General features: G+C 42.2%; 6 protein-coding genes, 3 long non-coding RNA genes, 2 other non-coding genes and 3 pseudogenes across 25 annotated transcripts in view; 8 read left to right on the forward strand and 6 right to left on the reverse strand.

Annotated features, from left to right (window-relative positions):
* The first annotated feature begins 5,267 nt into the window (after positions 1-5,267).
* Slc9a9 (solute carrier family 9 member A9) lies at positions 5,268-571,048 on the forward strand. The gene is made up of 16 exons (XM_085827898.1): positions 5,268-5,721; positions 20,395-20,597; positions 43,795-43,872; positions 45,352-45,428; positions 142,222-142,337; positions 181,143-181,248; positions 260,738-260,876; positions 264,023-264,128; positions 284,887-284,975; positions 350,093-350,206; positions 351,601-351,712; positions 391,832-391,985; positions 465,350-465,401; positions 480,283-480,362; positions 567,783-567,888; positions 569,450-571,048. The coding sequence occupies exons 1-16, from the start codon at positions 5,547-5,549 to the stop codon at positions 569,675-569,677; spliced, it is 1,935 nt and encodes a 644-aa protein (XP_085684024.1). The 5' UTR covers positions 5,268-5,546; the 3' UTR covers positions 569,678-571,048.
* LOC147002120 (uncharacterized) lies at positions 495,714-577,211 on the reverse strand. 3 transcript variants are annotated; one of them, XR_015044464.1, is made up of 5 exons: positions 576,974-577,211; positions 568,234-568,367; positions 560,459-560,633; positions 542,459-542,590; positions 495,714-495,776 (listed from the first exon to the last, which is right to left on the reverse strand). It is a non-coding gene; the product is annotated as an uncharacterized LOC147002120 (long non-coding RNA). The 3 variants fall into 3 exon arrangements; XR_015044463.1 differs by lacking the exon at positions 560,459-560,633; XR_015044462.1 differs by lacking the exons at positions 560,459-560,633; positions 568,234-568,367.
* Positions 577,212-724,027: 146,816 nt separating this feature from the next.
* Chst2 (carbohydrate sulfotransferase 2) lies at positions 724,028-730,341 on the reverse strand. Its single transcript, XM_021172871.3, has 2 exons — positions 729,594-730,341; positions 724,028-729,490 (listed from the first exon to the last, which is right to left on the reverse strand). The coding sequence occupies exon 2, from the start codon at positions 729,306-729,308 to the stop codon at positions 727,716-727,718; it is 1,593 nt and encodes a 530-aa protein (XP_021028530.1). The 5' UTR covers positions 729,309-729,490; positions 729,594-730,341; the 3' UTR covers positions 724,028-727,715.
* A 3,336-nt stretch (positions 730,342-733,677) lies between these two features.
* On the reverse strand, positions 733,678-734,268 carry LOC147002121 (tRNA methyltransferase 10 homolog A pseudogene; annotated as a pseudogene).
* A 6,861-nt stretch (positions 734,269-741,129) lies between these two features.
* LOC115032023 (small nucleolar RNA SNORA48) lies at positions 741,130-741,269 on the forward strand. The gene has a single exon (XR_003837671.2). It is a non-coding gene; the product is annotated as a small nucleolar RNA SNORA48 (small nucleolar RNA).
* Positions 741,270-748,776: 7,507 nt separating this feature from the next.
* Positions 748,777-749,474, forward strand: LOC147002122 (rRNA-processing protein FCF1 homolog; annotated as a pseudogene).
* A 34,756-nt stretch (positions 749,475-784,230) lies between these two features.
* U2surp (U2 snRNP associated SURP domain containing) lies at positions 784,231-832,064 on the reverse strand. Of its 4 annotated transcripts, none has more exons than XM_085827900.1 (28): positions 831,918-832,063; positions 825,047-825,091; positions 823,412-823,543; positions 818,293-818,391; positions 816,155-816,269; positions 815,577-815,710; positions 814,779-814,846; positions 813,834-813,928; positions 813,722-813,754; positions 813,546-813,628; positions 812,771-812,936; positions 812,381-812,592; positions 811,422-811,465; positions 808,302-808,406; positions 807,148-807,214; positions 806,910-807,073; positions 804,836-804,998; positions 804,394-804,473; positions 802,004-802,091; positions 800,159-800,281; positions 796,462-796,618; positions 795,555-795,650; positions 794,738-794,804; positions 792,409-792,568; positions 789,467-789,577; positions 787,253-787,371; positions 785,595-785,771; positions 784,231-784,456 (listed from the first exon to the last, which is right to left on the reverse strand). In XM_085827900.1, the coding sequence occupies exons 1-28, from the start codon at positions 831,960-831,962 to the stop codon at positions 784,318-784,320; spliced, it is 3,087 nt and encodes a 1,028-aa protein (XP_085684026.1). In that variant the 5' UTR covers positions 831,963-832,063; the 3' UTR covers positions 784,231-784,317. The 4 variants fall into 4 exon arrangements, with proteins under 4 accessions (XP_085684026.1, XP_085684025.1, XP_085684028.1 ...); XM_085827899.1 differs by having other exon boundaries at positions 813,719-813,754; XM_085827902.1 differs by lacking the exon at positions 823,412-823,543 and having other exon boundaries at positions 831,918-832,064.
* A 51,493-nt stretch (positions 832,065-883,557) lies between these two features.
* Positions 883,558-885,961, forward strand: Paqr9 (progestin and adipoQ receptor family member 9). Its single transcript, XM_021172286.3, has one exon. The coding sequence runs from the start codon at positions 883,855-883,857 to the stop codon at positions 884,980-884,982; it is 1,128 nt and encodes a 375-aa protein (XP_021027945.2). The 5' UTR covers positions 883,558-883,854; the 3' UTR covers positions 884,983-885,961.
* A 21,014-nt stretch (positions 885,962-906,975) lies between these two features.
* On the forward strand, positions 906,976-935,831 carry LOC110301948 (uncharacterized). 6 transcript variants are annotated; one of them, XR_015044467.1, is made up of 6 exons: positions 907,039-907,451; positions 911,586-911,706; positions 926,461-926,497; positions 928,379-928,518; positions 932,200-932,267; positions 932,454-932,791. It is a non-coding gene; the product is annotated as an uncharacterized LOC110301948 (long non-coding RNA). The 6 variants fall into 6 exon arrangements; XR_015044465.1 differs by lacking the exon at positions 928,379-928,518 and having other exon boundaries at positions 906,976-907,451; positions 928,850-932,267; XR_002378753.3 differs by lacking the exon at positions 928,379-928,518 and having other exon boundaries at positions 907,095-907,451.
* Positions 911,713-912,214, forward strand: LOC147002123 (uncharacterized). The gene is made up of 2 exons (XR_015044470.1): positions 911,713-912,020; positions 912,121-912,214. It is a non-coding gene; the product is annotated as an uncharacterized LOC147002123 (long non-coding RNA).
* Positions 935,832-953,914: 18,083 nt separating the features above from the next.
* Positions 953,915-954,046, forward strand: LOC115032004 (small nucleolar RNA SNORA4). The gene has a single exon (XR_003837653.1). It is a non-coding gene; the product is annotated as a small nucleolar RNA SNORA4 (small nucleolar RNA).
* A 12,443-nt stretch (positions 954,047-966,489) lies between these two features.
* Positions 966,490-1,023,993, forward strand: Pcolce2 (procollagen C-endopeptidase enhancer 2). Its single transcript, XM_085827903.1, has 9 exons — positions 966,490-966,942; positions 967,730-967,838; positions 998,623-998,878; positions 1,006,489-1,006,613; positions 1,009,715-1,009,851; positions 1,015,147-1,015,301; positions 1,021,373-1,021,456; positions 1,023,075-1,023,242; positions 1,023,419-1,023,993. Exons 1-9 carry the CDS (start codon positions 966,863-966,865, stop codon positions 1,023,547-1,023,549), a joined length of 1,245 nt encoding a protein of 414 aa, XP_085684029.1. The 5' UTR covers positions 966,490-966,862; the 3' UTR covers positions 1,023,550-1,023,993.
* LOC147002124 (inosine triphosphate pyrophosphatase-like) lies at positions 1,003,731-1,006,263 on the reverse strand (annotated as a pseudogene).
* Positions 1,023,994-1,033,459: 9,466 nt separating the features above from the next.
* The window catches only part of Trpc1 (transient receptor potential cation channel subfamily C member 1), a 45,894-nt gene continuing 39,353 nt past the window's right edge, over positions 1,033,460-1,040,000 (reverse strand). For all 5 annotated transcript variants that reach the window (XM_021171740.3, XM_021171739.3, XM_085827904.1 and 2 more), the window contains 4 exons: positions 1,038,508-1,038,683; positions 1,037,046-1,037,247; positions 1,036,601-1,036,795; positions 1,033,460-1,035,367 (listed from right to left, as the gene is read on the reverse strand). In XM_021171740.3, coding sequence (XP_021027399.1) covers positions 1,035,140-1,035,367; positions 1,036,601-1,036,795; positions 1,037,046-1,037,247; positions 1,038,508-1,038,683 — 801 coding nt within the window. In that variant the 3' untranslated portion in view covers positions 1,033,460-1,035,139. The remainder of the gene's footprint in view (positions 1,035,368-1,036,600; positions 1,036,796-1,037,045; positions 1,037,248-1,038,507; positions 1,038,684-1,040,000) is intronic.

The following is a 1,040,000-nucleotide window of genomic DNA, read 5'->3' on the forward strand; positions in this document are numbered from 1 at the left end:
TTAGTTTCTACAAAATCTGTTCACTTCCTTCCTTCTTTTCCTTCCTCCCTCCCCCCCTTTTCTTTCCTTATTGAGGCTTTTGTTTTGTTTTGTTTTGTTTTGTTTTGTTTTGTTTTATTTTGTTGAGAGACCTGTGTCCATCTGTAGCTCAGAATGGCTACTACACAGCCTTCAAGTTCACAGCACTCCTCTTCCTAAGTTTAGGACTTTAGGCCACTACTCCCAGCCGTATGAGGATTTAATCCAGAGAAATCATAGGGCAGTGGCTTTTAGGGAAGGGGACTGGAGTAGTCGTTGGAGAAGACAGAGGGTTTAGGCTTGGCAGAGAGAGGTTAACTGTATTTGTCACGTGGACCAGGGAAAGGAGAAGAGAGAAAGGGAAGTTCTTAGGCTTTTGGCTCCACGGTTAACCTGGTTGGGCAGGCTCTTGTAGTAGAATTCAGTGTGGCACCTCTGTCTCCTCCTTGTCCCTAGCTCCAGGGTTCTTGCTTTACCCCAACCTGGAAGCCTACATTCAGAGCTGGGGGGAGTTCCAGGTACTGGGGCCAGCCTATACTCTCTCTGTCTTGCCTGTGGAGACCAAACAAAATAAGCCAGTGAGTCCATTTTCCCTTAGGACTGGTCTCTCAACCTGCAGGTCAAGAGGGGCCAATGGGCCAAAGTTTGCTGTGTCTACTGAAGAAGGGGACCTCCAGACATTTAGCCAAAAGGGAGGTGACTGCAGGAAACAAGGTGAGAATGGACAAGATGTCAATCAAGGGGTACCTGGAGGGGCCTGAAGTGGAAACTTAAGGGTTCTTTGGAAAGTCTATTGGATGGTGTTTTGCTGGGGCAAATGCATGAAGGAATGTTTAGCTGAAGCAGACAAGGTGAAAGAATGTTCTGCTAAAACAAGCGTGTGAAAGGACACGTGATGAAGGATTCTTTGTTAACAACTCACATGTATTGGTCTGACTTACATTGTGTAGTTGAGCTCCATTTGTAGGGACTCCATAGAGAGAACTACACCAAAAAAACTTCTGGTGGTGTGCTATAGTTTCTTCCTCAGACTCTGGCTGATTGGCAAAGTGATGTTAGCTGAGACAGATGCACATGCTGAGGCAAGACACTTGCTAAGGCAAGACCCATGGAGGGTATAAATAGGACTTGAGGGACAGTGATGGAGGCTGAGCTAGGCTTGCTTATAGAGTTAGCTGTGTAACTCTTGGTCTCTCGTCTTCACTGAGCTTCGCTTTACTGAGAGAGGCATAGCCTAGAACTTCTCCTGGTACCTCCTGCTAACTCCTGCCAAGGCTGAGGCCTGGCTGTCTCTGCTAGGTAGTGCCACCACTGTTGATTCGTGTGGTGCTATATATACCGACTCTACCAAATTGGACTGCTGGTGTATCCATGAAGTGTTTGCAAGTGGATGGAGCTGCTGCTGCTGACCTGTGAACTGAACTGCTGGTTTCCAGACAACACAGATGGGAGTTGCTCCAGAGAAACTTTCTAAACAGGTCCACTTCCCCATATTCTACCCACTACCTCTGGTGGGTGGTGGGCTAGAAGGGAGGTTAGAATGTTTAAAAACCATCATTAAAAATATGATTTGAAAAAAAATTGAAGTTCCAGCGGTCCCTCCTTATTCCTAAGGACTTGGGTAGAATGCTGCCGCTCCTTGGATGGCTTAGGGATAACAAGGCTAAATGGCAGGCATAATGCCAGGTTTGCCTGGATCCTTCATAGAGCCTGACATGAAATCTCTCAGTGTCTCCTCACCCGGGCAGTTTGCTTCCCCAGCCTGTACCTGCAGCCTCTTCTATCAGCAGTGACTGGAGATTCTGTAACACTGACTGGGTGACATTCCCTCCTCTGGGCAACATCTGCTCCACCCTGGGTTACCCTGACAGTACAGGTCGCTTTCTTTGACTCCTTCTCGCCGTTGGGTTTTGTGGGCAAGCTGAGACAGGGTATGATGATGGTGGTAGTAAGTCAGGCAGTTCTGTCCTTTCTCTTTCCTCTCTCACTTGCATGTGGCATTGTAGGACAAGCGCCTTCAACTCAGTTCACAACAGGTTTTGAGAAAGGGATTGGAAAGCTTCAGTAATTTCTCTCGGGTCCTTGCTTTGCGTTCCACAGTTGTGCTGGTTAGCTTTTTTGTTTTGTTTTGTTTTCTCAATTGGACTCTAGCTGGGGTCATCTGGGAAAAGGGATCTGCGTTAGGGTAAGTCTGTGTGCCATTTTCTCAATTAATGATTGATGTGGGATCACCTAGCCCTCTGCAGAGCGGCATTACTCCTGGGCACATGGTCCTAAGTGAGCCCATGGGGAGGGTTCCTCTGTGGCCTCTGCATCAATTCTTGTATCCAGGTTCCTACCCCAACTTCCTTTTATGAGAGACTATGATCTGGATGTATGAGCCAAATAAACTTTCCTCGCCAAGTTGTTTTTGATCATCACAATCCAAAGCTAATTAAAACAACCCAGGTTCATGTGAGCTTGTGGCTTGAAGGGTTATCGTCATCAGGTGCCAGCGCAGTGCCTTCATTTCCAGTTGATAATCGTCCATCTGTCAACATCTATCTCCTTAATATAGACAGCACAGCACTTAGGAATGATGGGAACCTTGGCTATTCCAGTAGTTAGTTGTCCTAGTTTTCCTAGGACCCAGAACTGTTACTGTTGGTTAGTGTCTGGGGTCAGGCAGCTCTGGTTACTAGGTTTCTTATCCAAAGAACTGAAAACACGGTTCACACAGATTCACAAAGGAAGCAAGGTAACTGGATGGGAGCAAGGCCACAGTGCAGATTGTTGAGGGAGACACCATCAACCCTGAGAGCTGGCCTCAGGACAGCACTCACTGAATCGTGAGAAGGACCAGGAGAGGGTTCGTTCTCTCCACTGAACCCACAGACCCAGGGAATCGAACTCAAGTCATCAGGTTTGGCAGCAAGTACCTTTACTCAACGGAGCCATCTCGCCAGCCCTCTCCTTTCTTTTAACAAATGAAAATTTACGGTCTTCCCAGAGACGCCTTGGATGGAATTGTAAACTGATAATATGAAAAAAACAAACAAACAAACAAAAAATGAGTTACAGAGTTGAATCAGAGAGTTAGAACCAGTCTTTTGCTTGTAAATGATGTTTTGAGATTCCTAGTTTTTGTAACTGGAAAGGTAGAGAGGCCATGTGTCCTTATGCCTCAAGACAACAGCTTTCCATTTTAATGTTCCCACTGAAGCGTCTCTATGGACGAGAAATACTGTCTTTGTTCCAAACTATCCTAGCCAACTGCTGTTGACAGTGCTGCCGTTCTCCATGCTCCAGGCAGCAGGCTTAGGCCAGGCTTCCAGGTGAGGCCTTCCTTTCTCTTACCCACAATTCCTTCATCTTCCTACACTGCCTTATTTCAACAGCAAACTTAAAGCTTTTGAAAAGCTTGTAGAGTCAGACAAACAATCTCTTGCTCCTTCTCACCCACTTCCTGGGTCTCTTCACAGGAAGAGGGAAAGAGATGTGGTAAGACAATCAAAGAACAAGTCTGCCTTAAAAGCAGCAAAACCAGGAAGTTCTCTCCTTTTGAATTTGCATTATCTTGTAAATCTAACGACTCACCTGTGGGTTTTTGAATACTGAAGGTGAGGCTGCTGGCAAATGCTTGCAAGCAATAGCTGACAGGCTTCAAGACAACTCCAGTATTAGTCATCACAGAGATGCGTGCCAAAGGGGACCATGGGTAAGAACATCTGCAGTGCACACAGATGCCCCCTGCCGAGCCAAGCACACAGAGAAAACCAACTCCAGCTCGGAGTTGCATAAGCAAAGAGGCTGAGGCACTGGAGTGGTTGATGCTCTACCAGTGTGGGAAATTAGCTTTTCGATGGGTAGTTACCTTCCAGTGAAGGTAGATGAAATATTGTAACTTGTGAGTTGTTTAGGAGCCCACTGCCCCGGCCTGGGACTGAGAACAAAGCAGAACAGCCCCCAGGCATGCCAGGTTAGGGCTGTTGTTAAGGCATTCCTAAGAACATCTTGACTGTGAAGATGAAAAGGTATGCAAGGACCAGCAAGGCTATATTATCTGAGTCAACACCACCTGGTCGGAACCTCCCCTCTGTCTATTGCCCCTTGACTCCGGGTAAAGTCATACATCAACTGGTTGCTATGTGAACAAAGATAAGCCCCCAGCCCACAGGAACATAGTCCTGATGCCCTATAATCTTTCTGTTAATGTTTAAATAAGCCAATAGTGTGTCGCTATGCTGAATTCCACACCCCTAAGCCCCTTACCCCATAAAAACCCCTAGCTTTCAAGCCTTGTGGCCGACATCCGTTATCTCCTGTGTGGGATGCATGTCGGCCCGGAGCTCTGTAATTAAACGTCCTCATGTAATTACATCAAGAGATGGTCCTTCGTGATTTTTTGGGTGCACGCCGAATCGGGAATTGGGTGGGGGTTTCCCCACTAGATCTAACACCAGTGTCTATGTAGCTCAGGGAGACCTTGAATTCACAGCAATCCTCTTGCCTCAGCTTCCTGAACGCTAGAGTTACAGGTCTGTAAGACCATGATAGTATTATGTGTTTGTCTCAAAGCCTTTAGTGACATATTTTTTTTCAGGGTGCCTTACAATACAGAAATGGAATTCTAATTCTATCAGAATAGAAACCAGGCATTAACACTCGTCCATTTTACCATGTGGTGAGATGTGGGGTCTCCACAGCAGACCTGGCTGCATGGTGACTGATTGGCAAAGACAAGGAAACCTTGATGTTTGCCTAGGAAGCAGAAGAACTGGAGGTACCAGTCTTAAACACCTCCTTCTCCCTTGTCTCCCTCCCTCCCTTCTTCCCTCCATCCTCCACCTTCTCTATCTCTCTTCCTTTTTTTCTTCAACAAATTTAAATAGCACCGTTAAAGGACTGGGGCTAGACTTTTCTTTTTGATTATTTTAGTTGAAGTTCTGCTCAGTGACCGACAATTATAAAAAGTCAGAGAATCGTGTACTGGATCTGTGCCTCTCAACTTCAGAAATAGTCCTGTGAAATCATACCTGTCAATCCTCCCCTGGGAGGCAGTGGTGGGAGGGGAGAAACCTGAGTAGGTGAAGCTAAGGGTCTAGACTTGCCCTTTTGAATCTGAAAACTATTGATGTGCCGGGTCGAACTGTCTTACTATCAATGTACAATTTGCCAGTTGCATACAGACTAAGAAATCATGCTGGAAACAGGAGCGCCACGAGTCTAGACATCAGCATCTTGCTGGCAGATTTGACCAGTGTGGAAGATCTCTTTCCAGAGTGAATCATTTAAAGACAGAATCTTTTATGATGAAACCACCCTCTGGAGTTTGAAAAGAGACGAGGCTGCTTTAAGAGAGAAACAGGAAGTTGTAACGAGAAGCCGGTCTGAATGCTAAGCCATCTGAATTGCTTGCGAAGTAGCAACAAAGTAGCAGCGTTTATTCTGAAATTCTGTGGGCGCCAGTCTGTCCTAAGCAACCCTCATCTAAGGGCTCATCCCTTGTCCAGGGATTTCTCTGAGCATCACGGTCGGTCGAGTGGAGAATGGCCGGGCAGCTTCGGTTTACGTCAGGGAAGGATGAAGATCATTTTCAACACCAGGGAGCAGTGGAGCTACTCGCGTTTAATTTTTTGCTCATCCTTACCATTTTAACAATCTGGTTATTTAAAAATCATCGATTCCGCTTCTTGCATGAGACTGGAGGGGCGATGGTGTATGGTGAGTGTGTAAATGGTGGGGTAGATGTGTAACTTGTTGCCTGGGCGTAGTAATTAGAGACTTGTGCTCAGATGGCAAAGTGCAGAAAGTGACGGGAACATGCTGATTGAAGTGTCATTAGCTCAACTAGAGGTGCCACAGTGTTAGGGATGCTAACCTCTTTCCAGAGGAGCGGCAGAAATTCCGCCTGACCACAGAGCAGCTGTCACAGTGACAGGTTCTGAGGCAGCTCAGTATGAGTCTGTTGACAGCTGCAGTCCTTTGTCATGCGGGGAGTCATGGAGAGCTAGTCACGGTAGTAGGATGTGGTGGCAATGCAGTCAGTCAGCGCAGCCTCTTCCACAGGCAGCCAGAGGAGCCAGGCAAAGTTAACCGAATGGCTTCAGACTGCATGGAGGAAATACCCTTTCAACTATTTTCAAGAAGAAATACTTGTAGAAACAGACCCCACCCTTGTAATGGGAATAATTGTGTCCAAATCCTTTTTCATCCTATGAACACTATTTTAGCTTCTGATAATAAAACTGTTAAACCAAGAATTTCCTATTTAACATTTTCCATTGCTTAGCCTGATTTAATATGGTCTTGTTTATAATACTTGTGTTCTCACACCACACCTCTCTCTCTCTCTCTCTCTCTCTCTCTCTCTCTCTCTCTCTCTCATTTTAGACAAGTCTCACTCTATAGACAAGGTTGGCCTCAGACTCACAGTGATCCTCCTACTTCAACCTCCTGGGAGTAAGAACACCCGATTCTTTAAACTACAGAGGGGAAAAAAGGTTTTAATTTAAGGTTTAACCTCCCAAAGTGATGCTCTTTCTGTGCAAGTTACCATGGCATCCATCATTTTTGGGAAGTTTAATAAAATGCGATTATGGAGTTTGTACAGACTAGCCTGTGTTATCTAGTTTATTAAGATGAGCTACAAGGCACTAGCACTGAGCTGGTACCGAGACAAATTGTCTCACTACCAACTGACTTCATGACCCTTATCCTACCAAGTAAAAAGTAACAGCTTTGAACATAATGGGAACAGTCAAGGGCTGCAAAAACAGATAGCAGAGAACATACTTTTTGACTTCTCCTTCTTTTTGGAAGTCCCTGAGGCCCTTTTATATGTCTGGGCTCCAGGGAAACAAGATGAGTGCACCTTTCATGTGCTAAGCGTGTGATGGACTGATGTTAACAAAGCATGGTCCTGAAGGGAAAGCATGAGATAGCCTACCCTTGAGACACTTGAGCTATAGGACAGACCTTTAAGGCCATGTAATGCAGCTTGCTTTCTCGAAGCCAATTCAGAGCTCCACTAAGTTCCTTTGTACTGAAAGTCCTACAGCACACAACAAAACTTTTCAGGGTGGGAGAGACAGGCCAAAAGAGAAGGGCACAGTGCTTTCAGAGGCCGAGCCCTAGACGTGAGTCATTCTCCCTTTTTCCATAATCGATTTACCAGGAGCTTTCTCTATCTTGGGTAATAAATAATCAAAAAGATGCAGGGTGTAATCTGAGAAGCCAGAAACACTGTCATCCTAAGCATCAGATCAAAGGGCTGTGCGTATTTTAGCGATGATACAACACAGAGTTAAGATTAAACCCTTATTGGAAGGGAAGATTTCTCCACGTGCTTGAATTATAACAGTTTTTATCAATTTTCTTCTCTGTGGTAGGGATATTGTTTTATAAAAGTAGTTAAACTTTGGCAAGTAATTCTTGATTAGATTTAGTTAATAATGGTTGTCCCTGCACAGAACAGTCAAGCATGGTATTCCTCCCCAAGCTGAACAGTCAAGCATGGTGGTCCTCCCCAAGCTGAACAATCAAGCATGGTGGTCCTCCCCAAATTGCACAGTCAAGCATGGTGGTCCTCCCCAAGCTGAAGAGTCAAGCATGGTAGTCCTCCCCATGTGTTTTCATACATTTCAAGCTGTTAATGAGGTTCTTGTTCATTTTCAAGGGTAAACTCTGAAAATAATTCATTAAGATGGCCTCCACAGACTTCTAGGATAAGCGCTTTTTCAAAATGCTATACTGAAGTGCTTAGTGTAGACTTTCTGTCAGGGATGTAATGAAATAGTCAAACTAAAACCCAAGAGAAAGAGGAACTCTAAGGAACAACTTTTAGTAGTAAGAGGGAGAGAATTCCAAAGGTTTAGTCTTTGTAAATGAATAAGCAGTTCATACAGTTGTAAGGAATCTTAGAGAATGAAATCCTCGTTGTGCAGAGGAAGTGGGGCTTAGATGGAGGTCATGGTAGTGGCTGGTGCTGAGCTGGGGTCCAGCACGTCTTTTAACTAGGGATGCTGAGATAGTAGTAAATAACTTCCTTCAGTGATATTTCAGGGAGTGTGTGTATGTGTGTGTGAGCAGGGGTGGGAGGATAGTGGATGTTCCAAATATATGACCCTGTTGTAAACCTTTAAGGCTTGGCCATCTAGTTTCTTCTCCAGGGGGTCTGACAAACTAAAATTCCAGGGTAAACCCTTTCTCCATCTGAGGAAGCAAGACATTGTTTCTGCAGTAGTCTGGCTAAAGGCATAATGAAAACCAATGGAGAAGAAGACAAACGTAGACCGTAGACTTTTTCTTGTTTTCTGAAGACAGACACTTTAGAGTAGCCTGGGACAGATGTCTCCATCCTGCTGTTAATCAATATGCTGACCATTAATGTCTGTTCTGGTTTTTAGTCCTGTTTAAGTGATTATTACTGTTGCTTATTCTTTCCAATCTTGCCATAAAGCACCTCAGAGAGTTTGCCTTTCCCTTTGGGCTCATCAAAGAATTAGGGGACCAGCCCCTACCTCTCTGACTGCGGCTCTTGCCTTCATCAACTGCTTACACAAACCATTTGCCCTTATACTGAGAACAGTACTTTCTTCAGGCACCACAGAACCTGTATTCCCTCAGCCCAGTCCCCAACATGCCTCCCTGAGGGCATTCTGGTGACCAGTGCCAAATGTCCCTTAGAAGATGTAATAGATGCTGATACATTTAATCAGTGTACTTAGGAATCCAATTTAAAAAATTTCTAGGGATCAGAGGCTTAGAAAATGAGCAGTTACAGGATAAACAAGGAACAAGGTGACCAAGCAGAATGCTCAACTGTTGTTTTATAATTATTGTTAGAAACAATTTTCAAGTCGTTAACCTTAAAATATCATATGCAGGGTTGTAGGGGCCAAGAAGTTTCCTCTGTACTGATTGGAAATAAAACTGAAGACCCAAATACAAGTAATTGCTTATACAAAAAATAATAAAATAAAGAGTCTTCTCTCATTATTATGGGTCATGGGTGCTTTTTATAAATTAGCAGTGTCATTGTAGAAATATTTTTGCTCTGCCAGGCACAGTAAAGGGTAATTGTCGCTCATGACTTCCTATGGCTCCAGTTATTTCAAAATGGAAGAATAAGCAACAGCCATAATCATTTAAACTGGACTAAAAGCCAGAATGAGCGTTAATGGTCAAAATATTGATTGACAGCAGCTGGGACACTTAGTGCTGCTTAATTTGGGGCCTAGATTCATCTCCAAGGTACTCATTAGAAAGCACTTGCTCCTTGGTCCCTGATAGCATCAAGGAATCCATTTTAACTCCCTAGGGGATGTCAGATCTTGTAGAACATTTGTAATGGCATACCTTTGAGGACTGGGATTTAAGATTAAGGACAGAACAATTTAAAAATCTTAAGAGTTCTACCTTTGATTTTGTTTGTTTGTTTGTTTTAACCATCATCTAATATAGAGACTGCCCTGGATTCATGCAGAAGTTTGTTCATCATTTAGTAGGGACCAAAGAAATCCCAAGCCTCTATAGTTAGACTTTTGAGCTTATCCAAAGTTCTGTCACTTTCAAATGTTTTCTGATCCTTGAAGGGTATTCTTCCCTAAGCTTTATAGAACAATTTAACTTTATAGAACAATTTAACTCCCCTCCCAGGTTTAAAGAAACTATAGTTACAAAAACATCTTTCCCCTCAGCCTTTCTCAGAGGTTCCCAGCTGAAAATGGATTGTTGGACAGGATGTGTCTCCATACATTATTGGTCCAGTTTTGCTCTGTCCCCACTCAGCCTGCATCCCTAGCTGATAGCCAGCCCTACAGGGGATGCTCATCACCACTGCCCACCTACACCTGCCTGAGCTGTCCTTCCTCACATTGTCTGTTGAAACCTGGCAAACTCTGTGGAGAAAGCCTCAATTAAGGCTGATAATTCTTTTTATTTCCCACAGTAGCAGGATGTATTGCTCTATTCCATGGCTTAATTTCTGGTCTGAGTTTTCTCATCTGTGAAATGGGCAGGAAATAAACTCCCTTACAGTTTCAACACGTCTCCAAACTTTAAGCCAAGCCAGACTTCAGTCAGACAGCTTGGAGCTACTTCCCTTAAACCCAGTAGTTTTCTACTGGGAATCAAACCAGCAACAATGAAGTCTAATAGTTTCTCCTGACATGGTTTTCCTTAACATTGGCTCGCCACTCTGAGTTCGTCTGGGCCTGTTTTGATTCTAATTGGGTGCTCAGTAACTCTTCCTGATCCTGCTGGAGGAGTGAGGTGATGAAGTGACTTCATCAGAGTGGCTGGGGAAGGCTGTGTACATCTCTCTAGGATCCTTTCTCACCAACCCAGAGTGGCTCTGCCTTAACCTGAAGGATCTCCAGGAAGGGCAGTTAGGTTCTAGAGTGCCATAGAGTCAATTTGTTCTCGATTGTGCTACGAAAAGCTTGATTTATTCGCTTTGGAGATCTGCCCAAGTTTTTTCACACTGTAGAGTGTTGCTAAATTAAATAAGTAGAATTATTGAATCAAGGGCATTTCTTCCTACCTGAGATGTTATGTTGGGGCATGCCAATACACACCTGTAATTCTAGCTCTTGGGAGGCAGAGACAGGAGGATCAACACAAAATTCATTTCACATTACCCTGATTTGCATAGTAAGTTATTGCTCAGTGAAGGCTATGCAGTGCGGCTCTGTTAAACAAAACAAAACAAAACAAAAAACAAAACAAAACAAAACAAAACAAAGCAAACAAACACACCAAAGAGGGGAAGGATTTTTTTTCTTTTTTTTTTTTTTGTAAAATCACCTTTCTATGCTAAATAAGCCTGTGTATTGTGCTGGGGTTCTAAACCTTTAGACTTGTGCAGCTTTGGCCTGGCTGCCCCGTCCCTCTTCATTGCTCCTCTCTGAATGGTCTGAAGGGTTATTGATGCACACACTAAGAGAAGGGGTTTATCACTCAAGCTATTTATGAGTTATTATCTAGAATATAATTGAATTAAATTCATATGGGTAGTGATAGGGAATATTAAGATTTGTTATCTCAAAAAGTAGATATATAATTAAAAAACTAGCTAATGCAGATAACTCATCTAATGCAAAATTAGACTTTACACATATTGACCAGTTTAATCCTTACAGCAGTCAGTTCTCAGATGAGGAAAATTGAACAACAGAGATTCAAGTAACTTTTCTAATGTCACACAAAGACTAGAGTCCAGGTTCAGGAGTCAAAGCTTGCCAGTTTGGTTCTATGTAGTTTCTTGGTAACGTAAGTGTGTGCATGTGTATGTGTGTTTCTGTATGCATGTGCACAAGTGAATAAAGAAGAGATTATTGCTTTCATGCTATAGATAAGGCATCTAATACTCAGAGACACAAAGTAACTGGTAACTGTTGGGAGCAGGGGGCTGGGGGTGGGGCGGCTATGTTTCAGACTCAGCACGCCTGTGTTATTCCACCAGCCATAAGCATTCACTCCAGAACATCTGCTATTGTTAGCAAAGGTTTATTCTGTTCCCAGCAATGGTACCTGTGCTGGATAGTTTTATGCCAAGTTGACACAAGCTAAAGTCTTCTGAGAGGAAGGAACCTCCACTTAAGATCAGGCTGTAGGCAAGCCTGCAAGGTATCACCTTAATTAGTGTCTGATGGGGAGAGCTCAGCCCATTGTGATGGTGCCATCTCTGGGCTGATTTGTCCTTGGTTCTATAAGAAAGCAGGCTGAGCAAGCCATGGTTAGAAAGCCAGTAAGCAGCCCCGCTGTAAGCCCTCTGTGTCAGCATCTGCCTCCAAGTTCCTGCCCTGTTCAAGTTCCTGTCCTGGCTTCCTTCAACAATGAACAACAATATGGAAGTGTGAGCCAAATAAACCCCAAATCCCCAAGTTACTTTGATCATGGTCTTTCATCACAGCAATAAAAACCCTAATTAAGACACTACCTTTGGAAGTTTACAAAATAAATACAAAGAGGGGATTAGAAAATGTATAAGCTGCTGCACAGAGTTGGTGGGAGCATGTTTCAAAGCTTGTGGTCGTGGATTTGGGTCACCCTTGTGCTCTTATCAGAGTGTCCCAATTAAGTTAGCTGCGGATTGCTGTTGGCAGGGGCAGTTCAGTTCCTTTCTTACCTGAAGATCCAGAAATGGTAGTATCCGGACAAAAAAAGCACAATGTAACCCAGTGGAAGCAATACTGTGACTTCCCAGTCATGCTATGTAGCTGGACCTACAGTATCCTAGGGAAGGTAGCAAGGCTGCCTGGAAACAGCCACCCATATCCTGGAGAAACTACCTTGCCAGTTGCCTCATTTGGGTTGTAAACACCCATGGATGTCAGAATGTGTGTAGCAGATACTTTATAGAGCTCGAGAAAAGAGATCGGACTTATGTAAATCATAAAAAGAAGGAGTCAAGGCTTTCTTCAAATGTGAGCTTGACTACGTTTAATTGGAATAGTCTGAAAGATGATAACTTTTATCTCTGGGGCCTCAGAACCCTGAAAGCATCCTGGTGAGTCTGACACTGTTGATCTTGATGGAGTTGGAAGGCTGTAGTTTTAATCCTATTGTCTATTGGAGGGCACTACTGTCTATACTGTTTTAGGTATAGTGCTTTTAGCAGCCTGAATAGCATCATCAGCTAAAGACCAATGATCAGAAGAGGCACGTGGCTAGGATCAAAACCACTGCCAAAAACAGCTGTGTATCTACAGCCTTCTAGTGCTTCACTAGGGAAGGAATTCAACAGACAGGTACTAGTTTTGTGTCCTACCATCTTCTCCACCCCATTAGGGTGGAAACCATCTCCCTTCTGGGGAGCCACTTTCACTATCTACATTATGCTACTACTGGGGAAATGATAGATTGTTTTGTGTAGAACTATAAAGTAAGAACCCGTTGTTTAGCCAATACATATCTAGTTAGACCCTCTTGTCTACAGTTCTGCTGATGGCCGGTAAGGATGATGACAAGCTATTAGCTATAAAAAAGCTGGTGCCGGAAGTAGTTTCCAGAGAAAAATAATCTATAATACATGCTAGAAATCTCAGAACCCAAGCTGCATAGTGGTGGTTCATGCCTTTAATTCTATCACAGAGGCAGAGGCAGGCAGATCTCTGAGAGTTTGGTGCAAGCCTGGTACACAAAGTGAGTTCCAGGATATCCAGGGCTACAAAAAGAGACTCTGTCTCACACCCCCCAAAATAAAAAAAAATCCCAGAGATGTAAGTGTTGTGTTGTAGGCATGTATGTGTATATATATGTGCATGGGATATTGAGTGTTACCTAATGTGTAACAAGGATGGATGGTAGACATGAGGTAGCTTACACTGGAGACAATATGATAGCTGGACTTCTGATATTTTCCATGAGTCTTTCACACAATGATAAATATTTTGGAGTTGTCCCCAGGTGGGCAGCTTCATGGATGGCTTCTATCTGGGTGTATGTGGGGGGCCTCTCTGACTGGCAGGTGTCTCACTCTAGTTATGACTCCATTATAAGACTGTTTTTCCACCAGGGCAAGTCCACAGTGAACAGTGTGAGGTGATACACTGTGTCCCTTTTAGAAACACCCACACTGCACTCTGCTTTCAAATTTAGAAGGTTGGTGGGAGGGCAGGGAAAGAAACAAAAGCCTTAAATAACAGAAAGCATCACACACACACACACACACACACACACACACACACACACACACACACACATTTCCTTTTGGTATCTGAATAATCTCAGGGCTAAAACTAAATTACTAAGCCAGAACTTGTTGGGAAATGCATTCAGACATCGATATCCAAATCTTTGTCATCTCTTTAAACCACAGAATGCTGATAAGTCAAAAAAAAAAAAAAACCCTATCAGATAAGAAGTTAAAAGTACCAGAGATGCAGTTCAGCTCCAGTGCTTGTAAATGTTTCCACTGTCACACTCAAACCTGCACTATTGACCTCACATGTCACCTCTGCTGCCTGATTGTCCAATCCTTACTGTGCTGCCTCTGCATGAACACACTGCTGTGTGTCTCCTGACCTCTTGCACACCCTTAAACATCTCTGAGAAGCTCCTTCCAGTGCCCTTGAGGACAGGGCTAGTGGTGTTTCCTTTAGATTCCCTGGGTCTTGTTTTTAGGGCTGGGAATGCAGGTCAGTATCAGTGCTTGCCTGGTACGTACAAAACCTGGGCTCTAGTCAACAAGTGATGGAAACCCTGACCCCTGAACCTCCCCCCGCAACACACACATACACACACAGATGCTTCTCTGTGTTCCTGTCTCTTACTTTATGAAGCTCCCTCTCAAGGATCCCTTTACGTGTCATTGGCTGAGCTAAGGTAACATAATATTCCAGAGCCAATTGTCAGCAAGGGGAAGAAAGAAGGTGCCTGGAGCTAAGGATGAAGTCAGTTTACCTGGAGCACATGGCCAAAATAGGCATAGAAATAGGCAGCCAACAACCAAAACAAAGTACTAAACTCCCAAAACCAGGGTATTGTCTATGTGGTGTGTGTGTGTGTGTGTGTGTGTATCAGCAATATCAGCTCCTGGTGAGGTGTTGGCAAGAAGACCATGAGTTTGAGACCCAGTCACAAAAGAAACAAATAGAACTTTGTTAAGTGAAGGGACACACAGAGAGAGATAGCAAAGATAATTTTAGGGGACATATCACAGGTAGAGATGCTCAGGGATTCACCTACTTGGTTTAGAGAACAGGGCAGTGTCCTCGTTCAACACACAGAGGCTCAGCTCCAGCACCCAGTTGTCCTGCAGTCTCCATGTATTAGCTGTAGGTGTGTGTGGCTTCCAAGTCCTTGCAAACTCCATGTGGCACTTGAGTAGATGCTGTACAGTATTCCATACAGGACATAAAGTATGTAGTCCATTAAGCTTACACCCGTAGTTGGGTTGGCTATGCCCCTCATCTCCAGGGAGCTACCATTCCTACAAAAGAGAGTCCAAGGGAGCTGGAGTTGTGCTTTGTCTATTGTTGTGCTATTGTGGGGCACTATGTGTGACCACGAAAGCACAGAAGAAACTGGGATAGCTCTGTATTTTAAAAACCACTTGCTATCTGCTGCCATTTATGATTTTGTTTAAATATTAAGGCCTTGTCCATATGTCTCGAACCAAAGCCCTGATAGAGAAACGTTTCTGTACCATATTGAATATCTGTCAGTAAGATTCAAGACACTTGTCTGTGAAATGAGGTTTATAGTGAGACAGCTATAGTGCCTGATTCTGAGAGGATGCTAGCATCCTAGCATTACAAGGGAGGAAAAGGCCAGTCGGCTGCTGGCACAGTCTAAGGTTTCTCGGGATAAGAACGCTTTATACTCATTTCTTTCTGGCTCACACATGCTTCAGAGCATCTTATACATCTGTGGCAGGCAAATAGAAAAGAGTGCCTAATGAGATAAGAGAGAATCCAAATGTCAGGGCTGGTGTTTCTGAATGCTCCTTGGCGGGAACACCCTCCCGAAGTTCCTTGCTCTTCCTGTTCTCTCTCCTCTCTTTGTCATAGAGTCTCATGTAGCCTAGTCTTGCCTTGAGCTCTTCATCATCTCTCAGTGCCTCCATCCTTCAAGTGCTGGGCACTACCTCTCTGCTCTTTCATGCTCCGACATGGTGTAGCTGCCTGCCAGACATCTGCTGGTAACAGTTATGTAGAAAGCCCGCAAGGACAGGAACATCACAGTATTTGTCGAGGTGCCCCTTCTCTATGACACTTTAAAATCCCTGTGATGGGTGAACTACATAGCAGACCCCTTTCCTCCTGATTTCAAGGAAGTTTGCACTTAGTTGGAAATAATCCTGCCTAAAGTGTTTGTCTTTTCTGGAGGAAAGGAGACGAATCATGGCACAGAGCCTCTGCCTTAAACGGTTCATCGTGTATCCAAGGTCTGCAAAACCACGCTGAAGGATGCGGGCTGTCATACACTGGCTCCTGATACTGTGCGGCTCACACTACGTGAGCTGCACTCAGGTGAGAGAGATCTGTGTACACGGGCTCTGATAGAGCATGTTTGCCAAGGTGAGACCCAAGGACCTTTTTCAGGTACTGGGTGCTCTTGAGAGTAAATCTCTGTCCTGGGCTTGTGTGGAGCTGAGGGAGGTCATGATTCTTCTCCCCACTCCAGGGGTTCAGACACTTAGGCTTGACAAAGCTCTCATGCTCCTTATTTGCCAATTGTCTGCGAAGGAAATGCCAATTCCTCTCAAAGAAGTGGGTTGGGTCTCAGAGACCACCTCTGAGTGAGTGCTGTGAGAGACCAAGCTGTGGGCTGTGAGTGCATGCTCTGGGAGGCGGTCCCCTTACTGAGGCAAGATAGCTCCTTTGCTTCGGATTTTCTTGTTTTTCAATGGGAATGGTGTTCTGTTGCCACGGTGTCCAGTCTTCTATCTATCTGTGATAGGGTGATAGGCACTTTCCTTGTCCAGTATCTTTGTGTGGATATGAAAGCAATCCCTTCTGCTCAGAGTTCTCTTCCTCTTGCAGTCGGCCTGTATCTCCCATCCACTCCCGTGCAGTCTTGCCAGCACAGCTTGTGTGAGAGCTCGCCACTCCATCTTTGTGTCAGCATCCGCCCAGCTCACTGAGTTTGCCTGTGAAAAACTGTGGGAGGCTGCGTGGGAGCGCCTGGCCTCTGACCAGCCAGGACTGGCCAGCTGCTGCTCCTGCAGCCTGGGTGTGCTAGCCATGATGGCTCTGCAAACCGCCAACACTTGATCCCTTCCAACACTTGGGGTTTGGAGCAAACTAGGGCCAGAACCTCTTGGCTCATATGTTAAGTTGGATCCTATAAAAAGGAAGTGCTGGAAGAGATTAACTATAGAAAATAATTTACTACAGGAAGCTTCTTTGAGAGAAAACGGGGAGGGGGATGAGAACTTCAAAATAACTGTCTGTCTTTGATGTTGGACCAACATTTATGGAGAAACAAAAGGAAGAAAGGTTGCACAGGGGGCCATTAGCATACATTATAATCCCGAGAAAGGTTTGGAAAAGTTAAGGGGAGATTATACCCACGATTGCCTTCAGAGTGGTCCCCAGCTCTTTGCCTTAGTAAACCCACTGGGCACAGACATTGGCTGGATCTATAATGCCTCTGCATGAATGTGCTGATAGATCATGGGGTGCAGGAGCTATGGCCATGCCAACTGCCCTCTTCTCAGAGCTGTGTATTCATAGCTAATGTATCTGGTTTTGTTTTTTGTTTTTGTTTTTGTTTTTTTTTTTTCTGTCTGCAAATGTATCCTCCATTCACAGTGTTTTTTATTCAAGTCTGACACCCAAGCTAGTACAGGGCCAGGCAGGACCCCTCAGTTTTTGAGACCTTATGTGACCTTAACCACACCAAGGAGCATGCATTTGCTGTTAAGGCAAGAACTTGGCTTTCCATACTTGAGAATTGGCTATGGGCAGACACTTCTTGTTCGTTTCTTCTTGCCTCTTTGACAGCATTTTTCAAAGCTAATTAGCTAATCTACTGGGAGTTGGGAATGACATTAATTTAGGTTCTATCCATTTAGATCCCTGCAGGGTCTGTCTTGTGCTTCTTTTAATTTTGTGTCCCACTTGAGTAAAGAAAACAATAATAGTGCCGTAGTTCACGGCACCAGTTGATCAGTTTTAGGAAATGAGTGGTCAGAGTGATGTCCTTCTGTGCCTAAGAGCATGAGGTGTGAGTGAGCTACCGTCTGCACTCTCCTGGGTGGTTTCATTATAAGCACTCAGCCCTATGTCTGGAAGGTTCCCACTCTTCTGTGGCAGATCATATACTCAATAAAGATCAGTGTGCCCATACATCCGGCCTTTCATGACTGCGCTGACATAGCTGAGAATACACAAAGGATTGATTAGATTTTAGAGACTTCAGCCTATGGCTGCTTGGTCTCCTCTCTGTGGTCTGAATTGATAAAGATCATGGATGTATAGGCCTACTTCCTAGAGATGCTTACGTCGAAGCAGAAACAGAGAACCAGGAAGGAGCTGGGACACTGGCATAGTTTTAGGGAATGCCCCCCAGTGACTTTGATCTAATCATGCCTCAATGATTGAACCCAGCAGCTGAGGACAAACTTTCAATGTGGACTTGTTTGGGAGACCTTTATGTGTAAAGCATAACACCTAAGTGTCTCTTCTTGTTCCTGAAGATTGAGTGCAGTTTCTTATTTATTGTGGAAGAGTAGATTAAACTGAAGCATGTGTGAGATTTCAAAGAAAATTCTCAAAGAAATTTGCTAATTCGATTTTTTCCCTATTTCTCAGTCTAATCACTTCTCTACACGTGATAATTCTTACACAAAAATCTCATGATTTTACCTTCTTGTCTACAAATTTTCATTAGTTCTCATCACCACTGAACTGAAAGATCTCAAGTTTCTTAGCACTTCAGAGGTGTCGTTCCATCCACCTCCCTCTTTCTCTCTCCTTTTCCCCCCTCCCCCTCCCCACTCTCTCTCCTTCATTTCTACCCTCCATTCTTTACCTCCTCCTCTCCTCTACTTCATATATTCTTTCTATACCACTATTGGATCTCCTAAGTTCCTTTGTATTGATACATTGTCCTAAGGAGACTTTTACTAAAGATTGTGACCACAGAAATATCAACATACTTGCAACAGAAGTTGTCACATATAGCAGTCCAATACAGGTGCTCCTGACTGGCAGGTGTCCCCCTACTCCTGGTTTTTAGGGACCCAGGCTCTGTCTGACCAGCCTATCTTTGGGGCCTTTAATTTCTTCCCATTCAGCCAATAAAGGAGCGAAAGAAGAGAGAGAATTCACTAGATTATTTTCTACTCCAACCTCAAAGTGAAACACTTCACTTTTGTTTACATGGTATTGAAGTGGTCTGGCCAGTGACAAGGCAGCAGAGAGATAGTCTTTGGCCAAGCAGCCACCTCCTGCCAGAATAGAATAGAGAGAGCTTAGATCCAGATACACTATGCACTGACTGTGATTCCCACTGCTACCCAGATGTGCAGCCCAGATTCTGCTCATTGTCTGAGCGCTCATCACGATAAAGACTCCTGTGAGCCTTCAGCTTTCCCTCCAGCTTCACACCATACAGAGCTTGTCTCTCTAACCGTGTGCTTCCCAGATGCCCTTGCACATGCCTGCTGGGTTAGAGTTCTCTGAACACGGATCTTCAACTTAAACTCAAGCTCATCCAGTCCTGAAACTATATATATATATATATACATATTCTTGGACCTATAGATATGTGGAATAAAATATTTAATGCAAAATATCTTACAAAAAAATGAAATGCTGGGTAAGGTGGTGCACCCTGTAATCTCAGCACTTAAGAGACAGAGGCAGGAGGGTCAGGAATTCTAGGCCAACCCTGGGCTACATAGTGAGGCTGAGGCCAGCCTGGACTTCATGTGACTCTGTTTCAAAAACTAAAAAATTAAACAACATAGACAAAAAGAAAAGAAGAGAAATGTTCCTAGATTATAAAATTCACAAGCAAGAGGTAAAACCTCCAAAAATAGAGGTTCAAAGAGTAAAATCAGATGATTTCTCCCAAAACACATATGTGAACCCACATTTTGAATCAAGGGCTGTTTTAGATCTCTAAATAAAGCTCTTTTCTTCCCTGCTATTAATAAATTTATATTAAGAAGGTTTATAGTGATCTTACAACCATGATTGTCTTAATAGACTTTAGAAACTTAGAAGTCAAATATTGATCCCTTATACAAAGGGACCATGTGTCAGGAGAATACATACAACTACAGGCAAGTAAAACTTTAAATGGTAATTTTGTTAAAGGTTAAGAAAATGTGCCTTGGTGCCTGGCAACAAGTATAGAATTTGGTAGCTGCAGAGGAAGCTGCTTGATCCAGTGACTCCTTGACATTACTAGGGAGCTAAAGTTCATCTTTACCTTGGACCTGCTTCCTTGGACCAAATTCCCTTCTGGTTGGTCCCCAATACTGGCCATTAAAATCAGAGAAGCTATTGCTGTGTCATGCCCTCAGGAAGAGAGCAAGACCACCTTTCTTCTTGGGTCTGAAATATAAATGAATTCTGTCAGTGTGAAGGGGCTTCCCTGCAGAGCCATCTCCTGGATAGCAGTCAATTCTATGTTGGCCACAGAACAAAGGTTCTCTTGAATACTTTGAATGGATAGGGGAGGTGGATAAGGGAGAAGGAAAAAAAAAAACACCTCTAAATTATGTTCCAAGTATTTAGTCAGTAATGTCCATGACTTATTCCAACGACACATCCCAATGAGTTAGTATCTGTGAGTAAACAATTCTCAAACCAAGAAATGGCCCTGTGTTTTCTCATGTCACTTCTATAGGTTCCAAGTCAAACGTGTGCTTCAGTCAACTATGGGAGACATAGAATGCTTTCTTCCAGTGCAATCATGTGTTCTTTATTTTAGGCCTCATAATGGGACTAATTTTGCGATATGCCACAGCGCCGACTGATATTGAAAGTGGAACTGTCTACAACTGTGGGAACTTGTTCTTCAGCCCATCAACTCTACTAGTCAACATCACCGACCAAGTTTATGAGTATAAGTACCAGAGAGAGATCAGCCAGCACAATATCAGCCCCCACCAAGGCAACGCCATACTGGAGAAGGTAAGGGCCCTGTCAGCCCAGGCAGCTTCGTCTTCCCTGAGCAATGGCATCATTTAGAAGCCTCTTTACATATGTATACACCTAAACACCAGTTGCTTTCACATTGTCACACTGGGGTACTTAGTTGACTATATAAACCCAGCTGTCAATATTTTTCATAACATTTGGGCAAAGATTTTAATATAATTTTCCGGCAAGCCAGGGCTGTATTTGCGTTGTATTAAAGATAAAATCTTTCATCGTTTTTCCTTTCTTGAGATGTACCCCAGTGTGCATATGTGTGCCTTTAGTGTTGCTGTACCTGCTACCTGTTGGTTATTTGCTTCAATTCTCCTTTAAGCCAAGGAGAGTTTTCCCATGCTCTAGGATGGTTTCTGGCTGCCAATAAAAGGCACTGCCTTCTGGCTGTTTATAAACACACTAACCTACAGTTCACCCGAGAGATCTTCACCATGGTGGCTTGGCTAAGGAATTTAAGTTAAAATTTGCAAATGATTCTTATTTTAAAAACTAACTTCAGGCTTGGATGTAGTTCAGTGATAGAACACTTGTCTGGGGTGTGTGAAGCTCTGGGCCCGATTCCCAGTCACACACACACACATACACACACACCCCTCTTTAAGAGATGCACATGTTTTTTCCCAGTTTTCAGAGGTTAAAAGAGGTAGGGGATGGATTTGGTTTTCTATTTCTCCTGTTTCAATATGACTGATTTACACTCTTTTTTCTTCATTGTCTTCTGCTAGTATATTTCTAGATTAATTATGTGAAAGGACTTCTTAGGGCTCAGCAAAGTCAAGTTATAATATTAAGGCAAATCACACTTAGCTAGGAGAATAGCTTTGTGCACACAGCAAGGAAGCTAAATAATACCCTTCTGTAATAAATGGAGCAACTTCCAGGTCTTATGTTTCAAATGATCTCAGTCATATGATTCTCTTTATCCATGGTGATAAATAGAAAATTATTTATCAAAAATAATTTTATATACTGTGTTAACAATACAGTATATTAAGTTTAAAACACATTTCAGTTTTATTTGCTTACTTATTTTGAGCCAAGGTCTCCCCCTGCACCCTAATGTTCCAAGATTTCTCTATGTAGCCTAGGCTACCTTGAATTCACAATCCACCTTAGCCTCCCGGGGACTAGTAGGCTCACTAGCATATAGCAGCACACCTGGGCAGTTTTACATTTGGCATTTCTGGGATATAAATTACTTCTCTCCTGTTCCCACCCAATTTTGTCTGTATTTCTACACAGCAGTACTCTAGACAGGTTGATTCTCCAAGGATGCCAGAATTATTTCTGTTGCCATAGCAATTTTGTTCTCTAACATGACTGCCTGTAAATACCTGCCCAGGAATTTTGGTAGTGTGCTCTGATATAGTAATTTCTTTATCAGCAGCCACAACCAAGTGTTTGCTGTTGAAAATTTAGAGCAACAGATGAAAATACATTTTCAGTGGTCAGAATAGGGTGGTTTTCAATATTGCATAGCTCAAACATCTCCTACATACACTTCTAAGCCATGAACCCTTGAGTCGGGGTCAGTATTTAGGATTTCTAGAGCCTAGGGTTTGTAGTCGGTGACTCTGTGCTCAGGGCAAATATTCTCCTCGCTGCTGGTGAAGAACAGGACACCTGCCAGAGTCCTTACTTTAAGAGATGACTTTAAGGGGACGGGAGCTTGCTCTTAAATAATTGGGAGTATGACTTACTTTATGTTTGTTGATCATGTGACAATATGAGCAGACCCTATTGGGTATGTAGAAATGTATAGCTGTTGGCTTCGCTTCCATTTGGGTTCGCTGCTGCATGCATATGTTTATATCAGTCGGTTACTTTGTTAGATGAAGAGAGACCCCCATAAAAGGATCCATTCATAGAAGGCTTATACAGAAGTTACACGGGTCACATGCTTTGTCATTTCTCCTAGGTCTACATAAATTACTGTAGTCCCCAGTTTTCTTTTTAAAAATAATATTCTAGAGGCATATCTATTTTATTTTCTGCATTTTGCTTTCACATATGTACGTGCACTACATGAATGCCTGGTGTTGCAGAGATCAGAAGGGGGGGTCATATCCTCTGGAACTGGAGTTACTGATAGTTGTAAGCTTCCATATAGGAGCAACAGCTGCCCTTAACTGCAGATCAATCCCCTCAGATCATTACAGTTGTTTTTTAAATGCTATATAAAAACAGAAAATTGCACATATCAGTGGGGTACCATGTGATGTTTTCATATACATGTACATTGCATAATACACTTAAATAATGCTAAATATTCCCACCATCTCAAACATTTTCTATATCTTCATGGCAGAAATAACCACAACCCTGTTTCTAGTTGATTAAACTATGCAGTAGGTATGTTACTGTTATCTGTAACTATCCCATTGAAGGAGCCAAAGCACAACAGACATTCTTTTTAAAAACCTAACTATGTGGATAGGGATGTGGATGGGGATATGTGTGTGTATGTGAGCATAAGTGCCCTTGAAAGTTAAAGGTCACAGGTGCTAGATGCCCCTAAAGCTGGAGTTACAGCTGTGAGCCACCTGACATGGGTGCTAAGAATCAAACTCAGGTCTTCCAAAAGACCAGTAATGCTCTTAACCACTGAGTCACCCCCCCCCCCCAAATCCCCCACCTCAGGAAATTCTTAATCCTGTCTTACCCGTGGTGATCAGTGTTCATTGTCAGCTTCACAGGATTTGGAATCACCTAGGATATGAGCCTCTAGGCCAGTAGTTCTCACCTTGTGGGTTCCAACCTCATTGGCAACCTTCTATCTCAAAAAATATTTATACCATGATTCTAACAGAAGCAGAATTGCAGTTCTGAAGTAGCAGCATGAAATGCTGATCAAAGTGATTTTAGGACTGGGGGGTGGAGGTTGCCACAACATGAGGAACTGTATTAAGGGGTCACATATAACCTGCATATAACCACTGCTATATGCACACCCTGAGGGATGATGTCATCCTTGGGTATGACTCTGAGGGATTGATGACATTAATTGAGGAGGGAAGATCCATCCTTCCTGGTCTTGTGTCCCAGACCATATAAAAGGAGAAAAGCAACTGAGCATCCATGCTGTCTGTTTCTTGTCTGTGGACACAATGTAACCAATTGTTCCTGCTGCCATGACCTCCCCACTATGATGGACTGTCACTTTGAACTGTAGCAGCCGGCTGCTGCTGTCCTGTCCTGCACTATAATGTTTGGTTCTCAACACCATTTGCTAAAGTTCTTCTGTGGATCCAAAGTGTCTTTAATTTTAACCTTTGGGGCCAATATTATTATGTTATATTACATTATATTATATCATATCATATCATATCATATCATATCATATTATATTATGGCTTTACAAATGTGAATTTGTTCCAGATATTTAGGACTAAACAAGCATTCTTCACGTTCATATAAATAGGAATTTTTTCTTTTGAAGAGGAAATGGAAATTTGAAAAGTAAAAACAAACAAACAACCAGTAAAAACAACAAACAAACAACCCAAACATCAGGGGTGGGGATATAGTTTGGTGATGAAGAGCTTGCCCATCATGTGAAAGCCCCAGATCTGACCCAAGCAATCACCAACAACCCTTGTCTATTGCTAATGTTTCTTTCATTTATTCTCTGTCTTCAGTGGACTGAGTCCCCACAATTACACTTCTGAAATAGACATAATTTCTAGGAGGGTACTTACTAGTAAGCCGGAGGAAAATAGTACCAGAGTAACACCGTAATGCTAAAGTGCAGGTACCAAAGGTTTGTACAAGACCCCCAGGCACTCAGAAGTGCTGCTGTCCTGTGGTGGCAGGGCTGTCAGGGAGGCTTACAAGGAAGCATCCTGATGGACTCTAGATGCAATTGTGGGAGAGGATGGGGTGAGGGTGGGAAGACATCCCAGTCAGAGGGAGGGGCATGGTATACAAGTGAGAAAAGCAATAAATATTCCAGGAAACGAAGCATCTTCTATTTTTTGGATGTATGGAAGACCAGAAAACTGAGGGCAGATTCGACTATGGGAACCACTATGGGAGCCAGGTTGGCCATGTTCACTCTAGTCAGCAGAGAAGGGGGATGTTAAAAAAGGCAAAGGCTTAGTTTGGCTGCATCAGGCAGGAAATAAAGCAAAAGCAGAGACAGCGTTTGGGTGGTAACCCAGGGGCAGGTGGAGAGGAAGGACAGGTGGGGGTCAAAAGGAGGGGAAGAGCTACTTGGTATTCCCCTGTGAGTTCATAGGAAAGGGGATGGGAAAAATGGAGAAGGAGTTGGATTATAGGGAGAACTCACAGTTTTAACACATCTCATCATGGATATGTTCATGTGTGTTATATAGCACATTATATATTTACACTGCTGAGCTGCAAGGGCGGGTAGTGCATTGAACTGGGATGTCGTGCGGATCGAATCCCGTTTCAAAAGTTGTCAGCACTGTTAAATTTATCACTTCTACCCCCCATAAGTCAGATGACCACAGTGAACAGACAAAGGAAGCTCCTCCGTGAAAATTCTGCTAAGTCTTCACTTCCTGTTTGAAAAGTGACACTATCAGTTGCTTAAGGGAAGTGGTTTGGGGTTCTGTATACTGCTGAGTAAAAAATGTGCTATTGTTTCAAAAAAGAGAATCTGATCCCCTCCCAGTAGGTCACAGAGCTACCATGTGACTATGACTCGTAAGAATGTTAAAGACAAACAAGCAAACAAGACTTACAGACACAGCTAACTATATGCCTTTAATTCAGCTCTTCCCTTTAAGGGAATCAGTTAATTAAGTCTGCTTTTCTCACTGTCCACATTTCCCTTTTGATTCTTACATGTTTATCTTTGAGCCTTCCAGTCTTTTACCGTGTGACATTCTTGCACAGAGGCCAGGGCCAGAACTCTTCTGGCAATAGGAACAGTTTGATCAGACAAAGTCAGGAGATAAATATGTGCAGTTAACAGTGGGGCACTCTTGGGAAGGATACAGGAAGGCTGGGGGACGATCTTCTCCTGTAAAGCTTTTCTAGACATGCTGGGAGGGAGAGCCCCAGGGTGATTAATCGCCATCAGGGCTTGGAGATGCTTTGGCAGGCTACTCACGGTGCAGTAGGTTTTATCTGTCCTTCACATCCTACAGAAACAAGCTGCGGTGATTCCTGTCTCTCTATCTTGACCAGTCTTGGTATAAGAGGGCCCCAGTGCAGCTCAAGCTTGCAGAGAGGGCCCTGAGGTTGCCTGGACACTAAGTGGCTTTCATTTAACCCTTAGTTAAGAGAACACTTGATATAAAGAAGGAAGTTTATTTACAAAATTTATAACTTGTAAACTGTAATAAAGAAGCAGTCCCACTGGGTTGGTCTGAGGTGAGGGCAGCAGATGGTATCACTTCACAGTGGCACAACGTTCAGGAAAAGATGGTCACATCTCAAACAGGAGCAGAGGGGTGCATTTGACCAGGCTTTCCTCTTCCTGTAACAGACGTTTCTAAAGAACTTGAGGGGGTTGCATGAGCAGCACCTCAGAACCTAGAATCCACTGTTCCACTTTCCACAGCATCCACACTCTGAGGCAGTGACCCTGGGGAACAACCTTCTCTCACAGGGTGACCAGACCCAAACCGTAACAGTAAACACAAACTCAGTAAAATGCCCCATGCACCTACTTTAATCCTATTTGTTTACAAATTCCATGCAAACAATGCCATACATTATAACACATATATAAAAGTAAAAAATTTCAAGGATTAGCCAAAAGCAAAATATGAAATCTCTTCTCCTTTCTACTCCTCTGTAGAACATGGGACACCTCACTTTAGGGATCAGCAATGTCACTTATTTTATGAGAACTGTTGTTACTTTAACCAGTTCTGTCTTGGTCCATTCCAGGCCTTGGCAATGGAACATAAGCAGATAACCAGATAAGATAACTTATAAATGGAGGTAAACTTAACTCATCGTTTTGAAGGTTGGAAACCAAAGCTCAAGGCACCCACCTAGTGCGAGCTCTTCCTACAGTGTCAGCATAAAAGCCATCAAGAGGTAGAAGCAGAAGGAAGGGATAATGGACCACAACTCATCCATCTTCCTGGAACACACTTGTTAGGGTTTGAATCTAGAACGGTCCCTCAGAGGGTCACCTTTGGAGTATATAGTCCCTAACTCCTGTCTTTATCCTGAATGCCTAGGAGACTTTATGTGGGCAGGGCCTGGCAAACTGCATCTTCATGTGCACACGCTCTGCTACATCACATCCATGCCTTCCACTCCATGATGGGGTGAAACCTCTTAGCAACCACAGTGGAACCTTCTTCTCTTAGGAGGCTATTGTGACATAGATATAGAAAACAACCAGTGCAATGCTCTATAGTAATCCACTCCTGAGAACAAAGCCAATCCATTCTTCAGGCCGAGCCCTCATGGTCCAAGGTCCCTTAAAGGCCCCACCTAGCTATGCAGTTGTATTGGGAATTAAATTTCTAACTCAAAGCTCTGGGTGGCATGGGTGACATATGAAAACCAGAGCAACTTTTTCAGAATTCTTTTGAAATCTATGGTATGGTCTGGAGTTAGAGTCAGGGGATCTTGGTCTGGTATGGGATGTTCTTAGGAGCAGATAAACCTTTAGGGAATACAAAATCAAGTTATTTTGTGTCACAAGCACACAGTCTCAGGCCCACTGTTCATTCTCCCCTTATATTCAGTAGTCTTACAAGTTTTAATCTATGATGCTTTGATTAATGTCCCTCAACCCCAAACTTGCAAAGCCTCCAGGAAGTCAGGGCCTAGGTCTGCTTTCTGTCACACCATGCTCCCAGTGTCTGTCACATGGTAGATACTCTGTAGATCTTGGCCCATGAATAGATGGTGCAGGAAGGTATCTGTCAGTTTCTGTCTGAGTGGTTATCTGTCGCTGCCACGGTGTGCTGTCTTAACTGCTGACTATTTTGTAATGAAGTGTGTCATAGGTTTATCCTCGGGGTAAACACACAAGCTCTGAAAGGGGGGTTGCTACTCAAAGGATTGGACAAGTCTCACCTCTGAACATTCTGACAGGTAAATGGGAGGCAGAGAGGTTGATGAGAAGGTGGAGAATAGGGTAGACCCTGAAGGAGCAGGGGAGGAAGGAGGCTTCCCATTACAGGCTGAGCCCCAGCAGATGAAGTTGAAAATGGATCTTTCACCAACTCTGCTTTTGTTTTGCTCCTTCAAAAGCACAAAACTGACAGAGCTGCACTGTCATCATCACTGGTCCCCAGGGAGCACTTACATAAAGCTCTGTCCCATGGCACTCTCCACTGTCCTCCACAGGCCACCTGCGAGCTCCTCAGCAGCTGGGGTAGCAGACACAGAGCCGGCCAAACTGAAGGACGCTGGCCAGGCAGCTGGCTCATCTTAAGCTGGGACAGAAGGGACGCTCTACTGCTCCTTGCATATAATTTTCTTTTCTGGGAAAATTATTATGATTATGATTATTATTACTACTATTGGTATTGGGATAGCACCCACAGGCTCATTCATGCTAAGCAAGTGTTCTGCCCCTGAGCTCCATCCTGGTGCCTCTCAGGTCATTTCTTATCACAAGGCCCACTGGGCCCTGATGGATGCAGTTCTGCCTCAGGCTGAGCTTGATCGCAAGTCAGGTTAATCTTGCCTTCCTTTCTGCCTGTTGTTATTGAGCTCCCAGAGAAGCAGAGGCCCAAGCAGAGGCAACGTTTGGTGAACAGGGCATCAGTGCCTTGGGCTTGCACTTCTGATGGCTGAGAGTAGAAGGATGTGAGAGGGGAAACAGGCTGAGGATTTGGTTTTTCTCCTTTGGAAGTTGTGATTCTGCAATGAGCAGGGACTCAGAGCCAGCCTCATCTCAACCATGCAGCCCCACCCCTAAAGGACCAAACTGTTGTGGAAAATACTTAATCCCAGTCAGGACCTTCTACCCACCTTTGATTATTCAATTTAACCCCAAACTATTACTTAGTATGCTTCATCTGAGCTGCTCTCAACTCCAACTGGCCAGCCCACGTGGTCATGCTTTCTTGACTCCTAACCCATCCTTCTTTCTCACCTTCCTCTCTCCCACCTCATTGTCTCCTCCAACCAAACCCAAGTCCAGGAACCCAAGGCTCTGAGTATCTCTATTCTGCCCAGCTATTGGCTGCAGGTATCTTTATTCACCAATCAGAGATAACTTGGGAGGTAAGGTTACATAGCATCACTTGGGTCTAACTGTGGACTCTCTCTCATCTCTGGGGCAACCAGGCCTCGGGGAGCCCACAGTTAGTATTACAATACATAGCAACAGACCAAACCTCAACACCAAACCTTATTCTGTGTCTGGATAGGAGATGTTTTGGATAGGGTGTGACCCTGGGAGAAGTGGCTCTGTCGCCTTGGCAGCCATTGAATAGACTTATCACATCCCTGGCAGCAGGAACAGCAAGGTCCTCCCTCACCAGAGAGATCTCTAATCTAGATGACACTTCACAGTGTCAGATTTTATGTCCCTAAACCACACCTGTCAGTTACTGCAGAGTGGGACTCCGGGGTCTCACTGCAATGGGAAAGCATCCGTCTCCCAGCCCCGGTGAGCTGATTGGTCAGTACATTTTTCCGGATCTGGTGAGCCAACTGTTAAATTTGACAGCATGAAATGAGCCACAAGAGAAATATTTATGCCATATATATTAGAAAATGTTTTAAACCAAGCTTATGAGATTGTATTCCCTCAGGAGAGATGATTTACCAACAGAGAAGATTTGCTTAAGCAAATGTATTTTTAGGATAATTGGAAGTATCCAAACATCTCAGTTTTTATCTCCCTGAAATGCCCATCTCCCACAATGGCTTCCGTAGAGACCCTTCGGTAGGTAGAGCTTCACACCGTCTAATATGGCAAGGGAAAGTGCGTTATGCCTTCCAGTGAGCCCAGGACTGAACCTCATTTTGCCCCTCCCAGGAGCAGGACTTTAAGCTTCATTTCTCTGAGCAAAATTTTCCTTATCTGTAATGTAGGGGTTAGTGATAGCTATGGCGGAGGTTTGCTTTTCAAAGCAAATATGAAAATACAGGTCTCGTATCAGACGTATTGTTAATATTAGTCTGCTTTCATTCCTAACATTCTGTGACATTTGCCCTTGCCGGCACTTACTTGCCCTAGACTGAGAGGTCTGAGGTGGGCTGATGGAGGAAGTTAGGTGCTCCTTGTTTCCTGCACGATGTTGAAGGCAAACACACCATTTAAATATGCATCGCCTCATTTTCATCATACTTTCTGCTGATGTCAGCGTGCACTCCTTCCCCTCCCACCCCCTCCAGCCTGCCTGCTCTGACCGTGACTTTTGCTGACTCAGTCCCTCCCAGTTCAGCTTCCCCAGGCCAGTTGCTCCCTGGTGAGATCTTATGATAGGGAAGCTGTATGCACAATTCATAGCTGAGCCTGCTAAGGATAAGGCAAACTCAAAACAGTTGCCAGGCTTACAAAGAAACCGTGGGGCTGAGATTCCCCTGTGTCTGGAGTAATAGAAGCAGTGTCATTGGCCTGAGGTATCAAGGTTGGCCAAGAGTAAGATCAACTCCAGACTAGAGAAAACACAGTCACTCTTGATGGGAGACTGTGTTGGGTTCATAGGTCCTGAGGAATGTCCCTTTGGAGAGATGGAAGAATAGGTCCTTCTCTTGTCCAGCGGCTCTTTACTCTATTGTCCATCCAGTGGCAGTCTTAGAGTTGATTTGTCCTGTCACCCCAAAACCACAGACTGTGAGGCATGGCTGGCCACCACCCCATGAAGAGATCAGAAGCAGTCTGACCAGCATAAAGTTGGTTAAAGGGTCAGAAGTCTTGGCATCTAGGGTCAGGTGGAAGCAGCTGCTGCATTTGCCTCACAGGGTGGAACTTGAGAGTGAAGGGAGAGGCTACATTTGATTAGGGGAGGACAAGAGGTTTTATGTGTAGCCAGGCCATACAGGTCTCCTTAGTAAAGAGTCACGTAGGTGTGGGAGACCAAGAAACTTAAGCAAAAAGCGGGAGCCTGTCCAGGCAGCAGGTTTGGTACTACAATGATAGTGTGGCACACCTGCTGCATGGCAGAAGATGAGAGACACATGTAGCAGCTGACTGGGTGACCTCAGTCTACCTCGGTATGCAGAAAAGACACCGTGACTGACAGGCCATTCCCTGAGCTCTATGGCTTGGTTCAAGTGTTACTTTACATCTATATGACTTTAGGAATTCTAGGTAACCTCCTTAAGTCCAATCTTCCCATTTAAAAAATCCAGATATTTCTCATTGCAGTGCAGGGCAATGTTGCAAATAAGAAAACACGTGCAAAGGACTTAAAATAACATTTGGGCCTTCGTAGGAGCTCACTGTGTTGACCTATTTATTCTTCCACCAAAGTCACTTTTGCTGTCAGTAAACTAGTTGGGAGCTAGCTGTAGCTGGAGTCTAGACCATGTTGCTTACCAGGCATGTGACTTTGGGTAAATCCCATACCAGGGCTTTTGTTCACATCTATACAAACAATGCATTTCACAATATTTAACTGCAAAGGTTGTTGGGAAGTATCTTAGCTCTATATTTACAATTTGTCAGTGCATCATAATAATTAAGAATATGACAAATTATATTTCCATGATGTTATTTAGTTTTCAGACTTCCTTTACACATAGCAACTCAGTTTTTCTCCCTGTGGTATGTTGAATAGATTTATTGCCTATCAAGGGAAACATTTAATTGGGGATGGCTTTCAGTTTCAGAGGTTTAGTCTTTTATCATCATAACAGGAAGCTTGGCAGCATGCAGGCAGATGTGGTGCTGGAGCCGAAAGTCCTGTATCTTGATCCAAAGGCAGCTGAAGGAGACTAGATTGCACACTGGGCAGAGCTCAGGCATTTATGAAACCTCAAAGCCCCATCCCCACAGTGACATACCATGACAGTGGCAATTTACTGGAGGTGGAGCAACATACTGCAAGAGGAAAAACTGAGTTTCTACATGTAAAGGAAGTTCGAAAATAAAAAATAACATCTTAGCCAGGTGTGGTGGCGCACACCTTTAATCCCAGCACTTGAGAGGCAGAGGCAGGCAGATTTCTGAGTTCAAGGCCAGCCTGATATACAAAGTGAGTTCCAGGACAGCCAAGGCTATACAGAGAAACCCTGTCTCGAAAACAACAACAACGACAACAACAACAACAAAAATCTTAGAAACATAAGTTGTCATATTTGCTAATTATTATGATGAACTGATATCTATCTATCTATCTATCTATCTATCTATCTATCTATCTATCTATCTATCTATCTATCATGTAACTTCGTCTTTGCTGTTCTAGTTTGATTGTAATGTGTATATTTTTTATTATTTATTTGTGATACAAATTTTATTACATTTTTGCTAAAACTTCCCGATAATGTCACAAAATGTCCATTTTGGATAGACTGAAAAATTTTGAAAGGAAAAAAATCCAAATTCTACAATTATAAACCACCATGGAAATGTCTAGATATCTGGACTATATTATTATGTGTATATTTCTAGGTAGTTTAGGCAGACTCTAAAACTTTGCACCTTCCTATTTTTACTTAAACTTATACCTTTTCTCAGATATTTAAAAACTCCAGTGTAGTGAACATACTTGTGTTTGATATTTATGCTCCTTTTAAACTGTTACTCATATGAGTGACATTTTAGTGAAGAGCATCTCTCTAAAACTTTCCCTACATTCTGGAGCACTAAGTGGGCCATCTTTCTGATAGCAGGCATAAAATATTTATTGAAATAAATGCCTCCTGTATCTTTGGAAAAGCATTAGACAGTAGCCACAAAGCCAACAGTAATCATTGGGGGAAAGGATGAACTACTTAAAACCTGGTCCTTCTCTGGGACAATTGCAGAAAGAAAATGAGTGAGTACCTATTTCATATCAATAACATACATATTTCATATGAATTAAAGTACTAATTGTACAATAAAAATACAAAAATGGTGAAATTGAGGAGAAAATATAGTTGCAGTATGGAAAAAATAAAACAATCACTATAACTCAAATAATATAAAAATGCACAAATTTCACATTAAAGTTATGAGACTATCAACAATGTTAAAAACACAAACCATTGAAGGGGATAATGGAACTAGAAGAATGTATTTGAAATATAACATACAAAACAGCATTGTAACCTGATTCTGGGAATTAACAAGTCAATAAGGAAAACTAAACTGGATGACCAGGAATGTCCCGTAAAAGATATGATCAAAGGCCAACAAGCAAAATAAATATACTTATTTCATTAGTAATAGGAAACAAAGCTAATAATGCGATGTTTAATATAAATCAGATTGCCAACAAATTAAGAAATTATCAATACAAAGTGTTGGCTAGAATATAAGAAAATAATCTAAGAATCTCCCGTGTACGTATAAGTGGGTGTGGCCATAGCAGCATCTGCAGAGATAGTCTGTGTCATTTACTGTTTAACATTCCACTTCTAGAAAGGCTTTTAAGACTGTACAAAGACTTCAGCACAAGGATTTCTACCTCAGTATTTTGTGTTGGTGGAAGATAGGAATCAACCCAACTATCTATCAGAGAACAAAATCCCCAAATCCTGATCCAGTCATCCAATAGGATGTTCCAAGACAGTTTCAACACTAGCCAAGATCCACATGTTCATTAATATGGATAATTGATGTCAAAATTGGTTTCAAAAGTAGACACCAGGATTCAAATGGATCTTCACTGTATTCCTACAATGTAGACAATGCACTCTACTGATAATTGTTTGCTAACACATATTTCAGAATGAAAGAATGTGTCCGAGAAGGGGAGGACACTGACTGTCCTGTCTGCCTTGCTTCCTGGTTGAGATGAAGATGGACTTCAACCAGACACACATCACTTACAATTTCCAGATGTAAGCTGGGTGGATTACATGCCTGCCAGCACTTAGTAGTTTGACATAGGTGGATTGCTACAAATTTGAGATCAACCTGGCTTACATAGCAAGTACCAAATTCTCCAGGGCTGCATAGCCCTATCTAAAAGATCACCACCCCCATAAAAAAGAATCCTGAAGAAGAATTAAGACCAGAAATAAAATAAAGAAGAATGGTTGTAGCTTAGGATTTTCCAGCCCTGTGCTGCCCCCAAGTGACCAGGACTTGACACGTATGCCTTGACTGCCCCAGGTTTTACACTCAATAAAAGTCTAAGACAGCCTCACAGAGTGTAGTACATGTGAAGGCAAGCTGCTCAGGCAGGAACGGAAGCTGATCTAGGGTAGTAAGGGAAGCAGAACCCTGGCAGGAGATGAGCAGGCACAGGGTAAACCCCCCACTCCCATTGCCTCCCATATAATGATGTAGCTCCTCTGAAGATGCCTGCCTCTGACCGTTCTGTATGTAAAGCACCTCCTTACCCTGACAAGTGACCAATACATTTAAGATTTAAGGGCTCTGCATACAAATCTGGAGAAACGTAAGAGTGTTTTCTGCAAGAATAATCATCCCTTAGTGTGGCCAAGCCACAGTCGAGATGTCCCGATGGAAAGGCAGTCATTATCACTGACATGCCCCAATGCCTGGACCACTTAATTTTCTGCTGAAGCTCTGTCAACCTCTTAACTTTGCTTCACTCCCCTGTTCAGCCTCCATTCTTCTCCCTCTTTCCTGCTTGCCATCTTTGTTCCTTTATTTTCCTCCCCTTCTCCCTTCCTTTATATCTAGTCCCTACTTGCCAGGCCCCTAAAGACACCCACTCCCAGGAGAGAGGGGCCTGGAGCCCACTGTGCCTGCTTTCTCCGCACATACTTCTTCCATAACCCCTGTCCCCACTTCTCCATGGAAGGCAAACGAAAAGGATCAGCAGTGCCTCCAAACCATGACTGTTGCTCCAGGAACCAGCATCTGGGGAGGGTGGGGCAGGTTGGTCCCTTCCCAGCCCATCTCGGGAGATCTCGAGAGATCAGTCATAAGCAAAACACAGCTCATTTTGGAGGTTTGCATTCTTGTCCCTGTCTGAAGTGATTGAATTTCACATAGACGGTGACTAACTGGGAAAAATGTGTCCCAGATGTGGTGCTAAGAAATTATTCTGAGAACAAGGTTATGTACACAAAGCCCCAGCCTCCCTGTGCATCTGTCACTGATGCTGGCACCTGCATCCAGCAGCAGCAACGTTCTGTAATTCTTTATTGGGCTCTTCTGCAGCTGAGCTCTTTGTCTGTCTGCCTCTCAGTCATCTCTGTCTCTGTGTCTGTCTGTCTCTCCCTCTATCTATATTTCCTTCGGCCTGTCTCTCTGTCTCTGTGTTTCCGTCAGTCTTTGTCTCTGCCTGTCCCTCTATGTTTCCTTCTGTCTCTCTCTTCTCTGTCTCTGTCAGTCTCTGTCTGTCTCTGTTCATCTCTCCCTGTCTGTCTCTCTCTCTCATTCTGTCTCTGTATCTCTGTCAGTCTCTGTCTCTCTCTCACCGTCTCATGTCCCCTACTAACCCCTATCCCAGCCTTACCCTCTACCTTTTTCCTCCCTCTGTCTGTCAGTCTGTCTCTCTCTCACTGTCTCACCCCACCCCCATAGCCCCCGCCTTAAGCCCCATCCCAGCCTTGTCCTCTACCCGTTTTTCCCATGACACTCACTCCCCAGAGACCCTGCTGCACGGATGATTCTGGAGTGTTTCTCCTTGGCTCTGACCTTCCCATCAAGTACACAACTCCAAGTGTTGCAGACAGCCGGGCTCAGTGAGCAGGGGCTCAGGAGGTCTGAGGGGTCCTGACCTTCCCACCCCCACCGAGTCAGCCGCTTCCCAGCCACACTGGCTGTCACTCAACCAGGTGTAAAAACATAGGTCTCTTCATTTTTTCTTTCATTTTTACCTCTCTATGTCAACCTTAAGCCCCACTAATCCTCTCTGCCATCTGCCCGGTTTATTTTAAGCAAATCCTTGTTGAGTGAAGTGCTGTCTGTCTTCTAGCGTTGGTTGTTTCTTCTCATTCTGTCAGAGCCACCTCCTTTAGCACCAACCGTCCCTTGAGCTGGCTTTAGTAACTGCAACCCGACAATGTTTTCCTTTTACCCAGCTCAACTTTGATGTCTCTGCAAACTAATCTCAAGGGACTTAGCTTTTTAAAAGTTGGGGGGGGGGGAGAATAAAACACTGTATTCTTTGAGTAGGTGAGACAGCCATATGACTCGGCATTTAAAAGATTCAAAGTATATGTTGGGATGTTGATGCTTTCATTCAATGACTTTTCTGCTGGCCTCGTTTTGTAGCTATAGAGAAGCAGATGGGAGTTCAAAAGTGTGGAGATGGAAAATAAGGTGGGTAGGGAGGTTACACTGTAGGGACTAGGGGAGAAAGGGAAGAGAGAGGTTAGCAAAGATGTAGGCGCCACGTGGAAGGAGTAGGTATCACCTCTACCTGGATTCAGCTGGAATTCAGACCTAGATCCCACCTGACAGTAAGAAAACAGTTGACATGTCTGGACAAAGAGGGATGGCATGTGTGAGTCCTGGGCAGTTTCAGTCTCATAAGCTGGGCGTGCAGCTCTGCCCCTCATCCTTTGGAGCTGATGAATGGTTAAAAGCAGCTTTATCCATTCATAGGCTGCTTCTTTAGCTTTCCCAATCGTCACCTCAAGTGTCAGCTGTGCAATATGTCACCGTGTACTAACCAGGCCATGGTCTATCCCACCATCTTCTATTGCTCTGTGGGAGCCACATGCATACAAGCCTATTTGGAAAAAACAAATTCTCAGATTAGATGCGGCCAAACAAGTGTGTATAGACAATATTTGCACAGTCATTATCAAATTATACCACTTGGAGATCATCCAAATTTCTATTCCCAGTAGCCATTTGATGTTTGGTCCTGTTTATAAAAGTATCTTGACTTTTCTTCATCTTCAAGTGAAGAGAGTTCAAAATCATTACCAGTGGATTTGAGAGTGTTTTATGTATGGGTCTCCAACCCCTGGACCACAAGCATTTTCTTTCATTTAGATTTGGATCCATAGCAGTCAGAGTTCTCCAAATTCATTACTCCTCTGAAGCCACTAGCTGGTAGACACAGAGTGCAAATGGGGAAATGAAATGAGACTCTGGGAAGCTGGAAACGAAGACGAAGCTCACTTGATTAGTGCCGTGGCATAGTCTCATTAAGTATTCCCAGTCTTCCCTTCCTCTTACTTCTGAGGTTCACACCAAAGCTAAGCATGCTAGAAGAAAGATAAGCATATCCATGAGCCATCACCGGTTGTGTCCTGTGGCTGTGTGCACAAGGTCATCTGAGTCTCCTTTAAAGTTGAAAGGTATTAAAAATGCATGCGGGTCATGGGTTCTGCTTTTTAACATATCTTCACTCATTTTGGTATTTAAAATTATTTTAAGTTACTTGCTACCAGATGTTATTGAACTCATGAAGGTGTCTTGCTTCCCTTGTGGCTTGGAACACCCTGGCCCATGGGGCCTATATCTGGTGAGTGAGCATGTCTCTGCATGGAGGGGACCAGGGATTGGTTCTCATCCATCCTGCAAATTACAGCTCGTCTGATGCTTTGATATCAAGAGTTCCCATAGGCCAGCCATTTCAGAGTGGTATCTCCGTCTTGGAGAACTCCAAATTACAGCTTGCCTCAGAGCCATGAGCCCAACTTGTGCTATTTGTTGCCTTTCTTTGTTTATAGCCTTTATATACCAATCTGTTACATGATGTATCTTCAGATTCTTTGTACCAAGAGGCCTGCTAAGTTATCAATGACTAAAACACTGAAGATGACTGAACCTGCCATTTTGCTTGCTGTTTTTACTCATCCAAAGGAATCAACTATTCCCCAAATTAACAAAAACCTAATTCTTAGTCCCACATCTTCCTTTATTATATGAACTTAGTTCCCTTGGGAACCATGCATTTAGTTGGCCCATATCTACACATTCAATTCCCAGTGATATCCCTGTCATGTTGACTGACACTGGGCATGCCATTAATTTCCTCTCCTGTCTCTGGAAAATAGGGATAATTGCATTTGCCAGCTACCACTCTGGAATGTTGTCAGATGTGATGAAATACTGTTTTTAACAGACGTCTTTGGAAGGACTAGGCTATATCTATCACAGTCTTTCACCAGTGTGGTTACTTTAGTGCTTATTTACTTAGTAGGTCAGTGGAACATTGACATGTCTTGTCCAACAAGCATGGTGACTCATTGCCTTCTCAGGCCCAAGCACAGTTTTGCATCTGTAACCTTATGAAGCCTTGGGGACTAAGCTCAGAATATTCTTTCTGTTCTTGGCAATTTTCTAGTTGGCTGTCTTTGGAAACATATGTGTGGGTCATTTTAGTCAAATACTGGTTCCTATGCAAAATAGCATTCCAAATATACTGCACCATTGTGAACAGACTAATAGTTGGCTGGCCCCATGTAGTCTTTAAGATTTAATGTCGGTTGCTTAAAAATCTATTCTCTTAAAGCATAGGTAAGGCTTGCGTCTCAGAGTCTTAGGTCTGTTGTTTTAAATCAGGCTCATGTTGAACAGTGAAATAGAATGTTTGCAAACTAAATAATGAGACTGTGGAGTCTCGCTGACTGTGCAAATATTAATGTGCTACCCAATTTCCACTAGTCACCAGTGTTAGAGATAAGAATCCAGTCCTCCAGTTCAAAAGCCCAGCATGCCACGTGGCTAGTGGCCACATGGCTAGTGGCCACGTTCCAGTTTCACTGTCATGTTCTGATGGGCAGGGTCTGAAGGTCCGATCTGTAATTTGTGTCTTGAAAGCCATGTAAATCCTTGACTGTGGCATTTTGCCTCTCTGCTCTTCTCCTTCATCCATTGCTTAGGACCCAGTATTTTAATTTAAAAAAAGAGATGGATAGTTCACTACCAGGGCCATGACCAGAGAACAAGTCTGAGGGAAATGGCATGTGGAATTTCCAATGGAGGCTGACACAGCGGCAAATCCAGCCATTTCTGAGAAATCGTCTGGATTGGAGTCACTCCCAGAACTCTGATTTATGTGCAAGTAAGCCTAGAGCTAGGCTGAAAGGAACACAAATCTGTTTGTATACACAAATAAATCCTCCCGTGCTGCGGGCCACTCTCTGCCTGCCAGCTTCATCTCGCTGCTCCAGAAACTATAATACGGTGGTGAGGTAGTTAACCCGGATGCAGTGAGTGGAATATTCTGATTATTGAAAAGTTCTGCCTTGGCAGTTAGCCCGATTTCTGCAGGAAAGCAGCAGAGGCTAGGGTTTTCCTGTGAGGAGGTCTTGCCACTGAGAGTTCCCTCTTCCAGATGGTCAGGGCTGTATGCTTATCCCTCCAGCTTGAGCGACGCTCCTCTCTGCTTGGAACACTTGCAGCTGTCCTGCAGATCTAGAGCAATGTCAGTATAGCGGGGCCATCTCAGGAAGCGTTGTCCTAGAGGGAATGTTAAAATCTCTACCCACACTTTAGACAGGTCAGGAGATCCTGAAAATAGAAGAGTTTTCGTTTTGGTTGTTGTTGTCTGTTTGTTTTGTGTTTTAGTATAGAAATAATCTTCCCCAAGGAAGAACATACCTGATTATTTGATAAGAAATAATCATCCCAGAACACATGTGTGCAAGATATACAGACTCAGCAGGTTATATATATGTGTGTGTGTGTGTATATATATATATATATATATATATATATATATATATACACACACACATATATATATATATATATGCAGTAACAATGAAAAAAGAGGCCATGAATTTGAAAGCAAGTGGGAAAGTGGTATTTGGGAGGGCTTGGGTGAGAAAAAGGAAGAAATGTTGTAATTATTATAATCTTGAAAATAAAAAAAAAATGCCCTTGTACTGTGGGAAAAATAACTCTTGTTTGGAAAATGCCATAAGGAAACCTAATGCTTTGTATGTTAACAAAAATAAATGAATACATTTTAAAAGTATATTTTGAGTAAGATTTTATTACATTTATTTGTTTTTTACTGCATATAAGTGTATAAAGATGTCACAGCACACAAGTAGAGGCCAAGGGCCAACTGTGGAATGACGAGTTCAACTGTGTTCATATGTGAGATATTCTCTCTTTCTCTCTCTCTCTCCTTCTCTCTCTCTCTCTGTATTTAGAGAAGCAAACATGGGCCTAAGGCTTCCTTTGCTCCTGAAGTGCAAAGCCCTAGAAGAAGTTCTTCCTTTCCTTTCTTCTTCACCGCCTGTTTGTCAGCTGTCCATACTGTCTCCTAGCAACACCAGAAGATCCCCTCTTTTCCCCAGCACCAAGCCTGGACATTGCAGTTGTCACCCACTGTTTCTCTGAAAGCAACAGTTCTCAGCCTGTGGGTAGAACCCTTCTGGGGGTCAAATGACCTTTTCACAAGGATCTTATATCTGATATTCACATTACAATTGATAACAGTTATCAAAATTACAGTTATGAAGTAGCAATGGCCTATTTTGTGGTTGGGGGTCACCTCCGCAGGAGAAACTGTGTTAAAGGATCACAGCTTTAGGAAGGATGAGCACCACTGTTTTAAAGCATTAAGTCAGGTCCACCTCACCTGCGCTCCAGCTTTTCCCTTGGACTATGTCGACTCAGGAGTCCCCATGGGGCCTGGTGGACATCACAGTCTGGATCATTTTCTTCACAAAACTCACTGTCCCTTGGAAAGCTTGTTGGTTTGATTCACAGGGAATTGGCCAGTTAGTTATGTCTGCCTTCAAATCATCAGAGAGACACTAGATGAATGGTTCTCAACCTACCTGAAGGGTTGTGACCCACCATAGGCTGAGAATCACTGCTCTAGAGTCTAGAACTTAGCCACACTGTCTAGTACAGGAGTACACAAAGAGAGCCTTTAAGACACGTGCAGACAAATGAGTCTTCCTATTAGACAGGAGCCACTCGTTCAACAACAGTCACACTGAGAATTTTCCGAAGATCCACAGTCAGTCAACAGAACCTTTTGACAGTGTCTCCTCAGATGACATTGAGCAGAGTAAATCTAATTTATGATATCGGCCGGTAAGGTTTGTTAGCATGCACTGTGTGGAGGAATGTTAGAAACAAAAAGGCCTTGAAGATAGAAACCTACATCTAGAATTCCAGCTGCCTGACCTAGATAAGGTAAGACACCTCAAAATAGCTCGGCCTCCATGTTCTCATCTGTGAAATAGGTTTGACATTTCATCTCTAGAACCCAGTACATCTCTCAGAATGAGTGACGTAGTCGTGAGTCACAGCAATGCAAGATTGGCATCTCAGTTTTTGTGTTGGTGCTCAATGAAATGTTGCCCAGAGAACACCACCATGTCTCTGGGAATGAATAGCAAAGGCCAAGAAGACATCTCCTCCATTTTTTTAATTTGTGCTGGATTTTTATATTTCTCAGGGTTGTCTGATCACTTACAACCTGGTACTGAGTTCAGATAGCCTAGGAGGGAGGGAGTTGAGGGCTGTTTTCTTGCTGAAGGCCTCCAGGTATTCAGCGTGTCCAAAAAAAAAAAAAAAAAAATCCCTGCAAAACATGTTCAACCCTCATTGAGAATAAATTACATGTGATGTAGGGAGACAAATAAGGACATGCTCTTGCTGAAGACGTTTCCCTTTCAGTGCTGGAAACTGAAAGTATGTGAGTGAAATGGTGACTAAGACAGGACACCAGGAGGGCATGACTGAGGCTATTCCTGTGTCAGAAGCAGCTCTGTTAGTCTCCCTTCCACGCAAAACTCTCTGAAGGAAGCACATACAGCAAGCTAGGCTTAAAACCACTCATGGTCCCCATTCCTGATTGGGGGGGGGGTTACAGGGATCCAAGACCTGTAGTTGATAGGCCCTGAAATAGCCACCCATGCAAATAGCCAACCTACAACCATCTCAGATTCTCCAGTGACATCTAGGCTTGGTGTGGAAAGATAAGTTAAACTGTCACGGGTCTTAAGGGCTTGATGAATTAATGTGGAGAAAGCCAGAAGAACAGAACACCCCGAGCATAGGGCTGTGGGGTTCCAGCAGAAAACTGATGTCTGTAACAGTTTTATGTCAACTTGACACAAACCAAAGTCATCTGAAAGAAGGGAACCTCAATTAAGAAAGTAATTTCTCCCTAAGGTTATAGGCTGTAGGCAAGCCCATAGGGTATTTTTTAAACTAGTGATTTATGGGGAAGGACCCAGACCATTGTAGGTGATTCCATCCCTGGACTGGTGGTCCTGGGTTCTATAAGAAATCAGGCTGAACAAGCCATGAGGAGCAAGCCAGTAAGCAGCACCCCTTCATGGCCTCTGCATCAGCTCCAGCCTCCAGGTTCCTGCCCTGTTTGAGTTCCAGTCCTGAATTCCTTCAGTGATGGACTGTAATCTGGAAATATAAGCCAAATAAATCTTTTTCTCCCCAACTTGCTTTAGCCATGGTATTCCATCACAACAATGACAGCCCTAATTAGAAATGATGTACCATAGGGCTTTGGTGAACGTTGGGGGCAATGGTAGGTGACCTACCTAGATGCTCACTGGTACAGGAGTATGGCATCCATCAGTGCCTCATTGGGCTTGTGAGAGGGGACCAGGCTCAGTTAGTATCTTCTGCTGAATCCACCTTCTCTCCTGAAGTATTAACTAGCTGAGTAGAGTTGAATTTGGGAATGTAGAAGGGAAAATAGAAGGTCTGACAGTGGCCTCACTGTCCCATCGTGAAAGCTGAGGCTCTTCTGAATGATCCTTCACCTGTGATGAGGCCAAGCATAGTTCACTCCATTTTAAAGGTTTGATTCCCAGAAGTAATTCTCTCTTCTTTTCAGTTGAGTAAAATATATACTGAGCCACAGTCTAGACACAGGGAGGGACGGAGGTGAGGCAGACTGATGAGGCATCCCTGTAACCCTGGAAAAGATCCCAGTTTAATGGGGAAAGCAGAGCAAGCCAATCACCACTCAGAGTATGCCAGAAACCAACCATGCTACCAGGAGAGGCCAAAGGCTTCGAACACACAGAGGAGAGGCTTTCTGGATGGAGAAGTCAGATAGACCCACAGCAGAGCCACTTCTGAGATCCACTTCAGAGAGGAGAGAGGGGAATGGTACATGGATCTTAGGGATGAAATGAGTGGTAGTGGTGTGTGTATGTGTTTGTGTGTGTGTTTGTGAGTGTTTGTGTTTGTGTGTGTGTTTGTGAGTGTTTGTGTGTGTGTGTTAGAGAGACAGAGAGAGACAGAGACAGAGACACGGAGAGAGAGACACGCACAAAGTGGATAGGATTAGGATTGCTGTAGGACGGTTTTAGAAACCAAGTGAGTTCTTTGCAAATTGTCAAGTGTACAGAAGATACTGGATTCAAGAATTCTCACATCTCATTTCATTATACTTCACATCAGTTCATAGTCTTTTTTCTGGCTAAGTTTATTTTAACACAAGTATAAAGCGATGGATAAATGCTAGAAAAATGCATTTTCGTTTTCAACTCTGTTTTTCCACAGTTTTGGAAGTATATTTTAAACTTTGGAGTGGAATAAAATAGAGAAAATTAAGACCAAGTCTCTACATGTTTTTTATTTGGGAAACTTTTTAAATCTTTGTCAACAGCTAAAAACGTGAGCATTACAGCTTTCCAACTAAGAAAAAAGTGAAACATAATTAAAAACACCTGAGCCATGAAAAAGGAGCTATGCATGGTGGTGCATACCTATAATCCCAGTGCTGGAGAAGCTGAGGCTGGAGGATTGTGAATTCAAGGTCATTCTGGACTAGACAGTTAAAAACTAGAATAATAAAATAAAATTAGGAATAACTAATCAAGTAAAAAGAAAAAGTTTTCTTTCCCAGAGAAACTTCATTTAGAGTTTTGTTTTCTGTTATTGTTAGCGTAAATATTCTTCTATGTGATATCATATTTACAAATGTCTAAGTTTATATTTTCCCTTTGTTTTTGCTGTTGTTGTTTTCTTTGTTTGAGACAGGGTTTCACTGTGTAGCCCTGATTGTACTGTAAGTCACTCTGTAGCCCAAGATGGCCTCCAACTCAGAGATCTACTTGCCTCTGCCTCCTGAGTGCTGGAGTTAAAGGTGTCTACCACCACTGGCTGGATTTATTTTTTCCTCTTTCTTATTTTCTCTTTGCTAATTTGATAGTATGGCAATATAGCCTTCATACAATCTTCACAAAAGTGCTATACCTGTTGGGTAAACACATCTGACTTTACTTTTGTCTTCTTTGGCAGATGACGTTTGACCCAGAAATCTTCTTCAACGTTTTGCTGCCTCCCATCATATTTCATGCAGGATACAGTCTGAAGAAGGTAAAGCTAAGGAACGTGCCCTTCTCTTATCATGAAGTAGAAAACTTGGCCAACACTAACAAAAAGTAGTTATATTTTATGGGATTTCCTACATGGTAAGAACAGCATTGCATAGATTACACAATAAATGTTCAACCCTGACATTCTTGGAATTCTTTTAAATCTATTAGACCTGTACCCAGGGCTTAGTGGCACACAGCTAATGAACTCTGTGGCTTGTCTCAAGTGAGATGCACTGTAAATCTAAGATGTACACTAGATATTAAAGTCTAATTATTTTAAAAACAGTATGAAAATCATCTCAATAATGTCTTATACTGACCTCATAAACTATAGAATCGATAATATACTATGTCAAGCAAAACATTAACAAACTCCACATCACCTTTTAAAGTTTATTTATTGTGGCTCTCTAGGAGGTCTGTAAATGTCCAATGTGATGTGTGTTACCTGACCCTTGAACAGTGTTGTCCTAGATAACTGTGGGCCCAGAGCTACCGTTACTAGTTCACATAGGCAGACTGTAGTCCTTCACACCGAGAGCCACAGTTTTCAGCCACTGAGCTAGTTCCAGACAGTGCTCAGGCACAGGCTGACTGTCCGTGTCACAGGTCAGTAACTCACTCAGGTGGGTAGTACTGTGCCACAGAGTGAGGCGGAGGGAACACACTGCTCTTCTGCTGCCCAGGTACTTACTACCTTGGAGACTGCCAATGTGCACCTCTACCTCCCTTTGGCTCATAGAAGCCAGGCAGCTTCCTCATTACAGACCTGGAGGCTTTGGTTGTTGCTGTTTTGTTTTTTTTTTGTTGTTGTTTTTGGCTTTTTTTGTTTTGATTTGTTTTGTGGACTCCAGGCTCCCTCTTGCTGTCAGTGGTGGCTGCTCAGCTCTCCCTAAAACTCTGGAAGGGAGTAATTCCTAACTAAAGAAGCATTTGAAAGGATCTAGAAGGTTAGATTCCTGCAGGTCATCCTTCCTCATAGCCTACCTAAGTAGTACTCATCATTTCATGTTTCATGCATAAAGAATTTATTTATTTCGGGATTTTAATCTTTGATTGCATCACATTCAGAAGATGCATGAAGAAGAAAACTCAGGATACTCCATGAAAGCCAGATGCCAGTTAAATTTCTTAGAATAACATTTGAAAAGTTAAAGGTGTTATGTTTGCAAAACCCATCATGACAACTATGTCTTGATTAGTCTCAGAGCCCCAGATACTTGTTGACCATCCTATTCCCTCTAGTTGCATCTATGGGTTATCTTTCCCTTGCCTGTCATCTTCTAGAGTTTTTCATTGCTTTTTCTTCCTCCTCTTTTCTTTGGGGAGGAATCACTTACTAAGCTTCATGCCCATGTGCACCAAATTCCAGGCATGACCTCCAAAGAAGATTTGCTAAATAATGAGAGAAAGGAAGGCTCTGAGCAGCTTGGCTTATTCAGATGTACTCTATGAAATATTTTCTGTTTCTCTCCAGAGACACTTTTTTCAAAACTTGGGATCCATTTTAACGTATGCCTTCTTGGGAACAGCCATCTCCTGTGTGGTCATAGGGTAAGTGACATTCGGAACCTGGGCTACAGGTGGCTGGAGCGCAGCAATCTGAGATGGGATCTCAGACTTCTTGATGCTTACTCTTTGGACCAAGTATGTGTCTATGCATGTGTGTTATTCCTAGTACATAATGTTTAGGTTTGTTTTGCTTGATTTGTGGTATAGCTGTTCTGTTGTATTACCAACATCTAACATGTTGGGCAAGCCTTCTGCCATTGAGCACCATCCCCAGACCAGGTACATCACATTTTTATACATTTTTCCAGCCCTGATCCAACATTTCTGTATCCTATGACAAACATAAGGTACAGAGGACCTGCTCCAGCCTTTAGGGGAATGGTGGGTAGAACACAGCATCAGACGAAGGTCAAAGACTGATGATCCCTGGCCTCATAATCTTATTATTTGTGCTTTAATAAGCGCTAGTTTCTTCCTCTGTAACTCTCTCTTACTACTTTGTACTAATAAGCAATGGTTTCCTTTCTCCTCAAAGACCCAAGGCCAGGGGAGAGGCTTAGAGCTCATTAACCCTTCGTGAAACAGATAGAAAAGAAAGGTCATGCCAATAACTCAACTCATTTGTGAGCCAAAGAGAAAAGATCTTTTACACAGGCAATATGTATAGACTGACTCACACAAATTTACACACACACACACACACACACATACACACTGGTCTGGCCTGACCACCAGTCTCATCAACTCCACAAGTGTCCATGCATACTTACACACACACATACAGACACACACACACATACAGACACACACACATACATGTGTGTGTGTATGTATACATAAGTATACACATATATACAAGCACATGTACACATATGCACACACATATAAATATAGATACATACACATATATACATATACACATATACACATTTAAATTTGGTGGTTTGGCCAGAACCCCCTAAACCACATATACATACATTTGGTGGATGGATGGGGTAGAGCCCCAGATGCCACACTTTATTCCTTCTTTCTGGCCTTCTTATACCTTCTTAGGCAAAAGTTCTTCATAAAATCACCTCATAGATAAAATGTTACACAAAGGGGAGTTACAGAAGGATGTCTATAGTGAGTTCAAAGCAGTGTTTCATTCCATAAGCTCATTATAAGTTCAAAGCAACTGTTTCACGTGACCTTGCTTTATCACAGTGCACACCTATGGCCTCATTCTCGGACCTGACTTAGAATGAATGTTTTTCCTTGATCACAGGTCTGTCCTAAGCCCATTTCTCTTTTTAGTGTAGTTGTGAAAGCTCATGGTACTCCTTATTATGCAGCCATACTGTTCTATGAGGAGTGGGCACATCTTATTTTTGATTCTAACTTTATTATCTCTTTCTGGCAAAAAATTAAAATCATTCCATAAAACTTTCCTCCTAAAATTATTTGACTCAAATCAGGAGTTGTATAAAGTCATTGTCAGGAGTTATGGAGCCATCAACTTCTCTATACAACATTACTACATGATGGTACATCTTTGTTGATCTGAAGAAAATCTTCCCAATAGGATGGGCTGATGCCCAGGAATCATTAGACTAATGACAGGAAAAGGCATATCCGCTGCAAGAAACAATCCTGAGATGAAGTTTCTTAAGACCTTGCCTCTCAGAACTCACCCATCAAAGGCCATGCGATAAAAAGTGGGCTACCTCCCAAAAAGTCACCCACTAGCCTTAGCCTCTCCTACATGGCTCCCGACAATAAGGCTCCATCAAAGCAAACTGCCACTGGGTGGCTAGAATTTTCTCTGTGAGTTTGAGCTTCTGATTTAGGGTGTGTGGGTTACTTGGCCTGAGTTATGAGAAGCAGATCACATTCTTATTTATCCTGCATAATGTATATGGCCTCAATGTATTTTTCCATCATCTTTGTAGAGCTTTACCTATATTTGACAAAAATACAATATAGCTATATGGTGAGGGGTTTCTTCTAAAAGAAAGTTTGTAAGTGGAGAGTTTGAAACAGTTTCAAATATCAGCAGGATTGTATATGGCTTGGGTGGCTTTGTAGCTGATGAACTGTAGAATGTGAAGCGTTTTTTCCCCTCAATATTTTTATTGGTTATGCTGCTGGCCCAAAGATGAACTGCAGAGACTCTGGCATGCAGCTCACCATAAAGCAAAATGAGCTCCAACATGGCAAAAATTGTTCTATCTACTATGGTGTGAAAGTCACACTGCAGAAAGATGCAGCTGCTGTGGCTATCGTGACACATCTGTCTTACACTGTGCAACACAGCCAGCTCTACTTGTGATAATTCTTTAACTGCCTCAGCTATTGTCGCTCCCACCAAGAAAGTGGCACTAAGCATGTACAGCAGTCATGCCTCCAGCCCATCTCTTCTGTGCTGTTCAGTGTGTGCCAGTCAAAGCTGAGGTGATATCTGGGCTCTATACAAACCTGAAAGCAGGTAGATTTCTGCATCAAACACTTGTTTAGTTGAGGTTAAAATAATTGAGCTATAGTCAGTGAAAATACACTGCATGGTTAAGGGGGTAAAGCAGCTAAAGATTTTAGCACCTGCAAGTGAGGGCTTGAATGAGTGGAAACTCATCATAGCCTCTCGAGTGGTCAGTGAACTGTGTGTGACCTGACAAAACTCAGCATGCCTGGTCCTTCCCAAAGCTGTTTGGCGAGGCCTTCATGCTCTGTGGTGCACGTGCATGAGTGCAATATGTAAATTTTGAACCTGGCAAGGGCTTTAAAGATCTGTGTCAGTAAACCTGTGCATTCTGAAGAGGAGACATCTTGAAAGGCTAGCTAATTAGGCTAGTGTTATCATCAGTGAGAAGCAGCGCCACCCAGAACACAAAAGCTTAGCTTCTGACCCAGTAGATTATGTTCTCAAATGCCCTACATCCCCGAGTGCCATGCCACAGTCACAGAGGGTTATACAGGGCTTCTTGTCGAGCATTTGTTGGTTCATAGCAAACACCAATTTTAGCAATTTTGTACTACAAGGATCTGGATTTTATGATGGATAAAATTTCCAGACAGGTAGGCAGTACTTATTACAATAGAATTAGTATTCATTAATATCCGGTTTCCTTTGTACATCTAATTTTAAGTATATTTATATATTTATATTATACACTTTTAGTTCTTAATACTTTTTGTTCCTTAGATCTGAAATATTTGATTAAAAAGTATAGGAAACTATACATGATGTGTATGAAATAGTCTTTTCCAGAATATTTCAATTTAAGAGACATGGTTATTTTCACTGTTGTTTCTCAATTATTTTTTCCTATATGTACGTACAAATATATATATATACATCCTGCTGAGTCCACTTAATGTTCCTCATGTGTGTGTGTGTGTGTGTGTGTGTGTGTGTGTGTGTGTGTGTGTGTTTATGACTGACCACTGGTGACTGAATAACCTATCAGGGGCTTGTCCATAGAGAACTGAATGGCTGCCTTCTCTATTAATTGCTTATAGCTTTTCACCTGGAGGTGGGGCCTGTGAGACATCTCCCTTTCCTGTTGGCATGTTAGCTAGTATTGTCGTTGTGTAGGGCTTACTTAAGTGACCATATTTTTGAGACTTCATGGGTGTGGCTTCTCATCATAAGACACAGAAGATGGCCGACTCTTCTGGCTCTTACAATCTTTTTACCCCATGTTCTACAAACCTTCCTGAGCCTCAGGTGCAGACGTGTGGTAGATTTACTTGGGGGGCCTGAGCATCGCATAATCACAATCTCAGCAGATTGACCAGTTGTGGATTTCTGTAAAGGTCTCCATCTGTTATTTTATTTAAAAAAAAAAAAGCTTTTTTCTTTTTATGAAGAATGAGAGCTAAACTTACCTATGGGTGTAAGGATACACATTTATAAGTATGTAGAATGCAGTTAGAAGTCAGGCTGGCTTAGGAAAGAGGAACAGATTCTCTTTTAAGGACTATGACATCATCAGCCATGCCTAGTCAGCTAGGTTTACAGTACCTGGCCACCATTCTCTCCAACTGAGTGTGCCGTAAGTCCAATGAGAAAACAGTTGATTCCTCCCAGGATATAAGTGCCACTATTACAGGCTTGGACTCTCTTGCCATCCTGGTCACTGTTGTGGGTCAAATCTTTACAGCTATTAGAGGATATTGATTACTTTTCTCCCTTGGCATCTTTTGGTACTATGAGGGCTATTTCTTAGGAAGAAGGCTTCCGAAATGGAGTCAGCAGAATAATCCAAGTCCTGAGTCTGAGTATGTGGTGTGTGCAGCTATAGCAACTTACTTTCAATTCTGGGAGGCAGCAAGAAGACAGTATAATGCCTGTATTGTTTGTGGAGTCCCTTGACCAATAACTCAAAAGGAAGTTTCTCATGTCACACACACATACACACACACACACACACACACACACACACACACACACTGTCCTAAGTACTCATTAGTATCCCTACGATGCTTTTTAAAATCACATTTTGTTTTTTTTTTTTTTTTTGTGTGTGTGTGTGTGTGGACTCTCTTGTACCATGGTACTCATGTGGACTTTAGAGGACAATATATGATTAGCCAATTCTTTTTACCACAAATCTTCTACCACATGACTTTCAGGGGTTGAACTGAAGTAGTTAGCTTGATTTTTATTCACTGAGTCATCTTGCTGGCCCACTGGAGCAGGCTAGAAGGAAGACTGAATACTTTACTTTTTTAATATTCTTGGACCCCTGATAATTCACCCAGGAAAATCTGTATTTATAAATATGGTATTGTTTACATTATTCATGCCAACATTGCTAAGGAATGACTTCCCCAGAGGAATTCTTATTATACACAGAATATTAAGATGCTCGGCAGCCTTGTCGATGATGCATAATCCAGAGAGGGGGCTTCTTGGGTGCTTGTTACTGCCCTCTGAGTGGACATGTCTGCTCCCCTGGGGACTGTTGTATGTAGTGATATGGTGAGTTCAAGAAGCCCTCCCCAATACTGACTCCTTAACCCTAAAAAGAGGCATATTGTTCATTTAGAAGCCAAATGTGGTTGGCAGCTCAGAGGTGGACACTGAGAGTTATTCATCTCTTTAAACTCTAACCTGAGGAAGAGAGTAAAATTGAGATGAGCTCTCAACTTGGGAAACAGAGACTCTGAGGTCATGCTCAAAGACTTCAGGGAGGAATGAAGCTCTTTAAGTTAGTCGTGAATTTTTATAGGCGAGAGCCTGCACAGATTTCACCATTTCATCAGACCCTCTGGGGAGCTACAATCTGTAAGAAAGAAAGAAAAAAAGAAACTGGAATTTTTTAAAGCCTGGGCAAAACCCATCGCTGTGACAGTAAGGGTTTCATGCATCCCTGTATTTAGTAGGACTGAAGGCTCCGTTAGAATGCACTGAGAGCAGTTATAAAGTCTGGAGCTATGTGTACTGTCATTTTAGATTGTGCTGTAAGGGAGCAACAATAAAGTAGTTATTATGCATTTTGTTCCAGGACTTGATGGCCATCTGTCCTATCCACTGCAGAGTGCAAGTGCTGAGCTGTATGTAAATCAAAAATGGTCACTCAGGTTTTTGCAAAATAACACCAAAATTGCTTTTCCAATGTAACATTACCAGTTTTATTTTTGTTTTTGTTACCCCCCCTTAATGTTTAGCAATCAGTAGGTACAACATGAAAATGCATCTCTATTTGTGTCTTCCTGATTATTGAGCTGGCTGTACTTTTACAATCCCCCTTTCCATCTGAGGTGTTTGGTCCTCTTTTCACAAACTTTTAGAGTTCTTTTATGTTGCACGTGTCTATCCATATTCACTTAGCAATGTAGTTTGTAAGTGCATCTTACAAACTTACAAATCTTGGGTTGCATAGTATCTTCTTATGGGGTTAACAGTTTTGTACTCATTTAATAAATCCTTTTGTCCTAGAACCCCCCAAAGTACTTTCTCCTCAACTGCTTTAAACTTTTGCTATTTGTAGTGAATCTGTTTTAGAGACCAGTTTTGGGTTTGGTGGACAGTAGATTTCCAGTTAAATTTTTCATCTCAAATACCATTTATTACTAGCTTTGCATTTCTTCAGAAATTTCCTCTGGGTATTGTGGTTTCTATTGCTTGGCTCTCAGGTCTCTCGGAATGATCTATAATTTATGCCTATGATGACACACCTAACTACTAATTAGTCTTAGTTGCTACAGCTTCTTAAGTTTTAATGTTTTATACAGAAAGACTCAGGATTTATTATTATTTTATACAGAAAGACTCAGGAGTCATTGGTTTTTTTATTTGTTCATAGAAATTTACTATAATATATCCATGAATACAAAACATTTTATGTTTGTAAAAATCATATTTTGTACTGTTTTATAATTGTATACCTTATACTTATGATTTCCCTAGGGGTCCCCTTGGACATGAACAGGAACAGGAGGGAGCATACAAAAGGAGATTTGTTGCTTCAGTAGTCACCACAGTGGAAACTTTGACATAACCTAGAGCCCAACAATAGGAAAATAGGCAAGCAAATTTACACAATACAAAAATCCCCAGCAGGGAAGAGCAATAGCATCATCTATAACAGTGCAGATAAGTCTCAGAAATATTACATAAAATGAACATATCCATTATACTATCATTGTTCAGAATGGACCCACACTGAATACGATTAAGACACATGCATGTGGACTGTGAAGACATTTTTGCAAGTGTGTAATAAGTAAGGGGACTGAGAACACAGAATTTGGTGTTTAGAGGAAGAAGGAAAAGAGCAATACAGGAAGAATCACGGGAGAGATGCATTACAGATAATGTATTGACTCATAGGCTGGGCGTTTTTATATTTTCCTTGGAAAGAATTTCCTTAGGAGGTATATATCTAGTATATTATCATGACATATAACTTGCATATATCTTCTATATAGCCTCTTGCATGTATCAAATACATTACAAAGAACGCAAGAAGGGCAAGTGGAAGGAGCAATTTGACAGCTTTATGGAATTCTGCTTTGTTATCCTGCGGTTCATTTTTGATCCTGAAAAAATGGTCTTTCATTGTTTTTCTCTGTGTGTTTTAATGAGAACAGTTTGAGTTTACAGGCAGCAGTAGAGGAACACAGTGCCAAGGGAGGGTCTGCCAGAAGCCCCAGCCATTCTTGTAAGTCCTCAACCCCCGATGTTTTCCATTTTCCCTTCTCCAAGACCCTTTCTTCCCACCCATCTTCTTTTCCATCTTTTGAGACCACTTGGGCTGTTCTGAGTCTCTCTCCTTCTGGAATTTCAAAAGCTATAGCTCAAGGACACCTGTTGGGCCAGGCTGGAAAGCCCAGGCCTTCTGTCTGTCAGCATTCATTTACTCTGGGTTCTGAGCTGGCTGGAGTAGCTATCACTAGTATATATGTAGGGCTCAACTGGGTAGGTTTTAGTTCTCACGAAGTTATTGCTGTGACCTCGACCCTCTGAACACTTTAATTAGGGGACTGACTTAAAATGGGCTCTGGTCCATGTCTGGTGATTGATTATGACCTGGTTGTCACTCAGAGCATGAGTGTTGGTCTGGGTAGGGCTTTAAAAACATGTAGGGGACATGACTGCTGACCTGAGATCTTAAACTATTCCACAGAGAGCCAAACAGAGACCCAGAAGTGGAGCTTCTCTCAGACAAGATGATAGAGCAGAGGCCAGCAGCGAGTAAGGGCTTTCATGCTGACTGTTGTTCAAGGAGGCCAGAGGATGCCATAAGCAGTTAAAGATAAAGATGGCAGGGAGGCACTACAAGGTCTTGAAACCTGCATTCTGGAGTTTCAATGTGACTCTGTGGGGTAGTAACACTTTTAAGGAGCCACTTTTTCTCCCTTAGGCAGAAATGTGAAGATAATAAGAAAGCCAAAAAGAACATACAGGAAATAGTAGAGTTTTGATAATGGAAGCTGTGTAATAGTGCTTGCCTAGACTCTATGCGGGTGATGAAGTGGATAGGGCATGTTGATGTTTGAATGAAGGGAAATACAATTTCCCGCTTCAACTTTGCATTCACTGTGGGTTTGACTGTCAGATGCATCCCAGTCTGAACCTCTCACACTAGTCCTCTTCATCCTTACCTCAAGCTTCCTGCTAGGCTGACCTTAGTTGTTGAGCTTCTTGCTTTTCATGAGTCAATCACTAAATTGCCTAGTGAGAGCAGAAGTGGTTGAAATAGAAGAGCTATGCACCCCTTGTTGTCAAACAGGATAAGAAAAAGAAGTGACCCCAACTAGCTTTGTGTGGACCTTCCGAGTATTTAGCTTTAACTCAACTGCTTTGTATTTGTTGTCTCATTTTAAGCTCACAGTAATCAGGACAGAGAGATGTTTCTATTCTTAGCTCCCTTTTTAAACACAGGTACCTAAGGCTCCAATTGTTTAGTGACTTTTATGAAATGTCACTGGTTCCAGAGTATGCCAAGCCCACACTGACAACTGAAATGACATCCTTGGACTGCCAACACATCAGAAGCATCAGCAGTTGGTTAGGTATGCACAGTCTCAGGTGGTGCTGCAGACCTCTTGAACTCATATCTCCATCTTAACTAGAGTCCTAGATAACACCCACTGGTACTAAAATGGTCCACATTCCCAAGTTAGCTAGCAGAGAGATTTAATAATTTTTTTCTAGGATTTACCAAATGCAGACTCTAGGCATGGAAATAATTTCAACCAATATTTAATCTATATTATTTAGAATTCAACTAATTTTATGATTTATAGTCACAAGCATTATATGACAAATGAATACACCAAATACTGTATGTTTATTATACAGAAGATAATTGGTAGAACACTGTTAGCTTGCCATGGAGAAGTGTCACAGTGAAAAACCTTCAGTGTTCTGGTCCAGGGATTTTAGCACTTCAGGTGTGGGAAGTGCTCAACCTGATTTAGCAATTACATTCCGATGTCATTAAATTAAAATGGTCCCAATAAAAGGACTAGGAGTCAATCTTAACTACAGCTCTGAGAGGTTTTACTGGCCTATTTCACTCTTGCCTGCTAATCCTCACTGCATGAGAGGCAGGTAGAAAGCTCATTTTCCATGGGCACCCCACGTGATCAACAGAGTAATGACAACTGATGTCATTGCTCAGTGTTGATGAGCAAGTGCCCTCTTGGAGGTCATTGCTACGTGACAGGTATCTCAGGCCTGTGTTTCCAAATGACTTAGCCACTTTGTGTTTTGGTTGCATATTCTGCCTTTAAAATGTAAGGATGATTTTGTTCTCTTTGCAAGTTCTGGTACTTTGTGAAACAATCAATCAATTTGGTTTTGTTGGTATACTAAGGATACCATGTCATTTATTTTCTCCCAAGAAAATTCTGTAACATAAAGAGATATTAAGTATAAAACTGGGTGTGGTAGCCTGAAATCTAGAACTTATGAAGAGTGGAAGACTAGGAGCTCAAGGTCATCCTCAGTTACATATGGAGTCAAAGGCCAGCATGGTCACTTGAGACCTTGTCTCAAAAAATAAAACAAAACCCAAACAAACAAAAAGAGTTACGAAGTACAGCAATAACTGTTGCTTGCAGCATTAAGCATGTCATGTGTGCCAATCACTGTCTTTAGTAGTGAAGGATCAACTTTCCAGATCCTTCCAGATGTCCATTAAAATAAAACTGCATGTATTCACTTCAATAAAATGTTCCAAATTTGCTGTATCAAACCAGTTTTCTAATTTTTGTTATAATAGCAAGGAACTTACAACATATTTTGAGAAATCTTCTAATTCATTGTATAGACTTGTAATAATCATTTTGTTAATTTATAATAGAAACGTTAGGAATCTCAAGAAGGAATAACCACATAGAATCTATAAAGCAGATCCTAATATCAACTATGAGCTTCAGTCAGCAATAATGTATCAGTGTCATGTTAGAAGCTATAACAAGTGGACCAGACAGCACAAGATGTAAGACTAGACTAAGGGCATGTGATCATGTTTAGAATACTTCTTGCTCTACTCTTCTATAAATCTGAAAAAAAGTCTTAATTTAGAATAGAATTTCCACATTATAAATATTTTATATGATCCCATTGGTAATAGACTGTAACAGATATTTTCCATGGCACCTCCTGTCATGTCCTGGTTGAACATTGGCCCCCTTTTAGGTTCATAAACTCCCCAAAGACATTAGGCTTGTTGTAGCCAAAACAGTTGTCTAATGATCTTTTCCTACTTCTTCTGTATCTTGGCACTTGGTTTTCTGAGATGAGCACTAGAAGTGGGGCTCTAAGGCTGCTGGGAAAGTTTTGATCTGATTAGCCTCACATCTGTAATGGTCCTCTTCTTGGTCTCTTAGAATGTCTCTTATGAGTACAATGCTTGCACCATAGCCCACACTTAACTTTAGTTCCTCTATGTTAATAAGGAATGGGTATTAGCTCTCTTGAGGATTTTGCTTCTTATCTTTAAGTATCCAAACTGTCAGAGGCAAGAGATGCCTGAGACTTATCCTATTATATTGCTGACCTTTCATTAACTGTGATTCAGGCCATGCTTTTACAGGTCATATCTTTTTTTTTTAATTACGTATTTTCCTCAATTATATTTCCAATGCTATCCCAAAAGTCCCCCATACCCTCTTCCTCACTCCCCTACCCACCCATTCCCACTTTTTGGCCCTGGCATTCCCCTGTATTGGGGCATATAAAGTTTGCAAGTCCAATGGGCCTCTCTTTCCAGTGATGGCCTACTAGGCCATCTTTTGATACATATGCAGTTAGAGTCAAGAGCTCCGGGGTATTGGTTAGTTCATAATGTTGTTGCACCTACAGGGTTGCAGATCTCTTTAGCTCCTTGGATACTTTCTCTAGCTCCTCCATTGGGGGCCCTGTCATCCATCCAATAGCTGACTGTAAGCATCCACTTCTGTGTTTGCTAGGCCCTGACCTAGTCTCACAAGAGACAGCTATATCTGGGTCCTTTCAGCAAAATCTGGCTAGTGTATGCAATGGTGTCAGCGTTTGGAAGCTGATTATGGGATGGATCCCTGGATATGGCAGTCTCTAGATGGTCCATCCTTTTGTCTCAGCTCCAAACTTTGTCTCTGTAACTCCTTCCATGGGTGATTGTTTCCAATTCTAAGAAGGGGCAAAGTGTCTACACTTTGGTCTTCGTTCTTCTTTAGTTTCATGTGTTTTACAAATTGTCTCTTATATCTCGGGTATACTATGTTTTTGGGCTAATATCCACTTATCAGTGAGTACAGTCATATCTTAACTACATTTTTTTGTGTGCCATGTAACATGACAACAGTCCCTTCCTTCTACACCTCCTGTTAGTAATTGCTTCTGAGTCTCGCTGCCAGTTCTCCTTACAAGCTTACTTGTTTCTATTGATTTCTTATAACTTAGCATTCCATCACCAAATACTCTTCTTCCTAGGCAAACCTCCGGCTTCCTCCACAACAAGATAAATTGCTTACATGATTGTGAAGATGTTGCTGTTAATTTGCAGCAAAACAGTAGCCATTGTAGGCTGCAGATTTAAGGCCTCCACAGAAACCAATGACCTGATTATTTCACACTGCACTGCACAGAGCTAAATACAATTACTGCCTTATCCCAGTGGAGAGGAATTAGGAGTGCAGAAAGAGGGGAAACATTATCCTAGGAGAGAGGAATGTACGGAGAAACTCATTTGGAAGAGTGTGAGTATTTACTGTGCATGGTTCAGGCTTTAGGGAGTAATTTCACTTCTCACTTCTCTGTGTCTAAGGAAAGGCAATTCCGTAAAAGGTTAGAAATGTGGTAAAAGGTTACTGTTTTCATAACCTCCTGCCCACAGTATTTCTACGTAGTTCATTATGGTTTCATTTGAAGTGATAAGGAGACTGTCGGAGCAGCATCCATCTACCATATGGATACAAACACCAAGGTTCGATTACTTCCCCAAATGTGACTATCTGTCGAAGGATAACTCTTTGCTCAGATCTCTGGCTCTCTGCAAATGGTTTTCAAAAGTGGTTAAGGGTCTACCCTACTCTTGAAACCTGGTCTTCAAATCAGTCAATGGAAACAACAACAACAACAACAACAGAAATTGAGACATATGAGGCATGTGATAAATAACATAATCACATATGCAGTATATGCACCCATGTCACATATGCAGTATATGCACCCATGTATACCTTTACTCACCCAGCACTTTCAACCTCAATGAGATTTTAACCCATTTTTTATTTGCTTATCATGCAAGCTACGATTTAAATTTCTCCTCAAAGATGTCTGTCTATAAATGATAAAGTTGTTCAGAGCCTGGAGGTAAAATTTCATGTTACTAAATGTCTAGCACCAGTAATGGCATCGTGTTCTCAAATATTTCAAAAACAGTTTCCTCTAGAGGAAATACATATACAGAGCATGCAGGTTGGCTAGCATTAACTTGCTCAATTACAGCCCACATTACATGTTTCAGGAGCTGTGTCTCTAAGTTCTTCTTAGACTCAGCTGATCTGCTGCTTCCACTGACCTGTAGTTTAGCTTGGCCCCTTCCATTGAATTTGTAGGGAGCGAGAAATTGATATTCCTGTTGGAAAAAGTACAACTTACCCCAAATGTTTTTCTCCTATTCCTTCTAAATTTAACTACTTTTCCATCTATCATATTAGGAAAATACAACTACTTTTAAAGTATCTGCTTCTATGGTTGCCAAATAATTTCCACTCATGTCCCTCTTGCTCCCTCTAGGCTTCCAGTAGAATCAGTTGCAAGAAATATGCTTAGCTAACACACTATCCTTCCAAAACATATGCTTTGATTCCATTCTTTCCACATTGAAAATTTCCTATATTCTGGAAGAATTGAAACATTATTTTTGTTTTAAATTTCCATAAAATTAAAGAGACATAGTCTAACGTTGAGTTGCTCATAGTTATTTAAACATGTTGAAGAATTTATGAATAGTGTTAATGTTCTTCATGCGATGCAATTACGGCCATGTATGCGATGTAACTTGTCAAAGCCATGTTAGACTCATACTGGAAGAGGATGTTTTAGGATCATACTGGAAGGAGACTGGCTCTTGGCTCAGTGTCATCTGCCTGGTGGGTGAGATGAGAGCTCTCATACACAGAGGAGATGGACTCACTATAAAACTGAGCACCAGCATCAAGGAATATTCACAAGGATTTGGAAAGAATAATCCTTTGTCTGTTAAGTCTGACAAAAATTGGACCATTTTACTTAATACAAAAATGTTAACTATAGACCTAAACCTATAGTCATAGAAATGTGTGAATCTGAGGCAGGAGAATCACTACGAGTTTAAGGCCATCTGGGCTACATAGTGAGTTTAAGATCAGCTTTGTAACATAACAAGACTCTGTCTCAAAAACACCCCCTAGCAAAACGCCCTCTATTCAGCAATAGTGTATAGATAAATTAGTATAATAATTTATAGATAATATTAGCTGAATTAACTAGTTAATCCTCCCTCTCAGAGCTTGAAAAGGGCACAAGAGGGTTGACTCAAGGCTCCTTTTTGTGAGGTCATTCACGAAGGAAAAAAAATACAGAAATATTTTTAGATAATAGTTTAGAAAATTGCTTTTGGTTTTAAGCTGAATAAATGTCAAGAGATCTGATAATTAATTTCTCAAGATAAATTTTAACTTCATCAAACATCATCAAAAATCACATAAAATATTTTTTTAAAAAATAGTATTTTTCAAAATAATTAAAAAATTATTTTATTTTGTGTAATAGTATTTTCCCTATGTGTATGTCTGTGCACCACTTGCATGCCTTGTAGCCATGGAGACCAGAAGAGGGCACTGGATCCCCTAGAACTGGTGTTTTTATTCAGCCATGAGCCATAGTGTAGGTACTGGGAATTGAACCCTGGTCCTCTGTGAGAGCAGCAAACATTTAGCCATGGAGTTGCCTTTGTAGCTCTAGCTTTTTTTTTTTTTTTTTTTTTTTTCCTAAAACAGACTCTTGGATAAGTTTTTTGATTCCAATTTTCTTTTACTGGACTGAGAAAGAGAGAGGCCTTTGGACACTTAGCTGATTTTCTCCATAACATGATTTTTTTTCCCCAGTTGATTGTGTGCTTAAGGCAGCTAAATTTCAAGAAACTCTTGATTGTTTGTGTTGAAATGAAAAGGTTATTTTCCAGAAAAAGCCAGAAGGGCTATGACCTCAGTTTTGTGTATTTTACCCTGACTATGGTGAGTTCTTTGTCTCTATGAGGATAAATTCCACACTAAGAGAAGTACCCTGAAGTGAGTTTGCAGAGTCCTTACGGTGAGAAGTCTTAAATTGTACAACCTCTCTCAAATAAGAAACATGTGTTGGGATACATTCTCCTCCATTGAAACAATGTTCTTAGCTTAGTTATACAAAACCTGCATTCCTGACAGACATGAATAGACCACTGCTTGTGATATATTATAGGCTAAAAATATTCTTATCTAGAAAAAAATACTCTTTTATAAATTCTGATTTTTTTTGACATCAAATACTATTTGAGTCTTCTGTTTTGATTTATAGTTTAATCTTTTTTTTCTCTAATAAGACAGCTTCTAAAAACCATGAGCTTGTAAAGAAGTTTATTGAGAAAAGTAGCTTTTAGACTAAGATTTGACTGTATAATGCTTTAGAATTTGCCTTCAGTGCCCTCCCTTTCATTTAGATTTAATGATTTTTGTACAGTGGTCACTTCATTGTATAAGTCCACTAAATCAGAATCAAGAAAACATACTAGAGATAAATGTTTTACACACAATTTATTTCGAGGAGGTGGGTAATGATTTTACCCAAGGATGGAGAGTTATGTTAGCAATTTCCCTTCTGCAGATGTAAATGGCAGAGTATTAGAAATCCTGTCCCTAACTTAAGCCAACACACATTTGTAGAAAGCGATAGGAAATCGGTCCGGTGCCCCCAGATTTCAGATTTGAAGAACAGATATTTACATTTTGAGGGTGATGTATTTTGTTTGGAATATAGAAGAGTGTTACATTTTCTCAGCATTCCAAGGATTTGCATACAGACTAGATTCAGAGTGCAACACAAGCTGGTACATCTAGAATATACTTTTATGTCCCCAAACCTGCTCAGAGTCAGAGCTGATTTTGAATGTGCTCAGAGACATCGTCATGTGTTATTCCAAATTCAGATCTCAAAATCGTTTCAAGGTTCTCATTGCTTTGCCTGCTGAGGCGAAGAGGAAGAGGTGGCTCTTTTAAAGGCCTGTTTTAACAAGCAGGTGTGAGATGTCATTTTGGCAAAATTACTTGTGGATTTCAGAGTCAGCCAAACCCTAAACATGAAGGATAGAGTTTGGGTTACATTAAAATGGATGCTGAGGATGGATGGGACAACTGTCACCATGAAGGAAGCTGCTGATTTTCCTCTTTAAAATATACAAAATGAGACAACTGTGCAAGGTAAATGGCCCAACCTCCAGGGCTGAACAGCCATCAGCTTTTGCATCCTGCCCTCTGGTGGGAAACTTTATAAATAGCAATCTCTATAGCTCCACATTTATTTGATAAAACTTTCTGTATAATCAAGCTTCAGCTTTTGGCAAAATACATGGCAAGAATCAATTAATCCAAACACCAAATTTTATCTGCAAATGATAAATGACTCAGTGAGCTTGAAAGAAGTGAATTATTCATTATCAAGTTCTCCAGTGTTTCCGGGAAGGTATTAATTATTGACTACCTACTAAGTACTAATACTACATAAACATCATTTCATTAAATTCCATCAACTATGAGTTTAGACTGAGACATTTCTCCTTCATTATCCCTGTAGCTTTAGCATCTTCCCAGGCGAGCTGAAATCCATCTACATACACACAGCAGACAGTTGCAGTCATAGTCAATAAGTACATCTTTTCTTATCCTTCCATAAAGAGGGACCTGTGAGGAGCAGTGTCAGCAGGGTTGGGCCCCTCCTTGTTAGAACAGGGTCCTGTGATCCGGGATTCATCTCAAAGTTCTCTCTGAGAATGGAGGCAGGACTGTGAGGAGAATATTCACAATGTTTCTGTAGTCAGGCAGCAGAGAGTGGGCTTCAAAATACATGGACTACCTGTAGTGACCCACTCCTCTAAATAAGGCTTTACCACCTTCTTCTTCTTCTTCTTCTTCTTCTTCTTCTTCTTCTTCTTCTTCTTCTTCTTCTTCTTCTTCTTCTTCTTCTTCTTCTTCTTCTTCTTCTTCTTCTTCTTCTTCTTCTTCTTCTTCTTCTTCTCCTCCTCCTCCTCCTCCTCCTCCTCCTCCTCCTCCTCCTTCTTCTTCTTCTTCTTCTTCTTCTTCTTCTTCTTCTTCTTCTTCTTCTTCTTCTTCTTCCCCTTCTTCTTCTTCCCCTTCCCCTTGCCCTTCCCCTTCTCCTCCCCCTTCCTCCTCCTCCTCCTCCCCCTCCCCCTTCCTCCTCCTCCTCCTCCTCCTCCTCCTCCTCCTCCTCTTCTTCTTCTTCTTCTTCTTCTTCTTCTTCTTCTTCTTCTTCTTCTTCTTCTTCTTCTTCTTCTTCTTCTTCTTCTTCCTTGTTATTATTTTATTTATTTTCATTCCAAACGTTGCCCCCCACTCTTGGTACCCCATCACAGAGTTCTTCCCCCAACCCTGCTAATTCACCTCTGAGAGGGTACCTCCTCTGTATCTCCATACCCTTGAGCATCAAGTCTCTACAGGATTAGGCACATCCTCTCCCACAAAGACCAGACAAGGCAGCCCTCTGTTACATATGTACCAGGGGCCTCAGACTAGTCCATGTATGCTCTTTAGTTGGTAGCTCAGTCTCTGGAGTTCCCAGGGGTCCACTTTAGCTAACACTGCTGACAGATGCATATAGTACCAGCCAAGCATTAGATACAGGATGAGGACCCTTATGGAAAGGTTAGGATAAGGATTAAAGGAACTGAAGGGGATGGCAAACCCATAGGAGGCTCTACCTTCTAAAGCACAGTTCTCAACCTGTGGGTCACGACTCCCACAAAGGGTCACATATCAACTATTGTGCATATCAAATATTTACATTAGAATTCATAACAGCAGCAAAATTATAGTTATGAAGTAGCAATAAAATAATTTTATGGTTAGGGGTCTTCACAACATGAGGAACTGTGTTAAAGGGCTGTAGCATTAGGAAGGCTGAAAACCACTGTTCTAAAGGATCTATGACCTTTCCAAATAGAGCAGCTGAAGACCCAGTGTTCAAACACATGGGTCCCAACAAGTTGCTATACCAGTGAGGTACTTGAATAGCTGGTGAGGAAGCTGAGAAGTCTTAGAAGGGCAGGAAGCACACTGGAACATTTTAACCAAGCTTCTGGAATACTGTCAGATCAATCCAAAAGGCTCAGCTTGGGCATCCTGAATAGAATATGTATATGTATATGTATATGTATATGTATATGTATATGTATATGTATATGTATATGTATATGTATATGTATACATATATATGTATATAGTCACTACAATTACAGTTGAGCTTCTGGCCTTGCTTTTTAAAAAAATTACATTTTTCCTTGTTTTAATATATGTAACATGATGTACCTAATCAGAGAAGAACAAATACATGTCAATAATTATTATATATGTGATATAGCCTATCATACTTCACATATATGAATCCATTCAGTCCTCACACTCCACAAAATAGATAATACCTTGCTCTCAATTTACAATGACAAGACAGAAACCCAGAAAGAAGAGAGACCATGCTGAAGGTCACATGGCAATTGTGAAGAGCTGGGATCTATTCTATTAACAGGCTTAGCACCGTGTGTGCTCATAACTCGGACACAATGCAACTTGCAAGTCCCTGGCTCAACTACAAAAACAAACCCACCACAAGTACCAGTGAAGACTCCTCCCAAATGCCTGTTCAATGATTCCTGTAAGCATAGTCACAATTCTGGATAGCTAAACACTGGGCCACAGAGTGTTGCTGGGTCTTACCAAGTTAAATTCAGACTTCTTGTCTCAGTCAGGGTTTCTATCATTGAGAAGAGATGCAATGGCCACAGCATACCTTATAAAGGTAAACATTCAGTTTCAGACATTTAGCCTGCTATTGTCAATGGTGGTAAGCATAGCACTGTGTAGGCAGATTTGGTGCTAGAGAGGAGCTGGAAGTTCTAAATCTGGTCAGCAGGTATCAGGAGCCTGGACTGAGCTTCTGAGACCTCAAATCCATCCCTTTGTGACTTACTTCCTCCAACAAAGACATACCTATTCCACCAAGGCCACACCTCCTAATAGTGCCATGCCCCATGGACCAAACATTCAAACACATGAATCTATGGGAGCCATTCCTTTTCAAACCACCACTGTACTGTACTGACTGATTTATATTGTGACCATCCTAGAAGAAATGAAGATACATTCAAAAGATATGTGTTCCCATGCTTTTCCTAACAGACTATAGAAACAATGGATCCTGAGAACTGGAGCTATCTCATCATAAAGGGGAAAACTGGACCCTGGCACCAGCCAGATGGGACGCTTGCCTCCCAATAAGGATTTCACACAGTTCTGACTCACCAGCCACGCTGCAGGAAAGACCGTGGTGGGTGGGACCATGTCTTGATAGAGCATCTCAGCTAAGCATGCTGTGCTTCTTGCCTTCTATTTTAACTCAAACATCACATCAGAACCTTAGGACGATACTGAGCAATTCATTTGACACTCCTCCCGTTGTGGGCACATTGAATAAATCTTTCTCTGCTTTTCACCATTACTTCTCCATTTCATTGACTGGTCAGAACAGGTGCCTGAGTCTCCCTCATGAGGGAAAGGCTCTGACCCTGACAACTCCTTTAACAATGTGGCGATTACATTACAGAGCACAAGAAGAACAGAAAGTCTACTAGTTGATTAGTAATTCATTGAGGCCCAAGCCCCCAGGAGTGTTGCCTGTGTGCCTTTTGTTTTACATATTGGCTGTACCCAACATTAAGGTTTAAAGAGATGCGTTTGCATATCCAGTCAGCATGGTGTGCGCTTGTGATGGTTCCTCTTCATTATCAACTTGGCTGGATTGAGATGCACACTCAGGCTTTTGTAAAACACACTGCTGGGTGTATCTGTGTTTCCAGGGACAATTAGCCAAGGGGGAAGACCCTTGATAGTAGGATCTAAATAGACCAGTGAACCTCAACCTTCCTAATTCATGACCCTTTAATACAGTTCCTCATACTATGATGACCACCAACCATAAAACTATCTTCACCGCTCCTTCATAACTGTAATTTTGCTTCTGTTATGAATCAGATTATAAAATTCTGTGGTTTTTGATGGTCTTAAGCAACCACAGTGACAGGGTCATTTGTCCCCTTAAAGGGGTCGAGACCCACAGGTTGAGAACTGCTAGGGTAGACTCATCAGGAACACGTTCACTTGTTTTTGATTCCTGGCCTCCCTGATGTGAACTTCACTGCTCTATTCTCTGACATCTTTCCTGCCATGGTAGACTGGGAGCTCCCACGCCGTAAGCCCCAAAGTATCATCCGTATGTTGTTTGGTTTAGATGTTTGTCACAGTGGTGAACACTGACTGCTATTCTTCCTCATGGAAAACACCCAGGAGTGTCTATCATCATCCTGGAGGCATGGATTTAAGGCTAGGACCAGCTGAGATGACTGATGGCTAATGTCTCAGGCATAAAAGCACTGTAAAGATGGGCTAACAAGCATCTCCTCAGAGTTCTAAGCTTAGAGGTATCCCATGTTTAGCTTGAAATTGGGAATTCTGTAAGTATTTATTCCATGGAAATCAATAAAATGCTACAAACCAAGGCTTTTCCTCCCAAGCCACTAGTTGTTGAACATTACCACCACAGCACAGCCACAGTGGTGGTTCATAGCACCCTCTAGCAGCCTGAAAATATTTTTCTAATAGAGCCAGTGATTTGAACAATACACTTGATTTTATTTTATTTTATTTTATTTTATTTGGAAGACAGAAAGGAAATCTGGGCAGTCAATAAATCCCACTGTGGTTCTTAGCAATGATAATTTAAAATATCATTTAACCATTGATAGGAATTAACCCAATTTCCATATCCCCCAAGAAGTCAACAGCCCTTGGAATTTGCACATAGAAGTACAGCTGATGCTCTTGAAACTGGCCACAGCTGTCAGAACCACCTGGGGCGGGGGCAGTTTCCAGTTAGTGATGGATCTTTCAGAGACTGGACTTAAAGCCCTCTATGCTGGCTAAGCAGCAACTCGTGGTACAAGTCCAGTTTCTTCCCTTCGGATGAAAAGGCCTCTGCAGTGTTTAGCCAATCCTTTGCCAGTGACAACAGTGGGCACCAGCTTCCAGGGCTGGTTCTCACTTCAGACAACAGTGAAGCAGACAGATGGCTCAGAAACCCAGGCAGTAAGGGCTTAGAGGATAAGCACACATGACTTAACCTGGAATTTCAGGCCATTCTGCCTGGAACTTTCCTTCTCTGATATCAGTATTTGAACACATTTTAATTCAGACTGTTGAGATCAATAGATTTTTTTTTTAAACATCTAGTTGCCAGAGCATGAGGGAGGGGGGCGCCTCCAGTCCAGGTTGTTATCCGGGCACGCTGGATGGCATAGGCTGCTCTTTAGGGCATTCATCACACCCCTCCCCACTGCACCGTCCTTGTCCTGGCAACAGAGCCACATTGGTTGCCAGCAGTCGGGGTCATGTTGATGCCATTCTGCATCTCATGGGAGCCAGTCTGCTGCTGTCTGTTCCCCAGTGTATATGTATAACACACACACACACACACACACACACACACACACACACACACAGCTCTGGGTCTTTATTGGGCCTCCTGCCTAGACAAGCCCTAGCTGTATTTAATGTTATGACACTAATTACACCTCCTTCCAGGACCAGCCTGGAAGCTGGTGCCCACTGGTCGGTTATGCCTCCGACCATCACCCAGGCATTTCCTCTAACTTCTGCTGCCCGCCGGCTGGTGGTCTGGGGAGAAAACAACTTCTCCCTCTATATTACCTCAGGAGCAGGATGTGGTCTTCCAGCCCCTGAGAAGTGAGGAGAGCGAGGTCCTCTCTCCTAAGGGACTGAAGGAGAGGCTCCAGCACTCCCACAGCAAGGAGCATAGCAGTGAGCAGAAGCAGTTGGGAAGAATGGAGTCTTTTTGACAAGTTCTATTCTAAAGGTCAATGAAATCTCATTATACTTTAGGAGTTTCTTGAAGCCTAAATTATGTTAGGCAGGAAGGGAATGATTCAGTATAAATAATAAGCTCCTATTCAAAATTTTTTAGCTGCCTCTGAGCTTGAGATTCTAGCCTTCCTCTGACGGCATGTATTTCAAGAGATTAACGTTACAGAATAAATTGATGAAGGATTATATTATCTGTGAGGTTAAGTTCTATGGGTCAAGAAATTTGAATAAGAAACCATCAACGAGAATGAGTTTACTTGTTGGATATTTGTAATGAATGTCAAGATATCTGTGAGCAGTCATGTCTATTGTATTGACAGCCTATTTTTTTAATGGGGGCGACAGTGACTGTCAGTTTCCTAGGAACTCCACCTCCCACCTTAGCCCATCTTATCTCTGTGCTGAGGAGAATGTGTTCTACATGTGGACAGTGACCACCCTTCCAGCGCCCTGGGAGGTGTGGGAGATGGTGCTGCACAATGCTCTTGTTTATCCAGCATAGGGCGCTGTGCTTCACTGGCCTTTTCCCAGAGTGCTTTGCCTATCAGCATTCCCTAACTTGCGTCTTATATATTATTATGTTTGTAGGGAGGTTTCAATGCATTACATCACATGGAATTGCAAGTTAGTTTTGGAGCTCTGGGGCCACAGGCTGCCGCTCTCAGACGAAGCAGAAGAAGGAATTTGTAACAGAGTAGGAAAGAAACAGGCCCCGTGTTTTCATATATTTTCTGCTGATTTTCGTTTCATTTCAGAGGAATACCTTAGGGACAGAAAAATAAAACATTAAATGAGCTGGACTGGTATCCACAACAGAATTCAATATGAGCTTGTTTGCACTAATGCTAACATAGGTAAGGATTGCATGAACTAATCTAGAAGAATAAACAGAAGCAGGTCTCACGTAGGGAGAAGCTGGTACAGAGAGGGTTAGGTGTGAGGAAGCCATTCATTTATTCTCAAGATTATAAAGTGGAATTTGATTTTGACTTACCTTGTTAGCATATTATTTCACCCTAACTACTCATAATATCATTTACTACTCAAAATGTGTAGAATATTAAAGGTTCTATGATGTCTGTCTTCATCAAATCCAGATCACACTATAATGTGGTTTCTTCTTACTCAACAGTGGAGGAGTGAGCTTAGAAGTGTTAGTTAACTCAGTGGACGGTAAATGGGAAACTTGAGAAGGGACCTGGACTCTGAGCCACAGAGCCATGTAGAGTCTCTCATGATAGACCAAACGGTCTTAAAAAGCATTTTCATACATTAATTTAGTGTCTGTGTGTCTGTCTACCTGTCTCTCTGTGTGTGCATGTGTCTGTCTGTTGTGAGTCTGTGTGTTTCTGCTTGTGTCTGTCTGTGACACTCTCTGTGTATATATGTGTTTATGAGTCTGTATTATATTTGTGCACACACACGTCTGTATGTATTTATTTGTGACTCTGTGTACTCTCTGTATGTGTTTGGTGTGTGTGTGTGTACACGATGCTATAGGTCCGAAGATAACTTATCTGAGTTAATCTTTTCCTTTCACTTGTGGGTCCCAGGGATTGAACTCAGAACCTCTGTCTTGGCAGCAAATACCTTTGCCCAGAGAGCCATCAGGCTGGCCCTAAAAGATCTTATTCTTTTTAGCTCTGTATCTTAATATAAAATATTCCATCAAAATGACAAAATGCTTAGCATCTAATCTTGTCTAAACAATACAGCATCAGAATTAGAAATCTTCCTAAGAAATTCCATTTTCTTCACTGGTTCCCATATTCTGGTGAATGAAGGCAGCAGACATAGAGTAGCTCACTGACATCAGTCACTGTATATAACTCGCCAGGCAGTGCCTGTGTGCACAGGTCTACAGGTCTCAGTAGCCATTCCATACAGCATCCCCAAAGCTGGTTGTATGCATAATTAGGAACTCCTTTAACCTAAAGAAAGCCTCCCAGGATTCTAAAAGCAGTTTCTGCAATGCTTAGATGGGATACATTCCAGTGTCTTCTAATAAATATTCCATTACTGCTGCCATGTCCTCCCAGAATTGCCTTTCATTCTCTTAAAATATAAAACAACCAGCTAGGTGGGTGGCACTCAGCTTTGACCCAAGCACTTCGCAGATAGAGTGTGCTTCAGGGCAGCAAGGGTATATAGACTCTGTCTAAAAAACAAAACAAAACAACAAAACACCAGTTTATCTTGAACTTTTAAGCCAGACCTAAAACATGGTACAGGTTATTGTCAACATTAAGCAAATGAACTCTGTTAAATGACAGTTTTAAAACAAGCCCAGATACCCCGGTAAGTGTTTTCTTCTGACTGCTCATTATAATCACCACGATTGTGGTTAGGGAGTGGTGTTTCTCAGGTGTTCGCCCTGGCCAAGAATCATGGAGAGCCAGGAGCCTCTGGGAGCACTCTGGAGGTCAGCAAGTGGATGGGGCACGTAGCCGAGAGGACACACTCATGCTGAACAAGGACGGAAAGTCTAGCGAGCTGGTCACATTTCTGTGGCTGGGACGAAAATAGCAAAGGAAGCGATTGAAATGGGAGAAAGTTGGATGGGGTATGGTACACTTGGGTGGAGCATCATGATGAGGGAACATGTGTGATAAAGATTTTTACATACATTGGGCAGGAGAGGGGAAGGGGCCAGGGAGGAACCAGGGACAACCTTCCAATGCATACATCCAGTGACACATTTCCTTAGCTACCCCCATCTTCAGAAGAACACAGTTGTCTGAGAAGCAGCCTTCAACCCATGAGCCCATGGGGGACATAAAATATTCAAACCATGACAACAAGAAAGATGGGAAGGCCTAGCTGGTAGGAGAAAGGGAAGGGATGCGGCTGTCATATTTCTTTACCTTCAATTTCCTGGTCCAAAATTTACAGCATGCAGATCAGCATTAGAATTCACAGCATCCTGCTTCAATAAAACATATTTTGATCCTGAAACAAATCCCGAAGGAGCGGGAACTAGAGGGATGTAATTACTGTCTGTATTGTTAATTCTAAATCATTAGGCTCCCCTGCATAATCACCAGCTTATAAGATGGAAGGCTGTCAGAAAGACACACGAAATGATACAAACTTTTTGGAGCATGACATCCACACAACCATTTGCGTGAGGAAGTGGGCTGTTGTTTTTCCAAATGCACGGCATTTGAAAAATCCATGCTGTAATAAAGAATAGAGGAAGAGTTGCATGTACCGTTGAAGAAATTCTATTCCTTTTCACATCCATAGAAACAAGTCTATACTAAATGTTCTTTACAGCAAAGAACAGGAACAAAGCACGGGGCTGCAGAAAGCCTACAGTGTTTCTTCCAGCAGCCTGGAATGCAGAGAGAGAGAGAGAGAGAGAGAGAGAGAGAGAGAGAGAGAGAGAGAGAAAGAGAGAGAGAGAGAGAGAGAGAGAGAGAGAGAGAGAGAAAGAGAGAGAGAGAGAGAGAGAGAGAGAGAGAGAGAGAGAGAGAGAGAGAAGAGCATGAGCATTCCTGAGGTGCAGCTACTCACAAAACTACCCTCCTTCCAAATGTGAGGAACAGTTAATGTCATCCTTTAACTTCCTTTCTTTCACCCCCTCCCCACACCCCAAACCATTCACAGGCCAATGCTCTCTCTTCTGACTGTATGCCAGGGAATGGGGTAACGTGGGAAATTGACAGGAAGTGGGGTTCTCCTTGTCTTCCAAGCTCTGGTTGCTCAGCGCTACCCAAAGATACCTTGGCATCAATGACAAGAGGAAGCCAAATCTCAGTTCTTTAATGTGCTCCCTGCAGAACTGGGAGATGCTGAAAAGGGGAGGGTTGTGTGTTCTGTAAACCCTAAGCACAATCCTCTGCAGCTCAGGTACACACACCTCAAGCTGCTCTCAGTGCTATGCCTCCTGCTTCCCCGTGACTTGCAGCCATTATGCACAGACCCGACACAGACGCTAAAATCATTTTGCAAAGGAATAAATTAGTATACTGAAATAATAGAATTCCAGGACACACTGAAGGCTTTAGAACTCCTCCTGTCCATACCCTTCCTTTGCAGCAGAGGAATTAAGACCCAGCTAGGCAAGTACCCACATTTACAAGTCAATCAGCAACTTTGAACCTGTGGTGAGAGTGGTCACCACCCAGTGGCAATCCTTCCTTTACACATTCAGCCACCCAGGGTTTGATTCATTTTGGCTTGTTGTCTGACTGTTTCATTTCCAATTTTCTATAGTAAAATGTCAACTTATCCACAACGTGGTCATTTTCCCACTTCTGTGTCCTCTGGCTTTCTTTGCTCTGTGTCTAAACTACAGCTTCATGCTTGTACCGTAGTGCAACTGCCAATCAGAACTTCCTCTGCTTAACCACCAGGCCATTGTAAAACACAGTGTGCATCCTCCGTCAGTCACACATTGCTTCACCAAAATGACAAGGAAACCATGGCAAATTGTTCAAAGGTCAGTACTAGCGTATATGTCTGTCTGCTGAAAGAAGGGGAGAGGGTAGGAACCATCACTCGCCTACAGCAGTAAGAACTCAGGGACCGTGCAGGCCAAGGCTTAAAGCTGTATTCTATCAGCTGTCTAGCTTCTGTCACTTACTCTCTTATATGTGATATTTGGCTGGTGTGTAACAAGCTGTGACACTTGTGTCTGTTGTTTAGTAGATTTACCTGGACCTGTTTTTATGGTGCTGACTGGGGCCTTTCAGGAAACAGGAATGGGCAAGAATGCTTTGAAATCTTTGCTTTGACCTCTCCTACACAACCTATTGGCCAAAATAAGCCATGTGATTTAGGCCATATCCCAAATTGAGAGGACACTGTGAAGTTACACAGCAAAGCGATAGAGAGGTGGAGCCATTAATAAAATCATCTCACTATATGTCCAGAGTAAAAACCTCAACTAAAGTCTTATTGAATTTGGCTGCCAGAGCCCAGGTTGACTTGGAAGTAATGGGTTACAATCGTGATTTATATCAATGACCAGTAATTTCTGTTTATCATGATGATCAGTCATCATCAACAAACGTCAAGAACAAATGATGACTGCTGCTTCTTCCTGTGGTGAAGAACAGCTAACAGTTGAATCTATTTAATTTAGTTTAGTAACCAAGTCTTTACCAACTGTGAGGTGGTAGTCAGGGCTGAGCAGCAGCAATACAATAAGAATTCACTAGGACTCCACATGCCTACATCTTTTCTAGGCAGCCTGCTGATAGTCTCATACATCCATGGGGTTGGAGTCCCATAAAGCTGGCCTTATGGCTCCTTGTTTTAACTGGAGTGGACTTGGGGTTCTGGAAGAAAACACTAGGAAATAATGAAAAAGAGTATGAAAAATCCAGAAAAGGAATGCTCAGCCTTTCTATATCACTGAGGTGGCCACCAGAGGGAAGTGACTGTCCACCTAACAATTTTCCACACGGGCTTAAAGCTGAAGAGGAAAGATCACAACTGTCCTGGGGCAATGTTTCAAAAGGGAGCACTGAAGGATCAGAAATCTTAGTATATCTTAGCAGAGAAGACAATAGATAATAATTTTGGAGATAAATGTACCTGTTGTCTTATCACACATTTTATATGGAAAAGAGATAATTCCTCTGACTTGATGCCTCATTCCATGTTTTCCGTATTCTGGGTTTTCAATACTCCTTACCTCTAGATTTCCACTAGGTGGCGCTCCTGAGCCATAGTCTATGGTTTATGGTGCACATGAAGACATGTGAAATGCATTTTTTCTTCCCTTCAATTTTCAAGACTATTTTTTTTCCAGTTTGAAAGATTGCAGAGAGGAATTATTTATCAGTTGGTGTATTAAAGAAAATCCTGCATGTCCAAACAAGCACTTCAAAGGATTTTTTAGTAACACCTATCACAGAAGGCTGAATTGATATGAAGAAGTGGGAGGGTACATCCAGTGCTGATATTTTATTATCAAAGAGAGATGGAAGGGGTTGTGTTTGTCTCTGCGAAGCCACGGTGACCAAACCACACATCAACTGTTGGGACTGATTTGTTTATGAAGATATTTTAAATCAGATGTCTGGATTCTTGCAACTTAAAAATCTCTTTGTTCAGAGTCTAGCAAATAAACATCAATGGAAAAAAGAGAAAGATGCACATTCTAAGACGTGTGCACTAAATACTTCTTGCTTTGGTGGCCAATGTGCATCTCTGAATGCCACTGTGAGTTGTACCTTGTGAATTTCCACTTTGTCACACTGGTTAAGTCTGTTGCCACCTAAAACCCAGTGGTAATATCTTATACCAGGCATTTAAGGACATCTTGGTCAAATATGTTAAAAAAAAAAGCCTGAGACCTACTAAGTAATTCTCTTTTGTTTGTGGGAAAGGATAGATCTGGGACCAACTGCTTCCATCTGGGCTTCTGATTCTGCCGGTAGCTTCTGACTGTCCCCTTACCTGAGTTCTGGTGTCAGAACTTCACAGCTTACAGTCACGACCCTGAAAACTCAGCCTTCTCAGGTAAAATGCTAATCGTTTTTACCAGAAACCACTGACTCACAGTTCAGTGCCAACCTGCTCATGAACTGTGTAGCTTCCTTTAGACCTAAGCATTTTTATTTGTAAACGAAGGAAGGTAGCAGGACCTTCATAAACACACTCTTGAATCACTCCAGGAAGCTCAGGCCAACCTGGGGGAGATAATCACAGAAGTAGGGTTCATATGGCGAAGTCCCTTTGATGATCACCTTACAATTAATAGAAGATATTGCCAAGTTTTGTTTTGAAATATAAAAATTGTGCTTCTCTCCGATTCTGCTGTTTATTAAGGATTTCGTGTCATTTGCTTTCAATTAAATTGAAGCAACTGAAATTCAATGAAAGTATTCTATGAAGACAAACAGAGTTTGTGCTATTAGGTATGACAGTAGTAGTTAACTATCTCTATAAAGCCAGTGTTTGCTGTCTTTTCCATGTTGACAGCATGTAGCTCATCTGGACATGTTGTCTAAAGAAGGCTGTTTGGGGAAATTCAGGAAGCACATGGTGAGATTAAGGCTCTGAGTCTGTCTATTTTCTCAGCCCGTCTGCAGTATTCCACAATGCTCACAGTGCAGTGTGTGAGATCTGCACTCGGGGATCTGACCTGCAGTGACTTTGGCTGGGTAGTTTTGTTGCCAGTCTTTCCAATAGAAACCAGAGATGTGCTTCTTCCTGATGCTCTTAGAGTTCTCTAAGACTGAATCTTGCCCAGACTTAAGGAAGGATACCTTATCAGAAAGAAGACAGAAATGCATAAGGTGGTGGTGCATTAAACAGGGACAAGTAGGGACCACACAGACCCTTTGTGGGGTTTGAGTTGGGATGGTGACCTGACTGACAGTAAGGAATATGGAGCAGCTTGGATAGCTTAGCTTTCATCAAATCTGCTGCCAGCAAAGGAGATTGGTTCTCAAGAAAGTCCTGGATCTAGGTGCTAGACAGCAATTGCTCACTTTGTATCTCTGTGCATCTCTTTGTGTCTGCTCATGGGCTCTCTCTCTCTCTCTCTCTCTCTCTCTCTCTCTCTCTCTCTCTCTCTCTCTCTGTGTGTGTGTGTGTGTGTCCAGTAAAAAGGAAAGCAACTGTTAAAGTGATTGTACTGTTTCTCAGCAGAAAAAAAGACCAATCATAAAAAGGTCATTTCAATCCTAGTGCTTAGCATCCAGGAGGAGAGTTGAGTGGGTGGTTGGGCCATATGCCCATTTTGATTTGACAAGTCTGACCTCTGGTGTGGAGAACTCTCTGGGGATGACATTGGCAGTCCTCAGATAATCTGTCATCTACTGACTAGCATGACATGATTGATGTGGAAAGTTATAATGTTGCCAAATAGTTATAGACAGTGATTATGACCAGAAAGATTTCTCCAATCCTTCCTCTTCCTTACACAAAATTGGCAGCTTATTTAACTTTATCGTGGTTTCTTCAGCTGGGAAATAAGAGAACCCACAATGTTGGTAAGATAAAAAAGAGTGAATACTTGTAAAGCTGAGAACGGGATGCTTGCCATGTAACTAATAAATATTAGTTTGAGATAGTTGAGAGATAATTATTAAATGGCACAGATTTCATCTTAAGGTCTGGATTTGCTTGACTCTGACTCTGCTGTAGGTTGGAGGTCTGAAATTGTCTGCTAGCAATTCTGTCATCATCCTACCACCCCACCTCGGCTCAGGTCCTCAGCCAACAATCTTGTCTCTAAGCAGCTACAAGTCTGCCTGTGTTAGTAACGTTTCTGTTGCTGGAACCAAAATATACTCTCAAAACTAACTTCATGGAGAGAAGGCTCTTTTGGCTCCCAATTCCAGGGATATATAGTCTATTGCAGTGGGGAAGGCAGGGTAGTGATCAGGGAAGACATGGGGCAGGCTGTTCACTTTATGCCAGCATCTACTGAACAAGAGGTGGAGCTGGTATGTAAAGTCTCACAGCCTGTCCCCAACCCCACACATACCTCAGCAAGGTTCCACCTTCTAAAGGTTCTACAACCTTCCCAAACATCACCACTAAGTATGGACCAAGGATTGAAATATCTGTGGGGCTATATACATTTAAATTACCTCTGCCCCCCACAGGCCCATTGGCCAAGTCTTGATGCAAAACAAATCCCACCCAACTTTGCAAGTCCTTCTGGTATTTAATAGTCTCAACAATATTAAAAAACCCAAAGTCTAAAGTCTTTTTTGAAGCTTGAGGCAATCTCCTAATTGTGACTCTCTATAAATAAGCATTTTTAAAGTATATGCTTCTGACATACAAGGGTGCAGCGTATACACTCATATTTGAAAAAGGAGAAATGGAGCATAATAAAGAATGAGTGATCTGAAGAAATATGGCACCCAGAATGGAGGAAAAAGACCCTGTACCTCCATGACTGGCATTTGGGACTCACGGTGGAATTATCTCAGTCCAAATAGCTTAGGTAGCTTTGCTACCAGCTCTGCTCTGTAACACGCATAACCTCTCTCATAGGATAGGTCCACTCTGAGTGCAGTTTTTGTCTATGGACATCCTGCTGGCTCTGGACTGGAAGATTGGGTGTTCAAGGCCCGCCTCAACGTTATAGTGAGATCTTCCAGTTTCTCAAGTGGCCTCAGTTTCTTATGGTAGCATCTTTGCAGGTACTTTGACCCTGTCACATATTTCTTGACCTTAGTAGCTCTCTATATCCTTGTACAATGTAAGAAGACCCAAAGACCCCTTCAATCTTGTATCTTTCATATCTGTTGACTTGAGGGCATTGGGAGTCTGAAGTGATCAGGGAAATGTTAGATTCCAAATAAATGGAATGTTTGTTAGATTTCATGACAAAGGGACAACTCCTTGCCCTTCCCCTGACTCTGAACCTAAATGTTTAGGTCAACAGCATAAGACTGGGAACAGGAATAAGGACTGGGCTATAAAGGCTCAAGACCTACCCCCTATTTCTACTTCCTGCAGTAAGGTTCCACTTCCTAAATGTTCTACAACCTTCCCAAACAGTGCCACTAACTGGGGACCAGGTGTTCAAACACATAACCCCATACCAGACATTTAATATTCAAGTTGTAATATTTTCTGGGATACTATTTTAATCTCCTCAAAACTGCAACGGTTACTCACCAGCAAGGACTTTTTCTAGGACCATTGGGTCTTCGATGTGGCAAAGGTTCTCTACTCAGAAGAAGCAAACAAATGCAAGACAATACTCCGAGAACCAACACCAGATTCATTGAGAACATCACAGCATGATCATTCAAAAGTAGCTTCTAGCCAGGGACGGCTGACATGCCTGTAATCCAAGAGACTGGAAGATTGGGTGTTCAAGGCCCGCTTCAACGTTATAGTGAGATCCTATCTCAAAAATCCAAACAAACAAATCCAAAAGTCCTTTCTATTTTTCAACAGAACACTATTTAATAGATATATAAACCAGGATTGCCTTAAATAAATCGTAACTTGATACTTAGATGAATTTTTCATTTAAGGAGGCTAATTGTATACACTGCAGCACTGTGGGTGAGGGCTGTTGACCGTGAGTTGGCAATGACCTCATTATGTAGAACTGGGCATTATAAATGGTAGTCATTAAGACAGGATTCTACTTTTAGTTAAGGGCAAGACACAAAATGCAGAGTTTCTCAAATTGGGCAGTCTGGGAAAGGTCCAGGCTGATGGAAGAGGATGAAAGGAAGAAGGCTTGAAAAACCCTGCAGTTGGTGGCCATAGAGAGGACTGGCTCTGCCTTCCTGTTTGCATACTTTCCCTGCTGTTACCTCTGCCTAGTGACTGCCTTGCCTTTGATCATTTCCTCCTCCTCCTCCTCTTCCTCCTTCTCCTCCTCTCATCTTCATGTTTCCTGCCAAGCCCTCGAAGGTCCCCCTTTGAATGCAGAATGTTATGATGGAGAGGATCACCTTCGGCCATACCATCCTTAAACCAGAAAATCACAGCAGACTTGTATGCAGACAAAGGAAACATAGAATGTGAAGTTTGAAAATGTCAAGACAAGATATGGAATAAGTTAGCTTCGGGTGGAACGAGATCCGTTTGGAGTTCTGAAAGAGGGAGCATTTTAGTTGTCTGAAAGATGTCCGCTGGCTTACAGCATGCAGGAAATCCTAGAGTGAGAAATGTCTGTACATGAAAACTTTAGTGGGAGGGAGAACTGTCCTGTATGTTAAAAATGGATCTCAGAAAATAGACATTAACCAAGACTGTGACCCTTAGCTGTATCGTGTTTGCCCTGAAGTAAACATTATAAAATTTCCGTATGTGTATGGTGGGAACCATTATCCTTCGTTTCCCAGAAGGCCTGACTCCCTCTTGGTTTTCACTGAGTCACGCGTTTGTTCTACTTACCTAGAACTCAAAGGCATTTGCCTCTGTCTCATGATTTTGTGTCACTTAGGTGTCACAGATCCTATATTCTTGGAGAGTGATGCAAGCTCTAACTTTTTACTGACCTTGCTTTGATTTTCTTCCGGCTCGCATTTCTGAACTGCTTGGCCCCGCCTCCAGCCCTGTTTACCACTTAGAATCCCTGGGTCATTCAAAGAAGCCTGAAACCTGTTCCTTTGGCAGTGGACTGAAGTCAACAGAGAGGTCAAACAACTAGTCATAGTGCTGAGCATAAAAGGGACATCAGTGTCATTCCCCACCCCACCCCACCCCACCCCCACTTCCCCACCAAGGCTCAGGGAACACCTCTGAAGGGGAGGGGCAACCAATGTCAGGGCAGGAGGATGGGAAGGAGTGCAGGGAAGTGGACCTTCTCCTAGACTGGACTTGGCTATGGTGCTCATGAACTTACCGATGCAGGAGTGACCTGCACAAGATCAAGACGGTCCAAACTACAGCACAGGTTAAGTAGAAATTGATCACCAGACCCCCATCCCTTCCCGAGGAGCTTTGACACTTGGTAGTTACTAGAGGAAGGGAGAATCATTCATTGTGGAGATTTCCCATGCTCCAGCGGACTAGTGCTTATCTAACAAGAAAAAAGGCATAAAGTTGGGAGGGGCTGCAAAGAACATGGATTTTCAGGGGGAGGTAGGGAGTAGATTCAATCACATTTCATTATATAAGTTTTATAACACTTTTATATTCTATAATAAATATGTATAATATGAATAATAATTATATAAGTATGAAATTATCAGGATAAAAATCTGTAAAGAGAATAAAAGGAAATTAATAATAAAGAAAAAGTAACATTTAAAAATAAGGCTTACGGGGCTGGTTAAGACTTACGACTGCTCTTCCTGAGGACTGGGGTTCAAATCCCAGCACTCCCATGGCAGCTCACACCTGTCTGTAATTCCAAGACCTTACACCCTCACACAGAGATAATATGCACATGCAAGACATCAATGCACTACAAATACAAACATTAATAAATGACTTTCAAAATATAAACCTTAATTCTCCATCGTCTCTTGTGCTTGGATATGAATATTTTGGTTCTTCCTACAGTTCTCCTAAGCTACTACAGAAAGCACTTTCGGTTTCTACATTTGTTGGTTCATGACTTTTGGCCTGTTCTAAAAAGACTTGAGGCAGCTTGGAGTAGTAACAAGACAATTAAAAAACAGGATCAGAGACATTAAAAAAATTAATTCTAAGGATGAGAATTACTGGGGTTAATTTGTTACTTCAGTCAGACATTTAACTTAATCGCGTGTCTCCTCGGATGAGTAAAAAAAAGAAATGGCTTATAAAATTTTCATTGTTCAAATGAGAAGAGCCATGCAGATTTAGGGACACAGATCTCATATGCGGACATTGACTGAAAAAAGTATTTCATTACATGGACTCACATAACTATTCCTGTAAACATTTTCAGACTAGATGTATGTACTGCTGCAAAAGTGGATTATCTGTCTAATAAACTGTGCTGTCCTCAAGTGTTCTGGGTTCTGATGGGCAAAGTTATCAAGGACCAGTAAGTGCACTTGAAAACACATTATCCCTTATGATGCATCTGTGACAGATTGGCCTCAAGGCCCTCACATATTCCAGCATTAAGGAAGCTCAATTCTCCCACATAGTGTTACCAACTTTTTGTATGTCACTCCCACAGACCCACATGTCTTGATTCGTGGCAATACTTACTGTAATTAAAGCAGGGTATAAGTGGTTGTTATGTTTTGTTCTTTAAGGGGAAATGAACAGAAAAACTGAAAAAAAGTCTAGATGTGTTTAGAGCAGGTAGAAAAAAAAAAAAAAACCTCAAAATACTTTGGATTTGTGATTTGTGAAATCCATGGAAATAAAGCCCAGAAGATTCGAGTGCATTCAGTTTTGAAAACCCTTTGGCTGTTGATGTCTGCGTGTGTAGAGCATCAGATGAAAGTTGCAAGGTAAATAGAAGTTTAGAACAAAGGAAGCGTGCAAAGATAAGGCAGTGGAACTGCTGGTAGGAAATGTACCACCAGTCTGTGTTTTCCACGCTGAAGCCCTTGCCTGGCCACCCCAAAGCTTTAGCTCCTGTATTCCAATGACTCACCTAACCCGACTGCCATTCCCAGAGTAGGGTCTCCCTCCTCTGAATCATGGATCTATTGCAGGATTATAGTTCAAAAGGCCTCCAGGTATTTTCTCCATACGAAGGATGGCACTCCATCCGTATGAAGGATGAAATGCCATTTCTGTGACTGTTCTGCCGGTGCAGGGAGAAGCAAGATCTGGTGGGCACGAAGTGGTAATTTACCTGGCATGGTCTTCCAGAGACTTTTCTCCTCAAGCCATCACTGCATCACACAGACACACCACTAAACACGTTTCTTAGTGAACTTCTTCAAGAGTTATGAGGAATCCATCATCCCCCCCCTTTCTTTCCTAAGAAACAAGGGGGAAGTCAGAGATAGTTTTTCTCAACTTACTTTACTGGGGAAGGGCATTGAGAAAGGCTCACACTGTAGGCCAAGCTAAACTTGAACTCCTGGCAATCCTCCTGCCTTAGCCTCCCAATTCGAGGGATTTTACTTCTTGATTCTTAATGCAATATTCTTTTATTCTCCTTCCAGGTACATTCTAAAAGTCACATACATAGCAATTTGCATATATATTGCAGAATGTATTTGGGTTTAAATATATTATAGCATTATATTCTAAGTGACTTCAAATTCCTTCTGAAAGTTAGGGGCATAATATAAATGAATTAAGTAAATAAAAAGCCATTACTTTAGTTCCCTCTGTGGGTAGCATGTGTGTGTGGTGTGTGCATGCACATGTGGTGTGTGTGTGTGTGTGTGTGTGTGTGTGTGTGTGTGTGTGTGTGAGCCAAAGCTCGTAATGTTTGGAGTTTTTCTCAGGTGTTATGCACATTATTTTGGGGACTTGGTTTCTCCCTGAACCTGGAGTTGCCCAGAGTGACTAGATTGGCTGAACAACAAGGGAGTGAAGTGTCTCCACCTCTGCTGCTCTAGGTCACTGATGTGTCCATCTTTTTATGTGGGTACTGGATTCCCAAACTCAGAACCTCATGCTTGGACAGAAAGCCCTTTACCAACTGAACCTTCTCTTCAGCCTCCTTAGCTCCTTTAGCAATCATTTCTAGTTTCCTTTCTTGCACGTGGCTGTTTATCAGGAAAGTTAATTCTATGTGACCAGAATAGATTTTCAGATGGTGTGAGAGCCCCTTTGTTTCTAACAGGGCTTTAACTCATTTTGAAACTGGAGATCTTTCAATAAATTTCAATATCAAATGGCCAGGACCAGAGTTATATAATGATCTAAGGCAGTGGTTCTCAACCTTCCTGCTGTGACCCTTTAATACTTCATGCTGTGTTGACCCCCCCACCATAAAACTATTTTTGTTACCACTTCAAAACTGTAATTTTGTTACTGTTATGAATCATTAAGTATCTACTTATGTATATAGCTGTCTCCTGTGAGGCTATGCCAGTGCCTGGCAAATACAGAAGTGGATGCTCACAGTCATCTATAGGATGGAACACAGGGCTCCCAGTGGAGGAGCTAGAGAAAGTACCCAAGGAACTGAAGGTGTCTGCAACCCTAAAGGTGGAACAACAATATGAACTAACCAGTACCCCCAGAGCTCGTGTCTCTAGCTGCATATGTAGCAGAAGATGGTCTAGTCGGCCATCACTGGGAAAAGAGGCCCCTTGGTATTGTAAACTTTATATGCCCCAGTACAGAGGAATGCCAGGGCCAAGAAGTGGAAGTGGGTGGGGAGGGGAGCAGGGCAGAGGGAGGGTATAGGGAACTTTCGGGATAGCATTTGAAATGTATATAAAGAAAATATCTAATAAAAAATATAATAATAAAAAAAGAATCATTAAGTAAATATCTGTGTTTTCTGGTGGTCTTAGGCAACCCCTGTAAAAGGATCTTTTGACCCCCAAAGGATCGCCACCCACAGGCTGAGCACCACTGATCTAAGTGTTCTTCTTTCTTTGTGTCTATAGATGCACTGTATAAAATTCTCTGTTCTGAGATGGTATGAACAGATGAAACATGTGAGAATGTGCCTGCAGCCACATAAGTGTTTTGGGGAAGATATCACCAAATCTTTTATTTATATATACTAGGGGGATCTAATGTGTTCAACTTGGTAACTCATTGAGCTACAACTGTCTTCAGTGTTGTTTGGGGATGGTTTGGTGGCAGCTGGAGATAGCCTGCCTGACAATTCTCCGTGCTCTCTGAGAAGGTTGAGGCTCCTAAATCACCCATTGTGCAAACATCTATTCCCTAGTAAGTTGTGGCTGTAAGATTATACATCCATAGCAAGAGTTTGATGGTGCTGTAAACCACTCAAGCCCAGCTCTTATAATTTATTGAAACATCAGCTCCCCTCGAGGGAATTATAGACAGATAATTACCACTTGTCCAGTGCCATAAACCAAGTCAAGTGCCTCTGAATTTCTCTATGTCGAAACAAAATCCAACACTAGGGAGGGAGCAGGAAGAATTCCCAAATGAGACTAAACAGCTTAGCAGACAGGAATCATATCACAAATGTGGGACCCTTTTGATACTCATGGTTCTGGATCTCTCCTCATTGGCCACCCTGGTTAAATCACTGCAAATCCCTCTCTTGGAAAAGCTTCTGTAGTAATTGGCGTTCTTTTCCAGCATCTCTAAAACCCTTTGTTTCTATCACAGGCTTTGTCTCTTGAATTCTGGCTTCATTTCCACCCTTCTGTCCCGCCCCGCCCCCCTTGTCCTTTTCCTCTCGTGGTGTCTGTCTCTGACAGACTCATCCTTTTCAGCCAGGAAGCCCTTTCAGCAGCTTGCTCACATGAGGCAAAGTCTATTCTGCATAGGACCCTCTGGAGGCTGCCACATCAATAAAGCAGATTGACAGCAGGCTTAACACCTTTCCCAATCATTGTCTGTGGATGTTCTTCAGAGCAAGCAATCCTGGGATCCCTTCTTTTATACAAGAATACACCCTCCTGGCAGAGAGATCTTGTTGGGAGCTTCAAAAGGAAGAAGCAGAACAAATGAAGACTAGAAGACACCCTGTGGTGGGCTTCCAGGCACACACACCCCTCCCGTGTAGAGGGATAAGGCGAGGGAGCATCTTTTGGACATTGGGGGATAACTCTCCTTGAACGAGACTGGGGACAGAGCACCTCTGCTTTATCACCACAGTGGCTACTCTGCTGGCTTTGCACGCCGCCTTCCTTAGCTCTCTACTGCTCTGATTCAACAGCTTAGACAAGATGGCATTCCTTGCTCTGTGTCTTTCTCTTGGGAGTCTTTCACAATGATCTCTGTCAAAATTCTGGAGGATGGGTCAGCCTCGTACCTTTCTCCTGTCTTCTGAAAGTAGAAAGAGCTATCATGATACCCCAGACATGGTAGATTGTTCATCTGAAGGTTGTTCTGACATGTGCTGACAGACAGTCTTAGCGAGTTACTGCTGTGATGGATTCTTTCTTTCTTTCTTTCTTTCTTTCTTTCTTTCTTTCTTTCTTTCTTTCTTTCTTTCTTCTTTCTTTCTTTCTTTCTTTCTTTCTTTCTTTCTTTCTTTCTCCCTTTCTCCCTCTCTCTCTCTCTTTCTTTCTCCCTCTCTCTTTCTTTCTTTCTCCCTGTCTTTCTCTTTCTTTCTTTCTTTCTTTCTTTCTTTCTTTCTTTCTTTCTCCCTGTCTTTCTCTTTCTTTCTTTCTTTCTTTCTTTCTTTCTTTCTTTCTTTCTTTCTTTCTCCCTTTCTCCCTCTCTCTCTCTCTTTCTTTCTCCCTCTCTCTTTCTTTCTTTCTCCCTGTCTTTCTCTTTCTTTCTTTCTTTCTCCCTGTCTTTCTCTTTCTTTCTTTCTTTCTTTCTTTCTTTCTTTCTTTCTTTCTTTCTTTCTTTCTTTCTCCCCCCTCTCTCTTTCTTTCTCCCTCTCTCTCTTTCTTTCTTTCTCCCTGTCTCCCTGTCTTTCTCTTTCTTTCTTTCTTTCTTTCTTTCTTTCTTTCTTTCTTTCTTTCTCCCTGTCTTTATTTTTCTTTCTTTCTTTCTTTCTTTCTTTCTTTCTTTCTCCCTTTCTCCCTCTCTCTCTCTCTTTCTTTCTCCCTCTCTCTTTCTTTCTTTCTCCCTGTCTTTCTCTTTCTTTCTTTCTTTCTTTCTTTCTTTCTTTCTCCCTGTCTTTCTCTTTCTTTCTTTCTTTCTTTCTTTCTTTCTCCCCCCTCTCTCTTTCTTTCTCCCTCTCTCTCTTTCTTTCTTTCTCCCTGTCTCCCTGTCTTTCTCTTTCTTTCTTTCTTTCTTTCTTTCTTTCTTTCTTTCTTTCTTTCTTTCTTTCTTTCTTTCTTTCTCCCTGTCTTTATTTTTCTTTCTTTCTTTCTTTCTTTCTTTCTTTCTTTCTTTCTTTCTTTCTTTCTTTCTTTGTTTTTCTCTCTCTCTCTCTTTCTCTCTCTCTCTTTCTTTCTTAAAAGTCCATTTCTCATGTGTCTTCTTCCCCCTTCTTTACACAAAGTATTAGGAAAATTTAAAAAAATATTATTATCACATGTCCTTCTGGGCAGAGCTGGTTATACCGAGTGACCCCAGTGAGACCAGGAATGGGACAGAAACCCATGACCTCTGTCTTGTAGGAAATGTCCCACCTTGTTCCTCCAACCTCCCATAGACATGAGTAGAGCTTGGAAAGCCCTGTACATTAACAGAGGGAGGGAGGAAGATGCAGATCCCTCAGCATCGGGAGCATCTGAGGGATGCAGCTCCTCCAAGTTCTCTACCGTGCAGGCACCTGGAGAGCAGAGTGATGCATCCACGCCTTACTCCACATAAGGCGAATCTTAATTTGGCAGAAAATCCTTCCAGAGGAGGCAAAGCATGGGAAGGTATAGCTATAGCCTGCAGGCAGATGTGTGCCTTCGAAAAGCCGAGCAAAATTTCCAGTGCTACTCTGCTCCAAGGGAATGGAAAGAGAGAAGGAGCCAAGGTCTGGACTTCAAAGAAATGTAACTAAAAATGCCTCCCACTCTGATTTTAATCTTCTCATTGGCCCTTTCTGTGAGGGGGGGGGGACCTTGAGTGAGTGGATTTGCCTGCTCCTTCAGTAAATCAAAGCTTTTCAGAGAGGGTTCATCGGCAGGGACTCCTTACCCCAGGAAACTGTAATTGGAGGTAAATATTAATTCCAGAGGAAGGCCTTTAAGCTCAAGGAGCGCGGCGACAATGTGCCTCCAAAGAACCACTTCTTTTCTTTTCCGTATCCGTTGGAAGCAGATTGTGGGAGCAAAGCTTATCTCCCATTTTTATCCGTTTTTTTAACAATGCCCTGCCTACTGCTAGTTAAACTGAGCTGCCTTAAGCTCAGCACAAAAAGCTCTTTTCAGAGCATCTAGTAGATAACTTTTTTTTTTTTAAAGAAAAGAAATCTTTTCACATAGCTCTCCTGGTGCCCTTTCATGAGTTGGGACTCTGTGCAGGCAGCTGAGCCTGAGATGGCTTTTGGGGACAAAGCCACCATCAAGTATTAAGTCCACATACATTCTTTAAAGCCACCGCCATATTTGGAAACTCCTACCTTCCGCCTCCTGTGCACTGTGCTCCCATTGAGTCCAGTGTATGTGCACCAGTAAAGCACAGTAAGGCTCTCCAAGCCAAATACATGTCCCGCCCTCACTGGGTGATGATGTCCAATGTGGACGTCCTCCCCTGGAGCCTGGCTGGATTGCATGTGCCGAAAGGGATGAAAAGGGTAGTAAAGAGCCCGCAGAACGGTGGCCAGATGCCGTGAGAAGCCTGAATAGCTGGGTTCGTATCAGCAGCCCTAGTGCTCGACTGCTGCTTTCTCTGATAATGAGAGAAATTTCTGGAATCTCATTTTCCTTCAACAATAAGGGCAGGGGTGGTGCCCACTCAGCTGCAGCCGCCGATGAGATTTCTGAGGACTCTGTAGTCTATTTTCAAACCTCTGAGGCACGCTTTGAAGTAAGGCTGCTTTGAAGCAACACTGAACCGGATCCTGACGAACTTGATGAGCATCTGAGAGGTGATTAAAAGGTTCCGGGTGGAAGAGTTGACCCTGTCCTCTCAACCCTGGCTGTTCTGACTGCTCTAACCTGCCTGCAGTGCTCACGAGTCAGGCCCACTGCGGGTGCCCGGACCCTGGCCCACAAGTAGACCTAGATTTAAGGGGGAAAATGGCCTCATGCAGGCTAATCAATGATATCTGCATCTCCCTCATGCCACGTTTGCTTTCCTTAGCTTCCCTGCAATTTGCCTGCTGAGGCTGTATCCACCTCATTAACCCGAGTACCCAACCTCACAGGGCAGAGGGCTGTGGGATCAGATGGCCTGTTAGTGTTATCCTACACTGGTACAGGCTGTCTGATCCCACGGTCCTCTGTCTTTAGACTTTTATTTTTTATAGCATTGGGTGCCCGTGTGAAGAATTAACTCTTGGGAAAGGTGGCGTTCTTCAACCAATGTAAGGCCTGTGGTGACTGACAGCTACAGGCTGTCTTTACATCAGCAGGGGTGATAAGTCAGATGTTCTGAAAGGAGAAGAAATCTGTGTGACATCACCCACCACCATCCCCTAGTTATACCAGAAATATTTCTTCTGCTGGCAGCATCCTGTTCTTGATTTGAAGATGAAATCTTTAATGAAATCAATGCCTCTTAAGAGTGTGCCACTTCCCATGTGCCAAGAACCAAGTTGATAGCAGTAAGCCCAGTCCTTGCTGTGCTTGCCTCAATGCAATACCAAACCACGGCCAACTGAGAATGCCCCGAGATCTCAGAGAAGCACCATTTAAGGCATGTCCTCTTTAGCAGACTTGAGAATGGGGCCTACCATCTGGAGAAGACAGCGCCAGTTCTCAGATGCCTCAGGAAACTTGGATTTCAACAAAAGAAAAATACATAAATATTTATCTAATCACATAATTAGAGAAAAAACCTACTGGCCTCTACAGTTGCAATCTAAATAGCCCACTTCATTAAAATGCAGAAGTTCTTGTGAAACACTTTAAACTATTTTCTCCTCTGAATGGTTTTATTTGTTAAGATGAGGAAGAAACATTTGTCTTAAATATATAACATTAAAATTTAAATATATTTACATATGCTTATGTTACATATAAAGACACTTATGACTTAAATATAGCATCATACACAAAAATAGACTACCTGCACTGGCTTTATTCTGTGTCTTCTTTCCATTTCATTTGGATTGTTAGTGGTTATTGGTACTGATAGAAGGCCTTATGGAACAGCAGTGGCCTCAGCTGCACCCAACAATGGCATCTCCTTCTATGTGACCAGGACAGGACAGGACAGGACAGCAGGCAGATTTGTCTACACAGGTGAGGGAAGTGGAGAACTGAATTATTCAGTGTATTTGATTAATGTTTATGTCAGAGCAGGAACTAATGTATCAGTAATGGGGAAGTTCAATTAGTGCTTTAATTAATTAGGCTCCCATTTTTAGCCATATTGTGCAGGATAATTATTTGTTAGCTTTGCTTAGGACCTGGGTTAAGGCCTTGATTACAGGTATTTTTAAAAAATATAATACAAGGAGGCTGGGGCTCTCTGGAGTAACAAGAAGCTCCCAAGATTAGAAAATGTCAGAGAAAATGCAAACCCTTGCTATTTCCTAAAGTTTTTAAGGGCTCAGTGAAAAGCTAGAACATAGTTCAAAATAAACTGCTGGGATTGATAACATCTGAGTGGGCAGGGCCTCTGAGACATTGATTCTTCTCTTTTCTTTTTCATCTGGGCCAGTTTTCACTGTGCTGTCAGGTGCAAGTGCCTACTAGGCAAGCTGACTCTGGTGTCGTCTTCTCTCTCTCTGCTTCTGCTAGGAGCTTCCTTGACTAAGAACAACAATAAACTCACTAAGAAATATTCCAGTTCGGGAGGCTTAATCTTACAGCCAGAACAGAATGGAGCAAGGCTTTCAGGGGAGCCTGTACTCTTTTGATTTCACCCCAACTCACAGCCAGCTTTTGGTGGTGTCTGAAAGGCAGAGGGACTTGATGTGTGCACACCTGTCTGTAGACAGACTTGCCTTTTGTTTGTGTTCTTAGTGAGCCAGCTGTCTCAGACTTTAGCATGCACAAGGATTATCACACAGAAATACACTCTGGAACCCAGGATAGCCATATCCTACGGGCCAATTAAGGGGTTTCTAAGGAGGGTTTGGGTGATGAGAGTTAGAGTATAAATCAGATCAATTGTTGAGCTCCTAGGTTAGGAAATCAATCTGCGATTCTCATCAACTCTGGCTTTCCAGTATGATAAAAACATTATGATGCTAAAACTACTACAAGTACAGCTGATTATGCCTCTTTGAATGAGTTTGACAGTATTCAGTATTCATTCTATAAATTGGGGTACTTGCTCTAGAGAGCTTACTGTGTTGTTCTGAGTGGGAAAAGATAAAATTCCCAGGCCGGCTCTTTGATTCTCAGCCTTTCATTGTCCATCGTGACTTCTTTAAATGTCTGTGGTGTTTGTGGAGTGTGATTTCCTCCTAACATTAGCTGTGGACACATTTTTGTCTAGAAGGAAGACTGCCTTAGTTGTGTGTGAGAAAGTTTAATACCGCAGTTCTTTCTTTTGTAAACTACAACAGTCCCAGTGTACAGAACTGGATAGAGATGTATGCAGTTTCCAAGAATACTATTTTTAAAATAGCATGATAAAACATAAGATTATATCTTCACCTCACCATATCTAAAACAAAATGCCTTAAACTTTCTTTAGTTTCTATCTGTGCCATACTAATACCCATGAAGTTACACTGCTGTGCTTCACTGTCAGCTTTTGAAAACTGATGCCCATATTCATACGTTTATTTATCATGGTGATAGAGTCTATAATTTTGCTTGAACCTGTCTTCAGTTAATTCTAGCCTTCTATATAGCATTCTATATAATATCTCTTACCCTGCCTTTTAATGATTTGTATGTAGTTGGCATGACTCTTTCATGACTTTAAGGCATCTGTGAAGGAAATTCTTCTTTTTATGAAGGAAACATCTATAGGTAAGGATGTCAGAGGAGGAGGATGGGAGCGAACCAGCAAATGAAAAAGTGTTCTTACAAACACACAAGCACACGTGGCCCTGTGCCTTGAGTGTGAGGCTGTACCTAGTCAATGAGTGTCATCAGGAGGAAGCCTTGGTAGGGATTGTACATTCAGGACATATACAGTGAACATAAATATTTAATGTGTTTCTTATTTGCTGGCAAAAAGAAAATGATTGACAACGCATAGCCTCTGCTTTCATGGAAAAGGAAGATTATAGATCTATAGTCTGCTTTGTGTGATAAGTTCTAAAATTGCATGGGTTTAGGCCTCTAGAAAGAATAAGACCTCATGATAGAGATGCCCTCTGTCATCATGCAAGCAAACTGAAAAGTGGCCAGAGTGTGGTAAACAGGGCTTCACTAATCCCACTATGGACGAATGGAGAAGTGCTGTCTACCCAGCAGAGCTTGAACATTCCTGAAGCAAGAGGCAAAGAGGCCTGAGTGTCATGCACCACCCATATTGTCAAACAGTGGGGTCATGACCTTCACCATTTGTGAAGGGCCTCACCTTAGAGTCACAACCAACCTTTACAACTGCTGGAGCAGCATGAAGTAGGAGCTCATTCAGAAACACACCTTTGCTGGACTCTGGGGGTGGGTGGGGGGGACGGCAAGAAACTAGTCAGTAAGATCCTAGCCCACAGGACAACCTCCACCAGGAAAGATGCTCAGAAAGAAAGCAATGGCCCCAAAATTGTGCTTGATGAGATTGTGCGTGCCTGCCAGACAGACTTCGGGAATGAATGGGTAAGCTGGGATGTCCCTGGAAGCAGGAGAGGTAACAGCTGCATTGAGCTCCTGAGATATAAACGAACTCAGCATATCTAAGGAGCAAATCGGAGGAGGGAGGGGTTGGACGCAGATGAACCAGAAGGAAGAAATAGGAAGAATAAGAAATCAGAGGGGAGCCCACCTACAGAGTATGGTGGAAAGAGTGGCTTTTGTTCTAAGTACCTCAGGTTATGCTAAGAGAGTTTCCAGGGGGGAGGAATACCAAAGAGAGCCCTTTGTGTACATGGTGGCTTTATAAATAAAGATGGGTTTCAATCAGGGACTGTTGCAGGATGGGAAACCTTCTTCTAGAACTTTCTTATAGAACTCAGGTCCAGGCATAATAAGGACAAATGTGGACATGGGAGGTCAGATGGAAACCTTGACAGTTTTCTTGCTGAGAGTAAGCCAGGATAAAGAATTTGTGAAGAATTAGCAAGATGCCTGCTCTTGAAGAGACACCCAAGGTCAAGACCTCAAGGCTCCTGAGTGGAGTTTGGTCAGTCCCTCCTGGAAGAATTCTAGGAAACACCAGATGCCTTCTTCATTCCTTTGGATGTTAATCCTCTCGTTTATTGTCTTTTGTTGCTGTGGGTCAGCTAGGCTGATTGCTAGCAGAAGGACCTGCTGTATTATATGAGTAGCCAGGTATTTAATAAGGAGATTTCTATGAAAACAGAAAGCCAGGTTCTGAATCCAAACATGGTCAGTTGAGAAGATGCTGAGGTCTCATGCTTAAAGAATGGTTGCTAGATTGAGGCCAGCATTGCTAAACTGACAGACTTTCAGTTTTCACGTGGCATGTTTTTTTGTTGATAACTGGTTCTGTCAGCTTTGCTGAGTCCTGATCCAGTCCCTGACTTCTAACATTTGTGGATCACAGGATATGAGCACACTGGTATTCCAAAAACACATCTCTGGATATTTAATGCTACAAATCAAGTTACCAGACTGCTAGATAAACCCATGTCATAGTTCTGCCTTCAGTACTTCAATACTGACCTCCAAGTCTGACTTGGTTTAGAGTGCTTGACACACAAAGTTCTACTCAGTCCTACTCCTTGTTTCACTTCAGCTCCATTCTAGGCTTAGAAATAAGACCCATGGGGAGGTAGAAACAGGCTGGAGGCCAGGAGGGCAAGGAACCCTCAGGTCTCAGACAACAAAGCATGACTTAGCTAGGGGATTTGTAAGCCTACACATTAACCAGTTTGTGGAGAGCATCTATAACAGAGCCTATAAGAACAGATTCTGAAATAGTGTGTGTATGTTGCTTTTGTTGTCAGGTGTGTGTGTGTGTGTGTGTGTGTGTGTGTGTGTGTGTGTGTGTGTGAGAGAGAGAGAGAGAGAGAGAGAGAGAGAAGATATACAGAAAGCAGACCATGTCTCAGAGAATTCTAGAACAGTGTTTGAGGTGGATGGAGCATGCCTGCATAGCTTTCCTCTGGTGTGGGGAATCATTGTTGTTTCATCTTTCTGTTTCCAGTGGCTGCTGCTATTCCTTGGTATACAGCTCCATCACTCCAGTCTTTCTGTTTCTGGTGGGTGCCACTAGTCCTTGGTAAACTGTTCCATCATTCCAACCTTTGAGGATGGTCTTAGGCTTCTTTCTGCTTAGTGCTCACATCTCCTCTTGCATGTGAGGTCAATCTTTCTCTGCCTCTCAGGCATTAGGAGTCTTATGATTCTCTTTAGGGTCTATTTGAATAATCTGAGATATGTCCATGTCAATATTTGTAGTTTAAGAACATATTCAAAGCCCCTGTTTCCATTTAAGGTCACATTTACATATTCTGGGTGCTAGGGTCTGCTTTCTTAGTGGGGCTGTTATTGTTTCAATCAACTCATGTGTCAGGACTTGAATGATAGCATTTGGTGAGGAAAAAATAATAAATTCAAAAGTATCAGTTTTGATGGAGAAAGCACATAAAGTTGTTAGAAAGTTTACCACAGAAAGATAAATATTTCAATGTTGGGTGTTATAGAGACCTTTATCAGTGATGATAACATTTTTTTAAAATGTATGACTTTATTTCATGATTAGGAAGTAAAACTATAGCATGTGCTTGAAAAAAAATAAGCCTTTCCAGCCAACTGTGTTTCCAAGTTTGTTCTTATTAATTTGTTATTTTTTATTTGTGATGAGCAGGCAGCAAATCATGCCATGTAGAGAATAAATTGTTTGAGTGGTTTCAAAAAAAAAGGTGAACATACCCACATTGGCAGGTCTTGGTGACAAGCTCTTTTTCTGAGAATTGGAGATAGCAGCCTTGAATTCAATTCAACTTTTCAATTAAACTCAAAATGCATTTATTGAGAGGCCAGTAACTGCCAGGCACTGGGCTCCGTTTTGCAAATAGAAAGATAAATTATATCCCATGCATGTCCTCTGAGACCTCACAGTTTAGCTTGGGAGAGGGAATGGTCATAAACAATTAGTAAAAAGAAACAACACAGTGTGTGTTGGGAGAGGGTTGTGATAGAAGTGCCGAGACAGAGGTGCAAATGGAAAAGAGAGCCAAGCAAAGTGCCTGATATTCAGGGATCATTTAGCACATATTCAAATGAAAAGACCCACCCCCATCATCTGGAGTGTAAGCTGTTCTTACCTCCTGTCTCAAGTATTGGACAGCCTGAATGATGGTTCCCAGGTGCCACTATTATCCTCACAAATCCATTCTACAAAGAGGAGACCATGTCATCTCTGCCTACAACCTCTAGTTGCAACTGAGCTCGCTGGAAACAAGAGCTCCTTCTCAGCCAGGCCCTTCCAGACCTGCCTACCTTTTGGTCCTTGATTCAACTACACAAGTCTATACCACTCTAGAACCTCTGAGTTCTCTCCTGGCCCAGACCCTCTGTTTTACACTTTCTGTGGCTCTATCCTGTCTCCTGTCCATCCACGTTTCTACTCTGGTGTTCCTGTGGAAAGAATCCATCTTTATAAGAGGGCACTTCCAGTGATTCAGTGATTCACTTCCAAAAGGATGCCTTCTCTTTGCTTTCTTCCATACTCCATTGAGATGCAATTTCCTAGAGGCAGGGACCTTGTAATTCTTGTGCAGCATCTTATCCCTGGTGTCCTTCACATAATAGAAGATCATTCTGGCACCTGGGATGGTATGAACATTCAAAATTCCATCAGCACCTTGATGGAAGAAGTTCCAAAAATAATATAACAATAACCACCACTATACCAATGCCTAGCATCCTAGGCATGGGTGAAACTACCCTCCAAGCCTGTACGCGAACTCAGGAGTTAATGATATCCAGCTCATTGTGAACTGTTGTAAAGGTTTTATAAAGGACAATTTTAGTGTCCCATTCTCATAGGCTTGAGTTAGAATTATGACACAAGAATAAAAATGACCTTAGTGAAATGCAGCAGTATTTTAAAATAACAGCAGTCCAGAAGAGAATCCTGGTAATCTGAATTTAGCTGCATCCTTTCCTTCCTTCTCTGGATTCTATTTTCTGCACCTCAAAGACAAAATACCTGTGGTTTCTTTGCAACTAGAGAAAGTCGTGGTTAAATAAATGGGCCATGGTAGCTTAAAGATTCAGTGGTCAGTATTTGCTATTCATTGGTCTCTGGGCTCTGTTTTGTCTGAGCGCCTAGTCTCTTTTTCCTTTGAGTTATCACCCAAGCATCAAACCAGTATCTTCTGTATGCCAGTCATATTAAATTAGAGGTTAAACTGCAAAAGCTCCTGTGTGCAAAGGCTGGGCTTCTTTGAAAAAAGCTTCTGGCATTCAAAGCCGAAGCAATAAACAACAAAAGAGGTTGGTGAAGCCGAACAAATGGCCTTAATTGGCCATTAAGTGTGGACTTCGTGGAGAATAATGCCTAACCCTGCACAGGGGTATCTACCTCATTGGAGGAGGGTTCCCTTGGTGGTCGAACTTCTGATGAATGCCACCTTCTTCCTTCCTCATTAAAAACTTCCTCGGCATGTTGTCATGGTGAATACCTATATAAAGAGATGTATATGGCTTGCATCTTATTCCTCTGATTCTTCAACTCAATCAAGCTTAATTGTTATATATTTGCCTAATGGAAAAAAAAAACATTTAAACCTATTTTTCACTTAATCTTTTGACTAGGAAAAAAGCAGTAAAGATGTTTGAAGTTTGTTTAAACCATCAGAGCATAAAATAGCGGGTTATAATTATTATGTAAATAACATGGAGAGACTGAATCAGAAGTTCTTTTATGACTAGAATAAGACATGCAGGGTTCAGGCAGGTGGCTGAAGGGGTACAGGGCACTGGAAAAGAGAGCCATTTTGTTTCTACATTGTAGTTCAGCTCTGAAGGAGTCTTGAGTCAGGGATACCTGTATAAAAGCCACTATGTATGGGTGACTGTCATCATAGATTATAGCATCCTGCAGTCCTATGATCAGCTCCTCTGGAGTGAAGCAGCCATATGTTCAGGTCACTAAAGAGGACAGAGAGTCTCTGCAGATATCCAGGAGCCTTGTGGCTGTCCAAGGACACCAGAATTTATGATGACAACGGGAACACAGTTATACTTTAAACAAAATAGAAAATTGCCATTAGCCGGGCTCTATTAAGAATTCTGAAGTTCTCAGAGATAAAAATGAGGTTGAATTCTATACCTCTAGTGTCTGAGACATGCTATGAATTACACTGATCTTAACTACTGGCATTAGTATGAGCAATACTAGGGGCTCACCACTTGCATTCTTTGCATCTTAATGCCTGGGTGGTTCCATAGTCCAAACACTCACATTCAGAGGCTCAAAGATGTCAGAACTTCTTATACTAAAAGTTTTCATTTATATTCATTGCTAAAAACTTGTGCAGCAGAGAGGATAGTATTCTGACTTTCATACTCCCATTCCTGAAGCAGTCAGGAATGCCACAGAGCCCACCAGCACATCCCAGTACATTCAGCACTGGGTGCCCATGAAACACAAACAGAAAGGTGTCCCTTATACAGTCCAGCATGTATTCTGGGCCACAGATTCTGCAAGCAGAACAGGAGTTGGATTTTGGTTCTGATTAGCTCCATATATATTGCCCTCCACAACATTCCTATTGGAACAATCTGCAAAGGACCTCCTGGAGACAGAAAACAAACTGTCCCCAAGAAGTGTGATATATTTTATTTTGGAAAGCAATGGGTTCTGTACTTTGGAACAGTTTTAGGTATTGACATATTAGTTTAGAACTGACTTGTCAAAATTTTTTATTTATAACAATCAATAAACTCTGTGTGGTATGTTATTATTAAACACTATAGGTTTTGTTTTGTTTTGTTTGTTTGTTTGTTTTTAGTGTTCCTTTCCTGTTTTAAGATCCTGTCTAGTATTCTGTATTACATTTGGCTGTTAAGTCCCCTTAGACTCTTCTTCGCTGTGACAACTTTCCTTCCTTCCTTCCTTCCTTCCTTCCTTCCTTCCTTCCTTCCTTCCTTTAAGATTATTTTTTATTAATCATTCCATTCATTTACATCTCACATGATATCTCCTTCCTGGTTACCCCTCTATAAACCTCCCTCCCACACACCCCCTCCTCCCTCCCCTTTGCCTCTATGAGGGTGCTCCCCCACCCATCCACCCACTCCCGCCCCACTGTTCCAGCACCCCCCTATCCTGGGGTATCAAGCCTTTACAGGATCAATGGCCTCCCTTCCCATTGATGTCAAATAAGGCCATCCTCTGCTACATATGCATCTAGAGCCATGGATCCTTCCACATACACTCCTGGATTGGAGGTCTAGTCCCTAAGAGCACTGGGTAGTCCAGCCAGCTGACATTGTTCTTCTAATGGGGTTGCAATCCCCCTCTCTACTCCTCCAATCCTTCTACCACCTCCCCCACTCAGATCCCTGAGCTCAGTCTGATGGTTGGCTCCAAGCATCTGCCTCTGCATTGGTCAGTTGCTGGAAGAACCTTCCAAAGAACAGCCACCCTAGGTTCCTGTCAGCAAGCACCTTTTGGCAATGGCAACAGTGTCAGAGTTTGGTATCTGCAGACAGGATGAATCCCCAGGTGGGGCAGTCCCTGGATGATCCTTCCTTCAGTCTCTGCTCCATTTTTTTGTCCCTTTCTTTCTTTAGACAGGAACATTTCTGGGTTAAAAAACTTTGAGATGGGTGGGTGTCCCCATCCCTAGACTGGGCGGTGTGCCTATCTACTGGAGGTGATCTCTATAGGTTCTATCTTCCCTTCACTACATTAAGATTTATTTTTATGTTATGTATATGAGTGCTCTATCTGCAGTCAGAAGAGGGCATAAGATCACATTATAGACGGTTGTGAGGTACATAGACGTACTATGTATTTGCTGGGAATTGAACTCAGGACCTCTTGAAGAGCATCCAGTGCTCTTAACTGCTGGGCCAACTTTTCTACACGGGCTGTGATAATCTCTTAAGCTTGCATTTGTTTAAATGACTTTGACAATTTTATGGGAGTTAGGCAGATGTAGGATAGAATGTCCTTGTACTGGAATTTATTCGGTATTTGTCTTATTATAAGATGGGATTTTGGGTCTGGAAAAAAAAGACCATGGGGGTTCATCCCATTATTCACAGGCACACACGCTGAGCATATTTTATGACAACCAATGTGAACTTTGACCTCCTGCCTGAGGCTGCCATGGTCAGTTTCTCACTGCTAAAGCTGCTTCCTCCCCTGGCCCACTGCATGATTTGAAAGGTGCTCACTGCACAGAGCCCATAGGATGCAGCCTGTCATCATTTTCTCCACTTTTGGTGGAGTAGCAGCACACTTTGTAAAGAGGACTCTGGACTCTTTGCAAATGCTGCATTATTCAATCACTTGTTTATGTCAGTGTGGACCCATGGCTATTTCTATACTTTAGTTAATATTGTGAGAATCCTTCATTATGATGCTGAAATTATGTCACCTTTGGCCACTGGGATCTTTCTCAGTTGGCCTGCATGCCTGCCTGGCATATAGACACCACTCTGAACTTTCTTACATACCTGGAAGCACAAGATGCCACAGGCTAGTGTTGAATATTCTCTTTTCTCTCCTTCATGTATGGGAAAGTTTCTTTTCATTAAATAATGCCATTAGAAACTAAAATTTGTTGCTAGCACTCATAGGTAGTTTCCTTCAGATGCCCTAAGGCAACAAAGAAATACATACTTGTCTACTAACCTGTCTACATATACATATGTATATATCTACATACGTACACTTTTCCTATATATAACCTTTTGCATTTAGAGTAAGGTAGACCTGAATTATTATTTATATCTCCAATACTAGTTCATTACTAGAGTCTGGCCTCTTTCTCCTGTTTCATTCTAACAGTAGGAAACTCATTAATTGCTTGATGCTATATTTTACTTCTGCTTCCATGGAAAAGAACTTGAGTTCAAAATTACAGTCCAGTACTATTATTGGATAGCTCAGTTTGTCTTTAGTCTCATACACTCTGTTTGTTTCCATAAATATTAAGTTCAGATCCTTTCTCTGTTCCATTTTCATGAGATTTTTTCACACATTAGTGTATATATATATATATATATATATATATACACATATATATAAAATCTTGTCAGCCTGCATTTATTTCTGGCATTCCCAATGGGAAGATGTGGTTGTTTATTAGTCAAATTAATCTTATGTTCATTAAAAGATGGTTTACCACACTTAAAGAAATACAGGAGAACACTGCTAAACAGGTAGAAGACATTAAAGAGGAAGCACAAAAATCCCTTAAAGAATTGCAGGAGAACACTGCTAAACAGGTAGAAGACATTAAAGAGGAAGCACAAAAATCCCTTAAAGAATTGCAGGAAAACCAGACCAAACAGTTGATGGAATTGAATAAAACCATCCAAGACCTAAAAAGGGAAGTTGAGACAATAAAGAAAACCCAAATCGAGGCAACGCTGGAGATAGAAACCCTAGGAAAGAAATCTGGATCCATAGATACGAGCATCAGCAACAGAATACAAGAGATGTAAGAAAGAATCTCAGGTGCAGAAGACTCCATAGAGAACATCGGCACGACAATCAAAGAAAATACAAAATCCAAAAAGATCCTAACTCAAAACATCCAGGAAATCCAGGACAAAATGAGAAGACCAAACCTACGGATAATAGGAGTAGATGAGAATGAAGATTTACAACTCAAAGGACCAGCAAATATCTTCAACAAAATTATAGAAGAAAACTTCCCAAACCTAAAGAAAGAGATGCCCATGAACATACAAGAAGCTTACAGAACTCCAAATAGACTGGACCAGAAAAGAAATTCCTTCCGACACATAATAATCAGAACAACAAATGCACTAAATAAAGATAGAATACTAAAAGCAGTAAGGGAAAAAGGTCAAGTAACATATAAAGGCAAGCCTATCAGAATTACACCGGATTTTTCACCAGAGACTATGAAAGACAGAAGGGCCTGGACAGATGTTATACAGAAACTAAGAGAACACAATTTCCAGCCCAGGCTACTATACCCAGCCAAACTCTCAATTACTATATATGGAGAAACCAAAGTATTCCACGACAAAACCAAATTCACACATTATCTTTCCACGAATCCAGCCCTTCAAAGGATAATAACAGAAAAAAACCAACACAAGGACGGAAACCACGTCCTAGAAAAAGCAAGAAGGTAATCCTTCAACAAACCTAAAAGAAGACAGCCACAAAAACAGAACACCAACTCTAACAACAAAAATAAAAGGAAGCAACAATTACTTCTCCCTAATATCTCTTAATATCAATGGACTCAACTCCCCAACAAAAAGACATAGACTAACAGGCTGGCTACAGAAACAGGACCCAACATTTTGCTGCTTACAGGAAACTCATCTCAGAGAAAAAGATAGACACTACCTCAGAATGAAAGGCTGGAAAACAATTTTCCAAGCAAATGGTAGGAAGAAACAAGCTGGAGTAGCCATTATAATATCTGATAAGATTGACTTCCAACCCAAAGTCATCAAAAAAGACAAGGAAGGGCACTTCATTCTCATCAAAGGTAAAATCCTCCAAGAGGAACTATCAATTCTGAATATCTATGCTCCAAATACAAGGGCAGCCACATTCATTAAAGATACTTTAGTAAAGCTCAAAGCACACATTGCATCTCACACAATAATAGTGGGAGACTTCAACACACCACTTTCACCAATGGACAGATCATGGAAGCAGAAACTAAACAGGGACACAGTGAAACTAACAGAGGTTATGAAACAAATGGATCTGACAGATATCTACAGAACATTTTATCCTAAAACAAAAGGATATAGCTTCTTCTCAGCACCTCATGGTACCTTCTCCAAAACTGACCACATAATTGGTCACAAAACAAGCCTCAACATATACAAAAATATTGAAATTGTCCCATGCATCCTATCAGATCACCATGGACTAAGACTGATCTTCAATAGCAAAATAAATAATAGAAAGCCAACACACTCGTGGAAACTAAACAACACTCTTCTAAATGATAACTTGGTCAAGGAAGGAATAAAGAAAGAAATTAAGGACTTTTTAGTGTTCAATGAAAATGAAGCCACAACATACCCAAATTTATGGGACACATTGAGAGCATTTCTAAGAGGAAAACTCATAGCTCTGAGTGCCTCCAAAAAGAAACTAGAGAGAGCACACATTAGCAGCTTGACAACACACCTAAAAGCTCTAGAACGAAAGGAAGCAAATTCACCCAAGAGGAGTAGATGGCAAGAAATAATCAAACTCAGGGGTGAAATCAACCAAGTGGAAACAAGAAGAACAATTCAAAGAATCAACCAATCGAGGAGCTGGTTCTTTGAGAAAATCAACAAGATAGATAAACCCTTAGCCAGACTCACTAGAGGGCATAGGGAAAGTATTCTAATTAACAAAATCAGAAATGAAAAGGGAGACCTAACAACAGGCCCTGAAGAAATCCAAAACACCATCAGATCCTTCTACAAAAGGCTATACTCAACAAAACTGGAGAACCTGGATGAAATGGACAAGTTTCTAGACAGATACCAGGTACCAAAGTTAAATCAAGATCAGGTTAATGATCTAAACAGTCCCATATTCCCTAAAGCAATAGAAGCAGTCATTAATAGTCTCCCAACCAAAAAAAGCCCAGGACCAGATGGGTTTAGTGCAGAGTTCTATCAAACCTTCAAAGAAGATCTAATCCCAGTTCTTCACAAATTACTCCACAAAATAGAATCAGAAGGTACTCTACCCAACTCATTCTATGAAGCCACAATTACTCTGATACCTAAACCACATAAAGACCCAACAAAAATAGAGAACTTCAGACCAATTTCCCTTATGAATATTGATGCAAAAATCCTCAATAAAGTTCTCGCTAACCGAATTCAAGAACACATCAAAACAATCATCCATCCTGACCAATTAGGTTTCATCCCAGGGATGCAAGGATGGTTCAATATACGAAAATCCATCAATGTAATCCATTATATAAACAAACTCAAAGACAAAAACCACATGATCATCTCGTTAGATGCTGAAAAAGCATTTAAAAAATCCAACACCCATTCATGATAAAAGTCTTGGAAAGATCAGGAATTCAAGGCCCATACCTAACCATGATAAAAGCAATATAGAGCAAACCAGTAGCCAACATCAAAGTAAATGGTGAGAAGCTGGAAGCAATCCCACTAAAATTAGGGACTAGACAAGGCTGCCCACTCTCTCCCTACCTATTCAACATAGTACTTGAAGTCCTAGCCAGAGCAATTAGACAACAAAAGGAGATCAAGGGGATACAAATCAGAAAAGAAGAAGTCAAAATATCGCTTTTTGCAGATGATATGATAGTATACATAAGTGACCCTAAAAATTCCACCAGAGAACTCCTAAGCCTGATAAATAGCTTCGGTGAAGTAGCTGGATATAAAATTAACTCAAGCAAGTCAATGGCCTTTCTGTACACAAAGGATAAACAAGCAGAGAAGGAAATTAGGGAAACAACACCCTTCTCAATAGTCACAAACAATATAAAATACCTTGGCGTGACTCTAACTAAGGAAGTGAAAGATCTGTATGACAAGAACTTCAAGACCCTGAAGAAAGAAATTAAAGAAGATCTCAGAAAATGGAAAGAACTCCCATGCTCATGGATTGGCAGGATCAACATTGTAAAAATGGCTATCTTACCAAAAACAATCTACAGATTCAATGCAATCCCCATCAAATTTCCAACTCAATTCTTCAACGAATTAGAAAGGGCAATCTGCAAATTCATCTGGAACAACAAAAAACCTAGGATAGCAAAAACTCTTCTCAAGGATAAAAGAACCTCTGGTGGAATCACCATGCCTGACCTAAAGCTGTACTACAGAGCAATTGTGATAAAAAACTGCATGGTACTGGTATAACGACAGACAAGTAGACCAATGGAACAGAATTGAAGACCCTGAGATCAACCAACATACCTATGGTCACTTGATCTTTGACAAGGGAGCAAAAACCATCCAGTGGAAAAAAAGACAGCATTTTCAACAAATGGTACTGGCACAACTGGCTGTTATCATGTAGAAGAATGCGAATTGATCCATTCCTATCTCCTTGTACCAAGGTCAAATCTAAGTGGATTAAGGAACTCCACATAAAACCAGAGACACTGAAACTTATAGAGGAGAAAGTAGGGAAAAGCCTCGAAGATATGGGTACAGGGGAAAAATTCCTGAATAGAACAGCAAAGGCTTGTGCTGTAAGATCGAGAATCGATAAATGGGACCTCATAAAGTTGCAAAGCTTCTGCAAGGCAAAAGATACCGCCAATAAGACAAAAAGACCACCAACAGATTGGGAAAGGATCATTACCTATCCTAAATCAGATAGGGGACTAATATCCAATATATATAAAGAACTCAAGAAGGTGGACTCCAGAAAATCAAATAACCCCGTTAAAAAATGGGGCTCAGAACTGAACAAAGAATTCTCACCTGAGGAATACCGAATGGCAGAGAAGCACCTGAAAAAAATGTTCAACATCCTTAATCATCAGGGAAATGCAACTCAAAACAACCCTGAGATTTCACTTCACACCAGTCAGAATGGCTAAGATCAAAAATTCAGGTGACAGCAGATGCTGGCAAGGATGTGGAGAAAGAGGAACACTCCTTCATTGTTGGTGGGATTGCAAGCTGGTACAACCACTCTGGAAATCAGTTTGGCGTTTCCTCAGAAAATTGGACATAATACTACCAGAGGATCCAGCAATACCTCTCCTGGGCCTATATCCTGAAGATGTTCCAACCGGTAAGAAGGACACATGCTCCACTATGTTCATAGCAGCCTTATTTATAATAGCCAGAAGCTGGAAAGAACCCAGATGCCCCTCAACAGAGGAATGGATACAGAAAATGTGGTACATTTACACAATGGAGTACTACTCAGCTATTAAAAGGAATGAATTTATGAAATTCCTAGGCAAATGGATGGATCTGGTGGGCATCATCCTGAGTGAGGTAACATATTCACAAAGGAACTCACACAATATGTACTCACTGATAAGTGGATATTAGCCCCAAAACTTAGGATACCCAAGATATAAGATACAATTTGTTAAACGCATGAAACTCAAGAAGAACGAAGACTAAAGTGTGGACACTGTGCCCCTTCTTGGAATTGGGAACAAAACACCCATGGAAAGAGTTAAAGAGATAAAGTTTGGAGCTGTGAAGAAAGGATGGACCATCTAAAGACTGCCATACCCAGGGATCCATCCCATAATCAGCTTCCAAACGCTGACACCATTGCATACACTAGCAAGATTATACAGATATAGCTGTCCCTTGTGAGACAATGCCGGGGCCTAGCAAACACAGAAGTGGATGCTCACAGTCAGCTATTGGATGGATCACAGGGCCCGCAATGGAGGAGCTAGAGAAAATACCCAAGGAGCTAACGGGAACTGCAACCCCATAAGTGGAACATTATTATGAACTAACCAGTACCCCAGAGCTCTTGACTCTAGCTGCATTTGTATCAAAAGATGGCCTAGTCGGCCATCACTGGAAAGAGAGGCCCATTGGACTTGCCAACTTTACATGCCCCAGTACAGGGGAATGCCAGGGCCAAGGGGTGGGGGTGGGTGGGTGGGGGACTGGTGGGGGAGTGTATTGGGGACTTTTTGGATAGCATTGGAAATGTAATTGAGGAAAATACCTAATTAAAAAAAAAAAGATGGTTTACATGATGCTTCTGAATGTAGATGTTTTTATTTGCATGATTATGCATTTAATTTTACCATAAAAGCACATAATTACATATCAAGTGATAGTCTTATAAATGCTATTAATTAGGACAAAGACAGATATATGTATTTTAAAAACTAAATCAATCCAGGAAAGCCGATGGGGAATTGTGAATGGCTCCAGTTTGGGACATTTGCCCACAAGGACCATTTATACTCTGCTGTTTTTCATGCACTGTACATTCAAAGTCCAAATTTCTCTTTAGATCCCCAAAATAGGTCATCCTTGACATTTCAAAATGATAAAATGGACTCTATGTGTATGTGTGTCCTACATATATTTATATTTGTATATATGTGTGTACAGAATCTTTTGTAAATAGCAATGCTTCTGTCTCTAGTCTCATATGACTGTATTCTACACAGAGCAATAATCAATCTATAACTCAGTCAACTGCTCAACAAGGTGAAAGATTTTTTGAGAGGGCAGAGAGTAGAAAACCACAGGAGAAGCTGGATGTTGTCAGCATATTCAGCATGACAGACAGTCCTGGTGTCAACACGAGCACTTTAACTCATCCCATGGAAACCCAGATGAGAAGCAGCTTCTTGGCTGGAGCATGGGCATGGCATTGATGCACTCCTAAAGAGAAATCTTTATGTCCGTCCATTAGTACACCTCTCAATCTTCACCACAGAAGCTTCTTATTGTAATAGATTAACAGATATCTACAATTGATTAAGGTTCAGAAAATAAAAAAAAAATGGGAGATTCTCAGTCCTCAACATGATATCTATATAATACAAGGTTCAGGGATCATGGAGGAGGAGGGAAACAGAAAGGTTGTTAAGAGCTGGAAGTAGAGAATGTCTACAGTGTAGCACTGTTTTCCAGACATAAAAGAGCATGTACTGACAGTGACTGTGACACTGTGATGGTTTGGTATATGCTTGGCCCAGGGAGTGGTACTATTTGGAGGTGTGGCCTTGTTGGAGTAGGTGTGTCACTGTGAGTATGGGCTTTAAGAACCTACTCCTAGCTGCCTGGTAGCTAGTATTCTGCTAGCCGCCTTCGGATGAAGATGTAGAATTCTCAGCTCTTCCTGTACCATGCCTGCCTGGATACTGCGATGCTCCTACCTTGATGACAATGGACTGAACCTCTGAACCTGTAAGTCACGCCAAATGTTGTTTTTATAAGACTTGCCTTAGTCACAGTGTCTGTTCACATCAGTAAAACCCTAACTAAGACAGACACCATGCATGGGATCTGCACACAATCAACCAGACAAATATCCCAGCATGGAGGATGAAGGTGGTCAGGGAATTCCATTCTCAGATGGGGATTTTTTGGCAATTAAGTCAGACTTTTTGAAGTCAGGGTCCCGTTGTTGTTCAGTCTTGGTTAGTTATTTCAAATAGAATAGCTCAAAGAAGGAATCTCCTTCAAATAAAAATATTTTGTATAGTTTTAGTCCATTTGATGCATATTAATATCAGAAACTTAAAGTGAGATATTGTAGTTCAATTTTCAGGAATCTCTTTTTGATATAAAATGAAAAGTAAGGAAATATAGTCAAAATTTGAGAACAGAGACAGTCCTTTTATCATTACTTAAAAGTAAAAATTGCAACCCATCCAAAAGTCCAATATTACGAAACCATTAATATAAAATAAGCTAAATATTAGCAACAGAATATTCTTCAAGTCTTGCAAGTCAAAATTATAAATGACATTAAAAAATCTTCATACTATCATTTAAAAATAGACCATTGTAAAGTTCGGTAAGTGGTATGAGTCATAGGTTGGTAAAAATGTATAAAATGCAGATTGACACAAAGTGTTCCAAAGTGAGATACAGTTTATCAGAGAACTTGTGTTCTGCCCCAAGGTACACACCCAATGAGGATCAGCTCCAGCTTTTACCCCTTCTATCTTGGTGTCCTCAAATGACTTGTTATAAAATTTTTTCCAATCATCCATTAGGATATTGCTATTGAAGTTATGATATAATGAGAAATATCTTTGTATATGTTCACACACACACACACACACACACACACACACACACACACAATTTTCTCTAGCATTTGGTATGAAGCCTAACACCTTGGAATTTCTCTAGAGGCAGAGGTGATAGGATCACCTTACTACTGACAAGTCCGCTCCCTGGATCTGTTTATGCTGTTTAGGTGACTGGTGCTTGTCCCCTCCCATCCCTATCTAGCTGTAGGGTAGAGACTGGTCATCAAAGACAAAGGCAGGAGTATGACATTGAGCTTTTAGTCCCACCCCCTCTTCCCCCAAACAAAGGGTAAATTCAGTCATCAGTGGCCAAGAGTTTGCTCCATTATGCCTGTACAAGTGAGTCTCAAGCAAACCTGAATATCAGAAAGCTCTGGCTTGGCAAATACAGGAAGTCACTAGGAGGCCATGTGAATCCCATGCTCACCCTGGCTTCACCCTGCTCCTCTCTTATTTGACTAATTACTGAGTGGCATCCCCTGGGGTAAACCAGGACCACTAGGTAAAGTACTTTCCAGAATTCTAGAAACTGTTCTAGCAAGTAATTGACAACTTATTATAAGGAACTTTGTGGGGATCACTGATATATAACTAGTTGTTCAGAGCTATAGGTGGCCTGGCTCTCGGAACTGTCGTTTCAAGTGTGGACAGCCTTAGGGTGAGGAGACATTTAACCAGTTGGGATCTGACAGTAACTTCAGATAGCATAGTATCAGTATTGAATTAAATTTCTGGACACCCTACTGGTGACAGATGAACCAAAGAACTGGTAGTAGGGAACACTCTAGGGACAATATATTTTTGTCACAGTAAGGGCTTAATCAGGAAACAGATCCACCCTGGGTATTAAAAATGGAAAGAATTTAATTATATCTTACAGCTTATAAAACAGTAGGAAGAAAGGAAGAAGAAAGTCAAGGAAATTTACAACTATGCCCAAACCATCAGGGAATCTGAGACAAGAGTGAAGGACCATAGGAGAATTTGGCCCAACCAGCTCTGAGCTTTGAGTAGAGGACTAGAAAACAATTCAGAGACTGCCATAAAACTAACTTCTGCTAAGTACCATCTTCCACTGTAGCAGGAGAATAAATAGCCTCGGAGTATCAATTATCTACAAAGTCTAGATCCAGCATGTCAGTAGGTGGGAAAATATAAATCACAGAACCTGTGGTGATGGAGTCTAGGAAATGTAGCCCTTGGTCTTCAACCCCAAATAAAGCACAGGAACATAGGAATAGATGTGAATTGCTTACACTGGTTTTAAACTTCTATCATAGAGTCTTGTAACAGTTTTGTGAGGACTAAGTTACAGAATGCATATGTATGTACAGTGTTAACAGGACACATGGGTAATTTCATGTAATTGATGGATTTAAGCATTGTTCATTATGATGGTGGTAACAAAGCTGCTATGTTAGTGGAATAAGACTAGGTATCTGTCTTTTTGTTAACTCACATTTTCAATTTTTTTTTTACATTGAGCAATACTTTTTATTTAGAAAGTTAGCTTAACCCCCAACATAAATGCCGGGGAGTCATGTTTTCTGTGACAAATATTAGTGTCAGATATCAATCACTGGATGTAAGGTATGGATCATTTGAAACCCTCAGATTACTTCCCAGATCTGCCGTCTGGGGAAGTTTTCATATTAGCTTTAATTCTTATTATAGGCATTGAGTGAATTTGGAATCAAGTCTTTATTTTTGTGTTTCAAACTTCACTATAGTACCTGCTGCCTTTCTTAAATAAAAATGCCGCTGCCATTCATCAGAACAACTTGGCAAAAGCCGGAAATAGTAAGTGACAAGCAGAGAATGCTAATTGTAGCTGGGATAGAGCAAGTAATAAGAAAATGAAAAGATATTATTTTCAGTAAACCCAAAGAGAGAATTCCAGCTAAAGACTGATTAAAATGCCAAGAGAGAAAATGTTGTTTTCAAGAAGAAAATATATAAAAGATTTGGAGAGCACAATCCTTCCAGAACAAATCTTAAATTGTAACATACTACCAGGACATTTTCAATGTGCCATGCTGTCTACTGAGTTATTGTTGCTGGCTGTAAATCTTTAATAAATAATATGAAGCATGATAACTTGCTATTTCAATCAAGGGCTATTATTAGAATGACTCAAAAATCTGAGCTTTGTCCCACTTAGTGTATTAAAATAATTTTTTTCAAATACACCAATTATGATTGTCAGAGTAAGTGGAAAATAATTTATTTAGGAGAGAACCTCGTTCTTAATACTCTGTACCCACCGACTCACAGATGATTAATTCTTTATAAACCAGCTGCAGCCAGCCTCAGAAGAGCCGTCTCATTATTGGTCTGTTATTGTGTTAGTGCTTTTTGTAGGAACTGATTAGTGGGCCAATTAACAGCCTTCTCCTTAGAGGTCTGCAGCTCAGGTGGGGGAGGGACTGCTCCTTCCACTGAATCCTTTGGTTCGGTCTCCTATTTTGAGCTTCAGAACTAAGAATAAAGGGGAGAGAGATTTCCCAGTCTTTGGTCTTCTCAACATTGATTAAAAATATATCTGAGATTTAGACAAACTCTAAAGGAAAAAGGTAACACTCATGCATCAGTTGTTGTTGCAACAAAATGTCTTACAAAAATGACATAAGAAACGGTTTATTTTGGCTCACAGTTCAAGAGTACAGTCCATCACAAACAAGAAAACCTGCTGGCAGGGGTAACTGGTCACATTGCATGGATGGTTAAAATCAGAGTGGGGACTGGAGGCATGTGTGGGAGGGGCACACGATGGAGGAGGGAGTGTGGGGGATGGATGGCAACTGATACTCAGCTCATTTTCTCCTTTGTACTCAGTCCAGGGCCTCAGCCCAGGAAATGTTGCTGCCCACAGAGGGGATCTTCCCTCCTCAATTAACCCTATTTAGAAATTCTGACATCGAATGCCCAGGTATTGGTCCTGTGGAGGAGATAATCAATACTAATTATTATCAATACTAATATTATATCTTATTTCAACAAAGGCCTTTCGTGTGTGCTTTCTTAAAATGTAGTGTTTACCCTTGTTTTCTTCTGAATCCAAATGCCTAAAATTTTGTCTGGCATATAGTAGCTGATCAGTAAATGTTTGTTTCACAAATAAATGAAGACCTGCTAAGATGTTAGTATACAATAGTCAGAGAATGGGGTTCTTCTGTATAGGTAGCTCCCAAACTAGGAGAGAAAAAGACACAAAAGCAGATAAATCTAAGCTAGTATGTGCTGAGTTATTAAAGTGCAGACACAGGAAGAGTGCAAGACAAAGACAGTTCTCTCTCAAGTTGGCAGCTTGGGTTGGAGGAGAGCAATCTTCCTAGAGATGAGGTCACAGAAGTTTCATAGACTTGCCAGGAACTCAACAAGCCAAAAGGGAGTCTTTAGGCCAAAGCACAGCATTATGTAAAGACAACTTCTGGAAGAACATTTACTGTTAAAATATAACAATATTTATTTAAAACTCCATGCATTTTTTTTTTGAGATTTCATAATCAAGAGTCTCAAATGGAAAAATGAGAAAACCTGGGGAAGGAGAGGAGTTTTGGAAGGCGAATGTGAACGTGCAGAAATTGAAATGTTTGAAGAAACCGAGGTTTAGCAATGCCAAGTTGTTCATGGTCACATGGACAACCATGGAGTAGAGTTTGTGAGTCCCTTTCCTGAGCATACCCACTGCCACTGTGCTGTCACAGGTAGTGTGGGCTGCCTGCCTCCCACCTGTCTTTCATTGAATTAGCAGACTCAAGGAATCACTCATTTTCGAAGGCTTCTTTGGTGACCAGGAGGAAGAAATCAGAAGGATCCTGTGTGATTTGGATGATTTTCCAGAATCCTATTTTGCCTCTACTGGGTTATTGTTTGCTTGTTTTAGTTTTTATTGTTTTGTTGTTGCTGCTGGTTTTTTTTTTTATAGCTCACTGGGTTGCTTGCTCATTCGTTCATTCATTCATTTACTCATTCATTCATTCATTCCATGGTTCAAGCTTACAGATGGCAAGCTCTGTGCTACACACTAATTCATAGCCCTGTGCGTTGGCTTCATTGCAGGGACCTGAGAGAAGCCACCATCACTCACCTCATTTTCCACAGGGTCATTGAACTGGTCATTCAAATCAAATCTTACTAACAGAGTACCTCTTTAATTTAAGAATTTCCCAAGCGAACAAAGTACTACTTACTGAAGAATACTGGAGTTTCCTCAAGGCAGGAGTCCTCTTACCTGGAGACTTTCTGTGTACATTGTCTGCCTGTCTGCTTCATCTTATATATTGCAGAGCTTTCAATCACTGTTAAGATTTTTTACTTATAGATCTGGTTCTTAAAGCCTTATTCTTTGGGGAATGTGGAAAAAGAAGGGTTCACTTTAATTATTTATCAAGAGGAGATGATGATTCTCACGTGCATGGATGTTGACTTGGTCAAAGATTGCATTCTCTGTTTTTGTTGGTAAGTCCTCCTTGTACTCAAAGCAGATCTTCGATTCTGAGAATACCACTGGTTGCCATGTCATAAATAAATCTACCTCCGCTGTAGCCAGGGAGAAATGATAATCTCCCTTTTTTCCTGTCTCAGCCCCCTGTTGCTTTTAGTCAATGTTCTATCCCTGTAATTTACACATTCTGTATGTTTCTCCATTCATTTTTCCTTCAGTGTTGATGTATACATCACCACTTTCAAGATCTATATATTGTTTTCATGTATCCAAACACCACAGCCTTTTATAACTGCATAATTTCTCCCTAGTTTATGTTTACTGACCACCTACCTTTTCACAACCTCAGATTAGCTATGTTAAAAAAAACCCAAACCAAAACAAACAAACAAACAAAAAATAAAAACAAATGGCATGTGTCAAGATGTTCACAATAACAGGACAAGAGGACTCCTTGAAGACAGGGCTCAAGCAAATAGACCATCCCGGACAATCCAGCATTCTAGACATGCACACTGTAACAAAGCTACAAGGAAAATCACACATATATAGTTCATCATGGGCCGAATAAAATGTGTACTTGCTGACCCATAAGTTTCAGAAGTACCAGAAATGGCAGAAGGTGGGGCATCTGCTTCTTCTTTGTCCTTTATCCAGAGTCCATACTTGATGTAACTCCTGGGTAGTTTCTTACCTATAATCTTTTCACATTTGAATACATGTTCTCAGGGTTTGTACAGCAAGGCCTTTGGGGCTGCCCTGCTTGTCATTCCTACAAGACATGTGAGGTGAACAAGAAAGTTGCCTCTGTCTTCTGGTTGGGCTACTCACATCTGTCTCCATTCCTCCCTGGGCACCCTCCACCAGAGACCTCTTTTCCTGAAGTCTACACAGGAAACAATCCTTAAGCCTTAATGCTCTGAGATTGCCCCTGATCAATTCCGTCAACCCTAGTGGCTTCTGTCCTCACATTCCGAGTCCCAGTCTACAGAACAGCAACATGCCAATGTGTACAATCCTTACTTTCTTTCTAATCCCATCCCTTTCTAGCCTAGAAAGCTGCCTTTGATCTGGATTTAGGGGTGACGTGGGGCTTGAAAAATTGCTTCAGACTAAAGTGCGTTTTGTCCAATTCTCTTTGTTACATTCTAAGTCTTTCTAGACCTTTGATTTCAACATTTGAAACACAGGCTTTTAAGTAAACCCTCAAATCATTTTCTCTCCAACTGTTATATATCTTAAAGTATAAAATCTAAGAACTTTGAAATCAAAAGTTGAGCTCAAGTAAGATGACAAAGAAGTAATACTTCATAAAAGGTATTATTTGGGAGTGTGCTGGCTAGTTTTATGTCAAATTGACCTAATCTAGAGTCACTGGAGAGGTGGGAGCCTCAGTTGAGAAAATTCCTCAGTAAGATCAGGCTCTAGAAAGGCCTATAGGGCATTTCTTAATTAGCGACTGATAGGGGAGGGCCCAGGGCCTTGTAAGTGCAGTCATTCCTGAGCAGGTGGTCCTGGGTTCTATAAGAAATTCTGCTGAGTGAGCCATGGGGAATGAGCAGGTAAGATGGTGTGGAAGTGAAGACACATAAGCCCTTTTCTCCCTAAGTTGCTTTCCTCTCATCCTGGTGTTTCATTGCAGCCATAGTGTCCCCAACTAAGACAGGAAGGAAAGCGAAACCCATTGATACAGATGGGAAGACAAAGTCCTGTCTTTACACAACGTGTCATCTGTGTACAAATTGTCACTGGGTGCGGGACATGTCAGGCTTATGTTGTGATCAGAGGACTATTTGGGGAGGTCAGTTCTCACCCCTACCTTGTTGAGTAAAGGTCTCCACTGTTTCTGCTGCTGCCCCAGGCTAGCTCTTGTGCTTGTAGCCTTCCAGGTGATTCCCCTTTCTTTCCTCTCATCATAGGAATGCTGGAGTTACAGAATTATGGCGCTGCATCTGGCGTGTTACATGAGTTTGAGAGATCCAGCTCTGCTCATTAGGCTTGTACAAGTAACATTTAATTTTTAGTTACTTAGCCATCTCTCCAGCCCTGCATCTTTTTTTAAAAAAGAAAAGAAAAGAAAAACTTTCAGTCTACATCAAGTATAGTATTAGTCTGAGTCATCATATTCAAAGAAGAGCAGCCTTTTAGGGTTTGCTTGCTCTATTTCTTCTGTTTTTTGGTTTGTTTGTTTGTTTGTTTGTTTGTGCTGTTGCTGTGTTGTTTTTGTTTTGATTTGATTTAACCTGGAATTTGACATCCTCTTGCTCTGCTTCCTGAGTGCTGGGAATACAGGCATGTGCCTCTATATCTGGCTGAGCTTTATGTTTGAGTTTGTCCTAATGATAACCGTGATGTATTTTATTACTTTTTTATTCTGCTGCTCCAACTTTTCTTTCTCTGCAGCTCATGGGTTGGTCACCACTATTTTCTGTGAATAGACAGTGTTCCTTTAGAGAAGGCATCAGAGCAGCGCCTTGGATTCCCAGAAGGTACAGCCTGAAGGGAGGTTATTGTAGTGTTTAGTATGATTCTATTGAAGTGTGGCTTCATCTCCTGTACAATTGGACATTAAACATCTAAGTGATGGCTTTGTTAATGAGAAGTTAAAGTCAAAGCGGTCAGAGGCTGACCTTAAATCCCCATTCACAATTCTTGTGGGTCTCACTGAGACATCCACACTTGCACCAGAAGGCGACATTGTGTAGAGCTTTCTTTGAGGTTAGTGCCACAAACAGACACTTTCATTTATGAGATATGGGTCATTGATGATATTTAAGGTGTCCCTGCCCTGACATGAGGGCAATAAGAGCTGCCCTACTTTTTTCTGTAAACCCTACTTGGTCCACAAATAGATCACAGATATTACTTTAAAGGACTTGGGAGGCTAAGTCAAGGAACTTATGTATTTTTAGAAGAAAGGAATAAACTGGAACTAAGGTTCACTCAATGCAAAAATATTTTAAATTCATGGCACAGCATATTTACCTTTTGAGGTGTGAGATCTGAGCCTTCTGTTGTCGTCAAGTTTATCTTCTGAATCAGTGACACATGCTCCAATAAACATCAAGTGACAGCCCCTAGTCACTATCCAACACAGGGTTCCTGGAGCAGGTCCAATCCACAGGCACAGAAGCCGTGTAAATAAACTCTGCTGGGCAGGTCATGCACAGAAAGTGAATTAGACTAAGACATCAAGACAGTTCCTGAACACACTGCTGTAGCTGAACAGATGGCCAGCGAGAGGAGTCCTTAAAGGAGCCATTGGAGCACAATTCCAAGCGATGTCTCATATCCTTTGACAGTTGGAGAGTGTCAGAAGCAAACAGATCATGAGGGCGTGTTAACACTTAGAAAGGAATGATCACTTTCAGAGATGACACGAGCAGAGCATAAGCGCTTCTTGTTTTAAAAAGGGTAATGGGTACAAGGGATAACTGAAATATAGGCACCAGGGAAGAGGACAGTGACCTTCAGGATGGGTTCTAGGTCAGAGATAAAATGTAGCAAACCATTTGTCATGCCCTTTCTCTAAACCTAACTTGTGATTCTAACTCCAGGAGAATTATGTGTGTGCTCAAGACAAATGTGTACTCTGAGATGGTTGAGTGGAATGTTAGTCTGTCTGTGATGTCCATTTGCTCAAGTCTTATCTAAGTCTCTATACACATCTCTGTTTGTATGTCCTATCCATTATTAAAGGGGGAATAAAAGCTTATTTGCATGTTGCTATGTCTCTCTTCAATGCTGTCAACATTCAATTTGTTTTTTAAAAATTTTATTAAATTTTCATATAATATATTTGGGAGGTCCAACGACCCTTTCCCAGGGGTCACATATCAGATATCCTGCTTATCAGTAAATAGCCTACATAGCCGTAGCAAAATTACAGTTATGAAGTAGTGAACAGAAATAATTTTAGGATTGGGGATCACCAGAGCATGAGGAACTATAAGAAAGGGTCAGGAATGCTAGGAGCCACTGCTCCAAGGAAACAGTGTCTTCCAGACAAATCAGACCGACCCACATACAAACTCATAGAGCTGGTGATAGCCCATATGAGATCTGCACAGGTTCAAACAGGACAAAACCCTGCACAGACCAGGGGAAATGGATACACATTCCCACCCCTAGCTAAGAAGCTATTTGCAACTGAAACCTGCTGGAAAATGGAAAATCCATTTTGGCTAATGAATAACACTGGGTTTATCAAACACACTCCAGGGCAGGCCCCATTTTGTTTTGCTTTGTGCGTGTGCATTTTTGTTTGTTTGATTGTTTGTTTTTGGCATTTTGTCATATGTTAAGAGTCCCATGTTTCTCGTGAGGCACTGCATCTGAGATCACGTTAACGGTAAGAATACTTGAGTAGAAGGAGACAGGTGTGGTCAAGTACTTCCTACCTCAGAAGGAGGAGCAAAGGCACTTACAAATGATGAGCAGGCACAGCTGTGACCTTGAGAACCAAATAGATAACGTTCAGGAATGCTCCATCCTACATAGATCCTGCACAGGCCCAGTGAGAGGAAAAGAGCGCAATTCAAAGCTGTTCAGATGTAAATATTATGTTGAGAGCATTGGCTGGGAGCTGCAATTTTGGAAATGATAGTGTTGATCATCTACTTGACATTGCTTCTCCTTTCCTACTCGCTGTAGAGTCTCTATTTTGTTCAAGCGTCCACTTCTCACCCACAGGGCCCTTAGGAAGGTGGCTTCTTCCTTGGTCTAAGAGTAAGCTCATGTTAGTATGAGCAGGCCTCCTGCTAGAAGTTGCTGGGAATAGGCCAAACTAGGTCCAGCCAATGAGACCTCTGGACCATATATGGGAATTTTGGGGAAGCGATTCCTTTGTTGAAAAACGAAATGGTCTGTTCATCTTTAGTGGTTTTCATATCTTTATGTAATGGCTAGAAGGTAATGCTGTAGTCATCTTTTACCACAAAGAATTGAATCATCAGTTTAGCAGATAAACATGGCAGAGCTTAACAATATACATGAAGGGTTTGCCACTGGAAGCTCATGGTATCTTGACTGATGCTTTTAAAAAATGCTGGTCCAACTTTTCAGAAAATATAGTAGTGATTTGGGGGTGGATATAAGTCAGTCTATAAGGCTTCATCTTCCTGTCCATCCATCCATGCACCCACTCATCTGTGTGCCTATGCAACCATGCATGTATATTTTCAACATTAACCAAATGCCTATAATGTGCTATTCATTATGGTGAATGTTAAAAGTTATGAAAAGAAATTAGAAGCAGTCCTTGATCTTCCTACATGCATAGCCTGGATAATAGGTGACTTATAATAATATGAAAAAGTAAACCCTATAAAACATCAACCTACTGAATGCCTTGGCAGTGCAGGATGATGAGTTCTTATTTCCAGATCAGAGTTAAGTAAGGACATAAAGAAAATGAACAAAATGTGGCCACTCTATGTTCTGAGCTGGAAACCTGAAGAAGCAAGAGTAGTGGGCAGGGGGTGGGGGCATCATTGCAAACGGAGATACAAATCCATTCCAAGAGCAGGCTATTTGTAGATGTACTCTATCAGAGGTGAAGCCCAGAGAAAAGTGAACTAGAGAAGAGGTTAGTTTATTTAGCCTCTAGAAGAAAAAAAGGGTGAACTTGAGCAGAAGGGTTGGAGGTCCACTAGAAGAATAGTCCTTGCTCCTAAGTTACAATAGTCCTGTTCATGCCCCAAGAGCCTTCCAATGAAACCAAAGAAGTGACCACCTTACTGAAGTCTTCATGATTTCCTTTCTGGCTCTGATAGACAGAATCAGTTACATATTTACTTCTATCTAACTTGGTCCTACATGTACATTTGTGTTATAGAAACCTTTATTTAAATAGTTATCTGCCTCATGTATGCTTCATGTTTGGAGGATGAGATGAGGAGACTCAAGAGTTTACAAGGTATAAAGGAAAGCAGACATAACCTTGTTATAAAGAGGCATACATCCAGGTAAAATTATTGAAGGATACTGGGGGAGAGGTTGGCAGGGAGCAGATAACAGGTTATATTTCTATTGCAAGATAAGTAACAAGGGTTTTCTGTCTGGGAAAACCTTCCAAGTAGAAGGAACCTCAAAGACAGGGAACTCCAGTCAAAATAGCTAAAGTTAGAATTTCTAAGGTTAGAAGAAATCATGAAATGATGAATGGAGCTAGCAGAAAACATTGAAGCAGAGATTAGAGCAATGGGAGATGGGATGGCTTGTGAGTAAGCAAAGGTCTCACTTGCCATTCTCAGGAGCCTAAATATTATTCATCCCACATTTACTGAGATTCCACACACAATAAAATGAAGTATCATGTCTTCTCAAGACAGTGTGTGTAACAATAGAGGGGATAGACACGGACACCCATAGAAGTGCTAGCATATATAGAGCCCTACCTGGACTAACATTGTTTAAACTGTCTTATGGTCCTCACAACAATAAGGGGAATAGAAACTGTACGGTGGGATTTGCAGAGGACAGACTGAAGTATAGACATGTAAGTGTCTTTCCCAAAACCTTCTAGATTAAATGTAGCAGAGTCTGAGTTCAAATTTTGTCTTGCTGGGTTTCAAGATCACTATGACATGGAAATTTGAAACCTCAATGGAATGTTATTTAACTCAAGTTGGGGTCAACAAAGACTCCCTTAGGGATTGATGCATACAATGTTCTAAAAATGAGTACATGAGGCAATGAAAATTGGCAGAAAGAACAGTGTGAGTGGGGTGTGAAAGCTGGGAGCTAGCTGCCTAATGGCAGTACCAGGTATTGGTTTAGCCACTGCTATGAGGCAAGGGAAAGCAGAGATGAACCCGGAGCAGGAATCAGATCATGGATTCCTTTGAAAGACAAAGCTGGATATTGTCTATCCTAGCTTATTTCATGGACATCAGTATAAATTCATCATCATTACTTCACCAGTACCTTGGTTGACATTAAACACACATGTCAATCCAAAGGAAGTAAGAGATAGTTTATTCTTATCTAATATGATTGAGTATGGCCTAGGAGCATGGATCCCTGCTTCCCCAAATGACACACGCTGCCACCATGTCAATTTGTGTATAAGGTCACATAATATCACATATCATATATCAATAGTCATATATCAATGTATTCACCAAGGACATTGCTGAGGACGTTAGATAAACAGGTAAAGGCAAAGGATGAGGGAGGTAGACTCTGTAAGAGGCTTCAAATACTATCTCATGATATTCATAGCTCTGGACATGATGGAAGTGAATAATCTACTAATTTTATACATTTCAAATATTTTTTACCTGATAGTTGAAAAGATGTTTAGATCAGATACAGAATAGGTGATAACTGGCTAATAAAAGGTATCAAATATATCCCCTGAAAGATGTGATTATCTATGTGGGATACTCCAACTCACTAGAATTACAATTCCTAGCCAGCCAGTCAACCTCCAGTCCCCAGTGTAGTTGTGGCCTTTTCAGGAAACTTCAGGTCACACTCTTTATCCTCACAGTACAGCTACATGTTGACACCACCATCCTTCGAGTTGCCAGACCTTGAGGGTCATCCTTGATGCCCTCCACCTTGTTAAATGAATCAGCACTCAAAGAGAATATGTTCTGTACTGGAATACACTTTGGAAGCTCTAGCTTTCCACCCAGAAGCCATGGAAATCTCCTGGGAAGAATTCAGACTTTCTACTATGTTTTGTATTCTCAGATGCTTTGGCTTACATTTCAGAAAAACAGCCCAATAGCTTACTATGACTGGTGAGCCTCTGCCCTCCTCCTCAAGTTCTTTTCACCCTATTATCCCTGGTCCATTTGGATCCACTGTCCTCTTCTGGAAGGCTTTCAGTTCCTCCTTGCCTGGAAGCCATAGTTCATGCAGTAAGTTCCACCAGACATGATCTGTTCTAGATCTCTACAAGACTTTTTCATCCTTTAGATTGCTACTTCAATAATGTTTTTCTTGGTCCCCCCTGTCCCCCATCACCCCTTTCCAGTTTGCTCTCTATATTTAATATGATTATTTTTGTCAGTGTCCTCATGACAGTTCGTCTCCATGTCTGTCTCTTCTCTTAGTCTATTCACTCACAAGAGGCAGTAAGTACTTTGTTGCTTCTGTCCTGATTCAATCCCAAGTGACTATCCCAGAATAGCTACTGTCATTAGAAAAGTAGTTGTCTTGTGTCAGATGTCTAAGAACAGTTCCACCTACTAACAACTGAATAGCTAAGACAGCTAAGAGACTAAATGTGAACAGGAAAACCGTGTATAAGACAAGGAGAGTAGGCTTTGCCTTGGCAGGCATGGTGTATGGGGGCAACTTTGGACAGTAACTGCCAGAGAAAGGGCATTGGTAAATGTAAATGTTTGTCCAATAAGTTAATATTAGCTAACTGACTTGTGAAGTATGCAGATAAACATTCCAATAATAACAGATAAGGTAGTGTCCAGGGAAAGAACACAGATGCATGTGTCTCCAAAGCGTGCTTTTCATCTCTGAAGGGAAATCTCACTATGAGGCAATGTTTCACTTCTTTTTTCAGCCGCTTTGTACTTATTTACTATCCAAATTGAAGCCAGGATCCACTTTGTTATAGAAGATGAACCCTGCCTGCCATGACATTTTGATAGAAGAGAGACAGAAGCAGTTCCCCTTGGTAATGCATAGAGGTTGATTCAGTAAAGAGTAATCTAATAATACCAAGGAAAAGTAAGAATGTGGCCTAAAGAGCAGCCAGAGACATTTTGATCCCCATAGGATAATGCTGTATGGGAAAGGATGTGTTTAAATTCGTATGGTGGTCCAAGTAGGGGAGTGGCTGAGGCGATCAGACTTGGTGTTCTGAGGGCAGCGGTGGGTCACTCTACTGCCACAATAACATCCTTCAAGAAAATGTTTTTTTTTTATAGGATCTTCTTCATGGACAGCTGAAAGCAGTCTGTGTGCTTGCACTATGCTGATTAGCAGCAAACTTGAAGGCTTCACACTCTTGTCTCCCTACGCCAGTACTCAAAGGAATTTAGTTTCTGAATCCCTAGTTATCAGTCAACAAATATTTATTGAATACTTGCTATGTGCCAGACAGTGTTAATTAAAGTTTGCTCTCTCTTGTCATGTTAAAATGCTCAGCTTCTGTCTTTGTTTGCCTTATAATTACAGAGAGACTCCTTTTCTTAGAATTTTAGTTTTCAGTTCCTTATGACTTTCCACAGAGGGAGGGAATTCTTAGGGTCCAACTTTTGAGTAAGGGACCTTCATTCTTTAGCACCTATTAAAAGGCCCATTCTAAGGAACTATGGGCAAAGTTGTTTAAACAGCATTCTGGGTCCTTTGTAATGAAGACTTCCTTCAGACGGAAGCAAGGTCGCTACCATTAGCTTACTGTTTTCCTGATCAACCGTTACCTCCTCAAATGCAATTTATTCCCCTAAGCACTTTACAAAGTAGGTGGATTATTTCTTATCCCACATATATGAAGTTATTTAAAATCTCCAGCCAAAATGTGTGTAATTGCCTCTTGCTGCCTCATTTTGCAGACACTTTTATTAGTAGCTCGGCTTATCTCCTGGAGAGATGTGCTGGAAACTCTTCAGAATATTTGGGGCAAATGCAAATCTAACTATCTAAGAATGAACAATATATAATAATGATTCTTATATTTTTTTTAAAAAATGAAATTTATTCAGCTACACTCATACAACACAAGCACTAATTTCATGTGTCCAAACTAGATGGATGTTAACAAGTACATATCTAATTCAATGCCATCATAATAATCAGAGCATTGCAGTTTCCCCAAGAGTTTCCATGGTTCCCTGTGTAATGGGTTCCCTGACTCTAGTTCAGAACAACCATTGACTGGCACTGAGTTTCTAACTTTATGCAAATTGCTATCTAGAGTACAAGAAAAGAGACAGCTCCAGTTGTGTGACAAAGCTTTCCCTATGTGACATACACCTCAGATCCCATAACACACCAGTGTATAGATGCCACCAAAATCTAACCTGGTGAACTAGTGAGCTTTATTGGGGTAACTTACAGAGCATGGCTAAGGGGTTGCTTATAAGAGCATATATGTATCAAAGAGAGCTGTATCAACAAAGCCCACCCCAGCATGGGTGTCAGTTCACAAAAGCTGGGAACCTGGAATACACTGAACATCCTGAAAGCAGCTCAACAGATTGGAGAGTATCCTTTCCAAGTGACTTGGTTGGTCTAAACCTCTTCCATAGAGCTTATCTGGTTTCTGCTTCTTCCAGGCAGCTGGTCCGCTCTCAATAGTCTTATTTGCTGCTTGCCTCTCATCCAACTGATGGGACTCTTAGATTTTATTGTTTATTCCTACAGGGATGGTTCTAGTGAATCTAGTCAGCTTTAGGGACTTCCTGAAGCTATTTTTGTGTTGTTTACCTTCCTGTTTAAGGAGATTTCTGAAGGATGGAATTTTTCAGTTTCGGAGGAAGCTGTTACACAACACAAGTTTTAAATTTATGACATGATAATTAAAGATATAATCACAGAAGAAACTGACCAACAAGGAACTGTACACATGGATGAAGGGTATTCCCAGAGGCCTGGCATTGGTGGGTAGAAGCAGGGCTGGACTAAGCATCCTGAGCTCTGGGTATTGTCTATACATTATTTCAAATTGTGTTTTTGCTTCCCCACCCATAAAATGATTAGTGTCACTATCTGGCCTCCAGAAGCCTTTCTGACATCATAGCCTTCACTTTGCATCTGATGGTGGATTTTCTTGTGTTGAGGTTCAAGTTGTGTGAAAATTTGTACTCCAATATCTGTCTTTGCTGAAATACCTTTAAGTTAAAATTTTAATGTGAAGTGAGGAGACCTTAAAGTCTCCTCACAGAAGTAATCCCTAGAGTGTGTCATTTCAATGTATTTACATAATTTGAAATAAATTGCAGGAACTACCTTTAGTTCAGTTTTGAGAAATATGCTAATTGATGTTTTCCAAGCCAGGAAATAGCTCTAAGGTGCTCTTTGGACCGTATCAGTGGTCCTCATCCTCCATGATGGTCAGAGACCCTCACCCTTGCAGTTAGGTGTCCAGAAAGTTACACTCTTCTGCAAAGAGTGAGCTAAGCAAAAACATGGGAGAAGAGGCCTCTACAATGGCTTCAATTACAAGAAGGGCAAAATGCCATCTCCAGATAGGAATGAAGAACTGGATCCTTTTCTAAGCATCCTCCACCTCTGATTTTCAGAGCTGTTGATTTCCCTTTAATAGGCAGTACTTCTTGATCTTTAGCAAGTTAGACTTTTTCAGTAGGGCTCATGTAAAGATGCAAATCTTAGTGTGAGTTAGGACATGTGCCCAGGTAGATGAGCTGGACCAGAGAACACACCTGCAGGGGCTCAGTGCAAGGGGTGTGTGTGCTGGTTTGTGGGAGTAGGGTTGTGGGGCTGTTGGTTTGTTGGAAGTAGAGTGTGGTATAAGGGTGTGAAACTGGGACAACACAACCACTGAGTACTCGTTCAAGTTCTTTATATATCCAAGAAATCTCAAGATGCTTGGGGAACAGGCCTCCTGCGACTTAAGCCCTGTGTCAATTAGTGCTCGGACAGTACTGCAAATGAAAATACAAATGTTAAACAGGGCAAGCAACCCAGTTATCCAGCCTTCTTGCTGGAAAATCTGTTGTCCTTCAAATTAACAAGAAAAATGTGAAAAACACTCCTGCCCCAAGTCCTTGGGGATCTGTCTGGCTGCTGTCCATGTTCTACTCTGGCCTCTCAAAGGACATGAACTCATGGTAGTGTGGCCTCTGAAAGGACACAAACTCAAGGTAGTATGGCTTGGTTTCTTCCACAGGGACAGCTGGCCTTAGTGTTCAACATTCAACTTTGAGCATACAGAGGTGAGAACAAAGTTTTGTTCTGACCTTGCCTTTCAACAAGTTATTTTTTTTCAACTTTCTCCCCCATTTATTAGTTTGTTGATTTCTAAAAGCAATCTTTGTTCCATCAATCACACACCCAGGGAGACATATTATTTTTATCACCTAAGGAAGGCAGATGCTGAAACTTGGAGCAGATTTATGTGATGTTGGCTTTATTTATCTGTAGGGTATCTGAACTAAATCAGCCTGTTGGGTTGACTAGACAGGAGGGATGTGGAGAGTAGACATAGCGCTGTAGTCAGGAGGCTGAGGGGAGGAATTACAACTTGCAAGTTATGTGGAAAAGAAGGGCTAGATGGCATTAGCAATGGCTGGAACTGGTGATCTGGGATACAGATGGGATGGAAACTCATTTTAAATGAAATGGAGAGTTAGGAGACAAGGCCATCTTATGGGTGTCCTGAGCCCTATGCACTCTTGGTGAATATTAAAATTGCAATTATCTGAAATAATTGAGCCATAGGAATAGAGAGTGGGTAAATAGAAAGAACTTGGTCTTTGAAAAAGTAGTACTGAGACCAATTAGTGGCCACTGAAGCTAAAATTAGCTAAAAATAAAAAGTTGAGAATTGGAGAATGGGAAGAAAAATGTCACCAGGAAAGAGAAGCAGAAGAAAATAACCCTCCCAGCACTTAAGGCAACAAGCTTTTAGCCTTGGTAGTTTGGGAAGGAAGGCTGTAGCGTACTGAATTCTGCAGATTTGATGAGACTTTGGCAAGCCCTGTCTCGGGTACCATGGCTTGCCCCTATGGGGCCTATCCATGACTTAGTTTGAACCTGCTGGATTAAGGCACAACTAAAAAGTAATGGCCCCTCCTCTATGCCTATTAAATTCTTTACTACTTGACATGATAATTAGGATGATCGAACCCAGAACTTCCCAAATTCTAGGCAAATATTCTACCACTGAGCAACATCCCAGTCCTGGTTTCTTTTTAAAGATTAGTTTACTTTATGCATGTATATGTATGTCTCTCTCAGCACCACAAGCTATTTGAGCTGTTCAGCATTGGTGCTATGAACAGGACTCTGGTTTTCTGAATGAGAAGCAAATGCTTCTAACTGCTGAGGCTCCAGCTGCAGCCTTTGATTTTTGGAGACAAACATCTCCCTACGTTATCCAGGCTAACTTCAAACTCAAGATCTCCTGCCTCTCCCGTCTGAGTGGTTAGAGTTGTTGGCCTGTGACCCACCTTCTCCCCTCCTATCTTCTTTGTTCACTTAAAGGCACTTTATTTTTTTAAAAAAGAGTTTCTTAAAGGACATCTTAAAACAGCACCTTTTATTTTATGCTCTGACTTGTCAGTCAAATTGCCCAAATGCCAAAGTACACCTTCCTTTAAAAAAATGAGACTGAGCTGAGAGTTCAGTGCCTCTTCCTGGCACTAGCCCGGCATGTGCCAAGCCCTAGGCTGGAGCCCTTCTTCTTCAAACAAAACTGACCTGTTCGGCTGAATAGTTCCTGAAGCCTGAAACATATTTCAGGAGGGAGCTCCCCATTTATCTCCTTCAGTGGGTGCTTCTCAGTTCTTCCTTTCCCCTTCCCCCTTGTCTACTCTCCACCACTGTAGAGACCTAATTGTCCATCACCACTATCTTTTGCACTACCTTGCATGTGACCACAGCTAGTGTGAGGAGTCTGAAGCCCTGGTTGCAACAGGAGGAAGGCTCTGGAGGGACAGTCCCCACCTACATGGCCCCTGTAGAATGCCTCAGGGGGTATCACATAGGCTCCCTCCCAAGGTCTGCTTCCCACTATGCTTTCTCATCAGTTACTCCAGAGCATCTTCCCCACAGCTGTTCCTGAGCCCACATCGCATGATGTGATGCTTTTTCCAGCCAGAAAGTGCTCATTTTGACCACAACAGCAAAAAGATGGAGATGAATCTTCCCAAGAGAGTTCCCTCTCTGTTCACATGAGATGGCTTTGGCTTGGCTCTTGTCTATATATCCCTCTTGTACACTGTGAGGACCTGACATTGCAAGAGGAAAGGGCCTGTAGGAAATTTAATAGGTCTTAGAGAGAGGCATAAAGTTCACAACCTGGTGGTCTGGACCTCACTTAAATAAGAGAAGGCATAAGGAAAATGCTTTCTGCTATAGGTATGAAATTTTCAGTTAGTTCTTCCTAAATCTAGAAAGCCAGGTTCCACTTCCCATCTCATCATCTTCCTAAAATGGACTGAAAAAAATAGATCTGAGAGTGAACAGCCTTTTCTGTGCTTTGCCAACTCTTTAATGAAGGATGGTTGAGTGTGGAGGTGGGTTCAGGCTGAGCTGGGGGAGATAAGTGGAGACTGCAGAAGGTAGCAGAAGAACAGTCCCTGGTAGTTACACAGGGTGTCTAGGATGCCAGGAGACCTATAGAAATTTAAGGTGTTTTATATGGGCAAGAGAGCCTTGTTTCCTGATACCTCTGTATGTTTGGGTTGAATGAAAAAATAAAACTGTACACCTGTGCATTTGTTCTTTTCTCAGCAAGCAAAGCCAGAGGCATTGGCAGCCAAATGCATCCTCCTCAGGTGGCCCCGGCCTCACAGCACTGGTCCTGACATTGAGTGCCAGTAAAGAACCAGAGAGAAAAGACCTGCGTCTATACAAAAATCTGTTTTGATTTTTTTTTCAAATTGTTGGTCACATCTATTGCCATACGTAACTTTTTAAATGTTTACCTTATACATACAATAGCTCTATTTTGCTTTATGCATGCATGTATAGTTACATATATTTATATGTTGGGTTTTCTTCTTACTTTTGTGTTAAAGTAGTGTATAGGGGGGTAGGGTTCACTATTTAGCCCAAAATAGTCTCAAATTCATCTCCTTCTGCCTCATTTTTCCAGATGCTTAAGTTATAGGCATGAGCCATTATATACTACTCATAATATATATAATATATATCCACACACATGTATTTATTTCTATGATGTTATTTGAATCTTTACAAATATCACTTAGACTTAACATAGTATGTACATTTGCAAGTCTTTAAAATAATTCTGCTGTCCACTCTGGTTAAGAATTAATCATAACCAAGTGAGAGAGAAACAGCAGGCTCACTATTGGATGGAGTGATTACTGAGTGTGGACTCTAACATAGAAGCTGTTTCCAGTGCAAAGCTTGGGGACTGGACTCCATGGGTAGAAGTCCTGGAAAGCCGACGTCTGTGCAGACAGGCAGCAAGTATACCACTGCCAGTCTGTCATGCAGATTCGTGACTTAAGGATAAGGGCTCATGTAGTCATTCAGGCTGCAAATATCCCCAGGAGGGAAAAGGAGGCATAAAGAAAGTAAGTTGTGCCATTCCATTAGCTCTGCATGTTGTTCAACAGGAATAGCATGCCCATATCTGGACATGTCCTGTATCCACGGGCCGGTATTGCTGCCCTCACAGAGCAGAAGAAACTCATGTTCCGAGTAGCCATGTCATTCTGGGTTAAACTGCCTCTAAATGGCAGTGCAGAGAGTTGAACTCAGTCTTTCTAAAAGGGTCTTCTCTTTACATTCAACCGACACGTGGAAAGCTATTTAATTTATGGTGATTAAAAATAATTTATCTTTATTGACTTGTGTGTGTGTGTGTGTGTGTGTGTGTGTGAATGCATGTATGTGAGTGCATATGTGAATGCTTGTGTGGGTGCAAGCACATATGTATGTGTGTGTGTGTGTGTGTGTGTGTGTGTGTGTGTGTGTGCTCACAAACACAAACACACTCACATGCATGCATGCGTGCATCCATTTCATGAAGGTCAGAAGAGGGGTTTGGGTTTCCTGAAGTTGGATCACAGGTGGTTGTGAGCTACCCGACATGAATACTGCCACCCAAAGTCTGGTCCTCCATAGAGCAGCAAGCACCCCTGCCTGCTGAGCCACCTCTCCAGACACTCTTGTTCATTTTTTTATTATTATTAGATATTTTCTTTATATACATTTCAAATGCTATCCCAAAAGTTCCCTATACCCTCCCCCCCGCCCTGCTCCCTTACCCACCCACTCCTGCTTCTTGGCCCTGGCATTCCCCTGTACTGGGGCATATAAAGTTTGCAAGACCAAGGGGCCTCTCTTCCCAGTGATGACCAAAGGGAAAACGAAAATACAGCTTACCTGCATTCACCTGCAGAACTCAGCCTGAGATCCTAGGGAAGGCACCATAAAGGGTTCTAGAACTAACAGAAAAATCTGCCTCCATCAGTCAGGTGGGAAGGCTCTGGAAAGTACTGGAATTCGGGAATTTTGTTTTATGAGGCAGAAGAGAGGTGTTCAGACCCGAGGGCACAGCTGTGTCTGACCTAGTCTCTCTAGGCCTGTGCCTTTAATTCACATCCTTTGCTAACACAGGTAGAAATGTTCTCTCTGTGAGGATGCTGTTGGTGTTGCAGATACTGTATCAACAAAGGCATGAAAGAATTATGCAAGGGAAACATTTTCCCCTGAGTTCTGTCTCAAAATCTTATGTGCAGGGGAGAAAAAAATCTATATGAAAGACTATGAAGGAGCGATGTAAGTAAGTAGCCAACCACACAGGTAGGAGAGCGAGTTTGCACACCCGAAGATTGCAAGAGGGCACTGGGTTCTTTCAGCCCTATGTTCTCGCTCAGTTGGTTTTCTTGCCTCTTAATGTTTTCAGATCAGAGGTTCCAAAGCTGCTAGTTCCTAAGATTTAGCTAATGTTGAGAGGGTCTTCCTCCCTCTCTCCTCCCCTCCCCCTCTCCTTCCCTCCTCCATAGCTTCAGTAGTTCTTCTTCCTCATGGACTGAATGCATTCTTCTGTTGCTCTTGGACACGATGAGATGAGCCGCTCAGTTTTTGCCATGTGAAAGTGAAATTCGCATTACAATTTGAAGCCTAGATCTACTAATCCTGCTGCTGTTGGTAATACTCTGCATTTTTCCTCCCCTTATCTGCAAGTGAACAAGGCCACCCTGCAGCAGAAAATATTTTCTTAGTGAACTCGCATCCACCCCCAGTCCCAGTGATGTAGCACTCCCAAATGGAGAGGTGAGGTGACTGCTAAACATGCCTTACTGGAAGCAAAGCACTGTTCCAATAATAAATAGTTCAAACTAATGTATCAGAATTCACAGACACAAATGTAAATGGGGCCAGGGCAGTAAGAGTAGCTTAGACCGTGGCGAGGATGGCACAGGTCCTGGGAAAGGCAGACAGACAACCCCAGTCAACCCTGGTAATTTCCAGAAAGAAACAGCAGCCCAGCATGCCTTCAGTTGTATTTTCCAACAGAAGTTCACAGTTTGACTTTTTACATATAACCTTTTTATCGTTAGTCAATGATTCTGAAAAAAATAAAATAAAATACTCTTCTGGCTCTCAGCTGCCAGTTTGCAACTTCTAATAGGGAGGGATGGAGAGAAAAGCTCTACTAAGATAGCACTATTCGGTAGGAAATGGAAAGCCCATGGGTAGTTCAGGGCTTTTCTCCTTACAGTGTGTCCCAGAGCCCAGAAGCATTGGTGTTGGTCTCTGTCAGAGTCCAGGACATCAGGCCTCACCCTATCTTTCTTTCATCATAGAACATGAATTGTCAAGAGCTCTAAGTGATCGGCCTAGGGTTATAATGATAATGATTGATTCCTGCATGAAGGTAGTGTAGGGACATGCCTAATGTCCCAGAACATGCCTACCCTGTCCTCACTCTACTGTGGTCCATCTCTTGCCTCCCTCATTTACCCTCTCCCTGTCCTCAGTAGCTGTAGTCAGTGAATGTGGAGTTGTGGTCTTGCAGCAACCAACAGTAGCCAAAGGGCAGGGCTTTGGTAATTGCTGATGCTCTCACTCCAGATGCCTCTGGTTTCCTGTGCCTGTAGTGCCTGTCTCTTCTTTAGTCACCACCTTGCTTATTTGTCTTTAGTTGTGGCTGTTCATATTCATTTGTTTTGTTTTGTTTTGCCTGTCCTTTGCCCATCATGATTGGAATTAGAGATCCCAGTCTGGGATGGTTCTCTGGCTCAGATGGTGCAACTTTTGAGGATCCTCCATCCTCTTAGCTCTCACAAACTCCTGTCTAGTCCAGTAAAATAGTTACTTTATTATGTAAGCAATAACCATGATAGGAAAATGGTATGTCCATATTCATCACACATGTGGTTTTTTTTCAGCTATTCTTCATCCCTTATTGGTTGAATATACAAATACAGACACCAGAGATATAGAGGAACAATTGTGTGTGTGTGTGTGTTTCCCTTAGATGTATTGACATTTGAGTCCAAAAGTAGAAATGTAATTTCTCTTTTGAAAATAGCTCAAGGTAACACTTCTGTCAAAACTAGCCAAGTTGCTATGGACTGTGATGTCTTTGTATTCAGTATGATAGAAAACAACCTATTTGTTTGGTATAGACCTCACATTTTGACGACCTATTTAATTGAAGATAGCCTCTTTGAAAATAATATCTCTAGAAAACGTGTCAATTTTCCTCCCTCTAGCTTTACTATGACAACGGGAGATGGGGTGGGGGTGGGGGATTCTTGTGCTTTTGCTTCTTGGTTTAGCAATGTGAGATTTCTATATTTATAATGGCCTTGTCGCTCCAGGGCACTGTCACTGCTGCCTTGATCTCCATATTTATCAGCCTTTGATTAGGTGAAAAACTACTAAGTATCTATGTGTCAGTGACCCTGAGTTCTCCTCAAAGTCCAAAAGAGTCCTGTTGATAAATGTGACAGAAAGATCACTAGACTTCATGATCAAGATCATTCAAGATCATTAGGAAAAGCTGTGTGGCTCCCAGTCTTGGGGAACTACCCTAATCTGCTTCTATTGCTATGATAAGCACCATGACCAAAAACAAAGAGGAGAAGTTTTACTTCATCTTAAAACTTACAGTCTGTCATGGAGGGAAACCACTGGAGCAGGAACTGAAGGAAGGAAGCTGGAGATAGGAACTAAAACAGAGACCACAGAGGAACACTGATTTAACAGCTTACTTTCATACTTGCTCACTTTGCTTTGTTATAAATCCCAGTATCACCTATCAAATGATGGCAGCACCCGCAGTGGGTTGAGCCCTCTCACATTAACCATTAATCAAAATAATGCCCCACAAACTTGAATACAGGTCTTTGTGATGGAGGTATTTTCTCAGTTGAGGTTCCTCTTTCCATAGGAAGCTAGCTTGTGTAATCGTCAACTAACAGAAACAAACAAAAGAGCAACCATCTCATGGAGTTAAACAAGTTGCCTCCATCTCCTGGGGAGACAGGTGTTCAGCACAGAGGAAGATAACTTCTCCATCTATCCTCATTGTACTTTTAGACTGAGCACTTGGGAAGGCTACCATGAGGTTAGAAAAAGGAATGGTGGTTAATAAAGCCTGTGTTTAGTGTTCAGTCTAATGAAGTTTCTGTTTATTTTGCTTTAATAAACAACTAAAACCTAGAAAATATTATCAATGACAGAATTTTCTGTATTCCTCTCTTGTTCCCTTCTTTTATTTTCCTTCAGACTTTTATAAAAATATAAACTTTCAGAGTTTTAAGACACATCGAAAGTCATTTATGCCACCTCCTGATTTTGCTTCCCCAAATATAAGCATACCTTCCTGTAGAATAGTCCACTTTGTAGAACAGTTAAGGGCTACTTCAGTTCATCTATGGAAAGAAGCTACTATGTTTACTTCTCTTATGTTTACTTCAATCTAATCTGACTTTCTTGAACTTTTATTGTGTGACTGACTGAATTAACTAAGCTCCTTGTCACTCCCTGGCAAGCCTGCTTTTGTCCCCTTTGCTGTTGTCCTTGCTCACTTTATTTAGGAAGAGTCAAGACTTGAGATGGTAGTGTTGGGAACCATGCTAATTTTGATAGATGTTTGTCACAAGATTACCCACTATACTCAAGAGCCAATATACAGTCAATTAAAAGAGTCATCTCTTTCCAGTTAGGTTTTGGCAATTTCAGAGTGTGAGCGTAGACACAAACACATACTTCCTCGTAGAAAACAGCTACCCATGATGTCTCTTGGCACATTCCAAAACAAAGCCCCCTTTCTTGGAGAGACAAAGCTAAGTAGTCTTTTGTGCATTCCAGAAAAAGTGGCAACTGAAAACACAAAAATAAAGGCTTGGAACATTCAATTGGGGTTCCTGATCAAACACACAGAACGGAGGATTATTATGGTGTTTGTTATATGACAAGGACATCGAGAAGAGATGAATAGCAGAAAACCAAGGTTTCCTAGTACCAGTCTGTCATTTCTGTTATCCCAGCATTGTCCATTGTCTTTCTTCCATTTTTGTGCACCTGGACACCTAGGGTTGGGCAAATAAATATTGGGCTCCAAATTTAAAATAGATTTTATGCAAACCGTGTTTTACCTTTTCTCTGAAAACTTTGGGTTCTTTGTTTATTAAGTTTTAGGGTTTTTTTTTTCCAAAGGAAAAATATCAACATTTTCTTCAGTTGTACCGTAAAGATCAGATCAGGTTTGGCAAATAACAGGCCTCTTTGTTCTTCCAAACAAAGGAGCCGTTATATAATCAAATCAACGATGAGCCTATTTATTCTTGGCCTTCATCTGCAGACAGTTCATGCAAACCCACTGTGCATTATGCCTGAATCCAAAGACTCCTCAACTCAGACAGATGAAGGCTTGTAAAATATTTCACCTCAGTGCCTAATAGTGTAAAACATATTGTCAAAATGGAGTTTGGGGAGTAGTGGGCAGGCAGTAAAGGAGTAAGGATAAGTTATGTTTATTGTATGCTGTTGTACAGCCCATAGTACATACATGAACTGGTGACATGTCAAAACATGCCCTCACTGATCAGTTAGTATTGGTTTCATGTAAGTCGAACAGTAGCCTAGTTACTTATTGACCATTTGAGAGTAACTCTAGATAGATCTTGTTTAAGAGATACTTGGGTACTTAGACTGATAGGCATAGAGAACAGGACTAGTGATGGGACAGATCAGGGAATATAAATCAGATAAATCAGGGAATCATTTCTATATGAAAGTAGGTGTTTTATATGCTGTTGTCCTTTAAAGCACCACGGCAATTTCTTTTACATTTGATTAGTGGATAAGTTTTGTTATAACAGCAAAGCCTCTGAGACATCTGTCCACTGTAAAGAGTAAATTGAATTATTACAAAAGAATTTCAGCCCACACTGTCAAAGGAATTTCAAATAACAGGTTGTGCTACACATACCACAAGCAAAACAGGCTGTTTGAAGCTTTCCAGTCTAGATTTAAAAGCTTTCCAAAGTACACTGACATGGTTGAAAATGAGTCAGGGCAAAGAAGTAATGTTTGATTTTCATCTTTCACAAGATAAATTGTTCATTCTGTCTTGTCACTAATAATGACAACATATTTTAAGGCCATCAATCAAACAGCAACCAATGTCACATTTTAATTTGAACTAAATATGTTTTAAACATCTACATTATTTATCAGCTGACTGCTTGCTGGGATATTGATCTGATTGGGGAAAAACCAGAGGGTTGCGTTTTCTTGTCATTTATATTCTGTTGCGACCAGAAGTTGTTTTCAGGGTTCCAAATAGTACAGCTGGAAGAGATAAATATGCTTTAGAGAATATGAAACGAGATGGAAACTTTCCTATGAGTGATATATTAGGCAAATTATATTCAAATCACAGGCTTTTCCCCTTTGCTGCAAATGACTTCAGGGATTGGCAGGGATGCCAGTTCAGGTAAATTTAGGAAGAATAAAAATCATATACTTGCTTCTGCTGCCAGACAGCTTCAGTATGGCTTCAGCTAAGGCAGTGACCTGACCAGGTTTTGATCTCCATAGTTTTGCAAGAGTGGATTCTGGGCCAAATTGATAGGCTGTTTCCTACAACACTCAATCCAAACAACTTGTGGATCCAAAGAGTGTTTTAGTTTCACACTAAAGAAGAATGATGGCAGGGAACAGGAAGAGGGGATAGGCAACACTTGTATATCTTGTGGTAGATCCCTTACTTGTGCCAGGGGAATAGTGGACCACAATTCTCTCCCCTTCCAGAAGAATGAAAGCAGCTGAGGTGATGGTCACACACATGCTTTCAAAGATGGAATGTCACGGGGATGGTCAGAGGTTCACTCTCAGCCTCTTTTCTTTGTTTGCCAGGGTGAATTTTGCAGTTTCCTTTTTAAACATATTTTAAAATTATTAGTATTATGTATGTGTTCATGTGTGTGTGTGTGTGTGTGTGTGTGTGTGTGTGTGATGTATATATGTGAGGACATACATGCTGCGACACATGTAGAAATCAGACACAAATGTATGTAGAACTACATAGACTTGGTTCTTTTCTCTCACTTTTATTGGGTTCTGGGGACTGAATTCATGTCACCAGGACTGTGAGGCAAGCACCTTACCCACTGAGTCATCTTGCTGACTCCCTCCCCCTTGAGGTCTTGGAAAGCTCCCCATTGTGTTATTCATCAGCGGATATGTGCCTAGTTACATGTGCATGTATATGTATCTCACACATGATACTCACATACATGCGCACATACTTCACATCAGATAATCTAAATTGATGTAACTGGGCTCAGAGCAGAAAAACCACCTACATTATTCTGTTAATTAGAATATACCTGTTCCTTCAGTAAACAGAGAAACTTATTCTGGGGTTTTTACAATATTTAAAATGAAAATCTTGAGCAGTTACTTGGGCACATTCTACAAACTTCTTTGAAGCATGCCGTGAGCAGCATCAGATATTACCTAATGCAAGAATCAACTTCTCATCTATTATTATTATTATTATTATTATTATTATTATATTCTGAGAACTATATATCCTAACTTAGAGTGTCTTACTTAATGTGGCCTGGGGCCAGCATCAATAACACCACAGGGACCATATCAGAAATGCAGAATCTTGGACCCCACCCTAGCCCTCTGGTTCCATGTGTTCGGCTGACACATTGAAGCACAAGATGTGACGATTTAGAAAAGTTGTGCTGAACCCTGACCACATCTTAAAACAATGGACAAATTTTCACCACATGATCCTGAAACCCACCTACAGAAAGTCTGTCTTATTTTGTCTGAGATATAGCCAGCATCATAGCCTTCAAATGATTCGTATTCAGCACCGTAGCCTTTCTATGACTCCAATATGCAGCAAAATTTATGGCCCAATAAATTAGGCAATCTGTTAGGGACCTTCAGTGACCTAAAACTTTGTCCACATCACATGCATTACTTCACTTATGGCAGCCATTTGTCCTTTCTATGTTGTGACTCTATTCTTCTTTCTCTCGTAATCATGTCTGATCCTGGGCAGCCTAATGCTTTCTTCCTCCTGACTGTGACTTCTCTTCTCAGGGTATGTGGCCCTTTAAGGAGAGTGACTAGACTTGTGCTTTCTTTCAGCATTGTAAAGCTTATTCTCCATCATTGACACTGAGTGGCGGATGGGCTCTGGGCTGGACACAGCTCTTTTTCACATTTTAATGGCCAGTACTCTGCTAAGCAGTGGATGTGGTAAGCCTAAAATCAGGATGCTTGGTCAGGTTCTGCCCTACGTGGGGATTATTTTTTGACCAGATTCTTTTTTTCTTCTACATTCAATATTGCAATTATGCTCATCCCGCACTCATGTTAGGGTTTGTGTTATACTCTTTCATGAACCGTAAGGCACTTCATGGAAGGGAGTCTTGATCGTGGACAGGCAACTGTGCAGTTCTCTGTAGCAGAAGGAACAAGCACAAACACACAAGGATGAGTGAAGCTTCTGGAGGATGCCAGAAAGGAAGCAGGATGGAGGGAGACCTAAGGAGAGTGGGTTCAGCTTTCTTCCCATGGTCTCAAGGTCAAAGACTGGGCTTCCATCCAGGATTAAACAAAAGTGTGTCTTATCACAACTTGCTGTCTTAAGGCTTTTCTACTCTTGAAAAATCATTGTTGATAGTGGTAGGACTATAGGAAGCTAAGTGTGGAACTGGCAGGAAGGAAATCATGGAAGACAACGGCAGTCAATACCCATCTTACAAACCGTATTTAATCCTAAAGCAGATAAGATGTTCTCCAACCGAAACAAAAGATACAGTGATGGACTTTTGCAAATGTGGAAACTAAGGCAGGTATTTTAAACTGTCTTCTTAGTACAAATAGTAAAAAAAAAAAAAAGAAATGCTTTAAAATCTAATTTATATTGTTAGTTTTACCTGAATCATGATGGCTGCCCAACTGAGTGTTCTCTCTCCTCACCCCTCTTGTCTGTCTATCTGTCTGTCTGTCTGTCTGTCACACACACACACACACACACACACACACACACACACACACGAGAGAGAGAGAGAGAGAGAGAGAGAGAGAGGTTTCAGTGAAATTACAGCATTTGTGGTGATATACTCCCCCCAAAGCCATAAGTTATCTAACAAAACCCCCAGTAGCAAGCATGAGCATCTTCTTTTGCATTATTGTCTAGAGGAGTCCAAGAGAATCCCAGAACAATATAGGACATTGCTCTGATAGGAGCTTGTGCCTTCTAGGTATGACAGGGAAGAGAAGCTGTACCCACAAATCTCAACAACATGGCCAACTAAACAAGACATGAACAATTCTAACATCAGCTGACATCCCAACATAGATGGAGGGGTAGGGGTGACACATATCCCAACCTTAGATGAAGTGTTATAAGTAGTTAACTGCTGAGAGAAGGAAATTAGTTTTTCCTAGGAATGAGTCTTCTGATTGGTTATCTAATACCAAATAGTTAGCCCTAACCCATAAACATGCTGGTAATACTAAATGAACCCAGCAGGTTTTATTAATATGGTTATTCATTTACACGTATCTATAGCAATAATGATTAAAGATGAGGCATGGGCTTGGGGAGCATGGAGGGTTAGCAGTAGAAGAAAAATATGATGTAATTATATTTTAATTAAAGAAAAATAATAAAGAGAATTTGTAAGTGGAAGTCAACACAGGACAAGCCTATCTGGTGTCCCAGTAGTAAGTGGCAGATAGTGATTGTTCTATGATTAGCGATGGTTGGGTTTTGTTTATTTGTCCATGAGAGTTTCTTTTGTTTTGGTTATTTGTTGTTGTTTTGTTTTGCTTTGTTTGTTTTTCTATGTCAAATAGAGACTGCCTTGGAAAGAAAAGGATTTACAGTTCAGAAAAGCCACCAGAAGTTGGGCAGCCCACATAGCCCAGGAGCCCTGGGAACAATATCCTTACCTGGATACACCATTTAGGTTCATAGTATGGCAGCTGTTGCTCACAGCCTGCCCAGAGCCCTCAAAGATACCTGCTTCTCTGTTAACTTGAGCTGTATTTCTCACAGACACAGCACTTCCTTTTCAGCTTTCCTGCTTCAGATGACATCTCCCTTCCTCAGGGTAGACATCATGTGTTGGGCTAGCTGTATATTTTTTCCCAGAACTCAGCAGAGACTTATAATAGTAAATGCCTACTCTCTCCATGGGGTATAAGAAGCAGAGATGAAAGGAAGGGATTGTGAGTTTGACACTCATAAGAGCCACGTGGCCCTAAGACTCTCACAGCCATCATCTATATAACTCATTGTATATACAGATACTAAAATCCTGCCATCCAGTGTCCACTGTGCCATCTTAAGCTCCTAATCAGATGAAGCAGAATTGCCATTTTTAAACCTTTCTTTGTGAGTCCCAGTAAGACATGCGCATCTTCAGAGCTTCTTACTCATTTGAAATCAATTCCAGTCCCACCCTAGCCCTCTGTCTGGAGAAGATTTGAGTTCCCTCCTAGCCAGATGCCTAAGAGCTATTTGTCTCATTTCCATTTTTCCAGGTTCTTTCCCACCCACTATGATCTAACTTTACACTTTAATGGCCCTACATTAATTGGTCCCCTTGACACTGTTCAGCTTCTCTGACCTTATTAAAACATCCTCCTTGTACTCCTGTGACACATACATCTCTGTTGACAGATTCCTGGCCTCTGTTTTCTTCATCCTCCTTTAACTTCCTTCAAGTAACCCAAGCCTCGGTCATAGGCCTTCTTCTAATATGTGTACTTTCTATATTTTTATCTATAGCCTACTAATGCACCTTAAATATTTGCTCTAACATCTGAGTCTTAAGCAAACTCCTCACTGATCTATTTCAGACACCCAGCAGTCTGTCTCACTACCCCAGACACAACATTTTTAAAACTGAACTTTGTAAGATAGAGATCCCTCAGCTTTCTCCAGGACTCAGAGTTGGGCCTGTGGGCCATCTTTATTTCTCTGTAGAGCTCTTAGCCACAATGTGAATAAAATGAGTTAATGAACTGTTACACCCAAAGTGTAGTCTCCTTGAGAGCAGGTATAATCTACTGATAATTATTTATTGAATGGAGACATTTAGTTTCCAAATTATGAATTCCTAGGTGACAAAGTGAATGAAATTGGCTAAGTGACCCAATCCCATGCAACATAGGACTACTAGATTCGTGAATTCTCTGGTGGGGCCTTAGAAAGGAAAATATACTCTAGTAAAAACAAAGGGTAAGGCTGAAACCTCTACAGCACACAGACAAATACATAGGAAAAGGTGTTTACTCAAAGGGAAACATTTAAGCACAGAATTCAGAAAGGCATGGGCTGAAGACACAGCTTAGGGGTTAAGCATGGGTGCTCGTCTTCCAGACAACCTGAGTTTGGTTTCCAACACCCACATTAAATGCCTCACAACTGTAACTCCAGATCCATGGTGCCCAACAGCTTCTCTGAGACTCAGTAGGTCCCTGTGCTCATGTGCATATATGCAAATCAAATATACACACACAATTATAAATAAATCTTTAATAAAAATTTCAAAAATTGCAGGTGCACCTTGATTCTGAGGTGTGTGAACCCTAGCTTCCCTCACTAGCAAGTGAATTCCACATAGTTCCCTACTTCTTGTGCTCAGGTACCCATGTGATCTTTAGGGGATTAATGCAAATAAGCCACACTTCCCTTCCTTAGCCATTACAAATTCAATGCAAAATCTGCCTTTCTTGGTGTTATAGACACAGCTTGCTGATGGTTATTTTCTAATAAAACGAAAAAGAGAGAGAATTTTTTTTAAGATACCAAGATGAAAAGGACGTGTTTTGAAATTATCCAAGCAACTGAATGTTCTGGAACTTTTTGTTTTGAAACCTTTTCTCAGCATGCCTTTAGGTATACAAGTTAGAGACTATGAGACAAGCTGAAGAAATTTCAAATCAGTAAATGCTTCATGAACACCCAGGAAAGTGAGAACATTGAGCATTTCCCCAAATTCTCTTGCCCAGTGCCCTCAACTCGAGTGAGTGACACACTGCCTTTTGTTTCTCTATTGAGTGCCATAGATACCCAGCCCCGTGGTCTCCGTAGCACCTATATGCCACTATCCAAAGGATAGCACTAAGTTGGCATCATGCTTCTGGTGGGAACTAAAGTTGAAATCAGCATTATCAACAGTTGTGTGTCTGATGGGGCAGCTCCTGCCATTGTCCACCACTCACCTCAGGGGTCACTAATTTCAGTGATCCCTAGGAACCTCTGTCTCAGGTTGGCCATTCTGAGCCACCTGAAAGGCATTCTGTGAAGGGCAGACGGGAATTCTGTGGAAATATGTAACTGCCAATGAGTTAACTTTTTTAGCCTCTGAGTTAACACATTCACAACTAATTGTTTTATTAATAATGTAGCAGTGACAATAATGTGCTGCCATACAAATAGCAAAGCAAGAATAACTTATTACGGTTAGTAGTGATAGTGACCATTGTTGGGTCAGTAAGAGTGAAAATGGGCAAACTGCGTACATACTGTGCTGGGATCAGTTTTTGGAGATTTTCTTTTTCCATTGTTTTAATCAATTAATTATGTTAATTCAGGGAAGTAACTATGATTTTAATTACTTTATGTCCAGTAGTTCAGCTGGAGTAAATTTATAATTTACATTGTTAAAATAAATGTGTGTGTACGCCCCCACCCACACTCAGAAGTGTTTCAAAGCCACTGAAAAGCTGTGCTGTTAGCGCCTGTCCACCCAGATTCAACTCAGTAGACGCTTGCTGTGTGACTATTTAACCTCTGTGACTCTTGATTGTCTCATTCGTGAAGGGGATAATTACAGTACCTTCCTCAGAGAACCATGAGGATTAAATAGCACAATGACTGCCTATTGTCTGTAACAGAACTCGCTAATGTCCATTATTGTTTGTTTCTACTATGGTTATTATATTAAAAGAATCGGGGAAATCCAGGAAAGCAAAAGAAAAGTTCACATTTAATTCCTTTTATGTAACTGCTATTAACAGTCATAATGGATCCTATGCTGTTCTAGTTTGCTTTCTATTGCTGTGAGATAGACCATGACCAAAAGGCAACTTTGGGAGGTTTAGGGCTGGAGCAGGATGCTAGAGGTGAATGTTCGGGTGTGAGATGGTCAGGGAGTGGGGTGTGGGTGTTTCTGTCTTACTGGGGAAGGGAGGAAATGAAGAAAAGACAGACAGATGGACGCAGGGATAGAAAGTTGGGATCAGAGGGTCTGGGCTTTCAGATAGAGAAACTGCAACCCCCAGAAGCCCAGCGTGGACCAGCGGAGTAGTGTTTAGGTTGTAAACACCCAGTACAAAACTATGGTGGGCATTTTCTGCACACACTATCAATACCCACAGCCAGACACACCCCTCTACCCAAGGAAGGCTTCATCACTTCATTCTAAGTCTTATCTGTGAAAGGCTTTGCCATTCCCATGGGGCTGTACCTATATTAACAACACACATCATACACTTCATATGTACAACAACCTCCTACCCTCAGGGCTTCCTCCTCTCCTCAGCAATAACAATAGCCAGGTCACACCTGAGACGATGAGCATCCAGCACTCTGTGCTTGAGGATAGCCACCTCAACAATTGGACAAGTCCCAGACTAGCTGTCTCTTGCTGGAGAGATGGCCAGCAGTTACCCAGTCCACAAGGTTGGGGCCTCAGTATTCCCAGTCTGGAGCTAGAAGCCTGGGACTTTCCTGAAGAGCCACTGGTCCCTCATCCAAAATGAAAGCTTGAGAGTGCACTGTTCTGTTGTCAGGGAAGGCACAAGCAGTGCTGGCAGCTGTGGGGTGGATCCCTTCAATGGCAGGAAGGAAGGGAGCCATGGCAACAGAGGATGCTCTTCCTTTTGATGTACCCTTTCTGATGAAGGTGTGAGCTGCTGTACACCAATCAAGATGATTCCTCAAGAGAGGTTCCCTATTAAGGGGATTTTAATCTGTGGCAAGTTGACATAAGAACTAATCACTGTAGAAGAAACGGGTTTATGTGGCTCATATGTCCATGTCATATTTCATTAGTGAGGGGAGTTGGAGCAGGAGCAGGGAAGCAGGAATCGACACAGAAACCGTAAAGGAATGGCGTTCACTGACTTGTTTTTCATGGCCTGCTCGGTTTGCTTTCTTATATTACCCAGAACCACATGGCCTCTAATAGTAGGCGGGGGTCCCTACATCAATTAGTAATCAAGAAAATTCTCCCACAGACTTGCTTCTAAGCCAAGATGATGGAAACATTTCTCAATTGAAGTATCTTTTTCTCAGATGAGCCTGTCTGTGTTATAACCTAGCCAGGACATATGCTTGCAGGTTTTCTGCTTGAACTCATGCCTACATTCACTCAACTTCACAATTTTAAATGTGTTATTTATTACATTTTAATAATATATTTTCTGTACCCAACATATTCTTGTATATAATTTTAATTGTCTTTAATAGTTGTTTTAATGATTAGCCATATACAGCTGTACTTTTCTTTTAATTTTTGCTATAATTAATACTTGTGATCTGAAACAGACTGAATGCATATGTTTCAGAAAAGATTTGATTAATTTATTGATGTTAGTCCTTAGGAAATTTTGATGAAATACAGGCTACCTTAACATTAGTAGTTTAAAAGTGAATTGCCATGTGCATATAAGGACATCCGTTTTGTTTATAGCAAATGTACAATCATGGCTCTTAGCTTTCTCTTGGCTTCATTAAGCCTAGGCAGCAGGTATGTGTGTAGTTTTCTTTTCTCAAATTAATCGCTTGTGAAAAGTATACAATAAGTTCATTTCAACGCTTATTTTCTGCTTCCTATAAATTAACCAGTAAATGTAGAAGTTAGGGATATGATCATAGTTTATACTATTTATCATGGTTCTGCAGCCTGCTTTTGCTCAGTGTCTGAAGTATAGTTCAAACAAGGAAAGACCTTTGTGAAGCTGGGATGTGAAAAGGGCCCAAAAGGAAGAATATTGAAGACCATTCTGCTATTGAGGTTAGAAGTGTCCAGAATGTCATAAGGCTGACAGTACTTGCAGATTCCACCCAACGGAATGATGTGGACAACAGATATAATTTACGTTTCTGATTGTTTTCACTTTTGTTCATCCTACTAACCTATATATTCAATGAGGGCCCAGGCCTTGGTTCATTAATTCTTAGTAGAGATCTTGATGTAGTAGGAGTTCAACAAAATACATATATTGAACAACAACAGCAGCAGCAACAACAACAAATAAGTTGAATGCAGCTTCCCTGTATCTGGAGAACGTTTCATAGTTTGCCCCCTGGGGAAGTTGCCTAGAACAAGACCCTTGAACTTACCTCTTTACAGCTCATATGGTCATGTGCTACTGGCACAAATTTACTAATATTGAAGACATTCAATCTAGTTAAGATTCAATTCCTACCCTGGAATCCATACTCTGCAAAGGCATGTTGAGTGTCTTAGCTCTAGATCACTATGGATCCACTCAGTTTAATCCAGAGGATGCTGTTAGCCTTGAGTTTCTAGTGACGCTCTATTACTGCCCCTTGGACTTTCTAGAGCAGTGGTTCTCAACTTGTGGGTTGTAAACAGCCCTTTCACAGGGATTCATATCAAATACTCTGCATATCAGACATACACATTATAATCCCTAACAGTAACAAATTTACAGTTATGAAGTAGCAACAAAATAATTTTATGATTGGGAATCACCCCATCATGAGGAACTCTATTAAAGAGTTGAGAACCACTACTTTAGAGCGATTATTTGATGGCTTGTCTCAGGGTCCATTGCATGAGATGGCTTATCAGTATAGTGGAAAACATTAAAGCCATTCTTCCAGTAACACATTATGGTGGCTAAAATCCCCAGTGTTGGAACCAGGCTGTCTCAACTCAAGCCTAAGCGTCCTGCTTAATTTGCCATGTTAAGCAGCTCTCTGCTTCACACTGTGGTCGCTTTTCTCAGGTGTAAATAGATAGTGTCAACCTTACAGGATCGACTGCGGATGAAGTTCATTAAAGCATGTGAAGAGGCAGAAACTGTAAACAAATGTTTCCCATCTCCACCTTCATGAGAAATAGTAAGCAGCTCCCTGAGAGTGTCAAGAGCATCGGACACCAGTCATCCTCCAAAGTCTCCATGGGCCATTGTTGTTACCCTAGCTGATGAACAATGTACTGAGGGTTAGACAGGTTTAATAAGACCTTGAAAGCATATATATATATATATATATATATATATATATATATATATATATATGTGTGTGTGTGTGTGTGTGTGTGTGTGTGTGTGTGTGTCTTGAATGAGACAGTGACTGTTTAAATGGAGCTCTCTTTGAAATGTTCCCTGAATGAGGTAGTTCTCCTAAGAGAATGAAAAGGGTCTGTATGACTGTTGAGATCCTTACATCCTAATAGCTCATATTTAGCCATTTTCCAGCCATACTCACTGCCTCAGCACGTTTTAAACACTAAACTGCAAGTGCATGTGAGAGTTTCAATAGATGTCTGGAGATTGGATGGTCTGCACTTTCTAAAGACTATTACTGATTTTTAGATTATACTGGTTTGTAGGCATGATTTGCTGTGGTACATTTGATACTCAGTTAATTTATTTATTCACTTTACATCCCAATATCACCCCACCCCTCTCCTCCCAGTACCCTCTCACACAGATCCTTCCCCATCCCCCACTTCTTCTCTAAGAAGGGGGAGCCCTCTGGGTGTCCTGTGTAGTTGTCACATTGTCCCCCCTCCATCCCCCCCCCCACTCCAGCACATCAATTCACTGCAGGACTAGGTACATCCTCCACCACTGATGCCAGACAAGGTGGTCCAGCTAGGGGAATGAGATTCACAGGCAAGCAACAGATTCAGGGACAGCCCCCTTTCAGGTTTTGGGGGATCCACATGAAGACTAAACTGCACTTTTACTATATATGTGCAGGGGTCCTAGGTCCAGCCCATGCTCATTCGTTAATTGGTGGTTCAGTCTTTGGGAGACCCCAAGGATCCAGTTTAATTGACTCTTGTTTTTTCTGTGGAATCTCTGTCCTCTTCAGGTCACTCAGTTCTTCCCCCAACTCTTCCACAAGATTCCCTGAGCTCAATCTAGTGTTTGACTATGGGTCTTTGTATCTGTTTCCATTGGCTACTGGGTGGAGCCTCTCAGAGAACAGTTATGCTAGGTTCCTTTCTGCAAGCATAACAGTATCATTAATACTGTCAGGAGTTGGTTCCTGCCCATGGGGTGGATCTCAATTTTGACTAGACATTGGTTGGTCATTCCCTCCATCTCTGTTTTATACTTATCCCAGCACATCTTGTTGGCAGGAAACATTTTGAGTGGAAAGTTTTGTGGGTAGGTTGCTGTCTTTATCCCTCCTCTGGGAGTCCTGCCTGGCTACAGGAAGTGCCCACTTCAGGATTTATTTCCCTCAATGCAAGTATCACCCTCATAGCACTCTGGGGCCTCTTCCTCTCCTGCTCCCTTCCCAAATCTTTGGGATGTTGTAGAGATGCCCTCAACCACCCACCTCTGATTTCTGTTCTCTCTTCCCTGCTCTCCCTACCCTTGGCACCCCTGGTCCCCTCCCCCTCTCCTCTGCCATCCAGTTTCCTCCCTCCATCCACTTTAAATGTCATCCTGAGTGAGGTAACCCAGATCCAAAAGGATATGCATGGTACATAGCCCCTTATAAGTGGATATTAGCTATAAAGTATAGGATAACCACACTAAAATCCACAGAACCAAGAAGCCAAATAACAAGGAGGGCCCAAGGGAGGCTGGTTGAATCTTTCTCAGAAAGGGAAATAAAATAGATATGGTTTGACAATTCTTTATACATCCTTTAAGCTTACCTTACTTTCGATAGCATATGCTAGCAAATGCTCTGTTAACCATTGGCTAGGTGAATGGATTGATATTCAGTGAAAATATTGTTCAAAGCTGAGAGATCAATAGTAGCCATGAGTAGACAGGATGGTGATGGTTTATGCATGATACATATCCTGAAGGCACAGGAGAATGTTCTCTGAGACAGCATGGATTTACACAGGATCCAGCTCCATGTTTAAAGGCCTTTCGTTTCTCTTTTACAGGTTAATTGTGTACGGCTTTGTGAAAGCCATGGTGCACGCTGGCCAGCTGAAGAGCGGAGACTTCCACTTCACTGACTGTTTATTTTTTGGTTCACTAATGTCTGCTACAGATCCAGGTAACTGTTCAAATAATGCATTTCTTTTTTTGAAGAGTCAAACATTTAAATTGATGGTTTCTCCACAGGCCGTCATTTTTGTCTCCCTGGTAATAATAATTCTTCATTCCTCATCATAGGCCGTTGACACATCTGTAAGTGAATTAAATAAAAAGTCAAGGAAGAAAAGGGAAAGAAATAGACAATATCAGACAGCTCTCGAGAAATTGGTCAGAAAGCAGTCTCCATGGTGGAAGGGACTTGTTTAAAGCCATTATTGCTTCTCTCAAACCTAGAACCGTTCCGAGCTGTTGTCCTTAATTTGTCTCTATTCAACACTTCTTCTTTCAAAAATTAATTGTTCAATTAATTAGTTTAAACATTTTTTAAAAAATTGTTTACCATGGAACTCTTAAAGTTCATCAAAGATAGGGATTGGAGAAAAGAGGACTGCCATCTACCATTTAGTGGCCCCAAATGAGCACATGTCTCCCACCTGTTCCAGTTTATTATGACTGTATTGCATTAAAGTGAATTTCAAGTACCATATTTGGTACGTAAGTACCCTGAAAGTGACTGCCATTCTATAGAACTGACAACTATTCGCGGTCATGACTTAATAATATGAAAGCTCTGGCCACTGTTTAAATATCCTTAGTTGGCTTGTTCTTACCATTACTGGTTTTAGTAGTCTATAGACATCATATCCAAAGACGACACATAATACCCTGCTCCATCTCCTGAGCTATGTTTATACTTAAGATCTCCTCCATCTGCTATGCTGTTTGTTGTTCACAGAATTGGCGATAGTGTCGCAGGTAAATTGAACATGGGTCCTTAACATGTCCCTATGTGCCCAGTGTTTCTTATGGTTAAAGTTAGAGGCTTAATCAGAATCGGGGTCAAATTTTTTAGCATAATTCCTTTACAAATGATGCTGGGAATATCCCATCAGAAGGCAAGTGGTGACTGGCAATTCTGCTGTCAGCTTAGCCATCATACCCAGGAATTGGTATTCTAGCAAAGACTACCAGAATGTACCTGAGGGGAAACGAAATGGGTTTCTGATGTGATACAATGAAAGAGAATGCTCACCGGGGGTGGGGTGAACGTGCTTGCTACCTTCATGTCAACTTGAAGTCCAACTAATAAGCTGGAGTCATTAGAGAAGAGACAGCCTCAATTGAGGGGGAAAAAAGTCAAGCTCATAGAACATTTTCTTAATTACTGATGGATGGGAGAAAGCCCAGCACATTGTTGGTGGGGGGCTGCTCCTAGGCTGGTGGTCCTGAGTTCTATAAGAAAACAGGCCAAGAAAGCCACGAGGAACTTGGCAGTAAGGAGCATTCCTCCATGGCCAGTTTGAGTTCCTTCCCTGACGTCCTTTGATGATGAACAGTGATGTGGAAACAGGAGCCGAACGAACCTTTTCCTCCTCAAGTTGCTTTGCTCCTGGTCTTTCACCAGAGCAGTAGCAGCCCTAAGACAGCAGGGAGCAATGGGTTGTCTCAGAGGGTGTGATAGGGGACAGGCTTATGATGGGACATGGGTTTCCATTTGTGATATTTAGAGAAGGGTTAAGGGGTAAGGATATAACTCTGGATTAGATATGTCAGGAAGTAAAAGTAATTCCATATAATCCACTCAGTATCTTATCTTAAAGGCAAAGACCAGACGAAGCCTAATCTATAATTGATAAAGAAGCCATTTCCCTCTTCTTGGTTAGAATAGGGGATGTTAGCATTTGGCTTGGATAATTCTCATTGTGTTTAGAGATGATGATGTAGCTGTCTTGCTTTTGTTGCAACCAGCCTGGTTACAGAGTTACCTTGCCTGAGGTTGTTCTGTGGAACTGTTTATGTTCAACTGGGGTCGGGAGCAGCCAATACCTCCTGACCAGTCGTGCTGACATCAAATGGGTTATAGCTGCATATTGTCAGGCTCAACCTCAGACCTCAGAATCTAACTTAGCTAATTCACAGGCACAGACAGTTTGACAAGCTCTATTGCAGTATAGTCTCCTCAAAAAAGTTTCCCAGTTCAACTGCACAGTGTAATAGCAACAAACAAGAGCCAAGCAAGACAAATGATTGATAATTTCCTCTAACTTCTTAAATAATGTGTTGTTTTCATGCCATCCTCTACACATTGTCACCAGGGCAGGTTTTTAAAATACATCTTTCTGAATGTGTGGATTTTAACATAATTGCTACGTTTCAATCTAGGCTGGCTAGTCTTTTTTTATGATTAAAACACTCCTTTTATTTTTTAAACAAGGAAGTTCTTCATGTTTCTCCTGTATCCTTTTGACATGACCCTAGTGATCTTTGATAAACTTTTTGCATTTGAGTAGATGTAATGTTCCAGCCTTATCATCTATGACTTCTGTCCCTCAATTTAAAAATTAGCCACCTCTCCAAGAAGACAGTTTGTTTAAGGACAAATTTTGCTACTAAGTGGTTTCATTACCATTATATAGGTCACTCTTTTTAGATCATCTGTGTTTAGGCAGTTATATCATAAATTCATTAAAGCCATACCATAAATTGATTAAAATTATACCATAAATTCATTTTAATATACTCAGCTCAGTTTTAGGATTATAGAAATTTTATTATGATGCCTTGAATTTTAATGTACATTTGCAGTTTTTCTGCTTCTTTTTTTCCTCCTGCTGAATTAATAGAATTTTTACTTACTTCAAACATACGTTCTCAAAATTATCTCACATACATTATTGCTAAAAATATAACAACTGAAAATGGCTTAAGATTTCATGTGGTTATTTTAGCCTTTGAGTATACCTCACTTGGGATGCAGTTAAAAGTTTTTCTGTTTTTAAATCACTCGAAATGATTCCAATGTGTGGTTAAGCCTCAAGTCCATCACAATCAAGTTCTTCCCGTTCACTCTGCTTTTTTTGCTTTGTTTTTTATTTTAAAATTGGATTAAATATCTCGAGGATTAAAAAGAAAGAAAAACATATTCAGATGGGAGTAGAGAGCCTAGCTGCTGTCCCTGTCTGCTCTGCTCTAACTTTTGAGACATTTTGGTAGTTTTGGGTTAAATTTCTATTCTTAAATTTAGGCTCACATGCAAACATAACCCACCCTCCAGCATACACTGTTATACTGGCTCTGTGTTTTAGTTTTGTCTAATTAACCGCATGTTTTAGACATTGGCAGCATCTGAAGATTTCTCTTGCTCCCTTTTTTAACTACAGAAAAGGCCACTCTTTAGCCAGTCTGCTATCAATGGGCATTTGAAGGTGTTTTCTTGTGCTTTAAATTGGTAATCGTGTCGCAATTAGCAGCTGTTAAATTAACAGTTTTTCATGTGTTTCCAGTGTGTCTTTGATATTGATTTCTAGAAATAGATATTCCTAGATACTAAAGTTCTCCCCTGAACTGTGTACCAGTCTGCATTCAGCTTCTGATCTGTGGAGGTTTATTGTCCTCAAAGACACTTCAAATCAAACTTAGGATTCCCCATAGGTGAGGGGATTTACATCTTCCTGTGGTCTGCCCAAGGATCTCTCTTAACTATGAGTAAGACTGGAATATTTATGCTAAGGGGATATAAGAAGGGTCTCCCCTGCCCCCAACCTCTGGTGTGGAGCCCATGGTGTAGATGAGAGAATCAGAGATCCAGGTGGTGTAAAGACTGCTCCACCCCCTGGGTGAGGGGTAACTTGGCTATTCTATCACTGCTGGGAGATTTACATTGCTTGTTTTTCAGAATGATCTCACGCTCCATCGCTCCATCGCATGCCCCTGGGGAATGCAGAGGTGGCCTGGCAACTGCTAGAAGCATGATTTGGAGCCAGTTAGGGCCATACCCTTCAGCAATATGTATATTCTGCCTTTCAGTGGTGGGTCAAATTTCAGGCCACCTTTACTTATATGCATATGTCAGAAAGCACCTCCTCCATTCTATATCAATTCTGAGTTCATTGCTACAGCCTGAGTGTGCTGAATTCTGACAGACTCAAGCATGTCCAAGTGTGGCCAAATTTGTTTCTTCTTTACTGGTGATATTCCCAAGGTTATGTTTTCACAACACAGAAAACTGGCTAAAATGGGTTTGGGGGGTTCCAGCCTAATAAATGGCTATTTCCCTGCCTTGTGTCAAGTGGCTAAGTGGATGAGTCCTTTGAAACAGAACATCAGTTTGCAGCCAGGAGGAGAACCCAGGGCACGAGTCAGTCCACCGTGTGTGTCTGGCATGCACAGCTCTGCGACTTTGTGTAGCCGCTTCAGTTCCTTAGATTTCACAGGTTCCTGCAGGTGGAAGATATGCAATCTTCTGCCTTCCTGCCTCAGATGGAGACACTGCTTCTTCATCTGTAAAACGGAAAGTTATGACTTCGGCTCTCATGCTCTTCCAGCTCTGACGGCAGCGTGTGATTCTTATTTCTGTGAGATTTCCTTTAAAATAAACTTTAGTTTTAAAGAAACCAGAAAATCAACCCAAGACCAGCTGACTGGAGAGTTTGAGGTTCTAGCCCCAGTCAGCAAATGCTGCCATGATTTCCGATAGCAGAAGCCTGTAGCATATAAGCAAGAGCCCTGGGTTCCCCTCCTTTACCGAGAACTAATTGATATATTAAAACACATTGAACCCACTCTCTGCTAAATTGGTGTAATTTAAGGTCTTCAATAACCTTAAAACACGTAGTTAATCTTACCCCACAATTATTCATGTATTGCCTAAATTCTCATGACTCACTAATTTATGAAAGAGAACCCGTGCTCTCTGGGCTTGGTGTTTCTTGGCCTTCTTTAAATGAATCCTTTCCCGGTTAGGTTAGCTGTATCAAAGCCAGGGGTCATTGCCTACCCATGTGTATCTGTTAGAGAAACGTGTTCAGACTTTACAGCTTCCTGCCATTGCAGACTATCTCCAGCTAGCTTGGTTTGCCCCAGCTAGTGAATCTCCTAGTTTAGCTAGGAGGATTTGACCATAATTTGATTAATTTCACGTCACCAATGAGATACTTGCTGCTACTGAGACAGTGAGGGTATAACTAGAATCAGACCCTGAGACAGGGCAGGCAGGACAGACAGGTCCAAGAGCATCTGTTCAATCCCTGAGTCAGCTTTCCTTCAGGTAAATTCAGAATAAATGAATCAAACAGATGGGCAAAGACATAGAAATTTAAATTCAATAGCAAAAGGCCCCAGTGTGGGAGCTTGCCTTAATAATCCCACTTTCAGGCCTGCAGGTAGTGAAGCCCATGAGGAAACCTTCTGCTAGTCTCTCTTCCTGGCTCATCCTTCACTGACTTGGGACACTTTGGTAAATTTAGAATACCCAAGATAATGATTTTGACTACGAAGACCTAAATGCCGTTACAGGCAGGTAGGTAAGATATAGGAGGGGTCTTTAAGGACTGTGAAGAGACATGGAGCCCCCAGTGGAGCCACATGCCTTGAATATGGCTGTTCCTGTGGTTATCTCATTTGTGTTGTTACTCTTCCCACTCTACCCTCTTCAAGGTCTCTGCTTTCGAGTGTCACCTCTGAGGCAGTGTTAACTGTGCCCGGCCTCTCACCCTAATCAACTCCAGATGCTGTTACCTCAATCCACTTCTGTCAACAGCACTTACCACTAACAATCAGCTCAGTCATTTTGATTGATCTACTTATTTTGGCCTGCTGCCTAAGTACGAGGGCTTCTTACCTGTCTTTTAAATCTAATACATCTAGTGTCATGGGCTTTAATACGTTAATGGATATGTTTGTAGAAGAAACTGTAAGAGCCAAGTCTGGAGCATTGAAAGGAATCTGAGTTTGAACATACAGGTCACTGTCAGTAATTAAATGTCTCATGACCCTGCAAGAGTCAGGGACATGAGGTACAGATCAAACTCAAGGTAGAACTCCTTTCTCCCTGTTCACCAGATAGGTTAATGCTTTCCTGAGAACACCACGCCATGGTTTATGGACTTGTAGAAAATGTCATAGTGATATAGGTACTTTAGGCTGGATGTTATTCAAAGTAATAGCTTCCTTTCGGAAAAGGAAGGACTCCACACATTACACCATGTATTAAATACTTGCCCAAAGAATTCTAGAAACTCTTCCCAGCTTTTGACAAGTCCGATCATTCCTGCAAGGTTCATAGAACACTGCTCATTCGAGCACGTGTGAGCTGTGCATTTTTGCACGCCATCAATTTCTCTATTTCTTTTTTTGAATTCAAATGTCTTCATTTTATAGGCTGCAGCTGTACTAAGACTCAAATACAGCTGCTACACTTTGAGCTCCAGAAGTTTTAGTTCAGGACTCAAAGCTGGAGGGTAAGTGACTTCACAGGCTTGCCTGGTTCTCCCAGGAGAAACACTTTAGGCTGTCTTGGATTTGAGTCAAATTCTCAAAGGTGGGCTCTACAGTCTTGTTTGTTATACACATGACTACTAAGCACTTAGAATGTGACACACTCAGTCAATATGTTCTACAAGCATGAATATGCCCTCTGTTCCAAAGACTTAACACAATAAAGAATCTCATTAGTAATTTTTAAAATAACAATAAAGTTGTTTCTATGGTGCTGAAGAATGAACCCAGGGCCTTAAGCATGCTAGACAGGTGTTACGCCCATGAATATACCCATGGGACATAGTTTTAAACATAATTACATGTTTAACTATTACTCATTTAATATTCAGTTAACCAAATATGCTATTAAAATTAATTTTATCTGTTTATCTTTACTTATTTTTAAAATATGACCACCCAAAAAAATGGAAAATTATGTGTGTGACTTCCATTACTCTATTGCTTCAATAGAGCAATGTCAGAGGGGAATGTGGTAAGGCAAATATATGATCCTTAATAAAAATAGCACAACAATTTAAAATTAAGTAAAAGAATAGGCATGCTTATAGGGTGCACTGGTTTGAATGAGAATGGCCTCCATAGGCTCATATATTTGAATGCTTGGTCATTAGGGAGTAGGTCTACTTGACAGAGATTAGGAGGTGTGGCCTTGTAGGAGGAAGTGTGTCACTGGGGGTGGGCTTTTGTGTTTAAAAGGTCAAGACCCAATGGCTTTCTCTCTTTCTGCTGCTTGGGAATCTGGATGTAGAACTCTTAAGCTACTTCTCTAGCTCCATGTTCGCCTGTGTGGTGCCATGCTTCCTGCAATTAGGATGCTGGACTAACCCTCTGAATGTAAGCCAGCCTCAGTTAAGAGTTGCTATGGTCATGGTGTCTCTTCACTGCAAACACACACACACACACACACACACACACACACACACACACAAACAAAAACCAAAGCCATTGACTAAGACACTGGGCACTTGGTGGATTGATTATGGCATTTGCTGAAATAAAGATGATTTACATTTTATAAAATTGAACTAGTATGTCTGAATTTTCTTTCCAGAATTCCTTTTCCAGTCTCCTTTTTTTTCCACTGGAGTTACACCCATGCTTCAGAACCAAAACAAAGAGAAAAGAGTTGATTTAAATACCATAGATGTGCCTTCTAACCTGGAAATACTGCAGCCTCTGACCTGGGGAAAGGCAGCTTCAATAATCCCCAGCCTGAGGGTCTCAACTGATCTTCTCCTTAGCAGAACATAAATAAAAGGCCTGACAGCTTCAGACCACTGTGTGTGTGTGTGTGTGTGTGTGTGTGTGTGTGTGTGTGTGTGTGTGTGAAAAACCATTACTGGTTTTAAATATACAGTTTGTCACAAAACCAGCAAATCTGACCATCTATGTTAGCCCCATTTCAAAGTGTAGTGAGACATTTGCTGCTTCTGAACTGGATAAACTCAATACCAGAAATAAGTGTTATGTAAAAGAAGTCAACAAAGACATGTAGTCAGTTGGAAAAATAGAGCCCATAACTTAGGGTTTATAGCTAGCTGATGTGCATGGTTGGCTCGGTTCTCCAATTAAGCAAGGAAACACAGAGAATTCAATATGGTTCATTATCTGTCATTGTCATTGCTAAATGACATTTAGTGACTATGTGTAAGAAAGTACCCACAGATGCCACAGAATACAAAGGGCTTGCTGCTATGGACTGCACAATACACGGGTGGCTAATAAATAGAAGAAGAAATGTGGATTCTTGTTTTAAAGCAGTCTTCTCAGTGGGAGGGGCCCATGCTGAAGTCTGCACTCAACCTGAGCTACATGAGCCTCAGTTTCTCCATTTATACAATGGGGATAAGATTTATTTAAAGGTTTGCCTTTGTGAGTAAATGAGCTGATACATGTTTTGGGTTTTTGTTGTTTTGTTCTTAAAAATTTATTATATATAAACTTATTTTTATCTATATATATTTATTGCTCTCTTCAGACACACCAGGAAAGGGCACAAGATCCCATTACAGGTGACTGTGAACCACCATGTGCTTGCTGGGAATTGAACTCAGGACCTCTGGAAGAGCAATCAGTGCTTTTAACTGCTGAACCATCTCTCCAGCCCCAGTGATACATATCTTAACAGTTGTCACTATCTTACAATGACACTGAATGGAGATGTCATGTTGCTGTCACTGTAATCAGATATTCATGTTTTTACTTGGTTTTCTGGCAACAGTTCTGACTTCTTCATCTTTAGTGGACTCTACCCTGGATAGCGGCTTTCCTTTGAGGGCTGCATGGTTAAAGTAGGAAGTGCTATGTGTAAAATGTGGTAATTCTCCTTTAAGAAACAAGTAACACTTTCACTTCTGTTTCTACCGATAGATAGAAGATAATGGTTCTTAAAACTAAATTTAAACATTGTCATTAAATTTAGATAGTATTATTTTACCCCTAAGTATCTAGAATCATCTGCAAGCATGAACAAGAGCCTTTCTCTTGCCAAAACTTGCCAAAACTTGCCAAGAGTTTGAGGATCCACTGCTATTGTCAAGTAATCTGTTCTCTTTCAGATTGTATTTTCTGTCTGTAATCAGAACCCAAGCGTGATCCACAGGTAGCATGTAGGTGCCACACCCCCACCTTCTTTCTTAGTCAGAGCCACACCCCCTGACACCACGTCTTTTGAACTGTTGAAGAAATGAGGTCACTTCTATAGGAGGAAGCCCATTCTGGACTGGACAGTGTGTGCCCTGCTGCTCCACTGTTTCTCTCAATATGCAGTTCCCTAAGTGATGGTCAGCTTCCCCCTCAGGCTTCTCTCCACAGTTCCCTACGGTCTGAGTATGTTGCCTCCATTAGGAAGGGCAAAAACGGTATATTTGTTTTTTGTAACTTTACCCTTTCCTCGAAATCTTCATCTGTAATTATTCCTGCAATGAAACTTTCCTATGTACTTATTCTAAGGTATACCTTATATATCAAAAAAGATTATACAGACATCCTCTGGACTCTTGTTCAAAGAAACAATCCATAAACAAACTTCCACTATAAACATGCATTAAATTTAACCACATAGACACCATTGCATCTAAAATACTAACAGTGATGTTTGTGGTAGGTGAAGTAATGGCCCTGCAAAGCCCTAGTCCCCAGAACCTACTAACACAATTGCATTAACTTTCTTGGCTCAAGAGACTTTGAATATGTGATTAAGTTAAGAATCCTGAGTTGAGGAAATTATCCTATCTCACCACATGGGACTTTACAAATTGAAGCCCCCTCCTTGGCTTTGATTGGAGAAGATAGTGTGAAAAGAGGCCTAGGAAGATACAATGTAGCTGCTGAAAATGGAGGAAGGGTGTGGTCATCCAAGGGATGTAGGTGGGTACTGCCAGCTGGGATGCTCAAGGAAGCTGATTGTCTCCTGAAGCCTTGTGTTACTTTTCTGTGACTCTGATGAAACACCTAGCAAAGACATCTGAAGGAAGCATGAGTTTATTTTGTTTTACAGTCTGTCCTGGCAGGGAAGCCATAGCAGCAGGGGTGTGACACAGCTGGTCACATATCATCAATCCTACGGGACTGGAAGTGGGGCCTGGCTATAAAATCTGAAGGCCGCTCCGGTTATGTGCTTCTGCCAGAAAGGCTCCATCTGCTACAGATTCTATAGTCTTCAACAACAGTGCCATGAGGTGGAGACCTAGGGGTCAAACCCCTGAGATTATGGGAGATAATTTCCATTCAAAATGGCAGCAATGACTGCAGCCCTGCTTTAATTTTATCCTACTGTGATTTATGTTGACACCTACCTATAGAATTATAAGTTGCTAGCTTTGTGTTCTTTTAGGATAGTAACGCTTTTGTTTGCTATGGTAATAATGTAATACTAATGCAATTATTAAATATCAGCAATATGTAATTAGGTTAAAATGTCCCAAACTGCCTCATAAAACTTACTATTACCGCTTTCTTTGATCAAGAGTCTAGATAATATGCATTTATTGCTTCTAGAAATAAATTAAAATAATAAAATTGTGGGATGCTTTTCTATGAAAGAGACTTTAAGGATCATGTAATCATGCATTTTAACTTACAGAGAACACACAAAGGTTTAGACATGGGTGACTTGGCTCTACAACAATCATTTGCAAAGCTAGCATTACCAACTGGAAGAGCAGCCGTGCCTATAATCCATCACTTGGAAGTCAAGAGGCAGGATGATCTGAGGATCCATGAGCAACCTGGACTCCTTAGCAAGTCCCAGTGTGGCCTAGCCTACCTAATGAGATCCTGTGTTTAAAACATTGTCCATATTTGTGAGAAAATGTAGAATCACCTTGAAAACACGTTTGTGCATACCTATGGAGTGGAGGATATTTCCAATGGGGCTGGGAAGACCTCCTTGAACGTGTGACACTCCTCTATGGATCCTGGACTGAGTGAAGAGAGAGCCAGCCAAGCGTCAGCATCTGCCTCTCTCCACTCACTGACTGTGTACAATGTCACCAGCTGCTTCATGCTCCTGCCATCACGACTTCCATGATGGACTGAGCCTTAAACTGTGAGCCAAAACAGACGCTTCATTTTGTTGGTTGTGTGAAATATTTTGTCCCAGCTAAAAGAAAAATAACTAAAACAATATTACAATTAGTTTAGAGGGTTCCTGGGGGGTAGACAGAGGATTCTGGAAGAATGGCAAGCTTAGTCTGCTTCCTCTACCTTTTGTTGCTCCATTTATTGTTTGGCTTTCCTAAACTCTTGCTTCCTAGGATGCCCCTAGCAAAATCATGAGCTGTGTTGTTCCTATCCAAGGAGCTTTCTGTATTGTGAATAGTGTGAGGCTCTCAAGATCTATAGTTGCTGTAGAAGAGGTTTCCCATGGGAACTGGAAAGTCATAAATGTAAGAAAAATGTGTGTTGTAAATCTGTACACTTTGGCCCTCCATGATAGGAAGAGGGCAGAGGTTGATATAGATCTGATGTTAGTGAACTTGACCTTCTGTAGTCTGGTGGCTTCCATCTGGTGCTTGAGAGCTAGCCATACTGCTTTCAGAGCTGCTTGCACAGAGGGGAGTCTCACACTTTGAAGTTCCAGGAAATAAGCAAAGACAACACAAACACAAGATTTCTTAGCAACCTGAGCAAAGGAAGATCATTCCAAACAAGCGAATTGCACGGCCAAACACCAATTACTTCTTGGAAGGGAGGATAAAATGACCAACTGTAGATATGACCCATGGTTTTCCAAGTAACAATTGAATGGAAGTATAATATCACCCATTATAATGAAAACTTGAATCAGTAGCAGTTTGTATAGAATAAAACTGAGAAGTTGAAAGGTTAATTAAAAAAAAAATTCTTTTGAGTGTGTGTGTGTGTGTGTGTGTGTGTGTGTGTACACCACTTGTGTGCAGACATCTGCTTCTTCCAGAAGAGAGCATCAGATCCCATGGGGCTGGATTACAGGCAGTTGTGGTGTGCCCATTATGGGTGTGAGGAAGTGCACTCAGGCCTGCTGAAAAGTGAGGCAAGCACGCTTAACCATTCAGCCATGTATCTAACCAATAAAATAACATTTTAATGTATTTGCATCAGGAAGATAAAACCAGAAACTGGGTGGCCAAGTCAAGAGATATCACATATAAAAAATATGAGAGACAGCATAGGAAAAAGTTTTTTTTTAATCCAATAATTATGCAGATTAAACATGATTTTTTCTGTGCTGATTAAAAACACTCAACCCATCATATTAAGTCCATTTGAACCCATCCAGTTTCAGGCAGGATTGATGAGAAATCCAAAAGCATATATCCAAGCAGCAATCCGAAATTATACAGAAGAAGAGGACACAAGGTAAAGCAACCACATAGAAATATAAAAGGAAAACAAAAGCCATTTGTAATGAGTACTTTTAATTGTCAACTTGACACAACCTACAATCCACCACAGGAGAGAGGCAATAAATAACTGTTCTTACTGTGTGTGTGTGGGGGGGGGGTGTACATGAGCGCACCCATGACATAACCAGCTGCCTCCAGTTCTTGCACTGTGACTTTCCCATATGATGGACTACATACCTGGAATCGTGAGCTAAAACTTATCCCCTCTCCCCGAAGGCACATTCTTGTCTGGATATTTTTATCACCTCAAGAAAAATGAAGCTAGGACACTGCTGAACTTTCTTTGTGTAACATTTGGTGTTAGAAGAAAACAACATGCAGTATGGTAGTTGCTAAATATATGTTTACAAATTCAGGAAAGCAGGAAGAATTTGATTAAAGGGTAATTATGCTGGGTGCCCTCAATAAACTCTTTTAGAATTAGCTATAATAGAGAAATAAAAAGTAATGGATTGAATAATGTAACTAATCAACATGATATATGAGATATTTAATAGGTCTTTACCTCCCTAATGAAAAACTGCTTTTTGTTAATCAACAAAAAAATTTCAAAACTTGGCTGTGTATTTTGCCACAAAGGAACATCAACAGATTCTAACAAGAATGAAGAATTTGCTAGCAACGTTCTCTCATCAAGTTGCCTAAACCACAAAAGAGACAATAGAATTCTTACACATCAGAAGAAATCAGGAGGAAAGTACTTAATGTCTAGGATACAAAGCAAAGGGGGACATTGGAGCCACACTCAATAGACACTCAGATGAAATTTTGTGGCATTAAATATATTTGTTATTGAAGAATCAACCCCAACTATAAAGAAATATAGAACTTAACATAGGAGACTAGATAAAGAAAAAATCAAATTAAGTAATTTTCAGAAAGGGGGGAATTAATAAAGACAGATGAATAATAAATAATGAAATAAGAAAATAAAAAAGTCAATAAAAAAAACAGTGATGATATCCGAGATGAACTCAATAAGCAACTGGAAGGAGAGATGTAATGTGTGTGGGCTTTACGGGAGACACAGAAGAGAAGGGTCACAAGCATCAGATAATCAGACAGCAGTGTTCCAAATAATATTCCAGGCAACGTGAACAAAAGCTTTAACCACGATCATAATTACAATAAATTTCTCTGGTAACAAATAAAAATCTGGAAGAAAAGGCTTGGAAGATGATGAAATGCCTACCATTGAAAAGATAGTTTCATAGCTGAACTACATCTCACTTTCAAAACAAAGAACTCTAACAAGACTTAACGATTGTGAGCCATGTGGAAGCGTGAAAGCCTCTTGTTTATTTAAAGATGGCATGAGGCTGAAATCAAACGGCTGAAAAAGAACCACAGCAGAAAGTTGCAGCCCACCCTATTCAGTCTTGAAAATACTAGAGCTCAAAATAAAACATTTGCAAATAGAAGCTAGAACTGTGAGTAGTAAAAATTCAGAGGCAACTACTGCATAATGTTAAGTGGACTGGATTTGGAGCTCAGAGGTAAAACACTTGCCCATCATGAGCGAAGTCCTGGGCTTAGTCTTCAGTTCCAGAAAAGCAGACCACCACCACCAACAAAACCCACTAACGATGATTAATACTCTCTGGATACAAGAGTGGCAGTTCTCATAAAATCTACCAACTTTAGTAGTAAACAAGACACAATATTGCACATATTAATGAAATAAAGGCATTTGAAACCTTACAGCAACAGCAAAGATGAATTAGAGGTTTAAAACATGAATTAAAATAATTTTAATGTAATTCAAAGCATTTACCACAATCTAATACTAGATCCAATCATCTTAACTGCTTGAAACTGGGTAATTCCAAGCTGTAGTTGCAGCCAACTTTCTTGAAAGCAACGGGAATAAAAGAAATATAAGAAACATGAAATATAAGGAAGTCTAATGCTTTGGATTATCAACAGCTCTTACTCCTGGGTCCATGGCTAGAGGAGAAAGTGACCGAGTAAGCCAAGTGGGAGGGAGCTGGTGGAGTGTCTCACTGTAGGGGAAACTTCTATCCATGATACTGTTAGATCCAAGTAACGCTGCAGTGAAAATCAAGGCATAAACATCAACATTTCCCTTTCTACCTTCCCTTTGACCTTTCCTTGGACTCCCCATTGGACAGACAATTGGAAACTAGAGCCAGGAGGCTTACAGTCGTCATCATGTGGTCAGTGTTCTCTGGCAGAGAGCAAGATGATAGATAAAGATGGATGAGGATCCGGAGAGACAGATGTAAAATACTGTCACAGTGTTCCAAGGATTGAAAAGGGGGAGAGGTATAAGGCAAACATCACATATACTAGAAATCAAGAAAAAAAGCTACCATTTTTTGCTTAACATTTTATATATAAAACAACTATTACATTAAATGTAACAGTTTGTAAGGTGCCTGGAAATAAGATAAATATGCAAAACCTGCTAGCATTAATTTTTTTTAGCTGGAACTGATGATAGAAGCCTGTCATCTCACCTACTCTGGAGGATGTAGAAGATGGATCACAAATTCAAGGCCATCTTGGCCTACAAAGTGAGCTCAAGGCCATCTTGTGAAACTTGGTGAGGCATCATCTCCAAATGAAAAATGCACAGTATTGAGGATATAACGCTTGCCTAGTGTGCATGAAGCTCTAGGTTCAAGCTCAAGAACTGCTTCCCACAATAGCCACATATATCTACAAACAATATCTACAAAATCTACAGATACTTGGAGTCAGTATTAATATTTACATTATTGTCACTGTAAACACATGATGAGGTAAATCCTACAATACAAAGCTGAAATTAGGGACTCTCTTTCACTTGCTACTAGATGTTTTAAAGACTGCTTTTAAATAGCAAGATCATTAGCAAGCTGTGTCACTGCTGATACTTTTGATGTCTCTTTCCAACCATGCCGATGTCAGTCTTTGGATAACAATCCTTTTGAAACCTTGTATGCCTGAATATATTTTACTTATCCCATCATATTATAAGACCAATTTGGTTAGATACACAATTGTGCATTCAAAGTTACTTTTTGTCCCCTATTGCTTTAAGTTGAAATATTCGAACTTTAAGTGTGTATCTCTTTCCATTCTGGGTTTAATTTGCATCTGTGACTCCCATTATCCAGATGCCATGCCCCTATTTCTTGCCTCCTGTCTCTCAATATTTTTAAATGTATTCTTGTGTCTTAAATCTTCCTTCTTCCGTCTAGTAGAGCTCCACTGCTGACTTTCCCATTTACCTGCTTTGCTTCTTCAACTGTAACCATGGATCCCCCTTCCTACGTCATCGTAGTCTTGGCTGTGTTCTTTGTTTTAACTCCTAATTTTGTTTGAGATTGATTGTTTGATGTGATGTGATGTGGTATGGTATGGTGGTGTGTGTGTATGTGTGTGCCTGCCTGTGTACCTGTGTGTGCATACCACAGTACACATATTGAGGTTAGAGGACAGCTTGCAGGAGCTGGCTTATTCTTTCTTTGTGAGTCGCATGGCTTTTGCTGAACTCTGGTGACAGACTCTGGTGACTTTACCAACTGCTCCATCTTGCCAACAGTGCAATATTTGTCCCTTACATTTCCTTTCACCTATTTTTAGCTCCCCATCTCTTAATTTAATAATTAAATAATTTAATAATAAAACTCTGACATAACTACTCTAATAATGTTTCTGCTTGTTGCTTTTCTGTGTTATAACTCTCATAGCTCTTTTGGAAATATCAACAATTAGACTGACAGTAAGTATTATAGCACGTCAACATGACTATAGTTAATCACTTTCACTTGCTCACATTTCTCTGGCCCAGTTACCTGGGGTAAATGATTCTCAGGAGCCACTAGTCACCATGATCATTTTTGTTGTTGTTGTTGTTGTTTTTTCTCATCTCAAGAGGAGTGGATAGGCATCTGACATTGAGAGGGCAGGGGCACTGCTAAGCTTTAATAACACAGAGGACAGCAGCCCATAATAGATACTTCCCTGGTATAATGGTCATCAGTCCCATGGTTGAGAGGCTGTGTGCCAGCTAACTGTCTAGAACAAGGTTTAGATCTTAGGGCAAAACAGCACTGTAATCTTCTGGCCCAGGATTTGTAAATGAAGAGTTTTCTGAGTCTGTTATTTAAACCCCAGAATTTTTTGTAATGCTCTGATCTGAGCCTCATGAACATCTGCCCAAGTGCCTAGCTAACTGTATATGCTTTAAACACAGAGTCAAGCAATCATTGTTCCAAAGAAATGCAAGTCACAAATGCGAGATTCAGTGAGCTTAGTTGTTTTCATTTCTTGATTTTTCTTTTCTCTACCCCCTTCTTCCTACCTCTAGTCACCTGCTATTTATATACAGCAATTCCAAACAGCCTTCCTTCTCCCTAAGACCTCTCGTGGCTTTTGCTGTTACTGTTATTTGTTCTTTTTCCAGTTCTCTATAGACTTCCCCATCATTGAATTTTGGGCATAAGCTTGTAGCATATTCTAATAGTTTCATAAAATGTCACATTTCCCCAAATTAATATAATATACTTCCAAGGAAAACATAGCACTTTCAGATAAAATTATCTGAAGGTTTGTGATGTCAAATAAAAGCAAAAGAGGACTTGTCTAACCAGATGTAAGGATACCATAAAAATTCATTATAATCAATCAAAATGGCAATGGCCCAGAATAGAAAAAAATAATAAAATATCCCAGAATAATGAGAATTTGAAAGAAATCAAAACATGGTAGATTAACTAAATTCTACTTGCACAACAGATTAACTATACCTTTAGAAGGTGGTATTTATAGAAATGTACTTGAATTAAAAGATAATGACCAAGTAAGAACTTCACAGAAATTTACAAATCAATCTTGATAAACTATGAGTATAAAATGACCATCATAAAAATGGAAAGATAATTTATAAAAAATACCTATTGAAAAAGAGAAAAAAAAAACTTCAAATGGGAAAAGACATTATAAACAAAATCAATGGGCAGGCAACATATTAGGTGAAGCCATTTACATGCAAATGATGAGTCTTTGCTCTCTCTTTGCAGTGATAATCTGGCAATAAGTAACAGAGACATGGACCCAGACTAGGACCAGGCAGTCTGTAAAGGATCAAACATACTTGGCCACAGACATGAGAAGTTTGTTCAGGTTCAAGGGAAGTCATAGAAATGTACACTAAAACAATAGCCTGTCATTTCACCCTACAGTGTTTGGCAGCAGTACCGACACTAACAGTTGCTATTGGCAGGGATGCAGGGAAACTGAACTTCTACACATTACCAGTGGAAACACAAATCATTAAGAGACTTTTGGGAAGCAAATAGCATAATTTATTGCACCTTCAAACACACAGGCCCTCCTGACCCAGCTAGGTGATTTTAAGAAGTCTAATCCATACAAGTTAAAACAAACAAACAAACAAACAAAAAAACTAGCTCTTAACAGTTTGTGAACGAGGATGCTTATTGGAATATTCTTAAGAGGACAGATTGAAGAAATTGCCAGGGTTCTATAGAACTTCATGGGTCCATTAAAAGGGTAAATTAGTGCTCTTCCTGTTCAGACTTGAGGATTTCCTAAGAGGCATTTTTCCTACTGTGTAAAGATGCACAAAAGTATATATAAAATGATTCAAAAATTTTAAATCAACATCATACCCTCCTGTATGTATCTAGAGGTTTCTAGCTCCTATGCCTGTGTTTGTGTATTGTATATTCTTGACTTGGACCTTGAATGGGACTCAGGAAATATAGCCATGTACATTGCTTTTTTCCCCCCATTGCTCTCTTGAGGCTCAGGGAGTGGGGGGAGGGGGCTGGGTGGGAGTAGGGTGGAGGACTTCTTGGAGACAGGGGGAGGAGGAATGGGATGAGGAACTGTGGGAGGGCAACAACTGGATTGTGAAGAAAATAAAAGTATTAAAAACAAACAAACAATCCCAGAGGTTCCAAAGATCCCCTGACTGGCAAACAATCCTGACTGGCAAACAACCCACCGTATGTAGACTGGGTCACAAATGGTGAATGAGGCTAAATTTCAAGTTCCTCTTGAGAAACTGAATTTGGAAAACACTGTTACAATACTTAGTAGCAGAAACAAAAGACAAAAAGGTTAAAGCAAGAGATGACTTGAGTAAATGTAGAGTCAGGTAAACTATGGTGAACTGAAGGCTTGAGGGGCCACAGACTAAGGGTGGTGGAGCAAGGCAGTTGGTAGAGAGTAAGCCAGAGAGCAGCAGTACAGTTGGAGACAACCATCTGGCCCCGGAGACAGACACTAAAGCACCAGGCCCTCAAACTACCTGTGTGTTCTGCCACCCCTGGGTTTGTGCATCCCTAAAGCAGATCGCTGTCTCTTGAGCTCTCTGGACTGTGCAGTATTAAATGCTTTATATTCTGGGGAGAATTTATTCCTGAGGCTACTCCTTGCCTACTGGTAGATAAGAACCTGAGGTATTTAAGTTGCCAGCAGAGACTTGTGTCAGTAACAAGCACCTCCAATCCCATGCCATAATGCAAAATTTCAATTTGATTTAACACGTGACTTTAACCACATTCTCCCCAACTTGCTGAAGACCAGTAGCCAATCTTTGAGAAGAGGTATAGAAAGGGCCATCTTTCTCACATGCCTTATTCATCATTCACTGGATAGGTTCTGACATCTCCAAAGTGGGGAAAACAATAAGAACCCATTTTATGTGGTTGATATAAGCCCCCCTCAGAGCACCTATATAGGCTCTATATGTGAGATATTTCATGTGAGGCTCAAACCTCATTCATCAGCATCCATTCCCAAACTCCTGGGGGCATCTTATGTTGCCTGTTGGGCTACATCTGGTTCCTTTCCAAAGCTGAGATCCCCAGGCAACCCATGTGAGCAAGAGACTCACATGTGAGAGTCTCAGCCCCTTACAAATCTCAACTGCCAGGGGACGCTAAGGCCTTGGGGACCTTTCACTGGCTTAATGTGGATGAGAGGTGAGAAAGCCATGCAACTAGACCAATGGATGGCGACCACAAACCTCCCTGGAGAAGTGCTTCTGTGTTTCAAATCCTGATTTAACATCTGTTGCAAATGTGTGTGGTGATAATTACAAAGAGGACTTTAGTGCAGAGAACCTGGCGGGACATATTCTGGATTGTGAAGTTGGGAAGAGAGAGAAGATAAGACATTGGGTTAGAAGGAGATGGGAGAGGGCATCAAAATTAAAACACTGTTAAAGCAAGCAAATAAACAATGTGTTTGCTATGGAAACATTTTTGTGTGTGTATGTGTGAGTGAGTGTGTGTGTGTATGTGTGTGTGTGTGTGTGTGTGTGTGTGTGCGAATGCTTGAAAGGAAAACCACATGTAGAAATTAATCAATCATTTTCATAGTGTATTAGTAAACCACCATGAGCTGTAATGCAAAAGATCTTTAAATGCAATGTGATATTGTGCATGTCATGAAATTTAAAACAGAATCAGCAAATTCGCATATGACATGTAAGTCACACATCTTCACTTTCTTCAGAAGCTTGGATGTGCTAAGAATCCAAATTGCCCAATGGAGCCCTGAGCCCTGGGTATCTGCTCTCATCGGGCGACTACTGGCTCCCATTAATTGAATTTAGAAACCTCACAGTGGCATTATCCTGTCTAGAGACTAAATTAAATGCATGGATTATAATTCATTTACTGAAATTAGATGCCATCAGGCATTGGATCCAAAGTCAAAGTCTTTTTGCTCATGGGTAGCTAGACCAGCTCCTAGGTGACATGTGTCATAGACTGGTGCTATTTTTTTATTTTTGAGAGCTGAGAGACCCCAGGTCTCATGCAATTCCTGCTTCAAGTACATAGGACAAATTCAAGCTGGCCTCTTAACCTTCCTAGGCCTTATTTTCTTGTGTATGTCCTTAGATGACAGCTAAGATCCTTTGCAGCTAGCGTCTTTCCATTTTAAATAACCCAAGACTTCCCGGGGGTCTGTAAAATACAGATTACTGGGTCCTGCCTCCAGACACCCTGATTCTTCCGAGTTGGCCCCAATGCTCCATTTCTCACAGGTATCAGTGAAAAAATGGGGATCCTGGTCTGCAATGCTGACAAATTTAAAACTTGAGAAATGAAGTATTTGCTTTTCTGAGTAAAAATGGTTAATCAAAAAGTGAAGTAAGCTCACCATAATTATTTCCACTAAAATAAATATCTGTGCAAGACCTTGTGGGACATGTGTACAGTTTGAAGTGTGTCACGTTGTCTTGCTTACTGTCATTATAAGAAAGGTGCATTTTTTTTTCTCCTAAGATAATGTGAACTTCTATAGTCTTAGTTCCCAGGACCTCGGTGCACGTAGAAAGCAGGACAGGGTATACCTCGGTGATGGAGGATGTGCCTAGCATGTGCATGGCCCTTTTTATCCCTGGTACTGCAAACCAAATGAATAGAAATGAAGAAATTGATAAGTAAATAAAGAAGTATAGAAAGTCCTGCTGACAACGTCTAGAACTAGGTACTGTAGGTGGAGGGAGTTTACTGTGAGTGAGGGGATAGTACTGTGAGCTGAGAGGTGGTACCATGCGTGGAGGAGTGGTACTATGCATGGAGAGGTGGTACCATGCGTGGAGGGGTGTTACTATGCATGGAGGGGTGGTACTATGCATGGAGGGGTGACACTGTGTATGGAGGGATGGTACCGTGTGTGGTGGCATGGTACCGTGCGTGGAGGAGTGGTATCGTGCATGGTGGGGTTGTATCTGAGCTGAGGCAGTCCCCAGCTTGCATGGTGGAGGGAAATCGCAGCTTAGTGCCTTAAATTCTTGGAACTTATATTGTGCATCCTTGAATATGCCTGTCAAAACAAGACAAAATGAAACAAAAAGTATTTTCTATTTCTCCCCAGAGCTGTTGACAGATCAAATAAGATGCTTTGTAAAAGATTACTTATAAATTGCTAAGTTTTCTATAATAAGATCTATAATAAAACTTAACAACAATCAACTCTCCTTGGGTGTTTAACTGGCTCTTCAGATACCCCCCTATAGCACTTTAGTTATTTGTGACTACACATAAAATTGCCAGAAGTTTGTTCTCAATAAAGTAGCCACCATAAAGAACCTGCTTTCTCTCCCTCGCCTCTTGCCACTGTCCACTTCCGTGGTGTAGACGGTCAAAGGAAGGAAAGAAGGAATTAGAGCCATGCCCCGTGGAAGCTCTGCGTTTACATACCTGTTTTACACTCCAAGATTCTGAACTCATAGCAATTGCTGGGTGTGTGGGTACTGCCCTGCTGTTCCATCTATTAATTGCTCGTGGACATAGCGGTATCTATGCTGGGCTCTGTTTGGTGCTATCTAGATCATGGATGCTTTAATAGACTAATCAGCTGTAGCCACTTATGCCTTTTATCCCCCACCTGCTAATGTTTTCCCACCCATCCTACACTGACCATATATTATAAAGCCCCATTCAGATCCGTGTTTGGGTTGGCCTCTCGCTATTGTTTAAATCAGTTTCACTACTCTTCTCATTAAAGATGCTTTTCCTTTGTAATTTGACTGCCAGTCCACACCCTGAGTCATTGTCTGCAGTTCAGCCCATGGGGTGTGCGTCTACCATCCTCACCAGAGCCGGTGATGAGGCACAAAATATAGCTTCTCATCTTGAGCTCTTCAATGTGGGATTTCTCTCTGAAACAAATTCTCTGACTTGGAAACATGATTATTAATATTATTAATCGTGATTAATAACATTAATATAACATTAAAATACGATTATTGTTTCCATATCACACTCAGATGGAAGCACTAGAGAAATGTGCACATGTGAATATTCATCTTTTCGGTTACTAACACTTTGAGGAAGAGTTGTCCAAAATGAGAGGCATTTCCATACACCGCATTTGCAAGTCAAATTTTTCTCTTAACATTTAAGTAGTAGAAAAACAAGATTTAAAAGAGCCACTTTCATCCTTTAAAGTTTACCACGGCATAACTGTTTCAAAGGCACATGAACTGTTTTACCTTTGATCGCAATGATAATCTGAAGACCCTTTCTATTTGGGGTTACTATGGTTACACTGCACGGGTGATGTGTGAGCTGCACTGCTGTTTTGATAAAAATAGGTATTAACTACCAGCCACAGTGCTTCTCATTTCGTAGCACCTCTTGCAGAAAACGCAGCCGCATATTTAAAGGGGGACATGCGGGGTGCGCAGAAGCGTCTCCAAGGCAGCATGATGGAACATCTGCATAAATAATGGTGATTGGTCATGTGTATAAAAATATTTTTAATTAAATTCCTTCTAATTAAACAGGGCATCTTGCTGAATCCCTTTCTCTTATTTGCACCAAGCTTAGTCGTGAGGAAGATGGCTGATTAACAGACCCAAGAACCTATAATTAAAAGCAGAACTGTTATTTTTGGAGAAAAGCTTCTTCAATAGGGGTGACTTCATTGGGCTGTCTCTCATAATTTTTCATTTGTCACTGAACTCCTCACTTAAGTCTTCATTTTTTTTTAACATTGGAGAAATGATTACTAACATTAGCGTAATTCACAGTTTTTATTTTTGATTTGTGTTTTCCTTTGGTCTCTTTGACCATGCTCTCTGGTCACTGTTGTGTGTCACTATTTGATTGTGGTCTTCAGTTATTTGTTTTGTCAGGGAGGCTGTCATCCCTTTGTATATCATATTATATATTGATTTTTTTGTCATCTCTGGCCCTCCATGCCTCTGTATTTCCAAGTGTCAAGTAGCCAAACACTCAACTGCTCATCTTTGGTTTTAGTATCCTACCTTGAGAATTCAAAGGAAAGCTAAACAACATTCTATTCACCAAAATAAATAAATACATCATAAACAAACAAACCAGATGCAATTGACAATGGAGTTTCCTCAGTATCACAATTAACATTGGAGAACAAAGACAACATTCAATTAACATCTGCTCTCTGCTAAGTAGCACAAGAATAGACTCAGGCGGGTGTGATTCCCATAGTCTTAAGAGTTAAAACCAAAGGCATTAAGTTCATGGAGTTGAATTATCTGTGAGGTTGCAGAGGAGAAACATGGTGACTCTACTTCCAGAGTATTGTATTTGGAGGAGAACACTGTATTGAGTCTGAGGTAGAGGGCAGAAGGGAGAAAATATTCACCTGCTTTCCTTGAACTCCAAGGGGAAGATATTGCATCTCAAAGGAAGTCTGAGCATATTAGCCTACAGCATTTCCCCCTGAAGCCATCAGGCTTCGAGATAGGGCTGGCAGGCCAACCAATTTCTTTATGTGATCTGCTGCAAGCCTGCACAGTGTTATTTAACAGCACTCGAATGCATTCTCTCGCTCTATCCAATTCCATGTTAAGCATACTGTGATAGCATCAGTTTAAAAGCCTCCATATAAACCTTAGTCTATAAAACACCCTCATATAAACCCAGATTCTATTCTCGAGCAAATTTACTCAGAAATAAAAATACCAGCTTGGATTTATATTGTGTACCTCGTTCAAAGAACTCAAATAGCTTCCACACGCAGCGTTTCCGTTCATTTCACATCATTGTCTCAGGGAGAGAAGAGCCACGGTTTAGTAAAATAATTGAGGTGCAAAGGAATTTGATGATAACCTGAGATTTTACAGCCAGCCAATGAGGACTAGACCAGTGTGCCGGGCTTTGCATTGCTTAGGTTTCTGGACTGTGCTGTTGCCGGACACTAACATCTATGTGAGCAAAATGTCTTAATCAACTTCAGCCAACTTTTAGCTGCAAATCAATAATGCTTTTACTCTACCCATCCAAACAGCACCCCTGCAGGAGTCAGCATGCAGAAGAAGCACCCCAAAGCTGATAAACACAAACATAGGGGTTCCATCTGAATTCTCCTACACACAGAATCTGTCATCTACTGATAACAGTCTGTAACGGTGTGCCCAAATATCTGACTTGACACATTTGCTACAACTGATTCGATCACCACCATGATCAGGCGATTTTATCCATTCTAAGAAACAGAGGTTCTAAATACTTCATTGTTTACGTCTATAAAGCTCACAAACAGCAGTGTTGAAGACGGCGCTTCCAAAATTCTTTGACCCACAACCACTGCTATTTCTCAAGACAAAACAGCACCGTGTCAGTCAAGTGTTTTTTTTTTTTTTTTTTTAAGACAGTAGTCAAGAGTCCGGTTCTCACTTTCCTATTGATTGCATTCAATGGATATTTAATGAGTGACTACTGGGTAGCAGATTCCAAGAGTGAGTCTGCTTGCAATAAGGCAGATCGGTTAGGCCTCAGGATTCTCCAGCCTACAGAGAAATGTATATACAGGGTATACCTCGGTGATGGAGGACGTGCCTCCACTAGCAATGAGTTTAAGAGACAAATCAACACTCTAGGGGCTTTGTAAACACAGGGGAGGCTTGTATTAGCCAATTTGGCTAAGGCTCTGGGATAGCATTTTAAAATCCCCCTCACCAGGAGCCAAGCTGTGCCTTTTTGAAGAGACATCCTGCCAGCTAGTGGAGCCAGGAGTTTTCATTCCCATTTGGGGTTCCAAATATTGTGACCTGCTCAACATTAGCAAAGGATCCCTGGGCTCAGATAGTTCTGGGATCAAGGCTATAGAGACAGTTCTCTCCTCGTTCCAGCAGAGAAGGTTAAACTCATTAATAACTTCCACCATCCTACCCTCTGCATTTGAAGCTCAGTTCCTCTCTAAACCACTCTCTTGATCCCAGCACCACAGCAGGCCTCTTTCTGCATAATTAGGAGGATGTGAGGGATCCATATCCCAGATCTGTAGTTCAGAGGATGGGATTCTGAGAGCTATAAAATTTGAGATGTGGTGGGACCTTAAAAGACAATCTTTTTCAACCTCCTCATTTGCAAACAAGGACCCCAAAGACTCAGAGAGAGTAAATGTGTGTGCAGTATGCACAGTTGCAAGGAAGAAAACTTTTAGCCTTTCTCTACTTTCCCCCCCTTAAGTCATTTTATGCCAAAAAGGAAACAAACAAGTATAGAGATCACTGTTTTTGATGGCACGATCTACTACTGGCATGAATAGTAGTCATGGTGGCCACTACTGTTTGTCCACCACTGTATGCCAAGCACCTTACAGAAATGATCCCTCTCAGCCATTTACCAGGGCATCTAAGGAATGAGTGCTTCTCTTCATTTACACATGCAATGCATGTGAAGCTTTAGTCAAGTAACTGGCTCCAGTTCACCAAATTAATTCACATCCTAGTCGGCACCTGGACTTGGCTTGGGTTGACACCAGAGTCAGGTTTCTATCCCCTTTCATCTACTCCAGGAGAGTAATGAATTTCAAGGATCTCACACCAAGATCTTGCTTGAGAAGTTGGAAGTCCAGTCATGGAGCATCAACTGCCCAGAACAGACTTAGAGCCAGTAATAAAGGATGGCCAGCTACGCCTCAGGATATTGGACATAGATGCAGAGAGACTCCAGGTGTCCTGACGATGTGGTTTCAAGAACACACTGAAAAACCATTTGAAGCACTTCCACAGTCCTGTGCGCAGCTGGGAAACAGCTGGGCTTGATGGATGTCTTTGGCTAGCTGCTCTGGGGAATGGAACTGCTCTGCTCAGTGGGAGCAGTTCATTCTCAGCAGTGCTCAAAGGCAGGCCTGCAGGATGGATGCTTTGAAAGTCAGTGTCCAGCCCCACACCTTCTGTTTGTGAGTTAAACGTGATGTTGTACATTGAAGCAAAAACTACATTCAGAGATGTCTTTTCCTTACTGTCTGTATCTTTTTAGGGCACAGCATGTAGTAAAGTCAAAATCATGGAAAAAATAGTCAAGCAGAAAAAAATCATGGATGTGTGAGGTCAATGTTTATACATCCCTAAGGGTTGGTGCTGTAATGTGTCTGGGGCAGGAGAGTACCCACTAGTAGTGGACAAAGATTGGTTTTTCTTGGTCTAAGAAGATGCTTGAGTCCTTGAATTGATTAAGAATACTTGAAAATGCCTTCTGTTTACCTGGATGTTCTAGATAAGAAACACTGTGTTATTACTGTGTTATTTTGAACAGGAATGGTGATAGCATCTACAGACAAGTACTGTAGGCCAGCCAGTGAACAGAGAAGTGGTGGATGACCTGGTGAACAGACAGCACCGAAGCCGCTCCTGCCTCAAAGGACCCAGATATAGCTGTCTCTTGTGAGACTATGTCAGGGCATAGCAAACACAGAAGTGGATGCTCACAGTCAGCTATTGGATGGATCACAGGGCCCCCAATGGAGGAGCTAGAGAAAGTACCCAAGGAGCTAAAGGGATCTGCAACCCTATAGGTGGAACAACATTATCAACTAACCAGTACCCTGGAGCTCTTGACTCTAGCTGCATATGTATCAAAAGATGGCCTAGTTGGCCATCACTGGAAAGAGAGGCCCATTGGACTTGCAAACTTTATATGCCCCAATACAGGGGAACTCCAGGGCCAAAAAGTGGGAGTGGGTGGGTAGGGGAGTGGGGGGGGGGGAGGGTATGGGGGACTTTTGGGGTAGCATTGGAAATGTAAATGAGGAAAATACCTAATAAAAATATTTAAAAAAAAGAATTAACCTTCAGAGGTTCATTCATTCAACCAGCCAACAGAATTAATGTTCACTGCTCACCAGGAAATATCAAGGGATTGACAAGCACGTAGCCGAGCAAACAATACAAATGAGGACTAATTTGTTTTTAAAAATGATGCATTTATTTTTATTTTATGTGTATGTGTGTTTTGCCTGCATGTGTGTCTATGCACTATGTGTACAGTATCTGAAAAGACCAGAAGAGGGGGTTGTATCACCTAGAACTTTAATCCAGTCCTCTGCAATGAAAGTGCTCTTAACTACCCAGTCAGCTCCCCGGCCTTAGGCCTTAGTGACTGACTACTATCTTAGTATCCCAGAAGGTCATTTTAAGTGAGTGAGTGATATTTCTTGGGGTGATAGCACTTTTAAAAATCGCCCCTTTCACATAAGAAAATAAATTCACTGGTAACTGAATGTTTTATTTTTGCATCATTTTCCTTCTAGAAAGGATTACTGTAGGGGACCAAAACTTCAGGACTAACAAAGCTAATTCTTGCTGCAGTATCTGATGTAATATCACACCTCCAGGATGGATTTCTGGCTCCTTGCCTGATCTTGTAAACTGCTGGACTGCAAAGTGTAGTTTGACTTCTATTATTGTACTCTCTAAAGCCAGAGATTTTCCCATTGCAAATAAAAATCTATCTATCTATCTATCTATCTATCTATCTATCTATCTATCTATCCATCCATCCATCCATCCATCCACCCACCCACCCACCCATCCATCCATCCATCCATCCTCCTATCTATCTATCTATCTATCTACCTATCTATCTTCTTAAAACACAAACAAAAAGCTCTGGGTTGGTGACAATGTATTCCTTGGACTCAAGAAAAGCAGATTTATGACGCCTCGCTCCCAGGGAGTGGAAAACTAATCAAACAGCCATTGCCAGTGACAGGCACACAGAGCCACTGCAGGTGAAACTGCCTGGGAGGTGGCTGAGACCTGGGTGTGATCAGTACAGAGAGAAACAAAGGCTGAAGACTGAGATTCCACAGGGAAAAGCATGCTGAGGATGCTTTCCTGGACAGTGTTTGTGTTAAAGCAAGGAGCTTTAGAAGGACAGCAAAAAGAGGTCACGGAGCATGAAGGAAAACCACAGAAGGGCAGGCAGTCTTCCCAAACAAAGGAGAGATACAAGGAGCCCAGAGTCTGTGCACAAGAGGAGTCAGCAATCTGGAAGTACTCGGGATGGCTAGGGCCTCACATACGGCATCTGTGGCTTTGAGAAAGGGACTCTGGGCACCATGTTTCATATTTATAAGCTTGGCCTATTTTATGAATGGCTTTCTGCTTATTCTGACCTAAAAATACTAATTCAGGATAATTAAAACAAAAAATACCCAGAAGAGAAAATTGCTGTTGGCTCCTCTTGTGATTTGGGACTTATTCTCCCATGATGTGGCTTACCAGACTGTTGACATGGCACCCTGCTCTGAACTCCATCCTAGTTAGCACCACTTCCTCATGGTGACTATACACAACAATGTGGCCTGGACAGGATCATTCCTGAAGAATAAGGCTATGAGATATAAAACAACACATTCAGAGAGAGACATTCAGAGGATGATATGGTATGCTGTGTGTGATGATAGCACCAGGAGGGACATTCAGAGATGACTACATCAGTGTTTAGCTCCCATAGCCCCATAAGCAGAATCCTATGGTTTCCTTCCCCCGCTCCCAACCCCCACACTTTTTCTTAATCTCTGATACAAGCTTGCGTTTGTTAAGCATGATATAAAACATGGATTTGTATATGTGATTTATTTTTATGCCAGTGGTGCTATGGGGGAAAGGGGCTCTGAAATGGCTGAAAATAGGGACATTCCAGCCATATTCTCATTCAGGAGCTCAGATTCTACAGCTCTGAAGCCAGCACACCCATCATGTTCAGATCTCTATGGTCCAAGGGGCCCAGACATGTTAATGTGTTAGCAATATAATAAATCACCATGTATCCAGCAGATTTTGGCATCAAAACTTTACCTGATCACTTTGAAGGTCAGAAGTCCAGCTGGATTGAGCTCTTTGCTAGGAGTCTCAGAAGGTCAAAGTCAAGGTTTTAGCTGGCTGGGGCCCTTTCATAAGTTCTAAGAAGACTCTCTCTCTCTAAGATCATCCAGGTTAATGGCAGAATACAGATTATTACAGCTACAGAGCTGAGGTTCCATTGCTCACTAACAGAGATACCCACTGCTGTCCAAGACCCCTCTCTCTTCCCTGGTGAATCAGCATCTACATTTTAAAGTCAACAAAGATTTGACACACCTTTCTAACTCTTAGAATGTCCCTGACTTTCCCCATTATCCACACCCCTCTAGTAAATTCTCTCACACCAGCCTAAGACATTTCATCTCCTTTATTTTTATTGTATAAAATTCATTTTTATTCTGCCTCAGGTGCTTTGCTGGTAACAATTTACAGAGTCACGACTAATGACAATCATTTTTTTTGCATACAAATTGTGAATTCACTTACAAGCAATAAATGTTACTGAAAGTGGAATATTTATTACGTATTTAAGTGTTCAGTGCTATGCCAAAGAGCCTGGAGGACACCAGGAAGTTCAAGATTTGGCCAAGCCTCAGAGATCTCAAGTTCTTAGGTAGGGGTGCAGCACCGAGTGCATACATCTAAGAACTGAATGTCTTCATCATTTAGACCGGCTCCACTGAAATACTCCCTTTCAACACTGTCTCATATCTCCTAAGACACGTATTTCTTTTCTGCATCACACATTCCAAAACATTATTTGTGAAACACACCCTTTTCTTTTTAAAAATATTTTTTATTAATCTTTGAAATTCTATACAATGTATTTTGAGTGTACTCATCCTCCATTTCTCTCATCTGTAGTTCTAGGCATCAAATATTTAGACTTGTGTGTTTAATTTGGAACACTCAAAGAATCCAGGAAACTAGAAAGAGACTGTTAGGGGAGAGGAGAAAAAAAGGCATTAAGGAAGGAGAGTGGATAATAGAATACAGATGATATGAATGGGGAGAGATTGAAGATGAGGAAAGAAATGACAGGGTAGGACAAGGGAAGGGATTCGGGGAGGGCTAACACCTAGCATATTTGGAAAGCATATGGAAAATGACATTAAAAAAAGAAGCCACATTCATAGCCAATACAAAAAAAAAAAGAATTTAATTGGTGTTACCATACACAGTGGATTATGCTCATCTCAGCAACCAATGATGTCCAAATTAAAAAGCCCAGTGCCAAATGTGAGATACCTCCTTTAGGTCCAAGGGTCCAGAGATCCCCCTCAATATTACAGACTTTTGCCATTGTTCTTGGTTTCCGACCAGAATTAGATGGTACCACCATCTTGCTGAAAACACCACACGCTGAAAACACCACACGTACTGGTTAGAGGACATGGAGAAATCAAGTTGGTGCTGAGCAGAAAGCTCCTTCTCTTCTGGCTAGCCATCACAGTACTAAAAGATGCTAGGAATGTTAGAGGAGAGAAAAACCATCATCAGTCTAAGCCGGCTGTGAATCCTACGAACTGCAGTAATACCTGCCATAGCAAGATGACCTGATCATGCAATAGTGGTATGGGTGCTCTGGGGGCAACCAACTTCTCCATGAGTAGATTTGAAGCCTGCTCCATAAGAAGGTACAGCTCTGCTATTGTAAATCTGGCAAAGGGGAGTTCCTGTTTCCTAGGGTTGACTTACTATTATTCTTCGGCTAAAGGGGCATAGTATCAAAAATCCCTGGAAATTAACATCTCTCCACATAGATTAGTGTATGTCTCAGACCTCAATAAAGAAGGTCCTTGTGCAGTGGGTAGTGGCTAATGTAGAAACTCATAACTGGTAAAGTGCAAAGAATAAATGTCAGCTGAGCGCTCAGCCACATGTGGGTCATGTATATCACACTTTATCACCTCAATCTTGAGGCTCGGGAACAATTTCAGAAGAGGAAATCAGAAGTATTGCAAGAGCTGGAGGTCAGAGGGGAGTGGAGCTAAACAGTCTCATCTGGACATGACAGGATTGCCACACTCATGGACTCCTGGCAGCTGTGGTTGCCTACATAAAGGTTAAACCCATCATTGTCCTAGTATAATGAGGGAAGAGATTTGCCAGCCTCTATCCCTGACTGGGGAGCTATAAACAATTGATGGCTTTTGAAGGAATAAGAAAGTTTTCTTTAAGGGAGTGGCCTCTGGTTGACTGATCATGCTCTAATCACCAATCCGCCTAGAGTACGTGGGCAGCACAAATTGGAATAGATGGAATTCTGGGTTTTTTGTTTTGTTTTGTTTTTTTTTTTTTTTTGTTTGGTTGGTTTTTGGTTTTTGTTGTTGTTGTTGTTGTTGTTGTTTCTTTGTTTTTGTTTTTGTTTTTTGAGACAAGGTTTCTCTGTATAGCCCTGGCTGTCCTGGAACTCACTTTGTAGACCAGGCTGGCCTCGAACTCAGAAATCTGCCTGCCTCTGCCTCCCGAGTGCTGGTATTAAAGACGTTTTGTTTTAGAAGACACAAAGTTAGGGAACAGTGAGGGGAAATTTCCCCCCTCACAGGCTCATGTGATCAGGATTGACCACTGCTTCAGCTGATCTAGGATAAAATACCCATTTTAAGGTCTTCTAACGTATTTACATTCAAGAGCCGTTGTAGTCATGTAACAAAATATATTCACATGTTCCAGGTATTGTTAATTGACAGATTTGAGAAGGGAGGAATGTTCAGATTCTCAGACAGGATAAGCACATAACATCACCCTGTCCCTTTTGCAACACTGTGATTCAAGTCCAGGGCCTTATGAGGCTAGGCAAGCATTCTACCAATGAGGAATAGCCTTAGTCCTTGATGAATTCCTCATTCTAGTCTTTATCTTTTCTCTCTCCCAAGCCTGTGCTGACTCCTCTCAGTATTATGCTCATTTGCCCTTGGACACATTCTCCATGTTGAAACTATTATGTAATATTTACATTATTATCCTCATTATCCTTATCCAGAGTTTGGGAAATTATGATATACCATGTATGTTCCATATCTTTTTATATGTAGTAAGAAAACTTGGTGAAGCACTCCTATTCGATGTCCCCCATGATCATAACTAACACAATGCTCTTTTGACTTCTTGTTTTCCTTACAATTGTTCCATGTAATAAGCCACAGTATTATGTTTACCTCCAAGTGATGATTTCTTAGTGAGCCATCGCTAAGTTGGGCTGCTCTTTGGAGCCACTGGCCTTTGCTCTTAATATATTTCATGATTTGTAGGTAAACATTTGCCTGCCATTTTCTGTTTTAAAATGGCAATGTGCTGAAGCAATCATTGTGATTGGAGAACGCTTGTGTGGCTGGCTGAGTCATCTTCACTTGGATAGAGGGTATACGGCACAGATCCCCATTAAACTGCACCATGGCTCATTAAACCCCATTGGGGAGAAAATTGGGTCTTTGTTAAATGTTTATGTTCTCTGCTAATGTTAAATTTAGAATATTCTTGCTGTAGATACCTTGGGGGAAATTTTATAGCACTAGCTGAAGTGCCAAGCAGGTCTCAATCCATGAATTCCCAAATATAAGACCTAGGAACTAGTACCTGCTGGGGTTGGTTATTAAATATATTTCTTTGCAGCATTTACATGCTAGCATTTGATTTTCTCATTGCCAAACCTTATGACCTTCTGGTTACTGTTTTCTACTCTCAGAGACCAGTAGGGGATGTTACTTGTGGCTTTTGAGCAAAAGGTGAAATCAATTATTCTCAAACACCATGCAGCTATGAAGTCAAGAATAGGATTGTGATTGTCTGTGCTTTTGTTGTGCATCTTTCTATTAAAAAAACAGCTCTCCAATATTTAACCTTTCAAATGAATGCCTTAAACAAATACAGATACCAGTGATGGAATTGTTACTCTAGAAATAGGCTCCTGGGGTTAATGTAAAAACACAACCATTTCCTCTTTTGAGAGTTACTGTGAGTCTTCTACATATACACTCAGAGTCAGTGGGTTACCGCATGGCAAAAGATGTTAAGACACAGGGAGCCTTTCTGGGTGAGGATCCAGCATGGAATCTGAGCTCCTCAGAAACTAACAAAGGGAAACATTTCCTCATCTTTCTCAAACAGGATGCTTAGCTAGTGTCATTCTCAGTGCATAGAGAATAAGCCGTTATATGCCCACCTATTTAGGACAGTCACTCTCAGGCATTTTATAATGGCTCTTCACAACTCTCCCAGGGTAAGAAAGACCCCAAAGAGTTTCTGTTCATGTACCCATTATTGTTTATCCAACTAGAAATTAAGACAAATTTCAAAATGTCCTTTTATTGACTTAAGTAACAATAATTTGTACATTTGACTATAAATATTATAACATATGAAAGACAAATTTATTTTCCAAGAGAAACAAAAAAACTATGTTGAGGAGAGTAGCATCATTTCCTTATATTTTTGCAAAGTTCTTCAGTGTAGGATATGAGCAATAAAAGACAGGGGCTCCTTACATCTGCCCCTGAATGCCATATGATGTACTAATGCTATCACATATCCTTTTGTAAACTCTATTTTAGTAAACCAAAGAATGAGAATAGAAAAATGCAATTAACACTTCCCTACTGTTGTGAAGATGTTCTGACCATAAAGATGTTCCTGGGTATGGTTCAAGAAAATCCAACAATCCTTGGTCTATCCTTTGAAACCACTACTCTGGCCACCAGAGCTTGTTTCTCCCAAGGAGACCTGGCTGAAGGGATTGCAACAGTGTGCTGGCATATAACGCCTTTTCACTACTACCTCAATACCTAACATGTGGATCACTACGAAGGTCAGATAAAGTTGACATGTTTTAGGCCAAATTCATTTGTCAAGCTTTGTAGAATATACAATTTAGAATGGCCTCCACAAAGTGGCATCCAATGACACACTTTCCAGACAGCATCATTCTTTGACCTAGTTCAGAAGGGTGGGATTCTGTTATATTTATTTCTATTGTTATGACTGGCAGAGCCCCACTGGCAAAACCCATTCATGAATTGATTTCATAGCCAAGTGTGTGGAAAGGGAGGGTCTAGATTCAAAATAATCCCAGTATTCTAGTCTATTCTCACAAAGCTACAACTGTTTTCAAAACCCTCCTATAATCACTTAAACCATATGTAGGGGGACACAGTTCACAGTACTCTTTTAACAAGAGAAGAATGCTACCTCGTTTATAAATCTCAATGAGTAACACCTGTCATGACTAACAAGGATTCAGCTGCAGAAGCCTTGGACACTTCTGATTCTTCGTGTGTCATAGACAAGTGTCATACATACTGATCAGCACCCAAATAGCAAGTACTACAAAGAGAGCCAGCATGACAACACTGAGTGATGACTTAGAATGACAAGAGAGGAAACTATTGTGTCTTGTTGTCTATCGACCTAGGCAGATCATGTACTAGGATGCCGAGTGCTGGCACATTGAAATACCATTTGAAATTTAAATTCCTTGTAAAACATCAAGAAAATATGGGTCAGAGAGCTGCTTACAAAGGTTCTAAGGCACAGACTGTCACTAAATCACTCTGAAGACTTCGGAGCGACTGAAGGAGCTTGCAGAGAGCGATCATTTACAGACAAGCCATTAAAAATACACAGAGCATCATTGAGCAGTCAATATGTTGGCATTCTGATTGGCTTCAATAGTCACTTTCTGGATTTTTTTTTACTCTAAGAATGTTTTCTTACTATCTTTCTGATTCCAATCAGACTAGTTAGAGTTTCTATAGGATGATGGTATTAATAAATATATCCCACTAGTTCAGTGTTTGGATTTCTCTTAGAGATTGTAAATTGGTCTCCATTTGATTCTAATAGTGTGTCATAAGTCTTGGATTCACCCCTGTTGGAGATGCTGCAATTCATGTCCAGCCTCCAGGGGCCTGAGTCATGAATTGGTACCCAGCTTGCAGCAGATGATCTTTCATGACTCAGAACATAACTTCCCTGCTGTCCCTGGACTCCTTCTGCCTTCTTCTTCTTCCTGTCCTATTATCTCCCTTCTAGTCTATCCTCTGCCTTCAACTCTTCTATTTTCTGCCTGATTCTACCCAACCTACAACATGGAATGTCTAGAAGAAAGCCCAACTGGGTTCTGCACTCTAGTGATGCTGCTTCGGCTTTCTATCTTACCTCAGCAGTACACCCCAGAAACACAGCCACCTACACTCTTCTCACTCATCCCATTTGGCTGCTCAAGTTTTTTTCTCAGAACTCTCCCATGGTTCCGAAGCATCTGTCAGTCACTTGGTTGTCACACTCTTTCCATGTCCTAAATGAAGGCGTGTGCCTCTGCAAATGGGAATCTTCTTTAGCATCACAGGATATATGTATAATATACATATGTGTATATATATATTTACATATGTGTATACTATTTAGTGTGTATATATATATATATACACACAATATATATATGTGTATATATATATATACATATATATATATATATATATATACATATATAGTCTTAGAAGGTAATAGGTCTTAGAAGGTATAAGAGAAGGAATTCCCAAACATGGATGAAGCAGCAGCAGCTACCGTGAGAGGCATGTGAACCACAATGTAATACAGGCAAAAGTGGCCAAATCCTTTAATAAAATCACAGGTTCTGAAGATCTAATTATGTCCTCTCTCCTTCCTATGCACTCTTACTTCTGGTATCTAGAATGCTCTCTTGAGAACACAAAAGGTTCATCTTAGGTAAGTACTAATTATTTTAGCCTAGCTTAGAGTTAGGGCTAGTCTCCCCAACCCAGAGAGATCTGAGGAGAGCCTGCTATGAATTACACTGTGGCCATTCCAAGAAAGTCGAAACTGGGACAGTGCATCTAAGCATGTAAGGCACTGCGTAAAACTGAGCACTATCTGTGAACTAACTAAATGAGTTCTTTTAAAAGTTCCAAGCTCAGGAGCAGAGTGGGTGGCTAATTCCCTGACTCACCTATTCAACTCATTTGCCGTCCTGACAAAATACTCCCTCCTCTAGGACACACTAGCTGGCTTTATTCTGAAGCTGTTCTGTTTCTTCACAGGGTAGACAGGAATTCGCAAAGTAATAGCTTTCTCCTTTGTGTGGGATATCGTTTATGAAGCAGGGCTCAGTTCTTTGTTCAGGAGGAATTGTGGGAATGTCAGATCATTTTTGAACATAATTGGATATACAGATAAATACTTTCCTCAAAAATAGCCTTGTGCTTTCTTTAGAAAAATGAAGAATCTATCTCATAGAACAGAGTGGATATCAACGAGTAGGAACTTTAGAATAAGAAACCAAGCCTTAAGTTGCACACGAACCTAGGAAACCTCCCCAAGAGTAGAGGTGGGTCACAAGCTATCCACAGAGCTCAAGGAACAAATATACCCAGAAGCTGAAGTTGGCACTTGAACTGCAGAGATAGAATTTTCTGCTAAAGAATAACTTATATTTTACCCCACAAGATCCCAACAAAAGGAGAATGTTGTTAACTAAAACCTCAGTTGAAAGCTCATTACTTTGGTTAGATGCAGGCACTTGACTCAACTTGAGATGAAGAAAGAGATCACCTAAGAGAGATGAATTCTGACTCTCTCATCTCCACCTACAGAAGCTGCCTGTTGTAGCAAATGGCTCAAAGGCACTCAGGAGCTGAGAGGAGATCTCTGCCATTTACCTGGTGTGATTAACAGGACCCTCTGGACTTGAATAATGAATATCATTCTACCCTTGATTTTTGTTTTTGTTTTTGTTTTGTTTTGTTGTTTGTTGTTGTTGTTGTTTCTTTTTCCGAGACAGGGTTTCTCTGTATAGTCATGGCTGTCCTGGAACTCACTCTGTAGACCAGGCTGGCCTCGAACTCAGAAATCCACCTGCCTCAGCCTCCCGAGTGCTGGGATTAAAGGCATGTGCCACCACACCCACCCGGCTCTACCCTTGGTTTTTAAAAAAGGAATCAGGCCTGCTACCATTCTAATTCATGATCCCCTCCCCCCCCTTCATTTGTTTTGCTGTTAGATCCTAGCAGTGGCTTCTTTGTTTTAAAAAGGGCACTAAAGAAAGATAAAATACTTTGACAAATAAAGCTTATCTGTCATTATAGTATGTGATACATTTTATGCCTAGGACCAGTAGGAAAGCTGATCATAGGAATGAGCATGTACCTCACTTCACATGCTCATCAACCTTTTTGGTTGGGTTTTGTTGTTATTGTTATTGTTTTGAAATGGGAACATTCAAAATCTACTTTCTTGCAATCTTCAAGTATGCAATACATGATTTTAAGCATGTGTGTTCTGTTTCATATTAAGTTGGAATCTGGAATAATCTCTTCTGTCTCTCAAGCACAAAGGCCAACCTATCCTCCTCGTTAAGTAGCATGGGTGTGCTGTTCCTTGCCTCTGTCCTCACAACACTCTTGCTTATCCAGTCACTAAGCAGCACGCTACATTGCAGCATATGCCGAGGGACTGGGAAGATGAGAACCAATAAATAAGCCATGTATAAGCACTATGGTCACTGGGCCATCTCCACTTGCAATGATGGATGTGCATGGCCCTCAGTGCTTGGAGCCCGACTCGACACCTCTCCCTTTCCTCTCCAGTAAAACCCATCTTTTAGGGGAATTACTAGGGAGGCCTTGAGCCATCTCTCTATCCTGCCTCTGTTCTGCTGTCTGAGCTTTATGTCCAAGTTCAAATCAGAATGTGTCAACCCTCTTACTAAAGACCTTCAATTGTTTTCCACTGTGGCAGACAGAGCAACCTCCACATTTCTTGATGACTTGAAAACCCTTCACACTGAACTCACTTTCCTTCCCCATCCCCAAACCCAACTAGCACTCCATTTACAGAATACATATTGTCCTCGTGCTTCTTGAACTGGGAGAGAAAAGAACAGAGTGAAAACACCCATTCTGCCTTTTTCCCCACCATGGACAGGTATCATTTTGGAATACTCTTTTTCCCTCTTGGCAATCAATTCAGTGGGTCATTTTCTTAATGAGTGCTGATCATACTTTGCATAATTGTTTCAAATGCTGAGACACCAGGAAGTTTTGAGGAGCACAGGTAATCAGCTTATGGCATTTATAGCTGTGGTAGATTCACAAAGGCTCAGTGCTAAACAGCCTGTAGCAACTGAGTCAGTCCTGCTCTGGAGAACCCTGTCTATGGCTGAATGTGCTCTCGGGAGCACATGAGAGCCAGGATCTGGTTGCCTTTCCATTCATAGTGCTAGGCTATTGAAACAATATTCAATTGCCCATTCCTTCATCCCTGTATCAAATAATTACTGCATACTGGTCAAATAAACACCAAGGGTTGCAAATTGGACCCTGTTCCCAGGAAGCTCCGTCTCTTCTATAAGTCTGTGATTTGATCCAAATGCTAGGATCATAAAAGAATGAGCCAGCTCAAAGCTGAGGAGATCAGAGGATTCAGAAGCAGTCTTCCCCAAGACCCTTAAAGAATGAAGAAAAGGATTTCAAAAGCATCTCTCTCTCTCTCTCTCTCTCTCTCTCTCTCTCTCTCTCTCTCTCTCTCTCTCTCTGTCTCTCTTTCTCTCGTGTGTGTGTGTGTGTGTGTGTGTGTGTGTGTACGCACGCATGCGTGTGTGCATTGTGGAGCACATATAAGGGGTGAGGGAATGGTGAAAGTAGATGCTAAAGGAATTTCTGCCCTTTTAGGAAGGGTCAAATACAAAACAAAAAAGGTAAGAAACTGCAGTGTGTTTAGAAAGTCGCAACAAGTCCAGTGTGACTTTGGAGGAACAGCAAAGGGTGGGTCAGGTGTGCAGAGAGAGGCATCTCTGGAAAGTAAGCATGGACAGAACTTCTTCACGGGGGTGGGGGTAGGGGAATGACATAATCTGTTGTTTTTGAATGAAGATCTTGTGTTCATGTGGAGGATGGGTTTAGGAACGTCAGTACTTAATAAATGCTTTTTAAAAAGTGACCATAATGAAGACACACATTGTGGCTGTGTCTTTGCTAACTTGTCATCTTTATGTGTGTCTTCCTAGTGACAGTGCTGGCCATTTTCCATGAACTCCACGTGGACCCCGACCTGTACACACTGCTGTTTGGAGAGAGTGTGCTGAATGATGCGGTGGCCATAGTCCTCACATAGTAAGTACCAGATCTTGATTGCGTTCCTTTAACAGTGGTTCCTCGTGGAGTTAATTCCTGATGTCTTTAATAGCATCTTCTCTCTATGACAGCGAGGAAACAGCCCTTTGTAGCTTTTAAGGCATTGTCACAGAAGATCTCCAATAATGGGCACAATTCATTAGGCACCTAATATCTAATACTGTTAATGGCCTTCACACTCCCAGATTATTACAAGATCCTACCCAAAGGGTAACAGTTTTTTTTTTCTCGGTGCATATATTTGGCTGATTCACTGAAGGCTTCTAAGATGCACAAAACACGAGCTGCCTCTTTTCAAATCAATGCCACTTAGCATTTCCCTCCCACCAGTTGCTTTTCAGATAACAGGCTGACAGAAGCTCTGGAATTTAGCTTTTGGCAGTTGGGGACCTAGAACTCAGGGTCAGAGCACTTTACCTTCTCAGTGCAGATTCAGCACTGTAAGGCAAGCACAGGGTATCACCCTTCCCATCCCACATGGCCCTGAAGCTTCCCCAGCTGAGTGCAGATGCGATTTCCCTTTGTGCTGAGAGGATTTTTCCCCCCAAGATGAGACCCAGCAGGCTTTCTCCACCTCCTCTTTAGACACATAGCCATTTATATTTAATAAATGCCATTCTGGCAGCTTTTCATTGTGTCAGAGGTCTCTCTGTGGTTTTAGATTAAGACCAACATTTTGGGCAAAACTGTCAGATATTCCCAAGGAAAGCAGCTATCTGATAATTAAATGTGACAACGGAATTCTATTCCCAGTGTTAATTACTTCAAATGCAGTTGAAAATGTATTGTGGAATAACAAAAGATTTTAAAGGCAGACCTCAGAGTGAGGAGAGAGGAGCAGGCAGCGTCTGGCAGCCCTATCAGCTTGTGTTCCAGTTCCCTTTCGTTTGCCAGCTGACATTTCTTAAAGCTGCCCTCCTTCCTCCAAAGTTGCCACTGAGTTCAGCCACGTTTACCTGGCCACAGAGACAGGGATTTCTCTGTGTCGCAGGAAACTACTAGCATGTAAGAATAAGAACAAAAAGTCATGGTCAGACTCATATATGCAGAAGGATGCTTTGAAAACATCAAGAACAATTAATTAGGACACCAAGAGTCCCTGTCCCAGAAATACTAACATTAAAGAAATATTTGAGGAAAAAAAATTGAAAAATCTGCTGAGTCCCTCCTTTTTACTTCCTGAGCTGCCAAACTGTAAGAGGCTGTGTCAAACAAAACCACAAAAGAATGGGGAGACCCACACTGCTCCGTCCAAGGCAGGCCTGTCCTCTGCCCAGCACTGCCACTCACAGTGACTCCCACTAAGAATAAGGACTTGGGCCGGGCGTGGTGGCGCACGCCTTTAATCCCAGCACTCGGGAGGCAGAGGCAGGCGGATTTCTGAGTTCGAGGCCAGCCTGGTCTACAAAGTGAGCTCCAGGACAGCCAGAGCTATAAAGAGAAACCCTGTCTCGAAAAACCAAAAAAAAAAAAAAAAAAAAAAAAGAATAAGGACTTGGGAATGAGTGTTGACCCTTTAGGTAAAAGCCTGGGCCACTAGAAATGGTTTCTTTTCCACCTCAAGTCTATCTGTGGCTCCCTAAACACATGGGTCAGTCAGCCACAGACCAAACTCTCTGAAACCATACAAAATTAATCTTTTCATCCTGAAGCTGTGTCTCTCAGGTATTTTGGTCATGGTGACAAAACATATCTAATTTTGTGTCTTGACAAGGTGCCATCTTTTCTGGGCAGGAAACAATTGACATTCTAGCTGAAGCCCTTGCAGTCCTTAGCTCTGCTGTTGTGGCACTGTGAGGCATAAAGCCAAGGAGTTTGTATGAAAATAAAACTGTCTGAGTAAGATGGTTTCCCTGCCCAAGGTCTGCATATTAGGATCTATAGCATCCCTGCTATGGGGCTGTTTGACTGCCGACCAGTATGTGTGTGATGGCTGAGCTCTGGCCTCTCTGTGCACCAGCATTTCCTATGACTTGCCTCTTCACCCCTTATACTGTCTTCCATGGGTTTTTCTTCTTACCTGTTCACTCTTTTCTTTTTAAAATTGTCTTTGGAGAATTTCGCAATGATATATATGCAATTTCTACCATTCCTTCTCTCCATCCCTGTTCCCCTACTCCTTCTCTAATTCATGACCTCATCTTTAGTTTTATATATAATATATGTTATATTTGCATAAATACACACATGTATATAGACATACATACATACATACATACATACATATGTTTATATACATATACAACCTACTGAATCAATTTAGTGTGGCTCATATCTCCAAGTGTTTAGGCTGACCACTTGGGATTGAAAACCAATCAGGGCTTTCCCTTGATTAAACTGATTCTCTCTGTGTCCGCTTCTACTGCTTACCTATAGCTGTTACCTAAGGAAAGGGCCTTGTGAAATATTCCTCATCCACACTGGGATGTCGGTTGGTTTTTTTCATTAGTCAGGTCTTGTTTAAGCAGCCATACTGAGATTCCATAGGTGCAGCTTCCTTGCCATGTCTGGAGGACATTATCGCATAGAGGGCATTCTGTTCCCTCTGGCTTTTACAGTCTTTCTATGCCCTCTTCTGTGATTATCCTTGAGCCTTAAGTACTAAGGGTTGTGTTGTTAATGTGCCAGTTGAAATTCAACCCCCACACCCCATGGTCACTTATCCTCATTTGACCAGCTGTGAATTTTAATAGTCTTCATCTGTCTCAAAAGAAGCCTCTTTGGTGAGGGATAAGAGCTACACTTATTTGTGGGTTTAAGTATTTAGAAAACAGAGATTATATTAGAAATTATTCTAACCCTAAACACTAAATTGATTCAGTATGTGTGTGTGTGTGTGTGTGTGTGTGTGTGTGTGTGTGTGTATGTGCAAACCAAAGATGAGGTCATGAATTAGAGATAGAGTAGGGGAATGTGGAAGGAGCAGGCTGGAGAAAAGGAATGTTAGATTAAATTGTAAAACAGAAAATTATAGAGGTAAGTTCTCTTCCAGTTTCTATGACTTAACCAGCCATGGACAGTTGGCTAGGTTGAATGAATTGTGCTGGAACTGACTTTCAAGTCTCCTCCCTGAAAACTAACTTTCATAGTATGAGAAGGTGCTATGCAAGGTGCCAAGGGACAAAGCAATTAGTGGATCTACCCAGCTATAAAGCTTACCCACTACTACTACAGCAGCCTTGCAAGGCATACATGTTGAATGATGCAATAGTGGCAAAAGTAGCCAAAACCTTTTATCTGAGAGTAACCATCAGCTTCTAATTGGACTTAAGGACCTCTTTATAGGAAAGAATCATGCCTGCTATACCATTGCTAAGTTTAGACCCTACATAATGATGGTCAACTTAAAGTAGATGGTACATAATGATCTCGTCATGTTATTTCTTGATCACATCTTCTAATGCCCATCTCTATCTCTCTTCCAACCATTTCTACCTCCCTTAGGGATTTCAAAATCACATAAAGGTTTTCCCCTGAGTTTCTTACTAACAATTCATTTGTTCCTCTTTTTTTTCTCCTCTATACTGAACCACACACAGCACACTGATAGTCTCTGAGTGGTAGGCCCAAGACCTCACAATAAAATCCCTCCTCTTACATTGTTCTCCATGTGTCTGGTTCTGTTGAGGCCTATCTTCTAACTCTCAGCCTAGTAACTTCCTTTAGGGTCCACCAGATCACAATCAGAGCCAGGACTTCCCCAGCCCATCAGTTCCTTCCAGTTGGCATTGGATTTGCATGCATATTCGACTTCTAGATAGTAACTCTTTGAAAGCAGAGTATATATACTTTAACTGTGTAAAAAGAACAAATGAAAAACTTCCTTTGTGCCTTGGCTTTATTGGTTTCACCTTTGGTTTTCAGGCTTAAGAACAGTGATAAATTCTGGGAGTACAGCTCAGTGATAGAGCCTTTGACTAGTATGTAATGAGGCGCTCGGTTCCACTCCTACCATCAAAGCTTTCTTTAAAAAGAATAGCTACAGGACTATTTTTTTTGCAAGCATCATGGAAAAATAAAAATTTTAAATCTGGAATGTGAAGTTGGACATACATAGATAGCCTTTCCCTTTATCGACAAAGGTTACATTTCAAGAGTTTCATAAATGTCCAAAAGTGTCATACTGAACCCTACAGATGTAATGTTTTCTTCAATGATAAAGTTTAGCCTCATAGATTAGGTGAAATAGGAGATTAACAGCAACACCAAATAATAAAACACTTACAACAATGCATAATAACAAAGAGCTCTTAAAAGTTATCAACTGTGTGGGTTTGGAAACTCCTTTTTTAATATTTTCATTGGATTTGACCATGGATTAATAAAGTTTCAGAAAACCAAAGCCATTGGTTAATGTGGACTACCCTGATAAACTCAAATCATTGGCAAGTGTGGCTCTTAGCAGGGTCTCTAAAGCCTTTTGGAAACAGGCTTCTGTTGATCTCCCCTTCATTGGCCATCAAATTTTACTTAAAGATTAGTCATTCCTCTTCCTTTTAATGCTTTGCATTTTAACTGTTAATATGATAATAGTATGCTCTAGTACTTAGCTACATTTTTGATTAAAGATAATTTTCTTTGATAGCCTATGAAGCAAAAATATTATAATTAATACTGTTTCTTAGGTTAAATGTCCTCTCAATTTCAGACAATTAATTTATAATTGAATTTGATTTTCCCATCTCTCCTACATAGCACAAGATGACAAGTGCTGTATCATATTTCTATAGTTAAAAATGATCCAGCAATTCTTTGTCCTGAAATAAAAGTAACTTCAATTAACATAAAAGTTCCGAAATCACCTTATCTCTGACCCACACTATTATGTCTAGTATATAGGAATATCCTTTCCACGTGTGTGCACACCGGCTCAAAATGAATGAATTCTACGTGATGGATTTACCTTTCTAAAGTTGTTAAATAGACTTTGAAAGGAGGCAGAAGACAGAGCAAAGAGATCTGGAGAAGGTATATGTGCTTGAATCCTGAACAAAGACATTAATTTCAGAGGCAGCATGGCAGAGTTGAAAGAAGCTACAATTAGAAGTCAGATCTGGTGTCAGGATCCCCAATAATTAACTGTGCAATCAGTACAGTTTTCCCAGAACCAACCAAACTGCTGTAAGCAAACAGACTGTGAGCTGATGTAAGTGAGCAGCAGCCATAGGAATAGCTCAGTAAAGGGCCCCACGGTCCATTCACCCATCATCCCCAGCCTTAAGTTTTGCTACAGCTTGTAGATTCTCGAACTGTGACTACTTTAGGTATGCTTACTGAGGCAAGGGAGACACTGCCTTACCCACGTAAGCCACGTGTAACATCAGGGTCATAAGTGGCCTCACTTGGAATCACAAAGCTGAGATAAGAAAAGCAGAATTATTGTCCAAGTAAAATCGCCATGAAACTAAATGCTAGATAGAAACGTAACAAAACTTAGCACACCAGAAGAGCGGTATTGGTTTGCCTGCCTACAAAGTGTAAAAGTATTTATTTAGTATACGTTACAAAACTATCCAAGCAAGAAATAAAGCAATACAGTTGACAAAGCTCTGTAGCTCTATAGGAAGTCTTTATGTGATGGAAATACTTTTCTAATTTATCTTATCATTCCTATTGACATCTACTGTGTCAGTTTTTAACTGGCAAATCTTGAAAGCTTAAGAACTCAAGCTGTCAAATCATACCCAGAGAGCTGGAGTCTGAGAAATCGGAACCCTCCTAGGTTACTGACAAAAGAGAAAAGTGATACAACTTTTCTTTTTTTATTAGATATTTTCTTTATTTACATTTCAAATGTTATCCTCTTTCCTGGTTTCCCCTCCAAAAACTCCTTATCCCATCCCCACACTCCCTGCTCACCAACCCACAGACTCTCCATTCCTGGCCCTGGCATTCCCCTACACTGGGGCATAGAGCCTTCACAAGACCAAGGGCCTCTCCTTCTATTGATGATCAACAAGGCCATCCTCTGCTACATATGCAGCTGGAGCCATGGATCCCTCCATGTGTACTCTTTGGTTGGTGGTTTAGTTTTGGGGAGCTCTGGGGGTAATGGTTGGTTCATATTGGTGTTCCTCCTGTGGGGCTGCAAATCCCTTCAGCTCGTTCTCTAGTTCCTCCATTGGGGGACCTTGTGCTCAGTCCAATGGTAGGTTAAGATAATCCACCTCTGTATTTGTCAGACAGTGGTAGAGCATCTCAGGAGACAACTATATCATGGACCTGTCAGCAAGCACTTGTTGGCATCCATAGTAGTATCTGGATTTGGTGACCGTGTATGGGATGGATCTCCAGGTGGGACAGTCTCTGGATGGCTTTTCCTTCAGTCTCTGCTCCACATTTTGTCTCTGTAACTCCTCCCATGGGTATTTTGTCCCTTCTTCTAAGGACGACCAAAGTATCCATAGTTTGGTCATCCTTCTTCTTGAGCTTCATGTGATCTGTGAATTGTATCTTGGGTATTCCGAGCTTCTGGGCTAATATCCACTGTTCAGTGAGTGAATACTAGGTGTGTTCTTTTGTGATTGAGTTACCTCACTCAGAATGATATTTTCTAGTTCCATCCATTTGCCTAAGAATTTCATAAATTTATTAAGTTTAATAGCTGAGTAGTACTCCATTGTGTAAATGTGCCACATTTTCTGTATCCATTCCTCTATTGAGGGACATCTGTGGTCTTCCCAGCTTCTGGATATTATAAATAAGGCTTCTATGAACATAGTGGAACATGTGTCTTTATTAAATGTTGGAGCATCTTCTAGGTATATGCCCAGGAGTGGTATTGAAGGGTCCTCAGTAAGTACTATGTTTAGTTTTCTGAGTAACTGCCAGACTGATTTCCAGAGTGGTTGTACCAGCTTGCAGTCCTACCAGCAATGGAGAAGTGTTTCTCTTTCACTACATCCTCACTAGCATCTGTTGTCACCTGAGTGTTTGATGTTATCCATTCTGACTAGTGTGAGTTGGAATCTCAAGGTTATTTTGATTTGCATTTCTCTGATGACTAAGGGTGTTGAACATTTCTTTAGGTGCTTCTCAACCATTTAGTATTCCTCAGTTGAGAATTCTTTGTTTTAACTCTTTACCCCATTTTTAAATAGGGTTATTTGGTTCTTTGGAGACTACCTTCTTGAGTTCTTTGTATATATTGGATATTAGCCCTCTATCGGATGTAGGGCTGGTAAAGATCTTTTCCCAATCTGTTAGTTGCTGTTTTGTCCTATTGACAGTGTCCTTTGCCTTAAGAAGCTTTGCAATGTTATGAGGTCCAATTTATCATGATCTTGTCTTGATCTTAGAGCATAAGCTGTTGGTGTTCTGTTCAGGAAAATTTCCCCTGTGCCCATGTCCTTGAGGCTCTTCCCCACTTTCTTTTCTATTAGTTTCAGTGTATCTGGTTTTATGTGGAGGTCCTTGATCCACTTGGACTTAAGCTTTGTACAAGAATATAAGAATGGATCAATTATCATTCTTCTACATGCTAACAGCCAGTTGGACCAGGTCCATTTTTTAAAAAATGCTGTCTTTTTTCCACTGGAAGGTTTTAGCTCCTTTGTCAAAGATCAAGTGACCATAGGTGTGTGGGTTCATTTCTAGGTCTTCAGTTCTGTTCCAGTGATCTACCTGCCTGTCACTGTACCAATACCACAAATTTTTAAATCCCAATTGTTCTGTAGTACAGTTTGAGGTCAGGGATGGTGATCCGATCAGAAGTTCTTTTATTGTTGAGAATAGTTTTTGCTCCCCTAGGGTTTTTGTTATTCCAGATGAATTTGCAAATTGCTCTTTCTAACTCTGTGAAGAATTGAGTTGGAATTTTGATGGGGATTGCATTGAATCTGTAGATTGCTTTCAGTAAGATGGCCATTTTTACTATATTAATCCTGCCAATCCATGAGCATGGGAGCTCTTTCCATCTTATGAGATCTTCTAATTCTTTCTTCAGAGATTTGAAGTTATTATCATGCAGATCTTTCACTTGCTTACTTAGAGTCACACCAAGGTATTTTATATTATTTGTCACTATTGAGAAGGGTGTTGTTTCCCTAATTTCTTTCTCAGCCTGTTTATCCTTTGTGTAGAGAAAGGCCACTGATTTGTTTGAGTTAATTTTATATCCAGCTACTTTGCTGTAGTTGTTTATCAGGTTTAGGAGTTCTCTGGTGGAAGTTTTGGGGTCACTTAAGTATACTATCATATCATGTGCAAATAGTGATATTTTGATTTCTTCCTTTCCAATATGTACCCCTTTGACTTCCTTTTGTTGTCTAATTGCTCTGGCTAGGACTTCAAGTACTTTATTGAATAGGTAGGGAGAGAGTGGGCAGCCTTGTCTAGTCCTGATTTTAGCGAGATTGCTTCAAGTTTCTCTCCATTTAGATTAATGTTGGCTATTGGTTTGCTGTATATTGCTTTTACTATGTTTAGGTATGGGCCTTGAATTCCTGATCTTTCCAAGACTTTTATCATGAAGAGTGTTGGATTTTGTCAAATGCTTTCTCAGCATCTAATGGAATGATCATATGGTTTTTTCTTTGACAGTGTTTATATACTGGATAACATTGATGGATTTCTGTGTATTGAAACATCCCTGCATCGCTGGGATGAAGCCTACTTGATCATGATGGATGATCATTTTGGTGTGTTCTTGGATTTGGTTTGCGGGAATTTTATTGAGTATTTTTGCATCGATATTCATAAGGGAAATTGGTCTGAAGTTCTCATTTTTGTTGGGTCTTTGTATGGTTTAGGTATCAGAGTAATTGTGGCTTCAAAGAATGAGTTGGGTAGAGTTCCTTCTGTTTCTATTTTGTGGAATAGTTTGAGGAGTATTGGTATTAGGTCTTCTTTGAAGTTCTGATAGAACTCTGCACTAAATCCATCTGGTCCTGGGCTTTCTTTTTTTTTTTTTTTTTTTTTGGTTGGGACACTATTAATGACTGTGTCTATTTCTTTAGGGAATATGGGAATGTTTAGATAATTTTATCTGATCCGAATTTAACTTTGGTACATGGTATCTGTCTAGAAAATTGTCCATTTCATCCAGCTTTTCCAGTTTTGTTGAGGCTTTTGTAGTAAGATCTGATGATTCTTTGGATTTCCACATTTTCCATTGTTATGTTTCCCTTTTCATTTCTGATTTTATTAATATGGATACTGTCTTTGTGTCCTCTGGGTAGTCTGGCTAAGGGTTTATATATCTTGTTGATTTTCTCAAAGAACCAGCTCCTAGTTTTGTTGATTCTTTGTACAGTTCTCTTTGTTTCTACTTGGTTGATTTCAGCCCTGAGTTTGATTATTTCCTGCCATCTACTCCTCTTGGATGTATTTGCTTTTTTTGGTTCTAGAGCTTTCAGGTGTGCTCTCATGCTGCAAGTGTAAGCTTGCTCCAGTTTCTTTTTTGAGGCATCTTGAGCTATGAGTTTCCTCTTACCACTGCTTTCATTGTGTCCCATAGGTTTTGGTATGATGTGTCTTCATTTTCATTAAATTCTAAAAAGTCTTTAATTTCTCTCTTTATTTCTTCTGTGATCAAGTTATCATTAAGTAGAGCATTGTTCAGCTTCCATGTGTATGTGTGTCTTCTGTCGCTTTTGTTGGAATTTAAGACCAGTTTTAGTTCATGGTGATCTGAAAGGACGCATGGGATTATTTCAGTCTTCTTCTATCTGTTGAGGCCTGTTTTGTGACAAATTATATGGTCAGTTTTTAAGAAGGCACCATGAGGTGCTGAGAAGAAGGTATATTCTTTTGCTTTAGAATGAAATGTTCTATAAATATCTCTTAGATATATTTGGTTCCTAACTTTTGTTAGTTTCACTGTGTCTCTGTTTAGTTTCTGTTTCCATGACCTGTCTGTCCAGTGCTGAGAGTAGGGTATTAAAGTCTCCCACTATTATTATGTAAGGTGTGGTGTGTGCTTTAGCTTTAGTAAAGTTTCTTTTATGAATGTGGTTACCCTTGGATTTGGGGTGTAGATGTTCAGAATTGAAATTTCATCTTGGCAGATTTTTCTTTTAGCAGTATGAAGTGCTTCCTTATCCTTTTTGATAACTTTTGGTTAAAAGTCGATTTTATTAGATATTAGAATTGCTACTCCAGATTTTTTCTTGGGACCATTTGCTTGGAAAATTGTTTTACAGCCATTTAGTCTGAAGTAGTATCTGTCTTTGTCATTGAGGTGTGTTTCCTGTATGCAGCAAAATATTGGGTCCCTGTTTACACATCTAACCTGTTAGTCTTCGTCCTCTTCTATACCTAATATCCTTAGGTTTGGTCATCTAGTTGTGTCCTGGACTTCCTGGATGTTTTTGGTTAGGAACTTTTGAATTTTGCATTTTCTCTGACTGTTTTGTCAATGTTTTCTATGGTATCTTCTGCATCTGATATTTTCTCTTCTCTCTCTTTTATTCTGTTGGTGATGCTTACATCTATTACTCCTGATCTCTTTCCTGGATTTTCTAACTCCATGGTTGTCTCCATTTGTGATTTCTTTATTGTTCCTATTTCCATTTATATATCTTAGATGGTTTTGTTCATTTCCTTTACCTGTTTGGTTGTATTTTCCTGTAATTCTTTAAGGGATTTTTGTGTTTCCTCTTTAAGGGCTTCTATCTGTTTACCTGTGTTCTCCTGTATTTCTTTAAGGGAGTTATTTATGTCCTTCTTAAAGTCCTCTATCATTGTCATGAGAAGTGATGTTAGATCCGATTCTTGCTTTTCTGGTGTGATGGTGTAGCCAGGACTTGTTATGGTGGGAGAACTGGGTTATGATGATGCCAAGTAACCTTGGTTTCTGTTGCTTCTGTTTTTATGCTTCCCTCCTGCCATCTGAATATCTCTAGTGCTACCTGCCCTAGCTATCTGACTGAAGCCTGTCCTTCCTATAATCCTGGTTGTGTCAGAACTCCTCATAGTCAAGCTCTCTCTATGATCCTGTGATTTCAGGATCCTGTGATCCTGAGATTCTGGATGTGTCAGAGTTCTTGGGAGTCAAGCTGCCTCTGGGACGCTGAGATCCTGGCGTGACCAAGTGCCTATGATCCTGGGATCCTGTGATCCTAGAATTCTGTGATCCTGGCTGTGTTAGAGCACCTGGGATTTCAGCCTCCTCTGGGTGCTGTGGGACTGGTTGCAGAGTTCCAGTTCAAGCCAACACAGACTGGAAGGAACCTGAGCCACTGGTCAGACAGGGTTCCTGTGTCCCTGGATCCTGCTGGTTGCAGTTACTCTGATGGTGTTGGAACAGATGTTGTGTCCTACTCCCCTCTGATCCTAAGATCCTGGGCATGCTAGAGCACCTGGGAGTGGAGCCTCCTCTGGGTGCTGTGGAACTGGCTGCAGAGTTTGCACCCGAGGTCAATACTTTTCCAAAGATAATTTAGCATTATTTAGTAAGTCATTAAATAAGGAACTCCACTTCTAGAAATTATCCTAAGAAGTATTTGAGGCCATGAAGTTGTGTACAATGGTTGACAGGTGGTTTAGCAAGTTCTGTGCATTGTGTCACTGAAAGTACCCAAGGAGCTAAAGGGGTCTGCAACCCTATAAGGAGGAACAACAATATGAACTAATCAGTACCCCCCAGAGCTTGTGTCTCTAGTTGAATATGTAGCAGAGTTTGGCCTAGTAGTCCATCAATGAGAGGAGAGACCCTTTGTCTTGCAAAGAATATATGTCCCAGTACAGGGGAGTGCCAGGGCCAGGAAGCAGGAGTGGGTGGTTTGGGGAGCAGGGCAGGGGGGGGGTATAGGGAACTTTCAGGATAGCATTTGAAATGTAAATGAAGAAAATATCTAATAAAAATAAATTAAAAATGATAGAGAAAGAAATATATTGATATAAAGAGATATGCACAATACATTTTAAGTAAGACAAATCAACCTAATTTGTTCTCTTTCTATCTAGTAAATAGTAGTATTAGTACATCTAGACTGGATATAGAACTCCAACCAATTACAAAGCAAGTTCAAGGTCAGTCTTAATTACACAACGAGACTTTGTCCCAAAAATCAAATCAAAACAAAACACTACCAACTATATGTGGATAGCTATGTACTTATTTCTATCCTGGTTAACTTTCTGTTGCTATGATGAAGATCATTACCACAAGCAACTTAGGAAGGGAAGGGCTTATTTGACTTATATGTCCTGAGCACAGTCCATCATCGAGGGAAGTCAGGGCAGGAACTCCAACAGGACAGAAACCTGGAGGCAGGAACTGAAGCAGAGACCATGGAAGAATTCTGCTAATTGGCTTGTTCAGTTTACTCTTTTATCTTGGATCACCTGTGCTGATGTGACACTGCCTATATCCCCATATCAACCATTAATCAAAAAAAAAATATATACCTACAGAAACGTCTATAGACCAATTTGGTGGAGACATTTTCTCAGTTGAAGTTTCCTTCTCTCTGATGACCTTACCTTGAGTCAAGTTGACAAAAACATCAACAACAAATTATCTATATTATAATCATTATATGCAAATCATATATTTCGTTATCTTTGTATTTCACCTATAATTATGAAGATATAGTGATGTGCTGTATGTTGTTTTTATATATATGTATATATGCAAATTACTTATATATCATATATAAAATATATACTATTTCGATACAAATATAGTTTAAAGGTTCAAAGTAGTAAGTGCAGCATTGTGCTGGAACATGTTTTTGTTTTGTTTTGTTTTTAAAATAACTCCACAGTGTATAAATGCCTCCAAGTTTTCTTAGAAATAAACTAAGGGCCTCTTTAAAGAGCAGGCTCTTGGAGAGTAATAAATACACACTAAGTGCCTTTATTCCTTGTAAAGCAAATACTGATAAGAAAGTTCAGTGCAGCTCATTAAAGGAAAGAGAAATGGAGCAGCAATTTTCTCCCTCTAAAGGAGAGTGCCATGCTGCTTAGAAGTTTTGCTAGAAAATGTCACAGGACGTGTGATGCCAGAGAACGCTTGGCACTTATCCACAAGTGAAATTTTGAAAGACCACACTCCTAAGACCCTTGCTTCTTAAGGGGAATTTAACATGAAAGCGAATGGGACACTGTGAGACTCAACCATGGAGCTAAGAGGGACCTTGAGATACTTACTGTCCAGCAATTCAATAACATGTACCCAGCACCACTACCGATTGTCTGGATTTAGTCACCCATCCCTTCCCTCAGTGAGCTGGGCAAAAAACTATCACAGGATTTAACATCAATAAAAAACATTCCTCTAACAGTCAGTTCAGAAGAACTGTAGAATTTAGATATAAAATAGGTCCCTAAGGAAATCCCATTCCTTCCCATACTAATCATTTCTAAGAAGAAAGCAAACTCCTTACAGGCCAGTTAGACCTTTCTCTGTCCCCCACAACACAAACTAATTGTTTGGCAGTTTCTCCAATAATTACTGACCGAATCAATTAGGGTCTTTTCAGGTGCAGATGGAGGCATTTATTAATCCTCTCATTAACAGCTTTTCTGAGGACGTATGTTTAATAGTCTTTATTGTGCTTCTTCCAACTGTTTTGGAAAGCCCTCTTAGCTACTCTCATTAGCTCTGGGTCTCTCATTGGCTCCTACTAGAAAACAGAGGAGTGATAAGAAGATAAGCTTGCTGATGAGAGTGAGCCGATACTGCCACCACGACCTGGAGACGTACTTCTCATCAATCTGCTTAACTTAGAAATAAGTTCCTTAGGTCTTGACACATCTTACTGAAGGTGATTCAGAAGTTAATTTTGGCCGGGAAACTGATAATCAGCCTGAATCACATTTGTTTTGATGGCTGTCTAGATAGACACTCTTGTGTTACATAATTAATGGAAAACTAATGCAGGGTTCATTTTGCCCAAGGACTCCTGTCCAGGCAATCAAATTCTCTGGTTATTTCATTTCTTAAACACTAGGTGGTATCACATGGCAGTAATGGGGAAGGTTCTTGGGCTCTTTAAATAGAACCAAGGCCACCATACTCAGCTGACATTAGCTGTAAGTCAGACATTCCCAGTGTGGTACTGCATTCTTATCCACTGTTGCTCTCTTGGACTTTGCTTAGTCCCGATCTCTGGTTCCTGTTTCCTGACAATGACTTTGGATTACTTTTACCCCTAGCTCTTAATGCCTCTTCGGATCACTAGGATCTGACCTTGGCTTTATCCAGTGACTCTGGCCCATCTCTCGACTTTCAGATTTAGATCTATGACTTGCTTGCTACTTCTTTGGAACTCGTACCCATGATGGAAAACTTGGCTTTCTCATGCTGCACCAAGAATGACAGAATGATCTATGAAACAGAAATAAATAAGTAAATGCTGTGATTTCATATTGATGGCTCTTTATCTCAATTCCACTGAACTTTAATTTGTTGGTATATAAATCAGATGTATTTAACAGAAACACAGTTAAGATTAGTATAATCAAGGGAATCCATTGGCCTGTGCTTCAGGGTTGAGCCAACTGGGGCATGCTGGGCTCAAAGATTCAGCATGGCTGTTTGTTTGGTTTTTGTTTTGTTTTGCTTTGTTAAGATGTCTTTGCTCACACCTATAGATGACTTATTCTGTGAAACAAAAAAGACTATTTCCCCACATTTGCAATTTTTGGCTCAAAACAACACTTCATTCTCCTTATATTTTGCATATCAATCACAGAGCACTTGGCACTGCCTACATTCAAAGATCTCCCCTAAATCACATAGTACTCAAAGGAAACTAGGATGTAGTGATTGGTTAGATCTGAGTCATGGTCCCACCCTCAGGCTGATGGCTTGTGGTCTATTTGTGAGAGGAAAGCGGCTGGAAGAAACATCTAACAGACCTTCCAAAACTGTAGCTTCCATAATCACCATGACCTGGTGCTTTGAAATGACACAGAAAGGTCCCTGTGCTACTCCAAGCTTAAAGAAATGTTTTATCTCAGAAAGCAACCATTCTTTTCTGCATGTGAGACTGAACTGTAGAAAAATAACTTCTGTATATTACAAACAATAAAAAAAAATCACAACAAGAATGGAAGAGGCTCACTGTGGGGGGGCGCAGGCCATCACAGAGGTTCAGAGGCTCTGTAGTGAAGCTTTGGTGGGAAAACATGAATAAGGTTTGGACTTCCTGATTTATCATTTAGTCTTATCAGCTCTTCCACTGACCTTGAGAACTAGTGAGAAATCTTGATATTGACCTGGAGTTCAAAAGATCAAAAGCCTTGGCCCAGGCACTAAAAGGTGCCATGCAACTCCATATATCAACAGAAGAAGGTGTTGAAGACAAAACAAAGTTCTTACCCATATTCCCCTCTCACCATTAAAACAATCCAATTCTACTCCAAAGTGATACTTTCTTTTTTTTTTATATATATATTTTTATTACATAATTTCCTCAATTACATTTCCAATACTATCCCAAAAGTCCCCCATAGCGCCCCCCACTTCCCTACCCACCCATTCCCATTCTTTTGGCCCTGGCATTCCCCTATATTGGGGCATATAAAGTTTGCAAGTCCAATGGGCCTCTCTTTCCATTGATGGCCGACTAGGCCATCTCAAAGTGATACTTTCATAGCCAGGGCTGTAGAAATCCCACAGGAAAAAAAAATAACAATTCTTTCTTAAAATGACTAAACACACAGAAAGGAGCAGGCCAGGAGAAGACATAGCCTCACCTGAGGAAAACCAGGAATCAGGGACAGAAGAGGTACTCAAAGGGGCAAGCACCCAGGAGGCATGGGGTCTGAAGAAGGTTATCAAATGGGCTAATGAAAACTGAGGAGACCAAAGAAGAGCAAGAACAGCAAGGAAAGAAGCACTCAATACAAAATATGGAGCAGGGCCAGTGCAAATGCAAATATTGACATTAAAAACTCAATGCATGGCATAAATGTCATATCATCAACGAACTGGCAAGTGGAAGATGAAGTTGTCAAATGATCCAGAATGAATGTAGCACAGGCTTAAAACATATGACAGGTTAGTTAAGAGATGTAAATGATGGCATAGGATGAAATCCAGAAGACATCAGCAAAGATTTCAGGAGAAATGAAAGCAAATGATGTGAGGCAGTGTTTGAAGACATAGTGAATAATAATTTCCTAGAGTTAAAGAAGCAAATTGAAATACCACACAGTATTTATAGCTTCTTGAGTAGAAACTAATCTATATTCAATACATTTTAATTTTTAGTTGTTTTGACATCCCCTTTCCCTGCCTCTCAGTGTGCATTTGACCCGACAGGGATTCATTAATTAGGAATCATAAGAAGAAGATGTAAAAAGCCTTTGAAGAAGCACAAAGAGGGATGGGGAGAAGCACGAGTAGATTAAAGTGTAGTGAGATGAGAGACCAGCAAAGGCAAAGTGCAGATCGGAAGAGCAACCAGAAAGGTAAGGTCAGTTGCTCTGTACGAAGGTCACCCAGAGTCACAATTTGCCTGAGAATAGATAGTGTCCTCATTAGAAGTAAAAGCATCCCAGGAAGAGAGAAAAATGTGTCCAAGGTCTTCTGGGAAATAAGCAACAGCCTAGGACCCACGCTCAACAAAAATGTGATTTAAAAATAAAAGTGAAATATACTTTCAAATATAGCTTACTATCTATATATCATCAGCTATAGATATTCCAAGGGATATAATTAAGTAGAAATAAGCAGCTGAACACAGTAAGAAGTAAAGAGCAAAGGATATTAAACTAAGATATTGGCAGAAATATTTATGGGTTAAAATGAGGAATAACTGTGGCAGATATAATGTAGATGAACAGAGAGGGGAGAATTGGATAGACAGTCAGTCACTCCAGAATCCACTGCAATTTTCAAAGATAATAGGCATTAAGTAGCCATAGGAAGAGGGATCATGTAGACACAGTAGAGACATAGCAAAAGCCTGTGTTTGGTAGCACTTCAGATTTCACTCATCCCAACACCTCTCAAAATGGTGCAAAAGAGTCTGCTCAAAGGTCATACTTCTTTACTTCGTGCAGAGTTACTTAAACCAACGGAAGCCTCCTATGAAGTTTTAGACTGTGTAAATGGTACCTCATGCTAGGAAGTTGGGTCTGTCTTCAGCTTACACCTTGTTACAAGGTAATAGTAGGTTCATATTCATTTTAGTCCTAAGTTTGAAAATTTGTCCTCTTGCTTAGAGGTCCCATGCCGTGTCCTAGTCAAAGCCCAGAAAGATCAGCTATTCAGTAAGAGAATGAGATTCAGTAAGTAATCTGTATATGAGGCAGAAGTAGGACCAAAGTGGTTTTAATTATCAAAAAAAAATTTACTGATCGATGGTGAGAGTACCCAAACTGGTGTGGTAGGTTCGTTTTCTTCCTGGGGTCAAACTACTCAGGATACTTAGCATCCACTATATTAATTCACAGCAAATGTCTGCCATTAGGATTTCAAGAGCCCCAAAGAGTATATGGTACAAGCAGCCTTTGCTGTACCTGGTCTGCATCCAGCAGCAAATACTATCCAACGCTGTATGTGGTATCTGTGGGGACAGGTAGAGACCAACTGGTCTGTTGGTTGGTTATTTTTATCGTTATCCTCAGACAAGAAAATTATTTTCCAATGAGACTGGAAATTTTGAGTTCTTGGCAACCAACACCCGAATAGACAATAATATTTGGGATAATTCAAAATGACTCCAAAGTTTGACAAGATGAATCAAACTGATCCTTTCTCCACTACACAAAGCTTTGATGGTGACCTGCAGTGTTCAGTTCTGCAATTCTTCTCCATCCCTCCATGCCCAGACAATTGACGCAATGTCCCTTTGTCATTATGCATAACCATTGTTTCTCTCTCTCTCTCTCTGGTGTCCTTCAGCGTCTGATTGGGAGAATTGATAGTACTTCCTGGTCTCTGACTCTGCCATGACAAATGAGTGACATACATTGATAGGACTGGGCCTAGTAATAGATGGCAGCCCATACAAGATAGCAGGCTGTAGAAGACAGTAACATACCATGACTTTGAGCTTATAGGATGCAAGGTTCTCAGAGTGTAAGAGCTTCTAGTCACATTGGGATACAAAACATGGAATGCTGAATTTTTAGTGGACTATCATAGACGTAGAGACTGAAGGAAGTCAAGGCTCTCATACCGGGGGTAAAAGAGACAACCCTAATAAAACGGCAGAACTCTATAGGTTTAGGAGCCCTACACTAAGACCTTTTCATCAAGAGGCATGCTTTATTTGTAACAAACTCCAGTTTGACTTTTCATTCTGCATATCAGGATATCTTTTATTTAAAGCACTCAGTTCTGATTTCTTTTCTATAATTTTTTTTCAAGGAACAAGAATTCAAGTCAATATTCAGTCATAATTTTGGACCAAATTAAAATCCCTCTTGGCCTGAAGAATATAATCTGTTCATATTACTTGGGTTTTGTAATGCATTTACATGGCAGGCTTATTACAGGTCGGATGTGAGTTCTGCCTTCCTGGGGCATGTGATGCTGAGAAAATCTGATTAAACTTTGGGAAAGAGCAGCTGTTCTGCAATAGTGGATGAGCACGGGACCCATTTTTCAGAACCTGACTGCAAGGCCTGGCACCCTCACCAGCCAATGGATGATAAATGAACTGTCCCTGAATGCCAACTCCTGCGCTAATAGCTTTAAAATATCAGTTGTTTATGAGAAAGAAGTTGGGAGCTCTTATCAATTTTTCTGTCCCAGGGGTCCACATATACATCATTTTTTTCCATTGCTGTAATGGCAGGCAGTGTTTTAAGGCAAGGGAAGAAATCCATTCACCATTTAGATGTTCTCCATGGGTTAGCAAGATCATGCTTCTCATTTCAAAACATAGTAGAGTGGGTTAACTAGTAAATCCTTATGTGAAATGAGACATGAAATCCAGACCATTCTTGCTGAATTTCCCTGTAATATTGGAATTACAATGCAGTTTCATCTGGTATTTGTAGAGGCATGGAATTCAAAACAAATACATGAACTTCATATCCCAGGCCAAAGGCTTATTTTTCAAATAACAGTTAAACAGTCAAATGTGACCAAAGGCTGTAGTGGGAATTTTGATTTCTCTGAAAAACACAGAAATATAAGAGTAGGTTTTCATTTTAATCCCAGGTGTGGGATTTGAGGCTGTTTCAGCCTGTCCCCAGCAGCTGACTATGATTTGCCTTGTGCTCTGGCAGAGGCATGGTTTTGCCAGCTGTAGATAGTTTCTGTGATTATGTGATGTTTGGAATTCTGGGAACTTTTCAGAGGACATATAAATGCAAGGGCTCCAAGAGTCAGGGTTGATGGTTGGTTGATGTTGATTGCTGTTGGTCACAGTTTGTTAAGTAGCTATGTGCAAAGAAGAAACAACAAGAAGAAATTAGATATCCTGACAGAGAAGATCAACTTTCCCCAAGGAACTCATTCCCTGTAACCAGCAGAAAGTAGTCTAATGATAGTGCTGCCCTCTTTCCCCTCTATCATTTTTTCTCTCCTACCTAGTGTTAGGGGGTTGAAAGTGTAGAAGACATGGGTGGAAAAGAGTAGAATAAAGAACCCACAAAGTAGGCAAAAGTCCGGTTACAAATGCATTGGATGCGTCATATTTGAGGGTGTTAATTTAAGTCTTTACCCCAGCATGGGCAGCTTTATTGTTTTCATCCTTTCTGATTTCTATCCTTATCTGTTTGTTTTGGAGGCATTTGAATACTAATTCTGATGTGAAAGGCAAATATTGAGATAGTCAGACATGGCCTGTTCTAGTAGCTGCTCATCTTCAGTCTTTCCTTGTCGGGTTCATAAGAAAAAAATTACCAGAGAAACTGTGTGCTATTCTATTAACAATTCCAATAAAATTCTTGATGGGAAAATTTGATCTTGGAATGTCCCTCAGCTGTAGATCGGGGGGAGATTTGACTTCTCCATAGACTCTGTCCACTTTTTCAAGTCAGTTTTCTCTTTTCACCAAACTGTGAGCTTAATCCATCCAGAGAAAGAAGAATCTATTTAGAAGCAAGACTGAACTGAAGCTGTGGATTATATCGCAGTTCAGATAAACTTTATAGGGAACACAACTAGAAAATCAGACTCTAAGCACATAGACCTGCTCACTAGGATGGAGGGCCAGAATAATTATTATATGGGGAAGAGTTGAAATGATAAAAAGGAATGTTATAGTAATTTTAAATTTAAAAATTAAAATAAACAACTTAATAGATGTTATTCAAATTAGGAAATACAAAACACTCAAAAAAGCAAATATTAGTTAACTCAGAAATATGACTCAGCAGGAGGGCAGGGCACAGAAATCAACCACAGCCATCAACAATAATAATTATCTTGCTCAAAGTAGTCTTCACATAAAGTAATCTCTATATAAGAGATGTAAAACTATTTTTAAATAGGAGGAGAAAGAGAAAAAAAGAAGGTAGAATGGAATGAAGAATTAGGAGGGAGAAATATACCAAAATATATACATTCTAGAAATGCATATACCCACTTCAATGAAAACCACCCTATGTCTCTCTTCTGATTTCTTTTTCCATTTTGTATCTCAGTATGAAAATACCTGCAAGTCAAGACTCCATTTCCCAGCTCCTATGAAACTAATTATACCAATAGCTAGGCTCTAACAAAAGAAATAAAGCAAAGGTAGCTAGCCACTTTGAGGAATCCACATATTCTACTTAAGTAATAGATGTATAAACAATCTAAAAGAAAAGCATCTATTTTTGGTAAGAGACAAAACTGTCTCGTAAAAGTCAGGGTTATACTTTGAATATGGCTCCTAAATTGCATGTATTGGAAACTTAACCCTCAATACAACAACACAGAGAAATGGGACCTTTAAGGAGTAATGAGGTCATGAGTCTCTGCTCTCATGACTGCATTAATGCCATTGACACAGAAGTAGGTTGCTTATAACAAGTGAGCTCATGAGGAAGGTTGTTTCTCTCATTCACACACTCACCCTCCTTTGCCCTCGGCAATGGATGATACAGAATAAGACCCTAACCAGGAATGAGGCCCTTGATCTTGGACTCTCCAGCCTTTAGAATTCTAATAAGCATACATATTTTGCCCTCATGCCTTACTCATCCTCTCCTATTTTGTTACAGCAGCACAAAATGAACAAAGATGGTCAATAATATAACAGATGGGCCCAGGAGATAACTCAGAGGCTAAGGGGGTTCACTGCTCTCTCTGAGGAGTAGAGTTGAGTTTTTAGCAACCAAGTCAGGCCACTCAGGACCACCTATAACTCCAACTCTAGGGCATTCAAATACCTCTATGGCCTCCTGGGACACGTATACACACCATCAGAAACATCTAGACATTCATGCATACAAATATTATTCCTCTGAAATAAATGGATCAAAGGGTTAAAAGACCATTGGGTCCTAGATCTGTTTCATTTGGAATTACAAACACCACGAGTAACACAGGGATGTTTTCATCTTTTTGTTTAGTTTTGTTTTTTTAGTTTTTTTGGTATTTTGTTTTTTTTGGTTTTTTCAAGACAGGATTTACAGGTTTTCTCTGTGTAGCCCTGGCTATCCTGGAACTCACTTTGTAGACCAGGCTGGCCTTGGACTCAGAAATCTGCCTGCCTCTGCCTCCCAAGTGCTGGGATTAAAGGCATGCACCACCACGCCCGGCTGTTTTCATCTTTTGAGTTGCAGGAAAGACATGTGGGACACCTGGAAAAAAATGCAAGTCATGTGCACCATCATAAATAATCAAGTTGACCTCTGACTTAACCAGTGATATCCAGTTTCAAAAGATGGAAACAGCATGTTTCTCCTTCTAAGGGAAAGCCTGTGGAACCAAGGCAATTTGACCTTCTAGACAAAAAGGAATCATGTTGGGAATTTTAATAAACATGATGGGGCAGTGAGCTGTAATACTATGAGAAAAAGTTAAAGAACTAATTCATACCATTCCTAACATAAACTGTAAGAATTACAAAACTAAATGCTTGGAAATTTCACAAACAAATTTGAAGTGTTTTAAGTGATTTTTTTAATAATGTTAATGTTTTCTTAAATAAGACTCAAAGCCTAGAAACAGAGCTGGGGAGATGGCTCTACTGGAGAAGTATCTACAGTACAAGCTTGAGGACCTGAAGTCAGATTCCCAGAACCCAAATGAAAAGTCAAGCACACAGGCACAGGCCTATAATCTCAGTGTTTGGAGTTGGGCAGGGGTAGAGACAAGAGGATCAGGGTGGCTCACTGCTAAGCACTGGGTACAGGAACAAGATCCTGTCTCAAAGCACATAAGGTGGAGAGTGATAAAGAAATACTCCAATGCTGTCCTCTGGCTTCCACATGGATATGAACATGTATGAATACCTACACACACATATATACAACACATATGCACACAATAATTTTGAAAATCTGTAGAAGCAATAAAGAAAAAAATTAGGCACTCTACCTGCATGTGAATTTTAAAACATAAATACTAGCTTTAATAGAAAACAAAGGATGGACTACAAGAAGTATGTGTAATATTTTTGGTACTCTTAACATCTTAAGCACCCAATGGATGCATAATAATGTGGAAAAGATAATATGATACAATTTCAATATAAATATGAACAATGAATTTATGGGTCTCTGTGTATAGGGTTATGTACAGATATCTTCCTTTGCATACATGTGGTCAGTGTTGCAAATCTTGAGGGCAGCTTAATTCATATGCTTTTGTCAGCATTGACATAAGTTTTAAATATGCCCAACACAGTAATTTCTAGAAATCTACCTCAAGAAGTATTTGCTTATATCAACAAGGATCTGTATATATTGTAGCAGTTGCTAACAAAAAGAATGTAAATAGCCAAAATGTCTATAAATAAAGAAGATATTGAATATACTATGCTACATACAAGCTATTAAAAGTTTCATGGTCTTTAAAGAGTGTGCGATACAGAAAAATCTCTAAGACATTTCAAGTTATAAAGTTTCTGGAAAATGCACACTACATAGTAAGGCTTATACAAAAGACTGGCAAGGCATATGAATGCAGATAAATGCAATAGAATGGCTTTCAGCACTTACACATCTACATTACCTTGGTCTTTAATGTAGATAGTATATTACTGTTATACTTTGATAATAAATGATGTAAATAATAAATCCATTTTAACGTGAATAAAAGTATCTCCTATACTTGCCTAATAAAATTTAAAAATTGAAATTAGAAAAATGGCTGAATCCCTCTTACTTATTCCTGGAATTCTAGTTGCCTCATTTTTGTTGGCAGGTTTTTGCCTCATATTGAATCAATATTAGATAGATGATAGATAGATAGATAGATAGATAGATAGATAGATAGATAGATAGATAGATACTTAATGAGTATTTCATTATAGATGCTGGTAATAGGTGTATAGTAGTATACATGTTTTTTTTTAAATAAATAATGAGAATAAAACCCCGGAAATGATACACACATCTCTGTTGCCAGAATCATCAATTAAAATTTTTAATCTTTGGCCAGCCAACTAGTCCTCTGAATGATTAGCTTGGGAGTTTAATCAGTGGCTCTGAATGAGAATAGCCCTAACCAATTCTGCCAGAGCTTTCACTACATCAGAGCTGTATCCAGGTCGGCAGAACATTTCACATCAGTATCCCAGAACACGAGAACACCTGATCAAGGCAGCTCACTTTAAGATGCATTACCCAATTTCCTGGGTACATAAAAATGTTTATGAGACATTAGATGTATGTACCATGAACTTGTCTTAGAAAAATATGTTTATATCAACTCAGGATTTATTGCTGGCAATGGAAGACCTAAGTGCTTTGCAGGCCAGTCAGCTAATGTAGATGTGTGATGGTTCAGTACACTGAGCAGTAAGATGATGTAGGACTTACTGTCTAAAGAAGGGCTTAACGAAGATTGATGGCATCCAAAAAATGTTTTAGCTTCCATTTGCATTTTAAACTGAGTGGTAACCAAACATACCTGGATGTGTCCAATGTGTTAATCCCCAGAAGTAACTGCCACGTACCTCTGCTTTCAGTAGTATCTTGTCATCACCACCTCTATCTTGGGCCACTCTCTCATTTGGTCTCTGCTGTCCTATACCTTGTGCCATCTTCTATCAGCAAAGAATCCCTTCTAGGCACATAAATACACTGTGTGTGTGTGTGTGTGTGTGTGTGTGTGTGTGTGTGTGACAGACAGAGACAGACAAAACTATGTCTTGTGTGGTCCAGGTTGGCTTTCATCTCACTAGTTATTTTTGAACTCTTGATTCTCCAGCCTCTACTTCCCAAACACTAGGACTAAATACACATTCCACGATGGCTCCCTAGAGATCTGGCTCCCTGATCTACAAATAGCAGTCATTCTATAAAGCCAAGTTCACATCCCACCTGACTGGCAAGCATTCCCAAGAACTTCCCAGACATGGATCCATTCCCATCTCTCCAGAGAAAGCTCTTCGGAATCCCAGATTCATAATGAGTTTAAGGTCATTTGGTCAAGTTGTGAGAGGACTGAATTCTATTTTCATTCGACAAGGCCACTCACCCAGATCTGATGATCTCAGCAGACAGCAGGACAGCTCTGAGGAATTTCAAGCTCTCTTTGCACAGGAAGTTTACTTGGTCCCTAGTCTCTTCAAGTCATTGAGCTGGTATTTTCTGGAGGCTTCCTGTATTGAGTGATGGGGTATTTAAGAAAAATTTAAATTTGCTGTTCAAATTTAAAATTAAGACAATGTAAAAATCCCAATCCCTGGCTTCTATGAAAAATGCTAGGAAATGCAGAAAGATTGAACTCTATGCATCATATGTTAGTTTTACCAAACAATAGATATCTGCTGTTAAAAAGCTACTATCTCTCCCCTTTAACCCAAGCACTGTGCCTGATAATGAGCTCAGAGTTTCATCTGCCTAGGACATTTGAGTTTGTGCAATGAAAGGATTAAGACAATGTTTCTTGTACTACACCGGTCCTGGAAGAAGTACAAGACTGAGATAGCCTAACATGGCCTGTCCATGCCTGGAGAAAACCAAGCTGCCATCTTTAATGGCATGCAAGAATGTCCTCTCTGATAGGAGAACCCTTTAGCTATTTTAAAAGAAGAGTAAAGCCATGGAGAAACCCATGTTTGCTCTTCTGCAAATCCCTACTCGGACCCTGCAATCTCTGGTCCTGCCCGCTGTGCTGCTGCTCTCCACTGAACAAGTTTGTTTCTTTTCTCAAAAGTGTATTAAAGTTTTTGAGCCAAATGCAGGGATTATTCTTAATCCGTATGAAATTGTGTGTGGATTTACGCAAGATGCTTGGCCTCTCGTCAGAAACTTGTGGATTAATACAGAGAATTTAGAGCTAGATGCGGGCAAAATTAAGTAATTGCATATTGATTTTGTGTAGCAAGAAGTTCCAATATTTCTGGTGACTTAACAGTGAATTCTGTTCAGAAACTTATTCTGTTTAATATTTTCATTAATGGCTGAACTCATGGGAAACATAGCAAGTTTGTTTAGTCAGCAGCTGATAGGGACCTGGGAAGTTAGTAAAATGTTGAATTAAATACCAAGATTCATAAAAAAGAGCAGCAGGCTGGAGAAATAGAGTATACGTATATTAGAAAATCCTTTGACACAGCAAGCCCCCAAATTATTAATTATGGTATTATAATCAAATTTTATATATTTCATCATAACAGCAAGATTCTTTAAACACAATTTATATAGTTTAGACAGCCTACAAGAATATTAAATTTCTTAATGTTTAAAGAGGGAGTTTTTTAAACAAGTATATGTCATAATTCTGTTTCTGCCCCTTAATTTTTTTTCATGAATAACCCAACCTGGGGCCTTATCAATCTTCCCCGTAAATTATATTATTTATAAATGTGTGTTAACTACCTTAGCCTCTATAACAAAAAGCATCATGGGGCTGGTGAGTGGCTCAGTGATTGAAGAATGGCATATGCCACCAAGCCATTGACCACAGTCTGAGTTCCAGCCCCGGAGTCCACCCGGTAGAAGGAGAGAACCAGTTCCTGCAAGTTGTCCTGTGACTGCCACATACACTGTGTGGCATGTTCACACACAAGTCCACCCACACTATGCAAAAGAACTGTATAAATATAGTACAGGAGAACTCTTTGGCAGTTTTCTCTACAAGAGTCTCTTCTCAGGTCTAGAGAGATGGCTGGGTGGTGATAATCACAGAGTGCTCTTGCAGAAGCATTTGAGTTTGGGTCCCAGCACCAATAGCCAGGGCATCTGATGCCTCCTGAGCTCTAAGGCTACTTGAAGTCACATCCACATACACCCCCTGCCTCCAACACATTTGTTCACTCAGGGCAAACTGACATATTCAGAGAAAAAGGCAATCATTGCTATGTGATGTTTGTGGATTTCCTGAAATTTCCAGGCACTGCCAGGCCACATTACTAGATGGAAGAGTGAATGAATCCTTGTCATCTGCAGTCACACCCAGAGCATCCTTGCTGCTGTTCTTGGTGGTTGTGTTGTGTTGTTTGTTTCTCTCAGTTCTGCCTTTCCTTCACCTAAGCTGATTGATACGAGGGTGAATATCAGTGTGTCTAAAATCCCATGAAAGTTCATTTACTGAAAAGTGACCCAAAGATCAGCATTGGAAAGAATAACAAAAGGTTATCTATATATTTCTTCTTTTGTGTCCCCCTGACTAACTTGAGAAGAATGGTTACTGAATTCAACAACAACAACAAAAATAGTCACACATTTTTGTTTTATAGTTGAGCCATATATATCGACAATTAAGGATATAAAGTGGGGTGTTTGGATGGTCTTCTATCACCCTCCTAACAACGACTTCATGGCTTCTCTATCTCAACATCCTCCTTGGTCCTTCAGACATTTAGCTCTGTGCAGAAAGAGACACTTCTTCCTTGCTACATCACAGCTCACCGCCCAACACAGCAGAACCCCTTAACCTGTCAGCCTGTCCACCTGCTCAGGAGTTCCCCATCCCTGGGAGCTCTTGCTTCTGCTAGCTGTTACTTACTTAGGTCATGTTTGATGAGTGAGAGGTTTGGGAAGCAGATGTACTGTCACATCTGATTAATTACTACCCACTAATTAATCAATGACTGGAGTGGACAGACCAGTTGTTTCTCCTGTGTTTCCCTCTTATCTGGTGATTTGGTGAAGCCAGTTACATTTAAAGAAGATCCCCTTTTCCTTTGATGCCATCACCAGAGATAAAGCCTCTATACATGCAGAGGAAAGCAATAAGCAGGCTCCAAATTCACCCAGAGACTAAAGGAATTAAACAAGGAGAGTATAGCTTTTCTGTTGACTATTTTTGTGTCTGGTTTGTTTGTCTGTTTGTTTGTTTGTTTATGTATTTCTTTATTTATTTTGGCAAAAAGAACATAACTGAGTTACATTTTTAAAAGTTTTTTTATGAGATGAAAACTTTTGTACATACACAGGCATGGGCAAATACACAAACACACATATACACAACTAGCTCTTTGTATTTTTATCCATTATTTTTGTTGGTTTTCACTAAATATAGATTTTTTTCAACAAGTAATTCCTCCAAACTAAATGTTTTCATAGGGGACTTAGACAAGTAAGAATGAATCTCATACTATGCAGTTAAAAAATAACAATAAAAAGAGGTGGCAAGATCCAGGGGCTAGCTTGGGTACCAGGTGCTACTGAGCTCTGCAAAGTCTGACTCATTCACATCACAGAGCATTCTATGGAATCACCTGCTCTGACGTCACCACAACAAGTCCATCGCTGCTTGTAACCACCACTGAATGGAAGGCAGTGTGCCTGTGCTACTCACTGATGGCTTTACCCATGGGAAAATGCAAAGATTGTTGATTCTCAGGCTCAGAATTGGATAGTGGCTCTGGCATGTCCAGAGTGTCTGTGTTGCTGTTTCTTCTCTCATATTGATTAGGGACATCAAACAGGAAGCTGTCCCTCAGGTCATTATAGCATGAGGTAGTGAGTGTACCAAGAGTGAGTATGCTAACATTATGGCTAATGTTCTCTAAAGCGAGTGCAGCAAGCTTCAAGGCTTAACCATACCCCTCACAGCTTTCCAAAGATGGCCATGACTCCCAAAACTGATTCCTCCTGATGTAGGGTAATTATTCTCCCATTTTTATTTATTCATATTCAAAAATAGATACAAACTAGAGCTCTCTGGACTGTCACTGACTCTCCTAGGTATTGTGCTAGGCATCCCCACCTCTTCCTGTGGCTCATGGTCCCACCCCTGGCTGCTGGGTTCTAATTAGCCATGTTACTTCACTGGCCTACCAGAGCATATACCACTGCTGGTACTTTATTAATATCTGTTTCCTGTATGTTATATACTGGCAAGTGATTGATGTATATCATGTCAATCTCCCTAAGTTATTATGCTGTATATACTCTTTAGTCCTACTTAGCAGATGAGAAAGCTTGAGCCAAGGAAAGCTAAGCTGCTTGTCCAAGTCTCCATCTAGAAACTGGGAGAGCTTTGCTACAATTAAGTGAGATAAATGGAATAAATGTTAAAAGTAATCAAAGCGTTCCCACAAGAGGAAACTGCCTGGAAACAAACCCAAGAACCACAGCGTGACTCAGGGATAGGAGTCATCAAGAGACAGGAATTCCCTCAGTCAAGGCTAATATGAAGCAGGCATCAGGGTCAGTAAGAAGATAACAGGGCCAAGCCTTGGATGAAGGTCTAGGCCACTTCCTGGAAATCCTGGGCAATTAACTTTGCCTATCTAAGGTCCAACAAAACACACATGAAATTGTCAAGAAAGGTTACTGAGATTATCTTTTTAACTATAAGATATCAGAGATTGATTTACTTATGTTGGGAATATCAGAGCCAGCTGAGATACCGGGAAAGACAAAGCAACATTTAGAAGTGTTTTTAACTCCGTTTATTCCCAAACTGCCAACCATGTGTGTAGCTCTCTGTACTGAGCTGGAAGGTAGTGGAGATTAAAGCACACTAGCTTATTCTCTTACACAAAGCTATTGTCCTGGTAAAATGAAGATTTATGTGCCTTCCCTTGGGAGTGACATAGCCGGACACCGTGAGATGAATTTTTATCTAGGGCATGGCGAGACTTTTCACATGCACACTAAATTAAGGCAAAGCTTCTTCAAAGCTGGGGTGCTTGGCTCCTATGCATGGGAAATGTGCAAGCATTATGTATAAAATGTAAATTTCTGCACACTTTGAAACCCTTGCTTTCATCAGAGAAGTCTAAGGGTTGTAGTTTGTGTTGAGTAAGCACCTTTCTAAATATTAATCATTCTTTGTAAATGCATTTCCTTTTCTTTCTATAATACACAAAATTATACGATTTGTTACAAGTTTTCTCTAAAATTGAGCCCCTTTGTAACTTTTCTCCAGAACTTGTGTGATCTTTATGGAGAGAGTATGTCCTTCCGACTTCTTTGTCTTTCCTCTTGTCTCCTTGCAGGCATCCTCTGCCTTGTCTCTCCAATGTTCATGGAATCCAGGGCTTAGGAAATTGCCTCTGCCATACCCATGGATGAGTTAGATGAGTGTTTGTGAGTTGTTGGGGGAAATTTTTGGGCTCTGGGAGATTCTTTTCACTGTGGCAATGAAGTTGATTGAGAAGCCACCCCACTCCTCAGAATGCCACCAGCAGCGTGGCTTCAGTCCTTTGATGGGATGCTCTGTGGACACCACCATTTCTCCTCTCCTCACAGAAATTACCTAAACCTTCTGTGACTTTCATTCTCTATTTGAAAACCGCTGGGCTGAAACCTACAGGAAATTCTATCTACTTGCTTTTTCCACTTTTCAAATAAATAACTGTTTTGAGATTATCTCCACATTCAAAAGTGAACATGGGATTTCAATTTCGAGAGGCAGCTGAGGCTTCCTGTTAGATGGGAAAGTACTAGAAGACTCAGGAGGTCTTTCTAGCAGGTAAGAAATGACTTGGCTATAGTGCACACAGGAAGTCTGGAAAGGATGTGAGGTATCCTGTCTCAGTGCCTGTTTGACCCCATGGTGGCTTCTATTGCACCATCAGGACCTGGTATGGTTTGGGGGACCTGGTATTTTTGAAAGATCAGTACAATTTTTGATCCTTGTAAAGTGTGGTGATTTTCTGTATCTACCAGAATTTTAAAATAATAGGATGTCCATTGGACCCCTTCAGAAATTAAGATAGTCCACCTCTGTTATTAAAGGCCATAACCACTAGACCAAGGTACTTTTCTACAGTCTCTTCCAAAGAGCTTCTATTCTCTGCCTCTCCTTTCATCACTAAATGTCCGGATGTGTAAATCAATTAGATAGATATGTTAAGCATAATCACACTGACTTCAGGACTCCATTGAGAGTGTCCTCCTGAGGGTAAGAAAATGCTAGGCGTTAATGCCCTTCCCCCCTCCTTTCCGTTATTTCAAGATCTACTTGAATCTCAGTCCCCACTCTTTTCTCAGCTGTCTGCAAATGGTCCAGGATTCATCTCTTCCCTATCTCTCTGACACCTTAAAGCTCTTAAAGGGCTTTCCTGATCCTTTCTTAGATTTCTTCAAAAGCGGTCTTCACTGGCCTCAAAGCCTCTAGTCTCGGTTCCCTTCTCTGTGTTCTTTTTGTTGCTCTCAGAGTCCTGTTAAACAAAATGCACTTCTTGTTGATCAGTGCACTGCTTCAATCCCTGTCGTGTCTCCTGACACCATAGGACTGAGCCCCAGCTCCTCAGCAAGGCACCCTTAGCTCTTAGTGGTTGTCCTCTACCCTGAACCCTAGCCCTTTGAGGATTCATAGACAGACAAATGAGGCAGGCCAGGCGACGAGAGGAGGACTTGGGGGATCCTCAGATGGCCTGTATTTAATAATATATTTAAAGGTGGCAGATTTGCTGATTTCTGTCTAAATACTTTCATGCAGAAAATAGGGCCCAAACTGATGGATCCAAATTTTCAAGAGAAATGGGGATCATGATGTTTTCTTTTTCTTTTTTAATTCTTCTTCTTTAACCTTTTCTTATAGTCAGTCATTATCCCCTTCCCAGTTATCCCTCCAACAGTTCCTCACCCCATTCTTCCTCTCCCTGTCTCCAAGAGGATGTTCCCACCTTACCAGTCCTCCCAACTCCCTGGATCTTCAAGTCTATTGAGGGTTAGGTGCATCTTCTTTCACTGAGTCCAGACTAGGCAGTCCTCTGCTGTATATGTGTTGGGGGCCTCACATCAGCTGGTGTATGCTGCCTGGTTGGTGGCTCAGTGTCTGAGAGATGTGATGGTAAACTCCAATGTTTAAATGTTCAAAATACTTTGTTTTCTTTTACAAACACAGGAAAGGATAATGAGCAGACCTCATGGAGGCAGGTAGGCAGAGATGCCCTGGAACTTCTGAACAGCCTGAGTTCTGTCTCTTCACTTTCTAATGGGGCAAGTGTTTTGTCAAAACTGGCTGCAAGGGGGATGAAGAGGTGGTTCAGTGGTTAGAAGCACTGGCTGTTCTACCAGAGGACCCAAGTTCAATTCCCAGCACCTACATGGCAGCTTACAACAGAGGATCCAATACCCTCGCACAGACATACATGCTGGCAAAACACCAATGGACATAAAGTAAATAAGTCCTTTGAAAATCTGAGTACATGGGCTATGCTACCAGTGTGAGTCAGTTCTGTTGTTGTATTGGTGCAAAATTAGCCACTGCCACCCCTGGGTGGATGATTGAGCAAAGGTGTGCTTTAAAATTGGGTTTGTATGAGAGAGAAAGCAGCTGGCCTAATCCTGTAGGCTGGAGTCGATTTCTGATTTCTTTCTGATCACACAGAGGGATTTGAGGTTTACCTAGAGACTATTAATGGCAGCAGAAATGCTTTCTTACATAAAATATCTCTGAGCTGCTCACCTGGCTCTTCTCTGGGATAGAACCTAGAAATACCCATCTTAGAAACCGTTCTGTTCATTTTCTGAAGTCCAGCTGTTAGGTGGCTTCTGGCCTTCTGCATTACCCCAAGAGTTCCTTCCCCACCGTACTCTCTGATGTTCACTCCTCTGCCTCTCATCATCTCTTTGGCAGGCATTTGACTAATATCTACTAAACTAAGTAATAATAATAAATAATAAACATTATCTAACTTAACATCAAACTGAAGACTTTTTTTCCCATTATGTGTGGGAAGATGAGGGTGAGAGAGTTTTATGTATCCCAGGCTGGCCTTGAACTCACTATGTGTGTAGCTCAGGCTGGCCTCAACTCACAGCAATCCTCCCTGCCTAAGCCTTCCAGAATGCTAGGATTAGAGGTGTGACCCACTATGCCCAGATATTTTTATTTTTAAATGGGTACATTTATATCATTATAACTGTTAATAGTTATACTTGCTAATGTGTAATACACATGATGTTCTGATGATGTATATATTGTATGCAGATCAAATCAGGGTAATTAGCATATCTGTCACATCAAACAATTATCTTTTTTTTTTCCTGGTGAAATGTTCAGGATCTACTTTTTATACACAATGTACTGTTACCTGTCATCATTACCAAACTGTACAGCAGAACAGCAGAACTTACTCCTTGGATCCACTGTAACATTGCCAAACCCCTCCTCTTCCTTCTCCTCCTCCTCTTCCTCCTCTTCCTCCTCCTCCTCCTTGTCATCCTCCTTCTCTTCCTCCTCCTGCTGCTTCTTTTCCTCCCCTTTCTCCCCTCTTCTTCCCCCTCCTCTTCTTCCTTATCATCTTCCTCCTCTTCTTCTTCCTCTTCTACCTATTCTTCCTCTTCTTCTTCCTCCTCCTCCTCCTCTTCCTTGCCCCAATCTGGTTAGCCACTATTCAACTTTCCACTTCTTCCAGATGACTCCTACAGATTCTACAGAGGAATAAAATCACGTACTATTTGGCTTTCTATATAGGAAAAGGTTCTACTGAGTCTAGCTACATTATCATAAAAACATAAGATTTTATCTATTTTTATAAGGAAATGATACTTCAGTCCATATACATGCATCTTTCCTTTATCTTTTTGCCTACTGATGATTCATTGAATCCTCATCCTGGCTATTGTGAGAGAATTTGGATACCTCTGCACGTATGCCACTGTGGGACTACTGGGTCATGTGACTGTCCCTGTTTTAAGTTTTAGAACATCTTTCACACTGCCTCCCATTAGGCCTTCCTAACAGGGCTTTGCTTTGCTCTCTGCTTTCACCCACACTTATCATCTTTTGTTATCAACTGACCTAGTACCAAGATGATAACTCTCGGTCATCATACTTGCATCTCTCTCATGACTAGTAGTGCTGAGCAGTTTTTCATAGTCTTGGTGGCCATTTGTGTAATTTCTTTTAAAAGAAATAGCCTCTTTAGGTCTTTTGTCTACTGTCAAACTGTGTTATTTGAGGTTTTGTTATTGAGTGTTGGAGGTCCTGACATGTCCTGGAGGCCAACTGCTCAGGGGATGAGTAGTCTGCATATCTCCACTCTTGTTTTCAGGTTATCTTTTTCACTATGCTGATTGTTCTCAATGTTGCAAAGCTTTCTGTCAGAGTTCAACATAACCCCATGTTCAGCTTTTATCCACTGTGCTTTGAGGGTCTTCACCAAAAAGAACTTTATCCACTCCCTATGTCATACTGTCTCCCCTGTGATTTCCTTGTTAGTCTATAGGAGTCTGTATTTCTTTTTGCTGTCCATAGTCATAGGGTCTTCTAGAGGTTGTCACTGAGCAGCCTAGGAATATGCTAGGGCATTTTCAACTTATCCAGAGTCAAGAGTTTGGAAGAGTGAAGTTTGTGGTCAGCTTTGCCAGTGGCTAACACTAGGCTGGGCCAATGCTGGCAGCTTCTGGATTAGAATCATTGCATTTCAATCAGGGAACCAAACTTGTATCCCTCCCAGCAGTAGGCAAGCATTTGACTGTTCAGCTATGGGGTCCTATATGTGTTAGCTCATCTGGTAATGATGGTCATCTATGTCTCTTCCATCCCCAGAATTCTCTGGGAAAGGGCATTTTACATCAGCCACAGAAAGAATTTTTCTAATGCCAACACCCAGTGCCAACCTAAAAGATTGCCAATATATGGAGAGAATTTTAACGTCATCACTCATCACCTGCAGAGCACTTGTTTGGGGTACTTGTGTAGAATTGTTTTGGTATTTGGTAATATTTTAAGAAATATGTTTCTTCACTATGAGTGTAGCTCTAAGGCCGAGCATGTGCCTAGCTGTACAAAGCCTTACATTCAATCTGCCTTCTTAGAATTTGTAGATGATAGAAGTGAGTGGATGTACAGTGGTGTATTGAAAAGATCACAGATTCCCAAACTGGTTGGATGAAGATGAACTCCTTCTCTGCCTCTGTCACTGTACAGCCTGAGAAGTCCGAAATCTCTCAGATAACCTGCTTTCATCTTAGATGAAATGAATACCACATAACTGCTGTGAACTGATATAGTAAATTATGTACAGCATCCAACACTAGCATGATAAAAACTCAACAAATGGCCCCACTATATTTAGTGCTGCTGCTGCTGCTACTGCTGCTGCTGCTGCTACTACTACTACTACTACTACTACTACTACTACTACTACTACTACTATGATTGTCGTCTTTGTCATCTCTGAATTATTGTTATAGGATGCTCATAGATAAACAGCTTGGAATTGTTGCTTTTCCACGTTCTGACCGAGACATTGCAGCAGGTTGCTCTGCAGTGTTTTCATAGACTAGATAGCTAAAGCATGCCAATGGCCTATACCAGATCCAGCCACAGACAGAAGCTAGATCAGGAAGGCTTCATCTGAGAACCATTCTCAGAGTTTGAGGATGCTCTAACTTCCTTTCTTATGCCTGTATGCGATCTTGGTAAGTTATCAAGAGTTTCACTCGAAAGCATATTTAACTCATTTTTGAAGGGTAATTTTGTAAGCCTAATTTTAAGATTCAAAAGAGCTGTTTCTGAGCTGATGATAGTGTGGTAGCCATTAGATTTTTACACTCAGTGGTGAAGACTATCACACCTGGCAATGCACAGTCATTCGATAACTAGTGTATAAGACATCTTTGTTCTACAGCTAACAGGCTTCTAGCTCTGTCAGCCATAGAAAGGTAGGCCCAGGTGACTTGGCTTTCTACTAACAGCAGCATCCAGTTGACACCAAAGGGTGCTAAGCTTTCTGTGTGCACAGAAGGACAGGAGGGCAACAGTGTCCCTGTCACCACTGTGACTTTGCTGGAAGCATTAATATAATATTCGATCAGGGGAATTTCTTGTTTTCCTGTTTGGATGACACTAGCAGCTCAGCATTCTGCAAATAACTTTACCTTGGCCTTTGCAGTACCATGATGTTGGAGCCTCCCTGACAGGGAGCTCCTGTGTCACAGCAAGAATGGGGATACACCAACAAAACTGATTTTCAAGCCAGAGAGGCACATTTGAATCAACCTCTGCCTAGAGCCTAGCCCCTCTTATTGCTAAGCGGGGGATGTCTGAAGGACCACTCAGGTGCCCTGAATGTGAGAATTATCTCCCACAAACATTTCAGTACATGGACATAAGCTTCTATAACCTTTTTTTTAACTTCAATTTTCTAAGCTCATGGTTTTCTTTTGTAAATCAAAGCAAGATAGTATCTGTGAGAATGCCAAGAGTCCCTCCTAACGCACAAAAGAGTTGCCTAATTGTGGAATCTGAATTGATAGTTCTGCCATTCTTCTTGGCAGTGGAAAATTTCTAATGTTCTAAATGTGGATTATAGCTTTCTTACACTAATAATAAGAAAAAGGGAAGAAGAAAAAAACAAACAAACTCAACTGCTCCTAGATGCTTATTGAATAGTCTGTTTGCAAAGACATGATCCAATTACAGCACATTCAGAGAGCAATTTCCCCTCTTATTAGGTAATCACTAAGATGTACTCTATTGTCCATTGGTGGACTAGGAACTCAAGTGCCTGGAATCTGAAGGAACTTTTCGCAGTCTGGTTCCTCCTGAGCTGGAGCAATCTCTGAATAGGTGTTTTGGGTCATAAGAAGAAAGACACAGGATCGACTTAGAATCAGAAGACAGCACATGATGATATACACAGCTTGCCGAATGATGCATAGTGAGGATGGAAGGAGAAAGATACTATTAATAAACCCAGTTTTCAAATGAAGAAGCAGAAGCATAGCACTGAACCTAGGAACCACTAGCCTTAACTCTCATAAATGATCTCTTCATCATTTGCCTTGGTCAGGACTCCCAAAGAATGAAAAAAAGGATCAAGACTCATTATAGTGAGCAAGTGCTCCTAGCAGGCAGAAAGCGAACTAAAAGTCACAGAAAAAGAGTGCATAGCCTAGAGAAGATACTAGAAAACTTGAAAAGAGAAGAAATATGCCATGTTCTAGGATATTGGAAGGCTCAATATTAAAAATGCAAATTCTCCTGTCTTGTCTTCATGTGGCTTCTATTACTATAGTAGAATACTTGTGCTGGTTACCCTTAGTTTTCAACTTGATGCAACTTAGAGTCATCTGAAAGGAGAAACCCAATTGAGAAACTGCCTAAATTAGACTGTGGGATGTCTGTGGGGGATTATCTTGGAGTTGATATAGGAGAGTCTAGCCCATTGGAGATGGCAAAGTCTCTAGGAAGGTTGTCCTAGACTTTATTAAAAATAAGAAAAGACAAGGAAAAATGAGAAGAAAAGGAAAACAAGAAGGGAAAGGGAAGGAAAGAAAGAAGCCCAAGTTAGTTAAGTTTAAGCCTAAGTGAGTGAGCCCACCAACAACGATTCTCCTTAGTTTCAAGCTTCAGGGTCCTGCTTGGATCCTTGCCTTGAATCTCTCAATGGTATACTGTGATCTGGAAGAATAAAACCAATAAATGCCTCATCCTCTTTATTGCTTATGGTCAGAGGATGTTGGTCACAGCAACAGAATTCAAACTAGAACACAAAGATCAGAAGATTTACAAAGAACTGGGTTCTAGAGGCAGAAAAATCAAAACCTATGTAGTTGTCATCTACGACAGTCATTATACTGCATCATCCCAGGGCCAAATATGGAAGGGCAAGAGAGAGCCGAATTCACTTTTATAGCAAGCATGCTCATGAGAAGTGTCCCACTCTTTGGATAATACCATTAATCCATTCATGAAGGTGGATACTTCATGTCCTAACCCTGTATTAGGATCCACCTCTTGCATTGGGGATCGGGTTTCCAATTTGTGAACTTTTGGGGCATATTCAAATCACAACACCCCTAAGTTAATTTTAAAATGTAATCTAGTGTTCATGAAAATAATATAACCAGAGTTTCTGGAATGATATTACATTATTTAAATTTCATATGGAAGAATGAATGAGTTACATTGATGTATAGAAATACTAAAACTGAAAAATAATGGAATAATACAATTCTTATAATTATTGTAATGTGATATCAGTGTGGTCAAATGAACAGCATGGAACATGCAGAAACAAGAGGTGTATGTCACTGGACATGTGTGTACATGTGTTAAGTGTATATAAACCATGTACCAATTTGGCCATGAAAGAGAAAAGATAGAAATGTGGAGATTTAGGCGGCCAACTATTCAAACGAACAAAAGAAAGAGGAAGGATTAACTTGGCCATCAAACCTCAGATGTAAATTGGTTCCAGATAATGTCTGTTTATTTTGATTATTTTTATATTTTGACCATATTCACCCCACTTCCTCGCCCACCTAATTTTGTTTCCTCTACCTTTCTTTCTCCTTCTCTCTCTCCATAGCCTCAAATATTCATACCATAAAAGAAAACTAACTCTGCCTTTCCAAGAAGCTCTCAAATGCCAATATCTTCTCAGTTAGGGATGGATTACATACCCACCTCCCCAGTTACGGTGAGATTTTGTCTGGCTGAGCTTGCCATGGGGTTTTACTTGCTGTCATAATTGCTCCAAGTTCATATGTGCACCTGGCCTGTTGTGTCCTGAAAACATTGTTTCTTGAGTTTACCAACCACCTTTGGCTCTCTGCAGGCTTTCTGCCCCCTCTCTCATGATTTTCTCTGAGCCTTGCAGGGTAGCATGTGATATAGAAATCCCATTTAGAGTTGAGGATCCTGAAGCCTCATATTCCCATTATATTGAACTGTGGAACTCTGTATTAATTGTCATCTAGTGTAAGAAGACTTTTTTTCTGATGCAGGTTGAGTGATAGCAATAAGTGATTAGGAGTCATTTTAATGCTATGTCCATTTAGTGGAATGGTATTGGTAAGTTTTCCTAGGGACTCTAATGTGTCTAGCCACAGGTTCTTGGCTTCATTAACAGTGGCAGTTATGGGGTTCATCCTATGTAGGGAACCTTCATTTCAGTCAGACAGAGGTTGGTTACCCCTGTAACATTCATGCCACTATTACAGCCAGCTGGATGTATCATGCCAGACAGGTCATTCTCCTAGCATGCAGCACTCACAGCTGGGTGAGACTGACCATCAATTTCTCCTTGGTAGCATACACAGTACCTTCTGGCACTGCGAAAGCCAGACTCTGGAGAGGAAGCTTCCAGGTCAGTACCCATTTGATTTATTCGTGGTTGTCACTCAAGCACGTGGTGACTTCAAGAATAGGCTCCTCTATAAAGCCCTTGAGGTTAACCAAGAGCAACAACATTCTATAATGTTTAGGGCAAGCAATTCAAAATGAGGTAACCTATTCCTGGTCCTCTTGTTTGGTAATGTGTGTTACCTAGCAGGGGAAATGTTATTTCATAACGAGTGATGTCTAGTTGGGGTATTACTCCCCCCTTTATAGGTTTACTCCACTTAAACTCATTTTAAAGTTGTGTATATTTTAGAAAGTGTCTACATAGAAAGTATGTTTCTATGTAATTTTCTCAAAAGGTTAGTCATGCCTCCCCATATAGGTATCTGATCATGTTAATGTTAAAAATGTTAAAAATATAACATACCTGAAATACTGCAATAGTTTCTACATAGCAAACAGTAACACACACACACACACACACATATATAGGTTATAAGATCGAGATGGCTCAGCAGGTAAGAGCACCCGACTGCTCTTCCAAAGGTCCTTAGTTCAAATCCCAGCAACCACATGGTGGTTCACAACCATCCGTAACAAGATCTGACTCCCTCTTCTGGTGTGTCTGAAGACAGCTACAGTGTACTTACATGTAATAAATAAATAAATCTTTAAAAAAAAAAAAAAGATCGAATTATAAAATTTGAAAAGACACAATACTTTGAAGAGTCTGGTTGCTATATTAATACTAAACTCTTTTTTTTTTTACAAAATGCTTAATGATTTTGTACTTAATTTTCTTTTCAGTAGGTTAATAATCATCACTTTCAAAAAATTAGCCACTTGGTATTGATGTTTGAGATACCATTTTCTACACTTTTCAACTTCAGTACATTTTTAAAATAAAGGGAAATGGGTAGCATATCTTGGACAGTTTTGGGCTAGATATTAATCACAAGATCCTAACCACAACTCAGCAACCACACGGAGAGGTGATTGATCATGTTAAACGTAGCTTGCATGAAAGCTTGTTTTGTACCTTTTCAATGTTTCCTGGAGTCAAGGAGTCCAACTGAGAGGAGAATACAGGCAGCGTGCTCTTGGGATGCTCTTGCAATCGTCACAGCTATTTCCAAGTTGCTTGTCACCTATTTCAGGCCCTGCCATGGTGCTTGTCCCTATTTTTTTCTACATTGGAAAAAAAATCCATATTGGTCCAATTTAGTTCTCTTATGTGCTTCAAGTTTCTAAAGGAACTCTTCAAATATGTTCTGTTTAAAGTAATTCTTTTTGTTTATTCAAATCAAAATCACGGGAATCTCTTCTTTAAGCAAACATTTCTGTGAGAGGAGTCAAAGACTTTACCCTGCGGGGTGTATAAATATGCATCTTGGTACAAATCACCAGGAGATTCCCAAACCCTCATCTCACACTGACAGGTTATTTGCAGGTATTTGAGTCTGATTTGCCATAAAGAAGGGGATGCTATGATGCTATGAGGGGGGGCGGTTGCTAAATATACACAGTTCTGTTGAAGAACCTTACATAGCTTCAGGAGCGGTTACTACCTGTGCCACCAGCTAGACATTCACACCACAATAAACCCCAGGTGCCTCTTGCAAACATAGGACATGAAGGATCCCCGAGGAGCAATGAGCCTTCCTCTGCGCCAACTCTTGCTTATTCCCCTAAGATATTCCAGTGAGGGAAAGATGGTCTGGGGACAAAGGACTTTAAGGGTCTGTGTCTACTGTACTGCGGTACAGTGGGTAGTCTACTGAAGTAGCTGCATTTTTACATACTAGGTGGATTCAGGGTTGGAGATTTTGAAACAAGCAGAAAATTCCAAGTTGTTACTTCATTGCTCTCTTTCCCCTCTACCTCTCCCTTCCCCCTATCTCTCTCTCCTCCGTCTCCCACTTTCCCTCCTTCTTGTCTCCTCTCACCCCCTTTCCTTCCCTTTCCTCTCCACATTCTGTGCACAGGACTAGAACTTCTATAAAAGTACTGTTCATACCCTATGGGCTGTGTGTCTTTTGTTTTGTTAGCAGTGAAGTTACTACCTATCTCCTGCTTGAAGGACCCATGGCACCTGGCATCCATGGAGAGCTCTTCTCCATCCATCGAACGCTGTATGTGGTGGGCACTTCAATTCAGAGCCCCAATCTTCCAACCCTAGGAGCTTTCACATGCCAGGCCCTAGCCATTTGTCTTTCCTCTTCTCTTTATTTCAATAGGGTTCATTTAATAAGAGCATTGAAGCAGTAAAAGCATCCTCCTTTTCTCTCTGGCCCTGTCTTTTGTTCTTTATATCTGTCTGAACCTCTCTTTATCAGCTGGAATATTTTATAGGCAACCTCCTCAACACAGATGTTCCAAGGTTGAAATTTTCGCTTTTAGTTTTGCACTTCTGAGAACTCTTGATGCTTTCTGAACGTTTCTTTTTGAACTCTCCTATTCCCTTTTCATGAATGCAGTATCTTCTCTTGCCTGGGAGAATATTGATACAAAAAATATGGGTACCTTAAGTTGTGTTTGCTGCCTTCAGGTTATCCCCACCTCACCCACTGGCTTTCCCTTCTAGTCTCTATTTTCCTCTCACCTCTCCAGAGAGGTTAGGTTTAACTAACATTCATATTTAAGACTAAGGTATAAAAAAGCCTAAAATGGCTTGGGAAGTGGGAGAATTCTGAGCTTGTCAACTAGAGTGCATTGCTTATACACTAATTGGAAAATCTTTCTCTTTGGGGCTGCCTCCGGACATCAGCATGTCTGAGTTAGTCTGTCTTCACAGACAGTTCTTCTGATTGGAGCTCTGTGTTGAAAGATAACATTCTTAGAAGTCTGAAGAAAAGGCCCCATAGTTCTCAATACAGACTCTGACTTTATCTCAATTATTTAGTTTGGCATCCCACATCTTACCCCAGGTCTGTTTTAATCTAGAACCAATTGGTTTAATTTCCCAAGAAGGTAAATCCTCCAAAGTGTGGGTTGGGGACTGAGAGTAACTGGCTGTGCAGTGGAGCCTGGACACTTTAAATGAAGGCATAATGCTAACTTCATCAGCAAGAAGAGAGAAAATTCAGAACGTTCTGGGGATGGCTAGTGGGCAGCTCTCTCAAAAACTGAGCTAAAGGCAAAGCCCACGGTTTATGAAAGAATGAGGCCAGAAAAAAATTGAAACCAATGCAGGAATTTAAAATAGCTTTTTATGTGTATGGGGGGGGGTGAATCATGTGAAGAGTTCTTTGCAACATTGTCTATAATAGTAAAAAAAAATTGAAATGAGCAAAATGCCCATCTAAGTAGAACTGTCTTATGAAATGTATTAACTGTATATGAATGGAGTCAATCTAGATACTCATTTGGAAAATATCTATCTATCTATCTATCTATCTATCTATCTATCTATCTATCTATCTATACAGATACATAGAAATAGATATGTATATATCTCCCACACTTTGGAAGATATACTTTCTTGAGAAATTGAACTAATGATTGCATCTAGACTAAAAGAGACATAGGGGGAAGAAATGAAGGGCAGCACTTAATAATTGGGGATATATATATATATATATCCCCAATACATAACATTATATATATATCCACATATATAACATATATATCCCCATATATAACATATATATCCCCATATATCCCCATATATATATATCCCCATATATATACATATATACATATATATCCCCATATATAACATAATATGTATCCCCATATATAACATATAATATTGGCAACTAATATATATATATATATATGTTAGTTATTCTTTTAAAAAGACTCTAAAGTGACTAATTATATTCAAACCACATTAGAATTAAATATAGAGAAGTATGGAAAAGATCAACAGTACTGAAATCAGGAAAAAAGACTCAAGATAGAGTCCTAGGCAGAATTATCTATTTATTTATTTGCTTATTTATTTATTTTTACTTTATGACTTCTGTACTCCTCATGAGAATATGTATTATGAACAGGTAAAATTTGCTAAAAGTTATTGACAACATTGTTACCTTGCTGCCCAAATACCAGGCTGAGTGAGCAGTTGGAAGCTACAATTGAAAATCCATGGATTCCAGGCTGGCTTTCTCCATGGAGAGAGAATTGGTCCCCTGGCTGACCTTTCTCCAAGATGCCTTCATTCTACATCTCCAGATCATGGGTTCTCCTTTGCAGTCTTTAGGGTTGTTTGTTTATTTGTTTGCTTGGTTTTGTTTTGCTTTTTGTTTGTTTTAAGTTTTTAGATCTTGCCTTGCAGCATTTTTATTTACTTAACCTGTTGGGGTGTGAATAATGTAAAAAAAAAAAAATCTTGCTTAGCTCTGCCCTCTGACCTGGAACAGGAAATGGATTAGCTATGAGGTGATTACTGAGCACTGCCCATAAGCCATAATGACAACATTGGCAACTGGAGAGTTAACTCTCTGGATATGTCTTTTGTTCTAGAAAAAAATCAACTATTCAAATATTTGGTCAAATAATTCAGATATCCATCACCCTTATGGGGGCAAAGAGCAACACTTTTCCTCCTATTCAATTCTCCCATCTCCAATCCCCCCAAACCCTTTTTCCTGTATTTTCCCATCCTAATATCAGAGTAGGTGTTTCTCAATCAGTTTTTCTCTCATGTGCCTATGTCTGCTACTGTGCCTGTGAATACTCTATTCTGCATCTCTACATCTTGGGTTGAAATGAATGGTATCCCAATGTGCTTACTTGTTTCAGTTAGATGACACAGAAACAGAAAATCATTTTGAGAATAGTAAATCAATGAGGTGATGGTGATCACTGTCTATCATCCTGAGTCATGTCCTGCTGTGTGCTATTTCTAACTTGGTAGTGAGGCTCAAAAGTTTACATTCCAAGGAGTTACAGCACAGAGGATGGACAATGGCCTTTTCACTACTAAGTTTTATGTTTTATTGGAGGAGAGAGGGATCCAGAGATGCTCTCTAAGCCAGTGCTCTATTACAATAAGAAAGGATAAGATACTGAATGTTTCATTTTAAATGCCTTAGGCAACTAAGCAAGATGTCTCATAATTTGTTTTTCCATTTGCTATTATGACTTTTAAGCTTGTCCATATTCTTAATTCTAGATATAAGATGTGGTACTTGCTATATATTTTACCAGAGCATCGTCATACAATATAACTCACTTGAATATTTTCCTATTAATAAAAGCTTAACTAGTGTCTCATTTTATTTTATTTTATTTTATTTTATTTTATTTTATTTTATTTTATTTTATTTTATTTTATTTTTGGGTTTTTCGAGACAGGGTTTCTCTGTATAGCCCTGGCTATCCTGGAACTCACTTTGTAGACCAGGCTGGCCTCAAATTCAGGCCTGCCTCTGCCTCCCGAGAGCTGGGATAAAAGGCATGCGCCACCATGCCTGGCTAGTGTCTCTTTTTTTGTCACTGTTACAACAGTGTTGTGTGAACATCTTTGTATAGCTCTTTTGTAATCATGTGCAAATTTTTATACTCATATAAATTAAAACACAGCACATTAACATGTAATTCTAAGTGCTTACAAAGTAGGTATGTTTTATGTGTAAATGTGTCTCACCTCACTTTGTGTTTACATCTGAGAAGGACTAGTTTCTGTTCTTGTTTTCTCCCCACCCCCCTTTGTGAAATTGAGTGTTCATGCCCTATTATTTTCTGATTTATAGGGATTAGTACTGCTTCCTTTCATTGTTTTGTTAGCCCTATATTGTAGCATACATAATTAACAGAATCCTTACATCTGTGACTCTAGAGTTCCAAACATATAATGTCATCATTATCTTTCCCCTTCCACCCTTTATGTACCATCTGCCATCCCTGATCCATCTTATTTCATCCACTCATTATTTATCTAATTACTGCATATTTCACTTTCTGCTTGCTTAGTGGTCTTTTTTGTTTACCACTGCTTGTGAACCCACTCTTTCTTCCTGCATTTACTTTTCTTCTTTCTGAAACTTCTCTTGGGATGGGTAATATACTTACTAAGGTACATATATGGGGAGTAACTTACTTTGCTACTCAGATCTACCAATCCAGTGTTAGTTTCTGGATTTTGTCCGGACCTGGAAGGATATTTTATATGGGTATAAAATTTAGAATTGACAAACATTTTTCCCCCATGGGACATTTGGGGATGTTGAAAGTTCAATTGTAGATGTTTTTATTACTTTAAATATGCTCTGGGGGCTGCAGAGATGGCTCATCAGTTAAAAGCACTTGGATCTTTCTCATTTATTCTGCATGCCTGACATTGCTTCATGCAGTACCTATTTTTCACATGTAGTCTGGATGGCTTCCTCAGAGACTGACCTCCTATTTTCCTTTGAGCTATAAAAAACAAGTTCATTTCATTGCCTGTATTTTACTCTCTAGATTTTTCTTCACCTTTTCTAAATTGGCTACAGTTATATCATATTACTATATTTTACATTTAATTTTATGGTCTGCTTAGTCATTTCAAATGTAGATTTTAGAGTTTTCAAATTGTATTACTTTTTATTGCAGTGGTTCTTTCTCTTCAAATGTGTAGTTTTTAATTTTCTGCTTCTCTTTTATACTTGTTCCTCTTGTATACCTTCATATTTCAAATAGTTTGTAACGCAGTGATATAGAAAGAGAAGGTCATATGTTTAATTGATTAGCTTATGGGAAGCTTATTGAGTTGTATAGACTTTGGCTCAGGTTAACTATGGTGATTTTATTTATTTGTAGAATTTGTTTATAATAAAGTTTATAAAATTGAAAAGAAGAAAGGAAGGAAGGAAAGGATGAATGAATGAATGAAGGACAGAAGGAAGGAAGAGAGGAAGAAAGAGAGAAAGAAGGAAAGAAGGAAAGAAAGAAAGAAAGAAAGAAAGAAAGAAAGAAAGAAAGAAAGAAAAAGAAAGGAAGGAAGGAAGGAAGGAAAGAAAGAAAGAAAGAAAGAAAGAAAGAAAGAAAGAAAGAAAGAAAGAAAGAAAAAGAAAGGAAGGAAGGAAGAAATGAAGGAAGAAAGAAAAAAAGAGAAAGACCATCTAGTTACTTCGTTCTTCAAGTCAGTTAAACAAAGCCTATAAACTCACTTCATAAAAATTGTCATCAGCATCAAGTGGAGTTTATTATTCTAGATGTGAGTTTTCCCTTTGTTTCATACTTCTAAGCTTCTGGTTTAAGTACAGCTAGGTTTCTAGGACATTGATAAAGTAGCAGTAGAGCAGGGAGCTCCACTTTGGTTTGAGTTTGTGAATGTTAGGTCCACCTCTAAAGACTGTCTGTAAATACATTGCTCAATATTCCAGTTAGTCCTTAATAATGCAAGGTCACCCAAAATAAGGTGTCTTAACAGTGGTTTCTATACAATTCCTTTAGCACATGCCAAAGATGTTATCTGCAGGGTTGTCTAAAGCTGACATTACCAAAATGAAGTCTACTGGCCTCAACTGCCCAGACTCCCATCAGCCCACAGACTGCACAGCCCATGCAATGTTTGATCTTTGATGTCCCATTCCAATATTTTAACAAATTACACTCTGTGGGTTTAAATTTTCCATTTCTCATTAAAAGAAGAAAAAAAGAACAGTCCTAGGAAATTGCTATTAGACAGTGGTGGACCTGGGCAGGTGTGAACAGCTTCAGGCTGCTGGTACTTCAGACAGCTTGACCTCTGCATGAGACATACAGCTTGCAGGCACCTGAGCTTGCAATTTCTGCTCTAAAGATTAAAAAGAAAAAAAGGAAGAAGAAGAAAGAAAGAAAAAAATCAGAGACCAAGCAAATAAATCACCATTAAGACCCTATTAAATATGTAAAGGGCTGATTAACTAGTGTGTGAGGTGCTTCATCTACATAGGTCAGGACACAGAGCAAGCCTGCTGTGTGAGCACTGAGGACAGAGCTGGCCCTGGGGAGAACGTGTGGCTCTGGATGGGACCACACAGCACTAGCCAGATGCAGAAAATGGGAATCAGTTGGCTTGAGATGAGCAGATAAATGTTATTTCCTTTTCCTGTCCCTCTTGCAGAGTTGCAGGGTCTCTTTAGAATAGCGGTTCTCAACCTTTCTAATGCTGTCCCTTTAATAGAGTTCCTTATATTGTACTGACCCCCAATCACAAAATTATTTTTGTTGTTACTTCATAAGTGCAATTTTGCTACTGATATTAACTGTAATATAAATATCTATGTTTTCCAATGATCATAGGCAACCCTATGTTTGGCCTGGAATTGTTGGCCTGAAGGGGTTTGTCATCCACAGGTTGGGAATCACTGCTGTAAAAGCTTAGCGTTGAAGTCCTTAGTAGGCCTTCACTTGATACTCCCATAAACCTGTGGGTAACAAGTAAGAAGAGGACATGTTTCTAGGTCCAATGGGTTCCTTCTCTGCCCTTCTGCAAGAATGCAGCTAGATCTCAACTGAGAGGAAGTGCTGTAGATCCTCATTTTATCCCCTGATCTGACAGGTTAGCTGTAAGCCTGGCTAGTACTACTGTGAGAAATTGTACTGTCCAAATAGAGTGTCCCCACATATTTAAAGGCAAGTTTTTAAACTGCAGCTTGCATATTTTCATATCTACCCCACCGCACCCCTACCTCCTCACCACACCTTGAAGGAGTCCTCTTCTTTAACCCTCATGCTTGGGTCTCCCAAGCAGGGCTCCGGCTGGTGGCCATGCTGCCCCAGAAGTCATCTCTCTCCAGCTCTCCCACCTGCCTTATCCACAGTGTGATGAGTGTGTTTTCTACCCATCTTTGTGGTTACTTCTCCACACAGCTTCTCATTGAGAGGTTTTGAGTTTCTTAAGAGTGATTCCTACTTGCTTTATTCTTCTCTGTATTACTATTTCCAGAATCCAGCATTCTGCTTGGCTACAACACACACTCAACAATTCCATAGGATCATTCGTTTTCTCTCTCTCTATGATGGAGAAAACTTGATGGGTTTGCTTCTAACCATGCTCACATGCTGTTGTTACAAAAACCCAATAGGTTCTCGACAAGGTGCATGAGACTGACTCCTCTGGAGACAATGATGCAAGATAAACCGTGAGAAAATGTATGTGAGAGCATGAGAAAGTCACAAAAATAGTTCTGCAATGCATGTGAAACTCAGGCATGCACTCTACCATTGATCTATACCCCTACCCATGTGATGACTTTTAAAGTGTATTCTCTGATGACACATTACTACATCTGTACAATTCTGTGATCACACAGACCAACCCTGGTGCAATGTGAAAGATACTGTAATGGCGTATGTTTCCTAAGGATCAGGAAGCATTCAGGGGCATCTTCACCACTAGCTACGATAGCACCAGGAAAGCTCTTTGATTCTCACTTATATTAGATAAGTGGCTAATGCCAAAATGCTAGCCTGTACTTTCAAATCCTAAGATGGCACAGCCTGACTTGTTTGACTAGAAGTCACTATTTTTGCTGTTTACCAGAACTAGCTGTGTGTAGTTCCAATCCCAAGAGATAGATACACAGGATCAAAGTGTGCAAAATCTAGGCTTGGTCACAGACTTCTTTCCATCTTTGTTTTTGATAAGCTGATAAGCCAGTAGTTTCCTCTGAAAAGCCGATACCTACCACTTACAAGAACTTGAGGTTGAAAATATTTTTGTTCACATGATACTAAATGGAAATCGTGGCTTTTAAAGCTTTATGCCCCACACTGACTACCTTCATTCTCATCCGCAAGTATTGAAAGTGTCATTTGGCATGCTTAATTTCCAGTAGGATTGTCTCCCACCCCTTCTACCTCTTTGTTCTTTTGCTTTGTCAAGGTGGCCTTTGTTTTGTAACCCAGGTTGCTATTACAGTCTTCCAACATCTGGATTGCTGCTCCAGTATTAGGACTGTATTTACATTGAAAGCCTGGCATGACTGTATCTTCAATGACCTTCAAGGATGGAGTTAAAACTAAATGAATGAAAATGGGGCTTTGTGGGCAGGGCCAGATACTCTTGTCAACCCCACTATACAGGTAGATTAAGCAATTTAATATTGCAGAAATAGCATGAGATATAATTCCAACTGGAGTGGAACAGTTAGATCATCTCAGATTCCCTTCCCTTATGCCCGAATTTCTTAGACTCTTTTAAAATCATTTGTTAAAATATGAGCTGAGTAAAATACCAAGCTAATCAGCAGCTAGTGATAAATAATATAAAGTACCATGATTTAAAAAAATGGACCTTCTAGAAAATAAAGAATTTGCTAAAATTAATCTGTTGAATGGTAGGGATATTTTTAGCAACTGATGTGGCACAGCTGGCCCTTCTCCATAGAGAGAGCAGGGCCTCTTAAGGGTCAGACTTTAAGATTCACATTGACTACTGAAGCAATGTGCTGACCTGGAGCCCTTTGGTGTGAGCCTCAGCTGCAGCTTTGGTCAGGAACCTGAACAGCTCTTTGCCCCAGGCCAGGTTACCTAACAGCTGGTCCTGTAGGGAAAAAGCCTGCCACTTGCTGTAGCAAAGGGTTCAATGGGCCTCTTCTCACTCCTCAGAAACATCAAATAATACAGCTCCAACGCTGATGCTTTAGTAGGACAGTGGTCAGGACAAATAAAGTCTGTAGAGGCAGTTATTGTTAAAAGTAGAGGAAAACATGGGCTAAGAATTTTCAACAAACAGAAGGACATGGGAAAATGGCTGTACAATGGCTAGAAGGGCCCTTCCAGGGGAGTCTCTCTGAGAAGGAACAGCAGGGCTTCAAGCCTCAGCCAGCAGACTGTGAGTGCAGTGGGTATGGGTGGAGGGTAGGCAAAGGGACATTGTAGACAGTGGAAACCAACAGGTGCCGAGTGAGGTAAGGAATCAGAGTGCCACCAGCAAAACTCTTGAAATCACACCTCCATCTGACACAGCACTTGGCAAAATACGCAGAAGCAGGTTTCAATCTGAGTGATTCTAAGTGATGGCCAGATGACAGGGTTCACAAATAACCACCTAACAGTTGCTTCCTGGGGCTCTGGGCCTGTGGACTGGTAAATATGATCACCAGCTTTGTTAGCTGGAGATCTGCTTGTCCTTGGCATTGACTGCAGTGAAACTTTGACAGAATCTTTTTGGCTTGGGAAAGGCCGGATCTAGAGGTATATGAGCAGACAGCTGTTTGAAGAATTCCATTAACAATAATCAGACCTCACCATTCACATCTATTAGACAACGTGATTCTAAGAACCATGGGAGAAAAATAAGGGGGACTCGTGTTATAGCTCCCTCTTCACAAATGAGCCAAAGGAAAGGGTCACATATAAAGCCATGGCATAGGCACTGTAGATCACACTAAGACCTGTCAGTCATTGTACCTAGAGAACTCAACAGCTTGTTCAGCACACAGCTGCACCCTAAGAGGCACTGCCTAACCAAACAGATTGAAACCTGCTCTTCCCTCTTCTTTGTGATCCTAATGCATGCACTGTAATAGAAAAAAGCCAAGATCCCATATTAAAAATGCAGGGAGCACTGCACAGTTTTCTTCCCCATCTCTAAACTCTGGAAACAGAGGTCTATCCACTTGGATCTATAAAGCTAATGTGATAAAATATGGCTGTGCCTTGTCTCGTCTTTGAAATCACAAACCTCTTGAGCAAAGGGGCCATATTTTATCTCCTAGACATCTACCAACCCAGGCCCAGCTCTGAACTCATACTAACTGAAGCTTAGGGTCTCTTTGTTCCTCAAATTAAATGCAACCAATTCTCTCTAGTACACATAATTGAAAGCAGCAGTCTATCTGAAATCTACTGTGCTGTATATTTTCCACTTGGAGTAAGAGGGTGAATATGTGCATTCAGAAAGTATTTAAGACCAGGTTGGGAAATGTAATGTAAATGTATAGTTTTCAAAATAGTCTTTGAAAGTGAGCCGACACAGTGAGAAACAGACTGTGGGGAGAGGTAAGACCTGGTGTCTATCTGCTGGTGAAATGAATTTAGTCAAGCCACATTACTAAATTTCAATCTCCAGATGAGCTATTGTTGAAAGTCCTCTATAATTCTAAATTCTGAATTATTTTTCATTCGTGGCTAGAGCAGGTCACAAGACACTTCTCATCTCAACAAATTGATTTTGGTTTATATATTTATCATCTGTTTCCCTTTATTGCCGGCACCTCTAAAACCTTAAATGCTTAGTACATTCTCAGTGAATACTACTGTGTGAATTAAATGGGACTCCATCAAAGGGAAGCCATTTTGAAAAGTCAATCCCTTTCTATCATTATCGAAGTACCTTCTCCCTCAGGTTCTTTTGTGTAAAAAAAAAAAAAATGACAGGTGACCAATTACCACGGACAGCATTTTTGCTTGCAGCCCCGCTCACCATGTAACTGTGTTCCATTACATTAGGTCACACTGAACTTTACCCCATGCTGTCTTGAGCATCAGTCCGCCCTTGGAGAATGAGAGTGGTAACCCACTGGTCTCTTCAAGAAGCTTTAGCCTGGCAAAAGAGAATTGGAGACAGCTGAAGCATTTATAGGAAAAAGCAGTTCAGCCTTCCATGTGTCGGTACCCACCCTGTCTCCTCACCTTAGCTTTTCTTCACCAGGTGAGGTACTTTTCTCACCCTCCCTTCCCTAGCTGATAACCAGAAGGTTGTTGGGGTTTTTCTTTTGTTTGTTTTTTACAAAGAGACCAGCTCTCCTGTTGGACTATGAGTTGAGTTTGAGAAGGGTAACCTCAAGTGTATCCAACAAACAAAAATGTTGCCAATTTTCACACATTTATTACTATTTAGAAATATTTAGAAAGCTATGAACATTCAAAATCCAGTTATAATATTACCGTTTGTACTGTTTATTTGCTCTTCCTTATGGAATCCTAGTTTATCCAGAGGAAGCTTCTATCTGTTCTCCGTTCTTGTTGCCCCCATCGAGGATAGCGGAGGGTATGGCTGTACATGGTGGGTTGCCAACCATAGCTGGGATGGACTGGGGAGTTAGTTCTAGGAGTCTGCACTAGTGTCTTCAGTCTCCATGTTTTCCATGTCTGTCATGTTTTTCTGGGCATACAAAAGCCACACGAGCCATCGCTGCCCCGCTTAGAGAGAACAGATGAAACATTTTGAGACACTTTGATCTCTTGTCCCTAAGTTTTTATTGACTTGTTGTAATTATACCCAAGTTATTATATATGCTGTTTCTCTTAACATATGGGATTGTAACATCTGAGAGGTCCTGAAGGAATTTGGATTCCGTCTTCCTGTGGTCAGCACCAATCACAAGGCAACTGTGGAGACAATTGGAGCACTGTTTGCCTTTATCACAGAGTCTCTTGCATGTGGGGATCAGACACAGGCAGTTGTTGAGCTCAGAAGAACTACAGATTCTGTGGCTTATTTCTAAGTGACATCTCAGCTTTGTATTAGGGACATCCACAGTAAAGGACTCCTGATTGCTCACATGTTTGGCAAAGCAAGGGAAGACCCTTCTCACGGAATGACAGGACCAACCACTTACATCTTCCAAGAAAAAAAAAAAAAAAAACTCCTTTTGATTTGAGATTCCCAAACATTGGGTTATTTGTCCTGACTATAAGTCAATGCTTATAGTAGCAACAAAATAGCTCTAATCAATTGTTTGGTAAAATATTTATAAAACTCCAAACATGATTATGCTCTTTGAGCATTCAGCAGGGACATGAGACAGGGGTGTTGATGGTGGGATAGCTTCACTTCAAAAGCTTTCCCCATGAGGAACATGTCTCAAATGACACACTGCATAGGAACATCAGCAAGCATTCCCTCAGATCACTGAGGGATAAGCAGTTGAATCTTGTTTACACAGAGATGTTCAGACCACCATTTCATGTGGGAGTTCTACCCACATCACTTTTAGCATCTGATTTGGCTTGCAATACAAAGCCTGAGATAAAAACAAACATAGGGTATCTGCTACTCCAAAGACTAGCAACATAGATAACAGTATTTTTCCCTTGTTGGTGCCAGCTAGACCACACACATAGAACATCAAACTCCTTTTTCTCAAAGAAGCAGAGCAGCACACCTAGTCTCTCTGGAAAACTGGTGTGGCTTTAAATAGATGATGGCTTACTTATAATATTTATAATATGTAGTTGGGCAACTGTAGACATTGAGATAAACAGGAAGGAGGTCCCAGCAGCAGCCATTCCTGGAGCTAGGGTACATGCAGATTTAGGGTAGCTTTTGAAAGGATAAAACTGAACAGAGCACAACGCTCTAATTTATCAACCCCTATTCTGCTTAAAATGAAAGCAAGTGGCCATCTTAAGGCAACCCACAGCCCCAATCTTTTGGTTTATCCTGACTTAGAGGCATAGCATCCTTACCTGGCAAAAGACAGGAAGAACACCATCACATTTGGTCATATTTTGTGATGCCTCCTGGAAACAGCTGTGTTGTCTATCTTTGTATGGATACAGGTTTTTAAAAATGAAAATTGTCATGGCAACAGCTGCAGCCCTTTATTACAGAGCAGTGGAAGTGATGCAGACATTTGTGGGGACATCTATGCTCTCAGAGTAATGTGCACCTTTCACTACAGCGGATTTTTTTTCCCACTCACATTTCTGTTAAAAAAAAATAAAAGGAAAAGATAGAAGAATATGCTCAAAGAAACTCTGGAGGAAATCGAGGGCTTAGAGAGTAAATGAATGGGGTGGAACCTTTGATATGCATGTTAAATCATATATGTTGTTAAATCATAAATGTTGTTAACCCGACGGTTTTACAATGCTGTTGGATGCAGCCAGGAGTATGTACATTTGCCTTGTATGTAACCCCGATACCCAAGGTGCCAACTAAACAGAGTCACTGAATAACAATGTCAGTGATAGTTAGGGTGTTCACTGAACCTAGTTTCAAGCTTCTTTAGCATTCTATCTTCCTTGAAACTTTAAGAAAGCTCTACATTTGAGATTATAGAAAAGAATCCCCCATTTTGTCAGTAAGGAGTGGGTAGCTAAGAGTACGCTTAAATGTCCTCTTAAGTCTGAGAGACTTTCACGGACTCATAGTAAATGTCCTGGCACTCTCCATTTCTGAACATTTGCTTGAGTTAGAATAGTTCCAGAAAAGGTTGCTGAGACCTGGAGGAAGAGAATCTATGTATTAAGTGTTTCATATTCCCTAAGCTAGATTTTGCATCATCTCGATGACCCCACATGCCATCACGTCTTTGATGGAAGCAGCAGTTAATCCCACAGGAACTGTTCAACTATGAAGGAAAGAGATACTACATCTACTCTGGGGAACTTATGGAAAAGATAAAGCCTCAATAGGCTGGTGGCCTCTAAGGCTACAGATGAATACATCTTGAGAGTGTGGTAAGAACATCTATTAAGTCCAATATCCTTCATGCACGTGTGACACATAAGGAAATACAGGGCTGTGGGTGCCTGTGAGCGAGCAGGATTTGAGAAGAGATTAGAATGCGTGTTACCCACTAATCTCTCACATGGTCCAGATCCCTTAAATGAAAGTCTATGCTTTATAAGCCTTGAAGCTTTCGCGTGTGTATTTCTCCTCCAGAGTCATATTTTGTCCAGACTTTCCCCCAACCAAACTGTGTTGTGCCCTAGTTTGTTTCCCACATCACTCAGAAGAGGAGGAGGAGCCCGTGGGGAAAAGCATTGCTCGGGGCTGTAGAAAACAGATTGCAAAAAGACTCCATCTCATTCTGTTCTAGAAAATGACAGAAAGCCAAAGTCTTTTTTCCCCTCCTAAGTTCAGCCACCAGAGATTGTTTTGTTTGTGTTGTGGACAGGACAGTATATTACAGAGCTAGTGTGCGGGAAGCCGAGTGTGCCAGCTTTCTCTCTTATGGGGCCAAGCCTGTTCTCTGTCCAAACCAAAACAAGCAGAGGTCCCAGAAATGAAATCTGGGTGTCAGAATCCCGCCCATAGGTTCTGTCCCATGAAGTCTCCGTTGCTGCTTCGTGGTTCCTGTTCGTTCCTTACAGCATTTGTCTGGACAGTCAAGGGTATGGGTAGGTTTCCCGTCAGAGGTTCTCTTTGGCCATCCCCACACTTACTTCCTCACTCCACCCACTCTGCCCAAGGAGCTCATTCACCACACGGCACTCGACCCCAGCTGAGAAGTTCCAGAGGAAATAGAACACTGGTCATTTTGTCTCCACTAAGTCACCCAAGGAGAAGGATCTGTGGATTTAAATCCAGGAGCAAGAACGTGGAAAGAAATGCAGTCACAAAGAAAGTGAGAGTGCACTGCTTGAAAGCCTTTCACAGTGGGGTGACCTCAGGCAGATGATTGATTGGGGTTGTAGACAGAGAAAGGATCCCCACTGGCATACAATGTAGTTTGAATGAACTATGTGGAAGCCCAAAGAATATGAATCTATAACATGATCTTCTTAATAGCTGAGCAAAAGGAACCAAGCTGGCCAGCCTTCAGTGAAAAACTCTGTGGGTGGGCCTGGGTCAGAGCCTGTCCCTGTCTCTGTCTCTGTCTCTGTTGTCTCTCTCTTTCTCTCTCTCTGTCTCTCTCTCTCTGTCTCTCTCTCTCTCTCTCTCTCTCTCTCTCTCTCTCTCTCTCTCTGTGTGTGTGTGTTTGTGTGTGTGTGTGTATGTGTATGTGTGTGTGTCTGTGTGTGGTATGTGAGCATGTGGATATACAGGCCCTATTGTATTCTGAGAAACAAATTTATACATTTCAAATCTCACTGTCTAGGGTGCCCTGTGCAGTTACATCCTGTCTAGATGTACTCAAGTGTGCTTGGTGATGAAGGTCTAAAGCACCTTGCTACTAAAAGAGTCTCCATATGGAACTGTATTGAACTCTGATGGAAAAATAATGTTCTCACTACCTGAAAGCCTCAGTAGCAGCCAAGGATAGATATGCTACTTGCTGCCAGCTAAACAAAACATTCCACCTCTCAAACATAAACATTTTGTTGTGCCTAGGGGGAAGGTCTGGATCAAAGCTAACCCTGTTCTATTTCTGTTTCAAAGGTTCTTCTTTCTTGGGATAATCTGTTGGGCCACTTTTCTTTTCAAATTATTTTTTTCTGGTTCACTGCTAAATAAACACAGAAAAGGAGAACTAAGGAAATGTGAAGATTTAAGTTAAAACTAAATTATATCAAGACTCACAGTGGGAATTATCTCACAAAGAAGCCTACCTACTGGGCCACCTCCAACTACCCTTTTCTTTAAGCACAGACTTGCCAAAGCATTCACAGAGTATGATCATCAAGGTTGAAAACACAGCACAGGATCTGTGCTACAGGCTGGCAAGGGGTCAAACACCAATGGTACAAATGACTACATGATTCTGGCTGCATTGCTTAAGCTGACTCAATTTCCCTTTGTAATGTGTAAATAATACTATTTCTGCTATAGGTTTATTGTGAGAACTAGCAATGTAATACAAGTAATGTATTCAAAATAGTAGTCAGGATTCTGGCTTGCAAAATTCCCTCAATAAATGGCAGCTATTGAAAACTAAAATGTAGAACCGCCAAAATCCAAGAGAATTTCACCACTGAACATTTTGCTGAAATAGAACATAAGCTTTCCACATTTAGTGATCTTTCAGTTTACTAACAATCTTTTCATCTTGTCCTGGTTTATTCTACTGTAGTTTGAAAAACCAAGCATCTCCATTTCCTTCCTCTATCAGTTGTGTTATCAGTTAACATTCTTTTTCTTTTTCATTTCTTTTTTTTTTTTTTCTGAAATCCAGAATTTCAAGAGCTGAAGGTTTTCAATGGGACTATCCAGAGCCAGGACTCTCCTTCCTCAACAGCTCCACAGACCAGACTTATCAGACCAAAGTGTTCTCAGGGAGCTGTCAGGACAACAAGCATGGCTTGCATGCGGCTCTGTTCTCTGGGATGTCATTGTACTGGAGTTCAAGTGCTGGCAGTATTACGAGAGACAATCACACTTTTCCTTGTGGGCCAAATTACTCAGAAAATAGTCTGGGTGCTGTAATCTTCTTTCATAAACTAATATGCTCTTAATAATGATGTATGTTAACATTGATTGCCAAAATGAGCTTTTCATAAACAAAACCAGGCATTTGTTATTTCTCAGCCTGTGAGCTCTTTACCTACCTCCGCCTTCACACACAGGATCTCACATGCAGCACAGTCCTGCACATTTTTTTTCTTTTATTTATGTGGCATTCTCCTTTCCCCTGCTACATTACCTGTTTCCAGTTGGATGCTTTCTAACAATGGCCCTGAGGCATTTATTTTAAACTGAATTTTCTAAGAAGGCGGTAATAGGTTTGAATAAAAGTCTAATGAATACACTTAATCCAGAGGTGATAGTGGGGTTTAATTATTAAATTCCACCATTTCTCCCAAAGAATTTGCAACTTATGTATAACCTTTGTCCCAACCAGAAGGATAGTGGCATGCAAGCTCACTAGATTGTAGCATAGCCATTAAAGGAATCACATGGTTGTGTGGTTAAATAAAAGTCCCACTCAATAAATTCAGAGAGAGAGAGGTGGGGTGGAGAATACAGAGATACAAAGGGAGAAGAGGCTACCAAATAACGGTCCTTCTATCTCCTGGCTTCCAGTGGGAGCAGCCTATCTCTGGTACTTGTGTGGGTTCCTCCTAAGCCACAATTGGTCTGTGTCTTCTAGGAGATTTATGAGAAGGGTTTTAAGTTTGAAAGCATCTCAAAGGCACCAGCATATAACAACAGTTCTAATCCCCAAAGTATTATTTCAAGATTTAGTCCTTAAAAGGAACAATTTCCTTGGCTTCCCGTGTGCATGGATATGCATATACATGTTCAAACATGTGTGTGTGTGTGTGTGTGTGTGTGTGTGTGTGTGTGACTGTTTTTTGATATACAGTGACAGTGGCTCTTACAGAAATCTAGCCACAGATGAACTGAAAACCAACATGTGGGAAATGCTATATCTCATATATTCAGGTTGACCCCAAAATGCCTGGTTGTGGTAGCCTTGGGGCTTTTTCATGTATTGACATAATTAATATTAATCTCAAAAGCCATGACTACAAAGTCAGGCTGATCAGCTGAGATGTATATACCACCTACAAAACCTCACTCTCTAAGGCACATATGGACAGCTGTCAGGACCCACCATTATTTTCTCATCATTCCGTCATTAATGTCACCTTAGTCTGACCTATGGAGTCTGGGACTCAGAGCATGGGGCCCCTGCTGAGCTGGGGGCCTGTGAAAGGCCACAGCTAAGGCGCAGAGTTGGTGCTCCTATTGCCAAGATCGTCTTGTTTCACATCTTATTTAACATCTGCTCAGCCTCTCACCTCTTGCTCTCCACTCTGCCATCAATATGTCTTCTAATTTCCGTTGTTCTTAGGGCTGGTGAACTCCATGGGCAATGTGAAGAAAATGAAGGAATATACTTCCAGATCAAAAGCATGTGGCCATTGACACAGTTTGGTTCCCACCATTCTGGAACTCCCAGAATCACTGATATCTTGACACCAAGCAGGTTGTTGACATGACTGTAACTTAGTTGCTTGATTCTAACTTGAGTTTTTCCTTTGATTTCTTTCCATCCCAACTATCACTAAGTCTTCCAATTTTTCATTTTCCAGGCTCCAAGCTATTATAGGCCAATATACAAAACTAACCCTTCTGCTCCCAACTTCCTGGGACCAAGCAGTAGCTTGTGTCTATCCAAGGTCTGACCAAGCTTAACAAATGAAGTGCTTGTGTTTGTGCTGAGCCTCTGACTGGAAGTTTTAGTAAGACTCAATATTGCATGGTATAGGAGAGATCTGCTCACAAATCTGTGTGTTCTTCTAAGCTCTGCTGTTGAAATTTAAATAGAATTTACAGAACTGAAGCTGACAATCCAGTGCTGGAGATGACTTAGGCTTCTGCAGAGTATGTACTTTCTAGAAATTTCTGGATTTATAATTTAAGAATATTATGTAGAATAAAAAGAACCCTTGTTTAATAAGCTTTTTTTTTGATCGTCAGGCTTCAAGTTTTATATAAAAAAATTAAAATGTGTGGGTCCTGGTAAAATATTGTAGTTTAAGATGGTAACAGGTGCTTCTAATCCAAACATAACTTGAACTCAAGTAAAATTCTCTGTAGTTCTAAAAAGTTGAATGTAGAGATTTCCTTAAATTAAGCTGTGATTTGGGACCCAGATGCACACTTAATTGCTAATAAATGGGAAAGCAGTGGCAGGAGAGATGATATGAGAGAAACTGTTGATCACGGCAAATATTTTCCAGGCGTTGTCTTCTCTGTCAGCTGTCTCAGGCAGCTGTTTATAATCAGAGAGGGACAAGTAAAAAGCTCCCAGATTAGGAAGGCAGCTCATTGTCTGTAAAATGTCCTTTGACCCAGCTAGAGGAAAGCAGTATTTCATTCAGCCACTTGCCAGCTGTGGCCTCAACACACAGTACTTGTGGGACTCGGGCGCCAACCCAACTGAGCACCTGTGTTTGATTCTTCTTATCTCCATGTAACATGTGATGAGTCCTGGACTGGCAGTTTGCAGGAGAGCAAGCTTCAGTGAGTTGGTGTCCTCTTCCCTTAATTGTTGTTGTCTGCAATTCTACAAAATGTCACCAGACACTGTTCTCAAATATATTTTCTTCCCAGGTATAACAGTAGGATTTCTGTGGTGTGTCTATGTATCTTGGGGATACACAGCTGGAAACCCCAGATTCCAGCAGAACAGCTGAAAATTCACCTCTGTTTGATTTGTAGGACTATGGATGGGCGTCTTTAGTACTCAGTTAATGTTCAAAATTCACCTGTATCCATTTGTTTGATACTATCTCAGTAGTTCTATATGTCTCATTGAGAAAAGAGAAATTCAGTTTTTGGCCTGAGCAGATTGCTTATTCTATTCTAGAAGATTCTAATAAAGTTCTAATATATTAATGGCAATTCCTAATGGTCCCCATGTTCTTAGAAATCGTTCTTAACTTTTACTGATTTCTTTCTGGTGAAAATGATAAAAAAAAAAGCTAGCAATCATCTCATAATATTAATGTAAATATTATCAATTATTAAGTTAACCTCTATGGGTTTTTCTTTCCCATATTCTAAGTGTTAAGTATTACATGCCCACACCTAATCCCCATCCTGAAAGAACTACAACCTAAACATAATTTTATCTCTGTTTTAAAAATGAAAACTCAGCAAGATAAGTAATTTCTATAAAGAGACAATAGTCACTTCATTTTGCAAGCAGAGTGAATGAGAGCTGGGATGGAAAGCCAGAGTTAATGTTGATAGGAATGTCATGTGATATGGATATAGTTTGTATTGTCAACTATTTACTACAAAGAAACAGTCTTTATTAAGAAATCCTAGCCCATTGGTTGTCAGGTTGAAGTGGATATTTTAGCTAATGTGCTATTTATTTATTTATTGTCCCTTGTCAATTGTCTCTGCCTCACTTGTCTGAAGGTTGTTTCAGCTGAGTCATTTCTTTGCACATTCTCAGTTGGTCTATCCAGATGTTTCCCTTCTCAGGCAGTCTGCTAGATGGTTTCCATCAGGGAGAGCTGAGTTGAGAAGCTGCTGTTCCATTACTGTGAGTTAAGTTGGGGAAAGACTTCTACCTGTTTCGAATCTGTTAGTGCGTTAAATAAGAACACTTCCTTCATTAGATTCTTGAGAGGCTTAAAGAAGATGAAGCGCATAAAGTCACTTAATCTCATTAAGCCATGGCTGCCTCACCTACAAAATGAAATAATAACGCACCTGCTTCAGGGGTTATGGTGGGGGTTGTATGAAATAATGCTTACAACATGTTTAACAAAGAGCTTGACAAGCAAATGCTGGTCAGGAGAGAGGGGTATCTTAAGTCCTCTACTCACCTGACATGGAAGAGGAGCCACCTCCATTCTCTGGCTTCAAACCTGCGGATTCTTTGTCTTAGTTGTACCTCTTTATGATTATATTTCTTTATACCAGACTTCCAGTGTGAGTGGCTATCAACCTGCTTTTCAATACCTTCCCTATCCATTTTGACCCCAAATCTCACATATCACAGGACGGTTGGAGCTCTGCTTTTATTAATGAGGGTGAACAGAACTGAAAAGTTGGGAAAGGGCAAGAAATTTCCATCGGGGCCTGGGAGTCTCCATCTCCTCTATATCCCTCCCCGAAATCTCTCATTGACTCAAATTCCTATTTAATGCTTAAAAAAAAAGTTAAGAAAATGGAAATTTGAAGAGGGTTTGCAAGCTGCTTTCATCTTTAAGTCTATCTAAAATTCACTTTTAATATTGGGTATGAGAGAAATTTTCTCAAAGCCCACAGACTAGTTCAATTCTGACAAGACTTCAAGACTTTTCAGGCTAAATTGCAAAGTAATTTAAGATCTCCTTTCAAAAAAATGTGCCTATATTACACACACACACAGAGACACACACATGCATGTGTGCTTACATGCATAATCCTTTTCAACCATCTTGAAACTCAAGAGTTCTTTTTGTCACCTTGAAGTTGGAACTTAGTAGACCAGGACTACTTAGGAAACTGTCAAGAGTGTGATTATGTGCTGAACTTCCTGACTGTTCTTGATGCTATTATTAATCTGAGCCTGATGAAAACATACACTCTTATTGTATCAGTTATTGAGAGACTGCTTGTTCCTTTATGGTTGTGCCAACCTTTCTAACAGGAGGATTTGCCTGGGCACAGGTTCTCCTTCCCTGGCAGATGTGGTTAAGATAGAAAACAAGTCAGCGACCATTCAGTGAGCAGTTTCCTGGGGCCATGTTACCAACTTTTGAGGGCATGGGTTTCCATCATAGTACCCTGGCTAGGAAATCTTTCATTTCTATGTATAATCATCTCCAACTTCAGAGATCTCAAGGCTTTTTGTAGAAAGCATCCCACTTTCTTTCAGATCTAAGAATCAGGACATTTTGAAATAGACTTTGATCTAAAATACGTCCCAATGATATTTTACTTTAGGACTTTATCTGCTAGAAACAGGAGGGATGAGGTCAGTTGTTCCTCTGGGGCCACAAGTCGTTCCTCTGCAGGGTCACCTCTGCTATGCTTACTGCAGCTGCATTAATCCTCTAGCCTCCTGTGCCTTCTTCATCTTCCTCCTCACTACCCTTGTCTTCTCGGGGATCTTGTTCAGGTGTTATCCCCCAGCTATTGAGAGATCTAGCTGCTTCAGTCTTTTGCTGTTCTGTGATGTCAATCTGTCACTTGCCTGACTTTCTATGCAGTTTCTTGGAATATTCTATACATCTTTCTTCTACCTCCAAGCTCTTCAGTGGCTGGGCCTGAACTCCTAGAGGAAAATCCTAACACTGGCTTGAAAGGCTTCCCAGGAGTCAGCTGCATCCCCTCTCTAGTCCTGCCTGCTACCCTTCACATATTCCTCCAGGCATACTGGCCTTCTTATAGCTCCTCTGACCCTCCTTGAATGTTCTGCACACATGGCCCCAGGCATACTGACTTCTTAGTGGTTCCTCTGCCCCTCCGTAGAAGCTGTGCTTCAGAGAAGAGGATGCTCTTCCCACCTCATTTCCCTCACCACCATCTTCAGGCAGCCTTTCTGCACAGCGCCTATTCACCCTCCAGTGCTCGCTTCCTTCCACTTAGGCCACCCTAGTTTCTGTTTAGCTGCTGTCATTTCATAGTGTATTTGTTCGCTCCACTGTATTTATGTTGTCTTCTCCACTGCAACATAAGAACGGCTGTGTGTTGTCCCTGTTGCATCCCCAGAGTTTTGAACAATGTCTGCACACAGTAGGGGCAATGGATATTTGTTGCTGGAATGAATCAGTTTGGCTTGACACAGACGCTACTTCCAGTGGAATTATCCTTGTCTTTTCCTTTCATGGCTGACATTAGAATAGCAAGATGATATTTGTCAAGGGCCTGGGTATGATTTTGGGCTCTTAGCAAGCCATCATTAAATGATACTTCAGAGGGCAAAAGAGTTAATTAATGAGCCTCCATGGCACAGCCCATTGCAGGGCCCTTTAGCCCTTGTGAAGGTCCCCAAGGAAAGGCCATTGGGAAGAAACCCTATGCTTCTAACTCAAGCTCAGTGAACTTCTGGCCAGGACCCCTTATTATTAAGACAGCTCCTCTAACCTCCCAGGGTGTCTGGAATGCCCCCAATTCCTGAAACCATTATGTTTTACAGCAGGCTCTCTTGACAGAACTTCATCAGCCTTTGGCAGAACATAAGCCCGAATAATGGGCAGGCAGATGCCAGAATGAATTCCAATGTGTACACACAATTCTTGGCCCCATAAAAATCAATTCCTTATTCATAATTAAGCAAGTTCCCTGGGAAAGGGCACGTTGGTATAGTTATTAAAAGATAAATAATAGATAAGGATCCACTTGTTTCTTGCTCTCTTCATCTTTCTTTTCTTAGTACAAAGAGCTTTAAACATGAAGTAACACTGTAATTAATTCTTTTCTCCTGCCTGGTCCCTGCCTGTGACTTACAAGCCCAACAAAATGGGACAGCTTCTGAGAAAGTCCATTGCCGTTCTGTGCTGTATTGCTCTTTTAAAATGTGTCCCAAAATGCAGAATGACAACCCAATCGTAGACAGGGAGAAAATAAACTGTGAGCATCTGACATTAAATGTCGCAAGTCACAAGAGTGCTTCTCTCATGAGCCTTTTCTCATTTTCCAGATCGGTTTAGAGACTTGCTTAAACATGCAAAAAGGCTGCATAGTAAAGAGGGCCACACCTTCCAATTGCTCAAGTCAATGAACCAGCCAGTACTAAGTGTTGGCAAGGATGCACTTGACCTCATAGAATTGTGTTGAGAGATAATGGTGTTGTCCCTTCTCACAGGAATGTTTCCTCACATAGCTGAGGGAGGGGACTCCCCTGAATCACTAGACTGCTAATCATCCTTTAGGGGAGAAAGTCAACTCTCTCTCTAAGCACTGTCAAAGAAGGGAATTATTGGTCATAGATCCTACAAGTGTGGGGCATGAGCACACAGAGTCCTGGTGCCCTTTTTGGCCTATAGAATTAATAGAGCAGGAGCCAATTGGAGCAGGACCTGTAGGCTCTCTGGTTTGGTGTATTTGGGAAGCAGACAAAATAAGACAGCAAGTGCCATGTTTCTTCACCTAGGAAACTTATCGGGAACTTTGAGGTCAAGAGACAAGGTAAAGGCACTGAGGTCAAGCAGCTGCTGATTGAGCGATGGGGATAAGCAGGAACATGTATAGCTGGCAGAGAAGATGAGGGTTGAGTTGATACATGAGAGAAAGGAGTTCTCAACAGAGCACCAGCTGAGATTTCTGGGAGAATGATTCAATAGGAAGCAGAGTGAGACTAGAGCACATCACAGGAAGACCCAGACCAAGAGCCAGGCGCACCCTCTGACACCCAGTACCATGGGGTACCAGCAGGGGGACCTCACTGCTACTCATCCCTTTAAAGACCTTTCTGTGTGGAGAAGAGGAAGCCTGCTTTGAATGTTAAGGTTTAAAGTTGGACTTAGATAAGTTTAAATCAAGAAAAGTGATTGAATAATAGAGTTTGACCAAGAAATCATCAACAGAACTACTAAACCAACACAAAGGTGGATTCTATATAGTACAACTAGAGCAGTAATTGAGGGCAGGGGAAGACATTTCATATTTACGTCCTAGTTAATCAAAAACTCTTATCAATGAATTGGTGCTGATAGTTTGAATTTCTTTGTTAAGGATTAAAGATTTGGCAGAAAAATGGAAGGTTCTTTTAAATATTTATGTCTATTTTAATCTGCTGGGGGTCTGCTCCAGCTAGAATGGGTTGAAGTGAGACACAGTGTTGGACATGGGCCAAAAATTGATGATCTCCAGTCTTTTAATTCTCTAACTGCTCTGTGTTAAAATCCCAACTCTCTCATTCTGTTCTGTGCTTCATGAAGCACTGGGGAACTTAATTCTTTATCTCACTTATTATTTGCTTTATAATTCTCTGTGCTTGAATAAGCACTGGAAACTTAACTCTTTATAAACTTACTTTATAATTCTCTGGCCATTAACATATACTGTATAGCACCAGGGAATTCACTAGAGGATTTACTGCTAGCGCTCCTTTCTCTTTTGCCCAGAAGCTTCTCCACTCCCTGGTGAGGTGAGAGAGAAGCTTGGAGCAATTAACTTTTATTGAACCAGGAAAAGAAAGTCACACTCATAGAGAGAAAAACTTTTACACAAGCAAATATGCATAGACACACACATTCTTACACACATTCAGACACACATTCACATTTTTCTTGGGCCCAACCATCTGTCTCATCAAACTTAAATACTTAAAACTCTTATACTTAAAATGCATATGTATTTTTGATGGATAGAGCAGAAGCCCCTGTAAGCAGGTTTCATTGTGCAAACACCAGAGCAGAAAGAACTCACTCATTCTGGATGAAAGATAGGCTACAATCTTCATTGCTTACAGAAAGAAAAAAAAAAAACTATCTTTTTATTGAGTATAAAAATCAAAATCAAAAACCAAACAAAACAAAACAAAAATCTGTCTTTGTCTGTTGCAGGAAATGTTTAAAAAAGAGGATTGGCACGTTCCTGCACTAGTGCTTGCCCACCAACTCTCTGCGGTTAGCCCCTGTGCCAGGTGATCTCAGCCCAAAAACTCCCGGCCCTGTGAGGCCACAAGGCTCCTGCCGGGCCATCTCAAAAATGCCCCTCTCCCCCGACCCCCACCACCCTCCCCACTCAGCGAGTTCCTCTTGCTTCCATGTAACGCCCCATGCACTCCTGGTTATCCATCTCAACACCTAATTACATGATAGAAATAAGACTCTTAAACTTATAGTTAACCAATTAGATTTATATATCAATTTAAACACAATTTACAAGATGCCAATATAATAATTTCAAAGCCAATTGATAATGATAAAGCTTTAACCCAATTATTCTAACCTTTTAATAACACCACAACAGCCTCCATTCTGGTTCTCTCTCTCCTCCTGAGACCTCTCTGTCTCCTCAACTCCTCACTCTGCCTCCCTTCTCCTGTCCAATCATAAGCCTCCCACTGCCCTAATATGATTGGACAGGGAAAATCCTGCAATACTTGTCAGTAAGAAGAAACTTGCTGTTAAGAAAACAAAGCAAAAAACAAACAAACAAACAAACAAACAAACAAAAACTCTGTCACCTGATAATAAGAAACCTTTCTGCTGCTCTCTGCTCTGCTCTGGTCTGCTCTGTTCTGCTGTGCTCTGCTCTGCTCTCCTGTTGCTCTGCTCTGCTTCTCTTCTGCTTCTATCTTGTTTCTCCTCTCTTCTCTTCTGCTTCTCTATTACTGTCATTGTTCCTAGTTCTTGTATGTTTTCAAGTACCTGATCATATGGTACTTGAAGTTCACGATAAGGTCAAACAAAAATTAGAATCACAAATAGAATAAAGAGTTACAACAGAGATGTTTATATGTGTTTTCATAAGACTAGTTATCTAACTAAATCTTTATTATCTGTCACCACATCCACAGGTTCATTACGAGTTTAATACAATAATTCTTATGTCTTAAGTTAGCATGGTTTTGTCAAGAGACAGATCATCTGCCTAGTGTCTCATTAGTTTTGAGCTTTTGTATAGATTAACCAGATAATATCTTATTTTTTGTCTGAGCACCTACAATAAATTATCTATACCCAGTTTTATGACCTTTAGTAATCAGATAATGGTTTCTCAGACAGACCAGAAAGAATGTTTACCCTGATCATAAATCTATTTCATGCGTACTTACTGTCTTAGTATAATTAGCCCATGCACATGAATGTTTACAGAGCCCAAATTGCAGACTATATTATAGAGGGCTCAAAACTTACTTGTATAAATTTAGGAATGCTATAGAATCATTATTAAGAATTATGAAATCATCAGTTTGTCTACATAGCATTGCTAAAAAAAAAAAAAGAGTACATCTTCATTGATCTGAAGAAAATCTGCCCAATAGGGTAGGCTAATGCCCAGGAATTGTTATATTAATTTAATCATGACAGAAAAGACATATCAGCTGCTGCAGGAAGCAATCCTGAGATGAATTCTCTTTAGGCCTTGCCTCTTAGAGGTCACCCATCATGGACCATGTAAAAATGGTGGGATATCTTCAGGAAAATCACCTGCTAGCCTTTAGCCTATCCTAGATGGCTCCTGACATAATCATTTTAACACACACACACAGAGATTATATGTATATACTTTATTATACTCATAGAAATTTTAAAAGGGATACACTATGTTCATTTAACACTTTTTTAAAAGCTTTCAAGTGACATTGATTTAACATTAACAAAAGACATGAAAGTAGATTTAAGGGTAAAACTGAAGAATAGAAAGTTGTCCTAAGCTCTTCCGGTCAGAAAAGCTCCGGGGCAGCTGGGGCGCAGGGTCTGCTGACACTCACCAGCTACCCACAACACCCGCCACAGGATCCTAAGACTTCTGGTGAGTGGAGCACAGCTTCTGCTCCAATCCAATTGCACGGGACCTGAGACTGCATTAGATAGGGAAGCAGAAACCGGCCTGAGTAGGACCACAGGCCTCATCCGGCTGGATCAGCTCCGGGGTAGCGGGAGCGCAGGGTTGCCTGACACCCGCCAGCTACCCACGACCCCCGCCGCAGGATTTTGGGACTGCTGGCGAGTGGAACACAGCTTCTGCACCAATCCAATTGCGCGGGACCTGAGACTGCATTAGTTAGGGAAGCAGAAACCGCCTGAGTAGGGCCACAGGCCTCATCCAGCTGGATCAGCGCCGGGGTAGCGGGAGCACAGGGTTGCCTGACACCCGCCAGCTACCCACGACCCCCGCCGCAGGATTTTGGGACTGCTGGTGAGTGGAACACAGCTTCTGCTCCAGTCCAATCACGCGGGACCTGAGACTGCTCTGGTTGGGGAGAGAGAAATCCGGCCTACATAGGGCCACAACCCTCTTCCGGTCAGAAAAGCTCCGGGGCAGCTGGGGCGCAGGGTCGGCTGACACTCACCAGCTACCCACAACACCCACCACAGGATCTTAAGACTTCTGGAGAGTGGAACACAGCTTCTGCTCCAATCCAATTGCACGCGGGGCCAGAGACTGCATTAGTTAGGGAAGCAGAAAAACGGCCTGAGTAGGACCACAGGCCTCTTCCTGCTGGACCAGCACCGGGGTACCGTCAGCTACCCACGACCCCCGGCACAGGATTTAGAGACTGCTGGTGAGTGGAACACAGCTTATGCTCCAATCTTTAAACAGTGACAACGATAACAACTAACCCCAGAGATTACCAGATGGCGAAAGGTAAACGTAATAATCTTACTAACAGAAACCAAGACCACTCACCATCATCAGAACCCAGCACCCCCACTTCGCCCAGTCCAGGGCACCCCAACACACCGGAAAAGCTAGACACGGATTTAAAAGCATATCTCCTGATGATGATAGAGGACTTCAAGAAGGACTTTAATAACACACTTAAAGAAATGCAGGAGAACACTGCTAAACAGGCAGAAGACAATAAAGAGGAAGCACAAAAATCCCTTAAAGAATTGCAGGAGAACACTGCTAAAGAGTTACAAATCCTTAAAGAAAAACAGGATAACATAATCAAACAGGTAGAAGTCCTTAAAGAAAAACAGGAAAACACATCCAAACAGATGATGGAAATGAACAAAACCATACTAGACCTAAAAAGGGAAGTAGACACAATAAAGAAAACCCAAAATGAGGCAACACTGGAGATAGAAACCCTAGGAAAGAAATCTGGAACCATAGATACGAGCATCAGCAACAGAATACAAGAGATGGAAGAGAGAATCTCAGGTGCAGAAGATTCCATAGAGAACATCGGCACAACAATCAAGGAAAATGTAAAATGCAAAAAGATCCTAACTCAAAACATCCAAGAAATACAGGACACAATGAGAAGACCAAACCTACGGATAATAGGAGTGGATGAGAATGAAGATTTTCAACTCAAAGGACCAGCAAACATCTTCAACAAAATTATAGAAGAAAACTTCCCAAATCTAAAGAAAGAGATGCCCATGAACATACAAGAAGCCTACAGAACTCCAAATAGACTGGACCAGAAAAGAAATACCTCCCGACACATAATAATCAGAGCAACAAATGCTCTAAATAAAGATAGAATACTAAAAGCAGTAAGAGAAAAAGGCCAAGTAACATATAAAGGCAAGCCTATCAGAATTACACCAGATTTTTCACCAGAGACTATGAAAGCCAGAAGATCCTGGACGGATGTTATACAGACACTAAAAGAACACAAATTCCAGCCCAGGCTACTATACCCAGCCAAACTCTCAATTAACATAGATGGAGAAACCAAAGTATTCCACGACAAAACCAAATTCACACATTATCTCTCCACGAATCCAGCCCTTCAAAGGATAATAACAGAAAAAAAACAATACAAGGACAGGAACCACGCCCTAGAAACAACAAGAAGGTAATCCCTCAACAAACCTAAAAGAAGACAGCCACAAGAACAAAATGCCAACTTTAACAACAAAAATAACAGGAAACAACAATTACTTTTCCTTAATATCTCTTAATATCAATGGACTCAACTCCCCGATAAAAAGACATAGACTAACAAACTGACTACACAAACAAGACCCAACATTTTGCTGCTTACAGGAAACTCATCTCAGAGAAAAGGATAGACACTACCTCAGAATGAAAGGCTGGAAAACAATTTTCCAAGCAAATGGCATGAAGAAACAAGCTGGAGTAGCCATTCTAATATCTGATAAGATTGACTTCCAACCCAAAGTCATTAAAAAAGACAGGGAGGGACACTTCATACTCATCAAAGGTAAAATCCTCCAAGAGGAACTATCAATCCTGAATATCTATGCTCCAAATACAAAGGCAGCCACATACATTAAAGAAACTTTAGTAAAGCTCAAAGCACACATTGCACCTCATACAATAATAGTGGGAGACTTCAACACACCACTTTCACCAATGGACAGATCATGGAAACAGAAACTAAACAGGGACACAGTGAAACTAAGAGAAATTATGAATCAAATGGATCTGGCAGATATCTACAGAACATTCTATCCTAAAACAAAAGGATATACCTTCTTCTCAGCACCTCATGGTACCTTCTCCAAAATTGACCACATAATTGGTCACAAAGCAGGCCTCAACAGATATAAAAATATTGAAATTTTCCCATGCATCCTATCAGATCACCATGGACTAAGGGTGATCTTCCATAACAAAATAAATAATAGAAAGCCAACCTTCACGTGGAAACTGAACAACACTCTTCTCAATGATACCTTGGTCAAGGAAGGAATAAAGAAAGAAATTAAGGACTTTTTAGAGTTCAATGAAAATGAAGCCACAACGTACCCAAACTTATGGGACGCAATGAAAGCATTTCTAAGAGGAAAACTCATAGCTCTGAGTGCCTCCAAAAGGAAACTAGAGAGAGCACACATTAGCAGCTTGACAACACACCTAAAAGCACTAGAACAAAAGGAAGCAAATTCACCCAAGAGGAGTAGACGGCAGGAAATAATCAAACTCAGGGGTGAAATCAACCAAGTGGAAACAAGAAAAACTATTCAAAGAATCAACCAATCAAGGAGCTGGTTCTTTGAGAAAATCAACAAGATAGATAAACCCTTAGCCAGACTCACTAGAGGGCACAGGGAAAGCATCCTAATTAACAAAATCAGAAATGAAAAAGGAGACATAACAACAGATCCTGAAGACATCCAAAACACCATCAGATCCTTCTACCAAAGGCTATACTCAACAAAACTGGAGAACCTGGATGAAATGGAGAAGTTCCTAGACAGATACCAGGTACCAAAGTTGAATCAAGATCAGGTTAATGATCTAAACAGCCCTATATCCCCCAAAGAAATAGAAGCAGTCATTAATAGTCTCCCAACTAAAAAAAGCCCAGGACCAGATGGGTTTAGTGCAGAGTTCTATCAGACCTTCAAAGAAGATCTAATCCCAGTTCTTCACAAACTATTCCACAAAATAGAAACAGAAGGTACTCTACCCAACTCATTCTATGAAGCCACAATTACTCTGATACCTAAACCACAAAAAGACCCAACAAAGATAGAAAACTTCAGACCAATATCCCTTATGAATATTGATGCAAAAATCCTCAATAAAGTTCTTGCTAACCGAATCCAAGAACACATCAAAACAATCATCCATCCTGACCAAGTAGGTTTCATCCCAGGGATGCAGGGATGGTTCAATATACGGAAATCCATCAACATAATCCAGTATATAAACAAACTCAAAGACAAAAACCACATGGTCATCTCCTTAGATGCGGAAAAAGCATTTGACAAGATCCAACACCCATTCATGATAAAAGTCTTGGAAAGATCAGGAATTCAAGGCCCATACCTAAACATGATAAAAGCAATCTACAGCAAACCAGTAGCCAACATCAAAGTAAATGGTGAGAAGCTTGAAGCAATCCCTCTAAAATCAGGGACTAGACAAGGCTGTCCACTTTCTCCATACCTATTCAACATTGTACTTTAAGTCCTAGCCAGAGCAATTCGACAACAAAAGGAGATCAAAGGGATACAAATTGGAAAAGATGAAGTCAAAATATCACTTTTTGCAGATGATATGATAGTATATCTAAGTGACCCTAAAAATTCCACCAGAGAACTCCTAAGCCTGATAAACAGCTTCGGTGAAGTAGCTGGATATAAAATTAACTCAAACAAATCAATGGCCTTTCTCTACACAAAGAATAAACAGGCTGAGAAAGAAATTAGGGAAACAACACCCTTCTCAATAGTCACAAATAATATAAAATATCTTGGCGTGACTCTAACTAAGGAAGTGAAAGATCTGTATAATAAAAACTTCAAGTCTCTGAAGAAAGAAATTATAGAAGATCTCAGAAGATGGAAAGATCTCCCATGCTCATGGATTGGCAGGATCAACATTGTAAAAATGGCTATCTTGCCAAAAGCAATCTACAGATTCAATGCAATCCCCATCAAAATTCCAAATCAATTCTTCAACGAATTAGAAAGTGCAATCTGCAAATTCATCTGGAATAACAAAAAACCTAGGATAGCAAAAACTCTTCTCAAGGATAAAAGAACCTCTGGTGGAATCACCATGCCGGACCTAAAGCTCTACTACAGAGCAATTGTGATAAAAACTGCATGGTACTGGTATAGTGACAGACAAATAGACCAATGGAATAGAATTGAAGACCCAGAAATGAACCCACACACCTATGGTCACTTGATCTTCGACAAGGGAGCTAAAAACATCCAGTGGAAGAAAGAGCATTTTCAACAAATGGTGCTGGCACAACTGGTTGTTAACATGTAGAAGAATGCGAATCGATCCATTCCTATCTCCTTGTACTAAGGTCAAGTCTAAGTGGATCAAGGAACTTCACATAAAACCAGAGACACTGAAACTTATAGAGGAGAAAGTGGGGAAAAGCCTTGAAGATATGGGCACAGGGGAAAAATTCCTGAATAGAACAGTAATGGCTTGTGCTGTAAGATCGAGAATTGACAAGTGGGACCTCATGAAACTACAAAGCTTCTGCAAGGCTAAAGACACCATCAATAAGACAAAAAAACCACCAACAGATTGGGAAAGGATCTTCACCTATCCTAAATCAGATAAGGGACTAATATCCAATATATATAAAGAACTCAAGAAGGTGGACTCCAGAAAGTCAAATAACCCCATTAAAAAATGGGGCTCAGAACTGAACAAAGAATTCTCACCTGAGGAATACCGAATGGCAGAGAAACACCTGAAAAAATGTTCAACATCCTTAATCATCAGGGAAATGCAAATCAAAACAACCCTGAGATTCCACCTCACACCAGTCAGAATGGCTAAGATCAAAAATTCAGGTGACAGCAGATGCTGGCGAGGATGTGGAGAAAGAGGAACACTCCTCCATTGTTGGTGGGATTGCAAGCTTGTACAACCACTCTGGAAATCAGTCTGGCGGTTCCTCAGAAAATTGGACATAGTACTACCGGAGGATCCAGCAATACCTCTCCTGGGCATATATCCAGAAGATGTCCCAACCGGTAAAAAGGACACATGCTCCACTATGTTCATAGCAGCCCTATTTATAATAGCCAGAAGCTGGAAAGAACCCAGATGTCCCTCAACAGAGGAATGGATACAGAAATTATGGTACATTTACACAATGGAGTACTACTCAGCTATTAAAAAGAATGAATTTATGAAATTCCTAGCCAAATGGATGGACCTGGAGGGCATCATCTTGAGTGAAGTAACACAATCACAAAAGAACTCACACAATATGTATTCATTGATAAGTGGATATTAGCCCAAAACTTAGGATACCCAAGATATAAGTTACAATTTGATAAACGCATGAAACTCAAGAAGAATGAAGACCAAAGTGTGGACACTGTGCACCTTCTTAGAATTGGGAACAAAACACCCAGGGAAGGAGTTACAGAGACAAAGTTCGTAGCTGTGATGAAAGGATGGACCATTTAGAGACTGCTGTATCCAGGGATCCGTCCCATAATCAGCTTCTAAACGCTGACACCATTGCATACACTAGCAAGATTTTGCTGAAAGGACCCAAATATACTGTCTCTTGTGAGACGATGCCGGGGCCTAGCAAACACAGGAGTGGATGTTCACAGTCAGCTATTGGATGTATCACAGGGCTCCCAATGGAGAAGCTAGAGAAAGTACCCAAGGAGCTAAAGGGATCTGCAACCCTATTGTTGGAACAACATGATGTACTAACCAGAACCCTGGAGCTCTTGTCTCTAGCTGCATATGTATCGAAAGATGGCCTAGTCGGCCATCAATGGAAAGAGAGGCCCATTGGACTTGCAAACTTTATATGCCCCAATATAGGGGAATGCCAGGGCCAAAAGAATGGGAATGGGTGGGTAGGGAAGTGGGGGGCGCTATGGGGGACTTTTGGGATAGTATTGGAAATGTAATTGAGGAAAATATGTAATAAAAATATTAAAAAAAAAAAAGAAAGTTGTCCTATAGAGTCATTTCTGTTGCAGGAGGACCTGCAACATGAGGCCATCATGTGGCCAGGTAGTTTCTAGGAGCAACTAGTAGCAACACATTTTAGGGGATGCAGTGAAGGAAGAATATCAAGAATGAATGGTTTTGGAAACCCAGATATTTGACTTAATTATAACATTTTGAGAAATGATAATTCAGTAGGATCCAGAATGGAAGGTTGCCAAAATTATGGGTGGGACCAACACAATCCTACTTTCCATCAAAGTCATGGGCTGGACCAATGAGATCTCACTTTCCTTCAAAGTCATAGATGGAGCCAATGGGATCTCATTTTCCTTACTATGTACACTCTCACTATCACTCAGGCTCAAGTCTCCTTTACCACCTCTTCTTCCTTTCTTTTACTTTCATCTCCCCCTCCTCACTGCCTGCTTTTGCACCATGAATTTACTATGCCACAGAATACTTTGTACTAAATACATCACATGTACCAAAGATTCTTATCTCTCTAGACCAGGGGATAGTCAGAAAAACTTATGCTAAAGTTTTCATGGGACATTTACTTTTACATACTTTCTTCAGAACTATTTCAGATCAGAGACAGGGAGGGGAGGAAGAGGGAGAGAAAGAGGAAGGGAGGGAGAGAGAGAAACAGAAACAGAAACGGTAAAAAGGAAGTTACCATTTGAATCAGGAAGGAAGATTCCCCTAAGAAATGATTATCTAGTTCCTTCCAGATGCCATTTTAAGAGCTTTCAAATGTTGATGCATTTAATTGTCATAGCAACACTATATAGTGGGTACTGTTATAATTTTATAGAAATGGGAATACAAATAGTTTAAGTAAGTTGATCAAGGTCACACAGCCTGTGAGACAGAGCCAAGATCTACACCCAGATCTCAAATCCAGATACTCACTGCTCCCTCAGTCACCAAGCCTTTTTCATTTCCGGACCACAGTATTGTAGACAAAAATAAAGTCCATTATTGAGAAATAGTAGACAGAGTCTTAGTTGTGCCCGTGACTCTTAAGTAATGCACTGAAAAATAAAGACCCTTATTAGTGTTGTTCATCAAGTTACAGTAGTTCATTTATTTCACATTTCTTAGATGGAAGGGGCTGTGCACATTTATCTCCCAGTTTCTGCTGAGCAGCCAGTTCCAGAAAAGGGTAAATCGATAACCTGGACTTATTTCCAACTTATAAAATGAATATTTAAACACTACTGGGTATTTCTGGTCATAATATTTTCAAAGCTATTGGGTCTATCTACCTCAAAACCCTAGTGATGAGATCTGCTCTACCTGCCCCCACACCAGATTGTAGTGTACACAGGCCTCTCAAACTGTTCTGAGGGACAGCAGTGAACATATTAACAGTATACGTCTTCTTAACTTCTCTTATCCTTTCAAGATGTTTATCCATTAATAATTTAGCCATTGAGATTGGCACAGGGGTCAAGTCACAAGATCTGAGGTTGCTTGAACAATGACATTTCTCCCTTAGGTTGAAATTTAAAACAACAGCTCTGATGTACTATCTAAGATCATGAGCTCTTTCCACTTTTTAACACCCCACCCCCACCCCAGCTGCTGTACCCAATTCAAAAGTTTAGTGTCATGACTGGAAACCAGATCCCAATGACATGCCTTTCAAGGAGCAAGGACCTAAAGGTTGAGTTCTCTAGAACCTTGGCAGTGCAGGGAGGGTACCTCCCCAGGAACAGCTGGCTTTTGCAAAGTCTATTTCTTGTGTATCTCTCCTCCATCCTGCCTCATTCCTCCCCCAAATCCATGTAGCACTGATAATGAGATTCAGCTTAAACAGAACTTTGTGGCCTTCTTAGCCCCATGGAGAACTCTGTCCAGCTTTCTAGGACACATTGTATCTTGACACATTTGCTAAGAACTCTGTAATGAACATGACACCCTTTGAGATCCACTTTTATGACCATTTCTACAGGACGCCTCTTTGGTGCCTTGTCTCTCCAAACCCACTTCTGTGACTAGTTCCTTGCTTACAACCTAAAGCTTAATGTGACAGGAGGTCAACACTCTTCCTGTCCATACTGGGAAGTAAGGCTTGCTTAAAATCCTAGAACTCTGCTATCTGACAGTGTGGGTATATGCATTTCTCAACAGGATGATGGTAATATGGAGATAGACAATTTCATTGATTCTTTATTTGAGTGTACATTACAAGCACTCATTGAACAGCCCTCTAATCAACACTCACATAGGAATTTTATAAGTGCTTCAGAAACTCACAGTTATGGAGGAATATTATCATCTCTATTTACCAGGTGGTGGAACTGTTATGAGTATGATGACTTGCCTCAAGTCCTCCAAGCAAGAGGTGCCAACGCTCTGACATGAGTAACAAGGCACAAGGGAGATTCTCAGAGTTGTATTGAGCATGCCAGCAGTACCCACAGCATGGCTCCATCTACTCAGTGCCTAACAGATATCCTATAGGGATAGTTCATTTTAAGACTTGCCTAAGTTTTGCAAGACTCTTTCACTTCTTTCGTTCTACATACTTGAGGTCATCCTATCATCCTTAGCATAGACTTGCACATGCTAAGCACCAGGCTGTGTCATAGCCATACAAAGAGTAACAAGGCCCAGGTGAGACTGAACAAAGCTTGAACTGTAGGTGAGGAAGCTAGCAGGTTTCCTTAAGGAAGCCCAAGCATCGATGCTTGTACTCACTGCTTCCCCCACTTACTCCTGCACGCAGGAAGGTCCAGCCCCCATTCCATCTAAGCAAAGGCTCTGGTACCCAAGAAACAACTCTCTTTAAGGTGAATGCAACAATGCTGCTCAACTGCTCATGAAGATTTTTTTTTTTTTTTTTTTTTAGTTTTTCGAGACAGGGTTTCTCTGTGTAGCCCTGGCTGTCCTGGCACTCACTTTATAGACCAGGCTGGCCTCGAACTCAGAAATCCGCCTGCCTCTGCCTCCCGAGTGCTGGGATTAAAGGCGTGCGCCACCATGCCCGGCCTACGAAGATTATTTTTGTTTGTTTGTTGCTCTTGTGTATTTTAATAAATAAGTAATAAAATGTTTACATTATGAACCGACTAGCTATGTGATTCTATTCTCCTTTCCTCAGCCACTTTATTTTAGAAAAAAGGGAGAAGGCAGTCAGGAAGGACAATATTAACGCCCCTGATATCAAACACAGATAAAAGATTAAACAAAATTATAGTACAGGCATAAGATAGTGGACTTTGTATAAGTGTGCATTCTTAAAATGGAACCACAGCCTCTGAGAAATGCAACGTCACCCAAGTTTCCCTTTGTGCATGACTTTCTGTGCAGACTCCCTGAATTCCAGCCATAACCACGCAGCAGCTATGCCCTGAAGGTGCCCTGAACTTGCCTGCCTCACTGCCTTTCCTTGTATTCTCTTCAGTGCCTGGAATAGCTTCTCCCCATCACTGTCTGTTGATCCAACATCAAATACCATCTCCTTTAGTCTAAAACAATATTTCCCCTTTGTAAATGGTTTGTATCTATCACAGCACCACCCTCAGCACCGTGCATGCCATCCATCTCTTAGGATTTTCTGCTTAGAGATGGCTTCCATGTACCAGCTGGTATTTAATTTTGTTTCCATCCTGTAGGATTCTCCACCTGTCTCCAGCACCCTGTGTGTAATGCTTCACCCAGCACATAGCAGGCACCTAGTGATTATATTCTGGAAAGACTTATGACTAACAAATTCAGTGGAGTACCTCCCTGGTCCAAGGGTTTATTATGCTTTTCTCTTCTAATAAGTCAAACATCACATGGAGTTGGGCAAACACAGGCGCTCTCAGGTCTTAGTAGACAGAATTAGGACAACATCTCCCCAAAGACCATAGCTCAAATCAGTGGGGCCAGCACAATGAGTTGAGGTCATACACGGGGAATTTTTGTTAATGTACACTTTCTCACATATATCATAAAGAAATATATTTAGCATGTCATACTTACAATTGTGTATGTATTCTTCAGTGAAAGATTTCGTAGGTGAATAAAAGTGAAATTGGTTTAAAGAAAAGCAGACCATAAATAATGGTATAAGGTGTCACCAGTTGATACTGTGGATATCAGGAACAACCAGAAAAACATTTCTAGGGAGTTAGAGGTGGGAGGGGTAAAGATATACCAGTTCAAGGGGTCAGATCCACTGCTGGCACAACCTCTAGAACTTTAGAGTTATTCACAAACCTCCATTGCTGTAAATAGATAGATAGATAGATACATACATACATACATACATACATACATACATACATACATACTTCTATTTGGAAGAAAGGAAGAAATACAGATAGACAAAAAGAAAAGAAGGAAGGAAGGAAGGAAGGAAGGAAGGAAGGAAGGAAGGAAGGAAGGAAGGAAGGAAGGCAGGCAGGCAGGCTTTTATTTGAAAGAAAGGAAGGTTTCTCCCTTTCATGCCTCTTGACAGAAATGGAGAGTTGTGCTGGTGAATGTCAAGGTAAACTGAGACTTCCTTGCTCCAGCACTAGGTTTTCATCAGCCCTGGGGTTTAACACCTTGCAGGGGATTGGCAATTACAAAAGACAAAAGGTGTGTTTGCACCATGGCTTTGCTGGAAGCCTAATACTCCACAGAAGGAGAGGTTCCTCACAGGAGGCTTTCCCTCAGGTACACTGCAGGGCTGCCTTCACCACCATTCACCTTCTTCATCCAATTAAGAGATCAAAGGAGAAACGTTGGCCTGCTTTGGAGGTTTAATGGTGCCCACAGAAATCCAAAGAAGATTTAAAACTACCCCTTTCCTTACATATCTTCCTGTGGGAAGGCTGGAACCCACTTGCTCCCTCTCCTAACTAGTCTCTAGAGGCAGAGAGCCAGAGCAGAGAGTGAGCAGGCTCTCATCATCCTGGCCTAAGAGACTTTGTTCCTTTGTGGATAATCCTGTGTAATCTCCATCAGCCTGTCTGGGGTCCCTTTCCCTCTCCACACAGCTACAAAGTCCTTTCCAGAATTCACTGCCAAGTTCTTCCTTTCTTCACCCTGACTAATTTTAAAGACTTGATGTTAAAATTAAAATGACGAAAAATAATTCTAAAATCGAACTTTGTTAGTCTCCTCCAATCCTTCCAGGTTTAGCACAGCCTGCTCCTTTTAATGCTATACTGTAAGGAGGTCACAGCTATAATAGGACACACCTTGGCCCTCTTATTAGCATTCTGGAGTTTAAAGCTTTCATTTTAAAAAATCAAATATAGCATCCTCAAAAATATCTAAGTAAGCCAACCATGATGGTTCATGCTTAAAGTCTCATTTGGAAAGCTGATACAGGAGGATGTCCATGAGTTGGGGCCAGACTGGGCTACACGGTATAACCCTGTCTCAAAACAAACAAATAAAGAAATTAACTAAACAGACTGCCTATTGGTGGGTCACGTGGAGATCTGTCTGTTGGCACCATAAGAGCTAGAGATGAGAAATGACCCTGGGTAATCACTGCTGTTTATCTCTGTGGGAGAGCAGGGCCTTCGCCTGTCCAGGGAGTTAATACTGCGGTGTTCGGCAGACCACCAGGGCTCTTTTCCCACAGGGTTACACTGGAGAGAGAAATGTTTTGTGGCTTATGACAAGATCACGGCAGAATATTTTGTGCATGCTGTGATTTGTATCACCCATTTGTGCACAGGCCATAAAAGTGCAGTTTTTATCAGGGACATTTGTTGAATATAGAACAGCGTTGAAGACATATGGCCACTAAATAATTCACAGCTATCTATCTTCTCAGCAGATCCCATATACACCTACCATGTTTTAATGCCTAGTTTGCTCAGAAACAATATTCTTTACGGCTCTCCCTATATAAAAATGTTTACTGACTGGCAATACTATATGGATACCATGGGATTGGAGCTGGAAGACAAGGAATGTTTGCTGCTTTCCCTGCCTCTTTCCTTCTCCGTTGGTTGACCTCACCAGCACCCAGCCTCATTGGAAAGTGTGCTACTCCCAGAAGGTGGTATGCTATTCTGACTGTCACTGACAATGCTCTTCTCTTGTCTTTTCAGCTCTATATCCATCTATAGTCCCAAGGAGAATCCCAACACGTTTGACACGGCAGCGTTCTTCCAATCCGTGGGCAATTTCCTAGGGATCTTTGCCGGCTCCTTTGCAATGGGCTCCGCGTATGCAGTTGTTACCGCACTGATATCCTTTGCTGTTATATGGAATCCGGGGACAGTGCAGAGCAGCCAGCATACATGAAATGTGCTTAAGCTGAATGACCTCCTCAGCAGCTTCAATTCAATACAGCGCTGCTGAGCCCATTCCAGTGCTGTGTGATCCCATGAGGCACTGGATCAGTAGCAGTAGTAGAGGAAGCAGGTTCTTCCTCTGTCCACAGCCAAACCTACCACTGTTGAGAATACCTTCTCTTAGACAGCCTTGGAAAAATCTGCACCTATGGAAAGTTTTGGGCATAGGGCATCAAGACTGACTACAGGAAGGTAAAGAGAAAGGATGGAAGATACAAGATTAAAAACAGAATAGCATCAAGTACAGTTGATAAGGCAAGGGCATTCTGCTGTTGGTCTGCAGCTGATAGGGTAAGCTAAGACAATGACCAGTAGGGGTCTAAAAAGCTTCCCAATTGTATTGTGAGGGTGGGGAGTGAATAAATAATGCCTGCTATATGTGGGTTCCTTTTTTGTCTTAATCATTAGATAGAGCTATGGCAGAGGTCACATGCTGCCTGCACTAGAGTAGATGGCGGGAACATGGACTGAGGGTGTAACACGTGCCAGGGCTTCAGGCTCCTCCTTATATGAATCCATCCTGTAGCATTTATACCCTCTCTTTACTCAGGAGATTAAGGCGGTAAGGGGCCACCTATACTAACTCTGGGTCCCTTAATAGGAACAATGAACATGATGATAATACTATCACTTAGGATTTACTGGGAACTTTGTCACCCCATTAATAACCTAAGCGTTTGTTTGTTTGTTTGTTTGTTGTTGTTGTTTATCTCAGACACTTTGTACAATGATCCTGGAAGGTAGATCCTGTATCTACAGTTGAAGAATCCCTAACAATTAAACAATTTGATTGTGGTCGTACTGCTCAGGTGTTTCAGGGCTGGGATTCCAAAGCAGGCTTTTTATTCTGACAGTGCAGACTAGGTGGGAAAGTTGAAATCAGACCCCCCACTCCCAGGCTGCGGAGCAGAATGTGTGGCTAAAGAAGTGAACAGGCTGATAAGGAAAGGGGACAGTCACGGAGGCTAGAAGTCTGCTGGGGGTCAGGTCAAATCTGCAAGAAAGCATTGAAACGGATGTGACAAGGACCAAGGGAAAGTTCTCCAGGACAGTGCTGGGGCCAATTGGTTGGCATTTGGTGGCTTTAAGGCTCTATAGATAGGCTATGGGGAAGACAGGTGTGTACAGCTGTCTGTCTACCCCTCCCTAACCTGGCCATCTTGTCAATCAATGGTGAGGTAGTCTCTTCAGGTCAGGCCTGCAGGCTCTAGACTTGGATTTTAACTCAGAACTAATGACTTCTTGGAGAAGGATAAAGGAAGAGGTGTTCTATAGCTTATTTAGATACAGAGCTAATCTGATAACCAAGTGTTAGCTCCCCCCCCCAAGAACGCCAGGGCCAAATAATGGGAATGGGTGGGTAGGGAAGTGGGGGAGAGGGCATGGGGGACTTTTGGGAGAGCATTGGAAATGTAATTGAGGAAAATATGTAATACAAAAAATTTAAAAAAAAAAACCTAGTAAGGATTAAGAGAACACTCCTGAGGAGCTGCAAAGCATTCCTCCTAAGTAACAAAGGGGCTGTGGGGTGTGGGAAAGAACCCAGGTAAGCCCATGTTTTACTCCATATAAAGTCACATCCAGTTCTTTAGAGAAGATAGTGCATATTATGGAGAAAAAAAAAGCCTCTGCTATGGAATATTTATGTTCAGTGTTTGGCTTGACCACATACACCTTCCAGGAAGAGTGTTTTACTGGAAGAGTGTTTTAAAGAAGTTGACCTAAGCTACTAACAGAGATTTCTCCATAGCTCTTAGTATGTGACAGTGCTGTTCTGAGTGTATCATTCTATACAGGTGCATGTGGCAATAAGCAGACAGATAACACCCTCATTCAATTTCCCCTCAGAGAATTGGAGGCACCAAGTGGGCTAGGTCTATGACTACCAGAGCACAGAATTTTGACTCCTACTATTCTTGTTTGTTTCTTTGTTTGTTTGTTTGAGACTCCTACCATTCTGAGTCTCGGTATTCTGGTCTTCTAAAACTTAACAAATCACTGTCCACATAACCATCCCATTTCTCTTTCTAAACTTGGGGGAGATGTATTATTCTTATTGCCAAGTCACATGGGACAGAAATGAGGACGAGGCTAGTATACTGCTTAGTAGTCACACACTCAGTGTGTGTGGTCAAGGCAAGGCCTGAACACAAATATTCCACCCCAGAGGTTAAATGTCAGGCCTTTCTCTCCATAACATGTACTATCTTTTAATGTCAAATAGGTTTCATTATTTTCTTCTAAAAGCATTAGATTATAAGCCAATCATACCTCATTATTTTTTAAGAGCATTTTGTGCCTAACAAACATGTTAGCAATGTGACAACGTCCCATCATTGCAGACTGTTAACTATCTCCCCATAACCCATTTTCTGCCCAGATTGGGTCAGCATCCTTTATCTAGTTAGTTAGTTATTTTTCTAATTTGGAATTTACAGATTATTGCCTAAGTATCACCTTTGTCGAAATGAATGAATTTTTTGCCAAAGGTTATTTTATTTGACTTAAAAATCAGAGTAATTCTCCTCCATCTATTTATACTAGGAGAGAATGAGCAGTTCACTTCTCATTATGAGCAACTGCCTTCCCTGCTCTATGTCCAGCCCTAGGGGAGAGGGTGCCACAGAGGGGCCTGCATCAGGCTACATCCTAGAGTCCAGGACCATCACCTCCTCGAAGGGACTCTTCTGATTCCAAGGCACAATCTTTTGTTTGCCCTTCCTCTCTCTGCCAGTGTTTCTGAGGTGACACACCAGGGGCCAAACCACATTCAGGAGAGTTCATACCCACAGCCTGCTGGAATACAATCTTAGTAGAGACTCTTTAAAATAATTGAATTTTTGTGAGTGTGTTCAGCCTGCAGTGGAGCATGGACCATGGACGTCACGCTAACTCCTTGAGTCCTGGGTGCTACCCCTACTCAGATATGAATAAACAGACTCTGGCTCTGCAACTGTCGTCGCCAAGTCCATTCCTCTTAGGCAACAAGGAGATTGAGTTATAAAAACAGTTGTTGTGTTCCTTAACACGCCTTGTCACTTGACCAAATTTACCAAGCTCCGTGAGTTCCCAATGCTGGAGACAGGCCTGTTTTTCCTCCTTTCTTGGAGTGCCTTCCTGTCTGCAGAGGCTGCCGGCTTAACAGGTCAGTGCTTTATGCTACAATGTGAGCAAGGCCTGTGAATGTGGATTGTTGTATGTGTCTCGGTGTGGAATCTTCCCAGCCCAGCAGGAGAGGGAATGAAGTCTCTCTTAAATAGTGAATTGAATGGATTCTATCAAAATCAGCCTCTGCCGAGCTCCCTGGGGAGAAATAATAAAAAATAATTCATCCACTTTGTGCAAAATAGTTTAACAGGATGATTTCAAAATGTTCTTGTCTTCCTTTTGGACAGGAGGGGATGGTGAAAGGGACTGGCCAATAGCTATGATGGATGAAATTACAAATGAAAAGCTGCATGCACTGTGAAGGGACACACACACCCAGCCTCGCTAGGGAGAAAGAAGTCAGTGGCTTCTGGCTCCCAGCAGCAGGCTCTGGTGTGGGCAGCCTCTCCTCTCCAGAGTGTGCACATCTCACACACATCATGTTCATAATCTCTGCAAGGCTGCCTGGAAAAGTGAGAACACCAAATGCTGGTGGGTGGCTCTATAGTCTAGTGTCACATATGGCAGAAAGTCTACAGAGCCCTCCGAGGTTGTAGAGTTGATCTAGGGAAAACTGTCTTAAGACTCATGGGCTTTAGATTCTTTGCTATGGATTCCTCAACCAAACTGTTGGTCTGTCACTGTGGGGGCCTGTACTGGGGTAGCTATACCAACTGGCACTTTACATGTATGAGAGTCACCAGAGCTCTTTAGCCTGACTCTACTTCTCTAAAGGTTCAGTACCTGGCATTTATTTACCTACCACATTTTAACTGTCAAGAAATCTGTGGACTCACGACAACACCATTACTGATAGTAAAAATCTGTGTTCTTGGGATATTTTCAATCTAATGGATGAATAACCTAAGCAACAATTAAAATGGACACTCATTGAGGATGCTCCACAAACCACTGTCCCAGATGATTTCAATCTACAGAAAGACTCAAAACTAAAAAGTGTCCCAGTCCACTGTGTGCTGAGTTGTGAGGCTGAGATTTAAAGCTACAAACTTCAAATCCAAACTCTTAGGCAGTCCCATGACAAATAAGCCTCCCCTGTGGCAGACCAGGCCAACCTCCAACAGAGGGTCATTGGGTCCCAGGAGCCTGCCTTGCCCATTTGCTGTTGGTCCTCTCTGGCCTGTTACTGCATATCATTTTAGCATGCTAACCAGTTGATAAACTGACCTGAAACACTGCAAAGCCTCATGGGTCCTGTATTCCCACAGGCTTCTAGCCAGAAATCTGCCTTGAAAGTTCTCATGATACTCAAATCAAGGTGTCACCACTGGATGCCACCTTCTGGGCACTTTATCCAAATTATTGCCATGCAAAGACTGTTATGTTTTCATGTTACTAAGGAGTTTGCTGAAATGCTGTGCATTTGGGGCACACAATAGATAATACCATTTAAGTGAAATGACCTCTTACATCACAGTTACTCGAAAACATTGTTTCCCCTTTCTTCTGTGCCTTGTTCTATAGTTAACTTGTAAAGTTATCTACGTTACACCAACAGGAACAATAACTATTAACCTTCTAGGAAGATTAGGGAGTGTATTCTAATACAGATGCACGCACACACACACATACACACACACACACACACCTAAGACATGTACATTTCTATGATTGAAGATCTTCTATTTCAGAGTCTATTCAACTACATCTTGCTCTAGAAAGGACGTCTAAGGTTAGAGTCCACAGGAAACCCTGTATGGTGGTTCTTCTTACCTTGCTCTTTCACCAGACTTCTCAACCTGCTTGTCATGGGGCCTCTTAGTTAAGAATAAACATTCATGCTCTGGGATAGAGATTTCCTACAAAATTAGATGGCTGTGTGTTGCTATAGTTTGCCAATAAGCATGACTCTGAGCTCTCTGGAACTCTTACTGGATGCCTAAGGACCTCACAAGTGGACAATAGCAGGTATGGGCTTTGGTAATAGGAAGACCCCAGGATCTATGACTGCACTCGGCAGCAGGGTTTCCTGAGCAGTACTTCAGACTGGAGCAATATGCCTAAGAGACATTTGATTCAGACCAAGCTAGCTATGAGCATTTCCTACTGCCAAAGACCAAGGCCGGAAGGTCCAAATCACTTATGTGTTTATTTGTTATTTAATCCTTGCCGATTTCCAAACTGGATTTGTAACAACTCATAATACCAGCCATGCACATTATGGGGCCTCTTAGTTGAGAATAAACATTCGTGTTCTGGGATAGTTTTTCTGCAAAATTAGGTGGCTGTGTGTTGCTATAGTTTAGCATGGATATGGCTCTGAGCCCTCTGCTAACCAAAGTCAAAAGAGAGCATGTTAACTAACTCAGGACTAAAACAGCCTTGTCAAAGAAAGTCACATTTATTTATAAAGATGTGCAAAACATTTTAAGTGGGAGTTAATAAAATTTTAGGAGTTTTTACCAGTTGGATCATCATATGCAGAGTTTGAACAGCAGAATGGAAATGTCTTAGTAACCATTCTGGGAAACTTGGAAACTTGTTCTTCATATGTCACTCCTCATATTCACTGCCAATGAAATCTGAGGTTCTGATAGCCAATGCAATCTAATCTCATCTCATGCTAATGGGACCATCCTAGGCTAGAAGTAAATTAGTATGGTGCAAAGATAAAAGCTAGGGATGTTTTAAAAATACTTACCTAATGAATATGCAGCAGTAAATAGAGTGGTGTATAAAATGGAATGAGCTAAGGAATGATGGAGACCAGCAGTCATGGGGGCTTGCTTGCCTGGCACACTAACAACGCGGCACGCAGGATCTGGATATTATACCCATAAGCCACCTTTTCCCAGAAAGATTCCCTGAGCCTGAGCATCACCAAGTAGGCCCTCAAGAACATCACCCCAGAAGCTGGACAGTGAGCCTTCCATGTCTACTTCATTTCTTTTGTAGGTTCTATGAGTTGGTTTTCACATAAGACTTGCTTTGAAAACAGGATTTCTGCCATTTTGACTATAGCATGTTTGTTTTTATCATAGATATCATCATTGTTAACTTGCTTCAATGGAAAGAAATTTACTGTAGAAAATGTTAAAAATATATATTTGTAGAAGGAAACAAATTTAGAAATAGCTTGTATCATTACTTCCTATTTATAGCCATTATTAATGTTCTACTGTGTCCACTTAAGAAAAGTAATAAACAGCTAACAGTTTATAACAATTGCTTTTTATGACATTCAATACTATGGTACATAAACTTACCTTAGCTTATTCTACCAAGCCTTTCCATTGTTTACAGGTTTTAATACTAATATTTTTGAAGTACTACTCCTTATAGCTAGTTATAAGGATTTTTAGTTATATAACTACCTGAAAACAATTTCTGGGCTAATATCTTAAGTTTACGGGAGCTACCCTAACTGTCTTTGGTAATAGTCAGACTTCCCTTGTGCTGCAGCTAACATGGGCATTCACTCGCAACATCAACCTATTAAACACACTGATCTTATCACTGAGTTCTGTTTCCCTCTGCACTCCCCTCTTACTGAACAAAGGCATCCTAAGGGCATGCTGCTGTTTGTCAGCATCTCTTCTATGCCAACCCACCTGTAAGCTCTTGGTCCTCCTTTCTTCTCAGTCAACTCCTCATCTTGCCACCTTTTGTTCTCATTGCCCTTTATCAAGAAAGGTAAGCTGTCATTTATCATATACTTCAACTCGTACTTGCCCTTTTATTTTAGTGTGTGTGTGTGTCTGTGTGTCTCTGTGTGTGTGTATGTGTGAGCACATGCATGTTCCCTTGTATGTATGTGGTGCTCATGAATGTAAAGGCCAGAGGTTGACATACATACTTTCTTTGGTTGCTCTCCACCCTATAATATTGAGGCAAGGTCCTCACTAAGTCATCACTCACTGACTTAGCTTGTCTGGCTAGCCAATGCTCTAAGGGATCCCATTCTCTACCTCCCAAATGATGGGATTACAAGTGGGGGCCATAGCCCGATTGTCATTTCCATGAGTGCTGGGGAGGGATCTGAACTTTGGTCCTCATGCTTTTTCAGCAGGTCCTTTAGTCATGGAATTGAAATTGTCTCTCCAGCCTCCTTTTCCTTTTTAAATACATTACATCTTGTTTGCTTCTCTCATGTAACATGGTTAGTGTAGACATTTTCAAGTTTTGAGTAAGTTTATCCTCTTTCTATAAGACCCTCACATTTCTTTAATGATAATATATCCTTCGTTGTGGTAGTTGTATGGCTTTATTTGTGGAGTAGAATAGGGAACTGATTTTCTTCCCAGACAATAAGCCACTTGTTCTAGCGCCCCATGGATTTAAATCTGTCTGTGTACTCGTGTATTAATTGTGTGTATGTTCTGGGGTTCCTGTTGTTCACTTAGCTTTTGATCTTCACTCATTAAATTATCTCAGCTTCATGGTTTATCTTAATATCCAATAGGTAAGGACTGGAGAGATGACTGATGGCTCAGTGGTTATGAGCACTGACTACCCTTCCAGAGGACCTAGGTTTGGTCCCCAACATACACATTTTGCTAACAACCATCTGTAACTCCAACTCCAGAGGATCCAATGTCCTCTTCTAGCTTCCATAGATGCTGCAAGCATGTGCTACACAGAAAAACGTGCCTTCAGAGGCAAAACACCATATACATAAAATAAAAATAAATCTCAAAAATTAATATAGGTATATAAAAGTATGTCTCCAATAGATCAATCTCCTACATCTCCGCCCCATTTTAAAAGGCTCTCTGCTATCTGTAGTATTCATAGTTTTATAATTCTAAATGAATTGAAAATGATGTTATGTTTCAAACAGAAAATAATTTGAGAATTATATCTCTATTTATTTAAGTCTTTTTATGGCCCTTAGTAAATTTTTATGATTATCTTCATACTAGACTTACAAATTACTTTTTAAGTATCTCTTTAGCTATTTTATAATATGGGGTTCTACCAGGGATGAGGACTTGCTTGTCCATACACATCTAGATCTCACTATCTTACTTCATTTACTCTTTGTGGTTCTGAAACACAGTACTGACCTGATACATAGGCTTAAAGGACAGATGTTGCAATAGGCTACAAGGTCCACAAAGTCACGATTAAAGCATCAAAGGCACTCAGTCTGTATCTTTTGGTGTGTGTGTGTGTGTGTGTGTGTGTGTACATGTACACACAAATACATGGGTCAGCGATCTATAACCGGTGTCTTCTTCAATCTCTTTAATTCAATCTCACTGAATCTACAACTTACCTATTTGACTACACTGGCTGACCACCAAGTCCCGTGGGTTCTCCTGTCTCTACCTCCTCAATACCAGGATTACCAGATGCTGCTGTCCTCAGTTTTGTTTTGTTTTCTTTTGTTTTGTCTTTTTTAAAAGATCTGGATTTCGAGGCACTGAGATCAGGTCTTCAGTCTACATACTGAGTCTCCCAAGCCTTGATGCTTGTCTTTTGAAACTTTGAATAAGTCAGTATAGTTCATCAGAGAAGCAAATTTCTCTACTATGCATCCCCGGCTCCATGATAGAGTAGGACGCTCCTCTGTACCTGACAGAATTCCCAGAGTTCCTTTCTGGCTACTGGTCAGGCTATCCCAGGACAGATCCATAGACCAAGTTAATAATCATCATGAATTTCATTAACCTATAATTTGGTTTCCATATGTACTAAGCTAAAAATTAAGACATGTGGATAGGAAAACAACCTAGTAGAGGAATGTAGTAGTCATGTGCTAGTACATCTGATTACCACCCATTCCCACTTCCAATGATAGCAATATATTAATGTAATTTAAGAAATCTCATGCGCACGAGCACACACACACACACACACACACACACATCACTCCATTGGATAATAGAGTCTTAAGCAAGTGTTTCACCCCCCTTACTAAAATGATTGGCAGCTTCTGTAGTCAGGTCCACCAAACCCTTTTCCTGGAATGCAAATCTTTAGGAGAGAGACAGGAAGATGTATAAGTTCTGGTACCTGTCCTTTGCAATAGCAGAACCTCATTCTATTCCTTCCTGCCAATTAAACCCTAGTAGTGGTCTGGTGCATTTTCTCCCCTGAGACTTACCGTGTATCCTTCCAATAAATTCCCTCTGGTGAAAGTAGCCAGGGTCTGTTTGGATTGCTCACAAAGAAGCCTAAACAGGATCAAGGAAATAATGATCTACTAGCCACCCACAAGTTGATGACAGACCAGGAAGGAAATGAGGTTCAAAGGCAGCACAGCCTTGAGTCAAGAGTACTTGGGGCCGTCTTATGCCAGGTGCATACTTAAGAAACAAACCAACAAACAAAAATCAAGCTTTTTAAAGATAGTTTGCATGGTGCACATGATCCTTGTCATTTCAGCTTCGTATTAGACTCATCACAAGCCCTCTCACTTCCACATCTCCAACATTCTCTTCAGTGGTTACTAATTTGATGATGATCATTTGATTTATTTCCACCATCTTTTCCTTTGATTTTTTTGCCACTTCAATGTCTGCCACAACCTCATCTCCGTCTCTTGGAAACCACCTGCGAGCATTCAATAGTCACACAGAAGAACTTGGTTTTATAGGAAACAAGTGGCTTTTAGACATGCAAATGAAGGCTGGCATTTCTGTTCCTCGGAAGTTTGATGCTACTGGAAATGCTACTACAAGTGCAGTTGGGGAAGCTTACTTAGGAAGACTGGACAGGTATAAAGTGCAAATGTGAAAAGCCTTCTGAGGAGAGGAGAGTGCACACATTGAGATGGGCAGTGGGGATTCTCCACATCACAGTGAGAAGAGCCCAGCAAGGAAGAATTTATGAGGCTGTGTGTGCCTGGCTTTCATAGCCAGCTGTCTTTGGGCTCTTCAGCTGACTCACAGGAACTGGGGCAAGCCATTCTTTTAATTGGCTCTTATCTCTTCACTGCTAGAGCAAAGGGGTTTCATTAGTTTCCAGGGAGAGACTCTGTCCACATACTGAATGTGACTTTTGAGGAAATGGCAGACCCAGACATGTTCTCTCCAAGAGATTTCTGGTATACCTGTGTTCCTGTCTTCTGATCAGTAGAGGTCTTCCCCATGCAGGGACCTACTTTCTAAAAGTCATTAGGTTACGAAGCCATTATTTTAAATTGAATATTGAAAATAATTCAGCAGCATTATGTATAGCATAATCCCTAATGAAATTGAATCCTGTCATAGGAGGTGATGTTCAGTTTATGAAGATAACCCAAAAGCACAGCTGGAAAGGTGATTTGAAAATTTATTTTTATAATCTCTTTCCCAGCTGAGACTTTGGGGGTCCAGTTTTTGCCAGAAGCAAACTTTCAGGACTGTCATTAAATACCAACGTGAGTGATTTCTAATGGCCACACTGACACGGTGTATAATGATTCCCTGCTCCTAGGCTCAGCTAAAAGAAATTCATCTTCCAGTTTTAGATTCCCAGGGCCTATTTTATAGCCATGGAGAAAGGAGGGAGGGCATTGGCATACCTCGCTCTCTCACACAAAATTTAAACAATATAGCACACTATTTATTCAGCTTAGAATGGTTTCTAAGAAAATAAACTTGTAAAATATGAAGGAAACCAGCTTTGATTGCTAAGCAAAACCGAGGGACTTTGAAGTCTCAGCCTAGAGAGTAAAGGTTCTGGGACAGATAAATAGGTAAACAACCATACAAAGGTTAATGCTAGTCCTGATCTGGTCCATCCACTGAGAGAGCACCAAGAGGTGCAACAAAGATGCCCTCGGCACATCCAAGGAGCCCAACAGTGAAGCCATATCTGTCCTGTCACCCACATGTCCCAGTTGGTCTGCAGTCTCAGGCCCTAATTACGCTGCCTGGTGAGGAAGAGGTGACAGATGTCAGGTCAGTCCCTGAAAGGCTTTTGTGGAGTGAAGAGGGAACCTGGGGGAAGTCTCTTCTCTTTCACAGTAGCCCAAGAAAACAGATCTCCACTGCAGCAACTTTTCCTGACACGTTAAGATTTCCCGTGATGTCTGTGATTGGCCTTGTTGCTTCTCATCCTTACCATCTCACAGACTGGCAAAAAGGGTTTGAAAAGTTCTAAAGAAAGCTTTCCACTTAGAAATGAATGTGTTCCATTAGGCTTGCATCTGACATATTGTATGACTGGACTGGGATATATTTATGTTGCTCTGTAGCTAAAGCAAATTGCCGTGAGGGTCTTAATTTGAACTGTTTTTTTAAAAACAAACCTGTCTAGCCCCTCTTGGCTCAACACTACTCTTGACTTCACACTGACAGAACCATCTATACATCAGGTAGACAAGACTCCTGACAGATAAGGAACAGTGTTTACCAAGAGATTCAAAATGTTAGGCCTCCGGGCTGCAGGAACAAGTACCCATGGTTCCCAAGGAGACTAGTTACTGACACACTGAACCAAGGGCAAGCATACCACAGTGCAGGCTCAGTAAGCAGGTGTAGCACACATTTCCAGTTGCAGCTCATCAGCTCACGCCTGCACTTTCTCGAACAAAATTGCCCTTCATATTAATATCCAAACCACCTGTACAAGTAACTGAAGTCGTAGATAATCTTAACCTGACCTCTTCGCTGTGAGTGTTCTCAGGCAGTACCTCAGAGTGTCAGGAGGCAGAGTGAAAAAAAAAAAAAGATGAAATGAGTTCTCAGGCACTATATTCTGCATGGAAGTATAAAAATTGTCAGACTGTGACACAAATAACCAACATACAGGTGATGGAAGAAAAGGGGAGTCAAAGATATTTTCGGGTGCGTACTTCAGTGGCCTCCTGCACTAAAACAGGATGGGGAAGGACACTCTCGATTTCTTTTCCTGGTGCTATGATTAAATACTCTGACAGAATCAATTTAAGGAAGGAAGGGGTTGGTTTAGCTCCCAGTTCAAGGCACAGTCCACTACAGTGGGGAAATTAAGGCGGCAGGAGTTTGAAACAGCTGGTCACAGGACACCTACGGGCAGAAGGCTAAAATGATGAAGGCACACTAGTGCTCTGCATGCTTTCTCTAACTCATGGAACCCAGGAGCTCCTGCCAGGCAGTGGTCCCAAACACCAATTAATACAGCCAAGATAAGCCCCTAGAGCCATTCCCGGCAGCCCACCTTTCAGCTGATTCTAGATTCTGTAAGATTAGCAATTGTCACAAACTCTCACTGACAACAATTAAGCGACTTAAAGAGCTTCATGACCCTACCCACATGGAACAGCCACTTGGGAAGGTACAACTCCAGCTAATAGGTGCGGTTACTGCTTAGAAATTCCAGCTATCTTGCTATAACAGTGTTCATTGAATCTAAGGAAATGAATGGGCAGGTGAGCTTTGGCTGATAAATTACCAAAACCTTAGGCAAAATGTCAGGAATCTAAGAAAAAAATGAAAGTTCTCTTCTCCTCCCCTAACCTTCAAGTTAAACTGTAAAAAGTAAGAATTTTCTTACATAGATAGTCAGGTGTCTGGAGGTCTGGGGGTTGCTTAGAAGAACTTTGAAAACTGCAACGTGAAATAATTCTGAAATGCATATTCTGTCTGTGCCAGAGAAGTCAGGAATGAGAACCTAGGTTCATGCTGTTTTCCCTCTTAAGTTCCACAGATTCCCGACCAATCTGCCAGCTACCCAGCTGCCAAGCATGGGCAACGAGACAGTAAATGTATACCCTGGAAACTTAGATTCCTTCATATTCCCCGAAGGAGTTTTCCATTCTGTTAAATCTTTGACTTCCAGTTCCAAGTCCTCTCTCAGTAATAGCAGCAAACCTGTCAGAACGGCTTCTTTTTATGAGATCAGTGAAGAAATGCCTAGCCTGAAAAATAACCCATCAACCTTGAGACCCTCAGAGTACTGTGGAAGAACGAGACACATTGTTTTATTTTGCTTACAGTCCTTCTGTGTTCCGGTAATGTAATCAATACGTCCTGTCTAAAAATGCAATATTCTCCAACCTCATAAACCCCTCAAGTCTGCATTTAATGTCAAAGAAAATCATGCTCTGTGTGAAAGACGTTTATTTCTACGCTTCCCTATCTCAAGCCTTTATCGACTTCTAATGAGAAAAGGATGGGGCATAATGTTATCACCGGCTGAGTGTATAGGTGATAATGGACTTGAATAAAACAGTTGAATATAAGGGAAAAAAATAGACCCTACTACTAATCAATCCTCATAAAACATTTATTTGTATGCAAGGATATAAGTCATCACCCTGCATGCTCTTTTCAAAGTAAATAAGCATTTCCTTAGATAGAGAAGAATTAATTTGAGAAACAAGCATTTGAGTCCCTAGTGTCTTCTTGAAATTATTATGGGTTGGAGACAATACAGAGAGACAAGCAGTGGACATATCTCCTGGGGATGAGGAGGTGGACAGGAGGTCAGCCTGCATTTGTAGGACCCCATGCATCCACAGTCCACAGACCTTGTCACAGTGTAAGGACTGTGGTGTTCCTAACACAGACACTTTAGTTAAAGATGCCCAGAAGTTACTACCTACAATAGCGCTTGCTAAATTTTCTGACTCTTACAGACATATATATATATATATATATATATATATATATATATATATATATATATATGTCTATCATATGCCACATGGTTTCATTTCTTGTTCATAAGAGTTCTTATATTTCTTAACAGTTCACAAAGATGCTTGTAAAAATTATGAAAGTCTCATATTTTCCTCCAACTTTTAGTTGTCTTATCCCAATTTAAAACCACAACTTCAGACTACCCTTCTTAATTTACTGAGAAGACAATGGGATTTAGTGGAATGCAATTAATTTAAATTGAACCAATCATCCAATTTGTTCAGTGTCTGAACAATCACCTAAGGGTCCCAGGCCTCTTCATTCCCAATGTATTATTACTCATTTTACATAATTTACAGTTACAGGATCATGAACCTTGATCATGTAAGCAAGCAAATTGATCCGGAGGTCTCTGAGGGGCTCCAGAGTATAAGTAACAGAGGACAGTGTAAATAGTGTTTGGTTATTCAAAAGGCAGCAATTGTTGCATGGAAACTGACCTCCCTGGAAATAATTTACATACCAACAGTATCATTATTTTTACCAAATAGCTGTTTCCTGAATTTCCTTGCCAGTGAATTTGAACTGAACTGTGTGCTTTGTGGTTTCTCAAAACAGTTCTTTTAACTAGTGTCTGAAAGTGTTGGTTCTAATTTTTGTTCAAGATTGCATAAATGAGTCCCTGCGGCCAAGCCTTTTATGACCTTGCCCACCACTGGAACCTCAGTGGGCAGATGCTGAAAGGCGATTCTGTGCACAAACATGAGTCAGACATTCTTACTTTCTCTGAACTGCTTCCTGATTTCCTCCAGAGTCGCATTTAATGGATGCTTGTTTTTCCAAAGGTAATATAAATAGAATCAACATATTTTATATAATACAACACGAAGAACATTTTCCCCTTTTTATTTTCTTACTTATTTGAGAATTCCATTCAATGTATTTTAATCACATTCCCTCCCTCTCCCAACTTTTCCCAGATCCTCCATCAAACCCTTACCAGCCCAACATTGTGTCTTTTTTTAAAAAAAACCCTTGGATTCCAATTTGTGCTGCCCATATATTCTTGAATGTGTAGCCTTCTACTAGAGCATTCTCAAAGAAAATCCACCACCACTACCATCACCACCACCACCACCACCACCACCACCACCACCACCACCACCACCACTCCTGGCAGCATTCAATTGCCAATAGCTCCTCATGCAGTTGTGGGACTTGGTGCCCATCTCTCCTTTCCATGCTATACTTTTGTATGGCTTTAGCTGGCATAGATCTCTTGCATCCCATCAACCACTGTAAGTTCATACATGCAGCTGCCCTGCTGTGTTCAGGGAAAGACTGAACCTTGTAGTTATCTCTGCCTCTTTCAGCCCTTGAGCTTTGAGAAGAGGGGTTGGCATATGTGCATCCCATTTAGGGGTGAGAAATATGCAGTTTCTTATTCTCTGCACCTTGACCAGTTGTGCTTCTGTGTGTTAATCACCACCTACTGCAACTAGAAACTTCTCTGATTAGGGTTTATATGCACATTAATATAGGCTTATGAAGATAAGTCACTAGGAGTCAGTTTAATAGTATGTTCGTTTAGCAGAATAATAGTACCAGGTTCTCCCCTAGAGATTATGACCTGTCTAGGAATGGGTTTCACCTTGTAGAGCAGGTTTAAGTCAAATCAGAGAGTGATTGGTTACTGTTGCCCCAGTGAGCATGTATTGTTAGATCAGTCAGTGTTGTGACTCCCAGAGTTCATAGCTGGATAAGACAGATGGCTCCTTTCTCCTCCGGTAGGACGCATGCACAGGACCTTCTAACACGATGAAAGCTAGTCAGTGCACAAGAAGCTTGATTTCTCCAAGCTCTGTGATTCAGAGATTCAGAGGCTGTTTTCAGAAATAGGGTCAAACTATCAAATCAGTAGCATTGGCAATAGTCTGTAATGTTTAGAGGTCTATAGGACTCATAGACGAAACAACCCAAATGAGGCTATCCCACTCCTGAGCCTTTCCTGTCTGCCCTCCTTTACCCTGCCTGATCCCCAACCTGGCTTTAACACTTCCTGTTCCATTATACCCCTTTAATCTTTATATCACTGGGTTATACCCCACTCTCTTGAAAGCCCTTTACTAATTGCCTAACCTCTATGGGTATTCCCAATAGAGCACACATACCTGAAAATTCAAGTCTAACACCAGCAAATGAGAGATATATGTGACATTTATCTTTCTGAGTTAATGTTGTCTTGCTCACTATAAAATTTCCTCCAAGTAATTTTGTTGTTATCCCTTTGGTTTTGACCTAGAGTAGACACTTAGTGAGTTGTTTTCAGTTTCATCCACTTACCCACAAGTTTCCTTTTTCTGAGCAGCTGAGTAATATAGTCCATCATGTAAACAGATCATGTTTTCCTTACCCATTCTTCAGCTGATGGGCATCTAGACTGTTTCCATATCCAGCTATTGTGGATAGAGCAACCATGAATTGACTGGTTAAATTATTAAGAGTAAGAAATGTCTTCTTAAGCTGTTTTCAACGTTCCAGTAATAAGGGGGGGAGATATGGCAACAAATGACCCCTAAGGGCATAGAATGTACTAAGCACATATGTCTTGTCACACCATTCAGTGGAAACAGTTGTATTCGTCCTTTGAATGAGTTTCTCTGACTTATTCATCCCCTTAATGTCTGCTTTATTTCTTCTACTTCTAATACTTATAGGAAAACTTTATATTTACTGAATTTTATTAATATGCTTAGTTGGGAAAGCAGCTTAATGTATAGAATATTGCTTTATACTTAGAACAAACCTGAGAAACATCTCAGTGCTATCCAAATGTGAAAGCTGAATCTTCAAGATGTGAAGTTGTTGGCCAATACCACTGGTGGGGAGCAGACAGAATACTGAAGTAATGGATGTTGTTGATATGTATATAGTCATGCCAAGGACCCCAATGCCACAGACCCATGGAAATGACAACACCTTACTCTAGTCCATGTGGGGATGTTGAGAGAATCAGCTACAGGCTCCTCATTCCAAATGTTGAGCCCCTAAGACTGCTTCCCTATAAAACATCCCAGCTGAGATAAGTGAGCCCTTCCTCCATATGCTGCACATAATAAACAGTTTCCCAGTTGCAAGTGTAGAAGGCATTCTTTATTGGAGAGAAGACAGGCTACCAAACCACAGCTTTTCTGTATGTGTACCTGACATTCCTGCATCCTCACTCTGTCCTCATTAAGTTCTCCAATTCAAGCTATGCTGGACCCGGCAAACACTCATTTTCTAACCATGTTCAGAAACAGATAATAAAAAACTGGGCGAGGCCCAGACCTGAGGTCCTCTGGGTTCCTGACAGGCATGGAGCAAGCATTCTTTTACCATTCTATATCTTACTCACCATCGGCATCAGTAGATGCTAGCTGATTTTGATTATATTTATTTATGCCTAACTTTGTGAAGGTAACAGCCCACTTACTATCAATCTTTCTTTTACTAATAAGCTCTATATAAAGCTATGAAATTTCCTCCAAATAATTTTGGCTTTATCCTATTGGTTTTGACATAGAGTATATGCTTTATGATATTTATTTCTAAGACAGTTATTATAACTTTAATACTATTTAATATTATAATTTTTCTAATATGATCTCATCTTCAACCTCAGCCTCATTAAGAAAAGTCTACTTCAAGCCGGGAGTGGTGGCGCATGCCTTTAATCCCAGCACTTGGGAGGCAGAAGCAGGCAGATTTTTTAGTTCGAGGTCAGCCTGGTCTACAAAGTGAGTTCCAGGACTGTCAAGGCTATACAGAGAAACCCTGTCTCGAAAAACAAAAACAAAACAAAACAACAACAACAAAAGTCTACTTCAAAATAGCTAATGGACACTTTTAGTTGCCTATGTCATTTGTTAATTTCTGAGCCTGTGACACTTTGATAAAAATGATATGATAATTTTATAGCAATTAAATGATAGGCATTGCTTCCTTTCTTTGGAGGGGAAATTTTACTGAACTATTAGATGGTAAAAATACATTGTTAATTTACTCTGTGTAAGTAATTTTTTAACTCACCAGTGTTGCTTCTTTTAAGAAAAAAGAAAAAATAATTAAAGGCCTCAAAAGTCCTACATGATAATTGTTCTCTGAAACAAAAATTTATTTCATAGAACCATGTTGATTCAGAAAAGACAGAGAAGGAGAAACAGAAAAAAATGATTTAAAATTCCCTTAACATTAGCAAGAAACATTGATTAAATATAAGAAATAAAGGAAGGAAACAAAAGAAGTGTGTTGTCCCCACCCAAAAATCAAGAACAAGGCAGGGGTCTCATCTGAGGGCTACCCAAGGTTAAGGCCAAGCTGCAGCAAAAGTGAATTGACCTTGGTCAAAGCTTGCTTCTTGAAGTTCAGTGTAAGGACCGGAATATCTCCTGACAATATAAAAATGTAGAGTTTAGGGCCTTACTCCAAAATTACTGTATTTTTACAAGATACCCTGTACTTGCTGATCTGGAATTAACTAACTGCATTTGGTTGAATTCCAGAAATTCTCCTGTCTAATGCAGATTCTTAAGCTATAATAGAACTTCCAGAAGGGGTAAGGAGTCTTCTTGTGTTTAAAGAGGACAATGACAGTGTGATGGCATATTCCAGGACTGCTGAGGACAGGCAGCAGGAGGGCTGAGAAACAACAGTGCTCACACTCAGAAAAGAGGGGGCAGGTTCCTCTGTCCTTGGCATAGACATAGCAGAAGTCCCCATTCTCCTTGTCTCTTTTTTTTTTCATAAAGCAGTTTTTTTTTCAGGTCTAATCCACAAGCAATCAGCTTCTTTAAACAAGATTATTCAATTTCATTTTTGATTAAAATACAGTTATAACCTCCCCCCAGTTCTCTCTCCAACCTCTCTCATACCCGCTTCCCACTAAAATACATACCTTTTTCTTTAACTATTAGATACATACATATACACATATATGGTAATATTATATAATATATAGTGATATTATATAATAATATAATTAACATACATATAATAAAATAATATATTTGCATATCATATAAATTGATATACTAATTCTGGAGGATTGATGAAATGTGTTTAGGAATGAGTAAAGCATAGAACTCAAGTATATCTACCTTCCACTTGATGAAAAATAGTCCTTTCTATAGTGGAAGATGACCGTTAGCCTGAACATATCCAAGGATGAGAACGTTCATACTCCATTGTGGAGTAACACATATGTTCTGCAAAGGCCATGGGACTGGAAATAAGAAGACATGCCCAGATCTGAACTGTCCTACTTCTGTGGTCCTTGTTCTAACCTCTTTCTAGTCCTAAGCCACTTCTTTCTATTGCAACCCCCTGATGCAATACCTATTCCAATCTCATAGAGAACTGAAAAAGAGAATGAGTCTAGGGCTCTAGGATATAATGTTTCCTCTGCCTTGATGTCTTCATAGTCCCAGTTCTAAAGGGGAAGATGCCAGCTGATACTGATTCTAAATGGCAAGCATGTTGTTGCAGATAGCAAATGTGAATTTCAGGATTAGGCAGCGCTATGAGAAACACAGGAAGTGCGAGCTGGGGCTCTGAGGCCCTGGCCCTGACTGATGTCACTGCCTGGCTGCCCTTTCTTTCTCTGAGAGGTGTGTAAAGCTGGCCTGCAGATGCTATAAAAGGCAAGCAGTGAAGTGGGGAGGGAGGTGGGACATGCCTGCAGAAGTAGGGGGAAGAACCACTGGTAAGGTGCAGCCAAGCAGAAAGCAGAGCAGAGAACAGGAGACGGGGGTCCTCTGTCCTCCTCTGTCTGGTTTGCTAGTCCCCCCTCTGGGGCTGCATCCTGGCAGAAGCAGACAGCACCCACAGGAGAGTGTGGCATGTGATCTCTGGAGCCAGGATCATTGTCCAGAAGGAAGGTGGATTTAGAACTAAGCCACTGATTGGTGGCTGGCACAAAGAGCCCTTGGCCTCTTGTCTCTTACATGTCGCTGTCTGAAACAGAGCTAAATTTAAGGCTGCTGTGCAGAGCCCTACACAACAGTAACACAAGAACTGCCTAGGTTACAAATAGAATGCGCATTAGAAAACAGAAAATTGTCCAGTCTGAATTTGTTCTACGATGGGATTTTTTATGGATACTACAGTTCCCCCTTGCTTGTGGGACATGGTGGAAGACCCCACTTGTGCCTGAGTCCTGGACATTGCCTAACCCGCTAGGCATAGTAGGAGATTAATAACAACAATACAAACCAAGTGGACAATTAAAACAATAAGCTAAAATAAAAGCTATTTTAAGCAGAAGCATTTCTGGAATTTTCCATCAAATATTTTCAGATCAGAATGGATTGCAGACAACCAACTGAAAGCATAATGTGAAACTTCCAATAAGATGGGGCGGCTTAAGTGATAGAGAAGATGGTTTCCAAGTGTGTTTGGCTTATAAAAGTCATTCTAATCATAGTAATTTATGTGATTTAATTAATTACCAGCCTATAGAATTATGATCATGTATGCTGATAGTAAAGGCCAAATCAACTTTGTTGCTTTACTTTAATTACAACAGCAAGCTTCTGACCACGTGACCTTCATGGCTTGTCATGCATACGATGTAGCCATACACACCATTCTGAACATATTTTAGTTGGGACATTGTGTGTTAGTGTTCCACAGGAGGCAAGGAAATAAAAGACAGTGGAGTGATAGAAAACCCTGCTCAGAGGATGAAGGGAGGCAGCTCAAATGTGTAATCCCCATATCACATATCTTCTTCCATGGAATATCAGAAATGACAGCTTTCAGATAGATAGGGATCTCTTCAAATCATGTGTAGATGGCCTAACATAGGGAGAAAAGCAAAGAAAGTTGGGAAAAAATTGCATCTCATTTGTCACTTTCAAGGTGACCAAGGTGACTTTGGTCCCTCATCCATTCCACATAGAGAAATATTCAGTTATTTTCCAACAGCACTCACAAGTTCCTGGTGTGTCTTTAAGGATTAGTGTGGCCAGAGATAAGCTCTGTTTCTGTGAAGAAGGCAGGAAAATCTACAAGGGCAGAAACTGTTGGGCGACATGGAATAGGGGAGCCAAAGAGAAGGGTCAAGAATGATGAAGTGGTCGGTTTTACAAAGTGGTTAGGGGCGTTTGTCTGTTTTTGTGACATCTAAAGAGATGCCCTGTCTTACTTCATCCTGCCTCTCCCTTGGGATGCCCAGGCACCACTTGGAAGAGTCAGGGCAAAGTCAGAAACAGGGAGACCACAGTGGTTCCAGATCTCCTCTCTGGGTACCTGGAAGAGGAAGTCAGGAATGGATCTGAGGCCTACCTTAACCTTGGGTCATATGTGCCAGGTGGAGAGAGTAAGGCTGAGAGGAGGAGGTGAAATCTGGGAGTAGTAGACTCTGATTGGGTGTGAGTGCCAAGAGTACTAGATGGGCTGGAGTGGAGAAAGCCTTCCTCTGGAAGTCTTCCTCTGAAGTCTTAACTGCCACTCTTTAGTCAAGGCAGTCCTTAATGAAGCAGCTCTCTGAGAAGATCCTTGCTTGTTCCCAGTGGTCTATTTGATGGTGGATGTAAATGCATACACTTTCTTTGGGGTGAACCAGGGATTATATACCTCTTATGGAAAGGAATACCCAGGAAGAGGAGGCTATTGGCTGAAGGCTCTTTACTATCTAGATACTTCATTATCCTATATGGCTGAGTGCCCATGGTCATCAGTGCGGTGCAGTGGTTACCTGTTCCAGGGCAGGTGCAGAGACAAGTCGGGAATGGCTCCACTTCTGCTGTCAAATCTCTGTTTGAGCTCATTCAACATTATCAGTCCTTATGCAGATCTGGAAGCATGGTCTAGCATGCTCTATATAATACTCAAAGGAAGGAGGGAACCACATGGTGTTTTGCTATGAGTATTCCCAATTCTGGATGCTCAAGGGCCTTGGGCAGGATGTGTAGTCAGGAGGAAGTATGTTAAAAATAAGGCCAGAGAGCTGGGAGAGGGAAGATAGAACAGGACTAGACTCTGGGAGTACATTACAATGTTCTTGGCAGAAGAATCACAGGACCTGAAATGTTTTTGAAGGATCACTGAGTCTCTTTGAACAGAATGTGAAGGACCAAATGGGGAGGTAGGGACTTTAGCTAGAAAGCCATTGCTGTCATCCAAGCTAAAAATGATGATTGCTTAGAAGAGGACATTAGGGCTAGAGGAGTTGAAAAGTGGTTGGGCTTAGGGAAAATAAAGACACTGTGCTGAACAGAGGGAGACAGCAAGCTGGGATGCTGAGTCACCAGGTGCCTGAGCCTGTGTGCAAGGAGACAGCAATTCAGTAGCCAAGAGGAGGGAGAGAAAACCAGCTCACTGTAGGTGTCCACCATGCTGAGCCCCTACCAACCCTGCAAAGAATCTTACCCATTCTTATTCTCAGAATAATTCACTACCCACCACACCCAAAGGCGCATTTATCCACATCCTCTCCAGAATAGCAATACATTGGTCAAGTGGTTTCCCAGTAAAGAGGGGTTCAGTGAACCCTCAATCAGAGGACTCCCTTGCACACTTGAGACAGATGCACCATGATCTTTTTAAACAAACACAGAGAAATGTTTCCCATCCAAACAATATGGATGGTGATCCTCCTACCCCCTCAACATCTTACCACACTTAAGCATTCCTGGTCCTGGTTGATTTTTTATAGAAATTCTGTGAAGAGTTACGTTAGATTTCTTTCTTTCTTTTTCTTTCTTTCCTTATAATTTCCCAAGACATGCTAAGAAACTAAAAACTTACCAAAAAATCTCCAAAACCATTTATTAGATATATAATTCCTAACAAATTTTCCTGCTTGGTTTCTTTTCTTTATCTAAAAATTTAAAACATAATGTTAAAAGGAATACACAATGTAAATAAATGGCTATGTACTAGTAAGATATAAACATGTTTTAACAATATTTTTATCTAATATCAACTTGAAAAATAACCACCATGTAAATAAATGCATGCAGTTTACATATGAAAAAGCTCAGCCCTTTAAAATCCTTTATTTCAAGCTCATTTGAAATGCTAGTATTCAGCTCACATAGCTCTATACTCTTAAGGATCATCAGCATTTAATTTATGAGTGTTTTTAGATGGAAAACCTCTGCTGCTTAAAATTCAGTTCAGTCCCCTTGTTCTGAGTTGAGGAGTACTTATCTGCTATGCTTTTCCCCAAGCCCCCCTCTATGCTCAATTTCCCATAATTAATCTAATCTTTAATCCAAAGTAGAGTGCAGCTCTCACCAAAGTCCACCCAGCCCAGGGACACTTACAGAGTGGCAGAGCCAAGGAACAAATAACACATTGGTCCTGTTGTTATTCTCTGATCCCACATAGCTTGTGGCATGTGTGATTTCTTGTAGTGTTTAAAGATCTGAGTAATGTGGCTTTAAGAAATGCTCCCTGCTGCTGGCCAGGGATGGGCTGGAGGGAAGCACACTGGAAAAGACCACAGTCCTACCACCTTCCAGAAGTGAATGGCTTGGCCAGAGGTGCTCCTTGGTGCTCAGCTGCAAAAAGAGTGTGCCAAGCTTCGCCAGAGATGCAAAGAGGCACATGAGGTCTCTTGTCTGATACTTGGCAATCAGCAGCATTGGACAGAGCAACAAAAGCCTTGTCCAGGTCTTAGGTTGGTGACTCATAGATTTAATACTAAATTATGGTACTACAGGAACCTTTCCAGGCTCCCCAGGGCACACAGTGGAAAGTAGATGTGTCAGCTACAGAAAATGTGGCTAAATAGTTGTCCCTTGGTCTGGGAAGCCGAGTTGACTCCCACATTTTTTTTCTTCACATGTTTCTAAGAGTAGCTTTTCTAACTCTTGACTATAACATCATTTCTCTCCAGAAAGAGACTATTTCCATTCTTAGTAAGTCTCTACTGTTTAATGCTTTCCTATATGTTTCCATTCTATGACCTCTTTAAAGCAAGTAGCAAGATTTACCTGGGTTTCACTATTATGGTAATTATCTTTTTTTTTTATTTAATATTTTTATTACATATTTTCCTCAATTACATTTCCAATGCTATCCCACAAGTCCCCCATAGCGCCCCCCACTTCCCTACCCACCCATTCCCATTCTTTTGGCCCTGGCATTCCCCTATATTAGTTTTACCTCTCCTGATAGCAAGTCCATTTTCTAGCCCTGTCCTTTGACTTGGGAAAGAACTTTGGTTTTGACTGGTCTTCTTTTGGGTTTCAGGCATAGTTGCTGTTCTCTTCTGTGGCGTCACACAGGCACATTACACCTACAACAATCTGTCATCGGATTCCAAACTGAGGACCAAACAGGTAAAGGAAAAACTCATGACTGGCTTTATCTCTTTCTTGGTGTCGTGGCTCCGTAGCCACTCTGACAGTGCATGTGAAAAGCATTTCATTAGTAAAGGAAGAAAGTACGCTTAAGGCTTCATTGTAGGTTAGATATTTATAGATTTTTTTCCCTCTAGGATAACCATTAACAATTCTCTTGGTAAGCAAAAAATATAGCTATAATAGTCTCTTTTCTCCGGAGAGATGGGAGCATAGATTGTCAGTCTTGAAGATGAAAGACCTATAGTCTGTAATAATTCAGTCACTTACATCTAAAGCCATTATAAAATGTGAGACTGTGGGTAATTATCCAAAGAAGGAAAAGAAGAAGAATGTGGAAGCAATTGGTCACCAATTGAATGTTTTTATTTCAACTGTCCATTGCCACATGAGCAAAATGTGTTTCCCTTAGTCTGAGGATATATTGGTGTGTGTGTAGCTGCAGAAAATCATACATAGACTCCTTCTATTAAGACCCACTGTGCCAAGCACATCCTGAATAGCAGGAATGCAGAGACTGAATGTGGCCTTTACTTCAAGGGGTAAACACCTTGTGAAGGCTATTGATGAGGTCAGGGCATATAAGAAGCACACAATCCACAGTGTACTCGATATTAGGACAAAAATATCTCAAGAGCATTTGGGGGACGTCCTATAAGGCCTGCTCCCATGGTTGTGGCTGGAGAAATCAGATTGAAATTTCCAGAGACAAGGCCCAATCTGGAGCAAGGAAAAGAAAAGTAAAGAGTTACCAAGTCAGATGTAGTAAAAGATGGAGAGTAGTTAAAGGGATAGGTGAAGCCAAGGGATTGGCACAGTCTCTTAGGGAATTCACTCTTGCTCTGTGGGTGAATTTACAGTGGACTTACAGGTAGCAAGAAGCTGAGTCAAGGAGACACAAGTGAGAATGAGACAATGCAGGCAGCCTCAGACTAAGAAGGATCAATTGTATGTGCTTTAGGAAGGGAGCTGAACTTCATCCTAAAACATAGAAAGCACTGGTTCCCAACCCTCCAGATGCCGAGACCCCTTAATACAGCTCCCTAATCTGTGGTGACCACCAATCATAAGGTTATTTTCTTGCTACTCTATAACTAAAATTTTGCTACTCTTATGAATCGTAATGTAAATATCTAATCTGCAAGATATCTGATACGGGATTGGGACCCATAGGTTGGCAACTGCTGGATTAGAGCAACCAGCAGGAATCATTGCCTCAAAGCTTTGGAGCCCAGAAAATCAAAATCAATCTCTCTCTCTCTCTCTCTCTCTCTCTCTCTCTCTCTCTCTCTCTCTCTCTCTCTCTCTCTCTCTCTCTCTCTCTCTCTTTCTCTCTCCTCCCCTCCCTCCTTCCCTCTCCTCACCCCCCACCCTGGTGGCTTTCTGGCAACTTTGTTCCTCGATTGACAGATTATCCCGATGGGTACCTACCTTGGTGTCCGCATGTTTTTCCCAGGTGCTAGCCTATCTCCAAATTTCTTCTTTTGATAAGATCCTCAATTATATTGGCTCAGGGCATACCGTACTCCAACACAACCTCATCTGAACTAGTTACATCTACAGTGACCCTACTTCCTAAGGTCAATTTCTGGAGCACTAAGGATTAGATCCATAACACATAAATCTGGGGGAGGGGTGTATAACTCTACTCAAAAAGGGATTATTAAAGTGACAAACTTTAGGATAATTGGTGCTTCACTTTGGGATGCTCATTCTGGTAGATATGAGGAAAGAGTACCTAGACAAATTAGCTTTGCTATTTAATGGCAACAACAACATAAACTGGTTATCCAAATAACATCACGCAGGATGCATTTAGTTTCCATGTCTATAAGTGTCCACTATTTTGTTTGGCAGACTTGGTGATCTTTACATGGAAAGAACTTGTTTGCATGTCTGTGGACTTGTTAGGATATGGGTTCTGGGGTTCACTTCACCAAGGCACTTTTGCCAGTGCCATATGTCTGTCTGTCATTCTGTGAATACTGAAACAAGTCCATTTTGATCATCAGCTTGTACCACCATTCCTAATTATCATATATGGCTCAGTACAACACAGGAAGCAACTGACCAACATGGGGGGAGTAAGGCTTACAGTACTAAATGGCAGGGACTGTGGCTATAGGGGATATGATGAGGAACTGGACTCAGTCATGAGTCTACCCAAAACACAACAAAAGGCAGAGAAGCCAGAGACTTCTCACCACATGATGAGGGACAGTGGGCACCAGGAGAGTAAAACAACATCTGAAACTGGCCAGGAGTTCCTGCAGGCTTAGGCAGGACTCTCTGCAGCAGCAGCTAATGCTGGCTTTCATTCAGCCCTGTCTGTCACATCTCAATCTCAGCTTGTCCTCATTGTGTCCTCTGGAACAGGGATTTTGCAGGGCTACCCTTCCCCCACTCTCTCTTTACTTCAGGTAGATGCTTTAGAAACATAATAAAATGCAATTCCTCACCTCTTGACAGCCCTCAAGTAAAACAGAAATAAATAAGCTAAAATCCTGATACTAATACCCAGACACCTCCAATTCCAGGGTGTTTTAAATTGTAAAGACTGGTAGTGGTCTGTTCTCAGAGGCTTTAAGGGAAATGTCTTGGGCTGTTTTTTTTCTGAGAGCCTCTTCTGGTTCTCTCAGCATTTGTATTCTGGGAAGCTGAATCCTGTTTAGGGACTTGCACTTTTAAGTCATGCTATCTAGACTGCTCAGCAGCACTTCAAAGATAACTTGTCTCAGGGTGAGACAGCAGACCAGCACCTAGGGGAGACAAAGCCAAAATCAGTGCCCCACAGCCTTCTGTTCTCCTTCTGAGTGTCATGAGGAGCACTCGCTGACAGGCTTCCAGTTCATCCCGCAGCACTCTCCCTCCTTACCGAAAGAGGTTTCTACAAGCTTATTCTTTAACATCCAGATAACTGCACACCCTTGATCCTTGATCCTTGATCCCTCGCTGGCTTCTGCCTAGGTGAAGTAGGGGCTTAATAAACACTGATTCTTTTCCACTCTCTTCTGTCTTTCCTTCTTTTCTTCAATCAGTATCTATCATTTCGAATTCACTTCTCTCTAATAACATATGCATACATGTATATCTATCTATGCATGCATACCTATGAATATATATGGGATGATGTGTGGGTTATCCATTCTCATATGCAGAGTCTCTGGTCACCATTCTGGGAAAAAAAATTAGAGCAGACATACTCATCCATGTCTGCTCAAGGTAGCAAGAGAAGTTCCAATTCCACATCTGAGTTGGAGACACACTATGAGTTGTACAGAATCCCCAAGATATGGGTTACAGATGTGGCTATCACATCGCCAATAAACATGAGGATGCTTTGGGAAATATAACGTTGCATCACATGGCTGGAGAACACAGTATCCCTTCCCACACTGTGTCCACACTGCCAACAGGAAGAGCAGTTGTTGAACCTCTTTGCCTCTCTCTCCAGGTCCATGTAATGGGAAAGTAGGAAGTTAACAAGGGAAACTTTGAGGGGAATCATCATAAATCAATGTTATGTTATAAAATCGAAGGGTGATGCATTTTTAAAGGAATTTTATCCATCAACTTTGTCTATCCCAGCTAATCAAATAGCTTTGTCTGGAAATAAAGCCTTTTGAAAATGGTATGTTGTTTGAGAATTAAAATGCCTTTTCAAGAATTATATTTTCACTTTAAAATATGTTTTATAAAATGACTGTCCTTTAAATGTTAAGTAATTTTTTTCCCTTAAGCCTGTGGCATGAAAAACCACTCAGCCTTTCCATGTCTTAGGTACAAAGGAACATAGGGGCCCCATGCTATGGCCATGGTAAGGAGTCACACAGTCAGTTGGGACACACATTATTAAGGAGCTCATAAACATGGCACAGTTCCTTTCCCTGAATGGATGTGGCTCTTTGCTTCTCTGTATGAAACTCTGTCATGGAGGCCAACACATTTTGTAAGCCTTGCCTCTGGTCCTAAACACTAAAAGCTAATAGGGATATTCAAAGTGAGCATCCACACATAGCAGCTACCAAGAAGATCTGCATTGGACCACTCACAAGAATCCCAGTCTGGCTCTGCCCTTCCTCCCTCCACACTCCTCCCCAAGGCAGACCTGCAAGCTAGTTATTGGGCCAAACTTCCAGGGTTTTCCATCATTTAACTTTACCTTGAAGGAAGCTAACTTGCAAAACCGTATATTTCCAAGCTATTCATTTTTTACCAGAATTTCTAGATACTTTCCCATAGTTCCCACTTAAAATAATTTCTAGCAGATACATATGCAGCGAAAGAAATTACTGTTCATTAACACACCCGAAGTACTCATTAATTTGTATATACCTTTCTACCTAAGAGATAGCTCCTTTGACTAACACTAATTGTCTTTATTCATTAACTACCATTTTAAAAGAGCCTTTTTAACCAGACACCACTCAAGATACATGTAATATAATAGACTAAAAGGGTCCTTTCGTAGACAAGCTTTATAGTAGTCAGGATAAATGGCACTAGATTATGAATACAGTAGTCATGAAGCCAGTAGAAGAACAAGAAATGGAGATAGGATTGGAGTTTGTAATTTTTCAATAGGTTAGCCAGAAAAGTCCTTGTCAAGACAGAAACTTTAAGGGGATGAAAATGGGAACTATATTAATATTTGGAGTAGATGGCTTTAGAGATTGAGAACAGCTGATAAGAAGGGCAAAAGGACAAACATGGCCAGAAGAAAGGGAATCGAAGAGAGTATGAGAGGCAGTAACAAGGACCAAGTCACAGAGCATCTGAATGAGGTAGAGAAGCAGAGAGGCAACTTCCCACAGGCCTGTAGGTGCACCTGACTCAATAGCAGAGGTGCCATTCATTAGCCAGGGAAGGCTGTGAGATTAATCAGCTGAAGGACAATCAGGAACCTTTGCTGGCTCTCTCACTTGGGGTGTGCATTACACAGTGAAATGGAGTCATAGTGTCAATAGCTGGACATAGTATAGTCCTTACCATCCAGGAAAACCCTCTAGGCCAAGTGTGCAATGTTGGAAGTCAACAGCCTGTAGCTGACATTGAGAGATTGTGGCAAGTCTTAGATCACTTGGGATATGCCCTTGAAGAGAACTATGAAACCCCGTCTCCTCCTCTTTTTTCTTTGCTTCCTGACCATAGGGTGAATGGTTTTAGTCCATTATACAACTCTGTAATATGTTGCTCTACCACAAGCCTAATGCAACAGAGCCAATCAATCAATCCTGAGCTATACCTCCAAAGCTATGAGCTAAAGCAAATTCTCTCACTTTAAAAGTTAATGGTCTCAAGTTTGTTGTCATGGTCAGTTGGAAGAAGTAAAGCTTCGGGACAGTGTCCTCTCCTAGAAAGCAAAGGGCGGCATGAGCTCATTAAGGAATGTAGTGAGTTCTTCCAATGGTGATGAAATATCAGGGAAAGTAGAAACTGTGTTACCACAGGCTGGCAGAGTGGTACAGTCAAAAACAATCAAGACAGGTCTAAGACAAGAAAAGGAAAGAAAGGTAAGCATCATGGTGTATAAACAAGCCTTTTAAAGGAATTCCATTTCAATGGAGACCAGCAAAATGGATTGGGTAGCTAGCTTTAGGGACTAGCAGTCCTTGTGTGTGTTGGAGAGTGATGTGAAAAAGAGATGACCAATCAGAAGGTTTGCCATGTCTTCTCAGAGGTGAACTTCAGCCTCAGACTGTCTGATGCTGTGGATCCAATGATTTGACCTCTTATTAAATGCTTGTCATTAGTAGGTAGGAGGGTATCAGTTACTATCACTTGTTCAACAAGCCTTCCGTGATTGGCATAGAGAAGTGGGTATATGCTTGGTATCTTAGTCACTGTTTCATTGCTGTGAAGAGATGCCATAACCAAGGCAGCTCTTGTAGGAGGAAGCGTTTCATCAGGGGTTTGTGCACAGTTTCCAAGGTTTTGTTATCATTGCAGGAAGCATAGTGATAAGCAGGTGGGTGCTGGAGCAGTAGCTGAGAGCTACTTTGTGGTCTGTAGGCAGAGAAAGAGAGACACTGGACCTGGCATGAGCTTTTGAAACCTCAATGCCCACCATGAGTGGCATGCTTCCTCCAACAAGGCCACATCTACTTAAAAAGACCATGCCTACTAATCTTTCTAAACCTTTCAATCAACCCCAGTCCTTGGAGACCAAGCAGTCAAATATATGACCATATAAGGGGCCACTCTTGTTAAACTATCACACTTGGCTAGCTTTATCATACTTTAAACTGATTCAGACATTAATTTTTCTTAAATTTCCTCTATCATTTTTGAAAATCTATCACTTTCAGGGCATTTTCCCTTCTTGACAATGATATGGTTGGGTTGGATGTACACACTTTCAAAAGGCAGATTCCTTGTCAAGCATTCATAGGCAAACAATGGCATCTTCATTACAGCATTCTTTCCAGATGCTTATTTTATTTCCACTACCCCCCCCATGATATTTTTAGTGTTTATTGCCATTGAATGGGAAAGCAGCAATGCAAATCCAAATTTAAATTTCCAATAAAAAGAGACAATGGGAGCCAAATTGAATGTGCTATGCATGACTTTGCAAGAAAATTCAAATAAAGGACTTGGAATATGAGAGAAGCCAGATGATACGACAAAAGGATGTTTGACCGAGAGGCCACAAAGTGGAGCCTGTTGCTGATAGCAGGACCCTGGACACTCAATCCATGTGACCTTCTATTTTTTCCTCACTTTAAAATGAATCACTAAACTGAATGTGTGGCCAAACATTTTCCTAACATACTATCCTGTGGACCACTGAGCATAAGGTACACACACACACACACACACACACACACACACACACACATGGTTCCTTCTTTTAAACTACAGTTGGAGAGGGATAACTTGCTTAAAAATGATAATGCATGGAGATGAGATAAAGGGCTGAAGTTGCCAAATTGACTTCATGATTGAGGTAATCAAAAATAACATCATTAGTTCCCACTGGGAAGGAAAACTTCATCCTGAGAATTGGATGGTTCTTTGTGGAAAAATTCTGAGATTGAACCAAAGTGAGTGGTTGCAATGGCTTTCCCAAAGCCTTTTGGCATCTGCAGCAGACGATAGACAGCATAAACCACACACTGCCAGCATCCAGGATCTCAGGACTTGAACAAAAGACTTTTCAGTGTTTTCATTTTAAGCATGTTCTGAGCATGTACTAAGCATGACAGTGGTTACATGACAGACAACCTGGGAAACAAAGACGTATAAGACAGTGATTCCTCTAAGGAGTTTCTAATATATGCTAGGTCCATATATGATCGATCTACCCTATATTAGCATCATCCCATGGGCCAAGTGTTAACATGGAAGGAGGATTAATATGTCCTAGGAGTGAGAGGACTAAATGGCTTACTCAAAACAAGATGATCCTGAGAAACTAATTTAGGACTTGGAGGGGGGGGGGCGCTGAAGTTTGTTTCTAATGGTAATCACATTACATAGAGATATACATGGCATAGAAGCAAAGGGAATTAAGTAAGTAAAAGCATACATATAAGTCACTAAGACAAAGGAGTCAACATGGTATGTGGGAGCCATAAGGCTTCAGCGAAGTAGGGAGAGGCTGCTGGTATAAACAGGAGAACAGGGAAGAGACATGTGAGAAAGAAACAAAATGAGGAGATGAGCCCAGAGGGACCTTGTAGTTCTCACTGGACTCTTCTGAACAACACTATCCAATTAGGTTGATGATTGCTTAAGACCTTTAGGCCCATGGAAGATAATAATCAGATTGATGACATTATTGAGGAAAGTTTGAAGGGTCGTTATGAGCAATGTGGTTATTGATCTTAACACAGCACTTCGTTGAAATAAGCCACTCATCCAAATACTATTTAAATTTACTTCGGCCTTTTGAGACTCTGGACTCTTCATCTCTTAGGATGGTTGGTTTGTAAGAAAGGCTTATGGAAATTCATCATTTGGCTTTTGCCTTGGGCTTAGGCACTCAATAAAACCTTACTGAATTAATAAGTAAATTAATGAATAACGGGATTATGACCATGAACATTCTAAGATAAAAATTAGAAAGGAGAAACAATATGTGCTAATTAATGATTTCTTTAACTCTGATAGCATGCATTAATTTAAATTTAATGAGCTGGATGCATAAAGCTAACATCTAGGGTAATCCAGAGGCATGGAGAGAAGGATCAAGTTCAGTTCTTTTACTTACTGTGTCTCCTGCAGTGTGTCTCTGCCTTATTGATTTGCATTACAGTGGTCTAGGATTATGGTTTTGTGCATTTTTCCCCCTTCAATACACTAACAAAAGCAGTCAGGTTTCATGCCAGTTACCTGTTCTGAGACAGTTGAGGGAGAGCTAGGGGGGAGCAACAATGCCCGCGCTTCCCTGACTTCTGAGAAGATCAAAGATATCTACAGAAAGCATAGAATTGCCTTTATTTTTGACTCTAATTACATTTCTTTTGTCAGGATCCCTCCCGCTTTTCTTCTTCTCTTCATTCAGGGTACCTTTAAAATATTATCCTAGGAGGGCTGAATTTATAAATGATGGCAAAGTGTTTAAATTTCTCTGTAGTGAGCTGGTGATTCCTTTCAATGAAACTCATTATATTGTACAAAGGACATTTAGTAGTTTGACTAATAAGTGGACCCTTTCAAATGCTAATGACAGTGAGGCTCCCACATCAAAGCAAGAACACACTGCACTGTACTTTCAGTGCCCAGAATGTCTGTGAACCCCTAGTCCAGAAGCCTTTACTCCACAGTCGACATAACAACAGGGGCTACAGATGGCCATTTGGAACCCCAGTGAGTTCTTCCCTCTGCATTCCAAGCACTGTATCCCAGAGGACAAGAAGGATAAAGATACAAACCAGGAGCCATGCTCCCCCCTGAATTTTTTCATGGAAATATTTTTCCCCCTGTGGAAAGCTATAGTCGGAGTATAACTACTCAAACGATCTCCCTGGTCTATTAACTCCCATCTGTGTTTGTTGATAATACATAAACCTACCATTGTAGTTGGGATTTTTAAGATTGAAAACCAAAGAGGCTGAGGGCTATGTAGGCTATGAAAATAAACTTTTAACTTACAGACACACACACACACACACCTCACCATTCATTCATCTCTCCTTTTACCTTTAGACAACAAAACATACCACCATCAATGCTTAAATAGCAACCCATAAATATTTATAACCCATACTCTTGTTTGATTATATCTGATTCCATGCAAAATGAGAAAAAACGTATCTGAATAGAGTTTAATCCATCAACTGTCCTGGTCCCTATTTGATGACATTCAAGACAGATGGTTACCCATTATTACCTTAAAATTTCTAAGGATGGTAGTGACATAACCGCTCATTATATTTTTATCATCCTACTTATAGGTACAGGTATGAAGGGCTTTAGTATCATAATAGCATTTGAGGATGATAAATGGAAATGGCTGTAATTTTTCTACACATTTTAATTAAATTTTATTGGTGCAGCACAGAAAACATCAAGGCTGAGTGCATATGCCCAAGTGTGTGTTTATGGAGAATATGGCCAAATTTCAAGCTGCCATTTCCTTGATGGCCTTGAAGGACCTAGAGAATGTAATTAACAGGAAGCCTCTGTCTCATTCCTTCAGGAAAGAGACTGAATTGCTTCTAGACACGTGACCCTAAAGTCCAAAAACAATCCTATCAGAGCAAATATGATCTGGAGCCCTGGATATAATGCCTGAAAGGGAATTTGGTTTTAGGAAGGTCATTTGAACACCTGTGCTGTTTGACACCAAGGTTGAGGCTGGAGGGGATTGGAATTCCAACTTGTCTCAAGGGAGAAGAGAAGACAAGGTAGAGGGTCTCAGGACAGAGCACCAGGTAATGAGCTTTTCACTGTGGCTGTGGGGTTTGTTGTTGTTGTTGTACCAAGATGTTAAGAACTATGACCTGAGACTTTTCTTCTCCATTCATATTGTGCCTTGCCCAAGTCAAATTAAACATTCAACATCAAAGTAGCAGGAAACAGATGCCTGATGAAAACTAAAGAAAAAGAAGTTTTGATCCTGTTGTCACTGTGAGACCCTGTGGTCACAGAACTTTACACTTCCACAGAGACTGGTGAAAACAGGGTCACAGAGACATCTGTCTGGATAGGGTTTCTTTGGATTTCCAAAAGGATGACATTTTTCTCAGCTCTTGACTTGTCTTTCTTGCTCTGCCTATGATTCTGAGGGGCTTGGACACTTGAAAGCAGATCTTCAGACCACTAGGAACAGGCAGGCAGGGAGGGCTTCATGGCCAGCACTTTGAATGGGAAGTGGCAGAAGGTCCATCTTCTGAGATCTGACACTGCCAGTTTCATATATAGATAGAGATAGAGATAGAGATAGAGATAGAGATAGAGATAGAGATAGAGAGAGAGAGAGAGAGAGAGAGAGAGAGAGAGAGAGAGAGAGAGAGAGAGAGATATAGATATGTGAAAGTTCTATATATAGGGTCTTTTCTAGGGTGGGAAGAGAAACTATGTCTTAATGCAGGTCTTCTCAAATGGTGGTCTGTAGGCTGATTTCAGAGTGATTCATTTTCATGACACTGTCTGTACTCATTTCTGGCATAAATTAATAATTTATGGCACTGTCTTAGGGAAACACCATCATTCTTCCCTTCTGTGCTGATTTATTGCTGGGCTTTTTGTCTTGCTCTTAGAGCACAAGGTTGAGGTCTATATGAGAATTTTGATTCATCTAAGTATTCAAAGAATGGGAAGTTTGAACATATCCAGAGAAAAGTAATCTGATTTTAAGGGAACATTTCTTTCCCTTAAAATTGCTACTGGGTGTGTCCTGGAATGACTGTGCTGTTTGTAGAATTCATATATGACATGCTTTAAGGAGTTTCTCAACATTAAAGGCAGGAAACACCAGTTAAAGTCTCTAGAACTTTCATAGCCTATAAAATGTGTTTGGACCTGCTTGCTGATTTGTCTGAGTTCTAGGACACCCAAAAAAGATATTTGAATTTTATTCATAATTGAAGTTCAAATATTTATAAATTAATATCTAAAGAAAGAGCCTTGAGAGGCAAATCCAACATAGCCTGGGGGCCAGCATCCTTTCATGGGATGAACTTGGCCACCCACTCTCTTACCTGCTGGCATACTTGTACTGTGACAATATTGATTGATGCTTCAGGAGTAGGTAGGATGGGAGTAGAGGCAGAATAGTTTCATCAGAAATGCAAGTCTACTGGGGACTAATCCTCTTCAGGATCCTAGAATAAGAAGAAAACAAAAGTAAAAGGAATTGGAGCAAGTGTCCAAAGAAGAGAAAGGGATTACTTCTGAAAAAAATAATACACACACACACTCACATACACACACACACTCTACTGTTTTTTTTTCTTTTTTTGAGAAAAAGAAAATTATTAGAAAGAACCATACATGGCAAAGTCAAAGAGGTAGGAAAATATGGCTTAAGATGCCATTAACAGAAATAACAGGTGCCCAAGGAATAAGACAGTTCTGGGATTACAAGTGACAAACCATACTGAGTGTGGGTGGAAGCTTGGGGTGACATCTGGACAAGCTGGGGCTCGCTGCAGTTCTGTGGGTGGGAGGGCACCATCAGCTCACAGAGACGGGCAATGCCTTTAGGATGACAAGGGATATCTCACCTCTCTTAGAAACAGCTAAGGCAGAATACATGGGAAAATGTTGTTCACAAATCCTGGGTACCTGGATCTCATGACCTGGACTTATGATTTATTTAGTCTAGACTAGGGCACGAATGCAGCATAAGGTCTACTTAAGTAATTCTAATGAATGACAGAGTGAAGAAACTAGAAGATGCTGGACTCTACATAGAAGGGTTGACTGGGGTCCTTCCGGCTGGCAAGTGGAAAGGGTTTTGAGCCAGTCAAGCAAAGTAAAAATCTCTGTGTGTTGGTAAGGAGTAGCTACATACTGGTGGGCTTTGGGCAGCAGTCCTCAATCCAGGCTACACCATGGAAACACCCAGAGAATTTTTTTTTTGAAAACCCATATGATTGGTGCCACTTTGAAGATTCTGATTTATTGGGTCTGAAGTATAGCCTCAAAGGCAGAATTTTTAATACCTGCTGATGGGGGGCAGCACACAAGATGAAGGGACATGAGAGTCAATAAGAAACTCCTCCTTTGGGGTTTCTATAAAAACTTAAGAAAAAAAGAAAACTGCTGGGAATTTTATATTCTGTGGGAGTAGGTGGAGACTAAGAGACACCAAGATTTGTATAAATGCATATATTTTGGTAGGTAGGATGATTCCAAGAGATCACCAAAATAAGCATCCCACAGTTCTCGGCTCTGGAAAGGCAACGCTACTGCCAAAGCCCAAATCCACAGAATCCTTTTTGAGGTGACTTGTCCACCTACTCAAACCTCACTTAGAGGCTTCACTGACGAGTCACAGACCCACTGTAGCAATCATAGCCCGTGCAACTGCCCTACTGTAAAAAAAAAAAAATAAATTTATTTTTACACACTCTAACTTTGTAAAATATCCATTGGTTTTTATTTGTAAAATATTTGTCATTTACTGTCTATGGAAGTTTCGTTAAAATTAACCTCTGTAACTCTTGTGACTTCAACCACTCAGCTTCATGCGACGAGCTCCTGTTCACAGACCAGGAATCTGGAATTTGAGAGGGGGGAGCATTAGCATGAGACTATATAGTTAGTAGAAACACAGGAGAGGTCGGAAACCATTCTATTCCCACTGCTGATGGATCTTTCCTCTGTCTTCAGTTTGGGAATCAAGAGTAGCTCCCAGCCTCACCTACACAAATGCATTTGGAAAGGTGCTCACAGTTGATTCTACAGAGGCCCCTTCTTATCCATATACTGTGCTCACTATTCTAAACCTGGAAGATGGTAAAAATCTGTCCCCTTCACCTAGAATTATTTGGTACCCCCAACAAACACCATTTCTTGGACTCAGTACTCTTGAAGCTTCAGTGACTAAAATCTAATCTGCAATTTTGCCAGCTGAGTGTGGAATGTTTCTTAAGTGATAATGAGTGCAATTAGCATTCTATCCATATGTGATTTAGGACAATGCTTTCCATGACTTTTTCTTAAAAGCGAAGGCACATGCGTTTTTCAGAACTACACAAAAATAGAATGTTTTATATATAATGAGGTAAATGTTCAAAGAAGACTCAAGTGTGTGTTTAAGATTATAATTCATAAGAAAGTGTTCTATAACTTTGTGTTGCCTATTTGAGAATCTTTAACACTCTCAAGAGCCCTCATTCTCAAGATATTTTGTTGCATTCAATGAATCCCTCTCCACAAAGAGCACCTTTGTCTGACAAGTTATAAGTACTTGGAAGCCCCGTTGTCACCAAAGGAATGTATTCAAGGACTTGAAAAAAGATAAAAAAAAAAACTCTGTTCCCAAAAATCATATTTAACATTTAATGCCAAGAAAAGTCACTCAGTGAACTCTGATGTTAAGGAAAAACACAATTTTAAAGGATGCAAATTCATTAATAATGTCCAATGGGCATGAAAATGTATTTCCCCTGTGTCATTGGCTGAGAACACTAAGCTGTAGCTGAATCAAGGTTTCTACTTCTCTTTCTGCTGAGAAACAATTTGTACTAGCACATTTTGTGATATGAAAATTATCCCAATTCCATGACAGAACATTAGTATTTTAAGCTGTCTTTAAGACTTTCTCTAATCTCTGTGTTCGTAAATGGCTCAGTTTTACATATATTTAAAAAAAGATATACGTAAAATAATGTAGATCTTTCCATGATGCATATGTAAGTTATATGGGATACCTTGTCAGCACTGTAAGGGCGTATGAGCGATTGAGTTTTCCCAAGCAATACTTCGGTCACACATTGTGATGTGAGTGTTGATATCAGATCTGCCTTTCAAAACCAAAGTGGAGTTGCTTTTCTATTGTTGACACAAATGTTCTGATGAGTAATGGATTCAAAGCAATGTTTTTTTTATCCTTTTTCAATACCTGAACTGAGGAATGCAAGAAGAAAATCCTTGATTTTAAATTGCATTGGAAATTTCAGCTTATGATGCAAGCACACAAAATCTGACTTTATAAAGGTTTTTACTTTTTAAGCAAAATGTTACAAGTGCCATTAGCCTCCCAGTGACTTTAGTAAGGATGGTGACTCAAAGGAACTGTCAAGGTAAATGAATGTCATTTTTCTCAAGATATTTTTTTTTGTCATTGTCTACTATCAAAACTCATTGACCAGTGCTGTCATATGTGAAGCCAAGTAAGCCCTTAAGCCAATAAATAAACCCTTAAATCAGCACATAGGACATGGGTGGGTTCCAGGCCCCAAATTCTGCACTGTCGCTGTTTCTGAGAGTAAGCAGGAACAGGACCATCATACTACAGAACTTAACATGAGCCAAGAATTGTCCTCTTGAAATAGTCCTCGCATTTGCTTCCAAGAGCATCAGGACCTGACCTGGGGAAGGGTACCACAGTGCTCCTGGAGGTTTGTAGCACAGGGTACTGTGGAAAGGGTAGAGTCTTCAGCAAGTTTGGGCTCCAGGATGACCATTTTGATAAAAACCACTCTAAGATACTCGTATTTTACCCTTAACGCTCAAAATGTCACACCATGTTTATAGTTCTGCGGAATGGAAGATCCACGCCATTTAGAGTCATTTTAGAAATTTTTTCAAAGATCCTAAAAGAACCTATGTGTCTCTTTTAAATTTTACTTGTGCATCTTTCTGACTTCAAGATTTCCATGACCCCAGAAACATCAAGTTTATTTCCTATGAGCTGGTCTTGACTCTTTATGTATTGAATGATAACTGGACTAATCTTCAACATATACAGGATGGGTTTATTCTGATAAATAGAACTGTTTTTAAGTGAATCCGGGAAAGGTGGTTATTATGCTCTGGTTGTAACTGTATGAACTCTCTAATAATAAAACCATTTACCATAGCTCTGTGAATTATTACGACTTGTGAGATATGACTCGATTTATTCATAGGCGCTTATGTTAGAATTTGCATTATATTTTAGACAATAGGCTAGGTGGATTGCACCCAGACATTTATTGCATTACAGAGAGATCTACAGTATTATTTTTTGAAAAATATACATAATAATTCTTCATAAATGCTCACCTCATTAACAAAGAAATGCCATTTCACCCTAGCTGCAAAAACCTTTCCCTGACAGAGGCATATTCACAGCAATGGCCTATTTGAATTCTTTTCTCCAACTCTCAGACATGTTCTTTTTTTTTTTTAAATCCCTTCACCTCCAAATGATTCAAAAATATGATATTTAAAAATTGGCTGTGGCCAATTTTTTCACACTTATAGGTCTCTGCCACAACAAAGGTCAATTTGCTATGTTTTGCAGATGCTTTGCTTATCTGACTATTTCAATCTTTCAGCCTCGGTAATACAATTTTTCATAACTTGGCACATTCATCCTTTGCAAACTTTCAACTGGGTTGGATTCATAGGTATGTTCATTCCAGGACTCAGATATATAAATGCTGATTTGTCTTCTGTCCTGATGTCAGTCTTCTATTACCTCCCACACCTAACAAGGCAGTCAGGTTGGAAGGGAGCCCTGGGAGGCCTGAATCTTCTGGTATATTAGTGTGTCTGTCAGGGAGGAAGGGCCAAGTCACTGTAATTCCTGGAAATTTGGTGCTAAGAGCAGGGCCATGTTCTGCTTCTTCATCAGTGTGTTACAGTGTCCAATTGTTTGCCCCAGTAGGCTTGTACTTATGCCTTTGTAGTGTAAATGAATGAGCTTCTGCATTTTCTTTTATAAAGTGCAGGCCTGGCCAGCAGGGGCACTAGGAGTAAGGATCATCTTGGCTCTTCTACCACTGGCAACTATAGAGGGCCTCCCTGCACCACTCCTCACCCCTCATCACTCACCCTGCACCACACACACTCACCTTTTTCAGGGGCATTAAAAAGAAGTATGACTTGGTGGATGTCACAGGAGTCCTTGAGAAGAGAGCTAAAGACTAAATAAATGTGGAAAAAAACAAAAGGCCCTAGGAAGGATAGAGCCAGGGCAAATGGGGGCTTGTCTGGGACAGCTGTCTTTTGATGGATAAAGGCTCATCATCAAATATGAGGAATGAATGAGCCAGAATGGGTGAGAACATGAACAGAGTCCAAGTTATAGGGCTAAAAGAAATCTTGTTATTCAAACAAGCTCATAGTATCAACTGGAAAAGCAAAGCCCAGGCATCCCCAAACAATAAATTAAAATACATTTCTTTTCTTTTCTATTTTCTATCAGACTTTAATTCTTTTTATAAAAAATTCAAGCTCACAGTTTCATTCTGGTTTGGTTTGGTTTTGGTTTTGGTTTTGGTTTTTGTGGTTGTTGTTGTTGTTTGCTTGTTCGTTCTACCTCTAGAAACGACTGCTATTAGTAAATGCAGGGGTGTTTGTTTTTTGTTTTGTTTCATTTTGTTTTGTTTCATCATAGGGGTAACTGATATATCTTCTCAGAATTTTTCTATATAGCTGCATTTTAAAACAAAAAATTATGATTATACTATACACTAGAAGTTTCCAAGTATGGTTAGTTGGTTGGGTTGGTTGGGGTGATTGGATTGGTTGATTAGTTGGCACCCTGGTTAGTTTTTTTGTCAACATGACACAAACTCCAGGTAACTGAGAAGAGGGAATCTTTATTGGAAATATGCTTTCATCAAATTGGCTTGTAGACAAGTCTGTACAGCAATACATACATATATATATATATATATATATATATATATATATATATAAAATTGATGTGGAAGGGCCTATATCATTGTGGGTGGTACCACCCTGGGGCAAGTTGACCTGGTGTGTTTAAGAAAGTAGCCTGAGCAGGCCATAAAGAACAAGCCAGCAAGCAGAATTTCTCCATGCTTTCTGCTTCCATTCCTGCCTCTGGGTTCCTGCTTGAGTTCTTTCCTTGACTTCTCTCAGTGAGGAATCATGATCAGGCTGTATAAACTAAATAAACACTTTCTTCCCCAAGTTGCTTTTCATCAAAATGTTATCTCAGCAATATAAAGCAAACTAGGACAGCTGGGGTTTGTGAGTTGGTTGTTTTGTTGTTCTTATTGTTCACTTTAATTTGTTTTTCATGTTTCCTTTTGTGGTTTTGGTTTGTTTGTTTGTTTGTTTGTTTGTTTGTTTGAGACAAGATCTCATGATGTGGACAAGGTTGGTCTAGAACTTACAGAGATCTTCCTGCTTCTGTCCCCACTCCTGAGGGCTGAGATTAAAGGGGATCTGCCAGTACCATAGGCAGTTCATAATCTTTTATAACAAGGCTTCTTTACAGACTTAGAAATTATTGAGGTTTTACCAAAGAACTTTGATTTTGTGAACCATGTTCAGGGGAGCTAGCTGGAGCTAACTCCCAACTCAGGTTTAGCAACAACCTGAAGACATCATGGGTGAATTCACACTGTGCAATCAGCTGACACCACACATCAGCTCTCTCCCACTCCTCCCAAAGGGCCAACTGTTAAACATTTACCAGAATAGGAATAATTACAGTGATCAATCTTCCCATATTAGACAGTTTAAATGAGGATTTAGAATTTTTAGGTAATTTATTTCAAAATTATAATAATGAAAATATTACATGTTAACATAAGCAACACTTCCTGTTTAAATTTTTGCAAATCTACAAATTTCTGATTTATAGAAGGCAGCTGAATTCTATCTGCTTCAACTGACATTAAATTATGGTGTTAGAAGTTACAGTTTTCAGAAACCTCTACTAGACTATATTCATGACAATGAGTGTAAAGATGAAGCGTAGCTTCACTGTATAGAGTCTTGAAAATCCCGTAGTCCCCACAGACTCTGCAAAGGCCTTAGAGAGTCCCAGGGTCACTTTCATATGATACTATGGCACACATCAATAGTCAGAAGACAACCTTCAAAAATGAGTTCTCTCCTTCCATCATGTGGGCTTGTGGATAAAACTTGGGGCATCAGGCAGGCTTGGCAGTGGGTACCTTTACCAGGAGCTGCTTTTAGTAGCTGAGCCATCTTGACAGCACCATATATGTGTGTGTGTGTGTGTGTGTGTGTGTGTGTATGTATATGTACTTATATATATGTATATATATATGCACATATATATGTATACACACACATATATATATGTATATATATATATATATGTATATATAAGCACTTTTTTGTCCCAATGGATTTTTATATAAATCTTCATTAAAAAGGCTCATGTCATATATGCTAACAGTTACCAAGATCACTTGCTGTTGCTTTCTTTGCTTCTTTTTCTTCTTCTTCAGTTTCCCACATATTTTATCATCTAGAGAACAATAGAATAAAAAGGAAGCAAGATGGAACCCAGTGAAAGTTGGGCTAAACTGCCTCTTTTCTGAAGTTTTTGGGATGAGTACTCTATGCTTTGTGTCTTACTGGGGTCATTTCCTGACTCTCTCAGTGATGGTATAGGTCAGGCCAGGAAATGCTAACTCCATCCAGAAAGTCATTCCCTATCTTCAAAGATGTCATAAAGGAAAGGAGTTGGTGCTGCACACAGATTCACCTTATATGAAGTCTGTACTTTTGCTCCACTCTTTCACCATTGCTCCAGCTATTCCTTCCCCATCTTTAGATATGCATAATCTCCTTTAGGTTTTGTTCCTTCTCTCTGAACTTGTGTTCTTATCCAGTTCACATTTCTATCTTTTCATAGTGTTCACTCCTCTAAGCTCTGAGTCATGAAGAAAGTACACAATGGCAGTAACAAACTTCTCATCTGTCAGGCATTCTGGTGCCCACCATACTGTTAGTGCTTAAAACAAAAACCTTTCCTTTAAACTAGCAAGAATGGTCTGTGGCTAGAGATGAACACATAAAAGGTCATTTCTCCTCCTCAGCTCCCTCCTTGTTGTAGTAGGATATTTCCCTAGGTCAGATCTTAGGAAATGCTCCTATTTGATATTTTAAGCCTTACAAAAAGAAGTGGAAGGGGGTGCAAGTCTGTGCCACTAAGTAGCTGTTTTGGTTCTTCTTGATTATCAACTTGATTGGTCTGAAAAGTGATGAGATTAGTAAAGCGTGTCTTTTCAAGAGATGATTAGATCCTGCAGGCTCTGACCTAATGTACAGGTGAACATGGTAAATCCATAGCATGGTGGCATTATTGAGAGGTGGTAAAAGGGAGAATATTGAACCTAGCTGGAGGAAGTAGACCACTGAGGGAATGTCCATAACAACACTTTATCATCCCATGACCCTTCCTGGCTTGTTCTCTCTCTCTCTCTCTCTCTCTCTCTCTCTCTCTCTCTCTCTCTCTCTCTCTCTCTCTCTCTCTCTCTCTCTCTCTCTCTCTCTCTCCTCCCCCTCCTCCTCCTCCTCCACCTCCCCCACCTCCCCCTCTCCTCCTCCTCCTCCACCTCCTCCACCTCCCCCACCTCCCCCACCTCCCCCTCTCCTCCTCGTCCTCGTCCTCCTCCTCCTCCTCCTCATCTTCCTCCTCTTCTTCTTCTTCTTCTCTCTCTCTCTCTCTCCCCTTCTCTCTCCCCTTCTCTCCCCCTTCTCTCTTCTTCTCTCTCTTTCTCCATTTATCTAAGTAATGTAAAATGAAATGAAGAAGCTGTCATTTTCTTCCATTCTGTGGTCCTGCTACCATGATGTTCTGTCAAAGCACACAGGCCCAAACAAACACAACCCCAGCCCTATAAAACCATGCAACCTTTGCTGCTTTAAATCATTTCAGGCATTTTGTCATAGTAATAAAAAAAAAAATAACCAATACAGCTGATGGATGGTGCTCTGTTTGTAAAGTCCCCAGTCATAGAAGTTTGCCCAGGTTCATTAGTCATGAGCAACTTTCAGGATGTGGGACTTAGAATGCTAACATGGGAAAAGCTCACCACCTGGACTGATGAGTTCCTGTGGTCATTACACTAGGCTGATTCTGTTTTCTTATCTCCAAACAAACAAAAGCAATGTTAAAATTCATCATAGTGACATAACAACTAAGGTTACAGAAATCCTACTCTATACAGATGGGGCTGACTTTATTTAATCCTTCCAAAACTTAATACATCACTAACTAATCCTCAATTCGTGTACTAAGTCATATCACAGTTTCCTGCTAGGTAAAAGGAGATACAGAAGTACAAAAATGTCATGACAAAGGTCCGAGAGCCTATAGTGACAGAGCAGGGAGATGAGTGTGGGAATCTGGGTCCTCTCAAAGGATGGAGTCACACGTGACCCTTCCATGAGGGCTTGTATTTCATACAAAGCCTACCACAGAAGGAGGCAAAGGACAGAGGCATTCTCTCTAGCCCTCTCTGGCTTTAGTCTTCTTCTTATTCCTGTGCACTGAGCATCTACTTTCAGTAACATTAACTTACCTCTACCTGTGCCCCCAGGAAGCCCCAGTCTGCTCATACGCCTGGTCCTAGCTATTAACATAAGATGTGGTGCTCTGTTTTACTAAGCCTGTCTCCTCTCTGCCTGAACCACTGACCACTGCAAAGCATCCTCATCTGGGGTCCTTGCAGACTCTTGGGTCTGCCTCTACTGCTTAGGGTCTGTGAAAAGAAAGGGCATATGGGCCTGGTCACTCACTACACCCGGAAGAGCCTGGAACGTCATGTTAAGATGATGAGTTTTCATCTGATAGATAATAAGGAGCTAGCTATCCAAGATCTACAAGCAATGGCATGAGCCCATCTGTGTTTTGGAAAACTACGGTGGAAAATGGACAGGAGCAAGACATCCATAGGGATGGTGACTGTCTGTTATAAGATACCCAACATATTCAGATAAAGTTCTGCTAAGCACATGAAGACCAAGATAACTACTCCATCAGATGAGAAAAACAATGTGCTCAATGTACCTCAAAATCTTCAGTTTTGAGCTAAGGCTCCCTGATTTTTACTTTTCTGAAACAGCAGAAAAATTCTAACCTACACACACACACACACACACACACACACACACACACGAATAACAGGTTCTAAGCATTATCACCTATCCTTTGAACACTGTAACAATGTTAGACCCTGCTATGCTTCTAATGTTCTTCTGTCTGTTTAAAACACCAGCATGCACTAATATAATACTGCTGCCTAAAAAGAAGCACTGGGCTCACATTGCATGCTGTCTGTGAGAAATAGCAAAACCCAAAATGATAAAAATCTCCAAAAGGCCAATGACGGCTTGGAAATGCACTTTCAAAGCATCCCATTGCTGTTCTCTTGTGGCTTCAGAATCCTAAGAATATACATCTAAACCTGTAAGGAGAGTATTTCAGAACTGCAGGCAGCAAAACCTACTATAAGAAAGGAGCACCCCAAATAACCCCGACTCTTTCTACAAAGCAGCCCAGCTTTAAATGAATGCAACATAATCTATGGATAAGACTACATCCCCAGGGGTTCCAGAGGCCCCTCGCCCCACAGGAAGCCTGAGATCCATTTCAACACACAAGATAGCACACTTTGCCTTCAGACCGCCTTTTAAGGCTTGCGAAGTTCAGGATCCTTAAAAATGGCTCCCAACTCTTAATATATCAAAGACTGTCTGCATTAATATCTTTCAAAGACCCAAAGTTCAGCAAGGAATAAAAATTGTTTTTGAATGTGCTTCAGGAATTAATATTATAAAATATGAGGTTTCTTTTCCTCTCAAATAAATTGAAGATGAATAAATTGTTCTCAGTGTCCTTAGAAATGGAGTCTGAAGGCTAGAAACGAGGATGCCAGGAGGAGGTAGAGTGTAGCAGAGCTTCGGGAACCTATGTGGGGGCAGAAGAGTGCTTTTACTCTCTTAAATGAAGCACATATCCACCTCCTTAATACTAAAATGCAGGAAGTAAGTCTACTAGCTTAAAGTCATTTCCCAAAGCATTGGTTTCATTGGTTTACTGTGCTGCTGTGATCCCAGAGTGGTGGCTGTTACGGTGACTGTCTTGCTTGCCCTCTCTGCTTGGACACAGTACATTGGAACATGCATGTGCAGTCCTTCTCAGAGATGAGAAGACAAGATCTGGGAACTTTCCTCCACAATGCTTTCAGCCATGCTTCTGGTCTGCTCACAGCCTTGGTCAAACAGGTATTTCTATAGCTTGAGACTTTAAGTTTCTTGCTCGTTTACAAAATCCAGCCTCACATCCTCAGGCCAGATGGTTTCAGTGGCGATTTTCTTCTAGCTACTTCTCTTTATAAAGACAACTTAATTCTCACATATGTTGAGAAATACAAAACTTGGAAAATCCTGCTACTTGAAAGGGAGCATGGTGACTTCTAATATCTTGGTTATTTTTCCCTAGTCTTTGTAGCAATTTTAATCTGATCTCAAATATGCTGCGTGTGTGTAGCATTGCGCACTGTACTAACTTCTTGAGTCATAATTCAAGCATGTTCCTATCAATTCTAATTCTTCTTCTTTCTCATCGTTGGCCAAGTAAAGCTACTTTTGATGCCATCTGCTCTTCGCTTACAACCTCTGGGATTTTGTAATTTTGTTCTTTCACACTTCTGCCATCAGTTTAACTTGGATTTTAATATGTTCATATTTTTCTTAGATATGCAGCATATTTTACAAAAATGTTATCGATATTATCTAAGTGGTATGCTTAAAAAGAATAGAGGTGCCCTCAGAAAATGCTCCCAAGTTGCTATGACACTTGCACACTATTTCCCAGCATACACCAAGAACTGCTTCCAAAGCCACCCAGAGAAAGAGCATGTGGGAGACTCGCATGCTGCCTCCCTATTCTAGGGGACACATCAAGGCCAATGGCAAGATTTGAGCATGGTGTTTAACTTCTTTGAGCTGCTAAACCTCATCTGCAAAATTGGTGAAAGAGTTCTTCTCTCACACGGGGAGGTGTTTAGCTTGCTGAAGTGTTGGCCTCCTTATTCACTGGGACACACCTTTTCAAATCTGGGCTAATTTAAATAAAGTTCATAAAAATAAAGAAATAATGTTTTCCATAGGGCTTTAAAACATGATGACTAGTAGGTAAGTTAACTGCATTCTCCTAAGTCTAGTTTCTTTGACATCTGGATAATCTATGATCCTCTGTGTTCATCCTGGTGAAGAATGTTCACTGTACATTAATTCCACAGATCTGTGAAAATGGGGGAGCTTTATAAAGTTCAAAGGATCAGTGTCGATACAATTTTAGACATTTTGTTTTCAAACTATAAATGAGGGTAGTTACATGAGTCCTGCCAATCATTTACAGAACAGTTGTTGACATAGGACAAAACAATATGGCCACAGCACACTCATGCCTGTACAACAAGGCATTTGCTCTCACTCCTTACTCCACAGCCAGCTATCCCTGGGTCCTTCACCTCAGCTGGACTGACAATCAGCTGGGTGGGATAGCTAGAAACCTTGGCCTTCTTTCTTCCTTCAGTCTTGGTTCTCCCCCTCTTCCATCTCAGCAGGTTCTCACATGCCCTCCTTGTCTTTGTCAGTCCTTTCTTCCCTGGTGTCTTCAGCCTCTGAGCCAGACTGGTTCTCTCTCCTTGATGCGGTCATTACAGATAAGATTCATTTTTGTCTCTGTAACTCCCCCCAGGGGTGTTTTGTTGCCTATTCTAAAGAGGAATGAAGTATCCACACTTTGGTCTTCTTTCTTCCTGATTTTCTTTTTTTTTTTAATTTTTTTTTAATTTTTAATATTTTTATTACATATTTTCCTCAATTACATTTCCAATGCTATCCCAAAAGTCCCCCATAGCGCCCCCCACTTCCCTACCCACCCATTCCCATTCTTTTGGCCCTGGCATTCCCCTATATTGGGGCATATAAAGTTTGCAAGTCCAATGGGCCTCTCTTTCCATTGATGGCCGACTAGGCCATCTTTCCATACATATGCCGCTAGAGACAAGAGCTCCGGGGTTCTGGTTAGTACATCATGTTGTTCCAACATAGGGTTGCAGATCCCTTTAGCTCCTTGGTTACTTTCTCTAGCTTCTCCATTGGGAGCCCTGTGATACATCCAATAGCTGACTGTGAACATCCACTCCTGTGTTTGCTAGGCCCCGGCATCATCTCACAAGAGACAGCTATATTTGGGTCCTTTCAGCAAAATCTTGCTAGTGTATGCAATGGTGTCAGCGTTTAGAAGCTGATTATGGGATGGATCCCTGGATAAAGCAGTCTCTAAATGGTCCATCCTTTCATCACAGCTACGAACTTTGTCTCTGTAACTCCTTCCCTGGGTGTTTTGTTCCCAATTCTAAGAAGGTGCACAGTGTCCACACTTTGGTCTTCATTCTTCTTGAGTTTCATGCGTTTAGCAAATTGTATCTTATATCTTGGGTATCCTAAGTTTTGGGCTAATATCCACTTATCAGTGAATACATATTGTGTGAGTTCTTTTGTGATTGTGTTACTTCACTCAAGATGATGCCCTCCAGGTCCATCCATTTGGCTAGGAATTTCATAAATTCATTCTTTTTAATAGCTGAGTAGTACTCCATTGTGTAAATGTACCATAATTTCTGTATCCATTCCTCTGTTGAGGGACATCTGGGTTCTTTCCAGCTTCTGGCTACTATAAATAGGGCTGCTATGAACATAGTGGAGCATGTGTCCTTTTTACCGGTTGGGACATCTTCTGGATATATGCCCAGGAGAGGTATTGCTGGATCCTCCGGTAGTACTATGTCCAATTTTCTGAGGAACCGCCAGACTGATTTCCAGAGTGGTTGTACAAGCTTGCAATCCCACCAACAATGGAGGAGTGTTCCTCTTTCTCCACATCCTCGCCAGCATCTGCTGTCACCTGAATTTTTGATCTTAGCCATTCTGACTGGTGTGAGGTGGAATCTCAGGGTTGTTTTGATTTGCATTTCCCTGATGATTAAGGATGTTGAACATTTTTTCAGGTGTTTCTCTGCCATTTGGTATTCCTCAGGTGAGAATTCTTTGTTCAGTTCTGAGCCCCATTTTTTAATGGGGTTATTTGACTTTCTGGAGTCCACCTTCTTGAGTTCTTTATATATATTGGATATTAGTCCCTTATCTGATTTAGGATAGGTGAAGATCCTTTCCCAATCTGTTGGTGGTTTTTTTGTCTTATTGATGGTGTCTTTAGCCTTGCAGAAGCTTTGTAGTTTCATGAGGTCCCACTTGTCAATTCTCGATCTTACAGCACAAGCCATTACTGTTCTATTCAGGAATTTTTCCCCTGTGCCCATATCTTCAAGGCTTTTCCCCACTTTCTCCTCTATAAGTTTCAGTGTCTCTGGTTTTATGTGAAGATCCTTGATCCACGTAGACTTGACCTTAGTACAAGGAGATAGGAATGGATCGATTCGCATTCTTCTACATGTTAACAACCAGTTGTGCCAGCACCATTTGTTGAAAATGCTGTCTTTCTTCCACTGGATGTTTTTAGCTCCCTTGTCGAAGATCAAGTGACCATAGGTGTTTGGGTTCATTTCTGGGTCTTCAATTCTATTCCATTGGTCTATTTGTCTGTCACTATACCAGTACCATGCAGTTTTTATCACAATTGCTCTGTAGTAGAGCTTTAGGTCCGGCATGGTGATTCCACCAGAGGTTCTTTTATCCTTGAGAAGAGTTTTTGCTATCCTAGGTTTTTTGTTATTCCAGATGAATTTGCAGATTCCCCTTTCTAATTCGTTGAAGAATTGATTTGGAATTTTGATGGGGATTGCATTGAATCTGTAGATTGCTTTTGGCAAGATAGCCATTTTTACAATGTTGATCCTGCCAATCCATGAGCATGGGAGATCTTTCCATCTTCTGAGATCTTGTATAATTTCTTTCTTCAGAGACTTGAAGTTTTTATTATACAGATCTTTCACTTCCTTAGTTAGAGTCACGCCAAGATATTTTATATTATTTGTGACTATTGAGAAGGGTGTTGTTTCCCTAATTTCTTTCTCAGCCTGTTTATTCTTTGTGTAGAGAAAGGCCATTGATTTGTTTGAGTTAATTTTATATCCAGCTACTTCACCGAAGCTGTTTATCAGGCTTAGGAGTTCTCTGGTGGAATTTTTAGGGTCACTTAGATATACTATCATATCATCTGCAAAAAGTGATATTTTGACTTCATCTTTTCCAATTTGTATCCCTTTGATCTCCTTTTGTTGTCGAATTGCTCTGGCTAGGACTTCAAGTACAATGTTGAATAGGTATGGAGAAAGTGGACAGCCTTGTCTAGTCCCTGATTTTAGAGGGATTGCTTCAAGCTTCTGACCATTTACTTTGATGTTGGCTACTGGTTTGCTGTAGATTGCTTTTATCATGTTTAGGTATGGGCCTTGAATTCCTGATCTTTCCAAGACTTTTATCATGAATGGGTGTTGGATCTTGTCAAATGCTTTTTCCCCATCTAACGAGATGACCATGTGGTTTTTGTCTTTGAGTTTGTTTATATACTGGATTACGTTGATGGATTTCCGTATATTGAACCATCCCTGCATCCCTGGGATGAAACCTACTTGGTCAGGATGGATGATTGTTTTGATGTGTTCTTGGATTCGGTTAGCAAGAACTTTATTGAGGATTTTTGCATCAATATTCATAAGGGATATTGGTCTGAAGTTTTCTATCTTTGTTGGGTCTTTTTGTGGTTTAGGTATCAGAGTAATTGTGGCTTCATAGAAGGAGTTGGGTAGAGTACCTTCTGTTTCTATTTTGTGGAATAGTTTGTGAAGAACTGGGATTAGATCTTCTTTGAAGGTCTGATAGAACTCTGCACTAAACCCATCTGGTCCTGGGCTTTTTTTAGTTGGGAGACTATTAATGACTGCTTCTATTTCTTTGGGGGATATAGAGCTGTTTAGATCATTAACCTGATCTTGATTCAACTTTGGTACCTGGTATCTGTCTAGGAACTTCTCCATTTCATCCAGGTTCTCCAGTTTTGTTGAGTATAGCCTTTGGTAGAAGGATCTGATGGTGTTTTGGATGTCTTCAGGATCTGTTGTTATGTCTCCTTTTTCATTTCTGATTTTGTTAATTAGGATGCTTTCCCTGTGCCCTCTAGTGAGTCTGGCTAAGGGTTTATCTATCTTGTTGATTTTCTCAAAGAACCAGCTCCTTGATTGGTTGATTCTTTGAATAGTTTTTCTTGTTTCCACTTGGTTGATTTCACCCCTGAGTTTGATTATTTCCTGCCGTCTACTCCTCTTGGGTGAATTTGCTTCCTTTTGTTCTAGTGCTTTTAGGTGTGTTGTCAAGCTGCTAATGTGTGCTCTCTCTAGTTTCCTTTTGGAGGCACTCAGAGCTATGAGTTTTCCTCTTAGAAATGCTTTCATTACGTCCCATAAGTTTGGGTATGTTGTGGCTTCATTTTCATTGAACTCTAAAAAGTCCTTAATTTCTTTCTTTATTCCTTCCTTGACCAAGGTATCATTGAGAAGAGTGTTGTTCAGTTTCCACGTGAAGGTTGGCTTTCTATTATTTATTTTGTTATTGAAGATCAGCCTTAGTCCATGGTGATCTGATAGGATGCATGGGACAATTTCAATATTTTTTTATCTGTTGAGGCCTGTTTTGTGACCAATTATGTGGTCAATTTTGGAGAAGGTACCATGAGGTGCTGAGAAGAAGGTATATCCTTTTGTTTTAGGATAGAATGTTCTGTAGATATCTGCCAGATCCATTTGATTCATAATTTCTGTTAGTTTCACTGTGTCCCTGTTTAGTTTCTGTTTCCATGATCTGTCCATTGGTGAAAGTGGTGTGTTGAAGTCTCCCACTATTATTGTATGAGGTGCAATGTGTGCTTTGAGATTTACTAAAGTTTCTTTAATGAATGTGGCTGCCTTTGTATTTGGAGCATAGATATTCAGGATTGATAGTTCCTCTTGGAGGATTTTACCTTTGATGAGTATGAAGTGTCTCTCCCTGTCTTTTTTAATGACTTTGGGTTGGAAGTCAATCTTATCAGATATTAGAATGGCTACTCCAGCTTGTTTCTTCATGCCATTTGCTTGGAAAATTGTTTTCCAGCCTTTCATTCTGAGGTAGTGTCTATCCTTTTCTCTGAGATGAGTTTCCTGTAAGCAGCAAAATGTTGGGTCTTGTTTGTGTAGCCAGTTTGTTAGTCTATGTCTTTTTATCGGGGAGTTGAGTCCATTGATATTAAGAGATATTAAGGAAAAGTAATTGTTGTTTCCTGTTATTATTGTTGTTAAAGTTGGCATTTTGTTCTTGTGGCTGTCTTCTTTTAGGTTTGTTGAGGGATTACCTTCTTGTTGTTTCTAGGGCGTGGTTCCTGTCCTTGTATTGGTTTTTTTCTGTTATTATCCTTTGAAGGGCTGGATTCGTGGAGAGATAATGTGTGAATTTGGTTTTGTCGTGGAATACTTTGGTTTCTCCATCTATGTTAATTGAGAGTTTGGCTGGGTATAGTAGCCTGGGCTGGAATTTGTGTTCTTTTAGTGTCTGTATAACATCCGTCCAGGATTTTCTGGCTTTCATAGTCTCTGGTGAAAAATCTGGTGTAATTCTGATAGGCTTGCCTTTATATGTTACTTGGCCTTTTTCTCTTACTGCTTTTAGTATTCTATCTTTATTTAGAGCATTTGTTGTTCTGATTATAATGTGTCGGGAGGTATTTCTTTTCTGGTCCAGTCTATTTGGAGTTCTGTAGGCTTCTTGTATGTTCATGGGCATCTCTTTCTTTAGATTTGGGAAGTTTTCTTCTATAATTTTGTTGAAGATGTTTGCTGGTCCTTTGAGTTGAAACTCTTCATTCTCATCCACTCCTATTATCCGTAGGTTTGGTCTTCTCATTGTGTCCTGTATTTCTTGGATGTTTTGAGTTAGGATCTTTTTGCATTTTACATTTTCCTTGATTGTTGTGCCGATGTTCTCTATGGAATCTTCTGCACCTGAGATTCTCTCTTCCATCTCTTGTATTCTGTTGCTGATGCTCGTGTCTATGGTTCCAGATTTCTTTCCTAGGGTTTCTATCTCCAGCGTTGCCTCATTTTGGGTTTTCTTTATTGTGTCTACTTCCCTTTTTAGGTCTAGTATGGTTTTGTTCATTTCCATCATCTGTTTGGATGTGTTTTCCTGTTTTTCTGTAAGGACTTCTACCTGTTTGATTATGTTATCCTGTTTTTCTTTAAGGATTTGTAACTCTTTAGCTGTGTTCTCCTGCAATTCTTTAAGGGATTTTTGTGCTTCCTCTTTATTGTCTTCTGCCTGTTTAGCAGTGTTCTCCTGCATTTCTTTAAGTGTGTTATTAAAGTCCTTCTTGAAGTCCTCTATCATCATCAGGAGATATGCTTTTAAATCTGTGTCTAGCTTTTCCGGTGTGTTGGGGTGCCCTGGACTGGGCGAAGTGGGGGTGCTGGGTTCTGATGATGGTGAGTGGTCTTGGTTTCTGTTAGTAAGATTATTACGTTTACCTTTCGCCATCTGGTAATCTCTGGGGTTAGTTGTTATCGTTGTCACTGTTTAAAGATTGGAGCAGAAGCTGTGTTCCACTCACCAGCAGTCCCAAAATCCTGCGGCGGGGGTCGTGGGTAGCTGGCGGGTGTCAGGCAACCCTGCGCTCCAGCTACCCAGGAGCTGATCCGGCCGGATGAGGCCTGTGGCCCTACTCAGGCCGGTTTCTGCTTCCCTAACTAATGCAGTCTCAGGTCCCGAGCACTTGGATTGGAGCAGAAGCTGTGCTCCACTCACCAGAAGTCTTAAGATCCTGTGGCGGGTGTTGTGGGTAGCTGGCGAGTGTCAGCAGACCCTGCGCCCCAGCTGCCCTGGTGCTTTTCTGACCGGAAGAGGGTTGTGGCCCTATGTAGGCCGGATTTCTCTCTCCCCAACCAGAGCAGTCTCAGGTCCTGCGTGATTGGACTGGAGCAGAAGCTGTGTTCCACTCACCAGCAGTCCCAAAATCCTGCGGCGGGGGTTGTGGGTAGCTGGCGGGTGTCAGGCAACCCTGTGCTCCCGCTACCCCGGCGCTGATCCGGCCGGATGAGGCCTGTGGCCCTACTCAGGCTGGTTTCTGCTTCCCTAACTAATGCAGTCTCAGGTCCCGAGCACTTGGATTGGAGCAGAAGCTGTGCTCCACTCACCAGAAGTCTTAAGATCCTGTGGCGGGTGTTGTGGGTAGCTGGCGAGTGTCAGCAGACCCTGCGCCCCAGCTGCCCTGGTGCTTTTCTCTCTTCCTGATTTTCTTGTGTTTTGCAAGTTGTATCTTGGGTATTCTAAGTTTCTGGGCTAATGTCCACTTATCAATGAGTGCATATCAAGTGACTTCTTTGGTGATTGGGTTACCTTACTCAGGATGATATCCTCCAGATACATCCATTTGCCCAAGAATTTTATAAACTCATTGTTTTTAATAGCTGGGTAGTACCACACTTTCTGTATCCATTCCTCTGTTGAGGGACATCTCGGTTCTTTCCAGCTTCTGGCTATTATAAATAAGGCTACTATGAACATAGTGGAGCATGTGTCCTTATTACCAGTTGGAACATCTTCTGGGTATATGCCCAGGAGATGTATTGCTGGATTTTTCAGTAGTACGATGTCCAATTTTCTGAGGAACCGCCAGACTGATATCCTCGCCAGCATCTGCTGTCACCTGAATTTTTGATCTTAGCCATTCTGACTGGAGTGTGGTGGAATCTCAAGGTTGTTTTGATTTGCACCATCCAGAGACTACCCCACCTGGGGATCCATCCCATAATCAACCACCAAACCCAGACACTATTGCATATGCCAGCAAGATTTTGCTGAAAGGACCCTGATATAGCTGTCGCATGTGAGGCTATGCCAGTGCCTGGCAAATACAGAAGTGGATGCTCACAGTCATCTATAGGATGGAACACAAGGCCCACAATGGAGGAGCTAGAGAAAGTACCCAAGGAGCTAAAGGGGTCTGCAACCCTATAGGTGGAACAACAATATAAACTAACCAGTACCCCCAGAGCTCGTGTCTCTAGCTGCATATGTATCAGAAGATGGTCTAGTCAGCCATCATTGGGAAGAGAGGCCCTTTGGTCTTGCAAACTTTATATGCCCCAGTACAGGGGAATTCCAGGGCCAAGAAGTGGGAGTGGGTGGGTAAGGGAGCAGAGAAGGGAGAGGGTATAGGGAACTTTCGGGATAGCATTTAAAATGTAAATAAAGAAAATATCTAATAAAAAAATGATTCATTTTTGACCCTCTCTTCACTTGGTTTCTCCGAGACAGACAGTCCATTCCTGGTTTGATCTTCACTTCCTACTCTTCTGTTTTAATAAGACATTAAAATCTAGATCCAGAAAGAACTGCCAAATCATGTCTTCACAGATGCTAATAAGTAGAATATTACCATTAAATTTCATTGTTTGGCTTAGGCAAAGGAGACAGCTCTTTTTACTTTTTATATTGTTTCCATGGCTATAAAGAACTAAAGATTAAAAATTAATACTTAATAAGATGCCAAATAGATAATATATATGCCATCAATACTTTCCTATCCTCTCATTAGCTCCTTGCATTAGATGTCATTGCATGCACACAGTTGTCATGACTGTCTTCTAGCAGTTACTCATTGGGAAACCCCTACATGTTAGATATTGTAGAAAATTAAAAGTTACCCTTCATTGAACCCCCTCACATGTGCAGAAAGTTAATATAACAAGAACCTTACATCTTAGGTGTTAAATTCCTCAGTCAAAACTTTAAGTTCATACATCTGGCAAACAAGGACCCCGTTTTCAGGCTGCATCTCTGACTCAGCACTACCTTTATGTAACCCAACATCGAGTGAAGCGGATTATAAGATACACGAGTTGGGATGTATGAGGAATGGATATATGGGATTTATGGGATGTATGAGGAAGCAGCTTTCAGTTCTGACACAACTACTTATAGAATTATATAGTTTATGTACTTGCCTTTCCAAAAACTAAGAGAAATGTAAAAGTAGTGGTTTTCTACATAGAAAAATTATCAATGTACAAATCAATTTTTTTCTTGCCTTATAATATTATGGGCTTTGTCCACTCCTGGTACGGTACTTTAAACCTTGTGAAAAAGTAGAGAGACCATTGGCCCTTGAAAGAGACCAACTAGTGCTTTTTGTTTGTTTTATCTTATTTTTGCTGAATGGACATTTCAAATTGCCTTCTAGATACTTACACTTCGTTCTGCTCCTAGCCTTTGTCAGAGAAGCGTCATTTTTGTAGTTGGCAGAAGTTAATGCAGGTAACCATAACTGGTCAGAGTTCTAAGAGTGATAATTTTGTCCTTGGTTCTAAATGAGACATTGATACCAGCCTCTCTAAAGATCAATAAACACCATGAACAGTGAGCAGAAAGACTTTAAGGGCCAGAGGATCAGCACGGGTGCTGCACAAAATAAAATTCTATTTTCTGAGCATGGCATGGGGCTGTGGCACTCGCCAACTCACAGTAGCTAAGGTTATCTAGACAAGACCTATGGAAGATGGAACCCATCAATATTTCATCATGGGTGGAGGGGAGGTTCTGAGCCCTAACCCTCCTTGAGAAATTATTGTAGTAATAATTGCTGTAGAAAGAGCTGATTTTTTCCCCATGAGTGGTGTAGGCTCCAGTAAAAAAAAAAAAAATGTACTCATGCTCACAACCCTAGTAAGATTTCCTGTGAAGGAGAAGGGATCATTAGGAGAGGAAAGAAGCTAATATTGTGTGATGAAGGGAAAGATGGCTGAAATTCATTCTGTACATGCATTAAATTGACAAAATTTGTCCAAGAATACAAGAATTATTAAGATCAGGAGAAAAAAGATAAGCATTAGTTTGAAAGAAAGATGGAAGGAAGGAAGGAAGGAAGGAAGGAAGGAAGGAAGGAAGGAAGGAAGGAAGGAAGGAAGGAAGAGAGGGAAAAGAAAAAAGGAAAGAAAACAAATTCAGAAAAGTCCAACGCTGGCCTTTTGCCCATCTCTTGCAAGTCCTATGAGCTTAGACTTGCTGTGATTTGGGAGGAGCTGAAGCAGTGTTTCCCTGACAGCACTGACATTTTATTTTCCTTCCTGTGGCTTTTCTGGAAGTCAAAGAGCCCGTCTTATATAGTTAGGTCCCAATGTGAAAACAAGCACCAGCCTGGGCCTTACAAGAAATCAGGGCAAACCGCAGAAGACACAGGAGGCATGTAAAGAGAAGGCAATGATTCTCTCTCCTTTCTATTAATTGCCCAGGTAGTTTTAGGCTGTGACTCACTGGGGTTTTAAGAACATTTTCTTGTGCTTTCCTCCCTTCTTACACATTTGCAATGCAGTGACTATTATGACAGGGAGAGGCAAGGCCACGTCTCATTGTAGCTGATCCAAGGAGCAGTGTTAGGTGTCTCCAGGCAGCCATTGGTGGGTGTGCTTGCTTCTGAATCTGCCCAGCGCCCTCTGGTCTTGGCAGCTGCTTGACTTTTGTGAGAATAGCAGGCGTTCATGGTCGGGAAAGATGAGCAGGTACAAAGGATGATGCCTTGGCTGTTGACAAAGCATTGTAGAAGGGTCTGTGGATGTTTCAGAACTCAATGAGAAAGAGAACAGGGATAGATCAAACACTGCTGAGGGCTGAAGGCATGGTTCAGGTAATTTCAATGTAACAAACACCTCTGACTGTAAACTCACAGGGAAAAAAAGACAAATATATTTTATTCTTTACTGAATTCCCAGTGACTAGCACAATATTGGCACAACATAGGTCTGTTAATAATATGCAAATGATATCCATAAACTATCTTTGTATCTGATTTATGGACTAGATTTATCTGGTAAATAGTCCTTAAATGAGATCAACTTTGTGTCACAGTATCTCAGACAATGTTGGCTGTTTTCAAGATAAAGGAAGATGTATCCGTTGAGAGATTTAAACCCTTGGTTTGACTTTATGGGGGGTTGTGGTTTAAATTTATATTGCCTGTGACATCCAAGAGACTCAAACTGAAAAATCAATTTAAAACCAGTTCTTAGATTGGAACAAAGCAAAAACAAAAATAAAGCATCTTTGTAGGGCTATACTCTCAGCCAAGGCCACAAAGATGTCACCTTTGCTGAAGCGCCACCAATGCTACTTCACAGTGGGAAAAAAAAAATGTGCAATGAAGCAAGTGCCTGTGAGAGACAGCAGAAATAACAAAACAGAGAGCACCAGTGTTCCAGTGAGGGGATAACTGGAAGAAACTTATAAAACGTTTGTGATCAAATGATTCAAACGGAAGCATCAGGACACAATGTAATGAAAGAACAGACATCAAAATAAGGAACAAATGTATTGAAGACTGTAGGTACTTTAAAAAGATTTTCAAGGATATGGGGCTAAGACAGATGGCTCACTGGTTAAGAACACAGGCTGCTTTTCAAGCGAACCCAGGTTCAATTCCCAGCACCCACATAGTGGCTCACAACTGTCTGTAACTCCAGTTCCAGGAGATCTGACGCCCTCTCTCAGCCTCCACAGGCATGAAGCATATGCATTTTGCACAGACATACATGCATGCAAAACCCCATATACATAATTATCTTTAAGTAAAAATACAAGAATGTCAGAGATAATTTATGTAAGTTAACTATATCTTCTATAGTGAATAACTTCACAACCAGCTAAGAATGAGAAAATAAAAATAATAAATAAATAAATAAATCATTAAGTACAGAGAAAAATGAGAAATAAAACAGCAATAAATCCAAAAGCAAATGGGTGGTCAGGACAACTTGGAGGCAATGGCTGGAAGAAATTCAGGTGTATTGATAGGAAACAAGGTTGGAACAGACCAACCCTGTGCACAAATAAGGAAAGGCTTTAGACCTGATTTCTAAAACTGTCCATTGAAGTAAAAGATACAAAAAGAAAACAGTAGGTAAGTGCAGAACATAATGAAAATTCACAAACTGAACTCAGGTGCAAGACCAGCATTCAGATCATGAAACACCAGCACCTCAGAGGCCTACCTCGTGTCCCTTCCTGCCACCTTCCTGATCGCTCCTGAAGCGGTGGCTGTCCTGAGTCCAGCATCATGTCTTAGTTTTGGTTTTTATTCCAGATTTGAATGAAGACGAAAAGAGAAAAGGCAAAATTCACAAAAATTTCAGAAAATAGCATTTGTCCTATCAGTGATTATAAAAATTCTAAAGTACAAAAACACCTACAAAGGAGAAAGACTGATGAATTTTACTACATTAAATAAAATTGTTTGCTTAGCAGAGGGTGTCATAAAACCAATAGTCTAGTAAAAACTGAGGGAAGAAATTGTAGTCAGACAAACAACTCCCCGAGTATCAGTCCCCAGAACACACAAGGAATCCCCCCAGATCCATGAGGAATACACAGCCAATTAGTTTGCAAAATGGACAAAAGAAATCAGCATACATTCCACTGGAGAGGGAATCTTTATGGCAGTCCATATATCAAAATGTTTGACATGGGCATTACCTAGGGAAGTCAGAAATGAAACCACAGCTCCCCGCCTGGTAAAAACGAATCTAGTATAGTACAGTTAGCAGTTGGAACTGAAGCAAACTCTCTGGGTTACAGCCTCAGATCTGAACCCTAACTGTGTATTCTTGATCAGTTTGCTTTTCTTCAAACCTTGGTTTTGCCATCTATAAAATGAAGCCAATAATCCTTCCGGCCCATTTTACTGAGTTTTCTGTTGCTAATACTAAGGAAGGAAGGTTATTTGTGTTCTGTCCCAGTCTTGAGGGCCATATTTGCTGCTGGTTCTTTGGTGGCAGAGTTCTGAACTGGATCAGAACATCATATGCAAGAGATGGGAACACAAGAGAAACCTAGACAGACGTAATAACCCATTATTCACCAGACTGACCTAATCCATTCATAAAAGCAGGGCCTTGGTCACCTCTTAATATCTCATAATGGAGGAAATTTAGCATCTGTTTTGAAGGAGCCAAGGCATATTCTGATGATAGCACCAGCTCACAGGATTACTGTGATGGACAAATTAGTTATTATATTTAAAGTGTTAGAAAGTGGAGGGAATTTCATTTAATTGTGTGCCTTAGGCCAGGTTGTTATGTTACCAGGCACTGAATTGATTAAACAGCATTTACTTCTCAGAGGCCTGTAGTCTAGGAAACTCACGCCCAAGGTCCTGTCAGGTTTATTATCTGACAAGGGCTTTCTCTATGGTTTGCAGAGAACTGCCTTCTGGCTGTATTCTCTGATGGCAGACAGAGAACAAACGAAGAAGACTGTCATATCTGTTTTAACAAGGGCACCTACACCCATCAAGATCACAGATCTACAAACTTACCCTAAGCAGGGGAGACAGTTACTGCATTAGAAATCAGTACTTCACATGAATTGGAGAATATAGTCATTTATTCCATGGCTAGATTAATAATCATGCGTGTAAAAGGACCTCGGACCTCTTGTGTTTTCTTTATATTACATTCTTAGTGATCTTACTCAGAATAATGGATTCATGTACAGTTCTAGCACAGATTCCAAGTGTGGTCTCGCATGCTCCTACATCTTCTATACATAAGCACACACATTTCTAACATTCTTCTGAACTTTAAGGACCTAAAATCGACCCTATCTACTCAGCCAAATGCCCACTCAGGCACCTTCTCTATTGAGAGCAACCCATCCTTCACTTGTCCAGGCCAAACCTTCTGATTTATTTCTCTTTTACCCTAACTTTAGTAAATACTCTCATGCCTTTCAATACATATGTTTTCTCTCTCTCTCTCTCTCTCTCTCTCTCTCTCTCTCTCTCTCTCTCTCTCTCTCTCTCTCTCTCTCTCTCAACTAAGCTATCATATTAGCCTTCACAGTGCCTGTTCTACCCTCAGGCCTGAATCCCTGCAAGTTATTCTCAGCATAGCATCTGAATGATGGTGCTTCAGCATAAAGATGTCTTGCTGTTCAACTCTTCTAAACCCCTCCAGGACCTTCCCATCTTCCTCAGTAAAAGTCTAAATTCCAATGAAATCCTGTAGGTGTCGGAACTGTTATGTCCTGTGTTCACACTCTGACTACTGCCCTTCCACATCATCTGCTTGGGACCTTCATACTGCTACTCGCTCTATCTGGCGTGCTGGAGCGTTCTAGATGCTGACTTTGCTTACCTCTCACTTTTTCTTCTTAGATCTTCTCCTAAATGACTTTTTCTCAGTGACATCTTCTTTGAACACTGTCTAAAACCTCAGCACCCCCCCACACCTCCATACTTTACATCTCCTGGAGTGGTTGGAAGGAGAATGGACCCATAGGCTCATAAGTTTGACTGTTGGTGATGAGAGAGCTAAATGCAGGTGATGGGCACATGGGTAAGGAGAGAATATAAAACTATGTGTTCTTTTATTCTGTCATAGATTTTCTCTCTTTGGTGGCAGTACACAAAAGTCTACTTAATAGTGAGAGCATGAATCCAGTGAGAAGCCCCACAGCTTCAGAATGGCTATTGTAATGCTTTAGGAGTTCACCGAAGTTCATAGACCTTGGGTCTAGTTAATTTTGATGTGTGATTATTCTTTATTTGCAAATTTTTCATAATAAATTTTAATAAGAATAATAATGCTGATAAATTTCAAGCCCAAAATGTTGAGCTATCTAGACAGCATAGTTTTATTGCTGTATAATTTCAAAACATGAAAGAAAAATTAATATTTTAACATATACAAGAAAAACATAAAGGGAAGCCAGGCAACAAAGTGTTCTGTTTTGTGAGAATGACTAAGAGGGGGATAAAAAATGACAAGATTGTGGAACAATTTTAAAGACAAGTATTGTGTTGTTTGCCTTTTTTGTTCTGGTTTTATTTATGGGCATAGTCAATATTTGTTAATTGTCATGCTTACAAAAATACCACCTGAGTTCATCCCTTTAATTATCCTGTTGATTCTGTCTTTACTATTGCCAGGATTTCTACCTTCTTCAAACCTTCTTTTTTATTTCATTCTTCCTCATGTTTGTTTCTCAGAAATTTTCCCCCAACAGTGTAAATGTCGTTAATCCAGTTCCCCATCCAGAGGACACCATATGTTCCTCACAACTGACCAATCAGAGTGATTTGCCAAAGCAATTCACTTCTTATTGATTTTGCCATAACTGCCCTTGTAGATTAGTTCATTTCTTCCTTTAGGTTGTGGTCCCTTTACGTGCCACATGATCCCGTGGTGTGTCAACTGAAGCCTCAGAAAACTTAGCAATGGTTCCATTGAAAATCTGCCAAAAACAAAAAAAGCCACACCACCTTATGTCGTCTGAGTTTGTGCTGCTGAGGCCTCCACTTCTGGAGGCCAGTTTCTCGGATGCATAGGTATTGCAAGCTCTTCTTGCCATCCTAGCCATTCTTGTATCAGTTCTGAACATTGCCCTACATTCCCGTGATAGTACCTTAGCATGCTCAATGATTCATTGCCCCCTCCTTGCCTTTTGAAGCATCTTTGGGGCAATTTTTGTTTTTAAAACCTAGTCCCCTTCCCTCAACTCAGCTAAATTCTTTTCTTCTTTTAAGGGGTTAGGGTACAACGGAAGCTCTGTTTCCCTTCCCTCTGGAACCCTCTTCAGTTCTAGCTAGAGAAGAGCTCGTCGCTTTGCTTCAGCCATTTGAGACATACATAAATATTTACAGTGTCATTTATTCTTGCCTTGTGGTCCCGTAATTGTTTATAATTGTTCCATAATGGCTATTCAACCAATAGGAACTAATTTTGGATGAAAATCTCAAAGGAATAGAAGAAAATACTTAAAGAAACCAACTGGCCTGTAAAGATTAGAGATGGTTCAACCTCATTGTTAATTACAAACTATAAGCTAAACAATAATAATGTCCCCAAGACTGAAAAAAACTTAAAGTTGATCATACTATGTATTAGTAGAATTTCAGGGAAAGAGCGAGTACACGTGGATACGGACGTGGTGGTGAGCAAGCCTCTTCTGGGAATGGTACCCTAGTGTGATGCAGATGGATCTCCTTATGGCGAGGCCTGAGGAGCTGGGTCTCCACATGGCAAGGACCTGTGGGACTATTCATGCGGAATCTTCTGGTCTTTCCTGAGGAAATGCTTGGGTCACTTTTGCTTTTTGTTCGCATTCTTGATTTTGCTATCAGGACTCTTTACTTTCATTTTGTCTGTGACAGATGTTTCCTCAGAACCAGAAAAAGAAAGCTTGGACTATGACTTATTCTTGTTCATCTCTGAGGAGCATGGAAATGGAACATCACACTACTCCTCTGTTTGTTAATCATGGTATTGCGGCTGAGCCAATGAAAGACCTTGGTCTGAGTACATCAGCTAACATATGGATGTTTCCTTCCTACTGGATCTTAGTTCTAACAACGATCTTACCATTGACTTGCTCTAAATAAAGACTAGATGACTATCAAAAGGTTTGAAAGTTCTTGCTGAATCATTGATTCCAAGACCTAATAGGAACATTCCGAGGCGAGCCAAGTAAGGAGAAGGAACTGACTCGGCATAGTAATTTGCTGAGTTCATTGGGCATTAGAAGAACCAGATCTCCTGATTAAGATATGAAGAGATGTTAAGTGACAACAGTTAAGTCAGAATTTCCTGGGTATATAGTATATCACTTCTCTATACTATAACCACAATTGCTACAAACCACAGTCACCGGGTTATGTGCCAGTGTGCTGGGTTAGATATCAATTGTTTGTTGAAGCTGTATTTCCTTTCTTGATACAGTTCATGGGTTAGCAGGAAACCACCGAGATTGCGGAGGAGAAGGAAGAGGAGAGTACAGTGTGCACATTAGTGTTAAATGTAGGAAGTTCTTAAAAGGGATTGTACATGAGAAAAAGGGAAAATGAAGGTAAACCTTTCAGCTATGAGAAATAGGTGTATAAGTAAAGGTGGCCTGAGTTGTCTCAGCACCAGAGCATGTGAGCTGCACTTCTTGATCCAAGTCTTCTTTTCTCTATGCCATGCATCTTCCTTTGGATTTTGAACTCCTCCGACAGGGCTGGACTCCTGCAGGGACATGATTAGCTATATTGTTAGAAAATGTCATAGTATCAGTTGAAATGAGTCAGAGGTAAAAATTTCCTTTAGTATATTTCAAGATAATAACATTTTTGGAAACTTAAAATGGTACTATTTTTATTAAATATATCTTTTTAGAGGAAGAGATCTTATATGGTTAGAAATATATAAAAATGGCTACTAAGAAGGCTCTATTAACAACAGTAAAAGAGAACTCTTAAAGGAGACATTTTTACATTGCTTGTTTAATTGTAAGTAATTTTATAAAAGAAATAAAATAAAAAGTTGCACACCAAAATCTTCTAAATGCAACTAATTAAATGTAGCACTTAATTGAAATTAAGCATTCATATCCCTAAGTGTTTATATTAGAAACCACAAAAGATTTAACTTTAATGAGGTAAGGTACCAGTGTGAGAGGTTAGGAAAAGGCTCTCTGTACAAACCTAAAGAATGCAGAACTCAGCAAAAAGAAAAGGAAGATAAAAGCAGAAATAAAAGAAATATAAGATAAAACAGCAATGGAGAAGAGCAGCGAGGTCAAAGTTGTTCCCTTGACAAAGCCAAGGAGACAGACCGTTCTAGTGAGTCAAAGAGAAAGAGTGAAAAGTCAACATACCCATAAAAGTAAATGAGGTCCATGGCAGAGGCTCTGTGGAGATAAAAAAGACAAGGAGCTCATGAAAACACTATGCAAGCAAATCTGAAAGTTTAGATGAAATGGATAATATTCTAGAAACATAACCTCTGCAAGCTATCTAAAAAGAAGAAAGGAAATTGAATTGAGAACTAAAACATCCGTTCACCAGAAACACAGCAAGGCTGCTTGTTTTCTTGGGTGAGTTTAATTTTATAAACATCTTTCAAAAGCAAAGACAAGGCAGGAATGCGCCCACTGTTATCATCACAGAGATGGTACAATACACCAGAGATCAAAACCTGTCAGCATCAGTGTCTTAGTTTCTTTTCTTGGTGGTGTGATGGACGAACTAGATTTATTCTGACTCAAAATTCAGGGATTCGGTCCAGGATGGCAGTAACATCACGTCAGCAGGAAGCAGCTTGAAGCAGCTGGCCATGCAGCATCTGCAGTCAGGAAGCAGAGAGGGATAGATGTGCATGGCTGCTCAGCTCTCCTTTATGTGTCTAGTTCAGAATCCCAGGCAGGGAAAGGTGCCACCCACAGGGGTGGATTTCCCACCTCAACTAAAATAGTCCAGATAATCTGTAACTGGCACAGTCAGAGGTCTGTCTCCTAGATGGTTCTAGATGTTATCAAATTGACAACTGAGCCTAATCACAGTCAGCAGTGAAAATGAACCATATATGCCAATCTCACAGATGTACATATGAAGGTTTTGAACAAAATAATGCCGAGCTGTATTTGTTAATGTTTAAAAGTCTAGCTCTATCCTAGGGACTCTGACCTAGTGCATTATAGGTATAATTTTCTACCTTAACAAATGAAAATGTGTGTGTGTGTGTGTGTGTGTGTATGTGTATGTATGTGTGTGTATGTGTGTGTGTGTGTATGTGTATCCAAAAATGGACTTTTTCATACAACGTATTCCAATTACAGTTTGGCTTCCCCTCTCTCAGCTCTCTACATTCCTCCTCCTTCTCCTTCCACTAGATCCACACGCTTTCCGTCTCTGCATAGAAGATAAACAGGCAGCCAAGGAATAATAATAATGCAAAATAAGGTCAAATAAATCAGTAAAAGACAGAATGAACAGGAAAAAAGCCAAAGAGAAGGCACAAGAAACACATATAGATGCAGAAATGCACACGTTCACACACACAGTAAGCTCCTAAAAACACAAAGCCAGAAGCCATAATTATATACAAAAAGGACTTGAAAGGTTTGAAAGAAAATGGCCTGACACAACACTATGAGACAAAGCACCTCCAGAGATGCCATTGAGTTCGTTTCCTGTGGGCCATCTACTAATGAGCATGAGGACTACCCTAAGGAATCATTTGTTTCCCCAGTGAGATGCCCTTGGGAAAAACAAGTTTTTCATTTGCAAATTGTTATCAGTTGGAGATAGCTTTTGGGATAGAGTTGGAGGCATCTCTGTGAGCTCATTGTGTGTTGGTCCTGTTGTATTTAGAAGGCCTTGTTTTCTTGGTGCCCTCTATCCCTTCTGACACTTATACTCTTTCTGCCTCTTGAGGCAAAGTCTCTCACTCTCAGCACATCTGTCTGTAGGCCCCTTTATCTGCTCACATCTGCTTCGGGAGGAAGCTTTGATGAAGGCTGAGCGAGACACTGATCTTTGAGCATAGCAGATTGTTGTTAGGAGTCTTGTCCTTGCTCTATTCCTTTAGCACAGTGGTTCTCATGCTTCCTCATGCTGCGATCCTTTAATACAGTTCCTCATGCTGTGGTGACCCCCAACCATAAAGCTATTTTTGTTGCTATTTCATAACTATAATTTCACTACTGCTATGAATTGTAATGTAAAATATCTGGGTTTTCTGAAGATCTTAGCCAACCCCTGGGACAGGGTCATTCGACTCCAAAGGAGATATGACCCACAGGTTGAGACACCCTGGTTTGCCCCTTTTAATATGTTTCTGTTGTTTTCTGTCTTTTTGGTTTTGAGCAGTGAACATCCTGAGTGTTACTCTTCTTACATGTCACATGATTTTCTTACAAGCTCTGAGAAGTATCCTTCCTCCAGGCAGGCTTTCTATCCTGCACGCCTTTATTATCATGTTCTAAACGTACATGAGAAAAGATTATTAACAACTGCTCAATCAGGGCATAACATGGACTAAGGATTCACCTCTCGGTCTCTCCGAGAATCTCATAGGACGGCCAGAGTCAGGACAAGCCTATCCTCATTTACATTTACAAGCAATATTCAGTCCCAGAAAGCAAGGCTTCATGAGCCAAATTACTGAGCTTCCCAATGACTGCAACCATTATTAAATAGCCTCAAAGCTTAATAACTTGAAGAAAATCAAGAATTGAAAGGAAAAATGATTAATACTTTAAAGAGCTAGAAAAAAGTAATGGCAGTAGTATGCGGGAGGTATAAAAAAATATAAGAAAGCAAAATGGAAATGTTAAACTCTTTTTTTAAAGTTCACAAATGGACAATCCAATTGCACTTCCTTTGAACCAGTCAACTAAGGGAAAGTCTGTTAAACCAAGCAATCATTACAACAAAACAAAAATCTTAGATATTTGCTTTTCATTTGCAACATATAAATACATATTAACTTGTTCATTTTTGATTATTTGATGTGTGAGTCAGCTCTCCATTGCTATGACAAAACACCCAAGTCAATCATCTTATAGGCAAGAAAAATAAATAGCTTATAGTAGCTCACATTCTTATTCATGGACACTTAGCTCTATGGTTGGAGTCTATGGTAGCAAAAGAACACCATAGGAACAGATATGAGGTCCTGTCCCTTCAAGGGAGTTGAGATGCAGAGAGGTGCAGACAGCCAGTCCCAATTTCTTCTTTAAAGCCACATCCTAAATGACTTAATTTTTCTCCACCAGGTCCCATCCCTCAAAGGCTCCATCATTTCCCAATAGCATTGCAGGTTAAAAGCCACACCTCCAAAATATGGGCCTTGGCTGGGGCTGGGAGCATTTCAAATACCAGCAACAACAAAAGGCAATATGTGTTTTAGCCATCTGCCTTTTGAATGTTAGATTTCTAACTTGTCTTTATTATATAAAATACCTCCAGAATCTATCAACCAGAATGTCTAACTCCATTTCTCTCACTTTAGGTCTGAGCCAAAAGCTAGACATTGGCAAAATAATATAAATTAAGATTTCTCCTATATTTAAAGATGCAACATTTTACAGTTGTCTTGCTTACTGCTAATTTAGCAGCATTTGCTAAGCAGCTTAATTGTGTCAAGTATTCTGACATGTTTAACTCAGTTCTGTAAAAACATCAGCTCTCCTGCACACTCATTTTGTAATACACTGACGTATCTAAATATGCAAGTACTTATATAAAATTTAATGCAGAGGTAACCAGGGATGAGCAGTTTAGCCGGTAAAATGCTTGCCTTGCAATCATGAAGACTGGCACTTGAACCCCAAAACTCACATTAAAAAAATCACCGTGTTATGGAGCACTGGTATAAAGTTGTGGTGGAGGGGTGAGGACAGGGAGGCAGAGACACGCCCATACATGTGGTTTGTGAGCCCAGCACCCTAACAGAATCAGTGTGCTCCAGACCAGTGAGAGGTGTTCTCCAAAAATGTGTTGGACAGCACCTGGAGAATTACACTTGAGGTTGTTTCCTAGCTTCTACAGGTATGTGGACATATGGACAGCTGCACACACACAAACATACATGCACACAAACATACATACAAACATACATGCACACAAACATATAGAGTTAGATGAGTCAGACATAAGCAGATTGTATCACAAGCACCAAAGACTCTTGGTGAACAAGGCATTCATGTTGGGGGGATGTAAGTGCCTGTGGACCTGGGGAGGATCCTATTGGCCATCAGTGTCTGGTGTGTGCGTGACACAGACAGCTTGTTCCAGCAGTAGCCATGAAAGGCCACTTTCAGAATCAGTCTTTCCCAGCTCACAAGCAAGGGCTTTGTTTAGCATGCAGAGTAGATTTTGATAATTATCATAAATCCACATATATCCAAGAGAAATTTCTAAGAGACCCTTGCGGGTTATTGCTGATGTGCCTAAATACAAAAATAAAATTACCCATCAAGTCAACAAACAAGTATGAAATAAAGCTCTCCCCTCCGGGGTTCATTTATGCAAAGTTCTATGTGACAGTAGAACCACCTTTCACAGAAACAAAATGAAAGGCCTTCATTCACGATAATAATTCATAAGTTTTTGTCATTTTCTCTATATTGTAGAAGGCTGCAGTAGCTTCTGATCGAACAGTTACTCTGAAGGGGAGCTTTATAAATCTCACTGAAAAAAAGAAAGCTCAATGAAGTTAATGGATACAAAGTAAGAATTTTCTGGAGCCCAACAGAAGCACTGGTCAGCTGCACTCACTGGGTTTTAACTGTGTGCTACAAAGGAACGAATCGAGCAAACCTAATTTTCATCAGTTATTGATTTATTAGTAGTCAGTCCTCCATAAAATCATTTGATAGTGGTTCTCAAGTTGAATGGAATTATCCAAATGTCATATTTTTTATCATTCATTTCCATTGATTTCTCTGACTTATAAAGGTGCTTTCACAGTTTCTACTTGCTCCTCAGGCCCAGCAGAATCAATGTTCTGCTCTTGGCTGCTGGCCGTCTATTGAATGCCTTTCTGTGGTCCATTCTGCCAGAGTTAAAAAAAAAAAAACTGAACTCGGAATCTTCTGAATAATAATGATATTTTTAACCCTTTGCTTGTAGCTTTTTATTTCCTTACAACCAAATCGATAAACTTTCTAAACACCTAGAGAACAAACATTAAGAATGTGAGTATCATTGTTTGCATTCAGTATAAAGTTGAGTTTCCTATAAATTCATTAGAATTATTTTTAGGACAGGATGATATCAAAATCCTTCTTTATTCTGGGTTTTAGTCTATTCTTAATGGGTTCTACACACATCATTGTTTTTCTTCGTTATTAGCAATGTAGAGAGAAATTCATAAGATTTAAGATCTCATTGAAAGACCCAAGGAAAATATCAATGCCTCCTCCAAATTGTAAAATATTCTCATCTATGTTTTTGTTAAAACTGGACCCCAGTGAAGATTTGACAGGAAATTTGGTCAAGTTAATAGTATATCAGTTTAATTGATATTCACATTCTTTTCCCTCAGAAATAAAGATTAGAAAAGGATAACATAATACTTTTTGGAAAGTTCAGGTATCTGGTATAGTATGTTTGAGTATGTCAAATTACCTGCTTTTGAAAGCTCGCCCATAGGAATTTGAATATGATAAATGTGTTAGGATAAATGATAGTGTTTGTGAAGAATAAAGCAACTCAAAATAAGTTCCATTCTTGAGATCTTCAAGTTGATGCTACAAGTCAGTGTTATTTCAGATCCAGGCATCAACAACTCACGGCAGAATACTGGAGGCAAAGCTTATCCAAACACAGACCAATTTGATTCCAGTGTTTCCTATGGATCTAAAGTATTTCACTGTGAAAATGGCCAGTCATTAAACAGAGCTGAATAATATCTTAAAATGTAGATGTTTTAGTTTATGGCATTTTAATCAAGGAAGTAGGATTGTGTAGAGACCAAACACAGTCTGTGAAGTGTGGGGTAAATGTTTGAGCCACAAGAACACACGGATCTCAAGGTGGACAGAGTATCAGTCATGTCTTAGGTGACTGTCATTCAGATGAATGACAAAGGCAGATTCAAAAGCCGATAAAGGATATCATTAGAAATCCTTCCTTTCTATCTTCTTATAGGCTATGTGCTTTTGTTCCACCCTTCTTATTTGTGTGTTGAAATTTGAGTCCCCAGTGTCACTGATATTTGGAGATGGGGACTCTCAGGAGGTTCATGACTTCACGTTCATGATGGGAACACATGAAAGAATTTGCTTCCTCTATCACTGTGAGAGTTTATGAGCAAATAGTCATCAGAAACCAGAACAAGGAGCCTCATCAGACTCTGATCTACATCCACCTTGACCTTGAACTTCCCATCTTTCAGTCTTGACAGAAATAAGCATTTGCTACTGAAGCCACCCAGTCTGGAATACATTTCTGAGGGCAGTCTAGACTGACCAAGGCATGAATATTCATCATGCCTTGCCCCAACTCAGGACTTTACCATAGGCTAATGAGAAGGATTGAAAGATACAGAAGCTAGAGAGAACCATTATGCAAACTGCAGGCTCTGAGTAATTACGATGTGTCAAGGTAGAATCATCAGAACAAATGCTGCTGATCTGATGGAGAAGACTAATGGAGAAACCCTGCCTATAGCAGAGGTACAGGGGACAGTTATCTTAATTTTACTATAAACCTAAAGCTACTCTTAAAATTAGCCCTAGAGCCACACACAAAATGAGTAAGAATAGAGTAAGTAAATGGGGTAGAAATGTTTTATAAAGGAGTAGAGAAGCCTTTTAAAAATTAGTACTGTGTGAAATTTTCTTACTAGTGCCTAATATTAGGATGAATGTGCCTTTCCACTTATTAATTGAGGAACTTTTTTAAAGGTACAATCTAATTTTTGCAAAAAAATATATTTTGTCAACTCAGTAATTTTCTTTACCTAGTATTTATTGGTGAAACCACAGGGAAAAAAACAATTATGTTATTCTACACTTTTATTTTTCCCAGTCAATGCTGCCAGGTTGCTGGAAAGTGGCTTCTCTAGAGTAATTACCAGAATGGATCCCTGTCACCTAGCACCTCTCCCCACTACCACATACACACACACACACACACACACACACAGCCTCAGTGACACTCTAGACTCTAGGTCCTGCATGCCAACTACAGCCCTCAGGAAAAAAAAATTCATTTCCTAGACTAATAAGACTGTTGAATAAAAGGGGGCAGTCACCTGTGTAGACTTGGCTCTTGATTTTAGTTTTCTGTGCAAAATACCCTCTGCTGCTAAAACAAAATGATACTCCAGGTTACTTATTTTACGTGAGCCAAAGGAATAGTAGAGAAGTAGTCACCGTGGTTAAGAGGTAAATTTCATCTGAACACAGGGAAGGAGTTTGCAGGAATTGTATAGCCACAGGATGCCATTTGCTTCCTTGTGTAGCATGGCGGTTTGAATAGAAATAACTCCCATAGTCCCATATATTTGATGCTTGGTCTCCAGTTGATAGACTATTTTTTAGAAGGATTAGAAGGATTGTTGGAGGAGGGGTGTCATTAGTGGTGGGCTTTGAGGTTTCAAAAGCTCATCTCTCTCTCTCTCTCTCTCTCTCTCTCTCTCTCTCTCTCTCTCTCTCTCTCTCTCTCTCTCTCATTGTTGTTGTATCAAGATTTAAGTTCATCACCTCTGCCTAAGCACCATACCTCTCTGCCTGCTGTCATGCTCCCCTGCCATGATGGTCATAGACTCTAATCTTCTGAAACAGTAAACCCTAATAAACTCTTTTTTTTCTATATGTTGCTTGGTCATAGTGTCTCATCACAGCAATGGAAAAGTGACTAAGACATAAGTCATAAGGGTTCTGCCTTTGGCTGTAATCTACTACAGACTGAGCAGTGCATTCACAGAGTCTAAGAGAGATTAAGAATTTGTTAGATACATGTCTGGACTCTACACAGATTGACTCTGTCTGAAATCCTGAGATCCTAAGGCATGTTTTTTTTTTTGGGGGGGGGGTGCTTACATCAAAATAACTCTAAGACCAGTCTTATATTGGAACCAATATTTCTGATCCATATCATCACAATATACACTGTGTGAAGCTGGAAAGTTAAGAAGTCTTCTTGATGGTATCATAGCGTAAATGTGACCCTACAGAGTGCTGTGCTTCAATAGAAAAATGACAAAGTTACAAGTAGAAAAACCTCCAGAAGTGAGAATATTACTATCAGTGTTAATGGCTAAAGTAATTTAGCAAATTGAAAGAAAACAACTTTCCCTTAAGTTATAAACTTGAGGAATTCAGAGAACCTGGATACAGTAGTTGTTCACTATTTATTCAGTTTAATGAAACACAATTCCTTGAAGCTGTAACTACATTTATTTCCTATATTAACTTTACTGGCTTAATGATGCCTATTCATCTTCCTAAAATGTGTTTTGTTGTCTTTTTATAGGCTGGGCTTTTGAAGGAGTCATGGTTTTTAAAAGTAAAATTAGGTTTAGAAAAGACAATAAAATGCAAAGGGCAAGAGAGGACTAAGGAGTAAGCAGGAGTTCATAGAAAGTCTAAACCATCGCAAGCAAAGAAGCATTATGACAAGTGCTTATGAGGTATACTCCAGAAAACTGATAGCCTCAGGGACGTCACCTCCAGAAGAGAGATGAGATGCAGAATGGCCATTGTGTAATGTGCATCTTATTTGAGATATGTAAATAATCTATACATATCACCTCTCTCTAATGCTGTAGGCAAGATCATACTACTCTAGAGCCCAGCTTCTTAAACTATGGGGCAAAACATGGTGGATCATAGGTAAGTGGGAGGGTTATGAAAAGAGTTGGCATTAATATACGGTTTCTGATTATTCTACAACCACAAATTAAGTCAAAGTGAAATGCAAAATGAACCCAGATGTTTCTAGAACCACTCACCCCAATAGCATGTGACAACATCACTGCAGCCTTAGTTCTAAATACATGACACACATGCACGTTGCACTGAGCATGCCTCAAACCAGGCAATACCACCAGTGCTGTCTTAAGTCCTTCTGCTCATAGTCAAGACTATTACATATTATGAGCCGCACCTTAGAAATATAATGATTTAATTACAGAAAATAAAGATGTAATGTTTTCTTTCCTTCTGCCAGTCTTTATGCAGGTCAAGCTACTCTGTATTTGTATTGTATTATGCCATCATATTGATTTTAAAACTGCTGTTTGAGTTCCTGACTCAGGTTTCTTAAAAAGTCATTTGATAAATTTTGGCTTGGAAGTAGGACAATAGTTCCAAAAGCTCCTGAATTGATTCTAAATATTTCTGCATTTTGTATTGGACATATGTAAAATGGCATTCTCACATTGACGATTTTAACAATCAATTTGATCAATTCTGGAAATGCTGAAGGTGTTCTACATCCTGCTGTATCGAATATTCAGTTAAGACTTAATCCCTTACATAATATAAACAAGTACGTTGATCTCATTACTATACAAAATTACTTTAATCTTTCTGCATTCAAATAAAATATACATTAAAGAATTGGTTTTTTTATTTTTAATTTTTATTGGATATTTTCTTTATTTACATTTCAAATGTTATCCCCTTTCCCAGTTTCCCTCCCTCCCAGAAACACCCTATCACATCCTCCCTCCTTCTGCTTCTATGAGGGTGTTCCTCCACCTACCCACTCCCACCTCCCCGCCCTTGATTCCCCTACACTGGGGCATCTATCAAGCCTTCATAGAACCAAGGACCTCTCCTTCCATTGATGCATGACAAGGATATCCTCTGCTACATATGCAGCTGGAGCCATGGGTACTCTTTTGTTGATGGCTTAGTCCCTGGGAGTTCTGGGGGGTCTAGTTAGTACATATTGTTGTTCTTCCTATGGGCTTGCAAACCCCTTCAACTGCTTCAGTCCTTTCTCTAACTCCCCTAGTGGGGACCCCATGCTCAGTCCAATGGTTTGCTGCAAACATCTGCCTCTGTATTTGTAAGTCTCTGGCAGGGCCTCTCAGGACACAGCCCTATCAGGTTCCTTTCAGCATGCACTCCTTGGCATCCGCAATAGTGTCTGGGTTTGGTAACTGTATATGGGATGAATCCCCAGGTGGGACAGTCTATGGGTGGCCCTTCCTTCAGTCTCTACTCAACATGTTATCTCCATATTTGCTCCTGTGAGTATTTTGTTCTCCTTCTAAGAAGGACCAAAGCACCCACACTTTGGTCTTCCTTCTTATTGAGCTTCATGTGGTCTGTGAATTGTATCCTGGCTACTTGGAGCTTTGGGGCTAATATCCACTTATCAGTTGTCTTAAAATCCATTTCTTTATAGCTTATTAGCACTGTTTGATTATATACCTTGCATTTTATATACTTATCTTGCATTTTATATGCCTATGTGTTCAAAATCCTGTAAAATTTCTTGGGTGGAAAGGAATCACAAGTGGAAAAGTTTAAGCCCCATCCAGAGCACAGTGGAAGTCTGGAGTTTCTGAGGGAGAAAGCATGAGTCAGAAAGGACTCCTTCAGTGGAAAATTAGTCTTCAAATCAGCAAGAGATTAGTTTTCTCTTGTTTGGTGCTTGGAGTGTATTGAAGGGTTGGTTGTTATGGATAGATGGATGCAAACAGATATTTGGGAGAAAACAAATATCTGTTGCCTAAAGTCACACTTCCTTAATTAGCCCCTACTAAATGACAAAAATTAATTGATTAAAAATGAAATGCTGGCTAAATTTTCTTCTTTACATTAAAAAATGCAAGTGAAAACTCTCTGGTCAGAGTCTTGTGTATCTTGCCTTCCAAACCCAGAACTGTTCTGGTGAGTAAACCAACTAGGAGTATGAAATAGGCCTCTCAAACTCTGAAGCATCGTAAGTGTTTATCTCAGTGTCTATGAACAAGCATCATGCAACCAGAGCCTGGACTTCCCAGGGAAGCTGCACATCTTTGCAGAAATAGTCTAGGCCTTGGACCAAACTCATGATAGCTCCATTTATCTCAATCCAGTGCTTTATGTGATCAAGCGTGTCCATGCTGTGGATGCAGTCTCCCCAGCTGGAAAATGGGAATAATGGTGCCACGTCGTGGGTTCAGGTCCTTACAACACAACTTGCTTAGAAATAATCTTTACTTAAAGTCTTTACCATCTAGCAGGTTAGGTCCTACAAACACTAACATCCCTTCAGCATGTTTACTATTTTAGAAGTACTAATACTGTTGTTATTAGAAGGATCTCCAAGGAATGTACTTTACCAGTACATAACTAAGAATTTTCTTCTTTGTAAGAAAGACCTTGCTTTATGGTAAAACAGCTGTCACAAGGTCCCTGTGGTAAAGACCTTCATGGCATCTTAGAGCACAGCCACAAGGATGATAGGGAACACTCTGGCAAAATTCCTCAGCATGTAGAACCAAGAAACTCTAAAATGCTCTGAACCCAACTTTATATTTTCAATACTTCATTGTAATGGCCATAGTTCCATAATGTAGGGGTTTTTAACAAGTCCACTTATACCCCAGTTTGTTCAAAATAGATACATGACCTCAACAGTATTTACTATTAAAATCTGAAGTGTATTCTAAAACAAATCTCCAATTAGTCCATAGTGCAGTCTATAAAGTACATATCTTGTACCCTTGAGGGTCTAAGGTCCATCCCCAAACCAATGTAGCAATTCTTTGCACAGGAAGGTAGAGACTGGCTAATCCTTGAGGCTTGTGGGCATCTGGCCTAATTGATTCAAGTCCCAGTAAAAGGACCTGCCTCCAAGAGCAAGGTAAGAAGCTACTAAAGAATAATACCTGAGGTGCACATACATTTACACCCACACACACACACACACACACACACACACACACACACACACACACACACACAGACAGACAGACAGACAGACAGACACAGACAGAGAAAGAGAAAGAGAAAAAGAAAGAGAAAGAAGGAGTTCTCATTGAAGAAAATAGACACATTTTTCAAATAAGTTTTTAAAATACATTAATTCTTGAAAATAAGGTAACAATGTTAGTCTTTACTTCATTTTTCTTACAATTCGTTCTGCAGAGTCTTTCATGTTCTGGCACTGTGCTGCTCACATTGGGGGCGGTCAATTTGATATAAACTGGAGTCATCTAGAAAGAAGGAACCTCAATTAAGGAATTGCTTCCATCAGACTGTCTGCTGAAGACATTTTCTTGCTTAATGATTGATGTGGCAAAATCCAGCCCCTGTAAATTGTGCCACTCTGAGGAGATGGGCCTTGTATAAGATAAGTGAACTGAGCAAGCCATGGAAATTAAGCCAGTAAGCAGCTTTCCTTAACACTTGGTCTCTGCTCCTGGTTGAGTTCCTGTCCAGACTTTTCTCAGTGTTGGACTGGGATGGGTATGAATAAGCCAAATGAGCCCTTTCTTCAAACCCTAGTAGGTCCTGATCACTGTATTATCACAGCAACAGAAAGCAAGCTAGAATATCCAGTGTGGTAGCTTGAATAGGAATGGCTCCCATTGACTCAGGTGTTTAAAAGTTTGGTCCATAGGGAGTGGCACTATTAGGAGGTTGGAGTAGGTATGGCTTTGTTGGAGGAAGTGTGTCACTGTGGAAGAGGATTTTGAGGACTCATATATGCCCACGCTACACACAGTATGACACACACACTCTCCTTGCTGTCAGCAGATCAAGATGTAAAACTCTCAGCTCTTTCTCTAGCACCATGGCTACCTGGACACTGCCATGCTTGCCACCATGATGATAATGGACTAAACCTCTGAAACTATAAGCCAGCTACAATTAAATGTTTTATTTAATTTATTCTTAATATTCTATTAATTATTTTATTTATATATCTCAATTGTTGCCCCCGGTTCCCCCTCCCAGAGTTCTTCCCCCACCCTCTACCCTTCACCTCTAAGAGGTGTCTCCCCTCCAGCATTCTCCTTCCTTGGGGCATCAAGTCTTTATAGGAGTAGCTCCATCCTCTCCCATTGAGGGCAGACAAGGCAGTCAGTAAAGAGCCTTGAACCAGCCCATATATGCGCTTCAGTTAGTGGAATAGTTTCTGGGAGCTCCCAGAGAGCCAAGTTAGTTGACACTATTGGTCTTCCTATAGGGTTGTAATCTCCTTCAATTCCTTCAATCCTTCCCCTAACTCTTCCATAGGAGTCCCCAACCTCACCCCAAAGCTTGACTGTTAAGTATTTGAATCTATCTCAGTCAGCCATGATAGGGTCTTGTCTGCAAGCACAACATAGCATCAGTAATAGTGTCAGGGTTTGGTGCCCACCCATGGGATGAATCCCAAGTTGGGACAGTCACTGGTCAGCCATTCCTTCAATCTCTACTCCACTTTTGTCCCTGCATTTCTTTTAGATAGGAGCAACTTTTGGTCAAAGTTTGAAGGTGGGTTGGTGTCCCCATGCCTCCATTGGGGATCCTATATAACTGCTGGAGGTGATCTTTTCAGGTTCCATCTCCCCACTGTTGGGCATTCCAGCTAAAGTCAGCCATATTGAGTCCTGTGGGCCTCCCCCATCCTGGGTCTCTGGGACTTTCTAGAGGATTCCCCCACTCCCAGCTCCTGGCAGCTACATATTTCCATTTATTTTCCTGGACTTCTGGGCTTCTCTCCTGTCTCCCCACATACCTAATTCTACCCTTTCTCCTCCCCCTCCTCCTCCCCTCTCCAGCCTAGGTCTCTCCCTCCCTTTGCCTCCCAAGATTATTCTGTTCCTCCTTCCAAGTGTGGTTGAAGAATCCTCACTTGGGCCTTCCTTCTTGTTAAACTTCTTACAGTCTGTGGGGTGTATCATGGATATTCTGTACTTTTGGCTAATATCTACTTATCAGTGAGTACATACAATGCATGTACTACTGGGTCTGAGTTACCTCACTCAGGATAATATTTTCTAGTTCCATCCATTTGCCTGCAAAATTCATGATGTCCTTCTTTTAATAGCCGAATAGTATTCCGTTTAAATGAACCGCATTTTCTATATCTGTTCTTCAGTTGAGGGACATCTCAGTTGCTTTTAGTGTCTAGCTATTATGAATAAGATCAGGGATTCATGGCATATACCTAAACATAATAAAAGCAATATACTGCAAACTAATCGCCAACATCCAATTAAATGGAGAGAAACTTGAAGCAATCTCACTAAAATCAGAGACAAGACAAGGCTACCCACTTCTCCCTATCTATTCAATGTAGTATGGTGTAACTCTAAGAAAATGAAAACTCTGTATGATAAGAACTTCAAGTCCCTGAAGAAAAAAGTCGAATACCTTAAAATATGAAAAGATCTCCCATGCTCATGGATCCATAAGATTAACATATTGAAAATGGCCATCATTCCAAAACCAATCTACAGCTTCAATACAATTCCCATAAAAATCCAACACAATTCTTCACAGACATGGAAAGAGAATTCTCAACTTCCTATGGAAAAAACAAAACAAACAATCAAAAAAAAAAAAACCCCAGGATATTCAAAACTATTCTAAACAATAAAAGAACTTCTGGGGGAATCACCATCCCTGACCTCAAGCTGTACTACAGAGCAATCATGATAAAAAAAAAAAAACCCACATGGTATTGGTACAGAGACAGCTAGATAAATCAATGGAATAGACTTGAAGACCCAGAGATGAATACACACACCTATGCACACTTGATCTTTGACTAAGAAGCCCAACCCATACAGTGGAAAGAAAGGAAGCATGTAGAAGAATGCAGTTTGGTCCATATTTATCATTCTGCACAAAGCTCAAGTCCAAGTGGATCAAGGACCTCAACATAAAACCAGATGCACTGAATCTAATAAAAGAGAAAGTGAGAAATAGCCTCAAATGCATTGGCACAGGGGAGATTTCCTGAATAGAACACAATGGCTCAGGCTCTAAGATCAACAATTGATAAATGGGACCTCTTGAAACTGAAAACATCTGTAAGGCAAAGGACACCATCAATAGAACAAAACAGCAACCTACAGATTTGGAAATGATCTGATAGAGGACTAATATCCAAAATATATAAAGAAAATGTTTTCCTTTATATGAGTTGCCTTGGTCATAGTGTCTTTTCATAGTAATGAAACCTTAACTAAGACGCCTCATCAAAATGAATTTCAGTGCCTTTCTTTAGATAAGTACATGAAAATCATTAGATTCTCTTAAACCGTACTAATCCTAAGTGATCTTAAGGAATTTGTGAATTTAAATTAATATTTAAATATCTGTGAAGCTAAATTAATATTTAAATATTTGCCAAGTTAAATTACTATTTGTTAACTAGGACATAGTGAGCGGTGTAAAATTTCTCCACACAAATTATAACAGTGTGGTTGAGTTTCATCCTTTGGAACAAATAGGAAAATGTCTGTGAGAATTAGTGACTTGTGTATTTCATAAAACAGGTGTCTTCTTAAGTTCTTAGTAAGTACAAAGTAAACAACTACTGCCGACCTGCATACTGTCAACTGAGGGCTCATAGAACATGGTTTGGTGAGCAGATCTGTTGCTTGATGGGCATGTGACTGCCTCCCTTGGGCTTCCGGAGCATTGAAACATCCTGTCCTCTGTAAAGTTGTACTGTCCCCTGCCCTTGTAGCCACTGCCATTCTGTTTGTTCTCCCCTGAAGACCAGCTCTGCTAAACACAGATGCCTTTTAACCTGGGTCACCTCCAAAAATTTACATTCTGTGAATACATGCAAACAAAATAAATATTGTTTATTATACTGATAAATAAAAAGTTGAGTCAAGTTTTTTCACCACTGATCCTGAGTGGGAAGGACATAGAGTAGAAGGGTTCCCCCGCCCCCCCACTGAATTATGAGTTGGCTAGTTTGAGATTTGTTGTTGATGTTAACATCACTGGCTTTGCAATGAAGCTTTATTATTTTTATTTGTTCATTAATTTTTGCCTAAATTGACCAGTAATTCCATTTCCTTGGTGAATGACTACCTGAGGCCAGACTCAGATGATGAGGTTTTAATAGTCAAATTGGATTTGTCTGATGAGGAGCCCACTGGAGAGTCCCTTTAGAAATATCTTTAGGAGGTTTTGCATGTGAAACAAAATTCAATTCACCCACAGATTTTCATTAAGTGCTTCAAGAAGGAAATAATTACACTGCCTGTTCATTCAGACCACGATGTGATGTTCCATGCTAGAGCTAGACAGAGGCGTGCTAATCAGTGGGGCCGCCTTGCTATTAAAGGAACCTTTTTTAAATGCTAACAACTATCACAATTTAAAAGAAGTGAATCTATCAGATTGTCAAAGGTTTTTAAAAATTGATAAAAATGAATGTTGTCAGGAGCGTGGAGAGAAGGGTCCCCTCTGCAGCATGAGCAGAGATGCAAATTGCCTCATTCTTTCTGAAGGGCAGGCTGGTGGGATGCTTAAAACGGAAAATTAATGTATCTTCACTGACAGAGAGGCCCATGTCAGGAAATTTACCTGAGGAGTCATCACTCACTCTCCAGAGAAGCCTGTGCAAAGATGCTCTGGGCAGCATTGTTTATAAGGGGAAAGATCTGAAAATAACCAGGTATCTGGTTAGCAGTAGAATGAAGTTAAATTTGGTAGGAGGAAAGATATAGACCGCTGGAGTACCACTGTTAAGGATTGTGTAGCACCTTTAAGTTCAGTTGAATGGAAAGAGGTTAAAATACTCTTGCACTATCTGTACATGTACAATTATTATTGAAGTTATCTATACAAAATGTGCTCAAAATCATCTAATATTAGCTATATTGACTAGATGTCTGTGCTTAGACGAATGGAAAGACCACTGAAACAGATGCTCTACAGAAGGATAAATGCTGTTGTGTTGCTGTGCCTTTGTCTACACTGAAAAACAACCTTTAGGCCTTTGGTCCTGTGAAAGCTTGATGCCCCACTGTAGAGGAATGCTAGGGTGGGAAAACAGGAGTAGATGGGTGGGTGGGGAACACCCTCATAGAAGCAGGGGAAGGGGAGATGGGATAGGCTGTTTCTGGGAGTGCATGGGGAGGGACCAGGACAGGGGATAACATTTGTAACAAATGTAAATAAAAAAAATATCCAGGGTTTGTATGGTTTTTTGTTTGTTTGTTTGTTTGTTTTGGGGGGTGTTTTTTTTAAGAGGAAGGGGCTAAACAGTTCTGAAAACATCCTTAGAAGCATGTCCAGAATATGGCCCTAACCATTTCCAAATCTAATTAAGCTGATGGTGAAGATTAATCAAGATATACGAAGAATCTAAAACTTTAACATTGTTATTTTCCTAACAAAAATGGTCACAGTTCAGGGAGAATAGGTAATCTACCCTGAATATGGTCTGTACCCTCCTTTGAACTGAAATCCCAGGTTGAAAAGAAATAGTTAAGAAGGAGAAGAAGAAGAGGAAGAGGAAGAGGAAGAAGAAGGAGGAGGAGGAGGAGGAGGAGGAGGAGGAGGAGGAGGAGGAGGAGGAAGAAGAAGAAGAAGAAGAAGAAGAAGAAGAAGAAGAAGAAGAAGAAGAAGAAGAAGAAGAAGAAGAAGAAGAAGAAAAAGAAGAAGAAGAAGAAGAAGAAGAAGAAGAAGAAGAAGAAGAAGAAGAAGAAGAAGAAGAAGAAGAAGAAGAAGAAGAAGAAGAAGAAGAAGAAGAAGAAGGAAGAAAGCAAGCTGAGCACTGATATTCATCTTGCTCTCTGATTTCTGACATTAATAACACGTGATTACCCACTTCACAGTCTTGGACATGGCTTTCCATGTGGTAGACTATGTTCCCTCAACTTACAAACCAAAATAAACGTGTTTTTTCTTAAAAGAAGGGGGAGGAGGAGGAGGAGGAGGAAGAGGAAGAGGAAGGAAAAAAGTACACTAGAAATAAACAAGGGTGCCTGGTACCTTCCTAGGAAAACAAGAGACACAGGCTAGCCAAGCTAAAGGAAGCAAATGCTAAGAAAGATTTTTAGTCTACTTTAATATGTTGGTTCTAATTTCATTTATTTTTTCAAACTATGAGAGTAATAGTTTCTTAGGAAAAACAAAACCCATTAAGGTAACTCTCCGTAAAATATGTGTATATACTTATGTGAACACATTCAGATGGAGACAAGGATATCATGTATTTCTTCAATTTCTTTCATTGCTTAACAAAATTCCCTGTAACATGTACCATTATATGAATATATTATTAGTTAACCGAGTTATTTATTTGTTTGTCTGTTTATTTACTTGACAATCCCATATGTACATAGGGAGGAATTTAATAATTTTCACCCCACTACCCTTTCATCTTCTCTTCCTCTTCTGCTGAAGCCAGTCTTCTCCAGAAGAAGCCTACCTCTGACTTTCACATCTTTTAGTGTTTCTCATGTTTCTTTGTTTCTAAATCGTTGCTCATATAAATAACCCTCATAATATTTCCTGGTTGAAAATTGCATATGAAATCACAGATGACTTGTTGAATAACTCACAGTTGGGTTTGCCTTTTATCATAGAAATTGTGGGTTCATCTGGAGAATGTTTGAGTATAACAAGCAAATCAAGAATCAGTTCCTTAGCATTGTCGTGCTCTGCATTGCAAAATGACTTTAAAGAAATTAAGAATATTGAACACTAGGAATAAATGGGTAAGAATGCCTGCAGATACAGAAGTGAAGAGCTGATGGTGATATAAGTAAGGCTAAGGGAGGCAAGCACTTAATTTCTTATATATTGTTATGTTCTTCTTTCTCTGAATTAGCCATTTTGTACTATAATCTATGCCATGTTATCACAAAAACACAACTCTCACCTCAAAAGGGATGAGAGACAGTTTATTCGAGAGTTAACTCTGTGTGACCAGGAACATAAATTTAGGTTACACCAAATTTAGGTTACGCCAAATTCCATGTTGCAACGTGGGAGCAAGTTTCATGACGTTTTTTAAAACAGAACAAAGTAACGCATAAATCAGGTCACATTTCAAAGACATTACCCGGACAATTTTGACAAAGAAACCTGATCTGTGGGCCTCAGATGCTATAACCAAGGCCTTTTGGTTAGTGAAAAGTTTATTTTGTTCAATTAATTCATTTCAAGTGGTTTTAGTCTGTTAGTCATACAATGTTGGGTCCAATAGTGAAGTGGGCAAGGAATGACTGTTTATGGGACTAATGATAGCCCAGGATAAATTGTAATTAGACTCTGAAACTTTAGCATCCCAATATCTCCACATCACTGAAGTTGTAACCAGTCTATGAGTCTTTGCAGATACAGCTTCCATCACCCTTTACAGCCATGGCTTCTTTACAGAAACTCATACTTAAAAATCAACATTTTCCCTAATATGCGTGTCTTAGTCAGGGTTTCTATTCCTGCACAAATATCATGACCAAGAAGCAAGTTGGGAAGGAAAGGGTTTATTCAGCTTACACTTCCAAATTGCTGTACATTACTAAAGGAGGTCAGGACTGGAACTCAAGCAGGTCAGGAAGCAGGAGCTGATGAAGAGGCCATGGAGGGATGTTACTTACTGGTTTGCTACCCCTGGCTTGCTCAGCCTGCTTTCTTATAGAACTCAAGACGACCAGCCCAGGGATGCCACCATCCACAATGCCCCACCCCACCTTGATCACTAATTGAGAAAATGCCTTACAACTGGATCTCATGGAGGTATTTCCTCATTGAAGCTCCTTTCTCTGTGATAATTCCATCTTCTGTCAAGTTGACACACAAAATCAGACAGCACAATGCTATAACACAGAAATAATAAAGATGAGAGAAATTAATTCCTTGGGAGATAGGCACAATACAGATTAATCAACAAGGCTGGAGGCTCATCTTGAAAACATTCATCAAACTTTCCAGGAATAAAAATGTTTATCAACAGTGAAAATGAAAATAACTTATATTGGGGGGAATGTATAATGATTAAGCACTATAATATTAATAATCTTATGGACAGCTATATACCAATAAATATGAAAATGCAGATCATTGATACAAATAGGGATTCTGACTAATCATATCTGCATCTACTAAAATAGTTAAGTCTACTTTAAAATATTTCTACAGATTAAAATTGTAGACCCAGAATTCTTCTAAGCACTTAAGAGTGTGAGAATCTTATTTATGAGCTTAGCCATTCAAGATATACACTTGTGTCTTGCACAGATTTAACAAAACAAGATACACATTCAACACCCAACACAGTAATATCAAATCAGATTCAGTAACATGTGTATGTGGGGGGTCGGGGGAAGCATCCTAACTAGTTGAGCTTTCCTGAAGATGTACACAAATCCTTTGTACCATATGATCAGCTTAGTAAATGTGCTGGTTATTTATCAACTTGACATTAACTAGAGTTGCCTATGGAGAAGGAAGCTCTATTGAAGAATTGCCTTCATCAAATAGGCCTACGGACATGTCTGTGGGAGCATTTTCTTGATTAATGATTGATGTGAGAAGGCCCAGCCCACTGTGGGCGGCACTACCCATGGAAAGGTAGACCTAGGTGGTATAAAAAGCAAGGCAATAAACCGCATTCCTCTATTCCCTCTGAATCTGTTCCTGCCCCCACCCCAGGTTCCTGCCTTGGATTTTTGCCCTAATTTTCTTTGATAATAGACTGTGAAATAGAAGTATAAGCCAAATTAAAATATTTCCTCCTCAAGTTGATGTTGTTACTGTTTTATCATAGCAATGAAAAGCACTTATGAAAACCAATACATTATTGTCTCAACTATTAAATCTCTATTTCTAATATATAGAGAATTGAAGGAGAAATTTATACTGTTGTACATTGCTCTGAACTTGGTAGAGAAATATTGCACATTGTCCCTTTGGGATTAAAAAATAAGACAAAGATAGCCTTAGTGCCATTTATATTCTATACTATATTAAAAGTCTTGATAATTGTAATGAAGTGAGATAAACATATATAAAGGTCACCAAATACACATTAACTGTAAAGGAAAGCAATCAAACTTACTCATATTCAAAAGCAGCAAAGATTTTAGAATCTAAAATAACTACCAATATATTATGAAAACTATTACATCAACTTAATAGGGCCCTAAATAAGATATCTGTTTAAAAGTTAAGCATACACACACACACACACATATAATTTGCACTTATATACAAATCTCACAATAAATAATTAGAAATTGAATTTAGATATGTTATTACTGTTTCTAACAGCACCACATCATCAAATAGTTGAAAATGTAAACAATGATGCCCAAACCTAAGTTATTAAGAGAAAAGCCTAAATAATGATAAAGAGTATTCATGGATGGATTCCAAGTTCTAAAACTAGGAAGTTTATCCACATTAATCTAAAAATCTAATGCAATTCCAACTAAAATATCAGTATTCTACCTTGTTCATATTAACAAGGCGATCCCTAAATTCAAGTGTCAAGAGACAAAAATGTGAATTCAAGAAACATAAAAGGAAGAAAAAGAAACTAAGTATTGGCAGGAAAGCAAAGCAACTGGAGCCACCACTGGGCATGTGAGCTGGGACCACCGTTTTGGAAAACTGCATGGCACTCCATCCCAGGAATCCTTTAGAAAGGCAAACATATAATAGCAAATCTCATCATAGCTCCAAGCTGAAACAACACAAATGTCCACCTTTACACATATGAATAAGTAGATTATGAAATAATAACATAATTTAAAAATAACTATTATACACAAAATGAAGACTTTCACAAATATTCTATTGAATAGTAGGTGATAAAATGAACATATTGTCTAATTTGGTTCACATGAAACTGAAACACAGAATAGGACAATTAATTGGTAGTGGTATATGTTCTAGTAGCTCTCCTGTGGAAGGAAGCATGGATTGACAGGGAATGACTGACCATGGGTGCTGTCAATCCTTATTTAAACTTTAAATTGTTGATATGTGATTTATATGTCACATATAAGTTTCTGGGTAGTTAAGAATCAATAAAATTATTTCTATCTATGTGAAATCAAGAAAACTCTGAATAACACAGCCTGGGACAAGACCAGCACTATGGAATATTGTAATGCATTATTGATCAATGTGACTTTAAAAGACTGTGGGAGTCACACAGAACAAGTAGTAGTGGGAACAAAGAAATAGATCCCAGATAAACTTAAATAGAAAGTGTAAATTGTGTGCTGTGTATATGTACACAGATGCTTATAATGTGCATGTTAGGTTTCAATAAACTGAGTGGAAAAAAATCAAACTAAAATTCAGCATTATCAAAAGGAGGAAAATCTTTCAAGAAAACACTTCAAGCCATAGACCCAAAGTAAAAGGTACAGTGAACGCTCATCTCCACTAACAGAACTGACATGTCCCTCATGCCTTGTTCTCTCTTTAAGATGAGAAGCAGTAGGCAAGAATAATAAACTTTCTTATTATCTCAAAGGGGGTCAGTAAGTTGACCCCATACCTTTTAGAGCAGAAAGGATCTTGATTGTGGCTTTGGGAGTAGTTGGATAAAAGAGCTTAAATAGAATGACCAAGAGTTCAGCTTCTTAGCTTTCCCCCTGTGATCACAGATGGCTGTGGGTGGCTTCTGCCAGCATCCTTCTGACTTCTCATCCAGTAGGAAGGTAGACATTGTCATCCCAGCACTTGCTTCAAAAGCCCTGTTGAACTGCTTTGGCTCCAAATATACCATACCCAGTTTGAACCAAATGGGATGTGTAGAGAAATTCATGGATCTGAGATATTTGGTCCAGAATTCTATGCTCCACATCTAAACTAGAGAGGCTCTAGATGCCATGGGGGATACAGAGAATGTAATACACTCCAGAGAAAAACTGGAGTAGCCACACAGAAGAGGATGAGTATATTCGTGGTCACAAAATGTGAAGGGGAAATAGGAGTGGGTGCAGGAAAGACATTCTTAACTTTACCTTGACATTTGCTTATCAGTGTTAAAAACTAGAGTGCTGCTAAGGACTGGGCATATTTCTACCCTCACTCTCTAAATTCAGAGGTTGGACCCAGTGGGATGCTACTTGAAGGTAAAGGCTTTGGGATGCAGTATGGTCCTGATGATGGATCGCTCATGATTTTCATCAGTGCCCTTCTAAGAATAGACACAAGAAAAGGGGACTGTTTCATGGGAGCTTACCACAAGCAGGGTTAGGTGAGAAAGGGGACCTTCACCATCATCAGATCAGCTGCCACTTTCAGTCTTATACATCTCAATCTTCAGAATTATGGGAGATAAACTCCTATTGTTTAATCTAGGCATACCACATCACTTATTAGGGCATCTCACACAGACTAAAATGATAGCCACATCTGGCTTTGGGGAAAAGTAAAGGCATAAAGAGGTAGCAAAAGGTTCTCCTTCTTCTGTATTTCCTACCCCTGTACTTTATGTTTTCAGGAGTTGTTTGAGTGACCGTGTTTGTTTCCATTAACTGCCCTAGAATGTGAGCAGAGCGCTCACAGAATTGATGGTGGCTGCCACTGCAGAAAGACCATACTGTTCTGAAGGAGCGCTGTCTTTTCTAATCCTCTCTTTCTATTACTGGTTTTAAATAATGTTTCTGACAAGATTCTGCTTCTCTTTCTGGCAACTGTCAGCGAACAGGTATTGGGCATTATTTGTGGGGCTGTAAATACATTACATGAAAAAATAATGAGTCCTTACAAAGTCGGGAGCAATGCCTCGAGAGACATTTACCTAACATGATTTATGTAGGTTCAGGAATGAAGTTTCAGAAACTTCCAACTGGAAAACCTGGATCATAAAATAAAGTGTCTGTCAGATCAGACTTTGGTATAGCCCCTGGACACATTTCCCTTTTGCTTTTAATATGGAAGTTAGAAAATGCTGTTTTATGTTCAACTTAAATTGTTTAGTTAATGGTCTAAGGATAACTCTAGGGAGCTCCCCTCAGCATAGCATGTTATTACTCCATTCTTCCGACTGGATTCAATGTATCTATTGTGTTCTTGCTGCCGAAGCTCATCTCTGGGATTAATCATCCCCTTTACTAGCCTGAAAATGTAGACATTTAATGGATATACCTACATCAGTCAATTTAATGAGTCTCATTGTCTAGGGGTTGAAATAAACTAATCACTCTGATGTTAAAATATAATTGATGTTCATCCTCACTCCAAGTTTTCTAGGTTGGTCTCTCCTGCCTGCTCATAAGAGTCTAGTTTAGTTTAAACTGCTCAACATATGTATGTGTGTGTGTGTGTGTGTGTGTATGTATGTATATGTATCACAGCCCTGATTCATTTCATTCTCTCTCTCTCTGTCTCTCTCTCTCTCTGTCTCTCTCTCTCTGTCTCTCTCTCTCTCTCTGTCTGTCTCTCTGTCTCTCTCTGTCTCTCTGTCTCTCTGTCTCTCTCTCTCTCTGTCTCTCTCTCTCTGTCTCTCTCTATCTCTCTCTGTCTCTCTCTCTCTGTCTCTCTCTCTGTCTCTCTCTCTGTCTCTGTCTCTCTCTCTCTCTCTCCCCCCCCCCGCCCTGGAACTCAAGTGCATCTACTGGTTGAGGTACAGCAGGCTAAACAACCTTTATATCATTTACAATATTACAGCTTGAGAAACCACTTGACGTCCATTTTCTTAACAGGGAATATTGGAAATATTTTGTCACCATAGTAGGAATTGTTCTGTTAAAAGATATGGCTGGTTAATACCACCTGAACTATATCTGGAAGCCTGACCTTTGAACATAACACAATGTTGACCTGGCTATGGTATCAGTGATTAGACAAAGAACCAGGTAAGTCCAGTGACCTGATAGCAGCAGCTCAAGGTCAAAGTGGTGGCTTATATGCAGGGGGATGGTCCAGTCATGAAAGCATAGTAAATAAGCTGTACACATATCTGAGTGATAACCAGTGGCTTTTGGTCTCTGTTTTGTTTTCAGCTGTTTGAATTTATGAACTTCCTGGCTGAAAATGTCATCTTCTGCTACATGGGCCTGGCTCTGTTCACCTTCCAGAATCACATTTTCAATGCTCTTTTTATACTCGGAGCCTTTGTATCCTTTGAAGAAAACTAATAGAAAATGTTCCAAGCTTGTTCCTAGTAGGGCTTTGAAGATATCATAGATGTTAGCATGACCGCAGTGCTTTTCACATCAGAAGCATCACGCATGTGCAGGTTTATCTCCGACAAATAATACATTTTGCGACCATGAAGTTAGTTCAGCCAGTGAAGTATTTGCCTTACAAGCATGAGGACCACAGTTTGAACCCCAGGACCTACAAAAAAAAGCAGTCCATGGTGAAACACATCTGTAATCCCAGTTCTGGAAAGGTAGAGACATACAAATCTCTGAGACTTGCTGGCCAGCCAACCTTGTCTGACCAGTGAGTTACACACATGCACAGATACTCAAACACACACAGAGATAACATTTCCTGGCTATGAGAACAGACAAAAATCTAGACCCCACTTTTAATATAGAGCATGCTCCTCCTAGAGGGCTGGAGTCAGAGGCATTCCCCCGTGAGAGCATGTATCTGGCCAAAGGAATACTGAACAATACAATGGTTTCTAAGATAAACCTGCAGCTATTGTCCACCTACCTGAAAAATGGGATGATGCCTCCCAGGGTCACAGGCAGATGATCTTAACTTCTAAGGAGCCTTCCATCTTCCCGTTCCCACTGTTCACATGAATTTGGTGTCAATCTCTCACCACTGGATTCTGCAGAACTCCCAAATTTCATCTCGACCTAGATCATAGAAAGAAGGAAGATGCCTCACTCCAAATCTCTTCATCCTGTCAAGGACAAGCTAGAACAGACACACCACCAAGAAGGGAGGAAAGACAAGGTAAAACACGGGAGGGGGACTAATGGCTGAGCTTGTCAGCAGACGTTCACTTAGAAGACTTGGGCATTTTACGGAAGTCTCTTGAAGTAGCAGTTGTACCATAAACATTGACAGTCAGCTCCTTTCGAAATTAAGTCCACCAAATGAAAAAGGTAAGCAAACTTGCTAGGAACAGGCACAGGAACTGATGGGAAGTGAGATGGAAACCACCAGCAGGAATGCATCTGTTCTTTGCAAAGTGCTGCTGGGGAGGATGACACCATAGCATGGGGCGTCGCTGCCTTGTGACTTCCAGCAGAATCCGGGAGTCAGTCACCACCAGCAATGAGAACGTGATGAGAAAACTTACTCATCGAGATGGCAGGGCAGTACCAACTTTCAGCCAAGCATATGTTCAAAGGAAGGCAGAATTTTATGTTCTTCTGGGGAGGAATTGACATTGAACGATGAATCTGGGGAGCGAGTTAGACGTAGATGAGTTGTCATGTTTATCCTTGTTTTCTGGGTCATATCAGAGAGAAGCATATGGATGTGGTATCTGAGCTTGCTCACTCAGCCTCTCAACTGCCATGTTTTCCTCAACATGTCCCAACAGCTAGCAATTTTTGTTGCCAGGGCCTGCAACATTTACCCCCTCTCCTTCCTCCTGAATCTGGGCAGAAAGCAGAAGATTCCCTGGAACTTCCAGCACATGATGATGTTTTCAGGTATGTAGAGTTATTGTACATTCATTCTGCTGCTCTCCCACCTTTGCAAAGCACAGAAAGCCATGGGGGACCTGGAGCACTTGCAGGAAACCTGAGCTTGCTTGACCTTTGGATCCAGCCCCGTGCTCATCCCTCAGTGCTGAGCAACAGGGGTGAGTAGGGAAGATAAAGAGAATGTGCTGGTGTGAGCTTGAGTGTCTGACCGGAAATGAGCCTCAGCTGAGCATTGACTTCCCTCTGACCTATCAGAGCAATTTCCGTATTGAGGAATTTAATTACCATCTTCTCGGTTGCACGTCCCAGTATAAAGTGTCAAATGGTGCCAGCCTTCTCCCTGAGCCTTTACCATGCATGCAGGGCTCCAGAAATCTCCCATGGTTACCATAGAAGCTAATCAGATCCATGTAGGCTCAGTTATTAGTTGGAAAAACATGTTAATTGCATACCAGCAGGTGCCCAGGACTGGTTATGGCTCTGTCTGATGGAAGCACAGGTCTCCTCTCCCTGGTAGTATGTGTTTTGGTCTCTAAGATACAAATGGAGGCTCTTTTCAAGAAGAAAATGTAGCAATTGAGTTTGCTAACCATTGAGCTATTCTGAGAGATTATAGTTGCTTTCTATTTAATTATCTTTGCCTGATTGGAGACAGAATTCAGAGACTTAGTGTACTTTCTAAGAGTCTATATACTTACAATACACTTACAGCAGTTCGTTAATGGGTCCATGATATTCAAATGAAACAAAACAAAACAAACAAAACAAAACAAAACAATTTTCCATCAGAACAGTACCAAGACAGTTGGGGCACATAGGGAAATACAAAAACGGTGAGAGAAAACAACATTTATTGTTTGCTACTTATAATTCACCAATCACAGGAAGCCAATATTAAGTTGTTTTGTGCTTAGGGTCTCTAACAGTTTAAGTGATTGGGCTAAGAACAAAAGCATTTACAAATCCAGACTTTCCCTCAATGCTAACCAAGTGTTTTGAAATTCACATTTAATATTTTATTTATTTTTTTTTATTTTTAATATTTTTATTACATATTTTCCTCAATTACATTTCCAATGCTATCCCAAAAGTCCCCCATAGCGCCCCCCACTTCCCTACCCACCCATTCCCATTCTTTTGGCCCTGGCATTCCCCTATATTGGGGCATATAAAGTTTGCAAGTCCAATGGGCCTCTCTTTCCATTGATGGCCGACTAGGCCATCTTTCGATACATATGCAGCTAGAGACAAGAGCCTCGGGGTTCTGGTTAGTACATCATGTTGTTCCAACAATAGGGTTGCAGATCCCTTTAGCTCCTTGGGTACTTTCTCTAGCTTCTCCATTGGGAGCCCTGTGATACATCCAATAGCTGACTGTGAACATCCACTCCTGTGTTTGCTAGGCCCCGGCATCGTCTCACAAGAGACAGCTATATTTGGGTCCTTTCAGCAAAATCTTGCTAGTGTATGCAATGGTGTCAGCGTTTAGAAGCTGATTATGGGATGGATCCCTGGATACGGCAGTCTCTAAATGGTCCATCCTTTCATCACAGCTACGAACTTTGTCTCTGTAACTCCTTCCCTGGGTGTTTTGTTCCCAATTCTAAGAAGGTGCACAGTGTCCACACTTTGGTCTTCATTCTTCTTGAGTTTCATGCGTTTAGCAAATTGTATCTTATATCTTGGGTATCCTAAGTTTTGGGCTAATATCCACTTATCAGTGAATACATATTGTGTGAGTTCTTTTGTGATTGTGTTACTTCACTCAAGATGATGCCCTCCAGGTCCATCCATTTGGCTAGGAATTTCATAAATTCATTCTTTTTAATAGCTGAGTAGTACTCCATTGTGTAATGTACCATAATTTCTGTATCCATTCCTCTGTTGAGGGACATCTGGGTTCTTTCCAGCTTCTGGCTATTATAAATAGGGCTGCTATGAACATAGTGGAGCATGTGTCCTTTTTACCGGTTGGGGCTTCTTCTGGATATATGCCCAGGAGAGGTATTGCTGGATCCTCCGGTAGTACTATGTCCAATTTTCTGAGGAACCGCCAGACTGATTTCCAGAGTGGTTGTACAAGCTTGCAATCCCACCAACAATGGAGGAGTGTTCCTCTTTCTCCACATCCTCGCCAGCATCTGCTGTCACCTGAATTTTTGATCTTAGCCATTCTGACTGGTGTGAGGTGGAATCTGAGGGTTGTTTTGATTTGCATTTCCCTGATGATTAAGGATGTTGAACATTTTTTCAGGTGTTTCTCTGCCATTCGGTATTCCTCAGGTGAGAATTCTTTGTTCAGTTCTGAGCCCCATTTTTTAATGGGGTTATTTGACTTTCTGGAGTCCACCTTCTTGAGTTCTTTATATATATTGGATATTAGTCCCTTATCTGATTTAGGATAGGTGAAGATCCTTTCCCAATCTGTTGGTGGTTTTTTTGTCTTATTGATGGTGTCTTTAGCCTTGCAGAAGCTTTGTAGTTTCATGAGGTCCCACTTGTCAATTCTCGATCTTACAGCACAAGCCATTACTGTTCTATTCAGGAATTTTTCCCCTGTGCCCATATCTTCAAGGCTTTTCCCCACTTTCTCCTCTATAAGTTTCAGTGTCTCTGGTTTTATGTGAAGTTCCTTGATCCACTTAGACTTGACCTTAGTACAAGGAGATAGGAATGGATCGATTCGCATTCTTCTACATGTTAACAACCAGTTGTGCCAGCACCATTTGTTGAAAATGCTGTCTTTCTTCCACTGGATGTTTTTAGCTCCCTTGTCGAAGATCAAGTGACCATAGGTGTGTGGGTTCATTTCTGGGTCTTCAATTCTATTCCATTGGTCTATTTGTCTGTCACTATACCAGTACCATGCAGTTTTTATCACAATTGCTCTGTAGTAGAGCTTTAGGTCCGGCATGGTGATTCCACCAGAGGTTCTTTTATCCTTGAGAAGAGTTTTTGCTATCCTAGGTTTTTTGTTATTCCAGATGAATTTGCAGATTGCACTTTCTAATTCGTTGAAGAATTGATTTGGAATTTTGATGGGGATTGCATTGAATCTGTAGATTGCTTTTGGCAAGATAGCCATTTTTACAATGTTGATCCTGCCAATCCATGAGCATGGGAGATCTTTCCATCTTCTGAGATCTTCTAGAATTTCTTTCTTCAGAGACTTGAAGTTTTTATTATACAGATCTTTCACTTCCTTAGTTAGAGTCACGCCAAGATATTTTATATTATTTGTGACTATTGAGAAGGGTGTTGTTTCCCTAATTTCTTTCTCAGCCTGTTTATTCTTTGTGTAGAGAAAGGCCATTGATTTGTTTGAGTTAATTTTATATCCAGCTACTTCACCGAAGCTGTTTATCAGGCTTAGGAGTTCTCTGGTGGAATTTTTAGGGTCACTTATATATACTATCATATCATCTGCAAAAAGTGATATTTTGACTTCATCTTTTCCAATTTGTATCCCTTTGATCTCCTTTTGTTGTCGAATTGCTCTGGCTAGGACTTCAAGTACAATGTTGAATAGGTATGGAGAAAGTGGACAGCCTTGTCTAGTCCCTGATTTTAGAGGGATTGCTTCAAGCTTCTGACCATTTACTTTGATGTTGGCTACTGGTTTGCTGTAGATTGCTTTTATCATGTTTAGGTATGGGCCTTGAATTTCTGATCTTTCCAAGACTTTTATCATGAATGGGTGTTGGATCTTGTCAAATGCTTTTTCCGCATCTAACGAGATGACCATGTGGTTTTTGTCTTTGAGTTTGTTTATATACTGGATTACGTTGATGGATTTCCGTATATTGAACCATCCCTGCATCCCTGGGATGAAACCTACTTGGTCAGGATGGATGATTGTTTTGATGTGTTCTTGGATTCGGTTAGCAAGAACTTTATTGAGGATTTTTGCATCAATATTCATAAGGGATATTGGTCTGAAGTTTTCTATCTTTGTTGGGTCTTTTTGTGGTTTAGGTATCAGAGGAATTGTGGCTTCATAGAATGAGTTGGGTAGAGTACCTTCTGTTTCTATTTTGTGGAATAGTTTGTGAAGAACTGGGATTAGATCTTCTATGAAGGTCTGATAGAACTCTGCACTAAACCCATCTGGTCCTGGGCTTTTTTTAGTTGGGAGACTATTAATGACTGCTTCTATTTCTTTGGGGGATATAGGGCTGTTTAGATCATTAACCTGATCTTGATTCAACTTTGGTACCTGGTATCTGTCTAGGAACTTCTCCATTTCATCCAGGTTCTCCAGTTTTGTTGAGTATAGCCTTTGGTAGAAGGATCTGATGGTGTTTTGGATGTCTTCAGGATCTGTTGTTATGTCTCCTTTTTCATTTCTGATTTTGTTAATTAGGATGCTTTCCCTGTGCCCTCTAGTGAGTCTGGCTAAGGGTTTATCTATCTTGTTGATTTTCTCAAAGAACCAGCTCCTTGATTGGTTGATTCTTTGAATAGTTTTTCTTGTTTCCACTTGGTTGATTTCACCCCTGAGTTTGATTATTTCCTGCCGTCTACTCCTCTTGGGTGAATTTGCTTCCTTTTGTTCTAGTGCTTTTAGGTGTGTTGTCAAGCTGCTAATGTGTGCTCTCTCTAGTTTCCTTTTGGAGGCACTCAGAGCTATGAGTTTTCCTCTTAGAAATGCTTTCATTGCGTCCCATAAGTTTGGGTATGTTGTGGCTTCATTTTCATTGAACTCTAAAAAGTCCTTAATTTCTTTCTTTATTCCTTCCTTGACCAAGGTATCATTGAGAAGAGTGTTGTTCAGTTTCCACGTGAAGGTTGGCTTTCTATTATTTATTTTGTTATGGAAGATCAGCCTTAGTCCATGGTGATCTGATAGGATGCATGGGACAATTTCAATATTTTTGTATCTGTTGAGGCCTGCTTTGTGACCAATTATGTGGTCAGTTTTGGAGAAGGTACCATGAGGTGCTGAGAAGAAGGTATATCCTTTTGTTTTAGGATAGAATGTTCTGTAGATATCTGCCAGATCCATTTGATTCATAATTTCTCTTAGTTTCTCTGTGTCCCTGTTTAGTTTCTGTTTCCATGATCTGTCCATTGGTGAAAGTGGTGTGTTGAAGTCTCCCACTATTATTGTATGAGGTGCAATGTGTGCTTTGAGATTTACTAAAGTTTCTTTAATGAATGTGGCTGCCTTTGTATTTGGAGCATAGATATTCAGGATTGATAGTTCCTCTTGGAGGATTTTACCTTTGATGAGTATGAAGTGTCCCTCCCTGTCTTTTTTAATGACTTTGGGTTGGAAGTCAATCTTATCAGATATTAGAATGGCTACTCCAGCTTGTTTCTTCATGCCATTTGCTTGGAAAATTGTTTTCCAGCCTTTCATTCTGAGGTAGTGTCTATCCTTTTCTCTGAGATGAGTTTCCTGTAAGCAGCAAAATGTTGGGTCTTGTTTGTGTAGCCAGTTTGTTAGTCTATGTCTTTTTATCGGGGAGTTGAGTCCATTGATATTAAGAGATATTAAGGAAAAGTAATTGTTGTTTCCTGTTATTTTTGTTGTTAAAGTTGGCAGTTTGTTCTTGTGGCTGTCTTCTTTTAGGTTTGTTGAGGGATTACCTTCTTGTTGTTTCTAGGGCGTGGTTCCTGTCCTTGTATTTTTTTTTTCTGTTATTATCCTTTGAAGGGCTGGATTCGTGGAGAGATAATGTGTGAATTTGGTTTTGTCGTGGAATACTTTGGTTTCTCCATCTATGTTAATTGAGAGTTTGGCTGGGTATAGTAGCCTGGGCTGGAATTTGTGTTCTTTTAGTGTCTGTATAACATCTGTCCAGGATCTTCTGGCTTTCATAGTCTCTGGTGAAAAATCTGGTGTAATTCTGATAGGCTTGCCTTTATATGTTACTTGGCCTTTTTCTCTTACTGCTTTTAGTATTCTATCTTTATTTAGAGCATTTGTTGCTCTGATTATTATGTGTCAGGAGGTATTTCTTTTCTGGTCCAGTCTATTTGGAGTTCTGTAGGCTTCTTGTATGTTCATGGGCATCTCTTTCTTTAGATTTGGGAAGTTTTCTTCTATAATTTTGTTGAAGATGTTTGCTGGTCCTTTGAGTTGAAACTCTTCATTCTCATCCACTCCTATTATCCGTAGGTTTGGTCTTCTCATTGTGTCCTGTATTTCTTGGATGTTTTGAGTTAGGATCTTTTTGCATTTTACATTTTCCTTGATTGTTGTGCCGATGTTCTCTATGGAATCTTCTGCACCTGAGATTCTCTCTTCCATCTCTTGTATTCTGTTGCTGATGCTCGTATCTATGGTTCCAGATTTCTTTCCTAGGGTTTCTATCTCCAGTGTTGCCTCATTTTGGGTTTTCTTTATTGTGTCTACTTCCCTTTTTAGGTCTAGTATGGTTTTGTTCATTTCCATCATCTGTTTGGATGTGTTTTCCTGTTTTTCTGTAAGGACTTCTACCTGTTTGATTATGTTATCCTGTTTTTCTTTAAGGATTTGTAACTCTTTAGCAGTGTTCTCCTGCAATTCTTTAAGGGATTTTTGTGCATCCTCTTTATTGTCTTCTGCCTGTTTAGCAGTGTTCTCCTGCATTTCTTTAAGTGTGTTATTAAAGTCCTTCTTGAAGTCCTCTATCATCATCAGGAGATATGCTTTTAAATCCGTGTCTAGCTTTTCCGGTGTGTTGGGGTGCCCTGGACTGGGCGAAGTGGGGGTGCTGGGTTCTGATGATGGTGAGTGGTCTTGGTTTCTGTTAGTAAGATTATTACGTTTACCTTTCGCCATCTGGTAATCTCTGGGGTTAGTTGTTATCGTTGTCACTGTTTAAAGATTGGAGCAGAAGCTGTGTTCCACTCACCAGCAGTCTCTAAATCCTGCGGCGGGGGTCGTGGGTAGCTGACGGTACCCCGGTGCTGGTCCAGCCGGAAGAGGCCTGTGGTCCTACTCAGGCCGGTTTTCTGCTTCCCTAACTAATGCAGTCTCTGGTCCCGCGTGCAATTGGATTGGAGCAGAAGCTGTGTTCCAGTCTCCAGAAGTCTTAAGATCCTGTGGTGGGTGTTGTGGGTAGCTGGTGAGTGTCAGCAGACCCTACGCCCCAGCTGCCCCGGTGCTTTTCTGACCGGAAGAGGGTTGTGGCCCTATGTAGGCCGGATTTCTCTCTCCCCAACCAGAGCAGTCTCAGGTCCCGCGTGATTGGATTGGAGCAGAAGCTGTGTTCCACTCACCAGCAGTCCCAAAATCCTGCGGCAGGGGTCGTGGGGAGCTGGCGGGTGTCAGGCAACCCTGCGCTCCCGCTACCCCGGCGCTGATCCGGCCGGATGAGGCCTGTGGTCCTACTCAGGCCGGTTTCTCTAATATTTTATTTTATTATTTTATGTATGGAGGTGCTTTATCTGCATGTATAGATAGACATACATACCCCAAATGTGTGGTTAGTGTCTACAAAGGCTCACACAGGGCTTTCCAATGCTTCCAGATGTGCTCTGGTAAAAAAATCATAAAGAAAGGTAAGTGTCAGGTCAACAGTGTTCTGTGGACTTAATGCAACATTGATCCTTGACAGTGATCCTCTCTTGTGGGAAAGTAAAGATAACCTCAATCATTTAAAATTGGGAAGCCAGCACTGGTGTGCGAAGTGTTTCCCATCAAAACATCCATGGATTTCTTACCAGCAGCTTGGTTAGAAAGCTTAGCACTTTATCTCAAGCATTATTTTACTTGACAAAGATGTTCTGATAATACCCCATGATTATAGACACACATGCAAACTCTCTACCCAAATGGCCACCTAGTTTGATAGTTTCTTCGAGATTTGAAAATGTCTAAGTTTGCTTAGCAACATGATTGCAGCTGCCAAAAGACAAACAAACAAACTAACAAACAAACAAAACTTACTAGTGGCCAAAAATATGGTGTATTCAGACAAGGGCTGAGAAGAGGTCCTATAATTTGGTGATATGTTTATGATATACTCTGTGACAATTTCACACATGCATCTACTAAATGTTTGGTCATTTTTACCTCACATTGCTCTCCATCATCTCCCTTCCTCTCTGCTGAAACCCTTTCTCTTTTTAACAAGTCTCCCTGCTACTTCATGTCTTTTCTTTATTTTACTAATGACCCAGGAAGTTTAATTATGGTTGCTTGCATGAGCCTAAGTGGAGGGAAATTTACTGGAACATGGGAAGTTTATCAGTAGTACTCTTTTATTAGCAGTCCATAGTCCTTCAGTCAGTGAAGGCTCAGGAATCTAATGAACAACTTGGCATAGGGTCTATTGAATCCATACCTGACAAAATGATGATGGAGCCAGTCTTACCCAGATCGTGTGCAGGTAACTACAGCAAAGAGGAATTTGTGTATGCAGCAGCCATGTCATGTCCAGAAGACACACTCAGTGCACTTTATGCCATCTTCTGCCTCTTGTGTTCTTTCTGCTTTCGCTTCCACAGTGTTCCCTGAGCATGAAGGGAGTACTTGGGTCTTCCATTTACAACCATGTACTACACTGCCAGTTGTTATTGGGCACTCTATGCAGTTGTGAGTCTGTGCAATAACTGCTGCTCACTGTCAAAGGAAGCTGCTCTGACAAAGGTTGAGAGCAATCCTAATGTCTGGATAGAAGTATAATTAGTTAGAAGGTAGTTTAATACCATGTCCATTTAACAAAACAACAGCATTAGGTTCCCAACTAGGGCTTATGACTACTATAGCCATAGGCTACAGGTTTACACCATCAGTTATGAGCTCCTTCTTGTGCAGTGGGCTGTAAATCCAACTCACTAAGTGGTTGGTTACTTCATGATAGTCATGCCACTGTTGCCCCGTGATCGAATCTTACCTGTCATTTTGTTATTGTAGTTCATAGGGCCTACAGCTGGGTAGGATTGTTGTTGACTTTCTTCCATGGTATAATACATCCTAGCACAGTAAAATATAGCCAGCAGAAAGGGGGACTTCTCTATGTCAATAACCCAAGTGTGGTATTGTCTGCAAGAGGGTCTTATTATCTAGTTCTGGTAGAAACCCAAGAATTACAATATCCTATATTGTCTGTGAGGCTTCTGAGGCCCCCTTGAACAACTCATCATGGGGAGGGATTCTCAAAGCAAAGGTTGTGATTTAAAACCTTCAGCTTCTAGGGGAAGCTGTACACCTCCTTAAACTGTGGGATGAGGTTGGGGCAGGGTATGTGTTTTTTTTTTTTTTTGTTTTGTTTTTTTTTGTTTGTTTTTTTTTTTTTTTGGTTTTTTGAGACAGGGTTTCTCTGTGTAGCCCTGGCTGTCCTGGCACTCACTTTGTAGACCAGGCTGGCCTCGAACTCAGAAATCCACCTGCCTCTGCCTCCCGAGTGCTGGGATTAAAGGCGTGCGCCACCACGCCCGGCAGGGTATGTGTTTTAAATGCTCCCTCTTCTAAAAGGGAAACAAGACTCCTAAAACACTGGGGGGGGAATGAAACACTTGCTTATATTCATGGGGATAAATGCTTGACTAGCTCATTACCATCACCAAAGAGATTAGCAAGACCAGTCTTCAGGAGATTTACTATATGTGGTCCTGATGTCCAAAGAAGGCTATGGGCTATCTTCTGCGTCAAGCATCTGTGCCACCTGCCAAGCAGTAAGTGAATTGAATCTGAGCAACACCGAGATTAATTTGTTTCTACATATTATTACTAATAACTTTTTAAAAACTGCATAACATTCACAGTATTGCTTGGTGCAGTAGAGAAACCCTATATTAAATAGCTGCCCCCATCTTCAAACATCTTCAATGTTATGTAACTGTGTGGTGAGCCCATTGATGCCACAAATCAGAAGTCACATTTTGCCTCCCCAAAGCCTTTGAAACCCATAGCTGGGCAAGACAGCCAGGGATTACCAGCCTTTGTTTCTTAGTTGTTATTTTCTTTCATTTCCCCCTCTACTTTCCTATTGTGAATACACTTAGTATAAACCTTATCATCTTACATGCACACTTATTAGATACATTCCTAAACTGTGTCATGTTCACCACCCATACCCACACTCTTTTCATCTTGTAAAAAGGAAAAATATATGCATTAAACAATAGCTCCTCATCCCTTCCAAACCCTGAGAAACTAACATAGAACTTTCTGCTTCCATGGTTTTGACTGTGGTGGGTTCCTCCTTTAAGTGAAGTCCTGCCATTGTGTCTTTCTGTGACTGCATTTCCATAGCATTCCCCAGGTGTGTCAATGTTGTAGAATAATGCATGGTTTCCTTTCTTTCAAGGCTGAATGGCAGTCCCTTATGCATGTGTATAAATATTATATATTGCTTATCCAATCATCTGTCACTCTTGGGTTTCGTTTTTATCTTTTAGATATTATGAATAAACCTGCTATGAACATGAGTGCACAAATTTCTTTAAAGCCTTACCGACAATTTTGAATATATATCCAGAGGTAGAATTGCTAAATTATATGGCAATTTACCTGCTAATTACTTGGAGAACTGCCATCGCGCCTTCCATAGCAACTGTAGTGTTAACACAGTCCCACCAAGAACCCAGCATAGAGTGCCAGTCTCTATGTTGTCCCCAGCACCTGTTCAGTTATCCTTTATGGAAGCTATGCTCTCAGTATGAGGTAGCAGCTTACTCTTTTGATTTGTGTTTCCTGACTCACTAGTGATGTGTTGAGCATCTTTTCAGAAACACACTGGCCATTCATCTTTTTGCTCATCTTAAAACATGTCTTGTCTTTTGGTAAAAATTTCCAAATGTTCTGTTTCCTAAACATTGACCCCCTATAAGATAGAGGATTCAAGAATATTCTCTCTCTCCCTTTCCATTTGTTTCTGTGTTACTGGGTTTATATTTGTCTTTTGATACACAACAGTTTTAAAAGTTTTCAGGAAGTCTAGTGTGTCTGTTATTTCCTTTGTGTCCTCTGTGCCTTTGGTGTTATACCATAGAAACCATTGCCTAATCTGATCTCCCAGAGATTGTGCCTGTATTTTCCAAAGAATGTTATGGTTTTAGGCTTCGCTCAGTTGTCAGTACGTTTTGTATATATGTAATTTGGGAGTACAACTTCATTCTTCTGCACCTGGATATCCAGTTGTCCTGCTATCATTTGCCCAAAATTGCATTGCATTTTGATTGATCTTGGCAGTTTTGACAAAAATATTTTGACCATATATGTGAAAGTTTTATTGTCATGTTACATTTTTTAATCCCATATGTTTGTCTTTTGCACTATACTATTGAGATACTTAGAGGGGTGAGTGCATGTGTGTGTGTGTGTGTGTGTGTGTGTGTGTGTGTGTGTGTGCATGTGCTTATAGGCTATAGGAAAACAAGGCTGCTATTCCTCAAGCAACACCCAAATACCTTTTTTTTTTAACCACATCTCTCACTAGCCTGGAACTCACCCACTAAATGAGCCCCAGTATCTACCTGTCTCTTTATCCTCAGGGTTGGGTTTGCAAGTGACACTACCATCCCCAGATGTCATTTGTTTGTTTGTTTGCTTGTTTGTTTTTGGTTTCTCGAGACGGGGTTTCTCTGTATAACCCTGGCTGTCCTGGAACTCACTTTGTAGACCAGGCTGGCCTGGAACTCAGAAATCTGCCTACCTCTGTCTTCCAAGTACTAGGATTAAAGGCGTGTGCCACCACCGCCCAGCTCCCAGATGTCTTTTTAACATGGCTCTGAGAATTAAACTCTAACCTCATGCTCCCCAACCATTACTGAAGTTGTTCAAGCCATTATTGAAAGGTTTTGTTTTGTTTTGTTTTGTTTTTCGTAAGTTTTACAAACATGGAAGCTTGAGTCTTATTTTGTTCTCTTTCTTTTTCTCAAGAAAATTTTAGCTATGGAAGGTTGAGGAGTCCCATTGAGATTCCATATGAATTTCCTATTTTTGCAAACAAAATAGTAATTTGAGGTTTTGATAAACATCAAATTAGGCAGTATTGATATTGTAACAATATTAAATATTAGAACATTTTATGACCATGGAAATGTTTCTGTTTATTTCTAATTTTCATTTATTTCACCATTTTATAATCTTAATCTTGTCTCCTTGGTTTTCACCTAAGTATTTTTTCTTTTTCTGCTATTGTAGATAGCATTACAATGTCTGTGCATTCATTTTGCATCTTTCTACTTTGTTGAATTCATTTGTTATCTGTAATAGCTTTGTGTGTATGAAATCCATAGGATTTTCTACACATAAACTCTTCTCAAATCTGTGAACAGAAATTACTTTACTTCATTTGCAATGTGGATAACTTTATTCCTTTTTCCTCACTAGTTGTTCTGACTAGATTCCCAGTACTGCCTTGAGTAGAAACAGTGAGAGTGGGGCATCCTTTGCTTTCTTCTGGGCATGCAGAAGGAACTTCCACTATTGAGAGTAACATTTGATCTCACTTTTTTCACACATGGCTTTTCCTATGTTGAAATGATTTTCTTCTATTTCTAGTTCGCTGAGCATCTTCTAGTCATGAGCTGCTGATGAGAGGCTAACAAATTAGCTCAGTGAGTAAGGGTGCTTTCTACTGAGTCTGACAAGAATTCTATTCCTTACATTCCTGAAAATTATCCTATGATACACAACACACACACACACACACACATCTCTAAGTGAATAAAATAATTTTTTTTAAAAAGCCATTAAACTGGCCAAGTACTTTTCCTATATAAATTGCATTCATCAAGTGATTCCTCTGAATTCTTCTGGTATAGTTTGCCATTATTTGCAATGGTGGGCCATCTTCCTGCTCTGAGAATGAACCTCACTAGGGCATAGTAAAGAATTATCTTAATGTGTGGTATTGAATTTGAATTGGAGTTTTGTCTTTCAGCAGTCATAAGAGCTATCAGTCCAGTACTTTTATAGTAGAGTCTTTGACTAGCTTTGATCTGAGAGCAGTGCCTATAGAATGAACTAAAGAGGACTTCATCTTCCTCAGTTTCTTTTGAGGAGTCTGCAGGACACATGTTTTTCTTTAATGCTTGATAGAATTCACCCATGAAGTCACCAGGGCTTGCAATTTTCTTTCTCTGGAGATTTGTAATAGTGGTTACGTCTTCTAATAGCTATAGGTGTGTGCAGATTGTTTTGTTCGCCATTAGTCTTGGTGTGCATTGTGTTTCTACCACTTTATCCATTGCATTTAATTATACACACAACTTGCTTAACAATTCTTACATTTCTACAATGGATGATAATGTCTCCAGTTTAATTCTTTGATTTTAGCATTTTGAATCTCCTTTTATTTCTTAATGCATTGAGTTTAAGGATTGTCAATTTTGTTGACCTTTTCAAAGAATGGAGACTTATGATTACAATTATTTTCCCTGTATTATTTCTATCTATCCTCTATTTTACTTATCTGTGCTCCAAACTTATTATTTCCTTCTATCTGGTAGCTTACTGGTTTGTTTTTCTTTTTTACCTAGTTCTTTAAATCATAAGGTTTAGTTGTTGGGCAGTTGGTTCAAGATCTTTCTTGTGTTAAGGAATTAATAGTTATACATTTCCACTGCCATTTCTTGAGTCTTGAAGAACTTGCTATATCATTCTCAGGCATCTCTTCTTATTTTCTACCTTTCCTTCTGATGTTATCTTTAATTTATTTGTTACCTGTATGCTTGTGTGAATATACACCATCTGTGTACAAGTACTGAAAGAGACAAGAAAGGTGTGTTGGATCTCTGAGTCCTGGAGTTACAGTCAAGTAGGAGTCACCCAATGTGGCTGCTGGGAACAGCATTGGGGTCCTCTGGAAGAGCAGGAAGTGTTCTTAGCCACTACACATCTCAGCAGTCTCTCAGCCTCTGAAGTTCCTGCCAAGCAATCTGCTGACCAGATTAGCAAATATTATCAAAGTCATGCATTGTAGTGTTTAAGACACCATCTCCCTTAATGTGTGTTTAATTGTCTGATTTTCATTGTGTTATTTTTATTATAAAACCTAAATATAATCTCTTTTCAGTGTTTATATGTTTGGGTTCACCTTAGTTGAAGTTCTTTGGGTTTCTCAGATACTTATGTTCATATCTCTTATCAAACACATTATTCCTTCAAATATGCTCTTTGGCCTTTTTCTCTTCTCATATGTGTCTGCTCGATGATCATCCTGCAGGTATCGTAGGCTCTCTGTAGTTTCCTACCTTTCCCTTCCTTTTCCACAGTCTCCGTAGCATCCTTTACTCTCTCAGCAGTCTTCCACATGTACAAATTTCTCTTGGAATCCCTGTAGTGAATTGATAGATTAGTCAGTGTGTTTCCCATCTCCCAAAGGTTTCCTGATTCCTCTGGGTCTTCTACCTCCTTTTTATTTACACTCTGCTCACGCATTGTGGTAGTTTGAATGAGAAATGACCTCCGGAGTCTCATTATTTCAATCCTTCCTTCCTAATCCGTGCTGCTGTTTGGGGAGGTTTTGGGTGGTGCCTTGTGCTTCACATTATGCCACTGAGAAGTTGCTTTGAGATTATATAGTTTCACCCTACTTCCAATGTGATCTCTCTGGTCCAAGATAGATACCCTCAGCTTCCTGCTCCTGTCTCCATGTGTGCCAACTGCTGTCATGTTTCCCCACCATGATAGACTCCTATCCTTCTAAAGCTATAAGCCAAAATAAACATTCTTCCTTAAGTTATCTTGGTCACGGTGTTTTATCACAGCAACAGCAAAGTAACTAATACATATACCATTTTTTGGAGTCTTTCCATCTATCCCTCTGCTTTGGAGCTTTTTAAAGGTAGCTATTTCAGTTACTGCTAACAATCTTCTATCAGGTCTTTGTTGATTTTTCTTGCAAATACCTGGCGAAAGTGAGAATCAGCTTTGTATTGTGGTTGGAAATGAAGCATTTTAATCTGATATTATGGCAACTCCAGAAAGCATGTATGCCCCCTGTGGTCTTTGAATATGCTTGCCCCCAGGAGTGACCCTATTAGAAGGTGTGGTGTTGGTGGAGTAGGTATGGCTTTGTTGAAGAAGTGTGTCACTGTGCGGGTGGGCTTTGAGACCCTCCTCCTCGATGCCCAGGAAACAGTCGTCTCCTAGCTGCAGTTGGAGCAAGATGTAGAACTCTCAACTCCTGCTCCAGCACTGTGTCTTCTGGGATGCTGCCGTGCTTCCTGTCATGATGATAATGGACTGAACCTCTGAACCTGTAAGCCAGCCCCAATTAAATGTTCTTTTAAAATAAGAATTGCACTGGTCATGGTGTCTGTTCACAGCAATGGAAACCCAAACTAAGATGCCTCCTGCCCTGGATTTGCTTTCTTTTGTTATTATTGTTTAGATTTATTTGTTTAATTAAATTTAAATTTATATTTATTTTAACTTCAGTGGACTGTCCTTATGTAAATGACCAACCGGAGCTATAAGTGTCTTGGGCCCTTCTAAGCTTGTGGATTCCACTGGGCTCAAGCAACCACTTTCTAATTTCTCTTCAATATGCAGGGTTTTTATTTTCAGTGCCCTTGTTGTTAATATATGGCTCCCAAATTAGAAAAAGAGAAAAATGAAATCTCCAGGAACTCATTTCAACCAAAAGGACAGGGGCTTGCCACACTGAGCAGAGGGGCAGCAGCAATGGCTGCTGGTCTCTTTGTTTGTACCCCGTGATCAGGACCAGCTACTGGCTAGCAGAGCACAAGTCCATGGCACTTGCCTACTGGTTCCTTCCAGCTGTTTGTAAGCAGCTTCAGAATCTCACATGTCTCTACCTGCCCTTTGATGGGCAGCTGTTTCTATGTTGTCCTAACATGTTCTCGTTGCTGTGATAAAAACAATGACCAAAAGCAACTTAGGAAGGAAAAGGTTTGTTTGGCTTGCATGTCCCAGTCCCAGTTCATCCCTAGGGGAGGCCAAGACTAAAACCCAGGACCTAGAGGCAAGAACTGATACAAAGACCATGGAAGAATGCTACTTAGTGAGTTTTTCTTCATTGCATGCTCAGCCATATCTCTTGTATATCCCAAAACCACTTGCCCTGGAGTGGCACCATACACAATGTCCCACTTCATTCATTAATTAAGAAAATGCACAAAAGAGGACAGGTCTTCTGTTCCATCTGGTGGAGGCATTTTCTCAACAGAGGTTCCCACTTCCCATGCAACTCTGGCTTGTGTCAGATTGACAGAAACTAATGAGTATGTCTACTGAGAGGGGGGGAAAAAAGATCAGACTCAGACTTAACAATTTATTGTCCAAAGCTTGTACTGGATGTCCCAAACCTTCCAGCTCTAAAGATCCAGAAGCCATTACATCTGACACATCTCACCAGTATAACTGCTGTTCAGGTGAAGGAACACATCTCCGTTCTTTCTACCCTGTATCTTCTCAGAATCTTCCTGTTGGAACATGTAGAAAGGGAGAAATTGGGCATCCCATTTACAATTTCACAACTAATTAGAGAAGTAATTCCGAATTGAACCCAGCCTTCCTTGACTTTGAATTTAGAATCTCTCTTGTCTATGTGATGCTACCTGAGATTTAACCTCAAGAACATAAGTTAAAAACTATGCTTTTCCTAAAGCAAATCAACCCCAGCATGTGTGGCATGTCTCTTCTGTAAACATCAACCTGGTCTAGTTCACAAAATGCTGAATACATGGGTGGGACCTGCTTACAGGCTGAGGCTTCACAAAGTCTCTACTAATGAGTGCCACACACAAAGTGGCATTTCTCTAAAGAAAATATAACACCCTCAACTTTGACATCTTGCCACAACAATAGGTAGGTAATCTGTTACAAAGCTAAGGATGAGAGTGGGGGGATTGGATTTGGAGGAGAGAAGATAAGTGAAGATCTGAAGCTTGTCTACCTACTTCACTGGCCTACTTTCTTCTCTGCCAGGCATGGCTGGCAGGTTCCCCAGGAATGTCTGCTGGAATTGTGGGCTAGGATAATGTAATGAGTAGGGTCAGAAAAGAGGGGGGAGAAGGCACAGCAGGTGATCTGCTACTAAATTGGGAGTGAGTCCAGGGTCTTGGATTTCCAGTAGAGGAGAGGTGAAGATCTGCAGGTAGCCTACCAGCTTCCCTGACTAGTGTGGCTTGAAGGTCCCAAAGGAATGTCTGCTGGTGATGGGGCCTGAGATAATGGGATGAGTTGCAGAGAAGAAGGTTGGAGGAGATCTGTGTGATCAGTTGGAGATGGAAGCAGAAGGGAAGGAGAAGTCACAGAGCAGGGTGAGAACAGAGAATTAGATTTTGGAGAGAGAGAGAGAGAGGAGAAGTGAAGATCTGAAGTGAGTCTACCTGCTTCCCTGACTGGAGTCATAACATCATTTTTACATTTGGTCATCCAGATATTCCCTCAGCACATATTTGTCTGTCGGCGAATGCTCTAAGGTGGGTATTCAGGTAAACAAAGACAAAGGTGCCTTTGAGAGAGACATTTGCCCTGACTTAGTTCTCTAAGTCCATACACTTCAGACTCAAATGTCAATCAAATAGAAACCTTAGCTTTCTGCCTCAGTCAATGGTGCCTACCATTTTATAAATCTCCTGTTTATCCACCCTCGCCATTTGTACACCTTTTGGCATTATACAGAAAGGGAAAAAAAAAACATTTAAAGCAGAAGTGAACTCTTTTCAAACTTATTGGACTTAAGCTTTGCTTTCTCCCTGGGTACCACAGTTCATATCCTGGGAAAAGCCCTAACAGAGAGTCCTGATTTATAATAATATACTCAAATAGCTCATCTTCGTTGTTATTGAAGAGAGCCATGTACAGGCTTTAGGCTCCATAAACCTTGTCAGACCTACCTCCAAAAGTGGATGAACCAAGTGATATGGAGCTACAGAGGTGGCTCAGTGGCTAAGAGCTCTGGCTGCTTTTTCAGAGAACTTGGGTTCAGTTCCCAGCACCTACAGGCTGACTGACTACTGCTCCAAATTCCAGAATCAAGTGATCTGAAGGCTTCTCCTGGCTTCCACAGACACCACGCAAACATGTAATGAACATACGAAACATGTAGATGGCCTGGTAATGTTTTTAAGCGAATCACTCATTGTTCATGGCTGATCCACAGACTACACACTCACACACACACACACACACACACACACACACACACACACACACACACACACACCTCTGCCTCCATCCTTTGCCTCCAGAACAATTAAACCAGCAAAACAACAGGAAGACCACAGACTGAATTCCTCCACTAACAGCCCCTCCTATACAATTCCACTGATGTGGACTAGTAGTGTGTATACACTAAGCCTTGGAACAGTATAGTGGGAGATGGATCGAGATCAGTTGATGAGGATCTGGACCCCACTGTTTGACCTATCTGTCTTAAGAAGTCAGTAATGATGACAAATGCTGTTAAAGAGTCAATCAAGGAGGTTAACCCTGAGACATATTTAAGACTTTCTTTAAATTCAAGACCAGGAGGCTGTAACTTCTCTAGTGTATCCTGTGACATGCAGCACAAAGAGCTTAATCAAAATGCTAAGCTCCTTTGAAGCCACTCCTTCTGATTCTACGTACAACCCTAGTAATGCCCCATTGAACAACCCAGCCCCAGCTCCCAGCTCCCTTGAAACCAAAGAGACTGCACTCTGCGGTTTAAATTAAAGGAGATGTGTTTCACACAAATTAGCTTCCCTATTGATGTGGTGCATATTACAAAGATCAGTCTTCTTGTTTTAATTTAAACCCATGTGCTGCAATTTTTATTTAATTTAAAACTAAATAAGAGCCAGGAGCTGATAGAAGGAGGGAAAATGCCAAGCCTAATTGAGCCCTGGCAGCCTTTTTGAAACCACTGACTTGGGAACTACAAACTCCCAGACTGAGGAGTTTCCATGCCACTTTATCTGGCTGGGAGGAAGGCTAGGGAACTGTGGTTGTAGAAGGCAGAGAGCGTGTTAAAAAGCACCCTTCCTTGAATTCATTTCCTACTGGTACACTTGGAAGAAGACATGGAGACCGTGATGTAGCCTCTCACAAACCTCTAGATGAGTTTTAACCAGGGAAATATGACCACATTACAGATTCCCATGAAAATTCATCCCTGAACTCATCACACTCACAAAACTAACAATGCCAAGTTTGTGAGGCTTTGCTGACTGTGTTCAGTATCCAACCCATCATCCACTGGTACATATTAACATTCAAAGATGTGGAAACAAAGATTAAAACTCATTTTTATTATCAACATTTATTGCTTCCCCCTTGGCTGTGTAAAGGCCAGCACTCCAGCTAATATCCAGTGGAGTGCTGTGTTCTTCGGTTTAGGGTCAATGGGAGTACCAATGCAGAGCTGGAGGCCATCTTTCCCTGTGTCATTTTGTGAAACAACAATTGTCTGTTATCTGAACATTTACGACTCTAGCACAAAAGTATCCATATCTAGAAGAAACCAGCCAAGCAGACACCACAATACCTTACAGAGTCACCTAACTGTTAGCACATGGTTTCAGGGTCTCTGTTCTCTTGGTGCCACACATTTCTGAAGAGCATTGTAGTGGCAGGAGGTTGTAGCAGGGGCTAGTCTTCACTTCCTTGGTTGACTAGACTCAGACAGTAGCTACAAAAGGAACCAAAGATTTGTCCCTATGGACTTTCCTTCAGAGACCTATCTTTTTAAGCTAGGTCTCAGTTCCTAAAACATCCACTGCCTCCCAAAGTCATAAGAAGCCAAAGACAACGTGTTCAAGCCATGACTTACCTATAGGAAACATTTTCTATGCAAACCATAGCAGAAGGAATAAAACTGAAGGTGAAGCATGAAGAAGGGGGTTCAGCAGGAGTCTCTGTAGTCTTTCATAGACTAATGAAACTCTGTTAAGATGACTTAATGCATCCCAGTTATCAATCACTCTCTAAAAGGGGCACTTTCATGCTCTCTTAATCCTGAATACCTGTGCTAGTATTCTATCTCTGTGACCTGAATAATTCTCAACTTGACATAACCTAGAGTCACCAAGCGTCTCAATGAGGGACTGTTTACCGGGGGTAAGTCTGTGGGCCTGTCTCTGGGAGTTATCTTTAATTTATATGGGAAGATCCAGCCCACTGTGGAAAGTACCATCCCCTAGGTTGGGGGTCCTGAACTATATTAAGAGTGGAGGAATTGGAATTATCACAGGCAAGCAAGCAAGCCAGCATGTCTGTCTTCATTTCTTTCTATTTTTGACTATGGATGTAATGTGATCAGCTATCTTAGTCTCTTGAGGCTGTGACTTCCCTGTAGACCAGAACATGGGATTGTGAGTTGAAATAAACCCTTTTCCCATAAGGTTCTTTGTTGTCTCGCCACAGCAAGAGAAGTGAAACTAGAATAGAGAACAAAGACTTGCTCAGTTTTCAGTGTTTCTGTCAATGGTCACTTTCCACTGTGGCTTCTACACCATGGTAAAGCAGAATATCATGGTAGGAACATAAAATGGACCCTCTTAATCTCATGGCAAATAGAAACACAAAAGAGATGGGAAAATGGCAAGGACAAAACACCCTTCAAAACCATATCCCTTCTACTAACTGGGCCTTACCTCCCACCACCTCCCAATAATGCCATCAAATTATTAATCCATCCATGTACAATCAGAGCTCTTTGGTTCTGTCTCTTCTCAATGACTGGATCCATTAGCTGAAAACCAGCTTTAAATAGATGAACCTTCTAGGGACCATGTCATATATAAACCACACCAATACCCAAAGTATTGACACTGTTAACCAAGAAACTTGGCATTCCCTGAGCGCTCATCGTGACACTGAGCTTGATGTAATTCTGACAGTCTCCAGGTAATTCAAATGTATGTTTAAATTTGAGAAGAACATTCCCGAAAGTCACTATAGTTCATGACATCTGTCCTGAGACTATCGATTCAATTTATTCCTCCCCTGTCTCTGTGTTATGTTTGCAGGGCTGTCTAACCAGCCTGGACCACATGTGTTACAGTAGCTGCAAATGTGTGGCAACACAATTGTAGATTATAATGTCATGTCAAAAGATTGGACATTTCTGATAGCCCGTCTTAGGTACCTCCATTTATCATCTGATCAGCACAGCATTGCTTACTTAGTTACTGAATGTCTTCCAATCTATTCATGCTAATATCTTTCTTCTAACCCACCTTTATTTCTTAGTAATTCGATTAATTCATCAGACCTCAACTTGGACTTTTCTTCTTAGAAGGCTTTGTAACACCTCGAGTCTGAGTTGATATCCTTCTTAGCTCTTTCTATGGCCTCCAGTATCATCATTTTCTAAAAGCCATTCTATTCTACCATGGTTGTCAGTCTGTCTACCTGTATCCCTTCTATGTTGGGAGTTTTGTAACTGCATGATGCTTATCTTTATAACTTGGCCCCAGAGCACTGCTTGAAGAAACTGAGTAGCCTTTGGCATATACTTGGTAGATAATAGGAAAATAAATGAACAATGTAACAACATTGTCCGCCCAACTTAAATGGTATGTTTAATATATATTGTCATTTAAGAATTATCCATTCTATCTTGTTTTATTTCTAGAAGCTTTGTATTATTACAGAATTGCCCTGTTGTCTCTTGCCAGCCTTACTCATTTCCACAGGTGGGAGATAAGCAGCAATAATTTCAAAGGAAGAGATTAACAAATTAAATCTACTATTATCTAGCCTGAACATTGGTAACAGTAATATTGGTAACAAGCCCTCAAAAATAAAATGTGGATTTGAAAATGTTTTCCAAATCTTTGTTTGCTTTATGCTGGGGGAATGTGTTTGCTTTCTTTTTTTTTTATTTATTTTATTTTATTTTTTTGGTTTTTCAAGACAGGGTTTCTCTGTATAGCCCTGGCTGTCCTGGAACTCACTTTGTAGACCAGGCTGGCCTCGAACTCAGAAATCTGCCTGCCTCTGCCTCCCGAGTGCTGGGATTAAAGGCGTGCGCCACCACCGCCCGGCATGTGTTTGCTTTCTTATTTAAAAACCCTGAGGTTATTTGAATCGAAAATAAAGCTAAACTTGTTATACTTAGGCAGATAATTTCTTTAACTGTGTGTTCAGGCTTATCTAAAACTCTGACGTGTGAGGACCTGTGACAGGGGTTTGTCTTTCCTTTCCCTTCCTTATACTCCTAGAGAAGAAAGACAGCCCAACAGTATTGCCCTCTGAGTATCCCCTATCCAACCTAAAATCCAGGGCTCCCCGTCTCCTGTGCCCCGTCTCCTGTGCCCCGTCTCCTCCCTGCCCTGGGCCTATCTTAGGTAATTAATTAGTTCAGCAGTAGGCCACTAACCAGCTAATGGAGCACAGAGATAGAACTTTTTCTCCATTAGAGGATATGAGTGTCAGAGCCCCATCTCTCTCAGGTGGGAAACACTGTGGCCTGGGGCAGGCATTAGTGAGTGGTGACTACTATAGGTCTTCTGAGGCCTTATAAGTGGGACGGGGTTAATCAGCTTATGTAGGAAACGAACCACAAAAATGTTTTAACCACCGTGTCAAGCAATCACGGGAAAAGTCATCTTGATAATGGATGAGCATGCACAGCACTGTTGTGGCAGAGCAGACAAGCATCACAGACCCACATGGATCACAGCTTCCGTTAGCTCCTCACGCTTTCACCCACTGGGAAAGGGTTGTATGATTGTAATGAATACAGAATAGCTGACCCAGCCAAGGACGGTGACCAGCCCATACATTTGTTTCTTCTGATAGGAAGTCAAAATAGTATCATTCTTCACTTAACTCCAAAGTACCTTTATAGTAAGAATTACTTGCTCTTGCATTTTTAAGCAGTAAACTAGATTCTGATGCTTGGCATGCCACAGTACTTCATAAATAGCAGCTACCGTTTTGTCTAAGTACAAGGAATTCGGGCTCTAAAGTGGATCCCACCTTTTGTGATTCACTGGTTCTAACCCACAGCTTCCTAGATTGCCAGATAGAAAAAAAAAATCCCTAGCCTAGGTACTTAGTGTTGAAAACCAAACTATACAGCTGTCTTAAGGCTGGAGAGATGGCTCAGCTGTTAAAAGTACTTGCTGCGCCTACAGAGGAAGTATTGGGCAGCTCACAACTGACTAGAACTCAAGTTCCAGAGGATCTAGTACCCTCTTCGGGACTCTACGGGCACTGTACTCATGTAGTGTACATACAGATAATCAAGTACACACACATGCACATAAACAAAAGTAAGGTTTGTTTTTGTTGTTGCCAATGTTGTTGGTTTTTTTATTTGATATAATTTTTTTTCATGTATTCACTTTACAACCTGCTCACTGCACCCTGCCCAGTAACACCGACCCACAATCCTTCTCCTCCTCCCCTTCTCCTATGAGTGGATGGGGTGTCGCTGGGTATCCCCTCACTCTGGCATTTCAAATATCTTCGAGATTAGGTGCTTCGTTTACCACTGAGGCCAGATAAAGCAGCCCAGCTAGTAGAAAATATCCCATGAACAGGCAACAGCTTTTGGGATACCCCAATTCCAGTTGTTCAGGACCCACATGAAGACCAAGCTGCACATCTGCTACATATGTTCAGGGAGGCCTAAGTCCAGCACATGTATGTTCATTAGTTAGTGGTTCAGAATCTGAGAGCCCTAAGGGTCCAGGTTAGTGGACTCTTGTTGGTCTTCCTGTGGAGTTTCTATTCCTTTCCAGCCCCACAATCATTCCTCTTATTCGTCTATAAGAGTCCCCATGCTCCATCTACTGTTTGGCTATGGGTGTCCATATCTGTCTGAGTCAGCTGCTGTGTGGAGCCTCTCAGAAGACAGCCATGCTAGACAGGTACCTATCTGTAAGCATAACAGAGTATCATTAATAGTGTCAAGGATTGGTACTTGTCCATGGGACTGGTCTCTGGTTGGGCTGGTTATTGCTTGGCAATCCCCTCAGTCTCTGCTCCATCATTTCTTGTAGACAGGAGAAATTTGGGGATGAAAGTTTTGTGGGTGGGTTGGTGTCTCTATCGCTCCACTAGGGTTTCTGCCTGGCTATAAGAGGTCGGAACTCTTCAGATTCCATATCCCCAATGTACTGAATTAAATCTAAGGTCAACTCCATTGATTCTTGGGCACCTCCCTTATCCCAAGTCTCTGTCTCAGTCTGCAGATGCCTCCTACCTCCTCATGCCTGACAGTTGCAGATATCCATTCATTTTCATGGCCATCTAGCCATCTCTCTTGTACTCCACACCTGATCCTGAACCTCCCATTTCTCTCCCCATCTCCCCTCTCTTCCAGTTCCCTCCCTCAATCTGCCTCTTGTGACTATTTTATTCCCCCTTCTAAGCTTCCTCAATTGTGCCTTCCTTCTTGTTATCTTCTTTGGATCTATGGAGTATAACATGGTACCTACATTTTATAATATAATATTCACTAATAAGTGAGTATGTATCATGCATGTCCTTTTGGGGGTGGGTTATCTTACTCAGAATGATATTCTCAAGTTCCACCCATTTGCTTTCAAAACTCATGATGTCTTTATTTTTAATTGTTGAATTGTATTCCATTCTGTAGATGTACCACATTTTCCTTATCCATTATTCAGTTGAGGAACATCTAGGTTGTTTCCAGTTTCTGGTTATTATGAATAAAGCTGATATGAACATAGCTGAGGAAGTATCTTTGTGGGATGGTGGAGCATCTTTTGGATATATGCTCAGGAGTGATATAGCACCCTATTTTTTAATTGGGTTATTTGGGTTGTTGGTGTCTAACTTCTTGAGTTCTTTGTAAATATTAGATATTAGGCCTCTGTCAGATGTAGAGTTGGTGAAAATCCTTTCCTAATCTCTAGGCTGCCATTTTGTCCTATTGACAGTGTCCTTTGCCTTACAGATGCTTTGCAGTTTCATGAGGTCCCACTTATCAATTGTTGGTTTTAGAGTCTGAGCTATTAGTATTCTATTCAGGAAATTGTCTCCTGTACCAGTGCATCCAAAGGTATTTCTCACTTTCTCTTCTATGAGATTTAACATATCTAGTTTTATGTTGAGGTCATTGATCCACTTGGAATTGAGTTTCTTTAAGGATACTTGAAAAGTCAATCCTCCTGCCCAGGAACTGACACCTTGAGACACACAGAGGGGATGTTTGTTTATTTATTTGTTTGCTTGCTTGCTTGCTTGTGTGCTTCCCTTCACCACCATAGATGACAATTTGATAGGCCATATGCAGGCATAAATCCCGAATCACTACATCAACCAAAATGTTAAAAGTCAAAGTACCAGTTTGTATATGAAAAAATATAGTGTTCCCCTTCCCCCACAAGTATCCACAAGTATCCATGTAAAGATGCTTTTTGGCATTTTACAGATTATGAGAAAGTGACTGGATCTCAAAATGACCAGACTCACTTAACTTTTGAGATAGTATAACTGACAAAAGCATGTGAAACCCCGGCATACTCAGTAATGAGAGATTATAACCCAGAATAACACTGTTCCCTGTGTTCTGGGAATAAGGTCTTAGAAGGATACAGGGGCATGCACAATTTAGTCACTCTGTTTTAGAATTTTCATGTACACTTGGGGCTTTCAAGATGTCCACAGTGGACCAATATTTTATTGATATTTTTAACCAAATTAACCTGTACTTATCTACTGTGGCAAGCAAACAGACCACATAATTCTACCCTATTTCCTGCCTGAATTTATTTACTAATTGCTTGTCAGCTCAGAACATGGAGTAGATAAAACCATAGAAAACTATTAACATAAGCAAACCAATTTCAAAAAATTAGCTTCTATGCACCAGCACAAATCCCTTGTAATATTTGCCTCGGGTTCTATAGATAGAGCTCAAAAGAAACCAATAGAATTGATTCAAATAAGTTATATGTGCAAATGAGCAAGAAGCAGTTGAGTTTACAAATGCCTTGCACTGAACACCCATAGGGCCATTTAGTAATTCAAAATTTTGTAGTATTAACTCTGATATATTGAGACGGTTCAAACACTGGTCAGCTAGTGTTTCATGCATTGACCAACTTCTGTAGTAAGATAAGACTTCTTGCTCTGCATCCCATCCTCCAGAAGGCTCTGCCAGGAATCTATTTCAAAGCCCAGAGCTTTAGAGGATGACTGATTCCTGATGAGAGAAGGAAGAGCACCCAGGTTGCTAATCTGTGACTCATATAGTCTTTCCTTCTATTTGCAAGATGGTCTCATGTGTCATCAAGGCACCCACTAAGGCTCTACACCCTATTGAAATGATTTTCAATCCCATAGCAGATATGTAAGTACATGTGTTAAAGTTTGTTAATGTGGGAGCCTTTCCCTCCCCCCTCTCTTGTCTGTCTGTCTTTCTTTCTTTCTCTCTTTTCTTTCTTTCTGTCTTTCTTTCTGTCTTTCTTTCTTTCTTTTTTCTTTCTTTCTTTCTTTTCTTTCTTTCTTTCTTTCTTTCTTTGTCTTAACCTGTATTTTGCCAAGGCTGGCCTAGGAATTAACTTTGTAGTCCAAATTTTCCTCAGACTAATGCCTCAGCTTCCAGAGTGCCTGAATTGCATGGCTGAGGAATGTTTTCCTCTTGGAAAAGATGGGCGCTGCCCTTCAATACGTTTCTTACGATGACACTTTTCCTGGTGGACTGCTCACTCCAGCCACCAGAGGAAATGAGAGCTTTGATGAGAGCGAGTCCAAGTGTGCTGGTTAGTTTTTGTCATCTTGACACAAACTAGAATCAGCTGGGAAGAGGAAAGCTCAACTGAGGAACCACCTGCATCACACTGGCCTGTGGGCACGACTGTGGGGCACTTTCTTGATTAATGCCCCTGCCTGGCAGGTGGTGTATGTTAAACAGGAAAACAACTTGAACAAGAGTAATGGAAGGCCAGTAAGTGGTCTTCCTCTGTGGTCTCTGTTTCAGTTCCTGTCTCTGGGTTCTTGCCCTGAGCTCCTCCCCTGTCTTCCTTAGGTGATGGACTATAAAGTTTAAGATGAAATAAACCCCCTCTTCTCCAAGTTGCTTTTGGTCCATATTTTATCACAGAAACAGAAAACCAAACTATAATAATGAGCCAAGCACATTATTTTTGTCTAGCGTACAAGATTAACATGGCCTGGGAACTCTAGAGATGCACAGTTTCAGTAGGGCATAGTGGTGCATGGCTTTAAAGCACTTGGGAGGCAGAAGCAGGTGGACCTCTGTGAGTTCAAAGCTAGCCTGATCTACATAGTGAACTCCAGGACAGGCAGGATACATAGTGAGACTCTCTCTCAGAATGAAAAAAGGCACAGTATTTAGTCTACCACAAGCCTAATAAATAAGAAGTCAAGTGTGGACAGGTAGCCATCTTTTGGAAAGCAGCCATTACAGAAGAAATATCGCTATTGTTTATAACATTGTTATAATGCAAAATAAATATCTTAGATTCAAAGTGAGGTTACTAAACCCCAGGAATCCTTGACATTTAAGTCCAGTTATCTATTGTGCTGGCTATTTTGCCCTTTGGGAATGTTTGCAGCATCCCTGGCCTCTGCCCTATAGATGACATCAGACTCTCACTAAGTCCCAAACCCCAAAACACAGCCAACATCCCTGCTTCTGAGCACCCAGGGCACACATAAATGTTTCCACACCTTGCCAAATATTCACTGGGGGAAGATTGCCCCACTTGAGAACTTCTATTCTAAATGGAAAGTTTTGGGTTCGTCTCTTGAGCACAGCCAGGTCAAGAGCTGAGCGTGGCTCTCAGTGTTGACTATCTTTGGAAAGCCTCTGCTGGAGTTTCAGCAAACATTGAGGATCAGCCCCTGGTATACAACCACATCCATCTTCACTACATAAAAATAAACTTCCGAAGCCAGAGGCAGCTCTGCATGCTGACTTCAGAGCTGTGGCAGAGCTAATCCCATCCCCAATTACCCTTCCTGCTGCCCAGGGCTTCCAAAAGCAAACTTCATTCCAGATAAAAAATATATTGCAGTTATGTTACATTCCTTGTGCTCAGCCTTGAGTTTTAGAAATGTAAGTTCATGGAGAGATGAAGGAAAGAAAGTTCTTCTTGTCTAATACAAGCTTGGTTTGTAGAAGGACTCAATTTATTTCTGAATGTAGACGATTTTTCCTCTGCAAACAATCTGTTGGCTTCCCTTCCCTGTAGAAAAAAAAAAATGATGTTGAATTGAAAATGGAACTGCATGGCAAGGTTGCACGATTCAGGAAAGTGTATTTTGAAACCAGACTGACATTTTTGCTGAATGTAGTTACCCTGTGCAAGGTCATAAGACTTTAGCAAGTGTAAAAGCTATACATAATTCAATTGTAGACCCGACTCGGGCTTTGATTTACCAGCCTAATAATAAGAGTGTGTTAGATCTTTGAAATAAACCCCCTCACAGAGTTAAAGCGAGGGGGTGGGGATGCTTAGACCCACTTCTATTCCAAATGGAAAGATGGGGAGCAGAAAGACACTTCTAAAGGACACTTCTTTCAAAGGACAGATCGGTTTCTCGGCAACATTTATGTACCCCAGTCCATCTACTGCTCATTTCCTTTTGGGTTCTCGGAACACTTCCAAATGCAAAAGTGACCTTTTCCTTCATCCATTCATTTAGGCATTCGTCACTAGGTAAGCTTGAGGAATGCTCACCCTGTGAGAGGCTCCATTTTAGCACCAGGGGTGCGTCACAGCAAATGCCAGCACAGACGGCGCTGCTAGTCCCAGGCTCTCTTTCTAATCAAAAGATAACGTAAATAAATAAATAGATAGATAAATAAAATAGATATCAAAGACAATAGACATAGATAGATAGATAGATGACAGACAGACTTAAAGGTCTCCACCTTCACTGTGATCAGGTGGTACGGCAGGCTCTCTGACCTAAGAGGAGGACTAACCCAGGGAACACCTGGGAGAGGCAGTGTTGGAGGGAAGGGAAACATGGCAGCTGAGGGGAATAGTGAGTACAAAGACCAAGAAACAAGACGAATGCATACAATAAACTTTACCTTCCTGTACTTTGTAAATTGCTAAGTACCCTCTCTCCTCCCTCCACTCTCTAATAAGAGGATTCTAATTGGACTCTTTCATCTGAGCATCTGTCCACTCAACCTCTCCTCTTGGGAGACTAATTGGCCTCTCACAGGAACATGGCTATAATATAAGCCTTGGTAGCTGGTAACCCTCCTCCCCTGACATACACCTTACCAAGCACACTCCTCATATAGTTCCTCCTGATTCCTCTGTGTGCTCAGGAAAAGTGTCCTGGCTAACCTCTGCACAGGTTCTCATTAGACCCACCAACAAGGACTGAGTTTTCACCATGCCAGGACCTACCACACTCCTACCCCAGTGAGCATGCTTACCTGCTCTCTGGATTCAGGCATCAAGCCCACTGGCCTCCTGTTTTCAGCCTAGAAATCTGACTTCCTTACAGTAGCCTGGGTTCCTCTTTTAATCATTGAATAGATGAAATCACTTTCTTGTGCAAGACCCTCCTAAAGTTTCTCATCTCAGAATAACATCCAATCACCTTGCTCTTCACAAACCCATCAATATTTGCTCTTTGATGTCTATAGCATCTCCTCCTTCCCCAGTCTCAGACCTAACCCCTTCATCTTACTCCAATCACAGTGCCTTCCAGCTCCCTCCCTCAGAGCTCTGCTCAAGCTTCCCAAAGGTGAGCAGGTGTTGACCAGGCTTCTCTGCTCAAGTGTCACTAACCTGAGAGGCTTCCCTAAGCATCCTAAACACTGAACCCATCATGTACACACACCCTGCTATGGTTTTCTTCCTAGCATCTTACATAACTACCCTGGGTGCACCTATAAGTCAAGAGCTGTCTCTCATTTGCTACCCAACTCTGTATCCTGAAAGAATTGAAGAATTAAGTAAATCAAACACAGATATCGCCATCTCCTCTCTAGAAAGTCTGAAGTCAGTGCAATTGTTCACTTTAAGAGCAATGTTGAATTCCACATCCATGATCTTGTGGGAAATCTAAGAACTACTTTAAAAAGATGTAATTTCAACCTTTTGAGAGATTAGAAGTTGAGAGAAAAGAACATAACACATTAAATATTGACTCATCCCAATTATAATCTAGTAATACAAGTGGAATGATCAGTCTGTTGTATAGGATTTTGAAGAGCGAACAATGTGACTAGAGAATTTTAAGCACCCATGAGAGTGCAGGGTGGGCAGAAACATAGTTCAAATGGGCAAACACTGGAGAAGCACAAAGGAAATGCAGAATTCTGGACATGAAGCAAGAGCCTGAGTGAGCTTATGGCATAAAGACAACTTTCTTGTTTATGGAGTCTCTCAGTGGAGAGCAGACAAAAGAAATAGAGTGGAATTTTGATTGACAGGTTTCTATGAACTGTGGGAAGTTACGTACTGAGCTGACTTGTAACCTCATCATAAACTGGGATTGGGAGATCTCTCAGAGACATGGAAGAGAGTGTGGGGTTCATGAGGCACACAGCATACTCTCAGCTGATGTAGAGTTGAGGTGTGAGGTGATGGCCTTGGGCCACCATAGCCAGTGGCCTGAGCAAGTACCTTATTCTTTGCTACCTAATATAAATCTTCACTAAGCTCCTGGCACTAATGACAGTATGTGATTTTAAGTTCTGTAACCCAATCACAAAAGAACTCACACAATAGGTACTGACTGATAAGTGGATATTAGCCCAGAAACTTAGAATACCCAAGATATAAGATACAATTTGCTAAACACATGAAACTCAAGAAGAACAAAGACCACAGTGTGGACAATTTGCCCCTTCTTAGAATTGGGAACAAAACACCCATGGAAGGAGTTACAGAGACAAAGTTTGGAGCTGAGATGAAAGGATGGACCATCTAGAGACTGCCATATCCGGGGATCCATCCCATAATCAGCTTCCAAACGCTGACACCATTGCATACACTAGCAAGGTTTTGCTGAAAGGACCCAGATACAGCTGTCTCTTGTGAGACTATGCCGGGGCCTAACAAACACAGAAGTGGATGCTCACAGTCAGCTATTGGATGAATCACAGGGCCCCCAATGGAGGAGCTAGAGAAAGTAACCAAAGAGCTAAAGGGATCTGCAACCCTATAGGTGGAACAAAAATATGAACTAACCAGTACCCCCCGGAGCTCGTGTCTCTAGCTGCATATGTATCAGAAGATGGCCTAGTCGGCCATCAGTGGAAAGAGAGGCCCATTTGTCCTGCAAACTTTATATGCCTCAGTACAGGGGAACGCCAGGGCCATGAAGTGGGAGTGGGGGTAGGGGAGTGAGGGGCAGGGTACGGGGGACTTTTGGGGTAGCATTGGAAATGTAAATGAAGAAAATACCTAATTTTAAAAAAGTTAAAATGTAAAAACAACCAAAAAAAAAAACAACAACAAAAAAAGCATGTATAAAAGGGGTGATTTGAAACTATAGACTGATAAAGGGAAATGATGAAGAGAGACGACAAAGGTCATGCTGGCTCACTCATGACCCACACCAACTGATGTGCAGCATGTGTGGGTCTGAGTGTAACATCCCTGACTTACCTGTTTCTATCTGGATTCTTTCTCCTGCCCCCTCCCCTGCCATGAAACATCATTGTGTTCTAAGTACTCTCTAGAGTTCAGCTAAGACACTGCTTTCTCCAGGAAGCCTCCTCTGAGGTTTGAGCACAGGACAAGCTGCCTTGTATTCCTGGAATAGCCCAGTTCCCCTCAGAGCTTCCATATAATGCTTTATAATTGTCAGGCTCTGTTTACTAGCAACAGCTAGAGCAAGACCAGGGACATAATCGATGTTCAGTGAATATGTATTGAGCAAATCAATGGCTGGATAGATTTCTGATTTTTCAAGAGTCCACATTACATACAGAAAATGATGGTTATTTTATAGTTTGATATAATAGTTGAATAATTTTCTGGAAATCCAGGGCCTACCTTTTTATTATTTAATCTCAGAAGGTCTTATGTTGAGGTTCAAGGGTTTTTGGAATGTGCTCTTAGGATGATGCCTTGCATGAGCCTAAGCAGGCTGCTTCATTGCTGTTATCTCATTTACTTTTAAAAATTATTTGTTTGCTTATATGTATGGGTACTTTGCCTTTGAGTATATCTGTGCTCCATGGGTATGTCCAGTGCCCTCGGAGGCCAGAAGGCACCATCAGTTCTCCTGAAACTGGAGTTACAGACAGCTGTGAGCTGCCATCTGAGTGCCATGAATGAAATCCAGGTCCTCTGGAAGAGCAGACAGTGCTCTTAACCCTTGAGCCCTTTCTATAGTCTCTGTTAACTCATTTCTTTTTCTTTTTCTTTTTTTTTTTTTTTTGACCAATTAACCCTATAAAAATGGGGTACAGAGCTAAACAAAGAACTCTCAACTGAGGAATACCGAGTGATTGAGAAAATTATTCAACATCCTTAGTCATCAGGGAAATGCAAATCAAAACAACCCTGAGATTCTACCTCACACCAGTCAGAATGGCTAAGATCCAAAACTCAGGTGACAGCAGATGCTGGAGAGGATGTGGAGAAAGAGGAACACTCCTCCATTGCTGGTGGAATTGCAAGCTGGTACAACCACTCTGGAAATCAATTTGGTGGTTCCTCAGAAAATTGGACATAGTATTACCTGAGGATCCAGCAATACCACTCCTGGGCATTTACCCAGAAGATGCACCAACTTGTAATAAGGGCATATTCTCCACTATGTTCATAGCAGCCTATTTATAATAGCCAGAAGTTAGCTCATTTCTAAGTGCACATTTTAAGGCTTGACTTGTGGTCTTCAATTAAGGTGCATAATGAAATTTTTTATTAGGTATTTATTTCATTTACATTTCCAATGCTATCTCAAAAGTCTCCCACACGCTCCCCCACCCGCTCCCCCAACCACCCACTCCCACTTCTTGGCCCTGGCGTTCCCCTGTACTGAGGCATATAAAGTTTGCAGGACAAATGGGCCTCTCTTTCCACTGATGGCCGACTAGGCCATCTTCTGATACATATGCAGCTAGAGACACGAGCTCCGGGGGGGGTACTGGTTAGTTCATATTTTTGTTCCACCTATAGGGTTGCAGATCCCTTTAGCTCCTTGGTTACTTTCTCTAGCTCCTCCATTGGGGGCCCTGTGATTCATCCAATAGCTGACTGTGAGCATCCACTTCTGTGTTTGTTAGGCCCTGGCATAGTCTCACAAGAGACAGCTGTATCTGGGTCCTTTCAGCAAAATCTTGCTAGTGTATGCAATGGTGTCAGCGTTTGGAAGCTGATTATGGGATGGATCCCCGGATATGGCAGTCTCTAGATGGTCCCATCCTTTCATCTCAGCTCCAAACTTTGTCTCTGTAACTCCTTCCATGGCTGTACTCGTTAGTTCATATTGTTGTTCCACCTATAGGGTTGCAGACCCCTTTAGCTCCTTGGGTGCTTTCTCTAGCTCCTCCATTGGGGAGCCTGTGATCCATCCAATAGCTGACTGTGAGCATCCCTTTAACACACCCCCTAATACACACCATCCCAGTTCTCCTTCTTAATATTTATCTGGGGATTTCATATATGAGTACACACATATTTGCATCATTTCTGCCCACCTCTCCCTCCAACTTCTGCCTATATCATTCTGACCACCCCCTCTAGAAATCATGAAATCACACACACACACACACACACACACACACACACAAACACACACACAACTACTGGGTCCAATTAGTATTGCCTCTGTTTGCATATGCTTAGGCCTGACCCCTTAGGATTGGGGTCTCATCCCTGTTCCTTATTTCTTCATCAGCCACTGAGTGCCTATAGCTCACCATCTAGGAATGGGGCCTTTTGGAATTTTCCTCCATTCATGTTGGTTGGCATGATAACTTGATGAGAGAGGCTTATTGCTGAGAGTTCATGGCAACACCCCTATCATATGCTGAAGGATCTCGTGGCCATCATCTGGGCCAAGATCTCTAGGCTCTTAGAATCTTTCTGTCCCTTCCTCTGAGATGTTCCCTGAGACTTAAGTGTAGAGGTGAAGTTATTTATACACCACTTGGGTCTAGCATGCCACAGTCAACCTACAGTTTGACCAGTTGCATAGTTATCTGAGTAGTCTCTGGTCCAAAAAGAAGTTTCCTCAAGGAGATGCAAGAGCTGTGCCTATCTACGGGTATAAGGATGAGTATTTTGAAGCATTTAGAAAACAACTCTGTTACTTTAGTAATCTGATAGTAATTGGTTCTCCTCTAGGGCCTATGACATAGGTTTGTGACTAGATTTACAGTATCCAGCATAAAATCCCTCTAATTTTCTGGGTGGTGTCCCCAGGACTTGGGTACTATCTTCATATTCTAAAAAGTAATTGAGAACAATTTTGATAGTCTCTATTGCTTGGAGGAGTCTCTTGAACCCCTCTAGACAACAACTTGAAGGTAAATATTCCTTGCTCAGTACTGAGTTTTTTGTTAGATAGACCATGGCTCCTTGGGGCAATATTATCTCATCACGTAGGGTGACTCCATTAAAACCATATGCATGCAGGGACTGGAGAGATGTCTCTGGTTATTAATACTAGTGGCTCTTCCAGAGGACCTATTTCCAATTCCTAATTCCCAGCACCCACACGGGGGCTCACAACTGTCTGTAAATCCAGTTCCAGGATATCCGAATAACTGGTGCTCTTTCCTGTTCTCTACAGGTGCCAGGCATGCATGTGAATGCAGACATACATATGGGCAAAATATCCCTACATAGAGAGTAAAAGTAAATACAACAATTAATTTTAGAAGTAAATGTAAATAAAACAATTAATTTAAATGTATGTATGTATGTATGTATGTATGTATGTATGTATATCCACGCCCTTGTATGTGTGTGGTGGTTACTTGGAGAGATCTTTGTAGTCAGCCATATCATTTCAGAGTTCATAGGCACAGCACCCCTACCATATGCTAAAGACAGGCTCTCACAACAGTCATCTGGGACCCTAGGCTCTTACAATCTTTTATTTCATTTTATGTGCATGTGTGTGTATGTGTGTGTGCAGATCTATGTGTGTGTGTGTGTGTGTGTGTGTGTGAGCAAGCTTATAAAATGATTATTCCCATAACATCCTTAGTGTTATTTTCCCTCCTCCCTCTCTCTGCATACTGTAAGACAGTCATGTTTGTAGAACTAAGTGCCTTAGAGAGGATGAACCTTCCTATCTGCACTCTCACTGTGTGTTTTGGCTAAAGCTAGGCATATAATGGGTGCTCAGGAAATATTTACAGTTTTGCATTACAGCTTTGCACCTTAAATAAGAGTGCCTAAAGAGATATTTATATTCCTGTGGTTTAAATGTAGCTATATATATCTGACCTGGATCCATTTGCAGCACCTTTGCAAATGTGTAATTGATTAAATGCTTCACTCTTGCTCTTTAAAGATAAACAGGAAACTGCACATTTTCTGCAGCAGGGGTCCTTGCTGGAAATCTTTCTTTGGCTCAATAGTGTTCTATTGTTATGAGCAGAACATCAATATAATTAACATAAGAAGCCCTTAGAGGCCAATTTTAAATGAAACCACATTTAATTGTAGGTATTTCCTTTATTCCCCAAGATGATGATAACTTTGCAGTTGGACATGTAACATGTGTCAAAATCCCTACAAAGTCAATCTTTTCAAAGCAAAATTATAGAGTCAACAAGTTCCCAGAAGTCCAGAATTACTTTGACAACTTGACTGAAACAAAAAGGAGAAGAAAAGTAAACCAAGGGGTCCAAGTACCCAGAAAATAAAATCAAATTCAAGTTTTGATGTGCTCTAAGTTTCCCTTTGTGGAAGCAAAACTGTATATATATTTTGGAAGTAATGTTTTGCTACAATGAAAATCCAAAGATCGATATCAATTTTTTTTTAACGTCTTAGTATTTTGCCAGTAGCCTGAATGATTTTTTTCTATTCTAAAATCCTCCATGGCATAAATCCATGGTGTTAAGAAGATAGAATCAGCAGGCCCAGAACTCCATATAGGAGGCAATCGATATATGTGCATTAATCAAAGCAATGAGTGGCCATTGACTAGGCATGTGCTCAGGCTCTGGTTGTGTGAGGAAGAACTTGCAGAGTCACAAGGGACAAGCAGATCAGGACAGCACTTCATCCTCTCTGGGGTTCTGAGTCAGCTTCTCTTTGTCCACTCCACAAGCTCAGCACCCGCAACAACTTGCTCTCAGTGTTGCCAAACCATCTCACTTACCTGTGGTAAGTGCCACGTGGAATGTCTCTCCTCCAAACACCCTCACCTCTGAACTTCCCTGGATGCCCATTCATTCTTAGCCATCCCTTTCCAACGTCTTAAATTTTGACATAATAGATATTTCCCAACCTACCATGTGGTCATTGCTATGCTTTTCTGGTTCCCCACCCCCAAGACACCCGTACATTGCCTTGCCTGTGGGTATAGGTTTTAATATGACTTCATCTATTAAAGTTTCATATAGACTGACATGAAGTCAGACTACCAGATATGTTTTCATATATGTGTGTTTGAAAGTACTGGGGATCTGGAGGGGTTTTGTTTCATTTTATTTTGTTTCTTGAGATAGGGTCTTACTGTGGCAACCCATACTGGCTTCATGTTTGATGCCCTCCTGCTGTAGCCTCCAGAATTCCAGGGTTACCAGTACACACCATCCAACCTGCCACTATTTTGACTCATATTTAAATTAAGGGCTACTTACTTGCAATTTGCTTAGGAGGATAGCTATGCCAGTTTGGCATACTAATAGTACATTATTAAACATCTTTAGGAGGGTTACTGATTGTTTACTACTTTGACCTTGGTATCTAATATGGGTGACCTTGCAGTAAGCCAGATACAGAATGCTTTAATTTGTATTCTATTTTCTACTATTTTTTTTATGAAAACTCAAGAAACCTAGCAAATAGTAATCGATGTTCAGCATTTCAAACTTCTACCTCATAACGGACCATGCTGCTTGACTGACATCTATAGCAAGCTTGGGGTGGGCGGGGAAATGAAAGGGTCACACTCTCTCTCCAGGTTTGCACTTCGAATAAACAACCTTGACCTATAAATCCTGTCCTCAGATAATGGGAGTCTGTTCCCTTGCCTTCCCATTCACTAATGACACTGTTTGTGTATCCTGGAGAGAACATTATTCAAACTGTCCCACCTTGTCCCCAGCTGAGTGTGTGAGCAAGAACACCTGTGGTGGGGGCGCCTTGCGGAGCACAGCCATCCTAGCACTCAGAACCTCCGATAGAAAGGATCATTTTTATTAATGTCTACTTCAAATGTTATCTCCCTTCTCCTCGGGCCATTTCCTTGTCTACACGGAGTTTCAGAATAATTTCCTTCTTCCATTACACTGTTCCTTGGAGGTATTTTATAATCAGAGTGCATATTCTTCTCTTTCTAAGGCTTTTTTTTTGTTTCAGGCAAAATGTGTTCAATCTCCCTGGCTTAATCCTCTGTCTCCCCTGTCTCCCCTGTCACACCACTTGTCTCTTGTACATTCTCAACATGGACAGAACAAAGAAGCATTATAATCTAAGTTCTGGGGCGTAGGATAGCTATAATGTTCCTCATCCTACCTGTATCTGCTTCTTTTAAAAAAATCATCTGAAATGTATGATAATGATTTGGAATCCTAAACCTGTTATAAAATGTTGTCTGTCCCTCCTCTGGCACAACCAGGGCCACTGCAGTCTTGATACCACAGCACCTGTGACTACTTCCAGGCTCATTAACACTATCTCACAGACAGAGAAAAGCCTGGAGAGTCATCAGACCCTCGCCTAAGATGCTGGCTATTTACTCCTGCACGCATGCAGCTGCACGAGAGTCCTACCTCCACTGAGCATCTCTGGAGTGCTAAAGAACATAACACAGGGGATAGAAGGTTGGTTGAGGGGGGAACTCCATGTCTGTACCTCCTTTTCAGTAATGTAGCTGTTGAGGGCTCACTCATGTTTCTGGATAGAATTCCAGTTAAACTGGTTGGTTCATCAAGCTGGTCTTGATGGGATTATCTCTCTGGTCTGCTGTCGATGCTCTATCTGGGGGAAAAAAGGCATTTGGTCACATCTCCCCTGGCAAAGTGACAGAGTAGATCCCCAGGACTACTGAAATGAGATGCATCTGACTTAAACCTTCTTATATAAACAGCAGAGTCACTGCCTCTGACTTAGGCTTGCCGCCATCATCAACCATTCTCTTCCTCCTCCATGGTCTGATAAGAACCACAGGGCTCAGCAAATCTCCAGTCACCTGAGAACCCCTCCTCCTCCCCATCAAACTCTGGGTCTCTGTTTTTATTAATATCATCAACTTATTTGAAGTCCTGGCCTTTCATTTTGTAACACCTCTTGTGTTTAGTACAGATTCATAAATATGCAATGGACATTTATCATATTTTACCATAAAACAAAAGGTAAAACAATTTTTAAAAAGTGGGTTCCAATAGGTTAGTTTCCTTCAAAATGTTTGTGAGAGTATGCAATCAGCCTAGAATGTTTTAATTATAACGGTTAATTAGTTATTAAATTTCTATGGTCCTGATTTTCTTTGTTATCAGACACATTTGATTTAGAAAAGAAAGTGTTCCAGGAAGGAATTTTTTTGGTAGATAAATACAATGTAAATCTAAAGTTTTATGAAAAACAAAAAAACAAGAAAAATGGAAAGCTCTGGTTTTGAAAACAAAAAGTAAGTTTGAAAAAAATTGCTATACCTAATATAAAGGCCCACTCTGAACTTGCAACAATCAGGCCAGTGTGCTACATGAATTGACATGGATAAATGCAATAAATGGAGAACTCAGAAACAGACGCACACAATGCAGGGAGCTGATTCTGGACAGAGGTTAAAAACAAAATAGGAAAAGCAGTTGATGGGAAAAGTAGATGTCACCAGTGCAAAAGATAATCACAACCCAAGCCTCTCGCTTGATATGAAAACTGCCTTAAGAGATGCTTGTGGACTTCAATGTAAAAGTTATAGATGATAATCTTTGGGAGCTGGGTTTATGCAAAGAGTCCTTAGAGTTGACTCCAAAAACACAATTCACTTGAAAACTGACAAGTTTAATTTCATCAAACCTAAAAAGATTGTTCTCCAAAACCTCAAAGATGAGACAAAGAAGCTGCAAGTTAGAAGGCAATATTTTTAAAACACTGCATCTGATAAAGGCCTGCTATGGGCCATGTATAAAGAGCTCAGCACACGGCAATTGGAAATTCCAACAGTACAATTAAAAAGGAGGAAAAATACAAGAGCTGTTTCATGTAGCAAAGTGTGCAGATAACAGTGTAACAAATTAAAAGTATTCAGTGCTTTTAGCCATTAGGAAAAGAAAATTCAAACTGTAGCAAATTACCATTCCATACCTATCACAATGGTTTGAACTAAAAAAAGTAACACCACCAAATATGTCAAGGATGTGGGAAATTTAGATGATTTTTATGTTGCTAGTTGGAATGTAAAAATGGTAATTTCTTTAAAAATGAAACATGCAGATACTATACCACTCTGATCATATTTGGGAGCATTACCTCAGAGAAAGAAAAATATGTTCACACAAAAACCTATATGCCAATTTAAACAGCCTTGATTTAATCTCTAGTAACTGGGAAACTGTAGGTGTCCTTCAACTAAGCAACCAAGCCATGGGATAGCCATACCATGGATTAAGGCTCAAGGATGGAGATGAAAGACCACTGATCCAGTCAACAAACTTAATATCTGGAAATTTGTGCTGGATAGACACAGTGACAAATTGTTCCACAGGGTCCATTGCTTCATGACATGCGGACATTAAAACAACTGTAAATGACAAAGTTGTGGAAATGGAGAACAGACTACTGGTGACTATGAGTTAAGGGGTGTGTGTGTGTGTGTGTGTGTGTGTGTGTGTGTGTGTGTGTAGCTATCCAGTGAGATTAAAAAAGAGCAGCTAGTGAGACTCCTGTTTGATTGGAGGGTATGTTCTATGTCTTAGCTATGCAGATAGGAATCAATATTCTGGCTAAGATGTCATGCTGTTTCGTTGCAAGATGTTATCATTGGCAGAGACTAAGGAAAAGTATTTCTGCATATTATTTGTCAGAATTCCATGTGAATCTACAATCATCTCTGAATAAAAATATTAGCTAATAAAGAAGTTATATTAGCAGGTTGTAAAGATAAATATAGTAGAAGAGAATGAGTTCGTCTCGATATTCAGTCCCCGCTCTGGGTTTCTCTGGAAGGTTTGCGAGGTGCCATTGCCTTCGCCCTGGCCATCCGCAACACGGAATCTCAGCCCAAACAGATGATGTTCACCACCACACTGCTCCTTGTGTTCTTCACTGTCTGGGTGTTTGGAGGAGGAACGACCCCCATGCTGACGTGGCTTCAGATCAGGTGCGTGACCCTACTAACACAATCCTTGAGAAGCATGACTGGCCTGCTAAACTTCTAATAAAGCTGACTTCCTTGAGAGTACAGTGGTAGATTTGAACCCCATCTGTCCCCAGTGTCCAAGTTCCAAGTGACCTTCCGTCTCAGGTGAAGCAATATGACCTACCGCACACTGAGCTGATTTTTCCAATAGGCTTAGAATGTTTTCTCTTTCCAAGCTGTCCTACAAGTAGATTTATTCACCTGTGACTTTATCCATTCAACAGTATTAAAGTACAGTGTGTTACACTATGAGCCTTAAAAAAATAAGATACAACTCTTGTCCTCAAGATAGCTACATTCTAGTTAAGGTTGTTAAAAGAAAAAGCAGCAAAACTAACAAGAAAGCAGATTTGCTTTGCTTTTTACTCCTGGCACTGGGTCTTAAAATAGGGGAAAAAAGGCTTAACACACATTTGGTGAGAGAGCCATATGTTTTTCAAAGGGGATGCTGTAGATAGAAGCTATATACTTTCTCACAGAAAAGGAAGCCAAGGTTCCAGTCAGAACCCATCTAATAAGCAGCGCCTGCAGCTGGACACTACACATCTAGATCGTAGGGGTAACAGACAATTTGGTAAAAGCTGGTGCCAGTTTGGAAAATGGATAAATCTATTATAAAGTGTTTTTGTCTTTATTTAAATGTTTCTGTGACCCAAGTCCTCATTTTAAGGTAATGGATTAAGCAAACATTTCATTTCTCACACACGTACATCATAATGATTCTCTCCAGTTCCCACTCGTTCTCTAGGACAAACTCATGCCCAATAGGAAAAGATCCCTCTAACTACACAGGGTTTCCAAGAAGATGCTTATTAACAGGGACTATGATTTCAGTACCTTTGTATGACATGTCCATTATAACAAGGATGAATAAATTATTCATGAAAACTTAAGTGACTATAACTATAAATACAAATGCTTTTGTTAAGCATTTGCAAGAATTTTCTACCCATTTGGCAAAGAAAAAGCAGAAGCAGGCCTCACATATTTAGTATAAGTAGGCTTATGTGTAAAGTAGGCCAAGTAGCTGTGTATTAAACCAAATTTCAGGGTAGAAGAGCTTGTGGACTACTATGGGTATTACTGAGCACACAAAAGTGCTTTGACTAAAGGTGAACAGTGAGCACTTTGAAATGCTTGTTGAATTATTTCCTAGCCACATAAATGTGGTCTGCAATTTCTTTCACAGTGGTGGCTCCTGGAGGGTTTCTATGGATGGTCACACATACTGCATTAAACTCTCAAGAGTTGGAGCCCCCGTGAATCGTTAGTAACACAGTGCTGTGTTCAGGTTTCTGGAAAATAAAATTCAGTAGGTTGGATCCCTGCATGGAAAAATGAGGCCTAGAAGGCAGAGCTTAGAGGAAGAGAATTCCCACAGAACTATCAAATACACTATCAAGGTATTCTGTGGAGGGCATAAGAGGTGTCCAATTTTCCTTCAAATAATCAAACATAATTTATTTTCTATGATTTCTTTTCTTACTCTCAAGTTATCCCCAAATTGGTAGCATATTTGGTTTGTAGCCAGCTCTTCTTCAGTGCTTTCCAGCGGCATCAGCTAACTTCCCGTGAATGTCATAACTTACATGATCTCTGATGCCGAGTCGGCTGGGAAGAAAGAGGTATAATGGTGGATCCTCAGATGGACTAGGGCAAGGCTCCAGACAGCAAGACAAAGATGCTAAAGAAAAAGTGAGCTATCAACACAGTATCCAGAATGAGGCACTCAGAGGCCAACTTTCCTAGAGCCCAGCTTCCAAAGGGCCCAGGTGACTCAGTACCAGATCTGGCCACTCTCCAGGAAGGGGAGGAGTATGGCTAGGACCAGGACAGATTTAGAGAAAGGAAGTACCAGGGGTTCCATTACATGGTAAGGCCGGTGTTCTCGGCTGAAAACCTGTAACCAGGGCAGAAACCCCTGAAAGCCTTCCTAAGAACATCAAAAGGAGAATACTGAAGGACATAGAAGTGAAGATGTTTGGGAAGTTAGCTCAGCCAGATGGATTCAAGTCTAAAAGAATGGTTAAAGGCCAGGATGGTAAAAGAGTCATATACAGACAGAAGATGTCGATTGGCTTCAACTGTGCTATATGATCTTATCATGGGCTCTGCTCTCCTTTCCTGGTTGGTGATAGTGTTAAAGAAGTCATCAGGTCCATCTCAGCTTCTGAATGCACAGTTGCCCATCTCCTACACACAGCTAGCAGGGCCTGCTTACCTACAGGGCAAGCCATGTTTGCCAACATTCCTATCTGACTCTTTCCATAGAGCAACAGCATGTGAGTAAGTTGCAACTTTGATAAAAAGACAAAAGTGTGGAAGGCTGTGGGAGAGAATGCAAATGTGACCTCACATGAAGCCCACATTCTTGCTGGAATATGATTTGTTAACCTATTTTACAAGGTCTGCCCTTTCTCGATTTCTTCTCTTAAACTATTTGTAAAGTGCTTGGATTCGTTTTTCTTTTTAATCACTATAGGATTTTTTTTCACTCAATTACAAACTACCACAGTAAGAGGTAAGGAAAATGTTTTCTGTCAGGTAACACTTCACACTTCGTAGCAATGTATCGGTTTCTCTTTGATAAACCTGACTCAAACAGCAACGGTCATGCCGTAGAGACCTGCCGTAGAGACCTAAAGATCGCTACCTCTGAGACAAGCTCTTAAGTGATCCTAGCAATGGTGCAAAGTTCTCATCTTAAAGAAACTTAATTTCTTTTTTTAAAACATTAATAGTAAAAAATATACTTAATGTGGCACTTTTAATTAAATAGAGTGAAATTTATTTGAAATAAATTGAGTGTTTCTTTTTAATTTTTAAAGGAAATGGATTCCTCCCATGTTGTTTGGGAGGTTTAGATGTAAGGAGAAGAATTGCTTCTTGATGAGAGTCCAACTCTTCCCTCCTATGATGTACACCATCACCAGAGTGAGGGAACCCAGTGGAAAGTTTCCAAGGACCCTCGGCGGGTAGGCAGGAAACAGGAGAGATGAAAGGTCCCAGGCTTTGCCACACAGGGGCCAGTAAAGCATCACATAAACACCAAAGCCCAAGTGCCCAGCTCTGTGGAAGTGGCACCATATAATTAAGTCTGGGATGCTAATGCCATTCCTGGTTTAGGGTTGGGCATCTGCCTTCTCATGAACTTACACTAAACCACAGCTGGAGTCATAGCCTTGCAAGTGCAGTGCAGAACTTGCCTCCCAGACAACACTAGAAACCACCCTGGCAAAATGACAATGACCTCTAATCGTAGCCATCTTTGACTGAATAACCATTGCGTGTTGGATATTAGATCATAAAATCCAGGCATGGAACCTCTCTGTCTCTGTCTCTAACCTATAAAATAAAGGTGAGGATGGTAGCTACCTCTCAGCATGGGGAAAAATTGGCACTGTGACATCACCTTGGGGCTGCAGATCCACTGAGCTTAAAGGGAAGGCGCATACTTCCAAACAGTGCACTCTGTTCCCACCTGCATGAAGAGAGCTCATTCGGTATGCCTACAATCTACCTTGATTGATAGATCCTCTGTGGGGAAAAGAGGTATAGTTTCATAACAAGGCAAGATTGTTAAAAGCAAGCTCAGAACGTCCCTGTCTACAGGAAAAACTGGGCAGGCTCACTTTTGTAGCAGGGATTCTTCATGCAGTTTTTCTTTAACCTGCAAGGGTTAAAGTTCAACAAGGCCAACCCTGCCTGGTCTTCCTCAGCTACAACCTAGAATTAGAGAAATTACAGGAATCTATTACCATTCCCCATTCAAGCCAAGCCATCCCACCCTCTCTTCCTCAGATCAAGGAAACAAAATGATTGGCCCTAGCCTGTGTCCATTGCAGGGCAAGTAACTTTTAGATAATTTGACTCATCCAGTGTTGGCATTTTAGCTATATTTAAAATATATTTAAAATTGATTCTTAGGTTTTGGCCCAAAGCCGTGTACAAATGCTTTCTTTATCACTTTTGCCCACTGGCTACGAAGTTCTGTGATAACAATTGTCATTAGAATGTACACAGAGATAGAGTGCTGCCCTTAGTACATACATACCCATATATATATATATATATATATATATATATATATATATATATGTATATATATATATATATATGCTAACATACAGAATTTCCTATATTACTGAAGTAAGGAAACACCAATTTAATACAGTGGAGAAATGCTTATAATAAGTTCTCTTAATATTTATCTATTTGGTTTCCTCCCTAGCACCAATGTTCCCAAGCATGCTAACAATTTCCTTCACAGGAAGATTAATGCATTAAATATTGTGTGTGTGTGTGTGTGTGTGTGTGTGTTGATATTCATACAGAGAAACTTTGAAAGTGTGAGTCCTTCCCTGCCTTAATCTCTTTAAAGTGTGGACTAAAAGCTCTAAATTCACCTTTGCAGGTCTTCATTTTTCTTATCTATAAAATGAGGGTAATAACAAGAACACCTCTTTAGAGTTTATGAGCATTAGGTATGAAGTATACAAAGAATTTAAAGCATGTAACAAGTTCCCAACAAGCATGCCTGTAAACTCAAACTTCTTAGCCACATACTTACTGCTTATTGTGAAATACACAAACACAGTAATATTAATTAAATACATTTGTGAAAGCTTGCTTTCATGGAGAACAGAAAGAAGTGGTCTCTGGAGAGTTTACTTCATTTTGTCCTGTAACTAGACTCATCAATTTTAGAGACAACCACTACTTATGCATTCAAGATGATAAATCTCATTAAAATCCCCACAAAACTATTACAGTTATCCAACAGCCCAAAAGGAGTCTTTCTGGGATATGCTTCAATTCCCATCTTCAGATAATAATCCTTGCTTGTGAATTTTTCAAATATCCAACCTATGCCATTTCATCAATTTATATTTTATGTTTATGTCTTGTATTGATTTTTAAACTACCTTATACATTTTATATCAAGTTATTTCAATCAACAGACCTGAGAAATATGTCGTCTCCTGAGACACGGACAACTAGTTCATTTGATGAAATAGAATCATACTTTCTGTTTCTCACCCACTACTCCCTTCTAGAAAGGATTTTTAACTTTCTGTAGATTCTTCTACAATGACTTCTAAATCTATGTATTTATTGCTAACATCAATCTAATTTGACATATTAATTATAGATGTTGGATAACTAGAGCAATCTACTGCTGACCTAAAAGAAAGGCATGTTTATAACCAATGTTATGAGTTAGCTGCTCCTAAATCTGTTCACCATCTGGGTGCTTTACTGTGCTGTGCTTATATATACATCATCTTTCCAGTTCCAGAGATACATTTTTCACCTCCACAGCCTCCAGTCACCCTCCCCAATCCCGTTCTTATTTATTTTCTCTTAACACCAGCATCACCCATGCATTAGTACTGTTTACCAAAACAACCATAATCTGCTCTGTGGAAGGGAATGTGTTTGGCTGTTAGCACCACCCAGAACAGTTGCCTTCTTTTAAGTAACAGACATATATTTAGGTGAAATATGAAGTTTAGCAAAAGTGATTTAAGTGCAGTGTGTGGAATTTGTTACTCCCGGGTGAAGAGGAACCCCCAGTCCTGGCTGAAACAGAGCATTCATCCTTATCCCCCATGTCTCCCAGTAACCCAAAGCCCTTGACCCAATGCAAGTAGCAATTGTGTGACAATTCTAAAAGCAAATGGTAGGAAGCATCCTAGAAGCCCATTAATGGAAGAACAGATAATGAAAACACGATGCAATTTTATTCTACCATAAGAATGAAATCTTGGCTTTTGTAGGAATTTACATGGAAGTGGAGGAAAAAAATTCAGAAGTAGAATAAATATCACATTTTGTGTCTCATATGCAAATTTGTGAGTATGAGTGTGTGTGTCTGTGTGTGTGTGTGTGTGTGTGTGTGTGTGTGTATGTGTGTGTTGTATGTATGGTATGAAAGAAGAAGAATCATGGGGAAGGGAGGAGAGAAACAAGGTGGTCATGACATACTTGATATGAAAGCAGGTAGAAATGGAAGAGCAGCAAGAGGAGGCCAGGAAGGACAGGGAGGGCAGTGTGGAAGAGGAGTGGACAGAGACAGTACTTCACACATGCGTGAGAATACTGTATTGAAACTTACTGCTTTTTTGTATCCTGACTTTAAAAATAAATAGCCAAAAGAGAAAGAAGACAAAGCAAATGATAATAGATTAGGAGTAATCCAACTCTTGGGCCAGGAGTGAGGTTTCATTCTTGCTCTTCTGTCTGAGTCTCTTGCATTGGGACCAAAGGTGCCAAAGAACTATTATTTTGCTTCTGGGTTAAGTAGTGAAACTGCAGGTCAAAAGAGCAAGGAAGCAAGGAGAGGAGGGAGGCAGGCTGGGATGCAGAGGGAGGGAGAGAGGAAGGCAGGCAGGTAGGCACCTTATCTGATCTTAGATGACCATGACCATGACCATGATCATAGCACTAACAAAATCAGAAGATACGCAAAATCCCTGAAAGGGGCAGTGATGCTCTAGCCATAAGGGACAATAATCCTGTTGCAATTTTTTCCCTCTCCTGCTCCCCTCACCAGTTATCCTTGAGAGCAGGTGCAATATTATGGAGAAGGCACAGGAAATGCACAGCAGTGTAGGGGCACTAAAGACTTTCATTCTTAGGGAGCAAGGGAAAGACCTTGGGGGCAGCTACAACATGGGAAGACAATTATGGCTGGAAGAGAGTCAAGCAGATGGCTCTGTGAAGTGGGTATTAACTCTGGGATTACTCTCAAGCTGCATGGGTTTAGCTAACCCTGAAAATCACACCACAGCACTGAGAAATAAACTGCATAGCAGAGCCTGAGTCAGACAGAGCACTGGACGGCACACATGCCAGGCAGAGTTGAGTAGTGCTGCAAAGACTTTGTATTGGAACCAACAGAGCAACCCCAGGCATCACAAGGCAGGCAAAAACTAGCGCCCTGGACCTAGTCTTGCCAAACAACTCCTGCCCCCCCCCACATGAAAATAATGAATATTATTTCATAGGAGAATCTGATCAAGCCATTTCACATAATATTCAGATTTTCTAAGAGAAGCTCATAATTACTCAGTGTGTGAAGAATTAGGAAAAAATATGTATCACTAATAAAAAAATAATAGAAGCTAACCTGAAGATGACAGGGATGTTGGAATTCAGAGAATAATACTTTAATTATGTTATAATGCTATTATGACTGTACTCCAAGAAGTAAAAGCAAACATATACACACATACACACACTTACATACACATACACACATCTACATACATATACATACACAGACAAAATAGTAATAGAAAATACAACAGAAACAAATAAAATCAACAAGAAGATTAAATTGTGAAATGGAAATAAATGAGGCTTTTAGAACTTAAAAGTAGTGTCTAAAATATACACTGGATTCCTGCAGTGCTGTTAAATAGACTCCCTTCCCTATCTGTTCTCATGAGAATTGGGTGTGTCCTACCTCTGAATCACTCTGTCAAAACTTTCTCTGATTCACCACTTTGTCTGCCACTCAATTACACATCACTTTCAAACATGGCTGACTCCTTCTATAAACTAATTTTACCTTAAAGGCATATACTAAGGTGTGTCTGTATTCCAGCCAGAGGATTAAAGGTGTGAGGCCTGTCTATATTCCAGCTGGATCACACAAATGTAGGTCTTTGGATATGATCCCTTGCTAGAGCAGCCATGTTGCTGGATTAAAATTCCTCTACACATTCACCCAGAAAGCACTGAGAAGAACAGAAAAACAGCATAAACAAAAGCTAAGTGACACTACTATACATCTAAACCCAAATGCATTAATTATTGCAGCAACTAATGAAATAAATTGTCAGTGAGTGAAAACTGTGAATAAAAAGAATCAACAATGTGATGCCAATAAGAGACATACTTGACTTAAGACATAGGTGTGATATAGGCCAGGTAAACATAAGAGAATTAGAAATGCATTACCAAGCATACACCCAGATGAGGTCTTGCACACAATAGTCTTCTAAGCAAGGATATTTCTCTGGTTGAAATAAAAAGAGAAGGTTATGTAATGATGAGAGAATCAGTTTACTCAGACAGTGTGACTATATAAAATGAGCACACAGCTAACAGCATTGCTTTCCAAGACAAGACAAGTTTGGCAGATCCCAAAAGAGAGATGAGCAAATTCACACTCAGAACAGAGGACTTCATAGCTCTCTCTCAACAACTGAGAAACAAGCAGGCAGAAAAAAGAAAAACCAAAATAAAAAAACAAACAAACAAAACAAAAGTTCAGGAGACATCAACAACAACAAGGTGGATGTCTTAGTTAGGGTTTTACTGCTGTGAGCAGACGCCATGACCAAGGCAACTCTTATAAGGACAACATTTAACTGGGGCTGATTTATCACCTCAGAGATTCAGTCCACTATCATCAGGGCTGGACCATGATCATGCCCAGGCAGGCATGGTGCAGGAAGAGCTGAGAGTTCTACATCTTCATCTGAAGGCTGCTAGGAGAAGATTGGGTCTCCCGTGATTAGAAGGGTCTTAAATCCCATGTTCACAGCGACACACTTCCTCCAACAAGGCCACACCTCTAAATAGTGCCACTCCCTGGGCCAAGCATATTCAAACCACCACAGTGTCTTTACCTACTGTAAGCCCTCTGGTTCCTTAAGTCATTTTTCACATAGATCTCTGTCTCTGTGACATGTGGTATGTAAAATTGCTGTTTGGTAAATGAAGAGAGAGTCAAGTGTTAACTAAGTTGCATAGTTTAACCTAATAGTAAAAGAAATATAAACATGCTTATATACTTTTCACCTACTTTTTCCTTTTGTTAATAATCCCTCTGTAAATACATAAACAGTTACTATATCTCCATATAAACCATCTTTTTGTCATACTGTTTTGCACATTTTAGGCAAGCACTCTACCCCTGACTGACAGCCCCCACCTCGAGACACATTAAATGTATTCTTCTGGTTTTGCTGATCTGTTTGAATATTGGGACAGACATATTCTTATCTAATGCTGAAGCATGCATCTTAAAGGATAAAACCATTCTATTAAGTATCCAAAATACAAGTGTAAAAAGCATAACAACAACATTATTATCAGTACATGTTCAAATGCTCCAGTTATTAAAAAACTGTTTTTATAGGTATTTTTATATTCAGGATTGAATCAAGGTAATATATTGTATTTGAGCCTGACTCTTTTTTTCTCCATGATATTGATTTTTATAGAAGAAACCAGGTCAGCTGTTTTATATGCTTGTCCACATTCTGGACTTGTTTCCTCGTGGTGTCAATTAATATACTCTTTCCTATATTGAATTTCTTATAAATGAGAAATTAGGTCAAACTTTGAAATCAGGTTGAGTCCTTTTTTTTTTTTTTTCAAGGATACCCATTGGTGATGTTGTGTGCTTAATAGTGTGCATTGCTTTGACTGTGCGTTGTAGGGCCTTGCCCTGAATGCTCCATCAGGATGCCTACTGTCACAATGCTGAGTTTATTCCTATAGGACAATGGTAACATGTGTTACAAGGGTACACTTTTTTATTTTATAGTTTACTTTCAATCTGTGGGGAAATAATTAGGTACCGCATAATTGTCCTCTTCCCAACAATCTTGACCTCTCCAGTTTAACATCCCACTGGTAATACATGTTCAGTTAAACTTTTATATTTTGGATGATTCAGTTTAATTTTCTCTTGATATCTAATTTTTGTATGTGTGTACATGTGTATTAGTGTGCAGGCTGGAATTGTCCTTTAGGCATCTTCTACCATTTTTATTTTGATAGAGCCTTTCAGCACTGCTGGAGTTGACCTGCTAGGCTAACCTAGCTGGCCAGTGAGCCCCTGGGATCTGCCTGTCTCCTTCTCTCCAACTCTGGGGTTTCAGAGATGTGCCATAATCCCCAGCTTTTTAACACTGGTCCCAAGGACTAAGCTCAGGTCTTCCTCCCTGCATAGCAAACATTTATGTCATGTTACAGACTGAGCCATCTTCCCAGCCATTGATACATAATTCCTAGACAGTTCCTTTCTTGCTAAATGATTATCTTTCCAATAACCTTTTTAATTTTCTGAGGGCTTTTTGTTTTTTTGTTTGTTTCATTGGTTGTTGTTATTGTTGTTGTTGTTATTGTTGCTTTTGGCCATTGTCCCAGCCTGGTTCTTTTGTCTGGTTTTGAGACAGTTTTCTATACTCTAGGCTGGCTTTGAACTTCATCTTTCTTATCAGTGCTGAGGTGAAAGCTGTGTAGCAGCATGCCTGACAAACTTAATTGCTTTGCCTCAGGGATGGGGATTGAACCCAGGACCTTGGGCATGCTAGGAGAGTGCTCTAGCACTGAGTGACACCTCTACCACCTCCGCCAAGACTTTCTCTTTAAATATATGATGCTTTTCTTTGTGACCAGGAACAAATAGATGTATGCTTTCTAGGCACAAGAAAAATGCATATTTGATATTTTAAGGACTAAAGTTCTTTGTGTATGCACTGGGTATCTTAATTACAATTCAATGAAATTCCCAATACTGTTATTTCTGGTTTCCTAAGTGAGTCAGAATACAAAAGGTATACATCAAATTATATTTTCTGTGGCTAAAGTCCTTTTTAAATATTTAGTATGATCTTATAAGGTACCACGTATTGAGACATGCATCTGGCTGCTGCTTGAGAGGTGTGTCTTTTTATGATAGACATCTCCCCTGCATCATATTTGCTTCATCCATTTTGCTCACAGAGAAATCAAACAAAGTGGTCCCATCTCCCTTGTATGTTAATGCCCCATGCTCATCTGCAGTTCTGAAAATGTGGGATTATGAAGTGCACAAGCAATGGGGAACGTGCCCAGGCAGTGGGGGCTCCCCCCTCCCATTCCTTTTGTTTGGTTCAGTAAGCAGTGAATAGATTCCAGCCTGGGTAGATTTCAGCATCTTCATCAACACCATTAAATTCCCCAGGATCTCCAATTTCTCACCAGAAAAACAAAGCCTTGTTTTTTAACCAGTTACAACCTTTTACCTGGTAATGCACATTTTAATTCTAAATGGAGCTGCTTACAAAAAAAAAAATTACAGAGTGAAAACCCAAGGAATTATATTAAAATGTCCATTTTCCATCTAGCCCTAAAGATCAATCCCATAGTCAAAATATGGGATTCTAACTGGAGTTATTAAAAATAGTACTCAGGTTTATACTTAGCTTCACAATGAGGAAATTGCCTTGGACAGAGAACTGTCTATTAGAGGCGAAATATGACTTAATGACGACTTCATTGTACTCAGGGCAACTGTATGGCTTGGAAAAATGCCAGAGGAATTTATTGAAGACTATTTCCTCCTCCTCCTCCTCCTCCTCCTCTTAAACTCTCTTCGGTGCTAGGATTATTGCAGTGTAGATTACAACTAGCATTAATGAAGCTGCGCCCATGTTTGTAGATGGTGACCCCAAGTGTCCCTGGCATTCTCTCCTCTCTCAGCGGCACTGGCTACGTTTATTTTCTGTAGGACTCAGTCTGAACATCAGGGTCTCCACCGTCGCCTCAAGCCCTTTCCTCCCTCCTCTCTCAGATGTAGTCTGTTAGCACAAGGCCACGGCAGACAAACCATGTTCTCTACTAAGCACACAGGGCGGTGCTAAGGGAGGGCTTGGTGGACCCATTGGGAAGGCTGCCACAGACCTGCTCATGGTTTCTACTGTCCTCTCAGGCTGCTCTGCCTTCTGACTTTATGCCCTTATGGGCTACAGTTTATCCTGACCTAGCTATTGAAGCAATCCCACTCTTCTCTCTCTTCTTTTAATTCTCCCTCATCAGGAGCCTGCTTTTTTATACAGTCCTTTTGCCACTGTAATAGGATTCTCAGAGAGTTGAAGATTATTGCTCAAAACAGTAAACTTAATTCTATGTTTTATTAGCCAACTCCAAGCATTTGATCAAGTGTTTAAGTTTTGTGCACACTAAAATAATGTTTATCTCCTAAAATTAGAAATAGAATATTATTTAAAAATAACATTTGCCTGGTTCATTTCACATGAAGGTAATTGTGGTTAAAATTTTAGTATATTTTTCTAAAAATTAATTGGTTTAAATGCTTCTATTAACAAGAAATTCTTTTTAACATTCACAGATTTTTTTATGTGTATGAGTGTGTTTGCCTATATGTATATCTGTGCATCACATGAGGACACCAGAGAGAATGCAGGGCCCCCCTAGATGTGGAATCACAGAGGGTTGTGCGGCAGCATGTGAGTACTGAGAGCCAAACCCAGGTCATTTCAGAGAACAGCAAATCCTCTTGGGCATGGGGCCAGCTCTCTAGAGTCCACAGCCTATTTAAACTGTCCAGGATTAGGTCATGTTCTTGAAGATGAGTAACAGTATTTTAGAGTTCCATCCTGAACCCAGAAGCTCATTTCTCAGCTGTCTGCAGGAGGATTCCGGTTTTCCTCTTGCAGTAGAATATCTTGATGGACTCTGTGCTGATCATGTTGCCTTTGTTAACACTTGAGTCTGATGAGTTCCAGACTCTTCCAGACTTGGTGTCTTCTACGGGAGAGGTGCGTAGATTTCGTCACCCTTTACTGAGCTTGAAGCTAGAGCTAGCAAGTGGAACATGCCGCACTTATAACCCAGACCTGTGGCATCTTCCGTCCTTCCTGCTTCATTCCCAGGACCTGTGACTAGTCATTGTGATCCTTTCCTGGCATCTCCAGTCTAGCCCCCATCTTTCTCACAAGACATTTATCTCCTCAGGGTGCAGTGTTGCATCACAAATGCCAATTCCCACCCCAGCCCTCTGCCATCTCCATTCACACTGTGGTGGTTAAGATTGACTGTCTCCTTACTGGATCTAGAATTACTTAAGAGACAAGCCATTGGGCATGTGTGATGATTTGTTTGACTAACAATGTAAACTTGGCACAAACCAGAGTCATTAGGGAAGAGAGACTCTCAGCTATCATATTGGCCAATAGGCAAGTCTGTTGGGCATAATCTTAACTAATGATTGCTTTGGGGGGAGGCAGCCCACTGTGGGTGGTGCCATGGGCTGGTGGTGGTCTTGGATTCTATCAGAAAGCAGGCCAAGCAAGCCATAAGGAGCAATCCAGTGAGCAGCACCCATCCCTGGCTTCTGCTTCAATTTCGGCTTTCTGACTTCTGCCTTGAGTTCCTACCCTGACTTCTCTCAGTGACCCGAGGGTTGTTAGATAAACTCTTTCCTCCCAAGTTGCTTTTGGAGCTTTAGTATAGCACTAGAAAAATCATTAGCATAGCATATCGGTGAGGAATTATGTAATTAGGTTAATCGAAAGGGGAAGAACTGGCTAAAGCATGGGCAGGACCATTTCATGGGCTAGAATCCTGGATGAATGGAAAGGAAGAGCCAAGTAGTAGAACTTACCTGCCCTGGCTCTGAGACTCAAGGCTCAATGGGAACATCTGCCTCACACTCCTGCCACCACCATGCCTTCCCCACCATGACGGACCTCATAGGCTAAATTAAAAGCATCCTTCCTTAAGTTTCTTAGGTTAGCTGTTCTGTGACAGGAATGAAGAAAGTAACTAAAGCACTCTGTGAGCTGTACCGTGTCAGACAACATATAAAGCATGGGACTCAGAGACAAAAGCCTGTGACTTTGTGGGGCTGACACCCCTACACCCCAAGCTTTTGTCTTCACTTCCTGCCCTGTGACAGCACGAGTTCTATAAGCTGAGGCAGAGAGTGAGACTGTGGACAGCTTCCTAGAGATGGCCATAGGCTCATGGTTTCTTTTCCCAAATACTTAAGCACTGGGTGATTCAGTGGCACTGGCTCCTCGGGGTCTTGAGAAGCACTGACTCAGAAGCTCCCAGTCACCATAACAGCTGCTAATTTAACACTATTTCAGACAGAAGTCACTTGGGGCATTTGCTAAGCACAATTTACTGCCTAGGTGTCTTAGTCAGGGTTTCTATTGCTGTGAAGAGACACCATGACCATGACCATGTTAACTCTTATAAAGGAAAACATTTTATTGGGGCTGGCTTACAGTTCAGAGATTCGGTCCATTATTGTCATGACAGAGAACATGGCAGCATGGAAGTACACATGGTGCTGGAGAGAGTTCTAAATCCAGATCTGGCAGGCATCAGGAAGAGAGAGTAATGTTGGGTCTAGTTTGAGCTTCTGAAACCTCAAAGCCCAGACCCCAGTGACATACTTCCTCCAACAAGGCCATACCTCCTAGTAGTGCCACTCACTATGAGTCTGTGGGAGGGGACATTTTCACTGAACCATCACACTAAGTTTTGTTCTTCAAAGTTGGTTGGTGGGTCAGGAGGGGTTTGTTGTTGTTGTTTGTTTGGTTGGTTTTTTCTTTTATAAGGTAGATTTTGAGGCAATACATTTCAGAAAGAAATTTTTGGTTGGTAACAAAACAAAAATATCCAAAGAAAAACATAAGACCATGGGACTAAATACATTTTATGAATCTATGGTACAATTTCCACTTTTCCATTGCCTTGTTCTACTTAGTTACTTAATGTTTCTGTTTTGAATCCTTGATCCAAACATTTCTCAGAAATTTGTTTTTAATAGCTGACTGAGCCAAATCCTCAGAGTGTATAACCCCACCAGACACCAAGGTGAAATAAACTCTGGCTCCTGTTTACATCTCCTTATCAGTATCTCACTGGGCTATGTGGTATGTCCTACTGCTTTCAACATATGTTATAAAAACAAAGAACACAGGCAGGCTTCCTGCGAGTATGTCTGCAGCCCAGGCTACAGGAGACAAGAATGTAGCTTCAAGTATGTGAGGAACATCCCACGGAAATAAGGGAGCCAGATGTGCTGGTCATGGCATTCAGCAGTTGTCTTTCTGAGAATCTCTTAGTTGTACAAACTCCTCTGTCAAACATGCATGCCTGAAAGCCTATACACATCATGACTGTGCCTGTACAAATGTACATATACCCGACATTTCAGTGTATTGATATACAATACAGTATATTGATGCCTTCCCCAACATGCCACATAATCTCATAGGCTTTTTCCTCTTTACCAAGACAGCCAATCTTCCCACTTTCACTACCTGGAGGGTCCCCTATTTCCCCTTCATGTCCTATACTACATTAGTCATTTCTTCTGAGAATCTTTCTCTCACCAGCCTCCTCTTGCTCCGCTAGAACAGATTCTTCTTGCTCATATTCTTCATATGAGGATATGTCCCTTCCTGATAGATCACAGTCCCAGAAAGTAATTCATACTCGTTTGTGAATCTGAATGGCAGATCCCCACTGTAGACTGTGGGACTCCTGGGGGTGAAGGTGACTCTGGATCTCTTCCTTCTGCCTCCCAGCTCCAAGCGCAGTCCCTGGCATACAGTGTAGGCACTTGAGCCCTTTGAGCATCAATCATCCTGAAGTTCCCAAGCCCGTTTTCTCTCATACCGCTTAATAATTTCTCCTTCGCTCTTCTCTAGCCCCCGTCTCCTTTTTCTCAGCTTACTCTTTAAACCGATGATCGTTCCAATTCACTGGAGCAGAAGGCATCGATAAATGATTTCACAAGTCTCCCACCAAATCTGCCTTGTTCCCTGCATCAGTACCCTTAGATTCCACCTTCCATCTAATTCCAGAGGGCAGAGTGGCCCTGCTGCAGAGAAGACCCATGCATTTGTTTATGTGCTAGTCACATCCTCTCTCAATCACTGAGATTCAGTATCCCAACATCCCCCCCAAACTTAGCAAAGCCAAGATAAAGAGAGGAATGCCGCAGAAAGGATCGGGAAGGGAAAAAGAGAACGCTTGTTTCCTTGCACAGCCAACCTGGTGGAGGGGACTTGCTGTGCCTGGACTGAGGCTATTTCTATGATGAGGTATGAGCAAAGGACGTTTTAAAAGAACTCTCTGTAAATAAGTAAGTCCCCATGGGAAGCAGCCCCTCACAGGTCTGCACAAGTAGGTTAGGGATTGGGAGTTTCAGGGAAAGGAAAGCATGCAGAAATTTCTCTCTCTCTCTCTCTCTCTCTCTCTCTCTCTCTCTCTCTCTCTCTCTCTCTCTCTGTGTGTGTGTGTGTGTGTGTGTGTGTATGTGTGTGTGTGTGTGTGTGTGTGTGTGTGCTTGTATATGTACATATGCATACATTGCTGTTTGCTTTACTTTTTGAGACTATATCTCTCACCAGCCTGGAATTCACTGATTGGTTATTCTGAGTGGCCAGCAAAACCCAAGGATCCCCCTGTCTTTGACCCCACCTCACACGGAGGCTGAGAATACAGAAGGGTGTCAACCGACCTCGGTCTTCCTGTTTGCAGAGCAAGCATTTTATGGATTGAGACATTCCCCCAACCCCTCAAGTTGTTTTCCTTGGTTCTCCATTTGTTTCGAATGCTCCAGGCTCCAGCACTGAGCCTGGACCATCAGCTGCATCAGGCTCTTTCACTCCTTAGCTACTTGGCCTCAATGTGACTGGACAGGACACACCACTGTAGTGGGAGCTTTTAGTGAAAAACTTCGTTACCTCTGTGATGACAGGAAACCGAGAAAGAAAGCAGGGGAGGACCCTGAGTGCCCAAGAGAGCCTTTACAAAGGACATGCTCCCACCACACAGTCATCTGCTTCTTCCAACTCGGCTCCAGTCCCCATCTAGAGACCAGGTTTTCAAAATATGAACCTTGGAGGGGCAGGGGGAGGAGCGGGAATGTGGGAACACTTTCATATTCAAACTATGGCATTAGGCCATACGTTTGCACCACAATTTTGTGGAAACCTGGCAACTTCACTGACCATGAGCCTTTGACCATGAGAAAATGGGATGCAGGGACTTTAGTTTACAATTGGCTGACCCGGGCTCTTGACCTCATTTACACAGAGGAAACCTGGGCTTCTGTCCAACTCAGTACCAAAGAACTACTTTACTGTGAGGGTGTTGAATTTGGTTTCCGTTTTTTTTTTTTTTTTTTCATTTCTAGACACAGTTGGAGCTGATTCTAAAGTGTTTTTTAGGAAGTCGGTTAAAACAGCGAAACGCGTAGCTGCAACTCTTTTATGAAATTTCATCTTTTGTTTTGACCTCGCTTGTGCTTAGATACGGGAACTTGTGTGATGTGGCTGCAGGGTGTGGGGGTGGCTTAAGTCGTTGCAACGCCCACCACAAGTCAGGAAACTCAAGAGTCAAAGGTTCATTTCCTACTTTATTAAGCCCAGGGCTGCCGTTGAGTGTGTGACTGGGATAATATGACTCAGCTTAGGAACTCAGCCTATGGAATGTGTTTCCTGGCCAAGAGAACTAGATTTCAATTGCCACCAGAGTTGAGTACAAAATGCTCTCTTTTGCCTTCATTGGTGCTATGACTTTTAGACTCACTGGGACAGTGAGACTGAATTAAAACATGGTAGCATGGATCCTGGTTGTGAAGAACTAAGAGAGCCTTTGGGAAGTATTATGTTGCAGTCTCAGCTCTGCGCATGCTCTGTGGCTGACCTTGGTCATCACACTTCAGCGGGTAGGCTTGGAAGAGAGACTGACTCGCACCCAGTACCAAGCTTTAAAAAAGAAAAAGAAAAAGAAAACTCATTAGACAGTGGCTCACTGGATTTACTAACATGACCCCCTAGTATGTGGATTCCTTTGTTTATCTAGGTCTTTGTGTCTTAGGGGATACCCTTTCAGAAAGGCACCTCCGAGGGCAGCACATTACAGCAGTAATTAAAACACATAAAACACAGAAAAGCAGCTCTTGAAGAAATAGCACAGATTATGTCTTGAAATACTGCTGAGCTACGTCTTGAAATCCTATAGATGAAAGCGTTTGGTAACGGCACTCACCTCATCAGAGGACATGTGTACAGAGAAGAGCCCAGTAAAGGCTTTAAGGAATCATAACTAGGAAACTTGTGGTGACAGGAACTGGCTCAAATCTCCTCTTCCCAGCCTGGCTATGCTCTAACTTACCTGTAGAACGGTTTGTTTTACAATGTGTGTTAATGTGTCTCTTTAGCCAGCCAGCATTTCAGAGGACTCAAAAGCCTCTTTCTTTCCCCGAGGCTGTAACTGGAGTTCTTCCTTGTACATTACATAGCTTAAATGGCCGTTGATCATGCTTAAGTACTGGAAACAATCAGAGGGCTACGGCCTCAGAGAACATTCTTCCAGTGGAGCAGAAAAACCCTCGTCGCGCATACCCCATTCCCACCCCTCACCCCCTGACCCCTCAGCCTGGCATGGTTTCCTTAAATGGCACTGTGTCCTCTTTTGTCCTCTCCCGTGCTCTAAGCAAAGCCTGTGATTCTTAGCCTCCTGGGTCCCACTTGTCATTCTGGTGTAAGCTGTAACGTTAAAGAGTTAGAATCTATGTGGGGAGCAAGCAGTGCAGAGAGCACGGGGGCCTGCAGTTGTTGCATTTCCTGGCTGGGGAGAGCTTGGAGAGCTACCAGCATGGTATACTGCACTCACTCATGGAGGATGATGCTGTCTGCAATTCAGGAGCCCTGCCATAGGTGCCCATCTTGTTTGTCTAAAAGTGTCACTAGACATCCTTTCTGGCCGGAGTTCCCTCTCCCACTCCAGTCAGACAGCCAACTATTCTAAGTACTCAGTATTCGATGCTCAGCGCACACCAGTGCCTCTGCATGTGCTGATCTCGCTCTTCCAACTCCCCAACTCCTCTGTCACATTGAATTCATGAACTGGTAACTGTTCCCTTCTACATCTTATCCAGGTACTAAACATTGTTGATGACAAGTCCTATTTACTGTTCAATTCCATCTATTACTTTTAGTCTGATGACCATTTGTTTTGGGGCTCCATACAGAAAAGCACCTGCCAATAACAAGCAATTAACTAGAGGAGTTAAAGAGTATCTTTCCTGGCTTTAGAACTCTGCTCCCACTCCAGACCTACCACTTTCTAAGTGAGTCACCTGAGTCTCATTTTTCCTCATCTGTAAAATGGGGCTAACATGAGTCACTACCTAGTCAATTCACTTACAAGATCACTCATTCAGAAATGCTGGCTTCCTGGGGTTTTTTGTTTGTTTTTGGTTTTTGTTTGTTTGGTTTTGGTTTTTGGTTTTTGGTTTTTGGTTTTTGGTTTTTGGTTTTGGATTTTGGTTTTCTCTATGCCAACAGGACATAGAACAAAGAGCCATTTCCTAGAGATTATATTGTCCTGAGTGTGATAGACAGGAACCAATTAAGATTTGTGATTTTTAGATAATGATCTTTGCTAAGTGTTGGGATAGAAAGGGTAAGGTGACAATGAGAACAAGAATCTATTCTTCGAAGGACAACATTCTTGGAAACCTTCTCCACAAGGAAGGTTCTAGCCGTCAAAGTATAGATAGCAAAAAATCTCTTCAAGGAGCGATGAAAGGGTAACAGGTAATAAATGGGAGAGACATGGGATGCAGGAGAGATCAGCAGGGGCTCGTTACAGCTGGTCAGCCAGGGCAGGTGCTGGGATTGTCATAATGAGATGGAAGATTCAGATGGAGGGAGTGATCTGATTTAAAACAGTAATGGGCACCTGTGTGATCGGGAAGATGGGCAAATGGCCTGCTGCTTAGAGGGTATTTTAAAGACTACTCCATATATGACCAAACAGCAACTGCAGAACTGAGATGAGGAGCTCAAAGGCTACAGAGAAATGGACCTAGACAGACAGAAACCACAGTCCACACGGGGCACGAACTCCTCACTTCAATATGGCTGCACTACAGACGTCTGCTCTCGGATGAGTAGTGGCAATCACTGTCTTGAGTTATCCTCAAGAACACAGGAAATGCACAGGTCTTCCTGACAAGATACCTGGGACTGACCCTCAGGTTAGTCCTCCTGGCAGAGGAGAGACTGTTGGCTAGCAAGAGACAGTCAGCATGTTCTAACACAGCATAAAACTTATTGGGGATAGGGTGAGAATTGAGCGTGGTTACAGTTCTACAGATTGGCTACGAGTTTGCTCCTTTGTGGGAACCCAGAAAATGAGCCTTGGAGTAGCTGAGTGTTGGTAAGAGAAAAAGAAAATGGAAATGTGAGTAAGTCCTAAGTTATTCAGGATATGTCACCACAGCCATGTGATGGTAAGGAATGAGTCTGCCAAACAAGAGAAGCTTCCTCGTGCCACAGAAAGGAGTCACCCCAGGTCTTAAAGTCAAAGGAGAATAATCTAGTACAGCTCTTAAAAATCCATACATAATTCTGCACCAAACGCTATGGAAGAGCAGCCCCCAAAGTCAGTGAGGCTCATTTCTATCCAAGCCTCTTCTGCATGATCATATTTAAACATTCCATTTTTGCTAGTGGAAATCTTTTGGGAGCACCGTGCTCTCTCTAACCACGAAGCTGTGATCATTCTGGAATTTCTCATCAAAGAGCAGATCGCCGTGCTCAGTGAAAACTCTGTGCTTCGAGACAGAGGTCGGCTGAGGCCCTGGGCTAACCCCCCAGGTTCCCGCTGCTCTTTTCCCACACAGCTTCATATGTCTGATGAGATGCACACCCTACCCTGCCAAGAACAAACAGACGGGAAACCTCTGGCAATCCACACAGCATGAGCGGGGTGGCAACTCAAGGTTTTCTTACACTGCCTTTGAAAAACTTCCTGATTTCCTCCCGGAAACACTGTGAAACGGCAGTGTTTTCAGCACTTGCAACGTCTTTAAAGGGCATCTCTGCTGCTGAAGAGAGTGGCAGGTTGAATCCGAGCACCTCTCCTGCCCCACTCCCACAGACACACGCAAACGCGCTTTACCTCAATGGCCCTACAGCTACAATGTAGCTAATGTGCCTGAGGACATCTTGGACAAGCTAATTCTGCTGCTCAGAACCCCACTCCCACCCCCCACCTACCCACCCACCCACCCCCACTACAGGAGAAAGGTAAACGAGGTAGCAAGGTAGCCTTCGTGTAAGGTGCCTTCTAAGTGAGGTCGAAGGCACATCAGATGCCAGAGTTCCAATGAGCTCTAAGGTGAGTGGCTCCTGCTTTGTCCTCAGGACCAAACATGTCCACCACCTCCTTCCTACCCACCAAAGCCCTCAATAGATAAGCCAACCTCTCAAGTCTCTGTTTTCTGCCTCACCGCTCTGTCTCCATACAGAAACTGTTTATCTAATGCTATGGAAAAGTTGGGAAATGGAATGGAGGGTATAGAGAAGGGTGGAATTTCCTTAAAATGTTAGGCCTAAGCAGTAGGACAAGTTACACACTCTGAAACCCTCGAGACTCATGGAACCAGGTGTGACAGCACCCTACAGCGAGTCACCTCCAGGCCTTTGTCTGCAAGGTCTCTGTGACTCAGGATGCCGCCTTATTCCAACTCTTTTATCCCACCTGTCTCGTGCTTAGATGAGATTTTCCTAGCTCCATAGAGGACTTTCCCTTGTCTCCTATGCCCTGTCCCCCCACTAGACTCTGAATGCTATAAGATGAGTCAGATTTAGTATAAGCTCATGGCTTAGAAGAAGGACTCTGCAAGTACGGATGCTGGCTCTTCTCCCTTCTTAGCTGCTGTGTGCCCTGAGCTGAGCTGCTTCACCTCTCTGTACCTCTGGCTGTGTCAATTTTGTAATGAGGTTGAGCATACCTACTGAGCAGGCCTCTTTTGGAAGCCTCCCCGAGTTGGTCAGAGGGAAAGGCTGAGCCACGTTGAGCACATGCCAATGCCTGTTATTGGTTTTTTTTTTTTTTTGCATTCTGAAACCTGTCACCTGCACTGCGCTGTTCTTTCTCCAGGATCCAGCACAGTTCAAATATCCTTGTGTCTCCATCATCTGCAGCTGGGATAAAGCAGCCTGTGTAAACACAGGAGTCAAATGCTGAACATGTTGAAGAACTGACCAAATGATTCATTTATAAATAAATGGACCCTGGTAAGGACACAAAATGTAGCAGGGTGTGGTAGCAACAGTCCTGGGCTCTCCGACCTAAGTTTAGCCCATAATGTGTCCTTTGCCCATCAAGTGAGACCCAGAGTCTTCTTGAACAATGTCCTTCCTGAACTCGGTATGGGCCTGGCCCTGGATGCTGCATAGAACGCTGAAGAGCTTCAGACGGGTGTCTTGAAACTCAGGACCAGTCTCTGCTTAAGAACTATATGGCTTGATTCCATTCTCCAGAGTGGGACTGGATTTTGATTTCCAAAAGCTTGACCAGGATGTATCCAGACTCCCCTGTACCCCCAAACACTGTTTTTCTATACCAGCCCACACCCCATGCAAACTCATCCCATACATGCTTGCATGCGCGCACACACACACACAGCCTGATGGATCTTCTAAATTATTCTCCATCCTCTTCTGCAAGCACAGTACCTCTGATACCTCTGAGTCCCACACAGACCTTCACTCCACGAGGAAGTGAAGAGCCCGGGCCACCACCATGAGGACACTGGGCTCCTGGCTCCTTCCATCTCCCCAGCACATATGTGACAAGCACAGAATGGATCGCCATCTCCCTCCCCTCACTCAAGTCAGGCTGGTTATAAAGTGTGATGGACCTGGTTAATTGTTTTGCCTGCATAAGCACATTTTGCTTCATCCATTTGTCAAGCTGAGGGGAGGGTTGTTTTATAAAAGGAGATTTAATTAAATGTTTTGTCCCAGCCTGGCCTTTTCGCTTCCGCATCTGCATTACGCTTGTGTCATATTTTCCCCGGAGGGCAGGAAAACAATTTAGTCAAAATGAAGGATCCATTGATTTACTATTGAAAAAGGAAATGCCAAGCTAACAACTCCCCTCTATAATTTCCTAGTGACCATAAGAGAGAGCCCAGTGATTTAACTTAAAAGCTATTAAGTGGTTCCCAGTCTACCTGGCTCTTATGTCTTCAGAGCTGTGCATGCTGCTAAGTTTACAGTCCTGCTCGATAGGAATTATTTCACCAACATCTGTTAGCGCTATTTTTCTTTCCTGAACAGAATAGATGTTTCTGGTTAGTAAAATCCTTTCATTGTTCCCACCTCCAGTTTGGTGACTGAGGTGAGGAGTAAATTTTCCCCCCAAGACCCTAACAGTGAGGTCACAGCCTGCTCCTGTCATCTAACCACAGCTCTCCCACAGGGTATAGAATTCAACGTGCCCTACTTTCCTGCCTGCTAAGCTGCCTCAGGCCTCAACTGTTCTTGTAGCATGTATCCGATACTTTCTGGGTTAAACCCTCAGATCCCTAGCTGCTACAATGTCCCTGAGTCTCAGAGGAAGTAGAATGTATTCATCATCTGATGGAGCTGGATATGGCAGGCCCTTGCTGGTGTCCCGTGCCTCCTCCTGACACCCTGGGTCCACGTATGGCTCTCTTGGAATCTGAGTTTGTCTAGTAAAGAATGAGGGTAGTTCTGGAACCAACTTGCCTCATTTTCAGAGAAGGGGAATTGTGAACATAAGAGGAATATACGACTAGAATCAGGACAACGTGACTTGCTACATGAACACTTGTGACACCTCTGGGATCATTAGTGTCCCTCCCAGCCTCAACAGTATGCCATTCACTCCCACCATGTATTGAGCACTTCCTGGAAGTCATTGTGGCCGGGACATCAGGGAGGAACCTCAGAGTGCTGCTGACATGGGGTTCAGGTGTGGCAGAAGCCATCGGAATTGAGTTTTTAGCCAAACAAACACAACATGACGATAGTAAGTTTCACCATGGAGACCTACTGCACTGCCCAGGGTGGAGAAAGAAGATATCAGGTAGACCTATGCCACAGTGTCCCTCGTCCCAGCAGAGGATGCTCATGTTCCTCTGACAAGAATACGGTCCATTAGGAAACACAGCTGCTGACTTCTGAGTGGGAGCTGGTCAGCCAGGATTCATTTACACCTAACTGGTCACAAATTACAGTGTACAGAAAGGAAGTGCTTTTGCTTTGCAGCATTATATCAAGAACCATAGCCTCCCCTATTCCCCATCTCCATCTGCAGTGGGAAGAAGGCGAAGGAATGGTCCTTGTCTTCACTCTGCTTTGCCAGCTCATCTAACCAGACTGAAAGGAATGCACTGGAAGGTGACCATAAGTCACCTCTCAGCTCCCAGGGGACTGAGCAGGAGTTGGTGGGGGTGGTTTTGAATTTTTAGCACTATCTAGCTGAAGACCTCAGGTTGCTTTATTATCATCTACTGTCAACTCCCTGGTCGCTGGGATCAGTTTCTTTGTCTGCCTGTTTATCTGTCTTGCCACACTACTGGGGATTGGGCTGCATACATGCTATTCAAGCACTGGACCACTGAGTTATCCCCCAGTAGTCTAGAGTTGCTGTGGGGGCAGTGATGGTCAGCCAGGCTCATTTTACTGCTAAACACTTTCATAATAAATGTTCACAGTAGTGGACCTGGCTCATGAGGAGTTAGGAGGAAGGGTGAGAAGGTGCACATGGGCAGGGGCCATGGGCCAGTCCTGAGAGCAGCAAGACTCCTCCCTAGAGGAGGAGTCTCTCCTATTGTCCTCAGCTTTTCAGCTAGTCTGGTCTTTCCTGTGCTTAGACTTCCTGCCTGTTAGCCCTTCCAGTATAGCACGCCAGCACTGGGAGAAGCTTGAAGGAGACTCCCACAGGGGACCTTGTTGGTATGGTACAACAAGGTGACTGGAGAGGAAAATGATAGGATGGTCAGCCATGAGCTCTAGGGGATGACTGGAGATGCTAATCTAATGAAATCTAAGCAAGAGGTCTTCTAGAACAGCCTCCAAAGATGTCCTTCTCTTCCTGCCCCCCCCATGCCCTCCCTCCCTTTCTTTCTTTCCTAAAATTCTACAGTTCTGCAGAGTCAGAACTGTATCCACTTTCACCATTGCATCATCTGCTTAATTCTCCAGGAAAGCCACCTTGAGAAAGGTTCTAGGCCTTGGCATGACCTTGAAATATTACTTTAATTAAGTGAAACAAAGTATGTGGGAGGTATCGTAGCTACAGTATTCACGATGCCTTAGTATTTATTGTCTTCTTATTGGGTCCCCTTGAAAGATCAGAAAACAGGTCTTAAGAGACAAATATTTATGCAAAGCCAGACTGGCAGTAAACTGTAGTGGATAGATCCTGTCCTCAAGTGCATCTGCAGCACATAGCCTCCAGTGATGTGGAGAGGAAGTGAGATGCCTTCCTCACTGAAAAGCTGTCACTCAAAAGTACAGAAGACTCAGGTCATTGGAACTTCAGGCCCACTGAAGCTAAAAGTTTAACATCACCTCTCTACTTACTAGTCGCTTTTGTAAAATTTTCAGAGAGACTCATTCCAATGCCAAGAATATGCAGAGGTTCTTAAGATTTGAAACAGGATAGGACTAGATACAGAGACATGAATAAGAAGAATATAAATTAATTGTTCTCTGGAGTATGTTTTAGAGTGAAATATCCTGTGTTATCCACTATTCTTGCTACCTGGTACCTAAAGGGTTAGAAGACACCCCACTTGTATATTGTCAGCAGATCTCAATTCATCTGGCGAATGCTATAAATCAAGGGCCAGTGTGAAATTGGACACTAAATGTATTGGACGTTATTATAAAAAGAGAAATTGGATAATTTCTACTCATTTCTATCTGAAAATGAAAAACCGCCAGGGTAATGAATCTCCTTGATCTGCTGAAATGCCTCTCGGTTATAAAGTACTTTTCCATCAACGAGATAAGCCATCAAAACACACAATACAAATTATGCACAGAAATAGTTTTTGAATAACAGTAAATAGGCATCCCAGTTGTTTAGAGGGATAATCTTCTAAAAGAAACACGGGACGAGCTAAAAGCTTCAAAGTGAAGAAGGGCTTTTACTGGTGGGGACTCGGGATGAAAAGAAAGGAGTCTTTGAAACTAGTAAAGAAACAGTTGAATAAAGAAAAGAGCCAACCATCAAGATAGATTCCGATGACCGAGGCCAGGTCAAGTTGCTTAAGAAGGCTGATCAACCCAAGGGCTTCTCCTCACCAGAGTTAGCCTCTTTCTCTTTGTCAAGTGCAAAGAAAGGAAAGTTACACCATTTCCAGGGCTCAACCACACATCCAGATCTAGTAAATGCTGCTGGTCTCATCAGAGGAGGGAGCCCATGGCAGGAAAATGGCATCAGTTGAGATAAATTTTAGGCATGAGCATCCAGATAGCCATCACTCTGGGGGGAAACTCTTCAAAGGCAAATTTCAGCAGAATTATTAAAACCAAACAGATTCCCCTTTCTCTCTTTCTTTCTTTCTTTCTTTCTTTCTTTCTTTCTTTCTTTCTTTCTTTCTTTCTTTCTTTCCTCTTTTTTCTTTCTTCTTTTGCATGAATTAAGGTTGTAATTTGTAATGAAAAAGCTCTCTAGAAACCACTTTTTAAGTCCTTCTCCCTGAATTTGATAAGTTCCTAAGTTCCTATAAACAAAACCAGTCCCATTTTGGCTGTTGGATAAATAACCACTCAAGTTGCAGGTCCTCTGAGGGACAGTTCCCAGTGCATACATCCTATGATAAGAGGATTCCCACACAGCAGGTACTCAGGACCATGCTAGTTTCACATAAAACAATCTACATATATAACAGATATCTGTGTGTCAAGTATTGTTCTGAGTACTTAAAATAAATCATACTCCAAGAAAAGCAGTAAAGAAAGAGGAGAGGAGAGGAGAGGAGAGGAGAGGAGAGGAGAGGAGAGGAGAGGAGAGGAGAGGAGAGGAGAGGAGAGGAGAGGAGAGGAGAGGAGAGGAGAGGAGGAGGGATAAACGCTTGTCCTCAGGGAGTATTCACCATAACAAGAGGAAATAAATCATAAGCACATAGCATGGCAAATATGCAAATTATATACTAGATAAGTGAAGAAGAGATAGAGCAGAGTGGGTGGGGGTGGGATGGGGCTGGGCACAGAGATAAGATTGTAGGATTTGGGATGTGCTCTGTATTAGGATGGACTGAGAGAAGCCTCAATGGTAAGGTCTCTTGAAATAAACTGGAAAGTGGAGAAGGAAGGGCATGGTAGCCGAAGAAACTGCTTATACAAGGTTATGGGCAACAGTGTCTCAGGAAGGTCCAGCCAGTGTTGCTGGAGCCTTGGTGAGGAAGAGAGTGGCTGTGTTAGTGGAGAAAGAAAGAGGATGGGGCTACACAGGGCCTGGTAAGACATTAGGACTGGGCCTTTAACTGGATACAAGTCATTCTGTGCTGGAGGTACTGGACAACTCTGTGAAGACGAGGACTGTGATCTAATTCCTCAGGGATGACTGTACTGTGATCAGCAGAGAGGCAACAGTGGAGGCTAGGAGGCCATGGCATGAATCTGGGCAAATCCAGAAACTACCCACATTCTGCATGTTGTCTCAGCACAGCAAACCCTGGGTTCTAGGTACAGTATGAAACTGTATCTTCCAGGAAGGCTCTCCCAGAGTTGTGACCTGTGTCCTTGAGAAAACTGCTCTAGATGTGGGGAGCATATGAGATACGAAAGGGTTGAAGGTACCAATGGTGGAAGCCTAGGATCTCAGGGCTACTATTTGATATGAAGCCAGGAAATACCCAAATATATAGCCTAGCAAATGGGTCCTATTTGTCTTCTGTATTATGAAATCTGGAGAAAGCAACCCAGAACTGATATAGGAAGATGAGTGATAAAGGTATTAACTTGAACTCCTTCTCATACTCTTGGGCTGCTTATCCTGGTCCTAAGAGGACTGCCACATATACATTCAGAAGGAAAGATGGAGGGCAGGATGAAAGGAAGCAAGCCAGGAAGGGAGGGAAGAAGATGGGGAGAGGGAGGAGACAGAGGAGTACCTGGTCATGCTGCCCATTTTTCTAGCCAAGAAACAAAAGTTCCCGGAAGCTCCCACCCAGCAGGCTTGTGCTTAGGCTTGTCTGGCCCAGGCTGGTCACATGACCATCTATTCAGCAAAGGGGTGGCTCTGATGTGTCAGCCACCTACAGGGCTCATACAAGCCCATGGTCCACCTGCTGCAAGTGAAGACTGTGCTTCCCCAGCAGACAGTGTGGCTCTGCTAGCCACCTTGACTCTTAGAGTAGAGCATGGTGCAGAGTGATGCCTGACAGGCCCCTCCCCACTTCTGATGTCATTGTCCTGCTTCCTTCACATGGCCTTACATGGAAAAGGCTTCAAAGCTCTGCCTTTTCTACCAGTCTGTGAGCATCTTTGATTCAACAGGAGTCCATGACCTGCACTGATCATGCCACCATATGTGTATCTGTGGAGAAGAGGTGTGTGTGTGTGAATGAGCCCAACTCAGTCAGTACCAATCATTTAAGTTATGAGTCCTCAAGATGTGTGTGTTGGGAGGAACATGTGGCTATGTATCAATAAACCACAGTGTGAGCCAACCAAGCTGGATTCAGTAGATACAGCCTGCGTTCTTGAATCCCAGGTGCCGACTGTCCTTCTGCCTTTGCTCTTTCCAAATCTGTTCACATAAAGGCTCAGGTGAAGGCATTAACCCTGAAGCACTAGTGTCTGAAAACGTCCAGTCTTCCAAGTGTGTCTTTATTTTAATAGCTACCAAGCTCCTGGGGCTCAACCCAAAATGTGGCGCCAGGTTATATGTGCTTTGTGCATCTAGCTCTGCCATTAACTTCCCAGAGAATCAATGCATTTGAGGATACAGCTTCTGCTTTGCAAAAGAGCCAACGACCTTCCAGGTCCCCCCCCCCCCACTCCTTTATGCTATGCAGTAAGGCAGACACATCTCAGCTCCCAATGAGCTGATGGTTTCCAGGCTGATGGAGATATCTCCTTTTTACTGCTTCCAAAACAGGGCTGGCAGGCAACAAGCACTCTACAGACTCTCGTGAAGATGAACTATCTACATGGTGGTGGGAAGGTGACTGGAGTGGACTCCTCCTTCCACTCTGCAGATAGGCTCACTGGGCTTCACCTTCTGTCTGCCCTACTTCTTCCTCCTCTCTTCCTACTGTAAGACAGTCACTGTAGACTCCCCAGGAAAACAGTCTTCCAAATTCCACTACCTATACCATTTAACTCGCTAAGTCACGAATGCAAAGGAGAGTTTGTTTTGAATGTTCCCTTAATGCTGAGAGACCATAGCAAGAGAGCCTCCAAGATACACGCCCAAGAAAAATGTATATACTATGTTTCCCAAGCTGATGAGGAACAAGTATAAAAGATGAAATATCAGGACCCAGGGCATATGCCCCATGCATTCAAAGGCTTCCTACCCTTTGAAGCAGGGAGCTGAGCCGGATGAATGCCTTAAGTCCTGTTTCAGGTATTCTGAGACCACCATTTCCATCAGTCTCCCTCATCCCACTGTTTCCCCTTTTTGGACACATAATGCCATTCTTGCTCAATGCCTTTCAAGTTGCTTTCCATCCAATTTTATTAAAAGATAGGGTGCAGGTAATAAACATGTTACTTTATAATTATTAAGAATCATTTACTTCCCTATTAAAAAATGTCCACTGCATAAGCAAGATTTATAGAATCATTTTTACATATCTTAGAGTAATTCAATCCTCTGCCTAGCTCTCAGTCATCTGTCTACCCAACAATCCATCCATCTGTCATCAATTATCATCTTTTTGTTTATCTTAATTGTTTTAATTACACAGCAAATACAGTAACACCATTTCTTCTATTTAGAAGCTCATGTGAGACCACATGAGCTGATAAGGTGACTTCGGTGTTACCAATACATAAAGCTTTGTAGTCACTCCCAACAGATGTGCTCTTGGCATTTAACCCATGTCCCACTTTAGCCTGGCATGGAGTAATTTGTTGTGCTGATTGTCAGTCAGGATCTAAGGACATTATTTTGCACTGTTTTTCATGAGTTGCCATTTCAAATGAAATTTTGACTGATCTTTTAGCTAGCAGGAAAGATGTCACAGCACTACAATATCCTCACAGCTGTATATGGACCAGCTACCTTTGTTCCATGACAATGGCCCAATCATCTAGGCTCATGGTGCTATTACTTGGGGAGAGGGAGGCAGGGAGGTTTATAGTAGAAACCATGGATACCATAATAGAAACTAGCTCAGAAAGTCCTTGTAAGGGTTATTCTATGCATTAACCCGTGGTCATCACACACTGTTCATCAACTACACAGCACTTATAACAGAGCCTGCAACATGGTAACATTATACCTAGCACATTGAGATCAAAGCATTTACTCAGAAATGAACAGGGCAAACAGGAGAGAAAGAGAGCAAGAAAATGAAGAATCGCTGAGCTCGGGGCTTATTTTAAGAAAGGAAACTAATACATTTCTTTAAGAGGCTCCTTCCACAACTGGATCAGCCTGGAAATTTCCATCAGCTTAATCATGAGGGGCCAACATGGTTCCACACTAGTAAGTGAATATAAAGGGGCTGATTAAAATACTTTCTTGAAGATAAAGTCTTTGCTACAACCTGAGCCAGTAAGCGCTAGTAAACAGATAATTACATTATAACATGTTTTTTTTAATTGTTAATTATAATAAAAGAGGCAACAACCCAACAATAATTTGCCAGTCTGTACATCTGTGAAGTTTAAATGGGAAAATTGCCTCTTGTCTCAGCAAGGATGTAATTGATTCTTGGGCACTTAACGATATAATACCAGTTGCTGTCTGCTCTTCTCTCTTCCTTCAAAGAGCTGACACCATTATGTCACTGATATAAATGGAATCTTGAAGGTGCATCAAAAATTCTGTCTTTTGAGAGGATAAGAAAAAAAAAAAGCCACCGTGGCTCTTTGTTTGGAACAGGGCATATTCAAGTGGAATGTACCCTTGGAACAAAGTCAGAGTTCGGCGGCAGCTGGAGTATTTTGCCCTGTCCAATGGGCAGGGTAGCCTATTTTGTTGGGTTAGAAATGGCCATTGTGAAGCCTATAAAATGTTTTGAAGTAACACTGTAAGGGACTGTTGAAGGGTGATGCAAAGGAGCCTTGTCAAGAGACCATCTGCTCTCGTGTCAGCTGAACCTAACTGGAAAAGTACACGGAGTTCTTGAGACAATTTGATCAGTAAAGACAAACTAAAAAAGTACTCAACCAAAGATGCCTTGTAAATTAGCCCCATAGCACATCCCCCAAGCACACACAGCTCTTAATGTTGCATTGTTACAGCTGATATCAAGTATACAAGGATAGAAAAGGCATAAACTCAAAGAATCAAGATCAAAGTGGATCTAGATTCCTTTTCCAACCAGAACATTGCTTTATGCGCCCTTTAAACTGTTCCACTTTTAATTGAATTAGTCACACTTGGTGGCAGATACCCTTTAATCCTTTGTCACGGGCTAGACTTGCATATTTTAAAACAGCTTAAGAGACATCTTGTCAATGAGATAATCACTTTTTCTTCAGTTCGGATTATCATAAACTAAATATTTTCACCCGATAGAATGAATAAGTGTAGTCAAAAAGAAAAATCTAAAATGAAGCCAGGCCTCATTGGGTCTCAAATGTATACTAACAGTAAACGCCATCTGAAGATTATAAACATATCTGTTATTTCACATTCCCTCCATCTATAAAATCCCCCGGACATCTACCTGAATACAAGCCATGCAGTGAGGAGACAGATAGTCTTGCTAGGCATATGCTGTGAGGAGAAATACATCCATTGAGCATTCTCAGAAAGCAAACTAGAAAGCAATTCTCAGAACTCACTGTAGAGCTCTGACATTAAGCATTGTATGTTATCAGCTCACTGGAGTCCACAAAGCCTCTATGTGGCTGTGATTAACCCTGTTTTACAGACCAGAGAAATAAGACACAAATAACCTGGCAAAATTTACTGTTGGGGCAGATAACTTTTTTTCCATCAAATCTTTGAAGGACAACAAATACAATCAATACACAACCTTTTTCCTTTCTAGTCACTGAAACTCGTTCAACTGATTATCATCACTTTCTAGGATGTCAAGGTGGTACGAATCTACTGAATGAGGACTATGTTTGGTCAATTACTACACAACCACCCAAATCACTCGGGTTCTCCCAGTTCACTAATAATGCCATTTAGATCTACAGTGGCAGTTATGACCCTCATGCTGGTCATGATTCCTTGGTCACTTTGTATCTGGAATTGTTCCTTCATCTTTCATTACCTTTTAGAGCCTTGATATATTTTTTTTAAAACTTCAGGCCAGGAATTTGCAGGAGTCTGCAATGGGATGTGTTCGGTATTTCCTCATGATTAGATGCAAGTTTTGCATCATCATTAGCAGGGACATTCTCAAGGTCACTCTGAGTTGGCATGTGTGCCATCAGGAGATATCCCATTACTGGTGTCTTTGCTTTGGTCACTTAGTAAGGTAGTGTCACACAGAATTCTCCATCGTAATGTCAGCCATTTACCCCATATTATTAGTGTTTTGGGGAAAGGTCCTTTGAAGGTATTTGTTTATTTATGTCACCATAAACCCTGTGGGTTTATCCGATGGGTTGGAGAATACTACAGTTGTTATTTTGATGTTCCAAGTGTCTTTGGTCTGGCCACCAGAAGCCTATTCCTCCTGCCTCTCTGTCACTAGAGTTCTCATCTTAGAGCATGTTTTTTACAAAATTAATTTGAACAGTAAGCCTTTTAAGGTTCATCTTGTACTTTCCTTGCTGTGACCCTGAAATTAACTGCTTTTCCAAGGACACTTATTTTATTTGCATGAAGAATTGCCCTTAGCAAGCCAAGACCTGTGTTTGAGTGTGGTCATTGCTGCTTCAGACACCCTGCTAGGTAGAAATAGGATGTGCTTGCATGGGTACACGTTCATGCATGTGCATAAGGAAAATAATTTTCATGACGATGCATGTTTATACCTGTTGTACCAGGGTGGTCTTTCTTTCTAATCTTTCCATTTCCATATTTGTAATGCCATTTAGATAGTGAGAAACCAAGAGCCTACAAACCAAAAGCCTGCATTCTTAATGTACTTTCTAGGATCAGCATGTTTTTTTTTTTAATCTCTAAACTGGTTATGGCTATAAAACATTTCAGGAGGCCATGAAGTGTAGCAGGCAGAACACAGGGCCAGGGCCAACTACTGGATTCTCACTTGATATGTAACCTTGAACAACTGACTCAACATCTCTGAGCCTTGTTCCTTGATCTTAAAAATGCTTTCCCCACCTACCCCTGCAAGCTACCAGAGCGGCTGTGATGTTTAAATGAATACAGAACAGTTGCTCTGTACAGCGTCTGGCAGATAGAACCAGTCAAACATGACCCCCCCCCAAAAAAAAATATGCATCCCCATGCTTCTTACCACAATGTGAAGTCATAGTTATAAGACCTATCACCCGACTGAAGGGGAACGATAGAAAGCCCAACAAAAGTTAAAGTGATCACATGATTCCCAAGTGCTGGAGACAGCAACAGGGCATCAAGGTTGCAATTCTATGGGCTCCTCACCCTTTCTGAGCATTTCCAGGGTAAAGTAGAAGCAGGAGGGGAGAAGATGCTCCAACAATAATGGATCCATTATTGAGGACACTCTGTCACTGAATTTCCATCATCATGTTCAGCTATGTAACTATACCTAAGTTTACCTTTGATTGACTGGATGCCCGTTAGCACCAAGAACATTCCAAAACTCATTGCTAGTCCTTCCTACACCCCTTCAAGAAAGGTAGTACTTTGTCTAAAAGTCATAAATCAGAAGCCTGAACCTTTCAAAGTAAATAAATAACTTCCTCAAGGCTATGCAGTCAGTCTCTGGCTGGGTGCAACCCTAGTGCCAGCTTCCTTTCTGTCCAGTCCATGCCACATCCTGAGAAGCACACAGGATGTACCCAGTCAGTTTATTAGAGGAATTCTGGACAGGTCCGTTTGAACAAAGAAACCAATTAAACTTGCTGAAAACAAGCTGGGGACATGCTTTGTCCTGTTCCCAGCTTTCTCTGCACCCTGTTTCAGGAAACTGGAGAGCACAATGACTGGAGTCCTTGGTGTCTTGTTGCCATAGCATTCCTCCAGCCCAGCTGGATGAGCTGGCATCTGTTTAGGAACTAAAAAGACTCCCAGAGCAACTGGAGTGAATCCAGCACCATAGACCCAACCCTTTTCTGTGCGTAGTTTGTTTCTTCTGGAGCCTTGCGCACATGGGGTGTGTCTGCACCCTTGTCTGTTGGATGTATACGTTGTCTATTGAATGATTTGCTTCCCCAACTAAATATCAAATTCTTGGGAGGCAAGGGAAGTCTTTGTCATCCTTGTCTTTTACATAACAGCACAATACATCCCTAAAAATTTACTTGTTACCTGGATGGACAGATGCATAGGACAGATAATTCATCCTTAGTGGTGATTGGAAGGGGTTAAAAAGGGAAAGAGAGGCCAGTTAAGAGCTAAATGGGACATACTATACATTTCCATAGCAAATAGTTTAGATAGAAGTTTTTAGAAACATTAGAGAAGCTTATGGGTACCAGGCATGGAGTTCAGAGAAAGACTGCCTGGGGTGAGTCCTCCCTCTGGTCCTTAACTTCTGTGGAACACTCAGCAAGCCACTTAAGCTAACTGTTCGATGAGGTAGTTATAAAAAAAATTGATGCAGTCATAAATGTGAATTGCCTACTATATTATCTGGCACACAGTAGGTACTTTGCAAGTACAGCATTACCTTCCGTACTTACTGCCAAATAGGAAGATCCCAATGAGGTGATGAAAAGAAAATATAGTGCCCAAAGCCACACAAATGAAGAAAATGTCTTCTCTGTCCAAAGCATCCCACAAATTAAATTACCATAAACTGGCAATTTACGCATGTAGTCCTAAGGGATCAGCCACAGAAATGAAAATGAAGCTGCCACAAGGTGAGAACTCAAATACACTTCCCTTCATCGTTAACACAGTGTGTAATGAGAAAATCAGCACAGTCACTGGGTGTGAAAGCAGACTCTGGCTCTCCTCGTGCAGATCCCTTAAGTAAGGGCTATCAGAAGAAGTCATTCCGGGCCTTCCCCCTGCCAAACTTAGGCAGCTGGGGGTGGAAAGAAGTTCCCACTATCAAGCCTGTTTGCACTTTACATTCATTGTCTCAAGACTTAAATTGTCGGCAGATTACACAGCAGGCTTTCTACATTTGTCTAGCAGGTTCATTTTCCCTCTTAGACATCTAAATCCATCCTTGTCTATCCTTCACAGACCTTCCTGGGTGTCTTTCCTAACTTCCCCACCAGCTCAGAACAAGCCCTCAAATACAAGCCCTCACTAGCCCTGCCACCCAGTTTTAGTTGCCCATGCCTCTTCCTCCCAATATATTCAAGAATGAATTTACTTTAGAAATAAGTGTTCTGGTCTGCACATCTGTCCCTCTGCTCCAAGAGCTGCCTTGGGTCTCCTGATGATAAGATTGAGAATAATAATAAAAAAATAATAATAAAAATAATAAAAAATAATAAAAAAATAATAATAAAAAAGGCCAATTCTATTTAGCATATCATATATATATATGTGTATATATATGTATGCATGTATATATATATGTATACATGTATATATATATGCAAGGAAACTAAATTATTAGCCATGGGCCACAGTACTAGGAGGGACTGAATCAGTTCTCCTCCCCAAAGGCTGAGCTCTTTACCTCACCCCCACCCCACCCCACCCCCCAAGCCTCACCATGAGATGAAGACTGTAGAGCAGATGAGAAAAAGAGAGTCATAAAGCCGTCTGCATCCTAAAGAGACCCCCATCTGGGTCTACTTTTTTTCTTGAGGGAATGAGTGGAAATCGGAAGCTCCACAGAGCATAGGACAGGGCTCATTCAAAATTGAGAGACCCACAACCCTAACATTCTTCCTCTGATATTTCTTCCCATTGTCCCAGCATTTGTGACACTGGATCAAATGAGATGATTCCTCCAGATACAGTAGCTCTCTGGGCCTTGAAGGTTGTTCTTGCATATGTTGGTGGTCAACTGGAGTGGCCACAGCAAAACACCATAGCCAGGGTAATCCTAATCATGGACCACTTACCACTTTTATCTTATAGGTCCGAAGACTGGGAAGACCAGGATCTCACTCCTAGGGGTGGAGCGGATAGCCACCTTCTCTCTGTACCTTCTCATGGCCTTCCCATCCCCCTATGCACACAGGCGATTGGAGTAAAAGCTTCTTCTCTTCCTCCTATTATAATGAAACCAGTCCAGTTTGATCAGGACCCCTCCAATCTGGCCTCATTTACCCAAATTACCCCCTGAACAGCCTGTTTCCAAATGCAATCACACTGGAGGTTCATCTTGAAGTTCAGACCATTACAATGTGTATTTCAGTGTGTTACTCCAGCTTGGGAAGAACTTCCTTCTCCTTCCTCCTCTTCCCCCTCCTCCTAGTCTTCCTCCTCTTCCTCTTCCTCTTCCTCCTCCAGAGTGTATTCCTTCCCCGAGCTTCAGATTCTGACCCTACTCACTCATATCTCCCATCCTTCAGCTCTCCCTTCCTTTCCTGTGTCACCATTACTTCCACTCAAATCAGACTGTGTGACAAACACCAGCATCCCAACATGTTCTCCTATGTATCACTTGACTGAACAGCCATCTCTTCTTTACCCCACCTAGCCTACTCTTCTCCAGCGAGACTGCAAGTCCCAGGCAATAGACACAAGCATGCTGGCTCTTTCCCCTTTAGCTTCTGTGAAGAAGTAGTGATTGGCAGCCTGTAGTGTGTTCTGATATGTCTATAGGTACACACTCAGGCACACACACATATATATTGCAGATAGATACTCAAATACATGTGTATAAATCACATGCATACATAAATAGAAAGACATACACACCTACACATATGCATACAGGGTGTGAGGGGATTGTAGGGGAAAAAATAGAATGTAGTTGGTATTATGTGAAAGCTGTATAAAAAAAAAAAGAGTTCAGGCTGAATCTTGCCTTTCTACTGAATATTGGCTCTTCTATTTTTCAAGCTCCTGCTCTACATCTGGCCCTGGGCAAGGCACTGGCCCTTGCTCTTAATGGTCCATTTAGAGCGACAAAGTACTTAGAGAGATTTTCTAACGGGACAATGATCTTTGCACCGAGTGGTAGAGTTATATTTTTTCCACCCTAGAAAGGTTTCTTGGAACATATTGGCACACTTTTACAATAAGCTTGCACACATATATACATATACAGAAGAGAGGGGCAACACAATATTGACTCTGTATTTATTAGTACTTTCAATATGACTTCCAGAGCAAGATTAGGAAAATGGCTCTATGAGCCCAGCAACTCCAAGAGATGCTAGAGACTGGGGCCCAGGCAGGAATAGTCAGAAGCCCTTTCTTCACTCATTCCTAGGGCAACAGGTCAAATTGGGAGCTTCTCTTTTTCCCCTCAGCTTAGGTCCTGCTGCTGCCCACTTTGAAAAGGCAGCCCTGTCCTCAAGGGTGATAGTTTAATGGGAAATGTCCCCCACAAGCCTGTATGTTGGAACACTTGATTCAAGTTTATGAAACTGTTTGAAGAGATTTTGAACCATGAGGGCAGGAGGCAAAGATGCTGAGGTAGTCACCAGAAGTGGGTCTTGAGGTAGATTCAGCTTTGCACCACTTCCAGTCTTATGCTTTCTGTTTCCTGATCCATGACAATATGAAAAAGTGTGTCACACATTCTGACCACCACAGGCTGAGTGTTCCAACTGGTCTGTCTTTCCTTCTGGGATGGACTGTGACTCATAAGCCAAGAGTTAGAAATAATATCTTCTTCCAAACAGCTCTGTCGGATACTTGGTCAAAATGGCAATATATATATATATAACAAATCTTTCAAACATCCAACAGAATTGAGTCTTTCACCAAGGTGTACCTTTCTGAACTACAGAAGGTGCCAGCACAGGTTTCTTCACAGTTCATGTCTTCCACCATCCACCTGGGCAGGTGCTTGAAAAGCGCAAACTCCTAGAGAAGTATTTACAAATCTTGTGTCTCGTGGAAAAGGAGCCTCTTAATCAGCTCAGTAGCTGTGGCCAACCAGAGGCCTGGCTATTCCAACCCAGTTCCTCATGGGGTGGGAGAAAGCAATAGGAAGAGCTTCCTGTAGAGGGAGTTTATAAACTCTTGGATGTCAAGGATATCAGTCTGTCATATGAAGGACCAGCTGAAGCTCTGTGGCCCTGCCTCCCACCTGTTGTAAGAAAAGCACAGGACTGGTCCAACAATGTCTGGTGCAATTGATTTCCCGTGTCAGTTCAACACTGAAAAGAGGAGGCATCCATTTTGTACGATGTTGTGGGAAGAAGTAAGAAGACAAGGGTAGAGAGTGTTGTATTGAGTGCCACCACGGAAAAACAAACAGGAGGGGGGTATGAGGAAGGAAAAAAAAACCCAGTTGAGACTTCCTCATTGTAATAGGGTTCTCTAGAATCACAGAACTATATAGGGTAGTCTCTATATAGTAAAGGAATTTATTGATGACTTACAGTCTGCAGTCCAACTCCCAACAATGGTCAGTAGCAGCTGTGAATGGAAGTCCGTCCAAGGATCTGGCAGTAGCTCAGTCCCACATGGCAAGCAGGCAAAGGAGTCTTCCTTCTTCCAATGTCCTTATGTAGGTCTCCAGCATAAGGTATAGCCCAGATTAAAGGTGTGTACCACCACACCTTTAATCCCAGATGGCCTTGAACTCAGAGATCTTCCTGTCTTAATCTTCTGGAATCATAACCACTGTGCCTCAAGATCTCCATACCATAATCCAGGTCAGACACTTGTATCTCCCAGCCTTCAGATTAGGATCATTGGTGAGCATTCCAATTCTGGATTGTAGTTCACTCCAGATACAGGCAAGCTGACAACCAGGAATAGCCACTACCCTCATCTTCTAAAAGGTGGCATCTTAATTGTAGAATGACAAGGAGACTTCCATTTGCAGGGCATCTGTCCATAGTCACAGGGAAGGGGCAGCACAGCATGGCTTTGGAGAAAGGGAAGGAGTCCAGGATGGTGAGAAGCAGAGGCTAGAGCTTGCTCTGGTGGATCCAGCCTGAAAGAGGACTCATCTCAGAGGCATAGATGGTTTGCCCTGGGAAATGGGAAGTCACTGGGGGTGGTAAGGCCTCATGACATAAGGAAACACTGGAGACACTAGAGGATGCAGCAAGAAGAAACTCTGAGCTTTAAGGTTTCTTTCAGAGAGAAATGCATGTCCTTGTCCTCCGTTCTTTGGCCTTTTCCACTAAAGTCAGCAAAAGTGAGATTAGCTGCAGAATCTAAAGGACCCATAAGGGCCTTACAAGTTGAGGGGCATTAGGTTCCAAGGTAAACAGCAGCACCATCCTGGCCACAGAGAAGAAACACTCTTTCTCCTTGTAGTCGAAGTCTCCTCTCTTATGGGTCTGGAAGAACCTATCCATCTCTCTCCTTAGAAAGGGCCTCTTCTTTGAATTTGAAGAGGTCATACTCACTATGAGGGCTTTGTCGTGGCTGTTCTAGTCCACTCTGTTGAAAAGGGGCTCCATCAGCTCCCTAAGCAGAGGCCACCAACATGGCCTATTCACATTCTACCTACCTCTGCTCTGCCTGATTAAATACCCCAACTGGCCAAGCAGGGCAGGCATTAAAGATGCCCACAAAATTGATTGGAGAGTGGAAATTTACAATGATTCAGAGGGAGTCTGAAACCAGGAGAAATACCAGACTGAGCAACGAGAGCTGGCAGCTTCATTTATAGTTGAACTAGTGGAAAGAGAAAGAAGACATTAATAAAAGTAATTAAAACAAAGATTATAATTAGAGCACAGGAAAGGCTTTCTGGAACAAAGAATGATATTTCTGAATTTTAAAAAAAATCAGTAGACAAATTGAAAAAAAAAGAATATTCACTGCTGAGAATAGAGTTCATTTTCTAAAAGACTGAGTTTAAGAAATATCTGAAGACAAAAAGAAATTGCCTTCAAATGGAAATCATGTGCAAAAAGAAAAGGAATTTGAGATAAATTCAAAGAACAATTGCATTCACACCTGGCAAGCCAGAAAACAGGACATAAGAACATGCTGAGTGCTATAAGCAAACAATGAAACAATAAAAACATCCCCCAAGCTGAGAAATATTTGGTGTCGTAAAGAGTCAGACAATCTTAGACAAGATTAATTAATGAAAATTAGCCCTTTGGGAGAACTTTGGTGAGATGCTTAGATGTCAAAGATAGGCAGGGTATTAGTTTTCTGTTGCCATACTAACGACTCCTGAGATGATATTCAACCTATAAGCCGGGGATTGTTTGGGCTCATAGGTTTAGAATTAGCCATCTGTAACGCCTGGATGTGTTGTGTTGGGCCTGTGACAACACTGTGGTGGGAACATGTGGTTGAACAACATATGTGAAGTTAAAAAAGAGAAAAAGAAATGTCCAGGGCCTCTACAGCCCATTAGAGGATACTCCCAGTGACCTAGAGACTTCCTATTGGGTCAGGCAGGCTTCTTAAAGTTTTCATAACTTCTCAATAACACAGTCCTGAAACCCAAGCCTTTTACAAATGCCCTTTGAGGCCCATTTCTGGTCCAAACTATGCAGGAAATGAGTTTAATTTTAATATGAAGACATGGTCACCTAAGAGACACAGCTCAGAGCACCATGCTTCTGGCTGTGCCCTGCTCACCCCAGATTTCTTAATGCTAGCACTGGGCAATAGCTGGCATCTCAAGATGACAATTAAAAAATGTATAGGTTTAATATAGACTGCTCCCAGGAAAGCCCAGTGGCAGCTGCAGAGTAAGAGAGGAGGCTCAGCCTGTCCACCCCTCTCCTCCACTGCATCTCAGAAGGACTACCATCCTCAGAGACTGGGCCCAGGATGAGTAGGTAGAGAGACCAGGATATCAGCATTTGGTCTTCATTATTCCGCTCAAATGCCCTACTTAGGAAATTATCGAGCCTCTCAAGAGATGTGTCCCTTAAGTATCTAAACACAGTCTCAGTGGTAGCTCAATGACTATTCAATACAACTTGAGTATTCTACTTCAATTTGTTTTCTTTTTCCTTGCCCTCTTCTGCACCCAAACAGCCAAGAATTCTAGCCACACAGCACCAAGAAAAAACAACAACAACAACAACAAAACCCTCAGAATTGTGGGTCAGGTCCTTAATATCAAGATAACTCTTTTAATCAAACCCAGGAATGACTGTTATGGCCTCTCTCCAAGTCATGTCTCTGTGCAGCTTCCAGGAGAAGCAGCAAGCCAGTTATAACATGCACTAGGCAGGGAAAGGGAAGCACCAGAGTGGGAGCATGCTGGGAGCAGCATCTTCTAACTTGCACCTCTGCTTGAGTCATCTTGTTCTTTTATGCAGAAGATGGCTTTGCAGAGTAGAGTTGCTGATTCCTCTACCGCTAACTTCTTCTGTGTCCACACAGTCCACAGTAGGATGGGATGATGACTAAGTTGAAAATGCCCACCACTGGTATCTGATTTGAAATCAGCCTTTGTAGCATGCTGCTCGAGGGCTGTGAAACAAAGCCTGGGACACTGACCTTGTTCTAGATTCCCAGGAGTCTGTTGTTACCACATAGGGTTCTCAGGTTGGTCTTTCCTATCCCATCTCCTACATCTGAGAATGTTGCACAGTCTACCAGAAAGGAGCCTCCAAGTTCAAACCATGGAAGGTCAGGTATCTCTTTTTAGGGCTGCCACTATTCAGTCCAAAGAAATGTAAGGTCATCCGCCATCTGACAATTGAAGTCTGTGAGCTCTGCTTTGAGTTAATCAACTTGGAGGTAACTGAAGACGGGACGGGCTCTGGGGCCTGACCTCACATCCAAAGGAGCTCGATTCATACTCAGGGAAAATAAAGACCCTGGCATCCAAAGCAATTCACTGAGCTGGTGACATAATCACTAGAGAAAACTGGTGTCCCTGAGTGCAGGACGAACAAGCATCCTTTGCAGGACAAATTGTCAAATTGTATCAGGGCAGGAGTTCTTTTCTGTTTCTTTTTTTATGCAGATCTTTTATAAAGCCAACCCCTGTTTGACCTGGCTGGTGATTCTCATTAGCAGTCCAAATAAAATGACAGCAAAGTGGCCTGAATTTTCTTCTTCTTCTTCTTCTTCTTCTTCTTCTTCTTCTTCTTCTTCTTCTTCTTCTTCTTCTTCTTCTTCTTCTCTTTTTAAACTGTACTTCTCTTTGTAGAACCATTGAAAGCACCACTTTGGTGATTTAGGTGCAGTTTTTTTTCTCTCTTGTCTACATGACAAGATTATTCTCCTTTGTGGTACTTGTGTCTTGTCTGTGGGCTTTAGCAACTAAACTTTTAATAATGTTCCAGAGAAGGAAGGGGGTCTGAGGGGCTGACCTTCTGATAGAGAAGCACAGAACATTTGATCTAGAAGGTACCACCTGGCTCAGAAAAGACCCAAATACCTGAACACCATGTTCCAAGTAATGGCAATGAGGCTGTTTCTTAAAGAACAGGCTGCCACTGTATGTGGTTTTCACTTTAAAGCAGCAGCTCCTTTCTCACAGCTCCAGCCATGAATGAAAATACTTTGATCAAATTTCCCTTTCCTCTCTCATCTCTCTCCCACTACCTCTGAACCCTTTCTTTTTCCCACCCACTTCCGTGTCTTTTTCCTTTGTGTGTGTGTGTGTGTGTGTGTGTGTGTGTGTGTGTGTGTGTTTGTCCATCCCACTGTAGTTAATTAGGGTCACCTGCATGAACATGTGTGGGGATGGAGTGAGGTTTGTATTTACTTGAGTAAGGCCTTAGCAGTATCTATATCACTGAATACTACCCAGCAGCCATTAACTGCCCATAGCACCTCAAGGAAGGATGGGGCCCCACGACCCCCTCCCCCATCCATGATGAAATGTTGATGAGTCTAGTCTTGGACAGGTCTTCTGTGAGGGATCCCAGCTGGGGTGAGTTCATGAGTGCAGTGACTGTCGTGTCCAAAAACAGCCCTTCATACCCCTCCTCCCCAATGCCCTGCCTCCCATTTCTTCCTGCCTCTTCCACAGTTGTCTCTGATCTTTGGAGGGAGATGTCTGGCTTAAAGCTGAGTGCCCAGTGGTCACTTATCCTTAGCATTTTGACCAAGTACAAGCCTTTACACACCAATGGCCACATTTTGCCTGGCAGGTTGGTCATATGGCTCCCTGGTGTTTATAGCTGGGTAAGACTATTGATAGCTTTTTCTCTCCCAGCAGCCTGAATACCACTAGAAAAGCTAGCCAGCTGTAAAAGAACTTCCAACTCAATTCAAACTTTATTTCTCTACGTCCCAAAACCATGTATATGATGTCTTCTTAGATCAGGGTCTTCACATCTAGTCCTTTTGAGCAACCAAGAACAATTACAGTAGCCTATATCATCTGGGGAGCCCATATGGCCCCCCTAACCAATCATTCATAAAGAAGGATCCCACACCTGGCACTGGGATTTTTGTTTGATAACCTACGGCTTCTGAGAGCAGTGTTAACCACACATTCAAGGTACCCCCTTCGGATTCTTTTTCAATTCTATTTTTAATTAGCTTCTGTGATAGCAAGCTTCCATATGGGTGCTTCATACTTCCATTTGGGTTAAACATACGAACATGCCTTCTTCCCCTACTCCTGTCCTCACTAAACCTTACATGTCTGTGGGTCACAGTATTGCTATTGTCACCAGTATTGTTCCTGAACAGGACTCACAGACAGACTTTGCCATGTGTTGTCCTTCTCATTGCACACTACTACTCTGCCTTAATATAGAAACTGGGTCTTTAGCTTCAGTTCCCAGATAATCCAAACATAGGCCAGAGGCATACCCAGGACCTAAAATACAGATTCTCGAGACCTGCCAACAACTACTACTAAAGTTCCTCTCCTTTCTATGCACAGTTCATATGTTGGGGCTTTGATCCTGATGGGTTTGTAGAGAGGGGGCCTAAGAGCAGGGAATGGGGGTTAAATGGGGAGATAAGGACGGGGTTCTGATATAATAGGATTAATGTCCTCATAAGAGATATCTTAGAACTCTGAGTCTCTGGAAATAAGTATGAAGGAAAGAGCATGTGAGTGCACATACACACTCACACACACGGCAGCTCCAGGAACTGAGTTGGCCATCTTCTTCATCTTGGACTACCTAGACCCTAGAATTCTGATAGCAGCATTCTGTTACTTAAGCCATCTTATATGCTATGGCCTTTTGTTCTGACAACCAATTCTAATATATTTTCTGATCCAGATTATTTATGCTTATAAGACCCTCTGGGAATGATTTACATGTGGAAGTTCAAGAAGTCTTCTGCTTCCGTTGACCTTGACCTTAATTCAGCAAGCTTCGTGCTTGTTCTGACCACCATTTTTCAATGGGAAAAAAACAAACTTAAGCAGTGTCCACAATGTGGCTTTGTACTCTTTGGCTATGAAGGCCATCCTCGGTCTCAGTTTACCATTCTCTGAGTTAGAACCCCTGGGTGTAGTTAAGAGTGAAGAGGTAGCAAGATGTGGTAGTGCACAACTTTAATCCTAGCACTTTGGAGGCAGAGGCAGGTGGATTTCTGAGTTCGAGGCCAGCCTGGTCTACAGAGTGAGTTCTAGGACAGCCAGGACTATGTAGAGAGACCCTGTCCAAAAACAGACAAAAAAAATTGAAGAGCTGCTTTTAACATGCCCTGTGCATCTGGAAGACTAGAAGTTGCACTTGCTTTACAGGGAAGGCCTACAAGTGTGTCACCAGTGATCATATGGTTCAAAGTGACCTAAATGTATGGTTCTTTGAATAGTACCATATTCTGTCTTCCCCACAGCACACATTGGTATCTGATCTGTCTACTCAAGAGTCTATCACTTATGGGGTTTTGTTGTGTGGAGCAACACTTATGAAAGCCTTTCAAAACACCTTGGTATTTTCCAACGTCTAGAAGCTGATAGCTATGCTGTGTGTATTTGTGACCCCTCTCAAACTCACATTGAGACTTAATTCCAATGCAACAATATGCAATGATGGGTCTTTTGGAAGGTGACAAAAGTCGCAATAGCTTCAACCTCCTGAATGGAGCTGTAGTTCAATTATAAAAAGGCTTTGGATAGTAAATTGATCCTTCTGTTCTTCTATCACATGAAGCCACAACATCTGTATCCTCTGATGGATGTGTTGCATCCCTCAAAGGAGGTTCCTTCTAGCATCAGAGAGCAGCCCTCTCCCAACAGCCTGTTACTACCTTGGCCAAGCACAGCAAAACTCAAGACCTGTGTAAAATAAGTCTGCTTCTAATAAATCATTTAAGTTGTGGAATTTTGTTATAGAAACACATGCTATGACTGTGATAATGATAAATCAAAGCTTCTCTCTCCCTCTTTGGTATCAATAATAGTTGGTAAGAAAGTAAGTATGACCAGACTATGAGTAATAGGTGAATGTGTAATAATCTCCAAAAGATACTTACAAGTAGCAGTGGACATCGGACAGAGGATGGCCAGACAAGAAATACCTGATTAGATGGCCTGGTGCCAGAAAAGTGCAATGCTTATTCTAGAGTGGTAGAAATGGGTTCTACCCTCACGGAGGGAAGTCAGAGCAAGCTCAGTCGGGTCTACCTAGCTGGGGATAGTGAGTGCAGATAGTGAATCTGCAGTGAGCATTCTGATCCCCATAGCTTGGGTTTTAGTTTAAACTCCAGTTGGAACATTTCATCTTAGAATTCCCAAGGCTAGACATTTTTTCTTATGCTACTGTCTAACTTTTACATATTGCCTAATCCTTCTCCAAGAGAGGTACAGAGAGGCCTTGTGCCCACTGGACAGTTTTCTGTGTTTTCCATGACTGTTATAAAATATGCCTTACTGCAATGCAGAAGGTAGAGCTGAGTGAGTGTAGCCCTTTCTCTCCTCATCTATAAGGTCCAAGGGAACGTGAATGTCCCCTGAGGTAGCCATACCTTCTTTGTCATCACAGCTCTGTGTTTTTGTGAGGCACAGAGAGCAGAAGAGCATTCCCTACTGTGGCATTCAGTTTTCTTTAGGTAATGAAGTTGTCAGCAGAGAAAATCCAGGAATCCATCAGATACCTTGTGTCTTTCAAAAAAGCTTATGTTTTCAACAAATATCTGAGGCACAAAACATTCCAAATGAGTGCTTGTCTGATCTCTGTCAGTTTGTGCTCATTCTTCAGAAAGTCCATCAGCTGGGCTTGAGGGTTTACGCCTGTAATCCCAGCTCTAGGAAGGCCAGATTCCGATGGTCACTTAGAGTTCAAGGCTTTCTTGGTGCAACATAGTGAATTCCAGTTTAGCCCAGGCCACAGAGTGAGACCCTCTCTCAAAACTAAACATACACACGAAAACACACACACGCACACAAACACACAAATGCACACACACACATGCACAAAACACACGTGGGAGCTCACACACACACAAATGTAAAGCAGAGATTGGGTCTGACCATGTTATCCATGTATCATTACTGTCCATATTTTTCCACTAAGATTTGTTTCACTTCCTCATTGTCTGCCTCTCGTGTCCACACACTTTTGCACATGACTGCTTGTCCTCTGACCCGAAGCCAGGTCTACCCATGTCCACTAGCCACAGTCCAGTGATTCCCTCCCTTGCTGCTGAAGGGCAAAGGGAGAAGCAAACTCAGTGAGTACCTGTAGCTTTCTGGTCACCGTGTGTTGCTGAAGCTGCATCAGGGTGTACGAGACTGTCTCTGCAGACCAGGCTCTGTCACTCTATAGACACAGAAAGTAGGATTCCTGAAACCAGCAGCTTCTGTCCACGACCACACAATTAAAAACCATTGGGCCACAACTCAAATGGAAGTGATCCTGGTTCCAAAACCACCCAAGGCATTCTGCACGTGTAGTCAGTCTGTCTATGAGTAACATGCTGAACTCGAGAGTGTTTGCAGCACCTTTGTCAATAGGGCAGCACACTAAATCCAAGCATGTCCCCGGCTGTGCTATGAGTTCAAGTTCTACATTAGCGTTTAACTTTAGTGTAATGAAAAAGTCACCACTTAGTTCCAGTGTATCTTTATGTTTATATTTTTTTTTTTAATATTTTTATTACATAATTTCCTCAATTACATTTCAAATGCTATCCCAAAAGTCCCCCATAGCGCCCCCCACTTCCCTACCCACCCATTCCCATTCTTTTGGCCCTGGCATTCCCCTATATTGGGGCATATAAAGTTTGCAAGTCCAATGGGCCTCTCTTTCCATTGATGGCCGACTAGGCCATCTTTCGATACATATGCAGCTAGAGACAAGAGCTCCAGGGTTCCGGTTAGTACATCATGTTGTTCCAACAATAGGGTTGCAGATCCCTTTAGCTCCTTGGGTACTTTCTCTAGCTTCTCCATTGGGAGCGCTGTGATACATCCAATAGCTGACTGTGAACATCCACTCCTGTGTTTGCTAGGCCCCGGCATCGTCTCACAAGAGACAGCTATATTTGGGTCCTTTCAGCAAGATCTTGCTAGTGTATGCAATGGTGTCAGCGTTTAGAAGCTGATTATGGGACGGATCCCTGGATACAGCAGTCTCTATATGGTCCATCCTTTCATCACAGCTACGAACTTTGTCTCTGTAGCTCCTTCCCTGGGTGTTTTGTTCCCAATTCTAAGAAGGTGCACAGTGTCCACACTTTGGTCTTCATTCTTCTTGAGTTTCATGCGTTTAGCAAATTGTATCTTATATCTTGGGTATCCTAAGTTTTGGGCTAATATCCACTTATCAATGAATACATATTGTGTGAGTTCTTTTGTGATTGTGTTACTTCACTCAAGATGATGCCCTCCAGGTCCATCCATTTGGCTAGGAATTTCATAAATTCATTCTTTTTAATAGCTGAGTAGTACTCCATTGTGTAAATGTACCATAATTTCTGTATCCATTCCTCTGTTGAGGGACATCTGGGTTCTTTCCAGCTTCTGGCTATTATAAATAGGGCTGCTATGAACATAGTGGAGCATGTGTCCTTTTTACCGGTTGGGACATCTTCTGGATATATGCCCAGGAGAGGTATTGCTGGGTCCTCCGGTAGTACTATGTCCAATTTTCTGAGGAACCGCCAGACTGATTTCCAGAGTGGTTGTACAAGCTTGCAATCCCACGAACAATGGAGGAGTGTTCCTCTTTCTCCACATCCTCGCCAGCATCTGCTGTCACCTGAATTTTTGAGCTTAGCCATTCTGACTGGTGTGAGCTGGAATCTCAGGGTTGTTTTGATTTGCATTTCCCTGATGATTAAGGATGTTGAACATTTTTTCAGGTGCTTCTCTGCCATTCGGTATTCCTCAGGTGAGAATTCTTTGTTCAGTTCTGAGCCCCATTTTTTAATGGGGTTATTTGACTTTCTGGAGTCCACCTTCTTGAGTTCTTTATATATATTGGATATTAGTCCCTTATCTGATTTAGGATAGGTGAAGATCCTTTCCCAATCTGTTGGTGGTTTTTTTGTCTTATTGATGGTGTCTTTAGCCTTGCAGAAGCTTTGTAGTTTCATGAGGTCCCACTTGTCAATTCTCGATCTTACAGCACAAGCCATTACTGTTCTATTCAGGAATTTTTCCCCTGTGCCCATATCTTCAAGGCTTTTCCCCACTTTCTCCTCTATAAGTTTCAGTGTCTCTGGTTTTATGTGAAGTTCCTTGATCCACTTAGACTTGACCTTAGTACAAGGAGATAGGAATGGATCTATTCGCATTCTTCTACATGTTAACAACCAGTTGTGCCAGCACCATTTGTTGAAAATGCTGTCTTTCTTCCACTGGATGTTTTTAGCTCCCTTGTCGAAGATCAAGTGACCATAGGTGTGTGGGTTCATTTCTGGGTCTTCAATTCTATTCCATTGGTCTATTTGTCTGTCACTATACCAGTACCATGCAGTTTTTATCACAATTGCTCTGTAGTAGAGCTTTAGGTCCGGCATGGTGATTCCACCAGAGGTTCTTTTATCCTTGAGAAGAGTTTTTGCTATCCTAGGTTTTTTGTTATTCCAGATGAATTTGCAGATTGCACTTTCTAATTCGTTGAAGAATTGATTTGGAATTTTGATGGGGATTGCATTGAATCTGTAGATTGCTTTTGGCAAGATAGCCATTTTTACAATGTTGATCCTGCCAATCCATGAGCATGGGAGATCTTTCCATCTTCTGAGATCTTCTATAATTTCTTTCTTCAGAGACTTGAAGTTTTTATTATACAGATCTTTCACTTCCTTAGTTAGAGTCACGCCAAGATATTTTATATTATTTGTGACTATTGAGAAGGGTGTTGTTTCCCTAATTTCTTTCTCAGCCTGTTTATTCTTTGTGTAGAGAAAGGCCATTGATTTGTTTGAGTTAATTTTATATCCAGCTACTTCACCGAAGCTGTTTATCAGGCTTAGGAGTTCTCTGGTGGAATTTTTAGGGTCACTTATATATACTATCATATCATCTGCAAAAAGTGATATTTTGACTTCCTCTTTTCCAATTTGTATCCCATTGATCTCCTTTTGTTGTCGAATTGCTCTGGCTAGGACTTCAAGTACAATGTTGAATAGGTATGGAGAAAGTGGACAGCCTTGTCTAGTCCCTGATTTTAGAGGGATTGCTTCAAGCTTCTCACCATTTACTTTGATGTTGGCTACTGGTTTGCTGTAGATTGCTTTTATCATGTTTAGGTATGGGCCTTGAATTCCTGATCTTTCCAAGACTTTTATCATGAATGGGTGTTGGATCTTGTCAAATGCTTTTTCCGCATCTAACGAGATGACCATGTGGTTTTTGTCTTTGAGTTTGTTTATATACTGGATTACGTTGATGGATTTCCGTATATTGAACCATCCCTGCATCCCTGGGATGAAACCTACTTGGTCAGGATGGATGATTGTTTTGATGTGTTCTTGGATTCGGTTAGCAAGAACTTTATTGAGGATTTTTGCATCAATATTCATAAGGGATATTGGTCTGAAGTTTTCTATCTTTGTTGGGTCTTTTTGTGGTTTAGGTATCAGAGTAATTGTGGCTTCATAGAATGAGTTGGGTAGAGTACCTTCTGTTTCTATTTTGTGGAATAGTTTGTGAAGAACTGGGATTAGATCTTCTTTGAAGGTCTGATAGAACTCTGCACTAAACCCATCTGGTCCTGGGCTTTTTTTAGTTGGGAGACTATTAATGACTGCTTCTATTTCTTTGGGGGATATAGGGCTGTTTAGATCATTAACCTGATCTTGATTCAACTTTGGTACCTGGTATCTGTCTAGGAACTTGTCCATTTCATCCAGGTTCTCCAGTTTTGTTGAGTATAGCCTTTGGTAGAAGGATCTGATGGTGTTTTGGATGTCTTCAGGATCTGTTGTTATGTCTCCTTTTTCATTTCTGATTTTGTTAATTAGGATGCTTTCCCTGTGCCCTCTAGTGAGTCTGGCTAAGGGTTTATCTATCTTGTTGATTTTCTCAAAGAACCAGCTCCTTGATTGGTTGATTCTTTGAATAGTTTTTCTTGTTTCCACTTGGTTGATTTCACCCCTGAGTTTGATTATTTCCTGCCGTCTACTCCTCTTGGGTGAATTTGCTTCCTTTTGTTCTAATGCTTTTAGGTGTGTTGTCAAGCTGCTAATGTGTGCTCTCTCTAGTTTCCTTTTGGAGGCACTCAGAGCTATGAGTTTTCCTCTTAAAAATGCTTTCATTGCGTCCCATAAGTTTGGGTATGTTGTGGCTTCATTTTCATTGAACTCTAAAAAGTCCTTAATTTCTTTCTTTATTCCTTCCTTGACCAAGGTATCATTGAGAAGAGTGTTGTTCAGTTTCCACGTGAAGGTTGGCTTTCTATTGTTTATTTTGTTATTGAAGATCAGCCTTAGTCCATGGTGATCTGATAGGATGCATGGGACAATTTCAATATTTTTATATCTGTTGAGGCCTGTTTTGTGACCAATTATGTGGTCAATTTTGGAGAAGGTACCATGAGGTGCTGAGAAGAAGGTATATCCTTTTGTTTTAGGATAGAATGTTCTGTAGATATCTGCCAGATCCATTTGATTCATAATTTCTCTTAGTTTCACTGTGTCCCTGTTTAGTTTCTGTTTCCATGATCTGTCCATTGGTGAAAGTGGTGTGTTGAAGTCTCCCACTATTATTGTATGAGGTGCAATGTGTGCTTTGAGATTTACTAAAGTTTCTTTAATGAATGTGGCTGCCTTTGTATTTGGAGCATAGATATTCAGGATTGATAGTTCCTCTTGGAGGATTTTACCTTTGATGAGTATGAAGTGTCCCTCCCTGTCTTTTTTAATGACTTTGGGTTGGAAGTCAATCTTATCAGATATTAGAATGGCTACTCCAGCTTGTTTCTTCATGTCATTTGCTTGGAGAATTGTTTTCCAGCCTTTCATTCTGAGGTAGTGTCTATCCTTTTCTCTGAGATGAGTTTCCTGTAAGCAGCAAAATGTTGGGTCTTGTTTGTGTAGCCAGTTTGTTAGTCTATGTCTTTTTATCGGGGAGTTGAGTCCATTGATATTAAGAGATATTAAGGAAAAGAAATTGGTGTTTCCTGTTATTTTTGTTCTTAAAGTTGGCATTTTGTTCTTGTGGCTGTCTTCTTTTAGGTTTGTTGAGGGATTACCTTCTTGTTGTTTCTAGGGCGTGGTTCCTGTCCTTGTATTGGTTTTTTTCTGTTATTATCCTTTGAAGGGCTGGATTCGTGGAGAGATAATGTGTGAATTTGGTTTTGTTGTGGAATACTTTGGTTTCTCCATCTATGTTAATTGAGAGTTTGGCTGGGTATAGTAGCCTGGGCTGGAATTTGTGTTCTTTTAGTGTCTGTATAACATCTGTCCAGGATCTTCTGGCTTTCATAGTCTCTGGTGAAAAATCTGGTGTAATTCTGATAAGCTTGCCTTTATATGTTACTTGGCCTTTTTCTCTTACTGCTTTTAGTATTCTATCTTTATTTAGAGCATTTGTTGCTCTGATTATTATGTGTCGGGAGGTATTTCTTTTCTGATCCAGTCTATTTGGAGTTCTGTAGGCTTCTTGTATGTTCATGGGCATCTCTTTCTTTAGATTTGGGAAGTTTTCTTCTATAATTTTGTTGAAGATGTTTGCTGGTCCTTTGAGTTGAAAATCTTCATTCTCATCCACTCCTATTATCCGTAGGTTTGGTCTTCTCATTGTGTCCTGTATTTCTTGGATGTTTTGAGTTAGGATCTTTTTGCATTTTCCATTTTCCTTGATTGTTGTGCCGATGTTCTCTATGGAATCTTCTGCACCTGAGATTCTCTCTTCCATCTCTTGTATTCTGTTGCTGATGCTTGCATCTATGGTTCCAGATTTCTTTCCTAGGGTTTCTATCTCCAGTGTTGCCTCATTTTGGGTTTTCTTTATTGTGTCTACTTCCCTTTTTAGGTCTAGTATGGTTTTGTTCATTTCCATCATCTGTTTGGATGTGTTTTCCTGTTTTTCTGTAAGGACTTCTACCTGTTTGATTATGTTATCATGCTTTTCTTTAAGGATTTGTAACTCTTTAGCAGTGTTCTCCTGCAATTCTTTAAGGGATTTTTGTGCTTCCTCTTTATTGTCTTCTTCCTTTTTAGCAGTGTTCTCCTGCATTTCTTTAAGTGTGTTATTAACGTCCTTCTTGAAGTCCTCCATCATCATCAGGAGATATGCTTTTAAATCCGTGTCTAGCTTTTCCGGTGTGTTGGGGTGCCCTGGACTGGATGAAGTGGGGGTGCTGGGTTCTGATGATGGTGAGTGGTCTTGGTTTCTGTTAGTAAGATTATTACGTTTACCTTTCGCCATCTGGTAATCTCTGGGGTTAGTTGTTATCGTTGTCACTATTTAAAGATTGGAGCAGAAGCTGTGTTCCACTCACCAGCAGTCCCAAAATCCTGCGGCGGGGGTCGTGGGTAGCTGGCGGGTGTCAGGCAACCCTGCGCTCCCGCTACCCTGGCGCTGATCCGGCCGGGTGAGGCCTGTGGCCCTACTCAGGCTGGTTTCTGCTTCCCTAACTAATGCAGTCTCAGGTCCCGCGCAATTGGATTGGAGCAGAAGCTGTGCTCCCCTCACCAGAAGTCTTAAGATCCTGTGGCGGGTGTTGTGGGCAGTTGGCGAGTGTCAGCAGACCCTGCGCCCCAGCTGCCCCGGTGCTTTTCTGACCGGAAGAGGGTTGTGGCCCTATGTAGGCCGGATTTCTCTCTCCCCAACCAGAGCAGTCTCAGGTCCCGCGTGATTGGACTGGAGCAGAAGCTGTGTTCCACTCACCAGCAGTCCCAAAATCCTGCGGCGGGGGTCGTGGGTAGCTGGCGGGTGTCAGGCAACCCTGCGCTCCCGCTACCCTGGCGCTGATCCGGCCGGGTGAGGCCTGTGGCCCTACTCAGGCTGGTTTCTGCTTCCCTAACTAATGCAGTCTCAGGTCCCGCGCAATTGGATTGGAGCAGAAGCTGTGCTCCCCTCACCAGAAGTCTTAAGATCCTGTGGCGGGTGTTGTGGGCAGTTGGCGAGTGTCAGCAGACCCTGCGCCCCAGCTGCTCAGGTGCTTTTCTGACCGGAAGAGCTATGTTTATATTTTAAGAACTTTTGTGAATAATTTTCAGAGGTGAAAATCAATTTTCTTCAAACTTTAAATGAGAAGGTAAACATATCAACTGTAATTTGTATTCTGTTTTGATGATAGCTAGATGCCCTGTAGATCTGAAATGGGGAATATCCCAGAGATCAATCAACTTATTATTACTATCGTGTATGAACCTGGGACGTTTTCGTTTTGCATATACTTATTCTAGATTTCAAATATACCATTAAGAAATTTTAGCCATTCCTTACTTTTGAGTATTCTTTACATACTTGTATCATTGGGATGAGAAATTTAAATAACACTTAAGGAATTTTAGATAACTCATAACTTTGTCGAAGAAAAAAAGAATAGACTATCTTATTTTCTAGAGTACAAAACATTTCCAATTTTAGATGTATAATTAACAATTATTGAGTCTAATTCAACATTTATCCACTTACAAATCACATCAAATGATTTGAACTAAAAAACAGCATAAAAATGAAAGGTGGGTGTGGCCTTTTGTAAGTATGGAATGGTCTAGATTCTTGCTTCATAGTATTTATTATATAATTAGTTCTTCCTGAGGAATGACTAATTGGACAAAAAGGCCATGTTTCAGTTTTGCTTTAGAATTATATTGTGCACTCTTGGATTCTTGTGTTTAAAATGCACCTGCAGAAGAATGATCTAAAATAATGTGACTCCTGCAAAATCATTTGGACCACCATTCTCACAGTGGAGATGCCGGCTGCATCTTCACCTCTGTTGTCTTATTTTTTCACTAATAATACTGAATGTGACTTTGTAAATTGTATTCTTTTTGCCTTAATAAATAAGGAATGAAGTATTCTGAATTTTCAATTGTGTTCAAAGGAAGCTAAACACAGTCAGAAAAGAGTATTTCCCATCTCCTTTTGTACCTTCTGACAGGTGATAAAATACTTTGGGCAACATAAAAATAAAGCCATAGAATGGTAAAATAGAGACAGCTCACTTCACTACTGTATTTTCCCTTTGTGGTTTTGTAATAATTTGGTCTTTTATAAAATTGCTAAGAGAATAATGAAAATAATGGATAATAATGAAGTAATCCCTAGGATGATGACAAATTTTTCAAGATGTAAGAAAACCCAGATCACTCCAATTTTAGTGTGTATCTTACATTTCAAAAGAGTTCAGGAGATCTATGTGGTAATTATAAAGCAAAAACAGCACTGGGCTTTAATGGCTAAAATTTCTTTTTGTAGTGTGGAAGATTAATAGGAAGAATTTTGAAAAGGCATGGAATATTAATAATTACAAATAGAACTACTCAAAAGAAATGGAACTAAAATTAACTACAGTGGGCAGAGGAATAAGAATTAAAGTATATGGTGAATACATCGGTTCATAACTGCATAGAAGATATTATTTAACATAAAACTAAGCTGATGAGACATCAACTCAACCAATATTGCAACAATCCTCCGTGAGGAGCTTGGTATACCTTCTCTAAGCGAGAAAGGCATCGAGGTGGTGAAAATAATCACACAATGGTTTCATCTCTAGAGGTTGGTCTGAAGATGAAATTATAGTGGCATGTTTCACTGAACAGCATCAAACAGCTGTTTTATATGCTTTATGAAGACATTTCACTCAAATGTATCATGGAATTAACTATATTCCTTCTTCATGCCCTCCCACCTGCCCCTTCTTCCAGTCCACATCCCTCCCCTAGATATTTGCACGTGGTCCATATGTGTGCTATGTGTGCATGGGCATCTATGGAAACCCAAGCATTCATAAAGGGGAGAAAATGTGCAATGTTTGTCATTCGGAATATTTCTTACTTGGTTCCTATAATCTCCAATTGCATCTGTTTTCCAAGAAACAACAAAATTTCATTCTTCTTCATGATGATACAAAGTGTCATTTTGTATTTATATCACATTGCCTTTCTGTGTTGGCAGGCACACTGGCTGATTCTATAGCTCAGCTATTGTGAATAGCACAAAAAAAAATAAACAAAAAACAAAAAACACCCCCCCAAAAAAAAACCAAAAAGCCATGCAGATAAGTAACTGTGGTATGTACTTCCTTAAAGGTTGTTTACCAGAAAGTAGTATAGCTTGGGTCATGTGATGGTTCTAGTTTTCATTTTTGGAGAAACCCCCATTGTTTTCCAAAATGGCTGGACCACATTACATTCCCACCCCACTTCCACATTCTCACCAGCATTTGTCTTCGTTTCTTTTACTAAAATTTTAACTTATTTGTTTTATTAATTATTATTAATGTATGTATATGTGTATGCACATACAGATGCATGTGCTCAAGTGTGTTTAGCCAGTGAATGAGTGTCGGGGACCAGCTGACAAGAGTTGGGGGTCGTCAAGGACTAAGGATACCTGGTAGGCTAATAAGAAAACACACAATTGAGATGCAGTGCTGCCAGGCTGGTGCATTGGCCTGGGAGCCCTTGAGTCAGGGCACTCACCTAGACTTGACTCAGCCCCAGTCTTTTATTGAACTCTTAAGAAAATTAGGTTACAAAATCCATGGAGGGGGGTAGGTAAATGTTTCTCTATTTTCCCATGCAAATGTTTTCTTGTGACAGAGTAGTACAGATTTAGAGCAGAAAAAGGGAAACTATACAACCTTAGACATAAAAGTTTTACAGCAAGCACAACTTTCTGTATCTCCTGACCACCAGTCTCCAGTGAGGTTGGGGGCAGCAGTATTGCAGTTACAAAGTCAGTGTCTTTCAGACATATGTGAGACAATATGGTTTCATAAAAGAGCAAGCATACTGCTGACCCTTCAGTCTTTATAATTTTTGGACCCCATCTGCTTGTCTACAAAAACATCCTCACCCAACCTGTATGGAGAATTCCTAGGGTGCTGACACCATTGCCCCTAAACCCAAGAAACCCATTGCTAGCTTTCTAGGAGATATTTGTATATTATTTCATCCTCAATTCTGTATAATAAAAATAGGGTTTTTTATTATACAGAATTGAGACGAAGACTGGGGGAAGAGCTACAGAATTACTCATCTCTGCCTGTGGCTCTAAGTTACTTTCATTTCCACCTAGAGTGAGTGAGTGTAATATAGATTTCTCTTGAATTCATGAACGTCCTTCACTTGAATATTATTGGCAACATCTAATTTCTGGGTATCAAACGGCCTCCTACTAGGTCTTTCCAGGTCACTAAATACCAGTTTAATCAAGGAAGGAAGAAAGAAAGAAAAGGAATAGTAAATAGATAAAGAAAATACTAAGTACTAAGAATAATTGCAGAAAGGACATCACTCGGTGCTTGCATCAAAGAAGCAGGACTTGGGGCCCCTCAGTACTCACACTGGGGCCCACAAGAGGCCATTGCCTCGAGCTCTGAAACACGATACCCCCCAGCAGGCTTTTCATCCTTGTCATCTGGGGTCCCAGGTCTCTCCAGCTTAATGTGGGGTGTTTCCAACAAAGGAGTATAGACATGACTTTGCCAATGTACTTATGTGGGGAGTCCATTCTGCCCTTCTACCAGAGGTGACTAATCTTGGTTGCCACCTTCATACCCTTGAGAAGATGAAGCCTTAGTTGAGGAATGCCTTGATAAGACTGGCCCATGGACATGTCTGTGAGGCACTTTCCATCTCAATTTGGTTTGGGTCAGTGTATTACAGCAAAGAAGAGCAAACCAGGACAGTCACTAGGCCATTTCTCCACTGCTGTTTTTGTTTATTTATTTTTTTGTCTGTTTGTTTAAATTATAGCCATTCTTACTGGCATGAGATGGAATCTCAGTGTTGTTTAATTTGTGTTTTGCTGATGCCCAGGGATACTAAGCTTTTGTTTTCCCATTTGTTTACTGACCATATGCACTTCATCTGGTTTGGAGAACCACCCACTCATTAGTCTATCTATTGACTGAGTTCTTTGGCCTCCTTTGATATTTAGCTTTTATGTTCTTTATATATTCTAAATGTTCATCCTCTGTTGGCTATGCAGCTAGCAAGGATGAACTTTCATTCTGAAGACTGTCTCTTCCCTCACTTCCTTCCTTTGCTGTATAGGAGGAGAGAGCCTTTTAGTTTCATGTAACACCACTTGTGATGACTTCTTGGGCTATTGGAGTCCTTTGCAGAAAGTCCTTGCTTATGCCTATGTAAATATAAGTATCTCCCACAGTTCTCCAGTTTGCAGTCTTTGATCCATTTCAATTTCTTTTTTTTATTTTTCAGTACAGGTCCAAATATGAGAATCCAGCTTCATTCTTCCAACTAGTTTCCCCAACACCATTTGTTTAAGAAGGCTGTTTTCTCCACTGTTTGTTTTTTAGAAACTTTATTAAGAATCATGTGTTTGTGAGTTTAACTCTGAGTCCTCTGTCCTATGCCACTGACTAGTGAGTCTGTCCTCGTGTTAGGACCATGCTGCTTCTATTACTGTGGCTCTGTACTACATCGTGAACCTGGCATTGGGATGACTCCAACACAGTTCCTTTTGTTCAGAATTGCTCTATGCAGTGTCCTTTGTGCTTCCACATACGTTTTAGAATTGTTTCCCTAACTCTGTGAAGAATGTCACAGTAATTTCGATAGGAATCATGTTGAATCTGTAGATTGCTTTAGATAATACAGCCATTTTCCTCCTACTGACTCTGCCAATCCATGAGTATTTGAGGTTTGCCTATTGTTTAAAAACAGCAAAAGCACATGTATTTATTATTTCTGTGCAGAGGTCAGAGGACAATTCTGTGACCTTGCTTCCTTTCCTTCACCCTTTTGTGAGATCTGGTCCTGGGAATAGGGCTCGGGTGGTCATGCCGGAGCAGAAAGCACCTTTACTCTCCGAGACATCTCTTCAGCCCTCTGATGTCCTCAATTTCTTTCACCAGTGTTTTGAAAGTTTTGCTGTGGAAGTCTCTCACTTCCTTGGTTAGATTTGTTCCTAAGTGTTTTGTTTATTTTAAGCAGGGTCGTTTCTCTGATTTTTTTTTCTTGGCATGTTTGTTTTTGTTAGACAGGAAAGCTACTGATTTTGTGTATTGATTTTGCATCCTGTTACTTTGCTGAAAGGGATACTCACTTCTGACAGTTTTGTGGTTGAGTCTTTAGTGTCTCCTATATTCAGGATCATATATATTAACTAAGACTGGGATGATTTGACTTTTCCATCCTACATTTATCCCTGTTATTTCCTTGTCTTGTCTCACTGCTCTAGCTAAAACTTCAGAGACTGTGTTGAGTAAGAGTGGGAAAACATGAATGTCTTCATCTGATTTCTGAATTCAGAGGAAATGCTTCCTCCGTTGTCTAATTTAATATATTGGTGCTAGTGTGTTGGTGGGCTTCACTATGATAAGGTATGTTCTGCTTAGTTTCTTCTAAAAAGAAATTTAGATTATTCATTTTATTTGAATGAGCCTGCATTGTATGTGTATATGTCACATGGGTGCCTGGTGCCTGGGAAGGGTGATCAGAAGATGGTGTTAGATGCCCTGCAGTTAAGTTATGAATGGCTGTGAGCTGCCATGTGGTACTGACAACTCAATCCAGGTCTTCTGTAAGAGCAACAAGTACTCTTAACCACTGAACAGAATCTCCAGGCCCCCTTCCTAGTGTCTTCAGGACTTCCATCATGAAGGAATGTTGGACTTACCAAAGAAAACCACTTTATTACAACTATTAAGATGACCATGTAATTTCTGTCCTTGTATTTATGGGGCACATCATACTTATTCATCTGCATATGTAGAAGCATTCTTGTATCCCTGAAAGTAAGCCAATTTAATAATGGTGAACAAATTTTGCATACTTTTTAAATTTTATTTTATGCACATGGATGCTTACATGCATAGGCTTGTGGTACCACTTGTGTGCCTCACTTGACTGGGGCCAGATGAGAGTGTCAGATCCCCTTGGACTAGAGTTACAGACAGTTGCAAGCAAACCTGTTGATGCTAAGCATTGAATGTGTATCCTCTGGAAGAGCAATCCGTGTTCTTAGCAGCTGAGCCATCCCTGCACACCCCTCTTACAAGTATTGCTAAAGTCAGTTGGCAAATGTATTATTTAGAATGTTTGTGACTACGACCATCGTGAGCTTGGCTTGCAATTTTCATCTTTTTAACTGTTTATCTAGTTTTGAAGTCAAGTTAATAATGGCTTTGTAAAATGAGGTTGGTAACACTTCTTCCTTTTCCAAGCTATGGAATCATTTGAGGAACCATGGAGTTAATGTTTACTTAAAGGACCGGTAGAACTCAGCACTGAATCTATCTGGTTGTAGACAGTTTTTTGTTTTTTGTTTTTTAGGTGGGAGACTTTTCCTTATGACTTTGATTGCTTGCTGTAGTCCTTTTAAGTTGTTTCTATCCTCTAGGTTTAAGTTTGGTAAGTCATGTGTGTCTGGAAATTTACCCACTTCTAGATTTGTCACTGTGTTGGAATATAGGTTTTCAATGTATACTTGAATGATCTGAAGGTCACTGGTCTCAGTTACAATGTCTCCACCTTCATTTCTAACTTATTAATGTGATTCCTCTCCCTCTCCCTCTCCCTCTCCCTCTCCCTCTCCCTCTCCCTCTCCCTCTCCCTCTCCCTCTCCCTCTCCCTCTCCCTCTCCCTCTCCCTCTCCCTCTCCCTCTCCCTCTCCTTCTCTCTCTGTGTCTCTGTCTCTGTATCTCTCCCTGCCCCTCACTATTTTGGTTAAATTTTACCAATCTTGGTTCTCTCTTCAAATATCCAACCTTTCATCTCATTGATTTTTATATTTTTGTATCATCCTTTCATTTCTATATCATGAATATATATATACCTGATCTTTATTGTCTCTTTTGAGCTACTTAATTGAGGTTTGGCAGCAACAGTGGTGCCATAAACCCCAGATCTTTAGCCCCACTGCTGCCTCACCCTGTCCTGCTCCAGGGTCCTAACAGTGCTTGCTATTGGCCAAACCATTCTAAGATCAAAGGTCAAAAGATAAGAGAATTCAGTTGATGCTGTCCAAATTGGTCAGGAGTGGAACCTAAGGAGGAAGAATGAGTACAAAGGAGATGATGAGAAGTGAGAATGGTTTCTAAGGAAGTACAAAAAGATGTGAGAATATGCAAGTAAGGGGGTGAATTCACCCAAGATCACGGCAGAGCACCTTTCTGTAGGGTGTGCAGATGCTCACTGGGTACCCATATAGCCCCATGGGTAGACCCAAGTCTAGCTTAATTACCAAGTGACTTGAAAGCTGTCTCCAATATGATTAAGAAACAGGATGAACTACTTTAATCTATAAGCATGCACTGAATAGTTTGATAAAAATTTCAAAGTTTGTCTTTTGACTTTTCTCCTCAATGACCTCTAAATATACTAACCATATGTAAAATAAACAGGGCTAGTATATTGACAAGCAAGCATTGCCGACAAACCCTGGGTTTTGAATATTTTATAAGTAAATGGCACAGATCCCAAACTCACATTTGCACATCTTAACATTTATGATGTAGAGGTGTGTCATATAATTAATGGTGTACCAAGCATAATCAGCAGTAATTTTTTTCTTGGAAGAACATAAAGGAATAGCATACCTTGTAATTGATGTTATCTTTGGTTTAGTGAAAACCAGCAAAATTACTTTCAAGATGCACTAGCAAATTTTTCATATTTCCCAAAATAGCCAGCAAACAACCATGGTCATGATCCATTTCCCACCAATCTCCCATGGATAGATAAGTAGAGGAAGAAAGAGCTGATCTGGGCTCACGTGGCTATTTACCTTCAGGATTCAAATAGCGTGTCAGTTACAACATCACTTCACATGCACCAGCTGCTTAAGCTGTCGTCATGGTCCTCTCAAGTGATGGGCTGGGAAAGCCTGAACGGAGCCTTAGCCATGAGCATCCACTTAACTCTCATTTGTTCATTGCCTGCCAAATTGATGCTGATCCTGCTCCCATGCTGTGCATCTTCTGTGATCACGGTGATAATGTGAGAACCTGTTTTGCAGCAAGAGTCTCCCTATTCTCCTCCATCTTCTCTCATTTACTCTAACGTGACTTCCTAATAACATTTTCATCAGTTCTTGATTCACGTTCCTGATTTTAAACCATTGATTCTAATACCAAAGTGCATTCTTCAATGTTATTCTAGCGCGCGGAGCACGCATTCCTCAGTGTTTGGAGTCTGAATATTCAATTTCATGTCTGCAAGGTCAAGCCGGTGAGCGTGCACACTGACATCAGGCTGAACAGCAGTTGGTTTGAACCAGAGAAAAATATTATTTTGCTACTAATTTATGGTTTTCTGTTGATTTATTTTAATCCTGCTCAGCAAGACATGAAAATTATTTTCTCCTCTTCTGATGAGTCATGGCAGTAGCAGCTTCCTAACTTACCCATTTTCTCTTCCTGTCAATTTCCTTTGTAAATTAAGATATTTATTCACTCTTAGCAAAAGTAAGGTTGTGTATTAAAACTACTTGTGACAACTCTTCTGGGGCTAAGGAAAAAGCTTTTTCATTTAAAGAGTAAACAAATATTTATGATGTATATGTGTATATATATATCATAAATCTGAGTGTTAATTATTCATAATACCATGTGGTCTTATAAAGTGTTAACCAACTCAAAGGAAAATAAGACTGCAGTTTTTCCTCACTGAGATTATGGATCACAATCTACTTCTAATTATGGGCTTAAATACCAGTTTTGGCAGCCATTATTCATCCCAAAGCCATTTTAATTTCAATTTCAGTGATTTATTAGTGTTGGTGAAACAATCTTCTTTGGCTATTTTTTGTTTTAGGTCCACATGGTTCACAATGCTGTAGCATCTGCAGGATGCTGGTGATGGATGGCCAGCAGCTACAGACATCCTGGCACAAAATACCATAGAGCCCAGTTGCAAATGCTCTGTAATGGTGATCATAAAGAGATGACTTATAAACCCTTCCTTTTGTTGTTCTTAATAACTAAAATAGATGGTGTCACGATAACTTCAGATTTTTTTTTCTTAGATTCATATACTTTATGTGGGGTATGGTATTGCCTAGTTGAGACTTTGCATGTTAGTGCGAGCTGTCACGAGGTTGTGTCTCGGGCTTTGTTTTGAATCCTTTGTCTCTCTTACTCCAGTGCTCTGTGGGAACATCTCCCAATAACTGTGGTGACCTTGAGATTTCGTTCTCACATCCTTCTGACTCAATCACTCAATCACTTGTACTCTGTTTGAATACAAGCCCAAAAATTACCTCAGGCAAGCCTTTACCTTTTTAAGCCTAATTTCCAAAGAGACACAGAAAACCTTATGCTGTGTTAAGGAAGGTTAGACATTCGCACTGACAGAGGGTTGCCATTTGAAGAAACTACTTTCCCAAAACCATCAGTTTCACTAATGGGAAACTGATGTGGGGCAGAGGGTCCCAGGCAAAGTACTAGAATTTTACCTTCTGTAAGGGATGATGTAAACTTTCACGTGTGTATGTTCTACTTAAACATCCATCAGCCTTGAAAGCATTGTCACTTACCTCTAAGGATTCTTTCTAGGACATCTCCAGACAAAAGAATCTCCTGATTGTCATCAGTTTTACCTGCACGAACTTTTCTTAGGTTATGCTTAGAGGACCTTTAATACTCTCTAAGTACTTGTTTTACTTATGTGACCCCTTTGACAAAGTCCACTGGATTTCTGCAGGTGATTTTCATGAAGATACAGTCTTTGCACTGCAAGAGCGTGTAGCCATTCTAGCTCCCTCCCAGGCTTTCATGGCAGCTGGGAAACACCCACGATGAGATGCTCTTAGCTTTCCCTCCAGACCCGCATTGTGCCCCAAGCATGGTACTGCTGGAGAACCAGGATTAGACCATACTTCTCTTTCCTGTTCTCTATAGCTAGGAATGGCATGAAGTGGAAGAAAGATGGCCTTTCAAATTGTCTTCCATTCCTATCTGTTTGACTGGGAGGCAGCCACTTGGTTTTCAGGCATTAGGATTTTCACTTTTTCCCCAAAACACCCAAATAGTCTAGGATTTATTTTCAACCACTTTCAGTTTCCTACTGACTCGTGAAGCATGCTCCTATGACTATTGTATATTCAGGAATAAAATGTCTTTTTCCCATGGAACACATTCAGCCTGACTTGGAGAAGACACCCCACCTGGTAACACTAGAATTTAAACAAGCTAATCCACTTGAAAGGGAGGTTGTTCTGGGGATGTGCATTTGGCTCTGATAAATCCCTAATTGCTCAGGCAGGGCACCCACAGAGAAGCCTGAGGAAAGAAAGGCCAGCTGCCTTGCTAAGCTATTACATCTGTCTTCCCACTGAAGGGTGTCAGTGCACTTGTGGCTTAGGTCAAAATAAATTAGTCTGCATAATCATTCTTAATCCGGTTTCTAACTGATCTTATCTGTGGTTTGAAATTAGCTTACCTCTTGGCAGAACTAAACACTCTGAACTTAAAGGAAGTTTTGCTAAACATGAAGCTCAGGATGTTATTTGTGTCTTTGACGTGCACTTGTTTATTGAAGTTTACTCTTCAAAGACCATAATATTTTTAGCATCTCATACATCTCTCAACGGTATTCTCAAGTTGGCAGATGGGTTTAAACCCTTGCCACATGGCTCAGCTCTGAAGGCAGAACACGTCTTCTTTTCCCAGTCATTATGCCCCCAAATTCTATTGCTGAATCAATTGGAATCCGAAGTCACAAAGAAAATCTGCTTTAGGGCCAGGTGAGAAGTGGTGAGAATCAACTGTAAGGTCAGAGATTTCCAAACAGAAAAGCAAGCGTACAAAGACCAGTACCAACCAACATAAGCACAACTCTATCTTCCAGGCACTTTCTGGGTGACAGGTTTTGGCTGGGCTCCCTCGTAGGCCATATCCGCAAAGCCATCTGGGACAGTTGCCATTCAAATCTCCCATTGTGCTGAGAAAGAAGCTGAACAGCTTCTTGTGTGGAGTCACACAAATCAGTGTTAATAAGTCTTCGGGATTATGTTGGATATGACAAATGCCTCTTGATAACCATCGTGGACCAGCTCCAGTAAATTCTATCATCAGAGTATAACAAACCAGACCTTCTTAGTCTTCTCAGCTTGACAGTGCTTTACGGAATCCACCCCAGTTCCATAATCTCTGAGAACAAAAACAAAACAACAACAAAAACAAAACAACAACAACAAAAACAACCAGATTTGGGCTCAGGACAGCAAGGCAGAAATATCACAATAGTCCCTTGATCAGCCATGTTCAGTTTGATAACAGGACAAGCCCCAATGTTTGGGAAGCATAAACTAGAACAGAAGTGCCCAATAGATAGGTCCATGCCAAGAAGGCAATTCTGTTCTAAGCAGCATCCTCAGGCTTGTATGGCCTGAGGGTGAGGACCACAATCATTGCACATCCTTCATGTCACATGTGGAACCTCCCTTGTGTCTTCAACTTCATTTGCATATCTTCTGATGCTCTACATTCAGCACTGAGTCCACATTTGTCCTCTTGGAGTAGAAATGTCATGTCCTGTACCCAGTGACTGCCCAAGGGCCTCACTGTAGCAACATTGCCCTATCATCCTTGGCATTATAGGGAAAAGGAATCGTGGCTTTCCATGAATCCAAGCCCACACTATTTGGGTACTATAATGTGGTCCTGACCTGTGTCATGCATATCAGTCCTGGCCAAAATTTTTCATATTCACTGCATATCTTTCCAAAATATATTCATTTATCTACAAGACTGCCTAATGATCAATCCTCTGAGTCTCTTTCATAATGGCTTCTCTGTAGTCCTTAAGTTAGATGTCCGAACTGATGTCAAATGCTGAACTTGCCACACCATGAAAATTTCTAATCTTCTGGCCTTATGTTTGAAGAAGCCATTAGCTATCCTATTTCTTGAGTTTTCCCTGTTGGTCTGAACTTCTCTTTCAGGCAAGCAAAGAACAGAAACCGGAAGGTGGAGAGCTAGCTTCTCCTGAGATGATAATGTGGAGAGTGGACACTGTTCCACTGGAGCAGAAAATGCTCTGACCTTATGAGCCTGAGCTTCAGTCTCACCTTTACAATAGGATATCACTTTGGGGAGACTCTCTCTGATGCTTGCCCTCTTTAATAGGGCTGGGAGGGAAGCAAGCCTTTCAGGTGCCCTAAGCAGAAATTCAGAAACATCTCCAAATGTATCTGTCATATGTCCCTTCAGTAGCTACTAACATCAGTAGATGTTTCCCCTCTTCACCTGTGTCTTAAACTATATCCTAATGAATTCTTGGTTAAACAACTGAAGCTGTTCAGTAAATGACCCGCCTTTCCAGGAGTCTCGCAAACACAACACATAACCTCAGTGATCTTTCTAACATGTTTTCTTAAACACAGCATTCAATCAAGAGTCCCCATAATTCAGCCTCCAGACACTGTAGTGTCTTAAAGCAGCCCTGCCTGCAGTCTGGCTGCTCAGCACATTCCAACCTTCTTAATGCTGCTGTGGCTTTGCTCAACCTCCTCTTCTTTTGCCACAAACCCCAGTGTCACTTTTCAGTATCCAGCTCTTCTAAGAAGCAGACTTAGTTCCCACCCAGCCTCCCACTCGTCAGCCTCTTTACTGGTACATTCCCACTATCAGGCTCTCATTAGTACATTCCCACTGTCAGCCTCTTTATTGGTACGTTCTCGTTGTCCATGTGTGATGCTCCTCACACCACACTGTACTGTTTCTCCTCCCTGGAGCTTCTCTTTCCCAATAGATCTTGGGCCAGTGATGGCAGGACTCCTATTATTGACCTTTGTATCTTAGCATCTATCATTTACAGAAAATCCATCCTTGGTCTTAACCTAAATTGTATTTATCACTTGATTTAAACCACATCAATTTCTCCCTAATAAGAAGAGCATAACTAATATCCTGCGACTGTTTCTTGGGTGGCAGCCAGTGTTTGTGCACCGTATGCATTTGCTTGTTTCTTCCTCGTTGTACTACTTAGTTTTCATTGTTAACTTGATACAAGCAAGAGCTGAATAGAAAGAAGGAGCCCCAGTTGAGGAAAATTTGGTCAGTTGATGAAATTGGCTTGTGGCCATGTGTTTTGGGACTTGTCTTGATTATGTGGGAAGAGTTGGCCCACTCTGGGAAGCGCCAACCCGGGGAAGGAGGTCCTGTGTTGTATAAAAAGGAAGACTGAGCAAGCCATGGAGACCAAGCCAGTAAGCAGTGTTCCTCTAGGTTTCCTGCTCTGAGTTCCAACTCTGGCTTTCCTCAGTAAGAGATGAACCTGGAAGTGTAACTCAACTAAACCCTTTCCTCCCCAAATTGCTTTTAGCCATAGTGCTTACCAAAACAGCAGAAAACAACCGAAAACATGTGTAATGGCCCATAAAATGGATCCTGCTTACTGCCATTTATAGTTGAGAAAATTAAGGTTTAAAGAGGTTACAACAAGTGTTTGAGGGACCATGGAGCGTGCAGACGAAGACACTTGTCACACAGGCCTGGTGGCCTGAGTCTGACTCGAGGAACCCATGTTAAGTTGGAAATCGAGGACAACTCCACAATTGTCCTGTGACCTCTACATGCATGTTGTGGCATCACCACCCTAACACACAAACACATGTACACCATACTAATAAATAAAACCTTCAACATTGCAAATGCAATAAATGAGAGCTATCAGACTTGAAACCCCATGGCCCAAACTCTTTACTACAGAGTCATACTGAAAATAAAACTGAAATGTATGTATATATATATGTGTGTGTGTATGCACACATATAGATAGATAGGTAGATAGATAGATAGATAGATATAGGCACATAGATAGATAGATACATAGATACATAGAGATATATAATTGCTTCTGCCACTTAACTTTGATTTACTTTCTTGTCTCCCAAAGTCAAGTTAAAATATTTTAATTATTACATTGGACTAATTTTAATCATCCGTAGACTCCAATGATATTTAATCAATGGATGTGGGGAGCGGTGAGATACAGTGCCAAACTGTAGTCCCCATTTAGTACTCTCAAGCCCACATAAGAGTCCCCAGGCATTAGCCGATGCCTCTCACACCGCTCCATTGTCAAGCTATATTTATGTGTTCAATATCCAGTCACCCTTCTCTTACTGAGACTCCTTTTTAATACTGTACCATCAACTGCAGGTCTGAGAGAGAATGGTTTCTCCTCCTTCACTTCTCAGCCCATCAGTAGTGGGCTCAAAAGAATCAAAAGAGTTCCTAAGACGACTGGAATTCACAGAATGAAACTAAGTCCTAGTAATATTTTACCGCCCCAAAGGTTCTAAGCAGTAAGAATTGGAAAGGAATTTTTTGGCTTTAATGGAAAAAGTGAACCTTTTGTTAGTCACTTCGCTTGCTTTCCTGCTAAGAAAAAAAAACCCAACTTTGAAGCATTCATTTGGCTACGGTTGGATATGAGAGCATCCAGAGATTTTAATATGTCTAATAAAATCCACCAAAGAATGGAGGCACACCGGGAAAGGAGGAGCATTATGGTCCACAAGAGATGCATTTGCTCTGAAAGTGGAGCTAGATGCTCGCTGTAAATTAGGAGCCCAGAGTGAGAGGTTCGAGGGCACAGCTGGGAATATGTGCGGAGCTCACTTTCATTTCCATTTGAATACCAGAGAGGAAGCGCTCCACTCACTTAGAATTAAAAAGTACATCAAGAATGCAAAATGTCATATAAAATTTTAACCATACTTTTTAGTTGCTTTTGAGTCCTTCACTGGCTTTTCGGCACTCCGCTTTCAGATAACGTCTTGGCCTTCTGTGATGTGTGCACATCTGCTCTTGGACTCCTCTCTCTGCAGCTACCTGTGCGTCAGCTCTACCTGCCTCCTGCACATCTTCTTACTGTGAAGTCTTTTCTTTCTCTTCTGCGTGTTTCCATTTCACTTTCCTGTTTTCTTCCTGATCAGCTTTCTCCATTCTTCCTTTTGCCTGTTAGCTATCTTCCTTTGCTCTCACTCTATTAATAAATCATATATATATATATATATATAAAACCCCAACTGAGAAAAGCAATCAGAAATGATACCCTTTAGTCCAGTTGTGCATGGGCCTGTGGCTCAATGTGGCTGTTGATATAATTTCTGGGATGCCTTAGTGCAGGACCTAAGGGTTTGTCCAGAGACACAGGTAAATAAGTAACAGGCATGGTAAGTCTGAACCCTGGTGCTTCTGACAGGAAATGCTGATAATAATAAAAATTAATGTCGACATCATGTGATAACATAGGGTTTCTCTGGGGAGCCTTGGCTGACCTGGAAATTACTCTGTAAAGTAAACCAGGCTACCTTTGGATCTGCCTGCCTCTACCTCCAGAGTGCTGTGATTAAAGGTGTGCACCGCCACCACCCAGCTGCAGCTAATAACATTTAGAGCCTTCTATGCACTGGGTTCTAAACTAAACACGTTTTATAATCACTCCATTAAGTCCCATTGTATTATTACTCCCTTTGTACTAATAAGGAAACTGGATAGAGACACTGTGCATGGTCCAGACCATGAATAATGAAAAGGTAGACCTGTTTCAGAGCCCAGGCTTCAGACCACCCCTCTTCACAGCTGGGTTTTACTGATACATCAACAGCTGAGAGTGGCCCTGGAGTCGCTGGGCTCCAGTAAGGGCTGGGAAACAGTACAGAGCTCTAGTTTGTCCTGTAGTGTCACCTCAGTGTAGCCACACAGGTGAACAGAGGGTAAGCCAAAGTCACCACAGACAAAACAAGGTAAACTCAGGTGTACACAGAAACTATACACAGGTGTACACAGAAACTATACACAGGTGTACACAGAAACTATACACAGGTGTACACAGAAACTATACACAGGTGTACACAGAAACTATACACAGGGGAAGTAGTTTTCAGAGAGGGTGAAACTTTTAGGAAGGAATCTAAGACCTACCTATAAAGCAGGGGAGCCATAGGGACAGAAGGAAAGAGAAGAGCAAAGTTTGAAAGCTTGAGAAAAAAGGCAGGACATCACAGACACCCAGAAGCAGCCAGTGTGGCCCAAACAACAAACCTGGAGATTGGAGGGAAGAAGGAGGGTCATGAGAAAGGCATGAGTGGAGTGAGACATAGTTATAGCTCTGAGCCAGTCTCAGCTACCGGCGTAGGGATGAAGACAACGGACAGACAGGAGGCATTAGGTCAGATTGGCAGAAGGGAAACCTTGACACGGTGGGAGAAGTGTCAAAGAATCTTGAGTATCGATTACACAGGTTGGACTTCATCCCATAAATCCCTTGATTTCACTTGGGGATCTGCGATGTACACATGTGGGTGTACACACACTGGGGTGACATCGTGTCTTGTTTCTACAATCCCTTCCAACCCCATAGGGTGTAAGTGATCTTTAATGCATAACAGTGAGTGGATACAAGGTTCTGACTTGCTTCCTGAAACAGAGCAGTGAGTGAGACAGATGCAGGCAGAATGTTTGCATAGCCCTGGAGATGCTGTGTGAGTGTGCCATGCATGTCAATAGCCATTATCACATACAACAATCAAGAAAAAGACAGAAAACTACCCTTAGAGACACCAAGGGGTTAAGCTGAGGCTGTACGAGGCGGGGTAAGAAGAACCGAGTGATTCTGTGAACCCTTCTCCGGTGTTTGCAATTTGTTATTATGTAATAAACCTAAAAATAAAAACATGTCCAGCTTAATTATCAAGCTATTAGTCCCACTAAATAAAAAGTGGTGTTGCGGTGGGTGACGTGACACAGAGAAAATATGCTAACACATTATGGTTGCAGCCAGGAAATCAAGAGAGTCTAATTGGCAGATTTAAAAAAATAATAATAGTAGTTAGGAGACATTTAATGTGGCCATAAAGAGGTTCACACACCTCTCAGAAATCATTATGAAGTGGCAAGCATTAGGTTTTATGGGACCAAGGGCGATACTGAGCCCTCTAGTTAAGAAGAGAACACCCCAGCACCCTGTGTTTAAGGAGGCGAGAAGCCAAGCAATATATTTTGGCAAGATTTTTTTTAATCGAGAATTGCTAAAGTCTCAAATGGATGGTGTTTCTTATGCTATCCCCTCATGGCAATTAACTACCGCACTTTTTTCCTAAATTTTATTTTCATTAAACCTTCCACACTAAATACATGTGGGGCCATTTCTATTTGCTCACCCAGTGCTCACTCAGGCTGCCCCGAAGGCGAGTGGCTCTCAAGTGCTGCCTCCTGTCTTTCTCCAAGCCATTTCAGATACCTACTCTGCTGACGGCAAAGAACATCAGCAATGTGGCCGGAAACAGACATCCTCCAGCCGGAAATGGTCTGAGGTGGGGCGGGGCAGGGCGGTGTCTTGTTCCCACCCAGGCCTCTGAGATGCTTTGCACACAGGAAGCCAAAGCCCATAATCAGCTGCCATCCTTTTTCACTTCCAGCAGGCTGCCTGAATAATTGGGATTAGAAGTGTCTGCTTTGATTGCTGTGGGGAGAAATGCTTAAATGTTGGTAAAAACCCACAGCCCTGCCTCTTTTATAGCTGGGTTTCTTAGGAAAGCTATCTCTGTTCTCTCCCATGCTTCAAGCAGAACACCAGAAAAAGGCCCCAAAGTGGTACAGCAATTGATGCTTGGGCATCTCCATTCAATCTGCAGCCCACCAGGGTGCTCAGCAGCCCTGAGACAGGTTGAACCTTTGCTTGTTGAAATGGAGCCTCAAAGGAATTTCCTGCATGAGCAGGAAGAGACACTCTACCAATCGTCCTAGTGTCAGGAAAACGGGACAGCATGGACCGGACCGCCACACATGGAACGCCTGTGGTCACACACACACTCTGTGGCCACTGTCTGCACTGGACTTGGTGGGGGCAGAGGGAGTGTCTTACCTTAATTCCCTTCTGCTCTCTCACCTCTTCCCCCACTCCAATCCCTTCTGTCCTCCCTTTCCTCTCCTTTTCTCCCTCTTACCTTTTCCACGCTTCTTCTTAGCACATCCCCTGCCTACCCCCTCCACGCACACATACATACATACCATGCATGTGCCCTTTTCTCTTTCTTAAGTGAAATAATTGAAAAACTATTCCCCACTAGACTGAGAAGAATCAAATGCTAGTCCACTCGAAGCCCTCACCATCAGCCTGAATGCCACAGACAATAAAGAGCTGCTCCTTTTGGGTGCTCAAGCTGGGGGGCTACCTGTGCGCAGAGCATCCTGATTTGCAGGACTTTCAAACGGGTCTCGTTTTCACTGTCCTGTCATCAGCTCATAGCTCAAGCTAGGGCTTCTAGCTTGCTTGGTCTTCACCCCCAACCAGATGCCTGGAGGATGACTGAGAGATATTTGAGAGCAGTAGAGGATGATCTGTTAAAGGCAGCCTTTGCAGAGCTCTGCTGGAGCCTGACTTAAGCCGGGCCGCCCACTCACCAGCTTCCTCCCACGCTCCCAGCCCACCCCCAACCCAAGGGGCTCACTGTATGGGAGAGGAAATGCAACCATCAGGGCCCCTCACTCGCTCTGGCTCTTCCGGAACCCTGGGAAGAACCACAGCGTGGTGTTCCCAGGGTCTGTGTTTCTGTAAGATTTGGGAGAGGAGTGTTTTAAACACAGATTAAACTGCTGTTTCTTCTACTAAGCTCCCTACTTGCCCTCAGTCTTCTCTGATAGGAAGGCTGTGGGCAACTGGAATCCAACCCAGGAGCAGCTGCGGAGAGCACGTATTTCATGCGCAGTGAGTGGGATCCATTTATAAGAGCCACAGTGACCTCTGTGTGTGCAAGTCCCTGCTGGTCGTCCTGGAGTAGGAAAGGCTTAGAGAAACTTAGCGTAAGGGCTGCAATAAATGTAGGCATATCCCTTGGCACCTGGCAGCAAAGGCCTGTGGGTATCGAGAGGGGTAAGCCCAAGGAATGAGATACACAGAGCCAGAAGCAATTCTGGAGAATGAAAACTCAGTTCTCTTTGATGCCTGTCAAAATGGAGGTGCGGAAATGTATTCAGTAAGGAGGCACGGGGAGAGATCAGTACACTGTACATTGTTTATGGAAATTGCATGAAATTTATCAGGAATCTTGCATTCGGCAGATTAGCATGACAGGGCTGCATGGAGCAAGCCAGTCTGGGTAAGAAAGCATGTTTTATTTCCTTCTGGTTATCAAGAACTTGAGTCTTGCTAGGGAAGATTCCCTCTTTTTTTCTTTCCATCCTCATGTAAAATCATCAGATACAGAAATCTCAAAGTGTGCAAGCACATTTTACAGCACAGAAGGCGATTTTAGAGATGTGCCAGAACAGTCAATTAAAACATTGTGATGATGATGATGATGATGATGATGTTGTTGTTGTTGTTGTTGTTGTTGTTTTGTGAGATTGGTTGCAGCCTAACAAAATTTCTTATTTCTCCTTTTCTAGAGAATCTCTTTAGAACATCCCATATTTGTCTCCTATATTATTTCCTTAAAACACACACACACACACACACACACACTGCCAATTCTATAACGTTCCAGCCCTGCAACCTAGACCCTCCCTGAGGACAACCCACATGAATCTGGACAAGGCTTGTTTTTTCTTCTCTGCATTAGAGATCTCTGCTCCAGGCTAGGGATCCATGATTCTGAGACAGTTTGCTTGGAGAATCCTGTGGGGTAGCCCTGGTTTTGAGGCTACAGAGGCCTTTCTCATGATGGCTCCTATCCCAAGGTCTCAGGGCCCTACTCCTATACTGGAAACCAGTAGCGAGCGATGAACTGGTGTGTGCGCTCCAGTTTTCCTGCTGTGCCAAGCCCAGCTGTGCACGGCCTCCCTGCGATCAGTCTGTTGGGGCTTCTATTTCTAAGGAAGCCAGATGGTTTTCTCACCAAACCTTTGCTCGAATTTACCTTGTGTTTAGGTCACCTGAAGATTTGATTAATGTTCAAGGTCTCATCTCCTCAGCAGGACACTTATGCTTATCTGCTCTTTTTGGTTTTGCTTTTTTTTAAACAGAGTTGGTGTGGACCTGGATGAAAGTCTGAAGGAAGAGCCCTCCTCACAGCAGGCAAGTTCCATAAAGTCATGGATAAAACATGGACTGGTCCACTGCTCATCCGCGCTTCTAGAGTACATAGCCAAGGGAGCTATTTCTAAAATGGGTTGCCTCTGCTGATAGTGCCTAGGAATTCACAGTGTTGGTTATGTTTAACATATGAATGCTCAGAACCAACTCACTGCCACCTCTTGGGATATCTAAGAATCCTGAAAGCACAATATGGGATCTAGAATAGAACCCTAAGAATGAGCCTCTCCATGGTGCCTCCCACCCAGCTGCTAGCCCATTGATCTCAGATCTCAGTGGAGTCAATCAAAGCTTGTTCAGCACACAACAGAGGGTCCTGTTTATCCTGAACAGCTTCTTCTTCACCAGATCTGGGTGAGGAAATTGCTCAGAATAAAATACTAATCCCTTAAGTAGAAGAAAATTGTTCTCCAACCCTAGTTTTGAATCTGCCATCAAGGTAGGATCAGCCATCAGTGATATTGCCTTAGTCATTCCTTACTTGGTCACTCTCCTTAAAACAAATGAACCAATGTGTGGGAATCTTCCTCATTTGCTGTAATCAAAAGTCTGCAGACATGATCAGAGTAATGTGGTAAATACATGGCATTGCTTGGTAAACTGTGTTTTGATCGTGTTTGGATTTGAGGACAACCCCTGCTTTGATAGTAAGGGTTTCCCCCTCTTACCAACAATGTACCTCAGCCAGATGGCATTCCTAGGCAAGAGGCCACTTCCCTGGGTCAGACAAAGAAAGAAGAGCCCTGTTGCACAGAGAAGGCTGAGGAATGAAGTTTGTAATGAACATGACTCTTGTGTTCTATGAACATGGTTGCCACGTGTGTTCTGGGGCCATAGGTACTCTTTTCACAGACTGATTGCCCAGGGAACAGCATCAGTGGGGGACACAGCACAGCATGGCTGCTGGAATATTAGGACTGGGAACAGCTTGATGACCTTAGAGACAGAATCAAAGCCATCGCCTGGGCTGTAATGAGTAGTGAGGAAGGTCTGGCTGTGGCTGAGGTTTCAGAAACATTTTCATCTACCATAGGTCAAATAATCTATTCTCCGACCTTGAAGCAAAACCTTCATCTAAATTCTGTCTTCTTCATGTGCGTCTTTCTTTAGAAGACAGAATAAGAAAAGTCATCAAAGAAAATCCTTTGCCTTCCTCTAATGACCTAAAATTTTATAATCCCATATAATTATTGGTAAAAATTTCCTACTAGCCTGAGTCATTTTTAAAGTTTATACATATTTTAGCTTTTTCATACAACACTTTAAAGTTCACCACTGTTAGTTCAGCAGTGACTCTTACCTGGAGATATTACCATAATGAAAGGTATTTTTTTTTTTAGTTGTTTTAGAAATAAGATTGTGCTGCATAGAAAATGAACATCATGTGACATTTGGGTCTTGGAAAAGCTTTCACATTTTGAAGTTTCACCTTCCCTGTCTGTCCAAAGTGAATGATAATGATGTTTACCTCAGGAAGCTGTCACAAAAACAAAAAACAAAAAAGAGCAACAACAACAAAACAAACCTAAGCTTAAGACTAGGGAGATGGCTCAGTGGGTAAGGTGCTTGCTGTGTAAGCAAGAGGCCCTGAGCTCAGATCTCCAGCACCCATATAAAATCTGGACTTGGAGGTGCACAGCTGCAATCACAGGGCTGGGTAGGGATGGGAACGGGTTGATTCTGGGGTTCATTGGTTGGCCAGCCTACCTGGAACAAAGAGCTCTAGTTTCGCTGAGAGTGGCAGGCGAAGAAAAACTTTAGGTCAGCAAACAATGGAGGAAGACCTCCAGTATGAACCTCTGGCCTCCACATGCATTCACATATGCAAGCTAGCATGTTCATACACACACACACACACACACACACACACACACACACACACATTCATATATACAAGCTAGCATGCTCATACACACACACACACACACACACCGTTAAAACAAACCAAACTCAACTTTTAAAAGATTTTAGACACTTCACCTCACTACATTAAATAATTATGTGTTTTAGATTTCAGTAGAAGAATAATCAGAACAGAGAGTAAACACACAGGAGTAAGGAGAATCCAAATCAGCAGGTTGCAGGGCCTCCACCCCTGCTGAGCTCCAACTACAAATGAATATTCTGGTCCCTAAAGGCACCTGGCAGAAAGAGGAAATAATGAGTCCTATCCTAAGTCCTTATCCTTCCGGGACACAAAGCAGATCCCTGCCCTGATGGTGTAAAGAGTGGTACTTATGTTTCTAACCAGATCTCCCCAGAGCCTCACGCAGAGGGCAAAGAAGGGGCTCTCTCCATGTTAAGCCATTCCCACTCTAAATTACAAGCTCCTGAAGGAGCCGTTGTAGCTTACAAATAACTTTCAGGGGATTCTGAGCATCCTTTCTCACCATGTTCTTTAGCTAGCAAAGCTAGCAAATGGCAAAACCCGTTTTGGAAAGAGGTCGGAGTAATTGTCCCCTTAGTGTCAAGTATGTGAAGCAGTGAACTCCAACCAGAAGTCGTTGGCCACGGGATGCATGCAGCTGCCATTCTACCTGGGCGAAGTGTGTTTGGTACTTTGTGAGCCTTTTGTCAAGATGCTCTCTGCTGTCCTTTTGCCTGGCAATGCCTTACTTGTCATCTATTGATGCCAAGCGTAAGTCTGAGTTTTAGCAAGACCATGTCCCTACTGACTTTGCCTTTACTAAACCAGGTTTAAATTAACAAGATTAATATGTGGGATGATCTCTGCACTGGCTAACCACAACAGTAGTTCCTAGTGAAAAGCTAAAAATGTTTCAACTACTTACAGCCATTCCTGACTACGCAGTCTCAGAGTCAATACTAAGCATGTATGATTAAATGCAGCTGCTTATAAAAGAATTCCCATCTTCTTAGCTTGTAGGGAATACCTCTGGGCTGTAAGCTTGAGGCACAGCTCCCTATGCAACACATGACAGTGCAATCTTTATTGTGCCAGGCTCAGAAACTTTGCAAAGCATGCTCCAAATGCAACCATTCAGCTTTAAGTGCACACAGTTTATGACTTTGCTGCTTTGAGAAGTGGGAGATACTGTATGTTATGTATCTCTCAGTCATGTTTGAAAAACAAATAGTACTGCCTTTCCTCGAGCCCCAGATAGTTTTCCTGTTCTTGGAAGCATTGCCCTTGTGAGGTGGGTAAAGTCTCTGGACTGTGATGTAAATTTCCAGCATTTAAGAGGACTCAGCAGGGCATCTCTTCCCTTTTCATCAGTCTGTCATGATCTCCCCTTTGAATGCTGGCTATGGTTTTTAATCCTATTCTAAGCATATTACATGCTTTACCCCAGTTTCAGAGATAACCCTGAACAGGTACTATATCATCCCATCTACACGCAAGGAAACTGTACACAGAGACATTAGATAACATGACCAAAGGCACAGAGAAGGCAAAGGTAGAATTTGAATCCAAGTAATTTGGTTCCAAAATATCCCACTTTACCAGATATGCGTGCATTCGTGTGAGTAGTCATTGACCCCACAGCTATCAAATATAAGCTGCTATGCAGAGAATTCAACTGCTACTATTTTGAACTCTTTTCCCACACAGAACTGCTGCTCCAAGGAGGAACACCTATCTGAAAAAAGATAGTATGTAAAGGTTGTGGGTTCAGAAAAAAGATAACAATGAAGCAGGTGAGGGGGTGGAGAAGGGAGGAGAGGTCATTGGCTATATAGGGCAGACCTATGAAAGTACCATTTGATAGAAAACTGAAGTGTGCGGAAGCAAGCCAAGTGGAAAGGAAGGCAGTGGTCCAGTCAGATGGCACAGCAAGGATGCAGGTTCCATGTCAGTGGATTGGTGTGAGCACAAGCAGAACCAGGTGCAGGCCAATGTGGCTGAAGGTGAGTGGCCAAGGCAGAAGTAGGTAGGTGAGCTGGCAGTGGTGAACAGGACCAGTATCTGAGCTGCAGTGACGAGTTTCATCTTACTCTGCAGAAGATGGACATACCCAACAATTTCTTAAGCTCAGAAGTTTTTCCTTTCTCCTAACCCAACTCTGTCAGCTATTACTTTTGTCATTACTAACATAACTTTATTTTTAACACAGTGCTAGCCTCTGTAGGGTTTCTCTTAAATATTAGCTTGCACTTTTCTATTACTTCCTGAAGGTCTGGTTGTCCATTCTGTGTGGATATGACCTTGGTGTCTTGGTTCTGATTGCTATGACTCTAGACAGTTCAAGCCCAGTTGCAAAAGGTCCCAAGGAGTGCAGAAGTATGCCTGAAATAACCGAGCAATAGGGATTTAAAGATAAGATTTCTCAACCAGAAAGACTCATGCTAAGCAAAGACACAAAGAAATGCCTGTCAAATATGAAGGGCGTAAGTACAGTGAGCAAACGCTTGTCTGCCAAATATCCGAAAGCCATCACCTTGAATACCTTTGAAACCTGTAATTACTGGTGCAGAATAGAGGTATTTGTTCCTTGGCCCAAATGACACTTCTTATCACTGGTCCTCCAGAGCCCCAGAGCGCAGAGCCATATACCTCATATACAGTTCATCAGGGGGAGAGACTAATTAGCTAAAGGTAGGGTTCATTTGGTTCATTATCTATGGATTACCTTTTCATTGTTTATATTTTCAGATAGTCCTAATAAAATTGTAACAACCGAACAGTGAAGTCCACCTAGAGCTATCACACTTAGCAGTGAACATTCTCATGTACATGTTTCGTTCCTTGAGCCTTTACAGTTGGCATTGGTTTTCATGGGATGTAAATTCCACACGACACCCCACAAGTGTTTTAGGAATAGAATACTAGGCTCAGACATTGATATGGCCCAGATGAAAGTTTTTAATGCCACATTGTAACTAAAACTATCCTGATTTAAAAAAAAAAAAAAAAGAATATCCCTAAGCGAATTCCTTGGGTTTTCTCTTGGCTGACACTGACATTTTTGTTTGTAACACTTACCTATGTCATACACACCCAAAGGCAAACGCCACACTAACATGTTTACATTATAGGGCCAATGTCCACATGTTTTTCTTAGCAGCAGGCCCTTTAACTTCATGTTCTAGAAAGTAAGAATAACGCTGAGGAAGCAGAGGGTGGTGGCAGTTACAACCTATGGAGCAATTTTACACATTTTATATACAAGATAAATCATCTTTAATTTTTACTTTGCCCAATCAGGATATCTATTATTAGAGCCCTCTGTAAAAGTGAGAATATGAATGTTTTAAAAAGGAATCCTCCCAAGATAACCAACCCAGGATGTGTTGAGTCCAGAGTGAGAGCCAAAGCCACTCATCCTGACAGTCCTGCATGGACACTTGTCTAGTCTGTATAAAGCCATCCTTACCATTGGCATTGAAGCCAGTCACTTTGCCAGTGAGTCTAACTTGCCAGTTCTATCAAGAATATAAGCAGATCTTCATTTCAAAGGCCCAGAGCATAGTCCCCATCCTCTGCTCGATTATCTCCACATGGAATCCCCCCCTTCTCCAATACCCACTATGCTAAAAGCCTTGTTCTATTGTCTAGGAAGTCATCTACACTCTACACAGTATGTCAACATGCAGTTACAATAGAGTAGGCTCTACATCCTCCCCCACACCATTATTCAATGCTTCTTAATTCCTCCTTACAAGAGCTGCCTGTCTAAAACTTGTCCCTGTGGAGGTCTAAAGGAGGAACATTCCATGAGGGACAAAATCCCAAAAGAAGGGACATTCACAGTCTGTGTGACGAATAGAAATGATGCCGTTACAGCTGGAATAGCCACTGGGAGCATTAAAGACTATGAATCTGTAAGAATTAGAGGCAGGAGCCAGCTTGTGTGATTATCTGTCACCACATTATGCTGGGTAACACAGTCAGAATCTAAGAAGTGTGCAACAGGAGTCCTTCTGTTGTGTACTACTTTGTGAACTCCATTCTACTGGCAAGGACAGAGAGCAAGAATGTAAGGCAAAGCATGTAATGTTTCTTGGGACTAGCTTCAGTTCTAGTGCTCTGGCACTGCTGCTACATTCTATTCCTCAGAGACAGTTCCAAGGACATCATAGATAACTCTTATCATAGACATCTCTTGATAACTAGACAACTCTTCTTTGGTCAGAAGTACCACCAGGTATTATTGGAAATGTTACATGGTGAGAGATGAGAAATTGGGATCTTTTACATAATTGATCTGTCATATAGATCATTTGGACTATGGTAAAGAGTTTCCATTTTATAATAGATACCATTTCTAATCTTTTGAACGTGCATGGTTTTATTTTATAATTATAATTGGTTCATCTTTGTAAACAGTCCTTGTGTACTTTAAAGATGTGTCTTCCAGCAAGTGTTCCAATAGCACAAGCAACAACTGCAGAATATAGTTGATATAATATTACAGAGGTGTCAATCCTTGGAGAGAGGACGTAGGTCAGTTGTTGAAGTGCACGGATTCAATCTCTGGTGGTACACAAACTTGGAATTGTGTTACATGCTTATAGCCCCTAAGGGTTTGGGGCAGGAGGATTAAACGTTCAAGGTAATCCTTGGCTACAAAATCTCACTCAAAATACAAGGCTGGTTAAAGTGTTGCCTGAGAAAACATGAGTGCCTGGTCTCAGGTCCTCAGCACCCACATAAACATGCCAGCCACAGGGATATGTGTCTATAAACTCTGGGCTGCAGAAGCAGTGACAGGAGGGTTGCTGTCATTAGCTAGCCAGCTTAGATGAATTTGTGAACTCCACATTCATCGAGTCTCAGAAAATACGATAGAGAGTTAAAGTCATCAACCTCTGTCCTCCATCTGTGCATATATGCATGCACATGTTCCCACATGCACATATATGTATATACACCAGACACATGCACACAAGTGTCAACTACGTCAGGTTGATTCTTTGTTTTAATCTACCCACTGTGCCAGTTACTGGTGCAATTTGTACCCATTTGAGGCTTGCGTGGTTCTCCTTCATAGTTTGGCCAATACTGCCTCATATACTTGAGAAAGTCTACATATGCAGCTAGAGACCTGAGCTCTGGGGGTATAGAACTCAGTTTGACACTTTGAAAATTGTATCTTCTTGCCTTCAAGCCTTTATTTTACATGAAACGGTAGGATTTCTTTTAGTTTCCTGACTGTTCTAGCTGGTTCTGTGTCAAACTGGCACATGTAGAGTCACGGGAGAGGAAGGAGCCTGAGTTGAAAAAAAGCCTCTGCGAGATCCAGCAACAAGGCATTTTCTTCATCGGTGATCAAATGCGGGAGAGCACAGCCCATTGTGGGTGGTGCCATCCCTAGGCTGGTGGTCCTGAGTGCGATAAGAAAGCAAGCTGAGCAAGCCAGTAAGCAGCACTTTTTCATAGCTCCTTCATCAGCTCCTGCCTCCAGGTTCCTGCCCTGCTTGAGTTCCTGTCTTGACTTACCTTGGTAATGAGCAGCAACGTTGAAGTAGAAGAGTTTTGATCATGGCTTTTGTTGCAGCAATAGAAATCCTAATTAAAATACCAAACATAATTTGATCTGTTTTAATATCATCTCTTTTAAGGTTTTTGTTGTTGTTGTTGTTTAATTTCAGCTTTAGAAGTCTGACTATGGTTTACTGTTCTTTAAATTTATCCTAATCCAGATTCACTGAGTTTCTTGGGTTTTTATGTAGATGTTCATAATCTAATTTATAAAATTGGATTACTGTCTTCTTAAATATTCTGTTTTCTGCATTTGCTGTTCCCTCCATGTACTCCAGTCATAGAATACACTAAGTCATAGAAAAAGCCACTTTATACATTTCTCTAATGTCATATGTACTTTCTTATTACTTAAATCTTACCTCACTATGTTCTATTAGTTGGGTGTTTTAATCTATATCTCTTCTCAAGTTCACTACCAGTTTATTCTGCAGCATCCAGACAGCCCTTGTGCCAATATAGTAGAGTTTTCTTTCTAGATATTATACACCCTTTTTCTGGAATCTTTCTTTCTTTCTTTCTTTCTTTCTTTCTTTCTTTCTTTCTTTCTTTCTCTTTCTTTTTTTTTTTTTATAGAACACAATTTTCTTCTTAGGTCTTTATTTTGTATTTGTTATTTCAATTTATTTAAATTCTCCAGCATCTTTTTTTTTTTACAGCTGTCTTAAAGCCTTTACCTATTAATTCTAACATCTGAGTTATTTCAAAGTTTGTTTCTATCAATGGCCAGTTTGGGTGTCTCATTATTGTCCCTACTTTATCTGTAACTTACCCTATCTGCTGCCAGTTTACCCAATCATTGAGTCCTGTTACATCTGTGATACCAGTCAGTCCACATGGCACACCATTACATATTCTGAAAGTGATTTTGCATAGTGTCTTAATTAGGGTTTTACTGCTGTGAACAAACATCATGACCAAGACAACTCTTATAAGGACAACATTTAATTGGGGCTGGCTTACAGGTTCAGAAATTTACTCCCTTATCATCAAGTCAGGAGCATGGCAGCATCCAGGCAGGCACAGTGCAGGAGATGAGAGTTCTACATCATCATCTGAAGGTCACTAGGAGAAGACTGGCTTCCAGTCAGCTAGGATGAGGATCTCAAAGCCCACCTCCAAGGTAACACACTTCCTCCAACAAGGCCACTCCTATTCCAACAAGGCCACAGCTCCTAATACTGCCACTCCCTGGGGCAAACATACAAACCATCACACACAGGGGAAAAGGATATTGTTTCTTTCACTTTGTTTTCAGACACATGCAGAATGCTATATAAAGGACCCGTGAGTGCTAATGTGAAACCACCACATAGCTTTAGTGTGGTGGTTGTTTCTGGGGGTTAATATTTCAGGGTAGCTTGAGCTGGGACCTTGTTTTATAAGATGTATCTTCCATTATGGTGTGCATGTGAATGTCATTAAGTAAAAGGGTCACCATACCAAAGACATCAGGTAAAAGTGCTATGAAGCAAGAACAGTGACATTCTGTGAACATCCACCCATCTTTAAGTTCATCCATCCTTTTTTTCTTTTTTTTTCTTTGTCCTCAGTCTTCAGCTTTAACATGGTCATTTTGAACCCATGGTTAGTTTTTGATGTAGGGTTAAGAGGGAAAATAAACCTTCTACCTTAAAAATAAGTTATTTGGAAAAAAAAAAAACTTTGTAGATGAACTATACCAATGTAGGTATCATCATTTATTACATTTTTTTCAATTCCCATGAGTGCCTTTTATATCTAAAGTTCACAATAGAGGATGCTCTAGTTAATATCCATTAACCACTGTTCCATGATGGCTTAAAATACCACATATTTATTAGCTCAAAGGTTTTATGGCTCAAGAGTTTGAAAGCAACTTAACTGAGTGTTTCCATTCAGGGTCTGCCGTGAGGTTCCAGACAAGATGTCAGCTGGAATGACTGTCTCTGGATGACTTGCCTAGATCCAGAATTTGTATATCTCTGTTGGTAGAAGCCCTCTGCTCCTTGATATCTATAACAGACTCCATGGTAACCCACAGAGCACTCCATGGACCTATTACTGAGCCATCACTTGGAAGACAGCTTTTTAGAGCAGGCAGTCCAAGAAAGAAAGCAAAGAGAAAGTCCTGGTGCCTTTTGATGACCTAATTTAGAGTGTGACATACCATCACATCACTTCTATACTACATTTTATTCCTTAGATATAGGTTTTTAAGCACATCCTACACACAGTGTTTGAGAGAAATTAGGTTCCAATTTCTAAATAAATAGAATCAAAGAAGTTGTAGATAATCAATTTAAACATTAATATTGCATTTTCTTCAGCCAAACAATTATCTTCCCTGTATGCATGTCCATCTGTTACCAGCCCAAGTCAAATGGATCAGGCCCTTTCCTTTTCAGCTTACCCTGGAGCTGGCCCATCTGGTAGTACAGGCTAGCTGTGAGTATCTGGAGATACCTGGGAGGCATCTCAGAGTTTGGCCCATCTTTTGATAGTTAACTGCCTTAATGTTTCCTTCTTACACATACATTTCCTAACTCCCTTCTTTGGAACATTTACAAATTTATCTGGGTTCTGGGAAAGTGAGAGCATTTGCATAAACTGTTTCTGTGTGGAGACTGAGAATTGATGGTTGACCTTTTAAAAAGGTAACTTCAAAGGCTTTCCCTTTACCTTTCCGTTACATGATAATCTCCCTTCGGGATCCTGGAATCTTTCTCTTTAATGCAAAAATTTCATTCTCTCCCTGATAATTAGTAAATCACGGCATAAATGTGAGATTACCACATAAAACTCTCCATTCCTGAGGGGGGTCGTAAGGCAAAATACCAAAGGCCAATTCCGTGTGTATGAACCACCTGAAAAGTAACTTGGGGACCCAGAGGGGGCCTCATAGTATTGTTGAAATAATTTCAGAATCCTTATAATAATCATTTCATTTGCTTCTTGCTTCAATGTCTGGCTTTTGTAGATTTCTGGCCAGAGCCTTTGGTTTATCCTTTATCTGTCCAAATAAACCTAAAATAAATAAGACCATCATAGCTGTTCCTCTCATGGTTCTGCCCCATTTGCAGGGCTCAGTAAAAAAGAAAACTATCCACTTCCTGCTGTGCACAGTCATTTCCCAATCTCTACTCCATTCCCTTGTTTGAAGGGGGGAGGGAGGAAGAAAGATCAGATTGCCTAGCCATTTTTAAATGTTCCCAGAAATAGAAGATAATAAAGGAGCCAGAAATTCCATATACATCCATCATTCTGCTTCTAAGATGTAGCAAGGCAAATAAAAGGTACAATTCAACACTCTTGAATTTCCAGTTCCCATGCAGAGCTGGGAAACCTGAGGCTCCAAGTTCATGAGTGTATCATTGTTATTCAATGGAAGAAAGTCCAAATCTTGGTCTTGGGAACACTTAAGAATTCATCTGGGAATAAGAAAGGTGAGAATATGTTGTATCCTATGCTTGTTCTAAAATGCATATCACTTCTCTAGAATAAGGAAACTTAACAGAGAATAACTCTCGCTGGTAATAAACAAAAACACCATGGAAAGGTAGACCCTCCTACAGATTGTTGTTCACATCCGTTGTCCTTGAAGCATGCGTTGGTCCCTATTTCAGAATAGCGCAGATAGGTTGACGGCCTCTCCTGGTTCTCTGCACATTGGGACCCTTCCAGGAAACTACTCTCTAGGTTGCCCTATCATATACCACCCCCAATGCAGTGTGACTGCAAAGGCTGGCCTCCCTTAGCACATTTATCTTTAGCCCCCACTGAACAAGCATAACATGCATTGGACTAACTCATTTATTTCTATTCATTTATTAATGGCCTTTCATAACCAAGTTATTAAGTCATCAATAACTCCAGAGAAATAAATGAATGGATCCAGAACTGGGCCAACAGATGTTTAAAATACGTATTGAAATTTTTAACTACGATCAGCAAAACAGTCATTTCTTGATCATCAGAGGAATATGTCCCACCTGGGAAAACACATTCCACCCCTATTTTATTAGAATTAGAATTCAACTTCTTTCCAACGTACCGAGATGAATAACATCTCTAGTCAGTCAACTAAACTAAAGGTTGTTTTTAAGTATCTATTGCACCCATCAGATGACAAAGAAAAAAATCCATAGACATTTTTACAGAAATATGTCTTCTTAGTGTTTCTAAGTTCCAATATTGTAGCCTTAGGAAGCAAAATGAAAAAGAGGGGACAGAAGAAAGACAAGAGAGAGTTTCTAAGGTCATAGAAAACCCTTGAGAAGATCCCAGGGCTCTAAGTTGTATATAGTTATTCCATTTATGTGTCTGTGAGCATCCCAGCATCCTGACCTTGCTTTCCTGCTCAGAGACCCCTTTTGCCCTTATTGGCTTTCTGTTGATGTGCTAGAGCTCTAGCTGGACGAAGGAATTCCTGTGGCTGGAGAACTTAAAGTGTGTTTAGAAATTTCCATGCTCCCACTTGTCTTGGGTTCCTTGTCCTTAAAACAGAGGCAATGACAAAGCATACATTCATGATCCACAAGATACAAAAATCACCTACGATGTCCTCCAACATTGAAGGGCATGTGCTCCAGAAGTATCTCCTGCTATTATAGCGGTCAGTAATTCAAATACAGTAATTCCAAAATGGTTTTAGTTCCTTAGAGACCAGAAACTGTAACTCCTACAGAGTATACTATACTCCTAGCATTTGGGAGGCTGAGGCAGGAGGATGTGAAGTTTGAGGTCAGCCTATGAAAGAATCTGAGGAAGGAAGAAAGGGGGGGAGGGAGGAAGGGAGGGAGGGAGGGAGGGAGAGAGAGAGAGAGAGAAGAGATATGAAATTATGCTGTGCATTAGAGAATGGTTATGCTTTCCACAGTTTAATATGAGACAGAGACACTTAGAGGAAACACCATCTTTAGAGTCTAGCAATTCAGTCCCACACTCGACTCCCTACTGTTTCTTGCTAACTGGGTGACTGTGTTCATGGCTTCCCTTCTCTGGGGGTCTCTAGGTCCTTAAGTGCAAAATAGCTACAACTCAACCAACCTAGATGGATTGTGGTAGAAATTGAAAAATAATGATTGGAAAAACTAATGGCTGGATAATGTGACAAGCATACTGCCTGGAAGTTAACGAGCATTCAATAGCTAGGAACTGTCATTATTGCAAAGTCACTCAGCTGGGCTGTTGAAGGCTGGCAGCTGAGCCTCCAAACACCACCCAGCTTACCTCCTCAACCTTTCTTTAAAAAAGAGTCTGGGGGTGTGGTTACGGTTTCAACACTTTACTTAGTGACTGTTCCGTAATTAGTAGGTGCTACTCCTACTTTGCTATGGAAATCAGCCATGCCCATTGATGGGTAAAACCCCCAAAGTCCTCATACTTAAGGAAACGGAGAAAAGGAGACAGAAAGCTTCCACATTTGGTGCAGAGCTTTTTGAACTACTTCTGTTTGTGATGAGTTTTGCTCTGGAACCTTAGCCCTGCAATGATGTGGGCAGTGGAGCCCCCTCCCCCCCCAAACAGCTTGCCTGGGTTGCCTTGTGATACAGAAACTACTGTGTGAAGCAGCTACAAAGAGATGTAGAGAAGCACAGGGATACTGAGCCAGATGACTACATTTCCTTTAGAGGGAAATGGGAAGAAATTCTAACTACTGTGACCAAGGCACGGCACCCCATAGTGCCCATAAGAGACAACAGGGTCTCATGGAAGGATTAGGAATGGAAAATGAGGTCTAACCTGAACCTGTGTGAAAACATTACCCTGTTGATAATTTTTCTCAATGGTCATTATAGAAGGTTTGAAGTGGTGGCATAGGTCTTTAACCCCAGTATTCAGGAGGCAGAAGCAGAGGCAGGTAGGGGTCCATGAGTTTGTGCCAGCCTGGTCTACACAGCAAGTCCCAGGAGAGCCAGTGCTACATAATGAGAAGCTGTGTCAAATAACAACAACAAAACCGAGAAAGGTTGGCTTTAGGGCACCTTCAAGGAACTGTCTAGCTCATCTGTCCTCATTGTTTGCCATGGTATATCAAGTATCAAGAATCACATAGGAAGCTTTACATTTTGAACCTAAAGATCTTAATACACAAGGATGATGTGTTTGGGTTTGGGTTCAGTGTGTCTCTGCTGCATTGTTTCTGGCAAAGGGTAACAGTTAAATAACAATGGGACACACTTGCCTTCTCTGTAGTCCCATTTCTTGGAGCTGTAGTGTGTGCTGGTAGAGATTTTACAGAGCAGAATGTAGCTATTCATTGTTCTCAGTAAAGGAGCTGGCTGCGAAAGAGCAACAAACAAGTTAAATAAAAAAAAAAAAACAAAAACAAAAACAAAAACAAAAAACAAAACAAAACAAAAAACCATCCTGGGCTTGGGAGGGGCTGACTTTGGTGTAGTGGGTGGGGATTCCATGGTCTCCCATACACTATCATCCATCAGAACAATGCTCACTCTATTCCAGATCAGCCAAGTCATAGAATAGTTTGGAGTGGAAATTCTGGGCCTAGACAAAGCAGAAAATCCACACTAAGTCCAGTATATGTGTCCATCACAATTGAAATGGAGTAGAATCCACTTTCCTTAATATGCAAAGTGCAAGATGCAGATATGAAATGCTGTGGAAGATCCAGCTTACCACAGTGCCAGTATCTTTAGCACAAAGCATTTCCATTTGCCTTCTTCCTCTGTCTCTCCATTTCATGCCATCAAATACAGTGTGTTTCTCTTTTAGCTTTGTTTCCTTCTCCCTTCCTTTATGGTGTTTGTGGGGGGTGGGGAGAACAGTCACATCTATAATTCTTAATGGCTTCCCATCAGGAACGTCTCTTTGAACTGTTTCTAATCCTAATAGAAAGGTATCAAAACCCGATCACATCCTAAGTTCAAATCCCAGCAACCACATGGTGGCTCACAACCATCCTTAACAAGATCTGCCTCCCTCTTCTGCTGCCTCTACAGATAGCTACAGTGTACTTACATATAATAATAAATAAATGTTTTTAAAAAAAAAACCCAATCACAGCCTTTAAAAGTGACATATCAAAAAGAAAATGAGCATAAACCAATGTCACAATTATAAGACTGTTCTTTAGTAATTTCTCAGTAATCCATAAATAAATGACACCCAGATTTGACTTAAATGGACTGCCATGTTCCTACAACAGCCTTGGACAGAAGCAGCTTTGACACTGATGGCCAAAAGTGACATCTCTTAGCTATTTAATAAAATTGAGATGATTAAGAAAGCAAATACTGAATTGCGCCAACAACTCTCATCTACACAGAAAGATCTCTGAGATAATTTGAAAACTCTTTCACCATTAAGATGAACATGCCTAGACTTTTTTTTTTAATGTTTCTTTAATGATGTAGTTAAATTGGATTTGGTTTGACACATATTTAAGATGTACCATTTTCTATGGTCTCTTTCCAGGAAGCAAATAAGTTGGACAAAAACATGACGAAGACAGAGAGTGCACAGCTCTTCAGAATGTGGTATGGATTTGACCACAAGTATCCTTTGTAATGAGAGCCTGGCAGTTCCTCCTGGAGGGGCAGGCTACTCCACACCCCATCATGGAGGAGTGAGGCCTGTATCCTGAGGAGCACACAAAGGTAAAGTAAATCCACAGGCAAACTTACATGGAGGAGTGATTTCAAAATCTAGAACCATGTGGACCATGGTTGAAATGGTAGACAAGGTTTGAAAAGGCAAAGTGTCAATGGCACGTGATGGTTTTTCTGTGGTGATCCGGTATTTTCTAATGTCAGATAACAAAATCATATGGTGCTGAAGAACTTATCTATTTAGTTGTTCTATAGAAAGACCTTACTTCCATTGGGTTGGTTAGAGATCACTGGCTCCACTCTACAGTCTCAGTGGCCTTTGCAGTCTCTGGTTGGTCTGATGGGCTTGGACAGGACCCAGCTATACCTGCCTCCCAGGAGCCCACTGTATGCCTTTGTTTCCTGTGTAAAATGATGAACTGAGGACTGGGAGTCGGCTTCGTCATAGCATAAAATAGCGCCACTCTTTAATTTCCCCTCAGGAACACTGAGGTAAACTCTTTCCTCTGAAAAGCATTGTTTGTTTTTACAATTCTACCCATCACCATCACCGTGAATGCAGCCACTCAGACATGCCCTGCCATGTGAGTTTGAGGGTTGAAAAATCAGGCTGAAGTGCTGTGCCCTGTAGAAGCAAGCAGCCCATGGCTAATCCAGTCAGGAGCACCATTCCGGAGAAAACAGACAATTGCCGTGAACTGAATGTGTTGGGTCTTCACAGCTGGCTTTTTGCAATGACAAAATCCCTCTCCTTTTAGTAAGAAAAAGTCATTCACTGTGTGATTAAAACCCAAAGCAACAATTAAAGCCACAACACATCAATGGGAGAAGGGAAGGTGAGATCAGAAAAAGGATCTTTTTTTGGATGTTTGATAGAAGTCAGCAAACAGATAAAGAAGAGGAAACTATGACGGAAGGGAGTGAGGCAGTGAGCAATATCATAAATTCACATCAGGGATGAAAGGAAAGCAGATTGGAGGAAGGCCCGGAAATTAGAAGGGAAGATTAAGAAGGAATGAAGACGCAAGAAGATGCAGGGCTAAGCAAGAGGATGTTCATGTGCAAATTGGAAAGCATCCCTGTAGTGCCCCAGCATCACATAGTTCTGTGGAGGGCAAAGCTTGGAGCTTTGTTCTTATTAAACACATCACTCTGCTGTCTGTGGCCAGATACCTTCCCTCACGCCAGTCCTGCATTTGTGTGGGCAGTCCATGTTACCATGCTGCAAAGGGCGGTGCATTGTAGTCATTGGCAACCTCTTCCTTGCTCTAGCCTCATTAGTTACCTGGAACCTTCCTGATCTTTAGGGGGATTTGTAATCTTGGCAGGGTGTTGCAGGCTTATACTCCCGCTGAACTTCTCTTCCAGGAACAGGATTGGCTCCTGCCATTGATTTCAGTCTCTGATAACCAAATGTATAGGAAGGTATGAAAAATGATTGAAGCAAACACCTAATGAAATACACAGCTAGGAAATGGGAAATCAGAAACCCAGTACGAGGTTTTTTACTTTCGTCCTCCAAATTCTGAAAGTGCTGTGAAGCAGCTTTGCAACGGAGAAAAAGAAATAAAGTAGAAAAATTAACTCAGAGACAAGAAAATGAAATTTGGAGCCCACTCAAATTTTTTGCTCCAAGCAGTGGCTCTAAATTTAGATGATGTCATAGTTTTTAATCTCACTTTCCACCAAAGGTTTATTTCCATACGATTAAGGACAGCCTAGTAGAAATGAAAGCAGATTTATCCTCTCTGTAATATCTCTCTGCGTTGCAATTTGTCCTCCTGTGCATTCCTTCTGGAAACTGCAGTGCAGCCGTCATTGAACAAATATATTTTTTCATACACAACAGGGGTTTGTGCCCTAGTTAAGGTCTGAATTTTACCTGGGGAGAAGGAGCATGCCAACCGGTTCCAACTCTCTGACCTCTTGATACAGGTATATTTTTAGACGAGTTATAGATTTAGCATTTACATTCACTCTGTTGGCCACTCTGAACCCTGTTGATGTTCCCGGTGACCCTAACCCTATCAGGTTAGACCATACCAGTCACTGCCAATGTAGGAATAGTCCCTCACTGGGTCAGGTTGCCTAGCCTTGACCAAAGGAAAGTTTAGGGTACTGATAGAAATGGACTATATAGTATAGAGCTGTTGATCCCTCATATGTTAGGATACCATCATATAATTAAAGCAAGATAAAGAATGTTTGCTTATTTTTATAGTACTGAGGGTTTAAGACCAGGATCTTTCACATTTTAGACATGGGCTTCACCATAGATAGATAGATAGATAGATAGATAGATAGATAGATAGATAGATAGATAGATAGATATTATATAAAATATATGTACATATTTTAATCTTGAGGTACATCTTACTAAGTTACCCATACTGGTCTTGAACTCAGTCTACAGTCCAGGCAGGCCTTGAACTTGCCACCATCCTGCCTCAGCTTCCTACTGAGAACTCCTGTCAGAACTGAGAAGGTAGTTCAATAATAGGACACTTGCGGAACATGAAAAGTCCCGAATTTTATCCCTAGCTCCATAAAAGGGGAATTTTTGACAAGAGAAAAGGAATTAACAAGCCTTCGAACACACCTGAATTAGATAAAGTTCTCCATGAAAACAGGAACCTCACTGCTGGAAGTAATTTATGTATGTTTATATGCATATACAGACCCATTTCAAGGAACTGGTGTGTGTAATTGAAGAAACTCCCAAGCATGCAATTTGAAGGGCCGACTCTCAGCCTAGGAACTAGGGAAGCTGCTAATGCTGTAATCTTGAGGCAGAATCCTGCAGAGCAGCTTCAGTTCTGCTTTTAAGGCTTTGCTACTAATTACAGGAGGCCCACTGGATAATTTATTTTACTTAAAATCAACTGATTGTACATTCAGCCCTATCTACAAAACGCTTTTGGCAGCAATGTCTAAGCTAGGGTTTAATTGACTAGCGAAGTACACTCTTAGAAATCTAGCCATTAGAGTCCCCATTCCTATGCAGTTGATGCCCAATGTTCAGACTCAAGAATGACTCATTATTTCATCATTATTAGCAATAAAACAAACCACTGGAGCTCACATAATTTTTTTTGTTTTACTTTTCCATGGCATTAAGCAATCCATTCATAAATTCTCATAAAAGTTTTCCTCAAACTTACAGTGACTGGGGAGAGGGTGGGTGTCATACAAATGCATACTTAATGAAGATGAGCACTAGGGGACAGGCTGTGACTTTAGTCTTCTCCTGGCTAGGACAGGACATTCCACCCCATGGGCACATGGGAATCCAGAACTTTGATATCTGGTTTACATTTCTGCTTCCTTTGAGCTTGGTTAGACTGAGTCTATTCCCTCAGGAGATTGGAGTACTTAAAGTCCCTTGGCTTTCTACTCCTGAAATGTTGAAGATATGACTTGTTTCATGGTGCTAGGAACTGAACTGAGGACCTCACACCTTCTGACTGCTCTATTGTTTTGTTATATTTCCAGCCAAAACTTTGAAGATATGACTTGGAAATGTGTTTGTGTGTTTGTTTGTTTCATTAATTTTCTACTGTAAGCACTGGAATTTTGCAACCCATTAATAACACAGGAGCTCAAATTTTCATGGCTAAGATTCTGGTTTAATTAAGATGATTATCTATTTCATACAAGGGAGGATTATTTTTCATGGCTGAAAGCAGTCCAACCTCTTAAAGGATAAACTCAAATGACCCAGATATTGCATGTAGGCACTTTATGGTCCACCACTCAACTGAACTGCTATGTTTTGTCTGGCCCTGGCTTAGAAGCTGCATCTGCTCTGTGTGGGTGACTAAATGCATCTTATCCCACCATTTACATGCTAGTTCTATTAAGACCAAACCCAAAATGTTAGAACCACCTATCAACCTCACTGACAATCTCATATAATGAGCAGGTGGGAAGCTAAAATGGATGCATCCTTATTTATATTTTAAGACACTGCATAGAATTATTTGCTTAGTGTCAGGGTGTTACAGCTGGTACTGGAATCATGCATGCCTTCTTCATGACTAATGGTCGTGCTGGGCTGTCTGCTTCGTGGAGTCTTTTTCCATTCTGTCATTTATCATCGTTCTCCTTAAACATGTGTATATATTAGTCCTACAAAAGTGAATGACACGAGATAAAAAATGACCTTTTCCAAAATAAAAAGGGCAGCAAAAAATCATTTTGAGCACTTTCCCTGTGCCAACATCAAGGAGTGTAAGAACTTAGTGTGTGCTTGCCAGCATTTTACATGGTATGAAGAATGCTCAGAGATAACAATGAGTTGGCAAATTGACCCAGTAATAAAATTTCAGAAAACCATGTGGGTAGAGATCTCCCAGAGGCTCACAGGGAGTACCACTACTAGGGTGTGTAGGCATGGCCTTGGAGAAGGAAGTATGTCACTGAGGGTAGACTTTGAGGTTTCCGATGCTCAATCCAGGTCCAGTGGCACTCTCTCTTCCATGTCTGCCTGTGAACCACCATGATTCCTGCTGTAATGACAATGGACTAAACATCTGAATTGTATACTGGCCCCAATTAAATGTTGTCCTTTATATGAGTTGCCCTGGTCATGATATCTCTTCACAATAGGAACCCTAAGACACCCACCAGATACCCAGCAGATGAGAGGCCCAGTGCAGGATGTGTGGATGCTGTGGCTCTTGTATGTTCCTGCTGAAAAGACTCCCTGTGACCCTGAAGTATGAATTGTTGGGACTCCACTCCAGGAGAAATAGACATTCATTGTGTATCTTTGTTGTTCTCCCATATTATTTGAGACCACATATTTGGTAGACTTAAATGAAACAGTATACTAATCATAGCAGGGGGACAGATAAACAGATAAGGAACAAAAGAAAACTTCTCCTAAAACTTGACAATGCTTTCTATCCCACACAGCCACACTTATGTTAATTCCTAGGTATGAATATTATGAACAGCAATTTCCATTCCAAATGATGATTCCCAGCAACGCAGAGGTTCCCTATGCTGACTGGTTGAAGCAGTTGTGAGTCATTTGTTGGAGTAGTGCTCTAGGCTTCGTGAACGATTTGAGTTTGCCTTATACAGTGTTCTAGAGGGACAAGGACCTTTCCTTTATAAAGGAGGCACTGAGCCCAAAGGAGGAAAAGGCTCCTCTGAGATGTCCACTGTTGCTGATGTACCTAAAACCAACAACATAGTCAATTCGATGTGCCTATCTGAAGAACCCAAGTCTCCTGATTCATGTGGTCCATCTACTGAGCTCCACTACCTTTGATATGTTGTGAGATGCTATTGCTGCACATGTGTCTGACATTATTTTTAGGGGTTTTAATGTCTTCATTTCTTTAGTAGTTCATTAAAAGCTTTACCAGTCTGGGAATGAGGCACATTTTATTTTCATTAGCAAGCAGGAACCATAGCAGAGGGTGTGAGTAACACATTAACGAGTACCCACTATGTGCCACTTGACACAGTAGGTTTCAGAGGCAAACATAGTAAGTGGGCATGGTTGTCCCTCATGAGGTTCTGCTATTCACCACCATTTTGAAGTGAGTGTTGGCCCCAAATAGTCCTGAAATCATGAGTGAGAAAGAGACTTGGGTGTGGGGGGGATGTGTTTAAGGGGGCTACAGATTACATTCATTAGCAAAATATAATCAGATGATCCCAAAGTGGTTTCGAGAAGCACCATGATTGGTACATATTTGAGACAAGCAAAAGTAATCCACTTCCTGAAGGCTCTCTATGAAGATATCCCTGGTGGCTTTTTAATAGAAGAGTGCCTACAGCCCCTGTATCTGCTTCCCTGATGAAGCTGACTGACCAGGAAGTGTAGAGCAGGAGTTAGACAGCTGCCCCCTCACCCTCACCCTGCCACCTTTCAGTCAGTCCCTTGGGATTCATAGGTGCCATTGTTGAAAAAGCTCGTGTCTAGCCCTTGACTTGAGTCATCAAAATACAACAAAGAAAAATTAACTACAAGAAAAAGCCATCTTCCTAGGCCTCTGGGTTCTCATGACTTTTTGGTGGAAACACAAGGGTCTTTGTACTGCCATGTTCAAGTCATAACATGGATCTTCCCTGCTTCCCTCTCCCATGTCATAGGATGAATGCATGTTATCCCTTACTTTGTCTGACTCCATGAGAAAGCTGACTAGTTATTAAAAGCTTCTTGCTAAAAGCATCCCACTCAGTAGCATCTCAGAACCAAAACAATGAATACACTCAACAAGTGCTATTTTCTCAACACCCTACAGCCTAAATCAATAGTTGGAGTAAGTTCTCCTACAAAGTACATATGACTACAGATTAAGCCCTCTGAAGTGTTGTCAAAACACCACAGCCTCCAATCCTGATTGTGAAAATCAGGGTCAGAAGATGGTGACTGAGTTTTCCACAATAGCCCTAGGTTGTACAGGAGCTTAAAGCCCACTACAATGTTTTTCTCTTTTTCCCATAAACATGTTTTTAATAATATCTCTATTAGATGAGAATGCTTTCTCATTTCACGTTCACTTTAGGCAAACAAAATGAAAATTGTGATTTATACAACCACGAAGTCAAAACATAGCTATTCTTTTTATAGAAAATAGATTTACAAATTCCTTTAAACTCCAACACCAAAGCAATCTATTGAGTATTTTCCCAATATACAGCAGTGTCTTAGACATCCCTCACTGATTCATTCTTTGATTTATTACATAATTACCAAGAGATTTCCATGGGCCAGTGGGATCCTAGGCTGTGGATACATGATGTGACAAATTCCACAGAGCCTGTGCTCTAATATGGTTTTGTTTGAAGATTTCTGGTTTATAGCATCCTTTTAGGAAGGCATTTCTAGAATAGATAAAGGCACACTCAGATGTCCCACTGTTACTTTTTATCAAATAGAGAAGATCTGCTTTAATGGTTGGGCATTGATTCTCAACCATGACTCCTTTGCCTTTTGGCTTAAATCAACTATGATCTGTTGTTGTTGCCTACCCAGGACTGGTTACATAATAGTTTGGCTTGTTTTGATCATTAGAAGAATTCACTTGGGGCACTTGGAGTGATGCTTAGTAAATGGTAGAGTTCTGTTAACTTTACTACTTATTGACAGCCACAGATCTAAGAGAACAGCATCATCTAGTGCCTCTAACGCTCATTATCACTTGGTGTCTGAGACTTGCCCAGCTGCCATTATTTTATATCCCAGTATCAATGTTCAGTTAAAACAGCAATTTTTTAATAGCATAAGGAAGACTTCAGTCTCTGTAAGCAAAAGGCTTCATGTAGGCTGTGAGCCAGCCATAATTCCCATTCTATCTCCAGTCAGGATGGGGTCTAAGTTGCTCTTTTTTTCTCTCTGTGCTACACACACAGTTGTTTTACGTTTAATCTTTCCTAAGTTACGAACCATCCTCCTATAGTTATGTTTTTTTTTTTTCTGAAAATTACACCATAGATAGCAATTCGGACTTGATAGAGAAGAGCAGCAATTTTTTTTTTATTCCACAATGGAAGCAATACAAGGCTTTGATGATAATTATTCCTCTTGTACCTTCCATGATAAAGGAAGCCTTTGACTTGCCCCTTGCAGGTGAAGCTGTGCTGTTTTACCATTAGCGAAGTGATGTCAGATTGATGATTTCTAGGTTAGTACTGTGTCATTTCGTTTAAAAATATTCAAAGGAAAAAAATGGAAATTCTTTCAAGATCAAATACATATACTGCCTCAATGTTGCCAGTATTGAATTTCACTTTCATATTTTTTTCTTCCCGGTGAGGGCTGGTGTCTTCTGTTTAAAATTTAATTGTTACTTAGTCACTCCTCAACTGTGGCAGCCAGGGCATATTCAAGTTGCCAACAAATTCATGAGCTACCAGAGACACATTATCAGCATGCACCGCTGCTGCTGGCTGCACAGATTACCACCTGCAGGAGGCAGAGCCTGGTGTCTCTGGAAGACAGCAAGTTCCTCAGCACCTGCCTGTCTATGAAGCTGTTGTAGAGCCCACACAGCAGAGACCGCCCTTAATTAACGTTTCCTTCACAGGGTGGAGATGTTGATGACACCCCCTCAGTGATGTTACACCACTTCATAAATGTGTGGACAAAGCTAACTGCATTGATGCTTAACAGAGGAAGGGCTTGATGGAGTGATAATTACCATTCTTTCCGTCATGTGGGAAAGGGTCCGTGGAGGAGTTGAGGTTTCTGAAAGTGGAATTCAATAGCGAGTAGGAAGCTTGAGTGTCCTAAACAAGGAGAGTAACAAGATGGAAAACCAGTGACAGATGTGGTTATCCATGGATAAAAGAAAGCATGCAAGGGCGGGAGAACTAGAAGAAAGAGATGAAAGGCAGTCTGTGGGGGACAAGCTAATTTCCAGTAAGGAAAGCATTTATGCATTCCACAGTTACAGTGACTGTAAGAATCCTCAGCAGAATGTGTGGTGGCACATGCCTTTGATCCCAGCACTTGGGAGGCAGAGGCAAGTGGATCTCTGTGAGCTCAAGACCAAAGTTCTGTATGAGTTCCAGGGAGACCCTGTCTTAGAAAGGGTTGGAGGGAAGGAAGAGGAAGAGGAAAAGAATTCTCTCTTACTGTGATTGATTTATATGTTGTCTGGTGGCTTGGGTGGCTAAAACTGAACCAAAGTGTCTTTCATTCATTTCTGTGACAGTCATTTATCAGGCACTTACACACTGAATACTTCCAGCATTGGACTTGCTTTCAGTGTCTTCCTTCATACAAAGGGCAGGTGTCTCACATGCATTTCCTTGATTTTTCTTTCTTGGGTATTGGGGGGCAGGGTATATCTTAAAGCCTCTTCTGAAGCCACAGAAGTAAAGGGATCACCAGGTCCTTTCCATAGGGATGGAAGTCCCATTCATGAGAGCAGAGCCCTGTAATGGGAGCACTTCCCAAAGGCCCTGCCTCTCGGTGCCATTCCGCTCCTGGGGATTAGGCTTCAACAGATGACTTCTGGCAGCACAGATAGCTGAATTGTAAAGGAGCTGTGGAAGCCATACAGGGTTATAATGGGCCCCAGCTCAGGGGAGACAGGGAGAGCGCCAGTGCCATGGAGGAACAATATCCATACACAGGTTGTAAGTCACGCACGTCATGGGCAAGAACAAGACTTTCCTTCTTAAGAGCAGAAGAATGCTTAAGCACAGAGTCTCCTGGTGCCTTTGATATGATACCTAGTGACGAAGTATATGGATATGACAGATAGAACAATAATGACTAATGGCCAGGTGTACTATGGTGATGTGACAGGGAGAACAAAACGATCTCAGACAGTTGTTTCCCAGATACCCACCAGTTTCCTGCTTAGGCGGTGACGGTCTCATTCCTACTTTGAATGATATGGTGGGGCCTTCGACATGTATGCTAAAACATAAATGGGTTAAAATACAAAATTATCCTCCCATGAAGAGATTGAGTCTTATATTTCCCCTAATGAAGATGATCCAGTGGTATAAGTATTCCGGTCAAGGTCAAGTAGAATGCTTTCAGGCTAAAAAGGCAGCTGGTCTGGCATTTGACTAGCAATCTACTCGCAGAAACTGCAGGATTTCTGACAGAGGCCTTAACTAACCTAACGGAGAGTGTGTGGGTCAAAATTCGCTTTCAATGAAAAAAAAGGTGCTTTTTGAAGTTTAGCAGATAAACTACAATGTCACCAGCATTTCAGTCACACTCAGCCCCCAGGGCAACTTGTTGCCTATAGAAGAGCTAATGTTGCTGTCCTTCAAAAGTAGGGGAAGAAGCCCAGGGGAGCCACCTTCCTCCCAAAGGAAGCAGACACATCCTGAACCCATTGCCTTTGACACCCCTGGAAGCTATTTCCTCAAAATTCCTTGAAAGGCAGCAGTGTACTGGGTTTCGTTGACGAGTTGCCTGTAAACACAGCCAGGACACAGGATGCTATGCAAACCCATGCCTGAGCTCCCAGTGTGTGCCAAGGAGCGGTCACTGGAAGGGTCTGCAACAGCTCTGTGCTGTCCTCTCGGCTTTACTCTAGCAACTGCCAACCAGCACTGTCCTCCGCATCTCACGTGCTGCTGGCCTAGGCTTGGGTTACAAGCACCTTTCTCTCTCCTGTTTCACGTGCACCCAAGTGTCGCATGCTGGTACCTGTCTGAAGAGGCTGACGACATGGCAGGTTCAGGGCACTGAGAGGTGAAGGGAACTCCAGAAGCAAGCACCCCACATCTTAAGCAGCTCCAGTCACGCAAGCTCAGAAGCCTGCTCTTTAATTGACTTGACCAATGTTTCTCCTTTTGTGAGGAAAAAAAATCCCTTCACTCTATATGTGAAGTCCTCGGGCCCCTCTGTGAGCTACAATGCTCAGTAGATGAACATTATGGTGATTGGTAATTGTACAAGCGCTTCGCAAACATCAAGTGCTTCATAAAGTTGAAATGATACTAAATTCAGTGACAGGTTTACAGGCCTGAAGGCCTGCATACTCTCTATGCAGATAGAAACCAAAAAAAAAATGTATTACATTTTTATTATTTTTAAATTCCTGCTGATTTCCCAGTATATCCAAGATTATGATGAGCATGTAAGTTTGCTCTCAGTCTTCAGACACAGCATTTGAGAAATCTTTCTGCCTGCATCTTTGGTTCCCACAAATGTCACTCCTCCAAGATGCCTCACTGTGACATGGCCCCTGTGACATGGCCACCTTTGGCCTTCCTGCAAGGAGCTGATGTCCTCTGGCTGGCTAAGGCTTCCCCTTCCTGACCCAGCCTTGTCAGGAATGTTTGTGTTTCCAGTAGGAAATGCACCTAAATTCCTGCTGAGCCTGTTTCTCTGTGAGCCCAGTCTGTTGCAAACATCTAAGAAGACTGGGGGCTTTGGGAGATTTCAGTTCGAGATTTTTCAAACGTCTCTTCTGGACTCATAAGTAGGTCTCGCAATCAGTTTGGTAGGTTCTTACCCAGAAGTTTTTAATACATCAGAGTACATTGCAGAATTAGAAATAAATATTATTTGTGTCGCTGGTGTCAGGGCATGCATGTGTTTGTGCTTGGGCTGAAAAAATATGAAAAAAAAAAAGACAAACATCATTCCTTGAAGTGGTCAGAAGTGGTCATGTTCAAAAGATCCTGAATGCCTGAGCTCTGTTGGCGTTGTGGCCTGTTGTGCCCTCGTGCAGAAATTCTCAGGCTTTTCCCCCAATTGTTTTAAGTTGTCAGCAAGTTGGAGAAGTTGCTATACAACCTCAGAGGAGAGCCCTCATCCCTTGGTTTTAGAAAAGTACAGAGTTGATGCCTTTGAGCTGGACTGGGAGAGGAAGGTAGAACTTGACAGGTTCTGGGATGGGGAGGATGGGTACAAAGCGCAAGTTAAGGTTCTGACTTCTTGGATACGAAATACGAAACCTCAGGCTCCCTGCCCCCTCCAAGCCACGCTTTTTTAAATCCATTAAATGAGCACAGTCACATGTGTCCTACACAAAAACTACAATGTCCAACTGGAGCGAGCGAAATCCGTATAAGTCAAACGAACACTAGGTGTGCTCACTGTCTCCAGGCAAAGCCACATTCAGAGAGAAGACAAGAGGGGCAAGCGTTATGTGTGCTTGGCAGGAAGTGAGAGTTGCAGCCTGGCACACTGAGGACTGGCCAGTAGAAGAGACTCTAAGGAGCCTTGTTCAGTGAAATTTGTAAAGAGCCTGAGCTCTGAGTCCTGGGGGATTTGTCTGAATGCAATTTGGGAGACAATGAAGAATCAGGAGCTACATCCAAACAGGAATGACAGAAGCTGCTTTTAGAAAGATTGACCTAACACTGATTTGGGAGAAGTCACGGGGTACCTAATTATGGCACTTACAACGGGAAGAGACAGGAAAGAGGCAAGAGCTAGGAAATTGTTGCCTTCCATCCTCAGGATTGGGTGTGGTATTTGTGGGGACGCCAGAGCTACAGAGAGAAAGAGCCAGGCTGTAAGGAAGCAGGGGTCCAGGTGACCATAGGTGTCCACTTGGATGACACGAGTCATAGTCACAGACTAGGGGAAGGACACTAAGAGGTGAAGCCCCCTCTCACCCAGGGAGACTCATATTTGAGGAGCTCACGCTGAGCCAGATCTTGAGAAGAAGCAAGCCGCTTGCCTCACAGGTGGTATTCTCTAGTGAACTTGCTCTCTCCCTTCCTGCAGCTCTCTTACAGAGGAGCACTCCACAGTTAACACCCTGCGCGGAGAAGAGGCAGAACATTTATTTCAGTATTTTGCGCTAATTTGGTCTCATCAACTTGTCTTCTGTCTGCAGACCTCACTGAAATTCACCTCAGGCTAGCTCATGTTATGAATAGGCACGGCTGCACCACATCCTCCCAAGCCAAGTTCAGACTCATTAGCCTGAGGCAGCACAGCATGAGTCAGACAGCTCGGTTCACACCATTGGCACTTACCAGCTATGTGATGTGGGTGGAACCTCTTGAACTCTCTGGACCCTGATCTTTAAAATAAGGATGATGACAATGATAATCTCTACCTTGCAGGGGCTAGGTGAGACTCCCACGGCTGTACTCAGCATGTGTAACAAAGAGCTTAGAGGATGGGGGTGAGCTGTTATTACTCAAGGGCATGAATTGATATTGCTTCCCCATGGTCATCCCATAGCCTTTCCCTTTTTCTATAGAAGAGCCTTCCTAGGCTCTGTCCAGTGGCAGTAAGTATTCTTACTGCCCTTCTGCTCTCTGGATACAATGAAACCCAGCTACATACTCTCCCAGCAAAATATCTTTGTTTTATCTCAGCTTGCTTTGGAAAAGAAGACCAACACTCAGAGATGAGACTACTTGCTCTAGTGTTTCAAGAGCTGAGGACAGAGTATTGGAGGGAGGGAGGGAGGGAGGGAGGGAGGGAGGGAGGGAAGGAAGGAAGGAAGGAAGGAAGGAAGGAAGGAAGGAAGGAAGGAAGGAAGGGGTGTGTTTGGCTGCAGGCAAAAGAGTCCTGGGGTCACTGGCTTCCTCTGCCTCACCACCTAGTAGAATACTGCCCATATTTTCTATCATAAATTGTGACTGTAACCATTATATATACAAGTGCCTTTATTCAAGTGAATAGAATGCCCACTGTAGGAAAAGTCAGGTGTTTCCCAAATAGAACAAAACTCATCATATTCAAGACCATGCAGTTTAGCTCCAGAGGTTTCCAGCAGCAAGATATGGGGTCAGGGGATCAGGCTTCCATTGCAGGCCTTGCCGGCCATGTGATCTTGAACCAGTCATTCAAGGACCCGTGTCTTTGTCAGTTAAAGGAAGCTCCCTCCTTGTTCTTCTGCTACAAAAGCAGCCTCCCAAACCCAATTCAGTCTGCGTGCAAGTTTGTGTAAGAAGTGTCACATCCTGAAAACCCACGTTTTACATTACCTTCTCCATGGTTTCAAGAGGCTTGGAAATTAGAGCTGGTTTTAGTTTTTCATCCAAAGCCACACTGTAGAGTTTCTGTGAGATTAAGTCCTCTTTTTAGCCAAACTAAAGCTACTTATTTCAAAAGGAATAAATATTTCTATGTGGTTTTATTTGAGCAGCAAAAGAAGGCTCCTGTTATCCATTATGTGTTTGAAATCTTTCTTCCAGAACTTAAGGGGTATTTGCCATATGTTTATCCTTACAAATTCAATAAGATGTAATAGGTCTGTTTGATGGCATGTACTGAACAGGTGTGCCTTCCTGGGCTACCAGGAGGCAATTGACACCTTAACTTGATGTAATTTGGTCACAAAAATCATGCATAAATTATGCACAAAAAATGCATAAATCATGCATTTCAAAATATGAAAGGGCATGATATAAAGTCCAGCATACTGCCCTAAATAGCTGCCTAACTTCAGACAGTGCCCAACATGGCCTGCCTTTCCCTTCCTTCTCAAAGAAACAGGAAAGTAGCCTTGCCTCTCTCCTGAGAAGTCCCAAACGCGTCATCTAATCTATGAGGCTCTTTGGATTGATTGTCGCCTTACAAATGTATTTTTCCCTCAACTTTGCCCCATTCAACAATCATTTCCAGGACAAATCAGGAGCTGTTCGCTCCACATTACCCAGAGGCACATCTCCAACATTTGGGAAAAGGGCTGAAAAGACAGCTGTCCCCTACCAATCAGGGTGGCTGTGGATGGAAGACAGACAATAACAATGCTTGGTAGCCTCTCTGTCATACCACAGACCAGGAGCAACACTGGATCCTAAGAGGTAGATACACTGAGACTCAGAAAAGCTAAGACTAACCTCTGGGACCAGGACTCCCTTTTTCAAGGGCCATTTCCCTGTCCTACACTTTGTAACACTAGACTTCAAAGACACATAGTTTCCATTTGATTGCTGATTTAGCCTAAAATGGTGGTGTTTTCTTTGAATGAATTCTCTTTGAGGAATTGTTGTTTCGTTTTTCCCATTATCTGCTTTCTTCAAATAAATATCACCTTAGCTTCCCTTCTTATCTTTTTAATTATTCCATTTGTCGATATAAACAAAACTGTGTGGGTTACCTTCCTACCCTCCCACCTGGTTAGCCAGGCAGAGAGCTCCTTTCTCCATGGAAGCCCTCAAGACTCGGCAGCTATGCTTGTAGAAAAGGATGCTATGATGCTCAAGGGGGTTCCCTGCAGAGGGGAACCGGATCCCTCATCTCAGTTCACACACCAACGTGTTCGGGGATTCCTGCAGCTGCATCAGCTCTGTGGTTATGGCACAGGTTGGTCCCTGAGCGGTTAGGTTAAACCATTTCTTTTTATTTGAGGTCTGGTTGGTAAGTAGAAATGACTGGTTGGTTGCCTCTCTGGGGAGAGGGGATTAGACTTGATATTAGTCATCATTTGAAGAAGAAAATTGGGGACTCTGCTAAAACATGCTGTGAAGTCTGACTGTAAATTATCTCATTACTATTTTTCTATTGCTTTCTATGTAGCGAATGCTCCATTACTTCTCTAATTCATCTTATCTACATGTTTTTATAAAAGTAATGTCAAAAGGCCGCATAGTTTAGAGGAAGGAACAACACTCTAGCATGAGCAAAAGCTCTGTTTTCCAGCATCATGAACCCATTTTCTCTGGCAGTTAGCTCAGATCTCTTTTTCCCAGGGATGACAGACAAACGGGGAGGACCCTGCTTGAGCAGAGTTTGGTTATTGTATTCGTCCTTCACCTCTGCTTTCTCCTAGCCTGGACAGCAACTCTCCCAGACAATGCCTCTCTTCTTACTTGGTCAAGGGAAGAGGAAAGACAGGCTTTTCCGACAAGCTTCTTCTGCACCTGGCGTATCAGAAGAAGTTCGTATTCACATAAGAAGAGGCCTTAGCCTGGACTTCCCTGGTTTGTTTGTCTGCTCTTGGGCCTCCTGCGAACCTGAGGGGAAAGGAAACTGTTGAAAGTTGGATAGTTTCTCTTTCTCATTTATTTTAATTCCAAAAGAAATTCTTTGTACTCAGTGCCTAAAAAACACAAGTTGCAACTTTCAAAGGAACATATGCTTTCCCTCGCCTGCCTGTGTTAAAGGCACCATGCCAGTAAATGAGGCCCCTCTTCTAGCTGATAGAGACCCTGGCTCCCCAGCACAACCCTTCCCCCACGTTCCTCTTTGCCCAGGTGGGACTCTGCTTCTCCATTTCACAACAACCCTGCAGATGCTCCAGACCCCTCTACCCATGCAGCAACATTCCTACCCTTTGTTTCCTGAGCAACCACAGCTTGGTTGGGTTAATGTCCTAAACTCAGTCTGAATGGTTGTACTAGGGAGCCGCATGCATGTAAAGCCTGGCTTCTGCCTTCCATACAATGGTCGGATCATCGACCTCTAACAGACCCACCACCCCCCACTCCACATCTCATTACCTTGTCATCAATGACTTCATAGCATATCCCGAGTCCTCTGACTTCTCACTCTGAACAACTGAACTTGCCTCTGCCTCACAGAGAGTGCAGAAGATATTGAGTGGGAGCTGCTCCCATAAATCTGTCAAACATCGAAACCAATCAGCTTCTACCCTTTTTCCTTTCTTCTTTAGTCAACCTTCCAACTAAGTCTTCTGAAAATAACTTTTAAATGCGTAAGTCCTAACTGCTTAACAACGATGACATGACTAAAACCCTCCGGTGACTTCACAACCCCTCACAGGTCACCGTCTCTTCCTGGTCAAGGCCTCAGAACTTTGATCTTACAGACTACTCATTTGTTCTAGCTGCTAAAACTGCTACCTGGCTCCCCTCTTTCCCAGTGAAGCTTGTAGGTACTCAGGGGCCACCGCTTTACCAAACAATGGGTTGCTTACTCCCGGCTCTGTTCTGATCTGTCTTTTAGCAGCAGCTGATACTGTTGATTGTTGGTGCCCTCCTCATTCTTGTAAAGTTCTTATCCATGTCCTCCAGCTTTGTACTGTTTGGACATTTTCCACCAATTTTATGGACAGGCATTTCCAGGCTCATCTTCCTTTGTAAAAGTGTTTGTTCCTTTGTTTGTTTTAAGTACAATGTGTGTGTGTGTGTGTGTGTGTGTGTGTGTGTGTGTGTTTGTGTGTGTGTGTGTTCAGAAGCATGTATGCCCCACTGCACCTTACACTGAACCCAGATCATCAAACCTGGTGGCAAGCGCCTTTTTGCACTGAGCCATCTCACAGATGGAAGCTTGCCTTTCTTTGTCCTAAATGTCAGAGGCAACTATGCTTCCTTAAAGATTTTCCTTTCTTACTACTCAAGGCTCTGTCTTTTCCTTCTACTCTTGGATTAAAACATCATGGAAACCAAAATGACACTTCAGGTATCCCGCCACCAAGCTCTGACTCTCAGCTGCACTGGCTTGGGGCCCATCACACAGGCGCATCACAGCCATTTCCCAAGCTGATCTCAAGAGTTCTCCTCCAAGCCCAATCCATATCCAGTCTTCCATCCATCCTGTTATTGAAGGAGATGTTCAAGAGTTTTCCGGGTACTCTTCCTCTCGTCTGACTGTTATACAAGTTGTCGTTTGCCCTTGTCATCAGGATAAATACTTCAGAGTGCTGTAATTATCATTATCTGGCTGGCTTTTTTCTTTTAAAGAACAACACAATACTCCCACCCCTTCCCGATGCACTAAAACAAGAAAGTAGTAAGACTGGGGAAATTATGTAAGTATAAAAGACTATGCAGGACCAGACATGTTTGGCACAAAGGAAAAAAAAATCACATTCCAGGAAATATGTTGTTGCTGTGGTTGTTGTTGCTGTTATTGCTGTTGTTTTTTCAGACAGAAAGCTAGTAATAGGTACCATTCTTGTTGCTCCCTAAATATTAGAGTCACCAAATTACACAGAAACAGGCATAGGACCCCAATCTGCATCAAGAATTTCAAAAAGCCAATATGGATTACTGTCTTGCCATTGTGAATACATATACCCCTTATATTTGGTGGCATTGTAACAGATTTTTAATGTTAATATCCTGATCATTAAATCTTATAAATGAGATGTTCACATTGGATTTTCCAAAAGATCTATATTGTGGCCTATAAAAGAGACATTTCTTAATATATATGAAAATATTATCCTTTGCTTTGAGCAAAGAGCACTATACAGCTAGAATAAATATTTGCCCCCATTCTCTTTAAGTCCTGACGGTTTGTGTAGTAGTAAAGAAAACATATTCCTTCACAAAGCCTCAAGAGAATGAAAAGAGTTTCAATTGTTTGGGAAATAAATGGTACATTTTTGCAAATAATCTCTTGTACCATTATTGAAAGCTCAGTGTGCACAGGCACTTTCCCAAATAATATGCTTCCCTCTGCCAGTATACAGAGCACCCTTCGGTTAATGCAGACCGTGACTAATTGTGACCTGAACAACAGATGACATCAGAGAAAACAAGCATAAATTATCCCAATATGAGGTGTAAGTGGATCTATCCATTGAGCGAAGCCAATTTTCATGATTTTTCTCCCTGCTGTCATTTTTTTGTAAGTAATCATTCATTTAAACAGTGTCCAACACAAAAGCTGGAATCATAATTGCGGGAGTTGTATGGGTTTGATGGGTAAGCCATCCTTTCAGCCATAACTTGCAAGCAGAGCCAGCTATCGATCACTACCCCTTTGAGCGGTGGCTGTCACCCTTCCTAAAGCTGCACCCCTTTAGTACAGTTCCTCCCTTGTGATGTGGTGACCCCCAACCATAATATTATTTTCACTGATACTTCATAACTATAATTTTGCTACTGTTATGAATTATAATATGATTGTTTTTAGAGAGAGCGGTTTGCCAAAGGGGTCTCTGCCCACATTTTGAGAGCCTCTAGTTAAGATGGACTATTTCTCAGATCTCTGCTCATAGACAGAAAGTCCCTAGGCCGTAAAGGCAGCATGGGTTAAACTCTTCCACCCACCCCACCCCCAGGAAGCAACAAAGCTCTTCTTTCGTTTTAAGTGTACAGAAAGCAAACAAAAAAGGCTTCCCTTTTTAGATAAACGCCTTTGACACCAAAACAGTGACAGACAAATGACCCAAAAGCCCCAGGTCCCAGCAGAAGGTCTTCATCATGAAGGGACATAACTGGGAATCCCACAGCTGTCTCTAGTATTCTGCTACTGCAGCCAACACCACATATGTCATTGGCTTGACCAAGGCCCACTCATGGCAGCCCTTGCCTAGATGTCGAAAATTACTTTTGACCCCCTCTCCAGTTACATGTTGGCAGAACATCTTCTTCTGAGAATGGACTTACCCCCCACCCCTTTGTTCCCATACTTTGCTAGGAAAAGAAAAGAATTTTAAAAGACTGCACACCTGCTCCTGGCAGCTCCACCTAAAAGGAAAGAAAATCAAAAAGACTTTCATATTTCCTGCCACTCACATGTCCCTGTGCTTGTGACCACACAAAGTCAGTCTCCTGAACCAAGGATGAAAACAAGAGAAAATATCTATAACTTCTCCTTGTGTTGTGTCTATGGGGTCCACTACACAGTGGAATGATCTATTAAGGTTAAAAAGCCTTTGCCTCCTCTGCTGGGTGTCTAAACTGTCCATATCAGTCATTTTGGTGAATTAAAAAAAATAAAATAAAATATTAGAAAATAGGATAGTTGCAGATTTGAGCACTCCAAAGTGACAGTGCCATGGACAGCAGTAGCATCTCTTGTAATATTGCAGTGATTTTTCTATTGCTAACATTTGAGGCGTATGTTACCTAGCATCTGAGGAGTGCTTTGACAGCTTGCTCACAGAGAGATGAGACGGGAAGAGGGAGCAATCTTCTCAAGAATAGGCAAATATTTCCTTGCGTAGATGTACACACATGTGTGGCCTGCCACTTGACTCCACAGCAGACATGCTATCCCTAGCCTGCATGATTAAAAATAGATCTCTCAGTGGGGGGTTTTGCAGCTCATTTTCAGCCTTATCCAGCTTTTGAAATCAGGTGGTATCTTATGACAAGGTGTGTGTGTGTGTGTGTGTGTGTGTGTGTGTGTGTAGTTTTTTTAAGCATTGCTCACTTTTAGCAATTTGATTAAGTTAATCTTGCAAATGCTGGTTGTGGGCAATCTGGCCTTGAAGGTTGTCTTAGCTGTGGACATTGATCTCGTTGCCCAGGGGCACTGACTGTGTATCGAAGCTAGTCAAATACTAGCTCAGGAAGGGTCAGTCACGTACTTGATAAGCTTCCAGCTCAGTGGCTTCTGGATCAGAACCTGGTTGGATCAGACACGCCAGCCTTTGTTCCAATAATGGGTCTCCTCCTCCAAAGGTATCCAGCTGACCGCATCCAAAAGGCTTGGCATATTATAACAGAGTATTAACGATGAGCCACGGAACTGCAGTTTCATCCATCATCATTGTCTGCCTCCTCCTAGGTACAAGCAGAGCTGGGTCCCCTACAGAATGATGTCCTAGGACACACCCTTCCCTCCAGAGACAGGTTTCCCAGGATCCAACACAGCTCAGCTTTTAGTGCCCTTCAGTTACATGTGTCCCTCTTAAGGAGATTGTGTTTGTTTTATATTCAAAAGTGTGAGTTGTTTTTGTTAAGAGAAAACTTATAAATTGGGTAGTCTTCAGGATCTACTGTATTCCTGTCCATGTGAGTACAATCTGGGAGAAAAATCAGGCAATGTACAATCTATAACATTAATTCTTATAACAAATCACAATTGTAAAGGCTCTCAATTCCTGCATGGCATTGTTTTCTGCACTTGCCTGTCAGTGTGCTTTTAGTAAATGGATAATTTTTCAATGTGTTGGAGAAAGGTTGAGAAATTCTTTGTTTAACTTTCAAATTTGTATCCTGTATTAACCCCCTTCACATCTCTTTGCAACCATTCTGTAGAGCTTTCCCTATTTGGCACTAAGGCAAGCAACATGTCAGCTTCTGAAGGGTGTGTTTAGAATCATAGATAGGAAATAACAATTATTCCAGTACCTTTCATTCTCCCATCAAAATGTACATTATACAGTCATGGCCTAGAATGAGCCTTCTACCGCTCCTCTGCAACCCATTCTACTGAATTGATTATTACTTCTATAAACTTCTAGTGGGTTCCCCAGACAACAGGCATCAGGGACTCCCACTCTGGTCCAATCTCAGATATACATTTCCAAGTCTGAAGTTCACAGGAGCTAAGCATCCCTGAGCCCAACTGCTCCAAAGAGCCTGCACGGCAGAGGCTCTAAAGAGCAGTGGGAAGGATCCTAATTAAAGAAAATTGCTTCCCAATCATACCAAATTAATGCTGCCCTGAGACACCCTCAGAGAAAAGAATTTATTATATTTACTGGAAGTGCCAAAAGGTATTTGGGCAGACTGTTCAGCCTTAAGGATAATGAGTGAGTCAGTCTTCAGAATTTTGTTAAGGATTTCTTCAAGAACTTTCTTAAAATCAAGAGCCCTTTTAAGTTTTAATTATGATTCGGTTACCAGTGCAGAAGTGCTTAAATTCAGATGGGTCTTACTGAATAAAATATGGCTAATCGAATAAAGCCATTCGTCATGGTGACCAACACCTCTCAATACATTTTCTTCTTTGAGTTCCTCACACTAACCCATATATTCTCTAACCTTAGAGCAAATGAAAGGACCCTGGTAAGGGTTTCAAGGCCTTAAGAGAATGCTGAGTGAGTACAGAGGGACCAGAGCAGAAGGCCTTTTCTGAGTTAGTTGTGAATACAGACTGATGAATATAATAAGGAAGGTAATTAATGTGAGCTACATCCAAGAAAGGGTAGGGAGTCTGCGCCCCTTGGCAGCAGGAACCCCGAAGAAGGTGAAGAAAACCATGGGAAACCTACCAGAGACCCAGCTGGCACCTCTGTGAGTCTCTCCAAGACTTCACTGGCTACAGCGTGACTGAAGAGTATACCATCTGGCTTTCCATTGAGAAATTGCAAGTGTCCATTAGTGCCTGTTTCCTCTGAACTACACTCTACAGGCCCACTGTGTTTGGCCATGGCAGGCGCTCCAGAAATACCTACTTAATGTTTAATCTGCAAGGGATGAAAAGAGTCCTTCTGTTCCATGATAGCAGAAACTCCAAGGTATTCCAAGGAAAGACTTGCTGTGTTCCAGGTGGTGGGCATTGTCTTCTGACTGTTATTCATTCTTTTACTGATTTGTTTCCTTGGCACTTAACTTCTGTGGTTTGGCCTGGTTGTGTACAGAATCTGGAGCCTAGAGCTGTATTAGGTTGGTCAAGCATGAAATTATAGTCTGTTAGCAGTTGGCAATGCACAAGAATGAACAGGAGACTAAGCATGACCCAACAGTACCGGGGACTTCCAACATGGATTTCTAAGTCACTTATTATTATTCTGTTTACAGTGTCACTATGCAACAAGTTTCCATATTGTATCCTCTGTGCTTTTGAGGTTTCAACTTTGTAACAGTCTTTGCTTTTTAAGCATGTCGGTTAACACCCTTTGGAAGCTATGATTGTGGCTAGCACAGCCCACCATTCAGAAAAGCATCATCCTTTTGCAGAAGCGTTTGTCACTTCCAGAGTGCTATTAATAACTTGAAGAACCCAGCGGATTGAGCAACAGTTGCTAACACCAAGCCTGGGAATGGGACTGAGTGCAGGCAGGCTCAGATGCCCACTACACATTTCTAAGTGGTGTGGCAGTATGGTGCTCTGGAACACTTCGAGAACGTTAGAGAAAAGGAGAGTAATTCATTCACATGAAGGAGCAAAGTGGGTGTCAGTGCAGGTGAAGGGGTGTAAGGTAAAGAGAGCCGGAGAAGGAAAGGATTGCCATCCATGAGTCTGAAGTGAGCAGCCTGCAATTCAAACAGAGAAAGCCCCCAGACCCAGCCCTGAGCTCTCACAGGTGAGCGAGCTGGAAGTTACCCTTCTTTCCTTTCAGCCTCTCACTTCACACGAAGCTGTGCAAATCACAATTAATTACCCAGGAAAGGGATGCCAGACAATGCATACTAGTAGAGAAGGATGCTGGAGGGTCCCTCTCCCAGGACCCTCCACATCAGGAGGCAGTGCTAATGAGGAGACTGTGAGACAGAGTAAGGTGGAATTCCAGGGGACTCACAAATAATTACTAGTGATGACTGAGAGGAAAAACCTTCAGTTGTAGCATAAGCAAAGCAAAATACCACGCCTCGGGCTGTCAGTCCACAGGGGGCTTTGTGTGAGAGGCAGCAATAAGATTTAAATATTGCATCTGAAGGGTCCCAGATTTCTCAACTTCTTCTTGTCTATAATTCACCAGCAAACCAGCAAAGCTCGATAGAGAACAGAAGCAGAGGCGGCCTCGGTTTGCATGCTATGCTTTCGGGCTGTAGCACAAACAGTGGCATGCCTTTGTAGACTGTCTATTTTAAAAGCAGGATCTGAACCCCTGGCTCTTCATTTAACACCTGTGGGATCTGAGCAAGTTGTGTTTTCAAATCTGCGGTTTCAATTATTCAATGTGGGAGCAGTGCCCCTTCACAGAGGTGCAATGTGGAGCAACAGGGCTGGATGCACCACCCATAATTCACTCTCATGATCCCTAGGCTGCTCTGGGTTGTTCTAGCATAAAAATTGCCCATCCATTCCTATTCTTCCTCTGTTCAGTAGCTGCTGTGGGTATAAACAAGCACCTTGGAGGCCATGGGGTACAGCCAGCTATGTCGTTATTTTAAACAAATCATTCTAAGATGTGTGTGCACGCGCACCAAGATCTGCACGTTTATTTGAGGGAGAGTTCATCAGAGTATAGAATTAGACCCAGCTGACTGGCTGCCATCTTGTTCACTCCTCCTCTCTCTCCTTCCCTCTCTTCTTCCTCCCCCTCATCTCTCCCTGGGAGTCACAAAGGTGTTTTTAAATATAGCCCTGCCCTGTCTGCTTATCAGTTTGACACAGAATAACATAAAGACAAAATCAGGCCCAAACTGATATCAATGATTTTGTACAAATGGAAACATTGCAGAAAGCAGAATGTAGTTTTACTTACAATGAAGGATCTTAAAATGGACTTAAGCCCGGCCATGCTACATCCATAAGACTGACATAGCAACCAATGTGAATGCTTTCTTCTTTCTTGAAACTCTCCAGGTCTCCAGAAAAGGAACCTGGTGGTCCAGTGGGAGTAAAGAAGTGGTTCTACCAAACACACACACACACACACATATACTCATACACGCACATACATACATACATACATACACACTCATACATACACACATACACTCACACATACACACACTTGTACACACACTCATACATGTATACCCATACATACATGTACATGCACACACATATACACATACACTCACACCACACACATACACACATGTACACACACACTCATTCATACACACCAAAACTCACATACACTCACACTCACATGAGTGTATGTTTTAAAAGGGCCTTTGATTTATTACATATTACTTTCATGGGGAAAAAAAAGCCACTTAATTGGTGTCCAAGGGTCCCTCTTTTCTTCATCCACCCTTAAGGCAGGCCATCTGGAAACATGTGACTTTGCACCAAGGGCCACAGCTAGTTGCACACTGATCCTGACTTTCAAAGCTGCTCCTATGCTAAAGAGAAAACACAGGTTTCAAGTGAAAATGATGTGAGAGGCCAAGGCCTCCATAGGCTGAGGCTGCCCTCCCCATTCTGTAGATTCCAAGAACCTTCCTCAGGTTCACAGAGCTGACTCTTGGGGCCTCCAAGGCAGAAAGGCTCCAGATGCCCACGTACTTGTTTAGAGATCAGCTCACTTGTCTTACATCTAAACACTGGGTTTCCAGCTGTCTGGAGGAAGGGCTAAGAGGTCTGTATTGTTTAACCTGTGCCAGGGGGATTTTGCTATAAAATCTACCAGAAAGTCCAGGAAAAATCCAAGCCCTAAGGAGATGCCTTGACACGTTCAGGCATAGCCTGCCTGACCCAGGAGCTTCATGAATGACCAGATCAGATAAATCAACAGTTCTCAGCCTTCAGGGTCATAACTCCATTGGGGGTTAAATGACCTTTTCACAGGGTTTGCATCTCAGATATCTTGTATATCATTTTACATTTAGAGTTATAATTCATAACTATAGCAAAATTATGGTTGTGAAGTAGCAATGAAAATAATTTTATGGTTGGGGTCACTATAACATCAGGAACTGTATTAAAAGGCCACAACATTGAAAGGTTAAAAACCACTGAGGTAAATGAACAGACAAGGGGAGGGTTCTTAAAGCAGGCTTGCTACTGGGGGTGAGCTGGTTGTTCACGTTTCTTCAACCCACTGTTCCCTGAACAGCAGTGACACAGAACATCTTTTCCTAAGCTCCAGAGTCTCTCACATAACTTCTGTGAGTAAGTGTCTCACCCAGTCCTTTGCCCATTGTTTCAGGTGGGTTGTTTGTTTCTGCTGTCTGTTCGTGAGCGTTTCTATAGGCCCTGAATATTAGACTATAATAGCTCTATCTATAGTTTGCAAGCATTTTCTCCCATCCTGTAGCTTGTTTCCCCTTCTGTGGACTGTTTCCTCAACTGTAGAGCTTCATAGTTTGTTATCACATACTTGGCTTGTTTTTCCTTTTATCATTCCTGATGTCAAATCAAAATGTAATTTCTAAGCCCCAAACAAGGCTTTTCTCCTTGTTTTGTTCTTTTCTATGAGTTTTATACTTTTGGGCCTTCATCCACTTTCAGTTTGTTTTCTTTATGGTATGCGATAAGGACTCCACTTCACTGTTTTACATAGCTGTGCTGCTCCTCACAGCCATTTGTCGGAGAAACTGACCTTCCCATTCTATGATCTTGGCACGTCATGGAAGATAATCTGACCATGTACACAAGATTATTTATATTTCTGGTTTCTTTACCCCATTGATCTATTTGCATGCCCTTATGGCAATTCCACACTGTTTTGATCACTGTAGCTTTGAAATGTGTTTTGAAATAAGGCAGTATGAAGGCTCTACCTTTTGTCTTTGCTGTCCATGTCTTGATTACCTAACAGCTCCTCTGATTCCATCTGATAAAAGAATTTTTGGTTTTGGTTTTGGTTTTTCTGAGAGTACCCTTAGCATTTTCATGAGAATATTACTACATTTGTTAGATCAGCTTGTAATGTGGACAGTTCCACTTTCACGATCCTGTCTTCTGACACATGGCAGCAAGGGATCTTTCCAGTTACTTCTGTCTGCATTCATTCTGATCTTGGCCCTTCCCCGTGTTTATTTACTAACATCTTTATCCTTTTTTACCATTTCATTAACAGCACTGAGTTCTTAATTACCTTTCTATCTTACTCATTGTCGGTATATGAAAAGTTAACACATTCGTGCACATTGGTTTTGTATGCTACAACTTTATGATTTAATGGTTGGTTCAAATAGTCTTCTGTAAGATTTTTATTTAAGATCTTCACTGTGTAAACAGTGATCATTTTATTCCTTCTTTTCAAGATGAATCACCTTTCTTTCTTCTTGCTTAATTAATCCAGCTAGGACCTCCATTGTTACTCTGTTCAATAGAAGTGACACAAGTAAACAAGCTTGCCTTAATCCTGAAAACTTGTTTGGCTTTACACATGAAATTATGTGCAAAGTTTTCTAAAATGTATAGCCTTCTGTGCTCTTAACCCCAGCCTAGTGAACCTCTTTTATATAATTTGTAATTATACAAATCTAAGGATACCTTTTTGAGTTAGTGTGTGAGTTACAGTGCTGTGGTGACCTGAAGAGTTTTGACTGATAAAGAAAAGGACTTGGGTCACTTCCTAAGAGAGCCATTGTTACCATGTCCTTTATCTGTCACCATTGCACATATGAATGCTTTAATCCACACAAACATTAAGAGTGTGGAATCACAATTCAGCCCACTTTGTAGACAAGAACACTGAGGTTTGATGTCACAAAGAAAGTCAAGGAGTAAACTGGATCGTGAAGCAAAATCTGTCAGTCTCTGGCATCTATGCTGGCTCTCAGTGAGAAATCACATTCTGGATGTAGGCTGGACCTGGGCTAGCCTCTTCTCTCCCAGAGATATCTATTACTTCTTAGGATGATGGCATCACACCACCTTTGCTAAGGATGTTTCCCAAAACCTAGTAACCAAGGATATTAATCCAACAATCACATCTTTATGCCAACTGTCTGCTGGCTGTGGTAAAGGGTCTGCTTATGGGCCTGGACCTCACTCGAGAGCCAAGTCTGTGGTCTTTGTGATATGTGGTCATGTCACTCTTGGCAGACATGTATGGGATCAAGATTGAATGTCCAGATGATTAAATTAATAAATTCAACTGGTTGACATAACTAAATATTTGACCCAGAGATTTCCCCTGTCCAGGGCAGTCCATCTCACAGCAACTGTAACAAATGCTTTCTTCAGTAAAGAACCAAGGAGAAGAAGCTGGCTCTCTGTGGAGGTGGAAGGGAGGTGCTGCTTCTTCTCTGCTTTCTTTTCTTCCTATAGCATCTGCTAAGGCCCTCTCAGCCAGTGTGGAATCTTGGAAAGAACCCAGCTGGAACGGTTGGGTTCTCTTCCCCATGACAATTTTAGAAGCAGATGCTAAGGAAATGCATGGAGTTTTGTCAAGAGAAGTGAACAATAGCAAATAGACTAAAGGCCCCTTGCTAGAATCCATTCCTAGGGACTGATATGATCTGATGACTGAAGGCAGCAGATTCAGAGTTCAGTACTCCACACTCTGCTGTGTGCCTAGTTCCCAGCATCCTTCATCACTAGCCAGCCATGAAGCTCACAAGCTACAATCACTCCCTTCTCCTGGAGCCCAGGCTGCTCGGCCTTCAGCTCTGGTCAAGAACCAGCCTGTGGCTTTAGACATGGGATCCATCTTGGGTGCTGACTATTTGTGTAGAGACTCCAGATGTTTCAGAAAGAGTAAGAATCAAGCATGGACATGAATAGTCTGGCTACCAACAATGTCCTGCTTATCGGTTCTGATATCTAGACAGACATGGAGGATTATTATTTGGTTCTTAAGTGACATCGGCAAAACAAACCAAAGTTTGCAGGCATCTGTGAAAGATTAAACAAAATGAAGGTGCATTTGATGAGGACATCTTCTTTTGAGGTACAGTGGACAGGAATCACAGTAGGAAAAAAATCACCTCCCAGGACCACAGTATTGTACACACACCAGGAGGAATTGAGACAGCCAGAAAACACTGGAAAGCACTTTATGAGCAACAATGATCTAGTCTTACCCTAAAAGAGATGCTCATGTAATTCATCATTCTTCCAAAGAATTATAACAGTCAGTTGGCAGTTGCAATTGCCCTGTGATCTTGAACAAGTTAACTTAATGTCTCCAGGTCTTTGGATACTTCATCAGTTTACTTCGAATAATAAGTACATGTCCAAAGGATAAAGGTGAGACAGTAATAATCATATGCCTATATATAGTATGCAGTAATAATATACTATAATAATATAATAATCATATACCTGTATATAGGAATAATCATATGCCTATATACAGTATGCAGTAATAATATACTATAATAATATAATAATCATATACCTATATACAGTATGCAGTAATAATATACTATAATAATATAATAATCATATACCTGTATACAGGAATAATCATATGCCTATATACAGTATGCAGTAATAATATACTATAATAATATAATAATCATTTACCTGTATACAGGAATAATCATATACAGTATGCAGTAATAATATACTATAATATAATAATCATATGCCTATATACAGTAATAATCATATACCCATATACAGTAATAATCATATACCTATATACAGTATGCAGTAATAATATACTATAATAATATAATAATCATATGCCTATATACAGGAATAATCATATGCCTATATACAGCATGCAGTAATAATATACTATAATAATATAATAATCATATGCCTATATACAGGAATAATCATATGCCTATATACAAGTCAGTCGACACATAGAGAAATAAGCATCAAAAGCCATTGTTTGGATATCCTCTCAGCATTACCAAACCCCTCCTCATCTTCCTCAACTTGTTCTCTCTTATCTATGAGTCTATATTGAAGAAGGGAAAGATTCCACTAAGTACCTACATAGATACATGTTTTTTGAAGAAAGACTCACAAAAACAGATTGCAATGAGTGAGCACACAGAGCCACCTGGTCTAGATTTTATTTGGATTAAATGTTAAAGAATGGGCCTGGGGCAGAGCCCTGGTTTGGTGTTTAAAACCATCCTGGTGGTTTCAATATGCACCCAAACTGAGAGCCAGTGACTTAAGCCATCAGCTCCCTTCTAATTTTTCTTACTCATGAGTCTCCCTATTCAGTTTCTTCTTTAAGTTACTGCTTCCAGAATTTCCCCAGTCATCAAATCTGACCTTGACACCAGCCTGTTGAAAACCTCAGATTCCTTTGCCTGTAGCAAAAATGCTAACTGGACTTCTCAGTGTGCCACTTCCAGTAAGTTGGTTGTGGTTTCTGTACAATTCTGCAGTGTACAGGTAGCCTGAGCCAGGCTTGAAAGGCCCCCATCAGGAGCTCAGAGTAAAGACCAATGAGGCCTGCCTCTCCAGCATACAGCACTTGAACATGGACCAAAGAGCCTGCACAGACTGTCTCTGAGCCAAAAGCTATGACCCCCATTAGGTTCTTATTGTTCCAACCAGGCATAAAGCCCGAGACCCATGCCTTTACAACTGCCAGCTCCTCATTAGAGTGACCTTGCCCTTTCTTCTTCCAAAATAACCCCTAAGTCTGACTCTAAGACTCAAGCTGAAATGTCACCACCACCACTATCACCATTCACCCACCCACTCACCTCTTACCCCACCACCACCACCAAAGACCTACAACACTCCTGGATATAATCAGCCTCTGTCTCCATCTCCAAGCTGCAAAGTATTTTTCCTTCTAATTGACTGTGCTGTGCCATGTGGTAATGTTCCCTAGTTTATATCTGAGCTGCCCTCCTAGTCCGCTGAACACCGCTGAGAGTGAGTGATGAGTGGAGGCCTTAGGTGCGCATGCTCATCCTGATTCTTACTCGTCCTGGTTCCCAGTGAGTGACTGACACATAGAAGGAGTTCAGAGGGAGCCTGATGAGTGACACGCAGCGTCTGTGGGACCTTCTGCCACCCATCTGCTCCAAGAATCTGGGCTCCTTCTGAGTCATGCATTGCAGTCTGCCAGAGAACCTCCATCTGGAGAGACCTCTCCCCACAGCAGCCTTCCCTTCCCATCGTTAGGCCTGTGTTGTTTCTTATTCAACAGGAAATAATTGAATGCTAGGACTGACGCAAAAATAACTCGGAAGCTATAAAAATCATAAACTGTCTATTAGTAATATTGCACGGGATGCTTTCGGGGAGCGCAGCTCAGCACCATGTGTTTAGCATCCAGGGTCTCTGTGTGCATCATGCAGGCGTGCCTCTCTGGCTGTGTCAAGGCAGCTAGCAGCCCCTCTCTCCAGTGCAGTTCAGTCTCAAGGCTTGCTAGGGGGTCAAAATCAGTCATGTCTTATGCATGTAAAGGAAATGTACTCCATCATCCCAAATTAGTAAATATATGCAGGAGAGAACCTGAAACCCTGGGCTCTCACTCCACCCACCTGAACCCCCTGTATTGGGCTTATACAATACAGAAGGAATTCTGGCCCAAAGAACAGTTTATAAGCACAACTGTGATATTCACAAAGAGTTAAGCTTTTTTTTTTTTTCTTTTTCTTGATTCCTGGTGATTTACTCATTTAAGTCAGTATCATTGCAGAACAGAAACTATTTCAGCTCTCTGCATAAGTGGAATATCTAATAGAGAATTACATTATAATGAAATATGCATTAATGCAAGCTCCATCAAGTACTTCTCATGTTCTGTGGGCATCCAAAAGTTTAAAATGCATATAATCTTATTTTAGTTGCTGTTCAAATGATGGTACGTTGGGTTAATATGCTTAATTAAAAATCATATTCGAAGCATTCAGCAGGGTGGTTAATTCACTATTGACATTTACTATAACATAGTTATGCATGTAGAAGCAGGACAATGGGATATGTCACTGCAGGGTCTGGCAGGATAGAAGGAGGACATTGTGTAGTGTTCACAATACAGCAGGTGCTTGATGCTCGGGGAAATGCAGCTAAGCATGCCCTAAAATAATGGCCATTGATAATAAGTTTTTGGATAAAGAGACACTCTCAGGATGACATGCAGTCTGCTGCCTGTGTTTAGATGACGATTGGTAATCAGGATTGTTTCCTAAACCATGTTCAGACTCCCCATGGGCACACTGCTTGGAGGGTACATCAGTTATCCATCAGCCAATGGTGAGCACTGTCCTAAGGCACATGCTCAATGTGACTGCCATTCTTACACCATTGTTCCTTCACACTGGGCCCCGCCCCCATCATTTACATCCTCCACCCAAACCAAAACCTGATGTGGAGCTCAGGGCCAGGCCAGATTGTTCTTCATCCTAATTTTGCCACCAACATCTTTCAGTATTTTAAAGGCTTTCTCGGGGTCTCCTCTTACCTAACCCCTCTCAAAAACCTCAGGTCCAAACCCAGAACCAGCCAGGGTGAAACACAGCAGAGAGGTCCAGGAGCACCTGAATTGAGTATTTGGCTGGGCAAGAAATACATGGTTTATGTCCTCCCACCAAGGGCTCTCAACCCCGAGCTGAGATGAGAACAGACCAAAGGGGGAACCATGAGATACAAGGGAGAGAAATGAATGGGAACTCCCTAAGCCAGAGAGACCGAGTCCCTCCTCCAGAACCAGGAACCTGAGGCAACAGGAAACACCGGATCAGGTGAGTCTCCCAGTAGACAACTGTGAATCTTACTGGGAATGGTAGCATAATACCAACCCCCACTACACCACCGACAACTAGATGAAACAGTTTAACTGCTTTACTGGTCAGTGGTCTCCAATTTCATGTCAGTAAGGATCAAATGGTACCAAGATGGAGGATCTTCCCAGGCAAACCATACACCTGTCTCATGTGGGCATCTTCTTTCTAAGTGGTGCTACTTACTGTCCTGTCTGAGCGTCTCGTTCTTTTTCTTATGTCCCAATCAAGTCCTTTACTGATATGTCTGCCCTAACCAACCTTCCCCTTTTCCCCTTCTTCTCCCTCTCTCGCTCCCTTCAAGAGACCCTGAATGAGAGGATCTGGAAGTAGCCCCGACAGGAGATTCCCCTCCACCAAGTACAGCATTGGCTTCCATTTGCTTCAAGCAGGGAAGCAGAGCGTGAGCTCTCGGCTCCACCAGGCCTTGGAAATGGCTCCCTGATATGTCTTTTGACTCTGTGATCTTTTCCAAACAATGCCACTCTCAAAGGTCAGCATAAGTGGAAAGTTCAAGGCCCACAGTGGGTGAAAGGTTTCATGTCCACTAATGCCTTTTGACCTGATTTTTACATCAATGGAACATATTGAGGCAAAATCAACAGCGGAATATAAACACCGAGACTCACGGGCAGACAGGCAAAGAAAAGCAGTGCCGTGCAGACAAGTCTATGAGGAGACTGGGACTTCAGTCGAAGTAGTCAGGACGAACATCCTGAACATCTTCTAGCAGCTAAAGAAACACAGAGCTTCTGTAACCTGGGAAAGTTCAAGAAGTTCCCAATGGTGCTCAAGAGTGACAGAAATGACATCCTGGTGGGGACTGGAGGTTCTGATAGCGCAGAGTGCATTGACCTGGGCTCCCAGCACCATGTGGAGCTGGATCAATGTGATAGGAACAGGAGATGGCCCAGGAGGGTCAGGGGCATCCATCCAGACTTCACTGTTATATAGGAGCATGGTTAGAATGGTGAAGACATTCATATGGCTCTTTAAGGTAACCTCTTATACATTCAGGCCCAGTGCTTAAAATTGATCACAATTCAGACACATTTGTGAGGAGTCCCTTTTAGAGATCCCTCCACTAAACACCACCACAGTCTAAACTTGCCATGTGGGAGACCATGACTGTTCAGAAAAGAAGCCCTCACTTGGATTTATCATTGCCCCTTCGGGAGACTGTAGGCTTTCTTTTTTCCATCCTATCAAGAGCCTCTCTCATGAACTCCAGATGAAATTCTACAGTTGCACCTTGCTGGTTCCCCAGTGTACTCTCAGAAAACCTCCAAGAGCCATGTGCACTTGCTTTCCAGTGGAATGAGTCTAAAAGTTCATATTCTTTTAACGAGTATTCTATGCTATGCTGACAGATTCAAAGGGGTCATTATCACTGAGGAAGAAAATATGTGTTCACCATATGGGTGATTCCTACTCCTATTTGTAATCCATGAATAGAAGACAAGAGAGTCTTGTGACCATCAAGTACACAAAGACATAACACCCCATTGAATAAATGAATACTTAGTGCCTACTATGTGCCAGGCACTTTGCTGGTGTATGAATGAAAGATGTAGCCCCCTATTTTCACCCAGCTTTCAGGGGAATAATGTAGTGGGAGGTCAGATTAACAAGACGAATATTATACAATGTGATCATAATTGATGTAACAGGAAAGGAGAAGCTGGGGGCCATGTGAAAGGAGATAGTGAGAGAAGGGTTTTCTGATACTGAGGCGAGAAGGCGGAGTCTCCTCAGGAACTGAGAGAACATTCTAGACAAAAGGCATGGCTGTGCAAAGACTGGGAGGAACAGCCTAAGCACGCTTAAGAAACAGAAACTTGACTAAAATGTAGGAAAAGCCAGTGAGTGAGGAGGGAAGTGTTAAAGGGAAGCCACAAGGCAGCTTGTCCCATGGGTCGCAGCCACCTGAGTGGAGTTTCTGTTTTAAATGGAGTAGACGACCATTGGGGTTTAAACATGGGCCTGATGTGTCACTTCTCTTCAGATCTCTCTGTGCTGTGGAGATTGGCATGTGAAGCCATTTAGGAAGCTGTTGCACTGATGTAGATAAAGGTTGAAAGTTACCAGGCGAGGGAATCGAGATGCCATGGAGCTCTTGCAGTAGAGTCACGAGACTTTACATATGCATTGGGCATGGGAAGGGGGTGAAGGCAAGGGGAAGTCAGGGCTGACTCCCAGGGGTCCTGACTCATACAAACCTGTAGGTGATGGTATTATGTACTGGTAGGAGGGGTGTAATGTGTGCATGCCTGTGTGTATGTGTGTGTATGTGTGTGTATGTATGAGTGTGTGTGTGTATGTGTGTGAGTGTGTGTGAGTGTGTGTGTGTGAGAGTGTGTGTGTGTGAATGAGTGTGTGTGTGTGTAAGTGTGTGTGTGTGTGTGTGTGTGTGTGTGTGTGTGTGTGTGTGTGTGTGATGGCTACAGTTGACTGTCAGCTTGACTGGATGGATAGACACCTAGAAGATTCACAAAGCATACCTCTGGGCATGTCAGTCATGGGGACTGGATCATGAGGGCTCTGATATAGTGAATGATTAAATTAGTTTGTAAATTCAAACTTTCAATAGACTACTAGGAGGCAATGAAACCGGAAAGTGAGTCCTTGCTGGGAGAAGTGAGTCTTCTGGGGGCATGCCTTCGAAGGATCTTGTTGGCCTGCACATCTGCCTCACTACTGAAGTGATGGAGTGCCACTGACAGGTCGATCACAGGAGGCAGAACACAGTCCCAGCCCATGTTCTTCCGGGTGAGAAACATCGAAATCTGGGACCAATGCTGTGGTTCTTGGTCTACAGTGTACCCAGACACTGCTGAGGACCAAGGGACTGGGTCTGCAAGTCTGAGCTTCCCCTGCATGCCAGACAGAAAAGGGATGGCTGAGCCTGGCACCGGGTGAAATCGGATTTAGTTTCAGGTGATTGCTGAGAGTACACAGGGGCTAAAAGAGAGAAGGCCTTCTCTGGGAGATTTAGGCTCAGCTCTTTATGATGACGCAATCGTGGTGATCCTTGATGAAAGAGACAATCCTTCCTTGTCCAAAATACTTTATTTATGGCGGGTGTGAATGCACATGTTTTACTTCAGGTGAACCAGGGATAAAATACCTTTAGAGGGACAAATGCATGGGAAGGGACACTCATTGGCTAAACACTCAGTGCCTATCAAGATACCTAATCAGCATGGAAAACTCCAGGTCTTTATGCTATGTTGTAATGGTCCTCTCAGTGAGGTGTCATAGTTAAGTGTGCCAGGACAGGTAGAGCCTGCCAGGGAACTGGTTCCATGCCTGCTGTTCTCAATTCTGAGATTCACTAGAGTTTTGAACCTGCTTCAACCTGGCCAGTTCTTCTGTCTGGTGGCACGCTCCACTTGCCCCACAGAGTCTGAATTGGCCCTGACCCTTCTTGTTTCTCTCTCTCTCTCTCTCTCTCTCTCTCTCTCTCTCTCTCTCTCTCTCTCTCTCTCTCCTTCCTCTCTCTCTCCTTCCTCTCTCTCTCTCTCTCTCTCTCTCTCTCTCTCTCTCTCTCTCTCTCTCTCTCTCTCTCTCTCCTTCCTCTCTCTCTCTCTCTCTCTCTCTCTCTCTCTCTCTCTCTCTCTCTCTCTCTCTCTCTCTCTCTCTCTCTCCCCTCTGCCTTCCCACCATCATCAGGTAGGTGAGCAGCTTCCTCTACCACATGCTCCCTGCCCTTTAACGTTAGACCTCACAGTGGCCCAGGAACAACAGTCAACCAAGCAAGCACTTACTAACCACTCAGATACTGAGTCATGGACCATGTACTAAGAGTTCTGAACTCCTGGGTCAAAACAAACCCTTCCTACGTACAGATGTTTTCTCTGGTACATTGTTGCGATGATAAGAAACAGACTAGGGCACAGGCACAGAGGACTTGTCTGTCTGCCTTCCTTCCTTCCTTTGTTACTTTTCTTTCCACTGTAAATGCAAGAGATCCCTTGTACTGGAAACATACTTGAATGGCCATGGCTCAGGAAGAGAGATCCAACATGCAATTTCAACGTATATATACTAAGCTTGAGGTTTGCCAAAGGTGATAAGTGAGTAGTCATCTGGTAGATCTAGGCAAGCCTGGCCTAACCTCCAAACCTCTCCCACCTCTTTCCCGATACCCAGCTGGGCTCTGGGGCTCCAGTGCAACCTTGTGCAAGACAGTCAAGACCTCTAGCAGCTCATGCTTCAACCATAGCAGGACTGTCCTCGGCCTGGTTTGTGACTCAGAGCATAGCTGGAAATAAAGCATGTCTATGACTAGACCAGGCCACCCTGTCACCTTGGAGCACTCCCCTACACCTCCCCACACTGATCTCACTTGTTCGGGAAGGCTTGTATAATCCTGATGCCCTCACCTGTGTCCCCTCCCAGATGAGCAGGCACTGCAGGCCCAGTATAGGGAGGGGAATAACAGCAAAGAGAAGCAGCCTCTTACCTACTGACAAATATACCAGGAAGGATGACAACACACTGAGGGAGTATGTAGGACCATCCAAATAATTGATGGTTGCATAACCACTTTCTTGTGTAAATGGACAAGCAAGGACTACCATAAGCATACCCCAAGCATCCATTTGTAAAATATCAGAAACTCACAGCATGTATGCATTCCAAATGGAACCAAGTGTTGGAAACAAAGCAAGAATAACTACCTTTTATGACTCCCAGAGTGTGAAGAGCATGCCAACATTCTAATTTGGTAGGTCTTCTTCAAAGCTGTAGGCATCCTATTTTATAACAGTTAATATCCTACAAGTAGTCCTTGGAATTAAGAATTCAAAGAAGCAAATGTATAGATACTTTGAACCATGGAGGGAAAAGTGGTTCATGGGTAAGAGAAGTATTGGATATATACTTCTTTTCCTGCTTATATCTGTGGAGGAGGAAGATGAAGAATAGGAGGAAGAAGTGGAGGAAGAGGAGGGGGAAGAAGAGGAGGAAGAGGAAGACAAAGAAGAGGAGGAAGAAGAGAAGAATACCAAGCCAGCCAGAGGATAGATGAATGGATGAGCAGACAGGCAGATAGATAGATAACAAACATACCTGTGCAGATGCTAATTATAAATCATTTAGGTTTAGAAACTGAGGAGTCCCCAGAGAAGTCTCAGGTAGCTGGAGCCTTGGAAAGCTGATAGTGTAAGTTCTTGTCTAAGTCCAAGACCAAAGGCAGGAAACCAGTATCAAGCTATGACGTCTGGTAGAGAAATTCTTTCTTACCCAACCTTTTGGTTCTCTTAAGGTCTTCAACTAGTTGAATGAGACCTGCACACTTAAGGGCTGGCCACCTGATTTGCTCAGTCTACTAGTTCAAATATTAATCTCACCCAGAAATACCTCTACAGATAACCCACCACTACCACATGTGCACCCAGAGTGATGCTGGACAAAATATCTAGGCATCCCTGTAGCCCAAACAAACTGATACATATAATTAACCACAACACTGGTATAACCATTGGAAAAGGAAAAAGAGTCATTAGAGATTGACCAAGATATGAGGATTGATCTGTGTTCTCCCTGCTAGCCAAGGGCCACATGCCCCACTCTGCCTAGAAGTTAGTAGAGGAATAGCAAGAAGCTGCTTCTCATGGCCCACCGGGGGTTTAAAGCAAGGCTTCCTAACAGAGGTCTTGGGCCCAGTGCATCCCAATGTTAACAGGGTGACAGTCATTGCCACAGAGTGGTACAATCTGCCTAAAAGCACAAAACCACTGACCTTCCGTCAGTATCCATTTAAAAATACTCCTTATTCAGAGGACCCCTGGCTATATCACTGCATCCGATTCTTTGAGCCTTACTTCTCGCACAGTCATTAGTTGGGAGAAGAAATTTCCTGAAATTTAAATGGCATGTGGACCACAGTGCCCAGAGCAGATCCTGAGTCTCCTTGGAAACAGAGAACACAAACCAGACAAAGTGAAAGCTTAAAGCTTCAAAAGGAAGGTCAGCCTGTGAAAAGCCAGTGTCTGGGGTATAATAGGGGGGTCTTCAGGTGGGCAGACTGGAAAACTAACAAGGTCAGGGATGCCCTGGTACAAGGAGAAGGCATGGTGGACTCCACACATTACCCTCCCTGCCTCTACACATCTATCATCACTAGCAAATCTGTGGCTGAAAACCTGCTGCTTGGCTCTGCAGTGGAAGCCACAGTAAACTGAGCTTCAAGCAAATGAGATGGTGCCTGTCACCTTGCTCTCTATGGGGGCTCTGATTAAGCTATACGATATCAGGTATTCATTTTCTAGGGTAGCTGTAACAAAGTACCCCTAGCTAAGAATGACTGTTGAGGTTTTATCTGTTGCTATGCATTGTAATGCTAAGGGTGGGCCTGAGACCTGGTTGCCCCAGATATGAGAGTCTGCATGTGGATCCAAGTGACTCTATGTGACCTTGTCCCCAAGTTATTTCTGATTGGTAAATAAAGATGCCTACATCCTATAGCTGGGCAGAATAGAGATAGGCAGGGTTTGGTCTTCCAGCCTAGGGGTAGGAGGAGACCACAGAAAAAAAAGAGAGGAGAAAAGATATGGGTTTGGAGTCAAGGAAGCATGGTCCTAAGGGCTGGCCAGTTGGAGTTAGGAGCAGCCCAGATAAATAATAACTTAGAGTTATTGGTAGTAAAGTAGATTCTGATAGCATAGAGGATAGACATCTGTGATTAAGGCTTATTGTAAATAATAAAAGTTTAGTGTCTTTTATCTGGGAACTGTATGATCAAAGGTGGGGTAGAAACCCCAGGTTGGAATTAAATATTATTTTTTACAACAAATGACTTTAATTACAATTTAGTCCTCACATCCCTGAAGGATGCCTGTTGCAAATGAAGATGTTAGTAGTCCATGTACCTTCCACTAGCTTTTGGAATCTCTTCTTGCCTCTTCTGGCTTGTGGTGGTGGCTGGCATCCTTGGCTTATAGTATCATTCCGGCCTCTGTTTTGTCCTCTTGTCTGTGTTTCTATCTCCATATATGCATTGCCTGCTAATTACATACACCTCTTCCCCTGACAGATGAGAACATAGGGGAGATCTTATCCAGGCACTAGAGAGAGGTAAATACCCCCACCTCTGAGAGCCAGCCTCTCTTCTAAGAGAACTGACTTTCAAATCAGGGAGTTCTGATCTTCAGAGTGCTTGACAAACCTACGAACCCCATCATCACCCTCATACCCAGGGGTCACTCACTACCTACTGCTTGCTGATAGGAAACAATGCACTGTAGCAGTTGGCCTTGGGTCCTAGGACTCCAAGAGACAATCAAGAATGCCTTGGTTCTAGATTGCTTCAAGTGGCCACAGCTGCTCCATTGAAGACTTTGTTGACTTGAGTCAGAGTAGATGCCACCCGAGACCAACTGTGATAGAGTGGTCTCTATCAACTATGGTCTTTACATGCCAGGTCCAGGTCTGAGAAGTTATTTAAATCTTAACGTGTAGTTTTTAAAAGTAGTATGAGAAGTTGTAAAACTGAAAAGTAGTCTTTGTTGTTCCAGATTGGTTGTCGGAACAACCATCCATTGTGAGGGCCTGCAAAGAGATCAGATAGGAAGAGACAGAATGAAATAGAGCAATGTCAGACCTCACAAGTAAATAATGAAGTCTGTAGCACTGCTTTCTCTAAAGGAAAGAAAATAGACACTCATCGAATGGGCAGATGGTCCACATCTGACAAACTCTGAGAAGTTTGGTCCCCCAATTTTCATTGTTGCACTCCCTGGTGACCTCACAACCTCCTGCTATTGGGAACATCAGGACTGTGAGTAAGAAAATGTTCTAGTTAAGGGGACCCTAAGATATCAATCCCAAGAGAGAAAATTAGGGCTGAGGGGGTGGGGTGTGGAATACAACAGGCTCATCCTTGACTCTCCTTAAAGGGAGAGGAGAGCTGGCAAGTGCTTACCTGATTCCCTTTTGCCTGTAGTCATCAGAGGGTCTGTGTTGGGTTGAATATATGAGGGAGAATCATGTTTCCCCATTGAAAGAGAAATTTGTGCACATGGAGTGCATGCGCACGTGCAGTGGTGGTTAATAATTATCGAGTATTGACTGCTCCAGGCTGTGTTTGTAGTACATCGCCCATATGAAAGCCCAACTCTAGAATAGGAAGTGAGGTCAAATGTCATCCTTACTACTTAGTACTTGCTACAGGACAAGCACTGTACTTAACCCCTCCTGGCCTCAACATGCTTGTCCTAGAAATAAAGTTACTGCTGCCCCCTCCCTCTGTAGCTTGAGACCTAATTGCAGAGGTTCTAGTACATTATAACTTCTCATGCCTTTGCTTTTAGCATCAGCTGTATTCTCTCCCCTGACTCCTTCTCATGGTAGCCCAGAAGAACCAGTTTTCCCCTCGGCCCTAATTTGGGTCCATGTCAGAGTTTGGACAGTTATGTACTGTCCAGAGTACAGTACTGTTGTCAGGTATCCACCAGAAAAGACTGCTCAGACATGGATTTAAGTTAGTAGAAAGTCTTTAGGAGCCATCTGGCAACTACACTTGGTGTTTAGGACCCCAGTGTAGCACCGAGCCATTCTTGGGGTGAGCTTTTAAAACACAAAAACCATGCTCTGGGATGACATACTTCAGTTGACCAGAGTAGTTCATAAGAAGTGGAATTGCAAGAGCCAAAGAGCAAGGCTAGAACATTTTGAGAGTTTCCTGGAACTATATACTTTAATGTATTAGGCCTTTGCTTTAGTGTTGACAGGTGGATTGAGTTTTTCAGCCTGAACGGTTCTTCTGTCGTGGGGTCAGTTATGCTAAGGTCTGGGAGCCTATTAAGGTCTGAAGGTCCGGTTAGTGTCTTCTACATACATACATGATGTGGGCCCAGCAAGGTATTCTCATCATAGAACTGATATATCAGTGTCTACATAACCTTACATGCATGTCCAGCAGGCAGTTCACCGCATACAGAATAGCCTGCTGGTCACTGTTGCAGCAGTGCTATAACATGGCAGAGGTCCTCTTACCACCAGGTTTGTTATTAGCACCCCTCCTGACACTGCCAGAGATTCCCATCCCGTGTCTCTTGGTTCAGTGAGCAAAGAAATTGAAGTCCTCTGCTGATTTTCCTTTTTCTTACTGAGATAGAAACAAATTTGAGGGCAGAGACTGTGTCTTGGGGATGGTTGTTGTTTTCTCATTGGCTGCTGAAGTCTTTGATATACTAGACATATTATACATGTTGGATCTGTAACCACCCAGGCAGAAATGAAGATGTTCTAAAGAGACACTTGTGTCTCTCAATCTATCAGACTGTTGAAGCAATGGACCCCAAAGAAAGGGGATTTCCCCCCAGCAAAGGGCACTGGCTGGGAGGAGGAGGACTCCCCTTAGAGGGAGGAGGGAATTTGTCTCCTGGAAAGAGTTCATAGAATCCCAACATCTTGTCAGACCATCTTACAGTATGAGGCTGAAACCTACATGCTAATGGGTCAGTGGTGGGTTCGACCACATCTTAACCATATGCAGAGATGTGCATATCCTGGGCCCTCTGTTTAAACTTTGATCTCACGTCAGGACACCAAAGGTGGACTTGGTGGTGGAGGCAGGGGATTCACTGGGTCTCTGGCCCTCTTCCCATTGTGGTTACATTGAATGATCTCCTTTTTCTGCTTTCACTGTTTCTTTGTTTCTTTCAACTTGGCTTATTGGAGATGGTTTGCTAGACATGGCTTGAGACCCAGCTTGTGACTCCCATGGTTGATAATAGGTCTATCCTATCGATAGCATGAAATAAACCTGGCAATTCACTCTCTCCATATAACCAGACTTTGGGCCTTGAGGGTAGTGGGTGGGATCCAATGGCTAAAGATCTAGGGAATGTTTTTACCTGGATGAGTTCAACAACAGGGCCTTTCTTCCTCCTGCTTACATTCAGGCATTCAACTCTCCATCCCCAACCACCATCAGCCTCAGCTGCCTCAGTCAATATACTCTACCCATCTGCTCAGAAAACAGTAGATAAAACACAGAGCCCAGACAAGGACACTTCTCACCAGCTAAAGACCTTCCCAGGCCACTACATCTCTCCAACCAGATTGGCCTCCAGTTTCTCTCCTCCTTACAGCAGAGGCCACGAGATGGTGTTTACTGCACCATTGCACATTAATATACATTTAAACACTACCCCAGGGCAACATAAAACAGAGCATCTATTTTTAACTCTGTGCAAATGGGAATCCTTACAATTGAAGGGAGTTTAAAAAAAAAAAAAAAGCAAAACTGAAGTTGATACAAACTAAGTGTCATTAAATTTCTTTCACAAAAGGACAAGCCATCCCTGGGTCTTTGACTTGTCTATAGTTCCTGACACATGAGCCTAGCACATGATTTTTACGTTAGGAGAATTGCTGCTTGGTGGCCACTTTCAGTTCCTGTTGGTGTGAGGGGAATACCTGGCTAGAACCAGACCAGGACCCTCACTTTGTACAAAGCCACAGTGGGGACAGCAGCAGACCTCTGAGCTTTGTTTTGCAATGTCATGTGGTAACCTCATGAGCTCTAGAGGCACAGAGGATGCAGGGTGAAGCTCAGCAGCACTGTCTGCCCGGATGGAGTCCGTTTCCATCCAAGGTTTTCCCCACCACTGGCCTTGTCAGGAGGAGCCAGCCATATCTCTGCAAAGATCTAATTTTAGAGAACAGAGCTTGATAATGTGCACCCAATGTAACAGGAATAAAGTGTGACTTCCATTAGTTAGATGACCAGAAGATGGACTACGTCTTGGCTTTGCTGGGGCCCTGCAGCTGGAGCATTTTAAATTTCATTTATTCTTGAAAATTGATTTTCTTTATTCGATTTACCTCCTCATCAGGCTTTCTACTAAGACTGCCCTATTGTATAGCCGTTAATAACCACAGGACACTCTGAAATTTCCTTGAGTGTCACACCTGGGGGTTATTTGTTTCTGAGAATTAGACTCTTAACTCTAATGAGAACATTCAAAAACCCAAACAGGATTTTCTGTTTAACATCCTAGGCGGGGAAGGGCTGAGCCCTGCCCACTGGCCAACAGCTGCTCACTGTGCAGTACAGTGATGGACCAGTTCGAAGAGTCCCTGGAACAGTTCTGAGGTTAATCTCCTAGAGTGTGGCTCTTGCCCAAAGCACTATGAGGCTGCCTGGGCCACCTCTGTCACAAGCGATATTTTGCCTCCTGCTTTGCAGACAGAGCTTAGCATTTGCTGGAGCCAATTTACAGTTCTCATGCCAAGCATCCAGCAGAGAGGAACTGGGCTCCAGTGCATGTCCATGACACAGCCCGGAGGAGGGTTTGTCCATGGGGAGAACTGTGTTGAAGATCCTTGGTCATCAGTTGGAGAAACTTTATTTTCTTTGGGCCATTCTGGAATGATTCCGAATGATTCGTTTCCATGGAGTTTTGTTTTAAATTCTGAGTTCATTTGTAGTGATACTTGTTAATCAATTTTAAGTGGAAACAGCTGCTGTGTGTCACTCCCTCCATCCCCCTGCAAACCCTAGAAAACTATAATTCAAACCATCCTCTCCCCTCTCTCCCGACCCATTCAGTATGCTCATTTGTATGGCTCTATGGGGTGGGTTTCTTAGGCTTTTCTCTTGAATCAGCTCTCTGCACAATAGCTTGGAAGGATAGGGTATACACGGTAGGAGGAGGTATGTGCGCAGGGAGTAGCACGGGGATTCAGCAGACATCTGATGAGATGAAACAGTGTGCCACCTCAACGGCAAAGACCAGGATCCGCAGGAGGTATCCATGTTTCTTTCCTCATTGGTCCAGAACGCATTTATTAAAAAGTTACTATGAGCAAGCAAACAGCTGCCTGCTGGGTTTTGTAGAAGAGAAAATGCAGCTTTCAAGGAGCTCACAGCCCAGTGGGGGCAGGAAACTTAAAAGAAAAAAAAATAATAAAATAAAAAACATAGCTCAGTAAACTAAATGAGAAAGCTGCGGTGGCCATGATAAACAGGCACTCAAAGAGGGGGTCACTGAACTCCTCCGTCCCAGATACATCCAGCATCCTGCAGAGAGGCAGGGATGAGGAGCATGTCAGCTCCATGCTTGCTAGATAGCCTGGCTCCTCTGCAGATGGGTTCTGTGTGGTATAGATAGGATTGGGTGCACTGTGCCTTGTCTATCGCCATGTTCTATGTAGCTCTGCCTATGAATGGTCAGACCACTTCCAAAGCCAGCATCAAAGCCAACACAGTCTGCCAGCAGTGCTAGGCAGTGTTCTCCAAAAGCCATAAGATTAGCAGTGTTCATTTCTCTATTGCTCACGTGGATGGTGATGGTGTCTCAGTCAAGCGGGAAGAATGCCCAGACTCTGCTAGAACAGTGGTTCTCAACCTGTGGGTCACGACCCCCCTTGGCAAACCTCTGCCTCCAAAACGATTTACATTAGGATTCATAACAGTAGCAAAATTACAGCTACGGAGTAGCAATGAAAATAATTTGATGGTTGGGGGGTTCACCACAACATGAGGAACTGTATTAAAGGGTCATATGTTAGGAAGCTGAGAGCCACTGTTCTAGGAAGGATGCAAAAGGGAAAACAGAGCTCTTGATGTTTTGGCCAAGGCGCATGAGGAAATCTCACGGACGGCCGCCTGTGATGAGAGAATAAAGAAACCTGTCTCTGTGGATGTGGCTTTCAGCCTCCAAACTACCAGAGCCCTCCATGCATTTTCTGAGTTAAAGGTACTCATGAAACTGTTTTCCTGTGGCTACAGGAAAGAAAAGAAAAAGAGCCTGGAAGGGAATTTAATCTGTGGGATACAGTTCACCCCATCATTTGCCCTCCTTCTGTGAGTAGCTGTGTGGCTGAGAACAGCTTTAGAAACATCAAGATACTGATGGCTGAATGGCTGAACCTAGGCTCCATTTCCACAGCCACTGAAGTAGCAGCAGCCACCACTACCTGGAAAGACCCCCTTTGGGGGACAGTGGTAGGCCTTGTGAAAGCTTTTGGCAAGCTCTGATGTCTCCAGCAGGAGACTAATTAATTCCAGCTTTTGGTGGTTGTTTTCCTAACTCCTGGAGTCTGAGTCTATGTCCAGTAGTAATAAAGTCTCGCTGATGTCCCCAAAAAGGACTGAGTTCACTGTTGCCCAGATAATGAGTTCACTGTTGCCTAGACAGTAGTCTGAAAGAAGATATTTGAAAGGAAAAGAGGGGCATGTCTAAAGTAAAGCCTGCTCTCTAGGGTGGAAGGTTGACAGGAAACCCCCTGAATCTGCAATGTAAGGTGGCGGGGTTGTCATAAAGCACAAGGTGCCATCTTAGTCTGAGCAAAGGTTAGAGGCATGAAGGACAAAAGCCTGGGGACAACATTAGTCCTCAACACCATCTGAAACAGTGGGCATCTCTTCTGAAGGAAGAGAAGGTTGGAATCAAACGACCTTTGGGGAAGCTACAGGAATGAGCTATCTGGGGGAGGGGCACAAAATTGCTTCTCATTCAGCCATGTAAAGCAGGGTAAGTCTTCATCTGCTAGAAGGAAGGTGGGGTGATGAAAGAGCTGACTTCCCTGGGGTCCCCTTACCCTGCTGGCCAGTGTGGAAGGCTCATGCTTATGTCTTGGTGGGTCACAGCAAGCCGATCAACTACTTACCAGTTCTGGAAGAGAGTGTGAGATGGTCAGGATGGAGGTTTGAGCAGCAGCCAGCCCCTTCCATACATATGTTCATGCTTCTGCAAGCAGCCCCCCTCAGGACAACTGCCTGAAAGCCACATCTGTTCTTCTTCCAGAGTTACCCCTGTTCCTTCTGACGAGCTATTGTTTCAGTAATGCCTTTGAAACTCTCCGCCACCAACACACCGGCTCTTGCCCACTAAACAATACAAGCAGGTCTTACTCTGAACCTCTGACACAATGACAGAGCGAATGATGATTTTCCTGAGATGTTTCAATCCTCTGTATCTAAGAAATCATGCAACAGACAAAAATGTCATAATCCAAGCTTTGTTCCTTCATGAATAGTGTTTGTTTCTCCTTCTAGGAGACAAATAGAATGTTTCTGCTTGTCACAAGTACTAACTCGTATAAACTTTTACCCATTAGAGAGAGTAAGGTATATTTTCAAAATATTCTCCAAGATCGTGTCTAGAACATTCTTAGACACACTGAGATATGGAATGTCAGTGTTCTCTCACATTTTTCATGATATTTAGGGTTGGTGTTCAGGATTCATGGGGGGAGGGGGAACAAAGTCATCCAGAGCAATGAATAGAGCAAAAAGAACCCTCCTAAAGTATTTCCTGTCCCCGTGGCTGTCCGCACAATTGGATGGGCATCCTAAGGAAATGTGCGGCAAGCAGGAACTGTCCTCATAATTTCTCCTTTATGTCAGAAGGTTGACATTTTGCCTGCTTCTAATAGAACTGTACTTGGGCCTAATTCTCCGTTATTGTCCCTTTGTTCTCAAGGTCAAAGGTGTAGTGCTTGAGAACAGAAATGCCCAGCCTGCCCAAGAGGAAGTCTGCTTTTCTCTGGGAACTAAGAAAGACTATCTTATGACTTAGGAAAGTTAAATTCTCAGGCAATACAAGGAATTTTGAATTGGAGTAAGAAGTCCCAGGTTTAGACCCCACACCTGCCACTTTAACTGTATTCTTGTTATTAAGTCATCCTTTCTGGTGTTTTTCTTTCCTTATCTCTAAAAAGTAAGATTGTACATACATTTGGAAACACAAGATGATGTATGTGAAAGGTCAAATAAATGGTTAAGTCCTGCCCTGTCCTATATAACAGTCTGACATTTAAATGCCTGTGGCATTGACTTCCCACCTAGCCATAGGAGAGGGTCATAACCAACCAGGGAGAACAGGCATGTTGGTTTATTAATGGAGACCATTTCTGACCCCATGCCAAAGTAATACGTCTTTTCACTCCCAAGCTGTGGAAAGTCTCTGTTTGGCTTAGATAGAATGAAAATAGCAATATCAAACTTGGAAAGTCATGCTTGTGTTTGCTTTATGGCTCTCAGAGTCTTCACTGCCTTTGCTTTCTGGGATGGCCTTCTCTTCATTGCTGGTTGCAAACTCTCCCCAGTGGGAGGGAGATGCTTACCGCTAAGAGGAGGTCACAAAGCTCAGAAAGACAGCTTCAGTTAGTATACAGTGGACCTTCTCTTTAGGGAGCATTGGTGACCAAACCTAGGAGCTCTCCTGAGCTAGGCAAGTACTCCTCTCGGCAGCAACATATAGCCCCAGCCATTTTTTTTTTTTTTTTGGATGGCAATCATGTATTTTTTTTAATTAGGTATTTTCCTCATTTACATTTCCAATGCTATCCCCAAAGTCTCCCATACCCTCCCCCCCCTCCCCTACCCACCCACTCCCACTTTTTGGCCCTGGGGTTCCCCTGTACTGGGACATATAAAGTTTGCAAGTCCAATGGGCCTCTCTTTGCAGTGATGGCCGACTAGGCCATCTTTTGATACATATGCAGCTAGAGACAAGAGCTCCAGGGTACTGGTTAGTTCATAATGTTGTTCCACCTATAGGGTTGCAGATCCCTTTAGCTCCTTGGGTACTTTCTCTAGCTCCTCCATTGGGGGCCCTATGATCCATCCAAGAGCTGACTGTGAGCATCCACGGCTGTGTTTCCTAGGTCCCGGCATAGTCTCACAAGAGACAGCTATATCTGGGTCCTTTCAGCAAAATCTTGCTAGTGTATGCAATGGTGTCAGCGTTTGGAGGCTGATTATGGGATGGATCCCTGGATATGGCAGTCTCTAGATGGTCCATCCTTTCATCACAGCTCCAAACTTTGTCTCTGTAACTCCTTCCATGGGTGTTTTGTTCCCAATTCTAAGAAGGGGCATAGTGTCCACACTTTGGTCTTCGTTCTTCTTGAGTTTCATGTGTTTTGCAAATTGTATCTTATATCTTGGGTATTCTAAGTTTCTGGGCTATATAGCTCCAGCCATTTTTAATGTATTTATTTTTAAAATAGTGTCTCACTAACTGCCCTGACTAGCCACAGATTTACTCCATAACCCAGGTAGGCCTTGAATTTCTCTCATCTTCCAGAAGAGCGGGAATTACCAATCTGAACCACCAGGCCCAACTTCAACTTGCTCTTAAGGAAAAGACTACCTGGGAACTGGAAAAATAGCTCAATGGTTAAGAACACTGGCTGCTCTTCCAGAGGACCAGAGTTCAGTTCCCAGCTTCCACATGGCAGCTCACAACTGTCTGTAACTCCAGTTCCAGAGGATCCAGATGCCCTCTTCTGGTCTCTTTGGGTACCAGGCACATCTATGGTACACAGACATTAATGCAGGGAAAAATACCGGCACACATGAAATAAAAACCATTCAAAAGCAAAGTTCACTTCAGGTAGATGGAACAAAGAGCCCATTTTAATCTGTTCTGAGCGAGATGGCAAAGAGCTCTCTGGAAATCCAACTGTTTACAGTTATTCCCTTTTACAACCTTGACCTTTCTCAGAATTCATTTCCTGGTATCTAAAGGAAGAAGCCTAAGGACATCCCACATCCTTCCAGATAAACAATCCGGTTTGACTCAACGACATTCTTAGCATTGGATGATTAGAGGCCCAGAAGATGTTTGCTAGAACTTAAATATGATTTTCTACATATGAAGGTTACAACTCTGTGGGCTTGGCATTGTTTACACAGTCAAGTGAGGATGTGGGAGTCCCTGGGGCACAGACTCTTCTGGATGCCCCAACTCTCATCACCACCCTCTCCGCACACCATGGCACAGTGCCCCTACTATTCTGAGGCTCGCTAGCATAGGTTCCATCTAACTACACGTTCTTCAAAGCTCACACAAAACTGTCCACACAGAGAGTGTCCATTATGCCATGAAAGTTAACAAGAAGCTGAAGATATTCACCTCCGAACTCAGTGCAAATTCAGATTCTAAATCGGGATTTAAAAAAAAAAGTTAAATGATCTGGTTTTGTTTTACAAAGGCCATACCACCCCCTCACTTCACTTCTTTACTCTGAGCCTCTCAGAGCTCGTGTTGGCTTGATACCAAGCAGCCTTTGAGAAAGATTACCCCACAGCCCCATGAAAAGGGAAGAAAGCAGCCACCGGAATAGTTCCTGCTTTACGACCTCACTCATGATCCCACGCTGGTCCTTCTAATCATCGTGCCTCAGAGTTTGAGCACTTGTGCTTCCTTACAAAGCTGGACATCTTGTTCTGAAGACCCTTCCTGCTGACCTGAACCCTGCCAGCAATGTCTCCATGACAGGAGGAGGGTGGCACCCAGCTCAGAAGAGACCAAGCCTCAAAAACTAAGAAAAAAACAAACAAACAAAACAAAACAAAACATTAACAACAACAAAACCAAAGCACCATCTTCCCCAGGAATGAACATGCATTTGGCCCCGAGCCAGTTCATGTTCAAAGTGAAACTTTCAATTTCTTCTTTAAAATAAAGTCATAAAAACTGCCTTTAAAGTGAGCCAGACCCATTGCACCACCAAGGCTCATTTTGTGAGCACACAGGACCCAGGGAGCAGCCAGGCTTTCCCCTTAACTCCTTACCCCTAGAGAAAAGCTCCAAACTTTCCAGGCACCAGGCAGGGACCAGACACCCCACAGAGAGGCCTGGGAGGAATTCACAGGGCCCAGACCCAGGACTTAAAACATTCCTTCTTCTAACCTTTTCCTTTGAAGGGAATGACTAGATGGCCCCAAAATACCACTTACATAGAGATTCAGGAAGGACTCCTTTAGCACAGACAGTATCCATTTACTCAACTGAGAACGTGAGAAATGACCTGGAAAGCCTCCACTCTCCTAGCTGAATGTAAACCAACTACAGAGAAACCAGGGAGTCCAGGGGGTGCTGGGTATCCACATTTGTCGGGTATCCAGGCTTTGAGAAAACAAGAATAATCTGGTTTTAAAAGAATCATAAAGAGAGCCAAAATAACAAGCAACAATTTGGTCTTGCTTTTTTTTTCTTTTCTATTTAGTCTTATGAAAAAATTATTGCAGACAGAATAATTACAAAGTGCAATCATAGATGAAAACACCCCTGATGTCACCTTAGTCTATTAAAAAAATATAATGTAACGCTGTGGAGGACTAACTTGGATTCCCACATCCCCCCATCACACCACATGGCCCCCTGAGCCCTGCAACCTTCCCAAGCTAAGCCTCCAGCTACTCATGTATGAAGTGAGTGAAGTGACCTTCGGAGGAATTTTAGAGATAATCTAGGAGCCCTTCCTGTGTGTGTGTGTGTGTGTGTGTGTGTGTGTGTGTGTGTGTGTGTGTGTGTTTGAAAGGAAGAAACTTCTTTATGGGAATGGACCTTGAAATCCAAAGAGAGTCTCTGCAAGGCTACGGAGGGTGAAAGCACTGGAGAAGCATATCCCAGCCCTGCTCATGTGTATACGTGTCAGGTAGCCAACCAAGACAGGTCTGGAGCTGGTAAGCTTTTTGGAGATTTCTGTAATCCCTATGAGACACACAGCAGGGAAACTCTGATCCTAGAGGAGCTGGAGTGACTTCTGGAAGACCACCCAGTTGAGTCAGTGCTAAGATTAAGATCCAGGCCAGGCAAGCTGGGGAAGAGAAGCTGGACACCAGGGAAGCAATCACACTGCATGCATGGCATTTACCTGGGCCTTGCATGGGCTCAGTGCAGTTAATGTTGGGGGCTGTTTAACCCCCACAAGCCTGGTTCTGGATCTTATCATCTCCAGGGCTGGGTTGACAGACACAAGACTGTAGTCACCAAGGTCTCCACTCAGGTCCGTGTACTTGGTTTAAAGTTCCACTCAACTACTGGTTTGAAATAGTGGTTGTTTTTAAACATTTCTATTCTGCATTGATTCCCCGAAAATTAAGTAGAGAATCCTCATTATTTCCATTTTACAGATGTGTAAACAAAGACTTGAGTAAATTCAATTGTTCTTGGCCTCGGCCACTTTCCAAGATTAGTCTGCAAACATCACACCAAGAGGAAGCAGGAGCAGACAGTGCTGAGCCAAGGAGGAAGCTATGTGGGTGGCATGATTTCAGAGCCCTTTGGGACTCCCCTGCTAACGATTACCCATCCCAAGTCATTGCTCTGCGGTCATGTGGCCAAATAGCATTCTCACACATCCCAGTTTATCACAAACTAATTCTTCCTCCGTGGGTTGAGTTACTTATTTTGCTGATGGATCCCAGGTAATGCTTTCCAGAAATATCCCAGACCTTAACTGTTCAGCCATTCAGTGCCTGATGGGCCACGGGTTATAATCTCCAAAGATGAATCTCGCCTAGGTAACAAACTCGAGAGCCTGATCCAGACACACAGCTGCCTGAGTATCTTTGTAAGGCTGAGAGCCCGGCCAATGAACACAGAGGTATCAGTTAGCTTGGGAACTAGCCAGCTATGGGCCATATCCAAAGACCAGAGCCAGACTGTCAACAGTCTGGAGTGCTCAGGGCAGCAGAATGGACCAGAACCTATGTGCAGCCTCAGGAGATCTGTAGCTTGCCTACTCTGTGACCCAGCCAAATCATTTCCCTTTATTAAGTGCACATTTTACTGTTTGGAAATTAGGGAAGTAGTATGAAACTTGTAAGTGAGTGTGAAGGTCAAAGAGCAGGTATACAGTGCACAGTTCACTGCGGCCAACATGGAAGGGCTTCAACTTATGTTTATTCAACTCTTTAAATATTTCCAGAGCTCTGAGCTGGGCTCTGCACCACAGGCTGAGATACGTCTGGCATCTACAGACTAAACCAGTAACATACTCATAAATGTTTAAAAATCAGTTATCCGGAGAAAAAAAATAAAGATGACTTTATGGCATATGCCAGTTTCCATGGTATAATTACTGCCCCTGTGGCGCCATCTGTCACTGGATACAGAAGTAGGAGGAGATGGCCATTATCTTACTCTATGGATCCTGTACCAGCTGACCACCGAGAACAGACAGACTCTGGTACCATGGCAGAGAACAAATCAGTCAACCAGGACAGAGTGGGAAGGGCTTCCCTAGAAAGACAGAGTTCCACCAGACTTGGCAAAGGTCTGGATATAAACAGGACAAGGAAGCAGCGGGTATATGGGCCAGGAAAGAAGGGAAGGAGAATGAAAGCAAAGCTGAAAAGAACCCAGAACAGGAAGAGACAGGGTTGAGAAAAATCAGAGAGCAGAAGACCCCCCTGGCAGCGGTTGACAAGTTCCAACACTGGGTTCTGCACAGAGGACTCCATGGCACTAGTCCTATGGTTTAGATCATCATTCTGGCTGCACTGTGGAAAATGCATACTGATGGCTAATGCAAAGGGTAGGCAGGGATAGCAGGTCATGTGATGACCCAGGCAGAAGAGGTTGGTGACCTGGGTTGGGTTTATAATCAGTCGTCCCCTCAGGCTCCCAGCAAACCCCAAGGGTAATCAAATCAAGAATTCATAAATGCTCAAATCCCTTACATAACATGACACAGTATTTGCTGAGAACATATACAAATCTTTCTGAATGTTGTATCTCATTTACTTGTTTTTTGCAGGGCTAGGGATGGAACCTAAGGTCTTGTCCATGCCAGCATCTAACTTCTGAGCTACACCCCCATTCCACTCCTGTGTGTTGTACATTATCTCTAGAGTACTGACAAATCCCAATACCATGGGACTGCCTTGTAAACAGTTATTTCACAACGTATTCTTTTGAGAATATGACAAGGACAAACTGTCTGTATACGTGTATCATACCATATTCTTTCCAATACTTTCGGTCTATGGCTTGTTGCATCCACAGATACAGAACCCTTGAATATGCAAGATATAGTTGTATATTTGTTGAACAGGCATTCACTGACTTTGGCCAGGCACCTATCATTATGCTAGGCTCTTCTGGTAGCTCACCAAAGAGAGCACCACCATAGCCTTCGTGAGACTCACAGGCAAGTAGAAACGTCCTCAAAGCCATAAGAATGGCTAGATCTTTGGAGCTCATGACATGGCCATCACAGCACAGCACTCAATGTTTGGCAGGCACTGTTCCTTTATAAATCTTGCATACTTATGGGGGTAGATGCAAGAGTTTCCCTTGCTGGAGATATTTAGTATGGATCTGGTAGGACTACAGTTCAGGTGCCTAGAGTCTGGCCAGGGTTTTAGCTGTTATCTCCAGGGTGAGCCTGTCAGGGCTAGAAGGCAAGGGGATGTTGAAAAAGGAGCTTGGACCTTCTGGGGGAACTCCTAGCCTTCTGTTAATAAGGCCCAGGCTGCTTGTCAGTGGCCACACCTCAGCTCCTCTGTCTCTGTAATGATGCCTCCGTGGCGCACAACAGTCTTGGTCCAGGAAGCAGCCACAGAGGTTGAGCCACGGAAAAGCAGAAGAACATTCTCTATGTTTGCTAAACTCGAACTTCTAAAACACATTTCTGAAGGAATCTATCTTACGATTTTGCAGACCAACCACAATAGGACTAAGGGGAGGATTACAATCCTATTAAGCTGCCAATTAGAATATATCACACACACAAAAAAAGATGTTAACCACTATTTTGTCCTATTCCACAATAAATCTGACACATTTCTCCACCATCACGATCTAAGTAAGAAGCTATAGAGAAAGACCTGTGACCATGTCTCACTGTCAGCCAGACCCTAGCCGCTCATACACTTCTTATCTTCAGCCAGCTCTTTTTTTATGAGGTGATGGGCAGTTAGTTTTGATCGTGAGCTTTAAAGTGAAATGACCTCGACTAGCTGCAGCTGTCATTTTTCCCCAAGAGTTTCCTTGAGACCAGTCCACACTCAAATATTCCTATTTGTGCAGACGGCCTCTTTCCAGGGATTTCTCTCCCTAGCAATGTATTTCCCCTCAGCAGCCCATCATAGCACACAAAGACCCGACTGGATATGACTTTGTATGAAAGATAAAGCCCGGATTTCTATACTTTAAGGTCAGACAGAAACAGTTCAAGACTTTAAGTCCAGGTTCCCGGCCATTTATGAGCTGTGCAGCTCTAAGAATTACCCACTTTCTCGGGGCCTGTTTCTCACGTGAAAATAAGGTTATGTCCTCACTTTCTGTGGTTGTCAAGAAAGAGGAATGAGGAAAGACATAAAGCGGTCAACACCGAGACATGAACTGCTTCCGTGAACAGAAAGAACACAGCAGCTGTCTACCAAAGTGATTGTAACTCTGGGAGAGGGGCTGGAGAGATGGGGACAACCTACCAGAACATGGGGAGATGCAGCCATAGACATGGCTAATAGCACTTCCCCCGAAAAAGCTGTTTCCAGCCCTCTCTTCCCCAGCCTATCCAAACGCCTCACTTCCATTGGCATTTTGGATTCTCGGGGGAATAATGATAGAACGGGAGGTTCTATGCCTTGCCACTCCTTGAGTAAATTAAAAGGAAGTCTGTTTCTTAGTACTAGTAATTAATAGTAATTCTGACATTGTGTTCCCGATCAGATATCAAAATAGAAATGTATTCTCCTAAGCTACGAGCCACAGACGCAAGTCAGTTGACTGTTGTGAAGTTTCGTGCAGAGTAAACAGTGGCCAGGAAGCAGTGCCAGACCACCAAAGACTGTGTGGGGCCTGGCGTGGAGAACTGGCTGTGGGAGCCTTCCTCCCAGGACTATCAGGAGGAGGGTGCACCTCTGGAATGATCTGTGCAACTCCTCCCCCATGCTCTAGGACTTCCGTTTCAATCATTTCCTAGAAGGAAGGAGGGGTGTTAAATCAGACCTTCAAAGTGTTATTAATAGAAGGCAGATTCTTAATGTCCAGGGGAATACTTTGGGAAGAGTCACTATTCACAGTATCTTTCTAGAGAGAAACTTCAGAAAGATTCAGCCTTATCAGCAGAGATGATAATAAATTATCGGCTTCTTTAAAGTTAGATCTTGGGTATCGCATTGATGAGTCAAACTTGATTGGACTTCTTTCAGATCTGAGAACTTCAAACCGAGTTCCTCCCAGCCTCAGAGCCAGGATGAAGGGAAGGCTGAGAGAGGTATATGTGTCCTCCTTCCTCCAGTGTCTCTCTGGAAAGCTACAGAGAATAGGGGCTCTGGCTTTTCTCTGAGTGCTGTATCAGCCTTGGGAACTGTCTGCCAGCTCCTCCAGCGTTCACCACTGCTGGAGTCTAAGGAAGGCATGTCCACACAGAGCCATCAAGCCATGCACTTCCTGGTAGCCCAGCCAGTGAATCTCCAGAAGTTTATGGCCACAGTGTGGATTTTTCCCATCTCTCTTTTCCCCAAGGCCATCTCTAGGAGTAACCTTACTTAGAGAAGAGACAGGGAAATGTCCTTTCTCTGTCATTAAGCAGGCCAGCTATAAAGTCAAGTGGAAGGACAGACAAAGCGCTGTCTGTAGCTCGGCTTACTCACATGCCATCCCAGCTGGTGACTAAGAATTGACTAAGAAAATGACCATTTCCCACAAAGCCCCAAGCCTTCTCTGCTCTTCCCACACCTCATCCAGCAGAAATGTTGTCTGGAATGTTATGTCAGACAACAGCCAACGGGGCATTTGGGTTTCACTTTCTAAATAGTAGCATGGTCACCTATTAAGAGTTGGAGGAAATGGAGATGCTTACGCCATCACATGTTTAAAGGACCAAGGGCAATATCTGTGCCTCCCTGATCCTGGTCCTTTCTGGCTTTAGCAGTGGAGGAGAAAAGCTGCCGGCTCTCTAGGAAAATCTTGCAAAGTCACCTAGAGCTGAAGTGTGGGTGAAACACCTAGTTGAGCCTGGTAAAATACAGTCCAGTTCTGGTCCAACCGCTGGGACCAGGTCACTTACAAATGTCTCATTGAGGTCTAATTCTCTCCTAGTTAAAAAAATTAAAAAATAAAACAGTCTCACTTTCCTGGAATGACAGTTCTCACAGGCACACTTGACTCTGTCTTATCTCTGTGTGAAACTAAGAGCTGGGACCCCTCTTATCTCTTGTTACCTTGTCCCCACACTTAGCCCCCAACACCTTGGACAAACATGCTCCCCAGTACTGAAAACCACCCTTTTCCCACCCCTGCTTTTGTTCAAGCCTCTGGGAAGCTCTCTCCCTCAGGCAGCCTTCCTCCAAAATGCATGCCTGGAGCAGGGAGCATCTGTGCTGCTTCCCAGGGCCTTCCCGAGGCACTTTGGTAACTCACTTCAGATATTGCTTTCTGTGAGAAACTTTCCTGAACTTTCCGCCCAGAACACAGGAGATCTTCTTCCGAGATATTTGATTGTCTCATTTTCTCACCTGAACCTTCTCCACATCATCTGCCCAGGAGCCAGTGAGGCTCCCTTCCCTAATTTATACAAGAGCTATTTGTAAACTAGCTGTGGCCTTGGAAGAGTGAGGATCTGCAGGACAGGAAGAAGGCTTGAGGCCATATTTGGAAGGGAAATACAAGAGGTCCAGTTGTGTCTCTGTTGGGGGGAGGGGCAGGATGTGGTGGGTGGGAAGGCTGCCAAAGAAACTATCAGTGGTATTAGAAGAGGATGTCTGCTGCTTAGCTGAGGTGGATTTGTCATGTGGGAGAGACTCTGCTGCCTTGAGAGGATACTCGAGAATGAGGAGGATTGTGCAATTTGAAAACATCCAGTTCCAGAAACCGTGAGATTTCCGACCATTCACCTATATTAGTTCTGCCCTGCTCAGGCCCAAGTCCTTGAACAAACATGTCCTCCCTCCTGAAAGCTCCCTGGCCCTTCTCCCTGGCTGTTCCCATCATATGTCTCCTTCTTTTAGGTCCCCATCACTGCCCCTACTGTCTTCTCTCCTGTGGTTTACTCTCCCCACCCCCACCTGACTGACCTCCTCACTTCACTCAAGATGATGGGCTCCAAGTCCTTCCTGCCTCTCCCTTGCAGGGCTCTTCCAGATCTGTGCTTCATCCTCCTTGCTGCTTATTGACACCAGTGCCACATGTTCACCCTCGCCCTTCCTTTGATGGCCTTCCCACTCTGTTTTCTAGCATCCTTCATCTCCTGGGCAATGCCTCATCTTACATCGTTCTACTGCTCCATTCATTCATTCATTCATTCATTGCTCCAGCAAGCATTTCTTTCTAAATTTTAGTGGAGGTCAGAGGACAGGCTTGCTGCAGTCAGCTCTCTCCTTCCACCACAAGGGTCTCAAAGATTGAGCTCGGGTCATCAGGTTGGTGGCTAGCACCTTTACCTGCTGAGCCATTTCAATGGCCCTGAGAAGCATTCCTTAAGTTCCTTTTTGATGAATTCTGGCAGTATGCACCATCTTACTGAATGAAAGATGAATGCCCCACCCGCTTTTGCAAAGCCATGGTGCAATATGTCAGTCCTTAAAGCCCCACACTCCCGAATCCCTAGCTCTAACCACTGTCTTAGGGTTTTACTGCTGTGAAAAGACACCATGACCACAGTAACTCTTATAAAAGAAAACATTTCATTAGGACTGGCTTGCAGTTCAAAGTTTAGTCTATTATCACCGTGGTGAAAACATGGTGGTATACAGACAGACATGGTGCTGAAGAAGGAGCTGAGAGTTCTACATCTAGATCCACAGGTAACAGAAGGAAACTGGCAGCCAGTCTGGGTGGAGCTTGAGCCTTTCCCAACCTGTGGGTTACAACCCATTCACAGGGGTCACCTAAAACCACCAGAAAGCAGATGTTTGCATTAAGATCCATAACAGTAGCAAAGTTACAGTTGTGAAGTAGCAGCAAAAAAGATTTTAATGGGGGGGGGTCACCACAAAATGAGGAAGTGTTAATGAGTTGCAGCATTAGAAAAGGCTGAGAGCCACTGCTCTAAACCATGCTCCTGCCACCAGATAGCTCTGATTTCCAGACACACCACCTGGCTCCATCTACTGAGCCTCTTTGTCCAGTGACTCCACTTTTCCACTGGAAGACCAAACAGCAGACGAACCCTGCCATTTTTAAAAAGTCATTCCTAGCCTCTGGCTGATTCTCTGCATCTCCTGGTGCATTTATCCTAAAACTACAAGAGAAGAACAGGAAACGTTTGGCACCATTAAAGAGGGCTCCAGTTTAACCTGCAACTGATTCTCAAGAGTCATAGACTATGTGTTATTTTACCTAACCACAGGATTCTGTCAGCAAATCAGAATAGCTAGCGGGTCCTGCAGCAGGGGTGTGTTTGAAGCTGCATCTAATGATGTGTCTGTCCTGAGATCACTTTACGGGATTAGCCAAGTTTTGTGAATGACAAGATACAGAAACATAAACATTAGGAGAGTCCCCCCAAGGTCATACTGAAGTCAGCAGTGAAGAGGATTAGGGAGCTTTCTCTTAGGCCCATTCTTAGCTACTGGACAACAGAGAGTATCCCCCCATAGTAGCTATTAAATAGGGTTTTGCCTATGAAGTAGGGTTTTTTTTTAAGTTCTTATTTGGCTATATTTCAGTGCAGATCTCATATGGGCCAAGGGTCCCTCTCAAGGGAAATTAATTACTATAAGCCTTTACAAGATGAGTTGACGTATCCCTGTGTTTACCAAGTTCTACGCTTTTGTGAGTGTTTCCCAAACTTGCTTCAGGAAGCATTTAAAGGACAGTGATGCTCAGGCCTGAATCAGAGTCCTTGGGGATAAAGCTCAATTGTTACTCACTTTAGATCCAGGATGCAGCCAACTTAGAGTGGTGGTCCTCAGTCTTGAGATGCTTGGAAGCCCTTAGGTGGCTGCACTTATGAGGCGTGGTCCTATCCCAAGACACTGCAACCTAACCAGCAGGAAGTGTGGCTAGGATTTGTGAATAGGCTCCCACCCAGGGAATTCTAATAAACACCTCCTTCTAGAATCACTGCCCAAAGCCTTGCTGCTCAGAGTTTAGTTCTGTGGATCAGGAGCCTGGAGCCAAGAGATGCATAGAACCCTAAGCCCCACAGACCTGTGGACTCAGATCTGCATTTGAACAGAGTCTTCCGGTAATTTGAATGCATTGAAAGCACTTTCTAGAGGACCTATTTTTACACTGAAGAGGCTTACAGAGGATAATCATCCCCCAATTAGATACAGGATAGGCACAGGATGAACAGAAGAATTTTAGAATGACAATAATTACAGCTAATGAATAATATACACACTGAGGAATCATCTTGCATTATTTAATTTAATGTTCATCATGACCCTGGATATAGGTATAAGCTCTGGGCCCATTTCAAACCTAAACAAACTGAGGCTCAGACCTAGGTAAACAACAGAAAGACCACCCAGATAGTCAGGTCATCATCCGCTGACTATCTTAAAGGCTCCAGGAGTCTGGATGTGGAGGGGTCACTTGCTTAGTCGGTGCGTCAATCATGCCTGTCAGACATCTGAGAGGGTTACAGTTGTGACCTCTCAATATCCAGCAGAGCAGAAGTGACTAATCTAGCAAATTCTACCTTAAACTTTTGCAAGATCATCCTTTCTACCCATCGCTAGGCAGAGAGGAAGTTGTGTCCCCTGGGGTTAAGTTCCCACTTAAGGTCACCCAACTCCTTAAAAACTAGGGTAAGCACAGAGTGCAGGAGTCTCGCTGCTTGTAGGCAGTGGTCTGTGCCTGTCCTCCAACCGACAGAGTCTTCTCATCAGGGAACTTGTATGGAGAAGGTTCCCCACCACACCCATGAGCCTCTGGGTGGTTCTAACATAGTTCCTTCTGAGAATGGCGACATGCTCTGGGAGCCCAGCCTGAGAGCCAGCCCTGAGCACCCTGGCAGCAGAAAACCCGTCTCAGGCTTCAGCATCTCCGCAAAGAGAGGTCTTTTAAGGGACTTAGCTTTAAACTAAGCTGAATTTTACATGCTGCTTTAATCTTCTTAGGGCCTTGTTTGCCCCTTGGGAGAAAAACCATAATGGTTTAGAATTGAAAGAATGAGTGGTGGCTAGCAGATGGAATATGAAATGCTCTTTCTGTGTTTTAACCCACTTTCTGCTGAGGCTATAAAGAGATGGACATCACCCAGAGGAAGGAGGACTGGCATTCATGAGCAGGAGCTCTGTGCTGGGCTTCAGGAGCACAGATGGGTCAGTGTGCAACTGTCATCCCATTTAACACTGTCCGAGGAAACTGAGAATAGAGACAGGACACCTTGCTGAAGATCACAAAGTGGCAATGGTGGCCTCAGGGTTTGTCCTATCCCCTGAGCTCCTTTGTTCTTAACCATCCAGGACCTGGGAGAGGGAGAGACTGGATATTCTCGGATGCTGCCCAGGCTCTAGGACAACAGCGCTGTCTCTATCATGCAGATGTCACCGTTGAACCTTCAGTGACACCACTACAGTTAGCAGGACCATTACCATGTTCATAAGGATATGTTCAGAGCTGGGCGTGGTGGCGCATGCCTTTAATCCCAGCACTTGGGAGGCAGAGGCAGGCAGATTTCTGAGTTTGAGGCCAACCTGGTCTACAGAGTGAGTTCCAGACAGCCAGGGCTACACAGAGAAACCCTGTCTCAGGGGGAAAAAAAAAAAAAGAATATGCTCAGAGCACAACTGTCTTTTCAAAGTTCTTACCGCAATTAGTTCATCAATTTCCAGAAGTTGTTTGTCTCTGCTGAGCATTTCCTATTATTGACTACTACAGGGCCTTAAAATAGAATAGAGAGATGCTTTGTGCCAAAAAGAGTAGGGCCTTTGTTCTCAAGAGGGGAGGGTGCCATGGGCATAGAGGTAGACATAGGTGACAAGAGCATTTGCACATTTCTTCACATTTGTTCTATTTAGTTTTATGTTATCACATAATTACAGGAAGGCTGGAAATGGTCCGAAAGCACAACAGAAGACAGTACTGGAGATAGGATGGAAGAGGGGCAGGTAAAGTTAAAGGTGGAGTTCTTAGAAATGGGTTGGACAGTTTACAACTTTATCATCAGGTATAGCATCCTCTGAGACTTGGAGGTAGGAAAAAGACTTCTTTTTAAATGAGTGACTTGGAGATATTTAATGCCTACTGAGTTTATTTAGTTTTTTCTTAAACAATCATTATCCCACATAACCAAGAGTAACATGATCTTCAAAGGGGTTAATGGGTTAATTCTCTTGGTCCTAGAATTGATTGTCATCTTGGTGGGTTCTTGAAAGCAAGTGTCTCATAGCTTTTGATGCTTCTCTGCCCTCTGTGTCAGGAAAGCCCTCAACATGCCTAGAAGGCGTGGCAGGTAGTGCAAATGAAAGAGGCTTCCAGATCTGAAGACTGTAAGAAGCAAGACTATGGGCTCATTTCAGGATGGGGAGACAATAAAACTTTGTGAGTACCATCTCAGAAAGGAGAGCTGCAGACAATTCTAAGTCATCAGCTGTCACCTGAAGCTAATTCTGTCATACAAGTGGCTCCAATGGGTGTCCATCAGTGTCTCCATTATATAGACAGAAAAATTCATGTCATAAATACCAGTCTACAATATAATATTAATCTTCCTGCAAAGGATACTTTTGACATAACAGTTGTATTATTAAATGGGCCTATGTAGAAAGAGCATGTACGTTGACATATTGCATTTGAATTCCAGGTCTGCTAGGTGGGAGATGTGTAACCTCTCTGAGCATATGCAAAATGGGGACACTTACATGTGAGTTAGAGTTGAGATAAGATTTAAATGAGGAAATGAATGATCAGACATTACTGTACACCAGACCTATCAGAAGGAGTTGTGAAACCTTGGCAGTTTCTTCTCTTCCTGCTGCCCCTCAGCCATCCCTACTCTGTGAATCGCTTGGTTTCAGCATTTTGGCCACCTGTTTGGAATCCAGTGGATTTGCTCCAGGAGTCAGTGTGGAATAAAAAAGTGTGGCTTCTAATTTGGCCTGCAGATCAATCTTCTACTACATTTCTTGGCCGGCTGGTTGAACACTTTCTGGGTTCCTGGTCAAGCAGTGGAATCGTGCAACAAGATTGTGAGCCCCCAAACCAGTCACAGTGGCATGTGTCAGTGATCCCTGGGGTCCTGGGAGTTAGAGGCAGTAAGATTGGGAGTGCAAAGTCATCTGCAGAGCTAGTGCCAGGTTAGACTGAGCTACATGAATAACTGTCTTAGAAGGAGAGAGTGGGCGGAGGGAAGGAAAGAGAAGGAAAGGCAGAAGACCCTGAGCTTTGCCCTGCAATCAGAATTTTCTTAGTCTAAAGCAGAGAAAGCAAAGGCCCCCGAATCCCTCCTCATCATGTCTCTGGTGTATGAATTTAGAGTATTCTTTCCTACTGTAAACACCAACATCTGGGAGAACCAGTGGGCAATTTGGGCTTAGTTTTGCTTAGTTTTATTTGAGACTAAGCGAATCCCAAAGCAATGAAAAATCAATCCCGTATTTGGCCAGATAGACATTATTGAGACACCTGGATTAAATGGAACATAAATAATAGTCCATTGATTTTTTTTTATCCAACTTGTTGTAATTTAGTTTACAAGAAACAGAATAATTCTCAGCACTCCAAGCCTGTCATGGGTCTGAGCATGCCCATGAGCAGCTGTAAGAATCCCTATAGCCTCACCCGTCCTCATATCTGTTCTATTGCTCTTATAAACATGGACAAGACTAGGGACTTATGCATTCTCCTTGTCCAGTTTTTCATACCTGCCCTTAGTCAGAAGATCCATTTTAACAAGGTTCCCCACAATCACTTCAAGACATTGACTTTTGCAAAATCTATGAGAAAAACTTGAGGACCCTTCCGTTAAGACACAATCATGGTGATTAAACCAATTTCTGACTTGGAGACTAGCCCACACCTGGGTTATTATTCAAGAATTATTTAAGACTTTCCAATTCTTTCTGGGCCAAATGAGGCTCAGATACGCTGCTGTGATTGGCAGGTACATACTTGAACTCACAGATGCCAGTCTCCATTGTCAATTAGATCCTTTCCACAATGCACCTCTGCTCTGTAAGCCTCTGTCCTCAGGTGGGTTGCAGTTTGAAGGTCCTCCCTTCCAGAGGCAGGAGATCCTGAGGGCTGTTAGAGGGGAAATGTCAATTATGGCCAGAGTGAGCACCACTAATATACTAGATAGCATAAACTGGTCTTCTATCTCCAGTCCCTACCTAAAGCATCTGTTCCTGTCAGTTACTCAGGTAAAGTGTATTTGCATAGCTACCTTCATGTACATAGAGTTGATCTAGGGAGGAGGGATAAAGTATTAAAATAATATGTGTGTGGAATCTGTAAAGATGCACAGCTCACTGCTAAGTGACGCTTGGACTGCTGCATACAAGTAGGTCATCGACAGTCACCACAAACTAGAGGCTGCTCCCCTGGCAGAAAGCATTAACCTGCAGAAGGAATCTTGGCAGCAGGTGATGCATTTCAGCCAGGCAGCTGTATATTTTATTTATGGACTGGTAGAAGTGTGCAGATACCTGAAAAGAGGAATGTATAGAAAATGCATCCTTAAACACACTCCACTGTGAAGACAGATGGGGAAAAGTTGAAGACCTGTGCATTTTCTAATTTACCATGCCACCACCACCAAAGAGAAGGGGGACCTCATGCTAAAACTCTGGGGTCCTCATTCCTTCTCTTTTGTCCCCCAGCAGGGGAAATATTAACACACCAGGATCCTGGTTCAGTTAAGACAATCTATGCTTCAGCCAGAAGTACCCTGGAGGCACAGGGTGATAAAAGGTCTCCCATGTGCACTTGACCCAAAATCATAAGGGTCTTGCAGTTTGGAAGATGTATCAGAGGGGACAAATTTATCTTCATAATGTCTATCAGGTAAGAGCCCATCTTACACAGGGTACATGCCAGAGACCTAGAAAGAGAGTCTAAGAAGTGACCTTCAAAATCACTAAGCCCATATGCCTAGTTTTACAGCTCCGGGATATTCCTAACCACAGGGTCAGTTCAGTGGACCCAGGAGAGCAGGGGATCTTGGTGTGGTCAAGAACATGGCAGGTTCTGCTGAAAGTGGGCTACGTTAGATTCGGGTCTCAGATATATGAACTGAGGAACATTTCCTAAATGTTCTGACTCTTGCTTCGCTCATTTGAACATTGGCTACAATACCATAAGTTCACAAGCTATTTTCTGCAAAGTTAATGTGTTTCATGATTAATTTTCATGCTAAGTCTGACAAGAACTGAGCTAATTTGGAGGCAAAAGCTCCGTAAAGTAAGAGGAAGCTGAATGTTACCGCTCCCTATCCCTCGGCAGCCAAGGGCCAAGCTCACAGGAGCTCACTACAGAATTGCACTGTGACATTTCCTGGCTCTTTTCTGTCCCATTGTAAACTAGAAAGGAGACATCAGAATAGGAGAAGATACCTGATCCAGTGACACATCCCTAGCTTCCTAACATTTGGGGAGGGTGAGGCAAGAGAATTGCCACAAGGTCCCAAGTCAATCTGGGCCTCAGAGTGAGTTCCAGGACAGTTTAGGCTACACATCAAGAAGAAGGAGGAAGAAGAGAAGGTATTCCCCTGAAATCTTATGGGAATCCCACTATTCTATAACACAGAATTTAAAGAATGCCATTTCAAAAGAAAACAATTAAGTGGCCCTTCAACAAGCCCACAAGCCACGTTTTGCTCAGTGAGTGCTGGGTTCTAACTGCCGTAGCCAAGACCATCCCTACACATGGGGACAGTGATAATCAGAGTATGCAGTAGGCCCTGCTCAGAATAAGACTACCACCTGGTCCTCTGCCACTCAGTAGATTTTCTTGAAGGTCGGGAAGGTTTTATCCACTAGGAACCATCTGAGGCAAGTGCCCATGGCTACAGCCAAGACTCATCAGTGTGGCACTTTGGTGTCAGAGACTGACAGCTGAAGGGCTATAGGAGTAGACACTGGGATGCTAAGATGACAGAAAGCTGGGTTTGGTGGTTGTTTATGGGATGGATCCCCAAAGGGGGCCAGTCTCTGGATGGTCATTCCTTCAGTCTCTGCTCCGAACTTTGTCTCTGTAACTCCTTCCATGGGTATTTTGTTCCCCCTTCTAAGAAGTAACGGAGTATCCACACTTTGGTCTTCCTTCTTCTTGAATTTCATGTGTTTTGCAAATTGTATCTTGGGTATTCTGAGCTGCTGGGCTAATATCCACTTATCAGTGAATACATATCATGTGTGTTCTTTTCTGATTGAGTTACCTCTTGATAACCAAGATGATATCCTCCAGATCCATCCATTTATCTAAGAATTTCATGAATGCATTGTTTTTAATAGCTGTGTAGTACTCCATTGTGTAAATGTGCCACATTTTCTGTATCCATTCTTCTGTTGAGGAACATCTGGATTCTTTACAGCTTCTGACTATTATTTATAAGTTGGCTAGCTTGCCATTATAAGGAAACTTTCTCCTTTGTTTCTGCTGCTCCTAGGAAACTTTCTAATGCCAAGATTGAGTCTGTTATGTTCTGCACCCTCGGAAACCAATCACAATAGAAGTCAGTAGAACTGATCTGACATCCTACTTGGCAGAACTCTTTCTGTTATGAACATGGGCCTGGGTAACTGACATCCTGGATGTCAGTTCCCAGGAAGATCTTGGGAACTATATTTTGCTTGCTTGCTAATCAAAATGGAATTTTTATTCCAAATGGTTTCTTATATTGGTGCAGATGTCTCTCTTATGTTGGTGTCCATCCCATGGGCAGCTTATGAAGGAAAATATCATAAAAGCTTATACATAGGTATAGGAATTGCTATTGGGTGGATGGTTGGAGTTCAAGCTCATTTTGGGTAACTATACAAATCAAGCTAGCCAAATAACTGTTACCTAGGCCTTAACATTTTATCTAGGCTTAAATATTTTACCTAGGCTCTAACATTCCCAAATCTGTACTGAACACCTACTGTGGAAGTCAACTATATTGCAGAACCAGGCATTACCATCCTCTCAAACACCAGTCTCTGAGATGCTCCTCTTGCCCCTCCTTTCCCTGGCCACTATGTCCTCAGTTATCCAGAACTCAACTCAAAAGTTAGGTTCCATACCCAGGTAGAAAAAATAGCAGCTACAAAACAAAGCTCAGCTTCCAGAATGAGACTGGTCTCCGGGACCATCTGCATTACACCTTTTCTAAGGACCAGAGAAGCCTTCAATGTTGATTTTCCTGTAATCAGGGAAGCCCTGTGATTCCCATCAGCTTTACAGAAGACTTCCTCTGGCTCTAAGAAGAAGGGTAACAAAGATCTGGGCCAATCATCACTGCCTAGAGACATGTACGGGCATCATTACAACTCTGAAGAGAGGTGCCAACAAGCTGGGTTTGGAAATTAGTTATGGGCTAGAGAGGAAGGGAGAATTAAATGAGTGTCTGGAGGATAGACACATGAATGCAAGGATACTAGGAATGTCTTAGGAAGGTGGACCAGACAGAACCTGGAGGTTGATTTGACATAGTGGAGAAAAGTGAATGAAGACTTGTAGGTTAAGCCCATGTTTGAGCATGAAGCAAGAGGCCCTTTCAATGAGACACAGAGCACAAAGGAAGAAAAGGGTTCAGGGAAGTGAGAGATGCTACACACAGTATGGGTCCGGGTAAGTGTGGAAATGCCTTGCAGTGTCTCTGAGAGTCCTTTGCTATTTCCAAAGCTTCACTGCCGAATGGGTAAAGACAATGGGACATTTGGGGAAAGAAAAAAAAGAAGATTCAGAAACATTCTTGAAACTGAATGAAACAAAAAGCCAAGTCAAAGTGAACCAGGGCAGCCTCGTTACTGGTACCACGAATCACTGCTGCTGTTGTTTAGGGGGCAGTGAATTGAACTTCCAGTGCCAAGATCCTCTATTTAAGTGCCCTCTGTTGTGAGACTAGAGCTGGTACAAACAAGGTCCCTGTAAGCATCCCTCCCATCCATCCACCGTGAGCAGAGTCTTAGATTCCAGTCGGACAGCCCAGCTGGGGGACGACCAGTCATCAAATGGTCTCAGGTTTAACATCAGCTGATGGATGACCTGGAAGTCATTCGTCGGCTATATTCTCTCCCTTGCCATGCCTGTTCTATGTACCAAACACTGCTGCAGTCACTGTGAACGCACAGAGAGGGTCAAGGCAGTGGGACCCTTGTTGCTCTTGACCCAGAGAAAGGCAGAGCTTTATCACTATTGTTCTTGGGTCTGTCAAGGTCTTTTAAAATCCTGTAGTTGGTTCTCTAGCCACTTTGGGGTGTGCTTCAAGGCCTATTAACATTTTTCATATTGACCTTAGGTTTAAAAAAATTCCCAAGTGCTGTGGTGGTCCTACTTTGTCCTTATTAAAAAGGAGAAATTATTTTATGAGCTGACCCCACTAGTAGGGTTCTGCTCTATAGATGGCACTGCAGTGGAAGGCATCTTCTCTGTGGCAATCATAAAGTCACCTTCTCTAAAACCAGCTGGGTCAGTGACAGCTGGGGTCCAATTTCTAGAACCCCATGGCATTGGAAGATGTATTAGTCACCCCACAATGCCTAGCGCTGAAGTCCAGAAAGCCAACCTTTGCAGACAAAACAAAGAACTTCACATATCCCTTTATGATGCGTTGTACTGCCCCAATGTCAAAGTGAGTCTGTTAAAAGCCGACCTGGAAAGAGCTTGGAGCCCTGGAAGTAGATCCTGAGTCCTGTGTTTGTTTGTTTGTTTGTTTGTTTGTTTGTTTGTTTGTTTGTTTTTAATTTGGCAATCCCAAGAAACCTAAAGGCACTTGGACTTTAAAAAGTGTGGTGTGTTCTGTGATTGTTGTTGTTATAACAGAAGCCCAGGCTTGGCTTCTTTTCCGTGCTCTTTCTGTGTGTAGCTAGAATGGCAATCCTCATATCCAAGCATTTAAGCAAACAAAAATAACCATTTGAAAGCTATTTCCCATACTCTCTCTAGTTCTCAGTTCACCACAATTTCATTTAGAAGGAAATGTTCCATTTGTGTCCATTGTAGTCCTGTCAGCAGCAGAAGCAATGACCAGCTCTCAACATACAAAATTAACTCCACTCCAGTTTTTCTGGATAAAAACAAATCAATCAAAAGCCAGAGTCCTTTTCCAGGAAGGGGCTTTTTTGATAAAGACAAGCACTTACCAGAGAACGCTATTCTTGTTATAAAGTTACTTAAATAAGCATTTGGTATAACTTAGGTTCTATTTTTTTTCTTCTTTTAAAAATCAAGTAATTTATCTCTGGGAAATGTTTTAAGTCTTCCAAATGTTCTTTGGAGTCCACTTTATGTGAATGATCCTCTTCACCCAGGCCATTCCTAATTGAAGGGCAAAGGTGTGTAGGCCGATGACTCTATGAAACAACTCGCCATTATTCCATTAGCACTGAAGAACAGAATGCTGAGCAGAAAATGAGAAAATGATTGCACTGGCCTGCATGAGTAGCAGCGTTGGGAATTCTTCCAAACCCCAAGGCAGAAGCTGTACAGTCAGCTCCTTCATTGTGCAAGCAAGGAGAGACTTCAGGAAGCTACAGGGAAGCTGTAGGTGATCTGCCTCACATTCTTCTTTCAACTCCAGGATCGTGTGAATCACAAGAGCAGCCAGCAATGGCAAACATGAAAGAGAAGCTTCCAGAATACAAGCAAGGACAAAAGAAGTGTTTTTCCCCTTTAGATCATAGCGCCTCTCCTGCTTGCCTGTAGCAGGCTAAGATTCATCTCAGTGAATAAAATCCCAGCATGCTCTACTTGCACACTCTATACCCACAAAGTGAAAATCATGTCCAAGCTGTGAACTGACCAAGCCAAAGACTAAACACAAAGTTGGAAATGTTGCCAGCCTTGTCCTTTCTTCTCACGCAATGGTCATGCTCCATCTACAAGTGCTTCCATGATCACTCCCATCCCCCACTTGCCAGTTAGTGTCCTCCATCTGCAAAGAAGGAAGTTTTACTAACACTAACCCAAGCAGAAGGGAAAGGGAGTAAGAGAGACTCCATAAACATATCATGAAATCAAGAAAGAGGAACCTCATTTTGCTTTAAGATGTCTAGTGACATGGACTCTAATGTCTCAAGGAGGACCACATTGGCATCTGTTTCACAGTCTCTCAGGAATTCAGAACGATTCTTCAGGAGAGTTCAGAGTTGATATGCATTCTTTGAGTCCTGGGAAACATCAGAAGACGCCATTCAGGTAGTCATCTCTGAGATCTGTCCACTCTGCTTTCCAGATAAGTGTTAATCCAGAACTACATCCCCAACCTAGAGAAAACTCAATTTTCGAATTGATTGAGAATGAATTTTATCCCATGGCAGAGACTAATGGTTGCTTTAGCACAAGCAAAAATACTCTGTGAAGCCCCAGCTGAAGCAGAAATGAGAGCTAGAAGGGATGTCACCAGGCATTAAACATCAGAGATTGGCCAAGCCTGGCTACTGCCTGTACTAAAAATTACATTGGACTCCTTTCAAAATGTCAAATTACTCCACTGGTCCTGAATGGCATCAGGCTTCAGGGGTCCCGAGGAAGCCAAGAGGAAGATGCCTGGACTGCTTGCTTGGCCTCTTCCCAATGCTCTGAAAGGTCAAGGCCAGCCTGCCTGCATCAGCGTTGTGTTCGCCGCCAGACCATCAGCAGAGCTCTCACGCTAGTCCTAGGAGGCAGTAAGAAAGCACTTGAGCCCTTCCCACTATGCTTACCTACAGAGAATGCACGTGCCCTTCTTGACATGCACCCTTAAGATCAGAAATGGTGGGGGAAAGAAGCTCAGTTAGGAGAAAATGATAACTAATACTGAGTCAGCAGATGGCAGGTGCAATCTGGAACTTCCAGCTTCTCAAATCATCAATTTTTTGATGCCCTTGGCCTCTGGTTCTGTGTGTGGTACTAACCCTAAGATTCTAGCCTCTCCTGGGGGAGGGGTGGGGATTTTAAGTAAGTCCTCCGCTGCTTCATTTCCCAAATTCTCAAAGCGCAGCTCCTGAATATAACCTTGAAAGTTGGAGAGGGAGGGGGTTCCTTTTCCACAGTCCCTTCTTTTTCTAATTTGTCCTCTGGAAACCCAGACACAATGAGACGAAAATACTAAAACTTCCATCTTCGCAGATGGAAGTTTCCAGTAACTTTTCCAAGGTTTTGCCTTACAATCTGCAGCTGGTTCTCCTACCATGAGTCATTTCACCAAGTCCATGGGCTGCTTTCACTTACTAGGTTGCTAGCCTAGTGTACGAAGGATGCTAAAGCCTCAAAGTGATATTGTTTTCCTAGGTGACCCCTCCAATGATTCAGCCTGAGCTATGGAAGCTACTGTACTGCACTGAACTCCAGAGATAAAGTAGGATGGGGACATTAGCCTGAGTTTCACCCAGCATCCCCATATCCTGACTACATGGCCACGGAGTGGCCTCATGGCCTCCCAATGTTCCAATTTCTTCAGCCTTCAAATGAGGGCAATGATAAACAGATTAAAGAGGATTTTTTTTCATATGAAAAGCTTGGCACAGAGCTTTCAGTGTGCCTCATGTCTATTAGATGCTAAACGTCAAGACTATTTCAATTCTGAGCTGAAAGGAGAGAGAGCCAAGAGTTGGCTGCTTCTGATTCTTAGATCAGAAACTCAGTGGTACTACATAAAATTAGAGAAACGACATAGCAGGTCTATATAGAGAGCCAGGACAGGGCCACTGCTATCAGCATATATGTACTAGCAAATAGGATATCCCCAGATACAGTTATTCAATGAACAATCTGAAGGTGTTTGGAATATTGTATAGGTCCAGAGGTATCAGCTGTCTGTATCGTGCATTTCCCTAACAGAAAGTCTCGGGGAGTTTGGAAGAAGTCCCATGAATGATGGCACAGACCCTCCCATCATTGATGGAGGCTGCTGAAAGGATACAAGTGTTCAGAAGACATGTTTAAATGTTAAAAGACTGTCAGGGTGCCAAAGTTCTGTGGGGTTGAAGTGGATCTGTTCTAAGATCCAGTTTTCTTTACGGAATTCTAGGTGGCTAAGGCTCAGGTTGAGCTGCAGATAGCCACAACATAATCATATTTCTGGAAAGCCATCAACACTCCTTCCTTCCTCCCTTCCTTCCTTCCTTCCTTCCTTCCTTCCTTCCTTCCTTCCTTCCTTCCTTCCTTCCTTCCCACTGCTGAGCAGTAGACAGATGCAGGTGAGGGGGAGTTGGCCACCTTTCTGAAACACTAGAGAGGAATTGTACCTCAAGGTCACAATCCATTCAGCTTCCCAATTTCTGAGGTGATTTAAAGAAAAAGAAAAAAAAAAAAGGCTTCAAAGCTGGGACCAGCGCTAAATCCCATTGAAATGTCTAGAGTGGGCATTAAGCGAATCTTCCCTCCCAGGTCTCCTGGCAGCAGTTGGATATTAACAAGGAGAATTATCATCTGGGACTCCAGCTGCCGCTTATGTCTCTTTAAAGAATGAATAGCCTTCCAGTTCCAGTCAGCTGCCTGCTCACAATTGCAGAGGAATGGTAAATCATCTAGGTGAATGGAAAGCGATTTGAGAGAGCAAGGCTGCCTATGGACGAGGTGCTTTCTCCATCTCTTCTGTGACACAACAAGCAGGATGGCCCATACCACTGCCTTGGCTTAAGTCCGTATCTGTACCTTCCCAGAAAGGGCCCTAGAACCACTTATTAAAGGGAACATGAAAACGCCCACAGCAAACCCACCGAAACAATTTTTATTATTTTTACAAGGACAGAATAATCGTATTATGAGTCACAGTTTAATTTGCTCTCCAGTGGTTTTATTTAGCCAAAGGATCAATTTTGTTCATGCCAAATAACATGTTGAGTGGTTTTAATGAAATGTGCATTTTCCATTTTCTCATCGCATTGGTTCCCTGGTAGCCATGACCTCTACTCCCCAGAAAATTTGTTAGGACAGCAGATATAGGCTAGGCCTCCTTTGGCAGCCGTAATCTACCAGAATGGGCAAGTTGGTTTTGTATTTGTGATGAAAGGGGTCTAGACCCCCAAGTAGTGAAAACTTTGATCTGGAGCTTAAAAGCATCTTATCCAAACATACATTCATTTAATCTTGCAACTCAAGCATGAAGAACCCTCCCAGGGTGCCTTGGGAGGGCCGAGGGCACAGAGCTGGGGCTTACAGAGAAGCCGGGCAGCAATGCCTGAGGAGTCAGTTATCTGTGATCCCTGGTCCCAGGGGAAAAGCTTTGCCTCTCAAGGAGGCTCAAACAGCCAGGCAAGGCATTCTTAGTGGTTAGACTGCTTCAGGGCTTTCCAGGGACACAGATTTTGTGGCAGGAAAATGTGACAGCAAATCAGAACCGCCCTGGGGGAATCCATAGCTGAAATCCATAGCTACAGTTCTTTCCTTTCCTTCCAATAACGGGTTCAAAGGAGCTGATCGGCCCCATGTCCCAAGACTTTATTCCTTACCAGTAAAATCCAAACTAAAATCCCAAGAGAATTTGCATGTCAACTCCAAATCTCTTCCAAGTCTCAATTTGATTCATCAAGCATCACTTGAAGGGATTCATGGCTGGTCGCTGGGCACTAAGCACTTGAGGGCACAAAGAGGAGTAAGTGACAATGTTCCTTCCTCAAGATGCTCACAGCCTAACAGGAGAAGAAGCATTGGGTCAATTCATTCTGGCGTAATAAATGTAACGGAAATGGTCTGAATGGAAGCTAGTGGAGCCTTGGTGAGTGCTCTCTCGTGGACACAGAGACCCTAGCAAAGGAGCTCAGCATGACCTGAGCCCTAGCTTTAGTCCATTACTTTTGGTTCCATGTATTAGTTCCTTTGGGCATTACTACAAGCCACTTAAAGGAGGAGAGGTTAGCTTTGGCTCATGGATTCAGAGACTTTGGCCCATCATAGCAGGTAGACATGGTAAAGTGGCTGTAGCCTGGTGGTAGGAGTTCAAGTGGAAAGAGAGCAAGCCAAGAAAGCAAGCCCAGTTAGAGAAGTCTGGATGTACATAAACTGGCAGGTAACAGATGATGTCATTTGTGTTCCCACAATCCTGTTCCTTTTTCTTTCTTCTATGCCAGTCTTAATGTATGCTATCTATACCCAAGTTTATTTACTCTTGCCCTCAAAACAGCTTCTGGAGTTCCAGAGGATGCATTCAAGTTTTAGACAGCAAGGGAAATGGGATAAGATTAATGTTTTATTTAAATAATTTAAAATCCTCCCATTGATTCCTCTCCATTTTGTTAGCTGTTGAAGAAGTAGACTACTTCGAAAAATAGAGCTTTTACTATAAAAGAGGGGAGACTATGCATTGGACAGGCAAATACCGCCCTACCCTACAGGATTTCAGGAAAGATCTCAGAGGCAGTGTGTGCAAAAGTAAATATCTATGTTGTATTTGTTGGAGATGAGGCAGCGTGAGTACCCAGAAGAGCCTATCACGTGCACCCTCATTCAGAAGACATATCTTGTCTTCTGAAGTTAAGTGGCATTCCTAACCTTGGCATATGCATTGACATTTCTGTCATTCACAAAACACTTCTTTTGGGATGGGATTTCATGTGACCCTGCCTCCAAAATAAAAGGCTAAGAGAGAGCCATCACTGTTTCAAGGTGTGGTAGGAGGAAGAGCGCTATGCTTTAACAATCTTGTGTTAAACCTTGCACCTGTATAAGATAGGGATCTAGGGGTCCTGGGAGAATGGGAAATGGGACACCATGGGGAGTTCAGAGACAATGGCCCAAACTCTGCATGTAGATGTATGGGTAAGAAACTCCCATGTACTAAAGTACACAACCAGAGGGAACAGCATGTGTTAAGACCCAGATTCAGCAGCACATGAGAAGGATCGGGCTTGATTTCCATAGTGAGAAAGGATGGCTTGTGTAAAAGTGTGGTCAGTGAGGTGGGAAGGAAGCCCTGGGAGGGGCAGAGTACCCTGCAGGTGGAGTGTCTTAAAGACCAGACAGGATGGAGGCCTCTCACCCTAACTTTGACCGTTCAATAAAGCAGTCGTGTCTTTGCATTTACTTTAGTGATCAGCAGGCTACACTGGAATCTGAATCCTCAACCTGCACAGGCCTAGTCTTAACAAAGCATGGAGGTCACAAGACCCGAACCTGGATTCTTGTGCATTTTTAGCAACAGAATCACCGTGAAAGAACGAGTCCACTGACTAAGTGAACTTGGTCCGAGACATTCTAGCAGGGACTAAAGAAGGGAAGCACGGGTGTGTGCTCTCCCTCTTCCCAGGAGCACCTGTTCTTCCCTCCGGGGCAACAGATGGGCCAAATAAACCCATAAAATGATTTGTAAACTTTATGTAACTGACCATCCTCAGTTGTGGAATCATTTCAATAGCTCAGAATTAGCATTTTAAAAATAAAATATAGAGAGTACAAAACAGGTCATGAACCCTGAATCTAAAAACGCAAAGTTCAAATCTGAAACCCTTTCAGTGCCAACGTGAAGCCACCAGGAGAATACGCCATTCCATACCTAGCCACATGAAATTAGTCAGTCCACATGTATGTACACACAAAATAATATATAAAATTACCCAAAAAGTATTTAATAAGTACACAGGAGACATAAATGAATTTTATGTTTAGACATAATATCACCTCTAAGATATCTTATTATAGGTACATAAATATCCCTAGCCAACCCAGAATGCCTCTGAGATCCCAAACATCTCTGTTAAAGCATAATAAGAGCATTATAGTCATATTGAGATACATAGACAGTGCTTGTAGCAAATGTTCCTAAAATCTCAGAGGCTCATCCAGCAAGTTTGTTTTTCTCTCACTTAAAGGCTAGGGAAGAGATGGATGGGTCTCTGGTCACAACTTCTCCCTGTTTATTAACTCAAGATAATATGAGCACTGATGTATGGCTATACTCTGTCACCCTTGGGAGCACCACTGGAGACAAGAGTCAGATAAAGGGTCAGCTGCTACCTGCTCATGCTTCCACACATAAGTGATATTTGTGCACAGTGATGGGTCCCTTAATCCTAGAACTTGGGAGGCAGAGGCAGATGGATCTCTGTGAGTTCAAGGCCAGTCTGGTCAACAGACCTAGTTCTAGGACATCCAGGGTTATACAATAAAACCCTATAACGGAGGGGGGATGATACTTGCCACTGTGACCATGACACATGGGCTAGCCTGGGTCACATAAAGCCCACTTACCTCAAAGATAGAGATGCTTCTGTTTTAAGTACCTGAAAAGGAACCGGACACCAGAGAGCACAATGGAGCAGTGGGCAGACTAGCACATGCTAGTGGAATGGAATGTTGGTGGCTTCTCCTGGGAAGAGAAGACTAAAAGTGTAGGAGTCCTATTGGCCAGCCCATATCTGCTCAGTGCAAGAAGGACACTGAACAATAACAAAGAAATAGTCCTCCAAACCCAACGTGATGAGCCGATGAGTACTGGGAGGTTACTGCAGGAGCATGAATGGCCCATTTCTGCATGACTGATGACTTACAAAAGCTGCATCTCTACAGGTCTCTGCATAACTTGCCGACAGCATCTCTGACTGAAGTGTTCAAGAAATGATACTATATGACAAGTAACAAGGGCTCTTCTCTGTGTCTTTTCGGAGAAAAAGAAAAAATAAAAAGAAAGAGTTCCTCATGACTATTGAACTGTCTTCATTCCACAGCTCAAAAATAACTCAATATCACCTACAACAACTCAACAAATTATAGTCAACATTGTATCTCCCCCCACCTTGTGGTGTGTGTGTGTGTGTGTGTGTGTAAGCTTTTGTCTTACTCAAAGAGTCAGCACAGATACCCTACCAAGCAGCTTGCTAAATGGCCAAGAATAAAAAAGTGACCATTGAATGTGGGAACACCTCAAGGACAGCCAGGACCCTGTGAACAAACATAACAATGGGAGAAGGTGACACAAAGGTGGCATTAAAAGCCTACTGCTCAGTGTAAAATCCCCCACTTCTAAGACGATACCTCACTTTCACAAAGACATAGTCATTCCTGGGTGAGGAGAGCCCTTATCCTGAAGTGCTTAATTAAAATATCATGCTGTGAAACTGTGTCACTGGTTATACAATGAGCAGTATCTTCCTGGGAACTTTAGGGGAGAAACTTTGCAATATTTTTCTAAGCACTCCAGCCACCAGCAGAAGAAATACTGTGAATTCAGTAGGCCCTATGGTTGATGAATAACTTGACTTAGGATGTTTGAAATATATTTCTTTTTTATAGGTTTGTTTCTCTTTTATAGGTGTTTTGTCTCTGTGTATGTATGTTCACTACATACATGTACTGTGTGTGCTGTGCCTAAGGAGGCCAGAAGAGGACATTGGAGCCTCTGGAACTGGAATTATAGACGGGTAGCCATAGCCTGGGTTACAAAGGGTATCAAACCCAGGTTCTCTGGAAGAGCAGCCAGTGCTATTAAATGCTGAATCATTTTTCCATCCCCAGAATATATTTCTAATACTTATAAGTCCTCAGGGGAAACAATGAAAATATAATGTTAGCCAACATCTACTGAATGCTAGTTATGTGCCCAGAATGGCATTAGAAATTTTATCTTTTAGCCGGGCGGTGGTGGCGCACGCCTTTAATCCCAGCACTTGGGAGGCAGAGGCAGGCAGATTTCTGAGTTCGAGGCCAGCCTGGTCTACAGAGTGAGTTCCAGGACAGCCAGGACTATACAGGGAAACCCTGTCTTAAAAAAAAACAAAAAAAAAAAAAAAAGAAATTTTATCTTTTGTTAATCTCATTTAATCCTCTCTATTATGAGGTCACGTTGACAAGTTACTTGCATTTAAAGTTCAAAGATCTCAAAAAAATTTAGTCACTCATGAGTAATCAGTAGCAAAGCTACTTTAAAAATGCAAATAAATAAATAAATAACCTGGATGATTCCAAAACAGTTACTATTATAGATTGAATTGTTTGCCCCAAAGAAAGACGTATGGAAGCCCTAACTTCAAGACCTCAAAACGCAACCTCATTTGTAAATAGATTGGTTTGCAGGTGTCACTAGTTAAAAGGCCCTGAGGTCATAGTAGAACGGGGTCTGATATCACAGGTTTGCTTAAAAATACAGATCACTCAGCCCACCGACATGAGAGGGTCAACCTCAAGGGCCTAGAAGACTTCATTTTCACAAATACAACAGGGACTTCTGATGCAATCAGGTGGCCGCCTTGCAGAGAGTGGGTTTAGACTTTCTCCTGAGGATCGAAGGATGTAGATTAGATGAATGCTCAGGTTTCTTCCTGATCCCAGTATGTCTACTGGCTTATCTTGAGACCATTTGCCCTGCTTACACTGGTGCTTTGACATCTTAGAACGCTCGTCTTTCCTTTCACCTTTCCAGCAAACACTGATGCCCTTTCTCTGTCTCTCGATTGACTGGATCTGAGGAGCCAAATAGAATTATTTTAACGTGTGATAAGTAGATCCTGTAGCTATTGCTGCTAAAACTAACCCACAGCACAAACAGGATAGTCAGCATTCTACGTTATCAGTCCTTAATCTGCCCTTGCTCTTAATCACTCCTAGATTTCCTAACTCAAGGCTCTGGAGGGATGGGGATGGGTTTTAAGGCCTCTGGGAGCTCTGTAATCCCTATAAACTTGCCTACAGATGATGAGTCGGTTAGCACATTTTCAGAGGTAAATCTGATGCCAGGAAAGGAAGGGAACAATGGGTCCAGACATCATGTGACTACCCAGGTCACCTGGCTATGACCCTGGATGTTCATTTTGATACTTCTAAGGGACACTGTTTGGTCATGGAGGGGTGTCGGGCAGCTTGAGCAGCTCTGGGGGATACTGGGAAGGTGGTAGTGGTACCAACACCACAGTCTTTGAATTTCTACAAAACCCTATATAAAAATTGGTGGAACAATTAGATGACAAAACCAAACAGCCAAAGGACACATTTCCAACAAAATTAGGGTCAGGTTATCTCACAAGACCCAGATGACAAGTGAATAGAGCCATGAGCATCTGGATGGACAAGAAAACAACTGAGAAGGGTCTGGGAGACACTGAGGGCAGCAGCTCCTAAGAGCAGACAGCATCTCTGGGAGATGGGATGCTTTTGAAACATGAGTGTAAACATGAAAGATGTTCAGGGAGTGGCGAGTATCAGGGGAAGTGGAGAGGTCTCAGAAAGGGGGGATAAAGGGGTTAGAGCAAACAGAAGGCTCTAAGTTCTCAGCATAGAGCCACCAGGGCAGGGTGAAAAACTGCCCTGACAGGAATCAAAAGAAAGAAGGTCACCTGAGCGAGCAAACAGGCGGAAGCTCAGAATACAAGCCACCATTTAATGCCATGTTTGAACAGAAGAGGGGCTCTGAAATTGGAAATGGTTTCCTAAAATCCAAGTCCATCTGTAAGTTCAAGAAAAATAATTTCACATAGAAATGAACATTAAGAAAAGAATGGAGGCCAGGTTCCAGGTAGCTCTTACAAGAAATAATATACACAAGGAAAGAATACCCAAAAATATAGCCATAGAGTAATCAGAACATTAGCTGAGTTAGAAAGCAATGCACAAATGATTCAAGATACAAAAGGACAGCATTAATCAGAATCATAAAATAATGCAAACTCCAAAAAACAATTTAAAAGAAAAAGATCATTTTAGAAATCATGGCTAAATTACATAGGCTATGAAACCAAATAAACACAATAAAAAAAAAAACCCTGAAGATGAAAAAGATAAAATTTTCAATAAAAAAAGAAAAAAAACTATAAAAAGGAATTTTAGAGAAAGTGATGAAGATCAACAAGGAACTTGAACACCTGGAAAACAGGAGTCCCTAAAGAAAGAAGCAAAACACATGTATTTAGCTTTCTCATGCTGTGACAGAACACCCGAGGAAAACAGCTTATATAGGAGGAAACGGTTATCTGGCTCCTGGTTGCAGAGTTTTCAAGCTGTGGTTAGCTGGCTCCTCTGCTCCAGCCTAAGGTCAAGAGGAGCTCACAACAGCATGAGTGTGTATCAGAGCAGGCTGTTTACCCCAAGGTAGCCAGGAAGGAGAAGGAGAGAAGAATGTAGGACCATAAATACCTTCAACATCTTGCTCCCAGATGACCTACTTCCTCTGCCAGACCCCATCCCTCCTATTCTTTCTGCCATGAATTCATCTGTGGATTGTTAATCTGTTCATGAAAATAGTATCCTCTTGATCCAACCACTTCTCGATGTTCTATCTCTGACCATCCCTTAGGGTCAACGGGAGATTGAGCATAATACTTCATGGTCAGACCACAAGAGCACAGAAGCAGCAAATTCTAAGTGGAGAGACCTTTTCTGAAATAAATGGGTTTGGAACTGCTCATAGAGCATGCCTCATGCCTGCGACCATCAGCCTTGAACAGACAGCATCAGACAAATGGTAGTGATATTAATAAATTCTAAGGAAAAAGCCCTTTGAGCATCGACTAGAAAGGCATATGATTTACATTTTCATTATACTTTCAGGAGCAACTTCTCGTGTCAGAAGGAATAGAGTGATATATTTAAGATACTCAGAGAAAGTAAGTCAATGATTTTATTTCCAGAAAAATTGACTTTCAAAATATAATGGGCGCTGACTATTATCAATATACAAGAACTCAGAGAGTATCGATCCCACGAGCCTTTCCTGAGGAATCTATTGAATAACAAGCTTCAATCAAAATGACTAGCGAGACATTGACAGAAGATCTGATGGTGAACATTTGATATACAGTACTTCACAGCTAGGACTAGGAATGTATTAATGGTTGTACATTCAGGCAATGTAAATAAAGGGCCCCTATCTATAGCTACTATAGGTTTTTGTAAATAGCAAGCTAGAATACAAAAGAAGTGTTAATGCAAACGAAATTAGAACATGCAAAAATTAACATTTTGCATAATTTTAACATAATTATTAAGGCAGCAATGGTAGTGTTTTATATCTGCTCCATGTGCAATGTGGGAGATAACAAATGAATAATGATGGAAAATTCTAATTATTTTTGTCATCTCCCAAATAATTACAAACTTGAACTTCAGGTGGAAGTACCTATAAGGAAGGCATGAGTTATAGAACCTGAAATACAGAAGGGAACTGATAAGAACAGACTGTGCATAGCTTTGTGCAGCTCCATAGTTAATCATGTCACATTAGGATCCTAAAATTAGCTATGAGGAGTGTACCTGCCCCACGGATATTATGAAGTGCTACAAACCCACCTGTACGTGTGTATGTATGTGTATGTATGTATACACACACACTTACATACACACGTGTGTGTATGTGTGTGTTTGTTTATTATTTATTTATTTTTACTTAACTACTAGAGTATTCGATGTCAAACATTGATCTCCATTCCACTATATGTAGCAGTCCTTAATATCCACAGTCTGGGTTTGAAATACCATTTTTCAATAAAAGATATTTCAGAGAAATCTTTAATTCAAGGTTTGAGCCAACATATATATGAACCTGAAAACCATGGTCACATAGATGGTAAGAATGGTAGCAAAGACACTGAAATTGGAGGCAGAGACAGACAGATCTCCCTGAGTTCAAGGCCTGTTATTGTCACTATGAATGACAGTCAAGGACACATACTGAGCCCTTGACTAAAAAATGAAAAAAGGTATTGGAGTCCTGTCACTAAGACTCAGGAGGCAACTTTAAAAAGACTCCCACTGACCAAAGATGAGTCAATTTGAGCATCAACAATAATAACTATCAAATAAATTTAAACTTTACCACTTTACAGTGGTATTTAACCAAAAGTAATCATTGCTTTTAGAAAGACTGGGGAAACGAATCTTTAGCTTAAATGCCGACAAATACATGGAATGATTCAGGCTCCATCTTCCATATCTGATGTCCCAGAGAATACAGCAAATGAATGAGCAGTATGCCTCTTCACAGATATCCTACCTAATAAAGTTATTCTAGAGATAGAATTTTTAATATATTGTAATTCCCACTGAGCAAACAGATCCAAGTATTACCTATCAGTCAGTGGCTGCTAGGACCACACCAAAGGAGACAATCTGATATGAGCAGAGCTCGGATCTGGTCCAACTGGAAATAGGCAGGAAATGCCAAGGGCAGAAGAACTTGCTCCAATCAGCAAGATCTCGGCTGTGGAAAAGCTGGAGGTCAACTGGATCAACAGCAGATAGACTGGAAAAAAAACAGATGTGTTGGGGGGGTGGGGCAGACCAGGAATCAGAAAACATAGACCTTTTTATTAGTGGGCAAGACAAACTGTAGTGTGAAGGAAGGCACTCTGGGTAATAAAACTTTAATACAAGCTCAAGGACATGGTTAATATAAAAGTCAGGATGTCAGGTTTCTATGGGAGGAGGGAGACACTTCGATGAGGATGAATCAGGTTTCTATGGAAGGAGGGAGACACTTTGATGGGGATGAATCAGGTTTCTATGGGAGGAGGGAGACACTTCGATGCAGATGAAACATGAGCAGGGATTTTGCCGTGGAATATCAAGTTATGTTTCCAAGCAGATGTGGTTTCCCGTTTTATGAAAATTAGCAACCGATGTGTTAGATTTATAAGATTTGTCAATTCCCTGTTCCTCTCTATAATGAAAATACTTTAAAAATATAATCAAGTGTGCTTGACTGGGAAACACAAGGCCCTGAGTTCGATCCCCTTGACTGGGGGGAATAAAACTAAATAAAATAAAGTTCTTGCCATCAAAAAGGTCAGAGTCTGGAGTGGGAAATCATGTTGTAAACAATTAGTTTTGAGGCAATATGACAAATGCTCTTACATAGATGTGCACACATAGTTGTCAAAGCAACGTGGAACTGAAACAATTCAGCAGGGCAGGTCCAGGAAGGCTCCCAGGAGGAGGAAACACACCACCCGAGCTTCCAGAGACAGCCTTCTCCAGACAGACATGTGAGGGGTGCTCAGAGACTAGACTGCAGTGATCTCAGCTCACCTGGCAATGGATTCCTCCAGGTGTCCCTGGGCCCCTCAGCACTTATTCTGGAATGTGTAGCTTTCTTCATGGCCCTGCAATTTGTCTAGGGCAGTTTCCTCTAAGAGAATAGGGGGTATAGTTGTTCACCAAAAGAGCAGATGAGTTAACGTCTCTTGCTTTTCCCTTGTTTGAAAACCACAATGTCACATATGATCTGAGTTCAAAATTAAGAAGGCTTTCCTCCTCAACTTTTCTACAGCTATGAAATCAGGATCCCACCCAGCCATGGTCTCTGCAAGCACACTTTCCACTAGAGTTCCTCCTTCGTCCAGGGAACTGAGGATAGAGAAGTTTCTAGAAACCTCCTCCTACCTGAAGCCCGCCCACCAGCTCCACAGAGTGATCTACTACATCTTTAACCAACAATGCAAGACAGTAAATAGCTGATGATAAAATCTGACATACCCAAAGGGAAGAGGAAGGACATACTTTGTTAGGCTACATTTCCTGAGACCCAAACAAAAAGCTTGTGAGTTGTATACCGGAACCACAGAACAACTGGGCGTGTGCGAGTCTGGGTGTTCTCTGCTAGTCCTGTTCCCGAATACTCTATAAATAGTGCCGTGGGCCCCAGGTATTCTAAGGAACCTTCAGGCTGAGAGTCAGGTTGGCATCCAGTCCAGCTTGCACTTATCCTTCTTGCTGATCTGGCATTCATTCCTCACTATCTCTGCTGGCAAGCTGGTACTAGAAGCTAAAAGTACCTTGCAGTTGAGAATGGGCTAGAAAAGAGTGAGACTTGAAAAGCTGTCTGCTTCCAGGTGCATTGATTTATCAAATGGGGCTAGGTCATCCACCTGTACTATCAAGGAGACAACAAGACAACTGGGAAATTCTCAGAAATGAATGAGGAGGACAGAATGTCCCAAGGACCCAACCTAGAGACATGCACTGCCTTCTTTAGCCAACTGAGTCCTGGCAAGCGTGTTATCATTATATGAAACCCATTTACCAAGTCAGTACATTACAGACTCCCTGGTGCTCTGTTAATGCAAGACCAACATCAAATAACCATCATCTCAGGCCAAGTATCTGTGGGGCCACTCAAGACAAACATCAGAGGGCAATGCATAGGTGTGTGTTCATGGCCGAGTAGACTTTTCTTCCACCTATCCTAGTCTTAAACTTTGTAAAGTTATGGTTGTGAAAAGGTATTCTCAATACCTTCCTACCTAAGGTTTGTATCACATGGATGCCACTTTGTATCCCAAAGAGATTCTGCAGTGTTCCAAACTTGCCTGATCCCTGGTCAGCTGCATTGTTTGTTACAGAATAGAGTCCCTAAAAAATACATAAAGCCAGGGATAGTGGCTCATTCCCATAATCCCAGCACTTAGGAGGCTGAGGAAGAACGGTTGCCATGAGTTCAAAAGTAGCCTGGGCCCCAGAGCTTACAAAGGTCTCCAAACCACACTCAAAGGCCAAAAATATGGATATCTTATTCTGCTGTGGCTTCTTCAACAAAGTACCATAGACTAGTTGGCTTCAAAAAACATAAATGTATGTTCTTATTGGTCTGGAAACTGAGGTTTCAAGAGTAGATCCCAGCATGGCCAGGTTTTGGTGACATCTCTCCTCCTGGTAGAGTGCAAACCTCTTCTGAGGACACCAATCACAGCACTGGACACTCACACTGATAATCTCGTGACACACACGAATGACCTCATGGTACACACTGATGACCTCATGACAAATTCCAATGGCCTCCAGACACACACTGATTACATCATGACACCTCATTTACCACTCAAAGTCTCCATCTCTACTTAACAGCACACTGAAGCATGGGCCTTTCTCTAACACAGGAAACTGAGAGAGAGAAAAAACAAGCAAACAGAAAATCTTGAGTCCATACCAGGGGGCAATGGGACTTTAAAGGGAGAATTTGAGATGAGTCTTTGCTTCTCACCATCTGTGCAAAGTTACTTAGACAAGGCACAAACACCAACAAGCTGTACAAACATTGGTCGGGGCAACTTAAAAACTTCAAATGAACAAAGCTTACCGGTGGTCAGTAATCCAAACCTCAACACACACCGTAGATGAGAGCTGTGTCTGTGGCCAGGAACCTCGGTTGTTAGTGTGCATGGCTACTGAAGTTTGCTCTAGGATCTCCAGCCAAAGGAGAGCACGCATTTGCTAATGGCCTCTCCTATTTCATATGTGCTAAGCCCCAGGTTGAGTTCCAGCCTTCACTCATCCCCGAATTGCTAGCCCCTTTTTAAAATGAGAAAACTTAACATTTTTCCTCAATAGCTTAACATTTTGTCTCAGGGCATCACCAGCTTACAAGGGAAGCAACGCTAGCCATAGCCCAAGGCCTCATGGGAAATCTTCCTCCTCCAAACACACACCAGAGCCCTAATGAGAAAAATAACGCATTTTGCAAACTGTGCTGTTGAGGGGGGTTTTTTTGTAGATCAAAAGATTTTTCTTACTTTTTAATAATTCAGGTAACCTTGGAGATCCAGCCGTTTCTCAGATATTGCTTAGCAGTGAAGAATCAGAACGTTGCTGCTTGCCTGACTCCACTCTGTCATTCTATAGGCAAGTCTGGGTACTCTGTCTCTATGACAGGAGAGCCGTGAGAAGAGCCCATAGTCTCAGGTCAGGTCTGCTAGGCTCCACTGAGCCTTTATTTGCCTTGCATAGCTGGTGTCTTTATTGAGTTAGCAGTCATGTATTGAGGCTCATTATAAAGATGAGCCAAATACTGTTTGCAGATAAAAGGAATAGCCTTACCCTCAAGGATACTGTAGGATGGAAACAGGACATTCCATCCTCTCACAGAATTGTTACCCTGCTTCTGTGGGTGCTTGCACTTACCTTGTATTAGTTTGACACATAAAACAACAACAACAACAACAACAACAACAACAAAAACATATGGTAAGAAACATGAGAGAGAAAGAGGTGGGAGAGGGAGAGAAAGGGAGGAAGAGAGAGGGGGATACAAGGCAATGTCTAAACACCTTAGGCTTTGACACCATCACTCTTCCTGGGATCCTTGTTGTCAGCAACACAAGTCCAAGTGGTCCATTTATTATTTGACCTTTCTTAGCTTTCCATCCTCAGGAAAACCTCATGTACTGGCTGTAATCCACCCTTCTCATTCATCTCTGGAACTCATGCAGAACCTACCTCTATTCTTCACCCTACCTCTCAATATCATCCTATATCAGAAACTCAGCAGATAGTGTCCTGAGCATATCCTATGGCCATCATTGAGCAAACCAAGATGGTGGAGAGCAGCGCATCCTCAGCTCCATGATGTGCATGGCACATCTCTATGGCAACGCACGGGGCTTTGTACTTCCCTTTATGCACAGAGGCCTTTTGTGGTTCACAGGACTACAGGACAGCCAAAGGTATCACGTGGTGCCCAGGAGTCACACTTCAGCAATGGCTGCCCACCTCCTCCTCACTCTTCACTTCCCACTAGCCCCTGCTCTATATTTTTAATCAACACAGATGTTCAGGGCATAGGATCTGCTTGAGAGCCCATGAATTCCAGTGCTACACAAAATGACTGAGTGGCAGCTGTGTTTGCCCTTGCTGCCGATTCCCCACCCTCACTTAAGCAAGAACTGGAACCTCAGCTCCAAAAACAAATTTTTAAACTCAGGTAAATAGTTCCAGGCCCTGTGACAAAGGCATCTGATCCCAGATGCATGAGAGGCTGAAGCGGGAAAACCATAGTTCAAGTTCAAGGCACAGGCAACATACTGAGGCCGCCCCATCTCAAAATAAAGGTTAAAAGAGGGTTATGGATGTAGCTCAATGGTAGAGTGGCTCCCTAGCATGAATGAAACCTTAGCTTCATCCTTAATGCCATGAAGAGTAGCATCTGAACTGCAAGTCAAAGTTTAGAAGCCTTCTATTTAGGTTATTATGGTGAATATCTATTACAAACATGAAGCTCAGATTAATTACTAACTGGACCATCAGTTGTACAGTAGAACTGGTATGTATGGCCATGTCATCTTTGAAAAACTTGCAGAGCCTATCCAGAAGGAGATGAATGGTTTCATTCAGGTTGAATTCTATTGTGTGCGCACATGCACACACACACACACACACACAAACAACATACACAGCATACAGCACACAGATACACACACAAACAGTGTACACAGCATACAGCATATACACATACACACACACACACAGAGCATACACAGCATACAGCACACACACACAAACAGCATACACAGCATACAGTACACACACAAACACACACACAGAACTTTAGCCTTTAATGGTCTACTCTAATGGTATTATAGATGATTTAAAGAGGTACCCCCTCAGGATTTAAAGAATGTTCTTAACACAACTGTAAATTTGTGTTTTACTTAAATAACTGTTTTGTCATTTTTATTTCTCAGCATACTGAAAAGCATGGTAGAAGTTCCCTGGGCCTCTCTCTTACTCTTAGAGTCTTGGCCATCGTGGTACCGCTAGAGCATTGTTGTCGTGCTACCACTTAGGTCTCTAGAAACCATTGCTCATTAGAAAGCTTTTCTGCAGACTCTCATAGGCCTGTTGCATATGGTAAACCCTGACAGAACGCCAGGTCCTCGTGCCCTGACCCAGAAAAGGCTGTGACCCATCGGCACAAGGGATATTCAAAGTCTACTTTTAGAGAACTCTGCAGATCATCTGATGCCTGACTCGGCCTGGATAAGCTACCTTCTTAGGGAGATGATGAGGGCGATCTCAAACTTGCAAAGGGCATGGAGAGATGGCTTAGCCACTCAATGCTAGGCTTACAACCAAATTTGCAAAGGGAGACTTTAGGTCCTGTAAAATCATAATATCTCCAGGCCTTGATCCCTTCATCCATAAAATGAAGGAAATAACACTCTAATGAAAATTAATAGAATATCATCAAGGGCTTTCAGATTTGTATATGTACTCACAAAATGTGACAGCAAAACCAGTCTCTGAAGGATAATTTATTTCTTGGCCCTCAGCTGGCCTCACCAGCCACTCATCTTAAAGAAGCCAGCCTTCCAGTTTACATGTGACATTGCAAACTGGCTTACAAATATTGTACTCCCTGAATACCAAGGCTGTGTTCACATGTACCCCAGCTTCATTGCTGTTTTAATGCCATGCCATTTTTAGTTGGTGAGGAACAGAGGTCCATTCTCTGCTCCCACTTTTGGGGATATCATGGAAGTGAAAGAGGTATACTCCAGCTATGGTTGGGTCCTATAGACCTTCCATAGGTCCTCTCACAGCCCAAGGACCTGGGCAGCTGGAGCTATTTACAAGCCAACCAGTGCCAAGTGCTTCCCTTTTTCTTCTTTCCCTTTTTATTCTTGCTTTTCAGAAGGTGGACAGAGTAAAACACTCTCCAGCAGAGGAAATAATATAAACTTAAAAGTCACTTGGAATGGAATGGTGAAATGATTTCACCACTTTCTTTCAGCAAATAATAATAATGATGATGATGGTGATAATAATAATGCCATATGAGGCCACCTCTGGGGATTCCATTACTGAGAAGCTGGAGGGAAACGCAATGGCTTCCTATGAACAGGTTTTCCCTTTAACTGGTTAGAGCACTTTGGGATGGAGAGATGAGAAAGACAGGTGCTAGACAATAGAATAAACCTAGCAGCAGCAGATCATTTGCATAATTTTGTATAAAAGTGCACTGACGTATGAAGTATACAGTGAGTGTATTGAATACTGAAAATGAAGAATCTTGGAACACAATCTATGTTGACTACCCAGTTCTGAAATAGCCGAGCATCTTATGAAATACCTCTTGCTTCTTTGTAGAAATGAGTGGTGTTCCTCTCTCTCTCTCTCTTTCTTTCTCTCTCTCCTTCCCCACTTTCCTCTCTTTTTCCCTCCCTCCCTCCCTCCCTCCCTAACCCATGCAGTGTGTATGTGTGCGTGCAGGTGCATGCATATGTGTGTGTGGTCATGTGCACTCATATACAATCTTTAGAAAACACACTTTTTATACTATTGTTCTAGGTAATTCTCCAAAATGAATGCTCAATACAAACTGGCCATGGAGGTGGGGCTGGAGGGAGCAGGGGGATGCTTGCGTCTCTTTCTGACACTGTGTAAGTAGTAGCCCCTTTGCCATTCTTGCATGATTAAAGGTTGTCTGGAGGGCTACGACAGTGTATACAGCAAAGATTACAAACAACCATTTTTGCAGGCCAAATTGCTTCCTAAATGAGGGAGCAGAAGATTTAAGGGTGAACATAACTGTATTTGAGCGGCATCCAAAGATTTCTGCTGTGTGGGAAACAAAACTCTGACTTCCTTCTGACAAGTATTCCTTAACAGGCCTTCCCAGATACCTGAAACCCATCCTAACACACTCAGGCCCTCCACTGACCACCACCTTGCCGGCATGGTGTGGCCCAGTCTCCAGGCTGCTCACCAGTCCGCAGGCCTATGGGGTGAGTGAATGATTGCATGAGGCAAGCCTGGTGAATATTGATGAGCTGGAGACCTCAGGGCTCTTACTCCCTAGCTGGAGAAGGAGGCAGTTTTTAAATTTACTGTACCGAGAAGTGTTTCTTCTTCTGTGTTCCATTGTTGCTGAGGTTGGCTTATTCTTCTTTGTAAAAAAGGCAATTTTTTTATTGTTGCCAATATCTTTAACCATAAAATGAACTTAGAAAATGTAAAAGCGATGTGATCTCACAAACTGCTGTGTTTTGAAGTTTTGGATATTAGGTCTGTGCTTTATAGCTCAGGGGAGTAGAATAAGAAAAATCCCGAGAAGCAATTAAAGTCATTACCAGCAGATCAGAGCGTCAGGCAACTGGAGAAGAGCAGAGTGTAGGAGCTGACAGCGGCCTAAGGTGCCATCAGCAGGCACTCCCCTGCAGAAAGAGACTCTTCCTCTCAGATGTGCTCAGCAGCTGGGGGCTTCCTGGAGGAATGTGACAGAAATAACCCTCACACAACAGATCTGATTTAAATAGCTCTCAGATGCCCCTAGAGTAAGCTAAAGGTGGGAACCCTGTCCTAAGGTGACCCTCACTGTGCAGTGATTTGGTGTCATCTTCTCTAATCAGTACGAGGGCTTCAGGGGAACCTCTAGATGAGGCAACCATTACTGGCCAGGTCTATACATTTCTGATGTTATTCAATCTATCAGGGTCAGTGTCAGTCACTTCTAGTCTTATGACTGACACATGTCTCAAGAAATGTGCTGAAAACCCATTTACAGTAAAATACGACATATTCAGCTCCCAGCATTTTCGGGAAGGCAGGTGCCTTTCAAACCCCGCATAAAACTTCTCTACAGGATTTGGCGAAGGTTTGACTCTGATCAACCTTCCTGGGTGCCAGTGAGCAGAATCTACCAAATTCCATTCTCTCCCCCTCAGCCCAAGGAGATAGGTCACAGGCTTCTGCTGACCTTGGGCTAGGAGAGTCTTTGAGGCCGTGTAGAAAGCCAAGTTTTTAGTGCTGACTCAGCAAATGCTATGCCACATGCAAGCATAGATGGATCATAGTAAAATTTGCTATTAAATCAAAGAAAAGGGAATCTCCAGCCATAAAGAGATAGCTCAGTTAGTCAAGTACTTGCCATGCAGACATGAAGACCTGCATTTGGAAACCCAGCCCCTGGCATGTACCTACAATACCAGCCCTGAAGAAATAGAGACAGGTGGCTCCCTAGAGCTCACTAGCCAGCTAGTCTCACCAAATGGTGAGCTCCGGGTTTAGTGAGAGAATCCCTCTCCAAAAAGAAAGAGGAAAACAAGAGAGAGAGAGAGAGAGAAAGAGAGAGAGAGAGAGAGAGAGAGAGAGAGAGAGAGAGAGAGAGAGAGAGAGAGAGAAAAGAAAACCATTCAAATCAGCTGAGGTCAACCTCTGGCCTTCACCTGCATGTATGTCTGTGTGCCATATACACAAAACATTCCCTTTTCTTACATCATGGGGATGCTACTGTTTCCTGCCCTCATCACAAAGTGACCTGTCTCTCTATCTGTCCTAACAAACCAGGAACAACTGAAAGAGGATGATGTGGAATGTATCGTCAACCAAGATGAACTGGCCATGAATTACCAGGAGCAGAGCCCTTCACCCAGCAGTCCCACCACAAAGCTAGCTCTGGACCAGAAGTCTTCAGGCCAGACTCCAGGCAAGGAGAATATCTACGAGGGAGATCTTGGCCTGGGAGGCTATGATCTCAAACTGGAGCAGACTCGGGGTCAACCCCAGATAGACTAATTGGTATGATGAGTGCAGACTTAATCACATGTAACACAAGACCACTGAGGAATGCCAACAGCCAAGGAGGTGGTGCAGAGACAGAAAGAGTATTAAGAACATAAATTGGACAGAATCAAACCTTATCATATGTATCCTCCCGTGCCTTCAGAAATGAGAATTCATTATCTTCCCTCTATATTATGCAACCTCATTTAATTATCTGACAGCCATTTTTACTGCTGAATTGGGGGCCAGGGGAGTCAGGTCGTAGCTGCCATTGGGATGAACCATATGTGCTGTGTCTGCAGGGAGCCCCTTCTGTTCCTCAGACAGCTCTCCAGGCCCTTCTTGTGGATTTTGGATTCGATTCCATTAATTATGGAACATTAATAACATGAAGAAGAAGAAGAAGAAAAAAAAAAAAAAGCTCCTGAGCATAAATGATAAGCCTTAGCTCTCAACTTGACTCCACTTGTTCTGACCGTAGGGCTAAATGCAGAAACCAGTGCGTGTTCAGTACCCACTCTTGATGGCTTTGGAGAATTCACATGAATTGGGGGCCCTGTTGTCCTCTCTCCATGCGGTTCTTCCCACTCCTCCAAGGAGCTGCTTGCCCCCGGGTGTGTGCATGTTAAGTGTAGGCTCTTGAGAGCTTAAGGGGACTCTCTCCAGGGAAAGCTGGTCTCTTTCCCACATTCTGTGTTTTATTCAAATGGTGAGCCTCTCTTCCTTGTGTGCACTGGGACAACTTCCTGGCAGGTTCCCTCTGCATGCTGGGAAGTCATGTTTTGCAGCATGACCCTTCCACATGGGGTTGGAGGATTGTGCAGGACCCCTCACCCTTTCCACCAATATCTGTGACTGATTGGCAATAGAGGGGCAAAAAGAACAGAGCTAATGACATTTAGGCCACACTGAGGCACCAAGGACAAGTACCAGTCAGGACCTACCCCATTCCCAGAGTGGCCGCATTGAAGAGACCAACATCCTAGCTTTTAATTCAGCTGCATGACTCGTGCCTTTGAAGCCATAAGATACCTCAAGCCTAGCTTCTCTTGACGTGCAGATGTTCTATTAGGCTCCAAAGAGCAGGCTTCAGACTTGGGAGCCCAAGATGTGATGGGCTTACTTTTGAGGGAGATGAAGAACGATTTCTTTCTCAGGCCCAAAGGCTAAAACTAATGCATGCTTCACTGAGTGCTTCTTAGGCCTTAGGCCTGTGAGATCAGGTACCCTGCCTGCGTGTCTGTTTTCTTGCTTCCAAATAGTAGAAACTGGGAGAAACTTTTATATTCAACTGAGTAAAATCTTGTCCTGTCAGGTAAATATGGCAAGGAGAGAGGTTTTCTAATGTGACATCATCCTAATAAATTTTGTTATGGAGTATGATTGCATTGGCTATAGCTTCATTTCAAGGCACCCTCTCTGACCACGCTAACTGAGAGCACTACACTCTTGTCTGGGTGCAGCAGGTATGAAATGCTACCATAAGGGGGACGCATGGCTCCTCAGACTCACAAACAGCCAAAGGGGCCTGGCGCAACAAGCCATTGAAGGAATAAAGAAATCTGGGAGGATGTCTCAGACAAGGGACGTTGAGTCAAGCAAGGGGGCACAACCTCCCTTCATCCCTCCAGGCAGGGGTGACCAGACTCTAGGAAGTGCTACAAAAATGGAGGAAACACTAAAAGATTGGAAGAAGACCATAAGATGGCTGAGGGGTTGGGGGGGGAGGTATGCATCTCATTTCTGCCCACATCAAGTAGAAGGAAGGGGTGATTGCTTTGTGTCTAAAAAAAAGCACACAATAGAAAAAGAAAAGAAGCCTCACAAAAAGTCAAATGGTCGTGTAAAAAGAACAAGAAGAAAGAAGAGGAATTTGGCCTACCAGATGAAACAAAGTAATGTGTGTGAAGGGATGGGGGCTGAACCATTGGAGCCAACACTGAATCAAAAAGAATGAGTTAGAATAAAACTAGCCTCTGCCTCCCAGCTGGCTTCTTGCTGAGAGACAAACTCTCTTTCCAACCTACTGTCAGGAATTAACTCCTGACAAGGACAGTGGATATACCGGGCTGATCCCTGGGGTAGGCTCTGGATCACAGGCCCCTCCGATATATAAGACAGTGTTCCCATCTTGCTATGTGGCTACCACCCTTTCACCCTCTAAATCAGTCCAAGACTAGTGCCCAGTTAGCAATTCATAAAGCCAAGCCCCATTATGCTATCGCTGTGAAGGATGATGAATTATGATCTTAAGCAATGCCCTGTGCTTTGATTAGCAGCCTCACGACTGTGAAATTCAAACCTATTATTTACTGCCAGTTTCTAATGAATAATAAAGGCACAAGTGCTTTATTCAAGCTACTAATATTCTTATTCAGTATTAGAGCTTTAAACAGGGTTCTCATTAATTAGATGGCTGGGTCTTCCTTGAACTTGTTAACATGGGCACATTACACACATGCATATTCACACACAGAGAGGTTGATTCAATATCAGGGCCCCATCTAGAGCCTTTTTGGTGCTTTCCATAATACTTGGGTATGTCTGAGCATGTTTGACACCCAATATCAAATGCTATTAAGGTGGTTTTGTTCATTGTGAAATTTCTCAAAATTTCTTAGAGACCAATCTAACAATATAAATCAAACCTGAAGTTTTAAGTACTCTAATGTCATGTGCAGAGCTATGTTTTTACAGTGAAAAGAGAACAATGGAAAATTTTTAATGTAGCCACATTTTGGAAGAGGTACAAAGATACCCAGTAGATCCCAAGTCCAACTTGGAATCTTAAATGAGAGTCGAATTTAAATAGAAGGCAAGAAATAGGAAGAACCAAGCTGTCTGGCCAAGGTACAATTCTGCCCACAATAGTCTCTGCTCCAGTCTCTCCTATAAGGCTGTCCCAAAAGTTATAAATCCATCTCCAAGAGACAGATTAGATTCCTCCTCTGGTGGACAAACCCCTCCTTTGATTGTCACCAGGGCTTCTGGATTTTCTTCTCCCAGCAGGAAATTCCTGGGGAATATTGAGTTTGTTGGTGCAAATTGCTTAAATAGTATACTAGCCAAAGCGAGGGACATAAGTGTCCCTTTATTCATATCTGCCAGCTGCTTACACTTTCCCACTCTTTGTGTTTGTTGATTGTTATTTGTTTTGTTTTGATTTGGTTTGGTTTTTGAGACAGGGTCTTTCTACATAGCCCTGGTTATCCTAGAGCTCCTGTAGACCAAACTGGCCTTGAACGCACAGAGATCAGCCAGTCTGTGTTTTAACAACTCAGTGAAATATAACTGCATCTTAAACAAATAGAAGCAGAATACAAGTGGGAGCCAAGGTTGGAGCACATTCAGTTAGTATCCAATATACAAGAGCAATGTCTACATAGCCTCTTGGCTTTAGTGACTTTTGGAAAGAATTCTATCATGTTGGTTTGAGACAAAAATCTCACTATGACACACAGGCTGGTCAGAAACTCCTGGTATCTTCAACTTTCCAATTGCTGAGATTCCGAGGAAGCACTACTGTGTTCATTAAGGCTCTGAAAATCCCCCCTTTCCTTGTCTAGGAACAATGTTCCCTGAAGATATCACTAAATAAACCTCAAAAGTTTGTTCTCTCCTGTGTCTGATTGCCAAGGTAAGAAGAGTTATAGACGTTTGGTCTGAGTTGAGCCTGCATTGGGAGGTGTAGTTTTTGAGTAGGTTTGGTCCCCATAGACTCATGAGTTTGAATGTTTGGCCCACAGTAAGTGACACTATTAGCTTTTGTTGGAATAGGTGGAGTCTTGTTGAAGGAAGTGTGTCACTGTGGGGGTGGGCTTTGAAGTCCTATGCTCAAGCTCCACTCAGTGCAAGAGAAACCCTCCTCCTGTCTGCCTGCCTTCAGATCAAGATATAGAACTCTCAGCTCCTTCTCCGGCACCATGTATGCCTGGATGTTGTCATACTTCCTGCCGTGATGATAATGGGCCAAACCTCTGAAACTGTAAGCCAGCCCAGTTAAGTGTTGTCCTTTATAAAAGTTGCCTTGATCGTGGTGCTCTTCACAGCAATGAAACCCTAAGTAAGATAGAAGAGTAAGTGGCAGGTGGCAGGGAGTTAGTGCCATGAACCTTTTATGGTTGATTTTAAGCAGCTAAGAAGGCTAGAAGGAATAGCTCGTAGGTCAAGCATTTCTAGAGACCATTCTGTTTCTTCTACTCTCATTTCTTCATCCTAGCATCTCAAAAATATTATCCAGGTCCCTTTGTCAGATGCTATACTTCTGCAGAATGTTCACAGACAACAGTTTCAATATGCTTAACAAACACACAGCTATCAAGAATAAATACTATTGAATAATGCTAACAGATAATAGTTACAACGCTACACAAAAAAACACAACCAATTGGAGTAGGACTGGTTTATATCTACAAATGCCCAATGCCTTATTATTTTTAGAAGGTTTATATAGTAGAATAGGCACATGTACACATAAAAGATCCCAGAATAACAAGAATCATTACTGAACAATATAGAAGGCCTGAATATTTTCAGTTAACTTATACTTTTAAAACTAAAGTTAGTTAGACTCTTTGGTTTAGTAGGATAAGACTACAGGATTGACTATCAAGATTTTAGACCTCTTACATAGTCAAGGGACTGCTCCAATTACTCAGAAAGATTATATACAACTTGACCTCATATGAACAGTCACACAACAAAGCAGAGATACAGACCAGAGTTTCAAATAACAAAATTATGCAAATGTTAGGTTTTCCATTTCACTGTACTGAAGATGACAATCTTTATTCTGGACCCGTGAGAGATTACACATATCAAAAGCATTTATTAAAACAAATTGATCGTAAACCTAAGTAATAAGTCATCTATGTCATAAAGGACCTATCTGATATAGCCTGAGTTCCAACATACAGAGCAACAAAGCTCGGGTCAGAGTCCATGCTGGGTGCCATGAGGAAACCAAGAGAAACGGTTGACTCTTAGAAACTGGAAGGAGTCAATCTTCACTCTCGTCCCTTTTGAGTTCTACATGCTGTTGACTTAGAAGTATTTACTCAAAATAATAATGATGACACTTATGAAATAATTCAATACAAAACACTAAGCTACCATAAGGAATGGAGTGAAAAGCCAGGAACATTGTCATTTTTGCCCCCATCTTTGGGAGTCCGTAAGAGTATGAGATTCAGTACCCAGAGTACCAAGCGCTCACTCATTCAGCACTCACAGGTATCACTCTGCCAAAGTTCGAAGCCTCCCTGGCTACTGAAATTGTCCCTACCTCTCAAATAATTAGAACTTTTGAAAAGAGCAGTTTTGTATCAGATAGCAAAATATAGGAGAAAGAGACTGGAACTAGAACAGTGTGCTGCTAACCCAGAAACAAGGGGCAAGATCAGGAAAATCCAGCACAAGGTCCAGAAACAGACCTGTGAATATATTTAGAAAGCTAGTTTATAAAACACGGCATTTCAATTGGGGTTAGGGATACGTGGACTAATTGATTTTTCAATTTAGAAAATGAAAGAAAGTTGAATACTCACATCTAATGCATGTAAAAACTAAATCCCAGGTGATTGAAATAACTAAACACAAAAAGCATAACAACAGGAAATTTAAATGTAAATAAACTTAAAAACATGCCATGTAGTCTTCCTGAGACATAAACTAAAAACAAATACAAATATGATTTAAAGATTTGAAACTTCTATATTAAAAAAAAAACACAATAAACCAAATTGGAAAACAAGAAACAAACTAGGAGAAAAAAAAATATATATATATACACATAGATAGATAGATAGATAGATAGATAGATAGATAGATAGATAGATAGATGATAGATAGATGATAGATAGATGGATAGATAGATAGATAGATAGATAGATAGATAGATAGATAGATAGATAGATAGGTTATTTTCCAGAATATACAAATAATTCTTAGCAATACATTAATAACATTTAAAAAGACTTCCAGATTAAAAGGAAAAAGAAAACAGTGTCAAGGTTTATAGGATTAATGGTTGTGTACAGGAAATATACAAAACCAATCTTTAGTGTAACACTATCTGTTGCTGCAAAATGTTGGGGGAAATCATAAATTCCCATCAATAGCAGAAGGGTTATCCAAACCATCCTCATTCTGCGAAACTCTGCAGAAATCACATGCTACAGAGATTAGCCCATCTGCATGCACGCAGATGGAAATATTTTTAAAATATGATTGTTAGGATTTAAATATAAAATATTCCCCTAGGATTGTATATTGAGAGAAACCTTGTAGCCAGCTGGTGTTACTCTTTTGAGAAGGAAGAAAACATTAAGGGGTGAGGCCTATAGATAGAGGAAATAGTCACTTAGGGTATGTCTTTGTTCGTATTCTCTCTCTCTCTCTCTCTCTCTCTCTCTCTCTCTCTCTCTCTCTCTCTCTCTCTCTCCCTCTCCCTCTATCCCGTCTTTCTTCTCTCTTTCCTTCCCTCTCTGCCTCACTCATACCCAAGAAGTGAACAAATTTACTCCTCCATGCCTTTTGTCTTAGGTAGCATTTTAATTGCTATGAAGAGACACCATGACCATGACAACTTAGAAAGAAAAGCATTTAATTGTGGCTGCTTTACAGTTCCCATTGTTGTCATGGTGGGAAACATGGCAGAGTACAGGCAGGCATGGTACTGGAGAAGGAGCTGAGAATTCTATATCTTGATGTGAAGGCAGCAAAAGGGGACTGCCACACTGAGTGTAGCTTGAGTATAGGAGACCTCAAGGCCCACCCCCACAGTGACACACTTCCTCCAACAAGGCCACACCTACTCCAACACCACCACACCTCCTAGTAGTGCCACTTCCTATGGGCCAAGCATTCAAATACATGAGTTTGTGAAGGCCAAACCTATTCAAACCACCACACCCTTGGGTCTTACTGTTTGGCCTCCTTAAGGCCCAGCAACAATGGAGCCATTCACCCTTATTCATGGCAGACTCCCTGAGCCAAAATAAACCCCACTTCTTTTTAGAGTGTTTCTTCTCAGGTATTGATCACAGCAACAGAAAGCCTGAAAGCCACAGTATTGTTTGTGAAAAGCAGTCTGGAGAAGACTGAGAGAAATCCGAATTACAAGCTACAAGGAATGAGGCTTGGGGTTCATTTGTGGTGTTGTTTAATTTTTATAGTGATAATGTACTCATGATTTACCTGTTTGTTAAAATAACTTTAGATGTTTAGGAAGATATGATAAAGTGGCATAGAACCTATTGCTGGATTCTGTGTACGGAAAGGGGAAACCGTAAAAGCAGTGGGGCTTACCCTGAGTGTGGCCTTGGCTTCACAATAGGGAAGGGAAGGTGTGATCAAGAAAGACTCCAAAGCTGTTTTGGTTTGGTTTGTTCTTGTTCTTGTTCTTGTTCTTGTTCTTGTTCTTGTTCTTGTTCTTGTTCTTGTTCTTGTTCTTGTTCTTGTTCTTGTTCTTGTTCTTGTTCTTGTTTTTTGGTGAGGTCTTGAACAATGAGAGGCTTTCCAGATCTCTTGAGCCCTATCCCATGGATGATATGAAGAACTGAATTATTAGAACTCTGAAGGAATTTCATCACAAAGGGAGAGTGTAGGCAGAGACAGAGGGTAAAAAGCATCTAGAAAGTAATTCCACATGGTTACCACATGGGTTGCTATGTTTGAAATGGGGAGAAATAGAGAAACAGGAGACCATGTAGAACAAACTAAAAAGGAGCCTAAACTTATGTGAAATGCATCAGGTAGGGGAGACAATCACTTAGGCTGGGTGGAGATGCAGTACTAAAAGGGTAGAGACAGTAACTGCCAGTCTCCACCCAGTGTAGATGTTATTTTACTAGCTGAGAAGGGAAGTGTATTAGCCACTTCTCTGTTGCTGTGATAAAATACCATGTCCAAGAGCAGCTTGTAGAAGGAAGAAGGTTTATTTTGGCTTATGGTTTCAAAGGGAGAGTCCATATCGCTGGAGTGAGGCAAGGTAGGCGGTGGCTGGAGGAGGAAGCTGAGAGATCCATCATATCTCTAAACACAAAGCAGAGACTGAATCAGAAGTGTGGGTAGACTATCAACTCTCAAAGTCACCCTCAGTGACATACTTCCTCCAGCAAGCCTTCTCCTCCTGTTACCAGTTGTGACACATTTCTCATTCAAAGCATCTCTGATGATCGAGCAACTACAACAATGCCAGAAGGCTTTGGTCTAGGTAAAGTTCAAAGGTGAAGTACACATGGTGGTAACTGACAGAGTGCGGAAGGAAGGAGACTATAGGACACCAAAATGACCCCCAGCCTAAGCCAATCATAATGACTCATGATTTTATTCTTTGGGAGGGAGTTGAGCAGAATAACATGTTCACAGAAAAGTCAGTCAGCCTGGTTCTGAGCAAAATGAAACTGAGGCTCCCATATAACATCTCTAGAGATATCAAGGAGCTGTTTAAGTGGATATAAATTTTGAGTAGGGGGCTACTTTTGGCATGGCACTGGCCCAGCACATACAAGGTATGGGTTTGCGTCCCAACTCTTCAGTAGTGATGATGATGATGACGACAATGATAAAATTATGGTAAAAGTTCTGGTCTGGAGATGTGGGTTTTGAGGAATAAGATGTGCATCCTGGGTTCATGGAGATGTTTCTCAGGTGCCATTTGACCCTTTATTTCTCTAACTCCCATAAAGAGGTTCTGAGATGTTCTCTATGCAATTCTTTGTCTTCAAAAGATACCACAGATACCATGATTGAGGTGCACCATGGGAGAAGTACAGACAAAACAGAAAAGGAAACAAGATGGAGAGCTGAGGCACGGCTGAACAAAGTATGCACCTGTGAAACACTCCCTAGAGAATCCTGTACTGAGAATCCAAGAGCTGACATTTGCATGGAATAGAGAAGTGAACGCAGAGCCATGTTGATTACTGATGTTACCATAGCTGTGGTCTCACACACCTGCTCTACCTCTTCCCAGCTGTGACGGTTAGCCTGAACATATTAACACTTCCCCGGTACCTATTGATCTGACAAATGCTTTGCTCAAAATAACTCTTAGAAACCACCAGAAATAATTTGATTTCAGGTGGCAAAGCCAGTGGTGTCACTTCACTGTCCTATGTCAGTGGCATGGAAGCTTTCTTAATCTGTTCATAATTTAGTCCTCAGGGACCCTAATGACCTTTCTCTTCCCCCAAGATGTCACACTGGTCTATTACATTGATGACATTTGGACCTAGTGAGCAAGAGGCAGCTATTATCCTCAACATAATGGCAAGATATTTGCCTGTCAGAAGCTTGGACATAAACTTGACAAAAATGCCAGGTCTGGGAACCTTAGAGAAATTGTCCAGTCTGGTAGTGAAGGCATGTCGAGCTATCTTCTTGACGATGAAGGTGAGCTGTTGCATACGGCCCCTTCTGAGAGAGACCACAAAAAGGTGTAATGTATACTGGATGGAAACTGCAGAAGGAGTATATTTTTCATCTGCTGATCCAGCTCATTTACCAAGGTTGAATTATAAACCCCTCAAAAGATATGGCACACATGAATGTGGCTTTACTTGATAATAGGATCTTTGCAGATGTAATCACATTAAGATGGGATCATAGAGTATTAGAGTGAGCCCTAATTCTAAAAACTAATGGCTTTAGATAGAAATAGAGACATGATAGCACATGACAGTAGAAACAGTAAATGGAGAGATGCCAGCTATAAACCAGTGAAAGCCAAGGATTGCTGCAACTTCCAGGAGCTAGGAGATAGATAGATAGATAGATAGATAGATAGATAGATAGATAGATAGATAGATAGATAGATAGATAAAGGATGGTTTTCCTTCAAAGCTTACAGATGGAGACTATAACACCTTGAATGCAGATTCCTGGCCCCTGTACCTGCACAAGAATATATATCTAACTTTTAAAGCAATCAGTGTATGGCAATTTATTACAACAGCCCTAGAAAAGTCACATATTCAATCACCTGAAGAGCTGTGGGTTTGAGAAGAACTCTGAGCAAGAGAAGGCTTTGCAGTTGATCCACGATACTGTATGAACTTTTCTGACACTTGGGCTCTAAAATCCAGAAGATCTGATAATATTGGCCCTGGAAAGTCAGACAAATCACCATTCAGAGACTTAGGTTTTCCAAGCAAAGTTCTACTGTCCTTTGTAGACAACTGCACATGATTGAGAAATAATTTAGTCTGTTGCTGGACCCTAGCAGAGACAGGTACTTATCCATGAGCCACCAAGATGACATATGACCCAAGCTGGTATCATGAACAGGGCACTTTATAGCACACCATGGTGTGGTATGAAAATGCTATATAAAATAACCAGTTAGTTATTAGAAGTATATTTTAATTTATGTGAGGATCCATCCAAATGTATAGAATCCATTTTCCACTATCTACTTCCTCTTTCCCAGCCTATACCCATAGCCTCACAAGGAGAGACATAAAAATTGCTACCTGAGGCAGGCCTGGTTTGCAGGTGTTTTTACATGCAGAACTCAATGTATGCAGAACTCAAATGTGGAAAACTGACACACTATGGTTATTTTCTTCAGCATCTCTGAGGAACAGAGATACCAGTCAGTCCTCACAGTGAGCAGAATGCTTTGTTGCCCCTTTTGTAGAAATGAGAAGGAAGCAAAAGTAAATTTCTCTCTCTACTGCCATGGGCTATAGCAGGGTCTTTGCTAGATGGCTTGAAGTTAGAAATAGTGTGACTGAAAAGTTGGAGGTAAGAAGTCTAAGAAAGAGGAGTGTGCATAGGCACCTCTGTGTGTGTAAGGTCTGTGGTGGTGTTTGTGTTTCATGTGCATGCTCACAAATAACAATGACCTCAGCAGTGGTAGATTTTAATAGACAAATGAAAAGTGAAGGTCCCCCTACTATGTGGGGACCAGTGAGTCTCTTTGTCCAGTTACTGGTCTACCCAATGGCCTCATAAACAAAGCATTCATTGTGTCAGGGATGGGGGTATGTGTGAACTTAACAACATGGACTTTCCCCAAAGCCAACCTGTCCATAGCCACTGCTGAATGCCAGGCTGCCAGGAGCAGAGACCAACACTGTGTCCTCAGTACAGCTCTATTTACCCAGGCAATCAAGCAGCCATCTGGTTGCAGATTGATTCCACTGAGCCACGGCCATTGTGGAAGAGATAGCTCTTTGAGCTTACTGGAACATATACTTGGATATTAATTTGAATTCCATGACACACTACTTCTCCCTTGAAAAGGGTAAAATAAAGGCTCTCAAACTGCTATGTTATGTTGGTCTAGAGCAGTGTGTGAAATCTTCCAAATGCTGTGACCCTTTAACACAGTTCCTCATGCTGTGGTGACCCCCAACTATAAAAGTATTTCTGTTGCACTTCATAACTGTAATATCACTACTGTTATGAGTCATAATGTAAATATCTGATATGTAGGGTGGTCTTTGGTGACTTCTTTAAACAGGTCATGACCCACAGGTTGAGAACCACTAGTCTAGAGGTCAAAGGAAGAATGATTTCCACCCAGGGATCACAGTATCCTGCTTGGCCACTCTGGTCCTCAAAAACCTAAAGCATGAACAAAGAAAGATGTTTCTTGTGGTTTGTAGTCTAAACCTGTCTTCCAAGAAGGAATTGAACAATGACTGTATAGCAGAGCTAAAGAGTAGTGAGTCCAGACACTGCCAATTCCATAGATCTTGTCTGATGCTAACCATATCCTGTGATTCAAGTCAGTGGGGAAACTACAGTAACTCAATTAAGAAAGTCTTTTCATGGCCCAAAGTCATCAGGAGTGGAATCTTAGGTTTCTCTAGGGAACCTAAGAAACCATAGTTGAGTCAGAAGGAATGTGGGGAGCTAGAGGAGGGTAGATGTAAATGCCAGCAACAACACGATGAGCTGCAGAAGTTAGGATTCAGCAGTCAGGATTCTTTCTTTCCTATTCTGTTGTGAAATTTTATAGGCACATGAAGCTAATACCTTCTTGTTTGTTTTTCTCTTACAATACATATCATCTGGAATAGGATAGATTGTTGGTAGTGAACTTTATATCACAGTGCTAAATTACAGGAAGACAAAGGAAAAGAAGAAAAATGATACAAGGACTTCCCTCTTCTGAGGAAAGGGTTAACATGGTTTCTCTTGTGTGCAAGACAGCTGTAGCATCAGAAGGTCTTTTAGGTAGGGTTTCTACTGCTGCAATGAAACACCATGACCAAAAAGCAGGTTGGAGAGAAAAGGGTTCATTTGGCTTACACTTGCTGTTCATCATTGAAGTCAGGATAGAAACTCGAACAGGACAGGAACCTGGAAGCAAGAGCTGATGAAGAGACCATGGTGAGTTGCTACTGGCTGCCTTTCCTGGCTTCCTCAGCCTGCTTTCTTATAGAACCCAGGACCACTAACCCAAATGACATCACCCAGAATGGGCTGGACCCTCTCCCATTGATTATTAATTAAGAAAATGGCCTACAGCTGGATCTCATGGAGACATTTTCTCAGTGAGACCCCCTTCCTCTCTGATGACTCTAGCTTGTATCAAGTCAACACAAAACTAGCCAATACAGAAAGAAATAGGACTTCGTTATTGTCTTTAGTGAAAGACTTAATTATTTAAGGAGACATGAATGATCATTTTTATGTGTTGATCTGGCTATATTGTATCCCCTACTATTCAATAGAGTACTAATCTAGTGTTTGCTAAGAAGATATACTTCATAGATGGTTGCTATTCATAAATAGTTGACCTGAATTAGAGAAGGCTGTGCCAGATCATCTGAGTGGCCTTGATTCAATCCATTTAAGGTCTCAGGAATAGAATAGAAGTTTATGGAGAGAAAAGTTTTACCTGAGGACAGTAATGTCCACATCCACCAAAAAGCTCCAGTGCCCTAGTGATGGCCTGCCCTCCAGACACCAGGCCTACTTAGAAAACATCATCACTATCTTTCTCTTCCAGACTAGTCAGAAAGACATTGGTGGTAAGAAGAATGTCCACAAGAATAAATGAAGAACATAGGCATCTGATAGAATCAGATGTTTTCAAAGGGAGAACTTCAGTTATTTCTCCCTGTTTCTAAAAAACACACTCATGGTGTTGAGCTGGTCAATTGCATGACCCATCTCTGTCTTCAGTGTAGTTCAAGGAAAGCTGATGTTCATAAAAATGGCCCTGAAGCAGACTCTTGAAGCACATGTGAGACCAGAAGCATTCAAGTGCAACCATTATGCATCGCAGGACAGTTGCTGGGTTCAACAATTATTTAAACCCCCACAATAGACTATTGATAATCACAGTTAGGCATTGCCAGTGTCAAAGTCAGTCATGGGATAAATATGGGTGAAGCAAAAAGAACAACAGTAGAGACCAGAAAGCACACTAATTAGAAAACATAGCCTCCTGCTTTATCATCTTATCACATGGACTTCTTAAATTTAGCAGTGAGTGGAAGGGAGCAGATCTCCTGCAGCCTGAGGTTGAGAAGCCTGAAGTAGCTAAGTACCCCACTATAGAGGTCAGCTTCTCTGCATATTAGCATCCTCCCACAATAAACAGAGTGATGCAGTGTGCCACAGCAAGGACCCAATGCCAGGATCAGACTCAAGTGCCTCCCACTTCCTAATGAGGCCCAAGCAATATAAAACCATACTGGACACTCATCTATCCCATGCCTGGTCTAAGGGGAAGACTCAGTGAGTGGAAACCACCAAGTCACCCTTCTTGAAAGCCCGTTTTCCACCTGCATCTAGCAGATGGCAAGCAGGGAAGCATGCCGATTAGGCAGAATTAAACTGAATTAAATGTTGGCTCCCTTGTACCTGGCACTGTCTCCTAAGTAAAGAAAGGAACAATGACAGCAGGAGAGGAAGGGAAGCAAATATGGATGAGCCTTTGATATTGGCCTCGCTTTTCTCTACATGCTCTCTCATTTCATCCTTGGGACCCTGGCTTATGTACAAGGACCAAGGAGACAAGGGCCTAAGATCCCATGGGTGTCTGATCGTCAAAGAAAATTTTGAACACAGAATAATATAGCTCCAGAGCCCATAGGTATTTCCCTGCTATTCCAAGCTGCTGAGGGCATAGTTTGTATATGCCAAGAGTCCATCGTGCACTAGCGTTGGACTGAACATTGGACAGATGCAACCTAGCAGTGTGAGGTTTATGGCTCTCAGACCACAGACAGGGTAAATGACCATGACAGAGTAGATGACAGTGGCCACAGGTAAACTATGAGACCCCCGGGCCTGGATTAGTTAAACATTAGTCGGTACACCAAGTGACAGAATTCTAGCTGTACATCAGTCTAGCTGAAGAAAGGAAATTCTCTTTTGTATAACCTAGAAATCAGTGAACTAGCTTTGGTACAGGTAAGGACACAAGCTGACTTCTCCACTTTCTCTTCACTCCTCCGTCTTGACCTCATTCTCAGTAGACCCAATGCATGCCAGAGATGCCCATCAACACTCATGTGTTTTGATCATTCTTATGGCCTGTAACTCCTAAACCCTCAGAGTAGCTTTTCCAAATTACACTAATGAAATCCCAGAAATGCAGTGCTTGGCCCTCTTGAGCCCCCCTGCTCACCTCTGGGCACTTATTGGGTCAGCTAGCCATTATTGCTTGCCCATCTTGTGGCATCTCAAACACAAGTATTTAGTGGACAGCTCTTGATGAAAACAAACATTAAGTTCTTGGGTCATATCTTCCTAAATTAACCTGCATAGCCAACAGGAGATTATGGAGATAATAACTCATAATCACCACGCAGTTCAGCTTCTTCCAGGTGGTCTTGGTCCTTAATACTATGGGAAATCACTTGTCACATAAAGATAGTCCCATGGAGAAGTTTATGTACTGTGGAAATTTGGCTGCTTGCCGATCTCCAGGACGGTTCATCGGCAATATGAGTGAGCCAGCTCAGAAGGGATGCTCCTTGCAATGATGTCAGTCCCAGGTGACATTTGACTGTTGCCTTGGAAGCCCCTCAGCCAGAGCCACCTGATGAGGCCGTTCCAGGATTGCTGAGCCACAGAAGCTGTAGAAGAGTCGATGTCCTCTATTGTCACTGGCTTTAAGGCTGCCTTCTTATGGGGTAGTCACAATGCAAAGCTCCTGGATGTACAAAAAGAACTCCATAGCCTCGCATCCTGTTGAAAACTTCTTACAATAAAAACATTTTTTTTTTTTGCTTAGTAATTAAGAGTCTAGAAGCCTTGTTATAGGCTTAGAGTTTTCAGTCTACTTTATTTAGGGTTCTTGGATGCTTCAACCTCCCTTCTAGTCCACCGACCAGAGATAGGGGAGAAAGAAGGTTCTAGGAAAAGGAGGTTGTGGACCTGGTTAGAAGCCGTTCTTTGGGGTGATTCCACTCTTCATTGTCAAGATCCCAGTAGTTCAATAGCAAACACCAAACACGAATCAGTAGCAGCAGCTCATTCCAGCAGAAGCAGCAAGAATCAGCCAGAGTTCTTTGATGCATTTCTCTCTATGAAATGAAGACCAGTGAAGATCAGTAAAGAAAGAAGACCAGCCAGCGAAGCATTGCATGGTCAGTGAAGAACACAAGAGCATCCTCTCACTGTTTATGGGGTTCCATTTATGTTCTTTCCAAACATCACATGCCCTCTCAAGCATCCACTCCATCAAAACATCACATAACCTCTCACATGTCTGCTTCAGAAAACATCCTCTCACAAAACAGTGTCCAGGAAAACATCACATGACACAACTGAATTTCCAAAGAAACCAGAAATGTCCACTTCACCTTCCTCTCCCCATCTTAGCATATCCTATCTGCTTTCCCCACCATCTGATCCTGAATTCAGAAATGGGGGGCAGTTAGAGCACCAAGTGGCAGTAGCCACACACCTTCTGATCAGGGTCACACAAGAGTTCCACCAGGGTTGAATGGAAAGAGAGACAGTATGGGCCCACTGAGCTAACTGCTAACTGCTAATAAGTGAACAGAGATAAGAAAATTGTTTCTGAGTTCAAGAAGGTTCTCAGCTGAGCTTAGGAATGAAGTGAAAATAGAGTTCTTCCTGTAATCCATAGAAGCCCTAGGCTTATGTGGAGTTGTAACAGGAAGGAGATCATGGTTCACTATTAGGCCTACACTTTGGACCAACCAAGAAAACTTCTAAAGCTAGTAATGCCTGCTTCCCCTGGAGCTTCAAAGTCAAGCCAGACTGTGGCCCAAATCCAGAAATACCTTTCAAAGCTCTCCAGGTAATTCTATTGTATAAGCAACATTGAGAACTGGGAGCTGACAGGGGCTTCCAGGAGGAAGAGGTGCTCGCTGTTTGCAGAAAAAGCCTCAGAGGCCTCCTTAGAGCAACTGGGAGTTAGCGTCTGAAAGATTTCAAAACCAGATGGAGATAGGGAAGTGAAGAACCTGAGCAAGCTATGCCAGTAGAGGTGTGGTCATGTGGCCTAGGGATGTGGGGAGCATCCAAGTGAAAACCCACCACAGGTTGATGGAGATGTTACCCAAGTTCCCGTTCTAATTCAGAACCTCGGCTGTAACTCCCGAACCACTACCCTGCTATAAAAGCTCCAATTGACAAAACCTGTGAATCATCAACTTCTAAAATCCTTGGCATGCAACACATTTGGGATATCATTTTAGGGAGCCACAGCTGCTGCCTGAACAAAAGAGGAAAGAAAAATAACTGCTCCCTTCCAAGGCCCCGTGACCGAGCAACAATGTCATCCGACATACCACTCCAAACTGTCGCCTTTCATTAAAACCAGACCCAAAGCTGAAAACTGCATCCGAATTTGGTGCACCTCTGGCTTGATCCACCTTGGATGTATGTTTTCTAAGTGTACTCATTCTCCTCTCAGTTCCTCAGTGAGAATTGACTGTCCCAACTCTCAGGGGACAGTCCTTACCATGTGCAAGTGGAAAGACAATTATTGATCTGATAAGATTTGCCCATTCTAAGTGCCTTAGTTAGAGTTTTACTGCTGTGAACAGACATCATGATCGAGGCAAGTCTTATAAAAGACAACATTTAATTGGGGCTGGCTTACAGCGTCAGTGGTTCAGTCTAGTATCATCAAGTCAGGAACATAGCAGCATCCAGGCAGGCATGGTACAGGAGGAGCTGAGAATTCTACATAGTCATCTAAAGGCTGCTGGTGGAAGACTCACTTCCAGGCAGCTAGGGTGAGGGTCTTAAGCCCACACCCAGAGTGACACCTATTTCAACAAGGCCACACCTCCTAATAGTGCCACTCCCTGGACCAAGCATATACAAATCATCACACTAAGTATTTCTTTCCTTCCCTCAAAGGCCTGTTTTTGCTCTTTCTAATGTGAACAAGTGAACTACTTACGTTAGTCCAAAGGGATGTATGGATGAGGGCTTCTTAAATTTTAATATGCATTTGGATACACTAAGGATCTTATTAAAATCAGGCAGGAAATCTAGATGGCACCTGAGGGTTTGCGTTCCTAGAAGGTTCCCTGGTGACACTTGCAGTGACCAAATACCAGAGCAATGTTCATCAGGCTTGGGACTTGCTTTTCTATGGGCAGTCTGGAAATTTCAGGGCTAAAGCAACCAATTTAGCCACATTACCCCTTTTAAGTGCATCGACTGAGATTTTCACAGAAATTCTTGTATTTTTAAAGTGTGTCCACATATGATAAAGATAAATTCATGTTCACACCAATCTGGTTAATATAGGGCAAAGTTGGTTCTATATTTCACCTTATTTGGGTGTCAACAGTTTACTTAACAAACATCCACTTTAGTTGTTATTATTATATATTCACAACTCATAAGCCTGTATCAGTCACTCAACTGAAATTTTCCAGGACAGCAGAGCAGACATGGAAGAAACAATGAAATCAGCAGAAATCTAACACGGCATCCTTGGAGGGGGCAATGGAAACTCCCTAACAGCACAGGTCCTGATTCGGAGGCTGGGCATGGGAATCTACAGAGCTGATACAGTCACAGAGCAACCTACAGGAGAAGACTCTGAAATGGCCTTATCTGTTCGCCCCTTGCTTCTGCAGGACTCACCCTGTAGGAGGCTTGCTAGTGGTGGACATGAAATTGAAACTTTCAAAACAGAAAGGGAATCCTAATAAGACCCTTGAATGTTTCCAGGACAAGTAAAAAATAGTTTCTAATACAAAAATCCATAAATCTGGCCCCCAAATGATGTAAACCCCTAAGCTACAAGAATGCTATTCAAACTATACACCTAGCAGCAAAAAGATAGGTCAAGCGATAGTTTTTTCCTAAAACAGCTTAATTGAATAGAATGAAGTCATCAGGAATGGTAGCATGCATCACTAAACCCAGCTCTGAGAGATGGAGGCAGAAAGATCATGGGTTTAAGATCAACTTAAGCAACCTGTAAGAAGGACACATGCTCCACTGTGTTCATAGCAGCCTTATTTATAATAACCAGAAGCTGGAAAGAACCCAGATGCCCCTCAACAGAGGAATGGATACAGAAAATGTGGTACATTTACACAATGGAATACTACTCAGCTATTAAAAAGAATGAATTTATGAAATTCCTAGGCAAATGGATGGACTTGAAGGTCATCATCCTGAGTGAGGTAACCCAATCACAAAAGAACTCACACAATATGTACTCACTGATAAGTGGATATTAGCCCAGAAACTTAGAATACCCAAGATATAAGATACAATTTGCTAAACACATGAAACTCAAGAAGAACGAAGACCAAAGTGTGGACACTTTGCCCCTTCATAGAACTGGGAACAAAACACCCATGGAAGGAGTTACAAAGACAAAGTTTGGAGCTAAGACGAAAGGATGGACCATCTAGAGACTGCCATATCCAGGGATCCACCCCATAATCAGCCTCCAAATGCTGACACCATTGCATACACTAGCAAGATTTTGCTGAAAGGACCCAAATATAGCTGTCTCTTGTGAGACTATGCCACAGCCTAGCAAACACAGAAGTGGATGCTCACAGTCAGCTATTGGATAGATTACAGGGCCCCCAATGGAGGAGCTAGAGAAAGTACCCAAGGAGTTAAAGGAATCTGCAACCCTATAGGTGAAACAACAATATGAACTAACCAGTATCCCCCGGAGCTCTTGTCTCTAGCTGCATATGTACCAGAAGATGGCCTAGTCGGCCATCAGTGGAAAGAGGCCCATTGGTTGTGCAAACTTTATATGCCTCAGTACAGGGGAATGCCAGGGCCAAGAAGTGGGAGTGGGTGTGGGGGGGAGTGGGTGGGGGAGCATGTGGGGGACTTTTGGGATAGTATTGGAAATGTAAATGAAATAAATACCTAATTTAAAAAAAAAAAAAGATCAACTTAAGCTACATAGCAAGACCCTATCTCAAAAACCCAGAAGATGAGGCAAGAGACATGGGATGATGGTAATGAGGAGGGAAAGAGTGAACCCTACAACATACTTCTCAAGGTGAAAACCCTTTCTGGTCACACATGTTTGCTAGCTAATATTTTACTTTTCAGTGGGAAAATGTTCTGGTTAGACTTGGTTGTCAACTTGCTTAGACCTAGAATCATCTTAGAGACAGTATCTAGGCATGTCTGTGGGCAAGTATCTTGATAGGGTTAATCGAATCAGGAAGACTTTCCCCCACTGTGTGGTGGCACCACCATCTGGGTTGGCATTATTGCCTGGCTTGGGATCCTGGACTCTATAAAGCAGGAGAAAGCAAGCTGAACACAGCATCCTGGTTTTCAGCTCCCTGGTATCAGATGCAATCAGACCAGCTACCTCAAGCTCCTGACCACAGAACACTACCACACTGAAACATCATGGACTTTGCCATTGAGGACTGAGCCAAAGTAAACCCTTCCTCTCTCAAGCTGCTTTTGTTGGAATTTTTCACCACAGCAACAGGAAAGGCAGCTAAGACTGACAGTATCGTCACTGTGTACAGAATGCAAAACAGCTCTTAGCTGATGTAAGAGATGGGATGAAACTGAAAGCTATATTCTTGTTTGTGAAATCCTTACCACAGCAAAGAATTTACATTTTGAAAATGCATGTTCTGTGCCTGATGAAGCAGACAAGGGAAGGAGTGTAAGGGTCGGACTGACAAAATCCTGCTAGGACACCCTAGCTAGGGAAATAAGCATGTTTACCCTCACACTGCTAGAGCGGAGAGGGACCAAGATGATCATCAACACACTCACTCCCTGTCCTCTATTCAGTGAATATATAATGAGGGTCTGTAATATGCCACACACCTTCCTTATCTGTGTAAGCTTTACATTAGAACAAGAGGCAGGTGTATATTATGCGGCATATTACCAAGCCACACAGCACATGGGGTTTATGAGTAGGGTAAAGGAGTTGAGAATATAGACTGAGAGGTGACTTGGGAATTGGGACTTTACATAAAGGGTATACCTCTAGGAGAAGATGGCATTTGAGTAAAGACTTGACAAGGATAAAGAGTAAGATAAGTCTGTAAAGAGAACCTTCCATGCTTCTCTGGAACCTTCAAGAACAGCAGAGAAACAAGACAAGCAAGGTAAGCAAGGAGAACTATAGAATATAGGGTCAGAGGGGAGGAGTTGGGTGAGGGGCAGTTCCAGTAGGCTGTTGTAAAGACTAGTTCCATTTCAATGAAATAAGAACTGACGGGAGCCAATCACAGGGACCATAGGCAAATGACAAATATGACTTCTAAAGGAATCACTCTGGCACTTGTGGATATAAACTCTAGGCAAGTAATAAAGAATATTAGTCCAATATTACTGCATAGCAATTTTAAAAGCCGGACCACAGGAGCAGGGAAGGTCTCTCATTGTTTGGACATCTGTGTGGTATTTGGAGGTCTGTGGGACTAGACAGAGTTCTGCTGAGCCAATGTCACTGGGTCTTCTCCTACTTCCTTTACATCCTTCAGTGGAACCAACTAACTAGACCTGGAATTCATTAATTTCTTTTTTTTCTTCCCTCCATTTTTTCTAACTTAGTTCATACAATGTGCTTGGAGCTTCTTCACCTCTCCAGTTTCTCCCAGCTCTATCCCCACTTCCCTACCCACCCAATTATGTGTTCTTTTATTAAGATCCATTAAATCCAATCTTTATTGCCTATATATCCTTGGACAGGTGACCTTCTACTGAACTATAGTCAACCTATCAAGGGCTACATATACTCTTTAAAGAAGCCATCTCTGTCTCCCAGCAGCTGTCAATTACCAATGCTCCTCCTTGTCTAGGGCTAGGGCATGCTGCACACCTCCGCACTCCATGTTGGGGTTTGTAGACCTGGAATTTCCTTTCCATGGCAGGTGTGATCTTGATCTAACATTAATGTTACACATTGGAAAATATACCATAGTCCTTGTGGCTTTGTTTACGTGTTTGTTTTGGATTTTTAGCATGCAATGCAGAGCATGCACAGTGAACATTCTGTATGTTCACTTCTAAAATGCTCTAAGTATCAGGCACAGTAGGGCTCACTAGGATTTGTTTTTAGTAAAAGGCTTTTTTTTTCTCCCTGACACTAACTGCCAGCAGAAGCCATCTTCATAACTCATCGTTCCAACTCGGTTCCTCGAGTTCCATATCACAGCAATGTGTTCAGTTCCTGAACAGCTTGACTCTATCTCCCCAGAAGCTGAAATGCCGTAATTCCAATGTTGCGGTTAAGGCATTGGGATTTTTTTAAAAAGCAAATTGCCTGCAACTCCCGTCTCTGGAAGCCGCAATTTTCTAAGACAATTTTTTTTCTCTTCTGAGAGAGAAATACATGGTTTATTAATGGGCATACTTGAAAGCCACATCTAAATATTATGACAGATTTAGAAGAAACTTACAAATATAGCCAAATAGCAAACATCCATTTATCATTGCCTTCTTTGGCATGTCCAGTTTTCCACCGTCTCACTAACCCCTATCTGGGCTGGTGGATGCAGAGAGTGAGAAGATGACCTGTAGTTCAGGTTCATCTTCTACCCAGATAGCCAGAACTTCCTGACCCATCTACTCATTACCAAAGAATTATAATAATTATGAGTTAATCCTTTGAAGTTCAGGAAGGATATTAATGAGAAGCAGAACTGTCCCCCACAGTCCACCATGAGCTACATATGGATGCCCTAGAATACACCTTAGATTACAGATTGTCTCAGGACACAATAATACTCCATTATTATGATTTTCTGTGTGAGCTATGGAAAAAAATAGCATTGAATCTTTTCTCCGTGAAAGCCGTGGGGCACCAGTATACCAAATGTCTGGGTAGCTCGCAGATTGCTCACATTTTGAGAAACAGACCAAGAAGTGACAAGCAAATCCAGCCATTCCCTTGCCTACCACAAATCAGGTGACACTGAGTCCCCACTGACAGATAGCCTGGGATAAAGTGCACGAGACAATCTGTCTGAAGGGGAAACGCTTCCAATCATGTTCAGTCTGCAACACTCAGTTGTGCCAACAAGCCAAGTGAGTTATAAGAATAATGAAACAAGTACAGCCATAAAAACGGTGACCTGTCCACATTAAAAAGAGAAAAGACTCCCGACTCCATTTGGCACTCGATGGAAATGACCTCTAGTTATCACACCGTTGCAGTGACAGCTCCTCCCTCTGACACCCACTGGACATGTGGAAATGGGGCAATTACTAGCTCGTTCTCTCCAGACAGCACTTCACAAGCACTGACAGAAGCCCTAACCTCAAGAAAGCTTGCTCTGAGGGGTATGCTTCCCTCCCTTCTATGCAATTAGCCGATCTATGCATCTCCCACTTGGAGCTGATCTCCTCAAGGGCAGCTCGGCAGGTCAAGTTCAAGTGCAGAAAGCAGATAGCACAGATGAGTAAGATTGCAGAGACCCTCAATGGGGAGCAGGCTGAGCCTGAAGGCCTCAGAGCAAACATGGATACTGTGAGAGGCAGGGCAACATTTTGATCATGTGACTTGTGATAAGGAGGTGTGTGCACACTGATGAATAACTGTGAAGCAGGTGAGAAAGAACAGTAAGCAGGAGGAAAGTACCAGAAGCTCTAATGCATCAGTCCCTGAAGGACAGGGCAGGACTACTATTTCAACGTGGTTTTCCATTCCATATAATCAAAGGAAAAAAATCACCACTAACCAGCTGAAATTGCAGTTGGTCAAAATTGAATAAGAAATATGGGGACTAAGCCAAGAAAAGCTGAGTTAGCACAGTCCCAGGAAGACAAGAGATGCTGGGCAGAATACCATCACCTGTGGCATTGACCCTAAGTCTTCATCTTAGTTATTGTTGTACTGTGAAGAAACACCAGGACCAGAACAAGTTTTATAAAAGAAAACATCTTGCTTACAGTTTGAACGGGTTAGTCTATGATCGTCATGTCAGAAAGTGGACAGCCATGGCACTAGAGCAGTAGCTGAGAGCTTTACATCCTGATCCAAAGGCAACAAGCAAAGAGGGAGAAAGAAGACATTGGCCCTGGCATGGGCTCTTGGAATCTCAAAGCCCAGCCCCAAGATACACCTCCTCCAGCAAGGCCACACCTTCTAATCGTTCTCAAACAGTTTCACTAACTGGACCAAACATTCAAACATATAAGCCTATGGGGGCCAGCACAGTGTCCAAACTTTGTTTTGTGCACCTAAATTAACAAAAGGGGATAGGGATTTGCATTCTTCATGAACTGGGTCTCCTGCTTCTATATGCTTCCAACACTTCTGGCCCAATTTCTACTCAAAATACCTTCTCCTTTCCAGATTGAGGGGGAAAACAATAGAAGCATATTTTTCCTGTCCCTCCATGCATTAATATTGTGTGTAACCTGTGAAGACAGCAGACATTTCTGCTCAGAGATAAGATTGACCCCACACATGGAGAAAGCATGGCAGTGACTGTAGCACACAGAACCTCCCAGAAGAACATCTGATACCAACAGTAAAGCCATCAATGTGTATGAATTCAGCCATCTGGAAATAAACCCAAAGATTGCAGATGTGTGACAGAAGGGACTGGGAACACTCAAAACTCCAATCAAGGGGACCAGAGTGCAATTTCTAAGAAACAAAACTCAACTGTGATTGTAATTGAGATAAATAAATCCTAATCAATTGCATTGTACCCAGTTTTAGAACGTATTCTGAAATGCAACACACAAGTCTTGGCATGGAGCACAAAGAGAGGGTCCACATAGCTGAGAGTGGTAGCATTGTTCCAGCACAGTCCTGAAAGGAGAGTCCTGGTGGCAAGAATCAGCAAAGCAACCCAACCTGCCATTGGGCAAGACTGACATATCACTCTCCTTGGGGCCACTGTAGGTGAGGATGATAAAATCAGCTGCTATGATCTCAGCTCTTAACCCTGAAGCACCCAGAACAGCCCCAACTTCCATAAATCCCACCTACTGATCTCTAAGCATTTCCATGCTTTAAAAAGAAGGAGAAGGAGGAGAACAAGAAAAGAAACAGGAGTTAGTGATGGTGGAGGGTGAGGGAGGGTCACTCATTCAATAAAATGCTTGTCATCCCGACCTAGGGACCTGAGTCTGATCCCAAAATTCATGTTTTAATGGGGGGGGGAGCAGAATCACATCTCTGTAACCCAAATGCTATGAGGGAGGAATTAAACAGGGTGACCCCTGTGGCTCATTAATCAGCTGGCCTACACTAGTCAGTGAGCCCTAGGCCAATGAGAGGCTCTGTCTGAAAAGCCAAGATAAATGTTGCCTTGTGCCTGAAGAATGGCATCAGGTTGACCTCTGACCTCCCACATATACACTTACACATGTGGACACACACGCACACATACTATAAATAAATTATATATATATATATATATATATATATATATACTAAACCACCATCAATGCAAAACAGCTATTCTTAACTAAGTACCTATAAGATTCTCTGATATACTGTTCCATCCCCCACAAGATGATGTCATAGCTACAAAGCAACTTTCTGATGATAATTTTTCTTTTTCTGTTAGAGAAAAAATGGGGGAGAGGCTCCCAAATAGCAATAAGTATCAGATACCAGCATTACATGTGCCTGATGACAGTTGTATAAAATCCAGTATAATCATCAGACTCTGTGACTTTAATTGGTCCTAATAATGCATAAGTCATGTCGCCCTCCCATCTGGCTGAGGCCAGGTCCCTAATGAATTCACCACACCCAGGACTCTCTGAAACCCATCAACTGGCCTTCCAGCTTCATGTTACAACATAAAAGTCTGAAGTAAGTGTTTAACTTTTAGTCTATCAACCAAGGAAAACTCTTCCATCACCACAGTGAATGTACAGGTGGACAGACTGAACCATTACTTGTGGTGGTTGGGCATACACTCCTGTGACAGAGGAAGAAAAATGGCCTTGTAAGTAAAGGATATGGTCTTTGATTGCTTCCCCAAACCAAAATTTGTCATTCCCCCTTCTAAAACCTGTATTCATGGAGTCCATCCATATAGCAGAGAGGAAGTCAGCTACAGACCTTTGCAAGCACATGATCAAAGTACTTGGTGACAGAAGGAAGTTACTGTAACAAAAGGAGTTGCTGCAACCCAAGCCTTGAGCTGGAGTATGTCTTACTTTCTCACTCCTATTGCAAATAATTTCATCTCCTTTTGTTGCTTCAAACACACAATTTATTACCTCAGAGAACTAACTAGATGTCAGAAGTCCAGAATCAGCTGCACTGGTCCAGAGCTTAGGCAGAGCTGTCCCCATGGAGGGATCTGCATGCATCTGCTGTCTCTTAGCTCTTTCTCCTTCTAGAAGATGCCAGGATCTGTTGCTGCTGGTGACTCTTCCTTGAAGCACTCAACCTTGTATCCATTCTTGTTTCTGATTCTTATCTACCTAGTTCCCACTTGTTTAAGAATCTTGGATTGCAATGGGTCTACCTGGATGGTCTAGGGCATTCCCTCTCTCACATCCCTATTCGTGTCTACAGGACACATTCACTATTGAAGAGAACCCTGGCAAGTTCGAGGGACTAGGATGTGAACATCTCTGAGAGGTATTAGCCAGCTTACCACAAGTGTCAGGGTTGTGGGATTGAAATGAGAGGGACAGCGTGACTGATTCTGGGTGGCTACACTATAAAGCAGGAACTTCAACATGGACAGCACCTCTATCTCAGGAAGCAGATTTGTCTGAAATGGACTTGCATGATTCAGTATGAGGGACAGGTTGCCACCAGACATAGCATGGACCAATGACTAGCCAATGACCAATGCCCAAGACTACTGCAACATAAGAAGAAAATACTGATAGAATCTAATGAACACCCTGATTCTGGCCAGGTTCACACTTTATGAGCTAGTAATTGGAGGTGGGCTTAGGAGTTTTATATATTTATTTTGTATTATATTGAGTGAGTGGGTGTTATTGTTTACTCTGTGTAGTTAATTATCCCTTAATGTTGTCTTTATAAAGCCTAGAGCAGATAATTACTTTAAATCTTATTAAGCAATCCTCTGAGCAGAGGTCCTAAGGTAGTCACTATGCCAAGGTCTGAAGTGGGAAATTCAGAAAGAGCATCAAGTGTGATAGCTCTTCCCTGGACACTCCCTCTCTCATTCCAGGCATGCAGATGTAGTCCAGCTATATCCCCAAGCCCCTGTAAGAAACCTAGAAATTAGGATCTAATGTCATTTGACTTCCAAATTAGGTCTATCTAGGTCTTCCTGAATACCTGGTAATATAAATGTTAGCCACCAGTGTTCAATGTCCAGTCACAAATATGTAAAATGCAGTATAATCCCAAAACTCTTCAGAGCTTGAGTGATCATAAGGCCTACACTGTATTCCAACAAGTCACTCTCCGTGTGGCATCACCATCCTTGCAGTCATTTATCTGTGTGGTCATGATAAATTTATATAACTTTTCTGAACCTTTATTTCATTATCTATAAAATATTGATTATGAGCTACTTACAAGTTATGAGCATAATGGCTAAAATGGAATTATAGAAGTGATGGAGCACAGTATTTGATAGATAGCTACTGAAATGGTTTTCTGGCCTACCAGACACGTATAATATAGTAAAGGTTTGTGTAAGGCTGGAGGCAGGGAGCACACATTGAGCTTATGACACAAGACAATGCGCAGAGAAGATACTCATTCCCAATCATCTCCTTCACCTAACCTCCCACATAACACTGGAGAGTTATCTATAGACGGAAACTATTGTCTCTAGAAAACCACTGTTCAAAAATGAGCCTTAACCCCCACCCTTCCTGTCCCTCACCCATCAGCTTCTTGGCACAGAATCTTTCCTCATATAGACTTGCCACACACTGCTTCCAGAGACCCTGTCCCTTAAGAAGATGGGACAGCTTGTCTGCAGTGGATTGGCATACTGCAGTATACAGGACATCACCTACTAGGGACCTTTCATGAAAAGATGTCAATGCCAGAGATACAGCTTTTCCGAACTTAATGGAGGAGCAGAATATAGGCTTTGTTGACTAGCATCACAGAAAAATCTAGTCAGCATGACTGATAGATAGATAGATACATCTCTTTGCTTTGCTTTCCTCTATCCTGTTTCCCTTTCTCAAGAAGTGACACCTTGAAGGCAGCTTCTGATCACCAACTTAGCAAACTCGGCAGAAGAGAGCTTCTTTCTCTACAGTTTCAACAAAACCCTTTTACTAGATTTCACAGTACCACACTGGACCCAGTGACCATCTCTATACTAGTCAGTGGGCCAAAGGGATATGTGAAATACACTATAATCACATGCTATGCCATGCTGTGCGATGCCATGCTATGCTATGCTATGCAATATGATGCTATGTGATGGTATGTTGTTATGCAATGAAATGCTATGCTATGCTATGCCATGCCATGCCATGCCATGCCATACCATGCCATGCCAACTGGCTAGGCCAGGAAAGCATACCTAACGCTTGGAGCTAAAATGTGCATATAGTATTGGGAGGCCAGTGAGTGGCACCTTCCACCTGAATCCAGGTACTGGAAGCTGAAGGCAGTTCATTTTCTAACAGGAAACTGCAGCACTCATATTAGAACAAACTGGAGAAGAAATCTCAGCAGGTCCCACAAGACAAGCTAAAAAGCCCTGGAAGTATGGGAAAAGCTATAGAAGGTCTAGGCAGCAAAGTAGGTTGCAGTCATTGTCTGGTCTGCTTATATCTTTAAGTAGTGGACCACATCTTACCTGCCTGCAGAACAGCCCCTAGCATATCCACGGTTCATTTTCTTTATGACTCTGCACAGGACATTATATTGTCTCAAGTAGATTATCTGTGGTTACAGCCACTTGACCTCAATGCCTGACAAGTGAGGTGAAGAGACAGATAGAAGCTGAGACAGAAGGGGAGGAGGAAGTCAGGGCAGAAGGAGGGACCAACAACCCTTTTGCTTGAGACACTTCTTTCTCAGACAGTGTTCTGCAATTGGATAAGAAATTCAAACCCCAAAGTCCATTACCAGGTCATTATGTGGGTCTCTGACCAAAGACTGCCAAAGTAAAAGTGACTTGTGCAAGATGTCACTCCTCCTCATCGTTCGGGGCCCCCAGAGTTCTGTCAACCCAAGATGGCGACTGGGCTGCTTTTCTATGAACTAACTTTATCAAAGGCTTCTGGAGACGCAGACAAGTATCTATGCAAATTACAGCCACTAGTCTCTTTTATCGGACACTTCATTTTAAGGACTTCTTTCAAGTTCAAGAGGCTTAATCTCCCCCCATGTCAGAGGCTTTTTCCCCTCAAATTCTACCCATTCCAGTGCTTCATTCAAAGCCTATGTGATTCCCTTTGCCTCTTGCAACTCCTTTTGCCATGTGCATCTCAGCACCTACACTGAGGAGTTGTATCTTCTGCCTCTAATTCCCAAGGCTAAGCCATCTTTTCTTCAGCATATGCAGAGTATGATAAATGTGGCTTACATGACAAGACAGTTCTGACAGGTTTGCAAAACCAGCTTTTCAGGGTCAAGTGGTTTCATACCAAACTGACAAAAAGGAAAAAAAAAAAAGGCAGGAAAATCAGTTTTTTATTCTAATCATCCATTAAAGTCATCCAAGGAGATTTTTAGAACTGTGCCCCTGCCTTACCCTCAACTAATTAAACACAAACCTCCAGGGTTGGGGCCTAAGTCCAAGAATTTTCTTTTGAGCATGCAGCCAAGATATGAACAACTACACAGAAGATGCTGGGTCTCTCAGGGCATTGGATTGGATTTCTAATTTGTCTCCCGGCTGCTGACACCTGGAGAAGACATCTGCAACGGTCGGTCTGAGGGAGTAGATATCTCACTCACTGTGTCTTTTGTACCAGAGGAAGGTGAACCTGTGAACAAAAGACTCCCAATGTTGGCGACCAAAGTGGCTGAGTCTTTGGTGTTTGTTGAGGATTTAAAAAAAAAAAAAAAGAGTCCCAATGGGGGAACAAGGGTGACAAAATGTGATGGAAACAAAGAAGAGAAATAAATAAAAGATCAGCTTATGCTAAGTCGCCAAACCTTGGAGTGACAACATGAGAGGGTATTTGCTGGCCATACTTCTGCTCCTTACCTGCATGCCCTTGGGTAAATATATTACCGTCCCTTGCCAAGTTCACCCGCCTAAAGAGTGACGCATGCTTCTTGTCACTTAGGAGAGCTTTTGCAGACACAACGGGCACAGGGAAGCGCATAGAGCGAACTGTTGATCTATAATAGTCAAATGTCAAAGCAGCCAGCAGAGAAGGCGCATACAGGGCATCCTCTACCTCCTCTGCAGGCTGCCTTCACTCTGCTCCCCGTCACTTTAATTCTGTCATTTAAGGAAACAAAAGACAAAATCCTGAAAATGTACCCCAGCTGGGAAAAGGAGATGTTACAACTCCCTTTGTGTGATGGAGATAAATGCTCAGGAAAATAAGTCGATCAGAGCTGTTCAGAACTGAAATGTGTTCAGCATAAATTAGAGACCCAAGAGTCTTCACGGTCTGTTAAAAAAAAAAGAGGGGAGGAGGGGGCAAAAGCCCACACGCTTTTAAAAATCACTCTAGACCTACAAATATACGCCTGGGGCTGTTTGTTTGTTTGTTTGTTTGTTTTGTCAAAATTTCTCTTTGGGTATGCAGAACAAGAAGCTAGCAAGAAAAAGTGGGGTGCAAAGGCAGGTATTAAGCATTGCCAAGGCCCTCAGCCCTGCAGACAGGTCCCCAGCAACTGAAGAGTTCCCACGAGGGGGACAGGTCAGAGCTTGCATTCAGCGCAGCTGGGCAGTCATTCTCCTGCATTCCTGATTTGTCCTAGAAAGAAACCACTTAAGCATCTAAGGTGATTTAAGGATGACTTCCTCTTTCAGAAAGGCAGAACCTAGGAGGCAGGTAACTTAGCTGCTCTGAGCCTAGGGAGCTGGCCAAAAAGAGCAATGATATTTTGACCCTAGAAGGCACAGTGAGCCCCGGCATGCTCCATCGATGGATAGCAAAGATGGAGGCCAGGCAGTTTATGGCACGAAGATAACAATGTGTAGCTGTCTTACATGAAAATCTCCCTTCTAGATTTATCCCCATAGAGATGATGGTTTTCATCTTTTCTCCATTCTTTCCTTCTCCCATTCACTATTTCAGGAAATACATTCCATCTCTGTTATATGCCAATCTTTATGCTAAGTGTGATATAGCATTCAAGCAATAAACAGTGAATCCCTTTCACTCATAGAGTGTGACTAGAGCTGGGATTAAGAAAGACCTGGAATGCAAAGGGAGAGAAGCCTGGCCCATATCTAAAGGTGGAGTTGGGAAGCCTTTCTTAAAGTGTCACCTGAGCTGAATGTTGAAGAAACGAGTATGTGGGGTTGGGGGCAGAGGTGGGGATAGAGCAAGTGCATTCTAGATCTAACCAGGAACATCATCCCACTGTGGCTGGAGTATGAGCTCAGATAGAGAAGCCAGGTAGAGAGAGGGCTGGGCAAATCAGGAAGGATGCAACAGGCTGTTACAGAGCTCAGATTCTATGTAAGGATAATAGGGAGCCATTGGAAGCCACCTTCATTACTTTTCTATTGCCATGACAAAACATCATGACCAAGTCAGCTTATAGAAGAAAATTTATTTCTGAGGGTGAGTCAGGACCGCCATGCTAGGGAGTATGGCAGGAGGCAGGTAGATGTGGAGCTGGAGCAGGAACCAGGCATGGACCTGGAGCAGGAGACAGGCATGGACCTGGAGCAGGAAGCAGACATAGACCTGGAGCAGGAGATGGGCATGGAGCTGGAGCTGGAGCAGGAGACAGGCATGGAACTGGAGCTGGAGCAGGAGACAGGCATGGAACTGGAACAGGAGGCAGGCATGGAACTGGAGCAGGAGGCAGGCATAGACCTGGAGCAGTAGCTGGAAGTTTACATCTGATCCTTGGGCAGAGAAAGAGCACTGGAAATCCCATGGCTCTTTTGAAAGCTCAAAGCCCAATCCCAGTGGCAATTCTTCCTCAACAAAACAAAGCCTAATGCTTCCCAAACAGCTCCACCAACTTGGGATCAAGCCGTTCGCATCCTAACCACCACAGCAGCATTAAGCAAGATGAATATCTAAGAGCAACCGAGGAAAAAAGATGGAGTAGAAAACAGAAAATGGAAACAAGGGAGCTAATTAGGAATACCATGTAGAAAGCATAGGACCTTAAGACAGAAGATAAGAGAGCAGAGGAGAGGGGCCAGGGGACAGTTGGTGAATCATTGAATATAAGAGAGACAGAGTAAAAGGAGCCTGAGCTGAGTCATTTCTTTACTGAAAGACTGGCAAATGCTGCTGAGACAGAGAGATGCCCTGGAGGAAAAGTGTGACTGGGGGGACAACAGTGACTTCAGATTTCAAGTTAGCCACAGGCTGGCTTCCATCAGCAGGTGAATTTGAAGACCTGGATGGGGAAGAGAGGCTTAAGAAAGGCAAGCAGAAGCTCAGAGAGTCAGACAGAGGCAGGAGCATTTGTGAAATGAGACCCTGAAATCTGGCCTTGAGGGCTTATGACGCTAGAAGCTGAACACTGGGTAAGAATGTGAAAGAAACCCTGTCAGGCATCCAGACATGCCTTTATGGTTACCATTCACTGGACACCCAGCAGGTATCATGCAGGCTGGCCTCTGAGTGAGTGATGTCTCTCACGACTGTCCTCATTTCTCAAATAAGCAGATTCATAGGGCTTGAAGATCTGGCCCAAGGCAAAGCTTTGAGAGGAAAGCAGCCAAGTTTATCATCCTTTTATCTGACTACAGAGCACACACCCTTAACTCATGTGCCCTAATATGAAGTATCGTTTTTTTTCCCGAAAGGAAGACCCTTTCTTGTTTTCTGCTCTATGCCCAGAAAAGAGGCAAGTATTCAAACACAAACAATAAAGAAGAAATTTAATGATTTGGGGGCTTAGAAGCAAAGATCATTAAAATCACACCAGAAAAGACATTTTCCACAGCCTGCCTGTCCCGGGGGGGCAAGGACATCATGGAGACCTGATGTCAGGCAGTCCAATCCTTCCTTCAAGATCTGACAAGTTCATGCCACGTGAAAGAGTTTGAGCCGGATAGGTGGTCCAGGAACTGGGGAGCTTCAACTTGAAGGTAAGATGGAACATTACCAAACCAGCTTGTTTTCTTCAGTGAATCATTAAAAACATCAAAAAAAAAACACCTTTTTTAAAAAGTATGCTTTCAGTTCTTTGACATAAGACACAGGATTTCAGAGCCTCATGTACTCAATGGAAGTCTACGGAGGTCTGGCTTTGTTTCCCACAGGTTTCAATGTTTTGATATAGGCTTAGTGGGAAGGGTCGTGCTGAGGGGACCATGCTGATGCACTCTTAGGCAGCACAGGGAAGAGCTGTGTTTTCCTCTTGGATTCCACACAGCTCACTGGATCCTGTCAATTCTGGAACAGATGGATCTACCCGACTCCATAACTCCCTCCCACTCACTGTCCTTCCCCCTCCCCCCTTTTCACACACACACACACGCACACACATGCACACACATACACACATGCACACACACCTTTCTAGCAGAACCTTATTGCCTTATTGAAGAATGCAGTGAAGCATAAAACAAATGCAGAAAGCAACAGACAGCACAAGCATTTATCCAATTAGCAATAAGAAAATTACAAGCACTGGTGGTGACCACTCATGTTGAACAACCTGCTCAGCAAAGAGCCTTGTTACATGTCTGTCTGATCTGGGACTTGTTCACGCCATCACTGACCAACCTGCCTTCCCCAGCATTTAAACACCAAGGCTCTAATACCATGGTGCTAATTCGGGGCATGGAGCCACTGGTAGTTTTGATCCAGACACAAGCTACTGACCTTTTCAGACATAGCTGCTGCTCCATTTTAATATTTATACAATCCAGATATGCTTTGGGATCAAAGCAACTGTAGTCGCATTCCCATGGCCGCGTAATGGCAAACTTGCTCATGGCCGTTCAAACTGTCATCATTTCAACTGAATTAAATACATGTTTTCAAGACGGGTGTTGAGATCCAATGATATCAAAATGTTCTTCTGCGTATTGGCATTCAATGAGCTATTTTGGCTGGAAAAAAAACAAAAACAAAAACAAAAAACCAGAACTGGAAAACTAGGTATAAATCTGAGAACTGCAACCTGCTAAGGCAGCCATTATCTGTAGCATAAATAGGCTAGGAAGAAAGGAAAGGCTAAGAACATAGTAAAAGGGTCCTGCTTAGAGCCCATTAGGACCCTTACATTTTGAATTTTACAAATATTCAATGCATTGAGATACAATGGAAAGACATGCAAGAAGTAGAGTCACAAAAATCAAATTAAAAACATCTTTAAATGACTAGCTGTGGCCTGAAGAACAGTGTACTAAGAGGATGTTGTCATAACTCAATGGTTATTCGTGCAAGATTGGGCTAGAGTGCTGCAAATAGAAATGGAGACAAGTGCTCACACTGGAGACACATTTGATTATGCTAGAACACATAGAATTTGTGGGTGGAGGTATGAAGGATGGGTGAGAAGGAGAAATGAGGTGTGACTCCCTAAGTTTGGGTAGAAACAAAGGATTCAAGAGAACACTGGGACCGATAAGTCTGGAGTTCTGAGGAATGAACTGGGAAGGACCTGCAGATTTTGGGGGGAAGCAACTTGTGGATGTTATTTAACAGCATTGATTTTAAGATCAGAGGATTTTATAGAAGACAATATTATGCATAGATCTGGGTGTGGTGCTACATACTGTTAATCTAGCACTCAGGAGCCTGAGACAGGAAGACCATGAGTTCTTGGCCAGTCTATACAAATGAGATCATAAAATGATATAACACTAGGCTCTATAGAACTGGGAGACCCTGTAGGAGTCTCAGCCAAGAGATGTCAGCCAAAGACAGTAATAAACAAACAAACAAAAGCAGCGACGGGAAGTAGTGTTTCAATGCATGAGCCATCAATGATTGAAAATTCATCGAAGACTTTGAACATTGCTGACAGGATGAAACTGGCTTTGTCATTAGTCACCATGACAAGAGCCTCTTCAGTAACCTGATACAAATAGGGACTAGATGGGCGAGGCTGACCTACCAGGGACTAAGTTACAAAGAAACAGACAGAATTTGGAGACAACGTTTGCATGTCATGGGCTAGGAAGACACTCTGAAAATGCAAGAAGAAAAGAACAATAACAATTGAAATAAATTACTAACTTATTTGAGCATCTACTAGGAACCATCAGGAATCTCTAATCTCTGTAAGAGCCTCACACGGAGGACATTATTTACTGCATCACTAAATTTACAGAAACTCAGTGAAGATTATATAATGTATACATTTCATATATTAAGTTGTCTATGCTGAATAACAAATTTTTCAGCTTAAAAAAATATACATTTATTCTTGCAGATTCTGTGTGGGTAAGGAAGCCAGGAATGGCTGAGCAGGATACTCAGAAAAGCTGTAATCACAGTATCAGAGATGGGTTCTTGTCTGGAAACGCAATAGTGAAATTGTAACTTCTAAACTTCTTCAGCCTGACGGTAAACTCTGTCCCCTGTGGCTATGAAATCAGCAGAGCAAGCAAAACAGCTAAGGACAGGGAGTCCTGTGTAATGTAACTAACATACTGAAGAAGTGACCTCACTGTTAACACATAATGTAATGTAATCACAAGAGTGACATAGTCTGTGGCTTAGAAATCAGGCACAGGACTCAACTGCTCTCAAGGGAAGAAGGCTGGACAGCTGCGTGCACACCAAGAGGCAAGGACTCTGGCACATTTAGTGTAATGAGAGATCAGTTCTTTCTTAATTCCAATACCAATTCTTTATTCAATTTGACCATGTAGATTCACAAACCTGAACAAATTTCTACAAACGTAGGAGCCTTCTGAAAAATGTAACCCACTGGCCATGTAGTTACTAAGTACTCTGTCACTCAAGATGCCCACAGTTAAAGTCAGACCACTGTCTGAAGACATACCTGATATATATGGTTAAAAGGTTGGATCAGGTAACAAGATGAGATAGAAGAAGTCACTTGATTTGGTGACATTTGAGGTGTTCCTCAACTTTACGATTCTGATTTGTAAAGGCACCTCACAGGATGGGAGAATTTTCCAATCAAGAGGAATCTCTAAGATGAAGCTCAATCCCAACACTTGGATAAGAAGGTCAGGTCATTTCCTACACAATGCAAGTGTGGGGTGTGGGGAGAGGAACAAAATATACAATAAACACACCCTGTTTTAATTATTTGTCACTTTTCTGTGGCAAAATACCTAATAGAAGCAACTTGAAGAAGCAGAGGTTGATTTGGGCTCACAGTTGATGGGTGCTGCAGTCCATGGCAGGGAGCCACAGTGTCAGGAGCTTGACACAGATGTTAACATTATATTCACTACAGAGAGCCACAAGTGCTGGTCTTCAGCTCTTTTTCTCCTTTTTTATTCAGTTCAGGACCCAGGCTCATGGAACAGAGCCACCCACAGCTAAAATGGGTCTTCTCACCTCAGTAAGCCCCAAACAACCTCCCAGAGGCAAACCCAGAAGCTAACCTAAGCCAGAACAATCCCTCCCAGTCATGCCAAAAGGCTAACCTAATCTAGATAATCCCTTGCAGCCATGCCCAAAGGCTTATCTCCTAAGTGATTCTAGAGCCCGTCATGTTGCCAGTCAGTATTAACCATTGTGTGTCCTGTAACGAAATTCTGTTTAAAACACCCCACCTATGTCGCAACTCCAGGAGGGAGTGCCTGTATTGAGAGCAGATGAAAAGCTCCTAACTGGAACAGTGGGCATCCTGGGCTCTTTCCTCCTTCACCTCCTCACACAGTTAGCCAGGAGCTATTAAAGAGAAGTTGCTCCTTGGGCAGGTCTGGATGGAGAGCCTGAATCCCTGAACTTCTGACAAGCCCCAGGTTGTAAACGATCCTCATTCTCAGCCCTCCTCTGTTATCAAGGATCTAATGGTTCAATGAGGTACTGTGTCTTCAAACGGCAGCCCTCTCTCTCTTCTGTCATTCTCCGCCTTATTCTGCCATGTGCTCTCTAAACTAGAGAAGCAGGGGGCCAGCACAAGTTTGAGAAGAGAGAGCCTGGGACTGCTGGATTCTGACCCTCTCCTATCACAAGCACTACCCATTACCTGAGAAGGGAACCTTGGAGATGACCCAAAGAGTTGATTGGCTGTTTATTACCCTCAACTCCCATTTGCTGACCTCCTTTTGCAGAGAATACAAAATGATTTCACCTACCCCCACAAGACTTGAATAATAGAGATCGGTGCATTATTAACCAGGAACTCGGCCTTGATTTACATAATATAATAGGAGAGGTTTTAATGCTGAGTATGAAAACAAAGTAGACATAAGCAGAGAAGAAGCTACCAGAAGGAGAAACAGGGATGAAGAGAGTAGAGGCAAGAGTTAGGAAAGTGTCCTAAGATGTCCTTGCTCCTTCAGGATGGCAACCAGACCCACTCTGGATAAGGGTTAAGTCATGGGCATGCAAAATCCATACTCCTTCAAAGGCATTTTATCCGTAAAACCCTCCATCCTCAGTGCCCATCTATATGAGTTCTTTGGTGACCTCAAAAATGTCAGAAGCCAAGGTATAAAGCCACCAACTTCCAAATACAAAAAAAAAAAAAAAAAAAAAAAAGAAAGAAACTGGAAAAATGCAAATTAATAGATATTTATTGCAGAAACATAACAGCATTTTAACCTTGCTAACTGTTCAGCCTCGTTTTCCTAAGGATTTTATTGCATCTGAACTCTATTTGCGGCTTCTGCTCACCTTGCAAAATCTTCTGAGCAAACAGGATGATTGCCAAGAAATCATAGCAAATTGCTAATTAAGTAAGTTTCCAGTGGCCAGTCATTTCTAACTGATCCAACAAAACTCTTTTTCCTACTTTACAGGAAAACATGGTTTTGAACTTGGGTTTTGTGTGCCTATTAACACAAATAGCGTGATGTGAGATCTGAGAGCTGGTAGTGAACTCGTGAGGTGGCAGGCCTTTGTGGAAAACTAGCAACGAAAGGAAGAGATGATTCAGATGACAGTGACTCTCAGGTGCCAACAGCACAATCCAGTGGTTTACTCAAAGCTGCCTACTGATAATGAGTGACTCATTCGTTCTCTAGCACTGAGACCTTCAGTGTGTTGGGTGCCACTCTTGGCAAAGCAACAGAAAGCTGTCATAACCGTACCTTGAATACAGCCTTGCTAAGCTCCTCATACCATGGGAAAGAACCAGGTAAACCTGACTAAAAGTGGATGGAACCTCAAAGGCTTGGGGAAAGCCATCCTTACTACCACAGAGTGAGGAGAACCTCACTTTGACTAAGTGCCTGCCCTGCTCATGATCTTGTGGAAGCAGCTCTACTAGGTCTCGTCACTTTCCTATTAGCCATAAGATAACTCTCAGGGGGCTTGGCAGGTCCCCAAGCCCATCCAGATGACCAGCCAATGGCCAGTTAGGATCCAAACCCTAACCTGACTAACCACACACTGCAGAAGGCTGTACAAGACTGCTGTGTCTTGGTTACTTTTTTTTTTTTAACTAATGTGAATAGCCACCATGACCAAGACAACTTATAAAAGAAAGCATTTAATTTGGGGGTCATGGTTCCAAAAGTCCATGGCCACCATGGCAAGGAGCATAGCCAGTAGGCCAACATGGTGCTGGAGCAGCTGGGGCTTACATCTTAGCCACAAGTTGGGGGTACAGAGAAAGACTGAGCTTGTTGTAGGCTTTTGAAACCTCAAAACACACCCTCTGTGACACACCTCCTCCAACAAGGTCACGCCTCCTAATCTTTTCCCAAACAGTTCTACCAAGCATTCAAATATATGAGCCTGTGAGCCTTTCTCAGTCAAGCCGCCACATTCTAAAACCCTTTCTGAGGGCAGCCTGTTACCTTCATGGGATGCCTGGGAAGTTCTGTCAACTGGTATGGCTAGTGACTGTGCTGGGCCTCTTTGTCATCACCCAGAGTGGTAGTTCACTGGATCCATGACAGAAACCAGGTTGTGATCTTGAAAGTTCTAGATGTACTCTGTCCCTGTCCGTACTTACAACTTCCTTAAATATCTCTCTGTCTGTGTCATCTGGCGTCTTGAAAGCCACCCACCAACTGTCCTTTCTAGCACCCATTAGTCCTTCAGATGGCTTCACAAGCGAGGACTCTGAACTCAGACACCTCCACCCCTGTCTGGCGGTTTTCCTCTCCCAGAAACTCCATTAAGAGCTGTGGTTCCTCTGGTATCCAAGCCAGGCTCGGGCCTGAGGGTCAGTGCACTGGCTTCCCCCAGCCAGGCTGCTCAGCCAGCATCTACTCTTATCTCCTCCCCACACCTACCTTTTCCCTCAGCCAATCTCCAGGGACTCGAGGGCAACTACTCACCACCAAGCAGTCTTTGAAGACTCTCTTCAGGCCATAGGGGAATGATGCCCGGTCCCCACACTTATCTCTAGTGACCCAGGTTGGGGAGGAGGGGTCTTTACAAAGGAGAAAAGAACACAGCATTTTTGCTTAGTTTTCTAACACAATAATTGACATTTTCCTCCTCACCACCTAAGATGAAATCAGCCTTCCTGTCCTCAAAGAAACAGCTGCAGGGACAGGAAATGGCTGGCCAGAAGCCAAAGCAAATAAAAGCAAGTAGGAAAGCCATCCTGACTCAGGGTAACAACAAATGATCCCAGATGATGACAAACACACAATCATGTGTCACTTAACAGAGTGACATTCCGAGAAACATGTCTGGAGTTACTTCCACTTGCACAAACATCATTGCTTAGCCAAGTGCTCGCGGTGGGCTCCTGGTAGCATCGGGCACTAGAATAACAAGAGCTGTGAATGCTGGTGACCAACATGACACCAGGCTCTACCTCTCAGTGAAAGGAGTACACTCCAATATAACTATTGAAGTAGAGATGGTAGCTGTAAAAAAAAAAACAAAAACAAAAAACAAAAAAAACAGCAAGACATTTATTTAAAGATTTATTTTTTTATATTTCACACGTATTAGTGTTTTGCCTGCATGTGTGTCTGTTTATCATGTGTGTGCAGTTCTAAGAGAAGCTAGAAGAGGCCATCAGAGCCTTTGGGACTGGAGTTACAGAAGCTGTGAGCTGTTGGGTGCTGGGAATAGAACCTAGGTCCTCTGAAAGAGCAGCAAGTGCTACTCATAGCAGAGCTATGTCTCCACCCTGTAGTAACAATTTTCTTAGCATTGTCTTGTGTTGGGGACTGTATGTAATTGTACTGTGCGTGCTATTCTTTTGTAGAATTAGGAGTGGGTGGATTCGTCTGTGTCAGCACAGCCCTCCAAACACTGGAGAGATGCCTCTTATGGCAATGCCACTAGGTGATGTGACTGTTTTGTGATCCTTTTTCTGCATTTATTTGTTTATTCATTCATTCACTCAGTGTGTGTGTGTGTGTGTGTGTGTGTATTTGTGGGTGCCCGTGGGCACAGGCATGCACACACACATGCCACCCTGCATGTTTGGAGATCAGAGAACTATCTGAAGGAAAGCAGCTTCTCTCCTTCCATCATGATCAAAGCACCTTTGACAACTAAGCCATCCCATGGCCTTCCTTCGTAATCCTTCCTTCATAATCCTGTTGTACCATGTTGTATATATTGACTATTTTTGAGTTATTACACCAGTGTGTGTCTCTGTATCTCTCTGTGTACCTCTCTGTCTTTCTGTCTCTCTCCCTATGTATCTCTCTCTCTCTCTCTCTCTCTCTCTCTCTCTCTCTCTCTCTCTCTCTCTCTCTCTCTCTCTCTCTCTCTCTGTATACCTCTATCTGACTCTCTGTGTCTTTCTGTATATCTCTTTATATCCCTTCTGTCTCTATGTCTCTCTATGCATCTCTGTCTCTCTGCCTTCCTCTCTTCTTCCCTTCTCCCCAGTCCTGCTTGTCCTCTGCCTACCCTTCCCTGATTCTCACTAGCTTTCTCTCACAGGCACTCCCAGTTGTCCACGCCTATTGTCTTCGGTGGTTTTGAAACCTTGACTTGCACGATTCCTTTCTGCTGGGCAGATCTGACTGGCCTTGGCCCTGGTCTTTCAGCTTCCCCTTCATCCTCCTGGGATGAGTTAGTCCAGTGGGATGGAGTTAGGAGGAGTTAAGTAGCAGAGTTGACCTTCAAAACACAAGGTCTCCACAAGTCCCATCGTTGTAATTCCTTGGGGGTTTATTCTTGTAAGCTATCCTAGATATGAGAAAGCTAATTTTCCTCCAGATGGAGAGCCTGTTGTACTCACAGATTATTAAATAAACCATTCTTCTGCTACTGAAAAAAATGCATACCACATTTTCATATTCAAAATTCTCATATAGAATGGAATCTATTTGTGAATTGTCCATCTGTGCGCTGATCTATACAGCTGCCCCCTGCCTCTACACATAGATTTATGATGGTGCATTTAGTATCTCAGTACTCAGCCAAGCAGCTGCCCCTTCACTGTGTGGCTTCTTGCATATTTACTGGCTGCTCACAGGTTCTGTTCCTTCACATGAAATGTAAGATCATTGCATTAGTTGCTGCATCAAAAAATGTCTGCTTTAGAATTCTGGGTATTTCATTAGCATCCTAATATTGACATGACTGTTACAATATATGGCCTGCCCATCCAAAGATTTAAGGTTTTCCACTCCATCAGAATCAGTTTAAATTCTATCATTGCTTCATATAAGTTCTATACTCTCTCTCAAATATTTAAAATGTTGTGGTATTACAAAAGAAACATTTTCTTAGGTCAATTTCTAAAACTATCTTTTTAAGTGATTTTATTTATTCTATAAGAAGCCTATACAATATGCTTTGATCATATTATTTCCTCTCCCCTAACTCCTCTCGGATCCACCCCCACCTCCCTACCCACCCAACTTCATGTCTTTTCTCTCTCTTAAACACACAAGGAGAGAGAGAGAGAAAGAGAGAGAGAGAGAGAGAGAGAGAGAGAGAGAGAGAGAGAGAGAGAGAGAGAGAGAGAGAGAGAGAGATTTGTGTAAGCTTAGACCTGGAATATGGTTGGTATACCTAGTGCCATTTCATTGAAGAAAACTGATTTTTCTCTCTTCTATCAGTTATTAATTGCCAATAGCTTCTTATCTAGTGAGGCTGTGTTTGCTTTCCCTCCCACGTGTTAAACTTTGAGTTGAATTTGTTCAAAGCCTCACAGTCTCTAAGTTCATAGGTGCAGCTGCCCTGTTGTATCTGAAAAATGCTATTTCCTTATAGTCATCTGTGCCACCACCTCTGGCACTTACAATCCTTCCACCTCCTCATTGCATCGATCACTGAGCCCTGGGGGGAAGAGTTTGATAAAGCGCCCATTTAGGGCTGAACACCCCAAAGTCTTTCATTCTTTGCACATTGTCCAGTTGTTGGCTGCTATGTTAATTTATCATGATTTGTAGGAATAAGCTTTTCTGATGAGGATATGGAGATACCCTGATCTATGAGTACAGAAATAATTAAATCATTAGGAGTCACTTATTGCAATGTTCATTTAGCAGAATAGTTATAGTAGGTTTTCTCCTAGGGCCCATTACCAAGCTAACCTCAGGTTCTTGGGCTCAGTAACAGTGTCAGGTGAGTTCCATCTCATGGACCTTAAATCCATCTCATGGACCTCTAAGGAGGCGACTCTCATAGTATTTATGGCACCATTACACCACCAGGCTTATCTTGCACCAATGGGCAGGTCATTATCATGGCTAAAAGAGTTCACTGTTGGGTGAACCTAATGGTTACTTGGCTCCTCTGGTAGCATGGATAGCACCTTCCAGTACTACGAACTACCCAATAAGGGTGAAGCTTTCAGTTAAATGCCAGCCAGATTTATTCTATAACATGAGTTTGTGGTGTCTTCTGCAACAGGGTCTTGCTGTTAGATTGGGAAGAGTAGCCAATAGCATTGACAATAATACCCTGCAGTGTTCGGAGTGAATTATGGAAACCCTGTGGCCAATGGCTCAAAAATATATACACCATTACTGGTACTTGGTGTTTTATTTGGTAGCATATAATGACTAATAGGGCATTGCCCCTCCACATCACGTGATAACTCCATTTAAATTTCTATACTTATAGGTTTCCATATAGCTTTTTTAAAGGCCTTTAGTGTTCCTTGCACAGCCCCATATTCCTGCTCTACCCAGCCTCCCATCCCAACCCTATTTAATCCTCCTATTCTAATCTCCCCCTTTATCCCTTCCTAACACTATATTCTAGTCCCAGTTCCTTAGAAGATCTTCCCCAACCTGACCACTATCATCCCTTACCAACTTCCTAACCTCTGTGGCTACTCTAAATGAGACACATGTATCTAAAGCTTGAAAGCAAGCATCCACATATTTCCCATTTGGAAATTCTTATTCCTAACAAAAACTTGTTTCCGTCATTACCACATTATCTGAATTGTTCTAGAAATGTCTAAAACTAGACTTTCTTTGCTCTTCTAGACATATAATCACATGATCAGTTTAGGTTTTTTTCCCTAGTGTTTATACAAATTATTTTATTATTTTTCTTTGAACATTCACCAAAATCATTGAAGAACAGTGAACAACAAAAGCAATTATTTGCATCACTGCTTCATTAATAAATTGTCACTTACCTTTAATATTTTAGTATCAGAGTACTTATTTCAGTACTTACTGCTCTGATCATGTGGTTTCTCTCTTAGTTGGTTATCTGATAAATAATACTGATAATTTACCAGATATGCAATCCCCTGCTTTTCCTGTTAGTTCCACTATGCCATTCACTTCTTAGGGTTTTTGGTAACTTTTTCTCTGAATTGCTTTTCTCATCTCTGTGACTAAACTCCCAATAGAAACAGTTCAAAGGAGAAATTTATTTTGGTTCCTGATTTCAGAAGGGTTGGAACTCTAGGACCTGTCCCCCAATTCCTTGTATTACCCCAGACTCCTTGTTCATGGTGAGTCTTTCCTGCAATTAAGACTCTCTGGAAGCATGCCCACAGACACAGCCAGAGACATCCCACACCATCTCCTAGGGGACTCTAGATCTAGTGAAGTTGACTGTGAGATGTGCCATACCATTGCATCTCCAGTTTCTATGTTGTCCATACAAAAGCATACTTTTGTGCTTTCTGGGTAACACTGATGTTGGTGTCAGTGTTACACTGTTTGGAGTAAATGAATTTGAGAAATTTTTATCTTTTCCTATGCTCTTTAATAGTTTTCTGGCATTATTTCTGTTTTAAAGATGACTTCTACTTAATCCTAGCCAAAAGGCCAGGAAGCAATTTTTCTTTGAGGACAAAATATTGAGAAATTATATGACTCTGGACTTTTAGACCATATAAACTTTTTAATTCTTCCACAATAATTTTTCTATTCAAATTCTCCATCTCTTATTAAGTCACTTATTTTGGCAAACTATATTTTTCTAGAAGATTATGGCTTGCTTCTGGATCAAGTCAACAAGCAGTGGCCTCCAGGGCAAACCTGCTCCAGCGTCTCATTTTCTACAGTCACTGAGCAAAATCTGATTTATAAATTTTTAAATGTTTGAATTTGAAATGGCACTTAAATGCCAGCATGATATCCTTTAGTTCACAATGTCTAAAATATTTAATGCACAAGTTTGCCAACCCGTACTCTTAATTTTTGCAAAGCTTGCCAGGGAGTTGGATGAGCTGCTCCTCTGCAGTTTTTAACCTCCACCATATCTGTTATTGCTCTTTCCTTTCCCAGAACCTTTTTTTAAAAATAAATAATTTTTATTAGATATTTTCTTTATTTACATTTCAAATGTTATCCTCTTTCCTAGTTTCCCCTCCAAAAATCCCCTATCCCCTCCACCTCCCCCTGCTCACCAACCCACCCACTCCTGCTTCCTGGCTCTGGCATTCCCCTATACTGGGGCATAGAACCTTCACAGGACCAAGGGCCTCTCCTCCCATTCATGACCTACTAGACCATCCTTTAGATGCTACATATGCATCTAGAGCCACAAGTCCCTCTGTGTGTTTTCTTTGATTGGTGGTTTATTCCCTGGGAGATCTGGGGGTACTGGTTAGTTCATATTGTTGGTCCTCCTATGGGGCTGTAAGCCCCTTAAGCTCCTTGGGTACTTTCTCTAGCTCCTTCATTGGGAACCCTGTGCTTTTTCCAATGGATGATTGTGAGCATCCATTTCTGTACTTGCCAGGCATTGGCAGAGCCCCTCAGGAGACAGCTATATCAGGCTCCTGTCAGCAAGTCTTGTTGGCATCTGCAATAGTGTCTGGGTTTGGTGGTTATTTATGGGATGGATCCCCAGGTGGGGCAGTTAGTGGATAGTCATTCCTTCAGTCTCTGCTCCAAACTTTGTCTCTATAACTCCTTCCGTGGGTATTTTGTTCCCCCTTCTAAGAAGGATCGAAGTATCCATACTTTGGTCTTCCTTCTTCTTGAGTTTCATGTGTTTTGCAAATTGTATCTTGGGTATTCTGAGCTTCTGGGCTAATAATATCCACTTATCAGTGAGTGCATATCATGTATGTTCTTTTGTGGTTGGGTTACCTCATTTAGGATGATATCCTCCAGATCCATCCATTTGTCTAAAAATTTCATGACTTTATTGTTTTTAATAGCTCAGTAGTACTCCAATGTGTACCACATTTTCTGTGTCTATTCCTCTGTTAAGGGACATCTGGGTTCTTTCCAGCTTTGGCTATTATAAATAAGGCTGCTATGAACATAGTGGAGCATGTGTCCTTATTACAAGTTGGAGCATCTTCTGGGTATATGCCCAGGAGTGGTATTGCTGGATCTTCCGGTAGTACTATGTCCAATTTTCTGAGGAACTGCCAAACTGATTTCCAGAGTGGTTGTACTAGCTTGCAATCCCACCAACAATGGAGGAGTGTTCCTCTTTCTCCACATCTTCACCAGCATCTGCTGTCACCTGAGTTTTTTATCTTAGCCATTCTGACTGGTGTGAGGTAGAATCCCAGGGTTGTTTTGATTTGCATTTCCCTGATAGTTAAGGATGTCGAACATTTTTTTCAGGTGCTTCTCAGCCATTCGGTATTCCTCACTTGAGAATTCTTTGTTTAGCTCTGTACCCCATTTTTAATAGGGTTATTTGGTTTTCTGGAGTATAACTTCTTGAGTTCTTCACATATATTGGATATTAGCCCCTGTTGGGTTTAGGAATGGTAAAGATTTTTTCCCAATCTGTTGGTTGTCATTTTGTCTTATTGACAGTGTCCTTTGCCTTACAGAACCTTTGCAATTTTGTGAGGTCCCATTTGTCGATTCTTGATCTTACAGCACAAGCCATTGATGTTCTGTTCAGGAATTTTCCCCTTCGAGGCTTTTCCCCACTTTCTCCTCTATAAGTTTCAGTATCTCTATTTTTATGTATAGTTCCTTCATCCCCTTAGACTTGAACTTTGTATAAGGAGATAATAATGGATCAATTTACATTCTTCTACATGCTAACCGCCAGTTGAGCCAGCACCATTTGCCAGGGCCTGGAAGTGGGGAGTGTGTGGGTTGGGGAGCAGGGAGAGAGGGGAGGGTATAGGGTATTTTCAGAGAGGAAACTAGGAAAGGTGGATAGCACTTGAAATGTAAATGAAGAAAATATCTAATAAAAAAAGAAAAAAAAATGCTGTCTTCTTTCCACTGGATGGTTTTAGCTCCTTTGTCAAAGGCCAAGTGACCATAGGTGTGTGGGCTCATTTCTGGGTCTTCAATTCTATTCCGTTGATCTATCTGTCTGTCACTGTACCAGCAGCATGCAGTTTTTATCACAATTGCTCTGTAGTACAGCTTGAGGTCAGACATGGTGATTCTACCAGAGGTTCTTTTATTGTTGAGAATAGTTTTTACCATCCTAGGGTTTTTGTTATTCCAGATGAATTTGCAAATTGCCCTTACTAACTCTGTGAAGAACTGAGTTGGAATTTTGATGGGGATTGCATTGAATCTGTAGATTGCTTTTGGCAAGATAGCCATTTGACTATATTAATTCCATGAGCATGGGAGATCTTTCCATCTTCTAAGATCTTCTTCAATTTCTTTCTTCAGAGACTTGAAGTTCTTATCATATAGATCTTTCACTTGCTTACTTAGAGTCACACCAAGGTATTTTATATTATTTGTGACTATTTTGAAGGGTGTTGTTTCCCTCATTTCTTTCTCGGCCTGTTTATCCTTTGTGTAAAGAAAGGCCACTCATTTGTTTGAGTTAATTTTATATCCAGCTACTGCCCTGAAGTTGTCTATCAGGTTTAGGAGTTCTCTGGTGGAATTTTTGGGGTCACTTATATATACTATCATATCATCTGCAAATAGTGATATATTGACTTCTTCCTTTCCACTTTGTATTCCTTTGATCTTCTTTTGTTGTCTAATTGCTCTGGCTAGGACTTCAAGTACCATACTGAATAGGCAGAGAGAAAGTGGGCAGCCTTGTCTAGTCCCTGATTTTAGTGGGATTGCTTCAAGTTTCTCTCCATTTAGTTTGATGTTGGCTACTGGTTTGCTGTAGATTGCTTTTGTTATGTTTAGGTATGGGCCTTGAATTCCTGATCTTTCCAAGACTCTTATCATGAACACTTACCCAGAATCTTGCATGTGTTGTTCTCAGCTCCCTTACCAGACTCCTGAAAAGTTTATAAATCCATTACCAGCTTTTGCAAGACATGAGTTTTTATAGTTTCTTAGCCATTCTGTTCTCGCTTCTCACTCTTATTAACTGTAGCATTTGGCTGTTTTATCACATTTCATCATTATTTTGGACCATTTTGAAAAACAAAAACACTTTCACAAAATCTACAGCATAAGGTCTTCTTACCACTTTGTTTATTTGGTATTTCTTGGAAGGATTGCTTCAGATTTATTTAAACGTAAGTTTTGATTTTATATCCCTCATATATCCATGAAAGGAAAATGTCAAACCGCTCTGGGTGTTTCTAAAATGTCGTCTTTTCGCAGAGAGACCAGCTTTGTAAGTTACAGTGGGCCAAGCCATTGGGGTTTCTATCTGTCCACAGGGTTGTTCCTCACTGTGGCAAGGCAGTGTTTCTTGGAATAATGTCACACTAAGGGTTCCAAGTTTGTGTCCCAAATTGTTCCTGTCCTTTCTGCAGATTTCCACACTGCTTATCCCTTAGTGGAAATGTCACTCAGAGTTTTTCAGATTCCAGCCAGCACTCAGTGCCATTCGGACACTGCTTAAATGGCTTTTTGACTGACGCGCTGAGGGATTTCAATTATGTCACCAAAAGAACAGGCAAGTTCTTACATGCGTGAGCAAGAACAACGAGGCCACACACATACATGACCAACAAAAATTGAGGACACATCCCAATGGCAGAGATGTCAGAGTAAAACGTCAAGAAGGCCTTTAAATTGATGAAATATGGTAATTCTTACTTCCGGCTTATTTTTTCATCATTCAATATTACTGCTGTTCTTAAGATAGACGATGTTTTTGTAGTCCCCCTCCTGTACTGCTGAAGATATTTAAGACGGTGACAACAGCTTCTGCAGTAATTGTTGTTTCTCAGATAGATTATTATTCTCTCCATTGCATTTCAATAGATTTCAAATTCAGTTTTAATTTTCCATTATGCCAGGCATTATCCATTTATTCTTATTCTCCTTCAGCTGCTGGGTGTGGGACTTTCCAGTATCATCTTATTATTAGGTTGGGTTATGTTGTATGATTCACCTTGCAAAGTCTCCACCACAAAAGATAAGATCAGCCCAGACTTTAGCTCAGTGGTAGAAACTCTTCAGCACACAGTACAACCCTGAGCTGACACTGGAGCCTAGCACCAAAACCTTTCTTTAAAGTGATAAGATGTCCTCTGTGGTAACTAACATATGTCACTAATTTCATGGATTTTCATTACAGTATAATATGTATATTTATTCAGGGAAAACGAAGCAGATCAAAGCATAATAGGTTAAAACATTAAATCAGCAAATGACTAATGGCTTCGTTCACTTCCTGCCTTTCACACTGTGTCTCCACTAGGTATGAGAAAGTGGGTAAGTAGGCAAGATGCAAGTTTAAGGTTCTGATAACATGGAACCTGAAGAGGAGTTGCAGGTGCCAGCAGAGGTCCTTCTGCAGCCTCGGGATGCTGGGTCCTTCAATGACGGTGTCTGTAACTCACCGTCCTTCTCCTCACATGCTGGATACAAACTACATGCAGTTTGTGACTATTTCATGACTTGCACATCTTGATAAATATGGTTTTTCTTCTTTTTATAGTTATTTTTAATGCAACTGCAGAGTACAGTTATCCAGAACTGTTTCTTTCTCTCTTCCCCTATTGCCTTTCTCACCAACAGGCATTGATTTAAAACAGATATTGATTCCACCTCTAGCCTTGCCTGTAGAAACTCCTTCATGTTCCTGCTCCTGGATTTCAGTTTTCGGGGCAGCTTCTTTAGCAACAGTTTAATCTAATGGCGCTGTGGGTGTGCATACTCATGGAGAGCCAAGTTCAGGTCATACACAGGTCAGGAAAACTTCTTCCTTGAAGCTACTTCCTCTAAAATTGTGACCCTTGAATGTCACAGGGGCAGAGAAAGGAGAATCTAGAGATCCATACAGGAGGCTTTAAGAGCTATGACTATGGCTAATGCTGTTTCAACCTACATCCAATGGTCAAAACCTAAGCCCAAGGCCTCACATTAACCAAGGGAGGGTCTGAGGTAGAAGTTTCTGGATGTGTCGTGTGATGCATACTTCCATGGTTTTTTGCTAAGGCAAGACCCAGGAGAGGACATGTGATGCTTGGAGAGAGTATTATCAGGACTCAGTGGACAGTGACAGCGCCTTTGCATAGCTAGCTGTGCAACTCTTCATTGCCCTCTCAACTCCACTGAACTGTTGGCATCCAGACAAACGAAGATTGGAATCACCCTAAAGAACTACTTCTAAACAAGTCCACATCCCCTTGTTTTATTTGCCATCTTTTCTCCCGTACCTTTGGATGGCAGACTAGAGTGTGGTCAAAGTGTTTCAGAAACTCTATTCAAGTAGGTTTGAGAACCCTCATTAAAGTAAGCCTACAAGGGGGAAGTAGTCATTTGGCCTCTGGTGGTCTGACCTGGAAGAGCATCCTCCACTTCTCACCCTGCATCTTCTCAGCTGCTAGAGACAGCCCTTCATCCCACAAAGCAGTTATTAACAGTTCTTAACCACATGATGCTGATATCTTAACCGGTTGTTCATTGTGAGGAAACACGTGTGTGTGTGTGTGTGTGTGTGTGTGTGTGTGTGTGTGTGTGTGTGTTTGCATTATGTTTATTATAGCTCTCTTCATAACAGCTAAGATATGGAAACAACCTACATTAATTAATTACGTTTCTTATTATGACCGCATATATGGCAAAAGTAATGTAAGGAAGGATGGATTTCTTCTTTGCTGCTGGTTTCAGATATGGTACACATGGTAGCATAGAGACAGGTGCATTATTTCTGGGTTTGTGACTCACATCTAGGGACCTTATACAGGGCAGAAAGGACTTGGCATAAATACTAGAATGGGGTTATAACCCAAACAGCCCACCCCCGGGGACTCACTTTCTCCAGTGAGCCCTACTCCCACTTTGTAAAGATCCTATAACCTCCCTGGCAGTGCCACTAGCTTGGGACCTGGTTCAAACACATGAGCCTATAGGGAATATTTCATCACAAAGATAACAGTAGGTGTCCATCCGCTGATGAACAAATAAAGGGAAAATGCAGCATGTGTGCTCAGTGGAACACAATTCATCTATTTTTTTAAAGATAAAATATTGTCATGTGTAACACCAATGGATGGTGCTAGAGATGGCTATATTAAATAAAAATAATCCAGACATAAAAGACAGGCTCTGCATGACTTCAGTCACTTGTGTGATAGGTTAAAAAAAAAAAAAAGTCAACCTCTCAACCTCAGATATGCAGAGAATAGAATGGCGACTGTCCAGAGACTGGGGACATGGGTCAAGGGAGGTATGGGAAGGTCAATCAGTGGGCACGAGTCTCCTGTTACATAGGAGTGGGAAGTGCTGGTCTGACAGTGCAAGGGACTATGGAAAACAGTTATGTGCCACGTGTCATCTTAGAAGCCTAGACAAGGAGGAAAATACCTAATAAAAAAGAAAAGAGAAGAAACCTAGACAAGGAGCTTTTGAAAGGTTTTACCATGAAGAAAAGACAAGTTTGGGGGAGATAGCTATGTCTATTATGATTTTAACTTGATACACAATGTTTGTATGTGTTGAAACATGACATGGCACCCCGCTGACGTGTATAATTCTTATCTGATTGTGTATCTGTTTAGAAAGAAATGTATTACATTTTTAAGAGACAAAGGAAAAAGACTCGAGTGCCTATTGCAGTTAGTTTTGAAAGTAGAAAAACGGAAAGATGTAGAGTTTTACTTATCTAATTGTCTGTTTGGCTGTGCACCTCTCTAAACTTTCTTGAACATTCCTCGGGAATGCCCTGCTTTAGCTTTGGTATCTTATAGTCACAGACCATCAACTCTTCATAGCCATGGTTGCCCCATACATGAGTTCAAGTTCAACCAGCCTGACTCAGAAATGTTCTGCAACTGTTATACAGCTCCTGGTGTGGCTGTGTAGTTAGGAGTCTTAATGTGCTTCCTAGTACCATAATAAAACTCCATGACTGAAAGCAAGGAAGGAAAAAAAAAGGATTTATTTGGTTTATACATCCCAATCACAGTCCATTTTGAAGAGAACTCAAGCCAGGAGCTCAGGAACCTGAAGGTCAAAGTTGAAACGCTGCTTACTGGCTTGCTTTTTCTGACTTGATAGGTCACCTTTCTTATACAAACTAAAACCACCTTCCTAGAGTGGCACCATCTACAGTAGGTGAGGCCTTCTCATTTCAATCATTAATCAAGAAACTATCCCACAGACTTGCCTACAGGCCAATTTGGTGGAAACATTTTTCTCCACTGATGTTACCTCTTTTCTGATGACCCACACTTGGGTCAAGTTGACGAAAATCTAACCAGCACATTCGGACTGTGATAGTTGCCTTCCACTGAACATGTACAGATATTTTCTCATCATTATACCCTAGTGAGTAGCATATAACAACAATTTACATAGCATTTACATTGTATTAGATGTTTTACGTGGTATATATATAATAAAATGAATGCAGGAGAATATACTGGGGTTGTTCACAAATACTGCAGCATTTTATGCAAAGATCTCCTCGTTCTCCATTGAGTTCCCTCTTCCTTTCCAGGCAGTCTTCTTGGTTAATGTCTTACTTACTTTCCTCTTGCTGTAATACATCCCGAGACCAAGACAACTTATAAAAGAAAACATGTAATTTGGCATATGGTTTCAAAAAAAATAGTGTCAGAGTGAAGAGAAAGCTGAGAGCTCACATTTTGATCTACAACCGTGAAGCAGAGAGAGAACACCAGAAATCCCATGAGTCTATTGAAACCTCAGACATCTACCCTCCCACCCCTATGACACACTTCTTTCCTTAAAGCCACACTTCTTTTTTTTTCTTTCCTTTTTTGAGTTTATTAACTTTACATTAATAAATTGCTGATTGCTGTCCCCCCTCCCTGTGTCTCCCTCTCACAGTCCCTTCCCCATCCCCATTCCCATTCCCCTCCCTTCTGCTCTGAGAGAGTGGAGGACCCCTCCCTGGGAATCCCCCGTCCCTGGCACACCAAGTCTCTGCAGGGCTAGGTGCTTCTTCTTCCACTGAGGCCAGATAAGACAGTCAAGTTAGGGAAATGGATTCCACAGACAAGCAACAGCCCTGGCTCCAACTGCACACCTGCAACATATGAGTGGGTGGGGAGGGTAGGTCCAGCCCATGTGTGCTCTTTGGTTGGTGATTCAGAATGAGAGACCCCAAGGGTCCAGCTTAGTTGAATGTTGGTCTTCCTGTGGAGTACCTATCCCTTTCCAGGCTCTCAATCCTTCCCCCAACTCTTCAGGAAGAGTCCCCAATCTTCATCCAATGTTTGGCTCTGCATCTGAGTCAGTTGTTGCATAAAGCCTCTCAGAGGACAGCCAGGACTCCTGCCTGCAATCATAGCAGAGAATCATTAATAGTGTCAGGGACTGATGCTTGCCCATAGGATGGGTCTCTAGTGAGACTGGTTATTCCTTGGCTATTTCCTCAGTCTCTGCTCCATCCCATGTCCCTGCATTTCTTGTAGGCAGGATTAATTTGGGGCCAAAAGTTTTGTGGGTGGGTTGGTGACCCTATCACTCCACTGGGGGTCCTGTCTGGCTACAGAGGGTGGCCTCTTCAGGTTCCGTATCCCCACTGCTTGAGTCTCAGCTAAGGTCACCCCCATTAATTCTTGGAGTCTCCCTATCCCAGGTCTCTGGCACTTCCTTGAGATGACCACAACCTCCACCAGCTACAGATTTCCATTCATTCTCAGGACTACCTGGCCATTTCCCCGGTCTCTCCTCATACCTAATCCTGAAAACACCCCATTTCTCTCCCCATCCCCTATTCCACCCTGGTCTCTCCCTCCATCTGCCTCTTATGACTATTTTATTCCCCCTTCTAAGTGAAACTCAAGCTTCTTCACTTGGGCCTTTCTTCTTGTTTAACTTCTTTGGGTCTGTGAAGTGTAGTATGGGTATCCTGTATTTTATAAGTGGCTAATATTCACTTATACGTGACTACATACCATGCATGTCCTATTGAGTCTGGGTGATATTCTCAAGTTCCACCCATTTGCCTGCATAATTCATGATGTCATTGTTTTTAATGTCAGTATAGTATTCCATTGTATAAATTAACCACATTTTATTTATCCATTCTTATATTTTTGATTGTGGGCCTTAATGGCTAAACCATATATCCGGACTTTTTTTTATCTGTTCTTAAGTTGAGGGATGTCTAGGTTATTTCCAATTTCTGACTTTTACAAGTAAAGCTGCTATGAACACAGTTAATCAAGAAGTGTCCTTGTGGTATGGTAGAGCATCTTTTGGGTATATGCCCAGGAGTGGTATAACTTGGTTTTGAGGTAGAACTCTTCCCAGTATTCTGGTAAACTGCCAAATTAATTTTCAAAGTAGTTGTTACAAGTTTTTAGTCCTGCCAGCAGTGAAAGAGTATTTCCCTTGCTCCACAACCTCACCAGAGGTACTTTGATTTTCATTTCCCTGATGACTAAGGACTTTGAACACTTCTTTAAGTGTTTCTTGGCTATTTGAGCTTACTCTGTTGAGAATTCTCTGTTTAGCTCTGTACCTCATTTTTAACTGAGTTATTTGGGTTGTTGATGTCTAACTTTTCCAGTTCTTTATGAATTGTGGATATTGCCCCTCTGTCACATGTAGAGTTGATGAAGAGCCTTTTCCAATCTGTAGGCTGCTGTTTTGTCCTATTAACAGTGTCCTTTGCCTTATAGAAGCTTTTGAGTTTCATGAGGTCCCATTTATCAATTGTTGATCTTGGAGCCTGAGCCATTCGTGTTCTGTTCATGAAGTTGTCTCCTGTACCAATGAGTTCAAGGCTATTCCCCACTTCCTGTTCTATTAGATTTAGTGTATCTGGTTTTTTACACTGAGGTCTTTGATCCACTTGAACTTGACTTTTACATAGGGTGATAGATATGGATCGTTTGCATTCTTCTACATGTAGACATCCAGTTAGACCAGCACCAATCATTGAAGATGATTCCTTTTTCCATTGTATGGGTTTGCCTTCTATTGTCAAAAACCAATTGTTCGTAGGGATGTGAGTTTATTTCAAGGTCTTCAATTTGATTCCATTGATCGATCTTTATGTTCCTATACCAATACCATGCAGTTTGTGTTACTATTGATCTATAGTACAGCTTGCAGTCAGGGATGGTGATACCTCCAGGAGTTCTTTATTGTTCAGGATTGTTTTAGCTATCCTGTTTTTTTTTTTTTTTCATATAAAGTTGAGAATTTCTTTGTCAAGATCTGTAAAGAATTGTGTTTGAATTTTGATGGAAATTGCACTGAATCTGTAAATTGATTTTGATAAGATGGCCATTTTCACTATGTTAATCCTACTGATCCATGAGCATGGGAGATCTTTCCATCTTTTGACATCTCCCTCAATTTCTTTCGTCAGTGACTTGAAGTTCTTGTCATACAGGTCTTTCACTTGGTTGGTTAGAGTTACACACCAAAATATTTTATATTATTTGTGGCTATTATAAAGGGTGTTGGTTCCCTAATTTCTTTCTCAGTCCATTTGTCATTTGTATAAAGGAGGGCTACTAATTTTTTGAGTTAATTTTGTTTCCATCCACTTTGTTAAAGATGTTTATCAGCTATAGGAGTTCTCTGTTACAATTTTGAGGGTTGCATATGTATACTATTATATCATCCATGAGGTACTGAGAAGGTATATTCTTTGCTGTTTGGGTGAAATATCCTGTTAGATGTCTGTTAGTTTCATTGTTGCTTTGTTTAGTTTTTGTCTGGATGTTCTGTCGATTGGTGAGAGTGGGGTGTTGAAGTTTCCGCAATATTAACATGTGGGGTTTGATGTGCAATTTAAGCTTTAGCAATGTTTACAAATGAGAGTATCCTTGTTTGGGGGGCATAGATGTTCAGAGGTGCAGTATCATCTTGGTAGGTTTTTTTGTTGAGTATCCCTGTCTCTTTTGATTAATTTAGGTTGAAGGTCTATTTTGTTAAATATTGGAATGGTTACTCTAGCTTGCCTTTTGGCTTAGAAAACCTCCTTCCAGTCCTTTACTCTGAGGTGATGTCTATCTTTGTTGCTGAGGTGGGTTTCTTGTATGCAGCAGAATGAGGGATCCTTTTTTCACATCCATTCTGTTAGCCTGTACCTTTTTATTTGGGAATTGAGTCTATCGATGTTGAGAGATATTAATGACCACTGATTGTTACTTCCTGTTATTTTAATGTTGGTTGTGGGGTGTGTGTGTGTGTGTATACACTCACTTCCTTTGTTTTTGCTGGTATGGAATTACTTATTTCCTGTGTTTTCTTGGATATAGTTATCCTCTGTGGGTTGGAATTTTCCTTGTAATATTTTCTGTAGGGCTGGATTTGTGGATAGATAGTTTTAAATTTGGATTTGTCTTGAAATATCTTATTTTCTTCATCTATGGTGATTGAGAGTTTTGCTGTGTTTAGTAGTCTAAGTTGGCATCTGTTGGTTTTTTTGAGGTTGCAAGATACCTGCTTTAGCTATTCTAGCTTGTACAGTCTCTGTTGAGAAGTCAGGTGTAATTCTGATAGGTCTGCTCTTGTATGTTACCTGGCCTTTTTTCCCTTGCTGCTTTTAAAATTCTTTCTTTGTTCTGTAGATTTTGTGGTTTGATTATTATGTGGTGGGAGGATTTTTTTTTTTCTGGTCCAGGCTAATTGATGTTCTACAAGCTTCTCATATATTTATAGGTACCTCTTTCTTTAGTTTGTGAAAGTTTTCTTTTACTATGTTGTTGAAATTATTTTCTGGTCATTGGAGCTGGGACTCTTCACCTCCTATTTCTATTATTCTTAGGCTAGGACTTTTCATGGTATCCCAGATTTCCTGGATGTTTTGTGTCAGGAATTTTTTAGGTTTAACATTTCCTTTGACTGGTGTATCAGTTTCTTTTATTGTATCATCTACACCTGAGAGTCTGTCTTTCATCTCTTGTATTCTGATGGTGATGCCTACATCTGTTGTTCCTGTTCTCTTTACTAAGTTTTCCATCTCCAGGATTCCCTCAGCTTGTGTTTTCTTTATTGCTACTAATTCTGTTTTCAGGTCATGGGCAGTTTTGTTTATTTCCTTCACCTGTTTAATAGTATTTTTCTGTATTTCTTTAACAGATTTATTCATTTCCTCTTTAAAGGCCTCTTTTCTCTTTATAAGATTGGAATTAAGGCCATTTTCTTGTGCTTCCATTGTGTTAGGATATCCAGGGCTTGCTGTAGTAGGGTAGCTGTGCTCTAAGCATGTCATATTGCCATGACTTCTGTTGATTGTGTTTTTTAAGGACCTTTAGTCATGGATGGCTTTAGTCCCTGGATGTTCCTGTTGTAGTAGGTATTGGGAGGGGGCCTAACCTCGATGATCTTGATGTGGCTGGCCTATTTTTGGTATCCTTGAGCTGTATGGTTCAGGATCAGCAGATCTGATGAAGAGGGGCTGAGAGTTGGCAGGATAATGGAGGTCTGCCAGGGATAGCAGGTGGCTCAGGGCAGCTGAGGGTGCCCCCAAAGGACCGGGGGCTGGGCAAAGCTACACTTCGTAATCCTTCCCAAACAGTTCCTCCAACTGGAGTCAAGTATTCAAAGATGAGTCTATAAGGGCCATTCTCATTCGAACCCTCACAGTTAGAGTCTGGATAATTTTGCATCAGTTTCCTCACACTCAAAGATCCATCAAAAGGAAATGTGTTTCTCTCCCTGGGGAACTTAAGGAGTGAAAGATCTTCCTTCGTTGTGACATCTTCCTGTGCTTCCCAAGAAAAGCAAAGTAGCATTAACTTTCTTCCGTCCTACTTTTTAGATGTGACTCAGACTTTTGTCTACTGGGACATGTGTCAAGCTCAATCATGACTCCATTAAAGACCTTCTCTTAGGCTTGAGAGGAAAGGCGTGTACCAACTTGCCATATAATACCTTCTCTGATTCTATTCAGTCTTTTCATTATCTCAGTGGCTCGGGGACATGAGGACTCCAAAATGATTGTGAGCACACGGTTTACATGCCCTGCATGGTAGACTCAGTCTCTCCTTCCTATCAGAAGTTAGTCTTGAGGCACTGGCCAAAAGTGACACCAAAGAGAGCTTGTGTTCTCATCCCATTACACTAATCTAATGGACATGTTAGAGATCTGAACGCAGATATATCTGATCCCCAAGTCCATACTCTTTCTACAATCCCAGACCACCATTACCTGTGTCAGCTTAGAGTGTCACTTCAAATGCATTTACCAATCTGTTAAGGTTTGTGTATGAGCCTGAAAAAAAATGTCTTTTTAAGATGTGTTTCTGTCACACTCTTTTCTTTCCCTGCATTTTTTCACCTTATGAAGAAAGAAAAATCAGTTCACTTTAATTCTTAATAAATATCAAAGTTTTAACTATTGTCAGTTATTTTTTTTCCTTAAAAAAATGGAGTAGAATGGAGTGTTACATTATCCATAGATAATGATGATGATGATGATGACAATAATGATGATTGATAGGTAGATAGATGATAGATATAGCAATAGAAATATAGAGAGATATAGATATGGATATGTAGCTAAATGAAGATATATCAATGTAATATCCCCCAAATATTTCAGAAAAGGCATTTGCAAGCTTTTGTTACTATGATTTGACTCTGAAGAAGCCTGGCCTTTCCAAATTTGCACTTTCATGTGGGCATCTGTCAGTCAATATGTAGACTTCTCTGCACCCTGTAGATGACACTGTAGTAGACCTTGCCAGTCACCTAACACCCTTTACCCTAAGCTCCGGCCTGATGCTTAGGAGCCCCTTAGGACAAGACTTCCTACTTGTCCCACTTAGGACAAGACTTGACCTCACTTAATCTAACCACCTCTTTCCACTATTGCTCCATTGTACATATACAATTGTGTGGAAAATGCAGTGCCCCTTCCTCTTTTAGTACAAAAGAAACAGTCTTCCTCAGAAGCACTTACCCAGGCACAAGGAGGACTCAGAATGATCTCTCTATCTAGAAGCAGGTTTTAAGATGATGACCTTGCAGATCTCAGTCTCGGGCAGATACAATGGGAGAGGTTTGTACTCTTGATCTTGAACCCAAAGCCTTTGACTACATTCACTGTTCAACCCAACAACTGCGCCTGCATCAAGGGCATCAGAAGTGTGTATTTGTCTGTTTGTCTGTCTGTTTGTTTTTCTCTAAATAAATGCTATTGCTAGAATGGCAATAAAGAATGTTAAAGAGCAGCATGAAGATTTCCTTGTCCCTTGGGAAAACTAAGTTAGAAGTCTGGCCACATATCTACCTTAAAATTATTTAAATGTGTGTATCTAAAGGTAAATTCTATCACAAGTAAGTGTTATTTAAATATCTTATTTTGCAAATTCCATATATGAGCATTGTTTTTAACATCATTTCCACCCCTCCATCTCCTCCCAAGTTTCTGCCACCATTCCTTCTCAAGTTCATCCCTTCTGTAATTATTATTCTCTCTCTCTCACACACACACACACACACACACACACACACACACAACTCCATTTGGTGTTGCTCTTCTGTGCATTTTTAGGACTCACTGCTTGGGATGGGATAATCTATCAAGTGGCTTGTCCCTGGACACTTACTCTCCCTCCATTGCCATATTAACTGGTGTGGTCAGTATGCAGGTCTTTTTTTTTCCCCTACATGATTTTTTGTTAGATATTTTCTTCATTTACATTTCAAATGCTATCCTGAAAGTCCTCTATACCCTCTTCCCTCCCTGCTCCCCAATCCACACATCCCTGCCTCCTGACCCTGACATTCCCCTGTACTGGGGTATATAATCTTCACAAGACCAAGGGCCTCTCCTCCTGGTGATGACTGACTAGGCCATCTTCTGCTGCATATGCAGCTAGAGACACGAGCTCTGGGGGTACTGGTTAGTTCATGTTGTTGTTCCTCCTCTAGGGTTGCAAACCCCTTCAGCTTCTTGGGTACTTTTTCTAGCTCCTCCATTGGGGGCCCTGTGTTCCATCCAATAGATGACTGTGAGCATCCACTTCTGTATTTGCCAGGCACTGGCATAGCCTCACAAGAGACAGCTATATCAGGGTCCTTTCAGCAAAATCTTGCTGGCATATGCAATAGTGTCTGGGTTTGGTGGCTGTTTATGGGATGGATCTTATCTTCAAGTCTGGGAGGCACTCAAGGGCACCAACACTAGCCTGTACTATTTTGGGGATTTCTTGGCTTCCCCCAACCAACAACTTTAAGGGAAGATTCTGACATGTGGCACTGAGGGTTTTATTACATAGTCTGTGGCTGTCGGGAGGAGCATTGTGTCCCCATGAATCACAGATATTTTTTAATAATACCACATTGTAGGCATTTATTTCCATCTTAGATATGATATGAATTATGCTATAAATTTGTCTCTGCATGACATATATTAAAATGAAAAACACTATATGCCTCAGTACAGGGGAACACCAGGACCAAGAAGTGGGAGTGGGTGGGTAGGGGTGTGTGGGGGGGTTATGGGGGACTTTGGGGATAGCATTTGAAATGTAAATGAAGAAAATACCTAATTAAGAAATTTGAAAATGAAAAACACAGAAGTGTCTTTTTGCATGACTTACCAGTTCCAAGGTGGATGGTTCAAGGATCTTCTGGAATGATGAACCATGAAATCTGCCCATCTCCTCCCATCATAGTTCATGAAGCCGGACATAGCCACATCCTAAAGAGGAAAATGGCAGAATGAGGTTCTTCTCTCTGGTATGTCTGGTGAAAACCACAGAAAGGAGTGGCCCTTACGGGATGACATGGGTAAATTCCAAGCTAGTAGGCTTAGCCCTGGACATAGTTCTTGGCGTGATCTGTTTGCTCCAAATCATTTTGTTTTAATAACTGCTCACCTTTCTAAAGTGCAGCCATCTCACAGTTTACTCCAGCATTTTCCTATATCTGCAATGTGGGGTTATTTCCAGCCCTTTGTTGTTTTCCTTTTGCCACAGCAAGCAAGAATATTGAATTTGAAACCCCACCGTGTTTTAACTCTCCCTGACTGACAGGTAGAGAGGCGACTATTAAGTCTTTCTTCTTCTATATTAAAGAATCATGAAGCTGACTGAAGAAATGCACATGAAGGACTGCAGTGCCCTCTCCTTTCCTGCATCTTCTGGGTGCTTGCTCCTTTCTCTGTGAAAGGAGTTGTTGGTGCTCACAGAAATGGAGCTAGGCATATGTGCTTAACCAAGAGGAGACTGCCTGGGGAAACTGTGGTGACTCTGCAGATTTTCTTCAGACAACAGGTTGTGAGCTCCACTCTGGCAGGTCTACCCTTTAGCTTAATTGCTCCTTCAAAGCTGAGAGTTTGTCACTTTGGGATTCCTGACAAGAAAATGGCTTTGTGTTAAAAGGAGGATTCTCTGTAACCTGAATGCCTGGTCATAATGTAGTCTTGGGGGAAAATCATACAGATGGACAGAAAGAAGTGGGAGAAAGGGAGGGGAAGGGGAAGAGAGGGAAGGAGGGAAGGAGAGAGGCAAATCTGTATGGCAATATTGAGGCATGAGGAGTGTTCAAGGAAATGAAGCTGTGTTTTAGCTAAGTCTCTTTGGTTCTGAGTAACAGATAGGAGCTCACTTGTTCAAAGCTAGGAAGCATCTCAGGACGCTACTTGTCACACCCTAAGACTGTCCTTCTCTTTAGAAGACCAGCCTAACTATATGGGTTATAATCTAAATTTCCATTTCATTGAGAAAAAAAAATTGCTAATCCATCCATCATGGGTCAGTGAACTGTTGCAAAAGAGGCTGAGTCTAAAATTGGCTTCCGTGACTCCATCCGCGACGGTAAAAACACAGTCCTTCTGGAAAGGAAGTTGCTGAGAGCTGAGTCTCGAACACCTTGAGTCTCTCATTAAAAGATACTACCCTTCAAATGGTATGGATTTCTAGATGCTACAGACCATTTTTAGAATTGTCACCTGGATTTGAGATTCAGGTCACACAGGCCGTTCTAACAGATTCGGCAGCTCGGGTTAACAGCATCAGCAAACTCCAGCTTTTAAACCTGTAAATCAGGGAATGTCAAGCATTGATTTTTATCACCCAAACACTATCCCAGCCAATGAAAAATGGAGGTTTGTGGGGAGGGGTTTCCTACCTTCTCACATCCAGTTGTCAAGACAGCAATGCAAGTAACAGACTTCCCGCACCCCAGAAGTGTAAAAGGCAGACAGACAACAGCTTAAGTAAGAAGGAAGCCGAATTTACGTTTGATACTTCTGACATCCAGTAAGGAGGAAAACTACATGGAAGGAAGAGGTTAAATGTATTCTAACATTCATCCGGTACATTTCACAAAGTGACTCAGTGTCACACAAGATGAATCCCGACACCTGCTACTGGAGTGTGCTAGCAACCCATGGGACCAATGTGACCCTCAGACACAGAAGCTAGCATCCAGTTCTGTGCACCAAACATTTGCTTCTCTGGACTTTTATGCAAGACTACCAACCTGTGAGTCTTCAGTTTGATCACTTTAAACAGAATAATGATCCCTACCTCTGATAGCCAGCATAAAAGGGTGTAAGACCATCACTGTGGTGGAATTTTAGGAGGCCGGTGGAACTATGACTAAAGTCCAGTACAAAATGTCTAATTGGAAATATCAGACTGAGATCAAAGCTTTATCACCTCTAACGCTGTTGTTTGTAAAAGTGGCCCAGCAGCAACAATACCTGAGACGTTATCCTGGCGCTCAAATCTTGTTCTGCAAGAACAGAGATCCTTGAAGTATAGAAGTTTCTACTCTTTCTGGAAAAGAAATTTCAGGTCAAGTAAGGATTCTTTTAACAGATAGAGGGCCAAGACACACACACACCCCTGGAGCTCCCAGACACTGGACCACCAACCAAAGAGTACACATAGAAGGACCCATGGCTTGAGGATGGCCTTGTTGGACATCACTGAGAGGAGAGGCTCTTGGACCTGAGGGTGTTTGATGCCCCAGTGTGAGAGAATGCCAGGGCTAGAAGATGGGAGTGTGTGGGGGGGTGCACCCTCATAGAGGCAAGGGGGATGGGATAGGTGGGTTCTGAAGGGGAGACCTAGGAAGGAGAAAACATTTGAAATGTAAATAAAGAAAATATCCAAGAAAAGAAAAGAAAGATAGAGGGCCAGCTTTAAGAGAGAAGGGAGGCCATATGAAGATTCCCACAGCTGATAAAGATATGGTCGTTTGAGAATGGCTTGCTGGTGTACTTCGAGATCGATTGAAATATTTTCTTATATATGAAAAACCATGACTTCTCAATAACACTCAAAACAGAATTAGTACTACAAAGTATTCAAAAGGTGCCTGAAAACAGAATGTAAACATGATCAATCATGCTTGCTATGTATAGAATGTAATCATTACTGTTTGGGATTTTTTTAAAGTTATATGAACTGGGTTTATAACTCAATTATTTACATACACACATACTCATGCATTGCATAGGCAGAGAATGGAAACATGAAAAAGTTTTGCTTAAGCTAAAGCACCATGGGAAAACTAGAAGGTAAATCAGGATCAGGAGGAATGGAGAAGCACCAATGGCCACAAGTGGTGGGAGCGTTGAACTCAGGACCCATTCCAAAGTGTCCAACCAGAGGAGCCAAGGGGATCTTAGGGCCAGGGATGCTCCAAAGGAATGATCTTGTGTGCACATGCGTGGAGTATCTGGGGGAAGAAGTACCATGAGGAGTGAAAAGAATCAGACATAGGAAGTGGGGTTGAAATATGTTTTGGGGGGCTTTAGCCAACCCCACCGTGAGTCCTGAAGCGTGGCCTTTCAGAAGGAGCAGCTTGAGGCAACTAAGTCAGTCACTTTCCTCCCCTGCACTGGCCAGACACTAAGCAGCCTCCTCTGGCCTCTGACCTCTCAGGCAAATGGTCTTCTCTATGGCTGAAGGCAACTCCTAGGGAACCTCTCAGCTGGAAACCTGCCTAGGGGCAATTCCTTCATCCTGAGACAGGGGACTGGGCTGCTGTAGCACTCACTGAGGTCCCCTCTGCCCTCCTCGGGGTACCTGCTTCATTAGAGTGAATCACCCCACTTAGAAATAACACCTTCAGAGATAGTTTCTTTTTCTGAAGAAATCTGCAAGAGCCTGGTTAGTGGGGCACATTTCAGCCCCAGCACTACAGCAAGGGTGCACTGCACAGCTGCCCTGCTTCACCCAGGATGTGAGATTCTCAGTGGTTAAACCAGGATCGCTCAGAGCAAGCTAAAACAGCCAGTTATCTTAACAGCATCTGATAGGCACCATCTTCTCTGCAACTACTTATTCTAGGTGCCTCAGTTTGCAACTTTGCTGAAGGAAATTTCTCTGCTCTTGACAGGGCTAATTTCTCACAGATCCTGCAGTGCTTAGGCCATCGTGTGGTGTCTGGCTTTTTCTCTCAGAATCATCAGAGCAGAGTCACCTGATGTGATATGCAGGGCTGGTCTCTCCTGCCTCCTCACTTCATCTCCTGATTATCCTGGTCAATTGACTATGCCAAACTGATGGCACACTCTTTCTCACTGTCCTATTGGAACACAGACTCCAATGAGACTAACTAGTACCACAGCTTGAAGTTTGATGGTTCACAGTGTTTCCTGGTGGAAGTATCTTGAACTTGTAGATCTAGAGGTGTAGAGAAGGAAGTAAAACCTCTCTAAATAGACCATTAGTAAGTCAACCCATTCCTACCTGTGCCCTCTCCTTCCAGGATTCACATACCCTTCCTGTACTGCCTGGTTTTGTGTGTCAACTTGACACGAGCTGGAGTTATCACAGAGAAAGGAGCCTCCCTTGAGGAAATACCTCCATGAGATCCAGCTGTAAGGCATTTTCTCAATTACTGTTCTCAACAGTAATTGGGTGGTGAGTGGTGCCATCCCTGGGCTGGTAGTACAGGTTCCATAGGAAAGCAAACTGAGCAAGACAGGGGAAACAAACCAGTAAGTAACATCCTTCCATGGCCTCTGCATCAGCTCCTGCTTCCTGACCTGCTTGAGTTCCAGTCCTGACTTCCTTTGGTGATGAACAGCAAGGTGGAAGTATAAGCTGAATAAAGCCTTTCCTCCCCAACTTGCTTCTTGGTCATGATGTTTCATACAAGAATAGAAATTCTGACTAAGACACTCCCTATGGGGACCTTGTGCCATCTGACTAAGCTTAGGATATATGCTCTATTCTGGAGGACGGTACCCTTTCTTTTCAAAGTATCAGCTCTAAGATGGCACCTCGGTTGTGCTTTTAAGAAACACCTTTCTTTCTCTACCACATCAGAAGTTTCTATAAAACTAGTACGTCCCATAGCTATGTGAGCTCTGTCACACTCCCGCAGCAAATGGAATGCTCACTTCAATGAAATGTTCCATGAAGTCCCATGTCAGTGGACAAAGCACTGGGTGAGTGGGGGCTGGGGAGATCTCTCAGTGGTTAAAAGCACTGGCTAATCTTCCAAAGGACGTGGGTTTGATTCCAAACATCGACATGGCAGCTCACAACTATCTGTAACTCTAGTCCCAAGGGGATCTGATACCCTCTTCTGGTCTCCCATGCACGCCAAACATTTATGTGATACACAGACATACACGCAGGCAAAAAAAAAAAACAAAAAACAAAAAAAAACAAAAAAACATAAACCTAAAAATAAGTTTTAAAAGACTCAAGTTCTTGAAAGATGGGACCCCACAGGAAGGGTATGCCTGTGAAATGTGTTGACTCCACAATAAAATGAATTGCTTCCACAGACCCCGGAAGCGAAGTGGCCCAGTGTACTCACCTTGCCACCGATGGGTAGGTAAAGCCTATATTTAAATTAATTGTTGACCACGTGGTGATGGCAGCCTCTATCTCAGTCACCATGGCAACTTAATTGTTTATGCCAGAGTTGATGTGATTGATGACCCCAGACCAAGTCATTCTATCTTCTTGTCAACATATGGCTGCCACAGCTGGAAGTGGATGAATGGAACACTACATCCATTGAGGCAAAGGGAAGGGATGTAGAACAAAAGAGAGTTAGCTGATATGAGAATATTCTTTTAGAAAGTAGAACCTGGACCGGAGGAGGGAGAAATGACTAAACCTTAGTTTTGAAGACGTGGAGAAGGTGATGGTCCACACCCAGCCAGGTGTCTTTACTTTGTGTGTACTATGTGGCATTCACCAAGTAACTGGGGACCATCTGCAGCAGACACATGTTTGCTGGTGGTATAGGAGAGCCCTATCTTCTTAGGAAGGTGAAGGAAGGATGGACACATACCATGTGTGTACAGGTATCTTCAAAAACCAGAAGAGGGCATTAGACCTCTTGGAGCTGGAGTTACAGGCAGCTCTGAGCTGCCCAGTGTAGTTGTTGGGAATGAAACTTGATCCTCTGAAAAAGCAGAAAGCACTCATAACCACCTAGCCATCTCTACTGCCCCCAAATCTGCTTCTTAACCACCTAGCCATCTCTACTGCCCCCAAATCTGCTTCTTAGCCAATTCTTCCATCTTTCTGGTCTTCCTGGAAGGCAGCAGATAGAATGCATTCCAGGATCCCAGTGGCTGCCAGCTGGAACTAGCAACTAATAATTATTTGAGACTTAACCCAAGGTCATTTCCACTGAGAAGTCAGTTCTACTTTCAGGGTTAAAAGGAGGAGGAGGAAGAAGAGGAAGAGGAAGTAGAGGAGGAGGAGGAAGAAGAAGAAGATAAAAAGAATCGAAACCAATTTAAAATTTTTTTTGTGTTTAGTACAGTGGATGGAAAATATCCATTCCCCTTACCTTATGCTCCCAAAAAGGGAAGAGTCAGGCAAAGATTCAGGGATGAGAACCAACTTCTTCCCAAGTGTGTTTTCAGAAACCAAGGCTTCTGAAATGCAACATAGGAGTAGTCAAAGTTCTTCAATAAGTGTCCTTCATTTTCTTTTTTTAAGCAGTTATGCCCCTGCTCCTAGAAAGAGATGACCTCTCTGGGCTCACAGCCTCTCCCAGTAGCGTTTACTCTCCACAAAGGAGAAGGCAGTGAGGCCCACTCTGGTCTCAAAGGTTGTTTTGTCTGTTTCATTTTACTTTTTTCAGACTACTTTCTTTTTACAGATTGGCTTTCTTTTCATTTTATGTTGAGACCCATTTTTAAAAGTCAGAGTCCTGAGCCATCTTGTCACCAAACTGGGCTGAACTGGAGCTATCTGCAGTGAAGAAATTGACCCTGTGTGCCTGGCGCTCTTTAGCACCTCCTGCCTGCTAGATCCACAAAGCAGACTCATCAGTTGGACAGAGAATCTCTGGTCCTCTATGTGACTTTTTGTGAGGTCAGTGGAAGAGAGAGAAGGAAGCGTCTGCTTTGAAGGCCTGGATTCTGATGTCAGCACTGTGACCACCTCTAACTATCTCTGTGTTCTTGCTTAAGTCCCATCCCCTCTCTGTTTCTGAGTCCCTCCCTCGTGGGTCAAATGAAGACAACAAGATTAAGTGATGTAACACATCTGACTCAGTTGTTATCAGCACTTAGAACTGAGACTTGGAAGCTCCACTCTTCCCTCCTTCCCTCTGCCCACATCTGAGAAAGTCAGTAAGAAAATCCCGGTTCTCACCCCTGTGGTATTTCAAGTCACACAAACCCTCTACTGTGCAGAAACCTTCACAAGACGTCATACAGTACACATCAAACATCTCTAGCTTCCTGCTCACACTCTTAAGCCATTTTTTGATCTCCTCAGATCTACTGTGTTTTCTCCAGAAAGTGCCATGAACAAAGCTCTGCATTTCCTACTAAGGTGTGTATGTGTGTGTGTGTCTGTGTCTGTGTGTATGTGTGTCACTGTGTGTGTGTGAGAGAGAGATTATCCAACTCAAATTCTGAACCAGTTTTAAGGCAATGGGCTTTCCAGTCACAACGGATGACCTCAGGCATCTGTGACACAGGGCTGTGCCACATATGAGTGGAGTTTAAGCAGTACAACATGGAAAGCTGCATTTTCTAGAGGCCATAGTTGGAAAGTCAAAAGCAGCCAGGTGGAGTGGTGCACACCTTTAATCCCCACACCCAGGAAGCAGAAGCAGGATGATCTCTGTGAGTTTGTGGCCAGCCTCGTATACAGAGCAAGTTTTAGGTCAGTAAAGTGAAACCCTGTCTTACAAAATGACAAAAGAAAGTTTAAAAATCAATAGAAGACAAATTCTAACAATATAGTTTGTTTAGCCCAATATGTTCTAGAAATTCTCATTTCTACACTCAGCCATCTTTAAATAACCATTGTGTGTCTTTGTTTTCCAAGCCAAATATCCAGAATTTGGGGAGTATCTGCAGCCAAACCCATCATGGCCTGAACCAACCTCACTTCAAGTGTTTAAAACACACATGTGCCAGACATGGTCTACCAGAAAAGGTTTGTACCAGAAGCTCCCAAGGAAAGCATCAAGTTTTAAAACCAGCATTGTCTACGAGAGATTCATGATAGTCAAAAATAGAGGTGACATCCATTAGTAGCTGAATTCTTACTCAGTAAAAATCTAAAATGTAACCAGGCATGGTGGCAAATGTCTTTAATACCAGCATTCAGGAGGGAGAGGTAGGCAGATCGCTGTGAGTTGGGAGCCAGGCCAGCCTAATCTACAAAGTAAGTTTCAAGACATCTAGGGCTCTTACACAGAGAAACCCTATGGAAGTTAGCAGGGACAGGGGGCGGGGAAGGATGAGAATCAAACAGCAATGCTACAGATTCCAGATTCCAGGCCAGGTATGAGCACTGTGAGCCTTGGAACTCTTTTGAATATATACATAGTAGTTTCCCTGAAAAGCATGGACCCCAAGAAAACTATAAGGTCAAAAATCAAGGTCTTTGGTGTTGGCATCCATTCCTTTCCTCCTCTCCCACCCTCCCTGCTTAAGCTCAGACATTCCTTTCTTTAATTACCTCTAGATGATAGAGCAGTGTGTGGACTGACCGTCTATGCCCCGCCCTATTCATGGGCTGAAATAAGAGCCCCAGGTGGTAACATTAGGACTGGTCCTCCAGGAGATGAGGAAGGCAAGAGCAGCAGAGCTTGGAGTGAAATCCTTGCTCCTCTCAAAAGACCACCGAGGAGCTCTTGCTTCTACCACATGACAACAAAGCAAGAAATCAGCAGGTGGCATCTCGGAAGAGATCCGCAGCAGAACCCACCTACACCAGTACCCTGATGTCACATATCCTGTCTCCAGAATATGTTTCTGTGGTTTGTATCCACAGGGTGTATGGCATTTGATTATAGAGCAGCAGTAAGAAGTCTAGACAGGAAGTGTGCGTTGATAGCACTCACTGTATCACGGGAATCCTAGATCTCCTAAAACGGGCATCTAAAATGAGGCATTTCCTGATCACTGGGATGCAGTGTATTCCCCTAACCCTCAATAGCCCTCTGATGAATCATCATTTTATTGCCATAGACAGACACCAACAGCAAACCAGAGAGGGTAAGCAAGCTGTTCTAGGTCAAACAATATATAAATGGCATACTCAACATTGTAAGCCCACGTCTGCCCAATTCTGAGCCCCGATCTTGATAATCAAAAGAAGGAGATATATAGCTAACGTCCCAGAAGGGAACTACCTACCTATTCCTCATCTTAGTAAACCCAGAGAGCCAAGTTGAGAATGTTTCCATCACGAATGGATAAGGTAAGATGATTGATTTTAAAAAGTACCTGCTGCTTCCATACATTGTGCTGCTCTCCATTTCTGACACTGGGGGATAGATATAAGTTAGATGAATATCCAGATCTCAGGAATACTGACAGTAAACAAGGAAAACGAACAAGGCCACCCCCAGGGATTGGTCAATGTCAAAAACTAGTGAAGACCTGGTATGGTAGAGCACACGTTTAATCCCAGCACTCAGAAGGCAGAGACAGGAGGATTTCTGTAAGTCTGAGGCCCTCAAGGGCTACATAGTGAGACCCTGTATCAAAAACCAATAAGAAAGAACAATAATTAAAGGAGACAGGGCGTGCAAACTGCTCGACCCTAGGCTTAGCACAAAGAGGGGGTCACTGTGAAACATAACATGGACTTTGCTAACAAATGTCATTGGCTGGAAGCCAATATCCATTTCTTAATTCTCCTTGGAGACTGGGAAATCTACATCAAGGCACTGGCAGATTTTGTCCTGGTGAGAGTCCTCTTGCTGGTTGGAAGGTGGCCATCTCTGTGCTGTCCCCTCTCCAAAGAGAACTCTGGGAGCTTCTTTTATAAGGATGCTAATTCTGCTCACAAGGGCTCCACCCTCATAGCCTAATCACCTCCTCAAACCTCCATCTCCTTCTGCATCACACGGAAGTTAGGATTTCAACGTATGAAATTGGTGAACTCAAACATTCAGACTAAAGCCTTCTGCTCCTGACCCCCCAAAATCCATGTCTTTCTTCACTGTAAAGTACATTCATCCCACCTTAACAGTTCCAAGAGCCTTAATTTATTCCAGCGTCAACTCTAAACTCTAAAGGCCAAAGACTCCTCTAAATGGCATCTAAATTAGATGTGGATGAGACCCAAGGTGTGTGATTCATGCAAAAGCAAAACTCTCTCCAGCTGTGAGCCTGTAATACACTTCCTGAACTCAATAACAGGATAAGCAGAGACTCGACATTTTCATTCCAAAAGGGGAAATTCAACAGAGAAAAGGGTATCACCCCCATATAAGTCCAAAACCTAGCAGAGGTAACAGCAGTAGACCCTGGGGCTCCATAATCTTGCTTGGTTCCATGGCTCACCCTCTAGACCTATCAGATGATGGCCTTGTCTGTAACTGTCCAGTCATGAGGAAGAAGGCCCATACCCAGGGCTGGAGCCTATAATAAAATGGTACCTGTTGGTTTTTTTTTTTTTAATTAAAGTTAACAGTATTCAAATCATCATTGGGAAGGCAAGTAATCAAAAAGACTGATAAGGTCGAATGGGGGTCTCTGGGTTGAAAAATAAGACAGAGTGCCCACCCTTACTTACTCTCCCATCTTTAGAAGGAGGTGGCCGAGGCTCTGCCATGCAGAGAACACTGAAACACTACAAACACTGAACGAGATGGTGAATGGCCTGTGGCTGTCATGGGATGGGCAGAGCCAAGGAGGGAGCAAGTCACCACGGTCCTGAGCAGGACTTGCTATGGGACTAATGTAGCCTTTCCAGTGACGACTGTAGTTCTAGACATTCCAGATACCTAGAAGGTGGGAGCGATGACAAAAATAAATGTGTAAAATTTGTAGGCAAGTGTGAGCAGGACTGCGAAGCATCTTTAAACGCTCAGGGAAGTCAATGTCTGAAATATCCTGACTCAGCTCCAAGTGGCAGAGGAGGTTCTCCTGCCCGGATCCCTGCATCCAGTGCCCATGCTGACAGCTGCTGCATTATCTGGAATGCTTTTCTCTCATTGAAGGGTCTCGTTACTCTTCCCAACTTCATTTTTTCCATGACACTGTTTACCAATAACTACTGCTTAAGGGCAATCCTGATGCCCCCAGTGCTGAGCAATTCTGGTGAGGGATTTCTTGGTCTGAGTATTTAGAAACGCATCTGGCGCTGTGTGCTACCTTGCATTGATCATGTTGAACAATAGCTCCCCCCACCCCTGGCTGGAATTTTTCCTGACTGGCTTGAAGGACAGCTTTAGACCTGGCTGAGATCTTTATGCAATTGTTGTCAAGCCCATAGAAGCAAACACATTCTAACTCCCCAGGCCTCTCTTCTGAGAGTTTGGGAACTGCAACGGTAAGGCAGTTGCATCATGAGTGACAGGCCATGACCACCCAAAGCCCTGTGTGACTTATCTCCAAAGCTGCATCTATAGTCCTTGTCTTGGTGTGAGATCCCTTCTATTCACTGAACTATTCTTTGGAACTCTAGACGGTGTTTTTTATACAAATGGAGTTGCCCATCCCAAGTGCTACAAGACACACAAGTCTCCTTGTATCCTTATAAAGAAAACCTGCTTAGTCATAAGAGGTGAACAACCACTGTAGCCAGAGTTGACATTTGATGATGGTTCTAATGGAGGAAATAACCCATAATTTAATTCTACTGACCTTTGTCTCTATGCTCTGGGACATTGGTGAATAGTTGGCCGGTAGCAGTAAGGCAGGAATTAGACATCATCTGTGCTCAGTGTCCTCAAGGAAACAGCTTCTCCATCTTTTGCCTTAGTGTGAGGTGTATCACCTGTGGTTTCTATGATGGGTCTGGGGTGGGCACCCAGGCATAAGCATCGTGTGCAAAGAGTAACATCCCAGAGCAGCACTGAGTTCCACTCTGTCCTGCCAGTCATATTGACAATAAACTTCCTCCAAGTCAGACCCAGTCAACTTCCCCACGCATCCTGTCCTGCCTATAGAACTGAAGCCTAGATAAAGTGAATCAGGTGACTAGCGTGCCTTAGAGACAACATTTACCCTAGGGAGTTAAGAAAGAGTCCAGCTTATTCTCTAAGGTATAAACACTCAGATCACAGAGACTCGGGGTTCTCTTACTGTTCTTATTTGTAGTGCTTAGAAATTGTTCTTAAACTCACTAGCATAAAACAACAACAAAGATTTAACAATGTTCACAGTTTCTGAAGAGCCTGAGAGGGGTGACTGGTATCTGTCTTATGACATCTAAAGCTTTAGATGGAAAGATGAAAATTGTTGGGAGACCAAATTAGTTATCTGAAGACCTCTTGGCACACTCCTGGTGCTTGGGCAGAAAACGCTCGAGAGCTGAGCTGATGGGTGACTCCACGGGGTGTGGGCCTCCTACACAATGCACTGAGCTTCAAGAAATCAGATTCCTCACCTGACTCAAATGTGAGTATCACTGTGAACCATGAAGCAGAGTAACGTGGGGACTCAGCCTGGGAAGTCATACCTTCCCACCATTCTCTCTCTTCCTTGCATCCATCCTCAGATTCCCAAGATTCAAAGGCAAAGTACAGCAACTACTCCCCAATAGAAGAAAAAAAAAGAGAAAACAAAAAATTCGCAATCAGCTCTTAAAACCACTTTTCTGCTGTTAGCAGGAAAGCAGAATCAGGCAAACAGCGGCGGGTGTGCCTTGGGATCAGACATAAGCTACGGTTTCAGAAAACAATCACAGAATAATCATACTTCTAGAAAATGTCTTGCAAACTTGGCCAATAGCCAAATCCCTGCTCAGCAGCAAGGCTCTAACCCGGACCACCCACCCATTGATCTCATCTATAATTTAGCAATCAGGAAGGTTAGTGCTTTTCAAACTCTGTGAAGAGAAGTCTCTGCTCTCCAGGAGCTGAAAAGTTTAATGAGGAAAAAAATAAGCCTCTCCATGGCTCCTTTTCTATTGGTTGGAAGTTCTACCTGCATGTTTCCCCACTAGTTCTGTCTCTTAAAATGGTAGGGACCCTTGTAACCTGTTTGCTCCACTTTACCCATCTGTAAAATGGACATAGCCAGCCCTGGAAGAGAAGGTTCTTAGGATTCCGTTTCTGTATTCACAACAGACTTTATAATCCTCCGGGACTGTGCTCTTTACATGCAAAATGTTATGACTATCATTTCATTATTGAAAAATCTAAACATTGGGAGGATGCTTCTGTTACCCCGTTGCTAGGTTACTGGCAGACCTCCCTGCCTGCTCTGAGATGTTGAGACTTGCTGTAGCTTCACACCAGGGCAGCCTTTCCTGGGCTGAGATGAAGGTGAGAGAGAAAGTTGGCCTAGAGTCAAATTGCTGTGGCCGTACCAAGGGAGGGAGTATTTAGCCTCCAGGTACCGTAGCTATGTTTGCTTGCTCTTGGGATCCAACAACTCAGTACCATCTATCAGTACCACCCAACTGGATGACTTAACCCTGACAAAGTTTAGAGGCATCTCTGAAGATGCTAAACCTATAAGCACTTTATTGTCCACAGAGAGAGGAAGGAGCTAAACATGGCAAGCAAGCATTAACACCTGGAACTCCTTCCATGTGCTCAAGGCAGGCCAAGGCATCCTTCCGACGTGTTTGCCACATTTCTAAGAGAGTGGAGAGAAAGCTCATGCTGTTAAGATTGTACTGTGAAAACTATTTCTTCCAGGGACACATCATTTCCTGTTGGCATTCGTACCATAGATGCCACTGCCACAGGCTAAAGGACAGTAAGAATCCCAGATATGACATTTAGACCCAGTGACAAGTGATCAGAGAGAGAGAGAGAGAGAGAGAGAGAGAGAGCGCTTTAGTCCTGCCTTGCTTCCGGTGAGGACACTTTGCTGAACATAGTCTTCTGGCAAGGAAAACTGTCCACAACTTCATCCTGGTAAGCTTTTGTCTCTTTAAACAATGATTTAAGGCAGGCAGTGTTATCCCAGCTCTCAAAAAAAAACAAGGGGTATTTTTCTCCCTGGCCATGTAAGTGTGAAGAATAATTTTAGCAAATTCCAAAATGATCTCATCAATGGGGAGTGATATTCAGTATTCAACAGAAATGCTCTCTACCCATCTGTTTCCTTCTACAGCAGCAAGAGAGAAGTAACAAGGAAACCAACAGGGTTGTTACAGACAAGGGGGGAGGGGGGAGGGGAGGGGGAGGGCAGAGAAAGGGATAGGACAGGTGAACACCAAGCAGCCCCGAGAGTTCTTCCTGCACTAGGCAGGGGAATGGAGACCAGCATTCCTTCAAAAGTCACCTAGTCCACTCAGGTGTCACCAAAGACTTCCTGAGATTCTTCCCTGAGCCAGGCCTGTCTTGGGGTCTGGAAGCAACAGGGAGCTTGGGGATACACAACACAGATCCGCCAGAGAAGCCAACCATGAGCCCAAAAACCAGATAGACCACAAGACCACCGTGGGAGCCACCAAAGAAACCCAGGCCACTGTGCACATAAGGACATGTCATTGAGACAAGCAGGTCACCGAAGACCGGCCTGAGGAAGGTGACATCGCTCTACAAGACACCCGGAGCCTGTGGATGGTGGGCAGCAACAAGCCAAATAGGAAAGGCTGCCCATGTGTACATAGGGCAGAGTTATGTTATCCCAGCCTTTCTTTGCAAAATGAAAGGCTTTCTGCGGCTGGGAGTAAACCAAATATTTCTCTTGCTGTTGAAAGGAGTCTCATCTCACAAGACAAACTCGAGCAGGATCGCATCAATTAGCTGTAAGTGAGCTGGAATTAACCAGCTCTTTGGGAAAGGCCTCCTAGTAACTCTCCATCCTGAACTGCTTTCTGGGATGTGGCTCAGCGGCATCCTCTGACACTGCCATCCTACACAGAGAAGGGCAGAAAAATCCACAACAGCCAGATCCACTCACTCTATCCAAGTCACATCTGCTACCCTGCAATAAACATTCTATATGCAAATCGCCTCGAGTGACTCTCCAGAAATGGACTAGTTTCTTATGATGTATCATCTTAACAGCAAAAGAAATTGAAAACATTTTTATGGCTTATGTCCATAATCCATTCCTTCCGTGTGTGCTGTGGTTTTTACCAATATATTAAACTCTTCTTTTCAGTACTCGCTAAGGCATCAGTTAAGTATGTGTGTGTGTGTGTGTGTGTGTGTGTGTGTGTGTGTGTGTGTGTGTGCGCGTGTGTGCGTGTTTGTGTGTGTGTGTGTGTGTGTCCACACACTCAACAGTGATGGAGAAGGCTTTCATATTCATCCAAATGAGAGCTATTAATGGCTACCACCACAGTGAGATCACACTTCCATTATTAAATTGAATGGTTCCAACGAGACACATTGTGCAGATTGGAGGGCTTATAATACAGAAATTAAGTCCTATTCTAGAAATGAAGTCTTAGGCGGACATGTGTTCAGCCCCTGAGTTTCTTTGCTTGGCTGTGAAGCTTTGGCTACTTAGGGTCTAAGCTAACAACCCTATCAAAGAGATCAAGGAAAGCCACTGTCCTCCGAGTTTTCTTTTTAAGTCATGAGATGAAGGTGACTGGGCTTTTGTTGGGTAGGCTGCCGGGAACGGGGGACAGTGAATGCTTGGTCATGCTCTCCTGAGCTTCATTTTCTTCCTAATCCCATGGCTCTTAAGAGGAGCCTGGCAGGGACCTTCAAAGCCCCTGCTTCTTTTGTTCAGATTCCCTGGAGCTTTGAAAAATGGTAACAGGACCCGGGGGCCCCCCATCTTTCATCTGAGGCCCCCCTCAGTTCAAAAGTCCCCTCTCACCCTGCTTTGGAACAGGAACAATGAGAGTGTGGGGTGGTCTCCGATTTGTTTTTATCACAGAGTTGAAAAGTGGAAAATATATGAAATTGAACTGACTCCAGCGCATATTCGGTTCTGCTATTTCCCTGTGAGTGTCAGCTAAGATCAGTGTGTGGCCATATCCAGGGATCCATGAATGCCTGTGACCACGGTGCTGTGGGTTGTAACGATACCACTCCTTTCTGAGACCTCTTGTGACACATATGCTATGCCATAAATAGCAGTCTTGAGACTATTGCTACCCAAAGAAGTCTAAGCAAACCTATCCCACCGTCCTCACTTCACTGATGACTACTGAGGCCCAGAGATGTTCACTGCCCAAGTCCCTATAGCCAGCCACAACGAGCTGAGGCAAGATCCAGACTTCCTCCTTCAGAATTGCTTCAATCAGGTATGTGAAAATCAGTCAGTTAGCTAGTGAAAAAACAGACAATTAGGTAAAAGGCCCCAGGTGTCGGGTTTAAGGGGAGCACTCAGAGAGATAAGAGATTTATTAGAAGTTATTAACAACATAGACAGACAAACGGACTGTGTGTCATGAGCCCTGAGGAGCATTTAGGCTTGTGTGGCTCAACAGAAGTCCCTTCTTACAAGGCTCAGAAGGTGGAGGATGTCCCGTGCCACTTGGTTGATGGGTGCTTATAGTAGTCTCTGCTTATCAACAAGCAGTTTCTGATTCCCCGGGGATGGAGGAAAGATGCTGGGGGCTGTGCTTTTTAGGGAGGAAGGAAAATGTTACCTTGGCTATGGGAGGAGGCATTTAGTCAAAGTGCATTCACCTTTGTGGGGTGTGTTACCTGAAGCTCTGGACAGCTTGGAGTCTGTTAGCTTGGGGCTTGTTGCAAAGTCAGCTGTCATAGCTACAGATGGGTATGACCTGAGCAGCCTCTGGGATACAACAGCTCCAACTTGGTGGTGGATGTTGTTATTGTTGTTGTTTTATAAAACAGGGGACGGTTCTTTGAGAAGGGTTGAGGGGAAAGATGTGTATTTCAGGGTTCTAAGCATTCAATTCCTAAGCATCTCTTCATCTTCCTACTGCCTGTTGAGGAACCATAGCCTTACAGTGCCTCCCATCCTTGTCTGGGTCAGGGAGTGGTAGCAGAATTCAAGCATCACAAGGGTACATACAGTCCATGAGTATGCATGTGATGCCGTGGTCAGAGTGAATCAAACTATCAGGCTGATCAGAGAGGGGCCTATGAATATAACCACCAAAGAAATAATCAGGTATGTAAGGAAGTCCATGAAGAGTTTTAAAAACAATTTGAGCTGCAGTAATTGAAAAGAAGGAGTGGAGGGAAAATAGAAGCATTGTGAATACAGCAGGCACCATCAGAGGAGGGAGTAGCCATAAGATCCAAGATCTTTATTCTAGAGGAGGTTGGGGTAGAAGGCATCAAGATAGTAAAATATAGGTCTCGATGGGGTAGTTAGAAATGCCCACAAAGTTAATTATGAAATACAGTTGAGTTTGGGAATGCTAAGTCACATACAGAGAGAGATGACAGATTGGCTATTAGAAGGAAGGAAGGAAGGAAGGAAGGAAGGAAGGAAGGAAGGAAGGAAGGAAGGAAGGAAGGAAGGCAGGCAAGCATGCAGACAGGCTAAGCAGCCCAAGCTCTAATTTTTGGCTTTGGGCCCACAGCACACTGATTCTCCATTGCTCACTGTGGAAGTTCTGATGACACAGATGTAGTTTGTTCAAGTTGTAAAGACACGGTCTTAGCTTTTCCTAGGAACTGTAGTTTCCCATTAGCCAAGTGTGACAAATACGGGTCCATGTGTCACATCACTAAGATGTTCTGTCCTAGGATCTGAGGAACATGAGGCTGAGTGGGCAGGACCACAGATCTCCAGGAGAGAGAAATGGTTGCTAAAGACCAAGGAAGAAATGTCTAGATCATATTAATCTATGAGCCATTGTGATCTGGAGTGATTTTTGTTTTGTTTTCTGAATCTGATTTAACATTGATGCAATGTGTATTATATATAATACTAAAAATAATCAAATCCACAGTGTGTGTCAAAGAAGGAAAGTAGACGAGGACACAGGGCTCTAGTTCAGGCAAGGAGAGTTCACGCAGATCTTCACACATTCCTGCCAATAGCAGATGGAGTAAAGTTAGAACAGTAACCAAATTGATTAGAGCCAGTTAATCTTTTTTCTTTTTGTCTTTTTTTCCTTTTCTTTTCTTTTCTTTTCTTTTCTTTTCTTTTCTTTTCTTTTTCTTTGTTTCTTTCTTTCTTTCTTTCTTTCTTTCTTTCTTTCTTTCTTCTTCTTCTTCTTCTTCTTCTTCTTCTTCTTCTTCTTCTTCTTCTTCTTCTTCTTCTTCTTCTTCTTCTTCTTCTTCTTCTTCTTCTTCTTTTGGTTTTGTTTTGTTTTGTTTTTCGGTTTTTTTCTGAAACAGGGTTTCTCTGTGTAGCCCTGGCTGTCCTGGAACTCACTTTGTAGACCAGGCTGGCCTCGAACTCAGAAATCCACCTGCCTCTGCCTCCCAAGTGCTGGGATTAAAGGCGTGCGCCACCACTGCCCAGCTTCTTTTTTTCTTAATAGAAAAAAAGTTTGGGGCTCTAAAAGTTTGGATTTAAAATTTCGGTATTTCCCCCCACCATGGAGTTTCTTTAGGAAGATTTAAATTAAGGTTTTATCAATTTTAAATTAGATTTTTAAAAATTCAAACTATGCTGAATAATAGTTTTTACAATGACAGGAAAAACACTTTAATGATTTTTAAGTAACCATTTTTAAGTAAGGTGGGGGGGGGGGAGATTGGAGTAACCAACAGTTACACCAGAAGGTCCCAATGTCATCGTCACCTGCACTCACATCACAATCAAGATAAGCATCATTTCTATCACTGAGGAATAATGCAGAAAAGCTCAGAATATTTTTCAAAAGCACGACAAGATTTAAGCAGTGCAGGAACACAGCCCTTTCCCTTCAGGCCAGAAAGGAGCCTCTTCCAGTTAGTGAAACAATTTGGTTGTCCTTGCTTTCCACGCACCTACAGGGGAAAACTTCCACTTCATTGATGGAATTGTTCTTTTCATTATCAGTCGAGATGGCCAAAGATTATAGACTTGATGGAATTTTGCATAATAGGCCATATTTAGATTTATGGGTTTTATCCAGCAAAGTAAGTTCATGATCACTGACTCAAGTCACTCAAGAATTGACTCAAGTGGGAGTTAATAATTTTTGTGCCGTGTGTGTGTGTGTGTGTGTGTGTGTGTGTGTGTGTGTGTATGTGCTGTGAAGGCAGTGTTTATGTAGTAAGTGAACGTTTTACCCAATAGGGAAACATGTTCAGGGTTTCAAGAAATAAGCACAGGTTTTCCCTCTCTCAGTAAAAGGATAAAGCAGAATTCTTGGTTTCCTAAGCCAGAACATTTGTGAACATTTCTGTGATTGAATCAATACTTAAGAAAATTGCATTTTTGCAGAGAATTGGCATCAATTTCATCTCAATACAATGGAATTTGGACCTCAGGAATTATTATATGTCATATATAATCTATGACATGTATGGTGTACAGTGTTTCTAGCCATCCCTCATACACTTTCATACAAAATATTTTTTTCATCCCAAAACATTTCCCTTCCTTTAGCCTTCTTTATCAGAAATATACTTTATGTCAATAACTCTTCTCTCAGGAAATTACTTTGTACCACAGATACTAGTTATTACCCCGAGTACATTGTAAAAGAAAAATTGTGTTGATGATGTAGCAAAACACATGCTGATTTGTGAATTCTAAGGTGTTCTGTATAGATTTGAGCAAAACCTCTTTTTCTTAAAAGTTTTATATCTATCTATACACCTGTGCGTTCTCATCCACATGCATGCTCACACCTTACAATCAGGTTCATATGACTTTAACAGTGGCAAGGTTTCCTCCTCCCCTTGGGACACAGAGACACATAAAGACAGCTTACATACAAGTAACACTTAGGAACACAGATTATACACAGCTGCAGCCCAGAAACAAAATGACAACACATTCCATAACAGGAGTACATCTCACCACCGAGAGGGCAAAGGGCAGAATGGAAGCTCATAGCTGAGCAGGCAGTGTGCTTAGGAAGACTCCTGCTGCAGACAGGGACAGTGGCTCACACAAGGTTTTACTGCATGTGCCTAAGAGCTGCGGGGGCAGGGGCACAGGAGGGATGTAGGAAGGACCAGACCTTCGTGGCCTGGATGTAGTTCCTGAGGATGGAAAAAGATATGGGAAGAGGCTTGACTGGGGGGATTTGAGAAGCTACAGAAGCATCTTTTGGACCCTCTTAATTAAATACGGACTATCGGGTTAGTTGTCTGCGAGTGAGAGGTAGCCACCCCTGCTCAATTCTGAAGTTACTTGGACTGATGGGAACCCAATCCTTGAAAGCTTGCCGTGGGGGTGCGTACTCAACCGGGTTCTAAAGATGTTTGTTGTTGAGGACTGAGCTTCCTGATTGGCCAAAGTTAAGACCAATAAGTTGCCTTGATTGGCGGAGTGGGGGTTGAGTTTTGCTTTCTATCTATTTTTTAAACGTTAGCTCAGGCATGAGTCAGGATGGGCTGTGAAGAATGAGGGCCCCCCAACAACTGGAGCGGGGGAGGTGGGCCGTTTCCCAAAAGCTGTTGCCTGTACATGAGATTTGTTCTTTTAGCTGGTCTGCCTTGTCTTACCTCAGTAGGAGAGGAAGCGCCTAGCCTCTCAGAGACTTGAAGTGCCAGGATGGGGGCGGGGGCAGGAGTATACTCAGGGAGGCCCCACCCACTCAGAGAAGGGGAAGGAAGGATAGGGGAAGGATTGTGGGAAGGGGTGGCTGGGAGGGGAGCAGTGAGCAGGGTGTAAAGTAAATAAATGAAAGAACGAAAGAGAGAGAGAGATCCTCTCTTCCTGTCTGACTTTCCGGTGAAAGCTGGTTTCACTTCAGCCATAAGTCAACAGTGAATGAGAGGGCAGACTCATCTTCCTGGGGTGGGGGTGGGGTGTCTAAGAATTTGTAGGTGGTAACAAGGTGACCTTTTTGATGGGAGAGGAAGAGGTTGGTTAATGTGTGAGGCCCTGAGACAAGTCCAGATGGGGCACCACATGGAGGAGAGAGGCTGCGTGGTGAATATCCGTGCCAAGCCAGGGAGAAAGGAGAAGGGAGCACCCACATATCAGAGCAGGGGAGAAGTCAAAGAACGAGATTCTGAGTGACACCATTTGGAAGAAACTAGCCTCATATATGATCAAAGCAAGGAGTCTGGCTAGTGGAGAGTCAACCTGTTATCTCCAGCAGAAAAGTTTCCATTTCTGGCCAGCCAGAGAAAGAAGCCTTGAGGAGTAGGTTTTTAGTAGTACGATTTGGCAAAGTAGAAAAGTATCGATACTGGAAGTCCTCAGCCGTTTGCCATTCACAGCATGAAGTTGCTGTGTAGGAGTTCTGAGGTCAAAGGTACACGTGATGGGCTATGAGGTGACTTAGTTGATTGGTGGGGAGGGATCAAAGAGACAAGCCTCCTCAACTCTAACTCTCTTCTGGAGGTGTGAAGAATGTCACAAAAGGTGAGCTCAGTGGGAATAAGCTTCCTTAGGTTCAGCTAACTGAGGGCAATGGGATCTAACCCAGTCCTGGCTGGAAGACTCTGACCCAGGACCCAGGCTGTCAGAAAAAGTTCAACAGAAGGACAGAGCGCTCAGAGGACCCAAAAGTCCCCAGTGGAAAGGGGAAGCCAGTGTCCAGCATGGAGAAAGCGATGGTTCAGGGCTTCCTAAATGGCAATCCATTTTAGTGAAGCCCTCATCTGAGTCACAGTAGAATTTCAGGCTTGGGGACAAAGGGGGACACTGAGACGGGCTGTCCTTTGTGGCAAGATATTTAATAGGAGAGCTGTTAACACCACAGGCAGGCAGACATCTGGCAGGGCTCTGAATAGAGTTCATGCTCATGCAGCAAAGTATCCGGGCCTTTGTACACATTTCAGAAGTGGGGAGGTTACATGCCACCATGACAGTCCATAGTATGTGCCTGTCATCAGGCACACACCCCAGGGACGGGGGTAGGGGAAAGGAAAGGGTCTTACCGTTCAAAACAGAAATCTGTGACCTCAACGGTGGTGCATGGATCATTTAGTTAATATGCATCCATCACACACATTGAGTCACATGGTAGAAGGCAGAAAAGCAAGAGTACAAACTCCTTCTGCCAAGCCCTTTTACAAAGGCATTTAAGTCCACCCCTTCAGAGGTGGTACGGTTTGGGGCCCCTCCCCTATCTTCGCTGGGATTTTGAGCGGGTTGATCTTGTGCTGGTCTTTTGCAGTTATTGAGAGTTGATGTGTGCAGTAGCCATGCCACGGCTAGAAATTGTCATTTCGCAGCTCTTCTCCCCATCCACTGTTTCCAACCCTTCTTCTGCGAGGTATCCTGAGCCCTGGGTTGGAAGAAGGTTGATAAGATGTTTCATCCCACTACCCACTACAAAAGAGCCTTCTCTTACCAAAGTTGAGGTCAGCAAGCATGTTTAACTATAAACATAAATACTTAGAATGAAGTTTGATAGCATGACCATCTAGGAAAATAAACAGTAATTGCCCCTCTCCCTTTTAGAATCTATGATCTCCCCAGCCATGGGGAGATCAGGTTTACAGTACTAGACAGAAAATCCCTCCTGTGGTGCAGGCCTCATGTCCATTCAGAAAGTGTTAACCTCAATAACCAACCACTACACCAATATTGTGCCAGTGGGCACATCTCACCAGAATGTCGTATTAGAGCACACAGGGTTCAGAGCAGACCTCTGGTAACTTTTCACCCTCAACAGCCTGCTTAACACCTTCTGACACTATGTAAGCTAACCAACAGGCACCGTGTTTCCTGGACAATTTGAGGTTGGTTTCTCTATCTCCTACACCCTAAGTGGTATCTTCAGGAATAGGATCTTTCCATCTAGTTATGGTGAGCAACCAAGAGAAACAGCCTGTATTATTCTGGATGCCACAGCCTTCTGCAAAGTGTGTGTGTGTGTGTGTCTGTCTGTCTGTTGTCTGTCTGTCTGTCTGTCTGTCTGTCTGTCTGTCTGTCTGTCTCTGTGTGTGTCTGTGTCTATGTGTGTCTGTGTATTTGCATGTGTCCATGTGTGTGTCTGTGTGTGTCCATATGTATGTGTGTCTGTGTCTGTGTGAGCCTGTGTCTGTGTGTGTATCTGTACATGCCTGGTGTTTTTTTAATTAGCTAATAAGCTGGTAGGTTTCTATAATACTTTTAGTCAATCCTTTGATCCCCACCTAACCTCTAACCCCAAATGTATCACCCCCTCCTTTCACATCACCTGTGTTCGACTATCCCCTCTAATTGAATATTTTTCTTGGGTTGAAAGATCAAAAGTTTTCATGTAACTTTTACATGCAGCCTCATTTGGCTAAGCCTATGTTAGCACCTGATGGCCCCATTCCCTGTGCCCACCCATACCTGAACCCTTTGTACTACATAGGTCCTCCGATCTATTTTCATTTCACCTGTAGGATACTACCTGCCTCCCTCCCCTCCCTCAAGGCTTCCACCCTGAGTGGCCTGTTTCTAGTTTCCTGGCTTGTCATATACTCTAGCTTAAACACATAAGAGAAAAAAAATGTGAAACTTTGGTCTGCATATAATAAAGATATGGCCTTTGTCTTTCTGAGCCTGGTGACTTTACTCACCAGTATGATTTTTCCCGTTTCACCCATTTACCTAGAAATGTCATGATTTCCTTTTTCTTTACAAATGAGTAATATTACATTGCATGCATGTACCACATTTCCCTTCCATACACCACTTGATGGGCATCGTGGTTGATTTTACTTCCTTGATTATATTATATTTCTGTGGCTTTTGTGAATGGAGCTTTAATAAACAAGAATGTGCAAATGACTGTGGTAGAATAGAAAGTCCTCTGAGTATCCACCCAGGAGTGATGTAACTGAGTCATATAGCAGCTCTATTTCTAGTGTTCTTGCCTCCACAATGACTTCTATGGTGGTCACACTAGTTAGCACTCCCACAGACAAAATATTAAAGCTCCCTTTCCCCATGTCCAGGCTAGCATTTGCTCTTATTTCTATCCTGATCTTGGAGTTCTGACTGCAGTGAGATAAAATCTTCATGTAGATTAATATGAGTGCCTATGGCACCTAAGGATGTTAAACATATTTTAAAGTGTTTAGGAGTCATTTATACTTACTTTGAGGACATTTGATCATTTCTGTTACCTATATTCTATTTAGGTTGTTTGATTTTATTTTAAGGTTCTTGGCAAAAGAAACTAGCACTCAGGTGAAGAGGCAGCCCACAGAATAGGAGCTCCTGCCTGCTATACCCCTGACAAGTGCCTAGAATGTACATAGAACAGAGAACACATTCAGAAATTCTTAAATATAATTTAAAAATAAAATCAACATATGACAAAGCCAAATAAAGACAAGAGAATGAAAATAAAAAGGGAAAAGGAAGATGGAAGAAACAGAAAGATGAGGGAGAAAGAGCCAGGCCCAATGTTACAGGCCCATAATCCCAGATACTCAGGAAGCTGAGGCAGGAGGATCATAAGGTCACAGTTAGAATGAGCAACTTAGTGAGACCTTGTCTCAGAAAGAATTGTTTTAATTTAAATAAAGGGTCAGGGATGTTGCTCATTGATAGAGAACTTGTCCAACTTGAGTCAAGTCCTGGGTTTGCTCCTCAGTACTCCAAGGAGACAGAGGAAGAAGAGAAATACAGAAAAGCATGATTTAGGAAATCAGACGTGAATCCAACAATTCTAGTTCCAATCCAACAGGAGGAGGTGGACTTGGAGGGAAATAAATCAATCATAGAAGGAAGTCTCCTGGATCAAAGGCAAACATGAGATTCAACATGGCATTAACTGAACATGATGGCCCATACCTAAATATACTCTCTTAAAATCTAAAACATCAAAGATAAAGAGCAAATATAAAACTTCCAGAAGAAGAAAAAAGTCGGCAAATGATTGTATCAAACTTTTAATTAATCATACTGGATTCTCAAAGGCAGCAAAGCAAAGAGCAAAGCTAGCAAAATTCTGATTGTTTTCTACCTAAATTTGATACCTAGCCAAACTATCAGTTGAAGTGTAAGAACATCAAAATAACTTTCCATTTAAGCACTCAGAAATGATAGATCCCAGTTACCCTTTCTAGGAAATTTGTCTGTTACTATGTGCCAGAAAAAAAAATATAAAATAGAAGGGAAAAACCTATGCAGTTCAAACCAGAAATGTAAACAAGATCTCAAGATGATACCCAGGCTGTAATACAAAAACTAGAAATATAGAGTCAAATAGGAACTTTAATATATCTTCAATTAAGATATCATACTTACTTTAGTGACAGTGTAATGAAGAAACTTGGGAAGTTTCTGAAATTCATACAGAAATCCCAGCATGGTTAGAATCCCAATCTCCGGGCTGCCTAAGCCAAATAACAAATGATGTAAATGTGGGCAACATTTGCATCATCTCAAGTTTGATTCTTATTTGTAAAGCAAATATAATTAAGGTGTGGTGGTACACACCTATATCCACAGATCTTGGAAAGTTAAGATAGGAGCATCATGAGGTACATATTGAGATACAGATGGAGACCCTGTCTCAAAAAGAAGCCTTAATATAAAATAGTTCCTGGGCTAGTGAGATAGTTAAACAGGCAAAGGTGTTTCCTGTGAAGACTGAAGACATACATTCCATCCTCAGACCCAGGGCCTACATAGTGAAAGCAGAGAACAGACTCCCACCAGATTCCTCTGACCTCCACATGCATGTTGTGGCATAAATGTACCTACAGGTGGGCATGCACCTAAGCACACACATACACCACCACTACCACCACCACCACCACCACCACCACCACCACCACCACCAGACCAGAAGGGGGAGGGGGAGGAGGAGAAGGAGGAGGAGAAGGAAGAGTTAAATAATAATTCCTACTTCATGTCATATTAAATAGTAAATAAATTCATGTATATAAAATACCTAGAACATTACACTCAGTATTTTCCCTGAGAAAGCTTGTTTTTATTATACTTTCTGTACCAAGAAAAAAAAAGTCAATTAGAGAGTTGGAGAAAGATAAAATGAAGCTGTCAAAAATGTCATATATCAAATCAAATAAAAATACAGCATGATTTTGAGTGACTGAAGGAACGTGAAGCTGAAATCAGAATCATTTGATCTGAAGATGGGGGTTTTTGCCTTGGAGTGCCATTGGTTTGAAGAGTTAAGATTATTTTCATTCTCCATAAGTCTAATCAAACTACTTGGTTCTCTCCTGAATTATATTTACATAATCACAACTTCCAACTGCCTTTTAATGGTATTTGGTTTTAAGAAACTAACCTCTCTTCAAAGCACAGAAGACTTAATTATAGCCATAGATCGTAGTATAAGCGTAATAAACCTTGATCATGTAAAACAAATGATGGACTGAGAGGGGCCAGATAAAAGTGAGGAGAAAGTGTGCAGTCCTCACGTTCTCTCCAGAGATAATGACTATCCAAGAGACTGTAGCCACATCTGCTGCTATGGCTTTAACGGTAACCGAAAGAAGACATTTGAAGCAATGTGACTTTCAAAATGGTGCCTGAGGAGATGAGTGCTGTAAATTCATGTGCTGGGTTCTGTAACTTCCAAAGCCTCTTGCTTTGCCCTAGGGATTAGTGCCTGGCAGAGATGCCCTACATGCCAGCAAGAAGATAATGTCACTTATTTTATGACCAAATGCTATCTGAAATTTTTCTTACATGCTTGAATTTCTTCTATTACTTACATTTTAATGAATCAGAAATCTCTCATTCTTCTAGTCAATACATATTTATAGAGTGTTATTCTGCTCCAAGCCTGTGCAAGTTCTGGGAATTAATAAATACCATCCTTGCAATCATATAAAATCTAGCATGCTTATCAGTGAGACTGACAGTAACATGGAAATTGTTTGATCAATAAGCTGATTTCAAGTAATTAGTCCAATGAGAATGTGTTTTAGATGGGAATACACAATCTATCTAGGGAAATCCAGAGAGGCTTCTGGGATGGAGTGACATTAGAACAGAGACCTGAACAAAGAGAAAGTGGCCATTCCAGGCTATGGAAAAGTGTTGCCTGAAACTAAGTGTGGCATACTGACAGGGTGGAGGCAAACCAGTTGGTCAAAATAGAATGCCCAACGAGAAAATAATAACTCCCGTTCATAAAGGCAAGATTTGATTGGCTCTTTTGGATCACAATTAGCTATTTGATTTTGTCTAATTGAAATGCAAAGTTATTAACGAGTTTTCAGTAAAGGAGTGGTGTCTGAATTGACTCTTGCTTAATAAATTTGTCATTTGAATCAGGCAATATGATTACACAGGCAGTGATTTTAATCACTTTCCAACTAGGAACAGAATAAGCTGTTGTCCAAGACAGGGAATGGAGGGTGGGAGGCTAGGTGATGTGGTGGTTTCTAAACACGTGATAGTGGATATGGTAGAACAGTTGAATTCAAAATATAGTTGAAGGAAGAATGAAAAGACTACAGAAAAATGCTTGCATGCATGGTAGAGTTCATATACTGGTTGGTTTTGTTTTTTTTTTTAAGAATAAATACTTTGTTTTGCATACGACCTGAGTCTGGGGTCTTCCTTCAGCAATTTTCGGACCCTTACAGTAGATGGCTGGGAGCATGGATGCATGGATGCATGGATGGATGGATGGATAGATGGATGGATGGTAGGTGGGTGGGTGGGTGGATGGATGGATGGTAGGTGGATAGATAGATGGATAGTGGATTGATGGATGATGGACAGATTGATGGATGGATGGATGGATGATGCATGGCAGGTGTGTGGATGATGGATGGATGGATAGATGGTAGGCGGATGGATGATGGATGGATGGTAGGTGGATAGATAGATAGATAGATGGTGGATTAATAGATGATGGGTGGATTGATGGATGGATGGATTATGCATGGTAGGTGGATGGATGATGGATGGATGGATGGATGGATGGATGGATGGATGGATGGATGGAGGCGGATGGATGATGGATGGATGGTAGGTGGATAGATAGATAGATGGTGGATTGATAGATGATGGGTGGATTGATGGATGGATGGATGATGCATGGTAAGTGGGTGGATGATGGATGGATGGATGATGGATGGATAGATGGTAGGTGGATGGATTGATGAATGGTAGGTGAATGAATGATGCATGAACAAATGGATGATGACTAGATGGGTATGTGATAGGTTGATGCTATGGGAAAAAAGCAAAGACTCTTCTGTAGCTGCCAGGTTTTTATCAGGAGAAAACGCCAAAACTGGGTAAAAGGCAGTGGCCTGTACTTAAGTAGGAATTTGAGGAGCAGCAGTTTAGAGCAGGAGTAGGTACTGAATTCTGTCCCTGTGTTTTAGTCCTGTTAAATTTGAAACTTCCACTAGATATTTGGGTGGCAGCAATGTAGTACCAATGCAAGAGAGAAGCTCTCTCTACACAGAGATGCAATTTAGGAGTCACAGAGATGGGCTGCATTTTAAGGTCATGGGACTCCATATGATCACCACAGAGAGCTTAAAATCAGAAGTCAGAAGGCATCCCCAGAGTAGCCAGTAGGACTCTTCCACTTAGCATCCCAGCAAGAAAGCCACAAGGGTATGAAGGAGTGGTTGATGAGGTAGGATATCAATCAGTCAATGTGTGGTGTCACTGAAATTAAGAGGCGAGGAGTATGCTGTTAGTGCTGATGAAAGCAGCTACATAAGAGACAGCTGGCATTGCCTATAATGAGAGCAGCTCTCCTGGAGTACCAGAGGCAAGCCCTACCAGCATGACAGCACTCAGGGTGGGGAGAAGTTGGAGGGGATGACAGAGAATGAGGGAATGAAGGATCTGAATTTGGAAGTTCAGATTGGTTTTTAGAGACATTTTTATCAAGCGACCAAAGAAAATCTTGGTAACTGAACAAGATATGAAGTCAAAGAAGGGTTTTGTTTTTTAACTTGTTTTGTTTACGGTGGCAATATCAAAGTCTGTTTGAATGCTAATTAGGGTGATTAATTAAACAGACAACTTGATATGGGAGAGGAAAACATACTTGCAGTAATAAAGTTGTTGAGAAGACTGGATATAATGGGAGCCTCATTACACACCTACATCTTGCCATTGCATGGGATGGATCAGGGACCTTTAACCCACGCAAATGGATGGGAGACAAAGCTCTCCAGGTTTGTGCAGGTTGACAGGCGGTGGAAATGTAGCACTTCTCATGGGACTGCATTACTTCCTCATAAACTGTGTGATACAGCCAATTTGGGGGTAGAGCCAACAAGAAGACAAGCTGGTTAACTGCTTAACTGCTGTTGTCTAGCAGAGTAGAGAACTACTGGGGGTGTGTTTAAGAAGGGAAGACCGGTGTGAAGTGAGCCTACAAGAGAGTGCAAAGTGAACACCCAGGAAGCTGTTAAAACTGGTCAGTGATCTTGAGAGATTGCTTGAGATTCTGGATGATAATATAGAAGTGAAGTGAGTCAGGACAGCTCTGTGGGTTTTCTCTAGATGCACTAATCTATTCAGCTGCAGACATGGAGTCGACTGATAATTGACCATCAGGACAGGAAAGGTGACAGGCAGGAAAGACAGGGGAGATGACATGGGACACAGTGCCACAGGAGAAAACATTATAGGGTTGTGTCCCAATAAAACTGTGTTTCCAAAGCTGCGGCAACCTGAGCCCACCATCATTCTGCACCTCTTTGCCAGTATGACCTAGAGGGAGCTATTTTCTCTCACTTCAGATCTAGGTTCACCATGAGTGTCATTTTGAGTCACAGAATATAACAGAAGTTGTACAGTTAGACTTCCTGAGTAAAACATTAAAAGACCTGCAGCCTCTACCTTTGCTAAATAGAATGCTTACTCTTAAAATCCAGTTACAAGCAAGGAAGCCTTCAGGTGACACATGTGTTGCGGCCTGCCCGCAGTTCACAACACGAACGGTTCAACTGAGAATGGCAGTTCGCTGAAAAGAGAGGAATCTAGATGGGGCGGAAGAAACAATGGAGCCAAGACAACAAGTTCTGATCAAGGCTCAATTTTACTATTTCCAGACACTCAGTTATAAAGGAAGGGGGAGGGAACCCAATATCCCGCCAAGTAACTCAGGGTCCAGTAGCAGGACGAACATGTGTGTGCCTCCAGGCAGCAAAGGCAGGTTCCAGCAGTGGGCGTGGCAGGACAAATGAGCCTGTAGCTCCACCCTTGAGCAAGCAGGTTCCAGGCTGGGGGAAGGGAGGCCACATTTCCTCCCATTAGTTAACAAAACAAAAATAAAAAAAAGGGGGTGGCCTGAGGCAGAAAAATTATCTATGTTCAATAGTTCTGCCTGAGTTCTTAGGGCTAAAGAAAAAGCCTGTTTCCGTGGGATTCCCTAACTTTTCTAATGGTAAACTGTATTTGGCTAAGACTGTCTTTATTATCCTAGTAAACCACTTAACAGAATAGGCTCTGACTTTATAATGCTAATTAGTGCTGAATAGGTAGCTACCTGTTTGCATTTTAAGTAGGGCGTTGGAACCATGGCTGAGTTTAACTAAACAAATTTAGAATAACACTGAGCTGATAATCCTCCGCAATTTTGGGTGACAGGCAGGGGAAACAGTGAGAAGGGGCAAGACCAGCTGTTTAGTACAAGGCCAGTTGGCTTTTTTATTTGGGTGGGAGGCAGTGAAGGGCCTGCCCTTACGACAGCAAGGTCTCCAACCTCTCTCCCCCCTATTAATTAAGTTTAAATAGGCAATGCTTAACAGAGGTGATCAAATGATTCTTTTCATCCATAGATGAGTGGGCCTTTAACCTTGACTTGGGTGGACATTGACCTGATTCCTCCCGTGAGCATTATAACAACTCACATCTGTGGCTCTTGGTATCTTTTGGGGAGGGGAGGCAGAGCCTTAAGTATTTTTGGTTTTTAGCTGGAGTCAGATACCAACCTCTTTCAAATCAGGTGTGTCGCACAGGGAACTCAGAAACGGTCAAGCTGGACCTTCCCTCCGCAGTAATCTCCTGCGCCAAGCGGTACCCATACTGTATTCATATGATTATGAATCAGTAGCGCAGCTCTGAGTTTATGCGCGGTCTCTATATGAGACTTGTCAACCTCAGATTTAGCAAGGCCTAGACAAGAATTATGTCAGTATTAACATCACTAATTTTGGTTAAAATAGGAGCTGAAGGTCTTTCCTCTTCATCTCTGTTATTCTCAATAGCCTGAGGAACTAAGGACACCTTGCAGTAACAGCAAGGGTGAAAAGCCAGAGGCCAGCTAAGGGACTAAGCCCATCTCTATCAAAATAAGAACTAATCTCTGTAAATATATATGAAATTTCTACTTCCCTAGCTCTCCTGGTAAATCTAAATCTTATCTTAGACTGAAAAGGCACATGCTGGGATGTCCTTGGAAGGGAGATTAGCAGTACCACCTGTTTGCTCTTAGGGGTGGAGAACCGGAGAATGTAGATTGACCTGTTTGAGAAAAGGAAGAATTCTAAACAATGAGAGTGTAGCAATGTAAATTTTCTGTTTGGAGAAGTCAAGGTACTTTATTTAGATGCAAATTGTAAAACTAAAGCTAATCTCAAATTAGAAGTAACTGGGTGCCAGTGGCGTTCCGCTGCAGACTGACCTTTAATGTCAGTTTGCAAAAAGTTTAGGACAAATAAGGTGAAGGCAAGATGAGCCTTTGGTGACCTTGGGGGATATGCTCTGAATTAACTTTGCTAGGTAATTTAGAATATAGGAATCTCTAATAATTGAACTGAATATTAGACCAGTCTAAGATTGAGTTAGAATGGCTGGTCACACTGAAGAAGAGTGAAAAATCATTATGACTCTATTAAATGACTAATTTTACTAAGTCTGAATATACAGTCTCTGATGTACTATTGCCATAAAGTTAAAAGGCTAGAAGCTAGTCTAAACTGGAAAAATGACAAGCAAGGATTTAAGGTAAACTTCCCTTGAGAAGCATTAGTTAATAAAATACTTTCCACTTAGGAAACAATATATACTGAAAGATTAAAACTTTTGGCTTCTTGTAAAGAAGCAGAAACAATAAACATTTTTCTTACATAATGTAAAGCTTTATTAGCCATACGTAGAGGCAAAATTTTCTAGTGATTACCAGTTTACTAGAAGCAAAAATCTTTGAATTTAAGCATTATTTTAAACATCTGAATAGATCTGCAACACTGTTAAAAAGAAATTTTCTTGAACACAGGGAAAAACTTTTTTAGGCATTGTTTGCAAAACAAAAGAAAGGGCCACAAGCCGCTCTGGGGCTTTCCAGAGCCCTGTATTGACTCAAAGGTAAAATACTTTTTAATCTGAGCATTAATCTTAAATTTGCAATCAAACTGCAAGCTGCAGTCAATGGAACAATGGCAGTTTTAACCATGATTTTTAAGTTTTTGTGCAAGGTTAGGATAATATCTACAACTTTGGGAAAGCAAAACCTATGTTTAAAACAATTTATCACTGTTAAAATCAATATTAGAAGCATTACTATCATATTACGAAGTTTGGATATCAATTAATACCTATGAATACCTATTAAAGCAAGCTTTAACGCTTTAATAAAGAGGCATTGCTTTATATCTTATCTTAAATTTTACTATTTAGGATAGGAACCACATTTATCAATTTTTGAGTTAAGAAGATCTTTTTCTAAGGAGGCCTTCTCTGATAGGCACTCCTCCTGAGATACCACAAACTCCGCCTGAGGGCGATTTAGCCCTGGAAAAGTTGCATCTTTTATAGCATCATTTACAAGCGCCCAGAGACCTAGGGTAAAATTATCTGTCTGAGCGATATTCAGGGCCTCACCAACTTTCTCCCAGGTTCCACAATCTATTGTTTCTTCTTCTTTGAACCATGGACAACAGCTATCTATCTTATCTAAAAGATTTCTTACTAATTGTACTTCAAGCCTTACTCCTTTGGCCCGAAGCAACTCCTGAAAGCTAAAAACAACCGCCTGATCCATGACTTTAAACCCTTCCTTCTTCCACCTAAGCAGTTTTCTAAAAAACTGTGGCACACCGCCTGTCTCCGTATCTAGTTCCGATTAACGAACTACTGACCCCAAGCAGAAACAGTGTTGGGTCAGCACTGATTCAAACTTGATTCGTATCCTACCGCATCCTCAGCAACACTTTACAAAACTGAAATTTTAGGCTAGCGCTAGCATACGAAGATCCTTTCCTTTCTTGTGGAGCTCCACACAGCAGTCATTTCTCTTAGCATCCCTCTGCCATTCTTCAGGTCCCAGTTCTGGCGCCAACTGTTGCGGCCTGCCCGCAGTCCACAACACGAACGGTTCAACTGAGAATGGCAGTTCGCTGAAAAGAGAGGAATCTAGACGGGGCGGAAGAAACAATGGAGCCAAGACAACAAGTTCTGATCAAGGCTCAATTTTACTATTTCCAGACACTCAGTTATAAAGGAAGGGGGAGGGAACCCAATATCCCGCCAAGTAACTCAGGGTCCAGTAGCAGGACGAACATGTGTGTGCCTCCAGGCAGCAAAGGCAGGTTCCAGCAGTGGGCGTGGCAGGACGAATGAGCCGGTAGCTCCACCCTTGAGCAAGCAGGTTCCAGGCTGGGGGAAGGGAGGCCACAACATGGAGGCCACCCTAAAAGGCATGGGAAAGAAGGAGAAAGAGACAGAGATCCCATAGTCACCTCCAAGGTTCCAGTAAATGAAGCAATCTTTTCTAAATTCATTCATTATCTGACTACAGCCCCATGAGAGACTCCAGCAGATGTGGAGATGAAGAACCATCCAGCAATCCTTTTCAAATTCTGACCCACAGAACTGTGGGCAAACTGGTTCTAGTTAGAAAATACTCCCCAACCTTGTCATCAGCTGCAGGAAGGAGATGAAGAGTTCAGGTATATTGAGACGTGAGGAACCAACACAGATTATGATTGACACTCCCCCAGCTTGAGGATCTTCTAAAGTAGGAGCCTCCTGATAAGGAGTTGCTAAGACTAAAGATTATACAAGAGATAGAAAAACTAAAAGCAATATTTTAACATAATATCATCACAACCTATTTGAAGATGTTGAATACACTCTCAGGATTGGGCGATGCATAGGGGAACCAGCAAAATCAAGGAACATCTGCAAAGATGATGCGGCTAGCAATATTGATAATAAAACATCATACTAGTTGAGAGCATGTTCTAGTACCAGATTATCTTCTGATCCTGCCTGTACCACTGTGCATGTCACCAGGCAAAGCACAGTAACGTACCACGCTCTACAAAGCTATAAAAGGAGGGTGATATTAGCACCTACTCTAAAGTCTTGTAAGAATTAGATAAAATGGAGTTTTGAAGCACTTAGAAGGCTCCAGGATAAGAGGAGTGCTCCAATAAATGGTAGCTCTTATTGTCACTGGCACTAGAGATAAAGGCAGGCAGCAGAGAGGGTGCTGGAGGGACCAAGGATGAAGGTCGGTAAAGGACAGCAACAAGGTGGGGTAGCAGGTGGCAGCATCTGATGATGCACTTCAAAGGCTGTGGTCTTTGAAGTTGAAAGCAAGTGCAATGATTAATTAAAAGCTGAAAGGGGGAGTAAGGAAGGCACTTCCCCTTTAAGGTACAAAATCAAAAGTGTCTGTGTGAGAGCGCCACAGTAAGAATGATGTCCTTGGGGACAGTCTGGTTCCATCAGAGGAGAAAGATAGTGACACAACTTGGGGCCAATTGGGATTTATGTCTGTTGATAGCAAACCATGAACTCCAAAGGGTTTGGACAGATGAAGAGGAACAGAAGGGTCCATTTCAGAACATATAGAACCGTGGGATGCTAAGGGCCTGGCAGTGGCAGTTCTCTGATGAGGATTAGGGTGAAGCTTAATTATTCATGACCCTAATGGGATTGGTCCAGGAAGTCTCTCCAGGGGGAAATGTGGAAAGATCTGAGACCAGCTGTTTAGTATTTGCAGCAGTGTATATGGGGATACACAGGGACCTCATCAAATTCCCTTTCCTATCGTGCTAGTTTAAACAGGTTTGGTTCACATAGATTCATGTGTTACAATGCTTAGCCATAGGAAGTGGCACTACTAGGTGGTGTGGCCTTATTGGAGTAGGTGTGTAGGCATAGGCAGGCTTTGAGGCCTCCTATGCTCAAGCTCCACCCAATGTGGAATTTCAGTCCCCTCCAGGCTACCTTCAGATCAAGATGTAGGACTTTCAAGCTGGTATGAGGGATGGAGTCAATTCTCAGAAAAATACTGGAATCAAACTATTCAGCTGATGAAGAGAGCCAAAAATCAATAAAATAAAATAAAATAAAATAAAATAAAATAAAATAAAATAATGTAAAGTAAAACCAAAAAAGCACTGTGCTGCATGTGTGCATACACACTCCACTGACTTAGCCAGGAACTATGCCAAGAACAATGGACACATGGGACTGGAGCTAAACACAAATAAATTCAAACACTGTAGGATGCTGATGGTAACACTGCAGAGCAATGGTAAGAGAACATGCCACCACAAAGGTAAATACAAAACACATGGCCTCTTTAAAGCCTTAGTCACTAAAATACACAGGTTAAAAAAAAATGTTACCCACCACAGAAGAAGAGGGTGGTGCAGACATAAAGCTATAGGGCATCAGTGCTTAAGGCTGGAGAGACTTGTTCTCAGCAGGAGAGACAGGTAGAGGACCAGTTATACTCAGGAATTCAAAGCAGAAGGAAAACAGATTTCACCTAGTCATTCTAGCCTAACTCATTTAAACACCAGCAAGACAGAGTGGCAGATGCTTGCCCCTAGCAGAGTTCAGAATGCAAAGATACTCCACGGGTGGACACCTATAGTCATCACATAGAAGTAAAAGTTCTGACTTAGAGTATTATATTATTTTCTGTTTTGTTTTCATTTTTTTAACTCTTCCTTTTGTATTTTTATTTTAAATTTTTTGTTTTCATTTTTATCTTGCTTGATGGGGCTTTATGGTTGTTCTGCTTTTCTCTGTACTAAATCTATCGTGATCTCTCCATTATCCCTCATACCTTTGACCTACTGTTATGGTTTTAATGTGAAGTGATCCTCACAGCTTCATCAATCTCAGAAGGATTTGAACTGTTATCATAACAGCTGCCCTCAAGAGATAAGCCCACTGGTGAAGTAGTGGCATAGATGTTAGGAGAGTAACCAACCACTTTCTGATTGAATCTAAGGCCTTCTCCATGAGATAAGACCTATTCCCAACACTGTCAAAAGGAAGGAAGGAAGGGAGGGAGGGAGGGAGGGAGGGAGGGAGGGGGAGGGAAGGAAAGAAAGAGAGGGAAAGAAAGAAAGAAAGAAAGAAAGAAAGAAAGAAAGAAAGAAAGAAAGAAAGAAAGAAAGAAAGAAAGAAAGAAAGAGGAAGGAAGGAAGGAAGGAAGGAAGGAAGGAAGGAAGGAAGGAAGGAAGGAAGGAAGGAAGGAAGGAAGGAAAGAAGATCCTATGTATAGACAGCTCATGAGTCCTAGGGGAAAACCCAATACTATTATTTGGGGAAATGGGCATCATATTTAAATGTCTTCTACTGACTTGTTGCTATACCCATAGTTCAGAGCATTTCTCAACCCTATTCAGAGAAGCCTCTTACAGTAGATGCCAATTAACAAATTCAGCATATACAGTATGTGGTTAAAGAGACCTTTAACTGGTCAACAGGCAGAGAATAAGACCTGTTTTTCTCAGGGATTTGAAGTTCTTGTGTATCTCATCAGAATATAATTCACTCAAACTATAGTCAGTAGTGCAAAAAAACTATAGAAATTATACGAATCAACAGGGTTTGAGCATTGCACTCTTGAGTGATCAGTGCATCATTAAAGAAGTCAGGGAGGAAATGAAATGTGTATACTCAAACTTGAAAATGAAAACACAGCTTCCTAGAACCTCCTGGATACCTCCCAAGGAATTCTGAGAGGAAGGTTCATAGCTATGAGGGCCTGTGTCGAAAACCAGAGAATTCTAAAATTTTCTATTTTAGAAACACAATAGCAAGTCTATCCCCAAACAGAAGATGTAAAAAGATAATAAAGGCCAGGGACAGCTAATGAAATGGAGACTCAAAAAATCAATGAGACAAAGAGCTGACAACTCGTTAGCCAAACTAGCCTTTAAAAAGTAAGAGAGAAAGAATGTGTAAGTTAATAAAATTGATTGCTATTGGTACATTGAAAATTTGTTCACTTTTGAGTGGACTTAAGTGAAATGCAATTGAAGTAGTCTCAGCAGAGAAAGAAAACAAACATAAATAGGAAAGGAAGAATTCAAAATTTCCCTACTTGCAATAATACTTACCTCTACGTAAAATATCCTTAAAGACTCTACCAGAAAACTCTGAAAGCTGATAAACATTTTTATCAAGTGACAGGATATAAAATAAATAGACAAGGAACTGTGGCTTTTCAACAATCTGAAAACTGTAAGTCTAAGGTCAGAACTCCAGGAGATCTAATGGCTGGTGAGATTATGCCCCTAATTTACAAATGCTGTGTTCAATCGTGCTACACAGCAGAGACAAAAAACAGACTTTCACATCTCCTCTTGAAAGAGAACTCATCTCGTTCATGAGAGCTCCATTCTCATGACGTAAGCGCCACACCTGGGCTTCACTTCCTAACACCATCTCACTGTGGGTTAGGAGTAGAGCAATGGGTTATGCACACACTCTCAAGCATGAGGCTTAATCACACTGTAATCTCTTCACCCATAAAATAGACCTAAGAGCCTATATTATTCTTGGGGTTTTGCTAAATTAAATGACATCATATGTGTGATGTATCTTCCATTGTGCCTGAATCTGATAGTCAAATACACAATCGGTAATGGTGGTGGTGGTGGTATTACCACTCATTAATACTAATGCTACAATTTGTAGTCAGGAATGTAGTTTGGATCCCACAGGTAACCCACCTATGCCCTTCTAAAATCTTCAGGGACAAAATTCAGCGTGAACAGTATGTATCAGGCAGGCATGCCCTGCTGTGGTAGACTGTTGTTGAGGTGTCCCCCACTCCACCCACCAGAGTGAGCTTCCATCAGCAGCCTTTTGTGTAAGTACATTTTTTCTAAGAGAAAAAATAGCTCACCTGTGTGACAACGATTCCATCATCCAGGACACAAGGGCGGTATTCTGTGCAATGAAAGTAATTTACTAAATGGTCCTCTAGTGCTGTGGAAGAGTGAACTCATTTTGCACAGGTCACGAGTTTACTTCCAGAGAGTAGTTTCCTCTGCCAGAACAGAGCCAGGTCTAATGGAAAATTGAAGCTCAGTACCAACAATGGTTCCCGTTAGTCCTGATGCTTAGGAGCCTGGCTGAGGGACAACTGTGAGCCGCAACTATCTAGGAAAGACCCGGGTGGTTCTCCATTGTCATCCTTAAGACTGTCCTTTTCTATGAAGGGACCAACAGACTGGAGATGAACAGGTGAGGGGATTATCTCATAGAGGAGTTGTAAAAGAGAAGGAAGACGGGGCAGGAGCCGAGGCTTGCAGACAGAAGCAGGAGTGAGGAAGTTCAGTGAAGCCAAACCTCATTCTTGTGTCCAGGAAATGCACTCTAATAGAGACATGTGAGTGCTCCGTCCTTTGTCCTCAAAATGTTGCTAGAAATTACAGAAAAGTTATAGCATGGGCTCTCTCCCTCTCCCCCTCCCCCTCCCCTTCCTCTCCCCCTCCCTCTCCCCCTCCCTTTCCCCTTCCCCCTCCCCTCCCCCTTCCCCCTCCCATCTCCCATCTCCCATCTCCCATCATCTCTATCTCTATCTCTATCTCTATCTCTATCTCTATCTCTATCTCTATCTCTATCTCTCTATATCTATCTCTATCTATCTATCTATCTATCTATCTTTCTCTCAATTATCTTCTCTTCGAATATGTGTACCCTCCCTGGAGCTGATTTTCCCAGATACATCTCAGTGTTTCTCACCCAATCTGCATTTAGAATCTGCCCTTTTGGAGCCTTCAGAATTCAGAATTCACTCCAAAATGTCACACAAAGCCTCCCTGCAGAGAGACATCATAGCATGCCCCACCACGGCAAGTGAGATTCACCATTGTACTTCCAAGTTCATTTTCCAGGCTGCCTAAGATCAGACAGAGATCCAACAAGGACAGCACTATACAATGATGTGAAATATCCATGGAACGGGTTTCAGACACGCTTTAAAGGTGAGTGAAAGAGACCAGACACAGTCTGCATACCCATCTACGTTAATTCTTTCAGCCACTCCATAGTTTTCACTTGCCTGCTGGAAATACCACAGCCTGTGATTTGATTTTAAGGAACCAGTTCAAAGTTTGGTAACCTTGGTCTACAAGGTGTTACATGTTTTATGACGAAAAACAATAAAAGATTATCTTTGGCCAAACTAACCTGGTAAATCCCAGGTTGAAAAAGCAAAACAGATGTCAATACTTAAGTGACTTTTCTGTACTTTTTTTTTTACTTACTTAATAAATATTTATTAATTGTTAATCTCTAAGAATTTTTATTAGATATTTTCTTTACTTATATTTCAAATGCTATCCCAAAAGTTCCCTATACCCTCTCCTCTGCCCTGCTCCCCTCCCCACCCACTCCCACTTCTTGGCCCTGGTGTTCCCCTGTACTGGGACATATAAAGTTTGCAAGACCTAGGGGCCTCTCTTCCCAATGATGGCCAACTAGGCCATCTTCTGCTACATATGCAGCTAGAGACACGAGCTCTGGTGGCACATGCCTTTAATTCCAGCACTTGGAAGGCAGAGGCAGGCAGATTTCTGAGTTCGAGGCCAGCCTGGTCTACAGAGTGAGTTCCAGGACAGCCAGGGCTACACAGAGAAACCCTGTCTCGAAATAAATAAATAAATAAATAAATAAATAAATAAATAAATATTAAAATTAAAAATAAATAAAAATAAAATTTTAAAAATAAACATTAAAAAAGTGGATTTTCTGTACTTTTAATATGTGTGCATCTTTCACCCTCAGTATGTGATGTTTAATATGTCTGTGAGCCTCTCACCAACAGTGTGTGTGTGTGTGTGTGTGTGTGTGTGCCTCCCACCCACAGTACATTACATTGAACTGTGTGTGTGCCTCTCAGCCATGGTATATGATGTTCTCCATGCTTACAATGGAAGCTTTTCACAAACTGTATCCTGCAAGGTCAATCATGTAGTGAGCACATCTACACCCTTCTCTTGTATTGACCCAAAGGAAGAAAAAAAAAATCATAGATTCTCTTATGGCACAATCCAACCAATATTTTTTTAAGTTGAGAACATATAAGAGTTTCCAGGTAACTCTTGAAATGTTAGTTAACCATTAAGGTTAGATTGTGGTAAGATTATGTTAGGCAAACATCCTCAATGGGTAACACCACCCTGGCACTGTTTAGCCCAGACACTCGGGGGCCAGATGCCTGGGTTTGAATCCCGGCTCTTCCCCTTTATTAGCTGGTGGCCTTGTGCTAGTCATGACTGCTCCTTACCACACCTCTCAGCTTCTCTGCATGTATTAGGAAAACAGCAATAGTGGTATGTGTTCATATTGTTCCTATGAGATTTAATAAACTTAAAATGAGTAAGGTATTTACACAACTAACAATACTTTTATAGATATTAACAGTGCTCTTTTGAGGAAAAAACCAGGTATGAGTATGAATCATTTCAGGCTCTCAGGAGCAATATGGTGCACCCACCCTGTGATGTATAAGATTTATTCCAGGGGCTGAAAATATGGCTCACTGGTTAAGAACAGTGGCTGAGTTCAACACCCAGCACCCACAATTACCTGTAGCTCCAGTTCCAGGGGATCCAATGCCCTCTTCTGGACTGTGAAGACACTTGCATATACGTAGTGCACAAACATACATTCAGGCAAAATACTCATATACAAGATAAAGTTAAATTATATTATTTTTAAAAAAAGAATATTTCCCCCTTTAAAAAAAGTGTTCCAGTATTTTTCCCTTTCTAAGAACCGGCCTCTTTTCAATCTGTCTGGAAAAGAAACAATAAATGCTTCGGTTAGGAATTACAATAACTACAACAAAAAAAAATGACTAGAACATTATATAATATGCAGATGTAGAAAGGAGATGCTCACAGTAGGATGGTTTTATTGAAATACCAAATTTAAAAAGAAAGAAAGAAAGAAAAATACCAGATAGGGACTAAATGCAATTTAGCCTAATTACACAAAGTTCCAGGGTCTGGGGACACTGACATTTCGTGCAGCTCGATAAGCAAAGCAATACATATGAGCACGTGTGTGAGTGCTCAGCGGGAAAGTTCCCAGAGTTTGCTACTTAGATTGCTGAATTGGAATAGAAATCCCTACTTCTGTGTCAGGACACTGTAGCAACATAGTGAACTTTTTGAGGGAGACGATTTGATGAACAGATAATAATGAATAACGATAATTCTGCATCCCATAACCCTCCAAAAGTCCTTTCTCTGACCTCTCTGTCACTGACATCTTTGTCCCCACTCCCCCTCCTAGTCTATCCCTTCCTTTGCCATGCTTTGCTTAACAATCAAGTAGAGCAGACAGCCCATCCTACCTGAGCATCCTACCAGGGCATCCTACCAGAGCACACAATACCTCCAAGTTTCCTCTAAGTGACTTTTGTCTTAAAGGTTTGAGGAATGATTGGAAGCTTTTTGGATTGTCATTCTTCAGTGTAAGAATGCGACTCTGTCAGATGTCTTTATTTACAAGGCTGGGACTCTGGAAGAAGACAGTAACCGCTCTTCCCGCCCTGGTCACTTGTTAGTTAAACCTGGGCCTCTGTGCATCACCAATACTTTGCTCCCTGTCCCCAGGTCCATTCTTTGCCTTTCTCTCCGCAGTGCTGAGATGTGCTCCAAGAAAAGGATCAGCCTTGGCCCCACTGGCAGCACTGAGGGTAGCTTTGGCCCCTGAAGGAAGGAAAGAGATGCAGGGGTTGGAGGTGGGGGAGACCAGCACCTTTCCTGCCTGCTCACTCCTGAGATGGGTGGAGCTCCTTCACAGCTGCTGCCTCCCACTGTCCTGTGCACTGACCCCTCATCCCTACAGGCTTAAGATGTGCTCATTCCCTTTATCTCGTCCACACTGCTTCAAGCATCTTATTTGCAGTCACTTTGACCGTGTAAATCAGATTGATTGGCTGAGATATTGGCAGATAGAAGAAACTTAGTTTCAAAAGCACATAAATCATTTCTCAATGTTACCTTTAAAGAAAAACGGCATATTTACACATACACACAACCTCAGCTCTACTGCAGGTGAGTAGCCCTGCTGAAGGAAGTCAGGGTTTCTGCAAATACCTTAAGTTCTTCAAGAGCTGCAATACCCTGATTCTTAAATGAGTCAAAAGTAGCGCATATGTAGCACCCACTTATGAACCAGAGATAATTGCTTAGCCAAGATTAGAAATGTTTTGAAGTGTATAAAGTAATGTTCTCTTGAAAGGAAAAAAAGCTTATGTTGAAACTTTTAATTTAGGATCCCACAACATTAATCCACTTTAGCAACACTCTTGGGTCCCTTGCCTTTCTCCTTCCTTTGCTGGAACCTAAATCTCCTCACTACTAAATTCTTCCTGTTGTGGAAATCCCAATGATTCCCACTTAGAGAGGGCATTAAGTAGCTGGTCTCTCATCTGGCATCCCTGAGATCCTGGATGTGGTTGTTTTTCTTCCTCCTTCCTGGCCACAGCTCCAAAGAACCTGAGACTCGCTTCCTCGAGGCTACTACCTCAGCACAAGATCCCAGAGCAAGCATTCAAAAACAAACAAACAAACAAAAAGATTGTCATAGAGTTAAAGAATGAGTTAGCATTTCATATTTTATCTGAAACAATTTACCATTCAGTCACTGTTCCCGCAGGCAAGAAATTAAGGAACTGGAGGAACAAACATGCCTGGGAAGTGTGTCACAGAAGAAAGTGCTCTGACGAGATATCACTCCCACTTCCAGCTATGGTGTGCCCTTTTATGATAAAACAAGCATCCCACTGAAAACACTACAGAGGTGTGAAAAGATTGGTAAAACATAAAAAGCTGAAGACACTAAAAATTCTCAAGGAAGCTAAGATTTGCAGGATCAGAAACCCCTAGTAAGGACATACCATTGAGACAGGACCAACATTCTCTTTTCTCCTTTGTACACCACACCGTGTGTGAGAAGGCCGAGAAGCTGGTCAGTAATCAGTCCCTAAGATGTAAAATGATAAAGAGAGAGAATATAGGTGATAGATAGGTAGATAGATAGATAGATAGATAGATAGATAGATAGATAGATAGATAGATAGATAAATGCCACGTGCTCTGGTCAAGTCAGCTTAAGCCAAGAGGCTTGAAAGTCACTCATGCGGCAAAGAGCTTCAAGAAGCTCTCCTCCTGGAGTCTGGCATTCCCTCTAACCCATACATTAATTTTCCATTCCCGTGTTAGTCTAGTGTATGGATCCACGTGCTCTCTTTCAGTATTTTCCTATTATAAGTGCCTTTTAAGATTGAATTCTGACATAGCTAAAGCCTTCCACCAGTGTTCCAACAGTCCTAGAATGTCCTTGAGCTAGACAGTGACATTCAGAATAGCCTCTGGTATTACACTATCAATAAAAGCCAAGTCTCTCCCATATACAGGAATTTACAATGGTTTAGGAAGTAGATCGGGCTATGGTTTTAGAGTATTGCATTATTCATGAGATGGTTAGCTAGAACGGAACTCCCTAGTTAGAACCATGACTTGGGTGTGAAAGCCCTTGCCCTAGGAGAGTAAAGACCTCACACCTGGCTTCTAAGACTATAGCTGAGTTACACCCATACACATGTATTTACAATGGCCAAAGGGGAAGGTGGACTATACAATAGACTAAAATAGGAACTATGGCAAGGGTGCAAAGCCCTTGACCCTGGCTTCTAAGATTAGTGAATCTTAGGTGGAGCCCTTGTTGATCCTAGTTATCAATGAATTCTATCCCAGGTGGTTCCCGTTAGACCTTTTGTGTTTGCATTCCTCTGTTTTATGTAAGACTCCGGTTACCTCATTTGTACCTTGCGAATATGTCACCCAACTTCCTTATTGTCTTCTGCATAAAAAGTCTGATGCTTGATTTGAAAAATACATTCAGATTCCACACGACCTCTCCTGTGTGCATCTGTTTGTCATTCATCCGATGCTTTGCCCACCCACGACTAGAGACCCGTTCCACGAAGACAAAGGGGCCCAGAGGGTCTGCGGCAGATAAATAGATAGTAAATGATTGTTTGGTTTTTTAGCAACCTTTGGGTCTAGGAAGACAAAAAATGGAATTCAGACCCAGCAGGACTTCTCACATGGAAAAGATCAGAGCACCCAGAGAGGGGTGTGCCACGGTAGATGAGCCAATGACCCAAACAACACTGCTCCTATAATACATTCACAAACTCATCAGAAGCACCATCTAGGCAGAGAGAGGCCTCTCAGACAGAAAGAAGCTGGGCAGGGCCTTCTGCATGTCAGCAAACTGTGAGACAGAGCAGATTTTCTAAGTTCCTCCTGGAGAAAGTACCACTCAGAACCTGTAGCTTACATTATTGACTGCCAGTAAAATTTAATATATCAAGAGACAGGACCATGAGATGTTTAAAACCAACAGGGGCAAGCTCAGGGGTGGAAATGTAATGAGAGATCAAAGTCCTTGCCTGACATGTAAAAGGCTCTGCACTGCGTAAAGAATAAATATAAATAAAATTAGAAGCAGACCCTCTAGAGACCCAGTGAGTTATTTAAATACTTTTGAACACCTAAAGTTAATGAAAATCTATAAAACTGAAAATTGCACCAGGGAATTAAATCTATAAGAAGGAGATAGAAATTCTGAGTTGGTATCAGCTTACCTAGCATGCACAAAGCCACGGGTTTGATCAACACTACTAAAAATAAACAAATAAACCAAGTGAGTGGGTATTAAAATTAATTCAGTAAGTAAATTTAGCTGGGAAGGAGGCTAGCAATGTGGATAGAAAAGTAGGAGCTGCTTTAGGAAAAACAAACAAACAAACAAACAAATAACACTGCAAGAGAAACAAGGAAACTCCACAGGGGAAAATCTACCATATATGGGATTAAAGTCTCAAAGGGGAAGAAAGGCAGCACAGAGCAATATGTGATGAAAGATATTGAACAAAAATATTTTAAAGTTAACAAAAGACATCAAGTAGCAACTTCTAGAAGCACCTCAAGCTCTACAAAGATAAACACAAAGGAAAAACTGTTGGCCAGGCTGGGAGTACAGCTCAATGTCAGAGCCCGTGCCTAGGATGCACAAAGCCCTGGGTTCAATTCCTGGCAAGAAAAGACAGCCAAAGAAAACTGCTAGACACTGAGAACAAAAATAAAAGCCTCAGAAAGATGTACAAACAGGAGAAGAACACTGAACTTCGGAAGATCAAAGAGCCACAGTTCGTTTACTCAAGAAGACACGTGAATGTTTTTAATTTATCATGAAGTGGAGCCTTACCAAAAATCAAAGGTTAAAAAAAAAAAAAAAACCGACATCATCCCTTTCATCTAGCAGCTCAAACCTATTGCTAACAGAAACACAAATATAAACAGCATCTTCATAAAGCCTGCCAAGAGTTTTGTTAAGACATCAAAAACGGAATGATACATAGAGCAGGCAAAGTGAGGGGCACGAAACCCACGGAACACTTGTGCATGTGATGTTGTGAGATATACAGGAGTAGAAGCCCAGGAAAAACACAGAGGGGTGACACCAGACATCCCATCAAGCAATGACTTGTCTCTTGGGATTCAGTCCAGAGAGATATCAGAAAATAGAACCAACCAGCTGCAAACAGAGTTGACAGGAAATTGGGGCCCACCACTAGGAATTTTTAGCAAGGAAGGATCTTAACACAAGACATTTTATGGAACAGCTCCATGACAAGCGAAATGTGCTCATGAGGAGAAATTGGTTTCTGCCCACTGGGCCAACTAGAGAGCTGTGGTGGTTTGAATAGGAATAGACTCATGTGTTTAAATGCTTGGCCCATAGGGAGTGGCATTATGAGGAGGTATGGCCTTATTGGAGTAGGTGTGGCCTTTGTTGCAAGAAGCATGTCACATTGGGGCAGGCTTTAAGATCTCCTATGCTCAAGGTACATCCAGTGACACAGTCTCCTTCTGTTGCAAGATGTAGAACTTCTCCAGCACATCTGCCTGTACATCACCATGCTTCATGCCATGGTGATAATGGATTGAACCTCTGAAACTCAAGCCAGCCCAAATTAAATGTTTTCCTTTCTAAGAATTGCCTTGGTCATGGTGTATTTTCACAGCAATAAAACCCTACCTAAAGCAACAGCCATCTTATAGCCTTCTCCAGACAAGCAAGAGATGCCGTGGCCTGAACTAAGGCAGCAGAAATAGAAAAGAAACACAAGACAGTGTTTTCTTGATATTATTTCAAGGTCAGCAGCAACAGACTCAGCAGCTATTGATCGTAGGCAACAAAAATATAAGAAAGTTGACTTGAATGTACAGACGATGTCACGATGGTGTTAGTGTATGTGTTGCTTAGAGACAATATCACAAGACCTGTGGAGTTAGAGCTGTCTGTGGAACCTTTCAGAATGTCTGTATTAAAACTGGGAAGAATAGGCTGGAGTTCTGGGATTGTATCAGCTGATCTCAAGCAGTGAGAGCCTCAGAGGGGAGGGACAGCCTAGAGAGGGCTGGCGGAGCAATAACTGAGCAGAGACTGTTGACCTCGAAGTCAACGCATCTCAGTAAATGAAGATTATCCCAACGAAACAGTCTTGGGTTAACCGTTCTGAGATCTGTGAAAATATTCTAATTGAAAAAAAATTCATTAGGCTGCTCATTAGACAGAAAAACCATTTGAGATGCAGATCTATTACCCTTCAGAGTTTATGTTTTCCTGAAGCCTTTTGCTAAGCTGAATCCCATTGTTTTTCTGCTTAGACAGCAGGAACACTAATGATGTGAGCTGTAGTTAAGAAGCATCTCCAAGTCCGCTGCCGGTTGAAAGTTTCAGAATGAATAATGCCAGAGGCACTGGAGGGGAGAGCTGAAAGGAGATGTGTGTGCTGTGCTTTAAAAATAATGCACTTCACATAAAGGGAAACAATTTAAAACAAGGTAAGGGTTTCAAAATATTAATCACTTATTTTTATAGTATACATATTATATATATATGTACATACCCATATGCATATACATATCGACATGCTCTCTATCTGTGCACATCAACTGGAGAGTTCAGTTCCCTCCGAAGCAGTCAGTTCCCCTCCTGTCAGATATGACTCATGAGTAAGACTCCACCGTCATCAGTGAGATCAGGAGTTTGGCTGCCCTAGCATCCTTGCAGAATACTGTAGATCACGAACAGCCGACTTCCTTCTGCAGCAGAAATTCTCTCCCAGGGTCACACGGATGTGATTTGAATTCTTGTGGTTTTGGCCACCTGTAGCTTATTTCTTAAAAAGTCTATTGATCTACTTTCCAGAAAGGCAAACTTAGTTACAACTTTTTTCTCTTTTTGTCTTTAGAGATGACTTCCCCAAAATACTTTTCTACACCCTTAAAAATTAGCATCCTACTGAAGCACTCACTCCGTCATAGATCTAACTAGACTATGAAATCATCCATAATTACTCAGCAACCCCCATATAGTCAATTCTGTACCATGGGAAAAAAAACAATAGAAGGAAAGAAATATGTAGGCAACAAGAGGCAGAAGTTATGTTTTAAGGAAACAACCAAAAAGATCAAGAAGCTATAAGCAAGAGCTAAACTGGGCAGCATCAGGCATCAAGTGCTGTAGACTCATCTCTAAAGGAAGGATTCTCATGAACTGCGCAAATCCAGAAGGTTCCATAGGAGAGAAGCTTACTCTAAAACACCGGAGCATGTCTTTTTGTTTTTCTCTATTTTTTCTTATGGAGATAATATTTGTGCTATATCTTGCTACCCAGCTGAGGAGCAGGGCCATGGGTTTGGTGTGTAGATGTCTTTGGATCCACTGAAAATCCAGAACTTCATTGTGTATTGGAAATGGGATCAAAGGTTTAGTTCCCTCCACTCCCAAGTCCACATCTATGCATCTTGCACACACACACACACACACAAAGAGAGAGAGAGACAGACAGACAGACAGACAGACAGACAGAGACACACAGAGAGAGACTGAACATATATACAGAGGAAACACAAGGAGGATTCTTTCCCTGCAAGTCTAATGTCTTACATAAGCAGGATGCTTCAGCCTGGTACAAGCCAATTAAGGCAAAATGGCAGCCTTATGGCCACTGGCACACCCAGCCCCTTGTTCACAGCTCTCCTGGCTATTCACAGTTCGTCTTTCATTTAGCTTCTCACTAGGTTCAGATCGTATGGTTTATCACTCAGCACACCATTTATTAAGCACCTACAGCGTGCAAAGTACTCCGTGGAGAAGGATTTACATCAGTGTTGAGACTTGCCAAGATACCTGCAGTCAGTTATGAACAGCAGACAGGAACATCTAAGTCTGGAAGGCCAGGTGACATGCTAGAGTTGTGTGTGGACAAAGTTACAGCATGGCATAAATAGTTAAGTCTGCAGGACTTTTTGCGTGTGGCTTACTAAGTTCAACTCTTGCACGGGAGATGCTCATTAGTTTAGTGCATAAAATTGAGAGTGGGGTGTACCTAAGGATTGCTTTGTAATCAGCAAGGGAGGGGCACTCACTCTGAGAATTGAGATCTCGTTAGACTCAAGAGAATAAAAGGTAGATCTTAGATCTGGGGGAAAAAAAACTGGCACATTGATGACAAACACCTAAAGGAGGCCCTTGTTTGTTCAGAAGCTTTTCATGAGCTCTCACTCCCTCAATCTCTCCCCCACTCTCCCTCTAATTGCAGGCACATAAAGCCATCTTATCCTGGAGCAGCTTTCAGCATTTAGCAGCAATCCCGTGGGGATGCTGAAGGAAGACTTGATATAAAAGGGGGTATCAGAAGCCAGCCCAGATGAGGTCTCAAATGTAGCCCAGGCTGGCCTCTAACTTGATAACCTCCTCCTACCTCAGCCTCTGGAGTAATTTAGATTAGTAGTACATACCTCCCCGCCCAGGTCCCAGCTGATTATTGATGAAGAAGACAGCACAATGGGAACAGGACAAACAGAACATCACAGACACCACAAGATGTCTGTGAGTAAAGTATGAGGCAGGGACAAAGCATCCCAGGCCCGAAGAGCAGAGGCTAGTCTACCTCGCCTTGCATGCCACACTGCTTTTCCAGACTTGAGCACATCGACCTTGGAGAGCCACCAAAGGTTTCTGAGCAGGAATGATGACTTGATCCCATCACCTATCCAATTATCAACGCCCTCCCCCAAAAAAACAGACAACCTGAATAGGTAATGCCCAGGGAATGTTTCTGTTTCAATTAACAACTTCCCAGAGCCAAAGGGAGGAAGGGTGCTTCTTAATTCAAGGAAAGAAATGTCAGGTGAGGTAACGCTTTGAACTCACAGTAGTTCTCCTACCTTGGCTCCCTGAGTGCTAGGGTCACAGGAATGTGATGTCAGACTTAGTTCAACTGAGGCAGTATTTCCTAAGCCCCACTGCTGAGCAGACAATTTCCTTTCCATTTCCCCCATAGACACCCAGATACTCAGCCACCTTGCTGTATAGTCTGCACCAGGCATCACTCAAATTAGAAACAACTGTATTTTCCTTTATCTACTGCCTACATATTTCCCCCATCAAGCCTTCCTTCTCTGCCCCTGGACCACAACTCAACAGATGAAAATTTTCCAGTTCCTGTCAGCCACACAAATAAGCTTGTTTTTAATAATGAAAGTCCACTTTCTGACCCAGGCTAGTTTCCATCAAAAAAAAAAAAAGAAATCAGACCCACGCATGTCAGTACTCAGCTTCCTGTACTTCAACAAACCAAGCTCTGCCCCTTCTGCTTAGCCCTGGAAGGCAGAGAGAGTGGGTGACTTTGTTTTTACAGCCCCCTTGTGTATCATCCATGCCTCTTCTGGAGTTAGAGTTGAAACAGAAGGACAACACAAAATAGACATTCATACTACCTAGCTAATGTTCATAGGACCGTGTCGGTACCACGGGAAGACACACACACACACCGCACAGAAAGAAAAGCCAAACCTTTCTCTCCCATAGCGAGGGCCTCTATCAAGCCACTGGGTCTCTAATCTTCTCTTCATATAGGTGGGAGGGTTTGTTGCACTTATGTGTAAGGTTTTGGTCAACTCTTAAATGTGCCCAGCACATGTTCAGCCAAACTTCAGAGGAATTTATGATCTAATAGCTACTGGCTTTGGCTCTTCAGCAGAAGTGCCAGTGTATATCTGATGCATATTCAAGTTGCCACTCCATGATTGTGACAAAGCCATTCCCTCCCACTCGCTCATAAAACCACAACAAATAAAAAGAAATGGTAGTGGAAATGTTGCACATGAAATCTTCAATCTACTAAAATTTAATATATTTCTATAATTTTTAATATATTGTTAGTCAACCTGATATCCTAATAACTAATAACTGATAACCAATAACTAATGCTCTGATGCATAAGTGTAGCCTTTCCTTTGCTTGGGGAATTATGATCTGCCAAATAACTCAACAGAGAAAAGTCCAATTATTTGGCTACATAAGCTCTACAATGCCGTGCAAAGTATGACTCTATCTCACACCATGTGGGTAGATAAGAGATCCTATCTAAGTATACTTGATGTCCCCATTCAAACCCTGACTGAGGCAGGAAATGCTAAGGTTAATGGGAAAGCCTATATAAGCAGCACATATTATGGGCTAGAAACGGTGGTTTCATGTGTGCAACCTCACAGCACATTTTTGCAGTATTTCCAAACACAGTCCTTGGGTTATGAGTACCTTTGGTCTCTGTGACCTAATACGTGCTGATCAGTCTTATGGATATTGCTCCAAATTCACCAATGTTTGGGCACAAATACTCACATTCAGTCAATATTCTGTTGCAGTCAGGGCTTTAGTACACACAGCAAGTTGTTAAAAGCTAACAAGTACAGAGAGCATTGACCTCTGTCTATGAAAGAAAAAGAGGCCAGGCGTGGTGGCACATGCCTTTAATCCCAGCACTCGGGAGGCAGAGGCAGGCAGATGTCTGAGTTCGAGGCCAGCCTGATCTACAAAGAGAGTTCCAGGACAGCCAGGGCTATACAAAGAAAGCCTGTCTCGGAAAACCGAAGAAGAGGAGGAGGAGGAGGAGGAGGAGGAGGAGAGGAAGAGGAAGAGGAAGAGGAAGAGGAAGAGGAAGAGGAAGAGGAAGAGGAAGAGGAAGAGGAAGAGGAAGAGGAAGGAAGGAAGGAAGGAAGGAAGGAAGGAAGGAAGGAAGGAAGGAAGGAAGGAAGTCACTAAATTTTGTCAATTTCTTACACAGTTCCCAATTATAAAAAACATTTAGAATCATAAGCCTGTTGTTCAGCAAGCAAATATTCATGAGCACCTACTAGACTCAAGATCCTATGGAACCTAATACATGTACCAACCAATCTCTAAGACTAGAGATACTGGATTAATCTGATACCACTGCAAATATATTTGCAAGCATATTTGCCTAGTGAGTGAACTTCAACACGTGCTGTGGAAGGGGAGGGGGAATGAAAATGAAAGCTCATTAAGAGAAAAAAAAGAGAGTGCATCCCTAGCAGAAGGCACTTGGGAGATGGAAATCAGGTTCCATGGAGAGGGGGGTTCTCGGAGAACTGGGAGGAAGCAGAGAAAGAATATGACCAAAATATATTGTTTGAAAATATAAAAATAAACTCTAAAATTTATTTAGGAAAAGAAAAAGAATTAAATTTTAAAGAGAAGACAGATCTAGTGATACTGAGATTAGGAAGTGTGACTCATAGACAAGATAGATTTTTCTACTTGACAGATTAGATCATGCATCTTCTAATCTTTGCTAACCAAAGTATGGTGGCCCACAGACAAATGGCATTGGCATAGCTGGACTGGAAGCTTGCTGTAGTAGCAGACTCTTGGACCTGTTGTAAGAGATTATGCTCATATTACAAAAAGATGTCTTCAAATGAATCACATGTATTTGAAAGTTTGAAAAAAGCATTGGTCCATGTTTCAAGCGTTAGCTTCATGCACACACACACACCACACACAGGAACACAATGAAAACAAGAAATCCACTTGGGTAGGCACTCTACACAGAGAGCTATAACATGTTGAAGGATGTCCTATAAAAACCTAAAGGACTGAAGGACTATGCCTCAACTTGGCACCCACTTTATTCTGTAGAAAGCAGTGTTTTAACAGCTGCTTTAAGATTCCAGAGAGCCTCTTACTATCTAGCAAGACAGCCAGAACAATGCTGAGTAGGATCTCACCTGTTTATGGGCCAACATTTGTAGTGTGTCATGATGTAATCGCATTATTTATAGCTTCAACTTATATACTTACACTTCTGAAAAAGAGCTCTACCGAAAGAAAAACATTCAGTAAGTCTATCTGAATGGCACGAGAATAAATACCAGGTGGAATAAGAAGGTAAGGAATTTTACTTCAAGCACCTTGAGAGACTCAGACATTTTGACAATAGATATAGTTCTGTGTTGCTGGCAATCCAAACAAAAAGAGACATGTGATGAGCTGCTAAACTTGACTTATCATGAGCATTCCTCTGGAGAGGAGATACCTTTTGTAATGCCTACTTATCAATATCAGGAGGAAAAAGTTAAGTATTTAGACAAAGAGTAACTAACAATTTGGAGCCCAAGAATCTTCAGACAACAACAATAAGTGAACTGTGATCATGTTTTTGCATTGTGTAGCCCTGTCTTCATGACAGAATATCTATTGAACTTTCTGTCCTCCACTACAGGTCTTAATGCAACCTGCAAAATTAATCTATGATTAAATTTGTTGAAGGCAACTATGCTCTCCACTATACCACCAACACCACACCTATGATCAAATTTGTAAATATACTTCCTCTTGTTCTCTCCTTAAGAACTTATAGTGGAAAAAAGCAAGAATTTTCACTGCATTCCAAGTGTTAGATCTTGTCTAACATTCACAACAACCTGTGGGTGTTATGACCTTCCCTTTCTATATGAAAGTCAAGCCCTGAATGATTGAGGTACCTGCCACCATCTTAAAAGTAAACCTGAGATCTCTTCTCCACGATCCACTATGGTTGAAGTCACAGCAAGATGCCCATTCCTGAAAATCAGGATTTAATTTTGGTGAGCTCTCTCAAACTCTCATTCCCAGCTACCAAATGGCAGGTCTGAGGGGAAGTAATTCCTAGAGAGAAGCAGAAGATGGGCCCGTAATATACAGCAGGACCATCAACTGTCTCCACTTAAGAAGTTCATTCTTAAAAGGAGCAGCAGGAGAGGGCCCTTGATCTACACTCTGCTTGCACCCATGTGCTCCATGGAGGCAAGTAAAACCTTAAAGTCTAAAATAACTCTAGGAGTGGGGAAAAAAAAACAAGTCTATCATAATCAAAGAAAAATAGCCAAGAAGAACCAAAAAGGCCTCTGCTGGGATTGACCATTCAGTGACAAGTGTATCTGGCCAGAACTCAAGAGAGGTAGCACAGCAAAAGGGAGCCTGCAAAAGACCAATGGGGAGGTGAGAACACCATGAACAGCAGAGCCTCATAGCAGAAGACCACGGAAGCTGGGACTGCAAAGTGGCCCAGAGCCGTTCACTTCCATAGGTGGCTTCCTGAAGCATAATTAGCTAAGAACGAGAAGATACAGTTTCTCCCCTGCTAGTCATTAACTCACTACGAAGGGAACCAACTGGAATAGGGCAAGCCTGCTCTGTGGTCTTCTTACTAACTAACCATGGTTCCCTTTTTGCTGGTGCAGTTAAGGAGCTCTGAGCTTTCTTGTAGTCCACCCATAGGAAGGGTTCAGGACCAGATGTTGTCTGTTTCTCTGAGGATTTGACTTCACGTTTTCTACACAAGTAACTGTGTGTGTGTGTGTGTGTGTGTGTGTGTGTGTGTGTGTGTGTGTTTTATAAGCTATATTACATTGCCTTTGGAATAGTGTGATAAAGGTGGCAGATAAAAGCCAGGCATGATGGTAGATGCCTGTATCCCCAACACTTAGGAGCCTAAGGCAGAACCATGACTTCCAAACCAGCTTGAGCTACATTTAAAAAAAAAAAGTATCTCAAAAATAAATAAATAATATAACTGATAAAGAGAAAGGGAAAAATGAAAGAAAATGAGAAAACTAAGGATCGTGTGTATGGCATGGGGGTGGAGGTGTTGCTGAACAGTCCAGCCTAAAACCCGGCCTAGGTAAAATAAACCATTGGAAGGAACAGAACAAAAGTATCCCAACTCTAGACAGAGTCTCATCTGAGTCCCATAAGCGGTGGCTGACAGAACCACCACCTTAATGAGCTCTTGTCAGTGGTGCCTGCAATGCCCACAGCTACCGTTGCTTAGAAGTTGGCTGGCCAATTCCTCTCCTGGGCATATACCCAGAAGATGTTCCAACTGGTAATAAGGACACACGCTCCACTATGTTCATAGCAGCCTTATTTATAATGGCCAGAAGTTGGAAAGAACCCAGATGTCCCTCAACAGAGGAATGGATACAGAAAATGTGGTACATTTACACAATGGAGTACTACTCAGCTATTAAAGGCATGCTTTTAGACATCACGCTACATGCATTTATTCCTTCAAACCAAACCCTTCTTCCCCAAGAAGCTTTCCTCAACACACACAGTCCTCCACCACCTCACTCACCAAAATGCCAATTGCACTCAGACTTCTAACTTAATCATAGTGGTAGGTCTTATACCAAATTGTACCATTGCTCCTCTGGTTCCTTGATGTTAACCCTCAAAACTGGGTTTCCTGATTGTGACAACCCTGTTTTGATGTATCATTAGCTAGGTCTAAATGTGATTGTTTTCTGTATCACCCCACACGGGGACAGGTGCATAGTCAATACTCAATACAGACCTCTGGGTGGGGAGTACAAGTTCACTTACACCATGAGTTCTGTGCTTCATGCCTTGCTCAAAGCACTCTGGCTCACTTTAGTCCCAGCAGATCCTGCCTCAGTCCCCCTGATAGTGACGGTTCACTGTCCTCTCACTCAGAGACTCTGAGGACATGGGGCAGACCCTTCACTGTCTCAGTCAGCAGCCCCAGATGTGTTACTCCACTGACAGAAGAGGTAAATTTAGAATGCAGAAAGGGATTTATTTCAACAAGATTATAAACTGCCAAATGAGCAAACAAAAATTAACCATATTCTGATAAATGCAGTCATCTTTGACCTACAACACAGCCTTTCCAAAAGTTCACAGACAGTTTACTCTTTAGAGAGACTCGGGACAGAAATCTAACACTAGGCTGACTATGCAGAATTAGCAGGACTTTATGGGGAGAATTCCCATGTGCACAACTTAGAAATTGGGGAAATGGGCAATGAACTATTGCCATGTATCAGTCCCTTAATGTATCCATGGGCCAGAAACCTCTACCTGGCTTTCTGCTCTGAGGGACACAGGCACTTCAAGGACTCTATAGTCAACTACAGCTCTGCGGGATAATGATATCAGTGATCAAGAAGCAAAATTCTGAAGGCTTATCTTCCACACATGTGCCTCTCTATTGTCTGCCGTGTCCTACAGTACAAAACCACACATCTGTCTCACCAGGCTAAGTTGTGCCTGCCAGCCACATAAGGTACATCGCATAGGAGAATAAGGATTCCTTCAAGATAACGCTGAGCGAGCGTGCACTGCTTTCACCCATAAGGCTGTATCTAGAATCTGAACCTGGGAATCCCTATAGCTCTTCTTCTTCTTCTTCTTCTTCTTCTTCTTCTTCTTCTTCTTCTTCTTCTTCTTCTTCTTCTTCTTCTTCTTCTTCTTCTTCTTCTTCTTCTTCTTCTTCTCCTCCTCCTCCTCCTCCTCCTCCTCCTCCTCCTCCTCCTCCTCCTTCTTCTTCTTCTTCTTCTTCTTAAAATTTTTTATTAGATATTTTCTTTATTCACATTTCAAATGTTATCTCCTTTCCTATTTTTCCCTCTGAAAATCCCCTATCCCTTCCCCACTCCCCCTGCTCCCCAACCCACCCACTCCCATTCCTGGTCCTGGCCTTCCCCTATACTAGAGCATAGAACCCTCAAAGGACCAAAGGCCTCTCCTCCCATTGATGACTGACTAGGCCATCCTCTGCTAATATATAGCTAGAGCCACAAGTTCCACCATGTGTTTTCTTTGATTGGTGGTATAGTTCCAAGGAGCTCTAGGGGTACTGGTTAGTTCATATTGATGTTCCTCCTATAGGGCTTCAGTCCCCTTCAGCTCCCTGGGTATTTCTCTGGCTCCTTCACTGGGGACCTTGTGCTCCATCCAATGGATGACTGTGAGCATCCACTTCTGTATTTGCCAGGCACTGGCAGAGCCTCGCAGGAGATAGCTATATCAGGGTCCTGTCAACAGGCTCTTGTTGGCATCTGCCTAGTGACTGGGTTTAGTGGTTGTTTATGGGGTGGATCCCCAAGTGGGGCAGTCTCTGGATGGTTGTTCCTTCAGGCTCTGCTCTGAACTTTGTCACTGTAGCTCTTCTTATCCCTCTCATGAAGATCAGTAGAAACAGTGTGGGGAAGCTGCTTTTTAAACAGAAAGTCACCAGGAAACTACAGCTCTCACAAACAAGAAATGTACAGAGTTTTTAGACACAGGGGTATTACAAGAGGCCTGCATACTAGAGCAGGAAACATTTAGGTCAGGAGGTTCTTGGGGCATCCCACCAAGTCATTTTAAGGAACTGAAAAGGCTGATCTAGCCAGAAGATGAGAAATTATTGAGTGTTATAGCCTGCAGGGAAGCCTACACTGGAGGCTCAAAGCACACCAAAAAAAAAAAAAAAATCTAAGAAACAGCAGCATTGGAGAACAGTGGTGTCTGGGAGTTTGGAAAGCCCCAGGCCTGGGCCCCACTGTGAGATGATATGACACGGTAACAAGAGAATCCAAATTAATTCTTCAAATTTCTCTGTTTTTCAGAAGAGCTTATGGGAGCAATTTCCACCTGACAGTGTCAGCAGGTAGGTGGCTGCCGTGGACACCAAAGGCTCCAGAGAAAGAGGTAAGACTGCCTCTAGAGAAACACAAGCTGATGGATCACAAGGACACAGAACAACCAGAAGGTGCAGAATACAGAGAGAGAGAGAGAGAGAGAGAGAGAGAGAGAGAGAGAGAGAGAGAGAGAGAGAGAGAGAGAGAGAGAGAAAGGAAGGAAGGAAGGAAGGAAGGAAGGAAGGAAGGAAGGAAGGAAGGAAGGAAGGAAGGAAGGAAGGAAGGAAGGAAGGAAGGAAGGAAGGAAGGAAGGAAGAGAGGGAAGGTCCCCAAAAGAAAGTCACTTCAGATGCAGTACCCACGGCAAAGGGGAATGTTCAGTGGTTGCTCATGAGACTCTAGGGCTAGAGACTCTAGGGCTATACGGCGTCAGTCAAGATAGCCCTGTGTCTACAAGCAAAGCCCGCTGTCCCAAAGCTGGAGAAACTGAGGCCAATGAATTCACACACAAGAAAAAGATAGTCTATAGTTGTGTTTACCTAAATTGCTAGAATACATTCTCAGCTTCAACTTTCAAAAGCAGAAAGACCTTTGTAATTAGGGATGAGTCTCACCATGTCAGGCTCTGCAAGGAATTGATGTAGTTGAACCCAATCAGTTTATAAGCATTCTTTTTAAAGTCTCCTTAGGTCATTGTAATTTTTAGAACCGTGTGAAGAAAATAAGAGCAATGGGGAGCAATTAACAAGAACTCAATTACCCACAAATATAAGGGAGCATGGATAATTCACCAACATCCAAGAAGCCACTGAAACCACTGCCCCTCATTTATTAAGGACTCACCACAATGGAGGCCCTCTGCCAACTACTTCACGTACAGGGATTAATTTAATTTTCCAGAAGATAATGGTAATAATAATATTGGCAAGACACACAAACCATCTCGTGTACCTCTCAGATCAAACCTTTGAGAGTTAGGACCCATTTTGTAGATAAGAGAATGCAAGGTCCCTGAATAACTTCCCCACAGTTGTATAGCTAGTGTGAACCACAAAGTCAACACAAGTTTCTGGTCCCACCTCTATGCTTCAACTCTGCCAGAACCTCCCCATATTGATGAGAAAATTGGACCTTGTAGAAGTTAAATAATGTCAAGGAACACATGACCAGTCAGTGGGAGATCCACTCTTCCCACCCCCAAAATCTATGCCTTAAACTTGGTATTGTATTAAATAGACTCTAATAGTTTAATTGATACAGGAATTTTATTTGAGAATATCATAAAATTTGACATCGGGAAAATCCAAGGCCTCAAGCCAACAGCCATGGCATGGACACAGAGATCCTTACTCCTGGCCCTGAGTTCTCAGAGATACTCTGGCCCAGCATTGCAAAGTGAAGTCTGGCAGCTCTCCCTTCACTTCTATGAGCTGGCTGCTCCATCCCTTCCAGCATATCCCTCTCCAACGGGGGTAACAGAGCAGAGACCATGGTGACTGACATGGAAGAGCAGGAAGAGCTACTAAGGAAAGGCAGTACACTCGAAATTTCTTGATATCTTCAGTTTGACACCCTGGGTCCTCTGTCCCTAGCACGTCTGACTTTCATAGTTGATCTTCATTTAAACATACAGATTTATCACCTCTCAGCAAATAGCTCGCTGTCAGGAACACAATGCCAATGAAGGCAAGCCCTTCTGATGCATTCCTCAAGGCATAGCTGGTTAGTGTAGTTGAGAATCACAGGTGTGGGGCACTCCAAACCAAATTGCAGCTCTCTTGATATTCCCTGGAAATGGAGTAATTTTGGAAAACTCCGGTCCAGGTCATAGCATAAGGCTCTGCTCCTTGCCAGGTAGTGCAGCAAATACATCACATGTATTATCTCACTGCTGTCAAGTAGGCACTTGTGACGAATTGATCTGACTGTATTCAGGTGAATGACATAGCCACACAGAATACCATGCAGCAGAAAGGAACAGGGCTAAGTCATTTTGTAAACAAAATCCCAACCCAATCCAGTAAGACCAAAGACAAAAGAATGTCTATTAAACTCAGGCTGTTATTGGCAAGCTTTTCTCTTGAAGGGATTTTTGTCTTGGCAGTTTCTGAAACAACTCTGTGTGTGTGTGTGTGTGTGTGTGTGTGTGTGTGTGTGTGTGTGTGTGTGCCACGGTTGAAGATAAACAGACCCATTGTTCATGAGAACCAAGAACTCTCTATTAGAGAAAGACACTGTGAACAACAATTAAAGAAAGGATGGTGGTTGGTGTCAACTTAAAGCCAAAGGTAGCAATGTGAACCTGTGGACATTTTTTGATATGTGATAAAAATATACATACCTGAAACCACTATCAAAGCTCTTTTGAAGGTGTGACTCAAAGCATTCACTCCATACACCTCAAATTGTGTGTAATAGTCATTACTACCCACTTGCAGAATTCTTCAGTTATTTCCAACTGAAAACTCTTACATCCACTAAACAATAGCTCCTGCTGTCCCCTCGACCAAGCCTGTGCTAGCTGCTTTTGTATTTTCTATAGGTGCCTTTAATAAGGGGTTTATATAGCACACATCCTATATGATTGCCTTATTTCACCGTACATGTTTTCAGGATTCATCCATGTTGTAGTATGTATAAGAATTTTATTCCTTATAAAGAGGACTAATTAATATTAATGACCTTTCAAAAAGGTATGTGGAAACCTACTACTGTGGAAGTTCCCTACTGGATATACACATATAAAAAGTGTAAGTGGGTCTACCATATAATGGGGAGATACCCCAACTAGACACTACATCCTACCAAATAAAACCTATAGAGCCCAAAAATAACACTATAGGCTATTCCCAATTCTATTGAAAACCCTCTGGAACTTGATAGTAAGACTATTGCTGAAAATATCACATATCTGAGTCTTAGAACATAATGAAACCTAGCTGGGTCTCAACCTGAAGCTTTGTCCCTACTGCCTGCCTTTCACAGAGCTGGAAGGTATTATGCACACACTATACCAGAGGAAAAGCCATGGTCAGTCTCACCCAGCTGTGAGTTCTGCACACTACAGTAATGACCTGCCTGACAAGGTGTGCCCACCGGTGCAATAGGTAGCACAGATGTTATGGCAACTACCAACCACTTTTTCCCTTTTTTAAAATTTTTGAACCTATAACTTAATTACATTTCTCCCTTCCCTTTTCCTCCCTCCACCTCCCCCCCCCAAATAGGCCCCTCCTCAAATTTTCTTAGTGGACTTAAGGCCTGATGTCCAATATGGTCCATGTGAGAGGCCAAGAATCATGACTAAATAGCTTATGTGCTTTAGGTTATGTGCCTTGGGTTATATGCCTTCTGGGCAAACCTACCACTAACATTGTACTAACCTGACATGGCATGAAAATGACTCATGATGACTTATTGCTATACCTATAGATAAGTGCATCTTCCAACTATCTTCAGAGTAACCTCTTACAGTAGATGGTAGTTAGCACAAAGATCAATTCGTCAGTTGCAGAGAATAGAGCCTTTAGAGTGTTGAGCCCTACATGGGAAGAATATCTGTATCACACTCTTCCCCTTGATGTGGAGTCCAGGATAGAAAGATTTTAAGAGCCAGAGGTGGAGGATAACATCAAGGAAACTGTATTTCCCAGACACAACAGGTCAGTTGCACAGATGAACTAACATTTGGTTGTGACAGCATGTATAAGCCCTGTGAAAGCTCAAGCCAGACAAAAATCCTAAGATGGAGAGGGGAGGTGGCCATGAAGTTTCAACCCTAGCTAAGGAGCTATAGGCATGTGATTGCTGATGGGAGAAGGAAAGGCAGTTTTCCTTAATGGTGTGGCACCTGATATGTGGAACACACTCCAGGGTGGTCCCTACACCCAGCCAACACAAAGTGAGCTGGGTTTTTTAACTGAAAGAAAGAGAACATGACACTAGGTGGGTAGAAAGGTGTATGAGGATCTTGGAGCAACTGAGGAAAGTAAATAAGCATGATCAAAATATCTTCTGTGAAATTCTCAAATGTAAAAAGTTAAGATGTTATTTTTGAAGGGCTTTACTCCTTGTGGCTGAATAATATTCTGCTGTTCGTATACATGCTTTCTTTTTAACCTATGCACCGATGGTCACCTGGGCTGTCTCCATATTTTGGCTGCTGTGAGTAAGGCTGCTATGAATTTGGCTATGAATGCCCCATCAATGTCCAATACATGCACAACAGCAATGTGTACCATGTGGTGGTTTTATGTGTAGTGTTTTGCAGACTCACCACACTGCCTTCCACAATAGAGACACTTTTCACAGTCCCCAGGGCATTCTAAGGTCCCAGGGTCTGCTCATCCTCCCAAATGCTTTCATTTTAGGTTTAAGGGACCCTGGCCATCCTGCTGGGTGTGATACAGAACTGTGTGGAGGTTTTGAATTTCTCTAGAGCTTACTGCTGTTGAGCATCTTACCATATTCTTTCCAACTACTTGCTATTCTTATCTTTAGGAAAATATAGTCAGTGATGATGGCCTTTGATTAATAATAATAATAATAATAATAATAATAATAATAATAATAATAATAATATCAATGGAGTACAATTTATCTTTTTTTTTCTTTTGCTGACCATTCTTCATGTGTCAGGGCCAAAAGATTACCAAACCATGAACCTTGTTCCTTATGTTTACTTATAAGAGTTTTATAGTGTTAGCCCTTGATTTCATTTTGAGTATATGACCCAAGGCAGGAGCTCAGTTTTATTTTTTTTGCATGTTAACATTCAGTTCCCAAGAAACAGTTGTTGAAAACACTGCCTTACTTCATTGCACAGTCTAGAAACCCTTGTCAAAAATCATTTAGTCAAATGTGGAGGTTTCTTTCTGAGCTTGCTCTTCTATTCCAATGGCCTTTAGGTCTGTCTTTATGCCACTGCCATACTTTTTGGTTACTATAGCTTTGTTATGTGTTTTAAAGCCAGTTAGTTTGCATCTTCTGGTTCTGTTACCTTTTTAATTAGTTATTTGTAGTCTTTAATAGCTATGCATGACCTTTGAGCTCCCTTTCTAGTTCTGAACATAAAAATACCATTTGACATTTTGACTGGAATTATATTGAATTCATGGATCACTTTGGGCAAGTATGGACATCTTAATATGAATGAAGTCTACCAATCACAAATACAGAATGTCTCCCTATCTAGCAATGTCATCCAGCAGCATTTTATAGTTTTTAGTGTAAATGTCTCTTGAGACACTAGAAGGAATGATTTTTGAAGTTTTATCATAAGAATATGAACAATGATTTGTCTTAGTTAGGATTTTATTACTGTGAAGAGACACCATGACCAAGGCAACTCTTATAAAGGACAACATTTAATTGAGACTGGCTTGCAGATTCAGAGGTTCAGTTCATTATTATCATGGCAGAAAGCATGGCAGTGTGCAGGCAGACATGATGCTAGAGGAGCTGAGAGTTCTACATCTGGATCTGAAGGCAACCAGGAGACTTGCTTCCACAGGCAGCCAGAAGAGGCTCCCTCTCTTCTTCCCTAGATAGAACTTACACATAGGACTTCAAAGCCAGGACCCACAGTGACTCACTTCCTCCAACAAAGCCACACCTTCTAAAGTGCCACTTCCTATGGGCCAAGCATATTCAAACCACCACAATGATTGAACAGACAAGTTTAACCTGATTTAAACATTGTGCAGTGTATCAAGATATCACATTAATTGAACTTGTCAACATTTATGACTTAATATATTATATTGTCATATCTTAGTAAAAATAAATTTAATTTTTAAAATATCCAGATCACATTAAAAGATGTTAATAAATAAGTCTTTTGCTTCATTAGTAAATATATTCTTCAAGTTTTTATTCTTTCTGATGCTATTGTAAATGGAATTTTTTCAAATTATTCATTGTCAGTGTAGAAGTATGGCTAGCTTTGTATGCTGAACTTTTATCCATAACTCCATGACATGGCTTAGAGCAGCTCTCATCCTTGAGCAGAGGTTAAGGCAAAGACTCAAAGGTGGTCCAAGCACCTAGAACAATTGTCTTGGTCTTGTTGTGGAATCTTCAGAGTTTTTCTCATATAAAGCCATCTTATCTGTGAATCGAAAAATTTACTACTTCCTCTTCAACTTGAATACTTTTTATTTCTTTTTCTTGCCTAGTTGTTTGGGCTCCAACTTCCAATACTATATAAATAGAAAAAATACTTCGGCATAAAGGAAATGCTTTCCATTTTTCCACCACTGTGATGTATGAGATTCTAAAATAGGAAACATAGATGTAGAAAAACTGATTTAAAAAATACTAACAATAGTATGCATTTTGTTAATACTATACTAGTATTGTTTTCTTGGTTGTTATAATTCTGTAAGATTGAACATAGGCAGAACTCTAGTAAAAGGTACATGGAAGATCTCTGCAAAGCCTACAGAGATCTCCAAGTTGCTTTCATAATATATGTTATTACCATCATTCTTGGCTGCCCACCAACTTGAACATAAGACCTTTTGCTGAAGACACCACACACTTAGATCAGCAGACATAGAGAAATCAAGCCAAACTGGAACTGACTGGAAACTTCCTCCCTAAAAGGAAAAGACTTTCTAGTGTTGGAAAGGGAAATGTGGGCTGCTGAGAGAGAGAAAGTCATCAACAGTCATACCCAGCTATAACCATTGTGAATAATAATAACCTACAAGTCAAGACATGCCCACCAGGACAGGACTAGCATTTATTATGGAGAAAATCAACTGATTTCTGGTTATATCTGAAGTCTACTCTATAGAAGGGAACTCATATCTGGTACTGTACATACTAGAAACCTGATCAACAGCCCTGGCTGAGGAAGTCAGAAGTCCTAAGGGTAGAACTTGTTTGCTACTGTTGTTTGCAAAATGGACATGTTGCTAAACCTCCATCTAGACATTCATGTTTATATCCATAGATTAGAGCAGCTCTCATCCTTGATCAGACCCTTGAGCAATGGTTAAGATGAGATTCAAAAATGGTCCAAGCATCTAGAACAAGTGTTAACGTACCCAGCTCTACATAAGACAACTATATCACCAAGACTCAGAAAGCATCACAGAAGAGGGGATAGAAAGAATGTAAGAGCCAGAGGATGAGAAAATGTACAACAAGATACATCCTGTGAGCATGACAAAGCACAGTCACTGCACTCAGGAACTCAAAGCATATGTGCTGACTTGGATCAGACCTTGGCAATAATGGGCCATAAACATATCGCAATGGACTATGAGACTCTATAGACGGTTAGTGGTTGTGGGAAAGGAGTGTCATTTTCCTCAGTGATGTGACCATTGATGAGTTTCCTGTCCTCCAGTTAATACCTCCATTCATGCTCATCAAAGAGCATTCAAGTCAATCTCTAAATAGACTCGAGGGTGCATTAAACACAAAAACAGGACATGAAAGTAGAATGTTAGAAAGAAAAGTTTCAACAGCAAAGATGATGAGAGTGGGTAAGAGGAGGGTATGAATAAAAGTCCTTAAATATGTGTATGAAACTGTCAAAATTAAAATTAAATAAAATGTTCAAGTCAAAAAAGCTGCTGCTTTAGTGTGCAGACATAGAAAAATAACACATTGTGCATGCATCAGGTCTTGAAAGATCTTTAAACAGATGAACCCCTTTTCATTCTTCATAAATCATTCTCTCAGGAGATGCTCAGCACTGTGCCCCTCTGCAGGTTGAAGCTCTGGAAAGGAGTTTGTCTTTCAGTGTATTTAGGAAGAATTAGGTGGTATGCTTTGAGTTTATTTGAGTTTTCATTGAGGGAATTTCTCAAGAGGGATTTGTTTCATATCTGAAACATGAAGGTATCTTTCCAGGGTTGGTTGTGAACATTAACCAATGTCATGGTTAACAACGCACTTCATCCATGGTAGGTACTCAGTAAATACCCCTTCTTCTATCTTGTTGGCAATATTTTGGGACATAAAAGGAAAGCAAGATGTGGTGCCATTCATCTTAGAACTTATCAGCACAAAATGCAAATGTTGAAATGGATAACCAAGAACACCTTCCATTCCGGTCTACCCATTTGCTAAATTCACTACAAAGCAACAGTGTGCCCCAGAGCAATGTGCACATGAAAGACATTGGTGGGGGGGATATGAGCTGTACAGCAAGCCCAGGCCAGGGCTCCCTACGCACAGACAGAGAGAGGGATTGGGCTAAGGAGAATTTGACAGCTGAAGACAGTTGTGTCCAGGTAGGTGCCACTTCACATCACACAAGAGGCTAGTGGAAGAAACACTTGTGAGCACATCCTGACCTGGTGAATATGAGACAGAATCCTATAAATCAGAGCAGGCAGGCAGAGTCATGCTTAGCCCAAAGGCAGGCAAAAGGGGGCTGGCTGTGGATGAACTTGGAAATCAGGGAGATGACTATGTGTTTCAATGTGAACTCTATTTACCAGTCACACAAGTGTTTTAAACAGAGAAGCCGTATGATGGGACCATAGCCCAGTACTTCAGGCTCAGTTCTGGTGCCGAAAACCACAATCACTTTGGCAGCTTTCAATGGAAAGCATGTTTAGATGCCTATAAAATCACCAGTGGGCCAGAGGACTGAACTGTGGGCTGTGCTGTTGGAACAAGGCATCAGGGAGACTGAGAACTGATGAAGCTTCCTGGCAAAGCTGCTGGATGGCAGCTACCAAAATTATAAATACATGCATTCGACCTAGACATTTCAGTCTAGGAGAAAAAACTCAATTCTATTCTATTCTAGAAAATATATTCTTTAAAAAAAAAGCATATGAACGCAATAATGAATATGCAGGATCTTTCAAAGGACTATTATCAACTTATAATTCATTATCAACTTATCAATTCATTAGTTAATGGATATGTATATATTTAATAAAGTACAAAATAAAACATTACAAAATCAGTAAAGGAATATATGGAAGGTCCTGGAGAGATGGCTCAGTCAGTAAAGTGCTTGCTGCACAAACATGAGAATCTTGTATTCAGATCCGTAGCACTAAGTAAAAAGTTGAGTTCCCTGGCATGTATTCAGTAACCCCAGCACTATGAAGGGCAGCCATGTGCTCTTGGGCTTCAACCAATCTGTTGATCTCCATGTTCAAATGAGGGACCCTGTCTTCAAAATAACAAAGCAGAGGAGTGACTGAGGAAGATACCCTACACTGAAAAAAAAAAAAAAAAAAAAGAACAGTATGGCACCTTTAAGGAAGACCTCCAGAATCGCTCTTTGGAGGGGGAGAGGAGGCAGAGCCAAGGATGGTAATGCATGCCTGTAGTCCCAGAACTTCAGAGCCTGGGGCAGAGGATTGAGACAGTTTGGCGCTTGCTTAGACTACATAGGGAGAAATGTAGTCTGAGAAAAATGAACAAACAAAACAAAATAAAGCATATCCCATTTCTGTGTTTTAGAGGCATATGGACTGAATAAATGAAAACTCCTTTCCATGGTGCCTTCCACTCAGGCCATGGATCAACAAGGCTTCGCTTGAGCAAAGCCCTGCCTCTTTCTCTGTAAGCAAGCCCCTGCACACTTGACTCTGACCTGGAGACTAAGGTCTGTCACTGGTCACCTTCAAAGTTCACCTTAAAATGATCTAAAGAAAACAAGCCCGGACTTCAGTCCAGCCCAGTAGGGATGGAGGCAGAGAACAATCCCATCAACATATGCATTGAGCTGGGGCTATGTAGGGAAGGTTGGGAACTGGCATGGAGACCAACCAGGACAAGTTTCTCATGGTTTTGCTGATGTGAACAAGAGAGTGGGCCAATGGGAAGCCAGGATTTCACTGTCTTCTTTGTGCCTGCTACTGGGGGGAGGTTGTACCAAAAGAATGTGCACAGTTGATGTATAAATAGGGGCTGAAGGACAGATGATCAGGACGGTCAGTTATGAAGGATCAACAGATCTTTGCAAGATCATTCAGGTTGTTTGTGCGATGGATGGTTGTTTCTGTGGTAAAAGTTAAACTGTAAACAATTTTTAACTTAAACAGAAAGGGGGAAAACATAGACAAATTTTAAACCAGTAACATGGCTGCCCTGGCAAGGAATCACATCCAAAGAGCTTCTAGGTCTGTGTGATACGGCTAGAATGATACACATTTAACTCCTCTGCCTGGAGTACAGATACGCCCTTAGTACACATCTGTAATTCCAAGATGTCTAATTGAGGGACAGAAAAAGTGATGAATCAGAGAGAGGTTTGTCAGAATGAGTCAGAGATAAGATACGCACAACTCTCAGGAGAACAGTAGAGGATGGAGAGGCTACTTAAGAGCAGAGTGGGGAGAAAAATGTGTGTGTGTGTGTGTGTGTGTGTGTGTGTGTGTGTGTGTGTGTGTATAGACAGAACAAGCCAGAGAAGGAGCCAGAAGGTTAGAACATATTGCCAAATTTAGTATGAGGCCAAGCAGATCAATTTAATGAGAAGCCAAGAGAAGTCTATTTGAATCCCTCATCTTGGAGAGAAATTTTGAGCCAGGACCGCTGAGTTGAACCAGCCAGCCAGAGTTCAGAAAGAACTAGAAAGGGTGAGCTTATTCAGCAGTAAGCCTCTGAGGTGACAATTACATTTGGAAAATAAGTAACTTTTCAAAAACTCTGTAAAACATGGAAGAAAAGGAGAGGCTGAGCATCCAAGGATACAGGGACATCCTCAGGTCACTCCTAGCAGAGCCAATGCCACCCAGCTTTACCCACCACAGACCATCTCCAATGGACTCTGCACTCCTTGATAATTCCAAACCCTCTTAGATATCAAGGAAAGGGGTGAGGAATGGGGGACACCTGTCACTCTTTATAGGAGTCACCCCACTGAGAGATAAATAAAGCATAATAAGAAGTGTACTCTAGTGCTGAAGAAGCTGACCGTGCACAATTCTGTGTATCTCATCTGGTTGTTAAGCAGGTGCCTCATGCTGCTGTCTGTCTAGATCCAGCAAATACATTTGCCTCTGGTTTTTCACACACACACACACACACACACACATACTGTATGTGTGTGCCAGGAGCACACAGAGGTCAGAAGAGGTTTTAGATCCTCTGGACCTGGCCACCAAAAGCAGCAAGTTGAGAGCAAATACAATGTGTAGGTGCTGAGAACCAAACCCAGGTCCTCTGCACAAGCAAGAAGTACTTTTAACCACTGAGACATCCTCGTTAGCCTCCTTGACTGTGATTTTTTTTTGAGTGTCCTGAGTCAGCTCTGCACTGTAAGAAGCACCAGGGGGAAGGAGGTTCCCAGAGAGGAGACAGCCTCATTTCCAAAAGGGACTCCATGGTGGAGAAGCAGAGGAGGCCACGTGCCCCATCCCAGGTGCCCAGGGGTAGCATGAGACCCTGTCCCAGGTGCATCCAGGCATGAGAAAACCAAGCAGGTGGTGGGAGTGTAGGTGGCCACTTCAGCAGGCTGAGGGTTATAATGCAGAAATGAGTTTAAAGGCCTGGACAGAGGAGACAAAGGAAAAAAAAAGCAAATTCAATTGAGGTTCATAAAACTTATGAAGCATGTGCTGAAAAGCACCTCAGCAACTGGCTCCTACATTGCCCATAAATAATGTAAGGATGCAGAGGTGAGGAAGAAGAGACCGGAAGCCAGGAGAGAGTCTCTTCTCCCTTAGCACACTGGAGGATTAGTCCCTGCAGTGGCTCATGACCCTGGAGCTTGGGGGCAGTGGGGGCATCTTGGAGAGGCCTAGTTCATCTTAGTTTCTTCGTATGCTCGGCTGTTTGCAGGTAGGTGGTACTGGCACACTTCCCTTCTCATCTAATCATGTTTACTAAGAAAGACAGGGCTCAGAAGGGCGCCAGTTTCCACACTGCAAGAGCGGTTTACAAATGTTACCCGCCCCCTCTGCGTCTCCCACACCCTGCTCCACATGACCTCTTTATCAGGAAGGAATGTTCTGGAACTCCTTTCTGTGTAATCTTTAGGCAGGTGTGTAAACAGTACAGAAGTCAGAGTCCCCATTTGGTGGTGGCTGGAAGAAGCTGAAGATGATTTTTACAGAAGCTCCTTCCAAGCCACACTCGAGGTAGACAAGGAGCTTGCAACTCTACCAGTAGCTGTGAGAAATCCCCGTTCTCTCCCTGAGCCCTGGTCCCTGTCCCTGAGTCTCTCCATGAGACCATGTCCCTCTCCTTAAGACCACACCCCACACCCTTCTCCTAGAGACTGCATGCCTCCTCGTGAGACCTCATCTCTCTGGGACCATATCCCTCCCACTATATATATATATATATATATATATATATATATATATATATATATATATATATCAGCTTTGTCCCTCTTTCAGAAGCCATATTCCTCCTTCTGAAACTGTCTTCTCTCTCTTCCAAGAAACTAGGACCTGCATGTGGCAAGGAGGGGAAGGAGAAAGTCCAATAATCAGAGATGTTTTGAATTCCCCATTCCTTTCTAAAGAGCCAAGAAAAGCAAATCTGATGGCCCCTGGCTTCTCTGGCCATTCTCTTCACTTTTGGTCAAGTCTGTCATAGCTGTCGAGGTGGACAATAGCTGCCTGTGGAATCATAACTGCAGAGAGAGGTTTATATGATACACAGTGCCAGGGGGGAGCCAGGGGATGTGACCAAAAGAGCCAGGACAAGAAATCAAGCCAAAGAAGAGGACAGAGTCTAGCCAGATCCACAGTAGCCATCTGCTTCCTTCCAAAGAATTGATTCAATTAAATTTTTTGAAGAACCAAAAGACACAGGAGGCCAGATGCCATAATTTAAGATGAAGCAGTAGCTACAAAGGCTGGTTCCTTACCAAGAAAGAGACTGTGTATTGATTTCCTTATCTGTTCATATGTGTTATGGTTGAGACCTGTCCCAGGTGCATCCAGGCATGAGAAACCAAGCAGGTGGTGGGAGTGTAGGTGGCCACTTCAGCAGGCTGAGGGTTATAATGCAGAAATGAGTTTAAAGGCATGGACAGAGGCCTTTAACCTAGAGCCCATTTCAAAGGGTAAGTTTGTATATATGTGCAGACCATTGATATGGAAGCTATTTGTGCCAGTTAGAAATGCAGTAGGCTGTGTATAAGAGAAAGTCTGGCAGGCGAGGGCTTCAAGAATAAAGATTTATTGGTCTTGTGCAGAAGCATTCCAGGTCAGCAACCTGGGAACAGCTCAGAGGCTCAAACCTAGCATCAGGACCCCAGATTTTTCTCTTGGTGCAACAAGCCTTGCACTTCAGACTAAAGGCAACAGCTAAGCAATTTTCAACAGTGAGCAAGGTAGCTGCCATTCCTGTTTATTAATTAAGTGCCTCCTTCATAGCTGTATGTGCTGGGTGTGTTTTATTCGTCCTTTCTATACCTTCCAACAACCTTGTAGAGAAGGTAGCACTTTCCACTTTTCAACTTAAAGAGTTTTCCGGAACTTCAGTTTTAAGATGGTGCCACCCGGAATGAGTAGTTGGCCTTCTCCTCCACCAGAATGCACTACATGGTGAAAGAAAGGAAAAAGAAGAATTCGCTGTCCGGGCCTAAGGGTCTCATGAAGAAAACTGACAGATCAAGGAATATCATTCTGCTATGTCATGAGGGAAATAAAACTATAGCGTGTGAGTCATCCCAGAGCAACAGAGTCAACACATGTAATTAAAAACATCACACAGTAACAGAACCATCACATAGCAACTGTTCTGGCTAGCTTTATGTTAACCTGGCATAAGCTAAAGCCATCTGCGAGGAGTTAACCTCGATTTAAAAGGTCCTGTGACTGTGTGATGGTCCTGTGACTGTGTGATGGTCCTGTGACTCTGTGATGGTTCTGTGACTGAGTGATGGTTCTGTGACTCTGTGATGGTTCTGTGACTCTGTGATGGTTCTGTGACTCTGTGATGGTTCTGTGACTCTGTGATGGTTCTGTGACTCTGTGATGGTTCTGTGACTCTGTGATGGTTCTGTGACTGTGTGAGGGTCCTGTGACTGTGTGATGGTTCTGTGACTGTGTGAGGGTCCTGTGACTCTGTGATGGTCCTGTGACTCTGTGATGGTCCTGTGACTGTGTGATGGTTCTGTGATTGTGTGATGGTCCTGTGACTGTGTGATGGTCCTGTGACTGTGTGATGGTCCTGTGACTGTGTGATGTTTCTGTGATTGTGTGATGGTCCTGTGACTGTGTGATGGTCCTGTGACTGTGTGATGGTCCTGTGACTGTGTGATGTTTCTGTGATTGTGTGATGGTCCTGTGACTGTGTGATGTTTCTGTGATTGTGTGATGGTCCTGTGACTGTGTGATGGTCCTGTGACTGTGTGATGTTTCTGTGACTCTGTGATGGTTCTGTGACTGTGTGATGGTTCTGTGACTCTGTGATGGTTCTGTGACTGTGTGAGGGTCCTGTGACTCTGTGATGGTTCTGTGACTCTGTGATGGTTCTGTGACTGTGTGATGGTCCTGTGACTGTGTGATGGTTCTGCTACCGTGTTATGGTTCTATGACTCTGTGGTGCTTCTGTTACTGTCTTAGTTAGTGCTACTAGTGCAGTGATGAATCCTTATGACCAAAAGCAACTTTGGAGGACAGGGTTTATTTCAGTGATGCTTTCTGATGTCAGTCTGTCACTGAGGGAAGCCAGGGTAGGGACTCAAATGGCAGGAAACTGGAGGCAGGAGCTGATGCAGAGGTCATGGAGGGGTGATGTTTATGGGCTTGCTACTCATTGCACAGCCTGCTTTCTTACAGAACCTAAGGCCACCAGCCAGGGATGGCCCCACTCACAATGGGCTGGGTCCTCCCTTATCAATCACTAATTAAGAAAATGCCCTATTTCATAGACTGCTTGCTTACAGCCCAATTTTCTGGAAGCATCACACAGTCACAGAACCATCACACAGTCACAGAACCATCACAGAGTCACAGAACCATCACACAGTCACAGAACCATCACACAGTCACAGGACCATCACACAGTCACAGAACCATCACAGAGTCACAGAACCATCACACAGTCACAGGACCATCACACAGTCACAGGACCATCACAGAGTCACAGAACCATCACAGAGTCACAGAACCATCACAGAGTCACAGAACCATCACACAGTCACAGAACCATCACACAGTCACAGGACCATCACACAGTCACAGAACCATCACAGAGTCACAGAACCATCACACAGTCACAGGACCATCACACAGTCACAGGACCATCACAGAGTCACAGAACCATCACAGAGTCACAGGACCCTCACACAGTCACAGAACCATCACAGAGTCACAGAACCATCACACAGTCACAGAACCATCACAGAGTCACAGAACCATCACACAGTCACAGGACCATCACAGAGTCACAGAACCATCACACAGTCACAGGACCATCACAGAGTCACAGGACCCTCACACAGTCACAGAACCATCACACAGTCACAGGACCATCACAGAGTCACAGAACCATCACACAGTCACAGAACCATCACACAGTCACAGAACCATCACACAGTCACAGGACCATCACACAGTCACAGAACCATCACAGAGTCACAGGACCATCACACAGTCACAGAACCATCACACAGTCACAGGACCCTCACACAGTCACAGAACCATCACACAGTCACAGAACCATCACAGAGTCACAGGACCATCACACAGTCACAGAACCATCACACAGTCACAGGACCCTCACACAGTCACAGAACCATCACAGAGTCACAGAACCATCACAGAGTCACAGAACCATCACAGAGTCACAGGACCCTCACACAGTCACAGAACCATCACAGAGTCACAGAACCATCATCACACAGTCACAGAACCATCACACAGTCACAGAACCATCACAGAGTCACAGAACCATCACACAGTCACAGGACCATCACACAGTCACAGAACCATCACAGAGTCACAGAACCATCACACAGTCACAGGACCATCACAGAGTCACAGAACCATCACAGAGTCACAGGACCCTCACACAGTCACAGAACCATCACAGAGTCACAGAACCATCATCACACAGTCACAGAACCATCACACAGTCACAGAACCATCACACAGTCACAGAACCATCACACAGTCACAGAACCATCACAGAGTCACAGGACCCTCACACAGTCACAGAACCATCACACAGTCACAGAACCATCACAGAGTCACAGAACCATCACAGAGTCACAGAACCATCACACAGTCACAGAACCATCACACAGTCACAGAACCATCACACAGTCACAGGACCATCACACAGTCACAGGACCATCACAGAGTCGCAGAACCATCACAGAGTCACAGAACCATCACAGAGTCACAGAACCATCACAGAGTCACAGAACCATCACAGAGTCACAGAACCATCACAGAGTCACAGAACCATCACAGAGTCACAGAACCATCACTCAGTCACAGAACCATCACAGAGTCACAGGACCATCACACAGTCACAGGACCATCACACAGTCACAGAACCATCACAGAGTCACAGGACCATCACAGAGTCACAGAACCATCACACAGTCACAGGACCATCACACAGTCACAGGACCATCACAGAGTCACAGAACCATCACAGAGTCACCGGACCATCACAGAGTCACAGAACCATCACAGAGTCACAGGACCATCACACAGTCACAGAACCATCACAGAATCACAGGACCATCACAGAGTCACAGAACCATCACAGAGTCACAGAACCATCACACAGTCACAGGACCATCACAGAGTCACAGAACCATCACAGAGTCACAGAACCATCACACAGTCACAGAACCATCACACAGTCACAGAACCATCACACAGTCACAGATTCATCCTACAGTCACAGAACCATCACATAATAACAGAACCATCACACAGTCACAGAACCATCACACAGTCACAGGACCATCACAGAGTCACAGGACCATCACAGAGTCACAGAACCATCACACAGTCACAGAACCATCACACAGTCACAGAACCATCACACAGTCACAGAACCATCACACAGTCACAGATTCATCCTACAGTCACAGAACCATCACATAATAACAGAACCATCACACAATCACAGAACCATCACATAGCAATAAAACCATCATATAGTAACTGAACCATTACATAGTAACAGAAACATCACACAGTAACAGAACCATTACATAGTAACAGAATCACCATAGTACAACAGAACCATCACACAGTTACAGAACCATCTTAGAGTAATGGAACACAAACAGAAACATCACAGAGTAACTGCCAGACTTTTTCATCCTGGTTAGAGGAGCAGTTACCCTCCTCCAACAACTATACAATTACCACCAAATCGCTTCACAAATCACTCAAAGAAAGAAGTGTGCCCAGTGATCACATCCTTCCTGCCCAGTGCCCTACAGACAGGCTCTGCAGAACTCTCAGCTGCTTCCTATGAAGGACATTGCAGGAACTGGACCATCCCCTCGAAAGGTGCCTGCAGTCACCTTTGTGGTCTGTGGAGCCCAGGTGTGAAGCCTTAGAGGCCATATGCATGTCCTTTGCCCTATTCCTAAGAGAAACTGAGGCCCAGGACACTGCACAGAGGCCCAAACAGCAGGAGAGTATGTTTGATGCACTGCACTGAAGCACTACTGTCACAATGAGTCCTAGCTCAGGTGTGACTTTGAAGGTAGCTGTAGCTGATTATTTCACAGTCTCAAGTCATAAAGTTTCACTGTGGGGTGTCATAATGGTCCATAGCCCATTGCTTCCCACGTGGAATATATTCCTTTGGACAGTCAAGCAAAAGGTTGGACCAAAAATCCTCCTACGTCCCTTAGTCCTGAGCTGATGTCAGAGCCTGCAGTGGGCTCAGGAATCCAGTAGCCTGTGTGAAAAATCCTGTTTCCTCACCAGGAAGTATATAGGGACAACTTCCCAGTCCTCAGGGGTGACTGGGAGGCCTGGAGAAGCAGATGGCATCTGGAACACCAGAAGGAACAGGAAGACTGGAGAGGGAAACCCTGCACCCAACTGTGGGGAGTTAACAAGGCAAAGCAGGCAAATGAGTTCTTCTTTCAGAAACCAGCCAGCCATGGCCTGAAGGGACTCTGACTTCTGCAGGAAGCCTCTGCCCTCTGAAATGAATCACTGGAGTTCCAGGCCTGTGTCCTCAGGCCTGCATCAGCAGTCCAGAGCCATACTTTCAGAAAAGCCATCTACCCTGCAGGGGACAGGACATCAAGATAAGAAAAAGACCCAAGAACAGCTTCTTGCAAAGCAGCCATCATCCAGAAGCTAAGTACACTTTTTAATGAAGAAAAAAAAAGGCACAAAAATACCGTTTTCCTTTGTTTATACCATCTAGCGTGGACCGTCCTGTGGGAGACACATTACCATGGCTGTGACTACCCTCTGTGCAGAAAACTTGCTTCTTTCACAAAATGTAATTACCCCACTCTCCAGGCTTTTAACCAAAGATATAGTTGTAACAATTTAAAAGGTCAAAGCTGAGATCAAACTGTGTGTGTTTTAATCTCAAAAAAAAATTTTTTAATGTAAATTAGGCCAAAACTTCAAAAATAGCAAGCCTTGTGGGTAGACTATATGTGCATGAAAAGTGTACCATGACACATAAACAACCTTTGGACAACGTACCTTGCATCTGAGCAGCAGACATCACCTCAGATGAGCTGTCCTCTGTGGAACTGAGAATGTGGACTGAAAAAGAGCGAGTGATCGGAACAGAATTGTCACCACCAGTTCCCCAGCCCTCCATAGCTGAAATCCACACTGTCTCCATCATGGTGACCGTGACAATTTATCTGGCCAATATTTGAAATAAATGCCTTGGTATGTTCATATCGATCGCACTTATTTTTTTGCTGACAGAAATCGCATCTGCTAACTCCATCCCTGGGTATGGGGAGCGGGTGGTAGTTTGGCTTAGGGGATGATAAATTCCACCAAAGGGTATCATAAACTGTCCTGAAAAACGAGCCCCATTGCATGGAAACAAAATGACTTCCCTTCCACGTGGTTGTTCTTCAGCAAGAAATAAGGAAGGAAAGGAGTGCGGAAATGTGCTCTGCAATTCTTAATGGCATTTTAATAGTTTAAATTAGGAGCAAAAGGCCTCTCGGCATGTGGCTTTGCATAAACATTGCCCTTTCGTGATATTAATTGGGGTAAGAAGAGATGTCAGATGGCAGGCTCCCACGGCACAGCAGCTGAGTTGCACAGAAGTCCCTCAGAAGCAGCAGACAGTCCCGAAATTCCAGAGGAAAGTGAGCCCCTAAGAGTGACACACGATGGAGTGACTTGAGTGTGACACACAGACACAGCCAGTGTACCTGTCTCTGTCACTGAGGCATGTGTGGGATCTTTAGTAGAGCGGATCTGAGAACAAGATTCACATGACTCTTCTCAGCCACTACAAAGACAGTGATCAGAATAATAATATCCCATAAGAGACAGCTACCAGGGCCTGAGAGTTATTAGGAACATACCTGAGACTCCAGCACACCAGCAGAGGAAGCAAGATCAGCCAGGGAGAGTGGATGGTCCTAGGTTGAGATCCATATGAGTGTTGTAGCTTCTTCTAAGACCGAGTCTCCATTTCGGTTCCAAATCTTGAGAACACACTTGTAATCAGAATAGAGGCCTGCATGTTTTGTGAGTCCTCATGCAGGTACCTTATGGCTGGGGAATAGGTCAGTACTCACTCACACTGTAAGGCCAGTACTTGGAAGACCAAGAGGAGCCTGAGTTTGAAACCAATTAGAGTACACAGCGAATTTCAGGTTAGTCTGAACTACATCATGTGAGGTCCCGAGTTCACACCCACAGAACTGATGTAGAAGCAAGGCACGCATTCAGGTGCCTATCACCCCACTACTCCTATGTGGCGATGGGAAGTAGATACAGGAGAAATGAACTCATAGGCCAGCTACCCTGGTGTGTGACATGAAAGAGCATCCCTGAAACCCTGTCTCACAGGCATAAAGTGAGGACTGACATCTGACATGGACATGTGTGCTATGGTGTGTGTTCACAAATGCATACAGATGCACACACAAAACAAAACAACAACAACAATAAAACAGAGAGGAAAGAAAGCAGAGGGGGGAAGAAGAAGGTGGTGGGGGAGAAGAAGGTAGGGGGAGCAGCAAAATATCAGGTAAAGTGTGAGTCATAAGGGAAGTAAAATTAGAACATGGGTGTGGTGATGTTTGTTATAATCCTAGCACTCAGTAGGCTGAGGCTGGAGGAATGTCCCAAATTCTCAAGGCAAGCCTGGGCTACATAACAAGACTCTTTCTCAAAAATGGGAGTGTGTGGGAGGGAGTAAAGGGGATGAGGAGAGGGAAGGGAAGGGGAGGGGAGGGGAGGGGAGGGGAGGGGAGGGGAGGGGAGGGGAGGGGAGGGGAGGGGAGGGGAGGGGAAAGGGAAAAGAAATGAAATGAAATTTGAGGGAATTAGCAGGGAGTACCTGAGAGATGGAAGAAAATAGAGCAAGAGTGACCATCTGATCCCTGAATGCCCAGAGAGAACACCCTGAGATGGCAAGCAAAGCAGCCCAAGTTCAGTCAGCTCCAAGACTCCTCCTTGTATGCTACACAGCCTCACAGCGTATCACACACCTGAGCAGCCGGTCAGGTCTCCAGGGCAACCTGGGGTATGCTCCACACATGACTTATTGGCTTGCGGGTGTAGAGGAAATGGGAAGGGCACAGATTCCCAGGAGAACAGGAAAATATCGTGCTGTGTTCCCAATGCACAGAATGTTTACAGAACCCCCATTCTGAGCTCTTTGTGGCCAGCCACTGGCAGCATCACATGAAGAAAAGTGCAGGTGACAAGGTCCATGGTGTTTGGAAGAGACCAGGCTGCCCGTTAGACTTTTAACCGAGCCCAAGAGGTTTACACACTTTGTTGTCTGTAGGAAACCGTGGAGTTGGCTTGGTTTAGCTGCCTTGAGAGGCATGTGTCAAGGGTTTTCCAGGTTAGACATCAGGGCTCCTGGGTCACAATGTGCCTTCCAGCTTCTGAAAGACCCATGCACGGCCTCAGGCAGTGAAGCATTCAGACCACTCTGTGTTTCTATGTGAGTTCCCTTAGTACTGAGGAAGCGTCCGAACCATTATAGGGCATTTGGTCTTAGATGTGATTCCTGTACACTCTGTATAACTGACAAATGTCATTGTACCCTGACAACTGCAACTCTGTTATTCCTGGCACTGTGTTATAATCTGTTTCAGATAAAGATAGAAAATACCTGAGTGTTTTCAATAAAATTATCGTAGCCTCAGCTGTGCTGTGACCCCCTCCAGTCTGGCCAGATTTAATTTATTGAGGCCATATCAGGTGACCTTGGCCCAGTAAGTAAGTGTAGGTACTTACAGGGGTCAAAGGTTAATAATAAGTTTTCCAAACATCTCATGATGGTCATAGGAGCTCCCTTTACAGGTCATATGGGGCACATAATTTGAGCTAAGGACTGTCCGCCTCAACAGCGTCAACAGGAAGACAAGTCTCCTTGAGCCAGATGAGAACAGTTGACTTCCTCCACACCAGGGGCTCTCGCTGAGGAAACACTCCTTGGGAAGGGAGGTCTTATGGCATCCTGTTGGGTCTTTAGTGCTTAATGCAGAGAATTAGACCAGACCTTATCTTTTCAGAACACAATATTAAGCTGAACCAGTCATGGGGAAGCACGCTACTGCTGAAACAGTCACTCGAAGCACACAGGAAATCTGAGAGATGCTGGCTGTCTATGCAAACCTTCCCTTCAGAAGGCAGTGTCTCCACAAGCTCTAGCAGACTATTCCTCTTAAAGAGCAAAGCGACCCAAAATCAGTGAGACCAAATCATCAGTGAGGACTATGCTGTTTCTGTCGTAGCAGCCCAGGTTAGAGCATTCAGGAACTGGTCTTCTTTTGTTGAACTGATTTAAGGCAACAGCAACCCCAAAATTGCCTCTTAAGAGACTGGATGGAATTCTTACATGCGTGCACACACACATATGTAGATATATATTCATATTCTACCTACCTATCACCTGCCCTCTATCTATCTATCACCTATCTTTCAACCATCTGTCTATCTTGAGTATTTTCTTCTTTATCTGTCACTCACCACCAACCGAATCAAACTGGGTGCTCTGGTTTATATGACTGCTCTAGCTGCATTGCCCACATGGGAAATTGCTGGGTAATCAACATGATTGAATTGTGTTCTCACCAAACTGTGTGATTTTTAGTGAAGAACCCATAGAAAATGAAATGAAGACATCCCATGCCAAAACAGAACAGAACAGTTCTCGCACAGGCAGATTGGGCCTTGATGCCCATAAATTACTTGCTGACTAAACACATAACTGCAATATTCCTTGGGAGAGAAAGAATTTTGAGAGATATATTACCAACTCATAAATTAAAATTTTGTCTGGAGCTGTACATATGTGGTAACATCATTGTTTTAAGCAATGAAAAAGCATAATTCCTTAGGCCGTGACAGCATCAGTGACTGGTCAGCTTGGCTTTTCTTGCACCTGATTGAGCAGTGATAAGAGTAAACTGCCACTGTATTGGTCAGTTTGTTGTCAGCAGGACAAATCCTGGACACAATCCACTCACTGTGGCACTAGAGGTTAGAACCTCAGACCACGTTCATATCAGGCCAGGGCTTTGCCGGTCAGCTGCATCCCCAGCAGAGATAATCAACCCAGAAAGAGAATATGTCTATTTAGGTTCAGAGCTTTAGAGGTTTTCATCTGTGGGTGATTTGGTCTGCCTACTTTGGGCCTGTGGCAAGGGAGCATGGGGCTGAACCAAAAACCACACACTTCAACCAGAAGGAAAAGAGAAGACAGAACAGGGTCACACAATCTCCTTGAATCTGCTGCTTTTGAATCTCAAAATATCAGTGACAAAATATCAGACAGCCTCCCCCACCCCCACCACATTTGCAGCAGAAGTGCAGCTTGGTCTTCAAGTAGGTCTCCTAACAGGTAGAGCTGGGAGGGTGGGGTGAGGGTTATCTCAGTCTCTGTTCCCTGCCTTTGGATCCCCTTCACTCTACCTGGACTGTCTAGTTGGGCCTCAGTGGGAGAGAATGTGCCTAGTCCTGCTGGGACTAGATGTTCCAGGGAGGTGTGGTACCCAAGGGGTTATTCCCCTTTCTCTGAGGAGAAGGGCAGGGAGCAATGGGAGAGGGATCTGTAAGGGTGGGATTGGGAGAAGAGAGGAGACTGTGATCGGGATGTAAAGTGAATGAAAAAATAAATTATTGGAGAAAGAAACAGCTTATGGGAGGAGAGACTTATTCTGGCTCATAGTTTCAGAGGACCTCCATCTATCATGGTGGAAAAGGAATGACAGAGCGTGTGGAGGCAGGACCATGCCGGAGGCTTCCCATATCACGGAGGTCCAAGAAGCAGAGAGTACGCTACTGCTAAGACCAAGCTTTTACCTTCCAAACCTAGCCCCAGCGACCCACGTCTCCACCCAGACCTCATCTCCCCAAGGTTTCTCAGCCTCACACCGTGGCACCAGCAGGTGGGGAACAAAGATCCAGAATGTGAGCCAGTGGGCATCGGTCTAGATTAGCACACTACTGCCTGTCTCATTGCCTAAGTATCTCCAGTGAGGCTCCACCCCTTCCCAGTGACATAAAGCTAGGAACCAAGGTTCTGACACATTCAAGATCCAAACCATTGGCACTGAGAAACTAAATTGGGGTCCCGTCTCTTCACACCAAGCACATAAGCGTAGAGTCTGAGTGAGCTTCTTCAACTCCAATGTCATCTCGTTTATATCAATAATAAGTTTTGCTTGATTAGTAGAGGAATTTTCAGAACGGTAACTATTTAATCATACTTTGATGCTACACAGTACATTTAAGTAAATATATGTCCTGTTATGCTGTAACTGTTAGAATAGTAGCGTATATCTAGGCACCTCACGGACCACAAAAATAAATTCTTAAGACAGAAGGGACCGAAAGGGAAAGAATGAAATATGATAGCACCCAGTAAGCCCACCTATACTGAGACTTAAAACGGTTCTGCCGGCTTGACAAGATTGAGCTCCCAGATCATGATTTATAAATGTCATTCACCAACAAAAGGAGTCCTGGCTCCTGGGAGAAAGGAGTGAGTCTGAGTCAGGAAAAGATAAACCTGAACTCCAGACACTAATGAGGATGTGTTCAGATGACACAGGAACCAAATGCCCAAATCTGGGACAGTGTCATCAGTAAAATAAGTAATGACAGAAATACATAACTCCCTACAGGATGCAATAAAATCCATTCATTCGTATCGATACAAAAACTAAATTGACACATAAATACAAGAAGAAATGGATCTGGATTTACAGTTGAATTTCAGATTTTAATTAATAAATGTGAGAGAAATGATGGAGATAGAACTATCATTTGACAAATGTAACAGCAACAATTGTTCCAGCAAGAATTATCATCGGGAGTTAAAATTAAGTGGGTACAAATAGGTTGTCTCAAAGTGCCTCCCCATAAAATGCCTATGAATTTCACAAGGGAAACGTGTAACTTTTCAATGGAGAATTCATTCAGGTACCACCAGGTTATCAGTTAACATCACCAGCTAGGGAGCAATCTTATGTGCTTCCTTTCTGGAATATTCACGTCGAAGATTAAGAGCCTGAATGTAATTATCTTGAGATGCTAGACAAACTCTGATTAAAGAACTGTGCATGATGTAACTGGCCAGTTTCGTGGGTATCAAAGGTCATAGGAGACAGAGAACACATTTCTCGGTGAGGCTTTCGACAAGTTCTTCATTATTCATTTATAAGATGGGGCCAATAATAGCAGTCAGGTCACCTGGATCGGGTAGAGAGTACAAAAGCATAATGCTTCAAGTGCTTGCCAGCACTGAGAGCTTGTGACAAACCATGGCTGCTCCTGTCACCTTCTTCAACGTTATTAACCTTTTACTTAGGGAGCACTACCAACTGCCTCACCAGACATGTGTGTGACTCTGTCCAGATTGGTCACCAGCAGAAGAAGAATCCAGCTAAAACTGACCTCTTGAATTATTTAAAACATAGAACTACTTGCTGTAAGAGAGACAGACCCAAATTATCAGTAAGTTAAACAAGGCCAGTTATTTTTGTCATGTACCCACCTAAGCATGTGTCCATGACCCTAAGATGCCTCCTGGGGTAGGACCCAACTCTAGTCTTGGTTGGAACTATTGCCAGACATATTCTATCCATACCATGAAGAAGAAAAAAAAGTAAGGATGGAAGGCATACCCTTTAGGGACAGAGTCATGAGCCACGCCCAGCTGCAAGGAAGGGTGTGAGATGTAGTTTTTATTGTGGGAGGCAGGGGACTTCCTAGAATGTGATGGTCATTTCACTGTGGAGGAATGGGGAATATACTTGGAAGCTGCCAGGAGTCCTGGTCACTGCTCCAGATCTCTACACTCACGACTCCTTCTGCCTAATTCTCTAACCTGGTCCTGTCCCTTGCACATTATAGAATCCCTCTTTTTACCCTTTGGTTCCCAAAAATATGGATATTCCTTTCTATTCCAAGGTGCCTCCTTAAGTACCTGCTCCCTCCCAGCAGGAATCAGCTTCCTCCACCCAGAACTTGTCCTGTAATGGCATTTATCACACTATACCGGAACCGTGTCTTAGTGTTATCACAATGTAAACTACATGATGGTCAAGAATAAAATACTCCGTGCCCCTAGGACATTGTAGCATTTTATATTTCTGCTGAATATGATGTATGCACTTCCAAAAGTCCATGTTTATGTTGCCAAGCTAATGTTGTTTTGCCTAATGGAAGACTATTCTTGGCATAAATATAACCACCGCACCCCAGATCTGGGCAGGTGGTAGAGAAAGACACTAGTGAAGTCAAACCCATTGCGTAGGAGAGAAAAAAGGAAAAATAAGAATCCAGATGTTGTGTGCCCCACAGGACCTTGGGCATGCTTGTCCTGCTCTTGGCTTATTTTTCACCAGCTGAGCTGAAGGACACCATGCTCCCAGTACTCTCTTCAAGGAAACCAGCCAAAGCTGGAGCTTTCTCCAGCCTGGGGTGTCATACACCAGTCTCCTGAGCAAGAAGCCTTTGCGGCAACATTGCTTGACAACACGGAGTGATGGCTTATGAACATGAAAAGCCTGCTTAATGTTAAAAAGCCTTTGATTTTTTTTTCCACATTAATTTCTCCTTTGGTATCTTGTGAGCAGTGGGCAAAACTGTATGAGCCAAGGAAATGAGGCATTCCGCCCAAAAACACTAAATTTCTTTGGCTTCCTACCCGACCCTTGTCTTAGTTCCAAGTCAAAATCTTAAATACACATTTGTGAATTGGGGTTTTATTTATTTAGTGAAAGTGGCTGAAAGATGCTTTTTAGGCTCCCTTCCCTTGCCCAGGGTTCAAATACAAAGAGAGGAATGTGCAGACCACTGAGCCCTAACAGAAAAACTGGATCACAGGAAACCTAACCCCAAGCTGACAGCTACACAGGGAGCCATCTACCCTCTTTCCTTTCATAGTGCTGTGCCTCTCACCTCCAAAACAGAATCTTAAGCAGCCCTTAGTGCATCGAGGGTTTGTTCCTGCTTCTCTACAGGAGGGAGTTCTTGTGGCATCAAGCCATCAAGCATTCTATGTCCAGCTGTCTTGGCCAGTTTGTCCTATTTGATTCCTTCAAACTACATAGAGTCCATTTCAGAACAGGTGAGGGTGGCACCGAGCTGATGAGCAAGACTATCTTCTCACCTAGCAAGAGAAGCCAGACTTTTTGTCTTTCTCTCTCTCTCTAGAAACTCATGGAAAGTTAACAGGTAAACAAGAACTCTTTCATGAAGAAGCCATCAATCTGCAGATCACTCTGGGCCCTTGACCTGTGCATCCATGATGTCATCGTCTGCTAACGCCGCCATCAATCAAGGTCTCCTTGGACTTTTAGTTACATTCTGATTGTTCAGTAGGCACAATACAGAGACAGTTCTGTGCTCCTCAGCTGTCTCTCTGGCAGTGAGTACCGTGTCACATACATACATACATACATACATGTCACATACATACATGTACCCACAGGCCATGAGAGTTGTCTCACACTCGTGTATACATAAGCAAAGTCCTAAATCTTTTTATTAAATTTTTATTTTATTTGTAGGTGTGTTTGGCCTGTTGTATACATCTGTATACCACTTTACACACCTGGTCCCTGTGGAGATCAGAAGGCTTTGGGTGCCCTAGAACTGGAGTTACAGACCTATCAGCTGTCATGTGGGTGCAGGAAATCAAGTCCTGGTGAAAGCAGCCAGTGCTCTTGACTGCAGAGCATCTCCCCAGCCCCTTAATCCTTATTTTTAAGAGCATACATTGTGGAAGATGCTAGGCTTGGAGTGTTTATCTCCTAACCTTCTCTGAACCACAGGATGTCTTCACAATGCCTTGAAGACCTGATCTCTAAAGTCCACTGCCCATGTGTAACTAAGTCTCAAACATGTGTCTTTACTGGCAATGGGTCACTACAGGTCAGAATTGTACTTCCAGTTAAGAAAACAGGCAACTCAGTCTTCTCCAGTCATTTTATACCAGCTGATTCTAAGTCACGCTGAACAGGAAAAGTCTCTTTCCCCACACCCCTAAAAAGGGCATTTCCATTAAAGTTGATAATTTGATTCCAATTGCAGATGATACATAATGATGATTCAAATTAGAAATTGCATCCTAATTGTGTATTTGGATTGAATAACTTGAAGTGTTCTTTGGGGAAAAAAAAAAAGACTAAAAATAGAAAGCCAAGAAGCATTCAGTAATTACTCACACAAAAGGAAGGAGTTGTATAATGTTTTCATCTCCTCCTCAAATGACCACACCGAGTTTAGGTCTTTTATTTGGCAGGAGTTACTGTAGCCATGTGGATCTAAATGAAAGCAACGATCTACTCTTGCCCTGGGAGATAGAGTTCAGAGAAGACAGCCTGTCCCTACCAATTACTAGCTGTGTGCCCTTGGCAGGTTTCTTTACCTCTCTGAGCATTTTTTTGTAGATAAGGTTATGAGTAGCGGCAATCTCAGAAGCTGCTGGGTTTATATACAATGCCTCCAAGGAAGGATTAAATAACGCATGGCCAGTGGCTGGGCCCATGCAAAAAACCAAAGGTACAAATCCCCATCCTTTGGATGCCAGAGGATGGACGATCTTTCCATTCATCCATTGAAAAATATAAAGCCACTCCTCAGCAGTCAGTGAAGCACCAGCTCAGCCAGCGTAAAGGGGCTGGTACCTTTCTCAGGGGGAAAGGCTTTTACCTGCATCCCACAGATTGGCTGTGCTGAAACACTTTTGTTCTACCTTGATCAGCCTTGATATTTTACAGTACTCCTTATCTGTGAGAAAGCACACACACACACACACACACACACACACACACACGTATACACATACATACACATGCACACATAAAGGCATATACACAAAAATGCACATACACACACACATAAGCACCTATACACTCGTGCACGGACACACACACACACAACCATACTCACAAATGCACACACGCTGAGGGTTTTTAGCTTTCAGTGGTGATATCACTGTGGTCAAGCACAGAATACTCTTGCTCTCCAATATTGAATATCTTCCAAAATTCGTCCTGTTTAGCATGGAATAGCTTGAATCTGCAATTTATTGGAGTTGTAAACCATGTAGCTGTCAAAAAAAAATGTATAAATGAGAACACTTAGCTCTCAGCAGAGAGAGAGAGAGAGAGAGACATGTTAGAGGCTAAGATGTAAGTTGACACAACAGGAATGTCCTCACCAGCGTGGCTAGGGAACAATCTTTATCCCTTTACTATTGGAGTGGAAGCATCACAAGATTCTGTCACCCAGAGACCTGACCCACACCCATGCTAGAGGCTGCATGATCAAGCCTAGAGGTCTGGAGTTATTTCAGGTGACCTGAAAGGCCCAGAAGAATAGCTGCCATTGGCAATGCCAGAACTCCTCCCCCATAGGCAGAGTGCTGAGTCAGCTATGCCCCACTTCTGGGAAGAAAGCAGCCCTGGGGCCACTAGTGTGCTCCTCCTCTGTCTCCTGCTTAACCCCTCACTTTCTAAACCGCAGAAACAACGTGACTCATTGTACTTGCCCTGCATTCATTAAATTTGTCCAAGTTTCTGTCAAGGGTATATGCATAAAGTGTACATTTGTGAACCTTAGATTAGACCCTGCCTTTGCATTCAAAATCTATGTGTTATGTTGGAGTGCAAAGCTCCTTAGAGTAGAAATATATTCTCAATAGACAGGATAAACAGAAATCAGGGAGAATTTTAAGGAATTGTCATTTATAGACGCTGTTGTTTCATCCTGGAAAGTCTAACAAATGAAACTCTGAGGACCTGAAAACATGCTTAGAAACAAACATATTAGGGTCTGGGAACATGTCATGGTGGGTAGATATGCAAATGTGGTGACCTCAGTTCAGATCCCCAGAACCCGAGTAAAGCCAGGATCTGTGTCTACAACCTCAGGGCTACTATGGCAATATGGTAGGATCAGGACAATCCGCAGAAGCTTGTGACCAGATACCCTGTTGGATATGCATCAAAACAGGGCATAATGTTAAGAACAAAGCAAAATGTTGTCTTCTGTATTTATACATGCATGCACATACACACACAAATAAAATAACGAGATTCGTTATTTTATGTTCTTTATACAGTGTGAGTTTGCCTTTAGTTCTCCTAATAATAAACACACACATTTTTCTAAAACTCAAACTTTAGCATCAACCACATGGCAAACATGGTGAAAGATGGAGGCCAGAATTCATTTAACATGCAGCACTCCCTAGGCTGTGGTCCAGTTAGCCTTCTCCAGGCTCCCAAAATCAAGAGGAACTTGGTAGACTGTTAACATATCCTTGAGCAGGCAAGGCCTGCAACTGACTGCCAGTACACAGAGCCAAGGAGAGGTCTCAGTGTCCAGGGCTTCTTTTGCCTCCCTCATCCCATAGGGAGAGACCAACTTCAGGTGCCATACCTAGAAGCTGGAACATCTTTCAATGTGTATTCAGAGAGCCCTGTGAGCAGATTCTGTCTGTTGGAGCCTTTACTGTACTGGCATACATTAGCACAGCCTCTCCCGGGGCCAGATGCTTGCAAAATGAGGTAGACTATAGGTCTCTTGGAGCCATCTGTCCCAAAGGGATGAAAATCTGAAAATCATATTCAAATGCAGATTCTACTGTAGAAGTCTAGTGAGTGGGGTCTGAGGACCTTAGTTTGTGTTGCATTGATGAAACCTAACACCGCCCCACTCAGAATGAAATAAGCAGAGTCTGGAGACAGGTCAGGTCCCAAGCATTGTATCTTCTGCTAGGAGCTTGGCCCCTTACCACACAGTAAGTACATTCCTCACCGAATACCACCCCATACATCTTTCGCCATAATAAGTAAGCTTGCTTCTCCCAGAAACCTTAACGAAAATCTCTACTGGTTCTACGTGGGCCATGTGTTCAACCCTTAACCGAGCACTGTGGTCTTGTGATAATCAAACTCCCAGCTGCAAACCCTAGAGTTCTAAAGAACTGTGCTCACCAAAGACAGCAGAAGGCGTGGATTCCCTCAAAGAAAATCAGCCTCAGCACAGATGCTTCACCCACCATTTTGTGTGTAGAAGATATGAAATGGAAAATGTGATTTAATTGCTCCCAAGGAGATGGCAGTCACATCAGAATATAGTCCAGATCCACACACACATCAAACGATTTGAAGGCAGTTACAAATGACTGTGCAGCCAGGTGCACAGAGAAAAGAGTCATGGGACATTGCCTGGAATAGAACTGTCCAAAGGCATGGCCAGGCAGATGCAGTAATGAGCTAGCTGGTGCACTGAGACACAGAGAGACTGAACAAATTGTAGGACAGCACACTGGCATCTTCAAAAGAGATGTGGTCAGCGGGAAGCCTTTGGTGCCCATCACAATGACTTCCCCTCTGCTATGGGCTCGTGTAACATGATCCATAACTGCAGTGGCCAGTTTGGGTACCTAGTCATTTGACACCCTGGCCCTTCCATTTGTGATGGCTGTCTTCATCCCAACACAGTCCCTCTAACCCTTGACTAATAACACCTTCACATCTTACAAGTGGAGGTTTCAGGGATTCCTGATGCCACCACTTCCATAATCTGTTCTTCCAAAAACATAGATGGCCAATCTGTCATCTCATTCTGTTTCTAATCCTGTCTCCCTCCCACTTCCCCCCTGAGCATCATCAACTCTGTCTTCTCTGCACCCAGCCTAAAGCGTAAGAATCTAGCTAGAGAATAACTGACAAACCTTAAAATTAGTTATAGCCACAAATGTCCAGGCAGTGGTGGTGGCAGCAATGACATTGTTGGTGATACCGTTCATTAGTACCGATTGAGTCTGACTATGCCCACCATTATTTCTGGTTCTGAGTCAATGAGTACAATTTTGTTTGCCTTAATTTATCTCAGTATTGCTCAAGAAAAGCACTGTTGGCACTGGAACAGAACAAGCCTCCATTACAAAAGACTGTCAGGAACAGGACAAAGACTTGGCCTGCTTTCCTAACCTAACTAAAACCCAGGAGTATTCTATAATCACAGGAAAAAAATGTCAGAGGTTCCCCTTCAGTAGTCTGCTCCCTCAACCAGATTGACTTCAGGCGCAGTCCCACAACCACTTGAGAACTGCTGGCTTGTAGAAAGAGAACCACTTTGGACATCTAAACTGAACGTGCTCTGCATTCTGAGCTTGAATAGTCCCTTAGCATCCCCGCGTCTTAGTCTTCCCTAAAAGAAGACTCATGGCAACACTTCCACTTCATGATTGCAAGTCTCAAATGATCAAATAAAATATTGTTGGTGAAGCTAACAGGTGAGTTCATTAAGATTGTGTCTGATTCTAACAGAGAACTGGTAGCAACAGCGAGTAGCTGTGTGTTTCCCCACATCACCATTATTCTGGAAACTAGTGGTTCACAGCTGGTACAGTGACCTCGGGATATCAACAGCCCTGATTCCTCCATATTTCTGAAAACTTCCATACTCTAATATGTGGAATATTCAGAAACAGAAAAAAATGGAGAAAGTAAGGAAGAGAGAGGAGGAGGAAGAGGAGGAGGAGGAGGGGGAAGAGGAGGAAGAGGAGGAGGGGGGAGAGGAGGAGGGGGAGGGAGAGGAAGAAGGAAGAAGGACAAAATGTGATAGTTGGAAAACGCAGATATCCCCAGCAGACTTCCACTTATGTTTTCTTTCTCTCTCGAGTGATCATTTCTAACTACAAAGAAGATTGGGAAATATTTTTAGATAAGCATATTGCATCCCTGAACAAAATTAAGGTTCTGTGAGTAAGAAAGAAAACGTATAGTGGGTGGGAAGCTGGCAGCTTCCTTGGTAAACAATACAGTACTATGAAGTATAAGGTGGAATGGTTGTAAAAGCTTTAAAAAAAAAACCTATCACGAGATACAGTACCTACAGGAATTTTATCACACAAATTCCATCTGGCATGCCATTTATCTGCTTTACTTGGGACTAAATAAATGATGGTCTTACATCCAATGTGCTTGGCAGACCAATTAGCTAATGAGGCACACCCCTCTGCCCACAATGCAGAAAGCATCTCATGCATATCAGACTCTGAAGAAAGTATCCCTTGATTATTCATGGCACAGGGAGTAATAACAAACGTGTGTAAATGAGCGTGAAGACTTTGTGGGTTTAAGACCACCTGGCATCCATTTCACATGTGTTTAATTATTACAGCCCCATCTTCCGGAGAGAAATGACTTCCCCTGCGTGACACACAGACTGATGAGACTATCAAACAAGGTGCACTGCTCAGGTGTGAAAAACAAAAAAACAAAACAAAACAAACAAAAAAGAAGAAAAAAAAAAAAAACCCTGAGTCAACCGCAACCAACCCAACTCCGTCTTCAGGACCTCTGAGTGTTTGAAGAAGAAGATAAAAGAAAGGAAAGAGGAAATGGAAAGAAGAAAAAGAGGAAGGAGAAAAGAACGGACAAACAAAGGAAGGATGGAAGGCAGGAGTGGATACAACCAGGAAGAAGGGTGAGAGAGATGGAGCAAACAAAGAAGAAAAAATTCATCCTGGCTCCTCATCTCTCCTCACTGGTGGGCACCCCCATTCGTCCACACGTTTTCCTGTTCTCATCAGCCGATTTGAGTCAATATGATGACCAGTGGCTTCAGACAGATGTGCTCAGAGCCCCCCTCAGCTGCACGCTTCCAGACAGATTGCATTGCCCCCTAAAGCCAAAATCTGAGAGCATTCACCTAAACCCCAGACACTCCATCAATTCATCAGTAAATACTAGAGTTGCCAAAAGGCTGCTAGGAACCTAAGAATAAAAAGCGTCCAGGCCATCAGAGAGCCGTTGGCCAGGACTTCAGGCTATGGAATGCGAGTCTGAGCACATGATTCATACCTTGGTCTCTACATCTGTGAATGACAGCTAACAGCATTGCATCAGCCGTTATAATATGTCAACACGCCCCACTCTGGCTCCATCTCTGCCTGTCCACTGGGTTCCTCATGCCATGTCTTAGCCTCCTGCTCAGGCCCTGCCCCTGGAGCTGTGCCAAAGCCACCATGCCATTCACTCATGGATCTTCCTCTTCTTCTCGGGGTGGGAGAAGCATTGTCCTGTTCCTCCATATGCCCAGGGCAAACCAACAATCCATGGAAAGACTGCAGGTCTGATTCCAGCTTCCAGCCAACTGTTACTACACCTCTGCTCTCCCTGTGATCTGCCGGTGGAAACTGCCCAGCGCACGGAAGCCATCAAGGAGGTTTCATCAATGACTACACTGTGGCTCAGCCAGGTAAACAACTCCCAGGACAGCTGTTCTTCAAGCCCCTGGCCAACCTCTTCTCTTCATGGGTGTCACAATCATCTCCCCCATTGGACTGCAACATTCTATCTTGTCCCTACTCTTTCTTTCTTTATCCAACCTCAAAGTTTCCCATTCTGGTTTTCTGCAGTTACCTTCCACTCCCGAAATGGCCTGTTACAGTGTTTGCTAAATAAAAGCCATTGTAAGAGAAATTTTGACCAGCACCTAAAATAGCAATTACCATTTTCTTCTATTATATATGAATGCTTCTCCAAAGATACTGGCGCCTAGTCAAAATGCACCAGGCACTCAGGCTGCATCTCTCAGAAAGCATTGGTTAGAACTGCGGGAGGGGAGAGGGGTTTCTTTTTTTTTTTCTTTTTTTTTTTTTTGATAATATTGGAAACAGTATGACCTCGGATGTACTGAACAAGAAGAAGGCTCACCTTTCACTGGTAACCTTAGGCTGAACCTGTATTCCTTTCTGTCAAACAAGAACCACCATGGCACCTATCTGTCTTATAGGCTCTAATGAACCCTACTTAGAGGACATTTTGCACAGTGGCTGGCATGCCATCATTCAGGACATCTGGAAGTAAAATGGGACCATGGGTATGATGTTATAAAGAGCACCGCACATAGAGAAGTCATTTGGAAAGTGTGAAAATATAAATGAAAAACTACAGGCATCGAAGTCTGAGGCTCAACAACAGCAACTCGAGGTCCACATCCTTGGGCAAATACTGTTCTCAGCAGCTGATAGGACTGCTTGTAACGGCACTGAAACCATGGATGTGGAGGTCATCTCAGAGAGAAGGTGCGATTTCATTTTTTGTTTTTCCTTTTAAAAGGTAATAACCCAACACATCCATGCATGCAGGTGCTATACACGAATATGAGAACGTAAAATATTTTAATCTCTCCTAGGAGCCAGCTCAATCCTAGAGAGGCTGAGAATTTGCCAGAAGCACTGGGACATCTCAAAATGGAATTGGAACATTTATACCTCAATAGTTCTTGAAATTTTTCAGGTCCCTGACATGCTTAAAAGGGGATCATATTGGCGTCCACCTTTACAAGTCCCAAACACACAGTGATGACCTGCATTAGAGTGACTCTTTCCTGTTGCAGACTTTAAAAGTCATTATCATTTGTTTTGACTATAATTCACTTGTTATTTTTCTTTGGAGGGAGTATTAAAATTAGTTTATTTTAAATGAAAAATTTATTAGTTTATTTTACTATGAAGAAGACGACTGCCTGGCCCCTCCTTGGGAGTTAACTTGATGTTCCTTTTCATTCAGGAGAACTCTTCTTGTTCTCTTAGCCTCTGCTGGCCATGCAGCAGAGGGCTGAGCTTCGCTAAATCTGAAGCTATTTGACAAAGTATTTGTCCCCAAATCTTTCTGTTCCCGTTTCTTGGGGTGCATTTTTTATTTAGCACTCCCTTAAGAAATACCTATGTATGCACACAATACTTTCTGTCCCTAAGAAACACAGGCATATACTTCTGAGACCCAGTCCCTTCCCTTCTGATGGGTGGAACCTGGGAGAGGAAACCTGCCTTCCAGCAAGTAATTCCAACCTGCAACAGCAACAGTAAATATATATATCAGATCCATGCACAGTGTGGCAATGACTAGGGAACAAGAAGGTATGTGTACATCTTGGAACAGTGTTGATATCTATAAAAGCTTCAAAAGATCAAGGACCTTCAATAATAAACGAAAATTCACAAGTCAAGAAGAGGTTTTAATGGTGTGTGCCTGCAAACTCAGAAAACTAAGGCAAGAGGAATTCCAGCCCAGGCTGAGTTACATAGCTGAGTCCTGTACAACAACAAAAAAGAAGAGAGAGAGAGAGAGAGAGAGAAGGAAAAGAAATCAGAGAGAGTAACAGACTCTTAAAAAATGATACCCAGGAAGAACTATGTATGTGTGTGTATACATAAATATATAATATGAATATCTCAAACCTATGATAAAAATGATCTCAATCAGCTGTACAGGTGACAGTAAAGAGGCACACCAGGTGCCTTAGTACTCCTCCCGCCTTTGCCTTTGGGGTACATTGTAATTTGAGCTTTGCTTTCCCATGCTTGGACATTGTCTTTACACACACTAAGCATACAGAGAAAGAGATCCCTGTACACACTCTAGAAGGGAGGAAGGAGTACTACCAAAATTTGCCAGCATCCTTGTTCTTCATTCATGTGAGACTTCTGATCTGTCCTTGTGAAACATGATCAGAGAACATGACTTGTTCTGTCAGTCTTCAGACGGGATAATCTTGAGTGTTCTCCAGCTCCACCAAGGACAGCAAGGAGGGCATTGGCAGGAACTCTCCATTGTCACCAAAGGGGGTTTGTCACGGGTGCAGTCAGCTACTTAGAACCTCTCCACCAAAGCATACTTGCACACCTTGGCTTTCATTACTGTCACACTCAGGAGTTCACACTTCTGCAGCTTCCCTCTGCACTAACAGTCCATCTCTCCTGTAGCTAGACATGGCATTCTCTGCTCCTAGAAACAGGAGCTCTAGAGGCACACAGCTCGTACAACCGAATGGTGCCACGAGCTTAGAATGGCTTCACGGTTGCTTTAATCTCCTGCCTTGTCATCATGAAAGGCCTACTAATTTTTTTTTAAGCAAGGAGAACTGCATTTTATTTTTGCACTGGGCATTGCAAATTATGCATCTGCTTCTGTCCAGAAAACAGCCCACGTCGGGGTGAATTTCTATGAATTCTTGTCCATACACCTGGCATGGGAGCCATCACAAAATGGTTCTGAACCCGGGTGTGTGACACTGATTATTTTAGCCACCATTCACTGTAGCAGGTGACTGTCACAGGCCTCAGGAGTTCAAGCAGCCCCAAAGTACTTTTGACATTTTGTTACAGGCAACTGATTTGACCAAATGTTGCGCTTTGCCCTAGACACACTTTATCAACTATACAAAGAGCTCCCCCTTTGCCAGCTTTAACATCCCTTCAAGTTTATAAACACCTGCATCACTCAAACACTAGTTCAAAAACTTCCCATGGCATGGACTCAATGTGTCAGGTCTAATTTAACATTTTCTTTAGCACAGTTTGATTGAAAGTATGGGGGATTTTGATAAATGCTAGGCCTTATAACTTCTGTTATTAAAGACTCACACCAGACCCTGGGACCTGAGCTAGTTGGTGGCTCCTACTTGAGCTGAAAAGGCAGCAACTGAACATCCATGTCGAAGGGAGGTTATTTTCTTCGCCTTGACAGTTTGAAAGAGCTCACCTTACGGTGAGTGACAAAGGGGGTCTGTAAACCCTGCACTTATCTCAGGACAGGCCATCACACCTCCAGCCATTTCTTCCGTTGTAATTGTCATTTTCTACCTATCCACACTGGATCTTGACATAGAACTGTCACCAGTTCTGATATAATGGTCGCTTACTGACTCTCCAGAGGCCTGAGATCAAAGTGAGCTCATCACCTACTGTTAGCTGTTGTTAAAGGATTCTCTTGAGGGCCGGGGATGCAGTTCAATTGGTAGAGTACTTACCAAACATGCACAAAGCCCTGGGTTCAATCCTCAACAGAACACAAACCGGGTATGCGGGAGGCGGAAACAGGAGGTCAGAAATTTACAGGTACTCTTGGCTATATAATGAGTTTAAGCCAGCCTGGGGCATACTCTCCAAAGAGAATATGAATGTGTGTGTGTGTGTGTGTGTGTGTGTGTGTGTGTGTGTGTGTGTGTCTGTGTGTGTGTGTCTGTGTGTGTGTCTGTGTGTGTGTGTGTGTCTGTGTGTCTGTGTATGTGTCTGTGTGTGTCTGTGTGTGTGTCTGTGTGTGTCTGTGTGTGATAGAGCGTTTGTCTGGAATATTGCATGGGCCTGTGTGTTGGTGAATGGTGGCAGGAGACACAGCATCCTGATCTACTATGACTAGCACATCTCATTTCTCTCTTGCTTCTCCTGAATTCATGTCTAGAGACTGTGTTTCAAAGATGATCTTTATTTAATTGCTCAGTTCCCAGGGAATATTAACTTCATAGCTTCACCCAAATTCACATTCATTTCAAGCCAATAGTAGAATCCAGCCACAACTATACAGTGCATGACAAAAAAAAAAAAAAAAAAAAGACTTGGACAAAACTTGTCTCACTCAGCATCCACAGTGGGGTAGACTTTCTGACAGTAGCCATTGCTCCACTTGGCCACAGTCTACACCACGATTCTTCAGTCTATGCATTCACAGTACTCAAAACCGTAAACATCATATTGTTTCTTCAAAAATGAACTCTACGGACCATCTCTAGGCACCTGGGCAATTTTGAACCAGTTATGTCTGGTTCCTGCCCTTCTTCTGTGTTGGTATGGTTTAGAAAACTAACACTGGAAGTTTCATTCCTTATTTTGATTTTTTTTCCTCTCCACATTAATAAATTCTACATTTCTTTCTAATTCCTTGGTGGGGATTAAAGATCTGTGTCACCTTGGAAACGCTGCAGATGCACCATTGCTTGTTCCACGCATCAACACAGCCTATGGACCACAATCTCACCCAGAAGCATAGCACTTTCTCTGTACAGGTTAACACAATCATCCTCTCTTTGTCTCTAAACCTTTTCTGTATTTGATAGTTACACATTTCATTCACTTATTTAACAAGTATTTAGCAAGCACTTGTGTGTAGACACTAGAGGACACCAATTTGCTCCTGTCCCTGTACTCGGGGTCAGTATAAATGCAGCCTTTGATTGACTCTGAAATTCCTGAAACTCAAGCACCCAGCCTGTGCCCCTGTCTTGGTCCAAACTCTTATTGTTGACTAAATGTACTGCCTACACTTCATTCTCTAAATGGAACTTTGTAATTAGCAAATACATTCCAAAGTCTAAGGGCCAAGCCAGGCGTGCTACCAGTCAGGCAGAACTTACAAACACAATCTGATAGATAAGCTGCTCTCAGGACTACTTCCTCCCACTGATGGACATCCTGCCAGGTTAGGAAATGTGAAAGGCTGGCTTTCATACAGGCTGCCTCAGAAACGGTCACAGCTCTGTTGCAGTTTGTCATGGCACAGGTCGGCTTGCACCAGGAACTGACAAGAGCTTGTTAACGCCAAAAATGCCTCCCCCCTTCTCCCAAGCTCTGGCAGCTAAATGTCACGGATATGAGTATCTCAGCCTCTAGTGGGAACAACACCCATCTCACTTTCCTAGAATGCAGCTAGGTACACATCTCCAGGAGCAACAATTCACCTTTTCAAATTGCGGTGCCCAGGAGTGGCAGAGTGGAAAGAAGGCAGCTGCTTAAAAAAAAAAAAAAAAAAAGGAAAAATACAGACAGAAACTCTGCAAACAGAGGCAGGGAGAGCTGCTGGTGGTACCTGGGAATTTCCTCTTAGCAGAGGTCGCAAATGCTCTGTAAGCCTCAAGGCTCTGTAGAGCATCTAATACGTCTTAAATACAAGATAGAAATACATAATTCTATTCTACTGCAATCCAAGTGTGTGGATATATTGGAGAAAAATGAAGTCAACTGCTTAAAAGTCTTTTTGCTCAACAAGAAATGAATTTCACTGTGGCTGATAAGAGCTGATTCTAATGCCTTATAAAATTTGTTTTTAAATGGTTATGTTATGCCTAGTCATTGCGTTTTAATGACCCTACCTTAACTTGCTGCTAAGCCTTCTTCATCTTTAGTCACCCAGCATTAATATTTATTTTGTTCATTTAATTTTAAAGTATTCTTAAATTAGAGCTCTTACAGAGATTCCCCTGCTGCTGAAGGCACAACCATAAAACCACCATGGAAATCTTGATCAGCATTAGAATAGAAAGTCTAGCTCAATGCAAGACATGAACAACAATTTTAGTCAATTAAGAAATAACCATTCTACTACACCTTTTTTAAGTGTTTCTTCATCTTGGATTTTACATTGTAATGATAATTAAACTCAAGAATACCTCGTGTTAAAACATTTCCTATATACATATTATTTTTTTAAGAAGTCCTCAGCATTTAACCCACCCTCGTTAGCTTTCCTGAATCTTACAATAAATTACATTAAAACAAAGCTGCAAGGATGCTGGGCTTGTACCGTGTTTAATATGATATACAATATACAACTATACTGTCTGCTTTTCCTATTTGGGCTTCATAATTTCTTATCGTAACATGATACCATACAGAACACGTCAGCACAATATGAGTTCAGGACACAGACATAGGAGTATCATAACCGCTGCTGGGAAGTTCAATAGTTTTCTCACTGAAAGCCAGCAAATTTCAAAATCCTACACACTAACCCGCATCTATTTCCTCTTCCTTGGGATCATTCCAGTATCCAAATGTTCTTAGCTAAAGCCCTACACTGTCTGCAACATGTTCATCGCTTGGCAAATTTGCCTTTAGGAAATAAAGAGAACATCCTATCTCCAGGACACTCCAAGTCCCAAGTAAACGAGTGCAAATCCCTGCCCTTTAATATCATTAATTTGGATGGGACAGAGGAGAAAGAAAACCTACGAGTACCCCAGTTAAATTTTGTGTTTGCTTTCATACGCCTCTGATTACTGTGTCATAGACAGAAACACTCCAGACAGACGTTTCTCTTATCCCACTAACAAACAGAAGTTGCTGCTACCACTGCCAAAAGTGATCACTTCATTTTGAAAACTATTCAAGTCATCAGAATTTTTTTTTTTAAGAAATGTATGCTTTCAAATTCTCCTTTTTTTTTTTTTTTTTCCTGAACCAACATCAGAACAAAACCAGCAGTCTCTGCTTCGAGGTACCCTGTCTCAACTTAATACAGCAGTAATCAAAACCGAATGCCTTCAACTCTCCAGGGCTTGTTCTTCCTTTCTGTACTCAAAGCTGAACAGGAGAGTAGTGTGCGCTCTTTCTTCTCTACCCTGTTTGGTTTTGCCTGTAGATTTGTTCCATTCCTGGGTACCTGGCAGGCAATGCTTTACATGTGAGAAAACAACTCTCGGTTAGTAAGAAGGCAGAGGCTTCTCCCAGCTTAGCAAGTAGACGGCTGGAAATGAAGGAACAGGTGGGCAACAGAGTCCACCTGAAGCTACAAAGACAAGTAACACTGGTAAATCCGGAGTAATGGAATCAAATATAAAAAAGATTATTATTTATTATCTTCTTTATTAATACTCACATATAACCTTTGCTGACACAAAAGTCTACTTTGAAGACTGCCTCCTTGATTTACCAGCCCAGTGGGGGCTTTCTGCTCTGGGGGGTCACTTCCCCCTTCTCCACCCACCCCATCCCACATCCAAATTACTCATACACATTCACAGATACCACGAAATTTTTGTAAACAAGATTTGGGTTACTGGAACTTGATTTATCAACATTCCACTTCAATATGGAAGAGAGGAGGGAAAAAGGGAGGAAGGAGAAAGGGAGAAGAGACAGGGACACAGGGCAATCTGTCAGAACTTTCAAGTCTTGCCTTTTCTGAGGTGTGTGTGTGTGTGTGTGTGTGTGTGTGTGTGCACGCACGCGCGTGAGTTGAGGGCTGTTCCTTGAAATGCACTGACTCAAAACGTTGACAGCAAGTGCCTGTGTGGTTATTTATATTATATATCTATAATAGAATATGTGGGCTTCCTCAGCTTGGGTCTGGGCTGTGTTTGTTTAAACACAACACCATCCTTTTTGTGGGTGTCTCCGGAGAGTGTCAGATCTCTTGGAAACCCTTCTCAAAGCCGGGGCTTCCTGAGCAAGGTCTTGCTGAGGTCTTTGACCTCCTCAGGACTGTTAACCCGCTCATAGCCCAGCACGGCCATGGGCTGGTAGCAAAACTCCTCCACCTGTTTGATCTGCTGGAAGGTGAGCGCGGTCCGCCAGGCATTGGCGGCCTGAGTGGCATTGCGAGCTGACACCACGAAAGGCTTGGAGGAGGAGCCCGAACCACTGGTCATGTTCAGGGCAAACTGCTCCATTTCGGGACTCACCAGCAGCCCCACAAAGTCGTACACCCTCCGTAGGGTCTTAACGGGGTCTCCCACCAGATCCTCGTACCTCACCACCAAGTAGTGTCCCTGCAGCCAGTCAGGAGGCTGCAGGGCTGTTTGCAGCGTCTTGGCCATACTGTTGCAGATGACCTCCATTGCACCCAGAGCGTGGTAGTCTGCTGGACCACCCATACCCTCCTTCTTGGCACCAAGCTTGTGGCCAGCAGCCTCCAGGAAGGGCATGCGGTGGGCTCTTGGATCCCGGCTTCGCACCACCTGTAGGCTTTCCCGGATGAGGCCGTGACGCGAGCGGATGCGGGAGCTGGCAACAGCACGAGGATCACGCACTAGGTGGATGACCTTGAGGTCCAAGGCTGGATCTTTAAGCAGCGGCGCCAACACAGCCACATCGAAGACCCGCACGCCCTTGATAACCAGCGTGCGGTACTTGCGGCACTCCTCCTCGAAGCGTGCCAGGCGTTGAGGTGGGCACTTTTTGCACACGCGGTCGTCCACCAGTCCGACGACCTCCTTGCGGTAGGCAGGACAGAGTGGCGAGGAGCATACCACCTTGTTAGTGGCTGCCCCAAAGATGCCCAGAGTGGTGAGGTTGCGCCCCCCACTGCCTGCGGGGCTATACAGCTGGAAAACCGAAAGATCGCAGCGGTAGAGAGCGCTCAGCATGTCCCGCGCTGCCCCCTGCAGGGAAACGGCGTCCCCGGGGTACAGTTTTTGCCACACGTGCCACACAGGCTCGTAGAGGAAGAACACCTCAGGGTTCTGGTTGAAGAGCTCACCGAAGAAGGACGAGCCCGAGCGCCACGTGGTGAACACATACACCAACTGCCGCTTGTCCCCACCACCCCTGGTGCCTCGAGTAGCATTGCCCAGAGAGGCCGCAGCTCCTGCACTCCCAGCCGCGCCTGCGGGAACTGCCCCCACGCCCGCGGCAGGAGGGCGGTACGGGGTGCGGGGGTCCAAGCGAGAGTGAGCGCGGGGTGGCGCTGCAGGAGGCGACCCCGGCCGTCCCCAGCCGGCCCCGGCCGCCCCCACCGCGGCACCCAGAGGCCCGTCGGGGTTGCACTGCTGCAGCGGCTCTTTATGCCACTTGTAGTCCAAGAGGTTGAGCATCGTGAGCACCAGTAGCAGTGCATAGCCCGCGCACAGCACCAGCGCCTTCCTGCGAAATACCTTCATCCCGAGCGGGGACGCAGGCCAGCGGCGTCCTGCGCGCCGGGGCCACGGCGGGAGCAGGGCCCGCTGCACGGCGGCAGGCGCGGGCGGCAGCGGCCGGGGAAGCGCACCCGGGGGCAGAGCTCGTGGCGAGCTGCGGCTCATCACAGGCACAGCCGGGGCCGGCGGCGCGGCGGAGGCGGCCCTGCAGCCCAGGAGGGGGACGCTGCAGGCCGGCTGCGGGCGCCGGGACTAGGGCCGCCGATCCGAGGCGGGCGCGGCGGCAGAGGCGGCTGGTCCCCGGCGCCCAGGGTTGGCTCTCCCATGGCAGCGGCTCCGAGAAGGACCTGCGAGGGGAAGCGGAGTGAATGGGTGAGCCCAGTCTCCCGTCCAGATGCCTCCTCCGCCTGAGTAACGCCCACCCTCTGGTCTGCGGGCTCCTCCACTCACCTGGAGCGGAGGGTGCGCCTCGGAGCGTCCCCGGATCCCCGACCGGCGGACTGTCCGGCTAGCACTCTCCTCGGTTTCTCTCCGGTTCTCTTCTGCTAGGGGTCCCCAAGCCTTCGAGGGAGCTGCGAGCAGCTGCCCTAGCCCTAGGCAGAGTTTTCCAGCAGCGGGCGCCCTGCACCCCGGGAGGGGAAACTTTCACCGGGCCCGGAGCCCAGCTCTGCGCTCCACCGAGCGCGGCGCGTCCCGGCTCCAGCGACGTCTCCTTCGGTCTCTCGGGACCGCTGCTTCCCTCCAGGCTCTGGGGCACGAAGCAGGCAGGAGGCGACAGTGGGGGGTGGCTTATATACGTCCCAGCTCCAGGCTGTTCTGCTCTCCATCGCTCTCTCTCGGCCTCCACGTAGCGAACCTTCCCATCCCTCCGGCGGCCGCGGATAGGGTGCAGCGCGGCCCCGCAGCGGCGGCTGCTTCTTCCATCACCCGGAGGATGTCCGGGCGGGCGGCTCAGGCGAGCCCCGGCGCTCCGTGGCCGCGGACTGGCCCAGAAGGACTCTGTACACCTGGCTGGAGGCAAAAGAGCGGAACCCCCCACCCCCGCGTCACCAGCGTCTTCTGCCCTACGAGGTCCCGAGGCAGAGGAAGCCCCCGCCGCGGCCGCACTAAAGCGGCGCCCGGGAGGATGCTGCTACCCGACTCCCCCTACGCCGGGCGCCTGCAACGCGCTCGGGCCGGCCTCTGCGCGGCTCCTGCCAGCCCGCTCGGGGTTGGTGCGCGCCGCCGTCTGTCGCCCCGGCTCCTCCCCTTCGCCGCGCTCCCCTCCTCCTCTGCCTGTCCCACACCCGCCCTCCTCGCAGCTCCAGACTCCCGCCGCCACCTCCTTAGGGGCTGGTGATGCGACCCGGTTCAAGGAGGCGCTGCTAGGGCCTCCAGCCGTTAGTAGCAGAACAGAGCTCTAGGTGCGCCCCGGGCGCGGCGCCGGCGCCTGATTCCCAGCTCGCCCGCACAGCCGGAGACTTGGGTTCTCTGTAGCTGCACGACTCGGCTCCTAGGATTCGCTCTGGAGAAGAGTTGGTAATAAAAGTTTGAGCAGAAATACCCCGGACGTACGCTCCTTTCATCCCCAGCGGTCAGCACTGGTGTCCCCTTCTAGGACGCGAGCAGCACCGCCCAACAGCGCTGTGTGCAGCGGGAACCCAGTTCTGAAGCCTTGGCCCTGGTGCTAGCCCATTCCAGTGGGTTTGTAGTTTCTCCCTCAGGGAGGAAGTAATAAATCTTTCTGGGCCCGGGGTCACTGAAGAGGCTTCAGAGTATGCCTCTCGGCAACCCTTCCGAGTGTCCTGGATTTGGACAAGGCCACAAGGTTTCGATGATCCCCACCCCCACCTCCCGCCCGGCAGATGCTCTAGGCTTGTGGAGTTTCCACCTCTGCTGACACCCTCTGAGATAGGGCTGCTAGGGGGAGGGGAGGGCGCTTTGTTTAAATTTGTGGTGTGATAGTGAGTCCATTGACTTTAAAGAGGAAGAGACGAGATCAAAGAACTTGATCGCAAAGGAAAACGTTTTTGGACGTTGAAAGTTACTTTTTAGTTTGGTCTGCGTTGGTTTCTATACTTTTCTTTAGCTGATGAGGGAATAAACTTCCATTGTAAACTGGGACAGCTACAGGATGGGTGGAGGTTAGAGGGCACATAGGAAAGATTGTACTCCAGTTTCCACCTAGAAGGGCAGAAAGATGAGTCATTGCGGTCCGGAGGTGAACTACTGATCACTGGGAGACTGATTGCCCCCTCCCCCTCAGAAGCTTTTACAAGTAAAACATAATTACTGCAAAATTATCATAGTCTACCTGGAGCAGCCCATCTCGGCTGATGACCCCTCTAAATTTAAAGTGTTGCCATTGATGACTTTTTTTTTTCAGGGTATTGTACAGAATCTTCTGGGTACAGGGATTGTTGAAAAAAATGACTTAATTCAATTGTCCTATGGCTTTAACTGGTTTGGTTTTGTTTCGGTTTGGTTTGGGATTTTTGTTTTGTTTTGTTTCAGTTTTTTGTTGTTGTTGTTGTGTGGGTTTCATTTCAGGTTTTAAAACTTAAAAAATAGTATGATGGGAAATGGCTCCATGGGTAAAGGCACTTGCACCCAAGCCTGAGATCTGAATTTTGAACCCAGGAATCCACATGATGGAAGGAGAGAAATGATCCTTATGAGCTGTTCTTTGAAATCCATATGTGCTCCCTGACACATAATCTTCCCATCCATATACACACAGGAGGCAAAACATAAAGAATGTTGATGGTTTGACTTGGTCCCATTTTCCAGAAAAATCCATGTTATGAGTAAGGTTCAGCTGAAGTATTCCCTTAAGAGTTCTAATAAAGTATATGGATAAGACATTTCTAGAACATATCTTACACAAATTGAGATGGAAGAATGGAGCTCAGGTTTTTTTCCCATTCATTTATTTATTTATTCACTGATCGCAGCCACACACCCCTACAATTTTTTAAACATGCTTGTGTATAGGATGTACATGTGACACAGCACTGATATGGACATCAGAGGACAACCTGAAGAAGTTGTCTCTTTGCTGTGTGGATTCTGGAGATAGAGAGAGGTCTGCTGTTTGGTGTAGTGAGCGTCAAGGACCTTCCTGGACTAAGCCATCTCTTAGTCCCATCAAATTTCACATGTAACACTCTTTTTTTTTTTTTTACAGTAACAACATGAACTTTATTCATTTAGAACTATACTGTCACTGTTTACATACTTCATTTATAGACTTTGAAAGAGCTAGCTACTATAGGTAACTAAGAATAAAGCAACAAAATAAGCAGTGACCATAAATACCAAATGCAATGAGTTTCCATCTAAGTGTGATGCTAACACAGCACATACGTTATATCATAAAGAGAAAAGACCAGAAACTGATTTTGTCGCAATCCAGTTCCAGTGAGAGCCCCTGGAGTTCCAGTGCACGTGTGTGCGGGGCATGTGACCTGAATACTTCTCTGCAAATACTGTGCAGAAGCCTAACGGCATCCCTCTGCTCTGTCTCCATCAGTTTCCAAACCAATGTCCAAGTCCCATTTAATGAATTCAAACTAGTGAATTCAACACAACCATTCCACAAAGAATACATCAGTCCTGTCATTGTGGATTAAGACATGAAAGCTAAATGTGATATGGACAGATGTAAACATTATTACATGCACATTTTCCTACATGCATATGTTATTACTGAAACACATTTATATTAATTGGAGGCAGATGTGTAATATTCACATTAAAAACTAACATTATGGAAATATATGATATATATATATATATATATGGAAAATATATGGGAAGGATAACTTTTTTGTTTTGTTTTAAGCTGAGGTAAAGACAAATTGATCCTTCAAAAAAAAAGCTTATAAAATAATCTAGCCAGCAAAACTTAATTGTGTAATTGAATAAGTTATTGTCATTACAGGATTTAAGATTATTCTTGTAACTATTTCAGAAGCACAAGAAGGTGTCACAAGGGAGGCACAGGAATGGACTCCATTGTCCAAAAGGAATGAATTGTTGAGCCCAGCAAACAACTGGTAGTCCTCCTAGAATGGATGTTATTTCTTAGGCAAAACTGAACACCGAAGCTACAGAAAAAAGTGTAGCTTCCAAAGTTCAACATTCTAGAAGACTCACAGGACAGTTATGAATATCTGCTCCACCAAATAGACATCAGACTAAAAAGACACAGGTAGGAACTTAAAGAACCAAGTCCAAGGGTCAGGAGGCACATGAAGGATATGCTCCAGTGAATGATGAACCAAGACAGACTCGTATACCACATCCTCCATGACTGATTTGAGGCTTAAAGCAACTTTGAAATCATATCTTTAAGTCTTCTTACATAAGACCAAACAATCCTTTCTTAGTGCTTAAAAGGGTTTTTCATTATTATTTAACTCTTTAAAAAGATTTAAAATTCCACAACATAGACTGGAGAAAATTTTCTCGCAGTCTGAGGATTCTGCAAAGCACTACACTGTCTGGTTTCTCTTGAGCGAGAGGACAGGGGAAGGTTACTGTGGGACTGGGCTCACTGCAGAACCGGGCTGCTTTGCTGGCCCTGCTCCTCTTTCTGTGGTAAGTCAGGATTATCCCCGCAATGCTCTCCCTCCCTGGCACTGTCCCATCCTTCTGGCAGGGACTGGTGGTCCTGAGGAGAGCTTTCGCAGGCCTTGTGTGCAGGAATGGCTCCTTTCCGCTGGGGTAAGATTGTAAAAAAAAAAAAAAAAAAAGCCTCTTGCCAGTCTCTTGTTTCCAAGAGCTCCAGGATAATTTCAAACACATGGTTAACTGCCAGGACTTTTCGACTATTCATCTTCACAAAATCTGCAAGAGGGAGCTGTGCGTGTTCGATTCCATAACTGGATGCTTGTTTAAATGCGTGTCCCTGGTGATGGTTGTGGTCCACTAGCCCTCCAATCACATAGGCCTTTGACTCATCTAAGTCCTTCAGTACATTAGGTGAGTCCGATGTCAGATAAACCAGGTCTTCTTTTTTTAACAGTTCACTATGGTGCTCTGATCTGATGTGAATATCCTTCCAGTTGACCCATCCTTGGTTGTTCTCATCCATGTTCTTCTTCAGTTGACCTCCATGGCTTGTCAAGTAAGACCTCACTGGATGAGATGCTCGGCGGGTTTCTGCATAACATCATTGAATCTGTTTATGAAGTTTCTTAATATCCTTTAACACCATCAAGTCCTCTCAAGCCACATGCAAAATTTTGACTTAATAAAAATTAAAAAATGAAACTGGAAAAAAAAAAAAAAACACCATCGAGTCATCAAAGCTACCGTCAATGATTAGGAGGAGGCTGCTAAGAGCAACATCCCTTCAAATATGCTTCCTGTCGTTTCCATCTGAGCTGGACTCCAGTTGACCAGCATTCTAATTTCTTCCTCTTGCCTTTTTCTTTTCTTTTTTCCTTGCGCTGTCCCGGTTGCTCTTCCCAATGTTTTTGTTTCATCGGCTTCTTCAGTTGTTGTTTAGAGATTGGCTCTGCCCCTGCATCCACTCTCAGCTTCTGTCTCTCCTCTTCACCTTCACTTGCACCTAGCTTTTTTTCCACATTAGGAGGCTCAACGGATCCTGGCAGCATTTCAGAAGACATATGGGGAATGCCTGGGTGCAGTCAGAAAACCTTTCTGAATGGCTCCACGTGTTAGTCCTCCTTCAGAAAGTTCAACATCCAGAGGCACCACATGTAACATTCTTAAGTAGTTGCCTCATTCCATCTCCTCTAGGTACAAATGAAGCCTGTAAATGTTGCCAGTAGATGGTAAACAGGTTGCTGTCCATCTCTCCTTTCTGCCCACCTCCACCTACCTCCCTTCCAAGTGTTGCTCAAACATACCTCCCCCTCCTTCCACTCTGTTCACCACCAAACCTAAAGCTATATTATTGAATGGGAAAAAACTGATGGAGGAAATAGGAATAGTGAAAAACGAATAACACACCTATGGTCTCCATCACCATTCCAAGGGAAAAACCTCTAAGAGTTTGAGATTAACGTCTGGGTTTGTGCTTACCCAGAAAGCACTCAATTGCAGTTATTTGAGGTAAGGACCCTTTAAAAAAATAACAATTGTTTGCATAGAAACAATTTTGATACAATTGTGTAACGCTTTCCTCGAGTTGGCAAAATAGTGACTCCATTTGTCAGCCGCCTCCACAGAGATGCTCCGCTGTGATGCTCAGCTGGCATAAATTCACAGGTTCTGGCATCCCCACCCTCTCCCTGCTTGCAAATATTTTACCATTTGCGAAGTGTCTTGATAAATTCCAAACTATGTGACAGCTAATGATATCCAAAAACTAGATGAAGCCTCCCCAGCTGCATTTATCCAGGAAGTTCTCTCCTTTCGGTCTAGCAGTGACCCAGATAGATACGTAATAAATCTTGTAGCAATTTCACTCGCAGAGCATCCCACCAGGCCACCGGGCTGTCGTAAGTTTCAAAGCACTGTTTAGTTCATTATAATTTGATCTCTACAGCCCTTTGAGTTGTCCTGTCTGGTGTCCCTTGCAGAGGAAGGAAACTGCTCCTGGGACCTCTGCATTTGTCTCGCTCCTGGACAAAGAAGGGTTCTAATACTTTGTGGGGTAGGAGGCCAGAACCCAGCCTGGGGAAACAGAAAAAAAAAAAAAAAACAGTTCTCTGTCAGAATCTGAGCTGAGAAAAGATGTGAGGCTGGACTCAGGGTCTGGTTCCTATCTAGGTCTGTGTGAGAACCCAGGGGGCCAGAAGATCTGTCTCTGGGAAGTGCTCTCCGGAGCACTAAAATTCATTCCATCCTTTGTATTTTCAGCAATTTTCGAGTTTCCAGTAAAACTGGAACGTGAACAATTGTTTTTTTTAAAAAATCATTGGTTTAAGACATAGTGTCCTCATTAGACCAAGTGACTCCTTCTATGTTTGAGTATAATACGGATATACATTTATCTACCTATTACATAGACCAAGGACACCCAGGGGCAGCCACTCCTACCAAATTTATCTTAGAAGTTTAGATGAAATGGTCACCTCCTAAGGAGAATGTTAAAGAGTGTTTTCCTTTACAATCTCAAAAGGAAATAGCTTGAATAATCTGGTGATTACTAAGGAACTTGGGCAGTCACTTAAAATGTTCCCACGAGAAAAACAACAGGCCCAGGGGGACTTAAGGAGGGTATTTCCACACTTTCAAGGCCTAGGTAGCGTCTATCTTATACAGACTGTTCCGCACAATAGTAACAGAGGGGATACTCTCCCGGCTCACACTGAGGAGGTAGTAAGAGTGAGGATAAATACGTAATTTGTATAAATGTGTAACCAAATTGTGGAGAAGACCAGTACCCTGTAACAAAGTTGAGTCTATCCCAAGAGTATAGTGTCCACTTGATAGATATTAAGTACCCACAGACTATCAGGCGCTGATTAACTTCTGCAGGATGCACAGACAAGCCTTCACAGACTAGGAAACATTCAGTGCGGATGCATTTAAATTAGTAAGATTGGTCTAAAGGACAGTACTGGGATAAGACCTGGGAGCAGCTACTTTATACTGGGGAGATGGCCTTTGCAAAGGAGAAGCGACCCTTATGAAGAATAAGGATGCTACACAGGAATCTGAGGGAGTGCAACGTGCATGCTGGTGACAAAGCAAGTACAGTCAGTATAGTTAAAAAGCAACAAGAGAGGGCTGGTGAGATGGCTCAGTGGTTCAGAGCACCGACTGCTCTCCCAGAGATCCTGAGTTCAAATCCCAGCACCCACATGGTGGCTCACAACCATCCATAATGAGATCTGACGCCCTCTTCTGGAGTGTCTGAAGACAGCTATAGTGTACTTCCATATAAGAGATAGATAAATCTTTAGGGGAAAAAAAAAAAGCAACAAGCATGAGTCTGGAGAGACAGTTCAGTAATTAAGAGCACTGGCTGCTCTGCTAGAGAACCTAAGTTCAAGTCCCAGAACACATATGACAGCTCACAACCATCTGTAACTCCAGTTCCATGGTATCTGATGCCCTCTTCTGGCTTCTGTGGATACTGCAAACACATGGTACACAATCATACAGGCAGGCAAACCACCAGTACACATAAAATAAATAAGCCTTTAAAAAGAAACAGCAAGAACTCCAGTTGGCCCAGAATCCAGTGAAAAAGTCATAGAGACCCCTAATTGGAGTTTGCCTGGCTTGCAATACAGAAATGGTTTCTTTAACCTTGAATTTTAAAATGCAGCCTGTTAAGAAGACTTAAAGGAGCACGGTGGTGGCGCACGCCTTTAATCCCAGCACTTGGGAAGCAGAAGCAGACAGATTTCTGAGTTCGAGGCCAGCCTGGTCTACAGAGTGAGTTCCAGGACAGCCAGGGCTACACAGAGAAACCCTGTTTCGAATGCCCCCCCCCCCAAAAAAAGAAGACTTAAAGGGCTGTAGAATTTGTTTCTCTAAAAACATGGAGCTGGTTTCCAAGTGAGTCCCCTCTGGTGTTGTCCTTACTTAAGCACACTCCTTCCCGTGCCTCATCTGGACATGCTCAACTGAACTGATTCTTTCTCTTTGTAACCAGCTATCTCCTGGGTCTCCCCTTTGCACTGGAAGGTTGCAACCAAGCTTTAGAGTGTTGTTCGGTTTTGTTCCGACTCCTTTTCTAATGGACCGGTGGTTCTCAACCTGTAGGTTGTGACTTTTGGGGGATCAAATGACCCTTTCCCAGGGGTTATCTAAGACCATCAGAAAACATAGCTATTTTCATTATGATTCATAAAAGTAGCAAAATCACAGTTATGAAGTAGCAACAAAAATAATTTTATGGTTGGGGATCACCACAACGTGAGGTATTAAAGGGTAACAGCATTGGAAAGGTTAATAACCACTAGTGTAGACCCTTGTTCACTGGCTTCTTAAACATGTTTTCTCACGACTCCCATAGAGGAATTGTAATCCAGCATGGCTATTCTGACAAGGGATCACATCCAAAGATTTGATCTAGCTGGGATGCGGACATAGCCTGAATTACAGTATGATCTACCTAGAATACAGACACACCTTTAGTACACATCTTTAATCCCTAACAATGAAGCAGCCATGGTTGAAAGTGGTGTCTCATGGAGGGGCAAACAAAATGACAAATCAGAGAAAGGTTTGTCAGAATCAGTCAGAGATAGGATATGCCCAATCCACATAAGAACAGCACAGAAAAGAGAGGCTACTTAAGGGCAGCAAGAAAGAAGGGGGGAGGTGTGGAGTGTGTGTGTGGCAGTTTTATCAGGACGGTTTTACAGAGACAAGTGGGAGAGTTTTACAAAGACAGTAGGCTGAGAACAAGCTAGACACAGTTGAAGACAGAACAAGCCAGAGAATGAGAAGAAACTGGAAGATTAGAACAAACTGTCAAAGTTAGTATGAGGCCAAGCAGAGCAATTCAGTCTGAAGTGGAGAGAAGCCAGATTGAATCAGTCAGATTGTATGGCAGCTAGAAGCTTCCAGGCCTAGGCCTAGGGGTAGTTAGAACAAAGAAGGAAATGCTCTGGGCTCAGTCCAAGCCATGTGTTCTCACAGCTTATGTACGGCTCTCATCTCATCACTTCATCAGAGGAAATAAAAGCGACATTTGCAGACCCCTTTCTGCCTGAGAAAATTTCATATAACCCTAGATGCAAAGACATATAAAATAGTGTTCAAGTCAAACATTTACTGATAGTAAATGACAAAGAAATTGCTTTAAAAATAATACTTTGACGCACACAAAAGTAAATTTGCATTCCGTGTTTGTTACTAATTGAACTTGGACAAGATTTCTATCAAAAGCAACAAAAGGGATTTACTTCAGCTCACAGTTCAAGGACACAGCAGTTCCTCATTGTAGAGAAGTCATGTGGGCAGGAGCCTGGAGTGGCGGATCACATAGATTCACAGTTGAGAAGCAGAAAGAGGTAAACACTACTGTTTCTATTCAGTCCAAAATCCCATCCCATAAAGGTTCCACGTTTAGGATGAGTCTTCCTACATCAACCTAATTTGCAAAATCCCTCACAGTCGTGCTCAGAAGTTAGTTTACATGGTGATTCCAAACCTCATCACGTTGACAGTCAAGGTTACACCACTAGGCACCTGTGGCTGCTCGTCTTTATAGAGAGCATTAAGTTTTGGCCTCCACTTGATACTGCAAGACAGAGCACACCTTTGACATTCTTCAGAGCTGATCAATATTTGCATTTTTTGATCATCCATGCTGAGAAGAAACTGCTTCACCTAAATACATAGAACAAATGGCAGAAGCCTGACTGGGATCATTTAGAAACTACTGGAAATCTTGTCCTAGTCCCAAGGCAAAATTACTGCACAGTACTTTATGGTCAGCAATCCAAACAAAATTTTTTTAATATCAAACATAATCCAATACAAAGGGAAGACTCATTTAATACATGCTAAGGAATGATGGTAGGGAAATGCTGTCTTTGTTTTTCCATAATGACAATATTCTCTTTCTGTTAAGAGCAGAAAACTTTGCACATAGCATAAAAATGCTACAATTCATAACATAGGATGGTCTCAAATCCAAGCAAGGTTATTTGAGCCAACATTGCTTGGCATGGCATGATGTGACCACATGCCCGTTGCAGAGTGCAAAGTGTTGTGAGTTCAGAACCAAGCCTGCAGAGAAGTCCCCTAACACAACACAGACAAGTGCTTCCTGAAACACTTCAGACTCCGAAGCATTTGACTCTGAATTCTTTTTGGGTCGTCGTACATTCAGATACATTTTCCTGTTGCCAAGAGTTTGTCGACCACCACCTCTACACACACACACACACACACATTCAGTTATGCAACCCACAGTTTAAGAAGCTGAACACTGGGGGCCAGGAGCTAACTAACTGGAACAGGGACTGGCGGCACTGGTGCCAACATCCTCTCTAGTCTGCCAGTCACACCCCGGCCTAAGGTAGATATCACACTGGGTTCTACACACCCAACTGCCGCTGTCCTTTCCTCTAAGTGAGTGAAACATCCTATAACATCGTCTGGCTTTGGGGGAATCTTCCGTCTGTGTGTTCTCCCAGGGCACAGGCATATGGACTGCTCGATCAGTTAGACAGTCTTTCCATAGACGTTGCATTCACTCATATCCCTTTCCTCATTCATTCTTCCATCCAATATGTAGAGGGCTTCTACCACATCTCAAGCACTATGAATCTTTAGCAGAGAGACCAAACATGGGAAATGATTGTTTCCTTCTCATCAGACAAGGAAACCCTCGGGTGGCGGTCTGGTGTACTCTCAGAAGGGACTCGGTCCCTGTTAAGCATGGTCTTTGTTTTTTCTTTAGGCTCTGCATGCTCCCTTGAATTATCTCCTCTGTATCGCCTCACTCATTACATTCGGACTCCATGCCTGCCATGGTCAAAATGTCCTAAGTGACCTGCTGTTTGCTGCCTAATAAAAGGCTTGGTTTCAGACAGGTTGTTGTTTCTGTCCCCTTCCCAGCCATCCTTACAGCAGTGCGTCCTCTCTGAGTGCACCTCCTTATGTTCTGGTGCACTCTGCCCTAGCCCTTCACAGTGTTAGAGGTATCACCTTTGGTACCTTCCCCTCTGCCTTGCTTCTTATCTGCCCCAGCCCTTCATTCCCTAAGGCCCTAGCATCCAGACCTACCTCACCTAGCAGCATATTTTCCCGGTAGTGTTTACTTCCCACGTGGAGGAGGAGGATGGGGTCACAAAACCTCACCACACATTTCTGCTCTCTGTCCCACAAAACTGTTGAGACCTTTTATTATTTAACTAAAAACTCAATATTTGAAAAAGGAAAAAAAAAAGATAATGAGGATATAAGGTGGTCCCCAAAGACATAAACATGAAAATCTCACGAAAGCAAAGACGCGACCTGGGTGCGTTCATCCCATGAAAGCCTGAGTAATTGCTACAAGTGAGTTGGAAAACTTGGCTCTGAACTTCCTGAGAGGCACAGTGAAAAGGGAAAACTTCTTCCCTGCTGGCAATGGGCACAGAGACACCTCGTTGGTGGTGTTGTTCTTGGATCAGTCATGGGCAGAGCAGATGGCAGTCCTTGTTCATCCTAGCTTAATGCCTGGCTTGATAGCCAACACTATCCTATGCTTAGGACTCTTTAAAATCAAATCCAGGCAGCACAGCGTGGGAGGAAGAAGACAGACCAGAGACCTCTAGACCACCATGCCACCCACAGACCTGATCTCCAGCACAGCCAGGCCGTAGACACCCACTTACAAGCATACCCAATAGGGATGGGGGACGTAACCCAGGGGACCACCAGCCTCCTGGCCAGCCTGCAAGCAGAGCCATCACACTGTGTGAACATGTGGTGGTCAGATGGAAGAGAAAAAGAACTGGAACAACTTGAGCGTTATGAAGAAAGATGGAACCGGAGACTCCAGAGTGAAGAGAAGTAGCGTGTTATAAGTAGTGAGCCCCACGCCCCACCATCCGAGGCCGTGCTGAGATCCCATCAAGAGCTGCTGCTAAGGGCTGTGTATGAGTCTGTGTCTATTCAGTGGCAGGCTCAGTATCAATGTCCGAGGCGCATATTGCCTATAGGAAACATGGGGATGTCCCTGGCAGCCATTGGGGAACACTGGTTGTCCAGGGGCTGTGCAGAACTGGCCCCGCCCCTCACTGCATATGGCACTCTGGAGAGCTTACCCCATTTCTCACTAGCAGCAGCACTTGGGAGAGCAGGCCCTGCACCTTGCCCAGGCAACACAATGGAGCTGACCCTGGCAGGAATGTGGGTGAGCCAGCCCTTGAAAGCATGAATATGGGAGAGATAACTGGCTCTCCCATATGGGGAGGCATCACCTCTTTGCCCATACCACACCCTCATCTCTCACCACTCAGCAGTTGGCCATGGAGGCAGGGCCACAGGTGAGCCAGCCCCAAGGGCAAGAGTGCAGGAAATCTGGCCCCATCACTTGTCTGCCATGAGGTGGCATGAGTGCATAGGAGCGATGCCTTCCCTCCAACCTTCTCCCTTACCATCTGAAGCCACTAGTCTGGCATGAAGTGGCATGGGTGTGGGGATGATGCCCTCTTCCTGGGGTGTCACCACCTGTACCACCACCTAAAGTAGCTGGGGAAACTGGACCTGCACCTTGCCTGGACAACACAGTGGAGCTGGCCCTGATGGCAAAGGCATGGGTGAGACCAGAGGGTGTGAGAGCGGGAGAGCTGACCCAGACCCTCACAGGTTGGAGCACTTGGGAGAGTGGGGCCAGTACCTTGACTGGGCAGCACAGTGGAGCTGGTTCTGGAGGCACGGGTACAGGCAAGATGGCTTGAGGACATGGGAACAGGAGAGCTGACCCTGCCTCCTGCTGATGGTGGCAATGGGTGGCCTCCCTGGAGCAGTGCTGGAGAGTTCACCCTGGTGATGCAGATAAAGAAGAGCTGGTGTGCTGATCAGTTCAGCGACCACCCAGGCCCAGATCCAGAGCCCTGAGTTGGCCCACCCCAACATCTATATCATCAGTGAGTGGTTGCCATGAGTGACAGGGCCAGTCCTGCTGCTACAATGCTGCAGGACCTCCATGACACAGCGCAATAACAGGATAACCTAGAGGAGTCCCGATGAGGATCCAATATTGACCGTGTCACAGAAGCCAGAGACCTCAAACCAGACCAATGACCCATTGCAATGAATATGTGTGGACAGAGGGATATACTGTGGGACACACTGTGACACACTACAGCTTCCACGATGAGGTGTGTTTCTATGCTTTGTTGTTGTATGTATATATGTGTTTTATTTGGGGGCAGGGTTGCAAAGGCAAAGGGTGGGTATGAGGGGACAGGGAGATGAATGAGGCTGGGGTACACGATGTGAAACTCACAAAGAATCAATAAAAAGTTTTAGGGAAACAAAAAGGAAAGCTTCTTACAAGATTGACAGTTTGAGCATATAGATGCAAGAAAAGGGTTTCTTCCCAAGGTTCATTCATGTGGCTTCTTTGTTCGCTGCTTTATGTCCAACAAGGAGAACCATAATGTCGAGCAAATCCATATGCAATATGTACTTATCACTTGGTTTATTGGGTGCCCTTATAATAACTTACGTTGTAGAAAGTAGACTACGTCTTTAACTGTGTGAACACAGTAAAATCAGATGTGGAATGGAGAAGATACTGGTTCTTAGAAGGCAAATGAACGCCACAGCCTAACATGAAGTCCATGTTCAGTGGCCTGTGGGTACTTCCAGGGGAGAGACTCATGGCTCTGAGGCACCCACTCTTTTTCAACACACCTTGCAATGCTGATTCTGGTCTAGGAAGTGGGAAAGATGTCCTACAGAAACTTCTGCCTGGACACAGTAGTTCTGCCTCCATCACCTCTTCCCACAGCTTCGTATGAAGCATCTCCAACCAGAGTAGACAATGCTGTTCCACTATCCTCTGCTGCAAGCAGTCTTGAGGCATTTTGAAGATCATTTCACTTCTCCTGGACTTTCCTCCACAGTACCACATAATCCGTGAGTTATGAACCCACTATATGGGAGAGGGCTGTCATCTGACTGTGTAGTGTGCCTCCCATTCAGTCTGTAGGATTTCCTCCTAGATCCAGCCTTCTGTCTCCTGTGGGCCTGCCCCTGGCTAAAGGTGCTTAGATACCTGGCTTTCAAGGACCTACACAGAGGTGGTTGTCCTCTGGCCCTGTGGATGTCTTGGACCTCCTCCCCCACCTGGCTGCCATCACTCAGAGGGTATGACGTGTATTCCAATCCCAGTGTTTGAGAACCTGTGAGAACTTTGAGAGTTAAACTTTAGTTCATTATCCAATAATGTTTTGAAAACAAGTAATGAGCCAACTGTCACAAGGAAAGAGAAAAATGTCATACAAGAAAGAAGCCCAGGATGTGTCCATTGTTGCCACAAAAAATTTCTGTTTAAACCAGATAAAAGGACATCTCTCATGGTTCCCCAGGCCTTTGGTGTCCTACAGAACCTGCAAGAGGGTTCAACAGGAAGTGTCTCTCTATTGATTGAAGAAGTAACTTCCTTAAAATTTAGAAGCAGGGTATAGATGCTTGCCAGTGGGATTTGGAATCAAACTTGGATCTAAATCCCCACAAGGTAACCTTATAACTCTATGTTCCTGGTTGAAATGTAATATGATACTGACTCTGAGTTTCTGTCTGTAATCCAGCAATAAGAAAAGTCCTCACAGTCTGCACTCAGAGCTGGTCCTGTACCACAGTGCCTGGAACTGACCCTGTGCCACAGTTCTCCATATCCAAATTCATCTCAGAGAAAACTGGTTTCCCAGGAGTACTGACACACAGCCTTGCAGGAGGGACAAACCACAGTCAGAGACAATAATAAGACCAGAAAACACCAGAGAGACCCAGATGGTGAGAGGCAAGGGCAAGAACATAAGCAACAGAAACCAAGGCTACTTGGCATCATCAGAACCCAATTCTCCCACCACAGTGAATCCTGGATGACCCAACACACCAGAAAAGCAAGACTCTGATTTAAAGTCACATCTCATGATGATGATACAGGACATTAATAAGGACATAAATACCAGAAATACAGGAGAACACAGGTAAACAGGTAGAAGTCCTTAAAGAAGAAACACAAAAAAATCCCTTAAAGAATTACAGGAAAACACAACCAAACAGGTGAAGGAATTGAACAAGACCATTCAGGATCTAAAAATGTAAACCAAATCAATAAAGAAATCACAAAGGGAGACAACCCTGGAGATAGAAAACCTAGGAAAGATATCAGGAGTCATAGATGCAAGCATCACCAACAGAATACAAGAGATAGAAGAGAGAATCTCAGGTGCAGAAGATACCAGAGAAAACATTGACACAACAGTCAAAGAAAATGCAATAGCTCCTAACCCAAAAGATCCAGGAAATTCAAGACACAATGAGAAAACCAAATCTAAGGATAATAGGTGTAAAAAAGAGTGAAGATTCCCAACTTAAAGGGCCAGTAAATATCTTCAACAAAATTATAGAAGAAAACTTCCCTAACCTAAAGAAAGAGATGCCCATAAACATACAAGAAGCCTACAGAACTCCAAATAGACTGGACTAGAAAAGAAATTCCTCCTGTCACATAATAGTCAAATCACCAAATGCACAAAACAAAGAATATTAAAAGCAGTAAGGGAGAAAAGTCAAGTAATATATAAAGGCAGACCTAACAGAATTACAGCAGACTTCTCACCAGAGACTATGAAAGCTAGAAGAACCTGGGCAGATGTCATAGAGACCCTAAGAGAACACAAATGCCAGCCCAGGCTACTATACCCAGCAAAACTCTCAATCACTATAGACAGAGAAACCAAGATATTCCATGACAAAACCAAATTTACACAATATCTTTCCACAAATCCAGCCCTACAAAGGATAATAGATGGAAAACTCCAACACAAGGAGGGAAACTACACCCTAGAAAAAGCAGAAATGTAATCTTCTTTCAACAAACCTAAAAGAAGATAAACACACAAACATAATTCCAACTCTAACAACAAAATAACAGCAAGCAACAATCACTATTCCTTAATATCTCTCAACATCAATGGACTCAATTCCCCAATAAAAAGACATAGACTAACAGACTGGATATCCAATATATATATTGGATATCCAATCCAATCTTGAGGTATATATATATATACCTCAATCTGAGATATATATATATCTCAAGAAGTTAGACCCCAGAGAATCAAATAACCCTATTAAAAATGGGGTACAGAGCTAAACAAAGAATTCTCAACTGAGGAATACCGAATGGCTGAGAAGCACCTAAAGAAATATTCAACATCCTTAGTCATCAGGGAAGTGCAAATCAAAACAACCCTGAGATTCCACCTCACACCAGTCAGAATAGCTAAGATCAAAAACTCAGATGACAGCAGATTCTGGCAAGAATGTGAAGAAAGAGGAACACTCCTCCATTGTTGGTGGGATTGCAAGCTGATACAACCACTCTGGAAACCAGTCTGGTGGTTCCTCAAAAAATTGAATATAGTACTACCTGAGGACCCAGCTATAGCATTCCTGAGCAAGTACCCAAAAGATGTTCCAACATATAACAAGGACACATGCTCCATAGCAGCCTTATTTATAATAGCCAGAAGCTGGAAAGAACCCAGATGTCCCTTAATAGAGGAATAGATACAGAAAATGTGGTACATTTATACAATGGAATACTACTCAGCTATTAAAAGCAATGGCTTCATGAAATTCGCAGGCAAATGGATGGAACTAGAAAATATCAACCTGAGTGAGGTAACCCAATAACAGAAGAACAAGAACATGGTACACACTCATTGATAAGTGGATAATAGCCTAAAAGCTTGGAATACCCAAGATACAATTCATAGACCACGTGAAGCTCAAGAAGGAAGACCAAAGTGTGGGTACTTCATTCCTTCTTAGAAGGGAGAACAAAATACTCAAGGGCAAAAATACTGAGACAAAGTGTGGAGCAAAGACTGAAGGAAAGACCATCCAGAGACTGCCCCACATGGGGATCCATCCCATACGTAGCCACCAAACCCAGACACTATTGTGGATGCCAAGAAGTGCTTGCTGACAGGAGCCTGATATAGATGTCTCCTGAGAGGCTCTGCCAAAGCCTGACAAATACAGAGATGGATGCTCACAGCCAACCATTGGACTGAGCATGGGGTCCCCAATGAAGGAGTTAGAGAAAGGACTAGAGGATCTGAAGGGGTTTGCAGCCCTATAGGAGGAACAACAATATGAACCAACCAAAGCTCCTAGGAACTAAACCACCAACCAAAGAGTACACATGGAGTGACCCATGGCCCCAGCCGCATATGTAGCAGAGGATGGCTTTGTGGGATATCAGTGGAAGGAGAAGCCCTTGGTCCTGTGAAGGCACAATGCCCCAGTGTAGGGGAATGCCAGGACAGGGAAGCAGGAGTGGGTGAGTGGGTGGGTGAGTGGGTGGATTAGTGGGTGGAGAGAACACCCACTTAGCAGGAGGAGGGGGGATGGTATAGGGGGGGTTGGAGGGGAAATCGGGAAAGGGAATAACATTTGAAATGTAAATAAAGAAAATATCTAATAATTCTTTTTCAAAGATAAGAAAAAGTCTTCACACAGGAGGACTAGGAGAAATTGGGTAAGAACAGATCTCAGGCTAGTTAGTCAACAGTGATTCTTCACCCACTCAGAAAAGAGCAGGGAAGATCTCTGCTCTTCAGGGAGAAGGGGAGCAGGAGAAGGAAGCCATAGGGTCTCAAGCAGGTGAGTGTTCCAGAAATTATCACTGATGGTTTGAGGCAGTTTCTAAGCCCTTGCATGGCCTCATAGAGTTAAAAGGGAGCTCATTTTCTCCCTCCCTCCCTCCCTCCTTCCCTCCTTCCCTCCCTTCTTCCCTCCCTCCCTCCCTCCCTCTCTCTCTCTCTCTCACACACAGCTCCCTTAAAGCCCCACACAGAGAGAAGCAGTTGGATTTCATAGCCATTTGCTTTCTACCCTGAAGTTGGGGTACAAGACCCAACTTGTACAACAGCATGAGGTCCTTGATACCAAGATATGCAAAACGACATTTGCAGATTCTCAGAACAATTCTATCCTTCTCATCTTCTCAAGTGTATCAATAGAGGTGGCTGCTTTGCATGCATACATAGGAGAAAGGGGAAGTTATAGCAGCATTTATTTGCAGTCACAAGGCATGGTTACACTACTTCTCTACAAAGAAAGACATTCTGGGTATGCCCTGAACTGCATACAAAGGCAAACTCTATTCAGGGCAGAGTTACTTTAGCCCTTGAAACTTCTTGATAAATCACTTTGCAGCAGCAGACCTCCATAGGGGACCCCAGGCTTATGTGTCCAATTCCTATGAAACATTGGTAAGTAAAGTGGAATGTGCAACCCCATGCATACTCTGTCTTGATATCACAGGGCAAAAATTGCAAGAGAAGAAAGGATGAAAGAAAGTAACCGTTCAGAGACTGGAGAGATGGCTCAGTGGTTAAGAGCTCATGCTGTTCTTGCAGAGGACCCTAGTTCAGTGCCCAGCATGCATGTCCAGTGGCTCATAATTGCCTGTGACACCAACTCCAAGGCAAGCTAATGCCCTCTTCTAGCCTCAGTAGTACCTAGTCTCATGTGCACATGCACACGCGCGCGCACACACACACACAGACAGAGAGAGAGAGAGAGAGAGAGAGAGAGAGTCTTAGTTATTTTCCTGTTGCCATAGCAAAACATCATGACCAAGGCAACTTGTAAAAGAAAGCATTCAATTTGGGGCTCACAGTTCCAAGTTAGCGTCCATGACCATCATGGCAGTGAACATGGCATCAGGCAGGCAGACACAGCACTAGCACAGTGGCTGAGAGCTTACATCTGTTTCACAAGCACACAAGGCCCCGAGACAAAGAGAGGGATCTAACTGGAAAAGAACTGGGCTTTTGAAACCTCAAAGCCTACCCCTAGTGATATACCTGCAATAAATCCATGCCTCCTAATTCTTCCCAAACAGTTCTACTAAGAGAAGACCAAATATTCAAATATAGAAGCCATTGAGGGCCATTTGCATTCAAACCACTACACACACTTAGACATAATTAAAAATAAAGATAAAGGGGGACAGTATGGACATGGGAAGCAAAAGAAAACAAGAAAATATGTGGCTATGAAGCAAACAGTCTCAGAGATGAGAGACTTACGAAGGAAGATAGATTAAAACCTAAAAAGAAAGATCCTTATATGCTGAAGGAAAGACAAATCCCCCAACATCTTTCCTGCTTACTCCTCCAGGATAATACACAACTGGTTCCACCTTGCCACATCCTTGTGGATACCAACTTCATCAACTTTTCCATTAATGCCAAGCTGGACTTAGTGCAGCCAATGATGAACTGTCTGTATGCCTAAACCTAACCCTAACCCTAACCCCTAACACTAACACTAACCCCTAACCCTAACCCCTAACCCTAACCCTAACCTAGCCCTAACCCTAACCCTTGGAAAACTGATTGTGTAATGGCTGAAATTGAGAAGTTGGGACAAAAGTATCAAGTGACACTAAAGATCACCATGGATCCATGATGTGACCGATTGTCATGCACACACAAAGGAACCTATGCCGAAGACTACTGGGTAAAGAGAGTAACTAGTGTTACATTGTGGCCACAGTAACTCAGTAACTCAGTAACTCAGCACCCGTGCTACATTGTGGCCACAGTTGACCACAGCCTCAATTGAAGCATCTGGAAGACCCCTGGAGTTCCTGTGATGTACAGCTCCAATCTTAGATTCAACATCAAGAGGATGCCAGGAGATTATGGAGCCTTTAGCTTCTAAATCCTTCTCCACAAAATTCACCTGTCATTCTTGGACCAGCTTTCTCTCTTGTCAGTCCTGTTCTGTCTTTGTGGTTCTCTGGTTAGTCCTCTCCTCCGTTCATCTTCAACCTCAGTGTCTTCATTCCCAGAGTTCTGTGTCAACTCTTTCTTGGCTCATATCTTGCCTTAGTGACATGGCCAAAAAGCTGGACGCATTTTCAGTTCAGAATATGCACTTTTGGCTGATGCACCCTCAACCAGCAAATCTTTCGTCTTCGTCACGACCTTACACGGAGTCCCGCTTACCTCCAAAGAGCAACCTTTCAGCCCAAGTACAGGTCCTGCCACTTCCATTTCTAGAGCACAGAATGCTTTGTTGATGTGCAGAGCTGTTTCTTTCTCGCTGCCTCGTTACTGTCTATTTTTGTGCCACATCTCATTGTTAGGACTCAGCTTCTTCTGCTGGAAATTCTCTACTGCAAAGTCATGCCCCACTTAGAGCTTTGGAAACCTCCTGCGTTCTAAAGCCATAGGTCAAGTTCCAGGTCAAAGAACACCTAAAGCCCCTAGGCTTCTTGGGGAAATATTTGGTTTGTCATCTCCAGCCAATGTCCACTGTGGTACTTATTTCATTCAGGATCAAGCTGATATGATGAAGTGTGTGTGCAACATAAGAAAGTGGGAATTTAGGACACTTCAGTATGTTCTGATTTGTGTGACAAGCATCTGGCCTCATCTGGATTTGCTTTCCTATTATTATTTTAACAGTGGCTATTTCACTCCCACTCCACTCCATCTTCTCTGACCAGTGAACCTTAGCCTTGGTTTGGTTCATTGCGTTATGCTCATTATGGAGAGTAATACAAGTGTTTCTTCCCTGTCAACACCTGAACTCTGTCTGGAGAATGCAGATTTAATATATAACACTTAGTATTGTGCCTAACAGCCGGCAGTCACAACACAGAGGGAACATCTGTCACCAACAGAGACAGGACCCCTCTTCTGCTGATGAGAATGAATTTCCTGATTCACGTGGCCAACACTCTTCTAGAAGCTCTGGCTCCTCGCACTGTTCGGTTCTGTCTACAACAATGCCAATATTATGTCTTTATATATTTGTCAAATCTTTACAGGTATCAACCAGGTCAGAAATCCCAGGGAACCCATCTCTCAAATGTGGCCTTTCTGCTTAGAATGCCATGTTACAGAGGAAACCCAAGAGGCATGTGCTATTCGGGATGTTTTGGCTTAAACGACTGTTTCTGCAAACATCTGGACTTGCCAGCCATGTTAGCCAGAAGTTTGGTGGTTTATAGCACTTGTGAGAATCCCACATCACTCAAGAAGTCAATTGCTTACTTATGTCCTCTTGGAAACCTTTAGAAATGTGTGCTCAGTAGTTGCAAATGTGCCCACAGCTTGTCCACTGTCCCTGCCTGGGTCAGCAATCTTATATCCTCAAAAACAACCCACGCTGTAATTCCCAAACAGCATTATCCATCTGGTAGCTTAAGGCAAAGTGCTGAATATGCACATAGTATTTGGGGCTCACATTTGCTTTAATCCCATGGTTGTTCCTAATTTGAAAAAAAAACCAAAACTTTATTTACCAGGAAGCCCCACCTCCACCCCCCACCCTCTGCACTGGGTCTTTCTGTCAGTGCCAGGCAGACAATGCCACCTACTTGCACATCCATGGTCTACTCTCAAAGCAATTTACAGATACTAGGCCTTATAATTTCCCACTAGAGAAGGATGGAAATTTCAGGAAGCTGGGAAATGTGGTACTAATGCTGCCCATAAATAGCCAGGTCCAGCAGAATTTTAGCATCCTTATTTCCCAGTGTCCTCCAGGGAACAGTGAATGCCTGGCCGTGTGCTAGGCTTCTGTAGAGAACCTAGAAATGCAAGCCTCCTACCTCCACACATTCTCCTCCCAATGGCTCCCACGGAAATGCCGCCTAATAGTAGCAAATATGTAGGTGACTCCCCTGGGCCACATAAGGATATAGAAACCTGCTGAAACAGCCCACCACTACTCATAGCCAAAGGCAGAGAGAACAGGAAGTCACCCAGCTGTCCCACCAGTGCAAGACCATTTGCAGAGTGTCTATGTCCAGGGCCTTCTGCCAGCCCTGCAGCTCTAAGCTAATCTTTTAGATTTACGGGTCCAGGACCTGCTGGGACTGAGGCTGGAATGCTCCCCTCCCCTACCCACTGACTCCTTAACTCCAAGGTCTTAAGAATGAGCATGTCAGAAAGTCCTTTTCAAGCCGGAGGCTCCTGGTCAACACGCCTTCCTCAATAACCTTTCTAGTTGGAAGGCCTTATGCTCCAATGCCAGTCTCTGCATAGAAAACCTCCTCTGGGGAGCCCTCCAGAATTCCTATAGAAAGAGAAGCAGCCAGTGTCTGGACTCCTTCAGCAGTTTCTAGATGAACGACTGAGCTTATAAGGGAAGATGTGTGTGCTTGTCTTATTCTTGTGTGAGCCTCCCAAATCTTCATTCGTCTGCCTTCTGCATTCATCCTCTGCTTCCATGTATAGCCACTACTTGCCTTACTATGTGTTTGATATTTGCTTTCATCTGATTCACTGGCCAGGACGTAACCTTAGTTGATTTAGAATAAAAACTCTCTATCACCACTATCAATGAGAAACTGTTACTATGTTACAAAAATAAATGTAACTGAAACACAGGTATAGGAAAGACAAAGGGAAGTCATTGAATTCTGGTTCGCCTCACTGGCTTTTCTTGCTTTGTTTTGCATTTAAAGGTCACGGACACTAGCTATTAGACAGTGACAAAAACACTTGTTCCCAGGCTGAACTGAGAATCATATCTCACACTTACGAAAACTGTCTCGTGAACCTTGACTAGACAGATATTAGGATCCCATTCTTTGAGAATCAACACTCCACAAGTTTAAAGTTTTTCAAAGATAAGGGTTAGGGGTTAGGGGAGATGCAAGGATTGAAAGGCAGACATATTGCCACAGAAGAAAGCAGTCACAACATTGGATCGAGATGTGCACGCTCCTAAGACTGCTTCAGGACTCAGCGCTTTGAGTATGGAGTGTAATGGCCAAATATTTGTTAGGGCAGTGAAGGACGGAATGCACAAACATCCAGGCTGTAAAATTTATTTTGTATCTTCTCTCAGTTTATCTTGCTCCATTATCCATTAGTAATGAATGATTTCAGTGTTTCCTTAACACAACACAGTGCCTACCCTCAGGTCCCTTCTTCTGTGTGGAGCGTTCCCATTACTTAAGAAGCAGATAGCAGCTGACCCACATGTGGTATGGGTTGCAGTCAGCTTGGACATTCATGGAGGCCCAAGCAGTTTTGATGTTTGTAGATCTCATTTTCTATTTTGAGAGTTATTAGTCTTTTTGCTTATACTCGATCATAAGCCCTGTGGCCTGAATCTACCACTTGGATTTCAAGTTTGGGTTTTAGTTTAAGCCCTGATGTTAGTTTATGTCTGATGTTAGTTCCACATTGATAGTTTCTTTGTACCTAAGGGTTGGTGTTTACAGAGAGGAAACGTCACATGATTTCACTCCATCTGGAGCCTGGACTCCAGCTTACTTTACAATTCTTTCCACTGGATTTTTTTTTTTTTTTAATGTTTGACTGCTTGCTTGCTTGCTTGCTTGCTTATTTGTTTTTGAGGCAGAGTCTCACTCTTATAGCCCAAGTTGACCTGGAGTTTGCTTTGTGGACCAGCCTAGCCTTGAACTCACAGCCATCCATCTGCCTCAGTTCTCAAGTACTGGCAGTACAGACAAGAGTCATGACACCCTTTAGAGGAATTTTAACACAGCCACTCTGGCAAGGGATCACATCCAAAGACCTTCTAGGACTGTGATCCAGCAGGATGACACATCTTTAATCCCTCCAGCTGGAATACAGACACACCATTAGTATACACCTTCAATCCCAAACAGTGAGGGTAAAGTTAGTTTGTAAAACGAAGCAGCCTTGTTTGAAAGTGATGTCTAATTGAGAAGCAAAATGATGAACCAGAGAAACACCTGGCAGAATGACTCTGAGATAGGACACACCCAACTCACATGAGGACAGAGCAGGAAAAGGAGGCTACATGAGAGCATCTCAGGGAGACAAAGGTGTGGCAGTTTTACTGGGACAGTTTTACAAAGCAGAGAGAACAAGTTAGACACAGGTGATGACAGGAGCCAGAGAGTGAGAAGGAGCCAAAAGATTAGAGCATACTCCCAAAATTAGTATGAGGCCAGATAGAACAATTCAGTGAGAAGCCGAGAGAAGCCAGATTGAATCAGTCAGCTTGGAAGATTAGATAGTACAGAGGCTTCCAGGCCTAGGCCTAGGGATAGTTAGAACAGAGGAAGAAACAGTCTGGGCTCAGCTGAAGCAGTGTACTGAGTACTGCTCTCATCACATCCCTCCATCTGAGGAAATCAAAGGGAAGCTTACCACACCCAATACTATTTTCTTATCATATTAGCTTAATTGTAACTAGCTTCATTCCTGGCTCCTGAACATCGCAAAAGATGCTAGCAAGCTTCAAGATAATTATTTTGAAATGCTTCTTTGTATAATAAACACAAAACATGTCATTATTTTTTAAATGCTTGTGCAAATCACTTATATACACAGTCTGCTTCCGTTGTAAAAGTCCATAGCTAGAAAGAACTTTTTTTTTGTTTTTTGTTTTTGTTTCTTTGTTTGCTTGCTTGCTTGCTTGCTTGTTTTTCAATACAGGATTTCTCTGTGCACTCCTAGCTATCCTGGAACTAACTTTGTAGTCCAGGCTGGCCTCAAACTCAAGAGATCTGCCTCTGCCTCTGCTTCTGCCTCTGCCTCCCAAGTGCTGGGACCAAAAGTGTGCACCATCCCACCCACCCACTAACCCCCACCCCCACTCCCAACCCCACCCCAGTAAAAAGGACCTTTTAATCCATGCACTTGGCTCTGCTTTTCATTGTATGTGGATCTTCTTTACAGGACTCTTCATAGGCAACTGTTTCCTAAATTGGAGCCACTTGATGAGCTGCTCTACAAAAATTCAGGGACAGGGTAGCTTAAAGAACCGACTGCTGCTTCCCACGCTCATGAAGGACAGAAGTCCAGAAGCAAGCTGGTTGAGGAAGCTCTCAGCATGCATCTTCTTCCTGGCCTACAGGTGGCTGCCTTCTCACTGTGTCCTCAGTGGTATAACAGACATTTCTCCCCCTCTTAAAATAAAGCCACCAAATTCACAAGGAAAGCTCCTTACTCATGACATCAGCTAATTTCTTCACAAAGGCCTCACCTCCAAATACCAGTTAATTCCAGACTGTGTGCATTCAGGGAGACACGAAGTAGTTCATAGCAGGTACCTCACATGTAGCTTCTTACTGAGGGGAATGCAGTCAACCTCCCAGGTTTTGCACTTCTTCCCACCCCAATCACTGGGATCTAATATGGAATATATATATATAAATCACATATTTTGAGAAATTGTTATGAAAACTACATATAGTACATATATAGTCAATTCCTTGCCTTAATATTGTCATAATCATCTCATGGCCTCCAACAATGGTCACTTTCCCAGAGGCTCATTTGCTGTGACATGTCAAAATCCTTAAAAGTCTTTGGCTCACTTTTAAGGATTTTTATATCCTTCAACCATAGTTTTCACTTTTGCTAACATCAAAAGCGTTTGTTCAGATTAACACACCACTTGTTACATAAAGGACAAGAGGAGCTAAGAGAACATCAAAAAGGGAGAAGAGGCAAGATGTGCTCATTTGTGTAATTTTCATGAATAGGTGAAACTAGTTATGCTGTTTGATATGTACACATAAGTGGGAAAATAAATTTTAAAAAGTAGGATGTGTTGGGGCTGGAGAGATGGCTAAGTAGTTAAGAACTGATCTTGAAGAGGACCCGGATTGGAGTCCCAGAACCTAAGTGATGTAGACAACAATCTATAACTCAAGTTTCGGGGGATCTGACACCCTCTTCTGACCTCTATGGGCACCAGGCATGCACATATTGTGCTTACGTACACACAAGCCTAACACTCATGCACATAAAGAAATAAATTCCTTTTTAAGGCAGGATGTGCTTTCCATAGAAATCAGGTGGAAAGGGGGCGGGGCTATGGAAGAGCTTGGAGGCAGGAAGGGAGGGGGAAGTGATGTAATTATAGTATAATCTCAAAAATAAAATAATTTTTAAAAATTGGATAGTGGTTTCCTTTACACACTTAAGTGGTTGTATGTGACTGTTAATCAATACTAACTACTAGGTATTCTGATAGGTCTCTTACGTGTGGCATATTTTATGAGATAAAAAGAAATGAAAGGCGAAGAGAGGGGATGGAGGGTAGAAGGAAGGGAATGAGAGTGGTTGGAGAAGCAGGAAGAGGGAGAGAGAAAGGCAAGGAGAGAAAGTGGAAGCAATGACCTGATGAGCAATCTACTCCAGAAAGTTGTTCAGTAAAGAAAGGCTGTGTCTGAAAGTCTGAACATTACAACATCCTCTAACAACAGATGAGTGGAATGAATCCCAAGTCCAAGGCAACCAAAGAAGTTCACGCATACACTCCAAATCTAGACAGCCATGGTAGAATATTACAGAGCTGTCGCTAGCAGAGGGGCTCACAGAGTGGTGGTAGCCACAGGGGTGGGGCCAAGGCAGGCTGCAGCTGCAGCTTCAGAACATCTGAAGGCCTCCTTCAGCTCTTGGCTACTTCAACTCTGAGCCAGCTCCAGAGAGCTGCTGCACAACAGGCCTGCTGATTCTGTAGAAGAGGATAGCACCCTGCTGGGAGGGCAGGACAACAAATGGGAATGGCTGCTGAGTGTCCATATGCATCACAGAGGTCCCACCAACTTAAATTCCCACCCTCTTGGAAGTATCATCTGCTGAAGTCACAGCCGCTTCACTTAGTATGACTGTCTACATTTCAAATATGAACATGAAACTCTTATTCTTTTTGTGTATTATGTATGTGTAGATGTGTGTACATACATGTTCATATGTGTGCACGTATTGGGGTGCATGCACTCATGCATACGTCTGTGTATGGAGGCCAGAGGTCAACACTGAATACCGATCTCCATTGCTTTTTCCTTTCTTTCCTTTTGAGGTAAAATCTCTCCCTGAACCTGGAGCTTGCTGACTAGGCTGGACTGGGAGACCAGCAAACTCCTAGGATCCCCTTGCCTCCGACGCCCCAGAGCTGAGAGTATAGGCATGTGTCACCCTACCTGATATTTTTATGTTAGTGCTTGGGCTCTGACCTCAGATTAAGCAGTTAACTCACTGAATGATCTAACAACAAACTGCTAGAGCTGAGCAGTGGTATTTACTGGGGGAGGGGGAGGCAAAGCAGCTGCTTTGAAGGGAAGATTCTTGGCTTCTTTGTGTTCTGATAGTTCTTTAATAAATAAATAAATAAATAAATAAATAAATAAATAAATAAATAAAGTCAGGTATCTCAGGCTGGCTTTGAAGTCAAGACATAACTGAGCATAACCTTGAACTCCTAATCTTGTGACTTTACCTCCCAAGTGGTTGCCACATATGCCTAGTTGAGGGGGGGGGGGCGGAGTTAAAGGCACAAATAGCCAGGCACGGTGGCGCACGCCTTTAAACCCAGCACTCGGGAGGCAGAGGCAGGCGGATTTCTGAGTTTGAGGCCAGCCTGGTCTGCAGAGTGAGTTCTAGGACAGCCAGGGCTATACAGAGAAACCCTGTCTCAAAAAAAAAAAAAAAAAGGCACAAATATATGCACATGCACATATAGAGAGATGCACACATGCACACAGATAACGTGGCCTGTGAGAGAAGTTTATTATAATACGGTTCCACGGGTATAACCGTACTTTTGGCAGCTTGATGGGCTCTACCCTTCTACTGTCCACCCTTCTCCACCCTTCCAACGGCCCCCTAACTAGGTAGGAGAGAAAGAAGGTTAAAGGGAAAGAGGGCGTTGATATCATTAGACTACTTCCTGCTGATTAGGGGTGTCAAAGTGTCTCAGAGCAAGTCCAGTCTTCCTAGTCAGCATCTTGCAACCTACAACCAGCTACCAGCAGCCAGTTACCAGCTGCCAGCAGCCAGAAGCCAGGCGCAGGGGGAAGCAGCAGCTCACACCTCTCTCTGGGGACTCTGGGGGCTCTGGCATTTATGTCCTTCTAAAGAATCCCCTAAATTCCAAACATGGATTATCTCCAGCTGGTAAAAATCACACACTTGCCAGAGCACAAGACAAATCATTGCCGTTGTGGAGAATCCGAAGTAGCCCCGTAGTCCACAAATTAGACCAAAAACATATTCACATATCACCTCTGTGTTTTTAAAGAAACTAAAACTCTCACACTACAACCAGGTCCACTCACAGACAAGAAAACTAACATCCACAACGACTGACCCAAGAACACAGGTTAACCTAGCTGTGGGTTTCGGACAGCCTTCTGCTCTGCACCAGCATCTTTCTCTCAGTAACTGCCAGCTGAGTTCTTCCAGACAACCCTCCCTCCCTCCCTCCCTCCCTCCCTCCCTCCCTCCCTCCCTCCCTCCCTCCGAGAGATGCTCACTCTGCCTCACTCCCCTTGAAGAAGTGGAGTCACATCCTGCTTCTGGGCACTTAAAGCCCTGTTCCTTTTTAAACTACAAGAACCCAGAGGGCTTTGCACACTTGTTTGTTTTGTGCTTTTTAAACCTCGGTGTGGGTGATGCCTTCGATCTGACAGGCTCCTAGAAGCGTAGCCGCTCAATTGCCTTTTTAGACGCATCCTTAAGCTATCAACAGAGGAAGTGGCTCTTTTAGGAAAACACTGCCTTACAGTTGTAAAAATTATCTTTCCCCCAATCCTTGCATTCTGGAAATCGATATCCGCTGAAACACCAGCCAAAGTCCTGTCTTCTCACCACCCGTTCTGTTCAGCTGAGGGAAAGGAATCAGGTTCTGCTCTAAGGTCTAGGTGGGGCCCAATCCGTGAAGTCTGCAAACTGCAGGCCTTTCCCACGCCCAGGAGGCTCAATGGCAGCTTAGGCTCTAAGATCCTCGGCTTTTGGCGGTTAAAGTTAGTGCTTTAATGCAATTTTAATAGGTAGCGATTTTATTTTGTATCTAATGAAACCAACAGAGCGTGAACACAGACATCAGAATTTGGGAGATAATGAGTCTGTTCGTGCTGGTGCCCGTGTAGCTGAGCGAGGTGCGGCGCTTCAGGTAGGGAGAACAGGCTGCCTCAAAAGAGGTCTTTATTGGCTTCATTAAGGTGGTCATCAAGTGAATGATTTCATAGCAGATCTAATTAGCCAAAGAATGTGCAGAAGCAGCATCTTCCTCCTGCTAATTAGGCATCTCGACACCAACACATATTAGTTACCTTAAAAATCAGTCTATAGGTGCACCTGATACGCTCTGTGGGAAGGGGTTACACGGGGCATTTGATCTCAGATCTAACACTAGAGAAAAACCTCCCAGCCCATGGTTCCTAAAGATGGGTGTCTATGAGTACACCCAAAGTGTGTCATACCGTTCCCTGGCCACGAGAAAAGGTGTTGCCCTCAGTAGCGGACCAGAAATTGAAGGAAACTCCTGGAAAGGGCCTGGTTGGTTGGCTTGAGGAGGAAAGAGGGACGAAATGGGGGTGAGGGTGTGGTGTAAAGGCAGGGTGTGTGTCTGTGAGCTCTGCCTCGAAGAGCTGTTTTGGATCATGTGACAGGCAGGAACAGTCAGGGCTCCACAGTGCTGCTTCGACTGGGCAGAGGTACAACCACTTCTTGAAGCCCTCCTGATACTGACAGATGGGATCTCACAGGATACCCACCAGACTTTTCTTACCAAGGCCTTTATTATATCACACAGGTTCTCATTTCAAGTAAACTCAGATATATAAAGCAGAAACTCATGCAGGTATTCGGTGCTATGACCGAAGCTGCTGTGGTAGCACTAGCCTTTAATCCTAGCACTTGGGATGGAGAGGCAGGCAGATCTTTGTGAGCTCCAGGACACCCAGGGCTCCACAGTGAGACCTTGTCAAAAGGGGGATGGAGGTGGGGATGAAAGATTAAAATACATCAAGAAAAGTAGAGACATGGAAAATATATTCAGGAAATTTGACACCTATCAAATAGTAATTGTAGTAAAACTATGCAATCATACCCGACAGGAAGAAGCCATCAGCTGTGATGGGCCGACTCCTTGGTCTAATGGAAACTTATTTTCTACCAAGAGTGTTATGCCGTGGTAACTATCGAGTCAAGTATTAGAGTAAAACACATTCCCAGTTAAAAACCAAAAGATTTATTCCATATCTTAGTGGAAAGAGCTAAGTAAGCCGAACTCAATGAGCTAAAACAACATATGTACCGTTCCATTGAACACTAGCTTACAGAAGTGAAGGAAAGTTTAAGGGGAAAATTCACTGGTGCTGAAAATGAGGGGAAGGTCTCCCTCAGTAGCAGAGATGGTTGTCCTGTTTTAATTCTTGATGGTATTTTTGTTTGGTTTGCTTTTGGTTTTTGTCTTGCTTCTTTTACTTCCTGTTTCTCAGCCATAGGAACTTAACTCTGAGCTCCATGCACATAGGCAAGTGAGCCACACCCAGCCCTGAAAGGCTGATTGGGATTGTTTTCTAAATGGTCGAATCTTCTGCTATATGCTTCAGCTCATAGCTGGCTCAAGGGGATGATAATTACCTAACAGCCTAGACAGGTTTCGAATTCAGAGTGAAGACAGGATGGAGGTCTCTGTTTGAACTGAGAGTGAAACAATCTTTGGTAAAACACGGTGTTTTGAATATGACGGGCATGAACTAAGGGGGGGGTGGCGGAGACTGGGAAGGGGAGTGGGGAGGAAGGGAAAGGGAAGGGGAGAGAGAACTCTGTATGAACTGTCTCAGATGACAGCCTCTAAAAGATGTAGGCAAAGTAACAAGCCACAAGCAGTGGTACTCAGCACTGAAGTGTACTTTTATTTAGTTTTTATTTAAGCTAAGAACAAATTCAAAGGGCTGTATCTTGAGCCTCTCTCTCTCTCTCTCTATCTCTCTCTCTCTCTCTCACACACACACACACACACACACACACACATGCACACACACGCACGCACACGCACGCACACGTGCACACACGTTTATCCTGAACTTTCTTCATATACATGCCCATTGTCCTCTGAGTCTTCCTTCTTGGTAGAGGGAAATTAAAAGTTTCCATTTAAGGCTCATAAATCAAGAAGTAGAGGCACAGACATACATCATTTTATGATGGCAAATGTTGGGTGAGTTTAGGACAGAGACTACTTACAATGTTTGCTCTGGAGACGGCTCTGGGAGCGGGAGGAAATTTCCAGTTTCCATTTTTCAGGCCTTTATATGCTTGGAATGTGTTCTTTGGGCGCAGCTGTGTCTTTCCTGTGGTGTTCTTGGATGCTCGCCGTCATGGCACTGTCATCTGCCGGGATACTTTTTCGAGGCAGCGAGCAGGAGCCTACTGGACAGAAAGTTCCATGGCCATTGTGAACCCCACTCATCCTTGAAAGCCTTTAACTAGCTTGGCTCCAAAGATCAAAATAAGATCTCACAATTTTTTCTCTTTTTAAAAGAGGAGGTGTTTGTGTGAGAACTCTAAGAAAAATACTTGATCCTAGATACCTTTAGTAGATAATATAAGGCTCTCACTCCACAACTGTTACTTCTGTCCCAAATATTACAGCAGGATCAGGGAAATAAATCCATGGGAGAGGGAGTTTATTTGGCATTATAGTTCCTGAGGGAGACTCTACCATGGCAGGGAGGCATGGCAGCCGGCCAGTATAGCAGGGAGCTGAGAGATCCCACCTTCAACCAGAAACACAAAACAGACAGACTATGCATTCTCAAAGCCCATCAACTACTTCCCCCACCCCCATCAACTACTTCCTCCAGCAAGGCTCTACCTGCTAAAGTTCCCCCACCCCCACCCCCAAACAGTACCACCAGCTGAGGACTAAGTGTTCGAATACCTGAGCTTATGGGACATTTCTCATTCAAACCATCACAGGTGTCCCACTCCACATCCATCCCTTTGTTGGGAGCAAGATGACCTCTGAGCCCCACACTTGAAGTAATTCCCACTGTTGGCTGTTGGGCCAGCAAAGCCACAAAGGCCTGAGCTGGGGATGGGAGTAGTGGGCGGACGTGCAATGACAAGAGAAGAGAAGTGGGAATGGAAGTAGGAGGAGGACAAGGTGGAGGCCTGAGGAGGGGTCTCAGAGCACCTTTCTCTGCTCTGCCTCAGCTGGGTGTGCTAAACCTTCAGGTCAAGAAGGGAGGCAGTAGGGAGAAAGGTGTAGTATTGTGACTGAGCATTTAGCTAGCGTATTAATCAGGAAAAGAACCAACAGAATGAACATACGTTAAAATAGATTCTGGCTTGACTGATACTTCTGTAGTCCAGAACAGGTATCTTTATTCTGAAGAGGCTGCACACCTGGTACCCCCTGATTCCCCAAGGCCAAGTGTCTCCGTAGTCCTCTGGTGCTGAGACCTGAAGGATTCCTGGAGAGACCAGGTTGGAAACCCACAAAGCTGAGTTGTTATCAGGGAAGGAGTTCAGTGGTAGTGGCAGTCACAGCAACAGAACTGAGGAAGTCACAAGCAGGATAACTGGACTGTCCAGCAAGATGGGGAGGCAACCAGGCAGAAGTGAAAAGATTTTTCCTGGGACCCCCTTTTGTCTACCTGCCACCAGAAGGTGCCACACACATTGAGACTCCCTACTTCAATTAACCTAATCAAGACAATACCTCCTGGTATGTGCCCATAGACATGTCTCTTAGCTGATTCCAGATACTGTGAATTTGACCACTGAGATTCAACATACATGGTTCTGGACCAGATTCTCAATGCTATACAAAAGGATGTGTGAAAGGTCATCTAGAGATCTCAGAGAAGTTCAACCCAGATCAACTCTAAACCTCGGGCTTTCCCCCAAGCCATGGCAGAAGGGTTTCCCCAGTTCTGACTGCTTCCAGCCTCTCTTAACTCTAACATCCCTGGCCCTGACAGTATAGAGAACTTCCCTAAACCCAAATCTAGAGTTTTCTTTCCCATGTAGCTGTAGTAGTGGCCCGTGACTTTGATCCATCCCGTTTGCATTTCTCCCTACAGCCACAGATATCCACACCATCACTTCATGAGTTCCTTCAAAACAACATTTTTAAACTTAAGCACATGGATTTTTCAGTTATTCTAAGCAGTAATACCATGTTTATAGTTTTTCTCAGTGTGCCTTGTGGTAAATATATAATTGAAAATGTAAATGTTTATTGTCTACCATTGAGAATCATCCCACCAGCTTGTGTCTCCCAGAAACCCTGTCAAGAGTATATCAGTCAGAACTGGGTTTGATTGGCAGATAGAAATAGATTCTGTTGCTATGGGGAGGGGTCCACTCACCAAGCAAAGAAGGTCGCCAGAAGAGTCAAGCTCATGAAGACAGAGTCAAGAAGTCTACTCCAGGTAGAGGGGCCAAGAGACTGCCCCAGCCTCCTGCAGATAAAGCCACTGGCAAAAAGGGCAGCTGGGTATTATCCTCCTGTAAGCCACTGCCTGATTTTGAGTCCGTGGTGGAAATTCCTATCAACATGTTCAGGTCCTCTGCCCACCCTTAGCTGTTGGTGCAAGTGCATCCATATAGTGAGTATGTTTGGGCTGGCGAGATGGCTCAGTGGGTAAGAGCTCTTACAAAGGTCCTGAGTTCAAATCCCAGCAACCACATGGTGGCTCACAACCACTCATTAGGAGATCTGCCACCCTCTTCTGGTACGTCTGAAATCAGCTACAGTGTACTTATGTATAATAAATAAATAAATAAATCTTTGGGCTGGAGCGAGTGGGATTGACCAGAGCGAGCAGAGGTCCTAAAATTCAATTCCCAACAACCACATGAAGGCTCACAACCATCTGTACAGCTACAGTGTACTCATGTACATAAAATACATCTTTAAAAAAACATGAGTATGTTATCAGATGGGGAATGGGTGGTCTTCTGGGTTCAAATGGGATGTTCTGAGCCAAGAGTCACTCTGCTGACAGTAGCTGTACAGGTTTTCACAGCACGCCATTTCTAAATCCACGTGTCTCCCTCCCCCCACCCAGGACTTGCTTTTATGGAGTATTATTTGCTTTTGAAAGCTTAAAAGCTAGTTTAAGTATGACACATGACAAATTGTGAAATGTAGATGACGCTGAAGACAGTGACGGCAGTGAAAGTGGTTCACACTCAGTCTCTGCCCATCACAGACGGAGGATGGTGAAGCATGGGAGCTCAGAACAGGCACTGGGAGAAGCTAGGATGCAGGAACTGGGGAAAGCTAACACTTAAGCATCAGCAAAGCCCTGAAAGCAGCTTGACCCGGTTAGCAAAGCAGAAATCAAATGGCCAGGTCCTCACCTGACCCCTCTGTAGTCTCAGGTTAAGGAGCCCTGCCCCTCCTCAGAGGGCAGCAGCTAAGCACAGAACTTCCCCAGGCAACTGACTTAGCAAAAGCTTCGTGGCTGGGCCTTTCAACGTCTCCCTAATGACAGGTTGTAGTGAATGTTCAATACATTTCAACAGATGTGTTAGGAAAAACCAATTGTGCAGTTTAAAGCAAGTGGGCTGAAATTCCAGATCAATGAATTCTGAGTTAAATGTTTCTATTAAAAGTACAGATTCAAATAATGGGCTCCAGTTGAGAGACTGCTTAGTTCTTTGAGGTTATGGCTTTAGAACATTATCTTTCTTTGAAAACTCAAAATGCATCAGATGAGATTCTTTTATTTCCAATTACTCAATAAAAATGAAAGATCAAGGCATCCAGGGGTCTGCACACTCCAGACATTTCCAAATATTCTACATAATCCACTGCTTGCAATAAACATTTTTTTTTTTTTTTTTTTTTTTTTTTGGTTTTTCGAGACAGGGTTTCTCTCTGTAGTTCTGGCTGTCCTGGAACTCACTCTGTAGACCAGGCTGGCCTTGAACTCAGAAATCCACCTGCCTCTGCCTCCCGAGTGCTGGGATTAAAGGCATGCGCCACCACGCCCGGCTTGCAATAAACATTTTAATCTAAGAAATAAAAGTGCTTAATATTAGCTGTATTGTTTGGCAATTAACTTGATCTCATCTCTTAAGCTATTCATTATTTTTCCAGAAATCCCCCCAATATAGATGGGTGGAGGGGAACCTTCCAGAAAGAACAAGAAATGTAATGATTTATCAACCAAGAAAGTAATGGGGAAAAGATTTGAAAAGACAGAAACAGAAGCCTGTATTATGGGGAAAAGCCATCGACATGAGAGCAGAATCCACCTCTTACCCACCCATCCCTCACCCCTCTCCACCCTCAGTAAGACCAAAAGGTCTGAGAAGCCCCTGGCCTTTGATCTCAGACTCTCTGGTCCCAGGACAAAGACAAGAATAACAGAGTATCAAACACACGGTGCCCTTGAGACCACTTCAACTGCTATTGGGGGAGGGGGGGTTCTTTCCTAAAGACTCTAGGATACACTAACTCTCAACAGGAAGCCACAGGAAGGAACCCTAATTTGTAAAGTATCAAGCCCCACTCACCAGGGTCACTGTGCCTTGCTTTTTCACCTAACATGTGCACCTGCCAATACTAACATATTTCCCTGAATTAATTCTCTTTTTTAAAAAAAAACTTCTAAAAACGAAAACAGGATTAACAGCATTGTTAAGTGATGTGGGTAGAGCAAGGCTGTGCCTATGTTTTTGACCCAGATTATTTTAGAGGAGAATACAAATGTCAGAGGCAGGGGAAGAAAGGACTCCATTACATATCCACAATCCGCGCTGCAGTTCCTTCTGGCAGGTTGCGGGAATGCAGCCTGCAAGGGCTTCAGGATTTACAGGCACTGGCTAGAGAAGAGAAGGGCGTCTGCCCAGATCCAGAGAGGCAAGCTACAGCTCCGCAAACCACTTGTGTTTCAACAGCTTCTACGTGTACCACGGGTGCCCGTGTTTTCCCGCCTTGTATCTCTCTTCCTTGCTATCGAGATCACTGCAGGACCCGAGTTAGGAATTCATCTTGCAAGTTGTTTTCTGCTCACCAACTGCAGCCTCCAATCACAGCATCAGAGGCAAGAGGCTAGGGACCTGTTAATCCTATCAGAAAGAATGAGCCCAGAAGGAGGAAAAGCCGCTAGCACAAGAAGCCTGTTCTCTCAAGAAAAGGTCACTCGATGCAGGGTGGGGGCGTGAAGCAGTGTATCTTAAGAAGATTGCTTCATTAAGGCTGTCTTTTCAATCTTACAAGGTCAAGATGCCCACAAATATTAAAGACTGGCACACGGCGTTATTTGCAAACCCTTCCGACAATATCATGTCCCCTCTCATTGCAAATGCCTCCAAGGCGAACAAGAAAGGCCCTGGGCTGGCATCACAAGCAAGTAGCTCCCAGCAGCTCCAGGCTGCTCATACCAAAGTCGGTTTTTCTGTTGCCTGCCTGATGTCAGACACTTGGGAAAGCAATTGTGTTCTGTCCAGCCTTTGTCATCTGCTACAACACCTTGAACCCATCTTTATTTTTTTCTCAAAATTCTGTGAATCAGACTTTCACCAGTGCATGCTCGCACCCTTGCCCTCAACGTATCTCCAGTGGGCATAGATGTAGCTGTAGCCAGTTGGCCTCAGGGCAACTTAGAGGTTCCTTTTATGGGAAGGTGCTACCAAGAAAATGATAAAATAGGATGGAGAGAGAGAGAGAGAGAGAGAGAGAGAGAGAGAGAGAGAGAGAGAGAGAGAGAGAGAGAGAGAGAGAGAGAGAGAGAGAGAGCGCGCCTGGCAGAGGTGCCGTCTTCATGACCCCGTCCCCACACACAGGAACCTCTAATGGGGATCTCAGAGAAGTGGAAAGGATGCCTGTTCTCTAGCTCTCTTGCTGTCTGTCCAAATTTCCACCTCCCCACCTCCAGGAGGGAGGCCCAGCACAGGGTGGCTCATTAGTATTAGTAGAGTTAAGAGAAACGTGAGTGGTGGGGAGGGGAAATCTCACCCCTGCCCCTCCACATAGCATGGAAATATAAAGCAAAAATGTTCACCCTGCCATTAGCCTCGGGCTTCTTCTACATGGGGTTTGGGGTTCCCCCTACTCTTATGGTGGGAGAGGTTGACCACCCCACATTTACCCTCAGCCTGTGCCCCCATCTCAGAGCACAGTGAACGGTCTCTGCCCACTTTGAACAGAGGGTCAGTCTCTCTATACTCCAGCGCCAAGCTCCAGTGGCATCTGCCCACTCTAGGGGCTGGAAACATTAAGACCTGGTTCATCCATCATGCCCGGAACACCTCTGGAATTCCATTCTGCACAGTGTCTCTGCGGCCCATTCTACTGAGCTAACGTGCTAACTCCGCGGAGAGTTTCAATCATTTGTGTTAGCATTTTTCAATATTATTCCTCGACGAGACACGACTTTATTACCATCTCAAGCTGCCCTTTTCAATTCTAATATCCTCATATTCTCTGCATCCCAAGAGGCCCCTTTCCTGACAAAGATATTTACCTTTGATATGTGTAACTTCCTGGACTCTAAAATATGATGGTAAAGCTATTAGCGAACACGGTGGTTTTTATCTCCTCCAAAGCAGGGCTCACACCATTACTAAGTCCGTTAGGTTATTCTTCTTTGCATAGCTCTCCCTTATCCCCATATGTGGGAAGTGCTTATTAGAGACTCTATCTTGAATCCACCAGGGGACCTACAGAATGAGGCCTCTGTGGCATTTTATTAGCCCAATAGATTACATTCATGATGGAGAAGAGAAAAAGCAAGCTGACCTCCTGGGAGACCTTGGCACACCCACAAGGGCCTCTCTCACTGGAACAGGAGGGGAAGTGCTGTCCCTAAGTCACTTCTGCCCCCCAGAAAGGGCAGAATACAGATGCTTTCCTGGAAATCAACTCTGCTATGTCCCCTCTGGATTCTGCAGACCCAGAGTCAGGCCAAGAATAACCATTTCCCATGGTGGTGGCTGCTCCTGGTCTGGGGAACCACATTCTAGAACTAGTGAAGTTCAAAATGAGCCACTCTAGGGGAGTCACTAAATGTTCCTGCCAGCAACCCAGTCAAGCTGCTCCCTGGTCCTCAGATACTATGAGTGCACAGTGAGGTCAGCCCTGTCCTTCAGAAGCCAGGCTTCCCAGGAGACGCCCAGTTCTATTCCCTGTGACCCAGGCCAAGTATATCAATGGTCATCACCTTCACCCTCAAACCCATTTCTGTCTGTTTTAGCCCCCAGGACAGGATGAGCTCCATAATTTTGGGGTACCAGGGGTGGGTAGAAATGAAGGGAAAAAAGACTCCAGAACCATCTATTCACAAATTAATAATTTCAGTAGTAATATTTTGAATATTAATCAAAGCCTCGTCTTTCCCCTTCAGGTTTGGCTCTTTCCCCTCTCATGTCAGCTCCCTCCTCTTTCTACCTTACCCTACCTCCTTGGCTCCACAGCCCCTGTCCCTCAGGAAAAAAAAGAGTATTGGTATGTTTGAAGAGGGAAATTTAAAAGCTCGTCAAAACCGTAGAATGTCCCTACTCTTGAATACAGCAATTCCACCCTGAGGGATTTTCTTTCCGTGGAGATATTCCTTGAAGTGCTCTTACAATGCTCAAAGCCTGTTTGTACCACATGTGCAATAAAACAAAATAGAAACAATTCGAATGTCTGTTAGCTAAGAACAAGGCAGATTTATAAGCAATGACAAGAACATAGATCCAAGGCAAGTTAAATGTGGGGGAAGGAGACTGTGGAGATGGTTCTGTGCTTAAAGAGAAAGCATGGGATCTGAGTTTGGACCCCCAGAGCCTACATCAGAACTGGGCATGGTGGCTGGAGAGAAGTTCAGACATTAAGAGCACTGGCTGCTCTTCCAGAGGACCTGGATGGATTCCCAGAACCCACATGGCAGCTCACAACTGTTTGTAACTCCAATTCCAAGAGATCTGTCTTAGTTAGGGTTTACTGATATGAATAGATACCATGACCAAGGCAAGTCTTATAAATGACAACATTTAACTGGGGCTGGCTTACAGGTTCAGAGATTCAGTCCAGTGTCATCAAGGCGGCAACATGGCAGCATCCAGGTAGACACGGTAGAGGAAGAGCTGAGAGTTCTACATCTTCATCTAAAGGCTACTAGTGGAAGACTGACTTCCAGGTAACTAGGGTGAGGATCTTAAAGCCCACACCCACAGTGACACACCTACTCCAACAGGCCACACCTCCAAATAGTGCCATTCCCTGGGCCAAGCACATTCAAACCATGACAGGAACCAACATCTCTTCTAGCCTCCAAGGGCATCAGGCACACACATGGTGCACAAATATACATGTAGATAAAGGGCAAAATATAACATAATAGCATAAATAGAGAATTTTTTTTAAAAACTGGGTATTCATCCACTGACTAGCAGATATAGCCATAACACACACACACACACACACACACACACACACACACACACACACACACTTATTTAAATTTTTAAAAGTTAAACTTAGGGACTGGAAAGAAGGCCCAGAGGTTAAGAGCACTGGTTGTTCTTCCACAGGTCCAGGGTTTAATTCCCAGCACCCAAATGGCAGCTCACAACTGTCTATAATTCCAGTTTCAGGGGATCCAATGCCCTCACACAGACATACATGCAGGCAAAACATCAATGCACATAAAATAAAATTTAGAAAAGAAAAAGAAGTTAAACTTTAAAAGTAAACTGTTTCCAACCAGAGTCCAACCCACTTCTCCTTTCACACTGTGACATGTCTGCAACCCTCACTCTGTTGCCATGAAGCCTCCCAGGGACCTGTCTAGTCTGCCTCTCCACACTTCAGGTCTTCTGAGAAGTAGGCTCTTATGGAAACCTCATAAAATATATAAATGAGAAGATCTTGGGAAGTGTGTCTCATACCTATTGCCTTACTTCACTCTAAGTTAACAGCCAGTCTTCTTTCCATGCCTGGACTTTGGGTCCGTGCCAGAACACCCAACTGATACTTGAAACACACTACAACTGGCCCTCCTAAATTACAGGTCAGTTTCCATCCCTCCCTTGTTCTAATCCCACCAGGTGCCTACAGAAGGAGTTAGAAAGTCTCTGCCTGCCACTCCCAACGCTTTGTAGCAAGGCTCCTCCCTGTCTTCCCATCCTCACCCCCTTCATACCCTCTCAAGAAAGAGAAAAAAAACAATGGAGAGATATGTGCTCTTAAGGAGGTGCCATGAGATTGAGTCAGATAGATTGGGGGTGGGCTGGTGGCTGGATGTGGGCTTCTCCCCTTCCTCCCCTGAGCTTTGTCTCAGGTGTTACCTCCCATCTAGATGGAAGAGGGGGAGGGGAGGGGTTCCAGATAGGAAGAACACAACCCAGGAGAGTGTGTTCAATATCTAACCATTAAAAGGCAAGCCCCAGTGCTTAACTACCATCCATTCACTACCAAACTCTTCCCTATGCCAGGCTAGACAATCACCCCACCACCAATCCACAAGACAAACGTCCTTGGAGCAAAATAAAACATTCCTCAATATTCCCCAGAGATGGCGTGCCTGAGATGCAACAGGGACCAGAAGAGACTATAGAGCCAAGGCTGCACGTGTAGCAGGGTGTGTGTGGGTGAGCACATTGGAGGCAGGCAGAGCTGCAGAGCTGCCTCATCACCTGCATCCTGGCCCTGCTCTGCCCAGTGGTTTTACATCTTCCCCGACTCTGTCACCTGTCTAGCAATGACGCTTGTTCTGCACGCGCCCATCCCGGACACCTGTTTTTTCCAAGTCATATAGATAGTAAATAAATTAAAATGGTCTTATGGAATTATAAAACCCATATTTAAAAATCCATATTTAAGTCAGTTAGCAAAAGGAAAGAAAAACAGAAAGAAAGAAAAAAGGAAGGAAGAAGGGAAGGAAGGAAGGACTGGAAGAAATCACCTAGATGTATGTTAACCTACTTCTATCATTTTAATATATTCCATTTAAAGTTTTTCATATGCATATTGTAATAAAACAACATAATTGCTATATAATCCTGCATCTGACAGCAAAGCCCTCCTATGTATTACTTAATGACCTTGTAATACTGTTACCAGCAACCTCTCAGCATTCCATCAAACCACTATCTTCATTCTGGATGTTTGAAATACATGTTTTGTTTTTTTGGTTTTTTTTTTTATAGGTTTTGATTTTGCTTTTGTTTTACCAAATGAAACTCTGATGTATTCATCATTTTCTGTATTTTTTTCCTACTCTTTCTTGTGACCTATCTTTTAAAGTAGGATTTCCAGATCAGAGAATAATTAGGGTATGGACCCACACTTCCTTTATTTTAAAGGGTTCTATCAATTTACAGTAAAACAAGCAAGGAAAAATAATACAAGTCACATATAAATTTCAGCTTATATAAATTTTTAAAAAATAAAGAGTTCTGTAGTTTAAAATAAAAAAAATTTTTAAATGTAGTTTTAAACTACATTTTTGTAGTCAACTAGCAGAAAAGATAATAACAGCATTCTGGAGTTGACTGGAGTAAAAAGTCAGATCTAACTGGACAATCTTTAAGCTTGATGTCCTGTCAGAATCACCTGAGGAGTGGTGTGTGTGTGTGTATCTGTGTGTGTGTGTGTGTGTGTGTGTGTGTGTATGCACATGTGCCCGCATGTACCCATGAACATGCATGTGGAGGCCAGAGACTGACATCTGGCATCTTCTGAGGAGTCTTTCTAATAATGATTAAAGCTCCTTGGAGAGATGGCAGTCTCAGGTCTAAAGCAGAAGGGTACAAGAGGAGCTCGGAAAATAGGTTATTTCTGAAAACTAGAATGCTCTGGGGGTCAGGGGAGCAATGCTATCTATCAAAGTACTCAAGGGAAGTTTAAAGAGGGTCACCCTGGCCAAAGAGAAGAATTCAAAGGATAAGAACTGTGAAGGACTATAGCCCACCAGACACACCAGCATCAACAAGGTTACAAGACCCTGAAAGTAACAGTGGCCATACTGAAGGACAACAGTGACAGCCAGCACCAGGGTGAGTCTGAAAACTAGAGAGAACCCAGCACTTAGGCTGTGAGTCTTCAATGAACTGCACATGGGGCCAGCAGAGTCTCCAAGGGGAAGTGCTCTGCGAGTCAGTGAAAAAACAATGGCCAATTGCAACTCCAAAAACAAACAAACAAAAAGGATAAAACAAATAAAAAAACCCAAACAAACAAACTTCTTAGGAACCAACAGCCGCTCCTGTCACAGAGACGCAGCAGACCCCATGTGCCCTGAGGGATTGCACCCAGCCTCCTCTTATGTAATCCTGTCATTGTATTTGAACTTAAGTCCAGCCTAGACTCCAGATCAAATTACTAATTTTCAGGAAGTATAACAGAGATGGTGTACAGCTGATACAACTCCAGACTATGGGTTAGTGAAAAGGAAAGCAACGGTCGCTTTAAAGAACACTGAAACTGGATTACATTGATACATGGATTAAAGATTGATTGTTTGACTAAACCTGATTTGGGCTTCACATGAAAAAGTAAAACTTTATAGACAATTGAGAATTCGTGAACACAGACAGGACTTCCGATGATACCAAGAAGTCACTAGTAACTTTCTGTGGTATATAATGGCATCATGGTTTTCTTTTTTTTCCTGTACCCTGTGAAGAAAGCAGCACACTGACTGTGTATAATTAAAGTCCTATGCCTGAGAATTACACAGACTAAAGCAAATTAGAGAGGTTAGGGTCCACTGTACCGTCCTTTCTCCTTTTACATGCTTGAATTTTCCCAGAATGTAATGCAAACAGACACTGAGTCCCAGGCCCCTCTCCAGATATGCTGGACCAGAGAGCTGAGTTTCTGAGAGCTGTGTGCTTCTTATGGACTTGGTCTGTGGGTGGGTGTCTGGGAAGTCTATTTGACTCAAAAGACTTGGAGCACAAGGGCAAGCAATGCTTTCCTGGGCTCGGCTCATGGGAGAACCTAAGCTGCCTTGCTCTCTGACCCAGGTCCTCCTTGAGATAGCTGTGGGCACCTGTAAGCTTTCCATTCCTACGGAACACCATGCTCTGACCCAGTTTCAGTGCACACCTCCAGAAGGGATCCAGGTCTCCTGGGAGCTGCCAGGGGTCTTTCATCATGCCTGACATCATTCTCATGTGGTTGCTTGATCTGTGAGGACTAGGAGGTCTGCTGTGTGTGCTGGGTGACTCATAGACAGAGGCTGCTATTTCTGAATAGGATTATATTGGGGGGGGGACACCCCACAGCCATCCTCCAGTGCCAGAGTATGGCTTTAGCAAAACCCTCTATTATCCTCACTTTCATGGGGTTTTCTTAATAACATATAACCTTTTTTAACATAACATAAATAACATATAACCTTTTTTGAGTTTAAGGATACAGACGGTTTTGCCAACAATGCCAGGTTTTGAATGATGGACAGTGTAGGGAGGCCCCAGTCCCAGGGGTATTGGGATACTGGAGGCAAGGGATGGCCTATATAAAACCTAAGGTGAGGAGTTGTTTCAGCCTTAGTGGTCGTCTTAGTTACTGTTCTATTGTCATGAAGAAACACCGTGACCAAGATAATTCTTATTAAAAAAAAAAAAAAAAAGCATTTAACTGGGGACTTACTTGGTTAGCCCACGATCATTATTGCAGTGAGAATGTTAGTAGGCAGGCAAGCATGGTACTGCAGGCTCACACCTGATCCAAGAGTTGCAGGCAGAAAGACTGGCCTGGTGTGGGCTTTTGAAACCTTGAAGCTTACCCCTAGTGACCCAACTTCTCTAACAAAGCCACACCTCCTAATCCTTTCCAAACAGTTCCACCAACTGGGGACCAAGCATCAAAACCCACAAGCCCGTGAGGGCCATTCTCATGTTGTCGGACCTCCACAGTGGTGTTGTAACAAAATGAACTGTAGGTTATTTAGTTGGTTCATGGAGAAGGAAGTTGAGACCAATTAACCTTAAGTATGAGCTTTAGTAGGAGTGCAAGACTCACAACCATGGGACCATTCTGAGAAGACGAGAAGCAATAGCTTCTAAGAGCAGGAGGGAGAGCCCTCATGTACAGCATGGGGGTGTCCAGGGAGGGCCTCTTGTACAGCATCGGGTGGGCAGGGAGAACCTGCAGAGAAACTCCCCACCAAAGAGATTTTCCAAGGCTTGTAGATTTTCAGGAGATGATGGAAAAATGATGATTTAATGGCCTATATGCCAAGGACGCAGGTCTTCGTAGGACCTTACATTTATCTTGTATCTATTTAAGGGAAAGGCTAAGCTTGCTCTCCTAACTCACACTTGAGATCTGTGTCCTCTAACCACAGCAGGGCCTGTCAGCCACAAGGAGGTGTGGCTTGATTTGAGTGGCAGCTTCAAGGTCAATGACCTAATAGGAAGATTACAGGAACAGTGGTAGATCAGGTTATAAAAAGTCGTGACAGGAAGGAAAAGGAGGGGCAAGTGTCCGGTGGTTTAATGTGGGTCTCTTCTTGATTTTTGATAATGGGGGTGTCACTATTAACCTGACAACCTGATCATTATTTGGAAAGAGGCAAGCCACACCAAAAGCTCTGACAAGCTTGGGTAGCCTCACTCAGGATGCACGTGGTCACATTTGATGCTCACCCCTGCTACTTTGTAGATTATAAACCCCAAATAAGATCTGGAGGTTAGAGCAGCGTCTGATGAGCTCTCAGTGAAGGAAAGCTTCAGAGCGTACCATCCCAATTGCCACTGAGAAGATGCTCAAGTCACACAACCTACCATACCAGTGCACAGTAGAAAGCTAGAAACCCACCCAATAGCTCTTCTTGGGAAGAGGACAACTAGAGCTCAGCTTGATTTCTTTTTAAATCTTTTTTTAAAAAGATATACTCATTTTGTCTATATGAGTACACCATTGCTCTCTTAAGACACACCAGAGCCAGGCATGGTGGCGCACGCCTTTAATCCCAGCACTCGGGAGGCAGAGGCAGGCAGATTTCTGAGTTTGAGGCCAGCCTGGTCTACAAAGTGAGTTCCAGGACAGCCAAGGCTATACTGAGAAACCCTGTCTCGAAAAAAAAAAAAAAAAAAAAAAAGACACACCAGAAGAAGAGGCCCCAATTTTTTTTAAAAACATAAGAAATGTCTTCCCGGGCTGGAGAGATGGCTCAAGGTTAAGAGCACTGATTGCTCTTCCAGAGGTCTTAAATCTTAAAAATTATTTTAAAAAAAAAGCTATGGCAGTGTATGTACACATAAAATAAGATAAAAAAAATGTCTTCCCTTCTGCTCACCGGCAACACACACAGACACTGGGCTACATATGTGCATATACAGCAAACTAACCCAACAAAACTACACATGAAAACTGAAAACAGGTAAAGTCATTCAAAAACGTGCACTGAAGTTATATTTTCTCTCTTCTATAAATAGTACAGTGGTTAAAAAAGAGGGGAAATGGGCTACAAAAGACTCATACTGGGTGTCTTTGGCTCTGTGCCTCAGCTGTCAGAAGAAATCAATGAGTGTCTAGGGACATGGCTGCCACTCAGCATGCTTTATGCAAGTGGGGTTGCTTTAGACCCACAGATTTCTCCAGACGACTAAACCAGTTACTTCAGTTATCTAGGGAGCCTGCCAAAATCTCCCCTGCTTCACAGAGACCAGAAATCTCCCCAGCTGGGAACAAGTCATTTCAACCAATTTGAATTCCTTTTAAAAACAGCGTGTCACAAATTCCCAGGGTTGGCAGAGGTGTGGCACATACTCATTTCTTAACACTACAGGTCTAAAACAATGGGGGTTTTGTTGTTTGTTTGTTTGTGGTTTTTGTTGTTTTGTTTTTTCAAGGAAAGTTGATAATATCCATCACTGAACTTTAAATTGTTTATTTATATTCTTTGACCCAATAGTTCCCATATGTAAAAACAACTCCAAACTTTTTATGTGTATTAACAAAGATATCAGACAGTGACAGTCATTGTAGCATTGTGTAGAACGAGAGGAAAGTAGAAATGAAGGAAAGTTGCTAGCAGGGTATTGGCAAAGTAAATTATAATAAACGATCTGATCGTAAGCACCCTACAGTTCTCAACATTGACTGGGAGAGGTGCGGGGGTGGGAGGTGGAAATCTATCACACAGTCCCTTCCCTATCACAGAGGAATCTGAACCTCTAGCCAAGACAAGAAGCTGAAGACTAGAGCTTCAACCATCCCTGGTGAGGACCTGCTGGATTGCCTGTGACTGGTTGCTAAGTCGGCTGCTCTCTCCAGTTCTGCAAATACCACCCCACACCCGATTTTCCAGCTATGCTATTCTCTGCCCCCAAACAGGTTTTCCAAGAGAATTCATTTTTAATATAGCTAGAGACCATCTAATTTTAACCAAAAGACACCCTGAAAAAATATTTGCCTAACCAGTTCCAAAGAGTTTTCCAAAGTGTATCGGGCAATGCTTTAGCCTCCGGAAATCAGGTTCAGAAATGCCATCCTCTGCCTGAGGAGAACTGTACACATGCATAGTCTTGAGAAGGGCTCCTGCAAAGATGCCTGCTTAGCCCAACATAGATAATCCCACAAGTCAGCTTTCCAAATAACTCTACTAACCCTCTGCCATGCAACAGGAGGTAGGTAGTGGCAGCAGATGGCCGAGAACTGAAGACAGAACCATTGTGTAGTAGACAGGTTCCTCATGCGCCAGCAAGTGCAGCAAGTCCTGCTCATCTGCTGGCCAGTCTCTGCCTAAGAAGCCAACGGAAGTCAATCTGGGTGAAGAGTTAGCCTGTTGTGGGTAGGAACAACAGGGTCCAAGGAAACGAGGAGAGTACTTAAATTATTTAGAGAGCCACTACATGTTGGAGCAGTACTAGATACTTTACGCACGATCACATTTAACCTGGCTCCTCTCTGGTTTCCCTGTTGCTCTCCTCTTTTCCATCCTGTCCACACAGAGGTCAGCGTGATCTTTTCAAACTGCATCTTGCTTCTCTTGCATAAAATGTCAGGCTCTACCTGGCCTCCTCTTGTACCATCCTCCATCCCTCCCTGTGCCACAGTGCCTTCTGTTTGTCAGTGCAGGGGTGCCGTGTCCCCTTAAGACGAGCTAACTTTCAGCCAGCTCAGCCTGGAACTCTCTCCCTTCCCACAGCTACTGAACCCTCAGCTCAGTCGTTGCCACCCTCCTTTTGACCACCCATCTTTTCCCTATCACACTGTTTCCCATTTTCAAGAACATTCTGCCATCCAAAGCCATCTTGTTAATTTTGGGTCTGGCCCCTCCCACTACTGAGATCCTCGAGAGTAGATTTCTCTGTGGGAGCCCATCTATACAAAAGACAATAAAAATCTTGAGTTCAGCTACCAAAAGTGCTTTACATACAAACTACCAAAAAAATTCAAAGTCTGAGTTTCGATTCATTTATGCATGAGAGTGGTAACTGGCCTTCCATGCTCTTGCCCCCGTCTTCTTGAATTGGGCAGTTTTGTCAAGGATATACATTAAGCATTAAAGTCTACATTAAGTGAAGAGAAACATCATTCTAGACAGGACTAGGTATTGTTTTCAGCTTGTCTGCAACTCTGCAAAGAAAAAAGAAGCTAGAAGCTGCAGAGAAGTCTGGAGAGGACAGCAGGTACAGGACAAGTCTTCCACTAGCCCCTACCAAAAGACCACCACAGGCACACCTTCCATTTCAATGAAGAAAAACCATAAACAGTCACGGGAGCTTTTGCAAGATAATCAAAGTCCCACAACTTTGTAGCCAGTGTTATGCAAACACACAATATAAACCAACAAAATGTGCAAGTGTGACATCAGACACCACATTAGATTTCTTCCCATCCTCTGAGTTCTTCAACGTAGAAGGTTCTAGGAAAACTAGCAGTCTGTGTTGCTAAGGACTTTGAAATCCACCATGGCATCTGGCATCAAAAAATCACCTGAACTCTTCGCTGAACAGAACATTGTTAGTACCTGTGCTGTGATTACAAACCATGGCTATTTTAGAGAGAGCTATTGTAGACGGCCGAGTCCTGACACTTATGGACAGACGTGATGTACAGCGTAGGCAGCAGAATTCTTAACACCAGACCTTCTCCCACTCTCCACCATTGTTAATTCTGGTCTTATCTCTTAATATTCACAAGTAAAGGTTCTACTAGATTTCATTCCAAAATATATGCAAATACTCTGGGACGCTTTAACAAGTTCACATATGTCAATCATGAGAACAAACAAGCAAAATGATCATTCCCCGCTTAAGACTTTCTGTAACATACCTGCTATTTAAGCCAAATTAAGCACACTTTCGGGGCAATCAATTCAGAATTAAACCACTATTTTTAGACACAGATGTAGATGCTTCTTGGAAAATATTTGATGAGTGGTACCTCTGCCTTGTGGCACAAAATTGGCAGTGTTGGGCATACTGCAGATCTTTCTGGAAAAAACATTCTTAGAATATATCCTGTGCATTCTGTAAAACGTAAGCTACACATGCATCTAATTTTGTAACTTACAGGGCTTATATTGTGGCAATTAGAAAATATAGCTCCTTATTAATAAAACACTTTCTAGTGTCTAACACCTCACCACACTCCAGAAGAGGCCTGTGAAGATACGCCAGCCTTTATTTGAATGTCAGCACAGCAACCTTGATGAAAAAGTTTACTGGTCAAACCCAGTAGCACACTGCTGTAAAATATGCTGAAACAAACAAGAAAATCAACTAATGCCACTCCTCCTAATGGAAATATTCAGCTGCTGTCTGCAGTGAGGTGTTTATTCAGTGTGGTGTTTCAACTGTTCGAAGCCACCACGTGACATTTTTAATCAGGCAGGCTCCTCCAAATTCATGTTTTACAGCTTTGAGAACTCCAAAGAAGCTTTGCCAAAGTCCTAGGGACATTACCACAAAGCTGTTTTTCTGAATAGTATTTAAAGCGTGATTTCCTTTTCAAACCCCATATAGTTACAGATCTATTTTAAAAGTAGTTTTAGGTCACATTTCTTCTTGCATGATCTGAAGCTATAGACTCCGACTTGCAAATACATATAAAATACAAGTGTGATCATACCCACTGGTCCCTTCTTTATTTTCTTAGGGGACTTTATTGTCAATCTTATGAAAAGCACATGCTGTTGCTCAGCTGTTAATCTGTGTAGACTTATTTTAAATCTTGAACTTGTACAACAAATCCCATGCTTCAGGATTCCATGCAGTCTTCACCAGGTTCATGCCACACCTCATTTCAGCCGCTCATGGTCAGATTTCCTTTTAGAAATCTTGACTCATAGAATTCCACATAAGTTGACAGAAGGTATTTTTACTTTACATTGTTATTATTTTGAGTCAAGGTCTTACAACGTAACTCTGGCTAGCCTGGAACTCATCTGTAGACCAGGCTGGCCTCAAACTTCCCTGACTCTGCCTGCCAGCTGGGATTAAAGGTATGCACCACCTTGCCAGACATTAACAAGAATGTTTTCTTCAAAAGGAAGGGAGAACAAAATGTTAACCTGGGTTAACACATCACCGAGTGGTCAGCTTTGCGCAACACACACACACACACACACACACACACCAACAGACCAGAGTTTAAGAAACATTTACCAAATGTAATGATTTTTTATTATTAGAGGCAGAGGCAGGCGGATTTCTGAGTTCGAGGCCAGCCTGGTCTACACAGAGAAACCCTGTCTTGAAAAACAAATAACAAAAAAACAAACATTTGAGTGTTTTAGAATTTGTTTTTACTTAACTACAGGATGCTTCAGTTCCCAGAAACACTGTTTATTAAGTGTCACTAAAGACAGCCCTATGCCGGTAGTGTTGTACACGCGGCTGCACCTTATAATAACTAAAGTTAACATCCTCGGTTTCTAGGTGAGAAGAAACAAAGCATCAGGCACACCTGCACCACACGAGTCCACAGCCCAGGCTCTTCCTCTGCCTCCTTCTCCACTGCTGTATGTCACACAACACCAAGTTTTTAAAGTTTTAAACACGAAAAAAGACGCTCTTCATTCTAAAATGATTTGGAAATACTAACAGCATTAAAAACCAAAATCAGCAATTTATCTTTCCCTTTTTTGGTAGCAAAGTAAGTCTCAAAGCAAGCGCAAAGCTTAGCAGGTACTAAAGAACCCCATTCCTTTCCACAGACAGCAAATAAACCATAAGAGCATCTGAGGGAGGCTCATTAATATTAATCCACTGCAGCTTCAAAATCAGTCTGCTTCCTAAGCGTACTGCATGTCGCAGGCTATGCCACGCTGGTGTGGAATTACATCACACAAACCACTAAAGAGACCACAGAGAACACCAAGTTGTACAAATGGTAAAGAATTTTAATTAAATGATGTTTATATTTCACTTTCTAGATTAGTCAAACAGCAACAAAGTAGCATGTGGCTACAGGGGCAGGACTGGGCAGAGGAGAGAGGGGAACTCGGGTACAGTGTTTCAGTTTTGCAATGAAAAAGTTATAGAGGTTGGATGTACAACAATGTGAGCATACCTAACACCAGCAAACGGTACAGTTAAAAATGCTTAGGGTGGGAAAGTTTGTCAAGAGCATTTTATCACAACTAAAAATAACCAAAACCTTAAAAAGGAACCAGGAGCTTTCAGTGTGATGATGCCATGATATGTTTACAAACAAAACAGATATACTAAGGAGCTGATATTTATAGGTTGGAGGTGAGATGGCCACTCTTATATGCTGGGTTTGAAGTTTTTCTCAGTGAGATAAACAGAACAGACCTCCTTAACAAAGAAAATAAGGGCACGAAATTTCCTAATTAGTAGGGAATCACGTATCATAAAACTACCTGGTAGGAGTTTTACTGCATAAAACTTAGTGGCTCTGTTGCTACAACGAAGAGACAACGTTCTTTCCATCACTAGTTCGCACAGGAGAAAACGGCTGAAAGAAGGATTGCCATATAGGGTTCCCATTAGAAAATAGTATACAGAAAATCACATAAGCAGTCTAAATTTACTATGAAAACAATGGGTTTTATTTAAGTAATTAAAAGTTAAAATAAAAACAACACAGTGACTTCTACAAGCCTTGTTTGCGACTAATCTTTCCGTAGGAAACTATAAAGTGCCAGTGTCATCCAGAAGGCAGCGCCACCAGCCTTCCACGGCATCTGTCCCACTGCAGAGTACTTTAGCTGAGCCATGTCTACAAATCTGTCTTCTCTGCTATTTCAAATCAGAGACACAACACACAAGAGCCTGAAGTTAAAAGAATAAAAACACTGATACTCTAAACACAATTATATACGAAAGTGAACCGAGGACATTTTATCTACAAAACTATACATATACACACAATACATTTACATTAGAGCTGCAGGAGGTGGTACTGAATAAACAGAGGCATTTGAACAGGCTCCCTTTCAACAGCAGCACATTCCCACCCCTATTAGTCTACCACTACACTTCCCTAGGATTTGTCTTCGTGTATTAGCTAAATCTTAGGAAGTTGGTAACAAAAACACAAAAAAGTCCAAAATGATAAGCACTCCCTAAAATCTCTTCCAAAAACATGCACGTGAAAAATGTGAAAACCCCAAACATTTTGTTAATGTGAGTTTTTCATCACAAGACCTTTTAAACTTATACTGTCTTCACAAATACCTGGCATTCAAGTTTTTGTAGGCTTGTCCACTCGAAGTCAGAAGAGGGGAACAACAAACAAAAGCTTATTTTGAAAATGCAGCGCTTTAGAAAAGCAGTAGTTTATTTTTAAAAACAACTTTCCCGGCTAAAGAAATCACACAGTTGTCATCAGTATAGGTTAACTCACTTTGGCAACAGGTTTCTCTCTCTGTATTTTTAACCATGATAAACTATTAACACGATCATGCAATTTCTCAGAACTTATACCACCATCAAGGCAAGTGTATAGGATATTTCTAATAAACCTACATTTGATCATGAACAAAATTTCTTTTAAGGTGTTTTCAAGTACTCAAGAATATTAAAGAATGGGGAAAATACATAGGTCAGAAGGAAGTATTCCTTCCAACACTCTTTAATTAGAATACAATTCTCAGATTAAGCCCATAGGAATGGTCTGCAATAAAAAAAATTAGGTCAGGATAGAGCAATTTCTGCAAAATTTAGCAAAAAAGCCAAAAATATTGTGAACCAAATAAAAGAATCCTTTGGGATCAGGGCTTTCTGTCTCCCTAGTTCCTTAATCTCTAACTCACTACAATTAGAAACCCGCAGATGCAGACTCACAGAAAAATGGAAATACAGTGCCAAAGAAAACTACCCTCACAATCCTCTTTAGTCACAGGTCTTTTGTTGGAACATGTTACTTCTGCCTCTGCAGAGAGAAGCAAGTGGTACCACATTGGAAGGGGATCCCTTTGTTAGCAACGTTGTAGGATGGTCGACAGAGCATTTCATACAATTAGTAGAGGACCACGGCTGTGCGTTACATAGCCAGAACCATCTTTCTTGTAACTCTCCAATCATTTATGAACACTTTAACTCACAAAAATTATGCTGTGTTCTTTAGATATGAAAACTAAGGTATTATTTTTAAAAATATGCGCAACAGCTTCCTTCTTCTAAGACCATTTTCTGATCCCATTAAATTCACAGGGACCCTGTTTTTGAGACAGGATCTCTCTCTATTGCCCAAGGTGGTTTCAACTTGTGAGTTTACCATCATGTAGCCTCAATGCTGGAATAACAAGTGTGTGCCACTTGATCCCACTGTGAATTTTAACAGCTTACTCTAGATGTTTTTTCATAATGAAAAATGGGAAATAACCTAGTTAATGCTATTTACAACTCAAGAAAACAAAATCCAATATAGCCTAATATATACAGTAAAGAAAATTATTCTATCAGGTCTAAGTAATTGCCCACCTACCCAAAAGGAAGCCAGTTTTATATTCCAACTGTAATAGCTACAATATGGATCCATTGCAGTAGAAAACACTACACATAAATAGCCAACACCAAGCTAAAGTGTTGCCATTGAGGGAGAAAAGGAACTATCCTTCATAATTTGCCTGAAACAAAGAAAAATCATTTTCTGACCAATTATTTCTTTGTCTAACTAAAGACCAGGGAATAAGGAATACCACAACTACCAGCAATTTAACACTATTTTTCTTAAAAGAAAGATGATATAAAATGCTATTCTCCCAGATAATGAACACAGGAGAAAAATGTATTCCTCTTGTAATGGCTGTATTTATATAGATCTTTAAGAATCAGCACCAAATGTTCACATTAATTATTCTGCAACTTTAAGGAATTAACATTTCCTAATAAAGTAGGTAAACAAAGGACTGAATAATCCTTTCATGCTAAGAACCACAATGTAAAGCAATTATGACGGGCTCATTTCTCAAGCTTCTGTAGATGTGTTGGGTAAGGAGAAGACATGCCTTACTGTACAGCTGATATGACTACTCCTCAAATCAGGGGCAGAAGACACCTTATTTTGTGACTGGGCAAGATTAAGTAAACAAAGTGAAAAGATTAAAAAAAAAAGGTAAATCCAAACAATCCATCATTACAGAAATCATAAAGCACTGCATAAAGAGCCTGGATGGAGTCTGAAAGCAAGACTAACAGACAGACAGACAGATACTAGCATCAGGTCAAGGCCACACAGCATTACAGTGTTTGTGGGCTTGTGATCAACAGTCACAAGTTTGCCTATTTCTTCCCCAGACCACAGCCAAGTTCTTTCCAGTTTATAAAAGAATTCAATGCTGACTTAAGTCAACTTTTTGCGCCTTGAATTTATAAATCATTGGATGTTAAAATTGCCTGAAAACCGTTTAATTTTTCAATTTTTATTTAAAGCTGTACTTCAAACCAAATCCTTCAAAACAAAAAGCTGTTTCAAACAAATTTGTACAAATATCATGATACCAGTGTTTTAAAGATAACCTACAGACAATTATAAAAAGGCAACTATTATACAAAAGAATTCTATGGTAAATTTTTATAAAACCTTTTATAAATAAACTTGTTTCATGATAGAAGATAAAAATTAAATTTACCCTAAATACGTTAATTGCTCAGAAGATGGGCTGAGTGTTTTGAAGTCATGTCGCTTCTTTGAGAAAGAACTGTTTTAACCAGGCACTACATTAACAGATACACATCATACGCTCTATTCGAGCCTTCTGTTCTCTAGGTATGAAACTCTTTACAGAAATGGATAAGCAAAACCTACAGGAGTATTGGGTCCCTTAACTTTTGAAAGTCATTTTAGTAATTATAAAACACTAGCTACTTGAACACTGGAGCTTGTAAAGTGCACTAGGGATAAGAAACAGCAATGGTGCCAAATTCACTTAGTAGGTCTTTAAGGGACTTGGTGTCACCAACTGGGCAAAAAAACAACATTATAGTTTTCTGTTCAGATTTTATTTGAAATCTAATTCAAATTGTCAAAGCTACAAAAGGGGGGAAGACATCTGTATTATGTGTCTAAGTCACAACATCCTAAAACAAGATACTACTACTGCCAGCAGATCCATTGGACACATTTCTGATGAAATTCATTAGCACAATAAAAATTTCATCTTGAGAAAACAGCCACAACAAAAGTAATTTATACAATATAAAACAATGACAGGTCTACAGATGCAGTTACTCGTGAGTTTACACATGCATTCACAAACAAACAAACAACAAACAAAACCCAGGAATGCTCTTTCATTAGAATTTTTTTTGTTTTTGTGTGTATGGTGTTTTTTTTTTTAATTAAATTTAATTAAATTTAATTAAAAAAAAAACCATTCAGGCACAAAACAAACTTGCATTTCCAATAAGTGACAGCATCTTAAAAATATATGTCAGTGTTTGTTTTTCTTTGACTTTTTATGAGACCTGTGTGGAGACCGGGACTGAGATCTGGATTTCTTCCCTGATTTCTTAGGGGACCTAGAGCGAGACCGCCTAGACCTTTTAGGTGTCCTTGAACCAGACGGCGACCTGTAAACAAACAAGAACGTTTAAGTAACCAGCTACCAAAACAGCTCTAAGAGGGTGTATCAGCCACTAACTAAATAAAACAGCAAACTCAACTTTATTCTTTACTATGTACACACACATGGATTTATTTTGCATTTACTATTCATGAGAAATCAGTATACTATTTGTTTTAAAAGACAGATTTCTGAGTCTTTATCCTGCTCCAATGAGAATGTGTGATTTTTATAATAAGCTCTCCAGGTAACTGGTATCTCCACCCAAAATTTGAACCTCTAACCCAGAAGATCAAATTCCAAGAACCAACTAAACCATTCACATAATCTGAAAAGCAGATCTGCACACTCTAATTTTGAGGGAAAAAATATTTTCACTTAAGGCTATCATTTAAAACAATATAATTTGTTGTTTTTGAGACAGGGTCTCACTGTGTAGCCCTAGCTAGCCTGTGTCTCCCAGGTAATAGGATTCATGGCATCTGCCACTACATCTGGCACCGGGAATTTTGCTAAGTTTTGTTCATAGAAATTTCAAAACAAACAAGCAAACAAAAAATACCCCCCAAACCCCACATACATATACATCTACACATACTACATGCATACAAGTGGGAAAAAGAGAAAGTCTATTTCATAAAGAATTACAGAAAATGATTATGATAATGAAGCATTGGCATAGAAATTCAGGTGCAGCTCTGAAGAAAATGTCCCTCTATAACATACATTGAGGAACTACTTTTGTGGGACTAAAAGGCTTATATAAAATATATAAAATGTTCAAGTCCATACTGAGGAGACGATAAATAGTATTCTATTTCCTTACCCAAATACTTACTTCTGTAGAAACGGGGTATTCTTTTTCAGCTTTATCAAAAATCTAGGTCTATTTATTATACAGAAACAAAGACAAGAATAAACAGAGCTCCCCCTACCCACAATAGTGGACATGTCAACATCTTGGTCAGTCTTTAACTTGCTAGAATTCCTCTATACTTGAATCATGACAAACTGAGGGAGGAACAAGATAACCCAAAATAAGAGTGCTATTTCGGCTTTTCTCAAATCGCAAGCACATTCTTGTGAAGCTTGTGGAAGGAATTATCTAAGTGGTACTGACACAGGTACAGGTGACTTGCACTTACCTTTTGGCTTTTTTGCTAGCGTCTCTAGGAGAGTCTTTGTGAGAGGATCTGGACCGAGAACTTTCTTTGTGAGACCTTTCTGACCGTTCGGAGCGCTCTGATTTGGGTGATGGGGATTTCACACGCCGACCACTGTTACTTCGAGAAGGGCTGGGAGAGGTACTATGTCGTCTCTTCCTGCAAAACAAAGCACACAAACTCTCCCTAAGTGACAAAGACCTAGGCATCCCAGTTTAATTTTACTACTAGTGTCTCCCAGCTCCACTGACTTAACTCTCACAAGACAAGCTAATGTTACTTTCCAACAACATTGACTGTCCTTTATTTAATGAACAAGTAAGTCTTTAAACAACTTGCTCAAAACCAAATGAACTCAACTAAATTCAATTTTCTTTTGCTATTAAGAGATTACTAACACCGGGCGTGGTGGCACACGCCTTTAATCCCAGCACTCGGGAGGCAGAGGCAGGCGGATTTCTGAGTTCGAGGCCAGCCTGGTCTACAAAGTTGAGTTCCAGGACAGCCAGGGCTATACAGAGAAACCCTGTCTCGAGAAAAAAAAAAAAAAAAAAGAGAGAGAGAGAGAGAGATTACTAGAAAATTGAAATAAGCCTGACCTTTCTAGATTGGAAAACAATGAAAACATTTCTTCAATGCTAATTTCTTAATATGGTTCTTCCACTAAAGTTAAACGATACAATTCAGAGAACAGGATACTGTTAACTAGTTGGAGGTGAAGTGAAAGAAAAGAACTAAAGAAATAGAAGATTTTAGCAGGTGGAGCATGTGGGTGAAAGGTACATAGAGATTATTTATACGATTTTTGTAACTTTCCTATAAAACTAAATTATATATATAACCAAATTCTATACATAATCAAGATACAAAAGACCAATCATTGTGATTTTGTTATTTATAAGTAAATACAGGGTGATTAAGCCAAGTTTCTCATTTGCTTTTTTAATATGGAAAACTTTGATTCTGTTTACTAAAGCAAATGGTTCCTACATTAGGCACTTAAAACTATAAAAGTAAGAAACATGCTCCAGCGAGGTAGCTCAGCAAGTAACATCACCAACATCACCATCCAACTCTTACTGAATGTGATCCTCTGGGCCTTACATGGCAGAAGGAAAGACCCCCCCCCCCCAAGTGTCTTCTGACTCCACAGGAACACAGTGGCATGTGTATACCACCCTCCCCGCCTCAACTAAACAAATGAAAAGTTAAGAGTGAAAAAAATTCAACATAAAAATGCTGAAACAAATAACATGATAAGCAAGTCACAGTCTCTTCTATACATAATCTTCTTTCAAAACAGAAACCAAGAGTGGCAGCAACAGGAGATAAAACAAGCTGTTACTTAAGCCATGAGCTTGATACCCAATAGTGTAACTGAATTCCTGCAGTGAATTAAGGCTAAGGATACCATAGTAAAGAGATGATGTCCTAATTACTTAAGCCAAGTGGCAACTAACAGCCCCGAGTCTCAGCTAACTCTGCCTCCTACAGGCAGAAGCCAAATATGTTTATTGTGAAAACTCCATCTGGTTCGTTGTTACTGGGAATACCGGAATACTGTTGATAATGGAAATACTTTAAAATCAAACAGCACTCCAAATCTTAAAATAAAGCAGGTTAACTATCATATGCCATACCTTTCTTTTCTTGTTGGAGTACATTCATCCTTTTCCTTCTTGTCTTTGGATCGAGATTCCAATTTTTCTTTATCTTTTTTGTCTCTTTCTCGTTCTCTTTCTAATTCTTTTTCCTTCTCCTGTTTTGTTTTTAAAAGAAAATACTTAATTGCTTAAAAAAAAATACCATTCCAGGCTATCTCATGTATTTAACCATAATTTTTTTTAAGAATTTTTAAAATACTAATTAAGGGATGATCTCAAAAAATATCTACCCTTTCAGGCAACTAGTCATTTCTTATCAGCTAAATCATCATTATCATCATCATTATCCTTGTATAGCAACTAAACATTTACTGTTTATCATAGTCCAAATAATATGGTAACAATGTCCCAAACACCAGATCATCACGGGATCCTTCACAACACTACTGCTCTCCATCGAGAGCTGGAACACAGACTCATGGTACCAGCCATGCTAGTGAGCACAACAACCACAGCCACAGCAGAGTCAGGAACTCGGTCACAGAGCTCCTGTCCCTTCATTCCTACCACATCAAAATGGGAGGGAGGGGGAAGTAGGGAGGGAAGGAAAGAGGACGATGGAAAAGGGAAGGGAAGAGGAAACAAACATATCAGAATAAGCTAACATAATGACCTTCCCATCACAGACCGAAGAAAAGCAATTCTGCCAATATATAGCAGACTCACTTAATAAAGAAGTTCTTACCAAATATTTTATAAGTAATTATGAAAAGAATTCTAATCTTAACTTATAAACTGATCACATGGCATAATTATATAAACCAGAAAAATAACTGCTTATAGTTTTCCTAACTGCTACTTCCCAACAAAATTCTAATTTCTATTAATGGCAGAATAAATAATTAAAGTAATGCCTAAAGATACTGAACCATCTTAGTCCTTTAATAAAAGAAATGGAATTTATGACTGGCATGCACCAAAAATGTTGATTTAACTGCTTCTCCTTTTTAAAAAGTGAAAAAAACAATCTTATAACTACACACTGGCAAAGTTTTTACAGAGCCAGACCAAAAGAACCCAGTGTCTTCTGGATCATAGACAGTCCTTTAACAGCTGCTCCACTGCATCACAGCAACAAGAAAACCACACAGATAATACCTAGGTGAAGAGGCATAGCTGTGTTCTAGTAAATTTATTTACAAAGACTACAGTTAGCTGACCCTTAGCATATGCCTTCTAAAAACACAATCTTGTCTCCAATTAACAGTCATGACATACAGGAGACTAAACTTGTAACTGGCATTATCTATCCCTGTTTAGTTTGTTGCCACTGAGATGTAGGGAACATCTCAACATGTAATCTTCCATGTAGACTAAAAGCCTGATACCATGGCTAAAGGGACTCAAGAGGTACAGACAACTAGCACCATATTCTAAACCTCATTTTTCTTTTTTTTCAACTATATGGCAGACTATAAATCTAAAGAGGTACTAAGAAGACTAACTTCCTTTAATGATGTGTAGTATACATTTCCCCAAATGATAAATTATTTCCTGATTGACTGCACATTTTATAGAAACTATACTACAGTTAAACAATTTTAAACTGACTTACTTATTCTGACTTAACACACAAAGCAAAAATACGAACACTAGCTATGATCTACTAGAGAAAACCCTTGTGGCACATAGCAGAGAATGGCATGGGCTCCCATAGGTCTGCACAGCTCGTCAGTCCCTTTACCAGAAAGCTAGCTCCCCTGCCACCCATTCTGCAACTGTAAACTCTGGGCAGGCCCTTTCCTGTTTGATACTGTTATTACCATTGGAATGATGGCCACGGTACAGATAAAACAGCAGTTCCAACACAAGTCCTGGGCATTAAACAGGCACCGTATGGGGCCCTCGTTCTGGCGCTCTGGACATTCACTGTCCCGAAGCCCAGAACTCTCCAATGTGCGATGTGTTCTACCTCTCACTACACCTTCTCGGAGATGAACTTCCTAGAATTAATGATTTCTTACTACCATCAATGTAATGTCTTCCCAGAGGGTTTTCTCATTCTGAAAGTATGTTTTTAACAACATTAATTGTCTCTAGTCTATGGGTAGTATCCAGAATAAAGTATTTCTAATCATCATTCAATATTTATGCAGCAAAGGCTGTTATCTGGAATGCTATTATCCCAATGGTCTATAAAGCCAGTAAGAACCATGGCAGTGCACACTACTGAATACAGGTATTCCTTACCCGCTGCAACAGTTTATCCCTGTAGTGCTCTACTTGTTCCTGGAAGCTTTGGCCTGGTTTTTTAGGTCTCTTTCCAGATTCCAATTCATCTTGAAACTTCATAACTTTTAGCTGTGAGATAAAACATTTCAAATAAGAATTTTCTGTCACAACTTTTCTAGCATTGCTTTTCTCCTATAGTAAAGCACTAACTGATTAGGACTCAGTCAAAATACAATCTCAATATAAAGTCTGTCAGATAAGCCCACAACACAAAATTCAGGCCATCAAACACCAGCAGCACACATGTTCGCTTCACATCCTTAAGAACATATGTGTTCACCTCACAATGAATGTATATCTAGTTAAGAATTAGAAGGAAAAAAAAAAAAAAACATTTCGAGGCCAGCCTGGCCTACAGAGTGAGTTCCAGGACAGCCAGGGCTACACAGAGAAACCCTATCTGGGAAGAAAAAAAAAAGAATTAGAAGAAAAAGGTAAGTACAAGGCAAGCATATTTAGAGATTTAAGAGTCAGCAAGATATAATCAGAAAATAGGTTAAAAGCAACAATAAAAACGATGGTGTTCTAGTTATAGCTCCTTAGAACAAAATACACAGATGCACAGTGTGAAGGCTCTGCTCTATTCACAGCACAGTGTAACCACTGACCATCAAAACACAAAGGGCTAAACCATATTCAGGTTGTACCTTTAAACAATAAGAGTAAATACTGACACTGTGGCGTTTTGTTTTGTTTTGTTGCTTTTTTAAGACAGGATTTCTCTGTGTAGCAGTGCCCTAGCTGATCTGGAACTTGCTCTGTAGACAAGGCTGGCCTCAAACTCACAGAGATCATCCTGCCTCTGTCTCCCAATACTGACTTTAAATAGATCAGAATTTCTAATTCTACTTCTTAAAATGAATTACTTAGAATGACAAACATTCCCTGCAGCATGCTAGTAGACCACGTTATATATTCATCCTAAGATGTCTGGCTAACCATACACAAAGCTCAGAGATTCACACACACTTGCAATGGATAACAATCTAAAAGTCTGTACCTGCTAAAACATAACTCAACTTTGCAAAAATCAGTAACAGAAAGAAAATATAAGGGAAATTTTCATATTTTACTCTGGAGATTTAAATATTTTGATCACCTTCTACTCCTGGAGACAATGTCTTCCAATGTATTCCAGGCTGACCTCAAACTTGTAACCCTCCTGGGTGCTGGGATTACAGGTATGCATCACCATGCCTGACTAAAATTTGTTTTACAATTCTGTGAAGACCACTAAAAGAGCTAACTGTGGGCCAGTGAAACGTCTCAGTAAGTAAATGTGTCTGTGCCGAGCCTGATGACCTATTTGATCTCAAGAACTCATATGGCTAAGAAACAACCACAAGTTATTTTGACTTCCATTTGACTGAAGTGATATGCACGTGACACATATACAAATAATATATATAATTTAAAAACTTTTCAAAAGAGAGTAAATTCACAATATTCTAAATAAAGTAAGACAACTGGGGTTGGAAAGATGACACAGAAGATATAATTTTTGTCATATAAGCCTGACAACCTGAGTTCAACCCTACCCAGAAACCATGTTTAAAAAACTGCACATGGTGACCGGGTGGCCTGGTGACGCAGTGACTCATGTCTGCAATGCTACAGTCCTAGCACTGTCTGAGGCAGACGGGAGAATCACTGGGAGGCCTGCTAGTCATTTATCCTGGAGTATACAGTATGGCCGAAATGACAAAGAAAGCAGTCCTCTAGCTTCCATGTGAGCACCTGCTTTCTTCTCTCTCACCATGCCCCACTCCACACTCACATACAAAGACATTACAAAATTATTAAAATAAAACCACCTCTCTCCAGCGGGAGTTTAGATGTTCATGAAATGTAACAGGTGACAGACAGTTCTCTTCTCTTGAATCAAGGGAAGGAAGATGGCCCCGAGAGAAGAAAAGCACATGGTTGTTCCACATTGACCCAGCCATGCTTTCCTTAGGAGACGGTGGGAAGACCTCACCCACTAGTACCCCACTCTACTTTATCTGAATTGATAGACTGTTTAAATAGACTATCTGCTACTAACAAATTTAAGAAATAAAGCCTGAGCACTAGAGAAATGTTATAATCGTCTCCTGTCCTACAAATCAAAGGCGTATTTTCAGTGTTTGAACTCAAGACTGTATCTTGCATGTTCTTGGACTGTTGTCCTTTTTCTGCTTAACTCATTTCCACAGCAGGGTTCATAAACCACAGACTTAAAGTTCTCTCTCCATCTTTTCTTTCAAAAGCCTTAAAATTAGTCTTTGCACTTTTCATGTTTTAATCAATTTAAAGTGAATACACTTTAAAAGACAGTTTGATGCTGAAGTTGAGGGGAATGGCAAGACAATGTAAATCCCCAAGCTCACCACCATATGAAACCAAAACCAAGTAAACAGCAAACTCAATGTCAGGAGAGAATTTTCTTCTAATTGTGCATGTGTATAGGCTTGAGGCCAACTTCACTATTCCTTGGGATGGCCAGCAACCTGGGTTTTCCAGACAAGTCTCTCTCTAGCTCAGGTCTTTAAATCAACTGGCAAGCACTTTACAAGGGCACTATCTCCCAGCCTTTTTTATTTTGTGGTAAGAGTTTCATTATGTGGTCAACCTAGAATCAAACTAATGGAAAATAGACATTCAACAAACAAGGAAGCAAGTCAAACAAACAAAATACACATTCCAGAAATAAAATCAGAGAGAGAAACACAAAAGGTAGCAATCTAGAGACAAAGACAAAGCTAGCACTATGAATAGGGGGCTTCTGAACTAAGAGGCAGAAGGTACTCACATGGAGGTTTCTAAGCAGAGCGAACAGGATATGGAAAGAACCAAGGAGTTAATCGGGTATTGAAAGTTAAAGGCCACTAATGTAGTTGTGATTTCAATGTAATACAAACCTCAATCTCACGAAGCTTAGCTCGTTTTTCTTCACTCATTTCGGAGTACTTAGAGAACTTAGACTCAGTCATCTCTTCTCTGACTGGGTTAGAATACAAATGATGTTCTTCAGATTTGGAACTCTGAGTGTCTTCTTCATCTTCACTCTCTTCTTCCTGACTTTGGAAACAGAGGATAGATACACTGCAAGTCACAGCAGGAAAAACAAAACGTAGTATTTTACAGCTTGGGTATATGTTTTTTATTATCTTGAAACTTAAATGGTATTGCAGAACATATAAGCATTTATAAGACATACTCTGCAAATATCTGGTCAGGTAATATTTTTAGACAGTTCTGAAAAACATTTCCTCTACAGAAAAAGCTGAACTTTGGTATATATAATAATATAACCACACTTTTAATAAATTCTGCATGTTAATGCAATCTGCAACACCATGCAATACAATGAAATAAAATGATCGACCGATAAGTGCTGCAAATGCCTCAGCTCAGGAAACTCAGGAAGCTATCATCTGGAACATATTAATCACAATCACCATAAAACAAAAATCAATTCAATTTAAGGACCCCACCCTCTTAACACATGATACTCAAGCAAAGCACTACATGAGGTCTGAGTATTAGAAAACTATTCATTCAGATATATATATATATATATATATATATATATATGAGATCTGTACATTTTCATTTTTAATTTATGTATATGAGTATTTTGGCTGCATCCTTGTATGTGTACCATGTGCATGCCTGTTTCCATGGTCAGCAGAAGTGAGTGTGGGGTTAGGAATGGGTGTGAACTTCAATGCACATGCTAGGAATCAAACTCCGGTCTTCAAGAGCAACAAGTGCTCTTAACCTCTGAGCCATAGCTTCCTGCTATACTTTTGTGAAAATGGAAATTCAAAATTCTAAATCTGTACCAAATTCACTACAAATGCTACTATTTTTAGCATTTCTCTCCAACTATTACAAGTACTATTTTTAAATTCCATCTCTGCTGCAAATGCAACAGTTTTATGAAGAAGCCCTAAGTAAAAAGGCATTTCTGATCCAACCACTAGAGAGCAGTAGTAAGCTATAAGAAATTCTGAAGGACCAGAAAGCCATATGCAAATTAGTTTTTTTTTTGCAATGTAGTTTCTTAAACCTATGCTTATGTTAGCATGATTTACTTGGAGTTATAGGAAAAATTAAAAATATTAATTCTACTTCTTCTGACATGTTTCTACCAATGATTACTGCAACATATAGTACTAAAATATAGTCATACGTAACACAAAAATCAGTTTTATGCCAAAACCCTAATGCTTTCAGAAATAAAATGAACCTAACAATATATCTGGAGTTCTTTGGTGGCCTTTCTACCCTTCATTGTAAAGTAAAAAGAACAGTATGTATTTTAATTCTAACATTTTGAGGTATTGCTAATGATGGGGTCATGGACATAAAGAGTCAACAAAACCACTTTCAAAGCAAGCTAAACTGAATCCTTCAAATATGGCACCCTGCAGTTTCAGAGAGCTATCTTCACTGGTAAGCCACACTAACTTGTTCTAGGCACATCAATGTCTCTGAAGACATACTGTCCGTTTCTACAAACTGCTGACTGAGCACACCTCCCTGCAGCCACCAGTCCGTTTGCTTTACCAAGTGCACACAAGTGCACGCTCTGTACTGGGATATCCAACAGGCTTGCCTTTGTTCTTCATCCATCTGAGAATAAGACTACTCAGTTTTCATAAAACAAAAGACTCTTTTTATTGTAAAGCCCAGTATTGACAGCAATGACTGTAAAATGTATGAAGCTTCCTAAAATTTATCAATATCATTATTTTCTTATCACCACAATGTCAAAGGCAAAAATATTTTTCTAGGAATTACGAGAAAAAACTATCAAAATTATAATTTCTTTATACTTACGAAGCTCCCCTGCATACACTCTCGTTCTTCTGACATGTTTACATTTAAAACAACAGCAGTTCTTAGTGATGCACTATCCACAAGGAAAGGAGTATGGTCTTCCTACTCCACTTTAAAATCACTTTTTGTGGATCTCAAGCAGTATTTGGTAACAATGATTTGAAACAACTACAACTGATAAAATAGTAGCTTTAAGGCAGGAGTATACATCCTCAGGTAGAAAACACAGGAAGGTGAAGCCTGGTGTAAAGACCAGAGACCAAAGCTCTTTATTCACTGGGAAGAAAAGATGGAGACTAAAGATGATTTTCTCTAAGGACTTATTATTTCAACCAAACGTGTTTAAAAGAGGGGGTGTATACGTGCAGGAAGCTGGATATGTCTGAAACTCAAGATTCTTACTTTTGGTTTTCCTCTTCTTCTGACTCTTCATGCTGGTCAAATAACTCCCACTTAGAAGTCGTTACCGCTAGCGGGGGGAAAAAAAAAGAATGTAATTCCATAAAGTGAATTACCATTTTTGCTACAGTACAGCAGAGACCCAACTTCAGAGCTGAAAGCTTGTATTGCAGGAGCTTCTATTCCAGCTTATCTCCTCATCTAGCAGCCAATGCAATGTGCTCTGCATCTTCTCTTCTCATACCTTATACTAGATTCAAATTCAGAAACGATGTAACAGATATGGGCCCAAGTGAATATAAAGAGAAAGGCAAGTGTAAACTCAATCTAACAAGAATTATAGGAGAGTCAAAGCCCAGTGTCTCTGAAAGTGATCTTCTAAGAGGGTTTCCACATGCATACTGACTACATGTACACTCTGTATTCAAACACTTTAGCCTGGAGATGGAGGGGGGGAGGGGGGCAAAGGAAGGGAGAGGGAGAGAGGAAGAATGTGAGTGTGTATGTGTGATTTATTTGCTTACACTCAAAGCTTCCGTTATTACAAGAGTACCAACAATAAATGAATGCTTATGATAGACTAAAATATGGTAACACTGAATCTGAAGGCTGACAACAAAGTTTTTACACACAAGGTAAACACACACACAAATATAAAGGTAGCAATAATATTAACAAATCAATTTTCTACGTTCCCCTTTCCAAGTGCTATGGATCCAACCCAGAGCCTTGCACATGCTAGGCAAGTACTATACTACTCAAAGATACCACTATTCCAGTACACAACTGTTTAAAAGCTCAGTGTTTACAATTTACTCACCTTGTGCTTCCAATTCAGATTCATCTACAGCCTCCCATTTTGATGGGGCAACTTTAAATATGGGTTCATTCTTCTTTGAGTCTTCAGTTGCATCCACTATTGAAGAAAAGATGAGTATTAAATATATTAGGAGATGACTCAAACTTATGGCCTTATCAAACAGCAAATAAAACTAAGTCCACACGTAGGAAACCACTGACAGTATCAACAAGGGTTATGATTAACTCACTGCTTTGCTTGAGACCAAATCTTTAAGTAGAGCCCTTTTACCCACATCCCAAGACCTCTAATAAATGCCTAAGCCTATAGCCAGCACTAAATTATACATTTACTATGTTTTCTTATCCACAGATTATTTTTATAAATTAGGAACACTAAAAAAGTAATAAAACAAACACGAAAGAAGTTAGAATGAACTATGATTCCTACAATTTATGAATTTTTTTGAACTCTCCATTTGATATTTGCAGGCCAGGATTGGCAGTGGGTAACTTTTATCTATCACAAGCAAGGCAAAATGGGTGTGGAGAACTACTGCATAGAAAATTTGGGTACAAGAGAAGCATATGGAGGTGTGGGTAGAAAAGTAAAAAAACAAAGGAGGTAAAAATGGGCATGTGACTGTAAAACAAACACAAGATACTGCCTGTAACTTTCAGACAACTGAGACAAAAAGAAAACCCTGCTAATATTATAGGATGATAGTCCCCCCAAAAAGATACCATAATAAAGCTCTTTCCTTTGCCACAGTCAAACATATTGCTAGATACCTAAATTTTAAAATGTCAGAAAAGGTGAGTGACCTGACAGTCAAAAATTAAAACATTTCTCCAAACCATGATGTGAAAAACTTAAGGGACTTTGGCAACTAAACCTGTTAGTCTGAATGCTTAAAATCCACACTTACAAGGCACTCCATCCAGGTCATCATCAAGACTCTTTATAGGGACCCCGTCCAGGTCGTCGATGGGAGTGGCATCGATGGGAATCCCATCCACATCCTCCAGAGGCGCCCCATCAAGCTCCTCCTCAATGGGAGCACCATCAAGATCATCCGGCACATCCTACAGAAACATGCACCACTCTAATATATTTTTTGACTTGCCTTAGTCTCTCACTGTTAGACTAACAGTAACCATCTGTACACTTATTTGCATAATATATATTAAAGGCTTATCCTTGACATCAAGTAGCATATGAGTCAGGCTTGGTTCGTCTGCCAAAGAGCTTAGTAAAGGTTTTTGTTGTTTAAAAAGAAAATATGTTAGAACAATAGATTGAAAGTGTATATCACCATCTTGTTGTACTATTTAATAATTAAATTTCCCTTAAAGAAGTCAAAAGGTATCCTGAAGTTACACTTAGGCTAAGATCTGGTAACACAGAAAATCCAGAAAGAGAAGAACAGGTACAGAGAGCAGTGAAAGAGAAACACTGCACTGAGGAAACTGAAACAAGAGTCTGAGAAGAGGGCAGAAGTGTAGCTGTCTCTTCACCAACTGCTGAGGGAGACCCAGAACATCCTCTAAGGACGTGAAATGATACTGGAGAAGAACAGAATCAGATGTGTGCTGCACAAAGCACAGCTCCCTGCCTTCCAAAAGCAATTTACCTCAACCTCACCAAATGGTATGGGAGTCAAGAGCCCACAAAAGCAAGAGTCTGTAAGACTCCCATACTACAGAAGCCCAAAAGGATATACAGGCTGCAACACAGTAACATGAGAAAGATGAAAAAGCCCTCTACTAGGAAATTGAAAGATACTGACTGATACAGGTTAAAAGTCAGAAGAAAGTAAGCCAGGCTAAGCTCTCAGGTCCAGTCATGTTGGTACAAGCATTCACTGGCACCTTTAACTTGATGAGACTTACTTGCAGTAAGTTTATCAAGGCCCCCTTGTTTGTTGAGGGGTTTCTATGTATTATTTGTTTTCTAATATTAAAGTTACTACAAACAAAACAAAAACAGCCACTATCCCATATGAACACATTGAAAATACCCGTCTTGAGGAATTCGACAACAAAAGATCAAGGGGATACAAATTGGAAAGGAAGAAGTCAAAATATCACTTTTTGCAAATGATATGATAGTATATATAAGTGACCCTAAAAATTCCACCAAAGAACTCCTAAACCTGATAAACAGGTTCAATGAAGTATCTGGATATAAAATTAACTCAAACAAGTCAATGGCCTTTCTCTACACAAAGGATAAACAGGCTGAGAAAGAAATTAGGGAAACAACACCCTTCTCAATAGTCACAAATAATATAAAATACCTTGGCGTGACTCTAACTAAGGAAGTGAAAGATCTGTATGATAAGAACTTCAAGTCTCTAAAGAAAGAAATTAAAGAAGATCTCAGAAGATGGAAAGATATCCCATGCTCATGGATTGGCAGTATCAATATAGTAAAAATGGCTAGCTTGCCAAAAGCAATCTACAGATTCAATGCAATCCCCATCAAAATTCCAACTCAATTCTTCAACGAATTGGAAAGGGCAATCTCCAAATTCATCTGGAATAACAAAAAACCTAGGACAGCAAAAACTCTTCTCAAGGATAAAAGAACCTCTGGTGGAATCACCATGTCTGACCTCAAACTGTACTACAGACCAATTGTGATAAAAACTGCGTGGTACTGGTATAGCAACAGACAAGTAGACCAATGGAATAGAATTGAAGACCCAGAAATGAACCCACACACCTACGGTCATTTGATCTTCGACAAGGGAGCTAAAACCATCCAGTGGAAGAAAGACAGCATTTTCAACAAATGGTGCTGGCACAACTGGCGGTTATCATGTAGAAGAATGGGAATCGATCCATTCCTATCTCCTTGTACTAAGGTCAAATCTAAGTGGATTAAGGAACTCCATATAAAACCAGAGACATTGAAACTTATAGAGGAGAAAGTGGGAAAAAGCCTCGAAGATATGGGCACAGGGGAAAAATTCCTGAATAGAGCAGCAATGGCTTGTGCTGTAAGATCGAGAATTGACAAATGGAACCTCATTAAAATTGCAAAGCTTCTGTAAGGCGAAAGACACCGTCAATAAGACAAAAAGGCCACCAACAGATTGGGAAAGGATCTTTACCTACCCTAAACCAGATAGGGGACTAATATCCAATATATATAAAGAACTCAAGAGGGTGGACTCCAGAAAATCAAATAACCCCATTAAAAAATGGGGCTCAGAGCTAAACAAAGAATTCTCACCTGAGGAATACCGAATGGCTGAGAAGCACCTGAAAAAATGTTCAGCATCCTTAATCATCAGGGAAATGCAAATCACAACAACCCTGAGATTCCACCTCACACCAGTCAGAATGGCTAAGATCAAAAATTCAGGTGACAGCAGAAGCTGGCGAGGATGTGGAGAAAGAGGAACACTCCTCCATTGTAGGTGGGATTGCAAGCTTGTACAACCACTCTGGAAATCAGTCTGGCGGTTCCTCAGAAAATTGGACATAGTACTACCGGAGGATCCAGCAATACCTCTCCTGGGCATATATCCAGAAGATGTTCCAACCGGTAAGAAGGACACATGCTCCACTATGTTCATAGCAGCCTTATTTATAATAGCCAGAAGCTGGAAAGAACCCAGATGCCCCTCAACAGAGGAATGGATACAGAAAATGTGGTACATTTACACAATGGAGTACTACTCAGCTATTAAAAAGAATGAATTTATGAAATTCCTAGGCAAATGGATGGACCTGGAGAGCATCATCCTGAGTGAAGTAACACAATCACAAAAGAACTCACATGACATGTACTCAGTGATAAGTGGATATTAGCCCAGAAACTTAGAATACCCAAGATATAAGATACAATTTGCTAAACACATGAAACTCAAGAAGAACGAAGAACAAAGTGTGGACACTTTGCCCCTTCTTAGAATTGGGAACAAAACACCCATGGAAGGAGTTACAAAGTTTGGAGCTGAGACAAAAGGATGGACCATCTAGAGACTGCCATATCCAGGGATCCATCCTATAATCAGCCTCCAAACACTGACACCATTGCATACACTAGCAAGATTTTGCTGAAAGAACCCAGATATAGCTGTCTCTTGTGAGACTATGCCAGGACCTAGCAAACACAGAAGTGGATGCTCACAGTCAGCTATTGGATGGATCACAGGGCCCCCAATGGAGGAGCTGGAGGAAGTACCCAGGGAGCTGGGGGGATTTGCAACCCTATAGGTGGAACAACATATGAACTAACTAGTACCTCACCTCCTCCCCCCCCCACCCCCCCGCACCGCGAGCTCGTGTCTCTAGCTGCATATGTATCAGGAGATGGCCTAGTCGGCCATCAGTGGAAAGAGAGGCCCATTGGTCATGCAGATCTTATATACCTCAGTACAGCGGAAAGCCAGGGCCAAGAGCTGGGAGTATGTGTGTGTGTGTGTGTGTGGGGGGGGACCTTTTGGGATAGCATTGGAAATGTAAATGAAATAAATACCTAATTAAAAAAAAAATCTGTGTCTTATGTAACACTGACTCTTGGATTATTTAATGGTAAGCAGGGATTTTCATAAAGAAATATATGTAATATTCCCCCTCCCCCAGAAAAAAATTTGAGTACAGAATACCTACCTCTGTTTCCTTTTCTTCAATGATATTTACAAGTCCTAAGAAAATATTCTGAAGTTTGATCAAAAATGGTTCTGGATAAATTGCCCAATCTTCCCATGCTCTGAAGCAGGTCATTACCCGTTGCTAAATTAATAGAAAACAGACAGTAAATGTCGAGTCCAAACTTTAGTTCAAGGGATAACCATTGTTATTGCGAATTTTCCTTTAAGTAGCTAGATCATTTTTTCAAATTAATAAAATTAACTACATATACCATTCCCAATTTTTTAAATCAATTCAATGCTATCTTCCAAGTAAACATAAATGCTGGGGGAAAAAAGCTTGGATTATTTTAATTAAGGCCAACTCTCATGTACACATGAGTGAAATCTTGAAAAACAATCTCACAGTACCTCTGACCACTAGAAACCAAAGCTATCAACTCTGAGCCCACTGTGATCCAACGAAGCGCTTCCCGGTCCTCAATCTCCCCACAGTCGTATATTCATTTACTCAACTGCTACCTTGGGCTTTAACTGGCTCTCTCCTAACATTGGTTTATAACCTAAGGTTCTCCGTCTTTCCTTTCTTTTTAATTTTTTGGTTTTCTGAGACAGGGTTTCTCTGTGTAACAGCTCTGGCTTTCCTGGACTCTTTCGCTTTGTAGACCAGGCTGGCCTGAACTCAGAGAGATCCATCTGCCTCTGCCTCCCCAGTGTTGAAATTAAAGGTGTGCACTACCACGCCCAGTTGCATAGTCTTTCATTTAAGAGGTTACTAAAATGAAAAATAAAAACTGAACAGGCTTTTTTCCCCTGAAAGCAGCACATCAAAATTATTAATAACCTGTCTTGAATGTGTATTTACAATCTAAACAAGAGCAGTGACCAGCACTCCTCACCCTCCTAAAATTTTGAATCTTCTACCACACAACCCTAGAAGAACTCTGAAGATCAAATTTTCAAGTCACTATCAAGGCCATTCTTCAGCCACCTCTGTGCTCCTACATTGTTGATCGGGTCGTGGTTTCCCATGTGCAAACACCCACTGCACCTGAACACAGCTGGACAGGACTGTGTCATAAGTGGCACTGTCTTCATAATGACACACTTCACACTGGGGTCCATAGGGCCTTCCTCCTCTGGTGGCATCTTGTGGTAGACAGCCACTCCGTCTACTCAGTCTTCCCAAAGCACCAGGCCCTCCTGGGAGACGTGGCTGACTGCTGCCCTCCACGCTCAGTTCCAGATCCGCACTCAAGCTCAAGCATGGTAGGTCCCTGAGCAGGCCCAGGGTTAAATGGCACCCCCAGGCCTTATACCACAGCATGTGAGGCCACACATCACAACCACCTGCCATACTAGAGCCACCAATGCCCTGAAGATACTTTCTAAACAACTATAAATAACTAAAATATATGTTCCTAATCCAGACAAATTTAATATACCATTGTAAAAAAAAAAATAAACAGTCTTCAGGATGTGAAGAGAAAAAAAAAAAAGCCCGGTATTAAAATATTTAAATAAGGCATGAGGACCTGAGTTCAGCTCCCAGCACCTGTATCAGTTGGCTCATAAAATTTCCTGTAACTTCAACTCCAGGGGAATCCTATGCCTCTGGCCTAGGGAGGCACCTGCACTCCACGTGCATACACCCACAAAGAGATACATATACATAACTAAAATTAATTATTCATTAAAGAAATTTTAAATAAAAATATTTAAATAACATAAAACTAAAAGCTACCTGACAATACAGTATTTAAAAACCTTAAGAGTAATTCCTTAAGAATCAATATTCTTTTACAGCCCTCTAATGCTCTCCTCCACTTCACATGTCAGGGCAGAAACAATAAAATATACATACCTTAAAGTTTTCAGATTGTAAATGGCCTTGAATTGTACGATAAGTAGCATTGAGGTCTGAAAATATCTGACATAGCTTTGTTTCAAAACTGAAATTCAAACAATACATTCTTTAAAACAGAATTTATTTAAAAAAAAAAAATCACATTCTCTTCAATCCACTGGCCAATGAAAACCTTTCCTGTTCTTATAACGCAAATTAAGAAATTCAAAATATCAGTGTCCTTTAGCAGGCAACTTTATATTTAGGATGAATTTAGCAATCTGGCCCTTTGTGTCATATTTAAAAAAAAAAACAAACTTAAAAGGTAAATGATGTACATAAGGCAAAAAAGTATTAACAATAAAAGTAGGGCTCTCCTAAAACCATTCACATACACACAGACAGACAGACATATATATGCAGCCTGAGCTAACCCAGGACTTTGCTATGCAGCCAAGAATAAACTTGAACTTATCTTCCCACCACACCGCAGTGCAGAGGATCAAACCCAAGAACTTTTACACAGTAGACAGTACTCTACCAACTGAACTCCACCTATACCTACATCATGACTTATTTTTTCAAAGATCACCTGGATGCTGTATAGAGAACAAACCAGGGTGTAGAAGAGGGAAAACCAGTTAGGAGATTACTACTGTAATTCAAGCCAGACAATGGCAGTATGGGCCAGCAGCCAGGAAAGTGGTGCTAGTTTGCTGCTCTAGATATAAAATATATTTATATCAATAAGAAGTGTTATAGATAAAGAGAGAGGAACCAGACAGACTTAAATGCCAATCAGTCCTCAGTAGCTTTCTCACTATGTAGCTTAGCTAGAATGACCTTGAGCTACTGATCTCCCTGCCAGGATCACAGTGTGAACCCCACACCTGTTTTTGAGTGCTGCTGGATCAAACCCAGGGCTTCTCCATGCCAGGAAAATACTCAAACAACTGGGTTACAATTCCCAGCTCAGGTCACAAATCTGATTTCCTTTTGGAGTCAATTCCTTTCCTGAGCCCGATTATTTAACAACAAGCAGGGGGGGGGGGGGGGGCTGCGTGGAACTGAGGGTTTGTATAGGAATCATGATGTCCACTACAACTCCCTCCTGCTGTAGCCAACAAGAACAAGAAAAATCAATGAGTAGGGCTGGAGAGACAGCTGTTTAGAGCAATGGGGTCATTCAGCTCCCAGTACCACCATGACAGATCATAAATACAATTCCAGGGGATCTGACACCTTCTAACCTACATGGGTACCAGGTACATATGTGCATACATAATATATGCAGCCATAGCACTCATGTGGAAAAGTAAAAATAAATCTTTTTTTAAAAAAATTAATATCAAAAGAAAACAAACCTTTGGGTTTTTTTCCTTTTCCATGCCATTATTTATTATACTATTTATGCTTATTATAAAGTAGCTAAATGGGCAAAATAATGTAGTTTTCAATTTTTTAAACTCTACCTATTTGTTCTACTGTAAATATTTAAGAAATAAAACATAAAACATGGTGGTTCATACTAAAATCCTGCACCTGGAAGGTTAGGGTAAAAAGACTGCCACAAAACCAAAAAAAGAAAAAAAAAGAAAAAAGAAAAAAGTCGGGCGGTGGTGGCGCACGCCTTTAATCCCAGCACTTGGGAGGCAGAGGCAGGTGGATTTCTGAGTTTGAGGCCAGCCTGTTCTACGGAGTGAGTTCCAGGACAGACAGGGCTACACAGAGAAACCCCGTCTGGAAAAACCAAAAAACAAAACAAAAAAAACAAAGAAACAAACAAACAAACAAAAGACTGCCACAAGTTCAAAGTCAGTCTGGGCTGCACACTAAACTAAGTTCTAAGCAATCTGGGCTTTAGCTCAATAAAACAAACAAGCAAGCAAACAATGGTCAGCTACACGGCTCACTTGCTGCCAAGGTGAACAACGTGAGTTCAATCCCTTGGCCCCATGTGGTGAAAGGAAAGACTCAACCCCTACCCTACAAGTTGTCCTCTGTAGGTCATGTTCCTCGTTCACACATACATACACACAAATGTCATTAAAAAGAAAAACTGAAAAAGGGCTTACATTGGTTTAGTTCAATAAACCTTGAGCTTATGTGTTTAAGAGTTCTACTAGATGAGTAGATTAAAATAATCTTTAAACCGTTTTATTATTACTATTGTGGGGCTGGGGGTTGAAGTCAGGTTAGAAGACAACTTTATAGAGTCATTTATTCCCTTCCCCCTTTATAGATCAAACTCACAGGCTAGCACAGCAAGCACCTGAACCCAGAGCCATCTCAATGACCCCTAAAATTATTTCCTATTAATGAAGAATGCTAACAGAACAAGCCTCTTTTTGGCCTACTCATCCTTAAATACATTGCTTCAAGAGTATCAGCTCATATCTTATACTTACAATTTCCTATAATATGAAGCATTGGCAACTTTGGCTGAAGAGTTATATAAAACATCAGAAACCAAATATAATCTGGCAATCTGTAAACAAAATAAGGCAAAATGAAAACATTAGCCAATAGGATATCTAGAAAATACCCTGTACATTCATACTTTGAAATAGTGCAGAGGCTAAGTTTAGTGACAATTTAACAGCAACTCCTGACTATTAGAGACCCAACATCATTACAATCATGACTTTTGCAGGAATACAATCTATTCATTTATTTACATTTCAACCAGTCTCTCAGAAAGAAGTAAGACTATATAGAAGAGATGTTATCAGTCAAGCTCTTTATGTCAAAAAAGAACTTTTTATAATTTTTAAAAGTTCCAATTTAAAGTCAATTATTATCCCTGCTTCCCTTAACTAAATGTGTAGGAAGAAAAACCACTTCTCTTACCTTCTTGGGAAGCGGTGTCTTTAAGATGGACAGCGACTCAGTAATGCAATCCACTATTTCTTCAGCAGCTTCAGCATTATTAAGACAGAAAACCATGGCATCTCCAATATCATTTTTCCTTGGAGTTAATCCTCGCAAGATTTCTTCTAACTTATCCCGCTGTCTAAATATAAATTTTCACTTATAAATACTTAAACATAACATCCTAAGTGTCCCAATAATTACTACTCACAGACTAGCGTCTCCTGGCTGTTGCTCTAGTATACCAGTTTCCATGTTCACCTCACAGAAACGCATTTAGAACCCACTCAGATCAAATGGTTTTAAAGACGGAGATTTGTTAAGTTCCCCAAACTGGTTACAATTTTTTAAAGAACTTATATAAGAATACTTTTTTTAAAAATTAACAAAATATTCTAATAACTTTTTTAAAACTTAAGATAAGTAAATTTTAAATTACAATCATTTTTTTAAAAGCATCGAAAAGTATTCCACTCTTATACTATCCCCACTTAAAACAGAAAACCTCTAATTTCTCCACATCCTTCCTTTGAAAGAAGTATTACTCTAGCACTTTTACAAGGAACAGGATAAACTTTTTCTGTAAGAAAAACATAAATATTTTAGGTCCTACTTGTAAGACAGTTTCGCTACTCCTGTAATTCCAAGGCACTCTTACATACATACAAAGAAACACCCATTATTGTGTGTCAATAAAACTTTATTGACTTGGAAGGCAAGATGGCACAACAGGTAAAGGCACTTGCCTCCAAGCCTGATAACCTCAGTTTCATCCCTAGGACCCAAAGTGAGGGGGGTGGGGATGGGGAAGAAAAAGAGTCCTGCAAGTTGTCCCCTAACCTCCACATATATGCCATATATGCCACAGCATGTGCCCAAAACACAAAATATAGTAAGTCAATGTAGTCAGAACTTTAACCTGTATTTACAAAACTGGAGATAGCTAGATTTAGACCAAGGACTGGGTCTGCAGCTAATGTAATGAGCATAAACCTAAAGGAACAAACACACTCAACAGCTGAACGATCCACTAACAACCACTGTCACCAGCAATGCAATGACACAATGGGTATTAAGCCTCACACACTTTACAAAGAAGTATTTAACATTATATGTAGTCTTTTTTATGTCTGAGAGTGTCAGATCCTCTAGAACTGGAATTACAGCCTTATGGGTGCAGAGTATTGAAGAAAGGTCCTTTGAAAGAACAGCCAGTGCTCTTAACCACTGAATCATCTCTCCAGCCCCCATACTAACATCTTTTAACCAACCTCCATACTAAAATCCTTAGCCAGCATTTTTCATGAGATATGAATAACCTCTAAACACTTATTAAATATATCTGCTTTTTAAAATGTGGATAACTCACTATACTAGTTCTGAGCAAGCACCAGTTTTTTGGTAAGATTTAATTTTTACCTTATGTTTGTGTTTTACTTCCACGTATGAGTAAACATGCACAACATGAATATCTGGTGCCTGCAAAGGCCTAAGAAGGACACTGGATCCCTACAACCGGAGGTACACATGGATGGTTATGGGCCACCATGTAGGTGCTGGTCCTTGGCAAGAGCAGCAAGGGCTCACTTATTAGGTGAGCCATCTCACCAGGTAGCACTAATAGTAAAGTTTCCTAGCCGCCATCTCAGAACTACTACATACACAAACTATGGAAAGGCTGTGCATAGCCAATGCCTGACCCAACTAGCTACACAGTAACTTTTCCTCTTTTATCTTTCACTCTGGCAAGAATTCTAACAGTCTCTGAGTAATTTGTGTAAGAACTTAATACTTAAAGTGCAATGCTAGAGAAAGAGTTCAACTGTGTTTAAGAGACAATCACTAACTTCATCAGGAAGAGGTCAAGGTCAACAGGATAATTACTTGTATTTTCCACTATGTTTATCCAAGATGTCTAAAATCATAAAGTATAAATAAAACATTCCCAAGTGAAAATACCATGTTATCTTACAGCTGAAATAGTTACAGGAAGACACTAGTGAAAGCAACCATTAAAGCAACTTTCCTGAATAATAAGAGAAAAAAATCTTACTCTTCCTTGAGTGCTCCCTTCTTACTAGGCTCTTCTACAAACGCTTCTGTCTCTTGCTCCTCTGACATCCCATGAAGGTATGGATTTAAAGGTGGTGGCCTCCAAAAAGATCCATTTTTGAACATTCGAAAATCTTCTGTCCGCCATTTCGTTGGAGAATCTCCCTAATAATACCCAGAATGTTATTTGAATAGTCTAACCCTCAGTTAAAGTCAACAGGGTAATTAATCCTACTTGCCTGCAGAATAGAATAAAGCTTCCACCTGTAGTAAACATGGGCTGGTGTCTGGTTTTCAAATAAGAACCTAAACAAAACAAACAAAAACATTAAACACCATATTCTTCAGGAGAGAGCTATCTACTTTAATATCTACATAAAGCCAGCCACTTATCAGCCTATTCAATTAAAAAGAGAGAGAGAGAGCTACATAAATAAAACAAATGAGAAATATTATTGGCTCTTACTTCTAAAGACCTAAAACAAAGATTCTGGGACAAGAGGAGAAAGGGTCCTATCATATTCTATGACGTCCACCTTTCCACACCCCAGACTGTCTGACAAACTAATCTCAACGTCCAGAATGCGTGTTCTCATTGAGTCAGATGACTGTTTTCAGAATTTTTTTAAAATTTTTGTTTGAGACGGGATCTCTCAATGTAGCCATGACTGTCCTGGAACTCAGTATATACTCCAACAAGCTGTCCTCAAACTCCAAGAGATCTATCCACCTCTCAAGTCCTCAGATTAATGGTATACAACATCACACCATTCTATGAATGGCTGTTTTTTATAAAACACAAGATGATCTATTAGAATACTGAAAAGATTTTTTTCAATATGTAAATCTGAAAAATCTTTACCCCATTTAACATTTAATGTCTCAGATAAAGCAATTCAGATGATTTCCTGACAAAACACTTTGCTCAATTCTAGCTTGCTTATAACTCTTTCACTGCAAAGCATTATGAAATACTATTTTCCTCCTAGAAAATGCTAAGCGTTGTTATACCATAACTATGTAAGTGATGGAAAACCAATCTAAGCACATTCTAGTCTAACTACTAAGACTCATTCATCCTGCAAAAATCTTTTTTCTTCTTCCTTTTCTTTTTTTTAGAATTTTATTCTTGGATATACATCACTTATTTGTTCACTTATGTACATGTGCTCGTGCAGGTAAATGACAGCCAAAGGACAATATTTGGAAATCTTTTCACTCTCCCGAAACCACATGGGTTCTGGATATAGAGTTTCTGGAAGGTAAAAAGATGTCTGGAAATGATTGGATGGATGGCAATGTTGTATAGTAATGTGAATGTACTTAACACCCTCAAACATAGTTAACTCAGAAGCTCTGTTATAGATTTATTACCATAATAAAAGAAGCACACCTGAACATAGGATTGTTGATTTCTCTGTTCATAATCATAGCTTCAAACATTGGCCCTTCACGTACAACAAATTCTATCATTCGGTGTATCAGGGCGAGTAAATTCCTACAACAACAACACAGTTAAAGAAAATGGATTCAGACATATCCCTATATAAAACTACTCTTAAGTTACTAAAATGGTGCAGTTAAAAAAAAAATCATTCTGCTAACAGATTTTAATATCAAAAAGTAATGTGGAGCACACACTAAAGGCCTTGAGTATTAAGAGGGCAGTGAGGGCAGAGGATTGGGAAGGAAGGAAGGAAGGAAGGAAGGAAGGAAGGAAGGAAGGAAGGAGAGGTGAAGGAGTGTGGGAAGCCACAACAGCCTGATAATAAGATTTAATTTTCTAAATGCCATTTAACATTATTTTCAAAATGCAAAAAATTAAAATTATAAATCACAACTAATTGGATAGCTGCAAATACATAAATTCAGCCAACTTACAATTTGCATGTTACAGCCATCTAAAAATGTACACACTAAGTCTGTTTTAAGAGAAAATATTCCTAATACAGTCACTTTGATGATATTGAAATGTTATAACCATAATTTTAATTTACAAAACTGCAAAACTAACAAATTTAAGATCTGATTTAATAAAAGACCCATCTAAATTACTGTGTTTCTAATACACAAATACCAGATGGAGTTTTTACTAAATCTGACCTTTAATGAGGCAACATCCCTTTGCTGCACACTTCAAAATTAGTTTAGAATTCCTAACATGTAATCCTGCTTATATACTATCAACCAATGAAAAGTTATATTGCAAAGCCATTAGTGAATGAATTCCAAAACATGGGACATGGTGAGGTACCCACTCTCTGTAATGCTAATCTTCCCATATTTAAACCAAAAAGAGATGAGTAACTGTTTATTAAGTCACTTTATTGGTTGCATTTATAGAAAGAATTTCTTTGAAATCTGAAAATCTTTAATAAAGATTCTAAATTATTTTCCGACACTGACTAATGTGTCAGGCAGAAACAACTCAGCTTACATAGTCATACGCTGCTCTAGACTTCTCCTTCACCAGTCCCCAAGTAGTACAAAGTTGGCAAGTAAAGCGAAAGGATATTGGCTCACAGTGTAAGAACACATAGACTGTATCTTAAGCATTCTCAACTCAATTAGGTCCACGTAACTGCTAGAACACAAATAGAGTTATAGAAGACAGATTTGGGTAGGGGGAGTGAAAGCGCTCCATAATAATTTGTTTCAAAGTATCTGACCATGAAATAATCTTAATTATGAACTATATTTTCTACAGTTTTCAAACAAGCCAACTTAAATGGACACTGATATGTAGTAGAAAAAAAAAATTCTAAAGACCAAAAAATTACATGGAGGTTTAAGTTTTTACAAAGGGGAAATTATGTATTTAGAACTACCAATTCAACTTCAAATTGTTAAAAAACAAATCACTTGATTTTAACTTAAAATGTATTTTCCTTCACAATAGTATTAACTGCTGCACAGATATGCAGTACTGCTCCGTAGTAAGAAAGAATTCTCAACACCCATGCAGCTCGTGACACTGTTTAGACAGGGGCCATGCAATTGTCACTCAGTTCTAAAATCCCCATTGCTATAAGGCAAAATCAAACTCAGGGAAGTTTTATGTGCAAATCATTAAACATGACCATTGACCAGGTGGACAAATGTTATAGATACAGAGATTTTTATCAATATAGTCAAACTTGACTTCATTAATTTAAAGAACATGAAAAAATGATATATCAAGTTTAAAACTGAAGGATTCATTCTAATAGTAAGTCAAAACTTTTCAGCAAAATGTAATTTTGTTTAAAAATAAGCTGTGTCACACATAAAATTCCTAAACTTGTTTTTTTGTTTGTTTGTTTTAGGTTTTTTGAATGCTAAAAAAATACTTTCCCTGTAAACATTTTAACAGTGGGAAAATAACCCACTATAGTATTAAACAGACTTGTAACTAATAAAAATCTATCTTCATTAAATTACAAGTTTAAAGGAACTTTTAAAATGTTTCATATGATTATTTAAAATCAAAATGTGACAATTAGTTGGTGCTGACTTGGAATCAAGAGGAAGGCGTTATCATACTCTTCCCTTAAGGATTATATAATTTTCTTATTTAAAAAATTACTTTTTCTATCAAAACAAAACAGTGTAGTACAAAAAAACGTTGTATTTTAAAGTGTATTATTTTATATTTAAACAGTAATCATCTTATTCTGGGTAACCACAACAAAAAGAGGTCTCTCTCAGTTAAAATAAAAAGCACATTTATTGGAGTCGATCGTACCAATGTCTGGTAAACCTGTATACTTTCCCAATCCATCCCATGATGCCTTCCTGGTCCCCCGCTGCCGCAGACAGCTCAGCTGGTGTTGCTCACCAAGGCCAATGTCAAAGAGAATTTGGAATTCTTTTGTGTTCATTTATTATTCAACCAGTGTTGTGTTTCTGTGTTTGGGAAAAGGCTGAGCTTGACTGAGCAAGAGCATACCTACATGATTGTTCTTCATTAGCAGTGTATTAAAAAAGAAAAAAAAGAAGAAAGAAAAGTAATAAAAGAGATCCAAATGCCTTTACTATGACTAAAATATCCTAATACATCCAGTGTATTTCTTCTTAAAATCAATTAGAAAAAAAGAAAAACAATATGACTGCACCTCCACTAAGATCTAAATCCAAGGTTGTATATTTAAGGTATGTAATCCAGAAACCAAGATAAATAAAGTGGGTCAAATTGTAATATTATCTAAACTTTAAAACTCATTTTACTTATATACCTATTTTCCCTTCACAATAGTTTCAAATTAGCAGACCAACAACTCCACATTAATTTATTTAAACATTCTAATTTCTAAAGGTATTTAAAAACTCTCTAAAATGATAATAAAAAACAAAAGAAAAGATGACATAAAATTGCAAAGTGTACTAAACTTAATTTTTACACATCCCCCCTAATGTAGTGGGAAGGAGCCATTGCTCAGTCAAGATATTACCTTTTCCTCAACACCAGTTCTTTTCAATTCAGAAGGGGATATTGTCTATATTTAGATCAGTAATAATAAAGAAAAACATGTACCTTTCTGTTGGGATAACCACTTTGACTATGGCTTGCGACAGAGTCTGTATATGAAGTCACATCAGATAATAAACATAGAATATGTGAGTATTGTTAACAAGTAACAAGCAAAAATATACATATGCATTGAAAACACTACACATCTAATCACAAGTTCTGCAGGCAATCACTGCATTTGAAGTAATTATACACTAAGCAATTACATAATGCAAATGGATGTGTTCACAGTGAACAATTACTGTTCACCAAATGCAAAAGCATAGGACATTCCTGCTAGAATGCACATCAATGTACTGAAACAGGGACTACACTGACAATTAGCAGATAATTAATTTGTGAAGTAATTAACTGTCTGCCTCTGACCATACAGTTGGCTACTTTGTTCCCAAGCCTTTAAAACCAACCCTGGCATTTCAAGTGTAATCAACTCATAATAGAACCAACAAATTCTTATAACTTGAAATTAAGTTGGTTTTATGTTTAATAAAGAAAAATATTCACCCTTTGTTTTTACTAGATTAGTTAACTATTTTTAAAATATCATATATGCTACTATAAAGTCTAATAACTCAAGACCTTGAAAGCTATGTTAGTTTGCTGTCATCCAAACAATTTAACTATTTAGGTGGGCTTTCTTAATTGAAAAGTCACTTAACCAAATAAAAAACTACCATGTCCTCAAAACAAAGTAAATCCAAACACTGACTACAACACTGGGGGTGGGGGGAGAGGGTGCGCTTACCGAGTGGTCAAAAGGGAATGGTAGCCACAAATAAAAATATTAAATATGACCTAATATTTCAATACAGGATTTTCATGGGCTAAGGCAGGGAACATATTTACTTATTTATGAGTTGCCAGAGTAACACATATGTCTATAAAAATTGTTGAAAAGAAACACTACCACAGATACAGTATTTACATATCAGATGCAGTCCTATGTACATTTTTAAAATTACCTTCTCGAAATCCTCCTTGTTTTTAGGTGGTGGTAACATGGGAGCATTGGGGTTTTTTAATCGCTCTCTAGGCTGCGCATTAAAAGGCAGTCCGGATGGAGGCGGGGGGAGCGTGTGTTCCATCATAGAAGGCGGAATGTATATTGGATGTGGAGGAATAGGCACAGCTTTACCCCAACCTAACTTCATTTCAAAAGACATAATCATTTTTCCTACAAAAGAAAAAAAGAAAGGAAAAAGGTTACTTTGACAAGCTCCAGAGAAAAAGTATTTCTGAATTAAATTTCTTCTGTATATTTTCCAATTTGATCCAATTCTCAGAGTTTTTATGACTAATTTTCTACACCAAAGAAATACCTGGCTCCTACAAATGGACACTAAGGACTTTACCATTTAAGTTCTTTAGAGCTCTTTCAGCATCTCTTCTGTTCATAAAAGCCACAAAGCCACAGTTTCTTTCTCGTGCTCTTTCTTCATCAGTTCTAGGCCACATAATTTTTACACTAGCTAATGGTCCAAATCTTCCAAATTCTTGGCACAGCATTTCTTCATTCATCTATTAAAAGATCAGAGAGTTTGGTTATGCAACAAAAAGGAAGGAAGGGGCTAAGAATACTATGCAGCCCAGAAAGCAAAATCGTTTTTAAAAGTAGAAAGCAACATATTAATCCTACAGTATTACACTCAAAAACTAGAAACTCTACAATGGCAAAAACCCTGCCATACCGGTGCATTTGAAGTACTTTCGTATTAGAAGCCTTCTATTTTATTTAAATAAGCAGTTAGGGCTTAGCGTCTTAAGAGCTACTGGAACCAAAGGCATGTCTGATTTCTCTTCCTGTTTGAAGATCTTGGGATCTAAACGCCTATGCAATCACAGCACAGGGAGATGGGAACCACAAGGAGCCCAAGAGGAGAAAAGGAAAGAGGACCTCCATAAGAAAGCAAGCTACTATCAGAAAGAGGTGCCTCAGGAAGACACATCTTCACAAATGTACAGGAAACAATTCAGATCCAACTAATAAGCCCCAAGTTTTCAAAACAATCAGTAAATACTATCTAATTCCATCAGATTTGTCAAGTTCAAAATCTCAATTTTATCTAATTATCCAACAACAAAAAGAATGAACATAAGCCAACATTCATTTTATTTTCCTTTTATTACCTGTGGATTAATGTTTCCAAGGTATAAATTTGTAGTGCTGGGATCTCCTACATCATGTGAGCCAGGTGCATAATCATCAAGAACTAGAACAAGGAGAAAAAACAAGTTACACCCTGCGAAATACAAAGTTGAGACAATTTCTAATACTTAAAAAAGCAAAAAATCGGTATTACCACCAGACGATCGATTTCTTCTTGAAGGCACATCCACTTAAAGGGGGAAAGAAAGCAACTCTTAGTCTCTAGGACAGCAGGCCAGAAATAGTGCACTAGGACAAACGCCACTTACTAGAACGTCGCTGACCATCAGAGTCTGACTGAGGAGGCTCAAACCGACTTAACCTGCCTTTTGTTTTATGTCTTTCATCACGTTCTTCCTGAATTCTGTTGAAAATAATTATAGTTAGCTAAGAGTACACCACAAGTTACTCATATTTAGTAACAGTTTCTCTGGGTATCATTGTCAAATAATTGATGTATTTATTTGCATTAGTAATAATTATAACCAAGATTAGAGAGCCCCTCAGTCACAGAACAGGGGTGATGACTGTTTCAGGGGGAACAGGAAAGTCAACATAAAACTACTACTTACGTTTTTGCTCTTAATAGATTTGATGACTCCTAACTTGTACCCCACTGAATAAACAGGATTCCAGACAGAAAATAAGCATCTGAACTAAATCTATACATTACAAACAGCTATAGACACTGAATAAATGCTAATTGATTTTCAAGCACATCCTATCTATTGTAGCTTCAGCAAGCTCACTTGTAAACTAGCAGATAACTAGTATATGTACCAACAGCTATAATTATCAGTCCAATATGTCTACGATAGAATTCTATTTTTAAAGTTTTTTAAAATTTTTTATTTATTTTATGTATGTGAGTACACTGTTGTTCTCTTGAGACACACCAGAAGAGGGCATCAGATCCCATTACAGATGGTTGTGAGCCACCATGTGGTTGCTGGAACTAGAACTCGGGACCTCTAAAAAGCAGACAAGTGCTCTTAACCACTGAGCCATCTCTCCAACCGAATAGAATTCTTCCTATAAAACTTACTGTTTTGCCAGGAGTGGTGGCGCACGCCTTTAATCCCAGCACTTGGGAGGCAGAGGCAGGCAGATTTCTGAGTTCGAGGCCAGCCTGGTCTACAAAGTGAGTTTCCAGGACAGCCAGGGCTACAACAGAGAAACCCTATCTCAAAAAAAAAAAAAAAAAAAAAACTTACTGTTTTAGTTCTTCTTTGAAAAGTTCCAAATTGCTTTTTTTCTTTTCCTTCTCCCCTTTTTTCAGTGGCTATAAAGAATATAATAAGTTATAGTTGAATTAAAAAAGATTAAACAAAATTTATGGTTTCTTTTTGAGGTGATAAGAATTTCTGGAAACACAAAAATGGCAATTTTTGAATAACCTTGAATTTACCATCTAACTGTGAATTACATAGCAATAAATCTGCTTTTTTTGTTTGTTTGTTTTCAGAGGTATCTTGACAGCCACAAAAGAAAAATCCATCTCACTATTTAATGTAATCATATTTAATTAACCAATGTGGCTCCAAGTGACCTTATCCCACATTAATCAACCTATTATCTCCTGTAAAACTATTTCCAATGAACAAAAAAACTCTATAATGAGAACTTATCAAAATGGACACACCAATTCCTAATTAATTCTTAAAAGGTCCCAAAACCATCCTGAAAAACATGTACTACATGTTGCTAATAATTTTAGGATCACAATTCAGAACTGTTTAAAAAAACAATTTTACCCTACATTTACAACTCAACTTTTGACTGCAATATATAATCCGTACACAGTAACAAAGGTTCAAAGCAAGACTCTCATTACCATGGTTTAACCTAATCTATCACTGCTTATCTAGATGAATTACTGAGTTAGACAACATCAAAACTCAACACCTACTTCAAGACACACCGTAAGAAATTTTGTATAGTAGATGCACTCAGAGTACCAATAACAATGCCGAATTCTAAAATCACTGCTCAACTATGTAAGAATGACTTACGGGTTTTTTCGTCTCTATCACAAGAAGAGATGGCGGCCTTTCATTGGATGACTGATTTGGAGGATTTTTTTGATCTGCAAACCTTGAAGATGGTTTATAGATTTTACCTCTTTTTTCGTCTGTTTCATGTTCATCTGAAATTTAAAATACTAGTTTATAAATCTAACTTCATATAATTGTCTTAAGAAAATTAAGATGCTTTTAGTATTAAGATTTGAATATAAAATTAAATTTACATACTACCACTCAACCTAAAAAAAGTAAAATCACAATTTGACCACTTTATAGCAAAACTTTAAAACATTAAAAATTCTGTAACATAATTCACTTTTTTTTAACTTGAAAGATACTAGTTATTACTATCATCATCATCATTATTATTATTACTATTATTATTATTATCTCTTTCATACAGTCCCACTAACCAAATGGAGTCTTCATTATTTCATATTTGGTCATTTATATTGTTTATTAATCTAACCACTAGAGGGTGCTAATAGAAAAGTGATATTCAAAGTCAGATGTCTTCCATAATTAATCTGTCATCACATTATCCAAAGCCAGATACTAGTACTTACCTTTAGCTGCATTAACGACCCCGCCTCGAACAAACGTTTTCACTTTATTACCATCACTTCCTTCAAAAGCAGCAAGAAATTCCTCATAAATTTCAGCAGCTGCCTTCTCATCCTCCTAAATACGGAACGAAATATTAGTTACACAAGAACTACTGTTTGGGTTTGGTTTGACTGATTCAGTTTGCTTTGTTTTGAGAGAAGATTTCACTGTGGAGGCCAAGCAGACTTGAACTCGGAATCCAGACCAGGCTGGTCTTGAACAGAGATCTGACTGCCAAATGCTGTCTTAAAGGCAAACGCTAACATATAGAGAGGAAGCTCACCAGTAATGAGCACTGGCTCGTCTCCCTAAGAACCCAAGACCCAGCACCCACACAGCAGCTCACAACCACCTCTAATTCCAGTCGTAAGGGATCAAGCCCCTCTTCTGCCCTCTGGATACCAGGCACACACATTCAAGCAGACAAAAACACCCATATACAGAAAGAAAAAGAAACAAAATACACAAACCTCTCCCTTCTCAAATCTAGTATCAAATACTTGGTGGACATTACATATTAGCCATGATATGCTAATAATTTAGTAATAATATTACTAAATGCTAAGTAATTCAAACAAAAAGGCTTTGCTCCTTTACTAGAAATTGAGAGATGCAGACAAGAACGCCACGCAGATAAACAAGTCAATGTATTTAAAGGCAATCAAGAACCAGACTACAGAACAAAGGACTATGTAAGGACAGATACTAGTGCTGTTAGAAAGTTCTCCAAGGCACGATGACTGAATTCATCAAATATAAAATTTTCCTTCTCAAATAATCAAAGATACAACAGAAGCAAAGCCACAGAATATCCTCCTGACATGGCACTTAAAAAAGTAGAACTGACATCACCATCTATATATCCTCAAATATGTATGAATAAAATACCATGCTGAGAATGGGACATGCCTGTCACTTCAGACATCAGACAGGAAGACAGAACTCCAGACCAGCCCGAGCTGTGTAAGACACTACCTCAGAAACCCAAATCAAATAGAACACATAAGAAAATAAAAGAAGCCTCTAGTGTCAGAGGGAAACAAACAGACTTTCCCAGAAACAAAACTGGCATAACTTACTGACAACTAATTAAAAAGATAAAACAAAATCAAAAACTTGTTTTGTATTATATAAGATGAAAAACTGCATGAAGATTACATTTTAGGAAACAATCCTAGGAATTCAATGGGATTCTCCTGGGAATACAGATGCTAGAAGAAAATACAGGGAAATTCCTCTATAAGCCAGGAATGGAAAAGAAAGGAAAAGCTTGGTTAAAAACACAGTAATTGTGGGGAAAGACTGACAACTGATTATAACAACAGTTTTTACATGGAAGAATAAAACCAGAAGGAGAATAAAAAGAAATAAAACGGAGGCGGGGGCTGGTGAACTGTATTGCCACTGTAGGAATTGCAAGTTCAAACACTCAGGTATCATTTTTCACACTACTGACTGGAAAAAACTCCCCCAGTATAATCTGCTATTTGTGGGTGGTAATATCACTAACACATTACAGATAGAGAACAAACTGTCCCTGCCTGACAGAGAAGTACAGAAGAACCACATTTATTAATTTACCATTCCAACAATTTCCCTTTCAGGAATATGCCTCAAAAGGCAAACTAGAAGAAAACCAAAATGTACCTGTGTATATAACATTATTCATGACAACTTTACTTGTAATATAATGTCCAAAGAGCAAAACCACAAATCCCAATAGGATTTTACAAACCTATGAAGCTTTAAAAAGTTCAATGTTTCTATCCTATAAGTAATCGCAAAGATATAACATTTAATTTAAAAAGATAAATGGAGAAAAGTACCCTCACGCTATTGCATTCATCTAAGGGAGATGGGTACACTACAGTGGTGCATGCACACACAAACACACACTCACACTTTGACAACAAGAACACAACATCACACAGAGCTACAGAGAAGCTGAACCCAAAATCATGAACGTTTCTTGTGTTAAAGACTTGACTCCTGTGTAGATGCAAACATCAAGAAGTCAAATTCTTCAGAAAACACGGCTGCTACTGCTCCCTTACACATTCACTTCTAAGTATAACCTAAAATACACTTCAAACATTACCTTTTTCTTCAGTTCCTCTTGTTCCTTCTTACTTAGAGTTCGCTTTGCTGTGCTCATTTTTCCAATACTGAATGCTTTAAGCTTGTTTTCTAGAAGAGGCTATAAAAAAAAGCAAAAAGATTATTTTTGTCTTTACATACAAATGTTAATGTTACCTATAAGTGTAACATACTTTAATTGCCAGACATACTTTAATTAACTTCAACTTTAGAAGTAAAGTACCAATGCAAAGAAAAGCTGGCATACTCCAAACATATCATTCTAATGGAAATATATAATAATTAAGGGATGCTTTTTATTACCTAACTCAAAGTCAGTTACAGGCAAGAGCCATTTTTTAAAGAGAAATAAAGGTTAAAATAAAGAAATAAAAACCAAGGCTTAGGAGAAAAGAAAGCACAGATGAGGGCAAATAGACACTGCAGGAAAGGCAGCAGCTATGAGAGGAAACACCCTCCAATGGGAGGGTTAAAATCCCATCACGTCCGTAACTAAGTACGGCATTTATCAACAACACTGATATAAACATAATTTCATTTTTTTATTGAGAATGTACCATCTACTTTGCATTCAGATTTCAGCATATATAAATCTTTATAATATTTTTGAATACACATGATCATTCCTAATCTGAAAATCTAAAATCTGAAACACTTAATACCACAAGTGGAACATTTTATATCTGATCTCAAAGAAAAGGTTGCAGTCAAATTTCAGGTGTAAAACACTGTGCAACAAATTACCTTTGGGCTATATGTGAAGCTATACATAAGAAAGAGATGAGTTTTATGTTTAGTCTTGGGTCCTATGCCCAAGATACCTCATGTATATGAAAATATTCCAGAAGTCAAAATCTTAAAAAAAAAAAATCCAATAAACTTCTCATGCCAAGCAGTTCAGATAAATGAGTCAATTTATACAACAAAACTGTACCTGGCAGCACTAAGTAAACACACTGGGTTTAAAGAATAGAGTGGGATTCTTTCTTCCCTCTTCCTTCCTGCCCCTGTCCACTGCCATCTTCACAACACTGCCAAGCTAAGATGTGGACCAAGCTCAGGAGCTGCCTCTACCTGATAGAGCAGCTCTCAGCCTCACAGAAGCTTCTCCTTGCAACAGTTGAGAGACCACTGCAGAAACTACAACTGTTCAAAATACAGGGACTAACTAACTGATTGAGGGGCACTCAAGGAGTATATCTAAAACACAACTGAAAGAACAGATCTTAAGAGCCAGAGACCAGGAAGTCTGCTGAGAGACTGTCTCCTAGAAATGACAAGGAGAAATGACACCCATGAAACCTTATATGGCTGCCTAAACATGACCTGAAATAACACCACCAACAGACATGCTAAAGTGGAAGAAGGAAATCTCCAGTGGCCCTACCTCTAGACAGAAGCCAGGCAACTAAAGACTGCTGAGAAGGAGACTTAGTCTTCCCCAGGGATGAGGCCCACAACTGGTTATACAATACCAAGAGGTCAGCCCTGAAATCATACATACACAAGCAACACTAAAACAACTCAGCAGCTTGTATTTAGTCATTTATGTGTATATATGCATATACATATATATATATACATGTACACACATATATATACACACATATCAATAATTTAAAAAGGGGCGTGATTTGAGAGGAAGTCAGGAGGTGGGAACACAGGAGGGGATAGAGGAAGGAACTAGAAGGGGGAAATCATTATATAATTTTATTTAAATTCTTAAACATTAAGGAAAAGTACATGAAGTTGGGGGAGAAAGGGGGATGTAAGAGGGATTGAAAGGTGAAGAATGGAGGGTGGATTTGATCAAAATCCATATATATAAATGAAATTCTCACATGTTTTAAAAGAATTAATTATATTTTAAAGACAGGAACTCTTAACGTAGACCAGGATAGCCTTGAATTCACAAAGATCTTTTTTTGTTTGTTTATTTTTGTGTGTATGCATACAAGAGAGAGTTCATGTGCCAGAGCATATGTGTGAAGGCCAAAGAACTTAAGCTAGCTAGTTCTCTTCAGCCATCATGTAGGTCCCAAGCAGCAAGCTGGGGTGTGTCAGGTTTGATGGCAACCCTTACAACTTGAGCCACCTAACCAATCCAAAGAAACATTTTACTGAAGCCTTCATTATTACAATTTAGAAAGTTTCCTTCTAAAATCTAATCTAAATAGTCTATAGGCCTTTAGTTGTTTCATGTTACTCAGGATTCACAAATGTAAAAGGTAGGGTAGTTAATTAAATACAGCCTAAAATACTGAAATCTGAAGTTTTTCTCTTCCTTACTAAAATAAGAAGCTAACAAAGTACTCTGGAAGGATAGTATGGTGAGAAACATTGAGGCCACCTATTTTGAAGGTTACATTAAAAGCCCTCTGTGAAAGATAAGCAGTTAGTAACACAAAGTCACTTCTCTTTCTCTCTCCCTCTTTTAAGATTTCTATTTTCTGAGTGTTTTGCCTGCACATACGCAGGTGCACTGTGTGTGCCTGGTGCACAATGAGACAGAGGAGCGTGTCAGAGCCCCTGGAACTACAGTTACAGAGAGTTGTAAGTCACCTGTGGGGTACTGGGAACTAAACCTATGGTCCTGGGCAAAAGTGCTCTTAACCACTGAGCCATCTCTCTAGCCCCAACAATCAAATTTTCAAACAGATTCAAAGTCATCTTTTCCTCAGAAAAGAAAAAATGTCTTGCCATCATTCACTGTGATTATAGTTAGCTTCAAATGAAAACTACATTGAAACTGAAGGAAAAACACAATTCTAAGAACTAAATGTATAGCCAGGCATGGTGGCACACACCTATAATCCCAGCAGTCGGGAGCCAGAGGCAGGCAGATCTGAGCAAGTCAACCTGGTCTACAGAACAAGTTTCAAGACAGACAGGGCTATAGAGAAATCCCTTCTCAAACCAAGATGGGGAGGAAAAATAGAAGGAAGTAATAAAGAAAGGAGAAAGAAGAAGAAAAAAGAAAAGAAACAAAATTTGCATGCTCAAATTTTTGTTTATAAATCCAAAAGAGAAATGGCAAAAAAAATTTACTGAATGTTTATTCAAATGAAGAATATAATCTTTTGTGTAAAAATTAAGTTTTGCTGAAATAAAAATACTAAAAAAAAAGTTATTTTAAGATGTGTTCCTATGGGATGGTGGAACATGTGTTTAATGCCAGCAATCTGGAGACAGAAGCAGAAGATCTTTATAAATTCAACACTACCCTGGTCTATATTAAGAGTTCCTATCTTTTAAAAAAATAGTATGCTCAGTATTGAAAGCTGGCTGGCTGATGACTTAATATTTTCTGAAATTTTTCACAAGAAATTTTAATTTGTACACTTTAAAATAGTGCTAGAAATTGAACCTAAAACCTCACACATGCTAGACAAGTACACTAACTTGTATATCTACCTCAAGAAAATTTATTTTACATAGATTTTAGAAAACCAGAAGACCTGAGGGATGTGCTGTAGTAATGAGCCCAATTCTCAAGGGCTGGGGAGACTGAAACTCAGTCAGTAAAAATACCACTACCACTGGCGACTCAGCATGGAACCCCAGCACCTATGCAAAAAGGCAGTAGAGGTAGAGAATGTGTCTGTAGCCCAAGCACCACACATCTAAGGCCCAACGGCTAGCCAGGCTGGCAGAACAGAAGAGGAATTCTAGATTTGGTCAGGGAATCTGGTTCACAATAATGTGGAGTGATTGAGGAAGATGCCCAATGTTGACCTTTGGCCTCTACTTGCACCTGCACACACATGTGTATATAATACACACTCAAATACAGAGAACTTCTTTCTGTGTTCCTGACTGTCCCAGAACTCCATTTATCCAAGTGACTAACATCTACTCTTGTTTGTTTTCAGAGCGAACATAGGCTCTCAGAGCAGTAGGAATGCATCCTTTTCTATACTGTGCATACTTTTACTTGTATACATGTACACTTTTCTATACATGCATGTTGTAGGTAGGTGGACGTGCATGCCAAGGCATGTGTGTAGTTGTCAGAAGACAACTTTGTAAAGTTATTTCTCTCCATCCACTTGTACACAGGCTCAATGAATCCAACTTGTTTCTAGGGTTACACAGCCAGCACCTTTCTGAGCAATTTCACCAGATCCAATGATTGTCTTAACTGCCTAAATGTTTCTTTTTTTTGTTTTGTTTTTTGGTTTTTTGTTTGTTTGTTTTTGTTTTTTGAAGACAGGGTTTCTCTGTGCAGCTCTAGCTGTCCTGGAACTACTTCTGTAAACCAGGCTGATTTCCAAGCTCAGAGATCTGCCTGCCTCTGCCTTCCGAGTACTAGGATTAAAGGCGTGCACCACCACTGCCCAGCTGCCTGAATACTTCTAATAACTCAATAAATATGGCAATAATCGCTGGGCGTGGTGGCGCACGCCTTTAATCCCAGCACTTGGGAGGCAGAGGCAGGTGGATTTCTGAGTTCGAGGCCAGCCTGGTCTACAAAGTGAGTTCCAGGACAGCCAGGACTATACAGAAAAACCCTGTCTCGAAAAACAAAACAAAACAAAACAAAAAAAAAAAAAAAAAAGAAATATGGCAATAATCACTTTACATTCAAATGTTTATTTTTCAAAAAAAAATTTAAAAATTAAACACCTTTAATGAAACATCTAATATGAGCTACACATTTTTCTTTCAATAAATGGGAGTTTATCATTAATAAAGAATATTAATTTCAGCCGGGTGTGGTGGCTCATGCCTTTAATCCCAGCACTTGGGAGGCAGAGGCAAGAAGATTTCTGAGTTCGAGACCAGGCTGGTCTACAAAGTGAGTTCCGGGACAGCCAGGGCTATACAGAGAAACCCTGTCTCAAAAAACCAAAAAGAATATTAATTTCAAATAGCATAAAATAAAACAAGGTCAGGCAGTGGTGGCAGACTTCTCTAATCCCAGCACTCAAAAGGCAGGGGTAGTTCCGTGAGTTTAAGGCCAGCCTTTTTTACAGAGCTAGTTTCAGGACAGCCAGAGCTACGAAGTAGTGGGATCCTGCCTCAAAATATCGAAAAAAGAACTAAGTACAAACCACCATATTCAATCAAGGTCAGAGCAAAACCGTCAGCTGTCCTTAGTCGTCTTCAGCAATACTCACTCTTGAGAGATTCTGATGAGGAGAATCGCAAAGGCTTTCGCGGGAACTTTCATTCCTATAATTGTGTTTTCTTGGGCTTTTAGGTCGTGTTCGACTTGGCATATCACTATCTGAGGGTCCAGATGCATCCATCTTCAGATAAAGTTTTAAAAATGATTTCAAATATGACATCCACAGTACTAAAAACTAGAATTAATCCAAAGTGTCTACATACTGACAAATTTCACTATTATCTAAAAACACATTACTAACACCAAGCTCATAAGTAAATTCCTTAACATGTTTTCATGAACTCTGACTTGCCCTTGAAAGCTCAAATATCACACAGGGAACATTTGTTACTCTTGAAGTAACAAGTTCTTTCCTTCAGTTAAGAAAATATCTGTCAAATACCCAAGTCAGATAACAAGTTTATATGTCAGGTATTCTTTCAAGAAGGGTGGTTCATAAGATAGACTTACATCTTCATACTCTGGAAGTAGAGGACCTTATATTTATATGTACTTGTCTCATCACACAGAATATGTAAATGAAAGACCCATACATGAGTTGAGTCTTAAGTATTTTATAACCTCATTAAAAATAATCTTTTTTTTTTTTTTGAGTAGTAAGTCAGCTTCGATTTCCCATGATCTTTCTGCTTTATCCTCCCCAAATGCTGGGGTTACAAGCATGGCCCCCACCTAGGCTCACCCACTGAAATATTCTTAAGCTAGCATATTTTACTGAACAAGATGAGAGTAAATATAACAGCATATTTTGGAGTCACTTCCTTGATTCATACTAATGTGCCTAAAGTTTGCCTACCAGTTGTTTCTGCATTAGCAGGGAAAATGCAAACACAATGCAAAAGTTGAATAATGCCTGGCATTTGTACAAAAGGGGCTTATTTTGGCCTATATGAGGCATAGGGAAGGGCATGTGTACACTTGTTTGTGCATGAGTTTGGAGTATCTATCTTCCTTAGTCACTTGCCACTTTTTTTTTTTTTTTGAGGCAAAGTCTCTCACTGAATCTGGAACTTAACAGTTAGGGATGCTGGCTGGCCAGGGTGCTCCAGGGATCCATCTACCTCCCTATCTTATATCTCCTAACAAAGCTGAAATGAAGCATGCCCAGTTTCCACCCAGGTACTGTGGTGAGCACGTTACCTACTGAGCCATCTCCCAAAGCTCCAATCATAGAAGAACTCCGAGTTCACATACTCCTGAAAATGTCTAACAACCTGTCGTAGGAATCTACATGTAATATTTGAATATTGCTATAACATGTGGAAAATATTTATTGCAGTATTAAAAATGCCAAAAAACTTTAAACATGAAAACAAACAAGTCTATCTTTCTATAGTAGAACATTATGCCATGAGAAAGAAGTGAATAGCATGCATGCGCTCTGCCAGCTGATTTGCAGGGAGTTCAAAAGGCAGGTACAAGGTACAGCAAGAAAGGGGTCCTTTATACAGACAGAATTTTATAAGCAAAATAAAAGATTAAATATGTGTCAAGTTTCAAATGCAATTTGAAAGAGTTTATTTATGTAAACAAACACAAAGGAAAACACAAATGTTCACACATATAACTATTCATTTACCATGTAACTCACACGTAAATAAAAAAGACTTTCTTTTATACTTACATGTGCATCTGAAGATCCAGATGAATGGACATCCGATGATCGGTTCTACAAGTATCAAAACAAAAAAGCAAATATTTGAAGGACTATAAAATTCTTTCTACACTGTTTCTTCAGCTTCAAGGTTTAATATTTCCTAGCTTTCAGTCACTGCTTTTCAGCTCATGAAACTAAACAATGGCACCCTCTGGCTTAGAAAAAAAAATTGTGATCCAATGTGCTAAATCAATTCTTTAAAATTAACAATCCACATTTCTAAACATATTACACAAATACTAATCAAAAATCTGAAATATAATTACCTTGGCATAGCACAGGCTGGAAACTGAACCACTATTTGTAACAAAAGACTTGTACAAAGGCTTCTCACAAGTCCTATCACTAATATTGCAATAGCAGCAACTTCTTAATACAAGAGAAATTGCCCTCTCTTCTTCTAGTCACTCAGAGAAAACATAAATAATGGGTTGTAACAGCAAGAAAACACACACACAAACACACACATACATTAACCTTCACTGCCCAAGAGAAGGTACAATATTCACTGTAGAACTAGCTTAAAAAAAGAAAGATATGCCAGGCATGGTGGCGAATGTCTTTAATCCCAGCACTTGGGAGGCAGAGGCAGGTAGATTTCTGAGTTCGAGGCCAGCCTGGTCTACAAAGTGAGTTTCCAGGACAGCCAGGGCTACAACAGAGAAACCCTGTCTTGAAAAACCAAAAATAGAAAGAAAAAAAGAAAAAAAAGATCTTCTCATCAAATCTCAAAACATCCATCTTTCAACTGGTTATAAGAGAGCTGCTTCTGCCAGGCTGGTATACATGGTGCTCATTTAGTCCCAGCACTCACAGGCAGAGGCTGGAGGACCTCTGTGAGTTTGAGGCCAGCCTGACAGAGCAAGTGCACTAGCTAGCTTATTTCTTTTTGTTTGTTTTGTTTTGCTTTTTTGTTGTTGTTGTTTTTCAAGACAGGGTTTCTCTGTATAGCCCTGGCTGTCCTGGAACTCACTTTGTAGACCAGGCTGGTCTCGAACTCAGAATCTGCCTGCCTCTGCCTCCCAAGTGCTGGGATTAAAGGCATGGACCACCACTGCCTGGCTAGCTATGCCACAGGCTACCAGAAAAGAACTTCAAATAATGCCATGTTTTAGTTATATCGACTGTTAAAATTTCACATAATTTTCTCTTAAATGACACGTTTCAGAGTATACAGGCTTTATTAGTCTTGTTACATCATCTACAACATTTACATCTCTAATTCCCATCGTACCGAGCCTTAGACAAAAATTAGTACAAGGCAGCAAGCATCGAGGTCCCTCTCACCTTTGTCTTTCTGGTCTGTCTATGGTTAGTCCTCAGTGTTTACTGTGGCCTCCACTGTTAACTTTCTTTTCCCAGCTAACCTTTCTCAAAAGTAAAAATGATAGAGGACGATGATGGGCGGGGGGGGGGAGGACACGGGGGGGACGGGGGGACGTCTAAACTTGGGAGAGTTACCATCTAAACTCTGTGAAACATACCTTAGAATCCATAGGTTAGAAATCTCATCTGGAAATTAGAAAATTCAAAATAGCAAATACCTACTTTTACAAAAGATGAATTCAGCCAACAGGGTAACGGAAAAACATCACTTTCCAATACATTAGTATTAACCCTAAATAACAGTAATAATATCATAACAATAACAAAAATAGAAATATCTAGAAACTAACTTTGAAATTTTTTTGGAAGAAAAAATACACAAACTTTATAAAAATCATTCATTCAAATCACTTCTTGAAGACTCATTCCTAGACAGGAAATTCAGTATTAAAACCACATTAAAATTATCCAGAATTATTTATATGTGTAATACAACTTTTTTTTTTTAAAGGTTGCAAGCTGCCATGTGAGTGCTGGGACTTGAACTCAGGTCCTCTGGAAAAGCAGCCAGTGCTTGCTTTTTTATTTATTTATTTATTTATTTATTTATTTATTATATGTAAGTACACTGTAGCTGTCTCAGACACACACTCACAAGAGGGCATCAGATCTCATTACAGATGGTTGTGAGCCACCATGTGGTTGCTGGGATTTGAACTCAGGACCTTCAGAAGAGCAATCAGTGTTCTTAACTGCTGAGCCATCTCACCAGCCCCTAATACAACTTTATTTAACAGCACAAAATCCCAAAGGGAAATCTCTGCAAGTCACAAGCAGACTGCCAAGATAACTAAGGCTTGCTCAGAAGCAGCAGCTTGGAAGAGAGCAGATTAAAAGGACAGCATCTCCTTAATCTATGTGTCATAACCAAATGGCTTTTTCTAGGACTTCTTTTTGTTTTCATTTCTAGGACTTACAAATAAAAGCCACCAGATCCTCTGCCTGTTTCCTCATAGGTAAATCTTTTCTGACACCAAGACACTTGTAATCTCATCATCAAGACTATCTCTCAGGGGGACAGACAGCAGATAAAGCCAAAGCTACATAGAGAGTTTGAGGCTAGCCCATTAGACCATGTCTAAGAAAAATGGAAGGGAAGGAGCAAAGAAAGGAAAGAAGGAAAGGGGGGGGGTTTAAGCTGGACATGATGTCCAGGTCTATAATCCTAGTACTCTGAATAGAGTCCAAGGCCAGTTTAGGCTACACAGTGAGTTCACAGATAGCCTAGGCTACATAGTAAGAGCCTATCTCTCAGAAATGGGAGAGGTGGTACCATACTTACACTCAAAACACAGCCAACCACTAAAAAGTTGCAATCATAGCATACTAAAGGTACAGTTTCAAGCTGGCAAACTATTTTTCACACTTAAATCTCCACATTACACACACAGAGATATTGGAAATAAATAGGAATTTCAAGCCATGAATAGATCCTAATTTTACTATTTTTTAAGCATTACTTTTTTTTTTTTTACTAGTACTCAGTCTGTCAATTCAGAACTACATGCTCAAAGATTCAGTAATTCCTGTTTCATTCATTTACCTCTATAAGACAATTTTGATGGTGCTGTGCAGCTAAGCATCCATGTTGCAGAGCAGATCTTTTGGTTTTCTTTTGGTTTTTGGTTTTAGGGTTTTGTTTGGTTTTTTGGGTTTTTTTGGTTTTGGGGTTTTTGGTTGGTTGGGTTTTTTTTGTTTGTTTGTTTTTTGTTTTTTGAGACAGGGTTTCTCTGTATAGCCCTGGCTGTCCTGGAACTCACTCTGTAGACCAGTGGCCCCAAACTCAGAAATCCGCCTGCCTCTGCTTCCCAAATGCTGGGATTAAAGGTGTGCACCACCACCGCTCAGCAGGGAGAGTAGATCTTAAGACACAGAATATGGAGGTGAACATTCCATCCTGCAGAGACACTTAGAAAATAACAATGCAAAAGCTGCAGGAAGTCCCTGAAACTAACCAGATACCCTACAAGGGAATGTGAGGAGTGCTAAGAGATACTCTCGGCTTAGCCAAGCCACCTGAAGCAGACCAGCTAAGCTACCCAGAAGACTCTCAGAAAAGCTGAGTTACCTGGAAAAACCACACTCCTGTAAGTAAACCCACAAAAACACACTGGGTCACCAAGCTACACTTTGCTGGTATCTTCCTGTCAGTTCCTACCTAGAGTAAGCAGATAGATGTCTGTTCACATCGCCTCAAAAAGTGTTACACAAGAGATGATTTAAAAAAAGAAAAAAGGTACTGGAGCAGGCAGAGCGGGTTACCAGGTAAAGGTGCTTGCTGCCAACGAAGCCTGGTAATCCTTGACAAAGGATTATCTCCAGGGCCCAAATGATAGAGGAAAGGAACCCAACTCCGTCAAGCGGCCGGTCCTCCAGCCTCCAGCCAGGTAGGTCTACATACAATCACACGCAATAAATAAAATACAGTATGTTTAAAAGGACACAGTACTGCCACTGCCACACAGTGAAATATAATCATTGTCTTCTAATCCTCACTCTTATGAACATGCAAACAAAGGTTAAAATAACAATATTTTTTCTTTTTTGTTTGTTTGTTTTTCAAGATGGGTTTCTTTGTGTGTAGTAGGCCTGGCTGTCCTGGAACTGAGATATCCACCTGCCTCTGCCTCTGCCTCTGCCTCTGCCTCTGCCTCTGCCTCTGCCTCTCCCTCTGTCCCCCAAGTGCTGGGATTAAAGGCATGGGCCTCCACTGCCTGGCAAAATAACACATTTTTGGTAAACTTGGTTTTTTATATTTAGCAATATCTCAGGTTAACAACCATACATTCTGTCTTTCTGCTCTGTAACAAAGCTACAATATGGCTCCAAACCCCCTCCTGAAGCCATGAAATACTTTGCTTAGGAAATTTTATTTCTAAAATATGTGCTCAGTGTCTACCGGGAGATATTAAAAATGAAAAGTATAGAACAATTACATAAAATAAAAGGGACTGTGGAAGGGCAACCCCCCATCAAGTCCCCTTAGCAAGAACTACATACACTGTGTACATCATGAAGTTAATTTTAAAGCTAAAAATAACTAGTGGTTTATGTATTTTGTAATTAAGAAACACTAATGGGGCCATGAGCATGACTCAGAGAATGCAGACATAGGCCACACAGCCTGAAGGCCTGAATTTGATCCTTAGAACCTAGCATTGTCCTCTGTCACATCTACACTGCAGCATGAGGGTGCACACAGACATGCACACTTTTGTAAAAGATAGAGACTTCATCATGGTCAATGGCAAAAACCCTATATTTTGTACAAATATTCTTTCAATGTGTAGAAATGACCAATAAACACCTCTACCCATATTGATGGAAATCAATCCAAATCAGTGCTTTCTAGTTCCTTAAAAAAAGGGAGCTGGGCCTGGCAGTGGTGGCGCACGCCTTTAGTCCCAGCACTCGGGAGGCAGAGGCAGGCAGATTTCTGAGTTCGAGGCCAGCCTGGTCTACAAAGTGAGTTCCAGGACAGCCAGGACTGCACAGAAAAATCCTGTCTCGAAAAATCCAAAAAAAAAGGGGGGGAGCTGGAAGCGGTTGTCACACGCCTGTAATCCCAACTCTGGGAAATGCAAGGAAGGAGGAGCAGGATGCTGAAGGTTAAAGTTCAAGCCAGCCTGGGCTACGGGATGGGTGGATGATATATATAGACTTAAGAAACTGAAGATTTACAAACATTTACAGTAACTCCATCTTTCCATCAGCCCTATAAAAGGCTTTTTCCTGTAATAAGATGAGAAAACCTGAGGCTGAAGAGATTAGGCATCGTATTTGTTTTCAAAACCTATAACCTTGCCATTCCATTACAACACTTTCCATTACATGGAAAAATCCTGGCAAAACTCGAGTATAAATATTCCCTTTACAGACACGAGTAAGGAACCCTTTGGTGACATCTAAAGGACTATAAACTGACAAAAGTGTGAATGAAAAGAAAAAAATCCAACAAGTTACTTAATACTTAAAAACTACACATTCAGAGTCCTGAGAAGTATTCCCTTAGAAAAACGTCTGAACACATACTTTGAAAAGCTTTCAATCTACCCAGGCCTCATGCAGGAAATACTTAATGCTCAGAGAAGAAAAACAAAACAAATTGTAATTATAGATGTGGGTACCTGTTCTAGTCATGGGTCTGAAAGGAGGAGTGGCAGCATGAGGTACCCCTTCATTCACCTGCTCCCCCAGAAAGGGAAGTAGGGGAAAAACTACTGGAGAAAAAGGAAGCTGACTTACAGTAAAGGGTTGGTGTAAGGACAACCAAAACTGGGCCCTCCCATAGTTCTGAAGAATGTCTAGTAAGACCATTACTACTTGCTAATAAGTAAATCTGGGGCAATCGTTCAGCAAAATGGCAAAAATTTAAAAATTAACAAATAAATAAACGTCAGCCTTATTAGAAAGAGAGCAAGTTTGGTTTGTTTCTCAAACCAAACAGCAAATGCAAACAGATAATCATCCGAGTAACGTTCCTAGCCTCTGTAAGTGTTATCCAACTCCTTATCTCTGCATCTCAAGCCTCGCCACTGGTTTATGGCAGGACTTAGGCATCTTTAATACCGAGATGGGGACGAGAATCTCCAAGCAAAATAATCCAAAATAGATAAGTAAATAAATGGGATTAAACACGCTGGTCAAAATGGCAACTAACACCAATTGTTAACCCAGCCTTACTAACGCTTAATTACAGTTCAACGGTTTCCCAAGCAATGCACAGGGCTCCCTATAAACTCACATGTAAGGGCATTTGGGCAATTTCCACGTCTAGCGTAGTTTTCCTTTCCAATGGAAACCCCACATACTGCTTGAGACCCTGAGTCTGCGGCCCTCAAGAGGGATGTTGTTCACTTTTCACTTCCCGGGAAGTGGGAGGAAAATCACATGGGAAGTGTGGCTCTAACCCTGAGGCTCTGAGAGCGGCTCCCTCCGCACGTCCCAACCCCAGGCCCTCCACTGGCGGGCCTCTCCCACACCCTTGCAACCCGTCCAGCCTAATTTCCTGGACGGTAAGGAGAGAAACCGTGTAAGGCCAGGAGCGAGTGAGAGCCAAAGTAAAGAAGGGAGGATGAGGGGGTAAGAAACAGGCATCTAAGACCGGGAACCTTCCCGCCTCTCCCAGCCTCTAGCCCGCGGCCTCCGAGAGCAGCAAGGGGTGACACAAGGACGCCGGACCACCTCGGAACCACTGCTCTGACCCCCAAAGCCGAACGAGGTGACCAGCCCCGCTTGCCAGCAGGCACGCTGGTGTGGGGCTGAATTCCAGTCGGGACGGACGCGCGCTCGGGCCTCTCAACCTGCGCACCTTGGTGCAGAGGTGCCAGGCCACTGTGGCCAACAGGCCTCAGCCCCTCGCCCCAGTGAACCCTCGAAGGCCAGAGGCTTCTGTAGGCCCTCGACCACGGTGAGAGACCCCCCTGACTGGCGGAGATCTCTAAGAAACTACCTTTGAACTGGCCTTCTGAGATCCGCCTGGCGTTTTGTCGGCCATCTTGAGCTTTGCTCCTCCTTCAGCGGAGGCAGCAGCGCGGGTGAGTCGAGCACCGAGAGAACAGATTAGCAGCCGAGCGCGCCAGAAAGGCTGCCAGGCCGAATAGCCGAACGCCGAGACGGAGACCTCCGCGGCGCCGGAGCCGCGTGACTTCCGCGTCGAGGCGCTTTTACGCGCCCCGCCCACCCCGCTCGCCTTCCGGTGAATTGCGGCGCCCAGTCACGTCACGCGCCTGCGGAATTTAGGGACTCTCCTTGACCCGACTTTCAAGGCCAACTGATAATTCAGTCATTTTCCTCCCAGAGCCAACCGGCGTTAGATGCGAGTGGGTTCTACTTCCTGAGGGGGAAAAGGAAGCTGCTCTTTTACAGCAACTGCTGCAGTAGCCACGTGAGCCGAGCGTCTCACCTCAGCTGATAAGGCAGAGCGTCGAGACACTTTGTTTGCCGCACGGTCCCCCAGGGGGCACAGACCATGATGGCAAGGCAAATTTGCAATCTGCTCCCGTTAAAAACGGTGAGCAGTGACTTCAGAGTTGAGAAAAAAACAGGGAAATAGGATAAAAACTGTTTAGGACGTCGGAGCACGGTACCTGCATAGACTGGGGGGCGGGGGGTGGGATGGATCATAATATAGACGCTGTTCTAAAACGAGCATTTGTTTATTGTTACTGTGCAGTGCAGGCACGCCCTAGCAACTATGGGGACAGTTTGAAGGAGTTGGTGGGATCTGGGGATCGAAATGAGGTTGGCAGGTTTGCTCAGCAAGTGCCTTTTTCCCTCCGAGACTTCTGGCTACCGGCACCTATTTCTTTGAAGCATAGTCGCAAAAGTTGTGTAGCAGAAGATAGCCTTGAACTGCTGATTCTCCCGCCTCAGGTCCTGGGAATTAGTCTTGGGCCACCATGCCTAAGCTTTTTGTTAATTGAAGGGAAGCGGGGAATGAGTAAGTTTGGTTTGATTTGTTTTTTTTCCAGTTTGTCGGCATAGCACCCCTGGCTGTCCCTGTGCTGTAGACCAGGCTGACCTCAAACTCCGAGATCTATCTCCCAAGTGCTGGGAGAAAACGTGTGTTCCACCACCTAGATTTCAGTCACAGATGAGGGTCAGACTGAAAAAAGAGGCTCAGAATTGGAGATGTGTGACAGGACCTGAGAATGGAAATAAATTCATTTGGGCTGGAGGGCACAGAACCGTATTATACTGTACTTTCATGCATAGCAACCGTTATTTTCTGATCACTGGCTTCCTGTTATTACGGTTTCTATCCCTGGTACCTGGCTTATTTATACCTCATCGCCTACAACCAGACTTTATTGACCTTATTTATTTATTTATTCTGGTTTTTCGAGACAGGGTTTCTCTGTGTAGTCCTGGCTGTCCTGGAACTCACTCTATAGACCAGGCTGGCCTCGAACTCAGAAATCTGCCTGCGTCTGCCTTCCAAGTGCTGGGAAGCTTATTGACCTTTTTAGAGAGTTCAGCAATGTAGCCTCCTAGACTAGTGCTTCCCTGGTCACCAGCAATGTAGCCTACTAGACTAATGCTTCCCTGGTTGCTCCCCCACCCCCTTCACTATACCCCCATCAACCAAAAAATAAACTTCAACTTCTGTATGGTAATATACTTGCTTCTGTGACTCGTCTCCTCAGCCTACTCCTACTCTCAGAGTTCATTCTTTCTTTCAGTTCCCTCCCCTACTGCTCCTTTCTTCAGCGTCAGTTATACACAGGGTTACTTTGCAATCTCCTTATTCCCAAGTTTTACACTGGACAGCCTTATGTCTGTCTCTGTAAGTCACAATACTGTGGAGGCTTTTATATATTAAAAACCACAGGGTTCCAATAATAAATTCGGAACAGATCGTGAAACCTACCCTACAGCATTCATATCACAGCTTTATTTAAAATATTTGTATTTAGGGTTCTCTAGAGTCACAGAACTTATGAGTAGTCTCTATATAGTAAGAGAATTTGCTGATGACTTACAGTCTGTAGTCTAACTCCCCAACAGTGGTCAGCAGCAGCTGTGAATAGAAGTCCAAGGATCTAGCAGTTGCTCAGTCCCACAAGGCAAGCAGGCAAAGAAGGGTGAGCCCTCCTTCTTTGAATTATATAGGTCTGCAGCAGAAGGTGTAGCCCACCTGGATCTGGGACTTGCCTTACTTAGTCTCCTGGGATTAAAGGCATGTACTACCTTGCCTGGGCCTAGTTCTGGATTGTAGTTCATTCCAGATATAGTCAAATTGACAACCAGGAACAGCCACCACAATCCACCTCTTGTCAACCTGACACAAATAATATCTCATGTCCACATAACACAGTAACAAGGTCATCAATACAACTAACATGATAAAACTATTCCTCATACAATCATAAATGCATTTGTAAATTTACAATGGGGCAATGTCCCTTGGGAACATTCTTTTAGTGTCTCAAATACCAATTGATGTTAAAGAAATTGGAAGAAAGACAAATGTATTCTTAACAAAATAAAACGGAAGCATTCATATTATAATCCTTGTTTCAGGCCTTAGCTGGTATTTATAACTACCTTCCTCTACCACCCATTCTGTATTTCCTCTACCCTAGGCAAGCACCTCAGCAGGTCTTGGCTCTTTTCCTGGAGGAGTGACTCATACCTTCATTCCTGATGGGTCTGCATTCTTTGTCATCCTGCTTGGATTAGGCTGTTGTGGTTTCCCATTGACTTTAATCACAGGACTTGGTAGTACTAAGAGATGCCCTAAGGGATCTCCTGCACTCCAGACAATCCTGCCAGAAGCTCCAAACAGCATCTCTATCCGCCACTGACACCTCAAATACCATCGGGTCTGCTGGATCAGATCGTCCAAGTGGTAGAGCAGCCTGCACAGCAGCCTGGACCTGTTGGAAGAGCCTTCTCCTGTTCCAGGCCCCACACAAAGCTAGCAGCTTTCAGAGTCACTTGGTAAATAAGCCTGAGTAACACATCCAAGTTCAGCTGTCTCCAGAATCCAAATAGACCCACTAAACGTTGTGCTTCTTTCTTGGTGGTGGGAGGGGCCAGGTGCAATAACTTACCTTCCACCTTAGAAGAAATATCTCTGCATGCCCCACACCACTGGACTCCTAAGAATTTCACTGAGGTAGATGGTCCTTGAATTTTGGTTGGATTTATTTCCCATCCTCTGATACGCATGTATTAACAATGAGTCCAAAGTGGTTGCTATTTTCTGCTCACTTGGTCCAATCAGCATGCTGTCATCAATATAGTTCACCAATTTGATATTTTGTGGAAGAGGCAAACGATCAAGATCCCTTCTAAGTTATGACACAGGGCAGGAGAGTTAATATATCTTTGAGGCAAAACTGTAAAGGTATACTAATGGTCTTGCCAACTGAAAGCAAATTGCTTCTGGTGGTCCTTATGAACAAGTACTGAGAAGAAGGCATTTGCTAGATCAATAGCCTCGTACCAGGTGTGCCAGGATATGTGTTAATTTGCTCAAGTAATGAAACTACATCTGGTACAACAGCTGCAGTTGGAGTTACTACCTGATTTAGTTTTCAGTAATCAACTGTCATTCTCCATGATCCATCTGTCTTCTGCACTGGACAGATAGGAGAGTTAAAGGGAGATGTGGGAACCACCACCCCTGCATCTTTCAAGTCCTTGATAGTGGCAGTAATTTTGCAATTCCTCCAGGAATACCAGACTGTCTTTGATTCACTATTTTCTTTGGCAGAGGCCAAAGAAACCATAAAAACCCTCACTCTACAGGTCAGGGAACCAATGTGAAGATTCTGCTAATTTCTGAGTATATCCCAATTATACATTCTGGAACTGGGGAAATGACCACAAGATTATGTTTGAGGACCTACTGGACCTACTGTGAGTCGGACATCAGTCAAAACTCCATTAATCACCTGTCCTCCATAAGCCCCTACTTTAACTGGAGGGCCACAATGTTTCTTGGGATCTCCTGAGATCAGTGTCAGTTCAGAACCAGTATCCAATAGACCCCGGAAAGTCTGATTATTTCCTTTCCCCCAGTGTATAGTTACCCTTGTAAAAGGTCATAGGTCCCTCTGGGGAAGAACTGGAGAAAGGCTAACAGCAAAACTTTTAGGCATCTTTATCAAGAGCCTTCCTCAGGGGAACCTGGCCACCCCTTCATTCAAGGGGTTCTGAGTCTGCAAACTGGCTCAAGTCTAGAAATTGATTCATTGGCCAAGATTGCCTTTTGCCACAATCCAAAAGCCTTTCTTTCATTTGAGAAATTTTCTGCTTATACAGATCAACCAGATATGGAGTAGGCTTCCTATCTATTTCATACCTGAAAACCCCTTGACTGATTAGCCAATACCAAAGATCCAAACGAGTCATGCCATTATAAATTTTACCTCTCCTGTGCTGACCACTACGGGGAATGTTATTATATACATTGTTTTGTCTACGCTGTCCATTATAATAACTTCAATCACCTTGTCTCTGGCGATTCAATGCTGCAACCTGGCCCGTGTTACCTCAGGGCCCAGTTAAATCCATTGAATTTAATTCATCTAATTGAGCAGCAGCACCTCCAAGCCTAAGGTCTGCCACAAGGAAAAGGGCAAGAATAAAACTCTTCAAATGTGCTGGTGCCCCTCTCACTAGTTTGCATCGTATAGGATTGGTGAAGGGCATATCTTCTGGGCCTTCCCATTGTGGAGGATTACACAACATATAATCTTACATATAACTCTAGCATTGAAATTTCTCTGAGCCTTAAAATCCCTTTGTCAACACAAAGCCAAGGGATAGCAGGCATCTCCAGCTCCTTTTCAGTCGGCCATCTTTTGATAAACACTTCAGCCAACCGTTCAAACTTCTGACATTTTTTTTATCTGTGCAAGATTCCATATTAAACCTAGAATCTCCACTCAGAGGGCCCATGTCAATAAACTCAGCCTGCTCTAGTTTTATGTTCCTTCCACCATTATGCCACACCCTAAAATCCATTCCCACACATATTCACCAGGTTTCTGCTTGAATGAATTAGCAAACTCATTAAGCTCCTTAGTAGTGTAGCAAATTTCTTCATGGACCACACTTTCTACCTCCCCTCTAGGGGCCTGCTTTGCCTTGAGTCTGGTTATAGATCTAGAAGAAACTATTGGTGGGCCTGGAGGAACATCAGTATTGTCTTGTCTGACATTTTCTTCAGTGAAAGTCACTGCTGGTTTGTCAGAGTCTGAGGGATTAATTTCCTCCTGTGGAAAAGGCATTATTTCAAGGGATGGGGCTGAGGGTACTACTTCCTCAGGTGGGACAAACCCTTGAGAATTTGAAGATTCAAAATTCTCAGCTGCAACAGGGTCCTCCCACACATCCCCATCCCAAATTATAGGACCCCATTCTTAGCCAGTCAATGCCCTTACTTTAACTGCTGACACCCTCTGAGGCTGAGACTTGAATTTTTGCTGTAATTCAGCCAACCTTATAATGAGGGCTTCAGTTTGATTTTCTGCAACTTGAGCTCTAGGGCTGCTGGAGAGAAGATTCTCTTCAAGGACATACTTAGAAACTTTTAGATCGTTTACTTGCATCTTGAGCTGTTCGATTTTATCATACAACTCCTTTTCCTTCATCATTTTTTCCCAGAGATACTAAGAGCAACAAGCCAGCAAAGTCATTTTCTTATTTTTTCCCCCAACTTGTAGAAAGTTTTGTATGCCAAATCACCTAATTCGTCAAGTTAAGCAAAGGCATTAGTTTCTTTAAGTTTGAAATATAGTTTCAACCACATGTCTTCAATATTCTCGGAACTCCCAGGAGAGAGAGTATTTGAAGAGGTTTCAGTAGTTGAAGGTGCCAAGAATTATTAAACCAACTCCAAATTCTTAAAAGATTCATCCTTATACTTCTGCTCCTCTAGAACCACTCCCGGTACCAACTTCTGTATTAGTTCTCTACAGTCACAGAACTTATATGTAGTCACTATATAGTAAGGGAATTTGTTGATGACTTACAGTCTGTAGTCCAACTCCCCAACAATGGTCAGCAGCAGCTGTGAATGGAAATTCAAGGATCTAGCAGTTGCCCAGTTCTACAAGGCAAGCAGGTGAAGAAGAGCAAATCTTCCTCCTTCCAATGTCTTTATGTAGGTCTCCAGCAGAAGATGTGGTCCAGATTAAAGGTGTGTGCCACTACACCTGGATCTAGGACTTGCTTTGGTGATCAAGGGGGTAGGGCCCATTGTAGGTGGTGCTATCCCTGAGCTGGTAGCCTTGGGTTCTATAAGAAAGCAAGCTGAACAAACCAGAGGAAGCAAGCCAATAAGTAACATCCCTCCATGACTTCTGCATCACCTCCTGCTTCCTGACCTGCTTGAGTTCCAGTCCTGACTTCCTTTGGTGATGAACAGCAACATGAAGTGTAAGCTGAATAAACCATTCCTCCCTAACTTGCTTTTTGGTCATGATGTTTGTGCAGGAATAGAAACCCTGACTAAGACAAATTGGTACCAGCATAGTGGAGTATTCCTGTGACAATCTGACCATGTTTTGGGGAGGACTGTGGAAGAATTTTGGAACTTTTGGCTAGAAGATCCATTTGGTTTTAAGAGTTCTGTGGATGTTGTGTAGGAGTTTGGATAATAGTGTTGAGAACAGTGCAGAAGCCGGGCGTGGTGGCACATGCCTTTAATCCCAGCACTCAGGAGGCAGAGGCAGGCAGATTTCTGAGTTCGAGGCCAGCCTGGTCTACAAAATGAGTTCCAGGACAGCCAAGGCTATACAGAGAAACCCTGTCTCGAAAAGCCAAAAGAGAGAGAGAGAGAGAGAGAGAGGGAGAGAGAGAGAGAGAGAGAGAGAGAGAGAGAGAGAGAGAGAGAGAGAGAGAGAGAGAGAGAGAACAGTGCAGAAGATGGAGGCCTGGCTTGTGAAATTTCAGAGGGGAGATTAGAGACTCTTATCAGGGCTGTTGCTATTTTGATTGTGAAGATTCTGCGGTTTTGGTTAGCTGGAGCTGAAGAATCAGCTGTGATTAACAAGATACCAGAACTACTAAAGCAAAACCTTTGTATTACTGGAACTATTGATGCTGGTTAGCTGGAGCTAAGAAATTAGGGGTGATTAAGAAGAGATCAGCGGGCTGGTGAGATGGCTCAGTGGCTAAGAGCGCTGACTGCTCTTCCGAAGGTCTGAGTTCAAATCCCAGCAACCACATGGTGGCTCAGAACCACCCATAATGAGGTCTGCCTCCCTCTTCTGGTGTGTCTGAAGTCAGCTACCGTGTACTTATATAATAAATAAATAAATCTTAAAAAAAAAAAAAAAAGAAGAAGAGATCAGCATCACTGAGGTGATATCTTCAGGGAAGTGTTTTCTGAGAGCACAAAGAGATAGCCAAGGTTGTCCCTGGTGCTGTAGCAGGACTTGATAATGTGTAAAGAGTCACCCAGGTGCTACTGGTTTTGAAGGCATAAAGGGGTCACGCAGAGCAGCTGAGGCTCGGCCCTGTGAGAGGCCATGGAAGGCCATTGGTGAAGGTTCAGCCTCAGTTGCAATTGATGACCCAGGACTTAAGGGGTTCGAGCAAAGGAGTTGAGGCTTGGCACCATGAAGAGAGCCTATGAGAGGCTATTGGTGAAGCCTAGTTACAGTGGAAGACAGCAGTGTTTTGGAGATGCCAGTACCATGAGATGACCACCAAGAACAGCAGCAGCAGTGGAGTGCGGGCACCTGGAGCCTAGAAGACAAGGTGTGAGCTACAAAGAGCAGATCTGGAGAAGTGACCCAAGCCCTTGGAGGAATACAGAAGATCATGAGTGGATCACAGACACTGGACAGTTGGAGTTTGATTTTGCTTTTGATTGTGACTGTGCCCTGATATTTTTCCCTCTTGAAGGAAGAAAGTATTTTTGTGGATCCACAGTTAAGAGACTTTTATTTGTAAAAAGACCTTGGATTTTAAAAGAGATTAGATATTTTAAAGGAATTGAAAATTTAATATATAAGAATTTTCAAAGACTGGGACTTTTAAAGTTATTTAGATCTTGCGGATGAATAAGAAAGTAAGGCCTTGAGTTCGAGGCCAGCCTGGTCTACAAAGTGAGTTCCAGGACAGCCAGGGCTATACAGAGAAACCCTGTCTCGAAAAACCAAAAAAAAAAAAAAAAAAAAAAAAAGTAAGGCCTGAGGCTTAATAGTGATATATTTGTATGTCAACTTGACACAGGCTGTAGTTATCATAGAGAAAGGAGCCTCCCTTGAGGAAATGCCTCCATAAGATCCGGCTGTAAGGTATTTTCTCAATTAATAATCAAGTGGGAGGGCCCATTGTAGGTGATGCCATCCCTGGGCTGGTAGTCTTGGGTTCTATAAGAGAGCAAGCTGAGCAAGCCAGGGGAAGCAAGTCAGTAAGTAACATCCCTCCATTGCCTCTGCATCAGCTCCTGCTTCCTGACCTGCTTGAGTTCCAGTCCGGACTTCCTTTGGTGATGAACAGCAATGTGGAAATGTAAGCTGAATAAACCCTTTCCTCCCCAACTTGCTTCTTGGTCATGATGTTTGTGCAGGAATAGAAACCCTGACTAAGACAATATTGCATCCTGAGAATAAAATTCTAACTCCTAACCACAGCAATTATCTGAGCATCCTGTGAACTCATTCCCATTCCCTCCCTACACCTTGTCAGCTTGATGGTTTATGGTGACCTGCACAGCAGGTTAGACTGACACATTCCATACGGCTTTAACTTCAACTACTTCTACCCAGGATGCCTTTCCATTTCCTGGTTTGGTTCCAGCAAACTTTCCTTTGAATCTGGAGCCTGAGTAAGAACTCAAAGAATGCCATGCTCCACTGTATGCCTAGGAGATCCCCCCCCCCAAAGGACACTGCAATTTGGATACCAGCACCCTTGTTCAAGTGGCTCCCGGCCCACAACCACCTGTAACTCCAACTACAGAAACTCTGACACGCTCTTCAGGTCACCTGTACACACTTGGGCAAACACATAAATAATAAATTAAAAAAAAATGATTGTGGAATCTTCATATATTGAAAATGATCTTGAATATAATTGTTCCAGGTTGGCAGTGTACCTCAGTTAGTAAAGCCCTTACTTACTGGAATAGAACTTTCTGGTTTCTTTGGAAACTCGGTATTGTCATATGTTTTGCTGGGGCAGACAAGTGAAAGTGAAGAGCAAAAACTTATAATTTTGGGTCTTATAGCATTGTGGTATCTAAGTTCAAGAAATTCAGGGCTGAAGAATAGACCCAAGCGGGTCCAGGCACAGCCTGACCCACCCTGTAGCTAAGAATGTCCGGCCATAAAAGATAAAAAAGAGAGTGCAGGAACTAGCCAGGGCTATCAGGACGGACCAAATGGCCATCTGGCAGGATGGCGCCTCCCGGGCGGCGCCTCCCTATAGCCCACCATAAATCATACATTGACCAGGTGTCCTGCTGACCTCGAGAAGTCCCAAGCCCTTGTGCCTCCCTACACCTTAGCCAGCACGTACTGCCTTGTTAATTTGTAATCACCCAGCCCGCCAACATTTAAATAAGCCAATCATGTGTAACCGAGCAAATTCTTTCGGCTCCCCCCTTTTTTGTTTTGTGGTTTTTGCCTTTATAAGCCTGTAAAATGTTTGGGCCGGGGGGTCGAACTCCTCTGCCCCCTGCGCGGTGCATGAGTTTCGACCCCAGCATGCTGGCTTCAGCGCTCCTTTGTTGTGTGTTTGTGTGCCATTAAAGCCTCGTGTAGTTACAGCGAGTTCGGTCTCAGCGTCCTACTGGGTGCGCTTGCCTTCCCAAGGAGGGACTCCCCACGGGGGTCTTTCAAAAGGTTTGGCTGAAACAGACACAAGTGAGTGGAGCTTTTGCTGAAGCAGACGCGTGATAGGACGGTGATGTTCAGAAAGAATGTAACTATGACCCCAGACAGAGGGAGGATGCTCTGACATTGGTTTGGCTTGCTCTGCCTCGAGCTGACGACACTCATGCATTGGCTCATCTTGCATCATGTTGCTGATCTGCATTTGTCATGAATTGGTAGAGATTAACTCACCAAAGAATTTCTCATGATATTCCAGCAGCTTCTTGCCACTTCCAAGGACTCAGGCAGATTGGTGGAGTATTGCCCGCGCTTTTGTTCCCCTGGTAAGAACACGCTCAGGGCAACCGGAATCTTCTGCAGTACAAACTTTATTGCTTACCCCATCAGGAGCCAGTGGAGAAGGGAGCCAGAGAGAGAGAGAGATGGCGGAGCCCCCTCCCTTTTATGGAGGACTGTCCTCCACCTCGGATGTGTCACTCCCTGATTGGCTGCAGCCCATCAGCCGGAGTTGTCGTCACGGGAAAGGCAGAGCACATGGCGTGGAAAGCTACCCCGGCACATGCGCAGCTTGCTTGTTTACTACTTAGAACACAGGTGCCAGTGCCATCAGCGCCATCTTGTAATGGCAAATGTGAAGGCGGCTCCTTACATCTCCCCCTTTTCTTTTATATAAGAGCAATAGGCCACCCATAATAATGAGAGTGGAGATAGAGGTCAAATCCCCAGTGTGTAAAATAGGGGCTTTACACAAAACCTCCTCCCAGGCTCATCACCCAAAGGGGTCTTGGTCCGCTCCCATGTCGTTTTTCCTGGGGGAAGGACACTTGGACACTCAACCTTCTTGAAAGATGACATGTCTCCCTAGAATAGGCTCATATATGCCACAGAGCCCTTCTACTGCAGTGCTTAGCCATGCAACTCTCTCGGGCTGCTGAAGCACACTCACTCTATCCCGTGCAATGAGACTAGCCTCGTGGGGTGCAAGAGCTGAGTGGCCAGCGACCTATTGCTTAAGCATAGATAACCATATATCAGGGGAAGCACCATGTTCTAGTGCTGCAAGCGCCTGGGAAATAACCACCATGTTTGTCTCTCCTAGTTTGGGCCTTAAGCTTACAGACCAATCAAAGAAGCAACACTAATCCACAGCAAAGAACAGCTCCAAATAATTCCACCCCCACCCATTCTTTAAAGAAGGAAAATGTTGAAAAGATAGTCCTTAGGTCAGGGACAGGTCCAAGTGCGTGGGGCAAGTCTCAATTTTCAAAGGGTCTGTTCAAATTTAGCCGTCCAATTCTGTATCTCCCAACGCTGCTCTCCCTTTGTTGTTGTCGCACTGGACATCACCAAAACGAGGGACATCAGTATTCCCTTGGTCAGTCTGGATTTTTCGGGTGAGTCTTTCTGGTATCCAAAATGGGTTGTCTTCATTCTGTGGAAAAACACAAACAGCTCCCCTGGATCTTATCAAAATAGGATCCGGGCCTTTCCATTTGTTATTTAAAACATCTTTCCATTTAACCATCTCTTTGGGCCTATCTGGCTCTGAACAATGTCGTTCAGCCGCCATATGGCCATGAGAATCAAGATTTAAAAAATTGAGTGTAAAAAGTGCTGTAGACACAGACACTCTTGGTACTCGGGGTAGAGCCTCCTCGACTCCCCCTTTCTGTTTTATTAGATGGAAGTCCAGTCAGGTGGGTCACGTCCATCTGACGGCAGAACTGTTGGAATCAGTCTTAAGGAGTTTGGGTTTCCCCCAAGCACTCTATGCCTCAAGGCAATGTTGAATCACATGTGAGGCCTTTTCTCCAGTTAAAGGAGAGGCAAACATGATGCCAGAGTATGTGTCAATGGACACATGGAGATATTGAAGTTTTCCAAAGGAAGAAACATGTGTAACATCCATTTGCCAGACCTGTAGAGGTCGAATACCGCGTGGGTTAATTCCCACATGAGGAACTGGCAAGAACTCACAGCAGCTTTGACATTGAGTAACAATGTCACGGGCTTCTTTTCTCGTCAAGGAGAAATGGCGGCGTAATGTTTCAGCCGTCACATGAAAATTGTTATGAAAATTTCTTGCAGCCTCTATCGGGGATGTTAGGGCAGCAGCCACCACTTTAGTGGCTTTATCTGCCAAATCATTCCCCAGAGCCATGGGGCCAGGTAGGCCTGAATGGGCTCTAACATGAGTAATATAAACAGGAAATCTTCTAGATAACAAAACTAATTGTATCTGCTGAAAAATATTGGCAACTTTACTAGAAGGCTTAATCACTCCAGCCATTTCTAAAAAATTAAGGGGTTCTAAAAAGGTTTTTAAAACTTCTAAAACCACTAAACATTTTACCACTTGAGGTGAATTTTTATTATATTGTTTGGATACTACTTTACCACTAGCCACATAGGCACCTATGCCAGTTTTTGATCCATCAGTATATACCACAACCCCATTTTTAAGTGGGTTTCTTACTGTTATTTGTGGAAACACAACAGATTGATTTTGGGCAAACTGTAAAATTGGATGTTTTGGATAATGGTTATCTATTTGTCCTGAAAAGGAGGTAACTAAAACTGCCCAATCATTGGATGTGGCTGCCAAGGTCTGAACCTGTCAAAAGTCCAATCTCTCTGCTCTGGAGTCAAAGCAGCAGCGTTTGCTTGGGCCTGCGTTTGTGCAGCCTCTTGCCATAGAGCTCTCCATTCCATATATTTGCCCATATTGGGGAGAGCGGCTTTTGCAATCATTTGCCAGTCGGCAGGAGTTAGTGCCATGCCGGCAAGCCTGTCTAACTGCACCAAAGTAAAATTAGCATTGGCTCCATATTTACGGACCAATTCAGCAAGCTCTTTCATCTGTATATACTCTACTGGAGCGTGGACACACCCACCCTCAGCTCCTTCAAAGACCGGAAATGCCTGTTGTATCTTCCTTTGTTCCTCTCTTGGAATGAACGAGTCCACGCACTGCCTCTCTGCACAGGGCTGACGCACTATGCAGGGCGGGGGCTCCACATAGGGTGGAGGTGCACTATTACCTTGAGGCCGACTGCCCTGAGGCCAAGCAGCAAGCTGGCCTTTGCCAGCCGCTTTTGGCTTTTTTCTTGACTTAAAAGCTCGAATTTCTCTCTCATAACGAGCTGCTCCCTCCTCCAAGTCTGTTTTCTCAGAAGGGCTAATTTTTTCATCTGATTCACAGCTACTAAGAACTGGCTCTTTAAACTCCTCTCTTTTCTCCTCTTTCCTTCTAATCTCTCCCCAGGTATTTTTCCCTGACATTAACTTTTCTTTTTTCCTTTGTTTTTTCTCCTCTTTCCTTCTAATCTCTCCCCAGGTATTCTTCCCTGACATTAACTTTTCCTCGGGTTCAAGTCCCGTGGAAAGGCCTGTATACTTATTTCGCGCGCCATGCTTTCTCTTTTTTCCTGCTCTCTCTCCCCGCTTTACTTCTGATAGTCTGTCTTGAATTTCGTTCAGAATTCTCCACCCTGTCTTAACTGCTTGTTGACATGTGAAAAGAAACAAAAAGGCTTTTAACACTAGAGAAAGTTCAAGACCAGACATACCTTGTAAAGCTGTAACAAACGCGCCGTCCGTTCCCCAGCTGAAGAGTTCTGAATCTACGTCGGATCCTTCTCAACAGTCTGTTTCCGGGAACACTTCATTAACCACAGTTCCCCAGCTGATGAGTTCTGAACCTACACCGGGTCCTTCTCAACAGTCTGTTTCCGGGAACACTTCATTAACCGCTCCTTCTCCGTGATGCAGTAGCTCGCGGGTTCCGGCACCATTTATTGCCCGCGCTTTTGTTCCCCTGGTAAGAACACGCTCAGGGCAACCGGAATCTTCTGCAGTACAAACTTTATTGCTTACCCCATCAGGAGCCAGTGGAGAAGGGAGCCAGAGAGAGAGAGAGATGGCGGAGCCCCCTCCCTTTTATGGAGGACTGTCCTCCACCTCGGATGTGTCACTCCCTGATTGGCTGCAGCCCATCAGCCGGAGTTGTCGTCACGGGAAAGGCAGAGCACATGGCGTGGAAAGCTACCCCGGCACATGCGCAGCTTGCTTGTTTACTACTTAGAACACAGGTGCCAGTGCCATCAGCGCCATCTTGTAATGGCAAATGTGAAGGCGGCTCCTTACAGTGGAGCCTCTCGGTTCCTTCTGAATCGATCACCAGTTGCTGATTTGCTAGAGAGGGCTAGAGAACTGGACTGCTGACAACGAAGATTGGAATTGTCCCAAGTAACTATTTCTTTTTCTTTTTGGTTTTGTTTTGTTTTGTTTTTTTTGAGACAGGGTTTCTCTGTATAGTCCTGGCTGTCCTGGAACTCACTTTGTAGACCAGGCTGACCTCAAACTCAGAAATCCGCCTGCCTCTGGCTTCCGAGTGCTGGGATTAAAGGCGTGCATCTGCCCGGCTCAAAAAACTATTTCTAAACAGGTCCACAAACCTCATTTCCTATTAATCTTTCTTTTTCACTACCTCTGGTGGGTGGTGAGATAGAAGGGAGGTTGAAATATTCAAGAACTCTTATTAAGCCAGGCATGGTGGCACATGCCTTTAATCTCAGCACACGGGAGGCAGAGGCAGGCGGATTTCTTAGTTCGAGGCCAGCCTGGTCTACAAAGTGGACAGCCACTAGGACAGCCAGGCTCTACAGAGAAACCCTGTCTCGAAAAACCAAAAAAAGAAAGAAAAAAAAAAGAAAGAAAGAAAAAGACCCCTTATTAAAGTAGCTTTTGAAATATCTAAGGCTATGCTTACTATGCACAAGACCCTGAGTTGATTCTCTGGGACCACCAAAAAGAAGTGCTCAAAGCCCAAACCTACTGTGCTGCTTAAGGAATACTTTAATTCAAGAGACTTCCTTCCTTCCTTCCTTCCTTCCTTCCTTCCTTCCTTCCTTCCTTCCTCCCTTCCTCCCTTCCTTCCTTCCTTCCTTCCTTCCTTCCACAATAGGAAGTGAACACAGGACCTAGTGCAGGTATGCAAAGGCTCTACCACTGAACCACGCCCTTAGTTCTCACTGACCTTGAAGGTTACCTTTTCAGAGAGTCTGACCAGCCGACCTCCTCCCATCTGCCTGACTCTGCACCCCTCCCCCAGCACATGAGTTACAAATACATGCCACTGCAACTGGATTTTTATGTGGTGCTTGGAAACCCAAACTCAGGTTCTCATGCCTACACAGCAAGCACTATCACCCTTGAACCAGTCCCCAGATTTTTATTTATACAGTTAGTTTATTTTCTCAAGCTTTCAGGTATACAGCGATAACATTTTCAAGTAATTACTAGTCCATCAAAGTAGTCCTTCATAGTATAAACATATCCAAAGGTTCTTTTTGGGGTAAACAAAGGTTTGAGAACAGGAAGAAGTGGTAATCCAAAATTAACCATAGACTTATGCAAAACAGGTATCTGACAAATGGTAGACATTTTTCTGTATGTTTGAAGATGCTACTGGGAATGGTAAGATATAATATAGTTGTGGTGAAAACACATAATAGAATTTATCATTTTAACTTTCCTTTTCTAAAAGAGTATTTTATCTTAATCCCATGTACACGTGCGTGGACATGCGCATGCCAGTGCAGGTGCTGTGGAGCTCAGTCTGCGGTGAGCTGCCCAATATGGATTCTGGGAATTGAACCCAGATCCTCTGGAAGGGCAACCAGTGCTCTTAACCACTGAGCCATCTCTCCAGTCCCTAAGTGGCTGTAAGTACATTCCTATTTGTGTGTATCTGTCACCATTGCACATCTCCAGACCCCTTCCTCCTCTTTACCCACTCAGTGATAAAAGCACACCAAGGTGCCATTGTGCACGCCTGGAGTCCCAGCTCCTCAGGGAGCTGAGGCAGGAGGAATGCCTGCACCAAGGAGCTGGAGAGTAGCCTGGGAGCATAGCAAGATGCCATGTTTAAAAAAATAATAAACCTGCAAGGTAGCTCAGTGGGTAAAATCACCAACGATCTGAGCTCAATCCTGGAAATCCACAGTGAAGTCAGCTTCCTAAAGCTGTTCCGTGACTGCTACGCATGCACCATAGTGTGCAACAGCATAATAATAAAAATTGATCAAATAAAAAAATTAAAAACAAAAATCCAAGTCCCTATTCCCCCTTCCCATCAGCCCCTGGTAGTCTCTGCTTAGGCTTGTATGTCTGTGAACATGATCGCTGTAGACACCACATGTAAATGGACTCTCACAATATCATCAGTTATTTATTTATTTATTTTGAGAAAATTCTTATTCAAACCTTGAATAATCCTCAGTCTCCTCCTGCAAATTTTCAGGGGTGAGCCACCATGTTTAGCAATATCTATTCTTTGGTGATTGGTTTATTTCACTTAGCAGAATGTCCCCAAGGTCTGTCTATGTTATGCTGTATATTTGTCAGAATTCCTTTCTCCCTCTCCCTTCTTTCTCCCCCCCCCCCCGTCCCCCTCTCCCTCCTCCCCATCCCCATCCCCCCAGTCCGCCTCTGCCTCCGCCTCCGCCTCTACCTCTGCCTCAGGGTGCTTTTTCCTTCTAAAGCTGTGAGCTCTTGGCTACTGCTCATGGCTGCCTGCTGCCATGCTCCTTGCCCTGACAGTCGTGAACTCACCCTCTGAAACTATAAATCCCCAGTAAACTCTTTCTTTTGTAAGTTGCCTTGGCCGCAGTGTCTTATCACAGAACAGAAAAGCTACTAAGGAAGCCCTACTCTCATCGTTCGGGGTCCCACAGAAAGACTGGTACTGCGGGAGTCCTCAGGCTCCACAACTTTGTTTTTCACCTTGGAAGTATGTTTACAAGAAAGAAATCAGCGTAACCAGGCACGCAAAAAGTGACTCCCGTGAAAGTAAGGGACAGAAAAGCTCAATGCTGGAGGCCGCGGGAACAGTTCACAAGGAACAAACATTCTCTCCACGTTCCCGAAGGCACAAAACAACCAATTTCAATTCAAGGTACAGAATGTTTTTTAACCTCTAGGAGAGTCTAGCGGTGAAACAGTTGATTAGCACTTCTCCACAGACACTGAGAAGCTGTCTGACTGTAGACAAAGCTCTGAAACCTGAAGGACAGTTGGGGGATCTGAGACGTCTACCCTGCAGCCTTTGTCTTTCCAGTTAATGCCCCAAAGATCCAGAGGAAAACCAAAAGTGGCCAAAGGTGTAACATTTCCAAAGGAAATATTCAGTATTGATTTGGTTCAATAGCATCTAGCACTACATCCCATGAATTTTGAATCTGATAAGCTGACTATGGAGTACCCCTAAAAAAGCCATCAACCTCAAAAAGAAATGTTATCTGAGGTTATAGTGTCTAGAACCAGAAAGATCACCAGGCACACCAAGGTCTGCACTGAAAGCTCCTTACGATTATTTGTATGTGTTCTTTATTTTCTATTATTATTATTATTTAGCATCTCACTGTGTGGCCCAAGCTAAGGTCAAACTCCTGGTAATCATCCCACCATAGCCTCCTACATGCTGACATTACAGGTGTGAACCACAACTTGCATCTCTTATTTGAATGCTAGGGAAATACTGCGGTAAATCCAGATCCAATTAATTAATAGCAGAACCCTGTTCCTCTTTTGTCTAATAAAAATGAAGTGCTCCAAATTGTCTAATCTAGGAGCTGTGACTTTTAGTTTTTCCCTTTCCCCATGTCATTGAAGTTTGTGGAGAGGTGCAGTGGATAAAGCAGACAGTCCTTGCTTTGGGGTTGCAGTTTGGTTCAACCTCCTCCTAATGGTGATTTGGCTGGAGATATCATAGTGTGATACACATGCTGAGAAGCCACTTGCCATGTGGCCAACAACCCCCTAGTATCTGAGAGTCTGCCAATATGGGACTTTTAAGTATAGCCCTACATCCAAAGACTGCTACGTAGTGTGGCTTGAGATGCCATGTCCCTGTCTGAATGAGGCAGATCCTCACGAACCATGTGGGAATTATGCAGCTGCGTGAGGTGGAGTTTGGAAGGGGACAAGGCACGTACATGGGGGTCAGTGGGTTTTAAAAAATGCATCTATAGATAAAAATACAGTACAAGTGTGGCAGGTGGCCTCTGACAGCCTCCAAGCTAGGTCCCTTCAACTGATGCTTGCTTCACTTGCCTCTAACAAATCATAATGACATGGCCTTCCAAGAGCAGGCTTAAAAATAATCCCTTGGCTTTTTGTTCTGCCTTTTCTGGCTCGTGTCTCTCTCTCTGTGTGTGTGTGTGTGTGTGTGTGTGTGTGTGTGTGTGTGTGTGTGTGTGTGTGTGTGTTTTGCTTTAATGCATCTGGTGCTCCCATTGAGAGGCCCATGTGGCAAAATGCTGAAGGAAGGCAGCTCAGGCCAAAAGCCAGGGACCTGTCCAATAATAGCCTGTGAGGAGCTCTGTCCTGCCAGAAGGGGTCTCAGCAGACCTACAGAGGACCTGCAGCAGCCGGCAGCCTGCCTCAGGCTGCCCCACGAGAGAGCCAGCTCAGCTCTGAAGCAGAGGGATTAGAAGGTTTCTAAAAATGCTTGTTGTCTGGCACCAGCAAAATGTTGGGTATTTTGTTACACAACAAGTTACCTGATGTAATATAACAAGTATAATTGTGAAGGCACACACTATTCCTTTTAAAACTGGAAACTACTTGTCACTGAGGAAGAAAACAAGATTCTGGGGCCCAGGAGTGGCAGAACATACACTCTCTTGCTGTAGCTCTTTTTCACTGTTTATTTGAAGATATGCCATTGCTTCAAATGAAGACAAAAGCCATGGTTAAATAACTACATAACAGGAAGCAGTTACTGCTTTCTGTGTTGCTAGGCATTCATTGATTCTTAGGGCTATTTCTGAACCATGTAGTTAGTGTGGGGGGGGGGAGGTGTTACCCCCACTGTTCATAATTCTATCATTTCATTTTGTTTTGTTTTTGAGATGACGTCTTACTATGTACCCTACTTTGGCCTTGAACTCACAACTCTGTTGTCTCAGTCTCTAGAGTGCTGGCACACACTGTTGTGGCTGGATCACTGTGCATAATTTTTTTCATAAAAATGTTATTAAAGAAGTTGCAACATTCTCTTATGGAGACTTTTTTTCTTTAATGTAGGTCATTTTACTCATGTCACCCTCACACAGGAGCCACGCTAATGTTCTTGTGTCAGTCCGACTGTGGCACCTGTACTGCCTGAGCAAACATGAAGACAGCTTCTTCTACAGCCCCCCATTACCAGCAGCAGGTAATGGTGGGAGGAAGAAGCCCTCACACAGGCCCACTTGGAATGTGCTGGGGAATGGCTGCCCATTGAATGGTAGGATCTTCATTTGAAAATTTATATTTCTGTATGAAAGTTTGATGGTACTGATTTTTAATTTTTTATTTAATACGTGTATGTACTTTGTCTGCACATATGTATGTGCACCCCATGTATGTCTGGTCCCTTAGGAAGCCAGAAGAGAACATTGAATTTTCCTGTACTATAGTTCCAGATGGTTCTAAGCTGTGGTGTATGTGCTGTGAACCTAACCCAGGTCCTCTGTAAGAGCAGCAAGTACTCTAACCACTGAGGAGACTGTCTATCCCATATAATTCTTCATAATATTGTTGACATTCCTCAATAAACAAAAGTCAAAGGCCTACTACTAGAACTCATATGTGTGTATGTATGTGTATATGTATATGATGTATTCATGTATGTGATGTATATGTGTATCTGTATGTATGTGTAAGTATATGTGTGTGTATGTGTAATTGTGTGTGTATTTGTATGTGTATACAATGTATACGTATATGATATATGTGGTGTATATGTGTGGTGTATATGTGCATATGCGTAAATTGTGTATGTATGTATATATAATATATTGCATCTGCTTACATTTACTGTCCACAAAGCAGGTTCTTCAGGCTTTCACTTGGGCACTTCTCCTATCACTGCCCCTGGACAAAACTCCCTCTTTTCCCTCTTTTCAGTGAGCAGAGAACTGCCTTCCTTTCATCTCCTCTGCTTCTTGGCTGATTTCCTGTGCTGCACCCACACCTTGAGTTCCAGCTCTCCCGCTAGGCCCTGTGAATTTCTGTCTGGCCCGAGACTGCCCTCTCATGTGATTAACTCCTGTGAGGACCTGCTTAGTCACTTCCCAGTATCTTTATCTCACTCTTGGCTCAATCTTCTCACCTCTGGACTACAGCAACTGGGCCCTCACTATCTGGATTCGAGACTTAGTTCCAGGTGGGTTTTCACATACTGTAGTATCATTTTTTTCCTGTTTTTTTTAACACCTTGACAATAAGCAGTAAGGGTTAGAGGCAGGAGACTGGCCAGTGGCACAACATACATATAAGCCTTACTGAAGGGTAAAGCTTATATATCTCCTTAAGACTGGAGGGTAGAGGGAGGGCACTTCCTAGAAACCATCCCAGCAAATTTTCTCCCCATGTGGCCAGAGATCTCCATGTTAAACCAACCAATGGTCAGAGGATTAAGATGGTTAGAATTGGATTACACAGAACACACTGCTGACGTGGGAATTCATTATCCAAACAAAATTTAGGTTCTGCTGAAAGGAGGAAGAGCAAAGGAGATGACCCTCCCTTCCTCCCGTCCTCCTTCCCTCCTGTGTGTGTGTACTCATTCTGCAGAGCAGGCTGGCCTCAAACTCAGAGATCTTCCCGCCTCTGCCCCAAGTGCTGGGACTAAAGGCATAGCTACCACATCCCCATTTCTTGGTTTCTTAATCATTTAGCTGAATCAACTATATTATAACTAGAGATTTTATATTATTTATACAGCCCACAGGTTGATTTTGCAAATTTGTACCCATGTGACCCAAATCCAGCACAGAACACTGATTTTTAAAACTCTAACCATTGCTGGCCCCAGCCTTGCTGTTTAAATAAAATATTATGGGGTCTAAGTAAGAAGAACAGGTTACTAACTCTGCATCTGGGCAGGTGGTCACCCAGAGACGGAGATGATGGAATTTCACCTTTCCCCACTGGCCGTGAGTGGATTTGGAGGGTAAACAGGCCATGAGCTGAAAAGCCAGGCATGCCATATGGGATAGGAGGCAGAGTCTAGATCCTGTTACATAGTATGGGCACATGAACATAGCAGCATAGTGGATTTCAGTTTGCTGGGTCTCAGTTTCCTTATGTGTAAGACTGAGATAATGCTGTGCTGGCTAGTTTTATGTCAACTTGACACAAGTTAATATCATCTGAGAGGAGAGAACAATGATTAAGAAAATGCATCCATTAGATTGGGTGTTGGGAGGCCTGTAAGGCGTTTTCTTAATTAATTATTGATGAGGAGGGCTAAGCCCATCATGGGTGTTACCATTCCTGGGCTGGTGGTCCTGGATATAATAAGAAAGTAGACCTAGCAAGCCATGATGAGCAAGCCAGTCAACGGTACCTTCCATGGCCTCTGCATCAGTTCCTGCCTGCAAGTTCCTGCCTTGTTTGAGTTCCTGTCCTGGCTTCCTTCAATGATGGACTATGATGTGAAAAATGTAAGCCAAATAAACCCTTGTGTTTTTTTGGGGGGTGGGGGTGGGGTGGAACGGTAGTCATGGTGTTTTATTGCAACAATGGAAACCCTAAAACAAATACTGACCTTACTGGGTATGGTAGTCCATGATCATAATTCCAGAACTGGAGAAGCCAAGGCAGGGAAATAAAAAGAGTCTGGAGTGATGGCCCCATGATTGAGAGCAATGGCTACTCTTCCAGATTATTATTATTTATTTATTATTATTATCATTATTATTATAGACAGATTCGTGTTCCATAGCTTAAGTTGACCTTGAACTCCAACTCTGGTATCTCAACTCTTGAATACTGGATTTACATGTGTGTTCCACACACTCAGCGGGAAAGCACATCTGTGATGGTTTGAGTGAGAATGGGCCCCATGGGTTCATGTTTGAATACTGGTCACACAGTTGGTGGAACTGTTTAGGAAGGATTAGGAGGTATGGACTTGTTGGGAAAGGTGTGTCACCGAGGGCAAGCTTTAGGGTTTTAAAAGACTCCGTGTCAGTCCCAGTGTGCCCTCTGCTTCCTGCTTTTGTGATGCGAGCTCTCAGCTGCTGTTCCATCTGCCTCCTGCCATGTCTTCACTCTGCCATCACGGACTCGAACCCCCTGAAACTGTAAACCCAATTCCATGTTTCCTTTTATACCTTGCCTCATGGTGCCTTGTCACAGCAGTAGAGCCCTAACTAATCCAACATCTCAAACAAAACTTTACAAATATAAACCATAAAGCCAGGAGCAGATGCATTTGGTCACATTAAAAATTCAAGAATTTTACGTTTAGGAGCCATCATGGATTAAAAACGGAGATTACAGAGCAGGGCATGGTGCTGTATACCTGAGATGGATGCCAGCATCAGAAAGGCGGAGGAAGTATGACCTATGAGCCTGACCCACAAAGTTAGGCCCTGTCTCGAGGGGGACAATAGACACAGAGAGATCACAGAATAGAAGAGATAAAAAATGAAAAGGCACCGAGGGAGATAAACAAGAGATATCTCAGCAACCTTCTTGGCTTGCGCTAACTATACACACCTTTCCTACCAAAGTACTCAGCAACAGGCTGCCCCCGCCCCATCTACACAGGATGTATACAAACCCCTCTCCAAACAAAGCTACTCGTCACTCTAGCTCCCTAGAGATCTGTAGTAACTCTCCCTTTGTGCTCAAACACATTCTTGGAACATATACTGGAATTAGGACAGTGGGCTGATCCAACCTGAACTGGTTTTGGGTGTGTGTGGGGGAATGCAAACTGTGAATGAACTTTTATGGAAAATCCTTTACTTGTCATCGTATGCTTCTGCCTGGTTGGGCATGCTTGTGATCAAAACTAGATGCATTGTGGGAAAGGATATGGAAAGTGCTTATATAACCTAAGCCTAAGCCTGTCAATCAAAACAGAAAACCAATGAGCCCTGTCTCTAGTAAGCAACTCTTCGTGCCCCCAGGAAAGGAAGCCGCTGAGTAGTGACTAAGTACCAGTCTTGAGCTATGCCAGTCTCTCGGAGGCTGCTGCTCTCTCTCTGTGCAACTCCTCTGTACTTCAGTTTTGATTTGGAATAAAATCCTGTGCCACTCAGCCTTTTGTGTGTACTTCTTCAACTTGAAGATGATGCCAAAAACCTGGAAACACCCAGAACACACTGGTGTCCCCCAGAAAATCAGGAAGGACTGAGAGGTCTCAAGAGGACACCTGAGCAAAGGAGAGACAATTTAAGAGGAAAAGGCCAAAGTCGTCTAAAGATATACAAAATCTACAACTTCGTTAGCAATTTTGGAGAAATAGCTAATAAACAAGTTACCAAGTTATCACTATAAGAGGAGTGAAAATTAGAAATCTGGACAATGTGGGGATGTGGGAACCATCAGTTCTTCTGGTGAGGTGCTTATTGCATATCTATGGCCACAAAAGAAGCACCCCAGAACTTACTGACTTAAAACAAGCATTTCCTAGCTCACAATTTGGACCAGGTTCGGCATGACAGCCCTCTTTGGCTCTGGAATCTCATGGCTCACTTGTGTTTGGCATCCCTGCCGAGGAGGCTGGCATGACCAGATCCTCTCTCCATGTGTCTCTCTGCTCTGAGAGGTTAGCCTGGGTTTTTTGCATGATGTTGGAAGGGCTCCAAGCACAACAATGGGAACTGTAAGTTCCTGGGCTCTGGTGCAGATCTCACACAATAGAGTTAGAAAATGCTGTTATCATTCAAAAAAATGTACAAGATTAAATCCAGTGCAAGACAGAGGACGGATGGAAAGCAAGCTCCACTTTTTCCTCCCCTAGAGACTGAACCTGGGGCTTTTATGTTGATTTTTGTGTGTGTGTGTGGGGGGGGGGAATTGCCACAAAGAATTTATAGACTTTTCAGTGACCTTTGCAATGGAGAAGACAGTGTGGTTCATCCATTCTGAGAACAAACTTGTACTTCATTTAAAATTAAATATATTCATATTCTATGGCTCAGAAATCCCGTCTCCTCCAATATACATCCCAACAATGTCTTTCTTAGGTTTTGTAGCCGGGCGTGGTGGCGCACGCCTTTAATCCCAGCACTTGGGAGGCAGAGGCAGGCGGATTTCTGAGTTCGAGGCCAGCCTGGTCTACAAAGTGAGTGCCAGGACAGCCAGGGCTACACAGAGAAACCCTGTCTCGAAAAACAAAAAAAAAAAAAAAAAAGGCCAAAGTATAATTTTGAATAACTGCAGTCTGGTGAGAGGATTCTCATAAAGTGAATACACACCAAGGAGTATTCTCTGTTAGAGCTGGCTATGGTGGCACACATCTGTAATCCCAGCATTCCACAGCAAAGCCAGGAGAACCACTGCAAGTTTGAAGCCAGCCTAATCTACATAGTAATGCCAGGCCAGTCGGCACTATGTATTTATTTGATTGTAATACTAGATTGTTATTAGAATGGATGAACGTGTCAGTGCTGCTCATAAGAAAGGTCAATGGAAGGTTCACAAATTAATCCCAACTTAAGATCCAGAAAAGGGTTCTGGGATCAATCCTCTGGGGTGGGAGTAGAATTTACCTGCCCCCCTTTCTTTTGTATCTGATTCTTGACCTTGTAACTTTTCTTGGACAAGACCCTACCTCAAAGAACCAAAACAAACAAACAAACAGAAATAGGGCTTGGGGTGTGGCTTAGTTGGTAGGGTACTTTCTAAGCATACACTGGGTTACTCCTGGGTTCAATCGTCAGCACAAGGCATGGTGGTTACCTATGTTCCCAGCACTCAGGAGGCAGAGAGATCAGGAGGTCGAGGGTTATCCTTGACGAGGGTGGAGATTCTAGGATAGCCTGGGGTTCCCAACAACAAACAAACAGACTGAATATATAGGATGCACACAAAACAATAAACCATACAAACAAGAACCAAACAAAAAGATACACATTAAACACTTTACAATTACTGCCATTAGGTAAAGTCTTAAAGAAAGTGAATGTGTGGAAAAGAGATAAATAATTGAATGAATGAATCACAAAGACACTTGGCCAGACTAATGCTGGTGGCCCTGAACTGAGAACTGTAATGGACTGAAGGCCTTTACTTGAGGCCCAGGGAGCCCAGCCATTGTTCCTTCACCTCTTCTGTTCCTTCCAGTACACGCATCCCATAAAATATCAAAACATGGAAGAAAAAAGCCCAAGAAAGATGAAGGGCTGGCTAGCCTAGGAGCCAAATTGCATGTATGGGTTACTCTTCATCAGAGGCACCTTCCCACATGATAAATCCAAGACAAGTGGTCTGTGAGCTTCTGCCAGAGTCCAGAGAAAACAGCCACTTCTAGAAGTGAGATGCTCTGCCCTTAGCAGTAGAGTATACTGTCCTGCAGGGCAGTCTCCCACAATGGCAATCACCAGGGCCTTTATAAAGGCTTTTATAAAGATGACCACTCTCCATTCAGATTCGAGCTGACCTTCCTGCCCTATGGGACAAAAGTGCTCTCAGAAAACCACAGCCCGATTCTCCTTAAGCTTCTCCATAGGCACAAGGACACTCCTCAAGTGGCACTATTTAATTTTTTCCTCTGAATCCTACCTATTCTTAGATCATTCACTAAAATGAGGATTCTTTCATCACCCATGCCAGTAACTGTGTATTTTTTGTTGATTCCCTCGGTGCTTTCGTGGTCAGATTATACTGTAGTTAGTTTAGGTTTCCACTCCTGGGTGAGTGATGGTAGCCACACACCTGGGTCTAAACTACAAACCACATTTGGCCTGAGGACTTGGCTTTGGGAAGGTATGTGTGAGTTAAGGACATTTTAATCATTTTCTCCCACACCATGCCATATTCTTAACACACATGTTTGTGTGTGCCCACTTTTTGGTTTTAGTTTTTTTGTTTTTGGGGTTTTTTTTGCGTTTTGTTTTGTTTTTAGAATGTATAGAATTTAAAAGGTAATTAATTTATGTCAAGTGTGGTGGCTCACGCCTTTAACTCTAGCACTCTGGAGGCAGAGACAGACAGATTTCTGACCTCAAGGCCAACCGGCTCTAAAAATTTCCTGGACAATCAGGACCACCCAGAGAAACCCCATCTCCCAAAACAACAACAAAAAATTTATTATTATGCATGTAGGCTATGTTGTGGGGGTGTGTATGCCTCAAAGATGACAAGTTTGCGGAGTCGGCTCTCTCCTTCCACTTTTATGTGGGTTCTGGGGATCAAAATCGGGTCTCCAGGCATGCGCAGCAAGCACCTTTACCTACCGAGCCGGCCCATGAGCCCTAGAGTAAGAGTTTTCACTTAGATTTTAAAAATATGCAGTCCTGGATTTTTAAGAAAACAAGGAAATAGCGAAAGAACAGTTTGAGTATTTAACCACTAGAGGGCACTTAGAGGCACAAGGGGTGCAGCTCAGGGGAAATGCTACATTGTGGACTGAAGCCCTGCTTCACGATTTTTAATTAGATTGTCTTGTTTATATCGTAAAGATTCTAAAAGACAGAGCAGTGCACATTGAAAGGTTAACTCCCTCCCTCTTCCCTGTTCTGTCTATGACAGCTTCCCACCTTGGAAGACAATACCTACTAATTTCTTAGATATCACTGACAAAAACATATTTATTGACCTTTAGCTCAGCAGATCTATGACGGCTTCTTCTCCACACAATGCCTCTAAGCTTCGGCCCCTTTGCCTACTACCTTCTCCTTTTCCAACTCTTTGTCATCCTCCTGCAGCTGCCCGTGGAGTTGCTCGTTGTTGGCAAGCTGTGGGCTGTTAAAGTCACACCACTTTTAATGAGGTGATGCTGTCTTACATTCCTATTAAAACCATGCTCATGATGAACTCAGTCCCCACTAAAGCTCTCTCTAACAGCAGCAGTGCTACAACACATTCCACTTTACATATGTCTGCTTTGCTTTGCCTGAGTCTGTAGAATAAATATTGGATTGAATCTAAAGATACACACAACTGAAGTTCCTGTAGATGCTGCCAACTCATCTTCCTCTGACCCCCTTACACATTTTTCTATTGCTTGCTTGCAGGGTTTGTACTTCATTCATTCATTCATTCATTCATTCATTCATTTTGTTTGTTTTGGTGTTTTGTTTTGTTTTTTAATCTTGATCAAGGCACTGCGTGAGCAGCATATCCTGGCATCTCACTTGTGTTTTTCATTAGAGGGTCAACATTTCTAACAAGAGATTTCATTGTTATTTTTAATTGTGTGTATATATGAGCGCTTATATATGGGCTTGTGTATAGAAGTGCAGTACCCACCGAGGCCAGAAGAGAGTGATGGAGTCTATGGAGCTAGAGTTACAGGCAGTTGTGAGTCCCTGGACGTGGGTTCTGGGTACCAAACTTTGGTCCTGTGAATGATGAATGTTTACTCTTAATTGCTGAGCCGTTATCTCTTCAGCTCCAAATATCTCTTTTCCATTTAAGGGAAAGGCTAATGTCAATCATGGAATGGTACTGTGTGAAAAGATTTATTTCCAGGTCTTATTAGCCAATGAAGACCAGAGGATGACAGAACTGAGCCAACCCATTATCAAAACTTTCAAAGTCACCCTTCCACTCAGCCACCTGTCAAGCCCAGACTACTTCCTGCCTGGGACCCAAAGGTACAAAGTTAGCTTATCATTTTCAAAATGCATTTCCTACCCCTGATCTTCAGTCATGCACTGAGCTGATCCCCGAGGACCTTTCCCCTGCATTTGAGACCAACTCTGTCCAATAGAAATAAAATCCTAGCTGTACAAGTGACTTCAATTGCCTTAGTAGCTACTATGTCAAAAATTAGAAGCCGAGCCAAGCTTGAGAGCACAGGCCCAGTTCCAACTATTTGTGGGTTTGAGACCATTCTAGGTCCAGGTGGTGACAGTGCACGCCTCTAATCCTAATACTCAGGAAGGAGAGGCAGATGTAGCTCTGTGAGTTCGAGGTCAGCCTTGTCTACAGAGTGAGTTCTGGAACAGCCAGGGATACACAAAAAGGAACTCTATCTTAAAAACAAACAAACAAACAAACAAAGACCAGTCTAGGTAACTTAGTAAAATCCAGTCTATAAAATAAAGAAGCAACTTAATTACTTTTATTAATTTAACACAATATACTCAAAAATTATCATTTCAACACATAGTCTGTATTAAAGATCATCAATGAGTTTACCTCTCTCTCTCTCTCTCTCTCTCTCTCTCTCTCTCTCTCTCTTTCTTTTGTGGTTTTTGAGGTTTCTCTGTGTAGCCCTGGCTGTCCTGGAACTCACTCTGTAGACCAGGCTGGCCTCGAACTCAGAAATCCACCTGCCTCTGCCTCCCAAGTGCTGGGATTAAAGGTGTGCGCCACCACCGCCCAAGTTTACTTTTCTGAGTTCTCATACTCCAGCCTATTTATAGTCATTGCATCTCAAATCAGACTAAGCAACACTTCAAGGGGTTGGTGCCAGCATGCATCTGGACTAGCACTATTACATACTCTTGGAAGGAACCTGACCTTTGATCTGGCCGTTAGTTACCCATCCCAACAACATTTTTATTCAATTATTTGAAATTTACTGATTATCGGGTACCAGGCAGGGTACATGCTCCATCTTCTGCCCCCCATGGTCTTCCTGAAAACTGACTTGAGCCGCACAGCTCAAAGGATAGTCCTTCTCAGTCCCCTCACCCTGAAAGTCCAAAACTCCTTTCTCTAGCCCTTCTTCTATGTAGACTCAGGACAAGAGTGGAGAAGAGTGGTGCTCGCCTATAATCCCAGAACTCAGGAATCAGAGGTGGGTGGATCTCTGGGTTTGAGGCCAGCTTGGTCTACAAAGCACACAGAGAAACCCTATCTTGAAAAGAAAAACAAAAAAGAGTGGGGAAGAAAATTCTGTCTATAGTTTTTAAAATAAATATACATTTTTAAAGATTTATTTATTTATTTATTTATTATATGTGTATACACTGTAGCTGTCTTCAGATACTCCAGAAGAGGGCATCAGATTTTTGTTATGGATGGTTGTGAGCCACCATGTGGTTGCTGGGATTTGAACTCAGGACCTTTGGAAGAGCAATCTGTGCTCTTAACTGCTGAGCCATCTCACCAGCCCAAAAATACCTTTTTTTAAACGTATAGGAGTGCTCTATCTGCATCTACACATGCATGCCAGAATGGGGCACCAGATCCCAGGATAGATGTTTGTGAGCCACCACATGGTTGTTGCTGGGAGTTGAACTCAGGACCTCTGGGAGAGCAGACAGTGCTCTTAACTGCTGATCCATCTCTCCCACCCTCTCTGTCTGTATTTGAATACTTTGGGGGTTTTAAGCCTATGAACATATTACCTACTCCCTATAAAACAGAATAAAAAGAGGTGTGTCTACATATAATGTCCTATGACAAGAAGCCTGTCGGACTTTATAAAGGCAGAGTTAAGGTCACCAAAAAGTGAAAAAATCTGTTCCCTCTTTCTTTCATGAGAAGGTTGGTGTGTAATGGGTGTTTCTTCCAGCAGGAACACACTGCTATGTAAATTTGTGTTCTGCAGTTCCACATACCGAATATTCTGCCAAGTTTTCCTTCCCATTCTTGTCCTTCATCTCCACAGGTCCCACACCACTTTCGTGGGTAACCCCTGTGATTCCCTGTGACAGCCAAGTGTTCCCATGCATTCTAACCAAATGTGAGTAGCGTCCAGGTGCTGCTTCCCATTTCATAAAAAGACTTTGCACACGTGATGCTGCTCTTCATCCCGAAGTGTCTCCCATTTCAGTCAGAGCATCTCTTAGGGCACCATTGGTCACTGTGTGTGCTGGCTAGTTTCATGCCAACTTGTCACAAGCTAGAGTCACTGGAAAGGGGGGAACCTCAGTTAAGAAAATGGCTCCAAACAATCCAGCTGCAGGGCATTTTAATTAGTGACTGATGGGGGAGGGCCCAGCCATCCCTTGGACAGGGGTCCCGGGTTAGGTAAGAAAGCAGGCTGAGCGAAGCCACAGGAGCAAACCAGTAAGCAGCCCCCATCCATGGCCTCTTCACCCTGCTTCCTCCAGGTTCCAGCCCTGCTTGAGTTCCTTCTGTGATAGACTTCACAATGGATATGTAAGCCAAATAAACTCTTTCTTTCCCAACTTGTTTTTGGTTATGGTGTTTCATAGCAATAGCAATAGGCATAACCCTACTAAGACAGCTTGGAAGCATGACACCCTGTGTTGCTAGTCCATAATTTAACCAGCTCCTTGTTAATCAGTGTAGACCATTACAACCAGTGCTAGACTATGAACCTTGTACTTAGTCACTTTCAAGTGTGCAAGTATGAATCCAGGATAAATCTCCCAGGGGAAAACTAATTTTGATTTGACATTGCTAAACTGACCAAAATCAACTTACATTTTAGGGTTTTTTTTTCCCCCTACTGCATGATATTCTGATATTCAAAGGGTGAATGTTATATTTAGTATATGGGCCCCTTGTAATGGTCAATCTTGTCTGCTCGATGAGATCTAGGACCCCCTATGAAGGAGGCTCTGGGCATGCCTGTGAGGCATTATCTAGATTAGGGTAGACCAGCTGTCTCAGGCTCCTGCTGCCATGACTTGGCTGTGATGGACTAAACCTTGGAACTGTGAGCTGAAATAAGTGCCTTCTACCTTAAGTTGCTTTCATCAGGGCATTTTACCTCAGCAGTGAAACAAGTAACTAACTGAGATGGTTTGAATGAGAATGGCCCCCATGGGTGCATGCATTTGAATGGTTGGTCCCCAGTTGGTGGAACTATTTAGGAAGGATTAGTAGGTGTGGTCTTGCTGGAGGAGGGGTGTCACGGGCCAGGGGGGGGGGGCGGGGGGGGGAGGGTTAGGTTTCAACGGCCCACATCATTTCTAGTTAGCTCTCCATCTGCCTTGTGCTCACAGATCAGGATGTAAGTTCTCAGCTACTGCTGTGGTAGGTGTCATGCCTGTCTGTCTGCTGTCGTGCTTCCTGCTGTGATGGTAGTGAACTCCACCCACCGAGTGTGTAAGCCCCAATACTACTTCTCTTCTATCAGTTGCTTTCATTATGGTGTCTCCACACAGCAAGAGTAAGGTTACTAAGACACTAACACACAGCTCCTACTGAAGCAGGACATAAGGTTACCTTCAGTTGCCAAATAAAAGCAATGACACAATAAACATTTGTGTATATGTTCCCTTACATATGCATTTTTCCATAACAATTGAGAAAGTGAGAAGAGAAGGACGGTGGAAAAAGAGGGGGAAAGGGAAGAGGGAAAGGGAGAAGACAGTGGCTGAGAGTCCACAGTAAGGCTGGAGATTTTAGTCTTGTCCAAGATGATATGGGTTACTTCTCAAAGGATACCCTGCTTGTCACATGGGAAGTGGTTTGGAGGGGACCACGGGGAGCAAGAGATTAGGCAATAGTTTGTGTGACATCTGGCACCAGAGAAAGGCCTAGCTGGAGTGTAATGAACAAACTCTTCCAGCAGGTTACACCAAGGGGAAAGTAAATAGAACAGGAAGTGCTGTCCCCTAGAGTGGCCACCAGGGGGCACTCTGGAGAAGGCTATGAGGGGTACATGGAGCAACAGGCCAGATAACACTGGGAATTATCAAATAATTGCAGGTATGGACCACTGCAGAGTTATAAAGACTGGAAGATTTGCACTGGGATTCCTTGCTCACTGTTCGCTAAGTCAAGTGTTTTCTTCTCTTTCTCTCTTTGGCCCTCCAACCCTCGCTGCCCCCCCCCCCAAATCGGATCCCTCACCTAGTTTCTTTTCCAGTTGCTGTAATGCCCCAGAAAAAGCAAGCCCAGTGAGAGTTTATTTGGCTCCTGGTTCCAGATTACAATCCACCATTGGCAGAGAAATGACAGTGACAGGAACTCGGGGAGATGCTCACATCTCATCCACAGTCGAGAAGCAGGGAACAATGACTGGTGCTCAGTTCTCTCTCTTCACTCACATAGGGAATGGCACCGCCCACAGTGGTCTTTTCACTTCAATACAATCAAGATAACAGCCCCCCCACACACACACACACAAGGATGACCAGAGGGTCCCATCTCCCACGTGATTCTGTACATTTGATAACACTAACCATCACAACTGGATATTAAAAAGGAACACTGAATTATATTTGATGAATGGGTAGGAAAAGACCTCTTCTTTCCTGTCTGTCTTCTGGAATCCCCACCAGCCTTTCCTTGTCAATTATGTGGGTTCTTCCTCAGCTCTGTCATGTCATTAGTGATGGAGAAACTGGAGTCATTAAAACTGGGCAGTGGTTTGCCTGAATCATAAGCTGGGAGGAAATGCCAATTAATTGCTTACGTATTTTTAATTTATTCTCTTTCAAAAGTTACCCTTGTAAAAAAAATAAAATATTCATTTCCTTCCTCCTTTGATTACCAGGGAATTTGTAATATACTGAGAAGAGGAGATGAAGGCATGCATTTATTTGATTAATGGCTATGAAATTATTATGGTTAAGTTTATTGTTTTAGACCACAGCTCTGTGGGAGCATTAATAAATGTGATTGCTTTTGCTAGAATATTCGTTAATCCTGAGGCTTAGTGTGTTGATAATGGAACATGCTGTTCTCCTGATTCCTAATGAGCTTTTCCCACTGGCTAGCAGAAAAGCAAAGGAAATCATTTTACCACCGCGTGCGTGCACAGCGAGAGGACTAAGGTGGTTTCCAAATCTCCTCACGCTCTCAGACAATGTCACCAAGGTACGCTCGGAAGCAGTTTCTTTCCTGACGGGCCTTTCTTCGTCTTCAGCCTTTTTAAAATTTAACAAAGAAATTTGAGAAATAGTTACTAAGACTGGAGGATGTCCCTCCCCCACGTCCCCAGGATGAAACCTTAATCTTCAGCGTGGTTGTATGTGAACGTTAGGCCTATGAGAGGTCATAGCAGTTTTTAAAAACCATAGAAATGGGCTCTTAGTGCAGCTGAGCAGTGCCCTTTTATAAGAAGAAGCACTACGGTGCTCTCCCCAACCCTTGCTGCTGCTGCTGCTGCTGCTGCTGCTGCTGCTCCACGCACTGCTACCCCTGCCATGTGAGAAGGCCGCTGTTTGCAAGCCAGGAAGAGCTCTTGCTAGCAGCTGACCCTGCCGGACCTTGATCTGGAACTTCAGACCTCAAAAGCGGAGAAAATAAAATTGCAGGAGAAGCCACTCGAGTCTGTGAGACAGTGTGATGGCTAGTGAGCTCAGGGACAGTGGACTTCAGAAATTCTAAACTGGTGCTGCTTGCTCCTAGCTGCCTGCAGTTGCAAAGGCTATATTCAGCTTGGAGACCTTAAGATCATTTGCTTCAGCAGTTTGGGTTTTTTCCCCCCCTTCTTTATGGAAAAGTAGCTCAAAGTGGACAAAACCAGATGATGATGAAAGACTGCTTTGTTGATTCAGGTCACCCCACAGTTGTAGAGTGAGATGATTTTCTTCACAACATAGTCAGGGCTTTCTAGTCAAGGACAAGTCGATATTTGACAAATAAGTGTCAAGTCAAATGTTAACTCTTATGTATACATCGAATGCCTCTGCCCTCAGAGAAATCTATACGGATCAATGCATATGTAGGCAGCGATCCCCCTACCCTGTTTCCTATTAATAACATGAATTGAAGGCTTTTCACTTCAGAAAGCTAGCTAAGCATACACACTGGCCTCCTCCTGTTCCAGGGACCGTCACTGTGTTGATATTTCTAAAAGGAGGGGGATAAAATTAAATCATCAAAGAGAATCAGAGAGGAATCCATCGATGAACAACACAAAGCTGAAAGGCAGATAAATAAACAGAGCAGAGAAAGCCAAAACCCAGAACATCTAGGGGAAAGGTGGCAGATGCGGCTAAGAGAAAGCCTGGTCACAGCATTGACGAGAGCCTCACCCAGAGGGCCTGGCACAGGACAGCTATATACTTTATCACAATAAATGGGCCTGGCTGTTTTATAGAGAAATGAGTGTTTAGCTTACATCACTGGAGGTGTGGGTGCCAGGGCAGGGAAGGCTTCCTTAACTATGAGATCAGAGTGGGATCACAATGGGGTGGTGTGCAAGTGGGAGAAATATGGTAAGACAGGAAGCCCGAGAGAATTTAGGGCTCGCAGACACTGCTATGACACCGCACTTGGATAGGATCCCACAGAACTTTCTTAATCTCTTCCTAGGGCAGTGACCCCAACATCACCTAATCCTCTCCCTCTATGCCCCATATAGGTCCCCCTCCTCTCTGTTCTACCCCAGTGAACATTAAGATTCCAGCACAGGAGATACATCCCTGGGTTTTTATTTGGTTTGGAGGCCAAACCGTAGTGTAAGATGCTATCCAAGCCATAGCACAAGATGTGAGCTCATGTTAGCTACTATGTCATAACCCTTGCTTTATCACTTTATAGCATTAAAATTACATAGTCATGTAAGTTATTATTTTGTCAAACTATATAATGTTCCATAACTTGTTTGCTCATTTCTCTATTTAAAAAAACTTTCAGATTATTTTCATTTTGATTCCTTCCTCCAGTGATGTAATCTGTCTGTCTGTCTGTCTGTCTGCCTATCTATCTATCTATCTATCTATCTATCTAAAAGACAATAAATTTCCTTAAACGTCTATGCCCTTTATATTGACATTTTTCTTTTTATAAGCTACATTTTCAAAAATAAGAATTCTGAGTCAAAATGCCTGTATACATTTTATTTTGTCTGTCAGCTGATGTAGCACTTCTGGGAGCTCCAGTAGTTACACCTAGGGTCACCCACAGCAGCACTGAGGGTCACCCACACCAGGAATGGGGGTCACTACAGTGGCACTGAGGGTCACCCACAGCAGCACTGAGGGTCACCCACAGCGGCACTGACAGCCTCCACTCTATGTTTATGTTGTTGTATCATACTTCTCTTTCTGTGGCTCATGGTTTCTTGTCTTGCTGCCTTTCCGGTGTCCTCTGTGCTGAGATTTTTACCAACACTCTTCTGTCTTTTTATAATTTTTAAATCATTTTTCCATAATTTTATCATTTATATTTATAATCTACCTGGGATTTTTTATTAGAGTGTGAAATAATACCTGCAATGATAATAGCTCACATTGACTCATCAGCTTCTACATGCTAGGCATTCTGGAAAGAGAACTATATGAGGTTCACGTAGGTGAGAAAAGTGTGGATTGTAGAATTTAGGGGATCACTCAAGCTCATGTATCTTCTAAAACCAAAACTTGAGACTTTAGCTGACCAGCCTTACTCTGGAATTTATCTCCTCACATATCCAGATGAAGAGCTAATGAATATAGACCCTTCTCCATTCAGCCGAACTCACACATTCTAATGTGCAAGTGCTCATGTGTATATGGGGAGAGGTGGGAGGCATGTGCACATGTGTGTGTGTGTATGTGGCGTGTGTGCATGTGTATGTGTGTATGTGTGTGTGGTGTGTGTGCATGTGTGTGCGTGTATGTATGTGTGTGTATGTGTGTGTGTGTGTTAGATATTGAGGATCACAGAGCATCAGATAAGCAGCAAGAGTAACTCCATTACATCCCCAGCCCCCCAAATTTCAAATTCTTAAATGTGGTCCATTTGTCTCTAACTCCACGGCATTTGTGCCACGACAAGGCTATTTTTACTTTATAGTTTCATGGTAACCTTTGTTTTCTTCTTCTTACCAGGCAATCCATGAGCACTTCTCTAAAAATGAATAAACCTTTGGACATTTATTCTCTGCAGACATTCAAGGTTTGTCCATCTCCAAAGAAGACATGCCTGCACGGTCTGATTTGGGTTGTATTAAGTGTGCCTGAATTGCTAAGGGTTGACATTTATGTATGATCTCTCTCTGTTCAGTCACATGATACAATGTACATTTACTTAGATTCTTTGATAAAATGTTAGACGTTTCTATCATTCCTTGCACTTTTACATGAATTTTCTGTTATACTTTTGTGGATAGAGTATGTTCACACCTGTATCATGCAGTCACAGAAGTAAAGCGGATGATTTGTGTATATGTGTCTTGCAATGAGCCAAACCTGCTTTTGTTTTGGAAACAGGGTTTTGCTGTGTAGCCCAGGCTGGCCCAGAACTCACCGTATAGTCCAAGTTGGTCTCAAAATCCCAGTTCTTCTGTCTCAGCTCCTGGGTGCTAGATCATAGGCCTGTGTTCCCATAACTGGCTTCTAGATGTTTTTAATGGAGGCTTGCTTTTGTGAAGTATACTGTAAAGGCTTTCTCCCTTTTCCAGTTGTTAGATTTTTGGATAGGCAATGCTATTGTCTTCTTGAAAACCATCTGAAACAATTATGCCATAACCCCGAGCACAGCATCAGCCCTCGTCTCTGATCATCTTGACAGCAGTCTTACCTTTTCACTCAGTAAAATGATGCTGCTGAGTGTAAGCCATGGTCATTAATGGCTTTAGACCGTTTCCTTGAGCTCCCATTGTTTAGCTTCCTTGTGTTTCCATGGTTCTTAGAATTTATTATTATTATTATTATTATTACTATTACTATTATTAATGGGTTTGGTTTGCAGTTCAATGAAAGCACTTGCCTAGCATTCAAAATGCCCTAGGTTCAATCTCCCTCACACAGGAAGGAACAATTACTTATTACTTGATTTTTTTGTTTTTAATTTGTTTAGCTGGTATGGGTTCTTTTAAGACAATGCCTCTCTGTGTAGGTCTGGCTGTCCTGGAACATGTAGACTAGGCTGGTCTTGAACTTGGGATCATCCTACCTTTGCCTCTCTATTGCTGGGGTTACAACTCTGAGCTACCACACCCAGACAGTGTTTTTGTTTTTAATCTAGCGTCAATGTCATCTGTGCACTGCAGCCTTTCTGACTTCAGGAAAAGTTAAGCCCCTCCCCCTTCTTTTCGTTCACTGCATGATTTCACTGTGTTCTTGATGTTATAAAAATCTGCAGCAAATTATACATCACAAAAACTACAGTAGAGTGTCTGCTAGGAAAGCACATATAAACAATTCTAAAAAAAAGAGCAAATGAAATTCAGTAGTGCTAAAAACTGGCAGCAAATGATAGGAGATTATAACTCTAAGCCAGAAGTAGTAAACCCAAAAATATATACTAAAGGAACAAGAAGAGGGAAAGGCTAGATCCACAAATGATATATCCAGAAGACCAGCAGCTACATACTAACAACCATGTTAGAGCTGAAGGTGGGAACATCTAAAAACATTTTTCTTCATTCTCTGAGAATTTGTGAGACACTGAGCTGAACACGTCGTAAGGAAGGGTGGGGCCCTCATGCAGCCGGGATGACTAACGCATAGAAGTCATTCTTGATAGAGCAGGACACACCCTGACTCAGCAAGTCTCCTCTCCTCAGCCGGACAAGGGCACCACCAGGACTCAGAACAATCCTGGGCCGTCTCAGAAAAATTACTGATGAAGTTTTGTTTCATAAAAGATTTCCCAGAATTAAGAATTCATTTTCATTCCTGCTGGGTATGATGTCATCCCAGCAGTCTTTTGGATTGTCTCTGTAAAATGGTTTTTGGTTTTGTGTGTGTGTTTTTGTTATTTTGTTTTTGTTTTTTTGTTTTTTGTTTTCTAATAAAATTGTATTTAATTAGAAGCATTCAGAATGTCAACAAAACAGCTACATTTTTTTTTTTGCAATTACAGAGTGGTATTCAGTTAACAGAACAATAATTATCTTCGTATAAGCTGCATCAGAGACAACTGAAGATGAAAAAAAAATAAAACCCAAAAATAAAACCAAAAGGAAAAACAAAAAACAAAAAACAAACTACTGTCCCCACATATAACTAATTTGTGCTGTGCACCAACAAGAACCTGCTTTAAATTTCCATGCCAATTTATACCTCCCAGACTATACCAGGCAAGGTTAGTGGCTATTGAAAATACCACCGGGACAGGGCTATCTAAAGACACATTTGGTAGTGTGTTAACTATACAAAAAAAGACACTGTACAGTTTAAAAACAAATCTTACACAGCCTTACATTTCAATTTTTTTCTTTAAAGGGAGTGAGTTGTGTACAGGGTGTTAAATGCTTTATAGACAAGAAAAAAAACTGCAGTAGAACCAACTTATCATCTTCTTCATCATCACCATCATCTTCCTCATCTTCATCCTCCTCATCATCTTCCTCTTCCTTATTTTTCTTGCTCTTTTCAGCCTTGATCACTCACTTTTTCGCTGCATCAGGTTTTCCTTTAGCTCTGTAGGCAGCAATATCCTTCTTGTACTTCTCCTTCAGCTTGTCAGCCTTCTTCTCATAGGGCTGCTTGTCATCTGCTGCAGTGTTGTTTTACATCTCTCTTAGTTTCTTTGCAACATCACCAATGGATAAGCCAGGATGCTCACCTTTGATTTTGGAGCAGTACTCAGAACAGAATAAGAAGAAGGCCGAAGGAGGCCTCTTGGGTGCTTGGGGTCCTTGAACTTCTTTTTGGTCTTCCCTCTGGGGGAGGTGTGTGTGTGCAGGTTTTCATTTCTCTCTCTTTTTTTTTGTATATATATATATTTATTAGGTATTTTCTCATTTACATTTCCAATGCTATCCCAAAAGTCCCCCATACCCTCGCCTCCTACCACCCTACCCACCCACTCCCACTTTTTGGCCCTGGCATTCCCCTGTACTGGGGCATATAAACTTTGCAAGTCCAATGGGCCTCTCTTTCCAGTGATGGCCGACTAGGCCATCTTTTGATACATATGCAGCTAGAGTCAAGAGCTCCGGGGTACTGGTTAGTTCATAATGTTGTTCCACCTATAGGGTTGCAGATCCCTTTAGCTCCTTGGGTACTTTCTCTAGGTCCTCCATTGGGGGCCCTGTGATCCATCCAATAGCTGACTGTGAGCATCCACTTATGTGTTTGCTAGGCCCCGGCGTAGTCTCACTAGAGACAGCTATATCAGGGTCCTATCACCACAATCTTGCTAGTGTATGCAATGGTGTTGTTTTTTGTTTTTTTAAGCTCTTCTTATCACTTGGAAATCCCCTTGGAAATGCAGAACTGAATTGTCTCATATTTCCTATCTCTAGGATCACATTCATTCATTTATGAATTTGACCTATATTGGGCTCCTGTCATGGGCTACCGGTACCAGGAGACTGGACTAGAGTGATGGTGTGCTAGGCTGGTGTCTGTCCTCGGGAGCTTGGGGGCTCATGGCCTGTGGACAGGACTGCGCAGAAATTGTAACTCCCCACGGCCCTCTGCTGCTCCCAAGCACAGCTGATGGAGGTAGAAGCATCTCCATGCTTACCTGCAGAAACGGTGGGGTTGTCTGTTCTTGTTCGTCACAAAAAGATTTTTTTAATTGGATATTTTATTTATTTACATTTCAAATGTTATCCTCTTTCCCAGTTTCCCCTCCACAAACTCCCTATCCCATTCCCCCTCCCCCTGCTTCTATGAGGGTGCTCCCCCTCCCACCCACTCCCATCTCACTACCCTGGCATTCCCCTACACTGGGGCATCGAGCCTTCATAGGACCAAGGGCCTCTCCTCCCATCGATGCCAGATAAGGCCATCCTCTGCTCCATGTGCAGCTGGAGCCATGGGTCGCTCTTTGGTTGGTGGTTTAGTCCCTGGGAACTCTGGGGGGTCTGGTTGGTTGATATTGTTGTTCTTATGGGGTTGCAAACCCCTTCAGCTCCTTCAGTCCTCTCTCTAACTCCTCCACTGGGGTCCCTGTGCTCAGTCCGATGGTTGGCTTTGAGCATCCGCATCTGTATTGGTCAGGCTCTGGCAGAGCCTCTCAGGAGACAGCTGTATAATGCAGTCAACTCTGCTCTTCCCACACCTCCTTCACTGAATATTTTTCCTAAGCAGAGAGGAGGTGTATTTCCTCTGTGCCCTCTCTCTAGCGCTGAAGCTAGTGTGCTAGCTCAGCCAGCAAGCATCTCCCCTCTGTCTGGGTCCTGCCCGAGCATTTCTGCACTCACTGATGTGAATCTAGGGTCCTGGGCAGAGGTTCCCAGACATCTGGGAGTCTGAGATAATCAGTGACAAGCTGGCACAACCTTGAGATTGACAGAGGATGGAAGGGAAACACTTGGGATTCTACTTTTTTGTATTAATTTTCTTAAAAAGAAATTTGACACAATAGGAGGCACCAATAGTACACACATTTCACTTTCTTATTCTGGTGTTGGCAGTTTAAGAAGGCAAGTGAACAAATGAACATTTTAAAAACAACCAGTTTGTAATGTTTGCAGCTCAAGCACTCCTGGTGGTGAGCCACTGTGATGAGACCAACAGTCAGAGACGCAGTGAAAAGGACACATGCTATTCCCTTGAGGCAACAGCACAGGATGGTGTTCATACACAGATGCAGACTACACATAAAATAGCTTCAGTTTGGGGGGGAAAAAAAGAAAAAGAAAAGAAATAAAAAGTTAAAGAGAATTTTGAATATAGTCAATGTTTTAGGAAGTAATTGGCTGTCTTTCCCTAAAAATTCTTTACTTGAACAAAACCGACATCCTTCTATGACTGACTGTCTTGATGAGCTATTCTTGCCAGACAGAATGTGAAAAGCAGGAGCCACCTCCTTCCTGTGGGAAGTTGTCTAGGTCTAGCTCCAGCTTCTCCAGGTTGACACCTTGTCCCAGCTAGTGTTATGTCAATTGACCCAAGCCAGAGTCATCAAAAGAAGAGACCCTCAGTCGGAAAAATGCCCCTCCCCCAAGATCCAACTGTAAGGCATTTTCTTAATTAACGATTGGTGGGGAGGGCCCAGCTCATTGTGGGTGGTGTTATCCCTGGGCTGGTGGTCCTGGGTTCTATAAGAAAGCAAGCTGAGCAAGCCACAGGAGCAAGCCAATAAGCAGCTCTCCTCCATGGCTTCTACATTAGCTCCTGTCTCCGAGTTTCTGCCCTGTTTTGAGTTCCTGTCCTGACCTCCTTCGATGAGGAACAGTGCTGTGGAAGTGGAAGTTGAATAAACCCTTTCCTCTCATCTCCTTGGTTGTGGTGTTGCATCTGCCACGCTGTCTTGGCTCCCTGTGGGGCACACATCTAGGCTGCTTGTCATTTATGAAGAGCAGAAGGGACCAGGTGTGATTCCCCAGCGATTACACGAAGAAACAAGCACAGGACTTCTCCTCAGCCCTACCTTTCTGTAGGGCAGCTCTGGGCTGGGAAAAGTCTGGTGATGTGTTCCCACACATGGCTGGGCTGCAGGATTGGTCCACAGGAAGGAGAGTCCCCTACACTGAGAGGCTGAATTTACAGACAGGGATAAAAGGAAAACTACACTCGCACACACATTTTGCATTCAAGGCTAAACACTACCATAACTCTATGATAGAAAACACGCAGAGCACACAGGGAAGAACCCTGACTTGGGAACAATGCTCCTGAAAGGGCCGGGCAAGAAGGCATAAACTACTCTTTGCCCAGGAGCTATTGTCAGCTACAGCCTCTCTATGTCATCACACCAAAACACACAAATACAAGCTCTTACAAATACAAAGCTATCAGCTGCAAAGTGGTAGCACACGCCTTTAATCCCAGTGCTTGAGTGGCAGAGGCAGGCAAATGTCTAAGTTCAAGGCCAGCCTGGTCTACAGAGCAAGTTCCAGGACAGCTAAGGCTACACAGAGAAACCCTGTCTCAAAACAAAACAAAACAAAACAAAACAAAACAAAACAAGCAAACCAACCAAAAAATAAACAAGAAAACCAAAACAAACAAAACCCCCACAAGACTAATAAGTTTTTTGCTGATACATCAGGGGAAGGAAAATCCAACCTCAGTGAAGTAGGACACTGTCTTACTGTTTGGAGTCCATCTGTTATTGGTTAAGCTCAGGTCTTCCTCCACCTCTCACAGACTCACATTTCCCAGAGATCATTTTCTTCCTGAGTTCTGGACTCCAGCCCTGGACTCACCTTTAGCATTGGTGGTCCCCAGGATGCTGCCAAGCCATCTGATCCCTAAAGAAAATACTATGTCCATCAGCACCAGAGAACACACTCAATAAACCTGCTTGCAACTGAGGCCTGGCTGCTCCCCCTTTGTCCCAAATAAGGCTTTGCTGCTGGGCTGTGTGCACCCCGCTAACAGGTCACCCCAACTGCCAATGTGAGGCATGGGCATGGCTTCCACATCAGCTGAAGTTTCTGTGTCTGCACACTTGGCTGTGCTTTACCGGGACCTAACTTCAGTGCACGGTAGCCTTAGAGACTCACTCCACGTGTGAAACTCCCAGTATCTAAACCAGCTTCCTTCGGGAGGTTCTGCTAGAGCTAGGTTTTTACATACTACACGGTATCTGCACTGACATGTCTTGTATTTTCTGGAAAGGTGAGAACACAGCGAGGCTCTGCTGAGCGGCAGGGGTGCAAAATGATGCCAATAATAGATGGGATTTCAAGAATTCCCTTTAATACAAACTACTTTGTTCTGATTGACCTTTAAAATTCAAATGAAAGCCCTGCGACTCATCCTACCAAGATGACCTAGTGTTCCGTGTCGTTTCTTTCCAGATAAATCACCAATGTCGCACATCACCACCCCTTATTCTTCTGGAAGAGCTGGAAGATGTAGCGTGAATCCTCTTTCTTTCTTTCCTCCTTTCTTTTCTTTCTTTCTTTTCTTTCTTTCTTTTAAGGTCCCCTTTTAAGTGATGAATGGTGAAGAGCAGAAACCACTGCTCAAGTCTTTGAGGTTCACAGCCAACAGCTTTTGAGTTTTCTATTTTTGGCTAAACAGGTCTGGGTTGTGGAGACTGCCAGTTCACTGTCAATACAAATACTCCGAGCTGAGCCTAGGCTCTGGGTTTAGGAAGCATTTAGAGGAGCCTTAAGTAATTGTATTTAATTTATTATTAATTTGTGTGTGTATGCGTGTGCATGAGTGTGTATACACTTGAGCACTGGTGAGCAAACTCAGGTTGTTAAGCTTGATGACAAACACCTTGACCTCCTGAGCCACCTCACTGGCCCATGGGAGAGCCTTAATCATCCATTTGGGTGATAGTAGGCAGCGACATGAATGGGAGCAAGACTGGAAGAAAAGTGTGCAAGGCAGGAGGCTGTGGAGAGTGAACCAAGTGCAAGGGCCCCCTCTTCCCCTGGGCAGCTCACAGCCTCCCAGTGAACTAAGAAAAAGACAACCCCTCTCCAGGGAAGATAGCGCATGCCTGGCTCAGGGCCTGGTGGCAGAGCATGGCTGACTCTGCAGATAAGCCCTTTCCTCTTAAAATGGGCCACAGGTCAGGGACAGCCTAAGCACAGCCACAGACAGCCTTTCTTAGTAAGACACGTCTAGAGGAACCATAGGAAAGCTGAGACAGTCAGGAAGATGATGAGGAGGAGGAATGCTGGAAATTACTCATCCAAATCTTTTAAAACCATTTTTTTCTTTCTCTCTCAGACCAAGCACTACCAATCACGCAGGAACAGAATTCCAAGGCTGCCCCTCCACTGGGTTCCCTCTCCATTAACCACTAGCAGGACACCATCAACAAGCAGGTAGCGCCAGGATTTTAAAATTGTATCAGCTTTAACGACAATAACACTCAGTATGGAAACTGGTGGCTGGCTGTTTTCCACATCCGATTCACACAGAGAAATGTTCGCCTCCCTGAATTAGCCCTTCACTGTTATTTGTATTTTAACATTAGTCTCCCCTAGCAAGACATTCTACACAGCAGAGTCAACATGGTAAGCATAAAAACAGCATACATTAGTATATTTAATATTTTTAATTATAAAAAACAAGTAAATCAGATATTTCCCGCTCTTTTTCATGAGAATTATTTTTTTATGAGACTTGATTTATGCTTTATTTCTGACTTATTTCAAATACTGTACAATGGAGAGACAGACCAGGAGTTGAGCACTTTTTCTTGCAGACGATGTGGGTTTGATTCCCATCACCTACATGACAGCCCCAACCATCCATAACTCTTAGTTTCAGGGAACCTGATGGCCTCTCTGCCTGCTCAGGAGCCAGACACACACGTGGTACACAGAAATACATGCAAGCGAAATGCCCATAAACATTAAAAAAAAAAAACCTTTTAAAAAAAAAGAGCCTTAACAAACATGTAGTTTTGACATCCCCACATCAAACTATTGGGTAGTGGAAAATGAAAAGTGATTTGAGAACATAATGCAGTGTGCGGTTCACATCGAGCAGCCCCACGGGCTTTTGTCTGTCTCCCCTAAGTGGCCGTAAAGAGTGTCTTGCTGGAAATGCTCAAATTTTGCACTGCACTCTTGAGTATCAGACAGAATGGGAGCCCACAGAGCCTTTCAGTTCCCACTCCACCCTCCCAAGCATCCTCCAGAAACAAGGTTAGCGTAATCAGGAAGTCTGAAAAATGCACAGATGGCCCTTCCTGCTATGTTAAGTGGGAAAGAAAGGAAGGCCCACTCGCCAGCTCCGGCTCTGTTTGTTAATCACGAGCCAGTGAGCCCAGTGATGCCCCTGCAGGACAAGTGGGCAGGCACTAGGAGGAAGAGGCCAATTCTCTAGGACCTATAGTCCTCTGAGGGATGAGCCGGTGTGGACAGTTCAGGACTCAGAGGTTTACCTGGTTCAACCCTTGCCCCAGCCTTAACCCCCACAAGGTCACAGTCAGAGAAGACTGCAGGCTTTTTTTTTTTTTTTTTTAATGATTTATTTATTTTGGACTTGGTGATTGTTCGCCACAGCAAATATGTGGAGGTCAGAGGACACCTGCAGGAGTCTGTCCTCTCCTGGCATGTGGGCTTCAGGGACTGAACTCACACCCCTAGGCCTATCAGCAAGTGCCTATGCCTGTTGAGTCTCTGTAGCACAACATTTAGAAAAGTAGACAAAGCTTAATGGTATTTAGGGTGGTATCAGAACTGTCCTGACTTTAAAACAGCTGACCTAGGCATATCATTTTAAGATGGTTGTGTTAAAACATGGTGGCACCTTTTCCCTGCTCCTGAAAACAAGGTGGACTCTGCTTGCACTGCCTGTGCTTCTCTCTCTCTCTCTCTCTCTCTCTCTCTCTCTCTCTCTCTCTCTCTCTCCCTCCCTCCCTCCCTCCCTCCCTCCCTCCCTCCCTCCCTCCCTTCTTGCTACTGGCTTGGAGCACAACCATGCTTACTAGTGCCTGTGAGCTGTCTCCAGAGGCTCGCTATGGGTCCAGCAAATAACGCCAGCCCAGCATCCAGACATGCCTCTAGACAGGTATTAAGTGTGCCTAAGATTGAGGCAGCTAGACTTGAGACTTGCTGGAAGGAGAAAGAGAAGTAGGATGGAAGGAGGGGTGGGGAGAAGGCAGAAGGACAAGGCAGGGATCAAGAAAGCAACAAACTAGTTGGGTGTGGTGACATGACCAGGATGTGATGGAACACATCTGTGATCTCAGTGCTTGGGAGGTAGAGGCAGGAAGATCAGGAATCCAAGGTTATCCTCAGCTACATAGTTAGACGTCGGCCTGAGCTACATAAAACCCTGTCCAAAAGGAAAAAAAAGAAAAGACTAACAAAAGAACATATTCTTGTTGCCAGCGGTACCTGCTTGTAACCCCAGCATTTGGGAGGTAGAGGCAGGAAGGAAAGCAAACGTTCCAAACCAGCAACAAACAGCAACACACACACACACCCTCATTTGACCATAGACGAGAGAGAGAGAGAGGAGAGAGGAGAAAGAGAGAGAGAGAGAGAGAAAGAAAGAGAGAGAGAAACAAGAGCTTATGGCTCCAAGGACAGAGACCAGTGAGTGATCGTGGGGAAAAGTAGGTTCCTAGAAAGAAAAAAAGATGCTTGTTCCCTTTGTAAACTTGGCTTAGTGTGCAGAGGAGGGAGCCTCCAGGGTGACCCCAATCAAACGCCTATGGTTTGCACATGGGGCACAAGACAGATGTGACATCACTGGTGCACACTAAGAAATCAACACTTAAGAGTGTGATATGCTTCTCTTGTTTTAGTGAATGGTGCCTAGGTCATTTTGCCCGTAAACACTTTCTACAGACACTGAAACCACAACAATGAGCACGACTGCATTTTCAAACTCAGTGGAGCCAAGAGTGAATGTGAGTCTTGACAAGCTGATAGCTGAGGCACCCTCCCTTCCACGTTCAGCGCGCAGTGGTATTTCAGCCAGATCCTTTCCTTCCTACGGCCATCAGCTGCCATAATAATTATATTATGCTAAACATAAGGATCATCTAAGGAATCGGTCTCCCACTTGCCTCTCCCAACTCTACAGGGTCCAGCCAACCCCAAGGCTCAACATTTATTGGAGGATTCTCTTTACATTGAATGTGTCCCATCGGTATTCAGCCTTCACCTCACACGTCTTATTTGACATCATTCTTTTGGGGGACTCTCTAGCCAGATCCAATGGGTACCCATATTCAATACCACTTACAGCTAATCTCCAGGCCCAGACACATCAGTGTGCTTTTATCATAGGCTGTGCTCATTTAATTATTAACAAGGCTTTCCAATAATGATGAAAAAAAATTCAGATAGAAGAGGTTAAGCCACTTTACTGGAAATGCTCAAGGCTAACTGTGTAGCAACTTCTCAGAGGAGTTGTTTTGTAGAAGCGCAAGGGAGGGGCTGGGGATGAACAAGGATTCACTCCGGCTCTGCCACCTGGCTGCTTAACTTCTCGCAGCCTGTCTCCTGTTCTGTCTCAAAATCGGGATGATGCATTCATCACCCTGCAGAGGGCATTCTGAGGATCAGAGGTATAGGTAAGGCTTCCATCACAGTGGCTGAATGTAGTACACGATCCAATCCGTAAACAGAACCATTGCCAGGGATGGGCAGTCAGCCTTACATGGTAACCTTGCTCTGAGATCTAAGCCCTAACCTTAAACTCATGCTTACATAATATGGAAAATATCCCCCAGTTGTGTGTGATGGGTTAGGGATGCTTACCAAGTGTGTGGCCATGTGTTTTAAGAAAACTTGTAGATAAATAATGAGGAACTTGGTAATCTACGTTCCACACTTGCTGGTTTCTGAAGTAAATGGCAACCACCCAACAAACAGGCCGTACCAAAAAAACAAAAACTAGTACTGGATGGGAGGCTCCTCCCCAGAGGGTAACCAGAAACTGGGTTCAATGCAACAAACAAATACAGGGCCTTTGTAGGATAATACAGGCTCTGGACAGGATACATAAAAGGCAGGGTTGGGAGAAACACCTCAAATTGCGACCCCCCTCTCCTGGAAAGGGGGGATGGAAGCAGGCAGGACAGATAGGGAAGTGGATTGTGAAGTAGAGGTCAAAACAGTTTTGATCTCTCACCTTACCAGCCGCTGTGCTGCCGCTCCCCCACACCCAACTGTGTTTAACAGGTTGAAGTCCTCGAACTGCTTACTGAATGAAATCTTCACCGTACAGAAGCTAGGGCACTCTTCATCTTAATTAGTTGTAAGCATCTGCCCTGGAGACCACCCGTAGGGAGAAAGGGGGGCAGGAACTTGCTGAGGCTGGAGAATGAGGCATTGACCCTGAAGGGTGAACATAGTCTCTAAGTCTTCCTTAGCCTCTTTTCAAAACGATAACTGTTGCCAACTTAGAAGCAAGAGCTTCAGATAAGAACCCAACCTGCTAACACACTCTCCAGAGCTCAACCCAGCTAGCCTTTCTTCCCACCACACTTTCCCCAAAGGCTGTCCTCACAGGTATACCCCATGCCATTAGGGAGCTCAGACCCTTTTATGCTAGTGTGACTCTGGCCTGGAAGAGAGTGGCTGAAAACATAGCCAAGCTCTTTGTATTTTTAGAAGAATGGAAGCTCTCTGCAGAGCCTGAATCCCCGAGAGGACTCTTGTGCAGACTCCTGGGGGCAGTTAAGTGGTAGGTCCAGTATGATGTTTTGCTTCATTGGTCGGTTTGAGACTTACAGTGAAACTAAAACAAAAGGATTTCTCCCAGACCTGGTGATGTAGGCTTGAAATCCCAGCTATTCTGGGGGCTGAAGCAGGAGGATCGACAGTTCAAGGTGTGCCTGAGCTTACAGAGTGAGCCCAAAGACAGCCTGAACAATTAAGACTGTCTCAAAATAAAGTTAAAGGGGAGGCTGGAGGTGTGGCTCCATGGCCCAGCATGTACCTAGCATATGCAAGGCATTGAGTTTAAACTCCAGAATAGAAGAAAAATCTCCCTGAAAATAGGTATATCATAAGAGGGCTTGTTTTTCTGCGGGTTGAATTTGCTGAAGTAGTTTTTTGTTTGCTTGCTTCATATATTCCCAATAGAAAGACACATGGCCAAAGAAAATCATATTGGGAGAATCCATCTGGCTTGCTACAGCTGTTATAGATAGTTCCATTCCCAAGACCCAGAATAGCCCCGCATACAGTTTCTGTATTTGCACCTGTTAGCGCCCTTTTCCTATCTTGGAGACCTTACTGGTTTCTATCTCTGAATGCCAGCATTGCCTTGCCGGTGTCATTCCTGGTGGTTTTTGGCCACCAAGAACATTGCAAAGAGCCTGGTTCCCTCGAGATGCCTCTCACACAGTACACCCCCTGGAACTGCCGCTGGCCTATAGCTTCTATCTGCATTGCCCAGCCCAGCGCTGAGAGCTTGCCTCTGAAAAGCAGCAGATTGCCAGAGGCCAAACACACAACCCAGCTCATGCAGGACGTAGGGAAATGGTCTCACGTTTCAAGATTAAGAATTAGAGGATCTCTATTGATTGATAGTAGTTAAGGAAACTTGGCATTGTTGCTCTGTTTGACAATCAACATATAGGTTTTGCGATTTCGTGCATTCCTCTCTAGGCAGCTCTATCGGGAGATGGCAAAGGCAGCTGTCTGGACCTAGACCAGAGACCTTTCAGGAAAGCCACGTTCCTTCTGCAGTACAACCTGCGTCTCCATGTTTTGTGAGTTTTAAAGCTGCTTCTTGGGATTTGTGTGCATGTTCATATTTGGGTGTCATGTTCCTTGTTAATGGTCACCCTGTCTATTACATCAGTTGGTTTTGTGCCTTATGTGGGGGTTAGGAATATGAGAGAAAGGAGAGCACTTTCTGAAAGAAAAGAAAGCCATCAAACATTTTTTGACTATAAAATATTGACATTGTAAAAAAACACTATATTTTATTAGACTCCCCTCACCCCTCTATATTTTTTTTTTCGAGACAGAGTTTCCCAGAACAACAACTCTGGCTGTTGCTCTGTAGATGGGGCTAGCCTCAGACTCACAGAGATCCATCTGCCCCCGCCTCTCTTTAATACGTGCTGGCATTAAAGGTACACATTACCATGCCTAGCCAATTCTATGTCTTCATCAAAAAGATATATACTATTTACTTACCTAGAAATGTTGAACAGTCATTTACGGTCAATCTCATTGTTTTGAAGGGTTTTTATTTTTAAACCAAATAATGTTCCATTGTGACAGTTTCATAATTCTGTGGCACTCTACTTGGCTCGTGCTCACCCATCTCCTCCCCTTGGTAGCGCCTCTCCTTCCTCCTTCACTGGTCCCGTCTCCCAGTCAGTCTAACTCCTGCTCTGCAGGCATTTGCTTTTGTAAGAATCTGTGTGCAGCGATGCTCTTTAATCCCAGCATTCAGAGGCAGAGGCAAGTCAATCTCTAGGATTTCAAGGCCAGCCTGGTCTACATAGCAAGTTCAAAGCCAGAGGGAGCTACCTAGTGAGACCTTGTTTCAAACAAACCTAGTTCTGCATGTGAAAGAAAATCTGTGAAATTTCTCCCAATTATGTAAGTGAGCTGCTTATGCAACCAAGGGGTTGCAAATGTGGGAATTATGGTATGACGAACACCGGTTCCAGTCCGCAGCTTAGGTTGTTTGTGGGGAAACAAAGGCAACATGAACTATTTGTTCCTCTGACTTTCCTGTGGTTCCGAGATTTAGCATCCCCCCACTTGAATGCTTGACTCCTAATTGGTTTTACACGTTACCTCGGGTCCCTCTCCACGTGTTAAAGGAAGCTAGAGTTCAATTTTAAAGCTGAGGAAAACTAAAAGGGAAAGAGAGATAAATGATCAGTTAAAAAACTTCAACCAAAACCCAAATTCATTGCAAACCCACTAGCCAAAAAATATGTGATAGGTCAGAAAGATATAACATTAACATGCACCTTTGGCCTGATTGTGCAAGAGTTTGCAAAATCAACGAGTGGAAGCTATTTCAGAGAAAAGGCTGAGACTTGATTAATCCTAAACATTCACAATACAAAATGACAGTCTAGCTATAAACAACTTATCCATAATAAAAGTCTTCTTTAACCTCCTTACAGGATTCTGTTTAGTGATGAAGGTGGCCCTTTTGATTTTAAAATGAACATAAAATGAAATTTTAAAAGAAAATCGAAAGCCTTTTCCTAAATGGGATGGTCCTTCCTAGCAGTCCGGTTCCTCCCAGTGAAGGTTACCAGGTGTTCTAGTTTCATATATGAAGTCTAAAAGCAGACTGCCTGGGTTCACATTCACCACCTAGGTGTGCTCAACAATGGCCATGGTGCCTCCATTTTCCTTATCTTCAAAATGGGGAAAAGAGTATCTAAGATATGTTAAAGCTATAAGACAGCAAGTGCCTAACACCTCAAAACTGTATGTATATCTTGTTATACCAAGGTGAAGACTCCGGTCAGATGAAGTATGACACACCCGGAGTATCACTGAAAGATGGAACACGGTGAACATTTGAGACGTCACTGGGAGACCCCATCTTGGAAGTCTAGGTTATGATATTTTTCACACCGCTGCTCATCACAAACCTCTGAACTCTTCAAGTCTCCCCTTTTCCGGGCCCCTTGCCTGAAGAAACTCATACTAGACCTGCCAGGTACTTCTAAGGTTAAATATGCATAGGTTTATCCAAACCATCCATGCTAAGCCTCTAGGAACCCTCTCAACTCTCTTTTCAGCTTTGTTCTAGAAGACGCCTATAGTCTTCCCTCATCTGCATCCTCCCGAGGCTCCTGCACAGCTCTGCTTGGGAAACCCTTTTTAATAAATTCCCCGGTTCCTTAGAGGCGGTCTCAATCCCCAAACCATCATCTGAAACTGTTCTTGAAAATCCGTTGTCGAGCGCTCCTGAGCTCTTCATCGGATTCCTAGTTAAAGAAGCCACAGAGGGATAAGCTGGGGCTTCCGAGTTGGTGAGCTAAGCTGAAGACCAGCTTGGGAATTGTCCCTTTAGGTCCCTTTAGACACCACAAAGAGAGAGAGGAGGAGGATAGTGACGCACCTGAATAGGTCCGCTAGAGTAAGGAAATAAAGTAGGACTTGGCGTGGATTGAGTAGGAGGGCAACACTCGCACACACCAACACACACACACACAGAGGGGGGCACGCAGAGACACACACACACTCACACACGGATGACAGCAGAACAGAGAGGCAGGCAGCACCAGCTGTCTGACAACCGCCAAGCTCGGATTCGGACACCGTCTCTAAGCGGGTACCGCAGTGCCCTCCCTGCCACCTCCGCAGGTTACAGTTAGAGCATCCCTCCGCCCAGCCCGGCTCCCCGCCCCCCCACGAACTCGGGTCCCCAGTGTCCTCTAGAACGCCGACGTGGCTGTCGCGCTTCGAACCCCCTCGCCCACCCTTGCCCACCCTCTCGCCTTGGGCGCCGGCGGCCGCGTCTCTGGCCAGCCTCCGGCCCCGCATCAATCATTAACGCGGCGGCCCGAGCGGTCGCAGCCCGAGAAGCGGGGGATGGTAGGAGACGCAAGACAGGGGACACCTCCATCTCCCGCCGCGGCGCAGACACCCTAACCCCGGGGGCCCCCGCCCTGCGCGGCGCCGCCCTCCCCCGCCAGCGCCTCGCGCACATCCCGCCTCCCGCCGCCCGCCCCGCGCGCACGATGCCCAGTCACCGCCGCGCCGCCGCCGCCGCCGCCACCGCCACCACCGCCGCAGTCAGCCGCGCCACCGCCGCCACCGCAGCGCGGCCGGCCGCGCGCTGAGAGACGCGAGCGTGGCGAGGACGCCGCCGGCAAGCCGCGCGCGCAGCAGCAGCCTCCCGCCCGGTGCGCCGAGCCCCCGGAGCAGCCCGCTTCCAAGCCGAGGCCGCGTAGCCAACCTGCGGCCGCGGTCCCGCGCGCGCGCGCGCGCACAAAGGCTCCGACGGCGACCGGCGCCCGCGGTGGCCTCGCGCGAGCCTTAGCTCAGCCCGGGGCACCATGCCGCGGCGCCTGCAGCAGCGGGGCGCCGGCGTGAAAGGACCGCCCGCCTCGACCTCCCGGCGCTCGCATCCCGCCTCCGCCTCCGCCCCACGGAGCCCGCCGGCGGCCACGACCAAGCCGCTGCTGCGCTGGGACGAGGTGCCCGATGACTTCGTGGAGTGCTTCATCCTGTCCGGCTACCGGCGGCTGCCGTGCACCGCGCAGGAGTGCCTGGCCTCGGTGCTGAAGCCCACCAATGAGACGCTCAACTTCTGGACGCACTTCATCCCGCTGCTGCTGTTCCTCAGTAAGTTCTGCCGCCTCTTCTTCCTGGGCGGCAGCGATGTGCCCTTCCACCACCCCTGGCTGCTGCCGCTGTGGTGCTATGCGTCGGGGGTGCTGCTGACCTTCGCCATGAGCTGCACGGCGCACGTGTTCAGCTGCTTGTCGCTGCGCCTGCGCGCCGCCTTCTTCTACCTGGACTATGCTTCCATTAGCTACTATGGCTTCGGCAGCACCGTGGCCTACTACTACTACCTGCTGCCCAGCCTGAGCCTGCTGGACGCCAGGGTCATGACGCCGTATGTGCAGCAGCGCCTGGGCTGGCACGTGGACTGCACCCGCCTCATTGCGGTCTACCGCGCGCTCGTGCTGCCCGTGGCCTTCGTGCTGGCCGTGGCCTGCACCGTGGCTTGCTGCAAGAGCCGCACCGACTGGTGCTCCTACCCGTTCGCCCTGCGCACCTTCGTCTTCGTCATGCCGCTCAGCATGGCCTGCCCCATTATGCTAGAGAGCTGGCTCTTCGACCTGCGAGGCGAGAACCCCACACTCTTCGTGCACTTCTACCGCCGCTACTTCTGGCTGGTGGTGGCCGCCTTCTTCAACGTGAGCAAGATCCCTGAGCGCATCCAGCCGGGTCTCTTTGACATCATCGGCCACAGCCACCAGCTCTTCCACATCTTCACTTTCCTCAGCATCTATGACCAGGTGTACTACGTGGAAGAGGGCCTGCGCCAGTTCCTCCAGGCACCCCCTGCCGCGCCCACCTTCTCGGGCACAGTGGGCTACATGCTGCTGCTGGTGGTTTGCCTGGGGCTAGTCATCAGGAAGTTCCTGAACAGCACCGAATTCTGCAGTAAAAAGTGAGCCTCCACCCCCGGAGGAGGCTATGGTTTGCCCACCGGTTTGCGTGGAGTTTCTGTTGTTGTTGTTGTTATTGTTGGTTTGTTTTCAAGTTTTGTTGTTTCCTTCTTTGCTGGAAGAGGGTGCTGCAGGCCACTAGGCAAAGGTTTCTTGACAGTTGGGGAATCCCAAGTCCATTGGCCTTTAGAAGAGGGAGATGGGAGGTGAAACAGAAGGAAGAGGGCCTCCGGGAAGAAAATTAGGGACTGTCTATGATATCCAGGGATTTTTGCAAAGACAGTGAGGATTGTGATTACAGATAGAGCCCCAAGCAGTTGGCTTTTCTAACAGTCTTCTGTGTCCCTTAGTGAAGGCAGGTATGCAGTGAAGAGGATAAACACAAATCCCTGGCTGCTTCTGAGGTCTAGCAATGCTTGGATTTGTCGAAAGAATGGAGCTTTCTCTGTTGGGAAATGGGCACAAAGACACAAACCCGGGGCTTAACCCGCTAGACAATGCATGGAATGTGAACACAAGTTAATTATTTCAAAATGTGTATCAGATGTTATTTAAATGATAATATATTCAATGATTTTTTTCATAATTTATCGAAGCCTGTGAGATGCACTGGATTTCCTTTGTCACATAGTTTTGATTTTTGCAGCCTTCTGCATTGCACACGTGAACTGGACCTTAGGGCAAGCTGCTTGAGAGAGTTCTCGACTACATTTTTAAACAGTGTTCTGTGAAGGCCTGTGAGTGTCATGATAAAACTGTGAATGACTACATAGGGACTCTGATTAGACTATTGGTTAGGCTCCTGTGGTTTGTATAGGTCTCCCAATTCGTACTTACTTTGATGTATTCCACAAAACCCACCCTGGGTTTTTGTCTCCCTCTCTCTCTCTCTCTCTCTCTCTCTTTTTTTTTTTATCTGATTCTTTCCTCTCTACTTACTTAAGTTGCCACTAAAATAAATGTGCCTTTTGAAGCAATGCCCAAATGACTGGTCCTCAAACATAGCTTCTTGTACTGGGAGAACAGCAAATTCTTTTCCCACTTTGCTGCAAATCATGGAGGGAAGGTGGAGGGTGGGCTTAGGTTTCTAGTGGGGCCAGAAATAGCCTGAAGGTGTACAGAGTATTTGATTCTGCACAAGTCAGCCCTCTAACGGGGCTGAGGTTCCTACTGCAGCCACAGTGGCTGGGAGGTTAGGACAGCGACACACGTATCCTTGCTTAAAATTTAAAAGGCAGTCAGGATCAGGAAGTTCTATTATGAAAGTCAGAATCTTGTTATTTATTACTGCAATTTTTGAGTTAGGACTACAATTGCCCAGTTAAACCTCAAAGTCTCATTTGAATCCAGGCTGTGGAAATAATTGGTAGTCACCCCAAATCATTGCAGAATTAGGGAATATGTCCCCAGATTCTTTCTAATGACCCTATTGGCCAGTGTTGTTAGACATTTCTTATAAATGTTAACCTGTCATTAACCTAACAGCAGTATATTTAAATATTCGCCACACTTCTTGGTAAAAGTCCTTCAGACTAAGAGGCAACTGCACTGATGAATGGGGAGCATTGGCTTAGTGGTGTCATTTAAGACAGGCACCTAGGGTCTATGAACACTTACCTCAGTCCTGGTAGGATGGTGCTCCTGAAAAGTTTGGTGTCTTGTCTATGCTTTTAATTGCTACTGTATTTGTAAATAGAGAATCTTGGCACAATTCCCTGGAGGAACCAATGCCCTGAGTGTGTTCACTTGCACACAGAAGTTAAATGTGCGTGTGTGAGAGAGAGAGAGGGTGGTGGTGGCGGGATGTATTGAATTTAGGACTTCTTAATAGGATTTTAGAATTTACTTTGCATGACTCCTGATGAATGTCAGTGTCTTATCCTTTGCAAAATATGAGGAGATTTCCGTTTGTTTACAGAGGTTGATAGTACCTGTTCCTCAGTGAAGCTTAATTCAGCATTGATACCCAAGGATAACTGTAGACACCAGGATGTATCCACGCACACGTTCTTGCATGCCACTGTTACTTCTTGTAGAGTCTCAAAGAATGTTCATTCATAAACTAAAGAAACAGCTTAAGGGATATTATGTAGGATTTTTGTTGTTATTGTTGTTGAGTTGGGACACCCCCTCTGGAAGGAACTCTCAAGAGAGAGAGACATCTGGAAGAATCCATGAATGTGAGAACAGGAACTAAAACCCAGAGTTTGTCACTTTAGGTTTTTGTTGGAGATCTTCCGGGTCCTCTCTAGCTGTGTGTCTTTGTCTTTAAACAGAGGCCACTTGAGGATAAAAATCATACCCGTATCGTTTTCAAGTGATTATGATGCACGAGCCAGTGAGATGACCCGCTTTCCCAGGCAAGATCTCCCCACGCGGCATGCTCCAGGAAAAAGGAGGCTTCACCTCCCCTCTCCTCCTGACATTTCCTCCCCCCCCAACGCCCCCCCCCGCCATCCCCAGCTCTGCACCACTAGCATTAGGGATGGGACATTCTAATTGAAAAGAGGATTGGCTTCCCTTCTTGTTCCCAGATACACCACACACACCATTCAAGATCAGGGATGCTTTAACCACATGTTCATGGCTCTGAACTATATTATTTCTGTTAAGGCAGATAATGCCATTTTAGAGCAAATATTTACTCAGTCTATTTGCACAGAGCTAACCCGGCTTATTACACAATTCAGGAGTAATGTAACCATCAGAATAAAACTCTAAAAAAAATACTTTTCCATCTTCTCCATTTCACCACATCCACTAGATTTGATTGCATTTAACAGTTCAAAATACATGATAAATTATCCATAAGGATTCGCTATCTTCATACCATCTATTCGGCAGTAAAATTTTGAAGCATATTATAAAACCCAATTTCCTTTTCATTTGTAGCCATAACCTAGGTGGCATCTCCAGGAGCAGCCCCCTCGGAAGGGTGCCTGGGAAATGACTGATGTCTGTGCCCATTGCTCCGTGAGTTGCTTCTAGGGCTGGCTGGCTAAGGCTCAGGTTCAGTTGGCTACAGGGAGACCCTTTCTCCTTCCTCAGCTTGCCACTCAGGTGAAGAAGATGACCTTCCCAGAGAGAAGAAGTACAGACTCCTTCATGTCATGACTGGCTTGTAAAAATAAACATGATCTTTTTCCACTGGCCATACACGTTCCATAAATAGCCCAGGGAGAAAGTACGGGGCTACATAACTGTCCAGAGTGGCCTTAGACTGCTACCATTCATAAACCCCACTGTAAGTGCTCACGGTCAGAAAACCACGTAGCCTAATCTGATGGGCAACTTTATATATGGGGGAACTATTGCTAAGAATATCAAACTGGTAAGTTTTTCTGATTGAGTGATGGGTCTGAGGGGCTGACAGCAACAAGCCAGGGGTTTTAACCTTCAACTCTCCCAGCTAGTATATCTGCTCAAAGCTATAGTCGACAGGTATGGTTGAAGTTGCTTTGTAAGGGTTTTATCATTGGCTGAAGGTGACAGAATTCAGTCTTCAAACTGATATTGAAAGCAGGGATAGCTGTGTGCTCAGTTGTGTCTATTAGTCTGCAGGACTATGTTGCATGGTCAAGTATACAGATGCTGATTGGATATATTATGTGTAATCATGGATAATATATCCTTTAATTGAATATATATCTATTCAGTTTTAAAATAGATCAAAATAAGAGATGGGAACCTCTAAAATTAGATTATAAAATCTTAAAATGTCACCAGCCACTGAGATGATTTCTGACACCTTGTTCTTTATCCATTAAATTTGCCATTGCTGATTGACTCCATTAGGCTCCTTTGGCTGATGCCCACCTAGTCTTCAATGTGATCTTCCTAGTGCTTACTGAACATTTACCCTATGTAAGACACTGAGCAACGATCCATGTATCCATCCACATCATTGCCTTTTGGTCTTACAGCAGAGCAGAGGAAGTCTGAGTCTTCTCTCCTATTGCTATAAGATCAGTATAGCACAGTAATTACTTTTCTCTCTGTTCCTTAGCTTAAAGGCTTTTTTTTTTTGAAAATTTAATTTACAATTCAGGTATAAGAAGAGTGTGTCTATGAACAGAGTTTAATGTTTTATCATCGTGGCAATGACAGTAGTAACGATGAACTGCTGGAAGGTTATGGCGTCCACATCATTTCGAAGAGTGGTTTGTTCAGAGTGCCTACAACAGACAGTGTAGTGAAGTCAAAGCAAGATCCCGCGCAGGCAGGGGTGAGTTTAGCTTATGCTTAACTCTCCAAAAAATCTTCTGGCCTTTGCCTTCTCTCTTCTAAGATCCTTCCGTTGTAACGGGAAGAGAGGAAGGATTGGATTCAGACAGACAGCGTGGAACAGCTGCTCAACTCCGGACAGTGTTACCTGGTTTTAAGTTCTGTCCCTAGAAAAGCTTTCAGACTCTGAGGGTGTCCGTGCTCAAACAGGTGGCAAGGGATTCTATTTGGCATCTTAACAACACCCTGCAGCTTTTGACTGCAGCACTGCGTGCCGTGGGATATTTTGAGTAGTACATTTAACCCGTGGCTTAATTTGTTTCCATAAAATTAGGGCATAGGTCAAAAAGGCATTAGAGGCTAATTGTGAATCACATTTTAAGTCATTTTCTTAAAGGATTGTCAGCATTTGTTGACATGTACTACCAGACAAAAGCAAACGAGCCTAGACCCCTGGGAAAGGAAGCCCTGGATGGCTGAAACAGGCATTGTAGGCCATTCCTTTAGGAGGGGCCACAGGCCTTCCTACTGAAGTGTTGAGGTCTTCGATATTGTCAATAATTTTTTTCTTAATTACAAAATGACTATCAGTACTTAGTAATCAAAAAAACCCTAACATAAATTCCTGTTGTTATTTCTCAGAGAACAAATGTATTGCATTTCTGGTTTGTGGATTTCTCACCAATTTGTAGGGTTTTTTTTCTTTTCTTTCCTTTTTCTTTTCTTTTTTTTTACTTTATTTTATTTTAATTTTTTGTGGTAGCTTCTTACACAGTCTGTGAGCAAGCTTCAGAACTGGCTAGTTAAGTTATAGGTGAGGGCCCCAAGTGCTCACTTAGCTAGTCATAGTGGCAGGGTGGGACGCACACCTGTATGCAACAATCCGCATTTACTATTTGGTGCAGGAGGAGAGCAGCCCCTTCTTTAAGCTTTTAGAAGTACCCGCCCCCCACCCCGTGTTAAGCTTCTGAATGTAACGGAGACACTTTAATGCTTTTTGTTCCAAACATGACGTTTCTCAAGGAAATATCTTGAGTGTACAATTCCATTCTCGAATGTGGAAAAGTGGCAGGCCACCTTCCCCACGCCTTACAGTTCCACCCCAAATATGCAGTAAGCACGCGCACTGAAGGCCGGGTCGGGAGGGGTCTTTAGATGGTTATTTAGCGGTGCAGTAAAGACCCTGTTTCCCCTGGTTCACCACCACGCCGAGGTGGGCAGGACACCACGGCAGTGAACCCTGCTTCTGGGTAAAGTATAGGGACACACTTCACTTCTTTCACTTCTTCTTTTGGTTCCATCTCTATTTAGAAAGTACAGTCTTTTTTAACTTGATGGATGCGGGAAAAAATGCATGGTAAAACATTTTTAAAGACATATTTTAATTTTATATTTCAAAGGTTTGTAATAGCAGTTTGTTTGTTAAAAACAGGCCTTAGCACATGGATGAGAACCAGGGCTTTTTCAAAAGCCTCATCTTTGAGCTCTTACCCAAATGATAAAGACCTCTAGGGTCTTTCAAACTGTAAATATTGTGTAGTTAAAAAAAAAAGGCTAACTTCTTTTTTAAGGAAAAAAAAAGGCATCAGATAGATTCTAGGTGTGTAACAAAACTAAACTTTTATAAGATTCTGCTTAGAAACTTTCAATGAATTCCCTCTCTTGGGAAGGCCCAGCAGAAAAAGTCTGTCTCTGCCACGTTGGTGTACTTTCCTGGGGCCATGAGGAAAATCATTCTAACCAAGCCTCTGAGTACCTGGGCAATAATGTAAGGCACATTTCCCTGGCTGGAGTGTCACCATAGCAACCATAGAGCCAGCGGGATGCTCAGCCTGGGCATGTGTTTCTTCCACAAGGAAGTCATGAGCCCGATGTACTGTTGCCTAGACAGGAAAGCTTTCCTCTGGGGGCTGTGGGGAGGATTCTGTCGCGGTTGTTCCTTTTGCTTAGGCATGCGGTAGCCCTGAATTTGAATCTTCATCTCAGCTCTCCCTAAGCCATTCCAACCACCTTTGAAGCCTTTACTCTCCACAAAACCAGCCTTGAAGACAACAGGTTCCTAAAGGGATTCCCAGTGTGCTTAGGCATCCAGCCATCTGCCTTACAAGGGTATTGTTGGAGGGGCTGTCTGTCTTCCCGTGCTTGGGGCAGAGGCGGGGGGGCGGGGGGGCGATTTAAGACATCAAATGGAAAGGTTTCATGTGTAGGGTTTAAAGTCATTAAATGGTGATAATAGAGAAAGATGGGAGGAAAGAAGAACGCAGGCATAAAGAAGTTTTTCCACTGCTTGCTAAATCAATTCTTCTTCGGCCACCCTGACTCCAGTCCTTACCCTAAGAGCTGACTTAGCTAGAGAGGCATTCCCTCTCAGGATGTCAAAACCTCCAGCCTGGACTGTAAGGTGACTTCAAGTCCGTGGCGTATTCGGACAGAAGAGCCTTACTTCATCATAATTGCAGATTTCCAGAAAAATGAAGCAAAATCACCTATAGAAGCAGACATCATCCGGGCCAATTCTGTGCATGTGACTGAACAAATTGCCTTTCATGTCTGTTGAACAGTTTGCTATGATTTTACTTTTCTGAGACATTTGTTTTCTCCTGTCTTGAACACGAAAAAAAAGAATCTAAAAATGATAAACTATGCATTTTTGCTGAAAAACAAATGTATGAACTAATAAATGATTTGTAAGCACAGCGTTTGGGACTGGATTTATATGCCTCTGTGAATGATCAGACTAGATTCTTCAGCTAAGTATTCCTGAACTAACAGTAAAATGTGTGGGGAAACTCTCAGTACTCAGGAGGCTGAGGCCACCCTGGGCCTCATACTGAGTTCCGGGCCAGCACAAGCTATCTAGCAAGCCACTGTCTGGAGAAAAAAAAAGGAAAGGATGTGTAATAGTGATGAGTATAAGGACATATGACAATCAGACAAGAATAGTATTACTCTGAAAAAAAATTATTTTTACATTAGTTAAATGAAAAAGGGAAATTCCTAAGGTACTTTGAAGTCACGATATAAGGAAGCTCACTGATCTTCCTTATATCGTGACTTGTGTGTGCATGACCCGTGGGTACTGGGCAGTGAACACTGTCCTTGGACTCTAATAATGTTGGGGATTTACAATACTTTTCATCCCAAAAGCTACCAGGAAAGAAGATCCAACTTAAGTCTGAAGCATTTTAGTCCTAAGCACTAAGTAGTACATGCCAGACCGACTTAGCTCTGAAGCATTTTAGGACTAAGCCTTTAAGTCACAATGACTCTCTCTCTCTGAGGCTTTTGGTTCTTAGGGACAGAAAATTTTCCTTTCAATAAAGCAACGTTTATAGAAGGCGCACTGGGCACTTCACAGAATAGAGAGAGTTGGTGGCCAGGCAGACAGTGCTGGAGAGTTCCGCTGAGAACACCTGTTCTCCAGAGAGGTTCTCCAGGGTACTGCTACCAACCCATCCAACCCCAGGGTACTGCTACCAACCCAGCTAATCCCAACTTCTCTCCAACTTGCTTGTGTCGGTCCCCAACTCAAATTCTGGGAAAGAGTATCTGATTGGCCTGCTTAGGTCGCATGGTCTTTTTTAAAAGACAAAATCTGGCTGTCTGTCATTTGAGCCGTTTTTTAGAACCACCAGAAGATTAGAGACAGTTCCCCACTCCACCCCCAACCCCCAGGAAGGCTGAAAGGCAGACAAAACTAACTGCTAGGCCATTTCATCCACCCTCTGTGCCATAGGGTAGCGAAGCAAACTACAAATGGATGAGGATGAAGACAAGGCTGCCTTAAGGGGAAGTGAGAGCCTGTGGCCTTTGAACCAGTCAAACCAGTGCCCTACGACTATGGGATCTCTATTGAAGGACAGAAGGACAGAGTGCTTGTTATGGAAACAATAGCAGTCATTGCCCAACCGCACCCCTGCCCAGCTAACACATACCCTTCTTTCTGTACAAGTATTTGTCACAGAATACGACTGCCTGGATGCTGCAACTTTTACACCCACTCCCCCCGCTCCCCACCCTCACTTGCTTCCCAAAGACAACCCCAAATCCTGACTTGGTACTTCAGCCCCAGAATTCCCCTCAGGTTAGGATTTACGAAAACATTTGGATGTCTCCCAACTTGATCTAAGGCCACTCGGAAGAGGGCTACTCCATCCTGCCCAGCGTCTCCTGAACCTGCTGAGACACCTTCCTGCAGACTCACTTGCCACTTGTCCCTTGCCCAATCTGCACGAGGGACCTGTGTCTAGGCTGCCCTGGACTTTCTAAGGATCCTGCCAGTGGAATAAAATGGTAGGAGATTGGATTGGGAGGAAGGGAGCAGACGGTATTTTCCTTCCTTCCTTCCCAGACTTCTGCTCCCTCCCAGGCCCCACTCTTGAGTGTACAACCTTGGTTACTGTTATCAGCCATTGTCTAGCCTTGAGAGAAAAGGGAAAGAAAGATAAGAGTAATGTGAGCATCTGCATGGGTCAAGTAGAACAGTCACACGCAGCCTGTTGAGCCTGTGCCTGGAACCCACACACCTTTGGACTTTCTCTCACAGGCCGATAATTTTTTTCATTTTAGGGTTCAGTTTAGATTGGACTGGCTGCTGAAACCCGAAGTTATCTTAGCTTTTCTGTAAGGTGTGTCCACCTCAGTCATGTGTGGTAGGGTTGTTATCAAACTTGGGGTCAGAATCTATACCCAAGAAGTGAAGTTTGGCAACAAGTCTATGAGAAGTTAATTAAAATAGTGAAAAGCAAGGAGATTTATTCATTGCAGCCACCTTGGGATGATGGACAAAGAAAACCAGTGCCCCCACCCCCACCCCCCACCCTCTACCAAGTTCATCTTCCAGATGGCCCATCATTTTCTGGGCTTCAGTCTCACAAGATGGTCTGACAAGATTTTAGAACTGTGAAATATCTTTTCTGGAGACAAGTTACAAAACCCTCCCCCTGCCCCTCTCCCAACACAGGGTTTGTTTGTTTGTTTTTTTTTTTCTCCCAGCTTAAGATTCCTAGAGAAATTCCCCTTTCTTGGAGTCTATTGTCTCAATAGTCTGGTAGACCAATCGAAGCAGGTGTCTCTTTGGAATATATTTCTGCCAAGTTTACTGGATCACACAACCCAGCCCACCTCAACTCTTCAGGATCTGCATACTAAATCTTTGTAAAACTTCATTAAATTTTTAAGAATTCCCTTTATTTATGGATTGGGTGGGGAGTTGTGCCACAGCACGTGTGTGGAGACCAGAGGACAATTGGAAGCAGCTGGTTCTCTACTTCCAACATATGAGTTTATGAGAAACATTTTATCCTACAGGGAAGCTCCTTAAACAAGAAGGTAACAACTCAAAATAGCTTCAGGAAGTCCCTGAAACTGACCAGAGTCACTAGGCCCCTCCCTGCCAGTGTGAGCAATACAGGCTAAGCATTCCTGCTGCAAAGAAGACTTCTCACATGAGCAAAGCTGTCACTCATGCTGGACTGGGCTTTGGTGATGCAGCTATCTTTGAGTCATTTCTACACCTATAAGTAACCCCTCACCCAGAGTCTTAGAAGCAACCTCAATAAAAGTCATTGGTTCATGAAGTTGGACTTTAGTGGTATTTATACTTTGGTTTGTCGTAGGTTCCCTCTCAGATGAGTAGACATGTGTGTGATATTTCCCCCAGGAAAAGCTTTGTTACCCAGTAAGTAGTGAAGGGACCCAGGTCAGCAGGCAAGGTGACAAACACCTAGGCCTGCTATCTTAGGGTTTCTATTTATGATATAACACCACAACCAAAAGCACACAGGAAGAAAAGGGTTTATTTCTGCTCAAGTCGCAATCACTGAGGAAAGCCAGAGCAGGGACTCAAGGCAAAACCCGGAGGCAGGAACTGAAGCTGAGGTCATGAAGGGACTCTGCTTACTGGCTCATTCCTCATGGCTTGCTCAGACTGCTTTCTGAACCAACCCAGCACCTTCTGCCCAGGGGCAGCACCACCCACACTGAGCTGGGCCCTCAGAGGCATTTTCTCAATTGCGAATTCCTCTTTCCAAGTAGGCCTGGGTTTATTTCAGGCTAGTGAAAGCCAGCCAGCTCACCCGCTGAGCCTTGTTGCCAGCCCTGCAATATTTCATGGGTAAGGGCAGATTTTCTGCATCACTGATCCTCTTCTGATATTCACAGTACTTCCTCCCCGGCCCTCCATGCAGGTGTTTCAAGTCTCTAACCCCATTACTCTCCACTTCTCCTGGAATTACGGGTCCCACCGGTGACCTCCCACCTATTCAGGAACCACACTGTACCCATCATGCATTGCTCTACTGCATGTGTGTCCTCAGTTATTTCCTCCCAACTGAATTAGTCACGAGAGCATCAAAACATGGACTCCTAGTGGCTTCTGTTTCTCAGTTGAGAACATTGCTTTGACCCTTCTATACCGCCCGTTAACATCATCATCTGCTCCCCGCTTTAGAGCATGTGTGGTGTATGTAGGGAAGGGAGGCATATAGATGTATTAGACTATGCATGGGTGTGTGGAAGCCACAGATCAGTGTCCTCATCTATTATTCTCTGCCCTAGTTTTCGAGACAGGATTTCTTACTGAACCTGGGGCTTGGTGTTTCAACCAGACTGGCTGCCCAGTGAGCCCTGCAATCTGAGCATCTCTGCCTTTGAGTGATGCAGTTGCAGACTTATATCACCATGCCCAGCATTTCCTTGGGTGCTAAGAATCCAAATTCAGACCCTCATGCTTTACAGCAAGCTGTCGGAGGCCTCTCCCCAGCCTGACAGACATTTCTGAGATCATCTTTTCCATGGCTTTCTCCTTAAGACACTCTCTATGGCCTCTAATTTTCTGCTCCTCTCACTATCTCCCTGCTGGCTTATCTTCTCCAGTCATGCCTTCATGAAGTCAGCTCTCTCAAAGTATGAACAGAAACCATGAACATCCCTACATTTCCAGGTCTCGGTCAGCAACTTTTGATTCTGCTGCTTAGTGTCAGCATTTCTGCTCCACCAGGGCACTGACATTCTTGACCTCAGGAAACTTGACCTTGGCTCTAGATTCTTTTAGTTCATCCAGTGAGTTTGTACGGTGGCCATCGACTGATAATGTAATACCCTTCACTCCAATTGCCTAAGTGGGTTCTGTTGTCTGCAGCCAAGTTCAAACTGTCACCCCAGCTGAGAGGGGGGGAAAAGATGATCAGAAATGTGAGAAAAGCTGAGCATGGGGGTGACTGAGGTCATGGGGGTGACGGAGGGAAGCAGAGACAGGAGGATCATGAATTCAGGGAAGTTCTTAGCTACGTACTAAAGTCCATGCCTGCCTGGGCTACAGGATGAGCTTGAGGCCAGTCAGGCTTCATGGGACCGTGTCATAAATGGGGGTGTGAAGGCGACTCTGGAAATGGAGATGAATAGCTGCCTGTTTCCCAAACCACAGCAAACATACTGTGGGATTCTGGTTTATTATTATTATTATTATTATTATTATTATTATTATTATTTTAGCTTTAATTTTCATGGCAAGACAAAGAAGACAAAATTCTTTGGGACGTTTGGTTTAAATCAAAATAAAAATGAAATGATAAACATTAGGAAGTTAATTACCTAAAGTAAATTCCCTTTAGTGGGAATTTTACATAAGTAAAGGAAGGAGCCACATGGATACCTTGAATGGCCATCAAACGAGGGGCTGGCGAGATGGCTCAATGGGTAAAGGTACCTGCTGCCAAGCCTGATCATTTGAGCTCCGTCCCTGGACCCACATTGTCGAAGGAGAGATCAGACTCCCGCAAGTTGTCTTCCGAATTTCTCATGTGCCCAGTGGCGTGTGTATGTGCACACACGCATAATTTTTTAAACAAAGTATATATTGAATGAAAGAAATCTAAAATACCATAAATTATAAGTAGTGTTCCCATAAATATTGCTTATATCAATTTCATGTCCCTAGTAACCAACAGATGAGTAAGATTATGTCCTGCTAGTTTTTGTCCACTCGGAACAAGCTACGCTCATCTGGAAACAGGAAACCTCAATCGAGAAAAGGCTTCCATCAGGTTGCCCATAGACAGGCCTGTGTGGCGTCTTCTTGATTGATACTGATGTGGGGGGCCCAGATCCCTGTGGCACTCCTCCCTGACCTCTGCTTCAGTTCCTGCTTCCAGGTTCCTGCCTTAAGTTCCTACCCTGACTTCCCTCAGTGACGGATTGCTAAATAGAAGTGTAAGCCAAATAAACCCTTTCCTCCCCCCAGTTGCTTTTGGTCATGATGTTTTATCACAGCAAAAGAAACCTAGTGAAGACACATAAGAAGGATATACCGTTCTGACACTGAATGAGAATTCTAAGTCTTTGACCTAACTGTGGCCTGCAGCCCTGAATTCCTGGTGGGGAGGAGGCAGAAGTGAGTTGAAGGTTTTAGAAACTGCTTGCTTTCTTCTCGCTCTGGACAAGGTACTTGTGTCTGTAAAGTGTCCATCCATTTGTACCAGCATCTTCCTGAAGTTCCTCTGAAAAAGGGTCCCTCCACTGAACCCACTGAACCCACTGAAGCATGACAGGACGGTGTCACCAGGCTTAGAAAGGCATGGCACCAGAGGAGTCTAACCTGAGCTTACCTCTTCCTCACACACACACACATCTTCATGAAAGTCTTGAGCTAACCCATAGCCTTCCAGTTGTCTCTCTTTTTTGTTGCTCTTTTTCCTGCTTCCTCTTAGCAGCTCTCATTTGCTTTGGAGGAAGAGTATAGGCTGAGGACTTCTGACTTCCGGGGTGGCGAGTAAGGCACTTAGGGGTTGTGACTCCCAAGTAGCAAACAAAAACTAACAAGAAGCTGAAATGAAATCCCACAACATTTTTCAGATCTCCCAGATAAACAGGTTTCCAGAGCAATGACTGCCGGGAATTGGAGATGGACCCGGGAGCACAGAGAACCACAGAGCAGGAGCCAGTACAGAGTTGTTGGCTTGTCTTTGTATTTCATTCACCCTACCCAGAAGACATGTCTATTTTTTAACCACCACCACCACCACCACCACCATCACCACCACCACCACCACCACAGTCACAAAGCTTACTGAAAAGGTTGGAGGTACCCACAGGGTGAGGACAGAGCGTGCATAGAATGTGGTTAAGATTCAACAAGAATGCTGATAGTACCAGACTCAGGACAGCTGGTCTCAGGATCCCAGTGATGCAAACAGCCAATATTCCAAAAATTTAAGTCATCTACACAGACAGGGAACCTCAAGGATTCTGAGCTAGAGCTGCTGAAGATTCAAAGCTGGATGCAGCAGAGCCTGCCTATAACCTCAGCCCTCAGTAGCCATAGTCATGGAAGGTTAGCCAGACCCAAATAATTTGTCCCTGGTTCAAAACAAGCTGAGGACTAGTTTAGGCCCAGAGCACTTGCCTAGCACGAGGAAGCCCATGGCTTTGTTCCCAGTGCTTAAAAAACAAACAAAAAGATTCCAACACAAACACACAAAGAAAACAGTAAACTGAGGGCTGGTGAGATGGCTCAGTGGGTAAGAGCACCTGACTGTTCTTCCAAAGGTCTGGAGTTCAAATCCCAGCAACCACATGGTGGCTCACAACCATCTGTAAGGAGATCTGACTCCCTCTTCTGGAGTGTCTGAAGACAGCTACAGTGTACTTACATATAATCAATAAATAAATCTTAAAAAAAAAAGAAAACAGTAAACTGAGATGAAAATGCTAGGAAAGGATGTCTAAAACGATGGGCTGTAGTCCAGTGGGGAGAGGAGAAGAGCTAAGAAAGAATCCTGGTTCATCATGCCGCAACCTCCGCAGCCTGCTTGGGAAGGAAGTCGGTTCCGCAGAACTTCCAGTATTTTAAACCCAAATGATTTTCTTTCTGTTTCAGAAATCCACTATCAGTTTCTGTTCTCCATTTTTTTTCCTGCAAGGCAAAAATGATTCCTTTAAACATAGGGTGTTTGCCTTTGAAATGAGTAATGTTTGAAGCTATAGGGTTAATAAGAGAGAATTCATATTCACCTGCTCACAAATTCTGTGCCCCCATCACCCAGGTCCTCTACCACATATAAAAACATGTAAGAAATGTCCAGAAGGGTGGACATCATGTGGATGTTTATCAGTATAAAACGTAATTCTCTTCAAGATGTAATTATGGTTTCGATGTGATTGCAGGGCACAGTGGCTCACACCTATAATCACAGCACTTGGGCTAAAGCAGGAGGATTGCCAAGGGTTGAAGCCAACTTCTCCAAACCCTCTTAATTCAGTAGTGGCTGTATTTGTGGGTTTTTACCTCACTGTAGGTCTTTTCTGTTGGTGATCTATAAATGTGAGTTCAGAGTTCCTTTAGGTTCTGATTTTATTCAGCAGAAGCATAAAGCACAAAAGGAAACTGATTTCAAAACAGACTCGAGATGGGCAAGATGGATGGGCGGGTGAGTAAAAGGCTCTTGATTCCAAGCCAGATGACCTGAGTCCGATCCCTGGAACCCACATAGCAGAAGGAGAGATGAGTTTTTCAGGTTGTCCATACACACACACACACACACACACACACACACACACACAGAGCGTGTACACACCATGACTTGCTTGCTCTTTTTCTCTCTGTCTCTCTCACACAATCCCCCACACCACACACACTGTGGTTCTCCGCCCCCCCCTACAACTTCCCCACACCATATCTCTCTTTCCCCCTATTTCTCTCTCTCTGTCTCTTTCTCTCACATAAATATGTACACACAAAATAATTTAATAAAATGTAAAGGACAGCTGTTTCTGCAGTTGTACAATAAGTCAGCTGTAAGAAGACTACACTCATCCTAATTTCCTTCTATTGTTATTGCTGTTTTGATTCTATTCTGGTTTTGATTTAATTTTTTTTTTTAATCTTGATTTTGGTATTTTCTTTTGGTCAATTTTAGCTTCTGGAGAAAGGGTCAAATATGGAAATGATGGCTGTGAAACTCTGCTGAAAGTCCCTCATTTTAATGTCTAGTGTTCCCCTTGTCTTGCCAAATGCAAAGCTAATATCCAGGAGTCAGCTTAATAAGCAAGGAAACTGACCTGGCTCAAGTGATGTAAGTGAGGACTTACCACGCGCGTCAGGGGCAGCTCTGACACATGAACCTTCTCCTCCTTCTTCTTTCTTTCTTTTACTTCTTCTTAACCCCTCTCCCTCTCCTCCCCCTCCCCCTCCCCCCCCCCCCCGCTCTGTGTGTGTGTATGTTACATAGGCATGTGCATTTGAAGTCAGGTGCCTGGGGAGGCCAGCATAGTGAGTTGGACCCCCCTGGAGCTGGAGTTATAGGCAGCTGTTAGTCTCATGATTTAAATGCTGGAAACCCAACTTGAGTCCTCTGCCAAAGCAGTATATACTCTTAACTGTTGAGCTCTCTCTATTCTTGTTGTTGTAGTTAAATAAATGGTTTCAACAAAAGTATCTTCAAGTCACAGTGTCCCTTGGCTACCCCCACAAATGCTGCTGCCAGTTCATAACCACTCCTGAGAAACCACATGCCATCTTGAAAAATAGGTGGCCCTGGAGTAGCTGCCTCGTTGTCTGGGCCATGTTAGGGTCTTGAATCAACCTTGGTAAACTGAATGGAGTGCTTTGTAGACATCATCCACAGCCTTGTGTAGGGGTGGAGTGAAATTCCTTATAATAAGAAAGGGAACAAGTGCACCCCAAATTGGGAGTAAAATAAACTCCATTAGCACCCCCAGCACACACACACACACACACACACACACACACACAGAGAGAGAGAGAGAGAGAGACACCACTTAGAGACACAGGATTACTATGCTCATGAGAAGGCTCCCAGAAAGACCTCTCTTTCAGAACTAGGTAAGACAGCAGAAGGAAATGATGGATAGGTGAGAAAGGAGAAGGCTCTAGACACTCACTGGATTCCTGCAGGACCCCCACAGGAACACATTGTGAGCAGCCAGCAGCCTGTGGGGAAGTCCTTGAGATATTATCTTGATTAATGATTGACATGGTCTGGGCCACTGTGGGTGAGCAACCCCTGGGCAGATGGTCACACGTTGTATAAAACTAGCACCCTGAGATTGTATCAAACTAGCACCCTGAGAGAGCCATGGGAACAAACCATAGGCAGATGTCCTGCGGGGTCTCTGCATCGGTTCCTGCCTTGAGTTCCTGCTGTGACTTCTCTTCATGGTGGACTATAAAATACCTTAGCCCAGATAAACCCAGTTTGGTTTTGGTCATGGTAATTTATCACAGCAATAGAGACCTAACTAGGACAACAAGTGATGTTCAACAGAGACATAATGTGAACCACGTATGCAATTTTAACTATTCCAGTAAGCGTATTGAAAGTACAAAATCGAGTGATAACTAAAGTGATCTTTAAATGTAGTACCTTTAAAGATATTTTAATTAATTAATTATAATCTATGAGTACAAACTATAACATATTATTTATTTTATAATTCTACATTCTATGTTCATTCTATTATTATTATACTGTAAATAATTATATTGTTTACACATCAAATATAATTATAAATAATAGATATAAATATAACATATCACAATATATATACAACACATTATCATTTGATTATCATTCAATTTAATTAATAAATAAATTAAAATAATATCTTTTTTTTAATATTTTTATTACATATTTTCCTCAATTACGTTTCCAATGCTATCCCAAAAGTCCCCCATAGCGCCCCCCCACTTCCCTATCCACCCATTCCCATTCTTTTGGCCCTGGCATTCCCCTATATTGGGGCATATAAAGTTTGCAAGTCCAATGGGCCTCTCTTTCCATTGATGGCTGACTAGGCCATCTTTCGATACATATGCAGCTAGAGACAAGAGCTCCGGGGTTCTAGTTAGTACATCATGTTGTTCCAACAATAGGGTTGCAGATCCCTTTAGCTCCTTGGGTACTTACTCTAGCTTCTCCATTGGGAGCCCTGTGATACATCCAATAGCTGACTGTGAACATCCACTCCTGTGTTTGCTAGGCCCCAGCATCGTCTCACAAGAGACAGCTATATTTGGGTCCTTTCAGCAAAATCTTGCTAGTGTATGCAATGGTGTCAGCGTTTAGAAGTTGATTATGGGATGGATCCCTGGATACGGCAGTCTCTAAATGGTCCATCCTTTCATCACCGCTACGAACTTTGTCTCTGTAACTCCTTCCCTGGGTGTTTTGTTCCCAATTCTGAGAAGGTGCACAGTGTCCACACTTTGGTCTTCATTCTTCTTGAGTTTCATGCGTTTAGCAAATTGTATCTTAAATCTTGGGTATCCTAAGTTTTGGGCTAATATCCACTTATCAGTGAATACATATTGTGTGAGTTCTTTTGTGATTGTGTTACTTCACTCAAGATGATGCCCTCCAGGTCCATCCATTTGGCTAGGAATTTCATAAATTCATTCTTTTTAATACCTGAGTAGTACTCCATTGTGTAAATGTACCATAATTTCTGTATCCATTCCTCTGTTGAGGGACATCTGGGTTCTTTCCAGCTTCTGGCTATTATAAATAGGGCTGCTATGAACATAGTGGAACATGTGTCCTTTTTACCGGTTGGGACATCTTCTGGATATATGCCCAGGAGAGGTATTGCTGGATCCTCCGGTAGTACTATGTCCAATTTTCTGAGGAACCGCCAGACTGATTTCCAGAGTGGTTGTACAAGCTTGCAATCCCAAATATAATATCTTTAAAGCTAACTAAAGTTAACTTTGTTATGTTTTATGTTTTCTTTGACCCAGTTATTACCATTTCAAAGTGTGCCTATATGCTGGACAGCTCATGGTAGGTGCTCTCTGAGGTCTGTATAGACAGACTCCTTCCATCCTTCACCATGCAGGCACCATTTCCTTTCCTACACATCATGTATCACATAGTGTGTTTCTCTTGGTGTTTCTTCCTCTGCTTTAGTTCGCTCTCAATGGCTGTGATAAACACCAGGACCAAAAGCAACTTGGGGAGGAAAGAGTTTATTTTAGCTTACAGCTTATGGTCCATTGTGCAGGGAACTCAGAGCAGGAGCCCAGAGTGTCAGGAACTGAAGCAGAGACCATGGAGAAGTGCTGCTTACTGGATTGCTCACCTTGCTGTGTTGTACAAGCCAGGACCACCCACCGAGGGTGGCACCACCCACAGTAGGCTGGGCCCTCCCACATCAATCATTAATCAAGAAGATACCCCCCACAGACTTGTCCACAGGCCAGTTTGATGGAACATTTTCACAACTGAAATTCTTTCTTCCCAGATGACTCTGACTTGTGTCAAGTTGACAAAAAAGCCTAGCCAACACACTTCCCATGGGAACCCAAATTCTGAGACAGCAGGTTTGGCCTTCAGAATCCATCATAGTCCTTGGCACCTTGTTAGGACTCATTTATGTATACACATATATACATATACACATATACATTATATACACTATGTATATATATATATATACTATATATATATATACATATACATGTGTGTGTGTGTGTGTGTGTATTCATATGAAAAGATAAGTGAACGGATAATTTGGTAGTCCTTGTTGGAAGAAGCATTTGACATGCTAGAATCTTAGCTTCCAAGAATGAAAACCTCTAACCAGGGGAGAGGCAGTATTTGTCTCCATTAACACCATATGGCCCCAGCAAAAGCCAAAATCAGCACTTTCTCTACATGCATTCAATGATCAAAGTAAGTAGTTTTGCTCTCTGGCAGTGAACAAAATTAGAAGCATTTGAGTTTGCAAGCTTCCTGGGACAATAAATTCTGAAGTCTCTATTAATAAGGGCAGCAGAGTACAAAAGCAAGGCCATGTCTTCTTAGACCCCAAAATGAAGCCTCCAGTTGCACAAGAGCTGTATTACTGGCAGTGATGCCACATTGGTTTACTGAAAGCAACGTAGGTTCCCAGATGGCCAAAAATAGATGAGCTCAACAGCCTGTCTACCTGTTCTGCACATAGAACAGCCCAATGTCAATCAAGAAGGCATCTCAGCATCATGGAATAATGTCATAACTGAACAACCCCGGGGAAAGCAGTACTCACAGGGACATGAAGACAGGCGTCTATAAATCCGATGATTAATCCTTGGCAATAACAAATGACTCAGCTCAGAGCCTCATGCTGAGGCTTATTAGCCCAATTCTCTAGGCTGCGATGACAGAGCTGTCAGATGTTCCTTAAAAACCATTTATTTGTTGTATAGATTACCTGACATGTGTGCCAACTTGAAGATTTCAGACTTTGAAGAGTCTGACATGGTGGTACAAGTCTATAATCCTAGCATTTTGGGCAAGTGAAGAAATGTGGATCTGGAGTTCAGCAAGTATGCTATAGCCAGCCAGGGAAGCATATGACCCTGTCTCAAAAACAAACAAAAGAAACAGAAACAATTATTTCCAATGCTTAGTGTTGGGTGTATAACATTAACAATAATGAATGCTAAAGTAAAGCAGGCAGAGCCCAAGAAGACTCAATTCACAGCTCATGGGTTAACTTACAGATAAGGGAGGGAATAGGCCAGCTTGAGGTTCATACCTGTAATCCCAGCACTTGGGTGGCTGAGATGGGAGGATCACTGTGTGTCTAAAGACAGCCTGAGTGACAGCATAAGACACAGGCCAGCTTGGGCTAGAGCGCATCCTGGCCATGTAAAGAAAAAGAAAGAAAGAAAGAAAGAAAGAAAGAAAGAAAGAAAGAAAGAAAGAAAGAAAGAAAGAGAGGGGGGAGGGAGGGAGGGAGGGAGGGAGGGAGGGAGGAAAGGAGGAAGGAAGGAAGGAAGGAAGGAAGGAAGGAAGGAAGGAAGGAAGGAAGGAAGGAAGAGAGAGAGAGAGAGAGAAAGAGAGAGAGAGAAAGAAACCATGAGAGTAGATGAGCGAAGTATGTGCAAGTGAGATGTATGTGGATTCATCTGAGATCATTTAATAATACTGAACTCTTGACAAAGCTAGATATTTGGTCTAGGAGTCCCGTGACAATATTATTACACCCTTGCAAGCAGTGTGATCAGAGCAATGACTGTACTGGGGGCACCAGCTCTGTTGGATTCACTGTTATAAAATGTGAGCTGAGGGTTGGGTGTAGCAGCCCACGATCTGGAGGCAGAGGCAGGTGGATCTCTGTGAATTCAAGGCCAGCTGTCTAAAACCAAAACCAAAAAATCAGTAGAAATTTCCAGGCCTGGTTGCATGGTAGCTTCATCTTAGGCAGCTTTGGGGGCCACTGATTCTCAGGCTCAGTCCCCAGAGTGTCTAACTCAGGCCATCTCTCAGAGCTTTGGAACCTGAAGTTGAAAAGGTCCCCTTGGTGATTCCACTCACCAACCAGCTCTGGGACCTTCCACAGCAGAATCTTCCAGCCTCTTCCTAGTTACCAAAGAGTCACCTAAATTCTAAAGCTCAGCGTCCAGAGCTTCTACTGGCATGGCTTGTTTACAAACCACTGTAACTAATCTTGGAAATGTGGGGTTTTTTCCCCTCTTCTCTTTCTCCACCTTCTTTTGAGTACTGAGGATTGATCCCCAGGTTTCACATATGCTCGGCAAGTGTTCCAACACTGAGCAACATTCTCAGCCCTGTATTCTTTTTCTTAAAGTTCCCCTAATTAGAAAGGCTTCAGTCTCCATAAAACCTAAATCTGCCTCTAGCCAGAAACTGTACTATACTTAGAAAGCAATAGCTACAGGGCAAACAGAGCTTTCTGCCTCCTTTTGTATGGCCCACAAGCTAAGAATAGTTTTCACATATTTAAATGGTTGGGGAAAAAAAAGATCAAAACGGAGAGCAATACTTTATAACACATGAGGTTCAATTTTCAATGTCCATAAAAAGAGCTGAGTTGATCCCAGCAACTCTTACTCACGTGTGTGTTTTCTATGGTTGACATAGAGCCCCAGCAGCAGGGCTGAGTAGCTGCACTTAGAGATAGTATGACATGTGAAGTCTGAGATGCTATCTGGCCTTTCACAGAAAAAAGTTTGTGAGCCTCTGACCTATAAAATCAAATTATAATGTTGTAAACATAGCAGAAAAAATTATTTGAAAGGATTGCTTCATGTTAGCACGATAGAAGAATTATTCAGCCCAATTTATCAACACTGCCAATTATAGACGTGAGGGATTTAGTTTATGAAAATTTGCCCGTCATTAAATGTAGATACAAACATCAAAGGCCTAGTGGAATCGGAGTAGCTTATTGAACATCAGATAGACTGAGTCTAGTCTATAGATTGGAAGCCACAATTATTGAAATGGGAAGCTTAGTAGACTAATTCAGGATTGGCATATCTAAAAATCCTCCAAAGTGCAATGATAGGGGAAATCTTGGAGAATGGTTGCAAAGGACATATACAATTAGATTCACCACTAACGGTAAACTAGTATTTCTCTGACTTAGGAAAAATCTAAGGAAATGTTGCTAAAGGTACATATCAAAGTTTCACTTTGAGGATGGAATAGAAAACCGGTTAGAACAGGTTTATAGACAACATTAAAAACATTTTAACATTAACGATTGCCTGTGTTGGACAAGAACTGCAACAGATCATCGGATTTTGGCAACAAGACAGATTAAAATATTGATTTAGCTGTCCCCTTTTACAGAAATATGATAAAATTGTTTGCAGAGATGCAAGGGCCACGGTGAAGGCCTGTGGCCTCAGGTAAAGAGTCAAGGGGGAAAGTTTACAGAGACAGCCAACGTGGCAGCTGGGTAGTGTGACTGCTGTCTGCTGATGGGGCAGTATCTCCATAGGGCAAACTGCAGGTGAACGGTTAGAACAAAGGCCAGTCATGTCGGAAGATCAGCCAGCGAGGACGTGACTGGGTTAGGAGGTCAAAGATAAACTCAGAGGCTTTTGTTATCCTGTCGGTTTTGCAGAGCTGCTGTTTGATCCGGACAAAATCAATGACAGCTCTTCCGTAACTCGAGGGCCTGGAACTCTTAGAAGGTCCCTGTGGTTTGCTGTCACAGTTGGCTGTTTGGCAGGGATCTGACCTGTCATTTGGAAGAACAAGGTTCTTAAATTCCAGAGGTCACCTGGGAATAGTGTCCAAGCTAGAGTCCAGCATTCCCAGTTTCCTTCCCTAGAGATCAAACTCAGGGCCTTGTGCACTCGAGGCATTCATTCTGTCCTTGAGCTACATCTCCAGCCCTAACTTCCCACCTTCACCACAGAAGAAACCTAGGAGCGATGGGAGTAAGAGAATCACAAACCGAGTGATGTAGAAAGCAGATGGGAAAGAAGATGGATGGTAAGTGATGTCTCGGAGCATCTGCTACATGCCAGACACTTTGCACATGTTATTTGGTTATCTCCACTTTCCTTCAAGGTAATTATTGATCCCATTTAATTGTGGAAACCGCGGATGTTCTGTATCCAACAGCCAGCAACTGAGAGATGATGAGCTAAGAATTCTTAAGTGCAGACGCTAAGGTGTGAATGCAAGTCTGGCTGGCTGGCTTCCTAACTCACCCCACATCTCCTCCAGGGGTGCTCCTCTAGCAGGAAAACTCCCAGCAGGCAAGTGCAGCATTACAGCTATGCCCTCCCGCTTTCAAGCACCGTCAAAAGAAGGCTTACCAGAGCTACAAAATAAAGCTGAACCAAGACCCTTCCCAGGGCAGCCTGTCTTAAAACAGCGTTTCTAAATTTAAATCTTGGAGACGTCCAGCTTTAGGCGGCTTTAAAACTTCCCAGAATTAGAAATAAGCCCCCCAGGTCTGCCAACGCCCTCTCTTTCAGTGTAGATACAATTTTGCAGTCCCGACCTCTCCAGCCTGCATCCGGTCCCGGAGTTCAGCGTCTTTCACCGCAGTCCAATTAGGAAAGTGGTTGCATTCTCAGCCCTTTCTCCCCTGGGGGGTTTCCTTTCTCAAGCCATTAGAGTAATGAGACACGTGATCCCCCCCTTAGGTGATGGGCAGGGTCAAAGACAGCCCGTAGATCTTCAGAGAGACTGTCACAAGCAACTTGAAAACTCGGGGGTTGGGAGTAGGAGGTGGCACACGAGGTACATGACACAAGACAGGACATGGACACGCGCTGCCATGTGGAAATCCAGTAAATGAGCTGACCAGTTTGTAGATATTGCTAATTCCTTCACAACTTTAATCTCATATTTTTTTCAGAGTTTAAAATGGTTACCCCCCCGCCCCCCCTCCCCCACACCGTCCCTTTCCCAGTCAGAGACTCAGAAAAGCTACAGGGAAAAAAACAAAACAAAACAAAACAAAACCGGCATCTACTAACGCCACCTTAAAGAATCCCGTCAGCTCTAAATTTAGGTTTCCCTTGCCTAATCTCAGATTAAACAAAGCAAATGGCAGCTAAGTAGACTGTGCCTTCAGGAGCTCGCGTCACCGCAGACAAGCAGCCAGGCTTTTCTAATTTGCAGTTCACCAAAATTGCCTTCCCAGCCGAAGAAGAGAGGGAAAAGGAAGACTTAACTCCATCTAAACAGCCATTCCGCAATTATAGGATTTGGGGTTTGAGTCACCTCACTTAATCTTTGCATGACCCAGAATTCAACTTGGAAGATTAAAAAGAACAACATTTTCTATTCTATTTATGAAAATTAACATATTAACTGGAATTAGTAAATCTGAGGAGAGGGGACACAAGTTGTTAGGGAAAGTAACACCTCTTTATAACAGCGCTATGAAAAACATGAGTTATATACTGTTACCATTATAGTAAGTAACGCATGTGTTTCTAGATTTCTACAGGAGGACATAATATCCCGGCGGTGAGCCATGGGGCTGAAACATACTAGGATTCCACCCATGGAGTAACCCCAGAAGCTTATCAGATTTAAATAAAAGATTGATGATGATCCTGAGTTTAAAATTTAATGTCCAAGCTACCTATTAAATTTTACATGACAAGGCTGTGGGCTCTGCTGTAAATCAGTAAAATTGATTATGCACTCATGCCCTTCATAAGATGAAAATTATGTAGACTTTACTGTGCTTTCCTTGATTTCCGTTCATTATCATTCATTTGCTTCCATTCAGTATCATTCCTCAAAATTTTATTTATGAGAAAACTTTATGAGCAATTAACGTGTGTGCTATTTCATATATGCCCACATTAAAGTCCTATTCTGCTAATGTCTTTTTATTTTTTCCTGTAAATTTCTGATAACACCTGGATTTGCTGACATACAGCATTGTAGTAACAGGATATGCTCAAAGTCCAGGAACCAGTTCTCAACTTTTAATTATGTTGAAATGTATCCTCTCCCCGGGAAGGGAGTGTTAAAGCAGATGGACACAGCTGTGAAGAAACAGTGCACAGTAATCACAGCTATGCACCTTCCTTGTAAATAAATGTTTAGTGTCTGTTGATCCAACACCGTAGTTACTGGGCCAGCCATTCCCCAAGGTAGGATACGGTTCCCAGGAGCCCTCTTTGGTGAGGTCCATTTCTCAGGTGAGTTAGCAACTGTGAAGAAGGCAATAGACTTTTTCTGAGTTTCAGGTGGACAGGGAGACCAAGGCTCCTAAAATGGTACCCAGAGGCCATGTGTGGAGCACTTACATCCCCCAGCAATCTGTCACCAATGTTCCTATTGATCTCAGCCCCCAGCAGGGGAGCGGGGAGCGAAGGCTGATATTTCTGAGTAACACAAATATAAATACTGTATGCCCATGTCACCAAATTGTGTTTCCATAAATGTGTGAGACAGAGTTTTCAGGACGTAGGCTGTTCAAACATGTGGTACATTTGTAGTCGAGAAGCAAAAGGTACCACTCCAGAAATAAAGCCTCAAACATGGTCACAGGTAAACATTACAACACTGCAAAATAAACAAGAATTCTAATTAACTCATTAACTCACAATTAGAATTTAACAGAGACGGATTATAAGATCATTATGAAATAATTTAATGCTTTATTTTCCTTGTGTTGGCAGAGGTATATTTCAATCAAGAGAAACATTCTGTCTTACTCCCAAGTGTCTAATTGTCTTCGTTTGGTTCGTTGCTGTTTTCCCAGTGCTGGACATTGAACGCGTAGCTGGGCCAGCAGCCGAGATGCATTTCTCAGTCCTCCACAGCCCCAGTGGTTTTCATTTTAGGACAGGGTGTCTCTAAGTTGTCCAGGCTGGCCCTCAATTATTTACATAGCCAGAGTTATTGGGCTGGAAGTTGCCATCTCTTGATCAAGCTTCCCAAGTATCTGGGAGTATATGCATCTATCATCATCCCAAAACTAGATCAATGTTGTAGGTACACCAAGTTATCTAGAAAGCACATTAATCATATGTGCAAATGAATAAAGAATATGATATATATATATACATATATATATACATATATATATATATATGAATGAGAATTTTATTCAGTCCTAAAGAAAAATGAAGTCACCATATCTGCAGGAAAATAATGCAGTTGGTGGTCATGACGTTAAGAGAAGTCAGCCAGACTCAGGTAGCCATCATGTTTGTTTGTTTTTCATTTGCAAAACCTAGATTTGTGTGTGTGTAAGCGTGTGTGCTTGTGTGTGTGTGGTGTGTGTGCTTGTGTGCGTGTGTTGTGTGTGTGTGCATTTGCATGCACAAGTGTGTGCATGTGCCTGTTGGTGTGTGTGTCATGAAACTAGACAGGATCATGAAAAGGGGAAGAACAGGTTTTAGAGGGCTATTGGGGGCAGGAGCGAGACCATCAAGGGAGAGGGCCAGGCTGGCAATAAGAATGGAGCATGTTTGAAAATGCCAGCGTGAAACCCATTACTTTGTGTGCCAGCTTCAAAAATTAAAGTAAGCATAAAAGAAGCAATAATTCGTTATATTCGGGTTTTTTTTTTCTATTTTCAAATGTAAGATTGGATTCTTTTCCCAAGTCACTCACACTAGTCCCTCCTCCATAAAACCCAACATTTGGAAAACACAGCTGTATGCTACCTGCTTAAATTTTATAGAATTTTAATGATACATAAAACATAAACATTTGTCTGGGGACCAAATATAACAGAAGTATGTAATGGAAAAATATGTTCTCCCGCCCCTGCAAACTTGACTTCTACATTTGGCTGTACTATAGGTCTCTCATAAGCAAAAGGCTCTTTTATGAAGTCAGAATCAAATCACCCACATTATTCTATTATTATTGGTCAGGACTCTTGGCTGCAAGCAAGAGAAACAGGTTTGTGGAGTCAAGAAGGCTTCAAGAACAACTGAATCTAGGTGCTCAGCTCAGGACCTCGTTTGGCTTTATCTTCAGTTTGCTCTTTGTCATTCTTAGGCAAATCTCCCTCTTGGCTCACGTGATATTCTGCTTTGTTTTGTTTTGTTTTAATTCTCATGAAGGAAAAGGCAGCCTGGAATGCCTCTTTCAGTAGGATTGGCATAATTACCAAGGGTTCATACTTTGTTATTCTAGATGAACCAAAGACCTGTGACCAGAGAAATACTCAGACAGACATAGCCAGGCCTGCCCTGTGGTCACTAGAAGCAGACACGCACCAGGAAGGTGAAGAAGGCTTGACCTGACGAAAGAACAGGTTTGTGTGCACTGGGCTGTGCTTTCTTCACATAACAGAGTGTGTCACAGACATTTTGTCCATATAAAGTAATGTGGATGTAATATTAGTTATAGCAGAATAAAACCTTACTTCCTGTAGCCCCTCCCTCCTGTAATAACCTACGAATACATCATTTCATTACTGATGGCTATTCAGTTATCTTTCCCTCACTGTCTGCAGAGTCTCATACTGTGAACATTAGTGCAAGAAACAGTTCATGACATGCGTGGTGGTTTGAATAGGAGTGGCCACCATAGGCTCATAAATTTGAATGCTTTGGTCACCAGGGAGCGGTGAGTAGGTGCGGCCTAGTTGGAGGAAGTACGTCACTGTGGGTGGTCTTTAGGGTTTCAAATGCTCAAGCCAGTTTCTCCCTCCCTGCTGCCTCCCCAGCACCTGCATGCCATCTTGCTTCCTGACATGACCATAATGGACGAAACCTCTGAAACTGTAAGCCAGCCCCAATTAAATGCTTTCTTTTATAAGAGTTGTCATAGTCCTACTATATTTTTTGACACTGTGACAAAATATAGTAATCTGAAATGCTCATGCTCACATAATAGAGTTATATGGTTTAAAACAAAAACAAAAAAAAATGACTTCACAAAATTCTTAGGCAAGTGGATAGATATAGAAAATATCATCTTGAGCGAGGTAACCCAATTACAAAAGAACATACATTACCCGGTATGCACTCACTGATAAGAGGATATTAGCCCAAAGGCTCGGAATACCCAAGATACAATTCACAGGCCACATGAAGCTCAAGAAGAAGGAAGACCAAAGTGTGGGTGCTTCGATCCTTCTTAGAAGGGGGAAGAAAATACTCAAGATGCTGGGGTTTCGACCTGTGCACACACTGAGCAGCACTGGTGCTGCTGAGCATCACGCTCATAAGAAGCTCATTCAGGGCATCACCTTGGAGGCAAAGAAGTGCACAGAATATCCAAGATAGAATTCACAGACCACAGGAAGCTCAAGAAGAAGAAAGACCAAAGTGTGGATGCTTCAGTTCTTAGAAGGGGGAACAAAATACTCACTGGAGGAAATAAGGAAACAAAGTATGAAGCGGAGGCTGAAGGAAAGGCCATCCAGAGACTGCCCCACCTGGGAATCCATCCCATTTACAGACACCAAACTCAGACACTATTATGGATGCCAAGAAATGTATGCTGACAGGAGCCTAATACAGCTGTCTCCTGAGAGGCTCTGCCAGAGCCTGAAAAATACAGAGGCAGCTGCTTGCATCCAACCATTGGACTGAGCACAGGGTCCCCAATGGAGGAATTAGAGAAAGGACTGAAGGACCTGAAGGGATTTGCAACCCCATAGGAAGAACAATATCAACCAACCAGACCCCTCAGGGCTCCAGCCACATATGTAGCAGAGGATGGCCTTGTTGGGCATCAATGGGAGGAGAGGTCCTTGGTCCTGTGAAGGCTCAATGCCCCAGTGTAGGGGAATGCCAGGACAGGGAAGCAGGAGTGGGTGGGTGGGTGGGGAGCACCCTCATAGAAGCAGGGGGAGGGACGATGGGATAGGAGATTTCTGTACAGGAAACTGGAAAAGAGGATACATTTGAAATGTAAATAAAGAAAATATCCAATAAGAAAAGATAAAAAAAAAAAACACCAAAAGAAACCTTATAACATTTTACGTAAGTTTGTGATTTCCTGTTAGACCACATCAGAGCTACCCCTGAGTACACACTGCCCACAGGCCATGGGTTGAACATTCCTGGTAGGACATTTATTTCTGTAGTAGAGATCCCAAAAATGGAGATGAAAGATCAAAGGACAAACATTTTTACACTCAATATTTTTGCTTTGGTTGTATTTCAAACCTACTGCATCCCCTACCAAGTATGAAATGAGAATATTGATTTTCTCATATTTTCAAAATGCTCTATGTTAGTATTAACTCATTTGTGTTCACAGTCTCCATAGTGAATAATGACATCATATTCATAAAACAAAAGAATGATAAATGCATATGAAAAACATTTCAAGTTTCTGTAAAAAAAAAAACATAAGAATTAGAAAGCTAAAATGGCAGTGGAAGAGATCATTTGCTACAGACATGACAAACGGAGGTCATGTGAGGTCCCTGGTACACGTTTACTTTTCAATTTAATGACTTCATTTTTTTCACATTTTTATTTTATTCTTGTCTTTCCTTTTTAATGAACAGTTTCTGATTTTGTTCATCAACTAGAATTTTTATTAATGAGCTGAGATGACTCAGTAGTGTGGTAGTTTGAATAGGTATGGGTCCTATAGCCTCGTGTTTGAATGCCCGGCCTAGGAGGAGTAGCACGACTAGGAGGTGTGGCCTTGTTGGAGAAGGCGTGGCCTTGTTCAAGGAAGAGTCACTGTGGGGTGGGGTTGGGGGTGAGGGGGAGGTTGAGGTCATATATCTGTGCAAGCTCTGCCCAGTCTCCTTCTGCTGCCTGCGGATCAAGATGTCAAACTCTCAGCTCCTTCTCCAGCCCCATGTCTGCCTGACACTGCTGTGCTTCCCAACGTGGTGATAATGGACTGAACCTCTGAACTGGTCAGCCAGCCTCAGCCCCAGTGAGCTGTTGTTCTTTATGAGTTGCCTTGGTCACGGTGTCTCTTCTCAGCAATAAAACCCTAACTAAGACAGTAGGTAAAGGCCCTTACTGGCAAGCCTGATGACCTGAGTTCAGTTTCTGGGATCCACATGGTAGAAAGAGAACCAGTTCTAGTAAGTTGTCCTCTGACCTCCACATCCTTGCAGTATATATGTACACACACACACACACACACACACACACACACCACACACACACATCACATACACACACACACATACACACATGCCACATAAACACACACACCACACACACACATACCACATACGCACATACCACATAAACACACACACCACACACACACACACACACACACACACACATACCACATACACACACACACACACACACACACACACACACACACCACATACACATACACACACGAACAACAAAATTTTAAAACACTTTACTTTAAAATAGCCTTGGAGGTATACTTATTCTAATACAATTATTTCTTACTGTTAGTTGATATGCTGCTGAATTAAATTAGATTAACATACTTCACAAAGGTTAAATACTTTGTGGGGCCACGAGGCATTACTCTTTCAAGCCATTTATATATTGTTTCTAATTATTTTATGTAAAATTTAAAAGTAGAGAAAGATTTTTCTTTAGACATTGTACTTTTAAAGTTTTCTTTCTTCAGGTAGGTATTTATAGGAATTTCTAAAATAAATCATATCATTTTGTCATTGTAGTAATTATTTGTATTAGTTGGGGGTTTCTACCCTGCCTTGGATCATTTAGTTTCCAGATAAAAGACACAAAGCTTTTTTATGTCTTTATACTTATAATAAGCCTTAAACAGCTCTAGAGCTGGGCAGATATTAACCCTCTATATGACTTGCCTTGTTCCACCTCTCTCTCCTTTTCCCCTCACCCTTCCTGCCCCTCCCCATCTCTTTCTCTCTTAGTCCTGCCTCACACCCCAAGCCTGGGAACTGAAACCCTGCCTACCTCTCATGCTCAGCTACAGGCTGTAGGCATCTTTATTCAACCAACAGTTTTAAATTAAGGAGCAAGATTACATAGCATCCCTTGGTGTACACGGGGGTCTCCAGTCCCAGACCTTGGAGCCAGTACTTAGCATTACAATACACGGCAATAGACCAAACCTCGACATCTTCTTGCCTTTTGGTCCCTGTGTGTTACTGTTTTCCCTCCTCCCTTCCATCACAACTCCTTGGTTTCTATCCCTCCTCCTCACCTTGTCTCCCCACATTGTCAGTTAGTTGGAGCATGCTTCAAGTTTTTACTTCATGTTAATGTCTATGTAGAAGAAATTCAAAGTAATAGAACGAATGTTCTAAAGGACTTACTAATAGATTTGCTTAGACGACATTAAATGGCACAACATAGAACTCAGCTAAGGGAGCACTGCTTCTAAACTAACCCAAGGACAAGTAGTCTGTTAACCAGGCTGGTTAGAGATATGCTAACATGTAAACGTTTGTTCCCCAGGATTTTGACCAGCCGTTAGGCCACATTCCCAGAGAACATGCCTCTAACAGACAGCTCTAAGGGGTGGTGCAGAGTCACAATCAATATTAAGTCCTGGTCTGCCACCCATGAGAAAGCCATAATCCTGCTAAATGGGCAAGATGACCCCAGGCAAGAACTATGCAGAAAGATGAACAACAAAATTTGTTTGGGTGTACTTACAAAATAATTCTGGCAATATTTTTGTTGTGTAAATCTCCCAGCTGCCCAAATGGCCGGACTTGCAGTTTCTTATCTCTGTTTAAATTGTTTAAAGTATAACCTGGGGTTGGGACCTGAATGAGATTTAGGGATGGCAGTGTATATGGAATAATGCATAAACCTAAAATCTTCTATTGGAGTTTAGCCCTTCCTTGGGCATAGCCAGAACTGGACGAGCACTATTGAAGAGCTTTTCCTTTGGTAATCTCTGTGTGGAGTAATTTCTTATTGGGAAGGCACATTATTTCTATAATCATATAACCCGATTTTGAATATAAATTGTGTAAATATTCCTACGTATATCCTCATAGGAAGAGAAGATGAACACACACACACACACACACACACACACACACACACACACACATCTATGGAACAAAGATACTCCTCCCAAAAATATCTTGGAAGAGAAAATCATCATAAATCACTCTAAATATTTCAGATATTAACTACCTCAGATATAAAGTATAATAATTGTTAATGTTTTTAGAAAAATGTAAGACAATCTTGAAAATACGAGCAGGCAGTGGAAACTCATGATTAAATGTTCCAGAGAAACATTCTACTTTCTTTTACATAGGGTCTCATGCATGCCAGGCTGACCTTGAACTTATGTCAGTGAAAGTGACCTTTGAGCCTCTGTTCTTGGACCTGTAGTGAGGCAGGACACTATGACAGGGAACATAAAGAAGAGCTGTTCACTTCATGGCTTCCAGGATACAGGATAAAGAGACAGGAAGGGGGCAGGGCGAGATAGGGAACCATGCCCCCAGTGACCAGCTCCTTTCCATTAGGCCCCACATCTTAAAGTTTCTACTGTTACCCAAAATAGCACCACCAGCAAGGGACCAAGCCTTCAGTACACCAGGCCTTAGGGGACATGCTGCAGCGCTAAAGCCATTATAACTTATTCAAAGTAAGTTGTGAGAGTCCTCTTAGATTGTGTGGGGATATTGCCACACAATAGATAGATTCATGTCTCACCACTGTATCAATAAGACCTCCACCTAAGATGGCTGTCTCCTGTGTGTCAGTTGAGTGCTATTTTGGAAGGGAATCCTTCTAGCCCTCTCAGACTTAGATTTGCTCATTCAGGGTATAGACCACAGACAACCAAATGGGCTGGGTTCGCAAAGCTGACAGTACTGAAGTAGAACTAGTTGTGAGCTCGCAGAAGAGATAACTGGGAAGAATAAACTGGCCCGGATTTCATCTCACCTGCCTTTCCACAACCAATAGAGAAGTCTCGAGAGGTGTGAAGCTTGCTTTCCAATAGAGGACCCTGCTGCTGAACTTGGGTCAGCCCTGAGTCCTCCCTGGAACCCAGGCACCATGTGATTATTTCCTCCCCAAACCACTACCCAGCACTGGAGGCACTGGGGCAAGTTCAGCCTTGCCTATGTCCTGCTCCAATAATCGGTTATTGCTCTAACGAGTGTCACTCGTTGCTGACACTCCGGCATCGCCTAGGGCCTCTGTGCCTAGTAACCAAAAACCCAATTTAGATGGACTCAGACAACAATATTTTGGCTAATAGTTCTACTGGACGTTCTCAAGTTTAAGCACTAAAAATTGATCCTGATTGATTTAGGGCACTACCCGTTTGTTCAAAGGATGGTCCAAAGGGTGGCAGCCAAATCTTCATAGAAGCAACCTGTTAAATAGTGCTGGTGGACAGGGGTGCTGTCTTGTGTCCCTAGATTTGGGTACTAATAGATGTTCCTTGAAGTCCCCACAAGAACATGACTGCAGCCATTGATGCTGCCCTGCCAAGATGAATTCCCATTTATCTGCTGCTCCATTTCACTAGCCCAGGACACACAGAGCCTTACCAGGGGTTGGGGAGTCTGATGGCCAAATAGACAGGAGTGCCCATGAACTGGTGGGAAAGCAGCCTGGGACGGGCACTATCCATTTGACCCTGACACTCTATATGATAGGAAACATCTCTGCCTTGGGGACAAGCATGTGGTAAGGGCATCATTATACCTGGTGAGGCATTGAGAAGCAGGACCAGGCCTCATACCTGCACCCCGCAGAGGATCTGAGTCCCAGCTGACTGAGTTTCAGTCTCTACACCACAGGAATTCTATGAATTACCAGAACCCACCCCTTAAGCCTCTGGTTGATTTGGGCTAATTTAGTGATTATGTTGGGACTTGGGAAAATGTCACATCATTCCACAGGAGTAACAAGGCTGTTTCAATTAATTAATTACAGCTAATGGATGTTGTAAAGAAAGCATGCCCTCCAGCTCTGTTTTTTTCTTTTAGCATTTCAGAACTTACATTTTTAGGTTTTTAATGTCTTATTTTTCTTATTTTTCATATATATATACATATATATATCCTTCCCCCAAAGTCTCTGAGATATATGTATATATATATATATATATATATATATATATATATATTCATTCCCCAAACTGTATACTCCATGGGAATTAGCCTATCTTTAGACTCTCCTTAGCTTTTAGAAGCCCTGGTGTTCATTCCTAGATCTTAGTATTATCACATGTCCTGAGACTTTGAGGGAGTTTGTGTAGACGATTTTAGCTGATAGAGCTTAGGCATTCAATAAATAATAAAGATTGCATCTTCATTATGTCACTGTCAGTAGCCATTCCCCACCACCAAAGTAAAATAAATCCAAACCAAAGCACTAGAAGGCTAGACATTTTACCTGCTATTTCCATTTTTCACAGAAACTCATTGAATATATACACAATGTAAGAATGAATGCAAATCATCACTGACAAGGAAGCAGAATCTTACCCTCACCTAACGTCTGTGCCTCCCTCCAAGCAGAGCCATTGGTCATTGAAACAGCCGATGAATGACTTCATGGATAGACTGTCTTAATACACACACCACTTCTTAAATGAATGTAGCCTGTTCCCTGTGGGCTGAGAATGAAGACAATCACTCAAGTCAAATAGCTTTGACCAAAGAAGGAAATCTGTATCCAAAAATTGTGCCTACAATTCATTCCTTGGCACTGCACAACTGTCAAGTCTTAGCTTATCTACTATGGAGGTAAAATCCTCCATAGTAGAGGATGTGAGGGACATTCAAGTACAGCCTTATTACAATGAACTCCAATGTCCAAAAATTGTTCTTATTTTGGGTTTGTACCACCAAAAGAGCCAAGATTTTAAGCTCTACTAAAAACAAAACAAAACAAACAAACAAACAAACAAAATGACTTTATCTATTCATGTTCATTAAAAAAACTAATAGTGATATATTATTTTAAAATATCATATAGTTAATATAGTTGGTGTTACTTAAAATTTATACTGAGAAAAACATGTGTTTTCAGTATTGCTGTAGACAAACATCTACATAAGACTGTCCAATTGATTATTATTTTATATCAAACAACTTTTATAATGTTCAATTTTTATTATTACAATAGCTTATAAATTTTAAATAATATGAAAAAAACCCAGAAGGTATGGCAGGTACTGAAGGGGGGTGTCTCTGGGAAGAGTTGGGGTACAAAAGGGAAAGAAGAATGTGATGTAAGTCTATTTACTCAAAATATGTTTTTAAATGTTAACAAATTCAGATAAATTGAAATTATGTATCTTTTCTCATAATAATGCAATAAAATTTAAATAAAAAAGAATGAATGCCTATTTGCATATCTTATGCCTTGTTGCATAAGATAGTGTTAGAACGACATGAAGAAAAATCGCCAGCTAAATAAGAACATTGTTATGTCTCTCAGAGCCTGAGAATTGTCAAAAAGGGTCTTATGAGGTGTATTTGTGTGTTTGTGTATGTGTTGCCTTTGGATTTATATTTTTAATTAATTTTTTTACCTCTTTCTTTCTACCCTCAATCTACAGTATAGTTGAGATAGCTGACTCTTTAAGAGGGGGCATTTTTTTTTTCTAAAGTGTGTCTGGCCCTGTTTAGCACCCATACTAATGCCCTCTGGGTAAACCAATCCTGTTCTTCGATGTTTTTACCCGATTAAGTATTCAGTAAATTGAACTGCAAGAAAAGTACTGTGAGACCAAGCTCCTGTAACTCGCCAGCTCATCATCTGGTCTCCGTGCATAGGGAGGTAAAAAGTAACTGGTGTAGATAGTTAACTTGAAGTCTTGCCCAAGCGGACCGGGTGTCCATCTCACAAGTTGTTTATGGTCAAGTCAAAGAACAGAGAACATTCCCTGTGCTTCACTCCATGGCTCTAATAAGGGAAGACATTCTGCTCCTTTGATGGAAAGCCACAGGAAGTAGGAAGTGAACCTGCCTGCTGGGCTGCTGAGGCAGAGGTGATTGACAGCTCCAGTCCTCTACATCTTGGTGTATCCTCTCCCTTTGCAATGGGGCTTTGTACTTTGTCTCCCTCAAATAGGTCCTGTGACTGGGTATGGCCATGCGGCTTTGTTTTGACCAACAGTGCAAGCTGGAAAACATAAAAGTACAGAGACTTTTTTTAAAGAAAAGATTTATTTTATGTATGTGAGTACACTGTCACTCTCTTCAGACACACCAGAAGAGGGCATTTAAATTTGTTAGTTCAACGCTCAGGCTAGAGATGCCCTGAGAACCAATCTCCCAATACTTCAACAAAATATGTTATTACCACATGCCGCTGAGATTTTTTTTGTATTGTTTTTGTTTTATGTATATGAGTACTGTATTGCTGACACACTAGAAGAAGGCACCAGACCCCATTACAATAGTTGTGAGCCACCATGTAGTTGCTGGGGAACTGAACTCAGGACTTCTGGAAGAGCAGCCAATGCTCTTAACCACGGAGCCATCTCTTCAGCCCTGCCTCTGATATATTAAGGGTATTTGTTCATAGAAATTTTTAGTTGATTTTGCTAGGCATGGTGGCTCAAGCCTTTAATTCCAGTGCTCGGGAATTCAAGGCAGGCAGATCTCTTTGAGTTTAAGGCCAGTCTAGGGCTACATAGCAAGTTCCAGGACAGCCAGGGCTATACAGAAAAACTGTCTCAAACAAAGAAAACAAAATATTCAGCCTATCTCAAAACTATCATGTATTTATTTATCATGCATGTGAGAATGTAGGACGCTGTATGAACACATGTGTGCAGGTTCCATGTGTGGATGCCAGAAAATGCCTGGTGCCCTGCTCAGTCACCCTCTAACTCACTCCCTTGAACTGGAGCTGAATCTTTCTTCCTGGAGCTGGAGCTGGAATGGCCGGCTGTCCTCTCATCCCAGAGCCGAGGCTTCGGGTGTGCATGCTCTCTTACCCAGGGGTGTTTTGTTGTTTTGGTTTTGGTTTTTTTTTTTGTGTGTGTGTGGGTGCTTGGAATCTGAACTTTGATTCTCATGCTTATGTAAGTGAGGACTCTTACCCAAGGATCCACCTCTTTAGTCTTTTGAAAATATTTTTATTAGTTCATCTATGAATTTAAGTTAAGAACTAAAAATTAGGCTGGGCCTGGCTGGCCTCATGATGGCCAGAAGACTCTCGTTTAGATTTAAAACGGCCCTCAAGGTCCATATGTTAAAGGTTTGGTCTCCAGCTTGGTACTCCTGAGGTGGAGAATTTGAAGTGAGAGAGCTCTGGTTCTTGGGGGTGAAGCCCCAAAGGAAAGTGTTCCATTGTGTTTCTATAGACAGCATGGCTAGTTCTTATGTTCCTCTGACTGCTATGTGCTGGCATCGATCTGACAACTGGGACATAAATCAGTCAGACCTGGTCCTTGCTGGTGAGAAATTTACTGTCTTCCTGGAGGCAGGACGGGAATGGGTAAGCAGGTAGATGGGTATATCGCCATGATACTTCCTGGTGATAATAATAGGTGTGCTCTCTGCTTCTTTGCTTAGGGTTTGAGATAGGAGCTTTCAGCTCCATTGCTATGCTGACTGCCGGCTGCCACAACTGTGCTGCCATGGTGCACACACCCCTCTGATCCCTCTGTAACTGTCAGTCCAAAATAGTCCCTTCCGTCTATAAGTTACCTCGATCGTGGTGCATTACCATGGAAATAGAAAACTAATTCACCGCTCTACTTCCACCTTCTTATGCTCTTCTGAGACTGTTTCCCTCCTGAGCCTGTGCCACTTGCCCATGGCTCCTTCCCAGAGACCAGCCAATCTTCTTGAAAAACACATTTGGTGGCTCAAAGGTCCAAAGCCAAGTTTTCAGTCTATCCTTGGGTATATATCCAAGGATATATACCAGGATATACAAATCCTTGGCAGATATACCAGGCAAATATGTTTGTGTGTGTGTGTATATACACACACACACACACATACATACATATATATATGTATACATATATATGTATACACACACATATACGTACATGTATATATACATACACAGATGTATACATATGTAATATGTATGTATTATATACACACATATATATGTATGTATGTATATGTACATATATATATACACATATGTATATATTACATATGTGTGTATATATATGTGTGTGTGTATACACACACACACACATATTTGCCTGGTATATCTGCCAAGGACAGACCTGTACCTTCTGAAACAGAAACAAAGAGCACACATCACACTTTAGAGAGATGGATTGGTGTTAATGCTTATATAAAACATCCACTACACTGCTAGCTGTGTAAAACTTTAGCAAAGACATTCAATATAATAATACAATACTTGGTATTGATATGCAAAGACCATTTTATTTTTTCACTGACTTTTTAAACTTTAATCAATCAATGGTTTGTTTATGCCACTGAGCATCAAACCCAGGGCCTTGCGCATGCTAAACATGCACACTGCTGCTTAGCTATGTCTCTGAACGGTCATTGTTTTATATTTAGTCCTTTTGGTTCTAGAAACAGCTTTCGTCAAAGCAGTTGCTGCACAAGGCCAGCAACACTTTGTGTACATCTTGGAGTTTCCACAATTCTTCCAGTGAAAGATCTACACAATTGAGGTGTGTGCAGGCACACTAAACTATTCACACAACAATGAAACCAGCTAGCTACAGTTCTCCTGGCGCCCCATCATTAGGTTGATCTTTAAGGAAGATCACAGTTCAACCTTTGAAGCCCCATGTGACTATATTTAAAACAGTTTTCCTCTAGGGCATTCAAACTTTTTACAATATTGTATTCACTTAAAGCATAATATTTACCCAACTGTTTTCAAATGAGCAGCAGAGAAAGAACAGAAGAGAAACGCTAGGGTCAGGCTGTCCCGGGTTTGTTTTCTATCTAGTTTTCAGCTCATAATTCTTTTCCCTCGTTCCCCGAGTTAATGACTTAATTACTTTCTGTGGCTGTAAGACAATGTCTGAGCATTGTGACAATTTTGCTGCGGTAAACTTTTTTTTTTTCTCCTGAGTCTGGGTTTTCCAGACTGGCTGTGTTAGGCAAGCAGGAACTCCAGGCAGCGAGAGTGAAGGAAGTCTCCAGAGCTTTACCAAGCGGGTAAAAGGCTCAGGTCCCACTGCATCTTGTACCTTACAACAGGGGGAGCCCAGGGTGGAAGGTGAGCAGCGAAGGAATTGATGAGGTGAAGGGAGGGGAAGAAATCACTGAGTTGAGCTCTCTAGCGCTGTACTAGAAAGTGGGGTGGGTTGTTTGTCGGGTAGGAATTTCGAGACAAACTACATGGAACCATTTTTCTAAAGAGTCCCTTTGGGGAGGGGAAGAATTCATTCCTAGACTCTCTCCTACCCACTTCCTCACTGTGAATAAAGTTTATCTTAGTAGACAGTTACGTATGAACGTCCTAACAGCGTAGCAGAAGCAGCTGTGCCATTTGTCTGTGATGAGCGGTAGCTAGTAGTGAGCAAACACAGAACGATGCACTTGCTGCCTGAAGACTTCCGAGCTTTATCAAGGGGGCGTCCCAGCGCGGGTCCCACCGCCTCTTGTACCTTATGACAGCGTGCAGTGGAAGGCGTGAGGCAGTGTAACCAGGAGCAGCTGGCTCTGGCCAGGCTGCCTGAACAGAGAGGCGACTGCTGCGGCATGGCTGCTGTAGCTGTGGATCCTGAGAGCTTTCGTGGCAATGAGCAAAACGTCCTGCCAAGGTGATCAACGGTGAACTTCCTTAAGGCTCAGCTTAGCATTGAGTAGGATTGATGAACTCGGACTGATAGGATAGTCTCGCCTGCATCTGATGAACACACAGGAGATTTCTCTTGGGCTTATTGGGGATGCTGATTTTAACTTCACTGGCTTCATCAGATCACAGTCTTAACAGTTTCAGACAGTTGCTGCTTACCGATTCTAATTTCTTCCCTTCCTTGAGGAAAAGCTAGCCAGATAGCAGCAGGTAGAGGCACCAGCTGATGAAGCAGAATGACTCCCAGAATCCCCTGCAAGTTGACCACTGAGCTCCACACATACATATACAGTGGCAAACACATACCCTCATAAACACAAATAATAAATAAATAAAGTGTATTGTTTAAAAAGTACTACAGAAGCCCATCTGTTGATCTATAAATTCATCCCGAGGGTGGTGGAATAACCAAATATTCCCACTGCAAATCTTCTTCTTAAGCTGCAAATAAGTGTCTGTTGCCAAATTCACAAGAAAGCCCGAAGTAGGAATTTAATAAATATGGGTCATTTGCAATTGAAGAGGAAAGCTAATATTTAAATCCTTATTCATTCTAAACCCAGAACATTCCAGTGTTCACCAGAGAGAGCACTGGTGTTGTTTGATGCTCATTTAATTCTTTTTGCCACCATCTCTCCCCTCCCCTCTCCTCCCCCTATGTGCACACAGCCCTTCTCATCCACACCAACCCCACAGACTCACACAGCCCAACACCTACTTTGCATTCAGCAAACACATAAGCAGCGTGTGATCTCATTTCATAATCTATGGAAAGTAACATTGGGCTACTCCTTATTAAGATCTAGCGTGTCCACTGGGGCTTGGTGAGGTTCAGTGGAAGCCTGTGACTACCTACCCAACCTTCACATGACTTCAAAAGATTTTTTTTAAGTTCTTACTTTATGTGTACGGGTGCACACACACCATGCACCCGCAGTGCCTACAGAGGCCAGAAGAGGGCATCCAATCCCCTGGAACTGGAGATACAGAAGTTTATGAGCCATCTATGGGTACTGGAAATTGAACCCAGGTCCTCTGTAAGAGCAGTAACTAAAGTGCTTAAACACTAAGCCATCTCTCCAATCCCTTCAATACTAATTTCCTCATCTCTTATGGCATTGGTATGCATAGGGCAGTGATGGGTGTGGCCCTAGGGAATAAAGAAACACGTGGACTACAGAGATTTTAAACACACTAATAGAGAAAACTAAAGGTTGCTCTGTTTTTAATATGATTACACACTAGCAATTTTACATCAAGCCCAACACCCTCCCCTTCCAAACATCTTCCTTGACTTAGCCTTTAAGCAATGTCTGCACTTGCCAGGATTTTGTAATAAAGACAATTAGCCTGTCCTTTAGTCAGCCCTGTAGCCCCAGCCAAATCAACTCAGAGATGCCCTGACAGAAGTGGACGAATCCAGAAGCATTTGTTTGAAAGCTAAGTCCCTAATGGCTCAGGCTCACTGATGCTGGAGCTCTGGGGGCACCTTCATCATCAACCTGTGTGCCTGGCAGCCTGCTTCTGCATTCACCAAGTCATGCCAGAACTGTGGCCGTCATAGCACGCAGGGTACTTCAGTCTTTCTTATCAACTTAATTCTCTCACAAAAGCTCTCATGGAGTCTATGCTCGGGACTACATTTTAAAACAGCAAAAACATTTGCAAGGTGTGTTTTTTGTTGTTGTTTTGTTTGGGGCAGTGGGGGGGGGCTTGTTAATTCAAGTTCACATATGATAGACTCTTGATAAATTTCTATTGATTCTTTTTACTAGCATTATTAGGCTGTGATGTTTATAGTAATTTCTATAGTCATTAATATGAAGGCATGTATATTTTTCTCATTCTTTTAAACAATAGTAATGCAATTAAGGAGACTAATCAATTACATTCCCCTCTATTGATAAGCTAATAATTTATTTTATTGCTTATTTTTTTAAACTGACGTACAAAGTTTGGACAATTATTCTTCCTTAGTGTATTCCATGAATATTGATAGTGGACTATGGAGGTAGATGTTTAAGAAGGACCTGCTCTGTACAAATACCCAAGGTGCACCCTGAGTCCCAGCTCCCTGACTACACTGCAGGTCTGTGAGCTCTGCTGTCCTCTTCTGCTTGTTGTGAATTTTCTGGTGGAGGGATGACTAACCCTTGCTTCATCTAAATCCTGTTCTGTGTTCAGAGAAACATACTTAGCTACAGTGTCAACTCTGAGAGGATTACAATTGAATTGCAGTCAGAGATGGCTTCAGAACCAGTATGGGCAGTTGATGTGGTTTTTATTGAAGGAGTGTTGTATCATTCATTCTACCGGGAAACATGTGCAACACCTCGGTGTGGGTTTTATTTGTTTTGTAGTACTGGATCATGAACACCCGGACCCAATGCCTGCTGGGTAAGTACTCTACAACCACCCACACCCTCAACCCATTTCTGTGTGTTCTGTGTGAGTGTTCACAGCACAAAGCAGATGTCCGATCAGGAGCACACATCACAGATTACTTCTCTTGCGTCCTCCCCTTCCTGACTCCCCAGACTCCCTGCTCTCCTCAGAGTCAGAGGCTTAATAATTGCAGATTGACAAGCCAGTTGATTTACAAGATCGACTCAAAGTGATATTTGGAAGGACTAAGAATGATCACAAAGGATTCGACAAAGTAGCATTTTTATTCTTTTAATAACTATATTAGGCTTTGGGGAAATGTGCTGGTGAATTTCATGTCAACTTGACACAAACTGAACAGACGGGACCTTAATAGAGAAAATGCCTCCAGAAGATGGTGATGTAAGCAGGCAAGCCTATGGGGCATTTTCTTAGTGATTGATTCAGGAGTGTCCAGCCCACTGTGGCTGCTGCTGTCCCTGGCTGGTGGTCCTGAGCCCTATAGGAAAGCACTCTGAGCAAACCATGGGGAGTGTCTTAGTCAGAGTTTCCATTCCTGCACAAACCATCATGACCAAGAAACAAGTTGGGGAGGAAAGGGTTTATTCAGCTTACACTTCCATACTGCTGTTCATCACTCAAAGTAGGTCATGACTGGAACTCAGGCAGGTCAGGATACAGGAGCTGATGCAGAGGCCACGGAGGGCTGTTTCTTACTGGCTTGCTTCCCCTGGCTTGCTCAGTTTGCTCTCTTATAGAACCCAGGGATGGCACCACCCACAATGGGCCCTCCCCTCCTTGATCACCAACCAACAAAATGCCCCACAGCTGGATCTCATGGAGGCACTCCCCCCAAATGAAGCTCCTTTCGCTGTGATAACTCCAGCCTGTGTCAAGTTGACACACAAAACCAGCCAGTACAGGGAGCAAGCCAGTAAGCAGCACTCCTCCATTGCCTCTGCATCAACTCCTGCCTCCAGGTTCCTGCCTCTGTTTGAGTTCCTGCCTTGGCTTCCCTCAGTGGACTGTTACTCAAGATACATAAACTAAATAAACTCCTTCCTCCCAATTTACTTTTGGCCATAGTATTTCTTCACAGCAATAGTAGCCCTAAGGCCAGTAGACTAGGGGAGCTACTCACTAAGAAATAAAATGTGCGCTGAACAGTGCGGGTACACACATCCAATCCCATCACTCTGGAAGCAAAGTCAGGCAGATCTCTGAGTTCAAGTCCAGCTTAGTCTACAGAGTGAGTTCCACGATAGTCAGGATCATGAAAAAGCCGGCGGGGTGTGTGTGTGTGTGTGTGTGTCATGCAGGGTCTAGTCTGACTGGCACCTTTACTGGAAGATGAGGTTAGAACCAAGCACCTGCAGAAGAGACCAGGTGAGGGCACATGATGCATTCAAGCTCCTGTTAGCTATTTTTCTATTCCTGTGATAAAACACTACAACCAAGGCAATTTAGAGAAGAAAGAGTTTACTTGGGCTTATAGTTCAGAGGGATAAGGGTCTGTCATGGCAGAGAGAGGCTCGAGATAGAATAGAATCTGAGAGCTCAGGGCCTGACATACAAGTACAAATGAGAGAGAGAGAGAGAGAGAGAAAGAGAGAGAGAGAGAGAGAGAGAGAGAGAGAGAGAGAGAGAGAGAGAGAGAGAGAGAGATTCTTGCATCTCTGACTGAGGAGCCAGGATGTTTATTTATTTCTACAAATTCTCTCTCTCAGTCAGGATACACACACGCACACACACACGCACACACACACGTCTCCTCTCTCTCCCCATGTTTGTGTACTTTACAGGACCTTTCCCTCTGAGGAGAGGAAAGCCTAGGGTGAGACAGAGGAGAAAGTTTAACTTAACCATCTTCCTTGGCTTTATTTTTAATTCTAGAGTGAGGCGCACTTTAGTCTTCCAGGAGAACAAATGTTCCTACGGTCTACATAGCAGTTTGTATTAATACACCAGAAAGGCTGAAGAAAACGGAACTGAGAAAACAATATCAGTCATTTCCAAGTTGCTTGCCTTGGGAGGTGAGGCAGCAGGACAGCGACCATTGGTCCACGTCAGGTTATCACAGGTTCCTCCTTCTGTGTAAAGACTAAGGCACAGAGCGCTTCTGGAACTGACCTCTTGGGGAAATTTGGCTGTGATCTTTCTAATCTTGGTTTCTCCTGAGGTAAGGTAAAACTCCCTGACAGGCAATTTGAACATGAGTGATTCTATTTGAGTTTTAGCCAGGTTTGTTGAGGCGTAGAGCTGAGCATAGTTCAAAATAATGATTTTCTATGGTTTTTCTTGGTTTGGTTTTAGGGTTTTTTGCTTTTGCTTTTGTTTTTAAATGTTTCTCACCATGTATCCCAGGATGACCTTGAACTCCAGGTCCTCCTTCCTCCACCGTCCTGTGCTGAGATGACAGGCATCCGCATCGTGTCGTCATGGCACTTGGGAAAGGAGGAGCACATGCCAGCCCTGAACTCACACTCCTGCTTCAGCTTTAGGAAGTAGCCTATCTGTGTCACCGTCAGAGGTTACAGTCCATCTCCGCTCAGAAGGCAGAAGGCCAAGTGGAAGCGGCCGGAAGCAGGGTGTCGCACCTCCTTCACAGCCTGGAAGCAGAGAGATGATTGCTGGCGCTCAGCTTGTTGTCTTCCCTGTCTCCGCTTTATGCGATCCTAGGCCGCGGCCTGTGCAATAGTGCTGCCCACAGTTAGGGAGAGCCTTTCTACTTCAGTTAGCTTAATCCGGAAAAATCCCTCCCAAGCACGCTTCGGGCTTATCTCTCCCTAGTTCTAGATCCTTCTCAGCCAACAATCAACACCAGTCATCCACTCAATTCCACCACTGCTGCCAATTCCTGTCATTTTAATATTTCCGACTCTGACTTTTTTTTTTCCTTGCCAACTTCAGCATATAAAGGTGCCAAGAGTATACTTGATTGATCCCATCTGAGTCATGAGTCCCACTGTAGGCCAATAAGTCAATTCTATCGTCTCAATGAACTGTTTCCAGCCACCTTGAATCTGGAGCCTCTTGCTCTGTTTCCCCAGGAGTAAGCCTGGACCCTAAGGAATGCCAACATCTGACATCTTCAAAAGCCTTGTAACTAAACCCCTGTTTCCCACCCTACATCTCATTCTAAACCCCTGTTTCCCACCCTACATCTCATTCTAAACCCCTGTTTCCCACCCTACATCTCATTCTTTTCTGAAGAATCTGTCATCTCTGAATCTGTGCTAGGAAACAGGGTCCCTTCCCTCAGCCCGACATTGGCAGAAAGTGGGTTTTCATCTCGTCAGCTTCGCAAGGTCAGACCCTTCTCAGCCAGTCCCCACCCATGTTCCAAAGCTGAGCTGACTTTAGCCCCTCGCCCATTTCCATTATATCTCATGGACATGGGCCTTTTGGAATTCCTTACTGTTATTTTAGTGGCATCCTGAGAGATCAAAGAAAAATTATTCAAAGCTGCAGTGTTTAAGCAGAGGTCCATGTGGAGGATTTGCCAATAATTCTCTGTGAAGATGCTAATGTGTCCTGTAAAGGGGAAATGGGATAGGAAGAGACGGGTGGGAAAACCCTGGCCCACACCGCAGTGCTAAGAAAAAACAAAACAATGAAAACAAAGAAAAAACAACAACAAAAAAAAACCCTCTGCTTTTTTATGTTTTGCATTTTAGGCTTCTAAGATTTCATCTGAAGAAAGAGATTTTGACTAAAAATAGCCTTAAAACCACCGCACACACCAGGGTGCCTCCTACTTGTGCTTAAGGCTATAATCACGTTACAGGCTCTGGATTCTGCCTTATAAATGCCTTTCCATACTTCTGTATCTTTGTCATAAGCACTTTTATAATCCATTGCCTGACACTGGTAGACCTTTAGCACATAATCATGGAGTTGGTTAATTCCATAACAATCGTTTCTAATTTCCTTATAAGTGTAGTTTATATTGATAGATAGCCTATTCTATTCATTCATTCACCTCCTCAGACACATGTCTGAATAGGGCTGCAAGCTCAATACTGGGAGGTGAAGGAAGGAAGGAAGGAAGGCAGGCAGGCTGGGGAAACAGCATATATGAGATGACACAGTTCTTTCCTCACAGAGCCTGCTATCAAAAGGGAATCTAGCAAATGAATTTGTTATCGCAGTAAAGATAAAAGCTCTGGGACTCAAATGGGGGCTGTGGGAGCAGATAGTTGGGAAACACACTGGAAAGCAGGAGAAGGCTCCCTGAAGGTCGACACTCGGGGCAAAGCCCAGATCCTCAGCACTGGGAGTCAGATGCAAACCCATCACCGAAATCAAGGCCAGCCGGGATACAGAGGTGTGAGTTCTAGGCCGGTAAGGGCTACACTGGAGACCCTATCTCAGTTATGGGGAAGAACATGACAGTTTGGGGTGCAACATAAAGGAAGCTTGGACAATGACAAGGAAACGGGAAAAAGCAAGGGAATGGAACCACCAACACTTCTTAACAGGTGAGAAAGCGATCCCAGAAGGCAGATGGCTTCCCCTACTCTGGGGCAAATACAGAGAGGCCAACCTAGTGGGCCCGAAAAGCCCACCCAACCACAGGTCCGGCTGAGCTTAGTCGCTTCTGGAGGAACGGTCCTAACTGTGACCCGGTCTAAGAGTTGCTAACCCAAGGGTTCTGAGTCCCCGGGGACTCTGCTCTTGTTTACCTACCGGGCGGCTAGCACATCTCACAGTGAATATTGGAGACACCTCCCGACACCCTGCACTCCCAGCAGGAAGATGAAGCCATTTTGACAGAGCCATAGAATTGTATTCTTTTTAATAAAAGCCCGCTTGAAGGAAAAAAAAAAAAAACAACAACTTAGCCAGAAGGTAACAGCTGGAGTTTTATCAGAATGTAATGATAGTGGAGACTGGACACATTCAAACACAGCTCCCTCCAGACATCTGTCCTAAGTAAAGAGGACCGGGAAAATGGGACTTCACAGTTCGAGTCTTAAGTTAAACAGGCCTACAGAACATCCCCTCCCCGTGCCTTACATATGCTAAAGGCACATTTGAAGCACTTCCTCTTACCTAGCCTATCAAACCTAGTTATCAGGAGGAAAAAAGATACAGAAAATTAAAGAAAAAAATCATAATTTACACAGCGAAAATATGAGAGCCAGATTTGGGTCAGGTAGGGTGTTAAAATGGTCAGACTGGGGACTTGAAACAAAGCTGGAAGTGGGTAAGGCGGTCAGGAACTAGGAGGGAAGGCAGACTCATAAAAGGCAGCTTAGAACTTCCAAGCTCCAGCCCATCTGCTGGGGCAACCCTTAAACTGCAAAGATAAAGCAAAAATGCAGTCTGCTACCCTCAGACTCAAGGTAAAAAAGCAGGGGAGCTCTTATGCACCCCAAAGCTGAAAGGTAAACTGAGGCTTATTTAAGAACCCTTCCTTAATTTGGGGTCAAACAGAACAGCTTTTAAAATGACCGCAAAGTTAAAAGCAATAATGACAAAACATGCTTTCATTATTTCTACTTCATTAGGCCGGAGAAGGTGGGACGGTCTCTTTGTTCAAGCTTCATGTCATCTGGGTAGCATGGAGTTTTCCAGGGAAGCTACAACCAGCCCAAGGCCCGGAACTGGGGCTTTGTTCTCTTCCCAGTTCACCCAGGTTACCCTCTGAGATGCCTTCTGCTGTAATCTCATCTCATTAGTACTGATTTGACCCATTTTCTGTTCTCCAGGACACAGCTCTTAACATCTCCATACCCAGCCTTCTGTTGTTGTCTGAGAAAATTTTACATGTTCTCAGGTATACAAGTATATATTATAGGAGCACAAATCAAACAATTAATGATAATAAAGCATTAGAGTATTTTTTGATTTAAAAAATAATAATTTGTATGTTTATATGTGCCTGTGTGAGCTTGTGTTTACTGTGTGTGCGTGTGCCCAGGGATACCAGAGGGCAAATGATTTTCTAAACCTACCGTTACAGGCAGTTGTGAGCTGCCTGCTGTGGATGCTGAGAACTGAACCCAGGTCCTCCACAAGAACGCTGTTCATTCTTATTCACGGATCCATCTCTCCAGCCAAAGAAATGTATTCTAAAACAATTGCTTGATATACATATAATTTTCGCATTTATTAACAATAGAAATGAATCTGCCTTCCAATGAGATAAATGAACTTGTTTTTACATGAAGAATTAAGTCTTGGCTGAATATTTGCTACTGCAAGGCATCTTTGGTGTATTTTTAAAGTTCATTAGTATTTTGATTTTGCAGTTGTCAATACTGAGAATGTTGCTTCACATAAACGTGTACTACAAAAGTCCATCTGGAGCCATTTCAGAAATTATTGGAAATTCTGCCCTAATCTCAAGTCAAAAGTTGTGGGATAGTCTTTATTTTATTTTATTTTATTTTTTAAAGAATTATTTATTTATTTTATGTATGAGTCCACTGTAGCTGTCTTCAGACACACCAGAAGAGGGCATCAGATCCCATTACAGATGGCTGTGAGCCACCATGTGGTTGCTGGGAATTGAACTCAGGACCTCTGGAAGAGCAGTCAGTACTCTAACCTCTGAGTCATCTCTCCAGCCCGGGATAGTTTCTAAATGACACTCAGGGAATCTACCTTCAAATTTTAAAATCAGACATTACAACACAATACATTGCAAAGATCCACTTGTTTGATACACTCATGCTGAAAAATGACGATAGGAAAATAATTGTCTTTGTTTTCTACAATTAAGCTATAAAAACAGAAACTCTGGCCGAGCGGTGGTGGCGCACGCCTTTAATCCCAGCACTTGGGAGGCAGAGGCAGGCAGATTTCTGAGTTTGAGGCCAGCGTGGTCTACAGAGTGAGTTCCAGGACAGCCAGGGCTATACAGAGAAACCCTGTCTCGAAAAAAACAAACAACAACAACAACAACAAAAACAAAACAAAAACAAAAAAAACCCAGAAACTCTGTACGTGCAGTAGAATCATGCCCATTCATAACATAATAGTCTCAAAGCTGAGCTGAGGTGTGCCAGTCAGTGCCCACTGGGGTTGCATTACCATGCACAGAGTGCCAGGGTCGTGCGTTCTGATCTGAGGCCGCAGTGGAGCTCTGTAAGGAAGCATTGGTGAGAGCTGTCAGAAACTCAGGCTCATTACACTTTTCTGGTCATTGTGGTCAGGAACCTTTTGCCTAAACTGTCACAGCTCCCAAGTTCACTCTCACGTCCATTGTCCATTGTCCATTGTCCATTGTCACCACCTATGGTTTAAGAGCTGTGGCTCTAGGGAGGATGTCCCTAGCCTTAAGCTACTCTCTCCCTCAAAGGCCAATGTGATTTTCCTGTTCATAAGTAAGATGTTCTCGTTCTCTCTCTCTCTCTCTCTCTCTCTCTCTCTCTCTCTCTCTCTCTCTCTCTCTCTTTCTCTCTCTCTCCCTTTTCCCACAAGGTATCATTTGCCTTACTACTAGAGGGTCATAGGACATAGGGATGGGAATTGTTTGACAACCAATCTAGGGAGCTGAACACCCTGTGCAGGGAATCAATGAATCTAATGATAACCTGTCAGGGCTGACAGTCAGAGGCATGCTGGGAGGGACACTACTCAGAAAGGTAGGCACTGCACTGACAGACCTCTTTGTAGGTGTTGGCAGGGAGCATGGCCTCCTACGCCAGACAGGTACTGTTTGGGAAATGTTGTCTTCCAAGGCTAGGCGAGCAGGGGGAAGACATAGTGAGGGATTCCCTAGTCCCTTCCCCGCCCATATGGTCCCTGACTATTCTTCTCTCCCCCAGAAGGGGGAATCAGCTGTCTATCCCAAGAAGTCACCATGGGATAGAGTAGTCACCATGAGGAGGATTTCAACACTCAAGATCCTGAAGAAAAACATCTCTTCTGTAGGTCTGAGTGCCCTACATCCAGGTCTTTTACAACTTGAAAGAAATCCAAAATATCAGGAATGTGAAATTAGAGAATAACAACCTGTACCCTTGCATACAGTTCTTAAATAAGTTAAATTTGTTGGTAGAGAAGGGCTGTGTCTATAAGTGTTGACGTTTCAAATGCAATGCTCATGTTTTCAGTTTCAGCTTTCTAGGTTTTTATTAAAATGTGATGTTATTTTAGTTTGTTAGGAAAATAATTTGTTTTGGAGACAGGATCTCACACTAGCTCAGGCTATCCTGAATCTTCACTGTATAACCCAGGCTGTCCTCAAACTTGAAAACATTCTGCCTCTGTCTCCCAAGTGCTTGGATTTCAGGTTTGTGCTACACCATGTCTGGCTTAGAATAAAAATTTTTATTCAAAATTTTAGTTTAAAAACAAACAAACCAAACATAAAGCAGAAATGGACCAGCAAGTAATAGAATCTACACAGTGTTAGGTATGAGTCTTACTCAGGGTTTCTGTTGCTGTGATAAACATCATGACCAAAAGTAGAGGGTTTGTTTGGCTTACACTTCCACGTTATAGTCCATAATAAAAGTCAGGACAGGAGCTCAAAGCCAGAACCTGGAGGCAGGAGCTGAAGCAGGACCAGGGAGGTGTGCTGCTCACCAACTCACTCTCCACAGCTTGTTTAGTTTACTTTTACACACACACATATACACACACTCACATACACACACACACATATACACACACTCACACACACACACACAATGCACACACACACAGGACCATCTTCCCAGGGTGGCACCCACATGCTTGCCTACAGGTCAGTCTTATGGAGGCATTTTCTCAGTTAAGTTCTCCTCTTCCCAGATATGTCTCAGCTTGCATCAAGTTGACAAAACCCATCTAGCACCATGTGGGACTATACTTCTGGGTAAAAGATTAAAGAGAAAATAGTTTTGGATGAAATGACACCATTGCATACACTAGCAAGCTGAAAGGACCCTGATATAGCTGTCTCTTGTGAGACTAGGCCGGGGCCTAGCAAACACAGAAGTGGATGCTCACAGTCAGCTATTGGATGGATCACAGGGCCCCCAATGGAGGAGCTAGAGAAAGTATCCAAGGAGCTAAAGAGATCTGCAACCCTGTAGGTGCAACAACATTATGAACTAACCAGTACCCCGGAGCTCTTGACTCTAGCTGCATATGTATCAAAAGATGGCCTAGTCGGCCATCACTAGAAAGAGAGGCCCATTGGACATGCAAACCTTATATGCCCCAGTACAGGGGAACGCCAGGGCCAAAAAATCGGAATGGGTGGGTAGGGAAGTAGCGGGGAGGATATGGGGGACTTTTGGGATAGCATTGGAAATGTAATTGAGGAAAATACGTAATAAAAAAATATATATATAAAAAAAAGAAAATGTGTGGCCTCCCTTCCCCCAGCCTGGAACCTGCTTGCTCAAGGGTGGAGCTACCTGCTCATTCGTCCTGCCACGCCTTGCCTTTGCTGCCTGGAGGCACACACGTGTTCGTCCTGCTACTGGACCCTGAGTTACTTGGCGGGAAATCGGGTTCCCTCCCCTTTCCTTTATAACTGAGTGTCTGGAAATAGTAAAATTGAGCTTTGATCAGAATGTTGTCTTAGCTCCATTCATTCTTCTGCCCCGTCTAGATTCCTCTCTTTTCAGCTCGAACTGCCATTCTCAGTTGAACCATTCATGTTGTGGACTGCGGGCAGGCTGCAACAAAAATGCACTTTGTATGATAAAATACTGTTTTATCTAACATAAAGGTAGAGATAAAAGCCAAACCACGTCCACCATCTTTCTCTGAAGCATCTCCCCACTAATGCCTGTGCCAAAATTCACGCTAAGACCGATTCTTAAAACACTCCAGCTTCCCTTCATGCTGATTCACCCTGAAATTGTTTTCTGCAGTGTAAATCAAGAATCCCAGCTCTACCCGAGTAGAGGTTCTGAAAAGACTAGGGATGTCAACTACAGCTGGCAGTGTTGGGCTGTATCAGCATTGGGCTCTTACTCCCACTAACAGCCTTCTCTGGTGGCTCGGGTGGTGACACTGTGAGGCTCTGCTGCTGAGTTTATTGTTATTCTTTACTTATATTTATTGTTTATGTCATTAGTATTGCCAATTAGCCGCTCAGCTCTACTCTTTTGGTTCCCAGGTCACATTCGGTTCTTTGTCTCTTTTGTTTTCTGGCCAGAGAAACATTGGGGGTTTAATGAGTGCCACTCGCACTGTTACAGAGACAAACAGCCTTGGAAGTCACCGAGGATGAAGCCCCCTCCTGTTTCCATGAGTAACACTAGAAAGAAAGCCTCCCCTTAGGATTTACATTACTCTATGAAAAGGTGGATGTACTCTGAGCTTTGAGGAGGCTCTGTGATGGTTAGTGTTACACATTTAAATTACTATGCTTAACAGATCTAGAGAACAAAAACTCCTCTAACCTGTAAGCCCCACTTGCCCAGGACAGATAACTTCCTGGCATGCTGGAGGCTACTGCTCATGTAAGATATCAAACCATGTGTTTTCACTTCTGTAAACAAGCTTGGTTGCCCTAAGTGTACAAGATGTATATTTAATTGCATATAGGCAGGAAGTATGTCAGGGCACATCCTTGCTTCTGAATGCACAACGGCAGGGAGTATGTAGCCTTGTGAGTTTTGTCCTTAAGGGTTCTGACTAAAGTAACTCAGGCCATTCTCTGAGCATGAGCCTCATATCCATGGTCCTGGCCATTAGTAAACCCTTTTATTTATTAATATTTATTAATCTGGTGAATCTCTAAACAACCTCAGACCCAAAGCAGCCTTCCAAGACAAAACTATTTCTTCTTGGTCAAAAGAATAGAATCCGAGTTCTACCTCTGGCCCTGGGTGGAAACATGACCTTCTAAACTACCCAAAGTAGTATTTTCTTTGTTTCATTTCATTACTGTGATAAAACACTGACAAAAAGTAGCCTTGGGAGAAAAAGTTTATTTTAGCTCAGAGTTCTAAGTTACAGTCCTTCCTTGTGAAGTCAGCGGTGGTGGGAAGGCGAAGCAGCTGGCCGCATCCACATAGTCAGGGGCAGAGAGAAATGAATACATGATCATGGGCAATCACTTTGTTTTCTCTCTTTACAGTTCAGGATACTCTATCTAAGGAACGGTGCCACCCATGGTTAAACTGGGTCTTCTCGCAGCAACAAAACAAAGGCTCTCCTCCACAGACACACACCCACAGGCCAACCTAATCTAGACTAGCCCTCATTGAGAGCCTCTTCCGGGCTGGAGAGATGGCTCAGCAGTTAAAGGCTAGGCTCACAACCAAAACTATAAGAGAGTCTCTTCCACATTATTATGTAGATAATGAAAACTCGCCATCACACACACGGTTGTCTCTTCTGTTGAAGAATTAATCCACATCGGCCTGCCATTCACCTGCCAAGAATCTACCCCTCCAGGAAAGCAGGTCCACCCAACGACAGCCTAAGAAAGGGAGAACTAAATATCCCCTTAATAACGTACTTTACTTAAGAGAAAGCTCTCCTTTGGTACAGCTGCTTACAATGCTTCTATCAGGCAACATGGCAGAGTTTGTCTGCATTTCTGAATCCCAACTCCAAGAACCATAACTTTTTATCCTCTGTCTCTTCATCTCTTTTTTGTTCTACTACCAACCAAAGACTAAGCATGTTTCCCTAATAAACTGGGGATCCCCATTAATTCCCTGAAACTACTTCCCCCACCTTCCAGTATACCTTGCTTGTCCATGTTGGAGACCATACCGTGAGAAAGTAAGCCTTTCGCAGTCTCCCACCCTAATAAGCCAAATGGCCTTGAGTTAGGAGCCCGTCACCTCCTCCTCCCTCTCCCTTCCTGGCACCTAAGACCCTAAAAGTTTGAGTTATAGTCCCCTCTTCCTTATCTCTTTCTGACTCCCAAGACTTCTAAGGACCTGAGCCCAGCTTGACACCCGGGCTGTTAAGGAGGAATATACATTCCTGAGATAAGACTCAGGGTGCCTCTTGCCTGCAGTCAGAATTCAGCCTTCATGTCCCCAGATGCCTACTTCTTTGTTCTTTGTTAATTCCCCCTCAGCCCCTCCCTATTTCCCCTCACTGTGTGCTTATAACCTGGCTTTTTCAGCCTAATAAACTTAGACCTTGACAGGAATCCTTCTTGGTCTCTCTCTTCTTTCTCACTCATTTCTCTTGCAGGTTTGCAGTTCCCCTCGTACCCACAAATAACTGGGTCCTGCTGGACGGGACATGTCCACATTCATTGTAAAAGTCATAGCTTCCTCCTCTTCCTCCTCTTCTTCCTCCTCCTCCTCTTCTTTGTTTTTTAAAGCAATTTTGGAAAGAAACTTCAGCTTACAAGCTGTTATAGTGTCAAAAAACAGGTGCTAACACCAATACGTTGCAAGGCAAAAACTTTACTTTTACGGCCAGGCCAGAGTTATAATCTCCTCGAGTATAGGAGAATGGAAGCAGCCCAGACCAGAAACAGAAAGACCTTTTTATGGCAAACAAGCAAGTTATTAAAAAAAGAAGAAAAAAAAACCCTAGAATTTTGCAGTTGTTTTTATGATCATAGAAAAGGTATGTGTTATGAATTTATGGTCAGACATGTTATGGGTTTATAGTAAGACAGTCAGCATACCATGAAACATTTTATGGACAGTCATGTCTCAAAACAATGAAGACAATTTACAATGTGTAGTTCACAAGATTATTGAGGAAAACAAAACAGCAACAACAACAACAACTCTTAGTTAAGGGCATGATCAAAATCTAACATTGTTGAACCAAAAGGAAAAATGGAGTCAGCTGCCCCTGAGCAAACTTACTGTCTAAGGTGACTGACTGTCTATCACTGAAGGAAGCCAGGGCAGGAACTCAATCAGAGACCACAGAAGAACTGCGTACTGGCTTGCCCAGCTGCCTTTCTTTTACAGCCTAGGCCCACCTGCCTAGAGAGGGTACCACCCAGAGTGAGCTGGTTCCCCTTCCATCAACCAGCAGTCAAGAAAATGCCCCACAGACATGGCCACACGCCAATCTTATGGCGGCAACCCCTCAATTGACATTTCCTCATCCCAGTTATGTCAAGTTGACAAGGGAGAGTGAAAATTCTATTCTTTCATATCCTAGCTGCTGATCATTACTGGGGACAGACTTATCTCCACAGATATGGAGGTAGTATCTCAGGTAAGGTATTTCCCTTGAACACCACATCCAATGGAAAATAATCCCACCCACTTGCATTTTTAATCTGAGTGGCGATTTGAAACGGAAGTCAAAGCCATTCATACAAGCAAACCCTCTGTTGGCTGATAGCCTTCTATTTCAGGCACTGCTTCAAGGCTTTTTGCTGTTGTAATATATGCAAAATGATGCATGCATACATTTATCAAGTACTTCTGTTAAATTTCCCTTTTATGGTGGAGATGACAAGAGATGCACACCAACAAACAGTAACATTTTGAAATCTAGATAAGCTTTCTGTTAGGTTTCAGAGAAGCTCTAGACAAAGGGCTAACTGAGGTACCTATTAAGATATCAAAGCAGCGATGGCCAGCTCTTCAGCATCCCTCAGTGCCAGTGGCTCCTCCCAGCACTTCTCACCCCGCCCCTGCCCTAAACCTCTCCATCCCCTGAGCTTCACTTCCCTTCCCCCAGCTGTTCTTCCCTATGTAACCTCAGCCATTTTGGTCCCTGGTTCCACTCTTGGCCTCTTGGTTCTCTTGGTTCCCATGTGCTCTCTCTGTTCCCTCTCTCTTGTCTTCCTCTCTCTCTCTCTCTCTCTCTCTCTCCACCCCGTCTTCTCTCTGGGTGGGGTTCAGTCTGAGCCATTTCCAGACCCTCTCTCCCCACCCCCTCTTCTCTCTGGGTGGGGTTCAGTCTGAGCCATTCTAGATGCTTCTGGCTCTGCTCACCTTCACCTCTTCAACAGGCACTTTCTCATCTACCATACCCAGGAGTGGCCGCTTCTCATTTTCATTCCCTTGCTATTTATAATAAAAGCAGCAATGTTATAAAGCATTAAGATGATTGTCACTGATACCTGACACTTGTAAGATGACTTTTAGCAGAGCACTAAGAGAGAAGAACCATCTCTCTCCTGGTGTTCTCCTCTTTCAAGATCAGATTTTTCAATCCAGGTTTGGTAGTGCCCGCTTTTAATCCCAGCACTCTGGAGGCAGAGGCATGCTGATTTCTGATTTCAGGTCTAGCCTGGACTCCACAACAAATTCCGGGCCAACCAAGGCTACTTAGTAACACCTTGCCTAAAACACAAAGCAAACAAGTAAACAACCACAAAACAGAACACAATGAGAAACAAAACTGGGCTTTTCAAGGTTCTTATCCCATTGATTTAAACTAAAGGAGGAAAAAACTCTTGGAGTTGTAGAGACAGCTTGGTGGTTAAGAGAATTGGCTACTCTTCTAGAAAACCTGAGTTTGAGGCCCAGCTGAAGAGCTCTGGTAGCCCTAAGCTTGGCAAACAAACTCTGGCAGGTCTTGCCCTCCCCCACTGGATGTATCTGTGCTTTGTTGAGGCTCATTAGGGCAAAGCTCCCTTCCACCAGGACAAAAGAATAGGATGTAAGTTCTACTTCACCCCTGGCTTCTACCTGGGTTCTAACCCGGAATGTTACTTACTCTTCTCTCCACCTTTTAAAAGTTAGTTCAGGCTGCTCGAGGTGCTGCATGCCTTTAATCCTGGCAAAGGTAGACTGATCTCTGTGTGTTCCAGGCCAGCCTGGTCTACACAGTGAATGCCAGGGCAATCAGGGCTACATATTGACATTCATCTTAAAAAAAAAAAGGAAAAGAAAAGAAAAAGTTAATTTTGCTAGGCCTGTCAATCTCCGGGGCAAGATCCTGTCCTCCAGGAGACATGAGTCACCCGAAGACATGTTACGGAGAATGGAGGATTAGCTCTCCTCTTAATGAGATAATGCATCTTTCTTTCCCAGAAGCCTCTCCCTTGAGGAAGCCACTCGCAGGCCTTCTGTCAGGCAGCACTGCAGAGCCTCAGCTCTGCCAGCTGCCTTCTTTTCTTATTGTAACTTTTCCTTTCTCTTTGTTTCTTTGTTGTCCTTCCTTCCTTCCTTCCTTCCTTCCTTCCTTCCTTCCTTCCTTCCTTCCTTCCTTCCTTCCTTCCTTCCTTTCTTTTTTCACTAACCAAAGCCTGGGCATGCTTTCTGGGTCTCCACACTTATTCTATGAAGCTCCGCCCCCACGCCCACGCCCCGCCCACTTATGCCACTTTACTGATTACCAATCTCCATCACAAAAGACACAGCTTCCAGATCACCTAGCCAAGTGTCCTGTTGTCTTATGCAGGATGCTGTATTGCAACTACTGGCTTCTTTCTGCTTTTGTTTCTGATAGTTCTGTGGTATAGATTTTTACCTAGCATTTCTGAGACGCTGGCTTCAACTACTACACAGCTGAAACTACACAAACAAGGTTCTCAATAATCGTCAGTCATTCAGAGGATTGTGAAATATGCACTGGAGGAAGCTGTCAGCTTGGTGAAAAGATCATCTAATCCTGTCATTTTTCTGTCTTTAAAATGTAGTGAGTAAGCAGTATTGTTTGGTGTCAGACCCCAGGACAAGGGACTGAGGCACATATTTTACATACCTAAACAGACCTGGTCTCCAGGTTCTCCCTGCATCCCTCAGTCCCTACCTGGCATACCCCACCCACACTTTTTCCTCTCTTCTATCCTTCTCTCTCTGTGTGTGTGTGTGTGTGTTTCTTCTTGCTTTCTCTCTTCCCCCTTCCTTCTCCCTTCCCATTGTGACTTCTCTGACCTTGGTCCTTGAGGCCAGTAAACCCACCCAAGAGCAGCAGCTTCCCAATAAACCTCTCTCTCTCTCTCTCTCTCTCTCTCTCTCTCTCTCTGTGTGTGTGTGTGTGTGTGTGTGTGTGTGTATGTATAAAATCTGGCTTGAATTTGCTCATTTCATTGGTGGAGAAATGACTTATCAAATATAAACCATAAGGTCCTCCAAGAAAAAAATCAATTAGTGAAGAAGCAAGATGTTGGGATGGTAGAGAGAAGCATGAAACTGAGGAGAATATTTGAATATTTGCTTCTCTCGGCATGCATTGGACATTAACTATTTAGTAAATTATTAATGTTCAACTCATTGGCATCATTCCAAGCATCAATTTATATATATATATATATATATATATATATATAAATTATATACGTGATTATTTTGCCCCTAGGAACATTCTTTTTGGCGACACAAAAGTTAAGTGGCCTTGGTTCTTGTAGCTTGTGAAAAGGACTCTTTCTGTGTGTACTTGATTTTGTTTTTCCTAGCAGAGAATCACAAGAATAGCCCCATGTCACCGCCCACAGTGAGACTCTGCCCTCATTCCTTGGTAATGACCTGGGACTTGGACGGTGTCCTCTGTTTTTGCAAACATGGCTTTTTCCACTTGTCTACCGACATTACTATTTCTTGACAATGATTATTTAACAGCTCACTTGTTTTTCTTTTAGACACCATTTCCAATTAGACATTCATGACAATACAAACTGAATTTTCTGCTACAGTGCTGGATGAGATTTTTCACAGAAAATCCCATCTATATGGCACTATAAGGGAGTTCGAATTCCGGAAATATTCACACAAAAGTTTTAAAAATGCAGTAATAGTCCCTGCTTTGGTCAGCTTCTCAGCAATGCCGGCGTGCCTTTTCCCCAGTCAGTTACCTTGTGGGAGGAGTACCTTGAAGACAAACAGTCCTTCCCTCTCCGTGGGTCTGGATTCAGACCCAGGACAAATGGCTGAGGTGCATCCTTTACATACCAAAGTGGATCTGGCCCCAGGTTCTCCCAGCATCCCTCAGTCCCTACCTATTACAGGGGCTGCCTGGTGTACCCTACCTTCTGACTTGAGCTTCCAAGTCTAGGGACTGGGCTTCCCTCTTCTAGAAGCTCTTCGATTTTTGCTGCTGCTGCTCCTCCTCCTCCTCCTCCTCCTCCTCCTCCTTCTTCTTCTTCTCTCTCTCTCTCTCTCTCTCTCTCTCTCTGCATGCTTTCTCTCTTTCTCTTCCTCCTCCCAAGGCGTCTTCACTGCCCTGCTCCTGTGTGGTCAGTGAACTTGCCTGAGAGATCGTTCCCAATAAAACTGGCTTTATATACTCTAATCTGGCCTGAACTGGCTCATTTTGTCAGCAGAGAATAACTTACCTGGTGCCCTGATTTCCCTTTTGGCTCCACTCCCTTCTCTCTAACTGTCTTTCATCAAAAAGTATTCTGTGAAACTATTTTGAAAATATAAGTGAAACTAAAATATTCCTATTTTGAGTTCTTTTTTGTTTGGTTGGTTTTTGTTTTGTTTTGGTTTGGTTTGGTTTCTTTGCTTTTTGTTTTATTTGTTTCTTCTCAGAAGTCTGGGTCTGGGGTGGAAATTCATTTCCATGAAGATAATGTTGTAACTGTTGGCATTCCTTCTATGCTCCGCCCAACAGTTACCTAGCAACAGCCAGGTAGGCCTGTCTTACTATAAAAGTGACTATTTGGCCTCTCCCCCTCTATCTCTGACTCTCTGTCCCCTTTCTCCCTCAGACCCCTTCTCCCTCTCTCCCCTTCCCTCTCCTCCCTCTCTTTCTCCACTTATTCTTGGCCTCTCTCTCTTTTTCTCTCTCTTTCCTACCTCCTCTCTTCCTCTGTCTCTACTCCCTTCTCAACTCCTCTTCCCATGCCCCCCAAATAAACTCTATTCTATACTAAACCCATCCTGTGGTTGGTACCTCAGGGGGGGAGGGATGCCTTAGCATGAACCCACTGAGGTACCCCCTCCTACTGCACCATACTGAGCTCTATAAAACATAACCTTGGTTTTACAAAACACATCAATATCCCTTTATAACTTATTTAGGACTTATCCCTTTTTACTTGATGAAAAATTCAGAAGTTGGCACAGATAGTTTTCTCAAATAGATCTCCGAGAAGAACCTAGCTGTCGGAGACATTGTCACAGCACTGCGGCTGTGACTTTACCCACAGTTCCAGACTTCCCGGTGGTGGGTGGAACTTACGATGGGGCTGGATGGGTGAGGCCAGTGGAATGAGAAGGTGGGAGCACCCTGGTGTAAGAACATCCTGATCATGGTCAGCTCTGGGACCAAGTAGACCTGGATGTAAACACCCAAGAGGTACCTACAAATTCTGTGACCTTGGGGAAATCCTGAACCAGTGTGAAGCTCCGTTTCTCCCTTATGTAATGGACTCATTAGGGTCCAGTCAGGAGACAGAACGCAGACCGGTAATCTGAGCGGTGAAAATTAAGTACTTCAAAACTTGCCAACTAGGTATAAGGCTAACGCAGTAACTGAACCAGTTAAAGAGGACATGGAAGAGTAGTAGCGGTGGAGACTACAGGAAACAGGAGACTACAGGTGTTGCCCACCCCACCCCCAAGTGGTTAGAAGAGTAACCTAGGGCCTCTGAGGATGGGGGTAACAGTACCCTGGTACCAGGGAGGTGCAACGAGGGGAAAATTTCCAGCTAGATTCAGAAGCTGCTCCAGCAAGGGGTGGAGGAAACATGGCTGAGGTGACGTTCATGGGAACGGGCTGATCTGAGCCCACAGGGAAGAGCAGAGCCCTTTTCCCACCTCCAGCCCTCACACTCTTCCAGTCTCCTCATCACCAGGGTCCCCAGGGAACAGCTGATCAAACAGAAACGTGCCCTGCAGAGCCCCAGCCCCAGCAGAGCCCAGTGCTTTTAGACTGAATGGCAAAAGCCTAGTCATTGGCACAGATACCATTTATGAGGCTACTCCAGGCTGAGTGCTCTATATGCACGTATTACTTAATTAATTGTCTAATCAGCTTAACGAAGAGTCCCCATTTTACAGACGAATCAGCAAGGGTGGTAGGTGTGTCCAACTTTCTACCTCTTCTGCGGTAAATAGCAAGACATTCCCCGGGTGTTTTCTCTGTAAGTAGACAGCTCTTCCTGTAGCGTACTCATCCCTGCTCCCTGCCATGGTCAATATTTGCAGAGCTTGGTGGGTAATGGAGGGACGCAAAAGCAGTGGAGGGGTCGCGAGAGGTTACAGAAGGGCTGAGGGGATAAAGCTGGCCAATCAGTGGCTCACAAGTATACATAACAGGGCCTGAGCAACAGATGGGGTGGGGGTGGGGGTGGGTCAGGAATGACAGAGAGACAGACATAGACAGAGAGACATAGACAGAGAGAGAGAGAGAGAGAGAGAGAGAGAGAGAGAGAGAGAGAGAGAGAGAGTTTCTCCAAGGGTATTCACTTTGCAGGAAGGAGAGACTGAAGTAATAATTGGGAGGCCATTGAATAAGATCCTGGTGCTGCTCCTAAAATCTTCCCATTGGGAACAAACATCACTTCACATTTTAGGTTACTGTGAGAGCTAAAGTTATGTTTTAACTTTTAATTACTGTGTCTAGGAGACCCATAAAATATAAATGCCCACTAGCCCAAGGACAGATACTTCCTGAAAGGCCAGAGGTTATTCTTATGTAAGACAACAAGCCACAGGTTTTTGCTTTCCCAAACAAGTTTTTTGACCCAATTTCACCTGATGTGCTTGATCACATGTAGGTAGGAGGTATGCAGACAGGAAGTGTCAGGATGTACGCTTGCCCCTGATTGGATGTAGGCAGGAGGTATGCAGACAGGAAGTGTCAGGATGTACGCTTGCCCCTGATTGGACCTTGTGGGAAATATGTAGCCTTATGGGTCTGCCTTTATAAGCCTCTGCAAAATGTGACTGGTGCCCAACGATCCTGGACAGTGTCCATCGCCTTGGCCAGTATTTAATGCTTGCTTAAAAATTGGCTAAAAAAATTTGTGTGGTAGTGGCCTTATTCTAGACCTGTAGAATTAATATTATCACTGTGACCTAGACAGGCACAGGTACTGGGAGCTGGGGCAAGAGAGTCATCCTCCAGGCTCAGGGAGAGCCAGGACCCGCTGCAGCCTCAGGGACAGCAGCTAGGGTGTGAGGTGGCCACTCCTTGAGTATTCAGCGCTCTACAAGGCTAACACAAGCTTTTATAACAGTACAGTCTGGAGCAAGCAATCAGCCTTGAGTATTCAGCTCTGCACGAGGCTAACATAGACTTTCATAACAGCACAGTCTGGAGCAAGCAACCAGCTGCTAAGTTGCTTCCAATAGTTTCAGAGGAAGATCCAAGCTGTGGAGATCATAGTTGAAGTGAGAGCCACCAATATTGGGCCAAGAGCACATTCTCTCAAGGCCTAGAGTCAAGTTCCCTAGGAGACAGTCTCCTAAGTGGAGTATATGCATAGTGTCTATGAGGAGTCTGGACAGCAAAGACACCTGTGAGGGTTGGAGGGCAGCTGGACCAGATGGAGGAGAGGCAGAACTGCTGTCCTGACACACTTCAGCTGAGCAACCCTCAGATAGAACTCAGTCGTCTTCAATTGGGATTGATCTTTTCATTCTTGCACAGGCGAGTCTTGGGTGCAATCCCTGGGAAGGGATTGGAACCGTCTTCTAGTGGAGAGACCTAGAGAAAAGCCAGCTGGGAGTCTTAGCAGCCAGCACACCCAGAGGCTGGAGCATAGTGCCGTGGTCCTGGACAGAGAGACCACACAATATCCACAGCATCATTCACCAATTCAAAACATCGTTGAGTTTGCAAGGGTCTGAAAATCGCTGAAGGAAGACCCCAGACTCAGATAGTATGCAAAGACAATGAGTGTTCGTTCTGCAGAAACAACCATCATGCGAGGGTCAACCAATTTTTGAAATGGTGACCTCCAGACAAAGGCACTCAGGCCTTGCAGGGAACTCTATAGAAGGATTAGGTAATCTCAAATTTTATTGGTAGATCCTAGGGGGTCACAGGTGATCAGCGGTCTATATTCCTAAGTCATGAGCGTTCAACCGTGTGATGACATAGGGCTGCCCAGCACAGATGTCCCCTACTGAGATAAGATATTTCCCCATTTTTGTGGTTATCCCCGGGCTGTTCTTTGGGAAGGGGTTTTATGATTTTGTTCTGAATTTTATGGTCTGTTCCTGGAGCTTGTGCCTTATGGCTTTTTTTCTAAATCAAGTCTGGTCCTTAAATAGAGACAAATGGGGTTTATGTTGTCCCTTCAAATTACACACACACACACACACACACACACACACACACACACTCATACACCCATTTGGGAGAGGGTCTTCTGTACCTCTTGTTCTCAGTCTCACTATGTAGCAAAGGCTGGTCTTGACCCTTAATCTTAATCCTTTGCTACCTCCCAAGTGCCAGAACCACAGGCATGTGTCACTATGCCTACCTGAAGAGCAATGCTTATTGAATAACTGTTAGAAGCAGGCGCTGGGAACGCATCACTGCCGGACAGTGACGGCTGAGAGCTGTCCTTACTAAACACAGAACTTACCTCATCTGTAATGATGGGCTCTGATAGCTCTTGACCCACAGCTTGCTGTAAAGAACAAAGGAGACATTGCATGCTACGTCTGCAATACTTTGCCTGGTGCACGGCAGCCGCTCAGTATTAGATGCTGTGATTACAATGTTGATTCTTCAGTGTCTGAAGGACACTCTGAATAATAAACTCTGCATCTTCTCAAGGCTCTTATGTAAAATTGTATAGTATTTGTGCATAACCTGGGTGTGTCTGCACATTTTAAAACATCTCTGAGTCACTTAATAACCAACCCAAGTAAATATCATGTAGAGCTGTTGTACTATATTTTTAAGGGAATAATGATGTGAGGATGCAATGCTAATTTTTTTCTCAACATATTTTCGATTAATTCTTGGTTGAGCCTGCAAATGCAGAGCAATCTCCCAGTGTCGGTGCATTATGGCTCCCAACAGCCTCCCCAGCATTGATGACCAGCCTGTGGTGACCCAGGGACTTAGAACAGGAAGGCTACAAGAAGCATATGTGACAACCCACAGAGCCTTCTGATTGAAATCTCCAGGGGCACAAGCATGGGCCCTCTCACAACACCCTGCTTAACTAGGCCAGCAGCCGTCACTAGCTCTACTCTCTCGGACCACAAAATTATGGTGGGGTTAATGGCTGAAGCCTAGACAGTTATTAGAAAGAACGCCACTTTTCATTATTATTACATTTTTCTTATTCTCAAGAATTTCATATATATGTACAATGAAATCCAACCATGGCTAGTCCCCCATCTCCTCCTCCAATGGCCCTCCCATCCTCCCCAACATGTTCTCCCAATTCAGAATATATGTTGCTATTTTCTACAACTCACTAGTCAAGTTAGTGCTGTTCCACAGGTACATGGGTGTTGGAATAAAGGCTGATTATCCCTCCCCGAGCAACTTTCGACTGTCTGTAGCTTCTCAATAAGGGGCAGGTTTGGAGATCTACCCTCTAGGTGCTAGAGTTTTGCCTGACCTGACTATGCAGGTCACCCCAGCTGCTGTGAGCTCAAGAGTGAGATAGTCAGGGCATGTCCAGAAGACAGCACCCACAGCACTTCTCCTGATCTCCAGCTCTTACAGTCTGCCCACCTCATCTTCTGTGATGGTCCCTGGTCCTTTGTGACTTGTCGCATTCCCGTAAAACTTCAGTCTCTTATCCTTAGCACTTTGATAAGTTACACATCTCTCTGTTGACTGCTGCCCACTGAAGAACACCAATCTTCCTTTGGTCACAATAACGGGTGTAGGGACAGACCCACATCCAGAGAGAGCCAATACAACTGGATGCCATTTGTAGTAAGTCTCAGGAAAAGGAGAATTACTTTCTTCCAGAGAGACTCTCTTATAAGCAACAGCTGTCAGAAAAAAAAAAGCCTATGGCCAATGAATGAGCTGAGGTAAGAAATAGGAGGTGGGACAATTGCAGGAAAAGATTCTGGGATGTGACGAGATGGACCAACCACATGGCAGAATGTGAGTTAAGTTATGAGCTGGACAGAGAAGAAGAGCCTAGCTATATGGACAATGTATTTATAAATGTATTTTGAGTCTGAGTCTTATTTCTGGGAGCACAGGGCTGGGAGGAAGAACCGGAGTTCTACACTTTTTCATATTAAGAAACCGAGGTTTGTTTGCTTGTTTACATCTGAGGCGCTAATGAAAATAAAAGAAGAAATAAAAAAAAGCAATCACATATCTGATATAAAGGCATTTAACACAGTTAAAGTATGAGGTTTATAATTGACATAAAAATACAAAAAGGCCACATATTTATTATATATAATACATATAGTATGAGGACTTCCTAATACAGGGTCATAACCTGAACAGCTGCAGTCTCGCTGGTCTGAAGACTCCAGTTTACGAAGTTCTGTTCTCCCCGATCCAACCTAGGACTCTTGGGCAAGACTAATGATACTAAAGGCTCTTCCTGGACAAGGGATGCTCTCAGCAAGTTGTGATGCTGGCCCTGAGGAACAGGCAGACACAATGCTAGCAAAAACCAAGAGCCTCCACCACACTCTCAGCCAAGCAGCTAATTCTACTCAATCTGTAACTTTACGATTACACAGAAAATCAAAGTTCCTCAGATGGCAAATTCTAGGTGGAAAATTTAAATATTTTAAATCAATTTGTACCTGTCAGTGAAGAGGAGGTCAAAATGACGATTAGGATTTTTAGAAGTAAAAAACAAGATGTGGGGCTGGAGAGATGGCTCAGTGGTTGAGAGCACCGACTGCTCTTCTGAAGGTCCTGAGTTCAAATCCCAGCAACCACATGGTGGCTCACAACCATCTGTAACGAGATCTGACGCCCTCTTCTGGTGCATCTTAAGACAGCTACAGTGTACTTAGACATAATAATAAATAAATCTTAAAAAAAAAAACCAAGATGCATTTGAGGTAAACAAAATATCAATGTGGAGAATAAAATTAGTTAATAAATAAGATACAATTTGCTAAACACATGAAACTCAAGAAGAATGAAGACCAAAGTGTGGACACTTTGCCCCTTCTTAGAATTGGGAACAAAACACCCATGGAAGGAGTTACAGAGACAAAGTTTGGAGGTGAGACGAAAAGATGGACCATCTAGAAACTGCCATATCCAGGGATTCATCCCATAATCAGCTTCCAAACGCTGACACCATTGCATACACTAGCAAGATTTTGCTAAAAGGACCCAGATATGGCTGTCTCTTGTGAGACTAGGCCGGGGCCTGGCAAACACAGAAGTGGATGCTCACAATCAGCTATTGGATGGATCACAGGGCCCCCAATGCAGAAGCTATAGAAAGTACCCAAGGAGCTAAAGGGATCTGCAATCCTATAGGTGAAACAACAATATGAACTAACCAATACCCCGCCCCCCCCCTCCCCCCCGGAGCTCGTGTCTCTAGCTGCATATGAATCAGAAGATGGCCTAGTCAGCCATCAGTGGAAAGAGAGGCCCATTGGTCGTGCAAACTTTATATGCCTCAGTACAGGGGAACGCCAGGGCCAAGAAGTGGGAGTGGGTGGGTAGGGGAGTGGGTGGGGTAGCGTGTGGGGGACTTTTGGGATAGCACTGGAAATGTAATTGAAATAAATACCCAATTAAAAAATATGGAAAAAATTAGTTAATAAAACCAACATTTACTCCCCCCAAATAATTAGTTCTTTCCAGGCTATCAGAATAAATAAACCAAACCAAACAAAATTTGAAAAAAATGAAACCATACCAGGAAATATTTTTAAAACCATAAACATCAGAGAAGGAAAAAAAAATCACTGTAAGCATGTAGTATTTCCTTAGACGAGATGTCTTTAATGTAAAGATACTATATAAGCAAAGTAAGAAACAGAGAAAAACAACCTAAAGATCAGCTCGTTGAAAAAGTTTAATATCTTAATAATTGCATTGTTCCTGCAAGAAGGCACTGGAAGTCATCAGTTAATTGCAAACACATCTTTTAAAAAGTCAGCCCTAGCCGGGCGGTGGTGGAGCAGACCTTTAATCCCAGCACTTGGGAGGCAGAGGCAGGTGGATTTCTGAGTTCAAAGCCAGCCTGGGCTACAGTTTCAGGATAGCCAGGGCTACACAGAGAAACCCTGTCTCAAAAAACCAAAAACAAAAAAAAAAAAGTCAGCTCTAATGTTGGAGCTACGACACAAGGTTTTAATTCTTGACATATTTAGTAAAGCACTATGTAGAATCATTTAAATTTTAAAAAAAGATAATATTTTATTGGGTAGTACGCGTGATGGCTTTTTCTCTTCATGTCGATATCCAATGGTGATATTTATAGGCTAGTTGCTAAACAAATGTGTTTTTTGAAAGATTACAACAGCCAGGGTTTGCTCAAGAATACTATTGTTCACATACCACATAGGCTGTCTTCCAGCAGACACTAGCTTGCCAAGCTTCAGATGGCACCATGATGAACTAGTACATTTGCTCTTAACCAGCTCATTGCTCCCTGCTCTGGGGACTCTGATAGCATGTGTCACTGAGAGATGACCACCCTGTGGCCACTATTTCTCTTCTCACAGTTGGGTCCACTAAGACAGAGCCTTCAAGCCCTTATGACATGAGGTCTGGCAAAAGCCACCCACCAAATCAATGGATATCACCATGTTCTGTTGATAAATTCTGTTGTTCTTCAGTTACAGTGTTGACTTCAGTCACTGCTTTATCCAATCACTCCTTAATGTGGCTTTTGGCTTTGTTTACGTCCTTTGCAACTCTCTTCCAGTTGGTCTGTACAAAGCCACCATGACTGGAAATCTGCAGAAGAAAACCATCCCCTACCAGCTGCTGCAAGTTTTCTGTCCTTCTGGAGTTAAAAATCCCTGCACAGCAGAGTCAGGCCACCCATTACAACCTGAGGAACTACTGAGTATTCTTCTACCGTCGGCCCTGAACTGTGGCCAGATACTCAGTTCCACCAGGGGTGTCTTCCTGCATACTCAGCTAAGTGCAGCACTCCAGAAGACTGGTCATTGCTTTCTCAGAGTCTTGGGGAAGGAGGTTCCCGGGCTCTATGATACCACCTGCTGCCAATTTGCGAGTGGTCTCCCAATAAGTCCTTCTTATCCAATAAACTCAAAGTCTGCTACTGCTTCAAGTGTCTTGTGAGCCGATGTGGCAGTAACTAGAAATTGGACCAACAGGGAAGAAACAAAGATGAGAGGCTGGCTGGGTTCCAGTGATATCCTTGGAACCAGGATTCACCTTTCAGTCACGAGAGCCAGCTCACCTTAGTTTCCTGTATAGGTGTTTGCACCATTTTTTTTTTCTATTAGGCTGCAATCTTTCATACAAGCAGCATAGGGCTGAATGTAAGATGGTATAGTCTACTTTTATTTTTTCTCATCTAGTCTTTATTCCAGTCTTGAGAGATAATCAGGAGCCATGGTTTTATTGTCCCATGGAAGAAGTGATAATACTATGTCCTTGTTATTTTTAATGACTAGCCCAAGGCTTGGAGTTGGCCACTTTCTGATTTGGAAAATAGAAAATCTCAACATGATGAGGTCATCAAGACACAGCACTTGATCAGGTTTATTTACAAAGATGGTCTTGGGAATAATTTTAGAAAAAAAATTGATATATTAAATTCATTCTTCCCACATCTATTAATGTAATCTTATTCTATGACTGGTCATGTTTACCATATAGTTCCCCATGTTAATGAAGAGAAAACTTGCCTCTCATAAATTCAGTTGACTAGTAAAAATGAACGAAATGCTTGGAAACTACACATCAGCTCCCGGTTGCTTCCTCAGTCTTCTCCCAGAGAACTGTTATTGAACATGGGACACAGCCTGTAAGTACCCCAAGAAGCCAAGTTCAGCTGCCTATACTCAAGAAGCCAATTAAAACAGCTAAGTTAACCGAAAACAACAACAGAAAATGGAGATTTATTCAATGTGTCCACATGGAGAAGGGGACAAAGACATATTCAATGACACCCAGTTCAGTCACATACAAGCCCATTGAGCTCCCTACCTGAGAGCAGAGTCTGACAATAGTTAATACAAAAATCAGTACAGGATTTCCAGTTGCCAAGCCCCAGAGGCCCAGGATTGGGTGAAACCCAGAGACATTCAGTCAGATTGATTCGGGTTAAGAATCTAGACCAGGGCAGCAAGTGGGCTGTAAAGTGAATAAGTAAAAAGTAAAAAAAAAAAAAAAAAAAAAAAAAAGTAAAAAAAGAATGCCTAGGGCAGTGGTTCTCAACCTGCCTAATGCTGTGGCCCTTTAATACAGTTCTTCATGCTGTGGTGACTCCCAACCATAAAATTATTTTCATTGCTACTTTGTAACTGCAATTTCTCTACTGTTATGAATCATAATGTAAATATCTCTGATTTTTGCTGGCCTTAGGCAACCAACCCCATTAAATCAGCCCCCATGGGTCGTGACTCATACGTTAAGATCTGCTTGTCTAGGTGAACAATCTGGGAGCTGTCCTTTCAAGAAAGAGTTGACTGTCAATCTCTGGGGCAACACGGCATCTGCTGTGGCCAGGACTCTGAAGCAGCTCAACACCAGCATTAATCACTCAGATGCTTCAGAATGACCAGTTTCTGTCCATCCTGCTCATAAGAAGTGCTCCAGAATATTAAAAAACCTTAACCAATTCATGCTATTTGGCAGAATGAGTATGACCACACTCCACTGTGGGCTATACTACTTAGTATGGTTCATTACTATATTGTGGCCTACATTGATAAAATTAATAATAATAATAATATCGATTTAATTAAAAAATCAAAAAGAGAAACTAAAATATAAAAGATTAAAAAAAAGAAGTGCCCCAGAAGCTTTTCACTTCATTCCCCCAGTAATGAAACATAGCTAAGCTTAGCTTCAGGAGGGAGCCAGCAAACACCTGCCATCTTGAAAGGCTCCCAAAGGCTAGGGCAGGTTCCTTCTCTCTTCCGCTCCAACACTGATTTTCCCCCTCTCTTTGTACAAGTTTGCCAAGGCCACCCCACCCCAGCCTTCTTTGTCTTGCTCTACCTCACTAGAATCTCACTGGGAATAAGAGTGCCTATAGGTTTCATTGCTCACCAACTACCAGCTCTTCAATTACCACTTGGATTCTTAAAGTTCATTTTCTTTGTTGGCTGGTCTTTGCTTTAAATAGTTTGTTGTTTTTGTTAAAATTTCCAGATGCTCTTGGCAGTGATAATGTTAAAGGTGGAGTTATTTGTCTGCTATGCTGCTGATGGAGACAGTCAAAATGTCTTCAGACTTGCTAGAATTCTTTGACAAGAGGGTAACCTGAGCTTGGATTCAGGTTATGATCATTCTGGAACTGTTCACAAAGCCTTATAGTTTGTTTTTCTTGAGTGGTGCTGTAGTGTCAATGTTTGTGCCCTTCTCAAATATTTGAAGTGACAATCTCAGGTACAGGGCTTAGAGGGTGGATCTTTTTTTTGGGGGGGTGTGATGGATGATAAGGAATGGAGCTGAGGACTGGGGTAAGTGGTTGATCTCACAAGATCAAGGCAGTTGCTGTACTCCTCTGCCAGGCAGACACCGAGAAGAAGCACCATCCATGAAAATCAGTGAACATCACAGACTCCATGAGAGCCCCAATACAAACTTCCCTGATTTTAGAGAAACAAAGATTTGCTGTTTATAAACCATTGGGTCTATGGTACTGTCTCTAGACATATTAAAATGTCTAGTCTCTTTTTTCTTATAGTGCAGCTCTTCTGGTTTCAGTGACAGTGTAGGGAAGACTTGGGTGTTTAGATCTTTCTTTTTTGAAAATAAGAAATGTAATCCAAGGTTGTCCCTAGATTTGAGACCCAACGAGGACACAGTCTGAACAGTTAGGAGAGGCAAATGATAAAGTTATCCTCTGTGCATTTAGTTCAAAACTGAATTGCCCGTAGGTGACAGCTGTAGAACAGAAGTGGACAGGGAGATGACTCCCCTAGGCATCCCGAGACAAGCCCATCCAACAACGCCCTCCATACAAGCCCACTTACTCTTCCAGTGGTGAGATCTCCCTGGTGGGAGGAAGAGCTAGAGCACTGAATTCTGATACCTGTGGTCTTCACAGGGTCACAGGAAGGTACCTCCCCTTCTCCTACTCCACGCCCACCTACTCCAAGGGGTGGAAAGCAAAGCTGCCCTTTGGGATAAAACCCTGGAATCCAGCGCATAGTCCTCCTTGCAGGAGGGAATCTGCTGTAAGGACTGTCATTGGCTGGCAGCCCTGCCCACTACACGCACGCTGAGATCTATTGCTTCAGGCATGCCAAGTGTTTCCACCCATGTCGACCACACCCCTCACAGTCTCCTGCCTCACTGGGCTACCTTTGTTAAAGTTCTTCACTGCTATAAGCTTCTCAGAGGATAAAACCCACATGTTACAAAATGATGAGATTATTTGAAAAATAAAGCCTCGTTTAACAGTAGGAGGTGACAGCGATGGGAGCTTTGGAGAGGCCGAAGGACAACCTCAGGTTTCAATCTCAGGAGTCACTCATCTCCTTTTTGAAACAGGGTTTCTTGTTGACCTGGAGTGTATTGATTATAGACTGTTGAGCCTCTGAATTCAGGATCCTTCCTGTGTGTGCCACTATGCCTGAGGCATAGTGGGGGTGCTGGGCATTGCCCGAGACATAGTGGGGCATTGAACTCAGATCCTGAGCCAAATCCTCAGCTCCTAAAAAAATAGACTTTACAGGCATTCTTAGCAACGCGTGTAGGACCTGGTCTGTTCTACCTCATGCTGTATCTCCATGGTGGGCTGTAGCACTGGGCATTGAGAAGGCTCACAACAGGAAAAACAGAAGGAAGGGAGGGAGGAAGAGAGGGGGGAGAAGGAAAGAAGGAAAAAAGATGTGGATTAGCCCAGACTGAAAAATCTAACCAGTGTTGAAAAGGAAAAGCATGCGGGCTGATGTGTAGTAGCCTCAGATTGGAATCTAAGAGAGAGCGTTCCAAAGTGTGTTTCTAGTGTGTCTGGGAGACACACACATGAGCAGGCGCATTCATCCCTCCCTCCAGCCACACAAGCATAAAGGGCAATGTTCAGGAATTAATATATAAAACACACATTTATATGCCTAATATTTTTCTCAAAATATTTAGTGCTTACAAATAGGACCTAAATATGCCACACACAAAAAAAAAATAATGGAGAATCAACTAGCAATCACAACAACAACAACAACAACAACAAACCTTCTAGACACTACCATGGCAACCAAGGAAACAGAGTCAAGTGCCAGCTCCAGGCACAGAGGTGGCGAGTCTGCTGCGGGCGCTTCCCATTTGTACAGTCGGTTGAGCGCAGTGGGCAGGGAGACGGCTGTTAGTGCCTTGCTAATGTCTCCCAGCTAAGCATCAATCCTAATATCTCTGAGGAAAAAAAAAAGCAAATAAGAAATATATAAATATATTCCTATGAAGTTCAGTCAAACAGGCAGGGGTAGCACTAGATTTTAAAATGAACCACCTTTTAATACCCATGATCAATTTATGCTAATGTTCAAGTATGTTGACATTGCTTAGTATGCTCATGTACCAGAAATGAAGATGCTTTCTCGAACGTACCTCTCTTTGCAATTATCTTAGCAAAAATGTGTATTCAGATTTCTCCTTCCTTAGGGAAAAAAAATGAAGTTTTAGTTGAGATTATTCCGCCAGCATTTACAGGACTCTAAAGTATTTTCAGAATTCTGAGAGAGAAGAGGTTGGGCTCAGCTTTAGGCCTCTTTCATTGCTATTTTTGATGTGTGATTATGTTCATGGGCATAATTTTATATGAAGTATATGTATCTACCTGTACTTACATACACTCTAAGTGATGATGTACCTCTAACTGCTCTCTCGCACAGCACTATCCCTGTGCTTTCATATAACACTTATTCGGATAATACTTTCTTTGTGATCTAGTTTTTTTGAGAACAATAGCTTTAAAGCAATCGTGCACTGCAGTAAGAGCCCAGCCTCTGATGGAGGAATCTAAACTCCTTTATTCCAGGTGCTCAGTGAGCAACGACTATGGTATTTTCCCTTGAGTAGAAAATGAACAGCCACGTGAGTTGGCCAAATTATTTCCTGTGCCCCCTTGATGAAAATAGAGTTTTCCAAAGAACAGTTAAGAAGGGGGCAGGTAAATGGGGCCCCTGTGACACCCGTGTTGTCTCTGGATGTTTTGGGGGTAAGGTTTTTTTTTCTTTCTTTAAAAACAGTATTTTCCAGATTTTACAAAATGAGCAGTTATTTTCTTTATATTGAAGGATATTTTTACTTAAGACACCCCCAAAAGAAAGACAGACAGACACACACACACACAATAGAACTGCATGGATGAAAAGTCAATTTGTTTTTATTCCTTGGTGTGGTTAGAATTCCAGTGTTTACACAAACCCTGCCCCCAGCCTTCTAGAATCAGCAGAGAGGAGGGACGTCTGAGGGACAGGGGAGCCGGGATGATGGCTCCTGCTCCTCTGGGTCTTGCTCTAGATTCCTGGCTGCCCACCAGCCAGCTCGGTGGCTCATCTTTGCTGTCCTTGTCCTTACCTCGGGTGGCCCTATTGTCCTGCCTTTCTAGCAGACAAACCCTAGCTTCCTATGAGTCAGATATGAGTAATGCTGAGCCCGGTGAGACAGCCTGGCTAGTCAGCTACAAAGTGTCCTCACTTACTGTGCCCATTTACTGCATGAGGCATTTCCACGTGGTGAGCACCACGGTGTAAAAAGAAGACAGGCATTACAGGCGGCCGATACTGATCCCTCGTATACACAGAAGTCAGTCTATACAAGTCAACACAAGGAGACAGTTCTGAGGTATTTTGGGTTGATTTAAGTAAATGTAATTGTTTTCTATGCTTCAGGCTCCCCATTGCCACTCATGAGCCACGTAATTGGCTGCTTGTTGTTGCTGTTGTTGTTGTCATCACCGTTGTTGTTTTCAAACCCAGTGCCTTGCACATGAGTGCACTATACCAGTGAGCTCTATCTCTAGGCCATGGTCTGATGGAGCCCAAGCTGGATGTGAACTTATGATCTACTGCCCATGTCTCCTAGATGCTGGGATTACAGGTATGAGTGCAGTGGAAACTTAAGGGTTCTTTGGAAAGTCAGTTGTATTGGATGGTGTTTTGCTGGGGCAAATGCATGAAGGAGTGGTTTCCTGAAGTGGACACAGGTGTAAGACTGAGGCAGACTCATGAAGGAACATTTCACTGAAGCAGACACAGGAGAGAGGATGTTCTGCTAAAGCAAGCACATGAAAGGACAGGTGATGAAGGATTCTTTGCTAATGACACGCAGGTATTGGTTCGCCTTACATTGCGTAGTTGAGCTGTATTTGTTGGGACTCCAAAGAGAGAAACTCAACAAAACAAAACAAAACAAAACAAAACAAAAAGCTTCTGGTGGTGTGCTGCAGTTTCTTGCCACTTCCTTGGACTCAGGCTGATTGGCAGAGTGATGCCAGCTGAGACAGACACATGTGCTGAGGCACACAGAGGACTCGTGATGTTTGAAGGGACTATAGAAAAGACTTGAGGGACAGTGGTGGGTGTTGAGCTTGGCTTGCTTATCGAGCTAGCTGTGCAATGTTTGTGGGTCTCTCATCTTTGCTGATCTTCAGTTCCCTGAGAAAGGCACAGCTGAGAACTTCTCCTGGTGCTCCTCCTGGTTCCTCCTGCTGACTTGAGCCAAGGCTAAGGCCTGGCTGTCTCTGCTAGGTCATGCCACCACTGCTGATTTGTGTTGCCATCCCAATGCAACTCAACTGGACTGCTGGTGTATCCATGAAGTGTTTGTGAGTGGATCAAGCTGCTGCTGCTGACCTATAAGTTGAACTGCTGATTTCCAGACAACAAAGATGGGAGTTGCTCCAAAGCACCATTTCTAAACAGGTCCGCTTCCCCCGTATCCTTTCTTTTCCACTACCTCTGGTGGGTGGTGGGCTAAAAGGGAGGTCAAAGTGTTTAAGAACCATCATTAAAAATAGGCTTTGAAAAAAATTAAAGTTACGCATGGGCACACATAACCGGCTAGCACAGGTATTTGATTAACGCTTTGACTATCCCTATAGCCTCCACTGACACTTTCCCAGTATTATATGGCAGACCTCTGATTTTTCAGTAGTCTTTGTAATTCTTGGAACTCCAGCCCCATTAGGAAGGCTTATGGTCTGTTGTTCTGAAACACTGACCTCAGGCTTGGGCCTGGAACTGTTTGCTTACACACTACTTCCAGGGGAAGAAAGAGGAGATAAAAATAGATAATTGAAAACCTTGAGTGAGCTCTCTCATTCAGTCTTCAGTTGCATTCCCTACCTGGGTGCCTAAGGAGTGGTGAAAGGGCTTAGTGTTCATAGAACCACAAAGCACAAGGAGGGGCAGTTTCTTGCAGAAGGAATTCTGGGAAGGCAAACAGCATCTTGCCAGACCAGTTACAGCTGCCATCTCCATGTGCTGTGAGCATTTTGTGTCCTGATAGAGGTCATGATGGGTTAGCTTACAGTACTCATTAAAAGCCTGATTTTTAAATTAGCCCAGGTTCAAATACCAGTTTTTCATTTATGTGAATGAGTGGCTAACTGCTTTGAATGTCAGAATCCCTGCCTGTAAAATGACAGTAAACATCTTTACCTCACAGACTTGAGAGGGAGAAGGTAAGTTCGTTGTATTATACTATATTTTGTCAGGTTTGGTTGTTATCTCTTAGAAGGCTGTTCTTTTCTAATGGGAGGCAGAAAGGGAGTGGATCTGGAGGGGAGAGAAGGCAGGGAGGAACTGGGAGAAGTAGAGGAAGGGGAATATGTAATCATAAAAATAAAAACATGAGCTAAGACGGAAGGAAAGACCATCCAAAGACTGCCCCACCCAGGGATCCGTCCCATATACAACCACCAAACCCAGACACTATTGCAGATGCCAGAAAGATTTTGCTGAAGGGACCCTGATATAGCTGTCTTGTGTGAGGCTATACAGAAGTGGATGCTCAGTCATCTATTGGATGGATCACAGGGCCTCCAATGGAAGAGCTAGAGAAAGTACCCAAGGAGCTAAAGGGGTCTGCAACTCTATAGGAGGAACAACGATATGAGCTAACCAGTACCCCGCAGAGCTGTGTCTCTAGTTGCATATGTAGCAGAGGATGGTCTAGTCGGCCATCAATGGGAGGAGAGGCCCTTGGTCTTGCGAAGATCATATGCCCCAGTACAGGGGAATGCCAGGGCCAGGAAGCAGGAATGGATGGGTTGGGCAGCAGGGTCGGGGGAGGGTATAGGGGGCTTTGGGGATAGCATTTGAAATGTAAATGAAGAAAATATCTAATAAAAATAAAATAAAAACATTATATTGCACAAGAAAAGAATACTTTCAATAAAAGGAAAATAATCATGTATTAATTTTTTATAATTAATCATTCAGTAATGATCATTTTTTTTAAAAGGGAGAAGTAATGTTATTGTACAGGACTCATCACAGTTCCTGTTAAGACACTTCTTCATGGAAGACCTCCCTTGGAAACCAGCCAGCCACGGCCCACTCCTCTGAGTTCAGCTTGTCTAGCTTCTCATGGCTGCCTTGACTGACCCAGCCTCCTCTATGTAGCTGAAACACATTACCTTGGAAACTCACACAGAAAGACATCCCTTCAGGCTGGTCTCTTCAGTGAAGCAGATGGGCACATTGAGTTATGTAGAGCCCCTAACATGGGCGTTAATTATTCTCATGCCTGCCCATTAAGTTTTGAAAGGGATTTCAATAGCCTGGGCCCCTCATGCCCCGCGTGCCAAGTTTCTACCTCCCTTGGAGCTGAGATGGAGGCAGGCGACATGGACTGTACAGTCCTATGCACTGAGATGAGTCCTTGGATCCCGTGTTGAGCTCTCATTCTGTAGAGGGTCACAGGAGTGTTGCAAGCTGGAATTTCCCAGATCAGGAAAGTGCCCAACAGGTTTGCTGCAGAGGAAATGGCAGTAGGTAACTGCATTTAGTGCTTAGATTTAGTGGCCAGTGAATCTCTCAAAGGACAACTTTCCAGGTGAAATTCTGGTCATTATTCCAGAGTAATAAGCCTTGAGTCTTCTTCTCTAATTTTGTATATGGTATTGTGAATTGGTTGCTTGGCTATGTTTGTGACTACGAAGACATTTCTGAGTCAGTCCCTCTGTAACACCGGCTTTTTGGTAGGGTAGTAGGAAAGTTTACTTTTCTTCTTAATGTATAGTTACAAATTATATATACATACACACACACACACACACACACACACACACACACACACACACACACATGTAGACAGAGTCTCTGTATGTAGCCTTGGCTCTCCTGGATCTCTCTATGTAGGCCTGGCTAGCCTTAAACTCACAGAAGCTTGCATCTTTGCCTCTAGAGTGTTGAGATGAAAGATATATGCCACTGCACCTGGCTAGTAACACAATTTTTAAGTGAATTTTTAATTGTAAAATTGGAAGAACACAGAGTATCTACTGACCGAGTATTGCATAAAATTCAAAGCCAACAAAGTTCCTCCATGTTGATATTATTTCTCAACATGGCTTCAGAGGCTGATTATGCTGCTCAGTGCAGAGCTCTTGAGTAGTGCAGGCACAAGGCTTTGGCTTCAACCCCCGCACCAGAATAATAATAACAATAATAACACCAGAGGCTAAATGAACAGAAAAAAAAAAAGCTTGCTCTAACAAAGACATTTTGAGCGCTGTATTATTAGTGTCAAAACTCAACTATCATATTATCCCTAAAAGAACATAAGGACTTCCCACTTTCATAGCTCTGAAGAGTTAGAAACGCTATGGGAATAGTAAGAATGTTTTACTATCATGAACTTAGGTTGTACAGTGATAGTTTTCCAGGTCCCTTTGCTTCCTCATATTATAACACTTATACATCTGGAGACCAATGAAGTACAGTTGGTGCCAGAGCACACCTGAGCTCCTCCAGGTGTAGCTTAAAACAGCGAGAGGGAGAGTCCAGGAACACACACCCACCTCCTGAGCCCATCCAAAGCCCTGGTAGGCTTGGTTTTGCAGGCACTTTTCAAGATGACCAGAGGAAGTCGTGTCTCCTGGTTTGCTACCTCTTGCTGTGATAAACACCATGATAGAAATAAGTTTAGAATTGGGAAGGGTCTATTTGATGTTCATTTCCAGTTAACAGTCCAGGCAGGACCCTGGAGGCAGAGGCTGCAGCAGAGGCCAGGGAGGACCACTGTTTACCAGTGTCCCCATAGCTTCTGCTCAGCTGCTTTCTCATATTGTCCCACACAGGGTGATGCTGCTCTCGGTGGGCTGGGCCCACCCACATCGATCACCCATAAAGACAGTCCAGCATTCCAGAGGCTGAGGCAGGAGGACTGTTGTAACTTATAGTCAACCTGAGTACATAGTGAACTCTAGGTTAACCTAGGTTAAAAATTAAACCTTGTCTGAAGTTAAAAGAAAAAAAGATAACCAGGAGGTACTCATACCATTCTTGGAGTTAACTGTGTGGGAAAACCCTCTTATTTTCTTAAAGCAGGCTCCACATCCTTACGGCAGATATTGAAACATTCTGGTGGGCTTTATCTTAAAATATGAAACTAAGGATTAGAATATTAAATTTGGTTTGCATTTTCACAAAATGTCTGTTATATTTCAGACCAGCGCTAATTCTCATCATGCACAAGGACAGGATCAGTTGGAACTTTTTTGGCGTGTGTGTGTTATGTTGTTTATATACATGTATATGAACACGCACACTTCCATGTATGGCCAGATGTTGACACCAGGATGTCTTCCTCAATAACACGCTGCCTACTTTTTTGAGGCAGAGTCTCTCTCTTTCCCTCACTGAACCTGGAGTTCCCGGTTTCAGAATGGCTGGCTAGGGAGCCCCCTGGATCTACCTGTCTCTGACTTCCCTTCTGTCCTCACAGCTTTTATGTGGGTGCTGGGGATTTGAACTCAGACTCTCCCTTGACTCATTAGTCGTCTTCCCAGCCCCAGCATAAACTTTTAAAAAACAACTTTCCTGATGAAACCGCATTTTACACGACAAGTCTTCTCTTTGCTTTGTGACTCTCACTGCTGCTGTCTGTATCTGGAGCGGTCCCGAAGGGCCTGAGTGCCAAGACCCTCAGCCCACTGTGCTATTGTCAAAGGGAGGGGTCCTGTGGGCGGTAACTGAGAGTCTACCCTTCTCTAAGCTGGTAGATGGATCCTGGTCCCTTCTTGGCTCTTGTTCTCTTTCCTCCCTCTGTAAGGCCAACAGTTTGGCTCCCCTCAGGCTCCTGCTGTGATAGTCTGCCTCTGGCTGGAAGCAACCCTGCCAGCCAGTCACAGATTGAACAAAATGGTAAGATTTTTACCTTCTTTTCTCTTTGTAACTTGATTGTTGCAGGTGTTTGTGTGTGTGTGTGTGTATGTGTGTATGTGTGTGTGTGTGTATGTTCATGGGGTGTAAAAAAAAGTCAAGAGAATCACTTTTGAAAAAGCACCATAGGGGTCTATCTGTCTCACAGGTTTCTGTTAATAGTTAATGCTTTGGTATTGAAAAGCATTCCCTTGAGCTTGCAGTGTGGCTCGAGGTAAAGCTCACGTTTAGCATATCTTGGGACCCTGAGTCCAATCCAAAGGGAGAGACGGGAGACAAGTCATCCTAGTTTGGAGACTTTCATCAGCCACCTCCTTTGGCTTCTTGCAGTTGTTCTTGAAGTAGCCTAAGTTCAGTTGCCATATAAAGCTCCCCACTGTCTCCTTTTTGTCAATATCTTTTAATGCTGGATCTTTTATGGGCTAATGCTGACTCGTGAGTGATTGTGTTGAATTTACGGTGCATTCTAAGAAGTTTACAAGGTTGGTAAATGAACCAGAGATGAAGCAACAGACACAGTGGCCCACTTGATGCCAATACCCTGCAGAGCCCGTGCTGCGCTTGCAAGTGGTCAGTTCACGGGTGGTTTTGTTCATGTTCCCATGACTCTTTGCACAGCCAGGCAAGGGTAACTCATCCTTTGAGAAGGAGGACTCCTGGCTCCTCCACTCTGCTATCCTTCATATGGCCTACACACAAGACTGTTGTCTCTCAGCAGCTCCCTTTAGCTACTACTGCCTGCTGTCCTGTAGCTTCTTACTCCAACTCTGCATCATAAAACACCAGAAACCGATCTCACGCATGTGACGTGTACACCCTCCTTCAGTGGTCCCTTGAGTCTATCTCAAATTTAACACGTTAAACATCTCAGGACATTTACGGTTTATAATTTTGGTCAGAACTGTAGTTCCAGGTCAAATATGTGTTTTTAAGAGCAAACAACATGGCTCTTAATAAACTTTTAAAATCACATGGTAAGATCAATGTCTTTCTTATGAGTGTCAGCAACAACAGACTGACCCGTGTTAGAACCTTTTACTTTCCAGTGAGGAAACAAACACAGGCATTGATCTGTAAATTAAGAAAAGAAAACACTGCTGCATAATTACACTCAAGCAGTTTTCTATTTATTCATGGTCAAGACTGTTTTATATTTTAAAAATCCTACAGGGGAAGTATTTTCAGGCATGAAAACTCCAGAGTATTACTAGGCAAAAAAAAAAAAAAAAAAAAAAAAAAAAAAAGAAAAAGAAAAAGAAAAAAAAAATGAGCAATGTTTTCACCATGTAACTCCAAACTGTGACTTTGTAATAAACTAACTACAAACTCTTGAGCTTTCTGATAGCTCATTCTGGAAATGTGTAAATAAACAACTTATTTTCTTCTTGGCTCTTCTAAAGACATTTTTACTTAGTTGTGGGTGTAAGTTTCAGAATATAATATCCTCTGCCAAGTCTGTAATTCCTTTTACAAAACTGTCGTACAGGGTGTGGTCCATTTAGGGATTTTTTTTTTAAAGTTGTAATTCCTGGTAAGGCTCTTGCCCCCCCCCCCCCCAACTTTAAAAAATGAAAACAAAACAGAACAGAAAACCCAATGCTGGGACTAGGGAGGGCGTAGAGAGATGGTGCAGCGGCCACAAGATGGGTCACAACTGTCTGGAACTCCAGTTCCAGGGGGATTTATCACCCTCTTCTGGTCTTTGTGTACACTGAACACACACACACACACAGAGTGCATAGATATATACGTGTAGGCAAAACACTTATTTAAAATTGTTTTAAATGCTAAGGCAATCTAAACTCTGAAGAGGACTCTGGTTCCTAGACAGGTCCTTGGGTTTTCCAGTTTTGTTTTGTTTTGTTTGTTTGTTTGCTTGTTTCTGAAACAGGATTTCTCTGTGTAGCCTTTGCTGTCCTGGAACTCACTCTGTAGACCAGCCTCAAAGACCTGCCTGCCTTAGCCTTCCAAGTACTGAGATTAAAGGCGTGCACCACCACCCCTGGTAGGTTTTCTGACTTTTAGATTATTGCCTGTAGTCATTGTTATTTGCTTGCCGGAGTGTTAAGTTTTTAAGATTACAAGTTCATTATTAGAAAGTAAATCTTTAAAATATTTGTGTGTGTGCCCAAAAAAGCCAGCTGAGGGTAATACGTCCCAGGGAGCTGACTGATATGGGGTGCTGGAAATAAACTTGGTTCCTCTGAAAGAACCACAGACAAGTCCTCTTCTCTGCGCTATCGGGCCCTGGAGTTAGGGGTATTGACAAGTATTGCCTTGCCTTGTTTTTGTTTCTTTCTTTGTTTTCTTTTATCTTTTTCTTCTTCTTACAAAGGTGAATATAATGCAAAAGGAGCATCATTAATGAAACCCTCAAGTTAAGTTGTATCTCCCATGAGTCTCGAGTACATTCTGCTCTTGTTGGTCTTTTAGGACTCTCTGGTGACGTTTTAAAAAAAAAGTATGAAATTTTTCTGAAGTTAAATAAAGCCTCAATGCTAGAACCGTTCTCAGGGATATAGTTTATTAATCTTAACTCATCAATAACGTTTCCTTTTCCGGCGTTCGGAAAACTTCAAATAACAGAGGTGCCTGCAGAGAAACACCGTTTTTCACAACCTAACATGGGTGGTGAGATGAGAGGATCTGACATTTAATGACAATTCACTCACCAAATCGCTTGCTTGCAAATGCATGTTGAAATCTGCCCACAAAACCATCTCTCTTGCCATTGTTACACTCCGGTGCACACAGGCTCAAGCGCGAGTGTATTTAAAGCGCGAGTTAAGGGCTGGAAGTCCACTATGGAAGGATCTCTTTACTTGCCCCTTGGGACTGCTATTCCAAGAACACAAAGGAGGAGCCGGGTTCCCCAGCAGTTTTACTTGAGAGCAGCTGGGGGCAACCCTCCACCCCCACCCCGGAAAGCCGAGGCTGACCCTGGGTACCGCTGGCGGGGCTCCCTTCCCCCGCGGCCGCCCAGGGGACAGGCTGTGGCCCCTCCCGCTGTTGAACAAACGGGACATTCAGCCGCCGCCCGCGGCTGCCAGGGCGCGTCCCCTGGGGAAATTAGGCGTGGAGTCCGCCCGGATCGCCTTCAAAAGCCGCCCTCCCGCCGGCAGCGGCGCACTCTGTACCTGGCTGCGGGCGCCGGGCGGGATGCTGCAGTGAGCTGCCGGCCATGGGGGGCGCGAGCGCCTGCATCGCGCTCTGCCTGCTTCTGGCCACCGCGCGGATGGCCCGGCCGCAGACCCCAGAGAGGTAACGTCCCCCGCCCTCCCTTACCCGCGCCCGGGAACCCGCACAGCGCCACCGCCGACTGCAGTGCTTCTCCGAGCGCTGGCCCTACGGCTCCTGGGCCACCACGTGGCGCGGCTCGCCCTCCCTTGCCTTGCCTCCTAGTAAGGTTTGGGCGCCGGTGCAGGGAGCTTTAGCGCTTGAATATGCGCCCTCCTCCGCCCCGCGCTTTTCCTCCCAGCCTTGACCAATCTAAGTCTAACCTGGGGAGCTGGTCTTTTAAGTGACTCCTCACTAACAGCCTAGTGCCAGGCCAGAGGCACCTACAGGATGGCTAACTCCTGCATCACCTCCAGCCGCGGCTGCCTCCCCTTTTCCCGGGGCGCGGGGTGGGGCGCGCTGAGACACCCAAGTTTTCCAGAAAGGGGAAAAAACAAGGCCTGTCTCTAAATCTGGAGACAAACTTAATCTTTACCATGTCTTTTAAACCAAGCAGCTCTGCCAGAGTGACTCTCAATACCTCTCCCACTCTCTCCCGTTAACTCATTCAATTTTTATATAGCTTTTTGAGTGGGATATTTTACTATAGATGCACGTATATGATCTGTCTTAATGATGAATTTGGGCGAGTGCGTTATCGGGCTATAATTTAAATATTCTAAGAGATGGCAAGCATTCAAATCTTTTCTCTGGTGAAAGATTTTATTAAACAACATTAACTCGTTTATATCAGCACGTATGCCTTTTTGGAATTAACATTAGATTGTTAGACTGCAGATCAATGTAAGCGTTCTCTCTCTTATTTTCGCAGACCTGTTTTCACATGTGGTGGCATTCTTACCGGAGAGTCTGGATTTATTGGCAGTGAAGGTTTTCCTGGAATGTACCCTCCGAATAGCAAATGTACTTGGAAAATCACAGTAAGCATTTATTTTAAAGGTGTTCTTCTGGACGTGGGTACTGGAAACAGTGCACACTGATGCCATTTGCATCTGGTGTCAGGATTTGGGTTAGTGGCAGATTCCGGAAACGTGAAATGCTGGTTTTACTTCAGCTATCTGGGAGGTTTATTAAGAGACCTGGGGGTGTCCTGCAATAGCGATTAGAGAGGGCTCAAGATGATGGTTGAAGGAAGAAACCCTTCAAGCATGAGTTTCTGACAACTCGTGCCTGACTCGATTGAGTCATTTTGAATTCCTGATTAAGGCTGTTTCTAGTTAGAGGTCTGGTGTAAACACCATTGAAAGTTAGATGCTGTTCATGCCCACACAACTCCCGGTGGGAAATAAACGATCAAAGCAGTTTTGACTACTTCATACTCCGGAGAAAAAGAACAACAGTTACCACCATTGCTGCCAGTTACTCTCCCTTCTTAGGAACCACCACTAAAGGCCATCTAAGGATGGAGGACGCTAGTTATGAGGGCTTAATAAAATACCCATGGTGCTCACTGTGGGCTGTATTAGCGGTAGTCAAGGCAGGAAACCAGATACAGACATAATTCATGAAAATAAAAGTCTATAACTTTTGTTGCTATCTTTATTTTCTTGTTGTTCCTGGGAAGTTATTTGGTAACCAAAAGTATTCAGTCAGTTATGATTCATTGCACGTATGTGTTTTCTGTTGCTGTGGACTGAACCCAGAGCCCCACACATGCTAGATAAGTGCTCTACCATTGAGCTACATACCCAGCCTCAGATCACATTTGAAGGACTGTGTGCCAGACACTTAACCATGCCAGGTGATTAACAAGCATCTCAGCGAACCTGCAGAATCACTTTGATCATTATATCCTCTACTTTATGTAGGAAAGCTGAGGTCAAGCGAATTAGTCAGAGACATTGGTTTGATAAGCCCAACTTTACCTGTAGTGAAGATTTGAGTTTGGCAGGCAGATTTGAGAGAAGGACCCCTCCATAATATAAAACATTGCTTTTTTGTGTGCCTTGATGTCCTCTTGTAAAATTCTAGTGAATGGATATAGATTTCATTCTATCATAGCACGTGGAGCTAGGGGAGACTACGTTGCAGAAACAGCTTTGAAACACTGATGCTAATAAATGTGACAAAAGGCTGGGGAACAAATGTAAAGAGACTTGGTTTCTTATTGTAATTGTGGTTTAATTGTGACTCAGCTGCAAGGTCAAAAAGAGTCATCGTGTGCCTAGCAAGTCAAACACCATGGTTGGTTGTGTATTGGAGGACTTAGTAGTCACGTTGCTGTGGCATCAGACTAGGGAGGGGTGTGTCCACTGGGAGGGGTTTCTGGACTAGAGGGAGCTTTGCCTCAGAGGAAATGCAGTTGCCAAAAGAAAAAAAAGAAAAAAAGAAAAGAAAACAAAACCCAAAAAACAGGCATAGGGGTGTGGTGGTGGAGTGAGTGTGGAGTGTTAAGTGGTAGGGTGGGGAACGGGTTTAATTGCCTTAATAACTCAAGGAGGCTGGGACAGAAGGAACAAAGACCATTGTCTGGACAGGAAGTTGAAGCCGAGGATCGTAATGGAGCTGAAGCCAACCAAAAGCCTGCGTAGAGAGCCCTGGACTCGAAGAGGTTGGGAGGGCAAAGATGAAGAAATATGTCATCTGCTACCTTCTGGTGTTTCTTAGGCAGACAAGCATGCAGTTAGGATGCTGTGGTTCCAGCTGAGAGGCCCACGTGCCCTTTGTGGCTCCTGTCCTGGGCAGGGATGTCCTCTTGGGTGACTACCCAAGGCAGTCCAGAGAGACTTTCTCAAAGCCAGTTGTATTATACAGGGTTCCCAGAAGGAATGAAACCACTAATGTGTGTGTGTGTGTGTGTGTGTGTGTGTGTGTGTGTGTGTGTTTTAAGGTCAACTAAGCCAGATACCTTAGCAGTCTCAATCTGGTACTGAAAACCTGGATGCTCCCTGGAGCTCAGCTGATGTAGAACTGAAGTACATTTCCAGCCTCTAGTCTAGGATATTAAATTTTAACAGCAACTTCTTATATGACAGGGCTGTTCAGCACATTGTCTTCTCTGATTATTTAAATTAACCAACTTTCATTTCCTAATCATATAGCCACCTTTTAAGTGCTTAATGGCTCTCTCTCTCTCTGTATGTGTGTGTGTGTATCTGTGTCTGTGTCCTTTGCACAGTTCCAGAGAATTCTAGGGATTAGTTTATCTAGGGATGTGTAAAGACATTGCAGATGGAAATGCTCCTGACTACTTAGTTGTACTCCTGCCCTGTCAATGGGGAAGCTGATACTAGGCCACCACAGCTGATGACTTAATCCTGTTAAGTCGCCCTTATCATTCTGTCAACTTGTGGTGGTCTTAGTTGACTAGGTCTTAGTAATTAATTTGGCTGAGCACGTTCTTAAAAAATGCATGGCTAGACATTAAATCAGAGGATTTGAGAGTTAGGAAACAGTTCAGTATTAGGTAATCCATGAGAAGACTGAGTGTTTCTTAACTTCCTGTAGAAGTTAACTCTACAGGAAGTTACCCACACAGATGTCTGCATTAGATGACATAGTCCTTATGTCTATGGTAAGGGACAAGAATTGAGTATGATTTTAACAACTAAGGTCCTTTGAAAAGTGGAAATTAATCTTCCAAGCTGATGTGACATAATGAGACTGGGGTGTAGTCAACCTCTTCCCTCCATATTGAAGCATGAGAGCGGTGCACCAAGCCCTGGCAGCAAAACTTGAAACTCCAGACCTTGGCACGCTACCACCACACTTGGTAACAGTACTCCTTTGAGACAACATGCAGGGGATGATGGGAGGCATCTGAGATCCTCAAAGGAAGTAGTAGTGTAGCAGTAAACCTGTCTGCAGGGTCTCGGCCAGTGTGGTGAGCTCAGTGCTTCACTAGGACATAGGCCAAAAACCTTTCCAGCATCCTCCTAGTCAAGCCTAGATGATGTTAGAAGTGGTGTGAGCTGGAGAAGATGAGTCTGAGGTGTGAGCCTGGCTCTGAGTGGCCTCTGAGATAAAGCCCACCCAACTCTCTGCAGTTCTAGCTGCCCACCAGCCCCGACATCCACATCACCAGCCCATTAATAACTTCAGGATAACTTCAGCGCAAACCTGGACCCACTGATGCAATAGTCCTTGAGATTTTCAGCTTACTTGTTCATTTTATAACTCCCATGGTGGAATTAAAGATAGAACCTGATGATTACTAGAAACAATTTCTCTCTTTTCTAGAAAAGTCGGCTGTAAAAGTGGCTCCCTCAAAGTTTGACTTGAGGAATAATTGGTGTGGGTGGCCAGGAAGAACAGCTGAGGCTTTGCTTACAGAAACTATAAATTACAGGAAACTTGAAGCCCAGAGCCTATTGGGAAATCTAGAAGGTATATAGGAATAGCGTTTAAAATTAGTTGCTGAACTTAAAATCCAGCAGAGAATTGGAATGCAGAAAGGAGGTGATGCTACAGAGATAACAATGGGTTTGTAATTGCTTCATTTATATATATATATATATATATATATAAAAGTTTGAAGGGTATTGAAATCAGCCAGGAACTGAGGTTTTAAATTAATTTCAGCACAAATCTGAGTTGGGAATAAAACAAAGCAGTTTACCTATGTTTCTTCTGCATAGAGACCCTGAGCTGCCTAGCAATGCCTGCCCTGCTGTCCATCGGCTACTGTTTTATTCTACCTAGGAGCATTTAATATACTTAACATGCAACTCATGCTGCTAAGGTGTTAATGTGTAGTTCTCGGCAGGCCTTCACATACATTGACCCACTTTATTCATTTGCATCTAATTCTCTGAGCTGGTTGAGGCAGACATTAGTTTACCCTTTTCACTCATGGGTAGAGGAATTGCTATCTCAAGAACTTGGGTAACATTTTAGCTGGGTGTGGTTGCTAACATCTGTAATCCCAGAGGTAGGAGGAGCGCTGTAAATTGGGAGTCAGCCTGGTCTATATAGTGAGATCCCCCCCCCCCGTGTGTGTGTGTGTGTGTGTGTGTGTGTGTGTGTTTGCGCGAGAGCACCAAACTAAATAGAATTTGCATCTTGCCTAATCCCATGAAAAGACTCCTTGTGTTACAGACACAGCAATACAATTAGTTGTGCACGTACTTAGCTCTTGTATAAGCATTCACCACAATTCGCTGAGTCACTTGTATACGTAGGTGCTCCATTGTGCCGCCCTTTGGGTACAGTCATCCTCAGAGAGTTGGATCTGGTAAGAAGGAGAGAAGAGACTCGGTGATAGGAATGTTGAGTAATCATTTTGTTGCTCACTCTTAAGTAGCTTTACGTATTGCAGATTTTGAAGCGTTCTTTGTAAGGTTTTGGATTCACAGGTTTATTTTATATATGCCTCGGTTGTTTCTATAAATGAATAATAGTGAGCCCTAGAGAGGTATTTCTGTACCATTGCCTTGTGGGTAATCTTATGACTTATTGTATGTTAAAGTCATCATACTGAGTCTACCATTCTAGAAGCCTGATTAAATCTAAATGGCGTTCACAACCTGCTTAAAGAATTTATACATTAAAGTGGGCTTGGGGTTTGTGTCTTCTAAACAACTTTTATACGGTTAACGAGAAGAAAATTGGCAGCAATGGCGGTGAGGTCGAGTGTGTTTGAAATATATAGTGATGTTCTAGAATACCAGTGGTAGGTATATAATTTGAGAAAACAAATCATTAATTTGGGCAGGAACTCAGCATTTAAGTCAGTTAATTATACCTAAGGGTAAGGAAAGGGTTCTAAAATTACTTAACTATTATTTGTCTGGAATAGCCTCAGGGTTGATAGAAGAATGGAATTTTGGCCTTAACCTCGTATTTCCTGGCTTTTGACTGCACATAGGATATTTAACATTATATGGAGACTTCTAATTTTAACTATATTTTTAATGAATATATACATTTCTCTTATAGGAACCTGAATAGTAATCATTTAGCCACCTGAATAATAATTTTAACCAATGCTAAAGTTGGATATGATTTACATCAAAGAAAAGTATGGATGCGGGCGATTAGTAGGACTTGTTTGCATCTTCATACAAGCTTGAGAACCATAAGCCTGGGCTAAGGACATTGCAATTGTTACTTGTCTTGCTTTTTATTTTTATTTATTTTTATTTTTATTCTTTAACCTTTTTTTTATAGTTCAGACTTTATCCCCCTCCCGGTCCACCCTCCGACTGTTCCACATCCCACACCTCCGTCCCCCAGCTTCCCCCTCAAGAGGAGGTCCCCATCCCACCTCCACCCCACCAGACCTCCACACTTCCTGGGTTCCCAAGTCTCTTGAGGGTTAGGTGCATCTTCTCTGACTGAGTCCAGACCAGGCTTTTAAACCGATAGTTTGTAATTCAGAAAGCTTACCCTGTTCAGAACGCTTAAGCGTCTTACTGTAGACAAATTCCTCTAGCTAGGGTTCAATCATTAAGACACTAGGAGTACAAAGCTTCCCTGTTGCCTACAGTCCTTTTGGGAGGACAAATATAAATCCTAAATAAATAAGCAAGTGGGTAGCACTTTCCCACTGGGGCCCCAGTTCACTTTTTCTAAATTAGTTTAGTTTTCTGCTTGCTTTTGAGGGCTTCTTTTGCCTCTTTTAATTTTGTTTTTCTTTCCTCTTTCACATGGAAATTAAGTATGTTTTCATTGATTGGATACACGATGTTTTATAAATACACTTATTTATTCTGCCTGTATTTTTAGGGCTGTTTTCAATCCGATGCCTTTAGAAAGGCTTAATGAACAGACAGGGGAAACATGGAAATGAAGTCTTCATGGTTTTCTTTTTTGACAGAAATTCTTTGATAACAATGTTGCCAATGGAGAAGGCATTTAATAAAGGTAAACACCCAGGAAGGATTTTTTTAAATGTATTATTAGCAGGGCTGAGAAATTTACTTTCATATCCCTTGCTTGTGACCAGTTCAATTGATGACATGAACCCAGTGGCAAATTGGTCCGTGATGACTTTGCAAATTCCTTAAAAGCTATCAGTGGAAGAGAGTGGGCTCCTTTGCTGTATCTTGTTTGATGAATGCAGTCTTAGAGGCTTTACAGTCCCTTAGAGTCCTTTCCACACAGTTCCTTCCATGTCCTTAGAGTTGGGTGTGGCTTGCAGATGGATGGCTGTTGTGCCATGTTCTTCACACAGAGATGTTATGCATACGGATTGCTGTCCCTTGAGCCTGAGGAACATCCTAGGAAATTGTCAATTGCCCTCACATGTGCACACCTCAACAGTGCAATTACACTGGCTATCTTTGAATTTCTTACTCTAGGAACTTGGCGGGGCGAGGGGGGGGGACGGACCCCAAGTGTTTTCTTCAAATACATTATTTATTAGCTCATGAAAAGTAAGTCTTGGATAACGAGTGTAGACATCTGGAATAAGCAGGAAACTTAGGGCAGTGTAGAATCAGAATTGAAGCTTCCTAAACCATAAGTCCTGCCACTAAATATCACCTTCCTTCCCCACCACACCGTAGGTGCCCCCATCAAATGTTCACTCTTGAACACTGTGCATGGCCAAATAGTGCTTTCCAAATGTCAATCAAGGGCAAGGCAAGAGAGTTCATCAAAGATAGGCTATTACCAGTCCAGACTGAGAGGAGGAACGGCACGTAGAAGCCTATGACTGTTTTAATATTAGGTAGCCCCCGAAATAGATGGTAGGGTCTGACTGCTAGACATGGACTTGCTAAAATGTCTGGGCTACCACTGACCTCCTCTGAAGGAATTCTAAATCATTAATTCACCAATATTGCTCATGATGTACCCATCTGGTGCTGAACTTTAATGATGGTTGAGAAATCACACCCCTGAATAGAAGCAGGGCGAGGCATAGTGAACAGGGGTCAAAATGGTGGGTTGTTTGTGTGGCATTCCTTGGAGCCTAGAAGAATAAGCATTGGAGAGTCCTATTGACGCGAGCTTTCATCCCTGTTTACACATTTGCTAGGTCTGTGGTGAAGTTCCTGAAGCTGGCACCTTGGTCGATGTGAGGGATGAAGTGGGTATTAGATAGAAGGCCCCTTGGCACAGTGCTAGAGGTGATGTTGATCTTTTAAAACCGCTTCTCCGGGGCTGTGAAAAGGAATAAAAATGTGGCGTTTGTGTAGAACTTGCCTGCAAGCCAACTGGTTTCAAGCTACACGCTAATCCCTTGGGGCATGGCGGAGTCCCATGGGAAACTGCTCACTGTGTCCTTTCTTCATTTAAAATACGATCTTTCATAAGATTTCACCCACAGAAGTGCCTCCAAGCCTCCCTTCCTGGCCCGCTCCCACCCTAGCACCAACTGAAGATTCCTCGTGACTTTGAGATTGGGTATTTAGAAGAAGAGAAAGGACTGCCAGCGAAACCCACGAGATAGGGCTGAGCTCAATGGAAAGGCACTTGCCTATCATGTGCAAGGTCCTGGCTTCTACCCCAGGACTACACTAAAGACATGGCGAGTGCATTTCTGTCTTTACAGATGAAGACTTTACCCTTCTTTGGCAGTACAAATCATCAAACAAGCTCCTAGTTACACAAACCAGCTAAAACCATTATCCAGGGATTCCCAGTGAAGACACATCACGTCCTAGTGTCTAAGTCATAGTTTCTGGAGTCAGTCTGCTGGGTACATATCCAGCCCTGTACTTGGAGTCTACAAAAATGGCCTCCGTTGCCATGCCTCCTGGTTTCCCGGTGTCCCCCAGGGGTGAGCAGAAAACGTTTTGGCTTTTGCCTAAGTTCTTTGTCTTTTCTTCCCTTTTACCCTCCCCTCTCCTTCCCCCTTCCTTTCCTTTCTCCTCCCTTCTTTTTCCTTCCTCCCTCTCTTACCCTTTCCTTTTTTTTTTCTGTTCTCTATGCTGGGCATCAAACCAAGAGTCACTGACTACACCCCCCAGTTCCTCCTTGGTTTTTAAAAATGTATATTCTAGAGCCCAGGGCATGGTGGCATATGGCTATGGGCTCAGCACCAAGGAGTCTGGGGCAGTAGGATGGTAAAATTGAAGATAACCTAGGCTATATAGTGAATTTGGGGTCAACCTGAGCTACCTAAGACCCCCTCTCTCAAAAAAAAAAAAAGATTCCAAGTGCATTTTAGATCTGAGGAGATGGTTTATTCAGTAAAGTGCTAACCTGCAATCAGGAGAGCCCGAGTGCATTTATTTGTCACTCAAGTTAAAATAAAAATCCTGGGTGTCATCCTGTTTAATCCCATCACAGGGTGGGCAGAGAAAGGAGGCCCCTTGGAGCTCACTGGCCAATCAGCCTAGACTACTCGGTGAGGTCCAGGTTCAGTGAGAGATTAAGGAAGATACTTAGATGTTGGCCTGACTTCCATACAAGTATGCACCTATATACGTACATACCCCCCACATACATGTGCATTTGCTTGTGCACACACACACACATGCATATGCACCCCAGATAACCTAAGATACTTTGTAAGGACCATCATTCTGTGAGGATGTCCATAGCGAGATGGTCAAACAGCACCCCCAGCAGTGGTCTTTAAAGCTGGCTTCTCGGACCTATTATTGAGAAAGCCATCTAGGAGGTCCAGGCTTTGAGAAGACTGTTTTCTGCCAGCTTGTCATAATGAAGGAGAGAACTCAAGCGAGACCCATCTCCCTGAGGCCAGCGAGTCCACAGTATTACAACAGGAGAGAGCAGATTGTTTTAAGCCATGAGGCTTTGAGGAATTCTGTTATGAGCCCTGGATTCCCTAAACATTTATGTCCCAGCTGTATGGCCTAGGTCTTGCTGGTTATCCTATTTGTTCCTGGGTTTCCTTATCTGTACATATGAATTGTATTATTCCCTTATAGAGCTATGTTAGGTGTTACATTATTGCATGGATAGCATTTAGTTCAGTTAGAGAGATGGCTCAGCAGTTAAGAGCACTGGTTGCTCCTCCATAGGATCTTGGTTTGATTCCCAACACCTACCTGGTGGCTCACAACTGGCTGTAACTCCAGTCCAAGGGGTATCTGACACCCTCTGCTGGCCTCCACCAGCACCAGGCAAACACATGACACACAAGACATACACAGACAAAACACTCATACACATCAAACTAAAAGTTTAAAAAGCACAATGCCTAGTGCATAGTAAACACTAAAGAAATTTTTTTTCCATGAACCATATACTGAACATTTACTGTCAGTCAGGCTCTGTTGCATCCTAGGATATTATAGGGAAGGTCCCTGCATCGGTAGTGCCTGCCTAGAAGCAGCGAGACATGGAGGAATCAGGTGAGGACACATGCTGTGAAGACAACATACAGGGCATGGAATGAGGATTGTGAACCTGGCTGAAATGGGGTCAATCTGATGACAGCTAAGCTGAAACTTGGATGTCACAAGGCAACTTTCCACTTACAGTCCTCAAGAAGCTTGTGGGGTGACCACTACTCCAAGTGCAGATCATTTAGTCTGTGGTGGTAACCTCTCTCTGAGTCTCTGTTCAGTGTAGCTACAGCAAGCCCTCAGGGCATCTGTAAACCGACAGGCCTTGCTTGGGGTTAAGGTTACTGTCCCAGAGCATGCAGGGAGAATCAGTTACAGCACTACCTGATCACACTCTATCCTCTTGGTCTGTGTCCCCTGCCTGACTGAAAGTAGGAAAGCAACTTGAACAACAACCAGAAAGAAAGAAAGGAAAAAAAGAAAGAAGGAAGGAAGGAAGGAAGGAAGGTAAAAGGTCTCAACCAATAAACTACATGTGCAAATCTCAGCACAGAAACAGCATGAAAAACCAGGGTAACCTGTCTCCTCTGCAAGTTAAGTATCCCACCATGGGCTGGAGAGATGGCTCAGGGGTTAAGAGCACTGACTGCGTTTCCAGCCTTCAATTCCCAGCAACCACACGGTGGCTCACAACCATCTGTAATGGGATCTGATGCCCTCTTCTGATGTGTCTGAAGACAGCTACAGTGTACTCATATAAATAAAATAAATAAATCTTAAAAAAAAAAGAATCCCATCATAATGGTACCTACTAAAAACGACCTAGGAGAACTAACAACGAATCCAAAAGTCTGACTGTGAGTAAGTTCAGACAACTCAAAGAAGACATGACTATACCCAAGGGAGCAAACCAGAGAGAAATGAAATGAGGAAGTCAATCCAAGATGTGAAAATAGAATTCAACAAAGAGATGGAGTTGCCGAAGAAAACCCCAACTGAAATGATGCTGGAAAGGAAAAATTCGACAAGCCATTGAACACACACTGGAAAGCCTTACCGACAAAATGGATCTTAAAAAGCAGCTGAACTTCTAGATGCATACAACCTACCAAAGTTAAATCAAAGCTGTCCCAGAGTGTCACTGCTGTGAAGAGACACCGTGACCATGGCAACTCTTATAAAAGAAAAGATTTAACTGGAGCTGCCTTACAGTACACAGAAGTTCAGTCCATTATCATCATGGAGGGAAGAGTGGCAGCCTGCAGGCAGACATGGTGCTGGAGGGACCGAGAGTTGATCCAAAGGCAGCAGGGAGAGGCAGTGTATACACTTGTGTCCAACAAGGCCACACCTCCTAACAGTGTCACTCCCTATGGCCAAGCATTCAAACATAAGTCTAAGGGGACCATACTTACTCAAACTGCTACAAAGGTGAAGTAAATAATCTAAACTGACCCATAGCAAGTGAGATAAGCTCAGTAATTAAAAAAAAAAAAAACTCTCAGCCAGGCAGTGGTGGCACACACCTTTAATCCCAGCACTTAGAAGGCGGAGGCAGGTGGATTTCTGAGTTGGAGCCAGCCTGGTCTTCAGAGTGAGTTCCAGGACAGCCAGGGCTATACAGAGAAATCCTGTACAAGCCTAGGGCCAGATGGATTCTACCCAGGAAAATACCAGACCAGCAAAGAACTAACACCAATAATCCTCAAGTCATTCCATAAAACTGAAAAAGGAAAGAACACGTCTAAATTCTTTATATGAAGTCAGTATTATCCTGATACCAAAACCAAAAAAAGATACCCCCTCCAATGGAGTATAGGCCAATGTCCCTGATGAACATACCCTCCCCCACAAATCTCAATAAAATACTTGCAAACCAAGTTCCAGAGTGCATAAAAAAAAATGTCCAGCATGATCAACTTGGTTTCATCCTAGAGATGCAGGGATGATTAAACATATGTAAATCAATAAATGTAATTCCCCACATAAACAGACTCAGGGACAAAAATCACATGATCATCTCATTAGCTAGAGAAAGGGGTCTTTGAATATGTGATGGTTTGAATATGCTTGGCCCAGGGAGTGGCACTGTTAGGAGGTGTGGCCTTGTGGGATAGGTACTGTGGACATGGGCTTAAGACCCTCATCCTAGCTGCCTAGAAGTCAGTCTTTCATTAGCAACCTTCAGATGAAGATGTAGAACTCTCAGCTTCTCCTGCACCATGCCTGCCTGGATGCTGGTATATTCCCACCTTGATGATACTAGACTGAACCTCTGAACCTGTAAACCAGCCTCAATTAAATGTTGTCTTTTATAAGACTTGCATTGGTCATGGTGTCTGTTCACAGCAGTAAAACCCTAGCTAAGATAAAATATATCATCCTTTTATAATAAAAGTCCTACAGAATCTAGGAATACCTTAACAGAATGAGAACAACATGCAGCAAGCCGACAGACCACACCATTCTAAATGGAGAAAACCACAAAGTCTTTCTATTAAAAATCAGGAACAAGACAGGGGTATCCGCTCTCCCTCATCCTGTTCAATACAGTGCTTTAAGTCTTAACTAGAGGAATAAGACAAAAGAAGGAGGTCAAGGGGATACAAGGAGGAAAGAAAGAGGTCAAAACATCCTTTTTGCAAGGGTTACCATTATCTATATAAAAGACTCCAATCAGAAAACTTCTATAGTTGATAAATATGTTTAGTAAAGTAGCAGGATATAAAACTATTAAACTATATATATGTCTATATAGAGAGAGTTTGTATATATAGAGATAGAGCTAGATATATATCTTCAACATATAATTAATATCCAACTGTCCTTATATATACCAATTCCTTCATACATAATAATGATTAGCACACCAAGAAAAAAAATCAGAGAAAGAATCCCATCCACCATCTTCAAGAGAATCTTAGAATAAACCTAACCAAGGAAGTGAAAGATCCAAACAAGCAAATCTTTAGGACTCTGAAGAAAGATCTTCCATGCCCTTGGGTTAGAAGAAGAAATATTGTGAAAATGGCCATCTTACCAAAAGCAACCTACACATTGAGTGTAACCACTCTCAAAATCTGAGTGCATTTTTTATAGAAATTGAAAAAATAATCCTAAAATTCACAGAAAAACACAGAAACACAAAAAAACAGAATAACTAAAATAATCCAAAACAGTAAAAACACTACTGGAGATATCGCCATGCCTGATTTCAAGCTACACTATAGTGATAAAACCAGCATGGTACTGATATAAAAACAGACAAGTTGATCAAGGAATAGAATTGAGGACCTACAGTTACAAACTCCCATAACCCTCTGATTCTCCACAAAAAGACAAAACAAACAAACAAACAAACAAAACAACAATGAACAAACAAACAAGAAAAACCACACTGGAGAAATGACAATATCTTCAACAAACGGGGCTGGTCACACTGGATAGTTACATGTGGAGGAATGAAACTAGAGCCTTATCTCTCACTCTGCACACATGACTCAACACCAAATACATCAAAGATTTCAACATAAGACCTGACCTGAGACACTACCTCTGATAGAGGAGGAAAAAGGGAAGTTAACTTATAGGCATAGAAAAGGAATTTTTTGGACAGGACCCTGGTAGCACAGGCCTTAAGACAAGTAGGTGCTCATGAAATTAAAAAGCTCCCATACAATGAAGGAAACAGCCGAAATGTCTATCAGCTGATAGGTGGATAATGAAAATGTGATACACATATATAATAAAATATTATTCAGCTATAAATAAGACATTATATTTAACATATATATTATATAATACATGCATATGTAGAGATTTATGTTTCAAAGCAACAATTTAAATGGGTGGTGGAGGTGGTTCCTCTGAAATGTGTATTTTACTAACTAGATGCTATGATTTTCTAACCAAATTGACACATCAAACTAGCCATTCCAGTGTCTCTCCATGGTTTTAAACAGAGCAGTATGACATAAAGTGACTTTTTTTGACAAGGTCTCCTATAGCCTAGGCTGGTCTCAAATTTAAGTAGCCAAGTATGACTTTGAATGAAGTTATGATCCTTCTGCCTCCACCGCCCCAGTGCTGGGATTACAGGCATGTGCCGCCACTCCTGTTTTTATGCAGTGCTAGGGGTTAGAGCCAAACCCTTGGGCACGGTGCTCCAAATGAGGTGCATCCTCAGCTTGTGACTCGTGTTTTCAAAAGATCTCCTGGCTGCTGTGTGGAGAATAGACTGTGACGCCTAAGGGGAGGCTGCTAGGAAACTGTTGCTGTAACTGTGGTAAGACCATGGTAGCTTGGGCCTGCATGGTAACCAAGAAAGTGGCAGTGAAGGTCAGTGATACACACACACACACACACACACACACACACACACACCCGCGCGCACACATAAGTTTCTAAATATATTGCAATATATTTTCTAAATATATACATTGTCAAAATCTATATAATCTATATCTAAATATATTACATATATTAGCTTCTGAATATATTGTAATATATTATTGAAATCTATACATTGTCTAAGTCTATAACTCCATGTCTATAAATCTATGTCTAAATACTATACATATATTATATATACTATATATATATATATATATATATATATATACTACATATATATATATAGAGAGAGATGTGTGTGTATATATATATATATATATATATATATATATATATATATATATGCTTCTAAATATATTGTAAAGTAGAATCAAAATTATTGGTGGGCAAAGTGTAAGGTTGAAAAGAATGAAAGAGGAGTCAGAGAGCCTTCCAAGCTGGAGCTGAGCAGACTGAAGGGTGGCAGCGCCATCATCTATGGCCATAGCAGCCTTGAGAGCAGAGGCCAAGGACTTCACTTTCAACCTTCATGTCAGCTGGTGTGCACCGGACAGCAAGTGATGGTATCACCCTCGGAAGGCCACTGCAAACACTCCAGCAGTGGAGGGAGCAGGAACACCTAGTTGCTGCTTCTCCTGAATCAGTGCTTTGGGCAGTCAAAAAATTAGCAGCTTGATCAAGGGCAGCGGTGAGTGAGCACAGGTCTCTGTGTGAGGCAGCCATGCAGGAGCTGCTGGCTGCGGGCCACTGTGTTCCTTTGAGCTGGCTGCGAGAGAGGAAGGTACCTGTGCCAGTTCTGGAAATGAAGAATGAGATCTTGTGACAATGTTACTATACGCAGTTGTTTCTTCTGCTTCAAGAGTCCTGTACTGGTGTGTCACAGTCGGAACCACCCACACCCGTCCTACCTGTTCTTTGGAGTCACGATGTCACTATTTTACACTGAAAATAAGATGCAAGCTGGGCGTAGTGGTGCACGCCTTTAATCCCAGCACTTGGGAGGCAGAGGGAGGTGGATTTCTGAGTTCGAGGACAGCCTAGTATACAAAGTGAGTTCCAGGACAGCCAGGGCTATGCAGAGAAACCCTGTCTCGGAAAAAAAACAAGAGAAAGAAAAAGAAAGGAAGGAAGGAGGGAGGGAGGGAGGGAGGGAGGGAGGGAGGGAGGGAGGGAGAGAGAGAGAGAGAGAGAGAGAGAGAGAGAGAGAGAGAGAGAGAGAGAGAGAGAGAGAGAGAGAGAGAGAGAAAGAAAGAAAGAAAGAAAGAAAGAAAGAAAGAAAGAAAGAAAGAAAGAAAGAAAGAAAGAAAGAAAGAAAGAAAGAAAGAAAGATGCTAGCTGCTAGCCAGGTCTGGTGATACACACCTATATGCCAAGCATTCGGGAAGCCGAGGCCAGAAGATTGCTGCAAATTTGAGGGCAGCCTGGTGTACATGGTAAGTTCCGAGCCAGCCAGGGCTAGGTAGCCGAGACTTTGTTTGAAGATGAAAACAAAAACGAAAGCTCTCGGTCTTTTTGAGGTTGAACTCTGCTGCAAAGGCTTTGGTTAGATTTGCAACATTTCCTAACCCCTGATGTTTCCTTCACTTGCCAGAGAAATGAGTCAATTTCACTAGGGGGTATATTTTCAAGCCCCACCCAAAAGCTGCAACAAAACATGAAAAACACTTTCTAGAGCTACATATGTTGCCAGGATTCTGTCCACTGCTGCAGCCCAGATTAAAGCAGCCAGCCTTCCGGATTGCAGGCGTGATATGCCCATCCGCTAAACATTTGCTGAGTGCTGGATTCTGTAAGGAGGAATGATTCCATGACTTTTGGGTCCTTGTTTGATTTAGTTCATCAGAACTATTGGAGGAAGACAGGAAGCACATGTGGCATTCTTGGCCTCTTACTGTCTTGAACTGAGAACGTGCAGAGACAAAGAACAATGTCAAGGACAATAACTTCAAGGCTAGCGTGGTGGCTCCAGATAAGAGCCTTGGCTGCTTTCCTGAAGGACCTGGGTTCGATTCCCCAGACCCACCTGCTAGCTCACAACCATCAATAATTCCAGTTCCAGAGAAACCTGATACTCTCTTCAGGTTTCTAAGGGTACCACACTATATACATGGTGCACAGACATATATGCAACTAAAACATTCACACATATAAAAATAAAATTAATAAATAAGAATTTTAAATAAAGCCTTCTTTGAGGTCATTAGCAGAAGGACTGGCATACATTAGAATTATTCTCTTGCTCATGAGAACATAGTATTGTGTTGATTTGAAAACGTCATGGCTCAATTAATTTTAGCATTTGAAAGCAGGTCTTGTATTGATAGGTTATTCATGTTACTAAGATCCATGGAAGCCAAAAGTTCACTGACACTGTCCTGGTCCCCACATTCAAGGAGCTGAGTTCATTCCTGAAGCGTTTAAGTCCATGTCATTTCTTGTGTGGGTCTCCCTGCTCTTGTAGATCATTGTCCTGATAGAGTCCCCACAGACCATGGGAACAGAGATGACAAGCAGGGGTTTCAGAAGCCCTGTGAGTACATACAGTGAGTTACTACACTGGGCCTGCAGTAGGGAGGCATATCAACTTTATTTAGGGTGATTGGAGGCTTTTAAAGTTCTGGGGGGGCTGAGGGCAGGGGCATCCAGAATGGGCAAGGGTCACTGGCTGAGGGCTTGGGGTACCGAAATGCCTCAGTAGCATGGGGAAGCTTGTCAGGAATCGCAGGTGCTGGCTGAACAGGTTCTCATCCGGAGAAAGGAAATTGATCCCTTAATCTAAGTAAGGCTATGCGGAACTCCTCTGGTAAAGGCATGTACAGAGCTGAAAATTCCTCAGGCAGGGTCAGAGAAGAAGAAGCCCTGCTAATGAAGGGGATCTCCCATGTTGCACTGAGCCGGGAGGCTATTGGTCATGGTTGATTTTGACCTTAATTAGCAGAGTTTCCCTACTTTTTTTCTTTTGGCTTTATATCCTGCTTCAGTTTTCTCAGGCCTCACAAGTACTTTCTGAACTGAAGCCAAGAACCACCAGTCTGGGTGAGGATGTAGTTAAGTCTGTGTATTCAACAGGAGTGATGCCCTGGGTTCAGCCCCCCAGCCCCTCACATGTATAAACTGCCACAGATTCCCATGAAAAATCTACTTCAGCGCCCTTGAGGGAACTATCCAGTTAGTCACTAATAATCCTCTTGTGTGTGCTAGAAATGGAACTCTGGGCCTTGAACATGTTTGGCAGGAGCGCTATCATCAAATTATAACCAGGTCACTGATACTTCTTTTTTATTTAAAGACGATGTTTTTAATGTATGTTTACGTATGTGTGCCTGGTGGGTGTATGTGCATCACATGTGTGCAGGTGCCTGCAGAGGCTAAAGGAGGGTTAGGTCCCCTGGAATAGAGTTATAGGTGCTTGTGAGCCACCTGATTCTGGGTGTTGGAAACCAAACCAGGTCCTCTGCAGGAGCTGTAAAGCACTCTGAACCACTGGCCCATTGCTCTGGCCCCCACCCCTGATATTTCTAACTTAATTATAAACAGAGTGGTGATTATTTCAAATTAAGGATACAGCTGATAAAATTAGCAAAATATGGTACACTATGGCACCTAACAAACTACTGAATTTTCCTGAGTGATAGCCAGGTGACAAACTATGACAGCATTTTAGGTGATTTGTCACACAGATGTGTCTCAGTTTCAACCTTTTGTAAGCAGTAGGTTTCAAGTTGGCACCCAACTAATGGTTTTACTGTGATAGAAATTTTATGCTTTTTTTTCTTTTAGAATTATTTCTATTTTATGTAAATGGGTATTTGCCTACATGCATGTCAGTACACTATTGTGTGCAGTACCCTAGGAGACCAGAGAGGATGTTGGATTTCCTGGAACCCAAGTTAAAGATGGCCGTGAGCCACCATTTGGTTGCTGAAATTGAACCCAGGTCCTCTGCGGAGCAATCGGTGTTCTTAACCACTAAGCCATCTCTCCAGCCTCTGTAGTATTATATGCTTAGCCAGTCTTTATCTCCGTTGAGTGGCAAGCACTCAGCTGACTGGTAGATAAACACAGGTTCATGCCGCTGGTGCAGGACGTGGGTTGGCTTTCATCTCTATGACAAAATAACTTTGTAAAACCAAGTTCAAGAAGGAAAGAGTCACTTTGGCTCACGCGAAGTTGCAGAGGTTACAGCCAGCGGTCACTTGAGTGCTGTTTCTGGGCCTGTAGTGAGGCAGAACATCATGGTGGGAACTCGGAACTCAAGGTGAAGCTGGGTTGCTTACTGACTGACAGGCAGGAAGAAGGGGGAAGGAGCAGGGAAGGAAAGGGGGCGGTGGAGAGGCACAATGCCTCAGTAACCCACTTCATCCAGTTCAGCCGCATCTCTTAAAGTTTCTCCCACTTGGTGACATACATCTCCCACATCTCTAATGGAAAAACCTCCAGGGTCAGCAGATTTAGTATTTTGAAAATGGTTATATTCCCAAACATCAGACATAACCATCAATTCAATGTCACGCATAAGAACATTCTAAAGCTATCACAGACTAGAAAACAAAGAAAGAAAGGAAAGAAAACAACCCCCCAGCAGTCCAGTTCCTTTCAAAGAGCAGAAACCGGGGCTGTGGATAGAGCTGAGTTGTCAGAATGATTGACTGGCATGTAGAAAGCCCTGAGATGGATCTCCACCCCTCAGACCGACCCTGTGTTTTAATTCTTGCTTCAATCTTTTACTCTATAGAAAGCTGTAAGACACACACCCGCTCTACCCCTCTCCTTTTCAAGACAGGGTTTCTATGTGTAGCCCTGGCTGTCCTGTCTCCTTCTGTTGACCAGGCTTTTCCCAAACTCGAGATCTTCCTGACTCTGCATCCCAAGTGCTGGGAGCAAAGGTGTGAGCCACCAACCATACCTGTTTGTTTTTTTGTTTGTTTGTTTGTTTTTGTTGTTGTTGTTGTTGTTTCATTTTGTTTGTTTTAATCTCTTTAAAATCACGGCTGATGATCATGAAGCAGTCCAGGTTTTTGGTCCATGGGGCAAAGCCGGCATTTTCATTGTTGTGGCCAAAGGCCTCTGCAGAGGGCAGATCGAGTGGAACCTCTGTCTGGCCTGACACTGTACCAGTTTTCAGTGTGGTGTGTCGAGAGAAAGTGTGAACAGCCCCCATTTCCCTAGAAATACCCTGATGGGGCTATGGTTGGCTTAAAACAAAACAGTTAAGGCTGGTTGAGAAATGAAAGGGAGACATGCTCAGGGCTGGGGCATTCTCTCTGGAGATCTGAGCTCACTGTTGTTTTGGGTGGAGTGATCTCATTAAAGAAGCCTGCTAGGTGCCCTGCCAACTGGCGTAGAGTGAATGTACAAACCCAGATTTCCTGTGTGCCTCAGATGCCCATCTTATTTTTGGCTAAGTTTTAATTCTTTTCTTTCTAGCTAGATTTTAAAAATGTTCTAGGATCGACAATTTTAAAAAAAACAGATAAAATTTTGAATAGATTTTCTGTTTGTTTTTTTCAAGATGGGTTTTCTCTGTCTAACAGCTTTGGCTGCCCTGGAATTCACTCCGTAGAGGAGGCTGACCTCGAAACCACAGAGATCTACTGCCTGTGCCTCCTGAGTGCTGGGATTAAAGGAGTGTGCCACCATGCATGGCTTGAATAGACTTTTAAAACATGAGTTAGTTTATTTTAATTTTGTGTGTATGAGTTTTTTTCTTGCATGTATGTCTGTGCACCATGTGCACACTGGATGCTTTTGGAGGCCAGAAGAGGGTGTCAGATCCCCTGGAACTTGTAAGCCATCATGTGGATGCTTGGAAATCTAACCTGTTTCCTCTGGAAGAGCACCTAGTGCTCCTAGCCACTGAGACATCTTCCAGCCCTTTGAATAGACATGTTATCAAAAGGTAAATGAGTGGCCAGTACATCTATGAAGGGATGCATAGCATCATTAGCTCTTGGAGAAGTTTAAATAGAAAATATAATGAGTACAGAAGTCACCTGCGTGGGAATGGCAATAGTCAAAAAGATAGGATATAGGTACGGGGCAGACAGTTTGGTCAGTAAAATGCTTTCCATTCGAGTGTGAGGGCCTGGTTTTAATCTCTCTAGCACCCACATAAGTGTGGGACAAGCAGGGGAGAATTCCTAGGACTTGAAGCCAGTGGATCTCAATGAATCAGTGAGCTCCATGTTCAGTGAAAGTCTCAAAAAATAAGATAGAAAGTAATTAAGGGAGACACTAGACAAGCACACATATACACTCGACACACACACAGGCAGAGACAGAGACACAGAGAGAGACAAAGAAACAGAGATGGAGTCAGAGTTTAAATTTTTCACACTGCTGGTAGAAATGTAAAATGGTAAAAGCTACTTCAGAAAACAGTTTCTTTTAAAGTTAAAGATTTGCCACACGGCCCCGTAATGACACCGTAAGTGCAAGAAAAGTGAAAATGCACGTTAATAAGACTTGTGAAAAGCTGGCCATAGATACATTGTTAATAGCCCCGAAGCAGATGTATTTCAGATATCAATCAAATGATGAATGGATAATTAGTACATCCATTCAATGAAACATTATTCAGTCATAAAAGGAACTTGGTACTCACGGCTGTGGAGACACAGATGGATCTGAAGACACTAGGCTAAGTGAAAGAAGCCAGAGGCAAAGACCTCACATCACATGATTCCACGTTCACAAAACATCCAGGAAAAGCAAGAATGTGGCTTCCTGGGGCTGAGGTGGGAACTCGGACTGACTGCAATAGGCATAGGAGTCTCTTTCAGGGGTGGTGATAGAAATGTTCTAGAATATGCTGGTAATTGTAGTTGTGAAACTGTATACATTTACCAGAAGTCATTGGAATATGCACTCAAAGTGAGTGAGTTTATAGTTTGTAATTATACCTAAACAGAGTTGTTTTTAATAAAGATTATAAAAGGGGTGGAGTTTCAGATTGCCAACACCCCATTCCCCCGGCCAGCCCCTCAGACAGCTGAAGGCTTTACTCTTTCTGTGAATTAAAGCCAAGCTCTCCAATGGAAGAACTGAAAACACAGACAGGACACCTAGAGAGGTGACAGACCCCTTGGACACTTTCACCCGCACCTACCATGACCTGTGCAGCCATGTGCATCACACACTCTGCACAGAGACAGTGCCGAGCCTCCTCTGTCTTCTGTCTCCACTGCTGTCTTTATGGATTTTCCTAAAGTATGATGTTGTCACTGAACATTTAAGAACATTTAATTAAATGTCACACCATCTGAGCAAAGTGATTCACTCTCTGCCTTCCCTCCTCCTCTGGGAATTCTGACATTTGTTTACATAGCTGCTTTATCCACTCTTCTGCTGGTTTTACTTTCATTTACTTTTTTAAAAAAGCTATTTGGGCGAGGCTGTCTAAATGGAAGATAATTTAGTCATTTTTAAGAAAATTTATAACAAAGTTAGCTAGGTTTCTTCTCATCTCCTGGGCCTCTTCCTCCTCCTTCCTCGTCCTTGGATTTTAAAAATGTTATTTATTTATTTATTTATTTATTTATTTATTTATTTATTTATTTATATTTTATGTACATTGATGTTCTGCTGACGCGCATCTTCTAGAACTGGACTTACAGAAGTTCTGTGTAGGCGGTGGCTCTGATGTTTGGATCCAGAATCTGCATGTGAACACTGAAGGTCTTGTTCCCCAATTGGTTTTTGATCAATCCACAAAGATGTTATCGACCAATGGCTGGGCAGAATAGGTGGGACTTCCAGGTTCCTGCTGGCAGGCTAGCAGACACAGGAGAGGAGAAAAGATTCACCATGCTTCGGAGGGAGAAAGAGCCACTAGCCCTGTGAGAACCTGGACAGAATGGCCGTTGGCTGCTTCTCTGACTGGGCCTAGGGTAGCAGGCAGGAGATAAAAACACACCTAAGCTGAGGGCAGATTTAGGGTGCTGAGCTCGGTCTAAAGGAAACCGAGCAGTTAAAGCAGAGGGCAGATTCAGAGGTGCTGAGGTGGGGGAGAAAAGAAGGGCTTAATAGCTGAAGGAAGGCTTAGAAGAGCCCGGTCATTGAGCGTAAGCATGTCAAAAACAATTTAATGTATGTGTGTGTTTCATCTGAGGAACTGAGGGAACCTGGGCGGGGCTGCTAACATGTAGTGTGTAGTTCCTACTACCCAGAGTTTAAACTGGGGTAGTAGGAACTACATGCTACAGTTCTGAGCTGCCATGTGTGTGCTGAGAATTGAATCCAGGTCCCTTGGAAGATTAGCCAGTGCTCTTAACCTCTGAGCCATCTCTCCAGCCCCTTCATCCTTGGATTCTCAAACAGGGTCTCACTGTATATGTAGCCAAGGCTTCTTTGAAGTCACTATCTTTCTGCCAAGGCTTTCTTAGTATAGGTAAGGGTTGTTTGTTTTGTTTTGTTTCTTTTCTTGAGATGGGGATTCACTATGCCCTAGAACTCACAGTGTAGGCTAGGTTGGTTTCGGACTGGCTTCTGTCCTGCCTCTGCTTCCAAATGCTGGGATTATAAGCTTGCCCAGCATATACTCTAAGTCCTTGAGCTGCTGGCAAGAGCTTAGTAGAGGGGAAAGAAGGAAGAGCAAGGGCTCTGCACGGTCAGTCACTGTCGCCACACTGGTCTAGCTGGTCTGTTTCTCGTCTGCTTCTTCAGGGTCTTGCTGGCCTCAGAAAGTCTATCGCCTGGGAGATTGATAATGGTGGTTCTTGTCACAAATCATTGCATGTAAGAATCATACTCTTGGAATTCAAGATAAGCTGAGGCAAAAATGTCTCCCAGCAAGAGAGAGTAGGTTAGGGAGCTCAAACTGGAGGTAGACAAGGCTAGGTAGGACCTTTGTGGCAGCCACCCTAATTGTGTTTGGATATTGTAACATATGCCTGTAACATCCTAAACTCAGCATTTTCAGAGATTGAAACTATCGTGCCCTTGGTCTCTCTGCATGTCTTCCAAGATGCAATAACACAGCTCCTCTTCTCCCCACTGTTTCTATTTCTGGTGGTGCCCGTGGGGCTGCTACCTCCAGGGTATCCTTGCTGAAGTGTCTCTTACCTGATCTATTGCAACCTTAAATAAGCTCAGCTTCCCCTATCATGACCACAGGGAACTCAAAATAACAATGTCGTCATTCTTTCTTTCTTTTCATTTGTCATGTTGTGTATATACACCTACCAAATTGGTATGAAGTGATGGCATTCAATGTAGAAGAAAGTAGGGAAAACAGGAATGAATACAATGTTCTTGTGTTAATATTCTGTTAAAATGCCAGGGCTGAGGAGATGCCTCTGTGTGTAAAAGCACTGTCTGTGTAAGCCTGGGGGTCTGAGTTTATATCCCCAGAACCCAATTAAAAGCCAGAAATAGGAGTGCAGGTGTTTGTCATCGTAGCATGCTTATGAGAAATGAGGCGTGGAGACAAGAGAACCTCCAGAAACTCGAGGGCTAGCCTGGTTTACTCAGCAGCAAAGAGTCTATCTCAGACAAAGTGCAAGGATCAACACCCAAAGTTATCCTCTGACCACCACAACACACAGAGGGACCTGTACATGCTTGTATTCTCTCTCTCTCTCTCTCTCTCTCTCTCTCTCTCTCTCTCTCTTCCTCCTCCTCCTCCTTTCGCTTCTCTTCATCCCCTCTCTTCTGGCTCTTTCTCTCTCATGCACACTCATGTGTGCACACACACACTAATAATGGTAAGATAGTATAAATTATCCACAAATAGAATACAATCCATCCTGTATTGAGTAATTATCTATACAGTAGCAGACTGGATGTTCCAGAGGAGAAAATGGAAACCGTAGGCTACTGATGCCCGTATTGAGAGGATTTATTGATAGAGACCCAGCACACTATGCAAACCTCAAGAAATGCCATTACCAAGGTTAGGAAAGCAACCTCTGAGAAATGTAACAACAAGTTTAGCTCAGCTGTGATGTTTGCATGAAGGTGGTTCTGCGGATCTTGAATATTGATTTAACTAGAAGTTTAATGGAGGGGCGGGTGGGGGAATTATAGGATACAGAAAGGGTAATGATTAGAAGAGGTAAGTCAAGACTGAGCAGTGCAGGCTGCTGTTTTACACAAGGAAGTGAGCAGCCCTGGTCACCTGTGAGGATCACAGCCCACCGGGGCTGGGAAGACAGTGTAGACTGGTACTTCTCAGTAAAGCCTGGAGTTCTGTAGTAGACGCTGAGCAACGGTATTAATTTTTACAAAGAAATTAGATTTCCAAACAGTTGAGTTCTTTCTTGTAGCAACTTTATGCAGCCACAAAAAGCCATTTGATTCATGGAAGAGGACACAGGATGTGCGTTTGTATATGCTGTTGTCACTGTTCAGTTACCCTTGGTCTGACTCTCCTAGTATCCAAAAGAAAGGGATTTTATTTCTTTTTTTCTTTCAATCCTAGTAAAACAGCATTATAGTTTTATATTCAGAATCCACTGCAGATCTACTCAGTTAAATTCTAGATTTCAGAGATATTCTTGAAAATGACATTTCAGGTTTGTGCCCCTTTCTTTGGGCCATTGGACAGAAGCAAGCTCTAATTTATAAAGGCTGGGGGAGGGGTAGATTACCATATGATCATTCCAGAAGAAAGCAGCAGAGGCTGGGAGAGAATGCCTGGTCAGGTTCTGCTGCACAATCTGCTCCTTGAAGCACATGTGTAAGGCCAGGCATGGTGGCTGGAGCTTGCTGTCCAGTCAGCCTAGCCTAAATTGGGAAGTCCCAGGTCTCAGTGAGAGACTCTGTCTCCAAAACTAAAGTGGACAGCTCCTGAAGAACAGTGCCTGGGTGACCCCTGGCTTCCACATGCATGTGCGCCTGCATACAGAATATACACGTGTGCCTGCATAAACATGTACACCTGCATGTGTACCTACATGCATGTGTACACATATTTGGAAACACACACAAAGCTGCAGGGCTTCGGGGACATATGACAAAGAGGACCCCACTGGTAAAAGGCTCCTCTGGGTTTTATTTCTGCTGTGCTTAAAAAAAAAATGGGCTAATTGTTTAATTTAGGGACATTTTCCCCTCCACAAATCTCCACCAATCGTGTCTATCTTGTTCTGGATTAACTCATCTTGACAACTGGAGACTGAAAGAATGTCCTAAAATGACTTTTTGAAGATGTAGAGAAATCTGTTTTCTTTGGTATGAAACCTTCTGCACTTGTCTATCAGGAAGCATAATAGAGAGAGAAGTTACCACCCCTGCTTTTTAAAATGCACAATTCTGTACACACATATTGAGAGAGTGTTACCAAGGAGACACCATGGGACAGGCATATCCACCTAGCGGTAAGTGCTGCCTCTCATCTCAGTGAGGTCTAGCCTGCCTGAAAGGTGTTGCCAGGCTCTGGGTCATGTGCATTCTTGAAGTTCAATTCTCTCCCCTCTCTTGGCTCTGTGTGCTTCCCTGAAGTTTAATCAACACCTGCTGATTTGGAAACTCGATAATCAAACAGCACAGAAAAGCTCCAAAACTATTCTCATCCAAGATCGAATTAAATAAAATGAGAATAGGAAAGTTTCCTTCATTACCCCACCTACCTTCTCGGCTGTGTGGGCCCCCGCTGTTGTGTTTCCATTGCACAGATCTCAGAGGGAGAATGTCTGGCTGTGCACTGCAAGGCTGAGAACATGCCAGAGACCACAGTGAGACATGAGGTGACTGGTCGTCTGCCAAGGGGAGAGGAATAGTGGGCTCTGGAGGGGCAACTGGGACAATAATTCCACCGAGATACGGCAGAGGGTGTGTGGGAGGGAGGTTCCTAGAGAAGATGTGTTTGGCCCACCTTTGAAATTGGGGTGAGAGCTAATGGCTGGAGAAGAGGAAAGAATGTATCCCAGGAAGGGGAAATTCATGTGAGGTAGAGAGGAAGAGGGGATCCGTTTATTTTTGGGGTCAAGAAATACTGATAGCTTCTGGATGCCCCACTGCTCAGCCAGGTAAAGGAGTCACGGTAATGATGGTGGCATTTAGAGACTAAATTTAGAGCCATTGCTATAGTCTGTAGTGTGGATCTTGAATGTGCTCTAAAAAGGCAAGCATTAAAGCCCTGGTGCTCAGCCTGGGGTACCACTAGGCCACTGGTTCTCAACCTTTGGAAGGACCCCTTTACAAGGGTCACCTAAGACCATCGGAAAACACAGATATTTACATTGCAATTCACGAGAGTAGCAAAATTACAGTTAGGGAGTAGCAGTGGAAACAATTTTATGGTTGGGGGTCACCACAACATGAGCAACTGCATTAAAGGGTCACGGCGTTAGGAAGTGTGGGTCCACTGCATTAGGGGATGGTAGCCCACCCGAAGGAAATGAGACCAGTGGATCCTCTGATGGTAAGTGTTACATCGATGTGACACAGAGTCATTTGGGGAAAAGGACCCTCAACTGGGAAAATGCCCCCACCAGATTGGCCTGTGGTGTGTTTTTTAATTAGTGATTGATGTGGGAGGGCCCAGCCTATTGTGGGTGGAGCCACCCCTGGTCCTAGAGTTTAGGAGAAAGCCAACTGAGCAGGCCAGAAAGAACACCCTTCCATAGCTTCTCTTTAGTTCCTGCCTCCAGGTTCCTGTTCTGAGTTCCTGCCCTGGCTTCCCTTAATGACAGACTATAAGCTGTAAGGTGAAATAGGCTTTTTCTCCACAGCTTACTTTTAAAGATCATGATACTTTATCAGAGCAATAGAAATTCTAACTAAAACAGGGCACCCCTTTCCTTAACAGGGAAATCAAGGTCTTGGCCCCTTCATGTTTCTTTCTTTTGAAATCCATCTTTGTGCTACCACATGTTCCTCACAGTGATATGAGCCTTCATCACAGGCTAAGAAGCAACAGCATAGCCCTGTGAGAGCATTATCCCAAATAAACACTCTCTTCTCTTACAGTCCCATCATCTCGGGCATTCTGTCACCGTGACAGAGGGCTGGCAGTTACTCTGCGCTGTCACATTTTTGTGACTAATCCAAATTGTGCACGTCCTCTCAAAAATGAGTTGCCTTTAACTGATTGCTGCTTGCCAAGTAAAATCTCTATATCTGTCATTGGGCAAAGCTGCCTTTCCCGTGCCTATTCTCAGAAGCTGCTTTATTTGGGAGGCCAACCACGCTGTTTGTTTGTAAAGAACACACAGACACCTAAAACAACAAAGATGGTAGCCACATGTGGTGGTGGTGGTGTTGGGGAGAACAACTGGTGTGTGCCACTCCCCAGGGCGCTAACACAAAGTGCAAAGCTTCTCTAACAAGCAGACCCCCAACCTCCAGTGACCTCACACGGCACAAAGTTCTCCTTGATCACCATGCAGCTGTGAGTGGCTTCTCCTGGGCAGCTGTCTTCAGGCACTAACTCCTGTCCTGCATAGCTATGTCATCTGCTACATACAACCTCCTGTTTCCTCTACTGAATCCTTTTCTTAAATCTGAAACAGAACTCCAAGAGGACTGTGCAGAATATTTGATATGCCGCTTCTATTGACATTCTACTGGCCCAGACCTCTTCCCGTGCCCTCAGGCTCCCTGCAAAGGAGTCTGGGAAATGTGGATGTCCTATGTGTCTGGAGAGAGGATATGTGCTTAAGAAGCCCCCACCCCCACCTCACTCCCCAATCCCAGTCTCTACCACAGCCTGGTTATGGGAAAGAGAGCACAGTGCAAGTCTTGGACTCTGCCACTGACTTGCTAAGTGGCCTTAGATAGTCATTATATTATAACCACTGTGATGTCTTTTCCTCTTGTTAAGCCTAATAATATTTGTTCTGTACCTTTAAGTGGGTTAACATTTTTATATAATTGTACGCATGAACAGTAGGAGTTACAGCCTGATACCTTATTTATCATTTTTTAAATATTACCAGGATCTAGTCATTTTACCCAATGGATATTTTTCCAAGAACCATGCTAGATAAATTGTGTTCTCTATACCACGCTTGCTGGTGGTAAGGTGGGGGCCAAATAACCTGTGAAGAAGCAGTGTAGCTGTGTGAGGCATATATGTATATGCCAGTATATGCATGTAAATGTTAGCGTATGATGCCCGAAGGGCTCAGGGGGGCCTCCGGGAAGATGTAATCCTTGAGCTGAGACCTAAGATAAAGCGAATCATATCAGGAAGAAACATTGTCCAACCGGGGCCCCTGAGCTGGGAGCCATCTTTAGGTGTTCCTCAATCGGCACAGTGGCCTGCATGGAGGCTGAACTGTCTGAAAGGGAAGACCCATGAGACAGAGGTTGGACCATGTAACGTCTTGACTTCTCTACCTCAGTCTCCATCGCCCTGGGTTAATGTGAGCAACAACTTCCTAGAGTCTCTGGGAATGGTTGTAAGAGAAAAGGTGTACACATTGTAGCAATGTACCCGACACCTAAAGTTCAGGTTTATTATGGTTCCAATGCAGTGGGGAAGTTTTGGGGTGATTTCCAGTAGAGCAGAGTGACAAGGTCTCCGTAGACTCCAGTGGGATGGGTTCCCTCACTCCTAGACATGAAAGGAGTTTAATTTTGGGGGGGCAAAATTTCAGGGAACAAAAGGAAATGTTCACAGTATCACATCATTTCTATTCATTAAAATGTGTTTTATTTTCTAAACATGGACAAGGTTTCCCTTAAAAATAGTATTGAGAGAGGATGGGGAGGGGATGAGACCTAGTTTTTAAAGAGAAAAAAAATAATGAAAGGAAAATAGAAAAAAGAAAAGAAAGAGTGTCAAGATGTACACAGGCTGTAAAGGCTCTTGTGAGCTTCTGATTTATTCCCATCTTGAGAGACAGCCAAATAATTATGCGTACTTTTAAGGTCAAATTCTCTGGACCACATGCAGAATGCATGTGCAGGATAGCAGTGGGCCATCTTTCTCCTCAAGCTTGATGTGCACAAATTGCTCTGGGCATTAGAGCACCAACGACCATGTCAGTTGTAAACGAGAGAAATCCTGGAGGCTGGAAACGACGGCTTTAAAAAAAAAAAAAAAAAGACAGACATGCTGCAGGGACACCATGTCTCTCCGAGTCCTAAGTGATGTGCTGGGGAACAGAACCCTGTTTACAGTTGTGTCCTCCACAGAGAGGCAGGCTGCGGATTTGCATTTTGTTCATCCTTCTCTGCAAATGCAAACCACCAACTTAGAATGCGCTTCCCCAGTTCGCTGGCAGGAGCCTTGCCATCAAGTGACTTGGCAAGTGTGCCTGTGACAATGAGGACGTCCCAGGGGCTTGTGGGTGAACTGAGGTCACTGCTGCACCCGCTGGCAGTTGGCCCACACAGGACTCAGCTGTTGATTGGAAAAAGCAAGGGACCTGGGATTGTCTCTCCTCCGGGCAGATAATGAATCCCCTAGCTGATATCAGCTCGCAAAACAACAGCTTCATCTAATTGGCACCAAAATAAACAAATAATTGTCAAGTGTGTGCATCATACGTGAGCGTTGAGAAAAGATCTGGAATAAAAAAACTTCTAAAAAGCAATGTCTTGCTTTTGTGAGAACCCTTAACCATCGATCTGTGCTTCTATAGAATCTCTGGAGTTTCTGATCCTTGGACAACAGATGAAGTATTTAGCAATTGGAAATGTAACTGGGGGGGGGGGTAGGGCTTATTCAGTAGAGTCCTCGCCTACTAAGCGTAAGGCCCTGGGTTCAGTTCTCAGCATGTTATAAATCACAGACTGGTGGACGTGACTGTAGTCCCAGCATGTGGGACTCGGAGACAGAAGGGTTCAAATTTCACAGCATCCAAAGTTACATAGCAAGTTCCAAGCCAGCCTGCACTACCTGAGACCCTGTCTCAAAGTAGGGGGAGGGGGGGATGAATCATGCCCTCTTGGGATTTTCCCAGTACAATTTCTCCTGTGAGTTATGTATATGGCTTTGACACAAAAATTAAATGACATCGAAAATACATTATTTTACAGTAGTCGAATGAAATGTGCCCTGGGGAAACCGGATTAGTGTCGGTGTATCTCTGGCCTTTAATTCCGAGGCCCTTAGTTGAGATGAATACAGAACCAGTCAGCACAGACTCCCGGGTGGATGTTCCCACCCTGACCTTTGTCTGGTCGTGAGTACATTTTTACGGAAGAAAAAGTCCTGGCAGTGAACACACGTGGTTGAAAAGATAAAGTGGGTGATTCAAACTTTAGGCTGGAAATCCTGAAGGAAGAAAGTAAAAGACAGGTGAGCTGGGACATTTTTCTTCCCTTCTCACAGGACAGAGGAGGAATTGCCTGGGGAGTCATGGTGAGGGAGATCAGGGGAAAGATCGATCGATCACCTTTTGAATCCCCGTGCATAGTCGTTGAGGAGTGCTTGCCAAACACACTCTCTACCCAAGGAAAACAAATAAAAATGTTTTCTAAAACTTAATGATTTTAAGAAAAGATGAATCAACAAGTATCCAGTTAACTGAATATAGATTTTTGCCCTCAACTGAACTTCCTGAAAATTAACTATACAGTTGCCAAATAAGCCCTTAATTTTGAACTTCACAGAAGCCTATTGTACAGTGTGGTTTTCTTTTATTTAAATCTGGAAAAAAAAAGAAAGAAAAAGAAAAAGATGTTTCAAAGTGTTCCTTCCAAGCAACACGTATAGGTGGTGAGGCATTTTACAATATGTAAAAATGTATTAATAAAATGAGTCAGAACTGCTATTCTTTATAAACAACACCACCATCTAATGAGATTAGTCCAGTATTTTGCAGCTTTGTGGAGATATATTGCTTGTTTGTTTGTTTGTTTGTTTGTTTGTTTGTTTTTCCAGACAGGGTTTCTCTGTGTAGCCCTAGCTGTCCTCTTGGAACTCACTATAGACCAGTCTGACCTCAAACTCAGAGACTGGCCCGCCTCTGCCTCCCAAGTGCTGTGATTAAAGGCTTAAGGAATAAGGTCAGGGCCCTTACAGAACTGTGGGACTTAGCAGAGGAGGGGAAGGGCGATGCTTTTCTTCAGAAGCATCCTGCTGGCTTAGTCCAGACCTGAGAAGGAAATCACCCTGGTTCATTGACTTATTCATTTATGAGTGTGTGTTGCTGGGCTCCAACCCAATACTTCACAGGAGCGAGGCAAGGACTCTGCTCCGAGGTGCGTCCCTGGCCTGGAGCTGGACTTAGCTCTGTTGTCTTTAGTGAAGACAGACTATAGATGTTGCTGCTTTTAAGTAGTTTTAACTCTGCCTTTTTTTTTTCCTTGACAGGTTCCTGAGGGCAAAGTGGTTGTCTTGAATTTTCGATTCATAGACCTGGAGAATGACAACCTGTGTCGCTATGACTTCGTGGATGTGTACAACGGCCACGCCAATGGCCAGCGCATCGGGCGCTTCTGTGGCACATTCCGACCTGGATCGCTCGTAGCCAGTGGCAACAAGATGACGGTACAAATGATTTCAGATGCCAACACCGCGGGAAGTGGCTTCATGGCAACGTACTCTGCCGCTGCGCCAGATGGAAAAGGTAGCCGTTTTCACACAGGGGCAGCGACCTAGTGACAACCAGGATCTGTTACCTGTAGTGTGTCAGGCACTGTTCTTGGCACTCTCTATGTGTTTCCGCCTTCTAAGCACCATAGCAGTTCTTAAAGAGCCAATGAATGTCAACAAGTCATCAAGAGATCATTTTTAAAATTCAGCCTTTTTTTTTAAAAGAAATTCTATATATTATTCTCGTAAAAGTCAATAGAAATGGATAGGGTAAAAAACGTGAAGCTTACGTGCGTCTTCACAGATGTAGCGTCCACTCTTGCACCTCATCCTCCAGAAAGGCGTGGCTTTCTCTCCATGTTTCCCTTCACACGTGTACTTTTACAACAGCTCTTTTAAAAACCTAGGTGAAATCCCACACTACTTCATAGTTCTCTCTTGTTACCTCACGCTCTGTCTTGTAATGTCTCGTGTTGGGTCATAGGAGTGCTCCGGGAGAGCACTTGAAGGGGTGGCTGCACCAGGTAGGATTCCTAAACCCCCTGCCTGCTGCCTGAGGGGACTGCTCATCGGCCTGGGCGGGCAGTGGTGCAACGTGACTAGGTTGAGAAGTCGAGACAGGATCGAGGGCTGACACTACAACCAGAGCACTGGGGTGGAAACCCAAGCAAGACACTACAGAAGCCACGGACTCAAAATATTCAGAAAAGCTACCCATGTCTGCAGAACTACATTGCCAGGACAAGCCTGTTGACAAAAAGGTCCAGAACAGGGACTAGAGCCTCTGGCCACTGCCAAGGAGACACACTGAGTCAGAGTGTAGCTAAATGCCTACTAGGAGAAAAATCATTTTTTTCATAGGTATGTAACAGAATCTAAAGTATAATGTAACTGATTCATAATACATATTCATAGTCAGCAGTCAGCAGAGTAACCAGTCGCAAGTCAGAGGTTGCAGTGAGCTGATAACTGCTTCAGTTTTCAGTTGGGATGCTGACTGCCTTTATGCATTGGTGATTTCTCCGTAGACCATCAGGAGACATGTGGAACTATAAGGACGAGACAGACAGGCAGACAGGTTTCAGAAGGGGCGACTGGAGGTGTGGCCTGGAGACAGAATGCTTGTTTAAAATTTGCAAAGTCCTGGGTTCAATTTCCAGTATTGAGGGAGAGGGAGTGGTCTCAGGATTTAAAAGGTGCTCATGTAGAATAAATCAAAACAAGAAACAGAAAATATGAAAAGAGAACAAGGTGATTTTTTTTTAAAACTAGAAAATACAGAACTTGATATCTTATAATTTACCCAGCAAATAGACTGTATGTTACAGAAAACAGTTCCTCGTGGATAGGAGTTACTGTCTGAAACTCCAGCACAGAAAAGACTGAAGAAAAGGGGGACCGAAATCTAGTGAGATAGAATCAAGTTGTGTAAGGTATGCTGTGAGTTTTATCTCCAAAACAGTGATAATGGTACAGAAACAAATATGTAAGAGAAATGGCTTAGCTGCACCTAGATTTAACATAGTGTATGAATTGATACAGCCAAGAAGATATTAAATATTAAATAGGATACATTAAAAAAAGAATATAAAAATAAACAAAACTTAGTCCATTATAATTGAAAGTCAGGCAAATGAAGAACAAGAGCTAAGGTCTGGACTTGGCTTCCTGTTGGAGAGTCAGTCGGCGTCCTTCCGGTGCTGGCATGAGCATGCTCACATCCCCGACAGCCAGACTTCCAACATGAAGCAAAGGCAGAACATTCACAAGTGCTATGAATATCTCAGGGACATTTTTATATCTGTGCTATGAGAAATGCTGAAGATAGCGTCTGATGCTCAGGGCGATGATGGTAGAGGGTGGCCTGTAGGCAGTGAGGAATGCCCGCCTACTGGAAGGGGTTAGCATGGAAGAGCGCTAGGCTTGTCTTTTGATTTCTTTTCAGGGTGTTCATGACTAAAACATTACGGAAGACAGAATGTCTTATATTTGACAACAAAGGGTGGCTGAATGCAAACTCAGAGCCCCGCCCCCTGACACACAGCACATGAAAATGTCCAGAATGAGCTCTGTATAGGTTATGAGTTAAGTACATTGAGCATCCATTTAAATCAGAAGGTCTGTGACTAACAGACAAAATATTTAAAACTATGCACTCAAAGAAAGCTAGGTGGAAGAACCCATATAAAGAAGGGGGGGGTCAAATTGAGAAAAAAAATAGCAACAGCACACTAAACCCAAGACAACCATGAATACACTAAATATGAGGAACTACACATCCAAATTGAAGAAAGTTATTGAGATAGATTAAAAGCAAGGCTTGGCCACATTTGTCTACCAAAAACAGCTTGAAATAAAAGCCAAATACAGGGGCTGGAGAGAGATGGTTCAGTGGTTAAAGAGCAGTGACTGCTCTTGCAGAGGACCCCAGGTTCAGTTCCCAGCCCACATGTAACAGCTAGCGGCTATATCTTCAGTTCTAGGGGATCCCGCGCCCTCTTCTGACCGTCTTGGGTACTGCATGCTCATAGTGCACAGAGACTGGCGAAACACCCATAGGTATAAAATAAAAGTACATAAATCTTAAAACCAAATAGGCTGAGAGTGAAAAGATGGAAAAGACATGTACCATATGAATGTTATTAACATTAAAGCATGCTTATTAAACTAACCAGCACTGATATGAACAGGTGACCCACACCACTAGAGGAAATATTGGCAAAATGTCTGCTAGTTAGTCCATACCCAGAATACATAAAAATCATACCCAACAATAGAAGAATTTCAATAAATACGAACTGTGTGAAGCACTTGTTCCGACACAGGTTCAGGGGATGCTGTGAATGCCGGTAAGTATCATTAATCATCAGAGAAATGCAAATTAAGGCAGACATGCAAATTAAGGCAGGGAGGGGCTGAGAGACGGCTCAGCAGTTCAGAACACTGGCTGGTTTTCCAGAGGACCAGGAGCTGTTAAGTCTTGTCTCAAGCTGAGTTCCTCTGGCCTCTGTGAGCACAGCACACACATGGTACACAGATCATACATTCAGGCAAGCACTGACTGTGCACATAAACATATTTTATGCACATAGAATAAAAATAAAATCTCAAAAAAGTTTTTTTTAAAAGATCACTGTGAGAAGCCACTACTTTCCAATTATGTGAACTAAAAATCTGTAACATTGTGTGGTACCAAGAATGGGAACCAGCCAATGACTTCTGTACTTCCGGAGAAGTGTAAAATGACATCAGACTCTTTGGTGTCTGGAGAAGTTGGTGGTGGTGTGGACTGTTTAATGAAGTTATCTGGCCCAGCCATGCATTCTTGGATATTGTAAGAAAATGAAAACAACACATCTGTTGGAGAAAGTATTTAATCTCAATCTGAGGTTTCTACCCTGTCTTTGGTTATTCAGTTCCCAGATAAAAGACACACAGCTTTTATATTGTAATAGGCCTTAATCTGCACCAGGGCTGGGCACGCATCTACCTTCTATGCTATTATGTCTATTTCCCTGCCAATAGCCCCACAATAGGATTTGCCATGTTCCATCTCGGCTGCTCTTAACTCCAATCAGCCAGCCCTCCTGGCCATGATTTTATGATTCTTATCTCACAGCATCTTCTCTCTCCACCACCTTCTCCCTCCCCTGTGGTTCTTCTCAGACCTCAAGCCCAGGAACCCCAAGCTCCACCTATCTCAGTTCTGCCCAGCTATAAGCTATAGGCACCATTATTCACTAATCTGGGATAACTTGGGGGCGAGGGAGGGGCAAGGTCATGTAGTGTCTCTTGAGTCTATGTGCACACTCTCTAAATTCCTAAGGGCCACCAGGCCTTGGGGGCCAATATTTAGCATTACAATATAAGCAAAAGACTTTAAAAAAAACCTTCAACACGCATCAACAAAGAAGACATACACAAAAACAATCATGGCAGCTCACTATCAATAACTTACACTGAAAGCAACCTACCTGTGCCAGTTAATTTTCTGTCAGCTTGACACAAGCTAAGGTCATCTGGAAAGAGGGTATCTCAATGGAGAAAATGCCTCCATCTCTAGGCAAGTCTGTGGAGAAGTTTTTAATTAAGGATTGACGTGGGAGGACCAAGCCCACAATGGGCGGCACCACTCCTGGGCCAGTGGTCCTAGGCTGCATAAGAACAGGCTGGGTAAAGCACAGGGAGAAAGCCAGTCAGCAGTATTCCACCATCATCTCTTCTTCAGTCCCAGCCTTAAGTCCCTGCCCTGACTTCCCTTCATGAATGTGGTCATGATGTTTTTGCTTTGTTTTTTTGTTTTTTTTTTTTTCAAAGCAGACACACCATTTATTTTGGAAACAAATGCCTTCCAGAATTTACATTTTCTACATTCTATATGCAAAAGTTGTGTTTCTTTGCCAGACCCTTAACCCGATAAGAAATGTGAACACTCCAATTTTTCTCAGGATCCCAGAGCCAGCAGCTGCAAGAACAACTCTTTTTTGTTGTTGCTTTGGTGTTTTGTTTTGTTTTGTTTTGTTTTGTTTTGTTTTGTTTTGTTTTTGAGACGGGGTCTCACTATGTAACTCTGGCTGTCCAGGAATTCACTATGTAAACCAGGCGAGTCTCAAACTAGCAAAGATATGTCTGCCTCTACCTCCCAAATTCTGGGATTAAAAGTGTGCACTAGCCAAAGGCAACTCTTGAATCCTGAAGGGCAGGAGTTTAATATCAACTGGCCCAGAGTTCCCTGATGCAGAGCCAACTTCTCTTCCAAGAACTGGCTGCTGAAGCTGCCTGGATCCCCTGGCAAAGGGAAACCCAGAGAATCCTTGCCAGGAGTGCCTGCCTCCTGGGACATTCTACACTACCCTCCTCTCCACACCCCCCACACACCCACAGCCCTAGTGGTCACCAGCCCCAGCAGCCACACTAAAGTATTCTTGCAGCTTGAGCAGGGCTCGGAAGCGACGAGAAATGGTGTTCTCGGCCTTTGGTATCTCTGTGTATATTTGTTCATATCCATCAGGCGGAAAGCAGAGATCCCAGCCAAAGTCCCGGCAGCCTCGTGGTATCATAATCTGTCCCGAGGTCCGGTCTCTGAACAGGAACTGGCTGGCTTGGGTCCCCAGTGCTGAGAGCAGATGTGCAGAGGGCATAGGCTGATTCGTCTTCAAAGCTTGTCAGGAGCTAGGGGGGACCTTTAGGCTTCAGCTTCTACAGGAACCATCTTATGTAGGGGCCAGGGAGTCCCCCAAATGCATTAAAGCCTGGACACATATTCTCCACCAGTACAGAGCCCTGTACCTAGCAAGCTGCCTCCAGACACTTCTGTATGGAAATTTCACCTGGCTCTCCCTGGTACTCAGGAAGGTCAATGTTTCTGTGCCACCAAAGAGCGTGGAAACTTATCTCCTAGAATCTGAATAGGCTCCTCCAGCCTCTTTGCATTTCTCCTCACAAACACTTATCGTCTTCCCCACCAAAGGTGTGGCCACTGCACGCCTGATTACAGTCCAGAATGCCCAAAACCCCTTTGCCCGGTCGTGATGTTTTATTATAACAAAAAACTTCAAACTAAGACACAACCCAAAAGGAACATCAGTAGAAGAATGAGCACACAAATGGTTGTGTGTGCAGACAGTGGAACACTACCCAGCAGTGTAAAATACAACCACCAAAGACAGCAGCGGAAGACAGAGGGTGCCCCCTACAGGACTCAAGTTATACGAAGCTCTAGCATAAAACTACGGTGACAAGTTTTCAGAAAACTGATAGGATGGGTGTTTTGTGAGAGATGGGATTCCATATCATCTCAGGAGTGTGGCTCACATGGGTACATTTATTTGTCAGTCTTGTAAAGTTAAGATTGATGAGTTTACCTTCCCAGACCTGTGACGTTAAAATAATAAAACAATGAAGCAGGTGGAGGGGATTGAGTAACTACAGGGAGAAAACAGAAAACCATGACAGCGGCTGACAATGGATGATGGGTGTGGCTGACAATGGATGATGGGTGCGGCTGGCAATGGATGCTGGGTACACAGGGGCCTCTCTATTCTATTCACTACATGTATGCTTTAAGTTTTCACTCATAGTTTAGAAATTATTCCAAACTCAAATTTTATAGTATGTTTTCTTAAATCTATGTATTTAAGACTTCTCCATGTTGAAAAAAACATTTTGTTCCTTTAGTCTCAGCTCAGTTATTTGTGAGTTCATTCTAAGTGAAATTAGATTTCTAACTTTATATCAAAATAGATTTCTAAAACTCTTTCCTCGTATACAAAGTACATATCAGTACTTGCATCCAATGTCTAAATTAAAATGTGTTATATGTTAATGGTGTTGGCTTTTAGGTGGTAGGACTGGGGTAAATTTTCCTTCTATGTTTTCCTGTATTGCTGGAAGTTAATAAACATGCTTTTGTGTGGGTATGAGTGTGAGTGCGCATGGTCACGTGTGTGCACATGTGTGTGGAAGGCAGATGTCATCCTCAGGTATGGCCTCTCGGGAGCTGTCCCCTTGATTTGAGACAGGCTCTCAGTCTGGCACCCGGAGCTTGCCTGCTGTGCTAGACTGGCTGGCTGTGCACCCTAAGAATCTGTGTGTCTCCACTCCCCAGAGCTGAGATTACACACACACACACACACACACACACACACACACGCTCACACACACAAACGCACACACACACACACACACACACGCGCACACACACACACACACACACGCACGTGCACACACACACACACGCGCGCGCGCGCCTGGGAAAGTTCTGGGAAACAAACTCAGGTCCTCATTGGATACTGCCTCAGATTTATAAATATGCATTGTTTTGATGAATGGAGTAATCTCTAAAAATTATTACATATGTTACTAGACTATACATAATAGATAAATAGGTGATAGATAAATAGAAATATTACTATATATTAGTAATAAAAACTGTCTATAAGAACTAATTTAGGCCGGGCATGGTGGTGCATGCCTTTAATCCCAGCACTCGGGAGGCAGAGGCAGGTGGATTTCTGAGTTCAAGGCCAGCCTGGTCTACAAAGTGAGTTCCAGGACAGCCTGGGCTATACAGAGAAACCCTGTCTCGAAAAAAAAACCCAGAAAAATAAAGAGCTAATTTAAATTTTGTCCTTGGGGATTTAATAAATAACCAATGTACCAATGCCTTGAGAATTCTTAGAAGTGGATTCATTGCACAGGCTACAATTCTGAATGGGTAGGAATTTCTTTGTCCAAAAGGAGGAAAACAGTGGTCAGGAAAAAAGCTGTGGCTCTTGGTCTGTTCCCTCCTTGTCTTGTGTGATGTGCCAGGCACTAAAAAGTAGTCAGTGAGCTGGGTTTGGTGATAGCAATGCCTGTAATCACAGCGCTGGAGGTGGAGGCAGGAAGAGCAAAGCCAGACTCAGCTGCATACTGCATTTGTGCCAAACTTGTGCTACATAAGACCATCTCAAAAGCAAATTAGACATATAGAGCAGATTGTGTGGTCATTTTTTTTCCAAAGAGAAAACAGGAGAGCCTCTATCATTGCCTGGATATACTATGATGCCCCTAATGCTCTCGTTCCTGATCTCCAGGTGATTGTGCTACTGTGATCTATGTTAAGATATAAACTTGTATGGTTTTCATATTTAATAACTTCAGGAGACCGATATTGTGGAGGACGTCTTGAAAAACCTTCCGGTTCCTTTAAAACTCCCAACTGGCCAGACCGAGATTACCCCGTAGGAGTTACTTGTGTGTGGCACATCATAGCTCCGAAAAACCAGGTGAGGCCCCAGAAAATGTGATGAAAGTGAGTATGTGTGAATTTCCCTGAGTGTGAGCCTCTGCTTTGGTGGGAATTGCCTGTGCTGTGAGCCTCTGCCTCTGCTGTGAATTGCTCAAGGTGTGAGCCTCTGCCTCTCTGCCTCTCTGCCTCTCTGCCTCTCTGCCTCTCTGCCTCTCTGCCTCTCTGCCTCTCTGCCTCTCTGCCTCTCTGCCTCTCTGCCTCTCTGCCTCTCTGCCTCTCTGCCTCTCTGCCTCTCTGCCTCTGCTATGAATTGATCAAGGTGTGAGCCACTGCCTCTTGGGCTTGAGAGTTAAAGAAACAGAGTGGAAAGCCCAGCTGGACAGGTGTACTTACAAAGACCTGGGCTAAATTTTCCCTTGGCACTGTTTGACTTGCAAAATCATGGGATTCGATTTTCTATTATATAATTATAACTTTCAAAACAGTTTTGAAAATACAAATTGTAAGCAAATCCCACAGAGGACCATATAGGCCTGTGGCAGGTATAAAGACCATGAGGCTGCACATATCAGCATCTAGCTGTGTGGGGATGGAGGCCCCCAAACACAGGCACATCCCAGTGTCCCCTCTGCTCAGTCAGCCCACCTTGTTTAGGGCATGCCTCACTCCAGCAAAGCCAGCAAGCAGCTACAGAGCCTTCAAGGCACCCCTGTCTCTGATGACGGATGGGAGTTGTTTGAAAGAAAATGTGTGCACGTTCCTTATCTGTTACTCTGAAACAGTGGTCCTCAACCGTTCTAAGGCTGTATCCTTTACCTCATTTCCTCAGATGATTTCATTGCTACTCCATAACTGTAGTCTTGTTACTGTTATGAGTTGTAAATATCTAATACTCAACATCCTAAGGGGTCGTGACCCACCGGTTGAGAACCAATGCTCTAAAACAGTCAGCTGAGATCTAGTTTATATATATATATATATAATTTTCTGTGTGTAAGTATTTTGTCTGTATCTATGACTGTGTACCATGTGTGTACCTGGTGCCTGTGGAGGCCAGAAAAGGACACCTGATTCCTGGGAACTGGAGTTCCAGATGATCGTGAGCTGCCATGTGGGTGCTGTGGAGTGCACCCCGATTCTCTGGAAGAGCAGTCAATGCTCTTACCCACTGAGCCATCTCTATAGCTCCACGGCACTTGCCACACATTTGTTTTTTACCATCAATTATGATCCAGGCAAATAGAGCATGCAAGGCACCAAGGTGAGCACACATGCACACACAAATGCATGCATCCACCCTGTGATCATATCTCCAAACTCAGTCCTAGAAAGGTAGCCATTTATTTAATAGCGGAATGCTACGTGTTTATAGCAATATTTAAAAGTACATTTTTGAAATACTTCAAACCATTACATAATTCCTGAAAGGGTGTTGATCGTCTCTCTGTGACATTGTTAATATGCCTGACCATAATAATGTCAGTATAATTAGCTTTCAAATTATAGTCCTGCGTCTTCCCTCGTGGCTTTTCCTCTCCATCATTTGGAGTCTGAGCTTCATTTCTCTGGTTTGTTTTCTTTCACTCCATGGAATGTTTCACCAGCATTGGAGTATTTAGAACCCACTGGTAGTCCTGCTCAAAGAAGAAAAACAGCAGGAAAATGACATCCTGAGGAATTCTCTGCAAGCGGATGGAATCCTCTCCAAAAGCACCGCATCTGGTCTTGTCACAGCGTCCCCTTTCTCCTCTCGCTTTTTCATCTCCACTCCAAAAGATTTTATGTAACAAATTTTTAGGGCAAGAAAGTTCAGCCAGTTTTCAAATGGAAAATATTTTATTAGTTGCTGGTGGAAAGTCAGTGTCTCCCCAAAGGAGATGTTTTTACCATAGTTTAAAGTGATTTTTAGCGTGAGTTGAGGCCGTTCTCTACCATCTCAGATGCGACTTTTTTAAAGGTAGGCAAACATCCACGTGTGTGGGTGGCACTGATGATCCAGCAGCTGCTGGGTCTGACGGCAATCCCAGCGCTCCCGCCAGCATTGGTCAGGTAAACGCACAAGTGTCTTCTTGGGTTCTCAGGAATGAATGCCCGTTATTTAATGGGGATTGGTTTCCATCATCTTCCCTGAATTAACAGACAGGGTCCCTGGGCTACCTATTGCCCAGCAAGATTGGGTAGCAGCTGAACACCACCATTGTTGATGACCCAGGGAGATGCCCTTAGATTCACACACTGGAAAGTATCTCAAAGGTACTGCTTGTAAGAGGAATGATCGATTCCTTACGAAATTAAAATGGATAATTCACGTGAATTATTTAGGATACTCTTATTAGTTCTGGAGCAAAAAATTAAATAAATAAGAAAGAAAGAAAGAAAGAAAGAAAGAAAGAAAGAAAGAAAAGAAAACCTTTAATATTCACATTTCGTGCATCAATGTTTCTCTGGAAACTCTTCAAAGATTAGCCACACACCACACCCCCACACGCCTGTGCCAGGAGTGTGCACACATGCATTCATACTTCAGCGACTCTAATCAGTTCCCACCTCCCTGAAACTCTCATCCCGAACACTCCTTTACATGCAATACGAATGTTTATCTCCTCTCAAAAGGAGAAATCTACCCATCTCATGACCACACACACACACACACCATACCCAGATGTAATCTGATACGGGGGAACATCTTAGATAAAATTTTTGATCTCTGTTCATTTCTTCCCAGAGGGGAGTGAACTAGTATTCAGGTCCATTTATCACCAGAACACACGCCCAGCTATTCGGATAGAATCCTCCCCCACTTTTTTTTTTCTTTTTCTCCCCAGCTTTATTGAGATATAGTTGGCAAATAAAAATTGTACAGGCCTGTAGTATACAGCTGTGCTTGGATCATGCATACATTATGAAATGTTACAATTGAGCTAATTAGCACACCCTTCACTTAGCAGAGTTACACTTTGGCATCTGTACACATCGACCCGTGTGAATCTGAGCTCGTAGCAATTCTCAAATGAACGTTACTATGACTTACAGTCTCTGTGGGATGTAATAGATCTCTAATGTCCATGGGGGGGGTGGGGAGTTTCCACTGGAGGTTGTTCGGGTCACTGACACTTCCACGCTGTGCTTTTCCCGAAGCTTATAGAGTTAAAGTTTGAGAAGTTCGATGTTGAGCGTGATAACTACTGCAGATACGACTACGTGGCTGTGTTTAACGGTGGGGAAGTCAACGACGCCAAAAGAATTGGGAAGTACTGTGGGGACAGTCCACCTGTGTAAGTAGCACCTCTTTGTACCCCTGTGTCATTAATGTTTCTATGACCCTAAACCTATGTCTATACCCCATGTTAGGGTTTCTATGGCCATGACCAAAAGGCAAGTTAGGGACGACAGAGTTTATTCAACTTACACGTCCAGATCATAGTCCCTCACTGGAGATAGTCAGGAGAGGAACTCAAGCAGAGTGGGAAACTGGAGGCAGGAGCTGATGCAGAAGCCATGGAGGGGTGCTGCTTACTGGCTTGCTTGCCCTGGCTTGCTCAGCCTGGTTTCTTATAGAATGAACCCAGGACCACCGGTCCAAGGATGGCACTACCCACAATGGACTGGGCCCTCCCCCTTGACTGCTAATTGAGAAAATGCCTTACAGCTGGATCTCATGAAGACATTTCCTTAACTGAGGCTCCTTCCTCTCTGATGATTCTAGCTTGTGTCAAATTGACACACAAAACCAGCCAGTACAACCTAAGTCCTGCGAAATTCCCTAATTACCTTTACTTTCTGGAAAATGTTACATTGTTTGCTGACAAAGCTTTGGATTCCACCACAGTGGAGCCCCCTCCACCCAAACACCGAGTCCAGCAGCCACATAGACAAACAGAGGCAAGGCTGGTGCCCCAGGAGCACAGGTTCTGCTGTGTCACAGACCTGCTAAGGGGACCTCAAGCATTGGGAAGAATAGGAAAAAGCCAGGGGCTGAAAATTCCAGACAAAGAAACCTGAAAGCTTAGTACAAACCCAGATGTTTTCTTTGCTGGACTTTTACTTGAGACTTTGCAAATAGAGAAAATATATTCTTTTCATCCAAAATGGAGAGAGGAAGACGAAAAAGCCACAGAAATCACTCAAGATATTTGACTAGTAGTGTTTTTGTTTTTGTTCTTGTTTTTTTTTTTTTTTTTCTTTGAAGGAGGGAAATAAGTCTAACCCAGACCAGCTGTATCAGGGCTCTGGACAGGGTCTTAACGGGGAGGACTTGGGGCAAGAAAGAAAGAAAGCAATAAGGAAAGGAAAGAGTTAAACGCTGGGGTCAGGAGGGCAGCAGGGGCTGATGACCCAAGCCAGTGAGTTTATAACATCACAGTTCCTTATAACCCCTCATATGGGGAAGCAGAGAAAGTCAGCAAAGAGCACAGCACAGCAGAATCACAGAGAGCTCAGACAGCTCAAGTTCCCCTTTAGCAAGGTACATTACAGGACAGCAAACTGAAATTCGGGGGTTGGGGTTGGGGTGGGGGTGGGGAACTTCTAGGGCTCTCTACCCCATGCTCATCCCTCACCCCAGTCTGTAGCTGCCCTTGCTTGGCGTGACCCTCACTAGGTGAGGGGCAAAGTGCCCACATCCCATCATCAGGGCCAATGGGCAGTCACCAATCCAGGCAAGCCCCCAACCTACTTCAATGTGGTTTTCTCCAAAGTTCTGAGTTCCAGCACAAGGGAGAGCTGTTTCAACCCTACACACAGGTCCTCCTAGGGAAAATAAGCAACATTCCACAGCTTATTTTATTATTTTAATTTAAGTTACATTTACTTATTTATCTATTTGTTTGTTTGTTCGTGTGTGTGTGTGTGTGTGTGTGTGTGTGCACATGCCATTAGCATCTCTATGGGTGTGACAGGACAACTTGCAAGAGTGGACAGGTCCTTTCCTTTTACCAAGTGGGATCTGAGACTCCAACTCTGATCATCGTCTTAGTAGTAAGTCCCCTTACCTGCTGTGCACCATCTTGCTGACCATAGAAAAGTTCATATTTTAAAGCATAAATCTTTAAAACTTGTGTGCTAGGCTCTCATGTAGAAAAGTATAAAACCCGACTAGAAGATATTTTCAAACACTTATCTACATGGAGCTGCTCATGGCTAGAAAGACTCCTCTTTGGACAATAGTGAAACTGGATTTTATTAGATCTGTCGGCTGTATTCTGAGCTGTACATGGGCAGGCAAGACTGTGGGTGGTGGAGATAATACTGAGTCCTAGAGGAAAGGACCGAGAAAGGGGACTCACCTGCCCATGAGTATGAAGGAGCTGGGAATTAAGACTGAGATTTTAACAGAAAGAAAGGGAGATGGAGCCACAAAGAAAGGCCAGGAGTTTACCACACAAGTCTGTGGATAGTGTACTCCACTGAGACCCTTATCCACACATGTCTGTGGATAGTGTACTCCACTGAGACCCTTATCCACACATGTCTGTGGATAGTGTACTCCACTGAGACCCTTATCCACACATGTCGGTGGATAGTGTACTCCACTGAGACCCTTATCCACACATGTCTGTGGATAGTGTACTCCACTGAGACCCTTATCCACACATGTCTGTGGATAGTGTACTCCACTGAGACCCTTATCCACACATGTCTGTGGATAGTGTACTCCACTGAGAGCCTTATCCACACATGTCTGTGGATAGTGTACTCCACTGAGACCCTTATCCACACATGTCTGTGGATACTGCACTTATTCATACGCATAATGAACTTGTATGTCCATAATCACATAAGGATCAGCAACAGATAGAGAGAGTGAGAACGTAAAGAGAAATTTAAAAAGAGAATTTTTAGCCGGGCAGTGGTGGCGCACGCCTTTAATCCCAGCACTTGGGTGGCAGAGGCAGGCAGATTTCTGAGTTCGAGGCCAGCCTGGGCTACAGAGTGAGTTCCAGGACAGCCATGGCTATACAGAGAAACCCTGTCTCGAAACAAAGAAAAAAGAAAAAAAGAAAAGAGAGAGAGAGAGACTAAAAGAAACTCAGGAAAAGATAACTCAATCAAAAAAATGGGTTAAGAAAACCCCACAAAACATGAGAAGGAATTTTCATAAGAGGAAATCTATACAGTGAGTAACCTTTTAAAAACAGTGTGATTTGGTAGACCCACGAAGGAGATCAGGTCGGGACTATGCAATAAGGTTGAACAAGGCCTCACAGCCGATGGCCTAGCACGTAGATTCATTCTGCCTTCACGTGCCAGTCAAAGGCTCTTTACCCAGGAGCACCGCAGCACACACAGGTGTACTTTCAGCAATATTGTTTGTGAAGGGGAAGATAAACATCCCAGTGTTCATGAACAAGGTTAAGTATGTTCTAGTTCACATGATAATGTCAACAAAGCAGCAAAGACACTTAGAAAATATCAGCCCTTGATCCGGGAAGTGTTTGGAGAGAATGGCTGGTGAAGGGAGGGAGGGTAGGAAGGGGGGGGGCGGCATTCCTAAGTTACACATTGGTGAAGGAAGGTACATGGACGTGTATGCTACCTCTGAAGCCTAGACCTTGTGCTGGAACCTGGAGAGAAACTAGGCTGAAGAGCATGCTGGGCTCTGCATCCTGTGGAGTTAGGAGCCCCCCACGTGCACTGAGGCTTGGGGCAATGTGCCCAGCGGCTCTAGATCCCACATCTAGACAGGATAAACAGGGAAGCGGTTACTGTGTGGTCCTGGGAAAGCCAAGGAGGCGGAGAAACAAAAGTCTATCTTTGTCATGAAACCATCCTTCCTTGAGTAAATTACTCTTGCGGCTGCAGAGGGGTTAGTTGTTAAAGTGCTCGTCTGTCCTGCAAGTGTGAGGAGTTGAGTTTGGATCTCCGGAACGGAACGCACTGAAAGAGAAAGCCCAGTCACAGTGGCTCCTGCTTGCAATCCAGTAGGAGAGAAATGAGGGACAGAGAGACCAGCGGATCCTTGGAAGCTCGCTGGCGGACACACAGTAATACAAAGAAATTTCACTGCATCATGTTGTAGAGGAGGCTGCTGGAGATGAGGAAGACGATTGTAGATGAGTAAAGTTAGCAGATAAAATGAGCAGACAAGGTGGCTGGCTAGCAAGCAAAGAGCAGACTGCAGACTTAAAGCCAGAGGCGGCTACTGCTGTTGGCTCACTGCCTCCCAAGCCAGCTTCTCCATCAATTTCTGGGTCAGATTTCGTCCCCATTCCTCGTTATCCGTAACATCTCCACTTGCAGATGCGGCACTTGGCCCTCAGTGCACTGAGATTCTGTTGTATTTCCACAAAGCGCCACAATAAACATCTACTTTTGTTACTAAGTTACTCTTCCTTGAAAAAAAAAATCAAATTTCTGATATAATGTCACCCTGTTAGTTCATAGAAAAGTCAGGGCGTAGACACCAGAACAAGTGCCTGTGTAGAAGGCGTGAATGGGTTTCCACTTCTGCCTATGGGAAGTGCTTGTTGCAATGTTATCCTTTAAACAAGATTAGTTTTGTGTAATTGTAGATGAGAATTGCGTATAGGGAATTTTTTAATCCTCATTTAACACAAGTGAAAACATGTCTGTTAAAAGCTTGAATCTCTGGCGTATCATTTACATGGGATGGGAAGTATGGATACAGGTCACAAGCCCCCTGCTTCCGTGGGTCCCCCACTTGCTTCCACAGTTCTCCCAGCTGGTCTGTTCAAGCCTGGTTCTGCCTGTTCACTGCAGGTGTACAGAAGTGAGCCGCTCTTTATGGGCTGTGGAGAGGTCCAAGTGCTCTGACTAAAGGGTTGCACCAGAAAGGGAGTTTCCTCAGATTACTAATCTGACCAAATAACTCACTTTATCTTTTTCTACGGAGGACTTAGTTGTTGAATAAAATTAGCCAAACAGCATTCTTCCCATTGTTTAAGAAATCGGTACCTCCGATTCATCCCCTAAGAGTCAGAGGGCTTTTGAGGCTTAGTCAGCATGACTCTAACCCTGAATATAATTCCAACTAACCATCACGTTCCTAAAGTTGGAGTCTTAATGGTGTTATGACTACCGATCAGTAGTCACCTGTTCTCTTTTTATCATTACTTCCCTGGTGGGGATTATAAAGTAAAATGCTGCCATTGCAAGCAGACATTAGCCTTCCCACTAAAAAAGAAATGTGGTCTCCTGAGCCCCCTATGTCATCAGATCTGTCCCTCAGATTCCCCGTCGCCAGCAGCTGGTGTCAATCACAGACTTAGTTCAGAGTCACAAGTCAGGCAAAGCCTCCGAGGCTTGTGGGAAATAGCCACAGCATCAGCGTTCACACTAGTCCCCAATATCTTCCATGGTCTCTAGAGTCCCTAGGCCTCAGGTTCAAATCCTGGTTTCCACATGCTGATTGCAGAACCTCAGGAAAATCACTGAATTCTGGGTTCATAAAAAGAAGCTAATAATAGGGTCCTTGTGACGGTGGGGTGTTAGGACCTTCATTTTTTTTCCCCAAGTGTTTTTGAATTTTGTTTTTCAACAAGTTGTTAATCAAGAAGATTGGACGTTTTTAGAGAGGAGCCACTTAAACTTTGCCTGTGTTTCTCTCCTAGGCCCATCGTGTCTGAGAGAAATGAACTTCTCATTCAGTTCTTATCAGACTTAAGTTTAACAGCAGATGGTTTTATTGGCCACTACAAATTCAGGCCGAAAAAGTTTCCCACAACCACCGCCACGCCCATCACCACCACATTCCCCGTAACTACAGGTAAGTTCTCATGTTTGGAAGTTGGCACAAATACCTTGGAATTCTAGAATTCTTTTGAGGTAGACAAAACAAGAAGATACTGGAAGCAGAAGTAAACAGGTGAGAACTTGTGTGAGGTGGTAGTGAGATTTCGAGGATAAATGAAAAGCAGGTAAGGATGCTTGCCAGCCAGTGGTCTGTATTAGCCACAGAAGAGAACAGTGACCGCCTAAGAATCACCAGGACGCTGATTATAATATAAACACTATCTTTGTAAACCGGATGTTCCTTCGCTGGTACATAGCAAAAGCGTTCGCTTGTTTGTTTGTTTGTTTGTTTTTTGTTTTAAATTTAATGTAATAATTGGCACATGTTTGTGGTGCACAGTGTTTAATTCATGCATACAATGTGCAGTCGTGAACCCAGAGTAGTTAGTGTTTCTGCCTCTTTAAATTTTGCCATTTGTTTGCACTGGGAGGCTTTGAGCTCACCTCTTCTAGTTCTTAGAATACAGAATCCAGGGCTGGGGAGGTTCAGCAGGAAAGAGGGCTTGCTATGCAGGGGGGGCAGCAACCTGAGCCTGATCCCTGCAGTCCGCAGAAAGGTAGGAGAAGAGGGCTGATTCTACAGAGCCTGTGCTCTGACCTCTGCACACACACCGCTCCATAATAAAAAATAAAATAAAATAAAATAAAATAAAATAAAATAAAATAAACTTACTACTTTAACTATACAGTAAGCATGCAGTCACGGCACAGTGCTGTTGGATTCTAGAGTGTTCCTCCTGTATAACTGTGATTTAAAGACTGGTGTCCTGGTCGCCTTTTTCACCATCTCCCTTTTATCTTTTGTTTGTTTGTTTGTTTGGAGACAGGGTTTCTCTGTATAGCCCTGGCTATCCTGGCACTCACTTTGTAGACCAGGCTGACCTCGAACTCAGAAATCCGCCTGCCTCTGCCTCCCGAGTGCTGGGATTAAAAGCGTGCGCCACCACTGCCTGGCCCCCTATCTTCTTATAGTGTTCATTTTATTACATAAAATTATATTTTAGGTTAATGTTCTAGGGCCTTGATACCTGCCAATTTTTAACAACTGCCAGGTTTAAGATTTTGTTTTGTTTTTGTATCTCAGAAAATGTCATATAATTCATAAGTGTGTATGTGTACATATATATTTCAATGGAGTAAATCAAGAAAAAACATTCACTAATTACAGAAGCTGGAGATGTTTGTGGGCCATGATCTAAGAGTTGGTGAAGGCACTGGGGCCTGGTATTGATCTCTATGTCCCACCTGCTCCACCCTCTGGCAGTTCAGGACTCAGACTAGAAACCCTAAGTCAGGGAGAGGATAAAGTGGCAGCTAATGGCATAAGCTTGCTTGCCTACTATTTTCTCATCTCCCCCAACCCCCTCCAGCAGGCTTGCCCTGAACAAAGATATGCCCCACAAGTTCTGGTTCTCATCCACACCCCCTTGTGGCCTGGCTGTGCACTGCCTTGTGTCCTACTGTCCAGTGTCCCCAGCCCAGCACAGTGGACCAGATGTTCTTACAGTGAACTATTGGACAGATCCATGGTGCTAGTGGCTTTCTGGCTTTAGCTCTAATTTGGACTTTCTGTAAAACTGCAGATGTGGATTGCAACTACCTCCCAAACGTTTCATGACACCCAAACAGAACCATGTCATGCTTAGCTCTCCTCTGTGACACTCTAGTGCTTCAAGCCTGCTTTCTACTTGTTTACCCAAGCACATCCCCAACATCAACAGACCTTCTTTCTCATAGTCATCTTTGCCGCCCTTTATCCTACCTCACCACTTGCATCTCCCACGCCAGCATAGGCTGCATCATTCTTCCATTAACTTCATCATCTCTAGGTGTGTGATCCAACATGGCAGCCCTAGGGAGTGCTTGGGATATAGCTAGTCATGCAGGAACTAACATGACTGCTGATTATCATACCTGAACGTCCAGAAGACCACATTGTACACAGCACATAAAACCTTCAACAAGTATCCCCCTCAGCCTCCATAGCTTCGTCTTCAAGCTTTGCCTCTCTCCGTGTGACCCAAATGCTTTGACTTTTTAGACCTGAGCTTCACAGGGAGAAGCTGTCAAAGGTTTTCAGTAAAGATCCAAAATGAGGTTTGCTGGCTGCAATGTGGACCCCATGAAATGAATGGATTATAAGGATCAAGGCAATGAGCATGCTCTGTGGTTGTTTGGCTGAACTATGCCTTGACATAAATACATAGTCCAGAGATGAGTGGAGGACAGTGACAGACCCTGGTGGTTAACTGGACAGTATCTCCCGGCTCCCTGGCTTGCACAACGTGCGGGAAGAAGTTACTGCTGACTGAAGCAGTAGGAACCATGTGTAAAGGCTTGAGTGAGGTGTCTATAAGACAAGTCATACCGGCAGACTGCTGGACTTCTAGGCCAGAGAGAGAGGTTTATGCAGAGTTAAGGGTCATGGACATGCAATGGGGCTTCCAGGGCTGGAGAGATGGCTCAGCAGTTTAGACACTTGCTCTTCCAGAGGACCTGCCTTGATTCCCGGAACCCATGGGATGCTCCAGTGAAAGAGTGAGATAGCCATTGGATTAAATAAATGATCCTGAAAGAAGGGAGGCTCTTCTGGTGTGGTGGTTTGAATAGGAATAGACTCATGGGTTTGAATGTGTCGCCCACAGGGAGTGGCACTATTAGGAGGTGTATAGCCTTGTTGGGGGAAATGTGTCACTGTGGGAACAAGCTTTGAGGTCTCCTATGCTCAAGCCCCACCCAGGGTGGAACACAGTCCCCTTCTGCTGCCTGTGGATCAAGGTATAGAGCTCTCATTTCCTTCTCCAGCACCATGTCTGCCTGGATGCTGCCATGCTTCCCACCATGATGATAATAGACTAAATCCATTGTAATCCAACTGTAATCGAGCCCCAATGAAATGTTTTCTTTTATAAGAGTTGCCTTGGTCATGGTGTCGCTTCACGGCAATGGACACCCTAAATAAGACACCTGGATATCGGGATATCTAAATTTGCCATTTAAGAGAAAGCAACACATGGTCCCACATGAGGACATCTGAGCCTGGGTTTGAGTGGCAGATGCAACAGAGGATTGTCCCTAGTGAGTATGAAACTGGGTCATCCATGAAGATGGTGGACCCTTGGAGTTGGTGCAAGAATACATAAGAGAAAGGCTGAGCCAAGGGCTGTTAGTGCAGAAACTGAGACAAAGACCACAAGATGAGCTAGGTGGAATGAATGGTGTAGCCTCTGACTTAAAAACCAGAGGGCAGAGATATATTGGAAGGCAGGAAGCATCCATTCAGGGCACCCACACACTCCCAGATAAACATTCCAAGGCTGAAAAGCTGGTTTCCCACAGTCTGTCTGGAAACTACTTTACTGTCTGTTTGCCATGACAAAACATTGACTAAAAAACCAACTTTGAAGTAGAAAGGTTTATTTCGTCTTACACTTCCAGTAGCAGTCCATCCCTTAGGGAAGTCATGGGCTTGCAATGGGGGAGGAGCTCAAGATAGTAAGCTGGGGACAGCAGCTGAGGCAGAGACCATGGAAGAGCGCTGCTCACTGGCTTGATACCCACAGTGCCCTGGGCCCTCCAACATGAGTTAATAATCAAGAAAAATGGAGAAATGGTTCAGGGGCTCAGAGATGGTTAGCATACTGGCTGCTCTTCCAGAGGACCTAGGTTAGATTCTCAGCATAAACATGGCAGCTTACAACCATGTTTGGAACTCCAGTTGTAGGGGATCCAATCCCCTCTTCCAGCCTCTCTGGGCACCAGGCATACATGTGGTACACAGACATATATGTAGGCAAAACATTCATACACTTAAAACAAGATGCCTCCACAGACGCCTCCAGTCAGTCCGATGAAGGCATTTTCTCAATTAAGAGTCTCTTTTCCTGGCTATCTCTAGCTTGTGGCACAGCTTGACAGCTGGCAAAGGACTACCCAGTACAATAAAGATATAGCTTCATCCTTCTACAATGCTTCTGAAGTCTTCAAAAAAAATGTTTAAGAAAAAGAGGGGAAGAAAAAGCACAAGAAACACATATACACACAGAGAGACACACACATTCATCAATCTCATAAAAAACCCAAACCATTAAAACAAAGCCATAGTAAATATGCAAGGGATCTGTAAGGTTTAAAAACAACCCCCTGACAACATTAGGAGACAAAGAACCTGCAAGCCGCCATTGAGTTCCTTTTGTGTCAGCCATCTACTACTGGCTTGTGACCCACCCTTAGGAATGGTTTGTTTCTCCAGTGAGACTCCTTTAGAGAAAACTAATTTCTGTGTTTTAGGGCAGGAGGCTTTACAGCTCCAGTAAAAAACTAAACAGCTGCCCCATGCAGTCGTCTGAAATCTGAGCAGAGGTGTTTCAGGCGGTGTTGGCTGGTGGGAGGGCTGAGTGACAGTCTGTGTTCAGAACCCCAAGGCTACAATTCACAGTGCAGCACAGGCAAACACTGCCGCACACACCTCAGATCTAGATATCTTATGTGTTTGAATTAATTTTCTAGCCATTGTGCATTCAGGAAACCCTTCAGCACTGCCAAGCCTTTTGTGGCAGCTCTCATTCAGTTACAGGACCCCACATGAGCTGCAAGGGACTCTTAGCTAGGGTTTGTGTTGCTGTGATAAAATATCATCACCAAAATGCTACTTGGGGAGGAAAGAATTGATTTCTTCATATGTAGTCCATCCTCCAGGGAAGTCAGGGCAGGAGCTGGTGCGAAGGCCATGGAGGGGTGCCGCTTACAGGCTTGCTCCTCTAAGCTTGCTCAGCCTGCTTTCTTAGACAGCCCAGGATCCTGAGCCCAGAGATGACACCATCCACGGTGCATGGTCATCCACCAAGAAGATGCCCTACAAACTTGCCTGCATGTCAGTCTTATGGAGGCATTTTCTCAGTGAAGATCGCCTCTTCCAAGATATGGTTCAGTTTGTGTCTGGTTGACAAAGGCCAACCAGCACAGACACATAGCTAAAGCTGTGAATTAGATGCCATTGGTGCCTCCCTAGTCGGGGCAGCTTGAACGTTTGCTATGTTCATCATATGTTACCTACAGAACAAAGTTACCGCCAATTGAGAATAACTGTGGGTCTAATTATACTTTTAACCGTGTCTCTGGGTGGATGGGACTGATAACTGTTTACTTCTTGAGATCCTTAGAGCCAATGCCGGGTTCAAAATAAACAGCTTAGTGACTCCTCGAATCAAAACTGACACTTTACACGTGAGCAGCACTCCTAAATCCCTGTGCTGTTGACAATTGGAGAGCTGCGTATTTTAAGCACACCAAGAAAGCTCCTCTCACCCTCACGAGAACACCAACTGATTCCTCTTGTGAAGAATTAGCCTGCGCTCTGTCACTTCAGATTTGTTGGGCAGCTTTTTTGTGTTTTTCCCCCCCTAAGCTGGGCACTCAGGTCAATTCTGAGTTACATACACATACATACACACACACACATACATACATATACACACATACATACACACACATACATACATACATACACACACACATACATACATACACACACACACATACATACATACATACATACACACACACATATAAAGCAGTGGTTCTCAATCTTTTCCGAGGGTCACCTAGGACCATCAGAAACATCAGATATGTACATTACAATTCCCAACAGTAGCAAAATTACAGTCATGAAGTAGCAACACAAGAATAATTTTATGGTTGGCTTTCACCCCAACGTGAGGAGCTGTATCAAAGGGTCACAGCACTGGGAAGGTTGAGACCCACTGCTCTGAAAGAAGCGAATGAGACTATACTTGGATTATCTTTGATCTCAGGTTTAACAGTCTGTAGAGAGGACTGGGTTCCGTGAGGAAGAACAGTCAGTAGTTGGTAGCATGTAGAATGTCTCTTGCATGGTTCATAATTATTTCACTGCAATGGTAAGCTTGGTGGCTGGGGCAAATAAATGCTGATCTCAACTGGCTAGATTCTGACGTAAACACCAATTATATTTAAATTCGTTTTCCTGAATCTCATGACTCCCTTCTTTGAATTTCTTCGAATTAGGTCTAAAGCCCACTGTGGCCCTGTGTCAGCAGAAGTGTAGACGGACGGGGACTCTGGAGAGCAATTACTGTTCAAGCAACTTCGGTAAGAAACAGAAACCAGGCTTCTCTCTCTAATGAGAAACATGAGACTGTGTGCTTAATTTCACAGGCACTCCCATGACTTGAAAGATGGCTGTTCAGCAACAACAGTTCATTTACCCACGGAAGCATAGTCCTGTCCACTAGAGCGTGTCCACCTGGGCTCTTTGAACTGTTTGGCTTCACAGTGAGAAAAATCAACTTTACAAACAGTTCTTACCCCTGGTGTCGTCCCCCCAACCCTGCCTGCCCCAGGTATCAGTTTAAAAGCTGACTCTTGATCCATGACACTGCTATTCCGTGTATTTTGGTGGACTTTGTGAAAAAGCCTGTATACTCTTTTTTTTCCACACACCAGAGAATTAATTACATGCTCGCATCTGGGACCCAGCTTAAGTCCGTTCAATAGTTAGGCTCACATTCAAAAACTGGCCTCTCTCAAAAGGAGTAAGTATCTTCTCCGTCCTGTCTTTTCAAAGTCCTAAGCTAAACGGTGAAAAATCTGACGCCCGCCAGAAGCCCTTGTAAACTGGAACCTGAGAAGGGAGGAGCTAAGTGCTTGGGGTTTCTAAGGGATTTTTCCAATTAAACTTGCACCATCGTGAAAACCACTTGAAAACAAAAGGTGCCAAATTTAATCTTATCAGGAAAAGAAAGTTGCTGCAGCCCAACAGGTTATCAAAAATAAGCCCCACCTCACCTCCGCCCTCACCTCCTTTCCCACTCCCACCCCCAAGTTCTGGCTTGCTCGGTGCCTTAATGTGGTAACTGCCTGCAACCCCGGGTCTGTCTTGTAGGGAAGGGATGGATTTTGTGCAGTTTTCAAGCTGAGTTCAAATGACTGCATAAAAAAACGGAAGCAAGTATTTGCAGCCACGCCTGGGTTAGTCTTCTGTGGAAGGATCTGCCTGCCTGCCCGTGCTTGGGAGCCCCCTGGTTTCTCTCCACTACAGACTGACACTTTTCAGGGGACCCACATTACCAGGCATCAAAGAAAGGTGTTCTGGGAATTCCGATTTTAGGAGATTGGTATATTACATAAGCGCTGGGGGCTCACACTGTCCTGAGAGGGTTAGGTTACCCGTGTCTAAAACCAGCTTTAGCTTATCGTCTGTGGCTCACTTAATGGCACAGTGGACCAAATATCACCAAGGGACGGCGAGTTCTGAGCCGTGGAAGGAAACATTCCCGGGAGTAAGGTTTTGGTTGTATCGAGAGCGCCAGGTGCAAGCACACAGCTCACGCTGTGTTTCAAGTTCTAGCTCAGTTCTCTACTTTCATTTTCTAAGTGAGATTAAACTGGGTTGCTAAGTGCTTGAGAGCAAGACTCATAACTCTATCCCTTAAGTGGCAAGGTATCCACGGGTTAGAGAGAATATTTTAAAAGGGTCTCCATCTCAGCCGCAGACTGCAGTTGGGAAAGCAGCCAGATTTCTCTTCTGGGAAGTTACACTCAAACACAAACATCGCATTTTTGTTTTGTTTTGTTTTAACCTTCATTTTAGTAATTTAAATTTTGAGGCCCCTTTAACACGTGGGTTTTCATTTCTGAAACGTAAAAGAATTGAGATCGTTTTTCAGCTCTGCCTGGATTTGCCTTCACTGTGGGCTTCTCTCTACAGTGTTAGCCGGCACCGTTATCACGACCGTCACTCGAGGTGGGAGTTTGCACGCCACAGTCTCCATCATCAGCATCTACAGGGAAGGCAACCTGGCCATTCAGCAGGCTGGCAAGAACATGAGTGTCAAGCTCACTGTGGTCTGCAGGCAGTGCCCGCTTCTCAGACGAGGTAAGGGCAGAGCTGTAGCCTTTCTTCTGGGAAAGCTCGGAAGCAGAGAGTGGCTGTTGAGGGGAAGTGAAGTCAGGGCTAAAACACAATCCACTTCTAATAGAGAAGGAAGCCATTAATAACCATGAACACGAAGAAAAAAAAAACCCAGTTATCTTTCCTTTCTCTTTCTTTAGGTCTCAATTACATTATTATGGGACAAGTGGGTGAAGATGGGCGTGGCAAAATCATGCCAAACAGCTTTGTCAAGATGTTCAAGAATAAGAATCAGAAGCCCATGAACGCGCTGAAGAACAAGCAGTGTTAGCCTGAGCTCTGTCACGTAACCTGAACTTGCTCATCACCGCTGAACGATCTGTCCACCTTAGAAAAAAAAAACAAAATCCATGCTATTTAATGCTGAGCGTTCTGAGAGATGGAGCTGTTACTCCTCACGCGATCGATGTGTGAGCCACGCCCCCAGTTCGCTGGTGGAAGGCCTGCGCTGTGAGGTCCAACATCTGCGAACCCACCCACCCAGTGCCTGACGGGGAAGAGCAGCGAGCTCCGGCATCTGGAAGCTTGTACATACATCTCTGTAGGAGGATATTCTAGAGTCGAGTTGTATGAAGATATAAAAAGGATTTTATAAAGTGCAATATTTATAATGATATTTGGTTACCTTCAAGCATTTGCTCTGAGGTGTCACATTCTTTTTTTCTCTTTCATTTTTTTTAAAAAAGTCAATGCTTAATAAAATATTTTAAATGATTATAAGGCAGCCAGATAATCTTGTTCTCCCAGAAAATACAGCTGTGGAGCCAGTCCCATGAAACGGTGCTCGAGGTGGTATTTGTATATAAAGTTGTCACTGTGTCAGCTTCAAGTTGTCCCTAAGAGTTCCGGGGTTAAGACTGATGCTGTGATGTCAGTGGGCTGTAGTCTCTGTCTGCAAGAACAGAAAGGTGTCCCTCTGGCATCCAGTCCAGACTCCTTCATTTTGTCTCTGAACTGCAAGCCCAGGTATATACAGGGAGTTCCCCCAGAGTACACTTCTCAGCAGAGGCAGTGCAATCTTCTAAGAGTCCTCCTAATTTCAAACCCAAGGTTCACAATGTCGCTAGAGAAGGCTCTCGCAGCCCCAGGAGGAAGGCACCTTCCCACTTGAAGCATTTAGTACTAAGGACTGATACTTAGGCTTGCATTCGCTAGACTAAGCGATAAGGTAATCTAAAAATTCAGCCGTGAGCTCCAGGTACTCATTGCTGTTTGTACCCATTTTACTGAATCAGACTCTATCAGTTGAGATGGACTGCTCGAGCGGCAGCTAGACCTGCAATGGGTATGACAGTGTCTGCCTCCTAGGAGATTGCTGGCCAGGGGCTGTGAAAGGTGCCTTGTCTCTCCGTCGAAAGAAGGTACGAGGAACCCTAGATAGACAACGGCTCGAGTCACAAGGTCTCCTATGAGAGGCATGAAGTTGTAGAACTAAGGGGAACTCTTATTTTGGTTGGAAATGGCAATTCCCAGTTCTTGAGCTGACAAACACTTACGTGACAGCAAGATATTAAGGTAAGTTGAACCTGGTCAGGTGTACGAGCAATTAACAGGAGTCAGTTGGAAGGGACAGAAAGGGTTCAAACTCCTCCTAGGATGCCCATTGGTCCTCGGACCTCACCAGCTGAAGGAAAGGATGGGTTAGAGCATCCTGCACCAGCTGGGCGGTGGCTTCTCTGGGCAGTGACACCCTGTAGACAGACAGACCTGCTAATGGAATCCTGTCAAGAATGCACCGTAGGGACGTCGGGATGAGCACAGGCTGTTGTCTCTCAGTGGAAACGTCTTACTGATGAATTATTGTAGACAGCTTGTTTGTGTGGCTTCATGGTCACAGTGTCTCCTGTGTTACCAGTGGGGTCTGGAGTCACCCTACAGGAAAAGCCAAGAACAGTAATCCAAGCTATCTGTTCCATTGACAGCTCTGGCACAAGACAACGGCTAAGGGGACTGTGGTTAATAATTCATGTCACTGGCTCGTCTTTCAACTCAGTTGTTTAAAACAGGTAGTCCAGCCAGGTGGTAAGACTGCTCTCCCAGTCCTACAAGGCTCTAACGTTGGTTCTAAAATTGCTTTATTTAGACAGAATCCAGTTCCTTGGTTATAAACAGAGGGAGTTGCAGTAGGCACCTGTATCCACTGACCAAGCCTATATGTAGGATAATTTTAAAAACTTTCCCACTTAATGTACCATTAAGCAATTTTTAAAGAACTACATTGTATGAATACCTTTCTCCAGCAATAGTGAATAATTAAAGATCAGTGCCACAAAGGAAAACAAAAACAACAATAAAATCTTTTTCCAGAAATTAAGAAATACGCTGTTAAATAATTAACTTTAAGAATCATAACATAAAAGTATTAAAACTAGACACTTTAAATTTTATAATTTCATAAATGATACAAACTAAGAAAAAAGCCAATAAACTTTTAAAAGGAGAGAGCTTTGATCCCAGCATGCAGGAGATGAAGACAGGCAGCTCTCTGCTAGTTGCAAACAACCCTGAAAGGTCAGGAGAAGGATTGCAGGGAGGTCTGCCATTAAATTAGCTGCCCCCCAAGCTTTAGGACCTAAGTTTGGCTCCCCAGCACCCAGAAAACAACCATGTGCAGCAGCACTATAATCCCAGTACTGAAAATGCAGTACTTCTAACTAGGGAGCCTGGGGAAACTGAGTCATGCAGGCCATGGAGCTGGCTGGAAGTCCACTGAATCAGCAAGCTCCCGGCTCAGTTAAAGACTCAAAAAAATACAGTGGAGAATAAGTGAGGAAGACACTCATCATGGATTTCTGGCCTCTACACACACACATATACACATATGTATGCATACATGTAAATGCATACATAACATACACATGCAGAGGGAGAGATACATTTAGAACAGAAATTGAGTCAAAAAGAAGTTACAAATAACAGATGAAGTTAACAAAGCTAAAAGTTATTCTTTGAAGTGACTAATATTCAGAAAACTCTGCAAGATTAAACATTAAGAAGTAGTAAAAAAAAAAACCAAAATAACAAAAAAAAAGAGTAGGGGGCTGGAGAGATGGCTCAGTGGTTAAAAGCTCTGACTGCTCTTCCAGATGAATCCCAGTTCAATTCCCATTCATGGTGATGCATGATCATCTGTAACTCCAGTTCCAAGGGATCTGACACCCTCTTCTGGTCTCTCTGGGCATTGCATGCATATGATGCACAGATGTAGTAAAACACATGTAAAATAAATGAACTATTTTTAAAGATATTCACATAATACCAATTTTATGAATAAAAGAGGGGCTGTTGTCAGGCACTACAGATGATTAAGTAGTAATAAGGTCCTGGGCACCATGGTGCTCATCTGGAATGTCGGCTGCTGTGAGGGCTGAGGCAAGAAACATCACTTCAGCTGGCCAAGAAATGGAGGGCACATAGTAAGACCTACACAGTCACTTCCTCCATTCATGTTCTCCCTCCCCATGTCCCTTCCAACCTCCCTCTCATCCTCTCTCATCCTTTCCATTTCTGCCTCCTTCCCCCTCTCCCTCTCTGCCTCCCTCCCTTCCTCCCCCAACAGAATAATAACATGACATTATGATCTCCTTATGCCTACAGGTTGAAAAATGTATATGAAATGAAATCCCTGGGGTGAGGGAGCCTAGCAGCAGACTTAAGCAGAAAAAAACAAAACAAAACAAAAAAACAACCCTTATAGTCCTACAACCACTGAAGACATTCAGTAAGTACATTAAAATCTTCCTTCAAGGAAACTCCAAACTCAGTTAGTTTGATTTGGAAAGTTTGTCAGGCACCTACAGAGCAAGGACTGCCCACCTAACACAAACTGTCCCGGATGTATGCAGGGAGAGGGAACGGGGCGCTTTCTCTGAGGCTAATAACCTTAATTCTAGAAGTTTAGCAGACAGTAGGCACCAGGGACATATCCAGTCTGATTGCATTTAGCAGCATAGGTGCAAAAACTCTAGATAAGATATTACCAAACAAAAAGATGGCAATCCAGTATCCCAGGAATGCCTTCAACATTTAAACCGTTAGTGGATATTCTTCACTGCACAAAGCTTTGCTGCTACTGGACAGACTTATAAGAACTCTGCAGGTCCATTCTTCTCAGATGAGATAGATATATCAAGATTTTATATGTGTGTGTGTGTGTCTATATGTATGTATATAAGACACACACACATATACACACACACATATATATACACATGTATGTATTCCAATCTTATTCTAAAATGCAAACTTCCATTGCTAGCCTTTGCTATTTTTCCTTTGGCCTTCCTAGAGGATGTATTATGTGCAAGGAGACAGCAGTCACCTCAGGACAGTATAGACATATCTGCCAAAAGATCTATCTTCAGAACAGCTCCATCCCAAAGTGCAAGAGACACAGCTCCCAGACTCTCACAGGAGCCAGGCTTTATGCTCAGGAAAGTCCAAAACTCTGCTTCCCCATTAGATATTCCCAGTTTGTTTACAGTTCCTCCTTGTCTAGATTTAATTTGCCAGTCAGCTCATGTTTTTAACCATGAGCAGGTTTGCTTAGCAACAGAGTTGACATAGCACATTTCCCAATCACTAGGTAACAAATTAGATGAAACTGGGGCTGTAGTTCCACTGGTGGAGCGGTTGCCTAGCACAAAGCCTTGGAGTTCATCCCCAGCTCTGCATGAACCAGGCATGGAGGCACACATCGACAGACCTGGCTCCTGATCTTAATAATGCAGAGCGATCAATCTGATGCCATGATATTTTTCATAACAAAAATAAACCTTGAGCAATGTGAGGGTTTGAATATGCTTGGCCCAGAGAGTGGCGCTATAAGGAGGTGAGGCCTTATGGAAGGAAGGGTGTCACTATATGGGTGTGCTTGGAGACCCTCCTTCTAATTACCCGGAAGTTAGTCTTCTCCTGTTTGCCTTTGGAACAAGATGTAGAACTCTCAGCTCCTCCAACGCCATGCCTGTCTGGATGCTACCATGCTTCCTGCCATGATTATAATGCAAAATTTGGAAAGGAAAAATAAGATTAATATAATGTAAAGGTGATATGTTATCCAAAGAAAAAGCTCAGTTGGAGACACACTCAGGTAAATGATATGATGGTGAGATGGCTCAGCAGGTAAAGACACTTACCACCAAACGAACCAAGAGTTTGACTCACATAGTGGAGAAAACTGACTCCTGAAAATTGGCCTCTGAGCTCATCATGCCCATCGCATACAAACACACAAGCACTCATGTCTAAGCTAAATAATAAACTATAACTAAAAATAAGAGTTTTGCATGTTCATCTTAAATATAAAAATAGGTTCTACCTTTAGGACAAAATATTGAATATATTGTATTTTATCATTAAAGGTCTTGAAGTAAGTGCTGTGTTTAGTTAGGGTTTTACTGATATGAACAGACACCATGACCAAGGCAACTCTTATAACATCTAATTGGGGCTGGCTTACAGGTTCGGAGGTTCAGTCCATTATCATCAAGGCAGGAGCATGGCAGCATCCAGGCAGGCATGGTGCAGAATCTGAGAGTTTAGCATCATTTTCCAAAGGCAATCAGGAGAAGACTGGCTTCCAGGCAGCTAGGACAAGGGTCTTAAAGCCCATGCACACAGTGACACACTTCCTCCCACAAGGCCACACCTCCAAATAGTGTCACTTCCTGGGCCATGAATATTCAAGCTACCACAAGTACAAACACACTTAAAGCCGTTTGCTCTGTTTTAACACAGGGTCTGACTATGCAGGTTGGCCTGCAACTTGCTTTGTAGCTTAGGTTGCTCCAGATCCTCTTGCTGCAGCTTCCTGAGCATGGAGCTTATACACACGTGTTACCATGGCTGGCTGAGGGAACCTATGGCTGTGTAAGCATGGAAGTATTCACAGGTAGCCAGACAACTTGTAATCAGAGGAGTTTGGAACACACACACAGAGAAAGGTATCCTTTGTCTATCTTTTGGCTGAGATCACGCACAGACACTTTTACAGAGGTGCTTTAATGTTATAATTAAAATTCTTGATTTTTTCCCCCTTTGGTCATTTGTTTTCCCTCTTAAAAGCAAAGTGGCTTTAAAAGGCTAACATTTGATTAAATAAAAACTAGCAGTATTATCTTGTACTTGAAAGATGTCTACAGTACACTGAGAGTGAGACTCAATCAGATGTCAGAGACAGAGCGTTTAAGGACAGAAACCAATTAGGAAAACTTATAAGCTGAGGCTCTATACATCTGACACATCTAAAAACAATACTATCAGTGGTTACATGATTCAAGGAGGAGCCTCCCGGGTGAGGAGGGGGGATACTTGGGTTCTTGTGCACAGTATATCGCTAGAAGAACTGTGGCATAGAATGAGAAAGACAAATAGAATCCTTTCTGAGATCCTTTATGGTCCTAATCCTTCCTAAACAGTCAAGCATGGCAACCAAACATTCGAATATCTGAGCCTATGGGGGCTAGTCTCATTCAAACCAGCACACTGGCTCATCCTCCGTCTAAGCTACCTTTTCACCCGTTGCATGTGGGTGTAAAGAATATGAGCACATTTCAAGACCATAAAGGATCTCATACCGAGTCTAATTGGTGTTGCCTTTATGCACATGGTCATGGGAGCCATTTATTGGGGAGGGGTGGGGGACGTCCCAGTGGCTACTCGCCTAATAAAAAGTTTCTCATCCTCTTTCCTCCAGGAGTCATCAATCGTTCTTCCAGCAGGGTGGGGCCTCTGGAACCCCTCCCACTCCTTGCTGGAATTTGTGAGTTGTCTTGATCTTGCGCAGGTTTCCTGTAAGGACCCACAACTGCTTTGAGTTCATGTGTGAACAGCCAAGTGCAGAGGACAGCATTTCCAGCACAATTCCCCAGCCTTAGGCTGTTACATTCTTCTTGCTCCTCCCCTTTCCCATAGTGTTCTCTGGGCCTGTATATGGGGGTTTGGGGATTGATATAGAAGGTGCATTATGGCTGAGCATGCACACTTGTTTATACTCAGCACTTTAAACAGTAACACATCTTTGCTTTAATCACTGCGTTAATTACTACGCACTGCAGTACGAGACCAAGGTAACGCCCAAAAATAGTCTTACCATTGCTAGATCTTGCCTGGCAGATGATTATTGTAGCATACAGGGTCCAACATGGGCTAAAAACTGTATAAAGTGGATGAAGCAGGGTCGCTCTTCTCTGTCACTGCAGCTAGCCAGCCTAAGCAAGCTTCCAGAGGAAGTCCTCTGTCCCCCTTCTGTCCCATTTTATCGTTTGAATGCTGGGATTACAGACACATGCCACTGTACCTGGGTCCAGTTTTTGTGTGGATTCTGGGTATCTGAAGTCATCAGACCAGCGAGTGCTTTTGCCTGCTAAGCTATGGACCCCTTAAATAGCATTCCCCATGGGAGACAGCAGAGAAGAAATTGATTGCAGGATGACGAGAATGGAGCTTGTCCATAACTTGGATTGCCTAGGCCACTTAAAAAAAAAACATGTTTACATTTTGTGAGCCAGAGAGAAAAGAAAAGGAAGAAAGGGAGAAATTGAGCACACATATAGATACACAGAGACATCACACTTTGGTTAGGCCCAACCACCTATCTCAACAATTCCACAAGTGTTCATGCATACTTACATAACACACATAAACCTACGCCTATATGTGTGTGTGTGTGTGTGTGTGTGTGTGTGTATGTATGTATGTATGTATGTATAGATAGACAGATAAATATATACATTTGGTAGATGGGACTGAGTTTCAAATGCCACATTTATTTCTTCTTTCTGGCCTTCTTATACCTTCTTAGGTAAAAGTTCTTTAGAAAATTACCTCATAGATAAAATGTTACACAAAGGGGAGTTACAGAAGGATGTCGATAGTGAGTTCAAAGCAGTGTTTCATTCCATAAGCTCATTATAAGTTCAAAGCAACCGTTTCACGTGCCCTTGCTTTATCACAGTGCACACCTGTGGCCTCATTCTTGGACCTGACTTAGAATGAATGTTTTTCCTTAATCACAGATCTGTCCCAAGTCTATTTTCTTCTCTTGCAATTATAAAAGCTCATTTATTCCTTATTATGCAGCCTTTACTTATTATTCTATGAGGAGAAGATATATTCTATTCTTGATTCTTTATGACATCTTTCTGGCAAAACAACTAAGACCAACTTCTTAAATTTTCCTCTTAAAATTATTTGACTCAAATGCTATAAATTAATTCATCTAGCATTAATAAATGAAAGTTCATCTTCATGCGCAGTAGGGTGGGTTGATGTCCAGGAATCATTAGGCTATGTAATAATGGCAGGGAAGTCACACATATCAGCAGTGAGAAGCAATCCTGGGACAAAGTCCCTGAGGCAGAGCACACCCATCGCAGCCATGCAAAACGGTGGGCCATCTCCAGGAACTTCACTTGCTTGCCATAGCCTTTCCTAGATGGCTTTGAACAATTGCTAAATTATAACTTCATCCCATTAGTCTCTAGATTTGATGTAATTCCAATCCGAATGTCAATTTAGTTTTTGTTAGAAATTGACCATTCCATGTGTGAAAAAGCAGATAACCTAAATAGTAAAATTCATTTTGAAAAGTATATCATGTAATGGTAATTATCTATGGACTCATCATTGTGCTGCTGTTAGATGCCAGGTAGCTAGTCTTTCCTGGATGTACATCACAGATCACTTCTTGTGTAGCAGCAAACTAAGATGCCTGTTATTCTCTTAGTTTTTGTTTGTTTGAGACACGGTTTCTCTGCATAGCCCTGGACCAAACTCAATCTAGACCAGGCTGGCCTTGACCTCACAGAGATCTGCCTGCCTCTGCCTCTTAAGTTCTTAGCTCTTTTAATCATAACTGCATTATATAACTCCCATCAGGTTGACACAAGCATAATTCTAATACATTAAAATTCACTGTTCGAAGCAGGGGTTCACCATGTAGTTCTGACTAGTCTACAGTTTGTCATGTTGTCAAGGCTAGCTTAGAACCCTAAAATTCTCTTGCCTTATCTTCCACCAGGCTCAACTTAAAATCCACCATTTTAACAAAAGCAGTTTTCTGAGCTGTGCAGTTGATCTCTTTTGCACATCCTATGAACCAATGATTTGACTTTAGTTTCTAATGGTGTGTGTGTGTGTAGTGTTGTACAGGAGTGTGCAGCCTATAGCCTTTGTGGCTAGCTTGTATCACTTTTTAAGATTCATCTGTGTGATGCAGATATCTCCAGTGTGTATGTGTGGTAGCTTTATGTGTTAACTTGCCTAGGACTAATTTCATTTCTTTGTGTGCTTCCAACTAGGGTGTGAGATCTGAAGTGACATAGCAGCTTTTCTGTTCTTTCTGCCAGAACTTTTCTGACACACATATGCTGACTCATCTTGCTGATGCGGGGCAGCTGCACCTTTCTTTGGTCCTCCTTTCGGCATTTCAGATTCCTAATCTAAAGGTATGCCTACCAACACACTTCCAAAGGAGAGTGGCAAAGGCAGCAGCATTGCCACAGGGTAGGACTGCAGAAGGCTGAAGGCACACAAAGTATAGTTCATCTGAGTCCATTTTCACGGCTCTAGGGAAGATCTAACAGTTAGATGGTATTGCTCCTAGAAGTGGTAAGTGTTGCTGAGTGTCTGATGTTGGCAGTTTGCATTTTAAGCCTTTGTGATCATAAGTTTTAAAAAAAACACTAAATTTTATAGATGGCATATAAGTTATGTCTCAAATATTTTCCTCTGTGTATGTGTGCAGATACTGTGTGACACAGCATGCATATGGATTTTATAAGGCAACTTGTGGGAGTAGGTTTTCTCTGCTGTATGGGTACCAGGGATTGAGCTTAGGGCATCAGGCTTGCTGTAAGCACATTGCCCCCACTGAACTATCTTTCCATCCCTATAGTATCTCAGACTTAAAAAGTAAATGAGAGGCTGGAGAGATGGCTCATCGGTTAAGAGCACTGGTGGCTCTTCCAGAGGACCTGGCTCAATTTAGTCCCTACATGGCAGCTTACAACTGTCTGGTACTCCAGTTAGGGGTCCCAACACCTTCTGACTTCTGTGAGTACCAGGCACACACATGGTACACACACATACATGCAGGCAAAATACTCTCACACATAAAATAAAGTAATTAAAAAATAAAAAGCAAATAATCATAAAATTCTCAAGCTCTATCAAACTTATGATCTAATGTCAACTTTTATTCACTTTTTTCTTACAATATGCTGTCATTCAAAATATACCCCATCAGTAACTCATGCACACATAGGTACTCTATAAATTTTTTTAATAATTAGGTATTTTTTTTAGAATGACTAAAAATCCTGATGTAAAATCCCAACTTGGAAGCGCATAATCCCATTGTAGACAAAATATATAATTTTACAATAAACATTTTTATAAGAATTTGCCCAAAATAGGGAACACTTAAACCTGAACATTAAAAACAAATGTAAAAAGCAAGATGAAAGCTAACACTAGAATCCTCAGCTGCCCCAGAGTAGGTGGTGCTCACAGACCAGGGCTGTCTGCACTCTGGCCTCAATGCCGGCTCACATTCAGTTAGGAAGGTAACTCCTCACCAAGCGCGCTGCAAGAATGTTCATGCCATAGCTGGGAAACCTTCAGCCACACCCTCACATGAACACTGAAAAGCAGTCAGATTCTCTTTTTATTTCAAGTTGATTAAACAGTGCTTTACATCTCCAGCAGCGAGCACGAGGCCCCTTTTGTGGAAGCTATGGTAGGCTCTGAGGAAAACACTTTGCCAGAGTCGCTCAAGAGCCTTCGGCTGAAAGGAAAGCAGCTTTCCTCAGGGCTGCAGGGCTCTCCAGCCAAGCCCACTGTGACCAGCATGTGACCACATGAATGGTGACAAGCAGCTTCACCTTTATAATGGTGAGGTTTACTCCAACTTGGAAACTTAGAAGGAAAAGCTAAACTAGCCAAATACCTAGAGAAGGAACGTTGCAAATGTATAAATATGAACAAATATTCTATGGGTAAAAGATGGCTACTATTTTTCAAAAATCACAGACTTCTATAAATACTTAAACATATAAACTACCTCAATATAGAGAACTAGATATAAAATAATGTGTCAAAACAAAATTAAAAATATAAAATTATTATAACCATGTAAAAGTAAATATATTACACTACAAATACCAAGATAAATTTAGATAGACATAAATAAATTAATTTTTTCCAAGACAGGATTTCTCTGTGTAGTCCTGGCTATCCTGAAACTCACTCTGTAGACCAGGCTGGCCTTGAACTCAGAGATCTGCCTGCCTCTGCCTCCTGTGTGCTGGCATTAAAGGCGTGCCTTACCATGACTGGCTTAAATTCAAATATTTACTAGAAACTTTTCTCTGCTGCTTAAGATTCTAACAAAAGAAAAAATAGGGTATTTTAGATGAAACTATACTCCTAAACAATATACTGAACCCTGTGTGAACTCCTAAAACAAGAGATTTAAACACCATGAGCTCTTCATTTCAAGTGTGTCTTAAGGTAGCTGCATTTGCTGATCTTTGTTTTATAAAATGGAGTGGGCCGTGTGTACACTGATAGCTGCCCCTCTTAAACATGATGGAGTTAAGCACTGACCAACTAAGAAAACAAAAGAGCATGCGAACAAAATGGGTCTGCTTCTACAAAAAGCCACAGACAGGTTTTAAAAAACTAACTCTATATACATATTTTACATGACATATATTTATGCTATAAATATTTAAAGGATGGCTTTTGTGTAATTGTTTATGCCCATATATATATCTTATTGATTTAATTGCAAGGTATGCAAATACAGTCTTTCAGATCTGTTATGGAAAATTATTTCTACAACATTTAGAAAATGGTTAATTTCTTGGATAAAACATAGCATATTTAGAAGTCCGAAAGCCAAGCAAATCCCTTATTTCATTTCGGAATTTTGACAGATCTTGGCGCAGTTCATTGAGGTTCTCCACGGTGGCCTGGTCTGTGCTCTGCATCTTCTGTCGCATGGACGTCAGGTAGCGGTGCACTAGGCAGCACATCACCTTCTGGTAGTTCTCGTCTCTCTTTTGCTTCAAGTTTCTCCACTCCTTCAAAACAAGCAACCATATGGTAATTAATGACAGTAGAACAACATATGTGTATGTACAGTCATATATATGTAAGAACATGTATACACACACACATATATACATATATATTTGCAGTGCCTGGGTGTGCTCAGGGCCACATGCCTGCTAGGCAAACATCTGCCATCATGTCACCCTTCAGCCCTAGAGACAATATTTAAATAATAGAGTCACAGATGTGTATTTTCAGTACATTTAGAGGACAGCTTACTTTGGAATAATACTGATACTCAGTATATGCTTAAGGTAATATAGGCTGCATATCTGCTTCATTCACTCCCAGTTAGGCTGATTTCACTGACGAAGCTTAGTCTCAGTGATGCTCGGTCTACTGCAGAGATACATAAGCTGCCACAAAAGACCCCAACCATCCCTGTCTCTCTTACTGTGTGAGTAATCAAGGGTTTGCAGATGAATCTCTGTAGTGATTTCATGATGGACAGCTTGGTTTTCAACTCTAATTAAGCAAAAATTCAACCGGACCACAGGGAATTCTGTTTTCCCTAGTAACCTTTTACAGTAACTGCTATTTACTGATATATTTTTAATTTCATCTGTAAGTTTTTGGAAAGTTTCTCTTATATAACTTCTGAGATGGTGTTTTCTGTTTTGTTTGGTTTACAGAGTGTGAAATGTTTATTGTCTGGTCTTTTAGGAAACTTACCAATCCATGGTTTACAAGAAGCACACATTGGATAAGAAATACACTGAGTAAGTTTCAAGACCTAAAACCAGTATGAACTAGTAATCGTTCCTTAAATCTATAGTGCAAGTCTATGGGAAAGGAGTTCATGTGTTAGGGAAACTTGAAAACTAAAAAAAGAACCCAGCCAAGTAAAAAAATCCTTAGTTCTATTTTTTATTCTCAATTATTTATTGAGTTTTATACTATATAGTAAATCACACATTAGGCATATAAGTGAAACAGGTCAGCATAGCTCTTATCAACCCTGCATATCTGCACTGTGAAACATCTGAGCTGGGCATGGCCAGACTCAGCTGGCAGCAAGCACCCACAACCCAGCCCATCGTAGGCACACACAGGATGCAAATTGTAGACCAGCCTGGTATACAAAGCCAAGTTCCATGCCAGCTGCATAGTAAGACTGAGGATCAATAAATAAGACAAAGAAAGAATTACAATTGAAATGAACAATTGTAAAACTGTGGTGCAATTCAAAGCTCTAATCTCACCTTTAAACTGTTTTGACGTTTGACCTTGCCTTTCGAGGTATGCGAGCAAATCCACTTACTGAGGCTACTGATCATATAGCAGATCGTCTTTGGAGAAGGAATAATGTTGAAAGGTGGGGGCAGTGTACATTTGTCATCAAAGTAGCTAAGCCATAGCTTTGCTCGAGCAAACTTCCATTCTTTATCCTCATGATTCTATGAGGAAAAGCAGGATAAAATAAGACCGGACACAAGCTGAATGCATATGGGAAGGTTGGTGGAGATACTGATTAAAACTGTCTGCATGTTACCACATCTTATAGATTAAAAGAATTGGTCAACGATGTGAAGTTATTAGACATTATATTTTTAAGTCTATATTTAATTTTAAAATATTATTCATAGATTCTGTCATCCTTGGTTACTTGGTTTCCCACATCTCATGGGATGTGAAGACAGCACTTACTGCGATCAGCTGGAAGCTCTTGTGAAGCATCGCCACCAGCAGCTTCGTCAGCACAATCACGACCACAACATTGTAAGTTCCAACAATCACAGCTCCAACGAAGGACTGCAGCTCTTCCCCATAGCTAAACCTGGTGACAAAGATGGCCACGTGCGCTAAGGAGAAGATGTACCAGAACAGAGCAAAGCAGGTGCCAATGAACCTGTAAGGGCAAGTACATTCTATTTAAAAGGGAAATGAATTAGCAAGAACAGACAATGCATTTATGTCAAAATTATACATAGGAATCATTAGTAATTCTTGTATAATACATTATAAAATATTTTTTGTTTTATTTTTATTTTCACAGAATATATAGTCTTATTTTAAATGTTATTTTTATTTGATGTGTGTGTACCTGAGTGTATGTATGCATACCACATGCATACAGAATCCTGTTGAAGTCAAAAGAGGCACCAGATCCCCTGGAACTGGAGTTACAGCTGTGAGCCACCAGGTGGGTGAGGGAAACCAAACCCAGGTCTTCTGCAGTAAGTGCTCTTAACCACTAGGACATCTGTCCAGCCCCTAAAGATTTTATTTTAAATGAGGAACATGTGCAAAGATATTATTCCTATTTAATCTTTTTGCTGCCTTTCTAGTCCCAATACAATAGTCCATGGGGTGTCTAGTTAGATTCTATCAGTCCTCTACTTCAGCCTTCAGGTGACTTTAAATTACAATAGCTCCAAATCATTACAATAACAGCAAGGTCTTACATGATCACCCCCACTGCCTGTCTATCTTGGCCAGCCCAGAAATCGTATTCATTAAATGAGGGGACACTTTGACACATGATAAGAACACGCAAATATACAAGTCAATACTTGTCTGTATTTTATTTAACAATGAGGAGAATAAGACTGGGGGGTGTAACTTTGGTGTTTAGCACTTGCCTGGCGTATACAGTACCCTGGCTCAGACCGCCCCCCCCTAGCACTGGAAAAGGAACCTGATGGAGTATTCTGTCTAATTTATAGTGGCTGTACTATTCTTTATGATATACCAGGGGACTGGTCCTCAAGCTCTAATGGTCCTCAACTGTAAACAGTGAAACATGAGTGCTCCGGGTTGCACTGTAGCCAAGAGTTGCTACATGGACTACTAGTTTACAGGCAGAGATGCTGAACATTCTAATATATGGGATGGATAGAAGAAATTTCCCAAAGTGCTGAGAGTGTAAAAATGTCAAATGTCCTCTGTTCAGACAGATCAGTAGAAAAGACACATAGAATCATTTAGATCACTACTTAAGATCCTATAGGTAAAGATGATGAAAATGATTCAAGAAAAATGAGCATTTGTTAATGCTTACAGACACTCAAAAAGGATTCCTTTAAAGAACAATTTAAGCTGTGTTTGTGTAATGAGTAGCCACACAGAACTCAATAAAGTCCATCTAGTAAACTCTGAAGTCACTCACGAGTGGAAGGTGTCATTGCTTTGCTGTTCACAGAAGATGCCCACACAGTCCTTCTGCTCTTTGGAAGTGTACCCTTTGTCATAGAGCTGAGTCAGTCCAATCGTGAAGGAAAACAGAACAAGGAGGAACATTCCCAGAAATTTCCCAAAATCTTGTAACATCTGTCCCATTGAAATCTGTGGACACATCACATAGGTGTACATTAAAACTGTTGGGAAAACTATGTATTAAATATGAAATTACCCAGTAGTAAAAGAAAAACAAACACATGATTCACAAGCCACACCCTTTATTTAGCCTGGTTAAATTTCAATATGCTATGTTAAGAGCATCAAAGCTCCAGCTGTGGGAATACAAAAAAATAAACCCAACAACCCCAGCTACCTGACAAAAGCCATTCTATTAAACCATTACCATGAGTACTAAATACACAGCTCCTGTCACACAAAGTCTTCAAAGGGTATCACTGCTGTGGAGGGAGAAGAAGGACACAGAGATGTTCATCTCCTTGTAATAGTTGTTTTTGAGACATAATCTTGCCATCAGACTCACAATCTTCCTGCCTCAGCTTCTCATATGCTAGGATTATAGGCAAGCATCACCATTGCTGGTAACATAAAGATTATCTAAAGGCCAGTTAGCAGAGATAAAAGGAAAGGACTCTCTAGAAAATAAATGCTTATATTGATGTGGTTTCTTCTTTTTTGTTTTTTGTTTTTTGTTTTTGTTTTTGTTTTTGTTTTTCGAGACAGGGTTTCTCTGTATAGCCCTGGCTGTCCTGGAGCTCACTCTATAGACCAGGCTGGCCTGGAACTCAGAAATCCGCCTGCCTCTGCCTCCCAATCGCTGGGATTAAAGGTGTGCGCCACCATGCCTGGCTGTTGAGAGCTCTTGATCCTAGTCATTATCTCCTGAGAACTTTAAAAGCAAAGTGTAAAGGCTGTTCTAAGTTCATTTTAGTGAAATTTATTCCAAACAATACAAAAATCCAGATTTGGTTTTATTTTTGCCCTTAAGTTGTCTAATATTAAGGTTGGATGAATATAGCATGTGCAGCTACAGGCTTTCTACATCTGGGATTGCTATTAAAAATGCTATTTGTCCTATTACCCTTCTCCTTAGTCCATATTTGTTTCTTCTTACAGCAGATTTTCCTCACCTATTGTACAAAGAAATTGTGATGTATATTTTCATGTAATTTGATTTTGGAATTTTCTCACCTTATGTAGTGAATTCTTCCAAAATATAATTTTTTTCCAATAAAAAATTTATGTGGCTTCTTAAAGTTTACAAATAGTAAATCATTTTAAAATGAAGCCCTGTAGCATTTCATCTGATTTTGTAACCAATTCTCAGCTAACCCTAAAGAACAGCAGCATCATCCAGACTGCCCTTATTCCTTTCTAGGAGTGACCATCTTTCCCTCACCTCCCTGCTGTACGACTGCACCCTCTGTGCAAGCTGCTCTAGGAAGTAATTATGTCGAGGAAGTA

This window comes from Mus caroli, unplaced genomic scaffold (assembly GCF_978045245.1).
Source record: "Mus caroli unplaced genomic scaffold, Mus_caroli_1 scaffold_11, whole genome shotgun sequence".
In the NCBI taxonomy this organism is placed as follows: domain Eukaryota; kingdom Metazoa; phylum Chordata; class Mammalia; order Rodentia; family Muridae; genus Mus; species Mus caroli.

Bases quoted from the DNA above. Each gene is read 5' to 3' on its own strand.
- Slc9a9 (XM_085827898.1), top strand. From the start codon at position 5,547: ATGGCCGGGCAGCTTCGGTTTACGTCAGGGAAGGATGAAGATCATTTT. The intron at 43,873-45,351 runs GTAAAGCTAAGG...GTTTCTCTCCAG, and splicing joins CAGGATACAGTCTGAAGAAG to AGACACTTTTTTCAAAACTT. The intron at 480,363-567,782 runs GTATCCTTTGTA...AGGCCTTCCCAG, and splicing joins TGGTATGGATTTGACCACAA to ATACCTGAAACCCATCCTAA.
- Chst2 (XM_021172871.3), bottom strand. From the start codon at position 729,308: ATGAGCCGCAGCTCGCCACGAGCTCTGCCCCCGGGTGCGCTTCCCCGG.
- U2surp (XM_085827899.1), bottom strand. From the start codon at position 831,962: ATGGCCGACAAAACGCCAGGCGGATCTCAGAAGGCCAGTTCAAAG. The intron at 807,074-807,147 runs GCAAGTAGGATT...GGGTATTATTAG, and splicing joins AGCTTTATTCTATTCTGCAG to GGAGATTCTCCAACGAAATG. The intron at 796,619-800,158 runs GTAGGTATTCTG...ATGTTTCTGTAG, and splicing joins TTGAAGAAAAGGAAACAGAG to GATGTGCCGGATGATCTTGA.
- Paqr9 (XM_021172286.3), top strand. From the start codon at position 883,855: ATGCCGCGGCGCCTGCAGCAGCGGGGCGCCGGCGTGAAAGGACCGCCC.
- Pcolce2 (XM_085827903.1), top strand. From the start codon at position 966,863: ATGGGGGGCGCGAGCGCCTGCATCGCGCTCTGCCTGCTTCTGGCCACC. The intron at 998,879-1,006,488 runs GTAGCCGTTTTC...TAATAACTTCAG, and splicing joins CGCTGCGCCAGATGGAAAAG to GAGACCGATATTGTGGAGGA. The intron at 1,006,614-1,009,714 runs GTGAGGCCCCAG...CTTTTCCCGAAG, and splicing joins TCATAGCTCCGAAAAACCAG to CTTATAGAGTTAAAGTTTGA.